General features: G+C 52.6%; 4 protein-coding genes and 7 long non-coding RNA genes across 24 annotated transcripts; 4 read left to right on the top strand and 7 right to left on the bottom strand.

Moving 5' to 3' along the window:
• The first annotated feature begins 34715 nt into the window (after positions 1 to 34715).
• Positions 34716 to 73897, top strand: LOC146403648 (uncharacterized). 4 transcript variants are annotated; one of them, XR_014842910.1, is made up of 7 exons: positions 40102 to 40370; positions 42570 to 42618; positions 66767 to 67783; positions 70934 to 71144; positions 72132 to 72239; positions 73043 to 73258; positions 73362 to 73897. It is a non-coding gene; the product is annotated as an uncharacterized LOC146403648 (long non-coding RNA). The 4 variants fall into 4 exon arrangements; XR_014842913.1 differs by lacking the exons at positions 40102 to 40370; positions 66767 to 67783; positions 70934 to 71144; positions 72132 to 72239 and adding exons at positions 34716 to 35775; positions 36273 to 36478; XR_014842911.1 differs by lacking the exons at positions 66767 to 67783; positions 70934 to 71144; positions 72132 to 72239.
• Positions 73898 to 156262: 82365 nt separating this feature from the next.
• Positions 156263 to 182893, bottom strand: LOC146403647 (uncharacterized). Its single transcript, XR_014843321.1, has 3 exons — positions 176086 to 182893; positions 167844 to 168067; positions 156263 to 159848 (listed from the first exon to the last, which is right to left on the bottom strand). It is a non-coding gene; the product is annotated as an uncharacterized LOC146403647 (long non-coding RNA).
• Positions 182894 to 204102: 21209 nt separating this feature from the next.
• On the bottom strand, positions 204103 to 286501 carry KCNK9 (potassium two pore domain channel subfamily K member 9). Of its 2 annotated transcripts, none has more exons than XM_021088862.2 (2): positions 285047 to 286501; positions 204103 to 206932 (listed from the first exon to the last, which is right to left on the bottom strand). In XM_021088862.2, the coding sequence occupies exons 1-2, from the start codon at positions 285723 to 285725 to the stop codon at positions 206091 to 206093; spliced, it is 1521 nt and encodes a 506-aa protein (XP_020944521.2). In that variant the 5' UTR covers positions 285726 to 286501; the 3' UTR covers positions 204103 to 206090. The 2 variants fall into 2 exon arrangements, with proteins under 2 accessions (XP_020944521.2, XP_084877740.1); XM_085021614.1 differs by lacking the exon at positions 285047 to 286501 and adding an exon at positions 245975 to 246133.
• On the top strand, positions 284457 to 320973 carry LOC106507414 (uncharacterized). 2 transcript variants are annotated; one of them, XR_014843314.1, is made up of 5 exons: positions 284476 to 284655; positions 284967 to 285275; positions 300774 to 301326; positions 310526 to 313314; positions 320515 to 320973. It is a non-coding gene; the product is annotated as an uncharacterized LOC106507414 (long non-coding RNA). The 2 variants fall into 2 exon arrangements; XR_002343054.2 differs by lacking the exons at positions 300774 to 301326; positions 310526 to 313314; positions 320515 to 320973 and adding an exon at positions 289548 to 293334 and having other exon boundaries at positions 284457 to 284655.
• Positions 313802 to 785917, bottom strand: TRAPPC9 (trafficking protein particle complex subunit 9). 8 transcript variants are annotated; one of them, XM_021088861.2, is made up of 23 exons: positions 785812 to 785917; positions 779818 to 780411; positions 769513 to 769658; positions 766916 to 767044; positions 756315 to 756341; positions 742688 to 742809; positions 735588 to 735713; positions 719167 to 719383; positions 713146 to 713289; positions 686895 to 687021; positions 677880 to 678025; positions 674551 to 674636; positions 671146 to 671272; positions 667488 to 667620; positions 664880 to 665043; positions 649833 to 649985; positions 631371 to 631495; positions 508114 to 508256; positions 477390 to 477500; positions 420540 to 420693; positions 410716 to 410806; positions 315262 to 315482; positions 313802 to 314594 (listed from the first exon to the last, which is right to left on the bottom strand). In XM_021088861.2, exons 2-23 carry the CDS (start codon positions 780399 to 780401, stop codon positions 314427 to 314429), a joined length of 3444 nt encoding a protein of 1147 aa, XP_020944520.2. In that variant the 5' UTR covers positions 780402 to 780411; positions 785812 to 785917; the 3' UTR covers positions 313802 to 314426. The 8 variants fall into 8 exon arrangements, with proteins under 8 accessions (XP_020944520.2, XP_084877738.1, XP_084877733.1 ...); XM_085021612.1 differs by lacking the exon at positions 756315 to 756341 and having other exon boundaries at positions 713146 to 713323; positions 719104 to 719383; XM_085021607.1 differs by lacking the exon at positions 756315 to 756341.
• LOC146403646 (uncharacterized) lies at positions 511864 to 516371 on the bottom strand. Its single transcript, XR_014843320.1, has 2 exons — positions 515352 to 516371; positions 511864 to 515308 (listed from the first exon to the last, which is right to left on the bottom strand). It is a non-coding gene; the product is annotated as an uncharacterized LOC146403646 (long non-coding RNA).
• LOC146403645 (uncharacterized) lies at positions 613307 to 620463 on the bottom strand. The gene is made up of 2 exons (XR_014843317.1): positions 614841 to 620463; positions 613307 to 613388 (listed from the first exon to the last, which is right to left on the bottom strand). It is a non-coding gene; the product is annotated as an uncharacterized LOC146403645 (long non-coding RNA).
• A 36907-nt stretch (positions 785918 to 822824) lies between the features above and the next one.
• Positions 822825 to 825666, top strand: CHRAC1 (chromatin accessibility complex subunit 1). 2 transcript variants are annotated; one of them, XR_014843312.1, is made up of 4 exons: positions 822825 to 822987; positions 823888 to 824003; positions 824268 to 824394; positions 824962 to 825666. XR_014843312.1 is itself a non-coding variant. In XM_021088860.2 (3 exons), exons 1-3 carry the CDS (start codon positions 822841 to 822843, stop codon positions 825078 to 825080), a joined length of 393 nt encoding a protein of 130 aa, XP_020944519.1. In that variant the 5' UTR covers positions 822825 to 822840; the 3' UTR covers positions 825081 to 825666. The 2 variants fall into 2 exon arrangements, 1 of the variants encoding a protein (XP_020944519.1); XM_021088860.2 differs by lacking the exon at positions 823888 to 824003.
• Positions 825667 to 839209: 13543 nt separating this feature from the next.
• On the bottom strand, positions 839210 to 885123 carry AGO2 (argonaute RISC catalytic component 2; the record flags this gene model as incomplete). The annotated part of the gene is given in 18 exon segments (NM_001194975.1): positions 839210 to 839318; positions 839546 to 839745; positions 842099 to 842200; positions 846929 to 847063; positions 849138 to 849332; positions 851634 to 851724; positions 853549 to 853708; positions 854751 to 854935; positions 856564 to 856697; positions 858817 to 858939; positions 859088 to 859207; positions 859991 to 860138; positions 861233 to 861320; positions 862069 to 862203; positions 862707 to 862843; positions 864469 to 864650; positions 869440 to 869560; positions 884928 to 885123. Coding segments are annotated over 18 exon segments (2561 nt in total), but the record flags the coding sequence as incomplete, so codon positions are not given.
• On the bottom strand, positions 878030 to 883601 carry LOC146403644 (uncharacterized). The gene is made up of 2 exons (XR_014843316.1): positions 882905 to 883601; positions 878030 to 880346 (listed from the first exon to the last, which is right to left on the bottom strand). It is a non-coding gene; the product is annotated as an uncharacterized LOC146403644 (long non-coding RNA).
• A 24957-nt stretch (positions 885124 to 910080) lies between the features above and the next one.
• LOC146403643 (uncharacterized) lies at positions 910081 to 914502 on the top strand. Its single transcript, XR_014843319.1, has 4 exons — positions 910081 to 911931; positions 913199 to 913494; positions 913786 to 914341; positions 914407 to 914502. It is a non-coding gene; the product is annotated as an uncharacterized LOC146403643 (long non-coding RNA).
• The last annotated feature ends 40237 nt before the right edge of the window (positions 914503 to 954739 follow it).

Genomic DNA, 954739 nt, shown 5'->3' with positions numbered 1-954739 from the left:
ACAACCCAATTGGAAAATGTGCAAAAGACATGAATAGACATTTCTCCAAGGAAGATATACAGATGGCCAACAAGTGCATGAAAAAAATGCTCAACATCCCTGATTATTAGAGAAATGCAAATCAAAACTACCTTGAGATACCACCTCACCACAGTCAGAATGGCCATCATTAATAAGTCCACAAATAACAAGTGCTGGAGGGGCTGTGGAGAAAAGGGAACCCTCCTGCACTGTTGGTGGGAATGTAAGCTGGTACAGCCACTATGGAGAACAGTTTGGAGATACCTTAGAAATCTATACATAGAACTACCATATGACCCCGCAATCCCGCTCTTGGGCATCTATCCGGACAAAAGAAGTTTTTAAAAAGTAAACCTGGAGAACAGATTTTTGGTTGCCAAGGCAGAGGTAGGTGGGGAGAGTGGAATGGACAGGGAGTTTGGGGTTAGTACATGCAAACTATGACATTTAGAATGGATGAGCAATGAGGTCCTGCTGAACAGCATAGGGAACGATAGCCAGTCACTTGGGATAGAATGTGATGAAGATAATATGAGAAAAAGAATGTGTATACATGTAGACCACACATTATATACGACCAGGTCACTGGCTATACAGCAGAAAATAACAGAACATTGTAAATCAGCTATTCTTTAATTCAAGGAAGATTTTTTTTTTAAAGCAAAATGTTGAATAATGTACCAGGTCCTAGAGGGCAGCGTCAGGCAGTGAGGCTCAGGATCTAGCCGTGGTTCTCTTCCTACAAGATTTTCATTCACTGGTCCATTCACTCACTCCCGAACTGGTCAATCCATCCTGTTGGCCTCCATTGCTTCTGTACCATCCGACAGATCTCCCGCTTAGTGTACGTTGCACAGAGGAAACCTCAAAGACTCCATGTAGATCCTATTTAGCTTCATTGATAGTGAGGAAATTGGGACAAAGAGTTCATGTAACTTTCTGAAAATCAGGGAGCCAGTCCAGTTGAGCTCGAATTCGGGACAGCGTTTTGTCTTGGAGACCCTGACTCATCCGAGTCCAGCAGATCAAGCCTAAGTCTGATGGACTCCAGATGCGCAGAGCACAGCTGGCCTCTTCATCTTCTTCATCCCCACTGCCCTGGACCTCATGTCCACGCTTCTCCCTGGGTCACAGCAGCAGGGGTCCCCTGGGCTGGCCGCACCATCGCTGTCATTCCACATTGTTGATCCGTGATTAAGATCCAATCTCAGCCTCTCACGTGAGCCCCTCCCGGTACCCTGGCCCTTGGCTGTCTCCCTCCACCTGCATGATTCCACTGGTCTTCTTTCTTTCCAGACTTGGAGAAGCACTTCCCCAAATATGCCCCTCGCTCTCTTTCGGGGTCAGAGAGCCTTGGCCTCACGTTCTGCTTTTAACCAACTCTGGTGGTTTCTTTGGGCTCTGTCTGTAAGGTCCCTGAGCTCCGTTTAATCTTCTCGGAAGAGCTCCTCATTAGCGCAGCAGCCTCCTGGCTGGTTTGAGTCAATGCAAGTAAGGAAGCCGGCGTGTTGTAGGCGTGTTCCTCACAAGCCCCTAGTTTACATTCAGTTTGGTGGATGTTGCTGCCGTCTTGAGCCCTCTCTGCCTGCTGTGCCCTCCACCCCTCAGCTCCATAACTGGCAAGACTTGCTGGTTTCTCTAGGGGGCCTTTCCTGGGTGTCCAGTCCGGGTGGGTGCCTCCATTTGGGCTCCTAAGCACCAAAGGCTTTCTCATCACCCTGTGCTCTGGCTGTCACTCATTGTCATTCTCTGTCCTTAACCTGTGAGCTCTGTGCCATCATGTCTCTGCATTTCCAAGCCCCAGGTATGCAGCTCTTGCTTGGTGCACAGTAGGGGCTCAAGATGTGTTTGCTGAATGAATGAACGAGTGAATAAACCCAGCGTTCACATCTCTCACGCGCTGAAGGGGTGGCAGAGCTGTGGAGTTATGGATGCTACTGGATCTTTCTTCCACGATGACATTAAAAGCTTGATTATCTTGGGGATAGGAAATTAGATTCCATCTCCATTTGGGACGAACAAGACAAGCAGATCATTAGAATAGTGACTAAGGAAATATAATCTATGACATTTAAAGGGCACTGTCAGAATCCAGCCCCCAAGTCACCAACTCCTGCAAGTGACATTTCAAGTTTGGAGGGTCATAGCTTTACAGAACTAAATGAGGCCTCAGCAGTGATCTCGTCTCACCAGCTCATTCTGTACTGGAGGGGACTGCGGGTGAGGGGAGAGGAGACTTGACCAAAGAAAGTTTAAAGAGAACTGTGCCTGAGGCTGGCTTTCTAACTCTCACGTAAATGACAGCATCCTATGACATTCACAGCATCCTGTGCTCCACGCTTCTACACACAGCACACGTCTGACGTCATCTGGGCCACAGACCATCTCACATTTCTGTCTGAGTTCTCCCCCTGCCAGAGAAGGGCTCTTACCCTTAACTGGGGCACAGCAGTTTGCACGTTGTCACCCATGGTTGTCAGGAGCACTAATTGTGGTCCATGCAACACCCCCCACCCCTGGGAATGGGCAGCAGGAAGTGTGTGGGGTTTCTCGTGGACCCCTCCCATTGCATTTGCTGCTTTTCATTCGTATCCCTTTTCTGTAATAAGTGGCAACCATGACGAGAACAGCTCTTCCAGGTCCTGTGAGTCTTTCTAGTGAATCCCTGGACGTGAGGGTGGGCTTGGGGACCCAGACAGAGCCCCCCCCCCGTTCTTCAACACATCGCATGCCTGCTGAGGGCGCCCTACCACGGTGGAAAGTGTGTGATCTGGGCCAGGAAGACTGACGTGTCCGGGAGCCTTAACGGTACGAGGAGCCCACACCGAGTGGCCTCACGCCACAGCGGTTTCTGTAGCCCTGATTTTGTCGGTTCCCATCTGCATGGGGCTCAGCCAGCCTGGGCTCACTCGTGTCACCACGTACCAGTCAGCCAGGCCATGTGCTTCTCTTCATCCAGGGTGTTAACCCTGGCCTGTCACATGCAGGAGGATTCTGCTCGCTGCTGGCAGAGCCCTGATGGGCAAGCCCTCTTGAATCTCCGCTTACCTCCTGTGTGCTAACATCCCACTGACCAAGGCTCGTCACTCAGTCAGCCCAGACTCAAGGAGCAGAGCAATTGGCTCTGTGCCTGGCAATGTTACCAGGCGTATTATGCACACAGGGAAGGGGGGAATCCACAGCCATCTTTATAACCCACCATGCTGGGACCCCCATGAGCTCCCAGCAGCCTGGTGTCCCAAGACGGGAAGGGACAGGCTCTGAGCTGGTTGATTGAGAGCCAGCAAACTTCATCACACTCTTTTTGGCAGCCCCTGCCTGCTGCAGACTCGCTCCAGCAGCTGAGTCAATAAGAACGAGAAAACAAAATCCCCACTACTCACCACACATCAGCAAAACCACAGTTTACTGCCTGGTCTAAAAAATAAACAGGGACAATTATTCCAGTGCCATCAAACCCCATCAGAAGTGCCTTACACTCATGGCTTCCAAATCTGCCAGGCCACTGTGTCCTTGTGGTAATTTTCTGAGATAGGAGCTGTTATCCTTTACTCTTAGACACGGGAATTGAGGCTTGGAGAAGCAATGTAAACCATCGCTGACCCACCCAGGTTCATATTTTATGTCTGATTCCAACCCCACTCTCCTAGCATACCGCCGGGCTGCCTTTAATTCAGCATCCCAGGCATGGGGGGGGGGTGCTACTCCCTTTTGACAGATGAGGCTGTGGAGGCTTCCAGCAGCTGGTAAATAAGCAGCCATGACCCCCCCACCACTGAGAGTCACTGTCTTTGTATGTTGCAGCGTTCATCACGCAGTTATCACTTCCTCTGGGAGCTGGTCTACAGCAAAGCCGTGGAGGAGCAGCTGCAGGGAGGGCTCAGGGCTTTCTTTTAAAGAGCATCAAGTCATGAAAATTAGATCGTTGCAGGTTCTTGGCATTTTGCTTGTTTGGGCTTAAGGGGCATACAAGGATCTGTAGATCTGGGCAAGAAAATTTCCTCTCCAACACGTGATTCAGAATATGTTCAAACAAGGGGAATAATCTCATAGTTTGGAGGGAAAAATGAAAAAAGAAAGTGACAAGTACGACCAGCTGGTTTGAGGGTATAATTGTGATGCTCAGAAAGCTGGCCTCTTCTGGGAAAGTGCTGGGCCTTGGGGCAGGAAGCGGACTGTTCCAACCCCAGTCTCTGCCTGGAGGAGCTGCCAGATGGATGGCGAGACGCAGGATGGTAACACGGGCTGGCGCTGGGACAGCCGATTGCGGACTTCTTTCTGAAGTGGGCACGTCCTTCTTGCACTTTGGGATATTGGGGATATGACTTTGCTCCTAACCTTTCACCCTCTACCCCAGCCAGAGGGATGCAGCCTGTGCCTGATTATGTGACTTGGGACTTACCAGCAGTGCCCATTGGTCTGGGCGGAGTCTTGTCCTGATACAGACTTACACAGGAGTGGTCACAGATCCGTTTCAACAGGAAATGTTTTACATTTTCTCGTTTCTTTGTTTCCTTTGCTCCTTCCCATGCTTCTGCCACCTGTGAGAGGGAGAGGCAACTGGTGCAAGGAGAGCAGAGACCTGGAGCAAAGCTCAACTTGACCCCAGTCCTGCAAATGAGAATTCGAATTATTTGCTGTGCAAAGCCATTGAGGTTTTGAGGTGTTTATTAGGTGGCCCCTGCCCCCCCCCCCCACCAAAACGAATAAAAAAGCATATGCTCCTGGCCAGAAGACCCCTGCTCAGTGCCCCGACTTTGACCTGGTCCACCCAGGGGATAGGTCTAGGCCCCAGTCTGCCCAGTGCTGGTGCCAATAAGTGATCAATTCCAGGCGTATTATTGACTCCTGCAGTCCGCTCACCTGTTTAAGACAATATTGAGGTGGGGGTGCCCTAAAATGTCCCTGTCCTGGCCATTGCTATTATGGGTGCTTTACGCAATCCACGCCCTCCACCGTCTGGAAGAGCAGATACCAGCAAGGTGTGTAATAAGAGCAGCTCAGTGCATGGCACCCCCCTCCCCCACCCCCTGCCATGAACCCAGTGAAACACCAAGTGACATGGGCAGAGCTTAAGGGACAAGCCAGAGCCCCTGGACAGCTCCTCCTTGGCTCACGCCAGCAGCAACCTCGTTGGCCTGCTGATGGAGGAGGAAAAGGGCCACGCTTGGCTCACAGGCTGAATATGCGGGCACAGACCAGTAAGGACTCCTCGGTAACTAGGGAATAATTATGCTGTGTCATTCTGGGGCGGCGGGGGGTGGGGTGTTGCAAAGTTATTATGATAACACTGTCAAGTCCTGACACACAGGCATTCACTCTCCGGAGATGATGGGACTGTTCCTGCTGCTGTTATTCCCTCGTCACCAGAGCAAAGGAAGAGCCAGTGGGAGGCAGGTCAGGGCACCTCCCCACCCCCGTCCCCCCTCAACCCCTCCCACCTCTGTGAACTCACCCACTCCATCCAGGCGCCAGTCCTACCTCACACGGAGTCTGGGGTGGTTTACCGAGCTGGAGCCACCCGGTTGAAATCTCTCAGCTCTCAGGTGTCCCCACTATCCGAAAACAGAGTGTTCCTGGGAAGATGTTCCCGAGCCAGAACACGGAAAGCAAAGAAGCGATGCCTTAGGACACATCTTGCTGACGGCTGCACAGACTAAATCGAGATAAAGCACAGACACGGTTCACGGCTTGCGGTGGCTTGATGCCGAGATGCCGAGTGTGGTTCCTGGGAAAGAAAGGAGCTAGAGGGGCCACGCTCTCTGCTCTGCACACTCAGAGCCCCCCAACAGCTCAGCCCCTGCAAAACGAACACCGCACATGGTTTTCACTTTTCGCGCCTTGTTTGGTGAAAGGGAAAAATCCTCTTCCGTTAGTGAAAACAGGTATGTCTGTAGGTCCTTCATAAAGAGAAGGGGTGTAAAGAAAACTCGACAAGCAGGGGTTCCTTGTATACAGCCTCTTAAAGACCCTCCTAGTGTTGGCCCCCCCAGGAGCTCTCTGGAGCAACCAAAAGAATAATCAAACTGCCCTTTGGAGACAGGGTGTGGCACTTGCGGCAAACACAGGAAGGAGCCAAAAATCTCTTTAGCTTTGTTGTGTGCAGCAGCCTCTAGGAGGGCTAGATACACATACAAACATGTGTCCGCCCTGCTCCCAGCATTCTGGGAGGGCAGGGACAGAAAACGGACGAGCCCCTCCCCGTTTTGGGTCTTGGTCCAGGGCGCTGTAGAAGGATGCCTCAGACTGGGCGGCTGAAACAGCAAACCGTTGCTGCCCACAGCTCCAGAGGCTGGCAGGCCCGTGATCAGTGGGCCAGCGGGGCTGGTTCCAACGAGGACCCCTTCCTGGTTATCAATGGCCACTTTCTCCACGTGTCCCCACATAGTGGAGAGAGAGGGCTCGGTAGTTCTCTTCTCCTCCATGGAGGGCACTGATTCCATCACGGGAGCCCCACCCATAGGCCCTAGTCCCTCCCAAGGTGCTACCTCCAAATGCCATCACATGGGGGTTAGGGTTTCAGCATCCATCTGAACTTGCTAAGGGGGAGGGGTGGCCAAGCACGTGGTCCTGACACCATCTTGGAAGAACTTCACTTTCTCACCCTCTAGGACAGCAATTGAAAACTGGCAGCCGAATGTCAAACTGGCCTCCTGGGCTATGTCTCATTTGTCCTGGGTGTTTAAAAATAAATTGATTTAGGAGTTCCCATTGAGGCTCAGCCTGTTAAGAACCCAACTAGTATCCATGACGATGCAGGTTCGATCCCTGACCTCGCTCAGTGGGTTAAGGATCCCGCGTTGCCATGAGCTGTGGTGTAGGTTGCAAATTCAGTTCGGATCTGCTGTTGCTGTGGCTGTGGTGCAGGCCGGCAGCTGCAGCTCTGATTCAGCCCCTAGCCTGGGTACCTCCATATGCCCCAGGTGCAGCCCTGAAAAGATAAAAATAAAATAAAAAGTAAAAGTAAATTTAAAAATAATAATAACTTGATTTAGTGGCTCATATTTAAGGGCAAAAATATTTCTCAGAAAAATGCAGATGCCAAGCTTGTCTTGAGGAGCACGACTCTCTGGGAATTCTTTGTGTTTTCCCTCCTGTGGGCTGGAGCCGCTGCCCGTCTAGGTGGGGCCCACGATCCCCCATCTGCTCCAGCCCCCCGCCCTGCCAACCTGGAGGGCATTCTGTATCAGACACTCGTATTCAGGGCTGCTTCTCTCACAGCTGTAACCCAGCTGACCTCTTGATCATTTGAATGTATAGCCTACCTGCCAAGACAATCTTGCCTCTTAGTAGGTGAGGAAACCACAGCCCAGAGATGGGAAGTGCGGTGAGACTGGCACATGGCTCATCAACGTGGAAAATGCCACTTTTACCAATTTTTCCCTTCAAGGTCCAGTTCCAGGTCCACATGGTACAGGGTACCTTTGCCCCCTTTCTGTCTCTGCCCTTCTCCCCATGCCGCACGTGGGTTTGGAAACGCAGTCCTGGTGGAGGACACAGGATGAACATGCGACCTGTGAGGATTCAGGAGGCTGCTCGTCTCATTCAAGGCACCATTGATTTGACAGCCCTTTCCCAAGTATGTTAACATCCCCGATTCTCCTCTTCTGCAGACGGTGAGAGCTCCTCCCCACTAAGCCTGACTCCCCAGGGAGCCCTGGTTGTGACAGATGCGGTGGTCAGACAGGACTGTCTGCTCAGTCAAAATTCAGAGCAGGACTGGGACTCCTTTTCATTTCACAAGGTTAAAAAAAATGGTTCTTCGTTCGTCCTCTGTGGCGCCACTAGGGGAGAATTTGGAAAATTTATACACACAGTCAATAAGCTTGTCATCAAAGAGGCACGGGGGCTCCCAGCTGGGAAGAACAATTGGCAAATTCTCCATTCTGGGCTTTGTTTATCCTCTCATTGTGATGCATAATCACTGCTTCCTTAAGAAGGTCTGTGATTCTTAATTAGATTTGACTTTGCAAATCTTGCATTTTCCTGGAGAGAACAAGCAAACCAAGTGAATGGTGGTGGCCTTGACCTGGCAACAGATTGCCCCCAATCTTGCTTCTGGCAAAAAGCACAGAGGTTGGATGGCCTGAGCTGACGTGTTATCACAGAATCCCGGAAAGTGAGGCGCACAGGGACTCACTCTCATCCACTCTCAGCATCCCAGCCCGCCCAGCTTCTTCTCCCTTCTGGGTACGTGTCTCTGCTGGGGATGGGGCGCCCATTCCGCTCCAGAAAGACCACGATCCCACGGGGCAACTGCAGCTGCCAGAGACTACTGTCTTTTGCTCAAAAATTGGTGCTACTGCCAGCCCCACCCCGTCCTTCCCCTCCCCTTTGAAGGGGCACGTGGGCACGTCTGCCACACACCCTTCATTTTTTTTTTTTTTTTTTTGTCTTTTTGCTATTTCTTTGGGCCGCTCCCGCAGCATATGGAGGTTCCCAGGCTAGGGGTTGAATCGGAGCTGTAGCCACCAGCCTACGCCAGAGCCACAGCAACGTGGGATCCGAGCCGCGTCTGCAACCTACACCACAGCTCACGGCAATGCCTGATCCTTAACCCACTGAGCAAGGGCAGGGACCGAACCCGCAACTTCATGGTTCCTAGTTGGATTCGTTCACCACTGTGCCACGACGGGAACTCCTGCCACACACCCTTCAGGAGAATCCTTCCTTCTGACATTGCAAGGGATCTCCCTCTCCCACTCCCCTCCGCACGGATGAACAGAGCTTGAGACCGTGGATAAGGCAGTTAGCCTCTCTGAGCTTCAATTTCCCAGTCAGGAAAGGTGGGACACTAAATAATAATACCCATCTACGGAGCTGTCACGATGATGAAATTAGATAACACACATCCAGCGAGTGTTAGCTGGTGACGCCGTCATCGTCCTATCACCTCTTTAACACCACCGCCAACCGAAAAAAAATATCTACAAACTAAAAGGTGAGAATTATGTCGTGTTTGGGGGACATACTGAGAACTTTAGCCCGGGAGACGGCCTCTCCGGTAGCTCTGAGGGACTGTTCTGTGGAGGTAAGGGAGGGACCGGGATACAGAGGAGTTTTTCCCACAAAAACCAGGTGGTTGGAACATCAAAAGATTATTTATTTTTTTGTTGTTAGAGAAAAAACCAAATACCTCATGTTAATGAATGCAGTGCTTTTCTGTACACGGGAAGACGAGGGCATCCGGGTGCACTGAGGTCACTGCTTCCTCGCGCACCCACACTGTCGGGGGCCGGTCTTGTTCTTCTCCATCCTGAATCCCCTCAGGGGAACCACTGGCGGCCGATGCGGTGGCCGATGGCTTGATGGCCACCGAGTCTTTTGTTTACCGATGTGGCGCTGCTTTGTCCACAGTCATCATCAAACAGCAACTTGAGCCCTTTCTTATAAAGGGTAACGAGCAGCCACGGCTCCCTCCGCATTTTTGCGGGAACCTGTTACTGCTCCAGTGGCTTTACAGTGAAAATGTTCCCAAGACCCTGACCCTAAGGCCTGCTCCCCCCCCCGCACCCCCACCCCCGCTTTCCTTGGGAAACTGAAGTGTCAAAGCGTCTTGGCGACAGCTGACCCAGAGGAGGAGCTGTAAGAGCAGGACGCTCCCTGTTGAGCCACACTCTCCTCCGGGACATTCCTGGCGTGGCCTTCGCTTCCTTCAAGGAGCTCAGATCCCTGCCTTGAACAGCAAGAGGGCCCAGCCATGGCCCTTGGGATGGACTCACCGCATTTTTGTTCCTTCTCTGCAGAATATCAGCCTAGTGACGCCAGGGACGGTGGGATAGTTCCCATGAAACCCGTCAGGGAGCAGGAGGCTGGGGTTGGGGGGGGGATGAGTATCTCCAGGCCTTCCTTTAAAGCAAAGCTCCAGCCGCCATTCGCAGCCCTCCTCGGCCAGGCTCGTTTCCGTGGGGTGGCAGAATGGAGCGTGACGCCCTCTGCCGTTGCTCTCTCCCAGCCAGTTACTTCGAATCACAAGGCCGGGTGTCAAAAGCTGCTAAATTATAGATAACATCTTTCTGTCTCAGTTTCCTCATCTCACTGAAAGAGGGTCAGAGCGGTACCCACACCACTGAGCTCTGAGCCGCATGAGAGTCTCAAGAGCCAGCACGGCCCGTCTTAGTAGCAAACACTCAGCAAACGGGCCACCTGCTGTCTGAGAGTAGGGTGACAACACAAGTGCAGGGCAGGGCCTGGCACGGACCACGGGCTGCTTCTACACCCTGTCAGCTTTGCTCCTAGTTGGCTCCAGAGTTCCGGGCCGTGCCCAGCACATCTGAGCCACCTGCTGCCAGTCACTGCATGTGTCCAGTTTGATGGGCAGAGTTGGCAGTTTCCCTGACTCTGGCATGCTTCCAAAAAAGTTTTCAAGCTGGATTCCAGGCAGCAGCTCCAGACTGGCCACACGCAGGCTGCACACGGCGGCCCCAGAGCCCTCTCACTGCCAGCCTGGCACTTCTGTGCTCCAGGCCTGGAGGCCAAAGAGCGCTCAGGTGGAGGCTCTACCCCCCAGACAGCCTGCCTGCATGCAGATGAGGCATTATTCAAATCCACACTCTCTCCAAAGAGCTGTCTCATCTCCCTGGGCCCTGGACAGGCAGCCCAGCCGCAGAGGCCCAGCCGGGGGGCCCGGGAGGAGCAGGCGGGGAAGCTGCAGTCAGCGAGCCTGCTTTCTGTGATGCTTCATCCTCCCTGGGGCCCATGCTCCTGCCTCCCTTTCTTCCCATGGCCTCCAACCTTCCAGTAGTTTCCTTTCAAGGGAGGGAGGGAGGAGGAGGAGGATTTTCTGCCTGCTCTGGAGGTCCCCAGTCTTGCTCGCTTCCTTCCTTCCGTGAATGAAAAATGTTGCCGGCTAGATCTGCAAACAAAGGATTGTAGCCACCAAGCCATCGAATGATGGCTGCCCTGAGGGGGAGCCCCGAGGGGACCCAGGACAGGAGAACAGAGGGTACTGGCCCCAGACAGAGAGGGTGCACATCAGAGGAGTGACTTCAGTGAGCCCAGACTCTTGCATCTGCTCACACATAGAAAAGCACTCAATTCGTTAACTTGAGATATTTGCTTTTTCTCTGATGAACAGCAAGCAGTCTTTTGTTTGATGTTCCAACCGCCTGGTTTTTGTGACTCAACCCCTATATAACCTGGCTCATCCTTTGCCTCTTCCAAACAGCCCCTTAGAGCTGGGAGATGTTGTTTCCCAGGCTTGAAGTCTTTAGAAAGGCCGCCAAATAGAACATAATTCCCACCTTGGAGGTTGTGCATTTTTTCAGTCGACAGCTCCGTAATGACAGGCAGGAGGGCAGGAGGGGCCCTCCTGGCCCCATCCTAGAGAACACCCGTCAGGCTCAACCTTTAAGCACCCATCTCCTGGGCCACGTGTGCCTTGACATTCTAGACTCCGAGTCCCGCCGTGGTGTATGTCACGGTGGAAACTGGGAGCTCCACTCCCAGACCTCTGCGGGGGTGGGCTTGCTGCCCAGAATCCAGCCCCAGGGAGCGGGGTCAGCAGGCCGCCTCCAGCTCTGCTGTGGAGAGCCACCATGTCCGAGGCCATGCTCTCCTGGGGACAGTCCGCCCCAGTGACTGAGCACGGGGCTGGGGGGCAGGTACGCTGATGGACCCGGCTCACTCTGTGCGGTCTTCACTGCAGTCTGACCACTTTCCACCCAGTCACCTGTGACCTTGAAGGAGTCATAAGGGTGTAACGGCCTCGGCCATTGCTGGGCACCGCTGCTGCTCTGCAGAAGGATAACAACAGCTGGGAGCAGGAAGAAGCAGCTGAGAGCTGGGTCTGAATGCCAGGAAGCTCTTCTGGAAGCCAGGAAGTTCTCATCGCCTGTGGCTGGAGGGCGGAGCTGAGGACCAGGTGAGACTTCATGGAGTGGCTGAACGTCCAAGACCTCGGGGTGGGGGGACTGGGCCCCTGCCCAGGGATGCCCCTCAAGGACTGGGACTTCCTAAACCACTCAGGGTCTTCGGACGCTGCAGATTCGGCACCCCACACCCCATCATGACATAGCACCCCCACCCCAAGGCTGGAAGGCAATGCTGAGACCTCTGCTTCTAAGGCTACACCCTGCCCTCCGGGGCTAACTCCACCTCCCAGCCCGGTCACTGAACCTGCAATGAGGGCTAAGTCACAGCATAGCCCAGCAAGAATGGTGCTCTGAATTCCGGAGAGGAGTTCCCAGTGTGGCTCAGTGGGTTAAGAATCTGACTAATCTCCACGAGGATGCGGGTTTGATCCCTGGCCTCGCTCAGTGGGTTAAGGATCTGGCATTACTGTGAGCTGCGGTGTAGGTCACACATACGGTTCGGATCCTGTGTTGCTGTGGCTGTGGCGCAGACCGGCAGCTGCAGCTTTGATTCAGCCCCTAGCCTGGGCACTTCCATGTGCTGCAGGTGCGGCCCTAAAAAGCAAACATAAAATAAAGAATTCTGGAGAAAGTGATGTTCCACGCTGAAGCAGAAGAAATGTCTGGATGGTCATGGCTGAGGGTGGTGGAAGGGGTTCCAGAGCTCAGGAAGGGGCATGGGGCGGAGTGGATGCCCTGCGCACGGACAGAAGATCCATCAGGTCCTAACCTTGCAAAAGTGACCCAGAGGACCCGGCAGTTGCTAAGGCCGTAAGGAAGATGACAGCAAGAGGGTCACCAGTACACTAGAAGCGTCCGAGGTGCTTCTCTCTGGGTCGGGGCTGATGGAAGGACAGGCCATCACAGAGCTGGCTTCCCGATGGCAGCAGTGATGGCGGTGCCCCCAAAACAGCAGGGGACAGATGGCAGCTCTTCACCACCCTAAGTCAGTGTGACCGTAGTTCCTGGCAAGGCTGGTGTGGCCTCCAAGGGGCCTGGCCCTCAGAGATCTATGGAGATGGTTGACAAAACCCAGCACCCCTGAGAGCAAGAGCGATTGGCACCACCTTCCAGCTCGTACCAGCAGAACAAATCGGGACGAATGGTCAGGAGGCTGTCACAATCCCTCGCTCAATTTCTCGACTTGGCATTTGTGTTAGTCCGTGTTCCCTAGAGAAAAAGACCAATAGCACGCTTATGTAGAGAGAGAGAATCATTTTGAGGAACTGACTCTCATTTATGGAGCCTGGCAAGACCCAAATCTGCAGGGTGGGCCAGCAGGGAAGAGCTGATGCTGAAGTTCAACTTTAAAGGCCATCTGCTGGCAGAATTTCCTCTTGCTTTGTAAATCTTCATTCTCTTCTGGCCTTCAACTGGTTAGATGTGGCCCACCCGCAATACAGAGGGCAAATTTGTGTCTACTGATGTAAATATATCCCCAAAGCGCCCTCCCAGAAACATCCAGGAAGACGCTTGACACGTCTGGGCAGCATGGCCCAGCCAGGCTGATGCATAAAGCTGACCATGAGAGCATCCCAACTTTGCTCGGCCTGGGTCCCAGCTGAGGGCTGATAGTGAATGAAATAGGGGTATGGGAAGGGTCCCCATTCCTGTGAGGACAACGACACCCAGCGACCCAGGCTCTGGAACTTTCCACTGGGTTGATGGAGGCTTTCTTGGGCTTGCATTGCTGTTTGGCTTCTAGCCCTGTCTAATCTTTCTCTCTCTCTCCCCTTCACAGGCCTGATCTCTTATAAACATCTTGCCTCCGACTGACAATCATTCCTCTCATAGGCACAAAGCATAGACATAGACTCAATAATTTTTACAACATGGCACATTTCTGTCACTGGCACCTGTAGCCTAACGGTGTCCCTCACCCCCAGTTAACACGGTGGCTCTGAACGTCTTCCATGGGGTTTTTTGTAGCAGAAGTTTGTTCTTTTTATTTTGCATCTTATGTGGAGATATTGTCCAGATTACCTTCAAGGTTTGTTGTTTTCCGGAGTTCCTGTCGTGGCTCAGGGGTTAATGAGACCAACTAGCATCCATGAGACATGGGTTCAATCCCTGGCCTTGCTCAGTGGGTTAAGGATCCGGCGTTGCTCTGAGCTGTGGTGTAGGTCTCAGACGTGGCTTGGATCTCGCATTGCTGTGGCTGTGGTGTAGGCTGGTGGCTACAGCTCCAATTGGACCCCTAGCCTGGGAACCTCCATATGCCATGAGTGCAGCCCTAAAAAGCCAAACAAACAAACAAACAAAAAAGTTCGTCTTTTTCTGATCCTGGTACTGCTTATTCAGAAAATAATCTTTTGCCCACTGAAATGCTGGGGTGCCTCTGCAGGAAATCCTGACGACAACGTACGTGGGGCCCATTTGTCAACAGTCCCTTCCTTCCCACCTGTGGCTTGACTGGCCTTTGCGCCAGGAGCACACTGCCTTTAATGCCGTAGATGTAAAATGCCTCTAAGAATGTGGAAGTCCTTCCAGTTTGTGGTTCTTCAAGTTTGTCTTGGTTTGTTTTAGGTCCTTGGCGTTTTCATGTGAATTGTGATCCGTAATTTTGGTTGGTGTTGCATTGAGTCTCTAGATCAATTTGAGGACTGGCAAAATACTGAGATTTCCCAAGGCGGAGATGGTCTAGCCCTCATGTATTTATTAGATCTTCTTTATTCTCTCACGGAGGTTCTGTTGCTAAGAGGGCCAAAGGCTCAGCTTCCCTCCCGCCCCTGCAGCCAGGATGGGAAGAGCCCCAGGTACAGTGACCCGCCATGAACAGAAAGTTAAGGTTGAGCGGCAGGAGCTCCCCGGCCGCCCTGCCTGGGGGGAAGTGGCGCCCTCTGGTGGGGATGTGCAGTAGTGTCCCTGTAACGCTCGTTCGGGGATGGGCTGGGAGCAGCCCAGCCCACAGGAGATGTGGCCTGAACCCGAAGAGCTGCATTCAGAATACAGCAGCTGGCAATGCCAGAGGTGCCAGAGCCAGGACATGACCCAAGCAGCCAGGTCCCAAAGTCAACTCAATCCTCCTTATTGTGGTCTGTGTACGTGGTCAGAAAGAATTTTCTGGATTCAAAGCAGGTTGAAGAAAGACAAGTTTATTGAGGCAAGAGACACTATTAACACAGCTGGCCGACTTCCTGAGGGTCAGGGAGAGCCGACCTCAAGCCCGTGGTCCTGTCTGTTTTTATGGCCCAGGGAGAGTAGAGGTCCCTTGATGCACCTGCTGACCTGCTGGTTGGTTGGGCAGAGAGGAGCGTTACGATAAATGTGCTGGTTGGTTGGGGGCTTGTAAGGCCCTGTAGGGGCAGGGTGAGGAGTGGGCCACACACCTTTCCCCGTAGGGGGTCGGAAGGGGTAGGCCAGGTTGCTCAAGGGGGGAAGGGGCATTACAAGGAGACGGGTGGGTGATGATAAGCGTCTGGTCATTCTTGTCTTGACCTGAGGCTTTGAGTTCTGTCTCCCTGAAGGGGCCTTGAAACCCAATACTCTTCATAACCCCCCACCTGCTCTCATGGGGCTAGAGTCAGGGTTTAGCAAAGACAGGAAGTATGAAGCTCTGTGTAGCTGGCACACAGTGTGCCCTCATCGGCTATGGATTATTGTTGTTCTTTGCCTGTCTTTTTTTGTTTGTTTGTTTTTGTTTTTTTAAGGCTGTACCCTCGGCATATGGAAGTTTCCAGGCTAGGGGTTGAATCAGAGCTATAGCTGCTGGCTTACGCCACAGCCACACAGGATCCGAGCCACATCTGCGACCTACACTGCAGCCCACAGAAGCACCAGATCCCTAACCCACTGAGCGAGGCCAGGGATTGAACCTGCGTCCTCATGGACACTAGTTGGGTTTGTTACCACTGAGCCACAATGGGAACTCCTTCCTGTCTTGTTCTCGTCTTGTTCTTGGGCACTGCTTTGGGGCAGGTTTAGGTGTGATACCCAACAAAAGTAGCCTCAGCATTACTCTTCCCCCAAATACTCAAACTGGACCAGACTTCGTAATCTGGCCAGCCTGTCTCAAGTTTCACTTAAGGAAAACGAAGCAAAACAATTCTAAATCAGCCATAAAGGTAAACTTCTTTTTCCAGCGTCCAAGTTTCTCCAGAAGCTGGATCTCCCCTACTTCCCAGCCCCATTTCCCATTTGCTCTCCTTGTAAATTACTTGGCTCTAGACAAGCGGGTTTCTTCACTGTTCCAACAATAGGCCATTGGGATCTCCTGCTGTCTAGGAGTGGCTTTCCCAGCCTGTGACTTTTGGGTCCTCACACCGTGTGACTCAGTATCTCCTCCAGGGACCCCTCTGTGCAGAACCCAGCCCAGGCAGATCCCTCACTGCTCTGAACTTGAACACGTCTGCATTGGCCCCTTGGCAATTAATCATGCTTCGTGAGAGCTGCTTGTGACGCAGAGACGTAAATGTGTGATTGTGAGTGTTTCTCTATTGTCTCCTAAACTGGACTAAACATTCATTCAGGGACTGCATCAATTCAGGAAAGCAATTCAATGCATCGACCTCCTCCCTAAGCTTTTTAAGCCACAAGAAAATTTACAAAACAAGGTGAGACTTGCCTTTTCCTTCAAGGAACTGACATGTGACTCCAGGAAGTGCCCTGGACTGGAACAAGGAGGGTTCAAGCTCAAATTCTGCCACGGATGAGCGATGGGATCTTAGGCTACTTAACCTCTAGGAACTCATTGTCCAAATGGAGTGACTCTATTACATGATTTGTTTTGGGGATGGGGTGAGAGACTTCCAGCTGGAGGGAAGAGCGTATGAAAAGCCCTGAGTTTGGGGGAAAAGAAGAGCCTGATGTGTTCAAGGGAATGAAAGGAGCCCGGGCTGGTGATGGCATCCGCTGTGAACAGACCTTTTCGTAGCCCTTTCTATGCATCATCTCACTTTAAGCATCATAATGACTCACAGGGTGAGCCTCACAGCTGAGTGGGTTGAGATCCAGAGAAGAATGAAGTCACGCAGCTGCCCAGCAAGCGTGCGGTACAACTGGGATTCCAACCCGGGCAATGAATTCTGGAGCCCGGCCTCGTCTCCTGTCTTCATTATTATGCCGTCTGTAGAGACAGCCTGGACCACATCCATCCTAAAAGCCAAGGAGACCTGGCCAGCGGGTTTAGATATTCTTCTGAGTGCCATAGAAAATCACAGAGATATTTTGAGCCGGGGTGTGCATGATAATTTTATGCAGAAGGTCGCTGTTTCACAGCAGATCTCATCAGACTATAACATACATACAAAACAGGGAACAGAACCTGCTCCACGACTTTCTTCAAAGTAAAGACACGTGTGTTACTAGCAACCAAATAAACACATCATTAGCAGAATCCAAAAATGCCTTGTGCCCCGTTCATATCACAGCCTATCCCCCAAGAGTCATCACATGCTAACTTTAGACACTGTACAGGCACTTTGCATGTTTTCTCCCATTTTTTAAAGTTTTCTTACAGTAGAGTTGATTTACAGGGTTGCGATAATTTCTGCTGTACAGCAGTGGTTCCCTTGTAAGTGTACACATGTCCATTCTTTTTCAGATCCTTTTCCCACATAGATGGTCGCAGAATATTGGGTAGCGTTCTCTGTGCTCTACAGCGGGTCTCGGTTAGCCAGTCATTCCCTATGCAGCAGCGTGCACTTGCCCGTCCCAAACCCCCGTCTCTCCCTCCTTCCCCCCATCTCACCCCCCCACCCTCGTGCCCTTTGGTCACAACAAGTTTGTTTCCGAAGTCTGTGGGTCTGCTTCTGTTCTGCAAATAAATTCACTTGTATCCTTTTTTAGACGCCACATATAAGCATTATCATGTGACGTTTGTCTTTCACTGTCTGACTAGCTTCACTTTATGTGCCATTTTTAAAAATTTCATCCAAGTGGGATCACATAGTAGGTTCTCTTTTTGTGTTTGGCTTCCCCTCCTCCCCCTCAAAATAGCTTGTGAAATTCACCCTTGATGTTTTCTATTGTAGTTTATCCATTCCCGTTGTTAGTATGTAGTCTCTTTACTGAACATAGCCCCTTGTTTATTCATTCTACTGTGGATGGCATTTGAATTGTTTCCACGTTGGGGCTACTATAAAAATTGCTGCTCTGAGCAGGTTTGTATGACTTGATAAATATACGTACACAATTCTTTCAGGACTATGGGTGAGAACGGAACTGCTGGGTCTGAGCGCATGCCCATGTGTGTGCTGGTTGAACTGTTCGTGTCCCCAGGGTACCACACCCGTTCCATGGTTCCCCGTCTTTATCGATGCTTGGTTCTTGGTTCTGCCAGTGTTTGTCAATGTAGCCCCTTCGTGGGCTGGTGTGGGGTACCATGGTCTTTGATTTTTATTCTCTCGATGGCTGAAAAATAGCAAGTTATGGGCTGAACATCTGTGTCCCTCGCCCCTGACGTAATGAGTGGTATTGGGAGGTGGGGTCTTTGGTGGGGTTAGGATTGGATGAGGTTGTGAGGATGGGATTAGTGCCCTTGTCAGAAGAGGAAGAGAGAGCCCTGTCTCTCCAGGGGCACACACACACACACACACACACACACAGCCACGGAGGAAAGGCCGCTGATCACACAGCGAGAAGGAAGCCGTCTGCAAGCCAGGAAGAGGGCCCTCACCAGACACCACATCTGCCAGCACCTTGATCTCCAGCCTCCAGAGCTGTAAAGAGTAAATGTTGCTGAAGCTGCTGGGTCTCTGCGCTTCTTGTTATGGCAGCTCAGGCTAAGACAGGGATCTCTATGATACATGCGTGTGCACATAGGGAGATAACTTCTGCTGAGTTGAGTAGAATAGTTGCTGTAGTCTTTTAATGTTCCTTTGCATGGCTTACCTGGCACGGCATTAATCACGGCAAGCTTAAAATGACTTTAAATTCAATGTTCTTTCCTCTTGAATGCCAGCCACACAGCCTATTTGCAGGGGGGGCCACCAAACACAAGTGGAGGAAGAAGAAAAAAGGCTCGATCCGTTTCTGTTCCTGCTAACTGAAGGTTTCTTCCTGGTTGGTTTGCTCTCAATGGCAGGGAGCAGCCCGTCCTTCAGTCTCCTGGTCCTGCTGCTAATGGGAATCTGGGGTTATCCTCGATGGCTGCCTCGTAAAGGAACAGAGAGCTGAAGACTTGATGATGCTGTTATGTCTGCTATTTTCTCTGCTGTATGAGAGCAGTTTCCTGGCATGTAGTGGGCTTTTGCTCCTCAGTCTGCTGCCCTCTGGCAGGGGGCAGGGGCGGCTCCTTCCGACGTGGGTCTTCAGGAAAAATATTCCGCAGACTTGAGTTCAATTACACATTTGTTGACTCACATTTCACATTTCGATGCACTTCTGCTGTCTCCCTACTAAGTGGGAGCCCCCACCGGGCAAGCTGCCTCCATCCTTCAGGAAGCTGGACCATGTAGGAGAATCAGGCCACAGTTCTGCGTGTTCTCCTGGGCATGACGACAGGGGGTGTGTGGGGAGGGGATGACAGATCCTCGTCCAGGGGATTCAGAGACGGTTGATCCACAGAGCTTCGAAGGGTGAATAGAAATCCGAGGGTGAGGAAGAGGTCAAGGACATTCCAGAGGGGAGCCTGGGAGCCTGGAGGTGCGTTCGGGGAAGTGATGGCTAGTGAGGACGGAGTGTGATTGGCTGGACCTGGGAGCTTTGCACCCATCCATCCCACACGGCCTTCGGTCTCCATGGAGACTCATTAACTGCGTTCAGATCCAGGGCAGACGGAGCCCTAGAGGGTCCTGAGGAGAGCAGGTCAGGGACCCCACAGGGGAGAGTTAATGCCACTGCCTGGGGGCTGTGGAGGGGAGAGTGAGGCAGGGGGTTGAAAGAGAGGCAGAGACCGGAGGTCCAAAAATGGAGCCAGATCGGGAGAGAGACAGAAACTGCTTCCTTTCTGGACCGGAGGGGTTCTGGCCAGGGGCTTGGAGAGGTTGCGTGGGCATCAGTGCCTTTACTGCCGCTTGGGAGATGAGTGATGCCAGCGCACCAACAAGTGGAATAAACTGCCCTTTACAGTTGACAAAATGCATCCATATACAGACCCCACTGGAGCCTCTCAATGGCCCTTGGACACACACGTGGTACCTGCAGGTGCAGACAAGGACCCACAGGTCCTCATTTGCTCCCGCTGGACCCTCCCCCTGCTGGTCCACCCAGCCTCGGGGAGCGTTTTGCTGGATGGGAGGTCAGCCTCCACTGCGTGCTGGCCTCACCCCTGCCTGATCCGGTCCCGCCTTCCTCCTGTTCTTCCTCAGTGATTTGCCTCATCGCCACTGGGGTCCGAAGCTCCAGCCTGCTTTCCAGGCCCTTCCTCCTTCTGCCCAGGGTCCTGGTGTCCACTGTCCTTGCTGCCTGGACCAGTAACCCATCCCATCCTAACCTCGTACAGCTCAGGTCCTTCGTAGCCGTAATGTCCCTCTGCCTAAAGTCCAGCCCCACCCACATTCATCACCTTCGTGATTTAAGTCAATTTCAGGAACCACGTGGATCTTGGTGACTTTTGTTTCCGGCCTCCCACCCTCCTTCACAGGCTTAGGGCTGTGGTAATTCCAAGGAAACTCGCAGCATAGACCACAGATGGGACCCATAGTAACTGCTCGAGAAATATTTTAATGACAGCCTACATTTACAAAGATTACGGAGAGCTGGGGTAGAGGTAAGTTTTGAAAACCCATTTCTGGCTCCGGTCTGTGGTCTCATGATGATGTCACAGCACCCTTGCTCAGACTTGAGCAAATCAGTTCACGCTCTTGGATCGAAACCAGCCCACCTGTGTCAAGAAGGGTTTACAGTCAATGAGCCGCCTGATCTGTTTCTAGCCGCCTGATCTGTTTCTACATGTCCGCAGCCACTACTGTCAGCAGCAGCCCCAGAGTCCGTCAGCTGCTGGCCACACCGGAAAGCTAATGTCCCAGGTACCACTGGTTCATTTGAATAAGCTGTCGGCCTGCTGGCCAGAGTGGTTACTCCAGTGTTTTCTTTAGGTTGCTCTTGTCAGGGAAGCTCAGTGCTATCTGCAGGTGGGTCCTAGAAGTCTGAGCTGGAAGGGATCACAGGGACTGACCCCTAGTTCAGGGACGGCCAGCATGTGGCACTCGCATCATGCCTTCCATGCTGTGCACGGACAGGCATCACTAATAGATCACAGCTCTCCCCTGCTGGCCGGGACTAACCGCTCAAATCTTTCAAAATACACAGCTGCAGGCAGCCTTTAACAATCAATTTGCATCAACCGGGCAGATGAAAACTGGAGCAGGTAGGGTGCCTGGCTGGAAAGAGATGTTCCCTCAGCTGGAAATGTCGGAGAGACTTTGAATAGAGGGACTCTGTGCAGAAGGGACCCTGACAAAGATGCCGAGTCCTGGGACCAGTGGCAGTGGGTTGGGGGGAGGGCGAGGCGTTGTCAGCACTAAATAAGAAGGGAAGGGGGGGAAGACTCTGTGTTAAGAGCTGGGTTCAAAGCAGGAGGCAGGCAGAGATGGGTGCAGGCACAGGGGCCCAAGTGAGGCAGGAGCAGAGGAACAAACACCCTAATTCTCTCTCCTCCGCCCCGCACCTCCAGCAGCCATTGGCCAAACCATCTGCAAACCAGGAGGCAGTGACTCCTAAGGACAGTTCCACTCCTGTCATCCAGCAAGGCAGGGCACAGGGCAGGATGGGTGGAGAGGTCTGGACGTGGCCTGGGAATAGGTCTGGCGCAGGCACTCTGTCCAGGTTCCCTAGAAGCGGAGCCTGAGACGTGGGTTGGAGTCACGTGGCTTGCTGAGGGCGTGCTGCGAGGGGGGGACATGAAAGGGGTGAGAGAAGCAGGACGGAGGAGGGGACAGAACTGGGCCGGATCCTTGGCGGGGGGGGGGCGGGGGGGGAGGTCTCCTTAGGCAGGGGCCAGACACTCGTGTCCCTTTTCAGCCAGTCGTTGGCTGCAGGCTGTCCCTTGGGCTGGGGACACGCTCTCCCCATCAAGGACAAACGTCAAGAGAAGGGGTCACGTTGGGGGCCCTCAGCAGACAAAACTCAGGGTAGGTGGGGGCTGGGTGCCCCCTCCGGGTGAAGGGGTCTGGGTGGAGCACCAAGGCCTCCTCACAGACAGGGTGGAAATCCAGTATCTGCCACTTGTTAGCTGGGTGACGACAGGCAAGTCTGTGACTCCTCTGAGCCTCCATGCGGCCGTGGGGAAAATGTCGTTTAGCATTAATGTGGTGTAAGAGTGTTTCCTGGTAAGCGGAGCCCCCAGAGCAGGGTTGGGGGGCACCTCCCTGCTGCCTAGCAATGCTCTTTCACCTCTGACAGCTGAAGGTGCAGGGTCATGGACACCAGACCCTCGGCAAGGCCAGTGGCCGAGGGCAAGAGGGAGGGAGGGAGGGGGTAGGGACGGAGGGCAGCTTCCTGCAGGCAGCAAAGCCAGCGTCGGCCCCAGGACTCCAGCCCCAGGAGAAGCAGGGCTGTGGAAACGAGACGGGGTCCCAGTGGGTGGGGTGGAAACTGCCGACAAGGCTTAGATAGTCTTCTAGAAACAATCTCTAACCTCAGGGCTCCACAGAATGAAGCATGAGATCAGAACAGATCTGAGGGAGGCTTGGATGGATGCCAAGTGTCCCCGGATACTCTGTGGACCCTTCCCTTTGTCAGAAGATGCTGAACCGGTCGCACTGAGCAAGGTGCCAAGAGCATAGCAGACATGCAGTAAGTGGCACTCGTAGCCACCACAGGGGTGACAGGGAGCAGCACCCAAGGCTCCGGCCAAGTGCCACGAGGGCTCTGTGAGTGCTGTGGGCTGAACCGTGTCCCCTCCCCCAGTTCGGATGATGAAGCCCTCATGCCCAGTGTGGCTCTGTTTGGAGACAGAGTGTCTAGGAGGCAGCTGAGGCTCAGTGAGGTCATAGGGTGAGGTCCTATTCTGATAGGACTGTGGCCTCATGAGAAGAGAGAGGGAGACAGACCTGTCTTCTCCACGTGTGACCATGCAGCAGGAAGGCAGCCATCTATAAGCCAGCAGGAGAGTCCTTGCCAGAACCTGGCCATCCTGGCACCTGGATGTCAGCCTCCAGAAGTGCCGTTTAAACCACCCAAGCTACGGGAATTTATTATGGCAGCCCAAGCAGACCCAGACGATGAGGGAGGCAAGCAGCAGCCAGAGGTTCCCACGCTGCTCCCACGCAGGAGGACCAGCGTGGCCCGCCTCTCTCTGCAGCAGGGTTGGGGTTGCAGGGGAGGTGCTCCTGCCTCCGGGAAGCAGGTGGATGCTGCAGAAGGCGGGTCTTTGAGTGGGGCCCGGATGGAACCTGGGCTGGCTGCAGGGCACAGGAGCAGGAAAGCCCTCCTGGAGAAAAGAAACTGCTGCAAATCTGGGCAGGAGAGTTTTCACCCACAACTGTTCTTCTAAGACCTAACGTGTCACTGACTCATTCACACATTTATTGAGATTAACTGTGTGCCAGGCCCTGTGCAAGGTGCAGAGAGAACTGGAGTGGCCAGAGGCAGGTGGTCTATCAAGAAAATCACAGCTGGGCTCTTTAACTTCAGGAGGTGGGAGCTTGAGGTGGGGGCTTGGAGGCCATGGGGGCAGGGACTTCTCTGTTCCTTGGTGATCAAGTAGAAACACACCACACCTTCCGACTGTGGCTTCGTCCTCCTTCTGCTAAACTTTAGAATCTCAAGTTCCCATGCATCGCCACCTCCGTATATTCAAAAGGCCCCTCTGGGAGATCGCTTGTGGTCCAGGCATTCAGGATGAGCGCTTCCCAAGCTTCGTTTCTACCCACACAGCATTCAGAGTGGGCAGGGCAGAGAGAGACGGAGCATCGTGGAGAGGCAGGGTCGTAGAAGGACAGGAGGGCCGGGCAGGGGATGCCTCCTGACCGCTGGTCCATAACTCACCCGAGAGACCACGTCTTAGTACGTACGGGGGCTGCGGCTTGGTGGCCAGCTGGGTGACTTACAGGACACAGGGGTTGTGGTCACAACACTCTTGGCAGAGAGAAAAACGAGGAGAGTCCCTGGGAGGAAAATGCCTCTGCATTTGGGGAAACCACGACAGGTCAGGGCGAGGAGGGGTGAGGCTGGGAAGGGAGTCGGGGTCCAGAGTGAGAGCCCCGGCTTCGAAGTCAGGACTTGGCCGTGTGTGAGCAAGAAGCAGCCCGCGGCCAGGGTCACAGGGCAGAACGGCGTTGCGGAAGCATCTCTGCGGTGCCGAGCTGGATGAGATGGAGGCAGGTAAACAGACGGTGCTGGGGCCGAGCAAAGCCCAAGCCTCCTGCTTGTGAAAACAGGTCAGCTTCCTGATCTGCTCACCCCGCGTCTCCGCGCCTGAAAGTGCAGCTAAATCCCCACCTCCCCACTCATCCCTTCTTCCCGCCCACCGCATTCGCAACCCAAAAGGGGATTTTTTGTTTTTTGTTTTTTCAAAATCCGCCGGCAAAGAGGAGGCAGGATTTAAGGCAAAACCCCAGACTTCTGCTGTCTGCTGTGACAGGAGAACCGGTGGGCTTCACGGCTCTTGATTCCGAAGCACGTCTTCAAGCCTGTGCCCCACCAGGACCCCCACCCCAGTCAGTGGCACCAACTCCAGGCAAAATCTTAGGAGACGTGTTTGCCTTCAAATGTAAGCCAGATCACCCCACTGCTTACCATCCCTCACACCGATGCCCCATCTCTCTCACACACACACACGCACACGCACACGCACACACGCAGGTGCCCTGTCCCCACAATCTGATTGATTTCAGTTCTTTAGGTAACCCAGATTCTTTCATGTCTCAGTTACTTTGTAATGGCTCTTCCCTCCATCAAGCCTACCTGACAAATTCCTGTGACGCCTCTGAACCCTGCTCAGGTGACGTTTCTTCCGACACCTCTTCTGACCACCTGGCCCCCCTCACGTTACTTACACAATATACATTATATTTACGTGTCCGCGTTTGCCTCTCCAACTAGACCCTTTGGTCCTTGAGATCAGAAGTGGGTGTGGGCTTCTCTATGTGTCTCAGGGCCCAGAGCCCGGCAGGTGATGATCAAATGTTTGCTGAATTGAGATAAACCAGTCGGCACCAGCCGCAGCCCGGATGCCCCCAGGAAAGGGGAGAAATTTACGAGGTCAGGGACTTTCACAAACGCCTCCGCAAGTTAACAGCAGACCCCGGCTAGGAGTGCAGAGGTAGGCGCCCGGGCTATGGCTTGTTTCTTGAATTCCGCGCTTCCAAGCAACCTGGGATGCTGGACTGGCCCAAAGACCGGAACTCAGTGGACACAAGGATGTGCAGGTCGGAGTTCCTGTCGTGGCTCAGTGGTTAACGAATCTGACTAGGAGCCATGAGATTGCATGTTCGATCCCTGGCCTTGCTCAGTGGTTAAGGATCCAGCGTTGCTGTGAGCTGTGGTGTAGGTTGCAGACGCGGCTCGGATCCTGCGTTGCTGTGGCTGTGGCGTAGGCTGGTGGATACAGCTCTAATTAGACCCCTAGCCTGGGAACCTCCCTATGCCACGGGAGCGGCCCTAGAAAAGGCAAAAAGACAAAAAAAAAAAAAAAAAAAAAAAAGAATGTGCATGTAAATAACAGAAAACCACTCACAACTTAAGTGACTGTTTGGGATGGACAGCGTCCAAGGAATATAAAGGAAAAAGCCCACGTGCCCAGGAAGACTCAGAGAAAGCCAGTGCCGTTGAGTGCTGTGTGCCTGGCCTTTCTTCTCTGCATTTCTTTGCCTTATCTCTTGGAAAGAGACGATGATAAAGGTGGTGGCGGGGGTTGGGGAGTGGGGGGATTGCATCCTTGAGTCCCTCTGTCAGCAGTCCCGCTAGACTCGGTGTGTTTGGGGCATGAGGGGTCTGCGCGTACGTGGAGACAGGCCTCCACGTCTCCCGCCTCCCTCAAATCTCTGTATGATTCATTAAAAGCAGCAGCAGCATCTCTGCTATGACGTGGCAAGCTCCCGTCTCTACAGTCCATCTTCTTAATTAGCAAGGAAGGAAGGGACTTGTCGGCTTTCAATTTGTATGTTCCAAACCCAGTAGATGCACAGGAGACGGGCCTGACTCCGGCCTGGAAAATGGTTCGTGAATTTTGAAATATAATCTCAAGGCTGTTCAGATGGAGGCTTCCTGTATGATTTCAGTTGGTAAATAAGTCATAAAATCTTGGTAATAATCCTGAAACGAATACTGAGAGCAAGTGCCCACGGAGGGCGTTCTCAGCACTACCCTAACTGTGTTCCAAGAACACTCGCTCTTCAGGATGCTCCTGGACAAAGTGACCTGGTACATCTGGTGTGTGAGGCTTATGACAGACTCCTCCAGGAGACGAGAAGAAGCCCTGAGGATGTCTGCAATTGAAAAAGACGTCACTGAACTTGAAAATGGAATTCATTGGTGGGATATTTAACACACCGGTTCTGTTCAGCACAAACTTTATACAGATACCCAAGCCGGTAGCTACAGGTGAGGAAAACGAGACTCAGAGTGACCCTGGAAACTGCCCCCACACCTGTTTGGCTCCAAAGTCTGTACTGCCAGTCCCTGCGATGCCATGCCGGCAGCATGGACTTGAGTCTGTGCCTACATGGGCCGTTCAAGTTCACACCTCATTGTCACTGGGTGGAGGCTGCTCACTGGGCCAGCACAGCCAGGGACACCAGAAGGGGAAGGGGGACAAAGAGGAATGATGCCTTTCTTGAACATCCCTGGGTACCAGATACTGTGCTTGGCCCACAGAGCACAAAGATGCAAAGATGTGGGCTCCAGCTCTTGGGGTGCTCACCATCCAGAAGGAGAAAGAAATGAATGACCAGCCTGTTATTAAAGCAATTCTTTGGTGTCAGACGGCCCTGAATGCCACTGAAGTCCTACTATGTGTCCAGCCGTATGCGGAGCAGAGCCATTCTGAATGTCTAAGGGATTCTGACAAGTCCTGGAAAATTCCAAGCCCAGACCTTCTAGAAACAGAAACTGAGAGCCCTCTGAATGCCAGCCCAGTCCGCAGACGTCCTTTGTGCCAGGTGGCCCAGCTATTCCTGGAGCTTCACCAGCCCTGCCTGGCCACCTCTCTCCTTTCGAGTGGAAGGAACAGTTCTCGGCTGACTCCCTGCCAGCCACGGGCCAGGCCACCTGCCTGCTTTCAGCAGAGAGCAGCGGAGAAGCTCTGAGGAGGTCCTCAGGTGACAGCTGGGCCCAGAAAGGGAGCCCGTGCCACATCCACGGGGGCCTGAGGCTCATTGTTGAAGCTCCAGTGGGCTCTGTGAGCAGGGGTAGGACAGATGCCACCATGGTCGTCAAGGCTGTCGCTTTAATGGAAGCAGTGAAGTTATTACTCTATCCAGTGATTAATTTATTCACACTTTCCTCCCTGTACATTTCTGGCCATTTCGCTTTTCCTTTTTCCCACCCAAAATGGGGAGTGACGATACCTACCGTGACAGGTCATTGTCGTGGTAAATGGCACGTTCATGAGAGCCTGCTTCACGTTCCGCCACCAGAAGGTACTCGGTAGCCTGGACGTTGCTGGAGGTTTGCACCTGTTCCCCTCTAGTTGTCCCTCACACGTGTCCCCCACTGTCACCCACCAAAGCGACTTTTCCACCAGACTCCAAGCTCTTTGCTGGAGGGAGCTAGCAGGGAGATAAGGAAGGCGAGGTCGTCCCTCTAGGGTGCCACATGGTCCTGATTTGCCCGGGACGGAAGGGAGACCTTGGGTTCTGCTGTGGGAGCAGTCTCAGGCAAACCAGGAAGCGACGGGCACCCCACCTCCACCATCAATCGGGCTGGAGAAGACACGAAGCCACCCAAGTTCCCATCTCGTTTTTCTTGATATGCAAAAGTGTAGACCTCCGGACGCCGTGCGAATAATCACAGCTAAGCCGAGCCCTCTCTCTAGACGCAGAGGCTGAGGCCAGACTGGTGACTCTGGAGCCCGGTCCTGGACCAGCCGGCGACCGCACACAAGCCCTTGGACTGGGTGCTTCCCTTGTCTTTGCTCCCTCCTCCAGACTGATTTTGCTAATACCTTTTTTTTTTTTTTTTTTTTAAATTTTTGTCTTTGTCTTTTTAGGGCCACACTCGCAGCATATGGAAGTTCCCAGGATAGAGGTCAAATTAGGGCTGCAGCTGCCGGCCTGCACCACAGCCACAGCAACACAGGATCCGAGCTGCATCTGCAACCTACATACACCACAGCTCATGGCAACACCAGATCCTTAACCCACTGAGCGAGGCCAGAGATGAAACCCGCATCCTCATGGATGTTAGTTGGGTTCATTAGAACTGAACCACAGTGGGAACTCCAGTTTGCTAATGTCTTGTTTGGGAGTTTGGATCTCTCTTCACGAGTAGCTTGGCCTGACTTTTTCACCCTTGTGCCGTCTGGACCTGGTTCGGGCATGAGGTTATAGTCGTTCACCTGACAGATGAGGTGGGGGTGGGCTCTACTCTCTGGAAGCATCTGTAAAAAACTGGAATTTGAGATTGATTTCCCTCATGCTGGGAGGGCCCTCCTGTAGAGACTTGCGACTCTTATTTTTCAGGAAAACTTTCCTTTTGTCTGTGTTTTAATTTGTTGATGTACTGCATTCATAAGAGACCATCCTAGCTCTAACGTCCTAGCATTTGTAGGTCCCGTTTTAATTCCTAAGGTTTATCTTTAGTCTTTTTTTTTTCTTGGCTCTCTAGGGCTGCACCTGCACCATATGGAAATTCCCAGGCTAGGGATCGAATGGGAGCTGCAGCTGCCGGCCTACACCACAGCCACAGCAACTCGGGATCCAAGCTGCATCTGTGATCGATCTACACTGCAGCTCACGGCAATACCGGAGCCTTAACCCACCGAGCGAGGCCAGGGATGGAACCCATATCTCATGGATGCCAGTCAGGTTTGTTGCTGCTGAGCCGCAATGGGAACTCGTCTCTTATTTTTTTTTTCCTGGATGAATATTATCTGAAGTTGTCTAAAACAGCACTTCAAAGAAACAAATATTGATCTGTTTTATATTTTTATGTCATTATTTTCTAGTGTTTTTTTCAATAAGTCACCGTTATTTATTTATTTTTTATTTTAAATGATTTTTATTTTTTCCATGATAGCTGGTTTACAGGGTTCTGTCAATTTTCTACCATAAAGCAAGGTGACTCAGTCACACACACACATATGCATTGTTTTTCTCACATTATCCTACATCATGCTCCATCATAAATGACTAGATATAGTTCCCAGGGCTATACAAGAGGATTAGTGGGGGTTTTTGGCCATACATGGCATGCAGTAATTCCCAGGGCAGGGATCAAACCCAAGCCATGGCAGGGCCATTGCCAAGTCCTTAACAACTAGGCCATTAGGCAACTCCTATGGTCTTTTTTTTTTTTTTTAAAGGCTGCACCTGTGGCATATGGAAGTTCCTGGGCCAGGGACTAAATCCAAGCGGCAGCTGGGGACTGACACCATGGCTGCAGCAATGCCGATCCTTTAACCCACTGCAGCAGGCTGGGGGTTGAACCCTCACCTCCTCAGCAACCCAAGTTGCTGCAGTCAGATTCTTAACCCACTGTGTCACAGCAGGAACCCCCCGCCTCTCAACTTACATTTAGATCTTTCTCATATTTTAGGAGGAGGCAGGGAGGGCTGTTTGGCCTTTTACCAATTTCCTTGATGCTTATCAGTTGTAAGGTCTTCTTTCTTCCTTGCATAAAAGACCGTGATTTGGTATCTAATACTTCCATTATTAGCCATGTACAAAATATTGACCATTTTCTATTAGAATTTCCTCTTAGTACCACGAGTTGTTTGCTTCGTGGTATAATTTCAGATTCTTTTGAGGATGGGAAAGATGGAAGCTGTTTGTCCCTCCAGGTCTGCCCTCCACCCCTCTCTCATCCCGTCCTCTGCCCTGCAGCTGGACAAACGTGGACTGTAGCATCTGGTGCCAGGGCCCCCTGGCTCCTCCTTGGAAGGAACGAGAGGAGAAGGAAGGTGAGGTCAGATACCTAGTCCCTGGGCTCCTTTTCACTCATTTGTTTCCTTCAGGGCACCTGCCACATCCCAAAAGGACACTGTTCACATTTGCTTACCTACTTCTTTGCTGTCTGTCTCCCCAGTGATAAGGTACATGCCACAACAGCAAAGCCTCCTAGCATCAAGCTCTGGGCCGGCGTGGATGGAAGCTCCCGAGGCCAAGAAGACCTGCAGGATCACAAAGCCTCACTCTGTCCTGACGCACCTGAGGAAACAGCCCAGGGAGGTGAGCAGACTCGTCTGGGGTCAAGCGTCTCGTTAGAGGCAAAGCCTGGACCCACCTCTGGATCCCTGGGCCCTTTCTGATGTAGCATGAGTTCCCTGGAAGGGGATGGGGGGCCACACCTGGACACAGCCGGGAGGAAGAGGCATTGCCACTCCCCAAGCGAGGGAAGAGAACTCACCTGGCACCTGCAAATCTGAATCACTGATTCCTTTCTTCTAACTTCCACACATAGCCTCTGATTTCTTTTAATTTTTAAAGATTTATAGTAGATTTATGAGTTCCCATCGTGGCTCAGTTGTTAACGGATCTGACTAAGAACCATGAGGTTGAATGTTCAATCCCTGGCCTTGCTCAGTGGGTTAAGGATCCGGCGTGGCCGTGAGCTGTGGTGCAGGTTGCAGATGCAGCTCGGATCCCGAGTTACTGTGGCTGTGGGGTAGGCCGGCAGCTACATCTCCGATTGAACCCCTAGCCTGGGAACCTCCATATGCCACGGGTGCGGCCCTAAAAAGCCTATATATATATATATATATATATATATATATATAGGGTTAGGGTTATATATATATATAGTAGATTTACAACGTTGTGCCACTTTCTGCCGTACAGCAAAGTGACCCAGGCACACACATACATACATTCTTTTTCTCATAGTATCTTCCATGAGGTTCCATCCCAAGCCACTGGTCGCAGCTCCCTGTGCCGTACAGTAGGGTCCTTGCTCATCCAGTCTAAATGTAATAGTTTGCATCCACCCGTCCCAACTCCTCTGATTCCTATGCCTCGCGTATCCAGCCTGTGCAGACGGTCAGCTAATTAAATGAGGCCACAGTAGACAAATGGCCTGGAAGCTGTCTGTTCCCACCACCAAACCTCCAACTTCTTGTGACTGGGATTTTGAAAACAGAATAAACAGTTTCCAAGAAGCTGAGAGAAAGCTACTTTCCTGAGGTCAAATGCAACACGCAGTGACTGCCAGGGACAGCTGCTGGGGTCACGACCTCCGAGCAGTGGGGACCATAGATGGTTGTCTTGGAGACTGGGATGCCTGTTTCACGTCTCCTCCTCCTGGGCTAATCCTCCAGGAGCCGGGACTGAAGCCCAAAAGTGAAACATAACCCGGCTGTGAAATAAACCTCTGTGAGTTGGTGGAGGGGACCAGTAAACACTGTTGAAAACTTTGATTCATTGTGCTTTTAAAAATATTCGGCTTTGCAAGGAGGGCCTCTCTTATAAGTAGATTAAAAAAAAAAAAAAAAAACTCATGTGGTTTTAAAAAGGCTATTTTTAAAGAACTAGAGGCTTGACTAGTTAACTTGTGTTTGTTTCTGTTTTGTCTTGTTTTGGTTTTGCTTTTTAGGGCCGGCATATGGAGGTTCCCAGGCTAGGGGTCTAATCAGAGCTGTAGCCACCAGCCTACACCGCAGCCACAGCAACACCAGATCCGAGCCGCGTCTTTGACCTACACCACAGCTCACAGCAACGCCGGATCCCTAACCCACCGAGCGAGGCCAGGAATCGAACCGCAACCTTGTGGTTCCTAGTCGGATTCGTTTGCTGCACCAAGACGGGAACTCCTGTTTGTTTATTTTTTGAAGTGTGGTCGATTTACAATGTTTCAGGTATACAGCAAAGTGATTCAGTTACACACATACATATATATGCACACATTTTTTTTTCAAATTCTTTTCCATTATAGGTTATTACAAGATTTTTTTTTTCCTGCTTTTCAGGGCCATACCTACAGCATATGAAAGTTCAGCAACGCTGGATCCTTAACCCACTGAGTGAGGGAAGGGATCGAACCTGCATCCTCATGGATCCTAGCTGGATTCGTTTCCACTGCGCCACAACAGGAACTCCCCAGTGGGAGTTCTTTAAATCCCATGCTCTCTCCTGTCCCTCTTTGTGCCAAAGGCCTTGGTGTGATGCACATCACGAAGGAGAAAGTTGGAGCTCCTTCCACAAGCAAACCAAAGATGGATGGAGAGAAAGGAGAGAGAAACGTTTTGGCAGAAGGATCCTTGGGTGACCAGGCAGCTGGACTGTACATCATTTGTGGGGCCAGTCAAAAGAAACTGCCAGACTCTTGTTTTAAAAATTGTAAAGAATTTCTCAAGGACACCAGCAGAGCATTAAACCAAGTGCAGGCCCTTTTGCGCCCGGGCCTTGTACCACTGCCTGGGGTGATACACACGAGTCCTGCGAGCAGCAACCAGAATCTCAACACGCAGCACCCCTGGCGGATGCGCTCTGCTTTAGGCACCAGCACCTCTAGCCACAGAGCCCCGAGCTGTGGGACTGGGGTGATGGGAGCAGGGCCAGCCTGCCTTTGCTTCCCAGATCCTTGAAGGGCCGGTTGGGTCCCAGAAGCATAACGGAAGATGGTTTTCAACAAGGGGCAGTTTTAGCCCCAGGAGACATTTGGCAGCATCTGGAGTCGTTTTTGTCTCAACTCAGGGAGGAGGTGTCTCTGGCAGAGAGTGGGGAGACAGGGTCTTGCTCAACAGCCTGTGATATACAGGACAGTCCCCCAAACACAAAATTCTTTGGCTCTAAATGTGCACGGCCCCAAGGGTGAGAAACCTTGATTCAGGGCCTGCGCTGCCTCCTGAACTTAACAATGCAGCCGGTCCCTGGGTTTTCATCATTTCATCATTTTAACCTCCACTGTGTAGAATCCATGGGCTCCTTCTCAACCAATCCAGCGACTCTGATGTCATCACTACACAGCCAATAACGTAATATTCTAGGAATTTCCAAACCGCCCAGATCTCTTCAGGTTATGTAATGGTGGGAGACGTTAGAGGTGTTCCCTTCATGACTCAGCAGAAAGGAATCCAACAGGGAACCATGAGGTTGTGGGTTTGAGCCCTGGCCTCACTCAGTGGGTTAAGGATCTGGTGTTGCTGTGAGCTGTGGTGTAGGTCAGAGATTCGGCTCAGGTCTGGCGTTGCTGTGGCTGTGGTGTAGGCTGCCAGCTGTAGCTCCGATTCGACCCCTCGCTGGGGAACCTCCATATGCTGCAGGTGCAGCCCTAAAAAGCAAAAAAAAAAAGGAGTAAAAATAGACATTTACAGGAACATAAGCATATTCTGCAGTTGGTCTCGTGAATGCCAATTGTGTATGGTGCTACTTTCTGATTAAGATTTTAAAAAGGACAGCATTTGCCATATTAATGGCCTCCTCAAGGATACATACGAAGCACATCCAGGCAGTTTCTCTCTGCAACAAGGAGCGGCGTGTGTGGGAAGGAATCAATGAATAACCTGCACATCAAAAGCCAGAGCGAGTTCCTGGACACACCAGCCATGGTAGTGGCGGCAACTCAGGAAAAATCAGCTCATCCCTGCGTTCGTTTGCCTGGGCTGCCGTAACCAAACACAGACTAGGGAGGCTTCAAGGTCAGACAACTCTCTCTCTCAGTCCCGGAGGCTGGGACCCCAAGGTCAAGGCACCAGGGTGTTTGTTTCCCCTGAGGACTTGCTCCTGCTCGCAGACGGCCGCCTTCTTGCTGTGTCCCCATCCTCAGGTGGCCTTTTCCCTGTGCGTGCCTGCCTGGGGTCCCCTCCTCTTCCTTTAAGGGCACCAGTCCTGTTGACTTAGGCACACACGCCCCAGCCTATTTTAGTCTGAATTACCTCTTTAAAGGTCCTGTCTCCCAAGTCACCCTGGGCTTCGACCTGTGAATTTCGGGGGAACACAATCAGGTCTATACATACTCCCCTGGAGGCCAGGCCCCACCCCCGCACACCCAAGGACAGGTAAGAGACACGGGTCTGGGAGAGAGGATGTAACTGGCTCTTTTCACATCGGGTACCACCAGGACTAGATGCTCTGAGTGCACGTGGACAGGCAGAGCCCGAGGTGGTGAGCAGGAAGGCGGCGGAGACGGAGCCCACACCCAGGGAGCATGAAGCCTCAAGGGCAGACAGGTGTCCCTCTCAGGACAGCTGCACGGAAGGAGGGCAGGGACCCAGGCTGGGCCTCTGGGGAACCCCAGCCTCTAGAGGAAGAGAGTAGATAGCAAGGCTATCCAGGAAAGTGAAAAGAAATGGCACACACACACAAAAGAATTAGTAAAACAGAAGACCGTGGCGTGATGAAAGCCAGCGAGGAGAATTTGGAAATCCTAAGTGAGCAGCAAATGCAGCAGCGCAGCAGAGAGACGCTGTAAGAAGAGGCTGAAAGCTTTCCGTGAAACGGGGGCCATGGCGTCTGCTGTGACTGCAGGTGCAAGCTCCGAATTGAGGTGGATGGGCTTGGGGTTGAAATCCCTCCCCACACCCACTTCAGCGCAGCCACCGGCCTTGGCCGTGGCCATGATGGATCGCTGACCTGTCGGCCTCCAGCCTCATGGTAGATGGAAAGAGGGTACTAACAACGTGTGACTTGACATGTTTTAGTGATGCTCAACCGAGAGAGAACATGGAAGAGTGCTTTGAACACTGCCCCTTAGTTCTGTCAGCATGCAGGGGACAGCTAACAGGAGAGATGTGGATTTTTTTTTTTTTTTTTGGTCTTTTTGCCTTTTCTAGGGCCACTCCTGCGGCATATAGAGGTTCCCAGGCTAGGGGTCTAATCGGAGCTACAGCTGCCGGCCTACACCAGAGCCACAGCAACACGGGATCTGAGCCGTGTCTGTGACCTACACCACAGCTCACGGCAACGCCGGATCCTTAGCCCACTGAGGAAGGCCAGGGATCGAACCCGCAACCTCATGGTTCCTAGTCAGATTCGTTAACCACTGCGCCATGACGGGAACTCCGAGATGTGGATTTTAAAGCCAGGGAACTCCTTATGGTATAGATTGTGGACCTTTTGTGAAGGCTGGCTTCCCTCATCTCCAGTAAGGATGTCATGACACTCACGCCTAAGATATTGCTGGAGGCAGTGAGGGGGCTCAGGAATGCTTCCAAATGTGGGTGGGATAAATTTTAGAGTCTTTGCAAGTCAGTGTTCTCTTTCTGACTCCCCTTGAGGCAGCAGGCGCCTGGTATTGACTTCCACTGGTCTCTCTGGGGTCTGCCCCCGTCCAGAGACAAGGGCAGGGTCTCATGGCCATCACACCTTTCCTAGCCACAAGAAAGACACCCAAGAGCTGTGATGAATGGTGGCTACCAGGAGAAAGAAGAAATTGCTTGCTAGAAAACCAAGACATCTAGAATGAATGGGGAGCTCCCATTGTGGCTCAGCAGTAAAGACCCCAACTAGACTCCGTGAGGACGTGGGTTTGATCCCTGGCCTCACTCAGTGGCCTCACTCTGGCACTGCCATGAGCTGTGGTGTAGGTCAAAGATGCGTCTCAGATCTGACATTGCTATGGCTGTGGTGTAGGTTGGCAGCTGCAGCTCCAATTGGACCCCTAGCCTGGGAACTTCATACACCACAGGTGCCGCCATAAAAAGACCAAAAATAGAAAAGAATGAACAAAGGAGACATGCATTTGGCCCAGAGGACCTGGAATGGTTTCCTGGTGAAGGAAACCATGGACCAGCACTTTGAAAGGAGAAAAGACGGGACAGGCAGGGAGTAGCAAGAACTCTGCAGGCCTGGAGAGAGCTGCGAGCACCAGCAGAGGATGCAGCAAAGGCAGGCACGCTGGCGGGTACACCGAGTGCTTTCCAGCTGATCTTGTCTTGTCATTGGAGCGGAAAGGACCTGAGCTTCAGACACACCCCAGCACACTGGTAAGTGGGTGGGCTCTGGGCTCCAACCCATGTGTGTTCTAATCCCAACCGTACCCTCTGAGAAGGTGACTTTGGGCAATTTAATGAATTTCCAGTAGTCTCCGGTTTCTCACACACCCAGTGGAGGCAGCAGTACTTCCTCAGCGGCGAGTGTGCTAAACCACTAAACCACTCCATGACGTAATGCTCAGGAACATGCGTCCAGCGGGGAATATAAGAGGTGCCCAAGCAGCATCGGCACCTGCCCCTTCCACCTGGCCCGGTGACCCTCAGCAGCCGAGAGCACATCGAGGTCCTGTAGGGTGGGTTCACGTTTGCTCTTGGACGGGAGGGCTACGCGAGAGCCAGGCGCCGTTCCGACACCAGGAGTGGAGGGAGCACTAGTTTTCTTCCGAGGCAGGTCTTTACGGTAACCTTCAAATGCTGCAAGATTCCAGCACCTCGGCTCCCTTCCCCTGCCTCTATTTTTATCTCTTCTCACCCTGTCGTGTTCCTAGGATGCTGCCTCTTGCTGTGGTGACAGACATGAGGCTGGGCTGGGAGCAGTCAGAGACAGATGGGAACGACCTCCTGGAAGACGCCTGGCACGGAGGAGCTGCAAGGGCTGTGTGTGCTCTGGCTCCACCGCTCCCCGTGGCACATCTCCAAGGCCCGCATCCCTACGGCCCTGCAGAGGAGAGCGCCACGCCCTCCCTGCATCCGGGTTGGTGCCCAAGATGCCCGCCCAGAGAAGGAAGTCGCCCTCAGGCAGATATGCTCTTCCATTCGCAAAACCGCTTATGCATTTTATATTCTGTTCCAGATATATCAACCCCTGTTCGTCACATCTAGATGATATTTTATTTTATTATTTATTTATCTATTTATTTATTTATTTTTGTCTTTTGTCTTTTTAGGGCTGCACCCACAGCATCTGGAGGTTCCCAGGCTAGGGGTCCAATCAGAGCTGTAATCGCCAGCCTAAGGCCACAGCCACAGCAACGAGGGATCCAAGCCTACACCACAGCTCACAGCAATGCCAGATCCTTAACCCACAGAGCAAGGCCAGGGATCGAACCCGAAACCTCACAGATATGAGTTGGATCCGTTAACCACGGAGCCACGACAGGGCACTCCCGATGATATTTTAAAATCACTTATCTTATTTTTAAATACATTTCATTTGAGTCCAGTTGACTTAGAAGGTCGTGTTAGTTTCAGGTGCACAGCAAAGTGAAGCAGTTACACGTGCACAGCCCCGTTCCTTTTCAGAGTCTTTCCCGCGTAGGTCATCACACAGCGCGAGTAGGTTCCGCCGAGCACTGCGCTGGGTCCTCGTTGCCTGTTTCTGCGGAGGGGTGTGTGTGTGTCGACCCCAACCCCGCGCCGATCCCTCCCGCCCCAGCTTTCCCCTGCGGTGACGGGGAATTTGCTTTCAAAGTCTCTGAGTCTGTTTCTGTTTTGTAAGTTCTTTACTGTCATTTTCTGTTAGTGTCCGCATGTTAGTCATCTCATGTGATGTTTGTCTTTCTTGGTCTGACTTCCCTTTGTGTGACAATTTCTAGGTCCATCCGTGTTGCTACAAAGGGCATTATTTCATTCTTTTTCATGGCTAGCCTTCCACTGTATACATGTACCACATCTTCTTTATCCAATCCTCTGTCGATGAACATTAAATTCCTTTTTTCACCAAAGTCTGTACAGAAGATTGATGCACTAGGCATGAATCCACATGTGATGTTTCCTTCCGGAGCTTCCAGCCCTGCTTGGAGCACGTCTGTCTGTCTCGGAGGATATGTGGACCTCAGGTTGGGAAACAAGGAGTAGATCTAGACTTCAAATTATGAAACTAAAGCTCAGAGGTTGAAGTCAACCGTGTCTTTTTGGGTTTCGTTCTCCACCTGCGTTCACCAGCATTGCTTATTTAATCCTCACAACCAGTAAGAGGAGAGGGAAGGGCGGGGTTGTTGCTATTTCCGTTTCATAGGTGAGGGAACTGCCGCTCAGTGAGGTGACACGATCTGGCTGCAGCCTCCCAGGTTGCCTCGGTGAATTCAGTCTGGAAGAGAAGGTACACGTGACGGCCAGAGGCGAGAGGAGCAGGGCGTAGCTGTGACAGAGCAGGTTACAGGGTCTGATGAGAGCACCAAGGGGGCAGCCAGTGCAGCCTGGACATTCAGGGAGGACCCGAATGATGAGAGTAGTGACCTTTGAAAAGAGGCTCGACTCACTCAACTTCAAATCCAAAATGGACCAGCTGAGCCCAGGATGCTCTGCACTGTTTCCGTCCCCAAATTCCTATCGAAGCCTAATTCCCCAAGTGATGGTATTTGGAGGTGAGGGCTTTAGGGGTGATGCGGTCACGAGGGTGGCACCTCATGAATGGGATTAGTGCCCTTAGAAAAGAGACTCCAAACATCCCCCTTCTCTGCCAGCACGTGACGTCTCAGTGAGAAGGTGGCGGTCTGTGGACCAGGAAGCTGGCTCTGAACAGACACCCAATCTGCCGACACCTTGGTCTTGGACTTCTCTCAGAACTGTGAGAAACCAATTTCTGCTGTTTATAAGCCGCCCAGTCCCTGATATTCTGTTACAGCAGCCAGATGGACTAAGACATGGGGCAGCTACTTGAGTGGGGTGACAGAAGACGTCCCCAGGATGATCTTGTTGGCAAAATAAAGGCTTAGAAACAACAAAAGAATCAAATTGCGTAATGAAGAAGCTCTGTCCACCCCTCCCCCAACAAAGAAGGGACCCAGGACAGGCAGACAGCTGCTTCCCTTCACTCGATGCAAACACCACTTAAGTGAGTCTTCATCAAACCCAAAGGGCAGCGTGAATGAGCAGAAATTCCCCAAACCCTGGCCTCCAGATAAGTGGGTAGGAATCCCAGTGTCTCGTCTACCTGCAGTTCCCCTCCACTCCAGCCAGGAAGAGTCGGGACCCCGACACCAGGCCAGCCCCAGGTGTTGCTGTGAACACCGCGTATCTGCTGAGTGCTGTGTCCCCATCACCCCTAGAAGATTCTGGACCTTGGGGAAGAGCCCGTTTGGGTCTGGGGACACCTTGGGGGCAGGATAGATGCAGCCATGCCTGGGCAAACACCTCCTTTTGAGCAGTCGTCCTGGATGCACCAGTGTGTGAGTGCTACGCCCCATGAGGATAAAGAGAGGAACCTGAAACAGAGGAGCGGCCAAAAGCCCTGAAGACGCTTAGTCTCATTTCCTAAAGAGCAGACTGAATGCTTGGATTGCTCATCTGCAGATCTACCTGGCTCATCATCCCACACCATCAACGGGGTCGGCTGTCGTCAGTGTTTAAGAAGAGCTGGCGACGTAATTGTCTATCCACAGAAGAAACAGATAAAGAAGATGTGGGGCAGGAGTTCCCGCTGTGGCTCAGCAGAAACGAATCTGACTAGTACCCATGAGGACCCAGGTGTGATCCCTGGCCTCGATCAGTGGGCTAAGGATCTGGTGTTGCTGTGAGCTGTGGTGTAGGTCACAGATGCAGCTTGGATCCCGCAGCTAGGCCAGCAGCTACAGCTCCAGTTCAACCTGTAGCCTGGGAACCTCCATATGCTGAGTGTGCAGCCCCAAAAAGACAACAAAAGAAAAGATGTGGTACATATGTACAATGGAATATTACTTGGCCGTAAAAAAGAACAAAACAATGCCCTTTGCAGCAACATGGATGGACCTAAAAATAATCATACTACGTGAAGTTAGTAAGCCAGTGAGAGACAAACATCATATGATATCACTTACATATGGAATCTAAAAAAGGATACAAATGAACTTATTTGCCGACCAGAAACAGACTCACAGACTTTGAAAAACTTATGGTTACCAAAGGGGACAGGTGGGGGGGGGAGGAGAGGGGTGGACTGGGGTTTGGGGATGGAAGTGTTCTAAAATTAGGTTATGATGGTGGTTGTACAACTCTAAATATGATAAAATTCACTGTATTATTTTAAACAAATAAGAAGAGGTGTGAGAACAGTCCTGCTCAGGGGGCAGTCTGCTCTACTAGAACCCAGCCCCACCTGTGAACTCCTGACTCTACTCCACGGGGAGTTGGTACCACTAGCTGGTGATATCCTGCTACGTGAGCGTATGGCCTTGCTTTGTAGCAGGTGCCCCTAACTTTGGCTGCAGACCCTGTAATTTTTTGCTCAGCATCCACGTGCTACCTGCACTACCTATTATCTGGGGAGGGGAGGGGCACAGCTGAACAGAATCCTCCAGAGTCCTGGCAGCAGGCTGGTCACGTGACTTCGCTCTGGCCAATGAAACTTGGGACGTTCCCTGATTAAAGGGAAAAACACGCCCGACGTGCTTCCTCCCCAGCTTTCTACCTTTCTGACGACCCCGAAAGCAGACGCCCTCCTGCAGCTGTGGGCCCAAAAGCTAAAAGGCAAGAATGATTCCAGGTCCTTGATGACCACCTGCACTAGCCCTGGGCCACCAGCCTTCAAGGCAAATAAGCCCGTGCTAGTTTACGCCGGTTTTCAGCTCGGGCTGCCGGAGGAACGTGCCGTGGACTCGGGGCTTGAACCACAGAAACGCATTTTCTCACGGCTCCGGAGGCTGGACGGCAGACCAAGGCGTCGGCAGGTAGGTTTCCTCCGAGGTCCCTCTGCTCGGTTAGGACGTGCCGTCCTCTCCCTGTGTCCTCCTTCCGTGCGTGTTTGTGTCCGAATTCGCCTTCCTCGTACGGGGTCAGGGCACACCCGAGAGACCTCGTTTTCATCAATAGATGGACGCTCTCTCTAAGCACAGTCACATTCTGGGGCCCTGGGGGTTCGGGCTTCAACACAGGCGCTTTGGGGAGGATGCAGTTCAGCCTCCGGTGTGGCCATGCTGCGGCTTTCTGTAAACAGCCATCCGCACAGCTGTTCGCCCTGTCGCAGAAACCACAGGCCTGGCAATTTGAGGGGCTGTTCCTCCCGGGACTGGCTTCAAGGGTGGGTGGCTGGTGGGGGTGGGGTGCGTGGCAGCTCGGGTGGGTGACTGTCTTCCAGGGCCAGCAACCACGTGCCAGTCCGTGCTCATGTAACTCGCCTGGGCCTGTGACCCGCGGCCCCAGTGCAGATTGCCAGGCCTGGGCATCTGGCACGTGGAAACAGGTGCTGTGGTGCAACCCTCGACCCTCCGCCAGCCCCAGAGAATCTCTGCCAGCGCTTTGATGGAGGCTGTGATGCAGCGAGGGACGGTGGACGCACAGAGTGAGGGACCTGGGCTCCGGCCCTGGAGCCAAACGTGGGCTCTGCTACTGGCCCAGTCCGTGACCTTGACTTCTCTGTGCGGGAGTCCTCGCCTTGAGGCAGGATTGAGGTCACCAAACTCACCCCGCAGAGTTACTGTGGGGAATGAGCAATTCACATCCACAGAGAGTGCCCAGAGCAGTGTTTAAGTGTTTACTTGTTCTTTTATTCTTATTCTAGTCCCAACATTTCAGTGGATATCAGAGGTCCATGGGCTGATTGACAAATATTCTTTAAGTGCCTACCTGGCACTGAGATCTGTGCTCTGAGCCTGAGGCTGATAAAGCCACCCCGCTTTCCTTTAAGGGTGGGTGTGAGGACTGAATTAAACTGGGGCTGGCGCTGCTGCACAGTTAAAGAGTGGTTGCTAGTCCCCTGCACCTTGGGTCCCTGGCATGTTTTCTAGCAGTCTGGGTGAGTCACTCTGGTGGGCAGCAGGGTGGAGGGTGACCCAGAGCAGCATGGGGACAGGCAGGAGGCAGACAGAGGCAGGTCGTTGGGGTCATGCACAGGCCTAGTCCAGGCAGGCCTGGGCTCTCCCTCTGCCTCTCCGTGTGAGGCTGGCGATGTCTGCCCGCCTCTCTGGCCTTGCTTCCTGGGGTGAAGGATGGAGCTGCTGAGGCCCGGTCTCCATTCTCTTCCCTCCGGTGAGGCCTGGTGGCAGGTACGGCTGCCCCCTGTTCTGACGGTTACTGCAGGGTCGCGCTCAGCACTCTGTAGTTCCAGATGCTGAAGAACAGTCCCAGGAGCTGTGACAAAGCCCGGCCCTTGGGACCCCATCGCAGACCTGGCACAGCCCCTCAGCCAACATCAGGTCCTTCTTCTAAGATGAGAGATTAATTATGGATGCCTCACCACGCTGCCCCAGCAGACATGAGTGAACTTTGACAAAAGACAATTTAAAAAGCCTATCTTGGGAGTTCCCATCATGGCGCAGTGGTTAACAAATCTGACTAAGAACCACGAGGCTGTGGGTTCGATCCCTGGCCTTGCTCTGGGTGTGGTGTAGGCTGGGAACCTCCATATGCCGTGGGTACAGCCCTAAAAAGACAAAAAAAAAAAAAAAAAGCCTATCTTCAGGTATTAGAGGTTCTTCCTGGACTTCCTATTGCAGCTCAGTGGGTTAAGAACCCAACATAGTGTCCCTGAGAATGTGGCTTCGATCCCTGGCCTCGCTCAGTGGGTTAAGGATCTGGCATTGCCATGAGCTGTGGTGTGGGTCACAGACACAGCTCGATCCCGCATGGCTGTGGCTGTGGTGTAGGCCAGCAGCTGCAGCTCCTATTCAACCCCTAGCCTGGGAACTTCCATATGCGACAATTACAGCCATAAAAAGAGAGAGAGAAAAAAAAAGAGGTTCTTCCTTAGTTATGGAATTGGAGGCAAGTGGGAGGGAAGACATTGCCTTAGACAGGCTCACGGCGTCAGGGACTCTGGGAATTTCACTCAGGATCCCCCTCACTGGGAAAGACGATTTGTGGACAGGAAGCTTTGAACTTAGTCTCTGAGGTGTGTGGGCCAATGACACTTTTCTCTCTCCTGGTAACAGGTAACCACATGCCAGGGACGTGAGGACAGCCATGGACGCACTTCAGCAGGTTTGAAAACTCGCTCCAACTTATTTGTTTCGTCTCTTTCTCTGCAGAAGTCAGATTGATCCTTAGTGCACCTTACCTTTCATTCACTTTCTAACATGCTGTGTGGTCTTAGGCAGATGGCTCATCCTCTCTGGTTTTATATCTTTTTTTTTTTTTGTCTTTTTCCAGGGCTGCACCCTCGGCATATGGAGGTTCCCAGGCTAAGGGTCCAATCGGAGCTGTAGCCACGGGCCTACACCACAGCCACCACAACGCCAGATCTGAGCCGTGTCTGCGACCTACACCACAGCTCACGGCAACGCCGGATCCTTAACCCACTGAGCAAGGCTAGGGATCGAACCCGCAACCTCAAACATGGTTCCTGGTCGGATTCATTAACCACTGAGCCATGACGGGACCTCCAGGTTTTATATCTTGAAGATGACGTGGTTGGAGTAGACACCATCTAAGAGGTGGCAGGAATTTTAGGAAATGTCTAGTCTGCTTTCTGACCTTATGGAGGAGGAGAGTAAGTTCTAGAGAGAGAAAAGGCCTTATCTTCTGATTCCAGAAATCCTTGGGCTCTAAATAAATACTGAGCACTTCACGCAGCATTGCAGGCGGTGCCAGTGTAAGACACACAGAGGCCGCCTGACCCAGCAGACGTGGGCTCTTCCTCGCGTGCCTGCCGGCAGTGAAGGTGGAGGCTGAACCAGGCGCTGCCTCAAAGCCTGTTGGTTTCCCCCGCGAACATGTCTCTGCCTGGCTGCGCCGGGTGGCGGGACGGATGATGGAGCTGAATCCAGTTCCCACCCAGCTGGTGGAGACGCTGGTGGCAGAGGTCGCAACCGGCACAGCAGGGGACGTGGGTGGAAAGGGTTTCCATCCTCCCGGCCGGGCAGCCCGTGCCTCTTTCCGGGTAAGATACATTCTCTTCCCCGCTATTTACTGGCACCAACCTTAATTCTGCCTCTTAACGTGGCTGTTGGGGTGGGAAGAGAAATTGGGAGTCAAGAGAGAGAAGCCTGATCTCAGGAACCTAGGGTCTGTCAGACCAAGAAAATTGTGGCGCTGAGAGGGGCAAAAATGTCCATGTGTCCTCCAGCTCTGAGTCACATGGAAATAGCTTAAGAAATACCTTTGGGGTCACACTTGGCTTTTCGCCGTATTGTTCCTCAGTTATCCTTGCCCGGCATGATCCATCGGTACCAGTGGGCATTCCCCCAGGCTTCCAAGCTTTGCATTCTTGGTTCCCACTTGGGGGCCATGGTTCTCCCCAGAGGCCTTGATTCCCTCACCAGGAAAAGTCCTATAAACAAGTCTGTAAAATGCAGATCACAGCGCAGGGTGTTCAGAACCCTGGGTCTGTACACACTGGTGAGTTCCCTCCACCCCAGTTCCTTCTCTACCCTATGGACTTGCAAGTCTGTCTCCTCAACCCGGAACCTTTCTCAAACATCATCTGAAGCCAAACCTCCTCTTACCATCAGGGCAGTACACCTGTACACCCCATAAGCTTTCAGTATGAAATGAAACACCCAAGGAAAAAGGCCACGGTCTATGACAGTGTCCTTTTGGGAGAAGCCCGATGGTGGTTTTCAGTGATGAAGACAGGTCACCCAGAAGAAGCGTCGTCTTTGTTATTTTTACCCCAAAGAGCAGAATGAAGAATGGAATTTTATATGGCAGCATAGCTTAGGTGAATGGAAGGGGAAGTTTTCTCACCATGAAAACTGTTTTAAAATAGAAGTTCAAAACATGGGACGACGCAAGGCTTCTGGGTGTATTTTGGAGGCGAGCTCTTATTTGCCAATCACCTGTTTCCACACTCCGGGTCTGATAGGTGTGCATTTGGAAAGGGGGCTCCCTCATTTATTGCTGTCTTGAGGGGGCGTTTCCTTGGGTCCCAAGCACCTGTGCTGCTTCAGAAGAGGGTGTGGCCTCTAACACTCCATGGAGCTCACGGGAAGTGGGATCCACCCTGCAGAACAGCTCATGGAAAAGATGCTTCTGCTGGGCACTTGTGTCTCCAAAGGCCTTTCTCGGCCCTGGCTGTGCACAGCAGAGGTCTGGGTAGGAGCCAAAGGCTTGGGGTCAAAGAGATCCCAACCTTTGCGTGTTGGTTTAATTTGAAATCATTTCCAAGAACTCAGTTTTTCTGCCACTGTTTAGTCTCTAAACCCTTCATTATCTTCTGTGGAAGCTTCACCCAAGGTGCCCTCCATGATTTAGAGCCAAGATTAATTCTCAGCGTAGGGTCGAGGCTTATAGAAATGGGAGAAACAGGCACATATTGGGCAAATCGTGGGAGGAAACGAAAATATTTTATCTTCCCCAGGACGTTCACAAACATCATCCTTCACTCTTCTTCAGCGATGAGGTGCTAATTACTGCGGTTGATACCTGCTTGTTTATTATAACTTTTTTCAAGCTCCTGGGAAGTGTTTGATTTGATTGACTCTTTCTCTGCCCCTGTTGGCTGTGATGCCCCATTTCACTGAGATTAATAAACCAAGTCCTTGTTACAAAAATACTAAGTAATGGAAAAAGTCAAGTGTTTGACAGGCCTCCTCCAGTAGAGGCTTAGAACCATTGGAGGTGGGGCAAGAGCGAACTGGGTTTAAAACTTGAAAGTTCTTGAAACTTTTTTAACTCTCAATTTTTGCGTCTTTAAAATTCTGTTAATGAATACCCATTGTTAGGGTTTATTGAAGATTAAATGAGATCACCTATTTGAAGTGCTTGGCACATATTATGTCCCATGAACGCTGGTCATTCATATTTGGGGCTACTGTTTCTAAAATTATATGGGAAGGCCGAGGACCTAATATAGTCAACACGAGTTTGAAGAAGAAAGATCTAAAACCCTCACACCCCCTGCTATCACAACTTCATAGAAGGCTCCAGTAGCCAAGAGAGTGTGTCATTGGTGTGACACTAGATGGATGGGCCAGAGGAATAAAGTCACATATATCACCTGTTATTTGACATTTCAGTGGAGAGAAGAATTAACCTTCCACAAAAGGGGAGGAAGATAATTATAAGAAAAGAAAAAATCCCACAGCTAGAATGTGGTGGGGCCAAGATCTAAAACACAATTGGTACCTTCACAATCTGTGTTTGAACCCTTCCCTATGCTGCTGTTCCACCCTGGTGATCTGCAAAGCGTCCTAGTTGCATAGCCAGCCATCTTTGTCAAGCTGCTCTCTCAAATCCTTATTTATAAGGAGTGAGAGGATAAGATGAGATGGTTTCTCAGATTGCTCTAGATTTGAAGTATCTGGCCCTAAATGGTAGACCAGCAACTGGAGCCCAGACCATCCTGGACACAGCTCTGTCTACTCTCCTGACCTGCTTCCTAATAGAAGCCTCCATCCTGTGGCTAGAGAAGAAGGGCTGCCTCAGGCCCCTCAGCAGCCCTTGTCACTGCAGCATAGAGACAGATCCAAAAATATCTCAAGGGCTTGGCAATGCACTTGATATAATCTCCTGCTTTGCCCCTGAAGCCAATTAGACTTGTTTTTCTAAGCTCCAGAAGTGTGTCCAGGCTACAGTCTTTCTCCAAAGACATCAGAACGTATAAAAACAATTCTACAATGTGCCAGACCCCAGGAGTCCCCACCTTGGTCGTTCTGACGTCCTGAGAAGTGCCTTGTGCCTCTCTCCAAACACATGTCATAGGCAAATCTCCAAGGCCAATGTCGGAGACCTCCTGGCTTTTGGATGATACGTTCTATTGTGGGAGGCTATAAAAAGGTAGCCGAAGAGGCTGGCCTGGCAAGGGCTCGTTCCTAACCCTGCACTTAACCATGAGAGGGTGGCAGCTCAATATGATGGGAAGATGTAATTATTAATTAATTCCATACTGCAAAAATGTTTTCTACGATGTATTGGGTGCTGCCTGAAAAATGAGGAGGAGGCAAAGTGGACCTGCCATTGCCCTTGTGACACTCCTCTCTGGGCTTAATAGTCACCAGGGCACCAGGTGAGAGGCACGCAATTGGTACAGAAGAGGCCAAAGCAGTAGGAACTCCACAAGAGGGTGGCATCCTGACAGGTGTTTGTTAGCAGAATGAGGTCCAGGGCTGGGGCTGCCAGTGGGTGGGTGGATAAGGATGGCCGTTTCCAGCAGAGTCCAGAAATCAAAGGTCCCATCCGCTCGGGAAGATGGATACCAGAGCATGCTATGAGTTAAAGATGGGACAGAGCCAAAGAGGAAGGTCAGAAGGTTATCAAGGGACAGGAGCTATGTGCTGGGATGGACCATGGTGCTTCCAAGGAACGGAGAGGAGGCCAGTGAGGCTGGAACGAGAGCAAGAGAGAGGGCGGGCGGGGTGAGATGAGGCTGGGAACTGAGTGCTGGGCTTTAGAGACCATGGCTTCCTTTAACCTAAACCTTTGGAAAGCCATGGGGTTTTAAGCAAGGGTAACAGTGATGCTCCGTGTTGTGAAATGAGACCGAAATTGTCTCTCGGAGGGAATCAACAAATGCTTGTTGAATGTGTAAATATGCATAAACAGTATGAGCACCAAAAATGTGGGAGAAGCAACGAATTGATTACAGGGGTTTATCTCTAGGAGATGGGATTTCAGGAGGATTTTCCTTTTCCTATTATATGTGTCTGCCTCTTACAAATTTTTAACATCAGTACATTGTATCTTCTCGGAGAGGAAAATAAAGTTTGTTTTGTTTTCCTTTTAAAAAGTGAAATCTCTGCAGACAATGCCTTCTTCAGACAATAGGAATGAATTGCAAAGGAAACTGCCCTAATGTGACCCAGACTGGGACTGGGCATGTTTTAAACATAAATAGAAAAGTCTTTTGATGATGTAATTTTAAAAGTGTCCTTGACATTCTTGAAGGATTTAGCAGGCCCAAAAAAAAAGAGAAAAAAATAGAATCATGTTGCTGAACGGGACCTTGCAGCTCAAACAATCCAACCTGCGTATTTTACCACTGCAGGAAATGAAGCTTCGAGAAGCCTAATTTCCAAGAGAAATCCCCCCAGTAATCAAGAGCATTTCTAAACAACAATGTTGACCAACTAGACATTTAAATTTTGAAATCGATTCAGTCACTCAAAGCCACAAAACTTAACTAAATCTAACTACATAGGTGCAAATCTTATCACGAAGACTATAAGAAAATGTGTTTAAAACGTAAAATAAGACATGCACGAATGAAAAGCTGTAGAGTCTGGTTGAGGCTGGGAAGATTTACCATCAGCACCCATGCAACGGCTGGCATGGAGTCGGTGCTCCAGTTACCCTAACTGGGGTGCGTTCATTGCAAATATATCACTCCTCACCATACACTAAGCATCCCGTAAATGCCACTCGAGGAAAACTCCTGACAAGGCTGGTTGATTGGTGAGTTGGCATTTCGTTTTAAAATCAGTGTTTGGATCTACAGTTTACATTAAGTAAAAAGCGCCTGTTTCCAGGTGTACAGTTTAGTTTTGACAAATATCAACACTGGTGTGGCCACCACCCCCAACCAAGACTTAGAACGTTTCTGTTAGCCAGAAAGTTCTCACAAGGCTTTTCAGGAACTTGGCAAACTGATCTTAAAATAGAGCCGGTGGAGGAAAAGGTGAAGGGTAGCTTAGACGAGTTTGAGGAGTAACAAGTGGAGGATTTTTTTTTTTTTATCAGATAAAAAGATAAATTTTAAAACTACAGGAACCAAGACCTAAATAAATAGTCCAAAGGCATAGCTATGAATTCCAGAAATAGATACACTCAGATATGAACTATCTCTATATTTTCCAAGCTATAGTTACCAAAAATGGCCTCTCAAGCCAGTTTATTGGAACACAGCCACGTCAGCGCATTTACAGATTTGCCTGTGGTTGCTTTCCTGCTGTAACAGCAGATCTGAGTGGAGACCACATGGCCCACAAAGCCTAAATAAAGTATTTACTATCTGGCCCTTTACCAAAAAGCGGGCCCCCCTCCTCCCCAAGACATTTGCTGCATTCTGAAGCTGTATGATATGAGGGGTAAAAGGCTAAATTATTTGTATTCCACGTCCTCATAGAAATTTAAAATTCTCTATTTTTATCCCATCTTTTAAACAAATTTTTATTATGGTTTATTTACAATGTTGTGCCAATTTCTGCTATACAGCAAAGTGATCCAGTGTATATGTGTGTACACACACACACACACACACACTCACACACACACACATTCTTTTAATTATATTATCTTCCCTCATGGTCTATCCCAAGAGACTGGATACAGTTCCCTGTGCTGGACAGCAGGACCTCATTGCTTATCCATTCTAAATGGAATAATTTACATCTACTAACCCAAACTCCCAGTCCACCCCACGCCCCACCCCACCCCCAACTGGCAACCACAAGTCCATTCTCTATGCTAAGTCTGTTTCTATTTTGTAGATAGGTTCATTTGTGCCACATTAGATTCTACTTATAAGTATATCACATGGTATTTTCCTTTCTTTCTTTCCTTTTTTTTTTGCGAGGGGGTGGGGGGGCACCCCTGCAGTATACGGAAGTTCCTAGGCTAGACCAGCCTACGCCACAGCCATGCGCCATCCAAGCCATGTCTGCAACGTACGCTGTTGCTCAGGGAAATGCCGGATCCTTAACCCACTGAGCCAGGCCAGAGATCGAATCCATATCCTCATGGGTACTAGTCAGGTTCATTTCCGCGGAGCCACAACGGGAACTCCGGTATTTATCTTTCCCTGTCTGACTTACTTCACCTAGTATGAGAATCTCTAATTGCATCCAAGTTGCTGCAAATGGCATTATTTTGTTCTTTTTTATGTCTGAGTATTCCATTGTGTATCTTTTTTATCTCTTTTATCCCATCTTTTGAACAGTTTTTACGAGTGTCAGTTCCACGTATCTGTTACATTTTGGCTCTTGTCTCATCCTGCATTTCCTTATCTTTATAGGGATCAGTTCCCTCCGCCTTCGGTATTTCATGCAGGTCTGCTGATAGACCTTATTCCTCATGTCTTCCAGAAGCATTTTTATTTTGCCTTCACTTTTGAAGCTACTTTTGCTGGATATGGAATTACAGGGTGGCATTTGTTGGCATTCTAGTGGTTACCCATGCATCTCTGACTTACTACAGAGTAAATACGAATTATTACTTTTAACAGTTTTCTCATGATGCTAGGATCTTGGACTATTCAAATTCTAAATAATGCTTTCATGCTTTTCTGGTTTTTTTTTAGACTGCAATAGATCAAGGAACTACATTCTAATCACTAGGTAGCCACTATAGGTATAGTAACAGCTGTATAACTAATTCAATAAAGGAAAAAACCATTTTAGTCTAAAAGAAGGCAAACAAATTTAAGAAGAACAGAATATGGATATCAAATGAGTAGATGGGGTAAATAAAGAACAGAGTAAGAAGGTGGGCGGAACCCCACGGTATTGGTGCTTGTTTTCATTGTAAATGGAGTAAATATTCACGTTAAACACTGAGAGTAGATACAAAAGCAAATGGAATAATGCTTTTGCTTACAGAACTCACATCTTCCTTGTAGGGGCACAGAAATACACAGCAAAAGATGGAAGGTGCCTATTATGCGAATACTAACCCTAAGAAAACTGGTTTGGCGATGCTAATAGCCGTTAAGGTCGATTTTTTTCCTTTTCTTTCTTTCTTTTCTTTTTTTTTTTTTTTTTTTTTTTGCCACATCCACAGCATGCAGAAGTTCAGGGCCAGGGATTGAACCTGTGCCACAGCAGAGACACCGGCTCCTTAACTTCTTGGAAACTCCCAAGATTTTAGAGCAAAAACATCACTAAAGAAGAAAGACATGAAAGAAAAGGGAGCCAAACCGTTAGGAAGAAATAGCAATTCTAAACCTGTATACAGCTTCAAAACACATGCAGCGAAAATGGATAGTGCCAAACGAAGTAAAGAAATTCACCCTGATGTTGGAAATTTAACACACTTCTCACAGTAGCTTATAGATCATACAGGAAAAATTCCATGCAGGTAAAGAAAACCAAAACAAAGCCGTAACTTAACCCATCTGACGTATTGAAGACTGCATCCACATTGACCCAATGATGGATGGCAAAACAAGCCTTCACAAAATTCAAACGTTATCCAATTTATAGTCTCTGATGACAGTTAAATGAAGCTAGAACTATATAACAAAAAGATAATTTTAAAATCACTAAACTATTTGTAAATGAAGCAATGCGTTTTAAAATAATGTATGAGTCAAAGAAAAAAAATCACAACAAAAAATAGAAATGTTTTGAACCGAACAAGGTAGCAAAACTTTCGAGATGCAGCTGAAGTGGTTCCGGGAGATAAATACAGCCTCAAATCCACAGAACATCAGAAAGGGGGCTCAGGTGAAAAGGAATTCACTTCTATCTCATGAAACTTAAAAAAAAGAAAAGAAAAGAAAGCATAGAAGAGGAAATAAAATAATAAAAAAGTTGATAGAATAGAAACAAAGTAAAATAGAGAAAATCACCAAAGCTAAAAATTGATTCTTTGAAAATATCGATAAAATTGGTAATTCTCTAGCAATACTAATCAAAAAAAGAGTGAGCATGTTTTACCAACATTAGGAAATAAATGTAGGAAATAACCAAAGGTTCTTGTCCATCCCTGGTGGGAATGTAAACTAGAAAGGACTTTGCAGAGCAGGTTGTTAAGACACAAAATTTGATGGCTGTGATTCTACATGGAGGGCTGTGGCTTAAGGTAATGGTCCCAACACCTGTATGTTACAGCTAAAAATCAAATCAAACTAGGAGTTCCCATCATGGCTCAGCAGTTAATGAACCCGACTTGTATCCATGAGGACTCAGGTTCGATCCCTGACCTTGCTCAGTGGGTTAAGCATCCCGTGTTGCTGTGAGCTATGGTGTAGGTCACAAATGAGGCTTGGATCCCGTGTTGCTGTGGCTGTAATGTAGGCCAGCAGCTGTAGCTCCAATTTGACTCCTAGCCTGGGAATTTCCATATGCTGCAGGTGCAGCCCTAAAAAGACAAAAAAAAAACAAAAACAAAAACAAAAACAAAAAACCCAAAAAACAAAACAAAAAAAACCCAAAAAAAATCAAATTGGAACTAAATAAACAGATGAATGAAATTGGAACATCTGGGGGTCGAGTGTGCATTTATTCTCCCTTCTTATAAATTCTTTCATTTTAAAATTCTTTCCAATGTATAGCCAGAGTTAAGAAACACTGCCCAGAGGAAATACATATAAATGTTTATACAGCTCTGGCCTCGACTGTGTTGATAATATTTCTTGAAAATCCTCTCGAGTAAACAGGGCAAGATGTAGAATTTAATAGAACAGAGTGGCGCGTGTATACCTGTTTTTATGCTGTGTCTGGTCTTCCCTGCACATTTAAAGTGGTTCACAAGAAAAGCCACCTGAGGCTCAGAGACCATGTTTACAAGACCCGCTGCCCAGGGTCTCTCCGCCGCTCACTAAAATCTCAAAGTCATCTTGCCCCACAGATTTTGCTCCTCATTGAGCAAACGTAAGACAAGAAACTAGACTCATAATGTGTGTAGGAATCATTTCTTTTCCAACCACTGAAAAACTGGCCTGCTGAAGCCCTGGTTTCAAAAGACTATTGTGATTCTTTAATTAGTTGTTGTTGTTGTTGGGTTGGGTTATGCTTTTATGACTTACGACTAGAAAGCTCAGTGGTGTAAAAAACAAAACAAGACATCCTCCCCCCATGGCTTCCTACTTTACTCAGAATAAAATGCAAAAACTACCTTAAGAAGGTCACAGAATATCTGACTCCTCCAATGCATTTCTCTCCTTGTCTCCTGCCATCCTCCCCATTGCTCCAGCTTTTGTTTTGTTTCTTCCCTTTCAAACCTGCGAAGCATCCTCCCTTCTCAGAGTCCTGGGACTTGCTGCACCAGGGTTCCTTCCTCCAGATGGCTCTGTGGCTCCCTCCCCCGCACCTTGCTCAGAGGGCAAGTACCTCCCTGACCAGCAGGTTGGAGATAGCCGTCTCCTACCATTACTCATAAACCCAGCCCAGTTTATTTGTCCTCGTGGCTCTTTCTCAAGCCAGCACCCAACGCACATGAGGCCCAGGGCAAGGATGCAGACAGAGGCCCCATAATGATAAATCCAGTTATTTACAAGCTACAAGCCAAGCTGGCAAGCTGTTAGTAAGATCTTTTCGAATCTCCTACGTTGATAAATATGCAGTCATAACTACTTTACCAGGCTATGTGAATTGAGCATTTTCAGATTCCCCCAGCTTTGTACAAGAAATAGGGAGGGTGGGCCTTTTTCCCCTCCCATCTTTTCTGCCTCAGCTCACAGAGACCAAGGGAAATGGGTCCCACCCCTGAATTCCAACTGAATTGTCCCCAAAGTGCCCGCCTGATCAGTCCCCGCTGTCAACAATCGTGCTTCTTTGTGAGCGTAGGCTCCCTCTGACAACACTAACTCCCCCAGACCTCGCTCATGCATCAGCGTTTATTCATCCATTCAACACCTATTGATGAGAGGAATTATATCCCAGTTACATTGTTCTAACTGCTATAAGTGCTCGGGCTATAGCAGTAGACAAGATTGACAAAATCCCAACCCTCAGAGAAGGTTCATTCTAGAAGGTAAAGCCAAACAAACAACAAACCAAAAATCTGAAAAATACATTGTACATTTTATGTAGCATAATATATACTATACTGTAGATATGACATAGGATAGGTTCTATGGAGAATTATAAACCAGAAAAAGAGGGTAAGAAGCTCTATGTGGAGGAGAGGAGGTTTCCATTTAATTGGATGCTTTGGTCAACTTTCTCTGCAGTAACAAGCAATTTTGACAAATCTCATTGACCCAAGACAGCAGTGCCTGATTTCTCAGTTGTGGGTCCCCAGGTCAGCTGCTGTTCTGGGTTCCTTCAGACTTAGCTGGAATCCACTTTTCTTCTCAGTTCCAGACTCAGAATGTGGGGACCCCCCTCTGAGATGACCTCCAGTGACCTCACATCCTGATGTTTACAGCCTGGTACAATCTCCTCCCTTCTGTGTAGGTTGGACTTAGTGACTCACTTCTCACGAGAGAATAGGGCAAACGATGGCTCTCACTTTTGAGATGAGGTTATAAAAAGACTGCGTCTCCTGTCTTCCTGGCCCTCAGGAAACCAGGGATACACATAACACTTTGAGCCTTTCTGTAGAACTAAAACCTCCAATGAATGGAAGAACTACTTGATGAAGCATCTTCATTCCCAGAAGAAGGAGACCACCAGAACTGTTCCTGGGGCCCCTAAACACCAGCTTTGAGAAGCTAGAAGGGTCTCACGGTGGTGGAAGCCAGCTGCCCTATAGAGGCCCCCATGGCAAGGCACTGATGTCTCTGGCCAACAGCTGGTGAGATCCTGAATGTTTGGTTCAGGATAAGTCAGTAAATTCATGCTCTGTGCTCAGCCGGGAAGTGGATGAGGACGAGAGAGGGTGAGACTGGAGGGACAGACACATCTCCTGGAAGGTGGCATCCTAGCAGGATGGAGGAAAACATAGAAATCGTGTATTTTTCACAGATTTATTCCAGGAAAATCAGATGCTGTTTTCTTTCTTTTTTAGAAAGAGTGAAGTGTGATGAAGACAGGAGATTTTTTTTAAAGATTCTCCACTAAGGAGCTGTTATTGAGTTTCTTTGCTATTTTTTACTGATCTGATACCTTGGGTGTCTTTTTTCACCATGGTTTTATTGTTGTTTTCCTTTCATGTGGAACTAGAAATACAGCATTTGCTACTTCCCCCACCCCCCAAAAAAAACAAACCTGGTTTTGACGGTACTCAGTCACAAGATTATTTTGGGATCCCCCAACTCCACCTTAAATAAATCTCTGTTGATGCTTTCGGAGTGCCTTTGAGAGAGAGCAGTCAGCCCCTGAGAAGCCCTGAGACCATGCCTGGCTCAGGCCCACCTGCAGGTGCAGGACAGGCTGGGGGCCTCCTGCAGAGTTGCCCCCACACACTGAGACTCGGGATGTTTAATAAGTGAACCTGAGTTCAGATTCCCAGCTCGGCTATGAAACCTCTGTGTGGCTTTAGGCAAATCCCTTCAGCTTTCTGGTTAATTTTGCTCACCTGAAAATGGATACACCTGATGATACTATTTGCATCCCCAAGTTCTGTTGGACTTTAACGTGGTGTAAAAAAAAGGATGCCTAACTGAAAATAATGATGGAATGGCCATGAAGTATGAGGAGGTAAGTGAGTGTTCTTGGAAAAGTGTAAGGTATTGTACATATGTTGGATCTTATTATCGTAATTCTAAGAAGTGGTAGGTTTCCTCTTCCCAGGGGATGTGATGGAGCTGAGTGGACAGAGTTTTGACCCTTGAAGATAAAGGTTAAAATTGACTCCGGGGCTTCATGACTTCTGACATCTGACAGTGAGTCTCCTGGATACCCATGTTCCCAGGTCGTGCCAAACCCTGTGCACCACCTTGATCTTCTTCTCTTCCTTACTTCTGTCTCTTTTATGAATTTGTCTGCTTCCTCCGAATTTGCTGAAATTCAGCCTCTGTCAAATTGGAACACAGAGATAGAGTTTGGGATAAAGGAGAAAAAGATGGGTTTATTGCTTGCCAGGCAATGGGGCCATAGCAGGCTCATGCCATAAAGACTGTGTCCCCCTTGGAAGAGGTTAAGAGGTGGTTTTATAGTTAGGGGAGTGGAAAATAGGGCCGCAGATAAGGATCAGGGTGGAGGCAAACTTGCATTTTTCTCAAGGCTGGTATTTAGGGGCCCCAGGAACAGTTCTGGTGGTCTTCTTCTGGGAATGAAGATGCTTCATCAAGTAGTTCTTCCATTCATTGGAGGTTTTAGTTCTACAGAAAGGCTCAAAGATAGTGTTATGTGTATTCCTTGAGGAGGAACCAGGACCTGCCCCAAGGCAGCACTGATTTCTCTTGACTGTGTCCCCTCCCTTCCCTGAGGAGCGGCTGCCCTTTGGAGCTCAGGGAAGGTCACGGAGGCTGAGACTTAGTCCCCAAGAGCAAGCAGTGGAGGACACAGAAAGGCTTGTGCCCAGGAACCTCACAGGGCACTAGCTCGGTTCCTAGCTTCTTCTCTGTGGCTGGCCTGGGGCTGCACAGCATGGGGACTGGCTACCACACAGGGCAGCCTCCTGACAGTGTCCATCTGAGCACCTTCAGGAAGCATTGGGCCTGCGAGGGACAGCCCGCAGTGACCAAGCATGGCAGGGGGGCTGGCCATTTCCTGCCCAGATCCGGGTGGAGGAAGGCAGGACAGCAGCCTCTGCGGATGAATCTGGGTGGGAACTCAAGCCTTCAAATCCTCCTGCAAAGGCAGAGGGCAGCCTGCAGGAGGGGAGGGCAAGTGCTTGGGGGCTGGGCACCCCTCCACCAGCAGGCGGGTCAGATCCACTTTCTGGTGAGGGAGGGGCTGTGGAGCTGAGACTTCACCGGGTGCAGAGATGTAATCTCAGGGTCGAAAATGAGAACCAGGTGGCCATGTCACCAAGCAGCAGGAGGCGGCTGCCAGCCTCCCGTTGCCAGCTCTATTCTCATTTCAAGGTGATGATGACCCTCTAGGCTCTGAAGTCATTTTCTCAGAATTTAAATTGGACCACAGCATCAGGGTGGGCTTGGCCAGGGAGGCTGGAGAGGGTGGGGCGGGAAGAGCTCCAAGTGAAGCCAGGTGCCCCCAGGAACAGGGGCAGGAAGCAGGTGGAACAGCTCCTTGGCTACAGGTGTTGGCTCCCTTTCCTGAGTTTTCCTACAGCCACACTCCCCTCCTCCCCCAAGTATTTAGTGCCTTCTGATCTCAGTTCTCCCTCAAACCAGCCCTGGGGAGAGTCTGATTAACACAGCTTTGGCTACAGCAAGGACTTGCAAAAGTTTTTGGAGTTTCTTGAGTGACAACTGAGCTTACCCAGAGGGCATGCGGCTGTTAACAAGGGTGAGAGACGCTGCCTGAAGCAAAAGAAGAGAATTTCAAGCAGTCTGAGCCCGGATCTTGTGGGCTTTGGTGTGTTCTATTTTGTGGCTCCCAGCTTCCAGTTTGTATTCACCCACATCTCTCCACCTCCCGAGAGGGCAAGCATTTTACTGAATCCGCAATCTGAGTGGCACATTTTAGCTAAGCTTTTAAACATATGTGATTGGCAAGCATATATCTTCTTCAAACTTTACAACAGTCCTCTGAGGCAGGTTTTAAGGATCTCAGTTTTTTTGTTTGTTTGTTGTTTGTTCTCGTTTTGTTTCCGGTAAGGAGGGAGCTAGGCAGTTAAGTGACTTGCCAGAAGTGGCAAGAGAGTGGCAGAGCAGGGAGAGGGACCCAGGTCTGGCTGACACCAACCTCACTCTCTTTTCCTACTAGGCTTTCACGAACCTTCCTGAACACAGGGGTCACCTAAGATGCTTATCAAAAATGCAGCTTCTGGAAGCCTGAGCTCAGCCGTCTGTCTGATTCAGGTTTGGGAATATTGAGCATAGTGCATCTGTCTCAGGGTAGGAGCCCCGGGGCCCAGTTCCCCAGAAGCAGGCTCTGAGGTGGAAAGAAGGGCCAAGGCACTCAGCACCCACCCTCACCTTGGAGGGAAGGGAAGGACACAGGTTGAGTTGTAAAAAGTGTGGACAAAGACCGCCACCTGCCATTTCAGTGAACAAAGGATGTTGCAGCCAAAGAGCCATCAGCCACGTAGCAGGTGCACCCCAAGGGGAATTCAGGATGGGTGGGGAAAAATGGGTTGCCCTAGCCATCAGCCTCTGCCGCTGCTCCCCCCCCCCCCCCCCCGCAACTCCCCATGCACCTTGAAGGGAATTCAGGGGTGGAAAAAAACAGGATACAAGCCTTAGATAGTTAGGATGCATATCAAAGGAATGATTTCAATAAGCCCAGACTTTTGCATCTTCGCATACAAAGAGAAGCACTAAAATCATTATTAACTTGAGATGTTTGTATTTGATCGTCCTGTTTTTCCCTCAGCAAAAACTCCTATTCCCCCCAGCTCCTCCTTACCTCTTTGAAACAGTGCCTCAGAGCCATATCCTGGGCTTAAGTCCACAGAAAGCCCACTGCGTAAAACAGAATTCTCAACATGAAGTTGTTCCTTTTTCTTCATTCGACACCAAGTCATGCCAGGGCTTCGGTGGAACCTACTGGAAACTTGAGAGCTGGGATACCCCTTCAGAACTAGCCTGAGGTGGAAGAAGGGGCCAGACCTTTCACCCACTTCTTGAGCAACCTCTGTGTGTGAACTGGCCTGGAAGGTGAGGGAGGTGACCCAGGGCCAGGTAGACCTCCAGCTGAGGCAGTTCCAAAATAGCCAACAGCCTTCCCTTTCTGCTGAAGGGGAATTTGGGCAGCACAACACAACGGGAACTCTGTATAAAACCTGTGGGAATCATAACATCCCAACGGTTAGTACCAGGAGGGAAGGGTAGAGACTTGTCTTCACTGATAGTTTCTGAGGGCCGGTAGGGGGCAGCAAAGAGCTTTCCAGGTGCTGCTCTGCAGCATTAAGGTGAAGTACCACCTGGTCAACAGCATCACCTGGGAGGGAATTGCCTGGTACCAGGAATCCAAGCAAGCCCGAGACTGAGCCATCAGTAGCAGCATCTGAGAAGAGACAGAGGGTGGACCCAGATTACAAAAAGTATGTGAAGAATTTGGGTGTGATCCTGGAGTTGTTGGGGGACCCCTGAGTGATTTCAAGTCCAGGAAGTGATGCATTTGATGGGTTTTAGAAAACTCTCTGGCTGCAAGGAGGGTGCAGGCAATGGGAAAGCAGGGGAGAGGATGCCTTGTTAGAGCTGCCCACCGCTTCAGAGCCACACGAGTTACTCATCCTCCTTATCAAGGTCGGAAAAATTGCGGGAGGCAGGGCGGTACTCATAGGGTTTCTATGCCAATGAAGAGAAATGAACTATGCGCAATGAGTGGCACAGTGCCTGGTAAATAATATCTAGTCACTAAGCCCGTAGACATTGTTTTCATTATATTTACAGAGGTACTCACAATTTAATTAAGAGGTTGTGGTGACAGGTTGAATCCTTGCTGAGGAAGATAGTGCAGCCATTCATAGAGATCAGGTGTGGAAATAGAGGAACAAGTTTGCAGGGAGAGAAGGGGGTCTTCTCAGGAGGCAGGGAGGTCTGGGGCCACTGTCCAGGTGGGAAGGAAATATTAGGGATCTGAAAGTTGAGGGTGCCTTGGAAGGAACTATTCCTAGAGCGATGTTTGAGGTCACTCAGAGAGATGACAAGCCAAATAATTAAGCATGCAATGAAGAAAGTGTTTCAGAAAAGAAAAGGACTGCAGTAGGAGCATCAGAATGCTGACATCTTAAGAATGTTAAAGCAGGAGAAGAGCAGCCACTGTAGAGAATGAGCCAGGCAGGTGTGAGGACAGGTGAGGGCTGGAGAGATGTGAGGACTGGAGAGATGTGAGGAGGACAGGTGAGGGGAGCAGCCCTGGAGTCAGAGAGGAGGATTTTCAAGAAAGAGAAAGTAGATCACAGAGTAAAGCTCAACACAGAGGTCTGGCAAGATGGGGCTGGAGAAGGGAAGTATAGGCAGCTTTCCCAAGAGCAACCTTGTTAAGGGCGGAGGCCCAATTCCAGTGACCCCAGGAGCTGGGGGCAGAGGCAGAGGCAGTGGACATGATCAATGGAGACAACGGAAAGATTTACTAAGTATGCTATGGAGATGGATGGGTAGATGGATGGATGATAGGTGGGTGGGGACAGGTGGATAGATAGATAAACTATAGGTAGACTGACCATCTAAGTCCAAGTCTCACATAAAGTTACTCTTCTAAGCACCTACCTTTAGTCTCACTTAATTGTTTATGTATTGCTAGTCTCTTTTCCTATCTATATGCTCATAATACAATGTCTTAATAGCCATATCTTTGTAATAAGATTTAATACCTGAAAATTTTGGCCCTTTTTTCTTCTATATATATGTATTGTAGAATAAGCTTAAGTTCCAAGAGAAAAACATTTAGGCTTTTTAGAGCTAAAATTTTAGATTGGTTTAGGCATGATCAGAATCTTATAGTGAATCTACTTTTCCATGGACATAGTATATATCACCATTTATCCTGCCTCCTGTTACATCCTTTCATAATATGTCAAAATTTCCCATGTGATGGCCTTGCATATTTTGTTAGATTTTTCCAAAACCTATTTGATTAGATGCCTTGGAAAAATCTAACAAAAACTACATCTGTTTTGCCATTACAGTGTCTGAGTAGTTATAGCTGTGCCGTTGATTCATGTGGGTTCATGTATATCCAGGATCCTTTTGATTAGTGCTGTGTTCTATGTTTCTCTAAGAGTTCTCCCAGACTCTCTATGTAGACAACCTTATTCACTTCTTCGTAAACAAGGGAAAATTTGTCTCTTCCTTTGTACTTTGCAATTTTCTCTCCTCTCATATAATTCTTATCTCTCCCATTTTTTATTCTTCTTCTCTTACTCTGCTAAGTAGGAACTCTAGTAAAATGTTAAATAGACATGCTGATAGGAAGTATTGGGTCCTATTTTCAATATAAGGGAAATGCTTCTAACAGTTTATTCTAAGTATGATGCTTACTATAATTTTTAAAAATACTCTGTAATCAATTGAGTCCTTTTATTTCTATTTTTTTCTATGAGTTATCATAAATAGGTATTAAACTTAATACTTTTTTCCCATGCCAAGTGATATAACCATATCTTTTCTTCCTTAAATATGTTAAGGTGGGTGTTGAATTGCCTTAGTGAGTGGCCTGGTATTAAACCGTCTTTGCATTTCTGAGATAAGATGTCACCATCTCAAATTTATTTTTAAAAAATTAAAGCCAGTCACCCTAACCTATTATAATATTGGCTTATGTCAAGAGCCTTTTTACAGAAGTATTTTCTGAGATGTATCATTTGTCTTCTCGATAAAACCACATATCATCTCCTTCCTCTGCTTAAATCTTTCAGTGGTTCTATTGTTTACTGAAGACAACATCCTTTGATGTACATGTGACGTTCTTCATGATGTGATCTTTAAATTATATGTCCAAATTCTCTGCTTATCTCTGGCCTCTTTTCTATGCTCATTACATCTAAGCTGCCATCAAAGCCTCTTAACTGTCCTCTTAAAATATAGATATTATATTTAACATATAATATTTTATATTTTAGTAACCCTTAATAATATTTATTTTAATATGTTTAATTATGTATGTATCACTAAACTAAGAATCTTTCATCAGACTATTGCAATGGGCTCCCAAACAGTTATACGGTGATGTTGGAAAATACATGTTGGTTTCTGTTACTCAGATCCTTCATTTGGCCCAGTGATGTGCTGGATTCTGTTCATATTGTCTTCTTGGAGTCCATTGTTAACACTCCGGAATTTCACAAGCCAGTTGTTAAAGCTGTTGTTAGCTTGAGATTGACCGTGGTGGGACTACTTCCTCTAGGGAAAAAAATTGAAAGTACTGCAAATCAGTGAATTGTTTTGAAAGCCAGTGTTCTAGCACATCACTGAATAGAACCCTTTACCCTTGGCATACGGGCCACAGCCTATGATCACCTTTCTCTCTACCTGTGCCCTAGTCCAACCTGTAGTTCCCAGAGCCTTTTTCCCTGATTCTGCAGTACCTTCCTTCTGATTATAATGCATTTCTTCTCCCAATCAATTAAGGAGGCCCCCTCGTATCTCTCTTTTTTCTATGAGTTATCATAAATAGGTGTTGAACTTAATACTTTTTCCCCATGCCCAGTGATATAACCGTATCTTTCCTTCCTTAAATATATTAGGGTATTGAATTGCGTTAGTGATTGTCCTGGTATTCAGCCACCTTTGCATTTCTGAGACAAGATGTCAAATGTATGCACCGCCTCCTGGATTCAATTCAGTGTTCAAAGGAAGCTCTGGTAGGAGCCCTCTTCTCTGCATCTCCACAAAAAGCACTTATCACACGACGCTCTAGGCGTTGGTGTCTGAGTCTGTGTGCTCCTTCATCTGCAAACTCCTGAAGGGCATACACTCTTCATTGTTCATCCGGCTATCTCCATGCTTAGTACACTGACGAAAACATGACAAGTGGCCCAGAAATGTTGCCCAACTAAGAAAGGAGTAAATAAAAGATCTTTCTGCTTTCCGTTTAGTACCTGTTTCCACCGCACTCATCCAATTTCCAAGCCATAACTTCCTGCCATCCCCTCTCTAGGCCTTCTACAAAGAGAACGCCAACATGGCACCACTTCTAATCCCACCCTCACCCACAAAGCAGAATCAACCCCCCAAACCGAATGGAAAGTCTTCTCATCTGACAGAAGCGTACTAGAAAACCATCACTGGGGCAGAACTGTTGATGGAGGTTGTTCTGGTTATCTACTGTTGCATCACAAACTACCCCCAAAATTTGGTGATTTCAAAGAAACATTTTATTTTGCTCCCAGTTTTGTAGGTCAGAGATTCAGAAAGGGCTGGGCTGGAGACTTTTATCCAGGGGTGCAGCTGGGGTTGGAGGACCCACTTCCGAGTTGGTCTCTTCATGCACCAGTTCACCATCTCTTTGGACCCTCTGTCTTTACGGGATGTGTCATCGGCCAGGGCTTCTCCATGTGGCCTGGGCTTCTCATAGCTTGGTGATCTCAGGATAGTTGCTCTCCTTCTATGATGACTGTCTTCCAGGAGAACAAGGCAGAAGTTGCCTGTCTTAAAGGGCAGTCCCAGAGCAAACATTGAATTATGTCCTGTGTACTCTACTGGTAAAATTAGTCCCAGGATAGTCTGGATTCAAGGAGAGGGGAAATAGACCCTATTTGCAGTGGGAAGAGTATCAGATATTTTTCGTCCATCTGCCCTCAAGGTGGGTCGCTCTTGTCTCTCTCTGGGAAATGAGGATAGCGAAGCTACACTGAGAGGAAAATTTGAAGCCCAAAGATAACCCCTGTAGATGAGTTACTACCTCCAAACAGGTGGAGTAAAGCCTGCCGCTGGACATTTAATCAAATCCTCAAAGATGGTGCTGAACCCTTTTTTCTACTATTAACCCCAAGTCCATCTCAACTAACCTCTAGCAATTCCGTAGTTCAGAGGTGTAGACAGAACCTGTCTTCCAACTGTAGCTATTAGAGAAAAATCACATACAACGAGCAGTGAGTCAGGAAGTATTCTCACTAAATCAGAGAAAACAGAAAGGATTGAGCCATTCAGAGATAATCAAAATGAAATGTCATGTAAGCCACCCAAGAACACTGTGGAAGGGGAGGCTACAAAAATAAGCACACAAAGAAAACAAACACAGCAGTTTTTTTTTTTTTTTCAGACATTTGGACATCAAGGCTTTAGTGTGTTTCTTGAAGAATAGAAACTTTAATTGCTAAAAGATTTTATGCTTATAGTTATTACCGTTGAGGTAAAATAGGAAACAGATGACATCCTCAAAAAGGGCAAATGAAAGTAACTGAGCAAGTAGCCTATTAATGAAGCTGAGGGAGGCCCTAGAAAAGACCAGCATGGGATGGTGAACACAGTGGCACCAACAACAGCAAGAGGTCATCAGGACCCTGGTGTGAGGGGATGCAGGGAAGAAGCTGAGGCTGGAAGCCAACAAGAACAGGAGCTGTAGAAAAAGGCTGCCTGTTGGGAGCTGTGATGAAGGGAGAGGACCCCAACTACTGCCCAGCTGTGGTCCACAGGAGAGAGCCTTGGTAACAAATACCCTGACCTCCCTCTGCTCCCTTCTAATCTCCTGCCAGTGTCTTTCTTGGTTGAATGCAACTGGAAGGAAAGGTCTGGGGAGCATATTTGCTATGCCCATAGAGGGTAGCCTACTGGAACACGGGCAGAGTGGGAAAGTGTGGGAAGTAGGTTTGGAAAGACAGTTGCAGATTACAGAGCTGATTTGGGCTGGTAAAAGTATTCAGCTGCTTAAATCTGTAACATTTGAATATATGTCAACAGCTGTATCTCTATGGAAGAACTCCTGGAATTATCTTTATCTCCCCCCTTTTACATTCAGAGATTTTAAAATTATGAATCCATTTTATTCTTCAAGTATATGGGAGATTTGTTACAATGACATTATAGAACTAATACATTTACTAAGCAAAATAAACATGATTGACTATTGAACTAGAAAACTAGAGGATGGGTTTTATGTAGTGATTTCTGATGAAAGGGGGAAATATTAAAGCAATTAAAGATGAGCTGATACATATGTAGGTCCAAAACAAGCCAAACTAAGTATAATTGGTGGCTCTAAAGAAAATCCAACAAAGGTACAGAAGACATATTTAAAGGTAAAATATTAGGAGATTTCTCTGAAATATGGAAATGACGTATGAATTTTTTTTAGTGTTTATAGAGATATTTATTGAAATTAAGACCCAGAGAATTTTTATCACATTCTCATAGATTCACAACCAGAATGATATAAATGTAGTGGGTTTTTTTTTTATTATTATTCAGTTGAGTTTTGGGGTTTTTTGTTTGTTTTTTAATGATTTTTATTTTTTCCACTATAGTTGGTTTACAGTGTTCTGTCAATTTTCTACTGTACAGCAAAGTGACCCCGTCACACATTATGAACCTATAACTCAGGGAATTTCCAAATTCTTCAACTCCATGGCTTTTCTTAGTTGATATGTTGAATTCAAAAGTTAAAAAATAAGGCTTGGGAAGAAAAATAAATCACATACAAAAGAAGGTAAAACATGAAGCAGGACTCAAACATCTCCAGATTCAGATTAAATGTCATAAAACCATGTCCACAAAATTTCCAAATTGTAAAGTTTAAGCCGAGAATGTGAGTAAGGTAAAGATAAGGTTACCACATTAGAAGCTACCCCTCCTATTCCCTGCTGACAGACTTCAGGTTGTTTTTAGTAGCAGTGTGTCCATCAGCTCAGATATGAATCATTATTGGTCTAAGAAAGTGACGGAGACGTAGGTCAGTGATGTAGCAGGGGGCGTGTGGCCCACTTCTGGCCACTGAGACCTGAAAGAGCCCGATTCAACTTCTAAGAAAGGCTTTCCTCCAAAGCCTGACTCCCTTTGACAAGCCAAAGACAAGACCCCCTTCAGCAGCACCCCTTTGGAGTCTTCCCTTGGTTACTACGGCGTGAAGACGGGTTTCTTGGAGCTGCAGCAGCCATCTTGCAATCATGAGGGAAGACATCACTACACAGGGATGGCAGAGAGCAAGGACCAAAGAAGCTTGAGTTCAGTGACATCCTTTGAACATCAGAATCAATACTGGGGCTGCTTGCTTCTGGGTTTCCTGTTAAGTGACTCATAAGGGTCTTCACATCTAAGCTACTGCTATTCAGATGTCTAGTCACGTGCCACTGAGGTTATTCCAAGGACACCCTTCCCATTAACAAAGTCCTTTGCATTGCAATTAAGTCCAAGCTCCTTGGAGGCAGGAACTTTTTATTGATTTTATTTTCTTCTATCTCTCTGATGCCTCAAAGAGCTCAGTGGCAGAGTAGGTACAAAAATAAATTTGAGTCCAATGAATGAATTACAGTAAAAGGCAAAATAAAATGTTGTATCTTGGAATTCACACATTAGAAGAAGCATCTCAGTGGTGGAACTGTCCTGAAATTTTTTTTGGAATGATCGCTCAAATAAATAAGCAAACAAAAAAGCAAAAGCGCCTGGCTTCCTAACTCAAAATCCATGCTCTATAGTCCATGGCACATGGCAAAGGGGTGTCAAGGGAACTGTGTGTGATCAATAATGTCTCATCCATGAACAGGAGCCACATCACACAGGACCAATAGCACTGCCGTGTTCCTGCATGTTTCACAAGTGTTGTGACGATTCAGAATCATTTACATGTTTTAGTAGATAGCAATCGCTCTGAGACAGTAATTTGTAGTAGTGTATGTCTATGTTTAACACATCATTTGTTTTTCTAAAAATTGAAGTGTACTTGATTTACAATATTGTGTTACTTCAGGTGTACAGCAAAGTTTTATATACATATATATATATATGTATATATATATATTCTCTTCTGGATTATTTTCCCTTACAGGTTATTACAAGACCTTGAACATAGTTCCCTGTGCTGTACAATATGACCTCGCTGTTTATATTACATATAATACTGTGTATCTATTAATCCCAAACTCCTAATTTATCCTCCCCTCTTTCCCCCTGTGGTAACCATAAGTTTGTTTTCTATGGCAACACATCATTTCTTAATTCCTATAGTGAAAGAAAAACCAAGAGAATATTTACAGATAATAGAGAATATATGCTGGTGGGAGTTCCCATTGCGGCTCAGCAGTAATGAATCTGACTATTATCCATGAGGATGTGGGTTTGATCGCTGGCCCTGCTCGGTGGGTTAAGGATCGATCTGGAGTTGATGCGGCTTGGATCCTGCATTGCCGTGCCTGTGGCTGTGGTTGGCAGCTGAAGCTCCTCTGTTCTGACCCCTAGCCTGGGACTTCCATATGTCTCAGGTGCAGCTCTAAAAAGCAAAAAGAGAGAGAGAGAGATTTATGCAGGAGATTAAATGATCTAACATTTTCTTATATCACTAAACTCTCGTGTAAACTGATAGATCTAAATTCCAGAAATAGTATTTGTCCAGAACAGAGCATTTCACAGGAATGCCAGGAAAAGTCATCTTCTCTTGCACTTTCTCAGATATTCCCTGTTGTCTAGAAGAGCTGGTCTCAAATATGATGCCAACTCTTCAGTGTATCTCGGTGAGCACAAGCCATTGGAGGTTAATGACCCCTGAGTAACTGAGGTACTTCAAATGCTGTTCTTTATAAATAACTTGGGGAAAATTCAAGGTTACCTCTGTGAAAGCATCCTTCTTGCTTGCATTCTCATAGCTTTCCTTCAAGTGTTGTACTGGATATCACCCACTTCCTGGGCTTATTCTGTGCCCCAGAGGCTGACCTGAATTTTGTGCATCGATGAATTCCGTGGGAGGTTGCAAGCAATAGCTTTGCAAATTCCTCCCCTCCCTGTATCCGTGCCTGTTTACAGTGTGTCTTTGTTGTTCTTCCCATCAATAGGTAGTGTCTATTTCTCCACCCATCCCTCCTCCCTCAGCCCCCAGAGTCTGAGCCGGTTTGTGACTTACTTTGATCTATAGAATGTGGCAAAAGTAAAATTGTGGGAACTCTGAGCCTGGGCCTGAAGAGGCCTTAAACTCCTTCTCTCTCTCAGAACCCTGATACCACCATACAAGGAAGCTTGGGCCACTTTTCCTGAGAACCAGAGACCAGGTGGAGATGATGCTCAGCCAAGAGCCAGCACTGACTGCCAGACCCGTGGGTGAAGCCAGCTGAGGCTATCCTGCTCCAGATGACACAGTGGCAAGAGAGAACTCAGGACAAACCAGCAGAAGAACTACCCCGCTGAGCCCATTCCAAATTACTGAGCAACAGAGTCTTAAATTCCAAGAAGATTCAGTGACCTGTCTAGGGGTCCAGTGGTCTCGGAGATGTTGGTACACTCCTTCCAAGGTGAACTACAGGCTGCCATGTCTGGTCCTTCCGACCACTACGAAATAGGCACAATGCCTAGTGGGTCTCTCCGGATCTCAGAGGCAACATATGCTTCCTTTGGTCAAGTGACTCTGACCTATTTCCCAAACAATGCGAAGGCTGCCTGTGTTGATTATAAACCAGAGGAAGAAAAGGCACTGGATCAGGTCAAAGCTGTCACTCAAGCTTCTCTGGCCCTCAGGCTATGCAGCCAGCAAATCTGATGGGGTTTTAAGTCTCCGGTAGATCAGATGCTTTGTGGAAGCCTGGGCAGGCCTCACAGAAGAATCACAGCACAAACGCTGAAGAACTTGGAGTGAAGCTGTGCCATCCTCTTTCTGTCCCATTCATCTGTGGTCAAGATGGTCAATGCTTGACCACAACCCACCAAATTACTAGGCAACTTTGTTGTGGAAAAAGAACATGGGTGGAAAAAGAATTTTCTGGGTTTAAACCAAGGTGAAGAAAAGACAAGTTTACTGAGGCGACACTGTTACCATAGTGGGCTGACTTGCTGATAATCAGGGAGAGCCGACTCTGGGCACATGGTCGTGTCTGTTTTTTCAGCCCAAAGAGAGGAGAGTGAGGAGGAGTCTTGCCACACACCTGTTGAGCTGCCAATTGGTTGGGGAAGGATGGGGTCTTTGGATACACCTGCTGGTTGGTTGGGGGCACGTGTTGCCTCCATAGGGGCCGGGTAAGGAGTGGGCTACATGTCCCTTTTCTAGTGGGGGGTGGGAAGGAGTAGGCCAGGTTGATGAAAGGGAGGAGGTGAGGAGTGGGCCACATCCCTTTCCTGGTAGGGGGCAGGAAGGCGTGGGCCAAGTTGCTGGGGTGGGGGTGGGGAGTCCTTAGGACCATTGTAACAATTACAGTGAGACAGGTGGGCTGATAAGGGTCTGGCACTTCTTATCTCGGCCAGAGGCGTTTTGAGTTTGATTTCCTTGGAGAAGCCCTGAAGTCCCACAAACCTGAGGTCCCCCATCGTGAACCAGATGTTGTCTGTGAAAACATGCAGCTCTCCTTGTACACGCAGAAACTTGTACATGCATGTTCACAGCAGCATTACTCAAAGACCAAAACACCCCAAATGTCCGTCACCTGATGAAGTGAATACACCCGTACAATGGAGTATTGGCCATAGAAAGACCTAGGGTCTGATATGTGGTGTGACATAGATGAAACTTACAAGCACCATGCTGAGTGAAGAAGTCCGTCGTGAAAGACCATATATGATACTATTCTATTTATATGAAATATCCAGATGAGTTAATACACAGAGTGCTTGCCAGGGGCTGGGGGCAGGGGAAAGGGGGAAGCCATTGCTAATGAGCATTGGATTTCTTTTGGATGAAAATATTCTAAAAGTAAATAGCAGAACAGAAACAAACTCGTGGACATAGAGAACAGACTTGTGGTTGCCGAGGGGGAGGGAGTGGGATGGACGGGGAGTTTGGGGTTTGTAGATACGGACTATTATGTTTAGAGTAAATAAGCAATGAGGTCCTACTGCACAGCACAGGGAACTATAGCCAGTCTCTTTGGATAGACCATGATGGAAGATAATATGAGAAAACTAATGTATGTATATGTGTGTATGTATAACTGGGTCACTTTGCTGTATAGCAGAAATTGGACAGAACATTGTGAGTCAACTGTAATAAAAATTAAAAAAAAAAACAGAAATGGCACACCAAAAGAACTTAAAATCAAAACAAAAAGGACAAATACTGTCTGATGGTGCTTATATGGGATACCTAGACTAGCCAAAATCATAGAGACAGAGGATAGAACTGTATTATTAGGGCCAAGCGGGAGGAGGAAATGGGAAATTGCTATTGAATGGGTTCCGAGTTTAAGTACAAGGGTGATGAAAAGTTCTGGAGATGGAGAGGTGATGGCTGCCCAACAGCACTGATGTCCTGGATGGCCCTGAATTGTACAAGTAAAGAGAGTTAAAATGGCAGTTTTATATTACGGATATTTGACCACAATAAAAAAAAAAAAAGCAAATATACACACACAAAAGTAAAATGAAGTGGCAGTGATGATTGGACAACTCCGTGAACAAAACCTTAAAAACCACTGAATTCTACACTTTAGAAGGGTGTATATCATGAAATGTACATTACATTGCAATAAACCCGTGATTTACAGAAATTAAGCATGCCATCTGCTTCCTGCTGGGACCCTGAGGGCTCAAGGTTGAAATAAGAGATGGCTCAGCCTACTTTATTTTCAAATCTGGTTTCACCCATAGAAGTCGATTCTGAACCAGTCACCATGCATCTCGCACATCATGAAAGAGAAGGGGTGTTCTAAGAGTACCCGCTAACATCTCAACTGTGCGGTACATAGTTTAGCAAACATTTTGAATTGTTGAAAATATTTTAAATGTTTTTGATTGATGTATAAATGATTTACAACGTTATATTCGTTTCAGATGTCTAACATGGTGATTCAGTATTTTTATAGATTATACTCCAAAGTTATTACAAAGTAATGGCGACATTTCCCTGCGCTATGCAACACGTCCTGGTTGTTTGTTTATTTTATAGATAGCAGGTTGTGTTTCTTAATTCCATTCCCCTATTGTATCTACTGGTTTGTGTTCTGTGTCTATGAGTCTATTTCTGGGCTCTGTTTGTATTTTGGTGTTTTTTTGTTTGTTTGCTTTTTCTTAGAGATTTAAATTTTTATATTAAAATATAGAGTGTGATGTAAATCTATGCTGATAAATTTTTTTTAGCATGAGAATTTTTTTATTGAGTAAAAGATTCTTAAATTCTTTTTTTTTTTTTTCCCATTTCTTGGGCCACTCCCGCGGCATATGGGAGGTTCCCAGGCTAGGGGTCTAATTGGAGCTGTAGCCGCGGGCCTACCCAGAGCCACAGCAATGCAGGATCCGAGCCGCGTCTGCGACCTACACCACATTGCACGGCAATGCCGAATCCTCAACCCACAGAGCAAGGGCAGGGATCAAACCCGCAATCTCATGGTTCCTAGTCGGATTCGTTAACCACTGCGCCACGACGGGAACTCCTGATTCTTTTTTTTTTTTTTTTTTTTTGTCTTTTGTCTTTTTGTTGTTGTTGTTGCTATTTCTTGGGCCACTCCGGCGGCATATGGAGGTTCCCAGGCTAGGGGTCGAATCGGAGCTGTAGCCGCCGGCCTACGCCAGAGCCACAGCAACGCAGGATCCGAGCCGCGTCTGCAACCTACACCACAGCTCACGGCAACGCCGGATCGTTAACGCACTGAGCAAGGGCAGGGACCAAACCCGCAACCTCATGGTTCCTAGTCGGATTCGTTAACCACTGCGCCACGACGGGAACTCTGGAACTCCTGATTCTTAAATTCTGTAGTGCTTTACAGTTTTCAAAAGCTTCAAGCCCATGGAGTTCCCTGGTGGTGCAGCGGGTTAGGGATCTGGAGATGTCCTAAGCCACCACTGTGGCTTTGTCTGCATGCTGAGAGTACAGCAAAAAAAAAAAGAAAAGAAAAGAAAAAGAAAAGAGATTTACACACATGATTTTCTATAATCCCATAATAACCCTTTCCCTCTCCCCGACCCCCACCCCATGTTGCCCCTCCCCCCTTTCCTTGCCCCACTGATAACCACTAGTTTGTTCTCTAGATCTGTGAGTCTGCTTTTTTTTTTTTATTTTTAAAAATTATATTGAAGTATAGTTGATTTACAATGTTGCATTAATTTCTGCTGTACAGCAAAGTGATTCAGTTACACATAACCCGTTCTTTTTTGGATTCACTTCCCATATAGGTTATCACGGAATGTTGAGTGGAGTTCCCTGTTTGTCCTGTTACATACATTTGTTTTATTTTTTAGATTCCACATATAAGTGATAACGGAGTATTTGCCTTTCTGTCCGACTTGTTTCACTAAGCAGAATACTCTCTGGATCCATCCAAGTGGTTGCAAATGGCAGAATTTCATTCTTTTTATGGTTGGTTAATATCCCATTATCTGTAAACATCACCTCTTCCTTATACGTTCTTCTCCTGATGGACACTGAGCTTGCTTCCGTATCTTGGCGACTGTAAGTAATGCCACTCTGAACATGGGAGGGTGCATGTATCTTTTTGAGTTGGTTTTTGTTTTCTTCGGGTATTTACGCAACAATGGAATTGCTGGATCATATGGTAGTTCTATTTTTAGTTTTTTGAGAAACCTCCAAACAGTTTTCCACAGTGGCTACATCATTTAAAATACTACCAATGTGGGAGGGTTCCCTTTTTTTCTGCATCCTCACCAGCATTTGTTATTTGTAGAATTTTTAATGATGGCCATTCTGACTGGCTGGTTAACCACTGAGCCACGACGGGAACTCCCTCATTGTAGTTTTGATTTGCATTTCTCTGATGGTTTGTAGTGTTGAGCATTTTTTTTCACGTGCCTGTTAGCCATCTGTGTATCTTCCTTGGAAAAAAATGCCTTCTAAGGTCTTTTGCCCATTATTAAAAATAATTTTAAATTATTAGCTATTGCTATTATTATAGCACCTGGCCACAATGAAACACTGGATCTGGAACTCCTAAATGTCAGCCCTGGAAAGAACCTTAGCCATCTCAGTGCTGAATTAAGATACACTTGGTTAGGTCAGGAAGCGGAGATCTTAGATGAGAAGGCAGTTTTCCAAGAGCACACGGAGTGGCTCAAAACGCTATGGGTGGAGGAGTTCCTGTCATGGCTCAGAGAATAAAGAACCTGACTAGCATCCATGAGGACATGGGTTCCATCCCCGGCCTCACTCAGTAGGTTAAGGATCCTGAGTTGCCGTGAGCTGTGGTGTAGGTTGCAGACGGGGCTTAGATCTGGCGTGGCTGTGGCTGTGGTGTAGGTCAGCGGATAGAGCTCTGATTAGACCCCTGGCCTGGGAACCTCCATATGCCATGGGTTCAGCCCTAGAAAGACAAAAGACGAAAAAAACAAACAAAAATCCCCGCTCTTGATGGAAACTTGCATGATGTAACGGCGAGAGCAATGAACTGGAAATGACTTTGAGGTTTTCTTTTCCCAACTCGAGCTGCTCCGTGGGTGACGAGGTGACGATGCAGGAGAAGGTTGAAGTTGGAGTCAAGAGCTGAGATTCTGGGTGGGCAGAGATCTGCTGGGAGAACGTCAGACACCAAAGGTGCCATTTTCTGGGTGGGGGCCTCTGTGGACCGTGTTAGGAAGCTCGGACACCTGTAACCTGTGAGGTCCTGGGGGCAGCACTGCCGTCTCCTGTGTATTGCATCGCTCCCTAGCTACGTGACCTTGGCCACATCTCTGGTCCACTAAGAACCTCTGTACACTTATCTGCCCACGGCAGGGCTGCCCAGGAAGGCTAAATGAGAAATATCACATGTAAAGGGCGTGGCACGGCGTGGCATGTAAAGGGCATGGCACAGCGTGGCACTGCTGTGCTTATGATGTGATCCTGGGTGAGTGTCCGGACCCGATGGCCAGGGCCCTCATATTCTGATGCTAAACTAGGTTGGGGACTACTGAACTGAGCAAGCCAGGAACGTGTTTAAAATAGAGAGCCCTGGAGCCAAACCCAGGTCTACTGGCCTGGAATGTGCAGGGGCAGAACCTGAGAACCTGAACGTTCAAACGAGCACACCAGGGATGCTGATCCTCAGATGGCTCCATGCACAGAGCAGGAAGCGCCTGCACAGATGTCCTCTGGGGCCAGGCCACTTGCCTCAGGCTCTGGGCTGTGTGGTCCTCTGGAGGTCACCTCTGCCCTCCATCTATTTTCAGACCCACCTCCGGGCTCCGGCAGAGTCTGTGCAGATTACACTGGACGCCTTCTCTCCATCTCTCTGCCTCCTAATCTAATTATCACAACAACCAGATGTGACAGGCTCCCTCTCAAACCCATTTAAACATCTCCAAAGGCACCTCTCAGTATTCAAGCCTTCTCTAATTCCCCCCTCCTTCCTCTAGCAGGACACCTTGGCTTCTGGCGCTCTCCCTGTGCCAATTAGCAGTGAAGAATCCTTCTGCTGAAATAATCCGATTATGAGGCACTGAATAGCAGCCACAGACTGTCACAGTCAAATCCTCATCCGCAGAGAAAAGAAAATCAACCCTCTTAGCATCCTAGGGGTTGGCCTCCTGGAACATAAGGCATCTTCCTCTGACAGACATGCTTCTGAGCCTTTGGTGAGTCTGTGCCTCTCTCGGTACCTTCGAAAATGAGATGAATGCAAAGATCCCTTTCTTCCCCAAATGCTCATGTGTGCACTGATTCCCATCCAATTTCCAGAGCTCATGGCTCCTTGGAGACCGACCATCCCTGGACTCCTGGACCCACTGTTTGCGAACTGGAGATGGGCACTTGCTGTCCGCCTCTGCACTGATTGAATCAGGAGCCGCTGCAGCTGCCGACTCTTAGCACCCCCAAAAGGAGCTCAGGTGGAGCCCAGGAGTGAGGCCGTCTGTGCTCCGGGAGAACTGGCAGGACAGATCTCCAGAGAGTTAGTTAGATATTTTCAGGAGAAGATTTTATGAGCCTAATTCTTGCATCTCCTTGTATCTGGAAAAGCACTAACATCCTTCACAGTGACGCTGGCTCCTGGTGCCTAGCAGTGACCTTCATGAGACTAGCAGTGACCTTCATGAGACTAGCGGCGACCTTCTGCAAAATGTGTGCCTGGCTGCATGGAGCTCCCCCTTCACCAAAATCACGTATATATAGACATTTCCTCCTGCCTCTTTGGAGAAGGTTCTGAGAGCTCTCTGAAATGCTGCCTCTGGGGCTGTGGTCCTCATTTTGCCCCAAATAAACCTTAACAACTCCCACATTGTGCTTTTTTTTGGGGGGGAGTCAACATGTATCTCCTCAATGGCTACTGTGACGAGACTGGGCCCCCACACACCATGCACAGTTTCTACATTTCCTTCTGTGCCTTTCCCTATTCTGGAATTCTCTTTCCAGAACAGTAAGTGGGATCTTACTGCCCCCACATCCCATGGCGCTCTTGGACACCCCTTCCTGGCTAGCTTCCCGTGTCGGTAATATTATCGTTAATGCCCCACCAACCCCATCAGTGGATTTTTCTTAACCACTGATGGACATTTAAATTGTTCTCCAGAGGAGTTCCCTCTGTGGCTCGGTGGTTAACGAACCCAACCAGGATCCATGAGGAGGATGCGGGTTCGATCCCTGGCCGCACTCAGTGGGTTAAGGATCCAGTGTTGCCATGAGCTGTGCTGTAGGTCACAGATGCGGCTCAGATCCTCCACTGCTGTGGCTGTGGTGCAGGCCGGCAGCTGTAGCTCTGATTTGACCCCTACCCTGGGAACTTCCATATGCCCCAGGTGTGGCCCTAAAAAGCAAAAATATAAAAAATAAAACAAACTGTTCTCCACTTTCAGGCAATCATGCATCACTAGAATACAGAGAATTAAGACATGGGCATAAACAATGTTGATCAGGGAAGGCTTCAGGGAAGAGAAAACACTATTTTTAAAAACTGCTGGCCACGGATGAAATCCCATTGAAACCCCCAGACCTGCCCTAGGTCCCCCTTGCCTAGCAGAGCCCGCAGTCCCCAGAATGGCCTGATCAAGGCCATGCCATGTGGCCCCATCAGCCCCTCCAACCTCCACTCCCAGCATTCCCGCAGGTAACCCTACCTGGGTTAGTTACGATTTCCTGAACAGGCAGTGCCCTTCCTCCTGCTCTTTTCTGCCTGGAATGCTGTCCCCTCTTTCCTCTTCCCTTTGGCTAGAGCTCAGACTCCCTCTGGGAGCCCCCCTCCCCTCCGCACTGAGAAATTTACTTGGTGAGGACTTAAAGAGGAGCTACCAGAGAGGGAGGGGTTTCACTGCCATTCACCGTGACAGTTCTCCAGTCTCTTCCTTTTAAGTCTCCCTCTGTGCCAACTTCAGGGGCAGGAGAGGGCGCCCGAGGGCCAGGCCCCTCCCTCCCTGGGGCTTGCAAACCCTCCCTCCGGTGGGCAGGCCTCAGTTCCGAGCATCTGAACCTGGACCGGTCTTTTTGTGGCTTGGATTTCCTCAGATCTGCACTTGTCCTAGACTGTCATAAAAACCCCACAATTCCACTGAGTAAATTTAAAGATCTTATTGGGTTTATTCAACAATTAAACCGGGCAGCATCCGGTGCAGCAGATAGCAAGGCGCTCCGAGGAGCTGCACCAAATGAAAGCCTTACCGGCAGCAGAGAGGAGGGCAAGGCCATTATGTTGCCAGAATTCGGCCTCTGTCTGCTGTGCTGAATTGAAATGCAGAGACAGAGTTTGGGTAAAGGATAAAAGAAATAGCTTCATTGCTTTGCCAGGCAAAGAGGGTCACCGCAGGCTAATGCCCCAAAGACTGTGCCCTCTCCCTTAGAAAGACTTGCGAGGAGTTTTATAGTCAAAAGGAGAAAAACAGGTTTTCAGATAGGAATCAGGACGGAGACAAACATGCATTCGTCTTTCTTTGGGGGGGTCTTAGTATCAGCGCTGGAGTCAGGAGATCCTGATTCTGACCCTGATTGCGGTCTTCCAGGCTATTGCCTGGAATAACAGTACTTGCAAAAAGGGCCCATTGATCAGAGCAAACTAGGAAAGTTCCTGAAAAACATCGTGCGCCAATCATCTTCAACCCACAGGCAGTTGTGCTCAGGGTGCCTCATCTTTAGCTTACGGGTGGTTGTATTTGGGGTGTAACTAAGGGAGCAGGACAAGGAAGGACGCTAAGCTGTTCAACTTTAAAGTTTTTATTTATAAAGGAAGCATAAGGAATATGACTCTTCTCTTAGGTGTATAAGGTGCCCATATTATTATGCGTATTCCTTGAGAGGGAGCCAGGATCCTGCCCCGAGGCTGTACATTGTTGCCTGACTGTTCCTTCCCTGATCAGCCCCTGTCTGAACCTGTCCCTAGGAACTCAGGGAAGGTCATGGTGGCCGAATGAGGCCCATTTCCTAAGAACAAGAAATGGGGGACACAGGCTCTTGCGCCCAGGAGCCCACAGAGCCATGTCCGGTTTCAATTATACTAGACCGAAACTCAGACTGGTTATGTCAAGGTCACTTTCCTTTAGGGGATGTCAGCCATCTCTTGGGGAGATCATCTGACTAGTGCTGATCAGGAGACTCCTGATTGTTTTAAGATTCCACTTCTGGGAGAGCAGGAGCTATAATTAAAGTGAGTCCTGGTTTGGTGATTTGGCTGAGCCTAAGCGACTCTGTTCTGGGCCCGTCGTCTTGTTTTCAACGATGCAAAGAGCAATTAGCTTCTATTTCTCCAGCAAGCATGACTCTCTTCCTTTTCGAAAGACACACCTTGACTCCCTCCCTTCCTCTCGCCAAGAGCCCCACGCAGGTGGGTCTTATCAAGGTTTATCCCTCTCACACCTGGGAACAGGATGGGTGGTGGCTGAGGACAGATCACATGACCTGAAAGGCCAATCAGAATTCATCCTTGGGGGTTGCTATTCCAGGTGCAGGAGGAGAGTGGCTGCTTCTTTCCATGGAGAGTGCGGAGCTGGGACTCACTCCGTGGAGAAGCCAGAGACACTGAGGCCGCTGTACAGAGACCAGTGGAGCTTCCGAGGTGGACAGAGAGGAGGGTCAGGTGGGTGTCAAGTCCTCAGGTCAAGTCCCTGAGGCGGTTTCTGTCCTTCCCTGATTTTCTGAGCTGCTCCAGACTGCTCTCTAAAACATGGAACAGTAAATTCCTCTTCTTTTCTATAAGTCACTTTGAACTTGGGGTTCTGACACTTGAAAATAAGGATTTGACAAACACAGAGTGTTTAGCAGCTAGATTGGTCCTTTGTGTTTAGTTTAAAAGCTCTGCTTCTCCAAGCCTTTCCATCTTGTGAACTCACCTTGTTCACCCAAATTCAGGACGGGCATTTTTTTTATGCTCCTCAAAATATGTTCAAGGACTTTTGCAGGCATTTTCCATTCAGCTCAAGACTCTCTCTGCCCAGATCTTCTCATGGGTAGCTTTACAGCTGTGTCTCCAACTTCTGTAATAGTGCCAGGCCATAAATATCTGTCAACTAAATGAATGAGCAAGGTGACAATTAAGGAATTAATATAGAGCAAAGTGTTCAGATTTTGAAACAGATGCCCTAATATCACATCGGCTCTACCACATATGAGTTTAGTTTTCTTGGGAAAAATACCTTTCTGAGACTCAGTTTGGCTCCTTGCAATGGGGAAAATATTCACACATCATATTGCTTTTTGATTCATTCAGTCTTTACTTCCAATAAGACTGGACTGTGTGAAGGTCCTGTGTTAACTGTGCCGTACTGACCACACAATAATGATGTAAGGACAACAGCCAGCAATTATTAACTGCGTGTGTTGCGTTCCAGACATTGTGCCGTGAGCTTTATTCTGCTCATTAATTTAACCCTCACCTGGACGGTTAGGCAGGCATCAATATACTGTCTTAATGGCGAGAGGCTGAAGCTTAGAGAGTGAAGTAGCATCCTGAGGTCAGCTGGGAAGTGTGGAGCCTGGGGTTGGAATCCATCACCAGCTACAAGAACATGCTGAGCCAAGTGGACCAAGCCGCTGGTCCCTGGTTGGACTAAGTGATCTAATAGGACCTTTGACCTCTGGGATTCTGTGGACTTTGCATCAACCAGCTCCCACTCACAAAATCCATTTCTCCAGCACAGCTGAGATTCCCCTTGGCTGCCGTATATCAGCTCATCACTGGGTTGAGACTCAAGACACCCCTGATCATAGACCTTTGGGTGAATTCAGGACGTGCCATCACAAGGGAAGAATGATGTTGGCTTCACCTGTGGGCTCTGGGCCAGAATGCCTGAACTTGAACCAGCTCTGCCTCTAACTAGCTGCATGACCTTGGGCAGGTCATTAACGGCTTTGGCCTCGGTTTCACCAGCAGGAAAGGGGAAGTAGCAAGAGTCCTTCCTCACAGCGTGTTTGCCTGGATCCTGCAAGTCAGCGTAACCAAGGCACTTGGATGGGTGTCTGGCTGGCGGTGAGCATCTAACAAATGCTCACTGTTAAAAACAGAGCTAGGTAGACATGGGAAGCCACTTGGAATTAGCAATTCTGACGCATACAACACCCTTCAGGGGAGAGAAATCAAAGTGATCTCAGGGCCAACTTGAGTGTAGTACGAGACCGCTTTGAATAATCCTTGAATTTCCTTGGTAGCATTCATCTATTCACACATCCATTTGCGGAGGGCGGGGGGGCCCTTACTGAGCACAGATAAGACTCCTCCCCCTCCCCCTCTGCCACCGGAGACGTATGCTGGATCAAGATGGAGAAAAGTGAGTGCAGCAGCAAGCCCTCCCAGGAAGAGGGCGAGGCAGCCCTGTGCAAAGCCAGGAGAAAGCCTACGGCGAGCCTCCTGGGCAGAGGACCAGTCTCTAAATGTCCCTGTACGTGGCCTTCCAAGAAAGAGGTGCCCTGCTGGGAGGTGGCCCCTTCCTTTGCACAGCACCCAGTGGGTCTGTCCAGGTAAGTGTGGGGAGAGGCGCTCACCTCTGCTTAAAGGTGGTGGTGGGGCGACCCTGATGATGGAATAGAGAAGGGAATCTACAAAGAAAGAGGAGCTTAGAGGCTTGATGTTCCCGAGGGAGCAGGTGGAGAGAACAGAGGAAAAAACACACATGGCTCAACAATCCCAGAAGAGGCACAGATGCTAGAAAGAAATAACCGTCCTGTGCTGCTTCAAAGGGTGAGCCCTAAGGAGCCCGGGGAAATGTCTCAGATGACATTTATTTTTCATGTATGGGAGATTTATTTTTATACACACACATGTTCAAAAATGGAAGTTACTGCTCAGAGAGTGATGAGCTCTCCAGCAATGGAGGCATTTAAGCAGCATGGAGATACTCACTGAGGGACTCATTTGCCTGGGATTCACCTGTTTCACAAAGAGATAGGTTGACTTGCGGAATTTCCTATGGGGCCAAGCAGCTAAAGTGCTGGTGTTGCTGCAGCTATGGCTCAGGTTGCAACTGCGGTATGGGTTCAGTCCCTGGCCCAGGAACTTCCACATGCTGAAGGCCGAGAAATCTTAGACAGAGGCTTTTCTGCAGGTGGATTATTTTAGTCTAACATGAGGATGCAGGTAGTTCTCTGTTCAGGTTAGTGTCGGGGATGGACCCAGGGCAGTGCCTGAGGATGGAAAAATAACCAGAAGACAGGAATGCAGTGGGTCCCTCCTAAAATCCATGTGTTGAAGCCATAACCCCCAGCACCTAACATGTGACTGTAAGTGGATATGGTGCCTTGAAAGAGGTAACGCAGTTAGATTGATGCTGTCAGGGTGGGCCCGAGTCCAGTCTGTCCAGTGTCCTTGCACGAAGAGATTCGGACCCGGGCACAGAGAAGAAAGACCGCATGAGCACACTGGGCAAGAATGCCATCTCCAAGGCAAGGAGAGAGGCCCTGGGGGAACCAGTCCTGCTGATACCTTGATCTTGGACTTTTAGCTTCCAGAATTATGAGAAAATAAATGTCTGCTGTTTAAACCACCCAGTCTTTGGTGCTTTGTTACAGCAGCCCTAGCACAGGAATGCAGAGGTGAAGTGATATGTGGGAAACTTTTACAGAGGGGAGTCTGTGCCTTGGAGAGATTAAATGATTTGCCCCAAGGTGAATGATCAAAAGTGATTCTGGTGCCTGTGTTAGTTCTGTGCTGCTTCCAAAGCTCAGGATACCACGTTTGACTGCTGTGGGATATAGCATTCATTCCCTCAGGAAGCATCCTATCCGTGCTTAAATCCCTCCATTGCTAGAGAGCTCACCACCTATTAAAGGAGCCATTTCCATCTCTTGAACATCTGAGTGTGTAAAAATAAATCTTCCTCTATATGGGTAACAAATGTCATCTTAGGATATTCACTCCGTTCTTGACAGTTCTCTCTTTGGAGCTGCATGGAAGAGGCATTTCTTTGTATCTGTGGAATAGATTTCAGTTTCTGATAGAGGACCGTTAAGTCCATACTGTCACTTCTCAAAGGAAAGATAATATCCTGAAAGCATCCTTGTGTGACAACAATTCCAAATTCCTTCCTTAGAACACTAAAATTAGGTCAGAAGAGAGTTGCCTAGTCCACTTAGTAAAAACCAGCCTTAAGAAATGGACAGGCATGATTTGCAATGAGTAGAATTTGGCATCCTTACCAATTCATAGGCACAGGAAATTATTCACCACCAGTTTGCCTTCTCCCTGAGCCAAAGACATATTGAGAGTGACCCGGAGCACGGACTTGGGCTGCCAACGAGTGAAGCAATGAAGTGAGAACTGCCATCTGTTCGTGGAAATGAGAGCGCCTGAGAGGAACCAGGAGGAAGATGCCTGTCTTAAAGCAGAACCACAAGCCGGGTGCCTGCAAAAACCACAGGAAGGAAGAGCACAGGAGGAAGCTCTCCCCGCTGCACGCTCCGGTGGATGGGCGTGTGCAGCATGGTGCTGGAGTTCCCAGGGAAACTGGCTGGGATGCTGTAACAGAAGCATTGCCAGGCTATCATCCCCCTAGCCCCAGGTTTCAAGTCATTCCAAGTCAGCATCAAGGCCATGCCAAGGTCCCCACCAGAGAGAGGAAGGAAGGGGGGATGCTCCCCAAGCCTGGCTGGAGCCCAGAGAGAGAGAGAGAGAGAGACAGTGAGACAGTGACCACAGGGGGTCCGTAAACATCACTGATGCATTTTGACTCGATTCAGCCAAACGTCCAGAAGGTGCACCTCAGCACCAAAGGCTGAGAATGGTTAAAAGCACTGAGCAGAAGAGAAGTTTGGATGGCTGATGTGCAGACAATTAAGAAACATTGTATTGGTTGTGGCTATTTGATGGCAGGACCTGGGAGAGGTGTGTATTTTTAAATATTTTAAAAAATGATTTAAGTACTTTTCATACGTGCTAGGAACTGTCAGGAATGTTTAAGGGTTATATACGGTAATATTTCGACGTGGTGGTTTTTTGTCAGCGAGATTCCTGATATAGAATAATAACTATTGATTCTCTGGATGCTCTGTAGTTAGGAAAGTTGGCTTGCTAGAATCATTCTCCCTCCACCAGCCTGTGGATGCAACGTGACAGGTTTGGCAGGATGCACGCTATTTTATAAAATAAACTTTTGATATCAAAAATAAATAAACTAGGAGTTACCATCATGGCGCAGCGGAAGTGAATCGGACTAGGAACCATGAGGTTGCCGGTTTGATCCCTGGCCTCGCTCAGTGGGTTAAGGATCCAGCGTTGCCATGAGCTGTGGTGTAGGTCCCAGACGCAGCTCAGATGTTGCTGTGGCTGTGGTGTAGGCCGGTGGCTACAGCTCTGATTCAACCCCTAGCCTGGGAACCTCCATATGCCACAGTTGTGTTCCTAAAAAGACAAAAGACAGAAATACATACATACATACTTTTAAGAGGTATATAATTTTCTATTTTCAAATGCATGCAAATATGCAAAGAAAGCTAATAACGAGATGAAGAGTCTCGAGAACTGGTTTTAATTAAATTACCCTATGAAGTGTTTCTTAACGGCTTCTTCTAATGTGCCTGAACGTTTGCTGTTAAGTACGTTAAAACCTTTTTCTCTCCTAAGAGCAATCAAATAGGATGAGATACCTCATCAAGCTTAAAATAAAGCGACACAACGGATTGAAAACAAACAAAATAACGAAAACCAAAAAAAGCCATCCTCCACGTACTAAAATTTGACAAAGTTTTATTGACATAACACAGGTTTGAGTAATTAGGGAACCGTTTTATGTTTCCAGCTAGATACATTCAATATTGTAGAATTATCAGTTCTCAAATTAATGCATGTTTATGCAACTCCAAGCTAAATCTTAGTGTAATACCATGAAACTTCACAAAGGGTTTTTGAAGGGTATCTGGAAAAAACTGAACATTGAGCACTAGTGAAGATGTTTTGAAACAAACAGTGAGTGGAAATTTCCCCTCCAGAGAGCAGCTATAATAAATCTAAAATCAATAGTACCAATATGATCATTAAAAAAGAATGGATATAAAGCCCTAATATTGCATGATGGTCTTGAGTGGGGATCAGTGAAGTTTTCTGTAAAAGGCCAGATAAATATTTAGATTTTGTAGGTCATGTGGTCTCTGTGGAAACTACTAAACTCTGCTATTGCAGTGTGAATGCTGCCTTAGACGACATGGAATATGTGCCTGTCTTCCAATAAAACTTTATTTACAAGAACAAGCAGCAGGTTCATTTTGGCCCCCAGGCTATATTTTGCCAACCCTTGGTGTTTGTTCAGAATCTAGACGTCAAAGCGCACATATACAAATCCTCATAGAACTCAGAACTTTTCAGACTTCTTAGGTAGAACTCTATGGTAGATTGAGGAAAAAAAAAAGAAAAGACACAATTCTTTGCAGCATTTCCCACTGGGAGTATAGTCTCTCTTCTCACCTTCTGACTTGCTTTGGTCAATAGGATGCTGTGATGTTGTGTCATTTTAAAGCTAGGGACCCAAGAGGAGATGCAGGCTTCTTCTGTCACTCTTAGAACCCAGCTGCCATGGCAACAGGTCTAGTTTCCTTTGTTGGTGGATTCTACGTGGCAGAGAACTCTGGTGCCTTAGTTGTTTCTGCTGGCCCCCCAGTCATTCTGAGAGCTGAACAGGTTCACCAGTAAGCCCCAGGCAAGTCAGCTAAGCCTGGATAAAGACGCAGACTGCTTCACTGAGCCCAGCCCGGGAACAGACCCACAGACTCATAACATCCATAAGTGATGTTATGCCAAACCACTGTTTGGGGATGCTTTGTATACAGCAAAAGCTGATTAAAACTATTCTGCCTTTGAACATGTGAAACAAACTTACAATGCAGACTTTTCAAAGGGAAGAACAATTAGAAAAGCAACTGGGCTTCTGTTCATACACTTGTTCTTAAGACCTCTTTGCTTAACTAGCCTCTTCCACTTTGATAGCTGATTTGATTGTGTGAATATTTTTAAGAGGATTATATTTCCTTCATACCAAATACTATGGGGATACAGGCATACTTTTAAAATACCTAATCTACTAGAACCTATTATCAAGGCATAATCATTTTGTTTATGCCCATATAGGCATCAAGGGGCTAATAATATTGGATTAACTATTTCAGACTAATGAGAGAAGAATAAAGCAGATTATCATGTAAGTGACATGTTTGTGTCTGGACCTGTAGAAGAAATTAATAGTGAGCCGTGTGATACAAGGCTTTTCAGTAGTTTGGAATGAGACATGTGAGAGGGAATTAAGTCTCCATGTCGCAAAGAGCAGTAAGAGCACGAAAAATTCAGGAAGACTCGTCCTATAGCAGCTGTGATCAGCCACGTTGCAATCAGCATTTCATCCAGGAAAATAACTCCATCCATCATTTTAGTGTGGTCATCTTGAATTATGTGGTTTTCTTGTGGTTTGGCTTGTATTTCCTTTGTAAATTTTCTTTGTTTCTGTTGCCGTGTTAGGGAGCTTGGTGGTCTTCCAAAGTAAGAACAGAGCCCTCTACTCTGTTAACTTCACTTCTGACACAACTCGCTGGGATAAACCTGGGTTAGGTGCCAACAGACAGATGAAATCTCCCTTTGTCTGGGCCTCAGTCAACAACTAAAATAAAAACATTCTAACTTCAACCTTTTTTCTCCAACTTCAGTGGACATGTTCACAATCCATAGTGAAAAGCTTCATCTCCAGGAAATCTCAAAGCAGGGGAGGATAAAGCAAAAATAAAATGTGAGGCAACACTGACAGAATGTAAGGTAAAAATACACTATTCAACAAAAACAGTTGACTACTGTCACACGTTCGATACGGTACAGAAAAACTAGACGGAAGACAAGAAAATAGAAGACACGAACAAAATTAACCAAAACTGTATCTAACGGACATCTGCAGGACACTCCGTCCAACCACAGCAGATGCATCATCTTAAGCACACCTTCTCCTGGAGAGACCATGGGGGCCATGAACCTAATCTGCATAAATTTAAAAGACATGAAATCGTACAAAGTATGTTTTCTGACCACAGTGGAATGACATTCGAAATCAAAGCAGAAGGAAATTTGGGAAAGTCACAAATACGTGGAAATGAAACCCTACATTCCTAAATAACCAAGAAGTCCAAGAGAAAAAGTCACAAGGGAAATTAGGAAACACATCGAGATGAGTGAAAACAAAACCACAACATACCAGAACTTAAGAGATTCAGCTGAAACAGTGCTTGGAGAGAAATTTGTACCTAAAACAGCTGTATTTACTTATTTGTCTTTTTTCTTTTAGGGCCGCACCCACAGCACAATGGAAGTTCCTAGGCTAAGGGTCAAATTGGAGCTGCAGCTGCTGGCCTACACCACAGCCACAGCCACAGCACACAGGATCCTTAACCCTCTGAGAGGGGCCAGGGATTGAACCAGCATCCTCATGGGTCCTAGTCAGGTTTGTTACTGCTGAGCCACAACGGGAACTCCCGGAAAGCTCTATATTTAAAAAAGAGAGGCCTCAAGTTGACAGCCTAACTTCCTACCTTAAGAAAATAGGGGAAAAGGTGCTAACTAAACCTGAACCAAGCAAAAGGAAGGAACTTAGTTTAAGAGAAATCAATGAAAACCATACAAAAACAACAGTGAAAACCATAACTTCTTCTTTTAAAAGACCCACAAAGTTGACAACTTTAGGTAGACCAAGAAAAAAAGAGAGAATACTCAAATAACCTAAAATCAGGAATGAAAAAGAAGACGTCACTAAGGATTTTACAGAAATAAAAAGGAATACTGTGAACAAGTTTATGCCAACAGATGAAATATCCTAAATGAAATGGTCAAATGCCTAAAAAGACGAAACTACTCAAACCGACCGAAGAAGATAGAAATCTGAATAGATGGGTAACAAGAAGAGACTGAATCAGTAATCAAAAAACTTCCAACAAAAAGGCCAGGACAAGATAGTTTCCTTGGTGAAGTCTGCCAGTCATTTAAAGAATTCATACCAATTCTTCCCAAATTCCTGCAAAAGAAAAAGAAAAAGAGAAGAAGAGGCAAACACTTTCCAAGTCATTAACTGAAGCCAGTATCATCCTGATACCAAAAGCAAACAAGATCACGAGAAAACCGTAGGTCAATATCCTTTATGAACACAGGTGCAAAATCCTCCACAAATTACCAGCCAACCAGATCCAGCAACATATAAAAAGGATTATAAGACACAACCAAGAGGGATTTACCCCAGCAATACAAGATTGGTTCAAGATTGAAAAGCTGCCAATGTAATACACCATAGAATAAAGAATGAAAACCGCACAATCACCTCAACAGATGCAGAAAAAGTATTTGACGAAATCCAAATCCAACACCCTTGGCTGATTGCAAAAAAAAAAAAAAAAAAAAAGAATTCCCAGTCGTGGCTCAGTGGTTAACGAATCCGACTAGAAACCATAAGGTTGCAGGTTCGATCCCTGGCCTCGATCAGTGGGTTAAGGATCCGGCGTTTCCATGAGCTGTGGTGTAGTTCCCAGACGTGGCTCGGATGTTGCTGTGGCTGTGGTGTAGGATGGCTACAGCTCTGATTAGACCCCTAGCCTGGGAAACTCCATATGCCTCAGGTGCAGCCCTAAAAAGACAAAAAAATAAATAAATACAAAAAATAGAAAGGACAGAATAAACTTCTTTGCAGAACAGAAACTGACTCACAGACTTTGAAAAACTTATGGTTTCCAAAGGAGAGAGTTTGAGGGATGGGGGGATGCACTGGGGTTGTGGGATGGAAATCCTATAAAATTGGATTGTGATGATCATTGTACAACTATAAATGTAATAAATTCATTGAGTAATTATAAACAACAGCAACAACAAGAACCCAACACTCAATCAAAAATAGAAGGGAGAACATTTTCAACCTGAGAATGAACGTGTGTTTATCAAGGTTATCAGATACATGGTCAGTATGAAAAAGTTTCATGTCTAGATGCCAGCAAGGGGCCTTCAAAACCTGTAATTTAAGGAACAGTACTATTGGGTCTCCCATGTCCCACAAGATGGAAAATGAGCTCTTACCCATTACTCCCGCCAAGTGCAATGGAAAACCATGGACGTTCTGTAGGAGACAAATATAGAAGGACTCTGTCCCATGGAGAGAAGGCAGACAACTTAGGCGCCTCAGGACCCTGGGAATGGCAAGGTGATGGGTTCCCTGGGTTTTCTTTCTGCCTCCTGTATCCCAGACTTGGAGCTGAAGAAAATAGCAAGTCAGAAACACAATGGCTGCAGCCAAAAAGCCCCAACCAAAGCCTGTTCTCTCTATAGCCACAGGCCCAGGAGAGAGGCAGCCTGGCAAGACCTTCTAGACCTTCTGCACAATAACCACCCCATTCCACACGGACGCCACAGGAGAAAGCTGGCCCCACCCCTGCCCATGCCAGCACGTGGAGCTAGACTTCCTCCACCGATGGGGGGCTCTGATGAGGTCCTGTCCATCTCACTAGGATGAAGCCAGGTAGGGAGCCAGGGCTGTCATCTCTGCCCACCGGTAACAGGGCCCATCTCCCCTCCCCCAGGTCACTGTAGACCACGTGGGCAGCCAGAACCCTCATCCCCACCCAGAACCAAGCAGGAGACCCCTCCTTGGGCATCACCGGAGGGAGGCCCGGGAGGAACCCTGCCCTTCTGCCTGTGCGGGTAGAGGAAAGCTGATGGGAAGGCAAAATAGGACCCTCGTTATGGAAACCGGTCTGGCTGTTCTCTTCAAAGATTAGCTTTCACCTGCCTTTTCATCTAGCAGTTCTGCTCACAAGGTCAGCCCCCCACCCCACATAAATGGAGGTTTATAGCCACACAAAGACTTGTGCACAAACACCCCTGGCCGCTTGACTTGTAATTAAGCCAAACACTGGAAAACAGCCCAGATAGCCACCAACGGGTGAACGGGTAGACGCGTTGTGGTATGTCCATGCCATGAAACACCACTCGGAACAAAGAGAAACAAGCCACTGCTCCATGCAGCCCCATGGAGGAATCTCAAAATGATTATCCCCAGCGAAGGGCGCCAAATCAAAGACATACATAACGCAGGATCCCTTTTTAAAAATTCACTGCGGTGACAGAAAGCAGGTGTGTGGTTGCCTGGGAACCTGACACTAGGAGGAAGCATGTCAGGGAGAGAGTACCAAGGGAGACGCAGGAAAACTTGGGGGAAAGTGATAGATTTGTTCATTATCTTCATCCTCTGGGCTCATCCTTCCTGACAGAACAGAAGGGTCAAGAACATTGGTAAGTTAGATGCCTTCATTGGCTAAAAAATCAATTTTTCCTCTATCTAAATTTGAAAAGAAAAATTTTAAAAGGAAGGTTTGGAGCAAAATATAAGATTTTATCGCTCAGCACTCCTGAAAAGCTTTTGCCACCATGAAAACAGGCCACTGTCACAAATGCACGGTCCTGCTTGCGTAGGTCTGCAGGCGGAATCCTGAAGTCCACGTGCCAGTTCAGAAACAAGGGCCGAGCACTGGAGCTCACAGAGCTGAAATGCTCTGAATCCAACTGGCACCTTCGTGAGCAATAAACCGAAGTGTGAAATGGATCAGGACACTATATTTTAATAAATGGTCCAATCATCTGAAGTTACAATAAATAATTCACCCTCCTCTCTCCCTCAGCACTGCAGCTTGGAAGATACCTGTTAAGCTGCAATCATGGTGCAGCACTCAGGGGGTCCTTTCTCCAAATTCCAGTCTTAAAAGCATGACCGGATGGCTCCTAAAAATTAGCAGTGCCCTGAACTCTTGTATTTGCTGTAAATGAGCAAGTATAGATCCGCGGTGTTGCAGTGGCCCGGAGGGAAGAGCGGAGGCTGAAGCTCTGCCCCTCTTCCCCTCCGTCTATGGTATGGGCCCCCTGGGGTCACCCATTTCGGAAAGCCTGCCATGTGGCTAGATACGTCACTCAGGCTCTCCGACTAGGACGCCTCCCTTTCCAGGAACTTAGCCCAAATGCCTCCAAAAGTGGGACCCACACCTTTCAAGCTGTGCTCTTTCAATCACATGAGGCAACGTCAAGGAGCATCTTTATACCGGCTCAGACGCCCCCACCCTCAAGAGCATTCCTCTTGAAAATCAACTCTTTGTTCCTTAAATCCATCCCGACTCAAACTAAATCCATGCAAAGAAAAATGTCCCAAACCGTGTGGTGTTTTTAGAAACCTCGTATTAACTACCCTAAATATGGAGACAGGGCAAATGAATTCCATGTCCTCCGCAAAATACATCTCCAGCTCCTAACACACTTATTCTCTCCTTTTTTTTCTGGACCATCTACTCTGTGTTGGTCACTTTTCCAGCACTGCTGATCCAGCTGTGAAAAATGAGTCAAAAACTCCTGTCCTTAGAGAGGACGTTGTGGAAGGGGCAGCACTGGCCAGAAAGAACTAAAAGAAATAACTATTCAAGTGTGGGCGGAGGTCCTGCCTGTTAGAGAGGAGAGCAACGTAGCCGGTGGAGACAGGGCCCGCCGGGGTAGAGGGATGGGGAAAGACCGGTCAGGGAGGCTACACGGAGAAGGTGAACTTGGGCATCGGATTGAAGGAGGTGGGGCCACCCAAGCATTGTGGAACGGGGTTCCCGGCAGGACAGACAGCGAGGCCGTGCATGGAAGCAGCGGCATGTTGGAGGGTCTTCCTGGAGGCCCGTGTGGCCGAGCAAGAGACCAGAGTCAGAGGGTTAATGGGCGAGATCTCCGAGGGCCTTGACCTTCAGGAGGTTGGTCTTTTGCTCCAAGTGAAAGAGGGAATCACTCAAAAGTTTTGAGTGGGAAATGACGTGACCCGACGTGAGACGTTTTGTTTCCGTTTTCGGATCGAGATAAAATAGTACCTAAAATTACTCTCACCGACTCTTTCTGAGTGTACAGTTCCGTAGGGTTTAGTGCAGTCACGTGGCTGTGTTACTATTGCCAGAACTTTTTTCATCTCACAAACAGAAACTCTGTTCTCATTAAACAACCGCCTTCCCCTCCGCCCAGCCCAGGAAGCCACCATTCTGCCCTCTCCACCAGCTTGACCACACAAGGTGCCCGTGTGAGTGGGTTCACACAGTGCTTGTGGTTCGAGGACTGGTTTGTTCTGCTCAGGGTAATGTCTTCAGGGCTCACCCATGTTAGAGCCGGTCAGAATTTTCTTCCTTTTCAGGGCTGAATTATATCCCATTGTGTGTATACACCACATTTTAAAATCCATTTATTCATGAACAAATAAGGTCATTTCCTCCTTTTGGCTGTTGTGAATAATGCTGCTGTGAACACAGGTGCACAAAGAGTGCTCAAAGACCCTGCTTCCAACTCCTTTGGATAAATTCTCAGAAGTGGCTGGATCGTATTGCAATGCTGTGTTTAATTTTTTGAGGAACCGCCACGCTAGTGTCCATATGATGTTGACTTAAGCTTTAAAAGGGCGCTCTTGCTGCGGTGTTTAGGGCCAGACGACAGGAGGGCAAGAATGAGCTCATGGAGGTCACCAAGGAGGCTGCCCGAGACGTTCCCTGCCGGGCTCCAAGATGGAAATCTGCATGTGCAGAACGCGTGCCAGGGGTCATTGCATTTGTGTGGGAAGGTAGAAAAACAGGATTTAGCAGAGGGAGGGTTTGAAAAGAGATGCAGGTGCTAAAAAGCCCCACTTGATCCCATGGGTGGGCCTCGGATGCTGGGCTGGCCCTGGTATTGTCCAATGTTGAGATAAGAGGCTGGGTCTTTCTCCCCGCAGTGGCCGGTCACTGGATGCACGCTGACTGCATGATGAAGGTGTGGCTTGTACTGGGCAGTTCCCTACGAACTTGTACTCCCAGTTCCCACGAGGGAGACACAGAGCCTTGCATCACCAACCCTATCAGCGCAGAATGTGGGCTCAGCTCGGAGAGGGTAGGGTCTGGGCAGCAAGTACACCACGCACCCTCCACAGAGGCCGCTGCACTGATTGGTGCGGCTAATAATGTGTTTGGCCAAGGTCTTAGAGGTTAAGGTGAGGAGTAGTGCTGAGTTCTTCAACTGTCTTGAAAGTAGAGGAAGAACTGTGTGTCAATAAATTGGATATCTGGGGTGAGAGACACAAAACAATTAAGCCAAGCCAGAATGAGGTCAAGGTTGTTGACAAAGCAACCAGAAAGTTCAAGTTGCCGTGATCGGAGATGGAGAAGAGTCTCAGAACAGGTTTGGTGGTGATGCTCCAGAGTTTAGTTGTGGACATGCCATTCAGCCCATAGCTGAACATACAAGGGTGGGTCTCCAAGCAGAGTTTGATGTGGGGGTCGTCAGCGTGTGGATGACACTGGAGGCGAGGAAGTGTAGACGGGGAAGGGGAAGGTTGGAGGACTTGACTGCAGCAAAGTCCAACTCCAGGGGAGGGAGCCCGAGCAGTCAGGTTGTCGTCGGCTCTCCAGTGCCGCCACCACGCTGTGTTCATTCTTTGTCCTTTCCAGCTGCAGGTGCCCTGGAAGGCTGTCGCCTCCTTGACCCATCCCATGCGCTTCCTTGCCCTCTGGCTTTGCCTTGGGTTCAGCCAGTGGGCATCCCCTGTCAGGACATCAGCGGGGCAGACAGGGAGCGGTGGGGACCCTCCCTCCTCCCAGCCACCTCTCCTTGGGGCAGTTCTGACAGGACCACACCCTCCAGGACCACACCCTCCAGGACCACACTGGCTGCCTCCTGCCCCCTTCTTGAGCTCCGACTCCCCATGAGCTCCTGGTAACAGCATCAGCACCTTCATCCCTTCAGGTCTGAGAACGGCGACTGCTTCCTGGGGTGGTTATTCTCCGGGGGAATAACATCCCTGTGCTCTGCCACACTTGCCTAAGTAGCCCCTTCATGAAACAGCCTCCTTAAAATCCCAGCTGAGTACTTCACCTGCCTTTGCCAAGCCCCCAACTAATGTGGATGTTGTCCTGAAAGAAAAGAAAAATTTAACAAGCGTGAAGGGAAAAAAAAAAAAAAATGAAATCAACAGATCAACAGGGGCTACTCAGAGTTGAACGAAGTTGCAGACTGAGAAATGACCACAGGCTTTCACAGCAGGGAACACATGTCGATATTATCAAAAGTCCAAGGTCATGTCTTGTAGCAAGGGGTGACAAAGGCTCAGGTTGGTTTAAAAGAGAGAAGGAAGAAAAGAATTTGAAAAGGCAAGAGGAGACAATGACAGGCGGAGTTTTCCTATAAACTGGAGCAGAAAAATGGAACAGAGCAGGGAAGGAGAAGAGATCAACTCTGGGTTTTTAGGATGGGAGAAATAATAGCCTGCTTTAGTGCTTAGGGGAGAGAGCTGGCCAAGCGGAGGTGATGATGCAGAAGGGAGTGGAGAATCCTTGTCTCCATGTCCTTGAGTGGGGGGAGGGGCTGGCCCCCAAATGCTGTTTGCAGAATTTATCTGCAGTACCCAGAGAGAAGGCAGAAGGTGGAGGGACAGAGGCTGATAGGTGGGGAGACGTGTGGGTGTAAAAACAGGTGGAACTTTCTTAGGAACTCTGTTTTTTGAACTAGAAGCCATACCATCACCTGTGAGTGAGGACGAGGGAGAGGGACAGTGTGCCACTGCGTAGGGCCTGGGAGAGGGACTGGACCTGGGGGAGGAGTGAGGACTGTGGAATCAATCACATTAAAAAGCCACACCTTAGAGATCCAGAGTCACCCACTTCACTCGAGACCGCCCGCCGTTGCTGTGGGTTCCTCCTGCCCTATTTAGCTACCTGGATGCCGACACGGAGCAGGCAAGAACTCTTTACTTAGGTTTGGGGTTTTTCCAAGAGAGTGCCACAAAGCCAGAAAGGACAAGAGCTGGGAGGTTGTATGGACAGAGAGAGCTTGTAATGCCTTTTCGGGAATCAGCATGTTAACTAGGAGTGTGAACGGCAGGGCAGCGGTGTGACATTAGGGACCAGGAGGAATGATCTGGAAATGTAGGTGGGGTATTAATGCGTCACCCCACCCACGATACCCGGAAGGGAACAAGAGGATTTTTGTGCACATTCCTTGTTCTCAGGGCTTTAAAGTCTGGTGGGAAGAGATAGGTTTCTCCTGGTGTGGGGAGGGGGTTGCCGGGCTATCTTTGCAGACGTCCGAAATGCATGAACTTTGTTTGCAAATTCTGATTTAGGATGCTTCACAGAAACATGACAGGTAGGTAGCATTGCTCCATTTTACAGATGAGGAAATTCATGCTTAGTACTTGTCTCATGTTGGAAGAGCCAGGATACTTCAAACCAAGTGTCCTAGTCAGTTTGAGCTGACCTAGCAACACAACACAGATGGGGTGGTTTAAATGTCAAACTGGTTTTCTCATGATTCTAGACTGGGGAGTCCAAGGGGATGGGGAGGTCAATTCAGCCCCTGAGAAGGGCTCTCGTCCTGGCTTTCAGACACCTGCTTTCTCTCTGTCCTCACCTGGCCTTTCCTCCAAGCCTGGGCACCAACAGAGGGTTAAGGGCAGAGGGAGAGATCTTTTTTATCCACCACGGGTCTTCTTGGACTAAGACCTCTTTTAATTAACGCCTAAAAGCCCTACCTTCAAATACCATCACACCGCAGGCTGGGGCTTCAACACGGGAATTTACTGGAGCTGCGCAAATCCGGTCCACAGCACCAAGATCTTCTGATTCCCGAATATTGTCTTCTCGCCACTCGGTCTAAGATAGACAAATGCAAAGAAACTTCTAGATGAAATAACAAAGTTCAGTGGACACACCCTTTCCTGCTGGCCTCAAAATCCTTTCAGCGGTACCATATAAACTAGAGACTACGTATTATATGCATCTGATATATTTAAAGGAACAGTGTCCCACAGATTTTGAAGTCTGCCGTAGAGGTCCCTGATAAAGTGCGTGAAAACGAAACCTCAGCACCCAAGTGTGATGTGATACTGAGACCGAACCCGAGTTCACTCTTCCTGCCACACGACAGGCCAGGAAATTTGGAGATGAGTGTGGGGACAAGGATTAATGACGTTAATCGGAAAGCCCGCAGACTGAGAAGAGGGCAGACTAGAAAAAACCAGCTCGCCTCAGTCCAATTCAGGCCCCCTTTCTACAGAGGAAAGTGGGGGGGGGGGACCCAGCGGTCACTCCCTAACTGTCATTTGCTTGGGGGAAGGTCCCGGGGCAATGCTGACCAGTGGCTGAACTGGACTCTAAAGGTTGCTCACTCATGGTTGCTCACTGACAAGACCATTTGTTTTCAAGTGACAGTGTTTCAGTTTGCTCTGGCTGCTGAAATAGCACCCCGGGCTGGATGATTTAAACAACAGAAATTCTGGAAGCTACAAGTTCTGGAAGCTAGAAGTCCATGGTCAAGGTGTCCTCAGGCCTGGTTCCTTCTGAGGCCTCGCTCCTCGGCTTGGGAATGGCCAGCTTCTCCTTCTGTCTTCACCTGGTCTTTGGTGCCTGTTTGTATCCACATTGCCTCTTAGAAGGATTTGAGTTACACTGGCTACGGCCCACCCTCCTGACCTCATTTTGACTTAATTACCTCTCTAGTGACTCTGTCATCAAAGCGTCACATTCTGAAGTCTGGGGGATTGAGTCTTGAAGATTCCAAGGATTTCGGGGTTCGCAGTGCAGCCCATAGCAGACGTCAACCTTGCGTGTACAGAGAGTGCCCCCACAGCACGAGGGTGTGTTTGTAAGTACGTAAAGTGAAGTTTGGGAAGTTCACAGTCCGTCGAGACCTCTTGACTCTTTGGGTTGCAGAATGGGTTTTGGAGTTAAGATGTAAAGGGGAGTTCTTCCTTCTGATTCTTGTATAAGTCTTCATTCTTGATTTCTTATAATGAAAATAGCTTAACTTGTATCGAAAAGAATGAAATGTTTTGGAACAATAAGGAGAGGTCGGCGTCACAAGGGCATTTTGCACTTCGTTTCTGAAACAAGGCTGCGTAGACTCATGCTGGCCCAGTTTAGTACCCACACTGGGCGCCTGAGTTTTGGGGACTTACCTGCCCGGATGAGGGTCCCCCACCCCCTCCCAGGACCTCAGTGCTCTCCTCTGCAGAAGGAAGGCTCTGGCTGAGATGATGTCTCCCATTTGTGAATGTCTACACCCACGGTCCCCGTAGGTTGGGTAGGAAACAGTAGGCAGAAAAGGACCCTGAGCGAGTTCTAAGCTTCGTGCTGGTACCTAGACCGCTGTGAGAACTTGGGGAATTGGCTTTCCTCTGCGGGCAAGTCCCTCGTTAGTAAAATAACCAGCTTGATTTAGATCAATGGCTTTTTACTTGTGTCTGGAGTATTCTGACCAGAAGTAACTTCACAGAGGGCTGAAAGGGCCCGTGAACAGGGGCCGCTCTCCTGCCACACATGGACTCCCTACCAGTCTGTAAGATAATCCACTTCCAAGGAAGTTTTTACTGAGTGGAGAGGGGTTGATGGTGAAAAGTGGCTTCTCACAGAGAAAGGAATGTGAGCGTTTTAGGCGGCCTGGTGGTTTGAGACCTGAAATACCGAGGGAAAGGCAGAACCTTCTGATGTGTTCAAGCATTTCTATCTGAATAGGGACTGTGCGTAGAGGGACGCTTGAACAGGTTATATCTGGCCAGCTCACCGACGTCGTGGGCTCTGTTAAAGGGCTTGACTCTTGCTATCCTCTATGTATTTATAAGCATGCTGGTTCATGACTATACCTTGGGGAATTGTCATGATATAGCAGTTGATTTACACTGCTGTGTTAATTTCTGCTGTACAGCAAAGTGATTCAGTTATACCTATATATACATTTGCAACTAATTTTCCATTATGGCTTATTATAGCATATTGAATATAGTTCCCTGTGCTATAGAGTAGGACCAAGTTTTTTTTTAATACTCTGTTAATACATGAGCATAATCTATTTACTTTTATTGTAATTACTGATAACGTTTGATCATTTTTATCAGTACGCTTTCTCTTCCTTTGCTTTCTCTCGGATTGATAGCTGTTTCTTGCTTTTCTCTTGTCCTTACAGATTATTGATTCTCTTTTTTCCATTACTGGTTTCTCTTAAATTTCCAAAATATAGACTTACTTTCTTCCTTCCTTCCTTTCTTTCTTTCTTTCTTTCTTTCTTTCTTTCTTTCTTTCTTTCTTTCTTTCTTTCTTTCTTTCTTTCTCCCTCTCTCTCTCTCTTTCTTTCTTTCTTTCCTTTTCTTCCTTCCTTCCTTCCTTTCCTTCTTTCTTTCTTTGTCTTTTGTCTTTTTAGGGCCACACCCATGGCATATAGAGGTTCCCAGGCTAGAGGTCTAACTGGAGCTGTAGCTGCCGGCCTACACCACAGCTCACAGCAACGCCGCTAACCCACTGAACGAGGCCAGGGATGGAACCCACAACCTCATGGTTCCTAGCTGGATTCGTTTCCACTGTGCCATGATGGGAGCTCCCAAAATGTAGACATTTTTTCTAACTACATAATGAAGTTACTCAGTTTCATTATTTTTAATGATTTTTCTACCCTCCAAAGGATTAGAACTCCAGCACTCCTTAATTAGAGACTCCTTTTTTATTAAGGCATACGTTATTGTGACTCTCTAGTCTTTTCCCATGCTGTACACAAAAAATGAGCAGTTATTATTATTTGCTGTGATTTTTCTAAGGTAAGATTTAGTTAGGTTAATTAACATGGTTTCTTGGTTTCTCTTTTACTTTTGTCTTGCATTCTAGCACAAGTGTCTGGATTCATTTCTTGTCGTAATATATCCTTATGGAGCTTGGGTTTCAGCAAGAGGCAGAGAGAGCTAAACTTTCTTTGTGTGTCTGAAAGCATCCTTGTTTCCATTTGCTTTTGAATAATGGTATAGTTTGGGTTGGTGTATTTCAGGTTGATATTTCTTTCTATCCCACATTTTGAAGAGTTCATCGGTATCCACTAGTGTTGATTACATCTTTCCAGAGGTTTCTTTGTGCATAGTATTTGTTTCTCTTTCTGGTAACTTTTAAGAGTTTCCCTTGATCTTTTACATTCTGAATTTTTACCACAATATTTCTAGGTGTGAATTTATTTTCTTCCACTCAGCAAGATTCCTGTGTGTCTTCAACTACGGAAAAGTTTTCTCCTAGAATATTGCTACATTTGCCACCCTACATATATCCAAGTTCTGGAAATAATACTGATGTATGTCAAATCACCACGATCCGTCCCCAGTGTCTTATAAAACCGTTTTCACATCTGTCATCATTTTGTCCTTCTGTCTGTTCTTAGCGTGTCGCAATTACCTCCCAGGTCTCCGTTCTCTCTTCATTGTGTCCAGTTCAGAGTCGTTCTACCTGCTGGCTTTTAATTTTATCAACTTTAGTTTTTTTCCAAAATGTCTAAATGCTTTGGTTTCTTACCCACCCACTTCCTCATTTTTCCCCGTTGTTTTTGTCATGTAACACTGCAAAATTTGACAGAATTTTCCTTCTTTAGTTTCCTCTCATTTTACTTCCAAGTGCACTTTCATCTTTATTTCTTTTAGAGTTTTAAATTATTATATTTATAAATATAAATTATGTGTGTATATGTATAAATAAAATGCATGCATCTTTGCATATTTATAGGCATGTCTATATTTGATGTAGTAGATGTAATTATACGTTCCTAGCAGGTGTTGTTTAGTATCATTCTCTATTGTTTTCTAAGTTCCCATTTTAAAACCACATGTAATATCGTCAGCCCAGGACCCCTCTCTCACAGGGGTGCTCCTGATCCAGGTCCTGGGTCAGGGTGCTGTTCTTCCCAGCTCTCAACCTGGGCTGCCTCTGCTCATTTCTGCTCCTCCGGGAAGTCAGCATCCTTCTGGCCACAGCCTTGGACCCAGATCACAGCTTTCATTTGCCTCTTTTTAAGGGCAGGTTCCTTCACTACTTTGAGCCCCTTGTCTCATGCAGTGATCCTGGACCGCCTGTTATCATGCACTGAGCCTGAATCCCCCTATTATGAGTCCCTACAGGGTTTGAAAGGTGGCTGCACATGTGTGTTTCTGGCCCAGTATTGAAGAGGTTTGCACCGCGTGTCCTTACTTACAGCAGGGTATTTTCCTTTGATTTCTGATTCATGGAGATGTTTGTTTTTATTTTCTGTGTCACTAACTCTACTTCTTTAAGTGTATCTGTATGAATGCCTGTGCATATGCACAAGCACACACCCACACCCCATCATATTTCAAATTACATAAACTCAGCCTTAGTCCCTAGATCATAGAAGTAGGAATGGTAAGGTTTCACTGTAGCAAAATCCTCCCGCAAATCGGGAGGAGGAGCTGGGTTTTGCTGGAAGACGACTTCAGAAGCCTAGCAGGAAATAGAGTGGGAAAAGCAGGAGCTGCCAGGCCCGGGAGCCGGGCTTTGTGTCTCTGCCCGCCAGCCACTCTCTCCACGACGGTGGGTCAGTTACTGAACCTCCCCTGAGGTTCACTTTCTTCATCTGTAAGATGGGGGTGATTGTGCCATTTACCAGTAGTGTTTGGAGGGTAAGCACACATCCTGTGCTTAACTGTTCTGACTGCAATTGACTCTGGCCAATTCCTCTGCTAAGTAGTTCGAATGTGTCCTTTCCATCCATGACCACAAAACCCAGCCAGGTAGGTTTCATTACTCAAAAGTACGGATGTAAAACCTGAGGCTTAAGAGAGCTGAAATAATTCACTTGCCTGAGGTTGAACAGCAAGGAGGCGATGGAACTGGCATTTGTGCTGCTTCCACCTGGCTCTTAACCAATAGCTTTTATTTCCCTCTTCTTACTGAGAAGGCCAAGTCTGAAGGGAGAGGGAAAGAGGGTAACAGTGAAACAGAGAGAGTGGGGTTTGGAGATGAGGACAGGCAGGAAGCAACACAGGGGCTGAATTAGAGGTACGATATGAGGGAGCCGCGCTCCCAAGAATGAGGTTCACCCATCTGTCTTCTGCAGACACGAGCTGAAAGCTTGGCTCCAGGGAGACAGACAAAGGTCTCAGCTGGGGCACCTCTGCTTCCCAACACGGGAACCTTGGAAAGTCACTTCTCTTTCTGAGCCTCAAGTTCCAAGGTGAGACTGAGAGGCCACACACTGCAGGCTTGTTGGAAGGATGAAATGAAGTAGCATCGCCATGTGTGAAAATGCCTGCATCAGTACTTGTCTTAAAGTAGGACTGCAGCCCAGAGTCAGACTCCAGCCCAGTTCACCTGGAAGCTCTTGCTTCTTTCACTCCATCTGGCTTCCCACTAAGAACAAGGCACCTGATCCAGGGCTCCAGAGACAAGCAGAACTCGAAGAGCACAGAGAGAAGATGGGAGGGGCTTTCCAGTTGGGGAGGAGGCTCCAAACTAACCACAGGCCTTATTTATTCATTCTTTTCCGAAGCTTTTAACCCTAAAATTCTTTCTATGCCTTGGTAATGACGCCAGATTAGAAACCAATCTAAAAATCTTAAAGGTGAGGGTGCCTTCCTCCGTTCCTTCTTCTTGTTTTTTATGCCAGTCTTGTAATTAAACACAAATCTTGAATAATGCAAGCCTATAATTCATGCAAATTGATCTCTAATGAGATGGAAACCAGCCAAGTTTTAATTTGTTGAACTTTTGGGAGATATAGTATAATGAGTTGGAAAGAACAGATGCAAAACTGTGTCCCCCTTTCATCTGAAATGAGCCCAAACATTTCATCTCTGAGCTCAGTCTCATAGGCTGTTAATATCTTCAAATACGAGTTAACATTTTTGCTTAAGGAGAAGATCACTTATTGCAGGAGCATGGAGTTACCTTTGCGGAAACTTCACAGTTTTCCTGGTTCCCTAGATTCTTTAGTGACCTCACTGCCTAAGACTTTTAGGCCCTGAAAGCGAACTCAATCCATTAATGGTCTGTAATTGACAAATGCTCTAAAGGCAGCCTTACCCAAAGCCTCATGATTTGTTCGAAAATAGTGGGCAGTTAGTTCTCATGTGAGGGAAGGGGGAAGGAGCTCACAAACTCTGTGCGGGTAGGGATGCTGCGGATGGAAGCCAACAGAGAAGAACATTTCAGGCAGGACTCATTAGAAAAAAGGTGGACTGTGACTATGCAGAGGATGTGTTAGCACCAGACAGCTCGTGCTCCTCCCTGAACTGGTACCCGCAAAGGAGGTAAACAGTTGCATTTCTCACTGCACCCCTTCTCCAGTCACAATCCCCGCAGTGGTCCAGGTCTTTCCCCTGAACAACAAATAACACTCCACTCTTGGACGAAAACATGGAAGAAACCAGTATGCTGTGTATGTATCCTTGGCTGGGTAATAAGCGGAGTGGGAGGTGGCAAAAATATAGTCCCTTCCTACACGAAGTTCATGACAGAACAGAGCTGTACCTGAGGTCCCCACGACAGTTTTCTGGGGGGACTCAGCTTATAGTCATACTCACGGCCCAGCTGTATTCGAGTGAAAAGGATACAAAGAAAAATCAGTGAAGAGACCAGGTACCTGAGGCAAAATCCAGAGGAAACCGGATCCGAGCTTCCAAGGGTCTTCCCGCGGCAGAGCACTTCATTCCTGCAGCAGTGAGACGTGAACCGCCTGTCAAGGCAGACTCCGGGGAAAGCTCCTTAGAGACTCACTGCCCACAGTTTCCCCGGGGCTGCTGATAGAGGAAGCCTGCCTAGCCCTCACCAAACTCCAGATCCCCAGGAAGGAAGCGGGACTTCAGCGTAAACCACATTGGTTGTATGGTTTAGGACAAGGAGCCGCTCTCATCTGACCTGGGAATCGTAGAACCCTCTTCAATCCCAAGTTCCATCCAAGTTCCCATCTCCATCCAAGGACAAACCCTGTAGGAAGACTTGCTTAGGATGACACTCCAGGGCTGCTGTGCTAAGCTAAGTCTCTTTTCCAAAGAAGGGTTATCACTCAATGCAGACTTCCACCCATGATACTGGAGAGCACAGCTTCGTCCAAATAAGAATACGGGAAAAACTGGAGTTGCCTTCATGGCACAGCAGAAATGAATCTGACTAGAATCCGTGAGGATTCAATCCCTGGCCTTGCTTAGTGGGTCAGGGATCCAGCATTGCCATGAGCTATGGTGCAGGTTGCAGAGGCCGCTTGGATCCCGCGTTGCTGCGCTTGTGATGTAGGCTGGTGGCTACAGCTCCAATTAGACCCCTAGCCTGGAACCTCTATATGCTGAGGGTGCAGCCCTAAAAAGAAAAAAAAAACCCAAAAAATTATTTCTACACTGGGGCAATTCACAAAACTTTATTACAGCTTATTGTGGAGACAGTGTGATGGGGGCCTCAGGTGAGCGAGAAAACTGAGCAGGGGAGGAGGAAAGTCCTTGCTGAGCTGGGTCTTTAGGGATGAAGAAAGTGGGTGGAGAGGGTGTGGGAAGCCAGCCAGAGGGAGCAAATAAATTGTTTGGAGAATAAATGTACTGATTAAACAGGTTCCTTCATCCTGCCTGTATCCATCGCCTACTGCTGCTGTAAACACTTGCTAAAAGGTAGTGGTTTAAAGCAGCACAGATTTATTCTTGTATAGTTCCAAAGGTCAGACGTAAGAAGTGAGCCTTGCAGGGTCAAAACCAAGGTGCCAGCAGGACAGCTCCTTCTATAGACTCGGGGGCACCCGTCTTCTTGCCTTTCTCTGCCCTGGTGGCTCCTGCTCTCCTTGGCTCATGACTCCTCCCTCACGTCACTGCAACTCTTTCTTCCATCAGCACATCTGCTACAACTGCCTCTGATCCCTCACTTCCCTTTATAAGAACTGTTTGTGATTACACTGGGCTCACCTGGATGATAAGCACGCTCTTCCCATTGCAGGTCCTTAACTAATCACAGCTACACAGTATCTTTTGCCACATAAGGTGACATACACATGTTCTGGGCATTAGGACGTGGGCACCTTGGTGGGAGGGGGCCATTATTCAGTCCACCATGCTGTCATTCACCCACTCATTCATTCAAAATATTCATTGATCTGTTAGACACCATGCACTGCACTAAGCAAAGAGAATTTTACATATACTCGTGCACACACACACCCCCCAGTTGATAAGTATGCATGTGTATGTTAGGTGACTTGGTCAAGATCTAGCATCAGTACCCAGCAGAGGAGTAAGAAGTGCTGACCATACAGAGAACCATCAGAGAATTTGCTGGGAGCATCACGGTGCGAGCAGATAAGAAAGGGTCTTGACGGTGCAGCAGAAAATCCATTCCTCTCAAGAAATATTGTGTCCCAAGACAGCCCCAGCCTCAAAAGACAGAGTAGAAAGTTCAGCAATTCAGAGACTGGATATAAAATATTCTTTCCCTGAAGCTGGATGAATTCCTTACCCACTGAGGTTAATAGCCTGGGTCAAGCAAAGAGACTAGGTTCGTACGAAACCAAAGAAAAATGGTCTGAGATACTCAGATGCCAAATTATGGAATATGGTTACTCGGCCAATGCCGGAGTCTATTTTTTACAGGGACTTGACAAATTCATTAATGGGTAATGACAATCTGAGTTGAGGATAATTAAAATATGCTCACATATGTATCATCATATTGGTAGTCAGAACTCCGATATATGACAGCATCAATCAAAATGGTTCAGTCTGGGATTTAACACCCAGGTTGAATGTGCCAGGCCTCCCTTCAAGTTGTCAGGAGAAATCCTCTCAAGATACATTTAGTGAGCTCTTAGGATGTTCAAGGTATTGCATCAAGACAAGATTCACAGCATCTGATCTCTGGGAGTCTGCCAAAGGAGACGCAAGTGCAGATAACCATGCACAAACCTGATCTTGAGAAATGAAGCCTGGGTAAGTGCAAAGCACCCTGAAGCCCTGGGAGGAAGTGGACTGACTCGAAGAATAGCACAAAACCCAGAGCGGGCACATTTTAAGTTAAGCCTTGAAACCAGTGATGGTGATAATGGTGGTGGTGTGATGGTGGTGAGATGAAGGTGATGCTGATGGTGATGGTGGTGAGGAAGGTGTTGGTGGTGAGGAAGGTGAAGGTGATGGTGATGATGGTGGTGTTGGTGGTGATGATGACAGTTGTGGCGATGATGGTGGTGATGGTGGTGAAGGTGGTGAGGTGAAGGTGATGGTGATGATGGTGATGACAGTTGTGATGACAGTTGTGGTGATGGTGGTAATGAAGGTGAAGGTGATGATGGTGGTGATGGTGGTGATGATGAAGGTGATGGTGATGACAGTTGTGGCGATGATGGTGGTAATGAAGGTGATGGTGGTGGTGGTAATGAAGGTGATGGTGGTGAGATGAAGGTGATGGTGATGATGGTGATGACAGTTGCAGTGATGACAGTTGTGGTGATGGTGGTAATGAAGGTGAAGGTGATGGTGATGATGGTGGTGATGATGAAGTTGATGATGATGACAGTTGTGGCGATGATGGTGGTGATGGTGGTGAAGGTGGAGAGGTGATGGTAATGATGATGATGACAGTTGTGATGCTGGTGATGGTGGTGATGATGACAGTTGCGGTGATGACAGTTGTGGCGATGATGGTGATGGTGGTGAGATGATGGTGGTGAGATGAAGGTGAAGGTGATGGTGATGATGGTGATAACGGCAGTGAGAATGATGTCATCTACTTTTTGAGTTCTGATGACTTCTTTTGAGGGAAAAAGGCTTACACCCAGGAAGGAAACCTAAAACAGCCCCACTGCAGTGTGATCTAGCTCTGGCTAATATAGAGAAAAGAGCATGGGTTTTAGAGTCACACAGACCAAGATTCAAATACCGGCTCTCATGCTAATTACCCTCTGAGTGATTTATTTAACTTCTGTGGGTCTATTCCCATTTATAGAACAGAAATGTTAATAACACAGAACCTAACAAGTTATTTCTTTCCAGCCCTTCAGCTATTTATTAACGGTGTAAACGGGGTTAATTTCTTCATCTTTAAGGTCTTCAAATGCAAAATATGGACAATTTGTACTATTTAGTTCACAGAAATTCTGTGTTAAGATAATTGTGCAATTATCTGTACATTATAGAATGCCCAACAAAAATTAAGATGTCCAATATAAATAATAAAAGTGTAGAATTTAGAAGTTCATGAAAAATTAGAAGAGGGCAATCTTGGAAGGCTTCCTGTAGGAGGCAAGGTGTGGATTGGTATGTTTATGTGACTTGAAGCACTAGTCATAAATATGACAATGGGAGACTCTATGATAGCGTAGTAAGTGCTAAGGCACTTACTACGCTATCATAGCGTCAATGTAATGTCAAGGCCACCTATCTAGTGATCATTGGATGCAGAGCCCAAGCCAGAAGGTCGGCGTCCAGAGGTCCAGATGAGTAGGCAAGGTGGCTGTATGTACCACACCAACTCCCCAGTGAAAAGGAAGCTAGAACGCCTACATGGTTGATTGAGAAATGACCTTGCAAGGCACTGTGTGCCCAGGGAAAGGGATCACTCATGCAAACACAGGTCTCATGGCCAGTGGCAAACGTCAGCTTCAGGTGCCAAGGTTCCCTCTGCAGCGTCCGGGCCAGATTGCAGCCCTTCTGGTGCGTCTGCAGTTGGCCGATCTGCCTGAGGAGCACCAGGCTGGAGTCAGGAAGTCACTTCCTGAGAGCGGGAGAGCCCTCCCCAGCCCGGCCGGCGCTGACCACATGGCGGATCTGCAGGCCTCTGCTGATTCATTTGCATTTCATGCAGATCAGGCCTACTCCTCTGATAATTTTATATCCATGTCGGGGCAAGAAAGATGCCTGTTGTTTAATTTATACCTTAATATTCGGCCTGTAAGCCCTTATTACCACCTGATGCTGGAGTCTGGGTAGGGTCTAGACTTGGGTTTAGAAAGAAAGTGGAACCAGCAATACTTTCTTTATGGGATCATCAAGAGATGAATGGAGTCAAATGTGTAAATGATGGGAGCCCTTCTGCCGCGTGGAGGATGGATGATGCAGGCCAGTCCGGAGGCCCCAGAGCGGCTTTGTCGGTGCAGGTCGCATCTCTTCCTTGTTCAGGGGCTCATGGAGTTAGTCTCCCTTCTAAAGGCAGAGTCAAGAGGCCCCACCCACCCCGCAAGGGAGCCCCTCCTCCTCCGAGCTCTGTGGCTGCACAGTCAGGAAGTGACCTCCCTGTGCCAGATGCTTCCTTACGCATTTGCTTCCTGAATGTCCTCACCGTTGGGGCCACTGCAGACGCTGGCAGTTCTTCTAGAGAGGATAACCCCAATCCTTCTGATGCTAGCCTGGGCCACCGCCCTGCACCCGAGCCAGTCAGTTTATATCCACCATCAGCTCCTTTCCTCAGCGCCAAGCCTTAGAGCCAGGTGGCCGGGGAGGGGCTCAGGCTTCCCTGACTTAGCCTGTACTGTCATCCAAACCCACCCTCTGCAGGAGATTGTCTGAGACAAGGGCTTCTCATACTGCAGAGGGTATACAATGCAGGTTCCAGCCCTGTGTTAACGCTACTTTTAATAATAAAATAATGATTAAAAAGGCTGAATCGGGACATAGGTTAAAGTGAACAGGATGCTGATGTAATTGGCATAAGCTGTTCTTTGTGGGGCAGATGTGCTGCGTCACCAGATCTGTGAGCCACATAATGTGGGGGAAATGTGCTTCCTGTTTCCACGCCGCTCTGGCAGGTGGCTGAGAGCCCTTGAACCTTATCTGTAGGTTATGGCCTGTCGGCTGTCTTCACTGCACCCTGAAGAACAGTGTAAGGCAGAGAACAGCACTTAAATTCCACCATGGGGATGGAGATAAAGAGAGACCCCACGAATGGGGACACACTGGAGTCGAGTATTGGAGGCTGGTGGAATTGCCGTATCCCCCAGAGAGAGAGGAGAATCCAACAAGGAAGCACAAATAAAGGGGGCAGAGTTGACCTTGGCAGTGGGAACTCAGTGAGGGATGAGTCTTTGATGGTGGTGGAAGCAGAGGTCAAATGAAAAGAGGAAGAGAGGAGTTCTTGCTGTGGCTCAGCAGTAACGAACCCAACTAGCATCCATGAGGACTTGGGTTTGATCCCTGGCCTCGCTCAGTGGGTTAAGGATCCCATGTTGCCATGAGCTGTGGTGTAGGTCATAGACTCAGCTCAGACCTGGCATTGCTGTGGCTGTGGTGAAGGCCAGCAGCTGCAACTCCAACTGGACCCCTAACCTGGGAACCTCCATATGCCGTGGGTGCAGCCCTAAAAGGACACAAAGAAAAGAGGAAGAGAGAAGGGCAGGAATGGAAAGGAAGTTTGCTGGGGCCCAGAACTCTCCAGAATGTTTCGGTCTGATTCCCAGAGGAATGCAGATCCCCACAGGCGGCTGCAGTGGAGAAGGGGCCCCGTTAGAACTGGATTCAAAGAAGATGCTGGCGGCTCCTGTGATGCTCATCAGGGGAAGAGGAACCGAGACAGGGGCACAGGAAGATGCTGCTGGGGGTGGGTGGGGCTCAGCGAGAAGACCCCACAGCTGGAGGCAGTGGAGAGGAGCGAGGGGGAGACCCCTGGGGGAAAGTCGACAGAACTCAGTGTTCCCCAACTGGGCAACCAGACGCTCTTGTTCTCTCTCTTGCAGATCAGGAGATGGGGTGGTGCGTGTGAATAATAGATGAAGTGCTATGTGATGATGTTGATTAGAATGAACAGTTTAACAATGTGCTTAAATGAAAATTTCAGGGCTGGAGACCCAATTAAGAGCATCATTAGAGGCTCCGCACAAGGGGCCCCGGCTTTGTTCTCTGGTGATTTTTAGTGGCAGTGCCAGTGGTGGTGAAAGGGAGCGAGACAGAACATTTTAATGACGGCTGTCACGGGGTGGCAGGATTTCTGGATGGGTCCTTAGAGGGCAGAGATCTGGAGAAAGGCAGCTTCTGCCACAGCACTACAGATCTGAGGGTACAGTGTGATCCAACCTCCCTCTCGCACCTGTTTCTGGCAAAAAATAAACATAATTAATTTTGGGGTCTTTTTTTTGGATCCTCTCAAAATAGGACTCCTGCATTAGCACTATCGTTCCCATTTCATAGGAGCCCAAATCATACCTCAAAAAAGAAAAAAGAGAAGAATCACATAATTAGCAAAGGCCCCAACCTGGACTCTGAAGTTTTGCTGTGTATGTTAGTCTTATGACACTCAAAACCAGCAATGTTCTGATGGTAATGAGCAGTTGACTTGAACTTAAACTTGAGTCCTTGGGGAGAAGTAAAGCTTTGGAAATTTACAAACTTGACATTAAGCTAATTGCCTTTAACATGATTTTTAGAAACAGCACTGGTTGTATGCAGTGGTGATGATTCGTGGAGTGTCAGGGTGAGTGCTGTGTGATTTCCACAAATGAACTCAACCACTGAGGGAGATTCTGTCACCTTCGTGGAACACGCAAGGACACGAAGGCAGGAAGTGGCGGACCAGCCTCCTCAAGGCTCCCGATAACGAGTGGCCAATAAGACCCTGATGTCTGCTGCCTCTGACTCTAAAGACTTTGCAAATGTGTGTGGCGTTGTAGACACAATAAAGACCTTGCACAAGTAGCAATTTTTTTCCCAAGGCAACGCAAAGACTGTCCATAGACTCTCTTTGCAGCCAAAGCAGCTGAAGTTCACATAACAATCTCAGGGGGCAGCTTGTTGGGGATTTTCAACAGGTTCCCCTGACCCCAAAATACATGGTTGAGTCAGGTCCCCTGCCCATTCTGTTCTTTCTTGGAACCGATTTCTCTCCCTCTGTGCATTCCCTCTTTTGGGCCATGGCATTGCCACGTGGTCCCCAGTTCAAATCCCGAAGCCCCTGACTCTCGTGTCCTCTCTCCCGCCCATCCCCAGTCAACACTGCCCATTTCTTTCTTTCCTACACTTACCTCTCCTCTCCTCCGCTTTGATCTCCCCTTATTTAAATAAATCCTTTGCCTATAATAGTTTGAGACACCTTCCCAGTGCTCTCCTCATTTTTCCCAGTGGCGCTCGAGCTTTAGTATGTACAGGAGGTACCTGGGAAACTTTGCGATACACAGATCTGCAAACTCTGGCTCAGAAAGCCTGGGCTGGGGACCACCAATGCCCTTGTCTATCAAGTTCCCGGAGGAGGCTGCTCCTGGTCTAAGGACTTCACTTGGAGAGCCTCTGTTCTACTCTGTGGCCACCAGAATGATCACTCCCCTTCTGTGCATGCAAACTCTCCATGGCTCAGGAGGGTCTAGGGCAACAGATGCCCAGTGATGTCTGTCAAGGCTTTAGCCCCTGTGAGCTTCAGTGAGTTAACATGGACCCAACTTCAACCAGAAACAAGAACCGAGAAAAGCCACCCTTGCTGCTGACACTAGCACATGTTCGAGAATTTTCCTCAGCTCAATGGGGGAGAGAGAGTGCTTTCAACAAATAGTACTGCCACGGCTGTGCAGTCACATGAATCCTCCCGCAGGCCACGAAAAAAAAAATAATAATTCAAACTGGATCAGAGGTCTAAGTATAGGAACTAGAACTGTGGCACTTTTGGAAGAAAAGACAGGAGTAAATCTTTAAGACGGGGGGTTAGACAGTGGTTTCCTAGATACGACACACAAGGAAAAGCACCAAGAAAAAAAAAAACAGATAAACTGGACCTCGACAAAATTAAAAACTTTTGTGCTGAAAATGATACCATCAAGAATGTAAAAAGACAACCCAGAGTGGGGGAAAAAAAATTGCAGATAATGTGCTAGTAATAGACTTACTCAGAATACTTCTTAAAAAAACTCTTACAATACAAAAAAGGAGGGAAATTTTTAACAAAGGATTTGAATAGATATTTCCCCAAAGAAAATATACAAATGGCCAACAAACACATGAAATGATGCTCTCATTAGTCATTACAAAAACACAAGTCTAAACCCCAGTGAGATTACTTCACACTCACTGGGATGGCTGTACCCAAAAGACAGAACGGCAATGCTGGTGAAAATGTGAGAAATGAGAACACTTACACATCACTGGGGGATATAAAGCAGTGCAGCCGTTTTGGAAAACAGAGGGGCAGTTTCTCAAAAAATTAAACACAAAGTTACCCTATGACCCAGCAGTTCGACTTCTAGGTAAACGCTCGAGAGAATTGAAAATATATCCAGACGAAAATGTGGACCTGAATGTTCACGACGGCACTGTTCATAATAATCCCGACGTGGAAGCAACCCAGATGTCCACCTGCTGATGGGTGGTTGAGTGCCATGAGGTACATCCACATAATGGACATTATTCTGCCATAAAAAATGAGGTATTAACTCATGCCACGCTAGAGAAAAACCTTAAAAACATTATGCTAAGTCATTGAAAAAGATGCTCAACATCACTAATCATCAGAGAAATGCAAATTAAAACCACAACAAGATATCACTTCATACCTATCAGAATGGCTATCACCAACAAACCCCAAATAGCAAATGTTGGCGAGAATGTAGAAAACAGGAAACCCTCGTACACTGTTGGTAGGAATGTAAATAGATGCAGCTATCATGGAAAATATCATGGAGGTTTCTAAAAAACTAAAAACATAGAACTACCATATGACCCAGCAATCCCACTTCTGGGTGTTTATTTGAATAAGATGAAAACAGTAATTTGAAGAAAAAAATATATATGTACCCCAAAGTTCATAGCAGCATTATTCACAACTGCCAAAATATGGAAACAACCTAAATGTCCATCAACCAATAAATAAAGAAGAGGTGAGATATAAATAAATAAATAATAGATACACAGTGGAATACTACTCAGCCATAAAAAGAATGCAATTTTACCATCTGCAACAACATGGATGGACTCAGAGGGTATTATGCCAAGTGAAATAAGTCAGACAGAGGAAGATAAATACAGTGTATCACCCGTATGCCGAATCAAAAAAAATACAACCACTAGTGAAAATAACAAAAAAGGAACAGCAAAATAGGGAATTAAGAGCTATGTATGAAATAAATAAACTACAATGATGTGTAGTACAGTGTAGGGAATATAGCCAACGTTTTATCATAACTATAAATGGAATAAACTTGTAAAAAGTATGACTCACTATGTTGGATACATGAAACTTGTATAATAGTATAGAGCAACTGTACTTCAATTTAAAGAAATTATACAAAGTAACAAAAGCCAGACCAAAGGCCACATGGTGTAAGATTCCATTTACACGAAATGTCCAGAACAGGCAGATGTAGAGACAGAGAGTAGATTAGGTCCCTCAGGGACACCGAAGGCCTGATGGGAACAGAGAAATGGGGGGGGGGGGGAGTACTGCCAATGGGTTTGAGATTTCTTTTTGGAGTGATGTAACTTTTCAAAGTTAAATCCTGATGGTTATGCAACTCCACACACACACACACACACACACACACACACACACCTATATATATTTTGTCTTTTTGTCTTTTTGCCTTTTCTAGGGCCGCTCCCACGGCATATGGAGGTTCCCAGGCTAGGGGTCTAATCAGAGCTATAGCCACCGGCCTACGCCAGAGCCACAGCAACGTAGGATCGGAGCCGCGTCTGTGACCTACACCACAGCTCACGGCAATGCCAGATCCTTAACCCACTGAGCAAGGGCAGGGACCGAACCCGCAACCTCATGGTTCCTAGTCGGATTCATTAGCCACTGCGCCACGACGGGAACTCCTCCATGAATATATTTTTTAAAAATTGAAATGTCCTCCTTAAAATGGGTTGAATTTATGGTATGTAAATTATGTCATAATAAGATGATTTTTAAAAATCCCATTAGGATAAACTCTTGACTAGACCCAGGAGAAAAAGCAGGTAGTGCTTGGGGGGATGGTACTGAGGAGATTGCCCAGAATGCAATGTGGAAGGATCACAGGAAAGATGTGATGAGAATCAAGAGGTTACACTGGGGAAGCGCCAACATCCAGAAGAAGGAAATGAATGGCTGCTGATAAAGGAGATAGTAATCAAACATACCCCAACAGTGAAGAGCTGCGTTTTCTGGTTTTTGTTTTGTTTTGCCCCAACTGTGGTATGCAGAAGTTCCCCAGGCCAGGGGTACAACCTGGGCCACAGCAGGGACAACACCCAATCCTTAACTGCTAGACCACTGGGGAACGCCTACCTTTAAAACAAATTTTTTTTAGAGTTTTTTAAAAAGACTTAAAGTCTCACGTTAGAAGATGCTATTCTGAGCTCTAAGCAAAAGGCATAGACATCTAGAGAGACTTTAAAACGTAAAGGAAAACAAGAAAATCCTAGAAGCTTTCCAAAAAGAATAGATCACTTACAAAAAAAAATCTGTTTCAGAACAGATTTCTCATCAGCAAGAAAACGGATGCAGATGGAAATGAAATAGGATCTCCAAGGTGCCAAAGCAAAGTAACTTTCACCCCCAAATTCTGATCCTAACTAAGCCATAATTTATTTGCAATGAAACGTAGTCCTTAATTGTGTGACTCTGGAGCTAGAATATAAGGATTTGAAACCCAGCTGTGATACGTATTGTTTATGAGGAGCTGCCCTCAGTTTTCTGACTCCTAAAGCAAAGAGAACCACCTTACACGGAGTTGTGAGCATTCTATGAACTTGTGTATGTAATCAGGTTCAGAACAGTGCTGGACCCTTGCAAGGCTCGCTACTAACTCAAGACTTATGATTAATAACGAATGTGGGAAACAACTTTCCAGTCATATGACCAAGAAAGTTGTTTTAGCGAGGTTTAGTATCGGATAAAAAAGAACCACAAGGAAAACGTCAGAAGAACAAAAAGATAAACCCAACAAAAGAATAAAACTATCCATTAAAAAGATATCACAGTGTTCCTATTGGGGCGCATCAGAAACAAACCCAACTAGGAACCATGAAGTTGCAGGTTTGATCCCTGGCTTTCCTCAATGGGTTAAGGATCCAGTGTTGCTGTGGCTGTGGCGTAGGCCAGCGGCTACAGCTCCTATTAGACCCCTAGCCTGGGAACCTCCATGTTCTGTGGAAGCGGCCCAAGAAAAGGCCAAAAAAAAAAAAAAAAAAAAATCACATGCAGGACCTTTGCTTACGTTTTTTTCTTTTGTTTTTTTGTTTTTATTTTTTTGCTTATATTTTGGTGTACAAAACATAACCTCAAATTATATACAATAAAAATTAAAAGAAAAAGGACAAATCCACAATTAATGGTATATTTTAATGTAAAAGATTAGAAGCATTATGAATGAACAAACACAAACACACATTCATACACACACACACTCACCCCCTGCAAATCTCATAAAAATATTTCAATATATTTCAGTGAAGTGGTAAACAGTTCATAATCTCTTGCCATACATTACTTAAATTGGAAACCAACATTCGAAGAGTAGAACAAACAGAACACCACCACAAAAATGTATACTTTGAAATCACAGAAGGAAAAGAAAACAAGAAAGAGTGAATATAAACCAGTCAAGTGTTCAACAGCCTAGAAAAAAAAACAGATTAAAGGAATGGAGGAAATAATAAAGAAGTCTGTGAAAAATTAAGAATTCAGGGTCCCTTTCTAATATTTTGTTCTAAAGTCCCCTTCCTAGTTTCTCTCATTTGTGGGGGAAAAAAAAAAAACTTGTAACTTTTATTTGTACACATACTTTCAAAATGTTCCTAAATTCATCAAGATCGTGAGGCTCGTCCCATAAATAGAGGGCCTATGTTAGTGTTTGCAATGCTTAAGAGAGATGATAAGTTTCAGGAGGAGAAGGATTATGATTTATTCACGACAATACCCCCATTCTGTACAACAGTGCTTGGCATCTCAGAGAGTGATAAATATTTATTGAACGTTGGAGTTGAATATGGAGTAAGACGAGTCAGCAGCTAACCCTCTGAGAATTTTGCAGAGTCAAACAGAACTGGATTATAATCCTAGTTCAGTTCTGGAACATTCTGGCTGAACTCTGGGACAGTTGAAAGTCCCAGCTATGATTGCTACAACATAAAATGGAAATGAGGGCAGCTACTTTGCAGTTGCGGGACTCAGCAATGAAGCCAAGGGCCAGCTATGAAATTCTTGGGTCTTAGCCCCACACCCATCCTTCTAAAAACTCTGTTCTGTGATACTGGGGCTGGGACTGCCCCACATGTGCATAGCCAACTGGTTCCAGGGTAATCTCTGGTGATGGGGTCCCTAGAGCCGGTGGAGGGGGCAGGCGCAGGGATGGGGAGAGAGAATCGCCTTCCTGTTTGCTTCCAAGGATGTCCCATCTCCTTCCTCTTCCTGTGTTTTCTCCACCCCAGCAATGGCTCACCCCTTCCCCCGGGAGTGGTGGAATCCAGTTTGCCATTTTTTTCCACACTCACAGAACCAGGCATTTCAGATGCAACAGCACCAGCCAAGGGACCCCTCCCCTAAATGTCTAAATTTTAATACATGTCCTTCTAGTCTTTTCTCTTTGATCCCCTAGCCCTGAAATTGCTACTTCTGTGATACCTTAGAGGGCCCTACCATCCTTTTGATTACCTAATCAGCAGTTCTCTGTATTAAATGCTCTCTAAACAACTGACTGGCCCCTCACATGGTAGTTCCCATTATCATTCAAGAAGCACTTTTTAAGAAAATTTTATTAGAGTGTAGTTGACTTGACAATGCGGTGTTACTTTCAGGTATACGGCAAAGTGAATCAGTTATACACCACACATCCATTCCTTTTCAGATGCCTTTCCACACAGGTTTTTACACAGTATTGAGTAGATTTCCCCGTGCTGCACAGCAGGTCCTTGTTGGTTATCTATTTTATATATAGTAGGGTGCATATGTTAATCCGAACCTCCTGATTTATCCCTCCCTGCTACGTTTCTCCTTTGGTAACCATAAGTTTGGTTTCAAAATCTTTGAGTTATTTCTGTTTTGTAAGTTCTTTTGTATCTTTTTTTTTTTTTTTTTTTTTTTTTTTTGGTTTCTACCGTCCTGCACTGTTGGTGGGAATGTAAGCTGGTACAACCACTATGGAGAACAGCATGGAAGTATCTTAGAAAACTGTACATAGAACTACCATATGACCCAGCAATCCCACTCTTGGGCATATATCCGGACAAAACTCTCCTTAAAAAAGACACATGCACCCGCATGTTCATTGCAGCACTATTCACAATAGCCAAGACATGGAATCAACCCAAATGTCCACTGATAGATGATTGGATTAGGAAGATGTGGTATATATGCACAATGCAATACTACTTAGCCATAAAAAAGAACAAAATAATGCCATTTGCAGCAACATGGATGGAACCAGAGACTGTCATCCTGAGTGAAGTCAGAAAGAGAAAGACAAATACCTTATGATATCACTTATATCTGGAATCTAATATATGGCACAAAGAAACCTTTCTACAGAAAGAAAAATCATGGACTTGGAGAATAAGACTTGTGGTTGCCAAGGGGGTAGGAGAGGGAGTGGGAGGGCCTGGGAACTTGGGGTTAATAAATGCAGGTTGTTGCCTTTGGGATGGATTAGCAATGAGATCCTGCCATGTAGCACTGGGAACTCTGTCTAATCACTTATGATGGAACACGTAATGTGAGAAAAAAAGAATATATACATGTAAGTGTAACTGGGTCACCATGCTGTACAGTAGAAAATATATGTACGTAAATAAATGATAAAAAAAATACGTATTAGCGATCTTATATGATGTGTGTCTTTTTCCATCTGACTTGCTTCACTTAGTGTGATAATCTCCAGGTCTATCCATGTTGCTGCCAACGGCATTGTTTCATTAAGAACGAAGTACTTTTGCGTGTATTATCACATTTGATCCTCAACAATGCTGGGAAGAAATCACGGGCTGCCCCTTTTTCAGATAGATAAGAACTTAAGACTCAACAGAACCACATCCAGGCTATTTCCAGGATTCAGCCTGGCCCTTATTAGGGACTCTCTTTCAAAATTTATTGGCCACTATTTTAAGATAACAATCTGAAGTAGGTACTGACTTAGTCTGCATTGATTTATTTCAGAATACTGAACTTAATCAAAATCTTTCAATTCTTTTGAGATGTTTTCCATTAAGGTAATACTCAAAAGGTTATAAACATTTGATAAATTGCAAATGTTTGATGTGAAAATAAAGGATACAGACCTTATTTAATTCAGCTAATTAGCAGTCAGCCTTGGAAAGCTCTAAGACCTGGAATCTGAATCCAATTCCAGAAATTATTGGCCATATGAACTAGCACAAGACATCTGAGTACTGAACCTCAACCTTCTCATATGTAAAATGGCCAATGCCTTGCCGGGCTATTTGAAGATCAAATGGCTTCTAGTACAATCCCTGGCACAGAGGCTGTGTTAAATAAAAATTATGTATCATAGGATATAGAGATTGGTCCTATCCTTGGGAAAACAAAATGTACTGTCATTAAAATTTCTACAAAATATAATTGGTTAATTTACACAGTTCTCTGGACCCAGAGAATAAGTTTTTTTCCATCTTGTAGCATCTCCGAAAGAAGACTTGTACTCAGTTGGTGGTTTCAAGCAATATTATTTGGAGCCTTAAATGGTCCTTGAAGCCAGGGGCTGATGTGAAGATGAGCAGCAGAGCAAGAGACAGGGGACCTGGGGAGAATCTGCAACCAGTCAGGAAGATGCCAGCAGCCCATAAAGGCATCTCTAGTCAAGATGGCATAAAAAGTAAGGAAGTGCATCACCTCACATAGTATTAATTCCAGAGGTAATACAGGCGTCAGTACCTTAAAGACATCTGCAAGGACCAGGATAGCTGTTGTCCCTTTCTAAAATCTTTCCATTTCACCACCCCCAGTGTTGCTGTCACCCTCAAGCCAGGAAGATTGCTTATAATCTCATCAGCTTCCCATACGATCCACTGGCACCTTGAAGAAGAAAAAGTGTCACGTCTTCCCTCTCTGTTAGGATCAAGGACTATTTTCCCAGAAGACTCATTAGACTTGACCTGATAACTCATCAGCCAGGACGAGGCCATATGTCCCTTCCCCAGAAATGAAGGCACACCCTGAACCTGGAGTGGGACCCACTTTTCCTGCAGCACAGTGCTGCCTGGCCAAGGGTGGGCACACACACACACACACAACCAGGGTTCCATTAGGAAGGAAGAAGTAAGACTTGAAGAGGAGATCCCATTTCAAACAGCTATCAGGAGACCACTCATCCCAGTGACATCAAAGGTTCTTGGTGACCCTTCTGTGGGAGGCCCCTTCCCGCAGCGGGAACTCCACATGAGTAGTGGCTGATTGCAGAAGGACACCTACATTCATTCCCTAGGGCTGATTTCGGAAATTATCATAGCCCTCCGGTTCAAAACAACAGATGTTTATCGCAGTGACGGAGGCCAGAGTCAAAAATCAAGGTGTTGGCCGAGCTCTGCCTCCTCTAAAGGGAGAATCTGTTCCTTATCTCCTCCAGCTTCTGGTGGCCCCTGGTGTTCCTGGGCCGGTGGCTGCATCCCTCCCATCTCTGTCCTGTTGGTCACATGGCCCTGCCTCTCTTCTCTGTGCCAGTCCCTTCTGCTTCACTCTTAGGAGAACGCTTCTCACTGCATTTGGGGATAACCCAGGTGATCTCCTAACCCAAGTCCCTGAATTTAATTCCATCTGCAAGGACCCTTTTCCAAGTAAGATACACATGTTTGGGGGATTAGGGTGGATATGGTTGTAATTTTTCTTTTTTTGGTGGAGGAGGTGTCACCATTCAGCTCACTACACTGAACCACAGGGTTGTCGTGACACAGGGTATTCAAAAGCTCTGGCAAAAGGCTGGCACCCAGTGAGCATGTGATAAATATCAGTTGACTGTAAATCCATTTATACATCTCTGCAGCCTCAGCTGGCATTTGACTCGCTCCCTATGCCATGGCTTCTGGGGCTCTTGGCAAAAGACAGCTTTCCCTTGGCCCCAGTGAGAAGGATGTGAGCCAGCAGGGCAAAGGGAATGACTGCAGGATGGAGAGGCAAATGCAGGGTGAGCAGGTTGACCCAGATGGCAAGGAGAAGCAACAGGATGGCCATGGCCGTGGGAGGGCAGGGAAGCCAAGACGTGCCTCGCAGAGCAGGGCAGGCGGCACGCTGGCCCCTCCGTTTCACTGCTTTTCCGAGTCCTGGCAGGGGCTATAAATACCCTCCCAGCCTCCAGGCAAGCAACGAACCCAAGAGCACAGAACTTCTTCCTCTTGAAAAATTCAATTCACAATTTCATAAGGGGTACACTTTACAGACCCTACTTCCAAGTTTATTTTTCTTCTGGGCAAACACATCCATCTTCCCAATCCCTCATTTTCAAATAATGAGCCAAAGCAGCTCTCTCATTACTCTGTTTCTTTATTTTGCAAAGGGGTGATGCTGAAATCTCATACTTAAATTTCATACTCAGATACTTTCCCAGCTAGAATGAAGGGACCTTGAGAATCACCTATCTCTGCCTTGCATCTTTGGAGGAGGAGTCCGGGCCAAGGAGACGTTAAATGACTTCCTTAAAATCAAGTCAGGATGTTGGATGAAAGGATGCACTGCCGGAAGGAAGAATTGGAGCCAAATCTCAGATGGAAAAAAAGTCCCTGGAGGAGCTCCCTGGTGGCTCAGCAGGTTAAGGATCCAGCATTGTCACTGCAGTGACCCAGGTCACTGCTATGGCGAGGGTTCAATCCCTGGCCCAGGAATCTGCATGCCTCAAGCACAGGGAAAAAAAAAAAAAGTAATCCCTGGAAGTCCATGTAGTTGAGCAGGACTGAAGCATGGAGTGGTGACCTTGTCACTTTCCTGGGTCATCAACTCTGGTTGAAAAAGTCTGTGTTTTATCCCTTAAATTATCCTAATATTCTTTATGTGATCTCATTTACCAAATGAAGGTTAGACATTTAAGCTGTAGAAGGGTCATTATTCATGTTCGGAAGGCTGAGCAAGTGAAGCAAATCCAAAGTATGAAATGATAAAATCTATAACTTTGTTACCAATTTTATGAAACGTATCATTTATTATCATCCACGGACATACAGTTACCATCCTCAAATCAGTCCCTATTATACTCACCTTTTTAAATATATGTATATATATTTATATATATATATTTTTTGGCTTGGGACAAACTAACATGATGGGTGGAAGAGGTCATTGAAGAAAAGAGCCACCTTGAACCAAGCAAGTGAAATGGCAAAACTGCATTTCTTTCTCTCCCTCTCTCTTCTCATGGGCTCGGGCCGCAGGATGGTTCAGCCAACACTGATGCTGTCCACGAGGACAGACAGACCCAGAGAACCTAGTGAGCTTGCTATGCACGTGCATTCTGGTGGTACAGTGGGTGTGCGGGGAACGTCTGTCTCCTGACAGCTAGTGGTCTCCACGACTCCACGCTGTTAAATCAGCAACTCAGGGTATAGCTTTGCCTAAGAGAAAAGTATCTGCTCAAAGGCTTTGGGGAAATTGCAAGTAGAATAACTGATTGGGCAACAGAAAGAGAGTAATTGTATCACTTAAGGCTCAGAGGAACAACCAATTGTGTATGTGTGTGTGTGTGTGTGTGTGTGTGTGTCTATGTGTACAGAAGGGGGACAGAGAGAGGGAGAGAGACTGAGACTGGTTTATCACAAGGAATGGGATTACAGAGTTGTGGGAGCTGGTCTGGCAATTTGAGGTCTGCAGGGCAGGACATCAGGAAGGGGAGAGCTTAGCTTACTAGAAACCAACAGGCATCTAGGAGTTCCTGTTGTGGCTCAGCAGTAACAAACCTGACTAGTATCTGTGAGGACGCAGGTTCAATCCCTGGTCTTGCTCAATGGGTTAAGGATCCCACATTGCTATGGCTGTGGTGTAGACCAGCAGCTACAGCTCCGATTTGACCCCTAGCCTGGGAACTTCCGTATGCCACAGGTGCAGCTCTGAAAAGACAAAGCAAACAAAGACCAGAGCATCTCTCTTCCCCCAGGAAAAGCATAAGCGATCTTTTAAAGTCTCCAGCTGACTACGTCAGGCCCCCTCAAGATAATCCCCCTAATTTGAAGTCAACTGATTATAGACTTTATAGCTGCAAAATTCATTTACAGCAGCATCTAGATTAATGGTTTATTGTGCAGCCTAGCCAAGGTGACAAGTCAAGAAGATTTCATCGAAATCATGGCTACCTAGGAACCAAATTTCCAGAAGAGTGGAAGAGCCAGAAATAGAAGAAATAAATAATTGTGGGTTGGAAAGTGCTTGAAGTCCTTGATGAAGTTCTAACATTTTACTTATAATGAAAGAACAGGAGTTCCCGTCATGGTGCAACAGAAATGAATCTGACTAGGAACCATGAGGTTGCGGGTTTGATCCCTGCCCTCACTCAGTGGGTTAAGGATCCATTGTTGCCTTGAGCTGTGGTGCAGGATTGCAGACATGGCTTGGATCTGACATTGCTGTGGCTCTGGTGTAAGCCAGCAGCTGTAGGTAGGTTCCCTAGCCTGGGAACCTCCATATGCCATGGCTGCAGCCCTAAAAAGCGGGAAAAAAAAAGTATAGTTTCTAGAGATGCCAAGGTTCCAGATGTATTGTTATTGGTGACAAGTAGCTATATTGTTGGATCAACTTGCTAGTATTTGTTAAGGACTTGGTCTCTATGTTCATGAGAAACAGTAGACTTTAATTTTTTTTGGTGTAATGTCTTTCTTAGGTTTCAGTATCAAGATTATGCTGTTAAAAGTCAGGGGGGTGGTGACTCTGGGGGTACAGACTCTCAGGGGATACAAGGGGACTTGCCTGCTCCTGATAACTTTTCTTGTGATCTGTGTGCCACTAGCTGGGGTATAGTCAACACATGAACACTCATTGCTTTGAACACCAGTGATGTACTTTTCCATCTGTAGGTCCAACTGCCCAGGCCCTTTAGGAAGCAGACACTAAGAAGGCAGGCGAGAGATTTACTAGGGGAGACGTCTCTGCAGGAGGATGGGGAGAGGGAGTTGGAGCAGGTGTGGCGAGCTTTCAGGCTTCAAGGCAGGCCTGACATCTGGGAAAGAAGAGGGAAAGTTCCCATTGTGGCACAGTGGAACTGAATCTGACTAGTATCCATGAGGATGCGCGCTCAATCCCAGATCTGGTTCAGTGGGTCCGGGATCTGGCGTTGTTGTGAGCTGTGGTATAGGCCAGAGACATGGTTTGGATCCTATGTTGTTGCGGCTGTGGCATAGGATGGCAGTTGCAGCTCCAATTCAACTCCTGGCCTGGGAACTTCCATAATGCCATGGGTGCAGCCCTAAAAAGAAAAAGGGGGGAGGGAAGGAAAGAGATTGTCTAGAAAGTGACCACAGCCACACGACATTGTAAATCAGCTATATTTCAATTTTTAAAAAGCTCCTACTCATTGATTTAATAAACACTACCTGAATATCTGAAAAAAAAAAGGAGAAAACGTGACCACAGTCTTGCAAAGTCCCATTCAGGCCAGCGTACACCAGAGCAAAGACCACTGGTGAGAAGAGTCTGCACTGGGCCAAAGCGCTGCCCCCCCCCCCGCCCTCCGGACACCTGCTGTGCTCCCTCCATCACTGGGAGCCGATGGGGGAGCAGGGCCTTGGCAGGGCAATTCCAGCAGGTCCCAAAGGTGCAGAAGCTGGAGGCTGATGGCTAACAGGCCCCCTGGGGTGGGCTCCTCGGGAAGGGAAGCTGAGCTGCACTTCCCATTGCTGACGGGGAGGGAGCAGGCGAATGAGCACGCTGAGATTTTTTGAAATTTTATTTTTGTTAGAGTTGATTTACAGTGTTGTGTCAAGTTCTGCTGTATAGGATAGTGATCCAGTCATACACACACACACACATATATATACACATACACACAGACACATTCTCTTTCTCATACTATCCTCCATCATGTTCTACCCCGAGATTGGACATAGTTCTCCGTGCTGTACAGTAGGACCTCATTGCTTATCCATCCTAGACGTAATAGTTTGCACTCTAAGATTTAGAACTCCTCACTCACAGATGAGAAAAGTGTGGCTTAGACAAGTTACAGACACACTGGTGAGGAGTTCCCCCTGTGGCGCAATGGGATCAGTGGTGTCTTGGGCGCGCTCAGACGCAGATCCAATCCCCAGCCTGGAAGAGTGGGTTAAGGTTGTGTTGCTGCAGCTGCAGCATAGGTCCTGTGGCTCAGATCTGATGCCTGGCCCAGGAACTCCATATGCTGTGGGGTGGCCCAAAAAATAAATAACACACTGGTGAGTCTTGAGGCTGCGGATCCCAGCCTAGACCCTCCTGTTCCCTGGTCTTCATTTCCTTCCTGTGGCCACACTTCCCGTTCCTAATCCTGCACAGACTCCGAATCGAGGTCTCTTGATTGCTGGCATCCCGTAATAGTGAGAAAACAGGTCTGCCCTTCCCAGTGTGCCCGTGTGTGCTGTGGAACTGCAGAAACCCAAGGAAATGATGTGTTAATGAAGGTAAGGTCCTCTTGGGTTATTGCAGACCGTCTTCCTCGGAAATTGGTGATAATTAGTATGCCGGCTGTTGTGCTAAGGATGAGTTCTTCAGAGGTGAAGCAGTTCCACTCTGTAACACCTGAAGCAGAAATAATGCATGTTATGAACCCAAGGGAACGGCCACACAGCTGCCCAAGGGTCTCCACTTGGACCCACAATCAACCCGTTAAGACCACAGAGCAAATCACCATCACACTCCCTTCAGAGGGAAAGGAACACCGTGGAACTGGCACATCCAGGAAAGCTTCTGGGTCAGGCAAGGGCTGCTAACCCGCCTGTCCACAGGCGGGGGACGGGGGGAGAGGAGCCCCTCTGCAAAGAGAGCAGGGAGGGTCTTCCCTCCCACAAAGTCCTGGGGAGCAGGGTGGGAGGCAGCTCTGGGACCCTGAGTCTGTGTCCTTGCTTCATCATGGCTCAGGTGGGAAAAGACCCAGGACAGGGGGTGGGGGGTGGATTCTTCTCCGGGGTCCAGTGCCTTTTGCTATTGTAACACATTGCTCCAAATGTAGCGGCTTAAAATGGTACAGACTGATTCTCTTAGGGTCTGGGGTCAAGTCCTACACGCGCCTCCAGGGGAGAAACTGTTCCTTTCCTTTTCCAGCTGCCAGAGCCCGCCCGCATTCCTTGGCTCAGGCCGTGTCACTCTGATCTTGGCTTCTGTCGACTTGCTCTCCTGCTCTGTCTCTGACCCACCTTCAGGGGCTTTAGGGGCAAATTCATAAACCCACATCCTTGTCTTTTTCAGCTCCCAGAGGACATCTGCATTTCTTGGCTTGGGGCTCCTTCCTCCACCTTCCAAGCCGTCAGCACTCCCAGAGGTGGGGGTGGTGACCCTGGGAAAGGGCCCCCGGGCCGGTCACCACAGCTTCTAGAACAGTGGTTCTCAAACTTCAGTGTCATGAGAATCACCTGGGGGCAGGGTTAACAGGTTTAGCAAGTACAGCAGCACGGGTCAACTACTTTAATGTGAATTTCAGATGAACAAAAAATTTTTCTTAAGAGTATGCAGTATTGCGAGGGACATGGTTATACTGAACAATTATTCGTGGTTTAACAACTGTGTGCAGAGTGACCCCTACCTATTCAGTGTTTTATCGTCTCCTCCTGGAGGGCTTGCTCTTCCTGACTCTTTCGGTCTGGGGTGGGGCTGTGTGCACCTTCCTAGTCAACTTCCAGGCTCCACCGATTGTACCAGAGCCAAGTCCACACACATGCTGAAAACCACTGTTACGGTGCATACAAACTTTAAGACTATCCGTCACACTCTTCCTCACATCTGGGCTAGGAACTTCTAGGGCTTCTCCAAGTGCCATAAAGGGAAAACCAAAGTCCCGCAAAGGTTTTCAAGGGCGCAGGGGCCCTGGCAGTTACCTCCTTGCCTCATTCCCTAATCTCCTCCCCAGTGTTGAGAAATTTGGCTGCCCAGTGGTTTCCAGAACAAACCAGGCACAGTTCAACCCGAGGGCTTTTGCACAAATAGATCCCGGATTAAATGAGTCTCCCCTAAACAAGGTCAGGACTCAGTCCTTCGTCTCCTTCAGCCTTTGCTTAATTCCACCTTCTCAACCTGATTTTAAATCGCACTCCCCCCACCCCCAACCATCTACTCAGCAGGTTGATTTCCGCAGCACTGCCTCCAGCTGACGAGCAAGAAATAGATCCTTGCTCGCTCATTATCTACCTCTTCCCACTAAAATTCAAGTTCTGAGGGATTTGTGTTCATGGTATTTACTGCTCAGAGCCGTGATATCATTTCCCGGGACGTAAGAAACGGTCAGCGCATGTGTGGAATATGTGTTCGAAGAACGGAGACGCCTAATCTGACACCGTTTGCCCATGCTGTGAAGACCGGCGCTAGGTCACCCCACGGACAGGGCATAAAGACCCACGTGCAGAAAACGTCTCCTTTGCCAACGGGAAAAAACCAAGTCACCCGTGTATGGGGGGGAGAGTTAGGACTAAAGAGGTGATGGCAGAATGATTTAGAGCAATTGAACCACTTCACAGCTGTCGGTTATTTGTTGTTTTGCTGGTTGTTAATCAGGCAGTAGAGGCAGGTGGAATGCATGTCCTTCTCCACAACCCTACAGCCAGAGAGGGTCACAGCCAGGGTGAGGCTTAGAACCCATTCTCATAAACACGCAGGCATTCACTAGCGGTCCTATCACCAAGCACACTATAGTCGGTTTTTATTAGTTGAGAAGATACGCACACTTTGTCCCCAAGCATTCCAGACACGGTGACATTTTCACTCTGGGACAGATGTACTGATATCCACAAGACAGAACTGGCAAACCTTTCATCTCTTCAGGGATCTGAGACATTCGTGAGGTCAGAGAGGCTGAGGAGGAAGAACCCCCACCCCGCAAGGTGCTCTCAATACCGGGCGGAAGGGAAGGTGCTTGGTCCCTAGACCTTGTCCACCCAAGGGTGGTGGCATCCGTGCAGTTTTCAAGGCAGCCACGTGGCTTGGCCATTGCTTACCATGCAAGAGCAAAGACTCTTAACGCCCCTTAGAAGCAGAGGAAGGTGTCTAAAGCCTGTGGTGCTTTCCTCTGGACATAGAATCTCATTTAAGTTCCTTCAAAGTGAACTAGGTAAAGACCCTCTAGGAGACAGACTCAAGATAGTCAAACCCCATGCACTGTTTCTACCAAAATAGTTTTATTTCAACTACACATAGATGATAGAATAAGCATCTTTATATATGTGTGTGTGTGTAAAACTTAAGATGTGTTCGCTAAAATCATTAGCATGTATCAATTAAAAGAAAACTCGTCAAATGAGTTTTCAAGATGCTTCGCTTTAATATCAAAGCTGGCAATGAAACAAAAATCACTTAATTCATTGAGCTCACTGGTTTTCCCAGTCCTGAGGACAAATCAAAGGAAAAAAACCACTGCAGAGTTAAAATTCCCAATTCCTTACTCTGTTTACATTCTGTGGGCGATAACTATATTGCGTGGATGGAACCCTAACACTAAAAACCTGACATTTAATGCCGCAAATAGGGATAATCAAACTTTAAAAAATCTCCCTGGAGTGTAGACCCCTTAGCCTGGGAACTTCCATATGCCCCAGGTGGCAGCCCTAAACAAACAAAAACTCCCTGGACACAATTGGTGAGTTTGTCCATAACACAGAGAAATACACATCAACAAATCTCACAAATCAAAACAATTTGAACCGAGAGTACTAGGAAATACGTCTTCTCTTAGGCAGAGTTGAGAGATGTCTAAAGTCATCTGTAAATCTAAGCGGTTTAGAAAAACTCCAAAACATTTGATCACAGCAGCATCTGGGGGAGGCCAGAGCAGGCAGGCGCCCTGCACCCCGGAGTCTTGCTTCAAACCCCAGGGCGAGTCACCGTGTCTTCCTCTGCTTGGCAACCAGCCTCTGGTGGGCCCAGGACTGAGGGTCCCTGGGGAGGCAGAACTTTCTCGGTGCAGAGACAAAGTCGCAGGCAGCGGGGACACAGTGCATCCTGGGCTCCTCCCCAAGAAGGATCCCACCCCCACGGCTGCCCCCAAGGCCAGAAGGACCCCCCAGGAGCGGTTTTCAGTCCAGAGTAAGCCGCTGAGCTTCAGAGGGAAGTTTCCAAGCCTTTGCCCTCCCCCCTCGCTTAGCCCATGTTCAAGGCCCCTGGAGACCCAGCTGCAGGTCCTCTGCTCAGAGAACCTGATAGAAGGTTGATGCGGGCCGGGTGGGTGAAGCCCGAAGCGCAGGTGGTTGGCGTTCAGGTTGACTGGGAGGGTGGGGGACGCAGGCAGGCGTATAAGAGGCGGGGCTGCATCGCCCTTCCGCCCGCTTATTCACTCGGGATCGGGCTGGTGTGGTTGGGTGTTAGGGGTGCTGCACGCTTGTTTTTGAGCCTCCAAGTTTGGCCTTTTTTTTTTCTGCTCTGGATTGATTCAACTTTCTCTCCCAAAGACAAGACGACCTATCTCTCTCTCTCTCTCTCTCTCTGCTAAAAGTGTCAAGCGCTGGCGCCTTCTAGGCTCCTCTTTGCACGAAGAACCTCTCCTGTTTCTAGGCCTTTCTTTCCTCCTCTAAAAGTGGATTAGAGACCGTAGTTGGCCTGGGGACTGTAAGGGGGGTGGTTCTGGTAGGTGATCTATAAGGACAAGACGGGAGGAAGCTGGCGGGGCTCCTAAGGACTCGACCTCAGAGGGATGGAGAGTGGGTTTCTAAAAGTTGTTTTCCTTCCCCAACCCCAGCAGCACCAGGATAAGCCAGCCCGGGGGGGCCAGGAAGGGCCTCTTTGAAACCGACTTGGAAGTTGGGGAAAGTTTGGGGGCCCCGGGTCTGGTCCAGCCATGTCTCAACTATCATCCTCTGCCTTTCGTGAGAATTGGGCCAGCTTCATCCTCTTAGTCAAAGAAAAAGAAGTGTGAGGACGCTAAATAGGGGAACCAGGACCCTACCCTGAGCTGCAGGCCTTCCTAAGTCTAGGCTGCCGTCCACCTCCCTGAGCGCTGGGGCCCACAGCGGCCATCCCAGGGCTCTGAACATGGGGCATTGCCCTTCAGGGGCCACTGCATCAGCTCCTCTTGGGGTCGAGGAGGGCTGAACGCCCCACAAACCAGAGCTAAGCCAAGAACCACGAGCCAGGTGTTTTTCAAGTGCTGCACGCACGGCAGCAAGAAGGAGCCTCTCAGAGCCTAGTTAAGTGAGGATCTTGCAGCAGCTCTGCCTGAAATTCAGGGCGTTGGTCCCAATTCTGGGCAGCAGGCGACTGAAACAGGCCCTTGTCCTTAAACCCTCTGACAGATCAGACTGCACATTCCTAGAATGAAAAGGCTGAGGAGGAGTGTGAGGTCATTACTGGCTTAACCCCTAGAAACCCTCTAGGACTGTGTCCCCCAAACTTGAGAAACTCGCGGCTCGCTACTGCCTGTCACTAAAGTGCCGCCTGGTACCAGGCTTTTGGCAAGTTATGAGCTTCAGAGCTTTGGTATTCGTGTAAGTTTAAAGGTGAACCTGTGATTCAGCATGTTGTGAACTAAATAGAAACCAATCACTTTTCCCTTGACCTGGTGAGGGTTCAACACGGCTTAGCAATGGCAACACCTGTCTGTGCATTTCACCACGAAATGACCCTGATCCCGGTGCTAGAGTTCCACGGTGACACCGTCCTCCCCATCTGGAGAAGGCCCTGTGGCGGGGGGAGGGTCTCAAAGCAACGTAACTAGTCACTAGTGGAGAGCACGAGACCCTGCTCTACCCAGTCAGCTGGTTTCTATTCTCTCATGCTGGGAACACGTGAACTCGGTTGTAGCCTCTTTCTATTCTCCAGCTTGGGCGCTCTCGGCTGCTTTGATATTGGCGTCCTAATGGATATGACCTGGGTGATAGGTGATAGCTTCCGAGGCTTTCCCAGACCCCGCTTCGGTGTGGGGGATACCTGAGGTTGGGGAGCATGAGCTAAGTCCCTTCTGTGAGTGTAGGGGTTGACATTCGGCTTCAAGTGAAATGCTAACTGGGTTGCTTGAGGCAGCCCCAAACACCGCCACGTGTAGCCAACAGATGCTGCGTCTTAAATGCAGGTGATGCTAGTTACTCTTTGTGGAAAGCTTGGAAAAGCACAGGACTAGGAAATGTCTCCAAGCATGTATCCTGGAGAGGAAGTTAACCATGTGGGTGTTGCCTGGCTTTTGCCATCCTGCTCTAAGTAATGATACATCCTTAAATCCCCTTAAGGACTTATGGGAAAATGCCCCAGCCCGATGCTTGAGTACTTAACTAGAAGCCCCTAGAAATCCTCCTGTATTGGTCACGACCTTGGCTTTTTGTTCCGGCTTCTGCAAGCTGCCCTTCCCTCTGTCATGGCTGAGGAAAGTCACCTTTAGGGGTTGCCAGGCAAATAATCATGCTCAAGAAATAGTATAACCGTTGGTGTCGATGGGTGACTGTCTCGGTGAAGTAATAGTATCGAAACGACTCTAAAGCTGAGCCTTGAATCCCTACAGTCAACGTGAAATGCGTTCAGAGGCGCTCATCAGACGGGTAGTGTGCAGCTTGGAGGGTAACACCACTGGTGACCTGACCCTGTCCCCTGAGGTCTGTGCTGGGGCCAGATGTTCTACAGGACACTGGTCAGCCCAGGTGGACACCAGGAAGCCCTTTGTAGCAGAGGACAGGTTCCTGACTCCCCGGGAGAAGTGATGATGCTAATTAAAGATCTGAGTGTATAGGCTTAGACAAAAGACTTCTGTGGCTGCTCCAACCTTCACCCACAAGCCTCTCCTTTCTGTATCCCCTCCTGAGAGATACTGGGGATGTAAGATTAAGGGCAAAAAACCCATCTCTTCCAAAACCTGGCTTGATGGGCATTAGGTCTAAGTGTCAGGTGGGTGAGAATCCTGGCAGCTTCCCATGCCCTGGAGAGACAAAAGCCAGGCTTTTGGAGGTGGCTCGACACCAGCCTCTACCCTGTGTACTCATACGTTTAGAGAACAACAGTTGCTTCCAAGACCAGATTCCATCCTGATGCTGGGCTCCAGTGGAATCAGGCACAGCTGTACTATGGCCCTATGGTAAGGGTCTGATGGCCCAAAGCTAGACTCTAAACACTTGAGTAAATTGGCCTAAGCATCTTTGCGCTTGAAACAGACCGCGTAGACTTGGCTCACATCTCCCATAAGCTGGTGTTTGCCTGGGGTTAATTCACAAGCCACTAGTTCGGCTTTGCCCCGGCCCTTACCTGTGGCCTATGTCTGGTCTGAGTGGTGGGTTTTTTTTTTTTTTTTTAAAGTGATGGTCGGTCTAAGACCTTCATGGACTTGAAGCTGTTTCTTCTGCTTTATAGCTGTCAGCTGAGTCTAGTCTGGTAGCTGATGAGGGTTGCATTTGCAAAGCTTTTATTGGATACAAGGGGTAAAAATGCCCACAGGCTGGCCCACATACCACAGATCATTGCCCATGTGTGGGCTGGGAGTAAGTGTGAAATGCAGAGTGGGCAGCTGGTCTGCAGAGAAGTTGGCAGCTGCTGGCCTCGTGGACCAGTTCTTCAAGAAGGGGGCCCACAGAAAGCCTCCAGATAGGACTGTCTTTGTTCGATCTGGTTCTCATGCAGTTGGAGGTTGGCGGCTGAGTCTGGAGTGTAATGCAGGACACTGAGTCTAGAGCTTCACCGGGTTTGTCCTCGCCAAGCCTGACCTCCATTCGATGAGCTGTGAAGGTGGGGATGGCTGTCAATCCTTGGTCCATGTCTAATGAGGGTAACTGGAGTTAGTGACACATGCTGCTGGTAAGGAGCCTGGCTCCATCATCCACAAAGGGGCACCCTTGGGGGAGGGGAGTGATAAACTGAGGAGCTTTCCCGAATTCCTAATGCAGGCTAGTATTTCCCCACTGTGGGCCGCTAAACAAGGCGCTCCAGGCATTCACTAAATTGGATCATTTAGGGGTTAGTTACACCTTACTCAGCATTTATCCCAAGCGGGCAATGCTTGATTAAACAGTAATGAAAGCCTCCAATCCCGGGGTGTCCTCAGACTGGATGGCGGGAGCGTTTTCTCAGAGGCAGGTCACTAGACCTGAACGAGTAGCCTGTCTCCCAGCTGCAGCACAAAGCCTCGATTTGGTGCCAGCATGAAGGGGAAGCCTGGCAATTCCAGCCATGTGAAATACTGGTACCAGCTGTGCTACCAAAAGATACATTTGGTTAAGACGTGCTTGAGGTGGGGCAGAAGGTCCATCCTTAAGGGCACTTAGTCTGCGTCACAGATGACATGGCATCCAGCAGACAGTATCCTGTGGCTGGTTCAGGGGGATGCGACTACGTGTCCCTCTAAAGCAAAACTGAACACCTGCCCAGCAGACTCCTGGCACCGTCACAGGGCAGCTCTGGACACAAGGCGCTTTCATGAGTGTCGGGTCTTCCCTAGCCGGTGCTGGAGGGGGCTGAGGATGGGAGGAATGACTTTACAAGAATGAAGTCCTCATTGGATCCTCCATGCTGGTACCAGGCTTCTGGAGCCATTGCTTCTCTCTGCCAGCGCTGCTGGGGTTAAAGTACCCAGCTCGTAAGACCTTAACAAAACCAAGGGCCGTGTGCACAAGTGGTCGGGGATAAATGGCAGGACTAGCGGGCTTTGACTCCTGAGACCTTTGAGTCGAGATATGAGAGGGCTCTGAGGAAGCCGGTCATCCTCGTGGCTCAAAGTAGAGTCTCAAGTGCCAGTGTCACTGGCAGGGACCATTCTAAAGCCAAGTCGGGGGGAAGTCCCATCAGAAAAGGATCAGCCGATTTTTAACAGACTCCTCCGTTCCCAGATGGCTTCAGCTGTGCCCTCCTTTAGAAAAGGGATTATTACTACGAAATATTAGACAACGTGAAGGAGCCAAAAGCAGCATCTGTCAGTGACTCGAGTTTTAAAAACTGGCAGTGAATGAAGAACAAAGCCTAAAGTAATTCCTAATATGATCCAACAGTCAAATGTTGAGCCCATGACGCTAACACAAATCAAATTTTTTCCCCCCTCTTTCCTAACTGGGGGCCGGCTGCTAATCTGGAAATGCCAGAAAGATCTGGAGTGTGGATGATTGCTCCTTGCCATAGACAACCCTCCCTGTAGTGAGGATTTGGGGTAAAGCTGTGGCCGAGCAGGGCTGCCGCCTTGTGCCCAATCCCTAGATTGTGTCCTTCCCCATGAAAGGAAAGCTGGGCACTTCTTCCCACATGGGCTTCCCCCTCTGTACCACAGGCAAAACCTGGATAAGTAGCCTCGGGTCCTAGAGGCTGAGTTCTCTGGGCACAGGGGTCCTGAGTGGCTCCTGTGGGAGCCATAGTGTTTCCACCAGACACTAGGAGGTGAGATGACTGGTGTGTCAGGTATCCCAGGAACCTAGACAAATCTTGGGGTTCTTTTTTGCCTCTTTGTTAGTCTTTGCTTAAATACTCACCCAGCCTCCGGAGACTCTAGCCCTGGTGGCCCTCCCTGGTTTCTTGGCCTCGGCACCAATGTGCCTGGGAGAACCCATCCAGTGTTGTTGATGGGACTTGGGGCCGTCCAGACCACGGTGCCCAGAAGCCTTCCTCGGGCTGGCCCTATAGAAGGCGGCTTTCAGGGCCGGATGAGCACAGCCCTTGTGTGCCTTCCTGGGAGCTGCGGGTCCTCCAGACCATGCCTTCCGTGTTTTTGCCATCACCAGGGTTGCTCTTCTGAGACAACGTCTTGGTTGTAGAATCCTTAATGAGGGACTGTCTCGCTAACGGGGTGACCTCTGCCCTGGAGAGGTATTTTGTCTGTCGTGCATGATTCCCGCCACCTCCCGGAACGCATCCCCCTCCTTCCCTGCTGGATCTTCTTCCAAAACCAGGGTCTCCACCTTTGACTAATAGCTTCCCCATTAGCATTTGTGACGGGGCGTGCTTATAAGATCTCCTCAGACCCCGGGGTCTGAATGCTTGTGTGATTAGTCTGCCCCAAACAAGTGGATCCCAACCACTCTTCTCCTAGACCTGCCATGAAGATGTGAGCTGACGGGGCTCCGGCTCGGCTGCTGCCTGGTCCAGAGATGGCTGTGTCTCTGGCTATTTTGTTCCTGCCTCCTTTGCAAGCTGTTCTTTGGTCCCATCTCTTGTGCTCTGGGTTCTGTCTCATAGCTTCGTGGCCTCACTAAGAGCTACATGCTTGTTTTCACTTCTGGAGGGGTTCTTGGGAGCCTCAGGCCAGCGTATTCAAACACCTACTACCTGTCTCGATTCGAGTTTCACAGGTGCCTCAAGCATAGTTGGTTCTAAGTGGAATGCATCCTCTCGCCTAAACGGACTACCTCTCTGCAGTTTCCCATCTCACTTTGATGTTTGAAAGGAGTAATTCTTATTTCAGTTTCTAGATGCTGTTGTACTGATGGCTTTGGTGGCAGCTGTCCTGGTGTTAGCAGGAGGGGCTCAGGGAGAGATGGCATTTCCTTCATGTTGGGTTTTAAAGTGGGCAATGCTCTGTCACTACCATGAGTCCCTTTCAGGTGCAGGGACAGCTCCTAATGAGCAATTAGCCCTCTGGGCCCCCCCTCACTGAAAGACCTGAAAGCCATGTCTGAGGAGGGCGCTGAGAATGGGTTAGTGAAGCCTGAAGTCTCACTGAAGAGAGTGGGGGTCCAAGGTGTGTTAGCCTTAGCCTCTCCCCCAAACCAGAGGGGGCTAATGGCAGCGGGGCCCAGTGTCTAAACTCAGCCTGTGGTGAGTTTTATCAGATGCGTGAGCTTGGCAAGTGGCACGCTAGCCTGTGGCACTAATATATGGGATGCCAATCTTGAAGATCTGCCAGCCTTCTGGTCACAGTGCTTACTCAACAAAGCTGGGTCCACCCATAGGAAGCCCTTAAAAAGATGATGGAACTTGACTAGAGTGGAAGCTGGGATTTTTTGGTCCTAGGGAAGCACCATCTCTGCATCTTCTGATCTTAAGCACCAAAGTTCTCGACCTCCAGAACAGTTGCTGGCAGTGCCCCTTCTCCAGTGGTACCTGGAAGTTCTGCAGTGAATTTCCCTGAACGCCTAGTCACTACTAGAGACCTTACCACTTGCCCCTCAAATTACTACAAAAAGTTTAGGTTTCTTTCTGGCTCATCTCACTCAGGATGAGAGTCTCTAGTTCCATCCATGTTGCTGCAAATGGCGTTATGTCATTCTTTTTTATGGCTGAGTAGTATTCCATTGTGTATATATACCACATCTTCCGAATCCAATCATCTGTCGATGGACATTTGGGTTTTTTCCATGTCTTGGCTATGGACTTGGAGAAATGACTTGTGGCTGCCTGATGGGAGGGGGAGGGAGTGGGAGGGATCGGGAGCTTGGGCTTATCAGATACAACTTAGAATAGATTTACAAGGAGATCCTGCTGAATAGCATTGAGAACTATGTCTAGATACTCATGTTGCAACAGAAAGGATGGGGGAAAAAATGTAATTGTAATGTATACACGTAAGGATAACCTGACCCCCTTGCTGTACAGTGGGAAAATAAAAAAATATATATAAAAAAAGTTTAGGTTTCTAACCTCAAGTGACTATCCAGGTGACCAAGGATTAGCTCTGATCGAAATAGCAATCTTTACATAACACCCGCCACATTGTTCTCAAAGAGCTAACTTGGCATTGTCACCAGAGGTGACCCCATCTTGGACCCAGAGGTGTCTAGATGCTGTGGGGTCTTTGTCATACTTTGCTTATGTACTAAACACATACAAAGGCCAGGCTGAGGGGACAGCTGGGTGGTTATCTGCCATGGGACTGAAACCTGTCCACATTGATCAATCAGGGTTGAATTGGACTAGTCTAGAAAAATGCTGTGAGACCTGCCTATTAAGTTTGATAGCTCAATCCAGATGCCCAGCTGAGTGTAGCTTTGTGCCCGCTGGGGGGTGTCTTTCTGGAGCAGTTTGATTCCCAGCAAAGCAGGAAGGTAGATCTGCCACATGCCTTCTGTGCCCCAACATGCAGCTCCCCCATTGTCACTGTCACCTGCCAGAGGATATGCTTGTTACAACCACCAAACCTACAAGGATGCATCATCTTCACGCAAAGCCCCTAGCTGACATTCGGGTTTATTCTTGGTGGCCATTCTATGGGTTTAGACAAATGCATCATGACGTGTACCCACCATTACAGTACCACACAATGTTTTCACACCCTAAAAGTGAGTTTGGTTTTTTTTATCCAAAGCAAACCTAATGTGTCTAGAGATCATGGTTAAAGATTCTCATCTGTTCATTAGCTCATGACCGCTTTGGTCTGGCAGACCATGCGGTGGGCTTCCTATGTGCTATCACACCCCCAAAGAAATGGGCCGACTCTCGGTGCCTGGTAAGAAGAGAGCCCGATGTTGAGGGACTGAGGTGGGCATGAGTCACGGTTGATGTGAGCGTCTGCTAGAGAGGAAGGGATGTGAAGAGTTGGTAGGAGCTGGGCTGGCTTGCACTGAGCAGACATGGGCCCCAACAGGCTAACCTTAGCAGGGAAGGGGGCGCTGAGCAGCAGGCTCTGTTATTAGGGGTCCTGTGGGGCCTTGAGAAACTGAAGATGGAGGAAGTCTCCCCCTGCAGGGTTAATTGAACCCCAGATTCCCTAAGAGCACAAGCTTGTCCAGGCCTGATCAGATGTGTAGGGGACAGAGGGTGAGTTGCCCCTGCTCCTCTGCATAGTTTGGGCACCCAGGCTGATGGAGTCCAAAAACCACTGTTAAATCAGTTGTCAGTGACTGGCTGGCTGTGTGCATAAAGAGTGTTTACTGTCTTTTTTTAACTGGTAGCAATTTCTTGAGCTCACAAAAATGCCAAAATATCACTAAGTTTCCAGCAAGCAAGTAACCAGAGGACGAGAATACAGCTCCCAGAAGAGAGATTCAAGTTTTACTTCAAGCTAACAAACGTGTGGCTAAAGAGTCTACTGGGAGATGGTTTCCGGCAGGTGTGGGAACCTTAGAAATTCAACCCCACCTCCGCAGAGCCAGCCACACCAAGTTCCTGTCCACAGTGACCAAGCCCTTAGGGAGCTCTGGGTCTGCAGCTGTGTGTTCACTAGGACCCAGCTAGAAAGCTCCCTGTTTGTGAGGATGGGGCGGTACCACCGACGGGCAGGCAGGAAGATCTGGACTGAAAACTCGCCAACCCGCGAACGTGTCCCTTACTGGTAGTGAATCAACGTTAAAACTGGGGGAAAGGTAAAGTGCACATACTCTGAAATCCTGGCCCAGGAAGATGGACTATTGCCAAGAAACCAAAGGTCTTCCTTGTGTCTTTGAACACTATCCTCAAAGTCAGTGAGAGATGGGGAAGTTGGTCTGAAACTTTCATACCATATTCCATTTTTAATAAAGTTAAACAGCAGCATCACATAATCAAAACTGAAATTATGCGCAAAAATGACCTTAAAAGCAACCCGCGTTGGTTACCAGACATTCCCAAACGTTTGCATGCCCGCATTCCACTGACTTCCCATACTCCAGTATATCCACACTTTGAGACTTGCACATGTTGTGTAGCAGTAGCCTGCTTGTTTCCATTACTAGGTAGTATCGTGTTGTGGACAGGTGCCAACTCATCCATACTAGTGTTGCGTTATACCTACATGGTAGCTCGGGGGCTGTTACAACCAGTGCTAGCCCAGTGTTATTGGATGTGAGCTGGTGTGCCTTCCTGATGGCACGCCTCGTGAATCTCTGGGCTGTAGATTTAATGTGCTGGGGTGGGGGTGGTCATGCCACGTAACATTCTCAATGTATGAGAGTTCTAGCAGTTTCACAAACTAACCAGCAATTAGTAATGTCAGACTAACTTCAGCCCTGCTGATGACGGGGTAGTAGTAGGTTATATCTGGTATTTTGAATTATTGATGGTTTTCTGCTCTCCTATTTGGGTACCTAAAATATGCAAGTTTATTCTTAGCAACATAGAGGACTTATCAGATTTCTTAATATGTTGCTACTTCGTTTCCAAGATAGCCTAGGTGGTCACTATGGCAACAGTCTGGGTGTATTTTATGGGGAACAAGCATGGGGGAAGGCAGTGGAATATCAGAAATTCTGGAACTTGTTCCATCTCCATTCTAGCACCTGCTGGAGTCCACTGGGTGGTGAGTGTGGAGTAATGTGGAGTTCTAGCTTGGAAGCTGAGAAGGAGAATCTGCTTCCCCAGCCTCCCTCTTCTATGGTTCTTTTATCTTCCCACGGTTCTCGGCCCTACAACTGTAGAGGTCACACTGGACCTTTCACTCCTGAGCTGGGCCAGGAAGTCCTTGCTGCTGGGTTAGCGAGTCCCCCTCCCCACCAGCTTCTGCCTGGGGTTCATGTGACTGGTTCGGCCCTGGTGACTGGGCAGCTTGAAACCAGGTGGACCTGGACTTAGAAAGCTTCTGTCTAGTCTTCAAGTGCAAGAACTGCCCCCTAGGTCTCACTCCAAGAGTGGCTAGGACTTAGGAATTTTCTTTTCACCCACATAAGATCCTAGAGACTCGCCATTCTGACGCTTGCAGGGCTTCTATAGGAAGTTGGGGTTTCCTCCCTGTCCACTGTGTGTGGTTTGTTGCTGCTTTTGGCCATGTAACCTCTTTCCAAGTCACCTGGACTGCTGTGGGTGGTGGCCGGTGGCCTGAGGGATGTAACCCTGAGGGCAGAGTTGATCCCTTGATCCACTTCCTTGCTCCTCAATAAGAGTCTATGACTTATTCTGAACTTGTTTAGGGCCCTGGCTACCTCGCCTTGCTTACAAATAGAGTACAAGACAATTTTCAGGACAGCCCATGAGGATAAGAGGCAATTCTCAAATTGCGAAATAAAGGTCAAGTATGATCTCAGGAATTGGGAAGCTCTGGGAAAGCGTCCCAGCTGTGGCTGAGGGAAGATTGCTAGTAAGGTGCATGTCACGATATTCTGATTTTTTTTTTTCATTATAAGATTGAAGGATAAAACTAACTTATTGTGGGGAAGTTTTTACCTGGGTCCCCATACAGTTGGGGGACTTCTTAGTGATTGTAAGCCTGGGGGTAAAGACCTAGGCCATTGTACTAGGTCACAAGCTTGCTTAGAATGTGTGGTTGACACTGAGGGTCCTTGTGATCTAACAGCAGGTTCTTTAAAGGCAGGAAAACGGATCCTTCATGGGACCCCTCAGTCATGAGGACAGAGCCCCTAGGGGGCTCAAACTTTTTTTGTAGGCATATTAACCTCTTACCTTGATTCTGTTTTTTTTTTTGACCACAACGTTAAAGTAGGTTCATAACTTTGACTTCCTACCACTTTGCCTTCTGGCTTTCTTGAGGCTGTTTGAGCCTAGGGTTCTAGATACCTTCTTATGCAGATTTACTCATTGTGAGGAATACGACTTTTCTAACTACCTGACCTTAAAGTTCTCCAACTGACCTGAGCTTTGATTCCTTCCATGGTGTATAGTAGGCTCCAAAAAGTGCCTCTCCCCTAGAAATGAGGGGTCTTCAGAATTCCCTAATGAGTTGGTTTGCACCATGATCGCAGGGTTCCTCTGTTCCCCACCTCTCATGCCAGCTGATCTTGACCTAGAGCCACCACACTGACCTCCCTAATTACGGAGGACCTCCTAAAGAGCCAAGGAAACTGATGTGACGCCGGTATCCAGTCAGGGATAACTCTGGGCACCAATGACCAGGGTTCTGTGCTAGAATCAAAACAACCCTACAAAATGAAGGCTACTGTGCTCAGCCATCTTTCCTTCTGGGGTCTGGTCGGTCTTGTCAATCCCTCTATGAATCTATGGTGTAGACTTAACTTTTCTGCAACATAACTGCTCAGGAGAGGACTCTCCTACTCCATCTGCATACTCTTTAGGAAACTTCCTATAAGAACCTTTGGTTTCCTTGGTGAGGTCAAAAGGAATCTATGCCTTTTAAGCTCTATGTGGTCTTCAACCAGCTAACAGCATAGAAAAGGCCTTGACTTCTGCGTTGACTAGGTCTTGTCAGAAATTAGGTTTTCCAGCTTTATTGTGTAGACAATATAAAAATCGCACATACTGTATGTTATGCGTTTGAACATATGTGTAGACCCACAATACCATCATCACAATCAGGACAAGAATATTTTGATAAGTGCATACATACCAAAAACTGACAGCATTTTATAGGACCCAAGAGCAAGCTGGTGCAAGGGGGTGCAACAAGGAGTCAGGGGAGGCTGAGCCAACGGAGAAAAGAGCTAGCCTGAAGGGCTCTGGAGTGGGGAGAAGAGGAAGCTGATGGGTAGAAATGCCCTATGAGAGGCCCAGAGAAACTTGGAAAACTGAGGCAGGAAGCTCGTGTCGGCCAACTTAAGTGGGAAGAGGGCCTTTTAGTGAAGACAAAGACCAGCTCATCTAGAGTTAGAGCCAGGCTGGACTCGGCCCCTGGGGCTCTGGCACCAACACTGGCCAACTTGACCTCAAACAAGGGCACTCAGTGAGTCGGTGGAAGGAAAGATCAACCCTTATTTAGAGTGAAACAGGATTCCTGATGAGGTTCTAGAGATCCAAAAGTCACTGGATTCCAGAGTCACACGAAACTGAATCTGTTTCTTAGAAGTGCATCTGGCCTGGACCAAAGGATGGAATACAGAGAGCTGTCCTCTGGCTCCTCCCCATAGTTATGAGATGTCCGTGGGGGCTGCAGATGGTGGGCCCCTATGTGACATGTGCAGGCAGCTGAGTCTAGCAAAATGCTCAACCTTGTTCATTCCAGCTGCCGGGTCCTGATGCCCGTGCACAAATCAAGGAAAGATGTTACCCAGGTGATCAGGGCTCAAATCGGACCAGAGATGAATAAGCAGGACTAATCCTCAAGCTGGTGATAACATGATCACGAGTCCTCCAGACCTGAGCCAGCTGGTCTTTTCAATATTTCTGTATTGTATCGACATTCTGCTGTGAAGCTCAGCCTTGTGACACAGGGGCTATCCAGCTTGTAGTACAGAGCTCCCAAGTCCACTAGGAAGTTCCAGGCATTTAGTGAACCATCTTTAGGCTTTTATTGCTACCAGAATCCAGGGGCAAGCAAGGAGTTGGTCTTTAAATGTAGAATACTTGTGGAAGTAGGCATGGCCCGTCTTCTCTAGGAATCGCTTATGGTCATCAAAGCAAGGCTTTCCAGTGGCTCCATACTGCATTTTTCTCTATTGTAGGTGTTTCTGTGCCCTGTCCTTGGGGATGTAGGGACAATGTGACATGTGAAGCTGGCCTTCTGTGTCCCGCTCAGTAATGGCAGCTATCAGAATGAACTGTTCCATGGATCTGAGCAGCATCCCCAAGGGTGTTATGTCTCCAGCTCTAAAGATGCCTAACCAGCATGTACCTTTTTCTTAGGGCAAAGGCAGCAAATTGCCTCTCATCTTAGGTATGCCCTGACAAGTTCCAGACCACTGAACACACAGGGACTCTGGGGCACACTTCTCTCTAGGGGGATCCTCATTGCATGTGCTTGAAGCATAGACAGGTTCTTAGCCTGTCTGACCCCTAGAAGTGGGGGATCTTCTTAATGTGGACATCTGACCAGAGAAGGCAACCTGCCCTCAGCCAAGGCTGACCTGCTCACTCAGGGTCTGAACTGCCACCAGCCCCAGAAGAGCACCTGCTTGGGAAAGCAGTTGACTCTTGTGGTCAGGGCTGGGTCTGGGGCCTTCCTCCCTGCCGTGCTGTCCCACCTGTGTTACCCGGATGATGGGACTCTTCCCAGGGTGTCTGTGAAGGAGCAGGGGTGTGCTCCTCCCCACAGGGAGGAGGGAGGTGTGGTGGAAGTTGGCATTCTGCTCACGGGCTCTGGGAGAGAGGGACCACCTCCTTGTCGCTGCAGGGGTGGCAGAGAAGGCTCTTCCCAGGAACGCTGCCACAGCCCTGGCCACTCACTGCCTCACCTCAAGGCAGGTGTGATTAAAGGGCCCTATCTTACTGGGCGTCCTCTCCCCAGGCTCAGACTCTCTTGGGATGACTTCTGGTCTGTGCCTATTGGCATTTCCTGGCTCCAGGCGCCCCTAGTGCCCAGGCAAAGGTATACAGGTGGTCAGGCAAAACCCCAGGAAATTCACTGCTACATTGTTCTCACATCTCAGGGTCCTCTAGCCAGGATGCCGCCACCTCTTCTGCTTCCAGAACCTTCTGGTAGGCGATTTATGCAGGGAGTGGGCAGCTTCCAGTCCAAACTATCAAATCGAGAACCTGACTGCAGGGAATAAACTGCTTCTCTTGAGACAATGAAATATTACTGGCTTTTTGACTTCCCAGCACATCTCCTAGCTCCCCTGACACCCACTGATCTTGCCCACTGTTGTACTGACACTGCCTAGCAGCCAGCTGAACGTGTCTCCATATGCTTATCATCCTCCCACTTCTGATCCTTTGTGTTCATCTTCTAACACTTGAGCCAAAGCAAAGCCACTGTGGGTGTTTTTTTTTTTTTTAAGACCCAGTCTACTGCTGTGAATTGTTTTAATCACCTCTGCTCTGCAGTGATACAGCTGGACAGATGAGCGCCACAGAGGTGCTTATCATAGGTACTCAGAGCCTAAGGAAGGACACTGTACCACACAGGGCCCCTGGAAACAGCAAACAAGGGGTAACTCAGGCTTTCAGGCTTAAAACCACATCCTGTCTAGGGGACCATTCCTCCTGAAAGACCACCTAGAACCTACAAAGCAGCTTGGACCACTCAAGAATTTCCAGAGCTGGAACTCGCCATCCATGCTAGACAAACTGATCCCTGTAGTAAGACTAGTGCAAATGGGAAGTGGTCAGTAATGTCTCTGACCCTAGAAAGGCGTTAATGACCAACTCTTCTCTGGAGGCCCAGCAATTCAGTTTAAGTTCATCAGCCATGGTTGTGATGAACAATCATAGTAATTTTTCCCCCCACCTCCTAGCTAGGCAAGGAGGAATTTGGACTAGCACAAATACTTCTTGCCTGGAACTACATAAATACAACCAATCAGGTAACATAAATACAACCAATCAGGTACAATGGTCTATAACTAGGCTTAAAAAAAGCTTACAAAAGACTCGGTTGGCTTTTCACAACAGACCCAGCTGGATTTTTGGACACATTTCTTCACATCTTCCTACCCAGAGCTGAGTCACACAGGCCCTGGCTCTTAGTCTTGTGTATGAGTGCTATTTTCCTATTACAGTTGGCTGATGACTCCTATCCAGAATCTTCAGAGCAGATTCTTCATCTGTGAAGTCGGATGTTTCTGTAACTCAAGTATGTGCAACTCCAGTCTTAGAGACCATGACCCCAGGTCAAGCTTCTAACTGGAATTGCCACACTGGTTGGGATCTCAATAGACTAACCTCTGCCCTTGGCCAAAGGAGACAATGAGAAACAGGTGGGGAGGATTTGACCACTTTCAACAGGTGGAAGGACGACTAAAACCTAATTTTCCAGAACACCGACGTGAGTATTGCTTTTTGGTCAATGACAGATTGAGGCTTTAGCAAGACCTCTCTGCATTTCTGTCTGAACACAGACAAAAAGAATGGGTGCAAAATGCCAGAATGTCTGTGTCCTCTGCTTCCCTGGCAGGTCTGGTTTTTCTCCCCATCTCTTATTTCTGTTCTCTGGTTATGTTGTCTGTAAGCATATTTGAGAAACAGTCCTACAGAAGGGATGCCTGTTAGGCATAGAACCAGGGTAAAGAGGCGAGAAGACATAGGATCAGGCAAAAGAAATACTGAACTTGAATCTGGATCCAAAAAGCTTTGGGTCAAAACAGCCAGGTCCTTCTATTCCTACTAGACGTCGGTCACCTGATCTTTTTACCCCACACTGGATGTTGATCACCAGAAGACGGTATAGTCATGGGAAAAGCAGTTCCCCTGAGACGACCCTGAAGGAGCTGACCTCTGCAAGTGGCTATTTGGCCTCACTCCCCACTTGGGGCAGCAAGACCTCACTTCAAAGGGAGGTGTAAATTCATGGCATTTAGACTCATGGGGCTTATTGTCCATGGACCGGCTACAGAAGAGCTTCTCAGGAGCTATAAGAGAATTAGTATTACTAGTTTTTCTAGAACTTCTCAAGAGTCCGTCTCTAAACTGAACATCTAGATGGATCTTTGAAGTTTCCATTTCTTGTTGGTCTGTTTATCCTTTCAACATGAAATTCAAACATGAGAGGCTTGGCTGAATTAACCACATGTTAGGGTGTGATAAAGTGATGTGATTTGTCAAGACCAGAAGAATTCCAGGCTACAGGTCTTCAAATAGACCAGATTCCCTCAGGGGATGGCCAAGCCTTAGAACAAGTCCTATTCGGTTATGGGGTTGAAGGGCTAGAAGTAGTGGCGAATGAAGCTGGGTCTTAACTGGGACGTAAGAAGTCGGGTGGAGCAAAATGAAGACAAAGTAGAACTTGGATTATGCAGGGAGAACTGACATTATGTCCTGATCTGCAAGGGAGATGGCCAAGGAGTGTTGACTGAAGACCCCCATCTAATGTGGGCATTGTGACCCCTGGGATTAAGGAGGCAAGAAGCAGAAGTCACTAGGACCAAGCTCTCATTTCCCAGATTTCACAAGGATATTGAAGAGTTGGGGCTGAGTGATCCGTGTTAAGGTCTATTTGTGAGAGTTAGGTGAAGACAGAGCCCAGCTGATGGAAGACATATCAAGAATCTTTAACGTATTTGCTGACCCCTAACCTCTCAGACTCGCTTAGATACATAGTGTATGAGAACTTAGGTGTTAATGTCCTTGTGATCCACAGACCAAGTGGCATGCAGGAGCCGTGACAGATTTTATACTTCCTCTGAAACCAGCAATAAGTTTTTAAGTTTGTCAAATTCTGGATCTCTACCAGCTTTCCAGCTAAAAAATGTGGCTAGAGAAGACCCGAATAAAAATCATTAATCCAGAGAAGTCAAACAGACCATCTCAGAATAAGGACAATCTCTAAGCTATAAAATTAGAAACCCTGCCACTCTTGCTGGGAAAAGGTTATGCTAAGAGTCATGCCATGGCAGCAGGAGGGTTTTAGAGCTACGTGCCATACCCCAGAAAGATGCCTGCACCCGTCCCCTCGGCACAATCTCAAAGGGAAGGCTGTATCCACTTGTACAGCTCAAGTAAGTGGATCCTAGTGGACTTTCCATTAAAATCCACGGTTTAAGATGTATGAATAGCCCCTCCAGCTCTCTCGTCCTCTTGGAAATGTTTTGTTCTCTGGAAGATGTGACCTTTTTGTAACTGACAACTGTCACTGAAATCCAAAAGCTGCATAATACTTGGATGCAATTCTCTTTATAATGACATAGAGGCTTTTTTAGAGAGGTGTGTCTCTTCTAATGTTATCTGAAGAACTGGATAATAAAAGGAGTTGTTTTCTATGTGAGTTACCCAAGAGGAAGCCCCTGGATATCTGTGAATAAACAAGCTTAACTTTTGTTCAGATCCTAACCTGGGAATTTTGGACATGAATGTGCTGGTTTGAAGTTGTGGGAGTTTGCGCCAACTCTGACTTCCTGATTGCAGCCCTGCAGGTGTGGGCAGCCCCTTTACATAACCATGGTGGACACAGACGTGAGACGATTGTCCAGAGGGGGCATGCTATTTCATGGCTCAAAAGCATCTAAAGGAGTGTAAATTATGGAGCTTGATCATGTGCTAAACTACAGTACTGCTTATTAGTAAATAAGTCAAAAGGATACGAAGAACTTAAATTTGCAACACAATCCATGTTTGCAAGGATGACATGACCCTTAATGCCTTTATTATGAAGGAAATTAGGGGTAGTTTTGATATATTTATTTATTTTTAGCCACTATTTTGTTAGTATCTCCACATTCTTCGTATAATAGCAATCTATCCCTTTCTCCTACTCTTTGCAATGCAAACGTCTTAAAAGCTGAGGGGAAAAAATGAAGTTCTAGAGATACAGGGAGGGATAACTGCCAGAGACTCCAGAAGCTGAGTTTGGAGAAATTACCCAAGAAGAGAGAAACTTTTCTCTTGAGGAACTCCCCTCCCATCTGCCCTAAAATCTTTCCAAATGCTTCTTCCCATTTGAGGTTAGAAAGCTTCCATTCATCAGCATCCAAAGCTCTATCCACTGCCTGCCCAGTGGAAGAATTGCCATAAAACTCCATTCAGCTGCACTTCCTTGGTGTGCCAGCCATATCCCTTGGATACGTGGTAAATGTCAGGGCAGACAAACCAGGCCATCTCTAGGGCTTCTCACTATCTACAGGGGCAAAGGGGTGAGTTCTAATCAACGACTTCTCCTCGATCTTGGTTATATGGTCTGAGTTTCAGTGATTCCGACCACAGCAAGCTCATTGGTACTGTTGAGGCTGAGAAGACAAGGTTCGCTCCTATGCGGGTGCTCCATTTACTCAAGGATGGCACTCCACCTGCCTCAGCTGGGGTGTTGCTAGTACAGGATAGGTAGCAGAACCCAGTAGTATATCCGATGCCTTAGAGAAGCACCGAGGCGCCCTTGAGGGGAACAGCCAAAGGAGTCGTCCTCTCTGCCCTTTTCTCCTGACACCTCAGTATTTGTTGTGGGAGAGAATTATAACTTTGTCAAGACTGTCAGAAATGCTTCCTGCACTAACTGTGGGCCCCTTAGTCAAGTTTCTTTGGTGTAATGGGGAGATACATGACCCGTCCACAGCACTGCCACCCAGAAGACCTTGGATGGCCCTTCCGACAGACAGGTGTGAAGGCCTTGAGTTTGGAAGGCATCACTGCATTCTGATGCCTCCCAGGCTGTGGGCAGGGTCATCCCTGAGATGAAAGGAATGTTCCTCCTTGTCCTTATCTCCCAAAGTGTCCATCATGGACCTGATGTGTCCTCTGGAGGCAGCCAAGTGTGACCTCAAAGTGACCAAGAGTGGGAGGGGCCATGAAAGGTATCTGTTCGGTACCTTGGTGCCAGAAGAGAATAGTTGGGACTGGAAAATACCTCCAGAGTTTATAAATCACCAACCTGATGATCTATGTAGGTAGCTTAGCTTGGCCAGAAATCTGGCCCAACTCTCCTGCCTCCTGACGTTTTAGTAGAGGTAAACTCCAGAGTGGATAGCCGAATCCTATAGCCTAAGCCCTGGGGTAGTATTACCTAGACCCATACCTTACAACTTTCCTCTTGGCACACATACCTCTGTGCTGGCTCATGTACCTGCCCTTACCTGAGAAACGGGACTACGTGTATGTTGTGGGATTTCTGTCTTCCTTTCCTCAGTGCAGAGATTACACTCTTCACCCACCTCTGAAGCCAGGCAGAGGGTGTAGATCGAGGGAGAGCCCCTGGGTAACCTCTGGTCAATATGCAATCGTTCATGTCCTGTTGTAAATGGGAAATGTCTTCTCGACCCAAAGCTATTCTTACTGTACATAGATTCAAACAGTAGTGCCAGATTGATCCATTTTTCATTACAAGCTGGAAACTCAGATTTTACGTGACATCTCTGAATTTATAAGATGGAGGCACTTAATCTGTGCAAGGAGCATAGTCAATGATTTAGATTATGTAGTGTTCTAAGAAGCATGCAAGACTATAGTGGAAAAAATCCAAACAGCCATTGTCTCAGAATGGGAAAGGGATATTAGGGAATTTTTTTTGGTGGGCCGGGGGGCCAGTGATTTCTGTATTGTGATAAGGATCTGGGTTACTGGTGCATGAGTTTACCAAAGCAAACTGAACAGCACACTTAAGATCAGTGATTTCCTCTGGTAACAAAACTGAATAAGTTTTTAAAGGTTTCATTGGCTTTATTCAATGATTCATGAATCGGGCAGCATCCTATCTATTGACAGAAGCTCTATAAAGCTGGACAAAAATGCGAGCCTTTTACAGGCAGAAAGGCATTGACAAGGAACAAAATACGCTGTCTAAGGTGACCTTCCTTCTGGGGGACCAACAGCATCTATTAGGCAGAGTACCTGCCCAGGTGCTGACCAGTTACTTCAGGCTGGAACTCTAGGTATCAAGTCCTGGGTTGCTGATGGGGGGCTTAGCACAGCTGACTGTTTAGAGCCTGTTGTGTCCGATACATCATGGGGCTTGTACTTCAAGGGGAAAAAGTGAAATATTGAACTAGAGTGGGCAAATTAAGGTAAAGAAAGCTGATGCCTATAATCCACTTTGAAATGCATCGAGGAATTATTGAATACATAACAAATAGTGAAATGTTAACCCTAGTAACTAAGGGGTGGGTCACTGTAAAAGCTGCAACTTTGCTAGGTGTTTGAACCTTTTCATAATACTAAGGGGGAAAGGCAAACCCCCAAAGTCAAACCTAACAACATGTTAACTCCTATGCATTTTAACCCTGATTCACCTATAGAAGCACTGCAAAATCATCCTCTTGGTCCCTCTTTTTCAACCATTTTTTTAATGACTTGTTTTCTATTAGTTGGTTTATCCAGCCAATTGTTTTAAGCCATACATCACTACCTGCATTTTGCTGGAAATAGGGAAATTGCAATTTATGTAGAAGTAAATTATCACTATAGATATTATGGCTAAGAGTATGTGAAGAGAATCCATTTAATTAGTACACTATGGACAGTGTCTTAATTCTCACAACTTGCAGGCAGTCACTCCCCTAAACCACACCTTAGTCAGGTGTACACGTAAGCCTTAAATTACTTAAGTCAACTACGAAACAGAAAACAACATAAATCAGTCTCTAGGATTCACTTACTACCTGGGAGTGAAGTGAAATTTTGTCTTGGAAAGAGTTTTTAAGTTAAAAGTATTTGCTCAGAACATCTCAATGTATCACAACATTCTTCGCAAAATCAAACAAAATTGCAAATTGGTATAATGTGAAATAGAAGAAAATGAGTATTATAGGTTCATTATGGCCAGACTGTCAAATCCCTGTCGCTTCCTATTGTCTTTGTTTGCCACTTTCCTGTAAAACATTTAGCAGATGTGATTATGCCTAGAATAGGCGGCAAAAAGGAAAGCTTGATACAGTGCTAGAGAAGTTGTGTATGTTCCGGGGGAAAATGGTATGTGTCACATGACAAATTCTACACTGAAAAAGCAGAGCAACGAAATAAGCACTTTTGAAGGTGACAGCAGCGCAAGTGAGCAGCCGTGTGGCCACACAGGGCTGTGGGCATGAGGACCCGGGGGGAAGTGCTCCACCAGCCTGGCTGAAGTGCTCTCTCTGCCACCATGATGCCTCCACCTAACTCCCTAAACTCTTATGGGGCTCCTGTGTCTGTGCCTTTTTCCCCATTGTTCTGATTCATGTTGAAAGAAAGCAGTCACCATGTAAGGGTAGGGATGGTGAGAGGAGGGGTGGTTTGGGCCAATCGTGGGGGACCTGTTTTTTTCATGACTGGCAGAGAGTTCCAAGGGGTCTCGAGTTCGGAGTAACCCAGAACTGGTGACGGAAATAGATCAGAGCTTTCATCTCCAAGGTGGTGTTCAGCCCTAACGAGGGAATCCTGTTAGGTCTTCTGAAATGCCTGCTGTACATTCTCCATATTCCTGCGAAGTAGGACTGAGACATACAAGACTGAGGTACTCCATAGCCCTGGCACATTCCAGAGCCAAGTTCTCAGACCCTAACCCAAGAGCAAGAGCCGGCTTCTGGGTTGGGTCAGGATGCCTCCAACATAGCCAAAACTAGACGGAGCACAAACGTTATCTGCAGGGAGAGGAGGTGAGCTGGGGTCAGCCTCTGGGCCAGGGAGGGAGGGGAAGCAGTGTAAATGGCCGGTCTGGCTACAAATTCTCCATTCCTGAGGCTCCTAGTCCCTCCCCTGTGCCCATAGTGCACATCAGATGGGCACTTCTGCCCATGGCTACAAAAAGCCAAGATCCTCACCTGCCAAGAAAGCAAACCTCATAGCACAGGGCTCCCAGGTTCATAAAGCTAGGGCTCTGCCCAGGAGATCACCTCTTCCCCAGTGGAGCAGACCCAGAAGTCCTTAATTCTTGCTCCTGGGCATCTTTTGGTCTGGATGCACAGCTGAGCTCAGAAGCCAACATGCATGCCCTGGAGAAGTCACAGTGGGCTTTCCTGGAACACAGCACTGATTCTTACCTGCCTGGCCTGGGAAGGCAGGACAAGTCTCAGGTTCATACTAATGAGAAGTTTTGGAATTTCATTGCCAGGCCCTGTCCTTCGGATGGGAGGTGACCAAATTCTCACTGCTTGGGTCCAGGAGAAGATGAGGCAAAGGCTCCAGAGCTGGTCTCTGCAAAAAGCTAGCATGTGTCCACAGGAGCTAGGATAGTATATGTGGGACCAGATTGCAAAGGGGCTTGAATTAAAATGAGAAGGGAGAACTGTTAACTTAGACACTTTCTTGGGATAAACTCTAAGAACTCGGGGATCAGCAGAAACTCATTGACATGGCCCCTTGTTCAGCAAGGGCTTTCCCAGGCTTCAAAGTGAAAATGGCTTGAGTTGCCCTAGCAGACAGAAAATGATGGAAGGGGTCCAGGGAATTGGGCCACGGAGGAGTGTGACTAGTGAGGCCAGAAGATGAGCAGATGATTATGCCCTTGCAACGGCCTGGATGACACAGCTTCATGAAGGCCACCAGAAATGTACTGGCGAGAAGGGCACAGCATCTTTCAGTGCAGTGGTGGCTGCCCTGCAGGACAGGGCTGATGGCAGACGCATTGACGAAACTTGGATCGCTGATCAGCCATGGGGCTTATCCCACATGTCCACCCCAATACAGGCAATAGATGGCCGTGCCAGCCACTTAATGGTTGGGGAGGTGAAGATTGTAGCCAAGAGGCCATGACCCTCAAAGAACAGAGGAGGTGACTTAACAGAACATGTCAGGTCCTAAATAGTACATTTCTTGGCTGAATATATCTATTTTTAACCCATGTATAGGATCAAAAGGGAATGAGACTTTAGAGCGGGAGATACAGTAATCACTGTAGTAGAACTAAAATCTTTTGCCCAACTCCTGGACCTAAGATGGTTTTAGACCTAGAACCCACTGACTGAAGAAGTAGCCAGAGACCCAAAGAACAAACCCACAACACAAGTATATATTGTGATTTGACCAAGTCTTTCACAAGACTTACGGCTGTTTACTTTAGACAATACTCTAAGGAGAAAACCAAGCCACTTCCAGGACTATTCAGATACAAAATAAGATGACACTGATATCCAGAAATCTCTGCCTTCATCATGGCTCCTGATTAAATGGAGGCATTTGGGGCCAGGTTTTAAACAGGCTTTGGACAAGGTCCAGTTTTCTCTGGGTCCATGACATCTCCTAACACACCTGGGGGCCTTTTCTCCCATCCCTGGATACACAATCGGGAATGACCTTGATGTGGAGTGACCGTCACATTGTCCTTGACCTGTGAAACAAGCTGCTACTGGGGGCAAGACCAAGTGGAAGCTTCTTTAGCTGCCCCTTCCCCCAGCAAAAATAACAAGCCCTGAACAATAGTGCATTCCAGGATCCTGGCAAAGATTCATGCCACCCTCATGGATACGAGGGCAGGAGTGGTTGTTGTCCTATTGCATCCCAAGTTTGTTCACTTGTCTTGCCTCTGCAGAAGTTGGAGAGATTCCACGGAGTGATGATAGACCACCATGAGCTCAACAAAGTAGAAGTCCCTATCGAATCTGTTGTGACGAGCATAATAGCGTCTTTAGTAGAGCAGGTATTGCACTCAGGTGCATCAGCTGTGCACAATATGCCCATTGACTTGGCAGATGCGTTAATTTACATCCCAATAGGGCAAAAGGATCAAAGCACTTTGCCATTCAGAGCATTCAACAGAGTGCTTCAGCTTTCTCCCAGGACTAGGTAAACTTCCCTGCCCTGTTTATATTCTAGTTCAAAAGACTGAAATGACTGAGCATCTTGCAGAACAAGAAATCCATTACCACAACGACGTCATACCAATCATGCATGATGACTAAGGGGGGGCTAGGATGTGAGAGGGTTTGATAGGACATGGTGCACTTCAGGTGGTGGGAGATAAATTCTATAAGGATTTGGGGGAACTTGCCCTTTCGGTAATGACTTTAGAATAGAGATGTCAAGACACGCTGGGACGTCTCTGCAAGGAAAAGGCAAATTGTGGTATCTCGCATCAAAAATGGCAAAGATGAGTTCCTGTCATGGCTTAGTGGTTAGCGAATCCAACTAGGAACCATGAGGTTGAAGGTTCGATCCCTGGCCTCACTCAGTGGGTTAAAGATCCGGCACTGCTGTGAGCTGTGGTGTAGGTCACAGACGCGGCTTAGATCCCGTGTTGCTGTGGGTGTGGTGTAGGCCAGTCGCTACAGCTCCAATTAGACCCCTAGCCTGGGAACCTCCATATGCCATGGGTGTGGCCCTAGAAAAGATGACAAAAAAGGGGGGTGGGGGCAAAGAATCACAGTGCCTGCTAGGCTTGTTGGGATTCTAGAGGTCACTCCCCAAATCTAGGTATATTATCCCAACTTGTATACTGGGTGACATGACAGAGGCCACCAGCTTTGTGTAGAGCTGAGAGCAGGAATGGGCTTTGAAGCAGGTCTGAGCTGTGGGACAAGCATTCCTGACACTTGGGCCATAGAGTCAACGTAGACCCTAGCGCACTGGAGATATGAATGGGAGTATTGCGGAGCTCATGTTAAATCATGAGACCGTCCCACTGTAGGTTCCCATGGTTCTAAACCAAAGCATGTCATCTGCTTACAGCACCACAAAAAATTGTCCCAAGTAAGCCAAGTAATAGCCTGTTCTATGTACAGCTGTGGCACCAGCTCAGGGAATGCCCTCTAAGGGTGGGTGCCATCCTTCAGGATTCAGAATGTACACTATTTTGTAGAAGAGCTCTATTCTGTCTCAATAAGAAGAACCCATAAGTCCAGAAACCTCCAGGGTCAGAAGTAGGCATGACCTCACTCTCTTTCCTAGGGACTCAAGGGAAAGTGTACAGGTCTAATTTAAGAAATCAGAAGGCTTATGCCACCTAGTAGCAAAAATGTCTACCCTATCTGACCCATGGAAGAATGCCAATCTGTCCCATAAATGGAAATCTGCTGGGGGTAATGCAGCATTGGAAGAATGTATAACGGTGTTTCTTAGAGGAGAACAGGAGAGGTACTTCCACTTACTAAGAGTTGTCTTCTCGGGCATCCCAGCATTCAGATGGATGCTTTCCTGTGGTGTCTCTTTATAGACAGAAGCATCAAGGGTGCAAGTTGCCAGTGAGTAGATTTCATCTCCTGATGACATACCCAAGGAAGTGTTACCTAAAGGACGTTCTTTCCTGTAGCTCACCAGTACTGACAGTGGCAGAGCCCACAGAGAAGGACATGTGCCTCAGAACACCCACACGGCTCAGCAGAGGGCAGAGTCCTCCGTGATCACTGACAGAAGACCCTTTGGGGGAGCATGTGTTCAATGACTGTCCTGCTACCGGTGGAGGGCAGGGCTTCCCGACACTTGCCCTGGAACACTTTCCTCCAGGTCCTGGAACAATCCGCATACCAGGCACCCTGACCTTGGACAAGAAGAGTGCTACAAACAAGATTCTCAGGGTCAAAGACCTCCGGACAGAGACCAGCGGACGTTGGTTCCGAGACACTGCTCAGAGGAAATAAAAACGGAGACTAGGAGGAACACGGGATTTGGGGAGCAGTGAAAATACTGTGTACGCCAGTGATAGGTACCTGTCATTTTACAGCTGTTTGAACACAACTGTACAGCCCTAACAGTGAACCCTAGGGTAAATAAACAGACTCTGGGTGATAATGTGTCAATTTAAGTTCATCAAATATTCCAAATGTCAAAATACCTAGTCTGGTGTGGGACATTTAATGGGAAGGCTGTGCATGCTGGGGGCAGGGATGAGGCACCCAGGAAATCTGAAGCTTTCAATTTTGTTGTGTACCTTTAAAGACCTTCTTTAAAGGAGTTTTTTTACCTTTAAAATGGGACTTTGGCTTGAATGCTGCTAATCTAAGTATGAAATAGGACTTTCTCTTCCACATCCATAGGGAACTCTGTTCCCCCCGGGTCGGGGTTCTGTCCCCCTTCCACTACCTCTGAGGCATCTCGTGAAGGAGTGAATCTTCAAGTGGCGCCTTTTATGACCACCCCATGAGCATTCTGGAATCACATACCAGGGAGTGTGGACTGATGAATGCTAACCCCACAGGCGTAGCTGTGCTCTGAGCACGTCAGTTGGTCACTGTAGGAAGTGGGGTTGATCTTCCCTTGTGAAGAGACGCATTCTTCGTGGGCAGTCATTGATTCCAACATGGACACATTCCATTTACGAGACTTGACAGTGTTTTGGGATGTATGTTGGTGTAACCTGGCAGGTACTCTGGGACTTTTCAAACCTCTCCTTATCGCTTTGCCTGTTCCAGGTTGATGTACTTTCAGACCTGGTTGAAAAATGATGACATGGGGTATGGTATCTGGGATCCTAAGAACCATAAAGGTGCCTGAAGCCTGAGGTTCACCTCCACCTGGGGTAAACCTTGACCAACAGGTCGAGATGAGAGGGAGCAGGCTGATAAGTACTCCTTTGTTCTTTTGAGTAGTCCATGAAAGAGACACCATCTCTTTGTGACCCTCCTGCTCCTAGTGAACCAACCTGCTGAGCCAAACCTGCATCAGCTTTCAGCAACTCGTGATGCTTGTGATAGGGGGGCTCCAGAGATGGTGCATTGTATCACATCCCTTGTTCTCTCATCCTCACCCTTGCCAGGTCTAGCTGCAATGCAGATCTGACCATTCTAATCAACCACATGGGGAACTCCAGGTTGTGGACTGCCACACAGAAATCCTGTGGTGAGTAAAGCTGCTCATTCATTGGCAGAGGCTGCCCAGGAAGAGCAGACCCTCAACTCAGAAGCTGAGATGAGGTCTGAAAAAACACCAACTACTGGAGGTTGTCAGACAAGTCGTCCTTGAAAGTGAATATCCTTAAGACCCAAGGCACATACTTCTCCGCATGTGTAGGGAAGCAGCTTCCCTAGCCTCTGGTGGGCAGACTTAGAGGTTGGAGGAGGGACCTAGACCTTGTCACTGCAGTTGGTTTTGAGCTACAACTGACCTCATATTCCTGCTTCTCTTCTGCCCATCCTAAATTCTCTCCTCAGCTAACGCCTCTCCTGGTCTTAGTGACTTAGTCAATGGTGTGACTCTGTCATTCCTGAGGGGGTCTGAATCTCTGATAACTATCCCTTCTCAGCCTGGTGTTGCTATCCTTGTCCATGCACTTTTGGGTAAAAGAGGACCAAGATATGTCCAGGGTGACCACTCGGTGCCGTCCGTCCTCCACTCTGCTGCCTTGTCACAGAAACCCTATATCTCTCGGAGCCGGTATTCTTACCAAGATGGTGACCTGTTCCTGGACGCAGGAAGTCCCAAAGTACCCAGAAAACATCTATAACTTGGGGGGGTGTCAAAAGAACCTTTTGGCAGCAGTGTGCTCTGAGGATCAGAATTTTGTGCATCCTGCCCCTTCAACATTTGACTCCGTGGGGTTAGACTGGGTTCTCCAGTGGGTCATTGGGAATTAAGGCAAATTGGGGTCTCTCCTTGTTCCTGAAACCCTGTGTTCCTCCTGGGAACATAGCATCATAGAGGCATCTGTTTCACTGCATATATAGCATCCTGTAGTGCCCTTCCTGGCAGGGGACCACCTCTGCTCTGGCTCTATAGCTGTGCCTTTAGGAGGCTGTGCCATAGCTAACAGGTAGAGCCTGCTCTGAAAGGTGCAGTATCTGATGCAACCACTGGATCTCAGGTCTCACCTTCATCTTCATTGTAAGGTGGCTCCTCTAGTCATGCTGTGATATATCAGCTCATACCATGAGCCAGGCACTAACTCCCTCCAAAAGTGACTCCTGCTTGAGGTTCTGGGAGTAGAAGGGGAAGTCCACATCTGGAATATAGGCCCATCGACATGAGACTGAGTCACTAGCTCCTCCAGGAAGGAAAGAACCCACCTAATAGTGTATGACACCAAGTGGGCAGGCTGTCCTCCTGAGGGACGGTGCCATGTCTGGGGCTCAAGACTGGTCTCCACTGCTCGCAGGGTGGACAATCAGCAGGAACTAGTTGGCCTGGATGGGTGGGCTGCCCTGCCCCTGGGCCCCTCTATCCCTGCCCCATAACCTCTGTTCATGTGTCCACTGCACCATGTCTCCTGTGACGGCTGAATAAAAACCAGTTAACATGTATTTAACAAATCTGAGATGTAACTCAGACCATGAGATCCACCCCTTTAAAGTATGCAATTGAAGGATTTTGTCTATTGACAGTTATGTAACCACTCCCACCAATGTACAATCATTACCCCAAAGAGAAATTCTGAACCCATTAGCAGTCGCTGCTTATCCCCCAAGTCCCCCACTATCTCTAGGCAAAGACTAAAGCTATCTATTCTTGACCATCATGAGACCAGATGGTCATGTGACTAGAAACTGTACTACTGGCCTTGTGTGTCTCGGTTCTTTCCCTGGACATTCTCAACATTCATCCGTGTTGTAGCAAGTGTCACTACCTTATGCCTTCACATCAAGGACTGGCTGGAGCTGCTTGTGTGTGTAACATATACACACAGTTGCCTACCCTGGAGGCTCTGGCTTCAGGAGGAAGTGCCACCACCGGCCTCTGTTGCTTTTGGGGTTGATCAGTCCCACTGAGGAACCTCCAGGGTCAACAGCCCTGGTCTGCAAAGGCGCCTCTCTCACGGAGCATCCCCAGTGGCCTTCCTGAAAGACAAGACCTCTGACACACAAGCCCTCTGGGTTATCCTGGCCTCACATGTACCGTCTCCCCTCACAGGCACTCCCCTCACAGTCCCTCCTTCTGCCACCTCCTGCAGCAACCCAGGAATCTCATCTCTGCTCTCTCCAGCCTTTTATGCAAGAAGTGTGTCCCATCCCCTGGGGCCCTTGCCCAGGGTTAAATCCCTCACCCTGAAGGAGGCCCCAGCACCCTTAAACTCCCTTATCCAGACTGACTCTGGGTCCCTTGATCAGACACCTTAAATCCCAGTTCCATGACTGTTTTCTCAGCTCCTGCCACTCATGCTGACCCTTGCTCATCTGGAGTCTGGTTCCTATCCTGTTCCCTGGCCCAGCACATTCATGGCTAAGCTACACTATAACCCAAGTTATCTGCTTGGCAGACGGGAGAGGAAGTGGCACCTATTGGGTCCCATGTTTCTTGCAGAGAAGTGTTCCATATCTTCTGATGTGTGAGCTGTAGGGCACTGAAGGGAGTGTCAGCTGATACGGGAACTCCTCCTTAGGCTCTGAGGGCTCAGGAGGGTCGAGGGAGCCAACATCAAGGGCGGCATCTACCAGATATCCTCATGCTACATTTGACAAAGACCTGCCTCTGTTGAGCACTCACAGGGCTCCACAGCTTATCAGATCTTGCTACCAAGATCGGTCGGTCTTCAGCTTTCTTTCTCCTCTCCCACTGTAGGAAATAAGGTCCTCTTTGTGAAGCACTAAAGAGACACTGGCCTTCACACGTGGTTTAACTGCCCTCAGCCCTTCCGTTCCTAGTAGAACACCCAGTGGAGTCTGCGATCTTCATGTGCTGGCCCCTCCCACACCCCCACTGTACTTCCCAAGTCCCTGCACCAGCCAGGAGGTCCCTTCCACAGGGACCTCCTCCCAAGTCACAACCAATGAAGGTTTTAGGAACAGAGCACTGCCTTATGCCCTGGACTGCCCATGTCTCCTTCCAACTTGGAATAATTTCCTGTTCCCTGACGGGCACCGAGTGATCTGGTCCCCAGACCCCTTCCTTCCTGCTACTTTCTTAGACACAGTTGATACCAAGATGGTCTGTTAGGTCTTCCAGAAAGCAGATGTCGTGATGGAGTTAGGTATGGAAGAGGCTTGTTGGCTTAACACCTATAAGCGAGAGAAAAAAAAGGCAGGAGTGGACAGGGAGGGCTTCAGAGGCAACGCAGGTATGACAAAGTCTCAGATGATCCAGGTTGGAGCTCAAGAACAAGGATTGCCCCATACAGAAGTCTTCTGTGTGGCAGAAGAGGTCAGGCCTTAGCACCCCATCATGTGTGGTCATTGGGAATAACATGGCCTCAGCTCAAAAGCTACAGCATATCCTAAAGGCCCTATATTCATAACTGAGTGCCAAGTTCATTCTTGACTCGCCCTTGAAGGGCGGTCTAAGCATCACACCTCCGTCTGCAGGCAAGTTGTGGTTCATGTCAATTCTGGTACAAGAATGTTGCTGGTTAGAGACCTGTGACCTTCATGTGCCCAAGGTTGCAGGGCATGCGGTAAGACACTGCATGGGCTGGGGAGGTGGTCGAAGTCTGTCATAGGCTCTTATGTACCCAACACTTGGAGGAATCTGTGCTCTCCACATTAAGAGCTGGTTTCTCTACATGCTGCAACAAGTGGAATCTCGTTCCTTATAGTTTCGAACTATGGTTAGGGGTCCCTAACCATGTGTGGTCCACCTTAATTCACTCATGGTTGCGTTTTATGGTATGTGTTTGAGGATGTTGGGGTATCATTGGTGTCCTAACCGCTAGGGTGTAGCCCACCACACTTACCTGCAGCTCAAGTCCTCTTCTGCCACCAGATTCTGTTAGAAGTGGACCAATGCCTCCCTCTGCTGTCATCTTGGAGGCTATAGGCACCTCAGAGAGGACACAGCCAAGCCCCCAGGGAAGCCCACATCTTAGAAAAAATTGTTCACAAGTTAGCAACTTGTCCTCTGGAAGATGATCCATTCCCAACTCGGGCCTCAGACACTGGGCACGTTGTGACATGAATCAGAGGTGACTGGCTGTGCAGAAAATGGTTCTAAAAGTCCAGTCCACCGAGGAAGCTGCTGGGCTGAAGCATCTCCAAATGCTGCAAGAAAGGAGCAAAGATCTTTTCTCTGTCACTGGCCGTCCTGTGGTCCCATAGTCCTGCTCACGTCCTGTTCTCTGGGGACCCTGGACCCATGTTACCATGTTGTCACCAGAACTCGTTTGGCCTCTGATGTCAAACATGAAACCAAGTTTTTGCCACACACTTCCCACCCCCACCCACCACATTTGTATTTGATGGCGGCTTTTGAGCAAGAGGTGCTTCCCCCCCACCCTATGTCATAACAACCACCAAGCTGGATTCCTTCTCAGCTGGAACCTTCTCCCAAAATAAATCAAACGGGGTCTGTGACCTCCACTACTTTAGGTCTCCTTCAAGGATAAAAGGTCACCCTGACAGAAGCTTGATTTGCTGCTCCAAAGCAAAAAGTGGAAATTCTACCTCCGATGCCAACCGATGTCCGGAGATGAAAAGGCTTCTGGAGTTTCTGATTAAAGGTCTTTGTCCTGCAGGCCTGTGGAGGAACCTGTTTTAGGTCCTAAACAGCACTAAGTGTGCCCAGGAGTTTGTGCGGTGTCCTTGGTGGATGCCGACACAGGGCATTCAGATTCAGTTATGCTGGGCCTCTGATTCAGGCATGGTAGGAAAGAGGCCTGGCGGTGTTTCTGGCCACAAATCATTTTCTCGCAGTCACACACTGCAAGGTGGTCTGGTGAAACCAGGAGCAACCTCCCAGCTCTAATTGTGCCATGGCCAAGGTTCCTTTCTGGGGTACAGCAACCACCGGCCTGGACGGTGGGAAGGAGGCCACAAGGAAAACCCTGCCAGGTGAGGCGGTGGCTCAGGCTGACGTGTGCAGAGGCGAGCTTGTGTGCGTGGTGGGAAAAGGCCAGGAGTACTGATGCAGGGGCAGAAATCCATGCCTACGTGAAGGATGCCTCTGCCAGCTTCCAGAATGGGAGGCCTTCTCTACCAGTGTGCCCTGGGCACGGCCTTGGCTGCTCCTAGAACAACCTTCCCGCCTAGCCCAGCTTCTCCAACTAAAATGCTGTAAAAGCGCCTGTGTCCAGGCAAAGTAGCTCATCAGATGGGGCAAGCAGCTCTGAGGAGAGAAGGCTGGTGTCCACGAATCACAACAGAGTTCCTGAAAAACTGCCCCCACCCCAAGGGGCGCTGCTTTACCCGATCCTCCACTAGATCACACCACTCTGGGGCTATATCTGGCCACTGCCCTGGAGGTGGAGTGGACAGGGCAGTCTGGTCTGGAGGGAAGAATCACCCTTGGGCACTTGGGAAGTCACAGACTCCTTGAGTTCAGGCTAACCTGACCTCTAGGCTTTGTTTCTTCTTTCATCTCCCATGTATGTGGATACCAAGTAGGGAGGGGACCCCAGGATGCTTCTGAGCTTTGAAAGGCTGGTTGTCTCTTCCTATAAGGCCCTGAATTTGGCACTAACCTTCTTTCCTGATGGAAGCTGCCGGGGAAAAATGATAGTCACAAAGAGACCAAGTGGAAGACAAACTCACGCTTTCTCTTTTAATCACATCCCACCTGCTTTCAGTTTCTGATGGGTTCCTTTGTGCTGATGTGGGTGTAGGAGAGGAATGTGTCCTTTGTAATATAAAAGAGCAAGTGATATCCCATTTATTTAAAATTGCTGTTTTATTTAACAGTATTTGAAGTTATAATTCCAGATACAGCTATTATATCATCGGCTATAAGAACTCCTATTTCAAATACATAAAATGCTTAATAAAAACAGAACATAAAGCTATTAAGATGTTCCCAGCGTTCTCACTAACCATCTTATCAACTCCCAGTAGAACATGAGCTGCAATCTGGAAGCCTGGATTCGCCAGCCATAGCGGGCATTCCTGCTTCCTACTGCATCATTGGTACTCCACTGCCCTTCTTGTGTCCCCAAGCTCCAGGAAAGCTTGAGGATGACCCCTGCCTCAAACCCATGCCAGTTTAAGTCCCTCTCATCCAAGGAGGCAGAGACCCAGGGGGACGTGGGAAAAGTGTTTCTCAGACTTGATTAGACCCTGGAGAGACAGCATCATGTCTGAGGTCTTCAGGATGCTGGGAGATCTTTTTATCTGGAGTGAGTCCTGCCCAATCTTTAAAAGAAGGCTCTGCCTCAAGGCGTGTGGGATCTCCACAGCACCTCACTCTCCATGACCCAGCTCCCAGGATCCCACCAGGATAGCTGGCCAGATCCATAGAGCACTGAGTCCAGCTCTGGTGAAGTCTGGTTGGGGCCCAGTCTAGTGGCGCTTCAGAAAGCTTGAGAACCTAGAAGGGCTCCAGACCTGTTCTCTTGGGGATCTGCTGGGCAGTGTTCCAGGAAGCAATTGATTTCTTGAATGCTTGCTGGGGAATCCAGCTCAAGACCAGGGGAGGACTCTGAGGTTGTGACTAGGAAAGGGAGGAGTCCTGCGACTTGATTCCTGGCTGGGCACTGCAGACAAAGCCTACATTGTGTCCCTTGGCTGGATCTGGTCAGGTGCACAGACTGAACTCTCATGGGTACACGTTAAGTGCCCAGGTGTAAGTAGTAATCATGCTACACTTCTGATGTCAGTGGGGATAAACGTGTTATAGGAAGACTATTACCTTTTGGGTTCTGTTAGCTTGATAGCTTGCTGCTTTAGAAATGTTCAAAATACATTACAAAATCTGGGGAAAAAAATCTGTCTCCAAGAAAATACAGAAAGACCTGTACTGATCTTTCTGCAGAGTTTCACATTGTGATTTTACTCCCTGCTCTCTACCTCTGCCAGCTTTAAGCAAAGGACCCTTCTTGGTCCCTCTCTGATAATTAGCTTTCAATGTTATTCCTTCCATCCGAGAAATTGTGCAGGGCCAGAGAGTGGGTTGGAGTCATCTAAAAATCCCTGCTTACCCGTGTTAGTCACTACGCTCTGGGCACATCTGCTCCCTCTCTTACCCATTGGGTACATTTCTTCCTTTCAAGTGTTCAAGAACTTCTTGTGACTCATGGTCAACCTTTTAAGTCACAGGGGTCTGGTTCCTTCGGCTTCATCCCTCCTTTGGCCTTAATGCCTACATTTATCCTTTCCTGTAGTCTCCCACCCCAGTAAGCTAGGTCATGGAGCTGAAGGTGAAACCATGGAAACAGCAGTTTGTTACTCAGCACCCCTACTGTGACAGATACCTCCTGTCACAACCCTCAGCCCAACTCAAGTTTCAGCACAATCTGTGTTGGACAGCTCCTCCCACACAAGCCAACCCCTCAAGTGCACTTACACTCTTCTGCCTCGGTACCTTCTTGCCTGGAGACCAGTAGACCTTCCAGTTCAGACAAACAGGGGTATTAGCCTCTCTGGGGGTAACCTTCACACAAGGGGCAACTGGAGCCAGTAGATAAAATCTCCTGACTCCTTGCTCGATCACTGATTCCGAAAGGCATCCTATAGGCTCTGAGAGGTCCCTGTTTCCAACAGCAGTGAACTAACTCCTTAGTGCTGCCCTATTTTGGCCTTTCCTATTGGTTCCTCACCTCAGCTTTCTGGAACTAGTTCTCAGATGAACTACGGCTTCAAAGTGCTCATCTCAGACCTTTCTTTTGAAGGAAGACGTTGCAGTGATTGACTCTATCACTGAGGGACCAGACTTCAAGTGCCTGAACCACACATCCATCCCTTTCTTTGATTTGTGCTTGGTCTCCCCTCCCCTCTGGGGTCTGTCTGGCTATCAGTGGGCTGGATCCTGGGATTGGCAACCGGGTGAAATAGCACAGAGACTGGATCTGGAGAGCCAGTAGAAGATGCCTTGTGTGTGTTCTTTTTTTAATCCAGGCAGTAGCTTCCTTTTAACTGGAGCATTTATTTCATTTAAACTTAATGATTGTCAATTACTGATAATTCTAACATACTTTGTGCTGTTTGTCCCACACGTTCTAAGTTCCAATTCCTTCTCACTTTCTTTAGGTTTTTTTTTTTTACTTTTTCCTTGTTTCTCCTTCGAGCTCTAAAAATGTTAGATCTTTTAGGAGTTACCTTGGGGATTTCAGCAATGCTGAAAATATCAGAATCTAATAAATCATGACTCTTATCTCTTTTCCCAGAAAACATGAGGCAGCTAGATTACTAGCGCAACAATAACCCAGTCCTGATTTTAATGCCGTATTTTGTCATTTCAATGCATATTTAAACCTCTCATTATTAGTCAATATTTATTCTTGTCATTCTTCATTCATTTGTTCACACTTCATCTGCAACCATTTGCTTCTGAATGACCTTTGTTAGCTTTGGAGGTAGAATTGGCATTGTGAGTTCCAAGGGGACAACGTGCTGAGGTGATAACTCATATATTGTGCAATGACTACCACTGCAGTGCTAGCTAGTATCTTCATTTTACATAATGTTTCTTTATTTATAGTCAGAAAATTTAAGATCTACTTCTAACGACTTTCACGTATACAATACTAACTAGAATCACAGCACTGTGCCCTAGATCCCCACCACGTAGTCCTCTTTCAACTGGACGTTGGTCCCCTTTGACCTTCATCTCCCCGTGTCCCCCAGCCTTTAGCAACCACCCTTCCACTGTTGATACGAGTCTGGCTTTAGATTCCACTTACAAGTGATATCATACAGTATTTATTTTCTTCTGACTTATTTCTCTTAGGATAATAACCCTCAAGGTCCATCCATGTTGCCACAAATGACAGGACTTTCCCACGGCTGAATGATACTCCGTTGTGTACACACACACCAATCTTCTCCCATTAGCCCATAGCAGACACAAAGGTTGTTTCCATGTCTTGGCTATTGTGAATTATGCTACAATAAACTTGAGGGTGCAGATATTTAAGAGTTTTTCATTTCCTTTGGTTGTATACCCAGAAGGGGGATAGCTGGATCATACGGGGATTTTATTTTTTAGGAAGCTCCCTACTGTTTTCCATAGTGGGTGCACCAGTTTACATTCTCAGCTATAATGCACAAGGGTTCCTTTTTCTCCACATCCTTACCAATGCTTATTTCTTTTTTGAAAGCCATTCTGACAAGTGTAAGGTGGTGATATCTCCTTGTGGTCTTGATTTGCATTTCCTTGATGAGTGATGTTGAGCATCTTTTCATGTATCTGTTGGCCATCTGTTTGTCTGCTTGGGGGAAAAAAATGTCTATTCAGTTCTTCTGCCCATATCCTAGGTTGTTTTTTCAGGCACATCAAAAACAACCAGCAAAATGAAAAGACAACCTACAGAATAGGAGAAAATATCTGTAAATCATATCTGATAAGAGGTTAACATCCAAAACATGTAAAGAATCTATACAACTCAATAACAAAAACAAAAAACCCAGTTGTTTATTTCCCATAGTGCAGGTCTGCTGGTGACAATTCTATTTTCACTAAAAATCTTTATTTCAAAAATACATTCAGAAAAATGCACATACAAGTGAATTTTCAAAATTAACTGCAGCACTAAACATACCTATGTACTCAACTTTTTATCCTTTTTTCTGCTACTTTTGAGTATGGAAATGAAACTGATTTTTTAAAAGTATTAACCTCACATTCAGTGATTTGTTAAAAGAGTATTTAACAGATTATAGCTCTATTTTATACATATAAAATCAGATCATCTACGCATAAGTTTGTTTTCTTTAGAATCCTTAGGTTTTCAACATCTTTCTGTTGCATTATACTCCCAGTATAATCAGGGAAAGCCGTGATATCAGGCGTTTTCCCAAGCTCCAAAGAAACGTTTCCAATGTTTCACCATTAAAGTACAATATTTACCGAAGGGTTTTCTTATTCCTTGTTTGCTGAAGCTGTTTTATTTACAAGGTATTGTGACTTGTGTCCTGTGGTTTCTGCTTCTATCCTAATATCCTATGACTTTTTCCCCTTTTGTTAATGTGATGAATTTTACTGAGTTTTTTGTACTTTTGTGTTTAAAATAGCTCTTTTATTCCTAGGGGAAAACCTCTTTGATCATACTGAATTATTTTTATATATCATTGGATCTGATTTACTAAAATAACTCAGGATTTTTGAAACTAGTGAGAGGGTTTGGTGCCTAGCTTCCCTTTTCTTGCTAACTCCTTGTCACATATCTTATGCTCATAAGAGGGGAACAGGGCAGGGTCCTGGAGGGGCCGTGACATACTCCAGAGAGTAATATCTGGATAGCCAAGTCTGCTTAGGTAATTTTCTTCTTGATTCCTGGCTCTATTCTCAGCTTTGCGTATCTAACAACGGGCGTTGTGAATAAGAAAACTCTAGCCCTCCTGCCAGAAAGGATGACCTCCCCGTTGGGGGCGTGGATGGAGGAGGCTGTCCTCTAATGCCACACCCAAGACGGACCTGATGCAGGCTGAGGGGCACTTTGAGCAGGACTCTGGGTCGTCCTTATTTCTGGGCTTTGGTTGGGAGCGTGGGAGGTCTTTCTTTCGCCGTGAAGGAACTTGGAGATCTTACTCTGCCCATCAGAGAACCGCAGCCTCAACACCTGCAAAAAGTCTTGAGAGCAGATGGAGCTGTAGGCTTGGGCTGTGCCCCTTCCCCGGATCACCCGCGTCCTAAGCCTGGCAAGACGGCTAATGGTTTGACTCTGCTGTTGATCAGCTCTCCGCCCATGTCCCAGCCTTCTGTGCAGCCCTGAGATCTAGGAGATGTCTCCTGGGAAAACTGGCCACACACTCAAAGCCCTTCAAGTTTCCAACTTGTCACGACAGCCCTGTATAATCAATACAACTGTCTTTTTCCCAGCAGAGCCCTCCACCAGGGCCAATCAGATCCTTGGCCCATGCCCAACACTGACAAATGCCAGCAGCGAAATGCGGCTGGCTGTAAACAACTCACCCCCACAGTTCCCCCCTCTCTGGAATCTAGTTTATCTAGTCCTCGCTGCTTCTGTGGTTCTGAGACCTGCACCAGAGATTTGGGGGGAAGCTTTTCTGGTCTCCACAAGAGTTATGACCTATGTTCTATCTAGAAGTAGGCACAGATCAAGGTAATTCCTAAAGCTCAATATTTAGCAAAAGATCAAGATACTTTCATGTGGAAAATGACCTTATGGCGACATGTCTCTGTGCCACTGCCATGGTTCAGGCCCAGTTCAAATGTCCACCCCCACACTAAGTCTCTTAATCAGGTCCAGTTTCATGGGTATGGGGCCTGGAAAGTCACCCAGGCGCTGTGCTCAGAAGAGCCCTGCACTTGGTTTAATGCTTTTCTCTCACCTCCTTAAAACTCTTGATAGTGAGAGAGCCTGCCCCTTTCATTTGCACGGGGCCCCACAGTGTAAGTAGCCACTTGCACACTTACTTTCAGCTGACACTATTCCTCCTTTCTCTGAAACCCTAGCTCTACCCCCAGCAAGTTTCCAAAGGTGACACCTCTTATTTACCTAGATCCCAAATGTGCCATGAAAACTAATACTGGGGAGTTTTCTCATTTGAAATAAGACAGGAGTTCCCATTGTGGTTGTCAGTTAAGAACCTGACATAGTGTCTGAGGATGCAGGTTTGATCCCTGGCCTCACTCAGGGGGTTAAGGATCTGGCGTTGCCATGAGCTCTGGTGTAGGTCACAGACATGGCTTGGATCTGGCATGGCTGTGGCATAGGCCAGCAGCTGCAGCTCTGAGTCTACCCCTAGTCCAGGAGCTTCCATGTGCCACAGGTGTGGCCCTAAGAAAATGAAATAAGACGGAGGAAACAGAAGTATCTCGGGTGTCTCCCTTCCACCTGACCAGAGGAATTGCTGTACCCACCCTCCGGAAATCCTCAAAAGCCCAGGACCCAGGATTCCTTATCCCCAGTTACCCATGAACTTGCAACCGGCAAGAAAGGGGCCCTAGGCCCAGATGCTCGTCATTCCAGATAATTGGAGGAGGAAGGAAAAGGCAGAGGAAGCAGGCAAAGGGCACCCCTCGGCAGAGAGGGCTCCTGGCCAGGGGCTCAGTCCCTAGGGGATGGGGGCTTGACAGGCTTTGTTGTCGGGTGAGACCCAGAAGGAGACCATGGGGAGGTCCTACCCAAACCAGGCCCCTTCAAAGAGCCCTTCTTTCCTTTGACCTCCCTTTGTCCTTCAGAAAAGGATCTTGGAAACTCACTCTCCCCCAGCTCAAGAAGCCAGGGTGAGGCTTAGGTCGTGGACACAAAAGTACAGGGCAGGGAAGAGATGGCTGAGCCCTAACAGCAGCCCAGGGACTCTACGTCACCATGGAAACCGGTGTCAGGTGGGAGGGAGCGCGGAGGGTTGCTCAGCACTGGAGGGTGGAGCCCTGTGCACGTGCGGGAGAGCCACGCACTGAAGCCCCTCCTGATGCTCTGTGGAACTCCTCCCATTACTTTCCGTTTCACCTGGCGGTGGTCAGAGTCAGCCAAGTCTCGTGTGGCCCTTTGCCCAATATAAGCCATCATATCAATCCACATGGGGAGATAAAGAATGGCCTTTAATTAAAGGCTCCGTAATGAGGAAAACAGCTGCCACTGCATGCCCACAGAGAGCCGTCCCCGTCCTAGGGATGTCATTATTGAATTCGCGAGCTCTTGTGGCCTCTGAGGATTAAAATGGTGATGGGTGCAGATGCTGCTTTATTGACCGGTCACAAACTCAGAGTAGCACTTGCTTGATCCAGATAAACCTCTGTCGTGGCAAATGTCCTGTGGGGTTGTGAGAGGCAGGATGCTGGCTGTCAAATGTGGTGGAAATTCTTGGTGCCCGCTCTTCTCCAAAGCAGTAAATAAACAAAAGGGAAGCCATTGTCTCTAGTCCCCGCTTCAGCAATAAAACGGCATAAACTGTGCCTGGGATTCAAGGCACCGATGGGGCCTCAGCAGAAACACAGGAGGCTGTTATAGTCTTTGACTCCAGGAAGCATGCAGGTAAACTTCCTGAATGTGTTTCATGAAGTACTGACTGGGTACTAGACGGACGACACTGTTGTGAAAATTAAACAGCAACTTCAGAATCCGTGTTTGCCAATGGAATTAAATAGAAGTTACTGGTCCATTAAGACATGATTTGACAAGATAAATTGTGGTTAGTCCATCTTTCTCTTAGCCAGGAACGATGTTTCGGTGTGACTCAAGACGACTGGAGTACCGTGGTCCCAACTGGGAAAGGGGCTCTGTGGGACCGTCAAAGCGGGTCACTCTCCCCATCCCACTTTGGAAGGCGGCACGTGGCCTTGGAGCTTCACTTGCTCAAAGTAACACAACCAACTACCAGCAGGGAAGGAATCGAGTCTAGGGCCTTCTGATTAGGCTGAAAGGCTTCTGTTACCTGATACTGGTAATCTGGCACCACATCTCCTAAATGACGTGGGATCTGATAAAACCCCAAGACGTCATCCTTGTGGCCAGAATGCTGTGAGGTTCTGTATACTTTGAAAACCTGAAATAATGGGCCATTTTCTGGTGCATCTCTTTAAGTCCAAATCTTAGAATGTGGTGTGGCGGTGTTCTTACGTAACGGATGATACTGCTCTTCACTAAAGCACGCTCCCGGAGCAGAAAATACCGCAGTCTAAACCCTTGCTTGTTGCTTAATTGGAAGACCTTTCTAAAAATTCTATCATAGTCCCAAGCCGGCTCCTGTTCTGGTTTCACTGTCTCTGCAGCTATCATACCAGAGTTGTCAGTGTCCACAGAAGTGACGTGGGAAGATCAAACCAGTCAAAACTGCGGTTCTCGAGCCACAGGATGTGGAATCCTCTGCCAAGCTGTGGCAGTCTTTCCCTCATAACTCTACAAACAAAAAACAGCGCTAATTCTGTGACTCTTGACAGAAACAAAACAATGTTCTGACATTCTGAAGTGTTCAATAGGTGATATTTTTGGTCTTATATCAATAAGTCGATAATCCAGTCTCACCCCAAATTAAAAACATTTTGACTTTGAACCCTTAAGATCTAAGGCCACTTATCAACAGAGCATGTGTGTCTCTGGTATGTTCCTGGCAAATTTTAATTCCATGTCTTTCTGAGGTCTGTGTTGTATAGTTAGGATGCTATCTTGGAGGGTCAGTGGGGATAACTGACCTCTAAGGTTGACATAAGTCATTTGTCTCCAGGGTGGATGGCTGAGTGTACACACCTACCATTTCAGGGAGTGACAACGCTTGGCTCTGAGGGTGGACTCTGCCACTATGACGGATGTGTTCACTGACGAAATGAGGCATTGGGGAAAATGAATGAAAACAGGACCCTGGGGTCAATGCCAGGAACACCTAAATTGTAAGGTGGTCTCATATCTGTGTTCTTTTTTTTTTAAATTATTTCCCCAATTTTTTTCCTCTACTGTACAGCAAAGTGACCCAGTCACATATACATATAAACATTCTATTTTTGCACGTTATCATCCTCCATCATAAGTGACTAAAGACAGTTCCCAGTGCTACACAGCAGGCTCTCATTGCTCATCCTTTATGTACTCATTCTTGAAGCCCATGTGTCAGCGGGCACGAGAATCATGAACAAGGCAGTGGTAATTGGCTTTCTGGCCACCGAGGTATCGAATAAAGAATGGCCCATTTGGCTTCAGGCGTGAATATAATTCAGTGTTCTGGAACTATTCCCTCTAAGGACTACCTTGCACCAGGACTGCTCAGTCTTGAGGGTTTAGGGACTACAAGGCTATTCATATTTAAAGGACACTATCAAACATGAGATGGGTGGTTGTTATTGGTTACTAGGTCAAGACTAGGATCTGTGGACATTTACAGCAATGCAGGCTTCCACCCAAAATAAGGAAGGTGTCTCAGCTACCAACAGGTAGAATGAATGGGCTAGGGTCGCTAAGCAGACGCGAATTGTCACCCGGTTGACGCCTTGCATAGGTGATACGTACGATAAAGGATGCTGGAAGTGCTGTCCCTGGATGCTCTTGCCCAGAGCCTTCATTAACTTCCGTAGTCACTGGGTAAGCCACATGGCTGTTGCCAAATGCTGTGTCACTAGGGACCCACTAGGTGCTCTTCTTCTTCCAAGGTGGGGCCTTTGAAAGCAGTGTGTTTGTCATGGGCTGAAGGGACACGTTCTCTGCTGGTGCCCAGGCTTCCTCCCGGAAGTGAGTTAATTCCATTTTCCCAGAGGTGGGAACACAGCAGCACTACATCCCTCTTCACCTTGATGCTGATTCTAGAACGCTCCTTCGCCCGAGGGGCTCCATTTTCATCTTGCGGTTGTCTGCCCAACTGACCTCTAGATTCTCCTCTTTGTTGACCAAAGGAGGATGCCTCGATGTATCGGGCTCTGTTCCAGACATCAGGGATGCACCAGTGAACAAGACAGACACGGCTCCAGCCCTCACGGATGGTCTAGTGGGAAGAGACTCATCAGAGCTGTCAGGACAAAAGGAGTTAACCAAGTCGAGTGGGGTGGCTTTGATTTGCCTGAACACCTTCCCTTCATAAACTGTAGCTTCCCTTTGCCTCCTCTATTCAGATTTTGGGTAAACTTGGCTCTTAGCTGAGTCCGGGTCCCTTCCTTACTGCTCCAAGTTTGCTTCCTCCACAGCTAGTGATCAACCCAGTTCTAATTTACCGGCAACCAAGCCTGAGTTGTGATGATACTCCTGAGCGGAAGCAATTTTTCCATAGCTCTCCCTGTCTCGTTGTCCCTTCACAATGTGTGACATTTGAAAAAAATAACCTTTAAGGCAAAAGTCATCAATGGCCAGGACCAAATACTTAGCAATGTTTCAATGGAGTTGTGTTTTTCCCTGGTCTTGGCTGGGTTCCCCCTAAATTGGCTTGAGGAAAGCAGATTCTCAGTTAGGGGTTCCAGTGTGTGGAATTGCTGACAAGGGAGTAAGGAAGTGCATAAATTTGTGGTATTTAGTAACTATTACGGAACTCCTAAAACATAAGGAACTGGACTGGCTAACTCCTTCCGTTTCTACTGAGATTATTGCCTCAAAAAAATTTAAAGTCTTAACATTCTTCCTTGGGGTTTTTTGGTCTGTTTCTTAAAAATTATATTTGATTTATAATGGTCTGTCAGTTTCTGCTGTATAGGAAAGTGACCCAGTTTTTTATACAGAATTTTCACATTATCCTCCATCATGTTCCATCACAAGTGACTGGATATAGTTCCCTGTGCTGTAAAGCAGGATCTCATTGCTTATCCACTCCAAATGCAATGGTTTGCATCTACTAACCCCAAACTCCCAGTCCCTCCTACTCCCCCTCAGCAACCACAAGCCTGTTCTCCATGTCTATGAGTTTGTCTTTTCCGTAGATAGGTTCATTTGTGCCATATATTCCAGATATGTGATATCATATGGTGTTTGTCTTTCTCTTTCTGACTTCCTTCACTTAGTATGAGAGTCTCTAGTTGCATCCATGTTGCTGCAAATGGCATTATTTTCTTTTTGTGGCTGAGTAGTATTCCATTATGTATAGGTACCACATCTTCTTAAGCCATTCATCTGTCATTGGACATTTAGGTTGTTTCCACGTCTTGCCTATTGTGAGTAGTGCTGCAATAACATAGGGGTTCATGTATGTTTGTTTGGTTTTATGCTGAGCCCAAAGCTTTATCTTTTGATGAACTCCCACACAAGTCATTCTAGCTTGGTGGTTTTATTTAAAAATTTCTTTCCCTAAAAGGGAAGTTAACGTTTAATGAAAAGTTAAATACTTTACATCGAATACCTAATATTCAATAATTCAGTTTATTTTGCTCTAGGACACTTGAAAACCATTAATCAATGATTTTTTTTCTGAGTAAATAGTTAAACTCTTAAGATTTACCAAACATTCAACTTGGCCAAGATATAAACACTATAAATAGGAGACTCTAAAATATAGCAGCTGACAAATTTAGCAATAGAAATTTTATGTCTTCAATTAAGTATAATAATTGATTGTTGAGAAGGCAGCTTTCCAAACAATTACTTTCAAAACTTTGCAAATGCTGAACACCGATTTCAACTCAATTATCTCTACATGTATTTGGACAAATCAATGTCCCAAATCATTTCTTTAGTAAAAACTATTTTTTATCCTATCCCCTCACCATAATCGGGATTTTTCTTCCCCTCTCACCATTTCAGAACCTCTACATTTTTAAAGCCGACAACTTCAGTAACATATTTGCTTTTTTGTATTGGCGGCTGTTTGGGGGAAAGAATAAACTCTGGAACAAAACTCTGGTTTACATACAAGCCAGATGTTATTCTGTTCTCCCCTGTGCCCTGGCGGTTGGAAGTCTAGGTCCCTCTATTTCTCAGACCCTTACCTCCAGGGTCCTACATGTCGTTTGTATTCTGCTAGTGAGAAATTCTCACGTAAGCCCAGAAAAGCGAAGCTGAAACAGAATCCATTTCTTCACTCTGAATGCATGCGCCTGCCAAATGCAAGCTTGAGCCACATCCTCCATCCCTGTTGCCCTGCCTCAGGTCTGTGAGGTTGGTGATGATTGCTGGAAGGATCCAAATTCTGGGTAGCAATCGCGCTCTGACCCTGCAGCAGAGAACCCAAACATTAGACCTGGTCCCGCCCATTTTTGCTCATCAGTTCCAGTAAAATCTGAATTAGATTATTTCTGCCTTGAAATACTTATGGTGGTTTTTTGTTTTCCTATACCATGAATTATATGGTATTTGACACCAAAAGATGAAGTGGCCTGATTACTTCTGACTGTACGAGAAGGACCACAGCAAAAACGGCAAGTCCAAGCCTCTGCGTTTTCAGTATACGGCAGCGTCAGAATGGAAGAGCTTGTTCTGTGGAGGTCAATGTTTGATATTCTAATAAACCCAAACTTTGGTTCTTCAGGAGGTAAAAGAAAACTGAGCTTTCTACCCCCACCAGGGCTCTTGATCTCCGAAAGTCCGACTCGTTCAAGCACCCCATTCCACCTTTCAGGATGTCGTGACCTCCGGATCCCACTGACTTTCATGTCTGTCAAAGGAGAGAGGAGCTTCTCCTCCCTGGTCTCAGGAATTCATACCTCCCCTGGCCCATTGCTCCCATACCCACTTCACCTGCGGAGGTTACCTTGCGGAGGGCTCTGCATCCCTCCAAAGCCTACCTCCACCAGCCCTCGTTCTCTCCACATCAGTAACCACAGTTAGAGCCAAACATATCCAGGAGACAGGTTGAAAATGGGAAGCAAGAACTTACACACTGTCAGGATTGCAATTTAATTGGCGGTTCTATCAGCCCAAATCTAGGTATGTGTGTGGAAATAGATCCTAAGGGTTCAGACCAGAGAAGAAGTGTAAAATTGCATTGGTCCAAAATTACCAGCAAAGAGAGTACTTATAAAGATTCAGATCTAATGGGTTATTTTAAGTGGTTAGGCGTAAAATTGTTTAAACACAAGTTCAAGGTCAGCCTATGTTAAGTGAAGTCAAGATGCCAGAACGTCCTTTAAAAATGTAGAAGATGGGATCTAAAGACCTGGAAAGAAGTAGATGTTGGTGTGTGTAATGAGCGCTCTTTGATGCCCACCTTTATGCTGCAGCGTGGCTGCCGTAATTACGCAAGTGTCGTGTGACGTTTCCTCGTCACGGCACTGCATCTGTCTTGCTTTCTGCCCCCAGGACTTCTGCTGCTGCCACACAAATACTGTGGGAGCCCATGTCTCTTCTGATGCAGCCACAGACCCAGAATGGCAAGGAAGTCACCATTTGGCCAAAGAGTAATAGACTATTGTAGGATTACACTCCCCTATTCCATGCCTCATACAGTATGCTCTACATGGAGCCCTCGTCTCCAGTGGTGAAGACCCTGATAATTCCCTGTGGCAGATGCTTTCGGTGCCCCTACGGGCCTTCCTGTTGTAGTGCACGTGTGAGGGCCAACATCTCCCCCTCTTCATCCTATAACTTTTTCTGGCCACTGGAGCCTGCTCTGCGTGCACACATGCAGAACTGCATGCCTAAGAGTCTGCACCCCCCTGGAAGCCACCCCAGCCGGGGGCTGACAAAGTTGTGCAAAGCCTCCTCCTTCTCATCTCAGGTGGGATAATCCTAAGTGACATGCCCTGGCTGGTCCCCAGAGTCCTCCAGTGGCATCCAGCTCTGGTTCCCACAGTGTTAACTGACTTGATACTCTATTGCTGGTTTGGAAGAGGATCCAGAAGGTGCTGGTGAGGGAATGGGGACATGAGAGACATAGCAAGGCAAGGAACTTGCACTTGAATCCTTGCCTCAGGATCTGCTTCCAGGAGGACCTTAATGAAGACAGTTGTTACTGGAAGTAGCCTTAAGAGGCAGATGCTCAGACTGGAAACCTAGTGTTAAAAGGTAAACTGAGACAAGTTTTAAAGGTTTAGGTGAACAAAAATAGACTTGAATCGGGCAGCACCAAACCAGAAGTGGTTGAGGCACTTGGCCAAGAGGAGCTGGGGAAAGGCACACGTACAGAGAAGGTGCAGAAGCAAAGAAAGGAAACTGATGGGCTATAGCTTGAAGCCTATTGTCAGTCTGATTGGTTGTCCTCAGTTTTCGATTTTGTGACCTTGTGGCATTTACAGGCTTAGACTTTGCTTTGGTTAAGTAAGCCACCAGAGCAATAAAGTTTAATTAACTGAATGCTAGAATTGGGTCTCTCACTGGCCAGTTTACAAGAGGGACCCCGTTATTGACGGTGAGTGGGTGGTGACAACCCCTGGCATGCTGGAGATGATGCTACTGGTCCCCTCCCTGTGGTCAGCTGGGATGGGACACAATCGGAAAAGGATGGATGAATTACGTGGGGTTGTGGGAGCTCTAATGTTCAACACCTAGCAATGTCTAGGGACCATCTTGGTTGTCAAACAGGGTCAGGGAGAGGACCGTCACTGCCAACTCGTGGGTAGAGGCCAGATGATGCTCAGCCACCCATGATGCCCAGGAATCCCCACCCCCAGGCCCCAATGTAGAGGGTTATCTAGTCCAACATCACCCGGTGGGGGTTAAAACCCCAGGTTCCTTTCAAGTCTTTAATTATGCTAAGCTCTAAGGGTGTTAAGACAATTTTTAGTTAAAATTTAATCTCCCCCCAAAATTTTAAAACTCATGCGCCAAGCAAAAATGCCTAACTTTAAAAAGCACTTACAAATCAGTAAGAAAAGGAGTCCCCATCATGGCTCAGTGATTAATGAATCTGACTAGGAACCATGAGGTTGCAGGTTCGATCCCTGGCCTTGCTCAAGTGGGTTAATGATCTGGTGTTGCCGGGAGCTGTGGTGTAGGTCGCAGACATGGCTCAGATCCCGCATTGCTATGGCGTAGGCTGGCAGCTACAGCTCTGATTAGACCCCTAGCCTGGGAACCTCCATATGCCGTGGGAGCAGCCCTAGAAAAGGCAAAAAAAAAAAAAAAGATGAAAATTTAAAATCCCTAAATAAGAGCAAATTACACCTGCAAGCCTTAATAAAAACAATGCAAATAAGCCTGTGAAAAGATAACCTCATCCCTAACCCAAGAAAGGCAAAGGGATCTCCCAGGATTCAGCCAGGAAACCAGAAACTACTCTTGGCATTTCAAGAAGGTGGGGATTTAAAATGGGACGTTAGGTGTTGACAAAACATCTGGGAAAGCTTGGAGGAAGGAGATTTAGGGAGGGCCAGTGCTAGCTCTCAGGTTTTCCTCCAGAGAATCTGGAAGTTGCTCCTGCCTCCAGGGCAGGACTAGCAAGGACCCTTGAAGGCTTAGACTGTCAGCAGTGAGGAGCCCCCACCGCCAGAGGCCGCTGCAAAACTCAAGGTCAGCCAAGGCTGTGCCTTTGCTGACTCTTTCCCGGAGGAAAATGATGCCTTTTGCTTTAGGGACACTTTGCAGCTCTTGGCGGAGGAGCCCTCCATGACAGAGGCTAAACCAGTACCCTGTGGAAAGAGCCCCCAAAAATGTAGATTCCAGGCACCAGACCTGGAAAATAAGGAGAATCAAAGTTGGAGGAAAAGAATGCTGCTTGAGCGGAAGAAACAAAAATGACCAGGCGAGGCTGATCACCTCCAGAAAAATGGGGTAAATTGACACTTCTGCCAGCGTGGTTTCCAGTCTGTTAAAATGTGACCACTTAAAATATGATCTGACCCACCAACCCAATTCAAGGAATTCATCTTGGGTCTTAAATTCACTCAGGTGCTCAACATGCTATTGTTTAAGATGGCCAAAAGGGACCAGCTTAAATCTCCGTTAATAGGATTTTGATCACTCTATCATACAATAAGTACCACGCAGCCACCACACATAATGAGGCACGTTTGTATTTACGGATACATTCTTCTGTGACCTCCACAGCCCTTAGGATAAAACCCCAGATCCTTCCCTACAGAGCTCTGGGGACTCTGGGCCCCACTTTCTTCCCCGACGTCATCTCCTGTTACTTCTCCCCATACCAGCTAAGCCTCAGCCACGTGGTTACCTCCCGAAGCCCCCTGTTGCACTGTTGCTCTGCCCAGAACACGCTCTATGATGTGTGTCATCCGATTTAGGCACTTATGTAAAAGCACATGTGAATCTATGCATAGAGGAACCAGATTTAAAGAGGAAGATATTCTTGTATTTCTGCATCTTTGGTTATATTTGCAACTCTAGGGGAGCTTATTAAATTACTTTGCAACTTGAAGACAGCTAGTTTGAAAAGCTAACGGAAATTATACTTGCAACTTTGGGACAAATTTGAAAAGCTAGTGGAAGCAGATGCTTTTCTAGCAAAAGTTTTTTAAAAAAAATGATTCACCAAGAGGTAGAAAACATGAGCCACCCACCCATAGAAAACCTTTGTCATTTTTACAAGTTTCTCTTGTGATGTTAACGCAGGTAGATTTTGTTTTGTAGACGAGTTTAAGAATGAAGAATCCATGGAGAAGGGTGTTTACGACCTATAAGGGTATTTGCCTTATTTTTTTGTTGAATATATATATCTACTGTCCAGGTTAAAACATTATGAATGCCCTGGAAACCCTCTGTGTGCCTCCTTCACAGAATCCTCTTTTCCTTCCAGCACCCAAAAATTAACGCAAAAGTTAGCACACCGATCTTTTTGATAAATGTCTCATATAGGAATACCAAAATGCTATTAACTTCTTTAAATAACAGGTGTAAACCTAGCTAAGAAAAGGGCACCTGCTACCTCTCATAGGAAAAGGCTCCTATGAGAAGAAAAACTAAACAGACTCCTTGGGTCTTAGCTGTGGTCAGCTCCTCTAGCCATTCACAAGAGCCCATTCTGGTCCAGCTAGTAGACAAGTTCCTGGACACAAGAGAACACTGCAGTTGGGCAGGCATTTAGACGGTGCAGGAAAAAAGAGGCTGCTCTGCATTTCCTGCTTTTAAGATCGCCCTAGCCCACCTCCAGTTCCGAGGGATCGGTCACAACGGTTCTGTGCAGAAATTCGTGTCCTCTGGTGTCTCCAGAATTGGGACCATGAAAGCAGAGCAAGAATGTCATTGACATAAACTCAAGGCAAACCAAATATGGAAAAGATAGCTCTGATATTAATCCTTTGATGAAAGAAGCATGTCTCTTGGATCACTCACCCTTGAGACACTCCTTTTGAGAACCCAGCCAAACTCCATGAAGAGGTCATGTGCCCATTCCAGTGGAGAGCTGAGAACCCACTAAGCCAGCATCAACTGCCAACCATGTGGGTGAGGCCCCTTAGAACATAGAGCTCAGTGGAGTGGAGCCTTCAGACCCTGTGTGATGATAAACCTTACGTGGCTAAGCTGCGGTGCCCAGTTAGTTATTTGGTCAGTCTCTCCAGCCTAGATCTTGCCATAGGGCATTTTTAGATGTGACAAATTAAATCAGAAGACTCAGAATATAAAGCAGAGTACTCTTCATAACAGGGCTGGGCCTCATCCAATCAGTTGAAGGTCTTCAGAGCAAAGTCGAGGTCTCCCAAAAAGAAGGAATTCTGATTCCAGACTGAAGCATACAAGTTCTGCCTGCATTTTCAGCCTTTGGACTCAAGGCTGCAACATCAGCTCTTGCCTGATTTTCCAAGATGCTGGTCTACCCTGAGGATTGATTTTTACACGTTAACTTGGCTGAGCCTCTGTCCCTAGATATTTGGCCCACCATTATTTGGATGTCTCTGTAGTTTTTTTTTTTTTTTTTTTTTTTTTGGATGAGATTAGCATTTAACTTGGACTTTTGAGTAAATCAGATTGCCCTCCACCGTGGGGGTGGGCCTCACCTAACCAGCTGAAGGCCTGAATAGAACAAAAGACTGACCTCCCCTGAACAAGAGGGAATTCAGCCAGAAGACATGCTTTGGACTTGAACTAAAATATCAGTTCTTAACTGGGCCTCCAGTGGGCAGATCTACTCCCCAGCCTCCATAGTTACATAAGCCAATTCCTTGAAGTAAATCCCTCTCTAATACACACACACACACACCACAACTACACAAATACAAGTACAATCACACTAGCATGCCCAAGCAAGGAATAGCCATAGAACCATGAAAGATAATAATGAATTGTTTTGAGTCACTAAGAATTTGGATGGTTTGTTGCACAGCATTAGATAACTGAACCACAAAGCTAAAGTATGGTTTTTTTTTCACTCACAGCCAAAAGAATCTTCATAAATACATTGCCTATCCTTTTTTATAATTTTCCCTGGGCAGTCTTGACATCTGAGGCTTGTTTCTTATTCTCTCCAGTTTCCCTTAGTAACTCCCTTCACTGGAGAATATTTGCTTTTTGTTCAGACTAATTATTTTGATCTTAAGTCTTTCAAATATCTGTAAAGGATCTCGGTCCATGTAGATGCGAAGACAGACAAAAAGCTAGTCCTTCTCAGCACTTGTTCTTCAGGGAGTCCTGCTGTTTCCATTGGACTCTTCCCAGGAATATGCTAGCACTAAATAACTTTCACTGCTTTATTAGACTGGTCATTTGAGCAGGATTTAGGAAAAAGCAATCACATCTGAACATAATTAGATATCCTTAGAACTTTGAATCTATTACTGGGGGCCTATGTACTGAACATATTAGCAAACTATTTTCTCTCCATTCTGAACTGGACCATTTATCAATATAAAATAGCCCTTCATTCCATTTTCACTGTCTGAAATCAATATCTCCATGCCACCTGTTTGTATCATCCTGAAATGAAAACAAATTTAAAGATGGAAGGATAAACAAGCTTATGTGAGTTTTCGTTATGCCCCATGTAGCTGAATTTCTTTGCAGCCCAATCTGAGAGATGGGCATTTGTTTTTTAATGAGTTTAAATCACTATATTTCCTAATGCGGGATTCTCCTGAAATACTGTGTAGTGTTTTTAATTCTGGCTGTTACACATGAAGGCAAGAAGAATTCACTTACGTGTGGCCTTAGAAGTTTACGTCCCTTCGAGCTCCCCACCCCCCAAAAAAGGGAAGTGGTGGCATAAAAGAACTGACAGTGTTTAAGCCAGTTAAATGTTGCTATCGTTTGAGTAATCATAGCATCTAACTCAGTACCGTTGCAAAGACCACATGTGATCATGTTTGTATAGAAACATTAACTCCACGTGTATACAAGCTAAGTCTAGATAGTCCTGATATGAGAATGGAGTTTAACTCTATCCATAGTTCAGAGAATGGAATGTTAGACTAGCTTAGTAACAGGAACTTGGAATCTAAGACGTGATCGGGATCCCATTATGACAAAAGCTTGAAGTTTGCGTTTCATCATAAGAGCAGGAAAAGCAAACTAAACTTCTCAAAGGCACACTTGATAAATGCCCCGGGCCTCCCACTCCCCGCTGGTTTCAGAACACACGTAGAGAACCTATAAAGGAGTGGCAGATGGAGCGCCAATGTATTAGCTTGTTGATAAATATATTTTATATATCACATAATTGGCAAAAGCAAAGCTGGAAGTTGTAACCTCTCAGAAGAGCCAAAAGGCTGGCTAAGTGAGCGCCGAGATAAGCAATCACATCCACCCCATCACCAACATGCAGGGCCCAGGCCTGGCCAGAAGGAGCTAGGGGAGTGCTGTTCTCACTGGTAGGCTGGAACCCAGAAGAGGGAAGGGAGAGACTGAGCAGGGCAAGCCCATTTACCAGCCGGTCAAATGACGCTCACTCTCGGACGCAAAAGGGAGAGGTGGGACAAAGCCAGGAGGTAACATTAATTGAACTCTCCCACCTAGAAGGAAACACCTGCAGTGGAAAGGGCTCCCCCGCCCCCCCGCCAATACTCATCCATCTTAAGTGGGAAAAGTCAAATGACAGCCATGGTGGAGCATCTGGAACTCAGCACCACTCTCATGGTTTCCTCCCACCCCACCTGCCTCTTCTCCGTCTCCTTCACTGCATCCCCATCCTTGACCTGGCCTTTAAGTGTCCGGCCCAGGGTCTGCTCCTTGGGCCTCTCTGGTCACACCCAGTCTCCCAGTTGAGCCCGTTTAGGACTCTCAATACCAGAGTCAGATGAAAAGGCTCACCATTTAATTTTCTATCACTGATGTAAACTTTATCCAGACCTAATTAAAATAGAACCAAAAATATAGCTTATGACTATAAATGCAAATGATGGAACCTACCGGCATATCAATATATCAGCTGTAGTTGATGGAATTTTGTTGGTGGAATTACTCCCAGTGGGTGGAGGTGTCAGTGGCTGTTAGCTCTCAGCTGAGCCCCTCCCTGGACATTGACCTTACTGGGCAGAGTATCTCCCCAGGGTCTGAGGTTATCTCCACTGGCGGATGCAGTAGGTACAAGGGCTTAGCCACCTTGCCTCAATCCAACTCTGATGATGCATCAATCGGTTCTGGGGTTAGAAGTTCAGCTCTCCCTTCTGTTCCCCTCTGCTTTCTTCTCTCCCTCAGAGCTGTTGCATATAACTCTCCATCAGTGTACCTGTTTCCATGGAACCCAACCTGCAACATCAATAGACAGTGACCAAGTTGGTTTTAGCCTGAGAATACAAACCTTGGGAAATCTAACCTGTGAAAGTAGTGAATTACATGATAAATGAGATTAAAACATTATATTAATTGCTACCAAATTGGCCTTTCCTACAACTCAGCAGTAATTCCTAATAGTTATGGGTGAGTTAGGATTAAGTAGAAACCTCTACTTGTTCTATATTTTAATGACAATTCCCTTAATATTTTCTCATGTATGTGTTTAATAGACATTGTAAAGACGACCCACCCAAAATTAGTATTTTCACAGCTCTTAGCAAGCATAAGATATACAAAGTCAATGCTCAGAACAAGCATTTGAAAAGGAGACATATCTTTATTTACAGAGGCTATAACCACAGAACTATAAACCCAAATGTTCACAGCAGCCTGATTTACAATAGCCCCAAAGTGAAGCCCACCCAGATGCTCATCTCCTGAGGAATACATACAAAATATGGTCTATCCAGACAGCAGTAAGATGGAAGGAAGTAGTGAGCCATGCCACAACACAGATGAGCCTAGAAACCGCTGTGCTGGATAAGGGAAGTCAGACACGAAAGACGTGCTCTGCGTTCCCAGGTGTATGGACAGTCCCTCAGGGGCAAATCAATGGAGACCAAGTAGATGAATGGTTGACTAGGCTGCTGGGAGTGAGGACTTTCAGGGGTGATGGAAACATATTCTAAAATGAGATTGCAGGGACCGTTTTGTACAACGTATAAAAATACCCCTCGAATTTGAACTTTACACTTAAAACTGAATTTTATAGCATCCATGTTATATCTGCATGGTTATTTTTGAGACGTCAACTCAAGTATTTTAAGAGTTCAAGCTCATAAATCTTAGCCTACATCTTTGGCGAGTAAGATCAATGTTTTCAGTTCTACGCAAACCAGAGCTGTATCTTCTGATTTGTCAGTGCCCTCGTCTCTCATTCCTCAGTGTTAAGTAGGATGCAAGCATATGCTTTTATTTTACTTGGGTATGTTCTTCCTAAACGGATTCAGGTTTACTGATCCAAGGAACTAAATTAAGTCATTTCTTACGATAAACTTGAATCTCAACACGGTTTCGTAGTGTGTCAGCTTGAAACTAATTTCCACGATCTTTAGGTAACTTAAAACCTTGGACTGATATTGAGTTAATTCATGATACTTATTGGATGAATTCTAAGTGAAATAGAGTTGTGAAACGTTGATTACAAAGCAGCATTTTGGCTTCTCTGGTTCTGCTCCTTATTTTTATGCACTTCAGGATGACTAGACTTTGGGGTCTCTTAAAAATAGATTCATTTTGCAGCTAAGTTGTATGTGGAAGGTGAGGGGTTGTCAAAACTCTGTGTTTCCATGCACTCTGATAGTCGGCTGAAGTTCTGGTGTGCAGCACACCATTCTCAAGTACTCTCTCTAGTTTTTTCTGGAAAATAGAAGCAACTACTCTGTTTTTAAATCCTATAATTAATGTAATTATTATACTCTTGAGTCTCTACTCAGGACCAATGGTTTCAGTGAGATAACAGCTAGGCAGGTGCTTCTGCTTTATAAGGAAGAGCAGTTTTGTCCCAAGGCAGCAGGGGTGAGGGTACTTTTGCTCCTTAGACCTCTTTACATTCTTTAAAGTTCATGCCAGCTCCTTAGATAAAATTCCAATATGAAGTTCCTCATGAAAACTTCTAGAAAAACAGACTTGGGCCTATGTGGTCAATGACATGTATATAATATACAGAAACAAGCCAAAACTTAGACCAACCTTACTCTGCAATCGAGAATTTAAGTTTAACTTTGACTAACATTGGGGAGACAGGGGAAAAAAATTATGCTTCAATGGAGAATGATGGGATACCTGTAGCACTTTCTTCCCAGTGTGGTTCTGACTTTATGGAAGCTCTCTGACAACTCTGTAAATGGGAGATAACTAATAAAAATGTAAAGCAATTCTGACTGTGAAGTGCAAGTGAATCCTCCACACCTCCCCCTTAAAAAAAATCCGTTTCTGCTGCACTTGTCCATCTTCCTCAATATTTCTGATCTACAAATGTGTTCTCACATTTTCCTTGGCACTGGTCATAACACCTCATCAGTTTCCTCAGTTGGTTAAACAAAATACTCAATGTTTCATCTTTACATCTGTATGAGAATCATGATCTAACTGTTCTTTTGAAAATTCTGTTGTACTGATTTGTGTGCCTTGGAGAACTCACTCTATGGTAAAGGCTGCATTTCAATTCAATGGAAAAATAACTATCTACTTTGTAAATTGTTGCTGATATAATTGGCTTCCCATTTGGAAGAAAGCAAAGCCAGACCCCCTACGTCATGCCATATATAAGAATGAATACCAGGTGGATTAAAATTGAAATGTACAAATGTAAAGCAATAAATGTAAAGATTTAAGTAATAACAAATGTACATAATAAAACTCCTAAAAGAACATTTAGGAAAAATTGTAATAAGCCTGTGTGATGGAGGCCTTCCTGAGCAGGACAGAAAAATGTGCTGCATGAAAATTAAAAATGTGAACTCTTATCTTCCAAATGGGTTATAAAGACTCCTACCCATTAAACTGGTAATAGAAAGACAAACACTTCCTCAGGCTATTTTGTCTTTTGACTGTATAGTACTTATTGTTCAAAATTTTAAATATTTTATCAAATGTCTTTTACTCTTCAACTTCTGGGTTTCCTGTCTTGCTTTTGGAAAGTTATTTAACTTTATATTTTTATACAGTTGTTTCATATTTTTATACCAAAGTTATTTTTCTATCCATATGTACAGAGTTCATATATTTTTGAATAGGAAACACATTTGGACAGTTATATACCCAGTGTGCATAGTGAATTTTTTCTAAGGTAGGATTATGGATAATTTTATTCTCTTGGGTTCTGTTTGCTTATCCTCATTAAATAAGCAATATATTTTCACTGTGGAAAAAAAATTTAATTTTCTAAGAAAAATTTAAATGCCTTATCTCCAGAAGGATGTGTAAGAAACTGGCTAAATTGGCTGGCTGTGTGGCTGGGGACTTGGATAAATGGAGAACAGGAGTAGGAGAGAAAATTTTCACTGAATCCTCTTTTGTACTTTTTGAATTTTGAACTGTGTGAATGAACTGTCTATTCAAGAAATTAAATTAAAATTGGGATTCTGCCAATCCCAAGGGAAGTTCCCTCCCTGCCATCCATGAGTTATTTCAGGCACAGCAGACCCCCATAAACCACATGATAGATGCTTCGGCGTGGTCACAGAGGACTCGGCATGGGACCTTGCCCATCTGCTGCCATCCCCACTAGTTCTGGTTGCTTCTCAGGGATACTGACGACTCTGTGCTAACCTGTGCCTTCACATGGCTCTGAGCATCCTTCTCTGGCTTCAGAAAAAGCAGGGGGTCATCTTACCTGAAGCTGGCAGGGAACCTGCATGGAGCTGTCCAGCATGGCAGTGCTGAAATGTGCCCTGTGCAATCACCAGTGCCGCCTACAGATGTCATTGAGTCCAAGGGCGCCCCCCCCCGCCCCCAATCTACAGAGACCTGCTGGCTCCCCAGACCTTTCGCTCTCCAGCAACTGCAACTTCCTGATGGCTCCTCCAGGCGCCTTGCTAGTCTATCTTCTGTATCTACCCAGACAGCCCCACCCAGCCCCTTCTCTTCAGGTGCCTCTGGCTCATCCTGCAAGCATCATCTCAGCATGTATTGACTCATCTATATGACCCTTAGTTTCCTTGTCTGTGAAATGGTAGGAGTGAGTGGGTATCATTTTTATTGTGAGAATCACAGAGATGACACATAAAATGGAGATGACAAATAGAGATACAGATTGATATAGCGTGATAGACATGTGGATACAAGGTGCCTGGCACACAGTTCATTTGGCCATTGGAAATTAGCACAATGACCATCGACTGCCTGAGGCCCTTCCCATTCCAGGCCATGCCTCGTTTCCTTGGCAGAACCCCAAGAAATCTCTTCTAGGCTGTTATTTCCAGGGCCTCCAGGAAAGCTGTCTTTGAACATGGTCCTGAGGAGAAAGACTAGCACTGTGATACAGGATCAGCAGACAGAGAAGAATATTCTCCTCACCCTCATGGAACGGTCCTTGAGTCTTTGCACTGTGCTGTCCCAGCCCTGAAAATGTGAACATGCAGGACTTTGGGGAGTCTTGCTCTCCTGCTCAGATGAGCAAGCAGGGAAGAGAGGATTGTGCAGCTCGCTCCTGGTGACTCCTCTCTCCCAGCCCCATGAGCCCCAGCTCTCCCTTCAAGAAAGAACTTGCCATTCAGCTGTAAAGAGTGCTGTTCCCTGGCAGCCTCCAGCTGTTAGTGTTTTTAGGATCCATTTCAACTTTTGATCTGTCTGCACTCTCCCTAGGCAGCTGCTGGGACTGCACAATGGGGGGGGGGGTTCAGGGCCTGGCCATGTCTGTCTAACACAGACTCCTCTAAGGAGCCGCTTTTGCCCTGGAGCTCCTGCTCGAGCTGACTGAGATCTTGACAGATCCTCTTGTGATCAGGTGGTTTCCTCTGCCCAATCCTGCCTCCTCCCTGCTTTATCTGTCACAGACATTGTCCTCCAATAACCTCTTGCAAACCTCTCTTTGTCTGTGGTCAACTTCCAGGAGGTCTCCGTTTACACAGCCCCTTAGCCCGTGCTGTCTCAGTGTGGGAGGAAGATGCCACCCCTGCCGACCTCCATTGCCCCACAAGGACAAGGGAGAGCCTTGCAGAGCTCTGGGTTTTTCAGCTTGGCGATCCCTGAGCTTAGCCTCATTAGGAGGCCTTATTTAGAAAGCTTTACTCATCATGTGCTGACATCATACCACGAGCTTTAGCACACCAGGACAACTTCAACCCTCAGGCGCAAACAGCTCCTGCTGCTTTCTCCCCTTAACATGTGTGTTTTCTAAAGCCCCTCAGTTGTCCCTTCTCTTCCTCCACAAGCCCCCATGGTCCTGGTTCCTGTCCAGGGACAGCAGCCTATACTACACAGCCTATGGATTGTGAGAGATTCAGAGTGCTCCAATGTTCATCTCCCCATCCAGACAAAGAGGCCAGAGGCTGGCCCAGAGAGAGGAAAGGCCCCAGACAAGTCACCCAGCTGGCTGTGGGCAGAGACGGGCAAGAGAAATGCGTTCTGAGGATCTTTTTCCAGAAACATTCTTCCTCTCCTAAAGAGGGCATATTGTGCAAACATATCTGGTTTTCTTCTCTCTTCAATCTCCACTAAGCCTGCAGGAAAAGGAATTTTTAATCTCTAAATCCCAAAGAATAGGAAGAAAAGAGCAGTGGCCAGCCATAAACTTCAGTAACAGGAGAGCAAGCAGGATCTGTGTCCTCATCACGGCCTCCCTCAGAAATTCGTGTACCAGCTGGGTAGCAGGGACAGCCAAGAGCCAACGGGGTGTTCTGCGCAGAGTCCTCGAAGGGCTCAGGAATTGATAGTGTCAGGTACTTCTAGAGGTGGAGGGTGAAAAGGGAAGCTAAAAGGAGGAGGATTCAATGACAGCTATTTAAAAGCATTTGCCTTAGAACTCCTTCGCGCTCATCCCCGTCACAGCTTTCCTTCCTCTGTCTGCAAGATGACTGTCGGTTTATTCATTGGAGTCCGTGAAACAGCATCTCTAATCTAGAGGATACCTGGGCAGTTGGGGGAAAAAGTATTCCTAGAAAACCAGGCCATTACTGGTCACGTGCATGATGAACAGTGAGACATTCCACTTCTTTTCCTTTCTTGGCTCTAAACCACTAGCAGCTCGACCTCAAGACTTCAGACAGAAGCTGGGAAGAGTTCTCTGGGAAGGCTGACCAAAATTAGGGATTCCTCCCCACAAAAATGTCCTGCTAGATCACCTTACGTTGAAGTTCCACCAAGTTCCACCCTGTGCTCAGAGACCCCATCAGTTCCATTGTTTCTCATTCCTGGACATAAGCAGACAACCAAAGGTTATCAGAAATCTGAGAAAAAATGCTTTTTCCTGCTTATTTTGGCCTCTGCTTTTTATGTTAGACAAAGTTGAAATAATTGAGACAAAGCAGGAAGAAAGGTGGGGGGGGCGCTTAGAGTCCTCAGACACACTGTATCTATGACATGAGACAGGATGCAATTTTTTAGGGGAAAACGTTAGAGAACCAAAAGAACTTTTGGAATTTGAAAATAAAAGCAGACATGAAAAGCTAAATAGGAAGGCTGCAGAACAATTTTTGAGGAACTCTCCAGGAAGCAAGCAAAGAACAAAGAGATGAATGATAGAAGGTAAAATAGGAGAATATTAAAAGACCATCCTAAGAGATATGTAAGATGTGAAAAATAAGAATTCCAAAAAGGGAAACCAGACAAGAGGGAATAAAGCATAAGTTTTTGAAAATGTTTTTTTCAGACATGAAGGGCATGACTTTCAAGGCTTAAAGGGCTTTCAAAGTTCTCTGCATACCAACCCCTACACGTTATCATGAAATTAAAGAACCATACTTTACTTCCAGAAGGGAAAAATCCTCACATTGAACAATCAGATATCAGAATGTCTTTAGCCTTACCAATATCAATACCAGGAGACACAATTCTAGAGCAAGTCCTTTAAGGATTTGAAAGAGAAAATTTTCCTAACCACAATTCTATTCCTGCTCAAACTATTAATCAAAAAATGAGAGATGATTTTTTTTACAGAATTTTTTTTTCAAGAGTTTACACCCCCATGCAAGCACTTTGCAGAAAGCTCCTGGAGGGTATGCTCCAACGAAACAAGGGCATCTGTAGGAGATGTGGGGTAGAGGAAACGAGATGAAACACATTAGAAAGAGAGGGAAGATCCAGGGTGGCTGCTGCGTACCAAGTAGTTGGTATGAACTAGAGGGGGGTGATCAAGGGCAGCATTTAGTAACTGCCATCACCAAGAGACCTACTGTCATCATTAGGAATATCCAGGACCCACTTTCTCAGAAAGCATCTTTATATGCTATCATCACATATGATAGTTTTACTTGGCATAGAATTCTAGATTGTAACTCTTTTTTTCTTCAGAATTTTGACAAATATAGAGCAAGTTAAGCTTAAATTTAAATATTTATAAACACTATTATTTCAATAATTGCTGACTCTTCTCTTTCTTTGCAAACTAAAGCTGATGGCTGGCTAACCACCAGTGTTGTGTATTCTTCACAGCACTTGTGTGAACAGCTTCAATATAAGTTATTTTTAAAAGGCATTGTCATTAACTGGTGGGTGAATTTTGTAGTCTATGATTTCAACCAAATTTTAAGTAAGATAAAGTCGAAGAAACTTGAGGCTTATGATGATATATTTCTACAAAATATAAACATACAAGACCTGCCATCCAGTGCTTTCTCCCCACCCCCAAAAAAGATTGATGCCTAAGAAGACACCTGAACTTCTGCAGAAGTCAGGTACCCAAAAGTTTGGGGTTTGACTTTGCCTACACGCAAGAGCCTTCTCTCCATTTTTACCATCACTGACTTGAAGACTAAAGAAAGTACTTACCGTCTGTTCCCACTGGGATTGTGTCTGGAGTCTTAGTTGCTTAAGCTTTCTGTGCCCCAGTCTCCTCCTATGTCAGCTGGGAAGAACAGTATTCACCTCATAGAGTGGTGAACATTAAGCAATAACATATGTAAAGCACTTAGAAGAGTGTCTGACACATAGAAAGTGCTATGCAAGTGTTTACAGGGAAAGAGGTTTCAGGGTGGATGAAGCAAGAGAGAGGAAAACCCACTCTGCATAGAAGATGATTCCCCAAACGCCTGTATTTCTCTTCCAAGAGGAAGTCCTATTTTACTCATTTACAACCATCAACGCTGATTGAGGACTTGCCGTGTGATGCGTGCCCTGATGTTAGACCAGAAGACATAGCCGGGACAGTGTTGTAGGTTCTGCTGCTCTGAGTTGGGGAGCGGGGAGCATGTTTAGTCCAATTGTTTGGTTACTATCTTCTTACAAGTTTTCACAAGTGTGATGACAGGAACGTCCAGGGCATTACGAGAGCCTACAAGAGAAAGAGTTTACATTGAGGGAGTGGAGGGGGTAGGGCCCAGGAAGCACCTCTGAGACCCCAAGGATGAGCACTGACCAGACCCCAGGAGGGGGCCTTGCATGCAGACCAAAGAGCAGGGCTCAGTGCTGAGTCAGAGGGATGCACAGGTGCTCTGAGGACACCAGGATTAGGCGACTGGGGCTGGAGCGCCAAGCCAGGAGGCGTGATTTCGAGGCTGTGCAGGACTTGCAGGGTTTTGCCGTCCCTGGCAAATAATTCAGACACTGGCCTTCCTCTGCCCAGAACGTCCTCATGGCTCCTCAGTGGCTTAGGACCACAGTGTCCTGGTGGTGGGGAGTTGTGATCAACCAGGCAAGGTGGGCACTGCTAGCCTTGAGAGGCTCTGATTTGATTCAGAGCAGACTGATCACTGCCTCCCTCCTGAGATTTGTCACATTGGTTGTGGATGGGATCAGAGTTTGAGAAAGTCCTCAAAGTCATCCCCAGGCCGCAGGGCAGGAGCGCTGAGCAGGGGTTTCTCCATGTGACATCGTTCTGATGGCTCTGGTCCACCTGGAGACAATGGGAGGGTGACAGGGCAAACTCGAGCTACTGCTTGGCTCCACTGGCCCGGCTCAGTGCTGCCTTCCCAGCTCCTGAGGCTGCCTGGAATGGAGTAGGCACTGGCTGGGTTGTTTGCTGAGCCAGAGAGGGTAGGCACGAGTCTTATCATGAGTGAGGCAGGGAGGTCCAGGCAAAGGAAAAATGTGCAAATGGGGCCAATGAAGCCCCACCCCCCCTGCCTGGCCTCACTGATCAAACTTCTCATCCCTCCCAGTCAAGACTTTAAGAGGAGGTGGCTTGTAGGTTGACATTGTTGTTATAGCAATGAAGCATGCCCGGGGGATTACAGACCCTACACTGAGAGGTACAGAGGTGAAGCACTTATCTCATTGTCTGCTAATTATTATTAAATATTCAGTAGTTATGCGGGGCCCTGGGGGTTCAATCTGCCAAGCAGTTAGAGTCAGCCAGGCCTCAGAGACTCGCCGAAGAAAGTGGCACGTGCAGGCTCCCCGGTTACGTGGGGCTGACTCGAGGACCTGCCTAGCCACCCCTTCCCCCGGACCACCCCCTGCAGGTTGAGCTGCACTTGTTCCTCCATGGAGCCCAGACCAGGGCTCCTGGGGCTGAGTTTGGGCATCTCCCTGAGTGTCGAGGCAAGTGAGCATCCTGCACGGCACCAGCACTGTGACCTAGCTCAAGGGTGACCACCTGTCCCCACCTGCCCCCACCTGCCTGGACTGTGGAGTCTGAGAAAGAGGGACATCTAATATTAAAACCAGGAGTGGCCCAGGCAAATTGGGATGACTTTGGCACTGGACCGACTGCCTCACACACCCCAAGGTCTGACCCAGCTGATCCCATCAAAGGCCCATAAGCATGTTGCCCTTTTGCAGAGGTTGGAGTGGCCCGGCAGTCCCCTACCTCACTTCCTGCAGACACCGGCTACCATCTTCCAAGGTCAGCTGTCCTCTAGCAGTTTCCAGACCTACTGGTCAGTTAAGGCTCCAGCAGGAGGATGAACGGAGCTCCCAGAGGGTTTCCTTGGAGGAGGGTATTGAAGGGTAATGTTGACGGAGATGAGGGCAGAGGTGGGTGAACCAGCAAGGGATGGTGAGGCCCGTCTAGGCACTGGGGGAAGCCTTTTCATTCTGGGGCCTGGAAGGGTCTGGGGAAAAGGGGAGGGGTCTTGCCAGAGTCCAGAGAGAGACAGGCCACTCCTCTTCCGTGGCAAGGCAGCGCGAGGTCAAGGTTAGTGTAGGTTGATCCTAACATCTTCTCTCCTTACCATGTCCTGCCAGTGTAGGACCAACTCCCGAAGCCAGAGGCAACCTGGATGCTGAAGTTCACAGGGTCAGCCTCCTGGGCCACAGAGCAGGGCAGGCAGAGAATAGATCTGCACAGCACACACACCCAGAAGGAAGGCATCCCAGAGCTTGAGTTCAAGAGCCCTAGGCCCAAACCAGGTGCTTCCTCCATCCACACCGAGCAGCCAGGAGCCACGGCCTCAGAGTCACACAGACCTCAGTTTGACTCCACTCCTCACCTTACCTGCAGTCTCTGTGCGGCAATGACCACAGAAGGATAATGACACCAGCTCTCTGGGGGGCAGGGAGGGCAAGATGAAAGGACAGATAAAGTGTGCAGGGAGGGCTTGCCACCTGTTTGAGGAATGAGGCGAGAATGAGCAAACACACAAAGTATTCCTTCATGCTTATCACACTGAGTGCAATCCCCTCAGGGGCCAGCATAGCACCTGGTTTAAAATGTGCCTTTCTGGGAGTTCCTGTTGTGGCTCAGCAGGTTAAGAATCTGACTAGCATCCATGAGGATGTGGGTTCCATCCCTGCCCTCGCTCAGAGGGTTAAGGATCCAGTGTTTCCACAAGCTGCGGGGTAGGTCACAAATGCAGCTCAGATCCTGCATTGCTGTGGCACTACGACTCCAATTCGGCCCCTAGCCCGGGAACTTCCATATGCTGCAGGTGCAGCTGTAAAAAGACTTAAAAAAAAAAAGTGTCTTCAGTTTTTGGATCCTATAGATCTTAGACTTGGGTTTCAGTAACTTCTTTGGTCCATGAGAATCAAGATGGTACCTGCCAGGTAGGCTCATTGTGAGATTAAATAGGAACCGCCCGTGCCTGGCACATAGTGACGTTCCACCAAGGCTGGCTGCTGTCATTGCTTTGGTCACTAGCTGGTATTGGGCCTGAATGAGATACCGCATGTAAATCATGTAGTAAGCTCCCCCCAAAGCCCACCAGCCTCATTTTATTAGGGAGCCCCCCACCCCCATCATGGTCTCATTTTGTGTCAACCTGGCTACAGTCCCCAGTTACTCCACTGACCTAAGTGTTGCTGGGAAGGTATTTTGTAGATGTGATTAAAGGCCGTAATAAGTTGGCCTCAAGTAAGAAAAAGCATTCTAGATCATCTGGATGGGCCTTCTTCACTCCAGCAAAAAGCCTTAAAGCCGAGCTGAGGCCTCTCTGGTTGACAAAACTCCCCACCTTCAGGTGGGCAGCAGCTTCAGCCCGTGCTGGAGAAGTCCAGTCTGCCCTTCCCCAGGGTCTGCCCTGTGGACTCCAGACTCACCGAGCCAGGCATCGGAGTCATGCAGACCAACTCCTTGCAATAAATCTCTTCATGCATATCTCCTCCTGGTTCTGCTTCTCTGGCTGACATCTGGCTCTGAGAGCATGGAGCCTTTGAGAGGTTAAGGGACTTGCCTGGGCCTCGCTCAGCAGGAAGTGGAGACCCAGGCACATCTGACCCCAGGCTCTGGGCTCCGTCTTTAACTGTGGAGGCTGTGTGGCCAGGCATGGGCTCTGCCTCCAGGACTCGGGGATCAGTGGGTCTTGGGCCCTGTGCTTTATGTTTCACTCCTACATCGAATCCAGCACTGCCACCTGCCCTCCATGTCTCAAGAATGAAAAGAAGAGCTGCTTGCTGGCAGGACGGGGTGAAAGCAGGCAGAGAGAGGGGCAGCCCAGGCCCCTATGCCCACTCAGAGAAGCCCTTGAGGGAAAACCCTGTCCCCCTCGGCTGCTAATACTTTTTACAAGACCCCTGCCCCCTTAAAAACCATCTATTCCTGGTGCTGCACTGGGGCGTTGCCATAGCAACAGGGCAACACGGGAGGCCCAGCAAGCCGACTTGCTTCCCTGATGGTTCTGTGGGGACCTCGTGGTTTGCAGAGTGGTTGTGCGAGCCAGCACCATCTGCTCTGAGCAGTGAATACACACCTTCCTTTCCCCTCCCGCCTCACTGAGCTTGCCTCATATCAAACCCAGGCCGCAGGGGCCGAGGACCCTGGCAGAGGAGCCATAAAAGAAGGGCTGGCCAAGAAGTAGAGAAAAGCAGAGTTCTGATCCTAGGGCTGAAGCTAAGAGTGGGGTGGGCTGTATGGGCAGAGAGTGAGCGGGGTGTTTTCCCAGGGAAAACTGGCCCTGTTACCCCCTGAAGGGTTTGCTGTACTTCTCAGGGGACCAGGGAGAGGAAAGAGCCCACGTGAGCTGCGTCCTGGCCCTTCAGCCCAGAGCTGTGTTGGCTGGCCATCCTGAACACTGGGAGGTTAGGGCGCAGCTAGAGCACTGGGGGCGGGGGCTCTCATACCCTCACGAATCGCACGTGTCGCTGGTGAGCACCCCACCTTTGGGACACTTCTCCAGGCCATCATCAGAGGGAACGGGCACCCCCATCAGGCATAGGATGGCAGACCGTGGACATCTGGGAGCATGGGGCAGAGGGAAGGGGGGTGGCTGTGGGCTGCGCACGTGCCATCCCCACCGCACCTATGACCCCACGAAGCAGGCAGGCCAGCTCCATCCCAAGGCCCCCAGTGTGAAGTGGTCACTCCATTTTCGGCCATCGCCCTGCAAGGGAGGAATCCAGTGACACATCCTTAGGTGCAGGTCACATCCCCCACTGTCGGCAACCCAGGTCCACGGAAGAGGGGAGAACCAGCAGACAATGCTCTTTGGATGTATGATTCTAGGAATGTCTACCCTCGAGATGCCACCTGCTGAAGTCCTCAGCTGAGCCCAAGAGAAAGACAGGGGCGTGCCTGAGCCTGCTTGGCCCTGGGGGACTGGCAGCGAGGCAGGCAGAAGCAGCACATCTAAAGAGATGAATGAAAGCAGCCCATGGCCTAGAACACGCCAGCCACGTGGCCTCCGCTCTAGCTGGTCCCTTTGCTAGAGCACAGCCTCCACCCATCTGTGGGTCCCTGGAGCCTTTGCTCAAAGTTCACCTTCCCAACAAGATCAGCCCTGACTGCCAAGGTGAAAAACCAGGTAACTGCGAGTCTAAGTCACCGCTTGGCTGTAGCCCTAATTTAACACAAGGGACCCCAGAGCTGTGAAAGGAATTTGCACTGTGGCTCAGCCACCCCCGTGAACAGCTGATCCCCTATTAAATGCTGAGCGACAGAATCATCAGTGACTCAAAATCCAGTTAGATGGGAGCATCGGCACTGGCCCCATCCCTATGATTCTGTTCCTCGGAACTACCCCGACTCCCAGGAGCTCTGTCCCTCTGGCGTAAGGGAGGTAGAGGTGGCCTGAGTGCTAGGGAAACCAGAGGCTCATGCTGGGCTTCAGGCGTTCGGCAAATGTGGGTGGGACTCTGGAAAACTGTGAGCGATACTTAGGATTCTCCTTTTTTGTCTTTTTTTTCGGAGCCGCACCTGTGGCATAGTTCCCAGGCTAGGGGTCGAATTGGAGCTACAGCTGCTGGCCTACACCACAGTCACAGCAACGCCAGATCCGAGCCACATCTGCAACCTACACAACAGCTCACAGCAATGCTGAATCCTTAACCCACTGAGCGAGGCCAGGGATTGAACCCGCAACCCCGTGGTTCCGCTGAGCCAAGATGGGAACTCCTTAGGATTCTACTTCTTTAAAATGCTAAAAAAATCAGAAGTGGGGAGAGTGGTGTCCCTGGGAGGAGTGAGGGCAGCTTCTGTGTCTGGACTTGGGGCTTAGGTGGCAGGGACGGGTCTGTCTATAGTGGCGCAGCAAAGCTGTATACGTGGGATGGTGCACCTTCCTAGGGTGCTGGCCAAATCCAACAAATTTAAACCGAAGAAAGGAAAAGAAACACGCATCCTGATTTGCTTCCTGTGGAGGATGAGTTCCTGTTGGGTGGGCCACACGTGTCCGTTCAGGCTGTCGCAGATGCCCCAGGCACGGGGCCTCACAGACTGTGCAAGTTTACATCTCGCAATTCTGGAGGCCGGATGCCCAGCACCAAGGCTCCAGCAGATTTGGTGTCTGGTACCTGACCCCTGGTTTGAAGACAGCTGTGTTTTCACTGTATCCTCACGTGGCAAAGGGGAGAGGGAGCTCCCTGGGGCCTCTATTTAATAAGGGCGCTAACCCCATTCAGAGGGGCTCTCCTCCTGACCTAATCACTCCTATGTTAAGCAGTTGGGCTCTTTTCCTGGATGGCCTAAGTGAGCCTCCCTAAGACCGTCGCCTGGGCTGAGCCACGCACTCAGCTCTCAGGCTGAGATGTTCCTACCATGATACTCCGTCCGCTTAGGCTGGCGGTCTGGGGGTAGCACTCACAGTGTGGGTGGCTGGCAGGTCTGCCAGAAGTTAGATGACACCCCCACATTGGGTGACTTGCATAGTTTAATGATGGAAACATTTTTTTAAAAAAACACAGAGTATCAGGAAGCCATAAAGGAGAGTGCAAACACAGGGCACCATGTCCCCCTGGGCCAGGGGGAGAGGCCAGCTCAGCCAGGGGGCCAAAGCTGTGCGGAGAGGACCACCAGCAAAAGCTGGGACCCCAGTGTAGGGAACACCCAGAGCCCTGAATCTCCACGAGGCGAACAGAGGGAATAAACGTTCCCACTTCCCTGCCCTCCAACCTCCTGACTCCCCATTGGCCAAGTCTAAATGGAAGCCACACAGGTCCGTTTGCATGGTCACAGAGCCAGGTGGGAAAGGTGGAGAGAGACCTGGAGGGAAAAATAGAAGATGCCTGGCATAGAATTTGCCTCTGGTCACTTGCACCAGCTCATTGAAATTGATCAGCTTCTGTCAGCAGCCAGGAGAAAGGGCAGGAGGTTGATGATGGGGAAATTCTGGGGCTCAGGGGCTGGGTTGGGGCGGGTGGCATGTGGGGACTCTGTGCCTTCCTCTTCATTTTGCTGGGAACCTAAAATTGCTCTTAAAAATAGTATTTGTGGAGTTCCCGTCGTGGCGCAGTGGTTAACGAATCCGACTAGGAACCATGAGGTTGCGGGTTCGGTCCCTGCCCTTGCTCAGTGGGTTAACGATCTGGCGTTGCCGTGAGCTGTGGTGTAGGTTGCAGACGCGGCTCAGATCCCGCGTTGCTGTGGCTCTGGCATAGGCCGGTGGCTACAGCTCCGATTCAACCCCTAGCCTGGGAACCTCCATATGCCGCGGGAGCGGCCCAAGAAATAGCAACAGCAAAAAGACAAAAAAAAAAAAAAAATAGTATTTGTTGCCACCTTTTTAAAATAGACTAAGAGGGATACACATAAAGATGGTTCTGAACCCCCCCGAAAAGTGCTCAGCACTTGATGCCCAGCACAAGCTTATCAGAGTAACTGCTCAGTTAAGAGGAGCTACCGTGCTCTTATTAATGTTGTCGTCAAACCCAAGTTCATGTGCCTGACACACCATGAGGCCAAACAAAGTGAAACATCAAAGTTTGGAAAGTTACGTTGCAGGGCCAAACAAGAACAAAGGCTTGTGCTCGAGACCCAAGCTCCCCAGCGAGTTCCAGGGAAGGGACTTTATAGGCAGCAATTGAGAGGGGTCTGCAGGGCGGGCGGCCCTCCTCTGATTGGTTGGCAGGGAGGTAACAGGGTGGTGGTCCGGGAATCCTGGTCATTGGCCTCCTGGTTCCAACAGGTGTGGGGTCCACGTGCTTGTGCTCAGCCTGAAGTTCCCATCCTCCCCCTGGGTGGAGCCTTAGCTCCTGTAGAAGTCGGATATGTATCAAACTGTTCTCCACATCCCCCAGGAAGGAAGCAGGACCAGGCGGGAATAGGACCAGCCTTGCCCTACTGTTTCTTTCTGGCTTCCCTCACTCCCCTAAATAGTGACAGTTGAATTTGCCCTTTGGAACAGGCGCCTGAAACCTTCTCCCTACCAACAAGAAACGGGGGACACAGAAGGGCTGCCATACCTGGAGGACCCCACCCCATCCTGCTCAGTTTCAGGATCCCCTTCCTTTGGCTCTCTTCCTTCTCGAAGCTAATAAGACCCCAAAAAAGGAAGAACATTTTAGATGGGGAGGTTAATCATAGACTTGGTGGAGGAGCTCAGTTTTGGGGGGCGGTTTCAGCCTCCCCCGGCCCACATGCCGACAAGGGAGGTACTCATGAACATGGGGAGAGGGAAGGGCAGGGCTGACTTATCCAGACGGTTTAGAAGACGTGCTCATCATCGTAAAATGAAGTTCCAGCTACTACTCACCCTGGAGCAGGGCACAGAGCTGGCTACACTGGGAAGCAGCTCCACTGAAAACCAGCCCTCAAGTCTGGAACTTCTGCCCTTATGGCTTTTGATGACAGGATTTTTCATTTGTGGCAAAAGGCAGGAAAAAATCTTCAGAACCGCATGTTCTTCATACTGTGGCCCCAATCAGGAGTCACAGGGCCCCTTTGTCCCCTTGGTTTCAGCTGTTTGGGAGTGAAACTGCTTTCTGTCCTTGAGGTCCTCTTCCGGGACCTCCAAGTGACTGTGGTGTATGCCTGGAATGTCAGGCTATCTCACACAGAGCCAGCAAACCTGGGGAGAGTCTAACCACATACTACAGTAAGAGAAAAGCATATTGAAACCTAATTTAAATAGCTACTAAAATTGTTTAGGTACCTAGTGATGATAACGGTGATGCCAGCTTGCTAAAGCAGGTCCTCTGAACAAGCTCCAAGGTTGACATCCTGCCCCTGTGACAGGCAGGGAGCTGCACGACAACCCCTGTGTCCTGACTAATGGCGAGTGCGGGGACCCCGAGGAGGAAACACTGAAGTGGGTGTTAGAACCTGAGGGGTCGGGTTGCATCAGAGCTCCAGGCGGGGCACGAGAAAATAGGAATCTCCACTTCCTTGCCAGGACTCCAGAGAGCCTCCCTGAGCTGCCACTGTCCTAGGCGTCCCCTGAGCCAGGTGGGGCATGGCTGAAATAATAGAAAAGACGAGAGAGGAGCCCGTATTATCCCTCCAGAAGACTCCAGAAAGCCCAGAGGAGTCTTAGGAAGCACTATCCTCAGTCACCGAGGATAGAAACTGCCTTCCAGAGAGTCCTGCCCCGGGTCCCCCATCCATGTTCTTGGAGCCCCTTGGATCCCATTCAAAGTCCCAGGACAGTCCCTTCCCAAGGCTGCCTGCTGGGCACCCAGGTGCCCTATGCTGTGGCCTATGTGAACTACCGCAGCTCCCATTCATCTTCTCATACGGGCTCCAGGGCCAAGCCTCTGGCTGGATGTCCCTCTAATCCCCCCAATCCCTCTCTGGGCTGTGAACCTGTCCTGGGCCCGACCCATGCCTGGAGGCCAATGACAGGGTGGGGGAATACAGGAAGAATGGGAGGGTCACCAGGAGCCCCGCCCAGCTCTGCAGGGCATGGGTGGGCTCTGGTTCTGACTTTATTCAATCTTGGAGGCATTCAGCAAACACTTAAGTACTAGTGGATGTGAGGTGCTGTCCTAGGTGCTGATGTGCAGCAGGGACTAAGGTGAAAATCCCTGCACACTCGTGGAGGCCAGGAGGACACACAGCAAATAGATGTGCAAAACGTGTAACAGGAGAGAGAGGGGATCAGAGCCAAGGGGGTGGGAGAGCAGGAAGAGCCCACACCAACTGTTTTCCCATCTAGGACCACCTGTGTCCTGAGAGCCCACGCTGAAGCTCACGGAGGGCAGAGACTTTCATCTCTAAAATGTCAACACGTCTGTCTTGTAAAATCCTTGGCCAGGCACTGCCTTGCCATCTTCTTGGGAGCCTCCTGGAGGCAGGGCAACGAGACCCCATGTGACAGGCTCTCTGAGAAGTGGCAGCATCTGGGACAGTGGCCCTGGTCTCCTGGAGGGTGGGGACACGCATCTGGCCCTTAATGGGTTTCTGGCAGCGTCTTCACTGGCATTTGATGTCCAGGGGGAGGTGGGGGAGGTGCTGAGGGAGGAAGGGACACAGACACAGGGCCAGGGAAGGCTGGCCGGACCAATAAGCTTCAAACCCTCCCAAGGACGGGTGTCCTTAAATGGTGGGAAAAATAAAGGCTCCCCTGACCCGCGCACTGATTTTTAGCCCTTGCCGCTATTGTGAGAAACCCTGGCTCAGATGAAAACACTGGTCATAACAGCAAGGAGTTCAAAGGCCAGGGGAGGAAGAAATGGGTCCCCACCTGGAGGAGCGCTTAGGACAGGGGTCTGCAAGCTGCGGTCTTCAGGCCACGCCTGGCCCACAGTCTTTGCGGCTCATCAGCTAAGAATGACTTTTACATTAATAAATGGGGCGGGGGGGAGCCAAAGAGGAAAACATTATTTTGTGACCCATGAAAATGCTGGAAAATCCAATTTCAGTCTCCAGAAATATAGGTATATTGGACACAGCGGTGCCCATTCATGTACGTACGTATTATCTCTGGCTGCTTTGCTGCCGCTGCAGCAGAGTTGGGGGTTCCAGGGGACTACCTGGCTTTTTATGGTGAAAGGTGTCCATCCCCTGGCTTAGAAGACTCAGCACCTGAAACAAGGTGTTCTATCAGGGGACAAACTGCAGTGACGTGGGGCCAGGCATTAAGAGTCAAGGTTCTTAGCAGGTCACACCTGTTCCCTGTGTGAGCCTGGCCAGGGGGAGGGGGGATCAGAGCCAAGAGGCACCCCATGAATGAGAGCATTTCCTACGAGACAGGTAGAAAGGAGTCTGGCTTTGAGGGGTTCCTCTTGCACACAAGATGTGCTTTGGTCCAGAATCTCCCCTTAATCTCAGAGTGGGGAAAGTATGGAGAAGTCAGTCCCCAAAGTGTGGTCCCACCCCAGCAGCATCTGGGCCCCCGAGGCCTTGTTAGAAACACACAGTCTTGGCCCCATCCTGGACCCACACTGAGGGTCAGCCCGGCAACCTGTGTTTTCAGGAGCCTCTGGGTGACTGTGAAGTTGGAGAACTACCCCCACTCCAAGCTCTGAGCCGGGCACCCCCAGACACAGTTCCCTGGCGCCCAGCCCTCTGGAACACAAGTGAAGTCAGAAGCCCCGAACATTTCAGCAGCTGGTGTGGCTATCTCTACCTCCTGGTAGCTAGCGGCCAGGAGCAGATTTTACCTTTGATGTAGCAGTAGTTCCGAGCATTTCTATCTGCCTTTTGTCTCTTCTCTTCTCGTCACACTCACAGACAGGTGGCAAAGGGTAAAAATTGTTGGCTCATGTTTTGAACTCAAATTCCTCAGCCAAAAACACAAAAATTGAGAAATCAGGTCTCAGGTGATTTGAGGTCCTTGCCAGGGTTTTGGGGGTGCAAGACTTCTTAGGGGGTCTGCCTGCCATGAGGGAGACCAGTGACAAAACTGATGCCCAATTTTGACTCTGTCCACTTTGCTTTGGAAAGATTTCTGAATTCAGCATAGTGGTGGGGAGAGCTTGGACCAAAGTGGCTGCCCGCCACCCCCTGCGTAGTGGAGGAAGACCAAGACACATTTGCAAACGTGCCATAGAGATTTTAATGAAAAAATTAGAAAAGTGCATTATTTTACAACACTACAGTAAATGATTCTTTCTTTTTCTGTAAAGACATTGTAAAATATATACAGGGTTGCTTAGTGCATTCGTTACAAAAAAAAGATGCAATCCCTTTGCATAAATTACATATTTTACACGGGCTGGATGTCTACTTGGACTTGTAAACATTGGTGATAGTTTGTTTTTTTTTTCATTCTTCAGATAAGCTGCGATAATAAATACCTCTGATATTCATTTGATAGTTGTCTCATTCTGTTAAACTTCAGAACGGCATTCTAAGGCCATTTGTGAAGGCACCCTCTCCACAGGTGGAGAAGGCCAGAGAAGAGAAACAAAAGGAAAACGAACAGGAACAGGAACAGTAGGCTTCTCCGAATTTGGTTCACTGTGGGCCAGTTGGAATCACTGGTTTTCCAAAGCTGGTGCAGCTTCCCCCCCACAAGGTCCATGCCTTGACCACAGCCGGGCCTGTCGTCCAAACCCCAAACACCCCACAACGTGGGGAGGGAGGTCCCTGTCAGGTGTTGGGGACAAACCACTCCATCTTCCTGGAGTGTGGCCAGGCTGACCCAGCTCCGGGTAGAAACTTCCTGATTTCCCTCACTCCCGGGGAATGTTCTGGAGGCCTTCAGGCAGCAGCATCGCCGTCAGGGCAAACCCAGGTCCTCTTCCCCCACAGTCATGAGACTGTCCAGCCATGCCAAAAAAAGAGAAAAAAAATCCAGAGACCCAAAGATACCCAGTCAGTGCCCCAAACGAGAGCAAGATCACATCTCTCTGCCCCGCCCCCAGAATGAACCCCCGGGCGTGCGCGCCAATCACTTTAATGGGTGTGAGTTTGAAACAAGTTCAAGCTTAACTTCTTCTATGCCTAGGGTCACAAATGACACTTCTTCAATTTTTAATGTTTGGTGGTACAAGGATACACAATTGGCTGAAGCTAAACAGTGTGCCTCTTTGAGGGAGCATCAGCAATTTCTTGGCCTGCTGGGAATAGACTAGAAATTCTTCCTCCTTGTTAATCAGTTCAGTGGTTTAAAATCTGCCCATCTTCTCGGAGAGTGCTGCCTCTGACTCCTCTTGTCTGTTTAATTGCAAGCCTTCTGGTCAGCGATTATGGATATACGAGAGCCACAGACCTTCCAGCTGGGGTTAGTCTGCTTTCCTACTTAAATTTTGCTCAATAATGCCAAAGGTTTCACCTCATCTAACACATCATCTATTCCGTGGAGACTTCTGATAAAGCAAAGGGCCGGCTGCCATGGCCTCTGGAGGTCCCTTCAGCCCCAAAGGGCTGTCAAAATGCTATTTGGGGGCCAAATCAATTAATATGTAATTAGCCTTTTTCGGGATTGCGTTCTTCTCTGAGGAGCCATCAAATTAGAGAAATCTTGTTAATTGTGGGTTCTGCTTCGTTGGGTTCCCACAAAACGTGCTTTTTCCTTTCAGTGAATTTTTATTTTTCTACCCAACTCCGAAAATTCAGCTCGAGAAAATGCAGTGATTGTTGAACCATGTTCTGGTTCCAAGACCTGCTCATCTGATGGTTTCTAGACCTCATGCATCTTAGAGGCATGTGGTCCATTGGAAGTTTAGCCCTAAAAGGCCGGGAAACTTGACCGTCCAGTTCACCACGGTGGCCTCTCACTGAGGCTGGCTTAATGGCAGATGCCCAAATGCTCTGTAAACAATCACTGGATGAATGAATCAGCAGACAATCGTGCACAGAGGGGGCCCCTCAGAGCCACCAGGCAGCGCACAAGAGTGGCTGATTTGTCCTCTCAGGTCAAGAAAAGGTAGGCTTTGGTTCATTGGGAAATGTCCCACCCACACCATCGCCAAGCATTTGGTCCACTGGGGACTGGGAGCAGGGCCAGAGGAGCTGGGTAAAGACATGATTCTTTGGTGTAAGGAGGGCTATGGAACAAGGCCTCCTGAAAAATGTGATTTCCCCAGGAGAGAGGAGCCCCATGCTGGGAGAAGTTGGCCATCCTGCCTCCAAACCCACCCCCTGGGGAATGTCAGACAAGAGCCTGGTGAGGAATGACACACATCTCCTTTCATCTTGCCAGCAGCACTTGTCCAGCAGACATCTTCCTGTCCCCTGGTCAGTTCATCCTCTGTAGAAGAAGAGAGGAAGTGACTTGCCCAAGGCCACTTGGTCAGATTACAAAGAAGGAGGATGGGAAGCCCTTGCAGGGGGCACTTACAAAGGCCCCTGAGGTCCCCACCTCCCCATGTTGAGGGGCTGGAAGAGGCAAAGCTGAGGTTTTTTTGGTGGCCAAGGCTTCTGGCTAAACTTCACAAGACCCCCCACCCCCTGCTTCAGGATGGAGCAGTACTGGTGCTCGCTCTATGGTAAAGGTCTCCAGGAAACTGGACTGGAGTCTCTGCAGAGGCTGGAGTTAGGACCCAAGAGTGAACGCGGGAAGATGGATGGGAAGAGTAACAGCTTCCCCAAAAAAAAGGTACCTCGCCCTCAAATGCATCCCCTTCCCTCCCTCCAATCCTGATTCCTGGTCACAAAATCTATTGTCCAGAGAGTCCATCAGGAAACGGCAAATGCTCCATGACGACAAAGGCCAGGAATTAGACAACGCTTTCCTTGTATTAGTTTCATGGTGCTCTTTGGTCAAGCTGTTAGAAGATGTCATCAGAACAAGCCCCCAGGATGCTAAAGTGAAAGACCTAGGAGATCTCATCCAGAAATATTTCCACACGCAAATTAGAGCTAACGTCCTAAAGAAGAGGGAAGAAAAAAACTACCTGAATGACAGGACACCACAGGATTCAAGTCGGGTGAGACTCTGGGATCTATTTTGACTTCTGTTGGAGGAGGAGGACTAGGATGGGTAGTCCAAGACTCAGGCTGTGGTTGTTAAAGAACCTCGAAATAAACCACGTGGCCACTAGGGAGCCATGGAGGTTCCTGAGCACAAGCATGGCCTGGATGACTAGGATGTGACCCGCTCGTGAAGGGCACTGACAGTTCACTGCCTCTTCTGTCAGGTGTGCCTCGGCAGCAGGGGACTACGGACCACTGGATAAAAACCTCTGCTCCCTGCACATCCACACACCTGTGCCTCTGCCTAAAACAGCATCCACTCCCCGCTTCAAGGCTCTTCCCAAAGATGACCAGAAGCCAACTCCTCCGTGAAGCCCTGCCCGAGTTCCTCCACTGACAATCACTGCCTCTCCAGAACTGGGCTTTATGTCAAATGCCCAGAAGTCTCCTTGCAGTAGGCTCGGGCTGGCCTTTACAAGAAATGCAAACACTGGTGTTCCCATCCATGGCTCAGCAGGTTAAGAACCCAACTAGCTCCCATGAGGATGCGGGTTGGATCTGTGGCCCCACTCAGTGGGTTAAGGATCCAGCATTGCTGTGACCTGTGGCATAGGCTGGCAGCTACAGCTCCAATTTGACCCCTAGCCTGGGAACTTCCATGTGCTGTGGGTATGGACCTAAAAAGACAAGGAAGGAAGGAAGAAAAGTGAAGCAAACACTGTAAGAACTCTAGGTCAGCACTTGGCTCAGGGTAGATGCCTGGAAAATGCCATCACATGCTGCTCTTGTAGCCACTCTGTGCAGCAGGGTATATCTTGTAATCCCCAACTTAAAGATGGGAAAACTGAGGCTCAAAGAGGCTACCACCTGCCTGTGAATGGCAGAAGCCACTCCACTGGGGCAAAAGGACTGTGCCATGGCCTGTCTCAGAGCCCAGAGTGAGCGGGGCAGGTGCAGAGCTGAGGTTGGGGGTCCTGTCACTCGCTGTGCCCGTTCCCACTCCACTTGGCCTCTCCGAGGAGTACTTCCACGAGAAAAGTGCTGACCTGGATCCTAGTGACACTGGCAGCACAGGGCTTACCCACTGCGAGGTGAAATGTCACAAGAGTGACCCTGGTGTGTGGTGACATGCCAACCACTTGCCTCCTGGGCAAATTGGTGGGGTGATGGTTTTCATCTGAAGAATGTGCACCAGTTTGCTGGGATGGAACAAATGCCTGCCCTAAAGTTAAGACATGCCTTGAAGACAGGGACAAATGGCCATTTAGGCAAGGTGCCGGAAGCCAAATTGTCTTTATTCCCCTCTGTGGGTGCTGCCGGGCACCCACAGCTCCCACTGCCAGGGCCGTCGGAGGTTTGCTCCCCAGCATGCTCATAGATGATAGAAGGACTGGGGGCCCCAGAGGAGGGCATCACCGAGTCCTGCATGGGGCAAATAGTCAGGAGGAGCTTTTAAAGGACCCGTGAGATGCTCCCACCTCCACCTCCACCCTCGAGATGAGCGGGGAGCCTTCTGGACAGCAGGAACAGCATGGGCAAAGGCTGAGAGGCGCGAATCCACATGGACATATTTTCTTGATCAAAATAAAAGGTTTTGAGCCATGGCAGGTGCATTGCTCTATGTGACCGGAACGGAGAAGGCCATGCCATGGAACGTGCCAGTGCAAACCAACATCTCAAAATGAGGTCACAGATTCAGCCCTTCATGGCTGACAGTAGTGCCGCAGCAGCCAAGTCCGTGTTTCAGGATCAATGATGGGGAGGGCTTGGCAATCATTACTTCTCATCGAGACCCAACTGGGTGCCCGCATACCCCACCAGGTTACAGGCATCCTTCCAACCACCCTACTGGGTTCCACCTGCCAGCCCTTTACAATTGATGAAGGAACATCTCTGTGCTTTCTGTCTATTTATAGCCAGATCATCCCCACAGGTGTTTGGGGAAAGACGGCAGATACTCGGCACAGAAAGGAGATCCCTGTGAGAAGTCAGAGAAGCAGAGCCTTGTTCAGCTCTAGCAATGCGATCTGGTGTCCAGAGGCTCCTGGACCCATTCCTGAAGCTTCAGCTAGTGCTTCTAATTGAGGAGAACAGCACTGAAGATGCCTTGTTTATCTGCCTTGAAAGAGGGAGGCACAGAGGTCTCCAGAAAGCCGGCTCGCTCAAGTACATTCATCGCAACATCGCCTCCGTTTCTTGTCTAAATCCCTTGACCCCAGGGAAACAGGCGGACTGCAGCTCAGCCTACAAGGCAACTGGCCCAGACTCCAAAATGGCAACGTCATGAAACACACAAAAAAAAGGAAGAAAAATGTCTCCAACCCGGGGAATTGGGCCAGTGATGTGAGATACAATCTTGGATTGTCTCTTAGATTCACAGAGGAAAAAAAAGCCCTGGGGGACAGTTTGGGACAAGCGGGGATAGGTGAGTGTGGGTTGGATCTTAGATACTTGTATTCTTAAGGGAGATAATGGCACTGCCACCAAAGAGAGAGCTCCTGTTCCTGGGAGATGCACAGTGCCCCCCCGGTCTCCTTCTTTGTCTGAACCACCTCCAAGTGGCCGAAGTCACTGCCTCCAAACCTCTCGGACTGTGACTGGGGGGTGGGGAGGGTGAGCGGGGATTAAGCCGAAGCAGCAACGTACCGAAGGTTGGTGAGTCTGGAGAAAAGGCACACGAAGCTCATCATGCTATGCTTTTAACTTTTCGGTAAATCTGGAATGTTCACATCAGAAAGGTTTTTTGGGGGGAGGGTGACGAGGATGAGACTCCTCAGCCTCTGAAAGAGCAGCCTGTACTAAGTTGTGCTCCAGAAATAGCCACATAAGGTGGGCTTGTGCGCGGGCTTTGGGGAGCTCAGCCTGCATGGTGGCTTGGTTTGTACCGTAACCACTGCCTCTGCCTGTCCCCGCTCATCTTGCCAGCTCCCAGGCCTGGGCCAAACAACGTGATTTTTGGGTTTTCATTTTTGTGGCTCAAGCCTTAACTGTGACCAGAATATCAGGCCAAACGTCTTCATTCATCAAGTGATTTCATGCTAAATGCTCCCAAATTGTCCCACTGTGTGGAGGGGGAAGCCACAGGGGCCCAGGGAGGGGAGAGGACTTCCAGGAGAGCAGGAGGTGAGGGCCTGTCCCTGTCTTGCCACTCCTTCCTCGCCTGGGAGGCCTTCCCACCCCTTTCAGAGTGAAGACGCCATCCGCCAGGGGATTTGATGGAAGATGGCACCCATCCCACCGAGAGAATGGATAGAGGCCTCAGACCTCGTGCCTCTGTGGACACCCTTAACAGGTACCCTGATTAGATCCTATTATAAAAAAGACTGCGTAATGGCATAGGGCCAAAACCCTGTGATGGATGGTCTTCCTCCTCTAATCATTTTTGCCTCTCTTCCCTTTCTAATTCAATGAGCACAGACAACCTATGCCTCTAAACCGTTCTTCTCTCCAGCGTCCAGTGCTAGACTCACTAGGAATCACAACCCACAAAGCTTTCAGGTTTGGCGACAGCGAGAAAGGGCCTGCCTGGCCTTTTCTGTGAGTTTCCGAGTCGCTGTCCAGATCGTCTCCTAATCGAGGCCCTGGGGGCCAAGCCTCAATGGTGAGCCGAGACTATGCAGTCAACTCTGCCTTTTTTATGAGGGAGTTTAACAAGCACCTGCAAAGCCAGATGTCCTGGGCGGCAGTCTACGTCCACTTGCTGCTGTTCCTGGAAGGATTCGAGACCCAGTGGGGATTCCTCGGCTGCAACCCATCTGCTGCGATCACTCTGAAGGGCAGGCACCCTGTTCCCAACCGATGAGGCACAAGAGAAGCACAGCAAGTGCTTCAGAGACTGTGTTTAAATTTAGAGCGCCAGGCAGCCCTCTGTGTTTAAGAGGCTGCTGCTGCCTGAGTTTCAGGACAGAGTGGTGTGGATGGAAGAGCTCTGATCCCAGATCTGGGACTGAGTATTTCAAAATCCAAACAGGTTGGTTCACACCTATGTAAAGAGTCTAGCAAGCCAATGGTGTGATCGTACCTTCTGCCCAGGATGGATGTCAGAAAGACTAAAATGAGATGGTTTCTAGAAAGCATGGCCCCCAGAGCTGTTGACATAATTGATACCATTGACCACCTTCTTTCTGTCTTTGATGGGGGGGATGGATTGTGATCGCCTGGCTGGCAAGCATCCGAGTGAGAATCTAAATCTCAATAAGGATGTGCAGGGGCTCTGGCTTTCTCAACCCCACCAGGGACTGGGTGGCAGGCCACCCTCTGTGATTCGGGTGCAATGTGACTCTTGCTCAGCTTCTAACAGAAGGTGAAGCCCAAATCCAAACAGGCTGCTGTGACTTCCTCCCCTCCCTGAGCAGCGTGGCCAGCCGAGGAAGACGCGGGAACCTGGGCTGAAAGGAGGAAGTCACTGGGTTCTGGGGTGGAGGGTGGGGGCGAGAGCCCTGTGGCTGAGATGCTAAGAAGTCTGGCAGCGAGGGCTGTTTGGAGGTGTGTGAGTGACAGCAGTGACAAAGCAGCCAGGAACGGGGCAGAAGGGGAAACAAGTGGGAAGAACGAGGTTCTGGCGATGGGACCTCAGGTCCATGGTCCATCTCGCTAATCCTCCACTTCCTCCTCTGAAGATGAAGCACCTCAGAGAGGTGACCCGGACTCCACCGCCCCCTGGCTTCTGAGGATCCCAGGGGAGGGGGCCGGGCTTGAAGAGGTGGCGCCCCAGGGCTGCTTACTCAAGAGGAGAACCCTGGAGCACCCCTGACTCGGCGCCCCCATCAGAGCATCTCCCTGGATGCACCTAGTGGACTCGGCCAGCGAGCGTGGGAGGGGAGAGACGGGCCGTCGGAAGAAAAGATGGACATCGCGCGGCAGCGGGCCAGGTGAGGGTCACCTGTTACGGACCCTCAGAGCACAAACACGGACGGTTGACCTTCAGAAGAGAAGACGGTAAGTGCCCTTAACGGGCTGAGCTGGGAGCATGGGGCAGAAGGAAGGGGAGGGATACGGAACCGAGACAGATTCCAAGTTTCTTCTGACGCTTAAGTTGGTGGTGAGCCCACCCACAGGAAAGGCGTCACCCCATAATTTCTATTTCCACAGAGCTGACTCTGTTGGATCAAGGATGGTAGGATGGATGTTTTCTAACTTGCCCTGTGAAGGGAGGAGCTCCCTGTCCCGGGAAGCATTCAAGCAGAAGCAGGCCACTTTAGAACCCGTGCACACTGGGGGACCCATGGTGAATGAGAGGTGTTTCTCTAGCTGACTCCACGGCCCAGGTGCACGCAGCTGTGGAGAGAGAAGCGGGTTCCCTCATGTGGGGGCTGACTGAGGAGGCTGTGGCGGTGGCGAGTCAGCTTCCTGGGCCCCTCGGGGTCTCGGATCTGTCATGGACCAGGTCACCCCCTCACCTTGGTACCTCCATTTCTTTTATAGATAAAGATGATCACACACTCCCTCACGGGAGGGCAAGTCCTACATAGATTTTCACAAGAAACCCCACCCTCACCCCAAGCCGCCACCTCCAGAGCAGGAGGCGCTCTGCAAACAGGTGTTAGGACTGTGGCACTCCGACCCCCAGAGCCAACAAGCTATTCCAAGAGAGAAAACAATTAAAAAGCAACTACTTTTATTCTCCAGATAGATTTCAGAACCCTAAAAAAAATTTTTTTTTTAATCTTAAGAGTTAATGCGAATTTGAGGATTGATAACTGTCCACTTTGGCCCAGAGACTCTGAGGTTCCCAGACCCCTTCCACAGGTCCTTGTCCAGGACAAAGGGGCCTCTTTCACTGCGGGGTGTGACATTAGCGTGCCCGCCTTTCCAGAGGACCCTTGAGGGCTCTGCTCTGTCCAGGGGCCCAAATGCTTGGGACAGGTGCACTTGGGCCGGCTCTTAGGAAATCTGTAGGTCTGTTCTTCCCAGGGAGCAGCTCTCCCATTCCAGGAGATCCCACTGGGGCTTCCACTGCTCCTTCTGAGCAGCATTTCCATCCAAGAGCCTTGAACTTCCAGTTTACGAGAAAGCAGCGCGAGGCCGGCTGGCTCTTAGAAATGGCAGCAAGACCAATGATGGGAAATGAAAGTCCACCCCACCCCCGCCTCCCCCGTGAACTTGGAGGTCAGACTTTTCTTTGGAGACCCCTTGGAGGACAGGAGTGATGAGCCTTATCCTACAGCCTATCTGGGCCCCGGGAGATTAGCAGGCCTTCCTCTTGGGGGTCATCTCCTAGTCTTAGTGGGGAAGAATTTCTCCAGTAGTCAGAAAAAAATCACCCCCTGAGATTGGCAAGTTCCCAGCAGGCCAAGACCCAGCGCCCTGCCTCTAAACCGTCCTGAGACCAACGTCAGCATTCCCTTTTTTAAAAAATCAAAGGCAGTTAGAGACACGCTTTCTTAAAAGAATTAGATCTCCTCTTTAAGATGAGGCCTGCCCTGTCCTTTGCTTTAATAAGGAAAAGAAACCCCATCCACTTGGTAAGAGCCATCCTCCTCCGAGCATCCCAAACGGCAACTCTTATCCATGTACACAGAGGCTGCCCAAGCATCATCACATAAATAAGAGGGAAATAATAAAATAGAAACCCTGGGGTTGCAACAATTTTCCAGTTTCCCCTGACACGTCCAGTTACATGGAAAATTGCTGGAACTGGAGATGGTAAAATTAAAAATGTCTCTAAGAAATGAATATCGTTATTGGCTTTGGGTTCTTCCCTTGTTAGTTTTGTTCGCTTGTGTTGGTAAACGCATACCAGGTTAACACGGCGCATGCTCGTTAAACGGTTCGTGAACCGGCGAAGCGAAAAGGATCCATGTGTTTTGCCCACCCACCCCCTAAAAAGAAGTTAATATAATTTAGAACCAACCTAGCATTTAAAAAATGTGGTCGTGATACATTTGGGGTAAAGACTGCTTATGGCACATGCTTGATTCGGCAAGATGATGAATCAAAAACCTCGTGGGTTTTCTTTTCAAGCAGCCAAGGGCAGGCCATTACCAAAACTGTGTGATGGAAAAGAAAGATGAATACCTGATACTTTCCATTTTGTCACATGGTGCAAACGCGCACGCACACACAGTGCACTCATTCACACACACTCAGGACCACGCACAGCCAGCCACCCGCTGCTTGGGGAGGAAGGAGGAAGGAGTTGGGTCGGAGGCAGCCCTGCGGGTGGGCGCTCCAGGCTCGCCGCCGGGTGTGCCACTCTGGATCGGGTATCCTCTCGGCTCTGTCTCCTTGTCTGGGTCTCACACCTGTCCTGGGAAAGCCGCCCCAGAGATGGGGCAGGTGGGGGAGAAATGTAAGGCATACTTTGCTGGGGAGAAGGAAGAAATCCATGCTTCATGCTCGGATGCGAGTTTCAGAGGAAGGCGGGCGTTCTTTTCCCTTTGGCCTCTGCTCCGTCTCGCTGGAAGGTGGGGAAGAAATGACACCAGAAACGAAGGAAGGAGAGAAAGAAAACATGACGACATCATCATCCTGATAAAGGATCCTCGTCATAAATAAATACGGGAGGAGGAAAGACACGTGGGGCTAATGAGACCTCGGGTCAAACACGACAAAGGACTTCTGTTCGCACCCCCCCGCCCCCAGACCCCTAGATGGACTTCCGCCTCCGCATCAGCCTGTGGTTGTCGGTAAAGCTGTGTAACCCGGGAGAGATGGAGCTGATGGGGGATGGGAAGAGGCTGTTTTTTAATGTGCTCGGAGAGATCTCCTCGATCTTGTACGAGACGGAGTGGAAGTAGTGCGGCGCGAGCTTGGCGCTGAAGGAGTTCCGGTGCGCGGCCGAGCGGCCGCCGCAGTCCTGCGGGCGGTAGCAGGTGCAGGAGCACACGGACTGCAGGTCCGCCACGTCCGCCTTGTACCGGGGCCGGCCCTGCCGCGCCTCCTCGGCCAGGTGGATGACCATGCTGCTGCGGTTGCCGGCCAGCGACGCCCTCTCCTCGGCGTCCCGCCGCTCGTCCTCGCTGTTCATGGTCAGGAACCTGAGGACCACCAGGTTGAGGAAGGCCCCGATGACCGTCAGGCCCACCAGGATGTACATAAAGCTGAAGGCCACGTAGAGCGGCTTCTTCTGGAGCGCGCCCTTGGTCTGCAGCGCCACGTAGTCCCCGAAGCCGATGGTAGTCAACGTGATGAAGCAGTAGTAGTAGGCGTGGAAGAAGCTCCACTCTTCGCACTGGGAGAAGGCGGCCGCGCCGATGCACAGCGTCCCCATGCAGGAGAAGAAGCCCACGGTCACCATGTTCTCCATGGACACGTCCGTGTTGCGCACGCCGCAGCACCGCTTGATGCGCTTCAGCAGGTAGCGCACGAACGTGTTCATGCGCTCGCCCAGGCTCTGGAACATCACCAGCGTCAGCGGGATGCCCAGCACCGCGTAGAACATGCAGAAGGCCTTGCCCGCATCCGTCCCGGGGGCGGCGTGCCCGTACCCTGCGGGAGGAGGTGAGAAAACCGGGAGAGGCAGTGAGGCGGGGTGGAGACGGGCGCTGCGGTGGGGCTGGGGGCCCGCCCACACCCCTCCCCCGAGGGGCACTTGGGTGAAGCACAGGGGAGAATCGGTGAAGACATGGCCGAGTTTGGGGTGGGAGAGGTGCTGTGGGCATTTAAGTGGGGGCAGGCAGAGGAGGCGTTTGGGGTCATTTCCCTGTTCTTAGGGCGACACCAAAGTTTTTCGCTTTTTTTTTAAAGCAGCATCTTCACTAATAATACAACGGCAAAAGTAGCCAGGCCCAGGGAGGAAGTTAAATATGCCCACCCTGGATCAACGCTGAGCGTGACCCGTCAAAGAATGTTCACTGCTGCTGCTGCTGCTGCTTTTGACCATCACGATTTTACATCTCGGTCTAAGGCCAGGTTAGGCGGCCAGGTAGGCGGCCAGCTGCGGAAGCACAGGTCCCTGGCCCCTCCTCCAGGGTCAGGCCTCTGCAGAAGGCAAACCTGGACCACTGGGGGCAGGGGATGACCCAACTGCTAGAAGCCGTCCTGTGTGCAGGGAAGGACAGAAAGAACCCCACTTTCCACATGCTCGAGGGTGCTGCCGGAAAGCTCAGTGTGGTCCCGGGACCCCATGCCTCCTGCCCCAGGATCGGTGAGCCCCAACTCGTCTGTGCAGACTCCTTGTCATCTGCCACCTCTTTCTAGCCTCACGATGACCCTATAAAATAGGCAAACTGCATCGGACACCACTGGCGAGAACACTGAGGGAGTTACTCGACTGCAAGGTAGCTTCATGTCTTCAGAGTTGGGATTTGAACCCAGAGTTTTCAGGCCCCAAGAATGAGGTGGAAAAGCAGAAGTCAGGACTTGGGAGAGGTCGCTGCCGAGTGGGGCATGACCTGCACGAGGGCAGAGACTTTTCCCTGTCTGCCCCCTGCTGTATCTACCCCACACCTGGAGCACGCCCAGCACATCGGCAGCTCTTTAACATGTGTGCCCCGGCGTCAACGTGGCCTCATCAGAATCAAGGGGACAGATAACCCCTGAAGACCTCGTGTGCGGAAGGCTTTCGGGACGTCTTTGCATGACTTCACGGGGCATCGCTGGTCCCCAGGCTAGCTGTGCAAAGCTGAGCCTGCACGTCTTCGCGTCCAAGACGAGGACCAGTGGTGCTAGAAAAAGGTCAAGTTACCTGCCCAGGGTCACCCAGCCGGTCAGTGATCAGGTTAGAGCCAGAACAGGGTCTGTGCCATCCCGCACAGGGAACCTAGTTCGGGTTCAAGTTCCAAGACTAACCCCACCCAGAAACCTGGCTTGTGGGCAGTACGGGGGCTGAGAACTTGGAGGCCAACACGGCGTCCAACCTCTCAAATCCTGCCCCATCCAGTAAGGCTTCCTGGGGTTCCCTTGAGCACTGAAGCAGCTTGCATTATTACCTTGGGTCCCGGACAACCTCTCTCAGCCTGGGTTTCCTCGCCTGCTATGTGGGGTGACAGGAATTCTGAGATGGGGTTGTGGCACCCATCCGCGGGGATCAGAGAGCACCAAGCCCAGGGTCTAGTACGCAGGAGGAACCTGCACCCCTCCCGCTGCCCCCCACCCCCACAGGAAGCTTATTTTTTAAAGAAATAGTTTTGTCTTTATTTTTAGGCTTACAAGGGCTTTTTTTTTTTTTTTTTTTTTTTCTTGGCCACACCCACAGCGTGCCGAAGTTCCTGGGCCAGGGATTGAACCCACACCACAACCATGACCCAAGCTGCTGCCGGGACAATGCTGGATCCTTAACCTGCTGAGCCATCAGGGAACCCCACAGGGAGCTTCCTCTGCTCCAGCCCATGCCTCTCTGCCAGGAGGCGTCTCTATATTCTGCCTGCCTCCCTCTGGCATGAACCTGTGCCGCCTGCCCCTGGGGCCATACTGTCACTGGAGAGACGACAACGTCACACATTTGCCTCGAGGAGTGCTTCTCTTCCTCGGGCCCTCAGTGCCACTGAGCCAGCACAGAGCTCGGACCCTTCAGAAAGGTCCCACCCTTATGAAAGAGGAGAAGTGGCAGGACCACATCGGAGTCGGGGCCAGAAAGGACCAAACAGGGACATCGCAAGAAGGGGAGGACAGCAGGGTAGTGATGGAAATTATCCAACCTGAAGGGCAGAGAATAAAGATCAAACTTAAATTGTAAATGCCTCAGAGACCTGGAAGACCATGTCCCTGGGTGTTCCAGAAAGAAAACAGAATGAGACCAAAAAAAAAAAAAAATATATATATATATATATATATAGGCAACAGTAACCAAATTTGGTGAAAGACACAAATTTACAGATGCAAGAAGCTCAGCAAACCTCAAGCAAATACAAAGATAAACCACACATCAGAATCAGGCTACTGAAAACTACAAGGAGAAAATCTTGAAAGCACCCACAATCCATCATTTCTAGAGACCCACCCCTCTGAGCACCACCAACTCTAATCACAGACAGTGGAGGCCAGAGACGCTGGGAAGAGAGCAGGAAGGAGGTTTGTTTTTAAAAAGAGCCGAACCCCGAACTGTCTATCCAGGGAAAACACCCTTGAAGCATGAAGGCAAAATCCACTTTCAGATTCAAGAAAAGTTGTTTCCAGCTGCCCTGCAGGGCCCGCTCACCAAAGGACGTTCTTCTGCCTGCAGGGAAATGCACCAGATGGAGCCTCAGGTCTTCAGGAAAGAACGAAACACGTCCTGGTAAACAAGTGGGTTTATATTTATACAAAATGCAGGGGTGGGAATCCCATGACAGCTCCAGACGGCTCACCTGTGCGGCTGAGCGAACACCCAGATGGAGCCTGGAGAACCGCACACTGCCGGCAACTTAATAAGGCGGCAAATTAGCTCCCAGGTCCGACGGACAGGGGAGATACACTGCAGGAACAGCACTGGCTGGGTTACAACCCAGTGCCCAGGCCCCGACCCCCTTCCTGTCAGTAACGATGAGCCGGAGCAGTTTCCCTCCGCAGGGCCTGTACATCCTGTCGCAGGCCGGGTCCCTCCTGCTTGTCTTGCACAGAAGGAGAGAGCGTGATCATGTCAACGCCCCTCGCTCGCTCTCACGGGTCCGTCACAGCTTTGACCTCCTTTCGCAGGACACGTGCCTGAGAGAGGGCGGGCCGGAGGCACCACTGAAGTTCAGGGCCTGCCATGTAAACAGATCCCCCAGGGGCCCGGGATCATTCCCACCGCAGCAAGCCTTCCAGGAAACAGGAGGCTGTGCCGGTTATCAATTTCCCCATCTGGACGCACCACCTCCAGCCTCCTCTCTCCTGGATGGCATCTGTAGGAGCCACATCGAGGGCTTTTGGGGTCAGTTGAGTTCATCCAAGGGACAGCCCCAGCAGGAGGTCAGAGGGCCAGAGGGAGATGGGGCCTGGGGTAAGGGTAACTGCTGCCGGCCGGTCCTCCCTCCTGTGCCAGCTACTGCATCCCAGACACACTGACAGACAGCTCTGCACTGATGCTCGGCCCGGCTCCCTCCTTTCCCGGCCTTGTCCTCCCTTTACCCCACGCACCCTTCCCACCCTGCAGAGAGCCCAGAGTTCACTGCAGCGGCAGCACGCTCAGTCTGAACAAAGTCCCTGGCCTGTACTCTGAAAACTCTAAGATGCCGATAAAAGAAACTGAAGATGACACGGATGGAAAGATCTACCATGTTCTTGCAGTGGAAGAATCAATACTGTTAAAATGACTGCCACTCAAGGCAGGCTACAGATTCAGTGCATCTCTCTCTCATTACCAATGGTGTTTTTCACAGAACATTTTTCATAGACTAGAACAGTTTTTTAATTTGCATGGAAACATGAAAGACACTGAATAGCCAATACGATCCTGAGAAAGAAAAACAGCGGGAAGAATTAGGCGCCCAGATTTCAGGCTATACTACAAAGCCACAGTCTTCAAAACAGTATGGTAGTGGCCCCGAAAGAGAAATACAGATCGGTGGAACAGGACAGAAGGCCCAAGAGGGGAGAGGGGTACCAAGCTTGGATGTTCTCAGGCTCTGTGACAATGTGGGTCCTGAAAGACTGGTTTTCTCTGGGAGCGAAGGGACGCAGCCTGGCCTCCCTGGGGGCTGTGCTGTACTCACACATCTGTTCTGATGTTATCCATTCAGACAGGTCCAGAGCACTGACTGCACCCCAGGGTCCAGCACAGGGGTCCCTGGGCCGGTGCCCTCACTTGCACTTGGGCTCTGAAACCTTTCAGCCAAGGCTCCAGAAGCTGCGCCCCCCTCCCCCAGGACAACATTCAGACACAAGGTGCAGCCTTCCAGTGCTCAGTGGTGCCCATGTAGGTCCTCAGCCAACAGGCCCCAGGAGTGACAGACCCATGCAGAAACCCGCCCGCACCCAGACCCTCTCGGCTGGCTTGCTCTGCGCTCGCTCCCGGCCGCCAGGGCAGCACTCCCACTGCCTGCACTTCTCCCCCAGTTCAGATGCTGTCCCGCCCTGAGGAAGAGTCAGAGCTGTGGCCTCCAGGGGCCTGGCCATGGGTGAGAGCGGGGGAGGAGCAGTCATTTCCTCCCTCCCTCCCTCCCTCTGCTGCCTCTGGCCAGACTGTGAGCTCCCGGGAGGTGAGACCCCAGAGCCCCCCCAGAGCAGGCACTGGGAATGCGGAGGCTGCATAGCCGTGCGTATGATCTCCATCCTCCAGACTGGCCTCTGAGCCCAGCCCGGCTGGGGACAGCTTTGCCCAAGACATGGCATCAACCAGCCCAATTTTCATGGCCCCTTTAATAGACTTAGTGGGGCTCTTTGATCTGTCCTGGGAGAAGCTCTGCAGAGGAGAGCTCTGCACCTCTCGGCTGCAGCTGGCTTGCACGATAAAGCAAAACGAATAGGCTCCATCTTCCCACAGGGAGCACGGCAGAGAAGGAGGGCAATAAAACGAATCATTTCTATTGGGTCAGGGGCTCCCCAAAGAACCCTGCAAGATGCCCTGTGTGCCCCCAGCTCCTACAGGATTTCTCAGAAACCCGACAGCCGCCGAGTCCGAGCAGTTTCCATGCCCGGCTCCTGCTCTGGGCAGCATCTCATCAGGACCCCGTGAGCACCCCTCATGCTCCCTTCATCATGGAAAGTGAACGAGGCAAGTGGGCAACGTGGGTCGCAGACCAGCCTTGCTCCCGGTGCTCCAGAACCATCTGTGGCTGGGAATCTAGGCTCCTTAACTGCTGGCCATAAACGACCTTTGCAGACTGACAGCCCTTCACAGTTTGCAAAGCCTCCCCCACAGCAGAGTGCCTCTCCCTGAAACCCATCCTGAGCCCTCTGCCAGAAACGACCAAGCCCGCTCTGAATTCCCCTCCAAGACACTGCCCCAGATGGGGCGAGCCTGGCCCTTGGCATCAGGACAGCCTGGGTTGAGCCCCGACTTGGACCCTCAAGGACCAGAGATGGTCACCCCCGCCCCCGAGGCCTGCCTCATTCTCTTCTGTCAAGTTCGCAGCCCTCCCGCCATCCCAAGGTTGCTCTGCTGCTCCCTCTGCAGATGCGGCCACCGAGGCCACGTGCCAGGTGAGAGCAGCCAGACCACCGCCTCCAGCCCATGGCCAGAGAAGGCCACCCAGGCCTCTGGGCCTCAGGAAATGCGCTGCTGGGAGCGGATGAAATATTTATCAAGGACACACAAGGATTTTGTGCCTGTAGGAATTCAAATAGGCACAAATCCCATTAAAGAGTGACTCAGGGTGGCTTTGCGGAGGGAGGGGCGGAGAAGGGAGCTGCCCTCAGCTCCCCCACGCTTTCCGGCCGGCTCCCCACTCAGCCGTCCTCCCACAGCGCTGGCCTGGCTCCAGCCCCGGATGAGCTCCCCCTGCTGGTAAAACCCAGGTGTCTGCAGACACCGAGAAGCAAAATCCCGTGGGGATGGGCAGGAGGGGTCCTCGGGAGGTTCCTGGGCAGAGGTCCAGAACTCCCAAGGACTACATCAGGTTCCATCACCCACTACCAGCCGTGACCTTGGGAAAGGCACCCACCTAGACACTAAACCTGGACTTTCTCTCCTGTCAGGGATGGACGAGCAGACCCGCCTTCTAATCAGTTCCCTGCACTTGACCGTCCACCAAGCTTTTCTGCATTCCTTCTTCCAGCTAAAAGCGCTACTCCCTGTAGCCACCCTTCTCGCAACCTGCCAGAACCTGGTCCCACCAGGTCCCACCTCGGGGTCCTGGGCTAGTGTGCAGGACTCCTATTCAGGCCTGGAGACAGAGGGTGCTTCTTGTGAGCACTGACCAAGTCACCAGCCAAGCCCTGAACCAACGAGACTTTTGCTCTTTCCTGTCAGACCTAAAGGGGCCAGGGTGTGATGGCCGGAGCCACTGCAGTCATTTTAGCACCATGATGATGAGCCCAACCAGGGAGGAGGCTCTCCTGAGAAACAAGAGCCTTCGTGCCACCACCTGCTTAGGTCTGAGCCCAGCCTCCAATCGGCCCTTCTCAGGCGCTCCTGTCTGTCCCCTGGTAACCTCCCAGCTTCAGCCAGTGCATCAATTGCAACAGATTAACACTCAACACGTCCTCCTCCTTAGCATGACTACAAACAATGAAGAGTGTTCTGGGACAGAGAGCAAAGTTCTCTGCGATTCACATGCCCTGCCTGCCCCTCACAGATTATCTTACAGGCCACCCGGCCTGTCCCAGGGGAGGGGGGCAGGTGAAGTCCCCTGGGCTGGCAGGCGGATGGTGGCCAGCTAGAGGGCCATCCCCAGAAAGAGCAGCCGCTCCCCGGCCCCACCACCATGGCTGCAGGCCAGAGCGACCCAATTTCCCGATGTTTAAAGAGAAGCTGGAAATACGGATTTTGAAAACGTGGGATCTAATTGGCATCTAATGAAACATTTTAAAGCATGGCACAGGCCAAACAAAATAAGGCAAAACCGACCATCTGTTTGTCTACCAGAGGTCCCGATGCTCCAGGCCCGGAGGAAAAGGAAGGAACTTGAGGGAAGGGAGGGTGGGGGCAGGAGGGGGCAGTGAGAGACCCGCCAGGCCTCGCCTCCCCCCCAGCCTCAGCTCACGCCCCCCTCCCCCCTATTCCCTCGTCACAGTGAGGTCCTTGCAGCAAGAATCATCTGCTGGCTCCATCTCACAGATGCACAGATAAAGGCCCCCATGGAAAGAGGCCAGCCCTGCCCTGCTCCGAGCTCCAGGCCCAGCCACAGCAAGACGAGCCTGGCCATTCCCTGCAGACAGAGACCCCTCCCCACAATCCCTGGGGAACTCAGCCCACAGGGCCCTGACCCCATCTCACAGATGAGAACACTGAGGCTCTGTCCAGGGTCTGGGATCCCAAGACCCAAACCCTGGGCCCTCTCAGAGCCGCCTGGAGGCCTGGTGGCATGCACGGTCACCTGTTTGGCACTGTGCCCTCTGGAGGAAAAGCTGGCAGTTTAAAGCAAGCAGTTCCCTCGCAGGCATTGTTGTCATGATTATCACTGGTGGCGTTATCATGATCAATGTCACTGTTAGCATCATTATTAGTACCATTCATTTCCCCAAACGGTCCCTTCCAGCTTCCCTTCCCCGTGTCTTCAGGGGGAAAGGAGACCTGACAATACATTTTTTAAACCCCGGAAGCTCAGGAGGCACAGTCACTAACAGCAGCTCGCGATGGGTCTTTCTCCTCCTGACTCGGGGGAGGTCTCATGCGAGGACCCCCTCGGCAGAGCCCGGCAAGCCCAAGGCCGGCACAAGGGGTGCCAGGGCAGGGCAGGGCCCATGGCCTTGAGACCCCCACCCACACTCATTCTCAAGCAGGTGCCCACCCCCCGAGCTGCGCTGAACAGACATTCCCTCTCAGCGGTTCTGTGTCATCACTCGGGAGCGCCTGGCAGATGCCATGTGGGGGCTCCTGAAACCTTGGTCCGGGCTCCAGCCGGGCCTCTTCCCAGCTCTGGGCTGCCCCTCCCGGGCCCCGTTTCCTTCCCGTTATGAGGATCCAGTGGGATATGCAATCACGTGTTATTATTCTCATCTTAGAGGTGAGGAAGCTGAGCCTGGGCAGCCCCGTGTGTTTCTCCTTTGGTCCTGCAAGGACCTTGGGAGGCTGGCATCAGAAGACCCTCGGCTGGGGGCACGGATCCATCGGGGGGCCCTGAGGGGGCAGACGGTGGTGACCCTCGGAAGGTGGCAGGAAAGGAAAAGCGGGACTTTACGGTTCGCACAGGCATGGTCTCTCCTCTTAGTGCAGACCAAGTAGCAACAACAAAATCCTTCCTTCAAAGGCTATTTTTAGCAACTCTACCCTTGGGTGTACAGCCAGAAGAATTTAAAACAGGTATGCAAATACTTGTACACGCACGTTCATACGGCACTATTCACAACCGCCCAAATGTCTGTGGATGGATGAATGGATTAGCAAAATATGGTCTCTCCCGACAATGGGATATTATTCGACTTTTAAGAAAAGAAAGAAATGGAAGCAACCTCAGTGTCCACTGATGGATGAATGGACAAAGAAAACGTGCTATGGGACCTAATTAAACATACAAGTTTTGCACAGCAAGGGAAACCATCAACAAAAGGAAAAGAAGACAAACCCACGGAATGAGAGAAAGTGTTTGCAAACAATGAGACTGACAAGGGATTCATTTCCGAAGCACACAAACAGTTCATGCAGCTCAAAATAATAAACAACAACCACCCAATCAAAAAATGGGCAGAAGATCTAAACAGACATTTTTCCAAAGAAGACATATGGACAGTCAACAGGCACAGGAAAAGAGGCTCAACATTGCGAATTATTAGAGAAATGCAGATCAAAACTACAACAAGGCATCCCTTCACACCGCTCAGAATGGCCATCATCAAAACATCTACAAACAATAAATGCTGAGAAGGTGTGGAAAAAAGGGAACCCTCCTGCACTGTTGGTGGGAGTGTAAATTGGTGCAACCGCTATGAAACACAGTATGAAGGTTCCTCAACTAAAAGCAGAGTTGCCATATGATCCAGCAACCCCACCCCTGGGCATATATCCAGACAAAACTAATTTGAAAAGATACACGCACCCCAGTATTCAAGCAACACTATTCACAAGAGCCAAGACTTGGAAGCAACCTTCGTCCATTGAGAGATGAATGGATAAAGAAGATGTGGTACGCACACAGAGTGGAATACTACTCAGCCATAAAAAAGAATGGACTAATGCCATTTGCAGCAACACGGATGGACCTAGAGGTTATCATACTAAGTGAAGTAAGTCAAAGACAAATATCATTATCACTTGTATGCGGCATCTAAAAAAATGATACAAACGAACTTATTTATAAAACAGAAATAGCAGAAAACAAATTTATGGTTACCAAAGGGGCAAGGGCAGGGAGGGATAAATTAGGAGTTCGGGATTAACATATACACACTCCTATATATTAAATAGATAACCAACAAGGGTCTGTTATATAGCACAGGGAATTATACTGTCTTCCAATAACCTATAATGGAAAAGAATCTAGAAAAGCATACATACCTATATATAATGGAATCTTTTTGCTATAGCTATGCACTAACACACGGTAAATCAACTACATTTCAATAAAAAGTTAAAAAAAAACCAATACATGAACAAACCAAACAAAAAAACACATGACTCCAGAGAACCAGAGCAGCAGATGCCAGAAGGGGAAGGTACAGTGGGTAAAGGGGTCAGCAGTCTGGTGACAGAGAGAAATTAAACTTTTGGTGGCGAGCACACTGCTGTGTACAGAAGTAGACATGCAGCACTGTCCACATGACACCTCTAATGTTATAAGCCAATAAAAATAATTTCAAAAAAAGAAAACAGTGTCCAAATACCATGGAATATTACTCAGCCATAGGCGAGGAGGAAATAAATCTTGCCATTTGAGACAATACAAACAGACATTATGCTAACTGAAGCAAGTCAGAGAAAGACAAACACTATACCATCTCACTTATAAAGGGAATTTTTTTAAAACATCAAGCTCAAGGAAATAAAAAAATCAGACGCATAGATACAGAGAACAGACAGATGGTTGCTGGAGGTGGGGGTGGGGTGGGCAAAATGAGTGAAGGGGTCAAAGATACAAACTTCCAGTTGTAAAAGAAATGAGTCCTGGGGAGGCGAGGTCCAGCACCTTGGCTATTGTTAGTTACACTGTATTGCATATTTGAAAGGTGCTAGGAGAACAGATCTTAAAGGCTTATTATTAGCACATGGGAAAAAAAAAATTGGTGACTGTGGGTGGTGATGGATGTTAACCAGAGCACGAGAGCCATCATTTCACACTATATACAAGGATCAAATCATTACGTCACACACCCGAACCTAAGATAATGTTACGTTTCAATTACAGCTCAATTAAAAAAATGTTTTCAAAGGAGGAACTCTCCAAAACCGCCTACCGTGTGGCTGAGCCTTGGAAACATTATTCAGACGAAAGAAGCCAGACACACAAGGTAACAATGTATGATTCCATTTACAAGAAATGTCCAGAGTGGGCAAGTGTGTAGCAACAGAGAGCAGAGTAGGGGTTCCTGGGGCTGGAGGAGGGAGGGGAGAACAGGGGGTGACTGCTCCCCACGAGTCTGGGGTTTCCTCTGGGGATGGTGCAGATGTCTTGGAGCCAGGCTGGCGTGGTGGTTGCAAACATTATTTACATACTTTAAGATGGTTAATTTTATATTAGGTGTATTTCACCTCACTAAAAAGTGGGGAAAGCCATTATTTTTAAAGCCAAACTCTTCCCAGTTTCTAAGGCTGCCACTCTGTCCTGAACAGGAGCAGGACTAAGTCAAGGCACAGCCCCTCCCGGGCCCCAAGCCCTCAGATATCTCAGGCTTGGACCCACAGAGGCATGGAACCATGTCGACAGAAGAGGCTAGAGGGCCTCCATCCACCGAGCTTGCTTTTGAAGAGGGTCACATACAATGTGCCCAGGAAAGAGTTCAAGGGGCTGAGCTGATGGTTAAAGCCTCCAGTCCTCAGTATCTCCAGGCCCACTTGCTCAAGAGTCTGGGACCTCCAGTCAGCGACCAAAATGCAAGGGCGCCCTCTGGCGGGCACACGCATGACTGCAGAAGCCGGGATTCCGCGGCATCCTCCGCCAGCCCTGGGTTCCCCTGGGACTGCATCCAGAACCAAGGAGGCAGGGAAAAGCCATTCATCTTTTTCAAGAGGGCACACAGGGTGTGGTGAACTTCTCAGAAGTTGCCACCAACCCATGGAAGCGTTGACGAAACAGAGTAACAGTAACGATCCCAGATGATAGCGGCGGCCACAACCACTGCTCGCTGAGGGCACACGCTGTGCCAGGAATGGAGCTAAAATGTCTCACAGGCATCAACTCACTCACTCTGGGGGAGGGAACACTCCGCATAGTCAGCGGTGGTGTCTGCGCAGCACGGAGGAGAAACGTGGGGGCAATTGGACACACCCCAGAGGCAGGGCTGGCACCCAGCCTAACCGCCGGCTCGCAGCGGCCGGGATGCTGCAACAAAGCGCCCAGCCCTCCCCTTGGCCGGTGAGCTTGATGGGAGCTCGTAGTCTCCTCCTGATCCCTCCAGCCCTTCCCGTTACAACTGTCTCTCTCTCATCCTAAACCCCTTTCGTCTCTACCCACAGAACATAATCCCCCCCCAAAAAAATCCACAAAAAACACTACAAGGAAATGTGGGGAAAACAAGCTAAATTTAAAAATAAAATTCACAAGAAAAATGATAATGACTGGCCCACAGGAACCTGCTGTACAGCACAGAGAACTCTGCCCAATATGCTGTAATCGTCTATGTGGAAAAAGAATCTGCAAGCGAATGGATGTGTGTACACGGAGAACTGAATCGCTTTCTTGTGCAGCAGAAATATCGCAGCCTTGGAAATAACTATACTTCAATAAAACTTTAAAAATGAAAATAAGAAAAATGATATAAAATTGAGCTGACTTTTGAAGCCTCCTGGTAGAATAAGAAAACTTTAAGTCCAGTTTAATACCCGAGAATCCCCACTCATCCGGGAATAACTGACACCTTGGTTTTCGAAGGAGGGAAACCAAGTCCCAAATATTCCAGGTCAGGCTTGTTTCTGTGTGAGGCAGGTTCGCTTTTTTCAGGCCAGCTCACCAGACGGGCATGGAAGGGACGAGTTCTCAGAGCAAAGATCAGAGAGAGTCTGGGCTGCCAAGTTACTCAGGTGGGGGCCCAGGCCCTCCCCCCCAAACCCCCCCCCAAACCCTGTGCATCAACTCCAGGGCCCTGTGCAGACACAGCCCACCCTTCCCTCCTAGCCCCTGGCCCCCTCAGATCTGGGGAGGTCCCCTTCTCCCTACTCTGAGTTCCCAAAGGCGCTCTGGGCACATGGGACCTAAGGCACGTGGAGGTGGGCAGCCTGTCACAAGCCTGCTCCATTGAGGAATGAGCCTGATTCAAGCCTGTGGGGAGACAGGGCTGGAGGAGCAATGGGAGTGGAGCTTTCACAGCTGAAAAGGACCAGATGCAAAGCCTCTGCCTCTAGACACCTGCCGAGCGGAAGTCAAGGCAGAGGCTCACGTGGGTGGGCTGACCTGGACCTGCTCCAGGGCGGGTCCTAGGGGCCTGAGACCCTGCATTTCTATCTCCGAGGGCCTCAAGTGTTGCTCATTTCCTCAAGAAGCCACAGACGCCAGTGGGTTCTAGCTGAGATGCTGGTGCTCACCCTCCTGCCCTTGGCACAAGGCTGGCCCGCACCATCCCTCGCAGGCAGGCGTGGCCCTGGGACTCGGTGCCAGCCAGTAGGCTCCGGCCTTGTCGCCAAAGCCCGGTTGCATGATGCTCGTCCTCTTTCCCTCCTCCTCCTCCCGGCTCCATCTGAACACGGAGAGGACTCGGGACCTCGGCCAGGATGGAGCCTCCAGCTCTTAGGAGCCGGGTTCTGAGGGGCTGTGTGGGACAGAGGCCCTCCTGATCCAAGGGGGCTGTGACACAGAGGTGGTGACTCGTGCTGCATGAAGCTGGGATGTCGGGGAGGTGCCTGCTACGCCCCAGCTCCCGACAAGCACTTGATGCTTTTTAGTGTGCTGGTTTTAGAGACAATGGGTTTTACCCGCAGAGACCACACTCAGAGCAGAGGCAGTCACTGTTGACCCGGCTGTCCAACAGGATCCCGAGAAGACCCCCGACTCGGGGACAGACACAGTCCACAGAGACCTTCTGGACCTGTTCCCACACCTGCCGGGGCAGGCGAGGCGAGACGGTCATGTCCATTTCACAGGTGAGAAAAAACTGGGTCTCAGGGACATGATGAGCCGTGTGACCTTGGGGACATGCCACTAGCAGTGGGGGTTGGCCTGGGACGTGGCTGGGACTGCAGAGTGCAGCCTGCTCTGTGATGCTGATGGTGTCCATGCACAGCTGTGCACACACACCACATATACACACATATACATACATGCACACGCACATGCAAAGATACACACGCACAGACACAGACGACACACACACAGATGTGTTCATACAGACACACGCACAGATACACACATGCAGCTCTGGGGCCCCAGACACTCCGGAGCGTAAGAGAACAGCAGCGAGACAAAGCTGAAGCACGTGAGAAGCCCGCTCGCTCCTTCCCTCATTAGCAATAGTGAACATGCAGAACTGTGAGCACGGACGAAAACCGCGGGGCGATGCTTGGCACGCAGCCTCTGTCCTCGGATTCCTTCTGGAAAATGGAGAGTAACAATAGTACCAGCCTCGCGGAGTGGCGGGATGAAAGGATTTCAGCCAAGTCACTTGCCCAAGGACACACGACTAATATGGGGGCAGTCCTCGGCTGCCCCACAGCCTCCCCACCCCGTGTCAACCTCCTTCTAAAAAGGCGGCAGCCGGCACCTGCAAGACACACGCACAGGCGTGCATAGGCACACTCGTGTGTGCACACACACAGCCCAGACCACGGCGCTCCCAGACCCTCCCTTACGTAACCAGAGCCCCAGGTGGCTGCAGGCAGAGTGGAAAAACCCCAGCACGGAGCCACACCAGCTCGGCTGCCTGCTTGTCGGCATGCCTCTGGGAACAGGCTTCAGCACCTTGTGCCTGGGTCTGTCCTGGACGCCAAGTAGCCTGTACCTCCCCCCGGCTTGCCGTGAGCATCACAGATGACAGACAGGAAACACCAGGGCCTCCCTGATGTCAGGGGCCTGGACCCTTCTGGCCTTTGGTTCTGCCTTTTGGTTTCCAAGACACCTTGTAGATGCTGTAAATGAGCTTGTCGCAGGCACCCAAGTCTCCTTTCTCCTACTTTATGCCCCAGGGACTTTGCCCGTGCTATGTGGCCGGCCGAGGACACCTCGACTCCGCAGCTTGCCTGTGGGTTCACCCTGGCCCCTCAGCCTTGGGATGGGGGACCCACAGTGCGGAGTCCTGACTCCCTAGGCTGGTGGCCTCAAAGGACTGGGTAAGTGCCAGTCCCAAGGGAGCAGGACTTGTCCCAGAGGTCAGAGGGAGGAGGAGACCCTGAGGACAGGGTGGTGGCAGTGGGGGAGCCCCAGCCCAGTACTGCTCTAGGGGTGCAGCTGGGGACCTGACCTCCCCCTGGTCAGAAAGGCAGGCATCCAAATGCACCTGTGAGTGGGCCACGGACCAAACACCTCATCCATGGCTTCCCTGCCCCCTCGGCAAGGAGGCCAGGGACTCGTGCAAGGTCACCCAGCTGTCACCATTGTAAAGAGGCGATTCGAACCCAGAAGCCTGCCTCCCCAAACCCCTGGCCCCAAGGCCACCTTGCTGCCAGGGTGGGGTCAGACTGTCCACCGATGACAAAGCAATGCCTGCTGTCTCCATGGGGGGCAGAGGGTGGGGCCTTGGAAGGAAGGAGGGGAAGCAGCGAAGGGGCAGGTGGGCATGTTGACGTGGATGAGAGGAAGGCTGGGGGCCCTGCCATAGAGGCCAAGTGGCTCAAAACTCTCCAAGGGTGACGCCTGCCCCTGTGGGAACAGGCTGCCACAGTGCAGGGCGGGGCCATCGCCTTCTGTCGTGCCTCGGTGTGGCTTCCAATCCCTGCTTTGCCAGGGCCCGGCACCTGCGGGAACTTATTTCATCCCTCCTTCATCCAACAGGTACCTGAGCACCTCCCGTGTACTGGGCACTGTGCTGGGCACCGGAGAGCCCAAGAGGGTGAGGACAATGAAGGGGGTGATGCGGAGGAGGGAGAAGAGGAGGACGGCCACGGGGATGGTTTGGATGATGACGGCAGCCATGAAGGTGAGGAGGGGGAGGAAGGGGAGGGCGGTGATGAGGATGATGAAAGCAGCCCTGATGACAGTAATGACCATGACATTGAGCATGTTGAGGAAGAGGAGGAGGATGGTGAGGAGGACCACGGTGACAATGATGAGGAGGAGGGGGTGGTTATATGGACGGTGACAATGACGAAGAGGAGGTGGACAGTGACAATGATAGCAATGATGGTGATGGTGAGCAAGAAGAGGAGGAGGAGGATGGAGGAGGAGGAGGAGGATGGTGAAGACCATGAGGACCACGAGGAGGAGGAGGAGGATGGTGACAATGATAACGAGGAGGATGGTGACAATGAGGATGGTGAAGACCATGACGACCACGAGGAGGAGGAGGAGGAGGATGACAGTGACAATGATAACGAGGAGGATGGTGACATTGATAATGAGGAGATGGTGAAGACCATGACGACCACGAGGAGGAGGAGGAGGAGGATGGTGACAATGATAACGAGGAGGATGGTGATGAGGAGGAGGAGGAGGAGGATGGTGACGATGAGGATGGTGAAGACCATGACGACCAGGAGGAGGAGGAGGATGGTGACAATGATAATGAGGAGGATGGTGACAATGAGAATGAGGATGGTGACAATGAGGATGGTGAAGACCATGACGACCACAAGGAGGAGGAGGATGGTGACACTGATAATGAGGAGGATGGTGATGATGAGGATGGTGAAGACGACCACAAGGAGGAGGAGAACGATGGTGACACTGATAATGAGGATGGTGACAATGAGGATGGTGAAGACCATGATGACCACGAGGAGGAGGAGGAGGATGGTGACAATGATAACGAGGAGGACGGTGACATTGATAATGAGGAGGATGGTGACGATGAGGATGGTGAAGACCATGACGACCACGAGGAGGAGGAGGATGGTGACAATGATAACGAGGAGGACGGTGACATTGATAATGAGGAGGATGGTGACGATGAGGATGGTGAAGACCATGACGACCACGAGGAGGAGGAGGATGGTGACAATGATAACGAGGAGGACGGTGACATTGATAATGAGGAGGATGGTGACGATGAGGATGGTGAAGACCATGACGACCACGAGGAGGAGGAGGATGGTGACAATGATAACGAGGAGGACGGTGACATTGATAATGAGGAGGATGGTGACAATGAGGATGGTGAAGACCATGATGACCACGAGGAGGAGGAGGAGGATGGTGACAATGATAACGAGGAGGACGGTGACATTGATAATGAGGAGGATGGTGACGATGAGGATGGTGAAGACCATGATGACCACGAGGAGGAGGAGGATGGTGACAATGATAACGAGGAGGGTGGTGACGAGGAGGATGACAGTGATGAAGCAGACGGTGACAGTGAGGACAACAATGATGATAATGAAAAGGAAAAAAGGAGCAGGGAGGATGGTGGTGACAATGAGAGGAGGATGGTGGTGATAAGGGTGATGACGAAAATGGGGAGAGGAGGATGGTGCTGAAAAGACGCATGATGACAATGAGGAGGAGGATGACAATGATGATGGAGGGTGACAATGAGGAAGAGGCGGTGGATGGTGAGGATGATGACGACAGGGATGGCGGAGATGACAGCAACGACAATGATGAAGAGACTGACACCTGTGACACCAGTGACAATGATGATGACAGTAATGATGACACTGTGTGTCGGGCACTGTGCTAGGCACTGGGGAAGCCAAGTCAGTGCTGACAGCAATGAGGGTGATGACGACGGCGATGACGTGGACAACACGAGGGTGGCAAGGAGAGGATGCTCTGTGCCAGGAGCTGTTCTAAGGCTGTAAATCAGCTGCCTTGTCACAGCAGGCACAGCAGTCCTTGGACGCGGCAAAGGATGTGAGACAGAGGTGCTCTCGGGCGAGCCTACCATAGCCTTGGTATAGTATAAGGAACTGAGGCCCGGAGACGCTGTCACTTCCCCAGGGTCTCACATGCTGAGCCCTGACCCGCCCGCAGCTGTGAATGAGGCAGCCCTCCCTGGGCCCAGCCCCTGGGAAGGAGAGGGTACCTGTCTACCACCCATCCCGGGGAGAAGAGCCTGCCCAGACACCTCCACCCCAGCTGCAGGAGGCATTTACGAACTGAAGCTGTCCTCTGTTGATCATGCCAGAGCCATGGAGCCCTTTTAATTAAAACACTGCCCAGCTGCCTGTGGATGAGGGATGGCCTTGGACCGTGAGAGCTGCCCTGTATCTGTCTTGTTAGCGCTTGGTGTCCCAGAGCTGCTTGTGCAGGACAGGAGACTCAGCCTCAGCCCAGGGAGCCAGGGCCCTCCATCCTGCTGCCCACATGGCTGTGCTCGCTGCCAGGATGGGCTCTGGCCTGCTCAGCCCCCAGGGGAATGAGGACAGGCTCAGCCTCTGTGACTTCCCTGGATGAGGTCCCCTCCTGACTGCGTGGCACTCCTCTGGAGACCCCCAGAGGCCGGCCACAGGGAGAGGTGGCCTTCCAGGGACCAGGGAAAAGCACTGAGCTCAGGTCACAGGAAGGGCACTGGCTTCTCTGGGACCCGGTTTCCCTTCTGCCACAGCAAAGAGAATTGGTCCTGCAGCCTGGAGTGGCTGGGAGGGCTACACTGGGTAACCTGGACTCTGACAAAACAGGGCCAGGTGTATAGAAATTGCTACAGTGACACCAAAAACAACACAAGATCACCATTCGTTACCGAACTTCCTCAGGACACTGTAGTCAACATGAAATGATGTGACACGTAGTAGGTCCTCAACATATGCTAGTGGAAACCTATCCCCCTTCCCATCCCCGTCGGTCCCCCCAGTGAAAACCTGTTCCCAGTTCTCCTGTGGTGCAGCGATTAAGGATCTGGCATTGTCACTGCAGTGGCTTGAGTCACGGCTATGGCATGGGTTCTATCCCTGCTGGGGAACTTCCATGTGCTGTGGGCGTGGCCAAAAAACCCAAAGAAGCCTGTCCCCAGAACACTGTTCCTCCAGGACAACCTGCCAGAAGAGCCAGGTCAGTACTGCCATGGGAAAGCCGTCCAGCCCCACGCTGGCTGCTCTCAAGAGGGACTCGTGGTGCTCACGTGGGCCGTGTGATGGAGCAAGTCAGCCTCTGGGAGCCTTAGTTTCCCCATCTGTCAAGGGGAAAGGACACCCCACATGCTCTCAACGGCCCCGAAGGGTGGGCTCTGTGTGTGATGCACACAGCCCCAGACAGGCACACACACGTCGCAGTGTTGGTGGCCTTCTCCCTCAGCCAGCCCCAGGCCACCCCTACATGTCTCTGCAAAATCCCACCTCCTTTCCCTTTGAAGCACCAACCACTCTGAGCCTCCCTTACCCAGTGTTTTGCAAAGCATAGCCAGACCCCTCAAGGGACTCCCCGAGGCCTTGGTCAAAATGCAGGGTCTGGAATCAGGAATCATGGAATCAGGATCCTGGGAGCAGGTGCTGGAATCGACACTATAGAACCACCCAGACTGGGGTCTGAGGGCTGCAGCCCTCACGTGAGTTGAGCTCTGGGTTCAGAGCCCATTTCTGAGCCTGGTGTGGGGTGGAGGGCTGGATGGTTCTCCAAGGGCTGTGCAGTTATCATGGAAGCTCACGGGGTCCCCAAGGCAACCACCCACTGATTGAAGCTCCCGTGTACCCGCCCCACAAGGAGAAAATCACACCCGCCCAGAGCACTGCCCTTAATCCCCTTCCCGAAAAAGCCAAGGGTGACAGTCACTGGGGTGGACTCTCTCCTGAATCTGTCACCACCAATTTCCATCACCATCCAGCATCAGACACCACCAGCGAGAGGAGCAGACTGGCATCTCCAAGGAGGACGTTTTATGTCTGTCCTAACTATGAGAGGAGACCAGGGTCGGGCGCCACCTCCTCCATGTCTCAGCCATGTGACCTTGGTCAAGTCGTCTCCCCTGGCAGAGATCAAACACCGAGATGCAAAAGAAAAGATGGAAAAATCCCCACTGACCTAATCCTCCTTCATGTATTGCCTTGACTTCCAGCCACTTCACTTTACTTCCTACTTTTGAGATTTTTTCCATTTTGTAAATTGCTAATGGAAGAATAATACTTGCTCGCGGAAGAGAATCACGAAGTTAAAAAAAAAAAAAAGTCTACAGAAAGAATCACCCACCATTTCACCCGTCAAGAGGCAGCCTCAATTTTGTTAGATTTCCTCCAGCCTCTTCCTAAATACATCTTCCGTGGCTGAGAGCAAACTGTATACAAGCAATTATGTAGCCTTCTTTTTTCTGCTGTTATGAAAATGCTATTGCCAATACAAATTTTTCATAAACCCCATTTTTAATTCTTCATAAACTTTAAGTAGATGTGCCATAATTTCTTCACCTAAATAGGCTAAGTAGGGGATCCACTGATCTCCACTTTGTTGTAAATAACCATTTGTATTTTAGCCAAAAGCACACAGTGTCTGGCCCTTTGTATTTTATTCGTACCATATAAAAAGAGCCGAAGCCAAAGAAATGCCTGAACCTAGGCTAAGCACTGCAAGAAATTCAAAACTGAAAAAGAGCCCTCGTGGTCCCCTTTCCTGAGGGCAGCAGCAAATGAGAACCTTCCCATGTATGCCCAACTGCTAGGAAGGATCACCCCCATTTTCCTGGATGAAGACACATGCTTAGAGAGGTCAACTGATTTGCCCCCAGGTCATCCAGCTAGAATGACCCTCATCGCTCTGACCCCAGAGAGCCCCAGCTATTCTCATGCTGATGGTCACAGCCAGGGCTGGAGACATCTGGGCTGGGATGAACAAAGCTGGTCCTGTGCCCTGGGGTTGCGTCAATTCTGGAGCCTCTCACCTGGCCAGATCCAGAGTCTCTCTTTTCCCTCTCAGTGTGGCCCTTTTATTTCCACAGAGGTGGATCCCAGCTACTTCTGATGAACCCAATTCATAATGAGCTGACTGAAGTCACAGACTTTCACTGACAGACAGCCAACTTCCAGCATGGCAGAGTAAGGACTTCCAAATATCTGCTCCTCCATAAACACAATGAGAGCACTGGGAAAAGTGTCAAAACTAACTATTTCAAATTCTGGAAATTAACTAAAGGCTTTCAATAATCCAAGAAGTTTATTCAAGAAAAAAATGACTAAACTGCCGTAAGAAAAGTAAGTGTTACGGTATTTTAACACTTTTCCTAGTCCCATCTCCCCATCCCTAGCTCCACGATAGCCTTGAAAACCAACAGCCCAGTGATCACAACAGCTGTGAAAACAGAACCCCAGCAGCAATGGGAGAGAGCAGAAGAGGTTCCCCAAAAAAACCTAGATCTAGAGAACTGCCACTATTTGACCTGCCTGGCAGCCTCTTGAAAGATTCCATTCCCACAGACAGTCTTTTTTGACCTGACTCAGAGCATGCTCTATGAGAAACCATATTCCCCAAAGCATTTGTTGAAACAATCAGAAGCATTGTTTTTAACAATGCAGCTGCCTGAAGTAGCATTATCAGTTGGAGCTAACAAGAGGCTGACCAAAAAAATTAAAAAGGAAAAACTGGGGAATGAAAGCATTTGAAAAGCTCTGATATATTCCTAGGAATCTAGAAGACCATACATATATATACAGCGTGGTACACATTACCAGTGAATACTTTAACGGCCCTAATCTCTCACTTCTGGATGAGCATAAGACTCCACCCAAGCAGGAAGTGAAGGCTAAGACAGAGTTGTAAACTGCCTTCTGGAGCACTGTGCACCCCAACCCATACAGAGATTCCTTCTGCAAAGACTGTGAAACTTATCAGCTCAAGGTATTAAAGGAAATCTCCATCCAACAATTAGCTGACCACTAAGTCAACCAAGCAGAGACTTCATGGCCTCATGTGGCAAAGAATTCATCCAGGAAGGTCACACAGCCAACAAACAGCAGTATCAACAACAAGAAGAAGTAACAACAGCAAAAGCAACAACACTCAATTGCACTCAACATCACTCAACTGGAGGATGAGGAGCAATTTGATTTCTAGAATTTCCACGGTATATCATTTTAAACATCTGGTTTTCAACCAAAAATCCCAAGACACACACAGACACAGGGCAGTATGACCAATACACAGAGGGGAAAAAAGAGGGGGCCGGGGGGTAGTCAAGAGAAACCATCTCTGAAGAATTCAGAGATTAGCAGAGATTTAAGTCAGGTGTTATAAATATGTTCAAAGAAACCATGTCTAAAGAAATAATAGAAAGCATGAGAATGATGTCTCAATAAATAGTATCAGCAAAGAGATAGAAATTATTGTTTAATAAAAATTCTGGGATTGAGAAGTACAATAATGGAAATGAAAAATCCACCAGAAGGTGGAGTAATTCTGAACTGACATAATTAAGAGACAGTGAACCTAAAGACAGGTTAATTGAGATTATCAAGACTGATGAACAGGGAAAAAGTGGAAAAAATATGAACAGAGCCCTCAGAGACATGTGAGACTATAATAAAATATCTGCCATTTACTTCCTTACAGTCCTGGAAGGAGAAGAGAAAAAAGGGCAGAAAGAATATCCAAAGAAATAATGACCAAAATCTTCCAAAATTTGATGAAAACATTCATCTTCACATCAGAGATTAACAAACTCCAAATAGGATAAATTCAAAGAGATCCACACCTAGACACATAATAGCTAAGCTACTGAAGAAAAAACAAATACTCTTGAAAGAAGTATGAGAAGAACAAGCCGTCATGTACAGGGAATCATCAACAAGATTACAGCTGAGTTCTCATCTGACACCATGGAGGCCAAAAGCCAGGGAGATGACATGTTCAAAATGTTGAAAGAAAAAAAGACTGTTAACCAAAAATTCTATATCCAGCAAAACTATCCTTCCAAAACAAAGAAGAAATTTAGACATTCCAGACATAAAAAAATGAAAGAATTCATTGCTGGCAGACCTGCCCTATAAGAAATATTAAAGAAAGTCCTCAGGCTTAAAGGAAAGAACATGTAGCAGTAATTCAAATCCACACAAAGAAATAATGAAATGTCAGTAAAGATATCAACACAAGTAAATATGTGAGTATAAATGTGTTTTATTCTACTACCTGTTTTAAAAAAAACCAATTGAATCAAACAAAACAATGTTTTCCAAAACCAAAGATATTACCAAAAAAGAAAATTATAGGCAAATATCTTTGATGAATATAGACGTGAAAATTCTCAACAAAATTTTGGCCAACTGAATCCAACAAATATATAAAAAAGATCATGCACCATGACCAAGTGGGATTCATCCCAAGTTCACAAGGATGGTTCAACATATGCAGATCAATCAACGTCACACTCCACAATAACAAAAGAAAAGTAAAAAACCACATGATCATCTCAATAGATGCAGAAAAAGCATTTTTTAAAAAAATCCAATATCCATTCATGATTAAAAAAAAAAACTCTTATACCAAAGTGTATATAGAGGAAACATACCTTAATGTAATAAAAGCCATCTATGACAAACCCACAGCCAATATAATACTCAGTGGAGAGAAGTTGAAACTCTTCCCACTAAAATCTGGAACAAGACAAAGACACCCACTCTCACCACTTTTATTCAACATAGTATTGGAAGTCCTAGCCACAGAAACCAGACAAACAAAAGAAATAAAAGGTATCCAAATTGAAAGAGAAGAGGTAAAATTGTCACTGTATGCAGATGACATTATACTATATATAGAAAACCCTAAGGACTCCACACAAAAACTACTTGAACTGATCAATGAATTCAGCAAAGTAGCAGGATACAAGATTAACATTCAGAAGTCAGTTGCATTTCTGTATACTAACAATGAAATATTAGAAAAGGAATATAAAAATACCTTTTAAAATCACACCCCCCAAAAATTAAATACCTGGGAGTAAACTTGACCAAGGAGGTGGAAGACTTATATGCTTAGAACTATAAAACATTTATCAAGGAAATTAAAGAGGATTCAAAGAAATGGAAAGATATTCCATGCTCCTGGATTGGAAAAATTAATATTGTAAAAATGGCCATACTACCCAAAGCAATCTACAGATTCAATGCAATCCCTATCAAGTTACCCATGACATTTTTCACAGAACTAGAACAAACAATCCAAAAATTTATATGGAACCACAAAAGACCCAGAATTGCTCTCATGAACAAAAACCAAGCAGGAGGCATAAGTCTCCCAGACTTCAGGCAATATTACAGAGCCACAATCAAGGCAGTGTGGTACTGGTACCAAAACAGACATACCAGTGGAACAGAATAGAGAACCCAGAAATAAACCCAGATGACTATGGTCAATTAATCTTTGATAAGTATGCAAGAATATAAAATGGGAAAAAGTCTCTTCAGCAAGTGGTGCTGGGAAACTGGACAGCCGCATGTAAATCAATGAAACTGGAACACACCCTCACACCATGCACAGAAACAAACTCAAAATGCTTAGACTTAAACATAAGGCAAGATACCATCAAACTCCTAGAAGAGAACATAGGCAAAACATTCCCTGATGTCAACCATACAAATATCTTCTTAGGTCAGTCTTCCAAAGCAATAGAAATAAAAACAAAAATAAATCAATGGGCCCTAATCAAAATTAAAAGCTTTTGCACAGCAAAGGAAATCATAAAAAAAACCCACAATCTACAGAAGGGGAGAAAATAGTTGCAAACAATGCAACCAACAAGGGCTGAATCTCCAAAATATACAAACAACTCACACAACTCAACAGCAAAAAAACCAAACAACTCAATTGAAAAATGGGCAGAAGACCTCAACAGACATTTCTCCAAAGAAGACATATGGATGACCAACAGGCACATGAAAAAATGCTCAACATCACTAATTATCAGAGAAATGCAAATCAAAACTGCAATGAGGTACCACCTCACACTGGTCAGAATGGCCATGATTAGTAAGTCTATAGATAACAAATGCTGGAGAGGGTGTGGAGAAGAGGGAACCCTCCTGCACTGTTGGTGGGAATGTAAATTGGTACATCCACTGTGGAAAACAGTATGGAGGTTCCTCAGAAAACTAAGTACAGAACTACCATTTGATCCAGCAATCCCACTCCTAGCATATATCCAGAAAAAACTTGCATTCAGAATCATACATGCTCCCCTATGTCCACTGCAGCACTCTTCACGATAGCCAAGACATGGAAACAACCTCAATGTCCAACGACAGATGAATGGATTAAGAAGATGTGGTACATATACACAATGGAATACTACTCAGCCATAAAAAGAACAAAATAATGCCATTTGCAGCAACATGGATGGAACTAGAGACTCATACTAAGTGAAGGAATCAGAAAGAGAAAGACAAATACCATATGATATCACTTATACCTGGAATCTAATGTATGGCACAAAAGAACCCATCTACAGAAAAGAAACAAACCCATGGACTTGGAGAACAGGCTTGTGGTTGCCAAAGTGGAGGGGAAGAGAGTGGGAGGGACTGGGAATTTGGGGTTAGTAGATGCAAACTAGTGCATTAGGAGTGGATAAGTAATGAGGTCCTGCTGTACAGCACAGGGAACTATATCCAGTCTCTTGTGATGGAACATGACAGGGAATAATGTGGAAAAAAGGAATGTACATATATATATGTGTGTGTGTGTGTGTATATATATATAACTGGGTCACATTGCTATATAGAAAGTGATAAACATTGTAAATCAACTATAAAAAATTTTTTTAAAAATAGTGTTGGAAGGCTTATAATGTACCAAGATATATAAATTTTGGTAATAACAGCACAAAGAAAGAGAAAGGAGCGATATTGGAACAGTTTTTGTGTACCACTGAAACTGAGCATCAATGCAGACTCGACTTTTTAAATTAAGGTGTTAATTATAATCCCCAGGGAAACTTAAGAAAATAATTCAAAAAATATATATATAGTACAATAAACAACAAAGAAATCAAAACTGTATACTAGAAAATATCTGTTTAAACACAAAACACAGTCATGGAGGAATCAAGGCGCAAAAGAGAATACACACAGAAAACACCAAAATGACAGAATTGAACCCTATGTTATCAACAACTATTAAATATAAATTGACTGCATACTACAATTAACAGGCAGAAATTGGCAGAATGGACAAAGAACAAAAACATGATCCAACTACAGGCTATGAAAGATGCTTTTTTTTTTTTTTTTTTTGGCTGTGCCTGTGGCATGTGAAAGTTCCAGGGCCAGAGATCAAATCCAAACCACAGCAGCGACAATGCCAGATCCTTTAGCCCAGTGAGCCACCAGGGAACTCCCAAAAGACATACTTTTTTCTTTTAACTTTTTGGCCATGTCTGCAGCAATATGGAGGTTCCCTGAACCAAGGACTGAATCCGAGCCTCAGCTGTGATCTCTGCCACGGCTGTGGCAATGCCCAACCCTTAACCCACCACACTGGGCCGGGGACTGAACCTGTGTCTCAGTAGCAATCCAAGTCGTTGCAGAGACACCACCAGATCCTTAACCCAGTGCACCACAGCAGGAACTCCAAAAGGCACACTTTAGATTCAAAGACACAAGTAGGTTTAAAGCAAAAGAATGGGAAAAAAAAATACATATGTGTGTGTATATATATAATATATATACATATACATACATATACATATGTGTGTGTGGGTGTGTTTATACATCATGCATATATATCACGCAAAACTAGCCAGAGTAGCTGGAGTGGCTCTACTACTGTCAAATAAAATAAATTTTAAGACAAAAATGTTTAATAGAGACAATGATGGAAATTTTACAAGGATAAAAGGTTCAATCTATCAGAAACCCAGTGGTGTGACTACACGCATTTGCTCATTTTGCAAGTGTGTCTGGCACCATGCTCGGCATATACAAAGTGACCAACAAATGCGAGCACTCTCCTTCTCTGTCCAAAAGTGCCAACAAACCCCTGAGGCCACAGGGTGAGTGCATGCCCAGTGCCAGGCAACCAAGGAAGGCTGAGAAGCGAGGGCAAAGCAGGTTGCCCCGTGTAGGCCTGTGGCTCCGTCCCCAGAGCTCAGAGGCTGTGGAATCTGAGCCTGGCCATGGGACTCACCTCAGCCAAAGGGACAGTAGCACATGTGCTGCAAGAAAGGCTAGACGGCGCCTCTGCTCCAGGGCTGGGCTCTGTGAGCGCCACTGAAGCCCAGTCTCCATGGCTGCAACAAGACCCCAGCTTCCCTACAGGAGTGACACCACAGGGAGTGGCCAGCCCAGCTGAGTTCCCCAAACCAACTGGCGCTGCACAGGCAAACCCCGGCCAGACCCGCAGGCCTGCCCAGCCGGGCCTCAGACAGAGCCTCTGTGAGGTTGGCATCCACACCTGTAGGAAGAGGGAAGGACCTCAGCTCTGCCCCAGCAAACGTGGAGATGTCACCAGGGCAAGGGGCTTGCCTGTTCTAGAGAGAGGGGCCACCCCAGGGCCCACCTGGCGCCTCACCACCTGTAAGGGCCATGCCGCCTCTGAGCCTACTAATCAGACCTCCAACCGCCCCAAGCCCAGCCTCTCCCTGCTCTTCCGGGCAAGGCGCAGGACACGGGGCCTCCCCAGCCCGGCTGCCCTCCCAGGCCCAGAGGAGCCGTAAACCAGCCAGCCTCAGCCAACACTCAGGCCTGTCTGCGGGCCCCGGGTGCCGTGCCCAGCTCTGCCCAGCACAGCGAGGTTGTGTGGAGCTTAAAAGAAATGATGCCTGCGGCCTTGGCCTCTGCAAAGTGTCTCTGGCTTGGGCCTGTCCGCAGTTGAGCTGTTGAGTTAACCCTGGTCTGTCACCTAACCCAGCTCCTGAAATGTCCTTTTCCCTTGTTCTACCCGAAGCACCTGCCAAGCTCCTGCTACACCACGTACCTTCCAGAACAAGACTGGCTGCTGACGGCCTCTGGGACAGGAGATGGGTGAGTGCCCCAGCCAGAGACACGCCCACCCCTCCCTCGAGACGGCACTCAGGGCTCCTGGGCAGGGCCCTCTGGATGGGTCTGGGGTCCTCCCCGGGTCTCGCAGCCCCGTGCTGGCCAGCGTCACAACGCTCACCCGGGGGACTAGATTCCTTCACTGCCGCCCATCCTGGTCACAGACCTGTACCCAGAGCCACGCAGGGCTTCCCCAGGGCCTCCTAAAACCATGAGCCCACTGGCCCTGGGGCTGCCAAGGGCAGCGGTGGACAGAGACCCTGAACTCTGGGGTCTGAGGATAGAATTTAGGGGCATCCCCAACTGGGATGGGGAAAAACACAGCCTCTCGTTTTCACCATCCTCTGGCTGAAATTTAGCAATTGCTTTGATCAACTTGGAAACAACACACCAAACGGGGGTCGGCAGGGGCTGTTGCTGCGACATGATGTGTTTCCTTTCCGTGTGGGATGGGGACATTCTGAGACACCACAGGCTCACACCCCGGGGGCTGGACCCGCCAGAAATCCCTGTCACTAAGCGTGGCGGTCAGGAGGCAGCCCGTCACCCGATCGCCCACTTTATTTATCTGCACTCTTTGGCCGTCCCACGGCATAGGGAGTTCCCAGGCCAGTGGTCAGATCTGAGCCACAGTTGCCACCCACACCCCAGCAGTGGCAACGCTGGATCCTTAACCCACCGTGCTGGGCAGGGAATCGAACCTGCGTCCTGTTGCACCACAGCGGGAACCCCTGGATCACTCGCGCTAGAAAGTTATTTTCATACCTGCATTTCGGTTTTACTGGTTTCTAAAGAGGACTGGGATCACCAGGGAATTTCGCTGCCCAGGCTCTGGCACCAAGGAAGAGGGCTCTGCGACTCCTGGTGGCTCAGGGCACCCTGTGACCCACACTTCTGGGGTGTAAGCTGATGCCTGGACCACCCTGCAGCTGCACCCCAGCCCACCCGAGGGTGCCCCTGGGGCACACGATCCTCAGGACGCTTCCCTGTCCATTTCCTGCCCCTAAAACCACCGCCGCTTTCTCCAGCCTGCAGCAGAAAGGCCATCCATCGGCATGCCAGGCTCAGCACTGACCGCACAGCCTGCTGCCGACTGCCCAAGGGGCGCTTGGCCTGGCATCCTCAGTCTTTCTCAGCCCCCAGGAAAGGGACATTGTGCCTTTCTTCTCCTGGAGGTGGAGTGGCACGGGAGGGTCACCCACACAACAGTGACCTCACCCGCTCTGACCCACGCCCCCTCTCCAGCCGGCCCCCTGCTGCAGGCCCAACGCCAGGATATCATGTTACTGCCTGATCCCTGAGCATGCTGAGCCCCTCGTCACAGGAGGCCTTGCCCCTGCTGTGTCCTCGGTCTTGACTGACCCCCATCCTAGGTCAAGCTGACTTTGGCCAGGCCCCCATCATAACCTTCCTGATCCTGCTTCTGCCCATGCCTGGCCTTTGTCCCCAGGCAGGGCCCTGATGCCCCTGGTAAGAGGCTTCCCTCCCCGCCACTCCCCACCCCTGGCCAGCCCACCCCCTGACCAGGAGCCCCCAGGAGCAAGGACTGTACTATAGGCAATGAGAGAGAAGAGCCCTGAAGGAGCCCAGTGGAAGAGCTGTCCAGCTGGTAGGCTCAGTCTGTACTTAAACAGGCCTCCTCCCAGGCTCTGCCAGACCGATGTCCCCTTCAGCTCTGCAGCAGGGGCCAGTCATAGCCCGGGGAGGTGGTAAGCTCCCCGTGGCTGAGAGTATGCAAGCTAAGGCTGAAGATCCCCTCCGCCAGAGTGGTCTAGAATGGATTCCTGCATCCGAGAAGGAACTCTGAAGGGTCCTTTCTCCAGCTCCAGTCCTGACTGGACCCAGGGACAGCCCTCTGCCCACTTAAAACTGAAGTCAACTAAATCCCACCCCCACCAAGAGCAGATTCAGTGGCTCCTTCATAGAGAGCTGCCCAGACTCAGGAGATGCTACGGATGCGGCTGGAACCAGAGGCCATGAACATAGGCAGTTCTACCTCCCCTGAAAAAATTGGGAACTGCACCAAAACAATTAAATTGATTGAAAAAGAGTCACTCTAATTCACACGTTTGTTGTCATCAAAACCAATAAACAATTTTAGGGAGCTTAAAAGCATGTTTTATTTTAAAGTCTTTTTTTTTTTTTTTTTTTTTAAGAGTCTCATAGAATGCCATGGATTTGAACTACCCCCAGCCTTGTGAAGTGACAGGTGACTTTATAAGTCAAAATGACCTTCCTGGGTTCCAGCTAGGGTCTCTCCCCACTTGGCTTAGCCTGGTAGCCAAAAGGCATGGAGTATAGACAATTCTCAACAGGCCGCCCCCCACCCCTGCCCCCTAGAAGGGATCCCGAGAAGCTCCTGTGTCCTGGCAGCAGAACCCCCACCTACAGGAATTTTTGGAGTGAGGGTGGGGGGTGGGGGGCCCTCGGAGCAGGTGGAAGGGCTGCAGAACCCAGAGCATGCCACACCTGTGGGACACAATGAGGGTGGGGTCTGGGGATGAGAGCAAAGAAAGTTCTCTCTTTGGAGGAGGCCAAGGAGTGGTTTTGTTGCTGAATCTGTGGTGTGATAGGATGCGGAGCCCTGCTCTCCAATCGCTCCCCCACCAGGGAATCACCGAGAAGGATGCCCCCCTCCCCGTCCCTACCAAAACTGCTCCCCAAAGAGAAAAACAGCCAGAAGGCCCTGGGGGACTCTTTCATCCACTCCTGGGCACCAGCCTCTCTCTCTGGCAGGAGAGCAGATGTGGGGCAGGTGGCTGAGGGATGTGATCTGTGTATTATAGTCAGAAAGGGGACAACTGCCATCCAACCCCGCTCAGATGCCCCCAGAGGCTCCCCAGTCCCTCCAATGAGGGCCAGACCCCTGGGTCTGATGGTAGAGGCCTCTCCCCGCCTGCCCCAAGCTCAGCTAGGCCTCCAAGAGGCCCCCTGCACCCTGGCCTGGTCTCTCTGCCTCCCACTCTTGCAGCACGTGAACCAACTGGCTGGGGTCACAGGCCAAGTTCTCATTTACCAAGATCCCAACACCCCCTCCCTCCATCCTGTCACTGACAAAGCAGGAGCCTGCTGCCGGCACCAGGCTCTGCAAACAGTGCAGAATCCATAAAGCCAGCCAAGCCGGATCACCTCCACCTCTGGGTCCCCAAGCTCTTCCCGTTCCACAAAGCACCCCTCTTACAGGAGGTCTTCCTGAGGTCCCATGAGGAAGCACTACAGAGAAGGTGGGGGAGAAGCACCCCCCCACTCACTCATCTTAGGGCTGAACACCTGCTGTATGCAGAGGCTGGTCAGCAGAGAGCCGGGCCCCTCTCTGGAAGCCAGGTTCAAGGTCCGCCCTGGTCAGTCCCTGGGCTGTGGGAGGAGACGTGGAGGAGAGCCTGGGAGCCGCAGGAGGTGTCCCTCCCCAGGACGGGGGGTCCAGAGAGGGCTCCCTGGAGGAGATGACCTCAAACATTTCCCCCTTCAGGACTCAGCTGCAGCGGAACAAAACCCCCGGGGCTGAACTTGGTCCCAGACAGAGGGACGGCTGAGCCGAAGTCTGGAGGAGACCGAGCGGGGTGCTTCTAAGAAAGGACCCGAGACAGGCAGGGCGGTGGGGAGCGGGGGCTCCAGGGCTTAGAGGGTGTGGCTGGGAGGAGGGACAAGCTCCGACAGTGCCCCCACCTGGGACAGGGGAAAGGCAAGGCGAGCCCAGGGCTCACCAGTAACCAGCTGCAGCAGCAATAAAGGAGGGAACGGGGCGGAGGGCAGCCCCCTCCCCCACCAAGGTGCAAGTGGGAGCCTCGGCCTAGAATTCCCCCCACAGCCTCCTACCTCCCACCCCCACCCCAAGCCACTCCTATCCTTCAAGCCCTGCTTCACCCACCCCTCCTCCAGGTGGGCCTCCCCACCCCCCGCAGCTGGCATTTCCTCATCTACAGGGGTGGGGTGGGGGTCTCTTTCCATGCTGCCCTGGACTCCAGCTCTCTGGGCCGGGGGTGCTCTTGGCATCAACTTGGGACCCACCAGGACCGTATGGCTCGGTCCCTATTCCTCCCGCGGCATCCACACTCGGGAGCCGGCAGCTGTGGGGAGGTCACAGTGACCGCGGGGGTTCTGCTTCCTTCGGAAGGGCCGGGCCCTGCAAAGCATTCTGGGAATAAGGGGTCTGGAGGACCACGGGGCGTAGGTGCCTCATTATCCTCACCATCCTGTCTGACCGACGGGGGCAGAGCGGGCAGGAACGAACCAGTGTAAGTGCCCCCATCCGCGTGCCCGTGGCCGAGCGACAGTCAGACCCAGAGCGGCTGAGATGTATTTAACGCGGTGTCGCGGCAGCCAGCGCGCGGAGCCCGGGTCTCAGAGCGCCTCCCGCTCTCTAGCCTATTCTTTGGTTCCCTTCTCTGCTCGTCTGTTTTTTAACATTCTGGCTGTGACCCACTAACTTGATTTCATGACCCACTAATGGATCACAGCCCACGGGTGAGACCATGTTCCCGGCTGGGTCTGCAGCCTGAGGCAGGTGGCGCGGGCGTGGGCGCAGGTGGGTCCTGAGGCTCACGCTCCCGTCTGCCTGCAGGTATCACCGACCTGGATTCGGAGCTGAGGAAACTGGCTCCAGAGGAGGCCTGCTCCACGGCCCCGGGGGGCAGAGGGGTTAGCGGCCAGGCCCACCTGGGTGCACGCCAAGTGGGAGGAGGCTGCAGAATCTGAAGGCTGCATCACACTGAAACACCAGGCGGCTTTTCCCTCCCACACGGCTGGCAGTTCTGTCATCTCTAAGCATTAAGGAACTGAGGGCTGTAACCTCCCAGCAGGGGCTCCCATCAAGGGCCCCAAAGGGTCCCCAGAGGGTCACAGGGAAGCATTCCACAGGTGCCCAAAGAGCCCTGAGCATCGAGGTCGAGCAGAGATTCACGCTGTGTGACTTTACACACTTCACTCGCCCTCTCTGGACCTGGTGGAGCTAGCTACAGGAAGCGGTGAGGATTCCCCTTCCAAAGGCTGGGCCTGGCTCAGGAGCCCAAGCCCATCCCACTCAGTTGCAGAGACTGGGGGCCCTTGTCCCTCCCCGCCCAGGCCCACCTTCTTGCAGCACCGGAAGGGCAGGGGCCTTCAGTCCAGGAAGGGAGGTGAGGAGGTTGGCAGAGCCAGTTGGACGCCTGCCCAGCCCGGGACTTCCACGTCTGTAAGTCAAGGCCTGACCTGCCTCCTGCTCAGGGTGTGAAAAGCGCTGCAGGAGAAGGTATTCTTGAAAACATCAAATTCGGTTCAGTGCCCAGAGCAGGTGCTTCGGGGAAAGCCGGCCCCCTGCCTCTGCCCATCCCCCATGCTCCTGGCAGCTGGGACCCACCACCACCGGCCTGGCCCACGCTGTCTTAGAGACAACTTCATCCAGACTCTCCCACACATTCCCCTGGAGCCACTTAGCCATCTATCCTGAGCACCTGCCTTGGAAGCCCCCAAGAGCCACAGGGGAGGAATTTGTCATCACAGTCTGGGACCCCCACCTCCTCCACCTGCTCCCCAGCCGCAGCGAGAGGGGTTTCCTGAAGCTCAGACCAGATGCTGCCCTGCCCCACTGGAGGCCCCGAAGACTCCCCCAACACTGCTCAGCACCCCATCACTTTGGCCCCAAGTCCTCGCCGTTCTCACCTGCCTGCCCCTCCCAGCACACGCAGAGCTCCGGGGAAAAACCTGCTGCTTCCCCCCTGGCTGTTCTCCGGGACACCTCTACCCCGCAGCCCCGTCTCAGGTTGGAAACGTACCCGTTGTCCAAGGCCTGGGTGAGCATCAGCTCTTCCAGAAAGCCCTGTCTGGGTCCCACAAGCAGAAGGGGGCCCTGGGACCAGCATCTATGGAGAGAGGCTGTGAGCAAGGCATGTCTGCAGCCCCCCTGCACCCAGGCCTCCTCGCAGCTCCCCTCCCGGCCTGTGCCAACTTCTGCAGTCGTATAGAGCTGGTTCCCTTTGCAAACACCAAAACCAATAACAATAGACATTTTGCCAAAATTGTCAGTTTCTGATTCTCTTCCAGAATCCTGTGGAGAAGACGGGTAAACACACGCAGCCAGGGCAGGGGCATCCAAACTTTTGCTGAGGAGCTCAACCGGGATTCTAGTGACCACAGCAACGTGGGAGGAGGTCTCCAGCGGCCAGCCGCAGGGCTCTGTCTCCGATTGGACCCGAGCAACATTTTCATGAATGACTCAGATGATGACCCAGAAGAAGCCTCTCACGTAGATCCGTGAGGGGCAGCCCACCAGTAACTACCCTCAACGATGGTACCATGTCTCTGTGTCAAGCAGTGTCCTAGACATGAAACTAACAGGTATTCCAGGGACATTTGCTAACCGACTGACTGAATGAATGAATGATATTTTGGATGGCCGTTCTGGCCATCTTTCCAGTATTTAAAAATCTTGACTCTAACAAGATAAAATAAATTTCAGTAGGAGTTCCCTGGTGGCTCAGCAGGTTAAGAATTCAGCATCATCACTGCTGTGGCGAGGGTTTGATCCCTGGCCCTGGAACTTCTGCATGGCCAAAAAAAAAATTTTTTTGTTTGGTTTTTTAGGGCCACACCTGCATCATATGGAGGTTCCCAGGCTAGGGGTCGAATCAGAGCTATAGCTGCTGGCCTACACCAGAGCCACAGCAATGCGGGATCCAAGCCACGTCTGTGACCTATACCATAGCTCACAGCAATGCCCACTGAGCAAGGCCAGGGGTCAAACCCGAAACCTCATGGTTCCTAGTCAGATTCTTTAACCACTGAGCTATGACAGGAACTGCCCCCCACAAATTTTTTTAGTTGTGATAAACGAGAATTCCCAGAAATGGGCTCTAAGATTATGGCACAAACACAGACACAGTACTAACAGGTGCCTCTGAGCTGAAGAGAGTGAAGTGAAGGGGCCGCCCCACCTGACGTCTCTAACCAGGGACCCTGCTCCCTGTCGGGACACTGGCCACCAGCCCTAGCACATGCACATGACAGCTGCGCTTGCAGGTCAGGGAGGGCTGGGTGCCTCAGTGCCCTGGGCTCACGGCCCCTAAACAAGCCTCCTCCCCACCCTCTTTGGCAGCAGGACACTCTGCAAGTCTGAGGTTCAAAGGCGCGAGCAGAGGGCCAGGGGCTGGGCTGGGCTGGGGGGAGGGGAGGGTGGGTTTGGCGGCGGGAGCACTAAAACAGCAGAACAGGTCCAGGAAGGGAGTGATGAGGAGCTGGGGTGGGGCGTCTGAAGCGGGGGTTGGTCCCAGGCCTCCCCAAGGCTGTAGGGCCCGGAGAGGTTGGTGGCAGGTCTAAGGACAAAGCTCATTTGTGTCCCCATCGTCACACATCCGCTCAGCACCTATCTGTGAGCACTTAACCATCAGGCACAGGTGTCAACATTTGGTTCTTGGCGGGGAGAGGAAGAAGGGAGAAAGAGACCGACAATGGTGACCAAACGCAATAAATACGTGAATTATAGGACAGGATAAAGGGTGCTAAGGGCACAGGTCATTGTTTTCTGCAGCGACCCCACGGCTGCGGGACAGCTGTGCAAAGGCCCTAAGACATGAGCGTGCTGGCCCTGCTGGAGAAAGTGGAGGAGCTGGGATGGCAGGTGAGAGGAGGAGGTGATGACAGGGGCAGTCACAGGGGCCCAACTGGCAGGGCTGTGGACCACTGGAGGAGCTCAGGTTTTCTCCTCTGAGAGAGACAGGGAGGTCTAGAAGGTTCTGAACCCTGAAGCGTTCTGCCCTGACATCCACTCTAAAAGGAACCCTCAGGTCTTAACGTCCTGCCTCTGGCCCCTCTCAAGAGGCAACCACAGAATATAAAAGGGCACAGCCGCTGTGCCAAACAGTTCAGCGGGTCCTCAAAAGGGACATCGAGAATCAGCAGGTGTGCCTGCCATCCCACGCCTCGGTGTGTGTGCCCAAGGAGGTGACAACAGGCTCAAACACACGCTCACAGCAGCTCTACTCACAACAGCCAGCAGCACAACAGTCCAAATGGCCAGCAGAGGACAGCCCATCACTGTCCCCGCCAGTCACTCAGCCACAGAGGACGAAGGTCTGAGCCCGGCCAAACCTCGGAAACATCACGCTGAGCGAAAGGGTTCAGGCACAGAAGGCCATATGGCTCCAGGACACATCCAGAACGGGCAACAATCCACAGAAACAGAAAGCAGACGACAGGCGCGCCTCAGGGATCTCGCAGGTTCCGTTCCAGGTCACCATAACAAAGCAAATGTTGCAAGAAATTGAAGCATGTGAACTTGTGGTTTCTGGTGCAGAGAAACGTCTGTTTATATACACCGCAGTCTGCTGGGTGTGCAGTGTGTCTACCAAAATATACACACCCTAAGTTGAAAATACCCTGTGGCCCCCAAATGCCAAAACAATTATAAAAAGAAACACCCAAGGTCACGGTTCACCACAACAAAGAGAACGATAATGAAAAAAGCTGAAATACTGTGAGAATTACCAACATGTGACAGAGGCATAAAGTGAGCAAATACTATTGGAAAAACAGCACTGATAGCCTCGCTCGATGCAGGATTTGCCACGAACCTTCAATTAAAAACAACAACAAAACAACAACAAAAAAACACAACTGTATCTGCAAACAGTAAAACAAGACATGCCTGTTGGATGGTTTCAAGGGCTGGGAGGAGCGGGAGTGGGGAGTTAGTGTTTAATGGGTACAGGCTGTCCTTTTGGGGAGGCTGAAAACGTTTTGGAGCCAGAAAGAGGTGATGGTTCCACAACACAGTAAATATACTAAGTGCCACTGAATTGTACACTTTAAAATGACTGATTTTATATGAATTTTAGCTCAATTGTGGGGGGGCGCTTGGGTCTCCACACAATCCAGACTCAAGAAGGTGGTAGCTGCCGTGTCCACCCCCACGTGGGGGTCCTCCTCCTCCCAGGCCCCCACCCTACCCACCACCGAGGAACAGGTGGCCACTAGCTCAGCACACAAACTCAGGAACTCGCTGTCACCAGCAAGTGACCATAAACTCCGCTGGCACCAGCCCACCCAGAGCAGCTGTGTCTCAGCCCAGAGCCTGGTGCAAGAGGGATTAACCAGTGAAAGCACTTCCTGACCCGCAGACGGGCAAGGACACGGCGCCTGCCCTCAGGGAGCCACCTGGGCTGCAGGTGGATCCGAGAAACAGACGCCCGGGAGCTGACCGCTGCCCCCCTGCCCGGAGCCCCATCTGGGGACTGGGCTGGGGGCTACTGCTGCCCCCTCCCCGCCTCTTCCCCAGTTTGAGGCTCCACTTCACATCTCCCTGCGGCAAGTGATCCCCCACTTTAAAAGGGGAAAGAGCCACCGAAGCCTGAGGAGTTATTTCCACGGCTCTTCATCATTCAATTCTGTGAACTGTGCCCCCCCCCCAAATAATCGAAGAAGCCTGAGCTGGCCCTCACCCTCAGAGAAGGGTCCTCCCCGCTGCCACACCCCGGATTTCAGGACCTTCAGCTGCAGACGGGGCCAGATGGCTCACATGCACCCAAGACGGATGCACGCCGGTTAAATTACCCTTTGTCACTGGAACTCGGCTGGTGGAAAATGACAGGATTTTCAAGTAGATGCGATCTAGAAAATCGGCGCGAGTGGCGTGTCGGAAGTGTGTGTTTAATTATGCAAACGCTGGCGCCTGGGGCACGAGAGGCTGTGCGACGAGCTCGCCGTCTGATTTGGGGTTTGGCAGCAAGTGGACATCACAGGTGTAGAAAGAGGGTGGATTTAGCAAAAACAAAGAGTCACAGGGCCGGCCACATTTACTCCCCAAGTGTCCCCATGCTCGCTGCCCTCACCAGGGCCCCGCAGGGGACTCTGCCTCCCACCCTAGGGCAGCCCCGGCCTCGTCCAGATCCCACTCCCCATCCTGCCCCAAAACTGTACCTGTGCGGGCCCCCCTTGCTCCTGCTCCCCAGCTCCCTGCTCAAGAGCCTTCGGTGGCTCCCCAGTACCTGCAAAACGACCGGGTCCGGGTCCAGGGCTGTGCTGCCTGGCTTCCAATCCCAGTCCTGCCACGTTGCAGCTGTGGGACCCTGGACAACTTACATAACCCCTCTGCCTCATTCATTAAGTGAACATTTACCAAGTGCTCAGCGCGTTCTAAGATCTGGGGCTACAGCAGAGAATAAAGCAGGACCTCCTGAGAGGCAGCAAACAAGCCTCCCCATCAGAATGGGGGGTCCATGCACTCAGGGTGGGGGGGGCGGTGAGGGAAGGCCCTCTTCCCATCTCCCGAAAGGCAGTGGGAGAGCAAGCCAGGCAGATACCCAAGGGCAGAACAAGAGAGGCAGACAGAGAGCTCAGATGTGCAAAGGCTCTGGGGCAGGAGGCGCCTACCAGACAAGTTAAGACCCCAAGAAGCCTTATGGCCATGGGAGGAGCTTGGCTCAAAACTCCCACAGCTTCTCATTTCACCCAGAGTAAGATCCAGAGTCCTGAATCTGAGTTCAGTGTGCTGTGGGTCATTCCGGCTGCTGCGTGAGCTTAGACGGTAGAGGTCAAAGGCGGGGCCACTGCCATTCACACAGTAGAGCCTTAGCTCGCTCACGTCACCTGCATGACAGCTCTATGGTCCCTAGTGGCTTCTGGGCCCTGCCCAGCCTCAGGTCTCATCGCGAACCCAGAGACAGCCCGGCTCACACCGGTTTATTTAGTGCTCATTACAATTAACTAGACACCAAAGAGCCTGAGGGTGGGTGGTGGGGAAGGGGGCAGGACTGAGCAGATGTGGCCCTGTGCCCGCTCTGGTGCTTGTGGCTGCTCTGCCCTGCCCTGCCCACTGAGGGAGGGGGAGGAGGGTGAACAGACCCCTGCCCTCCCCACCTCAGGTCCTCGCCATCTGACCAGAGCAGGATGTGGGGAGGGGGCTGGCTTTGGACCAGCTACAGACTGAAAGCCTGCAGCTGCCCAGAGTGAATCTCCACAACCGGAAGTCCTGGGAAATGGGACACTCCACCCAGGATGTGGGTGAGGAGCCTGTTCCCCCCGCCACCCCGTGAGCAAGGCAGAGCAGCCCTGCCACAGCCGGGGTGACACCTTCAAGGGGTGGAGCCTGGAGACGCGCCGAGACTCCCCAGCCGCTGGTCCCCTCACAGGTGATTCTGAGTAGGGGCCTCTGAGCCCCTTGCAGCACCGCGAACACTCGCTCCTACTTAATAGCGAAAGCGCCAGAGCATCTGGATGAATAAAAACGCAAGAATGCTGGGCTGCAGGTCAGGAGAATGCATTTTAAATTCCATTCCATCCGTGAGCTGCAAGACCAAGGCCAAATGACCCTTGAGCAGCTCATCAAATGTTCGCGGAGGGGCTGGAGCCCGAGGGAAGCCTGGAGGCAGTGTTTACGGCAGGATATTCCGCAGTCCCGACTCAGGCCCCAGTACAGGGACCAATGTCCACTCAGTCAGAGACACAGGCATCTGGTCTACCCTCAACCTGCGGTCCTGAGGGGCTTCCGATCACAGCCCCGTCCCACCCTCTGCCCGAGTCTTGCCCTGGCATTGCATTTAAATCAATGCTACAGTCTGAGCGCCCCCATCCACCCCCACCCCCGTGCCCGCTCCGCTGCAAAGAGAATCACCTGTTTTCTTCCCTTAGCTCTGATGCCATCACCTGAGCCCGTGGGCCCCTGAGCGCCCGAAATCCAGCCTGCTCCTGAAGTGCCCTACCCTGTGAACCCCCGGGTCACCAGTTTGAGTCTCAAATGCTCTCACCCTCAAACCCCTGTGAGGGGGATGACATGACCCCAGCTTTCTGTGAAATTAAATGAGATGATAAGACAGGCAGCCATGTGCTGGCAAAGCGCACGTGAAAAACACCCACCCAAGGGGTCCCCACGGCGTTAAGCCCTCCCAGCAGACGGGCACCAAAACCGCCCAGGATCGGGCACACGGGAGGCTCCAGACCTGGTTTTCCAAAGGCACCGCCACGCTGGATTCCTCTGCAGCTCGCCTCACTCCAAGCCCAACACTCGCTCCTCAGCCCATCGTGGCTCCAGGTTCCATCTGTGTCCTGGTTTGTGAAAAGAGCACTTCTCCACCAACCACATCAAAGGACCAACACCTGGGCAACCTGGGCGTGGCCAGCCGACCACGTGCACGCAGGGCGGTCCAACTGGGGAGACCCGCCCTCCCTACCTGGCCCCTGGGCTGTCCCAGGGGCTCAAGGTTCAAGCCTCTGTTCTGATGCTGGTCTGCCTCCTGCATCAGCACCCCTCCCAGTAAAAAGCTGGAGTGGTGTGTGTCAAGGGGGGAGTTCCTCCGATATTCCTCAGGTGGGGGCAGGGGGAGGTGGGGGCTGGGCATCCTGGTGTCCTGCAAAGGCAGGATTCTCGTGCCGGGAGCTGGAGGTTAATTAAATGGTTATTTGTTCTGCCTTCCAAATGGGGGAAATATCCACCCAAAGAGCTTTCCGGAGAAAAAGTGCTGCGTGATGATTATTTAATATTTTATGGGTCCATAAATACACCAAGCGCTATGCAGCCAAACACTGTCAGCCGCTGGCTGCCGGGAGCACCCGTCAGCAGGTGGCACGCTCTGGGCACTCCTGACACCCAATTCCCAGTTGGCAGCTGCCCAGGGTCCCTCTGAGCTCAAAGCTGTGGAGGCCAGGCAGGGCTCCACCCTCACCTTCCCTCCTGGGTCGGAACTTGGAACGTCAGGGCCTGGTGATGGTGGAGCCGCTGCCCACAGGGCCCTTGTGCGCTGTGACAGCAGCTTGCTGCTGCACCCCAAGGGCTACACAGGGGCCCTCCTTCCACGCGTGGATGCCGGGGGTGCAGAAGCACTGGCCTGCCTGTGCTCTGCTGCCCAGGTTTCACTGCAGGAAGCAATGGAGAACCATCACAGGAGCCACCAGCCCTGCTGGCTTCTGGCTCCAGACCCGCTTCCAAGTGGCTGAGACCACTTTTTTTTATAAGTATCGTATTATAAGAGATCACAAACCCCTGGCCAGGAATAAAACATGTTTGGGCGTATTTTACACAGACTGCCTTTACCTTGACCTGATAAAAAGAGGACCCGAAATGTCTGCTTTCTTGGTGCCCTATTTGCGTTGAACCGAACTGAGTCCCCCACCTGGAGCCCCTAACTGATCCGGTGTCCCCTGACCGCCCCGCAGGTGGCCCTCCTCCCAGTTGCAGGGTTTACTGTTCCGGAGGTCCGCACTCAGAACCCCCCCACCTGAAACCCACCCACTCTTACTCTCTCTCCAGACATTTCTGGGGTGTGGCTGAGGCCCCCTGGGGGCAGAGCCATCCCCACGCCCTCCCTGACTCCACAGGGCCTGGCTTCCCCCTTGTCCGCTACACACAAACACTGGTTCAATCAGATGACACAAGGGAAAGCGCTTTCAAATCCACAAATCGCTCTACAAACACAAGGCGGGATTAACGGCTCAGGAAGAATCCGTCTTCCACGCCGTCCAGAGGTCCAGGCGCTCACTCCGCCCCACGCCAGCCCGGCTCACCCTCGCTCCGCAACACCTTCTGGAGAAGGCCTGCTCCGTGCTGCCCGAGGCCTCACGACCCCCAAACCCCCAAACCCAGAGCCTCCGCGCAGAAGAGGCGGGATCCAATCCCCTTGCTCCTTTCAGCCAGCAGGCAGCGGAGGCCCAGAGTGGGCAAGTGAGGGCTCAAAGGCCACACAGCAAGTCAGTGTCCAGGCCAGGACACGGAGCCCCAGGCCAAAAGCCTTGTCCACTCAACTCCCCACGAACAGAGCTTTCCAGGTGAATCCATCTGAGAAGGAAAAGGAAGACGCTCTTACTGAAGAAAGAGCAATCTCTTCTGAAGAGAGTCCAAGGAAACGCTGAGCTTTATCTTGTCTCAAATAGCCAGGGTGGTGTGACTAACATTCCCGTGGGTGTCCCAGGGTCCCACTGCCCCTTCAACAGGGGACAGCTCTGCCTGGTCAAAGAGGACAGAGCTTCTGAACAGGAAGCCGGCCTCAGAGCGTGTGCCCATGTGTCCAGACCTTTCCAGGGTCCCATGGACTGTACCAGATGGACAGGCAGACAGACACTCCAGCCTCAGGGCCTCTCCCCTCCCCCTTCCCCTTCCTGGGCTGCAGACCCTCTGGCTCTCTGACAAGCCCCTCCCCACCGGGGGCCTCCTGGCTCCTGACTCAGCAGAGGCGGCAGCAGCGCAGGGGCATGCTGGCCAGACACCTGGCCTCTCCTCGGGTCAAAGCTGCAGCATCACCCCTCCAGCAGCCTCTCCTTCTGGTCCCTCGTAGTTCCCTCACACAGCACCTGGTTCAAATCCTTCTAAACGCCTAGGGATCCCGTAAGGTCCAGAAGGAGAAGCACTAAATGGCGAGGTAGTTATTTAATCATGGCCTCTAGTGGGGAAAGGCGAGTGGCCATGCTGTGTCCTGTTTACCCTCCTGTTCTGAGGTCTCGTCCAATACAAAGCACAGACTCCTGGAGCACCTGTGGTATCTGCTGCCAAAGGATGGATGGGCAGGTAGATGACCTGGAACAGGTGAGAGGATGGTTCGGTGGATACACGGAGAGGTGAGTGGGAGGGTGGGGACATGGATGGACGGATACATGGTTTGAATGGACAAACGGATGAGTGGGTGAGGGGGGGATGGTTGAGTCGATAATGGATGGATGAACACGAAAAGGTGAGAGGATGGCTGGGTGGGTAAATGGTTAGGTGAGTGGGAAGATGCCAAAATGGATGGATGGATAGACAGTCCAAACGGACAAATTGGTGGGTGGCTGGCTGGATGGACAGGTGGGTGGATGAAGAGATGGATGGAGAAATGTTTAGATGAACAGATGGGTCAAGTGGACAAATGAATGGATGGGTGGGTGCACGGCTCGGGGATAAATGGGTGGGTAGACGGATGGATGGATGGGTGGACGAGGGGGAGGATGGCTGGCTGCACAGGGACAGGTCAGTGGGTGGATGGGTGGACACAAAGGCAGATGGCAGAGCTGGAAATAAAACCCTGGTGTGTCAGGATCTGAGTTCCTCGCTTTCTCAACCCTCCGCTCCTCCACGCCCCTTCTCTCAGACACTGCTTGGGGACCAGCTGACAGTGACGAGTGAAGGGGGCCAGGCTGCAGACCCACGTGGCCTCCAGGGGTCAGGAAGTCTGACAGCCCATCTCACCGAGAGCCGGTCCCCCCTTCCCTGCCACATCCCTCGCTCAGACCCGACTCAGTGTCCAGGGGAGGAAAAGCAGGACTCCGCCACCTCTTGTAATCACGAGGAGCAAACAAAACAAAACACTCCTTCCCCGCTCGTTCCCAAAATAGCCTCTCTCGCCACCCAGACACGCTGGCTGGCTGGCTCTCCCTCATTCGAACCTGACTAGGCAGATTTTCTAGAGCCCTGAGCTGGGGCGGGGGAGGGATGGGGCAGGAGAGGCTGTGATTCCCACGGGGTCCAGAAGGGAAGCAGGGAGCCGAGTGGGCGCCAAGCCCTGTGCTGGGGGCGTCGCAATGTGGTGAATCCCCAATCCTTTCTGCCAGGAAGGCGCTGCCCCGCCCCCAACTTCTCATATAAGGAAACTGAGGCTCAGAGAAGGGCAGGAACTGCCCCGAGCTTCCTCATCCAGAGGCTCTGCCAACCAGAGTTGGAGGGGAGAGAATTGATGTGGCGGCCCAACCCAGGGCAGTCAGGGAAGGCTTCCTGGAGAAGGCAGAGTTCAGAAGAGGATTCCCACGCTGGGGCAGTGAGAAGAAGGGGAAGTTCCTGCAGCCCTTGGAGCCTCAGGTTCCTGGTGTGCATAACGGGAACAAGAACCCTGGGGAGGAGGTAGGGTGAGGGCGCAATCAGACAAAGAGCTGGGCAGGCCTGTGACAGGCACTGAGCCACAGGGCTCACTCGGGTGACTCAGGGCCCCTTGCTCCACTCTTCTCAGACCCAGCGAGGGAGGCTGGGACGAGCCTGGGTCCAGGGCCAGCGGATGCCCTCCAGGGAGGAGAATGAACCCCACTGGTGCCCAGACTTGAGAGGCAGCTGCCAGTCCCTCCCTGCAGCCAGCCTGGCCGGGGAGCCCGGGCTGCAAAATGGGAGCAGCCTGAGACAGGAGCCGGAGGTGGTGCAGCCCCAGACCCTGACTTGCCAGCCTCCTCTAGCCCGCACCTCCCTGCCACAGCCTCCTGTCCAGATGCAACAGGCAGTTTCTCACCTCCAGGCCTCCGCCCATGCTGTTCCTCCTGCACAAAGGGCCTTTCCCCATTCTCCTCGGCACACTCCCCTCTCCCCCCACCATCTCCGGCAGGCCAGCCATGGCCACTCTCTGCGGGGGGCTCCCAGCCACCAGGAGCAGGCAGATGAGCAGGCAGCTGGGTGCACAGAGCCTCGTCAGACGGCCCCTCCTCCAGGAAGCCGCCACCCCTGCTCCCATCTCCACGGAAGTAATTGATTACTTCCTCTTTCAGGCCAAATTTTGCAGGAGCTCAAACCCACACAAAGCTCCCTCTGCTGCCAGCGACTGTGATCCTCTCCCAGACCTGCCACTTCTCTGGGCTCCACGCACCGGGCGGATGCAGCCGCCAGCATCTCTCACCTGGACACACGCCACAACCTCCTCACAGCCTCCCATTCCTGGCGCGATGGCCAGTCCATCCAGTGGCCGGAGTGATCCTAACACAAATCACAACATGTCCTAGCCCTGCCCCCCCAACGCCAGGGCTCCCCTGTCTTCCCCCAGGCTCAGCCCCCACCCAACCCACCCCTGTCCGGACTGTGCTGCCCTCCTCCTCCCCCATCTTCCCGCAGACCCCTGGCCTCTAAACCCGCCACTTTCCCCTCCACACCAACGCGTGTGCCCTGTCCTCCGAGGAACCGTCATCCCCATCCTAGCTGGTCTCCATCCTCTGGGGCTCAGCTCCAGTATCGCTGCCTCCAGGAAGCCCGCCCCAGGTCCCCATGGAAGTCAGACAGCACAGAGGGGTGGGAAGGCAGGCCCTGGCTTGAGCCAGGATTGAACTCAGGCATCCTGGTGCACTTAACTGGCTGTGTGACCTTGGGCAGCTCACCGAGCCTCTCTGAGTGTAACCCTCTGAGGCGTCTGACCAGGAAATGAGGACCCATTGGAATCCAGAAGGAATTCTGCCCAGTCACTGGGATGACAAGGAAGTTGAGGCACCCCAGGCTGGGGGGACAGAAGCTGGGTGGGAGAGGAGGCAGGCCAGCGTCAGGACACTTGACCAGAGCAGAAGCCATGGGGCTGCCCACCAGGAGCTGGAGCCACAGCCAGGGATCCCAGGGCAGGAGGTGAACCCTCTCATCACTCTGCCCTTTGACCTTCTGCCACCGCCTTCCTGGGCTAAAAGCCCGCAAAGCGGAGAGTGGGATAGTCTGGGAAGGAGTTCACGGCTGTCCACGCGGGAAAGGGACGAGTGGGTCTGCAAGCACAGCCCTTTCCCCACCTGCCAAGGGGAGGTGATGGCACGGTCACGGCCACGGCCAGCCAGGCTGTGTTCCAGGAGCTCTCCCGGAATGAGCTTCCTGTCTCCCCGGAGTGCCCTCCCTAGCCCTGCCCTCTGTGGCTGGCTCGGGTGCTGTCCGAGGTGCTGACTCCCGAGTGCAGAGGGTAATAACACTGTGGAGAGACCTAAGGATTTCGAGGGGGCTGTGGAGGGGGGGTCCCGGAACGCTTCCCAGGGGCACAAGATCAGAAGCGACTTGAGAATAAAAATTAAAATGCTGAGGCAGGACACATGCTATGGAGCAGCCCTTCCAGGGGAAGGAACAGCACGTGCAAAGCCACCGTGTCCCTCGGGCGTCAAATGACTTCACAGGCCAGAAAGTGTTTGTAGTCCAAGGCACCCGTGTGGATGGGAGCCCTGACTGGCCCAAGGCCGTCCACCTGCGGGGGACACAGCTGCAGGCTAGGGCCCCAGACCCTTGAGAGGAGACCCAAGGTTTTTGCCTATTGAGCCCAGGGGTCCCCTTCAAATTTCTGAAAAGGATGATGCCTAGGATGGAGGGTTTCTCTCCTCCTTGCCCTCTGCCTTGGGCCATGTTAACTGAAAATGGAGAATGCCACCCTGCTCTACCCTCTGGCTCCGGGCACTGTGTCCCAGGCACCTCTCCAGCTCGGCCCTGACCCTAGTGCCAGGCTTGAGGCACCTGCCTGCTTGCCATCCCACAGCAGTGGCCAACTGATCAGCAAGGGGAGCAGGGGGCCCACTTCCTTGAGAGACTATTTCCCAGAGGCCCCCTCTTCTCTTTTTATTATTATTTCCCTATTCCATCTCAAGTTGTAGGAGAGCTGGAATTCGAACCTAGGGGCTCAAAACTGAGACCCTGGGCAAGTGGCATGAACAATTTCCTGGAAAAGAAGCAACACAAATAACCACTAAACATAGGAAAAGATACACAGTCTCACCCTTAAGCTGCACCAAGCTACCGCTTCCCACTAATAGGTTCCTGATGAGCAGGCACAAGGGCGCACACTGCCCTAGGAGAGGGAATTTCTACCTGTACCAAATTTGCAAATGCACTGGTAATTCCACTTCCGCACATTTATCCTCAAGGTATGCCTGCCCGCAGCTGAAATGATGTTCATACAAAGTTATTCATTTATGAGTTATTTCCGATCCTTTTCTGTTAGGAAGAGAACATTGATGAGCTCAGGCCTCACTGAATCCTGATACATCCGCACAATGGGATACTATGCCGGTGTCAAAAGAAAAGAAGGAAAAGGTGGATCCCGTCGTGGCGCAGCGGAAACAGACGTGACTAGGATCCATGAGGTTGCGAGTTCCATCTCTCAGTGGGTTAAGGATCCGGCATTGCCGTGACCTGTGGTGTAGGTCACAGATGCAGCTCGGATCTGGTGTTGCTGTGGCTGTGTTAGGCCAGCAGCTGTAGCTCCAATTAGACCCCTGGCCTGGGAACCTCCATACGCCGTGGGTGTGGCCCTAAAAAAAAAAAAAAAAAGCAAGAAAAAGTCATGTGCCAGCACACAAAGATTTCCAGGATTTACTGCTATGAAAAAGCAAGAGACAGAAGAGTGAGAAGTGTGCTGCCTTTGGTGTAAGAAGTGAGGAATAATGATGGATATTTGTGTCTCCATCAGAAACACAAGATATTAACAAAAATGATTCCCCCTTTATTAGTGAGAACATGGAAAAACAGATGAATGACGAAGGGATGGAAAAAACACGACGGGAGTAAGTTATGTCAATGAACACCTTTGTACCCTGTCGTAACATCTAAACTACGTGAATGGATTGCCTACTCGATTAAATAGCTGGTCAGAGCTGCTTTATTTATTTTTATGTGACCCTGGGTGAATAACACACTTCTGAAGGGGCTAGTATTAGCAATAAAACAGAGCCCCAACCTCTCTGGAATATTATTATCTTGATTAAATGTGAGAATCTCTAAAAGGCACTTAAACCACCAAATCACAGGGAGCCAGCACTTGGTAATAACAGCTCACAAGGAAGAATAGAGCTATTCCGCCCTAACTCCTTCATACACAGCACAAAAAAAATGTCTGGGTAAAACCTACAAGTCGGATATACTCTCATTCAGTCAACAAACGGGGGTGGGGGTGTCAGGACTCAGCCAGTGAAGGCACGAGGAGGACTCAGAGGGGCTGATGGCACAGGTATGGCCGCAGGGAGACAGGGATGCCGCCAACCAAGGCAGGCCCAAGGGGCTGTGCACACACATCGGCTCACGGCCTCAGCCAACGCTCACCCCTCACCCCCTGACCCCGGCCCGCCCAGCTGCTCTTGGCCTTGGGGAAGGGTCAAGCCCACATGGCCATAACTGGGCACCGTTGTTAAAGCGACTCAATTCTTCACCAGGACCTACTCTGAGCCTGACCCTGCTGGGCACGGAGGATTTGGTGATGACACATGGAGCAGCCACCCTGGTGCAGTGGGAGCAGAGGGGGCCGGGGACCAACCTCAGGCTGGGAGTGGACCCCAGGGGTGGGAGCCACGGCAAAAGGCTGGGAGTGTCTGGCACCAGCGTGGGTGGGGTGACGCCTCGGTGTGAGGAGTTCCAAAGGAAGCTGCCAGCTTCTTCCCAGGCTGGCGCCCCCTCCCCAGGCCCACAGGGGGTCTTCAAAAGTTCTCCCTGAGGGATTTAAAGGATGGGCTAACCCAGAACCATGCAGTTTTACATAAAGCAATTGGCTTACTAGTTACTCTGTGTGTTGGCCTCTTCTGGCTGCTGGGACAGGTCGCCACAAACTCAGCAGCTGAAAGCAGCACAGACTGATATTTTTGCAGTTCGAGAGGTCAGAAGCAGAGGTGTGTCTCGCTGCACTCAAACCCAGGCGCCATCAGGGCTGCAGTCCTGCCTGAGGCTGCTCGGACGCCGTGGTCCGCCTCCTCCCTCCCTCCCCTCTGCTCCCACCACGTGTCCATCTTGGACTCTGGGCCTCCGCCTCATGCTTTCAGGGCCCCTTGTGATCACACTGGGCCCGAATAATGCAGGACACTCTCCCGTCTTGGGTCAGCTGGCGAGCAACTTTGGTTCTCTCGCTGCCGTAATTCTCCAGCTGTGTAAGGTCACATATGCGCAGGTGTGTGGATGTTTCTGGGCTGGTGGGGGTGTCATTCTGCAACTGCCCAGAACTCACAGGTGGTCCCCACCTTACCCCTGCCCCTCCCCTCACAACTGAAAAGACGAGGAGGGGCACGACCCCCACATCTACTCCACGACAGCCAAGGCAGGAGGACGCCCAGCCTGCTGTCCAGACCAGCACTTCTCTCTCTCTCTCTCTTTTTTTTCGTCTTTTTTCCTTTTCTAGGGCGCTCCCGCGGCATATGGAGGTTCCCAAGCCAGGGGTCCAATCGGAGCTGTAGTCGCCGGCCTACACCACAGCCACAGCCATGCCAGATCCGAGCTGCATCTGCAACCTACACCATAGCTTACAGCAATGCCGAATCCTCAACCCACTGAGCAAGGCCAGGGATTGAACCTGCAACCTCCTGGTTCCTAGTTGGATTCATTCACCACTGAGCCATGACGGGAACTCCCAGACCAACACTTCTTAAACTTGAACATGCAGTCCTGTCTGAAGGCAGCTGAAGGTCTGGTTAAGACTCAGCCGCCTACCCAGCTGCCAGGTGAGGCCAGGGCTGCGGGCCCCAGATGACACAGGGTGTGGCAATTGGCTCCACACCCCCTTGTGGGAGCTAAGCTGGTCAATGCCCACGCTCTACGGCCAGCACCATACCTGGGATGCGCTAAGTCTTTGTAACCTTAGCTGAGAGCCCCAAAGCTGAATCTTGCAAGGGGAGAACTTGAGACCCATCTGGGATCTGATCCCAGGTACCTGGCTACCAGCCACCCGGCTACCAGCCACACACCGTGTGGCAGTTAGGGATCCCTATTCTGGAGTGGAGAAAACTGGGAGGGAATTACTGTAACTAGCAGGGACAGAGGTGCACATTCTCCTTTTACCGTGTACCAGCTAAGTGACCAGAGGCAAGTTCCTCATATTCCTGAGCCTCAGTTTCCTTACCTATAAAATGGGACGAAAGCCCATTGGGCAGCATGGCTAAAACATACGCAGTCCTATCTTAAGCCCCGCTCTAGGCAGCATGCGCCAGACCCCTTCTCTGAAGTACTAGATAAATGCATACGCCTGAGTCCCATCTACACCCCTGGGTGCTGGCAGGATTAAAAGGGACGCTCTCCAAGCTTCATCATCCCATTTCACAGATGAGGAACGGATGCAGAGGAGGACTCATTCATCAGCCAGCTGCCCCCGAGCAGCACAGCCAGTACTTGAACCAGCAGCCAGCCTGCATCTGACAGCACTGCATACAGCAGGTCTCAAATATCTGCTGTCTGAGAAGGGTCCCCAGAAAAATCCAGGTGGACATTAAACTGTATCTAATCACTGAAACCCCATCGGCTCTTCAACATCTACTGTGATTTTTATTTCTTTCCACTTCCATTTCCTTCTTCCTTTTTTTGACCTTCGGCCACGTGCTTCCTTGGGCTCCAATGCCAGGGGCCTTGCCCTGGCCTGGAGGGCTGGGTCTCACCCCTGAGTCAACCCCCCCCACCACCCACTGATGTGGCTGTATCCGAGGCTGCAGCCCCACCCGCTCACCCAGCGCCGATGGCGCCGTGGTCGAGGGCCCAGTGGAGAAGCATGGCCAGGCTCAGGGCTTCGTGCCTGCGATGGGACATGGCCAAGGCCACAGAGCCTCAGGGGCTCCCGAGCAGGATGGGAGTCAGGCCCCATCCCCACATGTGTAAAACGAGGCACTGCATGATCCTCCAACGAGCATCTCTGCAGTACGAGAGAGAGCACAGCACAGCACCTGGCACGCAGACGGTTCCTGCACTGCTGACGCAGAGACAAGGACTTTCAGACACGACGAATCGACACTAGAGAGAGAAACGCCCACTAAGGGAACATCACCCGGCCACACCTTAATACATCCGCTATGAACCTGTCCACACCAGCAACGCGGCACAGCCACTAAAGCCTCCAACTGCTCGGGCACTCAGCACCTCCGCTCCAGGGGTGACACAGGGACCTTCACATCTCTTGTCCCCGTTACAGGTGAGGTGGCTCGGCTGGGGTCCGGCTGTGCAGCCTCTTACCAGGACCCCGGCTCTCCGTCCTGCAGGGGTGGAGTCAGAAGCCACAGGTAGGGAAGGAGCTGAAGTCAAGGATGTTGGAAGCTCTCAGAACAAGGGCTGCATGGTACCCCAAGGGGAACATGTGTTCTCTCTCTGAATCTGGCCAGAACCCCAGATCCAGGGCCCCCATACACACCCCACAGCTGGGAAACGCCGAAGTCCCCAAGATGCTGTGCTAAGCATTCAGAGCTGCCTGACGCCAAAGTCACGGCCAGGACCTTGAAAGAGCCTGCGCCCTTCGGAGGCCACCCCTAGGGAGTGTCCGCTGACTTGGTTAAACATAAGTGAATAAAGGTCCCGTCTTTAGGATGTCCTCTCAGTTCTTCTGGGGTCTCGCTCAGCATTCAGAAGGGAGCGGGGAAAGGGGAGAGGCCTGGACCAGCAGGGCCTGTGCAGAGACCCACGGGCCATGGCAGTGGATGCAGAGTTGATTTCCAGGGTTGCGATGCTCATTTTTTCCCTGATGATGGAAAAGAAATGAAGAGAGAGAAGAGATGCAGGGGAAGGGAGGGGAGGGGAGGAGATTGGCGGGGGTGGGGGTGGGGGGACTGGCAGGACCCAGCACAGCTCAGGTGGCCTCGCTTCATGGAACTGTCCTCAGTTTGCCACGGAGGGGGAGACAGGGGAGGGTGGGGTGGCTGCCTGAGCCACCTGGCTCCTCCTAAGGATGGTGCCAGGGGGCGTCTCTGGATCGGGGGGCGGGCAGCTTTTGTGAAGCTGGTCAGAGTGGGCGGTAGATAATGGCACTGCAAGTGTACTCCTGGGAATGGACTCTAAGGGCACAGCTGGACAGGTGTGCAAAGGGCTGGGCACAAGGTCACCACAGGGCTCCTCACAGCAGCCAGATCTGAAAGGATCTGAATTCCCAACCCTGCAGAACCGTTAGGGTCCCAGCGCACAGATGGACCGTTCAAGCAGGGCTATGGATGCCCAGTACTGTTCTCACACCCATGACAGTCGGATACACTAAACCGCAAACACCAAAGGTCTGTGAGTGTAGTACAATCCTGTTTCTTGTAAAACAAATAAAAATAAGCATAAGAACAGAGGAGTTCCTGCGGGGGTACAGTGGGTTAAGGCTCCAGCGCTGCCACAGCTGCTGCTCGGATTCAACCTGTGGCCGGAGAACGTCCATAGGCCCCGGGTGCGGCCATAAAAATTTAAAAAAGAAAAAAAGGATAAGAGCAGAAAACAGGTGCTGGAGGCATGTGCATCTGAACAGTGCGGGGTCTCAGAACCACAGACTCGGTGAGTGGGAAATCGGGTCCTTTTCCTCGCCTGCACCTCTAACTTTGCTTACAATGCTCATGACTTGCTGACCTCGTTCAAATGTTCTGTTGTTTAAAGTTGGAAACCCCTGACGGACACCTTTGAGCAGCCAGACCTCCACCTAGTCATCCCAGCTCTGGGATGTGGGGACAGCCCGGAGTCCGGGGTTGTCCCCATCACCCAGCAGGGGCCCTGGGGCCCCATCGCCTGGACCCCTCCCCCACGGAGCCACGCAGAATGGGAGTGGGCGTGCCCTCTGCTCATCCCAGGGCCTCCGTCCTGGGTCCTGAGCTGCTCTAATTACAATGTCAGAATTGAGAGGAAAGCATCGGGGAAAGCAGCCCAGCCTGCGCAGGTGCACACGGTCCCCTGCCGGGCCGCTCCTGAAGCTCAAGGCAGCAAGGAGCCCATTTGCGGAGAAACCCAGGCTCCAGGTGGCCTGATCCCCAAGGATGGGATTCTCTGTGGTCAGTGCCTTGCTCCCCGCTTCCTGGTTCATCCCTCCCCGGGGCCACCCTCTCCGCCAGGACCTCCTCTGGCTGACATCCTCACTTCCGTGTGGCAGAGCCCAGTGGTGGCGGCGTGGGCGGGGCGGGGGGGATGAGATGCCCCCAGAAGCTCCTGAGCACAGGAGGCTTGGCCAGCGCCCAGCCCTCCCCGGGCCACTCACTTCCATTCATTCTCTTATATTCCCAAGCACTTATTCACGGCCCCCTGTGACCAGCGCACCGTGGGGAGGGGGAACAGTTCAGCCACCTTCTGTGCTCATGGGGTCTGCAGCCCAGTGGGAGAGGCAGAGGTTAAGTGTTTCCTCTCTCAGTTCCCAGTTCAAGCTCCAGGGGATGCTGTGAGGGGACACTGGGGCCCCAGGAGCCGACCGCAGGTGGGGCCTCGCGTCAGGCCGGGCGGCAGCGGGAGCTCCTGCCAACAGCAGCCGCTCCTTGTGAGTACCTGCCAAGGCTCCAGAGCTGCCCCCTCAGCCCCAGTCTCTCATCTAATTCCCAGAGCCCTGGGGTGGCTCCCTCCTTGGTCCCTCATCTGTCCCAGAGGGCACGGCCCCTGGCACCAATGTCCCCAGCTGGCCAGAGGCTGGAGAGGGGGGGACACGGCATCTCGCCCTCTGGAGAGGTCTTTGCCAGGCCCCTGCCACCTGTCACTAATTGCTCAGACCATGTTCTGGGAGACGCCACAGCCAGAAGCAAACCTGGCCCAACCCTGCTAGCTGGTCAAAACCCGCTCACTTGGGAAAACATAGAAAAACCAACAGCCAACACCAGGCAGTATTAAAAAATCACGCTACAAAATAGTCTCAAAATAGATCCCCATACACAATTCCCATGGCAACGGCCCCACGCCTGAGGGCTGCCTCTGGGGGAGTGTGGACATGGGGCAGGGGGTCCAGGCTCTTCGGGACAGCCCACCTCGAGGACAGAGGGCCCGGCCCCCTTCCAGTCCTGCGTCCTCTCCAGGGACAGGGTGGCTTAGAAGCCCTGGGGTCGAGCAGCTCCCTAGAATGTGCGGGCTGGGAAGGACCACAGGAGAGGCGGCGCAAGCCTGCGGGACCTTCTTGGCTCCTCCCTGGGCCCATCTCCCTGGCAACACTGTCACGACCCGAAAACGAGGTGCCAGGCCCGACAGGGTGGGCGAGGCAGGCAGAGACCAGCGCAGCAGCAGGGTGGTGAGGACAACATGGTGGGGGGCAGAAATAAACAGCCATGGGTCTAGCTGGCCCACGGCTGAGAGCTCCCGCCCTGCCCTGTGCAGAATGACACATGGGGACGTCACAATGTCACAGAGAGTGACAGCAAGGAGGCCCTGGGTCCCTGCATGGAGCTGGGGAAGGCGGGGACGGGGACAGGCACACGAGGAGATGAGTAGATTCTAAAAGGGACCGGGATGCCTGCACAATGTGTGAATAGGCTAAAAACCAAGGGATAGTACACCCTGAACAGAGACCTGAACCGACTCTGAAAACCGACTCTTTACTCTGGAGCTCAGCAAAGCTGCTGCAAAGAAGAAAGAAAACCCTGCCAGGCCTATGCCAGGACTCAGAAGGGCACACCTGAGTGGTCCCTGGCCGATGCCAGGTGAGCAGCAGGGACTCTGAACATTCCACCGATCACCTAGACAGTCAAAAGCTCCCTTGACACCCCCCGATAATCTGACCCAGTAAATGCCAGGAGCCCCTTTTACAGGTGGGCACAGTCAGGTTACAAGAGCTTCCAGAGCCCACCGTGGCCACACAGCTGGTAAACACAGGCTGGAACAAGAAGTCGGGTATATGAGCAAAACGTCAGCTACATGCCTCTGAGACAATGGGTTGATTGCAAAGATGCCACCCAAGAGACGGCCCAGCCTCCCCCTTTCCTTCTGCTGCAGCCAGACCTCAGAGTCCAACAGACGGAAAAGGACCCATCGCAGCATTATGCTGAGCGCACAGCCCCCGCACTTCTGCCCAGGCCAGACTTGGGGTCCCCCTTCCGCTCCAGCACAGGGCAGCCCCGCCCTCATTGGCTGCTCTGTCTGGGCGAGATCCTTCCAGCTCCAGGCCACTCCACACGCCAGGAAGACACAACCCCAAGCCTCCTTCCCACAGCCCAACTGGGGTGTGTTATGTCTGTGTCTCCCCAAAACTCCTATGTTGAAACCCTACCCCCCAGCATGGTAGTAGAGGGAGGTGGGGTCTTTGGGAGGTGACTGTTATGGACCAGGTCTTGAGGGTGGGGCCCCCACGATAACGTTAATGTCCTTACAGGACAAGGAAAGGACCCAGCACGTTCTCTCCAACACACAGTGACGCAGCTAGAAGGCGGCCACCTGCACACCAGGAAGAAAGCCTTCACCAGGCCTCACCGGCACCTTGACCTCAGACTTCCCAGCCTCCAGAGCTGTGAGGGATAAATGCCTGTTGTTTAAGCCACCCAGCTTGTGGTATTTTGTTATGGTCACTGAGCTGAACAAGACGGTGCCAGGGCCAGGTGGGCAGACAGCAGTGTCCCCTGGTGCCATCTGTCTGCAAGGCAGGGGACCCGGCACTCCCATCTCACAGATGAGGAGCCTGAGGCTCCTTCTCATCTGAGGCACACAGCTACAGAGGAAGGAGTCAGGACTCGAACCCGGGACCTCATGCCCCCATACCCACCTCTGCCCACAACACCTGTGCTCTCTCCGACCTGGCCAGACTGCCTCCCTTCCCCACTGCTGCTCCCCTCCTCCTCTGCCGACACGTTTAAGGGAATAACGATGCTAGATGCTTGGATGGGGTTTCTATCAGGTCACAAGAGCTCAAATACCCAGGTGCCCTGAAGCCAAGCAGCCAACCGAGGATTCAGCACCCGGGGCGGGGGGGCCTTCAGAGCCCCTGTGCCTGGCAAGTGCTTCCCTGAAAGCCACACCCCAGGGTCGTGTCCCCTGGCACATCAGCCCAGGGCCACAGCACTTCCTCCCCACGAGCCTTCCCTGCACTCCTGGCCCGGCTGACGGAGACGCAGTGGGGGGGCGGGGGGCGCCAGAAATAGCCCTGGCCGTGGAGTCAGACACGCTGGGATTCAAATCCTGGCTCCCTGCTCCTTGGCTGAACGAGCTACAGGAAAATTACTTCATCTCCCGGAGCCCTGGTTGTCCACCAGTCCCCAGGGGAGCAGAGGTGGGTGCGGGGGCATGAGGTAATAACCACGGAAGGAGGAAGGGCTGAGCAAGGTAATAACAACCACAACGGGGACTGCACGGGCGCGGCAAGCGCTCGACTGGAGACGAACACCAAACCTAGGGGCTGGGAGGTGGGGAGGGGAGGGCAGCCTGCAGGGGATGCAGCCATGACCCCAGGGTGCCCTGCCACCTACCCTTGTCCCCTGGGCTTCTTGGTGCCCCCAGATGTGCTGGATCTCTCAGCCTCTGCCCAAGCTGCCCCCCTGCCGGGAGGGTCTGTCTCCCTCCCCACGTCCAGACATCTTCCACGGCTGGAGCCAACTTTCACTTCCCCCAGAAGCCTCACGGGACAGGCCCCACCAGTGTTCACCAAACCTGGTACATCTCACATGCGTCCTCCTGGACACACAGCTAGACTACATCTCCCAGACTCCTTTGCAGCTAAGCAGGATCACGTGACTGCTGCTGGCCAATGGAACATGGCTGGGCATGAAATACCTGTCTCTGCCTCCAGGCTCTTTCCCCACAGGCTAGCTGGATGGAGGGGACTCCGAGGACCTAGAATAAGGCAGAGCCACAAGATGGAGGGCACCTGGGGCCCTGAGTGACCTAGCAGAGCAGAGTATCTAACCTGTATTAACACAAGAGCAAAATCAACTTGCTCTGTGCTAAGCCACTGGGACAATATGGGGCTGTTTGTTATGGCAGTTAGCCTATGCTGACGAATACACCCCTGACTTCTCTCCACAGCAGTGGTGGCTCGATCCCTCCCCCCAGCCCCAGCCCTTGGTCCTCTGTACTGTCATTAGCCAGGTCCTTGTCTGCCTCCCAGCCTGGCCTGTGAGACTGGGCCGCCCTGCCCAGCAGCCCACTTGGCTTCAGCATGCAGAACCTATCCCAGGTTGGGACCAAAGGGGACCTGCAGAGACACTGCACTCCACACATGCAGTACCCTCCAGACGCCGCCATCCCTCATGATGCAGGGGCACACATGTCACTAGCGGTTTTCACCAACACCAGGAGACCATGTGGCTGAAACACTGAAATTCTCCTGACCAGCTGGTAAACAGCCACGCCCCTGCTCACCACCCTGTACCCCCATGGCCTGTCCCTCATAGCTACCAACTAAAGGCTGATGCCAAGCACGGCGGGTCCTGCAGCAGCTCTGCCTGTGCCAGTGTCAGACGCCTCTACTGGCACCTCTGGGTGGGCGAACCCCTATGTGGCAGACGAGGAAACTGAGGCCAAGACCCTGAGTCACACCAGGAAGAAGGGACAGCGCTGGGCACCCAGGCAGGCCTGCCTAACCCCGGGGCCGGTGACTCTGTCCATAGCACGTGTCCTCCAGCTAATCTGACCCCACATGCCAAGAAATGTTCATCACCCGGCCGGCTGGTTTGTTCGAACCCTGAGAGCAGCTCGGGGCCAAGCGAGAGCATAATTCTTCTAAATGCTGAGCTCTGAGCAAAGGGTGAAAGTGGGTCAGAGCCCTTGACAAGAAGAGAAACAGGCCAGATGCTCCCACGTCCAGTGCGGCACCTGGTACCCCAGCCCGACGGCTGCCCTGGCCGCCCACTGCTCGGCCTGGAGACTCCTGGACTCCAGAGCCCCACTTCTTTCCCCAGACTCTTTGCCCCCCCAAACCCCAAGCACCCCTGGGAAGCCTGGAATCAGGATCCTGCCCAAGGGTGGGCCCCTCTCTTTCAGGTGAAAGGATCCCACGGGGTCGCAGAGGCCTCTCCCAGCAGGTATGCTCAGGCCTCCTCTCTCAGACGTGGGATTTGAACCCATGTCCCCTCTGTGGGCTGGGAACCCTGAGCTCTCTGTCCCTCTGGAGCCACTGCCCTGTGTTCACCCAGGCTCTCAGGACTCCCTCCTCCATGTCCCATCACGCATCTGTGATGAGCTCTGGTGCCCCAAGGGCCTCTGTCCACTGCTGAGCACGTTCCTGGTCCAAGTGCATGGCCAGTTCTAACGTCCACAGACACGGGGGCCTGCTGGCTTGGGGGCGTCAAGCTGGGCTCCAGCCCCGTGGGGCCAGGCTGAGGACCATCGCGGGGACCCCGGCTGGCATCCGGGGTCCCATCCTGGACCAAAGGCCTTGCTCTAATGCTGCACTTTGCTGAACAGCAAAAACTATCACAACATATAAATACGTCAATCAAACTTTTAAAAGTGTGGGAATAAAAGACGCAGAAGTGAATGGCCTCATCCCAGGCACGAAGTGGGCAAAAAAGCTGCACCCTTCAACCAGGCACAGCTACACCCACATCACGTCCACACAGCGGCAGAGACACAGCAGCTACTACAAAGGCCCTAGTCTACACTGGCCTGAAAGAATATCCAGGATGTGGGGTGTTTTTCTAAAGCCCATTTGAGAGTAGTGAGGATTCGATAGGGGCTGAACGGGAATGGGCCAGACGATACCCCATTCTCCTCACTGAGAGAACGAACCCATGGGCCCAGCTAGAAACACCAGGGGTGGCCACATGACCTGATCTGGCCAGTGACCCAGGGGGCTGTACCCGCCTGGCCTGCTGACACCCCAACTGCCTGTTCCGGGGAAAATCCTGAACCAGTTAAGCAGCTGCGCTCAGACTTTTCTTACAAGACAGCACGGTCCTCATGGATGCAGGAAGCGGTCATTCAATCCAGGGCCTCTGGGTGCCCGGCTGTGATTAAACCTGCCGGATGGGGGGCAGGGACCAGCCAGAGCCACCAAGCCCTCCCCACGCGCCAGCACTTTCTCCGTCAGTCCTCACACTGGGAGTCCCATTTTAGAAATGTGAAAACTGCTCAGAGAGGTCAGTGAGCTCACCCAAGGTCACACGGCCTGTGAGGGCACAGTCAGGATTCGAACCCAATCCTTCCAGAGACACCCATGTTCCTCCTTCACAGAAGGGGCGACCGAAGCCGGAGAAAAAGAGCTACACCCCTGGGACTGGGACTCCAAGCAGATTCACTTGCTGATAAGCCAGCCCCAAGTTAGGACGCGGGGGTGGAGCCGGAGCCCCGCCCTCTCCTGCCTCCTCTCTGGCCCTGGAGCCCACACTCGCCTGCAGCAGGGGCTCTCTCTCAGCCTCCTCTGGAGCCCGTCACAGCTGCGATTACCATCAAGCGATGGAGCGCCCTCGGCGGGTGAGCCTGGGATGCATGGCCTGGGGGCCCGCAGCGCCTGGGCCCCATCCCCTGCGCCACCTGGTCCCACCCCGTGCCTGTGGGACTTGGGCAGTCATGCCTGAGGCCGGCAGGAGCTGGCAGGCTCTCTTCCGGCTGGCACAGCCTCTGCCCAGAGCCAGCCAAGTGTGGGCTCCTGGCTTGGCCCTGGCCAGCAGCGGCAGAAGTCGGGGGACCGGAAGTCCTAGATCCTCCAGGGGTGTCACGGAGCAGGGTTGGCCCCAGCTTCAGCAAGGAGCCTTCACCTGGGGCCACCAAGCAGCCCACTCCCCGCAGCTCCCGCCTCAGCCACCCCCAGGAATCAGAGCCAGGGCCTCGAGCAGAGCCCGCAAGTGGCAGCTCCTGAGTCCAGCGGGGCCCTGCACACCTCCCTGGGCTGGAGTTGGATGGCACCGAGGGCCACCTTGGGGACAGTCCTGGGTGGGGGAGAGGCAGAAGGGAGAGCTCCTCCCCGTGGGGCAATTGGCCCTCCTGCAGCAGGGTCAGTACCTCCCACCTGCCCTTGTCCTCCCCCGCAGCCACCACCCGCCCTGAGCCTCCATCTGCACTCACCAGGTGACAGGGAGAAGGCTGCAGCCCACCATCTAACCCCAACTCCGCTCTAACCCTGTCCCCCCAGGCCCTGCCGCCCACCCTTCCCCTGCAGCCAGGGGTCTTTCTCAAGGGCGCCTTGCACCCCATCCAGCTGGTTGTTTAGTGGGGGGAGAGTCTCGAGGTGAGGGCAGCGATCACCGTGCCCCTGTACTCTCTCTCTCTGGATCCACACACAGCCCTTGGAGGGGATGCCCACGACCCCCACTCCATCACTGAGAAAATGAGGGCACAGAGCAGGGAAGGCACGTTGTTAAGGAAGCCACACACCAGTAAGTGGCTGAGCCAGGCCCGGAGCCCAACTGGTCTAATTCTAGTTTGACAGCTCCGCTACCTCCTGCCCATGTTCCTCCTTCACAGAAGGGGCGACCGAAGCCGGAGAAAAAGAGCTACACCCCCGGGACTGGGACTCGGGACAGGTCCCACCTGGGCACGCGCTCCAGCCTCACCCCAGCCTTCTCTCCATCCCTCTCCTGCCACAGGGCCTTCGCACAGGCCATGCTGTTCCCTCGTCCTGGGCAAGTAACTTCTTCCAACATCAAGTCTCTGTTGAAAGGCACTTCCAGGGGCCGCCGTCCCTGACCACCCAACCAGCGTTTGGTCCCCACCACTCACTCTCATAGCACCCACTTCTTGCCGTCCACAGCACATCCCACAACTCGTAGCTTCACGTTTGTGTCTTACTTCACAGTTATCATGTGACTTTCACGTCTGTTTCATCACCTCCGAGCCAACCGCTCGTGGCAGAGTCATCACAGCACATAGACATGGTCAGCACAGCATCCACGACCCCTTCCCGAGGGGTCACGTGCCAGGTACCAGGCCAGGCTTTCTCTGAATCCTCACAACGCCTTTCGGAAACAGCCACTGTCCTGCCCACTGCACACAGGAAAATGCTGCACTGTTCAGGATGCAGGCCAGGACACGCTCGGACAAGCCTGAGTCCACAGTGGCCCTAACCACGGGCCAGGGCTCCTCTTGCTCACAGCTGTTCCAGGCAGGCGCAGTGAATGAAGAAACAGCAGAGTGGCCTGGAAAGATGTCAGGCCGAGGGACCAGCCTGAGCAGCGGCGGGAGGCAGGAGGCGTGGACCACGTGGAAGGAAGCAGAGCTCAGTGTGCAGGGGGGGGATGCGGGCAGGGGCGGGTGGGGTCCTGGAGGGAGGGAGGGTAGTTCATACATCTCAGAAGTTTGGACTTGACCCTGAAGACTTCCCAAAGCCCCAGAGAGTTTGGAGGCTGGATAAGGGCTGCAGGCTCAAGGAAGCTCACCGCACACCACAAGGATGCAGATGGCAGAGCAGCGAACAGCAGGCTGACTGCTCCCTTTCCTGGAAGGTACTGGAGAGGCTTCTGGAAGGTACTAGAGCTGGTGGTGGGTGGAGCCTACATCATGGGGTGGGACACTGGCCACCTGGATTGGAGGCCTGAAGCCAGCCCCCTACCTAGGTCAGCGCACAGACCAGCACACAGAGCGACCGTGTGGAAAATGTTCGTTTAACTCGCCAGAACCTTGTGCTGCCCACAGTCAGAGCCATGCTCAGGGCTCGGGAAAGCAAGCCACCCGGAAAAGTGGCCCAGCCCCAGTGGACAAAGGAAGGCTCCTTTCCTTCCCCTGGCCTGTTCACACAGCTCCCAACAGCCCCACAGGAACCAGGCCAGCCCTGCAGGTACCCTGCGACAGGAAGGAAAAACAGCACAACTGGCAGGCTCCTCAGAGCCAGCGGGGGGCCGAGAGGTACAGGGAGAAGCCCCCTACCCTGCCCCAGAAAGTGGGGCTGCCCTCCCAACTGGAACACCCACCACTTCTTGCAAACACCTGTCATTCAGATTCATGGGCTGGGGCTTTTCAAGGATTTGCTTTTCTGAAAGACTCAGAGAATATTCTAGAACAATTAAATATAGCTCTCGTGGAAGCTGTTCCATTTCCATGCCTATATTCATTCAACAAACTTTCTCCAAAGGCCTGCTCAGTGCCAGACACTGGCGGACACGTCTCGGTCCCCGTTGGGAAGGCAGGGGGCAGCGGAGGAAGTTAGGCTTGGGAGGGGCTGAGAGTGACACCAGGTGACAGGGGCTGAGCTGGCAGGGCCCTGGAGTTACAGGAGCAAGCGGAGGGGTCTTTAGGGGTTAGGGATTTGGTCCACATGGCACAGGGAGGGGTGATGGATGGGGCTGAGTGGCAGGCAAGAGCCTGGACACCAGGGGCTGCAGTAAGCAATGCCTGTCCACGGGGGGCAGCTGGGAGCCATGGACAGCTCTGGAGCAGGGAAGTGACCTGATCTGATTTGATGGTCCCTGGTCAGCCTGATGCACATCGGCACAGCCCTCGAGCCATCTCAGAAAGGCAGGCGCTGGGGCAGGGCCGGGTGGGGAAGATGGTCTCAGCGCAGTGCTGTATAATGCCCCGTGGCCCCCCGCCAGCCCTTCCAAAACAACTGCTTAGGTCATCCCCAGAGGAAGCCAGAAATCAGAGAGGGCTCCTCCGTGTGCCCAGAAAGGACCTAGGCTGAGCTGGAAAACAAAATCCGAAGGAAAAAACCCAGAGCGTTTCCAATGAATGGGTCTCTGGGTCCGGGGGGAGGCAGGACTTCTACCAGGGGCATTGGGGCTGGGGGAGGGGACACTGACAGAGCAAGGTCCTGGCTGACAGCCCATGCCCCCTGGAAGGAAGGAGAGTAACAGCATTGAATACCCAGGAAGAAATGCTTAAGGAGTTACAGATGCTGTCCCGCTAGCATCGGACTCTCCCCTGCCAGAGGGGAGGAGAGCAGGTGTCTGGACACCAGGCGTGAGAAGAAGGCAGCCAGAGGGAGCATCACCAGCCCCACCAGTAGCTCCCTCTGCTCACCCTCCCACCCCTGCTCCTCCCACACTGAGGTGCTCCCCTGCCGATGCCATTCCCCATCTTAGCTCCACCTTCCCTTCTGATCCCTTAACAAGGGACTCCCAGTGACACCCTGAGATGCCAAATAAAGCAGCCAGTGGCCTGTGTCTTCAGCAGGAGGTCCAAGGATTTCCACTGCTGGCCACTCGAGACCTCAGAGCCAACCTTGTCTGTATGATCACTTTCCACTTGGGGATAAAGCCCCGATGGAGAAGGGAGACCTGCCCAAGGGGGTGGAGCTGACCATGTGGTACCAGGCCACATACCAGGACGTGTGGTGGCTGACCTGTCAGAGGGCTGCTCCTGTCACAAGAGGAGCACAGGCAGAATCTACAAGGCCCCTGAACAGGCTGCCAGGAGGTCCCTGCCACCTAGGAGTCCAGGCTCCATGTTCCCTAAGCCCCCAGGCAGGTGTCAAATGCAGTCACACACCCTTCTCCATCATCTGCCAATGACTGGTCTAAGTGTGGCCACGTGACCCCATGCCTTGCCAGTGAGGGAGGAGCTATAACTGCTGGGTGGGGATTCTGGGAAAGTGTATTCAAAGGGCAATCTCAGCTGGCATGCCCCCTCTGGTCTTTGCCCCATCCTTCTGCCTGCCTGGAACAGAGAAATGATTGACATGAGTGTAACAGACGACACACTAAAGAAGACAAAGCAGGAAAATCAAAGGAGCCTGGGCCCCGGATAGCCCTGGACAGAGTACCACAGAGACCACACTGGGGAAAAAGAACCATCAAACACGACCAAAAAGTGGTGTGATAGAGGCAAGTTTATCTCCACACCAAATAACAAACATCAGCCTTTATGGGTCTAACCAGATAGCTTCAAAATACACAGAATGAAAATGGACAGAAAGACAAGGAGAAAGTGGCAAACCACAGTGACAAAGTCCTAAAAGAGACACTCATGTGTCTCCCTCGGAAATTAAGCAGAGGTACTAATAATGATAATCAGATGGTTTTGAAGCAAGAGAATAAGCTGAAAGGTCTGCAGAGCCAGGCAGCTGAGGTGAATGAGTGAGGTGTCCTGATAGAATGACGACAGGGACCGCAGTGGAATGGACCGAGCATGGGCTCCATTCAAGGCATAAAAATAAACCAAGTAAGGATCACTTAAAACTATGCTTGCTTCATACAACAGGTGTGCGGGCTGATGGAGCCGATAATCACTAGTGCTGATCTTTGAAAAGATTTTGAACATGCTAAGCTTGTTTGATCTACCCGATTTAGGTAGAACTTCATGCACAACAAAGAGACAAGCATTCTGTTCAAGTATCCACAGAATTCCACAAAAAGTCATCACTGAGCTACAAAGCAAAAGTCCAGGAAATCTTGTTTTGTTTTGTTTTTTTGTTTTTTTGTCTACGTAGGGCCACACCCGCAGCCTATGGAGGTTCCCAGGCAAGGGGTCGAATCAGAGCTACAGCTGCCAGCCTACACCACAGCCACAGCAACACAGGACCTGAGCCACATCTGTGACCTACACCATAGCTCATGGCAACGCCAGATCCTTAACCCACTGAGTGAGGCCAGGGATGGAACCCACATCCTCATGGACACTAGTTGGGTTTGTTAACCGCTGAGCCATGATGGAAATTCCCAGGAAATCTTAAACTATAGAAATTATGCTTCAGAAATATGCCTACAGATAGTGAACACTCAGTAAACATTAGCTCTCTTCAATATTTGGGAGGCAATAGATTACTTAGTTTTCTCAACAACTTGAGGACCATTTTTTTTCTTTTTACGGCTGCACCTGCAGCACATGGAAGTTCCTGGGCTGGGGGATGAATTGGAGCTGCAGCTGCAGGCCAATGTCACAGCTACAGCAACACCAGATGCAAGCCACATCTTTGAGCTATGCCACAGCTTGCAGCAATGCCAGATCCTTAATCCACAAGCAATGCCAGGGATCCAGCCCACATCCTTGCAGATACGAGGTCAGGTTCTTATCCTACTGAGCCACAATGAGAACTCCCTATTTTGCAGTAGTAGTCCTACTACTAATACTATCATTGTCTTCATTTTATAGATGGGAAAAGCCCAAGGTCACAGTTAGTAAATGGCCAACAAAGAAAAATACCCAGGCAGCCTGGCGCCAAAGCTCATGCTTGTAACCACTACGCTAACTCTGGGCATCAACTGTGCGCATAGTTGTAAAGCACCTACACACACTTTAAATAACTCTTAGATTAAAGAAAAACCCATTTTCAAATTATTTACAAATAAGTGATCATGAGAGTCCTCAGGATGCAGCCAAAGTGGCACGCAGAGGGTCATGTATAGCCTTTGATACATTTATTTAAGATACAGAAAGCCTAGTAACTGTCAGTCTATAAAGATAGGAAAAGAAAAATAAAACTAAAGAACAGAAAATGAGTATTTAATAAACACAACAGCCAAAATCAGTAAGATAGATAACCTAACTATAATATAATAACATCAAGAGCGGGTTTGTTTAAAAGATCAATATATGTTGGCAACTAATGCAAATACTTTTAAGCATTGTAAGGGCCAAAGAAAACTCATGAGCAGGCTAGAACCTGCAAGGGAGCCAAGAGTTTCATCCTCTTCTACACAGCAGTCTGCTGGCAGTCGTCATCTGGAAGTGAGGCTAAGATGCTGGACTGTGACAAGAGACTTCCCCTTCTACTTTCTGTTTCATTCAATTTTAAAAATGTTTTACTATGAAAAATTTCAAGTATATACTAATATATTAGTATAGACAGAGTAAATATAACCTCTACTATGTATACCAACCTATACTATATACTAGTACATACGGTACTCTGGCCCCTAAATACAAATAATCGAACTTTGGTAATTAACAACCCATGGTCAATCTCATTTCATCTAAACCTCTACATCTTCCTCGCAATTCAGATCACTCTGAAGCAAATCCCAGATGTTTCATCTCATGTCTAAATGTTTTAGTATATATCTCAAAAAGACAAAGACTCCTTTATTATATGTACAATAAAATAATCATACCAAAAACTTAACATTAATACCTGGGTATGTTTAATGACAGAAGTACTACCTGCTAGCTGCTGTTATGAATCCAATGAAGAAAGAAGTTTGTTTGTTTTTGTTTTTTTGCTTTTTAGGGCCAAACTTGCAGCATGTGGGAGTTCCCACACTAAGGGTTGAATCAGAGCTACCGCTGCTAGTCCACACCACAGCCACAGCAACACGGGATCCAAGCTGCATCTGCAACCTACACCACAGCTCAGGGCAATGCCGAATCCTTAACCCACTGAGTGAAGTCAGGGATCAAACCCGCATCCTCATAGATACTAGTCGAGTTCATTAACCACTGAGCCACGAAGGGGACTCCCAAGAAGGAAGTTTTACAGGAGCACAGTAGACTGCATACACCCTAAAACACGCTGAGGAGGCGGGATTACCTGCAGGGCACAAATGGGGACACGCAGGCTGAGACTGGTGAGGGGTCCCCCTGCCAGTAAGAGATGGAGCAGGGATCTGAGCTCGGATCTCTCAATGACACATCCTGGGCTGGTTCCACTCTACCATGGCAGCCTTTTGACCCAACATACATCCATATTTTGAAAATAACAAAAGCATAATAATTAACATGGCGTAACAAAATCTCCTTGGCTATAATAACGTGTGTGCACACTCTTACGCAGGATATAGCTGAGAACCCACGCTTGTGGAAGGGCCTTCTGCATGTGTATAGGGAGGCGCTCTCACTTGCATTTTTCCACACAAGGCTCACAGCAGCCCTAGAAGATGTTAGGGGCTAAATTGCATCCCACCCCCCAATTCATATATTGAGTCCTACCGCCCCCCTGCCCCCCGCAACCTCTGAATGGGACCAAATTTGGAGATGCAGGTCTTGAAATGTGGTGATGAGGTTAACATGAGGTCTCCGGGGTGGCCCTAGTCCAATGGGACTGGTGTCCTGATAAGCAGAGAAGATGAGGACACAGGGACCCACAGAGGGACGGCTGCCTGAGGACACACAGAGAAGATGGCCATCTGTAAGCCAAGGAGAGAGGCCACAGAAGGAACCAACCCTGCCGACACCTTGATCTTGAACTTCTAGTCTCCAGAATTGTAAGAAATACATTTCTGTTGCCTGAGCTACCCAGCAGTCTATGGTGCTTTGTGATGGTAGCCTGAGCTTGACATGGAGGTAGGTGTACTATTTCACAGATGAGAAAACAGCACATCATCTCGGAGCTGTAAAACGGGCAGCGTCTGAACCTGCATGAGAGTCCAAAGCTACACTCTCTCCACTGCACCAGGCAGCTAAGCACAGAGGCAGGACGGGCTTGGCGAGGGACGTGGACAAATGGCTGGTCAGCCCGGAGGACGAGCAGACTGGAGCCCTGACTTGGCTTCATTGTGGGCAGGTGCAGCTCCAGCCCTTTTACTGTGGGCTTTGTCATGTAACTTGCTTCAGACAACAGTATGTGGAAGGAATGACAGCACAGTAGCAGGGTCATGGCATAAGATACCTCACTTGCTGTCACCACCCTCTTGCACCTCCGTCATCACCAGGAGGACAACACACGATGGCTTGGAACAGAGCTGCGCCACCAGCCTGCAGACCAACAGTGAGAAAAAGCTGCCCAGCTGAGCTTTCTGGAGCAGTCAAGCCCAGCTGAGCCACAGTCTATGAGCAATAATAAATGGTTGCTGGGTTAAGCCTCTGTGTTTGTGGGTGATTTGTTACACGTCACTAGCTAACAGATACAGGAGGTCGAAAGAAGCAGTATATAACAAAACAGTTTCAAGCACAGACTCTGAAGTCAGACTGCCTGGGTATAACTCCTGGCTCTGCCGCTATTTTGCTGTGTGACCTCAGGCAAATCATTTAGCCTCTCTGATCTTCCATGCCCTATCTGTAAAATGGGAATACATGAAAATATCTGATGGGATTGTTGAGAGGATGAATTAATTGAGATGGTGTCTGCAGAAAAACATAACCCCATGAAGGACAGCTCTATTATTGTGGCAAGTGGAGAGATTAAGCTTGTCCTGGGGTGCTCTGGTCAGCATGACCAAGACAAGCAGAGGAGAGACTTTTTGTCTTTTTCTTTTGTTTTAACATCAGTGCCATATCCACTTACTAATTTAGTAAGGTAGTGAGCTCCCTGTCACTGGAGGGGCAAGCAATGACACTATCCTGAAAGGGTAGGATCTGAGTCCTCTTGACTGTCAGACGGTACTCACTGAGGCCAGTGCTTCCTGTATCCACCCCATGATCCCAGGCAGGTGAACAGTTGGGTAAAGGAGAGAATGCTGGGCGAGAGGACAAAGGACCTGGGACCAAGTTCCCCAGCTACACCGTGTGACCCTGGGAAGCCACTGCATGTCTCTAGCTTCATCAGCACAGGAGAGTTAATCCCAACCATACCCACTTCACAGGGTTGTTACATGGATGGAACATGGTAGCAGATAGGGCCCCGCTCTGTAAGTCAGACAATACCAGGGACAAGCAATACCCGCAAAGCCATGCATAGAGATGTCACTCCAGGCATATTGTTGGAAAAGCCTTCCACCTCCAGAGGTCTGTCTTTCGCTAGCCCAGGCCGGGCAAGTACACAGCAAGCATGCAAACACTGTCAATTCTGTACCCACGGCAGACATAACGAATCGATCACACGGCACTCCTCCTCACTGGGGTGCTTCTCAGCCCAGAGTTCCAGCAACCAAGCCAAATGGCTGGACCAGCCGGATCGGGCAAAACCTGCCATCCTGGGAGCTAGACCAAGGTCCACTGGCTCCCCTGCCTCCACCTGGTTCCATGATGTCCAGGAAACTGTGAGTTCTGAGAGACAAGTGCACCTGCAGAACCCCTAGGACAAGCTGTGTCCAGGATGAGGGCGGAGTTTCACAACTGTCAACTCCAGTTTGCCAACCCGGCATGACCTGGTCCAGGCCACATAAATCTGGCTAAGAAAATGCTCTGAAATAGTAAGAACTTCAAAAGAAAACCACTTCCAACACTGCTGAGTGCTGCTGAAATTGTGTGAGACCAGAGGCCCTGCACCATGTTTGTGCTGTTGTTTATGGAACAACACACAGCACAACCAGGTACTCAAGCCCTCTGACCTGGGAATCCCACCACCACAGCAAACCCTTAAGTAACAACCAGCAGAATCCCCCTCCCCCATACACACACACGTTCAATAAAGCACTATCTATAATTGGTTAAAAAAAAAAAGAAAAAAGGAAAGAAAAGACACATTAAAATACTATAAACAGAGGAGTGGCCAAATAGATGGTAGTACGTTCATTTAATGGATATGGAGCTGTGAAAATAAATTTCCCTTAACACTGCAAAAACACAAGGCAATATTTGCTATAAAGAGAAAAGGACTCTGAAATGCTAGGCATACTGCCACAGACACTGTGGGGGCCTTCTGATACTTATCTTCACTTCCTCCTCACCTTCAGAACCTGTTGGGCTTGAAAAGTAACAAGCCACATTTCCCAGACTCCCTTGCAGTGAGGGTTGGCCATGAGACACAGTTCTGGCCAAGGAGACATAAGCAGAAGTCCTGCCATCTCGGAGAGCGGTTTAGAAAAGGAGCCGGCTCAGCAGGTACACGCCTTTGTCTTTTGTTCTTTCTCTTATTCCTGCCAGGAAGGATGCTGAAGGTGATGCTGGAGGGGGAGCAGCCACCTTGGAACCATAGGGCATCAGCCTGAGCACTAAGCCAAGCTAAGACATCTGAGCAGAAAGACAGAAGGAGCCTGGGTCTCTGAAAACATCAGGGAGCCACCCGTCAGCCCGGCTACCTGCCCCAGACTTCTTTTCTGCTGTTTGGTCCGGTCACCCTTACCCGGGCTCCCTGCTAAAGGCAGCCAAATAGCATCCCTAACAGATTCCTGATGAAATGAGAAAAACAGCAGGCACATTTGGGCACCAATGAGACTGTGAACAAGAAAAGCTACAGCCATTCCGGCATATGACCACGGGACCCCAGGGGAGTGGCGGGCACTTTTCTCCCCTCTTTATAAAACATTCTCTGCCCCAGCTCACTACTTCCTCTTTTCAGTGATGTGCGAGCTCCTTTGTGAATCAACACACACTGGCGTCCACTTCGCCAGTGCCTGACTCCCTCTGGCCCAAACATTCATCCCAAATAGATGCTAGATCAATTCTGCCAACTGCCAGTGCCCATCGGCACTCAGGGTGCAGTCAAAGAGGTCACCACTGTCCAGAAAGGACACACCGGGAAACCCTCATCAGGACCAGACTCCGGGGGAACACGTGCCCACACCCTGCAGCATCCCTGGGCCAGGCCCTTTCCTGGGGCGCAAAAAAGACTTGTGCTTAGAGCCCAGCCTGGGCCAGCCCCGCATCACCAGCACTCATTTCCCACACGGAGTCGAAGAGATAAAAAGCTCTGATGCTGCACCTCAGATCACGGGTGCTGAGCTCCCTCCAGACTGGGGTCTGAGCTGGGCTGGAGCAGAAGCCCCCACGTTCCCCCAACACAACGCTGCCTAGAGCTTCTGTTTGACCGGAGGATGGAAAGCGTCCACCTGCCGCTCTCCCCAGTGCCACCGAGCTCACCCGTCCCGCCTGAGTGCCCCACCCCCACCCCACCTACCTGAGTAGTTCACCCCATCCTACCTGAGCGACTTACCCCATCCCACCGAGTGACCCACCTCATCCCACCCGAGTGACCCACCCCCACCCCACCCGAGTGGTTCACCCCCATCCCACCCGAGTGATTCACCCCCACCCCACCCAAGTGACCCACCCCATCCCACCCGAGTGACCCACCTCCATCCCACCCGAGTGACCCACCCCCATCCCACCCGAGTGACCCACCCCCATCCCACCCGAGTGATTCACCCCATCCCACCTGAGCAGACCCACTCTCATCCCACCTGAGCAAACTCACCCCATCCCACCTGAGTGATTCACCCCATCCCACCTGAGTGACTCATTCCAGTCCCCCAGGAAGAAGCATGACTCAGTTCCACCTGAGTCCCATTTCCCGTCCACTCAGACTGAGCACAGCCTGGACACCTCCGGGCTGCAGCCACCACCTCTGCGTGAGCAGCTCCCATGGCAGCTGCCAGCCCCTGGGCGCGGCCCCTCATCCCAAGCAGGCCTCACCTGCCCCTAAAACTCAGAGCACCCCAGGTATGTGCCCACCTTGCACACCTGCAACAAAGGACCAACACACACCACTGCCACATGCTTTCATGTGCACAGACCCAGCACAGCACAGGCCCCACTGCCACCTGCTGACCGCTGTCCAGGGGACAGATATGATGACTGTCTCGGCATCCTTGTGTGCACGGGGCCAGGCCGGGCAGAGGGAACAGCAGTGGTTCCAGGGTGTGTCAGGGAGGGGTGGAGGGAGGCAGGGCAGGGCCCCCAGGCGGCAGGCTTGTTGCAGCAGGGCAGGGGCAGGGGTGGGGATGCCACGACAACATGCCATAGAGTGAGACCTCCTGTGTCCCTCAGCCCCGGGCCAAGGCCTGGGGACGCTGGCCGCTGGGAGGTCATTCACCTTCCCTTCCAGGATGCGCCTCCCGTCTGGCAGGGCTGGGGACAGCCAAAGGCTGTTTCACAGGTGGGTGTCTCCTCCTGCCAGGTGTCCGACAGGCTCACAAAGGCCCCGTCACTAGCAGTGGCCTTGGGGACCAAGATCACACATCTAAGCCACGGGAGTGAGAAGAGCGGTCCCTAACCTGCCATCTTCCCCTAAAAGGCATAGCTGACATTTAAAAGCCAGCGGCCTTCGCTTTGCACCTGCCCAGTGGCCTCAAGGCCCAACTGAACATGAAGGTGGCCCTGAGCCACTCAGTTCGAAGTGCCCCCAGCTGTCGGGGCCAGGGGTACCCCTCGGCCTCCAGCAGGCACCCCGAGCAGCCCTGGGTACCAGTAAGTGCCCTGGCCTGGCCTGGGGACTCAGGTGTCCACTGGGGAGGCTGGAGAGCAGACACAAACCTGGGGTGCCCTGCAGGAGGCGTGAGGGACCTGGCTCTGACTCGAGGGATGCTGTGCAAGTGGGTTAATGGCAGAAGAAGACGGTGGCACAGGCTGTAGAAAGGTCACCATGGCTACAGGGCAGAGGGTGGCCTCCCCGGAAGCCACATCTTCCCAACAGGCCTGGGATGGGAAAAACCTACCATCCAGGCCAGGGCCCCAGGCCCCAGAAGCTCTGGCCTGGCACCACCACTCCCTCGCCATGGGACGCTCCTTCCGCTGGATGCCAGAAGCATTTCTGTTTCCGGGGGTGCTCTCTAAATGCAGAGCAGACACCAGGCAGCCCCTCACCAGGGTCAGGGCCATGGGACCCAGCAGAGGCGGAGGCTGGAGAGAGGCAGGGGACAGGGTGGCCCCAGAGGGTGAGCCAAAGAGCAGGGCTGGGAAGCTGCAAGTGACAGCTCCCCAATTTGCCAAGAGCTGGCGGAGTGCACAGAGGCACTAGGCACCTGCCAGCCATTGTCATCACAGCCAAGCCCCAGGGCTGTGAGCAGAGGCCTTTCACAGCATGTTCTGGCATGTTCTCTGATGCCCAAGACCCACAGACGCCAAGCTCTGCGTCCCCATTTCACAGGCAACAGGGTCGTGCCATGGATGAGGCCTCCAGGACACAAAGATATGAGCAGTCCCGCCTGTCCCCCAAGGCCCTTGGCACTGTCTCTGGGGGCAGGTGGCACCATGACCCACCCATCTAGGTGGTAACCGAGGCCAAAGGTAGGGCCTGGTCCTGGGCCCCTCTGCTCTCCAGATGTCTGGCCCAGCATGCCCTCTGCCACACCACAGTGTCTGCTCGCCCACCTCCCCACACCTCACTGCCAGCCAGGGCTCCTCCTCCCAGGGCTCCTCCTGCCCACAGTGAGAGGGAGGGCAGTTTAGGGCGAGCAGCCATGCCCAGCTAGGCCCTGTCATTGCTCTGGACAAGACCACAAGAAGGAGCACAGCTGGGGAGGCGGCCAAGGCCCGCAAACACTTACCCGCTGGGGACTCTCTGTTTCTCGCAGGCCCAGGGGCAGACATTTCTCAGTGTCCTGACAAGCCAGGCCAATGCACTCGTGTGGGCTCTGAAATTTTCTCATCTTCCCCAGCTGCAAATTTTTCCATCCGTCATCCCTTCTTCTCTGGATCCACAGTACATAATTGTTTTGTGCTCAGAGATCAACGTCAGGGCCTTGAACCTGGGTTCACTTCAATCCAAGTCACAGAAGCTCACAGGAGCTAGAAGCTCAAGACAGGTGCGTGCAGCGAAGGGGCTGCTCAGAAAAGCTGGCGCACTAACTGCGGGCATTAACAGAAGGAGAGACTCAGACCAGTGGGGGTGACGCTCTGCTCTCCCTGCCTGATCGGACCAGCCTGGAGAGCACACTGCAGGCCAAAATGGCTCAGAGGAGAGGGGCCCAGCTTACGAAGGCAGGCCCTGGGGCCATCTCCAAATTCCCAAAGACTGCTATGGGGCAGGAAGTCAACCAAGTTCTCCTCAGCCTTTCCCAAGGAGATCTGTAAGCCACGGGATGGGTGCCTTCAGCCTAAAAGGCAGAGCTTTCGGAGTTCCTGATGTGGCTCAGCAGGTTAAGAACCAAACTAGTATCCATGAGGATGCAGGCTTGATCCCCGGCCTCGCTCAGCGGGTTAAAGGATCCGGTGGTGTCACGAGCTGTGGCATAATTTGCACACGTGGCTCAGATCCTGCGTTGCCATGGCTGTGGTGCAGGTCAGCAGCTGCAGCTCTGATTCGACCCCTAGCCTAGGAACTTCTATATACCACAGGTGTGGCCCTAAAAAGAAAAAAAAAAAAAAATGGCAGAACTTTCTCCAGGTAAAGGTTCCAGAGTTGGGGCAGGCAACTCTGTCCAACAGAAAAGTCCCTTACAGAAACGAACACAAGACACCGCCCCCCCCCATGGCTGGTACAGAGAAGGCTGTCCCAAAGGGCCGAGAGGAAGGTCCCCGCCCAGACTCTCACGCCCCAGATTCCCCTGCTGATCAACTCTCTCAACAGGGCCCAGGGGCCCCCTTCATCAGCCCAGGGCCTTACCTCCTAATTCTGAGGGTGCTGCTGACAGGTGCTACCCTCCCCCTGCATCTTCCCTGGTCCTCTGGCACAGCTGGTGTGCTCTGCGCCCTGACTCAGAGGCAGGTCCCCGGGGCTGGCCGCCTGTCCGTCCTGGCTCCCAGGGCCAGTCACACCCTGGGCCACTCCACCATCCTCCCAGTCCAGACTCACCCACACCCTGTATGTCGAGTTCCCTCCTCTCCTGAGCCCGGGCCTCCGAGATCCACTTTCTAAATGGAGACTCTCCTGGCCCCTCCTCAGGTGACCTTCGTAGAGACTGATCAGTCCCCTGAAAGGGCTCCTCCAGCACACACACCTCCCTTCCACATGGAGGCCCATAGACAAGAGCCTCGCGCAATGGTCTCAGTGTTCATCCAAACACAGACATCTCATCGCCTGTGAAGGAATGAGCTCCTGGTCACTGGAGGCATTCAAGAAAAGCCTGGCTGATAAGGGAGGAGCCGGGGTGCTGATGATGCTCTGTTTCTTGATCAGGGTGCACGGCTGGGTTTGTTGACAAGAATCACTGAGCAATACGCTTATGATATGTGCCCTTCTCTGTATGAATAGTCTACTTGCTTAGAAATTTTCAAAATGAACAATGATTGGGGTTGGCTGCCCATCCGGCAGGAAGGAGGTGAGGCTGGAACAACTCGAAGATGTCCCTGTAATTGAGGCATTAACACCAACAGAGCCCTGCTAGGGGCACGGTGCACCCCCCACTCACCTCACACAGGGCCCCCCCAGCACGTGGGAGGAGCTGGGGAAAATCTCATGGGACGGAGAAAAGAGTGGACAATGAATGGAACTGCGTGAGTGCTCAGAGCGACGGGAAATGTGTGAAAAAGTGAATGACCGCGTGGAAGGATGAATGGCTGCGTGGAGCATGACACGCACGGACCGGGGGGCTAAACAAGGGCAGCATGGGATGGGTGGGCGGAGGCGTGAACTCAGGTGTACGAGGGATGGGTGGGTGCAGGTGTGAACACAGGCCTATGGGGGATGGGTGGGCATGTGAACTTGGATCCGTGGGGGATGGGTGGATGGAGGTGTGAACACAGGTGCATGGGGGAAGAAGTTACATGGAGGCCTAATTCACCTCCTGCTCCTGCTCTGACCTCCTGAACTCAGCAGGTGAAAGTCAGGGGTGCCCCAAGAAGGACAGGTGAGGGCAATAGGTGCCCGCACACTGGGTCTCCTGCGTTTCCTGCCCAGCTCAGTGCACGCGGCATGGAGTCGCATATACCCTGGGAGAGCCGTGTCTCTCAGGTCCCCCAGAGTCAGAAGGAACCCACCTCTCAGCCTTCTCCAAGACATCAATAATTAGAAGGCCAAGGCCACAATGAGTAGTGCCAGGTCCAGGCAGGCCTACCGGAGGAGCCGAACAGGGCACCTCATGCCCCGGCACCTGGCCAACTGCCACGCTGGAAGTCACAAGGAGACCCCAGCCCTCAGGTCCCCTCCACAAGTGCTGGGTGGGCAGGGCCTCCCCTGGGTCTGGCTGAGCAGGTCTCCTAACCAGGGAAAAGCAGAAAGGCACAGATGGAATATTCCACCGGGCCATCCCTGGCTCCTGAGCGGAATCCATACTTGGAGGCTGAAGTAAGAAGATCCTGACGGCCTGGCCAGTGCTGGAGCTGAGGGAGGCGGGGAGGGCAGGGCACAGCTGGGGGGGGGGGGTGGAGGCTGCGCCGCCCCGGGGGGCAGAGGCCAACGGGACCTCTGGGCAGCCTGCTGGCGGCACAGGAAGGGTTAACCAAGCCTAGCTGTCCCTGCGCGCACGCTGGACTGCACCCAACTGTTTGGGTTGCCAGCCCCCTCCAGCCTCAAGGCCAGGCCTTATCTTGTCATCTAGACGGTCCCCAGAGCCTCAGAGGCAGCACGGGTGAGGAAGGGACAGGCTCACACCAAGACTGTAAACCCATGAATCCAAAACTGTGCCCAGGCGTGCAAGAAATGCTTTCCGCTTGGTGAGAACTCTGCCCAAGGCCCCGAGTGTGAGCGAGCAAAGGGGGGTGTCCCACGGCAGTCTGGTTTCAAGCGGGCGGTGGGGGCGGGGGGTGAACCACGGATCAAGGAAATGGCAGGAACCACAGAACCTTCTCGGAGTGTGCCCCACCCCCAGCCAGCGACCCCGGCTCCAGAGCCAGTCACCCCGGTCCCTGCAGCAGCCACCCCACCTTCAGACGGGCCCAATGCCACCCTGCCCCTCCTTGAAACAGCAGCACAAATACACACCCATGTCCCTTCTTGCCTCCTTCCCCGTGAGGACTGGCTTTCAAATGTCCTCTTAGATCCTCCAAATGAGAACTGAATTCTAAGCACAGCTTCTTTAATGACCCCGAAGGTGCTAACACTTTGGAAGACGGATGTCAGAGTCAAGAAAGACGTGTCTGGAGGTTCTCGCTGTGGTTATGGGGGGGGGGTCCCTGACTGTGGGGCACAGTCACGGCCTAAAGCATCTCCTGTAGGAAGATTATCGCTTTACGGGGGGCTCCTTCGACCACCAGGCCGTAGCCCCAGCAGAGACATTCAGACCAGGCACTCGACAGCCCGGTCCAGGCCCTGGCCCCATGCCTGAGCCCCCCACCATTCCTACCGAGAGCTTGGGGGGCGGGGGGCAGGAGGATTTCCAACCACGCTGCTCATCAGACAAGCACAGTAGGGCGCGCAGAAGGAAGGAGTTCTTGTCTTGAACGCGGTGGAGAGAGAGTTCCCAAGGTCTAGGGCTTGCCAAATTTAGAATGCGACGCTGTCATCTCCCGGGCAGCAGCTACAAGTGGCACAGGCATCAGGAGCAGCAAGAGGGGACGGACAGCACCCAGAGCCGCCTAACCCAGGGAAGCAAACCTGCCCTCGTGGAGCCGGCGGACCTGGGCTCTTCCCACCTTAAGACAAAGGGGGCTGTGGCCGGGGCTCCCGGGAGAGGTGGGTGGCATCCAGCGTGAAGCCCCTCCCAGGGCCTCTGACGAAGATGCAGCCCCAGGTCCAACACAAAGTGGTAATTACAGATGTTCTTAAAATCCATTTCACAGACTGAGCTAAGAACCGCATCCGGGGGGCAGCGCTCATCAGCAGAGGCTGAGTGCCTGTGCTTCCTGCCCACCTCGCAGCCTGGAGGCTAAAGCTGAAGCCGACTCAAGAAATCGCTCAAGGTTAGACTGAAAAGAAGAAGGTCCGGGAACATGCCCTGGACTCATTAACATCACTGTCCAACAAAAGACAGGTCCTTGGAGGGCCTGGCTTGGGGCTGGGTTTGGTTCTAGGCCTAGGAGCATCTTAATTTGCATTTATATTAAAAAAGAAGAAAACAAACAGAATTAACTAGAAAGGTGCTTTGTTTCCTGTAAACCTGGGCTCTTCAGAGCTAAGCAGTTTCTTAGGGTTGAGAGTCTGAGGCTCGGCCGAGGTCAAAAATGGTGGATTCACAGCGACTAAGGGGAGACAGTCCTCTACCAGGCAGCACGAGGCATCCCGCTGGCCCTTCAGAGTCCCCCTGGCGGGTGGTGACTGTGCCACACCCCTTCGACGGGTGGGGAAACTGAGGCTGGGAGTCAGGAAAGGACCCCATGGCCTTCCAGTCTGACTGGACTCAGGCCCAGCCCAGCCGGCAGGCTCCAGGCTCAGCATCTTTCCACGGCAGGGTGGCTGAGGAAGGACCATTTTTCTCTCTACCCCTACATGTACACTCCAGCCTTTCTTTCTGGAACATCAGTTGGAGAGTCAACAAAGGAGGTGGAGAAGAGTCAGCACGGTCCCCAGCTGCCCCTCTGCTCCTGTGCAGACTGGAGTCCCACCTGCAGGACCTCTGGCTAAGATCACACTCTCCACGCGGCCACCGTGCCTTGACCCCTTCTCTTTGGTGTCTTAACCTCTAGAAGCAAATGCCCAGAATTGCCCATCAGAATCAATACACACAATCAATAGGGACTTTATCAGGTAAACGGGAAATCTCTGGGTTTGATTTTATCTCCAGCCCACTCCTCGATGTTGTCACTCGTGGACCAGCCAAGCGTTTCCTTGCTCATTTCACTACTGGAAGCCTGCAGGCTGGCAGGTTTCATCTGTTTGGGTTGGGGGACATCACTCAAGGCACTTCAGGGAACCATGGGCTCCTCCCCTCCCCAGGGGTGGTCAGGTTTACGGGCATATTTCTTGCTCTCCGGCTTTCCAGCAAGCAGGCCCCGGCCTGGCAGGATGGCCGCCCTGCGCATCTGTGTGACGACCACGGCTCACGCTGGAAGTTTAAAGACAGAAAGGACGGTCGTGACCGCTGACCCCTTCAGGAGCTGGAAGCACACGGGGGGAAAGGAAGGACTTTGCTGTGTTCTGGCCGCTGGACCAAGGGCACGTGGCAAGAGGGAGCAGAGCTGGTTACGCAGACAGCAGAAGGACCGTTTCCTTCCGAAAACATAAAAACCTACACCAATGAATTAAACATTTCAAACAAGATGACTCTCTAAAAAGTCTTTTCAACCAAGGAGAGACAAGCCGTCCTGTGCTGGCGCTTCCTGTTGCATATGGCACTGAGAAATCCTGTTTTTTCAGCATGCAGAGCTTTCCAGAGAAAGAAAAATATCAAGGGGAACATGAGAGGAGGAGGTCCAGGGAAGTCAGGAAGCACGGATGCAGAGAAGGATGGGAAGAGGAGGCCTCCTTCCCGGGCACAGGGGCATCAAAGACGGAGGGGAGCCAAGGAGAGATGGCCCCGGGCCAACACGGTGGCCCTGACAGGTCCAAGGAGGTGGCCAGGGAGAGGCAGGGCGCCTCGCTGGGAAAAGTTGCAAACCACAGATACACAACCCTGCCTCCTGCCCATGGGGAGGGCATCGCACATCCACCGGATGAAGTGACCTGCTCGAGTTCCCGCAGGTCTCAAAGTGTGATGGCCACAAGTTCTCTGAGCCCCCTGGCCTCAGCGGGGGTCCTGCCCTGGGTACCCAGGAGAGACTGCCTTGTGGGCCGTACCTTGGGGCTCAGGACCCAGAGGAATCCCCAGGGTGGGACCAACTGGACCCTCTGGAGGAGGGGGGAGGGCTGAACTTCCCCGCTTCTGGGCAGTAAGCACACTTGCCTTACCCACTGTCACAGCCTAGGGGTGGGCTGGTCCTCCTCCACCCCCACCCCCAGCTGCCACCGCCCCCCATCCCCAATCACCAAAGAGCAAACTCTCCCCTCCCAGGGGCCTGGCACGACCAGGCTCCAGCAGTGGAAGAAGAGACGCCAGGAAGGAGGAGAGCTGAAATCTGGGCTCCGCTCGGAGAAAGCTGGAGGCTGGCGAGGGTCAGCGCCTCCCACGCTCCAAGAGCAGTTCCCTGCAACCTGAGTCGGTTTCCGTGCGGCGGGTGCCAGGCCAGCCCTCTCCAAGTCCCGGAGAGGTAGTAAGTGTAAGGCTTGGAACCCCGCGCAGCCCAGCCCGCGCCGGGGCGGTGGGTGGGTGGGTGTCTGCTATGGGATTATTCTTAGCGCTCCACTCTCTTCGCAAAAGTGGCGCCTCCGCCCTCCAGGCTCCGGCACGCTCGCTCGGGCTAGCACGCCCGGCCCAGACACCGGCGCCAAGGAGAGCACCGGGTGGGGTTCGAGAGGGGTGAGACGGTGCGGAGGCGCGGGAGAGGCGAGGGCTCCTGAGAGAGGAGGGGGCGCTGCGGGAGGGGCCCCGGCGACAGGCTGCGTTTAACCCTCTGCGCCCCGCACCCAGCCCTGCGCAGCGCGCTCAGCCGCCTCCCCGGACTCCTCCCGGGACGCGGGGAGCCGGGCGGCGGCGCGCCCAGCGCTTACCTATGGTGGTGATGACCGTGATGGCAAAGTAGAAGGAGCCGGCGAATTTCCACTGGACGCCGGCGCGGTGCGGCTCCGACTGCAGGATCACCAGCTCCAGCTGCCGGTAGTCCTCGCTGCTGATGTTGTACTTGCCCTTGATCCGGATCTCCTCGGCTTTGAGTTTCTCCTCCTCGCGCATCTCGTGGTCCGACTCGAGGGCGTCGAAGACGGCGGCGCCCACCAGCAGGTACGTGAAGGTGCAGACGATGAGGGACAGAGTCCGCACGTTCTGCCTCTTCATGGCCGCCAGCAAGGAGCCGGCGCGGGGGGCATGTCCCGCAGGCTCGCAGCCGCGCGCGTCCCACTGCAGCGCCCGGCGGCCGCCGCCGCCTCCTCCGCCGCCGCCGCCGCCGCCTCCAAGTTGTAAGCGGCGGCGGCAGCAGCAGCAGCAGCAGCAGCAGCAGCAGCAGCGGGGAGGCGGGGGGCGGGGAGGCTGGGGGGGCCCCCCTCCGCCGGGGCCGCCACAGCCGCGGCCACCGCGAGGTGGCTGGCGGGGCAGGGGCGGCGCGGGCCCGGGCTCGGGCGAGAAGGCAGACAGGCACAGGAGGCTGCTCGAGCGCCGGGGCCAGGCGTCCGGGAGCCCCGACACCCTGCGCCAGACCCGGCCGAAGCAGCCCGCCCCACTGCGCAGGGCCATGCACGGCGGCCCCGCCGGGCACCGCGCGGGCCTCGCTGCCCTCCGCACCCCGCCCCCCGCTCCCGCCGGAAAAGCAGGGGCGGGAGCGGGAGCCGAAGCGCGGCCGCCCGGGCCCGCGCCCCTCCGGGTCCGGCTCCGAGGAGGCGGCGCCCAGCTCGCAGCCCGCAGATCTGCGCGCGCCCCGCGGGACCTCCTTCCCCTTTTACCCCTCCGCTCCTCCCCTCGAGGGGGGGGTCAAAAAGTTTGCGAAGTGGCAGCGTCTCCGGAGTCCCCAGCGAGCGGGGAAGGGGCCGAGCAGGTGCAGCGGGCGGGGCGGCCGGATGCCCGAAGGTCCGAGCGCCCTGTGTCCACCCGGGCGCGCCGGCACGCGGCGGGGTCCCTGCCAGGCGTCGGCCGGTCCGCGAAGTTTGCTCGCCTCAGCCCCCGAGGCGCGGGAGCAGGGCGCGGCCCCCGGGCGGCAGGGCCCGCGGCAGAGCGGCCTCGGGGGCGGCCGGGGGACGGCGCGGCGGCGGCGGTCGGCCAGTCCGCTCCTCCGGGGGCGGCGGGCGCGGTGGCGGCGGCGGCGGGAGGGGTCCCGCGGGCCTCGTGGAGTTGCGGGGTGGGCGCGGGCGCATGAGCCGCGCCGGGGTCGGGGTCCTCCGGCGTCCGGGGAGGCGGCCGCAGCGCTGGTCTGCCCGAAGCGCTGCGTGCGTGCGCGCGCGCCGAAGGGAGCCCGAGTGTGTGTGCGTGTGTATGTGCGCGTATGTGTGCCCGTGTATGTGTGTCTGTGTGTGTCTGTGTGTATGCGCGCGCGTGTGTATGTGTGTGTGCGCGCGCACGCGCGCGCGCGCGGCAGCCCAGCTCCAGCGGGAGGGCCACGGGGGGGCGGGGGCCGAGCTACGCCGAGGCCCGGCCTCCCTTCCTCCCTCCCTCGCTCCCGCAGCCTCCCGGGCGCGCCACCTCCCGCCTGGTCCCCAGCCAGCTGGCGAGGCAGCCGCGGCGGCTCCCGCTGCAGACCGAGCGCGGCGCAGGGCTCACGCGAAGGGAGCCCGGGAGGGGCGGCCGGTGCCGCCGGGGAAGGGGCGGAGGCGGGCAGAGGACTGGGTGTCGCCCGAGTGGGGGTGGGGGGCGGAGCCATCAGCAGGTTGCGGCGGGGGATGGGAGGATAAATAAGGCTGGTCGGGCCATTCTAGCCCAGCTCCCCGAGAGCACATGCATCCAGGAGAGGCGGAGAGTTTGAGGGACCCGAGGTTGGAAGAGGAAACGGGATGCAGCCTGAGAAGGCTGACAAGCAGCTTAAGGAGAGGAAAGAGCTGGCGGAGAGTGGGAGCCTGAGGGGTGGGTCCGTGGCCTCCCGGGAGCGCGGCGGCGCACGTGGCTCCCCTGGGGTCAGCCACCTGGTGCGGGCGCGTGTCACTGGTCTGGGGCACCACCTCCTCGCGTGGTGGGGTCCTGAGGGCCGGGTCGGACCCGGAGAGCATCGCTGGCGGGTTGGCCCCGCACCGACCAATCTAAGCTGTTCCCCAGGAGAGCACGGAGGATGGCAGGAGCCGCCACTCCTGGGGTCCGGCCGCTGGGGAGGACGCCGCATTCCGCGTTCCCAGTCCACTCCCTGTTGCTTTTCCGAGAAGCACTCCTTGGTTCCCCGAGGCTGGGCGTGGGGTGCACCCAGACCTCAACCCTGGTCCTACCCCCTGCTCCCGGCACTGGACGACCGCGCCTCTCCGGAACAACCTGGAGAGGAAACCCGAGGCTCGGCAGGAGCGCAGCTGTTCCCCGAATCCAGACAGGAGGGCTCCCTCGCTTTACCTCCTGCATATTTCAGCCTCCTTTGCCCTCTCCCTCACCTCTCTCCAGGTCGTCGAGAGGGGTTCCCTGGACCACCGGCCCCTTTAATTGCCTCTTGAGCAGTGGAACTCGAGGTGGGCAGGCAGAAATCATGGAGACCCTTGGCTCCCCTTCCCTGGTCAGGCGACCTCTCTTGGATCCCAGCCAAGAACTAGATTGAGACTTGGGAAAAGGGGCGCCCCCCGGCGGCGGTCTTAAAGAAAAAAAACGGGCCGAGGCTATACCCCGGCTCCAAGGGGTAGGCTAGGGAATCAGACTCAACTCTTGCGCAGCTCGCTCCGGAGCTCTGATCCCTCTGGGTCATCCCTGGGGCCGTGCTCGGGCTCCTGTCCACAGAACTCAGGGTCGAGGGAGTCTGGGGACCCTATGCCTCACGGAGGCTCTCCGGCCGGGATGCGCTCCATCATATTTGGGGGACGTGCGGGCGTTTTCGCGCTGGGCTCACGGGGGAAGAGGACCCGTTCCCGCGCTGTGCGCGATGTCTGGGTAGCCCGGTATCCCCTGGGTCAGAGGGCGCCCCTGAACACGAGGACGGGGAGCCCCACACGGAGTAGGCACTCTCCCCAGAATTCATTTTGGATACCAAGGCCCCCGCGCTCGGCGAATAAGCCTGGCCGCCCGGTGAGTCACCGCGAGCAGGCGACAAGGATTCCCAGCAGCTGGTAATTAATTGCGCCGTGGCTCAGCCCACGACGGAACCCCACTCGGGCCTCCCGCCGCCCTGCAGCGGCGCCACCCCTGAGTCACAGCCGTCGGGCCTCCGCCGTCCGGAAGCCGCCTGCCAGCCTGGGCGCCACCAGGGGGCACTGGACTCCGACCCACAGGTCGCCCCGCTTAGAGCCAAGCCCTCCTCGGAAAGTCCACGCTGTCCCTGCCGGCAGTGCGGGAGCGGGGGATGGGGTGCTCTCGCCCGCAGACTCCAAGCTTTGCAGGGAGCCGCTTTTATTCCGTTTACATACAACCTTTCAGGAAAACGGAACCGCTCTGTGTGCGAACTGAAAGGGACCTCGGAGATAAACTAGTCCAAACCCTTGTTTTACAGATGAGAACACTTCCAACGGGAGACAGTCACGTGCCCGGGGGGGCGGGGCACGAGTCAGTTCCAACCGAGAACTAGCACGTGAACCTCCTCCTGGCTTCTGTCTCGCGCTCCTTCAAGGACCTAACTGCCTTCGGACCCCAAGTTCACGTAGCCATGAATGGCTACCGACAACTCCCCAGTCCGGTTCTCCCTTTTCTTCCCCTCCCAAGGACGCCTTTGGACTCAAGAAGAGCCCAGGGAGCTGGGTCTCTGGTGGGATCTGGAGGGCTGAGGTGGGATGGAAGAGGAGGGCTTCCTGTCTGTCCATCCACACCCACACTCTTCTCAGCCTATGATTTCCTTCCATGGACTTGACCTGCAAGTAGAAGGGAGCTCCTTGGAGCGGAGCCTGGGTCTTGACATCCCTGTGTCCCCTGTATTCATCCCCAAGGCAGTTGCTCAGCTAGCAGTGGGCGTTGCTGCCACATAACTGTCCAGAAAGAGGTTAGGCTGCTTAAAGTGCCTCTGGAGAGACCACCTCTCTCTCTGCCCCTGTGGTCTGGGAGCAGCAACTCCAGTCCAGCCTAGAAGGGTTTCAGAACTCAGGGGTGGCCAATCAGGGCCAGGTTTCCCCCCACCCGCCCCGCCCGCAGTGACTGGCTGGGCGTGGCTTACCTCTCAACCAATGAGAGCCCTGGGAAAGGACGTCTTTGAGGAGCCAGAGTGGACCGAGGGAGGCAGGTACTGAGGCTGCCGTCCCGGGGGCACCCAGGAGCCACCCTACGGAGCAAATGCATGCACGCTGTTGCGCTGCTGGTGCCTACGAGCTTGCAGCCTGTTTGTGCTCCTCCAGTGATCCGTCCCTGGGCCTCTCTGGACCTCAGTGTCTTCTTTAGTAAAAGGAGATGTATCTTATTCGATAATTGAGACCATCTCAATTTTGTAACTCCATCTTCTGCCTACTTGTTTGCCAGGTTCTTTACACGCGGTGGGCGTGTCCACAGCCACTGGGGCTAAGAAGCACTATCCTCTCTTACCCAAGGAGGCCCACCGTTTATTCTGGTCCTGCAATGAGTCAGAGTGGACCCCGGTCCTAGCCCAGCGCTTCTTCCATATCAGCCCTCCGTGTCTGTGAAGGATTCCGCGGGAGGTGAAAGGCAGGGGGTACAGTGCTCCAGGCCAGGCTCCCCAGGCCGATGTTCTGGTGCCTCCATAGGCCTCTCTGGTCCAAGGCCGGTTCTGTTTGCCAGCTGGGGGCCAGAATTGTCTGCTGCTCCCAGAACATCCCAACTCCTGGGCGCATTGAATGCTTTGCGATATGAATGCCCGCATCTTTGGAAATAGGCAGAGGATGCAGAATCGTCATCCTCACTTTACAGACGGAGAAAGTGAGGCACCAAGGCCAGTGGTTCAGAATCACAGAGAGGAGTCGTGATGAGTCGGCCCTTCCTCGGAGCTGCGGGGGAGCCCCACAGGCTCCTGCCTCCTGTCCCAGCTTTGCCAGGTCTCGCTGAGACCTCATGGCCTGTGACTTTTCTAGCGGATGGCATGTCTCCATTTTAGACTCCAGCGGTGGCAGGTTACAGAGGAAACACACTGTCACCAGGCATCCAGCCCCATCCAGAGTTTCCCGCACTCTTCTTTGGGCTGTGAATATGTGTGTCACCAGGGAAGGGGCAGTCTGTGGTTACACAGTTTGGGAAAACTGGATTAAACAGGGGAGGACCTAGGGCTTCTCAGAGCCTTCAGTCTGCTAACAGGCTTCCTGTTCCCCAAATTCATGTGATCGTGGACTCGGCCTTTGGGCATGGAATTGGCCTCAGCACTGGGTCCTGGGTCTGCTCTTTGGGAACCCCTAACCCAGCCCTGAGAGCTGGGCACAGGAGGCCTGGGTCCCCCCGTGGCCCCACACAGACAAGCCCTCTGCCAGTTCAGGCTGCGATGGTCTCCAGCCCTTCACGGGTCCCCCTGCCTCCAGCGGAACACCCTTCTCCCCACCTGCAGCCGGAGACGCCTTCTGAATTTGCTGACCCTGGCACTTCCACAATGAAAGCCTCCAGGAGCTCCTGGGTCAAGTCGAGGCCCACCCTCTGGTTTTCCCGCCCTGAGATCCCACCTCTGGTCCCCTACTCTCACCTCAGCTCCTGCCTCCCTCCTTCCTGCCTCCCGCTCAGCCATCCAATCCCGTCGTTTCCTCAGCATATCGACTGTGCCTTTGTTCACTCTGTTCCCTCTGCCTACCTACCTTTCCTGGTTCTCTTCAGGCCCTTGTCGCCTCATCTTTCAAGATTCAGCTCCAGCAGCATCTCCTCCAGAAGCTTCTCCTGAACCCAGGCTGGACAAGGCTCCTGTGTCTCTGCACATACGTCCATCCTGTGGCCCCTTTGGTGCTGGTCACATCTCCCCAGCCAGACCATGAGCTCCTTGAGGGCAGTGGCCATGCCCGCCTCAACTTGGTCATGAAGGACCTGCCACAAAATAGGTGCACAATAAATGCTTGCTGAGAACTAAAGAGAAGAGCTGGGTTCACGGGCCAGTGGGCCTGAGGTCATCACCCCAAGTGAGATCTCTCACAGGAAGGCAGGAAGAAGCGGATGCTGAAGAGGGAAAGGAGAAAAAAAAAAAAAAAAGCTGTGCAGATGGCAAAGGCAGTTGCCCGCCAGGACCCCCAAAGGCCTGAGGTTTAAGCCTCTGATATTCCTGGGGGTCCAATGCAGTGAAGAAGAAAGATCAGAGGTGGGAGTTCCCTTGTGGCACAGCAGGTTAAGGATCTGGTGTTTTTTCAGTGCTGTGGCTTGGGCTGCTGCTGTGATGTGGGTTCAATCCCTGGTCCGGAAACTTCCACATGCATGGGCACAGCCGGAAAAAAAAAAAAAAAAAGAGGTGGGAAGGGAGTGCGGCCAAGGGTGAGCTCACCAGTGTTGGTGTATGGCTGCCTTCTCTTGGCCTGTACCCACGGCAGACATTGCTAATCAATGCCAGCCCTGTCTTTGGCCAGGATCTGCGGCAGCCTGAGAGTCTTGAACATAGGGGTACACACAGGTCTCATCCTGGGCTTAATGCTCACCTGTTTCCTTTCAAGGCCATCAGCAATCTGGCCCCAGCTGGGGTGAAAAGAAGAGTTTATACCCAATATGAGAGGACGTAAGGAGCCATGAGAAGTTCTTGAGGGAGAGAGTGGAATCACAGTGGTGGTGGATGGCACCCTGGGGTGCTGATCTTGAGTAAGGGAGCCTCTCTTGAGCACCTGCTGAGCTGGACATCAAGCATCCGTGATGACTGTGAGGCTGTCTTCATCCCATTGGGCTGGTGATGAAGCTGAGGCACGAAGCTTAGGACAGCGACCGTGACTTCGGAGTCTTTGTGGGGTGGGGTGGGGGGGAGTCGGGGCTGTGTCCTTCTCTCCAGGCACAGGCAACCAGGGCTGGACCAGTGTGATGGCAAGAAGGCTGAGAAGGAAGAGGGAGGGTCAGCCCAGCCTCTGGTACACAGGAGAGGCTCAAAGTTGCTTCATTGACTCCATGATTAAACCCAGAGATGCCAAGACAAGTCCCAGGGCTGATGTGGGGAGGACCAGAGGGGAGGGAGGCAGGAAAACAGCCCAAGGCTTCCAAGACACAGGAGGCAGAGCCAATGATGGGAAACGGAACCTGCAGCCAGGCCTGGCTCAGTCTGCCCAGGGGGCTCTAGAACGTCGTGTACAGGGCGGGGGACATAGTTCGTGGAGGCTCAGTCAGAGCCTGTGACCTCTGGCTGCCCTGAGTGTCTGTCACCAGCCCCAAGCTGGGTGGGGCTCCTCCCCGAGACGTGAAGCCCTCAGGGGTCTTCCTGGGGGGATTTCTGGGCCCCGAAGTTCTCCACGTGTGATGAGGTCTCCAGTGGTGGCCACGTGGGCCCAGAGCCCTGACTGGCTCCCACTCTAAACCGCTGCAGGAATGGTCAGCATGCTGAGTCAAGTCAGGCGGTCCCCAAGTTACGGTGGGAACTTCATCTGGCAGACGAAGAGCCAGCCAGCTCCTCTGGGACTCGGGGTCACTTGGCGAATGAGGGGAGCAGGCAGAGGCCAGGCCAGGCCTCCTCCTTGAAGCCCAGGACGGCCCCCGACGCCCCAAGCGCACACGCATGCCCTTGCTCTACCGGAGGAAACGTGATTAATGGATTTCAGGCTTCTTCCTGCAGCCCGAACCACTGGCCATCTCCACACCTGATCCATAAATAGCTCTGTCGCGTTCCCCACGGAGGCCCAGTGCTGCCCGGATCCATTCAGTCGGGCCATCAGCAGCAGTTTCACGGCTGACAGCTCCCAAGAGGGGCTGTTGGAGGTGCATGGACCCTGTGTCCACCGTGGAGGGGGGGTGGTTTCTTTAACGGAGGCCAGCACAGCGGGGCCGACACCCATGGGAGGCTCTTCTAAAACCAAGCGAGGAGAGGGGAGGGCAGCGTGTCCACGGCCTCGGTGGGGCCTTCTGAGCAGCCAGAGGGCATCCTGTCCCCAGCCTCTGCGTCTGGGTACCCGGGGATTGGCAGAGCACAGGCTCCTGGGCATTTGCTGACTAGATTAATGAAATGGATTCACGAACAATATACTGGTGGCTGGGAAATGGCCTCAGTGGCCCTTCTCTCAGTCACCTCCTCACCAGCCAATGCCCAAAAGAGACACCTATAGAGAGAGGACATTTGTTGAACTAGCTCTTCTGCCTTCTTAATAATAATGATAATGTAAATAAGTAAAAGTTAAAAAGAAAAATCTGCTCTTAAAAATAGAATAATTCCCTGAGAATGTGCTAACCGTGGGACGCCAGGGAAGCTTGAACTTGGGCGTGAGATGGGAAGACCTCTTGCAGTTGTTGGTGTGATTGGACAGGAAATCTCGGAGGTTGTTCAGTGCAGGGAAGGGGCGAAGCTGGGACATGAAGGCAGGGCCGGGGACTCTCTCCCTCGAAGCAGCCTGTCCCTAACGTCCACATGGGATGTGACCCAGCTCTCCGTCACGCCCAGGCTGGGTTCTCCCAGACGGACCCCAAATTGCGCTCAGTCAGCCCCAGCTTCCACGTCAGGCGGCCAGGGTCCAAATGCCAAGGTTGTTGTTTCCACCTGCGATGCCCGTGGGCCAGTGAGGGACACTCAGTGTCTCCCCCGCCCCCGGTTGGTCAGGGAAGGACAGAAGAGCCATCCCCCTCCATATGGACGAAGCTCAGGGAAGCCTGGCATCCATGCTGGGGGCACGTGGTGTGGGTCCTCGTCCCGCACAGAGGACACACTGCCCTCCCTGCTCCACCTCGCTGCCCGCTGGCCGGGGAGCCCTGCCAGCCGCCACCTGCTCGCAGTGGAGATGCTACTCCATGGCCAGCTCCCTCTGGGTGGGAGCTAACTTTAGCCCAGTCACATGGAGCCATCTCTGTGCCTGTGCCAAGAGTTTACAGATCCCTGCGGAAGGTGTTTAAATATTTTTCCTTTTCAGAAGCTTGGTTCTCGCCTCTGCCATTTTCACCTTTGTGTGGCAGAAGGTATTTTTGCAAATGCAGCTGAGGTGGCAGCGATTTCGCAGCGAGACGCGGCGTCCCTGTACACACTGCTGCTATTTTGGGGACTCGCAGGTGTATCGTTTGTCTCATTAGGGACCTGTCACCTCCCAGGCAGACGGAAGAGAGGGCAGGTGCTTCCAGAGGCTCCCAGAGGCCCCTGCCCCTGGTCCCCAGGCACCTCCCCCAGGAAGCCTCCCTGGCCCGTGGGCTCCCCTGGCAAACACCCTTGTCCCCAGCACTGTTACTCCACCCCCAGCTCTGTCTAGCTTCCAAGGACAGGGCCTGCCCGATCTATCTGTGTCCCCAGCGCAGAGTAGGGCTCAGGAAACATCCCGAGTTGAATTAACGCTGGGGACTCTGCTAGTGCCTGGTGCTTCTGAGAGATTTTCTCGGCCTCTGGGCTGCCCTCTACCCCAACATCACCTGCCAGACCAGGGGTTTTTGTGCCAGGCAGATGCTGAGGGTTGTTGCCCAAGATGGTTGGGGAACAGAAGGTCTGGAGTTAGAGACCCATGGGTCACATGGGCACTGCAGGAGCCCAGACCAGCCTAGACTGGGGGACTCCGGAGAGCTTCCCGGCAGAGGGTCCTTTGCCTGCTGCTCCCCAGGCCGTGGAAAAGGCTCATGGCCCGCCCTCTGGGTGCTGTGAGCTTGGAGCAGGTTCAGTACACTCTGGGAATCTGCACCTTGTAGGGCCGTGTCCAGCATCTCATTCTCTCCCCACGGGGCCAGAAAGGATGCCGGCAATTAGGTCTTTTTCCTCACTTGAAGAATAAGGAGACCACAGCCCAGGGGAGTCCAGAACTTACGGGAATTCACAGAGTCATTGTCATCAGCAGAGCTGGGACACCATCCACCTCCCAGGCTGCCTGAGCCCAGGCTCAGTTCCCTCAGCGGGTCTCCAGGGAGTCTACGCAGCTCGGCAATCCAGCCGTTGCCTCCAGCACCCACAAGGGGGTTTGGGGGAGCCAGTAGCAAGGTCCCTGCTGTCCCAGTGTCCTGCCAAGAGAGTAGACAGTAAAGCAGTTAACCAGCAGGGATGGTGATTTTGCAGGAAGAGGAACACAGGACAGTGAAACGTGTGCTGGGCAGAGGGGGATTTTGGCTGAGTGGTCAGGGATGGCTTCCTGGTGGAGATGGCACTTGAACTGAGACTTGAATGCCATTCGGGAAAGGGCGTCTAAGCAGAGGGAGCAGCGATGCAAAAGCCCTGGGGTCAGAAGAAGATCTTGGCTTATTCAGGGAAGAGCCAGAAAGCAAATGTGGCTGGGATTTAGGCCCAGGGGAAGGTAGCACAAGATGAGGTCAGAGGTCAGAGGTCAGGACTCTGAGGCCCCCAGGAGGCTGGGCAGCAGGGCTGGATCATGAAGGTGCTTGCAGGCAGGCTGTGGGAAGAAGACGGGTCTCACTTGTGCATCCACAGAAGTCCACACATGCACTGCATGGGGAGGAAGCCAGGACACATCCATCTGCCACCGTGGACGGTGCAGGGCCCCTGGGGAGCTCTCTGACCTAGAGGAAGAAAGGCCCCCAAGAAACGGGTGGCCAATTAAAACAATGATGACTCCAACTCTGATGACCATGAAAGGGCTGTGCTGCATGCAGCTTATGTCCCCAGCCTCCCAGAGGCCACCACTGAGCATCTCCTGCTCAGTTCCAAGGTCCACAGGGGGCCGGGGCTCCAAAGGTGAGTTGGGAGAAACCACTGCAGCTTCTGATGCTGTCTGGCCTCCAATGACCTAGGACAGGCCTGGCGGACAAGGTATTCTTTCCATAGCACCAAGAAGGGTCCCCCGTTCCCCCAGGTCTCCAGCACCTCTGCTCAGATGCCTAAGATCTCTTTCATGGTGACAGGCTGAATGACTGACCCTTTAATCATTACCCTTTTTATTTATCCTTAATCACAAACAGTACATTTTGCATAACATCTAAAATATAGAGGAAAATATAAAGAAACGAAAGAAAAAAATCCTAAGGATTTTCCCCAGGGAAGTTAGCAGCATTTCTGTAATGGGTCTAGCCCTGGGAAACACTGACATTAATATCCCTCAAGTCCATGGATGCTGAGGTCAGACCTCCCCTAAGTGTCAAGGGCACGGGAGCAGGTGACAGGGCAACGGTGATGGAGTTGCATCTCTGACAGATCTCACCACAGTCCTGAAAGCTTCTGCCCAGAAACATCCCCCATCACTTCTGAACTGACCATGTTGGCTAAAGCAGGCCACATGACCAAGCCTGGGGGTGTCTGTCCACTCTCATACCTAGCAAAGACTTTCACCCAAGCATCCTGTCCCCAGCCAAGTTCCCACTCACCTGTGGGAGATCCCACAATAGGGAGATCCTGGGAGTGCACTTCCTGAAATCGTGTTCAGCTCCTGCATCCCTTAACGTTAAGAAAAGACTCGAGAGAAGATTCACACCTGAAAATAAAAGAGACGGAACAGAGCCCCCCAAATGAAGAAAGATGAAAAGGGAAAGGCATAGTGGAGGCCAGAAGATGTTGATGTGCGAATAAATTAAACCAAAATGAATAAGGATAGACCTGTCTCAGACTGTGTCCTCTAAGTGCTAAGTAAGGGTTCCTGAAATGGAAGGCCCATACTGAAAGGAAAGATTCTAATGATAGCCTATTCATTAAATCCATAGCTCAGCATTAACCAAGAATTATGGCTGGAGGTAGAATTATACTTTGGAGAATTATAAACTTTGCAAGGATCTCATCTTCGAAAGGGATGGGAAGGAAGACTGCAAGAGATGTCTGGAAGTGGACTGAGGAGCAATAACTGGGGGGAAATAGCACATCTTACTGTGTGGAATGTTGGCATCCTATTTTCAGAGTAGAGAGTTTTGGCAAAGAGAGTAGAGGAGGTGGCCATCAGTGCTGTGTTTGGGGTCTTAGGGTCTATCTGCTGGGCAATCACAACAAAATATCACAGTCCGAGGGGATTACACAACAGACATTTTTTTCTCACAGTTCTGGAGGCTGGAAGTTCAAGACCAAAGGGCCTGCAAATTGGGTTTCATTCTGAAGTCTTATTTCTTGGCTTGCACATGGCTGCTGTCCTGCTGTGTGTGCACACGGCTTCTTCTTTGGGCAAGTCCTGGGAGGACAAGCAGGAGAGAGGGCGAGAGCTCTGGTGTCTCGCATAAGGACGCTAATCCTGCTGGAGGGGGGGCCCCAGCCTTACGACCTCATGTAACCTTAATTACTTCGGTAGAGACCCCGTCTCCAAGCAGCTCCTCTGAGAGTTAAAGCTTCAACATATGATTTTGGGGAGACACAAACATTCAGTACACGAGAGAAGAGCATACGTAGGGACTTCTGCATTAACAAAGGGGAAAATGGAAGGAACAGTAACTTGACCAAACCATCAGAGACGAGGAAGAAACAATGGTGCAAAATAAATCATGAAGACCAGAATCTTGTAGGCACCGCATTAAACATATGTGTTCACACCTTAAATGGGAAGAACTGAATTCTCCCACTGAAGGACAGACACTGTCATGTCGAGTTCAACAAGCAAAAGCAAGAAAGAAAGCCAATTATCAGCTGTTTATTAGAAATGCTCTTGAAATAAAATATTCTAGATATTTTAAATAAATTGCTGAGAAAATATTTACATGTATCAAGCGAATGAAAATAAAGTAAGACTGGCAAATATTAATCTCAAAAAGGTTACTTCTTTTTAAATTAGAATGTTATACTATGAAGTGCTAGACAATCATTGGCCTGCAATTTTTTTTTTGAAAAAAAGTTAAATATATAATCAAAACTTACTAGGAAAGAGAACTTGATAAAAATAAAATTAAAGGTGTTCCCATCATGGCTCAGAGGTTAACGAACCCAACTAGCATCCATGAGGAGGTGGGTTTGATCCCTGGCCTCGTTCAGTGGGTTAAGGATCTGGCATTGCCACGAGCTGTGATGTATGTTGCAGACGTGGCTTGGATCTGGCATTGCTGTGGCTGTGTCACAGGCCAGGGGCTACAGCTCCGATTGGAACCCTAGCCTGGGGACCTCCATATGCTGCGGGTGCGGCCCTGAAAAGACAAAAGACTAAATAAATAAATAAATAAATAAATAAATAAATAAATAAATAATAAAATTATTGTGAGAGACAACAGCAGATTATTATGAGAAATGGACAAGAGTATTAGAAATTAAGCAGTTAGAAATTAAGCAGTTAGAAATTAAGAAGTAAAAGTTCCTGTTGTGGCTCAGTGGGTTAAGAACACAACATAGTGTCTGTGAGAAGGTGGGTTTCATCCCTGGCCTCACTCAGTGGGCTAAGGATCTGATATTGCCATAAGCTGTGGCGTAGGTTGCAGATGTGGCTTGGATCCAGTGTAGCTGGGGCTGTGGTATAGGCCAGCAGCTACAGCTCCAATTCGACCCCTAGCCCAGGGACTTCCGTATGCCACAAGTGTGGCCATAAAAAGAAAAGGAAGAAAAAAGAAATTAAGAAGCAACTGAATTTATTACATGGCCATTGACTGGATCATAGTTTGAACAAATCAGATCTTTTAAAGTCATTTCAGGGACAATGTGGAAAATTTGAATATGGATGTAGTTTTAGAAGATAACAGAAGATCACTGTTATTTTTTCAGGTGAAATAATGCTATCATGGTTATGTAGGAAAGCATCCTTCTTTAGTAAAGAGGCAAACTGAAGTATCTAGGGATGAAATGCCATGAAGCCTATAGCTGAATTCTACATACCTCAGTTAAAAAAAAAAAGAAACATGGCAAAATGTACATGGTTATTGAATCTTGGTGATGAATGTATAGCAGACATTACCTCTCTGCTTTGATGTATAATTGAAATTAAAAAACAGTGAGGTAAAACCACCAGAATTGAATATTGTGACCAGTGTGAATGTATATATGATATACGGTTCTATACATATATATATATTTCAAATAATGAATACATTTTCATGTGCCCAGAGGCCACTGATGAAAATCAGTATATAATAGGCCATCAAGACAACATGACCAAATTCAAAACAAAGGAACAAAATTTTCACTGGCGTCATGCTCCAGCCATAGCCCAAACAAGTAGTAATACATAAGAAAAGGGGAACTAAACATACTTTACTTGCAAATTTAAAACAGTCCTGTATAACTCTTGGATCAAAGAGAAAAGTCAAAGGAGAAATTACGTACTATCTGGAAAACAAAGAAAAAGAAAATGCTTCGTGTTAAAACATATGGAGTAAAGTTAACAGTTTAGAAATACGCAGCCTGAAATCCCTTCATTAGAAGGGGGAAAGACTAAACAAAACATCATATTTAGTACTTGTCTCAAGAAATTAGGAAGAAAAACAACAAAAGAAACAAGAAAAGGGAATTCATAAAGATAAGAATGGAACTTGATGAAATAGAAAAAAAAAATTTAAATAGTGGAAAGAATATTGTAAATGCAAAAGCTTGTTCTTTGAAATGGCTAATAAAATAGAAAAAACCCTCGTGAGTCCAATTATGCAGAATGAAGCCTCAGTGAGAGAGAGAGTAAAATTAGACAAGATTAGGAGTGAGAAGGCAGACATACCAATATAACTACAGATACAGGGGAGATAAAAATAATTATGAGAGACTATTATATGAAATTCTGTGATAACAAATTGAAAACCTCAGGGAAATGGATGATTTCCTAGTAAAAGTAAATTACTGAAATCAGCCCAAGAAAAAATGGAAAATTTTAATAGACCAATTACCATAGAAGAGATTAGAAGGTGATTGGCGATCTATCAGTGAAAAGACACCAGAATCACAGGCTCACAGCTGAGTTTTATCTAATTTCTAAAGAACTAATCATTTTAGTACTGTTTAAACTATTTGGGGCCATAAGAAAGGACTGGAAGGAAACTCCCTTATTCATTCTGTGCATCTAGAATAACTTGAATGCAAATGATACAAAATAAGAGGAACTGTAGGCCAATGGCACTTATGAAGATAGGTGCAAATTTCCAAATAAAATACCAGCAACTAATCAAGAGAATAATGCATTGCCCTTCCAGGTTAATGTGGGAAAGCAGGGTGAGGTTGAGGAGCCTTGGAGATGTTTTGTAGACTATTGTCACCCCTCTTCCCCAAGCGTCTCTCCATGACAAAGTAAGGACGTACTAGGCAATGATCAGGGGGCTCAAATGACCCAGGCTGGACAGGACCAGGGTATCCAAGGGAAGTTTTACTATCTGTTAGCAGACAGAGAAAGACAAATATCATATGAGATCACTAATATGTGGACTCTAATAAAGAATGATACAAAAGAACTTGTTTACAAAACAGAAACAGACTCAAAGATTTCAAAACCAAATGTATGGTTACTAAAGGGGAAATGTGGGGTGGGGGATAAGTAGGTGGGTAGCAGGGGCGTACTGTTTAGCACAGGGAAGTCTACTAAATGCCCTGTGGTAGCCTATATGGGAAAAGCATCTGAAAAGGAATGGATATGTGTATATGTATAACGGATTCCCTTTGCTGTACACCTGAAACTAACACAATATAGGAAGCCACCTATAAGCCAATAAAATTTAAAAATACCAAAAAACCTGTTAGCAAATACCAAGATTTTATATGAAATTTTTATGGGGTTTGTTTCCAAAACAGGCTCTAATTTTTTTCATCATCTTTTCAATGTTCCATTTTTTTTTTTTTTTTTTGATCTGCAGTCCACTGAGGCAGGGGAGTTTTCTTGGTTTTCACTGAGCACCAGAGCACAAGATCTAACTATTGAATTCTCACAGCACCTCTGTGGGGAGTTGATATGATTGACACTGAGTCTTGGAGAGGCGCAGTGGCTTCCGAGAGCACTCAGGCGGTGCGGGCAGACTCCAAATCTCAACCCTGCGGAGACTGACTGCAGAGCCCAAGCTTTCAATGGCAAACGTGGAAGCCATACATGGACATCTCCTGATGACTTCCTGGTTCCGAGAGGAGTTCCAGTTTGTTCAGCCAAAACCAGGATCAACAGAACAAAGACTGGATTAGGTATCGGGAGCCCTGGGTTCTGTTTCACCCTCTGCCTGCTGGTGGATCGGGCCACAACTTTGAAGACCTCTGCACTTCAACTCTCGGAATCCCTGTGTAGCTGGTCTCGGAAGGGCCAGCAGTGGGTCGCTGACCACGGTGCTGAAGATGCTCCCACACCGAGCTCCTCCTCCTCCGGCTTCCAGAGGAGCTGGCCTGGGTGTCTGCCAGGAACACACTGTGACTAATCAGCAGGTTTGAAATGGCACACTAAATTCTAAAGGTGGAAGAAGGAAAGAATTTCTGTATTGGTTTGCTGAATCCATGCCAAAGGAGGTTTCTTTCTTTCTTTCTTTTTTTAACCAAAAGCCATGTCTTTGACAATTCTCGTCACTTGGGCCTGAATTGAACATCTCAATTTTGGAGAAAGGCATAGAACTAAGTTTCCACTGCCCTGGTGAATAACTGGAACATTACCTGAGTCCCAGCCCCCTGTTTCCCCTCTCAAACCCCATTCTTTTTCTTACTCCAGAGGGAATCCATGCTAAGTTTTATGTCAGTCACTCACTTGTTTGTCTCTGTCCTTTTTAAAAAACCATTTGTGCATATATTCTTGACAAATACACAGATTTGTTTGGGGGACCTCACGTAGTTAGAATTGTATTGCATGTGCTTTTCTGTTGCCTGCTTTCTTCCACTAACATGTTTGAGGTGTACCCAAGTTGTTGCATATTCAGCATTATATAGTATTCCACTATACAAATGTGCTTCAAGGGATTTCCACATTCCACTCTTACTATGGAATGTGGAATTGTGACCTTTTTCCTGCTATTAACAATTCTGCTACAAACACTCTGGCACACGATGCATGTTGCACAAGCCACTGTGTATTCATTACGTTGTGTACGTGGTAGTAGAATTGTAGGGTCATAGAGTATGACCAGTTCACCCTCCCAGAGAGTGGTAGAAATTACTGGTACTCATTCCCCCCTCCTCCCTAGAAGAGACTTGCCCCATTTGCAATAAGGGAAGGCCATGAAACTTGCTCTTTTCTATGGATTGTGAGCATAAGTGACACATTATCTCCAGGTTGAATAGTCTCATTACAGTGTGAGACTTTCTTCATATTTCTCCCAGTTTGCAACTTGTCTTTCCAGCTTCTTTGTGGTATTTTTTGATGAACAAAAGTGCTTAATTTTAGTATAGTGAAATTTATCATTTTTATGGCTTGTGCTTTTTGTCTTATTTAGGATATCTATCTCTACCCTAAGATCATGAGATGTCTTGAATATCTTCCAAATATTTTATATTTTGCCTTTCACATTTAGGTCTCAACCTAGAATAGATTTTTATATATGGTGTGTAGTAGGGACAATACCTCTTTTTCCCTGTGGCCACTCACTTGCTTTCTTGGAACTATTTAAGGAAAATCTATCCTTTTCCTACTGGCACATGAGAATGGTACCTCGTATATAATATGTCCCTAGATGCATGGGTCTGTCTCTGGGCTTTCCATTGGCCCATTTTTCTATTCCACAGTGTTTACTTGTTTAACATTATAATGCATTTTGACTTCTTCTTTGAGAACACTTTGGCTATTATTGGGCCTTTGCATTTATATGTGAATTTCAGAATCAGCTTGCCAAGCTTCACCCCCCCAAAAAAGTTAAGATTTTTTATTGGTGTTGCCTTGAATCTATAGATCAATTTAGTGAGAATTTACAGCTTTATGAGACAGAATCTTCCAACCATTTATTTAGATCTGCTTTAATGTCTTTGAATAAATATTTATAACTTTCTCTGTAATGGTCTTGCACGTTAAGGAAAAGATTTATTCCTGAGTTCTGTGTTAGTTTCCTATTGTTTCCATAACAAGTTAGTATACACTTGGGGGCTTGAACAATGCAGATTGATTATCTTACAGTTATGGAAATCAGAGTCCAAAATGAGTCTCGCTGGGCAAAAGTCAAGATGTCAGCAGGGCGTTGTTCTTGTGGACAAATCTCTGAGCAGAATCTGTTTCCTTGTCTTTACCAGCTGTTGGAGGCTGAGGTATTTCTTGGCTCACAGCCCCTTCCTCCATCTTCAAAGTCAGTGACAGTGGGCTAGATTCTTCTCATGATGCCACCTCTCTTCTGGTGTTCTTTTGTTCCCCTCTTTCCATTTTAAGGATCCTTGTGAATATATTAGATCCACCTATATATTCCAAGATAATATCCCTATATTATTTTTTTAAGTATAGTTGATTTACAATGTTGTGCCAATTTCTTCTGTATAGAAAAGTGACCTGGTCATACATACATATATATACATTCCTTTTCTTATATTATCTTCCATCATGGTCTGTCCCAAGAGACTGGATATAGTTCCCTGTGCTATACGGTAGGACCTCATTGCTTATCCATTCTAAATGGAATCATTTACAAACTCCCAGTCTACCCATCCGTCCTTCCTCTTGGCAACCACAAGTCTCTTCTCTATGTCTGTGAGTCTGTTTCTATTTTGTAGATAGGTTCATTTGTGCCATATTTTAGATTCCACATATAAGTGATATCACATGGTATTTGTCTTTCTTTTTCTGACTTACTTCACTTAGTATGATAATCTATGGTTGCATCCATGTTGCTACAAATGGCATTAGTTCATTCTTTTTGTGGCTGAGTAGTATTCCACTGTATATATGTACCACATCTTCTTTATCCATTCATCTGTTGATGGACATGTTGTTTCTGTGTCTTGGCAATTGTGAATAGTGCTGCTATGAACATAGGGGTGCATGTATCTTTTTGAATGAAAGCATTGTCTGGATGTATGCCCAGGAGTGGAATTTCTGGATCATGTGGTAGTGTTTTTTATTTGGTTTTCTGAGAAACCTCCATACTATTTTCCATAGTGGTTATACAAATTCGCATTCCCACTGAAAGTGTCGGAGGATTCCCTTTTCTCTGTACCCTCTCCAGCATTTGCTATCTGTAGACTTACTAATGATGGCCTTTCTGTCCAGTGTGAAGTGATACCTCATTGTAGTTTTGATTTGCATTTCTCTGATAATTAGTGATGTTGAACATTTTTTTTTTTCATGTGCCTACTGGCTATCCATGTTTTCTTTGGAGAAATGTCTATTTAGGTCTTCTGCACCTTTTCTGATCAGGTTGTTTTCCTGTTGTTGAGTTGCATGAGTTGTTTGTGTATTTTGGAGGTTAAGCCCTTGTCAGCTGCATTGTTTGCAACTATTTTCTCCCATCCTGTGGGTTGTCTTTTTCTTTTGTTTATGGTTTCCTCTGCTGTGCAAAAGCTTGTAAGTTTGGTTAGGTCCCATTTGTTTATGTTTGTTTTTATTTCTGTTGGGAGACTGACCTAAGAAAATATTTGTATAGTTTATGTCAGCGAATGTTTTGCCTATGTTCTCTGCTAGAGTTTTATGGTTTCTTGTTTTATGTTTAAGTCTTTAAGCCACTTTGAGTTCATTTTTGTGCATGGCGTGAGGGTGTGTTCTAGTTTTGTTGATTTACATGAAGCTGTCCAGTTTTCCCAGCATCACTTGCTAAAGAGACTGTCTTTTTCTCACTTCATATTCTTGCCTCCTTTGTTGAAGATTAACTGACCGCAGAGGTCTTGGTTTATTTCTGGGCTCTCTATTCTGTTCCACTGATCCTTATGTCTGTTTTTGTACCTATACCACACTGTCTTGATGACTATAGTTTTGTAATATTGTCTGAAGTCTGCAAGAATTATACTTCCTGCTTCTTTTTTTCTCTTCAGGATTGCTTTGCCAATTATGGGTCTTTTATGGTTCCATATAAAGTTTTGGATTATTTTTTCTAGTTCTGTGGAAAATGTCATGGGTAATTTGATAGGGACTGTATTAAATCTGTAGATTGCTTTGGGTAGTATGGCCATTTTAACAATATTAATTCTTCCAATCTAGGAGCATGGGATATCTTTCCATCTCTTTGAAGCCTCTTTAATTTCCTTTATTAATATTTTATAGTTCTCAGGATATATATTTCTCAGGATATAAATCTGACCTCCTCAGTCAGATATATTCCACTTTTTTAATTGGTGCAATTTTAAAAGGTTTTTTAAAATATTCGTTTTCTTTCTTTCTTGTTTTTCTAGGGCTGCCCCTGAGGCATATAGAGGTTCCCAGGCTAGGGGTCTAATCAGAGCTGTAGCCACTGGCCTACACCACAGCCACAGCAACGCCAGATCTTTAACCCACTGAGCAAGGCCAGGGATCGAACCTGCAACCTCATGGTTCCTAGTCAGATTTGTTAACCACTGAGCCATGACGGAACACCTAAATATTCATTTTCTAATATTTCATTGTTAGTTTACAGAAATGCAACTGATTTCTGAATGCTAATCTTCTATCCTGCCACTTTGCTGAATTCATTTAACAGATCAGGTAGTTTTTGTGTGGAGTCCTTAGGGTTTTCTCTATATAGTATCATGTCAGCTGCATATAGAGACAATTTTACCTCTTCTCTTCCAATTTAAATACTCTTTTCTTTTTCTTTCTGTCTTCTTCCTTCCTTCCTTGCTTTCTTACATCTGATTGATGTAGCTAGTACTTCCAATAATATGTTGAATAAAAGTGATCTCCCTATTTTAAAGTCAGATGATCCGAGTTCCCATCGTGGGAAATTCTTTAGGAATTTTTCAGTGTAATTGATGATAATGTGCAAATAATGACAGTTTTGTTCCTTCCTTTCCAGTCCTTAGCCTTTTGTTTTTATATCAAAGTTTCTGTGCTGGCATGGACCAGTTATACAATACTGAATAAAAGTGGAAATAATGAGCTTCTCTGTTTTCTTCCTGATTTTAAGAGATCTTAAAGAGAATGCTTACATTAAAAATAATATTTTGTTCCTGATCTTAAAGAGAATGCTTACATTAAAAATGTTTGCTGTATATATCTTTTCATTAGGTTAAGAAAAATCTTCTAGACCTAGATTACTAAGAGGTTTTTGGGTGGTTTGGGTTTTTTTGGAAAGTCATGAAACAGTGTTAACTTTTATTGAAGTCTTTTCAGACATCCAGAAGAATAATCATATGATTTTTCTTCCTTGATAATATGGTGGATTCATTAATGTCTTTTCCAGTATAAAACTAGGCCTTCATTCTCTGAATAGATATAGATCCATCACAGTGTTCTATCTTTTACACATATCACTGAATCTGTTTGCTAACATTTAGATTCAATTTTTTGCATCTACATTGATGCATGATTTAACCTAAAATTTTCTTATGTTGTCTTTGTTATATTTTGATATCAAGGTTATATTAGCCTCATAAAACACATCTGACCATTTTACCTCTTTTCTTATATTAAGAAACATTTTGTGTATAATTAGAAATTTTTGTTTCTTGAATTAGAATTCACTGGTAAAAAACATCTGGGCCTGGAAATTTCTTATTGAAAAGCTTTTAAAGACTTTTAACTATGGATTTGAATTCTTTAGTGGTTTCAGGGTTATTCAGCTTATTTTTTATAAATTTTAATTTTTACTATACTTATTAAAATTTATATTTCATTTACATTTTCAAGTTTATTGTTATGAAGTTCTTCATAATTTCCTCTTACAATATTCTATTACTGTTTGCAGTATCTGATGTCCCTTTTTTATTTGTAATGTGGCTATTTGTGCCTTTTCTTTTTTCGTTAATCTAGTCGGAGGTTTCTCAATTTTATTAGCCTTTTCGAGAAACAACCTTTGGCTTTTTGCTATTGTGAATCTCTTCCTTATTTTATTAACTTATGATATTATCTTTATTATATATTCTTCTACCTTCTTTGATCGCTCTTCTGCCATCTTTTTTAGCTCCTAGAGACAGTGCTTTTTTCATTAACTTTCACATTTTCCTCTTCTGAATATAAGCACTTAAGTTTATAAAACATTCCTCTAAATACTGATTTATCTGCATCATACAAGTTTTGATGTACTTTTATTATTGTTCAATTTCAATATTTCCTACTTTCCATGGTGATTTCTTCTCTCAACTCTGAGTTATCAAGAAGTGTTTACTAAATTCCAAATACATGAGAATTTCATAATCATCTTTTTGTGACTGACTTCTAACTTAAATATATTGTGTTCAGATAATTTATCTGTATGATAACAGTCCCTCAACTACTTACTGGACCATAAAGCAATCTTAGTATATGTGCTTGATAAAAATGTCTTTCTACGGCTGGTGAGTGTATTATATAAATATATTAAATCAAATTAATGATGGAATTTTACAACCTTTTTGTATCTTTAATAATTTTGGTCTTCTCAATCTTTTAGTTACTGTGAGAGGTTTATCTGTTTCTTCTTGCAGTTCTATCGGTTTTGCTCTATGTGTTTGAGGCTATATTACTGGTTGCATATACATTTGGAGTCACTGTAGCTTCTTGGTGCTATTACTTTTATCATCATGATGTTATTATCTTATCTTTAATTCTTGAAGTAATTTATTTTTTGCTTTAGCCTTGCCCCCACAGTATGTGGAAGTTTCTGGGCCAGGGATCGAACCTGTGCTACATCAGCAAGCTGAGACACTGAAGTGACAACACCAGATCCTTACCCACTATGCCACAAGGGAATTCCTATACCGATTTTTATTAGGATTTTTCTGGTGCATTTTCCCCCTATCATTTTACTTATTTATTACATTCTTATGTTTTAGTGTCTTCTGTAAACATCATAAACAGGATTTTGTGTGTTTTGTTTAGTCTTTTATCTGGGATATTTAATTTACTATAAGTTCTGATACACTTTAGTTTCCATCTACAACTTATTTTATAACCACTTCTAGGTGTTAGTTAATTGCTCTGGGCCTCATTTTTCTCAACTGTAATATGAGGATAATAATACCACCATGGTTTTCTTTTTTTTTGTCATTTACATTTATTTATTTGGTCCTTTTTCTTTTCCTTCTTTTCAATTGAATAATGTTTTCCTTATTCCAGTTTTTAGAGCATCTAGTTTATAAGTTGTTCATACCACTTATTTTCTTAATGTTTACCCCCAAAATTGAGATTTTTCATAAAAGCACCAAAACTTAAGTCTAAGTTACTCAATATGTTTACCCTCCCTCTGAAGCTTTAAAATAAAAATTAAAGCACTTTGGAATACTTTGATTCTGATCATCCCCTTACCTACATTTTTGTTATTTTGCTATGTATATTAACTGTTTTAGCTTCATAATTATTATGCAGTTAATATTTGTTTAGATTTACCTGCATGCATGCCATTTTACTTGCATCTCTGACTTTCTGGCTTGTATCCATTTCTTTCTGCCTGGGATTTATTCTTCAGAATTTCCTTTAGTGAGGTTTTGGGGGTGGAAAATCCTGTTTTTGTTTACATGGAAATGTAATGTAATTATTTCACCTACTGAAAAATATTTTGTTGCTCAGCACTCAGATCCTATGCCACTGACTTTTGGACTTCGTTTTTGCTGATGAGATGTCAGTTGTCAATCAAATTTCCACCTCTTTGAAAGTGATCTGTCTTGTCTTCTAGCTCCTTTTAAATCATCCCTTTATATCTGGTCTTTCAAACTGCATTATGACATGTCTATTGTGTCTTTTAAATGTTATGTTACTTGAACTTTGTCAGGCTTTTTGTCTTTATCAATTCTGAGAAGTCCTCAGTCATTATCCCTGCAAATATTGCCATTTCTCCGTCCTCTTTACCCACTTCTCCAGGAACTTGATTAGACGTGTGTGACAGAGTCTCATTCTGTCCTCTGCTTTCTTAAGTCTTTTTCATATTTTCTGGTCTTTCTGGGATGCATTTTTTATAACATCTTCAGCTCTTTCACTCACTAGTTCACCCCCAAGCTGGGCTTAATCCGCTCTTCAACCTATTCATTAGGTATTTAATTTAAGCTCTATTTTTCTTCTTTCCTTCCTTTTCTTTTCTTTTTCGCTTTTTGGAGCCACACCCATGGCATGTGGAAGTTCTCAGGCTAGGGGTCGAATTGGAGTTGTAGCTGCCGGCCTATACCACAGCTGCAGCAATGCCAGATCCCAGCAGCATCTGAGACCTAAACCACAGCTCATGGCAACACAGGATCCTTAACCCACTAAGCAAGGCCAGGAATCAAACCCATGTCCTCATGGACATTAGTCTGATTCATTACCACTGAGTCACAACAGGAAATCCTTGGCTCTATTTTTCAGCCGTAGGAGTTCCATTTAACTATTTTATGATGTTCCCAATCTTTACCCATTTTAATCTTTTTCATTTCTCAGAACCTATAAAGCATATTTATTTTGTAGTCCATGTCTGATAAAGTCAATACCCGATTCCTTTCAAGCCTGAGTTTGCTGATTTTGTTACTTCTGGCTCTTACAGTACGATATATTATTTTCTTGTGTATTTAATGACCTTCTTTTGAAACTCTGAATTATCCATTTTCCTTGGAGATTTGGGACAAGAGTAGCTTCCTCCAGTTTACTTCTGGTATGTCTGGTGTGCTTCAGTGGGGCTGCTATATATCCAGGATCCTTTTCAAGTTAATGAATGACTTGAAGTTTGGGTGAGTCTTCAGGGAGTGGCCCTGGGACTGCAGATCCCTAGGACGGCCGGTTGGGGTTGGGGTCAAAGTGTTGAAACAGGGCAGTTCTACTCCCACTCTGAGTAGGGTAGGGCTCCCAAATTCATGGGGGCAGTCTTCTATTAGATTCTTCCCCCGTTGGGCCCTGGATTTGTCTTCCTCCTTTCCTGTTCTGTGAGACTACACAAGGTGACGCTCCTTCTTTGGCAAAAACCCTCAAAATGAAAGTGACATCAGCTCGCTGTTCACCTTTCTGGCTTCTGCCTACACACAGGTACTGGGCTGAGTATTTCCCACTTTCCTGCCAGTTTGTGGATGTACTCACAAAAGGGTTTTTATATAATTACCATCGTTTTTCGTTGTTTTCAGTAGGAGACTTAGTCTGGGCCCCTACCCCATCAGGCTGATGCCCTCTTTTGATCTTTACTTGTTATTTGCCTTAATCCCTTACGATGTTGTTCAGAGGCTCCAGGAGCCAGGTGACCACATGCAGTCAACTCTCTCCTCTGGTCCCAGGCTGGCTCTGAAGACATCTAATGACAGTGGCTTCTGGGCTGGCTTTTGCTTGACTACAGAGTCACAGAGTAGGCAATCCTCCTTGGTCAGGCAATCCCTTTCCCATTTGAGCATTTGGGTAACAAATATCTGCCTATATTATTTCATGCTCCCTAATAAACTGACCTGTGCAGGGGTGTAATGGGAAACAGAGATGTCACTTAAGCTTCCCAGAGGATTGGTGATGCCAGGCCGGAGATGTGGAGGACACGGGGAATGGGAAGGTTACGAGGCGGGAACCAGCCTTTACCAAGGGGTTGCTCTCACAGGTAGGAGTGTTGAGATCAAATCAAATTCCTAATGCAGAAGGGCCATGAACTAAGTATTTTTATCTCCATTTATTCAGATGAAAAAAAATGTGAGTCTCCATGTCAGCGACCTGTCTGAGGTCACAGAGTTGACAAGTGGCTGAGCTGGGGTTCAGCTCCTCAGACGTCTTCCCACGGATCTGGGCTCTGCTTGGCGAATTCTGAATGACAGAGCATGATGGCTAGGTGACTATGGGGTCATTGCAGGCCTGTTCTGCCCAAAGGGAATGAATGTCAGGAGGGCAAAGCCCAGCCAGTTTAGCTGGTGAAGTGAGAAGGACACGGTCTATTCTTGGCTGAGCCTCCTCTGGCCCTGGAGAGGGAGGAAGCTTACAGATACAGCAGCTGTGAGCAGTGGTGCCCAGGAGCTGACCGCAAGGAGACCTGAAGAACTAGGATGCGGAATGCTCACCGAGACACCTGTGCCCGGCTTCTCTGCCTTGGCCACCGCCTACTAACAGCTCTGCACTGGATCACTCCAGCCACACAAACGCCAACAGCAGCCATGCTCTAAACGGTTCCCTGATTCCTGCTGACCCCATGGCAAAGCTCTGACTGCTTACAGCCCATGCAGGGCTCTCCTTGGGCCGGACTCAGTTCATCTCCTCCACTCGAGGACCGGGGGGGGGGGGGGGAGGCGTGCAGGACACAGGGCTCAGCTGGGTCATCTTTCAGGGTGCCTGGGTGAGTTCCAACACCTTCCTCCCAGAGGAGGAAGACGACTCTCTTGGTGCCCCTGGTAAATTGTCTGATAACTGCTGTACTTGTTTCAGAAAATTAAAAAGCATGTAGGGTTCCCACGACCCCTCCTGGGTTAGGAATTTGCTATAGTAGCTTACAGAACTCAGGAGGACGCTTTACTTACGTTTGTCAGTTTACTTACGTCACGAAGGAGGCAGATGACCGGCCAGGTGAGGAGGTACCCAGGTGAGGTCTGGAAGGCGGGTCCTGGGCGCGGGAGCTTCTGTCCCCATGGAGTTGCGGGGAACCACCTTCAGCTCGGGGCTGTGTTCGCCGGCCTGGAAGGTCTGTAAGCCCTGCCCTGTGGGGAACTCCATAGGTGCTTTGTCTTGTGGGCACGATTGACTAACTCAATCTCCACCTCCCTCCCTGCCTGGAGGATGTGCTGGGACAGAAAGGTCCAAGCTTCTAGTCATGCTGGGTCTTCCTGTGACACCCCCACCCTGAAGCCATCCAGGAGCCCACCCAGAACCGCCTCCTTAGAACAAACGACGCTCCTGTCACCCAGGAAATTCCAAGGGATGAAAATGCTGTGTCAAGAACTGAGGGCTGAAGTGTTCCCGTCGTGGCTCAGTGGTAATGAACCCAGCTAGTATCCATGAGGACAAAGGTTTGATCCCTGGCCTCGCTCAGTGGGTTAAGGATCTGGTGTTGCTGAGAGCTGTGGTGGAGGTCGCAGACATGGCTCAGATCCTGTGTTGCTGTGGCTGTGGTGTAGGTTGGCAGTTGCAGCTCAGATTCGACCCCTAGCCTGGGAAACTGCAGCCCTAAAATGCACACATACACACCCCAAAAGAACTGAGGTCTGAGATCACATGTCTATTATGTCACACTCAGCCAGTCTCAGAAAACGGCCATGGGCAAGGCCCCACATCTCACTCCCTGTCCCCAAGACTTCTTGGAATGTCCAATGGCCCCGGCTCCCAAGGCTGGTATCTGATCCACTCACGTCCACGGCGGGCTGGCCTGCGGGAATGAAGCCCTGTGGGCCAGGGGACCCTGAGACCATGTTTCTCACTCCCCCCAATCTCCCGGAGAATTTCAGCTCCTCACTGGCTCCTCTCCCCCACCCTGGTCCCTCGTTCCCCCGAGGGGTTCCCCCCACCTCCCAGACGAGCTTGTGCTCAGAGTCAGGGTTTGCTTTGAGGCAGTCAAACGAGGACCCTCCCTGGGCTGCGAGGAGCCGGGGTGTGCCTGGGCGGAGGGCTGGCCGGCTAAGGGCAGGCCTCTGTGAGAGGCAAGGCCCTTGAGGACAGATGCTAATGGAGTGGAGGGGATGGGCCAGCATGGGCCACGTGGCAGCTTTGTGCCATTTGAATGAGGTGCCCACCCCCCACCCCAGGTGGCAGAGCCCCTCGAAGGCAAGGCAGGACTCCTGCCCTCAGTTGCCCTCCTGGTGGGCACCTGGCAGGTGGCACACAGCCTGCAAAGCCACGGGAGGCAGCCTGACCCGGGGGGGACCGAGAACGTCATGGAGAGGTGACAGGTGGAAGGCAGCCCCTTCCAGTACGTCACCTGGGGTGGCTCTGCCAGAGAATCGGGGACTTGGATCCTGCTCGGTGCCTCCGGCTCTGTGCTCCGGGCACTTGGAGACTCAGGCCCTTGCCCCTGTGAGGCAGGCAGTGCCAAGTCCTGGCCACGCCCGGCACCGGGGAGCACTGACCCAGAGGACACTTGCAGCCCCGCATCAGGTAGCCTGGGTTCTTCGCTGCCCTAAACCCAGAGTTTTGCTGGGATGTTTTCTAAACCAGGTGTACCAGTCTCCGTGAAAGGGCACCTGTCTCTGAAGCTGGGGGTTCCCACGGGCCAGGAACCTCGGACCCACGACAGCCTGCCAGCTGCTCATCCTCCTGCTGCTGTGTGTGGGTTGGTCCCAACCAAGCCTGCTGCCTGGGTGGCCTCGTGGAAACGGCGTGACCCAAGGGTCCCGGATCCCTCTGGCTCCCCCACGACCCCTGCTCTGTGCCTTGGGACCCTCGCCTTGTCTCTGGCCCCAGAACTCTGCTCAGGAAGCCTGCTCAGTAAGGGTGGGGTGCCGGGCAGAGAATGGACTCTGAACCTGCCGGGCTGGAAGCGAGGGCTGCAGGTGGGTGGCTGCTGGGAGACAGTGGGTTGGGGGACTGGATGACCCAGAGGGAGTGAGGATGGCGTGGGGAAAAGCAGCCCTCACCATGTGTGGGGGGCGCAGCTGAGGGCTGCTGGGGGACGCACAGCCTCAATCTGCACCCCAACTTCTGGACATCTGTGTAACCCCCAAACATATTTCCAAGTGTGTGCAGACCTCAGGAGAGAAAGTGAGAGGCTGAGATCGCCAGAGCCAATGTGGGAACCAAGAAACACGGTGTGGGACCCAAGACAGTGACCCGAGAAGGTTGGGAACCAGTCCCGAAAAGCACAGGCAAGGGAAGGGGGTTGGGGGGCCACAGAGACCGACAGACCCAGGCCCACCCTACCGCCACCAAACGGGTGGGTTGCTGCAGGAAATCCCACCTGAGCTGGGGTCTGATGAGCTGGGGGGCGGCCTCCTGATCACACGGGACAAGCAGGTGCATGGATGCAGCTGGACCACCAGGGAAGCAAGGCAGGCTCTTTATTGGAGAATCTGTCACTGACACAGACACACGCAGGCCATGGACCCCCGAGCCCAGCCGGAACCAGCCCAGGGCACAGAACAGGTGACCATCTACCCACCGGGGGCAGGTGGTCCCAGCTGGTCTCTCCTGGCTGGGCTCCCTGGGGCTCTGGGGGAAGAGCCAGCCCTCGGGGATTCCCAGGGCCAAGGGACTGGGGTCCCCCCTTCCCCTGCTCCCCTCCTGATGCCCACTTTCCTAAGGCTGGCCTGTGAACCCCAGATCACAGGAACAGGTGCAGTGACCCAGGGCCTGGCTAGGCGGGGCCTCACTTTTGGGTTCGGTCAGCATCTGCCTTCATGCTAGGCTGTAACAGGGGGAGCCTGGACAGTATGGGAAGCAGGGAGGCTGCTGTGTCTGGGGGCCCCCCCTTGTAGAGCCCAGAGCAGATGCTGCAGGTAGGCGGGGAAGCGAGGGGTAGGGGCTGAGGGCTGGAGGGAATGGGAGGTGCAGCAAAGGTCTTGTCCCCTGTCCAGGGGTGGGGGCCAGGCCAGGTCCCTGTGGCCCTCTAGTCCTCTCCCCATGGGAGCGGAGACCTGGAACAGGGCCCTGGGACAGGCCGGAGCGGCTAGGCCTGCGCCTCCAGGGCGCGCACGTGCACGCTGGGCAGGCAGAACCAGGAGGGCGGCAGCTCCTTGCTGGAGCTGTCCTCATGGAAGCGGACGTGGAGGAAGAAGTCGCCCGTGTAGAGGAAGAGCAGGGCCCCAAGGCAGGCTGCCTGGCCCGACGGTGGCACCTAGGGGGAGGAAGAGGCGTCAAGCTGGGAGTGGGCTCCAGGGCCTCGAGGAGACCCCCTGAGTCCACTTAGAAATGGGGGCAGCGGGGGAGGGGAGGACCCCAGGCCTGGTCCCCATGGCGTTCCAGGGCTTCCTTGCTGGGCCACCCCAGGCAAGTCACTGCACCTCTCTGGGCCTCACCTCCCATCCTTGGAAGGAGCTGACAGCGCTTCCCTCCCTGGGCTGGTGGGGGTCAGGGAGTGTGGGGGGGTGCCTGGGGCAGAGGCGCCATCTCAGCAGGTGAGCAGAGCCGGAGGGCTGTGTCGTCAGAAGGAAGGCTCCTTGTGACCTCACCAGTCACTTTGGGCCAGCTCACAGTGACCACTGAGCAGGGAGGAGCTGGCCGCATGGGGTAGGGTGACAGTGACAGTGGCACAGAGATCTGATGCCATCCTGGGCGCCCTCACTCGCCTTAGCTTCTTAACAAGCCCTGGGGTAGCCTCGCCATCCTGGTTCTGCTCCCAGGACTCGGGGACAGAGAAGTGAACTTGTCTGCGGTCTCGAGGCGAGTCAGGTGGACAAGGGTCAACACAGAGAGGCCCCGTGTCTACGGACTCCTAAGTCTGCCATGGGAGGAGGGGCGGGGACAGGGGACACTGACCCAGTGACTGGGGGCCAAGCACGCACCTTGTCCAGATAGAAGGTGCCGGAGCCCACGAAGGAGACGGCGTGGTGCAGGTCGTAGTTGTGCACGCCGTTCTGGTGGTCCTGGAAGGGCACCACGCTGAGGGCGAAGGGCCCCACGCTGCGTGGGCTCCGGTTGGTCAGCCGCACCTCCAGGCGCACGGGGTCGCCCACCCGGCAGGCCGCCGCCTCGTGGTCACAGGGCTGTCCGTCCACCAGCACATCTGCAGGGAGCGGGAGATGCGACACTGTCAGGGCCCCGCCCAGCTGGCCTCCCTCTCCTCCTCCATTCACTCGCTCATTCATCAGTTCATCCACGTGTTCCCCACTTCTTCACCCACCAAGGCCCCTGCCCCTTCTGTGCCAGGTCCCCGAGGGCCTCCAGATGCTGACCCTGGCCCCGGGGGGGAGGAAGGCCAGGTGGGGGACTCAGAACAAGGGGGGCTGAGAATGCTGAGCACGGGCCCAGAACGAGGAGTCCATCCTGGTTCCGAGTCACCTGCAGAACCACCTGCCCCGATCCCCCCCTGGGAAGGCTGGGGTGGCCCTGGGGGCACCGTGCTGGAGGGACTCTAGCTGGGGTAGGACCTGGGAGACACGGGGAGCAGGGCAAGTGCCTCTGAGGCAGGGAAGGAGGGGTGGGGTAGGGTGGGGCAGGCAGACCGGAGAGGCCGTGTCATGACCCCCACTCTCCCCAAACCACATGACATTCTGGCAGGACAGCAGGCAGGTGGGCCTAGGGGACCCGCTTTCAGCCCGGGTGCGAGGCACAGGCTATGATTTGACAGTAACAAGTGTCCTTAAAAGAAACAGTAGAGGAAGTGACTCAGGAGGGGCTCTGGGGAGACAGGCAGAGACTATGGGGAGGGGCCAGGACAGGTGGCAGTGTCCCCCAGCCCCTCCGAGGAGCACCCACACCTTGAGTTTGGACTCCCAGCCCCCTGAGCTGCAAGGGTCACCCCCTGTGGTCTCAAGAGCCCCAGTCTGTAGTTATTTGCTCTGGCAGCGCTGGACACCGACATGGTCAGTAAGGGTCCTTCCCGCCACCAGAAGGCCATCAGCTTGTTGACCCAGCTACGGAAGCCAGGGAAGGGGGTTCAAGGCCTGCAACAGGGCTTCACACCACTCGGTATTGGCCGTGTGACGGCTGAGGGCCAACCCTGAGCCCCAGGGGCCAGCTGGCCTCGTCACGTCCGCAGGCCCAGGAGGAAGGATGCGACAGTGTCACCCATCTACTTCCTCACACCTGTCCGTGTTGCCATTTAGGGGTTCCTCACGTGTGTCATGAGCCTGACCCATCACTGCCAGCCTCCCGCAGCAGAGGCCGGGGGGGACACCCCCCGCGTCAGTGCCGCTGCTCTTGACGCCAGGGGACTGCGGGGAAGACCCTCTTGCCCACGGGAGGGGCCGGCTCCCCACTGGAGATCCACGGGTGGGGAGAACGGCCGGGCCGGGAGGGGCCAAGCAGACCCTCGCTCCGAGGCAGGTGGGTGTCCCCAGGGCGTGCTGGCATCTCTTCAGCTGATCTTGCCATGGTACCTCCAGGGCGCGTGAGTGTGTGTGTGTGTGTGTGTGTGTAGAGAGAGACCATATCAGGAACAAGAGACAGAGGGAGGCCGAGAGCAGAGCACCCAGGTTCTGGGCTCAGTGGGGAGCCAGCAGGTGGGGTGGGCTGAAGAGGGGGTATGTCTGCAGATCAAGGAACGGCGCACAATGTCCCCCAGCAAGTTCACTTTCCCAGCAAAGCCTTCTGAGATCAAACCTCCCCTCATGTTTTGTTTCATTAAAATCGTAAGTTTGTTTTTTGTTTTGATTTTTTGTTTGTGTCTTTTTAGGGCCACACCTGCAGCATATGGAGGTTCCCAGGCTAGGGGTCGAATCAGAGCTGCAGCTGCCAGCCTATACCTCATCTACAGCAAAACGGAATCTGAGCCACATCCGTGACCTACACCACAGCTCATGGCAACGCCAGATCCTTAACCCACTGAGCCAGGCCAGAGATCGAACCCTAGTCCTCATGGATACTAGTTCGGTTCGTTCCTGCTGAGCCACAACGCCCCAAATCATAAGCTTTTATAGCACGCTGTTAAAATTTGGAAAGTGTATCAAAGTAAAAATAATTTTTTTTAAATCCCACACAATTCCAGCCCCTCCCCTAACAACCACCTAGCATAGCGGTGAATATCTCCTTGCCTGTTTTCGTCTTTCCTGTGATCAGAGCAGTGGGGGCTGATTCACAGTTTTGCGTCTGCTCTCTGGGACCCCGAGAGCATAAGTGTGTTCCACATTTTTGTGGGAATGTCTTCAAAGGCAGCAGAGGATTCCGTGAAAGGGAAAACACCACGGTTTATTCATCCAACCACTTTTAGGCTGTGTCCACTTTTTCAGTACATAAACACCTCTGATGTACACATTTTTCCACTGAGTTTTATCTGAATTCTGGACTTGTGTTCCTAGGATACAGTCTCAGGAATGGAATTATTGGGACAAAAGTAAAAATATTTTTAATATTTCTTTTTTTGCTTTTTTTTTTTTTTTTCACGATTGCTCCTGCAGCATATGGAGGTTCCCAGGCTAGGGGTCAAATCGGATCTGCAGCCGCCAACACCAGAGCCACAGCAACGTGGGATCTGAGTCGCGTCTGCGACCTACAGCACAGCTCACAGCAATGCTGGATCCCCAACCCACTGGATCGAACCTGCAACCTCATGGTTCCTAGTCAGATCTGTTAACCACTGAGCCGCAACGGGAAATCCAATTTTTTTTTTTTTCTCGTCTTTTTGCTATTTCTTGGGCCGCTCCCGCAGCATGTGGCGGTTCCCAGGCTAGGGGTCGAATCGGAGCTGTAGCCACCGGCCTACGCCAGAGCCACAGCAACGCGGGATCCGAGCCGCGTCTGCAACCTACACCACAGCTCACGGCAACGCCAGATCCTTAACCCACTGAGCAAGGGCAGGGACCGAACCCGCAACCTCATGGTTCCCAGTCGGATTCGTTACCACTGTGCCACGACGGGAACTCCTCCAATTTTTTAATATTTCTGATATCAGGGTAGACTGCCCTCCAGGAAGGCTCCAACCTTCCCCAGGTAGAGAAATCACCCCATGCTCCACCTCCCGCCGGCACGCAGCTCACAGGATCCACCCCTATCCCCACCCGGGGCAGAGCTTCCACCAGGGAGCTGACAGAGGCTGCAAAGATCTCTGATTCCTGGGCCCAAGGTGGTAAGAAGTACAGAAAAGCACAAGTCCAACCTTGAGAAAGTTGACAATCCATTGAGAGTAAGAGGTGAGCCAAGGGTTCGGCCATGCTGAATTGCAAAGACAGAGTGAGATGTGTGTGCGTGTGTGTGTGCGTGCGTGCGTGTGTGTGTGTGTGTGTGTGTGTGTGTGTGTGTGCTGGGCAGTGCTTCCTATAGGGCCCAGAGGAGAGGCCCTTCACTCAGTGCAGGCATGGGATGGCATCAAGGTGGGCTTCCTGGAGAGGAAGACACCTTTTTCTCTCCCAACATATGTTTTTAAGGCCATGACTTGCTCTCAAAACCCTGCTTTTGCTGCATCCTATACTTTGGGACATGCAGGGACACCTGAGCTGGGTCGACTGGGTCCCCCCTCACAGGTCTAGCTACAGAGCATGAAAGCACTTTCAAGGGTGTCTGGTGCACGGCAGCCATGCACGAAGACAAGCTCTTTGTCCTGGCTGCTCTGTTCTGCTAAAGACAAGAGCTGGGATTGGAGGGACCGAAGCTTTGTTGCTTCTAGCTTTGTGACCCGGGACAAGTCATCACGGCTCCTGAACCTCAGGGTCCTAGTGTATAAAACGGAGCCGGTACCATCACTAACATGAGATACGGTGTGCTATGATGTAACCACTGTGCTACACGGCCCTGTGGGCCACAGTGTGTGAAATGGTGAGTTCTGGCTCTGAGGACACCCCTCTAAAGGGTCCCAGTCGCATCAAGCCTGTCTTTTCTCCTAGCAGACAGCAAACATCTAAGGGACTTGCATCTTTTTTTTTTTTTTTTTTTTAGGGCTGCCCCTCCCACATATGGAAGTTCCCAGGCCAGGGGTTGAATCTGAGCTGCAGATCCCCCTATGCCACAGCCACACTGGATCTGAGCCGCATCTGTGGCCTACACCACAGCTCACAGAAATGCCAGACCCTTAACCCTGGGCGAGGCCAGGGATCGAACCCGAGTCCTCATGGATACAAGTCAGATTCGTATCCCCTGAGCCACGAAAGGAACTCCATGGGACTTGCGTCTCGAGTGACAGCACTGGCGGGACAGTGGTTTCTGTCCTCGGCCCCTGTTTCCTGCCTGAGAAGCGGGGGAAATGACAGTCTCTCCTGCTCAGGCCTGACCCCAATAATGTGTGTGAACGATGAACCCGGCCAGGTGCAGTCTGGACCTCGTGTGGAGAGAGCAGGTGTCAGTTGCTTGTTCCATTACGGGGAAGATAAGATTATCTGCAAATCAGGGAAGGGTGGTTGGTGCACGGCAGCTCCGCTCTGCTTTCCCTCGCAGAGAGCTGTGGGGGCCGCTTGCTAGGGGAGCTAAGGGCTGGCCTATGGCTTGTCTCCAGAACAGCCCCCAGCCTGCCTGGCGCTGCCTTTTTAACCCTTCCCTGACCCCCAGCTCTAGACTCCCCCCTGCCGGGGGGACAATGACAAGGGGAAGGAGGCTATGAACACAGCCCCTATGAGAATCTTCCCTAAAAGGAGGGGTAGGGCCTGTGGTCCCCAGGTCGGGCCAGGGTGGCAGGGGTGGGGGGGCTGACCCCTGGCTGAGCAGCAGGCGGGGTTGGGCCCTGGCTCTGCCCCAACCCCTCATCCTGGAGGAGGCCTCTGCCAAGCCGAGCCTCCTCCGCCTCATCTGCAAAACCAGAACAGTGATCTGATCTGAAGGCAACAATTCAGAGGTGGAGAGAGGACCCAGCTGCGCCCTCCCTGCCCGGGGCTGGGTAGCCTATGGCCTCTGCCTGCCTTCTCAGGGGGGAGGAGGGCAACCCTCTAGAGGGGCAGGACCCACCTGTCTCGCCCCCTGCTGGGTTCCCAGCCATAGGTTCCTCCTGGCTTTAGTACCCAAAGTTCTGAATCCCGAGAGCCCCTCAGTGCCAGGCAAATTGGGACAGCTGGTCACGCCACCCCAGTGCCTGGCACCCACAATGACTGCCTGCCAAATCAAGAATTTCTGTGCTCAAAAAAAAAAAAGAAAGAAAAAGAAAAAGAATTTCTGTGTTTCCTTCCACCCTGCAGCTCGAGTAGCTCCAATCTGGGTCCAAGAGCACCAAAGCTTCCTGCGTCCCTGGAGGAAACAGTGGGGCTGAGGTCTGCTTTGTCTGCGAGCGTGGCATGCTTCCCGAACTGACGAGAAAGCTGGGCTGGCCTCCCCTGGGACCCAAGGCGACCGCGTGGGAAATCTAGTGAAAAGCATCTCAGCAAACAGCAATGACAGTGGTGGGGTGGCGGCTGTGCTCAGAGGGGTCTGAAAACCACCTGCACACCCCCGCTGCGATGGATCCGCCCTCCGACTCTGCACCAGGGCAGCTGTGTCCCATGCCAGGGAGAGGGACTCATTCTCGCAAGGAAGCCCTGCTGAGCAAGGCTGGAAGGAGCAGCTGAGCCCAGAGAGGAGAAGCCCCAACTGAGCACCAGCGACTTAGAACTCACTCGGAAGGGAGAGGGGAGACATCATTAAAAATTTCTGTAGGGCAAGCAGTTATGGAGCCGTTCCTGAATCGCCCAGAGGAATGAGAACCACATGTTCAGTCAGGGCAGGAATGAGAACCACATGTTCAGTCAGGGCATGTTCGAGGTGGGGCAGGTGGGCTAGCCCTTCCTCTGCGTCCACAGCAGACTGGCCAAGGAGGGGTGGGGATACCGGTGTGTCCCATGCCGCAGGCACATCCCCTCCCCAAGGATCCTCCCAGCCAGCCAGGGAGCCTTCCTATAGGGTCCAGGGCGGGCTCAGCAAGACCCCCACAGAAACCCTGCATCTGAGGTCTGGGGGCGTAGGGTCAAGTTTCTCCCCTTGGCCTCTAGGGTCGGCCGTCAGGCCCCCGTCACTGTCCACCTCCTGGGGGTGTGACCTTCCCCCCGCCCCGCCCCAGGCTGGAGTTGGGGGGATTCCTGCTGATGTGCAGTTTGAGCAGCTCCTCCTGATTCCCCAGTGCCTGCCCTCCCTGAGCCCCGGTTTCCTCGCCTTTAGGTGGGATAACAGTAAAGCCCACCTCAAAGAGGTTCTGTGAGAAGCGGGAACTCGTCGGCAGAGGGGCCGGGGCGCCCAGCGGCCTCAGCGGCCGTTCGCATCGCCAGGCTCACGTCCAGCCTGGGCAGCGGTGGAGGGTGCGTGCAGCGGGCCGGGCCCCTGACCAGCTCTCATCCCCAAAGGGGACACTCTGTGCTTATACAGCTTCTCCGGGGCCCTTCCTCAGCCGCAAGATGCTGTGACTGCTGACGGGGGAAGGGGCGCCAGCGAGGTGTTGATGCGACGGGGAGCAAGGACCGAGACAGCAGCACGGGGACAGTCCTTGCAGGTGACCACTCCTGGGATCTGGGATCTGGGATCTGGAATGTCCCAGCTGCAGGGAGCAGGGTCCCAGCCAGGAAGCCCATCCCCTGACCCCCTGCTGCCGGGAGCCTTGCGTGGGGATCTCGACCTGGGGCTCCTGGGGAGCAGAGGGTGGGACAGGCAGAGCTCCTGCTCTGAGAGGTTGAGGCTTGTGCGTTAGAAGCTCCTGGAAGCCTGAGGCTGTTCCACCAGAGGGGATGGTGCCGGTAGACAGAATAACACCCCCCCAAGGTGTCCACACCCTAATGCCCCGAGTCCTGGAGTGTGTTCCCTCAGGCGGTAAAGGACTTTGCAGTGAGACAAGGACTCAGCGCTGGCGAGTATCTTGGAGTAACCAGTAGGCACCATGTCATCAGCGAGGTCCCTACGAGGGCAAGAGGCGGCAGGAGAGGGTTCGCTGTGTGAGCTGCACGGCCAGCTTTGAAGACGGGACCCGGCCAAGGCTGCAGGCCCTCTAGAACCCAGAAGGCAGGACCTGGGATCTCCCCAGCCCCCAGCCTGCCGCCCCCTCTTAGCCTGACCTCCAGGGCCCTGTGCTAGAAGCTCGTGCTGCTCAGGCCACTGGGTGTGCACACTGCGGGAGCAGCCCAGGAGCCCCACACGGGTGCTGCTCAGGGGCCAAGACGCCACGGCCTCCCAGGCCTGGAGCCGGACAGCGTGATCTGAGCCCTGCCTGTGTCCCTCAGCCAGAAAGGCAGCTGTGTCCCATCCTCTGTGACAAGTACCAGAAGGAGGGCACTCGAAGGCTGTTTCTGTCCAACCCACCCGCGAGCCTCCGGCTTCTAAAACCTGAGGCCCGAGGCCAAGGTCACAGCACTGGTTATCTTACACACGTGTGTTGAACACCCGGGTCGTGCCCTGCCCTCGGGCCCCTCCAGGTGGGGGTGGGGGGGCCCAGGGACAGGAAAGGCAGCCAGCCTGCGGGGCTGAGCAGGAGGGGCTTGGGACTCAGAGGTGGCCGCAGCCAGGCGTCTGCTCCCCTGGGCCACCCGGATGTTCCCGCCCAGGTAAAGGGGTCTCGCCTTAACTTGACCAAAACGAAACTCTCCCACCGCCTCCCTGAAAGCCCTCCCCCCTGGTTGGCCCCACGGGGCAGGGCCTCTGGGCACAGGAGGTCACACTGAGGTGGCTCCTGGGACACCCAGGCCCTGCCTGGTGGCCATCCTCATCAGAGCCTCTGCTCTGTCCCAGCCCAGGCCAGCTTCCCACACAGAAACCAGGTCACGGCAGCTACCCTGTGGTTCCATCTCGTTACTGCCCGGTTAGGCCCTCGCCTGGGCCATGTCATCACGCCCCTGTGTGCTCCTGGCCTGGCCCTGGATTCTCTTGGCACTCAGAATAAAGGGAGTTTGACCACATTCTACCCCGGCCCTGGTCTCTGGGGCTCTGCACGGCCCTGAGCCAGATTCCTCCATCCCAGGGGCTGCTTTTCCGCCCTCCCTGGCCCCCAACTGCTGCCTCCTTCCTGGTCCTCTGGCACATCCCTGCCCCAGGGCCTTTGCACCTGCTGTTCCCTGCCCTGGGCCCTCCCCCCGGAGAGGTCTCTGGCCCCACAGTGACACCCTCCACACCTCCTTTTCAAAGTTCTTGTCCACCCCCTGGGCATTAACGACCTGTGTTCCGCCCTCCTCGCCCCACCACCCAGGCCAGGCAGGCACCTTCTCTCCCACATCTGCTGCAAAGAGGAATGGACGAATGAAAGAGAAGGTGAACGGGCTTTGCGGCTGGGGTACCTGCCCCCTTCAGGCCCCGTCGCTCCATCTGGTGCTCGGGGGCCTGGGCCACATCCCCGGAGTGCCCCCGCGGAGAGGATGCCAGGACAAGCTGCCACTTCCCCGCTCGGATCCCAGCTCGCAGGGCAGGCTTTTGTGGAGGAGATTATTTGTGCGGGAGAATCTCCTGTTGCAGGAAACCTCCCGGGAGCCATCAGTCTCCTCTCTCACAGCATGAAACGGGGCCACAGTCCATCTCCTCCTGCCCGCCCGCCCCCGGCCCTGCTTCTCCTTCACTTTTCATACCAGCCAGAGTCACGGACTTAATTTTATCTGGCCCAGAATTCCTCCTGAAACGGCTGCCACGTTTATGCTACAGCACGTCGACAGGCTCTGGCAGGAACACATGCTATAAATAGAAGCTGAGCCGAGGAAAGGGCCTGCGGGCTTGCTCTGGCCAGGCACGAGGAGAAAGGCAGCCGGCCGGTGCCAGCCTGCGCTCTGGCCAAGGGCAGCCGCTGGGAGCCGGGGTTCACGCGGCGGGAGCGCTGAGGATGGGGGAGACGTGCGCACCCCACAGTGGCGGGGGCGGGGGGAGGGGAGGGGAGGCAGTCTTCAGTGCCCCCACCGCCTGGCACCTGACACGGGGCCAAGCCCCCTCTCCCCAACCTCGCGTGCTCCTGGCAGGAACAGAGACCAGCTCTGCCTCAGTGGGATTTGGGGGGATGCTGCGGTGCAGGGGGTGATGGAGTTACCAAGGCCTGGGGCCCTGACGGAGTGTCCATCATCCGGTCATGGAATTGGGGGGGGGGGCCTGGAGTCCCGTGGGGGCTCTGTCCTCCAGCCTCAGATTCTCCTCGTTCCCCAGGAGGGGCTGGCTTAGTCCCCCGTCTGGGCTCCCCACAGGCGGCCTCTACTGCACTCTGCGCCTGAAGGGAGGTGGCCCTTCTCAGCGCCCTGAACACGGGGAGGCATGGCCCTTGGGATGGGCCGACCTGCCAGGCGCGATTCACTCTCGGGGTTTCCTGGTCCAAACAGGAGCAGGTGTACAGCTCAGAGGATGGGCCCGTCTCAGTCCCCTGCACCCAGGCCTCCCGCCTCCTTCCTGCAGGCACCGTCATCATTCCTGTGGCTGACAGGAACGCCCAGTGGCATCCCAGCCACAGTTTAAGGCCTCACAGGTACTGCCTCGCAGAGTCTTCAGACCAACCCCTGTCCCGCTGTGCACAGTTGGCAGAGCTAAGCACCCAGCCCTACCGGAACCCTGGGCTCTGGGGCGTCTCTTAATTTTCGAAACAGCTTCATCGAGATCTCGTTCACAAGCCACACAGTATATGACATTTCACCTATACCCCAACGGTGCACCCATCACTCCAAAAGCAATGTGAGAACATTTTCATCACCCCAGAAAGAAACCCCACACCCTTTCACGGTCCTGCCTGCTCCCTCCTGTCCCCCCGGCCTGAGCAACCACGATCAACTTTCCAGCCCTGCAACTCCCGGCCCAGGACTTCGATGTGAACACAACCAGAGACGCGGGCTTTTGTGACTGGCTTCTCCTCCCGAGCGTGGCGCTGTCAAGCCCACCCCATGGGCGCCCGTGTCCGCGCTGCTCCTCTTTATGATGGAGGGGCTTCCACAGCGTGGATGTACCACGGCTTGTCATCCGCTGCCTTGTGGATGGACACGTGGGGCGCCCGCCCTTGTCTGCGTGAACAGCGCTGCTGGGGACATTCCAGGACGGGTGTCTGTGTGCACACAGGCCTGTCACTGCTTCAGGGCTCACACTTGGGAGCGGCACCGCCGGTGCGTGCGGGAATCTGCGTTTCACCTGCTGCGGAACCGCCGGGCTGCGCTCTGGGGCGGCTGTGTGAACTCCCATGCCCACCGGGGTGCTCCCGTCCCCCCTCCCTCGCAGCGCTTGTATCGTCTGACCATCCAAGCGCAGGCGCAGCGGCGTCTCCCTGTTGTGACCACGCCTGGCCGGGCAGCGCGCCTGGGACAGCCGTCTGCAAAGGCCCTTCTGTGCAGTCTTCCGTACTCGCTCTAACCCTGGTGGTAAGAACCTTCTGGAATCGCAAGCCCTTCCTCCTCCGTGGTCTTCCTGGAGCCTGGGGCTGGCCAGTGGGCTGGGACTTAGTGGGTTCCCCTCCCCTCCTGCGAGGCAGAGGGCTGGGGGCCGGACAAGTCCGGGGCCAGCAGACAACGTCAGGACCCAGACTCTGGAGGTGGTTCTGAGTGAAGACCGGAGCCTGAGGATGAGCGGGAAGGACGGGCCAGCAGTCGGGCCGGCGCTGCAGCCTCCGTAGCTGGAGTCTGGTCCATGCAGTGGGTGGGCGTGAAGCTCAAGGGCAGGCAGGTGCTCCTGGCACTGGGGACACACTTGCCAATGGCTGTGAACAGTCCAGTGGTTCTAAAGCACCATGGACCTGCTTGGCCACGCCTGGAGAGTCGGGGTTCCTAGGTGGATTCGGACATGCATGTGCGTGGGCGTGCGTGCGTGTGTCCAGGGCCATGGTCTCGCTCTGAGCGGCGTGGGGTGGTGGGGAACCTTCTGTGGAGACTGCACAGCATGACTCCCTTAGGGGCTGAAGGAAATATCAGCCAGCCCCAAGGTCATGTGCAGGTCACTTTTCAGGGGCAAAACCCAGTGGTCAGTCAGCGATGACTCCAGGTTTCTTGCTCTGACTCATCCTATGACCTGCTCGTTTCTTCCTGAGCACTCGGCCCCAAGGCCAGCCGTGCAAGGCTCATTCTTCCCCCAAGTTCAAGGTCCTGGCAAGGACGTCCTCCCAGCCCACAGGGCCGCCTGCCTTGCCTTTGGGTTCCTTGATAAGAAGCAGGGGAGGGCTAAGGAGGCTTTAGGTGCAGATGTCTAATTTTGGACAAAAATTTTAAAGGCTTAAGAACAATGCAGTAGGAATTAATGAGGTAGAGACCCAGGAACAGCCGGAGTGAGTCAGGTTTCGAGGCTCTACCAGGCCTGCTTCAACGAAAGCATATTTAAATTTCAAATTTCACAAGACACACACATTTTTCTAGTTGACATAAATCTTGGGTGGGCCTAAATTTTAGAGCCAAATTTGATTCAGGCGAGGCTTGGCTTGGGAATTAATCAAGGAGCTCTGTGATTCTTCAGATGAAGCAAAAAAGCTCAAGTGGGAAGAAAACAATAGCTGAGCCTCAGGATGTGGGCTGAGAACCAGCGCAAGGGGCCCTGGGCGGCTGGTCTTTTTTATTTATTTTCTTACAGCCGCACCTGTGGCACATGGACGTTCTCAGGCCAGGGTTTGAATTGGAGCTGGAACTGCGGCCTGTGCCACGTCCACAGCAACACCAGATCCGAGCCGTACCTGCGACCTATGCCACAGCTTAGGTAACACCGGATCCTTAACCCACTGAGCAAGGCCAGGGATCAAACCTGCATCCTCACAGAGACAACGTCGAGTCCTTAACCCGCTGAGCCACAATGGGAACTCCTGGCCTGTTGGTCTTGTGTCACCCTCCGCAACACCAGCTGTCCTTTGGCGGAGGCAGGTCTAGTAGGAAACCCATAATTTCGGATTATCCGTAAAAAGCAGTTAACACTCTCTAGCGTCAGTGTAGCTAGTTGCCAGGTATACAACCAAGGCAGCAAGTTCTCCTGATGACCAATGAAAGCCAAGGAACTGACCTTTTCTCTATGGCCGTTAGGAAGCTCAGAGCCACAGGTGTACCAATTGAGGGCACCATGAGGGCCCTTAGGAGCCCTCTTCCAGTCTACATGGGCACTCGGGCACATGCTCACCCCTCCAAGTCTCAGCTGTGCCAAATTGGGGTTCCCTTAGTCCAGGTGTTCTAAATTTAATTGCTACTTTGTTGAGAGGCGGTGGCAGGGAGAGTTTGCAAAAGAGATGAGAGGCATGGACATGGCGTTCTGGGCAAGGGTCTTACAGGCAAAGAGGCAGCGGGCACCCGGGGGGTGGGGTCAGACCACAGAGGCCCCTCCGCCCCTCCCCACACCCCTTCCTCTGAGCCTGCGCACTGAGGGGAGGGCCCCTCCTGTGGGCTGTGCGGTGCACGCCGCGAGATGCGGGAGGAGCGTGGAAGATGGGGGGAGAGGCACTGCTCCCAGGAGCTCAGCTCGGTTGCCCAGGCTCCCGTGGGCCCAGGGCACAGGCTCTCCTGCCCGTGGGCGCTCGTCAGGGTGGGCACCACGTAAGGCCAGAGCCCAGCTCCCAAGGCGCCAAATGACGTGCGTTTGTAACAGTTACCGAGGTAGCTAATTAATTAGTTCATAAACCAGAATGCCTCTTCCTCAGCATCCAGGGAGGGAGGCTGCTCAAGACCCACACGTGTAATTACCCTCCAGTTGAGAACAGCTCCTGAGGAGCCGTTTGGCTCTCTTGGGTAAATAATTTACTTTTACAACTTTTCATTAAAGATTAAAGGGAATTAAATTAAAATTAAGGCAAGCCGGAGTTGGAGGGGAGACGCGTGCGCTTGGAGCTGGCTCGGGGCGATGTTCTCTGACTTTCTGGGCACATCTGCCCAGGGACCAGCACCCGAGGGGCACGTGGGGACAGGCCAGTGGACGGGACCCCGGGTGGTATCCGCGTGGACCGGGGGACATGCTTCAGAAATGGGGAGAATTCACAAGGCCGGCCCTGTCCTCAAGGTCGGGAGTCCCCTGCCCAGGATCGACCTCCACAGTCACCAGGCCGGGGGTCGAGGGCCCTGCAAGAAGGCGGCGGAGCTCAGATGCCAAGTCCGGGCCTGGGGGAGCCCCTTGGGAAGCCAGGGATTCCTCTTCCTCATCTGGGAGGCTACGATGCAGCCAGAGGGCTGGTGTGCGGAGCCGGGGGAGGGCCTGGACAGAGGGAGGAGCCCCACACCCGTGAGGGGTCACAGGCAGCAGCGCAGGGTGCAGCTGACCAGGCGGGTTCAGCCTCAAGAGGCCGAGTTGAGGGCAGAGTCGCTTTTGAACCTGGGTCTCGCCCGAGGGCGCGGGGCTGGCAGCTCGCCCTCTGGGGTCTTCCTCCTGCGTACACCCCCAGCCTCGGTCTCAAGGCCCTGCTCACACGCCCCCTCCACCTGGGGGCCTGCCCTGCTCTTCCTTCACGGGACACTTGAACTTGAGAAGGTTCTGGCAGCAGAGGCCAGCTGGGTGGTTCTCCAAACCATCCCCTTTCCTCCTGGGCACACGGCCAGAGGGTAGCACTCGCTGTGGTGAGGTGTGAGTGTGGCTGATTCCTGGTCAGAGGACAGCAGGGGAAATGACACCTCCCAGGCTGGCCACAAACATGTGTCGCTACAATCCCGCACAAGCCACTGGTGGAGCTGAAGCAGCTGAGCAGGGTGTGGGAGGAGCCACGGGATGGGTGGGGTCTGGGTGGGTGGGGCCACAAAGTGGGCAGGGCCAGGTGCCCCCAATAAGCTCCAGACCCCTCCACCAAAAACACCACAAGACACAGGATAAGGCTGGGATGCCGGGTCCCTGAAATTTGGGGCTATTTGTTACAGCACTTAGCTGTGACGCCTACAGGCCTCTGGGGCTCATCTATCCAGACTCTCCCCTTGCAGAAGGGACGCTGGAACCCAGGGTGGAGCCGCTGTGAATTCCTGGTGGTGGGGCATTGGAACCCTGGGGACAGAACTGCTTTTGGCACAGGGAACACCTTGCTTGCTGGAGACAATGCCTCTATTAAGTCCTCTGCCTTCGACCGGCTCTTTTTGGACAAGCACTTCAGACAACTGAAGATAAACCGGGGGAAAAAAAACGGGAGGAAAAAAAATGAGAAAAAAAATGAAAGCTATGCCTGCTGGCGGGTAGCATTATGCAAAGACATCTTTCCGAGACCAGCAGGGAATTGAAAATGACTCCTCTGTCCCTGAACGGTGTCTCTACCTTTTCAATCTTGCGTTTTTCATCTTCTCTCAAGACTTTCTAAATAAAGCAAAGACTGCTGCCACCCAGGTGGGCCCCTCAACCGCGCCCGTGGCTCTGTGTCCAGGCTGGTGCTTGGCACACAAGGTCGTCCCAGCCCCAGAGCGCCTCACCAGAGGGTCAGGTCACACAGGCCTCACACTCCTGGCACCACTAGGATTTGGAGCAATCAAAGGACCCTCCTTTCCTAGAGGATAAAGCTGAGGACTAGAGGGGAGGGGGTACCCGAGGGCCCCGGCGGGTGTGAGAAGGGGCTGTGCAGTTGTTTCCGTGCCACCGGGCCTTTGCACAGGCCATGTACTGCCTGGGCCCAGGCGCCTCCCCAGGAAGCTCCCCCCACCCCGTACCTGGGGCGCTGCATTCGGCACCCTGACTCGGGTGGACGGGACGTGACCCTCCTCCCTCCCTCCCTGGAATCCCCCCCACCCCCAGGCCCCGAGCACCTGGGGCCTCCCCCGGGGTTCGCAGACCGTCTACTGGCCGGTGCTGGGGCCAGGCCTGGGAGCCAGCGGAGGGGAGGAGAAAGGGTTTCCAGAGAGAAGATATACAAGGATGTCCGTACAGGACTGGCGCCCTCACCTGCTCCTCCAGAGTGTCTGAGACCAAGACGAAGGCTGCTGCCTCTCCCCTGCTTGCTCTCCGCCAGCACCCCGCCCGCCCCGTCGTCACCCCGTGGAGGCCACACACCGTGCCCCTCATACTTTCCGCCTGGCCAGCAACTCCAGGCGTTTTCAAAACCCAGCTCAAGCACCACTTCCTGAACCACACCCAGCCCTGCACAAGCCTCTGGTCACATCACGTACAGCCTCACACCAAAATTTTCTGTTGACGAACACGTCTCCTTGATAGAAGTGAGCTCCTTGGGGGCAGAGCTCAGGGTCCACCCACTGAACTAACTGGCCGATAAACGTGGCCTGGTTGTGACTTGCTGTGTGACCTTCGGGTAGTCACTTAACCTCTCTGAGCTTCTGCTTGCCCACCTATGACCTGAGAGAAACACACTGGATGACTTCCAGACAGGCTACTACTTCACGGTGCTCATGTTGGGCTCAGCTCTCTAAGTCCACTGCTTACAGAGGAGGAGCGTGGGGCCCCCGCAGCACCCCCGCACAGCACGGAAGGTCTCAGGGCTGCACCGGGCACGGGTGCACGGGCTGTCTGGGCAGCCTTGAGTCGAAGAAGGCGGCTCCAGCCAGGCCCCCAGCAGACACGTGGCTTCCCAAGGTAAGGCTGCACCTGTCCTCTAGCCAGATGGTGAGGAGGGAGCGAGCTTGGTGGTTTTTGAAGCCAGGCCAAGGTGGACAAGCCACTGCCCTCAACGGAAGCCGAGGCCCATTTCTGAGAGGCAGCCTCCCTGGTGAATGGCAACCAGAAGAAGACACAGATGCTAGGCTCCTTGGGAAAGACACGATTCTGGGTCCAGATGGTCTTTCAAACGCCTTCACGAGGCCTGCCACCCGCCCCTGCCCTCCACCAGGCCTGCTGGGTATGGGGGCAGAAGACTGGGGAGGCTCCAGGGCCTCGCACCGCCTTTAGCGGCCAGCAGGCAGCCAGTGTCCCACTGCCCGCGCCCGCCATCTGCCCGTCCAGCCACCGCTAAGGAGCGAGGGAGGACAGATGCTTATAGGTCCTCCAGGTTCCAACACTGGAAAGGCCAAGCCAGCGATGCCAGGGGAAGAGAGGTCCCCATGTGGACAAAGTGGCCCAGGCACCGCCGGATGCAAAAGGTAAGCTTTATGTTATGCACACTCTGCCGCAATAAAAAAGCACGCGAAGCCAGAGACTCAATTTACAAAGCCAGTCTGCAATGGTGAAGGCGTTGAAGTTTGTAAATGGGCCAAACACCATTAAAGGCTTCCTTAAAAGAGATTGCTAAAATATTGGATGTATAAATAGAATAATAAGATGTTTAAGTTTAACCTAAAAGCTTGGGGAAGAACTACATTTTTAAATGTAATGCTATAAATTAATGACCAGTTTTTAAAAGAAAAGCGACTCTTGAGGCATGTTTTTCTACGTGAGAAAAGCACCTTTAAGAGGAGAGAAACTTCGGGTTTGACACCCTCCCCAGGGCCACGCCAGACCCGGTACCCGGGTGCTCACTGTGTTCCCAGCCGGCAGCTCAGGGGCCCACTGGTGGCGGGCGCCCAGCCCAGGGCTGAGCCATTCTTTCTGGACCCTGGTGGTCACCAGCCATGTCTCAGGTCCCTTTAATCCCATGTTCCCCAAATGTGTCCACAGCCACCTGCCTCCCACTGGCTCTGGAACTGGGGAGGAGGGGGTTAAAGTGAATCACGTGAGTTCACACAGCCTGCTCTAGAAGCATCTGAGGCTAAAGGAAGGGAAGCCAGCAGGGGGCGGGTGAGGGGGGGTCAGGGCTTGGGAGTCGGGGGTCAGCCTGGATCCCTTCCTCTCCTCTGTCCTCGCAGTGCCGGCTGGACAGAGCAAAGAGCAGGGGAGCAGAGAGGTGGTGGGGGCAGGAAGGTCTGGCCTGCTGGGGGGCTTGATGGGGGACTGGGCACCCGTGCTGGCCCCTCCTTCCCCAGGGTGGTCTGTCTCAGGGTGGGCAGACAGGGACCCTGTGCTCAGAAGGCTCCCCAGCCCAGCACCCAAAGGCCCTCCCAGGGCGTCTTCAGAGGTCCCACAGCAAAGAGGGTTTCCTCCTCACCCTGCAGGCTCCCCTCCTCCGTGAAGCCCTCCTGGGCCTGCCCAACCAGAGTGAGAAGCCTCCAGAGACCACCCCACTCCTGGCCCTGTCTATCTCTGAGCCCAAAGCCCTGGTTTCCACCCTCGTCTCAGCACCGGGTGGGCAGGCAGGGGCTCCTCCAGGGTCGGCCGGGGCCCCGGGAACACGGGGGGCTCAGCATCCCCGGCGGGGAACTCCTAACCCTCAGCCCTCGCTTGGACCTCCAGGGGCCTTGGCGCGGGGCCTGCCGACGGGATGGATGAGTGGGTCACGGCGCTGCCTGTCTCTTTGGCGGCGACTCCCGAGCCTCGGGCCCTGCGTTTAAGTGTGCAGCGAGCGGCCGCTAAGCCCCTCATTCCTAGGCTGGGAGCCTAAGAGAAGCCAACTTGGCAAAGTTGTAAAATCCACCCCCGCCCAATAAATGGGCTTGAGCCTCATGTAAGAGCCGACGTGGGCCCACTGGTTGTTTGCCCAGTGGCTTCTCATTAACTGAAAATAAAAAATTAAAGACAAAAAAGGCCCCTGGGATGCGGGGGGGGGGGGACCGGGCCCTTCCGGATACTCCCTTGGGGGCCGGGTACCAGCCACTCCGTGGACACCGTCTCCTCCTCATGCTGGACACGGGGTCCGAGGCGGGGGGTGGCAGGGCCGGGCGAGGCCAGGCCTGTGTGCTCCACCTCTGCTCCCCCACCAGGCCGCACCTCTCCTCAGCCGTCGTTATCCACCACAGAGCCCCAGTGAGGCCGGGAGGGGTCTGCTGGCTCCGGTGTCCCCCGGGCCCAGGCCCAGGAGGTGCTCAGGAAACCCGTGCTGACAAGCCCTGGGCCTGCCCTGGAGCAGCCGGTGCACATCTGCCCAGCGGGGCGAGGCTCCCTGGGGCTGCCACCTGCCCAGGGCCACTGGGCCCTCACTAATCAGGCTCGGGGGACAGGCAGTGGTTGTGGAACCACCTATTCCGCCGAGAACTGGGGGGCTCCTAACGTGACGACTAGGAGACTTAATTAGGGCTCCAAGCTCCTGCTGGGCTCCTGGCGCGGGGGAGGGGGGCAGGTGGTGGGTGCACTGTCAGATCCCAGGCTCCCTGGGGATCTCTGGTTTGGAAGCCAGGGGGCCCGTCATGGGCTCTGACTGTGCCTAAAAAACCTGTGCTCAGGGACCCAGTGATCGGCAGCAGCACCCTGAGGTCGGCACCCCTCGACCCTCACAGCAGGGCCTAAAATCTCGCCCCAACCACCCCAAGGTGTGGGGTCATGCCAGCCCGCGCTGGACGCGTGTCCCGGACACACACCTCCATGCTCCCGCACGTGCGCATGGACGCAGCGCTCAGCCCCGCGACCCTGGCCCAGTGCCCTTAGGGTGGATGGCACGCTCCGACCCCCACGGGGCCTCTGGGCAGGGGACCAGGCTCCTGACATGGGGGAGCTGGCTGCCACGGCCTTTGCTGGTGAAGGAGGCTGGGGAGAGACCCGGCCGGGTCCCCCATGCCAGGCAGGAGCACAAGTGGAGACCCACCCACGGCAGGGCCAGATACTCAGAAGCTGTAAACCAAGCTGACACACCAGGATGTAAGCACACCTTACCCTCCCAACGTGCCAAATACACCATCACGGCTGAGTCCAAGTGTACACTCAGAATTATGGCCCCTTGGGGTTCTTGCTGGGATGTGACGGTGTGGGGAGCACATGTGCCCCGGTGGCACCCCCACCCCCTGCATTCATCTCATTCCCTCCTGTGCCGTGTCTCCAACCACCTCAGGGCCGGTCAGCCCCACTCTAAGTCCGGACCTGTGGGTCCCAGGCCTCTGTTCCTCCCCCAGGGGACTTGCTGGCGAGCCCTCGATCCTCGGGGCCCAGCCACCCCCGGCAGTCACCCAAGTCCTGAACCCAGAGCCCCCAGCCCGCTGTGCACACGCACTCCCTCCGCATGTCTCCCCTGGGCACCTGCCCCTCGCCCCTGCCTGAGTTCAGGTGGAGACGCCTGAATGGGGAACAGACTGCATCGGGTATGAAGCAGTGAGGAGCCCTGGACGCCCCTCTGTGGGACAGGAGGCTCCCTCCTGGCCACACACCCCCCCATGCTCATTGGAGGGGAGACCCAGGTCTAGACTCTGAGTTAGGCTCCAGACACCTCTGCGGTACCTGACTGCCTACGGAGCACTCCTTACGAGCTCAGGAGTCGTAAGGAGCATTTCAGGAGCTGGTGTGCAAATCAGGTGCTTGAGGACAGTTTGTTGTCCTGAGTAATTTAATCACTTCCACCATCTTCTGAGCAGCAGGTATTTGCTTAGGAATCGGGTGGGCGAGGCAGGCCAGGGTCCCTGGGCACTGCAGGGTCCTGGGGAACCCGGCCTCTCCTGCAGCCTGAGCTGTGCCTCGCCTGCAAGGTGGGGAGGAAACCCCAACGCCAGGGGCCTAGGGTCGTGCACGGGGGGCTGCACAGCTGGGGGCGTCCCGAGCCCCCCACCCCTGCATGTGGCTGCGTTGACGCAGGAGAGGTCTGAGAGGCAGGATTGGCGAAAACATTCCTTCATTCTTTGATCAAGAGGAAAGAGAATAATATTTACTCAGGGCCTTAATTCGACACTAACGGGGTGTAGATACAGCAACAGGCCTGTTCCAAACAGTCTTTTGTTTGGTTGCTTTTGTTTTTTGTTTTTGTTTTGCTTTTTAGGCCGCACCCATGGTATATGGGAGTTCCCAGGCTAGGGGTCTAATTGGAGCTACAGCCGCCGGCCTACACCACAGCTCACGGCAACACCAGATCCTTAGGCTACGGAGCGAGGCCAGGGATCGAACCCACAACTTCATGGTTCCTAATTGGATTTGTTCCCGCTGAGCCACAACGGGAACCAAACACTCTTTTTTGTGCTCGCAGTGATCCTGTAAGCAGAGCTTGAGAGAGGAAAAGAAATCACGTCTCAGTGAGATTCAGTAATTTGGTTAAAGGCTCCGAGTCGTGCTGGGATTAAATCACGGCTCTGCCTGAGCACAGCTCGTGATCTTCCCAAAACCACACTGAGGCCTGGTCTCCCGGGAGAATGAGAGACGGGGTGGATTCTCGTGGGAAAGCGGTTCTTTCCTGAAATGCCTTTCCTGAGTGCCGGGGCACAGAACCTGACGGACGCCACGGCCTGTCCCTCCAGCAGACAGCCCTTTGGGTCCTCCCGCATCTGCCCGTCCATCCAGCTCAGCAGACGCGCCCCCCAAGCACCCAGCTGAATGCAGCAGGCCCCTGAGCGCACACACACACGGGCACGCACGGAGGCAGGGGCACGCATCCACAGCTCAGCCCGCCAGCTGGCACGGGGTCGGGGAGGATGAAGGGCTGGGAGGCTGTTTTCGGTGGGCTGTCGGGGATGGTCTCTGTGAGAAGGCGGCATCTAAGCGGAGCCTTGATGGAGCTGGACGGACAGCCAGCGAGGCCGGCAGAGGAAGGGCAGGTGCAAAGGCCCCGGGGAGCAGGCGGCGTGTGAGGAGAGAGCGGTCGGGCTGCACCCGGGAGGCGAGGCCTCTCCATCCGGTGAGATGCCAGCCCCTCATCTGGGTCTGGAGCAGAGGGACCGAGAGGGGACTTCGGCTTTGTGGCCTCACTCAGGCTGCTGAGGAGGGGGCTTCGAGGACTTGGGAGGTGAGGCGGGGAGCTCGGGGGAGGACGGGGCCGTGTTCCCGAGGCTTCCGGAGGACACACGTGCTGTGGAGTCACCCGGAAAGAGCCGGCGGGGGGCGGGGGGCGGGGGGGCACCAGGAGGATCGGGACAGGGGAGCCTGCGGTGAGAAGAACGTGATCTTGGCCTTGTTGAGCTGACGCTATCCAGGCAGGCGAGGGGGTGAGAACGCGCGCTGGTGTGGACAAGCCTCGAAGACACCGCGCTACGGAGAGCCGGGCGCACAGGCCACTGTGCACTGTGATCCACTGATCTGAACTGTCTGGGAACAGGCGGGTCGTGGAGAGGAAGTGACTTGGTCATCGCCAGGGGCGGGGGACGGGGACAGTTAACAGGCACGGACTTTGTGGGGTGAGGAAAACGCTCCCCAACTAGACAGCGGGACGGCTGCATGACTTTGTGAAAAGGACACATGAATCATATCTGCGTTTCAAGAAAGGAGTTGCGCTCTGGATGAGAAGCACAGGTCGCAGCGGGAAGATGTGCCACCTGAGGACGAGCCGAGGGGCCCCTCGACGCCTGGAGGAGGGGAAGGAAGAGAGGCCAGCAAAGGCGTGGACAGCGTGACCCCAGGGAGAAAGCTGTCCCTGGAGCCAAGCGGAAAAGGTGTCAGGAGGAGGGCGTGATCACCAGTGACAACGTAGTGACAGAACAGGTGGCCGTGGGGAGGGAGGGGGTCCCAGAGAGCCAAGAAGAGGGAAAAGGGAGCCAAGACTGCTGGTGAAAGTCGGTGCGGCTATGGCGGGGGAGGACGAGGGTCACAGCAGGCCGTGACACTGCAGATGTCACAGCATCTCCGCAGACGAGCACGATCCAGGAGAGAGGGAGGGCCAGTGATGCCAGGCAGCGAGGGATGGTGGTCAGAGCAGGGCGGAGTCGTGTCACGGAGCCATGGCCCCGCGAGGAGGTGGGTCTCAGAGAGGATGCCCCTTCAGATGCAGGCACAAGCACTGCCCTGCCCCAGGCCCTGCCCCACCTGGGAACCTAAGCTCCCAACCCCACCACACAGACCTCCTCCATGCCCCTCTCCCTGCCCCCTCCCCACAGTGAGCATGAAGCTATACCCTGGTCACAGCTTCTCCGAATGCAAACTGTGGCTCCCTCTGAATCCTTCCTTCAACAAGGAGCTACCGGCTCCTGGACCAGAGTCTCCGGCATCAGGCCAGCACTCAAATTGGGGCTCAGATGCTATTGACACCTGGATTTGGGAACGGTCAGGCCACTTTGGGGCACTTCCCTTTCCTTCTGTGACGTGCTTTCCTGGCCCCGTGTGGCAAGCTAGTCCGTGCAAAGGCACTCAACCCACGGTGTTTGCTCTTAGGGTCTCCAGTCCCAAGCTCCCCACCAGAGACCACAGGTGAGTCTTGGGGCCAGGGCTCTGTCCACCATAGCCTCCCCACCTGCTCCTCACGATGGCCCCTTCCTCAAAAGGAAAGCCAGGCCCACGTGGCATCCTGCCGAGTGTCTGGTTCTCCAGGGGGAACGCTTGCCTGGGTGTCCCACACACTTGCTGTTATAGCATCTCCACGCGTCCTGAATCCTTCTTACACGTGTGTGCCCGCCCCCCAGGCTGAGCCCCAGGCATAAGCCCAGCCGACAGTCACTGCACTTGTACCCGCTGCCACCCCTCCTGAGTCACGGGAAACAGCTATTGACACACACAGCTGATTAGCATCTAGAAGCTATAATATGTACGGAGGGTAGGCTCAAAATAAGTAGCAAACAGCCTTGCAAAACACACTTTGACTCACTAATTTTACCTCCTGGAGGTCATCGGTGTGGGTGGATTTGGATTTTAACACTGATAATCAGAAACTCCTAGTCCAAAAACAGAGGGGCTGGGCTACATAGATTAGGAAACACTTGTATAAAAGAATATTATGCGGCCCTGAAAAATCATGGTTTAGGTATACATCTGGTACAGAAGGTCAGTGACTATGCACATTAAGAAAAAGCATAGTTACATATGTGTATTTTCAATTACACGTCATTTTTACAAAAGATGTGCACAGGCAGTGATCTAGACAACTACAAATCCATTCGTTAACAGGTACCACCTCTGATGACAGGATTGCTGTTCATATTTAACTTCTTTGTGTGTTCCTATTAATGCTATTTTTCTGCAATGAGTGTGGATTTAAAAGAAAACTGGCAGTAAGGATTACCTGAGCAGAGAGCTCAGAGCCCACTTTCATGAGATGCACGTCGTATCTAAAACTATGAGCTCAATCACATCTCCCCAAGTCCGTACACGGAGGCTCTACCGCCGGGCACCCCAAATGTGACTGTAATTGGAGAGAGGGCCGTTAAAGAGTTAAGTTAAAAGAGGGTCGTTGGAGTGACCTCAGCCCAGTGTGACTGGTGCACATAAAACACGCGGCCACGGCAGTAACAGCAGACGGCTGAAGTCAGGGACCGAAGCGGACCCAGGCAGCTTCTGGGCATCCCTTATCTGAGCCTGTCGGCCCCTAACAGTTAGGTTTCCATAGAGACACAGGAGCACTGTGGCTACTCTTCTGAAACAGGGGCTTCAGTGCACATGCTTTCAAATAAAAAGGCGGATAGCTGAGCTCTGCCAGGTCACTGAGAGCTGGAGCAGTGGAGCCGGGAAGGACCACCACCTAAACCAACTTCCTCGGGCTGGGGCAGGGGACTGGCTCAAGGTAGACCCTGCCCACGTGGCAGGCGAGGAGGACACACGTCCCCTGATTTGGACCCCAGGGCCCAGCCTGGGGACTGCAGGCTATCAGTGACGTGACATCAGTGACTCCAGCCTGTGTGCGTGCAGCCAGGGGACCCCACCTGCAGCTTTAACATCCGGGTCCAGTGCGTCCCCCCTGCCTGCTGAGAGCTGGGGCCCTGAGCAGCCTCCTCCCTGGCACACATCCTGATGGCTGCCCAGGTGGGTTGGGCAGGAAGACTCAGCGTAGGGTGACGGCCCCTTGGTGGAGATGTCAGTAGGCTTGGAAGGATGGCAGGGCCCTGGCCGCCTGAACGCTGCTAATGGCTATTGATTTGTCCTGCCAATCTCCGAGGCCTATATATAGCTTGGTTCTGAAATCGCTTGGGATCCAAATGCCAAGTGACTGTTACTGAAGCCCAACAGCCCAAATGCATGTGCAAGAGCACAGGTGTGCACAGCCTCGGGCAGGTGTGGGCACGCGGGGGCCAGGGGACAGGCTTCCGTGGGGTGCCTTGGGCCCAGCATGCGACGGATATCCCCTTGTCTCTCCCCACAGGGACCCAGCTTGGCAAAGGGGGTTTTACAGGTTTTACAGATGAGGAAGTGGAGGTCGGGCACAGCGACCTGCTCCCAGGCACCCACCCCACCGAGAAGTGGCCGAGGAGAAGTGCGGACAGCCCCGCTCTGTCCATGGGAGGCGAGACTTGGGCCAGCCACTCCTTGCTCTAGAAAAGGGCTGGGGGCCCAGAGGGGCCGTGGTGTCCTTGGGGGGTGAAGGAGAGGGTCAGGCCCCGGGTGGGGGCTCAGGAACTCAGAGCAGGTGGCGCAGCTCTGGCCCCGGGGAGAAGAAGGTGGGTGTCAGGAAGGAAACGAGGCAGCCCAGGCCACGGCCTCAGGAGGGATCCACCTGATGGCCCCTGAACCCCTGCAGCCCGGCCACCCCCAGGGCCACTTCATCTCAGCCCCACGCTCCCTGGTCCTGTGAGCTCCCCAGTGTCTGTCCTTGTCTTTGGGGCTCCCTGCTATGGCTGTTCCCCCACCGCCTGCCTGGTGTCCTCTGCTCATCTCACGATGACACTCTGGGTCCCAAGTGTGTCTCTGTGGAAGGGCTTCGTGGGGGTGGAGCTGAGGCGACCTCATCTCCTCCCCAACTCTCACCGTGGCAGCTCCCAGGAGCCCCGCAGGCCCAGGCTTTGAGCCTGGGTCGCCTCTTGGCAGCCACGGGTGGGGGCCTGGCTCTGGATGGAGCACTGGCGCCCTCCGGAGCACCAAGCACTGTGCCCACCTGGCGGAAAGCAGGGTGGGTCAGTCAGGCCAGCCCAACACCTGGCACACCCAGGTCCTTGCCTCTGTGCTTCCACAGAGGCAGGTGTTGGTGGCTTGAATAGGTTTTAGCTAAAATCCGGAGTAAATGCTAGACGGTCTTTAGTGGTAATTGGGATCATTAAAATGAAAGTAAATGAAGATACGGCTCCCGGTGGCGGCCAGACACCTACAGCAGAAGAGTTTGTTCTGAGCCTAAATCGCCCAGGGGTATCACGTAAAGCAGCCAGTGGAAGCTGATGGGGACCAGCCTGAAAGGCAGGTGACTCCAGGGGGGAACAGAGGCAGTGATAGGGAGAGGTGGGGGGTCCCCTCCCTGAGGATGGGCCTCAGGGGTTGGTGGAACAGCTTCCGCTCACACACCCCTTCCCTCCCATGGTTGCCATCCCCACACTCGGCCACGCCAGTGGCCCCCAGGTGCCCGCTGCCTGCCCTGTGCCCATCACTGCCCGCTCGACTGGCTGCCTTCCAGCCCTGTGAGCCTGCGGCCATGGCAGCGCCATCACCTAAAACCAACCAACCCACCAATGAATGAATTCAGTGCTCCAACGCCTCTTAACTCAGCTCCCCCTACATGTCAGGCACGTTTCTGGGAAGAAAACAAATTTCTATAAAGAAAGAAAACAGAAAGGCAAGCCAAGGGCCTGCTTTCCCAAAGCACAGGCTCTCATGGGGAAGGCAGAAAACGTGGGCTGGCACGTCCTGGGCTGTGACGGACCAGTGCTGGGAAGGAAACGGATGGGGTGGAGGGGAGAGAGCTGCGGGCGGTGATGGAAAGGGCGCCAGGGCCAGGTGGCCACTGCAGGACGTGAGCAGAACTTCCCAGGCCGGTGGACGGGAGATGCGAGGTCTCTGGGGGTTTCAGCAAGGACTGATTTATGGGTGTAGAGGGTCACCAGGCTGCCGGGAGGGCAGACGGTGGCGGTGGTGCAGAGAGAGGCCAGATGGAGGCCTTGGAGGGCGCCCAGGAGGAGCGCAAGGCTGGAGGCCTGGACCTGGAGCAGCGGGGCGCGTGCATGTGCTTGCGTGTGTGTATGCAGGGACACACGGGTGAGCACACCAGTGACTCTCCTTTGCCTGCACACGGACTCATCCAGCATGACCTTCAGTGTTCACTCACGTGTCACCATCCAGCTGGCCACCTCCCCAGGGACCGTCAGCGAGGGGGGTGGTCCTGCCTTCCCAGGTCTTGGACTGTGCCACCTTGGGACAGCACTGTGCCCCCCCAGTGTCCCCAGGCCAGAAACACGTGGGGGCAGTGCTTCGGGTCATTTATGGAAGGAACATGGTGCCTTCTTCTCAACCTGAGAGCGGCTCGTTACCGTTAATTATTGAGACAATTATTCCCCATAAGGACGCACGGCTCCCTGAGGGAGGGATCCGCCCAATTGACACGTGAGGGACAGAGCCGGGCACGGAGCTCGGCTGCTGGAGCCCAACCTCCATCCGCATCCATGCGCACACTCTGGCGATCCTGGGAGCCACGGAGGCCGAAGGAGGAGGAAGAGGAGGAGGAGCCTGCTGGCCACGCAGGGAAAATGACCCAATGGCACCATGAGAGCTCAGCGTGATGAGGCCTGGTGAAGAAGCAGTGACCCAAGGGCCACCAGGAGCTCTGTCCCCAACATACCCAAGGCCAGAATGGGTGCAGAGGCATCTTGGTGGCAGCCATGCCTGGGGACAGACTCCAGGGAGAGGTGGCATCCCGCTGCACTGGCCTGACCTACACGGTGGCAGCGGGGGAACCAGCAGGAGGACCTCGGGGCCCCTTCCTGCCCCTCAGCCCCAGAGCATGGGGGTTGGTCCCCGTTCTCTAGACAAGCTCGCTCTCTCTCTGGCTCACTTTTCTAATAAAAGCAAGAGACTAGAATATTGGCCTCCGGAGACCAGGAATGGGGCTGCAATTATTCATTCCTTTTGGGCCTTCCTTTCCTGTAAACATTTTCCCTTCTCATGAGCGGATAAATTCACTTTTCCCAGAAACCAAGAGGGCCTTTAGCCGGGGCTCGGCGCGGAGCGTGTCTCTCTGGCTAGAAACCACCTATGCCCTCCAGGGTGCCGGGAACTCGAGGGCTGGGGCCACGTCTTGGAGGGAGGGTGCAGCTGGCCAGGGAAAGGGACATTCTGGGGGAGGCAGGGCCTGGCCTCAGCCGGGTGTGAGCACAGGCGGGTCCCTTGCCCCATTTATGGACAACAGGGGAGCCCTTCTCTCTCTACCCCCCGTACCCCTCACCAGCCCCAGAGGAAGCCAGGTGCTCTGTCCTGTCCTCCGTGGCCATCTGTCCTTCCGGCCCTGGCGCCTGGGCCTCAGCGGGCAGTGCCCACAGGAATGTCCTTCTCTCTGTTTAGGCCTCTGAAATTTAACTCCATCTTTGGGGTCTATGAAAGTCAGGTCCCTTCCTGACCCCTCCCTGCGACACTGTCTCTGGGACTTGCACCTGAGGTCTGGCTGTCCCTGCCTCCTGGGTCACGGGGCCCTGGTTCCCTAAGCCGCCCTCCCCTGTCACCAGGCGCTCTCGGAGGACTCGGGCGTTCGCAGCCCTGGCCACTGCCTTGCTGAGGACAAGAGGACCAGGCTAGGAGGACTCGGGATCCAGGCATGTGTCTTTGGCTCCCAGGTGGAGACTTCTGCACCCTTGGAGGCGGCTGGCCTGCCCATGAATGCCAGGCCTGGTCCGGGGTAACTTGGCTGCATGAGGAGGCCTGCCCTGCAGGGCCAGCAGGCCAAGCCTCACTGCCGGTCACCATCCAGTTCCATGACACAGCGCTGCCAGCCTGTCCTCTGCGGCCCAGAGAGAGGCGAGCCTAATTGGAAGGGACAGTGGCCTGGAGGTGAGGATGGCAGCGTGGCTTGTTTACAGAAAGGGGACGCCTAACAACTCATTCAGGAAATGGGATCTTAATTACCAAATCGATCACCTGAATAGGATGCTGTCGCTGACCACCCGCCGGCCAGGCTACCTCGCTGCGGCGTCTCCCTGAACCCGGCCTCCAAAGGGGCTTCAGTCTGGCGACAGGTGGACATATCTGCCTGTGTGCGGGGGTGGGGGGGATGTGCACGCACGCATGCGCGGAAAGGCACGCGCCTGTGACATGGAAAGGCACGCGCCTGTGTCACGGAAAGGCACATGTGGTGCTGCCTTCAAGAGCCTGGTGTAGAACGGGTCCCCAAGCCAACAGAAGTGATTATAAATTTTACCTGAAAAAAAAAAATTCCTCCAGGGAAATCAAAAATGATTTGGTTGTGGTTTTGGCAATAAAACCAAAAGTCCATCATGCTTTTGAATCCTTGTAAAATGATCATGTAATCATTTTTTCTGAAACCACAGATCTGATGTGCCTGAAACCCTCTGCGGCTCCCACGGTGCCACCCCTCCCCCTGCGTGTGACCCCGCGGGGCTGCCCCACCAGCCTCAGCTCTGACTGCGCCCCGAGCACCGGGGTTCCAGCCACTCGATCCCTGACCTTGATCATCTTTCAAGTTCAGTTCCACGGCCACCGTTTCCGGGAAGAGTCCTCTCTCTCTTCAGCTCATGGTCAAAACCTGCAGGTTTGCCGTGTCTAGGGTTTCTGCTTCAGCATTTTCTGACTGTCTGTATCTCTACCACTTGGCCCACGTGCACCTTGGGGCAGTGCCGAGCGGGCCTGGGGGATGCCAGGCACTTAGTAACTGTCAGCTGAATGAGTGATGGAAGGTTTTATTCTGCTTAAGTCTTCCCAAGGGAGTTGTTTAAAGTCCTTGGATCTGGTGCCAAATAGGCTCTGCGGGTGTACCCACTTCATCCCCGGTTTCCTCCCGGCCTTGCAGGGAGCAGGCGCACATTTCTTGAACGAGCGAATGAATGAATGAATGGTTTTCTCCTTGACAATAACAAGTAAGTTATTCATGCTGGCCATGAGGCTTCTTACATGTTAATGCGTGCTTTGGTGAAACAGAATCATGTGAAAACAACTAGAGTGAAAGAGACTCTTGCTTCCAGCCAAGGAATAACAGGGACCATTTACTGTCCCCTGGCACAGCACGACACAACACAAACTGGACAACAGACAGGAGACAGTGGTTTTTAACACACTGGTCACTAGGCAACAAAGCCCAGCGACCCCTGAGAGATGGAGTGAGCTATGGTACCGAAGCTTAACTGCCTTGAGAGGTCTCTGAGTCATGATACAGGGAGTGGGGACCTCAGGGGACCCCGGGGACTGTGAGTTGAGGAGACAGAGCGAAAGTCCAGGAGGTGATGGCAAATAGAACTTACGGGCAGGTTACTGGAAAGAAGAAAGAAAGAGCAAGAAACTGGCGACCCACAGAAGGGCCCCTGAGGAGGTGACAGCATCTCAAAAGTGGCCCAAGGCTGGGAAAGGACCCTGCAAAGAGCTGTAGGGAAAAGTGCATTGCTTACATAGACCCCAGGGATGGGAGCTATTCCTGCAGCCAAACAACGACACATCAGAATTCATAAGGTGTTGACCTAGTTGGAAAGTTCTTGCCTTCGTAGTGGGGAATAATTATCTTTAGACTAAACGTTGTTCTGGTTTTGCCTAAAAGATCTTGAAAGCAAAAGCCAAAATGATATAACCTTTTCTAAGTAATACAACTGTGTCCCAGAATCTTAAGAATATTTATATCTGGCACCCAGCAAGGCAAAATTGATCATGCCGGCGAGCCAATGGAAGATCACTAGGCATTCAGAGAAGCAGAAAAACGTGACTCACTACGAGGGGAAGAAAAACGCCAGCAATCAAAACAGGTCCACAACTACCACCAGAAGCAGCAGATGAAGAGGTTAAAACAAACATCACGATACTTCCAGATGCTCCGAAGGGGAGGCAATGACATGGAAGGCACGAAAAAGATTCGCTTCAACCCTTTATCCGTGAAATGCACAATATCTGAGATGAAAATCAACTGCATGTGGTTTACAGCAAACTGCATGTTGCAGAAGAAAAAATACGTGTACTTGAAGAAAAGATCCAAAAGGGAGTACCGGGATAAACCCTTTCACAGCAAGGGCATCAGTAACTTCTGGGAAAAATTCAAGTGGCCAAACGTGTCCACAGGTGGAGTTCCCGAAGGCGAGGAGTGTGGAGGGAGACCAAGAGATAATGCCCAGGCTTTTCCCCCTAAAATTGATAAAACTATAAACTCCAAGACCCGAGAAGCCAAACACCCCCCGAGCACAAGAAATATGAAGTAAACTAAACCAAGGCATATTATAACCATATTACTCAAACTCAGTGATAAAGAAAAAAAGGCTTAAAAGAAGCTAGAGAAACAATATTACATATAGAGGAACAAGAGTTACATGTAGAGGAAAAAAGGCAAGGCTGACAGTGGTTTGTCTTTCATCAGAAACAGTGTCAAAGAGGAGACAGCACAGCAATATCTTGAAGGCTGCATGGGGTGGGGTGCGGAACTCTCACCAAGCCGAAACCAGCTAAAAAAAGAGCTCTTTCAAACACTAAGGTGAAATAAAGCCTTTTTCAGAAACTCAAAAGTGGAAAGAATTTAGCAGAAACAGGCTTGGGTTTTCAGAAATGTTAAAACAAAGTCTTTCAGGTACAGAGAAAATGGCCCCAGACGGAGACACGGCCTGAGAAGAGGAAAGGAAGGGGCTGGTGACGGTCTGGGTGAAATACATACGACTGCCTTCTGATGGAAAACCCTATGAAATAATCAAGGGGCTTATAACATATATACAAGTAGATACATGGTGACAGGAGCACCAAAGCTCAGAGAGAACTGGAACCGCCCTCTGAGAAGGTCCCAAGTACACACAAAGTTTATAACGTCACTTCAAGACAGAGCCTGATGAGTTAAAGATGTGTACGCTAACTGCAAACTGGCCGCTAACGTAATAGAACCGAAGAGCTATAGTTTTAGCCAAAAAGGAGATACGCTGTCTTTGTTCCCAGACGACATGCTCGTCTATGCAGAAAACCCGAAAGAACTAACCAGAAAAATCTCCTGGAACTAAGTGATTGTAGCTAGACTGGAGGATACAAAGTAAATGCACAAAGCTAACCAGCGCTCCCCGCCTCCCCCCGAAAAGTACTCAGGTGGAAGTCTAACAAAATATGTTTAAGATCTGTATGAGGACATCAACGCAACTCTGATGAAAGTACTTAGAGAAATAATAAATACCTAGAGAGCAATTCCATGTTCACGGATAGGTGGACTCAGTGTTGGCGAGATGTCAGTTTTCCCACCTTGAGTCAGAGTCGGTGCAGTCACGCGGACCTTGGCAAACCGGTCCTAAAGTCTACACGCGGTGGCAAAATGAGCCATGGGTGTGGCCATGAAAACAAAAACAGAAACAGAAAAGATGCTCAGCACCATGTGTCACTGGGGAATTGCAGTTTAATGCAAGATTTGGTTACGATACCCAAATTCCAAAGCACTGCCCGCACCACATGATGAGAGATGGAGCGGCCGGAGCTCTCTCTCGTTGCTGGTGGACAGGTAAGAGGGTACGCGCATTTGGGAGGGGGTGGAGGTTTCTCACAAAACTATACTCCTACCCTGTGATTCAAGAGCCATGTTCTTTGCTGTTTACCCAAATGATCTGAAAACCCATGTCCAAAGAAAACCTGCACATGGGTGTTTATAGCGGCTTTGTTCACAGGTGCCCAAACCTGGAACGAACCAAGAGGACCTCCGGCAGGCGAACAGATAATAAATTCCACCGAGACATCGGAACGCTTGGCTCTAAAAAGAGATGCGCTGTCAAGCCACGGGGAGACATGGGGGCAGCTTGGACGCATTTTACTAAGTGAAGAAAGCCAGTCTGAAAAGGCTGCATCCCGTATGACCCCAACTTTATGACATTTTGGAAAAGGCAAAACCATGGCGACGGTAAAAAGATCAGTGGTTGGCACGGGCTTGTGGGGAGACGCAGGCGGCGCACCAATGATTTTTAGGGCACTGGAACAATTCTGCACGATACACTGATGGGGTCTATGTCAGCATACATTTGTCAAAATCCACAGAATGAACCCTAATGTGAACGGTGGGCTTTGAGTGAAGCTCACGTGTCAGTGTAAATGCGCTGATGGTAACAAATGCACCACTGGGGTGGGGGCATGTTAACACTGGGGGTGCGTGTGCGGTAATGGGGACATAGGGACGCTCTGAGCTTTCCCCTCAGTGTTGCTGTGAACCCAAAGCTGCTGAAAAAAGGAGAGACTATTTTTAAAAACGGACTCATAAAAATACTCAACAAATCCAAAAGAAGCCAGAAAAGTAGGAAAAGGGAACGAAGAACAGTTGGAAGACACCGATTAAAAACAGAAGATCACAGACTTAACGCTAAACTGAATCACACTCACGTTACCTATTAACAGACTGGACGTAAATGGACCCAAATAAAGGGCAGAGATTTGCGGGATAAAAGCCAAATAAAACGAAACTGACGATATGTTACTTACAAGAAATGTGCTTTACATATGAACAAATAGATTAAAACTGAGAGGAGAAGAAAGTTATATCACCAATGTAGGTAGCCGGGATGACTGTATTATCATTGGTGCAATTGACATGATGAAGTTATGAACAACGTATCATAATTATAAAGGGATCCATTCATCCAAAGGACATAAGAAGCAGAAATGTTTATGGACCTCGTGAGAAAGCTTCAAAATCTGTAAAGTAAAATCTGATCGAGCTGCTAATAGAAACGATAACGTCCACAATTGCAGGTGCATGTTCAAGGCATCACTCAGTAATTGATACAACAAATAAAGATAAAACCAGACAAGGCATAAAAGCCTTGAACCACGGCGTCAAATAATTTGACCCGTTAACATTTCTGGGGCACACTACCCAGACAGAGCACGCATTACTTTCAAGTGCACATGAAATATTTATCAATACAGACTATATTCTCAACTGGAGGTTTAAGAAGATGAATGTCATACAAAATATATTCTCTGACGACAATGATATTATATTAGCCTTTAATAACAGAAAGAGATTTGGAAAATCCCCAAATATTTAGAAACTAAACTACACTCTTCCAACTAACCCTCAGGTCCAAGAAAGAAATTAAATGAGAAATTAGAAATTATTCTGAGCTGAGTGAAAACGAAAACACAACACATCAAAATTTGTGAGATGCCAATAAAGCTTTGCTTACTGGGAAATTCACCGCTCTAAACACCTACTAGAGAAAAAGAAAGATCTCAAATTTATGATTTTAGCTTCTATACTATGAAATTAGGAAAAGAAGAACAAATTAAATCCAAAGTGAAAAAAAAAAAAGGGAAATAAACAGCAAAGTGGAAATCAATAGAATAGAACACAGAAGATCAATAGGGAAAAATCAATGAAACCAAAAGCTGGTTCTTTGAGAAGCTCAGTAGAATTAGTAAACCTCTAGCCACACTGATCAGGCACAAAGAGAGAAGACTCAAATGATCAATATCAGGAATGCGGGTGACGAACAAACACCTGTCACGTGACCCAACAACGTGGGACCAGGCAGGGACTCCATATTCATAGAGGCGCGTCCATACAGATGGTACAGGAGTGGTTGCAGCTGCATTTCTTTTTAACGGCCCCAAACTGGGAGCAAGCCAAGTGTCCAAGGAGTGAGCAGATAAAGAGTATAAGGTAAATGCATCAGCAACAGAAAGGAGCAAACCACCGACCCAACACAAGGAATCTCAGGACGGTTCTTCCGAATGAAAGAAGCCAGTCAGAAAGGAGTCTGTAGTGTAAGAATGCACGTTCATAAAACTCTAGAAAGTGCCAACCAACAGTGACAGAGGGCACGTCAGCGATGGAAGGTGGGCGGCGGAGGGGGGGGTGCAGGAAGGTGGCTTACAACGAGCAGGAGGAAACTTGGGGTGACGATGCTGCACCGGTGTACCCAACATCCCCAATTCATCAAATTGTACACTTCAGCAAGGTTCAGTTTAGCGTGTGTCAGACCTCAGCAAAGCTGCTAAAAACCAGGAGACAATCAGCCAGGGCTCACGGGGGCTCAGTTTTATCACCAGCACCAGGAAGGCCACAGCTCTTCTGGGAAAAAGCACTTAAGTGATGGGTTGAGGACCGTCAATGCCTGGGGGACCGTCCAGTCACTGCTTAATTTGAATCTGAGAAGGAAAACTCTTGTTCCCGTGATTGAGTTGCTTTAGGTCTGTGTCTTGGCCCAACCGGGGCTGGGGCAGGGAGGCGGGGAGGGACCAGCACTGCTGGGCCCTGCTGGGCACTCTGCCTTCAGCAGGTGCTTCCCTCTCATCACAGTCCTGGACCTGCTCTGAGGATGAGGACCCAGTTCGGAGCTAACTTCTTCCCTGGGGTCTCACCGTCAACTCTCAAACAGGAAAGGGCTTTGCTGGAAACTTCAGCATAGGCTGCTAAATGTTTTTCCTAAATCTTCATCAGTTACTAGTTAACACTTGGTGACGGTTTCATGTTCACTTTAAATTTATTTTCCAAATCAACCTGGCTGTATTTCAAGCTGTGAATCTAACACATCCCTGTCCTGGACCAGGTGTACCTGCCTCCTTGCACCTGGGTCAGTGCCTGCCCAGGGACCACTGTGAGCTGGCTGGGCCCCGCGGGGAAAACTGCTCCAAAGTGTGACTTTGAGCGACCTGCGATCTCATGGCTGGGCTTTCGGTTACCTGGTAAGGCGGGGGTGACACCTCAATGCTGCCTTGCTCCCAGGGCTACAGCTACGGTCAGCACCACACTAGCGGAAACAGAAGAGCTTTGGAAGGGACAGAGGGCTGCTCGGAAGTGAGAGGGGACCCTCCCCCAGTGGGCACCATCCCCCATCCCCATGGGCTCCTCCTTTGCGCCAACCCCTTCCCAGGTCCTGGACTTGGAGCCAGGCAGCCCAATCCCAGCCAGGCCCTGTGACCCCGACAAGCCGCTCCCCATCCCTAAACGTGCTTCTGCCAGGTCCCGCGACGTTGGTGACCAGTCCTGGGATGGTGATGGCTGCGTGGGCACCAGACAGGACCACCGCCCAGGCCAGAGCGCTCTCCCCTCCCAGCCCCTCCTGCGCGGCCCCACACCCGGCGTGGCCGCCGCCGCATGTGCCAGAGGAGGGAGGGTGGTGGGTTAATTTAAAATGTAACTTGCTTCCCTTTGTCCACAGGGAAAAGGAGTGGGAACAGGTTTCTAAAAATAGCCCGGCCTGTCAGAACTGTTAAGCATCAGGCAGGGCAGAGACGCGGGCTGCTGGGGAGGGAGCGGCAAGGGGCAGGGGGAGCTCCCAGCTGCAGACCTCCCGCTGCCCACACCTGCTGGGCTTGGCCAGCCAGGGGGCAGCAACCACCGCCCCTCGGGGGAGGCCATCAGGACACACCTTGGGCACTGGTCCACAGCCCCAACACGAGGGAACAGAAAGGATCACCCCGTCCAGGGCTCCCCCTGCCCCCGCCCCCAGTGCCTGTCTGGCCTTGGGGTACCTGCTTTCTGCACCCTTCTTCTCTCCCCTCACAGACCTACAGTGACCCCATCTTCATCGGAGCAGACAGAGGCCCAGAGAGGCTGAAGGCAAGCTGGCACCCAGGGCGCCCAGCTGGCTTGAGGCCGAGGGACCAAAAACCCAGCCTGCCTGTGAGGTCTGAGGTCACTGGTGCTGTGCCGTCCATGTACCAGGGTCCCCGGAGCTCGTGGAAATGGGATTCTGGCTCCCCCCGCAGGTGGTGGGGTGGCCATCCGCATGCAGTGGTGGTGCCGGGGACATTCCATCCGCCACCCACCTCCCTTTCCTGGGAAAGAACAGACGGGCCAGCTGCGGGGAAGGGAGGGCAGGAACCCAGGGCAGGTGCAAGCGGCTGATCCCAGGGGCAGAGCGCACGGTCCTCAGCCCTCGCCCAGCACAAGGTCAGCCCATCACGTGTCTGAGCAGATGAACCCACAGATCGCAGCCGGGCCGCCTGCCTTCTTGGGGGCTTCTGGGTGTGCTGAGCCGTGGGCTCTGGCAGGGACAAAACCAGACCGGGGCCCCCCTGCCAACACTCCGCGGGTCAGACCAGAAGCGTTCAGGAGAAAAGCCCAAACAAAAGGCGCCTTGTTTTAAAAGAGCCAAAACACAAAACACTTGACGCTAACACGAGGAACTTTCAGGAGACTAGGTGCAAATAAACCCTGGGAGTTCAGAGAACAGTGCAGCTACATCATAAAATTAGAAAAACGCACCCGAAACACCAGGTCTGCAGCGCTTGCCTGGGAAGGGGCACTGCCTGCTCAGCACGGGTTCCCCACCCTCCCCTCGCACTCCTCCCTGGGGCGGGCGCCCGGCTCCACTAGAGGGGAGACCCCCGAAGGTGAGAGCACAGAGCCAGGCAGGACCGCGGGTGAGCTGTGCGGCTGCGGGTGAGGTCACAGTCCCCCTGCCCGCCCCCGGGCTCACTGGAAGCTGCTTGGTGGTGGCCGGGCTGTGCACGTTGCCCAGGCCACACGGCCATGCTAATCACAGCAGCCTCACCTGACCCGCCACCGCGCACTTGTTCGGACTTGGCCTCATCACTCCCAGGCTGAGTTTCGGCCGAGCTGAGCCCTATGTGAACACGGAAGGGGCGCGGGTCTCCCTGAGACGTTCCAGAAGTCCCACACTCTGCGTCTCATCTCGGGGGAGCTGGAAGCACACTGTGTCCTCAGAATCCTCAAGCCCAGCCTTGGGGGCCAGAGCTGGAGGTGGGAGGTGAGTCAAAGTGGCGTCACGGCTCAGCCAGCTGGGGGGCGGGCAGTGCTGGGGGTGACAGCCACACCCAGACCATCCATGGGCCTCCGGCCCTGGCCAGATGCAGCATATGCTCCTGGCTATTTGTACCCTGGTCCCCTGGGCTGGGGTCACAGGTAAGCACACCTTTGACTCTGCCCCAGAGGGAAGCAGGTGGGGCAGGCGGGCAGGTGAGCAAAACGGAGAGAACCGTGCTAATGGGGGAAGATGGCAAGGGGCCCCCACTGAGCGGGCGCTCATCCTTTTTATTAAAGGGCCTCAACTGGAACATCTGAAATTGGTCATCTGGTTAAGAGGGCTTCGCCCATCGCCGCCCCGACGCCCCCCCTCCGCCGCCCCTCCAGCTGCGGGCGGCACGTTTGGAGGGATGGTCTTTCTCTGTAATGGGGTCATTTGCGGCCTGGCCAGGCTGGGGACATTACGACGTGTCGCCGCTGAACTGGGACAGCAGGTGTTTGTCGATGCATCTGTGGAAAATGTTCGCGGCACAATCTCTGCATCAGGACACATGCGGGCAAGGCCGCCGGGAAATTGAATCTTATTACTAATTAATGGCTTTAATGCCTATGATTAGGCCTCAAACACACTCTATTTTCCCAAAGATAAGTTTAGCCCTGTTTGAACCAGGAACCTGAGTGCTCTGCTAACGCTGACGCCAGACAGCTCAGCTCCGCTAATCAAATTCAGACGTTCGTTCTGAATCGGCCATCTAGATTGTCAACCTGTGACCTGAGCATAAATGACACGGGGAGGCCCGCTTTGTTCTCCAGCAGGCGGTGCGGTGCCGCAGTGGGGGAGAGGGAGGGAGCAGAGGTGAGGGTGCAGAGGCCCGGGAGCCAACTCGCTGGGCGCCAACCGGCGGACCCGCCAGCAGGGCATGGGGAGGACTTGGTCTCCACGTCGGGGCTCAGAGAGCCAGGAGGGCCCCAAAGGGCAGAGGTGGAGCAAGGGGGCCAGACACTGTGTCATCTCTGCAGCCAGTTTTGGTGTCCCACCTGGGGGAGAGACGCCACTGGGATCCGGGGAAGAGAGGCCAGGGGTGCCGCTGGATGGCCTGCAGCACGCAGGACGCGACAAGGCAGCCCAGAGCCCCCCACGTCACGGTCCCCGAGCAGCAAGACTGTGCAGGAGACAGACCCAGGGCTGGGAGGGGAGCAAACGGCTCCTGCTGGGAGAAAGCGACTCGGTCTTCAGGGACTGCCCCGTCGGTGTCTCCAGCCGGCCGCCCGCAGCACCCTCTGCAGCCTGGGTGCACACACGGGCCTCACACTCACAGGCACACGTGCTCACACATGGGGTTGTGTGGCTGTGAGAGAGGACAAGGCCTCGCTGGTCCCCCGAGCAGAGCAGCAGCTGCCGGGGCCTGGTCTCCGGGGCCCTGCTTCTCTTGGGAAGAGCCCCCTGCCGCCCCCAAGGGAGTGCATCCTCAGCTCACCTGCACCCACATGGGAGGGGCAGGGGCTCAGGGGAGGCAGGTCTGAGGACCCCCCCCCCCCCCACCACCACCACACAGCAGAGCCGGCTCCTGCAGGCCCGAGAGTGTGGGCCTCGGCCAGCACCACCTCTGGGGCAAAGTGACACTGGTTGGTTGAACTTTAAATCCTATTTGTCCAGAAACAATAATCAACAGCAGCTGAACAAAACCACTATTCACAGGAGCGCAGAGCGTGGCAGAGGGCCTCCTTGGGCCGTCGTGTCAGGGCACAGGAGCTGGCCGTTGGCAGGGCAGCTCCCAGAGGTCTCAGGGCTTCGGGCCAGGCTCGCTGGCCGAGTGACTCACTGGTCTGCCTCTGCAGGATGCTGCACGCCCAGCTGGGGCCCAAGGTGGCCAGGCTGTCGGGGCAGAGAAGCTGCATTCAAAACCAGCCTGTGCCGCTTACTGGGCTGTGTGCCCTGGGTGAGATGCTTCACTTCTCTGAGCCTCGGTTTCCTCCCCTCTTAAATGGGACATAATCCCTACCCGGGGGGGGGGGTGTAAATAACGGGGGAGGGGGGTGGCAGAGAGGGAGCGTCTCACGGGTGATGGCTCTCCTGTGACTTGCCTGAGGGTCCAGCACAGGTTCCAGGGCAGCGCTGCTTTCTAAAGGCAAACCCTGTGATGCCCAGCTTCCCAGGACCCTCCAAGGCGCCCCTTCCTGGACAGCGCAGAGTCAAGTGCAGATCCCGGCTCATCCCGGATGCAGCTCTGCCCCCAGCTGCACTGCACTGGCTTCCTGCCCCGTCCCCACCACGGCCATCCACGAGGTGTGCCCCTCTGCAGAGGCCCCCCGCCCCGGGCAGCAGCATCACCTGACTCCCGCCCGCCCGGCCCCGCCACTGCCAAGCTCCTCGCCCTGCAGCTGCTCCACGCAGACTGGTGCTCACACTGGGGGTTCCTGGAAGAAAGGCTGCACCCCCCCTGCATCTTGGGCCTGCAGACCACGCTCGCACCCTCTATTCTCTGACAGGTCCGAGGCCGCAAGGCAGAGGATGAGCTCGGGCGCATGGCCGGGCCACTTCTGCCTGGGGGCCCTAAATAAAGACCTGCAAACTGACTGCAGACTCACAGTCCGAACAAGCAGCAGCGATTGCAGGAATTCACTGCACTTGAAAGCTGCCCATGTGGCAGAGGCTGTGTCCATCCCCAGAGGGACCTGATGTCAGGCCCGCAGTCTGAGAAAACACATCACTCCTCACCGACGTCTGGGTGAGACAGCAAGGGAGTCAAGAGATAGGAACCAGGATGTATGAAGCCCCTACTATGTGCTGAGCACGTCTTACAGCCTAATTCCCTCGGTCCGCTCAGGTCCCTGGGAAGAAAGAACTGGCTGGGTTCTTCAGGGGAAGAGCTAAGATGCTCTACGGACAGGAACAAAAGCTGGTTCTCTGTGCCATGTTGGGCCTTTATACCCAAGACTCAGGGCCTCGCCCAGGTCCCCATGGACCATAGGGAAACAGGGATGGGAGCCCAGGTATCCTGGCTCCTACACTGACCCTGTCCTTCTTTGCCAGGTTTGCATCCAGCCCGTGTGCCTGTCCACCCAACACCTGCGGTAGGAGAAAGGCCATTGGTGACAAGTTGGGAGGGACGGGCTGCCGCCCTCCATCGGCAGTGACCTCTCTGTGGGCCCTTCAGTGAGACACCAGGCTTCTCCTGGACACGGCAACCTCAGAACACTGCCTAGAAGCTGGGGGAGTGGGCCAGATAATCCCCAGAGACCCTTCCAGCTCCAGCAGCCTGTATTTTCATGACTCAAACACAGCTTTCCCCTGGGGCTCACATGCTTCTCTGCCAGGCAATGCGGCTGATGGGCTCTGTAATCAACGCTGGAAAGAGGGCGGTGGGAGAGGCGCAGAGTCATCGGTAAGTGGACACTCTGATGAGCACTTACAACCACCATTTAGCATCTGAAAGCATCCTTCTCAATTATCTGAAAAATAACCCTCGACTGACCTGAAACTCAGAGTCCACGATAGACGTGCTGGAAAGCCATCTGAGACCCTGATGCTGCCCAGCTGGGGAGGCACCAGAGGTGGGAGGCTGACCTTTGGACTGAAAACCAGCCAAGCACGAGCCAATTACCAGCCCAAGATCCATCACAAAATGGCAAGGGGTGGGGCCGGAGACCCCAGAGTGACCAGGGTCCTGGGCAAACCCAACACAGAAGAAGGCACGCCGATCAAACGCATCAGTAAGAGCCTGACATCCTCAGAACAAGCAGAGGTGAATGGGGAGGGGCCTGCGCAAGATACTCCCTCTCCCGACTGGGCTGCTCGGTGACATTCACAAACTCAGCCCTGGGCCGCTCAGGGCCCAGCTCTGCTCTGGGGCTGGGGTGGAGGGCAAGTCTCTCAGGGATGCTGGTAGTGATGTCTGTTCCAGCCCCAAGGGCCCCGATTCTGAGATGATGCTCAGGAGCGGAGAGGCAGCGGTCGCTCCCCCTGGTCCCCGTCTCCCCACCCCCCATCTAGCAACCACTAATCTACGTCCGTCTCCATAGATTCGCCTGCTCTGGACACCTCTCAGGAATAGAATCAGACACCAGACGAGCTTTTGTGTCGGCTTCTTCCTTTTGGCACGATGTTGCAGCACAGATCAGCGCTTCCTTCCCCTTTTTTCTGACTGAGTAATATTCCACTGCACAGATGATCCACACGTTATTTACCTCTTTATCTGTTAACAGACATTCGTGTTGTCTCTACTCTTTGGCTTTGAAAATGCTGCCAGGAACACTTGTGTATGAGTTTTGTGTGAATGTGTTTTCAATTCCCGTGTGTGTGTGTGTGTGTGTGTGTGTGTGTATACACATATACCCACACATATATATTGGGGTGGAACTGCGGGTCATACAGAAACCTTATGTTGACCTTTTTAAGGAACTGCCAGACTCCTTTCCAAAGCAGCTGCACCACTTTATATTCCTACCAGGAGTGTATGAGGATTTCAACTTCCCCACGTCCCCACCACCACCAGCCATCCTGGTGGGTAAGAAGTGGCATCTTAATGTGCTTTTGATTTGCATTTCCCAAATGACTATAAACCATGTTGGAAATCTTTCAATGAGCGTATTGACCATTTGATTTCTCTTTGAAGAAATGTCTACTCAAGTCCTTTATCTATCTTTAAATTGGATTGTCCTTTTTTTTTTTTTTTTTTTAAGGGCCGCACCTGCGGCACAGGGAGGTTCCCAGGCTAGGGGTCTAATCAGAGCTACAGCCTTTGCCACAGCCACAGCCACAGCATTGCCAGATCCTTAACCCACCGAGCGAGGCCAGGGATCCAACCTACAACCTCATGGTTCCTAATCAGATTTGTTCCCACTGCACCATGACGGGAACTCTGGATTATTTGTCCTTTTATTTTATTGTTTGGCTGCACCTGCAGCATGCAGAATTTCCTAGGCCTGTGATTGAACCCATGCCATTGCAGTGATAACGCCAGATCCCTAACCTGCTGCACCACCAGGGAACTCCTTATTTGTCTTTGCTATGGTTGAGTTATAAGAATCCTTTATGTGCTCTGGATACCAGTCCATTATCAATGGACTTTCAAATACTTTCTTCCATTCTGTGGGTTGCTGTCTTTTGGCTTTCTTTATGGTGTCCTTAAGAGCACAAATGTTTTAAGTTTTGATGAAGTGCAATTTATCTTTTTTGTTGTTATTTTTGCACACTTGGTTCTGTCTAGGAGAAGACTACCAAATTCAAAGTCATGAAGATTTATTCCTGTGTTTTCTCCTAAATGTTTTTATAGTTTTAGCTTTTATATTTAGGTATTTGATTCGTTTGGAGTTAATCTTGACATATGGTGTGAGGAAGGGGTCTAATTGGCGTGTGGGTATCCAGCTGTCTCCACAACATCTGATGAAAATACTGTTGACTCTTGACCAACACGGGTTTGAATTGGGGAGGCCCACTTACAACGTGGATTCTTTGCTCAATAAATAGGTACTATGGTATCACGCCATCCAGTGTTGAGTGCATCTGCAGATGTGGAACAGTGGATAAGGTATAAAGCACAATATAAAGTTATATGCTTATTTCTGACTGTGAGGGGGGTTGGCACCCCAACCCTCATGGTGTTCAGGGGTCAACTACACTATTCTGTCTTTACTGAATCGTCTTGGCCCCCTTGCTGAAAATCAATTCATTAATGTAAAGGGTTATTTCTGGACAGTTTTATTTCTTTGGTGCGTATGTCCATCTCCATCTCGTATGTATGTATGTATTAGACCCCTTCCTCACACCATATGTATTTTTGAGCATGCCCACAGCAAGCAGAAGTTCCCGGGCCTGGGATCAAACCCTCGCCACAGCAGTAACAATGCCAGACCCTCAACCACCAGGCTACCAGGGAACTCCCATGTCTTTATGCCAGTTTCACATTGTCTTGATTACTGTAACTTTATAATAAGGCTGAAATTGGGAAGTGTGAGTTGTATAACTTTGCTCTTTCTTTTAAGATCATTTCAGCCATTTTGGGTCCCTTGATATGAATTCTAGGATTAGCTTGTCAATTTCTGTCAAGAAAGCAGCTGGGATTTTGATTGAGATTGTGTTGATTCTGTAGATCAATTTGGGGAGTATTGATTCCAACAAAATTAAGTCTTCCAATACATGAACAAAGGATTTCTATTTATTTAGGTTTTTAAACATTTTAATTTCTTTCAAGGATACTTTGTAATTTTTAGCATACACATTATAGTTTCTTGTGTTGGGTTTATTCCTAAGTATTTCATTCTTTGTGTTGCTACTGTAGATGGAGTTGTTTCTTAATTTCATTTTGGGGGTTGTTTTTGCCAGTGTATCAGCACATAACTGATCTACCAATCTGGGGTGGACCCAGAGACATTGAATCAGAACTAGGATTTAGGAATATTACCTTGTCATCCTAAAGTGAAGCTTCTGGAGATAGAGAAGACCAGAGGAGGGCTGCTGTGCCAACCCAAGAGGAGAAGATGCAGACCTGAACTAGAGCAATGGATGCTCCCGACTGTTGATTTGTTTGGTTTCTGCAAAGAGAGTGGTGCTGCCCAAGGTGTGGCTCCATCAGGACCTGTGCTTTGAAGGGGTTGGCTCCGGAAAGGGTGTAATTACCTCCCATCCATTGGAGTCTGTGTGAGCTGGCGCTCCGAACGGTTACCTTCTGAAACACTGGATCCTGGCCATCACTTCAATAAGTCAATATGGAAACACATAATGGGATCCAAGCGATACTGCCTGGAAGAGTTTCCTGTGGCTGCTTTAACAAATTACTGCAAACCGAGTGGCTTAAAACAGCAGAAATTTGTTCTCTTACGGTTCTGGATCCAGAAGTCTGAAATCAGGATCACAGGGATGAAATCAAGGTGTTGGCAGGGCCGTGCTCACTCCAGAGGCCCTGAGGAGGGTCCGTTCCCTCTCTTTTCTGGCTGCTGATGGCTGCTTGTCTTGAAGCCACAAGGCTCCAGTCTCTGCCTACAGGGTCCTACGGCCTCTTCCTCATCTGAGTGTCCTGTTTTCTTTGGCCTCTTCTTTTTTTTTAAATTTTATAATGATTTTTTATTTTTTCCATTATAGCTGGTTTAGTGTTCTGTCAATTTTCTACTGTACAGCAAGGTGACCCAGTCACACATACATGTATATGTTTTTTTTTTCTCACATTATCATGCTCCATCATAAGTGACTAGACATAATTCCCAGGGCTACACAGCAGGATCTCATTGCTAATCCATTCCAAAGGCAATAGTTTGCATCTATTAACCCCAAGCTCCCAGTCCATCCCACTCCTTCCCCCTCCCCCTCGGCAACCACAAGTCTGTTCTCCAAGTCCATGATTTTCCTTTCTGTGGAAAGGTTCCTTTGTGCCATATATTAGATTCCAGATATGAGTGATATCACATGGTATTTGTCTGTCTCTTTCTGGCTTACTTCACTCAGGATGAGAGTCTCTAGTTCCATCCATGTTGCTGCAAATGGCACTACGTCGTTTTTTTATGGCTGAGTAGTATTCCATTGGGTATATGTACCACATCTTCTTAATCCAATCATCTGTTGATGGACATTTGGGTTGTTCCCATGTCTTGGCTATTGTGAATAGTGCTGCAATGAACATACAGGCACAAGTGTCTTTTTAAAGGAAAGTTTTGTCTGGATATATGCCCAAGAGCAGGATTGCTGGGTCATATGGTAGTTCTATGTATAGCTTTCTAAGGTACCCCCATACTGTTCTCCATAGTGGCTGTACCAGCTTACATTCCCACCAACAGTGCAGGAGGGTTCCCTTTTCTCCACACCCTCTCCAGCATTTGTTCTTTGTGGACTTACTAATGATGGCCATTCTGACTGGTGTGAGGTGGTACCTCACGGTAGTTTTGATTTGCATTTCTCTAATAATCCATGATGTGGAGCATTTTTTCATGTGTTTGTTGGCCATCTGTATATCTTCCTTGGAGAAATGTCTATTCCGGTCTTTTGACCATTTTTCAATTGGGTTGTTGGCTTTTTTGCTGTTGAGCTGTATAAGTTGTTTGTCTATATTAGAGATTAAGCCCTTGTCAGTTGTATTGTTTAAAACTATTTTTCTCCCATTCTGTAAGTTGTCTTTTTGTTTTTTTATGGTTTCCTTTGCTGTGCAAAAGCTTGTCAGTTTGATAAGGCCCCAATGATTTATTTTTGCTTTTATTTCTGTTGCTTTATGAAACTGACCTGAAAAAACATTTGTAAGGTTGATGTTAGAAAATGTTTTGCCTGTGTTCTCTTCTAAGAGTTGGATGGTGTCTTGTCTTACATTTAAGTTTTTAAGCCATTTTGAGTTTATTTTTGTGCATGGTGTGAGGGTGTGTTCCAGTTTCCTAGATTTACATGCAGCTGTCTAGGTTCCCCAGCAACACTTGCTGAAAAGACTGTATTTTTCCCATTTTATATTCTTGCCTCCTTTGTTGAAGATTAATTGACCATAGGTGTCTTTGTTTATTTCTGCGTTCTCTATTCTGTTCCATTGGTCTGTATGTCTGTTTTGGTACCAGTACCACACTGGCTGAATTACTGTGGCTTTATAATAGTGCCTAAAGTCTGGGAGAGTTATGCCTCCTGCTTGGTTTTTGTTCCTCAGGATTGCTTTGGCAATTCTGGGTCTTTTGTGGTTCCATATAAGTTTTTGGATTGTTTGTTCTAGTTCTGTGAAAGATGTCATGGGTATTTTGATAGATTGCATTGAATCTGTGGATTGCTTTGGGTAGTATGGTTTGGCCTCTTCTAATAGAAATATGCGTGATTGCACTGGGGGCCTGGGCATCTTATCCAGGATATTCTTAAATTCCTTAACTTCCTCACATTTACAGAGACCCTCTTTGGGGCCACACAGGGTCACACTCACAGTTCCTGGGGATTAGGGCTTGGGCGTCTTCGGGAGCGCCATGTCTCAGCCTGCCACACCGCCCTGTGTGCAGGTGGGGATAACTCTGCAGACAAGTGGAGTCCTCATCACCACATCCATCCAGTGCTGAGCCTCAATCCGCTGGAACCACCCCCCCTGCCCGCAACGGGCTTCCAAAAAGGTCCATTTCCCCACAGTTGCATGTCCTGTCCAATCTCAGAGGGCCCTCTCAGAACCTGTGCTCCTTGTGCCATGTCACCACCATGGCAACTCCACGGCCTGTCTCCCACCATCCACATGGAGCCCCTGGGCAAGGGACCTGGAGGGGCTCCTGTGAGCTCTTTCATAGAACAGCAGCCAGACCCTCCTGCAGGGACTGGCAGTGAAAGAGCAGGGCCGGACGGCCTCCTGAACACCTGCAGTTCCACGGGCCCAGGCTCGGTCTTTCGTCAAATGTTTACTGAGCCTGGCTCTGTGCTGGGCACAGGGGCACCCTCAAGGCACAACCCCACATCCTAGGGCGCCCTCTGCTGCCTGCACAGTTGTGAGCCGCAGGACATCAAGCCTGTCACTTGTCCCCTCTGCACCTCTGTTCTCTCGTAACCACCTGCTCTGCTGTCCATGGTCTGTGCGGTTGGTGCCAAGTGGACGTGGCCCGGGCCTGTTCTTCCCCTCCCTGGGCAGGGGCTCCAGAATGAGATCGAATCTCGGCTGTGAAACTTTATGTCCAGGTCTCAGGCCTCATCCGTCCACTCAGGGGTGAGCAAGAGGGGCCTGGAGGAGTGGGAATTCGTGGGGTCCTTCCTTACGGTCCGCGTGGTCCTCCTGCTCAGAGCCAGGTGGGCTGTCCCGATGGAGACGGGCACCTTCCCTGGCCAGCAGCCCCCACCCGGCCCCACTCTGCTCCTTAGGTGAGGTGAGGGCGCAGGTCACCCCCAGCCCATGGAGCTCCTGCCCAGGGAGGCTGCCCACTACGGGCCCATCTGACGACCCTGCAGGACAACGTGGGGGAGGCGGCCGTGGTGGGGGTTGGCGGGGGCGGCGGGGGGCTGGCGAGCCCCGGGGGCAGAAGAAATGAGACGACTGCTCCTGCTGTACAGGACGATTCTGGCACGTTTATGGAAAACCGGAGTTTCTTCCGAAGCAAGCTGCACATCACTCCTGCTTTAATAAATTTGCCAAAATCATCTTATAAAATGGAATGTCTTCCTAATTTAATCTACTATTAATTTAATAAAACTCACTCATTTACCAAGCCTTCTAAATACATGGGCCAGACCCAGGCTCAGCTAGAGGGCGGCTGAGGGCAGTGAGAGGCCGAGGTCTGTTCCCTGAGCTGAGCCCGAAGTTCAAGCACACGGCCCCCAGCGCCACTGTGCCTCCGAACCTGGACCTTCACGTGTGTGCCGGCCTTTAATCCTCGCAGTGCCCATGTCTGGAAACTGCCTGCGGTCACAGGTGACACAGACCCTGCTGAGCTGGCGGAAGGGAGCAGGGCCCCGGGAAGGTGCTGGAGAGTCTCCATGCCATGTGCGCTTGTGGGTAACCAGGCAGCTCCCCACAAAAGCCCTCGGTGGCCCGCCTACTCCCCAGCCCCTGTCACTCCGCTCCAGCACAAAGGCTGCCCCGCTGCCACCCGGACACTTAGCATCTGCCTCTCCCTTGGCCTCAAATGTCCCTCCTGTAATATCCCCTGGCTTGGCCCACCTTCCTTGGGGTCTCTGTTGGGTGGCCACCTTCCTGACTCTCGCCACCACCTGGTGTTTGTCTGTCTTGGCCCCTCTTCTGGGATAGCAAGTGGGCTCTGGAGGGCAGAGCTGTGCCCGGGTTGCTCCCTGCTCTATGCCTGGCACGTGGCGGGGATTTAATATATAGCAGAAGAATGAATTAGAGGAGCTGACGACAAGGACAGAAAACACGTTTGCCCTCCATGCACTGGGGACATGTGCGGGGGAGACGCTCGGTCAGGGTTGTCCCACGGCCGGATGATGACAGCATGATTTGCTGTTGACATGAAAGTTTCGCGTGTCATTATTGTCACTGAAAGAATGGAGCATAAGTGATGGAGGATTTGATTAGCTACCCGATAATTAAGCCTCACATTTAAAAACCAGATAAGCCGCAGGACCAGGAAGAGGGACTTGGCTCCCTGGGGGACAGGCAAGGGCAGGGCTCCTGTCCTTGCCTGGCTGTGCGCCCGCCCACCAGTCCCTTCCCTCCTGGGCCCTGGCTGCAGCCCTCACGCTGGAGACACAGCCACCCTCCTGACACATGGTGCCTGGGCCCCTGTGGCTATGGGATGCGTGGGCAGCCTAATCCTGCCCCTTCTGGAAGCAGTTCTTGGGGGTGCTGAGATGTCAGCCTCTGGCAGGGCTGGCACCAAGTCCACCTGGAATAATCCCGATAACTAACAGAAGCTGTACCGTGCCGTCCACGGCAAGTCTGTTACTACGTGTGTATCTACACTCATGCGCCGTGTTTCAGAAAGCGCTGGAGGCAGGCAGGCATCAGCTAGGAAGCGGGCACTGGATCGTGTTGGCCGGACTGTGTGTGGACTAAGGTGGAGGAAGCCCATGGGTCCACGGGAGGACGGGCGGACAAAGTGAGGTGGCTGCATCCACACAGTGGAATGTCATCAGGCTGAAACGAAGCAGATTCTGACCCAGGCGCCGACACGGACGGACTGTAAAGGTAACAGGCTAAGTGAGACATAAGCCAGCCACAAATGCTCTATTGCTTCCACTTACATAAGGTCCCTAATGTCGCCAAATTCCTAGAAACAGACAGCAGAACGGGGCTCGCGGGGGAGGGCAGGGAGCTGTTTCATGGGGCCAGTCTCCCTTTCACATACGGAAGACGGCTGGCGATGGATGGCGGTGCTGGTTGTACCAAAACATGAATGAACTTAAAGCCACGGAGTTTTACACTTACGAGTGAGTAAAATGGTAGACTTATGTGATATACATGTATTGCATACATGTGTGTTTCACCACAATAAGAAAAAGGAAAAAAACAAAAAGGAAAAAAACGACCGTTTATGTCCCACATGGAGCTGCAGACACACCTGGTGGAATCAGATCCGGAGACGGCGGCCTGTGCCCCCCCAGCACCCCCGCCTGCCCCAGTCCGTGCGGGTTACAGGGGACCCAGAGATCAAGGACCACAATGTCCCCACACACACACAGGTTGTGCCGGGCTGCATGCCAGGCGCTACAGAGACACTGGCGACAAGCAGGTAACAAGCAATCCCAAACTAGACAGCACTGTCTCATATGTTTGCAAGGGAGGTGACAGCAGCCCCCCCAAAAAGACAAATACAACAATGTGGCAGATGCTCCGTGAGCCCCCAGCGTGTGCAGGCAGGGTCCTCGGGACCGGGCACGGCCACCGAGCGCTGCGCCATTGCTGTGACCGGGCTTCCGGATCTGGCTGGGAGCCTCCCGGGGCCAGTGTGGAGAGGAAATCCCAGATGGGTTTGGCTCCTGCTGCCGGAGGAGAGGAAGGCACGACTTGTGCTACGTCTGGTCCTGAAGCAGGGGAGCCAAGCGAGACTCCATGGAGCCGACCTCGAGTAAGTGATGCTCCTGGGTGTTCTTGCAGAGGACACAGGAAGCCGGCTGCAATGGCTCGTGGGCACAGTAAGAGGCCACAGGAGGTGGGCACATCACCAACAGCACGTGGCCAGGGGGCGGGGACACGAGCGCGTGGATGCCGTGCATGGTGGGGGAGGTTGGGGGGGGCTGCTGCTGCGGTGCGTCCCCATCCCCCTGCCCTGGCCTGGCTGTGTCCACTGTTAGGGGAACGAGGCAGGGGTGTGAGGGCACCGTGAGCCGCAAGGAGATCCGTGGGAAGGGGCGGGGATGCGAGCCAGGAGGCCGAGTCCCGGCCAGAAAGCAACACGGACTCAGGCGTTCTGGTTCTAACCGCACAGCACAGCCGTGGGGACCAGCCAGGCATCCGCACTGGCCACGCTGTCACCCGGCTGGGTTCTGCCTTCCTCAGTTCTGTTTGGAGGAAAGCTTTCAAGTGCCCATCAGCTTAGAAACGGATCTTGGGGACACAAACAGAGGCGGCAGCTCTGCCTTTCAATACCCGCATCTCAGCGGCCTCCCAGCCCAGCACTGGCCTGCAGAGCTCAGCGGGCGGCCCCAGAGGCCTGTGGAGATGCCTCACGGCCCCCACATCAAGCCCTGGGCCTCTGCTCCGACCTTTAGCATCCCACGGCCAGGCTGAGACCCACGCGGTTCACTGAGCCCACCCTGCTGGGCGCTCAGTCTCCCACAGACACACCAACGGGAGGAGGCCGTCCAGCTCATTTGGGAGGGGACGCCCTCCTGCCTGAGCTCCGGGCAGCCCTGGTGGCCGGCCCTGGGTGAGGCTTTAGGGCAGGGGACCGGCTCTCAGGAGGTGGGGGAGACAGGAGAAGGGCTGGGTTGGGGGAAGAGGGTCCCTCTGTGATTTGAGGTCCTGGTCACGCAAGGGCCGCTGAGCAGAAGCAGGACGGGACGAGAGGTCAGAGGATGCCCCCGCCAGCCCTTCCAGTCCCCCCCACTGCCCAGTGTGGCCTCGGGCGGCCCTTGGCCCTCAGCCTGTTTCTTCCCGTTTCAAGTGCAGATGGCCCTTTAGAGTTCACAGGATTGTGGAGAAGATGAAACGCAATAAATAGCAACATGGAAGCTGCCGCATCCTGTCAGACGCTCACATTTGCCCCCACGGAGGAAAACTGTGAAACATTCTTCCTCGTGGGCACGATGTCAACTAGCAATTGATCTCTGATGGCGACGGGAATATATTCTAAGCAGAACAGCTCGTTTGGAAAAAGTGACCTTGTCTCGAGAATGAGGAGCCGGTCTCCAGCTTGGGAGATGAGGCTTCCGCTGCAGGCATCGAAGGGGTTTAGGAGGTGCGGTGTGTGTGTATGTCTGTGCACCTGTCTCTGATGTGGGAGGGTCTACATGCTGTTGCGTGTGTCTGCGTGTCTGTCTCTAAGCCGTTTGTGTCTGCAGCTGAGGGCATCTGTGTGGGCAGCTGAGCAGTGCTTTTTGTATTTGTGCATCTGTCTCTGTGGTGTGGGAGGGGCATGTCTGTGTGTTGTTGTATGTGTCTCTGCACATGTGTGTGCTGCTAGGGGCCCTGCAGGCTCTCACCAAACGTGTGGCCCCTGCAAGGGTGACACGGGAAGGACCCTTTAGACCTCCCGGCCCGCAGCCTGGCCCTGACCTTCAGCCCATGGGCAGAGACCGACTCTGCTGTCCCTGGGGGGTGGTCAAGCCCTCTGTCCCTGCTAGACCGCACAAGGGACCAGGGCACGGCCACCTCGCCCAGAGCCCACCCCCAGACGTTGTAAATGCAGGAGCCGCTCAGGCCTAGAATCATCTCTGAGGGGACAGTTGGACCAGGACCGGCCTCTGCCCTCTAGCAGCCCGCCGTCGGGCACAGGTCGCTGCAAACACTGCTGAGCGCCCATGCTTCCTCTGGGCCATCCTCAGAGCTTGCGCATTCGACCATCGACAAATGAACGAGCGTTCACTGGATTTCCACCGGTAAAGCCACCTCCCGATTCACTGGTGGAAGGTTTGCCGAAGAACTCCAGCCCTTTCTCCTCAGAGGAGATGCTCAAAGCCCACTGAGCCGCCGCCGGCCAGGCCTGTCTCTCGAGGTGCGCGTCCCCTCTAGCTGCAGTTTGCTGGCTTAGAACCGGCGTCCCCCCACCCCTTGCTCCAGAGGATGCGATGCAGCAAGGGGGTTTATCTTAGTTGTTTTGGCAACAATCTGAAGTCAACGCTAAACAGATGCGTGGTGTGAACTTGCAGCGAGTTCACCCCCCGTGGAGCCAAGGTGACTCCGTGGGCCTTTTCCCAGGGAGCCCCAGGCTGCAGCCCAAGCACCCCCAGCCCAGGTCTCACACACATGTGCTCCACAGGCACCTCACCCTCAGACCCCCACCACCACCTCCGTGAAGGGCAGGGAGCTTGAAGTTCAGGCAGCAGAGGTCTCTCCAGCCCCCAACCCCCAGGGGCAGGGCAGCAGGAGAGCTGGATGGGCGGCCAGTTCCCCAGCCCCCGCCCAGCGGATCTCCTGCAGGAACTCGCTCACCATGTATCACTGCAGCCCCCCACCCTGGCCAGGGAGGGCTCTGCTAAGCCAAGGCACCTCCAAGCTGGGCACCCAGTTGGGTAGTGGGACAGTCCAACCCAGGCTCTCTGCCTGCTTCCTGCCAGCTGTCCGACCCCCTCAGCGGTCCCGAGGCTCCCCAGGCCTTGCCAGGGGTGTCGGGGGAGGGGGCCCAGCTTCAGGCCTAGAGGCAGAGCAGACACCCCGGACGTACACCCCTGGGAGTTCCTGCAGGTCAGGGGGGGCACGGGGTTGGCAGAGGAGGGGGTGCTCATGCTGCCTTCCTGCCTGAGTGTCTGACTGCTCCAGCCACGCAGAGACTCGGGGAGCTGGTGTCCCCGGAGACTGGGGAGGGCTTCAGGTCCCCTCTGTCGGATGCCGGCAAGTCTGATGGCAAAGCAGGCTGGTAGCAGCCCACAGCAACAGAGCCGCCAAGCGCAGGCAGGGGACTGGGGGGCAGGGCTCTGGCTCTGCTAGGAAGGGCTGGGAAGTCCCCGCACACAGTGTGTGACACTGGTGACAGGGGCTGTCATTGGTCTCCCTTCACACAGGAGGAGGGCAAGATGCAGAGAGTTTAAGGAGCTTAGCTTTAGGTCGCGGGCCCCAGGGCGGCAGTGGCAGGGTTCTTTTTAAAAAAGCATTCTCTTTGAACATCGTTGAGATTGACTGCGCACACGCCGCGAGTCACCCCGTTTAGGGTGCACGATCCCGCAGGTTTGGGTATGTTCACCGCTGTCTAAGCCCAGAGCATTTCATTAACCCAAACAGAAACCCCAGCCCATTTGCAGTCACCCACCCTACGCCTCCGACAACCCCGATCTACTTCCTGTCTCTATGACTGACCTGGTCTGGACGTTTCATATAAACAGAATCGGACAATAGCTAACTTTGACATCTGGCTTCTTTCTCTTAGAGTGATATGGTAAACACATGTCCCCAGAGCCGCACCTGCCAGTGCTCCGGCCCTTCTCACGGCCGAGCCACGTCCCATGGACGGGGCACCCTGGTGCTGAGTCATCCGCCCGTGGGCACCTGGCTTGGTTGTTTTCCACTTTCAGCTGCGAAGACGCCAGCATGGGCTTGGTTGGTCCTTCCAAGATTTTCACGTCTCTCGGCCGAGGGAGGATGTGTCCGCTTTGTACCCCTGTGCTCTCGTACCCAACCTAGTTGGAAACAAGGCTAACTCTCCATGGACTGTAACATTTTATCACCAGAACATCGAACTCAACAGCCCTTCTAAGGCCAGGGGGACGAACGCAAAGCCCACATCTCCCACCTCCCTTGTGCCTTTTAGCGTTTACCCCAAGCCCCAAAGTGCTGCCTTGCATTGCATAGACCTGGCTTCTAAATTGACTCTCGAGCACAGTCTTGTCCAAAGGCGGACTCAGCACTTTGCCCCACGTTGCATCAGCAACATTTGGACTAAGCAGGCACAGGGCCGGGAGGGAAGCAGCCCGGGAAGCATCACTTTAGGCTGGCGGCCTTGGCGGGAGCCAGGAGCCGAGATGCGGCGCTGAACTTCCCGAGTGTCTCCGGCAGGGAGGTCGGCTGGCTGTGACGTGGCTTGGTGCTGATGAGACAGGCGGATGCGGATCTCGCGGGGGGACGAAGCCTGGGCAGTCACCTTACATTCCAGGCTCTTTCCCACTGTGATTGTTGCCCTTCCACTGCCTCGATCAAGCCTCGGTTAGCCAGTGGGCACCCGGGGTCCTCCCCAAACCCTCCCGCCTGCCTTCCAGACCTGTGCTTCCTCATCTCCCACTGCAGTCTTCAACCTCTGCCACCCGAGTTCTGGAAAAGCAGCAGTGCCCACCTGCTGGCGCCATCACACCCATAACCACAATCGCCACCAGCACACACCGGCACCACGGCCACACCCTTCACAACCACTGCCCAGCCAGACAACCAGGCTGACCCCAACGTGCCAGCCCCGAGGCCACCAAGCACCTTCCCGGGCGGACACCGACAAGGATCCTTTCCAAGCCCCCAATTCCCCGGGCCCTGCCCGTACTTCCCTGGGCACTCCCAGAGCAGACGCTGCTGTGGGTCACCTGCCCTGAGCACACCTGCCCCAGGGGTGGAGTCCCTGGGGAACTGGAAAGACAGGTGGTGGGAGAGTCTCTGTAGACGGGTAGAGGCACACATGCGACTGTCTGCTGGCTCCTGGGGCCCAGAAAGGACAGCGATGCGACAGATAAGGCACGAAGCCATGAGGAAAGAGAGGCAGTGGCGGGTGGGGGAGAGGGCGGGTCACCCTGGGAAGAATGAAGAGTGACGGACAGGACGCCAAGGCCAAGGGAGCAGCTGCCTGCTATGGGGGCAGGGCGGTGACAACGCACAAGCGTAACGCACCCCGGGGCCCAGCGGCAGGGCTGCTGCTTCCCCGCCGACAGAACTCAGGGGTTTGAGGAGTTGGTTGGCATCGTGTTGGTGGCTTGAAACTGGCCACCACAGGAGTAGTTACATCTCAGAACCCGGCAGTGCTACAAACCACACTTGCTCCCACCTCCTCCCCCAGGGGCTGGGTGCTCAGCATTTCCCAGCACTGCGGACACAGTCCCTCCCCCAAATGGCCAGGGATTAATGGTCATTTGTATTCTTGGCAGAATTTGAGCCAAGGAGCCTCCAGACTCCATGAAGTCTAGATCTGAATTACCAGGAGCAGCGGCCCCCTTCTCTGATCTGGCTCCTGGATGCTGGCAGCAAGGACCACGGCCCTGGCAAGGAGACACCAGTCCAGTGGAAAGACCTAAAGATTCGGATGGTGGGCAGGGTCCCCGGGGACCTGGGCAGCCCAGCCCACTCAGGGCACAAGCATCCCACCAGCTGAGGAAGGAACTCAGGCCGAGGGGCCCAGTCATTTGAGAACCTTTAACCTGAGAGAGACCAGGAGAAATAAAAGAGAAGGAACAGAGGAAACAGGAACAGCAGCAGGGAACAAAGAGAACCGGGAAGGAAGCTGTGATGCATGTTTTGAGAGAGAGGCTCGTCCGCTCATGAAAGAAGAACGGGAAGACATCAGGAGGAACAGCCAGTGATGAAGACCTCTTGGAAATTAAAAATGTAACAAGAAACATTAAAGAAATTTGGCACAGAGACTGGAATTAACCTTGTGGAAATTTCCCGGGAAGCAGAGTAAAAATTCTAAGAGGTAGGCAAAGGGAGAGAAGAGAGAGTTAAAGGGCCAGCAGAGGAGGTCATCTCTCCAATTAGCAGGCACATTCTAGAAGAGACTGAACAAAGAGAGGGATGAAAGGGGGAGCTACTAAGGAACTCAGAGAGACCTTTTCTTGGGTTTTGCTGCCGTTGTTGATGTTTTAACTGAAATGGCCTGCCTACTAAGGGCCCACTGCGAATGAGTTTCAAAAGCACAACATCAGGACACATCATGTGAAATTACAGAACACTGGAGAATGAAGAGAAGACAAGACTCCCAAGGGAAGGGAAGAAGGCAGGCTGTTTTCAGAGGATCAGGAAACCAGAACTCATTTGGCAGAAAGGAATTTCTTTCTTTCTTTTTTTCCTTCTTTTCTCTTTCTTTCTTTCTTTCTTTTTCTTTCTTTCTTTTCCTTCCTTCCTTCCTTCCTTCTCTCTTTCTCTCTTTCCTTCTTTCTGGCCACAGAGTGCAGTGGCTTGATGTGGGCTCTCAGTTCCCTGACCAGGGATAGAACCCGGGCTGCAGCAGTGAAAGCGCTGAGTCCTGACCACTAGACCACCAGGGAACTCAGAAGTTCATTTTTTAAAGATATAAAAATATTTGGAAGGTAGAAGATATGGCTTTTGGAAACCAGAAGACAGGAATACTAGCTTCAAATTTCCAAGGGAAACGCTATACTCAGCTAAAGCATCGATTAAGGTTGAGGGGAAAATGGAGATATTTTTCAGACATGGAACATTTCCAACTATTTTTCTTCCTACGGATTCTTTCTTGGGAAAGCACTGGAGGACGTGCTCCAGCAAAGAGAAGGTGTAAAGCTACAAAGAGAAAGCGGAAGCAGAAGCACGGTTCAGGTCCAAGGCAGGCAAGGATGATGGTGGGGGATGGTCCAGGACAGCGTTTGTGCAGCAGACCTGGCGGACAGACAGGCAGACACAAAAGAGCCAGGAGAGAGGTCTCCAGGAACGAAACAAACACCAAGAGCTTAGTTGATGGGTTAGTGGTTCAGGAAGGGGTTTCCCATTTCCAGTGGAGAGTTCCAGAAAACTTAGTCTAAGTTCACAGGAATTTTTTTTTTTTTTCAAAAATGAGGGGCCATTGCTAACTTCAATAAAAGCAAAAAATTACGCAAGGAGCAGAAGTGTAATCACGGCACACACAGGGCTCAGAGCTGCGAAAAATATTCACCCCGTCACAAGAAACATTCACAAAAGAACACTGTGGTTTTCCGTCTATAATTTTTTGCTTTAAGTTGGTGACTGCCCCTCTTTTTTGAAAAAAGAAAAAAAAATTTCCATGAACTTAAACTAATTTTTCTTTCCTTTTTGGCCACACCCACGGCATGTGGAAGTTCCTGGGCCAGGGATCAAACCCACACCACAGCAGCGACAATGCCAGATCCTTAACCCATTGAGCCACCAGGGAACTCCTAATTTTTCTTGAACTCTCCACTGGGAATATGAAACCCCTCCCCCGACCGCTAATCTACCACAAACTGAGATGGGGAGAGGCGGGGAGAGGGAAGGGGTCACAGAGGGTCCCTAGGGGAGATGACTCGAGAATCTGGCCCAGGAACACTGACCCCGAGCCGTCCTCTCTACCCCTCTCTTTCTGGCTGCCTCCACCTCTGAGTGCAAAACCCAGCAAAGGAGGATCACGTTTCACCAGCGTCCTCACCAGTGCTCTGTGCCCCCTGACGCGTCCCTGAGGCCTGGGCGGGCAGCCTCAGACGGAGGACACAGCCTCTGTCTGGGAGAGGTGGCTGCAGACACGGTCGAAGCTGCGAGAAGCAGGAGAGGGCGCCCCAGGCTGGGAGGGCGGCTGTGGTCAGCGGGGGTGGGGGGGAGGACGCGAAAGGGGCATGGCAGCTGCGCCCCGGGCTCCCCAGGAGCCGAGCTTGACCTCTGGGGTCGGTGCCCAGCTTCCTGTCTAGGGGACTTGAAACAGGTGCACAATACTCGCTTTTCCAGGGTTTTCTTGCTAGCAAGAAGCAGAGCTAGACTCCGAATCCGCATCTGAACTTAGAGTCCGTTCCCCCGGGCCTGGGAAAAAGGGCAGAGTTGCTGAGAACCCCAAGTGTGCCTATCCTGAGAAACGTCTGGAAGGGGGCCAAAGGCAGGCGGAAAGGGGGATCCCTGCAGGAGCAGCGCCTGTAGAGCTCCCGCAAATCAGCAAGGGTGCCCGCAGGAGAGCACCTGCGAGGAGGTGAGGCCAGTGCTGCGGGCAGATGCGCCAGGGCCACTTGTGCCACTGGCCCTGTGTGCTGGGGACCTGGCTGCCCCCGCTTCTCAGCCTGGCGTGGTTTCAAAGCCAGGGTCAGGCTGGCAAAGGTTGTGCTGCCAACTGGCCAATGAGAGGGGGAGGCGGCTGTGAGAGGAGGAGGGATGGGGCGGGGGCGGGGGGGAAGAGCGTCACAGGTGTAGACGGCTCCTCAGCTTCTAGAGTCCTCGCTGTCCAAACACAGAAGGCCAATGACAGCTCCCGGTATCAGAGATGAGGCTGGGGGGCAGAGGTGGTCACTTGCTCAAGGTCACACAGCTGACCTGCGATTCCAATTCTTTCCGTTTCTAAACCACCAAGACCCGCAGGGCTCTGCTTGCGTTCCACACACATTCGCCCTCTGGACATTCGGGCCAGGGGCTGGCTGCCGGCCGGGGGCGCTGGGCATGGGCTCCAGGGAGCTGCCAGCAGGAAACACACAGTGAGGACAACTGTGGGCCTCCTGCGGAGCTCGGAGCAGAGGGCCCCCTTCTGATGAACCACCGCTCCTGTTCCTCACTGACCCGCCAGCGCCCCCGCCCCCCGCCCCGACCAGATGGAGAAACGGCGGCCAGGGGGGTTCGGGAACGCGGGCCTGGGGGGCATGTGTGGGTGCCCCAGCCCCACTCAGGAGCCCCGGCCAGCAGGTGAACTGGACTCCCGAGCCTGTGTCCTAACCACCAGCCCAGCTGATGAGACCGGACGGAAGGCAGGCCTGACAGGGACAGGACCTGCTGTTCCGAGCTGCAGAAGCTGGCTGGTCAGAGCCAGAGGCAGGGAGCAAAGAAAGGGAGGCCAGGCGAGCAGCTCAGCCTGGCCGGGACGGGGGAGGCCAGGGAGGGGCACTAAAGGATGCAGGCTGGTCCAGGCACATCGCTTTCCACCTACCAAGGGCGACCCTGAGCAGCACTGCACGGGCTGCTGGCAGGCAAAGAGCCCTGAGACCTGGCTGTGGGCCAAGGGGGCCCGGGGGGCTGACCCACCCACAGTGAGCTGGGTGAGAGGGGCTGGCAGCGGGGCAGTGGAGCCTGGACAGTTCTGACCCTGACGCTGCTTCGGCAGGCGTCCAAGGTTGCAGAGAGTTCTTTCGCTTTTTGTTTTTTCCTTTCAGGGCTGCATGTGCAGCATGTGCAGCATGTGCAGCATGTGGTGGTTCCCACGCCAGGGGTCTAATTGGAGCTGCAGGTGCTGGTCTACACCACAGCCACAGCAACGTGGGATCCAAGACTTGTCTGCGACCCACACCACAACTCATGGTAATGCTGGATCCTTAACCCACTGAGGGAGGCCAGGGATCGAACCCGCATCCTCCTAGATACCAGTCGGGTTCGTGACCGCTGAGCCACGTCGGGAACCCCCTCTTGGATCTAACTGTGGTTCGAGGGGCCCTTCCACAGCACCTACAGGTGGGAACTGAAGCCTCCGGAGGGGCGCTTTCACCTGTAAGTAACAGTCGCATCTTAGATGGAAGGGCAGCGGTCACGGCCTCGCAAAGGCAGGGCCCTGCTGCTTCCGGGCGAGACGCCGTCAGGGGCCTCCCCCGCCAGGAATGCGTGGAGTGCTCCTTTATCTCTATTAAGTGGTCACCCTTTTCTCTGTCCTTTTGTCTCTGTCTTAATGTAGTTATCTGGTGTCTTCCGTGAATCCTTGTAAAGCACTGAAGACCCACCTTCAGTAAGGAGGACGCGTGGGCAGGGCCCTCAGAGCAGCACGGCCCCGTCCAGAGCTGGACTGAGGGTGGCCTGGAGCAGGCGCTCATCGGGGGGGAACTGGCAAGTAGAGGGCTCAGGGGGACCGCCTGGGGCTTTCCACTGTGCCATGTGGCCTTCGTGGGCACAGCTTGCATCTCAGAAGGCAGAATCTCAGATCATCAGGCTCTTAAGGTTCACATGGATATATGACCAATAACAACATAAAAAGGAAAATGCTGGAGTTCCCATCATGGATCAGGGGGTTAACGGACCCAACTAGGATCCATGAGGATACAGGTTTGATCCCAGGCCTCGCTCCGTGGGTTAAGGATCTGGCGTTGCCTTGAGCTGTGGTGTAGGTCACAGATGTGGCTCAGATCCTGTATTGCTGTGGCTGTGGCGTAGGCCAGCAGCTACAGCTCCAATTCAGCTCTAGGCTGGGAACCTCCATATGCTGCGGGTGTGACCCTAAAAGGAAAAAAAAAAAAAGGAAAAAAGAAAAAGAAAGAAAAGAAAACAGTGGCTAGCTCTGTCACATATCGAATCTTATCCTAAAGCCACTATGACAAAAAGGGCGAGGTATTAGTGCAGAAATGGACAAAGCTTTTCAACTGCAGAGATGAGAGAATCCAGAAGTAGCCCCTGTTTACAAGGACCTAACAGAGCCCGTAGGTGGTGCGCTGACTCAGAGCAGAAAGGATGGTTTTCTGGCATAAACGACTAAACATCTCTCGAATGACAGACAGGACCCACCTCACTGTACGCGTCCAAATAAATTACAGATGAACATTTTAAGTGAAAAAAGAACAGGTGTCTAACGGGAGGTGGGGGAGGCAGCGCTCGGAGGAAAGACACACAGAACTGCAGGAAAAGGAAGGGGCTGCGGCAAAAGCCGGGAAGACAAAGTCAGAAGAAACAGCAGACAAGGAAAATGGACCCGAGGCTCAGCCAGCAGAGAGTCGGGTCTCTGCCCGGGCAAGAGTTTCCTGCAAGTGAGTGAGAGAAAGACACCGGGTCCCGGGTCCCGTAGGACTGGAGGAAGCCGAGAGGGAACTTCAGGGAAGGACTCCATCGGATCAATAACAGCAGAGACCCCCGCCTCGCCAGTCGGCAGGTGCAGGCTGAAGACGCCAGGTTGAAGCAGGAGGTCCTGGGCCAGCCAGTGGGCATGGGACCTGCTGCAGCAGTGCCCTCCGGGGGAGGGGGCCAGACTGGGTCTTCGCTGTCCGGCACGTGGATCTTAGAGGAGTCTAACAAGAGTCGGACCCCACGTGAGTAGAAGACACACACCTCACGTCCACAAACATGAACAGACATGACCACCTGAGCCTGCAGAAACGTGTAGAAGGCTCAGCGCGTCTACACAGGGGCCCGGGGCCTCAGCTTCTCAGCAGAGGATAAAACGGAGGAGGCAGAGAGGTTAATACATTTTGTGCCGCTTTGTGTTATCTCACTAGTTTACATGGACAGGGATTACTTGTATAATGTAAAAAATGTAATAAAAAGTTTTTAAGTGCTTTCTAGACTGGAAACCAACCCCAGTGCGAAGGCTGGTGACGGGCCTGAGCTTGATCAGTGCTTACAGGACCCGCGAGCTTGGGGAGGCTTCCGCGCACCGAGCTCGAGGATTCTCGGCACCATGAGAGCCTGGTAAATAGGAATCAAACAGGCAGCAGCGGGCGCCCTCCCCTCCCCGCGGAGCTCGGCGCGGAGGAGTGGGTGGCAGGGCCTCGCTCGCGCTTGGCTGGGTCCGGGTGGCCCTCACTGGGAGCAGAGTCGAGTGGCTTAGCAATCAGGCCGAGAGGCTGGAGAGCCCTTCCCAAGCGTCAGGCAGTGACTTCTGCCCTCCCGTCGGCTCGACTCCATCAGGTCCTCCAGGTGGGACACAGGAGGACAACCCCGTCCCCACCCCACCCCCACCACATGCATCCTCAGCTGCCAGCACCTCTGCAGCCCTGAGGCTCCAGGAAGACCCGTGCCAGGCCCTGGGACACAGAGGTGACAGCTTCCGCCCAGTCATCATCCAGGCCCAGTGCTGGGCACTGCAGAAACAGACCTGGGGAGACGCAGGGACTTGCCCCTCGGAGGCTCCTGGGTGACTGGGGTCAGTGACACACAAGGAGGTGACCTCAGCAGCTTTCTCAGTGCCATCCCACCATGAGTGAAACGGGGCCGAACACAGTGCTGCCCGTGCCCAAGGGACACAACAGGTGCTGGACCCACAGGGGACAGACCCAGGCCTGCCGTCCGGCTCAGAGCCGGGGTCGGGGAGGAGGGGCCCTGGTGACCCTGCTGGCACACGTTCACAAGCCAGGCGCTGCTTTCGCCAGAAACCGGCCCACGTGCTGCCCCTGGAAACAGACCTGTGCACAAAGCCCCCTCCCCGCCTTCATCTGCTCTGGCTGCTGGGACCACGCAGGCAGTGCGCTTCTCACGGTTCTGGAGGATGACGTCTGAGATGGAGGTGCTGGCAGGTTGAGGCCTCGGGAGGGCTTGCCCGTGGCTTGCGGACGGCCACCCTACGGGTTCACGCAGCCCTTCCGCGTGTGTCTGCAGGGCGATGAGGGAGCTCGCCAGGGCCTCTTCTAAGAGGACACCAGTGCTACCAGGGCAGGGCCCAGCCTCACGGCCTCCGTTAACCCTGGTTACTTCCTGAGCACCCCAGCTCCACCCGCAGCCACAGGCAGCTAGGGCTTCGACGTGAATTGGTGCGGGGCAGAGGGGGGGTCTTAGAATATTCAGTGCATAGCACTACTCGCCACCCTCCCCGCCAGGTCACCCCAGGGAGCTTCAGCTGTCACAGAGGAGGCGGAATCTGAGAACAGTGGGTGACCCAGAGGGGAGGGTGCATGTGCAGGTGACAGGGAGTGGGCATGAGCGGTGGCAGAGCAGGGCCACCCGGCTAAGGGCCTGGCTGAGCGGAGCCCAGTACCTGGCACACAGAGAGGGTGGTGGGGGGGTGGGTGCAGTGGGTGTCGGGGCGGGTGGGTGAGGACTCTGCAAAGACACCAAGGAGGCCCTGGAACACGTGCCAAATTTCTCCTCCAGCCCCCCAAACCACTGGAGACTCGAACGGGGGGTCCAGCAACCCCATGAGAGCAGTGGACTCGCCATTTCTCCAACACTGCCCGGCCATCCGGCCTGGAGCCCCATGCCAGGTCCCGTCTGCAGAGAGAAACGAGACATGGCAACAAGCCACAACACAGCCCTGATGGTTGGTGGGTGGTGGGTATGGGTGTCGGGGTGGTCAGGGGAGACCAGCTTGGGGCGATGAGAGGAGGTTGGGGGTCCTGGAAGGAGGTTGAAGGTGGTTCCAGGCGGCTGAGAGCTGGAGGTGGGGGGTGAAGGGACACGGGCTGTCCGACCTGAGCCTGCGGTTACCGTCAGCCTGGCCACAAGATCAAGAGTGGCCTGGGGTGGGGGCTGAAGGGTGGATGTGGGGAGGAGACAGACTGCGCCAGCGAGGCGGGGACAGAGTGCTGGGCTGCAGGAAGCAGGGTGACGGGGCAGGAGACTTTGACAGTGCCCGTGGGGACACCCGACTGCCTAATGGAGGGGTTCCATGCAAGTGCTGCCGGGGGGCAGAGGGAAGCTCTGCAGTTTCAGAGGCACCTGACTGCGACCCCATCCCAAGCCCTGCAGCACGAGCGCCCACAGGCGGGCACGTGACGAACTGTGAACACGCCAGATCCTGATCACCCGACTGCTCTGCTTATATCTACACTTGTTCACCCAGATTCTCAGACTCGCCCAGACCCAGAGGCTCTTTGCAGGGGAGGTGAAAGGCGCTGAGTGGCCGACACCCCATCAGGTGAGTCTGAGGATTCGGACGAAAGGATCTGCCCCACCCCACCCCCCCACAGCAGGCAGGAGCCCAGGAGCCCAGGCCATCTGGGTGGGGCCATGTTCCCTCTAATTCCACGAGGGGGAAACGGAGGCTCAGACGGTTTGCAGGGCCGCTGAAGGCCCATGGTCAGGCCTCAGGCAGAGGTGTTTCTGGGCGCTGGAAAGAGCACTGCCCCTACAGTCAGGAAAGGCTGCAGTGTGGACAGACCAGACAATCCCTCCTCTGCAACAGTCGGGAAAGGCTGCAGTGTGGACAGACCAGACAATCCCTCCTCTGCAACAGTCGGGAAAGGCTGCAGTGTGGACAGAGCACGCAATCCCTCCTCTGCAAACTCAGCTCAGAATCCAAGCCAACACGACACATGAAGCCCCCACGCGGCTGGTGCGACCCCTACAGAGGCCCAGGGAGGTGTATGGCAGGCCTCAGGCTGCTAGTGCACTGACCACAGCCACTGGCACCACTGAGATGGGAGGACAGGGGACAGCAGGGCGCCCTCATGACCAGCCGGTGCTGCTCTCCACAAGCGGGCTCCGTGGAGCTCCCGCTGTCAGGGATTTAATGGGCTTTACCTTTTGAAAGGACCCCATGACACAGTAAGCTCAGGACTAGCTGGGCTTGACAGGACCCAGATTTCTCTACTCGAGATCTCTCAGGTGAGCCTCCTGCAGGGGCTGGACCCCTTCCCTCTTCACAGTGCATCGCAAGGACTGGGCTCCACGGGGGATGCTGGGGGGGCAGGGCTCCTGGGGGGTAAGGTAATGACTCAGGGCCCAGGGCACGGATGACGGGCTCCATGGACCCCCCCGCCCCCCCTGGAGGCCTGACGCCGGGAGCACAGCCACCAAGACACCCTGGGGAGCAGCAACGAGGGCCTCTGAGCAGGCAAGACATCAGGTGTCACCAGAGAAGGCTCTCCCCTGGGGTCCCCGAAAGGTGGGAGAAGCAGGGGATAGTGCCTGCCGGCCCTTTAAGAGCCCTCACTTCCTGGGGTCTGGGGGTCCAGCAGCTGCTATCCTGACTCTCCTCCCTGGAAGCTGGGAGGTGGCAGCCAGCCGTCGGCCGTCTCCCAGTTTCTCTGTCCTCAGCTCACAACAACGGGAGAGGGTAACAAGATGCACCAGAAGCATCCTGGACCCTGGGAAGGCTCTCAGAATCGGGGGACCCTAGCCGGGGAGATCAGACGCCTGCCTGGGGCCCAGCTGCCTCAGATGTGCGCTTTGAGCTCTGGGGCTCTGCTCTCGTTTCTAAGCTCAGCTCAGCAACTGAGCTCCAAGAGGGGCCCAGGGGGTGCGGGGTGTTCAAAGGCCCCTGCCTGGGTCGCCTGGACGGGGGGGGCTGGGAGGGGCGCTGGGATGGGCCAGTGAGAGGGGACCAGAAAGATGCTCCCGAGGGCCAGGGCCTTGGACAGACCAGAGGTGCGACCCAGCACAGGGCCAGGCAGAGGCGGCTCCGCTTTCCTACACGCAGTCTCCGCTCTGGGGCCCGAGGCCCTACTGGGTCCAGAAGCTCCTCCTGAAAGGAGGAGAAACAGCCAGGGGGGCTGGTGGGGGCAGCACCGATTCCCTCGAGGCTGCTGTCCTGGCCACGTGTCACTTGGCAGCTACATGGTGTCCCTGGAGCCGGCTGGCTGGACGTGGGCCACCAAGGCAGAGCTGCAGGAGGACCTGGGAGGGGCTACGCGGGTGTCTCTGAAACCCTGACCCGAGAATCTCTGCCCTCGATCCCTGTGGGATCAATTAACGTTCCCCATAAAAGTGGAAATTTAATTTCCATAGTAAGTTCTGAGGAAAAGGTCACGTCCACCCCGGGGACTGCGTTTCTTGCTTTGCTTGTTTGCTTTCAGCGGGGCGTTGGGCGGGACAGGGCTGGAGTCGCCCGTGGAGGATCCTGGGGAGCCGCTTGCTCCTAACCCGAGAGCTGAGAGAGCCTGAGGGGCAGCTGCGGCTCCAGGACAAGGGCACGGAAAAGGGATTCAGTGCTGACCCACTGCCCTCGGGCTCCCTCCCTCCCACACTTGTCAGTCTGCGTACTAATCGCACCAGGGCTGTGCCAGGCCCTGGAGGAGAAAGGCGAGCACCTCCTCCCCCCACGTCTGAGAACTGACCATGCCAGGGCTGTGCCAGGCCCTGGGAGACAAAGGCGAGCAGCACCCTCCCCCAAGTCTGAGTACTGACCATGCCAGGGCTGTGCCAGGCCCTGGGAGACAAAGGCGAGCAGCACCCTCCCCCCAAGTCTGAGTACTGACCATGCCAGGGCTGTGCCAGGCCCTGGGGGACAAAGGTGAGCAGCACCCTCCCCCAAGTCTGAGTACTGACCATGCCAGGGCTGTGCCAGGCCCTGGGAGACAAAGGCAAGCAGCATCCTCCCCCCAAGTCTGAGTACTGACCATGCCAGGGCTGTGCCAGGCCCTGGGGGACAAAGGTGAGCAGCACCCTCCCCCAAGTCTGAGTACTGACCATGCCAGGGCTGTGCCAGGCCCTGGGAGACAAAGGCGAGCAGCACCCTCCCCCCAAGTCTGAGTACTGACCATGCCAGGGCTGTGCCAGCCTCTGGGGGACAAAGGTGAGCAGCACCCTCCTTTCCGTAAAGGAGGAGAGCCAGGGTTCCTGTGCTTTCACGGGGGAGAAGACAGGTGCCCAGGGCAGGGCTCGCCCCATGCCAGCTGCGAGAGGGAAGTGCGGCCAGGGGCAGCCCAGCCCTGAGGGTCTGGAATAAACCCTGCAGCCGATAAAGCACCCTCAGGATGTGTGACCCCCGGGGAGGTGTGGTTGGGTGTTTTAGAAGACTGTTGCGGCAGTGTGGACACTGGGTTGAAAAGACGAGGGGGACAGGGAAGGTAGAAACAGCGGGGTCCAGAGAAGACGGGGGGAGGGGGGGGGAAGCCTCTCATGGTCAGGGGCCTACAGGAGAGGCCTGCAGAGGGTCTGTTCCTCTCCGGAGAGGAAGCTGTAAGCCCTGCCAGCCTGAACCCGGGGCCGGGGCGGGGGTAGGAGACACGCAGGCAGCGGGCCTGGGCAGGGCGGGGCTGGGAGACAGACTGTGGGGAGGGGCACGGAGGAGGATGAGGCCTTAGACATGGCCAGTGCGGTGGGCTGGGCCGCGAGACTGAGGCTGGGGACGGGGTGCAGTGGAGAAGGTTCTGGAAAGGAAAAGACCCCCTGGAGAGTCACACGGTCCCAGGGCAGGAAGGGGGGCAGCGGGGCCACTGGGCTCGAGCTTCTGCAGCAGGGCCTCTCTGCCACACCAGGCTCCCTGGCCTCCTCGGACGGAACCTGCTGCCTTGGGAGTGAGCACAGTTTCTAATCAAAGTTCAAAACAGCCTCTTTCTTCCTCGGCCTTCCTGTAAAAATAGCAGCATTTACCTGATAGCATCTGACCGCCATCTGGCTCAAAGGCCAGTTTAACACTCGAAGGCTGACCAGGCATGTGCGACACGGAGACAGGATGCTCAGGATCCTGGGCAAGGGCGGCCAGGGAGACCTGGCGCGCCTGGCGCGCTGAAGAGGGGCAGGTGGGCACCGCAGGCGGAGGGAGGGCCCCTGCTGGTCCATTGTGGGGGCTCTGCAGGGCCCCCGGGAGTCCAGGGCAGGCCTGGCACCCCGACCTCGCCATTCACTTCCTTGGTCCTCAGCTTCGCCATCTTGAACTTGAGCTCTAGGCTCAGGCAGGCGTGATGCTCTGGGCAAAGATTCTAAAGAGGGCGGCCGGAGTGAGCACAGGGGCCCTCCCTCCGTCTGGAGTGCCCACCTGCCCCTCTTCAGTGCACACGGCCTCCCAGGCTGCCTCCTCCAGGAAGCAGTCTGGCCTCCAAGGCGGATGGGCTGTCCCTCCCCTCGTGGGATGGCCTCCTGAGTGTGGCTACAGCCTGTGAACACGACTAACGGCGGAGAGCGTGTTGTCTGGCAAAAGGGAGAGGTTTTAAGTGGGCCTGACCTCACCAGAGAGCCCCTGGAAGCAGAGAACTTTCTCCAGCCGATCTCAGAGGAGAACGTCAGAGGTTCAAAACCCGAGAAGGCTCTGACACACCACTCAGGTGTGGGGTGGAGGGCGCAAGAAATGTCCAGAAATGGGGGAGACTTGGGAGCGGACAGTGACCTCCACGGACGGCCAGCAAGGAAACAGGAACTTCTGTCCTACAGCCACAAGGACCTGGACTTTGCCAACGAGTCCGCACAGACGTGGACTCGGCCCCAGAGCCTCTGGGCAGAACTCCCCCTGGAACGCCCCGATTTTAGCCCGATGATGCCAAGTGGAGAACCTTCCTGAGACCGCTCTGCCCCAGCTGACCTCTCCTTAGCTTTCAAGACTGCCAACAGCAGCTACCTTCTGCCTCCATTTCTTCAGAGAATCCCCCGCCCCCGGGCAGGCGGCTGGCCCCTCCCCTCCCAGCTCTGACCCTCTCTCGCCGGTGACCGTCCTCTTGCCCTATGGGCTGGGAATGAGCTGGTCAGGTGCAGAGGTCAGCCACGCACATGCCCGCAGACTAGAGGATTCTCACCTGAAGCAGAAACGCCCCTGAGCAGGTGCTACTCCTCCCCTGGCACACATGTGTCTCCTGGGAGCAGAAACTTTGGACAATCCATAGCCAAGACGCCTTCTAGGAAAGAGCCCCACGGAGAGCAGAGGGCCAGGCGTCTGGGACCAAGGTCAGCCGTGCGCTAAGTGCCGTGCACACCGGGAGCGTGAGGTGGCTCCTTTATGAAGATGGAGAGTGAGAGCCTCAGGGCGCATCAGCCTGAACTTGGGCTCTGGTCCACAGGCTCCAAGGTTCCGGTTTTCCACCGGTCCTTAGGGTGGCCAGTTCCACGCACGGGGTCTCCTCCTTAGTGTGTGCAGGCTCAAGACAGGTCATACCTGAGATGCGGAGACTCTGCCATCAGTACCCCTGTGCTCCGACCCGTCAAGGCGCTCCCCTGGGAGCACGGCTGCTGGGTGGGGCCGGCTCTGCCGGGTGCCGGGCCCCCTGGCAGCCCAGCACCCCAGCCACCATTAAGCTAGGACGTTCATCCCAGGTGCGGTGGGTTCTTTGACTGCCTGGAGGATTCACGTGGATGGGGGGCTGAGACCCAGGGGAAGATTCCAGAGATGAAGAGGACCCCACCTACCTGCGGCATCAGGCCACTGCGCGGATGGGGTCTGCTGCTGGGAAGGGGACCCGAGCAGCCGCCTCCCCCTCGAGGCCTACACGACCTAAGCACCGGTTTTCTTGAGACCAGGGGTGGGCAAGCCTTCACCCACCTGCCCAGCTCCTCCGGCTTCCTCACCCCCGACAACCAGAGCAGAGCTGCCTTTTACGTGTCTTCTGTGTTGGGTGGCAAGTCTGCTGCCTTTGATTAATATGTTTTGAAAGCCACTGCGCAGACTCCTGCAGGCCCTGCTGGGCTCCGCACTCCACGGCCGTGTAGGTGGTCTGATCACCCCTCCTCCTCCTGCAGGGCGACGCGGTCGGGGTCCGCCCCGTCTCCCTGTCTATATCCCTATGTCTACGTCCATCGTCTAGGCGTCTACTTTACTCCCACGGGACACCCTAACTAACAACCCTGGGGACTTCAGTGGAAGGTGGCGTGGAAGGACAGTCACTGCTGCTGGAAAGCCATCGAGTCCCAGCTGACAGCAGATAAGAGGCGCTGTGGCCAAACCTGCTCCCTTTAATTAAGAAGGAGATTGATTAGAACTGTCAGAGTGGAACGAAGAGACGCCAAGCCTCACTGCTCTGCTGAGACATGAGAGAGGATGCGGAAGGTTAAAAATAAAACTTTCCCTAGAAAGCCGGCAGAAGTAGAGGCAGAAAGGACAGGGCCGGCAGAAGCAGCCTGGTGATGCTCAGGTATTGAGCCCACCGCCCCGACTCCTGCAGGGCATGTGGCCCGACTGTCCCCACCGCGTGGCCAGACGGCATTTGTTTCTGGATACGTGGAACTCTTCACCAAGGACAGCGCTCCTGGACCAAGAACCGCGCCCCCCTTTCAAACAGTGGAGGACACGGTTCTGATTCTGACCCTGGGCTGGGCACGCACTTGCTCCTGTCACCCTCCCCAAGTCCAGACGCACCAGAGGCCCCGGGCCCCTTGACAGATGAATGTGGAGGGGCCAGAGCTGGCCAGGGTCGCTTCTCCGAGGCCAGAGAAAGCTCAGCCGTCAACACTCTGCTTCGTCGTGACTGCCGTTCAGCGCGGCCACGTCTCATCAAAAGCCAGATAAACGGAACTTCCGGCTGAGTGATAAATGGAACCACCCGAGCCCAAAGGGACGCAGACACACGCCCAAGGCCCTTTGGAAGTGTGGCGCCCAGCCCCGTCCCTCCCTGGAGGACCCAGGGAAAAGCCACCGGACTGTGAACCACTGCACAGCAGAGGCCCGGCAAACAGCACCAGAGAAATATTTGTCGAATGAATAACTGAGCGATTTCTAGTTTTCATTTACCAGGTGTTTTCTGTTTGTTTGCTTTTTAGGGCCGCACCCATGCACATGGACGTCCCCAGGCTAGGGGTCAAATCAGAGCTACAGCAGCTGGCCTACACCACAGTCACAGCGACACAGGATCCGAGCTGCATCTGTGACCCACGCCACAGCTCATAGCAACACTGGATCCCTGCCCGACCCAATGAACTAGGCCAGGGATCAAACCCATGTCCCCATGGACACTAGTTGGGTTCGTTTCTGCTGAGCCACAGTGGAAACTCCTACCAGGTGTTTTAACGCCGTATAATGTGGAGTTACTTCCCCGGCTACTGACGCGGCTCCTGCTTGGCCTGGGGTGTTTCCTTCGCCCTCCAAGTGCTCCTGCCTGGACCTGCGGTGTCCTGCCTGGGGCACGTGGCTTTATAAGCTGCTACTACCCAGCTCTGTCCTGAGAGAAGCCCTCCAGCCAGGCCTCCACCCGAGGCCTCCCCAAAGTAACCAGGAAGTGCTGGAGGGGAGAGCAAACCCGCTTCCAACCCACCTCAGAGCAGATCCACCCCCCCAGAGCCCCCCACAGACACAGCCTCACAGCAGCTCCGACAGACCAGCACAGCCAGCAAGTGCTCCGCGGTGCAGGGAAATTGATTTAGCAATTCTCTGGCTGCCTGGCCCAGGGCCATGATCACTGCTCCCCGGGCCCAGGAGTGGGAGGGGCCGGCAGGGGTAAAGCGCAGGACGCAGGGCTGACCCCAGGAGGGGGCCGTTGGTGCCAGCTCGGTCCCAGGGCCCTCACAGCACAGGGAGCCACCACTCCCATCTCCGTCCTATAATCACCGGCCCTGTCCAGCAACATTTTCAACGTGCTCGGCCCGCTGCTCCAGGACGCGTCCTGGTCAGCTGGGCAAATGCTCTGTAATCTACACTTGGCGTCCCCGAGCAGTGGCCGCCCGAGCCGGGCCCCGGGGCGGGTCTCGCGTAACCCGGCAGGTGAGTGTGAGAGGCCTCATTTATGGATGAGGACGCTGAGGCCCTGGAGGTGAAGAGACAGGTGTGTGGCAGGGCTGGGCCACTGTTCCAGGATGCTTCTGGCCATGCTGGCCAGTCAGCCACCCCCAGCACTGTGCCTGGCCCATGCAGGGTGGGGATGGGGGGCTCAACCGATCCGGAATTGGGGGAAGAATGAGTAGGTTTCGTAGGTCTTTAAATATGTAAACGATCATGCAGAGGGACCAGGCAGATAGGGTTGCTCTCTCTCACAGAAGAATAAACGGAGGCTCAGAGAAGTGAGACAGCGGAGCAGGCTGGTGGCAGGGCTGTTACCCTGGTCTGGTCTCTAGCTCACTCTTTCTGATTCCTAGGCTACTGCAGCATCCACTGGAAAAGGTCCTGAAATGTCCATTCTGTGCCTGTATCTGAATTTCTATAATTCTTAACAGGCATGACAGGCAGAAAAACACGCTTCCCCAAACCCTGTGAATATGTTGGATCACACGGCAAGGGGACTTGAGGTTGCAGATGTGATTAAAGTTGCTAATCAGCTGACTGTCAGATCAGGGAGAAGCCCGAATCATCCAGGTCAGCCCCACACAATCGCCAGGGTCCTTGAGAGTGACAGAGAGGGGCAGAGAAGTCAGAACCAGAGAGATGGTATCAGGCGGAAGGCTCGGCCAGGCAGTGCTGGCTTTGGGGCAAAGAGGCCGTGAGCCAAGGATCATGGGCGGGCCCTGGACACTAGACCAGAGAAGCAATGGAGCCATCCTCGAAGCCTCCAGAAAGAATGCAGCCCTGCCGACAACTGGATTTTAGCCTAGCGAGACCCACTTCGGACTTCTGACCTCCAAAGCCGTGTTGCTTTAAGCCACCAAGTTCATGGCCCGTTTGTTACAACAGCCCCTGGGCGTGGACACAGTCCTCCTCACCTTCCCTTTGGCCACCTGAGGATGGCATGCTTGGTCTTGCCCTCCACCCTCGTGCCAGCCTCTAGAGGGCATGGCCTGTGGGGTCCTCCAGCTTCCGTAGCATCACCCCCGCCGCCACCCCCAACACGGTGCCTGCCCAGAGGCCCGCCCACCCCATCAGGTCAACCTGCAAGGAAAGCTCGTCCCCATGAGCAGGGGCTCCAGGACACCTGGGGAGTCAAGAGTCGGTCCCACCAGTGCTTCCACGCCTCCCTCAGCCTCGTGTCCTCCATCAGTCACACGGGGCCCCTAACATCACACCCAGTGGTCCAGGGCCCTGCCAGCAAAGGGCCTGGCGGAGAGCAGGGGTCAGCCGAGCCGGCTCCCCCCTTCTCCCCAAATGCAGAAATGGGCTTGAGACACATCCGAGCCTGGGGCAGAAGGACGAGGCATTTCTGACTCACCAGCACTTCTTCTGTCGTTCTCTGCGTGAGAGCTAGAGGGGCCACTGCTCTCCAGAGCGGCGCTCATGGAGACGATGCACCCGCCCGGGCAGCGGGCAGGGGCTGCTCCACGCGGGGCCTGTCTACCCACTCCCAACTCCACGCCTGATACCCCCGGGGGGGAGGGAGGGCCTCCCTCCCACAGACGACCAGTGCGAAGGTGAGCTGTTCAGTTTTCTGGCGAATGGTCTAGAAAAGGGAAAAAGGGCTTCCCTTCCTCAGAGGCAGCAGCCCTTGTTCACCAGTCAGGTGAGCCTTAGTCTGCTGCGTCTGAATCGGATCCGAGTTGCTCTATGTGCTTTTGCCTTGGACGCCCGAGGGCCTCACATGACCCACTGGCCAGTCCTGGTCCGGAGGCCTCAGCCTCTCGCTCGCCTGTGCCCTCAGAGGCCCCTCAGCGCCTCCCTGTGTCGCCTCCCAGCCCGGGCTCAGTGAGGCCGCCTTCGGCTCTTCCTCTGCTGGCCTTTATCTCCCCAGTTAGAGACCCTGGGAGGAGTGCAGGCTTTACCAGTTGCTGGTTGTCTGGCTTGGGCAAGTGAGCTCTCTCTTCCCAGCTCTCAGAAATGAGGCCGACGCTGCCCCTGCGTTGCCGGGTGTGGGGAGGATGCGAGGGGACCTGGAGGGAACATGCCAGCGAGGCCCGGATGCCCGCACCGCACGCCTCCTGCCCCAGGCCCTGTCCATGTCCAGGCGATCCAGCGGAGTCCGCAAAACCAACATGCACCCGAGGGGCAGGGTCCGCTCTTTGCCCCCTAACACCACGCCCCCTCCTATAGCAAGGACTCCGGATACTTAGACAGACGTCTGGCCACCCAGTTCCCCTGGGTGTGGCCCTGTGACCACTTTCTGGCCAGAAGAGTATACAGGGAGGAGGTTCATGCAAATTCCAGGAAGTGTCCATGCAGGGGGCCCGCAGTGCCACCCCTCCCCACTGCTGGCCGAGAGCTGCTTGGCAGCTGGGTGACCCCACAGGGCTGGGGAGGCCCTGGTCCCTGGCACCGGGTGCGTCTCTCACACCAGCTATGCCCTGCCTGCCACCGGGTTTCTGTTCGACCGAGACATCCGCACTTCATTTAAGCCGCTGTTATTTGGGGGTTTCTGCTGCGGTAGCTTCTGCAGAAGCATCTCCATCCACAGCGAAATAATGGAGAAAATGCACATCAGCTCAGCTCCCACCCACAGATAGCGCTGTGGGTCACTCGTAAGGGGTTAACTTTGGGAAAGGTTGGGGACAGACTTCCCGAGGCTAAGCTGCTGGTAAGAAGAGGAACTTTTGCACAATAAGACACCAAGTCCTGAGGAGAGGGGTGGAAAGGTGGCAGGGAGCTGGGAGGACCGTGCGCCAGCCTCGGAAGCGACTTGCACTTGATCTGATGCAAACCCAAGTCCGCGTGACTCAGAAGCTCGTACCCTCCCCATGCAACCATCTGCTCTCAATAAGAACAGGAGCTCAGGCCCAGGCAACTCAGAAGGTACAAAGAATGGAGCTCCCGTTGTGGCTCAGCAGAAACGAATCCGACTAGGAACCGTGAGGATGTGGGTTCGATCCCTGGCCTCGCCCAGAGGGTTGAGCATCCGGCATTGCCGTGAGCTGTGGTGTAGGTCGCAGACGCGGCTTGGATCTGGCATTGCGGTGGCTGTGGGGTAGGCCAGCAGCTGTAGCTCCGATGAGACTCCTAGCCTGGGAACCTTCACATGCTGCAGGTGCGGCCCTAAAAAGCAAAAAAGACGACAACAACAACAACAAAGTACAACTGCTGACCCCAAACGCCACCGCTGCACACACCCCCGACCCCAGCAGCTGTGTGAGGGCAGCTCAAGAACGTAGATTTCCCGAAGACGTGTCCTGGGCGGGAGGGCCCCTGGGACGGCCCAGAAGGTCCCCAGGCTCTGGCGTGGCGGCCACCATGGCTGGTTCTCCAGAGGAAGCACAGCCAGACAAGGGCCATGGGCACAGGGCCACAGCATGGGAAGCTCAGGCGGCGCCAGGAAACCCCATACAAACATCCAATGAGGAAACCAAACAGGCAGGGAAAGGACCCGCACGGACTTGCTGGAAATACTCATATTTAATGATTTCGGGGTATGTGCGGCGGCTGCAGAAACCAATTTTATTGTCAAGATCCTGGAGAGACGGAGGTGCGTCTGCAGAAGGTCTCCAGGGCCCCAGGCTGCAGGTGGCCCAGCTGCCCTCTGTCCGTGGGAGCGGGCGGTGGACAAAGGATGCCAGTTTTGGTGAAGAAGCACACCCTGCGTCCCGCAGACTTTCCTGGGGGAGAACACGTGGCCAGGCGCCCAGGAAACAGGTCACCTCCTCCCTGCGGTCTGATCCGGCCCAGCTCACCCTGAGCTCGGCGTCACCAACTCAGCTGCTCCCGACGCCGGGTCCCACACGGGGCTCTAAGTCCCCTACACGGTGCCGGTACGCAGCGAGCGCTCATCAGGGTCAGTTCCCGCCCTGGTCCTGGTGCCACCACTCACCAAGTTCCCTCCCGTGGGCACGGTGCCCGAATGCGCCAAGTGAGAGAAGAATCGGACCGACGGCTCCCGCAGGCACTGACGGCACTGGCAGTGATGACGTCCACTCCTTCCAACCGCCGAATGGAATGAGCAGGTTTATCCTCCATCAGGCAGCACAAACCAGAGAATACATCACACTCCCCCCCGGGTTATGTCGGTTGCCGCGCGCTGGCAGCGGCCTGGTTGGCAGACACGCGGGTTTGATTAATGAGACGAAAAAACGAGTTCATCACCCTTCCCAGAACAGGGTGCGACACAATTCTTCAAAATGTGGGGGAGCCCTGAGAGGAGGAGCTGGGAACAAAGGGTCCCTCGGAGGTGGCAGAGCCCAGGCCCCTCCCATCCCCCCCCCACCCCTGAGCACCTGTGGGCCGCGGACCAGGCCGCACGTGTTCTTAGTTCCGAGACGCTCTGTGCATGTTCCTTCCCAGCGACGGTTCTGATCTAGGCTCCTTGTGGAACATTCTAGTGACGCTCCCGGTCTGTGAGCACATTGACGCGCCACCCCCATCCTGGGGAGGCCCACCTGTCACAGCCTGGGTGGCCTGCCCATCCCACACTCAGTACTGGCCAACAGCGCCCCCGCCCCGGCATCGGGCACGCGGCTGTGCGGGAGCCTCTTCCTGGCTACGGGCACAGGTGTGCAGCCTGGATCCCCCGGGGTGGACAGCATGGGCAGTGCAGGGTCAGCGCCTCGGCGTGCAGAAGCACCTCCCAAACCTCCCCCTCCGAAAGCGCTCGAGAGGGCTTTCCGGGCCTCCCTCCTCTCAGCCCCCTCGGGCGGCAAGGATACGGCGTCTGGAGGCTGACCGCCCCCCACTAGGGAGATGGGACACAAGTGACAGAATCTGGTTTACAATGAGCACAAGCCAGGTGGTGGTGGGACGCTTGCTGAACGAGTGAGCAAGTGGGTGGATGAAGGACCCGCCGCTGCCCTGGACAAGGGTGCCAGAGAGTTCTAGAGCCGTGAGGCTGTGGCTCTTCCCTCCCAGTCATCAGTGTCAGGAACCAGGAGACGGCAGGGCCAGCCCGACGGGCCAAGGGGCAGACCGGAGAAAAGCCGAGGGCGGAGGCTGGAGCGCAGCACGGGAGCTGACGCTGGGGACCTGGGGCAGGGCCTGGGGGCAGGCGCCCTCAGTGGCTAGGCTCCTGGCGGCAGAGTGAGGGCCACCTGACTGGGGGAACCTTAAAGGGGGAGCAGAGGGTTGTATTTTTTGGTCATTTTTACTTGCAAATAAGTATGTAAATGTTTAATGTTTTAATATTACACATCACCTAATTATTGTCCTTAGATATAGTTATTACCTATATACAGATTATATGTAATTACATAGTGACTATGCAAAAATGCCAATATTATAGAAGGCGTTATTAGTTTTGTTTTAATTCTCAGGGCAAATGGTCTCACCGCAACGAAACAGTGAAACAGAAAAAGGAACGCATCTGACCAGGCTGCGTCTTGAACGCCTACAGCTTATCAGACCCTCCAGGGTTTGGGAGGCTCACTGTGCTCAGCCGTCTCTGCAGGTTGAGCTCTTCCAAGATTCACAAAATCTCTCCCCCCTCCCCGACGACTGTGGAACACCGAGAACCAAAATCACTTCATTCTCTTTGAGTCAGAATCGATGGGGCCGGCTCTGCTCCCTGGGGCCTCAGATCAGACGCCAGCATTCGCAAAGCTTCTAGTTCTGGAAAGGAGCTAGGAGCCCAGTACAGTCAGGCCTGGGCTGGGGCCTGTTCCGTCTGGGCAGCGATGTGGCCCTCGGCGGCCTGGCCTGTGCCCGGGGTGGGGGGGAGAGGGCACTCCCCACAAAGGGCAGCCTCGCCAAGCTCCTAGACCCAAGCGCGGCTGCTCTACTCCCCGGCTGTGTGGCTCTGGGGAAGGAACGTAGCCTCTCTGAGCCTCAGTGGGATGAGAGCTTCTCTACCAGGAGGGCTCGGCGGAGTGCCAGGCACACGGTCAGGCCATGCCAGTCGCTGCTCTAACAGACTCCTTTCTGCTCAAATCCCTGAGAAGCCTCGCCTCCCCCTCCCCTGCAAATTGCACCGACCTGGCTACCTTCCTGGCCGCGGGGCCCCTGGGCTCTGGACGGGCCGCCCGGCTCCTGCTGTGGTGCGATCAGTCCCCTTCAGACAGGAGCGCCTGAGGTGCGGCATCAATTATTAAACCGTTATTTGTTCATGTCTCCGAGAGGCGGGAGGCGCTGCCTCCTCCGCAAACACGCCTGGAAGACAATCGGACTTGGCTGGTTACCTTGTAACCAGGAGCAGGGCTGTGGCTCAAAAGACAGATGAATAAACAGGCCCAAAGATTCTGAATCAGGACCATGAAGCCGCCGGGCGTGGAGGTGGCAGTGAGCCGCTCAGTACTGGGTCTCCTCAGAACCCGGGAAGCAGGCCCCGACCTCCCAGGCCTCCTGCTGGGGTCACGGGGTGCCCAGCGCTCAGCTCTGGGGCCTGGTGGGGTCTGAGTCCCGGCTCCAGCAACAGCCCAGTCATGTGACTTCTCTGGGCCTCAGATGTGGCAACTCGAGGTGATGCCAGGAGCCCAGATGCTGCAGGTCCCATGGGGAAGCCAGGCCCCGAGCCCGGTTGGGAATGGTCGTGTTGGCTGCTCCCTGAACGTGTAGACTCGCAGTCCGGGCAGGACCCACTAAACAGAGATCCTAGGGGGAGCGGGTCGGGAGCCCCTCCTCTAAGCCCTCTCCTGACTCTGAAGGAGCCAACCTAGCTCTGTGCGCCCTCCCTGTGGCAACAGTGATGAGAAGCCCCGCCACGTGTGGGGGCTGCTCTGTCAGCAGCCCCCTCCTCCTGGGAGGCCCTGCTCGGCCCTCGCCTCAGGGCCGCCCCCACCAGCTGTGTGGTTTTTAGAGCCTGTAAGACAGCAATTCCCCGGGGTGGCTGCCAAGTGTCCCCTGCATGTCACAGACCCAGAATCAGAGCTCTGGGAGGCTGTGCGCCTGGTGGAGGCACGTCAGAAGGGGGTCCAAACACGCCATCTGACCTCGAGCCTTCTCCCCAGCTTCCCGAGTCCCGGCCTTTAGGCCTCTGGTTTGTGAGTGGGGCTGACTCTGCCGCCCCCCGGGTGACGTCGGAGCCGAAAGGCGGCAATGTCTACAAGGACTTGGTGCAGACTCGGGAAACAGAGCAGCGTCTCTCTCAGCTGTTCTCAGCCAGCGTGGGAACCCCTTCCGGCAGACCCTCAGCACCACCCAGACGGGACTTGGGGGAGGTCCGTGGGAAGAGGGGTGCAAGGCACTGGGTTGGGGGGCAGGTCTCCGCCTGGGGGCAGTTGTCACCTGGTTTCTCATCTGAACGTGCCCTTCCAACCACCGCCTCTACCTGGAACATTCCCAGGACCAGCGCCCACCCTCCCCTGGGGGCCCGTGTCCTGAGCCATCTCTGCTCCCCCTGCAGACAGACCTCAGAGAGTCCTGGGCACTGCCCCCCATCTGCTGACCCCCGACTGGGGGACCAGGAGGTGGGGAAGTGAACCCACGGCTCCCGACAGCAGCCGGAGCTGCAGCAGGAGCGGCTGGGCAGGTGCTCCCCCCAGCCTCACCTGTAACACAGGTGCACAGCAAAGCACCAGCCCTGGCGGGGAGTGGGGGGTGCGGAGGGGGGGGTGGGCAGGCAAACGATTCCCAAATTTCTATTCTCGAGAGCAACTGCATTTACCATATCTGAGCGCTTATCTCCGTTTGTGAATGTGACAGGCTCCTTTCAGAATTAATTTCTTCCCATGTCAAAACCTGGCGGCTGCCCAAGAGGACCGATTGAGGGAAGGGGGCAGTGGGGGGCGGGTATTGAGGGAAGACGCAGGCGGAACCAGCTACAGGGTTAGCGAACACGCTCATCCACTCACCTCCTAATTCAGATACACAGCCGTTCATTCACGTCTTTCATTCAAATATTCTCTGAGTCCCTGTCACGAGTCTGGCGCTGTGCTCTACACGGGGACATGCAGGGACTCAGCCACACCTCTGCTCTCCAGGAGAGCTCGCGGTCGGTGCAGTGCGAGGAGGGAGGAAGGGCAGCAAAGGACGCCTGGGGGGCTCTGGAGCGTGGGGCAGGGGAGCCGCTTAGAAGGGGGTGCAGTGGCCGAGCCCCGTTTTCAAAGAGCAGGAAGGCGCACGGGGCGCTTCGGCCCAAAGAGGCTGTGATGGTCCGAGGCTTCGGACACAGGTCAGCACGGCAGAGGGGTGAGGCCAGAGGCCAGCGGGGGTGACCAGACCTGGCCCTGGAGGCCCTACTGGGGAGCCTGCATTCTGAGGACCACGGCCCTAAGAGATGATGCCCGGTCACCTCCATGGACAGCCGAGGACACCGAGGGGCATACAGTGGGCAGGTGGGCGGCAGGGACCCCAACCTGCCTGCTGATGCCCGTCCAATGCCCGCATCTCTCACGGCTGCCGATGGCCACGAGCAGCAACACACCAGCCGGGGAAGCCACGGAAGTTCCCCTCAAGAGTCAGGAGCCGGCATGGGGTCTCTTTGGCCCTCTGCCACCTGCCAGACCCCTCTCCCACCAGGAAAAGCTGCCATGGGGGCGTGGGTGCCTCCCTGGCAGCTGCCAAGAAGCCTGAAGCAGGATGGAGAGGGCAGCAGCTTTTGGCTCAAGGACCCGACTTCCAATGTCACCAGCCCGTCACTCAATAGGCAGCTGTCCCAAGGAAGGGAGGCCTGGCCACCTGGGAGAACGGCTCGAAAAAAGGCTACTTCCACATGAATCCACATACCAATGGGGCCAAACTGTCATGGCGAATAGTGAAAATAAGGTAAAACTAGGGCTTTCCTTAGGAAATAAAATGAAAAAAGTTTTGAAAACAAGATGATTTTAGGTTTTACTTACCAAAGCCCAGGTTATATTTGCCATATGACAGAGGCTCTGATGGAGCAGAGTCAAGCTGTGACTGTCTCTTCCAGATGACGGTGCACGAGCACACGGGACCTGCTGTCTGCCCCACGTGGGCTGCCGCATCACAGGAGGGGCATTTCTGTGAGCCTCTGGGGGGCCCTGAGCCGGGGCCCTGGAGCTCCGTGGTCTCTGGCGCCCCTCCCCGGCCCAGGGCTCCAAAGGAAGCCCCTCCTGATCATTTTAGCCCACGCCAGGAAACCCCACACCTTCTCCAAGACCTGTGGTGGACTCTGCAGGTGAGGCACGTCTCCTCTGCACCTGCTGGCACGTGCTTCCTAAGAGCAGGCGGCCGGGAAGGTGCTGGCGACGCCCCGGAAGGAGCGAAGTGCCTGTGAGGGGGTGCATGAGTGAGTGTGTGTGTGTGTGTGTGTGTGTGTGAGTGTGTGAGACTGTGTGTGTGTGTGGTGGAGGAGCGGGGAGATGGAGGCATGTGGGAACCTGCCACACAGTGTCACCTTCTCCCTGTGTGACACTCAGGATCCCCATGGGTGGGCAGAGCCTGGACACTGCACTCACGCAGAACACCAGCCATGGGGCTGGGACCCAGGTTCGAGAACGCTGGGCCCTCAGCTGCACCTCCAGTGCCCTCTACCCTCGCCCCGCAGACACACCGCCCTGAGCCGCATCACCCTCAACCCTGGCTCACCCTGCCAGCTTCACCTCAAAACATCTCCCTCTGCTTCCGTATAGGGAGCGTACTGAGGACTCAGCCCTCTCTCACAGGCTGCTACTTCCACGAAACCTCTCTGCTCAGCCCCAAGCAAGGACCGTTCCCTGTCCCCAGGGATGGACGGGAGCCTCTCCTCCTGCCTGACCCCCAAGGCTTGGTGGAGTCAAAACTCAGGAGGTGACACAGACTTGAACCGAAGCCCAGGTGGCCCACGTGGCCGTGTGGCCTGCGAGCATCCGGCCGTGGCTCGGGGCACACAGGAGCCTTCGCCCCCCTCCCCTTCAATCAAGCCCCTCCCGAGCTTCTGCGCTTAGAAGCAGGAATCAACATCGCTCACCGTCCCCACGACCCACAGGGACATCTAGTTAGAGCAGGGCTTTCTACTGCTTACTAAGCAAAGCTGACTTTCTGCATAATCAAGTTCATGCTTCCAGAAATAGAAAAAGCATGTGGGTGATAACGCACCACGGCTTCAGAAAGCAAGGAAATTAATGCTTCCTTCCAGTGACAGCCTGGCAGGTCCTGCATCTGAAAAGGGAATGAGAGAGGGCGACTCTGCTCCCCCGCCAGCGGCCGTGCTGCCCGTGATGTTGGTCCTGGCACCTATGGAACGGGTCCTGACGCTGGCGCCACTCCCACACAGCCAGCAAGAGGCATGGGACGTGGAGGTGCCAGCCAGGGCCTGGGCCCGGAGGACACAGGTGACACACATGAGAAGTGGTCCCAGAGCAGGTGCAGGGAGCTCCCTGTAGCCGGCAGGGTGACAGGTGATACTCTGGGCAATGTGGGTGCATGGAGAAGCTTCTGTGTGTCAGGCGTGGCACTTAGCGCCTACGGCCTGCCCGCCCTGCTCCATGCCCGCCCATCCAGCCTTGGTACCACCCCACTGCCGAGTTCCGTGTGTGCCAGTGAGAAAGTGAATGGCTGACACACGCCCCTCCCCCCAGCCACCTGAACAGAGCTGCTTGGACCAGCCTGCAGATCCCAGGACGTGCGTGGCCACGGCGGAGCAGGCATGAAGCAGGCTGGCAGGAACCGGCTCCCTGGCACCTTCCCACAGCTGCACTTGTGTATGTCCTGCCAAGCCACATATGTGGCAGGACGAGCTGGTTTCCAAGTGTGCCTGGCGGGACCTCTCCCGCCCATTCCGAACCAGAGGAGAGGGACGTGATTCTGGTCCTAGGGGACCAAAGCCGGGGGGGTCCTGAGCAGATGCTTCCCATCTCTGGGCCCCGGCCTCCTACGTGACCAGGGAGGGATCACACCCGCTTTGCTGCCCCCGCCTCCACTGCCTCCTTATGATGGAGCTTCACCCCGCCCTCAAGAAAGCAGGCTTCATCCTCCAGAACCAGCGCACCCTAGGGGGACGGGGTGGATCATCTGCAGGGCCTGGTCAGCTCTCTGGCAGGGGGGACCCAAAGGCCCGTTCAAGTGTGTGTTTATCATTAGGTTCCCAGGAGCTCTGGACGCGATGGCCAAGCTCCGCGTTCCGTGGGTCTGAACACCTTGCTGCTGCGGAGAACGTAACGGGTACCAGGCCCTCCTGCCTGCAGATCCCGGGAAGGTGCTGCACCATTCCACCTCCCTCGGTCACGGCAACCGGGGCTGCGGTCCGCGTGCACCTCCAGAGACTGAGGCTCTGCAAGGAAAATCGGCGGCCACAGAATGAAGGAGGCTCGGCGGGAGGAGCAGGACCCAGGGCGCTCACCCCGAAGCCCGTGCCCTTTCCCATCTGCCGTGACTTCGGCAGGCAGGGGGGTGCCCTGCGTTCTTCTACCGCGCCAGGATCTCCATGTTTTCCACCATCAAGGGGGAGCTGGTGAACTTGACTCGACCTAAGGACCAGTCCTCTGACTGCACGGACATCTCCGAGAGCCAAGGTCACTCGGCTGGTTTTTTCCAGCTGCTGGACTGGATCAGCCATCCAGTGATGAATCGTCAGCCAGGGCCTTGGGGAGAAGGATGCTGTTGGGAGCCGCCTGGAAAAGGTCAGGAGCGGAATCTTTGAAGCTGCCTTGTCAGGCTCAAGGTCTGGCTTCAAAGGGGCCTGGAGGCGGGCGCCTCTTAAAAGATGCCTTCCTCGGTGGATTCCTCACACGGGAAGACGGCATCTTCCCCCAAACCTCTTAGCGCTGCAGCCTAAGCTGACACACATTTGCTTCCAGCCTGCTTTTCCTTCCTAAGAAATTCAACAGCTTCATCTCAAACTCTCCCTTAAGCATCCGCTCTGCGCTTATTTATGACATTCCGGCTAATGCGGGGAATGTGCAAAACTGCGGCTGAAGTAAACCGAGGCCAGGAGCCCTGCCTGGGCAGTCGTGGGCGAGTCCGGACAGACCAGAGGAGGCGGACTCGCCTTGGTCCTGCCAACACAAGCGCGCGTGCGCGGGAGGCCAGGTGACTGCCCACAGCCACGCTCCCACAAGCTCTCCCACGAGGGTATCGTCTCGGTCACGGCCATGCACAGGGCACCTCAGTCCCCCTGGCCCTGCCCGGGGAAGGACTGTCAGAGGGAGAAGGGAGGGGACACTCGGGCAGAAGGACTTATCCAGGGTCGCCCAGGCTGACGACTGAAGCCAGAGCTTCTGACCCAGACATGTGCCCATCACAGCTGGTGATCCCGGGCCGGGGGCGGGATCAGCTCAGATGGGGGCGGCCGTGGATGACGAGAGCTGGAGGACATCCCTGACCTGTCAGGCTCTGCTCAGCTGTACAGAGGGGCGGAGGTCAGCCAGGGGCGCCCCCCTGTCCCACCAGCAGGGAAGGCCACCTTGTCTCCTCTGCTGGCCGATAGACGAGGACGGCAAGGCCAGGGCCCAATTCTCGCCCTTCCTCCCGACGTTTGATCTTGGCCAAGTTGTCAGAACCATGAGCTGTGTCCTCACCTACCAAAGGGAAACGCCTGTGCCCCTGGCCTCCCTCTGTCTCCTGGCCACTCACCATCAGGGATGACCAAGACTGGTCCATCGCTCCCCAGGCCCCCCTGAGACGGGACACAGTCCCTGTGAAGGAAGGAGCCAGGCTCCAACCGGGCAGACAGGAAGGAAGGGCGAGCGGGCAGACAAGGAACCACAGCCTGCTCCCAGCGCAGCCAAGGGCAGGGGGCCCCACCAGGATCAGGACGACAAAGAGGGAAGGTTGGCCCTGGCTCCCTCCATGCTGCCAGGAGCCCCCTGCGCTGGGAGGTGGGGGCACCTCCTCCTCTGCAGGCGGAGTCCCTGCAGGTAGATTCTCTACCTGGGCTTGGCCTCCTGGGCCTCTGTGCTGTCCCTGACCAGGCTTCCTGCCGGCCACCCCACCAGCCTCTGGGCCCCTGTCCTTGGAGGCCCAGGACCAGGCCTGCCGGTAGGACCAGACGCCAGCAAGGCCCCGTCCACCAGCGGGGCTGTGAGACCCCTGGGCGGAGCGTCGCGAAGGCAGGCAGGCCAGGCGCCAGCTGCCCATTCGTGCCTCCGGCTGCTTCCCTCATTAGCGCATCCCGGCGGCCGGCCTGCTCCGAATGGGCCCTCCACTTGCACGTCCCGAAAGAGGTTTTTGCCTTTGAGAAAGGCTGAGAGGGCAAATTTGTCGACATGGGGAAGGGGAGGCACCCACCCCACTCACCTCACATGCACACACTTGAACGGTCTCACTCAGCCTTGGTCTGAGCACTGCAGCTAAATACCTGCCCACCACCAATGAGACGGGGAGGGGCTGCTGCAGGGCAGTGAGCAGCTTCCTTCCTCGGCAGAGACACTAGCCAGGACCGCCAGAGCCCAGTGGCTCCAGCATCGAAGGCCCTGGGGACGGCACCGCCTGCCAGTGGGGGTGGGAACACCGTCCCCTCCCTAGAGCCCCCAGCCAGCCAGGCCCAGTCCCACCAGGCCACTCGCAGTCTCCCGTCTGCACGGGCCACAGGGCGGGGATTTTAGCTCTTCAAGGACAGGCCTGAGTTCCTCAAAGACGCTCGTGGAGCCAAGGGAGGAGCGCAGACGCTTATTACTGGGTGGTCACCGAACCTGACGGCCAGCTCCCGGGTCGTAGGTGGAGATTGTCACTAAGGGTCATGAAGCTGGGACTCCAGCCCAGGGCAGCCGCCTCCCACATCCACACGCAGGTGGAGGGGAGCTAGCTGGAACCTCGGGCGAGGAGGGGCCAGACACTGCCGTTCTCCCCCCTTCCGCCCCCCACCCCCCACCCCAGGCTCAGCGAGAGGACAGCCCTGCAACCTGACCGCTCACCTGCTCTTCTCGGATGGAGCGGCGCCCCACCCCCACCCCATCGCCAAGTCATGATCTTGGCAGACGCCCTCACGCCCTCTTCAAGACGCCACACTGCTGTCACAGGGCCTGACACCCAGGTACAAGGTCTCAGGGGAAGAGCTGCGGGGCATCGAGGAGCACGGCAGAGGGGCCGGAGACCTTGCAAGCCACCTCGCCTGGCTGTGTGGCCCAGGGCTCTCGTCTGCAGGGTGTAGACCACGACGTCACCCCAGCAGGCCTTCCTAGGCTGCTGCACCACGCTGGGCACACACTCTGGGACCTGAAAATCAGGGTGCACATGCCTCCAGCATCTTCTCAGATGAAGCGGGGAAACAAACCGATCTGGATCTGCCCTCAAAGAGCTCCCACCCCAGATGGTGAGATGGGGGTAATTCAAGAAGAATTTAAAGGCACCACCAGTCCCAGGGCACAGAGCTGGCACGGCCAACACGTACAGAGGCATGGCGGGCACACAGGGGCCGGCAATCGAGGCTGGGCAGCACGGGGCAGTTCCACAAGGGGACCTGCACCCTGAGAGTCTGTGGGCTTGGGAGGGGGGAGAGGAAGGCTGCTTGGAGGGGCTGCCACAGCGGTGGGCCTTCCGGTTTTGTCCTAGGTGACAGGTCACCAGCTCTGCCCGGGACAGGGAAGGGCCATCACTACTGGGACATCTTTGGGCAGGAGCAAAGGACATGGTGATTGGAGGAGGAGGAGGAGGGAGAGGAGGCAGGAATGGCGGTAAGCCGTCCAGGAGGGAGGCCTCTGCAGCGGACACCAAACAGTGAGAGACGGAGCTGGGATATGGGGGCAGCCTGGCCTGGGGCCCGAGGGGAGCCTGCAGCAGCCACTGCCACCCTGCCCGGCAGCACCGTGACTCATCAGGCTTCAGCGGCCAGGGTCCCAGCTGCCTCAGCCCATGCTCAGCAGACACTGATCACCAGGTTCTCAGCAAGGTGACAGCCTTCATCAGCGGGGCTCCCAGCAGCCCGACCGGCCTCGGAAGCTTGGTCAGGGGACCCGTCCTCCTCCTGAGTGAGCTTCCCTGACAGGAGCCCCTGGCGCTGGCTCCTCCAAGGAGCCCTTTACTCTGCCGGCACCTGAGGCTCTTTTCCGGGCCGTCTCTGGACGAGGCATCAAGAGAAACCAGAGCCCTCGTTGCCTGTGTGCTAAGTCCCAGCTGATCCAGTCGAGCCTTCCCACCCAAGACTCTGATCTCAAACAACAACGTATATTTTCTCCATCAAGTCCTGCAGGAGGAGGGTTTGGAAAGGGTGTGGAATCCAGAGAGAAAATCTCCTGCAAGACGGAAGCACCAGGAATGCTTTTTATCTTGTAAAGAAACAATGGGAAAACTGGAGGCTGCAAATCTTCATCACTTACTGCTGTAGCCTGCTGCCTATCTTGAAACGCACCTTCTCATCTAAGAAATGGAAAGCACTGAAGACAATGGGACGGAAGCCAAGCCCTGTGGTTGACTCAAGTGCCACCAGCTCCATGCCCTTCTGGCCGGGAGACCACGGAGCCCTGGCTCCAGCTCTGTGAGGCGAGGGTCCTCCACCTGCCCCAGGGCCCCAGAGGAGAAAGCAAGACGGTGTTGGCAGCACAGGTGGCAGAGGGCACACGGCGGGCAAGCCCTGCAGAGCCATGAGCACCACTACCCACCCCACAGCACCGAAAGATCCCTGCTGTCCTCCTCCGGGTCCTGGAGGTGAAATCTCAGGAAACAGAAGGGGCCTCGGGCCACCAGGTCCAGTAGAAACTACCCTTGTGGCCTCCGACCCCAGTTGGGGGGGGCCACTTTCCCACCGGGGGTGCCCCACCTGCCGGGACAAAGTGCTGAAAGTCAGCAGTTGTTCACCAGCAGAGAAGCGCTCAGGAGCCAATGGATGGCCCGTGGGTACCAGCATCCTAGGTCCAGGAGTCATGGCCTAAGTGCCGCAGGGAACACGTACGTGAGCTTTGCCTGGCAGCTCATGTGAAGCTTTGGAACCAAGAAGCCCACAGAGACCTGGGCTTGACCTATATCCGGACTAATTAGCACCAATTCAAACCAGGAGCCTAGCGTCCCCTGATTTGGCTGTGATTAGGCAGCAGCCGACAAGACAGGTGGGCCCAGCATGGGGAAGGGGGACATCGGAGGAGACTTAAGAAGCTGCTCCGAGAACCCAGACCAATAGGCACCTGTACAAATGGACAGAGATGAATCCGTACAGAGAAGATGCACAAAGGAAGTCTGACAAGGAATCGGTATTTGAATAGCTTTGAAGCACCTTCCCAAAAATGCGTAGTGACAACAAAGAGGACAAAAGAACTTGATGCCGAGGAGGCGGGGAGACACCGCCCACCGCCTCGTCGAGGGACCCAGGCGGCCATCACGGGTAGTGGGAGGAGCGGGACTCCCGAGTCGTCTGAGAGACGTGAGGACACGGCCCTGCCTCTGTGCCTCCTGCCAGAGACACGGGCACTGAAGCCAACCCCGAGGCCACATCGCACAAAGCCAGACAGCTGGTTGGTCACATCTGGAGGAACCGCGGTACACGAAGTCAAAGACAGACCGAGGAATTGCTCCAGACAGACAGAGACCAGCAACATCCAACCATGAAAGGCAACGCGTGGACCACGGCCAGACCCTTGAGGAATAAATGATACCATTGGGGCAACTGGCAAAACTCCAGTGGGGTCTCGGCATTGGGTGGGAGAGCTGACGCTGACGTCGTGACTTTGATGGCCGTGTCGTGACGACAGGAGGGCATGTCCTTGTTTGTAAGAAACGCACATTGAAAGAACTGGGGACGATGGTGCATTGGGACAATCTCTGCCTCTAAAATGGCTCCGAAGAAACATTCTCGCTACTGTAGTTACGACTTTTCTGCAAGTCTGTGAATAAGAACACAGTTGCTTCCTACTTTTTTTCACTTCTACAAGAGTGTGCACAGTGCACTATCTGGTTACGCGTCGGCAGACCCAGGCTTGAAATACAGCTGCAGGCCGCTGGCTCGTCTTGTGATTCTGGGAAGCAGAGCGTCGGGGGAAAACACGGACCCTGGCATCGCAGTGACTGTTCCAGTCCCCGCACCCACGCACAGGCTGATGACCCTGCACACGCTTCCCGTTCCCCTTCTCCTAAAGCACCAGACCAACACTACCGACTTCAGAGACAGACTGTGAAGCCTACGGTATTAATTCCTTCAGCAAATATTTACTCAGCTGAAATGTTCAGCTGTCACTGAAATGTTCCAGCAACAGCTCCAGGTTCTGAGAATAGAATCTGGGAAGACCAGATTCTTCCTCTGCGGAGCTTACGCTCTACCAGAGGGGGGGAGGCCAGCAGGAACAAAGATTTGTACATGCACTGAACTCCCAGAGAATTCCAAGGATGCTGAGGACAAATAAACAGGGAAGGCCATAGCAGGGGCTGGTGGGCACCGGGGGGAGGGCGGAGAAAAGAAGTAGGAGAGCTTAGGAAGCAAGAGGAAGAGAGAAAGAAACTCACCACATAAAAGAAAAGCGAGATGACACAGGTCAGGAAAGTCAAGAAAAGAAATTAAAAAAAAAAAAAAAAGCACAACGGAGTAGACGACCAAACATACATGCTGTATCAGGAAATGTAAATGGCCTAAACTCCTTTATTAACGAAAAAGACACTGAAGTTAGATGACAAAGAGAACTCTATGCTCATCTAAGAGAACAGCATGGGGGAAAAAAGTAATTCTCAAATGTTTCAAGTAAACAAGAGGCAAAGGTATACTGATCAAACAGAAAGAAAGCAGGGATGAGAGTCATGGTATCAGACCAGGTTGAAATCAGGGCAAAAAACATGAAAGGTGACAGAGACAGGCACTTTAAATGATACACGGCACAACAGAGTGAGACCAGAAATGACAGCCATGCACCAAAGGCATCAGCCCTCATGCTGTGTGTTTCACAGGACAGCGAATATACCATGTCACTGGCCAGAAGCCCATCAGGGCGAAGAGGACCCAGGTCAGCAGGGTCTGTGATTCGGCTCTCCGAGTCCACGGTCGACCAAACAAGTCAGGACAGTAAAGACCTAAGCAGTGGAATTAATAAAAGCGAGAGCTGGTCGACACATTTCAACTCAGTACACTTAAAACAAGGCATAAACCTTCCTTTAAATGTCCATGGAGTAGCCACAAGAAAAACTAACCACAAAGAAACACCAGTAAATCCCAAGAGGTGAGGACAATTCTAACCTGATGACAAAGACACTTAGACTCAAAAGTCATGGGCATCTGGGTGCTCCCACATTAGGGGCAGAGGTATCGACAACTGTAATAGCCTCTTTTTGAATGGATCATTTTACCGTTAAATAGTGTCCTTCTTTGTCTTTCTTTATGGCCTTCATTTTAAAGCCTGATATGAGGATTCCACCTCCCGCTTTCCTGTCTTGTCCATTGGCATGAGATAGCACTGGGAACTCTATCCAGTCACTTGGGATGGAGCACGATGGCAGATAATGTGAGAAAAAGAATGTGTGCGTGTATGTGTGGCTGGGTCACTTTGCTGTACAGCAGAAAATTGAAAGGACACTGTAAACCAGCTATGATGGAAAAAGTAAACATCATTTTAAAAAAATCGCAACAAAATGAGAAAACAAAACAACTATGTTTTAAACAACTCTTGGGATAAAAATGAAATACACTAAAATTGCAGAATGCTTAAAAATATCAAAGATGAAAATTTAATATCAGAACATGATTAAAGCAGTAATCACAGGACAATTCATAGTCATAGATAACTCTATTTATGATAGGAAATTTTAAATAAGTGAATTAAATATCCAGCCCAATAAGTGAGGGGGAAAAATAATATCATAAGCCCAAATAAGGCAAAAGGAATATATTAATAAAGACAGAAGCAAGAATTATTGAATTAGAAAAGAGAAGTAGGATAGATTTGATGAAGAAAGTAGATCATGTGTTAGCCCACTCAATTAAGACAAAGAAGAGGAAGCAAAACATTATATAAAAGAAGAAGCAAAAATAAGGAAAAAACCTCCAGTAACGAGGCAGTTAAATACTTATAGAAGTTTTCTCTTTTTCTTCAAATGAGCTGTAGAAGCTCTTTCTGAAGTCATAACAACAAACACAAAAGATGTTCAATGGGTATAGATTTGATTTATAAGATTAAAAAATTCTAGAGATCTTTTGCATAGTAATAAAAATACAGTTAACACGACGGACCTGTACACTTAAGAAATGGTTCAGATGGCAAATTTGAATTATATGGTTTTTTACCACAATATCTAAATAAACAAATGAATGAAAATGACATTGAAGAGGATTAGTCAAGCAAATATGAAAACATACTGTAAAACCATAATACTTATAAGGGTGATACTGGCTCATGGACAGACAGATTAATGGAAGAGAATCCCAAATTTTCCTAAATGTGTAAGAACATGGCATTGCTTTGTGTGAAGACAGATCATTTATTAAGTGACTTGGGGACAATTAGATAGCTTTCTGGAAAAAGAAAGGGTGCCTCCATGCTTCACTCCTCACACCTTAATAAATAAAAGATTTAAATGGGGAAACAACTGAGCCCACAAAAGTATTAGGAGAATTTTTTTTTTTAATACAAGCTAAACGAGGAAAGTCTTTCTAAGTATGATACCAAAACAGAAGAGATTGCTAAATTTAAAACAAGTATCTTCCGGTTTGACGCACTTCCGGGAGGACCGGCACACTCACACGGATATCTGTCTCACCAGAGTTTATAACAGCAAAGATCACTGAGGACCCATCCAAAGACACAGAGGGAACAAAATTATGATACATCTCCTGCTGGGGTTCGTGAGACTGCAATGACACGGAATGAGATCCAGCATGTCACTAAGCCCTCCCTGGTACCCAAGGAGAGAAACAGACTGTGCCTGTCTCATCTTCACAAAAGAAAACCCCACAGAGGTGCATGCTGCTCACTGAGGGTCCATTTCTAGGCCAGGAGTCTTTCCCTTTGAGGAGGCGGCACAGACAGAGGGGCCTCATCTGAAGGTCAAGCCTGGAATCCCCCCTCACTCTGCCACCCACCTGCTGGTGACGGTGATGCAGTCTTTCTGATTTTCAAGCTCCCCATGCGATTTTGTATTTTGCCTGTGTGTCACTGGGGTGGGGGGACACCGTCTATGGAGGGGGACCCTAGGAGGACACACAGCTCAGTTGTGGGTGCAGGAGCGTGCAGGTGGGGTGGTACGCAGCGTTCCCAGGAGCACCTGAGTGGGCAGAGGACCAGGAGAGATCTCGGGGCACAAGGCAAAGGCCTGGAGGAGAGGCAGTGACAGCAGGGGAGGGGGCCTGGGATGGCGGTGGGAGAGTCCAGAGCACGGGCGCGGAGGCCGGGCCTTCCCAGCCTCATTAACGACCCTCCAGCCCAACCTCGGCACCACGGGAGCCAAGGAAGGGCTTTAAGTAGGAGAGTGACCTCAATCAGGGTGACATTTGGGAGGGGGAGCGACACAAGCAGGGTCAAGTTTGGGAGGGTCACTTGGGCGGCACTGAGCACCCCAGAGGGCAGGGACAGCAGTCTGGGGACAAACTACGTCATCGTTTCACTCACTAGTTTCTCCCATAAAACACAGAATAACACTTATTCCAGCAGGTCGTTATGACGAATCAACCAGGTGATAAAGTCACCTGATACGCTGCATGCAGTGAGTGCTCTATAAATGCAGCTATTCTTATGAGAAAGACGATCCCAAGGAAGCAAGCTCCCAAAGGTGATTTTAAAACCAGGATGTGTGGAACCAAACAGAAGATGGGGGTGCGGGGAGGGGAGAGGAGAGAAACGGGGCCCGGGCACCACGGGGCCAGCACAGCAGCCGAGGCTCTGGGGTTCCCTGGGGACAGTGGTGCCTGCCCTTGGTGGCCGTGAGGACGGGGAAGGCCGCTCACAGAACATGCCTGGCACAGAGGGGCCCAGGGCAGGGCTGCTGCACAGGAGGAGACCCGCTTGTCCCACAGAGTCACTCCCAGGGTGTAGGGGGGAGCAGGAGGGGCCTGGGGCTTTTTCTTTGCGGGTGGGTTTCTGGTTTTCACTTTGTCCTCCTTCAGAGAGACTGTAACTACTTTTAAATCCCGTACACATTTTCTCTACTCCGTAGACATCTACATATTTATATCTGGCAAAGGTGCCAAGGGTTCAGTACTAAACCCCTCGGCTTCCCCGCACCCTCTCTCCGACCGGCTGGGCCTCCGACCAGAGGGCCACCGCCACGGCTGGGCCCAGGCTGACCAGCCTCTCAGGCTCACCAAAACCACACAACTGACCTGGCCCAGCAAACCCGCCCCTGCCCAGGAGCAGATGTTTAGAGATGCAGGCTGTGCTGCCCTCAGCCCAGTGCCGTTGCTAAGCCACCTGGGAAGGAGGCAGAGGGTCAGTGGGCAGCCCAGCTGCCAGGGAGGCCCGGGCCACACGCAGTCACATGTGGCTGCTGACTGCCCTGCAGGATGGTGTGGGGGGGTGGGGGTGGGCCCGGGTCTCTCCTTCCCCAAGGTGTCTGAGATACTGTTAGATTAGCGCCATCTTTCCGCACAAACCTCAGGTTGGAAACCAACTAACAATATCTGCCCCGCCAAGGCCTCCATGTCACATGGTTTGATGAAAGGCCTTTTTGTAGGAGTTGGGGCACCTCCTCCCGCAGAGCCCCAGGAGGCTGGGACCCAGCCCGACTCAGGCACAGGCTAGTCTGGCTGCCGGGCGCTCCAGGATCCGGATACCAGAATGGAGCTGGCAGAGTGCGGGAGGCGCCACTGAGGTAGATGTGGCAACATCCAGACACCATGACGCCCCAGCACCTTCCAAGTGGTTCTGTCCCCAGGGAGGCCCGTGAGCCTCGTCCCAAGCACAGGGCTGGTTCCTTTGTGACAGGCGGCCACAGGCGTCTGGCCTCTGCTCCCTGCCGAGCACCCACCCAGCAAGGATACCCGGCCGCATGCGGAGAGTCTGCTGCCACCGTGTGGGACTGACCAGGAGCACCTGCAAAGCAGAGATCAAGGGCAGAGTCCTCAGCACCTAGGACCCGTCTGGTGCAGGTGGAAAAACCCACCGTCCAAGAATCTACATCTTCCACCTGACTCGGAGCCACGAAAACACCACAAGTCCATCCCTACCTTGCAGAAGGGACAGCAGGGCCACCTCAAGACTTGGGCCAGTTGGACAAACTACGTGGAGAGGTTGGGGGGCCTCGCGCTCTCCAAATGCGAGCGCACCTCCATCCCTGAGGCCGGGCCCCGGGAGACCCCCCGCCAGGCATCACGAGGCCGTTGCTCCCCAGTTGGGTGCTGCCCTGGCACCAAGCGCTGCCCGCACCTCTCAGCTCTGGCTTTGCTCCGTGGCTACCGGGAGGACGTGCGCTGCAAACGCCCCTCCGTGACGTAGCCAACACATGACTGCTATTCACTGGCCGTGGACGGAGGACAGCACAGACCAGGCCACTGTGCATCTGAGACGCTTCAGGAGGAAAGTGCCGTCAGCTGAAGACGGTAGAAGGGGCCCGGCCGTGGGACAGTCCAGTCAGCGTGGGAAACGGCTGAGCCCATCACTCACCACCACCCAGTGGCCATGGAAACGACAGGAACCGGCCCTCCAAACGGGCCGTCAGGAAGCCTGCTGGGCTCTGCACCCTCCCACCCTCACCTGCCCACCCAGAGGAGCAGCCTCCCCCAGTTCATAGGACTGTCCCCAGACAGGAAGGCAGCAGACTCAGGCAGACCCAGGCCCCTCTCCCGTGCCGCCACCCCTCTGTCCTGTCCCCGTCCTGCCTGGAACGCTCAGGCAGGGATGCTCCACACAAGAAACGCACACAACCATGGATCCACCCCAGAATCCCAGCTTCCTCCTCTCCCCCACCGCCACATCCAACTCAATGCCAGTGTCCCTGCTGCCCCAGGCCCAGACCCCCGAGGGGTTAGGAACAGGCTCTCGCCAGATCACAGGCGTCGCCTCAAACCTTCACCCAGGACTTGGTGGCCTCTGCTCTGCAGTTTACACAATGAGAAGCCGAGGCTCAGGGAACCTGTCCACCTGCCCAAGGCAGGCACGCGGCGGGAAGCAGAGGAGCCAGGACTGAGACCCGCCCGTGACAGGTGACGTGGTCTCCATTGCACAAACACTGATGGCTGTGTTCTCCGCCACCGTCTCATAAAACAGCAATGACTGCGCGGCTGAGGGACTGACCCCCAAACAGAAACAGCTCTAGGTACAGCCAGCTTGAGTAACATACATAAGAATGAACACCTCCCCAAAACAGACACACCCAGACACCAGAACAAGGACTGAGTTAGCTTTGCATCCACGCGATGAAATTCTGGGGAAGGCTTTAACAGCATGTGTGAGATGTGATTATAACACGGGGAATATTTATGTTTTGTCAAGGATAAAAAAGGACACAGAAGTACAAATACAGTATAATCATCTCTCTGAACAAACTTTAAGTTGGAGGATAGCAAAAAGACTTAGAAATGCAGATACGGCATTCCCGTGGTGGCGCAGTGTAAACGAATCCGACTAGGAACCACAAGGTTGCAGGTTCGATCCCTGGCCTCGCTCAGTGGGTTAAGGATCCGGCGTGGCCATGAGCTGTGGTGCAGGTCACAGACAAGGCTCGTATACTGTGTTGCTATTGCTCTGGTGCAGGCCAGCAGCTGTGCCTCCAATTCGACCCCTAGCCTGGGAACCTCCAGGTGCCATGGGTTTGACCCTAAAAAGCAAAAAAAGAAATGCAGACAAATGGATTGAAATAGCGACCGTCTGGGGGGCGGGAAAAGGCTAAGCTTCTCTGGAAGATTGTTTCTCGTCGCCCCTGCTTTCTACCATGAGAATAAATACCTGTCCTGAAATGAGCCAGTGGAAAAGTGGGGATTCCAGGGCGGGGAGATGGGCCTCTGAACCTGGCTCCAGGCGGTGCTGGATTAGACCGAGCTGGCCGCGCCCCGGTGTCCTCATTTGGGAGGGGTGAGCCGTGTGCTGGGGTCAGAGGTGATGACGTGAGGGCCTCCCGCCTCGCCTGGCTCATGATATGCACTAGCAGAGGTGGTTTTAAAATAACACGCTCTACCTCTGAGCTGCCCACCTGAGCCTGCTCTATGGCATGGAAAGACGTCTGTCAGCCCAGGTCAAGTAGGCTGGCGTCTGGAAGCACACCTGCCAGGTAAGCAAAGGCCCACCAGGGCCAGGCAGCGTGGGTGATGCGATTTGAACCTGCTCAGGGGGGCTCAGGGGAGCCTTCGCCTGTCCCCTGAGGCATTAGCCCAAGTCACGGGGTGAGGCGCGGTGCCAGTGCCCCGCGATGCTGGCTCCACCACAGAGGTGACGTGGTGGGGAGGGAGGTGACACTCCAATGCCAGAGATGAAGACCTTGCCCCACTGCAGACAGAGGGTGGCCTGGGAGGCCGACAAAACGCCACTGCCATCCCTCTCGGGCCACTGCCTTGCAAGGCTGCTCACGGCAGGGATGAGAAAGTCCTCTCTGAAACCCAGGTTCCCACAAGGCCCATGTCACAGCCTGTGACCAAGAGTCACACAATCACGGATGAAACGGCTTAAGAGGCTCACAAAGGTGCACGTCTTTCGACTTAGTGACTCTGAAACCAGAAAACTGATCTCGTCAGAAAATCAAAGACAAGTGTGGGCCTCAGAACGTTCCCTAGAGACAGCCAGCTTCGGCAAAAATTAAACTACTCACGACACTCCGAGCAGGAAAATATTCGGCACTGTTTCTGGAGGATGTTGATGCCAAGAAGACAGGATCAGGGCAGCGCAGGATGCCCCTGGGAGCCTGAAGGTGCAGCGTCAAGATGCCCACCACTGCGGGCACTGCCAGGAGACCTCCTGGCAGATACACCTTGTGGGTCCCGGTATGTTTGTGTAAAAAGTCTGCATCTTCTCCAGAATAAATTCCCTAACATCTGAATAATTTGCTGACACACTGGTGTGCACCGGGCATGTGACAAGAAAAACACCTGTGAACAGTGTAAACACAGCAAGGCCCCCCAGCCCCCACCCCTGCACCGAATCAGGCCCTCGAGGCCCTGCCTGTGCCTCGGGGGACTGGGAATTCCTTTCTTCTGACTGACATGGTGCCTCGTGTCACTTGTGCCTCCTCCTGGGGGGCGGGATGGGGGTGCTGGTGTCTGACCCTCTGCAGCCACCACGTCAAGTGCAACGTAGATAAGGCTCAGGACTGAGGGAAGCGCCCAGAGGGACAAACAGTGACACATTCTGCAGAAACACCACCCCCTCCTTCCCCTGGGGCTGGACCAGCGATGGGGGGGGGGGGGAATTCCACAGGAGGAGCCCCCAGGGGCTGAGCGCAGTGCCCTCACAGCCACTGGGCTGACACCGCTCACGGGACCCCTGGCAACCTTTAGCCGTGGGAGTGGGAAGCCCAGCAGAGTGGCGTGGCCCCCATGCAGCGCGAGGAGCTCTCACCACCGGAGGGGAGGGAGGGCCAGGAGGAAGGTCTGTCCTTCTCTTTAAGCCCCTGGGATAATTTCCCAGTGTCTCAAGCCTTCACAAGGAGGAGGTCAAGCTAATTAATTAACTGGAGGAAAGACCAGATGCTCACTTACGATGGGGGGTGGGTAGGAGGAAGAAGATACATATGTGTGATTGTTTGCATCCGACCCAAAATAGATGGCATGACAGAATCAGTTCCTGAGCATAAGGAAGACTTTCACTTTAACGCGAGGACTATAGTTACTTTGTTTCTCAACAAAATGTTTCCACTGCTGACCATAAGGCTCAGACTGGGGTGAAAGGTCCACGTGAGACAGGCAGCAGTGGCGCCAATACCTCGTTGGAAGTGCCACCCCAAGGGCTCTCAGGGGCTGAGCACCAGCTGAGCGAAGGTGCTTTGCAAACGAGCTCTTGACACGGACCTGGGGAACGGCTTCGGAGCTGGTCCACACCCTGGCCCCTCCCGCCTCCCCCCACTCGAGATGCACACACATCCGCAGAAGCCACGCCCATGCGACACTGTCCACGACTGGACGCTGAGGGCACCTCCACACCCATGCCCAGGCTGTGCGACAGGACGCCCCAATGTGCACAGCTCAGGCGAGACATGGACGCTGGTGTGGTGCACGTGCGCGGAGGTGACGAGGGGTACTCACCCCACAGCAGAGGAGCCAGCTGCAGGTGTCCCAGGACCAGCTGGTTCAGGAGACCTTCCACGCTCGCCTCGCCTGTGCGCTTCAGAGAGGGGTGAGCATTGTTAAGGAAAACTCAGCTGCTGCCGGACCCCGGGCCAGGAGGAGTTCTAGGCAGGTCCCTAGACAGGTGGGCGAACGTTCCCCTCTTCCCAAGTGATGGTCTGACCAGCCACAGGACATCACCTGAGTGCGTGAAAAACAGGCACACAGACACACGCGGGGCCTCTCGTCCCTCACCCCAATCTGGTAAATTGAGCTGTTACGTGGAAAAGGAAAACCCACTGGGATCATTTTAATCCAACAGCTACTCTTGCTGCGGGGAAATAAAGAAGACGGAGGTTGTTTTTCCTCAAAAGCACGCAAACTGGGGCTCGCTGTTCAATACAACTGAAGGCGTTTCTCTACACGTGTCAGTTTCATGCTGGTTTCACGTCTGTCGGGTTATACATCTTGATGTAATTACACATATTATTACAGACTGGCTCACTTACACAAGTTCACAATGGAGGGAGTCGCAGGGCTTTCAGCAAGTACCGGCGGATAGAGAACCGAGGTTTAGAAGCGCAGAAGATAGATGTCTCCAAGGCAGAGTGCTAAACAGCCAGGGTGGGCACCAGAGACAGACCACAGACCTCCCCTTTCCTACAGAAATTAAAGCCGCACTGCGTAAGTTACAATCGAAAGCGAAGAGTTTAGTTCCTGATGTTCTCTGGTGTTTGGGGAAGTGGTGGAAAGCCCATTTCTTTCTTCCTTTAGTAAGTTAATTGCGCTCAACAACCCAGAGCATGTCTGGGACCAGACAGGCCTGGTGAGAAGCCCTGAGGACGCTGAAACGATTGGCATGAACCTTGAACTTGAGACGCTCACGTTCCAAGAAGAGGACCAGAAGGGAACCCAGTACTGCACCCACCAAGCTGAGGACAAAGCCACGCAGGCAGAGTAGAACCGACAGAGGCTGGGATCGGGGGGTGCCGAGGCACCAAGCGAATGAAGACCAGAGCCCCTGGGGCCCTCCTGCCAGTCAGCGGGCATGTTGGGCTCCCTGTGACCATCAGCTGGTGAGATGCAGGGGCCTGGATGTAGCAGCACTGAGCAGAGCGGAATGTCACCCCTCAAAGAGCCCAGCCGAGCATCCTCTGAAAGCTGTTCCGCCAAGAGGGCTGCCCAAAAGAGCCAGCTGGCCTCACGCAACGACGAGCCTCAGGCTATTGGCATGTGACGCTCAGAAGCCCCCACCTATCTCTCCAGCCCCGGGTCCTTCTTTGGCTACTTTGGACCTGTTTCAATTCTTCCAAAACATCGTGTGCTCCTGCAGCTCCATACCCTCCCCATTCTGCGTCTTTGCTCTTCCCTGCCCTGCCCACTCCTCGCCAGGCTCACCCTTTAGCACTCACCTCAGGCTTTGCTTCCTCCAGGAAGGCCTCTCGGAGCTTCCTCTGCTCCAAAGGCCCTCAGCATCCCCTGGCAACCGTCATTAGATGAGTGCATCTTCGCTCATCTGTCCTCACCACTAACTAGCCTGTGAGCTGTGTGAGGGCAGAGCCCTCGTCCTGGGGCCTAGAACAGTGCCTGGCGTACTGTGGCTGCTCCATGAACAGTGATGACTAAATGAACGCTAGCATGAGAGATGTCCCAGGTAAGTGGTTCGGGGGCCACATTTTTGTGTCGTTTTCTTTGCTGATTCTCTCTGACGTCTTACATGAAATTAAGACATCAGACTATGGCACATGACTCCCTTTTGATAAATAAAAAAGAAAGAAAGAAAATCACGCCAGGCTTTTGAGGCTGATTGCACCACGGTGCCTGCAGAACAGAAACTGGCTAACGAACATGGCCAGGGTGAGGAGCTCCGAAATGATTCGGCAGGAGAACAAGTTAGCGTGCGAATGATTACAAAGTTGCCAAATGGCAGTGATGCTTTGGAAACCATTCCAATAACATATTTCTGTATTAATTTGCTTTCGGACATGAGCCATAAAATTATACAGCTGAGCTAATAAACCTAATTACCTGCACACATATCCCTCTCCCCTTCAGTGCCGTAAGTCACCAAAACAGACTCGCCTGAGCCTGGACACACGAAGGCGACCCAGGCTGACGGGTCGGCTGTGCAGCTGCTTTATCAGCCACTGCTACTGCCCAGATTACAAGAGTATCATGGGGACAGTGGAGGTGGCAGTGGCTCCTATTTCTTAAATACACGGACCCTGGCGTTTGGGGCGAGAGGCGAATAAGGACTGATGACAATGACAATAATTCCTATGAGTATCTCTGCTAGAAAGGGTATTTCCAAAGCGGGTCCCATGAGAGAGGCCCCGTGTGCTTAGCGCGTAGGGTCTCAATTTAAGAATACTTTCAAATGATGGCTTGAGAATAGGGTGGGTGTAAGACCAGGACTGTTATGTCCACTTGAGAGATCTTTTTTAAAAACTCAGGCCCAGGAGGATAACAAGAAAGTGAGCGCACCTAGGAGGTGGCAGGATTGAGGCTGCTGGACCCTAGACCCCACTTTCAGACACTTTACTGTAAACTCTGTGTTGATTCCCTGCAGGAAATGGGAGGCCAGGACCCATCGTCCCCACGTGGCCTGGGCCCAGCGAGGACACCCTGCTGCTGTGACCTGAGGCACCGCCTGCTGGGAGCAGGGGGCCCAGCCAGCCTCCTTCCTCCAGCCCAAGGGAAAGCCTGCCGGGACCTCTCCATGGTGCTGAAGGGCCTCTCTCCGGTTTAAGCCCTTCCTCGTCACCTGGGACACGGCAATTAAGTTTCCGAGTCAGTCCCTGGGCTCTTGCCTCCAAGGTCTACTCCTGTCCCTTAAAGGGCAGGGATGGTGACACTGCAGGACAACTGCAGACCACCACTGGTGCCAACCCAAGCTTTGCAAGTCTCCTGGCCACACGTATGAGCATTGATTGACAAGCCCTGGGCGCCTGCACCAGAAGGCAAGTCAAGTTTCCAGCGCAGTTCACCCAGCTCATGCTCTGCCTCTGGAGCCACCATTGGCCACTTCAAGCGCCCTCCAAGGAACCACACACTCGTTCCTCAGTGCCCTCCGCACCTGCCGCTTCCGGCCTCGAAGCCCCCGCTGGGTTACCTGGAGCCACTGCAGGTCACTCCAGGTCACTCGCGTCTTCTGCCTATCACGACTCCTCCCTGGAGGGGGTGAGTCACAAGGCCCCGGCTCAGCTGAAACTTCTGCTGCCACCCCACCTGCCCAACTGCTTGGCTACTTATGTTTGCAAACCAGTAAGAAAGGACTGCTTGTGGCTCCCAAACTGGGAGCATAAGGGAGGGTGTCCCCGGTCAGCAGCTCTGCGCCCAGTACACAGTAGGTGCTTCTCACTGAGCACATGCTCCGCACTTCTTACCAACAGATCGTCTCGGCCCTCACACACTCTCAGGTCGAGGGAGCCCTTCAGGCAGTCCTCCTCTTCCTCCTCCTCCTCCTCGAGCTGCAGGGCCAGGAGGGGAGCGGAGGAGGGTACAGCTCGGCTCTTGTGCTCGAGGCGCAGCCCCGTCCCTGCTCTGACTTCCTGGCCGTTCCCCACGCATTCCCACCGAGGCGCATCTCCAGCCCACAGTGCAGCAGACAGACGGGGCCAGGATCTCACCTTCGAGGTGGCTCCAGGGAACACACCTTGGTACCACGGGACCTAGGGAGGCAGCTTGCTGAGGGCAGAGTCCCTTGGACCCCAGATCACTCACTTTCCCTCCTGTGAGGTGACCCATGAGGTTCTGGGAGGGGACACGATATGGGCTTGTCCCAACAGATGAGATGGTGGTGTTTGGTTCCAGGACAGCATGGCACGTGTGATGGGGTCCCCTTGGTGCCCTGACTCCTGCGTGCCCCAGCCTAGAACCCTCTTCAGCCTCGTCTTTCTGGGGACCACCAGCCATTCCTGGAGCCTGAACGTCACTCTTTTGGGACGTCCTCCAAGATGCAGCCCTGCCCCAGCAATCACCCCTTCTCCCCCGTCCCCAGGAATGCTGCGCCCCGCAGCCTGCTGACCCCACACTTGCCCCTGAGGTGTGCCTCTGCTCCCCACTCCCAGCCTGGGGACCTGGTTCAAGCCAGGGGTATCAATACCTATGACGGGGCAGTGGTAGCTGCAGGGGACAAAAAGACCAAACAAGATGAGCCCCTTTCTACTTTGAAGAAGCTCAGTCTACTGTGCAGGGATCATATCTTAGCATGATTAGTCACCCATCGCTGTTAATTAAACTTCATCCAAGCCTGTGCAGAGCGTTTTTTGTTTACAAATGTTTTCATGCATGTCGTCTCACTTAATCTCCTATGTGTCTTGAGAACCATGGATATTTGTTTCCAAATCTTTGCAAAACACAGCCAGATGCAAAGAAAATGCAGAAAGTCGATAAACTAGCTTCCCTCTCATTTCCTGCTAGTCCATGAGCGAAGCAGGAAATATCTGGTAACAGCACGGCTACCAAAGGACAGTTTGAAAGCAGGGGGCAGCTTTTGAGACGCTGCTTGTGCTAATGGGGCTGAAGTTTACCATGACCCAGTCTGAGACTCCAGAAGAAAATGACTGTTCAATCAAGCCATCCCTTGGGTAGCACTCAGCCCAGTGGGTGGCAGGCCTGGGTTCTCACACGGAAGAAGGGAGCGCAGGGCTCCTGACACCTGCTTGTTCCCCGCGATCTACGGAACAGGAGACCCAGCCCCAAGCGTCCCAGAGTGGGGAGCTTGACAGGAGCAAGCCTGCACCTCGGCCACACCCCCCAGGCAGAAGAGCTGTCCGCACCCCACATGCCGGCTCTAGTATGACAACCACAGGTGCAGGGACTTCGCCCAGCCCCACTTCAGCTCAAATAAATTAGCAAATTGTCATACCCAGAAATTACACTCATGGAAAGGCTGCTCTCAGGGATTAACAAGCCTCTTTCCCATGACTGCCTTTCCCAATTTGCGTCGTGAACTCTGTGCACACGGGTGCTGGCTGTTCTCACCCCGGCGGGAGCGCCACCATCTCAACTGGGCTCCCCAGACAGAAAATGCCATGCAGCACCATGAGCTGCCTGGGGAGAGTCTGCGAGTCTGGCTGGGCGAGAACACTTGAGTCCCGTGATGGAGGGCAGGCTAGGTGGAGAGAGCCCTGCAGGAGGCGTGCGCTCAGACGTAGCGAGGAATGCTACGTCCCCTGGGCTCCATCCAGGAGAGGGAGGTAACCTGAGGCCCGGATGGAGACCAGATGCTCTTTTGCTCTTCTTTCCAGCACAGAGTGAGAGCACAGACTCTGCAGCCAGGCAGCGGGGTACAGACCCCAGCTCTGCCACTTACTGGCTGGTGATCTGAAACAAGTCAGCCTCACACAACCTCAGTTTTCTCATCTACAGAATGTGGATAAAAACTACTTTATAGGCGTTCCTGTCATGGCTCAGCAGAAACAAATCTGACTAGCATCCATGAGGATGCAGGTTTGATCCCTGGCCTCGCTCAATGGGTTAAGGATCTGGTGTTGCCATGAGCTATGGTGTCGGTTGCAGACATGGCTTGGATCCCATGTTGCTGTGGCTCTGGTGTAGGCTGTCAGCAACAGCTCCAATTAGACCCCTAGCCTGGGAACCTACATATGCCATGTCTGCTATGGGCAAATTCTCCTCATTGGAGGGAATGCAGTCATGGAGACTGAGAAGCTGGGCATGGCCATATGCCAGGTCACCTGTCCTGGCGGTCACCAAACTGAGGGCACTGTGCCTAAAGTCTTGTAGGTTTTGCTTATGAAACCCAAGTTAAAAACTGATGACAGATGTCACAGCCACTCTGGAGCTTCTGGTGTCTATAAAGAGCAACTGTGAGGCCAAACACAACCATAACTCAGCAGCACAGCCCCGGAAAGCAGCCCCTCCAGGGGGAACGGCCCTGCTCTCAGAGAAGAGCCCCCCCCAACCCCGCTCCACATCCTGCTTCCTGTATTTACAGTAAGAGCCCTCTGCAGTGGGCAAAGACATCCCTGGCAGTCAACTCTCAGATACCCAGTTTGCCTTCGGGCTCCTTGAGCCTCTACCTCACCCTCGAATCAGCCAGATGGTTACCAATGAACCCCAGCAGAAGGTGGAGATGTGTGCTTATCAGAACACCTGGCAGCGAGGTACCCAGATGGTCCAGGCCACCAGCTTCGTGGGGCTCAGCTGAACTGTGCACCCGGCTCTTGTCGGAAAACCTGTACGGGGCTGGATAGGTCAGCAGGCATTGCGCCAGCCCCTGAAATGCTCTCCAAAGGGAGATTTGCAACAAAAGCAAGGGAGACGAGAAGGGGTGCTGGCACCGAGCTTTTTGCTCCAAGCGTCTCCTGCATCTGTTCCCACCACAGACCGTCTGTCCAGGGCTGCCCCCTGGAAAGGGAGCCAGCCTTCAGCTAAGACTCATCCTGCTGGCTACAAACTCCCTTCCTACATTCACACAGCTCAGCACCGTGCAGTCAAGCTGGTGACCATGTGGCCGGCTGTATCAATGAAAGGGACACCACTCACACAGCAAAGGGTTTCAATACCTACACGCTCTGGATTACACACAGCCCTGCGGTGGGAGGAGAGCCCGCCCGCGCCCCGCTGGGGCAGGTGCCACACCCGATCGTGCTCATCTCAGTGTCCCCGCTGCTTGGCACAGCCCCCAGCATGGTGGAGGTCAACAGGTCACAGCGGCGGACGTGACCCGACCTCAAGAACAGCCCAGCTTGGCAAGTGGGACAGTCTTGGGAAGAAGACAAACTTCCTGTGTGTTGGAAACGAAGAGTTTAGTGCCCAGAGGTGTGGGCACTCAAAGGAAGGGCAGCTCCGGCGGGGAGAGGCAGCAGGCTCCGGGGAACAGCGCCCGGGGGGATGACCCGCCCCTGCTCTGACCCTGACGCCTGTTTCTCCTCTGAGTCACCGTGTAGTGTAGCTTCCAAACGTCCCCACGGGGTCTGCGGTACCTGCTCAGCAGCTCCCAGCAGCTCCCAGGGCGTTTCTCACCCTGCCTTACAGTGGAAACTGCCTCTGAGCTCAGAGGAGAGAGGGGAGGGGCCGGCCGTGACCCCCTTAGCCTTCCTCCAGCCTCTGGTCCTCGCCTTCTAATGGGGTTAGGTTGGCTACCACAACTCTTATGTCCTTGGAAAACTATTATCAAAAACGTACTGAAATGGGGAGTTTCCTGGTGGCTCAGCAGTTAAGGATCCAGCATTGTCACCACTGGGGCTTAGGTCGCTACAGTGGGGCGGGTTTGATCCCTGGCCCCCAACTTCCTGCATGCTGTGGGTGCCAGCAAAACAGAAAAAGAAAATGTACTGAAGTGGCTCGGGGCTTCTCTCCCTTCAGCCTTGATTCTTTTAAGAAGTTGACGTCCCTGTTTTCTCTGTTGGATTAATAATTCATGCGGCAAATCCTTATTGAAGCCCTGCCGTGTGCCAGGCCCACCTGTGTCCCAGATTTACTGATTGTGTCGCTGCGGGCGGATCCAAGTAAAGAGAATTAACGCAGGGGCAGCCCCTCCTCCCTCCCGCCTCCGAGCTGGCAATGACATCTGCCATGGGATGAAGAGCAGACTTCTGCTTTGTAAACCCAAATTCAAGCAGATGGAAAGACCAAAGATTGAATCGGCTAATTATTTCATTATGCATTTTAATATTTTCTCAATATTTAGACTTTATAAAAAAAACCTTGAGCCTAATTTGACACCCATCCGTAAGTAACAAGAACAGCCCGTATGTAGCAGGTGAGGCCGGATAGACGTGGCTCCTGCAGTAGGTATGTGTCTAGAGCCAGGTAAACGGCAGGGGTGCCGGGAGCCCCAGAGCCTCTCTGCTTGGCTGATGGGGTCTACGTTTTATTGTTTTCTGTGCTGGGCCCTGGAGAGGCCCCCGCCCGGGGGAGGGGCAGACACAGAAATGGCACTTACAGTGCAGGCTCTGAGTCCTCTTCCCCCTCCCCCTCCTCCCTCCGCTGCCAAAGACAAGGCTTAAGCTCTGGGTCCTGCCTACAGCAGCTTGTGAACGTGACCTCCAGCACAGCCTTGAGGATTTGTCTTTCCGTCCCCAGTAAACCCCGCCTATGTTTTCAGGTCCCTCCTCTCGTCTGCCCTCCCCACTGCTCTGAGGACGGTGCGAGGCTTTATTGCCAGGAGCCTAGTAACTTGAGCAGGAGACCCCACAGGCTACCCTGGGGAGGCAGGATGCCCACCTCCATGGGCACGGGGGGACCTCGTGTGGAGGCGGCGGCGCAGGGCAGGTGGTCACCCAGGTGAGCACCAGGGCCTGCAGTGGCTTCAACCCTGAAGTGCGCTAGTTCGTTGGGAGGTGCGAGCCCCTGCACGACCCCCCTGTGGGGCTGGAGCTGGCCGTGAGGCCTTGCGGGCCACCCCACCTCCCGGCTGGACTCCAGGTGAGTCGGCGTACCCTGCCGAGAACCCCTCTCCCCAGGGGAACAAGAGCGCTGACCAGAGAGATGTGGCAGAGTGAGCGGAGATGGCGGATGCAGCGGCCTGGTACCCAGGCAGGTGCCACCCTCCTTCCTTCTGTGCTCCATCTCCCTGCTCTGTCTCCCTGCCCCCTCAACCAGTGCCAGCCGACCAGACCTTGGCCTTGGGCTGGGCCGGGGGACCAAGGAAAGGGCCAGCCCGGACATCGCCACCTTTTACTTCTCTCTCTACGAAAGCTAAGTGCCTGACAGACTCCCAGGCGTTCTGTTTTTAGTGTCTGGTCCCCAAAGCCTCCATCTATCATGCTTTTTGTCACAAGCTCCTCAGGGACAGGGGTCTGGTCTACCAAGCCCAAATGCACGCTAGCTGCCACAAAGAGACTTGTCCCAGTCCTGGAAACTGTGCCTCCTGTAGCCTAAGGATGTTTCCAGAAGCCAGGAACACACTCTGGGATGATCCAAAACCATGCAAGAGCCGTGAGCATCTCAGGCACAGAATCAACGTGTGAACAAGATAAACGACAGACATGCCCTCAGAGCTGCCTCTTCCTGGGAGACACCCTCCGAGCAAGCCGGCCTCGGGCACCTCGGGAACTGGGGGCATTTCCCACTCGCGTCCCCTTGAAAAACTTCTGCTCATCCTTAAAAAGCCCGCTCTAATGTCACCGCCTCTGTGGAGCCTTCCCAGGTTACCCAGCGGCTTCATCCTCTGAACCTCCCAGCTCTTGGCACGACGCTGTCGCAGCTCCCCAGCAGGGCACTCGGGCCTCAGATGATGTGCATCCCTTGCAGGCCACGCAATCGCACCCAGACCCCACTCTGGATGGCAGCCTCCCCGGCGGCTCGCAAATACCCTCCCCACAGCAGGCGCTCCGTGAAATTGCTGAAAAGACACATCGGTGAACGAGTGAACCTCCCCCTCTTCCCACCACGTGTCTCCCAGGCATCGATCTGAAGCCCCGAGCAGGACCAGCAACTTGTACGACACAGGCCTCCTAAACCCCGTCTTTCAAACGCATCTCCGGGCCTTGGTACGGCCCGATTCAGTGTCCTAGACCATCTCAACCTGCGTGCAGCTGCCACCATGTGGGACCCTGGTACAGCCTGTCACTAAGGCGAATGTCACCGCTGACAGGAAACACGGGACCCGAGATGAGAGCGGGGCGGGGCCCGAGGAGGCCTTTGCTCAGCCCGAACCAACACTTCCCTCGGGGGGGCCTGGACCTGGTGGGAGAGCAGGAAAATGCCCATGCTTTGGGCCATCTCTCCCTGCCGTGCCGTTTCTGAGTTATTTGCGGCTGACGTTCGATCGCTGACCCCTGGGCCCCCCTCCATGGTCCTGAGGTCCAGGGTGGGCACTGGGCAAAGGATATGATGGTCCAGCGGATGCCGAGCTTGCTGTTGATCTCCAGGCCTCGGGCTTCTTGCCGCTCCTCCTCCAGCTGCTTGGAATTTGCCGGCTGCCCCTTCTCCTCAGGGGACTCTGGGAAGCTCTCAAAGTTGAACTTGTCCACTTGAATAGCCATTCTAAGAGAAGGGAGAGACACAGCAGAGAATGAATCGGGAGGGCAATTTCTTCTGTGGGCTGTTGGAGAATCAGCACAAGGCCACATGAGGCAGGATAACGAATCATTATTAGTCATTCATAATGGATTCGTTCCAAGAAAGTCAAATAACTGCCTCCCAGGGTAGCACTGGCTTCAGAGCTGGTTCAACACAGTTCAGCACTGAAGGCACATCAGAGTCCGACCTCAGAGAAGACTGGTGGACCCCGGAAGGAAGTCTGACGTCTGGAACAGAGCGAGGCGGACAGGAACCAAGGCGGAGAACCGCCAAGAAGACTGGCAGGTACCGAGCCCCGGGGTCCCCGGGCCCAGTGGGAACGGCAGCCTCGTCATCATCAGAGCCCTGCCCGCCAGCCCGCGTTCCATCCTCAGCCAGATGGACTTGCTCATACACACCACGGCCTCCAGCCACACGGCGCCCGCCTGCCCGCCTCCGGCCCCCACACCCAGCAGCCCACGCTCCCTCAGGTTTCTGTTCGGGTGTCACATCCTCTCCGAAGCCTCCCCGCCTGCTGCTGGGTCCAGCACTCTCCACCTGCTGGCAGTTTCCAGAACACACCAGGCTCCTTCTCCCTGAGCCTTTGCGCCCACGGCTCCCCACGCGGGAATGCTCCCCTCCTGACCCTTGGCACAGCCGGGGCCTCTCATCCTTCAGAGCAGAGCTGCAGAAAGGCCTCCCCGGGCCCCCTCTCACCCTCTCCCCTGGCTCTCCGTTGCAGCGTTTAATCTATTTCTGCCATAGGTTTATCGTCGGCTGTAAATATTTACTCCTGGATTACTTAACTGTCTGTCAATCCTACCGGAATTCCGCTCCCTGAGGGCAGAGAGCCTCCTGTCTTGTTTACCAGCGTTTCTCAGACCTGGAAGAATGCCCGCCTGGCACCCTGCAGTCACCCGGTAAACAGTTCAAAGAAATGAAGGCGTGACCAAGACCCTTTCCTAACACCCCAGCCAGGGCTCACCTCCGCCCGCTCCCGGCTGCCCAGCCCACACCTGTGCCCACATTCAGCTGTGTTCCCAGGTCTGTGCACCTGGTTTGTAGACAGCTGGCAGCACGTGCACACCTGGAGGCCCCAACTACCTGCCACAGCCTGACTCTGCGCCGACACCCCCCCCCCCCCCCGGCAGTCCCACCAGGGGGGCGTCTTACTGATGTGTGAAATCCCACCTCTTCGCAGGAAATCTGGCAGAGAGTAGTTACTCAATAAAGTGTGATAGAAGTTCCTGTTGTGGCTCAGCAGGTTACTAACCTGACTCGTATCCATGAGGATGCGGGTTTGACCCCTGGCCTCGCTCAGTGGGTTAAGGATCCAGCGTCGCCGTGAGCTGCAGTACAGCTCTCAGATACAGCTCAGATCCCACATTGCTGTGGCTGTGGTGCAGGCTGGCAGCTGCAGCTCCGATGTGACCCTTAGCCTGGGAACGTCCATAGGCCGCAGGTGCGGCCCTAAAAAGCAAAACAACAACAACAGCAAAAACTAAAACAAAACGTGTTCCATGGATGGACGAAGGAAGACAGGGAGGAAGGGCGGGGGGTTCCTTCAAGGCAGGACTTGAAGATGACTGAGTCGGTCAGACCACAGACAACAGTAGGTATTTTATTTTATTGCATAGGCTGGGATATGGCCAAAATATTCAGCTGAACCCCAGCATGCTCTAACCGGCCTTTGGAGCAGGACCTGGTATTCAGAGGTCCAACAGCCATGGCAGCTTGGAAAGAACTACTGGAATATCAGTAAATCAACAGCATTTGGCCAGGAGCGTAATGTTTAAGGGTCAGCTCCCCAGGAGTCAGAGGTGATTCTGTGTAAGTGCAGAAGGGGTGCGTTCCAAAGCAAGAACCACATTCAAAAAATTACATTTACTGTACTTTGCTGATTACAAAAATAAACAGGTTTACTGTAAAAGTTGGAAAATGGAGAAAAGCATGCAAAAGAAAAGGCATTCCGAGTCATACACTCTGAGGTGGACTTTTCTAAGTATGTATATTTTAACGTAGTTTAAGTCACTATATATGTATACATATAAATAATTATGTAAGTATTCAATACACATGTACACACAAACATACACACAATTTAAAGACTTGCTTTATTCTGTTACTATATGACAAACATCTTCCCATCATTAAAAATTAGTCTGCCTATACTATGGCTGTATCATAATTTACCTAACAATTCCCCTATTTTTCATATTCTCAGGTAGTTTCCATTCTTTAAAAAAATCACGGTTGGAAAAAACCATCACAGACATCTCTGTGCTTAAATTTCTTTCCTGCATCTATGACCGTCTGAATCCATTCCAGGAGTTCCCGCTGCGGCACACTGGGTTAAGGATCCAGTGTTGCCAAACCCGTGGCCTAGGTTGCAGTTTGGCTCGGATTCAGTCCCTGGCCTGGGAACTTCCACATGCCGCGGGTGTAGCTGAACAAAAAGAAAAAGAAACACATTTCTAGGGAGTTCCTGTCGTAGCGCAGCGGAAACAAATCCAACTAGGAACCATGAGGCTGCGGGTTCCATCCCTGGCCTCGCTCGTTAGGTTAAGGATCCAGCATTGCCGTGAGCCGTGGTGTGGGTCACGGATGCATCTCTGATCCAGTGTGGCTGCGGCTGTGGTGCAGGCTGGCAGCTGTAGCTCCGACTGGACGCCTAGCCTGGGAACTTCCCTGTGCCATGGGCACGGCCCTAAAAAGAAAAAAAGAGAAAATCCATTTCTAGAGGTGGATGACTGACTTGAGGGTGAGAAGGAGACCTGGGGGGTTCAGAGACGGGGCCGAGACCCTTCTCAGAGAGGTCCTTCCTGAGCTGCGTGCCCTGAGCAGAGCGGTGGGCGCCCCCTCTGCACCCTGGCCAGTGCCAACGATGATCCGTTGCTGATCGGTGCTAAGAAGAGGCACAGTGCTGCCCACCCATGTTCTCCTCTGCAGGTCTGAGCTGCTCCCGAGGGCGACCTTCATCCAGGAGCCTCCTGGCCATTTATCTGTCCTCCCCTGCGAGTGCAGCTGGGGGGCTTCTAATCCCCACCCGGCAGAAGTCCTGCCTGCTCCCGCATGCCGAAGACAGCCTGAGGCCAACGGGTGCCCTTCAAACAAAAGGTCAGACTGTTTCCTAAGTTTCACTAGAAAGGCCAGTTTCAGCCCATCGTCTGCCATCTCAAAAGGAACGAATAGCGGTCACATCCCAAGACCCAGCCTTCTTGCTGTCGAGGGCAGAGACCCGGCTCTTGGCAGCCTTAGGGTCACAAGCCCCACTGGGACCGCATCTGTGGGACTGCTGGGGGCGCTTTCAAAGGACTTCTGACTGAGCAAGCATCACACTACGTTACTTGCCCCGCCCTTAACGAGAGCGAAGCCAGGTGTGCCCACGAAACAGGTGGGGAGAAGGAGGTGCAGTGAGCCCTGATTACAGGCCCAGCTCTGGGCATTTTAAATACACATTCGTCTTTTTACTGCAGTGGCCCAGGGATGAGTGTGATTTGCTTCCTTTTTATAGAGGCAGTGCAGCTCCGTGAGCGTAAGCCACCTGCCCAGTGTCACAGGCTGGCAGCCCCGTCAGGAGCTGGCCGCTCAGACGCAGCGCTGCTCTGTTTTTGCTTCATCTGGCTCTCCCTTGCTCAGGCAGAGAACCTAAAAGGGAATTATTTCTGCTCATGCTGTTTTCAGAGCTGGCGTGAGACAGAGACCCGGTCACTGTGGAGCCTGCCATCCGCGTGAACCACCACGCTTCCCAAGCTAACAACAGCCCCGGGATGTGTGACGACGCCCCTGAGGTCCCGAAGGCAGCAGTCCCTTCTTGCCCATAGATGATAAGATCGAGGTACTGGGAGCTGAGTAAGTTGGGGCACCCAGCTTAAAATCCTGGAGCCAGGACGGCAAGTCGAGGACCTAAGGATTTTTCTCCCAAACCCCAGAGAAGCACTGCTCCACTCCACGCCTCCCCCGCCACGGTCCTGGGGCCTCGCCACCCTCCTTCTTCCTCCCCAGGACGGGGATGGCAGCTGAGGCTGTAAACGGTTTCCCCAGAGCCAAGTCCTCGCACACGGACCCTCCATCCGCCAGGTCACGCCGCACCACGCCGCACCACGTACGTAGGCCGGTCCCAAGGGCCAGCACGGTTGGCCACGCAGGGGGACTGCCTGGTGCCCTGGGAGGCATCTTTGCTCCAAGTCCTTCCCCGCCCCCGACTGAGGACAGCAGGGCTCCCGGTAGTGCAGCCGCGGGCATAAGCCAGCCGCCCCAGAGGGGACTCGGAGGAGGAGGCCAGTGCCCGTGAGCACCGCGCTTGCAGAGAGAATGAGGTGGAAGGGCCAGGGCCCTGGTGTGTCACGGAGCAGGGACGTGGAGAGCTGCTGGGTTGGGGGTGGAGGCTGCAGGAGGCGGGGGAGACACAGTGGCCCCGGAGGGCAGCCCGAGTCCAGCCCACAGGCATCAAGGTGGCCAGCAGAGAGCACAGAGCAGGGAGCCTCAGCTTGGAAGCAGAGCTCCCAGGCCAGACCCCAGCTCTGCCCTGTCTTGGACACCAGCTCGGGCAGCCCTCCGTCTCTGTGGGATACGATCAGCAGTCCTACCAGGTGGGTGAGAGGTCAGTGTTTTCACTCAATGCCCCCCGACACACACCTGGGCAAGCCAGGCACAGGGATCGGCCCAGGCCGTGGAAGGCTCCAGACCCACTTCCCTAATTAGCAAAAGCCATCTTTCCTGACAATGAGGAAGCCAGGTCGCAACACTGAGTCAGAGCCAATGCGCCGTGTCACGCAGCCCCCCACGGAGAAGCCCATGTGCCTGCTGATCCAGACTCCGTGGGCACAGGGCTCCTCCCTCAGGGCACCAGCTGGTACCGTGAAACCTCCTGAGGGAGGAGGTGAGGCACCATTGGTCAGAGAACAGGGCACACCCTGCACCCTGCACTAGACACTGTCCCAAAGTAACTCGAGCATGGATCCGGGGCTCTGGAGACCCCCAGCCACGCTGGAAAAGGTTATCTCTGGAAATGACACAGAATAGGGCAGCGCAAGCCCACGCAGGAGCGAGGCGAATGCGGGGTCCCCCGTGGCTGGCAGGGGTGGCCAGGGGCTGCACCGTCACGGCCACAGCTCAGTGGCTTCACGCCGTGTGCCAGGATGGCTCTGTGGTCTTCTTTGCTTGTTCCTACTTATTCCAAGTCAAGTCAGGACGTCACGCTCAGGGCAGGAGGCGTGATCACTGTGGTGACTGGCCTGGCTCCCCGTCCAGCTTTCTCAGCAGCGTCAGGATGGAGCCAGGTCCCTGGGGAACAAGCAGAGGCTGGATGTCCGTTTGCCAACCCGGTGAGCCAGTCCCACATGCCAGGCTCTCCTCGTCCCCCAGGACAGTGTCTTCCACGTGCCCCAAAACTTCTCCGTGGCCCGACTTTTTATTTTAATGGCCACACCTGTGGCATATGGAAGTTCCTGGGCCAGGGATTGAATCTGAGCTGTAGCTGCAACAACACCGGATCTTTACCCCACCGTGCCGGGCCGGGGATCGAACCCACACCTCGGCAGCAACCCAAGCTGCTGCAGTCAGATTCATAAGCCCGCTGTGCCATGGCGAGAACTCCCCAACTTCTTTTCATAAAACGGAAAGCAGGCTCTTTGGGTGACTGGTCACTCTGAACAAGTGTGATACGGCGAGTAAACGTGCCTGGCCCTTCTGGGATAAGGACCAGACTTGAATCCCAGACAAGAAGGGGCCCCAGCCACAGGACATCTTCCAAGACAGGACTTCCGCTCTTCTAAAACGCGCCTTCAGAGGCCAGCGCTGCCATGAGGCCTGTCCCAGCACAAACCCTCCCGGCAGAGCAGTCTCGCCTCGCAGGGTAAAACCCTGCACCCAGACTGGGGCTGCTAACCCCCTCCTGTAAGGTTTGGTGCAGCGAGTGTCCAGCACACACACAGCATCCTACCAAGAGGGGCCACGGTCACGCGTGTTAACCCCCCACTACTGATGAGAGACTAAGGTGCTGGCTGGCGAGTTAAGGAAACAGCCTAAGCTGTTCAGGGAAGGGCTGAGACTGGAAGCAAGCACAGTGCGGATGCCCGTCCAGGGTCCCCGCGCCCTCCCGGACTCCTCACCAGACTGTCCCCACCGCCACTCGATTCTGTTCGTCTCTGATGAGTCAGAGCTAAATAAAATTAATGCTACTATTGAATGCCAATTTTCAGGTTTAATTTTATGGCCCAATGTGACAATAATAGCCAAGAGTTGGCACGAAAAGAAGGTGCTGTGATTTTTGAAGAGTCTATAAAAAAGCGGCGGTTTTTAAAATACCATATCATATGATTCCGTCTTCCAACAGCTGATAACCTCGCCAGGGAAGTCATAACGATGACATTTAAATACAAATCAAGGAGTCGGATTTAGAAGGACTATCCACACATAATTGAATTGAACTTTCATTGGGAGATAATTGATCGTTATAAGATGGTATTCTCAATTCGCGTGGCGCATCCGGCAGGAGTCTGCTGGACTGTGAGGACACCAGCCTTTCTCTGTTTTATACGGAAGTACAATCCAAGTAAAGGGAACAGCCAACCTTCCGATCATCCATCCTGAGCGAGACGGCCTCGCAGCAGACAAGAGATGGCATCGACCCCGACACCTCATCGCGCCCAAGAAGATCACTTTCTCCTTAAGCCTTAGAGACCAATGACGGTTTGTTGTTTAAAAGCTCTCCTTATTATTTTAATGGAAGTCGAGATACGCCGTGTTCTAAAAGTCAAGGCACCATCGGGAAGCTCGGCACCTGCCCCCCACACCCCGGGCTGCCGGGTGCCCAGCACCCGCCTCACCGCCACCCCCGTTCATCCTCCTCAGCCCCGGGGAATCATGTCCACGTGCTGCCCAAGCCCACAGGGATGGCGAACAGGGCAGACGATGCCTAACCCGCCCTAGAGGGCCGGAAGCCTGGGGCAGGCGAGGTGTCCCTGCTCCCCAGCTCCAGGCACGCACCTGCCGACGCAGGTGAGGGGCGGGGTGCTCAGTGGGGTTGGTGCAGCTTAGACAGGAGAGCAGGCCTGGGGGCTGCAACCAGTGGTGCGGAGAAAGCCCAGGGGAACCCGCACGGGGTGGTTCCCGGCCCCCTGTGATCACCCAGCCGGCCTCTGAGCGGAAGCTCTGAAGCTCCAGTTCCTAATCCGGGATGTGGAAGCTGTTCTGGGCCCACCCACCTCTTTCTATGGTTTCTGAGTTCAGTGAAGCCCAAGGGTGGGGCTGGAGCAGCTGCCAGGGGACCGTGGCCTCCTGCTGTCCAGGCAGCATCTCAGAACAGTGACGGCGTGCGTGGTATGAACGCAGGTGTGGGACCAGCTGGTTCCGCAGGAGAGAAGGACCGGAGACCCCCACGGTGCTCCTGTCGCGCTCCCCCTGTAGCTCTCCTGCTGTCCCCAGGACACTGCCCTCCCGTCTGGGGATGCCCTGAGGAAAGACAGCGCTTCTCCCCAGGACCTGAGCTTCCAAGGCGCCCACCCAGAAGGCTGACTGCCTGTCCTCCTCACCTCTCCACTTCTCCGGGGAGCTAGAGCCACACCCTCCCGGCGAAGCCACCCTGCCTCTGGCCCTAGGGTACCCGTCACCACACCCTGCACGTACCCCGCAGTCACCACTGGCCTGCCCCCCTCCTCCCCCAGGGCGGCTTGGGGCTCTGCTGATCCATCTCCAGCCCAGGGTCGCTTCCCCCACAGCTGCACACGCAGCCACTGAACCCCCTAAACGCCAAGACCCCCACATAAAACTGATGTGCATTTATTCCGTATTAGGGAAAAGTAAAACACAGAGATACTGCTGACGGCCAGAGATGCCAGCTCTGAAGTGCCAGGATATGTCTCCTCTGACCCGAGCGAACCCCTTCCCTAGCATTTCTGTAGACGAACATTTATTTTAGGGCCTGTAAGTACTTCCCTCTGCGCAGAAAACAGTGCTTAATAAAACGAGCTTTACTCTATGTCACCGGGCTGCCAGCTGCGCCTCCCTCCACCACCAACCGCAGGAAGCAGAGTGAGGGCTGGATTCCTGCTTTCTGGGGTCGCTTCTAAGTAATTTCTCTCACTGGGGCTCCTGAGGGAGGAGCCTTCCTATCTCAGCAGGGCTGGCCTGCTGGATCCACGCCACAGGCTCCAGCAGAGGGAGGGAGAAGCCGGCCAGGCCTCCACCCCCACCCCCTGGCCTCCTGTAGCGCAGCGGGAAGGGCTGCATCACGTCTGCCCGACTCTGCTCCTGAGGATTTGTGATCCTGGGCGGGTCACCTGGCTGGGGAGCCTCCTCTGAACGGGGGACCTGAGTGGACCAAGTGTGGGCTTTGCAGCCACACAGACCTGGATTCTAAGTCCACCCCTGGTCACCTGGAGCTCCAAGGCCACGGGCAGCTGACCTGCAGCTTTTTCACGTGAAAATGGACGCCTGACACTGGGCCCACCAGGATTGTGGAGAATCTGGGCCACCCAGCACAGACTGGGGCCCCAAATTACAGCTATTACTTTCGGCGGGGTGGCGGGGGGTGGGGGTAGGTTAAAAAAGTTCTAGAATGGACTGAGATCCAGACGGGACAGCATTAATGCAGACATCTTATGAAGTATAAAACACCAGACAGAGGCTAAGCATTTTATCTCTTCTTTGCGCTCAGCATCTTGCAATGCCCAAGAACATGCCAGCATCCTACCACGAAGCACCAGGCCTCTCACTGCACCCTCAGCCCCGCATCTTCCCTGGCTCACTGCCCGCCCCCTCCCCAGGCCCCACACAGAGCAGGCACGGAGACGCAGCACCCAGGTGAGCGTGCTGGTGCCCAGAGTGGCCCACTCATGCCACACTCGGCGTGCAGAGACGTAGGTGAACCCACAGCCCCGTCCTGCCGGGCGCTTCGGAATCCCGTGGGAGGGATGGAGCACAGGAGATGGGCAGCGGGGTCAGTGCTGTGCCACAGCGATGCTCAGAGTGCTATGCGGGGTAGAAAGGGGGCGACCAGTCCTGCCCACTGTCCCTGAAGCTGCTCAGGCTGGGAGTCGGGGGACCAGGTGAAGAGGGAACGTCACAAGGGGCAGACAGCATGGTGGAGGGGGCGTGCCGGCGAGCTGCGCTCCCTGGACGTGGGCCTGGGGCCGACAAAGGAGGCTCCTGCGGCCTCATCAGGGAGCGGGCACACGCCCTCTGCGCTGCTGCCGAGCAGACGGCTACACTGCTGGGCAGGTGTCAAAGGCCAGTCTTCAGGAGAGAGGAAATGTGTTTTAACAGCACAGAAGGCACGGCTGAAGGAGGGAGAAGGAAAGGAAACTGCAGAGGGTGAGAGGTTTGCGAGGATCTGTAGGCAGCCACACGCCACCCTTCGGACGGGCTCACTATCTTCACAAAGCAGGTGCGAAAACCGAGGCACAGGTGACGACGTGACTGCCCACGGACAGGTCTTTGTGGACAAAATCGTCCTGTGGCAGAGCCCAGGTGGGGATGGTGCTGGAGCAGCTTCCTCCTGGTCTATGCCGGCCCATGGCAGCCAGAGGCCCGCTGTGCGCACAGAAGTGTCCACAGGTGAGGCCCTAGCTCCTCCCTCCATCCAGGTGGCACCTGGGACACTGCCCAGAAGCCAAAGTCCATGTATCACATGGGGTCGCACCAGGGAGAGGCGGCAGGGGGTAAAGGGTGCTCTGGCAGAGGTGGAGGGGGCGGCCCAAACCCACTCGGCAAACACAGGGCACGGCCGGGATGCTCACAGGTCCAGCCCCCGGCCCAGGGAGATGAAGAGAAAGGGGAAAAAGTTGGACCATCTCTGGCAGGTTTCTTCCCTGGTATGCTGCTACAGACAGAATGCAAGAGAAACCCATGGCAGGATTTTGACATCTGGACTTAAGACAGAGCGTGGCAGTTTCCCTCATCAAGCTAATCAGAAGCGCAAGAACCAACAGAGTTAAATAACCCGAAAATAGCTTTTGTAGAAGTTGCAGATGGATCGGCTGGTGAAACCGATCAGGACGCAGTGTGAGGATCCTGGCACACGGCCGGTCTGAAAGGTCAGTGAGCTCACCGCGTGGGCTGAAGGGCAACAGCGCTTCAACTGCCCTCTGCGGAACTGGAAAGTTCCCTGTATAAAAACGTCCTGCTTAAGTGCGGCTGAGCCTACAAACAGCCACCTTGCATCGGTCTTTCGGGGCAGGAATCTGTGCTGGGAAGCCAACTTCCCCAGCTCCCACAGGCCCCCTGCCTGCTTCTCCCTAACCTGGAGATCAGTGGGGGGACGGGTCCCAGGGAGGGGGTGGGGCATCCAGCTTTGCGTCTGCAGCTGGGGGGTAGTCCCCGCCCCGAGACCTTCCTCCCAGCCAGGTTCTCTGCTGGCCTCTCTACAGCCAAAATCACCACCAGCCGGCAATACATGTTAGCACTATCAGAGCTCACGTCCTACAGAGGGGGAAACTGGGGCTCAAGCCAGAGCCATGGGCAGCCTGGGGGGCAGAGGGGCAGGGTGCCCTGTCCTCGCAAAACCTCCTCCTCCCAGTAGTGCGCCCAGACAGGGTCACAGGTGGCTGGCCGATGCCAACCCGTCTCCAGGGTGGAGCCCAAATGTGTGTGAGCCACTTCTGCTGGACTCTGTTCTCTTGCCAGCAGAGCGGGAAACTCCGAGAGTGTCCTGAACGCTGTGGCCCTCAGGTGTGTCAGCTGTAAAACAAGCACGTGACCCAGCAAAAAAGAGGTGACCTGTGCAGGAATCTCCTAGTTCCTTTACTGCCGTCGCTCAATAGATCCCAAACCGGAAGCATGCCACCCCCCAGCCTGCTCCCCAGCAGGCCCTTCTCCCTCCTGTGTCACCCCCGGCCACACACCGGGCCTGGGAGGCCCCACCCCTTGGCCCTCTAGGTCTGGGCAGCAGGCTGTGTGGACTGACCCATCCCCACCCCCACCCCCCAGTGCCCTGGTTCAGGCCGCCTGCCCCCTTCTGCTTGGGCCACAGAGGGGATGCAGGACCTGGTCACGGTACATAAACTGGCCTGGTTGTAACCCGTTCCCGCTCGCCTGGAGAACAGAGCTGGGGACGAGGCTAACAATGCCTAAGAAAAGTGGATGCAAACGCCAAAGGACCTCAAAGAGGCTTCCTAGAGCTTCTAGGCCTTTCTTTAGACAAAGGGGGCAGAGAGATTTAGCGGAAGGAAGGCAGCAGCCGGGCAGGCCGGGGCAGGAAGACCAGCGATGAGGCCGTTTGGAGGCGGCACGGCGGCCCAAATCCACACCAAAATTGCCATCAGAAAAGTGGAATTTCTAAGGTATGGCATTCTCAAAGGGACGGACACAGTGGAAACTGCCTGACAGTCATCTGTGTGCAAATAACTTTTGTGTAAAAATCAACAAATAGTGTGTGTGCAGGACAAGTTGGAAACCGAGAAACAGAACTAAGGGAGGTTCCTTTAGAAACTAGCAATTAGAAGGCAGGTCCAGAGGGTCCCAGCTCTCTCAAACAGGCCTAGGTGCCAGAAGACACTGAGGTTTTGAAATGAGAATCCCTGCCATGCATGCAGCCTTTCTCTGGGCCGGTGCTGTGCTCAGGCCGTTCTGTCCCCACAGCGCTTGAGGCAGCAGAAATGCCACCCACTGAGCCCAGCACCCCGGGGTCGCAGCCTCATTTAACCCCGTGAAGCCCCCACGTGCAGGCACTCGCTCCTGTTTGTATCGAAGGGGAAACCAAAGCTCCTCACACCCGGGTCCCACTGGAGGTATGGGGCGGGGATGGGCATGAGCCAAGGGCCTGGAGTGGACGTGGGGGACGCAGGAGGAGGGAAGGAGTGGGCCTTGGCCTTCACTCCAGGGGTGGCCACCTTGGTTCTCACTGTGCCAACAGCAGCTCTTGGGACACACCTCTCTCCGACGCACCAGAGCATCACCAGGATGGCAGCCTCCACTCACTGCCCAACTCCAGGGAAAGGCCTGGGGGACATCCAGGCGGGACGGCACCAGCCTCCGTCATCTGCTCTGCCAGGGTCTCTGGCCATCTCCTGCCGCTGGCACCGCTAAGGTCCTCCTGTTCTCATACGGTCCCCATGCCACAGCCATGCCTCCCTCCCGCCAAGCCCACCCACTGCCCGCCTCCTTCTCATTTCTGCGCTCTGGACAGTGGCCCTGGCACAGCACACGGATGAGACCATCACTGCACATGCTTTGCCCCACCTGATGGGGGGCGAGGACAGACGGTAGAGATGGAGCCTGTCTGTCCCCACCTCCCTGGCTCCTGGCACCAGGCAAGGGCTGAGGAAGGGCTCAGGCGGACTTCTGTGTGGCTTCAGCTGAAGCACTGCCGTCCCCGAGGGAACCACCCAGTGGCCAAAGGCTGCGTCAGCTTCAGGTCAGCTTCCTTTAGTAAAAGAGTGCTTTTATATTTAACTACACCTGTCACCACTTATTCTAAGTTAACTGTCCTGTTTCCTAAGTCAAATGACGAAAGTCAACAGAACAGGAGGGAGTCAGTTCCCCCATGTGCCCAGGGGGAGCCTGCAGGGGCAGCGGCCTCTCACCCGGGGGTCTGTGTGGGGCGGATGGGCTCTCGCCTCCCGGCTGCCCGACTCCGTCATCCCCAGAAATCACCGGTCGTCTGGGGCGTCTTCTTGCTGTAAAATAAGACCTCAGAGCACAGCATGAGGTCAAAGGGCGGCCACACGCTGAGCACCAAGGCCACACTCCCAGGACATGGGCCACCCAGCCCTGGATCCACCACGGGGGCAGAAGGGAACCCAGAGGACACGGGGAGCAAGCTGTGCAGGAAGGCACGTGAGGCCACACGGCCTGCGCCCACACACCTCCTGGCTCACCTGCCCGCCCCTGCCCTCCCACCAGCCCCACGGGACCACCTCCTGCTCTGGACCCTGGCTCTGACCTGCCCACCCCCGCCCGCCACCTGAACACCATGCCCAGTATTTAATGGAAGGTAACCATACTTGGGAGTCTAGTTTCTGCATATGCCTATCACACACACACACACACACACACACGCACACACACACACGCACACACACACACACTGCCCCCACTGGACCACGATTTCCAGAGCGAGGAAGCTGTCTTATGTGTCTCTCAGAGACCCTGAACTTGAGGGCTCAACAAGAGTTTGCTGAATGAACTACAGAAAACTGCCTGACAAGCTGAGGATGCAATGAGAATGAGGAGCCAGCTTTGCTCTGTGTGGCCCCAGGGAGTAGAGCAGAGGGAAAGAAGTCCCACCCAGCCCTCTGTGCCCTCTGGGGCAGCCTGCCCCACCCCCGGCGACAAGGCAAGGCCTGGACCTGCACAAAGACAGCGCCGAGCATTCTGGGAGGAGAACGTCCCCCGCTCTCTTCTCGGCAGGGGGGCCCGGGGCGCCCTCGCTGCGGAGCCCCACGCAGCAGTGACAATGGCCGCCCTGGGATAGAAATGCCATCTTTCTGGCCAGAAACACCAGGAAGATGGGCCCCGGGGGCGGCAGAGCGTGTGTAAGGGGGGGGGGTCTCAGAGGGGAAGGAGCCAGGGAAGGGGACCCTCAACCCAATAGCAAAGGTGGGGCTGGGCTTTGAGTTCCCACCGCGTGCACACGGGTTTCGGATTCAGGCTACCCCGAGCGGTGGGCGCACAGGACGGAAACCAACCCATACGGCAGAGGCCAGGCTGCCTGGCACAAGCATCTTAGCCCGACCCTGAGCAGCACAGGGCGGGTCTGCTGGCCTCCGCTCAGCACTGTCCGGGACAGCACGTCGGGGACACGATCTGGCCTCGGGGGAAGGACGTGGACCACAGAAACTGGCAAGTTGTTAACGACAGAGCAGGTCACACTGGTCAGACCCACCGCAACAGAGCAGAGGCCGGGGACTGAGCAGAGCGCCGGACTCCCACCAGAGGAAGGCGAGGCAGGACTTCCAATCGGAGCCTCACTGGACAGGCTGCCTGCCAGAACAAACCATCCAGGGGCTCAGAAGACTAACCCTCAGAGTCTGAGTCTGCAAGAAGCAACGCTCACAGTGTCCAAGTCCCAAGCACAACGCCTGTGGTGCGAAACCAGGAACAAGCGGCCGGTCCTCAAGCAGCCCCGACGCCCACCTCCGATGATCAGGACCCTGGAACCACCTGACACACGTGAACCGGCTTAAAGTCCAGAGCGACACAACGCCGCCGCATGGCATCCAAGGGCTGCAAGACGAGGTGCCTTGACATACCCCGGAGACTCCGCCGGTCTCAGACACAGTGCTGGTCCCAGATGCGAGGAGAAACAGGCCAACAGTCCCGCTCGACTCTCCCCAGGCTCAGGCATCCCCTGGCTCTCGCTCTCTCCTCCTTACGGGGCCATCAGGCTGCCTGCTATTCTGTCCAGACGTGCAGTTTCCCTCCATAGTCCTGTGCCCCTCCTGAAAGTGCCTTTCTGTGCGCGCTCTGCAGCTTCGGAGCACGGAGCCAGACTGACACGGGTGGGAGCAGGCAGAGGGGCTGCGGCAAGGCTGCGCGGGGTCAGCAGAGGGTGTGCGAGGAGCCAAGGAGGGGCTCTGGGACCCCTCTCCTGCCTTTCCAGCCCAGCCCTGCTTCACACACTCCAACCCCGCGAGGGTCCAAAACAGGCCCTGCTCACTGTAAAGTGGGGTGACAACCGCCTCGCGGGTGAGGGCGTCTCCAGCCCGGGGAGCAGGACTCAGCTCAGATGGCCACGGAGGTGAACAAGGCCGTGAGAGGTCCACCGTGTCTCTAGACATACGGTAGGTACAGGCGCCAGAAACAAGGCACCATGGGTAGCACGTAAGAGGGGCTTTACTCCCCTTACTTCTGGGGTCACCTGGATACGGCAGCTGCAGAGGGCTTGGCGGGGGCAGCTACTCAGGGAGCCCTGTTCTAACAGGGATGGACAGGCCTGCGGGGTGGGGCCCGAGGCTGCAGCCGACCTAACCTGAGCAGGACAGCTAAGGTGAGCAGTGGTGAGCGGCTAAGTGCACCCCAAATCTCTCTGGCGACCTCAGCTGCGAGGCTGGCTGGGTGCTGGCTGGTGGAAAAACGGGGCTAATGACTAGATCAAAGCTTTGGAAACAGCTCCTGCTTTGCATTCAAGTAGCAAACACAATGCAGGCCTTTCAGGGAACAGACTAGCGCTATTTATACCCTCCTTTTTTTCCAGCGGAGACGTTAAAAGGACAAAAAGGTAACAGTGACAAGATTAATATTCGAAGACAACTTCAGCCCTTGTAGACGTGGCAACTCCCATAAGAGGATCCCCACATTGGGCCCCATGGAGGAGGAGCTTAGATTTCATTTCCGCCCCAGCATCATGGTGCTGGGGGCCCTCCCGAGAGACCCCAACATGCCGGGAGGTGGGGCTCAGAGAGGAAGGAGGAGTGAACCAGGGTCGTCCTAAGCTGAAACCACAGCAGGGACAGCAGACGAGCTCACTGGATGGCAGATCCATGCCTTGCCTTACTGATGCCCCCTTTCACAGATGCAGAGACTGAGGCATGGGCAGGATTCCTTGCTGGAATCGGCCCTCGGGTACTGAGCCTGCTCCCTCCGTGGCTCTGCAACCCTGGGGCTCAACTCTCTCCATCCCACCTCCCAGGCTGTGCCCCCCCTCCCAGGGGACGAGGCAATTCCAACCCCACATCCACAATCACCAGCGCCAGACAACCGGGAGGCCGCCTCAGCTCTGCAGCCTCAGCCTATCATCTATCAGTCTGGGCGACGGCCGGCCACACTGGGACAACGGCACCTCCCACCTTCTGTGCGGTCAGGTCCCTCCAGACGCCTGTGCTCTGGCCTCTGCACATGCCCTGCTCCACCAGCGCCTGCTGCACCCACGCCCTTTGCACCTGCACCTGCTGGCCTGCCCACAGACGTGCCCGGGCCCAGCCAGTGAGGTTCTGGCTTAAATCAGAACACCTCCACCAGGACAGCTGATTAGAGGGGCGGTGAGGGCGTGCCCCCTGCTGGTTTCCTGGGTAACCAAGGAGCCAACCCGACATCAATTCCCCGTATATCTGGCAATCTCCCCTTCCACCAGGGGTGAAGCCTGCCACTACTTCCTGCCCACCATCTGTCTGTCGCACACGGGGCGGGCGGGGTGTCACTCCAGGACCTGGCTTCAGACATGTAAGCTCCCCACATCCATTAAACACTGATACCTCCGTCACTGACTCCGGGCTCTTTCTTCAGTCTTGCAGCTGGGCCAGCACAGGGCTGCAGGCCTGCGGGGTGCAGCCCAACACCCCCACTTCACAGAGGAGTGGATGAAGGATGCGAGGGTTAACGGCTGGGCAAACACCCCACTGGGACCGTCCCACTGTCGCCCAAAGCACGGCCACCCCCACCGGGCTCAGCACAGGCGCCGGGAAGGAGGCAGCCGGCTATCGCTCATCCGCCCCCTGATAAGCCAGGCTCCGGCCATCAGGGCTCATCACAGAGTCGTTAAGGGTTACACGGCCCACGAGGCGGGGGAGAAAGGGGAACATGAACGCGACGACGAGAGATTAAACCTGCTTCACCCTGAAAACACGACGTGATTTATCACTCTGCACCAGACGACAACGGCCTGTCAGGGACACTCTGCTGAAAAGAAAGAATAAAAATCACCCCGAGTTGTTTTGCCACACATCCAAATTAGAAAACGCTACTCTCCGGATGATTTATGCTTCAATTTGTTGCCTTATTCACCAAGAATCCGTCAAGCGTTACAGGAGCACCTAAGAGCAGCGATAGGATTCAAAAGCAAAGAAAAGGCTGAAGGCGGCTGGAGGCACAGCTCGAGTCTGGGGCGCTCGAGACACTGACCAGACGCACGGGGGCATGGGGGCAGCTGGGGAGCCTTCCAGAGGGCCTCGCGCATAGCCAGGCCCAGCCACGGGCCCTGTGCACGTGACACACCCGTGCTGGTTGGGAGCTTTGAGGACCACGGCGTGGCTGGCCGTTCCTCCAGCCAGGAGTGCAAGGTCAGGCTGGCTGTGCTGACCCCTGCACGGGGAAGGGTGTGCGGGTGGCGTCCCAGAGCCTGGGCTGCCCCCTCCTCCACGTGTGATGAGCACACACCAGCAAGCTAGGCTCTAATTCCCTGATGCTTTGGTGGCAGGTGGGGGCGGGGGCGGGGGGTTGCAATGGCAGCACAACCTGGTAAAGATGACCAGCCCCCCCTGGAACGCCCGTGCTCCCTCCCACGGCGGCCAGACGCCGACCCTCCAAAGCCCAGCGCACTCTGGATGCCTTTCCTGATTCCCCAGCCAAGAGCCATCTTTCCTGCCCAGACCCCAGCCCCCCGTCTGTCTGCCCGTGAGCTTTCCCACGGTCCCCCTGCAGCGCGGTTCTTAGGACCCAGTTTTCCTTCTGCTGCTGGAGGATAATTTCCCCAGGACATGGCCCGGGAAAGGCTGCTCTGCCTCTCATGTGCTCCCTCTAAAGCAGGGAACACCACCCCCAGCATCTCCCCCAACAGTTAACGACTGTGACCCGTTAGGACATTAGTCGATGCTGCATCATGAATGAATAAGCTAACTGTATAATAAGTGGTTCCTAGAGAACCAACCTACCACCTGCGTGAATACCTCTCCTGCAGGAAATAAGTCCTACCTTCCGTAAATTCAGTGACTACACAGCTGTAAAAAAAAGCAGAGCAACCCCTTACAAATCCTCAGCTGCTGGGCGGAGCAGGGCCCTGGTGCCAACAGAGGCCAAGTAGGGACAACAGGGCCAGGATCCTGAGCCCTCCTCAGCAGGACACTGGGGCGGGACCTGCCTGGCCTCTGAGGACCACGCTCGGCAGCATCTCAAGCTCAGACTCTGCAAGTACACTTACGCACCACTGTCCGGACCTCTGTCCCGCTGGCCCTGGCCTGCCCGGCTCCAGCTCTACCTGCACTATGTCTTAGGGATCAATTTGTTTTTTTGTGTGCATGTGTCTTTTTTTATCTTTTCTGGGGCTGCACCCGTGGCATATGGGGGTTCCCAGGCTAGGGGTCAAATCGGAGCTGCAGCTGCTGGCCTACACCACAGCCACAGCAACGCAGGATCCGAGCCGCGTCTGAGACCTACGCCACAGCTCATGGCAACGCCGGATCCTTAACCCACTGAGCGAGGCCAGGGATCGAACCCGCAACCTCATGGTTCCTTAACCATGAGGTTAAGGAATCCTTAGTCAGATTCGTTAACCATTGAGCCACAACAGGAACTCCCGGGGATCAATTTGCACAGACCTGATAGCTAACCTGAGCCTGTGGTCGGTGTTTGACTTCACCTCAGTCGGAACATTAATGTCCCGCAGGAAACCAGCCCCAAGAGACGAAAGACATAACTCCCAGATCCACTTCCATGGGCGTGAGCCCCCGTTAAGCACATACTCTATCTGGACCCTGATTTATTCACCCGAGGAGCAGCAATAATGATGCCTTGTAAGACTGAGGCGAAGATGAGAAACACCTGCTATGATGCATGCCTGCCAGGAGGTATCCTCTTGCACCTTGAAAATGTATCTGTAATCACATCCCATCCATATCTCCCCATTCTTAGCTGAGGCTAAACTACAGAAACCTATGTGAAAAGTTACCCTTAGCAGATTTCATTTTTGAGAACAAATTCAATTTAACAAAAAAAAAAAAAAGGGAGAGAAAGCCACCGTCATTCCTTTTGTTCATTCATCGAAATGCCTTGTGCGTCGACACTGGGCCAGTCGCTGCTTTAGGGGAATGTGGCTGAATTGCTGGGTCATCAGAGCCACGGACCGTGAACATGGCTCGAGGCTGCGCAGGCCATGGGGGTCCCCCGCCTGCCCCGATGGTCAGTGGTGACGGTACGAGATGCGGGATGAGCACAGAGACGCGACTACGGGCTCCTCCGCTCCGCCCCCGAGGCTGCCCCCTGCCGCTGCCTGGCCTCCCGGGGCCATTTCAGTGGTGCCCACAGCACAGATGGACCTTTCACTTAATAATCAGCCCCTGCCTGCGTCATCGCCTCCAAAATGCAAAGCCATCCTCCTCTCACTCTCCTCTCCCTACAGAAACTGACTCTTGTCCTGCTGAGGAGCCTTCAGGCTGAGCGCATGGCCAGGGGCCCGTTCCTGAGCTCCAGACAAGGCCCCCCTGCTTCTGCGAGCAGACGCCCCGGGAGCATCCGCGCAGACAGGACCCCGCTCCGGACGGGCTGTGCTCTGCCAAGCACGGCTGTGGCCTCGGTCAGACAGAGAGGTGTCCTGAGGTCCTGCTTTCCTCACTTACAAAACAGGGGTGACGACGCCAGGTTGACAGGTGTCTTGCGAGTTAAATGGGCCCATCTCCATGGAGCCTTCGGCACACGGCAAGTGTTCACGGAGAAAGAGGGCGGCATGCCTTCCCCAGGAGACCCATGACGGCAGGTAAGTCACTTAGCCTCCAGGATTGCAGCCCTGCCTGCAAACCACCTCCCACAGGCCTCCCAAGACAGACCAGGAGCAGGTGCAGCAACAACCTCAGCGCTGTTAGAGACACCTGACGCCATCATGCCAAGCCACCTGTCCTTTAACCCCGAGCGGGGAACCCCATGGGTCTGTAATGTCCAGCCAGAAGGGAAGGAGAAAGGGAGCAACTTTCAAGACCACAGGTGCTTTTGCGTTAGACTTTAGTGGGACCCACTTGTCTGCCCGAGTCTCAGGGCTGCAGGACCATCAGCAGTTTCTTCCTCTCTGGGCCTCAGTGTCCTTGTCAGAATACGGTCAGTGCCCGCGCTGGAGCTCCCTTACAGAATTAAGTCAGAGAAGAGGTCCTCGTGCTGAGCCCTGTGCCCAGCGCCAGGACCTCGATGACGGTGGATGGTTTTCCCTCCCGTTGCTGCTTCCTGGCCCGTAACACACGGGAGCAAAGATGGCAACTCACTCCTTCCAGAGCACAAACTGGGGAACTGGGCCACGACGTGGCGTTTTAGACAAAGCATCTCTCAGATGTGCATCCTGGCTCAAAATATGTTTCTTCTGACGTTGCATTTTGAAGATGTGTTTACATGTGTTTCAGGTTCAACTAACTCGCTACATGAACTCTGGCAACCCACTGAACGATGATAATGCGTAAAAGCACTCTTTCTACCCCGTTCCTTAGTGCATTAATCAGCCTTCCGGGCACCTGCCTCACTTGACCACAAGAGCTGTTTCTCCTTTACAGACGAGAAGACACAGGGATGCAGGCAATTGTCACCCGTGTCAGTGCAGGAGACCTTCCTATGCCACGCCCTGCAGCCACGGCCACACCCACGCAGGGGCCCGCGGCCCCCTGGGAAGGCTGGGCCAGGCCCTGCATCACCGCGGATGCTCACGGCACGGTGGTAGCTGTCAAGACACTCAGGGTCCTCCCCTGTAAGCCTCCTGGAATCCCCAGACACTGCCCGGCTGACACAGGACCCGGCCGAGGCCAGGGGACCACAGGCTGACAGACCATCTGGCATTCATCCCCAGGCCTCGCCAGGCCTGCTGGAGGAGGGTTGAGAGACGGGCAGCCCAAAGCCCTTCCTAGAGGGGTTTTCGGGGATGCAGTATATTTACTCATTGATAACATGCATCCCAAGTGCCGGCCCTACAGGGCACCAGGCTGCAGAGCAGAAAACGCAAAGACACATGAAACGCACCCCCACACTCAGGAGCGAACGGTCAGTGGGAGGCAGATGTCGATCGGCAGAGGTGTGACAGGTGTTGGTGCAGAGCTGAGTGCCAGAGCCCACGGGCCGCAGGGAGAGCCGGTCACTGGGACCCCCCCAGAGGTGGAGGGGGCCCCCACTGGCGAAGGGCAGTGCATCCCAGGGCAAGTCCAGGGGGTAAGCACCTGGCACGCACAGGACTCACAGGCCCTTCAGGAGGTGACAGCCAAGCACAGAGCAGCAGGAGCCAGAGTACAGGTCGGAAGGTGGGCAGGGGTCACGTGACAAGGTGCCGAGTCCCCAGCAGGGAGCCACTTCAGTAAAGCATGTTTATGGCACACTGGGAAGCCATGAAAACGCGTAACAACAAATCAGGCTCTTGTAACGCTGTGGGGAACAGCAGGTTACGAAAGCGTGGCCACGCGATCCTGACTTCATGTCCATAAGCCAGACACAGGTGTCGCTGTGGATGAGGCGTGGGCGGCGAGCGCATTATCCCGGGGACGCGGGATAAGCGCAATTCAACGAGTCATCTTCTTGATGCGTTTCTAAAATGAATGAATGCTGTTTCTGTTGAGGGTCCTGGATGCGCCCCTGGGAAGCTGAGCCGCAGGGCGAGGGTGGCCACAGGTGGCTTTAGGATAAAAGCAGAGGGAACGAGGGGACGAGGGCCTGAGTGCCTGGTGATGGCAGGGGGCGAGCAGGGGCTGGCACAGGGACATAGTCAAAGCAAAAAGGACCCCTCTCTGCAAACAAGTGGGACAAGTATTGTCCACGCAGGAAAGAGCATGTGCCCCTGGGCTGGAAGCGGAGAAAAATGAAGCACTTCTGGAAGAGCTCCTGGCAGATGGGGAGGCCGAGGATGAAAGCACTCGGAAGGCAGAGGGTGAAGTGGAAACGGTGACATCCGCGACACGTATCATTTCAGCCGCCACCACGTTTTCTAACTGACCGAGGCATGGGGCGATGGAGCCTCTGACCGCACGTGACAGAGCCAGCACCGCCAGCAGCACCGTGGCCTCTGCGGCTCCGGAACAGACCAGACGCGCAGAGAGAGGTGCACTTCCTGAGCCCTTCTCCATCCTTGGAGATTTGAAAACAGAGAAACCAACCTTGCGGGAGAGGGATTCAGCTAGAAAAGTCTTCCAGGAGTCTGACTTCACATTGAAAATGCCTTTAAGATACGAATAGGAGAAAGCCCTTAACAAAGAAATTCTTGAAAACAATCCAGCAGTGGCCCCTCCCTCCCCTTGTACTGCCTGCACGTCTCTCTCTGGGGAGCAGAGCCAAGCTGCCCCCTCTTCACTCTGACCCAGTGGTCCCTCGGCAGAAAGCCCATGAGGACACCAAAGAGAGGTGGTCATTCCAAACAGCCGATTTTTATGGGAAACCTCCCAAATATGCAGTCCGGTGAAATGCAGCGTTATCCCATGTTACTCTTTTGGAGGCCAAGGAGAAATAAGACACCCGAGTGAAATGCCACGTCTCCCAGCCTGACCTCACCTGCACCCCGCCTCTCCCCCAGGTAAGGAGCATCCCTACGCCCTGGGTCCTGAGACAGAGAGGCTCTACCCTCAAAGGACAGGAGAGGGAGACAGACAGAGAGGCAGGCAGGGGACTGCGCCATCCTGTGCTAAGTGCTCTATTTGGGGGACGAGTCTGGGGAGCCACAGCGTGAGCAAGGCCCAGAGGGAGGCCTGGAAGAGGTGATGCCTCGGCTGGGCCTGGAGAGGTGAGCAGGTGGAGGCGGTGCGGACAGGGAGCACACACAGCTGAGCAAGGGGAGCACGGGGGAGGTGGGGAGGGATGTGCCTGAATGGCCACGGGGGCCAGGTAACACTTTTTTTTTTTAATTTTTTGTCTTTTTGCTATTTCTTGGGCCGCTCCCGCGGCATATGGAGGTTCCCAGGCTAGGGGTCGAATCGGAGCTGTAGCCACCGGCCTACGCCAGGGCCACAGCAACGCAGGATCTAAGTCACGTCTGCCACCTACACCACAGCTCGCCAGATCGTTAACCCACTGAGCAAGGGCAGGGACCGAACCCGCAACCTCATGGTTCCTAGTCGGATTCGTTAACCACTGTGCCACGACGGGAACTCCCGGATAACACTTTTGACTGTGGCATAATCATTCTCAGAGCCTGCACTGCTTGTTAATACACATCAAAAGAGTACCCTGGTCAGATAAACTGGGAAACATGAAATTTAAAGAACAGAAAAGTTCTAGCACGTCTGAGTAAGCCCTGACTATAAACAATGAAAAACCATTAATTCTAGACAAAGCGTTTTTAAAAACAGCACTCTAAAACCACTGGAAGGTGAAGGAAAGCAGCAAATACTGAGGAGAGTGGACACTCAGGAGAAGAAAAAGACATGGAATCACATTTCCTATGGTTTCTGGCCTGAGGATAAGCTGAAGTCGGCACTACACAGAAGCTAAAATTCTGGTAGAAAATGTCCAGCTCTCTTGGTCAGAGAACCAGAAGCCAGGGCCCAGGGAAACCAAAACAAGACGAGAGGTTCAGGACCTTGAAACTACGAAACGTTCTAACGTGACTCTCCTTAGAACCCAAAGGGAGACGAGAGAGAGAACAGGGTATGAAATGTACAAACGTCAAGAAATGATGGCCAAAATGTTCCTAATTTGGTGAAATACAGAAATATCCAGATTCGAGAATCTCAGCGAAGCCCAAGCAGGACAAATACAAGGAAGCTCACATCTAAGCCTGCCACAACCACACTGCCAGAAGCAAGGATAAACAGACTCTCGGAACCCGCTGGAGAAAAACAACACAAAACATACAAGGAGATACCAAAGGTAATCACTGCTTGGTTTCTCATCACGAACCATGGACGCCCGGACACAGCGCTGACCAAGACTTCTAAAGCACAGAAAGAAAGGAGGTGTCAGCCGAAGTTCTGCACCCAGCAAAATGCCCTCCAGGAATGAAGGCAAAAGGAAAACACTTTAGAGAAAGCAAACGTGGCTGGGACGCCTCTTCTGTAAGAAGTCCTAAGGCAAGTTCTTCTCGTCAAAGGGAAACAGTACTGGATAGACCTGGACGTGCAGGTAAAACATCAGCAGAAATTGGACTTCCCACTGTGGCGCAGTGGTTAACGAATTCGACGAGGAACCATGACGTTGTGGGTTCGACTCCTGGCCTCACTCAGTGGGTTAAGGATCCAGCGTTGCTGTGAGCTGTGGGGTAGGTCGCAGGTGTGGCTCAGATCCCACGTTGCTGTGGCTGTGGCATAGACCGGCGGCTACAGATCTGATTAGACCCCTAGCCTGGGAACCTCCATATGCCACAAATGCAGCCCTAGAAAAGACCAAAAAAAAAAAAAAAAAGGCAGAAATACGAAATATTTGGGTAAATATTAAATACTTTCTTCTCATTTCTTTTAAATACATAGTCCTTCCTACAGCAAAAATTTTAACAATGTCTCAGGTGGTTAACCATGTGTATAAGTTCAATATATATAACAACGAAGACAGCATAAAGGATAGGAGTGGGGCAAACGAACAGATTTTATATGAAAGGATACACTCTAAAGTTTAAGCAGATCATGAAAAATTAAGATTGTACATTGTAATCCCTAGAACCCACTTGTAAAAATGTAGCGAGGTACAGATAAAATGCCAGCAGATCAACTGAAGTTTTATGTGTGTGTGAATATATATCTGTATGGAGAGATCTCAACCAGAGATGGCTACAACAGACTAAGAAGCAACATCAACTGTCTGTTGTCTGTAAGGGGTGCAATTTAAATATAACAATAGGTAGGTTCAAGCAAATGGATTGAAAAAGCTCACACAAAGAGTGTGGTTATCGTACCACACTGCGTGATTGTATTACGATCGCACAAAATATACTTCAGGAAAAAGACCAGAGAGAAAGAGGATGGTCCGTGACAGCAGAGAACGGAATCCACGCGCAGACAAAACCATCGCGAACGCGCAGGTACAGGATACGGAGCTTCTGAACACCCAAAACCAAAAGTGTCTGTATCTCAAAGGGTCACACGCTCTACTGTACATAAAACAGATAACCAGCAAGGACCCACCACTAGCACAGGGAACTGTCCTCAACATTCTGTAATAACTTATAAAGAATCTGAAAAAGAATACATCACGTATGTACACACGGGTGTGCATATATGTATACTTGAATCACTGCTGTTCACTGGAAGCGGACACGACATTGTAAATCAACTATACTTCAATCAAAAATGATTAACTAAAACATCAAAAAGTAAAAAAAATAAGAGGGGTCACAGACCATTCCACAAGCATAACTGGACATTTCAAGATCACTCTCTCAGAAGTCATATAACACAGCCAGGGAACCTCCATATGCCGGGTGTACGGCCCTAAAAAAAGCCAAAAAAAAAAAAAAGAACTGATGCAATAACTAGACACAGAAAAAAGTCAGGGAACACAGTAGTGAACTGAACAGCACCATCAACCACTTAACTGGTATTTAGAGAATAACAGCAAACAACTCTGGAATGCACATTCTTTTCAGGTGCATAACTGCTTTCACCAAGAGGAATCATATATTGGGCCAAGTCTGAATATATTTCCAAAGACAGAAATCATACAGAGTATGTCTTAAACCCTAGATGCTGACATACCTGCCAAGATTTTTAGGGAGAAATGTACTAATGTTTGCAATTTACTTTAACTGCTTGAACAGAATAGGAATTCACAGATGAGTAAAAAGTAAATATATAAAGAGAGACGCAATCAAGCAAGTACAGTAAAATATTGATGACAGAAACCAGTTGGGGGGGATACCAGCACTCACTGTAAGAGCCTTTCAATTTTGCTATAGGTTTGAAAATTCTCATAATAAAAACTGACAAAACGTGATTATTTTTTAAATTGCAGTCTTCTCAGACTACTGAGGACACTACCGTACCTTGTGAATCTCCAAGAGGGGAAATGGCTCTGCAATGTGTCCCTACCTTATCCGTCTCAAGAAGCCCTCCCCCTGAGACCCTTTTTAAGAAGATCTCAAGGAAACGAAGCCCGAAGATTGTGCTGGTAGAGCAGAAGAGGCCCATGGAAAAGCCACTGCCAGGCAGACCCCATCCTTACTCCAGTTTCACTGTCTTCACTGTGGAATTTGTTCACGATACTTCATGACTTGATGAGCCTCCGTTTCCTCATCTGTGAAATGGGGCCAAGAACTACATCTCCTTGACGAATTATTGGGGGATTAAATGGGACTGGGGATGTGAAAAGCCTACCCCACTGTCTGGCACATCACGGCCAGTTAGTAATTATTGGTGCCCTTTTCCCTTGCCCTTTCGAGCCGGGGTGACATGCACGGAGCTTTGCTTCTTATCCCTTCCCTTAGCAGTACTGTTTAAAACACTCGCTGTGGGGAAAAGGCAGAGGAAAAGCAATCATTTAGCAATGCATCTCAGTGTCCCCAAGCCCAGGCAGCCACCACCTAACAAGGGGGGTCCAGCCCACGTGAGGAGGAGAGGCAAATGGACAAGAGCTTGACATGGGAGGACCCACAGGGTCTGGCATGAAAAAGGCAGGCCTGGCTGGGCAAAGACGGGTTTTCACACCCCACGTGAGCAAACGGAGAGACATGCGTCTGTAATAGGATCGCGGGGTTTCCAAGCATCCACCTGGCACCTCACAAGCAGCGCGCCACAGCACAACATGGGGGTACCGTCAGCGAGATGCCAGCACCAAGGGCCACAAAGGGAAGGAAGCAGGTGCACATTCCAACGCTTTAGGAAGAACTGAAGAGGGTTCCACCATGTGCATAACGCACCTCACGCTAAGCCCAGCAACCCCCCAAGGAGCAGGTGCCAAGCGACAACATGGGTTTGGGGCCACGAAAGGCACCACGAAAGGCCACGACACGTATTTCTCAGTCTCAGGGGGCGAAGGGTATGAGAACAATCAAGTAAGTAGGATGACACGTCCCCAAACCGCTCTTGCTTCTACCTAAAGTTCTGCTTTGTCCTTCCGGAAAACTAAAGGTCTGATGAGTCCCTTCAAGGGTACAGAGTTTCAGTTCTGAGATGAGTGAGTCCTGGGGCTCTGATTTCAGCACAATGACCACAGTTAACAGGACTGTACTGGGCACGTGAACTTGGCAAAGAGAGTAAGTCTGAAGTGTTCTCATCACATAAAAAAAAAAAGGTAACCGGACGAAGCCTGAGATGTGGATTAACTTGGTGGTGGCAACAAGCACCTCGCAGTGCATACACGTCTGTTAAAACCTCACGCGGTGTCCTAGACCCACCCAGCTTTCACTCGTCAGTTACTCCTCAATGAAGATGGGGAGGGGAGGAAAATAAAGGACAAAAGCGAAAACAAGGTGAGCTGTGTCGATTGATAATTATTCTCCCCAGCTGAAGGACAAGGCCACTGCGGTCCAGTGGGGTTCCAGGGACACGTCTGGAGTGGAGCTGCTAGTTTCACAGCTAGAAGCTGGGACAGAAACCAAATCTACGGCTCAGAGACAGGCAGCTTCCCAGGACACACGACATTCAACGGGCCGAGGTCTAATGTCCAGCAACTACCCAACCGCAGGCCACAAAGCCAGGGCCGCTCTCCTCGCCAGGCCGTGGCGGGTTCCAAAGTCACTCTCTCTGAGTCTGCACCGAAGGGCTTTTACAGGAGAGGCCCGGAAGGATAACCTGAAGCCCGGAGCACTAACGCCGATGCATCAATCATCTCGACAGCGTCCCTTTAGCTCTGCAGGCCGTGTGGAGAGAAGGAATAGCATCGCCGCTGTCAACTCTCAAGCACAGTCACAGAGGGCGATGGTCCGGCTGCCTAAACGGCCACATTGCAGGAATTCCTTCGGCAGCCCTTCAGAATGTTAACAAAGCACAGATTTTCTCTTCTAATGTCCTTCTTTCCGGGGAGGAAGAAGCAGGAAAGGCTGCGCCTCTCCAGGCGTCGATCTGCGGGACACACTTGGTCGTCTCTCTCGGCCACGACTTCAGCATTTACTAAATTCACACTCAGAACGCCGTCTGCATCCCTGTCCTTCGTTCTGTATCCCTGTGGCTGAGGCCCTGCTCCGTGCTGCTTCCACACCTAGACATGACGCTCTAAGGGGTGCGTCCAAGGGGCCTGGGGCTCCATGTAAGGGGCCTGGGGCTCCGTGTCTCATCTCATCGTCACCAAAAGCCCAGGAGGTCATTCTTCCTCTTTTCCTGCAGAAGCGGGGGCAGCTCGGGGCGGGGGAGCGGGGTGTTAAGTGACTTGCCAGGTCGAGCCGTTACATAAGGGACAAAAGTCACAGACAGCTAAAGGACGATAAACAGAACTGGGCCGGCAATGGCGAGACTGTCCAGGCAGCCAGCAGCTGGGATCCTTGAGGGCTCGTTCCTAGGAACAGCGAACAGAGCGCGCCAAGGTACCAGCCAGGCGGGGACGATGTGCCGAGAAAACGGAACAAGGGGTAATAGACAGCCGTGAACTTCAGGGACGCCTAGAGTGAGAACAAGACACTACAGGTCAGGCCAGGACACCTGCGGGGGCTGAGGGCAGCTGCGGCAGCGGATGCTCGCTCTGCAGGGCGACGGCGGCCTCAGGGCGTCACTTTGCTGGTAACAGCCCTTCCGGCGAAACAGACCCCAGCTGAGAGCACAGACACAGTGTCGCATCCACTTCCTCCACCCCAACAAGGACAGTCCGCCGCTAACCACGCCTTCCAGCGGAGGGAAACCCAAGGCTCAGAGGTCAGGTAACTCCCCGAGGCCCCCCTGCCTGTGAGAATCCAGGCAGCCCACGGGGCCACTCTGCCATGCTGCCCGCACCGGAAGCAAGAGGACGGGATGGAGGGGACGGGTGCCCTGGGCTCAGGGGCAGAGGAGGGGCTGGGACAACTGGCTACCTGTACAGAAAGAATTTGCCTCCGTACTCCTCACTGTGTCCAACGATGAGCTCAAAAGGGATCACAGCTCTAGGTGTAAAACCTAAAACTATAAAACTTCTACAAATAAACATAAGGGACAATCTTGTGGCCTTGGGTTAGGCAAAGATCTCCTATAGGACACCAAAGGCATGGCTAATAAAGGAACAAACCGATTCATTAGACTGTCAAGATCAAAAGCTCGTGCTCTTTGAAGGACGCTTAAACACATGAGCTAGACTGGAAGTAAGTACTTGCAAATCACATACCTAATTATGTGTCTCTATGTATCTAGAATACATAAATATCTCAAAGCTCAATAGTAACCAAACAACCCACTTTGAAAATAAACAAACAATCCAGATACAGAATTCACCAAGGAAAGTTACCGGGGACAAATAGCCACACGAAGAGGTGCGCATTAATCCTTAGGGAAATTCAACTTGAAACCCTAAGAACAGCCTACCCGCCGGGAAGGCTGAATGGAACGGACGGACCCCAGCAAACGCTGAGGGGATCTGGACAGATGACACGTGCCCAGCACCGCGGGGGCATCTCAGAACAGGCTGACTGCACCGAGCCACACACAGAAGTGAGTACACACTTGTTTAGCCATTTATATCAAACTCTAGAAAACGCAAACTAATCTACAGCAACAGAAGCAGAGCAGGGGTTACCTGAGTACTGGGCTGGGGGTGGAGGTATTAATTACGGGGCACAAGGACAGTTTGGGGGTGACAGATATGGCCATTTTCTCAATTGTGGGGATGGCTTCTGGGGTTCAGCACATTGGTCAAAACCTATCAAACACCACACTCTATGTGGAGTTCACGGTGTCTTACGGACGGAAGTTTGTGTCCTTCCAAATTTGTAAGCGGAAGCCCTACCCCCGATGCCACGATTTGGGAGGCAAGGCCTTTGGAAAGTCATCAGTCAGAGGAGGTCATGAGGGTGGAGCCCCCGTGACGAGAGCAGCGTCCCTGTAAGGAGGGACCCCGAAGACCTCGCCCCCACCCCAACCTGCACACAGAGGAAGGGCCAGGCACACTCAGCGAGAAGGCGGCCACGTACGAGCAGAGGACAGCTCTTGCCAGGAGCCAAACTGGCTGGCACCCTGATCCCCGACTTCCAGCCTCCACAAATAAATTTCTGTTGTGTAAGCCACCCCGTCTGCAGTATTTTGTTTTGGCAGCATGAGCTAACACGGCTGCTAAGAATCAACACTCTAAATCATCTAAGACCTTCTCACAAGAAACTACCGTGCAGCCTTGGTGCCTGCGACTCCATCACGCAGGTGTGGTGGCTTCCACTGCCACTGGCGATCGAAAAAAGAACCAAGATGGACAGAGCACACCCCTTGGTGCTCAAGTGACACCACGGCATGTCAATGACGGTGTTCTCCTGGTTTGAATAGAGAAAAACGGGGAGGACACAGATCCAGCCCATCGCACACCCGGGCACCCTAAAAATCAAAGAGACCGCTCTGCGGTTATCAGCAATGCGTTCACATTTCTAGTACCAACTTACTGTTACCAAAACATCTTGACAAGGTAATCTGAGCACATAATTTGTGTTGGTCTTATAATTTGGTATGTATATAATTTGGAAAAGTGGTTCTACAAATATAAGTGCCATCAGCTTAAGGACTCTGTACTTAATTTTATGCTACTGCATATTTAAATTACTTTATCACGGTATTAATCACACAAGCAGTGGGGAATCCGAGGGCAGCCTGGGCAGTGTCACCTCATCTGGGTGCCTCCCAACCTTCCATGCCCCCTTCTCACAACAGCAAAGGGATTATCTGGACAGGAAGTGGTCCTGAAAAAGCGACCTGTCTGCGTGGTCCTTGAGGAACTGGGCCACCGCCGTGTGGGGCGCTGAGACACACAGAACCAGCCCCACACACGGGGAAGATCCCTGGAGGGTTCCAGGGGCTTCCACAAGGAGTATCAAAGAGTGACCTCAGACGCAGCTGCTTTCCCCAGGTTTGGCATCAACAGATGAACAAGTACCCACACTGCCACGTGCCAAACCAGAAGACCCCAGGGCCACTGCTGCAAATGCTCTAAGACCAAAGGGGATGAAGGGTAATTCTGACGGCCAGGCCAAATAAAGGCACGAGGAATCATTTGAAAACTATGAAAGTTGAAGGAGATGCAAAGGATCAACTGACAACCACCACCAAAGCTGGGGCTGCTGGATAGAGTCAAGAAAACCTGCCCCTTTAAGCTGGCTACCTAAAATCCACGCGCCTCCAATGGGAGCCTCCTGTGTTGAGGTCGACCCTAACATTCCGTGTCCGGCATGGTCAGGAAATCCCCAAGAGGCCAAGGTCTTTTTTTTGCTCTTAAACAGACCGAAGACCTGGCCTCGTCTCCCCACCTGCTCCTGCAGCCCTGACAGCTGCCCCACCCTCAAGCTTCCACTGCAGAATGCTGGGCTGGTGCTGCATTCAGCCAAGGCTGATCCCCTAGGCCCAGTTAACCCATGATGGGTTATGGGCAGCACCCTGTGGCCCTGACATGCTCCAGCTGGAACCTGCAGGCTGGCCATGTCCATGCAACCCTGGCTCAGGGGTGCGGCGTCAGGCTGCCCAGGCGCCCCTCATCCCGGCAGGTCGAGCCGGGCGTGGGAACCACCTCTGGCTGGTCCACACCATCGCCTCTTCCGGAGGGAGGGCACCTCCTGGAGGGTCGCCTGGGTGGGACGGCCGGCAGAGCGGGCCACTCCCTCAGGGCAAGCTCGCGCCTGGCCCAGAGCTTCAGCGCTCTGAGAACACAGCCGAGGACACCTCTCAGCCACAAGAGTCCCCTCACAGGAGCCAAAAAGAGCGAATACAATTCCAATTAGTCCCAACGGCAAGCTCCACCTCTGTCCTCGAGAACCTGGGCCGCGCAGGCCTGGAGGGTTGCCATAGAAACAGCACAACCAGGAAGACACGTGGACAAGGGGGTGACCCCAGGGCTGGACTGGGGGGGTGGGGGGATGGCTGTCTGACAGACAGGTGAGCAGCTTCAACGCCCAAGCCAGCCTCTGCCTCCTCAACTAGCTGAGGAGGTGACGGGGTGTCTGGAGACCAGGCACCATGGAGCCTGCCAGGTGGGGCACAGACCTTGTCAGATGGCCGTCCCAGGTCCTCAGTAACAAGGGATGGGAGTTCCCGTGGTGGCTCAGCTCTTAAGAACCCGACTAGGATCCATGAGGATGCAGGTTCAATCCCTGGCCTTGCTCAGTGGGTTAAGGATCCGGCATTGCCGTGAGCTGTGGTGTAGGTTGCAGACGCGGCTCGGATCCCGCGTTGCTGTGGCTCTGGCGTAAGCCGGCAGGTACAGCTCCGATTCGACCCCTAGCCTGGGAACCTCCATATGCCGCGGGTGCGGCCCTAGAAATGGCAAAAAGACAAAAAAAAAAAAAAAAGAGTGTCCTGTGACCATGGCAGTGCCCTTCTGGGCCCACACGCACGGGCTCAGTGAACAGGCTGCCCCTCCACCTCTGGCCGCGCACCCTCAGGGAGGAGATGAGGAGGGACTGCCAGCCGCACCCCTGAGTAGAAGCCCCGTCACAGCCAGGGCACCCGCCTCGCCTTCCAACAGGATGGAGAAGCCAGGGCCAGGCCCCACAGACACTGCAAGGCATGCGCTCCGCGGGGCTGAATCACCCGCAGAACAGGGCCAGCTGGGCACCCCAGGGCCTGCCCACCATCCCCACGCTCACGTCCCACCGCCGCGATCCTCCCTCCAAGGCCCTGCGTTCCGATCAAAGTGACCCGCTTCCCAGCTGAACCCGGCGTTTTGGCCGATTCTCTGTTCCATCCACAGCCCTGCCAGGGGCAGCCTGGGAACAGAAGGACCCCCGGCGTCAGGTGGAGGCCGATCACGGCCTTGAAACAGTCGTGGGGGAGCTTGAGCTGGAAGGACACACAGGCTGGGGCCAGAGGCGGGCCAGCCTCGGGGGAGGAGGGAAGCAGCAGGGAAAATAGAGCAGGTGTGAGAAAGGCAACCAAGAGGGACGCCCGGAAGAGTGGCCGTCACAGGCCCCACGGCTCCCCAGGTCCCAGGAGCTGCCCCATGACACCCTCTTCCCGACCATAAGCCGCATACTTCTTGCAGTCCTGCAGCCAAACACTCCCGTTTGAGTCTGATCTGTGACTTTTCTCACCACCTCTGCATGCTGCAACCCTGCCGCAGCCCAGCCTGAGCCCCCACCAGCGCCTCACTCCCAGGGAGCTCACAGCTTCCCACAGAGGCCAGGGTCCCTGCCAACACCTGCCACGGGGCGGCGTCTACGGTGCTGCGGATCGGACATGTGTCGCGCTCTGTCTCCCTTCTCAACTGCAGGCGTTTTGGGGCCAGGCCAACTCCTGAATAATTCCTGACACCCCAACAGCGCCGAGCGCCTCACAGCTACCAGGACACTCCGTCCGACTGAAGGAAGGGGTGTGGATCCCCCTTTAACAGCGCTGCTCTCACCGGAGACGCATGGGCTCTGAGCACCCCACGCCTGTGGGGAGGGCCAGTCCCACAGCCACAGACGGCTGACGCCAGACGGGAGACACCCTCCCGAAAAGGCCTTAAGGACTTGCTCTCCCCCCGCAAGGGCACATGGAGCTGCCTGACACCATGCACCACTGTTCAGGGGGCCTAACGAAAAGACGAACTGACCCCAGACAACCGGCCTGTGAGGGCCCGAGGGGCCAGATTCCAGTGGCTCCCAGCTGGGGCACCTCCTGGATAAGCGATCAACAGCTGCCATCGCCGCACTTGTAGGAGGAGGCCAGGCAGGTGTCCCAGTCACGGCCGTCAGAAAGGCGCGATGGACTGTCCTGAGAAGCACCTGCTCTCGTGGGCTGTGGGGCCCCGAGGGAGCGGCAGGCTGAGCACAGGCTACCCGGAGGCTTAACCCTTAACTTTTTAGGATCTGCCTTCCTGGCCCAACGGCTCCCAAACCAAGTTCTATAAAACAATCCAACAGCAGGAAAACACCTCCTGAGTTGGAGACTAACAAAATCACGAGCAAGGTAGCGCACGGGACAGCAGATTCCGGGAGGGAAGGTCCGTCTTCCTTCTCCTCTGTATTGAAGATGGCACACAAACAGAAAAAGAGCAGTGGGAACACATCCAAACCCCAAGGGTACACACCAGCAGCCTCCAAGCCTCTGCCACGTGCCCTCTGTGCGCAGCTGAGAAGAGGGGCAGGGATCCAGTTTCTGAATTCAAGGGCCACGTAGACCAGCACCTATCAGGACCTGAAGAAACTGCCATTTAACCACTAACAGAACAGATGTTACAGGCGTCCCAAAAGCTGGAGAAGCAGAGACAGAGGCATAAAAGCATAAGCCGCATGTTTCACCCCTTCATTCAACAAATATTTTGAAGACTTAACACGTGCCGAGAGAGCGCCAGGGACATGAAGGTTAAAGAAACTTTCTGAATCCTCTATGTCAAGTTTACCGCCTGGTACAGGTGGCAAACGGAAACAGATGAACAGCATACAAGCGGAAAAAACATAAAACATAAAACGCTCACAAGTCATGGGAGAAGGAAGTGATGCATGGTGCCTGGGATGCTCAGCCGGGGCCCACAGAAGAAAGGTGCTCACGGAATATGCAGGGAGGAGGTGGGCTGGCTGGGAGGGCGTGTGGCACGGGCAAGAGGAAGGGGTGCGCCAGTGTAGACGGGATGCACCAGGGCGCGTTTGGTCTACTTTGCTAGAAGGCAAAATGCCAGGGAGCAAACACACGGGTACGACCGAGTGCAGAAGGCAGGAATCCAGGAAGACAATGTAAGAGGTGAACCTTCCGCCCAGCATCGTGGCATCTGGCATCGATCTGGCCCCCAGGAGACAGCGAGCTCTCAAGGTTAGAGGTGGGTCTTCTGTCACTGAGTTCAGAACAGCCCCTCGCATCTTCTTAGCATGTGTCTGGAGAACAGACCGGAGGAGGGAAGGAAGGTGAAGCGCTTGGAGCCGCCAAAAGGCAGTCAGACTTCACTGCACAGGTAAAGAGGCACCCTGCAGGCATTTTAGTGGGAAACTAACAACACACCCACGTGATGACCCGGAAGCAGGAGGGCAGACTGGGTGGTACGTGGAAGGAGCCTGAAAATGAGAGTAGCATCTAGCAGGAGCGCTGCAGACAGAGGATGCTCAGAAGGCTGGCGTGGCAGCAGCAAAAAGAATGACACAGGTGAGGCAGGGTGCTGCCGCCAGGTGTAGGGCTGCACAGAGACGGCTGGAAAAGCCACTACACACACAGAGGGGCTGCCGAGGGTCACCCACCGGCCAAGCAAACGCACTTCAGGAGACGACACACAGGAGGCCAGTTAACACCCTTACGTAGCCCCAGGATACAGGAGGCAGCTTTGGTGGCTGAGCAAAGAAGACTCTGCCAACACGGAGCAAGTGGAGGAAAAAATGAAACGGCCACCATGCGGTGGCAGTGACCTCAGAGCTGCAACCTCCCTCAGGGGAGCAGTGACCCCAACGCTGCTTCTCCAGACACACTGGATTTTCTTTCGGGGTCGGGAACAGGCAGCCTCTCCCCAAAGCGGAGGCCCTGGCAGGACAGCGAATGTGGAGGGTGCCTGGGTGGGTGACGGGAGATGAGACGACGTGGGCAGGTGTCAAGTTCAAATCCGCCCCCAATAAATAGGAAGCCACTGTGTCTGGAGTCCTGGTGGACAAAGTGAGCAGATCCAAATGCACACACAGAACAACAAAGGCGGGGTAAGGGAACCACAGTGGCTTTCAAAAACTGAAACGCACCTGGCCGTGGGGTGTGGCAACGGTTTTGAAAAGGAACTTCCACCTGCCTCAGCTAACACTATCCCCTGCACTTCACCAACACTGAAGAACAGGAGGAGAAGACTCCCCACGGTTCTTGCTGTGATCCTTTTGCTGCCTTTCCTCCTGGCCCCATGAACAGATGGATGGGTCTGATTTAAGTCAGCTGACTTGTCTGCCCTGCGGGTCATAGGACAACACAGATCACGTCCCGCCTCTCCCACAGAGGAGGCAGTGGGCATTCCCCCCGCCGCAGGCCCTCTGCGGTCTGCGCCCCAAGGTGGGCGCCTGTCTCAACCCTGATCCCGGGAAACAGACGTGACATCCCCTCAGCCACATGGAAGCATCAGCGAACGACACCCACCCCACAGCGGGCAGACGGACGCAGAGCCAGGGGTCGGGTACAGCGACCGGGGCCAGGAGGGCCCACCGTTCCAAGGGACGGCTGGAGAGCTCCTCCAAGAACCTGGCCAGGGGGTTGCAGTAGCAGCTCGGGGACATTCTGGCCTCGCAGCCAGGCCCCCGGGCCTCCCGCCCGCATCTGCTGGTGTCACCATCCTGGCTGTGACAACTGAGTGCCCCATCGCCAATTCCATAAAACCTCAATTTCTGGTGGCTGCCTAACACTCAGTGACACAAATGTACCAGAATTCAGCCACACGCCCTACTGTCCCACACGCCCTGTTGTCGGACACGTTGGTTTCTAAAAATAGCACAGAACTCAACCCCCTTGTGTCCCATGCAGTCTGCAGCTTAGATTTATTTTCATCAGACCGCTTCCCGGGGGCACTCGCTCGCTGGCTCAGAAGCTTTCACGGCCCCTTGTCATGTAGCATCAAAGGGCTTTGCAGTGAGGCGGCAGCACCTGGTGCATCTAAGTCACGAGAACCCTAACAGTTCAGGGCAGAGCATCCAGAATTGGAAGGGACAGGGGCCCACAGGGCCCGAGGCTCGTTCCCCTACAAGTTCCTAACCCCCTGTGGGCCATAGCAGTCACGCCCACCAGGCGACTAGGAGGAAACAGGAAAAAAGCTGACCCTGACCAATACCCAAGAAACCCACCCAGGAGGCACCACCTCCAGCAGTGAGAGGGCCGCAGAAGCATCGGGAAGCCTCGGGTGCAGTCAAAGTGCAGGCCTGGGGGCCACAGAGACCTGGGTGTGAGAGCCCTTCCCAGACCAGCCAGCTGAGCCCTTGTTAAGGTGAGTCAGATGACGTGGGTCCTTCCGCCCAAAACCCTGGCTCCGAGTCAAAACCGAAGTGTGTCCCAGGCCCTCACTCTGAGCGCCTCTGTCCTGCGCCGCCCTTCCCGTCCCCACTAGCACCCGCAGAGCCCCCCTCAGTGCCTGGCACGCCCATCGGCAGGCTCCCCACAGGAAGTGGGCCACTTGGATCTTGTTCGGGGTTAAACCCCCAGCGTGGCACCGGCCTTTAGAGACAGGCAGGCCCTTGGCACATCCTCGAAAGAAGGGAATGACCCAGGGGTAAAAATGGGCCTAACTTCTCTGACCCTCAGCCGCCAGCTGTGAAGCTGGACTACAGCCCCCCCTGTTGTGAGGCTTAGACACGGGCACAGGGCCAGGCACAGCATGATTCGCACGGCGGTCCCCGAGGCAGAGCACGAGATGCGCCGGGGGCAGGGAAACCTGGTGACGGCGTTTTCCACAAGTGCGAGTGTGTGTCACCCCCAGAGGAGGTGAAAAATTGAACGCGCCAGGTGTTTAAGATGCGAGCTGAGAAGAGGCCCCGTCCGTGGTGACAGTAGGAGCCCAGGTACAGCGGGCCTGCAAGGGCCCTCCTGACGTCAGCAGACCGGGGCCAGGACTGACTGCGACCCTCTGACCCTGGGCAAAGAGCACGCCTCCCGCAGGCTTTTGTGTCTGTGTTTGCAGGATGTGATGCTCACAGCACCTGCCCCACAGAGGGCTCCTGTGAAGACGACAATCCGTGGGCGGAACCTGGCGCTGGGTCCTGTGGAAGGGAGGGCGCACAGGTGGGGCGGCGCACAGGTGGGAAGCACTCACCATCACGGGGCTCAGGGCCCAAAGGTGAAATGAACCTGGAGCACCCGCTCCCTGCAATTCCAAAGAGCCACTGAGGTCTTGATAAATCAAACACTGCCTGGAGCTCTCAGACCAAGGATCTGGACCAACTACAGAACCAGAGATGGCAGAGAAGCACAGGCAGCACGGGCAGGCTTCTGGCCTCAGGAAGCAGCCGTCTCAAGGGCCCCGTGGCTCAGAACCCAGGCCCACATGTCCATGTGGCGAGAGCGCCCGCTGCATCCCCCATCCCAGCACCTCCTCTCTGAAGTGCTGGGCACTGCCATGGGGAGCAGGCAGGCATTATTCTGCGTGTCTGCAAACAGGGAAACGAGGCCGCGGAGAGCAGGAGTCCGAGACAGACAGGACCCAGCAGCCAGCGCAGAGCCGCTCCCTGTGGCCCCACCCGCCCCACCAGCCCCACACTGTCTGCAACCTGTCCCATGAGTTTCCTGCCATTGCGGTAACAAACAACCACAAGCTTGGCTGCTTAAACACCAACTATCACTTCACAGTTCTGGAAGTCGGGGTCTAAAAACAGGTCAGCAGGGCTGTTTCTTCTGGAGGCTCCAGAGGGGAACCCGTTTTCTTGCCTCTCCCGGCTCCTGGAGGCCGTCTGCCCGGTCCCATGGCCCCGCATCCCTCCAAGCTCTGCGCAGACTCACACCCCGTTGTCTGACTCTGACCCCGCGACCTCCCTCCCTTACGTGGGTTCTTGTCACCACACTGGGCCACCTGGACACTGCTGGTGCAGTGGACTGAATGTCTCTGTCCCTCCAAACTCCAACCCCAAAGTGAGGGTACTGGCAGCAGGGCCTTTGGGCAGTGATTAGGCAAGAGGCGGGGCGGGGGCTAATGATGGGATCGGTGCCCTTATAGGAAGGGACCAGAGAGCCACAAGGCCGCTCTCCACCACGTGAGGGCACGATGAGAAGGCAGCCATCTGCAACCCAGAAGAGGGCCCACTAGAACCCGACCACGCTGGCCCCTGTTCTTGGACTCTGAGAAAGAACAGCTCATGGGTCTAAGCCGCCGGGTGTGGTATTCCGCCACAGCAGCCCGAAGGGCCTCAGGCTCCAGGACCGTCTCCCCGTCTCTCTGTCCTTAACACCGTCACACCTGCAAGGTCCCTTCTGCCACGTAAGGGAACTCTTATAGGCTCCAGGGGTCAGGACCTGGACACCTTGTTCACCTGTGTTAGCCCCTTGGTACCCCCCTGGGAGCTGGGGTCCCCACCTACTGGGGAGACCCCTGCAGACACGGTCATGGCAGAGTGGGGTCTAAGAGCAGGGCAGGGACCAGGAAGGGCAGGACACGCAGAGAGGGGAGGCATCTGGGAGGCCGGGCAGAGAGGACGCGGGACTGGGTCTGGGAGGACGGCTGCGTTCCCAGACGGACAGAGCGGGAGATCCGTGCCCGCAGGGCAGGCTGCAGCTCGGAGCACGGCCTATGCTCGATGCTGAGGGTGCTGGCTCCCAGACACTCTGACTCAACCCCCAAGGGATCCAGAGCCCCGGGCACCAGGAACCAGAACAGAGTCACGTGGCTCCCCGCAGGTGCCCTGAGATCTTGCAAAGGCTGCTGTGCCTTCTGAGGGTCTCAGGTCCCCACCTGCAGTGAGGGGTCAGGGACTTGGGGACCTCAAAGGCCATCCCCTTCCAGCTTTAAGCTTCCAAAGTTAAGAGGTATTTTTCAGAACCACCACCACAAATATTCAGAAGAACTGCATCTCCAAAATGACACTAAGCATTGTTAGTTAAGAAAACATGAGTTTAAATAAGAAAAACAAAGACGGCAACACTAAGTTCGAGCACTCAGCAACTTCTGAGAAAAGCAGTGTTTGAGAGAGGCTAGAGTCTTAATTTCCCTAAAACATGAAACATTTCCACCAAGAAACCTTGACCCCAGTGCTACTAATAGACGCACCTGAGAAGATTATTCAGTGGAAGGCGCAGAGCGACGCCACCCACGATGTCACCCAAACAGCAAGTGATCTCCCCCCGGCAGGAAACCAGGCAGAGGCAGGAGCTTGGGTTACACTGATCCCAGGGAGCGGGGCGGGGCAGCGGCCCCGGGGCTGCGTCTGCTCCAAGACACCCAGGCTGGGGCACAGCTGCCCTGTCTCAGGTCCCCAGAGCAGGGGCTTCCTCCTGCACCCCTGTAACCACGGGGCAGACGTCTGCAGGCCCTCGTCACAGAGCCTCAGCCTCTGGGCCCTTAGAAAGGATTGTTAAGAATACTCTTATATAGAGTTCCCGCTGGGACTCAGAGTTAATGAATCCAACTAGGAACCATGAGGATGCGGGTTCAATCCCCAGCCCCGATCAGCTCTGATTTGACCGGTAGCCTGGGAACCTCCATATGCCACAGGTGCAACTTCCAAAAGAAAACAAACATAAATAAAAGCTCTTCCTATGTGTTCTGAAGCATGCCTTCCGTAGCTGGAACCCTGGCCTTGCTCTGCTTGCTGGGGTCGCAGACTCTCCCACACGACGCCCTTGACAATGGCTTTTTCTTGGGAAGCAGCAGGTCCTCCGGGTCTGTCTCTCTGAACAGACTGGGGTCTGCACACGCCTCGCCTCTCGGGATGAAGCTGCAGAACGCGGGCCTGCAAGGCAGTCCTCAGGCCCCGTGTCATAGAAACAACGGCTTCGTGAGTTTTTAATCATCAGAAATGCTTATCAAGAACCAAGGTTCCCAAGCAAAGCAGCTCCACCTCCTGGTCCGGGAGCCCCCTCGAGGTGCCCATTGGCATTCGTCAACCATAACCACTTCCTTCTTCTAGAAACAGCTCCAAACACAAGGAACAAATGCAAACAATGCAATTATTTATAGAAAAGTGGAATCCCGGCGGGGGGCAGGGGGAGAGGAAGCTACGCGTGAAGCGGGGAGTCTGCTGTGTGCTGAATGCAGAACAGGAGCCCAGGGTGATTAATTGGGAATAAAAGAAATTTTCTGCCTTAACCGCCAAGACACAGCCAGGAAGGAAGGCAGGCGGAGTGCTTCCAGAAGGGCTGAGGCTCCATCGCAAGGCCTCTTAGCACAACACCTGAGGCTTTTAGAGAGAAAGGTACGTATCAATTCTGGAAAAAAAGACTTTTTTTTTTTTTAACATTCTGCTGACAGGAGGCCATGAAGAGAGTTGGTTTGGACCAAGATGGAGACGTACTCTCGCCAACGGCGCTGCATTAGAGGCACCGGTGCCAGGGTGGGAGAGACAAGGCCCCCACTCGGACCGCCTCGTCCCAGAGGGAGCTGGACGCTGGGAGAGGCTGTGCCATGCGGCCCCAGAGCAGGAGACCAGACGCCAGGTGACCTGCACCCACTCACTCGGGCCCCTGGGCATGGGGGTGGGACAGGTGAGGATGCGGCCCCACCCGCCCGAATCTCTCCGAGGGGCCAGAACAGCCACAGTCTCAGCGCCCCTTTACCGGATGGCACGGGCCACCTGCTCTGCAGACTACCGCCACTAAACGGGCACGTCTACAAGGCTGGGGACCCACTGCAATCCCTTTCCAGTCCCCCCAAAACAAAACCTCCTGAGAACGGAAGTAGCCTGGGTCTGACCAGTGCTCGAGAAACCCTGGCTAAAACCACAAGGCAGTCGTCTCCACGCCAAGCACATACGTGCCTCAGGCCGGCTGGCGGGGCACGTCCGCGCGCCCCTGCCCTTCTCTGCACGACAGGGTGAGCTGCTTAGGACCTAACAGCTATTCTGGAAATGTCTTCCAAATGGACCCAGAAAAGAGCAGGAGAAGGTACAGTCAGCCGGGGTGACACGTGCGCATCTAGGGGAATAACACCCATCCTTCGACGGGGGGCAAAAAATGACAGATAAAGACAGAACTGTGGTCGTTTCCCTGTAAATCCAAAGGAAGCCACAGCCCTGCCCAAACCCCGACGCCCTTCTTTCAGTGGGCCCACCCGGACTCTTTGATCTCGGCTGCCCTGTGACTTGTTTGACCAGCAGAACGTGCAGGAAGTGACATGGGCCACGTCCAAGGATGCTCCTGAACCGGCATGTGGCCTGTCGCTGCTCTCCTCCCTCTGCCACAGAACCAGCACGTCTCGAGCGGACCTGGGTCGCAAATGCAAACAAAACGGGACAGAGCCAAACCAACCCGTGATGAACACGAACCCCGAACCAGAGGCCAACCATCCCATTGTCCTAAGAAGCTCAGATGCTGGGTCTTTTTGTTCTGTGGAGAAGCTGCGTCTAAACGGAATGCTGTGGTCACTCCATTCAGCTCCTCCCGGGCCAGGCCCTAGGCGAGGAGCCTGCACAGAGGCCGTGAGGACATGACCCCGCCCCCAGGTGGCTCCCAGGGCAGAGGGAGACAGGCGAGCAAATAGCTGCATCGCAGCTCGAGGCGACCAGGACGTGCTCGTGCACAGGGCGTGGAGGAGCGGGAGGCCCAAGGGCGTCCTCCAGGGTGACCTGGGTCTTACAGCGAGAGGCGATGACCAGCGGTCTGAGCAGGGTGGGGTCCTCCAGAAAGACAGCAGGACGCCCCAAGCCCCCAGCATGCCGTATGCTGTTTTACTCCAGCATTTTTTTTTTCCTTTTTCCCCTTCTTCTATGGAACAATATTTGGAAACCGGATGATGAAAGAGGCAAAAAAGCATGCATTGTTTTTGGCTTTTTAAAATGCACAATGATTCTGATAAAAATAAACAAATCCGTACCATATGATCCAGCAGTCACACTCCTGGGTATTTTATTTGCGTGAAAACTTAACGTCCACGCAAAAACTTGCATGTGGGTACTTAGAGCAGCTTTATTCATAGGTGCCCAAATCTGGAAACAACCAAAATGTCCTTCGGTACGTAAGCAGGTAAATAAACCACGGCACCGCCAAAGGAGTATCACTCAGTGCTAAAAAGCAATGAGCTACCCAGCAATGACAAAACATGGAGGGGAGTTCCCGCTGCAGCACAGAGGTTAAGAATCCGACTGCAGGTCACTGTGCAGGCACAGGTTGGATCCCTGGCTCAGCGCGGTGGGTTAAAGCCTGGCGTTGCTACGGCTATGGTGTAGGTCACAGCTGTGACTCGGATTCGATCCTTGGCCTGGACTTCCGTACGCCTCAGGGGCAGCCATTAAAGAAAAAGGAAAGGGAGTGGGGCAGGGGGAGGAAGGAAGGGAAAAAGAAAGAAGAAAGAGGTGGAGGAACCTTAAATGCATCTTACTAAATAGCAGACATCAACCTGAAGAGGCTACATCCTGCATGATTCCAGCTCTGTGACGTCCTGGGAACAATAAAACTAAGAAGGCGGTAAGAAGATCCATGGCTGGCGTTCCCGCTGTGGCTCAGTGGTTAATGAATCTGACTAGGAACCATGAGGTTGTGGGTTCCATCCCTGGCCTCACTCAGTGGGTTAAGGATCTGGTGTTGCCATGAGCTGTGGTGTAGGTCGCAGACGCGGCTCGGATCTGGCGTCACTGTGGCTGTGGTGTAGGCTGGCAGCCACAGCTCCGATAAGCCCCCTAGCCTGGGAACCTCCATATGCCGCGGGAGCGGCCCTAAAAAGACAGAAAAAAAAGAAGATCCGTGGTTGCTGATGGGGGAGGGTGGGCGGGTGGGACCGACAGAGCAGGGAGGATTTGCTAATGACGCTACAGGTCCTTAGACCCCTGTCCAAACCCTCAGAATACACGACAGCCACTTTCCCTGCTGATGAGCCCGTCTTGGAGGGGTGGGTACACAGTGACGCTCACACACCCCTCCTGGAGCCGTGACACGGGGGGCTGAAGCACGCGAGCGCGTGTGCACCTGTCTGGGCCAGCAAGTCGGGACCTCCCTCATCTCTCGGCTGGGGGATGTGATGGTGCACATGCACAGTGTGTGTGTGCTGTGTGCATACGGGGGCGTGTTCCACACCTGCACACACCTGTACAGCCGTGCACGTCGTCCCCACTGTCCAGAGGGCAGTTATAGCTCGGGGTTTACCTGAAGGACACTGGCCTTGCCCTCCCCACACCCTCCGGGCTCGTCCAAGCCACTAACCTGTAACACTTACCTCTCTAGAGGTGTCTACAAACCCAGGTTCAAAACCCGGCTCGGACACATGCCAGCAGTGTCACCTGGGGTGGGTCACTTGAACCCATTCAGCCTGTCTCCTGCTGGTGCACAGAGATGACATGGGGGAGGTTGTGACATGAGAGACCTGGAAGCCTCATGCACAGGTGTCAGCATGGGGCCTGTGTCACAGCCTGGGATGCTCCCTCCAGGGCCCGCGGGGACCAGGGCATGAGCTCTGGAAGCCAAGAGCCGCTCTCCTCCGCCAGTGCTGCTTTTACTGCGTCCATCCTGGGCGGGGTCCAGGGGCTAATAGGTCTTTTGAGTTAAGGTAACTTTGTGGAAACTTTCTGAACGGACACAAATTAAGCATCTCTGTTATGCCAGCTCCATTTCCCTTTGGTCTTGCTGCTGATGGTTCTAACACTCTGCTCCAAGGCTGCCTGGCTCTCCTAATTCCAGCTGGATTTCAACTCCGAAGTGCTTCATCATGTGTAAGCCACCGTTTAAGAAACGACGTGGCAATTTTTCCAGACCGTCCGTCTGCTGCTAGCAAGCCTTGGACTAGACCCTCCAACCCAGGGACGGTCCCCGGACCGGCCTCAGCCCTGCCGGTCCCTGCAGGTCCAGACTCGGGGACCAGACTTGGGGACCACGCTGCTGGCCGGGCTGAGGAGCCCAACCCACCTCTTCCACACCCCCACCCACGGTGGGAGCCACGTGCCAGCCCAGGCCCCAGAGTTGCGTGGGGCTGCATGGAAGGAACTTCTCAGCTGCCCGGGGTGCCAGGGCAGTACCCGGAGTCACGGGGGCCACACCCCTGCCCTGACCCACAGGCGCCCGGGATTTCCTGGCTACAAGCCCGATCAGAAAGGCCCCGGCAGAGAGGGCTGTCCCCAGGGCCAGGCAAGAGCTGGCCTCTCCCCTGCCCTCCCCCGAGGTCTTACTCGCAGGAGGCGAGAGAGTAAAACGGCCAAGGCACCCGAGCAGCCTGCAGCTGACAACCAGCCCCACATCTAGCTCCTCCCGGGGCTGAACTGAGGCCCTGCTGGCGGGCCTGGGGATTCACAGAGCATGGAGGACAGGCCCCAGGTCACGGCCAGTCACAGGTGAGGCCGAGGCAGAGACGCAACCTGAGGCCAGACCTTGGGCTCCCTGGGCCCTGCCCTTTGCCCAGGTCGCTGCGTGGTGCCTCTGGCGTGGCGGGAAGAAGTCGCACCTGAAAGGACAGGTGCTGTGTGGCTGCAGCCTCTGGGCCCACACAACGTCCCCACCCTGGGCCACGCACCCCCTGGGTCAGGCCAATGGCAACCCACCCACTCTGCTGCCCAAACTAGACACGTCCTTTCCTTCTCTGCACCCACACCCCTCTAATCTCCCTCCTCCTGAGGGTCTCTGGACCCAGACACTTCTCTCTGCTCCCCAGGGTGCCCCCCAGGCACAGCCCCTACCACCCACCTTGGACCACCCAGGCTTCACCCGCGGTCACCCTTCCAGACACTTCCTAAAAGGCCCGTCTGACACTCTCCTGCCTCCAACCCTCTCGTGACCATCCCTGGCCCTCCAGGGACAGATGTGGTTCTGACCTTGGCTCACAGGCCCTGCTGCCCCTCTGGCCTCGCCCAGGAGCCCCCTCTTGGCTTCAACACTGAACAACCTCCAGCCTCCAGAACCCAGCACGCTGACCTCCTGCCCAGCACCCCCACCCCAAATCGGCCCCTGCCTGGCTAGTTCCTTCTTGGCCTTCGTCTTCCCTGAAGATGACTTGCGTAAGGAAGCTGTCCTCAACCCCTGGGCACAATGTGCCTGCACCACATCACACGTGCGCTTAGGGTGGGGGTGGTCCTACTCCCCCACCCCCTGCCCTGAGGTGGTGGCTCTGGGCACAAAGAACACGTCCGGGTCTCAGCTATTTCGGCAGCGCCAGGTGCCTGGCGGGAGGATGCGCATTCCGTAAGCGCTGAATAAGTGGAGAGGATGAATAAACACAAAGATGCCCATGAGACAGTCACGTTTCTGGTACAAAGAGCACGCCCTCTTGGCAATATATCCTCCTGCCCCTCGACCCCCGGGCCCACGTGCCACCGAAACCTGGGAGAGATGCCAACGGAGCACACGAAGGAGATAAACACGTTTGTCTCTAACAGTTTACAAAACACCCACGGCACAACTCTGACGCGGGGGGAGAGCCCAAAACTTACAGACAGCCAAGAAGGTGGTGTTGCACAGAGCAAAATCTTACATCTGTTCTGACCCAAGCTGTCCCCATAGCAACAGATATATAAAAACCAAGACATCCAGGGCGTTCCTATTGTGGCTCAGCAGTAACAAACCGGACTAGTATGCATGAGGATGCAGGTTCAATCCCTGGCCTCACTCAGTGGGCTAAGGATCCGGCTACTGTGAGCTGTGGCGTAGGTCGCAGATGGAGCTTGAATCCCGTGTTGCTGTGGCTGTGGTGTAGGCTGGTGGCTACAGCTCCGATTTGACCCCTAGCCTGGGAGCCTGGGAACTTCCATATGCTGCAGGTGCAGCCCTAAAAAGACAAAAAGAAAAAAAAAGAAAGAAAAAGACAAAAAAAAAAAGAAAAGAAAAAAAAGAAAGAAAAAGACAAAAAAAGAAAAGAAAAGAAGGGAAAAAATTAAGATATCCAGTCTCTCTAGGGTGGTGGCTCTGCCAGATGCCTACAAGGGCAGGAAACTCAGCATCCGTCTGTCCCAGCAGCTGTGGCACGAGCAGAGGACACAGCACCACGGACAGCTCCCCGTCACTTCAGGGAAAGTGAAAGCCACAAACTTCAGGGAAACCCTCGATGCAGAAACCACGGCTCTCAGAGGTAGCTAAATAAAGTTAACGAGGGTGCTTTGAGTTCAAAGTTCCTCCCGTGACATCCAGCCAGTCAGGGCTCTGGCCCCGCAAAATGGCAGCACAGAAAATGAAAATGAAACATAGCCCGTGCCCGCTGCACTGACACGTATGAAGCCACAGCTTCGTCCTTGTCCCCTCTCAGTCCACATACCAGATGCAGAAACAAGGCTGAGAGAGGCAGGGCGCGGACTCAGGCTTAAGTGCTCCTTCCACGATGCTCCTTCATCTGAACGCCCAGCCCTCCCTGCCCAGGTCCCAGGGCCTCGAACCCTGCCGAGGGCATCTCCTGCCAACTTTTCCCGGGTCCGCCCTGCCCTCCCTCCCCAAGAGCAGAGCTAGACCGGCTGTTCCTCATTCCTGCACCATCCAGAATGCAGCAGCCCCGATGGTGCAAAACCGGTTAGGACCAAAACCCATCCTCGTCCCCAAAGTGCCCACGCGGCTCACTCGCCAGGTTGGCAGGTCTGGCCGAGGAAAAGGGAGGCGATTCTGAGTGCGCCTACCGCACATCTTTCACACAAGCAGATGGAAACAGGCACCGCCAAACGGCAAGGGAACGAGGCCCCCCACGTGACCGCGGCTCCGGGGGAGGGAGTCACGTGCTGTCCTGGGCTCAGCATGACCGGCTCCTGGGCGTCTCTCTAACACACCGGTTCTCCAGCTTCCCTGACCATCACGAGCGCCCACAGGGCTTGTTACACTACCACATGCTGGGTGCCTGGCCTCAGACTAAGTCTGCATGGGCCCCAAGAATCTGCATTTCTAGATTGTTCCATTGTGGCTCAGTGGTAATAAACTGACTAGTACCTATGAGGATGCCGCTTTGATCCCTGGCCCCGCTCAGTGGGTGAAGGATCCCGCGTTGCTGTGGCCATGGTGTAGGTCAGCAGCTACAGCTCTGATTTGACCCCTGGCCTGGGAACGTCCATATGCTGCAAGTGTGGCCCTTTAAAAAAAAAGAAAGAAAAGGACCTGCATTTCCAGCAAGTTCCGGGGTGGCCCGGGGTCCACCCTTAGGAACCATGGCTCTCACAGGAGGATTTCTAGCCAGTGGGGAAGCTGCCATTTATTCTACAGGGGAAAACGGGGAAAACCCGAAAGGCAAAGACACGTTCAAAACCTTCCAAATCCCTCGTTAAAATATGAACCATTGCCTTCTACGCCGGCCCAAAGTCTGCTAAGATCTGGCCCAGACCAGCGCCACCCTGACCTGTCCAGACACGCAGGCCACAGGAAACATCCGCCTCTCCCTGGGACCCCTCTCCTGTCCCAAGCTCCGGTGAGCCATTCGTCAGATGGGAAAAATAGCGCTTGCCCGGGAAAAACACAGAAACACACAAGCTGAAGTTACTGTGAGAGGAAGCAGCATATGTGACAAACCTACACAGATGCTGCTCGGGCTAATCGTGCCAGCAAGTCCCAGACATCCGGAACTCGACGTTCCCCCCCACGCCCCCAGACCCTGCAAACAGTCCCCGTGGGGAGCAAAGATGCCCTCCCTCCCTTGGGGCCACAGCCTGGTCCTGCCAGACCCAGAGCATCTCAGCTGCGGCAGCCACCGAGGTCTCCCGGCCCCTGGGCCTCCGACAGCCCTAAACGGCACCAGCGGGATCCCAGTGTCCTCCCCAGGCAGCTGCTGTGAGTGATGGGCCTTAATTGTCTGATGAGCAAGATGATTTAGAGCTGAAAGCACACAGGAAAGGGCTTCGCTTCTTCATCTGGTCATTTTCCAAAGCTCAGCCAGCAAATGCTTGTGTGTTTCGCTGTATTTCAAGCTTATGGGAAGAGTGAGAGAATTTCTTCGTGTTTGCTGACCCACTGGGGATGAAAATGCATGCATTTGGGGTGTAAGGTTAGATAAGAGGAAAAGATCCATAATAACGGCTCCATCACCGAAAGGCGATAAGCAGACACCAGTGCGTTCTGATGGAGATTCTTTGCAAAAAAAGAACACGATCACGGAATATGATCAAGCCTCTAGATCTAACCCCCCATTTAATGAGGAATAAAGAAAAAAGAGTCAGAGGAGCAAGGCCATCGCCACCACAGGCATCCGTCTGGCCAAATTCCCAGCTGGGGGACCTGATTCAGTCCAGGAACAATTATGAGAAAAAGATGAGTGGGGAACCTACAGATTAGAAACACATTTGAGACTCACCTACCTCCTGAATTCTGACTCCAAAAGCTGTTTAAAAAACATGACAGCGAGGTCACTGGAATTTGAAACACTGATATTGAAGAACCGCTCATTTTAAAACATGATGTGGCGTCTCGGTTACGTTTTTAAAGAGAATTCCATGTTGGATATTAAAATGTCTATAAAGATGAAAATAATATGTCATCTCAGATTTGCCTCAAAAAGAAACAGGGAAGTTGGTGAGGGAGAGATGAAAAAGATTTGCCAGGAGTTGCAGGCTGCAGAAGCAACTTTCGTGTCTATTTGAATTTCCCATAATAAAGCTTTTAAGTAAAAGAACAATGAACGACACACCCTTTCCTTTCAGGCACCTTCGCTGAGCGGCCAAGCTTCGGAGGTGAGCACGGCTGGGCTCATTCCTCCCCATCTGACCGGAGGACCAGCCAAGGTCACAGCCAAAGACCAGCAGAGCCGGGGGACAGGGCACCTTCCTCTTCCCATGATAAGACGGTATGGGGCTCAGCAGCCAGGCTCCAGTCCCCAGGGAGGGAACGAAGCGCTCCCAGAATTTCCAGGTCCAGCCCAAGCGGAGCACTGCGGTCAAGGGAGACTGGGCTTGGGAGTTTGAGTGATAAACTCTGATCAGAGTCAGCATCAAGAAAATGTAAGACCAGGGTCACCCCTCGTCCCCTCCACCTGGAGGGTAAACACCACCATGTCCCCAACAGAGTCAGCTTAAAGTGGCCCGAGTCAGGCTGGGATAGGAGGTGCCCTGAGCAAGACCCCCAAGTGTGAACAGCACTGCGAACGCACCCCCTCACATCACCTGAGCACCGACTCATGCTGGACAGGCAGTGAGGTGGCAGGAATACTGGGAGGTGAGCAAGACACAAAGAGCCCGCAGTCCAGCCCCATGGTCCCCACACGTGGCCGTGTTAGAGTCACCAGGGGAGACTTACAGATCCTGAGGCCCAGGGGACACCCAGCCAATCAGATCAGGACACGGGGATGAGGGGGTGGGACCACCCTTTCCTAAAGATCCCATAGTTACGATATGCAGCAAGGTTTGGGAACCTCCAGTCTGGCAGAAGCCGGAATGACAATAACAAACACCATCCACGACATGCAGAAGAGCGAGGCCCAACTACCGGGGAAATGGGCGGGGGGCACGGCGCCTCTCCTAGGGTTCAGAGTCCAGCTGCACTGACTCTGCAGCCACTAGTCTGCCCTCCCATCTCAGAGACCAAGGGAGAAGGACGGCCTTGCTCCCTGGGGGCTTCCTGTCCCAAGGTTGTCAGACCCCAGACCTCAGGAGCCTCAACCATCCCCAGCCCCTAACTGTGATGGCCCCAACTCCCCCTCGGGCCCCAGACGCTGCCCTCTGCCCCTCTGGTTACCTGGTTACTGGTTACCTGGACAGGCCCCGTTAACAAGTACTCGTGTGAAGTTCTCCCTGTGAAATGACTGCATGGCCTCTGGCTCCAGACACGTGAGAACCCTCTGTCCCCAGCTCAGACACCGTCAGGAAGCCTGGGAAATTGGGCTCCGAATAATAACTAACCACCAGAGCAAAACTCAGAAAAGGAGCCCAGGACCCCCAGCGTGCCCTCCCCCAGGCGGTGGCAGCTGGGATGGTGGGAGCGGCTCCCACAGTGCGGGGACAGCTGAAGATAACAGTACCTGCCACTCCTGGAGCTCCTGCGGGGCCCCTGTGCTGCCAGGCGCTGAGCCAGGCCAGCAGGAGGACCCGTACTGGGGCGCGGGACAGGCGTTATCACTGCATCTTAAGGAAGGGAGGGTGGAAGCTCAACGAGGCCCGGACTTGCCCAGACGGCTGAGCCTGCGCTTGGCATGGGCCCCGCTCTGTGCCCACGCAGCCTCTGTCCAAGAGAGTGGACATGTGAACCGGCCTGCCACCAGGGCAGGGGCGTGGGGAGGGGGCAGGCTCCACTCAGGACAACAGAGTTCCCGGAAAGCCACCCGGCGCGCGAACCCAATTCCTTTTCTCATGAAGAGAACCTGCTCCAGCATCGGAGTCCGCGACCCACGGCTCCTTCCAGGAGCCGGGTCTCTGTGACCACGAGGCTGCACGGGGCTGAACGCTGACCCCTCCTCTTGCGCCTGTCGATCATCAGGGCGCCAAATGGGCTCCTACCAGGAAACCTGCACAACTGCTCACTGTGACGGGGGCGGAGCGGGGCCGGAAATGCTGTGACGGGGAGCGAGGAGCCGGGGGTCCAGCGCCACTCTCAGCGTCTTTCCGCCCGCCCGGGGCTGGCTGAGCAGACCCCAGCCTCAGTGTCCCCCCCGCTCCGTGGAAAGGACAAGGACATAGCAAGGTGCTGTCTCCTGTTTCCCGAAGCTGAGTTTCTGAAGGACTCTCCATGTTCCCCCCAGTTTGAAAAGGGTACCAAGACAACCCACAAAGCCCTCTGACTGGGACGCTGCGAAGAGACCCCCGGGCTGGGGGCACAGGCTGTGGACCGCGGGGGGCGAGGCAGGCGCCGTGGAAGGAGGACGCGCAAATTCCAGGGAGCAAATTCCAGACAACACCAGCTCCCAACAACAAGGGTTCCTCGGATGATGCACAAGGTTCTTCTGAGTGTTGGGAGGAACCGAACAGGAAAAGAATTTGGAGACAGTTGAGAGGGAGAACCAGGTGCTTGAGGCTGGGGCCGTTCTGGGCGTGGATCAATGGGGCTTTGCGAGACAGCAGCAGAAACACCCCACCCCGAAATCCCCGCTTACACGCCCGGGGCAGGGCCCCAGTGCACTCTGGTCCCAGGGGTGCCCTGCATACAGGTGAGCCGGTGTGTGGGGAGAAGATGCACAGGCCCCTCCAAACCCTCTGTGGGGAGAGGACGGAGCCTTAGTGGTCACCTGGCTGGTCACCTCTCTGGGCCTCGGCTGCTTCAGCTGGTAAACAGGGGTGATGATGCCAATGACAGCGACCTCAAAAGATACAGGCAGCACAGCAAGTGACCGATCACAAATCGTCACGAAGGCGCTGTCACCTCTTTGCTCCTTTGTTCCTACAGCAGACACTGCCTGGGTCTCTCGAAGGACCAGGGAAGACGTTCAAAGCTAGCGGAGGCAGAAGGTTTATCCGAAGTCACTCTAGAGGCACAAGTAAAGCCACAAGGAAGCAAACTGCTGGCTGAGGACAGCACTGGGCCACTGGCGGGGCCGACCCGCAGATCTTTGAGAACCTCCGAAACACAGGCTGCGGAGAGCCCAGGCCGGCTCACTGCCCGCCCAGAGCTCTGGTCCAGGACCCTGCAGACCTGAGGGTCTGGCCCTCCCTGATGCCTGGATGGTGTCTGGGGACGTCTTGGAGCCCTGGGGCTGGGGCTTGCTTGGGCCCCACCCCCGCCCCTCTGGCACCTGTGCCATCTGGACACGTGACGGGGCTGACCGGCTCTCAGCCGACTGGCAGCCAGCCTCCCCAGCAAGGCGATGCCTGGACAGGTCAACCCAGGCTGGCCGAGCGGGCGGCGCCTCCACGAGACGGAGGCGGACAAAGGGGGCAGGTGGCCTGAAGCATGGGGAGAGGTCACACCTGTTACCATAAATTAGGAGAGATTTATGCGTAAGTGAGGGATGTCAGGAAATTTAATTTTAATGGTTTCATAATTAAGCCAAAACACAATAATTACCATATTTTAATTTTCCAGTACACTGGCTACCGGCGGGCGATGCTGTATTTTCTTAAGAAAGCTCCTGCTCTTTCACTCAGAAAAGCATGTGCTACTGTCTCTGGTCATCTTCTGAAACTGGAGGGGGAGGAAGACGCGGTTCTGCGGGCACGGCCTGAGGAGCTGCGGGTAACGCGGCGGGCCTTCCCCTGGCAAGGGCGGCGGTGCCCACACCCTGAGGATTAAAGGCACGCCTGTGTGGAAAGTGCGGTCTTCTTCACACCACCCCTCGGCTGGACCCCAGGCCTGCGCGTCTGGAGGGCGTTCTCAAGGTCATGACTGATGGAGCCCCAGGCAAGGCGGTCAGCACGGACCAAGCATCACAAATCGTGTTTGGCCAAAGTGAGGTGAACTAATGTCCCTAATGACAGAACGGACGCCTGAGCCAGGGACAGAAGCGGAGGAGTCACTGACTTCCAAAGGACCCTGCAGGGAGGAGCTTAGGAAGAGGAAGCGGACTTTCCTCTGCCATTTGCTGCAATGGTCTATTTTACTCTATTATTATTTTTGGGCTGCGGCCACAGTACGCAAAAGTTTTCAGGCCAGGGACTGAACCCGAACCACAGCAGTGGCCCGAGCCACAGCAATGACAGCTCCAAGTCCTTAACTGCTAGGCCACCAGGGAACTCCTGTTGTAATTTAAATTATAAGGCTAAAAAGATATCTCTAAGAAACATGGTGACCAGAGTGTTATTTCGGGTTTAAAAACTCACTCGCACACGTCTGTCTGTCCTGTATCACCATCACTTCCTCCAGGAAGCCCTCCGAGCCCCAAGGTGGGTTTCCTCCCGTGCTCGGGGTTCTCCTCACACTGTCTGACACACGGTGTCACTGTCCCAGTGCCCTTTCTTGACACAAAACACCACAGTGTGGACCTTACTGACTGCCTCACCTCCTGTCAGGGCACGGCAGCCGCCTCACACTCAGGAAATGCTTGTTGAATGACTTTATGGACACCCTGGAAGCCAAAGTCCCAGGCCTGTCGCACCCTTAAAAGGCTGCCAAGTGCCCCTGACCCCAGATGCCAGGGTTCTAAGAGCGGCGTCAGAGGCGCCCTGATTCCACAGGCAGGGCTCTTCACTGAGGGCGAGGCTGAGCCATCGGCACAGAGCTCGCTCCGTGGGCAGGAGATGACAGCCAAGATGGGGGCCCAGTGACAACCTCACCCTCACCGCGGGCATGGCCTGACCCCGGGCAGCCCTCCTTAGCATCCAGCGAAGGCTCAGGCGTGGCGGGACTGCTCCTCTGGTGGTGGGGAGAGCCTGGAGAGGGGCGGAGCCTGGAAATACGGGGACAGCTGCCCAGGTCTCCAGGGGCTTCCTGGTGCCACAGGCAAGGTCCACCCATCGCCCCTTCTTCCCCGAGACCTGTTCCACCAGAACAAAGACCTGGGACCCCTCCTCAGAAGCAGGGCGTGTCCCATCCAGGCAAGGGCAGTGACTGCCACATCCCTGCAGACAGGAGGATGCTGCCACAGGGCGAGTGGCGGCGGTGGGGACAGTGCTGGAGTTGATGCCCCAGACAAAAGTCATGATCTCTGGCTCACCCCCCCGACCCCAAACAGCAGGACGCCTGCCAGGCAGGAGAGGCACAAGACCTCATCACGCTGCGTCACTCCCCAGGTAGGACCTGTCCTTAAGTATTCATGCTGTCGCTTCTGGAGCCTGATGCAGGCGCCACAGAGCGAGGTCTCAAAGTATCTGTATTTACAGAGTGAATGTTTTATGAATGAATAAAGAATGTGTGAGTTGGGAGCACCGAGAAATGAGGATTTAAGCAAAAATCTTAAAAACGATGACACCGGCAGCACAAGTCTGAAATGTCATTATTTGTGAATGAGACTGTTAACATCCAGTCTCCGTCACCAAGAGGGAGTCAGGTTTAGAACAAGCCCAATAATTGGTAATTTTCTAAAAAGCAGGGTTTACAGTGGTGCCACAAGGTGACCAGAATGATGTCCAACGGGCTCTCGGGCCACTGAAACATCCAGGCCAGACAGACGGGGCGGGGGCAGGCAGTTTCCTCCACAACTTGGGGACCAGCTCAGGGCCCAAGCAGCTGCCCGTGGCCTAGACCCCAAGGAGGCAGCAGCACCCAGGGAGGAGCCTTTCCTCCTGCCCAGGAGCCAGACGCAGTACCACTGCCGCCTGGGCGGCATGCGAGGGAGCCCCTGGCATGCATCCACACGGCACGAACCCACCCGCACAAGCGGTTCCCGGGAGGGGCTTCCTGCCTCTCAAGGTCAGGCCAGGGATGCCCTCCCAACTGTCAGCCCCAAACATGACCCTGCATTCATACGTGTCACCAAGAGTCACGTGAGCGGCAGCTACGGCGGATCAGCACGGGGATGAAAAAGCGGGCGCACGCACCAGCGAAGGCTGGAGAGCAGGCGGGTGACAAGCAGATTCATACCAGCTCCAGCGAGTGGCGCTGACTGCAAGGGACAGAAAGACACGAAACACGCGCACCACACGGAGCCACTTATTTAAAAAACTCTGAAAATAGTGCTTGTTATAAATAAACATAATAAAGTAGCAAAGCGGGGTGTGGGTGACGCCCCGGTGTCTCGGGGAAGAAGAAGGAAGGTGGGGAGAGTCAGGCTCTGCTACTTTTCCTTTGCTTATTTCTCCCCAACCTCGCACAAAACTCTTCGAGGAGGCCTCAGTGAATACTCTTTGCACCCATTGGTAGATTCTGCAATTAACATTTTACCGTATTTGCTGTATCAGTCTCTCCATCTCTCCGTCCACGAATCTAATTTTCTAGGCACCCCAAAGACAGTGCAGACACCATACACCCCCAAATCCTTCAACAGCCATGTCACCAGGGTTTAACATCTGCGGACAGCTTCTCTTCTGAGATAAAGTCAACGACAGTGAAACGCACAAATCTGCAGTGCACATTTGCTAAAATTTAACAATGGCAAACACCTAGAAAATCCTCTTGTGCCCCTTCCTAGTCAAAGCCCACCCCAAGCACCCCAGACGCCAGGGCAGCTCTGTTTTACCGTCACCGAGGAGTCTTGCTGGTCCCAGAGCAGATGAACGGAATCACACAGGACGTGCTATTCTGGGTCAGGCTCCCTGCACTTGGAGGAACGTGCCTGAGATTGGTCTGTGCTGAGGTACTAGGAGTATACCCGGTTTTGTTCCGTCAGGAAAATACCATTATTTGTTAACCCATTCTCCCATAACAGACACCTGAGCTCCTTCTATTTTTTGGCTTGGAACATTCTTCATAGGTCTTTTTATGAATATACATTTAAAAATTTTTTCTTGAATAAATAACTAGAGTTGAAATTGTTGGACGGCGTGTGTCTAGTTTTGTAAGAAACTTCCAGACCTTCTTCAAAGGTGGTTGCAAGGTTGCTCATTCCCACCCAGGCTCGAGCATTCCAGTTGTCTCCTGCTCCTCGTGGACAACTGGCATCGTCAGTCAGTCATTTTAATCACCCCCGTGAGCGTGCAGTGCTGTCTCCTTGTGGGTGAAATCTGCATTCCCTCCTCCCCATTGACCAATGGTGTTAATGTCCACTATTTTAAAAAACGTTTTATTTCCTTGAGAGAGAGAGAGGAGACAGAAAGATAGAAGACGGGGAAAGACAGAGAGGAGTTTCCTGGTGGCTCAGCAAGTTAAAGACCTGGCGTTATCACTGCTGTGGCTTGGGTTGCTGTCTTGGTGCAGGTTTGATCCCTGGCCTGGGAACTTTTGCATGCGGTGGGCAGGGCCAGAAAAAAAGGAGAGAGAGAGAGAGAGAGAGAGAGAGAGAGAGAGACAGAGCCTGGGGGAGAGATCTGGAGCAAACATAGCAAAATGCTTAAATCTGAGACATGGGGATGCTGGGGTATAAATTATTTTCTGTACATTTCAAGTATTTTGCAATTGCAAATAACTGTTTTCCACCTATATAATTACCCCATCTATATAATTCCGCCTGTAAGGGTACGGCCCTCACACTCAAGCTGGGTTTGGAGGCCCAGCCTCTGGTTTGGAGAGAGGCTGGAGCGGGTGGGCCAGGCCCTGTGGAAGGGGTTCTGTCTCGGCAGAAAGGCTCCTTCCTAAAGCCGCCGAGCCCTACCTGCCTCCAGACCTTCCCCGGAGGCTCCTGGCCCGCCCTCACCTCCAGCTTGGCTCCCTGCTCAGTTCTGCTGGGCCAGAGCACAGCCTGTGGTCGTCCCTGTGGCGGGGCTCAGTGGGGCCACCTCTCTGCTCTCCCAGGAACTGAGCTCAGGTGCCACTGCACGGCTCCCACAGGCCTGAGGCTGGCCTGTCCTCTGCAGCATTAATTCCTCCAATTGACATTGATGTATGTCCCTCAAACCATCACCTAGTATCCCCAGAAAGAGTATTCTTAAGAATTGAGAGTGAAAAGTCTCGCCCGGACATTGGGGTGACGTCAGATGGGTGACCAGAGCTGTGGCACTGCGTCCCTGAATGGACATCGCTCAGTTCTACCCCGACCTTACACGGCTGCAACCGGCAACCACTTCGGATCCTTTCACTGACCCTGAGTAAGGGCTGGGATGCCTCAGCAAGGGGACCGGATTGCCTACCCTCCAGGGTCTCAGAGGCTAGATTATTTCAGTGCCTCCCACACAGGGTGAGGAAAGCACAGCCGGGAGCACTGGGACGCGGGGAGGGGACACTCACCGCTGGCACTCGCCCGCGTGCAGAATGAGCTCTTCATTGCTCCGGGCACTGACCGTCAGCTCGTGCTCCGTGGAGTTGAAGACGTCCAGGAGCAGGTGGCACTGCCGGGTACTGCGGAGCAAAGACAAGGCAAGTTCAGAAACTTCTGATGGCCTCAGAGGAGAGTGACACGGACTTTCTCAGACATGCGAGTCAGCAAAACATCAAGTGCCCTGGACAAACGGCTTCCTGAGACTCAATCTGAACTAACTGAATTCTAAACAGTGGGTTTGGATAGGAGGTCCTCCTTGGTCCTGGGTCGCACGCACACAACCCAGCCAAGTGACCTTGGAAAGGTAACTTGAGTTCTCCAAGCCTCACACACGTGACCACCAGGACACCTGACCCAGTACACACGCTGTCATTCGATAAATGACCGTGTCACAGCCCTGGGTTTCTATGGGTGCCGGGCGGGGTGCCGGGCAGGGGAACACAGAGAGCCGTGTCCACACTGTCCGTGCGCACGTCCAGACTAGCCCTCATGGCCTCCAGAACCATGGACAACATCCTGGGCTCATTCGTCACCCACACAAAACACCCTCTCCTTGGCTCCCTCCACTGCAGACAGTAACGCTTCATTAACCGAGTTCCCATCGCCCTGTCCCCAGCGGGAGGGCCACGGAATGATGACGTCCAGCCCGTGATCAGCTTCTGGGGACTTTCCATCCCAAGTAAGAAGGCAAGCCCTCGAGGGGGGACGGCATCGCCCTTCCACCTCCCGGCCCCTGGCCTGCTCCCCAGGGAGGCAGGGATGCAGAGAAGCTCCGTGACCCGTGGGGTGATGAGGACAAACACCGCGGCTGTGGGGGGCAGGGCGGGGCCCACAGGGGGCTGGGAAAGGATCACACAGGCTCACTAGCTACACGCGCAAAACACACTCCGTTTGTGGCAGCTGCCATCTGTCAGGCGTCCACTATGATCGAACACTTGCCTGAAATGAACACAGTATCTCAAATACCAAGTGTCACAGCTGGTGCACGACAGCTGATCGATAAGTGTCCGCTCATCAAATGGGCCAGCCAGACCCAAGACGGGAGCAACAGGGAAGAAGCCAGCAGCAGAGGCAGGAGCCCTTCTCCCTCTGGAGGAAACTTGCATAGAAGGAAAAATAAAAAGACACCGAAAAGGACCTGCGCTCGGGTCCCTTCCAGCTGAGCGTTGCTTCTGAACACGACCTTCCAAAGGGCGTCTGGATTCTCAGGTGTTTCCCCAGGTGAGATGATGCCAGACTCCACGGGCGGTCAAGCAGAGGGGAGGGGCCCCAGCCGCACGGGCCTGGCAGCCTGCATGGGGTCACTTCTCACGGAAGCCCCGAGGCCGTCCTCCCGAGCCCCCCTGACCGGAGAGGTAGTGAGACTCAGGAGTTGACCAAGAGACCAAGAACAAGGTGACAGACCGAGGCTCCAGACCGAGCGCCCGAAATCCTGTAGCGCTCGCAGCGGGTGTAGACGGACACTCCAAACCAAATCGCATCCCCCGTGCTTTCCAGAGATGGGAACTGGGGTGGAGGGGGAGCCCAGGGGTTCTCTCACACACACACACACACACACACACACACACCCCATCCAAAAGCCACCAGGCATCTGCAAAACAGCAGTTTTTCAAAACATGTGCGTGCGCCCACTCTCAAGGGCAGAGGGTACAGCGCAGCCCTTGGCCCTGCCGACGCTGCTGTGATGTCCCACGGCATGTGTTCAGAGAAGCGGGCTCCCGTCGGCTGAGCCTGGGTTCTGAGGGTGGGTGGGGGGGGGGCCTCCCCAAAGGTGCAGCCCTTGGAAAAACACTCGTTAGCTCTGCCAGCCGTCTACGAGAGGTCTCTTCAGTCAGCTCACAGGAAAATGAGCTTTCAAGGATGAAGATCTATTTGGCCTTTGTCATAACTTCATGAAATCTTTAATCACAGCAAAATCTTTCCTCAGAAATGGGAATTCATAAAAATGTATCAGAGAGAGAAAATTGGAGCGATTTTTTAAAGCAGCAAAGACAAGACTCAAATACGTGTTGTTTTCGCTCACTCAGGGTAGTTGTTAGGAGCAATGTCGGAACATAATACGTTTCCGTCCTCTTTTTCTCTGACTCACTGCGCGCGGGGCGTCCTAATCCAGCGTTTCCATTTCTCTTAATTGCTGGCATGACAAGACGTGGGTGGGCCTTCCCTTCCTGTCTATTATCCGTAAATTAATTCCCTTCCCCAAACCGCAGTCGCCTTGTGTGCCCGTCAAAATGTCATTTACTCCCTGTGAGTATCTTTCGACATCACTTCGGATGATTGTCTTAAGTTTTAACCTGTGCTTGAGCGTACAAGTTACCTTTAATTCTTATTTGCTTCTTGGTTTTATTTTGGGTTTTGTTTGTTTTTCTGGATCCATCTTTCTAAAGTACAGAGAAGCCCAGGAAAGCTTCCTGGAAGAAAGGAGATCAGAGCAAGGCTTTGACGGATAGATCCATCCACCTGGTCTCGGGGTGGAGAGGGGCCGAGGCTCAGCAGCAGGGAAGGATCCAGAGTAGAGAGGAGGCTGCCAGGTGGCGAGGAGAGACGTAGGCAGCACGCGGGAAGCCACGTCTGTAGTAGTACAGCCATCGCCTCTGTCCAGGACTAGGACAATCAACTTTATTAATACACGTAACAAACAGAAAGACCTGCTGAGGACCTGTTGTGACCCAGGTACCATCTCAAACACTTGGGTTAGGAGAGTGAACAAGAGAAACGGGACCTCTGCTCTCATGGCATGCACACTCTTGTAGGGGAGAGCACTAGGAAAGATCAGGGGAATTGAAAAAGCAAAACAATTTGATCGTATTTTATAAAATTAGGTTCAAAACCATTGCTGAACACAGTTAAGACACTCATCCATACACAAAAAAATCAATAACAATATTTCTGCATCTCAACTAAAAAGTTACAAAATATAATTTTTAAGAAAACACATTTACAAGAGCAATGCACCTAGAAATAAATCTCACAAACTGTATGAAGGATGTTTATGGAAAGAAATTCTACAGTTTTATGGCATGATATTAAAGGTGATGAGTAAATGCAGTGATGTATTACGTTCAAGGATAGGACAATTCAGTTTTTTAAATGAATCACTTCTTTCCAAGTTTATATAAATTTAATGCAACTCAATAAAAAAAATCCCAACAGAGTTCTGGTTTTAGCCAAACTTGATACTCTGATTCTAAAAATTATATAAAACTAAAGGGCTAAGAACATACAAAATGAGGAAGATTTTTGGAAGAGATTTGGCCATCCAGAAATGAAGAATTATTATAAAACGATAATAATGAAGGCAGCAGTAGTGGAGCAGTGATAAATGCATCAATGAAGAAAAAAAATTCCAAGCAGATGAATATAAGGTAATGGATATATGACCAAAGGACCAGTATGGATTAATAAGAAGATTCAATAAATAGTGCTGGACAAACAGTTACGCATATAGAAAGAAAATGATGATCCCTACCTCACACCATAAACAAAAGTTCCAAACAGACCAAATAGTTAAATGTAAAAAGCAACATTTAAAATCCTGTAGAAGAACATAAAGGTAAACAGCGTCTGACCTTGAAAGAGAGCGATTTCTAAAGTGAGTTACAAGACATACAAAAGATAAAGTCATCTTCAACCAGCGTCAGAACACATGCTAAGGAAATAAGAGTCTCTTCAGAAATGATGTTGCAGGCATTCCCGTCCTGGCTCAGCAGTAACGAACCTGACTGGCATCTATGAGGACCCGGTTTCAACTCCTAGCTTTGCTCAGTGGGTTAGGGATGTGGCGTTGCCGTGAGATGTGGTGTAGATTGCAGACACGGCTCGGATCCCATGTTGCTTTGGCTGTGGCGAGGCCAGTACCAATTCAACCCTTAGCCTAGAAACCTGCATATGCCGTGGGTGTGCCCTTTTAAAAAAAATGATGTTGGATTAACAGGATATTCACAAGCAGAGAAATGAAAGTGGACCCTTATCGCACACCATATAAAACAATCAATTCAAAGTTCCTGTCCTGGCTCAGCGGCCATGAAGCTGACTAGTATCCATGAGGACACAGGTTCAATCCCTAGCCTTGATCAGTGAGTTAAGGATCCGGCATTGCCGTGAGCTGTGGTGTAGGTCACAGACGCAGCTCAGATCCCATATTGCTGTGGCTGTAGGCTGGTGGGTAGAGCTCTGATTGGACCCCTAGCCTGGGAACCTCCCTATGCTGTGGGTGCAGCCCTAAAAAAAATAAAAATAAAAAAAAAAAGGACTAAAGGCTTAAACGCAAGATCTGAAATTATAAAGCTACTAGAAGAAAACAGGGGAAAACCTTCTCGGCACAGGTCTGGGCAATGATTTTTTGGAAATGACCCCAAAAGCACAGACAATAAAAGCACAAACAGGTCAGTGGGATCGCAGCAAACTGAAAAGCCTCTGCGCAGCAAGGGCAACAATTGACAGAACGAAAGGGCATCTACAGGAGGAGAGAAACTACGTGGAAACAGCAGGTCTCGCAAGGGGTTAATACTCAAAATACACAAACAAAACAACTCGATAGCAACAAATAAATAAATCCAATTAAAAATTTAGCCAAAGACCTGAACAGACGTTTCTGAAAAGAAGCCATGCAGACGTCCATATAAAAAGGTGCTAAACATCACTACACATCAGGGAGACACGGAGCACACCCGCAGTAAGATAACAGCTCACATCTGCAGGAATGGCCATGAAGGAGACCCGTGAGTGTCGCTGAGGATGCGGAGAAAGGGGGACTCTCGGGCACTGTTGGTGGGGATGCAAAGTGGTACAGCCGCTATGGAAAACAGTGTGTGGCATCCTCAAAAAATTCATAAGAGAGCCACCATGTGATGCAGCAGTCTCACTTCTTGATATAAACCCAAAGGAAGTGAAATGAGGGTCGCAAAGAGGCGTCTGCATAACCACGTTCACCGCAGCATCCTTCACAACAGCCCACGTGCGGGAAACCTCAGTGGCCCCTCTGATGGGTGAGTGGATAAAAAAACCTATCCTGTGCGCACATGCGTGCACACACAGACACGCACACAAACACACACACACACACCAGAATATTATTCAGCCATGAGAAAAAAGAAAATCCCATCTGCAACACGGGTGAACCTAGAGGACGCCGTGAGAAAGTGAAATAAGCCAGACACGGAAAGATAAATGCTTGCTTGATCTCACGTCCACGTGGAATCTACACGAGCTGAGCTCATAAAAGCAGGCAGAAGAATGGTGGTCGCCAGGGCGAGAGAGGAGGTGGGATGGGGAGAAGGCGGCTGAAGGTACAGAGGGTCAGCCGTGCAGGATGAACAAGCCCTGGAGACCTGCAAGCCAGCACGTGACTGCAGTGAGGAGCAAAGCGTGTGCAGCTGAGCTGCGCAAAGAGGTCAGAGCCTAAGTGTCCTCACTACACACCCAGAAAGGCACCTGTGAGAGGGTACAGACATGTTCATGAGCTTAACATGACATATAATGTGACATGACGGTGTCAACCATTGCAAAATGTCAACATCACACTGTGCACTTGAAATACATACACGTTTACCTCAAGCTGGAAAAAACTCGTGAAGGAAAAGCCTGAAATGTTTGTCTGTGTTGAAATTAAGAACTTTTGTCCAATGAAAACCACCAAAACCAAAGCAAAGCAAAGCTAAGAGGTGAAAGGGTGTTTGTAACATATGAAACTGACAAAGGATTCGAATTCTAACTTACAAAGGACTCATAAACCAATAGGAAAGAAATGACCCAACGGAAAATGAAGCGAAGAATGAGCGTGGACAATTTTAGCAGAGGAAACCCACGGCCAGTCAACAGAGTCAGAGTCAGACCATGTGCAGTCAGAGAACTGGAGAGAAAATTCAAAGGTTCGATTCCCCACCCAACGTCCCAGAAATGTTTAAAACGTGCTCCAACACCAGTGCCAGCCAGGGTGCAACCAGCAGGAAACAAGGGAGTCCTCACCCACTGCGGGCAGGGGTGCGAACCGTACAGATCTCTCACAGGGCAGGCTGGCATCACCGGGCCAAGCAGCAGGCGAGACCCCTTTGATCCGCCAACTCAGCTTGTAGGCATGGATCCCGGGTCAACTCTCAGAGCTTGGTCCAGCGATGCTTTCCAACATGCTCCCTGCAGCATCGTCTATACACTCAAAGAACCACTATGAAGGAGGCATTTGCCAGCTGGAGAGCAGATAAACTCATCTGGACGCGGGAAGAGAAGCCGCATGTCAGAAACCTACACGGAAGCCAAGGCGAATTAAGAACTACAGACGTGACCTCGGGTTAAGTGTCACGTTGATAAGGCAGGGTGAAGAGCAAGGTGCAGGAGACAATTACTGCGCTTGAAAAGACTTAAAAAGGCTCTGTATTGCAGCTAATAGTCAGCCGTAGGGTGAGAGTCACTCTGGTGGGGGAAGACGAGAAAAGGGTCACTGAGAACACGGGGTGTTTAACAGCCTCCTTTTTCTTTACTTAAATTAGAAAAACAGAAGCAGATGCAGTAAGTGTAAAAACTTGACAAGGCTGTGTGATGGGGAGACTCCTGACCCTTCGACCTTTCCTGACATGTTGCTTACACCCGAAATGCTTTATAGGTGGTACTCAAACTTACATCGGATATTGTCTCAGCCGGGTGCCTTCCCTGGAAAGCAGAGGCTCACAAGAGGGCTGGGGTGGAGCAGGTGTCTGGGGAGGTGACACTGAGGGGCAAGGACGCAGCGCCACCACACCTTACGGGTGAAGGTCTCTGAGCTGGCCCCACTGAGGGCCGCTGTTGTCACTCCCACTGGTCCCTTGGAAGAGCCATGCTGCTCTGTGCACCTGAAGGCGAGGAGGGGATGGCTTCCCTGCCAGCCCCTGCTCTCCTCCCTGGTCAAGCTTCCCCGCAAAGAGGTGGACGCCCCACACCCCACGCAGGCCCTGTGCAGCCTGAGCACTCACGCATGCCCTGTGCAGAGAAAGCTTTCAGAACATTCTAGAAGGCAAGAGCTGCCCAGCACAGCTCAGGCGAGGTGCTGTCAATTCACCCCCATGTAAACCTGGCTGCACAGAGATGGCTGGTGTAAGTGCGGGCAAGGAGCAAGACACAAGAATTTTTTTTTAATTAAATGCATCTCCCAAAGTCATAGACAAAGCTACAAACTGGCTTCAGATGTGATGGCAAGGAGGGCGTCTCTGACCCCCACGACGAGAAGGCAGTCACACCAAAGTCCTAAAATGTGCTTTCCAGAGGAGGCAGTTCCAGCCGAACCCTCAGGCCGGATGCAATTGAGGATGGCAGTGGCCACGAGGCGAGCGCTGCAACATGAATGACGAAGGAAGGGGCCTGACCGCAAATTCAGATTTTATTCTAAGTAGGATGGGGCGCTACCTTTAGAGTTTCAGGCAGATGAGTGACGTGACCTGGTTTATGTTGAAAAAGAATGATGAGTCCCTGTTCTGGAAAAGATGGAATAGGTGCAAACAATCCCCCCGTCTCTCCTGCTGAACTGACTCGAAATCGGAGATGTTATGCCCGCAGCAGCCGGTTGAAGATTTGAGAGGAAATTACAGAAGGAGGACTTGGGAAGGAGACCCTGAAATCCAAGGTCCTCTGAACGTCAGCGTGAGCTCCCCTTTCCCTCGGTCCCATCCTGCCTGAACGGGGAGGTGCCCATCAGGTACCCCTCTCTCCCTGGGCCAGGGCCTGGGAGAGGGCACCGTGAAGGTAGTGGGAGCTCTCTGGGCTTTTTCTTTTTTCTCCTTTCTCCCTGCCCAGCCCCTGAGCAGTGTCACGAGGCGACAGTGCCATGACGCCAATCACGGCTGCACAGCGCACATAACCCTAGGCCCGGAAAGCACCCCTCAGACCCAAGGGTCTGAGGTCCTGCAACCAGAGGGCCAGCCACCATCATTTAGTTCCCTCTCTGTCCTCTGACCAATTAGCCCAACACAGACACACAGAGGGGAGCTCAAACCTTGGCTTTGAGGTAGGTGCACAAGGAAGGGAGGTGCCTGGACCACGTTGGGGAGGCTGCAGAAAGGAGAAATGAAGGAGCAGTTTGCTAAAGGGGAGCCTGACCCAGGCTCACCATGGAGTGAGCACGAAGGGACAGGTCCTGGCAGCAAACCGGGCTCTAGGGAAGAACACAGGACTGATCCAAGGAGAACCACAGATACTCTGAAGCCAGAAGGGCAATACGGCCCACAGAAGGCCCTGCAGGACTGGGGTGGGGCTGACCCACCGAAACAAGAACACCAGCAATAGCCTCAGGATTCAAGCAACACTTCAAGAGAGATCATCTTATAACAAAATCTACAATAACTGAGCATGGGGAGAACCCAGGAAAACATCCTCTTGCAAAGGAAAGTAAAATCAACAAACACCTCGAGACCACAGTCTTCTCGGAAAAAGGCTTTAAACGCATTCCATGGACTAAGGGTGACACTCGAAACACCTGAAACAAACGAAACGAATGAAAAGAAAAATCTCAGCCAAAAAAAAAAAAAAAAAAAAAAAATCCAAGATATAAAGAAGAACCAAAGAGAAACTTTAGAGAAGAAAGAACGGATCGGAAAAACTCACCCAGGGGTAAATTATCTCAGTAACTGACAGCACAAATGGACAGCATATCAGAAAGGGTATAAACAAACAAGACCATTGACCAACTGGATCTGACTGACACTAAAGGCAGAACACCCATACTTCTCAAGGTACAAGCCACATTTACCAAAACAGACTATCTTCTAGGCCATGATAAAAACCTGTGGCAACTTTAAAAAAATAAAAATCATTAGGGTATTTTTTTGGACCACAAAGGAATTAAACTAATACCTTTGAAGACAGATGAATAATTGACCCATTCTTAGCAATGGAAATAACAGAGAGAAAAAGAATTGGAGGGAAAACAACAGTCCTGTGGGACAAGAAAAGTTCTAAGAGTCATGACAGGAGTTTGAGATAAAAACAAAATAAACAAATGAAAAAAAATCCACACAGCTTTTGAAGAAATAATGGCTGAAAATTCCCCAATTTTGGCAAAACAAAACAAAAACAAAACCGTAAATGTACAGATGCAGGAAACTCAGCAAGCCCCAAGTAGTATGAACTTAAAAAAATATCTATGCCCAGAAACTTCTTAATCAGACTAAGGAGCTAAAGGAAAGAAAGCATCCGAAAGCAGCCCGAGGCAACAAGGCATTTGGTACAAAGGCAGCAGTGATTCAAAGTCTGAAGATTTCTCCTCAGGAACCGTAGAGGACCGAGGAAGCCAAAGATGCTTCAAGGGCAGAAAGAAAATCGTCAAACCAAAAGTCTTTGTCTGGTGAAAACATCCTTCGTGAATGAAGGAAGAATAAAAACTCTCACCTAAAGGCCACGAAGAAAGTCAGTCTCCAGGAGAACTTCTCCAAAAGAATTAAGGAAAGATCCTCAGATGAAAGGGAAATACTACAAAGAAACTCGGAGCACGAGGAATGAAAAAAGAGCAACAAAAGTGGTAAGTATCTGACTAAAAATATCCTTTCCTTAAGTTCTTTAAAAGCTGAATGAGGATTAAATGGAAACTGTAACACTGAGTTGTCAGCGTAAGCTGCCATGATACATATAACGCAACCACAACACACAGGGTGGCAACAGGACCCATGCCATTTTGGATTTCCACATTCCATTTGGAGGGATGACTTAGTAAGTCTTAGTAGGATGTGATAAGGTAAGAATGCATGCTATGATCCCTAGAGCAACCACAACACACAGAGAGTGAAAAACTCAAGATTAAGTTAAAATGGAATGCTGAAAAAAAAAAAATCCAACAATCCAAAAGAAGGCAAGAAAGGAGAAACAAAACAACAAAAACAGTAAATAAACAGAATGCAAATTTTAAAAATAAAACGGTAAGTCTAAATCCAAATATATCAAGAATTGCATTAAATGTAAATAACCTAAACATTATAATCAATAGACAGAGATTGCCAGAATGAATTTAAAAAAAAAAAAACAGGAGGTCCCGTCGTGGCGCAGTGGTTAACGAATCCGACTAGAAACCATGAGGTTGCGGGTTCGGTCCCTGCCCTTGCTCAGTGGGTTAACGATCCGGCGTTGCCGTGAGCTGTGGTGTAGGTTGCAGATGCGGCTCAGATCCCGCGTTGCTGTGGCTCTGGTGTAGGTCGGTGGCTACAGCTCCGATTCAACCCCTGGCCTGGGAACCTCCATATGCCGCGGGAGCGGCCCAAGAAATAGCAATAACAACAACAACAAAAAAAGACAAAAAAAAACCCAAAAACAAACCAAGATGTTCCCTTCACGGCTCAGTGATTAACAAACCCAACTAGGATCCATGAGAATGTGGGTTCGATCCCTGGCCTAGGATCTGGTGTTGCCTTGAGGTGAGGTGTACGTCGCAGACACCGCTCAGATCTCACACTGCTGTGGCTGTGGTGCAGGCCGGCAGCTGTGGCTCCGATTTGACCCCTAGCCTGGAAACCTCCATACGCTGCAGGAGCGGCCCTAAAAAGCCAAAAAACAAAAAACAAGATTCCACTGTATGCTAGCCTCTTTAAATATAATGATATAGATAGGCTAAAGGTAAAATAATAAAAAAGACATGCCACGAAAACACAAATTGAAAAAACCTGATTATTACATTAACATCAGACACTCAGAGTACGTTTCAGCGCAGGGAAAATAAGCAGTGATAAGGAGAGACATCACATAATGTCAAAAGTACTGCTCCACCAAGAATGCAGAATAATCTTCATGTGTTGCCCCTAAATACAGAGCTTCCAAATGCATAAAGGAAAATCAGAACTGAAAGGAGAAATGGACAAAACCACAATCATAATTGGAGACTTAAACACTCGTCTCTCAGTAATTGGTGGAGCAAGCAGACATACGATCAGCAAGGACAGAAGAAATAAACCGCCCAGGCACCATGCGGATCTGACCAACTAGTAATACCCAACAGCAGTGGGTTGCGCACACCCCTCAGGCGTTCGGCAACGGTCTCCGTGACAGGCCATATTCTAGGCCAAGAAAAAGTGTCTTAACAGATTTAAAAGAATAGAAATCATACAAAGTATTCGACAACAAGAGAATTAAGCTACAAAGCAATGGCAGGAAGACAGCTACATAATCTCTCAATACTTGGAAATTAACCAACACACCTCAAAATAACCCACTGGTCAAAGTGGAAGTCCTAAGAAAAATTAGAAAATATTCTGAAATGAACAAAAATTGAGTAAAATAAATCAGAGTTAAGGATGAAATTAAATTGGGGCTCGGAGGAAAATTTATAGTGTTAAATGGTTTTATTAGAAGAGAAAAAAGGCTCCAAACCGATACCCCAGCTCCAATCTTTACAAACTGGAAAAAGAAGAACAGAAAGTCAAAGCAAGCATAGGAAGGAAGTCATAAAGAAAACAAATCAATGAAACTGAAAAAAGAAAAAGAGAAAATCAGTAAAATAGAAAACTGGTTCTTTAAAAAGATCAACAGAATTGATAAACTTCTAGTAAAGTGACAAAGGAAAAAAGACATGAGACGAGGCCACACATGCTACAGGTATTAGAAGGATAATAAGGAAGCTTTAGGAACAACTCTGCTCACAAAAATGTGACATTTCTTACAGGTCACAAACCACCAAAATTCATCCAAGAAAAAACAGGCAACTGCCAAGCACCTAAACTGAATTTACTGTTTAAAACATTCAGAAACAGAAATATCCAGGTCCAGATTGTTTCCTGATAAATTCTTTTAAATGCTTCACAAAGAAATAATCTATATAATGTCATCCAAAAAATAAAAGAACGGATACTTCCAAAATCACATTATGAGGCTGGTACTATCTAACTCCAAAACTAAAGACAGAAAAAAAAAAAAAAATCCCTCATAAATAAAGAAGGAATAACCCTCAACAAAAATTCTCATAGAGAAAAAGCTTTGACAAAACTCAAATTCCACTCACGATTAAAAACAATAACTGGTAACAGAGGAGAATATCCTTATTCTGACAGAGGGCATTTGTACGTAGAAAACTACAAAATGCTGCTAAGTGAGTTAAAAGACCTAAATAAATTAAGAGAAATGCCATTCACGGGTTGGAAAGTTCAATTTAGCTATCATTTCTTCTCAAACTCGTCTATAGATTTAATACAATTCCAATCGAAATTCTAGGAGGACATTTTATAGACACAGTCTGACTTGAAATTTATATGGAAATACAAAAAGAATGACAATAGATAATTTTTTAAAAAAAGAAAAGCTGAAACTCTCACCCTACCCAATTTTAAGACTTATTATTATAATTGTAGACTCATCAAGACGGTACGACATTGGGAAAAGAAGAGAGTCTGGAGATAGACTTACACAGATTTGGCCGTCTGATTCTTGACAAAGCTACCAAGGGAAACCAATGGAGAAAATACAGTCTTTTCAAGAAATGGTGCTGAAACTGGACACCTATTTGCAAAAAAGAACCTTAACCTAAACTTTTCAATTTATACAAAAATTACTTGAAAGACATCTAAATGTAGGACATAAAACTAGAAAATTTGTATAAGAAAACAAAAAATAATAACTTCATGACCAAAAGCAGGGTCCATTTTTTAAAATTAATAAATTAGATAACAAATGTTAACATTTTGCTTGTAGAAGATGCTAAGAGAATGAAAAAAGTCAAGTGACAGACAAGGAAGAAGGCGTATATGAACCATATATCCAACAAAGGACTTGCCTCCATAATCATACAACAAAAACCCTCAAAACTCAACATTAAGAAAACGATAACCCAATAAGGAAACGGGCAAACAGACAGTTCGACAGAAGGCAAATGAGCACATGAAATCACCATTAGGGAAAAGAAATTAAACCATGATAGGGTACCACTACACACCTCGTAGCATGACTTCCATGTATATGCAAATACTTACATTGCTAGAGGGCCAATAAGACGGTTCTGTCACTCTGGTACATAACCTGGCAGTTTCTTAAAGGTCAAACATGCAGTGACCACATAAGCCAGGAACCCCACTCCTAGAGAAGTGAAAAGGTATGTGCATAAAACAGCATGCACAGGTATTGACAGAAGCTTTATTTACACTCACAGAGCACGGGGAGCTCAACTGTCCTGGCTGGTGAACAGATCCACCAACCACAGTGCCTCTATATTCAACGGGACACTCCTCCAGTTTAAAAAAAAAAATAAATCAAGCTATTGACAAACGTAACAGCATGGAGGGATCTCACATTCATTACGCTGAGTGGGGGGAAAAAAGCCACTTTCCAAAGGTTACATATAGTACGGTTCCATTTATATGACATTCTGGAAAATTCTATAGCATCTCATAGGAATGGAGAGCTGTCCGTGGTCGACACAGGTTGGAAAATGATTATAAGTGGCAGCATGATGAAGGGTTTGGGGTGATGAAACTGTCCTTTACCCTGACGGTGGCAGATACACAAATCTAGACGTGTGTTAGAACTCATTAAACTGGACTCCAAAAGAGCCAATTTTACTGCATGTTAATTTAAGCCTTTTTAAAAACTGTGCAGCAAGAAAATAAACATCATGATGAGCTTGATGGGCACAGAGTTGTGTGGCTTCATGGCTATAGCACCATAAGCAAGTCGTTTAATCTCTCGGCCTGAGGCTCCCCCATGGGAGCAAGAACACCTATGTCACGGAATTATTAGGAGGCTCCCATGGTGGGAGGGAGGGTGAAAGTGCTGTGTAAAACTACAGGCAGAGTATTACACGGAGAGGAGGGGTGGTGGTTATTAATTATTAAGTTGGCTGCAGTCAGTGGAGCAGCAAACAAGAGAGCGCACAGCCTGCCAACAGAGCAATCCCAGCTAATTACTCGATCCTGACTCAGCTAAAAGTGAGTATGAAAAATCCCTACGCCAGGGTCCATCTAAAAACCGTGGCGCGGCGCCCAGAGAGTCAGTGGGCCCTTTCTCCCCGGGTCCGAACGCCAACGTCCCATCACTCCCGCGGGCGGGTAAAGTGAGGGAAGATACTGCCAGACGGGCAGTGATGCCACACACACCCTTGGCCAGGGGGCTCTTTTAAAGGTCTACAGACCCGCCGTGTCTCAATCTGTCTTCTTCCCTGAAAAAAATCCTGGCCGGTTTCAGGATGGAGGGCTTCCTTGTACATCTTCAGAAAGCCAGGGAGCTTATTCAATAAGAAAGAGTGAAGAAAAAAATAGAACAAGAAATCAGCGTATTCTCCTAGTGACAGGATCTCCCCTTCACCTGCCACATGGATTACGGAGCTTCCAGATCTGGCGGGTGACTCTGACAAGCAGATTTACTGTCCACCAGAAGCAGGCTCCCCAAGTGGGACGCAAGGACCCCTGAGACAGACCCCCGTGGCTCTGGGGGTGGGGTGGGGGTGGGGGTGACCCCCAGGGGCCTGGGGATGGGAGGGGCTCACGCCTTACTGACGAGAAAGACGACAGTGGCAGTGAGCTGGGCGGGTCTGGAAGGAGTGGCTCCCGCCCTCACCGAGGGACCAAGCAGCCCTGCGCAGGGAGCGTCCTGGCCGGAGCAGAGGGCGGGAGCAGACGGAGGGCTGACGGCAGACTGTGCGGGGAGCATCCAGGAATCTCCTCCCGGCAGTGAGCAGCGTCGGGGTGTGGAATGAAACAGTGGGGCAGGTAGGCCAGGTCAGACTCAGGAAAGCCTTGAGTGCCGAGCTCCGGGGCCAGACGGTGACTTCAAGACAACAGGGACTCAGCGAAGGACCCTAAGGAAAGACACACACCTGCCTGTGTCTGGAACAAGCACTGCAGCATCTGTTTGGAGAAAGAATTGCAAAGGGAGTAACTGAGAGCAGAGAGACTCTGAAAGGCTGCGGCAACTGTCCAGAGGGGGAAGAGGCTGGCTCCAGGGACAAAGGTGACAGGTGAGTCAAGACGGAGCTGTTAAAGCGGAAAGGACAGGAGTTCCCTGGTGGCCTGGCAGTTAAGGATTCGGCATCGTCACTGCTGCTGCTCAGGTTCAATCCCAGGCCCAAGAACTTCTGCACACCACAGGCACGGCCAATAAATAAAGTGGAGAGGATGGACCTGACGATGACCGGAACGTGGAAACACCTCCCTGGGGACAGCCGACACCCAAGCTGGCCGCCGTGAAGGGTCTTGGGGCTCCATGTTACTGACGGCAGGAAGGGCCTCTGTTTCCAACTTTTTTAAAGTTAATACATTTTTAAAATAATATTTTAACCTTTTCCCCTTAAGAGAAAAAAAAAATTGGCATGGCTACAACCAAAAAGACATAGGATAACAAGCGTCGGCCAAAGGATGGGCAGGAACTGGAAGCTTCCAAGGGCGGGCGGGACTGCAGGAGGGTGCAGCCTCGCTGGAAAACAGGCAGCTCCCTAACTGGTTAAAACAGTTCCCTTACGATCCGACAGCTGCACTCCGAGGTCCACACGAGAAAGGACAACCTTAGGTCCAGACAAAAAGTGCCACGTGGGTGTTCCTGACACGTTATTCCCCAACGGCCAAGAGGTGGGACCATCCCACCAACCAGGGAAGCGCTACCAAGTGCAGCCGTGAAATACGACTCAGCGTAAAGAGAAATATCTCCCTGCTTCTTCGGCGGGGGAGCCCTGACGGCAGTTCTGCTCCATGAAAGGAGCCAGGCACGTTCTGAATGAGTCTGTTTATGTGAAATGTGGAACAGGCACATCGGCAGAGACAGAAAATAGATTTGGGGTCGTGTTGGAGAAGGGGGGCCTGACAGGGAGGGGCTGCTAGCGGGTACAGGGCTTCGAGGAGAATGCAAAGTGCTCAGGTTAGATGGGGTGATGGTTGAGCCAGGCGGAGCACATCAAAAACACCGAGTTACTCAGCGTCAGTGGGCAAGGTGTACGGTCTGTAGACGTTCCCACAAAGCTGTGGGGGGAGAAAGGGACCGTTTGGGGCTGGAGTCGCTGGAGGTCACGTCCATGCGAGCCTGCGCGGTCCCAGCGCCGCCTCCCCTCACAACGCTGCAGTGGTCTGGACAAAACACCATTTACTCTCTGTTACAGCGTCTCATCTATACTCAGAGTGGTCCTCGGGTACGAGGGAAGAACCATGAAGAACACACATTAAGACGAGCAAGAAATGACAGAACATCCACACCTTGGGCCTCAAAAGTCCGAGGCTAAAAAAAAATAACATGAGGGAGTTCCCGTCGTGGCAAAGTGGTTAACGAATCTGACTAGGACCCATGAGGTTGCGGGTTCAGTCCCTGCCCTTGCCCAGTGGGTTAAGGATCCGGCGTTGCCGTGGGCTGTGGTGTAGGTTGCAGACACGGCTCAGATCCCACGTTGCTGTGGCTCTGGCATAGGCCGGTGGCTACAGCTCCGATTCAACCCCTAGCCTGGGAACCTCCATATGCCATGGGAGCAGCCCAAGAAAAGGCAAAAAAAAAAAAGACAAAAACAATAAAAAATTTAAAAAAATAACATGAATGGCACCTATATCATATTCGGCTCTCCGTTTTCTGGGAATGAGGACAAGCCCAATTTAAAAAGGATGGAAGGGAGTGCCCGTTGTGGCGCAGTGGTTAACGAATCCGACTAGGAACCATGAGGTTGCAGGTTCGATCCCTGCCCTTGCTCAGCGGGTTAAGGATCCAGCGTTGCCGTGAGCTGTGGTGTAGGTCGCAGACACAGCTCGGATCCCACGTTGCTGTGGCTCTGGCATAAGCCAGTGGCTACAGCTCCGATTCGACCCCTAGCCTGGGAACCTCCATATTCCGCAGGAGTGGCCCTAGAAAAGGCAAAAAGATAAAAAATAAAAATAAAAAATAAAAAGGATGGAAATGTGCGTGCAAATGACAACCTAGAACCATGCGCCCTGTGTCACCACTTGAAATGACCTTGATAATGATGACGCAAACCAAGAAAACTTAGAAAATGCAAAACGCAAAATTCTAAATGTAAGGTCGAAACCCATTCTGGCCAATTGTTGATAATGGACAATCTACCTTTTCACTTACACTCAATCCCTAAATCAAGTAGGACATGGGCCTTTTTAACTGATGTTTATAAATCATACTTTTTTTTTTTTTTTAAATCTTTTTGCCTTTTCTAGGGCCGCTCCCATGGCATATGGAGGTTCCCAGGCTAGGGGTCTAATTGGAGCTGTAGCCATCGGCCTATGCCAGAGCCACAGCAATGCCAGATCGTTAACCCACTGAGCAAGGCCAGGGATCGAACCCTCAACCTCATGGTTCCTAGTCGGATTCATTAACCAGTGAGCCACGACAGGAACTCCTAAATCACACTTCTTAATGACTTTATGTTACTTGTTTTTTTGCTTTTTTTTAAGGCTGCACCCGTGGCATACAGAAATTCCCAGGCCAGGGGTCGAATGGCAGCTACAGTTGCCAGCCAGAGCCACAGCAACCAGGGATCCAAGCCATGTCTGTGACCTACACCACAGCTCTTGGCAACACCAGATCCCTCATCCACTGAGTGAGGCCAGGGATTGAAGACGAGTCCTTATGTATACCAGTCAAGTTCATTACCACTGAGCCACAACAGGAACTCTCTATATTACTTGTTAAATAGTATCTTTAAATTTGTCTTTAAATAATGAATATCAATAATATTTTTAAATGAACATTAACATCTAACACTCAATAATATAATAGTTCAAAATAAAATAGAGATCATTTAAAATTATTGGTTGCAATAATTTAATAACATGCATGAGTCAGACATAAAATAGGTCCCTTCAAGACATAGCTGTGAGCAGAGACGAAAAAATGGGAGGCGGTTCACTGGGAGGGGTGCACCTGGGCGGCTACCTGGTGACAGGGGGATCAGAGGGCACTCACTACCCAGTGGGTGTCACCCAACATGGAAGGTCCGGCTGCTTCTGCCGAGCCAGACTGGGTCTCAGCTCCTGCCCGTACTGCTCTATCCTGTTAGTTACACTTGGAAAGACGATGGGAAGCCAGCTCATCAGTTCCAGGAAGCAAGCCAAGGGGAGTCGGAGGGACAAAGCAAATGCATTCAGTCGCTAAGCTCCTTCCAACTAGAGACTCGAACTGACTGAGCGGGGACGGCAGCTCTGGGCCAGGGGTGCAGGGTGCTGCCTGCGAGGGTGGCCCCGGTACGTGCCCTAGCCTTCTCCCGTCATGGAGCAGGTGTCCCGCGCCCCCTCCTGTGCCCTCCCCAGGCACCTCCCAGCCAGCCTCGGGGAGGGTGGTGGAGAGGATGGAACGACAGGGCAGGCAAGGGCTTCCCTCTAAATAGCACAGCCCTGGTCCCCTTACCAACCGCCCAGACACCAGTCACATGGCAAGGGGCGGCCCCAACCATGTGCTCAGTCTTCTGCCGGGTCAGGCACTGTATTAGAGACACCAGGTACATTTTTCAATCCTGCCTCGATCTTGCAAGATCAGTGCAACCTCCGTCTCAAGACGAAGGGAAAACGATGCTCAAAGACACAGGGATGACTTGCTCAGCTGCAGAGCAAATAAGCAGTGGGATCAAAATGGGACATCAGACGCGGGGACACTGGGTTCCGAATGGGACATCCGACGCGGGGACACCGGGTTCCGAATGGGACATCCGACGCGGGGACACCGGGTTCCGAATGGGACATCCGACGCGGGGACACCGGGTTCCGAATGGGACATCCGACGCGGGGACACCGGGTTCCGAATGGGACATCCGACGCGGGGACACTGGGTTCCGAATGGGACATCAGACACAGACTGGGTTCTGAATCCTGTGCTTGTTGAAATTCTAAACCTGTGTTAAATTTAAAACCAACCTCAATAAACACAGCAACTCGAAAAAGATGGACCATGATAAAATCCAGCATTGACACTGCCTTTATCAGGTGTCTGTGCACACATGGTCCCCACAGCGTGGAGCAGGTCCCCCCAACACCACCATGGGCGGGGGGGCAGGAATTTTCTAAATGGCCGGGAGAAGGGCTGGGGTGTGTCAAGTTGTGTGAGTTCCATTGATAATGTAATGACTTTGGTGAGGGTCTTGATCATGAATGGATGTTGAACTTTGTCAAATGCTTTTTCTGCGTCTATTGAGATGATCATATGATTTTTGACCTTTTTTTTGTTAATGTGGTGTATGATGCTGATTGATTTGCGTATGTTGAACCATCCTTGTGAACCTGGGATGAACCCAACCTGGTCATGGTGTATAATTTTTTTGGTATGTTGTTGGATTCGGTTGGCTAAGATTTTGTTGAGAATTTTTGCATCTATATTCATCAATGATATTGGCCGATAGTTTTCTTTTTTGGTGGTATCTCTGTCTGGTTTTGGAATGAGGGTGATGGTGGCCTCATAGAATGTCTTTGGGAGTATTCCTTCTTCTTCCACCTTTTGAAAGAGTTTAAGGAGGATGGGCACCAATTCCTCTTTATATGTTTGATAAAATTCACCTGTGAAGCCATCTGGTCCTGGACTTTTATTTGTAGGGAGTGATTTTATGACCTCTTCAATTTCATTTCTAGTGATCGGTCTGTTCAGTTGGTCTGTTTCTACTTGATTCAGTTTTGGCAGGCTGTAAGATTCTAGAAAATTGTCCATTTCTTCCAGATTGTCCAACTTGTTGCCGTATAGTTGTTCATAGTATTCTCTTATGGTTTTTTGCATTTCTGCTGTATCCGTTGTGATTTCTCCTTTTTCATTTATAATTTTGGTTATTTGGGTTCTTTCTCTCCTCTTTTTAGTGAGTCTGGCCAGGGGTTTGTCAATTGTGTTCACCTTTTCAAAGAACCAGCTCTTGGTTTTATTAATTTTCTCTATTGTTTTTTGAGTCTCTATTTTATTGATTTCTTCTTTGATCTTTATAATTTCCTTCCTTCTGCTGACTTTAGGACTTTTTTGTTCTTCTTTTTCTAATTCATTTAGGTGGAGGGTTAAGTTGTCAATTTGGGATCTTTCTTCTTTTTTGAGAAAGGCCTGGATTGCTATGAATTTCCCTCTGAGCACTGCTTTCACAGCATCCCATAGGTTTTGACAGGTTGTGTCTTCATTATCATTTGTTTCAAGGTAGTTTTTAATTTCCTTCTTGATTTCCTCATTGACCCATTGGTTTTTTAGTAGCATGTTGTTTAGTCTCCATGTAGTAGGTTTTTTCTCTTTCCTTTTCCCATGGTTGATTTCTAATTTCATGGCATTGTGGTCAGAGAAGATACTTGAGATAATTTCTATGCTCCTAAATTTATTGAGATTCACTTTGTGTCCCAATATGTGGTCGATTCTTGAGAATGTTCCATGAGCATTTGAGAAGAATGTGTATTCTGATTTTTTTGGATGTAGTGTCCTGAAGATATCAATTAAGTCTAACTTTTCTATTGTTTCCTTTAGGATCTCTGTTGCTTTATTGGTTTTCTGTCTAGAGGATCTGTCCATTGATGTGAAGGGGGTATTTAGGTCTCCTACTATGATTGTATTCTCATCAATATCTCCCTTTATGTCTGTTAATATTTGTTGTATGTATCTGGGTGCTCCTATATTTGGGGCATATATGTTGATGATAGTAACATCCTCTCCTTGGATGGATCCCTTAATCATTAAATAGCGTCCTTCTTTGTCTTTCTTTATGTCTTTTGTTTTAAAGTCTATTTTGTCTGATATGAGTGTTGCGACTCCTGCTTTTCTGTCTTGTCTATTGGCGTGAAATATTTTTCCCCACCCTTTCACTTTCAATCTATATGTATCTTTTGTCCTAAGGTGAGTTTCTTGTAGGCAGCATATTGAAGGTGTTTGCCTTTTTATCCACTCAGCCACTCTGTGTCTTTTGACTGGGGCATTCAGTCCATTGACATTTAAGGTGATAATTGATAGATGATTATTTATTGCCATTTGAACCTTGTGTTCCAGTTGATTCTATGGTTCTCCATTCTTCCTTTCTTTTTTTTTTTTTTTTTTTTTTTTTGGTTGGATGGTCTCCTGTTGTTATCTGCTTGAGTGTATTTTTTTTTTCATTTTTTGCAAATGCAATATTTGGTTTTGGCTTGTGGTTGCCCTGTTTTTTAAATATGCTAACCCCTTCCCATAATTGTGTGTTTTAGCCTGATGGTCCTGTAAGTTCAAACACTTCATTACTATATTAAAATTAAGAAGAGAAACATACAAACAAACAAAAAGGGTTATTTACTTCCTAACATCCCTTGCCCACATTTTATGGTTTTGATGACTCTTTTTAATTTTTTTCTTTTTAATTTTATTTTGTTTGAAGCATGTTCATGATTAAATCTGTATGCTGGCTTATTGGAGTGACTGCTCTCTGATTGCAGTTTCCTCAGTCCTAGTTCTTCCTCTTCTTCTTCTTTTTTTTTTCCTTTTCTTTTTTCTTCCCTTTCCTTCCTTTCTTTTTGGTTTAGAGAAGCCCTTTCAATATTTCCTTTAACCTGGGTTTTGTGTTGCTATATTCTTTAAGTTTTTGTTTGTTGGAAAAATTTTTTATTTCCCCTTCTATTTTAAATGATATTCTTGCTGGATAGAGTATTCTAGGTTGCATATTTTTTCCTTTTAGCACTTTAAATATCTCTTGCCATTCCCTCCTGGCCTGTAGTGTTTCTGTAGAGAAATCAGCTGATATTCTTATGGGGGTTCCCTTGTAGGTAACATTCTGTTTCTCTCTTGCTGCCTTTAGGATCCTCTCTTTATCACTAACTTTTGCCATTTTTATTATGATGTGTCTTGGTGTGGGTCTATTTGGGTTCAGTTTGTTTGGGGCCCTCTGTGCTTCTTGTATCTTGAACCCAGTATCCTTTAGATTTGGGAAGTTTCCATCGATAATTTCTTCAAATATATTTTCCATCCCCTTATCTTTTTCTACTCCTTCTGGAATTCCTATTATGCGTAGATTGGCCCGCTTTATATTATCCCATAGGTCTCTTATATTGCTTTCCAGTTTTCTCACACCTTAACTCTTCTTGCTCAGGGAAGTGTATTTTCCACGGAGCTCAAAGCAGCAAGGTCTAAGATTGAACCGTTTATCCTAACGGCCTAGGAAGAAACTGCTCCTAAGGCGAGGGGGACGTGGTCTTGGAGCAGCGAGGCCCAACCCACTTCAGCCTGGGCCCCCCCATCACCAGGCACCTCGGTGTCTCAAAGGTCTCGGAATCTCAAAGGTCACCGAGCTCCCCAGTCAACGTCAGCTGTACCCTGAGGGAGAACAGTAAAAATAGCAGGTCCACCTCCCTCTGTGCTGTGCTTCGGCTTCGAGAAAACACGGGCCCCTCGATGGTTTAATTCAATTCTCTCAAACCCCGCTGAGGTGAGGGGAGCAGGGCCGGTGGACTCCCACCAGCGAAGGGTGGGGGGGGGAGGCTGAAGCCGGGAGAGGCACAGAGATGCTCCCAGGCACAGCGGGGAGGGGACCCAGGCCTCTGGAACCCCAGTTCCGAGCACGCGAGGCAGGAAGCACGGGTTTAGGTGCCAAGACCATAATTCACCTCGCTCTCTTTGTCTCATTAACGTGCAGCCCCGGGGGAGCGATTTAACCTCTGCGCACAGTAGGGCTGACTTCGGAGTGTTCTCTGGGTCTAAGTGGGACGCTGAGGGCTTGCCTGCGAATAGAGTGGGTCCCGAATAAAAAGGATTCCCTGCCCCCTTCTCTTCCAGACTCTCTCAGTAAAAGCCACCGATAAGAGAAACGGCCTGACCACCCATTAACTGGAGGGGCAGATACGCAAACGACCCCAGGGGCAAGAGACATAATATTCTTTTGTATTTGGGTTTCAGAACACGGTATGTGATTCCATTTAGGCCAGCAATACAGCGGTCTTTTGATGAATATATGGCTTCTTCTTGCACCAAAGTCAGCGCAAATCTCCTTAAAGGCTCCAGTCACCATGGGTGAGGTGTCCAGCCGGCGGTACGGCAGAGGCCTTGAAGTCAGGGTGTCTGGAAGCCGGACTGTCATCAGCAAGCTGGCGACCCTGAGAAAGACCCACAGCCTCTCTGGGCCTCATCTCTGATGCAAATGTGCTGAGATGGACCATCTCTGGGGGTGCTCGAAATGGCACCTACAATGGCACGGTGACAAAAGAAAAATCTTTGCCTGCAAGCAAGATGAAAAATAACATAGCCACAATAAGCCATGTCACAGCAACCTCAATGGCGTGCAGGAGGTAAGCGCCAAAAATGCGGGCTAACCCCGCTGTCTTTCGGGCCACACGATTTATACAGATCGCTAAGGAAAATGGAGTAGAGACACTTTTTAAAAGGAAAAAAAACAAAGGCATGCCTTTTACAGAAAAAGACACCTGAATAAGTACAGTCCTGGTGTAGTGACCCGGCCACACAATCACTCTGTAAGTCTTCCCGCCGAAGGTGCCAGGCCTGGAGGCACCCGGTTCACAGCCTGGCCCCGGAACGCACAGAGCTCAGAATCCGGCAGGTTAGCAACGCTTCCCCAATTCCTTCCAGCAAACAGCGGGGAAATCCTACTCATTCTTCCAGAAGTAGGGCAATGTCTTGTTTTCTTTCTTTTCTTTTTTCTTTTTTGGTCTTTTTGCCTTTTCTAGGGCTGCTCCAGCGGTATACGGAGGTTCCCAGGCTAGGGGTCCAATCGGAGCTGTACCACCAGCCTACGCCAGAGACACAGCAACGCGGGATCCAAGCCGCATCTGTGACCATACACCACAGCTCACGGCAACACCAGATCCTGAACCCACTGAGCGAGGCCAGGGATCGAACCTGCAACCTCGTGGTTCCTAGTCGGATTCGTTAACCACTGCACCACGACGGGAACTCCCCGTGTCATTTTTATAACATCGAAATCTGCCATTTTTTTGTGCCTGCTCTAGATGCTTTGCTGACACCTATTTACATTTTCTTTTTTCTTTCTTTTCTTTTTTTTTTTTTTGTCTTTTTAGGGCCACACCCGCAGCATATGGAGGTTCCCAGGCTAGGGGTCTAATCAGAGCTGTAGCCGCCGGCCAAACCACAGCCACAGCAATGCAGGATCTGAGCTGTGTCTTCAACCCACACCACAGCTCATGGCTACACCAGATCCTGAACCCACTGAGTGAGGCCAGGGATCGAACCTGCAACCTCATGGTTCCTAGTCGGATTTGTTAACCACTGCGCCACGACAGGAACTCCCAGCGATGTTTCGTTTTCGGAGATGCCTCCCAGACTCCTCCAGGAGATATCAGGTCCCTCTGCACTTGTACATGTATTTTTACATGTGAACTAAACGTTCAGGTCCAGGTATAACTTACAGACGATGACACCCACACACCTAAAGTACACAGTTTGGTGTATACCTGACGTGTGCCTGCAGCCCTGCAGCCCCCAACGAGACCCACAATCACAGCTCACCCCTCAGAAAGATGCTCTCTTCCTCTTAGGTCTAAAATCGGTCTCAAATGAAGTTGTGTGCACGACGTGAGAGATGACTGAAAGCCCTTTTTTTCCACCACGAATACATCCGGTTCTTCCAGACCATTGGCTGAAAAGATTTTCACTCCATACAGAGTTGTTCTCACAGCCTGTTGATCACGAGTGACTCCCTGATCACACGTGAGTGAGTCTACTTCTGGGCCATCTATTATGGTCCGTGGATCTCTCTGTCTTTGCAACAATTGCGTACTCACTCGATTCCTGTTACTCTGCATTGCCTTAAACGCACACAGCCTGAGTCCTCCAGCTTCGCTCTTTTTTGGCCAAGTCATTTGTCTGTTCCACTGGCAATAATCCGTTCCAACACGAAATCGTTTTAAAACATCTTGTCAATTTCCACTCCCCGCCCCCCCCCAAAATTCTGCTCTGATCTTGATTGGGGTTGTATTGAATTTATAATCAAATTTGGGAAAACCGATACTTAGCAATAACTGACTCTTCCGATCAACAGACAAAGTCTCTCTCTCCAATTATTTAAGACTTCTTAAATTTCCCCTAGCTGTGCTATGTCATTTTCAAGGTAGAATCATATTTTTTAAATGTATCCTTGTTTTATAATTTTTTAGTGTAATCCTACCTATTTTCAAAATTTCACCTACAGATTATTAATTGCTAGTACATAAAAATCCCATTAATCTCTGAATATAACATGGTATTCCGCAGTCTTGCTAACCTGACTTACTGATTCTAATCATCTCTGCGGGGTGGTATATAGCTTGGGACATTTATGCAGCGTGAAAAGACATGCGAATAAAATAACTGTGCTTCGTTGTTTCCAGTACGTCCAGCCTGACCTTTCTCATCGTGTTGCTGATTAGGACTGGCAGAAAAACAGTGAACACAGAGGTAGAACCCCACACGCTTGCCTGGTTCCCGATCTGTGAAAGCGCACGGCCTTCCACCATTAAGCACGGTGTGGACTACACCACGGGAGGGTTTGCAGATGCCTTTTGCCGGGTTGCAGCTACTCTCTCGTAACCCTGGCTTAAGGAGCGTTTCTATCTTAAGTAAGCGTTGCATTTTGTCCTGTGACTTTTCATCCCTGGCCATGCGCTAATGATGCTTCTCTTTATTTTGCGAATATGGTGACTTATACTAATTGATTTTTCGGGTGAATATAACCACCTTGTGTTGCTGGGTAAAAGCCAGAACTGGTCACGATGCGTTATTCCTGCTACGTATTGCAGGAGTTGAGGTGCTAGCATTTTGAGTTTTCACAAGGTATGTGGGGATGCTGGCCTACAATTTTATTTTCTCATAATGTCTCTATCTGGGTTTGGCATCAGGGTGAAGCCATTGTCACAAAATGGGACATGGACATATTCCCTCCTTGTCTATCCTCTGGAAGAGTTTTTGTAAAAGTGCTATTTCTTTCTTAAAAGCCTCATGTAATTCACAGCGAAGACAGGAGCCTAAAGTTTGCTTCATGGGAAAGTTTTAATTAAGAATTAATTAAAACTAGGAGTTCCCACTGTGGCGCAACAGGTTAAGAGTCCGACTGCATGGAGTTCCTGTCGTGGCACAGCAGAAACGAATCCGACTATAAACCATGAAGTTGCAGGTTCGACCCCTGGCCTCGCTCAGTGGGTTAACGATCCGGCGTTGCCGTGAGCTGTGGTGTAGGCTGCAGACGCAGCATGGATCTCGTGTTGCTGGGGCTGTGGTGTAGGCTGGCAGCTATAGCTCTGATTAGACCCCTAGCCTGGGAACCTCCATATGCCATTGGTGCAGCCCCAGAAAAGACAAAAAAATAATAATAATCTGACTGCAGCAACTTGGGTCAGTGAGTTAAGGATCTGGCTGCAGCTCCATATGCCGTGAGTGCAGGGAAAAAAAAAAAAAAGAATTAAAACTAATTAACTAGGAGTTTGCTGGTGGCCTCGCAGTTAAAGGACCTGGTGTTATCACTGCTGTGGCGCAGGTTCAATCCCTGGCCCGGGAACTTCTGCATGCCATGAGCACGGCCAAAAAAAAGAAAAAAAAACTATGACTTAAAACTAAAAATTAAACTCTTTAACTGATAAAGGATCTATAATCCCTATCTCAGGGATTCTATTTTTTCCTTGTGCCCAACTTTAGCAATTTGAGTCTTTCAAAATTTTTTCCCATTTCATTGAGGTTGTCAACTTTATTAGAATATGATTTCTCATGGTACATTTTTATTGCTCTTTTGAGGTCTGTAGAATCTGTAGTGATGCCCCCTCTTTCTTCCTCATTATTAGCATAATTCGAGTTTTCATTTTTTAAAAATTCCCATTATCCTGGCTATTGTTTACTACTTTATTCATCTTTTCAAAAGAAGTGATTTGGGATTCCATTTACTTATTATTGTCTCTTTCATCGATATCCATTCTGTTTTGCTAACTTCTATTTATTCTGGGTGCATTTTGCTCTTCTTCATCTAACTTAGACACTTAGACCACTGATCTTAAGCCGTTCGACTTCTTTAAGCATTTAGTGTTCTATAAATATCGGCTAGCTGGAGTTGTTTACTAGAACTGCGCAAGTGTTCTATATTTTTACTAATTTTCTGCCTCCTTATTCTATCAAAAACTGAGAGACAAGTGTGGAGATATTCAACTATAACTGTGTTTTCCGTCTCTCCCTTCAGATGTCAGACGATTTTGAAGTTATGTTTCTAAGCGCATTTGCACCGGACTGGTAGGTGCTCTTGAGGACGTGAACCTTTCGTCTTTACAACTCCCCCTCCCACTCTCTCTTTGCTCCTGAGAGTCAACTTATTTGCTAAAACATTCATGCCAACTTTCTTAGGATTAGTGTTTGCATGCCATATCTGTTTTCCCCATCTTTTTGCTTTTTTAAACTGTGCATACTTAATGTGAGTTTCTTATAGAAAACATATAGTTGGATCTTGTATTTTTACATAGTATGAAAATTTCCACTTTTTTTTTTTTTTTGGCCATGCCAATGGCATGCAGAAGTTCCCAGGGCAGGGATCAAACCTGTGCCACAGCAGTGACAACAGTGGATCCTTAACCCGTGGAGCCACCAGAGAACTCCTGACAATTTCGACTTTTACATGCAGCATTTAGTCCCTTCACGTGTAATTTAATTCGTGGTATTGTGGGTGTAAGCCTACCACATTGCTGTTTGTTTCCTGCTTAACTTGATGTTCCTGGTTCTTTTCTCCTTTCTTGCTACTTCTTTCCCTCTTTGGGGGATTATTTTTTTAGTATTCTGTTTTATCTCTCCTGGCATATTATCCACTCCATAAGTGGTTGCTTGAGGCTTTATAATACTCATCTTTAACTTATTACATTCTAACGTCAAATAATACAACATGTTGCATATAAAAACTTCCATTTCTCCCTCCTTTCTCATTTCTTTGTGTTACTTTTTTAACATGTTCTCCTTCTTTATATATTACATGTCATTATACATTATATACATATAACTGCATATATTACTACAAAATTTAAATGTATTAATGCTTTAAATGTATTATTTCTTCTTTAGACAGTCAGTAGTCTTTTAAAGAAATCAAAAGGCGAGGAGAAAAAAATCTCTTACATCTAGTCACTTAGTCATTATTCCCAGGATTCATCAGTAATGTAGCTCTAGTTTCCATCTGGTTTTATTTCTGTCTAATGAGCTTTTATCAGCTGCTGAAACACAAGGACTGCACTCTCTCCGTCTCTGACACAGCGCCTGAGATGTGGGAGGTATTGGCCTAAAGCTTCACGGTCCGCTAAGCGCTTCATGAGACAAACCAAGAATGTCCAGGAGAACTTACAGAAGGGCCCCGCCACACCTTGTCATGGTCAGAAAAGTTTTCCAAGAAGGTAACACAGACGATCTCCAAAAGGGGGGGAAGGAATGGTGGTTTCAGCAAAAAAAAAACAGTCTTAGAAAGGAGGGGAGGAGAGGGTCCCCGGACGTCACTGGGTCCTGACGCGTCCTGGTGATGGTGAGAAGCAAAGCGCCTTTCACACAGAGTGTGGAGGGGCTGGGCGCCGACAGCTGAAGAGAAGCATCTAGGTCCAAAGCTTAAGTGCCTTGACTATCTCAGCAGAGAGTTTGAACTTCATCCCATAGCTCTGGGGAAGTCTTGAAGCCAGGCATTTGTGGCCACAGGATGGTGCAGGAGCGGGGAGGCGGGGGAGCAAGGGGCACGTGTCTCTAGGGTCCTGAGGGAAGACGGCAGAGGGTGCCGTGGATCGCAGGGCCACGGGAGACCTTTCAGAGGCGCAACCCACAGGATTTGGGGATCGGTGCGTTAGACTTGGCAGGAGTGGACCAGGAGGGTTAGAGGAAATCAAATCTCAACCCCAGGCGCAGGGAAAAGACAGAGAGAGGCCAAAAGGAAGAGCGTGAGGCCAACAGGCGGGGTCATCGGGAGCCAAGGAGCACGTCCACTAACCACCAGCTCTTCTGGGTGGACGTTTGCGCCACACCCCGTGGCGTTTTCCTCATCTCCAGGCGTCGTTAAGAGCTGCAGGGGCCAGGACATGGGAGCCAGAGAGCAGCAGGGGCAAATGATCCAACTCCGTGCCAACCTGTGCTGCTTCCAAGACCTCCTTACAAGAGCAGCGGCGGTGGGAGGTGAGAGGATGAGAAAGAAACACACACCAGGATTACGGCGGAGCGGACCGAGTGCACAGAAAGGGCCTGAAAACCTCTCATGGCATCTGGCAGCCGTCCTGGCCACAGCTTCCCCTGGGCAAGTGCCTTGATGCTTTACACAAATTCAACACAGAGGCGAGCCTTGGCAAGAAAGATCATTACTCTGTGGATTGAAAAAGTGATAGATGACGGGGCGGAGGCTGAAAAGCCCAGGCGAAGCCATTCTCCCAGGGCTGGCGAGCAAAGCAAGTCTTTCCCTACGAACTAAAATGACACTTATTTGGGGGCTGTGTCCCCTCAAGGAGGGTTTGATAGCAGCAGTAACATCCCTCTGTTATGCCCTGGGGGGGTCCAGAGCCCATGGGGGCGGGGGGACACGCTGCTCGTCGTCTGGTCTCCCCCACAGTCACGGCCATGCAGGTACGTGCAGCCTTAACTCTGTGAAGATGCGATACCCTCAGAGGCGTGGGGCGCCACTGGGCAAGAGGATGTGGAAGTGCCCGGGGCGAGCAGCACCTGCCTGCCAAAGGCTGCTTGCTCACCGCCTGGATGGGAGTCTGTGCCCAGAGGGTCTCCAGGTCTCCAGTTGGCTGGAGCCCCGCCCAGTGCTTTCAGACCCCGACACTCCCGGGGTTACCACAGGTCACAGTCGGGGGTGGGAATTCGCCATCCCCCACCAAAGGCGGGCACCTCTGGTATCTCCAGCCACTTTTGGGTTCGAAGGAGACAAACTGCCTGATGTCTGTCTCCTGGGACATAATCGGGAGACAGGGGGCGCTCTGGGCAGATGTGACCCCACGCACCAGTGGCTGGGAGCGCCACGAGGTGGGGGTGCTGAGCAACCGGACAGCCTGGCCCCCGCACACAGCCTTCCCCGGAGGCCAGAAGGGACACAGACCAGCGTGGGACTTGTCTGGGAGTCTCTGAGAATGTGGCCATCTGCTGAGCCCCTGGCTACCCAGAAAGCTGGACCAGACTGGAGCCAGGATGGGCTCAAGGACCCGGACCCTGCCCAAGGACGGCCGCAAGCCAGCACGTCGCCCCGCGAGCAGTGTCATCACGGCACAGACGGGCAGCCCGTCCCCTCACCCCCTCACAGCAAACTGCAGAGGTGTTTCTCCACACTGCCCGCTTTTCTGATGAAGAACCTAAGATCCAGGGAGGCCAAACACCAGGGCACAAGGAGAGGCAGCACCACGATGACACCAAGGTCAGCATCCCGAATGTGGCACCGTCAGACGCTAGAAACAAGGCGGTCAGAGAGCAAGAGGCAGCCGTGAAAAGAATGAAGTCCTGCCATTTGCAGCAACAGGGGTGGACCTCGAGATGCTCATACTGGGTCAGACAGAGGAAGAGAGCACACGATTTCGCTCACGTGTGGTCTAAAACAGGATGCAGAGGACTTATCTATGAAGCTGAACTGGGCTCAGGGACGGAGCACAGACTCGTAACTGCCGAGGGACACGGAGGGACGGGCGTTCGGGGTGAGCACCTGGGCACCGGTATATTCAGAGGGGCCAGAGCACAGGGTCCGCCCGTAGAGCCCAGGGAACTTATCCAACACGCCGTAACACACCGCAACAGAGAAGAACATACAGAAGCGTACGCGTATAACTCAATCGCCTCGCTGTATGGCAGAAATGAACACACTGTAAGTCAACCATGCCCTGTAACACACCTTCCTAAGAGAAACAGAACAGAAACAACCACGAAAAGCAGAGGGGCCCCTACCTGGTGGCGGGCAGCGTGCTGACGCGCGTGAAGAACACAGAGGGCTCCACCTCCACGTGCAGCCCCAGGGCGAGGCTCCTGTAATATCCTTCCACGTGGCCGGGGCCTCCGGAGTATTTGAAATTCAGGATCGCTTCCAGGGTCTAGAAAGACAGAGAAAATGGGAAGTTAGTGCCCCCCTAAATTGATCCCTTTCCCTGGGTGGCAGGCCTCACTCAGGGGGGCCTCACTCAGGTGAGGCTGAGTGGAAATAATCCCAAGTGGTAAAGTCATTAGCACCGAGCACCTCTCAGCCACCAAGAGGGCCGTCGCCCGAGTCCTGGGACCCTTCCTACGGAGACGCCCCAAATCCAACACCAGCACTGTGGGCAGGTGGAGCACTTCAGAGAGGAAAACACATCGCAGCGAAGAGCATCCTTCAAGCACAGATCAGCTGGAGGGAGAGTGCGGCTCTGGGCCATCCGTGAGCAAGGCTGGCAAGTCACAAACTCAAACGCAAGACGCCTCCTTGACCCCATGGAGAAAAACAGTCGCAGGGCCACCATGAGGCCAGAGGCCAAGGAGGAACAAGGCCCAGGAGGGGGACCATGGGGACACATCTCGCCAGGGGCAGAGCCAGCCACCATAGCAGCTGGCGGGAAGGAACGGGCTCAGAGCCGCTCGGGCTGAGCGGGAGCTCTGCAGTCAAGACGCTCAACGACGGGTCCACCCACTCCAGCCTCTTCTCCAAGCATCTCCCTGGGGGCCTCACAGAGAACTGGTGGGGGGGGGGGGCGGTTCAGGAGAGCAGGGGGAGCCTCTTTGGTGGCACAGGCATGGGGGAGGGGGTCAGCTGCCATCACAGGAAAGACAAGAAACAGACACCCCAGCCCCAATCCTCAACCTTCACAGCAACCCCATCCAGACCCTTCTCCCTTCGGAAGCAAAATCTTAAGCTTCGGGGAAAGAGTAGCAAAGGACGAGGGCACAAAGACGTCCCTTCTCATGAGGGGAGAGCAGATGCTGCTGCGAGGGCCAGGAGCCAGTCCCGAGCCAGGCCCCTAGAGCAATGCCATCAGCAGGACGCATTCATGCCCAACGCCCACCAGGCAGAGCGGCTGCTACGGGGGAGGGGCGGGGCAGGAAGGCCATGAGCCCAGAGGCACCATCTAGGGGCTCTGACCTGGGACTGAGGCAGCATCTGCTCCAGGCAAACCTAGCAGGTGCCCAGGAAGAAGCACCCCGGGGGAGGATAGGACCCTGCCCAGGTGCTGGCAGGCAAGGAGGGCTCGGGGCTGAGGCTGGAGCAGGACCATCACAGGCAAAACCCCTGGGATCAGCAGCCCCTCCTTCCGCACCCCCCAGCACAATTTGGGGCCCGTGCTGCATCAAGAGTAACCATAGCAACAAGAAGTCTCAAACCCAGCTCAGCTCCTCACTAAAATGACTCAGCCTTCCCCAGAAAGGTCCTAAAACCAGCATCAGCACACCGAGGCCCAGGGGCCAGATCTGGCCCGCAGCCTGGTTCTGCACGCCCTGGAGCTGAGAACAGATTTTACATTTTTAAAAGGTTGTAAAACAAAACAAAATGACAAAACCAAAGAAGAATATGCAACAGAGACCATATGTGGCCAGCAAAGCTAAAATATTTACTCTGTGGTCCTCTACATAGAACGTTTGCTGATATAACTCTAAGGAGAAAATACAGGACTCAATCATGACCTTGGGTTAGGAACGGTTTCGTAGACAAAAGTACAAGCAGCACGAGGCAAAAGGCTGGTGCCACGGAATCCGAGGAGGGCAGCGCTTGGGAAGAAGAGCCAGAAAGCCCACGGCTGCAGCCAAGCCCTGTTACAAGGGTCAGAGAAAGTGACTAGCTGGTCACTAATCACCCCAGTGGAAGCATTTTCCAGAAGAGGAATAGTGAAGGTGAGCTCAGAGCACTGTCTAGGGGCTGACAGTGCCCAGTGGGAGCCTCAAAGCCACGCATTCGGGGTAGGGACTCGAGCACGCTGCCACCTGCGAGAGCCAAGGGAAGCCACTCTTCCATCGGCCAGAGGAGGTGCCCGCCCACCCGCCTGCCTGCCTGGGGCATCGTGCCTCCTGAGTCCCATTCCACAGATGCAACTAGGGATTCTCATACTAAACGACGTCAGAAAGAGAAAGACAAATACCGTATGATATCACTTAATATGTGGAATCTAAAATGTGGCACAAATGGTCCTGTCTACAGAACGGAAACAGACTCATGGACATGGAGAACAGACTTGGGGTTGCCAAGGGGGATGGGGAGTCTGGGGTGAGTAGATGCAAACTATTGCATTTAGAATGAATAAGCAACGAGGGCCTGCGGCACAGCACAGGGAACTGTATCCAGTCTCCTCAAAGAGACCAGGACGGACGATAACATTAAAAAAATAACGTGTGCGTACGTACGACGGGGTCACTGCTGTGCAGCAGAAATTGGCACAACACTGTAAATCAACTAGACTTTAATGAAAAAAATGTTTGAAATGTTAGAGTCACATTCCAATAAGCGTTCCTGGGAAGACACGTGTTACTGCTTTCGTCCAAAGAAGAGGCCGCCATAACCACAAATTTGCTTAAACCAAAAAAAAAACCACCTGCACGTGCATGGCGTCAGCCCACGCACAGTGGAGAACGGCTGCCTCTGGGAAGACCAGAGGAAGAAACCCCAGGGCCAGGCCAGGCAGCCCAGCCCAGGAGAAGGACAGCAGCTACGGGGACCAGTTAGTTACGTGCTTAGCCTGAGAGCCTGGCCCTGAGATCTCGGGCGTGTTACCTCTCTGTTCGCAGCCTCGGTCTCTCAGCTGTTAAGTGGGAACATTCGCTAACACCCATCCCACCCGACTTTAGCGGAGAGTCAGTGAGAAAGCAGCAAACAGCTAAGTGCACTAAATAAATTCCTTCCTCCCGCTGCAACCTACCACCCATACTCTGGCCACACTGCTTAACGTAGGAGGAAACAGGAAATGGGTATCAGCGCTATCTATTTTATTCAACGTTTTTTAATCATGGTAAGATACAGATAGCAACACTTCCCACTGTGACCACCGCTAAGTGCACAGTTTAGTGGCATCAGGGACAGTCACGTTGCTGTACAACTGTCACCATCGTCCATCTCCAGATCTTTTTTTTTTTTTTTTTTGTCTTTTTGCCTTTTCTAGGGCCACACTCACAGCATATGGACGTTCCCAGGCTACGCCAGAGCCACAGCAACGCGGGATCCAAGCCATGCTTGCAACCTACACCACAGCTCACGGCAACGCCGGATCCTTAACCCACGGAGCAAGGCCAGGGATTGAACCCGCAACCTCATGGATACTAGTCGGATTCGTTAACCACTGCGCCACGAAGGGAACTCCATCTCCAAATCTTTTTCATCAAAAGTTACGCAAAAATCCAATTCCGTTCCGCCTCCCGCCTTCGGCTCCCACCGTTCTGCTTTCCGTCTCGGTGGAGTTGACTGCTGGAGATACGGCATCTAAGAGGAATCAGCGTTTTTGTCCTGGTGTTTCTGGCTTATTTCCTCAGCACAGGGTTCCCAGGGCTCGCCCACACTGCAGCATCCATCAGAACTCAATTCCTCTTTAAGGCTGATGATGGTCCAGTGGACGGGCGGACCACATTGTATTGATCCGCTCACCTGTCCACAGACACTTGGGCTGCTCTCACCTTTTGACGGCTATGAATAATGCTGCTGTGAACTTGGGTGTGCAAACACCTGTTGGAGTCCCTGCTTTCAATTCCTTTGGGTCCATACCCAGAAGGGGAGGTGCTACATCACATGATAATTTCTGTATCTATTTTTTTTTTTTTTGAGGACTCAACATACCATTTTTCACAGAGGCTGCACCATTTCACCTATAAGGACTCCAATTTCTCCACATCCTTGGTAATGCTCATTTTTTCCTAATTGGTTGCTTTGTCTTTTTAATAATCACCATCCTGATGGGGCTAAAGTGGTATCTCATGTTGCTTTTGATCTGCATTCTCCTAACCACGGAGGGTTTTGAGCATCTGGTCATTCTGTATCTTCTTTAGAGAAATGTCTATTCAAGTCTTTCAGTCCTCTTTTTTTTTTTTTTTTTTTTTTTTGGCCATGACCATGGCATGTGGAAGTTCCCAGGCCAGAAGTCAAACATGCAGAACAGCAGTAGCCCGAGCTGCTGCAGGGACAACACTGGATCCTTAGCCTGCTGTGCTCCCAGGGAGCTCCTCTCAGCCCCATTTCAAAAGCTCACTGCTCCAACCCACCTCCCACCGCTCCTCAAGGTCTATGTGTTTACAGGTGCCCTTGAACTCTGGACTAGATTCTCTGGACCTGTATAAACGCTACTCCTCCTTCACGGCCCTGCCAAAGCCCGCCTTCTCCAATAACATGGCTGTACTGCTTGACGCAATGAAACACGCATTTTTAAAAAATACTCAAGGACCGCATTTTGGACTCACTAAAATCCCAAACTCTTCTCCCACAGCATAAAGCACTATACGATCATCTCAAAAGGATTGCCAGTTTCATGAGGCCATGTCTTCCACTTCTGCAAACCCCTTGGTTGTCCGAAGGTGACACCTCTCCTACACAGACCCCAGGAAACCTTTCTGCAACGACTTTCTCAACTGGCTCTCATCTGTCTGGTCTGCTCTTTCATTCGTCTCTTCAATCACTCCCCCCGTGCTTTTGAAGGGCCAGGATGTGTGCTTAGGAAAAGGTGAACACAGTACGGCTCCTGATTGCTGAAATCACAATGAATGTTGAATCCATGACTATCTGAATAAGTAACCTGACAAGTAAACAAAGCCGCCGCATCCCCCAGCACAGACGTGGCACCTTCCGCAAACTGCTGGTGTGGCGGACGAGGAAATAAACAGATTCTCAACAGTGGCCGTGAAAAGCCAAAATTTGTGAAATTAAAAAATGTCACACTGGCTTTTTTGTTTTTTAAGGGAAACTTAAAAGTTGTCTCCAAAGAATGATTTAGCAGAACTCAGCCAGGAAATGAGCAAAAAATAGACAGAGAAGGTCACTGTCAAGTACCATGTAACAAAGACAAAAGAGTCGTTTTCTATTTTCTTGTTATTGGCTCTTTTTCTTTTTCTTTAACTTGGTAGAGAAGCAAAAAATATATAATTATGGGGAGAAATATGTAATTTATGAAAGTCAAGCACAGAAAAGATTTTGTGAAATTATTGAATATCACTGCCTTTCTTCCTTGATTTAAAAAAGCCTCCTCAGCCCCCTAAAATGAGAGTATTTTAATAAAGCCATGAGTGGGCTGATTAGGGAAAAGCCACAGGATATCCAAGCTTTATTTCAATCAAAATATAAGGAGAAACAATGCACTGCTCTGCCATGAAGATTTTCCCTTCTCAGAATGTGTTACAGTATTTACTTTGAGAGAAGACTATGACAAAAATCAGAAATGAGCAAGGAGTTAAAGAAAACTGGTTTATTTTCTAGGCGTACTGCCAGTTATTAGTTGAGCTACCTTTTAGTGAGCACCTACTACGTGCTGAATGCTATGGTGAACGATCCTCACGCACGGGCTTTAGTGGTTATGAAAAACGTCCAGTTTTCATAAACAAGCAGTCGGGTGACTGGCCAGGGCCACACACCCGGGGATCAGCTCGTCCAGGGCTCAAACGCAGAGCCACACGGCGGCACCGCCCAGGATCCTCCAGTCCCGCAAACTGCCCAGAACAGCGTCCATTCATTCACCCGCCCCGTCGGTCACTCACTGACGCTGAACAAATGTCCCCTAGGTGCAAGGGACTGCGGCAGAAGACACGACGCCACCCCCAAGGGCTCCAGTCTGGTCAGGCACGAGCCAAAGACACCGAGACAACTGGGGTATGTTACGTGATGGGGAGTGAGGGTGCAGGAGAAGAGACTGCGTGTCCGGGCTGGAGCGGGACAGGGAGACACACAAGCACCAAGGAAGGCGGGATGGCGCAACTATTACAGAGAAACAGGACCCAGAACTTCAACTAAGACTAAAACCTGTTTCGTGAGAGCATCAAACGTGACAACCCCCTACGTTAGGCTGATCCAGGGACAAAGAAGGGAGAAACGAATTACTCCCGTCAGGAATGAAGACAGGGGTCGGTACAGACGGTACACGTGAAAAAGGGTAACAAGGCACAGTGCAGGCAACTTAGTGCCAATTGGGTCCACAGCTCAGGTAGAGCGGGTGCCCGTTGCCAGACAGAACCGACGAGAAGTCGAAAACCTGCAGAACCTCCTGCTAATTGAAGATGCTGGTTTCATAAATTAAAACACCTCCTAAAAGAGACCCCATGCTCGGCCGGCTTCCTAGCTGAATTCTAGCAAAACTTCACGTTAGAGACAGTGGCAGTGGGTATACCAACACCTTCGGAAAAATGCTGAGAGGGAGAAAATGCGCCCGTTCCTTGCAGGAGGCGTGTTACCCACATGCTAAAATCAGAGGGTTTGCAAAGACTACTACAGGCCTATGTCCCTCATGAATTTAGAGGCAAAAATCCTGAATGATCATTCCTGAGTCTAATGCGGTAATATGTAAACTGGGGAATACAGCTTGGCAAAGTGTCTCAACAATGGAAGACTGATTTCACATTAGAAATTAATCAATGTCATTCACTGTATTAACAGACCGTTAACAGGCAAAGAAAGAAAAGCCATATGATCATCTCAATAGCTTCGGAAAATGCAGTTGACAAAATTCAAAATCTATCTACGACTTCTTGAAAAATATCAGCAAACCGGGCATAAAAAGAGCATCCTCACCCTACAAAGTGCACCATGGAAAACCCGTAGTTAATGGCAAACGACATTATGCCCCTAAAAGCCAGAAGAAGGCAAGGTCACAGCTGTCATTACTTCTTTGATGCTGTCCTTGAGATCCTAGGCAATTCAATGAGACAAGAAAAGGAAATTAAAGGCATACATGTCAGAAAGGAAGGCATAGAACTGTTTATAGACGACACATCCAAAAAAATCCTAAGGAATCTACTGGAACTCTCAGGAATTGCCAGTGGTAAAGTAAAATGCTCTGGAAAACAACTAGGCAACCCTCATAAATGTAGACATCGAATTAACACGTTGTTACCACTGGGAGTTCCCGTCGCGGCACAGTGGTTAACGAATCTGACTAGGAACCATGAGGTTGTGGGTTCGATCCCTGGCCTTGCTCAGCAGGTTAAGGATCCGGCATTGCTGTGAGCTGTGGTGTGGGTCGCAGATGCGGCTCGGATCCCACATTGCTGTGGCTCTGGTGTAGGCCAGTGGCTACAGCTCTGATTAGACCCCTAGCCTGGGAACCTCCATATGTCCCGGGAGTGGCCCTAGAAAAGGCAAAAAGACAAAAAAAAATATGTATATATATTGTTAGCAATGAAACTCTAACCAAGAAAAAATATATATCTACACCAAGACATGCAGGTAAATGCCCCTGCTGGAAACTTTATTTGTAGTGTAGGTTGAGCCCAAACTGAAATAACCTCAATGTCCAACAGGAGGGAGGTGAGTGAATAAACAAATTTTATGGAATGTTACTCAGCAACAAGTGAAACACACTTCTGACACACCCAACATGCAAAAAATCCCCAAACATCATTCTGTGTTAAAGAGGCCAGATACAAAAAAGTACATACTGTTTGCTTGCATGTACATGAGATGCTACAAAAGGTACCCTTTAGGACAAGGAGCAGATCGATGGTTGCCTGGGGCTGGGGGCGGGCAAAGACTGACTGCAAAGGGGCCAGGGAACGCTGGGAGATGATGAGATTATTCCACATCTTGATGTACAGTTCACGTGGCTGCATTTTATAGAATGCAGATGACACTCAATAAGGTTGATTTTAGAAACTGATCCTGATCCCCAGGAGGCACAGAATCACTTGCAAACATGAACACAACAGCCTCCAGAGTCATGGCGTGGGCCACACTGACGCGGGACTGGCTCTGTCTGAGGACAAATGCGAAGCCTGAGTTTCCAGGTTCCACAGCGGAGTCTCAGAAGTGAGTTTATGATTCACTGTAATTAACACTTCACATCCGGAGTGCCCGCTGTGGCGCGGCAGAAATGCATCTGACTAGGAACCACGAGGTGGTGGGTTCGATCCCTGGCCTCGCTCAGCGGGTTGAGGATCCAGCAGTGCCGTGAGCTGTGGTGTAGGTCGCAGACGCGGCTCGGATCTGGCGTGGCTGTGGCTGTGGTGTAGGCCAGCGGCTACACCGCCAATCAGACCCCTAAGCCTGGAACCGCCATATGCCGCAGGTGCGGCCCTAAAAAGGACAAAAAGACAAAAACAAAAACAAACAAACAAAAAAACCACTTCACACCCCTCCTCCAGCTCGCGGTGCCCTCATGGGTAAAATATGAGACTGGGGCCAGATATCACCTGAGGTTCTTATCCATCCTTATATGAACAGTTATTGCTCATTTCATAACACTAATCTAACATTTCATGATTTCTAATCTAACTAAAAAGGAAAAATCACCCTGAATAGCATCCTAACTCAGTATGTCTAAGAAAAGGTCTCTAATGTTTGGAGACCTGTTACCACAGATTCCCTTCTGCTCTATTTCCGCGATACGACATGAGAGTAACAGCTCTGATGCGCTTCAGTCAAACGCTAAGGACCAGGGGTCCCGGCCAAGGCTCATGCCCCCAAAGACCAGTCCTACGGTTTACTTGAGGTCAATGGCACATCCAATGAAAGGCTCACTGTTACTTTCCAGACAATGAGCACCTTTGGCCAAAGTCTTTCCTCAGTGTTAATTACGCCTTAGAGATGCCGAGTGACCACGAAGTAAACGGTGCACCCACAACAATGCAGGAAGGCATCTGAGCACCACCAGCCACCGAAACGCTCCGACTCAAGAGGCCCGCAAGTTGCTTGGTGACTGACACGGGGAGGGACACTGGGTCCAGGTGGAAGGGGATGTGTCTGGGAACCGCGAAAGGCCCAAGTCGAAGATCCGATTGGGGGGTACCCAAAAAGCAGCCATTTCATGTTCTTTGCTGTGAAGTACAGGTTCAAATCACTTCGCTGCTGTTTTTTATTGACCTGTCCATCTTTTTTCTTCTAGATTACCTAGGAGGTTTTATACATTAAGGAAATTACTCCTTGCCTGTGATATAAACTGCAAATATTTTTCCACAGTATCTTTGGATTTGCTTATGATGTTCTTTGCCTTGCAGAAATTTTTCGTTTTTTGCAATTAATGCATCAGTCTTTTATGTTTCTTGCATCTTTTTCACGGTTCCTAAATCAGGGTTAGAAACACTCTCCAAACTCCAAGAAGGTTATAAGATACTATTCTCCTCTGTTTTCCTCCACTATTTGAAAGTCTGTCTTTTAAACTTTTTTTTTTTTTTTTTGGTTTTTTTGTTTTGTTTTGTTCTGTTTTGCTCTTTAGGGCTGCACCCGTGGCATATGGAGAGTCCCAGGCTAGGGGTCGAATCGGAGCTACAGCTGCCAGCCTATGCCACAGCCACAGCCACACCAAATCCAAGCCGCATCTGCAACCTACACCACAGCTCACGGCAACACCAGATCCTTAACCCACTGAGCAGGCCAGGGATCGAACCTGCAACCTCATGGTTCCTAGTCAGATTCGTTTCTGCTGCACCACAACGGAACTCCTATCTTTTAAACTTTTAACTTCAATGTTTTCTCAAGGTGACAGAAAACTGGAAAATGCCCCCAAACCAATTCAACAACTGTTCACATTTTCTCCCATTATTTTTTAATTCTCTAGCTCTCTTCCAGATAGAAGATAAATAGACAGACCGTTGGAAAAGATGGTGTTTGCAAGCCTTCTCCGTTGCACTGCTCCGATTTTTCCACTAGTAATTAGCAGAGCGTTTACTAGACAGCACCACTGTGCCAGCACTGGAGCCCATGGGTGCGAGAGCGGCACTGCGACTACTTAGGAAGATGTGGTCGTTCTCCAGAGCCATGTGAAGACGGGCTGAAGGGGAAGTGAGGCCGAGTGTGCAACTGGCTTCCAAAAGCTACCAAAAGGAAGAAGCTAGAGAGAATGGCTGTTCATTGCACTGTCCTTTCAACTCTGCGTTTGAAATTCTTCAAAAGGAAACACTGAAGGAAGCAGGAGCCCATCAAGGACGCTAGACCTAAATATGGAAAACCTGAGAGCGATGGCACCCCTTTGCTGAGCACACACGTGCTCCAAGGGGGTTTAGAGAAGATGCCTCGTCCTCCCCCGAGAGGCCTCAGCAGGGGTACTGGTGCCCCTTGTTCCACTGAGATGTCTGGGGTTCGCCCAGGCACAGGGTCTCAGGGGTCGCGGCTGGACTCTGGTGCTCATCCCCTGACCCCAGGGCTCTCTCTCCTGTGACGCCACCTCCTCAGGTGCGCTGGCCCTGCTGGGGGGTCAGCAGTCACTGGGAAGCGCCACCTGCCAAAGCCAGACGAGGCTGCCCAGGTTAGAGGGTGGTGACCGCTGCCAAGTCCACGTCACAAAGCTCTGCTCTCTCCACAGCTGGGCGGCTTCCGATTTAGTTCCGCTGATGTTTCCAGTTATTCAACAAGTCTTCCAGCCGTGGTCTTTGCTTCCTTCTCCCTCCAGCAAGCTCCCTTCTCTCGACAGAAAACAAACGTCGACCTGCCTTGCCAGCAGCGGCACTTCTGGGTCCTCAGAGCAGTGAACCTGGTAAACCCCTCCCGCCCTCAGAACCCCCATCCCTCCTCCTCCGGGTGGGAATCAATTTAACACCTGCTTTGGAGAGTACTTCTTCAGCTCGGCTGGCACAACAGGCCAGGACTGGAGCCCCCCGTCCCGCCTGGACCTCAAGCCCCCCACCCCCAGGATGAAAGCTGAGCAGCTGAGTGCTCAGCCCTCTGCTGGGCTTCTGTCCCAGGAGCAGAGGCTACTCCAGCACCTGGCAGGCCGGCTTCGGCTCCACACTCTGCTCTCCCGCTGTTGGGGTCTTCCAGAACCTCTCACCCTGGCCAACAGGAAAAGCGGGTGAGGAAATAAAACTGCATTTTTTTTTCTTCTTTTTGACAGCTGCACCTACAGCATATGGAAATTCCCGGCTAGGTGTCGAATCGGAGCTGCAGCTGCCAGCCTATGCCACAGCCACGGCAACATTGGATCTGAGCTGCATCTGCGACCTAAGCAGCAGCTTGTAGCAACTCCAGATCCTTAACCCACTGATCGAGGCCAGGGATCAAACCCGCATCCTCATAGAGACAATGTCTCATCCTTAACCCCTGAGCCACAATGGAAACTCCATAAAACTGTATTTTAATGACCAGAGGCAACAAGCCCCCAGGTTCTGGCCACCCCAAACCCACCGGCCATCCTGAGGCCTGACAGATGGACACCGGGGCCTCTAGGACCCTAGTCCTTCCCAGCACATCCCCTGACCTCGGACCGCCGCCCTGGAGCTCACACCATGGTCACTCGTTTAAACCGAGTGCTGGTCCCCACACCAGTGTTTCTGATGTGGAGGTTGGGGTGAGCCCTGAGAATGTGCACTTCTAAGGAGCCCCAGGATGGTGGAGCTGCTGGTCCAGAGACCCCTTTTTGGGAACCGCCACCTGGAGACGGGGAGCGAGGGCAGCATCCCTGACTGGTGAGACGGGGAAAGGATGGCTCGTGCGGGCTCCACCCCCACCCTGCCCTCCAGCCAGAGGGTGAGAACGGGGGTCTCCAGCCCTGCCCCTGGCTGTGGGAGGCATTGCAGAGCCCATGTGGCCACAGCGAGGCCAGCTCCAACCTCCCCTGGGCAGCGAGCATGTACCACTCCTGCATGTACCTCTCTGTGGCCCCAAACATAGACAGCGCAAGCCAGGGGGTGCTAGCTAGGCTCCTCTAGAAGCCCGTAACCCACGTGGAAACGATCAAAGCCTCCTTCTTCCACGGTTCCTTGGCAGTCCAGAGAGAGCCACCATGTCAGCTGTCCAACAGCGGTGCCCCGAGGCCACTCCATGGCGGCCACCGTGCTCCATGCCCCACTGAGGGAGCACGGGGAGGGTCAGGCTGTTCTGGAAGAGATTGGAGGCGAGAGGAAACCGGGCTGACCCTTCTGGGTGTGACCCCAGTTGCACGAAGGCAGAGGTCGGGCAGGGAAGGTAGGAGGCGAACCAGAGACAGCAGGCAGGGCACCTGGCAGCCAGCCGCTGAGCCCCGGCCAGAGCTCCTCAGGGCCCGGGGCTGGGTCCCGGGCCACGGCCAGCTGACCCGCAATGACACAAACAGAAGTCACAAGAGACCTGGACGTGGCTTTACACTGAGGCCCTGGTTCTCAAGAGCAATGGCCTACAGATCCTCCCACTGGCCGATAGAGAAGCCGCACTCGGAGCGGCCGCATTCCATCCCACAGGTGCCCAACCCTGAGGCCCTCCTACTAGACAGCCATGGCAGCGCTGGAAAACCAGCACACCCCACCTAAATGCCAGCGCCCTCCCCTGAGGGTGCCCCCAGGGCTGGCGCGCAGCTGGCACGCTGCCCGATGGAGGAGCTTGAACATCCCTTACTGAATAAATAGACAGATGAATGAAAGGTGCAGCTTCGGCATCAATAGGAAGCGCTTTCAGAGGATGATGGCCCCCCAGCCTCTGGGAGAATAAATCTCTATTATAAATGGAAACCTTATAATCCCGCAGACGCCCTTTCTATTTTTTCAATGCACAGCTGCGTGAGAGAAGATTATCCAGTGCGCTGAATATGCATTTCTAACCACACTCACCTAAGATGCATTCCCTCTACAGACTAAGAAGAGCTAAATAATACAGATGGCAAAGGAGTGACATTCTATGTCTGCTGAGGTCATCAAGCCCGAGGTAAAGCCAGGATTGGTGAAGAGTCAGTAAGTCACCGCAAAGAATCATTAGTACTAAAAACAAAAGGCTGCAGAGTGAGGGCAGAGAACTGCCTCCCCAAACGCGAGCCAAGCTGCCACCACAGCACGTGATTTCCACCTCGCTTGAGTCCTAGCCGCTGTCCCCTGCAGTGGGCACAGACGAGGGAGAGAATCGAGACGGGGGCCAGGAGCCCCAGGACCCGGGGTCAGACGAGGCCCTGCACCTGCAGGCTGGGTCCCCAGGGCAGGAGGCCACACACCCACTTGGGGCTCCCCTGCACGCTGACCTGGTGAAGGGTCCCTGCCTGCTGGGCGGGGACGAGCCACAGACGCAGAAACCAGGTGGAGAACCCCTCCCGCCCGACAAAGAGGAAGGCAGGTACTCCCGGCCTCTGGGGAGATGCAACCAGTGGTCCAAGTGCAGGGACACTGCCTGCTCAGCGCCTCCTGGACGGCAGCCCAGACTCACTGTGTCCCCCACACAGCCCCTTCTCCAGTCGCCCTGTGTCAGTGTTATTCCACTTAACCAAGAAAAGTGAGAAGCAGTTATCACCAAGACGACGACTTGAATTCAGTTAATATTCTAGCAGGACCACGTCCCATGGACCCCGGGGTCCTTCCCATAAGAATGGTAGAATTTTCCAGTTCACTGGGGGCTCAGCAGGTTAAAGATCCGACATCACTGCAGCAGCCCAGGCTGCTGCTCTGGCTCAGGTTCGATCCCTGGCCTGGGACCTTCCACATGCCACAGGCAGAACCAGAAAAAAACCAAGATTGGTGGTATTTTAACCCAAAGCAATCTGGGGACTGACGGGCTGGATGTGGACTAGGTAACAGGGCTCACGTGACACCGCAGGCCCACCTTCTACCTGAGGAACACCAGGGTAAGGAGTCCCAGATGTTGGGAGATGAGACTAGAAAGGCCATGGCTTAATTCCAGATTCTCTGCACCCGCCTGGGGGCCGGCAGATCCTCAGCCTCTGTCAGGGACACACACGGAGCACAGCGGCACCCAGACACAGAGCGGGCGTTTCAAGTTCCTCCCGAGAGCAGGGCACTGACAGAGTTCAGCTGTGCTGAAGAGCTCTTCAGTGTGGACAAGTGAGTTATGCCCTGTCCACTGGGCTCTACCACCCCCTCTGGCTGGGGCAGGACGGGCTGCAGTGAGACTCTGGCAGAAACGGCACAGCACTCATCTCCTGCTCCAGGCAGGCGCAGAGGCAGGACAGTCAGAAACTCAGTGCCCAGGAGATGCCAGCCCACATGGCCAGGGAGAAAAGACTGGGGGAGGAGTCCCAGCGGAGCTCCCGGGAGGGCAGGGGTCACATCAGGAAGCAAAGGGCCACCCAGAGCCACAGGCACGTGCTGACCAGCTAGAGATCCAAACTAAGCCACATAAGGGCCTCCAACCAGAACCCAGATGAGGCCACACAGCCCCAGCCAAACGCATCTTCCTTAAGATCCCACGCAGGCTGGGTGGGAAGCCCCGCCCCTCAGGAAGGCCCGCCCCTTCGGGAAGCCCCACCCCGCGCACTCTCTGAGAGGGTTTTTCACTGCAGTTCTGCATTAACGGCTGTGCACCCCAAGTTAGGTGCGCCTCAGTCTCTGAAAACACACATCCAGCCGGAAGGGGCAGATAAAGGTGGCCTCCCTGCCCCACCTCCAGGCCCTGGAGTTCCCTAGAGGCTGGACGAGAGGACACTGGGTCACCCAGCATCCGCCATCCCTCAGTCCCTGGCCTGCATCCTCGAATGACCTGGGACCTGCACAGCTGTCCTGAGGGCGCAGATGGGAAAACCTGCCCAAGACCCTCACTCCATTCCCGAGCCAAGAGTGGACGTTAGGCAGAGAAAGCGCCCCATGAAGCCCTGGGTGCTGGCAGACGTCTGCGGGCACAGCACTGGGCACGAGCAGCATTGGGCATGGGCAGCACTGGGCGTGAGCACAGGGCAATCCACAGGCCGGCTGCCTCAGGCACTGAGCGTTAGAGACCCCTGGGACCTGCGCCTCCACCAGGCCACCGGCCCAGGTCAGCACGGAGCCAGGAGGGGACTGGGTCAGCTGGGCTGGACTCCCTGCATCTGGAGTCTCAGAAATCCATTGGGAGCTCCTTTTCAGCACGTGGACTTGAAGTGGCCTTCAGGGCTGGGCCGGGGCAGGTTGGGTACATAGAGCATGGGGGCCGGCCCCCACCGGGGACGGCAAAGACAGGGTCCCGCTCTGTGTGGAAAGCCCACCATGGCCAGCATCCTCCCCTGAAATCCTCACTACAAAGCCCCATTTCACACCTGGGGCAACTGTACCCACCAGCCTCTCCTAGAACCCAGGGCTGGGTGAGCACAAAGCCCCGCAGTCCAGCTCCACCCGGGCCCGCGTGGCTGGGGAAGTCCTGCCCACGGCCCACCCTCCCCCAGCCCCTGTGAAGGGCATTCACCCCGGTGGCAAGCAGACCCCCCCCCCAGCCTATCCGAGGCTCACAGCCCCTGCTGGTCCCCCCAGGGCCTTGGCCACCCTTCCGACCTCAGGATACTCCACCTGGGGCAAACCAGCGCTCCGTGAACACCTGGAGAGGAGACGGGGTGGGGAGCTATGGGTCAGGAGCCCGGGGGCTCACGGGGACACAGAGGAAGGGGCACTGCCAGCAGCCCGGGAGGGAGGGAGGAGCCCCCCTACCTGCACCTTCTATGCTGCTGTGGGGCCGCGGGTCCTGGTGGGCTCGTGCCTCCTCGATGGACCAGACGCGACTAAAGCACATCTTGGTCACAATTCTTACATCTTCAACTGCTGTGAAGGCACAGCCTCACCCGCGGGCCGGAGGCCGCTCTGCAACCAGCAAGGTGAGCCCTCCTTTCCTCAGCTGCCCGAGGCGTCCGGGACCTCGGAGGACACAGAGGACCACACAGGACCACGGCAGTGATCTGGGGCACCTGCTGCGCACCCCTCCCGCCCGCCCTCTCACCGGGAGGGCCGAAGGGACAGCGGAGGCTTCAACAGCGGGAGCTGCAGGGCAAAGGGAGATGGTGATCGCCTGGCCACGGGGCCCGCCGGGAAGGGCAGGGCCGCTCACACTCTGGAGTCTGTTCCGCAGTCAGTGGGTCCAGGGAATGTCTGATCCCTGCCCCCTCAGCCCCCATCCGAGGCTTTGAAGGCCACAAGCTTCACCCGAAGGCATCTTATCAGTCCTTCTCCCCTTCCAGACCAGTCTTTGTTCCCTGACAAAACAGATGAGCAGGCACAGGATGCCACACCCACCTGGCACCCGCAAGTGCCATCTGCCCAGACCCAGAGGAAGAGGCCCCTCGGTTCCCACCCACGGAACAGTACAGCATGGCCTTCTTTTGCCTTTAAGAACCTCAAACAGCATACTCTCAGGAAAGGGGGAATTTTATTCTCCAGGCTTTACACCAAATGGTCTGTAAAGGACATTTACAATTATCTAAAGATGCCTAATTAGGACGGCTGCTCCCCCACGTAAGAGAGACAGGTTCTCCACGGTCCTGAGATATTTCTGGGGGAGTATGTGCAGAGGAGAGGCTAATGAGAAGAGCCCACATTTAAACTCATTACTGGTGACTAAATATTTTTAATTCTCACATAAGATCACAGCATGTGTGTAAATGGTTTCCGATCCAAATGCATCCACCATATTTCCTTCCTTGTAATGAGCGCTGCAGTCTTTCTCCAGCACAGAAATTTGAACACAGTGAGGGAGGAAGCTGGCATGGCGTGTGCCAGGGGCAGCAAGCAACCGCCGGGGGGGAAAGGGCAGAGCAGGCCAAGCTCCCAGGACCAGGCAAGCAAGGATGGGGAGGTTTGTGTTCCAGCTCAGAGGTTTTCTGCCACTCCTTCGAAAGCACTGTAGCAAAACAGAATCTGCAAAGTTACCGCAGCATGCAGTGCTTCTCCGGCAAAGGGCGGGCGTGGGAGTCCTTTATCTTCAGAGGATGGACATTTAGAAAAACCCCTTCAACAGGGAGGAGGACACAGTGGTCAAGTCTGAGACCATGTGAACAACAAGATAACGGCAGTGATGGATGAGACAGGAGCACAGAAGAAAACGATACCCACAATCGTCTACTGAGAGCAGTAAGTCCATCGGGAAAAGGGACAGAAGAGTTCCCGCTAACGACTGTAGGAGGAACGACGGAAGGAGCAAAACCATCCCTTAGGAACCGCTAGGGGGATGGGCTAGACCATCGGTGGCCGCTGAAATTGTGAATGAAAGCAAGAAAAGCCGCACGTGTACAGCTGCAAAGTACTGCCCTTCAACATTCATTCATTATAAAAGGAAACCAGCAACCTTCCAGCAGAGCACCTGACAGGGACCGCCTTAGCCTCGGGGTCAAAGGTGCCACCAAGGGAATGAGACAAAGGCGCCACTGCCCCCTGGGGACGCCCCGAGAAGGGCACGCACTGCCCTGAGCCAGTCCTGCCCCAAATGCACAACTTGGGGAAGTATCACACAGTCCCAAACTCAGGGACACTCTAGAAAAACAGCTGGCCAGGGCCATTCTCGCCTGTCAAGACCGAGGCAGACAAAGTCAGACAGAAGGCCGTCCCCGGTGAGGGGAGATGAAGAGGCCCGACCTGCAGGTGCTGCAGCGTCCGGCACCCGGTTCCGACCCGGAACACAGACGCCAGCAAAGCAGCCGGAAAATCAGGGCAGGGTCGGCATGAGTAACGGGCACTGTGTCACTGTGAATTTCCTGGCTTTACCAACTGCATTATGGTTGTTAAGACATGAGCATTGGAGGAGCCAGGGGAAGGGTAAGCAGACATGCTTTGTACTATTTTGGCAACTTTTTTGTAAATCGGAAGTCAGGTCAAAACACCAAGTCGAGGGTGTTCAGTGGTGAGCAAGGGACGGCTGTAGCAGCGGCTGCCATCCACCCAGCGCCTTCTCGCTGCTGGACAACACTGGGGTCGCACGCCTCTCAGCCCCACTTCACAGATGAGAAGCGATGAGAAGTCTGAGGCCAAGGGAGGCTAAGACCCACAGGTGGCGAGCGGCGGACGGGGGCTGGTGCCTCATCCACGGCCGCTGGCTCTGTCGTCCCAGGTGAGTGACGGGCAGACAGGACGTAACCCAGGGCCTCAGCCTGCACATCCCTCGGGAAGAAAGCTCTCGGGCCACTTACAAGGCCAGGGCCACGCCCTGAGGGAGGTGAACAGCAGGGAGCCGGGGGCAGGGCAGCGGGAGGCCTGGCACCTGTCCTGCCTGTGCCGGCTGTGCCACCTGGACCCATTCCCGAACCTCCTGCCTCTGGGTTCACACCTTCAAGGGGAAGCCCTGGGAGCACCAGCACCAGCCCAAGTGTGGTCAGGAAGGTGCCCACAGAGGTGCCCGCTCACTCCCCAGGGACGCTGAACGCTTACAGCCCCCGAGCTGCAGGAAACAGAAGCCTGAACGGGGGGAAGCAAAGCTGGGATGCAGTCAGCCACCTGGGCCCCTGTGTGCTGTGATGCCCACCATCCTGCTGGACGTTTCTACGCTCACTTTCACCTAATGACCACAAAGCCTTATGAGATGTGTATTAAATCTGCATTTTTTTTTGGCCGTGCGTGTAGCATAGAGAAGTTCCCAGGCCAGGGATCGAACCAGCGCCACCAGTGCCGATTCTGGATCTTTACCGCGCTGAGCCACCGGGGGACGCCGACATCCGCGTTTTAGGGATGAGAAGAGAGACGTGAAAAGGCGGAGGACCAGGTCGTCATGTGGACTTGGTGAGGACGTCCGCCCCGCGAGGCCGGGTGTGGCCCCCTTTCAGCAGATTCCCTCCAGAGACGAACACAAACACCCCCACCAGTCCAGCGCCCCATTCACACCAAGAGAATCCTATCACCAAAAAAAGAAAAGCAATGTTTTTATTTGATTGTATTTTTTTTAATTTTTAGGGCTACATCTTCGGCACATGGAGGTTTCCAGGCTAGGGATCGAATTGGAGTTGCAGCTGCCGGCCTACACCACAGCTCATGGGTCCTTAACCCACTGAGCAAGGCAAGGGATCAAACCCGCAACCTCACGGTTCCAAGTCGGATTCGTTTCCGCTGCACCACGACAGGAACTCCCCCCAATTTTTTTTTTTTTCTTTTCTAAAGAATCCCTGAAATGCTGTTGGGTAACAGTGTCATGTCAAGCAGCAGGCTGGGTCAGAAAAAGCAAAGAAAAGCAAGTAGGACAACCACTCTAATACTCAGACTCCTCAGATGCAGTCAGCCACCTGGTCAAAGGGCTGTGTGAGCTTCTCGGCCTTTCTGGCCTCGGTTTCCCCTGGTGGAGGGGAGGGGTCGCACGTTAGGCTGGCAGTGTCCCATCTGAGGTCAAACCTGTGGATGCCCAACACCCAGGAGGAGCTCAGCAACCCCCAGGCTGGGGGCAGGGGGAGCCAGCAGGCGAGTCCCGCCCCCCACAGGGTGGTGTCCGGGAGCAAGATTTTTTCCTAAGCACGTCGCGTGCAGGAAGCTCTACGCAAATGTGCCAGCTCTCAGGCCATGTCTGCTCCAGCCTCTGGGGTTCAGGTCCCGCTTGGTTATAGAAGATGCCTGGGTCAGCCCTTGCATGAGCTGAGATCAAAATCAGTCAGTGTCGATGGAAAATTAATTTCCTTTCCCCGGCACTTCTCATTCTCTTTAATATATGAAGGGCTGGAGTGGGGAGGGGATACAGCCGGGTCCCGTCACAGCTGGTTCCAAATGCCCTCCCAACATTCACGGGGCTCGGCGCCAAGGCGAGAGCGTATAACTGAGACCGTGAACGCCCTGACGAGGCCGCCCCGCCAGCCCCCCCACCCCGGTCTTTCCTCTCTTCCTGCAGCAGATGCTGCCCTGGCCTCTCCGAGCCCATCTCCTGCTTCCTCCTCCTTTGCTCCTCTCTCGCTCACTAGACACCCCTGGCCCTGGGCCAGTGGGCACCAGGGCACAGGGACGAACACACGGGCCTGGAACCCCAAGAGCTCACGAAGCGCAGGAGACACACGACGGAGACAGAGGCAGCCAGGTGGGCGCCCCGGGGAAGCCCACAGGCAGCACGGGGCCCCACAGAGGCCTGCAGAGGAGGCGGACCGTGGGGAAGACAGATGCTTCAGGCCAATGGAACAGCCTTCAGAAAGCAAACAAACACAGGGCGCCCTCCCTGCTCAGCGAGCGGTGTGTAATTCCATGTGGGCTTCTGGCCAGAGCAGAAAGACCGACAGATGGGAAAGGAGGTGGGGATTGAGATGGACGAGGAAGGCAGAGGCCAGGGGACGAGGGCCTTCCAGGCAGTGGTTCTCAAACTCTGCGGCAGACTAAAAACTCCCAGACAGGTTTGCGGCGGTGGTGGTGATGTTGCTGGTTTTTTCTTTTGTCTTTTGTCTTTTTAGGGCCGCATCTGCAGCACATGGAGGTTCCCAGGCTAAGGGTCCAATCAGAGCTGTAGCCGCTGGCCTACACCAGAGCCACAGCAATGCAGCATCCAAGCCAAGTCTGCGACCTACACCACAGCTCACGGCCAAGCCAGATCCTTAACCCACTGAGCAAGGCCAGGGATCGAACTTGCAACTTCATGGTTCTAAGTCGGATTCATCTCCACTGTGCCATGATGGGAACTCCGATGTGTTGCTGTTTTTTAAATCCATGGTAGCAAAGCATAATTTTCACAGGACAGAGTAGACCTATTAAGTGTCAAGTTCAAGTTTAACGAGTGTTTTTTGGGGGGGAGGCGGGGTCTTTTTAGGGCCACATCTGTGGCATATGGAGGTTCCCAGGCTAGGGGTCGAATGGGAGCTGTAGCTGCTGGCCTACACCACAGCCACAGCCACACAGGATCTGAGCCACATCTGTGACCCACACCACAGCTCATGGCAACGCCAGATCCTTAACCCACTGAGCGAGGCCAGGGATTGAACCCACATCCTCATGGACGCTAGTCGGCTTCGTTAACCACTGAGCCACGATGGGCACTCCAAGTTCAATGAGTTTTAACATAGGTATAGTTGTATAATTGAAAAGATAAAGCTTATCTATCACCCCCCAAACCTCCTTCCCGCCCCTGCAGTCAGTTCCAAGCCCTCCCAGCCTCCAGAAAAGAGAACTACTTTCTACCAGAGATGAGGGTGATTATTCCAGAGTTCATGCAAATGGATCACATGGAATGTACTTGCTGTGGCTGGCATCATAATGTCTTGAAACCCATCCCTGTTTTTAAGTGCATCACAGTCTGCTCCTTGTCACTGCCAGGTGTATCTCAGCCCTCCAACTATCCATTGACCTGTTGCCGGACGTAGGAGTCGTTTCCGGTTTGGGGCTATTCCCAACCAAGTTGCACTGAGCATTCAGTATAAGTCTTGTGAAGACCTGAGTTTTCATTTCTCTTGGGTCTTTTTTTTTTTTTTTAAGGGCCACACCCAGAGCATATGGAGGTTCCCAGGCTAGAGGTTGAATTGGAACTGCAGCCGCCGGCCTACACCACAGTCACAGCAACACGGGGTTGGAGCTGCGTCTGTGACCTAAACCACAGCTCACGGCAACACCAGATCCTTAACCCACTGAGCGAGGCCAGGCATTGAACCTGCATCCTCAGGGATGCTAGTGAGGTTTCTTACTACTGAGCCATGATGGGAAGCCCTCTCTCGGGTAAGTGCCAAGGAAGAAGACTGCTTCCTTGTGTGGGGACTTAGGTCTAACTTTGGAGGGACCGCCAATGGCTCTCCAAAGTGACTGCACCATTGTACGTGATCACCGGCCATACACACACGTCCCGGTTACTGAACTGACCTGGAGGGTTCTTGAAGGCCCCCCAGGGCAGTAGGTGTGTAGTCGTGTCTCGTAGGGCTCTTGTCTTCAAGTCCCCTGAAAACTCGGATCTTGATCCACTCATGGGTGTGTTGGCCACTCACGTACCTTCTTTTGTTCGGTCAAATTTTTCAACCCTTTCAACTGGGTTGTCTTATTAACTTACACAATGTCTCTGTACATTCTAGAAACAACTCCAGTGTGTGTTCAGCAATAAGAGGTCCCATTTGCTCTTTTGCTTCCTGTCCCCTCATCCTGTCTCTATTTCCCCTCCAGTCCGTGAGCTCCCCCTAACAACCACGGCCAAGTTCAGCTGTGCGAACACCCCCCACGCCCTTATTGTTTCTGAGTCTGTTCCTAGGAACTGGCCCTGCTCCAGGTGACCGGCCCCTGTGTTTCTAGTTCTTTCTAGCTGTTGGTGAGTCTCACGTTGCCAGATGTCTGGGTTGCCTTTATTGAAAGGCTGCACCTCCGCGTGCTCCTGCCAGGCTTGTTTTAGCTCTTTCAGGGCGATCCCAGAGCTGCCGCTCCTCTCGAGCCAGGCCGGCCGGACTCCTGAGCTGGGACCCTCAGCACTTCATCACAACGGTCTCCCAGCCGCATGTGCGCTCCCAGCATTGCCCAGCTCAGCTCGCCTCTCCCCAGGGTTCTTGTCCAGGCTCACAGGGGCTTCTGCCTCCAGGCTGAGGATTCGGCAATGAACCCCAGGTGACCCCCAGCTGGAGCTTTCTCGGGCTAGAGCCTTCGCTGGGTCCCTGTCCCACAATTTCAGCCACATTGGCCTTGCTGAACTCTGAGCTCCATCTCCTCAGCTCAGCAAAACTGCCATTCTCTGCCCGAGTTCCCTGTGCCCACACACCCTGGCAGAACGCCAAGGCAATCACAGACTCCACCTCATCTGTCTCTCTTCTTCCAGGGACCACACAGCGCTGCGCTGGTCCTTTTGTTTTCTCTCTATGCTCTGACAACTATCATTTAAATCATTTTCCCCAATTTTCTAGTGGTTTACAGCTGGAAGGCAAGCCCGCCACCAATGACTCCATCATGGCAGAAGCAGGCATCCACCTGGCGAGCCTTTAGAAAAATCAATGCTGGGCCACAGTCCAGATCAACAGAATCCAATCTTACGGGAAGGTCCCGGCGTCTGTCATTTCGAAGGTCACCAGGTGACGCCAAGGTTCAGCCAGTCTCAGAAATGGGGCTTTAAGAGGGAGAGGCCACCTGTCACAGGCCAGCATCTGTCAGTGCTTTTCAAACTGCCTGGGGAGAGACAGTCCAGACCCCGCACCGCAGCCTGATCCCGTCAGCCTGGACCAGGACCCCAGGAGATTCAAACCTAATGTGAAGCCAGAATCGAGATCCGTAGGCACTGGGGAGTCCCTGAAAGATTTCAGAAACCGTGAGGCTCCTGGCGTTGTGACCTGCGGTTGGCGTAACCCTCCCTTTACAAGCATCCCTCAGGGAAAGGGGGACAGTTGGCAGCCTCCTTGCTCCCCTGCAGTGCCCCACCCGCCCTCTCAGCACCAGGCTCGGCTTCTACTCTGATCCCTGCTCTACGCAGGCACCGTCCAAGGAGCTGGGGCTGTGGACATGGACAGGGCTGGTCTCTGTGGTCAAGGAGCCCCCAGTCCAGGGGGAAATGGAGCAGCTACCGGGCACCGGCACACGCGCACAGGCCTGGGGGTGCCCCGCAGGGGCGGGTGGCTCACATGGAAGCAAGTCTGGGAAGCCGGCCCAGGAGACCCGGTGTCTGAGCTGGGTCCGCAAGGATGCGGCGGTGAACGCAGTGGAAGCCTGTGCTCTCGACACAGAGCAAGAGAACAACGAAACTGACTGGACCAGGAGCCTGGACGGGAGGGCAGGAGGGCCAAGAACAGGCAGCGGCCGGGGGCCTCGTCGTGGAGTCGCAGACGAGCTCCTTGCGGGCACGGGCCGCACCTGTTCACTGCCCCGCCCCCACGTGCACACTTCGGTGCCCGGTACACAGGGATGCTCAGTGACACTCGGTGCCCGGTATGCAGTGGTGCTCAATCAACACTTGAGGAACGAAGGGAGGGTCTTTGAGGCGCTTCCTAACTTGGCCTCGTGTCTGCCCAGCTGCCCGGCAGGAACAAGGTGCTTCCGAGGCACAAACGTGGTCTTTCTGACTCGCCACCCTGGTCCGTGCACGGCCCTCTGTACTCGGGTGCCCGCCAGTAGGCCGATCCAGGCCCTCGGGAGTGGGAGCCATCCCAGCCGCTCCGGCCCACGCAGGACGCCTCCCTTCAGCCCCGGACTCGCTCACCTCCACATCCCGCGGCCAGAGGAGGCCCAGGACACGTGTGTGCTGAACGGACGGGTGGACAGAACAAGCGGGGCGACCGCACAGAGCACCTGGATTTCGATCCTGCACATGCGATGCCGCGGAGGTGCTCAGACCACTTGGCACCTACTTTCTTCACAAAGGAGTCATCCCAGGGCAGTGCCGAACTGCCAATAACCACAATCGCTTCTGCTTTCGAAGAATTACACCATCGGAACAACAAGCGACTTGAGAGCGGGGTGTAAGCTGGGCCCCTCCACGTGGCCCCCGTTGCAGCCTCTCGCCCTGTGGGCTGCAGTGTCAGCCTCAGCGGCCCCACACCCAGGGCCACACCCCTGCGTCCTGGACAAGTCCATGCTTCCGCACCTCTGCTAATGCCACATGCCCGCTTTTCTACCAGCCAACACTCTCCTCTCTTTTGAAGAGAGGTGGCAGGGAAGTGGCAGCCCTTCGGAGAGGCCTTTCCCGGGAAAATTAATTCCTTCTCTCCACGTCGTCAGCCTATCTCGAGCGTGGTTCTGCGGCCGCGCACGCCGACAGCACAGCTCTGTCCAATATGCCAGGCTCCCTACTCCACGGCTGGATCTGGCGGGAGTACCAAGTCCCTGTGCCAATCACACATTAACCCACACGGCCCTGTCCTGAAAATGGAAAGATGTCACTGCGTCTGCACAATAATGGGTTATGTGGACCGGCCAGCATTCCTGCCACCGCCCCTTATTTTACAAAGTGACAGATATTGATGCATACCTAGAATTCTTTGTAATACGAGTCGGAGGTTCCAATTCCAACGGTAAAAAGAGGAGCAAGGGCAGAAAAACACAGAAAAACAAGGAGACATTTTTTGAGCTGATAAAATGCGAAGGCTCAGAGAAAACAAGAAGCAGGATGACAGTCCTTGCGACAGGCTGCCTGGCTGGACAGGGCTGTCCAGGCAGGTCCCCGAGCTCCCGCAAGCCGACAACCATGTGTGACTGGCGACTCTGCCCTGGCCTCAGCAAAATGAGGGCACTGAGAGGTGAAAGAGAAGTTGGGGGACACAGTCTAGAACACGGGGGGGGTGCTGAGAGGGTTGGGCAGGAGGCTGTGTGAGGAAAAGGAACCTGTCGAATGCGGGTCCTGCAGTTTTGCAAGCACTGGTCAGTGCGTTTCGGCAGCACCCTGAACTTCCAGCAACAGGATCAACGGGACTGGTGTGGACATCAGACTGTGGAGAAGGGACAGAGCCCGACGGTCTGGATGTACCTGCCAGGACGCAAAAGACTCCCCCGCTTCCTACGGGGCCGTCAGGGCCCGTCCCCACACGAGCCCATGGGAACCCAAAGGGAGAGCGCGTCTCCACACGGGAGGAGGGAACGAGCCTGTCACCCCTCCCTTCCAATGAGCACAGCTCTGTGCCAAGGACAGGGCTGCGATTTTTAGCAGTAAGATGTGGTCCCCCTGGGATAAGAAGGCAGAAGCGATATGTGAATGGTTGATACATCTCGAATTAATAGTCCTGGCCACCTGTTCACCAGCCTGGCTTTTTTATCACCTAACTCGCGGCTCCTTTTCCAACTGAGAAAGCCTGTGTCAAAAGAGAGCATCCATGGAGGAATATTCGCACACAGTCAGCTGGGTGCTCTGTGGGGTCCTGCCTTTGGGGCTGGGTGGGTGCGCCTCTCCCCAGCCCAGGGGCCAGGTGTCTAAAATAATGACGGTGGACCAGCCGCTCACGCATCCCCTCCCCTGTTCACCTCCCACACCCTCCTAAGAGCTCAGCGCTAGCACCTCCTGTCCTGAAAAGCTCTCGCCCGCCACGGCTGCACCCAGAACACGGCACGTGACTGCGCTTGTTCTGTGTCCACCCTTTAGTGATGCATGCTTTTCCCCCAGGAATCCAGGACTCCCCTCATTCCTAAATACTTGCTCTTGGTTCAGATTAACAGTCAACCAAGGTCTGGCCTTTGTTGACGAAGTTCAGCCCGTGACACACAGGCCAAGAGACGGCAGCGGCAAGCAGGGTGGAGGCTGGACGGAATCCTTGAAGCCACGAGCGCGCCGGGCCAAGGTGAGGACAGACTGAAGGGTTGGGAGTGGTCCCGGACGACTGTGAGCCCCCGAGGGAGCAGCAGCACCGTGCGGATTACGACTCCCCGTGGTCAGCAGCGAGCGTGCACTGCCCGCAGGCAGATGGGCTGACTGGGCACGCGCTGGGCAAGACCCGCAGGGTTCCAAGGACAGGTACTACAAAACGCCTGCTTGAGAAAACGGCCACCAGGAAGTTTTCATGGTAAAATGGAAATGCAAAGGGAATGAATCGGGGAGTGATTTCGCGCACAGTGCATTTCTCAACCAAGTCAGCAAGGATTTACCTACTATCCACTACAGGCAGAGCCCGTGTAAGACCGACATCTAAGGAACGGCTACTGTGTTAAACAAATAAACAAAAGACCGAAAGAAGGTAGGGATCAAAGCTTCCTGGTCCTGGGAGTTCCCTGGTGGCTGAGCAGGTTAAAGATCCAGCACTGTCACTGCTGTCACGCAAGTCTGATCCTGGCCCAGGAACTTCCACACGCTGTGGACACGGCTAAGAAAAAAACAATGAAACAAACCCCAAACTTCCCGTACCGACACGAGGGAACACACAATCTAAGTGGGGGACATGGGCTCAGCTCCCTGAGGGACGCACGCTCCATCTCCTCCACGGAGCACCTGCAAGAAAGCTGTAAGCTACCTGCCCAGGAAACCCAGGCCACCCGGGCACAGGCGCCCTCTTCAGGACTCTAGGTGGGAGTTTGGGGAACAGGTGTCTGTCTAGAAGGTAGGGCGATGGAGTTCCCCTTGTGGCTCTGCGGTAAGAAACCCGACTAGTATCCATGAGGGCACGGGCTCGAGCTCTGGCCTCGTTCAGTGGGTTAAGGATCCGGTGTTGCCATGGGCTCTGGTGTAGGTTATAGACGCGGCTTGGATCCCGAGTTGCTGTGGCTGTGGTGTGGGGCGGCAGCTGCAGCTTCCATTCAACCCCTAGCCTGGGACCCTCCCTATGACGCAGGTGTGGCCCTAAAAAGCAAAAAAACCAAACCAAATCCCTGGCCTTTCTCAGTGGGTTAAGGATCCTGCATTGCTGTGGCTGTGGTGTAGGCCAGCGGCTACAGCTCTGATTGGACCCCTAGCCTGGGAACCTCCATATGCCGCGGGAGCGACCCTAGAAAAGGCAAAAAGACAAAAAAAAAAAGGAAAAAAAAGAAAGAAAAAGAAAGAAACCCAAACCAAACAAACAAACAAACAAAAGTTAGACGTTAGGGAGACAGAACTTTGAACAGCGTAAAATATTTCCTCTCCTTGAGGCGGGTAGTCAGTAGCCTTTCAACAGAACGTAGGAGCCCTTCAGAGAAAAGCAGCAGCTCAGGGAAGATCTTTCTCTTCTAGATCAACCGTCTAAGTGCTTTAATAGTCACATTTGGCTCTTGGCAACAGACTGCCCATCTGATTTCCCTCGGATTCCACGAGGAAACTACTGTCCACTGTCCCCTGAGGTGAGGACAGGGCGTGGCTTCTGGGCAAATGGGAACAAAGGGAAGAGCTAAAAGGGACACGGAAGGCAGCGTCCTGGTTCCTTCCCTTTGCAGAGGGAAATCCAGAGAAGAAAGGGCCTTCGGCCAGGTCCCGGGCTAAGCCAACGCACTGTGTGCGTTCCTAAGATCTCTGGTCTGGCAAGCCCCCCAGATGCTGTCAACACAGACCACAGAACCCGTGCAGAGGAAGGACAAAGGAGTGAGAGGCTGCCCGTTTTGATAACAGAAAAGCTGGCAAGGACAGAGAGAAGTCCAGGGAAGCCCGATCACTGCTACGGGGCCGTGGGAGAGGGCTGAGGCGGATCACAGCCCCAGCCCGCAGAACCAGGCTCCGCACGTAGAATACCTAAGAAGAAGGCGTGTTTGTCTGCACACACGGCAGTTTTCTCATCTGGCAAATGCATTCCTTCACTTATTCTCTCGGTTGCCTGTGCGTGGCACTTGGCAATATTACGTGTCTGTGTGGAGGTGGTGTGTACCACCTCGGATGGGAACTGCCAGTCTCCGTCTATGTCTGAGGAAGAAGCACAGACGATGGCAGACTCCTCCTTTCACCCGATGTTGCACCTGGCACGCAGTCCCAGGACAGAGCTGCCTGGAAAGTGGGAAAGGCTTCGCGGAGAAACGGCATTTGGGCCATTAAAGAAGGAAATGGTGGCTTCGCAGGGGATGGAGAGAGGATGGGGGGCTTGCCAGACCAGAGACCCTGCACGCGAGAAGGCACCTGGCCGGAGCCCTGTCTTCTGCAGGCAGCCCTCAGCCACTCACTCCGCGCCCCGGGACAGGAACTTTGACATTTGGAGGAGACCTTCACTGGGGACTATCACATCAGTATGAATTAGGTAATCTTCACGTTCAGAGGCATTTCCCTCAATGGGATGCCTCAAAAGAACAATTCAGGCTCAGCTGACCTAATGAATCCAGGCTAATGCAAACAATAAGAATGGGTGATCACCTGCATTATGAAATTCCTGAATCAAAATAGCTTAATTAGCCCATTTGCATTTTGCAGGCAGCAATCACAGCCTAATGGGTTTACCACAAACAACGCTGCTCTGGACACATGTTCAGTCCTCGCTCGTAACAAATAACAACGCTCCGATCGGCACAGCAATGTCAGGTTGCCTAATGAATTAAGTACGGAGTATTAACGACCTGAATTATGCATGAACCTTTCCACTGTCAACGCGAATATGACTATTTTATCTGTTTCTATATGTAGCCATTCCTCCTTGAATTTCCCTTGCATTCACAATAGATTGAGGATTAAAAAAAAAAAAAAAAACACTAGAAAGAAAACAAGATTTTAAAATGGTGTTGAAAAAGATTACGTTCTGAAATGCACAAGCCAACTGGCCATTGGCGGAGCCCGGACTCTAAGCCTGTCAAGAAAGAGCACGCTGGCGCCCTCATGCTAACTTCTAAAGAATGTGAGCATAATAGCAGAATCACTTAATTGTAAAGAAGAAAAAGAATTCAGTCTAATCTTGCTATTCCTCGTTGCTGTCGTTGGCTGTGGCTGAAGCATACAAAAATTCCTAGGCCAGGGATTGAACCGAGCCACAGACATGACAACACTGGATCTTTAACCTGCTGGGCCACCAGGGAGCTCCCCAGTCTTGCCATTCCACCGGCACCACCCAGTACAGCACTGGTGCGGAGGGCCCAGAATTCAAAGGCAGACCTCACTGTCAAGGTTCACTGTCCACACAGCCCAGGCCCGTGAACCGCTTAAGGCCTCAGTCTGCCCCCTGAAAAGGAAGGATCATGAGGTCAACCTTGAAGGGCTGGGGTTGGGGAACTTGGGGGATGTGGCAAGAACACCAGTCTCGGCAAAGGGGTCTGAAATGGCCTCACCATTACTCTGGTACGGGCAGTGCCCTGGGCTGTGTCCACACTCACCCAACTGTGAGATGGACAAAATCTCAGTGAACTCAGGTAACTCACATGCGTGTAACTTCTAACCCACACCTCATGAGCCACCAAAAACATCCCTGCTGGTGGGCATGCAGGCTGTTCTCACGTTTGCTGACACAGAGGACGCCTGGCGTGCCTCTCCCCAGTCCATGAGCTACATGGAGAGCGAGGCAGAGGTAGAGCCGTCCTCACAGCACAGAGCATGTGTCCTGACACACAGCCTTCTTAAGAGCTCGTACCAACTCTCACTGGCACCAGGAACATAACACACCAGACTCCTTATACCACCGCCAGCACTGCACTTGACATTAAAGACACCATAAACAGACACGCACACAAGCGCATACAGAACACGCGCACATGTACAAAATACATACATATATACACACCTGATACAGGTATCACACACACACGCATACACACCCACAGGCACATGTAATATGGATACACACGCCTAACATGTGCACACATCATACATGTGCACACACGTGAATAAGGCACGCTGCATTCGTTACAGACACACGAACAGACATGTGAATTGTTCTGTGAATAATTGAAACCGTGAGTAAATACAGGGAGAAGGAAAAACAGTGGGGTAAACCAGGCTGGCCTTGCTTTGGGGGAGGAGGCACAGTGGAGTCCCCGCCTGGCATCCACCACAGCCTTCAGATGGCACCGCAGGCTCTGGACCAGCCCACTCACGTCCCCTCACCACATCTCACACCTGCACAGCCGCCCGAGCCAGCACGTGCCCACTCCACGTACCCGAAGCCTCCTGCAGGGCTCGCCCACCTCCCAGGGGGCTTGAGACCGCGACAGGTGCCCTCACCTGGCCCTCGAGGTCCCTCACCCTAAGTTCCAGGCCGTGTCGTGAGCAGAGCGAGCAGGAGGCACGTGACCAGAGCAGCTCCCTGGCACATGGGCGTGTGTGCACCTCTGGCCCCAGCACACGGGCTTCCACACCAGCACTTGGCCCACGCTCTCCCCCGTGATGCTCACCGCAGCCCTAAGAGGCAAGTAAGGACTTCTTCCTCCAACTGACAGGCGGAGAAACTGAGGCTCAGACGAGGGCGCGTCTTTTCTAAGCTGATACTGCCACTCGGCGATAGAGTCATATTCAAAGTCAGGATTTGGGAGGTTTTGTGGGTTTGGGGTTTGTTTTTGTTTGTTTGTTTGTTTTTGGTCTTTCTAGAGCCACACCCACAGCATAGGGAGGTTCCCAGGCTAGGGGTCCAATCGGAGCTGTAGCTGCCGGCCTACACCAAAGCCACAGCAACGCAGGATCCAAGCCACATCTGCAACCTACACCACAGCTCACGGCCACGCCGGATCCTTAACCCATGGAGTGAGGCCAGGGATCAAACCTGCGTCCTCTTGGATGCTAGTCGGGTCCGTTAACTGCCACAAAAGGAACACCTGATCCTTTTTCGTCATGCCCGCAGTATGTGGAAGTTCCCAGGCCAGGTATCAAACCCAAGGCACAGCAGAGACAACGCCGGAGCTTTAACTGCTAGGCCAACAGGGAAAGCCAAAGGCATGATTTTTGGGAAAAAGCAGCAAAGCGATTCAATGGGAAAAACAGAAAGGAATTTTCATTGAAAGACGTACCGCAGTTGAGACATCAGTTTTCCCCAGTGTGTCTACAGATTCCTACAGTTCCAGTCACAATTCCAGCAGGACGTGTGTGGGAATCAATGCGTTGATGCTAAAAATAGCAGGAAAGGCAATGGAAGCAGGAGAGAGGAACGTTCGGAAGCAGACTCATTCAGCCTGATTTCCAGGCCTACTACCAAGCTGCTGTCATCAGACAGGGGCTGAAGCAGACGTGGATCTACAGAAGAGTCAGCAGCAGCCCCACACGCATCGGGCGAAAGCGTTCCAACACAAGTAAAACGGCAACTCAACAGAGAAAGAAAAGCCTTTTGACAAATGTCGCTGGGGAGTTCCCGTCGTGGCTCAGTGGTTAATGAATCCGACTAGGAACCATGAGGTTGTGGGTTCAATCCCAGGCCTCCCTCAGTGGGTTAAAGGATCTGGCGTGGCTGAGGCTGTGGTGTAGGCCGGTGGCTACAGCTCTGATTGCACCCCTAGCCTGGGAACCTCCATATGCCACAGATGCGGCCCTAGAAAAGACAAAAAATAATAAATAAACAAATGTTGCTGGAACAAGTGGACACCTGTACACCAATCATTCCATCACTCCTCAACTCACTCCTGGCACCATAAGGAAAAGCAAAACCACAAGTAATCGTGATGCTAACCTAGCACTACAGACGTTTCAGAGGAAAACAAGAGACAAGGTAAGCCTGGATTAGGCAAGCGTTTATTGAATACAACCCCAGAATCACGATCTATTTTAAAAAATTATAAATTTCACTCCAGCAAAACATAGACGTCTAGTCTTTTTCTTTTTTTTTTTTTTTTTTTTTCTTTTTAACCACACAAGGTGGCGCAGGCAGCAGAAGACAGGTGGGAAACTTCTCGTTCCTTTAGCACATGGCCCAGCCATCCCATTGCTATTTCCTAAGAAAAATGAAACAGGTTCTGAAACAGCCGCTGAGGCCACACACGTGGTGACCTGACTCAAGTCCCTTCAGCTGCCTTTCGCGGTTAGCAGTTTAGAGCAGCTACACAGGCTCCACGACACCCTTCCATCTAATAGGATGATGACAACCAGCGCGGTGCTGCTCACAACGCCACAGTGAGGCGCTCGTCCCCAGGCTTTGAGAGGGTGAGTCCCGCAAACCTCAGGCCAGGCCAGGGCGGGGGCGGGGGGGGGGGCACCACCAGGACCCCTCCTTCATGGGGGGCCGGATGTCCATCCACTCCTCAGTACTAGAGTGTCCCCCAGCGCCTTCGCCATCAGCACGGGAGGCGGGCTTGCAGCACTTGTAATAACTGCTCACTTGATGGCATCCCAGCAAAAAAACAAACAACTCAAAGACGCACCGCTTCTGGGCGTTCCCCTGCCTTCACGCGTCTTCCCAGGGCTTATCCTTATCGCGTGTAGTTACAAAGTGAAGACGCCTCAGACCCTGCGCTCCCTACCAAAGCCAGGACTGTGCTCGTGGGGGGTCCTCCAGGTTAAGACCTGAGGGAGAGAGCCAGGAGGCCCAGGGAGAGGTGTGTGGGCATCCTATTCCTGCTGGGTCCTGCGGGCCTCAGGGACCTTGCCCTCTGGGCACCACGCAGCACCGCCCGCGAAACGTGGGAAGGACAACACCCAGCCCCCAGGTGGGCCAGGGCCACCGTTATCATGACACCAATCACAACTTGTATGTGTCATGTGTGTGATTTTACATGTATATATAATATAAACACAAAGTATAACCATAAAGTACAATATACACTTGTTTGGTTGTCACTGCGATAGGGACGGAGTAGGTGGGCGTGGAAGTCCCAGCAGGGGATCACAGTCAAAGAGGGACACCTGGGGGGGGGGGCTGGGCGCCCACTGTCAGCTCAAGAAAGCCATCAGAACAAGGCAGGCTTGCCTGACCAGCAGGTGCGAGAACTGCCTCAGGTCACTGGGTGGGAGATGGGAGGGGCCCGCATTCAGATTCAGATCAGGGGCGAGAGCTTGCAGACCCCCCTTCAGGGGATCTGAAGACACACTTTACCAGATACTAAGGAGGACCTAGAACTCCCGGAAAGGAAGAGGCGGGCCTTTCCCACCCCCACGCCCCTCGGAGGATAAAACTGCACCCACCTCATCCTCAGGCACAGCCTCCTCGCCTGCCCGCCTGCAGCTCAACCGAGCGTCCTAGCCTAATAAATCTGTTTCTCGCCTTTCACTTTGTCTCTCGCTGAATTCCTTCTGCGCAGAGGCATAAGGAACCTAAGTCTTGCTGAGCCCAGACCCGGGGTGAGGAACTCGAATTTAAAACCGTGGGTTCAAGTCCCACTCTGGCTTTAGGCTGGGTTGGAGTCCCGGCACCTGGGTTCATGTCCCAGTCTGTTCAGGCTGCGTGCAGGCCGTGAGTGCTGTCAGTTTCAGCTGAATAACAAAAGGCAAGGAGAAAACTGCGCAAGTGTAGGCCCTTCGGGGCAGGGCTGCCTGGACGCCGTGGAGAAGAAAACATCCCCACTCAGAGAGGCTGAGTGACACTACGGGCCAGCTGGATTCCAACCCGGCCCGCCAGCACCGTGTCACCCCCAGCCCAAAGCTCGGCCATGGTGGGAAAGGAGGGGTGGCAGCAGCAGGGGCCGGGGGCGAGCTCTTGGGCCTTGGTGGGAGAAGGGTCGGGGCCAGCAGGACCCAGGACTGGCACAGTGGAGGGCTTGGGAGTGGGACAGATGGCTGGCATGAGGATTGAATGAGCAGAAAGCGCCTCCTGGGTGGGAAGAGGCAGCTACACCAGGAATGGTCACCATCGGGCAAAACCCTGCATCACAGCGACAGGGCCGTCTGATCCAGGACGTGAACCCAGTTGAGACGAGGCAGCTCAGAGTTGGGAACGCACGGTCTTTCAAGGAGCCCATCCAGGAATGGAGAGGGTGTCCCACCAGGCACACGACAGACAGAGCCCCAAACTAAGAGGCCGGGCCTTGAACTGGATCAGCCCTTCGGCCGCCACCGGTCAGCAGGAGGCCTGCCCCGCAGCTGTCAGGCCCCTCAGCCCCGCAGTCCACGAGCAACCTCCAGCTCTTGAGTCTGGGACACTAAAAGTGACAATGATGAACCGGAGAAGAGTCCGTGCTCCGAGTGGCCAAACCTGGTTCAAACCCTGGTTCTCTCCTTACGACACGTGTAAATGGAGCAAGTTCTTTACCCTCGGGAAGCCCCAGGAAAGCAAGGACCCGCCTGTCTGCTAGGGGCTATAAGGACCAGGGGGCCCATAGGAGACGAGGCATAAAGGGCCCGGGGGTGGCAGCCCATGTGCGGAGACCTCAGGTCCGAGGGTCCCCCCAGCCCAGGCACCAAGGACACAGCATCTCCCTTCATCATGACAGGTGACCCCAAAGCCCACTCGTGCACCGCAGCACAGGGCTGCCACTTCATCTGCTCACGTGTGTTGCATCTCAATGTTTTTTGCTTTAAGAAATTTCTCCTTGGAGTGCCCGTTATGGCTCCGTGGGTTAAGAATCCAACTAGTGTCCATGAGGATGCAGGTTCGACCCCTGGCCTCGCTCAGCGGGTTAAGGATCCGGCGTTGCCATGAGCCGTGGTGTAGGTCGCAGACATAGCTCGGATCTGGCGTGGCTGTGGCTCTGGCGTAGGCCAGCGGCTGTAGCTCCAATTCAACCCCTAGCCTGGGAACCTCCACATGCCACAGGTGCAGCCTGAGAAAGAAAGGAAGAAAAAGAGAGAGAAGGAAGGGGAAATCTCTCCTTATAATGATCAATTCTATTTCTTTCTCACAAAGAAAAGTGCTGCCAGATAATCCATGAGAATAAAGTGCATCGAAGGGCCTACATGGCCCCTGCTTTTTCAAGGCCCTGGAAGACGGTCGCATGCATGCGTTCAGTCGCTGTCCTGAAATAAATGCAAAGCTGTCCCCCAGGGTCTACGTGACTCAGGGGACTGGCCGGCCCAGCCCCTACCCGTCCACGTGTGTCTCAGGGCTTCTCTCCGACACCCAAGCCGAGCCTGGAGCACAGGAGGCGCTCCATTGGCTTCTGACGGCGCATAAAGCCCAGGCCCCTCGGGGACCAGGGCTCCGCCGCTCACCTTGTAGTCCTCGGGCCGCCCTCTCTCACACACGGCACGTCCCCACAGCACGCCCGGAACCGCACAAAACCAGGGGATGCCTGACAAGGAAGGGTTCTGTTAGGGGAAGGAAAAGCTTTAAAATCTGGTAACCCGGTGTGCCCAATGAGGCTCAGCAGGTTATGAGCCTGACTAGTGTCCATGAGGATGCGGGTTCAATCCCCGGCCTCGCTCAGTGGGCTAAGGATCCAGTGCTGCAGTGAGCTGCGGCGTAGGCCGGTGGCTGCAGCTCCGATTCAACCGCGAGCCTGGGGAACTTCCATATGCTGCGGATGCGGCCCTAAAAAGACAGAAGGAAGAAAAAAAAAAAAAAAAAAAAAAAAAAAAAAAAAAACCTGGTGGCCTGTCTCTTCCTTATGTGAAATTTGAGTTTTACCCCACTCCCATGAAAGCCTCCTATTTCTGTGATCAGACCCAACAGCCACACGAAAGCCGCATTTTGACGACCAGGCGAGCAGCAATCTCTTTGTCAGAACTCACAGGAGGAAGAGCTGACGCGTCACATTAGACGGCAACATCTTCTAGGCCTCAAGACACACGCGGTGCGCCAGCGCGTCCCTGTTTGCTCCACACGCCGGTGTCTCCGTGGACGCGGCTCCCAGGCTGGGTGGTGCCAGGACAGCCCAAAAGCCCTGGCGAAGAGCGCCTTCCGATTTGCCAAATGACGGGCAAGGCAAAGGGGGACTGGGTGCAGCCTGATATTTCAATGCATGTTAACGACCTCATTAACATGAAGGTGGCGACAGATAACACCACACAGAGGGGGCGAGAGGTCTGGGGCTGTAAGCGACTCATCCTGAACATACTGCTCTGCACGGCCCAGTCCTTGACAAACCCTTAATCACTGCCTATCTCCCCAGCCTGACTTGCACCTTAATTTTTCTGTTAGAAAACCAAGCTTTCACAAGAGTGCTAAAAGGAGTCAAGAACGAACGTGTTTAATGGTCGGATGGGGTTTAAGACCACGTGCGTGCAGGTCCGTCACGCCTGTTTCAGTTCCTGTTGGTTGGGGTCCTAACGCAGAGAGCGTGCACTGCTGTGCCGCGAGGGGTGAGGCAGGCAGCCTCCAGCACAGCAGGTGCCCGCGAACCGGGGCAGCGCCGCCGGAAAGCACCTGCCGGCCGATGATGACGGCCTTTCGAAGGTTCATGCCTTTCGACAAAGCAATTTCGAAGATCTCCTACGAATGTGATCTGGCATTTGGACAAAACCTTTCCAAGGAGGAGAACATTTTTCACAAAGATGTTTACTAAATTAACAGTGAAAGGTAATAACCATAAATTTGGTACACTTACACTTATCACAGAGTAGAAGAGGGAGGATAAATGAGGGGCTGGGGGTTGGCAGACACACTACAAGGTGTAAAATAAACAATGAGGCCCCACCGGAGAGCACGGGGCCCTCGACTCAGTGTCTTGTGATAACCTGTAACGGAGAAGAATCTGACAAAGTGTATACGCGTGTGTATAACTGAGTCACTGTGCTGTACGCCAGAAACGAACGCAGCTTGTACACCAACTATACTTCAATTGAAAAAATATAACAATAAAAGGGGTCGTGCCTAAATGTCCCGCCCTTGGGGAAAAAAATATGTTCAGAATATCGTGGTATTCTCCTGGGCAACGGAGGACCACAGAGCCGCTGAAACGCTGGTGCCAGGGACGCTGACTGAAAGGTGCTGACACAGTGCGGAGGGCAGGATATGTACACACCTGCACACCTGGGTCAACGGAAGAGAAGCGCCAGGGCTGCAGGGGAGCGGGGCTCCCGTCTGGCCCCTGCCGTTTACCCGCTGTGTCCCCCGGGCCACTCTCTCAAAGTTTCCGATGCTCAGATTCCACGCGTGTCACTGGGAGAAAGTAAACCCGTCCCGGGAGCTGTTCCAACCAAGAGCTTAGAATAATATCTATTCATCCAGGAGGCACCCGATGAATCGCGGCTATGACTGCCGCAACCGTGGGTAGAAAAGAGGCGGAGAACAGCGATTGCAGAGCTCCCTGGAGGTGCAGCGGGTTGGGGATCTGGCATTGTCCCTGCGGTGGCGGTGGCAGTGGCGTGGCTTCCATCCCTGGCCCGGGAACGTCCGCACGCCTTGGGTATGCCCCCTGCCCCTAGAAAAAGTGATTGAGTCAAATTCTGATGAGAATGAGGAGAAACTGGATCAATCAGATTGCTGGCGGGAACGTACAATGCAACAACTACCCTGGGCAGCACTTCGACGGCTTTCTAACCGGGTAAGCTGAGCACACGCCGCCGCCCTCTCCCCAGCAATGGCGCTCCTGCTCGTTTCCCGGGGAAACGAAGACCTTCGCTCACACAAAAACCCGTACATGACTTCACATCGGCCTTGTCCGTAACAGCCCCAAACCGGAAACAACCTCTATGTCCCTCCGTGGGTGAAGGGTGAAACTAACAGTGGGACGTCCACTCTGTGGAATAACAGGCGTGAAAAGGGAGCAACTGAATAAACCCAATGACCTGGATGAAATATGCAGAGAAGTGTGTGGGTGAAAGGAAGCCAATCCCAAAGACTGGCGGGTGTGTTTCTACAACGTGCTTCAAACACGTTGGAAAGGGAGGGCGGGCGAGTGGGCTCAGGGGTTAAGGGGACGCGCTGGGTCGGGCTAGAAAGACAACATGAGGGATTCTGGGGGTGACGGCTCTGTGCCATCTCTTGACTGCATCAGGAGGTCAATACCCAGGCTGTGGTTTTGCCCTGGAGTTTTGCCGGATGTCACCGCCGGGGGGGACCGGGTGAAGCACGCGTGGATCTCTTTGCGTTCTCTCTCACAACCGCAGGCGCGTCTACAACTACCCCAAAAGTTTAATTTAAAAAAAAAACAAGTGTGGAGTTCCCGTCGTGGCGCAGTGGTTAACGAATCCGACTAGGAACCATGAGGTTGCGGGTTCAGTCCCTGCCCTTGCTCAGTGGGTTAAGGATCCGGCGTTGCCGTGAGCTGGGGTGTAGGTTGCAGACGCGGCTCGGATCCCGCGTTGCTGTGGCTCTGGCGTAGGCCAGTGGCTACAGCTCCGATTCGACCCCTAGCCTGGGAACCTCCATATGCCGCGGGAGCAGCCCAAGAAACAGCAAAAAAAGACAAAAAAAAAAAAAAAAAAAAAAAACAAGTGATTGAGTCTGGGCAGCAGAATCATGATTGATTTCTTTTCTTCCTCTAGATGGTTATGTTTTTAACATTTTCTGGAGTGACTTTGCTTTTATAAGACATGCACTCACCGTAAATGCAAAGCTGTCAACCAAAACCCCTTCGTGGTTGAGGTAACAGACGTCTCATCGGTGCCCTTGCTCTTGGTCCTCCTCTGAGCTGGCTGGTGGCCTGGCAGCCTTTCCTCCCCACGAGACGGCTACCCTGGGGGTGAGCCTGCTGCCCATGTCTCTCCTTTGTCTAGAAGCCTCCGGAGTGGCCTGGCGCACATCCAAGCCCACTGCACGGCACGCAAGGTCCTCCATAGCTGGTCACCCTACCTTTCCCAAAAGCCAACGTGAAAAGCCAAATGTCTCACGTCCCCAGGGCTGGCTGTGCCTTCTGAGCTCTGCTGCGGCTGCTCCCTGACTGCTCAGCAGGGACTGGGACCTCATGAGGCTCTGACTGGTGGCCAGGGTGCAGGGACATCCTGCCTGTACTCATCAGGTCACCTGTCCCGAGCGCCAGTCCACTGGGTCTGGGCGACACCGCCCCGGCTGTGAGCGCTCGCCAAACGGGACTCAGTGCCACCCACAGTGCTCAGCCCTCTGTCAGGGTCGTGCTTTTCGTTTCTCGCAGCAAACCCTTAGAGCAGGCATGTGGTTATTCTTACCTGATGGACAGGAAAGTGACACGTGGAGAGGGTCAGTCACCTGTCAAGATGACAGGGCTGAATCAGCCCCTGCTCTCAGCCTCCTCGCTGTGCCAGCTCTGCATCAGCCTGACCTGCAGCCAAATCATCTACGAGCTCTGATGCCAGGCAGAGACGTGGACAAAGGCCCACGGCTTCCAGAAGGTGGGGCTTCCTCTGGCAGTGTCTGCAGGGACCCCGTGACTAAGGCTCCCGGATGGCCCACATGCCCACCTCGGGGTCCACACCAGTTGTGACTGTTTACACCTCAGGTTCCCTCTGCATGATTCTTTTGCCGAACAGATGCTGCTGTTTGTTTTTTAAGTATGAAACCCACTTACCCACTAGACTTCTACTAGAAAATATAGATTTCAAGTCCTATCTCCAATGCCTTGAGAAAACCTCTCTCTGAGTACAACCCACCCTTTCTCATCCATGCAGAAGCTCTCTCTGTCGGAAAATGAGAATCACCAACTCTCTCGGTGAAAGCACCTGGCGGTGCCAGGGGCTCACTCTCAGCCCGGGCACCCCGCAATCGCATCTCGCCGAGGCAGGAGCCGAAAGAAGCACGGGGCTTCTGACTCCAGAGCGGACACCCCTGCTCTGTCTGAGAGCAGACATCTCTCCTTAGAGAGGAAAGGGGCGAGCCCCTCCCTGGAAGGCCTGCGGAGGCCCACCTGCACCCCCAGGGGAGGAGCGCGCTGCCGGGGGGGTGCGCTCTGTGTGCCACGCGCTGGCCATGAACTGCTTCCATTTCTCTGATTCATCGTTAAAAATAAACATCTCTTCTTCAAAGTGCTGCCTGGATGCTCTCCTGCCGCTGCTGCTTTGACTCCCCCTCCCTGCCCCGGGCAGTGCTGTCTGGAAGGGGAGGCTGGAGGAAGGAAGAACAAGCCAAGCAGTCCAGGCTCCGGCTCCCGCCCTCCACCCACGATGAGCCTGCCTGAGGCACCCGATGAGCCGGCAGGTGTCAGAGGACCCATCCTCTTTTAGACTAAAAGGATGCGGCCCAGCTCAGCCCTAACCTCACGGAGGCTTAGACTGTGATGGAGAGGTGGCTTGGCATGGGGGTGTGGGCGGGGTGGGGGACAGGTTCTGAGGCATGCTGTCACCAGGGACACATGGCAGGAGCTCAGAGTGTGGAGGGGGAAGAGGCTGCCGTCTGTTCACGTCTCGGCAATAAGGATTTCTGGGTGCTTAGGTCTGGAGGAAAGGGAAAGCTCAACCCCTTTCCTCTGAGTCAATGTCTACAGCAGAAGCTGCCAAGACACTGGTCCAGATTCCTTGAGGCCAGGAACTTTCCAGAGCAGAAACCTCTTCAGGGTTCAGACGGCCGTGGGGTCCACACACCACATGCTAGACAGCACCCTGTAACCAGACGCGGCAAGTGAAACACACCAACAGTCCTAGTGAGTGAAGGCAAGACAGTAATATGGCCTCACACACGTACGGGCTGGCTTCCTCGTCAGGAAAAGCAAGTCCTCTCTTTGGGCCTTTCCGGGGGTTGGACAGCAGGTAAAGGGCTGCAGATCTGAGGAAGCTGCCTTCCCGCGTCTCTGCCCCAGGAATGCTGAGCCCCTGGGGGACTGGAACCCCCTTCGCCCTCACGAGTCGTTAGGGCCACGTAAGCTGAGCACACGGATGCTCAGCTGTGGGCAGGTGAGCCCGCCAGACCCTTCCAGCCTGTTCTGCAGCGCCTGGTCCAAGCAGCTGTTTGATGATGCTGAGAGCAGGACTGGGCGGGCGCAGTGCCTGGCTGCTGGCCCCCTGTGTGGGGCTCTGTCTGCTGCATCTTGTTCTGAGTGGACCAGACAAGCGGGCTTGAGGCGGGGCTTGGAGGGATGCTGCAGGGCTGGTCCGGGTGATGGGCCCTCAAAGTCTTTCAGTCTCCCTTGGGATTAGCTGTATTAATCTAAAGAAAACCATGACCACCCAAGTTGGGTGACGCGTGCCAGCTCGGGCGCCAGCCAACAGTGGTGGACATCCCTTCTTTCTGAAGACCACGGTCTGGCTGGTGAGACAGCTGGTGGTGTCCAGGTGCCCAGTCCTCCACCCTCTGGCCCGCCCACTCCCTCTTCCGTCCCTCAGCCTGCACCTCCCTGTGAGGTCTGTCCGTTTGTCCACGTGACAGACCCTCTGACTTCTCTACCCCGGGCCAAATGCTGAACGAACACCTTGGAAGAGGCGGCGGGCAGGACGGACGGGCAAGGCCGAGTGGCCAGAGGGCCCCCACAGTGCTGAGCCCTCAAAGGAGGCCCTCTCGGCATCACTTACGTCTGGTCTGAGTGCCGCCTCCACTGGGTGCCCAAAGAGAACTACCAAGGGCGTGTCCTGCAGAAACCAGCAGGTTCTCTCCGGAAGATGACGGAAGATTTCATTATAAAGTCATGGGTAGCGTTAATATTTGAAGAGATAATTAACTGCCGTGATCTAGATAAGAGCGGAGATGAAAGACGTGAGGAAGTCAGCAGTGAACAGGGCGCGAGGGGCCTCTGAAGTCGGCTTCAAAGGGCTCTGATCTGCTGTCCCGCCTGCTGGGGTTCAGTTACAAAAATAACAGAGAATTAAACACTGTTCCCAGCCAAGGACTGCTCGGCCCAGCAGTCTCTTCTCAGCCGCCACTGGCCCCCCACAGCCTGGGGACAGAGGCCGGCCCGCCAGCACGGCTTTCAAGACCTTCTGAGGTCTGAGGTCTGGCCCGTGCAGCCCTGAGGATCCGCCTCCTGCCAGCCCCCCAGCTCCCTGACAAGGGCTGAGCCCCAGAACACTGAGCAGGCCTCCGGGCGGCCCGTCTGCCAGTCCATGCCCCCCGCCCCCACCCCGTACCAGCTCCCCTCAGCCAGCCCCCACGTGCTCATCAAACGCTTCTTTACCAAAATACAACCGTCAGGAGCTGTGCTCCGACAGTGCTTTCTTCCGTCTGTCCTCCAAGCATCCGAAGGACCAAAGCGTCCCCGTCCTCCTCCTGCAACTGAGAAACTACCCTCGGGGGCCCAGCACCCTCTCCAGCATCCCAGCACGTCCCAGCCCCACCCAGCCCCACCCGACCCCGTCCCACGTCGCCTTCCCTTCAGCAAAGATGGGTGACGTCTTTATCCCCCAAAGAGCCCAAAACATGACCACCCCTGTTCGCCCAAAATAGTGATGGCTTTTTAACATCTTTCTGTACTTGTCACATTTCTGGTTTTGTAAATGAAATACGATATCGGGGATTTAGAGTCAAAAAGATCTCAAGTCTTGGTTCTGCCACTTGCTAAGTCATGAGAACACAGGCAAGTGACTTAAACACGCTAAGCCTTATTTTCCTCATCTGCGAAATGAGATTAACACATTTACTTCAAAATTACCTTGAAATCAAATTAGGTCGTGTGTGTAGACAGCTCCAAACACCCCGCCCGGCATAAGCAGCTACGCAGTAGTTGCCACCGCTTTCATCACGGAAACAGTAAGCCTCCCAGAGCCCTCCTGCTCGCCCTGCTCTCGCATCAGCCCACGGTCACTGGCTCCTCATCGGGACCCCATCCCCCAGGACGTGCCCAGTCCTGTGGGTTCCCCCACAGGTGGCGGGTTCTCGAAACATGACTGCTGACACACCCCAGGTACAAGCCCTATTAGAACAGCGAATGCACACACCAAGTCTGAATGGAACCGGATTTCCAGAAGCCCGAGGTCTCGTCACCTGCCCCAGCCGCACGTGTCACACTACACAAGGACCGAGACACCCTGAGGTCCAAACACAGAGACGCGATTGCCCTATAGGGTATCTGGCAGTACACCTGAGCGTCTTTCACACCACGGAATTTTCTAGAAGGTAAAGGGGGCGAGCGAATGAGCTGATAACGGTGACAGTTTCCCAACACGCACTGGAAAGATGCTAACGACAGGGAGGACCCTGCCTGGGCTGGGACGAGAGCAGTCAGCAGGCGACAGAGGAGCCCACTCTTCCAACAGCTCCATGGGGCACCTGTTGGAAAGCCGAGGGCCGGCTGTAACCCTGAAAGAGTTACATTAATGAAAAGCGTATCTTTATCAAGCGACGGTTTCCAAATAGAGGAAGAGGATGCAGAGGAGAACAGGGAGAGGCAGGAGGCAGGGGGCCGCTCCCTGCAAGCTCCGCGATCCCTAAGGCCTCCAGACCGGCCCCCAAGGAACCCTGAGCCCCCTCCTGTCCAGCCCGGAAAAAAAAAAAAAAAAAAAACAAACTCACAAAAAACATTCCGGACACACATCAAGAGGAATACTGGTAAGATTCATTTCCTGAATCAAGAACCCCGTTCCCCAAGAAACGGCCCATCAAGCAAGGGGAGCAAAACAATGAACAACAGATGTAGCGGAGAAGCACGTGGTGCAGCTCGGGAGGGGGGCTGGGGAGAAGAGGGAGGGGGCAAAGGCGGGGTGGGGCAACCCGGGACAAGGCTCACGCGCACCTCAGGTGCTCACACCTTGCTTACCGAGGAGCCCGCATTTCACCCAAGACTTGAGGAAGCGAGGCCCCCCTCCGAGCAGATGCCCGGGACAGGGGACAGCCTCTGCGAAGGCAGAAAGGCAGAAGGGGGCCCGTCCTGGCCCTTTAACAGCCAAAGCAGGCCGGGTCTCTGCTTCAGGGAAGGAGGGGAGGAGAGGTGGTGGTGGTGGTGGGGTCAAGGTCATGGATGACCCTTCAGGCCACAGAGAGCTCTGGGTTCTATTCTGATGGGTGGAGGGGGGGGGCATCTCACTTAAGACGGTCGCAGGTAACAGGACCCCTCTGGCCATGGTGCTGAAGACAGAACCGACCACGGGGAGACGGCAATGTGGAGACAGGCCCAGAAACGACCGCAATAAAGCAAGTGAGAGCCAGTGGTGAGCGGATCGGCGGAATGGGCGAGAGGCACCCAGATTCTGGGCATATTTTAGAGAGAGGGGAAGAGAATTTACTGAAGGGCTAAGTAGGAAATTGAAGAGACAAAATCAAGAAGGACTCTCAAGTGTTTGGCCTGAGCAACCGGACAGTTGCCGTCGGCTAAAATGTGTGCAGAGGCGGACTGAAGGGAAGTCAGTCCCAGGCAAAGGATGGGTGTAGACAGAGCAGAGGACCAGGGATGGACCGGAAGGTCCCTGCACTAAGAAGTCCAGGCAGCCGGGGACCCAGCGTCCCCGTCCTCCACCTGCCCCCCTCCCCCCACACGCCTGCTGGGGCCTGGCTCCTGCCTCGGTGTCTGAGGTGGAAGATGACGCGTGGGCTCCAGGTGCCACGAGAGGGGCCATCAAGCGCCCTCCCCAGGGGAGACGGCGCCTCCGCCCAGCGCACCTGCCAGGTACTTCTTAGACGCTCCTCTCTAACCAGCGCTCTCCCCGAGTTACTCTGGAGAAGCGAGCATCCCCACCCCTTTCTAAGCCTCTCAGGCGGGTGTGGAGCGGCCACCTGAACAAGGCCGAGTGCTCCGGCCACCTGCCCCGGCCTGCCCCCAGCAGGGCCCTGTGCCCCGCCACGGGGCTCCGACTCCCCAGCCTCGGACTCAGCCTGGCCAGGCACGCGGGCTCCTCAGACGCCAGCAGGCTCGGCCAGTGCCCATGCGACACCACGGGCCGCACAGCCTCCCTCCCCTTCTCCACCTCGAGGCCCCAAGGACCTCGTCCCCACTTCCTCACTCCGTGTTGCTGCAGCCCAGCAGGCAGGGCCCCCCAGAGGCCTGGTCTGCAGGCTGTGCACCAGCAGGGGCTGGCGTGTGCTGAGCACTCTGCAAAGGGGTGAGCTCAAGAGCCGAGTGGCCCTTTACCCCAAATGGTCAGCTCTTCTCCTGCGACTTCGGCCAGGAGAACTGAATCCGCCCCGTCCTGCTCTGGGTGTGACTCCCACGCTGATCGGCCCCGTCCTTCCTGCTCTGGGGACAGGCTCTTCCTTCCCCAGAACTGTCTGGGCTCTCTCTCTTCCACAGAGGACACAGCTTCGCCTCACAGAGACACGTGCGCAGTACAGACACGTGCTCCTAACACGCTTCTCCAAGCCTCCCTCCCCTCCAACTTCCCGCCCACCTCCTGGATGCTCCCCGCCCACCAGGTAGACGTGCCATCTGCCTGCAACACTTCACGTCCCAAGTCCCCCCTCGGCGCAGCCTCCCTTCTCTCTCCTCAGGCCTTCCCTGCCACCTCTGTCCTTCAGGGCAACTCCTGAAGGAGCCAGGCTGCCAGAGACCCGAGTCGGAGGCTCCCTCGACGTGCTCTCCCGGGGGAGAGCTGGCAGGCAGCATCCCCTGAGGGCTGAGCCGCCCGCAGCATCAGACACGCAGGGCACAAGGCACATCCCTCCCTCCCCACCTGGAGGCAGGAACAAGGGGAAGAGGGATGGAAGGGCCAAGCCCAGGGGCGGCCCAGGTGGATGTAGACTTTGTCATGAGGCCTTTATTTCCATATCTGCTGCTCGGATCAAAAAGAAACACACCTGCAAAGTGCCGGAGGGCAAATCACACAGGCCTGGGCTCAACCTTCAGAACAAAGGCAAGGTTAGTGCCAGCTTAGTGGCGGCGTCTCGGCTTCTTCACTCAGTCCCGAGACAAAGGCCGGGGCGCCAGCGGCTCCTACAAAATGAGCCCCAGGCTTGCACTGGGGCCCAGCAGTGGTTCACACAGACGGCAGGAAAAGAGCCCAGAGAGGCAGGTGCCTGGGAAACGGACTCAACACGGGTGCAGAAGGACTGACTTAGAAGAACAGATGAAATGCCTAAAGAGCGGCTCCCGGGTCTTCGCCACGTCTGTGCCACGTCCGTCCTGCAGAAAGGTGGACGAGGCAGGCCTTGCCGAGATGCCCACAGGTCGAGTGATGCCAGGACTCGAGCCGCAGGGTGAGGGGCTGGGGTGGCTATTCAAAGCGACACTAAGTGGAAAGGACCTGAGAACCGCTGCGAGCTACGTCCTCGAAGCTGTGAGAGGGAACGAAGAGCCCAGGCTCTGGAGCAACCTTGACCTCTAGGTGTCCGCTCGCCAGCCGTCGACCTTGGAGAAGTCATCTCACCTCTCTGAGCCTCATTTCCCCAACGAAGAGAAAGGGGACCATGCCAACATCCTAAGAGTTCTTGCAAGGACTAAATGAGATACTTTATGTCAAGGCCTTGGACTGCACGCGCTGCAGGGAGATGCTCAAGAAGATTCCTTTCCCCTCTGCCTCCTTGAGCGCTAGGATCTTGGTATCCTAGCAACGCCTCTGCCTGCCATGTGGTCCAGTCTCAACGAATGTTTGTTCCCGGTTGCCTCTGTCCAAAGCAGGACTTCCTGTCCTGAGCTCCGTGGGATCCAAGATCCTCCTAATACTGTAAGGGAGAGTTTACTCACATGCAGTTTTTTTTCGTTTTTATTTGTTTGTTTGAGGAAATGATCCATGGCTTTTACGAGATTCAGAGGCGCCCCTGGCCCAGTGTGCACAATGGCACTGACCACCTTCATGCCCCCAGACTCAAGTCCCAGGCCCTGGTTCAAGACAAGCGCCTCCTCTGAAGGGTTGGGGTAATTCTTGTCTGTAACGTTGTTAGTGACCACGGACTCCACACCGAGGGCAAGACGGCAGGGGGCTCCCCCCGACTGCCCTGCCCACCTTCATTCAAACATCGCACTCAGCTCCCGCGATGGGCAGACACAGTGCCATGTGCCGAGACCAGAACAGCGGGTGGAAGGAGCCGACCCGACCTCCAGGCGTCTGCAGTGAAGACCCACAGTAACTGGGTGCCTATACCCAGGGAACCCTGGTCCCGAGGGAGCACCCAGGGGAGCAGTGCTGGAGGTAGGGTGGGAGGGGCACCCAGTCCAGGGGAAGCTTCTCCAGGAACCGACAACTCGGTGCACACAGGAGGATTGAGGAGGAACCAAGGGCAAGGGACACAGAGGGGGAGGATGGCCCTGGCGGAGGTGAGCGCTTGCCACGGCTCCCAGGCAAGAGAAATGGGAAGCTTTTCCCCACGCCAGGCTCCCGTCACCCCGAAAAGACATGAGCGGCCAGGTGCTGCCAGACAGGTAAGGGGTGTGGACTTGTTCACAAGGAGCACGCAGGTGTGTGACAGGCAAAGCAGAATTCCCTGGGCTCATCGCAGTTGTCGTCGCCGGCGTCGGGGAATCGCAGCAGTGGCGGCGGCGGGACGTGTGCAGGGAGAGGCGGGAAGACAGGAATCCCTGAGCTCTTCCTGGGGCCCAGGCCAGGCGGGGAGCGCGGGCGAGAGGCGCTCAGGGTTCAACGCGGGAAGGAAAAGAAACGCGTGTGCGCAGACGTACATGTATACATACGTGTGTGTGTGCACACGCGCGTGCATAAGGGGGATGTCCCCCGGGGGAATCGGAACCTGACCGTCTCCGCCTCACACAGCTCTGAGGTCGGGACAGGAAGGGGAGGACTTTATCCAGCCCAACCCTCTGGTTCCAAACAAGGAAACCACACCCTCGAGAGGGAAAAGGCCAATGACACCATCGTCAAGTTAGCCGATTGGTTATTGGCCACACCAGACCTAGAACCAAACTGCAAGTCCCCAGTCTGAGCCCTTAGTTTCTCGGGGTCGCGGCCCTCGGGGTCTCCTCCTGGACCCCTGATGGCCTCTCAAGGTCAATGGTCGGTGCTCCCTCAACTAGAGAGACGGCCTGGCACAGAGAAGGTGCCTAAGCACACCTGTGGGTTTGACTGGGTAGCGCTGCCATGGGCACACCTCCCCCACCAGGAACACAGCGCCTCCCCACCCTCCCAAGGGCAGGAGCAGGAAGGGGAGCCCAGGGAGCAGGTCTGTGTCCAGAGCGGTTTTCCCACCTTCGGACGCCTCCCTGGCCGTGTCTCCTGTCTGCCCAGGAGAGTGCCCGGCCCACGGCAGCCCCTCCACAAACACGCGAGGAATTACCAAGCTGCACGCTCCCCAGGCCCCAGACGTCCACGGATCTGCGTCAAGGCAGCTCCACCCTCACCTGCTCTGTGTCCTCTGACGGTTTCACTCGACCCAGCGTCCTACCACCAAGAATACATGTCAAGCAACCACCCAGACAGTAGGATTTTTTTCCTTTTCCTTATTTCAAGGAGCCTTTACACTTACCGAAAAAAGTGCAACATAAGAGGAGTTTCCAGCAACCAAAACAGGGGTAACTTGTAACCACCCGAAACACGCTACTCCTCCTCTCCAGTTCTGACTGCAAAAAGCCTTGAGGCGCAGGCTCACAGTTTATAAAACCCGTGTCCTGAAAGGGACCTTTCGCTGCAGAGGGGAGGCGAGGCCCACGACGCACGGGTGCAGGCCCTCCCTGGGGAGCCCGGGGGACAGCCTGAGGGGACGGAGGCAGGCCGGGGAAAGTGGCGGGGACAGGGCCTGCCTCGGAGCTCATCCAATACAAGCTACCATGCACCTGGTCAGGGACGGGGTCAGGTCCTGGCAAAATGGGGCTGCCACCAGAAAAATGCTAAGGAGAAGACGGCCCACGTGCTACAATGGAGCCAACACAGGTGGGTGTGAACGCCAGACCCGCCACTTACTCGCGGCGTGACCTTCGAGCCCAGTGTGTGAGACTTTGCTCACAGGGTTACGGATTATAGAAGAGGCGGTGGGATTCTGTCTAGACCCCAGCCTGTGTGCCCAGAGGGTGGGGGCAGGGTGAGGCGCCACTGAGAGGCCTGCAGGGCCCCCAACATCTCGTAAATCCCGAGGGATGTGAGCAAGTTTCCCCACCTCCTGTGATGCACCTGCTCACAGCCCAGCCAGTAACCTCCCCCCACCCCCAACAGTGCCACCACCGACGCCAGATACCCGCCGGTCCCTGGTCTCAGGAGCGCTGAGGAAGGTCTCTGGGGGCTGGGTGCTCTCAGCATCAGAGCCTCGGGACATTTCGTCACCGGGAAGCCCTTCATGCCACACACACTCCAGGCACCCCTCGGGCGGGCACTGCGGTCAAGTGCTCCACATGGTGGATCCACGCAGTAGCAGTGGCCCCACAGAGCGTCCGGCTGCGCCTGAGGATGGGAGGCACCACCCAGAGATGACCAGGAGGAAGGAGTGAGGCCAGAGACCCCTGGGCTCCCACCATCCTGTCCTCCAGGAAGAGCCCACTGCCCATTCCCTGTGCCCTCACCCCGGCCCGCCACCTGCAGGGTTCAAAGCTCCCCGCGGCTGCAGCCCAGGCTGCTCTGCCACCGCATTCCACTGCCCCCAGCTATCTGAGTGCACTGCCTGCCCCTGCGGGCACCCCCGAGGACATGCCCACCCATCGGGAGCCCCCTTCCCTTTCTGTCATGGCCAGGCCTAGCTCTGGCTTAACCTGTACCTGGTGCCCACCTCCAAGTTAGCCCACAGGACTCCTGCCTGCCCCGTACGCAGGAGGGGGCTGAGCCCCAGAGGTCAGCAAGCTCGGAGGCCACTGCCTCCAAAGGGCCACCTGACTCCTCTCCGCCCACCCGCCTCTGCACGGGCTGGGCTCCAGCGCCAGCCCCAGCTCTGTTCCTGCCCTGCTGCTCCCTTGGGGACCTGGCAGGGGCCCTGGAGGACAGCCTGCACCCACCCCCAGAGGAACACAGCACAAGCCACAGGCCCCAGACACACAGGGGCCGCCCACACTCACGTTCCCTCAGGATGACAGGAACTCCCTAGAGTCCCAAGGGCATGGATGAGGTCAGCGTGGAAACTGAATTTCAAAACTGCAGTGAAACAGGAAAAGAGAAGGAAGGAGTTCCCACTGCGGTGCAGTGGAAACAAATCCGACTAGGAACCATGAGGTTGCGGGTTCGATCCCTGCCCTTGCTCAGTGGGTTAAGGACCCGGCGTTGCCGTGAGCTGTGGTGTAGGTTGCAGACGCGGCTCGGATCCCACGTTGCTGTGGCTCTGGCGTAGGCCGGCGGCTACGGCTCTGATTCGACCCCTAGCCTGGGAACCTCCATACGCTGCGGGTGCAGGCCTAAAATGACAAAAGACAAAAAAATAAAAATGAAACCAAAAAAATTTTTTTAAAATAAGAAAAGAAAAGAGAAGGAAATTGACAGCAGTCTTTGTGACGCCCCGATGAGAACAAAGGCAGGGCGCACCGTCCCCGAAGTGATCCGCTTGATGGACTGACACATACAGCGACAGCGAGCAGACCCGACTCCTTAAAACATTTATGACTTTAAGTGGTTCTGAAGAGCGGCGCGCTCCCGCGCACGCGGGACACTCCATCAAGCGGACACTTTAATAAGGCGCCTCCTGCCGGAGGCTGGGGAGTGGAGGGCGCGGCGGGGTTTCACAAAACACTCCCAGCTCTCTCAGGAAGAGAACACGGGAGAAAGCCTCCCTTTCTCAAGCTGGCCATTTTTATGCGCAGAGAAGTAATAATAAAACTTGTCCGGAGGAGGCTTTGGCTTGTCGGGCCTCCGAGGCAGGAGGTGAGGAAGTGGAGAGCTCGGGGTGGAGGAAGCAGCTGCCACCCGAGCTAGACACCCGCCAAGCATCCTCCTTAACCCTCTCAACAGGCCTGAGCTGCTGGGGCACAGCAGTTATCCCCACGCCCATCCACCAGGCCCCCCTGTGGCTGTGGCACCTGCTCGAGGGCCCCCCACCCCACCCCCCGCCCGAGCAGGTGCCACAGCTCCCAGCCCAGGGTCTGCCTCCAAGCCTCCTCTTTTCTGCGTCGTGCATTAACCTAGACGGTTCCTAAGCGCCTCTTCTGCTGACATCTACCAAATAACACACATTCTTCCATATAACTGTCACTGACTTATTATTGAGTCACTGAGAACCCGGCAAATGCTATACATGAGGCGGCCGCAGAGGCGGGAGCAGGGCCAGTGTCACCCAGTAGCTACACCGTGGAGACGATGACACACAGCACGTGGTCCTGCCAGCAGCCGGGCCGCATGTGCCCTGTCAGGCGGGGGCAGACGCCTACCCAGCCTGCACGGACGGAACTGCACTTCCAGTGGGATGTCAGGAAACAGCCAGGAAGCAAGTGGCCTGGAAGGCGCGCCCCTGAGGACGGATGGGGCCGGAGCAGTTACGGTTTGGGGTGTGCCCTAGAAAGGACAGCTGAGCAGAGGCTGCAGGAGGGCACCTCGGCATCAAGATTCTCCGCCGCCCAGGCAGCCGGGTCCGCGGGCGCGCAGCCCCACAGGCACGCTCGCCGCTCCTGTCCATCCTCCACTCAGAAGTAACCTCCCCACGTCTGCGCAGTTTTCAGACAGGCCCTCCTACCCCGTATGTGGTGGAGGCGGCTCCACGAGAGGGACATGGGTGGGCACCGGGCCTGGGCCTCGTCCTCGTCCGCCCCAGAGGCCTGTGGGCGGTGAGTGGAGGAGGAGAGGGGCTGGCCGGCTCGGCATGAACCTGCACTGCTTTCCTGGGGGCTCCGACTGCAGGAAGCACGCGCTTACTGTCCACGCCAGGAGTCATCGCAAAGAGCCAGGCCCTGGGAGGAGGCCTCGGGGCAAAGGTCAACTCCGGGCAGGGGAGGGGGTCGTGGCGGGGGGCGGCTTTGCCAGGCCCCACGGCCCATAGGACCGACCCAGACCTCCGTTTCCGACTTTACTGGTGATGCGGGTGATGTCTTCACCCCCCGACTTCTACCTCTGATGCGCCTAAACCCAGGTCCCACGCCGCAGCCCCGCACGAGGCCAGAGTGCGTCTTTTCACCATATCCTCAAGCCAGGCCCACTCATCTGCCGAATTGCGGGTTCATCTGCAAACTGGCTGATTTCGGCTAATGAGCCACGCTTCCTAGGAGTTGCCTTCCAGTCTCTCATTGGTTATCATCACTTCCGAGAAGCTTCCTGGGATCCTCTCCAACCTCGACAGCCTCTGGTGCCCTTCAACCGCACCCACGGCTCCTCCACAGGCACCTCCGGCTGCGCTGCCCAGTCCCCACAGGACACAGCCTCCTTTGGAGCAAGGACTGCGTTTCACTCCCGCTCACGTTCCGTCACCTGGCCCAGCACTGCTGCGGAAAGACCTTCTCCTGGACGTGTGTGCAGTAAACCCAACGCCACCCCGAGCTGTGCATCCAGCAAGTCAGGCAGCGCGGGATATCCAGCATGTGCCCAGCGCTGGAGCAATAAGGATGAAATGAGTTTTAAAAAAGACAAGGATATCCCCGAACAGCAGCAGCTAACACCTCAGGAGCCACGCAGTTCTCTGGGGCCTCGCGGCCTCGAGCAGAAATCTGTTATCACAGGGTCATTAATTAGACCGACCTCGTTGACAAAAACCTGCGTTAAGCTTGATCGGAAAGACGACATCAATGTCGTCACTCCTGGCGCTTCCCGTACGATGTCCCATCCCAGCCCTGGATCAGGACGCTGTCACGGCAGGACCGCCCGTCACCCACGCAGTCGTGTCACGACCGCTATCAGGCGCTCGGTGAGTACACGCGAGACGTAAGGACCCCGGAGGAAGGAAGGGGCGCAGTGCCGCGACCAGGAGAGCAAGGAAGAGGCCCGAGACAGGAAAGCACAGGGGAGGGGACGGGGAGCCGCGTCCCCACCAGCTCCGCGAAGACCTGGGTACAGACGAAGCTGGCACAGGAGGGAAGTAAAGTGGTCAAGAGGCAGGAGAGGGGCGGGCAGGGCTGGGGACCCAGCAATAAGGCTGTTTTCCAGGCGAGGGGACCATACATACGGACGCAGGTGCAGACGCAGTGACCATCACACACGGGTCTTCTGACCGCCTCCCGGGTACCAGACTCGCAGTGGGCGCGGAGGGGAAGAGAAGAAGGAAGCCGACCGACCGCGAGAAGCTCGCGCTCAGAGAGCACGGGTCTGAAGGGGACAAAGGACAACGGGGAGCACAGGGAAGGATGGTCAGTCCGCTCGGAGAAGCTGCCAGCCGAGGGAGGAGGGCGTCCCGCGGAACCACCAGACTTGCATTTGAAACCCAGAACCACGTCTCTGCTGCGCCGTCACCCCCTGCCCCGCCACCCGTTCCTTCAGAGACCGCCCTGGGGAGCCGGGGGCTGGGCGAGGCAGTGATTCCACACACCCGCAGGGCCCCCAGCACAGAGGGGGTGTTCAGGAAACCTGAGATGGTGCATATCATGGGGGGACCAGGAAGGAAGGCCCCGGGCGAGAATCTGAAGGTGCGTCCCACCAAGCCCCGCTCCCTGCGCACCAGGTAAGGAAGGCGGCTCCGAGCCCAGAGGTGAAGGGGTGGCAGCACTGAGTCAGCAGACTGCCCGCTGTGCCTCGCGGAGGCGGACGGTAAAGGTGGGTGAAGAGCCTGGGGCTGACCCTCCTGGCGAAGGGGGTGGGCTTTACTCCCAAGGCCAGGCGGGTAATGAAAGGGTTTAGGGCGGGGGAGGTACCACCCCCCCTGCGTTTTAGAAAGCTGGCGGTGAGGGGAAGTGGAGAGGCTTCATCCGGCACCTGTTGCAAGTAACTCTGGCCAACTCTGAGAAGGAGGAAATTCACACCCAAGAGTGGTCTTCACCCCCCCCCCCGGGGGGGGGTACTCTACATGTGACAAGTTCTCTCCTTGCAAGAACTTCAGAACCATCCAGGTAAGCAGCTAAGATACCTTGCTTTCCTTTTTGAGAGCAGGTAGGAATCACCAAACCTGGGGGAGCCGATGAGTCACCGGTTTGGCTGTCACTGTTTTATTGATGCTGCTGCCTGTAATTTACAAGTTTTAAGGGGCCATTATACAGCTCTCTCTCGGCACTAAAATTGATTCATAATGCTACTGTTTTTAAAGACACTATAATGCCTGCTGCGACTGTGAGTTACTCCAGGCTGCACTCAGACCTGGGGCCCTTCTGGCAGCAGCTGACAAGCGCAGTGGTTCTCCGGGGAGGGGCTGGCTGGTGCGGACTAGCTCTGTGTTGGTGGGTGGGGAAGGGAAGAGAGGCATGGCCCCCAACTGTGCTTAAAGGCCCCCCGGGTGCCCTGGAAGGGGACAGAGGGCAGAGGGGCTGAGCGGGCAGAGCCTGGCGCTCCCACATCACGCAGAAGCTGCCAGAGCCCTCGTAAACGGGGGTGGAAGGGTGCTGGGTCTGAGCGGTGAGGCGGGGCTGTGGGTCCTATGGGAACACAAGGCAATTTTCCTCCCTCAGACTCCGTTTCTTGGTCTGTAAGGTGGGGTGAGAACTTGTTCTTGTAAGCTGGTGTGAGGATAAAGTGAGATGCTGCTTGGCCCAGAGCCGGTATGTGGCGGCCGCCTGATTTCGTGCCCAGCAGCCAAGACGTACAGGAAGTGGAACAGCCTCCCGTGGGCTGCACAGCAGGACTCGGTGAGGAGCAAAGGTAAGCAGCGCACTTTTCTCGTCCAAGCAATCTGGAAAGTAGGCTGATTCTGCACTGTGTCTGCGTTAAGAGATACATCAAATGCACACGGTCCAGGAAGGACAAAGACCCACAAAGACCAACACTGCGCTGGTAATTCATCTCCTGTGACTAAACCTCAAATCACTAGCAATTCAAAATCACATCTGCATAAAAATTTCAGAGCTTACAAAGTTCCTAAAAGCCAATTTTCTCACAGAACTCCACGAGATGGGTCATCTCCTTTTACAAGTCAGGGACCGGGGACCGAGACCTGCTGGGGGTGACGCCCTGGGTGGAGCAGCCAGGTGCTCCCCTCCCCCAAGGGGCAGGACTGGAAGCGGGAGCATCCACAGAATAGCCGGGCAGCCAAGGATGTGCCCTGGGCACGAAGTTCAATGTCCAGCCAGAGTAAGGCTTCAAACGCCACCAGACTTCTGGAGAGTGACCAAGAAACTCATGTCCTATCCTCAGAATCCACCCAGCACCTACCACAGGAGGAGATCAGAAAGCACTGAAGGACGAATGTCCTTCGTTGCAACGTTACAGGCTCCCAAGTGATCCTGGGATTCCAGCCGGGCAGGCAAAGGACCTCATCACTTCCAGGTACACAGCAGAGGCTGAGGGCGGCTAGTTCACCAGGGCTGGTGGCTTCACTGCTGCTGCTGAAAACCGTGGGTTTAGAGAAGCAGGGGAGCTGGTGCACAGAGAGGACCATGGAGGGTCAAGAAGCCACTTAGAGAGCAGAGATGGCGCACTGTAGCCAGAAGCCTGGCAGGCTGGTCCCTGGGCTTTCCGGCCTGCGGTCCTACCCGCAGTCTGGATCCGAGGCAAGCCTGCCCTTGGATTCCAGGGACACCTCGCCGATTCCCCAGGCATTTCCTCTTTTGCTTAAGAGGGCGTGAGGAGCTCTCCTTGCGGTTGAAGAACCCGACTCGTATCCATGAGGACTCGGGTTCGATCCCTGGCCTCGCTCAGTGGGTTAAGGATCTGGCGTTGCCGTGAGCTGTGGTGTAGGTCACAGACACAGCTCAGATCTGGGCACGGCGGTGGCGGTGGCCAGCAGCTGCAGCTCCAATTCGACCCCTAGCCTGGAAATGTCCACATACCAAAGGTGTGCTGTAAAAAAATTAAAAAAAAAAAAAAAAAAGAGGGCTTGAGAACAATCTTGCTAACCACAGTCAAGAGTCTTCATTTGAACAAGCCCTTCCAGGTAAGCCATGCCAAAGCCATCTGTAGTTTGAGGGGCTCCAGGAGATCCGGGGGGCACAGTTGTGTTGGAGGATGCAGGCAAAGAGCCAGGAGCCCTTTGCCTGCAAAGGGGGGGGGGGTGGGGGGGGCAAGGGGGGGGGGCAAGGGGTGGGGGTGGGTCTAGGGCAAAAAAGAGGCCAGCCCAGCGACGCCCGGCGTTGTCAGTCTGCAGCCAGCAAGCACATGGCAGGAGGGCTGCCATTTGGAATGAGCTCAGGGAACCAAGGCTGATTTTATCCACAACCTAAGAACTGATCAGGATGATGCACTGGCTACACAAAAACGCAATACGTGATAAAGCAAAGGGGGTGCTTTCAGGATCCCCCTAGAATGGCTCCCCCATCACCAGCCATCACCAGCCCAGCCCCCCAGCCCCCCAGCTGGGCTGGCACATCCTGGCTCCTTCACGCACAGCTCCCACCCCGCCTCAAGGGTCCAGCGCCAACAAAATAATTCAAATGAATGTAATCCCTTAAGGTTCCATCATTTGGTCACCACACGCACACATCTCGGGAGATGGGAACATTCCCACCTTAGAGGTCAGGAGGCTGCAGGAGCTTCCCCGGGTAGTTCAACCGAGCAACAAAGCAGGGAAATCGGCCGGGTCTTTTGCCTCCAACCCCTTCCACCTCTGCCCAGAGGCCTCCCGAACGCCACATGCTCCCAAGTTCCTCTAAGCCAGAGGGCAGCGCCTTCCTCTCGGGGCACTGATGCGCGTGGCCGCCACCAGCTCTGACTGCACCTCTCCCCGCACGCCCCCAGCCCCCTGCTCCCCGGAGGCCGCATTTCTCAGCTCCGAGTCTCATCCCGACTCCTGGACGCCCAGCTTCACATAACAAGGGCTGGGGGAGTGTTTAGGAGGTGGGGAGATCCACGTGGGTTTGTTTCTCAAGGAAGCCTGCAGGGTTTTGCCTGTGGGTGTTCTGCCCTGGGTGCCGTGTCCGAGGCCACGTGGCCCAACCTTGACCTGAGTAATATCCACCTGTGCCCACGTCACAAAAACCCGAGGCAAATATGGACTCTGGAAAAACTCGCTCCAACTCAAAATGCAGTGTAATTTCTTTTCCTTATTTACCAGAAAAATACGCACAGACAGACCTGAGCTGAAAACGATGAATGAAGCGGGGACTCTGCCGGGTCCTCTCTTCAGTCACCAGTGACTAGATGGTTACCGCTTCCCTGATTTGCAGGCGTCTGAGTCGACGGATGCAGCACGGCCTGCCCCTCCGGAAACGGATGCCAAATAGATGTGCTTTTAAGATGCTCACTTCCACCCGGGTCACTGCAGTGCTTTCCTTCAATCGTTCGCTCCTTCATCCTTTTTAATGATCCAATCAACATTCACGGGGCACACGCACTAACCAACACGGGGCAAGGCTCTGAGAACACAGAGGTGCAAATCCGTCTCAAGTCTAGGAAGAAAATCGTTACTACCCCACTGGGAAAGCCTGCAAGGGGTCTGCAGGGCACTGCCCGGTAACGCGAAGGGGTAAAGCTTTGCATGGCATCGCAAGCAGGAAGCCACCAGCCACAGGTGGCTGCTGGAGAGAGTGCGTCAGTCAGGACAGAGGCAGGGGCACCACAGGGCACAGGAACCTGAGACACAAGAGGGATGGTGTCGGGAGACAGGCTGCAGAAGAACGAGCGGGAAGGTCCCGGAGGCCATGGCTCTGCCAGAGCTTGGGTTTTCTTCCAGGGGCTCTGGGGACCCCACAGTCAGATCTTCACTGAAGGAGGGCGCGGGCAGTGGGGGAGAGGGTGGACGAGCTGGGTCTGATCAAGGGCAGGGAGGCCATGATGGCACGTGTGGCAGTGGCCCAGGAAGAAGGGGCAGGGCAGGGCGGAGGCAGCAACGCCAGCACAGTGCTGACAATGGACTCGGGGGAGCTGACGCCCTTTCTCCCCCAGGTAACACGTGCAGGCCAGGGTGACGTTCTCACCAAAAGCCAGGCATGTGGCTCTCCTCCTGGGACTCGACTCTACGTCCCCGGATGGAAATGTGGCTCAGTGGTTAAGGCGCCCAACTAATATCCATGAGGTTGCAGGTTTGATCCCTGGCCCCGCTCAGTGGGTTAAGGATCCAGCGTTGCCTGTGGTGTCGGTCGCAGACGCAGCTCAGATCTGGCATTGCTGTGGCTGTGGTGTAGGCCAGCGACCGTAGCTCGGATTTGACTCCTAGCCTGGCAACCTCCATGGGCTACAGGTGCGGCCCTAAAAAAAAACAAAACAAACTATATATATATATATAAACGTATATTCCAGAAACGCTCTCACTTGGTCCCTGCGTCTGTGAAGAGGACCTTCCTCCTGGCAAAGGCGCTCTCACCACCGCAAAGACCTACCGGATGCACATACACTAGAAGAGTCCAAAACTACAAGAGCGAAGAAAGGCTACTTTCACAGATGTTTATGTTTGTTGCTTCACCAGGTTCCTGCCAAACAGGAAGTCCCTGAATGTGAGACAAAGCAGTTTCACGCAACTGGCCTCGAGTCATCAATTCTGAAGCCCAGATTCACCTTTAGGGCAGAAGTGTAGGTAATAACGGCATCTCTTGCAGGGTGAGGATGAAACCAACGAAGACAGCTCTACCTGGCTTCCTAAAATGAGCCACAGCAAAGATCGAAACTGGCTTTTTAGCCAAAAACAAGGACGGGACAGGCAAGGCATACACAAAGCGTTAGAGCTCACACTTTGTTCTCATCAACACTAAAGGGGAGAACTGGCCCTCTTACCCGCCTCCGGCTCCTTAATCGCCCTGAATTCAGATCACGACAGCAGTGCAATCGTGATTATGCTCGATATCGAGACAGGGGACCCCCTCACAGCTGCAGGGCTAGCACGCTGTCCCCAGTGACCGCGGTGGGCTTCCTGTCACCCTGCGCCCACTGACCGAAGCTGACTGCTCTGAAGAATCCTCGGAGCAACCCCACAAGGCAGGGCTTACACAAGGGGATTGCTTCTGATGTGCTATGACTTGTCCGAGGGAGCAGCGTGGCTTCACCAACAAGTAGCAGGGCTCAGCCTGGGGAACAGGGCCGCCCCTCTGCTGGCCACGCTGCCCCATCCAGTCCCTCTGAGGCTGAGGGCGCATGGCCCCGGAGGGCACACACAGCCACACCGCACACAGCCACGCCGCCCCCGCGAGGCAGATGCGTCTCAGGAGCTCTAGCGGGATTTCCGGTTAACAGACGGCAAAGTCCTCCTTCCCAAGTCCCAAGCCTTCGCGGACTCTCACACCAATTCTCTCCTCAATTCTGTCTCTTTAGCATCCCGTCTCCCTCCTGCGCAATTCGGGTGCTGCCGGGTGAGGTGGGCACAGCAGACACCCCGTGGAGGGGCGGGTGGTGGGGTGGCAGAGCCCAAAATGCAAGGTGAGGGGCAGCTGGGCAAGGAGTTGAGGCCCAGAGGAGATGAGGTAGACATGGCGTGTGGACAGGCCTGAGGTTCGGAGGCCTGCAGGAGGCAGGTACACAGTGGTCTGTCCAGGGGCAAAGCCCAGCAGCCCTGTGTGAAAGCCAGGTTGGGACAGGAGCGAACCCTGGCAGACGTGCAAGCCAGCACGTGGCATCTGAGCCTGGGGGTGTGAACCAGCATGGGAGGGTGGCGGGGGGGCAGAGCTGGGAGGGTGAGAGGGGCGGGGACAGCCTGGCACAGGGTTAGGGTTAGGGTTAGGGTTAGGGTTAGGGTTTGAGAACCCAAACAGAAGGGTAAATGGCAGGGGAGACAGGGACTCAACAGTGAGTCATTACGTGAAGGACGACGAGAGAAAGGAGGTTGCAAATCTGCAGAGAGGGAACCGGGACAGAGCCGGTGATGCTGCCAAGAGCTGGCGTTTCTCAACTGCGAGGGAGAGAGGGAAGAGGGAAGAGTGTGTACATACACTGCCTGGGCACTGAGAGGGCCTCAAGCAGTGACACCCAGGAGCTCTGGGCACACTTTGCTCTCAGATAGATATTGGCTTCTAAGGAAGGAGGGCTCCTGGAAAAACAGTCGATTACAAAGCTGGAGCAAAGACAGCACAACAGCAGCTCAAACATCTTACAGCAGAGAGCACGGACGCACTGAAACAATGAGGCAGACCCGTCAAAAAGTCAAAGGCTTGTTGAAGAGGCTCCCACGGGTCACACCTGAGACTGTCTGAGCTTCAAACCAAACAGTAATGGTAGCGGGTTTTAACACGGGAGCAAAAGGAGACCATGGCTTCCTGCTGGTGTGAATAAACTGAGTGAATAGATTTAAAGGCAGAACAGGATCCTCGCACAGCTCACAGGACTCCCCACAAAATACCTACAACCTTCGGAGTGGCTCCCCCGTGGAGCAGTCTGGCAGACGCCCCCAGAACCAAGTGCTCATGGTGAGTGGACATCGGCAGGCCCGGGACAAGGATGCGTAGTGAGCCACCGACCGACACCGAGAACATGGCATCACTTCCATGACTTTCCTGCCCAAGGTACCCAACCTGAATCTAATCGCAAGAAAACAGCAAAGCCAGAGGGACATGCCACACAATCACCGAATTATAATCTTTTGTTTCCTTTCTTTTTAGGGCCACACCCACAGCCTATGGAAGCTCCCAGGCCAGGGGTCAAATCGGAGCTGCAGCTGCCCGCCTACACCACAGCCACGCCACATTTGAGCCACGGCTGCAAACGTCACTGCAGCTCATGGCAACACCGGATCCTTAACCCCCTGAGTGAGGCCAGGGATCAAACCTTCATCCTCGTGGATATTAGTCAGGTTCTTAAACCCACTGAGAGCCAACTATAATCTTTTAAAATACCAAGGTCATGAAACTCAAAGACAGTCTAAGGAGCTGACCCAGGCTGCCGGAAGGCAGGAGACCCTGAAGACACAAAGGTCCAGAGTTTCTGAGATAAAGGCCACTCCCGGGACACTTGTCAAAGTAGGAATGGGGTCTGAGGACGGGCGGGTAGTGTCCTCATTCTGGTGACTGTATCCTGGTTCTATAAAGGATGTCTTTGCAGGAAATACTCCGACAGGAATTTGGGGGTGATGGTCTCAGGGTGACAACTGACTCCGAACTGAGCGGGGAAAGTTCTTTGCACTAAAAACTTCTATTACATTGTGATGGCTTCAAAATAAAAACTACACAAAAAAATTTGTCGAGCATGGCAAACGCTCATCATAAAAAATTACAAAATAGGGCAGAAAATTAAAATAGCCTATTATTCCATTACTAAGGTAACGGCCATTAATTCCATATGTAGCCTTTCCGTCTTTTTTCTATGCATAGATTTTTAATCAACTGAAATTATGCTGTAAAAATAGTTTATAACGTACTCCTTCAACGTCCTCAGTGGCTGCCGATTCTTCCACTGTAAAGCTGTTCGATAATTCAATTAATCGGTTCTCCATTATGTCACACTGAGGTGGTTTCCAGTTTCTTCTTTGTTAGAAATAACAGCACGGTAACCCTCTTTGCATGTTAATCCTTTCGCCTATCGGCTTTCTCCCCTTAGGGTGCATTAGAAGTGGAATGGTTGGGTAATAGGATATAGGCTCCTGCAAGGCTGCTGATGCAGGAGACTCTGCCCCACGGAAGCACGACACTCAGCTACTCCATGAGCTGTACTGAGAGCAGCCGCTAAAAACTGCCTTGGATTTTCACACCATCGCCATGTGTCCAGCGCTCAGCTTCCTTAGAAGACGTCCCTGCAGACACACGCAGCTCGTCTGGCCTCTGCAGCACGGCCCCGAGGAGGGAAAGAAACCAGGAGGAACCTCTAACTACACATTGAGAGAGTCGAGCAGGTGGCCGAAGTGGCCTTCCATCGCCACGGCGGCAAGGGTGGGCGCTCCCTCGAGCCACCTTCGTCTCCCGGGCAGCGACCGTCTCTTCTCCCGGGGATCACACCCAAGACCTGTTCCGGCACCGGCGTCTTTAGAGAACGCCAGCGAGAGGCTGCGCCCCTCCCCGACTCAGCTGCCCACGTGGTCCTCTGCATCTAGACATCCCGAGAGTCACCCATCATCACTCACCTGCACACGCGTTCAGGGACCTCTCAGGACCTGGAATTTGGCGATCAAGGCTTAGATGTGACACGCAAAGCATGAGCAAAAAAAACTAAAACTGCTTGTGCGTCAAAGGACAAAGAAAATGAACAGACACCCTACGGAATGGGAGAAAAGATTTGGAAATCACGCGTGATGAGAGTCTGATGTTCAGAATATATAAAGAGCTCCTACAACTCAAGAACGAAAAGACAAACTGAATCACGTTGCTGTACACCTGAAACTAATGCTACATTGTAAATCAATAACTATATTTCGATAAAAAATAATCATAATAAAAGAGAGGAAAAAAGAACAAAAAGACAACCCAATTAAAAAAACGGGCAAAGGACTTAGATATTTCTTCAAGAAGAGATAAGCACATGAAAAGATAACATTGTTGGAATTCCCATCGTGGCGCAGCAGAAACGAGTCCGACCAGGAACCATGAGGTTTTGGGTTCGCTCTCTGGCCTCGCTCAGTGGGTTAAGGATCCAGCATTGCCGTGGGCCATGGGTAGATCACACATGCAGCTTGGATCCTGTGTTGCTGTGGCTGTGGTGTAGGCCAGCAGCTGTAGCTCCAATTAGACCCCTAGCCTGGGAACCTCCATATGCTGCTGGTGCAGCCCTAAAAAGCAAAAAAATAAAAAAAATTTTTTAAAAAGATAACATTGTTAATCATTAGGGTTTAAAAACAAATCAAAACCACAGTGGGACACCATGTCACCCCTATTAGATGGCTACAATTAAAAAAAAAAAAAGCAGATGAGTAACAAGTGTGGGTGAGGCTATGGAGATTTTAAATTAGAGCCCTGGTGTGTTGCCGATGGCCATTAAAATGGTGCAACCAATGTGGAAAGCGATCCGGTAGTTCTTCAAAAATGTATATCTGGGGAGCTCCTGTCGTGGCTCAGTGGTCAACAAACCTGACTCACATGCATGAGAACATGGCTTCAATCCCTGGCCTCGCCCAGTGGGTTAAGAATCTGGCACTGCTGTGAGCTGTGGTGTAGGTCACAGACACGGCTCGGATCCTGCGTTGCTGTGGCTGTGGTGTAGGCCAGCAGCTGTAGCTCCAATGAGACACCCAGCCTGGGAACCTCCATGTGCCACAGGTGTGGCCCTAAAAAGATAAAAAAAAAAAAAAAGTATATCTACATAAACACACACACACAGAGCACAATAAAACTGTTTTAATGGAGAATCGACACAGCTGCTGCACTTGGGGTGGGGGCAGCAGGACAGGGAAGCGGGTGGGGGGGGGCACTGTAAGGCACAGGCGGGGGAGGAGTCTCATTCCACAAGCAAGGGGTTTAAGGAGAAGAGTCGGAATCAGCTGTTTTAGAAAAGATACATCACGATAATAAAACAAAAGTGACACATCACTAAATTCCAGTCAGGAAAACTATGAATCACGACAAGGGGAAAAGAAAAGGCGGGGAATGATTTTCTCGAAGCTTCTATCTGTGATGTGTCCAGCACTGTGGAGAGGAAGGAGGTACGTTCTCCAGGCCCTAAAAAGACGGGGAGGTGCTGGGTCGGGCCAGGGGGGCAGGGCTGGAAGGGAGCAAAGGGGCAGGAACCTGGCCTGGATGAGTCAGGCTCCCACCAGAAAAAGCAAAGCTGCCCAAACCCAGGCGACCAGCAGGAGCCGACCGGAGAGGACAGGGTGCTGGCGGGTGGGCAGGACGAAGCCCAGGCTCAGCGCCCGCACACAGGTCCATCGTGGCTCCCTCCTGCACACTGCTGCTCAGTACCTGCAGCGAGGACCCGTGCGACATTGTGAAGGACCAAAATGAGTCACAAGTCTAATCTTGAACTCCAGGAGCTCAAAGCCTAGGGCCCAGGCCGTCCACAGCGATGCCAGGAGGGAGCTGAGGGGAGAGGGTGGAGCAGCCAAGGCTTTGGGAAAGGGGTCCCTGAGCTGGGTCTAGAGGGTGGGAGGACCCAAGGTGCAGGTGAAAGGGGCACTGTAAGCTGAGGAAGCACACACAGCACGGGAGTTGGCCGAGCAGCCACAGCATCTCTACTTCATGAAAAGCGGAGGCTTGGTAACATCATGAATTCTGTCCCAGATCGTAACTAAATTGACTTGCAAATCCAGGTATGTCTAATCCTGAAACGTGTGCTTTTGAGCATATGTTGTGGTGAGACCAAACCTCATGGAAATACTGGCGTGTACATGGCAAAACTAGGGTCATATTATTACGGCAATAATTAAAGCAGCAGCTAATGCTTGGGCAGCACAGGTCCACGCAGGAAGCATCATTTCTCTGGTTGGACAATCTCTCACCACTATTTTAAGAGAGTCTGGAAGACGCCAAAAGGACACAGCAGAGCCTAAAGGCTCCTTCCAAAGCCGGGCTTGTGCCAGCTCTGCATCTGCAGGGCAGCCTCTCAGTGCATCTCCAGGCTCCTCGTCATGCTTGCTGGGATTAATGGTAATTTTCAGTTCAGCCTCTCTCCAGCTGACACTGCCCCGAGTGGGAACAGCAGTTCAGAACAATAAGTGCACCCTGTCGTGACCACTCAGAGTCTAAACGAGTGGAAATCCAGAATGACAGGAACGTACCTACCGTGGTCTGCCTTAATGAGAAAGAGACAGTGGTTATAAAAGAAACAAAAAGCAAAGCCATGCAAGGAAAAAGGGGAGGGGTTAGTGGCTTCTGGCACATGGCAGCAGAGTCAAGCCTGGCCCAGGTGGGTGGTGGTGGCTGTGGCCAGGGGCACGAAGCCAGGGATGGATGCAGAGGCCTTGCTGGACCACACAGGGGAACGGCGTGCTGACTCCGAGCCAGAGCCTCGCTGGCATCTGGGACTGAGAGCAGCCGCTCTGGACACCTGGGACCGGGCGTCAGGCACACAAGTCAGTCCTCGGCGCCTGTGTTCCAGACACCGCAGCCAAAGAGAGGGCCTCAGAGGCAGCGCACAGCACGGCCAGAGCCACCCTGCACTCCCGGACCTACAGGCACAGGGCGACTACAAGTCAGTAACACCCCCCCCACCCCGCCCGGCCGGAGCAGGGCGGGGCGGGGGGCCTGGGGCTCCGCCCCCTGCTGGGGAGGCCCAGCCCAGCCTTTCCTAGCGCATGCGCACTCCCACCCCGCCGCTTTCCCTGGCACCTTCCAGGCCCGGGAGGTGGTCCCCTCCTGCGGCAGCTTGGCCTTTACTGTCCCGTGCTCCTGACGGTTTTCTCATAAAAAAAGGCACAGGCACAGCGCTTATGAGCCAGCATGTCCACCCTGAGGTTTATATCCTGCAGAACGTGTAAATACGAGCCCCCGAACGACACGCACAAGAATATCCATGGCATTCGCATGGAACAGCCCGACCACGAAAGCGGGCACAGGCCACCAACAGCAGCGGCAATACGCTGAGGTCCATGCCCGCGACAGAGCGCTGGAGCCCAGGCAAAACGGACACAGCGGCCCACGTGGCCGACCACAGCATGAGGCTGAGGAAGAGCCAGACACCCAAAAAGTGCATATGCTGCGCGAAGCCGCTCACACACAGTGACCGGGACTAGACCAGGACGGCGGTGACCGCGCCGGGGCACCGGGAGGACTGCCAGGAAGCCGCCAGGGCCCACCCCTGATGGGAGCAGTTCATGAAAGGATTCGGAATTTGCAGTGCCAGAGGGCACTCCCGTATTTCATTAAACTGGATTATGATTTGTGCATTTTTCTGACTTTTAAGTTTTACTGCAATAAAAACTTCATTTAAAAAAAAATCAGCTGCTTAAGTTAAGGATCCAGCGTTGTCACTGCAGTAGCTGGGGTCGCTGCTGTGGTGTGGGTTTGATCTCTGGCCCTGAAGCTTCCACATGTCACGGATGCAACAGAAACAAACAAACAAAAACAGCTACCATTTACTGAACAAATATCATGGGACAGTGGCCGCCGGGCCAAGTGCATGCGTGCTGAGCTCACCGACACCCCACGCCCTCCCCTGCTGGGTCGGTGCCCTCTGTGTTGTCCGGGTGGCACCTGAGGCTCAGAGCCATCATGGCGGGTGGCCCATGGCACTTAGTAACCAGAGTTCAAACCCAACACTGTGTTGACAGTAAAGCCCGTTTGATGTTCTCCCTATGCTGTGGACACAGTAACCACCTGTTTCCTGAGTTCCCCGAAAGGAGGCCGTAACCTGGAGGAAGGGACACACGCTGATGGGCGGGGCCCTGAGCCAGGGCAGATGCCACGCTGGAGCTTTCCTAGAGCACCCCCACGGAGCCCCACCCAACTCCTGGTGTCACCCCACCACCACTCGCTGGTACCAGTGCTGTCCTCGCCTCTGCGTCACTGAAGATGAGATGCAGGGTGAGGACACACGTCCTCGGGGGGTGTGGACACACGTCCTCGGGGGGTGTGGAGTGAGAATGAACGAACTGTGATGCCCTCCATCCCCAGGGACCTCAGGAATAAGCCCCAGCCCTGAGAACACGGCGGCCCGGGGACGTCCTCCGAAGCTGTATCTGCCTCAGCCCCCGGCCCCTTCGTGCTCCAGGGGAGAGCTGTCTCTGAGAGTGTACTTTCACCCAATGTAAGAATTGGTCCCACGTTCTCCTCTCCTGAAGTTTTAAATGCGGGAGACGGCCCACCAGCCACGAGAGCGTTCACTGCAGGACCTGCCATAGGCAAAGGCTTCTTGATGCCACAAGCGACTGTGCCAGCTGCCTCCCTTCAAACCGCTTCAAACCAGGTAACCAGGGAACCCCAATCCACCCTACAGGGAAGGCACACATGAGCTTGTTCTAAATCAACCTTGAAACGGCAAATCGAGCTGACACCCAAAACAAATCCCATAATTTCAACTACGGACTGATGGTGTCATCTCTTTACCAACTATACGGCGTTTTTAAAACAGCATCTTTATTCAAAAACTCCATTTCTCGTGTATGTCATGTCAGAAAGTGCTAGATTGTTCCTGTATTTCCTCCCTGCTTCATTCGTTTGCCGCTTCGGTTACTTACTTCCTGGGCGACTGATACCAAACAACTGAGGCAATCCTTTGACAGAGAGAACAGAAACCCGTCTCATGGCACACTTTTTCTTCTTTCTTTAAATAAAACATTTTGAGAAGATAATGTTGCATTTTCCATTTTCGGGAAAAGCCAGGTACCCAAAAAAGAGCATATTGCTGCATCATTTGCGCAAAGACCCCAAGCAGGTCCGTAACCCACAGGAGGCGTCTGGTCCGTAGCAGCCCACCGCACGGTCGCTGTCGAGGAAAGACGCACTGGACAACACGCTCAGTTTTTCCCGTGTTAACACAAAACAGTGCTGCAAAGTCTGACTGTGAGACTGATTTACAAATCAACACGAATAGGGAGACTTCACAACATTATGTTTCAAAGTTGATGCCCAAGGAAAGCCCAGAGTTTCCTCGGTTTCTTGGGAATTCAGTTTCCTGGGATGTGTTCAAGTGTGGCTGATGAAAACACCTGTACTGTTTTTGGTGGGTTTCTTTTTTTGTCTTTTCTAGGGCCACACCCACGGCATGTGGAGGTTCCCAGGCTAGGGGTTGAATCGGAGCTGTAGCCACCGGCCTACGCCAGAGCCACAGCCATGCGGGATCCGAGCCGCATCTGCGACCTACACCACAGCTCACGGCAATGCCGGATCCTTAACCCACTGAGCGAGGCCAGGGATCGAACCCGCAACCTCATGGTTCCTAGTCGGATTCATTAGCCACTGAGCCATGATGGGAACTCCGAAAACTCCTATACTGTTATACTCCTAAGTTTCAGTTTCCACATTCACAGAATAAGACTATTACATGCGTATTTCTCAAAAACAGATGAAAAGAGAAAACAAATTGCAAATGCCTTGTACATCACCGAGTCTACAACAAGGGAGGGGCCTCATTACTTAAGTTGCCCTGGCAGGTGCCACCTTCCTCCTGACTCCAGGCGCCCACACTGGGCTGTGCTCCCTTCCCTGGCTCATCCCGTCCCCTGTGCTCACCCCTCCGCCTCACAGGTCTTCCCTCCAAATGCGTGTCTGACGTTGCCCTGGAAGCTGGCCTCCCTCCAACACACATAATTCCATGTGTTAAAAGGCAAAAATAGGCGCTCCCACTGTGGTGCAATGGCATCCGTGGCACCTCCACAGCACCAGGACACAGGGTCGATCCCTAGCCCAGCACGGGGGGTTAAGGATCCGGCATTGCGACAGCTGTGGTGTAGGTTGCAACAAGGGCTTTGATCTGATCCTAGGCCAGGAACTCCTTATGCCACAGGGCGGCCAAGAAAAAAAAAAAAAAGAAAGAAAGAAAGGTTCACGTATGCAAATCAAGGTCAGATACTGTTAAGTCCGCCATCCCTTTTCAGTGGAATTAGAGAGAGATGCACGGGAATGATTAAATACCACCATGGCAAGGAGGTGGGCACAGAGGGGCAGACACCCAGGACTTCCCGGAAGCAGGCTCCTGTCGCAGGCGGACCCAGAACTGTTCTTTCCTCTGTCACTTCGTACCAGGAAATTAAAGCCAGAGCAGGACTTGGAGTTCAGGGACCCCAGACCCCGGCAGTGACCCTTCCGCCAGACCCTCAAACCACTCGTTCCAGGCTTCTGAACTTCACTTCACCTTCACCTTGTTCAGCCAGACTGCTCCCTCCAGAAATACCCGCCTTCCAGAGGGGTCAGGCGTTCTAACTGTGAGAATCCTGTTTTCCTGCTGGGGCTGTGTTTGTCCCTGTCCACTTAGCATCTTGCTTCCCCCATATGCCCGGCGTGTAGCAAGGGCAGAAGTGTCTCAACTAGCGAATGAAAGACTGTTGGCTTCAGCACACAATGCTCTCATACAGCAACAGAGGAGAAGCCTCGGTGCGGTTCAGAATTCCCCCAGCAACACCTCATGTGCCACTAGCTTTCTGCCTCCCCTGCCTCCACGTGATTCATGGAGCCGTCTTCATACAGCGGCAGTCAGGCCGCGCCAAGTTTTCTCAATTCACAGCAGTTCCTCTGCCTCCCGCAATCCAGCCCATGGTGTCTTTCCAGCCCCAACTCCCACTCGATCCCTTCCAAAGGTTTATTTATGCTACAATCACTGCCCCACAGGCTGCGCCCATCACAGGTTCCTCCCCACCCCAGGCTAATCCGAATTAATCCTCGAGGACCAGCCCCAGCGGCCCCATGTCTGCTCTCCCAGTAACACCGGTTTGCTTCTCTCTGGTGCACTGCCTGGCTCCTGGTCCAACTCCGAGTTCCTGGCGGGAGGGACAGCCAGTCCATTCCCGGTACCGCTCGGGGAGGGCTCGTTAACAAGGGGGGGACACGTCTACTGAGTGGGTTCTGTCTCCATTTACGTTGAACCCAGTGACCCATGAGTCCTTCTAGATGAAGCTGGACTGAACTTATGTCCCAAGGGGCGCCAGCTTTAGTTTAGAGCGTGTCGTGGTGGCGTTCGAGTTAATGAATGAATATTAATAAAGAGAGAACTTGTGTTTTTCCAACCAGTAAGTTGCAAAATCAGAGAAGTCATAGGCAGTGAAGCAGGAACAGCGTCCCGTCGGGGACTGAGCGTCTTTCCCCCCGTGGCTGAGTCTACATTCAAAAGTGAGGAGTGGCTCGAGACCCCCAGTGCTCTGCAGTGGCTACAGAGCTCCCTTCATTGTTCTGGTCTTTTAAGGGCAAGGGAGGAACCTCTACTAATATTAATCACTCATGCTGCCCATTCATTTATCCAGTTTACTCACAGTTTGAGCATAAAATGCCCTCAGGTTTTGTTTCTATCTCGGAGTACACGTATGCATCCAAATGCGACTGAGCGCCCTGGGGGAACAAAGCACACCGACTGATAGACTCTTCCAAGGCAGAAGGGTTAATGGTAACCATGGCAACCGCCTCCGAGAATAGCATCCTCCGCAGCAGCATTCATGCTGGGGCAGTGACAGAAGGGTTATAAATATACCTATTAGCAGCCTGAGCTGAATCTTTAAACAGCACTGCTGGGAGAAGGGCTGCCTAAAAATAGCTCCACACGACTGCATTTGAAGACGTGTCCTCAGAAACACTGCATCTCGTGCACATATTCACACACGCACGGAACGATTTTTAATTTTCTTTTTCCCAAGTGCCAAGAAGTGAACACTGGAGGAACATGAGAGACTGCGAGACATTTTATGACCTTCCTCTTTCACTGCAACCTTCCAAAAAGAAGCCCCCAAACAGAAAGGGCGTCCAGCTTCCCCAGGTAATCCAAGTCGCCCCCAGAGCGCCCCGCACAGCAGGGCGGAGCCCACGGATGCCCGTGTCACACACACAGGGAGGTGACCCCACACAGAGGAGGCAGGTCGGGGCCACAGCGGCTCCGGAGAAGGGGTGGCCCATTGTGTCCTTGCTCAACGCCAGGTTCAGAGGCCACCCCCACGAGCCTCCTCTTATTTCTGTTCCTCTGCCTGGAGGATATCTTATCCACAGTGCTCCTAAAATACAGGTTATTTTCACAGAGGAGCAGGGAGCTCAGAGCCTGAGAGATGCAGGCCTGAACTTCAGCTTAGCCACATTGTCAGTTTACTTGCATTTAAAAAACAAAACAAAACAAAAAAAAAATGGAGCTCCCATTATCACTCAGCAGCAAGGAATCAGACTAGTATCCATGAGGACATGGGTTCAATCCTTGGCCTTGCTCAGTGGGTTAAGGATCTAGCGTTGCTATGGCTATGATGTAGGCTGGCAGCTATAGCTCTGATTCAACCCCTACCCTGGGAACTTCCACATGCCGTGGGTATGACCCTAAAACAACAACAACAACAACAACAAATCGGTCTTCCAAACTTTCATTTCTTCATTTATAAAGAGGAATCATGAAACGGCTGAGTCTGAGACTGAAGTAATAAATCAGAGCAAAGGAAAGCTGCCCAGCCCCTGGTGACACTCAACTTGTGAGCTCAGCTCCCGGGCCCTTCACTCTCACCCCTGAGACCCCAACTCTCTGAAAGACAAAGGCCACACAACCCCGGCTCTGCACCCACCTAGTTCCAGCACAGGAGCAGCTGCTGTGCAGCAACTGATTGACCGCAGCTCCGTCCTGGCCCCTAGGACACAAACAGAGTGGCACTACCACCCGGGCTGCCTCCGCTCTGTTCCCACTGTCACAACTCCTCAGCCGTCCCGCCAGTCCAAGGAGGAAGAGTTTGCTCGTCACAGCCCCGCAGGCCATGTGCAACAAAATTCGCGGGGAGGAAAAGCCCACTTACAACAGGAGGCTGCGCCCACCACGTCACTGCCCGCAAGAGCGACTGGGCCCCAGCATAAGCTCTGGACCTGAGGGCCCAGGGCCGACGGCAAGCGGGGACCCCATCAGGGCCCAAGCACTCACCTCGGGCACAAGCCTCCGGCTCCTCGCTCGGGAGGAGACGCGGGACCCGCCTGGCAGAGGTGTGCGTGGTGAGGCCACGTGAGATAAAGCAGCACGGAAAGTGCAGGTACGCTTCCTGAGACCCTCAGGCTGTACCGCCGAGACCCTTCTCAGCCAAAGGAGGAAGAGCAGGACACCTGGGGGCAGTGGGAGCGGGAGGGCTGGGCCTCTGTCCCCCACAGCTTGGGAGTTGGGTCCCCCAGCCCAGAGCCCTGTCCAGCCTGCTTCCAGGCTGCTCTCAGAAGGCTCTGGCAATGCCCCTCGGTGCCCCCATCCCCGCAGGCCTGGAAGGGCTGGCAGCTGCCACTGTGCTCAGTGGCTGAGGGCCTGGCCCTGCGATGACACTGACCTCAGCAGGTGTGGCGTGTGCTCCCCCGCCACTCCCGGGAGGAGGAAAAACGTCTCGGACTTGGGGGCTCTCTGCCAGGATCTGAAAATGACAGCCTCTGCCTAAGTGGTGCCCACCTCTAGTGCTCCATAAAAAGAGAAGTATCCCAGGACCCTTCGCCACCCGCCCGCCCCCGTCCACGAGTAGAAACCATGGCGAGTTCTTGGTCACTTTCTTTTTTGCCCCGAGATTCTAAGGGGAGAGGTAAACCATATAGGGAAAAGTCTTCTAAAACCTCAGAACCAAACCCACTCCCCCTAAAGGGACTCGGGAGCGTGTAGGGTGCAGCGCTCGCCTGGACGGCCCAGTGGAGCGCGGCTGGAACGCGGGTGCGCCCCTGAGCAGCGGCTGCTGGTGAACGGACCACGGTCAAGCGTGCTGTGTCCGTGTGCACGCTTTACACACACACACACACACACACACACACTTTCAGACACGCCCTCCAACCCGCCCGGCCCCCAGGACAAACTAACCAAGGGGCCAGCCTCACAGGCCCCAAAACCAAACAGTGTCTGAGCTCCCAACAGAGCAGGAACGCGCGACAGTCAGAACACGCCATCAGGGAGCTCTCCTGTCTTCCGTGCTGGCTCTGCTCGGTCTTGAACGTCTGAGTTCCTTCGAAGGCAGGCAGGCAGGCAGCACAGCTGGCAATACGACAAAACGTTGGGAACCACGAGGCGAGGCGGAGAGAGCGGAAGACACGGTCACCAGGCATGGACCATGGACTCGAACCCACGGGGCGGTCAGCAACCTGACCATCTTGCCGTATTTACTTACAGGTGAAGCCCCCCAGCGCCCGCCTTCCTCCGGGAGGTACCCCCACCCCGAAGCTGGCACGTGCCGTTCGTGGGTCTCTCCATGAGCGCGTTCGGCGCGTGTGGACACCATACAGTTCCGCGTAGGCTTTTAAACATGACACGGCGCCATCGCCCTCATCACTCTGCTCTGCACCTGACGTTTTCACTTGATCCGTGATCCTTTCGAAATGTGACCATGCCGGCAAGTGGAGACGCAGCTCAGTCACTTTAACGGCTGCGTGGTGTCTCAGCCTAAGAATCTGAGCACCCCCATCAACAGACACTCAGTTGTCCCTAATGCTCAATCTTGGCACAGAGCTGCGGGGACCCCTGGACTCGCCTCCTGGTTCAAGAGCTTCTCTGATGCATCAGCCAAGAGGCGAGGAAAAGGGGTCAAAAATACGCACAGCCTCAACCTCACTAAGGTGCCAGGTGGCTGTTGGATTATACTCTGGCCAACACGACCCGGGGGCCCTGCGCCCTGACCATTTCGTCATTAAAGAATTTGTCTCATTTTCCTGGTCTATCGGGTACATTTTACAAATATGAAACCACAGCTGTCCCATCCATCCGGACGTCTGTCTGTCCATCCCCTCACTCAACAGATGTTTAAACTGGCAGAGGGCAAGCACGGTGCTAAACACACCAAAGACGCCGCGAGCAGACAAAAACCGCTGCCCTTTTGGAGGGTCCGAGTGCCACGGAGGACGATGAGGCGGGGCGGCAGGGAAGGGAATGGGGGAGCTGCTACGGATGCAGGTCCCTGGTCAGAATCACAGGATGGTCATTAAGTCCAACCACAGAGCAGGGCACCTGCTCAGGCTTCTCTGCTGGGAGGGGCCGGCCCGCCCCCATCGCCCATTTCCCCACCTTCCCACATCCACGAAAATCCCTCGGCCGGTCCAGGCACCCGGCCCCTGCTGGCGTGCGGGCTGGTCACACACCCCCCCCCGCGTGTTCTCTCGCTCTCCGTCTTGCCAACTCTCTTTTCTCGGGATTTCCCTTATATACTGAAAGATGCGAAACATGTGACGCAGGTGTGACGCAGCTTTAAATTTTGTTCACAGTCCCCTTTGCAGAATTTTGTGAAAGTTTAATGGATTCACACGGGTCAGTCTTTTCCTTTGCGGTTTGGGCTCTATAAGCCTAAGAAACCCCCAGCTTTACCAAAACTAAGTGACTGTACAGCCGTACACTTTTTAAACCCTTCCCCGCCCTCGAAGTCGTTGGGTCTAATATTATCTCCTGAGTTCGCTGAATTAGAAAGTATTTGCTTTGGAGTTCCCATCGTGGCGCTGTGGTTAACGAATCCGACTAGGAACCATGAGGTTGCGGGTTCGGTCCCTGCCCTTGCTCAGTGGGTTAACGATCCGGCGTTGCCGTGAGCTGTGGTGTGGGTTGCAGACGCGGCTCGGATCCCGCGTTGCTGTGGCTCTGGCATAGGCCGGTGGCTACAGCTCCGATTCAACCCCTAGCCTGGGAACCTCCATATGCCGTGGGAGCGGCCCAAGAAATAGCAACAATAACAACAACAACAAAAAAGACAAAAAAAAAAAAAAAAAAAAAAGAAGAGAAAGTATTTGCTTTCAGACTTGTGTATTTATCTGATACGAACTTTGTTTATCGTATTCCAGCTTTCTCTTTTCTCCACATGTATAAGTGAAAGTTCCCGCACCATCTATGAAAAGTTCGGACTCCCTCTCACTGACTTCCGACGCCCGCCCCATCACCCCATATTCCTTCAGCTCCAAAATTCCTACCAGAATGTTTTTATAAAACTATGTTAGGTCTGCCATCTGGCTGACAACAATTATAAAACATCCTAGACTGTAAGATGAATTTGTATTTCAGCGGTAAAACAAAGGTGCTTCTTAGAATTAATGAGATCGGGTGGGTCACATCTCCCCATACTTGTGGATCCGATTTGGGCCTTTCTCTTCACTTTCACAAAATGTGTCTGTCACTGGACATTTATCAGACTGTTTCAATGCCTCTTGTTTCATAAACCTTAATACCTCACAGCGCAAGATGCCTCAACTTGCTCACATTGTTCAGTCTGTCTTGGCAACTTTCAGCTCAAGCTCCTTCCACAGGAATTCTTAGATTCGCTTGTCAGGTTGATTTTACGACTCCTGTCAGCATTTTGCTGCAATAATATGTAACTCAGAGACTAACCTGGGAGTTAACCGAACGCCTTCGCAACACTGAGGCTTCCACCCACAAACGTGGCACACAGTTCACAGTTTCATCAGGTCGATGTCTCTGCATCGTAATACTCTTCATAAAGGTCTTACATACGTTGTTAGATTTTTTTCAAAGCATCTTAGAGTATCCGTGACTACTGTGACTGGGAATCTTTTTAATAACTTACCGAATTTTATTACATGGGATTGTTTTTTTTTTTTTTTTTTTGGTCTTTTTCTAGGGCCGCACCTGTGGCATATGAAGGTTCCCAGGCTAGGGGTCTAAGCAGAGCTGTAGCCGCCAGCCTACACCACAGCCACAGCAATGTGGGATCCGAGCCGCATCTGCGATCTACACCACAGCTCACGGCAATGCCAGATCCTTAACCCACTGAGCAAGGCCGGGGATCAAACCCACAACCTCATGGTTCCTAGTCAGATTCGTTAACCACTGCACCATGACGAGAGCTCTGGGAATATTTTAAATTGTATTTTCTAACTGTATTTATTGGCATGGAGCTATGCTATTAACTTTTTTATGCTGAATCAGGAAAGCTAATGAACTCTCTCGCCAATTCTAACAGGTGTCTGTGGATTCTTCTGAATTTTCCCTACAAACAATCACCCACAAATAAAGATGGTTTTGTTTCTTCCATCCCAAAACATCTCTCATGTTTTCATCTTTTCCTACTGCATTAGCTAGAACTGCGATACTTTTTGAGAGGAAGCAGTAAAAACAGTCTTGCATCTGACTTAAAGGGTAATACGTGTGTTTTGGCCATCTGTATGTCTTCTTTGGAGAATTGTCTGTTTAGATCTTCTGCCCATTTTTTGATGGGGTTGTGGTTTTTTTTTTTTGGTGTTGAGCTGCAGAAGGTGTTTATAAATTTTGGAAGTGAATCCCTGTCAGTCACTTCATTTGCAAAGATTTTCTCCCATTCTGTGGGTTGTCTTTTCTTTTTCTTTAGGGTTTCTTTTGCTGTGCAGAAACGTTTAAGTTTATTTAAGTCCCATTTGTTTATTTTTGTTTTTATTGCCATTACTCTAGGAGGTGGATCTGAGAAGATAGAGCTGTGGTTTATGTCAGAGAGTGTCTAGCTTATGTTTTCCTCTAAGAGTTTTATAGTATCTGGTCTTATATTTAGGTCTTTAATCCATTTTGAGCTTATTTTTGTGTATGGTGTTAGGAAGTGTTCTTACTTCATTCTTTTACATGTGGCTGTCCAGTTTTCCCAGCACCACTTATTGAACAAGCTATCCTTTCTCCATTGTATAGTCTTGCCTCCTTTGTCATAGATTAGTTGACTGTAGGTATGTGGGTTTAATTCTGGGCTTTCTATCATGTTCCACTGATCTATATTTCTGTCTTTGTGCTAGTACCATATGGTTTTGATGGTTGTAGCTTTGTAGTACAGTCTGAAGTCAGGGAGCCTGATTCCTCCAGCTCCATTTTTCTTTCTCAGGATGGCTTTGGTTATTCTGGGTACTTTGTTCTTCCAAACAAACTTTAAAATATTTTTCTCAAGTTCTGTGAAAAATGTCCTTAATAATTTGATAGGGATTGATTGCATTGAATCTGTAGATTTCCTCAGGTAGTATAGTCATTTTGATAACATTGATTCTTCCAATCCACGAGCATGGTATGTCTTTCCATCTGTTTGTGTCATCTTTGATTTCTTTCATCAGTGTCCTATAGTTTTCAGAGTACAGATCTTCTGTCTCTTTAGGAAGGTTTATTCCTAAGTATTTTATTATTTTTGATAGGATTGTTTCCCTAATTTCCCTTTCTGATCCGTCCTTGTTAGTATATAGAAAGGCAGTCGACTTCTGTGAGTTAATTTTGTATGCTGTGACTTTGTCAAATTCATCAATGAGCTCTAACAGTTTTTTGGTAGTGTCTTTAGAATTATCTAGGTATAGGATCATCTCATCTGAAAATAGTGATAGTTTTACTTCTTCCTTTCCAATTTGGATTCCTTTTGTTTTCCTTCTCTGATTGCCATGTCTAAGACTTCCAAAACTATGTTGAACAGTAGTGGCAAGAACAGACGTCCTTGTCTTGTTCCTGATCTCAGTGGGAATTCTTTCAGCTTTTCACCATTGAGAATGATGTTGGCTGTGGGTTTGTCAAATATGGCCTTTATGATGTTGAGGTAGGTTCCTTCTATACCCACTTTCTGAAGGGTTTTTATCAGAAATGGGTGTTGGATTTTGCCAAAGACTTTTTCTGCGTCTATGGAGAGGATCACATGGTTTTGACTCTTCAGTTGTGAGTGTGGTGTATCACACTGACGGATCTTCGGATATTGAAGAACCCTTGCATCCCCGGGATAAATCCCCTTGATAATGATGTCCAATCCTTTTCATGTATCGTTGGATTCAGTTTGCTAGTATTTTGTTGAGGATTTGTGCATCTATGTTCATCAGTAAAATTGGCCCATAATGTTCAACATCACTCATTATTAGAGAAATGCAAATCAAAACCACTATGAGGTACCACCTTACACCAGCCAGAAGGGCCATCATCACAAAGTCTACAAACAATAAATGCTGGAGAGGGTGTGAAGAAAGGGAACCCTACTACACTGTTGGTGGGAATGTAAATTGGTGCAACCACTGTGGAAAACAGTATGGAGATTCCTCAGAAAACTAAAAATAGAATTACCATTTGATCCAGTAACCCCACTCCTGGGCATCTATCCAGAGAAAACTATGACTTGATACACACACTCCGATGTTTATTGCAGCACTATATACAATAACCAAGACATGGAAACAACCTTAAATGTCCATCAACAGAGGAGTGGATAAAGAAGACGTGGTACATACACACAATGGAATATTACTCAGCCATTAAAAGGGAAGAGATAACGGCATTTGCAGCAACATGGATAGACCTAGAAACTATCATGCTAAGTGAAGTTAGTCAGACAGTGAGACACCAACATCACAGGCTATCACTTATATGTGGAATCTAAAAAAAAAGGACACGGGGGAAAAACTGTAATTGCAATGTATACATGTAAGGATAACCTGACCCCCTTGCTGTACAGTGGGAAAATAAAAAAAAAAAAAAAAAAAAAAAAAGGACACAATGAACTTCTTTGCAGAACAGATACTTCCTCGCAGACTTTGAACAACTTTGGTTTCCAAATGAGACAGGTTGGGGGGATGGGAGGAATGCTCTGGGGGTTTGGGATGGAAATATTACAAGATTTGGTTGGGATGATCATTGTACAACTATAAATTTAATTGAGTAATAAAAAATGCTGTTAAAAAATTTAAAAATTTTTAAAAGGTAATACGTAAAAGTTTCGCCATTAACCATGACATTTCCTATAGATTTCTCACAGACACCTTTTATTAAGCTAATGATGCCCCGTGAATTCTTAGTTTACTGAGTGATTATTATGAATGCATGTTGGATTTTATTGAATTTTGTGTGTTTAAATTTTTTCCCGTAATTAATCTGCTAGTAATGATACGCAGCATTGAGAGGTTTTCTGACACAGAACCATCCTTGCATTTCTGAGATAAAGTCGACTTGGTCATGACTTTTGGTTCCTTTTCCACCCGGCAGATTTTGATTTGATAATGTTTTATTCTGGTTTTTTACACTGTGCTAAAATCCTAGCCCCCAGTAAAATTTCAGGACCCAGAACACGGCTAACTACTTCATATTATTTTTATTGGTATTTCAAAAAATGTTTATCTTATATTCTAACTGTCGGAGGTGTTTGGGTTTTCTCCTTCTAGTTTTTCTCTGCTTTGCCCAAGCTCTCCTCCTGGCACAGACGAATCAAAGCAGAACCTGACCAGGCCTGGAACTCCACACCCATCCCATCTATACAGCCATCATCACTGCATCTCCTGAGCTAAACCTTTACCTACATTCAGCACTTATTTCCTCAAATGGGATAATGTATCTTAAAGGCAATAGTAGAATATCTGGCATAAAATAGAGCTGATTCAACTTAACAAATTGCTGAATGTTCAATACACTAATTGAATTTTCTAAACCAACTTTCTTCAAGAACAAAGCATTTGGTGCAAATCAAAACTACAACGAGGTACCACTTCGCACTGGTCAGAATGGCCATTATTAGCAAGTCTCCAGGAGCTCCCGTCGTGCTCAGTGGTTAACGAACCCGACCAGGAACCATGAGGTTGCGGGTTCGATCCCTGGCCTCGCTCAGTGGGTTAAGGATCCAGCGTTGCCATGAGCTGTGGTGTGGGTTGCAGACACAGCTCGGATCCCAAGTTGCTGTGGCTCTGGTGGCAGGCAGCGACAGCTCCAATTCGACCCCTAGCCTGGGAACCTCCATATGCCACGGGAGCGGCCCAGGAAATGGCAAAAAGACAAAAAAAGCAAAAATCAAGTCTACAAATAACAAATGCTGGAGACAGTGTGGAGAAGAGGGACCCCTCCTGCACTACTGGTAGGAATGTACGTTGGTACAACCACTGTGGAAAGCAGTATGGTGGTTTTTCAGAAAACTAAATGTAGAACTAGCAGATGACCCAGCCATCCCACTCCTGGGCATATATCCAGACAAAGTATAATTCAAAAAGGTAAATGCACCCTTATGTTCATAGCAGCACTGTTCACAACAGCCAAGACATAGAAGCAACCTAAATTCTGGTGACAGATGATTGGATTAGGAAGATGTGCTGCATGTACACAATGGGATACTACTCAGTCACAAAAAAGAACAAAATAATGCCATTTGCAGCAACGTGAATGCAACTAGCAGGTCTCATACTAAGTGAAATAAGTCAGAAAGAGAAAGACAAATACCATATGATATCACTTCTATGTGGAATCTGAAATATGGCACACACGAACCTCTCTACAAAGCAGACACAGACTCAGATGTGGAGAACAAACTTGCGGTTGCAAAGCGGGGGAAGGGCGATAGACTGCGAGTTGGGGTTAGTGGGTGCAAACGATTCCAATTAGAATGGATAAGCAGGCATTCCCACTGTGGCTCCAACTAGGAACCATGAGGTTGCAGGTTCGATCCCTGGCCTTGCTCAGTGGGTTAAGGATCCCGCATTGCCATGAGCTGTGGAGACGAGGCTCAGATCCTGCGTTGCTGTGGCTGTGGTACAGGCCAGCGGCTACAGCTCTGGTTAGACCCCTAGCCTGGGAACCTCCATATGCCGTGGGTGCAGCCCTAGAAAAGACAAAACAAACAAACAAGCAATGAGGTCCTGCTGTACAGCACAGGGAACTACATCCAGTCCCCCGGGATAGACCACGATGGAAGATAGTATCATTAAACAGAGGAAGGCCTGACTGGTCACTTTGCTACAAACAGAAATTGGCACAACGTTGTAAATTAACCATCATAATAATAAAAAATAGCAGTGCAAGGATTTGGAAATGTTCCACATTTAAGCAATTTCTGAGGATGCACTTAATTCTTCACCAGCTACTGACTTCTCCACATGCCGAGCTTCCCCCAGGCCTCCTCTGGCCCCTTTGGAAACGCACCCCCAATGTGCAACAGGCAGGGGCAGCGTGTGTGCCGGTTGCCAGAACAGGCCATCAGGGCAGGTTCCAAGGGGTCGGTAGGTCCCACGTATGGGGGGGTGGGGTGTGAGTCAACACACATACACGCACACGCACACACTGGCCCCTCCACTTACAGGCAAGCCAATGTAAGGACCCCCTTTAAAACAGCAGGCTCCTGCGCCCCCTACTGAACACGGACTGGATGGTCGACAGGGACCTGCCTCGCGGCAGAGGGTCCCCCCCCAATACTCTGCGACCAGCCCCGTGGGAAGAGAACCTGAAAGAGAATGAACAATGAACGCGTGTATAACTGAATCATTCTGTTGCACAGCAGAAATGACTACAACTTTGTGAGCCAACTGTGCACTTCGATAAAACCTCCAAAAAATGAAAAAAACCGCACGAAGGCCCCAACAAACAAGGCATGCCCCAAGAAACCAGCACTATTTACACCTGTTTTTGAAAAGGAACAACAGGATGGCATTTCATCATTTTATCACTGAGCTTTTAAGCGTTGCTTGCACCTTGATGATACGGCTCTTGCCAGCCTGGCTCCTTGGTCACTGCGCTCCCTGGACTTCACAATGAATGGTAGCTACCAGCTTCTCAGAGGTTCTCTCGCAGCAGGCTCTGAGACCACTCGCCCTGTCACTAAGAAACAAGCTTGGCCAAGGGACTTCACCTCTACACGGCTCAGTTTTCGTATAGGAAAAAAAGTGGAAATAAGAGCCCTCGTTCTGCCAGATACTTGTGGTAACTAAATGCAGTAAAGTATGTGAAATGACCCGTTTCCTAACACGGGTGCTCAGTAAAGACTAGTTGCCTTCCATTTCCAGTCAAATACCCACTTCTTCTGTTCCTTCTGTATGACTGTCTCCTCCTCTCCATTCTTGGGCTCCGTGCTTTCCTCTGGGCTGCAACATCACGCGCTAAACACCCACCGTAGTGGGAATGTAAGCAGAAAACCCAATAGAGAAGCACTTGCACGAGCAAGAGCTTTCTACAGGAGAAACCTCCCTCCCAGGCCAGCCACAGCGTCACGGCCAAGAACCCCCCTCCCAGGCCAGCCACAGTGTCACGGTCAAGAACCCCCCTCCCAGGCCAGCCACAGTGTCACGGCCAAGAACCCCCCGCCCAGGCCAGCCACAGCGTCACAGCCGAAAACACCCCCCCCCCACCAGGCCAGCCACAGTGTCACAACCCTCTTATTCGCCATACGCATAAATGAATTCTTTCCTTTCGTGGGGCCAGCACGCGCGCTCTGGGCACACGTGCAGAAGCTCACGTCTCATAAGTGCCTCAATTTCTCTGTGGCTGCCTTATTCTAGGCACGAGACAGCAAGGCATAATCAGTAATTAGAGGCGACACGGAGCTGCACTGGCTAACGCTGTCAAGATAAGCTGGCTGTCAGATAAACAGCGCTATTTCAATTCCTTTGTCATAAAAGAGTCATAATATTTATTTATAGCTGGATAACTTCATGGCAGGAAGATGGGAAATCAAAGAATAAATCGGAACTCACCAACATTATCAGAGTTATTTTTATCTTAAGTGTGAACATCACTCTTAGGCTCTGGCCTAAATGAGCATAATTACAATGACTGATGAGACAGACAGACAGACGCGGCTCAATCACTAACAAGGCTTCATACTTTTAAAAAGCACTTTATATGCATTATTTCACTTGATTCTCCAGCTGCAGAGAGCTCGTTCCCAGAAGGGGGTGGTGAAGGTGGACCTGCCGCAGGGACCCATCACCCAGGAAAAGCCCATAGAGACGGCGCCCTGGCCGCTGGGACCAGACACATGCCTCGTGCCCGCACCAGGTGCCCGGGGCTGCGGGGGGTTAGCACACGCAGACTCTCATGCAGAACCTTCTACAGGAGAAAGGCAGTGGTGCTCTGGTTCCCTTAACCAGGAAGCACCTACGGAGACACTGTTTTGTGCTGGGTGCCGGCTCGGGTCCCGGGGGGCTCATCCTCAACCGCTGTATAACCGAGTGGGGCCAACACGACAAGACAAGAGACCCAAGCCAGCGGGGAGCACCAGACCTGACCACCCGGCGCGGACGCATGCAGGCCCCCGGTCGGGATGCCGTCCCTCCTCCTCGAACCACCATCAACCACGTCTCCAGGCGGCACCCATCCCTGGGCCAGACTCTGCCCTGTCAGCCGGAGGGCTTCTGCAGTCAGAGAAGAGGGCGTCCATGTCTGTCTTGGGCCCACGACCATCTCCGTCACCCGCCCAGGGTCACTGGAACCTGTACACACGACACCAAACCGTCCACGCGGAGGCGCAGGACAGCAGGCAGGCAGGGTGCCTGCCACCTCACCCCCCAACATGCCTCGCTGAGAACCTCGCATCCGGTGGCCTCGGACCCCATGGGGTTCCTCTCAGGCCAGGACCTTCACCCATCTCGCTGCAGCTCCAAGAAGACTTCAGGCAAGTCACCCAGAGGCTCGGGGCTGGCGGCACGCAGACTCCCTGCCGCAGCAGGCTCGGGAGGAGTCTGGGAGCAGGGCGTGCCCAGCTCTGAGCGCACGAGGAATGGCAGAGGGAACAACACAGGTTCTCGCGTTTTTGCGCCCAGCGTGTCCATTTGCCGTAGCAATCTGACCCTGCAAACACCATCTACAGCCGGGCGCTACTGATCACGTTTCCTGAAGGTGCCGGCCCACGTGGGGGTGCTGTTCTTGTTACACGCCCGGTCTCCCCATCAGAAAAGTGCCAGGCTAAGTCTTGTACCTTTGCCCTGGATGCTGCTGGGCGAAGCCAGTTGTCCAGGGACACTAAGGTAGCACAGATGCAAATATTCCCACTTTTATTATTATTTTTCCACTCCTGAGAGCAGGGTGCTGTCAACCTCGGATCTCACCCCCAGGCACCCAGTCAGTGGCCCAGGTTGGGAAGGCCCAACTGTAGGTTCCTCGGGCTCCTGCAGGAGTAAGAACTTCTCTGGATGAGTCCCTGGGCCTCAGGCAGCTGCTCACGGTGAAGAGTTGCCGTGTTGATTTTTTTTTTTTTTTTTTTTTTTTTTTTTTTTGTCTTTTTGCCTTTTCTAGGGCCGCTCCCACAGCATATGGAGATTCCCATGCTAGGGGTTGAATCGGAGCTGTAGCCACCAGCCTACACCACAGCCACAGCGATGTGGGATCCGAGCCGTGTCTGCGACCTACACCACAGCTCACGGCAACGCCGGATCCTCAACCCATGGAGCAAGGGCAGGGATCGAACCCGCAACCTCGTGGTTCCTAGTCGGATTCGTGAACCACTGCGCCACCATGGGCCCTCCGAGTTGCCGTGTTGATTAAAATGCATCTAAATCGTCTCCCTCCCAGGTGCCTGGCAAATGCACGCTACCTCCCTGCTCCTTCGCTCAACTTGACCCAGCATGTGACACACAAATACGAGCCCTGAGAGGCTCGAGGAACCCACATAACACTATATGTATAAACACACACACACACACACAGGTACACACGTCCACATATAGGCAGCTCTGGGTAACACCTTATACAGCTTGAAGGATTCCAACTGGCCGAAGGCGGACCGGGAGAGCCACCACCCGCGGTGCTGTGCCGCCAGGCAGGCGGCCGGCTGCCTCCATGCGGAAGGTGCGCCCACGGCCGAGGCGGTGCCACGGGCACACACTGAGAGCCTGCCAAGCTCTCCCTCCATCAGCACAGCGACCTGCGGTGTGATTACTGTCGTCCTCGTTACACAGGTGAGCAAAGTGAGGACAAGCTCCCTGGGGCGGAACGAGCCCCGTCAAAGGAACTGGCCCCGTGTGCACACTCAGATCTACGGAGTGACGGGCCAGCCGGGTGCTGCTGCAGAGCCAGGGACGCCGACCCACCAGTCTGGGATGGCCCGCATGGGAAAGAATCTGAAGCAGAATGGACGCGTCACGTGTAACGGACTCGCTTTGTTTTACGGCAGAAATGAACGCAACCGTGTAAACCAACGATGCTTCAAAACAGGCTAAAAACACACAAGAGAAAACGGAATCGGCCCCCAAATCACCGGGAGCCACCGGTGGCAACTTGAACCAGGAGAGGAGGCGAGATCAGGACAGAGACTGAAACCACACAACCGGCTGGGAAGCAAACCGCAGCCACTGGCACATTTAATTAAGGGCCAGGGAGGAAGAGGGTGGAAGGTGCTGAGGCGGCCGTGGGGCCCAGGAGCCAAGAGAAGGACCTGCGACAAGGCCCGGGGCCACGGAGGGCTCTCTGGTGCCGCCCCTTCGGCACTGTGGCCTAGAGTTGCTTTTTTCTCTCGGTAACAGGTAAGAACAGAATGAGCAAGTCTAATTCCTTGGGCAGCACAGGTCTCTAGGGGCGTCTAGCACGAGAGACAGCAGAGCTCCACTGGCAGGTACGCGGCATCAACGCCCGTGACACGACGGGCACAGGTTCCTCTCCCTCCCATCCAGGCTGCAAAGAACCGACTACCCAGAGAGGTGGGGAGGTGAGATTGACAGTGGATGATGGGGGGGGCCCCTGGAGGAGCCGGGGTCCCTGCACGAAGGACAGGAGCTCAGGGGCGGGCAGGGGATCCCTGCCGCTGACCAGCCTTCCCTGCCCTCCGGTCTGCCGGCAGGGGCTGCTGAAATCGAGCAACACGGTGGGGCGTGGCTGAAACAGCAGAAATGCACTGTCCCCCCCTTCTGGGGGCTGCAGGTCTGGACCAAAGTGTGGGCAGGCCTGGGTCTCCCTGAGGCCCCTCCTGGGCCCAGAAGTGGCCGCCAGCAGGTTCACAAGCAGAAGAGAGTGCCTTCCCGCCAGGACCAAGGGACGTCTTTGCCTTTGTCTGGGTCTCGTGTAACTTCTTCCAGGGGTGTTTGCGGTGTTCAATACATAAGTCTTCTACTTCCTTAAGTCTATTCCTAATTAATTTATTGTTTTTAACGCTATTATCAAAAGAATGGTTTCCTTCACGCCCTGCAACCGGCTGCAGGTGTTCGTGGGTCCTAACAGCCTTGTGGTGGGTCACTCACGCGGACCACACCGCCTGCCAGCAGAGGCAGCTTACTTCCTCCTTTCTAAGCGGGGTGCTCTGCCTTTCACCACCTAGCCCGGTTATCCGCCTCCAACCTCCCACACGACGGGGGACAGGAAGAGCTAGAGCGGGCATCACCCTGCCTCTCGCCGTAAGGGAGGTGTCGGCAGGGCTTTGCACAGGCGCCCTTTACCCGTGGGAGGGCATTGTTCTCTTCCTGACAGGGCTGTTTGTGCCAGGTCTGCACAGGCCCTGTGCCCACAGCGGCCAGAGCGGTCTCTCCAAGGCAGGCGGATCCAACCACAGGCTGGATCTCTGGGAGCAAATCGGTGGGGCTCTCCCTGGACCCTCGGCTTCCCCCCCCCCCAGGTCTTGGTTCTCCCTCCCCCCACCGTCTGGAATGTGATTTCTGTGACCACCCATTTCCCCAACGATTCCTCTAAAACTTTGTTTTCTTTCAGCCTAGAAACTTCCCCTAAACAGAGTCTCGCGGGCGCCCCACCCCGAGCTGCCAATACTGTGTCCATGTGTTTCCTTAAAGCCACGTTACCACGGGACGTGAACAGGCCTGTCTCCCGTCAAAGCAGCATCTCTGCCTTGCTGACCTTCGCCCCCAGCACCTGGCGCGGGGCCGTAACAGGTGGCACAGGTGGATGAACGAACAAGCGGCTCCTCACCCCACCCCCCACTGTCCTGGCAGAGTGGGTTTTTCTCAAGCGCAAATTTGATCATAAAGCTCATTAAAATCCCTCCAACAGCTGCTGACACCCTTCAGGAAGAAGCCCCAAACTCCCACCTAAAAGACTAAAGGCCTCTTCACGACCTGCCCCAGCCCCACAGCCCTCCGCCAGCATCTTCCGCCACACACCCCATTCCCTAAACCCCCGAAAACCACCACGACCCCAAAGCCGGGGCGCTTTGCAGCCTCCCCACCCCCCGCCTCTGCTCGCCATTGTCCCCCCGCCGGCCGGCCCCGAGCATCCTTCTCCTCTGCTCACCCGGAAACCCGCCAACCGCTTGTTCCAGAGTTAGTTCCCACGTTGCCTCTGAGCCCCAGATCTGTTTATACAGCTGTTTATACACTTCGCTTGGCTGTTTCAACGGCACCCACACTTCCCAAACCTGGGCGTGAACCCATGACCAGGCCCACCCCGCCAGTGCCAAGGAAGAGAGCTCCCTTCCTGCCCGCTCCCAGCTCAGCCGTGGCTCCACCGTCGACCCAAGTCCGTCTCCTCTTTAAATCCTCCACGGCAAGGGCCAGTGGCGTTGTTCCCACGTGGCTCAGACAACCGTCCACTTCTCCCCGGCTCTGTGCCACCGCCGTGCTTCTCTTGGCCAAGTGTGACCGTGTCCCGATGGGTCCCCTTCCACACCGGCCTCCACGCCGCCTGCAGGAACCGGGGTCCAGATCTTCCCTCCTGACTCCTCTCCTCCGTCCCCCACGCGGTCCTCCAAAGCCCCCCCCATAAACTCACCACGGGCCAGGTTCCCAACCACAGCACCCGCCCCCTGGCCCCCTGTCATCTTCCGTCTCTGCTCTTCCTCAGGGAAGTACCGTCCGACACCTTGTCCAGGTCGGCCCGTGACCTTGTGGGGTCACACTCCTCTTCCTCGCAGTTTTATCCCAATTTGAAGCGATGCCCTCACGTGAGTGGGAGGGCGTGCGTAGGGGCCGTGGGAGGAGGACCGTGCCCGCTGCCCGGCACATGCCCGGCAGAAAAGGTACACAGCATCTGTCAGGTGCACACGTGGACTCGCAGGTGGCAGTGACCTGCTCCCCTGGGAGCCACGGGTCCTCACGGGAGGCCAGCACAGACTGGGCTCTGGACACCAGGCTGTGGTGATGCCTGCTGCTGCATCGCCCCCTACTGGCCCGCGAGTTCCGTCCAGACAGGAGGCTCCCTTTCAACCCCTGACACTCGGCAGATGCTCGATAAATAGCTCACAATGGGGGGAATCCCAGGTGCCACTTAAAACGGCACGAGTTTTTGCTGGTAAACACAAGGGCAGGGAAAGCTAGATGGGTCTCCAGGTTGGAAACCCATCGGCTTTAGCAAGGGGAGACCCAGACCCTCTCCTGGTGCGTCTCTAAGGCAGAGGCGCAGAAGGCAGGGCCAGGATCAAGGCCAGGAAGAGCCTGACCCCCGTCCTTGGACAGAATCACAAAGCAGAGACCCCACCGCCACTGCCCACGTGCCATAGGGGGAAAAAATCCCTGTGTTTGGTAGAGACCGGACTAGATTCTCTTTGGATTCAGTAAATATCTGTTGAACACTTACTGCCTGAATGCCAGGAACAAAGGAGAGACCTGCAGAGAAGCCTCCCGCACACCCCTGGGGAGCCTGCAAACGACCACTGAAATCGCTTCCAACCTCAGAGCCTAAGAAGCCACTTCAAACAGTTCAAAGGCAAACCCCGTTTGTTTTAGTAAGTAACCCTTCGGCCAAGAAGATCAATTTCTGTGCCTCTATGGACATGTGACCTCTGACTGTCAATCAATGCCCTAAAAAGCAGGCTAGCGAAGCCAACTGACTGTATAATTTGGTTCTTGCAACAGTTGCCAAATTGATTGGCAATGCCTAACGGGAAGAGGGGCTATGTTCTAATAACGACAGCAGCAAAAGACATCGCGCTTCTTTTGGAGACACTTGTGAAACTAGCAAATAGCTTATCTGAGAGCCACCGCTTTGCAAGGTCATGGGCATACCTCAGAAACCAGAGTGGCCAAGGCCACTGCTCGTGGCCTCCAACGAAGGGCCTCGGGATGTGGGAGCCCGGGTCTCCTCTCCCACTGGCTGTGTGACGGGGACAACTTCCTCCCTCTCCGAGCCTCGGCCTCCACATGGAAGGAAAGGCCTCGGCGCAGATGGACTGTCCTGAGATTCCAAAGAGCAGCCCAGCAACAGCCTGGACAGGGCCTTGGCACCGACCCGGGAGCAAGGCGCGTGGGTGTCCCATCCAACCCGGACGCCCACTGGCTGGGTCACACCAGGGCAACCCGCATCATCCGAAAGCCTTACTGCTCCCTCGGAAAAGGGAGAACGATGGTGCCGTTGGCGCCCGGGGCTACCGGAAGGCTCACCCGAAAGACGGAGGCCAAAGCGCGGTGCTCGCCTTCCGTCATCACCTTCCGTAAATGCTATCAAACTATTGTTTAATCACAAATTTGCTCTCTTTTTGCAAGCATGGAAGAATCAAGCCGCATGATATCTGAAAACAATCGGTATCTGCGTCAGGAGCCGAGCGACAGTTGGCAATTCTGGAACAAGAGTGCCTGCCGAGGGGCAAGCGGCTCGTCCCCGCCCTCTGCGGCCACAGGCTCAGGAAGACGAGGAGAGGCGGCCTTTTCTCAAGTTACCACCACAAAGAGAAGAGAACAGCCACTGACACAACGTTAGGAGGGACTGTCACAGGCTCTCCAGGATGAAGATGTGGCCGAGAAGGTATGTAAGCACTTTTTAAAAGTGAAAAACTGAGAGAATGACAAAAATTTCAGTGTAGGGAGGACAGAGCCTTAACAAAACAGGTCCAAACAGAATGAGCATAAAGCCATCATGTGGCAGAAACAACCGGGTATGTGCTCCTTCTGCATTCAGAAGCCTTCCTCCTCTCCTCTCTGTGGACAAGGGGGGGGTCAGGGGACCCTCCGCCAGCATGGCTCTGGGGAAAGTCCAGCGCAGAATGAGACCCCATGTGACATCCTGGAGCAGTAAGCAAGGGGCTAAGGATCCAAGTCAAAGGAAAAATTCAAGTTTCTTCAACAAGCAGAACTTTCACACGCCAAATCTGCATTAGGTCACAAACTTTTTCTAAATTCAGTCAATTTTCTTTTTAAAAAAAGAAGAGGAATTCTTTTTTATAAAACTAATATATTTTCACTGTCAAAATGTTAGGAGACATCGAGAAGCCAAAAGAAAGGAAAAAACACAATGTAATCCCCAAACACAGAAACAATCCTTGCTGACATCTTGGTGTGTCCCTCTAGACTCCTCTGTACCTACATGCGTGTCATTCGTACGGTTTCCTTAACACATTACTCAAGTCCTGGATATCTTTCCATGTTAACATGTCCTTCTAGATCTTCATTTTTAATGGCCATATATCATGTGGCTGTAGCGTAATTTAGCTAATTAATCATGTATTCTTGGGTGTTTGGTGAACTTATTAATTCCGGTATTACAAGTAATGCTATGACCACCCAGTAAATACATCTGTGTGCATTACTTTCTCTAAACATTAATTAAAGCATGCAACTGTTGGATCAAAAGATCTGCACACCAGAATGGGTCAAATAATGACCCCCCCAAGGACATCCACTCCCAACCCCAGACCTGTACATGTGGCTCCTCTAAGAAAGGGCTTTGCAGATGTGACTCGGCTAAGGACCTTGACTGAGGAGCCGCTCTGGCTTATCCAGGAGGCCCTACGTGATCGCAAGGGTCCTTATGCGGGGAAGAGGGAGGCAGGAGAGTCAGAGCCGCAGAGGCGAGGGGCCAGGGGCCAAGACGGGCAGGCGCCTGGAGGCTGGAAAAGGCAAGGAAACTGCTCCTCCCCGGGGCCTCCCGAATGAAGACAGGCCTGGACTTCCACCCAGAGGGCTTCCGTCCTACAGAACACAATGCACTAAACTCAGGTTGCTAGTAAAACCTCCGAATTTATGGTCTTTGTTACAGCAGAAATAGGAAACATACACGTTATTAATAAATACAGTGTTACTTCTGGAGGGAGCTGCACTGGATGAAGCAACACCACTCCCCACTCTGGTCCCGCCAGCTCGTCAGTGCTTCTGCTCTGCAGCCACAGGCTCGGCTGCGCAGGAGGCTGCGCAAACCGCAGAGGACAATGCGATTCACGTTTTCTTGGGCATCTACCATGTGCCAAGCATCGTGCTGGGCCGGTCTCGTACATGTCTTCCTGACCTGGGAAGCAGGACCTCCTTAATGTGCGTTTTCAGGTCAACAGCAACACCTCAAGAACTGACCTCCCAAATTCGTGTAATTAGTCAACAAATACTGAAACGGCCCCCGTTCTATCCCTCGGTGCTCAACAAGGGAGCCCCTCCCTGCAGGTGACAAGGTGGAGGAGCCAGGCGGGAGTGAGTCCCCTTCGCACTTTATTTAACACAGACACGGAGGTGTCTCCCCTGCACAGGCCTGCCTCCCACCAGCCTGCCCGCCTCGTCCACAAGCAAAGCAGAAGTTCATGGACAACCAACGCCAGTTCTTCCGAACCTCACCCAAGCCACCCAGCTCAAGCCGAGAAGGAAATCAGGTCTCTTACTCTGCAACTCCAAAGAAAATCAAGGATTACATGTTTAAAAAGGAGAAAAAAAGCAAATAACCTCCTCCTTGCTGGTCTGGGCGTCCTCAGACAGCAGCACAGCTCAACGCTTCGCTGAGAAAGGGCAGCCCCGTGTGGCGAGACTCGGAACTGCAATGCCGGGCGGCCCAGACGCCTCCAGCTTCTACCCAGAGTTAGTCTCTGGACTGCTGTTCTAGAAGCTGCTGCCCTAAGTCACCAGTCAAGAAGGGAGCAGACACCAGTGAGCCAGACTGTCCTGGGTTCCGAAACTAGCGAGTTCTATCACGACACACACACAAATGGGCAGCAGTCAGCGATGACCACGTGTCCATGATGTGCCCTTTTACCGTGTCCAGGTCCCAAACCACTGGCTGGTGTGGTCGTCCGTGGCTATTATCACCCCACTTTACAGATGAGGAAGTTGAGGCTTGGAAGGGTTTAACGGCTCGCTGGAAGGTCTCGTAGCTGCTAACCGAGGACCTCCAGGCTTCCCTGGACTCCAGCCGGACCTCACTGGAAGCTAGCAGGCCTAACCCTTCCTCCTCTCCCTTTCCCGAGACAGAACCAAGCACCGTCTGCAGGCTTCACGCGGCCCTGACTGTGCTCCAAGCACCTTGCAAGCATGATCCCCACTCTGCACAGCACTCAGGCAAACCTCAGCTCATCTCACAGACGTGGAAGCCACGGCTCCAAAGGGGAAGCGGCCGGCCCAGGATGACAGGCGGGCAAGGAGCTGAGTCAGGACTCACCTCATCCTCTGCTCCAGACATAACTGTTCACTTGGCTACTTCATGCAGTCGCAACAGACTGAACAATGGGCTCAAGCTCTAAATTCAAGCGAAGCAAGGCCTCGATGGGCAGAGAGGGAGAAGGGGGTGGCAGGTGTGTGAGTTCAGTTGGAAGAGGCCACCCCACAACAGAGACACTAACAGGGGCAACCTGATTCCCCACATAGGACAGCCTCCCCAGGCCGAGTCCCAGATCCCGGCAGTGCCAGGCAGGGGGGACCTGGAGACGCCACCCTCCGGTCCACTGCGTGCCAGCTTCTGTGCACAGAGTGGCCCAGCACGGTCACCAGACCTCCGCCGTGACCCGAGCCCCACCACGTGACACAGTCTACCCGGCGGAGCTCACGGCCCACTGCTCTGCAAGCGCAGTGCTCTCCACCGAAGCTCGGGACCCCCGTGAAACTGACGAGGACTGAAATCCGCTTGCTGCCGCGGGAAAAAGCCCAAAGAACGATGCGGGGCGGCCACGGCCCGCCACCCGGCCTCACCTCCCACCACGCGACACGCTCGCGCCCCATCACCCAGCCGCGGCACCAGCCGTGCTAATAAGCGCCTCGAAGCTTCCCCGACACCCTGCCATCCTCGGTCCCCTGCGTGGAAGGCTTCTCCCTGTGCTCCAGCCTAGTCCGCGATTGGTCCTCCCGCCCTTTGCCGCTCTGGCCTCCGGAGAGACAGTGTGCACAAGACCCATGTCTCGGTCCTGACTCATTTCTCCTACGTTTTACAACCAAGCTTCAGGAGAGTAGTTCCCCGCCACGTACCTGATCCCGAGACCACAACGACCACACTCCCGCTCTGCCCCGGCCGCTGCCGGCCGCTCTCCATCCCTCTACGAGGTGGTCCGCAGCCCCCATGTTGCCCAACTCGGGAGAGTTTGCACAGTTTTCCTCCGGGACCTCCCTGCTGTTAAGCATTTCACCTGTTTTGACGACCCCGGGCTTCTGTGACCCAGCCGTCTTCCTGCTTCCTCTTCATTCTCTTCTGTGGACATCTCCCCATCTTCCTCGGACACCGCTCACACCCGGCTCCTCTCCCGTAGGGTCACCCCCGCCCCGTAGTGGCCGCCACACTGCAGCGCCCTTCCCTCCACCGGGTGCTCAGTGCACAGTCACCATCCCTGGCTCGGACCTGTCCCCGGGGGCTTGGACAATCCGCTCCTCTGCGCCGGGCACAGGGGCCAGGACTCGGGCATCCGGGTGGGATTCCCGGTGAAGACGAACCCAACCGCTCGCCACCAGCCGGGAGCTGGTACGACGGCCACTCAGCAGATGGAGGGAGACTCCTCGTCCTCAATCTCCCAGCTGGAGCAGCTGCTATTAGGCTTATCTGGATCCAAAAGCCACCCTCTCTCCATCAAACCACTCAAAACAAAAATACGGACAGCTGAATCAATCAAACACCAGTCCTGGCTGTCAGCTGCCGTTATTCCGACAAGGATACAGAGGAGTCTAAGTGACAGTTCCTCACCTTAAATCTTACCCTCAAGATTCAGGGGGTGAACGTGCCGAATCCACGTCCATGCCATGTCGCACCCAGCACAGCAGCCCCGCCCCAACCCACAGCCTCGCTGATTTCCATCATCTGGGTTCAGGCTACGGAAAACTGGAGAAACACACAATTCCTAAGTTTTAAACTGTGCTGTTCCGAGCAGCGTGAGGAAACCTCACTCTGTCGCACCCTGTCCCAGCACATCCCCGCCGTCAGCGACTTAGCCAGCCTGGGCGTCGGGTGGACAGGTGCTCTTGCAGTGCTCATAAGCAAGTAACCCCTATTTCACTCAACAATGACCCCAAAGAGAAGCCGTAAAGTGCTCCCCTTAAGTGAAAAGGTGCACATTTCCATTTAATATAAAGAAAATAAACCCTATCCTGAGGTTGCTCAGATGTACAATAAGAATGAATCTTCTGGCTGTGAAGTTGTGAAGAAGGAGAAAGAAATTCATGCCAGTTTTGCTGTTGTACTTCAGACAGCAAAGCTGAAGCCACAGCATGTGAGAGGTGCCTGGTTGAGATGGGACAGGCATTTAATCTGTACAGTAAGATTGTGGGAGAAAGAGACAGACCACATTCACAGAACTTTCGTGACAGTACGGTCTTGGGACTGTTCTATTTTATTGTTAGCTTTCATTGTTCCTCTCTTACGGTGCCTAATTTATAAACTGAACTTTATCACAGGCACGTGTGTATAGAAAAAACCCAGGATACACAGGGCTCAGTATATCCACGATTTCAGGCACCCAGTGGTGGGTCTTGGAATATAACCCACAGAGGAGGGCGGATGTCTGTCCAACTGCAAAGAGTGACATCTCTAGGATATGGTGACACTGATAATTAGGTGACGGGTAAATGCTGTGTCAAAGATTTTCCACAAACAAGGGTGAAGTGTCGTGAGTGGATGGGGAGGAAAGCATTCATCCTTCCGGGGCCTGTGTCGCATGCCACCAACACGTGAGGCACCTTGCACCTGTCAGCTCATCTCATCCTCAGAACCACCTGGGCCAGCATCACGGTGTGGAGACCCAGATTCTCAGAGCTGATCAAGATCACACAGCTGGTAAGCTGCTGAAACGGGTCTCAAACTACACCTGACAGTTTGGGCCAGCTTCCACCGTAGACATGCTGAATGCGTAAGGCCATGAGAGCCTCTGAATAGGAATACCTCAAAGAAAACGGGAGAGTCAGGAGTAAACTCCAGCAGGAAATGGAGCTGAAGATGAGTAGTAAGCGCCTAATATTTTGTAAGCCGTGAGCAGGTGTTTTTCTTCTTTTACTCCAAAATAAAAGGTCATGTACAAGCTGACCTAGGACTTCTATAAAGAAACGGCCATAATTGCATAAGAATGTCTTCCCTCCCATGGTGATCAACCAGACAGGCAGGTCCCCTTTCACTGGGTGCTCAGCTCTGCTCTGTGTGCACCTGCTCCAGGAGCACCAGCCACGCAGCAACAGGAAGCGGGCATGCAGGTGGCAGCAGTGAGGTTCTGCAGGGATCTGTGCTGCTACTGCATGAAAGGGGGCCACTGGTCAGGAGTCAGGAAGTGGAGGAACTGAAGATGAGGGAAAACTATCACCCCCCCCCGAAACAAGCCCCCCCCCCCAACCAGGACCTACCCGATGAAGGATCACAGATGTCAAAGGGCATCCACTTGTCTTCTCAGGGTAGCCCCAGGTTATTTTGTCACCACACACCCTGGCCTCTCAAAGTGATCATGGTGATTTTCTCTTTAATCCAGGTTGCAGTGTAGACACTTCATTCCTTTGCATGGCTGAGTAATATTCCACTGCGTGGATATACCGCAATTTGTTTATCTATTCATCTGCTGATGGTCCTTTGGCAGTTTCTACCCTTCAGCTATTGTGAACATGATTGTATAGCTGACCCCTGAGCAAGGGTGAGGGGTGACGCCCCCCAACAATCAAAGATCAGCCCTCCAAATACGCAGTTCTGCATCCATGGATTCAACCAACCATGGATCGTGTAGTTAGGATTTGGCGAAGAAAACCCACATGCAAGTGGACCCATGCCTTTTAAACCTGCAGTTTTCAAGGCATTTTCTGAACGTGTTCAGTTCTCAGGTGAATTCCTAGGAACAGAATTGCTGAGCCACAGGCTAACTGTTCAACTTTCTGCCACATTGCCAAACTGCCAAACCGCTCTCCACAGCAGCCGGCACTCACATCCCCACCGGCAATGCCACAATATTTCCACGTGCTCCCTAGAGTGTTACTGCCTGCTCTTTTGATAACGGCCATCCTAACGGGTGTGAGGTAGCCCCTTGCTGTGGTCTGACTTACACTTGACAACCGTTTTTGATTTTAAGTATCACCGATATTCCCTGTAGAACACTAGGAAGTAACGTTATTTTTACTTACTTAAGGCCTAGCCGATGTTCCCAAGTTCTGCCGGGCTGCACAAGCTCCTCGGGACCCGAGCCTCACCCCGTGCTCCCCTCACTGCTTGTGGGCTCCCCTGCCCGGCTCCCCAGGGACCGTGAGCAGCATCTCCAGTGTCCACTCCTTCGTTCAACAGCCTCAGCGGATGCTCATCCTTTCCAAGGGCCCCAGGTCCCCGGCCGACAGTGCCACCCACCCACCTGTGTGTGTGTGTGTGCACGTCCGTGGTGGCAGGAGAAGCACTAAGACCAGCACTTGGGAGACCTCTTCCACTGAGCGACAAAAGCAGCAGCAAGGAACACAATTCCAGAAACAGAACAAAGCAACAAAGGAAATGAACCCGACAGATGGGAAGACAAAAGTGGCTCAGCTAGTTTACAAAACTTTTCATCAGGCTTTTCACCGAAAGTGAGGCCGTCTTGTCATGAATGCTCTTTGCTCTTTGTGCCCTAGCAGGACACTCGCATGATTTTCTTTTCTTCGGGAGTAAAGCTGCTGGACAATATCACGTCAGTTTCACGTGACCCACATGGGCTTCAGCAGCGATCGCGTCACCAGCCGATCACCGCGACGGGTGCAGTAACCGTGTGTCACCAAAGCACGACAATCGTACCGACTCCAGTCCCCACGCTGCACACCACACCCTCGGGACTTCTTTCACTGGCTTTCTCCCCCTTCCCTGCGCCCTCCCCTCTGGCAACCGCCTGCTTGCTTTCTGCATCGAGGAGTCTGTTTCTGCTTTGGTAAGTTTGTCCGCTTGTTTTTTTCAGATCCCACATGAAAGTGAAATCACGGGATATTTGTCTGTCTCTGCCTGACTTCCTTCACTTGGAACGATACCCTCTGGGTCCACGGGTGTGGCCGCAAGTGGCAAGATGGCGCTCTCTCTCATGGCTTCCCAACACTCCACTGTGTATGCATCGCTTCTTGAGCCAGTCGTCATGTCAGTGGACACTCCGCTGTTTGCAGGCCTTGGCTTCTGTAAACAGTGCTGCCATCAACACAGGGAGCAGCTCTCTTCCCGAATTTCACTGCTTTGATTTCTGACAGCGCAAGAGCGTAGGGATGGCAGCAGCTACAGTGTGGCTGTCCTCTGCGGCACGCGGGGCCAGTGGGCACAAACACCTCCTGGGCACACGCAGCGCCCACGGTGACCGTGCACACTGCCTTCTCTAGGCCTCCCAAAGGACTGGCTGTTCCACCTGGTATGTGGCCGAGGCCTGGAATGGATGCTGGCGGCGGCATCACACGGCATCCTGCGACTCTCTGTGCGTGTCTGTCACCACCAGGAACACAGCTGGGAGAGGGCGATGAACGAGGGGCACCCTGCAGACCCGGCTGTCCATCCCCCACCCCCGAGCCCCGCAGAACTGAGCCCAGAGGGAGCGAAGATTCCAAACCGGCAGCGGGCACAGAAAGAAGAACCCAGCTGAGGCCTCTGGCTCAGGAAGCCCCGGGCCAGCCCTACTCCACCAGAGTTTGGTCCTGCGGCTGACGGGGGTCCCACCACAGCTGTGTCCAGCCTTCCCCCTCACACAGCCCCTGGGGGCCTCAGGCAGGGGGGAGAGGGGATCAGCAGGGCAAGGGGGCACTGCTGCACCTCTGGCTCTCCGTCAAGATGCCTCCTCAATCCTCGCATTCTTTCGCATCAGTAGTACAGGGACACACAAAACCATCACCAACAACAGGGAAAACAGCAGCCGTTTAGACAGGAAAGGGGAATAACTTTCTAAAAGAATAAGGGGAAACAATCACTAAATAAGCCCTGCGGTATTATCACCTATTCACCCATCCGCTGAGAATGCTGAATTCTGACTACAAACACACATACATGAAGTGAAGCAGGCAACTGGTGACGATTAATGCCTCTGGAGGAACAGATCTAAAACCTGCACTTTTAAGTCATTGAAGGTCGCTGTGATTATCTGCGCTCACAGCTGCGTCCTGGTAAATCTTTTAAGTTATTAATAGCAAGAGCCGTAAATAGCAAGACAGAAAAGCAACCCCGAGTCATGGCGAAAGAAGGGGCCGAGGCCCTCACTGTGAAGCCTCTCCCACGACACCCGCGCACCGACTGCTGACCCCGGCAGTGCACTGGGCGGGGGGCACGGAGCCCCGGGGCGCTGCAGGAGCGGGCTGGCACGGCAGTGTGCTGTGTCCTGGTACAGGACTTCTACCTGCACCTCGGGATCCACGAAAAGTGAGATACTGGCATATGGCGCATGACACCAAACCGAGACGTCCTCGTGCCAAGGATCAAAGACACAAAGCCAAAAGTCCTGTCCTCCAGGGGAGCCTGGTGCAGCGGACAGGCCAGAAAACTAACAAAACAACAAGCTGCCTTCCAGAAAAGGCTTGACCCCCGCTTGGAGAAAGGCCGGGGGAGCCTCTGAAGGACAAGAAAGCACATACAGCGAATTCAAGGCAGCGACTGTGATGGGGGCGGCCGAGGGGGACGGGTTTGCTTGCTCAGGACGGAAGGGCAAGCCGAGGAGGGGGCTCCGGGCCGGGCCTGGAAGCCGAGTCCATCTGAAAGGGAGCAAAGCACAGCCCCGCGTGCCGACAGGAGGGCTCCCTGAGGAAGAGGGAACAAGGCGGCCGCCAGAGATGACGCTGGACGGCCACAGCCGGACCGGCCGGGAAAAGACCTTCGATGCCAGTTTGAACCGTCTCTGGCAGACCACGCTCGGGGGGAGAGTTAAGACAGGAACAGCCTAGTTAGATTCCACGTTTATGATATACAATAATAATAACAGCAGCTGCCCTGTCTGGGCACTTGGCTAGCTGCTGAGCACTGCGCTGTTTGCCGTGAGTTGAGGAAGCGTCTCCAGCACACTGCAAGTGTGCAACCAAGTGAGCGCCCGCCCCTGTTAAACCAACCCCTTCACAAAACCCACAAGGGCAGTACTCTCGTTCCCAGTTTTACAGACAACCAAACCAAGCTTCGGTGAGATGAACATTATAGGCCAAGGTCAACAGCTACAAAGAGGTTGGGTCCAGGGGTCTGGCTGCAGAAACTGCCCCAAACCACTATGTCGCTGGCGGCGGGTCAGGGGATGGACGGGGGAGGAGAGCCCGCAGTTTTACTGGACCTACGGTGGCCTACGTGCACATTGGTTAACTGATGAAACTTCTGACTAATCCTTTACAGGCGCAAGAAAGGAGGGAGTGGGAGGGAACAGGTGCATGTGGGGAATCACCACTAGAGCCTGTGGGTTAAGGCCTCGCTCCGTCTCATAAAAATCCAAAAGCCTTAGAGTACAACCCGTCCGGTCTTCCACTCGCCTGTGGGGGGAGCCCTGCTTGTCCCACAGGCGTCTGCTGCCCCAGTCCAGGATGTGGCTACACATCAGGGCCGAAGCCTAGCTCTCCTCTTGCTGAGAGTACACACCAGCAAGATATATTTGAATGAGGCACAAGAGGACTTGGGGGTCTAGGGGGCAGGGAGACAGACCATGCTTGCAGCTTGGCTGATGCTTCCTTGTGTGAAACTGGCGTGGACCCAGCATCTGCGAAATGGAGTCCTGGGGGCTCCTGGGGAGCACTAGACGAAACGCCAGACATGAAGCACCCAGCACAGCCATGACACGTGGTTCGAGCCCAATAAATGCAGCCGTTACTATAATTATTATTCAGAAGATTGGGGAGGGGGGGGGCTCGAGAGCAAGAAGAGAGAAGGGAGGAAATGGTTTACCATGGGGACCTTCTTAATTGAAGTCTAATTCACGAGATATACGATTTGCCCTTTAAGAGTGTTGTACCACTGAGTGGCTTTCAGTGTATTCACAGAAGGGTGCAACAACCCCACCTTCTAATTTCAGGGCATTGTCATCATCCCCAAAGAAACCCCGTACCCATTCAGCAGCCACTCCAAGTTCCCTCTCCCTCCCCAAGCCCCCGGCCACCACAGATCTGCTCGCAGTCTCTAAGGATTTGCCCCGTCTGGACGCTTCCTGTAAATAAATCATCCAACAAGTGACCTTTGGTGACCGGCTCCTTGCACTGAGCAAACATGTCCCAGGTTCAACACGTCCGAGCCCACAGTCCAGAACGCCTACTGCACGGCCTGGGTGCCCGACGGTCACGAGCTGATGAGTATCTGGGGTGCCTCCACCACTGGGCGACATAAATGACGCTGACAGTCTGCGTGGATACGCCTTTGCAGCTCTCTTGGGGACACGCCTCGGGGTGGAACTGCGGGGTCATGTAACTTCATGTTTAGCTTTTTGAGGAACTGCCACACTGGTTTCTGATGCCGCCAGGGATGATGCCACACTGGTTTCTGATGCCGCCAGGGATGATTTTTTACTGCGATCTGAAGTCAAAGATACTTTTTTTTTAATGGCCACACCCTCGGCTTACGGACGTTTCCAGGCCAGGGATCACACCCACACCACGGCAGAGGCTTCTGGATCCCTAACATGCTGCACCACAGCAGGAGCTCCTGAAGTCACAGATGCTTTTAAACCTCTTTAGAATCTGATAGAAAAGGAAAAACGCGGCAGCATTTAGCCAGTACTTCAGTGTTGCCCGGTTTCAATCACCGTACCTCAGGACCCACCCAACACAGTTAATTCCCCGCAGATGACCGCCTTCCACATCCCTACGGAGAAACGCTGCACACAGCCACCAGGAACATCAGCCAGCGAGAGGATGCCAAAGAAAACGCACCCCACAGCTTCTGAAATAACTGGGTTTTGAATGACGAGTTTCTATCATGCCAAGAGTAAGATTTTTTCCCCTTGAGGAAAAGGGAGCAAACCATTTGGCATCAGAGTCGTCAGGGGAGCTCTTCAGGCTCAGAGAGCGTGATCAGCTCCTATCTCAGGCAACTGAGCAGTGCTGCTCGGCTCAGAAACCGGCAGCCGGAAGGTTAGCTGGTCCTGGCCTATCTCCTGCTCAACGTCAGTTACCCAAACAGAAGAAACTGATGACGTTAAGGAGGTTAGAAACCCTTTTTTTTTTTTTTTTTTTTTTTTTTTTTTTTTTTTTTTTGTCTTCTGTCTCTTTTTTTAGGGCCGCACCCACGGCATGTAAAGGTTCCCAGGCGAGGGGTCAAATCGGAGCTACAGCTGCCAGCCACAGCCACAGCCACACCAGATCCGAGCCACGTCTGTGACCTACACCACAGCTCAAGGCAGCGCCGGATCCTTAACCCACCAAGGGAGGCCAGGGATTGAACCCAGAACCTCACGGTTCCCAGTCAGATTTGTTTCTGCTGCGCCACGACAGGAATTCCAGGGATATTAGAAACTTTAAGGCTCACATTTTCAAAAGGCAGCTCCACTTGCTGGTTAGACCAGTTCTGACAAACAGGAATACCCGGAGTCTTAAACACACGCAGATGGCAGCTGAAGAAGCTGCACGTGAGACGAGAGACTCAAAGGGTTCCCTGGGCCCCAGCCCCGGACACTGCCCTGAACCAGCTGCAGCGTCTGAAACACTGAAACCATTAGCCATTCGGCCTCTTTGCGAGGTACCCTGGGTGATGCTGCGAAATCCTGCCACTGAGCGTCTGGGATGTCGCGCAGACTCTTCATATGCACAACAAACATTTACTCAAAATCAGAAACAACAAGGGGAAGGCATTTAGCATCATCACTGACACGGGGGAGGCAACCGATAAACAGAAACCATTCGACTAAATACACACTTAAGCTGAGCAATGACTATGCCAAACCCCGTCGGCCGGGCTCTGGAGACACACACACAAAAGCCATCCGGTGCCTCTAAGCAGCTGAGAGCCTGGCGGGGAGCCCGGGAAGGGCACGTCCAGCGCAGTGTGAGCGGAGGGTCTGCTAAGTCAAACGCAGGGCGCGGGGGCACACGGCACGGGGTGGAGCAGCGAGGAAAGAAAGTGTCAGGGGACTTCTGAGCGCAGGAGAGGGCTTTCGGTCACCCTTGCTGAGAACAAGTAACACGCGCTGAAATGCTGCCACGCTGAGTGTACACAACGACAGCCTTTAGTGAGTGGACTTCCTGGCGAGACCACCCGCACAACCAGCAGCAGAATGTCTCCCCGACTCTCCAAGCTCCTCCTCGCGCCCCCCTGTCGAGGCCGCGGCCTGTCCCACCCGGGCCCTCAGCCACCAAAGATCTGCTTCCCGTCACTGCAGTTCAGCTTTGCACCTTCCAGAATCCCTTACGGACAGAATCATACCGCAGGCTTCTGGCGTGTGGCTTCATCAGCAGAGTGTTATTGAGATTTATCTGTATTGTTGGGGAAACCAGGACATCTTTTTTTTTTTTTTTTTCCTTTTTAGGACCACACTCGCGGCATGTGGAGGTTCCCAGGCTGGGGGTCAAATTGGAGCTATAGGTGCCGGCCTACACCACAGCCACGGCAATGCCGCACCAGATCTGAGCCGCCTTTGTGACCTACACCACAGTTCACGGCAACACCAGATCCTTAACCCACTGAGCAAGGGCAGGGATCGAACCCACAACCTCATGGCTCCTAGTTGGATTTGTTAACCACTGAGCCACAACGGGAACTCCTCTCTTGCCTATTTTAGGATTAGGTTGTCTCCTTACTGTTGAGTTGTAAGAGTTTTTTTAAATAGATTCTGGATAATATAGGGCGTTCCTTTGTGGCACACTGGGTTAAGGATGTGCTGCTGTCACTGCAGCAGCTCAGGTCCCTGCAGTGGCGCAGATTCAGTCCCTGGCCTGGGAACTTCCGCATGCCACAGATGTAGTCCCCCCCAAGAATATTTCAGGGAGTTCCCTGGTGGCTCAGTTGGTTAAAGATCCAGTGTTGTCACTCCGACGGTGCGGGTTCAATCCCTGGCCCAGGAACTTCACATGCTGTGGGAGTGGCCAAAATAAAAAACAGCAACAAAAATATCATGGCTACAAGTGCTTTAACAGATATGTGATCTGCAAATACTACAAGGCTAAGGCTCGTGTTTTTATCTCCATAAAGTGGCTTTTGAAGAGCAGCAGTTTTCTATTTTAATGAAGTCTAATTTATCATTTTGTCCTTTACGTTTCATGCTTTGTGGCCTAAGAAATCTCTGCACGCCCCAAAATGGAGATTTTACCTCAATCTCCTTTGATAAACTCTGCCGTTTTGTCTTCTGCATTCCAAGGCTCTGATCCATTTCAATTTAATTTCTGGGTCTGTGTGGGGCAAGCGTTGAAGTTAATTTTCTGAATACTGATAACTGCGCCAATAGCACTGGTTGAAAACATGAATCCTTTCCCCCTTTGAATCAACTGAATTTATACGGAAAGGCCCACGGCTGGACTCCATGTCTTGTTCCCGTCTGCCCATGTGCTTATCATTATGCCAACACCGGGCCACCCTGACGGCTGCAGCTGTGCTGGCCGGGGTCACGTCCAGGGCACTTCCCCGTGAATCTAAGCAGCAAGTTAGCAATTCCTTTAGAAAATAATCCTGCTGGAACTTGACCTAGATCACCTTGGAAAGAGCTGTCATCTTAATATTAGGAATTTCTAGCCATGAATATGCACAGCTCTCAATACCTTTCTATTTATTTGGGTCTTTTTCTGAAAGAAATTAATTCTTGTCATTTCCAATGTACACATCCTTTCTTGAATGCATTCCTAGGTATAAATTTTGTTGTTTTTGCAAATGCTATGATATTTCCTTTTTCACTGTCTAAATGCCTATCAATAATAGACATAAAATTGATTTTTGTGTATCTTGTTATCCTGCTTGATTAACTGTTCTAGTATACTGCCTGCCAATTTCTTAGGATTTTCTACGTACGTAAAATGTCTCAGTGGAATATGGAGGCTCGTCTTGTTTGGTTTTCAGCCACACCCATGGCACAGAGAAGATTCCAGCCGAGGGATCCATCCTTAACCCACTGCGCCAGGCCCGGGATCGAACCTGCACCTTCACAGTGACCCAGCCACTGCGGCCGGACTCTTAACCCGCTGCGCCACAGCGGGAACTCCAACCAGAGCTGCCTGGACTTCCTTCTTCACATCAGCAGCGTAAAAACCCAGTGCTGGTTGGTAAGGTTTATCACAAGGAGGCACTTTGCCTTTATTTTTGAATTTCAGGAAGCCGGAAATCTTATTCTGTAGGTTTCTGGCGCATACATCAAGAAACTGTATTAAATTATAGTCTCTAGGTAGAAGCAGGCAAGCATTCCAGAAGACTGTCTTTCCCTAAGTAAGGTCTATCAATCTATTTTTGACATATTTCAGCTAAATCAAAAGAAATATGGCTTGGCAAGCCTGGCTTCCAAAAATAACTGCCCACTACTTTAAATTCAATTTCACAAATGTTTCTGAAAATGGCTGCCTCTCAAGCTGTTATTCGATAGAAAACTACAGCCACCCTAATGCCTGCTAATTCTTAAACTGCACGGCTCTGCCTAGATGTGGCGCACAGGGGCCCACCGAAAAGTGTCACTTCGGGGAGTCTATCAACCCCCTGCCCAGGCGGCGCCCTTCCACCCCAGCCTCCCACACAGCATCAGGAGCTGGCAGCACCAGCCCTCACGCCATGTGACTCTGGAACCCCCAGAGCCACTGAAGAAACTCCAAGTTCTGCAAGTGCACCCCGCTGGCCATCAAGACCTTCTTGACCTGGCCCTCCTCTGTGTCCTCAGCTGCACACGTCATCACACACACTGTGCCTCTGAAGCACCTGTGCCACTGTCACGTGGTGCTCTCTGCTCCGCCTGAGGCACCCTGCAAATCACAGCTCACCTCTTGATCTCCCTGGGCAGCCTTTCCAACGAAGGGACCCGGGATCCCTCCCTCCGAGAGCCCCTGTCTGTGTCGCCACGACTGCCCTGTGGTACTTTTCAGTGAGAGCCAGAAGCTTCCATGGACATCCCCTCACTCATCCAACACGAAACCGAGGCAGAGAAAAGAGAGGTGTTGGCGGATCTGCCGTCCTCTGCGCAGCTCTGCCTTCTCTACCACTAAGCCGGTGCGTCCTACAGCAGGACCGTGTCCTCGCATTCTTCAGTCCCAAAGGCTCATGCTGTGCCCACGAGGTGGCAGCCACCGTGCTGGGGCCCGGAGGAGAATAAAGGTGAGGGCACCGGCCCTGCCTGGGGGCGTGTCTCACAACACGGCCACTGAACGGAGACCGCTGTACGGTTAGAACACCGGGGGCCAGGGCAGCACCGGGGAGGGGGCGCGATGCCGGGCTGGAGCCCGCTCCTCTGTCTAAAAGCATCCAAGGCCCGGCTGGTCTCAACGCCGGGGCGGGACCACACGCCACCCCGCAGGCTGCGTTTCCTCCCGCTGGGCATCAGTTTGCTTCCTTTAAACTGAATCGTGGACACTGGAGGCTGAGCACAATGTCTACACTGGAAACACTGCACGAATTTATACACTGTCAGCACATTTACTTGGATTTGTATGAGGGCCCCGTGTACTTTTACAGATTAAGTTCCTGGAGGGAAGGGTGTCTGTCTCCCGTTTCCTACATCCGCACTGCTGACTCAGCGATCAGGCTGGATGGCAGAGCAAACTGCTCCTGGCTTCTTGTAAGGCCGCCTCCCCTGAACACTCAGTTGACATCTGACAAATTTCATTTTACACCTGTTCCAGAAAATACTAGAGGTGTTTCCCTTCCCTTGGTCAGTGCTCACTGTGGATACTGTCCCAGGGTTTCTCTGATTCCCAGAACTGTTCTAATTGCAAGACCGTGTCTCAGCAAAGCTCTAACACTGTGTCAGAGGACGGGTCCCGATAGTGAACGTGGAAACACAGTCACACTTTAACTCAGTCACTCGGAGGCTCCTGACATTTCTCCTTGTTGCATGACTCCCACATGGGAGCTCATCGAAGGGGAAAAAGGGGAAAAGGGCAGCGGCTGGGGGCGGGTGAGGCTCAGGGAGACAACGGCCTGGCCTGGCGAGGGCACATGTCCCCCAAGGCCACCAGCACACACATCCACGGGAGCGCACCAGGTCCAGCGGTAAGGTCATAGCCCACACACCAAACCTAAGACAGAGCTGGCGGGGTGGGGAGGCTCCGGCCCGGGGTGGACCTAGACAAGCCTGGCCTGGCCCCGCCTGCAGCGACAGCCTCTATGAGCCATTGCGACTGCTAGGAGGCATCTGCTCTAAGCCTCAGTTTCCCCATCCCAGGTGGCGAGCGACAGGTTACAGGTTGCTGGTCAGATGTCACGAGTGCCTTCACATCAAGCACACTGACCGTCTTTGCAGGATTAATCCACCACTGCCGCCTCTTGAATCCCTACAACCTTGGCAGCTGGTGGCCCCCGGGGAAAAGATTGTGAGCCGAAGCTTCAGAGCCGCTTTTCTGGGGCGAGGGGGGAGTAGATGGACGGGGAGTTTGGGGTTCGTAGAGGCAAACTATTAGGTTTAGAATGGAGAAGCAACGAGGTCCTGCTGTACCACCCAGGGAACGATCCAACCTCTTGGGTCAGGACACGATGGAAGACAGTACGAGAAAAAGTGTGTGTGTGTGTGTGTGTGTGTGTGTGTGTGTGTGTGTGTGTGTGTGTGTGTGTGTGTGTGTGTGTGTGTGTGTGTGTGTGTGTGTGTGTGTGTGTGTGTGTGTGTGTGTGTGTGTGTGTGTGTGTGTGTGTCTGGAACACCATAACTCAACTATACTTTACTTTCTTTTTTTGTGTGTGTGTGTGTTTTGTTTCGTTTTTTTTGCTTTTTGGGTCGCAACCACGGCATGTGGAGGTTCCCAGGCTAGGGGTCGAATCGGATCTACAGTCACTAGCCTAGGCCACAGCCATAGCCACACAGGATCTGAGCCGTGTCTGCAAACTACACCACAGCTCACAGCAATGCTGGATCCCCAACCCACCAACCGAGGCCAGCAATCAAACCCGCATCTTCACGGATACGAGTCGGATATGCTTCTGCTGCACCACAATGGGGGCGCCCACTCTTAATTTTTAAAAAAAGAAAAAGAATGTATACATATATACGTACGACTGTGACACTTGGCTGTACACCAGAAATTGGCACAACACTTTAGATATACTATACTCTAACAAAAAAATTTTTAAATGCAAATGTGTCAACTCAAAGGCAGCAGGAGAAAAGCCGCCTTACCTCCTCTGCTCTTCTCGGCGCTTTGAAATGCCCAAGAGCTGTTTCGTGCCCACTGTTAGAGCACGCCAAACGCCAGCGTGTCTCAGCTTCCACGTTCCATATTGCTTCCATGTGGAATTCCCAATTCCCTGATAGGCTCACTTACAAACTAACTTCTACTGCAATGCAAAGCGGTGCCTGAGCTGCGCAGCTGAGAGAGGCCCGCGCTGGTGCTGGGCTTCTCCACTCCCGCCTCTGCTGCTCTGGGCGCCGAGGGTCAGCTACCAGGGAAGGGGTGCTCTCTGCTGGGAGAGTTTTAAAAGGAAAGCCGAATTACAGAGAGACGTGAGGTGGGCAAAGGGCTGAGTCCACGTATAGGCAGAATGAGAAACTCAATTGCCGCGGAGTTTCAGAGTAATAAGAATAAGCTTAAAGGGGGAAAAAAAAGGAGCTGAGCACATCCTGTCTCCGTGCCAGTGATCCACGGCTCTCCATTAACTTGGTCCTGTTGGACTGGCACTACTGTTCTCCCCTTCTTATAGAGACGACAGAGGCACAGAGAGGTTAAGGAACTTGCCCCAGAGGGCACAGCTAATAAGCTACGGAGCAAAGGCCATGCTTCTAACCACGGCTTCTCTACAGCCCAATGAGATGAGAATAAGAAATAATTACATTTGGAAGAACCTTAAACTAAAAGTTCTTTCGTATCATTTCATTCTCAAAACTATACCAGGAGGGAAAAAATGAACGCTATTATGATTCCTCCACTGAAGTGTAAAGAAACAGAGAGGAAAAGTAATAAATCTAAGATCACAAAGCATAAGGAATAAGACTCAGACCTGGGAGTTCCCATCGTGGCTCAGTGGTTAACGAACCCAACTAGGAGCCATGAAGTTGCGGTTCCATCCCTGGCCTCGCTCCGTGGGTTAAGGATCTGGCGTTGCCGTGAGCTGTGGTGTAGGTCGCAGATGCGGCTCGGATCCTGCATTGCCATGGCTGTGGTGTAGGCTGGCAGCTGTAGCTCCGACTTGACCCCTAGCCTGGGAACCTCCATATGCTGCAGGTGCAGCCCTAAAAAAGACAAAAAAACCAAAAAACTTAGACCCAAACTAGCTTTAGGCATCAAAGACACGCCCCCTTGCATGCTCTCAAATTTAATTTTAGTGAATTTGTGACCTGTGTACCCCCTGGAACTCAGAGCTCTGGTCTGGAACCTCGAAGCTGAGCCCACCATCAGCCCAGACGCACAGCTCTCCTCTCCCCCGGCTCTGTCTGCATCCTGCTGACCTGTGCGTCCATCGGGGCCAGAAACGCACCTTGTCAGCTCTGGACCCCCCCCACACACACCCTGGTGGCTGGTGAAACACCTGGGAAGGTGCACGCAGACCCCAGCGCCAGACATTCGTGCCAAGGAGAAGAAACAATCCGCCGGGAGCTCAAGTGTGGGAACGGGGCAGGGACCGGTCCCAGCGAAAGCAGACAGGGAGCAGGTCAACCAACTGCTCCAATTCGTGCTAAAAGCACGGGTGGTGCAGAGAGGGCGGTGGACGCAGAGTCAGGGGTGCGAGCGCCCGCTCCGCCGCTGCCCAGCAGGACGGCCTGGGGTCACTCACTCCCCGCCTCTCCTTGTTTCCCCAAGGAGTAAGACAGGTCCAGCCCCCTGCCCTGGGGGGATTACAACTCCTTGGGACAAAGAGAAATCCATCTTTCAAAGATGAACGAGTCACGTCAAAAGGGCACAAGAAAACTCCCACCTGCCGAAGCTGTGACCATCGGAGCAACCAGAGTGACTTTAAGGGACGAAACCCCAAGTTCAAAAAGCAACTTAAAGAGTTCCCGTCGTGGCGCAGTGGTTAGCGAATCTGACTAGGAACCATGAGGTTGCAGGTTCGATCCCTGGCCTCGCTCGGTGGGTTAAGGATCCGGCGTTGCTGTGAACGGTCGTGTAGGTCGCAGACACGGCTCAGATCCCACGTTGCTGTGGCTGTGGTGTAGGCCGGTGGCTGTAGCTCCGATGAGACCCCTAGCCTGGGAACCTCCATGTGCTGCGGGAGCGGCCCCAGAAAAGACAAAAAACAAACAAACAAAAAACCCGAATGTCTCGCCATTTGAAGAAGCTGTTAAACAATTCCTTCATGTAAAATCAGGAACAGAGCAGCATTTTGTTTGTTCTTCCAGCAGGGCGGCCCTCCTGAGCAGCCGGACGGCCCTGGCAGCTGCGATCGAGGCGCTGCTTTCTAGGAGAAATCCACTTGACAAGAGCGGGACACATAATAGGCACAGAAAATCATTCCATAAAATTTTAATGACACCACTGAATCAGGCAAGGCTTACCAACTGATGGAAAAAACACCAGACGCGCGGTCGACGCCTCTGTACTACTGCTCACGTTGACAAGTGGGACGTGCGCCAGGTGCACGGGAGGCGGTGGCCTCAGACCGTCACCCCATCCGGCGGCCATGCCTGACCTCACTGAGGGCGGGACACTGGTACCAGGCACCTTTGATGCGAGGAAACTGGATACCGACTTCGCCTCCGAAGTACTCCAGCCAAAAAACGTTTCATCGGAGCCCCCCACGCAGTTTAAGTGCAACCAGTAGATGAGAAACAAACCTCACGGAGAGGCGGCAGCTGGACCAACCGCCAGACAGGACACGCAGGACAACAGGCCTGGGCTCTTCAAGTTAGAGCCCCAAACAATAAACGAACCAGCAAAGGATGGCGCTAGGTTAAAACAAACTTATGTGGCACCATGCCCAGATGCAAGGATATAGTGGTTTGGATTCATTAGTGGTTTCAGAACGTGGGGGTCAAATGGGAGAGATTTTAGTATTATCTGCACGGTAGAGGCAATATAAATTTACCGAAGTACAAAAGTGAAGAACGCTAATTGAACAACACAAGCTCTAAAACACCTCTGATCCAGGGAAAAACCTGCACAGGTGTCCCCGTCTGCAGGTTCATGAACAACCCAGATGGCAGGCACTCTGGCTTCACGGCGGGAACCTCGGGCACTCCTTTCGCCGTCACGGGTCTCAAGTGCATCACTGAATCTGTTTTTGCTGGTACCGCTTCTGTAAGGAGTGCAACGTCCCTCTGAAATGTCCCCTGCTCCCACCATCTCCCAGGGCTGATGAGAGCCACACAGCAACTGTGCTAAACGCTCACACCGGGGTCAGGGCCCATCACTAACATGTCAGCGCCGACTCTGAGACTTCAATGAACGGTAGGTTCTCAAATCCGTGCTTCAGGGAGGCTGAGCCACCGGGGAGAGCAAGGAAGATTCAATGCAGAGACAGGCAAGGCCGGTGGCAAAAGACCAAAGGAATGCAGCTGGAGATGAAAGGGGCTCGACTGGGGGGTAGGGGGTCATGAAAAGATCCCACGGGCCTGAGAGATGCTGATAAAGAGGGCTCTGCAGGCCCTCCTGGCCGCTGGGTAGCAGGGTTAGGGGGAGCATCACTCCCAAGGCCCAGGTGTTACTCTTCAAAGACTGAGACCACCGAGGAAAATCAGGAGACCCCCCCATCGCACATGACAGGAGGGAGGGGGACACGGAGGGAATCAGTGCCCCATTCGGTGAAAAGATGGAAGAGGAACGAGGGCAGTGAGAAGGGATTGGATTCCATTAACAGAAAAAAGTTCAGAGAATCCCAGAGAAAGTTATTTCATCAACATGCGGAGAATTTAAGCCCAATGCGCGAAGGTTACGTTCAGAGAGAAGAGAGTGAAGAAAACGAATGGCCAGGAAGGGCTTGCTTTATTAAAGACCTCAAAAATCATCCATGGAGATGTCAGTTTAAGAAGAAAAAAAAAAAAAGGAAAAGGAAGAAGTCAGTACGCAGGAAACTCAAGCCAGCTGCAGAAGGGATGACGCCAAGGGACCATCCCGAGGTCACTGTGACTCTAACATCAAATCGTGCCGCCTAGAAAATTAAATTCTTCGTGTCGCCAGGGGTTAAGTCAGACATGGCTGGTACGCAGAAGGCAGACGGATTATCAGAAACACGGGCAAGTCCCTTGAAAAGCAAAAGCTGGACTACTTGACACACAACGTCACGTCCTGAAGCTGCAGGGAATGTGCTCACTTACTGAAAGGCCTGCAAAAACGGCCCCAAACCATGCGAGCTGGAAAGACGGGGAACAGTCGGCACGAAAAGCATCCCCTTTAGACAGGGTCATATAAATACCATCATCTAGAATTACTACTGTTGAAATGTCAGGACTAGAGGAAATCTAAGAACTTTAATGTAAATAAACAAATTCTAAGACTGCCACTTGACGGCCTATTTGGAAACCAGAGGTTTTTAAAACTACGAATGCACCACGCGGCCCACCTTAAAAATCAAGGAGACCGCCAATGACTGGGGAGAAACCAGAAGAGCGGCCGGAGTCCCAGCACGGGGGTCCTGGCAGGTCTGGACAGCTCGGCCTGGCCTCCCGTCTTGGGGCGGGGGGGGGGGGGGGAGTCACCCTCCCCCCAGACCCCGCAGCCAGCACCGAGATTCCACCTCGCGCTCTCAACCCCGACTCGTCCCCGCTCCCTCTTCCCGCAGACGCTGCCCCCCCACCCCCCGCTTCGCTGCTCAGGGTACAGGTCCTTCGCGGCTTCTGTCAGATTTACTCTTCAGCATCCCCCACGCTTCGAAGCTGAAGCGGACGCTGCAGCAAGACCCGGTGGGGCTCACCCCAAGGAGGCGAGGCTGGTTTCACAGCCCAGGAGCCATCGGCGTAAGTCACCAGATTAACAAACCACAAAAGGCCCCCCGCACGTCCCTCTCCGAGGATCCATAAAAAGCACTTGAGAAAATCTAATATCCAACCCTGACTTTTTTTTTTTTTTTTAAACGTTCCACAAAATAGGAACAGAGGGTAAAACAACTGTCCTCTGAATCACAGAACGGCTTTTAACGTCGGGCAAGGCCTTCTCCACAGCATCTGGTAACTAGTCTGAAGTATCTGCTCTGGTCCTTTCTTAGTTGCGGCCCTTTCTCACAATTTTCTTCAGGGGCCGTTACTTATACAGCAGTGATTTTCTCTGTATAGGGTGTCGTGCACCTGCTCTGAGATGGACATCGGGGGATTCTCTGTCTCAGCCCCAGCATCCGGAACTGGGCGTTTAACGGTCACTCCCTAGAGGCTTGTTCAACGAACAGACAGCATGAAATGTTACAGGGGTTCGGAGGAGCCAAGACCATCACAGTGAACAAAAGTCTTACGGCGGAACCTCAGGGAACATTCTTCCAGCCCCTCTCCCTGACATCTGTTTAGAATTCCCCATGCGGTAGTAACTCCACCTCTCATACTGCTATATTTCTTATTACGTTTTGAAATTGTTGAGCAGATTAAAGGATTCTTTTGAAGCTTTTATGCTTTAACTTTGTACTGAGTCTAAACTGTCTCTAACTATTACTGGGACAGATTAGAAATAATTTGGAACCGAATTGGATTTGCCATTCTGTAAGCTTTTCTTATCTCGCAGGGCTAATAGCAGACACTTACTCTTCACAATAGCCCAGAAGAAGTCTTATTATCTGTATTTTACAGATTGAAAACTGAGGGTCAGGCAAAAAGCTTATCTCCACTGCTCTATAGAGGATATTTTGTATCCCATAATAAGTTTGGAAACGTACAAATTATACAGCGAGGAGAAAGCACGATATTGAGGAAACAGGACAAGCTTTGGATTTGACCATAACTGGGTGTGACTTTCAGCTTCTGCGTTGAAACTGCCTAACCCTGGACGTGTTATTTAGTCCTTCTGAGCTGTTCAGTACAATTTCCACTGCGAAGCTGCGGTCATGACCCAGGTGGCCTGTTTAAAACGTTCAGTCCCTCTGCTGCCACATGCCGAGCCTCTGGCCAGTGGGCTCCAGCCTGGGTATGCCCCTGCTTTGCCACCTGGAGCACGCAAACGCTCAGTGAACAGGTGGCCTAATACGTGTTCCCCTCCGAGTTCGTGGGGACCTTCATTCTGTGGCCCCCAGGGGCCACACGGCTCATGAAACCATTTTCCGCTCAAAACACAGCTTTGGAAAACATACTAAGGCACAACAGAGGTCTTCTTAACTTGAACAATTTCTGCTTTTAAGTTTTCTTTGCAGATGCTTCCAGCCAGTCCATTCGTAAGTACAATTATTACAATGTAAAAGCATGTGCAAACTTCATGAGCATCCCACGGTTCTTGATTGTGAAGCTTCGAGTAATATAAAGTATTTAACAGGACCTAAGACACCATCTGAATGTCACTGGGGTTCTAAAGGATCTCAACACTAGGCTCCACTCTGAGAAGAGGCTTAACTAACGCTTTGCCTCCCTGATGGAGAGACCCTCTTTAGAGAAAAGAGAAGTCTTGTCGAAAGGGAACATTTGACCAAATTATTTGGGATATCTGGATCCAGAAAGAGTTCCTCGAGGCTGAGCACTGGGCCCAGAGGTACTTACAGTTGGGGGGTTCAGGATGTAAGCACAGAATGACCTTGGGGACTGGAATGCGGGGCAGGGACTGGAAGGCGGGGTGGGGCCTGGCTCTCCTGGGGCCCCGTGAAGGTAACCTCAGAGCTTTGCCTTGGCGGAGCACCGGGGAGCATGCCAGGGACCAAAGGAACGGAGGAAGGTCCTCCAAGCAAAGTGAACAAACGAAGAGCAGAGCAAGGGCCCCACCTGGGGAACCGGGGGCTGGCCTGGCGGGGCTGCCTTTAGGGGGAAACACAGCACGCCCTCCCCCTCGGAGTACAAGGCGGGCCGTGAGGCTTTGCAGGTGCTCTCATCAGGCTGAGCATATGCCCTTCTAGTTCCAGCTTCTGGAACTTTTTTTTATTTGAAATAGATAGAGTACTCTGATGCTTTCTCTGTGGCCATTGAAATGCCTATGTCGGAGTTCCCGTCGTGGCTCAGGGGTTAATGAATCTGACTAGGAACCATGAGGTTGCGGGTTCGATCCCTGGCCTCGCTCCGTGGGTTGAGGATCCAGTGTTGCCGTGAGCTGTGGTGTGGGTCGCAGACGTGGCTCGGATCCTGCATTGCTGTGGCTGTGGTGCAGGCCAGCAGCTACAGCTCCGACTGGACCCCTAGACTGGGAACCTCCATGTGCCTCAGGAACAGCCCTAGAAAAGGCAAGAAGAAAGGAAAAAGAAGAAGAAGAAATGCCTCTGTCACTCTCCTTTCGTAGCGTGTTGCTATGAGGCAGGACATCTGTCGGTTTCCCACTGTTAAACCCACCTTCATTCCTCAGCTAAATCTCACTCAGTCAACACCGTACACACGGCTCAACAGGCTACGGCGAAGTTTTCCTTAAACTCTTCCCATCTGTGTTCGGGACTCTTGCTTATGGCCGTCACTGTCTTTGGTTTTGGTTTCAGGGTTATGCTCACCTCATAAAATGAATTAGGAGTATCCCCGCTTTCTCAAGCTTCCTGAAAGAAGAGTTGGCATAAAACCCACATTCATTCCTCTCTTCGTGTCTGGGAAGGTGCCTGAGGGGGGCCACACGGGCCCGGATTTTCTAGACGGGAGAAGGGTTAACAAAAGATTGTATGAATGGACATGGGCTATGCAGATGAGCTGCTTCTTTCCACGAAGAAGCTTCAGTATTTCGTGTCCCGCGAGGAAGGTGTCTATCTGTTTCCACGTGGGCTGACATGACGCCGTCCATACCCTATCTTGTCCTTGCAATGTGTGCAGTACATCTAGTGGTACCACCTCTTTCCCTCCTCATATTGGTAATTTGTGTCTTTTCTCTCTGATCAATCTGGCTCGAAGGTGGTAGATTTCACTATTTTTCCCAAAGAACAAGCTGTTGGTTTGTCAGCATCAGGTTATTTTGTTTCCAATTTCATTGTTTTAGGTTCTGGTCTTCTTTGCTACTTACTTCAGGTTTATGTCCACATTTTTTTTTCTACTTTCTTCTAGTTGAACCAGAGGTATATTGATTGAAGGCCATTCTTCTATTCCAATACAGGCATTAAACACTATAAATTTCCTCAGAAAGATGGCCTTAGTGGCATCTCACCAATGATGTATTGCGCTTTCATTTTCGCTCATTTCAAAATACCTGTTTTTGATGTCTCCTTTGACTTATGGTTTAATGACAAGTGTGTCATTTTGTTTCCAAATGTCTGAGGGTTTTGTCAAAGATTTTCGTTATTGGCTTCTAATTTTATTACTGTCAGAATATACTTTATAAAATGAGAATCCTTTTAAATGTATTGAGGTTTGTTTTGTGGCCCTGTGACTCTCCAGAGAAGCAGAGCCACAAACCAATAGGGCACGTATGTGGGCAACAGATGTGTGTAGGTGTGTACAAAGAGACGTACTTTAGGAATTGGCAGCTGGCAAGCATGAGATTTGCAGGGCAGGCTGACAGGCTGGAAACCCGAGCAGGACCCGCGTCACAGCCTTGAGAGACAACGCCTTCTCCACTCTTGGAGAAGGTTTTGTTTTGCGGGGGTGGTTTGTCTGTTGGTTGGGTTTTGTTGTTGTTGTTTTGGTTTTTAGGGCCGCACTCGAGGCATATGGAGGTTCCAGGGCCAGGGGTCAAATCAGAACGGCAGCTGCCAGCCTCCGCCACAGCCACAGCCACACGGGATTGGAGCCACGTCTGCAACCTATGCCACAGCTCACAGCAGTGCCGGATCCTTAACCCACTGAGTGAGGCCAGGGATCGAACCCACATCCTCATGGATACCAGTTGGGGTCATTACCCCGAGCCACATGGGGACTCCCACAGAGAAAGAAATTTCAGAAATTTCTCCAAAGAAAATTCTCAACTTTTGCTCAAAGACCTTCAGTTGGTTGGATGAGGCCTACCCATATCATCCAGGATAATCTCTTTTACGTAAAGCCAAAGGGTTGGACGGGTTAATGCATCCACAAGTCACTTCACAGCAACCTCTGGACTTGCGTTTGACCAGAATGACTGGGCACCACAGCCTAGCCAAGTTGACACACAAAATCTGACCATGACTGCCCCCATCTGGTGGACTTTGGTAAATGTCCAGTGCCCACTCGAAAAGCAGGAAAAGCACGTGGACTCTGAACTCAACTGTTGTTGAGCAGGTGTTGTGGAAAAGTCAATTAGGTCAAACTGGTTGACGGCTCAGTTCAAATCCTCTCTAGTCATTTCTGTCTACTTGTTCCATCAATTATTGAAGGACATTGAACCCTAGATTTACTTCTTCTTGCAGTTCTATCCTTTTGCTTCATGTGTCTTAAAGCTCTATTATTAGGTACATAAATATTTATGACTTACATTTTCTTGAATTGAGCCCTTGATCACTGTGAAAAGAACTTTTTATCCTTGGTAATACTCTCTGCTCTGAAGTTTACTTTTTTCTGTTATCTATAATGCCACTCCAGACTTTTCATTAGTGTGGGCATGGTATAGCTTTTTTTCCATCCATTTGGCTTCAACTGATTTTTGTCTCCACAGACAATTTTGAATGAATTCTAAAATTCATTATTTGGAGGCAATATAGTTGGGACTTGTTAGTTTTTCTTTTTTTTTTTAATCCAATCTGACATTCTCTAGTTCAATTAAAGTATTTAGACCATTAACTCTTGATCTGATCAGCTTAACCATATCATCTTGCTATTGGACTTCCTTTTATTCTTTCTTTTGGACTAACTGAATATTACTTACGATGCACTTTTACCTCCTTTGGTGGCTTACTAGCTATAATTTGATTTTTATTAAAGGTTGTAGGGAACTTTCTTAATATGCCAAAGGGCATTATGCAACACCTGCAGCTAACATCACATTTAATGATAAAAGACTGAACGGTTGCTCTCCACCATCAGGAGCCAGGCGAGTACAACAAAGAAAGGAAAAGAACTGGTATCCAGCTTGGAAAGGAAGAAGTAAAGTTTTTTATTCACTGGCAACCTCAACATCTACTTGGAAAATTCCGTAAAACCTATAAAAAGCAACTAGTAATACTATGCGAATAGGAGAGGCTGCAAGATAAAAGAGCCACATAAAACAGGTGCATTCTACGCAATGATCTGGAAATTGCTATTTTAAAAAGAGTACGGTTTACGGGACCATCAAAAATACAAAACACTTCGGGATAAATCTGACAAGATAAGACCTTTATACTTTTCAGTTTCACTAGGAAACACTGCCGGCTGAGGAAAATTAAAGGCAATCTAAATGAATGGAGAGACGTGCTGTGTTCACAGGTCAGACCTAGTGCTGTTAGAATGCCACTTCTCTCCAAATTGATCTATCAATACAATCCCAATCAAAATTCTAGCAGGGTTTTTTTTTAAGAAATTGATGAATGGATTCTAAAATTCACATGGAAAGGCACGGAAACTTCTTGCAGCTCCTGGCTGTTATTCACTCTCTCTTGCCTCATGGCTTTCCCACCTCCTTTGGCCAAGCTAACCCCTCAACACCTTCAAGCATCAGCTCAAACACCCCGTGGGAAGCCTCACCTTCATCTTTCCACCTAGAGCTCCCCCGTCATCCGAGACCTGTCCTCCTATAAGACACCCCCTCACACCTTCCCAGCACCTCCATCCTTTCATCTTCTTCACCAGATGGTAAACCCCACGGAGCAGGGGCCCCTGGCACGACCAGACACTGTAAGAACTACAGGTGACATCCACCCCATACACACCAAGCCTGGGCTGGAGACACCACACGTGAACTCTTCTCCAGGACAGGCTGCCTGCTGAAGGTGCCACTACCACAAATGCCGAGCAGGAACTTGGGCAGAGTGCCCGATTTGAAAAGCTGTGCTCCGCCTCCTGTGCTGTCACACGGAGGCACGTGGCGGGGGATGGGGACAGGGCCACTGAAAACGAAGGACCAGCAGACTCTCCCTCTTGTTTTACAGTTGGCACCTTAGAGACACTCTGGAAGATTTCTGGAGAAGGAATGAATTCATTTAGATTCGTGCTGGATTGAGGATCAGCTACTTAATTTTGACGGTTCCTCCAAGTTTCTTCTCATGTGTGTTTATCGGTGGACATAGCATCGTGTCATTCTGACAAAACAGGATGCAAGATAGGGAGCAGAGTGAAGCCTGGAGGCGAGGACGAGCCAGGCACGTCCACACAACAGAACACAGGTGCCCCGTGGTGTGTCCGGGACAGGCAGGCAGGGCCCGGGCTGGGGGCAGGGGTGGGGGTGACCCTGCCTGCTCTGTAACCAGGGGACGCCTTCACGACACCCTTCGACTTGCCCGTCCAGGCACCCCCCAGTTCTGCCCCTCCTCCCAGCCCGTGTGCTGCTTTCATTAAACACGTGCCCTCGCATCATTTCAATGGATCTCCACCAACAACTGGGGGAAAAAGGATTTTTCTCCTCAATTTGCAGGCGAAGAAACCGGGCTCGGGTGTTTTAAGTGAGTTCTCGTCAGGACCTGGATGGAAAGTGTGGGCATCAGAGCAGCAGAGAGACTGCAGGAAGTACAGGTGCGGGATCACCCACCTCCACGGGTCAAAACCTTGCCCCCCAAAGAGCAACCAGCACGGCCCTGGTGCCCACGGGAGGTGCCCAGGAACGAAGCCGCTATCCTGATGGCCAAGGCCAGCCGTTAGGTCTTTTCCCTGCTGCCCCTGAACACAAGATGTTGCTGATGAGGGTGCGTCTAGGCCAGCACGGTCCCCGGGGCCACGGGTGCATGGAGCCCAAGGGCAGGCCTGGCAGCTGGCCTCCTGGAGAAGGTTGGGTTTTTGTTCCAAACTGCCTCTCAGCAGGCGACCAGCGGGTGTGATGTGTGCCCGGAGCACGGCTGTGATGGGGGTAACTGCAGTGTATGTAGCAGCTGGAGTGCACATGTGACAGCCCCCGCAGTGGCCTCCGCTGGGCATGGTCCTGTGTGGCAGGTGCTCTGCCTCTCCGAGTGCTTTAGGCTCCAGGCCCGGGCAGACAGGACCCCACACGGCCTGTGCCTTCCTACCGTCCAGCCCTGGAGGCTGTACGCTGGAAGTCTCCGTGGGGCGAAGCTCTGGGTAGCCTGGAAGGGAACACAGCACAGCCAACAGGCAAGAGGCTTCCCATCGGTCTGTCCGTCCATGCCCATGTCTGCAGCCGGGGCCCAGGACAGACAGTCCCCGGGCTTCAGCCCCTCCCCGCCAGGCTCTCAGAGAAGCCCTTGCCATGTTCCAGTCATACCGCCCCCTTTTATGCAAACACAGAAGGCAGGGCCCAGCAGCTGGCCGACAGAGGACCCAGGTCGGCGGCCCAGCACTCTCCTAACCCAGGCCTGCTCCCTGGCACCACCAGCCAGGCTCATTAACCCCGTCTCACGTCTCTCCCCAGAGACAGGGGTCAGGCCCCTGGCCATTACTCTCCCCTGACAGATCAGCTTCGTTTCTCCTCCCTGCCGCTCCTATTACCTAAGCCTCCCGACAAGCCTATAAAGGATGCAGGATTGCTCCGTTTTACAGACAGAGAAACTGAGGGTCTGAAAGGCTGTCCTGCAGGGTCTGCTTGCAGGAGTACTGTTTCTAGCGTGCATCCATCTGCTTCACACAGTCGGTTTCCAACCCTGGACATCTGTCAGGACGCGGGAACGCTGGTCCTAAACACGGACAGACGTGGTGTGGGCTGAACGGGGAAGGAGTCTTTCTGGGAAATCTGAAGACACGCTATCCTTTCCCACTTCCTGAAGGGCTTCCTAAGAAGCCGCTTCCACTGCATCCCTTGTTTCCATGACAACGCCATTCCTCGGTGATGATTTCACAGCTTCAGCACGTTTCCAATTAAATACATTCCTGCTCTGGGGAGAAGGACGGTGTGACCAGCAGTGGTGGCAGGAGGTCCCCACTCAACGGCACCAAAGCCAGCAAGGCTGCTCTCGACCCCCTTCAGCATCGATCCTCAAGTTCGGCTGAACCACAAAGACTCCCCACATCCACCAACAGACCTCACACCAACCGTGCAGCTCCCTGGCATCACAAAGGCTCCCACCCCTCCCGGCCTCTGACGGAGCAGCGCCATCACCTGGCCACCCGAGTAGGCTCTGATCTCCTCGGCCTGAGCCCACAGATAAAGGCGGACGGCTCACAGCCTCCATCTGCACCTGCTCACCCGGGCAGCTACCGCCTCCACTTCAGTTTCCTGCTTATCTCAGAGGATACTTGCAAAGAGGGTGCAAACTTAGGAAGGCAAAGCGCCTGCACGGCGCCTGGCCTGCAGGGCACACTCCCTGGTCCGGTGTTAGCTCCTCCCTTTCCAGTTTTCTTGATGGGGAACTAGTGGAGGAGGGCCCCCAGGCTGCCCGAGGAGAGTGGCAGGTCTCTCTCAGTGTGGCTGACAGGCAGGGGGAGACCCTGGGCCAGAACAGGGGGCTCTGGGCTCTGTCCACAGCACGGCCCGGGAGGGTGGAAGAAAGCGTCACAGATTGACGGATGAGGAAGGGCTGGAGCAGGTGTTTCAGACGGTGACACAGCACCCCTCACAGGAGGAGGCCACCCACTGAGAAAGCTGTCCTGAGAATTTAAAAGGACAAGGGATGTTCCAGGGCCTGACACAAAAGATGTACCCAGGAAAAGGAAACCACGCTTAAGGAATTACATGGAAATACATTTACGAAGAGTCACCTACATTTATATACATTTATAATCATTCAAACAGATAAACAGGGACTTCGGCCTTGAACACCCAACTGAAGAAAATAAAATGCATGCCGCAGCCACCATTACCCAACCGAGTCTGAACGACGACGACCTGGAATTTGAAATTTCACCCAGGACTTTGAGGAAAAGAGAAATTCCCCTGTTATCTAGTGCCATGTCTGAAATGTGACAGACACCCCTCCCCAAAGAAACCACGTCAGCAGCGAGGAAGGGGGAACCGAGGGCTTGTGGGTACCCTGACCCCCCCCCTCCAGCCTGACTGCAGCCCCCGCCCCACCCGCCTCGGGCTCCGGGACACGCGGCGTGGACACACCCCAGGGCCTTTGCACGTGCGGTTCCGTCTGGGGAGTGCCCCCTCCCCGCTCTTCCTTCAGTGTTCCGGTCAGAGCCAGGCCCTGTGCCACTGCCTCAGCCTCCCTGGACAGAGACGCTTGGCTCTGGGCGTCACCTCTGGTCTAAGTCTTTTCCAGTTTTGTTTACTTCTATCCTTCCTACCAGCCCCTGAGGGCTGTCTAATGAAGTCAAGGGCAGTCTAGTTGATCCCCGTATCCCCATCCTCCAGCCTGCTACTCAGCACACAGGGCTTAGGGAACCGACACTGAGCAGCTGCTCCAGCCTCAGCACGTGGCAGCGGCTCACGTTCACGGCAGCACCCCTCCACCTTGGAGGGCACCTGAGTTCAACGCTGTGCCTGGGCCGAGCATCATAACCTACCCAAGACAGGAGCTCGATACACCTGGCTGCTCTTTTTTTTGTTTTGTTTTGTTTTGTTTTGTTTAGGGCCACACCCATGGCATATGGAAGCTATCAGGCTAGGGGTCGAATCAGAGCTAGAGCTGCCGGCCTACACCACAGCCACAGCAACATGGGATCCGAGCCGCGTCTGTGACCTACACCACAGGCACAGCAACACCAGATCCTTAATCCACTGAGCAGGACCGAGGATCAAACCCATGTCCTCATGGATACTAGTCGGGCTTGTCACTGCTGAGCCACCATGGGAACACCACTCCTGGCTTTAATTACACACACAGCAAAGTGGTGGACCGTGGGTGGCTCAGTGGGGCCCCAGTGCCACCTGGATGAAGACCGCGGCACCGCTAGGTCAGGGGCCCCCCCAGGAAATGCTTCCACCAACCAGCTGAAGGGGGTTCAAGGCCAGAGAGCACAGGGCACGAAAGCAGAAGGTCCAACCACGGTGTCTGGCCCACCAAGCGACAAAAAACGGGTGAGGGAAGAGGGGACGGACGGGCCCAGCGGACTCCGTCTGAGGGCCTGAAGAGCTGGAACCCCTGAGAAGCCTGGCAGTGCAGGCGACAATGAGGGGCGACAGGGAGCAGCCCGTGGCTGGATAGTGAACTGCGGCACATCCGGAGTCTGAGAAGGGGCTTCTCCGTGGAGGACGTGCTGAGGCAGGGGGGCAGCCTCGGATGGCACCGGGGCGTCACAGCGGCAGAGGAGGAAGGCCAGGCAAGGCCCCTTCCCGAGGAAACTTCCACACCCGCGTTGCTGGATTTTTAGCACCATGTGAATGAATCCGGGGCCCTACCGTTGTGCCAGGACAGGTTACAAATAAGTCTAAGTGCCTTAATCCGCAGTTTCCAAGTGCGCCTTTCCGGGCCAATCCCCACCAGGGGGAGAAAAACACTCGGACTACCAAGCAAGCTCTGGCATTCGGAGCGACGGAGAACATTTGAGGGTTCAAGGTCACCGCATGCGGACGACCAGCTCACAGACCGAGAAGAAGCTGCAAGAGCAACTATGGAAGCTTCCATAAACCTCCCTCCGCCCGCCAACATCCAGGAAATCAACACTTGGGACATCACAGGCTCAAAGCAACACCTCTGCACAGACGCGTCCTCACACGCTCGGCTTTGAGAGGCCAAGCAGGGAGTGGCTGGAGCTGAAGGGGCTTCAGGGAGAAGCTTGGCTGAACCTCTGCTCCCAAAGCAGCGATAACTCTGGCCCAAGCTCTCAAGAGCAACCATTTAAAGGCTCTTCAAGTTGGCCAAAGGCTACAGCAAACTGAGGACAACGGACTGAATCTTGGTCATAACAGGAGACGGGGGCCTCTTTGCCAGGTGAGGGAGGGTCTCGTAGCTCCTCCCACCTGCACAGCATGCAGGCTCTACCTGGGCAGGTGGGCCGGCTTGAACACAGCCCCACGAGAAGAGTGACTTTATCCGGAGTAGACGGTGGAAAACCCAGGCCTGGGGTGTGTCAGCAATGACAGCGAATCTCTGGAGCAAACCCCTCGGGGAGGCTGACACGGCCGCTGGCCTCAAGTCACAGAGCCGGTCAGAATACATCACAAAATCGCAGACCGGCCAGAAACAGAACAGGGCCATCTGGTCAACCCAAGGGCCAGCAAGTACTTGGTAAGATCCGGTTTCTCCCTGAGGGCCCAGCAGGCTGCAGAGGCTCAGAAACCGGGGCGGCCTGAGAGCTGTGGCCATGGCTCAACGTGAGAGGCCCGGGAGGCCTGAACCCTGAAGGCCCTCCCCGAAGGCGTTTCTCGCCCATCTGTCCAGCTCTGCCACCATCCACGGTCTTACCACCAGAGCAGCCCTCATCTCTGTTCCACTGGCAGCAAGCCAGATGGCAGCGGCAGGACGGCAGTGCAGGGAGGCCCGGTGTGATATAAACCCCATCAAGTCCCCACCCGGAGGCCACTGCTGTCTCCAAGGTCCTCACAGCCACGCAGCGGCACTCCTCGGCCCTAAGAGGATGCAGGGGAAAGAACCGCACCACGGCCACCACGCAGGTGGGCAGGCCACACACCTGGCTGCAGGGGCAAACGACGGTGCTGAGGAGAAACTGCAGGCAAGGGACAGCCGGGGGGCCCCAGGAGGAAGTCACTTTCCCAGCTGCTCCACCATCGTCTTCTGCCCACAGTCCCCCCAACAGCATCCAATACTCTGTCGTCCCAGGCTCGAGCAGCCTCTATGCCTTCTCTCCCTCCCGTGGGCATCTCCTTCCCACGTCCCATCCCCGTGGCCAACACCGGAGCCCTGACACACAGCGTGAGCTTCTGCGTCCGGGTCCCTGTGACTGAGACACCACACCCTACCAGCCACCTTCCCCCCCACTGTGGGGCCCCAAGAGAAGACGATTCCCTAAAATCTGGCTCCTCGGTGCACCCCACCCCTAATGGAACCTCCCTCAACCGAGGTCTCTGGCTCCCCTCGTGCCGCACAGAGCCCAGATCCCTCTGGCCTTCATCCTGTTTTCATCAAGAGCAGCCCCAAGGCTCAGAATCTATTGTCCCACCGATTCAGCCAGCCTGGCCAAGCTCTCCTGGTGGAGCCAAGAGTCACGGCCCCCTTCAACGTCAAGACTGGAAGCAGTGCCCAAAAGGCTGGGCCTGCACACACACCTGCTGGCAAGGTCACTCTGGTGACTCTGCTGCCTGCACCCTGGTCACAGCTGCTGGCCTTTGGTCCCCTCACTCTGCTCTCTCCCTGGTGGGCTCCACTCAGACTGTGGACACCTCGACAGCTTGGAGCTCAGCCCAGACTGGCCCTGTGCTCCCTGGAGACGGCTCCGCTCACACTCAAGTCCCAAGGCATCTTTGCACCAACACTCACTCGTTCCTTGAATATTCAAAGGTCCTTGGTGCTTATAAATCAGCCAGTGGAAGGAGTTGCCTAAGGATTTTAAGAAAGCTTATGGGGTAGATAGCTGAACTAAACGTAATTATGCAATGGATAAATTTTTCAAATGGATAAGAAAAAGGCAGCAGAGTCTCAGTAACTCCTGGGCTCAACCCATGAATACTTGATGTTTCAGGAAATGAGAGGCGGCGGCACGGACACGCAGGCACTCAAGCTTCACCGCAACTGCTCCCAAGCCTTAAACCCGACACAGGAGGAAGAGTACTGGGAACCAGCTCTCCGCAAACACAAGGCAGTTACAAACACACGTGTGCTCTTCTTTCTGAGAAACACGCAAAACTTTGCCTTCAGCAAAGCCCGGCGGCGATCAGGACCGCGAAGCCCCTTGGCGGGCTGCCCCCTCACCCGGGGGGGTGGAGGGGTGACTCACCTTCACGTGGCCGGGGTCCCCAGGCCGGCTGCCCTCAGCTGGGTTCGCGGGCTTGCTGTCCGCCCGAGGCCTCACGACCTGGCGCGAGGGGCTGCACAGCGGGAAGCCGCTCACGCTGATGCCATCTGCAAGACAGGAGGAGGGGTGACAGGTCTGCGGGATCTTAAGGCGGATGTCCCTCGAAAACCAGCGTCCCTGGAGCAGCTCCGTCAGTCCTCACTGTCCTGCTGGGGCCAGTTCCAGCTGCCGGCGGCTCTCCGCGGCCGAGCACTCACCCCCGCCACCCAGAAGACGAGGATGGGCCGCCTCTGAGCGGGGCCAGGTGTGCGGAGGGCGGCCACAGAGCCTCGTCGCCTGCCGCACCGGCCCCTGGTTTTGTGCTCGGACCGCGTGCGCCAAGGCATCTTTACCTTGGCCTCTGTTCACCGGGGTGGCTTCACCGAACTGCTGGAACTTGGTCCAAAAGCCACCTCCCCTCCTGATCTTGAGAAGGCACTGCTCTGTCACAGGACTGGGCGCTCGTGCCACCTGCTCTTTTCTTACCTGTGCCGTTACCATCAGCCTAAATCTTTCTTTTTCCCACACCCCCCCATCCAATCCACAGGAAACTTGTTAGCGCTCAGGGTCTCTCCTGCAACGACTTTCACGGCCGCCGCCCTGGTCTGGGTCGCCATCCCCCCCTTCTGGACAAACGACGAGGCCTCCTGGCTGCCCGCACGCTGCTCTGGCTCATTTACCAGCCTCTCCCGCACCCGCCCCAGCAGTCGGCCCATGGAAATACACATCAGATCAGGACACCCCGTGTCACTCGAGGGCCCCTTGCGTGACACACGGGCTGCATTAGCCTTTGAAGAAAAATGCACCAACTCGCATTTTCGGACCGTACGAACTGCTGATGAGATGCAGCTGAGCGTCTTCTGCGCCCCAAAGAAAGTGACTGGATGATGAACTGGAGCCCCTTCTAAATCAGGTGGCGGTGGCCGCCAGTCGTGAAGAAGCGTCGGTCGGGGGCCTCGCCGGGAAAAGTTAATTCTTCAATGACTTTCATGAAGCCGAGAAAAAGCAAACCCCAAACACAATTCCAGACAGTGGCTCCCCGAGGACCCCCCCCCCAGAATGTCAGCAGAGCAGCAGACAAGGGAAACCAGGGGGGCCACTGAGTCAGCCGCAGGCAAGCAGCTGCGACCAAAGTGCCGAGAGCCCGGGAGGCTCACACTAAACAGGGACCAGGGGCCCCTCGGAGACCGACTCCCAACAGCAGCAGGCAGGAGACTGGGACCCCCCCAGCCCGAGAAGCGGAGGCCGCAGACAAAGCAGTTTCTAGAGCTCACCAAGGCACAGGAGAACTACGGGCCCATGATCCGGCAGGACACATGCACAGGGACACGTGCCTGCCGTGACCCTCCCCGGGCTGCAGAGCCTCCGGGGACCAACCGAGGAGCTGAGAGCCTAAGCAGAGCCGTTCACGTGCCCAGGGCCAGGTGGGAAAAGAACGACAGTCGGCATTCCCGTGGAGAAGGTGGTTAGCTCCAGAAGCTTCCGGGGGACCCAAGGGACACCACACGGAGTAAGGGAGGCTGGAAACGGAGCAGCCTCGCAGGGCCCAGAGCCCAACTTTGAGTCGGGTCGGTACCTGCACCTGCGCTCGGGTGACGCTCCCGCCAAGCACAGTCGCCATCACCCGCCTCTCTGCCCTGTGTCTTCTCACCTCTGCGCAGCCCTGACCCCCATCTCTGCATTTCCCAAGCCCCAGTTCTTCCCCAGGCCTCCCCAGCCGCCCCAGCTGGAAGCATGCCTCCCTCCGAGGTCCAGCACCCCGTCTACACTGGGACCCGTGCCCACTAGAGCGGCCCTGTATCAAGAAGACAGGCTGCAAGGCAGGGCCGTGGTGGGCACTCGGCCGGGCGGTGGCATGTGAAGCATTTGTCACAAAGCCTGCTACCTGGCAAACCCTCAACAAAACCAGCCGTTACTGTCATCACCACAGTAGCCTGTAAACACTAGATTCCTTCCACGACTCTCAACTCCATCAAGACAGAGCTCCCGCCAGTTTCACAATTCCAACCCCCACAGTAGCTGGTGCAGGCTCTCGCAACTCATAAACCCACAGTAAACATTAAGTAAATGAATTAATCACAGGGTCAAATTTAGTCGTTTATACCCCACGTCAATGACTATTTCATCATCCCAAAGTCACGTTCAATCATCACCTCAATTCATGCTTAACTGAAATCTCATCGTGTGTCTCTGCGCAGAGACCCCAAGCACTTAGGTCTGAACGAGCTGCTTGTCTCCCTTTCCTCATTCTCCCAGCGCCGCGGACATAACCTATGAAACCTCCCCGCTACAGGCAGTGCCTGCTGTGAAGGGAATGGGTGCTGTGAACGCAGACTAAACACAAACTCACCCTCTTCAGCGTCCTACTCTCGAAACAAGGCCGAGTGGGGCCCGAAAGTGAGCCCCCAGGCCAGCCCTCGCTCCCCCACATGCAGCCTGGGGTGCGGTGTCCTTCCCTCCTCCCCAGGGACTACACGAGTGCTGCCCACTCCCGCAAGACTGAGATTCATCTTGGCCCCAGAAATACCAGTCCTAAATTCTCACTGATGACAATGCTGATTCCGCATTTCTGCAGGGGCCCAGAAGCCCTGGGTCCATCTGCCAGCCCCTCCTCCACCTCAGGTGGTGCTGGAAAGATGAGCGGAGGCCCTCGTCCCGCCGTGGTGACAGGTGGAAACGGCCCATCCCCAGTGGTTGACCCCGAAGACAGACGTGAGACGCCAGGAAGCTCAGCAGAGTCGTGCTGGGGCCTGAGCTACGCAGAGCGGGTGGGGTGGACGTTCCTCCAAGGCTTCGGTTCTAAGGACACAGGTCTGGGGCCTTCTTGCACCCATCCTTCCCACCCATTGAGAGGCTGAATAAGTCACACACCCTGAGCCCTCGGTTTTCTTGACTCAAAAAAGGGAACTGACGCAAGACGATGCGTGGAAAGTATAAATCTGCAGTCTCGGAGCTGAAGCGATGTAGCGTGTGGGCCCTCGGAAGAAAAGGCTAAATAAAAATTACATCTGAAGTTTGCCTCCTTTTCTCACGAAGGCCTTAAAACCCTCGAGGAATCCTCAGAAACCTGGGATCTCCAAGCTCAGAGGGAAAAAAAAAAAACTAAACTAAAAAAGCTACTCTCCAGCTTCTCTATAAAGAATTCTGCCCTCTAATCCCATCAAGAATGGGAAAGACAAGAAACAGATAAATTTTAAACAGGGCAGGAGGCAGAAGCCAGGCTTTGGAAGGGGGCAGAGGTGCCCTTCGTCCCCAGGAGGACAGGCTGGCGAGGTGGCAGCGGCGCTGAGAGCCTGGGCGGGGGGCGGGGGTTGGCAGAGGCCCTGAGCGAGGAAGGAGCCGCTCCCCAGCCCGGCGGGCGGAGGGAGGAAACGCGGTCCAACCATCTCGGCCCGTTTTCCTGCCAACACAGGCTACCACAAATAGAAGAGAGAACAGACTGGGATGACAATTCATAGGAAGATGGGACCAAAAAAGTTACAAACACGAAGGCAGCCCCGTAGGAAGACGGCAGAGTCGAGTGGGTTTCAGGACAGGGGGTGTTTAAGAATGGGACCAGCCTGGGACATCGTCACGCATCAAAGGGAGCGTTCAGAGCGAATTCCATAGTTACCGTTTATAGCACTCCATCTTTCTATTAAGAGCATCTCTGTGGGCAATTCAGAAATACCACTTTATATGCTAAAGGAGGCCTCCTCTCTCCAGCTCGGCTGCGTCACAACCTTGGGGACAACCAGGAGAAATGACAGCTGAAAGCGCGATCTGTGTGGCGGGAAGAAAAAGCACTCACAGTAAAAATCCCGCACCCAGAAGGGCGGGCAGCGGTGTGTGCCGTGTGCGTGGCACAGCACGGGGCACGGAGGGGCGCCACCTAACTGTTGCCGCTGCGGCGAGGGGGCCACAGGCTGATCAGTTCTGTAGATGAGGAGGCGAGATCCCAAGAAGGAAAGTAACTTGGCAGTCATCCGAGGGGAGCCAGACCTCAAAGCCAGGACTGTGGGGTTGGCGACAACCCAGTGAACCAGGGACAAAAGCCACGCGTCGGCCCCAAGGGGAGCCCGCACGCAACCTCCCCAGCCAGGCTGCTGTGCAACGCACCACCCCACTGAGCCTACCCAAGGCCCTGACGACGGCTCAGCACCCCCTCTGGGGGGGCGACTCAAGAAATGTGGCGTTTTTGTGCACTTTCAAAAGGACTAAGGCAGAGGGCTGGTGGCACATTCTTCTCTCTGGTGACAGGTCTGTGAAGCACGCTGCACTGGAGCCAGGTACATTTACACACGCAAAGGCGAGAACGGTCTGGTGGGAGTTTGTCAGGGATGCTGCTCCAGGTAGAATGTATTTTGGAAACGCTTTTTCAACGATTCATAAAACCCATGGGCGCCAAAGAAGCCCATCTGGTTATCATAAAATATCCTCAAGAATATCAAAGCGATAGAAGCATTTGGCTCAGAAATTAGGCAACACTCATCCCCAAATCCATAGCGAAAGCCATGTGCTCATTCATCCAGAAGCTCTGGGCTATGCCTGGGAAGGAGACACTCACGTGGCCACAGTGGCCTTCAGAGGCCATTCAAACAGAAACAGCCCTCATCCCCGCAGGCAGCCCTGCTTCTGCACTGGCCCCTCCGCCAGGCGGGCACTGTCTGCACAGTGAGGGACCACACTTCCCGTTCTCTGCCCTCGGCGACCCAGGCTCTCCAGGCACTGGCTGGTTGCGAACTTCCTCCCGAGCATGTGGCGTGTCCTAGCTGGTTCCCAGCTTGCTCTCTCAGGCCCACAGGACACAAGCCCCCAGGCTCACACAGCTCCGTGCATCTCAGTTATCCCCACCCACGCTCACTCGCTCCAACACCCTCACCCCAGACGCTGCTCTGACCTCTGAAGACTCCAATCTGAGCAGACCCACTTGCCCTCCACCCGTCAAGATGGGTCCTTGCATCTTCCTCCCCAGCCCTGGATTCCATGGTCTAGACCAAGGCTGAGAAACTCTCTGTAAAGGACCAGAGTCAACATTTTAGGCTTTGAAGGTCATAGGTCTCCATCACAACCTGGGATGACAGCAGCAGCCATGGATACCCACAAACATAGGGTGACTGTGTACAAAGAGCACACATAGGCTCCCTGACCTCAGACTATACTACAAAGCTACAGTCATCAAAACGGTGTGGTACTGGCACAAAAAGACAAACCTAGATCAATGAAACAGAAATAAACCCACCCACCTATGGTCAGCTGATCAACTGCAAAGGAGGCAATAACATACAATGGAGAAAATCAGCCTTTTCAATACATGCTGTCAACAGTGCTGGGGAAACTGGACAGCTACACGTAAAGAAGTTAGAACACGCTCTTACACCACACACAAAGACAAACTCAAAATGGATTAAAGACCCAAACATAAGACCAGATACTATCAAACTCTTAAAGGAAAATACAAGTAGAATACTCTTTTTGACATAAATCATAGCAATATCTTTTTGGACTAGCATCCCAGAGTAATGAAAATAAAAACAAGAAAAAAATGGGACCCAAGTAAACCTAACAGCTTCTGCATGGCAAAGGAAACCATTTAAAACCAACAAACAAAAAGACGGCCTGCATGATGGAAGAAAACCTTTACAAACAAAGCAACTGACAATGAATTAATCTCCAAAATATACAGACAGCTCTTACAACTTTATAGCCAAAAAAAAACCAACCCAATCGAAAATGGGCAGAAGGTTGAAATAGACATTTCTCCAAAGAAAACATACAGATGGTCAAAACACACATGAAAAGATGCTCCACATCACTAATTATTAGAGAAATGCCAATCAAAACGACAATGAGGTTTCACCTCACACAGGTCAGAATGGCCATCATCAAAAAGCCTACAAACAAGAAATGCTGGAGAGGGTGTGGAGAAAAGGGGACCCTCCTGCACAGCTGCTGGGAATGTACGTTGACTCAACCACTGTGGAGAGTCGTGTGGAGGCACCTTAACAAACTCAACACAGAACTACCACATGATCCAGCAATCCCACTCCTGGGCATACACTCAGAGAAAACCATACTTCGAAAAGACACATGCACCCCAATGTTTGCTGCAGCACTATTCACAATAGCCAAGACACGGAAGTCACCTAAACGTCCATCAACAGAGGACTGGATAAAGACAATGCAGGTGTTCCTGCTGTGGCTCGGGGGGTTAAGAACCTGACATAGTGTCCAGGAGGATGTGGGTTTGATCCCTGGCCTCTCTCAGTGGGTTAAGGATCTGGCGTTGCTTGACCGCAGTGAAGTCATAGATGCAGCTTGGATCCTGTGTTGCTGTAGTTGTGGCTGTGGCGTAGGCCAGCAGCTGCAGCTCCGATTTGACCCCTAGCCTGGGAACTTCCCTATGCTGCAGGTGCAGCCCTAAAAGGAAAGGGAAAAAAAAAAAAAAAAAAGGAAAAAGATATACTACATGTATACAATGGAATACTACTCGGCCATAAAAAAGAACAAAGTGCCATTTGCAGCAACATGCATGGACCTAGAGATTATCATCCTAAGCGAAATGAGTCAGAAAGACAAATACCATATGACATCACTTACATGTGGAATCTAATAAAAAAGATACAGAGGAGCTTCTTCACAAAACAGAAAACGACTCAGAGATTTCAAAACCAAACTTACGGTTACCAAAGGGGAAATGGGATTAGCATATATACACGACTGTATCCAAAATCCATGGGTAACAAGGACCTACTACACAGCTCAGGGAGATGTGCTCGGCGCTCTGCGATGGCCCGTGTGGGAAGAGAATCTGACAAGTGTGGGTGGGTACGTATACGTACGGCTGATTCCCTTGGCTATACACCTGAAACACGTTATAAGTCATCTACAAGCCAAAAAAAATTTATTTCTTAAAAAGACAGAGAGGAGCATATACTTCTTTCTTCTATGTGAAAATAAGAACGGGTAAAACGAATCTCTGACGGGGGATGCCAGAATTCCAGTTCCCTTTATGCAGAGTCATCAACAAGGAGAGGATACAACCTAACAGGTGGGGCTGCAGGAATGACTGGCTCTGGGTGGCAGAGATGCACAGACCAAAGTACCAGTCCATCAGGCTATCTACAACATCCGTACTCACGGCTGCATGTACGTTATACTTCCCTTGGAAAGGACTCAAAAATACCATTTATAATAAAAAGCTATCTACAAATAAACACAGTAAAATGCTGTAAGACCGTCCTAGAAAAAGTAGAAAATGTTGCTGAAAGACGTGAAAAGAGACGAGAGAAAAGAAACCTTTCATTGTTAGGGAGACCACGAATCACAAAAATGTCAACCTTCCAGACTTCCCGTCGTGGCTCAGCAGAAACGAATCTGACTGGCATCCATGAGGACACAGGTTGAACCCCTGGCCTCGCTCAGTGCATTAAGGATCCGGCGTTGCCGTGAGCTATGGTATTGGTCGCAGATGCAGCTCGGAGCCCGTGTTGCTGTGGCTGTGGTGCAGGCCGGCAGCTGTAGCTCCAATTCAACCCCTAGCCTGGGAACTTCCATATGCTGTGAGTGCGGCCCTAAAAAAAGGCAAAAAATAATAATTAATCTTCTCAAAACTGATCCACAGGCTCAAAGCTGTCTTTATCAATATTCTAACAGGCTACCATGAGGATTTTGACAAACTGATTCTAAAAGGTAAGATCAAAGGACAGAAAATATCCAAAAAGCTCCTGAACGAGCATCTAAAGGAGAGGTCTGCCCATGAGACGGCATAAGTTTTCTGAGGACACAAAACACGAGCAGAACTGCATCTGCCTGGAGGAGACCAGGTCAGGAGCACTGAGTGTTTCAGGGAGGAAGAGCATCCAGGTCAGGGGTCCCCAAGCCTCCTGGCTCTTAAGAACCATCGGGGACACTTGAAGGTACTGTGACACCCAGACACGGCCCATGCCTGCGACATCACTAGGTCGAGGGTGGGAGACAGGACGAGTTTTCAAAGACCCCCAGGCGATTCTGATGTGCGGCAAAGGCTGACTCCGCAGGTCTGCGGTCAAAGGCAGGACGCCTAAGAGGGCGCGGCAAGTCAGCCTCAGGGATTCAGTGTTTCTGGGACACAGACCGAATGAGGGCGAGGAGGCCAAACAGGCAGCCGACTGGAGGCTTTCTCCCAGGACGACGGAAAGCCCCGGAAGCTGCACAGCAGGGGGACAGAGCAGCTTCTGCCCTGGAAAGAGGCCAGCAGAAGACCGCAAAGAGGGGGCAAAGGGAGCCGTGGCGAAGCCAGTGCCCAGGCCACCAGCCGGTCCAGACGAGAAACAACCAGGGCCTGAAGCAGAGCAGTGATGGGGGATGTGACGAGAAGGGCTGGAGGACCTCAGAAAAACGACATGGACAAGACCTGGTCCCATCAAGAGGAGGCGCTCACAGCGCACCACCTGTGGTGACCCAGAGGCGGCACCCTTGTCTCTGGCGGAGAGAACCCTCCCCAGCGGCCTCCAAGGAACACCTACCGAACTGAGTCTCCACCAGCTTGGCTGGAAAGGCAAGGATGCAAACCCTGAGCTCCAGGGTCCAGAAGACCCAGCCCGGGCTGCTGGATCGGATCACCTGCTGCTGAGGAATGACTAATACCTGGGTTTTCACTCGCTCCTGGTGGATTAGCAAGTTATTATCCAGCCAGAATTTAAATCAGCTGAGTCAACATCCCACCTGCAAGCTCTCAGCGTAGGAGGGGGGAGACCAGCCCACCCGTGCAGGGCAAGAACCCGGCTTTGTCTCACTCAGACGTGCTCTGGGAAGCAGAGGCAGCCTGACCACTCCTTCAGCCGAGCCAGCCTGCCGTGAAATTACAGTTTGTGAGTCAGAAGGCTGGGGGGGAACGCAGGCTAAATATAACATCGGGCAGGCTGTCCGGCGCATCATTAACCTTTTCCGTCAGAGCAAAAGCAGATAAGCCACGGAGCACAGAACAAGAGCAGCGAACAGTCTGACAAACGGCCAACACAACCCGAAAATGATTGGAGGTCTGATTTAAAACACAGGACACGGGCTGCTGATTACCACTGAGAGAGGTTCAGAGCTGAGAAAAGCATTGCTTCCACCCTTAAGACAGAATAAAGGGGGATAAACAGGAAATTAACTTCTCCGAAACTGATTAGAAACGTGAAGTCATAAGGCAAACTAACCTGACATCTGTGGCCAGGCACCTCCAGGGAGCAGAACCCCAGCCAATGTGCCCACGGGGGCCGTGAGAGCCAGGATGAAGGGTCAGCTGGACACTGCCAAGCAACTGCTCAAGGCCTGGCCTGGGCCACCAGAGTGGGGAGGCTCCTGGGGCTGCTGTCCACGCCATGCAATGCAGCCTTTCCCACTGGGAAAAGGATCCCGGGCACTTCTGGGTGCTGGTTGGGAGGGGACCAGAGCCACCGCACACCAGCCCCTTCCCACTCCCTACAGGATCCAAGCCTTCGCCAGCAGGGAGACTCAGGCTGTAGGGCGAGGGCACAGGTGGAAAGGCGGCCGCCCAGCACATCAACCCTCCCCCCACCAGCATCACCTGCCCCATCCCCTAGCACCGAGGGCCTGCGGGGCACATGGTTGGATCCGTGGACCAGGAGTGCAGAGAACAGGACTGAGCTTGCGGGGTTGGGGGAGAGGGTGATGGACTCCACCGGAGCAGGTGAGAAAGTCTTGCGAGAGCACAAACGTGAAAGAGGAGAACCTGGGACGAAGCCCCGAGCGGCTCTGCTCTGCAAGGGTCAGGAGGGAACGGAGGGAAGAAGAAGGTGGAAAAGCAAGAGGTGGGGGGACGGGCCAACCTCCGCGCTGGGGGCTGGCAGCCGGAGTTAGAGACGCAGGCGACCCCAGCTCTGCCCTCAGGACGGGCGAGGGGCAGTGCGAAAGAAACTCAGCAGCGGGGAGCTGGTGCGGCCGAGCAGGAGTGCAGAGCTGGGGGCCGCCGTCCAGCCCCCTCGCAGGGTAGTAAGGAGCTTCTCGAACCTTCAGCGCCTTCACCACACGCCCCAAAGGCGGGGAGCGGTCACACCTGTTTCGTCTCCTTCCAGCCTCCAGATGCATTAGCCTCAGAAAAAAAACCAGGGTTTCAAGAAAATCTCTGGCCTTCTTAAAAAATGATGTTTATGAAAGCCCCAGGGATCCAGCAAAACCGTAGTGAAAAAAAGAAATCTGTGGGCATTAAGATTCCAACCACTTTTATCTTTAATTTCCGGGTGATTCAGGATGAGTCACTCTTCTCTACAAAGTTAAGGCTGAGTTCCCCCCAGATTAGTCATTCCTTCCCAGGAGGGAAGCAGACACGCTGGGTGAGGCCCCAGGTGCCGGCTCGGTCATCAGGAGGGGGCATGTTAGCCAAGGATACAGGACACTCCACAGTGACACGGCTCAAACATGACCAACTCCTGGCCACAGTGAGGCATCTGTGACCACTGAATTGCAAAGAAGCAAATTATAATGAAATGCCGGTGTAAATACGGCTTTTTTTTAATTAACACAAGTCTCCAACTAGAACTGAACTGATCCCAACTTCTCATAGGCAGAGTTTGTCTTTAGCTTAACAAACGAGACATTTCAGGCCAGGAGTCACGCATTTTTCCCTGGGAAACAGAGTGAATTCTAAGAGCTCACCAAGCACCAGACGGGCTCCTAAATCCTGAGCTGCCCACAGCCAGCGGCCGTCAGCAGAGCCACGGGGAAGGCCGCCCTCTCAACCTCCCTCCCTCCAGCCCACGCGGCTCAGCCTCAAACCATCACACCTGCCCCGCACGGGGCCAGGTGAACACCCCCTAGCCCGTCAATCCGCCCACTCCCCTCCTCCCACAGCCTCCACCACGCTGACCTTTTCTAGAAACACCGGGTGACTCGAGCATCTCCACTAAATTCCGAGACACTTGCCTGGAGTTTCAGGCCTTCCACACCTGCCTGAGCCTATATCCTGACCCAAATCCTCCCTCCTGACCCGCCACCCTCCGCCGCCTCCCGGGCTCACTGCGTCCAGCTCACCCTGCAGGCAGGCCCTGTTCCAGGCCCGCATCAGAAACCGCCTGCTCGTCGCGCCCAGAGAGCGCCTCAGGGTCAGGACCGCTCCGGCTGGCTTCGCCCACCCTCATAGATACTTACTGGGCATCTTTCCGGAGCCCGCCCTGTGCTGGGTGCTGGAAGTGAATTAGTGGGAGAAACCAAATCTGCATTCGGAGGTGCCAAGAGGACACACGGGCCAGGGACGAGCGCAAGGAGGGGCCATGGGCGCTAAAAACAGGAGGGGTCAACGGGCAAAGGACGGCAGGCCCGGGACAGACAGCATCGCAGGCCTAAAGCGAAGTTTCAGGATGGCCGAGCGCGATGGAAAGGGCCGGAAGCAAGGATGGGGGCGGGGCACGATTACACGGGCCTCACACACCAAAGGGAGACGCACATTTGTTTTAGAGCAAAACCACCTAAAACACAATCAAAGAGGACTCTCGAAGGCCAGCGACACCACCAGGCTCTTGTGACCTTTCACGCAGATGTTAAAAGGTGCTCACGTGGTGAAGGGGGACAGGTGGGGACATCTCAGAGAAAGGACAGACGTCTGGGCAGATGGCGACGGCTCCTGCCCACAGAGGAGGGGGAGGGGCGGGACAGGAGCGAGGCCCAGGGCACCTGAGGTCACATAGGTGGTACCCGAGGGGCTTGGGGGGCTGCCAGGTGAACAGGAAGTCAGCTAAAAATACCAGACCGGAATTTAGGACCAGAAATAAAAGTTTCAGATCACTATCAGGGTTGGAGTTTTTGGCTTTTGTTTTTTCCTTTTCATGACCACACCTGCGGCATATGGAGGTGTCCTGGCTAGAGGCTGAATCAGAGCTGCAGCTACTAGCCACAGCCACACAGAATCTGAGCCGTGTCTGCGACCTACACCGCAGCTCACGGCAACACCGGATCCTTAACCCACTGAGCAAGGCTAGGGATCGAACCCGCAACCTCATGGATACTAGTCAGCTTTGGCTTTGTAATCCACTGAGCCACAACAGGAACTCCGGGGGTTGGAGTTTTAGGTGATGGGGTTTGTAAAATCTTGAGACAAATAGGACATAAGAAATGGTAAAGGACAAGACTCAGGAATACCATTAGCTGGAATGAGGACCAGAAACCAGGAGCCAGTTACGGAGCTTCGGCGGGCAGGTGGGGGTGGGGAGGGGAGCCGGGCTGGAGGACCATCACAGCCGAGAAGACCTGCTCTGCTTCCTCCAGATTTGAAGATAAAGACCGAGGCGTTCCCGTCGTGGTGCAGTGGAAACGAATCCAGCTAGGAACCATGCTGTTGAGGGTGGGATCCCTGGCCTCCATCAGTGGGTTAGGGATCCAGCGTTGCCGTGAGCTGCAGTGTAGGTCGCAGACATGGCTCGGATCCTGTGTGGCTGTGGCTATGGTGTAGGCCAGCAGCTGTAGCTCCAATTAGACCCCTAGCCTAGGAACCTCCATAAGCCTCGGGTGTGGCCCTGAAAAGACCAAAAAAAAAAAAAGATACAGACCGAGCACACTTGCTGAGGGACAGACTACTCAAACCTCAGGTAAAAGAGTCCCAGGGAGCCTGTGTGGACTACAGACCCCAGCCCAGCACTTTGGATTTAGCAAAGTGGGAGCCAAGGAGCCTACGTGGGAGTGAGCACTCGGGGACTATGGTTTAGAAAACCACAGGTCAAGTTTAAAATCCTAAGAGAAAGGACACTGGATCCAGAACACAAGCCAAAGAACTGGAGAGACAAAGCTTCCTCCAGGATCAAAGGGACGGAAACACAGGCGAATTCCAGACAGAGAGGACGAAGCTGAGAAGGTTCCAGCCCAGGAGCCTCTTTGAGAAGAGGAAGGGGAGTGGGGGGAGAAGGATGGCACCGACCAGAAGCTGGGGACACGCACTGGTCCACACATCCTGAACGAATGAATGAAGGGTGGACGGGTGGTCGGACAGACAGGCGGGCAGGTGGACGGATGAAGAGACAGGTGGACGGGTGGACGGACAGACAAACAGACAGGTGGACGGATGGATGGATGAACGGACGGGCAGGTGGGTGAGCAGACAGATGGACAGGTGGATGGGTGGAATTGGTGGGGGGGGGCTACCATGCACAGGAGCAGTCCCCCCCACAGCACTCAAGTTCAAGAGAGGAAATGAATGCCAATCAGCAAAGCCACTGACTCCTTCTTGGATAAGAAAGCAGCAGATAATCTAAAGGACAGGTCTGACCACACCTTCCCAGCCTCCACCTGCCAAGGGGGACGAGACAGCCCCACCCCGTGTATCCCCCACCTGTTAAATCCAGAGTCTCCGCTTGTGCACAGACCTGTAGCAGACATCCAGCTCCCAGCAAACCAGAACCCTCCCTCTAGCACCACTACAAAGACGCACCTAAAAATACGATTCTGTTTGTTCCCTGAAGAGGAGGGGGCCCAGAACGGTGAGACAAACCCCCAACGTGAGCGGGACCCCTGACAATATTACACGATGCCGTGGGCACATCACTTCACCTGCCTGGGAATCCTTCCATAAAGAGAAATTCCCTCCATCAACTCTTAGGGTGTCCAAGGGCACCTCTGTGTAGGGAGGCAGAGTAATACTCATTACCTACCAAGGCGACAAGCTTGCTCCCTGTCATTCCCCAAAGGTGGACAGTTCTTTCCAGGAGCTCGAAGAAGTCAAGCCTGAAACACCATCCTGGCTCCCACTGCCCGCGGCAGCCTCTCTGATTGGGGCTTCCGAACCCAACTTTAGTAAATTCACTCTGGCAGCGTCCTTGCTGGAGGCGTCACAGGTTCTAAGATGCCCATGCCGCAGACGCTGCCTGCTCCAGACCTGGAGTCGGCCACTGCTCCAAGAAGCCCTGGTTTCTTTCAAGACCGTGATGTGGGCATTCAGAGCACTCCCAGCTGCTGGGCTGCTCCGCTTCTAGGCCTTGGAGTATACACGGCAGACAGCGCTCTGAACAGCTCATGATCTCTTACCAGCATCTGTTCTTAAACTCTAGACTACGAAGCTTTCAGTCTTGCTCGTCTTACATCAGTTACCTCTTCCGCACGAGAATCTTCGTTCAAGACCAGACCCACATGCTAGAATTAGGTGATCACAAAATAAACCATTTACTTAATTAGTACATAGGTTCAAGAGACCAAACCTGCCAAAACAAGTACCGAAAACAGTTTAAAATCGCTTCTGCAGAGCGTGACAGCACCATCACAGCAGAGGAAGAGTTTTCTGCCATCTTGCCCCCAAAGAACACCGACTGAGACCATCACCCACCAATGAGAGCCTCTGCGGCAGCCCGGGGGCCGCAGACAGGTCCCAGCACACAGCTGGAGCAAAAACCTCTGCCATGGGGCACAGTGAGAGGGTTGGAGAAGGGCCCGACTTTGCCCACATCACCCTCTCCTGCCCAGGCCAGAACCCTGGGGGCCCCAACACGTCTTCAGTCCAGGACCCGGCTGAGGACGGCTCGGAGCGTCTGACTATTACAGAGAGGCCAGTCCTCCCACCTGTCCTACTGCACCTTCTAGAGCTGCCCGGAAGACGCAATGGAAATAATGGAAATAGAGGCTCGCCCAGACCCGATGTGCGGCATCCGACAGTGCTGGGGAAATGGGAACTCGCTCCCGTCTGTCCACAGCCCACACGGGATCCAGTATCCCGGTTTGCATGACAGCTATATTTACTGCTGTGAGGTTTTCAAACAGCATCGAGTTTTGGTAAGCACAGTCAACGTGAGCGCATGCCTGAAAAACCATCGGGTCCATGGGGTCCCAGCTGGAGGTTCTGCAATTGTCAGAGTGGGGGCCCCCCCCACCCCCCAAGGCCCCACATGAGCCTCCCCCGCTGAGAGTGCAGCTGTCTCCACATTGGGCCAAAGTACGGGCTCCTGGGTGCCCAGACCGCGCGCACGTGGCACTGCATCAGCCACCGAGCAAACTCTGCAAAGGTCCTTTGTGGACCCCGGCGCCCCACTTTCTCCTCGATGGAACCTGCCCAGGGGTGGACAGTGAGATCCTGTGTCTACGATCTTCCTCAGATTTTATGACTCATTGTGTAAAAAACCAGGCAGAGCCTCTATGAACCATTAACAATAAAAAGGGCAGCCTGCTTAAAATACCACCAGACACATTCACGTCCATGTCTGTAAAAGTATATCACTGTCACACACACAACGGTATGTTCCAATTCTGCCTCTACTGTAAATGCCATAAATGACCACACCGCACTGCAAGCAGAAACACACACAACAGCACAGAAGATAAATAGAGAGGGCCTCTAATTTACAGCAGCCCTGCTCTATTTCACACTGTGCTATAGCTAACTAACCGGAAACTAGGCCAGCCTTACATTTATAAACCACTTGGCAACCTCAATTCTAGGCCTCTTTGATTTGGCTTTATTTTAAAAGGCAGAGGAAGGTGTTTCCAGACTGTGAGTCCCCAAGTGCAGTTTACTTTCCGCTGAGAAGGGCAGCGCCAGTCCTCGGGACTCTGCGACGGAAGGCAGCACAGAACAAAGCAGGCCCGCCGGGGCACACGCTCAAGCAGCCCCCAGAACAGGAGCACCCTGGGTTTCCGCCTGGGGGTCGCCGACCTCCCTCAGGTGGGACCGCCGCAGACACGCAGTGACACGAGGCGCAGGCAGCTCTCCCCCACGTCTCGCAACCAGGTGACCCTGGGGGACGTGCACCTGCCCAGACACACTCCCGGGACAGGGACGCGTCCCCAATGATTCTGCCAAACACCCTTTGCGGGAGAAGGGAGAGGCAGGCCCTCTGTCAGCTGGAGAAAGGCAAGGTCCAGCGGTCCAGAGCAGCGCACAGAAAAGACACTCGCTTCTTGTGATACTTAAGTCCCGGTACAACGTAAAATCCACTTGATATCTTCTGTTTCTAATGTGTCTGAGAGTAAACTTATTGTCCTACCTTCGTTAACATATTTTTTAAATGTTAATGGCCACTGAAAACTCCAGAGAGCACAGGAGGGAAACCGCGCCCAGTGTGTTAGGGACAGAGTGTGTGTGGGCACCTGCACGGGCAGCGCTGCGCGGAGGCACCTGCGGGAGGTGAGGAGGCGCAGAGGCGGTGGGAGGGGACCCGAACGTGGAGGGGAGGGGAAGCACCCAGCACCCTCCCTTCCGAGGACACACAGCAGCTCTTCTCCAACGCAGTCCAGGTGTTGTGACTACAGGGCTGGATGGGACAGGTGAGGCCCCCACTCCTGTGAAAGGCCCAAGGTGAAGGACGGAGGCAGTGGGACAGGGAACACGAGACCCACAAGAATGACGGCGGACAGGGGGCTGCCTCTCCGCTGGGGAGACATTTGAAATAAGGTCTGAACAATCAGGTGAGAGGCTGGCAGAATCGAGGCAGAAAGCAAGCCAGGTACAAGCAGGGCGAGGCCTCGGGCAAGATGGGCGGGGCTGGCCCCCAGGTCACAGGGCCAGGCAGCTAGAGACGCCTCCGAGGACAGAAAAGCGTGAAAACGCGATTTCCCATCAAGGAGAACAAAACCCAGCCCCAGCCTTACAGTCTCTCAAGTTCAAGGTCCTGGCGCCACGTCCTGAGCCCGCAGGAATGGCCGGAAGCAGAATCCCCTCGGAGTCAGGCCTCTGCGGGAACCCACTTCATCAAGGGCCATCCGCCTCTGTGGAGCCCAGGCCTTTCTCTTCCTCCAGGACACTCCCAGTTCAGGCCCAAGTCACACACCAGCTGCAGGACCCGACTGAGAGTGAGCTGCGTCCCGGGTGTTCCCATCACACGGTGACTTGTCTGGCTGACCCTCTGGGCAACCAGCAGCCACAGAATGGTTAGAACAGTGGACTGTGGAGTCAGACTACCTGGTTCTCAACCCAGCTTGGCCACTTCCTCACTGTGTGACCTTAGAAAAAATGTTCAGGGACTTCCCATCTCGGCTCAGTGGTTAATGAACCCAACTAGCATCCATGAGGACACAGGTTCGATCCTTGGCCTCACTCAGTGGTTTAAGGAGCCAGCATTGCTGCGAGCTGTGGTGTAGGTCGCTGGCGCGGCTCAAATCCAGCATTGCTATGGCTGTGGTGGAGGCCAGCAGCTACAACTCTGATTCGACCCCTAGCCTGGGAGCCTCCATGTGCCTCGGATGAGGCCCTAAAAAGACAAACAAACAAAAAATGTTCAACTTCTCTGTGCCTTAATGGTCTCATTTGTAAACTGGAGCTGTTAACAGCGTCTATTTCATAGCGTCTATTTCTATGTAAACCTCCTAAACGTTAGCTGCTATTATCACAAGCGTCTGGGTGACAGACCCCTACTCATGCGTCTCTGTTCTGCAGGAGCCCAGCCAAGTGCGCGTCTCGTAAGAGGAGGTGGTTGCGTGTCCTGCAATCTGTACTGGGGACAGCAGGTAACATAACCAACACTAGCTGAACCCTCCCGTGTTCCAGCTGAAGCACCGAGCCTCACACCAACTCCAGAGACGGGCCCTGCTGGCACCTCACAAGTTAGGAGATTACGGCACAGGGAAGCCAAGGTCTGAGTCACCAACTTCCAGGAACAGAGTCCGCTGTCTGTCTTCAATGCTACCCTCCGACGGGGTGTTCCCATTGACGCCCCCACCTCCAGTGCAACCCTAACTGGAGACAGGCCCCTAAAGAGGTGATAAAAGATAAATGCGGCCACAGGCCGGGCCTTAGTCCGTCCGACACGGCTGACGTCCTTCTAAGAGGCAGAAGAGACACCAGGCCGCGTCCTCTCTGCCACATGGGCCACAGAGAGAAGGCGGCCGTCCACCAGCCAGGAGGGGGCTCTCCCTAGAATCTGGCCTTGCCAGTACCTTGGTCCCAGACCTCCAGCCCCCAGAAGTGTGGGAAGTCAGACTCCACTGCAGCCCTGGGGTCGTGGCGGTGAGCTAACAACCAGCACACCCCCGGTCCCCCCAGATCAAGGCATGAACGTGCGCTTCATAATCCGACATCAGGAAACCGTGAAATCTCTTCCCTAATCAGCTCGTCCTAACGTTATAACAAAAGTAAATTCCCTTTTTCTCCACCCTCCATCTCCTCATGGGACTCATCAGGCTTGGAAGGGAAAGTTTCGAATCCCAGCTAATCAGGTGTCGAAGGGACCACAGCGGTTACCCTTGAAAAAACGCAGTAATTCCCACCTTCCACTAATGAGGATGACCTCCTGGCAAATGAGCACTAAACGGTCAAGAGGGCGGATGAAAAGGTCCTTTAAGTAAAAAGTGCTCTTACGACTTTCCGCACACAGAGTGACTGGCTCATTAGTCGGTGCCAGGGGAAGTCTCGAGCTGCTGGAGTTCATGAATAACAAGCAGGTTGCGAAAGGAACAGCGGGCCCCGAGGAACGGTGGTGGCTGCCCCGGGTCTGGGGACCAGAAGGCGCTCGCTCAGACTGGGAAGGAGCTTACCGTCACTCAGGTCCTGGAGGAGGTTCTCCTGGCAGGAGAAATCCAGCTTCACTTTGATGCAGACGGTCAATGTGGCCACCTTTCCAGGCTGCAGAGGAAACTGGGCAAGAGTTTCTTCCAGCCGCCAGCTCAGGAAGTCACCATACAATTTCTCTACAATGACAAAATAATGGTGAGGACGATGGTGCAACGGAGGCAGCACGAGACCCAGCCAGCTCCTAGAAAGTGCAGACGCATTCTCAAGAGCAAAGACGCGAGCCATTTAAACTGCGATGGCTCAACGTTCCAGACGCTTCCAGAATGGCGGCTGCTGCCAGGCCATCGCCTGTGTCCATGAGCCCCGCCCCCCTGGGCGGCGTCCATCCCTGATAAGAGCACTGCACCCCTTCTCTCAAACAGATCGGAGCACAGCCGCGTCCTCACAGCAAGTACTCTCCATGTTCTGCCACCTTAGGGAGAGAGAGACCCTGGTGCAGTCGGAGATGCGTATCCAACAGAAACCTTCAGGAAACAGGAGCACCACCTCGGGGAGGGCCTGGGGGCGGGGGGTGTGTTCCTCAAGCTCCCCTGTCTTTAAAAGATCTTGCTTCCGGAGTCAGGTGGACTTGGTCTCCGCTCACCTGGGGCGGGGTGGGGAGTGACAGGTACCCACCCAAGGCTTCTTGGGGTATAAAGTGGGGGCGACACTCCTGGGGCATGGGGTATCCTAAAGACGACAGCTGAGATGTGCCGAGGGGAGAAGGGAGCCCGGAGGGAGCCAGGGAAGGGCCGCTGGGGGTGCCATCTGGAGGCAGCTGTGTCACCTCCGGGACTCCCACTCCACCAGACAAGCCCTGCTTCATTAAAGACGGCGGCGGTGGCAGGAGGAATAAGGCCTAGGATCAAGTGCAATATCCCTGCCGCCCTGCCCCGCAGGGACACCAAGAGGGCCTGGAGCAGCCTCACCACAAGCTCCCCTCCTGCCCCTGCCCCTGAGGACATGTCCCAGGGACCAGATGCAGCTCCTGCCCACCCCGAGGGTGGCTTGCAGTTCCCTGCTGGCCTGTGGAATTATTCACGCAAGTCAACCACACCTTTCATGGAAACCAGGGGTCCCCCACCCCTTGATATGACAAAGCCTGCCTCCCACGGCCTCCGCTTTCAGCCTGTCCTCCGCAAGGCAGGTGGCATGTGCACCCCCAGGCTGCGAGCTCTGTGCCTAGGAAAGCCCTCATCTGCCACGGCGCCGGCTGCTGTGTGTCTGTCCAACCTCATGACCTGAGGAGAGGAGATAGGGGGCCATTACGACAGGCCCCCCAGCCCCCTGCCTCACTACCGCCCCCACTGCTGTGGTCCCTTCAGTCTGGGACACGGAGCGACCTGTAGTGTCCCACTTCGCGGTCACCTTACGGCCTCCCTTTGAATAAACTGGTTCTGTGTTCCGTTCCCTCCACCAGAATAAGGCGACGGAGGCCTTGAGAGATTAAGGAACTTATCCATGGTCCAAAACTGGGGGAAAGAGCCAGAATTCTAGATCCAAATGATTCTAGAGCCATGACACTCACTTCCTGCTCGAAGGCACGTCGAGGAAGAGTGGAAAACAAAGCCGTGCTCCCCATGGACCCAGACTTCAAACCTGCAAGAATCCAGCGGAAGGGAGAGCTTGATGGAGGGGCTGCACTGAAGGACAAAGACCTGGCGGGCTGCTAACGGCAAGAACTCGGGGCCAAACTGCTCTGGGAACGCAAAACAAGTTCCTGTCTCCCGCCCGGGGGGAGCTCCCTCCAGAACGGGCCGAGCTCCAGGTAGAGCCGTCCACGAGAGCACGTTCCTTCTCGGGGGGTCTCTCAACAGGGACAGAGCAGGGGTGCTGGCCTTGCCAGGCGTTTAGAAACCACATCACATTCATGCACATACTTAGTTATTCACTGAACACGGAACTTGAGCGAGCCAGACACTCCACGCGAGCGTTCTCTCTCTCAGTCCTCACGTTACCCAGCGGAGAGGGGTCAGAGCCCCCCAGGAAACCAAGGTTGTGCACATGTACTTGCTGGAGGTCACCCAGCTGGTCAGTAGAAGCGCTGGCAGGGAGCAGGTGCCCCGTAGCATGCACTGCGCTGTGGCACCCCTGTCACCAGTTCACAGGGTGTTCAGATGTTCTGCAGACTGGCATCAGTGCACTGTTTCAGAAAGACCTAGACTCAGTCGGCAGTGGGGGAAGGATGACAGACCGTTGAGCGCGCTGGTTCCTGGGAGGCAAGGGGTTAATCCCCATGGGCTGGGACACTTGGGTACCTGACAGGACACTGCAGGTCTGGGGGCGACTGCCATTCAGACAGAGAAGCCGGGCAGGTTCAAGAGGAGTGGAAACCACACGCTGACTCAGGACGCGGCACGTGCGTCCACGCTACCCCCGCGTGTGCGACGCACTTAGTGGACATCACACTAAACCCCTCACGCGCACGCTGCTCTCGTCTTCCTCCTCCTACAGATTAACGTACAGAACATACAGAGCCTAGGAGTTTGCTGCCAAGTATCCCACCCCGGAGCACGTGGCAGTAACAGCGATTAAGTTTCACACCCTGACCTGACCTCGGGTCTGAACTGGGGTCCTGACATTCAAACCGCCTGCTGGATACATGGTCCTCTGGGTACTTTGCCAGCTCCTGACTCCAGAATGGAAGTCAGTGCCCTCCCTCCAAAGCATCAGTAGTACCCAAACCCTCTCGACGACCCAGCAACTCACATTCTGGAAATACGTTAACCAGTTCATGCACTCTGTCTTTATTTTTCAATCCTGTAAATTAACTCAGGATGGAAGGGGATATGAGACACCAGGCGACGTGAAGCCAGGACAGAAAACCATTTGGCGGGCTCACAGAAGCCCAGATCCCAAAGCCCCAGGAACAGAGCAGTGCGGGCTAACTCCTTGGACAGCCTCTCCATCTGCCACAGCAGCAGCAGCCAACCTTTCCATGAAATACTGACAGCGGCCAAGGGACCGAGGCCCGCAAAGGCCTCCATCGCAAGACTCCGTCAGGCCCGGCTCTGGTTCAGATCCTCCCCAAGGAGGGGGAGCTAGGTGGGGGTCTCCGAAGCATCTCTCGCTGAACCAGCACGTGTGGGGCCTGGAAGGAGTGCTCTGGGTTCACCTCTCGCCCTTGCCCTCCCCCTCCCCTCACCCCTGGGCCCCCTACACCAGCGCTGCTGCTCCCTCTGCTGGGAACTCTCTCACACAGCGAATTCCTGCTCGTGACCCCCAGGCCGACCCCTGCCTTGCCTGCCCCATCCCTCACGGCTCCTCTGGGCTCTGATGCTACACACAGGTACATCAGCCTGGGTTAAGTCGCTCTTCACCCATCAGTCAACACACTGAAGGCAGGGACCAGACCTCGCCTTTGAAGCTCACCACCCCAGCAAAAGGCAGAGCACGATGCCGGCTCAGAACACCAGCTTTAGCACAAGACTGCCTGGGTTCAAACCCTGCCTCAGCAGGGGTGCTGGCCTTGCAAGGCGTTTAGAAACCACATCACATTCATGCGCATACTTAGTTATTCACTGAACACGGAACTTGTGCGAGCCAGACACTCCACGCGAGCGTTCTCTCTCTCAGTCCTCACGTTACCCAGTGGAGAGGGGTCAGAGCCCCCCAGGAAACCAAGGTTGTGCACATGTACTTGCTGGAGGTCACCCAGCTGGTCAGTAGAGGCGCTGGCAGGGAGCAGGTGCCCCGTAGCATGCACTGCGCTGTGGCACCCCTGTCACCAGTTCACAGGGTGTTCAGATGTTCTGCAGACTGGCATCGGTGCACCGTTTCAGAAAGACCTAGACTCAGTCGTCAGTGGGGGAAGGATGACAGACCGTTGAGCGCGCTGGTTCCTGGGAGGCAAGGGGTTAATCCCCATGGGCTGGGACACTTGGGTACCTGACAGGACACTGCAGGTCTGGGGGAAGGTCTGGGGGCGACCGCTATTCAGACAGAGAAGCCGGGCAGGTTCAAGAGGAGTGGAAACCACACGCTGACTCAGGACGCGGCACGTGCGTCCACGCTACCCCCGCGTGTGCGACGCACTTAGCGGACATCACACCAAACCCCTCACGCGCACGCTGCTCTCGTCTTCCTCCTCCTACAGATTAACGTACAGAACATACAGAGCCTAGGAGTTTGCTGCCAAGTATCCCACCCCGGAGCACGTGGCAGTAACAGCGATTAAGTTTCACACCCTGACCTGACCTCGGGTCTGAACTGGGGTCCTGACATTCAAACCGCCTGCTGGATACATGGTCCTCTGGGTACTTTGCCAGCTCCTGACTCCAGAATGGAAGTTAGTGCCCTCCCTCCAAAGCATCAGTAGTACCCAAACCCTCTCGACGACCCAGCAACTCACATTCTGGAAATACGTTAACCAGTTCATGCACTCTGTCTTTATTTTTCAATCCTGTAAATTAACTCAGGATGGAAGGGGATATGAGACACCAGGCGACGTGAAGCCAGGACAGAAAACCATTTGGCGGGCTCACAGAAGCCCAGATCCCAAAGCCCCAGGAACAGAGCAGTGCGGGCTAACTCCTTGGACGGCCTCTCCATCTGCCACAGCGGCAGCAGCCAACCTTTCCATGAAATACTGACAGCAGCCAAGGGACCGAGGCCCGCAAAGGCCTCCATCGCAAGACTCCGTCAGGCCCGGCTCTGGTTCAGATCCTCCCCGAGGAGGGGGAGCTAGGTGGGGGTCTCCGAAGCATCTCTCGCTGAACCAGCACGTGTGGGGGCCTGGAAGGAGTGCTCTGGGTTCACCCCTCGCCCTCGCCCTCCCCCTCCCCTCACCAGCGCTGGGCCCCCTACACCAGCGCTGCTGCTCCCTCTGCTGGGAACTCTCTCACACGGTGAATTCCTGCTCGTGACCCCCAGGCCGACCCCTGCCTTGCCTGCCCCATCCCTCGCAGCTCCTCTGGGCTCTGATGCTACACACAGGTACATCAGCCTGGGTTAAGTCGCTCGCTCTTCACCCATCAGTCAACACACCGAAGGCAGGGACCAGACCTCGCCTTTGAAGCTCACCACCTCAGCAAAAGGCAGAGCACGACGCCGGCTCAGAACACCAGCTTTAGCCCAAGCCTGTCTGGGTTCAAACCCTGCCTCTAGCTGGGCACCCCTAAGTTGCTAACTTTCATGTGTCTCAGTTTACTCATCTATAAAATGGGTTGTCCTAATAGACGAGTTAATGAAAGTGCCAAGAACAGGCCTGGCTTAGAATAAGCACTCAACAGTGTTAGCTACTTTCCACTCTGCTGCCCCAACGCCCCCACCCTGACTGGGCAGAGAGGCTGGGAAACAAGATCTGCCAGCCAAGTAGTGAGCTTTAGGGTCAGCAGTGCCTGCACCCCCACCTAGGAGCCCTGTGGCCCTGGGCAGGCACCCTCTGCTCCCTGAACCCAGCCCCCAGACCACAGGACCTCCCTCTGCACCCTGAGATGCCCAGTCAGGGCACAGAGACAACACGAGAGCCACCGTGAAGGCACAATGAGACACGGTGGCCTGGGCACAGCAGCCGGCGCTCAGACAGCAGACACGGACACCCTCCGAACCACAGCACTGCATGAGCGCTTGCTGTTTACGCTCTACCACTGCCCACTTCATCCGCACGAGGAACCCGCCCTGCACGGCCACTCAACACCCTCGCAGCAGGCGCTGTGCTAAGTTCTGGGGAGAGGAGACCCCTGGGGAGGGTCTGAGAAGAGGAGGGAACAAGTCGGGGAGCAGAAGTCCCCAAAAGCTTAGACCCAATGACAGATGAGGTTCCTCTCAATCTGAAAACTTCTAGAAAGTGTATGGCATTACATGCAGAACAGGTTCAGCAGCAGCGGAGCCAGCAGAGGGCCAAGCCCCAGGGGCATGTCCGTCTGGAGCCTGAGCAAAGAAGCGGGCCTGCTGAGGCCCCAGTTCGTAGGGAAGAACAAATCCTTCCCGCGTTTAGTCCAGCCTATCAGTGATTCACAACTAAAAACTCTATGGCAGCTCACTCAGGACTGTCTGGATGGCCTGTATTTCCCAGGTCTTTCACCTGCACGGTCACCTCTGCTCCAGCAAGCCGGGAGAGATCCTTGGGGTTGTCCCTTTGACTGCACGACACAGAACTGGTATGTCACAGAGGTTGGCAGGCGCTGGCTTCCAGCGGACATGAAATTAAAGAAATACGCCAGCTCTGATCGCCGCTGGGCTGTGGGTGCACCTACCAGACACGACCCAACGGAGGAAGGGAGAGGAAACACATTTATTACGAGCGCACTGCCACGACTTCAACAACTGCTCCCGGGCGGCGAACCTGTACAGTGCTCCCACCAAGGCCTCCGCCTGTGCTACCCGTGCCACCCCGTCCAATCCACACGGCAACACCGCTGAAAGGGTCGGCCGCGGTCCCCACGGCAGGTAGGTGCCCGGGTTCAACACGGCGATACCACCCCCCGCACGTCTGTTTGTTTAAGCCTGAAGACAAGCCTGTGGAATAAACAGCGCTGCATCTCAGGCTGAAGAAACAAACTTTCTTCCTCGTTTTAGCTTTTTGCGCGGGTGCTGCTGGGTGTCTGCGCTCCTTGGGAAAGATGCAGCCCTGCTGAGGCGGACATCAGAACACCTGATGCGCTCATGCTGTGAGCACCACACACCGCTGACCCTGAAGAGCTAACGGGGACTCTGATATTCAAGAGGGCCCCACCCTCCGAGCGCCCCGCCCTCCTGACGCCCTGCCCTCCTAGTGCCCCGTCCCCCCATCTGGACCACGTCCCGTCCGTGCCCCCAAGGACCTGAACATATCCAGCCTCGCAGCATTGACCAGAGGGCATTTCTGTTGGTCTTGGATGAACCTGTTTTGCAAACTTCTCGGAAGTGCCCTAGAACCATGCCCAACGCTGACCCGTCCAGGAAAGCCACCGCAATCACGTATGCAAGGGGACACGGAGCTGAATGAGCTTTAGTCACCCGGGATCGTCAAAGTCTCCCCAGGAGGCACACGGGTAAGTCCACTCACGTGGTCACTCAAGGGCAGCAAAAGGGTTACAGGATGTGCGGTCAGAATTCAACTCGATCCACTGAACATGCCTGATGCCGAGCCACAACCATGACTCCTTTAGGACAGGGCTCATGCATTAGTCACGTGCGTGACATGGTGACCGCTACAGACGTGTGATAGAAGTGTCGGGTCGCTGAACAGCATGAAGCCAGGTGCAATGAGTCTCATCGTGACAGAGCGTCAGCAAGGCCATCACAGAGGGAGAGGCACGGTTAGCTCTGTCTGAAGGGGCAGAAGAGCTCGCGGGTGGCATGGGGCCTGTTCTGAGAGTGATGGCAGGCATCTGAGCCACCCCAGGACACCTGAGGGTTAGCAGAGCTCTCCACACGACAGCGTGTCCTGAGACGGCCGGAGGACAGGGTCTGTAGAAGCACTTGCTGTGACCAGAGGGCAGGAGCACAGCACCGACTCTCCTGGGCGTCCCCAAGGCTCACATGACAGCCACATCGGGGCGCTCAGGGAAGGCTTGCTCAACAACCGTAAGGACACACACGTGAGCCAGCAGAGGGACGGCGGCAGACAGGCGCACTCCTGGCCCTGGTCCCCCCATGCTGCGGGGCCCCCTAGGCATGAGATCACTGTCGTCCTGTCCCCCAAGCACAGTGGCTGGAACACGGAGGAGATCAGGTAAGTGCGCAAAAAAAGGGAAGAAGACAGGTGGGCAGCAGGCCAGAGGATGCGTGCTCTGAACGCCGGGCTAGGAAACTGCTGTGAGAAACCACACTGGCCACTCAGGGTCCTGGCACCCTGGTCCCAACAGGCACTCCCAGAGACAGCCAACAGGAAGCAAAAGCAGCTGCTCATCCCCACAGCAAAGGGACTTAGCGGGCACTCACCACCTACCACGTGCTGGGCGCCCTGGAGGTACTCCTGCGCATTCAGGAGTCCCCAGATGAAGGGACACTGTGCCGGGGGCTCTCAGGCTGCAGCGCTAACTCTCGAGCAGTCAGAGAGCCTGCTGAGGACACCATGCAGCAGGGGACTAAGTGGCGGCTGGGAGCCAAACCTGTCCCACTCCAAAACCCGTCCTCTCGTGCCCCTGGCTGGAGAGAGGCCGTGCTACCACCTGCGGGGACAGAGGGACCCGGCCCCAGCAAAGGAAGAGAACTGCAGGCAGAGCAGAGTGGAACCGTGTTAGCTGCACCCGCCAAATGTGCAAACGGCACAGCTCAGGAAGAGCTCTGAAAACTGCCACCTGAACCCACGCCCCAGCCACAAAAGAGGCCAGTGATGAAGCAGTGTTCAAACCCGCGTTCTGTGTCTCACCACCTCCAAGCATACTGTATACCAAGAAGGCTTTTGAACTGCATGGCTTGTTTTTGTATTAAGCTCCCTGGCTGAACAGGGACTCATCCATAGCGGAAAAGAGTGTAAAAAAGAAGGTGTGTGTACTTATAACCGAATCCCTTCGCTGTACAGCAGACACTGCAACACAGCGGAGTAACTCTACTTCAGTAAAACAGTAACACAAAAGGGACACATTCAGACAACCGGCAAAGCCACTCACAGGGAACAGCTACTGCACCTTCTGAGGCCACAGGGCCAAGGCCTTCGTATCTGAGGAATGACGCAGGGACCTGCCGGCGCACCGAGGACTTTGCTCCAGCTGCAGAGACCGCTCCACTGCCAGGTTTGCTGCGTTTTCATGCGTCCAACATGGGCCTTTCTGGTTCTTCCCTTTGCTATTGTGCTACAGGATGGGAGGTCCGGAGGGGCTTTTCAAAATCCTACACAATGATTCGCTGGCAGGACTGACAAGACAGACAGGAATCGATACTGTAACACAGGTCACTAATCCCCCCCCATGGAACCTAGTTGCAGAAACAACTGTCATTATTTTAATGTCAGAGCTGAGTTCTGTGCGCTCAAGTGAAACTGGTGATTTCCCGTTGACAGTGACAGACGAGTCGTTGCGTTCAAGGCCTGAGGACCAACCGCAGGTGCTTCTCACTGGAGAGACCCCGCCGTTCACGAGGAGAGGAGGCAGGAGAGGCTCCCCCCAATTCAGACACGCACCAACTGGTGACTGTTCCAACCCAGAGGCCATGCTTTTCGAAACAAACTCAACAGGAAGAATAAAGAAAGCAAGGATTCACAATAGCCAGGACATGGAAACAACCCAAATGTCCATCGACAGATGATTGGATTCGGAAGATGTGGTATATATACACAATGGAATACTACTCAGCCATAAAAAAGAATGACATCATGCCATTTGCAGCAACATGGATGGAACTAGAGACTCTCATACTGAGTGAAATGAGCCAGAAAGACAAAGACAAATACCATATGCTATCACTTATAACTGGAATCTAATATCCAGCACAAATGAACATCTCCTCAGAAAAGAAAATCATGGACTTGGAGAAGAGACTTGTGGCTGCCTGATGGGAGGGGGAGGGAGTGGGAGGGATCGGGAGCTTGGGCTTATCAGACACAACTTAGAATAGATTTACAAGGAGATCCTGCTGAATAGCATTGAGAACTATGTCTAGATACTCATGTTGCAACAGAAGAAAGGGTGGGGGGAAAACTGTAATTGTAATGTATACATGTAAGGATAACCTGACCCCCTTGCTGTACAGTGGGACAATAAAAAAATTTAAAAAACAAAACAAAAAAGAAAGCAAGGGATGTGGACGCGTCCTCACATCCACATGTGCGTGTACATTTGTGTTGGTGCCAAATACTCACATATCTCAGAAGATTCGTTGAGAAGAAAATACAATAAATTGCTCTTAGCCTAGGCCTGTTTGCCATAAAACCTATTGCTACTCAGGTGAAGGCAGAGGTTTGCCTCTTTAACAGCCTGCGAATCAAGACTTGCTCACAAACGGGCTGCAGTCAGAATCGCGGAGAGACAAGGGCAGCAACCCTTGTCCTGATGGGGTTAAGTGCTCCTGCCCGCCAGAAGCACGTATGCCACTAGTGCCCAGACGACAGTTTAGACCCCGAGAGCCCCCCAGCGTCTGTGTGACCCCTGGGATCACTGATCCCTGCCACACGCTGCAAAGGCAAAAGGATTCGAAAAACCAGCCTAGATCCAGCGATTAACACCAGACAGGAAAGCATGGAAGGGGGAGGAGAAAATACACCAGAAACCTTCTTGATGTGGAGAAGAGGGGGTGGGGGTGGCACCAAGCCATGCGAGGGCCCAGGTGGGCGGCAGCAAGGAGACAAGGAGAGGACATGGGGCCCGCAGGCCGGCCTCCCGCACGGCCAAGGTCCCGGCACGCAGGCCACCTGCAGATGGGACGCAGCAAGCAGAATGAGCGTCCTCAGAGCAGCCTGACCGAGGCCCTGGGTGCTCGGAGCTGTCCCAGGAGTTTCCCCATTCACCCCCGCGACAGCCTGCACACCGGGGACGCGCACTGGCCCCTGGGCGCCTCCTCTGTGACAAGCGCTGCCCTTGGTTCCCGGGCACGGGGGACGCGGCCGTGAGATGAAGAGCCCATCCCCACCCCAAACGACCTCTCCGGGCGTCACGGGGACCAAACGAGAATACACGACCTGAAGTACCACTTGGTGGGCACGTGCCCAAGAATAAGAGTCATTTTTACTGTTGAGACATAAAACATCCCTAACAGCAGTACGAAGAAATAATCTGGAATTCTGAGAAGGACACAATGTAATTCCACGCGCAAGCGTCTCACAGAGTAGACTTTTAAGACACACCTAAGGGAGCTAAACTCAGGAGGCTTAAATAAAGACGATGCCAAAATGGAAACAGACATTGCTCAGCATCCATGATGGGGCCTGACACTGCCTCTGCCCCCAACACAGACTCGCCCCAACACAGACTCGCCCCCCGACACTGCCTCTGCCCCCCAACACAGACTCGCCCCCCGACACTGCCTCTGCCTCCCAACACAGACTCGCCCCCCGACACTGCCTCTGCCTCCCAACACAGACTCGCCCCCCGACACTGCCTCTGCCCCCCAACACAGACTCGCCCCCCGACACTGCCTCTGCCCCCAACACACTCGCCCCCCGACACTGCCTCTGCCGCCCCAACACAGACTCGCTCCCATTCCAATTTCATCCTTTTCCCATCTCCACATTTATATTATATCATTTATTGATACTGACAGCTTTTTGGTACTGTAGACTGTGACGGAGTTATGCCTTTTGTGTATTTTGGAAGCAGACGGTTTATTTTCATTAATTTATTTCACATGTAAATGCACTGCAGCTTGGGATGAGAATTGAAAAGGAATGACAGCTTTAATTTTCCACTCGCAAACATGTTTGGAACGGCCAGCCCGCGCTGTCCGTGATGGATTTGGGCTTCTCTGTCTCAGACGGAGGCCGGAGCTTCCAGGACCCTGGCCCCGCCTGGTCCCTCACAACCCAGCAGAGTGACCCCAGACACATCACTACCCCGCCCCCGGCTCCACATCCCCATGCACAGAGAGAGGGTGATACCACTGGCCCCCTCTGCCCTCGAGGAGGCCAAGTTCAGAGCTGGATGAGAAGGTGACTCCTGTCGGTGTCGGCGGGACCCACCCTGAAGGCCCTCCCCGGCTCTGCCCGGTTCCTGCCTTCCCAACCTCCCCGCCACGACCAGTAAACAGGCTGACACTGGCCAGTTCTTACCAGAGAGCAGCCGCCTCTGGGTTGGGCAGGGCATAGCTGGAAAAGGCCGCCGGCGGATTTTCTGGGGTGACAATATGGTCCATGGTACAACTTGATGAGAATTTGGGGGAGACACGTGTATTTGTCAAAACTTACCAAGTGACACCTTATGTGCATTTCACCACATATACATTTTACCCCCAACAAAGTGGACGAACTTGGAACTCTGAGGCAGGATGGGCCTGTGAGAGTGTTAGTGGGTGAAAGGCACAGCAGTCCGAAACTTCTGGAATGACCCAAACCACGATGGATCGATGGACGCACGGAGGCTGGACGGACACCTGACGAATCCAATACAGCCAAGTGTTCATCACAGAACCGAGGTGGTGGGTTTGCGGTGTCCGCTGTAAAATTCTCCCGACTCTTCTGTGGGTTTGAATATTTTCTTGATAAAAGGCTGGGGGGAGGGGACGGCAGATTCAAAGCGTGAGGACCCCAAGGGCTAGGGCAGCCCAGGAAGCTGGGCTGAGTGGGGCTGAGATGACAGAGATGCTGGGGTCCTCCGGGAGGGGGGTGTCTGAGCGAGTGATGAGAGGGGATCCATGAGGGAGATGCTGGGGTCCTCCCGGGGGGAGGGGGTCCCAGCAAGGGAGCCTCCGGGGACCCCGCCTCCCGCTTTTGGGACCCGCTCACCCAGCACATGAGACCCACCCGCCCAGTTAGCCCCCCTCCATCGACAACCCCAGGACGGAGCACCTGCCATGAGCCAGGCCTGGAGAGAAAAGGGAGGCGCTCTCGCTGCCTCGGCGAGACCCAGGCCTGGCTGGAGGGAGAGCAGCCCAGCAGCCACGGCAGCACCAGCACGTGGCTCCTCAGAGTCACCTAGAGCCTCTGAGACAATGGAGGAGGGGCCAGCGACCCAGCCTAGGAACTTTCCAGAGAGACAACGAGGTGGAAACCGCAGGATGCATTCCCTGAAGGAAAAGGCGAGGCGGCCTCGAGGGGGAGGAGACGGCAGGAACGTCCAGAAGCTGAATCGGGTTCCCAATGAGCAACGAGACGAGGTTTACGGGGACAAGAGGCAAAAGATGAGGCCTGAGCAGGGGCAGAAATCCAGGGACAGCAGCAGCCCCAGAGCACGAGCGCGAGGGCCAGCGCATCTGGAAGGAGCGGGGCTGTCCTGAGTAGTGACACAGGCTCACCCCGGGGTCCACCTGAGAAAAGGATGCTAAGCTGTGAAGGCAGGAGAGGGGGAAATTCTTCTCGTGACACTGCAATTTCCCATCATTCAGTATTACTTCACTTGTTCAAACATCAGCCAAACCCTATAACCAATTCATTAAATTCAGAGCAGATGAAGGTATTTCACATCAGGGAGGCGCTTCCTACCTAATCCACATGCGTTTGCTCTGGAAAATGGGAGGGAAAGGAAGACAGGCTGAGATTAAGGGAGGGTCATCAAAATTCCCTAAAGACTCAGAGCCATGAAAAGCAGCGCCCACAAGAGGAAAACTGATACGGTGAAATGAACCATATTCACACTAAGAGCTTCTGGTCACCCAAGCACCCTGCAGAGAGGGTACCAGCAACCGCGGAGCAGGCGATAGTACAGCACAGATTCCCAGCTAAGAACCTACACTCAGGGCACAAAGACGTCCTGTGAGTCAGGAGAGAGGAGCAGAGAAACTCAGAGACAGACAGACAGACACAGAGAGACAGAAAGAGACAGACCGACACACAGAGACAAACAGAGACAGAGAAGGCAGAATACCCGCTGGGGCAGAAGGGCAAAGTGCCCCAAACCACATGAAAGGTGTTCAAATCCACTGGATCCCCCGGAGACGCAGTGTTAACACACTAGCCTTATACAAAGGGTGTCACACCCCACGCCCCGCATGGTGGGTAAAATGAGCATGAATGCCAGGTGGCAGAGAGGACCTGGCACAACCTTCGTTCTCACACGGTGACAGTGCAACCAGGCTCTGGAAAAGCCGCAGTGAAGCCAAACGCCTGCAGCCCCCCTGCCCAGCGTCCCATCGTGGCAACGTCCACAGAGACCACTGCCCGGGCCACCAGAGCCACACGGCCGCGCCCAGATGGAGGAACACGCTGCGGAGACTGTGCTAGAGCAACGAGACTGGATGGCAACGGCAGGGGGCACGGGGGCAACAGTGGCGGCGACAGCGGTGGCGGTGGTGGTGGTGGCAGTAATAACAGCTGACAAACCCGAGCGCCAGCACTGCGCCTCGCGCTGCTCCAAGCACTCTGCCCACCTGGCCTCACTCACCTGTCCCAGTAACCCCAGGACGCGGGCACCGTACCAGGGTTCACTGACCAGAGGACGAACCCGGAGGGTAGTGCACAAGCTGATAAGATTCGGCCCACACCTGAACCCAGGCGGTGCCTTCCGATGGGGGGAGGCGGCAAAGGGAGAAGAAGCAACACAAGACGGGAGAGTACTCGCTCCCTCCCCACACACGGCCCAGCGTCGCCAGAACCAGGGGGGACCTCGGGAACAAGACGGCCCGGCATCCTCAGCAGGACAAGCTCAGGCCAACCCTCGCTCACACAACCCAAATTCCTCCTCTCCTGAGAGAACTCTCGCAAACTCGTCCCCAGAACTCCCTCCAGCGGGTGGCTCTGCCCCAGGGACGTCTGCTTCATTTGGGTTTTCCCATCACGAAGCCACCGGCCCACGGAGGGAGCCCTCTGCCAGGAGCAGCGCGAGCACAGCACACCCTCTCCCAGAAACACAGCCAGGTCCGGCCGAACCCCCACCAGCGGCCTGGCTGCCCTGACTCCTATGTCCCAAGCACGTCACCACTGCAGGTTCCACCAGCTGGCTCTCCTGATGCCACCTACATGACAGGTATCCCCTTTGATCAGTGCCCCCCAACCTCTAACACGCCAGGCCGTCTGCCACCTGTGCCCTCATCTAATCCCCAGAACAGCTGTATGTGGCAAGGACCACCTCCCCTGCGTACCCAGGAAGAAAGGGAGGCACGGGAAGGACCAACAGCGATAGACGGTGAGGCCAAAATGTCACACAGGTCCTATGACCCTGAGCTACGTGTGCCTTAGAACTGGACACAGAGCACCTGTCTCCAAGAGGGAGCAACCAGGCTCCAGGGGTAGAGCCCGCAGCAGACACGGAGGGCACAGAGGGAGCCAAACGCTGGTGCTCTTCTTTGCTCATTCATTCATTCGCTCGTTCGTTCATTCCCAGACACCGTCCCTAAGATCTCATCTGTGCGAAGCACACGCTGGGTGCAAAGGTGTGTTCTGTGCACTGTGACTTCCCGCCGCGTGCTCTTCACGCAAAATCAGGACACCAGTTTCAAAACGCACCTTCTGAACACTGGCTATTTAAAGAGTCGCTTCTGCAAATAAAAAAGATAAACACTTCTGGGGTCCAAAGTCCCCTACCTTTGGTGGTGAGAATTTTTGAGGTGACTTCCAGTTTCTCCAGGGGTTCCATTCCAATGTTTTCCAGTTTCACGACCAGGTGCTGCGTTTCTCCGTTGTAAAGCTGGACGGACACATTCGTAGATACTTCGTCACCAGAGGACGGCTGCAGTGAATGCGCAGATCTAAAATAATCGCAATGATGACGGGTTTTAGAAAGGAAGGGACGGAGAAAAGACAGCCAGCGGCATTTTAGAAATCGCCACATCACCGCGCTCATGTTTCGGGAATGTTGAGTGGGGTTCAGCTTTAACACGGAACTCGGGTCCCCGGTTCCCCGCGACCAGCAGCCCAAGGGCGAGTCGCCAGACAGAGAGCTCCTACACACAGGCGCGGCCTGGGGCACCCACGCCTAACCCTCCCTCCCCCTGGACCTGAGCTTCCCACGGGTGTGAAGCAGAAAGATACTTAACTCCTGGACCATGGGGAGGCGAAGGTGAAACAATGAGTTCATTCAAATGATCCGTGAGCACGCTGCTCTCTCAAAAAGAATTTAAAACCTCACACTCAGAAACACCCTGGGAAAATCCACATGTTTAAGAAGAAAACTTGGAGCTCCCATCCTGGTTCAGTGGAAATGGATCTGACAGGTATCCACGCAGGTTCGATCCCTGGTCTTAACCCCAGTGGGTTAAGGATCTGGCGTTGACAAGAGCTGTGGTGTAGGTCACAGACGCGGCTTGGGTCCCGAGTTGCTGTGGCTGTGGCGCAGGCCGGCAGCTGTAGCTCCGATTGGACCCGTAGCCTGGGAACCTCCATATGCCGCAAGGGGGGCCCTAAAAAGCAAAAAAATAAAAGTAAAATTAAGAAGAAAGCTGAAAGGAACCATCCTGAAAGACGACACGGGAAGTGGAGGCAAAGGAAAACAGAAAGTTCACACGACAGACCCCGAGATCCCAGGTGACACTGACCGCGTCGCTGGCCAGCTCCTGACGTGACCCAGGGCAGTCGGCGGGTGCTCGGCACTGGCCAGGACGGGCTCTGGAGCATGAGGGGTGCAGCCCAGCGCCCAGAGGCCCCGAGGCTTGCCTGAGCTTCCCCTGAGGCTCCAGCTCTACAGCCCTTGCCCACTGTCACCTAACCCACCCGGGCGTCTCCTCCCCCAGCCCACAGGCGGCAAACCCACTTCCAGGCAAGGAGGTCCCTGGGGACCACAGGGAAAAGGCTCTGGAGGCACAGTGGGGACAAAAGCCAGCCAATAACGAGGGAGGTGACTGCAGCAGGTGGTTTTAAAAAGCACATCCAGGAGTTCCCATTGTGGCTCAGTGGTATTGAACCTGACTAGTATCCATGAGGACACGGGTTCAATCCCTGGTCTCGTTCAGTGGGTTAAGCATCCAGCATTGCCGTGAGCTGGGGTGTGGGTCACAGACACAGCTCAGATCCTGAGTTGCTGTGGCTGTAGTGGAGGCCAGCAGCTGCAGCTCTGGTTCAACCCATAGCCTGGGAACTTCCACATGCCGCAGGTGCGGCCCTAAAGAGGGGAAAAAAAAAAAAAAAAAAAAAAGCACATCCAAACCACATTTTCAGAAAATAACAGCATAAAGAATCAACATGAATTCCTTTGCATTTTATATCTTTTAAAGGTTGTTTATGAGTCAAGAGATAAACTTTCTCTGTCAAGGAAGGAAAAGGGACTTCTGTCCTCACCATAAATGACTTCCTTCCATATTTTAACACATAGTCCTTCTCAAGTGAAAGCTGTTTATAGTCAATTTGAATTTGCTGAGCAGGTGTTTGGAAAAACTACAACACAGCCGACACTAATTACTTCGCCTCTCAAGCAAGCAGGATGCCAGCCCCTGTGGTGATGTGATTTTCAGATATCTTTATGATGTACGTTTTTAAGCAATTAAAACAAATTTTTTAGCTTATATGGTTATGTAAAAAGTAATCTATGATACTATACAAAATGCAGTATGATTTCAACTATTCAAATATATATATATATGTTTGGTTTTTTTCCCTTTTTTGGTCACCCCACTGCATATGCAGTTCCTGGGCCAGGGATGGGATCCTAGGCGCAGCTGAGACCTAAGCCACAGCTGCGGCAACGCCGGGTCCTTAACCCACTGCTGCAGGCCGGGGATCAAACCTGCGTCCCAGCGCTCACAAGACACCAACAAGCCCACTGCCCACAGTGGGAACTCCTGTATTTTTGGTCATGGGTCAACACCAGAAGCAAACACCAGAAAGCATTAATGGCAATCCCGCTGAGATTTTTCTCTCTTCGTTATGCTTTCCTAAAATGCTAAAGGGGAAAAAAGACAGAGAGACTGTTTTTTAGAAGTTTTTCTTAAATTCTCTAAAACCTTAACCATTTTTTCACAAAAATTATGATTGCAAAGGCTAATTTCACACTTTGTCTGATCTTGGTAAGAAACACTTCAACTCTGTTCCAACTCGCTGCACGCAGAGTGCACCCACCAGCATCTCGAGGAAACCCTTCGCCCAGCTTCTGGTCACAAGAGTCATGGACTCACTCAGACTCCTGGAGCCACTAGAGACAGTGCCCAGGGAGCGGTCTGGGCGCCCGGCCCACCCCCATCCGCGAGCAGACAGGCTCTACCTGGGCAGAGAGGTGCTGATCTGCAGCCTGGGCAGAGCAGGAATGACTTCCACCGTGGAGCCGCCGGTCTTGACTCCCGGGAGGTTGTCCAGAAAACAGTCACTGAAGACGCCAAAGACCGTGGTGTGGTAACCTGGGAACAAGAGGCAAAGCTGCACCCACCTGGAAAGGCTTCGAGTGCTGCCTACGCCTCCAGGCAGCCCCAGCAGTGAGCCCTGCACAGGGGCCCGTTCCGGCCTGAGCTGAGATGCGGGGGTAACAACAACCTGTGTTCCTCCTGCGCCAGGCTGGCTGGGACCAGGGGACAGTGTGCGTGGCGTCTCTATAACCTCTAAGTCTCACAACCTAATAATTAGGGCCTCCTGCCTGCACTAATTTGCTGTTTGACTGCATCCAGCTCTAAAATGAGAATGATAGCTTGTACTCCTTCCCAGGACATGGTGTGATTTGATCAGTAATTGAAAAACTGATTCAAAAATCTTCTGTTGAGAGAGATCAAAGTTCAAGAGATGATATGGCAAAGTCTGCTGAATGCGTACACGTTCTATAATTCAGGATTAGCAAAGTTTCCATGGGGGAGAACCCTCCAGAGGTTAGAAAAGCACTTGAAACTATTTAAGGAAAGCTTTAAAATGGCTTTTGAAATTTCGAGCGATAATTATTAAAAACAACATCATTTAATTTCATTTAATTCAATGAAATTAAATAACGCCCAATGGCTAAATGCCTAGGGTGCCAACTTTTCTGCACTCGTTAAACAGCCAAACTCAGGCAAGAATAAGCTGCCACCCTGAAGACCAGGGAGGCCTGACACAGCCGATCGCCAAGCCCCCTACCTTCCGCCAGTTCCAAACCGGCCCCTCAACTTAAAATAACTCCAATTCATGGCATCGGCGTCTCCGCCTTCTTAAAGTATGTTTCTCAAAAGACTGCGTTCATTTCATGTGCAAAAACTTCCCCCTCAGAAACCCACAATGGCCCCCCATCCTTCTCGCTATAAAACTGATGTGATGTGGCTTTGTCCACTAAGAAGCTTCGTTTTCAGTTTCTTAATTAAAATTAGTCATTTCCAGGAGTTCCTGTCGTGGCTCAGTGGTTAACGAATCCGACTAGGAACCATGAGGTTGCAGGTTCGATCCCTGGCCTCGCTCCGTGGGTTAAGGCTCCAGCGTTGCTGTGAGCTGTGGTGTGAGTCGCAGATGCAGCCTGGATCTGGAGTGGCTGTGGCTCTGGCGCAGGCCGGTGGCTACAGCTCCAATTAGATCCCTAGCCTGGGAACATCCATATGCCGCGGGTGCGGCCCTGAAAAAGACAAAAAAAAAAAAAAAAAAAAAGACCAAAAAAATTAGATAAAATTAGTCATTTCCCTTTTGCCACCACTGCTGAAGACGACTGCAAATAAACTCGAAACCTGAGGACAGATCCTCTGCTGCACTGGCGACACAGGCCAGCCCTTTCCACCCCCATCTGGGATCAGGGCCCAGACACTGCCACGGAGGCTCCGACCCTCCTCTGCGGGCGGGTTGGCCACTGGTTGCGTGTTTGTCTGAATCACCCTCTTGGTCCCGGTCGCCTCCTCTCTAACCCGCTGCCCCTCCCCCCTTCCCGCCCGCGGCTGTGGTCCCGCATCCATCACTTTCTCCCTGGACCGAGGCTGGGGCTCCCCACTTGCTCTCCCAGCCTCCAGCCTGTTCGCACAGCAGCCCGGGACTCAGTGCTGCTCAGACCACATCTCTCCTCCCCTCTGGGTCGGCCGGGCCTCTGTTGCCTCCCAGCCTCGTCACTCCGCCCCTCTGCCTTGGATCAGTCATTCTGAGCCTCCCTGGTGCCCTCTGCGCCTTGTTCTCTGACCACCAGGTAAGTAAGAGCCTGGACAGGTGCTCTTCCTGCCTGGCTCCCCTTCTCCCCATCCCACCCCTTGGATAATTCCTAGTTTACCTTCAAACCTCAGGGTCCCTGCAGGGAGAAGTCCTTCCTCACCCCCCTCCCCCCGAGGTCACGCCTCCCCCAGCTTCCTAGAAGCAGGAGCTCAGCCCAGCCCAGCGCTGGCGGCAACACACCCTTGCCTGGGCTGTCGCCTCACCCTCCGGAGAGCAGCCTTCCCCAGGGACTGTTTGCTCCCTCAGCCACCAGATAGCTACCGAGGCCCTACCAGATGCCAGGCGTGAGAATCCAGCCAAGCAAGACAGACGAGGCTGGCAAGGCAAGGCCAATGAGCCACTGCAGTCAGTGACACGGAGGAGGGGCGTGCACGTAGTAGCACGGGGACTAGGGACCTCGACCTGGCGGGGGGGAGCTAAGGACCATCTCCAGAGGGACGGGAGGACCGGGCCAGGCACTGGCAGAGCACTGGGGCCAGTCAAGCCCGGAAGGAAAAGCCAACAGAAGGAAAAGCAGGAGCAGAGGCTCGGAGAGCGTGGGGCGTTTGCCGAACAGGATTCTTACACGCCTGCAGAGGTGAGCAGGGCCAGCTCACACGGGCTCCTCGGCCGGGGGGCGGGGGGAGGCGGCCCTGACGGCAAGCGCACGGAGGGAGAAGGCGCTAGCACTTCTAGTCCAGAGGTGACATGGCCAGATGTGCACGGCACGAGGTCACCTGGCTGCCATGCGGAAAGAGTGGCAGCACTAAGACGGTGCTGAAGCTTCTGTGACAGACCCTAGAAGAGCGGCACATTCTGCCAGCCCAAGAGGCCGGCGGGGAGGAGGGGTCTGACGACACAGTCAGCATCGTGGAGCTGGGGGGCAGAGACGGCAGCCACCAAGGGTGACTCCCAGCGCCCGGGGACAACTGGCTGGACGGTGCTGCCCTCACTGGGGTGGAGCCACAGGGGAGAGCAGTTTCAGGAACGAGATGATGGGCTCTGGTGGGGACACGCTGTGTGTGACGTGCCCATGGAATGGGCAAGGAGTCGGCCGGGGGTGGCTGGATATGCAGGTTCAGGAAAAGGGTGTGGACGGGAGAATCAGCAGCCTGCAGGTGGGGCTGAAGCCAGAAAAGCAGGTGGAAAAGAGGGAAGGAGCGGATGGGGTGGGGGGAGGAAGGAGGGGACCGGAAAAGCGGGAGGGAGAAAAGGACAGGGCTGGACGCAGGTTTAAGGGTTCGGCTGGACAAGCGATGGCAGAAGACTCGGGCCCAGGAGGATGGGCACTAGAGGCAGCAGCAGGGGGCTGAGGTGCACGGGGCGCAGCGAGCACATCCAGGAAGAGATGGTGGGGCCACGGGATGCTGAGCAGTGACGCGGGACCAGAGCAGATGCCAAGGCACCAGATTTTGCTGAAAAACACTGCTGGTGGCCTCGGTGACAGCAGTTTTGGTGAAGCGCTGGCTAAATCCAGGACACAGTGGGTTGGAGAACCACCACAGGTGGAAACGTGGGTTCAGCGTGTGTAGACAGCCCTCTAAGAGGTCTGCTGAGGAGAGCAAGAGCTGAGGCCACAGCGAGCAGAGACCTCGGCTTCCAAAGGCATAACCGCAGCAGGAGGACTAGAGGGTGTGCTCAGGGAGACGGGCGGTGTGTGTCCCCCACGACCTGCACACGCTCACATCCCAAAGAACGCCACCTGTCTGTCACCTGTCAGCAGGTGAGGACGGAAAGATGCGGGCAGCACAGGAGTCAGCAGCCCTTCCGAACGGCACCCAGAAAGGAGTCCCCCTTACCATTCACAGTGATTGTCCCCGTCGTCTGTGGGACCCCAACAAGCGTCACCGGGTAAAGACCAGACTCAGCGGGAAGGGACAGCGCTGCGGGGAGAGACTCGAACTCCACACCACTGGTCAGCAGCCCCTGGAGTGTGGACAGAGGACAGCGATGAGCACAGCCCAACCCCAGCCCACTGCCTCAGTGGGTCCCCAGGCAGCCCCGTGCATCACCAACAGGAAAGCCTGGGGCTGTCAAAGGAAAAGACCCACTCGTGGCTCCTACGAAAGCCCGCAGGGGTGCAGAGACGCCTACAAGTGCGATTAACACAAAACAGTCTACAGGTGGGCAGCGTCGTGGGTGCCCGAACGACGATGCCATCGTTAATACTAGCCTACTGGCTGCATCTTTAAAATTCTGTTTTGTCGTTTTACCAAGTTGGAATGTAAACAAAAGAAAGTATTGACAAACAAAAAGAAGAAACACAAAGTGTAGAAATACACATCGGTGGATATCCTTCCTGGCATCTAAATTCTCAGTCTGCTGCCCAAGTGCCAGGCCCCGAGCTCAACAGCCGACCAGACAGACAGACTCCCCTCGGCAGCAGGGACGGCAAGCTCAGGACGTCCCCCCGCAGCCCGGCAGAGGCCCCGGCCAGCGAGCGGGCCAGAGAGGAATGGCACGACAATCATTCACACAAAAAGAACCGTGAACACACAACACCCTACAGAACCTTCGATGAAACCTAACAAGGACAATTAGCCAAGGGACAAAGTCAGCATAAAAAAAGTATTTTGGGAGTTCCCTGGTGTCCTGTGGCAAGGATTCGACCCCTGGCCTGGAAATGTCTACATGCCATGAGCGCAGCCAAAAAAAAAAAAAAGTATTTCTATAACTAGCAATAAGCAAAAAAATCAGAAAATATTAAAAATACTATCAACAAGAATCAAAAACATCCCCATCTCAGAATAAGTCTAACGAATGGCGTGTGAGATTCTCCCACTGGCGTCTACAGGAGACGGACGGGATAAATTAAAGACTGAATGGGGGAGAGGTCTGGACTCCTTCCAGAGGCTCTGTCCTCTGCAGCGCTAGGTCAGCAACCCTGGAACCATTCTGGCTCCACCCCAGGAGCGAGCAGCTGAGGGATGTACTGGTGTTGCTGTGAGCCCACGCTCTCACCCTGCAGGAAAGGACACGTGTGGCACTGGAGGAAGGCAAGGAGAAGCCCACGGAGACGGGCTGGAGCTGCAGGGATCCCTGTGAAGTCAGGACTTCAGAGTCCGTGTTTGGGCTGTGGATGTGCACCTGCGCGGGCACACGTCTAGGCACACACGGGTACACGTGCAGAAGTACACATGCAGCAGGCATCCACGTGTGCACACTGGCCCGCCTTTCCTAACTCTGTCCACAGAAAGCACGCAGAAGCAAAGGCTCTCTAGTGACAACAAGCACACCTGTGCCCGGATTTCAAGCAAAAGCATGAAGTGATCAAACCCTGTGTCAACAGACACAGTGGCCAGGAATGGAAGCAGAGACACCAAATGGATAGCTGTGGTCGCCAGGCAAAGCAGTTTGGCCTTTGATTTCTTTTTAAAATAGCTAAAGCAAATATGGCCAAACGGTCAGCATATGCTAAACGTGAATGGGGGACATACGAGTCTTAGGATTCCCTGTCCCAGGTCACACACCTGAAATATGTCATAATTTAATTTTTAAACTCTGAACATGATTTGTGGGCTATATATATGCTGGTAGTAACGTTTATTCTGTGTTCTTCCTAAGTTTGGATAAAATGGACACAGTACTTTTTAACCAGGTAAAGATGAGAGCTACTTTTTAAGACAAAAAAGAAAATGCATAAGAAAGAATAGCAGGAGTTCCCGTCGTGGCGCAGTGGTTAACGAATCCGACTAGGAACCATGAGGTTGCGGGTTCGATCCCTGCCCTTGCTCAGTGGGTTAACGATCCGGCGTTGCCGTGAGCTGTGATGTAGGTTGCAGACGCGGCTCGGATCCCACGTTGCTGTGGCTCTGGTGTAGGCCGATGGCTACAGCTCCGATTAAACCCCTAGCCTGGGAACCTCCATATGCCGCGGGAGCGGCCCAAGAAATAGCAACAACAACAACAACAACAAATAAAAATAAAAAAAATAAAAAAAAAAAAAAAAAAAAAAAAAAAAAAAAAAAGAAAGAATAGCAGACATATGATACTTTCACCACTTTGGGGAAATTCTCTAAACAGCTATTATTCCTGGATTCAGCCAAGAGACAGAATGTCACTTTAGGCCTGACCTAGAGCTAAATCCTAAGGCTTCCACGTGCCTGTACGACAGGAGGCGGAGGGGACAGGTGTCCTTGCAGACTCCTTCCCTAGGACCTCGGGGCTTTAAGCTGAGCATCCAGCGGAACTTCCACGAGCTCCGATAGATTCGGGAAAAGCAGGCCTCGAGGCTTTCCTGAACGTCACAGAATCATCAACCTCCTTCCTGAACGGAGGCCTGAACCTCCTCTTAAGTAACTACCCGCCTGCCTGGCGAGTTGCCCCCCACCCTGGCATCCTCAGGGGCCTCCGTGACTCCACACGGGTCCTACAGCACCCCGTGCACCGCCACCACCTGCCGTGACTGCGCCTGACACACGCGGCCACATGGCACGGGTGCTCAGCAAGGCACCTGCATGGAGAGCCCTCCTCCCACCCTGAACACGAGTCGCAAAACCCCAAAGGAAGGCGTCAAGCGGCTTAACGCATCCTTCGCTCAGGGCTGAAAACTCACAGAGCAGTTCTGTGGAACAATAACCAGCATGGAGCAGGCTCCAGGACAGGAACGCACACAGGGGCGGGGACTGCGCCCTGGAGCCAAGCAACGCTCCCAGCCGGACCCTGGAACAGGGTGAGCCGTTCCAACGGGCACCGCTGCAGCGGGCACTGTTACCAGTCCGTGCAGACACGGACACGGAACATCAAATTGCAGACCCGAGGAAACCTCGTATCCGCTGGGCCGTCACTCACTCCCTTATAAACAGAGAGCTGGTGCCTCCCTCAGGCCTTGATCTTGTCACCGCCTCGGGGACAGTCAAGTGACACTGATGTTGAGTGGCAGGCACAGGGCCAACTTTGTAGCCTTGCTAATTGCACGTAAACGTCCACGTGCTTATTTCAAATCCCATCCAATCAACTGAGCTCAGCGTGTGTTCAAACCCGAGGCGTCTTTGTTTGTCCACTGGACCACTGAGTACCAGGCATGAAAGACACAGGATTGTCAGCACGTGGTCTTCACTCTCAAAGAGCTTACAATCGTTGGCAAGACAGATATAAAAGCAGACATAGGTCGTAGGAGGTGTGCCTCAAATGCAGGTAATAAACTGATTTTAGTGGCAACTGGATACTTAGCCCCAGAGGGTCAGGTGGCCGGGGATACGCACCATGTTTTCAACCCGCAGTTCAAACGGCATCGGGTTATACACCATCAGCTGAACTTCACACACATCTCCTTGCACCCACTGGAAATCTGGAAACACACACACAAAGAGAAGCATCCACGATATTAGACGGGGTTTCGCGTGTCTCCCGTGGTTTCAGGGTATTCCCTGGCCACTTATCTTCCCATGCGGCAGCGAGCTCTCTGCCCGTCTTGAGATCATCAGTGCAAAGCTATCTTTCTGCCAGCTTTCTCTGCAGCAAAGCACATCACCCCTGCCACCAGGACCTTGGGGCAGAAACCAACGTTTCTCCCCCTCAGGGCCAGACGCAGCATCACGATATTGGAACCAGTGCAGGCAGTGCTGTCCTTGGTGTGCAGCCACATGTCACAAGGACCTTCATAAGCCCAGAGGCTGGCACCATGGTCAGTTTTAAGTGGCACACAGCACGGCTCCCCTTTCCCTCACTCGTCTGTGAAAGACGACGGTGGCTTCTCCCAGGTGCAGCTGCAGTTCACCCCGCGGGAGGCAGGACTCTGAGGCGACCCCCAGCACCCCTGGCCCTGGTGCACGTGCTCTGTGTGATCCTCTCCCCGCGCGGGCACCGATGACAGGTCATGCTAAGTAACGGGGGCGGGGGCATGTGTGAGTAAGGCCCCCGCTCAGTGGGCTCCCCGTTAATCAATGAGGGATTATCCTGGCAGGGCCTAGACGGCTCAGGTACTCAGGTGAGCCCTTAGAAGGGAATAGGCCCATCGTGCGTGAAAAGAGTCGAAGCACGAGAGGGCGTCTGCAAAGGAGCCACACGGCGAGGACCCCAGAGCAGCCTCTCTGAGCTCAAAGGGGTCCCAGCTGACAGCCAGTGAGCAAGCAGGGACCTCAGTGCGACAACCGCACAGAAGTGGGTGAAGAAGCAGAGGGAGCCTGGGAAAGACCCAGCCCAGCTGACACCTGGATTTCAGCCTGAAGACTCTGAGCAGAGCACCCGGCCACCACGTGCTGGCCTCGTGACGACAACAGGGAGAACATAAATTCGTGTTCTTTAAGCCCTAAATTCGTGGCAACCTGTTACGCAGCCAAGGAAAAGAGCAGAGGCCCGCCTTCACCTCCACCGCCCTCTCCTCTCCTCCATCAGGCGAATCAGACGGGACCTCAGTGTCGCATAACACCTGCTGGGCAGAATGCCCTGCCCGGCCCTTGGAAGGCAGTCTCACCACTCTTCAGAGTGGCCTGGGGAGGTGCTGTGCCAATCCCCATTGTCACAGGGCGGGTACTCAGGGTCCAAACAGGCTAATAAACACGCCAGGAATCACAGAGCCAGTAAGTGCCACAGCGGGACTCAAGTATTTGAACTCAGAAGTATCTAGAAGGGACGCTGGTGGTGAAAGGGTTTTTTTACACTATATACAAAGATTTACTGATGAGACTCCTTCAGCTTTCACGGGCTTTCATAAAGACACCATTTTCCGGAGTTCCCGTCATGGCGCAGTGGTTAACGAATCCGACTAGGAACCATGAGGTTGCGGGTTCGGTCCCTGCCCTTGCTCAGTGGGTTAACGATCCGGCGTTGCCGTGAGCTGTGGTGTGGGTTGCAGACACGGCTCGGATCCCGCGTTGCTGTGGCTCTGGCGTAGGCCGGTGGCTACAGCTCCGATTCAACCCCTAGCCTGGGAACCTCCATATGCCACGGGAGCGGCCCAAGAAATAGCAACAATAACAACAACAACAACAAAAAGACAAAAGACAAAAAAAAAAAAAAAAAAAAAAAAAAAGACACCATTTTCCCCCAACACTCTGCACCAGGCCCCCTACACAGAGACTAGGGCTCCACCAACCATGTGCCAGGTGACCCAGAGGTGGCATCCTGAAATTGCATGAAATGAAGAAGGAGCCCAGGTGAGTCAGTCTGAAAAATGCCTGCATGACCAGATACTCGTTTGGGCCTCCTGACTACGTGGTGACGGGGTCAGCAGGGCACACCCGTCTTCATTCCCCAGCAGGGGACATGGACAGGCAGAACTGCCCACCATCCGTGGCCCGAGTGAGTGAGGCAGCTGCCAGGCTCCATCTGCACAGCCCCAAACAGCCCCCCTCACTCTGCTGCTCTCCCCGTTCGGCTCCAGAAACCCGCCTCTCCCCGCCCAGCCTCAGGCCGAGACCCCAGGGACGGGAGGGCCCCAGCATCCTCCCCAGACGCAGGCTCCCACCTCGCCCTCCGCACATCACAGAGCCCACGGAGCACCCAGCCCTCCTTCACGGGCCAGGCAAACCCTGTGAAAACGTGGTTTGTTTGGACAGGCTGCCCTGCCTCTCTGCTAAGGGACTATCTCCTAGTCACGGCCCAACAACCATCGTTCGAACTCATGTTCCTGGGGTGCTGAAAGGAATCACAGACACGTGCCCAATCCTCGTCTCTGCAGGTAAACCTGAGATGAAGGAATGTGTCTTTCTGTCTGAAAGGAGAGCATCTCCTTCCCAAGCGTCCGTGTCAAGGCGCAGTGAGGCCCTCCCTCGATGCCGTGTGCCAGAAACCGCGGGAAGGAACAGCACGGAGGCCATGCGACACCTGTCAGGGCCGCCCCACTCTGGTGCACGGCCCCATGCGTGTTCACAGCCGGGGCTCAACAGCATCTCTTGGTGGCTTTTGATGACAAGCTCGACTCCTCTCCATCCTCTAGCCCTGTCACTGTCACCGAGACACACAGGCGCTGCAACCTCAAAACGCCAGGGGCCCAGGAGGGGGAAGCTGGTGTGGAAACGGCCTGAGGCCCAGCCAGGCTTGGGGAAGGACCCCGGGGATGGGGGGCGGACACAGGTGAGCCTGGGCTCTGGGGGCCGGGACGTGGCCATGAGCTCAGCACATAGAAAAGCAGGTGGCAGAGGCTCGGGAAGGAGCGTGCACCCCGACACAGCGTCAGCTCTCCTTGCTGAGTCACCAGGCGCCTCAGAAGAGACCACCGTCAGCATGACACAAAACAAGCATTGCCAGCGTTCAAAAGGGACAGTGGTATGAGATCCTTAGGCCCCAGCCGATCCTGAATGAGGTCAACCCTTAATCCCCTTGGCTGACTCGGAAGGCCCCCAGGACGCCGCTTGGACAATCACCCTGATCGCCAACGGGCTCTTCCGTGGTTTGCATCAGCCTTCCGGCTTCTAGAACTGCCTTTTGGTGAAACAGACGTTAAAAGGTCAGGTCTATAGGCCATGGCCTCAGGCAGCAAACTGAATGAACCGGCAGGAAGGTAGACACACGCCCGAAAGAAGCGGTGTCCAGGAGAGAGGGAGGCGCAGCCCGGCGCGGGACAGGGGCCGGGACGAAAGCAGCAGCCCACCGATTTTCCCGCTCCGCTCCTCCCCTCGGCTGTGCACGGTGATCGGGGAGTAGATGAAGGGGCTCTTGGCCGACACGCTCTGGCCCAGCAGGCTCTTCATCTTCTGCGGCCGGAGGCTGGCGGGCAGGCTCAGCAGCTTCACACACCTGTTGTTTCAAAAGGAACAAACATACATCAGCGGCCTTGGGGGCTTGGCTTCGGCATATACACACGCAAATACCATGTGTTGGAAAGACATGACATCAAAGAGCAGACAGACCGAGGCAGGAAAAGCTCTTCACTTCGAGGGACGAAGCAGAAGGCTACACGCAACCCCTACGGACCGTCCCCTGGGCTGCCCCACTAGGGCTGAGGGCACAGGAAGCCTGCCCTGCACCCGCTGCCCACCCGTGGGCGCTGCCAAAGTGCAGCTACGCCCTCCTCACAGAACCACCGTGGGTTCAACCAAGCCCTCTGGGTACCACACCCACCCCTGAGCCTAAGCTGCTTCTCTCCTCTGCCTCCCTCCCTCCAAGGCAAGCAGAGCGCAGGCCCCGACCCCTGCGGTCCAAAGGTGCCACAGGGAAAGGGTAAGGGCGCTGGCGGCTTTCCTTACATGAAGGACTGGTGACCCCATCAGCAGTCTGAACAGCAGCTGCTCTCCCAGCTGGGGGTGTCCGCTGAAGGATGCTCACCCTCGGCTCCACCAGCGAGCCCGGCCTGGGGAGTGCCGGCCTGCAGCGCCCACTCCACACGCCCTGTCCCCACAAAATCTCACATCCACCTTCCCAGCGGGCTGTGACCCCATCGTCCCCAGTCATCAACGAGGACATGGACACGGGAGAGCGAGCACCACATCCCACAGCTGGAAACTGGTGACAGCAGGAGACAGAGCGCCTGTGACCTTCCCTGGAGCAGCTGGGCAGGTCAGGGGTCAGGGTCTGGACTGGGGTCGGGGGAGGGCAAGGGCTGGTGGGTTGGCTGGACCCTCACTGCTCCTCCCTCCCTGCGCAGCCTTTGCAAGAGGTCAGGTCGGAGGGTTGGGAGGGGAATTAACGCACATCCCCCCCCCCCCCGCTGCCCCCGCCCCTGAGAAAAAGCACTTTAAGCAGCGCACCAGCCTCAGCTCTCCACCGCTTGGCCATCCTGGGGGCCCGACACGGCGCAGGTGGGGTGGAGGGACACGGCCGGGACCACCAAGCAACCTCGGGGAGGTCAGCTGCCCTGGAAAGCTAACTGGCCGGCTGCATCGACTCTGTGCGAGTGAGACGTAAGCCTGTGCTGGGGGAAGGGTTAATTTTTAAGGACAGCTTTTCTGCCACAGGCCAGGCTGACCTCTACTGACTATGTATGTGTATATACACAGCCCGTAAGGACCCCCTCACGGAAGCCACACAATCACGCCTTTCTTAGCTGCAAGGACTCTCGGCCGTCTGGTGCCATCCTGTCCTGCACGCCAGCACCCCCACCACCCTCAGCCGTCACCGCCAGCTCCCCATGTGTGGCGCCAGGGGAGGGAGGTCACCCACGAGTCCCACCTCTTCCCACAGGGATCCAAGGTCTTACACGTCCAAGCTCTTTAAACCGAGGAGTCTCCCTTGCAGGCTTGCTCTGACCGCCCCGTCTTTGCAAACCCCTTTGGTATGCTTTTCTCGTACAGGATCAGAGTCACTTTGGTTTTTATTTGCTTCAGTCCAGCTGTGAGCCTTTCGAGGACGGGGCACCCAGGGCTCCCTTGTCTCCGGCCCAGCGCGGGCGCAACACTCCACGCGGAGCTCTCCATAAATGCGGAATGAATGAACTCCCCAAAGCCAAATTTCAAACGCAGCTTCCAAATCTTTCGAAGCTGTATACTCAGACTAAGCAGTTTATCACTAACAGCTGCAAATCCCAGCCCTCGGTGCAGAGTCAACACCACCAGCTGCACTGCACCAGGGCCACTGAGCAAGTCCTCGGGCCGCCGAGGTGCCGCGTCGGATGTGCCCCCAACGTCCAGCACATCCAAGCCCAGGGGCCTCATCTGCAGATGAAGCACCTTCTACAGGTGCCGACCTGACTGCAGCCTCAAGGACCCAGTGGCTGGGCAACGGGCACAGACAGCCTCACCTCCCTGGACCTCAGCCCTCTCACTTACAAACTAGGAAAGGTAACGGGTACCTGCTAGTGCTACGTACTAGGAGGGCACCTCTGTCCCTCGGTCCCATGTTTCCATGGGGAGGGACATTCTCAGGGTGGCAGTCCCGACCTCACTCTGCCCTCCCCCACTCCTCCCAGTGGCAGTGGCAAATCTGGAAGGAGAAGCATCGTGGGCACCGCCCAGGCCCTTCCTCTGGGGGTGCGCCTGCCTGCCGGGAGCACATCCTCCATCCTGCTCTCTGCACAGACTCAACGGGGCCGCCCCACAAAAAGGCGCACAGTCAGTCATTCAGCACTGCCAGGGGCTAAAGAACATCTGGCCAGCCCTGAGCCCTGCCCTGCACTCTCTCTGCTATCCACCTGAGACAGATGTTTCTTTATGTTGATTCCAAACTTAAGCAGGGTGGGGGGAGTGGTCTGAAGTGGAGACCTTCAAACCGCAGCCCTTACTTGAAGACCAAGTAAGTTAACATATGTCATGTACCTACAGTGGCGCCGGGCACACAGCAGGTGCACAGAAGCCTCTTTCCTCCCTCTCCGAGACAAGGCTCCTTTACAGGCATAGACAGCTAAGTCCCCGGCACAAAGACAAGACACCAGACAAGAGTGAAGCACCGAGGTGCTGGTCCCAGGGCTGCTGCAAGCAGCCTGCTGAGCACTGGACCAGCCCCGTCCACTTGAAGCTCCACATTCACTCATCTGCAAAATGATCCCATTTTCTTGCAACACAAGGCGCTTTCTACTCCATACCGCCATCACCACCTAAAAATGAGATGCCATCTGAGATTCCAGGAACCATCCACACCAGGACCAAAATTCCAGACCACCCAAAAAGTTTTAAAACTTGTAAAGGATGGGAGTTCCCGTCATGGCTCAGCGGCAACGAACCCGACTAGTATCCATGAGGACGCAGGTTCAATCCCTGGCACCACTCGGTGGGTTAAGAATCCAGCATTGCTGTGAGCCGTGGTAGGTCGCAGACGAGGCTCAGATCCCGCATTGCTGTGGTTGTGGCATAGTCTGGCAGCTCAGACTCAGCCCTTGGCCTGGGAACTTCCATATGCCACAGGTACGGCCTTAAAAAAAGATAATAAAATATGCAAAGGCCTTCTGAGGGTATGGTCCAGCCAAGAAAGTAATCCAACCACAGTCATGGCTTTCATTCATAACTGCAAATTGCCATCGAATGTCTGTTTATAAAAAGTCCCCCAGAAAAACCATCATTCAGGGCATCTGACCTAAAGGAAACATAATTCATTTAGCACCAGTTGCTGCAGAATTAAGAAGTTACTTTTGGGGGAGTTCCCAGCGTGGCGCAGTGGTTAACGAATCCGACTAGGAACCGTGAGGTTGCGGGTTCGGTCCCTGCCCTTGCTCTGTGGGTTGACGATCCGGCGTTGCTGTGAGCTGTGGTGTAGGTTGCAGACGCAGCTCGGATCCCGCGTTGCTGTGGCTCTGGCGTAGGCCGGTGGCTACAGCTCCGATTGGACCCCTAGCCTGGGAACCTCCATATGCCGCGGGAGCGGCCCAAGAAATAGCAAAAAGACAAAAAAAAAAAAAAAAAAAAGTTACATTTGGTCTATGAAACTGCCAAGGATAAAGCGGAATTCCAGGGATGAAGTGTGTAAGACGAGGGTTATTTTGGGGACGCCACTTGGAAACTGTTGACATTTTAAAATCCGACTCCTCAGCATCCTGCAGCTAATTGGGACCATGCGAAGCGGTGGTGGAACACTAATTAGGAAGGTGATGGGAAACAAATTGGTGAGAAGAATGACACGGGAAAAAACAGCTCCCTTTTCTTCCCCTGGTGTTTATTCCCTCAACCCCATTTACGGGGAAGCGGACCTGAGAACCCCTGGGTCTCAGCAAACAGGGCAGCCCCTTGTGTGCTGCAGCCCCCGCCCCATCCTTGTTTGCGACAAGGGGCGGTCACTGGCCCTCCCGGGCTCGGGCGTGACGGAGGCGCTGGAAACGGCAGTGAAGCGAGGCCATCCGCTCGGACTCTCCTTTCTTCCCTTCAACAGGCTCTCGTCTGAGAAACTGGTCAGAGACGATGGGCCTGGCGACCGTCCCCAGTGTGACAGAAGATTCAGGACATGGGGCGAACCTGCGGAGACCACGGAGCCGCGTCCTCACCTGCATCCAGAGGGGCCAACCTCGCCCCGCTTCAAAAACCAAGAACTGCCCCAAGTCCCTGGCCTCTAGGTCCCTATTTTAAGAACTGCCTGGATCCCTCCTCAAACACAACCAGCTAGAAGGTGGCAAAGTGACCCGAGTGCGTGCTGACCGGAGGGCTCGATCCTTATCCGTTCGAGCAGCCTCATCCACCCTGGCGCTCTGCCAGGACGAAGGAGCGCGACGTCAGCTCATCAAAGAAACAGTTCAGATCCCCCCGACCCCCCCCTGCCCCGTCTTCCCTCAAACGAAAGGTCCACCAGCTTCCTGAAGTGGCCTCTAAACCCAACTCCAGTTTCTGCTCAAGCGATTCTTCACTTGCAGGGAGTGCGGACAGTCGACGGGACGATTACGGCCTCTCGTGGACACGGTCATTGCCGGGAATCCTGTGAAGACTAACAGGTGCTCACGGGACAGGGCCTGGCACCCTCCCAGCTCTCGGGCCCCTGGCATGTGGATCGCTACTGAATCTGGCCTTGACCACGGGGCCGAGCCCATCTTGGCCGTTCCGTATACGTGTGATGAACTGCATTTTAGAACAGTTAAAACCGGGGTACACATCGGCCCTTTTTTAACTGACTTGCATCATGACGACTTGAAACAATTTGTGGGGGAGCCCAGGGCGTGCCCCACGCGACCAGAACAGGCATTTTCCCGTAAGCTGATGGGAAAAACGAGGAAAGTCCACAACAGAAAACACGGCACCAATTGCCTCCTCTGAAACCAAAATCATACTTGGGAGGCACCCCAACATTAAGTTAGCTCCTGTTTAATGATTCTGCTCCGCAAGCCTGATCATTTACTCGTGAAAGTGGACATGTGCAGGAGCCGCTACCTGCAAACATGCATGTTTTGGGCTCCTCCATGTGTGGCTAGAAGCAGTGACCTGCGATGCCTGATTTGAATGTTTTTAAACGAGTAAGGTCCATGTTCTCCAGCACAGATCCCTGAACTACTTGGTAAATACATGAAAATGGCCCCGGGCTTGTTTTCCAAGAGAAAACACTGGCCGGGTCCCCAGGGACTGTGTCGGCCCTGAGACGGACGAGGACACTGACTGTGCAGGCAGGTGACCATCCCGTGTGGTGGGAGCACTTCACCGTGCCACACACAGCCCCGTGGCACCCACCGTGCCCAGGCACCGACTGAGTGCCAACAATGCAGGCCTGCCCACTCCGTCTGCATCACAGAACACCTACGTCTTTTTTCTCTTTTGGCCTGAGGAGATGAGAGAGTTCTCCGCTGCCCAGCGCTTGCCAAAGCTTACTGATGAGACCTCGCAGTCGAAGGAATGCCGGAACGTCACTCCAGAAAGTCTCGGCCGAATGGCTGCAGCCACCCAGACCATCAGAGTGCTTGTCTCAGCTCAGGCTGGGAGAACAGATCCACAGCCCGGGCAGCTTAAACAGCAAATAGCATTTCCCGGAGCCTGGAGGCTGGAAGGCCAAGGTCAGTGTGTCCGTGCGGCTGGCTTCTGCCGAGCTCCCTTCCTGGTGTACAGACACGGTCACTGTGTCCTCGCCTGGAGAAGAGGGAGACGCTGGTCCTGGCATTTCCTCATTGGAGCACTGAGCCCGCCGAGGGGGCCACCCTCACGACCTCCGGGCTTCCTCTTCCTAAAGCTCACGCAGTACCACGTCCGGTTGTCAATGACCCCAGGTGGGAACAACACAATGAATGAGTCACCAGGACAATCCAGGCTCACTTCTCTAGCCCGGCGTCGCCAAAACCGAATAAAAACGTATTTACACAGGGGTTTTTTTTTAAAATAGTCCAGGACCGCACCAGACCAGAGAATATCCTGGCACCAGAACAGGGGCGAGGCTCCCGCAGGTGCCCCGCAGGAAGCCGCAACGACCCCAACCGGGGAAGAAACACCTGCCAAGCAACTGTGTTGACAGCGCAGGGAACAATGCCTGGCTGAGTGTTACTAGACTGCTACGCACTGACCTAGTCTGCTCTGCCTGGTGTCTTTAAACAGCTAAGGATCAAAATGTTAATATTACAGAGGTTTTCTCAATCAATGCACTGTTTGAAAACGTGGATCTAAAGGTGTCTCCAAGAAGGAAACCACAATTCACTAAAAGCACTTACACCATGCTCCATGCTTTCACAAGCATCAGCTCAATGTTACAACAAGACCAACGGTCTGGGACGGGGAGTTTCTCAGCCCATTTTCAAGATCAGGAGACTGAGGCTCACAGAGACCAGGGTCCAAGTTCACACGTTAGTGAGGAATAAACCCAAAAGCTCTAACTTCGACCCAGGGCTGTTCTTGCCCCTGTGCCCCAGCAGCCAGCCAGCCAGCAAGAACCCTCTGCTGCTCCACAGACAAGAGGCTGGGCACAAGAGGACGGAGATGCAGCCTGGAGGGCCCAGGATGCCCACAGGTTCAGGATGCTCTGTTAGGGGACAGCTGTATACCTAAGAATGACCCAGGTTGGAGAGCTCCTGCTGTGGTGCAATGGGGTGGCATCTTGGGAGCACTGGGGCCTGGGTTTGATCCCCAGCCCAGCGCAGTGGGTTAAGGATCTGGCAGTTGCCATAGCTGTGGCTTAGGCTGCACCTGTGGCTCAGATTTGACCCTGGCCCGGGATCTCCACAGGTCACAGGGCGGCCAAAAAAGGAAAAAAAGAATGACCCAGCTCATGATGGTACAGAGGAAAAATTAGAAAGAAGGGCTTTAATTTTTCCAAAAACGAAACACGTCCTTAATCCCACATCAAACACACTCCACTTGAAGTCCTGCTCACAGACAGGCCCAGCAAGGACCTGGTCCCTGTTTGTATCCGCCACACTGAAGCTGCCTGCACAACACAACCGCCCGCCCTTCTGGGATGCTTGGCTCGGTGGGGCCGCAAGTCTGCTCCGAGAAACTCCAAGAGGCAGTAAGAGCAGCTCCGGGCCCTGCCCAGCCCCGTGTCCGCAGCTGCCCGCTCTGTCCCTCAGCTGCTTCACACGTGCCCAGAGGAACGTCTTCCTAAAATGCAAGGGCAGCCTGACAGTGACTCCCACGCATGGCAGCCCTTTCTGCCCCCACCTGCCCCCCCCAGGAGTGGACAACTCTTTCCTTGGCCGCAAAACTACTTCACTTGGCAGAAGCACACCTGCCTCCCAGGAAAGGCAGAGCGAGAAAAGGCACATTCAGTAAGCCCGGCTTGACACGCGTTCACAGGGTGTTTCACTGACTTCTCCTAATAACCCAACACCATGGGGTTTATTCCTTAATCTTTTCTGATGAGCAAACTGGTGCCCAGGGAGGGTAAGGGACTTGCTCGTGCAGCGCCGCGGCCTGTGAGTCAGGCCGGCCCCTCCTGTCCTATCAGGGCGCCAAGAAGAAGGTGGAGCGGTTCAAAGATTTCCGGCATCCACGGCACACGGTACCCGGGGTCCCAGCATGTCTGCCAAGCAGCAAAGTGTCCAATCACAACGGCGTCTCTTTAGCCTTCACGCACCTTTCAGAAATTCAGAAATCGGAGTTCCCGTCGTGGCTCAGCAGTTAACAAATCTGACCGGCATCCGTGAGGAGAGGGGTTCGATCCCTGGCCTCCCTCAGTGTAAGGATCCAGCACTGCCATGAGCTGTGGGGTAGGTTGCAGACGGGGCCCGGATCTGGCGTGGCTGTGGCTGTGGGGTAGGCCGGCAGCTGCAGCTCTGATTTGCCCCCGAGCCTGGGAACCTCCCTGTGCCGCGGGTGTGGCCCTAAAAACACACGCACATGAAAATTCAGGAATCGGAGTTCCCGTGGTGGCGCAGTGGTTAACGAATCCGACTAGGAACCATGAGGTTGCGGGTTCGGTCCCTGCCCTTGCTCAGTGGGTTAACGATCTGGCGTTGCCGTGAGCTGTGGTGTAGGTTGCAGAAGCGGCTCGGATCCCGCGTTGCTGTGGCTCTGGCGTAGGCCGGTGGCTACAGCTCCGATTCAACCCCTAGCCTGGGAACCTCCATACGCCGCGGGAGCGGCCCAAGAAATAGCAACAACAACAACAACAACAACAAAACAACAACAAAAAAGACAAAAGACAAAAAAAAAAAAAAAAAGAAAATTCAGGAATCATCTCCTGGGTTAGTTCATACACTGGGTTTAGGCACACACTTGGCCCGCGCCCAAGGGCCTCTGCTCTCTCAAACCTTACAGTCTCCAGCTCCGTACGCAGCGGCGTCGCTGGGACAGCAGTCGGCAGGGGGTGCTCCGGGAAGCCGAGGCGGCTTCCAGCCGAGGGCGGGCTAGTGGGCAGCGGGAGGACCAGCAGGAGGGCACAGGAGCAGGCCTCGGGCAGAGCCAGGTGGGGAGAGGAAAGACGGATCCCAGGCGGTGGCGGGCCGAGCACGAGCAGAGGCAGGAAGGCGGGGAGCACGAGGCAGGCACGGGGCGCTCCCCCACCCCCGGCCCAGTCTAGGAAAACAGGGGGAGCGGGACTCGGCACGTGGGAGAAACGCCGACGCCTAGCCTGCCTCCATCACCCAGAGCTGACACCGCGTGGCCCCGGGACCAGGCAGACGCAGGTTTGTGCGGCTCTGCAGGTGGACAGGCAGGTGACCACAGCCGCTCTGCCGTGGCCTGGCCCGGTCCTCTCGTCTATAAAACACGCCTCACAGGCGGCAGTGGCGGGGACTTGGTGCAATGAGAGCAGAAACACAGCCAGCGGAAGACAGGACCTCTTCTAACCAGACCAGAGGCTGGGGGCCGAGCGGGCCGTCCCCGCCGGCAGGCTGCCCTACCTGACGATGGGGAGCTTGGTGAGGGCCACGGGGGGCAGCGTGAGGCCATCGGGGAGCGTGATGCGCTCCATGGTGCCGGGGCACTTGGACGTGTAGTTCTCCAGGCTCTGCGTCACGTCCTTCTTTTCTGAGGAGACAATGAAAGGCAGAGGTTAATTAAACCCCGGAACAAGGAGGAAGGCTTTTGTTTTGCTTGATTTTATTTTATTTTTGTGGGCAACCATAAAATTCTGAATGCAATCCTTGAGAGTCCAGGGAATCCAATCTTCTGGCAGAAATAAAGGCCAGTACCACGGCCATGCCACCCTGAAGGCGCCCAATCTCATCAACATAAAGGGCAGTGATCCCAAGAGACACAAAGAAAACAGAAGCTTCATTCGATTTATTTAAATAATCACTAGCAGCTGCCCCATTTAAGGGCCTGTGGATAAAAAGGAAATTAAGTTACTCTCTCCTAGGAGATTTCACTTTCCAAAAGAATCATCCCTATCAAATCCGAGAAAGTCGATGGGCAGGCAGGACTGGAGAATCAGCACATTTTATTACTTAACAAATATTTTTCCAGCAATTACTAGGCACCAAGCAAAATGCCAGGCCCTGACCCCAGGGAGTGTACAGTCCATCTGTGTAACAGATATTTAAGCGAATAAGTACAAATCAGTCATTTTGACGAGAAAATAGACTTTGTGAGAGGAGAGTGATTGTCACCACCTCACCGCCACCCCGTCCATGAGGAGGCGGAAAAGAGGACCCAGGTGACAGCGAAGGATGTTGGCTCATGGCCCCGGACAAGCTCTAGACAGGCGCCCGCAGGCTCTGTAACACTCCAGGGCTCAAGGGCACTTCCTGCCAGAACACTCGCAGAAACCCAGGAAGGCAGGCATTACTGTGCCCATTCTGCAAATGACAAAAGGGAGCCCAACTGAAGTTACGGGTCTTGTCAAAAGTCCCATGTCTGGGAGTTCCCGTCGTGGCTCAGTGGTTAATAAATCCGACTAGGAACCATGAGGTTGTGGGTTGGATCCCTGGCCTCGCTCAGTGGGTTAACGATCCGGCGTTGCCGTGAGCTGTGGTGTAGGTTGCAAGCACGGCTCGGATCCCGCGTTGCTGTGGCTCTGGCGTAGGCCAGTGGCTAGAGCTCCGACTGGACCCCTAGTCTGGGAACCTCCATATGCCGCGGGTGCGGCCCAAGAAAAGGCAAAAAGACAAAAAAAAAAAAAAATCCCATGTCTGGCGCCAGCCTGTGGTCCCCTCACTGCGCATACTGTCTGTGAGAACTGAGGACAAAGGACCTAGGGGTTCAGGCCTGGCCCCTGTTTCTGTCCCCGCTGACAGGGAAGGCAGAGGGCCTGGAGAGGAGAGTAACAGACGGACACTGCCATGGGGGTGACACGTGGGGCCACGGAGGCAGACCAGATACGTGACTTGGGTCCTTCCCTGCCCGGGGAGTGGCCACCTTAGGCGGGGAGTTACTTTCCACCTAAAGACCTACTCAGGGTGAAAAGAGAGACCGGGTTAAAAGCAGTGACGGGGACGCAAGGCTGAGCGCAGAGGAACCACAGCAACTGTCACCACTGTCACACGCGTGCCTTCAGGGCATGTCAGGACGTCAGAGGAGAGGGGTACAGGGCTGGAGGTGGAGGCCACAGGCCCACTGACCAGGAACGAGAGACATACCATCCAGGCAGGGCCTACCTAGATCTCAGGCACACGTACCAAGGGGTAAACTATGCCCCAGGATTTCCTGTGTCTAAGCATCATTCTCAGGCCGGAGGAGGGCAGAAAAGCAACCGGAATTAACCCAGACACAACCCAGACACGTTCATCTGCAGCAGGAACTTGATTCTTCAGACAATCCCATCGTTCAGTTCACAGGTGACGGACTTCCCAAAGGGCTTCAGCTTGTGAGGGCCCAACCTGCCCGATGGTGGCTACAGCGCCCAGGGTCAGGCACCACATTAGGCTGAGTGATGCTCTCCCAGGAAATGACGGATCTGTGAGGACCAAGGCCACCTGCAAAGCTACCCACCAAAGACCAGCCGCGGTGCACCGCTCGGCTGGCCACAGAGAACAGAAGGTACACGGCAGGTGCCCTGGGGAGGAAGGCAGCTCGCGGTCACTCTGAACATGCTTTAAGCGTGGGATCTGGTCAGCACAAAGCGACAACGACGTCTTAATTAATTTCACTAAAAAGCAACTGCCTTAGTCTCCTCTGGCTGGCACAACGAGAGACCGTGGACAGGAGCTTAAGCAACAAACACTGATTTCTCAGCGTTCTAGAGGCTGGGAAGGCCCAGATCCGGGGACCAGCGATTTATTTCCTGCTTTGCCGACGCCCACGCCTCACGGCATCCTTACCCGGCCTTTCCTCGGCGTGCACAGAGGGAAAAAGAGCCCTGTGTCTCTTCTCCTTCCTGTGGGCACTCATCCCATCATGATGGGATGCTCCAAAAAAAAAAAATCTCTCTCTTTAGGAGTTCCCGTCGTGGCGCAGTGGTTAACGAATCCGACTAAGAACCATGAGGTTGCGGGTTCGGTCCCTGCCCTTGCTCAGTGGGTTGACGATCCGGCGTTGCCGTGAGCTGTGGTGTAGGTTGCAGATGCAGCTCGGATCCCGCGTTGCTGTGGCTCTGGCGTAGGCCGGTGGCTACAGCTCCGATTCAACCCCTGGCCTGGGAACCTCCATATGCCGCGGGAGCGGCCCAAGAAATAGCAACAACAACAACAACAACAACAAAAAAAGACACAAGAAAAAAAAAATGATGGGATGCTCTCTCCGACCCAGTCTAAACCCAATCACTTCCCAAAGACTCCACCTCCAACACAAATCGCATTGGAGGTGGGGGCTTCAGCTCGTGGATCCGCAGGGACAGAAACCTTCAGCTCAGAACATCAGTCCCATCAGGGGATCAGTCTCATCAGGGCATCATCCCATCAGGGCATCAGTCCCATCAGGGCATTAGTCCCATCAGAGCATCAGTCCCATCAGGGCATCAGTCCCATCAGGGCATCAGTCCCATCAGGGCATCAGTCCCATCAGAGCATCAGTCCCATCAGAGTATCAGTCCCATCAGAGCATCAGTCCCATCAGGACAGTTCTCGTCAGAGCATCCAACAGCTACTTCAGCCAAACGAGAGCACCTTGAGGGTTGTCCATCCCAGAAATTGAAGAAATCGTGCAAACAGAACATTTTTTAAATTTTCTTATTAAAGGATAGTTGATTGACAATGTTGTGCCCGTTTCGGCTGCACAGCAAAGTGACCCAGTCATACAGACATATGACTGAATCACACACATATATATACACATTCTTTTTCCCATATTATCTTCCATCATGGTCTATCCCTGTGCTGTACAGTAAGACCTCACTGCTTGTCCATTCTAAATGGAATAGTTTGCATCTACTAACCCCAAACTCCCCATCCATCCCACTCCCCGCCCCGACCCCTGCTTGGCAACCACGAGTCTGTTCTCCATGTCTGTCAGCCTGCGTCTGTTCACAAATAGAATATTTTTCATAAAAGCCTAGTTGCCACCTTAATGAGACTGTCCCCTATAGAAGCAGAAAATACAGTCCCCAAAACTTTGGACCATTAGCCACTCCAAGTGTTGACACCAGCATGAAAGCCAGCACGTCACACGTTCACAGCTCATCTCCTCTTGTCTCTTCTAAGTAATGAGCTGAGACAACCACGTGGGCGCTAAGCCAGCTATGATATTATGCACAGGGAGACAGCAGAAAGGGGAGACAGGAGGACGGCTTTTCCTCCAAATTTGAAATAAGAAAACTCTAGGAGAAAGAAGAAAAAAATACAGAGGGAAAAGTACCGGTGTCGTGATACAGAAATTACACTTTTACTTCAATTCCGACACTTTCAACTTTTAGAAATAAAAAGCACAGTTACTCTTTGAATTGTTCCCATAGGAACACTGTCGCTCTTTCCACACGTAATGCTGAGATCTCAGAGGGTTCCCAGGGAGCAGGACCCTCCTGCCCACCCTTCTAAATGAGCTGAAAACAGAACGAAGAGAAAAGACGGAGGCTAAAGAATCACATTTATTATCACATACAGACCACGCGAAGGACATGACATGGTTTCTTAGAAAGCATAGCTCCTCGCTGATGGCGAGAGCCGGGCAGTAGACCTCTGCAGCTGAGCTGGCACCACCTGGGGGAGGCCAGGCCCCACCTCCAGCACGGAGCCCAGACAGAGCAGCACCTTCCAGGAGCACGCAGGGCGAAGCGACGTGAGCCAACCCATCACAGTGGCTGGTGGGACTATGCGTGGCGATCAGGTACCTGACGTCATCTCCCCTCCAGGGATGGACTGGGGAGGCCTGCCGTCGCCCCAAGTGAATTCCCTTCACAGGAAAGAGAATCATTCTCCACTAACGAAGAAGCCTACGTGACGCATTTTACGAAGACACAAATAAGGTCCGGGGAGAGGAGGTGGTTCAGCCAAAGCCACAAAACGAGGAGTCTGTGCAGCCGGGGATCACCCTGAACCTGGGACGTCTGTACACCACACCTGCTCACCCAAGAGCATCTCACTGCCACGGAAAAGCTAATCTCCGTTATAAATCCCACCCTGCTGCCTCCACTTCTGGAGTCACTCACAGCAAACAACACTCCCAGCAAGAACTGAAAGAGCCAACTCAAGTGTCCCAGAAGAAGAGCAGGGCGCTGGAGAGCTGCCACGGCAACAGGACTGGAGGGTCCAGAGGGACGGATGCTCGTGCAGTGCACAACCGCATCCCTGGGAGAGCGTGTGGATTCCAGGCACAGAGAGAACCACCGCCAAGAGGCCAAGCAGCCACCAGCGCCTGTACATCTGCCACTGCGCCAGCTGGCCTGGGCCAGGCGCCCAGGAGAAGCCAGGTGCCGGGAGCCACGGCATGGGTTCCCCGGGACTTTGTCCCACCAGCTCTGCAGGACAGAAGGCCGCCAAAGTCATCCCACAGTGGCTCAGGAGAGGGGACAGTACGGCAGGAAAGAGTGACACCAGACGGCCTACTGCCACACTATGAGCCCAGCTGCAGGAGTTATAAAAGGGGCCTTCTCGCAGAGGAAATGAATCCGACTAGGACCCATGAGGTTGCGGGTTCGATCCCTGGCTTCCCTCAGTGGGTTAAAGATCTGGCGTTGCCGTGAGCAGTGGTGTAGGTCGCAAACACGGCTCGGATCCCACAGTGCTGTGGCTGTGGTGTAGACCAGCAGCTGTAGTTCCAATTCAACTCCTAGCCTGGGAACTTCCATAGGCTGTAGATGTGGCCCTAAAAAGACCAACCAACCAACCAACCAACCAACAAAAACCCATGTGAAGGGGCACGTAAAGGAACTAAATTCCAGAACGAGGCACGTCTTCCCCAGGAGAGGAGACCCACAGCGGTCCTCTCGCTCAGGGCGGCAAGAGGAAGCAGGGGATCTGGCGAAGAGACCTTTCCACAAACTCTTCCCAGCTTCCTGAGGTGGGTACAGGGGACTCGAACTCAGGGAAGCCCAGTCGCCAGGCATGTCTGCACAGTCACCTCTCCCCGGGCCTTCGCAGAAGGTGTGCACATGGAGGCTGGGGGCTGAGCTGAGGGCCCCCTCCCAAGGTGCCTGGGACCTTCCCCAGATGCAAGGCAGCTGCCCGCAGACCTGGGCAAGGCACCCAGCCGAGAGGTGCCCTGAGGTGCGATGTGCTCTGCCCAAGCAACAGCAGAGCTGGGGCAGAGCAGGAGAACGAGAGGAACCCCTGCTCCAAGGCCATGGCCATCAAAGGTCACGAGCAGGGCAGAGGAGCCGGAAACAGTCCCTCCAAGGCACCAGGCACCAACCCCAAGTACAGGAGCCTGGGGGCAGAGCCAAGCAGAAGCTCCCAGAAGGCAGAAAGCCAGAGGGGGCACTGAGATGGGAAAGCTCCCCTGGACCCACCAACCAGCAACCTGTCGGAGTGGGAGAGACGGCCTGCGGAGGCGCTGGCAGCTGGCTGGAAACCCCAGAGAGAGCCCCACAGGCTCTCCCCACCCACACCCCATGCCCTGGGGTGGTTTCATCCTGACCCCACCCCTCAAAGACCAAAGCTACCCGTGAGCTTCAACAGAACCCAAGCCCAGCTCGGTTACCAATGAGATGCTACAGATCCCAAGGCTGAGACTGACAGGAGAGGCAGCGCCTTTTTCTGAAGGTCCCTATTATTTACTTCTCTCTCCCCACTCTTGTTTACACCCCAAGTCCAAAAAGCAACGTAGCACAATAGTATGCGAAGATGGACTGTGGTCAAGGACGCATCCTGTAATCTCAGATTGCAGAGCAAGTACATTAAAAAAATAGAGCTGTGGCTTTAAAAGTCCATAGAGACGACACACTGGAACACAGAAAATATTTCATTCTCCCAAATAAAAGGCAGAAAAGGAGAAAAAGAAGAAAACACAGATAAGACAAACAGAAAACAAATTTCAAGGTGGAAGGTTTAAACCATCTGTAAGGCTTAGATAAAAAAAAAAAAAAGCAAGATCCTTGGAGTTCCCGTCGTGGCGCAGTGGAAACGAATCCAGCTAGGACCCATGAGGGTACAGGTTCGCTCCCTGGCCTCGCTCAGTGGGTTAAGGATCTGGCGTTTCTCATGAGCTGTGGTGTAGATCACAGATGTGGCTCGGATCCCACATTGCTGCAGCTGTGGTATAGGCCGGCAGCTGTAGCTCTGATTAGACCCCTAGCCTGGGAACTTCCATATGCTGTGGGTGTGACCCTAAAAAGCAAAAATAATAATAATATTTTTTAAATAAATGCAATTTCAAACATCAATCCAATTGTTTTCGAAAAACAGAAAATACAAAAGAAATACACTAAAATGTTCAGAGTGTCTATTTGCCTATGTAGAATTATACACAATTTTTCCCTGCTTATACTTCCCAAGATTTCTAAAAAGGCCATACGTGATTTGTATAATGAAAATTATTTCAAAAATACCTAAAATTGAATTTTCAGAAAGTTTTATAAAGAAAATTTGGGTCTTGTTAACATTTTCCACAGGGACTTTTGAGGTTCCTCATTCTTTTTTTTTTTTTTTTTTTGTCTTTTTAGGGCTGCACCTGCAGTATATGGAGGTTCCCAGGCTAGGGGTCTAACTGGAGCTGCAGCTACCCACCTACACCATAGCCATAGCAACGTGGGATCCAAGCCACATCTGCAACCTACACCACAGCTCATGGCTAACGCCGGATCCTTAACCCACTGATCGAGGCCAGGGACTGAATCTGCGTCCTCATGGATACTAGTTGGGTTTGTTAACTGCTGGAAACCACTGAACTGCTGAACTCTGCAGAAGGCAAACTTGGCGCATGTGCAAAAGCACAGGCTAAGGAATGCTGACGCAGAGTTCTAAGGTACAGGGTCTCGTTCAAAGACAAGACAAGGGAGGTATGCATTAGCCAGGAGCAGCTGCACCATGCCCTAGAGGGATGCACCTGTAACTAGCTGCTGGCAGATTCCTTTGTTGTTCACTCAGTGATGGTTTTGTCATTGCCTCACCTGATTTTGCTCCTTAACCTACATCACCTTCCCTAATAAAAGTCGTGAGGGCTAAAGCCTAGGTGTCTTCGCTCTGTGGAACAGAGAGCCTCCGGGTCCCCCACCCTCTAACTGGAAAAGAGGCTTGTGTGTTTTGCGGGTGACTCTCCCGTTGCCCTGCAGCACTGGACGCGGCAGTTAACCATGGAGCCACGACGGGAGCTCCAGGCTCCTCATCCTGACAGAAGGGTTTCCTGTCCCAAAGACACAGAGCCCCTCCTAACCCCCACAGAGCTGCCCTCAGCACCGCTTAGCCACAGCAGGGCAGCAGCAACAGACATTTAATGAGGACGTACTGCTCCCCAGTGGTCCCACTGGTGAATTGTCCCAAACCTTTTGGAAGAAGTGCCACTGTCCTCCCCGTCCTGCGGACGGGAAACTGCAGCTTGGAAAGGCCTTAGACCCCGTGTGGCCTCCGCTTCTCCACCAGGCTCTGGTTTGTAGGAAGCTGCTCTGCGGGGTCATCTCCCTTGCTTCTAACCCTGTTTCATATTTCACTCAACATGCCTTTAACAAAGAGAAAGTATCTGCCCCGTCTGAGAAACATCCTACCCGAAAGCCCTCGGCCGGATCCCCCATCATCACGAGCTCCCAACTCCTCAGCCTCCGGAGCCGCCTCCTACGCATGGCGGGGTCTCAACTAATACCCACTAAGAAATAACCAGGGAAAAGCGATGCTAATTAATTCTGCACTTACTGACTATCTTCCAGGTAAAAGCATTGTCCAAATGATAAGAGATGAAGGTGAGTCAGGCGGTCTGGTCCCCAAGGAGCCTGTCATCTAGCGAAGGAACCAGATAGTGAAAGTACTCACGGGACATAACGAGATGGGGCATAACTGAGAACTAGGTAAGGGAATGACAGAGGTATCACTTTCTTAATACCACGGGCAACAGGCAAAGTCCAAGGACGGAGCCAGCGATGATACTCAACATGAAAAAACACAGAATTTTTAAAGCCCCGTATATATGAAATACAGACTATACAGGTGGAGAAAGTACGAAATTAGGCCAAAAAGATGGTTTGGATCAAACGCGGAGCAGCTTCAAGACGGAGCTGAGAATCCACCAGATGGAGGGAGGTGGTCACTGCAGGTTAACAAGGAACAGAGGCTGTGATTTAGTTCACATTTCACGGAGGGAATTCTGGCTTCGGGGTGAAGAAAGCATCAAGGGACCAAAGCATGGAACGGGGCCTGATGCTGAGAGTCCACTGCAGACCGAGAAACACGCGTTGCCAAGTCTGAACCGAGATGGGCTGGCGGAAAGGGCGACGCGAATCCCACGGGAAAGCAGCTCAAGCGTGAGAAGGGGCACGGGCGACCTCCCGGCAACTCACAGGACAGAGGAGAAGCACGACACTCTGAGGATGGCTTCAAGCTTCCAAGAACAAGGAAATGGAAACACCCTCAAGGCAAAGAGCAAATTCCACTGAGGGTCCTAGGCCATTCAGGGGACAGGCCCAGCCTTCGTTCTGAAGTTCAGAGGTCGGGATGGGATGTGTGATCATAAGCAAACTTTTACTTTTTTTTTTTTTTTGTCTTCTTTTTGTCTTTTTAGGGCCGAACCCATGGCATATGGAGGTTTCCAGGCTAGGGGTCGAATCAGAGCTGTAGCCGACAGCCTATGCCACAGCCACAGCAACACGAGATCTGAGGCGCATCTGCGACCTACGCCACAGCTCATAGCAACGCCAGATCCGTAACCCACTAAGTGAGGCCAGGGATCGAACCCACAACCTCATTGTTCCTACTCAGATTGTTTCTGCTGCACGACAGGAACTCCCAAACTTTTACTGTGAATACAAGTGTATTTTGAATACAGTAAGAGCTGAACTCTTAAATCCTCGCCACAAATCTTCACAGAATTTTTGAAATTTACACCCTCACTGATAGGCTCTGTAATTTCTAGTTTTTAATAATCCTTGTTTTTCATAACTCGAATAATTACTTTTGGTATAACGTTAATTTCATAACTGTTTAAGGCAAAAGCTTCTTTTCCAGCTGCTCCAGGTCTTCCCCAAGGAGAATGGGCATGAAATAAACACTCTTCTGTATCAAAGTGTTTAAAGTAAAAATCTTTTAGGTTTGACGACGTAACGATCCCTGTTTACAAGGCAACAAAAGATTCTGTCCTATAGCTACTCCTGACGTTTCCGGATGCAGCTGTGCTGTGTTGCGGGTCCCCTGTCCCCACTGCCGTTGTTCTGCCGCCGAGAGCTGACGTGGGACTGGAGCCAGAGAAACGGAGACGGGAGACGAGGAGCACTGAGAATATTTGGAAAATGTGTAGCTTTGCTTCTCCACCTTCCCCCAGCCCCAGGGCACGGGGAGGTGACAGCCTGCAGGTCCATCTCGTCAGGATGGAACCCCCGGGAAAGCACCTTTCCCGGGCTGAGTCCCCGCCTAATCCGACGCTGACCACGGGAAACTTCCACTGCGTTTCCTTTGTGCTGAGCAGCAAAGTAATAAGCTGGTGATAAAGTGAAGGAGAAAGTGTATAAATGAAAGCTGATGTTTTCCATCTCAGCCAATCCTTGTCTTTCAAACAAATGACAACTGTGTCTCAGCTGGTGGGTGACCTCTGGGAGGGAGACACACTACAAGTGATGCCGGCCGAGCAACCCGCAGTGGGTTCGGCTCCTTGTCACGGTGCAGCGCAACGGGCCACAGTCAGTGAGTGCACTTGGGCAGCTGGAGATGACCGAGGCCAGCGGACAAGAGCAGGGACTCCAGAGCCAGAATGCTACATAGGAGCCCTCAGGCACATCAGCAACATCCTGATGCATCACCTCCCTCACCATAAAACAGGCCAAACAGCAGGAGCTGGCCCCCGGGGCAACTGGAGGGGCACAGAACACAGAAGGGTCACACCAACGACTGTTACACACTCTCAGGACCCAGAAACCCCTGCTCAGGCAAAGCCTGGTCAGCAAGAAGGTGCTGCGGCTGAGGAAAGATGTGACAGGAAGACGTTCTTACAAAACCAACGCTGGTCTCCCAAAGCAACAGAAATAAAAGCAAAAATAAGCCAATGGGACCTAATCAAACTGACAAGCTTTTGCCCAGCAAAGGAAACCCAAAATAAAACAAAAAGACAACTTACAGGATGGGAGAAAATAATTTCAAATGATGCAGCTGACAAAGGCTTAATCTCTAAAATATACAAACAACTTATACAACTCAACAGCAAAAAAGCCAACAACCCAATTGAAAATGGGCAAAAAACCTTAATAGGCATTCCTCCAAGATGTACAGATGGCCAAAAAGCCCATGAAAAAATGCTCAACATCCCTGATTATTAGAGAAATGCAAATCAAAACTACCACGAGCTACCACCTCACACCAGTCAGAATGGCCATCATTAATAAGTCCATGAACAACAAATGCTGGAGGGGGTGTGGAGAAAAGGGAACCCTCCTGCATTGCTGGTGGGAATGTCAGCTGGTACAGCCACTATGGAGAACAGTATGGGGGTACCTTAGAAAACCATACATAGAACTACCATATGACCCAGCAGTCCCACTCTTGGGCATATATCCGGACAAAACTTTCCTTAAAAAAGACACATGGACCCTCATGTTCATCGCAGCTCTAGTCACAATAGCCAAGACTTGGAAACAACCCAAATGTCCAACAACAGACGATTGGATTAGGAAGATGTAGTATATATACACAATGGAATACTACTCCGCCACAAAAAAGAACGAAATAATGCCATTTGCAGCAACATGAATGGAACTAGAGACTCTCACACTGAGTGAAGTAAGTCAGAAAGAGAAAGACAAAAACCATATGATATCACTCCTACCTGGAATCTAATATACAGCACAAATGAGCCTTTCCACAGAAAAGAAAATCATGGACGTGGAAAATAGACCTGTGTCTGCCCAGGGGGAGGGGGAAGGAGCGGAATGGATTGGGAACTTGGGGTTGAAAAGATGCAGACTGTTGCCTTTGGACTGGATAAGCAATGAGATCCTGCTGTGTAGCCCTGCGAACTATGTCTGGTCACTTATGATGGAGCATGAGAATGTGAGAAAAAAGAACACATACATGTATGTGTAACTGGGTCACCTTGCGGTACAGTAGAAAATTGACAGAACACTGTAAACCAGCTATATTGAAAAAAAATTAAAAAACATTACAAAAAAAAAAAAAAAAACCAGCTGGGCGCGTAAGAAAAGGAATGCATCAGGCTTTGGAAGTCTGGGACTGCGACATCCGAGCTCAGGCGAGCAGATAAGGATCGTGCCTTCCAGAAAGCAGGACTGGGAGCACCGACTGAGGGTCAGGCTGTCAGAGATGCGGGAACGGGTCGCGGAGGAGGGAATTCCGTTGAGATTCTGTTGCCAACTCAAAAAGGGAAGGAAGCGTGCCACTCACTGTAAGAAGCGGCTTCGCCCTCTTCATGGGCCATAAACACCAATTTAGAGGCCAGTGACCAGCATCCCTGGGGAAGGGACAGATCATAGTTCGTGTTGTGGACTCGACGGTGTCCCTCCACCCCCCAAATTCACCTGCAGAGGGCCCGACGCCCAGGACCTGAGACCATGGCTACCCTTGGAGACACGGCCTTTAAAGCAGTGAAGCTAAAATGAGCCCACGGGCGGGCCCTGATCCAGGATGACCGGTGCCCTTATGAGGAGAGGCGATGAGGACACAGACGCAGGCGATGACCAGGAGGACACAGGGCAGGACGGCCGTCTCCACGCCCAGGAGACAGGCCTCTGGATCCCAGAGGTCCAGCCTCCAGGACTGGAGACAGTAGGCTTCTGCTGTTGAAACCCCCAGGCTGCGGTGGTTTGTTAACAGCAGCCCAAGCTGACAGGGGACACTGCCTGGAAAGAAGAGGAGTCGACTCGTGAAGTGTCCGGTTTCACGTGTATGGTGCGTGTCCTCCTGGGCCATGGTCGGAGACGTTTGAGGGCCAGGGGAGCTGTCTGTCCTCTCTGGTGCTCGGTGAGTCCCTGGAGTACATCTTGAAGGCGTTTGAACTAACATAAAATATTAATAGATTCAAAGTTCCAAATCAACGCCGAGGCGCAACATCTACTGCAGAGCTAATCTGATACATGGTTATACACACGCGTGATCTTTCAGGAGAACTGCCTCATTTTTAATGTCATCAAATATTTCAATCCTTTTTTTTTCATTGTGAGATATTATATATAAAATAAACGTGGAGTTCCCGTCATGGCGCAGCAGAAACGAATCCAACTAGGAACCATGAGGTGGCAGGTTCGATCCCTGACCTCGCTCAGTGGGTTAAGGATCCGGCATTGCCGTGAGTTGTGGTGTAGGTCGCAGACACGGCTTGGATCCCGAGTTGCTGTGGCGTAAGCCGGCAGCTGTAGATCCGATTAGATCCCTAGCCTGGGAACCTCCATATGCCACGGGTGCAGCCCTAAAAAGACCAAGAAAAAGACAAAATAAATGTGCCGTTTTCTTCATTTTTAATTGTACCATCCAGGGGCATTCATTACAGTCACAAAACTGCATAAGCATCACCACTGTCTATTTCCAAATTGGTTTCATCACCCCAAACTCTTCACCCATTATCACAGGTGCTTCATTGTTTTGCCCCAGAGAAAAGCGAAGGCCAGGGAGTGGTCCAAGGTCACGCCTAGGAAGCCTGAGCCACCTCTCCACTCCTTGTCCTGTTCCCCGTCCGGAAGACCACGCCAGACCCTGCGATCCCGTCCACGTGGCCAACACCACCTTTTCCAGTCGCTTCCAATTTCAGATTCAATACTTCCCTGTAAAAGCCATACTGCTCCATTTCGGCTTGAATCTCATGCTCCAAAATTCCTCTTTTCTTACTCCGACACGTTGCTGATGCAGGCACCTACACTTTAATCACTTCCATCTTCCTGAGCAATAAGTACGTATTTGCCACCTACCACCAAGATGACCACTCCCCAGAGGTAACCAGTCAAATTAAAACCTAGCGTCAGACACAGCCCAAAATAAAAGTTCCCCTCATCCATCCCATCCAACATGAGACTCCTACCGAGAAACTATCTTTTCACACCCTCAACAGGTTGCTGACAACACCCACCCAAAGCTTAAAGATAGGGAGCGCGTTAAGCCGGGAAGGAAGGACTCGTAATACCACATCACGGGGGGAAACACCCACTTTTCGAGTAGGTAAGTTAGGATGCGAGTGTTTATCGAGTGTCTATTCCAGGAAGGATGCTAAGCGGCTGATGCACATTATTTCTGACAATCCTCCAGCTGCCCAAACGTTAGCTTCTTAATCTTACAGTGGAGAGCAGGCGTAGGGAAGTAAGTGAACTGTCAAAGGTTACGCTTTAATCAGCAGAAGATACAGGAGGCAAATCCAGGTCGGCCTCAAGCATCTGAGGGCGACCGGCTGGGCCCCGGGTGCCGCAGTGCTTGCACCTGGACAGACGCAAGCAACAAAATACAAAGAAGCAGTAAGGGACCAAAACAGCTGCAGGCATGCGCCGCTGGGGCAAATTACGGACAAGATACAAAAAGACAAACACCCCCAACACTTCTGTGGAGCCGGGAGCCAAAGCACCCTGGCACCAGGGAGCGACAAATGCACCCTGCACACAGCACACCAAAGGTGTGGGCAGACTCCTTGGCCAGCCCTCCAGCCCAAGCCCTAGACCCACCCCTACCCTCCCCCCATACAGTGAAGCAGCTCGCCCTCCCTAGGCCAGCAAGCAAGGGAAAATGCTACTTGGTTTTGCTCCCTCCTGCTGCAGCAGGGGCCCCAGCAAAGCCTTGCCTGAATTTTCTGTCTGGCCTCTTGTCAGTTTCTATTGCTTGGGGAGGCCAAGAACCCTAGTGGGTAGCACAGCGCTGGCAGCCAGATGTTCCTCTCTCTGCAGGGTGCTCCACGCCACACACAGGGCGGCCCAGGCCAGGGACCCCAGCAGCTCATCCAAGGCCACTCAGCTTCCCCGTGAGTGAGACACACGCATCATCAAAACAGAAAGCAGCCCGTTTTCAGGTTAAGAGCTGTACATGCTGAAACACGGGAAGTCATTAACAAGGCAACATACATGATAACAATGACAATGCACTGAGTGGGTTTGATGTGCCAGGCTCTTTGTATATACACAGCGTGTGCAGTCCTTACACCAGCACAACCAGGGAGGTCTGACCCTCCTTTCACTGATGAGGTGCAATCCAGAGAAAACAAGCAATTTGATTTCCCAAGCACAAAGCCAGCCCCTGGGAGCCAGACACTGTGGGGCTGAGGCGGGGAGGAAAAACGCCTCAATTCCAGTTGTCCGGCCTTCATACGGAGACTGCTGTCAACAAACTTGAGAAGAGAAAGGGCGACTTGGGAGGCAAGGAGACGCCTAGAATGTGTCACCATACCCAGGGCCAGAAGCGGCAGTCTGCCCCAGAGACTGGCAGATGGCACTCCATGGATCAGATGGCGGGCCAGCGACCCCGCCCCACCCCACCGAAAAGCACACACCCTTTAGACCACGGTGCCCCACGAGACTGAATTCTTCCAGAAGCTGCAGAAGGCCCTTTTTGATACACCGCCCCTTCCACCCCCGCCTTGGGAAGTTCTATTTCGGTTCACCTAAAAGTTGGAGAATTAGTATTTTTCCCATAACGAGTAAATCCACTAATACACTGGAGATTTTGACACACTGCTAGTTCTCCTTCGCAGCGCTGTGGTCCTTGTGTGGTTTCTCCACTGAGAATGCATTTTATCAGCAGGTGCTTATTACGCGGCGCTGCACAGTATTTATCTCTTCAACACAGAAGTTAAGGAAGTCAAAGGCTTCCCCTGGTTTCTGCTGGGTTTGGTTCAGCCCCTTCTGTCTATTTCTGAACAAACAAAAGGGACTGTATAACTTACAATGGAAACAAATTATAGCCCTTTAGTGAGGCCTCCCACCAGGACTCTAGCATAACAACTCCTGGGCCCAGACTCTCCTCTCCTCCACCCAGGTGAACCTCAAAACCCCCAGCGATATCACGCATGCACGCACACGAGGCGGGAAGGGGGGGAAGGGATGGAAGGCCAGAAGCTAGATAACGCACACTGCCCTCATCTTATAAAAACCATGCCCTTCACCTCTGGGCAGGGTTCACGCTGCAACTCTTCGTGCTCAGCTCTGAAGCTAAAGGACAGGAGTTCCCCTCACGGCTCAGCAGTTAACAAATCCAACTAGGAACGATGAGGTTGCAGGTTCAATCCCTGGCCTCACCCAGTGGATTAAGGATCCGGCGTTGCCGTGAGCTGCAGTGTAGATCACAGATGTAGCTCGGATCCCTCGTTGCTGTGGCTGTAACATCGGTCAGCAGGTATGGCTCCGATTTGACCCCTACCTAGCCTGGGAACCTCCATGTGCCACAGCACAGCCCTAAAAAGACAAAAAGACCAAAAAAAGGAAAAAAAGAAGCTAAAGAACAGAAACTCAAATCTAAGCCCACGTGTTCCCCACGGTGAGAACAAGACATAACACACAGGACCTCAAACCCAACCTTGTATGTTTCAGACTTGGTCCAATCATGGGAGACCTTCAATTATTACAGTCATGTTATTTTACCCATACTCTCTGATACCAAAAGCTAGTAAAAGGATGCATTTTTATTCTCAATTCCATTTTACAATTTACTGAAATTCAAAAAAAAATGTGAAGAACATATATTTTAAAACCCAGGATTATAAAAGATGGCCAGCAAAGTAATTTTTTTTTCCTTTCAGGGCCACAGGTATGGCATATAGAAGTTCCCAGGTTAGGAGTCGAATCAGAGCTGGAGATGCTGGCTACACCACAGCCACAGCAACACCAGATCCAAGCCGTGTCTTCGACCTACACCACAGCTTATGGCAGAGCTGATCCTTAACCCGCTGAGAGGAGCCAGGGATGGAACCCGCATCCTCATAGATACTAGTCAGGTTCTGTTCCGCTGAGAAACAACAGGACCTCCCAGAGAAGTATTCAAAAAGGCTAGAATTATGGCAAGTGAAAAAGCACAGGGGTGGGGGACGTGGGGAAGGTGTGGCCGGCCAGCCCTCCACGTCCGGTCAGCCCACTGTGTCCACCCAGCCATTCACATTCGGGGGCTGCCCAGTCTTGGTCCCACTCCCTCAACTCCCTCCCGGGCAAAGTTTTGCATCAACAACCTCAGATCTCATGTCAGCCTCAGCTTCTTTCCAACAAAAACATGACACTAGCGCTCTAACTGTGCCACAACCTACACACCTGTACATGACTCTTCATACGAGTAGCTGAATAACCGACAAGTCTCTGGGCCACAAGTCACAAATCTGATGTGGGAACTACTGCTGCCAGGAGCAGGGGCAGTAAAGGATGCAGACCCCCCGGAGGGCGACCAGGGCAGCAACGGTGACTCTGAGCACTAACTTCCTCACCCAGCAAACGAGGCCATGGCGGGAAAGGAGGGAGGCTGGTTTCCAGAAAGAAGCAAAGGCACAGAAATGACCTCAGTGAAAAACTCCCTAACAGCAACTCCTACTCATCAGAGCCTGCCTCCCAGCCCACGGAGCCCACCTCCTGCACGGGCCTCCCAGGGGTCCTTGCAAAATGCAGGCTCCTGGGCCCTGGGTCCAGAGGGGCGCCCTGGAAGTGGCAGTGGACATCCTGAGTTAACCACTAGCTAAGCATTATTTTCTTTCGAAATGTATTTCCCTTCGAAATGTATTTCCCCCGAGGGTTAAGCCTTATTAGAACCAAATGACCAAATCCACATCCAGCTGAGTGATTCAGGAGCTGGGGGGGCAGGGGCGGAGGGAGATCTATCAGCTGCTTGAGTTCCCCACATGGAAGCTGGAGGCGGGTCTCCTGTGCCCAGGGCACAAACAGGGAGCATGAAATGGAAAGAAGTTAAAGGACGTTCCAGCTGGACAGCGAGTGAACACTGACGGAGCCCTGCACGCCGCCCCAGGTCACAGACGGATGAGGACAGACAGAGCCTCGCCCCCAAGAAGCTCCAGGGAGGAGCGGGGCTGACAGGTGGACCACGGGCGGCATCCGACCTGGAGGATGCCGAGGACGCAGCCAGGCGAGGAGCCGGGGGAACCGTTAGGCGCAGAGAACAAATGCAAGGTCCCAGAGATGCCTACGAAACGAGCCTGTGTCCACGGAGGGCGTCAGGCCACGGCTGGAGCTGATGAAGGACCAGAAGGAGGAGGAGAGTCTGGAGCCGGGTCCCCTGTCATTGAACTGTACTCCCAGAACCCTTAAAGTTCACCTTTATGAGCCCGTTAAGGGTCTCCTATAATTGCACTCACAACTCAAAAGCCTGTCTACTTCACATGTAAAAACCATAATGTTTACCAAGAGAACTGGCAATTGTTTTTTCCTATTCTCTTCACAGTATAATTCACTCTCATTCAAAAAGCACCACATCATCTCAGATCAATAGTTTTCAACGAGAGAACGAGGACAAAGCAGAGCAAAGGCGGAACAGGGAGGAGGAGCTATTCCCGTCCAGCCCGTCGAAACCTGGAAGCATGGGCTTGCCAAGGAGAAAGCAAAATAAAAATGGTTCCTGGTACTAAAACAAGATGGAAAATGCCAACTATGATAGAGAGAAGCCAAAAAAAAAAAAAAAAAGGAATGCTTTTTCTCAATGGGGACTATCTCTGCTTCCTGAAAGCGGACTTGCACTCCAAACCACAAATTCAAATCTTCACCACTGGGTCCATTTAGCTCAGCTGAAACCACACACCCCAGAACCCCCACGCTCCCCTGGATGGGCTCAGTCGTGTGCCGTGGACCTGGAGGAGTGGCCGAGCTGCCCCCACACCTGGCATCGTGTGCCCTCTCCAAGGCCCCTCCTGCAGTATCTTCTGGGTGGCCACAGATCCTCTGCCACAACTGTCCACTCATTGCACAAATCATTCCTGCAAACCTACAACTATTTTAGATGCTACAAATATGCAGGAAGCAAAGCAGAGCCACTGCTTTCTCAGAAAGCCCTTCTCCCTGGGGAGGACCCAGGGCTCCAGGGAGTAAATGCAGGGGTGGGATCAAATACTTGCTGGGGTGGAGAGGCAAAGACTGGCTCCACGAGACTCTTCTCTGCATGACCCACAGGGGTCACCAGCAGCTCCTGGGGCTCCACGCTCCTCCAAATGCAGCAGAAAAGAGGAAGCCTCCCTCTTGCAGGAAGCCCAGTCCCACTCCCACACCTTAGCCTCGCTGGCCCTGAGGGGCCTGACCTCCCTCAAGGGGCTTTATCGGAAGAGGAATGAAGAGGGGAGACTGCCCCCCCTGAAGAAAAGTCAGGACACTCCCAGAACACCGAGAGGGTAGGGACGGGGCGGCCACCCGAACCGAAGGCGGGAAGGCTGGCTTCGTAAAAGGCGGGTGAGAGATGCTGACGTTCTGAGGCGGGAACCAGAGCGGGGCCACGTGGGTCAAATGCAGCGCGTGCCTCTGCTAAATTCACACGTGGTGGTCTGAGCGAATCCTCTGTAACGGGAAATGTATTTCTCAAAGTGCCAGCAACAGGCTCAAATTTTCAATTCTGCCAAGGAGATCTACGCAAAATGTTTAACTCAGATGGTCCTGCCACTTTCCGCTTTTGCTCAGGAACAAGGGAAGGAAGCACCTGTGGAGGCGTCTTCACTCCTTCAAGCCCCTTGTACACCATCCAGGCGTGTCGGGGCACGAGCAATGCTTTCTAGTTAGCTACGTATACATCCTTTGGACCAGGCTAAAAGCTAGGCTCTAGGCTGGCTTTGCCCTGAATAACTAGAAGACTTTGGGCAGAGGACTTAATTAACATCGCAAAGCCTCACCAACCTCAGCACAGTGGCCGGGACACTCTCTTCCTCCCAACAAATGAGAATCAAATGAGGCGAATGACAGGGAAGCAGCCAGAAGACTGTGCAAGAGTTTCCCATAAAAGAGATACAATTAGTAAGCAGGCACACAGGAAAAATACCCAACCTTGCAAGCTACCCAGAAAATACAAATTGAAACAATAAGGCAACACGCTCTACATATTGAATTAGCAGCACTGCTGCCAGTGGTATAATTAGAGCCATCCTTTCAGAAGGCAATTTCCAATATGTTTCAACAGTAATAAAAACATTCAAAATGTTTCACCCCCAAAGCCCTCTCCTGATAAAATCTCTCTCCTGCTCAAAAAGCCAAAGAGCTGAAGATGCTTGCACAGCATTTCCCAGAACAGCAAAACTTGGCCGAAGAAAGAAAGAAAGAACACAAATGAAAGAGAAGTACAACCACCTCAATGTGAGAACCAACGCGTGCCACTAGCCGAAGGACACAGGACTTCTTTTTGAGGTGATGAAATGTTTTGAAATTGACTGCGGTGACAGGTGCACATATCTGTGAAGGTTCTAAAAGACTGAAGCACACATTTTAATTGGGTGAATTGTGTGGTCTGCAAATTAAATCTCAATAAAATTGTTTTTTAAAAAGAAAGCATTGGAGTTCCCGTCGTGGCGCAGTGGTTAACGAATCCGACTAGGAACCATGAGGTTGCTAGTTTGATCCCTGCCCTTGCTCAGTGGGTTAACGATCCGGTGTTGCCGTGGGCTGTGGTGTAGGTTGCAGACGTGACTCAGATCCCGTGTTGCTGTGGCTCTGGCGTAGGCTGGCAGCTACAGCTCCGATTAGACCCCTAGCCTGGGAACCTCCATATGCCACAGGTGCGGCCCAAGAAATGGCAAAAAGACCAAAAAAAAAAAGAAAAGAAAGCACTTATCATTAATGCGTCAGCCATAGGAGGATACCAACACATGCCGATAGGCGACAGAGACCTGCCCTCAGAGAGCCTGCAGCCCCGGGGGGGGAGCCTGCCAACTAAGTAAGTGATGGAGACAGAGTGGGCGAAAGTGCTCGGTGGGCAAGCAGGTGCTGCAGCAGGAACACACCAAGGAAGGAAGGAAAAGGGAGCGGGATGAGGAAGAGGAACCCAGGTGGAGGCACCGCACCTTCTCTATCCACCCATCGCTCCATTGGGGGTGAGCTAAGGTCAGAAGGGCTGCGATGGCCTCTCGCCATCTGAGGTGAGACGGAGTGACTCAAAGATGTCCCCAGGTAAGGATCCAGGACAGAGAGTATCAGGCATGAGGAAAGGACCAGAAGAAGGAAACCAGCTCAAAGGAAGAGGGGCCAGTGAGCAGGTGAGTGCTGGGCCCAGGGAGCAGGAGGGAGGCTCCTCCCAGAGGAGGGCGGGGCGGGTGCGGCCAGCTTCGGGTCAGGCGGCCGTCTGCACAGAGAGAGTCCTGGGTTAGGCTTTGCCCGCCGAGCAGCAGGGATGCTATGTAGGTATTTCTATCTAACCCACCAGAAAAAACACATTTTCTACTGAGGCAATTCAAAATATAAAAACTGGGTACAATTCTTATAACGGGCTCATAAAGAGAAGAGAATTTTTTGGAGGGTGATGACCTTTCAGTTAATTGTCCAACGTTAGGTTCCCGATCATCAACGCAAGTGCAGAGGTTGGTCTCCAAGAACCACTCCTCGCCCGAGGGCCAAACCCCCAAAAGGCCCAAGCTGGATCTGCTGGAAACGCTGAGGAGGAATTTAAGCTTTACCGGAGGCACGGGGAGGGGCCACAGAGGCTGCAAGCGGCAGGGCGCCGTCCTCTGATGCCTGTGTTTAAAAGCTCGCCCAGGCTGCCTGGTAAAGGATGGATGGCAGAGGGAGGCGGGGGGAAGCAGGCAGAGGAATGAGACAGCCGTAGCAGCGGTCCAGGACGCCGACTGTGTTCACGGGCGGGCGCATCGGGCCAGCCTCCAGCTGCAGCAGATGACACCTGCGGAGGCTGGAAGGCGGGGTACGGACAGAAGAAGCAAAGACCCTCCCAGGACGCTGGCCTGACAGTGAGGAAACGAAGATGAGAAACAGCTTCGGGGGAAGATGAAAGGACGACTTCTGTTTGGAAAAGTCAGGCTCACCTTAGTTCTGAGCCCAGTGGAATCAGAGTCTGGGGAGAGCTCGGAGCTAGAGGTTGACTTGAGGGGCCCTGGCACATAAGTGGCACTTAAAGGCAGGGGGTGTGGAAACATCACAAGTGAAAGAAACCAACACAAAAGGCCACATCATCTGTGATTCCTTTTGTAGGAAATGCCCAGAGCAGGCAAATTTAGAGAGACAGAAAGTCGATTCGCACTGGCTTATTAGGGCTGGGGAGTAGTGGGCGAGGGAAGAAGGAACAGAGATGGGGTATGAGGTTCCAGGGTGGCTGGAAATGACCTAACATTATATTATGGTGATGGTTACACAGGCCAGTAAATAGACTAATTTTTTTTTTTTTTTTTTTTTTTTTTTTTAGGGCTGCGCTAGCAGCACATGGAGGTTCCCAGACTAGGGGTCGAATCGGAGCTACAGCTGCTGGCCTACACCACAGCCACAGCAGCACCAGATCTTTAACCCACTGAGGGAGGCCAGGGATCAAACCTGCAACCTCATGGTTACTAGTCGGATTTGTTTCCAAGGAGCCACAACAGGAACTCCTAGACTAATAATTTAAATGGATGAACTATACAGTATTGAGTTATTTCTCAGTAAATTTTCCTTTAAAAAATACATTTTAGTAAGATATTCAGTTTCCTAAAGGCAAAAGCATGAAAACTGCTTTGGGGGGACAGGCGCTGCATGACAACAGTTGCCTTGGGAGTTTGAGATGCTCAAACATTCAAATGTGCAGCTCAGAGGAGCAGCCAGGAACCCAGGGGCATGAATTTCAGATGAGGCGTATTTCTGCTTTACTCCCACATGCCAGCCTAGCCAGCCCTGCACATGCCCCATCTTAGGATGCAGAGACCGAGCCGATGTGCTGGTCATCTGCTTCCTACACCTGCTCCCACACCCTGCCCCGGGGGAAGGGAAACACTCGGGACCTCAAGCTCTGACAGGCAATCAGGTTCCCGATCTAGGCTCCAAGACCTGGGACTCTGCGCTCCTCCAGCTCAACCAGGAACTCACAGCCCGATCCAAGCCTGTCGCTGCAATGACAAGGCAGCAACAGCCACGTTGCCACCAACCTGAGTGTGGGGGACATGGACTGTCAAGCAGGGAGGAGGCCAGGCAAGCGGCCCTGGGGCACTGGCCGCCTCCCCTCCCCGCCTCCCCTCCCCGCTCCTGCTTCTCCCCTCCCCCCCGCCCTCCCCCTTCTCTGCAGAAGCTATTGTTAATTACCAGAGAAGACACAAGTAACAACATCGGCACATCTCGGAAAAGAAAGTATCCACATCTTCCAGCCCTCGGGGGCCATGTGCTGCTGCTTCCCTGTCAAGAGATGTCCCGCTTCTCTTGGAAGCTACCTCAGCCTGAAGAACCAGCACCCTCTGACTACAGAGCTGAAGCCCTGGTCCCCCAGGAGGAGAACAATGTTGGAAAGGCATGTCTCAACTCTGCTTTGCACCAGACACGTTGCCATGAACTTCAGGTCTGTTACCTTTAATCCTGCGACAACGCAGCAGGTAGATGAGAAACCGGAGCCTAAATGGGTTTCCAAGGAAACACCCACAGTCCTCCAGCAAAATACTGGACCACAGTAACAAACATACAAAACCCTTCAGATCCCAACAGACACAAGCCCAAAACCATCTGAAGTGCAAGGTTGACTAACAAAGCATCTAGAGTCTAAAACAGGAACAGAGGATGCTCTGCCATGTCACGGGCAGAACAAGTCTGATGGCACAGACGCTCTGAAATTGGGTCCATGCTGAACGAGTTCATCCACTGGCCCTGGCACAGCCTCGGAAGGGCTCCCCTTCACCTTCCCTGGTCTTCTCATTGGAGCGTTACCATGAGCTACGTAACATACGTGATGTTTTTATGGCACTTCCCCCAGAGCAGCAGAGCCACTGTGTGGCAAACCTCATCTTCTCCCTAGGGACTTTCGGTTCAAATCCCTAAGACAGCTTAGCTAATTTCTGCCCTCACCCACTCTTTAAGGAATCTGGTGGCAAAACAGCAAATCCTTTACTTTCCAGAGGAATGGGCACAAGCAACCACAATTTCATCCTGGAACAGCCAACACAGGACGTTAATCAGGTACGGGCTGGATCTGGCCCCCAGGCGACAGTTTGCCAAACCCTGCTGCAGAAGATCCAAAGCCAAGATGGCTCTTAAATCTGCCAACTAGAAGCAGCATCGATTCAGCAGGGACAGAAGCTGTCCCTCATTCAGCCAGCACTTGGCCTAGCAGGTGCCAGATGCTAATCCAGGTGACTCTCCCATCCTCACCTGGCTTACAGGCTGGGCGGGGAGGAGAAGCAGCCTGGTGCCTCCACATGCAGCCCCCAGAGGGGACGGCTTCAGTTGGAGGGGGGATGAAGTTCTGGACAATATGAAAGAAATGAGGGTGGCCCCAGAGGGCAGGCAGCAGGCTAGGAACGCTGCTGTACTTGGGGCACTGGCAGAATTGAGACAGCCAGATCACCAGGGAATCAAGAGTGGAAAAGATGGGCTGGAGAGTTAACTGGAGCCCCCCGAGCAGCACTCAGGACAGGTTTGCACTCACAACCCACAGAGCTCATCAATCTACCACCAGAAGCCATGGGAGCCAGCACCCAGGTGCCCAGTCAGACCCCGAACCAAGGCTCATAGAAAGTCACTCCAAAGAAAAGCCCATAAACCCTCAAGCTGGTACCCCCATCCTTCAGAGACTGAGGAGGGTCCTGAGAAACTGGGAGCCTTTTCACATGAACAGCTGGTCCCCTAACTCATCCTGTGAGGTCCCGCGTATTGGCACACACTGGAGGCGGTCGTGGTGGAGGAAGGGCAGGAACCCCCAAGACTGGACGTCTCCACCTGCAAATAACCAGACAGGTTCACACCCAAAGAGAAGGGTATTCCTTTGGTACATAGTTCATTCCAATGCAATGCTGTTTAGAATGTGAACTATCAGCTCCGTGAGTGGTACCATGAACTCTCCAGAAAAAAGGTCACCCAATCAATTAAAACATCCATCTTTAATCACTTCTATCTGGAATCTAATATACGGCACACATGAACCTTTCCATAGAAAAGACTCATGGACATGGAGAACAGACTTGTGGTTGCCGGGGGAGGGAGATGGACTGGGAACTTGGGGTTGACAGATGCAGACTGTTGCCTTTGGAGTGGATAAGCGATGAGATCCTGCTGCGTAGCCCTGCGAACTACGTCTGGTCACTTGTGGTGGAGGATAAGGTGAGAAAAAGAATGTGTACATGTATGTGGGGCTGGGTCACTTTGCTGTGCGGTAGAAAACTGACAGAACGCGGAGAACCAGCTATGATGGAAAAAATAAAAATCATTTAATGCTCTTAATAAAATAAAATATCCACCATTAAAAGAACAACGAACTACCGCAGAGGCTGTCACATCCTTGTTGGACGAATGAGAAAACGAAGGCCCGGGAAGAGTTTCGTGGCTGATCTGAGGTTACGGTGAGCAGAGGCTGGGGTGACAGGAAAGAACCCACGGTGCCCCGACTCTGTCCTTTTCTCAAAGACTCCAATTAACCAAAGACCATCACACACAGGCCTCTATGGAGACAGCAGCGTCTTCTACGGGGTCAAAGGCCCCAAGTTTCTCTCCTCCTAAACCCAGGGTCTTTAGTCACTAGATCTCATGCCCTCAAGTAACGGGCAGGTTCCTTCTCGCGCGGAGCTTCTGCGGGAAGACAGGCACCGGCTCGGCTCTGTCACTGCAACGTGAGACGTGCACGACAGGAGAGACGAGGAGCCACAGGCCGGGCCCTGGGGCCGCAGAAGGCCGCCCAGGGGGGTTCCCGGCCGGGGGGCGGGAGGGCGAAGGCCGTCCTCGGGAAGAAGATGCGTGTTTGCGAGCACGCAGGGGCGGGGGCTGCCAGGGGAGGACCACGGCTTAGGGCAGGAGTGCCAGGGCGGGAAGGTCGCTGGCATCAGGCAGCTGGTCTCCAAGCGCCTGTGGGACACCGGGCAGCAAATGAACCCTGGGCTCGGGGTGGGGCCTGGGCTGGAAACAAGCGGGGTGTGACTGAAACCCAAACACACGTGCCCCCCGGGAACATGGGAGGACGATGACGAGGGAGGCGAGTGCCCGGAGTCTCCGCAGATGCTTCCCTCCAGGGAGCTGGGACCAGAAGGGACAGTGAGGGGCCAGGGTCTGTGTCCCATCTGGGTGCCAGGACCATGGGGCCACCGTGCAGAGTCACCGCGCAGGGTCCTTTGCATGCAAATATCACCCTCTGAGCATCACGCTCTAGACCATGTCAAAAGGCCAGGGGCCCACACGGAGCATGTGGGGCGGGGGCCCCCAGGAGGAGATAGCATGGAGGGCAAGGAGCCAGGGGCACGTGCGTGCACACACCCAGACACAGGCACACCCACACCCACACACCCCATCCTGAGCCCATGCTGATGGGGCCGGGGGTCAGCATCAAGAGTGCACTCTTGGAGTTCCCATTGTGGTGCAGTGGTTAGGAATCCGACTAGGAACCATGAGGTTGCAGGTTCAATCCCTGGCCTTCCCCAGTGGGTTAAGGATCCAGCGTTGCCATGAGCTGTGGTATAGGTTGCAGACGCGGCTTGGATCCCGTGTTGCTGTGGCTCTGACGTAGGCCAGTGGCTACAGCTCCGATTGGACCCCTAGCCTGGGAGCCTCCATATGCCACGGGAGCTGGGTAAAGAAATAGCAAAAAGACAAAAAAAAAAAAAAAAAAGAGTACACACTTGCACGTTCCCTGGAGAAAACTAGTGCCTGAACACACTCACCTTGATCTGACAAGAAGTCCAGCATGGTCTGTAACAGGAAGGACAGGTGCCTGACCGAGAGGGCGGGGTTCCCCATTCTCCGGGACGCGTAGACCAACTCGTGAAGGAGACGCATCTGGACGGCGGCCCAGCCTCGGTGCGTGCCTGCAACAGAAGCCACAGGGCATCAGAGCAGAGCCTTGGCGTGCACGCTGGCAACAGACAAACACGTGAGCCTTTCCAGAACTGTGTTTAATGGGTAAGACCCGGTGATTTCAAGACAGATGCCTCAACCCTCAAACTCAAAGGGCAACCAAAGTATCCCCGTGCTTATCCTGGAACTTGGTGCTTACGGGACACGTGTTCACACGTTCAAACAAACGTTATACTTTCTCTTCTCCAATTTTAGTTATTTATTTATTTGTTTATTTATTTGTCTTTTTAGGGCTGTACCCACAGCATGTGGAGGTTTCCCAGGCTAGGGGTCAAATAGGAGCGGCAGCTGACAGCCTACACCACAGCCACAGCAACGCCAGATCCTTAATCCACTGAGCGAGGCCAGGGATCAAACCCACATCCTCATGGATACCAGTCAAATTCGTTTCCGCTGGGCCACAACGGGAACTCCTCTTCTGCAATTTTAAAAACAACTCATTTTGAAGTAATTATGATAAGGTTAGAACAAAATACTGTGTTTTCAATGGCATGTATCTGAGACACAGCATACTTTCTTTTTTCAAGAAAGATATTGATAATTGATGGGCCATTGTCGACAACCAAGGACACAAAATTAAAAAGCACAGCATTTCTCTAAAGTACAAGCACAGAAAAGTAGAAAGTTAAATTAGAAAAAAAAAAAAAAAAAAAAAAAGGTGACCTACAAACTTGTGGCTGCTCCTTCCAAAATAACTTAGCGTGTTGGAAATGAGAGGTGGGGGCAATCGGCTGCTCAGACATTGAAAAGTCTCTCCTAAGATCACAGGATTTTAAGAGTTCCCGTCGTGGCTCAGTGGTTAACAAATCTGACTAGGAACCATGAGGTTTTGGGTTTGATCCCTGGCCTCACTCAGTGGGTTAAGGATCCAGCGTTGCCGTGAGCTGTGGTGTGGGTCGCAGATGCAGCAAGGATCCTGTGTTGCTGTGGCTGTGGTGTAGGCCAGCGGCCGTGGTTCCAATTGAACCCCTAGCCTGGGAACCTCCATATGCCGCAGGTGCGGCCATAGAAAAAGACCAAAAAAATAAAAGATCATAGGATTTTAGAGTATTTCATCCCTTTTGGCAACAATTACTGCTTTTCAATATTTCTGACCTTAAAATCCTTCATGAAGAAGACATGGCAACAGGAATGGAAAATAAACAGCAACCACTCAGTGCTGTGGGTCCAGGGCCCCAGGGCGCTTGGTAGAAAGGTTGGGGGAAAGGATTCCTCCTCTCAGGGCCCTTCCTGCCTCTCCCTCCGCCCGCCCTACCAGCCTGACCAGTCCCTTCAGTGACTCTCCACCGGATCGTACAGTTTGTCCCACAGGTGCTATGTGGCAGGTAAGAGAGGCCCCTGTAAGCTCGTGTGTCTGTTTCTCCCATCAGCCCTTAATTTCCTTGGGAGGCAGGATGGTGTCTTATTCACCCATGTGTCCTCAATGCCTAGTAAGATGTCTGGTACATTTTTGGTGCTAAACTGGCTCATGGGTCAAGTTGAAAGCCTCATGAAAGAACAGGCCCCTGTTTTTCAGACATACCTACTTTGGTAGGTGGGGTAAAATGACATGATTTTTGGGATTTGCTATGAAATAGTTCAACAAAGAACAAATAAAAGAAAAAGGAAGGTATGAATAAAGCAAATATGGCAAAATCTTGTTAATGACTTAATCTGGGTGATGGGCCCACTGTACTATTCCAATTTGTGTGTAGTTAAATTATCTCATCATTTTAAACTATCCATTGAATACCACTTATTATTCACTGACATTCTTAGAGCTGACCAACCCTACTCAGACACAAAAACCCTACCGCCCTCGTCAGCTACCTCACAGAAATCTTTGCAGACAACGACAGGAGAGAAGGAGAAGGCCTTGCAGTTCTTCCACGGTGTCAAAAGATCCAAGGCCAAAACGAAATACGAGAGGCTAAAAAGGACGAAGAGGCGTTCCCGTTGTGGCTCAGCAGTAGCAAACCCGACTAGCATCTGTGAGGATCCGGGTTCGATCCCTGGCTTCCCTCAGTGGATTAAGGAGCCGGTGTTACTGTGAGCTGTGGTGTAGGTCGCAGACACGACTTGGATCTCAATTGCTGCAGCTGTGGTGTGGGCTGGTGGTTACACTCCGATTAGACCCCTAGCCTGGGAACCTCCATGTGCTAAGGTTGCAGCCCTAAAGAGACAAAAAGACAAAAAAAAAAAAAAAAAAAAAGACAAAAATAAATAAATAAAAATAAAAAGGACGAAGAGGCTGAAACCAGTGCGGACTAACCTAGCCCGGAATTCCAAACGACGCAACCTAACAACGAATCTCAACGCTACCGGGTCAAGAATGGGACGAATACCACTTGGAGGATTTTTTTAAAGAGTTAAGGATCCAGTTCCTACCGCAAGCAATTACGGTAAGACTGAGCATAAGTTTTCTTAACACCAAACGGTGTGCAAGGCGTAATTTCTATGTGATTCCAATTACTCCTCCTATAAAATCTGAATCTTTTTATTCTAGACAGATGTGCAGCATATGACCCAGGGATGAAATTTTCAACACTCTTACATTCAAAAGTTCCCCAGCGTGAGAGTTTATGACACCAACTGCCTTTTAGCAAACCCGTGTACGCTGCCACTCCCTTTCAAAAGAGTTCCTGGGAAAAATTAATCCCTCGTCCGGGAAAAGGCTGCCTGTGCACAAGGCAGGATCAAAACGCTTCACTACAGCAACACCAGTGAGATTAAAACGGTGACGAGCGGCCGGTTAAGCCGGCAAACGCACGCGTACACTTCCGTGTTCCCACCTCCTCGACGCCCCTCAGCCAGCTGGGGAAAGAGGGAAATACATTTCAGGTCCTGAGACCACTGACAATCTCCCTTTTATCCACGGGCACAGGATTTTAGTAGATTTCCATTTAACGCTCTGAGAAATGGTTGAAGTGGTTCAGAGCGACAGTGGCGATGGGGTTTAAAGTAACTCTTATGTCTTATTAAAAAGACACATATCGCTTTTACTTTATTTGTGCTCTTTTTGTCCCCAACCTCTGCCACAAAATGATGGTGAATGTCCCCCCCCAAACAGAAAGCTAAGTAAAAGCACCAACCACACGCAGGGATGCTTATCTGTTTTATTTTTCAAAAGAAACATACTTCGTTCTTATGATTTGAAAATTAAGGTCAAGAAACCAACTCTCAAACACAGTAAATCAACCATAATGGAAAAAATAAAAATATAAAATAAAATAGGAGTTCCCATCATGGTGTAGTGGTTAACCAATCTGACTAGGAACCATGAGGGTGCAGGTTTGATCCCCGGTCTTGCTCAGTGGGTTAAGGATCCGGCGTTGCCATGACCTGTGGTGTAGGTCGCAGACACGGCTCAGATCCCACATTGTTGTGTCTGTGGAGTAGGCCGGCGGCGACGGCTCTGAATAGACCCCTAGCCTAGGAACCTCCATATGCTGCGGGTGCGGCCCTGGAAAAAGACAGAAAGATTAATTAATTAAAATAAAATAAAGTTTGACAGAACACGGTAAATCAACTATAATGGAAAAAATAAAAATCATAAAATAAAGAATTAAATTAAATTTAAAAAAAGAAACTCTTCAATAAATGGCAACAAGCACTTGACATGGTAACTGCTCATCAGGTTTGGTCCCACGTCCCTCGGGTTTTCGGGGACACCTGCCACATGCCAGCATGGGACGCAGTGAGGACAGGGTCTCTGCTCTCCCAGGGCACACAGCCTCCCCGGTGGGGGAGACGGACATTTAATCACTGCCCAGTTCGTTTAATGTTTTTACGAGTCAATGCTATTAAGAAATAACAGGAGTCAATGAAAGAGAAAAAGGACGGCATTTAGGCTGCGGGGTGACAGGGACCTCCTGGAGAGATGACGTCCCACAGCCCTGAGGACGACTGGGTGCAGGGGTGAAGGGCCGGGAGGAGACCGGCAGTGGGCCCGGGTGGTGCGTACAGCTGGCCCGGCCCAGGGAGCAGAGGAGGGACGGGCCTGGTACAACTGCAGAAGCCTGGGAGGCAGCTCCGACTGGAGCCAGCCCACGTTACGCTGGACGGATGCAGACGTCACTGGAAGCAACGGCCATCCTTCCCGAGCCTCCCAGAGGCTCACCAGGTGGGGTTCCCGGCACAGGTGGCAACTCAGAATGCCCTCATCTCTCTACCAAGCGGCAATGTGCCTGCCCAGAAACACCCTCCTCTCTCCCCCAACGCCAACCTACACCGGGGATTTCTCCAGAATACGGCCCAGAGACGCGTGGACACCACCCCTGCCCTTCCTTCTCATCTCTTACCCAGCACTGCCCAGCCTTCCAGACGGAAGCCCCGCCACTCTCCAGGGCTTGTCCAGCTCCTGCGCCCTGGAATCCACCACTGCACCAGGGGTGGGGGGGGAGGGCAGCAAACACGCCTTCTCACAGGGCTGGCACTTCCCACGGGGCCGGGCCTTCAGCTCACTCTACTCCAGCTTCATGGGGCCCCGGAGGAAGCGATGGCATCAGACCCCACCCGACCCCCACAGTCCCTGCTGAGCAGCGTCCTGAGCATCCTCCAGGGACGGCCCCGCCCAGTCCTTACAGCAACCCCCCTCCCCCGGGAAGCAGAACCCGAGCTTCCCCGCCGCTCAGATGAAGAGCAAGGACTTGACCAAGCCTCCCCCGGGGGAGATGGACTCGGAAACGGAAAGCACTCAGGCCACATGAACTGACCCCCGCCCCAGTGAGCACGGCGCCTGCACAGGCAGCACAGCCAAAGACAAAAGCCCAGGGCTGCGTCCACGAACACCGGGAGGGCGGACGCAGGCGAGGAACCGCCTGGTTGTACCTCACAGGGCAGGCGCTGTCCCCGTCCCCACTGGTCCCCTCACCTCACACACCACGCAGCTCCAGGCAACTACAACAAGGGAAAGCCGGCCGCCGACCCCAGCAGCCAGAGCCAGGAGGACGGGGACGTCCCCTCAAGGTCAGGGGCGAGGCCTCGTCATCAGAATTATCCAAACGTAGGGAGTTCCCGTCGTGGCTCAATGGTTAACATATCCGACTAGGAACCATGAGGTTGCGGGTTCAATCCCTGGCCTCGCTCAGTGGGTTAAGGGTCCGGCGTTGCCGTGAGCTATAGTGTAGGTCGAAGACGCGGCTCGGACCCCTAGCCTGGGAACCTCCATAGGCCGTATGTGGCCCTAGAAAAGACAAAAAAAAATTATTATCCAAAAGTAGAACTGGACTTGTCACCTGGACCACGGGCTCCTCGGGAGGGCACAGGTGCCCATACAAAACACAAGCTGGAGAACTCGTCTTGCCCTGGGACAAAAATTTGGCCGGCGCCTCGGGTCTCTTCCCACCTAGAAGCCTGGGCTGCCGACTCTCGGCGAGACCTGGAGGGGAGGGCTCTGCAGTCCTGCCTAAGACAGGAACCCATATGGGTTTTCTCCTGCTAACCACCTGCTGCCTGAAACTGGACCTCACGCGTGTGTGCACCTGTTGTGAGATTTACTCTTAACACGTACTACTTCCCTGCATTCACACCGCAGGTACGGCTTTGTCACCAAGCGCACACCTGTACGTGTACACAGACCCCACTCTGCTCTGGGTCGCCTGACTCCAGCTGACTTGGCTGAAGCGAACACGACAGGTAGAAGGGATGCCTGACGACCCCGGCAGCGAGCACAGATTTAAGACTGCCAGCCCCCAAGCAGAGCTCCGCCACGTCACCACTTTATGATCAAACGCGCCGGGCAGCTCCGTCGTCTCGGGACCCCGGCACCGGCCACCGCGCCCCACGGGCAGAGCAGGGCCCGGCCCACCCGCCGGTAGTCGGACTAAAGTGAGTTTCGGCAACAGTACCTTTGTTGAAGTCTTGCGGATCCAGGGACAGACTGTAGCCAGGAAGCGTCTCCAGGAGGAGCTTGTAGCAGGCCCTCCAGCCCGGCTCCGCGATGCTGGGGGCCACGCACTGCATGGCAGCCACGCGCTTGAAGAAGGCGGACTTGCGGTGGAAGCCGATCAACTCGTAGAGCTCGGAGAGGATGCTGTAGCGCTGGATCCGCTCCTCCTCCGAGAGCTGGCACAGGGCAGGGCAGAGGGCAGCAGGGTGAACCTCACAGGGAAGCCGGAAACCCCCACGAGACCGAGACCTGGCGACACGCGAAGGAGAGGGGGAACCGGGCCGGCGCCGCCAGGGCCGGGGCCAGGAGAGCATGGACCCGCTGGCGGGGTTCGGGTGGGAAGCTTCATCACGTACAAAACTTGTCAGAACACAAAACACACAGAACCAGGGAACAAGACAGGGACTTGCTCTGAGGACCACCCCGAACTTGGACTTGAGATTTCACGGATCTCAAAGAGTTTTCTCTCACCCACGACCCAAGTGAAACTGTCCCAACAACCCTATGAGGTCATAAGAACAACTTGTGCTTGTTGTTAAGTTGTTGGTTTTTTCGCCACGCCCACAGCACACAGCCGTTCCCAGGCCAAGGATCCAACCTGCACCACTGCAGTGACGCCACCAGAACCTTAACCCACTGTGCCGCCAGGTGTCGTGAGACAGGCTTTTCCAATCTTCCTGCTTGAGCATCCACCCAGAGCCCCTCCTCACGTGATCTCATCAAAAGCGTCATATAAAACTGGTGTGGTTTCTTGAGGCGGGGCTCTTGGTTCCAGAGACCTTGAGTCCCCCGGTTCCCACCCTTACTTAAGATAAATGTCTCTGTGTCTTACGTTATGTTAACTTTTTTCCTTAAGTTCCACAGCACCCGTTCTTCAGCCCCATCCTGCTGAGCTGGTCTCGGCCACCAGGGAACTTCAATAACTGTTTCTTCTTTTTTTTTTTTTTTTTTTGTCTTTTGTCTTTTGTCTTTTATCGTTGCTATTTTTTGGGCCGCTCCCACGGCATATGGAGGTTCCCAGGCTAGGGGTTGAATCGGAGCTGTAGCCACCGGCCTACGCCAGAGCCACAGCAACGCGGGATCCGAGCCGCATCTGCAACCTACACCACAGCTCACAGCAACGCCGGATCGTTAACCCACTGAGCAAGGGCAGGGACCGAACCCGCAACCTCATGGTTCCTAGTCGGATTCGTTAACCACTGCGCCACGACGGGAACTCCCCAATAACTGTTTCTTAAGCACCGACTACCTGCCAGCAAACCCACATACCTTATTGAATCATTGCAATAATCCCAGAAACTCAAACTACCCCAGCTCCTAGACAAGGAAATCTGAAGCTGAGAGAAGCGTTACCAGCCTGTGCAAAATCCCACAGCCAAGAAGTGTCACAGACAAGACCTGAGTTTGGGGTGGGGACCTGCTTACTGCCCAGCACCCAGCTGCCCAGGCCACAGCTACCTCTAGGGAGCAGGGACGGCCAGGGCCTCGCTGCTGCTCAAGGCCACCCCGCCTGAGGGAGCGGTCTCCCTCTCTCACCCCGACGGCCGATGTGTCTCCCGGATATTTCTGTGCAGACAGAGGCACAGTGCATAGAAGTAGCGTCTGGGAGCCCTCCAGCCACCCTGCTCCCCCAGGCCCATGGCACGTGCCCTCACCAGGCCTCACAGCCCTCACCTGGGAGCCTCGTCCCCATGGTGTCCCTAACAGCCGCCTCTCCTTCCTTGATTCACCCACATGCGACTGCCAGACAAATACTCCAGAAGCACAGTACAGAGCCCGGCACCCATCACAGAAAGACCCAGAAACCCCTCCTAACGCCTTCTGCATGCCAGGCCCTCTTGAGTGACCCCAATCCGCCTTTGTGACTCTAGGTCCCACCGCCTGCCAGGGGCCTGGCCAGTGGAACGACTTGACTTCATCTGTTTTCTCATCTGTCGCGTGCACCGAATACCTTCTCTGTGCTCTCCACGAATGGGGCTGGGGATTCAGCAGGAACACAACCGGCAACGACACTTGCCCACGGGGACAGCGACAAAACATCAGTGAACAAGGAAATGAAATAACTGCTCCAAGTGAGACAAAACACACCATGACGACAGACCCTCCCTTAGACACAGAATGAAAAGGAACCAACCAGACAAGATGCCCCGGGCAGAGCTGAAAAACCCAGGCGGTGGGCGCCCTGCACCCTCCCACCGCCTCGGTGCGGAGGGCCCCACACCTGCAGGTCTGACTCCTCGTTCAGAGGGCCCTTCCGATGCCACCTCTCCAAAGAGCCTGTCTTAGGGATGTACACACATACATACGTAGGACTTTGCTGTATGGCAGAAATTGGCACAACGCTGTAAATCAACTATGCTTTGAAATTGTTAAAAAAAAAAAAAAAAGGCAAGAAGCCTCTCGATGACTTTGGCTGCCACGTCTCCCCTAAATCCTCATAACCATCCGGGACCCCATTCGTCACTCCTGTCTTGTCCTGTACGATTCATGTGCAGGTTTAACCTCCACCCGCCCCCCCCACCCACAGGACCACCTGCCCTGTCCCAAAGCGGCAGCATTATTTCACACTCCTGACAGTCCTTAAAGAGGAAGGAAAACCACAGCCAGCACCCGCGGTGAGCAGGGCGTCCAAAGAGCAAAGTCAAAGCCGGCCTCCTGAGCATCGCGGTCCCTCGACCCAGCTTAAAATCCAGGCCCTTCGTCCTCAGGACGGGCTGCCTGCATTTCCCATCCCCGCCTCTGTGAGTGAGTATGACTCCGTGTGTGTCCTGGTTTGCACAGATCTGGCTCTTTCTCAGGGTTCACCTCACCATTCTGCAGAGTCCTGACCCCTCCCGGTCCACCTTCCGTAAAATCGACCCTCTCCAGTGATGACTCCTGGAGCCTGCAGCTGAAAGCCAACTAAAGAAGGCTACACAGCTGAAAGTCCCCCTCCACACACTCTTACCCCCCTCTCCTGCCTAAGGCCTCCCTCCACCAAGCTCACACAACCGCAGAACAGAGGAGACCACTCCACAGTCAGCTCCAAATTCCCGGCAGAGCGCGATAACCACAGATACGCTTATGGCGTCTCCTTGAAACATCCTCGTCGTTATTTAAATAAGACCTTGGGAGAGAAGTGAGGTCGGTCCAGAAGCCTCTGTCCAGAAGCCTCTGTGGGCCTTTTCCATATTCACTGTTCATTGATCCTCTCAAAACACAACTTCTCACTGGGGGAGGATTTGTACTTTTCTGCCAGGCGTCTGTGGTCACCAGAACGACTTTAAGCTAAATTCTCCATCTGGGTTTCACGGTTTTTCCCTCCAACAAGATCTGAGTTTCCTTATTTTCTTGCCTTGAAGGATGGGGTTCTTTCTCCAGTTCACCCTTTTAGTAAATGAGGCTCCTGGTGGGGGGGGGGGGTCTCGCCCTCCCCTGAGGGTCTGCCAACCCTCCCACCCGCCTTCCAGAATTCCTGCCTACTGCCTATTTTGGCTCCTGAGAATTTCCCCTCACTTTCTGCCAATTAGCTATGCCACTTGAAAGACGGGGAAGAAAAGGTTTCTCTCTTAATCAGAACTTTGAAGGAACTTGTACAAAGAAGGGTTTATGAGTTTCAAGACCCTTATACTGGCTAAATAGAAACTACACTAGATAACTTTCTAAACCTATGTGTTATTCGTTTTTCTTTTCTTTCTTAAGCTAATAGACCTTTTAAATTAAAAATAATAATTAAGGCCCCAAATAAGATAGAGCCGTAGAGGGGCATACAAAATTAAGGGGCAAAGCCAGAACATGAGGACATAATCTGCAAGGTTAATAAAATACATACACTGGATAAAATCAGCAATTCTTAGTAACAGCTCGCTTAAATGTCTCTCTTATCAGGAAACGGCCAATATAAAACAGGATTAAAACAAAAAACTCAACTAAGTTCACCAAGTTATGGAGGGGTACCGACCAAATGTGTCTCCTTCCTGGAAAAAGGGGAGATTCGCTGGCTCTTGACTGTGGAATCTGAGTCCAGAGGGAAGGACAAACTGAAACGCGGTAAGAATCGCATCAGCGGACTGAGGGACGAACGGAGCAATGGGAGTGTCCCTGGCGGGGCAGTGACGCCGTTCCCCTGGACTGTAAAGCACGGCTTCCCTGCAGTGATCAGCACCGTGGGGTCCTCAGATCCCGATTACCTGCAGGTGCAGAGCTGGGCCTGGACCTCCCAGCGAGCCCCACACCTGTATGTCCAGCTTGCTTGGGACACGTCACGGAGATGTTTCAAGGCACCTCAGACCCCAGCGGCAGTCCTTCCGCAGGGCCCCAGCCTGGAAGCAACGCTGCCCGGCCTCTCCGGGCCCAGGTCCAGATCCACGTCACCCGGGGACCTCCCTGTCCCTCCCTCCCAGCCGGTCCTTGGTCACCAAGCCCTCAACTACAGCACCCGCAATGGGCCTCCACCAACATGTGCCGGACGCTGGCTTTGCGCCAGGTTTCGTGCCCCACACTGTACACGTATCATCTCACTGCACCTTCACAACCATCCTGGGAAGCCCGTGGGAAACTACGCCAAGGAACAGGATAAATTCTGCTCCTTCCTTAAATGAATCCAAAAGTCCAAAGTCCCAGGGCTGAGTGACAAAGCTGGGCTTGAAAACACACTTGAAAAGTGAAACCCTGGTCGGAGCCACCACATCACCTCCTGCCGAGCCTTCTAAGTGTGACCTGCTAAAGCACGCTGCTCCCTATTTAAAATCCTGCAGTGACTGCACTGTCCCCAGGATGAAGCCCAGGAGACTGAACGCAGAGCGGACCCCCATTCTCTGGGCAGCCCCGTCTCCCCACCACCAAGCCGACACTTGCTGCGTCCTGGACCACGACATGAAACATAAAAGAGATCGCATCTCAATCAAACACGGCCAGACCCAGCACCCCTCCCACACTGACGATCAGAAAAAAGCCTTCTGAGGATGAGCCCAAATCCTTCTCCTTGTGACTTCCACTCAATGACAACGAACTTCCCCAAAGAGAACTCATCTCAGTTTCCTTGTCTGTAAAGAGGGAGTAATAGAGATTCTGAGAGGTTTCCAGGGAACTAATATACACGGAAGCCTGGGAAACAATTCCCAACATACAGTAAGCGCTTATTATTAAGTACATATCTCATGCAAGGAACCAGAGATCAGCGTTTTCTGGATGTTCAACAGACTACTGGCAAAGTATTTAATAAACCCCTCTGAGCAGGTGACCAGGGCACAGCCCAGCAACGCTGTCATGGGAACACTCGCTTGTTCTCTGATCACTGAGCTACACTTATTTAATAAAGAAGGGGTTATTTAGTTAAAACTCTCTAAACATAAATCTCTCCCAAGATTAATACGAATCGGGTTTCAAGTACAACACTCTCACTGGACATTGATCTTGAAAACGACAGCCTTAGCTACCCACAGCAAAAGGGCATCTCCTTAAACATCTGACTAAATACACCCAAAGAACTGTTGAAAAGAGGTCCAGCAGCAGCCACTGTGAATAAGCTCTCAGTATCACCGGCACTGTGCTTCACACAAGGCTCTGATTTCTCACTTTCATCTTCGTGCTCAGGAGGCTTAACCTGGGTCTCGGTTTCTCATTTATAACACAGGGGTGGGAGCAGTTGCGGTGAGATTTATTTAACAAATGTAAATCTGTACTTGCTCTTGCATAAACCCTAGGAATACACAGACAAATGCTACCTGGTCCCACCCTCAAGAAGCTCAGTCTTTCCATTTATAATAGCATTAAAAACAAAATGAGAGAGAAATTTAACAAACATGTACAAGACCTGTACACTGAAATTTTAAAAGACCTGCACCTACAGAAGACATCCCATGTTCATGGAATGGAAGCCAATAATGTTAAGAAATCAAAACTCCCCAACATGATGCCCAGATTCAACACAATCCCCATCAAAATTCCAGCTGCCTTCTTTGGAGAAATGGTCAAGCTACTGCCAAAATTCATATGAAAGTGCAAGAGACCCAGCATAGCCAAAACAACCTTAAAAAGGAAGAGCAAAGTTGGAAGACTCACATTTCCTGACTTTAAAAGGTACTAAAAAGCTACCATAATCAAGTGAGTGTGGCACTGACACAGTTGGATATATAAACTGGTGGGACGAGACTTAAACTCCGGGGCAGGGAAATACTTACATTTATAATCAATCTTCCCCAGGGTGCCAGGATCACTCAGTGGGGAAAGAATAGTCTGTTGAACAAATGATCTGGGACGACCGGCCATCCACAGGCAAGAGAGCCGTCTAGACCCCACTGCATGCAGTACACAGACGCTAACTCAAAATGGATCGTAAACATAAACACTAAACCTATAAAATTCCTGAAAGAAGACAAAGTACAGAGTTCCTGTCGTGGCGCAGTGGTTAACGAATCTGACTAGGAACCATGAGGTTGCGGGTTCGATCCCTGCCCTTGCTCGGTGGGTTAACGATCCGGCGTTGCCGTGAGCTGTGATGTAGGTCGCAGACGCGGCTCGGATCCCGCGTTGCTGTGGCTCTGGCGTAGGCCGGTGGCTACAGCTCCGATTCAACCCCTAGCCTGGGAATCTCCATATGCCGCGGGAGCGGCCCAAGAAATAGCAACAATAACAACAACAACAACAAAAAGACAAAAAGACAAAAAAAAAAAAAAAAAAAGAAGACAAAGTACATCTTTGTGGCGTAGGTTTAGGCTATGGTTTCCTAGACACAATACCAAGAGTATAAGCAATAGGAGAAAAATGGAAAAACGGGGCTTCATTAAAATTTAAAATTTTTGTGCTCCAAAGACCACCACCTAGAGAGTGAAATGACAATCCACAACAGGAGAAAATTTGGGCAAAGCGTGTATCTGACAAGAGACTGGTATCCAAGATATATAACAAATGCTTACAACTGAACCACAGAAAATAGACCCAGGGGTTCCCTTCGTGGCTCAGCAGTCAACGAACCCAACTAGGATCCATGAGGATGTAGGTTTGATCCCTGGCCTTGATCAGTAGATTAAGGATCCAACATTGCCAGGAGCTATGGTATAAGTCGAAGACATGGCTCAGATCCCGCGTTGCTGTGGCTGCAGCTCCCATTCGACCCCTAGCCTGGGAACCTCCATATGCCACAAATGCAGCCCTAAAAAGACAAAAAGAAAGAAAGAGAAAGAAAGAAAGAAAGACAGACAGACAGAAAACAGTTAGATGGTTCCTCAAAAGATTCGGCCCTGAGTTACCCGATGACCCAGCAATTCCACTCCAAGGTATTCAGGCATCTCTCAGGATCCACAGCAGGTTGGTTTCAGGACCCCCACTGTGGATTCCAAAATCCAAGGACGTTCAAGCCCCTTTAGAGTCAGCCCTCTGTATCCACGGATGTGGAAACCACAGACCTGGAGGGCCAGCTGAATACCCCGCAGAACGAAAACGTATGTTCTCACAAATACCTGCATGTTGACAGTCATAGCAGCATCACTCATCATAGCCAGGAGGTGGAAGCGATACCCTCCAATGGATGAATGGACAGACCAGATGTGGTCTGTCCACACAGTGGCGCATCATCCAGCCAAAGAACAAAATACCGATTCAGGCTACAGCATGGATGAACCCGAAAGCATCATGCTACGTGAAGCATCCCGACACAGGAGGACAAATGCTGCCCATTTTGGCAAAGAGCATGTAAGTGTCATTTTACTACTCTCGTAATCTTTCCAGAGGTTTGAAATCATTCAAAATAAAAAACACTGATTTCACTCAAAATAAAAAATACTGAAATCAGGGAATTCCTGTCATGGCTCAGTGGTTAACGAACCCGACTAGTATCCATGAGGACACGGGTTCGATCCCTGGCCTCGCTCAGTGGACTAAGGATCCAGTGTTGCCCTGAGCTGTGGTGTAGGTTGCTGACACAGCCTGGATCCCGCGTTGCTGTGGCTGTGGTGTAGGCCAGTGGCTATAGCTCCGATTCGACCCCTGGCCTGAGAACTTCCATATGCTGTGGGTGCGGCCGTTAAAAAGACAAAAGACAAAAAAATAAAAATTGAAATCATTCGAAATAAAAAATAATTCCTTACAGGAGGGCTTTAAGGATTAAACGCAGCAATGCACGTAAAGTTCTCAGAGCAACGCTCTGCACAAATGCTCTGCGAAAGGTCACTGCTGCCACAGCCACTCAGAGGAGTGGGGCTGGCACTGGTGAGAACCGCTGCCACTCCCTCACCCGACAAACGTGAATCCCAGGACAGGCACTGTGCCTGGCACAGTGACCATAACAATAAGATGCAGTCCCTGCGCTGGGCTCCGCTCCATCACCAAACCCCTGTACAAACTACTGGGTACCAAATACATAAGCTACAAGGATATACTGTACAGCCCAGGGAATACAGCCAATATTTTATAAGAACTATACATGGAATATAACTTTTAAAAATTGTGGGAGTTCCCACTTTGGCACAGCAGATTAAGAACCTTGCGTTGGCTCTGCAGTGGCACAGGTTTAATCCCCAGCCAGGGGCAGTGGGTAAAGGATCCAGCATTGCCATATCGGCGGCATAGGTTGTAGCTGCAGCTTGGATTCGGTCCCTGGTCTAGGAACTTCCATATGCCTCAGGGGTAGCCAGGAAAAAAAAATTGTGAATTGCTATGTTTTATACCTGAAACTGATGTAATACTGTAAACCAACTAAACCTCAATAAAAAGCTAAATTAAAAAATAATATTTAGGAGTTCCCATCATGGCGCAGTGGTTAACGAATCTGACTAGGAACTATGAGGTTGCAGGTTCGGTCCTTGCCCTTGCTCAGTGGGTTAATGATCCGGCGTTGCCATGAGCTGTGGTGTAGGTTGCAGACGCGGCTCAGATCCCACATTGCTGTGGCTCTGGCGTAGGGCGGTGGCTATAACTCCGATTGGACCCCTAGCCTGGGAACCTCCATATGCCGTGGGAGCGGCCCAAGAAATAGCAAAAAGACAAAAAAATAATAATAATAATAATATTTAGGAGAGTTCCCATTGTGGCTCGGCAGGTTAAGAACCCAACTAGTGTGCATGAGGACTCAGGCTTGATCCCTGGCCTCGCTCACTGGGTTAAGGATTCGGCATTGCTGTGGGCTGTGGTGTAGGTCACAGAGGCAGCTCGGATCCGGCACTGCTGTGGCTGTGGCGTAGCCTGGCAGCTGCAGCTCAGATTCCTAGCCTGGGAACTTCCATACACTGCAAGTGCAGCCCTAAAAATAAATAAATAAAATTTGGGGGGAGTCTCACTGTGGCACAGTGGGTTAATGATCCAGCTTATCTCTGCAGCGTTGCTGGTTGGATCCCTGACCTGGCACAATGGGTTAAGGATCCTGTATTGCCACAGCTGTGGCATAAATTGCAGATGTGGCTCAGATTAGATCCCTGGCCCAGGAACCCCCATATGCGACAGCTGTAGCTGAAAAGGGGGAAAACTTTTTTTTTAATAATTTTTAAATGTATCACTTAACAGTTCCATTTTTAAACAACTACGAGGTAAACAGCTTACTAAAAGCAGTAAGTGTCTGTGACATGGTCCGTTTATACATTTATTCAATTTCGGCCTCATTCGGAAAGAGGATCTAAATCAATTTTCTAAACACAATTTAGCAGCAATAACAACAAGAAGACAAAAATAAGCGTGAGGAAAAATGGGGGTTTAATACTGAAATAAAACCAGGGGCAGGTGACGTCACAAACACACATGCCGTGAAGGAGGGGTAGTTACTGGAGGCCGACTCCAGATTCAGCTCTAAGGTTCCCGGCAGCCGAAGCAAAGCGAAAACGACGAGGAGCTGCAGGCGCCATCGTGCCCCTGGGAGACATCTGCACCAGCTGCTGCCAGGCCCCGGGCAGGGTCGAGAGGCCGCCTCCCCGCGGAGGCCATGCCCAGCCCCGAGGTAGATGCAACAAGCGCCCGTCATTGTGTGGGTGGCTCTGGGTGCGGACGCTGCCTTTCCACGGCCTCTCCCCTTCCATCACTGCGTGGCTGCAAACCAGGGCCCCACGCTCCAGCTTGAGGACGTGGCAGCCCCGCAGCCTGGCCCGGCGGGCAGCTCTCAGCAGGGTCCCCGGGGCCGCCCACTTCTGCTGCGATGACTTCCCAGCAAAAGAGAGATGTCTTCCTGCCCTGTCCCCACAAGATACAAGGACCTGGGGCCACATTCCTGACTCCTGTTGTACCGGGGATGTTTCAGGTCCCTCTCTTTGTCCTTCCCCAATAAAGAACTTGACTTCCCCATCCAACCGCTCCTTTCTGCGGGAGAACTCTGCGTTCCCCACGCACCATCCCGAAACCAGGGGGCCTGCCGCCCAGGACCGAGATGCTCCAGCCTCACCTGGGCTGCATCCCTCCACTGTGCCCCTTCTCTCGCAAAAAGCCTGTCCTGACTCCCATGCCGCAGATTCGGAGCTGAAACCGACAAAGCTCCGAGGTTTACAATTATCATGCGCACATCCCGCGGGCTTTTGCTAGGTTTCCTTGGCAACAGCTTCATTAAGGAACTGCATCAAGAAGTTTAAAGAGGCTATTCTTACATCTGAGCGGAGTAGCCTGCATAAAATGTAAATGGCTTTGCAGAGAAAATGAACCAGGGACAAAGAGGTCGCAGGTTCTAGTCAACAGCGTCACGAGGCAAAACGTTCTCCAGTGGCTCAGAGTGACCCCTGAACGTGGCGTCTGCTGGAGGCAGCGTTGGGGCGCCGGCTTCCACAGCTGGTAAACGACTGGGCTTTCTTCTAGTTTTCCAAACAATTCCTTCCTATCTCTCCCTTTTCCTGTCACTTGCCCTTTCCCACTAAGGAAGAAAATCCATTTTGGTCATCCAGGTTGCTTGCTTACCTGAGGCTACTCGACAGTTCACAGAACTCGGCTTCAGAGCCACAACCATCTAGGTTTAAACACCAGTGGTGGCATTTACAGGGCAATCCCAGGCACGCAGCAAAGCCCCCTGGCCTCAACTTCCTCATCTCTAAAACTGGGCGCAATAAAACCACCAAAGTTAATTATGGCCAAGAGCTATTTACCCTGGGTAAGTGCCCGCAACCAGCAGGCTGCTTAATTAGTAAGAATTATCAAGAATTAGTTCGTTCTGCCGTATTGATAACAGAGACGCTGTGTCTTTTTGTCTTGTCTGGTAACAGAGCTTGTTTTGCTGGGATTAACGTCACCAGAGCAGCCCCGCCTGGAAAAGCCCCAGCTCCGCAGGGCAAGGCAGCAACGTTCCTTTACGAGCTGATCGCAGCTTGTGGCCATTTGTTTCTGCGTTGACCTCTTTAGCACCTGCCTTCCCCTCCGGACTTTCTGCTCAAGCAGCGCAAGACCACGTCCGTCTTGCAGCCTGCTGAAGATTCTCGGCTGTAAGACGGGGGCCGAGAGCCCAACCCCGGTACAGACGTGGAGGAGGAAAAACCCTAACAAGCATGCTTTACCGAGGCCCTTGCGCCCCAAATCTCGGTGTGACAAATTACACCGTCTTGTTAGCCTGAGGCTCCGCTTCTGTCAATAGGAATAAACGCACTTAGCACAGAGTTACAAGGATTAAAGGAAACAACCAAATTCACAGCCTGGCAAAGTGTCTGCCAGTGGCTCCTCAACAAACACGAGGTGCCCTTGCTGCTCAGACGCCACCAGTGGAGCAGACACACACAAAGAACACTGAGTGCCAAGCAGCATGAGACGCGCTATACGTAAGTGATGTCACACCACTTACCACAAACCCAGGACAAGGTGACTGCTGTCATCCCCCCTTCGCAGAGCCACCAGCAGGCTTTGCGAGGTTACATTCGAGGCTAAGGACACATGGTGAGGAAGTGGCAATTTAAACCTGGACCTGGGAGTTCCCAGTGTGGCTCAGCGGGTTAAGAACCCGACGTTGTCTGTGATGATGTGGGTTCAATCCCTGGCCTTGCTCAGTGGGTTAAGGATCCGGTGTGGCCATGGCTGTGGTGTAGGCCGGCAGCTGCAGCTCCCATTCAACCCCTCGCCTGGGAACTTCCATAAGCCATGAGTAAAAAAGAAAAAAACACAAAAACAAATCTGCAGTGCCGCCTCTCACTTCTATCTGACCACTTGCCTGTGAAACCTACGTGTCTGATACACAGATTTGCAGCCAGCCAGCTCTTAAAGGCAACATACACGCTGTCTGCGGTGCCCAATAACTACCATAAACCATTCTCGTCAACAACTAAAGACAGGACAGGTGGATCCACGTTTCTGCTCATGAAGAAGAGGAATTCTACCTTGAATTCAGCTGTAACACGCGGAAACCCTGCCCCATACCACTGAATCGGGCTTTACGCCTGCACAGGGCTTCTTCGAGCAGAAGATACCTGCAATGATTCCATCGTGGTTCCTTTCAAAGTTTCAGGATCGGCCACAATCAGTCTCTGCACAGATACAATTCATCACTTGGTTGAAAACCACAAGCCTGAGCTACTTCAGAAAAATGACAGCTCTCTCTTTGTTACTGTCATTATAAAATCCCCCCAGAACTCATTATTTTGCTGTCTGCTCACCGGGCAACCAAACGTGGAGATGACTCGACTCCAGGAAAGCGTGTGTTGGGGAGAACTCCGAAGGCTGGCCCGCCCGCAGGTGGGCAGCTCACCCGCGCGTCTCGGCTGCCCCCTGCTGTTCCACAAAGACCAGGCAGGCAGAGAAGGCCTGTTCCAACAGCTGCCAAGTCCACACGCGACAGAAAAGCATTTTACTTTATAAAACATGCTACGTGTAGCCCCACCTGTGAAAACGGCTTTGCCAAAAGCCCAAGTGTTTCAACATTAACTTGCAAAGGCAACTCTGTCTGTAGGCAAGTGGGTCTTAAGACACCAAGTCCTCCAAGGTCCTCCCCAGACCCAGCCCTCAACCAAACCAGCTGCCGTGCTGCAGCGGAGGCGCCAACTGGACGTTTTAAAAGCAACCCTCCTCCTCTCGGGCACAGTGGACGACCGAGGACAAGGGCTGCGGCGGGGTAGCTGCAGGGTGACAGTAAGACAGGACTGGACACAGAGCATCTGAGCCGACTAATCCTTCTCATCACCACGAGCTTGCTGTGCCATCATTTTCCAGGTGAAAATGCTCAGAGAGGAGGAGGGATTCTGCTCAAGGTCACAGAGCTAACGTGGCAGAGCGGGGTCTACAGGGATGCCGGCGACTGCTCCTCGCCCGGACGACGCCCCCCCCCCGGGGGGGCCCCCACAGGCCTCTCTTGTGCCCGCCCCCCCCCAGCCCGCCTGCTACGGGGGTCTGACGGCAGCCTGCCTTTGAAGCATCCTCTCCCTCTGCCGTCCCGCAGGACAAGGCTGTGCAGGTCGCCAAAACACTGCCAGCTCTCCAAGTTCCGTGCTTGAGCCAGGTCCCACCTGCACACCTGGCCCCTGCTCAGAGGCTCTCCTGCCCCGGCAGGTGGGTCGGTTCAGGAAAACCCGCTGGGGGCCTCCTTTCATGCCGTTTCCAGGGCCGCATCCCGGGCCATCCCGCCAGGACTGTGCCCGCCTCAGAGCCAGGGATTCCGGCCCTGGTCAGCCCTGCAGACCCCGCCCGCCTCACAGCCCACACCCAGCAGGTCACCCGGACCCAGCAGGTCACCTGGAAAGTGCGGTGATCGACCAGTCCCATCCCAACGGCTGTCGTCGGGCAGCACTGCCGGCAGCTGTTTCTACCCGCGGATCAGTTTCCCACAAAACCGACGCTTCCGCTGTCAAGTGGGGGGTGCTCCCTTTTTCTGCCCATTTTATCAGAAACGTCAAGAGAATTCCGGAAGCCCTTTCTCCTCTCGTTTCTGAGGACCCACCCGCCCCGTGACGCCGACGCTGACGCTGCTTCGCGTCTCCGCGGCCTTGTTTCCCTGGCGCTCAATGGCTCAAAACGTGGTGGGTGTCTTTGCCTTTCTGGCTTGTTTGTACTCGGCTTATCCGCTCTTCCATTTCTGTCTCCCCCTCAGGGTTAGGCCTGCAGCTGCCACTCTCACCCCCAATGTCCAGTCTAGGAAGTCAGCTGTGACGAGCGGCCTGGGGCCAGGAACCACACTTCACAGGAGAGGGAACCACGGCACAGAGAGGCGAAGCCAGCTTCAGACCGCGACAGTGTGTACCCTGCGCGTCTGTGCTTAACTCTTGGGCCAAAATATTTAACTTGGCATCGATGGCGGTTATAAACGTGAGGGATGGGAAGGTCACACATCAACTCTAAGACGTTCACTGATTCTGATAGGGACGGAGTAGGCACAGGTGGGCGTGGAAGTCCCAGCAGGGGATCACAGTCAAAGAGGGACACCTGGGGGGGGGGCCCACTGTCAGCTCAAGAAAGCCATCAGAACAAGGCAGGCTTGCCTGACCAGCAGGTGCGAGAACTGCCTCAGGTCACTGGGTGGGAGATGGGAGGGGGCCCGCATTCAGATTCAGACCAGGGGCGAGAGCTTGCAGACCCCCCTTCAGGGAATTTGAAGACAACCTTACCAGATACTAAGGAGGACCTAGAACTCCCGGAAAGGAAGAGGCGGGCCTTTCCCACCCCCACGCCCCTCGGAGGATAAAACTGCACCCACCTCATCCTCGGGCACAGCCTCCTCGCCTGCCCGCCTGCAACTCACGAGCGTCCTAGCCTAATAAATCTGTTTCTCACCTTTCACTTTGCCTCTCGCCAAATTCCTTCTGCGCGGAGGCATAAGGACCCTGAGCCTTGCTGAGCCCAGACCCGGGGTGAGGAACTCTGGGTTTTGGCTGGGTTCAGGCCGTTAGTGCTGTCAGTTTCACTTCCATTACTTTGTGTCTACTGATGTTATTTCTATTTTAAAAATTAACTCTCTACAGTCAATATGGCAAAATATTAATGCGTTAAATCTGGATGATAGAGGCATGCATGTCTTATTACTCATACTTTTATATGTTCAAAAGACAAAATGATTTTTTTTTTTAAGGGCCACACCTGCAGCATACGGAGGTTCCCAGGCTAGGGGTCGAATCGGAGCTACAGCTGCTGGCCTACGCCACAGCCACAGCAACCCGGGATCCTTAACCCACTGAGTGAGGCCAGGGGTCGAACCTGCGTCCTAATGGATCCTAGTCAGGTTTGTTACCACTGAGCTACGACGGCAAATCTCGAGATAAAAATGACTCTAAAGTATCTCTCCACTCCCTTCCTCTCGCTACCGTCTCTCTCACCTGAGCCCCTAGTCCCACATACCTAAGTCTTTTCATTATATCCACAACTGAATTCATCAGCTTTCCCCCCAAAACTCGCTCCGCCGCCTTCCCTTCATCTAGCACAGCACGGCCACCACCAACCTAATTAATCAAGCCAGAAACCTGGGCGGTACTCCGTCTGACCCTCACACACCTCACTAATCTCTCCTTTTTACCACCTAAATGTGTCTCCAATCTGGTAGCTTTTTTCCACTGTCTCGCCACGAAGGAGAAGCCACCAGCAGTGCCCGCCTGGACCCCTCAAGAGTCTCCTCCTGCCCCCCCCCAAATACACCACACACCCTACTGCAGACAGGTGGGATCTTCTCATTCCTGTGCTTTTAAAACCCACTGTTCTTAGAAGAAACTCCAAGTTCCTGGTCTGGCGAACCTTTGCCACCAAACTATCAGCTCAGTGAGGGCAGAGTCAGCCTCCTCCCGGCTGTGCTGTGCTCCAGGCAGATCTGCTCAATCCCAGTGACCCACGTTCTAATCCCAGCCTTGGGTCCTTAAGCAAACGGCTCCCCTTCTGAGTCTTGTTTGCCCCATCCATAAACACCCAAGGTGGCTCCGAAAGATTGTGGTCTTTCAGCTAGACTATCAGTTGGGGGGTTTTGCATTAGCAACCTGCCATTAAACACTCTCACGATTTTGTCTTAATAGGAACACAGCTGGAGTTCTCTTACAGCAGTGGGTTAAGGATCAGACGTTGTCACTGCAGTGGCTCCGGTTGCTGCTGTGGCATGGGTTCGATCCCTGGCCCAGGAACTTCCGCACGCTGCAGGTGGAGCTAAAAAAAAAAAAGCACACACACAGATTCAAGTAGTAGTTGGGGCCTGACTCCTCTGCAGAAGGAGCGGCACTGAGTTTTATCACATCAACACCCAGCTGGGGTTACAGACGCAGAGTGGCTTCTCAGGGGACGAAGGAAGGTGCGAGGCATATGCTTGTTCGCGGTTGTTACAAAGCTCTTCCTCAATCAAAACAGATGTTTGAAAGAACAGAAAATTCTGAGTCGTGAAAGTAAAACGGCATGATCGAAAGAAGGAGAGCAAGTGACCCCTTCATGAGGATTTCAAGTTCTGACCCCAGAGTTTTGACCAGGCCACGCTGACTCCTAGCCCAGAAAATTCAGATGGACTAAGCTCCACGAGACGGCATTACCCCCCCAGTGGGAAGGACCCGCACGCACCTGGCGGAGGTTGATGTAAACGGCGTTCTGGAGAAATTCCGAAGCTTCCATGCTGCGCTTCTGGATGGCCAGGACGCGGACGGCTTTGACACAAGCTTCTAACTCAATCACTCCAGCATTCTTGTACTGCGCGGTCAGAGAGCAGAGAAGAGAGAGGTCTGTCGGGTCAGGCAGGCGGGACGCCGGGGACGCACTCACCCTGCAGCCTGTCCCCAGAGCCACCCACCCAAGGGGGGGCCTTTGTGTTTGAGAAAGTCTGTCCCTTATGGGGGCAAAAAGGGATTGGTGGGACTGAGTGAAACTATGAATGCCCTTAACAGATATGTCTGCATATTCATTCAAGTCATAGAGCCAACAGTAGCTGGAGAGTTGACAGAATTTCAAAATATTACCAGTGGGAACTTTACGACTCAGAGTTCCCATCATGGCTCAGTGGTTAACGAATCTGACTAGGAACCATGAGGTTGCAGGTTCGATCCCTGGCCTCGCTCAGTGGGTTAAGGATCCGGCGTTGCCGTGAGCTGTGGGGTAGGTCGCAGACGTGGCTCAGATCCCGTGTTGCTGTGGCTCTGGAAAAGGTCAGCGGCTACAGCTCCAATGAGATCCTTAGCCTGGGAACTTCCATGTGCCGCAGGAGCAGCCCTAGAAAAGGCAAAAAGACCAAAAAAAAAAAAAAGAACTTTACGACTCATTTCCACCTAACTCTTGCACTTGAAATCATTCCTGAACTCTCACACCTGCAGCTTGGATGCAGTGGCTATAAATTCATCTGGCTCTGGGAGCACCACGGGGGTGCAGGGCGTTAGGAATCTGCTGTGGCCCAGGCCGCTGCAGAGGTGCATCCCCAGCCTGGTACAGTAGGTTAAAGCATCCGGCGTTGCCACAGCTGCAGCACAAATTGCAGCGGCAACTCGGATTCAATCCCTGGCCAGAACTTTCCATTTGCCATAGGCGCAGCCATTAAAAAAAAAAAAAAATTGACTTTGTTGCAAAAGCTCTAGCTCCACTGTGCGCTTCTCTCTTAACACACTTGAGGTCTTCCTGGTTTTCTCTCCAGCTTACTTGTTCCTACGTCTCAGGCTCTGAGATGAAGGACAAAAGAAGACGGGAGAACAAAAAAGGCATGTGGGTTGCATCAGCCACGCAGAAGCCGGGCGAGGACCTCTTAGACCGCCCCTCTGTTCTCAAGGTTCTGTCCCAAATAACCTCCAGCCAGGTGAGCTGCCCTCAGCCACTCACAAGCTGTGTGGCTTGTTCTTGGGGACTAGCTGGGGCCCTCGTCTCTCCCAAGACCCCACGCAGAGCCCTGTTCTTCTGCCTTTTCCTCCTCTACCCGGAACCCTTTTCCTTTTCTTGCTTTTTAGGTTTACACCTGCGGCATATGGAGGTTCACAGGCTAGGGGATGAATCACAGCTGCAGCCGCCAGCCTACACCACGGCCACAGCAGCAAGGGATCCGAGCCTAGTCTGTGATGACACCACAGCTCACAGCAACGCCGGATCCTTAACCCACTGAGCGAGGCCAGGGATCAAACCCACATCCTCAAGGATCCTAGTTGGGTTCATTACCACTGAGCCACAATGGGCTCCCTTTTTCTTGTTCTTTTTCATATTTTATTTCCAAACCCTTTTTAGTTATTTACTTATTTTTCCCCTAATGATCCCAAGCTGAAGTGGTTTTCAATGGAGATTTCTGAAAACACTCCCTGCAGCTGAAGCCAAGGTTTCCAGCAGTAAATCCACGTATTCTGGCACCTGAACAAGCCCGAGGCTGGGACAGCCACCAACTCTTGCTGAGGGACTGGGGTCGCCCACCCTCAACAAGTGTCCGCTGGGCCCCCAGGCCCACGTGGCATAACCACTCAGAACATGCAATCTGCTCACTATGGACTATTAAGAGGCAAAAACAGACAGCTGCTCATGTTTCGTACCAAAGTTATTTAGAAGGTGGATAAAGAAATCACTGCCGGAGGAAGCAGGTCTCCACTGCTTCCTCATTTCTAAGATGTAACATGCACAGAATTTGTGACATGTTACATGTAATTTATCAGAGGCAGCACAAAAAGAAACTATACCTACCTAACTACACAGCAAGTATACTAGAAGCCAAAATCTATCAATTTTATATGCCATTTACCAATGTCACAAAAAAACTCCCAAAAAGACTTGATTCCACTGAAATAATGACGTCTTTAAAAACTGTTAAAACAACTTCTACGGAAGTGAAAATAAAAGCCAACTCAGTTTTTTTCACATGTTTTTGTTATGGTGGCCTATTTTAAACATTACAAAGAGATTTAAAATTCATCATAAAAAACTCTTGGGGAGTTCCCGTCGTGGCGCAGTGGTTAACGAATCCGACTAGGAACCATGAGGTTGTGGGTTCGATCCCTGCCCTTGCTCAGTGGATCAACGATCCGGCGTTGCCGTGAGCTGTGGTGTAGGTTGCAGACGCGGCTCGGATCCCGTGTTGCTGTGGCTCTGGCGTAGGCCGGTGGCTATAGATCTGATTGGACCCCTAGCCTGGGAACCTCCATATGCCGCGGGAGCGGCCCAAGAAACAACAACAACAACAAAAGACAAAAGACAAAAGACCAAAAAAAAAAAAAAAAAAAAAAAAAAAAAAAAAAACTCTTGGTATATTAGTAGGAAGAGACACACACAGGATGCATAGGGATTGGGAAAAGAATGCTCACACACTAAAAATCCACTCCATAGCCAGTCCTTTACAAGCGTTATCCTGGAACAGAAGCCCTCTGACGCAGAGGCCGCACCCCCATCTCACTGCTGAGTCCCCAGGAATCATCGGCCAAGTCACCAGCACAGAACCGTGCCATCGATATTTTGGAAAGAAATGAGGAACTTACCCCATTAACTCTGGAACAAAACTATAAATACTGAACTTCTTGACAGATAAAGGAAATAGGGCCCAAAAAAGTAAGACTTCTTGCCCAAGGCCACAACGCTGGCACTGGCGAAAGCAGGATTCGAGCCCGGGTCTGTCTGTCTAAGGAAGAAATCCCATCCTCTAGGGAGGTCCAGCACCACAGCCTGTCACCCTCTCTGCTCAGATCTGGCCTTTCTAGCCTTCAACGCCCCCCGCTCACGGGGAACTTGAGGGCAAACGGTAACATTAGGGGTTTTATACTGAACAGTCTCTCAGGCCTGATCTACAAAGAGTCGGGACAGAGTGACCCTCACTTAAGAGGCCACGTGGACATAAACTAAAGGCCAGTGAGCAACGAAAACTCTGCCAAGCCCCTGGAACTCAATCCAGGAGGGCGCCTGCCGCCCCCACTCAGCTAAGGTCTTTGCTGCGTGGACACACGACAAAGACCCCAGGTCCAGTCTGGATCCCGCCACCGAGGAGCTCGGACGGAGTTACTCAGCCTCTCGCCTACGTGAGCTGTAGGGCTCTGAGCTGTCTTAAGGTCCTTCCAACTCAAATATGATGACAGCCCGATCTCGGCACAATGTCTGTGTCCCCATTTCAACTCTTCCAACAGGAGAGCGTTTCCTTGCCCACAAAGCAGAAATCCACTAAGAAATCGTGCATGAGGCCAGGCAGAAGTCTGCTTCAGAGAAGAAACCAGAAAGGTGGTCCTTCTCCCTCAGCACGTGGGGGGGCATCCTGATGTGTGCGTGCACATCCGGTACAATCAAACCTGCGAGTGGACAAATATGCTTTACGTCACCGGCATTTCATTTTAAAAGTTCTGACCTTGGGTTCCGGGCAGCGTGGGGAAACTCAGGTGCTTCTGGTGGGGGAGGTGGAAGAGGAGAGGAGGCCGAGGAAGCCGAGGGAAGAGAGCGCCAGAGAAAAAAGGCGAGACGGGAACTTGCCGTTCCTGCGTGCATCGCACACGTGCCAGGAACCGGCTTTGCCCCCAGACGTCAGACACCAGCCCATTTCTCACTGAGCAACGCTGATGAGCCTGCCTCTGTGCCTGGCTTTTTACAGACACAATAAATGATTAAACAGATGATAAAAACTATACAGCAGGCCATGTTTCTGCTTTGAGAAGCAAGAAAACAGTTCAAAGAGGTCACTTAACTTGACAAAAGTCAGACGACCAGTCAACGGGGGAGGATGGATTCAAACTCAGTCCTGACTGGGGATCTGCTCATCCCACTTCCAGGACTAGAAAATGCACGGGTGACCTGGCCCCCTGCTGACTCACGGCAGACAGGTCTTCACACAGAGTGAGGTCTCCGATCTGCACTGAAACAGGGCTCTGGGCAGCCACCAGACTCCCACCAGGCCTGGCCAGTGAAGAGGTGCCCACGTGCCACGCCCGCCAGGCTTCAACATGAAGGCGGGAGGACCTGGGCTCTTCTGGGGCCTCTCCAGTCCACAGGCAGCGCCCAAATGCTAGAAGTAATGTATGAACCAACCTCCCCGCCACCAACCGGCCTCCCATCTCTACAGCTGAGCTGTGATCATTTTGATAATCCTGGAGACAAATTTTTAAAGACAGAAAAGAAAGGGCTCTGGAAAAAGTACTGGACACTTATAGTTTTTAAATGGCCCGTTAGAAAATAGCTTAAAAATCAATCTGCCTTTCTACATGTCAGTTTTAAGCAATAAAAAAATAGAGCAAAAATTTCTCATGTACAACGTTAGCAAAAACATAAACAATAACCAGGAATAAACTCAAAAAAAAAACCTATGGAAAAGAGTTATATTCCATCATAAGAATATATTTCTAAGAATAATACCAAAGATAAAACCCATGAGGAAAAAATTTACTCTTATTGGAGTTCCCATCGTGGTGCAGTGGTTAACGAATCTGACTAGGAACCATGAGGTTGCAGGTTCAATCCCTGGCCTCGCTCAGTGGGTTAAGGATCCGGTGTTGCCATGAACAGTGGTGTAGGTTGCAGACGTGGCTCGGATCCCACGTTGCTGTGGCTGTGGTGTAGGCCGGAGGCTACAGCTCTGATTCGCTCCCTGGCCTGGCCTGGAAACCTCCATATGCTGTGGGTTCTGCCCTAAAGGGACAAAAGACCGAAAAATAAAAAATAAATAAAAAATGGAAATGGCTAAGGAGTGAAAAATGTTCAATACCTCACTGGTCATCAAACGCAAACTAAAACAGAAAGTTACGTGCACTCACCATATTGGCAGATATTTTAGAAGGACAGAATAGCTATCGTCGCTGTATGGGAGAACAAACTATTAGCAACCTTTTAGGCAACGGACTGTAAACTACAAAATACACACACACCCTTTGACTCAAGTCCACTTCCAAGAAGTACCTCCTTTCAAAAAAAAAAAAATCAGTCCAAAAAGATTTCTCCATCAGGGTATTTATCACGGCAGAGTTTACAACGGTGGGAGGAAAACTGAAAAGAAATAACATTCGGGGCAGCGAATCGGTAAAGGAAGTAAATCCACGTCTTTTCATTCTCCGTTGGAGAAGGGGTTTGGAGAGGAACTTGACAGCGACAAATGTAGACGTCATTTCCAGCAACTAAATTTCCGGAGATCTCTCTCTAAGAGAACTGTCATTCAAGAACACAAGAATACTCGTGTCCGAATGTCAATCAGGAGTTCACGCCACGGGCTGTGGTGCAACGGGATGGCGGCACAGCCGGTTAAGGACCTGGTGTCGCTGCAGCTACAGTGTAGGTTGCAACTGTGGCTCGGATCTGATCCCCGGCCCAGGAACTCCACATGCTTTGGGGGCAGGCAAAAAAGAAAAAGGAAAAAAAAAAAAAAAGACTGCTCCATCAAACACTTTTCTAAGAGTAGGCAAGTGGGAAGCCTAAGCGTCCAGCCACCAGACAATCACGAGGTAAGTCACGGAGGGCTGGGGGCGGGTGGGCGCGGGCGCTTGGTCCTGGTCTGGGCGCCCCGTTCATGGCCGTTTCCCACAAAGCAGGCTGATGGACCAGGGACCAGGACCCTGTTTGAAAGGGTCACGCCGGTCTGGGGGGACAACTATGACGTGGTGCTGAGCAGAATGAAGCAAGCTGCAGAAAACGTATGTAGTGTGATCTCATTTCTGTAAATAAAGCAAATATACACGTACACACACACAGATACATGTTTCTCGTGTGTGTGTGTGTGTGTATCACAGCCATAACGTCATGAAAGACACATACCGAGTTGTTAACAGCTATCACTCTCAGGAATTAAATGCAGGAGGTACAGAGCTTTCATCTTTTCACCGGATACCACGCTTCTGTCCAATCTCAGTCCTTTCCATCTGTATTTCAGTTAGGTATACTTGGAACTTAAGATTTTTTCAACCCCAAAGTAAAAAGAATGGTGCATCCATTTGAAACACTATATAGGTGATTAGAAATATGACACGGAAGGAATTTCCCATGTGGCACATCGGGTTAAGGAGGCAGTGTTGCCACGGCTGTGGCACAGCTCGCAGCTTTGGCTGGGTTCAATCCCTGGCCCAGGGACTTCCACAGGCAGCAGGCGTGGTCCAAAAAAACCCCAAAAAAACAAAAATCATGCCATGGAAGATTTAATAACGTAGAAAAACACATAATATGCCAAATGAAAACTGCAGGTCTCCACACAATAAGCAAGTACAAAATGCTCACCATTTTTCACGATATAGATAACATACAAAAAGGACAGAAAATAGGCATTAAAATGTTCATTATTGTCACTGAGTAGCAGGGCTATGACAGCCTCTCTTTCCCCTTTTTTCAGGATTATTAAATATACTTTTTTTTTTTTGGTCTTCTGTCTTTTTAGGGCTGCACCTGTGGCATATCGAGGTTCCCAGGCTAGGGGAACCACAGCCACAGCAACAACAGATCCGAGCTGCATCTGTAACCCACACCACAGCTCACGGCAACGCCGGATCCTTAACCCACTGAGCGAGGCCAGGGATCGAACCCGCAACCTCATGGTTCCCAGCGGGATTCGTTTCTGCTGCACCACGATGGGAACTCCCAAATGTACATTATCTTTAAACAAGGACCATTTTTCAGCAGTGCGCACGATGCCCGGGGGAAGAGCGGGTGAGGACTCAGGGGGACAAACAGCGAGGAGGCAGTGCGGCAGGGGGCACGGGTGAAACAGGAGCCTCTGAGGAACACGACAGTTCCCTGCGGACCTAGGGCAAAGTCACCTTGCCGTAACAGGAGATGGCCTCCTTGTACTTTTCGATGATGTCTTCAGGGCTGAGGCAGTTCTTGGCGCGTCCAATTTCCGTGCTGGTGTCTGGATTGATGCCGTTGGTGCTGAGGGCACCTGCAGACCGGGAGGAAGAAGAAAAATGATCTTTGGCTTCTTCTGCCTTGCGTCTTTGTTACTTTAAAAGAGGGGCAGAGATAAGATAAAACTGGCATATTCCCAACTGAAATTTAAATCAAGAAACTGTTTCCAGCGTCTTAGACACTCCCTGGAAAAGTCTTACCATCAAAGCAGTGTATTAAATGCTAATTAGCTCCGCATACATTTTCCTCCCCGTTGAAGCTTTTTATTAAAGAACATGAAGTGTGTTATAGAAAAGTAACACGGCTACAATAACTAGCTTAGCTGTCTTGACTGCAGGGCTGGCCGCCTGCATTATCTCCCAGGGTTAAGCCCTTCATGCTGGGAAGAGCCCCGCTGCCCCCGCAGATGGAGAGAAGCCACGGGAAGGTATCTCCTGCTCCGCACGGCACGGAAAACTACACGAATACCAGTATCCCGTCTGAGGCTGTCACTCTCCATCTCTGGCCATGGCCTGTCAATAGGCAGAACCACTTAATTCTCCAGCCGTCAAACTCACACAGGGAAGGTGCTGGAGAAATTTTTGCTATTTATAGAATGAAGCCAACTACACAGAGAACTCTAAGCAAAAAAAAAAAAAAAAAAAAAAAGATGAAATACTCTGATTTCAGAAAACACTCAAACAAGATCCTCCTAAGCCTCATCAGCAGAAAAGCTGGCTCCTCCTGAGCCACTGCTTCTTTCACGGCCAGGGAGCATCGCCAGGAACGCTGTCTCCCTCGGGTCTGCAGGGAGGCTCAGGCACATGTCCGCGGCCCATCTGAGAACTCACCCGGCAAAGGTGTGCGTCTCACACGGCCCGCGACCCTCGGCCGAGCTGATCTAGCCTCGCTGTCTAACGTGGCCCGATTCTCTCACCTGCCTATTTCGTATTCCGTTATTCAGTAAGCCGCCTCAAATGCTTTTTCAAACAAGACAGGGAGTTCCCGTCATGGCACAGCAGGAACGAATCCGACTAGGAACCATGAGGTTGCAGGTTCAACCCCTGGCCCTGCTCAGTGGGTTAAGGATCTGGCGTTGCCGTGAGCTGTGGTATAGGTCGCAGACGCGGCTCGGATCCTGCATTGCTGGGGCTGTGGCGTAGGCTGGCAGCTATAGCTCTGATTGGACCCGTAGCCTGGGAACCTCCATATGCCGCAAATGCGGCCCTAAAAAAAAAAAAAAAAAAAAGACAGAAGAGTGGGTGGATACATAAATGGATAGATGGACAGAGAGAGAGACTTCAAGACAAGAGGAACAAGGAAAATTCCCTTTGCAACATCCCCTTCCGGTCAGAGAAGAAAGATCCACATGGAGAGGTGGGAAGAGGCAGGTGGCTTTGGGTTTTGTTTCCTACAGACACTGAAAATCACAGCAAGAGATGAGAGGGCAGAACTATAAATAATAAAAGAAAAGGGCATGCATGCTTGAAAAAAAATCCAAACTCTATACTTTCCAAAGAATAGATTCGAACCAGCGAGGCCCAGTGACGCAATCCTTGGGTCCGTACAGAACTCGAGGACCACCTCTGAACCACAAGGCGCCCCTGGTGCACTGAGAGTCTACACGGAGTGGACTGAGGCCATCGCAGCAGGGCTACGCTGTCCTGCTCTGAAAAGGGGCCAGAACCAGTGAGAGGGACACCCACACGGGTCCTGGTTACAACCCACAGCGCTCTACGAGGCAGGGACCCCTGGTGAGCCCGGTGCCTGCAGGAGAGGAAGCAAGTCCCAGAGGAGCTAAGCTTTCCCACCAGTCCTCCAGGCTCCAGGGCTGGTCACCCCAGAGCAGGATCCCGACTTGGGCCCACGCTTGCAACCGTGGGACTCTGGAGCTCTGTGTGTTTTTCGTGTGTATGATGCACTTGTTTCTGGCATGAAATAATACTTAATAAGCGACAGGTCATTGTGATTTATTTCATGAGCTCTAATCACTTTTATTATTGAATTTTACTCTCTTCTCTTAGAGAAAGAAAGGGAAACAACGGGGTCCGAGTGAGAGGGCTCAGCCTTCTTCACACGGCACCTGATCTCGTCAAGTCCCTCCCGCTTTTAAAGCAAAGGCACCACTGATAATGCCTGACTTAACCCAGGCTCAGGGCTCGGGGAGCAAAGGCCCACGCGGCACCCAGAACAACAGAACCCGCAGAGGGCAGAGGAGCAGAGCTCATGGGAGAGCTTAGTGGGTGACACTGACTTAATTCCACGCAGTAAAAGAACAACACTCCAAAAAATACTCGGATGCAGTGGATTTGATCTTTCTCGACATCTGCACAGCTTTGCCAGCCCACACGGAACATCACTGTAAACCAGGGAAACAAAGAGTCCACAGAAAGGAAAAATCAATGCCAAGGGCAGGGAGAGACCCAGGCTGCAGCAAAGGAAAGGAAAGGGCATCGTGCAGAAGGGGGGGGTGGGAAACAGCAGCCCGAGGGCTCTCCAGTATCAGTCCAACGACCGTGTAATCGGCATTCAAGAGTCGCTGAGGCCCTATTACGGGCAGGACTGTGTGGGAGGCAGAGACTGGAAAGCCAACCAAGAGTCAAACAAAGAATAAGAGGCGATACAGCGGAGACAAATGGGGCAAGAGAAAGGGAAGCAACGTCGCTAAGAGAGCAGAACAAGGGCTTGGGCCAGGCTGGCCCCGCACAAGGTCACGCACGCCTGCTCCCTAGGGAAAGACAGAATCCTGCCACTGGGTCCCGCCAGCCCGATTCTGCAGGGGAACAGCAGGCAGACCGTGTGGCCAGGAAGCCTGACATTCACCAGGCCAAGTGTGCGATACACTCCTCCAGCAGGGCCCAGAAATGACTCAGGCACAGGGGGATTTTTTAATAAACTGCACTGGGACAGCTGGCCATCTGGAGAAAAATAATACCCAACCTACACCTCACGCCAAACACAGAATAAACCCAAATGATCTGGACTCTGAGGGTAAAACAGGAAACCATAACAGAAGTTCAAAAAACATGGGTGAGGAGTTCCCGTCGTGGCGCAGTGGTTAACGAATCCGACTAGGAACCATGAGGTTGCGGGTTCGGTCCCTGCCCTTGCTCAGTGGGTTAACGATCCGGCGTTGCCGTGAGCTGGGGTGTAGGTTGCAGACGCGGCTCGGATCCCGCGTTGCTGTGGCTCTGGCGTAGGCCGGTGGCTACAGCTCCGATTCAACCCCTAGCCTGGGAACCTCCATATGCCGCGGGAGCGGCCCAAGAAATAGCAACAACAACAACAACAACAAAAAGACAAAAGACAAAAACAAAAAAAAAAAAAAAAATGGGTGAATTCCTCTAAAACCTGGACGTGGGGAAAGCCTCTCTAAATGTGATTCAAATCCGATTACGTAAAAATACGGGAAAATACCATAAACAAAGCCAAAACATAAACAGCGATCGCAGAGAAAATGTTTTCAACATATATCACAAAGGGCTAATATCCCTCATACACCAAGAGGTCATAAAAATTGAGAGAAAAAATTCTAAAAATCCAACAGAGCAAAATGAGCAGAAGATGTGAGCCAGGAATTCACAAGTGAAAAACATAAAAATGACCCTTACACGTTTTTTAAAAATTCAACTTCACTAATAGTTAAAGATAGCATTTCGTGCCTACCTAGTTGGCAAAAGCATAAAAGCTGGACAACAGGCTCGGCGGTGAGCCCGGCAAGAGAGGCGCTCGCGTGCACTGCCGCTGCGAAGGCAAAGTGCTGTGACCTTGACACAGAGGAACCTGGCAAAATCTAATAAAGGTGCATTGAGGTTTACCTCTGACCCAGTAATGCCACCTCTAGGGATTTATACTGAAGACCCAGCTCCAAAAACACAAAAATGCACATGGACAAGGTCGTTCACTGCAGCATCGTCTGCAGTCTCAGAATACTGGAAACAACCAAAGAGTCCGCGTGCAGAAGACTGGTTAAATGACACACGGTGCACAGCACGTCCTGCCAGATGAATGAGGCTCATCGCCACAAACTGACATGGGCCGACTTCCGGCATGTGGTGAATACACACAGGCTAAAATAAAACAAAACGAAAAAATAAAAACAGCCAATACAAGAGACATACGTAATACATGACCTTTTTCACAAGAAATAGAAATAAAAACACCACAGGGGAAAAACCAGGAGCAAATGAGGTGGGAGGGAAAAAAAGAGGAGGTGATATTTCCTTTCTGCACACTTTCTTTTAGAACCATGTACATGATTAATATGGTAAAAATAAAAGCAATCAGGAGGTCCAGCTGTGCCTCAGTGGTTACCAAACCTGACTAGGATCCACGAGGTTACAGGTTCGATCCCTGTCCTCGCTCAGTGGGTTAAGGATCCGGCGTTGCCCTGAGCTGTGGTGGAGGTCACAGACGCAGCTCGGATCTGGCATCACTATAGCTGTGGTGTAGGCCAGGGGCTGCAGCTCCGATTCAAGCCCTAGCCTGGGAACTTCCATATGCTGCAGGTGCAGCCCTAAAAAGACAAAGAGACAAAAAAAAAATTAAATAAATTATAAAGATTGATTGATAATGGCATACAAACAGAAACAAATGAGCTTAAATGCATTTCAAATAAATAACAATTATGCAGACAGGATTGAAGCCCAAATACAAGTAACTTCCAGTCCCAGCACCTTGAACACGTATCCTCGGTATAAAGACAAAAGAAATATAAAATAATATTCTGAAAATTCAAAACATTGTTGAAAAAAATTAAAGAAGACCCAAATAACTGGAAAGGTATCCCACGTTCATAGATAGAAGACAATATTCTTAAAAGAGCAGCAGTCCTCAAAGTGATCCACAGATTCAACACAACCCCGTCAAGATCCCGGCTGGATCCTGGAAGAAACTGACCAGCTGATCCTAAAATTCACGTGGAAATTCGAGAGACTCAGAATAACCACAACAACCCTGATAAAGAAGAACAAAGTTAGAGGACATATTTTGCAATTTCAAAACTTACTACAACTTATCTCTAAGTAGCGAGACTGTAGGTAATCTTTTATTTATTATGCTTATCCTTATTTTCTCAATTCTCTACAATGAATATAACTTTTACAAGAGAAAATAGGGCATTTTTCAAGCATGCATAACATTCATCCATCAAAAAAATTTTAATTCTAAAGACGTAAATACTTAGTGAGAAACAACTATTTTTTGTTTTTATTTTTTATTTTTTTATCTTCTATTTTTTTATATTTGTCCATTTATAATGATTTTTATTTTTTCCATTATAGCTGGTTTACAGTGTTCTGCCAATTTTCTACTGTACAGCAAGGTGACCCAGTTACACATACATGTCTTCATTCTTTTTTCTCACATTATCATGCTCCATCATAAGTGACTACAGAAAAACAACTACTTAAAAACAAGAGTGGGGGAGTCCCATTGCGGCGCAGCGGAAACAAATCCAACTAGTATCCATGAGAATGCGGGTTCGATCCCTGACCTCGCTCAGAGGGCCAAGGATCCAGCGTTGCCATGAGTGGCGGTGCAGGTTAGCGTGGCTCAGATCCAGCGTTTCTGTGGCCGAGGCACAGGCCGGCAGCTGTAGCTCCGAATCGACAACTGGCCTGTGAAACTCCATATGCTGCAGGAGTGGCCCTAAAAAGCAAAAAAATTAAATTAAGAAAAAAATAAAAACAAGAGTGTGAGTTCCTGCTATGGCGCAACAGGATCAGTGGCATCTCTGGAGCACTGGGACACAGGTTCAATCCCCAGCCCAGCAGAGGTAAGGACCTGGCATTGCCACAGCTGCAGCATAGGTCACAGCTGCAGCTGGAATCTGATCCCTGGCCCAGAAACTCCATATGCTGTGGGAGGCCAAAAAAGAAAAAAAAAAAAGAGTACATTTAGGTTTTTCATAAATTGAAAACTTAAAAGCACAAACACATCAAGTTTCTAGGGAAATGCGTACAACCCATTAAAACATTCATTTTGGAGTTCCCGTCGTGGTGCAGTGGTTAACGAATCCAACTAGGAACCATGAGGTTGCATGTTCGATCCCTGGCCTTGCTCAGCGGGTTAAGGATCCCGTGTTGCCATGAGCTGTGGTGTGGGTTGCAGATGCGGCTCGGAACCCGTGTTGCTGTGGCTCTGGCGTAGGCTGGTGGCTACAACTCTGATTAGACCCCTAGCGTGGGAACCTCCATATGTCAAGGGAGTGGTCCTAGAAATGGCAAAAAGACAAAAAATAATAGTAATAATAATAATAATTCATTTTCAAAAACTCTAATGGAATAATGAAAATCCAGAAACAAAGGAAAAATAATATTTGATCGCCAACTTCAAATATGGGGGGCCAAGGCCTAGAAATCACTTCCTATATGTCGGACACCAACTCAGTACAACGAGAGGAAAACCTCCCTCCGCCTGGGAGACAGTGGAACTCTGTGCACAGGGAGGACGACACGGTAGGAACTGCATGAGACAAGGGCGGTGTCTTAACTAGAATTCTGAAATGAGAACACTGTTGAAAAGCTATAAAACACTTCAAGAACAGGTCAAAACACACACACGCAAATATATACATATGCCTCCTGCTTGGTTTTTGTTTCTCAGGACTGCTTTGGCAATTCTGGGTCTTTTGTGGTTCCATATAAATTTTTGGATTATTTGTTCTAGTTCTGTGAAAAATGTCATGGGTAATTTGGTAGGGATTGCATTGAATCTGTAGATTGCTTTGGGTGGTATGGCCATTTTTTACAATATTAATTTTTCCAATCCAGAAACATGGAATATCTTTCCATTTCTTTGTATCTTCTTTAATTTCCTTGATTCATGTTTTATAGTTCTTGGCATATAAGTCCTTTAATGCCTTGGTCAGGTGTATTCCCAGGTATTGGATTTTTTGGGGTGCAATTTTAAAAGGTATTGTATTTCTGTATTCAATTTCTAATATTTCATTGTTAGTATACAGAAGTGCGACTGATTTTTGAATGTTAATCTTATATCCTGATTTGCTTTGCTGAATTTGTTGATCAGTTCAAGTAGTTTTGGGGTTGAGTCCTTAGGGCTTTCTATGTATAGTATCATGTCACCTGCATACAGTGATAGTTTTATCACTTCTCTTCCTATTTGGATGCCTTTTACTTCTTTTGTCTGATTGCTGTGGCCAGGACTTCCAAAACGATGTTGAAGAGCAGTGGGGAGAGTGGGCATCCCCGTCTTGCTCCAGATTTGAGTGAGAAGGCTTTCGGTTTTTCTCCATTGAGTGTTATATTTGCTGTGGGTCTGTCATAAATGGCTGTGATTATGTTCAGGAATGTTCCCTCTATACCCACTTTGGCAAGAGTTTTCATCATAAATGGATGTTGGACTTTGTCAGATGCTTTTTCTGCATTTATTGAGATGATCATGTGGCTTTTGACTTTTCTTTTGTTAATGTGGTGTATGACGTTGATTGATTGGCATATGTTGAACCAACCTTATGAACCTGGGATGAATCCCACCTGGTCGTGGTGTATGATCTTTTCGATATGTTGTTGGATTCGGTCGGCTAAAATTTTGTTGAGAATTTTTGCGTCTATATTCATCAAAGATATTGGCTGATAGTTTTCTTTTTTGGTGTTATCTTTGTCTGATTTTGGAATTAGGGTGATGGTGGCATCACAGAATGTCTTTGGGAGTGTTCCTTCTTCTTCAACCTGTTGAAAAAGTTTAAGGAAGATGGGCACCAGTCCCTCTTTGTATGTTTGGTAGAATTCACCTGTGAAGCCATCGGTCCTGGGCTTTTATTTGCAGGGAGTGTTTTTATGACGTATTCAATTTCATTTCTAGTGATCGGTCTTCCAAAATATATATTTAGGAAGTCTACCCCCATGTCACATATAAATGCAAACTCATTTTTGTTCACTCATGGGTATGAATTTACATTACCCAAGGCAGACTACTGTAATCAAAACAAATCATCAATATTAAACTTCTCTTGTCAAATCTAGTTAAAACATTTATTCCGTTGTGTAACCATAATGCATCTAAGAGAGATCTAAAATTAGTAAAAATACCTTTGGATGGTTTGTGGAACTCTTCGCAAAATTCTAGGCTTTTAAAACAGATCTGAGTAGGACTGCTGTATTCTCTTTTTCCCTGTCAACTGAACAACAGACTCTGTTGTCGAAATTCCGTCATTTCGGTGATTCATGAGCACCACGTTCTAACCAATCTGCTGGGCAATGAGGCACCATCCAGACACTGGCAGAACAAAACGAAACCTAAGGAGGACAATGACCCCACTCCGCAAGGCTTACAGTCTATGTCAACGCGGGGCCTTTAAGTTCACTGGTTAGCAAAGCAAAATCAATCAAATACTTTCTCTGAGCATCCCGCAGGCTTGAATCTACTTTGAGTGCAAAGACCGGAAAAGACCTGTGACTTGGCTGGGTCGATGAGCGACACTCCCCACCAGAGGGTCAGGAAGGCCGAAGTGACCTGATGGCAATGCTTCCCACCTGCATTAGACCAAACATAACCTCCACTGAGCTCTGCGCGGTCAACGCAGAGAGCAGGTCCCCAGTGAGAAAGAAACTAATGGGAACTCGAAGCAGGAAAGACTCTTTCGATCACTGTGCCTACGGGAAGGCGTGGAGAGGGGGTTAAGAAAAGAGACGCTGGGGACACGTGTGGGTTTGAGTTCCCTCGTCACCACGAACGAGCTGGGACCTAGACAGGTCACCCCTGCACCTCAGTTTCCTCATCGATGGGGAGGATGACAACAGCACCTACCTCCTGGAACTGTTACAAGAGCTGTAACGGTTATAAAGAATTGCTTTATATATATAAAGTGTACATAAAATGGCTTAGATCTTAGCTATGACCCCAAGAGCACAAGCAACAAGGAAAGCATAGATAAACTGGAATTCATCAAAATTTAAAACTTCTGGAGTTCCCGTTGTGGCGCAGTGGTTAACGAATCCAACTAGGAACCATGGGGTTACGGGTTCGGTCCCTGGCCTCAATCAGTGGGTTAAGGATCCGGTGTTGCCGTGAGCTGTGGTGTAGGTCGCAGACGCGGCTTGGATCCTGCGTTGCTGTGGCTCTGGCGTAGGCCGGTGGCTACAGCTCCGATTCAACCCCTAACCTGGGAACCTCCATATGCCGCGAGAGCGGCCCAAGAAATGGCAAAAAGACAAAAAAAAAAAAAAACTTCTATGCTTCAAAGGACACCATCAAGACAGTAAAAGCAACAAAGAAAGACAACAATACATGGAACAGGAGAAAATTTTTACAAATCACATATCTGGTAAGGAATTTGTATCTACATGTAAAAAGAATTCTCACAACTCAATAATCAGAAGACAGCTCAATTTAAAGATGGATAAAGGGGGAGTTCCCATCATGGCTCAGTGGCAACGAAACCAACTAGTAACCATGAGGACACAGGTTCGATCCCTGGCCTCACTCAGTGGGTTAAGGATCTGGCATTATCATGAGCTGTGGTGTAGGTCACAGACATGGCTCGGATCCTGTGTGGCTGGGGCTGTGGTGTAGGCCAGCAGCTGCAGCTCCAATTCGACCCCTAGCCTGGGAACTTCCATATGCCTCAGGTGGGGCCCTAAAAAGACAAAAAAAAATAAGAGAGAGAGCGATAGTAACACCCAGACCTGGTGCTCTAGGGGCCTGGCTGGACCCTCTGCCTGGAAGCACCCGAGGGCAGCTGTGTGAGGCTGGGCCAGGAGGAAGGGCTTGGCATGGGTTTGCCCCGCTCTGCGCTGAGCCTCCTTGTCACCCAGGTTTCAATGGCCCCGCAAAGAAAGTCGTGAGAAAAGGAAGGCTGCTCCACCATCACCCAAGTGGGGCCCAGAAAGCACACAATCAACGCTGCCAAGCACGTCCGAGGAGCGGGTTTCGGGTGTGCCCCTCGGGCCCTCAGAGAAATCAGGAAGTCACGCAGAAGAGATGGGTCTTCGGATGAGGGCATCGACGCCAGGCTCAATAAAGCTGCCCGGGCCAAACGAATAAGAGGGTCCCACACAGTATCCCGGGCAGGTGCCCAGAAACCGTGATGCAGATGAAGATTCACCAAACAAGTTCCAGGCAGTGGTCAGCTAGGTCCCTGTCACCACCATCAAAACCGACAAGTAGCGTGGATGAGCGCTAACTGCTGATTGTCAAATAAAATTATAGAACTGCCAAAAAACAAAGGACAGTAACAAGTATTGACAAGAACTATAACAAATATTGATAGACAAACTGGGTTCTCAGAGTTCCCGTCATGGAACAGCAGAAACAATTCCGACTAGGAAGCTTGAAGATGCAGGTTCCTGGTCTCGCTCAGTGGGTTAAGGATCCAGCGTTGCCGTGAGCTGGATCTGGCGTTGCTGTGGCTCTGGCATAGGCCGGAGGGTACAGCTCCGATTCGACCCCTAGCCTGGGAACCTCCATATGCCACGGGAGCAGCCCTAGAAAAGGCAAAAAAAGACAAACAAACAAACAAAAAAAAAGACAAAAGACAAAAAAAAAAAAAAAAGAAATTCGAACACTCATACGTTGCTGGTGAAAATGCAAAACAGCACAAGCACTCTGGAAAACAATCTGGCAGTTAGTTCCTCAGAGAGTTAAACATTCAGTTACCATGTAAGCCAGCAATTCTACTTGCCAGGTGTATACACACGAGAGAACGGAAAACGTATGTCCACATAAACCCTTATACATGAATGCTCAGAGCACCATTCCTCACGACAGCCAAAAGCAACCCGTGTCCATCAGGTGACACGTGGTAAACAGAGAGCGGCCTCTCCACGCCGTGGAGCTCGATTCAGCAGTAACGAGACAGGGATACTGATCCAGGCGGCAACGGGCACACACCCTGAAAACATCACACCAAGTCAGAGACATCCTTCACAAAACACGGCGTGTTGTGTGATTCCACTTACATGAAACGTCCAGAACAACAGGCAAATCCATGGGGCTGGGGGGATGGTTCCGGGGCTTCTTGTGGGGGCGATGAGAATGCCCTAAGACGAACGGTGAGGCACAGCTCCGGGCAGACAGCAAAACCACTGCCCACTCTGGTGGGGACTGGGGTTCCAACTGCTAAGGAGGAGTTCCCGTCGCGGCTCAGTGGTATTGAACCCGACCAGTATCCATGAGGACACGGGTTCAATCCCTGGCCTTGCTCAGTGGGTGAAGGATCCCGCGTTGCTGTGGCTGTGGTGTAGGCCGGCAGCTGTAGCTCTGATTCAACCCCTCGCCTGGGAACCTCCACGTGCCGCAGGTGCAGCCCTAAAAGGAAAAAAAAAAATTTAAGGAAACAAAAGCCGCTTGGACCAGTGCCTTGATAGAGTAAGTGCAAACTGCTAGTTTTGATCATAGGAAGATGAAACTCGCATCAACGGGAAAAAGGGGAGAAAAATTTGAGTTAACGGATATTAGACAAAAGATCATTTCACTTCAAACAGCTGTTGAATGTACATGAAACATTCAGAAATGACAAGAAATAACAGTTAGACGCCACGAAGCACTGTTCCTAACGCCCGCCAAGGGCTTGGAAGCCGAGCTGCTGAAAATGACAGGAGAAGACGCTGGTTTCTTAAAACACACACGGGAGCCAGCAACCAAAGACCGTCAAACTCTTCCTTCTGGCCCCCAAACGGTTGTGGGGAAACCGAGCAGCAGAATATCCCAGGTTTGCTTCAATCATTTATCCACATAAAGTTCAAACATAAAATGAAAGTGATGCAGCTCTGTGCTGGGTCTTCTGTGGAGCTGGATGGTTTTGTTGGCCCCGCGATCCGCTCAGAGGCAGAGACTTACCCCCTGCAAATCTGCCGGCGCTTAAAGGCAAGAACTTCGGACGTTGGCCAGTGAAGAGAAGACTGCGGTCAGTCCTGGGACAAAGGCCCCAGGAGCAGAGGCCAGAAGCCCCAGGCGAACCGGAGTGGCCCTGAGGCAGCAATGGACTGGGGTTGGGGGAGAATCTCAAATCTCAGCCTGGGGCAGGAGAGATGGAGTCCGTGTCTTTCTCACCTGGAGCCCTTCTGGAGGACGCCCTGGGATGCCCAGCCCAGCTCTGCCTCCTTCCTGACAGCTTCAACCCCAACCACAGGATCTGGACACATCCCAGACTACCGACCCCCCGAACCACCCTCCCTTTTTGCTCCCAGCACCGAATCTCAACTGCATCTCTGATGCCTCATTCCGAGGCTTCAGAAACAAAAAATACTGTGTGTGTGTGTGTGTGTGTGTGTGTGTGTGTCTTTTTAGGGCCACACCTGCAGCATGTGGAGGTTCCCAGGCTAGAGGTCCAATCAGAGCTGCAGCTGCCGGCCTGTGCCACAGCCACAGCCACGTGGGATCTGAGCCTCGTCTGCAACCCACACCATAGCTCACGGCAACGCGGGATCCTTAACCCACTGAGCGAGGCCAGGGATCGAACCCATGTCCTTGTGGACACTAGTCGGGTTCGTTAACCACTCTGAGCCACGAAGGGACTCCCTATATTCTTTTTTCCACCTCAACACATGACTGATTTTTCTGAGTGCTCGAGCTACTTCTACTTGGTAAAGCAAGTGAATCTGGTACTTTCCACCACTCTGGGCTTGGGAACTTCTGTAGGTCAAATCCCAGCACGTCTGGCGCTGACGTCACTGCTCATCAACCCTGGCAGGAGGCGAGGGCGGTGTCACCCAGGTCCTCGGCCCGCCCTCAGGATTCCAGCCACCACTCGGGTCCCCGGAAAACAAAGCAGAGCATCTGTTTCCTTCCGAGAGAAAGGTGACCCTTTCCACAAACCCCATCAGGAAACATCAGCCTAGAGAAAGAACTCAACACAAACATTAAAACACAAATCCGCAAACCCAAAGCAATTTCATTTCAGAGCCAAGATACACACTGAGATGAAAGCTAAGTGTGTGGCTCACAAAGCATGTGTCGGCGTGACCGGGCTGATGGCTCTTCTTCAAAGGAAGGAAGGTTTTCATGTCTTTATTATTACTCTTTGTCACCATTTCTAATTAAGCAGAAAATAACGGAGCTCATTATGAAATCATTTAAGCACTGCAATAAAGGAGATTGTTCTGCTATATTAATTACAGAAGGCATGAAGAGGAGAGAGGAAAACCCATCGCTGCAAAAAATGCAAAATACCTTCCCCTGTTAGGAGCACATAAAGGAAATGCAATGGACAGTTGGAGTTCACATGGAGAGGAGCATAAGCCACAGGGTCCGAGCAAAATCATCACCATGGAATTCAGGAACTGAATTCAAAAGGAACTGGACAAGCATGCTCCACACACTCAAAGCATTCCAAAGACACACTGCAATCATTCACGTACCCATGCTAGAGGGGGAGTTCCCTCTTCAACAGACAACAGAAATCAACAGAGGGGGTGCCCCATCAAACAAGGACCAGACAACAATCAGGTGTGTCCAAGTTCTGATTTAAAGGTACTTAAATCAGCACGTTCCAAAGATCACAAGCCAGAAATTTTCCCCATTCATTCACAGCACTTCACCACGAAACAAGCACTTAAAAACAATAACAGCCAAAAGAAACTAAGCACGTAGATCAGGTACCTGGGTCAATGAGAACTTCTTGTGCCCCTGGAAGAAAGAACAGAGGGTGGTCTTTTATTTGAAAACCAAAACCGCTTTCAAAGATAACGTCTACATCACATTTCATACTTGACACAGCCTTAAAAAATCTGAGACACCCGCATCTGATCAGAAACGCAAGTGAGTAACCGCATTTCCCAACTCAGCGCCTTTCTGCTTTAGAAGGAAAAACAAAGACAGGCGACTCCTTCTCATACTCGGCACAAAATGGCAAGTGCCTCCTTGTCCTCTGGTCCCACTTTCTAAGCTCAAGCTCCCCAACGCTTCCGAAATGAGCATAAGAACTTATCGTCGCCAGGAAGTCAAGGGACGAAAGAACATCAGTTGAAGTAAGTGTGCTCGCATCCCGTGGACGCGAGGAGAATGGCATCGGAAGGCTACACGGAGCTTATTTCTATCTCCCTAAAACCACACACACGGACACACGGAGGTCTGGACCCTTCACAAGCTAAGGATTGTCAACTTTTAGAAGGTAGCTTTGCAGTTAATTTAAAATACAAAACAGTTAACTTCATTATTATCAGGCAGCTTTGCAAAGCCTTGATCATCTGCTAACCCACCCAAATATTATTGAGACCCAATGAGTCTTCTCTATACACAGAACGTAATTTCCCATGATGGCTAAATGCACCCGAAGAGGTTCTGGGTCCAAGAGTCCGGCTTATCACTAGCTGCATCATTTTTTAAACACAAAAACAAGATTCAGGGAGTTCCCGTCGTGGCGCAGTGGTTAACGAATCCGACTAGGAACCATGAGGTTGCAGGTTCGATCCCTGCCCTTGCTCAGTGGGTTAATGATCCGGTGTTGCCGTGAGCTGTGGTGTAGGTCACAGACGCGGCTCGGATCCTGCGTTGCTGTGGCTGTGGTATAGGCCGGTGGCTACAGCTCCGATTCAACCCCTAGCCTGGGAACCTCCCATATGCCGAGGGAGCGGCCCAAGAAATGGCAAAAAGACAAAAAAAAAAAAAAAAAGATTCAAAAAGGTATGTCCCCAAAGTACGTGTCCTTGAAATAGCATGTGTATTCCACTGTCTGCATCGAAAATAGGTCCCATGATGCTACTTCGGAGGTATTTCGTGTATTGCGAATTCTATTTTCAAATGCAGACTAAAGACCAACGCAATCTTGAAGCCACGATTCGAAGAAAAAACAGCTGCTTTCTACGGGGTACAGATTATACGGCAAACACAATGCTTGACAGCCATGGCGTGTGATTCCCAGGACAGCCCCACAAAGCAGAGGGTCCCGCGGCCCCTGCACTGCAGTCAAGGAGCCGGATGCAGCAACATCGCACGCCCACAACTCCACGCCTACAAAGAGCGCTGACAGGGGATATTCAGCTGGTGGAAACTCAGGGAGTTTGGGATTTCTGGATAATATGCTAAAACCGTTCTGTTCCGGGAAAAACCTGGACGAAGGCATTCTACTGCGCCATACCCTTTAAACGGGACGAGGCCTGCGGGGGATGGTCACGGGGGTCTGTCCTCTGACCTCTCTGGGCGTCTAGAGATGAACGGGGCACCTACTAAGTGCAGTCTCACTAGTGTGTTTGTTCCACCACAAACGCCCCTTTCTGCCTTTTAAACTCTCTTCCTCTAATTCAGTTTTTTCAAACAGCAAAGAACAAGCGCAACCACAAAAAAAAAAAAAAAAAGGACCAGCTTTACGTCTAATTGGACTCCCTGGAAGCCCTTTTTATTAAACTCACTTCTAGGTACATAAACGTTTTCTGATTGGTGGGCTTTGCTATTTGATTATCTGGCCTACTCAGAAGGCTTCTCGTGGAGTTCCCGTCGTGGCGCGGCAGAAATGAATCCAACTAGGAACCAGGAGGTTATGGGTTCGATCCCTGGCCTTGCCCTGTGGGTTAAGGATCCTGCGTTGCCATGAGCTGTGGGGTAGGTCGCACACACATCTCTGATCTGCTGTGGCTGTGGTGGAGGCCGGCAGCTGTAGCTCTGATTGGACCCCTAGCCTGGGAACCTCCATATGCCACAGGAGTGGCCCTAAAAAGAAAAAAAAAAAAAAAAGGCTTCTCATGGGGGAGGGGGGCAATAATTTGTGTTGTTTGAAGAAATCACAATGAAAAGGGGGCATCCTCCAGCCAGCTCTCCATGGGTAGAAGGACCTCAGTGTGCTCGGAAATTCTATCAGTGCCATCAGGCTCCAACGGGCTGATTTCACAGGGACCAGCTGGCAAGAGACTGATGGAAGAGCTAGAGGTTCCACTTGCTAATCTAACAGGAGACGTAAAATTGTCGGTCAAACTCAAAGGTCAGAGTTCAGCCACAGGCCGCATCCTACACAGGAGGTCACATGACAAGCACGGGCAGAAGTGGAACCTGCAGGGCTTTCTAGATTAACCTGATGGACTAAGTTTCTGTTACAGGAACAGACCTGCTGCCTAGACCACAACGGAAGCCCATCCCAGGGCACTCCCTGCTGACAGTGGCCGAGACACAACTGTGACCACTTGTGTGACGCTTCCTTTCCACCCTTCCCAGGCTGACCAGAGTACAGGTGCACGCAGAGGTCCGGACAGGCTGGCCCCTCTAAACGCCCAAAGCCTGTCTCTGGGAACCTGGAAGCCAGGCTAACAGGGTTTAAATCCCAGCTCTGCCACTCACTAGTTCTGTGGCCTTGGTCAAATTACGCACCCTCTCTGTGCCTCAATGTCCACATCTGTAAAATGGGCTAACAATCCAACCTAACTTACGTGGCTGTCGTGAGGATTAAAGAATTAAATTAGTTTCTGTAAGATGCTTAGAAAAGTATGTAGCACATTTTAGGGGCGCAACAAACGTTAACGACAAAGGGGAGTCACAAACCTCCCTGCTCATCATCTTTGGTGTTTCCTTGCTCATCTAAGTCCCAAAGGGCATATTTATTTCCTTTTTTTTTTTTTTCTTTTAGGGCCACACCGGAGGCAAATGGAGGTTCCCAGGCTGGGGGTCGAATCAGAGGTGTAGCCACTGGTGTACACCACAGCCACAGCAACATGGGATCCGCGGTGTGTCTGCGACCTGCCCCACAGCTCATGGCAACACCAGATTCTTTTTTTTTTTTTTTTTTTTGTCTTTTTGTTGTTGTTGTTGTTGTTGTTGTTGCTATTTCTTGGGCCGCTCCCACGGCATATGGAGGTTCCCAGGCTAGGGGTCGAATCGGAGCTGTAGCCGCCGGCCTACGCCAGAGCCACAGCAACGCGGGATCCGAGCCGCGTCTGCAACCTACACCACAGCTCACGGCAACGCCGGATCATTAACCCACTGAGCAAGGGCAGGGACCGAACCCGCAACCTCATGGTTCCTAGTCGGATTCGTTAACCACTGCGCCACGACGGGAACTCCAACACCAGATTCTTAACCCACTGAGCGAGGCCAGGGATCGAACCTTCGTCCTCATGGATCCTAGTCAGATTCGTTTCTGCTGCGCCACAGAGGGCGCTCCTGTCTTCCTATCTCTAAACCCTTGGGGAGCACCGTTCTGTTCAAGCTGGGGGCGGGGAGGGCGCTTCCTCCTCACTCCTCTGGCCCATGAAGAAGCTTCTCCTCAAGATCATTGGCCCCTGCCCCCTCGTTAGCCCGCCTGACACAGATGGGCTGAGGTGTGAGCTTGGGGCACCCGGGGGACTAGCAGGGCATGTGAAACCCAGGATGCTCAGTTCCATGACGTGACAGCCCTGGTCCTCTCACAGGAAGGCCACTGTGGCCCAGAGCTGCCTAGGACTTGGGGGGGGGGGTGCAGCATCCAGACACCCATTTTCCCGAAGCCCAAAAGCTCATGGACCATGTGGCTTCATCAGGAACAAAGGAGACAAGAATCTCACCTGCCTACAGCTTGTCCCCTCTCTCAGGTGGCTGGTGGAGAAAATAGGAGTGTAATTAGCAGCTCGCCCTTTAGCCCCAACACACACTTTATCAAGACCTCATCTAGATGAACGCGGGTTCAGGGTGACTGGACAACAGCCCTGCCTCGGGTGCTGCAGCTGAACTACGAGAACAGGAACCACTGGCCCTCACACCCTTTACCCATCTCTTAATTGGATCTTTCATCATAAAAACAAGCTTTTCCGGAGTTCCCGTCGTGGCACAGTGGTTAACGAATCCGACTAGGAACCATGAGGTTGCGGGTTCGGTCCCTGCCCTTGCTCAGTGGGTTAATGATCCAGCGTTGCCGTGAGCTGTGGTGTAGGTTGCAGACGTGGCTCGGATCCCGCGTTGCTGTGGCTCTAGTATAGGCTGGCGGCTACAGCTCCGATTCGACCCCTAGCCTGGGAAACTCCATATGCTGTGGGAGTGGCCCAAAGAAATAGCAAAAAAAAAAGACAAAAACAAAAAAAAAAAAAAACAAGCTTTTCCTATTTTAATTCCCCAGTAATTGCCAAGGGCTATAAAAGGGTGGCTAAAGTTTGAGATCTTTCGAGAGCCGCTGCGCTCAACACTGCCCGTGATTTCTGACTCTCTCACCTCCATAAAGCAGGCATTCACAGCCCCATCTCACAGACACGCGAAAACTCAGAAGGCGCGACTCAATCCGCACGGCTAAGGGGCCGCAGGCACGTGCATTCAAACCCAAGACAGAAGACTCCGCTCCCTCCTATGCCAATCACTTCTCGCTAATTAGCACGGCCGTGGGCTCCGTTCTCAGCGAGTTCAATCCATTTTTCAGCTCTAAGGGGCTCCAGAGACCGCTTCTATCTGCTTTATAAAATCACGGCTCACTGGTTTCTAATATTAGCAGAAAAGTGCAATTCTGCCATTGTTTGCACAGCAAGTCTGAAATTTCCACACTGAGATGGCAGGATAAAAATAAGATATAATAACTTTCCCAGGTATGCAGACATAATGGACACTGTGCGATCCTGAAGCATTAGACAAAGAAAGCAAATTAAAGGGACATTAAGTCTTTGACAAATGGGAAAATTTAAGACTTTTTAAAGGTGCAACAGCGCCACCTATGGCCAACAAGGCTTTCCAGGTTGCTGGAAAAGCTGCAGCACAGAAACTGCAGGGTCTAAGAAACCATCAGTGAGGTTTTTAAAAATAGGATGCTCACAGCCAAAACTAAAAGCTTATGCTGCACATACTGAGTTCTGCTTCAGGGAAGGGAGTGGTTTTCAGTATTTCTTCTAAAATTGTCAACAGGCCTGGAATATAATCAAAAGACACAGGCTCCAGGAAACTCATCTTGGAAGGGGAAGGACTCCAGTCCAGCCTCCCACTTTACAGAGAGGGAGACTGAGACTTGGTCTGTCTGTCCTTCCAGCCATCAGCAGCAAAGCCGTCCTAGTCCTCGCGTCTCGCCCTGCACAAAAACCTGCAGATCTGCGCTACCCCTAAACTCACCGCAGTCATGTCGGCATTTCTCTAAGTGTCTTGGGAAATACTTCCAAAGAGCTAGTAACCATACACCTTTGTTGAAATACAAACACATTTATTCACGTATTAAAACAGCATGAACGCCCCTTTTATTCCCTCCATACAGGAAAAGTCACAGATGTCAAATCAATGCTTTAATTTTTTAAAACCTCTTAAGGGTACAGAGAAGAAAATCAAAATTTTCTTCAATTACAAAAGATAAGCTTATTCTGGAGTTTCTGTCATGGCTCAGTGGTCTAACAAATCCGACTAGGAACCATGAGTTTGCGGGGTTTGATCCCTGGCCTTGCTCAGTGGGTTAATGATCCGGTGTTGCCGTGAGCTGTGGTGTAGATCACAGATGCGGCTCGGATCTGGCATTGCTGTGGCTGTGGTGTAGGCCAGCAGCAATAGCTCCGATTAGACCCCCTGGCCTGGGAACCTCCATATGCCACAGAAGCGGCCCTAGAAAAGGCAAAAAGACAAAAAAAAAAAAAAAAAAAAAGAAAGAAAGAAAGATAAGCTTATTCTCTAAAAATAATCAATATTGATTTTTCTATACTTAGCGGCTATTGTCAAATTCCTCGCAATTTAAAGGGCCTAGTGGATGACTGGAGTTCCCGTCGTGGCGCAGTGGTTAACGAAGCCGACTAGAAACCATGAGGTTGTGGGTTCGGTCCCTGGCCCTGCTCAGTGGGTCAACAATCCGGCGTTGCCGTGAGCTGTGGTGTAGGTCACAGATGTGGCTCGGATCCTGTGTTGCTGTGGCTCTGGCGCAGGCCGGCGGCTACAGCTCTGATGAGACCCCTAGCCTGGGAACCTCCATATGCTACGGGAGTGGCCCTAGAAAAGGCCAAAAGACAAAATAAATAAATAAATAAATAAAGATCCTAGTGGGTGATTACATGGCCATGTGAATTCTGAGTTGTAAAAATCCACATTCGGTACAAATAATCTTCAAGTTCTTCAACTTAAGGCCATCGAGTCGCTCTCTGTCTCTCTAGGAGGACACTGATTTCATCAAAACTCCACGCTGCACTAAAAAAGTAGCTGACTCCTTCGCCCCTTAAGTCAGAGTCATAGAAATCATGTGTCTATACAGACTGACTCCACATCAGAAATGAACCACCCGCTTTAGTCTTCAGAGTTGATCTGTCTAAACTCTCCGTCGCTGTGGCAGCAAGCTTTCACTGAGCACGCTTGGGGTGCTTTGCACAAAATACCTAACTCTCAGAGTCCCCATCATGGCTCAGCGGAGACAAATCTGACTGGTACCCGTGAGGACGCAGGTTCGACCCCCGGCCTTGCTCAGTGAGTTGGGGATCTGGTATTGCCGTGAGCTGTGGTGCAGGTCCCAGGCTCGGACCTGGCGTTCCTGTGGCTGTGGCTGTGGCTGTGGTGCAGGCCGGCAGCTACAGCTCTGATTCGACCCCTCACCTGGGAACCTCCATATGCCGCAGGAGCGTCCCTAAAAAAAAGCAAAAAAAAAATCTAACTCTCACAGACAAGGTAAATAACATGGTTCGAATTTCACAGAGGAGGAAAAGCCATAAAACGTTTCAGCCATAAAAACCAACTGACATACTCGCCATCAGGAAAGAAAAGAGTAAAGATTTTTACTGACTGAATCTTTTCTTCTCTACTGAAGACTAAATAAAACCAATGCAGCCTCTGTACCTTTTTCTCTCAACGAGCCTCACCAGAGCAAAACAAGCGGTAAGCCACCAGCCGTGGCTGGATTTCCCAAGCCCGCTTCTCTTTTGCGCTGTGATCACTTTTAATGTTTTGTTTTTAGGGCTTAGAGCTCAAGTGAAAAAGAGTTAACTTTGTGGGTCATTAGCCAAGAACAAAAGCTTTGTGAAAATGTGCAATTTCAGTCTAGGCCACTCTGTCCCATATTCTCACGGACAGCTCTTCTTTTAAGGCCTCAGCAGGCTGAGATCACCAAAGCCCGGTCCCCTACAAACTCAGTTTGGGGAACGAGGCTAAGGGAGCTGAACAGAGGAGCGCTAAGGGCGCACACATGCACTCAAACGGCCTGGCTCCAGCCCCAGTCGGCCAGGCCCGCTGCGTGATCTGGGCCAGGTCAGCCACCTCTGTAAGGCTCAGTCCCTCACCTGTGAAAAGGAGGTATCAGTACCTCCAACACCTGCCACGAGGAAAACGTCAGGAAAGCAGCTCAGCCTGGCCTAGACGGGTGCCAAATGAGTCACAGCTCTTTCCGTGATTATGACGACATGATTACTACGAGTAAACCAATCTCGTCCAAAGAGCAGAAATGACCATAAAACACGTGCAAGTCCATAAGCATCTCCTTTTGGAGTGATTACAGAATGTCCTATGGACTTTTTAATAAACCACGTTTTGTCCATTAATTACAGACCTAGAGGTTCATGGACAAGTCTCCAGAAAGAGAATCAGAGTTCTGTGAATACTAAGGACGTAAAGTTTCAAAAGGAATTTACACAACAGGAGAATTACAGCAAAAAAAAGACAGGGACGACAGAATTCTTCTTGGAACAAAACAGTTGAAAGAGGGGGGAAAATCCCTTTTCTCAAAGGAAATCGTAAAAACGATGTAAACTGGACCTAATGATGCCTAGTCTCTCTCTCTCTCTCTCTCTCTTTTTTTTTTTTTTTTTGGTCTTTTTAGGGCCATACCTGCAGCATATGGACGTTTCTAGGCTCGGGGTCAAATCAGAGCTGAATCTGTGACCTACGCCACAGCTCACTGCAATGCCAGACCCTTAACCCACTGAGCAAGGCCAGGGATCAAACCCACATCCTCATGGACACTAGTTCAGTTCTTAACTGGCTGAGACACAACAGGAACTCCTCTAGTGTCTTCTAAGATTACTCATGAATTCATATCACCAAGTCTTAAAACTACATGACAGTCAACGATAATAATACTGATAAGAATAATAGCTGCGAACACTGATCAAGCACTGGCTAGGACTGTTCTAGGCCCTTTAAAAGTGGACCTCATCCAGCCTTCGTGAGAACCCTAAGGTAATAAAAAGCACTATTGTTACTTCCCCATTTTACAGATAAGGAAATTGAGGCACAGAGAGATTAAACCCGCTCCAGGTCACATTGACACTAAATGACATTTGTATTTCTGCTGCCGTGCTGTTCTGCTGGAAAGGAGCCTGAGATAGAAACTCAAGGGGGAGGCGTTCCCATCGTGGCGCAGTGGAAACGAATCTGACTAGTATCCATGCGGCCGCAGGTTCGACCCCTGGCCTCGCTCAGTGGGTTAAGGATCCAGCGTTGCCATGAGCTGTGGTGTAGGTCATTAGACGTGGCTCAGATCTGGCACTGCTGTGGCTGTGGTCTAGGCAAGTGGCTACAGCTCTGATTCGCCCCCTAGCCTGGGAACCTCCATATGCCACAGGTGCAGCCCTAAAAAGACCAAAAAAAAAAAGAAAGAAAATCAAGGGAGAATGTTAAATACTCAGTTTATCCTGTCTTCACCTCAAAGAGTAGATACTGCAACTTCCCGATAGGACTCATCTTGACTGTAAATTCTGTCAATTCCTGATATGACTCATCTGACTCATCTTGAAATTAAACCCAAGATGAGGCAACACATGTATATACACACACGTACATGGTACCAAATCCGTTAAGAGATCCGGACCCTTCCCTGCCTGAAAGGCACTAAAACCATCGCTCAGCCGAACGAGACAAGTGCTGCTCTTGCAGGTCCCCGAGCTTGGCTGGATGCGTTTCTCCACAGGCTGTTCAGCAATAAGAAGGTCTCGAGTTTTTCACACGGTGCACAGCTAAATAAAGACATATCTGTGGTGCAGACAGAGCACGTTTCCAGATGTAAAACGTTTGCTACACTCGGCAGGGGCGGGGATGAAACGGGGCCCTGGCACAGCTCTGGGGCAGCTCTCCTGCGCAGCCGTGGGCTGAGAAGTCAACCCCCCGCCCAGGGACCTTCACACCCTGTGGCGTGGAGAGAGGGGGGAGACGAAAGAAAGGAGGGAGGGAAGGAAGGAAGGGGGGGTCTCTGGGTCCCACTAATCATATGAGTAGAACAGTCTTAACACATTATAAGTCTCCAAATTTCAGAGAAAGAATAAAGCCAAACCACCTGCAGCAAAAGGCACCCCAGACAGAGAGCAATCTTCCAGAGAGAAATTAAAACAGTTTTCACCTGTGTGTTGGGCATGTCACACTTGGTGGCTGCTGCCCGGGACAGGAGGACTGGAGACAGCAGTTATAACGACGGGGACAAGACCGGCCACGGCCACGGACAGCGGGCCGCTCCCGTCAGACGTGAGGCTCGGGAAAGAGGGGAGCAGAGGCCTTGCAGACCTCAGACTCATCGCTCCTCAGCCCGCTTCACTTTCCTGTCCCACACCTGAGACGCCACTCCACCCATCGGGAAGGGTGCTGACGGATGATGAAATACCTCCAGAACCCCCGTGGCTGCATCTGCGGGGGCACCCGGATTCAGACTCTGACCACAGGGGCGGTCTCTGAACTCCCTGCTGGTGGCGGGGAGGGTGTAACTCAGGGGAAAAAGAAATCTAAGGCGTCTCCCCATCAACACTCATCAACTCCTGTGGGCCTTCTCTTTGGGTGGGAAAAGTCTATAAAAATCTCATGGATCAAAAATCACATGGCAGGTTTGGGTATGGCCTTGACCTATGCATTCCTGGCTGCTGTCTCTGTGACCGACGCGTCCAGAACCGTTTAAGGTAAGTTTGTTCATTAAGGGTCAAAAGACTCAGGTTTATTCAATACGCATGTACAGATCTGCTCCTCCAAACATGATTTTTCGCTCTTCAGAGGTGGGAACAAACAGAAGCCAATCCAACCTCTCTAATCAAGAGAACTTCCTCAAGCAGAAAAACAAGAAAGCAGCTCCTGTGCCCTAAATTACCTGTTAAAATTGACCTCTGGGACTAAACGTCACCAAATACACAGAAATTAGGACACGGACCAGACATAGAACTTCAAGGTTGAAACTTTATGCAACTATTCCAGAAACCAACCAACCACTGTAATCCATTAATATCGTTCAATAGGACTCATAAGATCACTGCCCAGTCGACAGCGTCAGAAGACAACGTCTCAGGCGCGGATCTCTGACTCACAGATTTTGTGCTTTATCTAAACACCAGTCAGGCTTAATGAGAGGAAACGGGGATGGCTCCTGCCAGGGCAGAGGCAAGAGCAGGGCTTACCTGGTCGATGCCTGTTGGCTGCTTCGGCAGGTAGGGAGCTACCCTGGAACCTTCGAGCTCCAGTTTTACCGCCGGTTCCCCCAGGATAGTGATAGATGACAGAAGCCGAACACAACCCTTCGAGGGCAGCTGGGTGTTAAATAAAAGTACAGTTAATAAACCTAGTGGCCCATCCTTAGCGCCAATGGCTAAGAATGATGTGAACAGTTTGATCCTGTGGAAAAGCTACATTTTCCCCAAAACAAAGATCAAACCTGCAGGTCCCTGGTTTTGCTGCAATCGGAAACATGCCCCCATAACGCTCTGTGTGCCCGTGTCCAGGCTGGCAGCACAGAAAACCCCCACGACGCGAGGCTTGAGGTTCCACTGAGGGTGCCACCACGTGAAACAGGACGTTCATTCGTTTAACAACAGTGAGGCTGGCTCTGTGCCAGATGCTGACACTGCTGTCGCGACGGAGGGCAAAGTGCCCTGGACTGAACGTATTTAAAAATCAGGGCTTTCCCATCGTGGCTCAGTGGTTAACAAATCCGAATAGGAACCATGAGGTTGCGGGTTCGAACTCTGGCCTTGCTCAGTGGGTTAAGGATCCGGCATTGCCATGAGCTGTGGTGTAGGTTGCAGACGCGGCTCGGATGCTGCATTGCTGTGGCTCTGGTGGAGGCTGGCGGCTACAGCTCCAATGAGACCCCTAGCCTGGGAACCTCCATATGCTGCGGGTGCAGCCCTAAAAAGCACCAGAGCTGGACCAGACTACCTTTCAGCATCATTCACCCTAAATGCATCTGTCTGCTGGAAGCAGACACCCAGCTGGCCTGTGTCCTTCCCAAAGGCAGCCGCACTGAGCTGCTGCAATGTCCCGTTCTTCTGTCTCTGGCAGTTTCGCCCTGAGACCCTCGGGCTGCGCCCCCCGCCGCACAGGTGGTGTGCAAGTTTCTCCGTATCTATTAGCTCGGCGATGCTCAAACTTCCTGGTCTTAGGACCCCTGGACATTCGGAAAAATGACTGAGGGTCACCTCACCAGGAGCACTTTTTTGTGGTCAAGTGACACCTACAGGTGTTTCCCAAGTTCAAAAATCTTGGCGCTCTGACCCAGCTGGCAGCGTCTTCCAGCAAAGGCCCCTGGCTCGGTCCTTCCTCACATGGCCTTTCTTTACAAGCCCGGGGGGCACGTCTACAGCACACGTGACAATGGCCGAGCCACACCGGGCCTCCCAGCGCCCCCTCCAGGAGACAGTCCTTGAAGGAGAAAAGCACACGGGTAGGTCCCACGGGGGGGGGTCAGGTGCCCCCACACAGCGCTCCGGACAAGACCCGGGCACCCACCCGTGGAGGGGTCAAAAGAGACTGCCCTCTGAAGCAGATTTTGGGGGGTTTGTTTTGTCGCTGTTTTCTTTTTGGCTTTTTAGGGCCACACCCACAGCATACGGAGGTTTCCAGGCTAGGGGTTGAATCGGAGCTGTAGCTACCAGTCTACACCACAGCCACAGCAACGCGGGATCCTTAACCCACGGAGCGAGGCCAGGGACTCAACCCGCCACCTCATGGTTCCTAGTTGGATTCATTTCCTCTGTGCTACAACAGGAACCTGTTTTTTGTTTTTTAAACTGAGATACAATTCATATACCATAAAAGCCACTTGAAAGTGTCTGATGCAGCAGTTTTTACACGTGCACTGTTGTGTGAGTCTTACCACTACCTGGCTCCAGAACCTTTTCATCCCCCCCAAAGAAACCCCGCACCCACAAGCAGCTGCCCCCCATTCCCGCCTCTGCCCAGCCCCCAGCCCCCAGCGACCTGCTCTCTGCCCCCGGGCCTGCTGTTCGAGACCTTCCAGACCCGTCACACACAGCACAGGGCCTCCTGCATCTGCTCCTTCTGCTCTGTGCCATGTTACCAGGTGGTATCAGCATCTCCTTTGTTTCTGGGTCTGAATCACGTTCCACTCCATGGATTTACCACGTTTTGTTCATCTGTTCATCAGCGGAGCCACGGGCGAGGTTTTGAAGAATGAGCGTAAGAGGTGACTAAGCTGGGGGGGTGGGCATTCTAAGCAGAGGGCAAGATGCACTTTAAAAACCCAGAATAAAAGGAAGTTCAGTGCCTCTCTGGGGGGTGGGGGTGTGCGCCTGCTTCAGCCGGCCTGCAGTGCAGGGCCCGGTGGGAAAGCGGCAGGGGAAAAGGGCAGCAAGTTTCTCTGGAGAATCCCCTCGGCAACCGGCTTACTGCTTCTGCTCCCTTATCCTACGTGGTGGTTTTTTTTGGGGGGAGGGGTTGTTTGTTTTTTAATGAAAGTTGCAATATTTATTTCAGGTTCTCTCTTGGGGGTCTTTTTGTATTTTTTCTTCTTTTTTTTTCTCCTTTTTCTTTTTTGGCCACACAGGCAGTATGTGGGAATTCCTGGGCCAGGGATTGAAGCCACGCCGCACAGCAGCAACCCAAGCCACAGCGGTGAGAACACGGGCGCCTCAATCCACTAGGCCATCAGAGAACTCCCTGTCCTACGTTTTGAGAGACATTTTTCCGAGGTCTCCTCTTATTTCCAGGAACAGCTGCTATAATAACCTATCTGCTCATCTTCATCAAATAATCTTACCTCCGAGCCACAAAAAGTCATTCACGGACCGGAGGAACTCCACGGCCATGTGGTAATGGACCAGGGAGTCCTGCAGCATCCCGGCCTGCAGGCATAAATCCCCCACGTGCTTCCGCATGCGCCCCTGGCACCGCTTCTTGTAATGTCTGGAAAGGAAAATGCACAGAAATGTACCACTGCTAACGCACAACGTACGCCCCAGAAGCACACTGGCTGTAAGCACTACTGATCGCTCTCACTGCAAAAAAAAAAGCTAAGAAGGCAACTCCAGGCTCTACAGTTGGAAGCTAGCATCCATCATTGCCAGTGCATGAGCTGGAATGGTGCGGACTTCGAAACCCACTGCCGAGTCATTCTTTAAACTGGCGCAGGGTATTTGTATTTCGTGTGGACAATATTAGAGCAGGATTTCTCTTTTCAAATTCTCCAATCACCACTTTAGCACAAGAAAGTTTGTTCCAGCTTTAAAAAAATAAATCAATCATCTGCCACTTTCCTAACTTCAAATCCATGATTATTTTATAAAGAGAGCCATGCTGCATATTACAAGCCAACTGTCTGGCTTCTGCAAACAAGACCTTTCTCTTCACTATTTCAGAGCAAAGCTCTAATGATGGTTTGAGAGGCGGGGCCTAGGGCACTCCCACTACCAGCTCTTTAAATATTGGCAAGGATGTGCCATTAAATAATGCAAAGGCTTCTAACTCCTTATCAACTCAGAGACCAAAGAGCTATACTCAAATCTTGCTTGATCGTTTTCAAATACTCCCATTCTTTTGAATATTGAATGTCTTGAAAGATAATTTTTTCAAGAAAACTAGTAGCTATATTAAATTCCTTCTCACTGAGAAAGCCATCCTGTCATGAATAAAAAAGACGTGAAGTTTCTAGCTCAATGAATGTACAGATCTCAATGCAAACTTAAATCCTATCAGCTCTCACTCTGACAAGCTCAACAAACTCCTTGGCTACCCTGGAATTTACTTGTCTGTTCCAAACACTGGTGGAACCAAGATCATCACACAGGACAGAGAAGGAGAGAAGGGGAATTAGCCTGTGGCCTCCATCAGTTTTCTTCCCAGCCGCAAGCCCCTGCCAACGAGCCCTCCCCGTAAGAAGATACAGCAGCTAAACTGCCCCTGTGCCCCCAAGCAGACCCCACCATCTCGCCCCCGTGGTCACCCCAACAGCCCTCTATGGGTCTTCTAACGACCTCCCCTCTGAGCCAGCCTCCCCTCATCCCTGTTACACACACACACACACACACACACACACACACAAAGTCACAGTGGCCTTCTCAAAGCACAAAGAGCCTTCAGTGTTTCCCAGGGTAGTTCTAGCCCCCTCCCCCACCCCCTCCCCGCCTCCGGCCTTATCTCAGTGCCCAGGTGCCCACTGACCCTCTGCCTAGCTACCTCCCATCTGCCCTGAGCCTCATGTTGACTCTGTTTCTCAAGGAAGCCTTCTCGGCCTCCACCCCTGCACTTCGGGTTAGGTGTCCCTGCTGCGTTCCTAGACATTCTGTGCTGAGTGTGACATCTGTAAGCTCCAAAAAGACAAAAGCGCATATTCCACTTACGACTGGATGTCCACCCTCTCCCCTAGACACTCAAACCCATGTTTGTTACGAATAAGCGTCTCAAAGGGACGGACAGAGCTGCACCGGCCCATCCAAACCCCGCCTTCCTGCAGAGCGTCAGCAGAGGCCAAGCCCGGGAAAGACCCCCACCACAGTTTAATAAAACCAAGCTCCTCCGAGCGCCACGACCAGGCCCTCTGCAGCATGGGCATGGACCACGCAGAGGTTTGGGGCACAGGGAGCAACTCCTGGCCCCTGCACCCGGCTGACTCTTATTCTGCCTTCAGAACTCAATGCAGAGCCCGCTTCTTCCAGGAAGTCCTCCGTGATAATGCCCTTTAGCTCTCGGGGGTCTCCCTCCACAGCAGGACTGCATGGTGACTCTCTGGGCATTTGTCCTCCCCCTCCTTCAAGACCATGACCTCTCGAGGCCGTCTGGGAAGAGGAGTGAGCCACGAGAAGGGGGAAGGCAGGAGCAAAAAGCTAAACCACGGCGCGAGTCCAGATTCAAGGATTCTCCGATACGTGTCCCATGTTAAGGGGACAAAAGTTCCCTCAACCGGAGTTCCCATCGTGGCGCAGTGGTTAATGAATCTGACTGGGAACCATGAGGCTGCGGGTTCAATCCCTTGCCTTGCTCAGTGGGTTAAGGATCCGGCGTTGCCGTGAGCTGTGGTGTAGGTTGCAGACACGGCTCCCGTGTTGCTGTGGCTCTGGTGTAGGCCGGTGGTTACAGCTCCAATTCGACCCCTAGCCTGGGAACCTCCATATGCCGTGGGAGCAGCCCTAGAAATGGCAAAAGACAAAAAAAAAAAAAAAAAAAAAGTTCCCTCAACAACAGGGAAGACCCTGATGTCAACCTAAGTGCTGGGTGGGGGCTTCTCCCCCCTGCACCTGATGGGAAACAGCGGGAGACAACTATGTAGAGGGGCCTGACCTCGGCCACCGCGCGGAAGCCCACTCCGGCCTCTCCCTCCCAAAGGCGGGCTTGGTCCCCTTCCCTGCTGTGTCCTGTTCTGACCAGAAAAGAATTCAGCATTTAAAGGCCCACTTCCCTCCTCCGCTAACGTGACTGTCCAATTTCAACACGTGGCCCAGTTTACAAGTAATACCATGATGGTGACCCAACGGATCTTGCATTTGACCTTGATTTTCAGAGACTTCCTGATCTGTTGAACTAAAATTTGCTTTACAGCATCCTGCCTTCACTCTTCGAAAAAAGTAAATTATTAAATCTTCACATGAACCTACAAAGGAACCTACAGCCTGGAATGTTTTCAAAAATAACAGTGCCGTCGCTGTGCACAGAAACAGTTGGTTTTGAAAATATAGGATTTTTACAAAAAGGAGTCATCTAAATACGCTCATGGTTTTTCATAATAAAATAATTCAGAGTTCCTGCTGCAGCGCAGTGGGTTAAGGATCTGCCACTGCCACAGCTATGGCATAGGTTACAGCTGTGGCTCAAATTTGACCCCGGGCCCGGGAACTTCCATATGCTGCAGGTGTGGCTAAAAAATAAAGTAAAAATCATACAATTCAATAAAATAATATAAAAAAATTGGGGGGCATACCTGCAGCATGTGGAAGTTGCCAGGTCAGGTACTGAACCCCCGTCACAGCAGTGACCCAAGTGGCAGCAAAGACAACCCTGGATCCTTAACCCACTGAGCCACAGGGAACTCCAAAATATGTTCAATTATATAAAAATAGAATGAATCCTAATACTTTGGGGAAAATCTGCAAAATACCATACCAAAAAAATTCTATCATAGAATTTAATTCTATCATATCACATAAACTAAAATATTTAACTCTCAGAGTGCTATTTTACCCCCAAACTGGGTCATCTCAAGATCTGCAGCAATTCTGTTCCAATCCTTTGAAAATACAATAAAAGGAGTTCCCATCATGGCTCAGCGGTTAATGAGCCTGACTAATATCGATCCCTGGCCTCGCTTAGTGGGTTGAGGATCCGGTGTTGTCAGGAGCTGTGGTGTAGGTCACAGACATGGCTCAGATCCCAAGTTGCTGTGGCTGTGGTGTAGGCCGGCGGCTACAGCTCCAATTTGACCCCTAGCCTGGGAACCTCCATATGCCGAGGGTGCAGCCCTAAAAAGAGACAGAAAGACAAAAAAAAAGGGGGGGAAAGAAAATACAATAAGAAATAGATAAAGGAACCAAGGCAGTTTGGTTTCCAGTTAACTACGGTCTGGACACGTAAATATTTTAAGCCAATTTGGGCAGAATTTAGAATACAAGTGTTTTCATCAAAATTCTTTCTCCAGGAGTTCCCGTCGTGGCGTAGTGGTTAACGAATCCGACTAGCTATGGTGTGGGTTGCAGATGTGGCTGGGATCCCATGTTGCTGTGGCTGTGGGGTAGGCCGGTGGCTACAGCTCCGATTGGACTCCTTGCCTGGGAACCTCCATATGCCCCAGGAGCGGGCACTAGAAAAGGCAAAAAGACAAAAAAAAAATTTTTTTTCTCCAGAAAGACATGAACCCTTCCTTCATGGACCATTTGAAAATGATAACATCAAATAAATAAATAAATAAGTAAATGGAGTTCCCGTGGTGGCTCAGCAGTTAACGAATCCGACTAGGAACCATGAGGTTGCGGGTTCGATCCCTGGCCTTGCTCAGTAGATTAAGGATCCAGCATTGCCATGAGCTGAGGTGTAGGTCACAGACGCAGCTCGAATCCCATGTTGCTGTGGCTCTGGCGTAGGCCAGTGGCTACAGCTCCAATTCGACCCCCAGCCTGGGAACCTCCATATGCCGCGGGAGTGGCCCAAGAAATGGCAAAAGACAAAAGAAAAAAAAAGAAAAAGAAAAAGATAACGTCAGGTTTTTTAAAGTCTCTCTGGAAATTCAGGGTTCCTGCGTGTACACTCTAGAACTGTGCACTGTGTGACCACTGACTGTGCTTAATGGATAAGAGGAAACAAACCATACGGCAAACAGATGACAAAGAAAAAGACAACATGAAGCCATGGTAGCAAATAAATGTAAAGTTAACACAAAATGCAAGTATTCAAAATATGGCATCAATTTGTTGTGAATGTTTAAGCTAATGCGGAATTTCAAAGCCAGGAACACTGGAACTTAACCAAAAATTTGAATATGCTCTAAATACTTCAAAGGGCGACTCTTAACAGCTATGTCATGATTCTTATAAGTTAAAAAAACATTGGGTGTTAAAGGAATGGGAATTAAAGATTGATAGAAAAATTAGTAATAACCCGATAACCACGAACTCATAATGGCCTAGAATCAAGCATAACTAAACCGCAGGCAAAGACCTGCCAGCTCCACAGGTAAAGGGAAACGAAGGATCCTTTCTAGAGGCCGTGCCAAAGCCCCGCCACGCTGCCGACTGACGAGCACCTCACCGCGACAATTCCACGGAAGACACGGGCCATGCAACTCTCCAGACCTACGACCAGGTAGACGGAGAAAGGGTTCGACACGCGCACGTGGAACAAACAAGGGCTTGGTGTTCTGATCCCGACACCAGCTGACATGCAAAGAACACATATTCAAATCCAAAGGAAAGCCAGAGCTGCCCAACAACAGTTTGCAATTAAAATCCAAAAGAGGCGTCCCCGTCGTGGCGTAACGGAAGCGAATCCGACTAGGAACCATGAGCTTTTGGGTTCGACCCCTGGCCTCGCTCAGTGGGTGAAGGATCCGGCGTTGCTGTGGCTGTAGTGTCGGCGGGCAGCTGCAGCTCCGATTGGACCCCTATCCTGGGAACCTCCATGTGGCATAGGCGTGGCCCCAAAAAGTGAAAAAAAATTTAAAAATAAATAAATAAATAAGTCCAAAGGAACCCTGATAAAGGTACTTTCTTTGGGGAGGGAGGTATGATATAGTTTTACAAGTATTTGCATGATGAAAAAAAGGCTACAGTCCATGAATGGAACCTTGAGGCTGAGGAAGCCTACACTGCCTGCGTTGTGCAAATGCGGTCACATGAACACACTGGCAGGCCACCCGGTGGTGGAGCTGAAGCCCCAAAGCCACAAGCTCACGGTGCACGTTGCAAGACGCTTCTTAACAGAAAGGAAGAAATGCAACGTTCTCTCTCACTTTCAGATGCTCCACCAGCCCCGCACCGCATCTAAGAAACCTGAAAATAAATTGCCGCTGTCGATTTTCTCCATCCGAACTGTTTTATTTATTTATTTTTTTTTTTTTTTTTTTGGCTTTTTGCCATTTCTTGGGCTGCTCCTGCGGCATATGGAGGGTCCCAGGCTAGGGGTCTAATCAGAGCTGGAGGTGCCGGCCACAGCCACAGCCACAGCAATGTGGGATCCAAGCCGCGTCTGCGACCTACACCACAGCTCACGGCAACGCCGGATCCTTAACCCACTGAGCGAGGCCAGGGATCGAACCCGCAACCTCATCATTCCTAGTCGGATTCGTTAACCACTGAGCCACGATGGGAACTCCCCAAACTGTTTTATGCTAACGCTGGACACTGAAACCTCACCCTAGAAAGCAGCCCAGAAGCTCCTCAGGGAGACCCGGAGCGTTTTCCCGACAAGTTCGGGAGCTTCTAAGTCTGATTTTGTACCTGGGAGTCATTTTCGACAGGTCATCGGGAGGGAGGGAAAGAGTCGTCTGTGGGACGGGAAGCACTCTGATGCTTTCGAAGCTTCAGAGGAGTCTGGGCTTCTGCAACTGACCTGCGGCACTCAATCAGAGACTCCTGAGAGGCGCCAAAACGGATCCACCTCACGGCTCCAGACAGAAGGGGGTAACAGAATTAGCAGAGAGAACACACCCCTGACGCCTGACAAGGTCGTGCCTGAATCCCGCTACAGCATCTACACTGAACTGATTACTTAGCCGCTCTGAGAACACTTCTCAGTGTGCCAACGGGGGCCGCCCCCACGCCCCTGACGGGTGAAATGTGTGGGTGTCTGACCCAGAGCCTTGCTGGTTTCCCTCCCCTGTGACCTTGCATTGTCCCCTGATAAGGATCGAGCCCCCGGGACAGGCCGTCCTATTCGCCTCTGCAGCCGCCAACACAGTGCCCCATACCTGGAAGGATCAAAAAAGAACTGCTTCCTCCGTAGTCACCACGGATGCTCTTTAGAGGTAGGAGTTAAGTCCACTGGGGGAAACTGGTTGGCACTTCCCAAGAACCCTTCTGCACGTCGGCGCCTCCTCCCAATGGCCCCTCACCCCCCAGACCCCCATCTGCTCTGCTTGAGCCCAGCCCAGCCCAGTCCAGCCATGGCAGGATCCCACCCAGCACTTCCCAACCCCGACAGCCACAACTTCTTGCCACACGCACTACTGTTCTGTCCCCTGCTCCAGAAGGTGAGGGACCCTTCAGAAAGCCAGCGAAAGACCAGAGCGTTAAAGGAGAAACGAAACCTCCTGGCCAGCCTGGTGGTGGCAAAACTCTCTCCAGGGGTGAGATGAACCGGGAAGAAGACGGCGAGGTCCTAGATCGGCCAAAGCATCTCCCTTCCCTGCTGACCTTGGCTGTTGGACGTACAAACCCATGACACGCCCATCAGGGGTGGACGTTAGCCTCAACAAACACAGAATCAGCTATGTCTTGCCAACATGGGTTAAAAGCGAAGGCTGGTGCGGGAAGCACCTGAAGAGCTGCTAAGGGAAACCACAGCCGGGCGCCGAATGCTTATCGGCTAAAGCAGAGAGGAAGCCACGGTCACTTACGGAGATCTTTGCGTCCACCACCAGATCCAGATACACCAGCTATTTAGGAGAAGGCCACATTTTCCTGAGACCCAGAAATGCACCCTCATAAAGGGGGCAAAAGTGCAGCATGGATTTTAAACGAGCCTCGGCCCCTCCAAGAAGGAAAGTTGTTATAGGACCAAAGAAAATAAGTGGCATATGGTCACTGAGAACCAAAGAGCGGCTGGTGGCTGCTTCCTCCAACAGCGTCCCCTCCACGGCCAGCACACGCCCAAGCGGGCGGTCCTCGCTGGGGACCACTGGCCAAGAAGCCCCAGCATGCACATCACGCAGCGACAGCCAGGAACTGCGTGCCCGATCCGTTCATTCAAAAGCCAGATTCAAGCGAGGGGCTGCAGAATTTGACATTCCAAGTTGAAACAGCCCCTGAAAAAGCCCTCGGCAGCCGCCTAAGTCAATCAGCATCTTGTTTTCTCAAATAAAAAAAAAAATGAATAAGGGCTCATTTGTCACCAAATGTAACTTAGACCCAACAGGTTCCCCAAAGCAAGTATATGAACAGCTACCAAACTCTAGTGGGTTACATGCTTAAAATAAAAAAAAAAAAAAAATTTAAAAAGCGAAACTTCAAAAAAGTTAGAAAATAAAAAGATGACATGGGTGACGGCAGCAGTTAAGGTGCTGTTTTCTCAAAGCGATGGAGGCAGTACGAAGGCGGCACAGAGGGAGATCTAGCTATTTTCAATGCAATGTGTTCACAGCCTACCTTTTCAGCCCCAACAACACACTCACAGGGCAGTATGAGAGAAAAGAAAAAAAAAGAAAAGAAAGAGGAACAAGCAAAAATTAGAAACATACAAGAACAAAAATAACTTTGACAGCATGTTCAAGAACTGACGTGGGCTTTGATGAGGCCAAGGGCACACGTGGACGTGAAGAAAAGCCTGGACACCTGCCGCTCAGGGGTAGCCTGGGCCCGAGGTCAGCGGACCCTGCGTAGGGCCCATCGGTGCCACCAGCGCCTCCACCCAAAACTCCACCTAATCTAGACGGTTCCTTCTGAGCCGCCACATACGGTCTCATTTCGGCTTGGACAATCTTTACCACTCCTACCAAGAGCTGCAGGAGCGCGTTAGGCTCCGTTTCTGCTCCTAAGCACGGTTTTCAAAACTGGTAACCAGAGACCAGTGAAAGCAACAAGGGACTCAGGGAGAACTATGGATCTGAGGTCACCAGAGTCGTCAGCTCACTGGAGTTCAAACGCCTAGAACCAGGAGACTAGAATGGACCCACCAGGACGGAGGTTTAATTCGCTACTGGGTTTCGGCTGCCAAGAGCCGCGCCTGGCACACGGAGGCTCTGGGTAAACACTTGGGAAGAGGATTAGCCGCCATGCGCCAAGCTCAGTGTCCTGACTAGTCACTCCCGCCAAACTGTGAGCACAGATCTCAAAAGGCAAACACAAGCTGGCATTCTTTGGTGGCTCGGGCATCGGGGCAGGGCTCCCGCTTCAGCCACTCATCCACCAGTGGAGGGGGGCGGGGGGTGGCCCTGCAGAGGCTGCAGGCGCTGTGATGCAGGAATGCAGGCCGCTGTGTGCATGCCTGGCCCCGCCTTGCAAGGGACAATGACCTCGATGACCTCAGTGTCCACACCGCCTGACACCTGGGACTCAGCAGGAAGCAAGAGGTGAGGCAAGGAGCCCAGGAGCCAGCCTGATGCCTGGGCACCTAAACCTTGAGATCTTGGCTCCAGAGAGCAGAAGGCGAGCGCTGGCCAGGACGTCACAGGGCCACTCGAGGACCACACATGGGTCATGGGGACCACGTGCCTTGCCCTCTCCATAGGCCATAGACGCATCCGGGAGAATGAGTGAAACTCCGTCCAGACCACAGGCAGGAGGGCCTGGGGACTCTGTGGCCCTCACTCACAGGGCTGGCTGGACCTCAGTCAATTCCCTGCCACCTTCTCCAGCTTACCCACAGCCAGCATGTCGGGCTTGCGCCCCTCTTCCGCAGCGGGCACTGCCGGCCCGCACACCAGGTCCTCCACCCTCACCTGTGAGATCATCGTGTGACCTCGACAGACGGGGGACGAGACTCGGCTGAGGCCAGGAGTGCCACTGCTACCTGAGCTCCCCTACAGAGGGGCTACCTCCAGGCAGAGGCTTGCACCGCGTCCTCTTCTGCGGGAGGCTCCCACACCCACGATGACCACACGGGGAAAGAGAGCAGAGGGCAGAGGGGAGGGAGACAGCCCAGAACGGCTCTCCTGCAGCGCTGGTGCCAAGCGGAGCTGCGGCCTTCATCCCAGGGCTGAGCTTTCCCTGCTCCGTCGGACACCCCGTGACACACCCTCTCTGCGTAAGGAGCTCCACCCTCAGCCAGCGTGGTGTGCCTGGTACCCTAACTGTGAGCAAGGGGCCTGGCAGGTGGGAGACACCGGCCCTGCCCACAGCTCAAGCAGCCCGGGTTCCGCTGCCTCCCCAGACCCAGCACCTCACTACACAGCCAAGGGGGGGATGGAGAGATTTCCACTCTGTGCCCTTGGGCAGCGCTGTCCAATAGGAGTAAAATGCCAGCCACATAAGGTTTCCTAGTTGCTATATTTAAAAAGGTAAAAAATACTTGAAGCTGATTTTCATAACATGTTACTTAATCTACGTAAAATATCGTCATTTGATGTAATCAATACAAGACACATCGAGATGCTTTACATTCTCGTTTAGAGACCACGTCTCAGCATCTGGGGTGCATTTTACCAGCAGCACAGCTGGGCTCAGACCAGCCTCCTCTGGCGCTGGCTGTGGCCACCGGATGGGACAGCAGCTCCCAGGGTCGCAGCAGGGTCCTGGCTGGAAAGGGGGAGTCACTGTCCACACTAACCCTAAAAGGATTTCCCTGAACCAAAGGCTATCCCATCCTTAAAATCTGGAAGCCAGCGGACCGCACCCTGCTCCCCTCCGGCTACGTCTTGCTTAGCTCTCTCTGGATGTCGGGCAGCAGGCCAGTGCAGCCAAGGAGGCCCGGCTCCAGGCACACTTACCTACTATCCGTGTCCAGCCCCACGAAGTCCTTCTTCTCAAAGGGGACGCACAGGAGGGGGATCTTGTCCCCGGACTTGTCCGTGGCCCGGTCCAGACGCTTGGACTCGAGCACGATGAAGAGGGACTCGATGAAGTCCTCGATCCGCTTCTCCACCGTCGCGCAGTCCTCGTAGCTGGGGTAGAAGGCCACGTCTGTGCGCGGCTGCTCCGCGATCTCCCCCTGCAGCCCGAAGACCAGGAGCCGCGAGTCGTAGAGGGTCGAGCCATAGAGCTCCTTCTGCACGTGGAACTTCTCGAAGGTCTGCGGCCAGTCCTTGGCCGAGAAGCAGTCGGTGATGGTGATGAGGCCCACGACCTTGCGGTGGGTCTGGAAGTCGCCCCACTCGTTGTTCTCGGGCGGGTAGTGGTGCCGGTAGCGGATGTAGAGCACGCGCTGCGAGTCGCGCACGCTGATCTGGCTCACGGACGAGATCCGCTTGTAGATCCGGAAGAAGTTCTCCTCCGAGACGATCCCCACCGGCTGCACCACCACGAGCAGGGTCTGGTGGTCCTCCGCGCACTGCATGTAGTCCGGGACGCTCATGGCGAAGTCCCTGCCCGGAGAGAGAGGGAGACTTGGAGGCCAGCACGGGTGGGAGGTTACGCTGCTGCTCCGGGGACACCCTTCGGAGCAAAAGACGCAAGCGCGTCTGTTGGTGGGAATGTAAGCCGGTGCAGCCACTGTGGAAAGCAGCACGGAGGTTCTGCAGAAAATTAAGCACAAAACCAGCAACCCCACCCCTGAGCATAGACCCAAACAGAACTTTCAGTCAAAGAGGCAGGGCACCCCTATAGTTAGAGCCCCACTGTTCACAATAGCCAAGACGTGGAAAAAACCTAAATGTCCACGGACAGATAACTGCATTCAGAAGATGTGGTGCATATACACAATGGGGTACGACTCAGCCATAAAAAAGAAAAATAATGCCATTTACAGCAACAGGGCTGGAACCAGAGTTTTCATACCAAGTGAACCAAGTCAGAAAGAGAAGATAAGAGTTTCTGTCATGGCACAGAGGAAAAAAATCCAACTAGGAACCATGAGGTTGCAGGTTCGATCCCTGGCCTCGCTCAGTGGGTTAAGGATCCCGAGTTGCTGTGGCTGTGGTGTAGGTCACAGACGCAGCTCGGATCTGGTGTTGCTGAGGCTGTGGCACAGGCCAGCAGCTACAGCTCCAATTAGACCCCTAGCCTGGGAACTTCCACATGCTGCAGGTGTGGCCCTAAAAAGAAAAAAAAAAGAGAAAGAGAAATACCATATGATATCATTTATATGTAGAATCTAAAATATGGCACAAATGAACCTACCTACAGAACAGAAACAGACTCACAGACAAGAACAGACCTGTGGTTGCCAAAGGGGAGGGGGAGGGGATGGATGGATGGGGAGTTTGGGGTTAGCAGATGTAAACTCTTACATTTAGAATGGATAAGCAGGTCCTGCTGTATAGCACAGGGAACTCCAATCTCTTGGGATAGACCATGATGAAAGATAATATGAGATGGAGTTCCCATCGTGGCTCAGTGGTTAACGAATCAGACTAGGAACCATGAGGTTGCGGGTTCGATCCCTGGCCTTGCTCAGTGGGTTAACGATCTGGCGTTGCCGTGAGCTGTGGTGTAGGTCACAGACGTGGCGCAGATCCTGTGTTGCTGTGGCTGTGGTGTAGGCCGGTGGCTACAGCTCTGATTGGACCCCCAGCCTGGGAATCTCCATATGCTGCAGGAGCAGCCCTAGAAAAGGCAAAGACAAAAAAAAAAAGAAAGATAATATGAGAAAAAAAGATATATACGTACATACATATATATATGTGACTGGGTCACTTGGCTGTACAGCAGAAATTGACAGAACATTGTAAATCAACTATAATTAAAAAAAAAAAAAAAACCTTTTACGGGAGTTCCCGTCATGGCGCAGTGGAAACGAATCCGACTAGGAACCATGAGGTTGTGGGTTCGATCCCTGGCCTTGCTCAGTGGGTTAAGGATCCAGCATTGCCATGAGCTGTGGTGTACGTCACAGATTCAGCTCAGATCTGGCATTGCTGTGGCTGTGGCTGTGGCCAACAGCAAAAGCTCCAATTCGACTCCTAGCCTAGGAACTTCCATATGCCACAGGCGCGGCCCAAAAAAGACCAAAAAAAAAAAAAAAAAAATATATATATATATATATATTTTAAAAAGAGGCAAGTGTGTGGCAGGTGCAGGCCTGCCTGAAGACAGAGGACTGTGGGTGCCAGACACAGGCTGAGGACAGGAGCTGCTCAATATCTCTAGTCTGAAGTAAAATGAGAAAATTATGAATGATGTATAAGCATTCCATAAAATTAAATTTAGTGCTTTATAAATATTAACTATTATTGTTATCATTCATTTTTAGGTGGTCAGCTTCCTCTTTTTTTGTTTGTTTTGTTTTGTTTGTTAGGGCCACGCCCATGGCACATGGAAGCTCCCAGGTCAGGGGATGAATCCGAGTTGCAGCTGCCGGCCTCCACCACAGCCACATCGATGCAGGATCTGAGCTTCATTTGCAACCTACACCACAGCTCATGGCAATGCTGGATCCTTAACCCACTGAACAAGGCCAGGGATCAAACCTGAGTCCTCAGGGATCCTAGTCAGGTTCATTACCACTGAGCCATGACGGGAACTCCCTGAACTTCCTCATTTTTCACTGTTCAAAACTTCTCCCTCTTGGAAGCTCTCTTGTGGTGGAGCAGGTTAAGGACCTGGCATCATCACTGCAGCAGCTTGGGTCGCTGTCACAGGTTCGACCCCTAGCCTGGAAATATCCACATGCCACGGGTGTAGCCAAGAATAAAATAAAATTTAAATTTAAAAAAATAAAATAAAATACATTTTAAAATAAAAATAAAAAACAAAATCTTTATTAAAAAAATTATCGCTCATGGGAGTTTCTGTCGTGGCTTAGCAGTTAGTGAACCCGACTAGCATCCATGAGAACTCGGATTAAGATCTAGCATTGCCATGAGCTGTGGTGTAGGTCACAGATGAAGCTCGGATCCTGAAATGCTGTGGCTGTGGTGTAGGCCGGCGGCTACAGCTCCAATTGGACCCCTGGCCTGGGAACTTCCACATGCCACTGTCTCAGCCCTAAAAAGACAAAAAGACCGAAAAAAATAAAAAATAAAAAATTCTCGCTCTTATAATACCATAGTGAGCTTAGATGGCGGTTGTCTTTCCATCATTCCATCTGGGAAAAAATAAAAATCAACAAGCCTGTGATGGCCCTGCCAGCTTTGTAGCACTTCCCAACCTCTAAAATCTAAACAACAAAGTCACCCTGGACTGAAAGATCCCTGAGTCCCCTCCCAGGTCCACCCGGGCTCTGCAGAGCAGACCACCAATCAAATCCACGCCACGGCTCAATAAACCTTACAACCTCAAGCGAGGGTTTCCCTCGAAGCAACTCGGTATCAGCCAACTTCTTGTTCACTTTTGCCCCAGGTTCAAAACATGCAGCTCACCTAGAAGGAAACTTGTCTCTCATGAGTAGGAAAAGAAAACGCACGGGACTCTGTACAACTTAGCACACGAAGACCTCGCAACCGTCCTACGAAACAAGCACTCCACGCTTCAGCCTCACAGACGAAGAACCCAGGTTCAGACATCCCTCTGCCCAAGGGCTCCTCGTCCTCATCATAGTGCTGCTATGAACGTAGGGCGCCTGTATATTTTTCAATGAAAGATAAACAAACTGGAGCCAGGCTCCAGAGTCCGGGCTTTTCCACTGGTTTCTTCGAGGGAGAATCTGATGAGATAAGCCCTGGCACTGGGCCAGCTCTGGGGTCTGAGCCTTATCTAAGACAAATACTAAAACGTCAAGGATGGGAGTTCCCACGGTAGCTCAGCGGTTAACAAACCCAACTAGTATCCATGAGGTTGCAGGTTCGATCCCCGGCCTTGCTCAGTGGGCTAAGGCTCTGGGGTTGCCCTAAGCTGTGGTGCAGGTCACAGACTCAGCTTGGATGCCTCGTTGCTATGGCTGTGGTGTAGGCTGGCAGCTACAGCTCCAATTCAACCCCTGGCCTGGGAACCTCCATATGCCGCCAATGTGGCCCTAAAAAGACAAAAAAATAAATAAATAAAATCAAGGATGTATTTCTTGTTGTCCCCTTGTGGTGCATCCGGTTAAGGATCAGACACTGTCACTGCAGTGGCTTGGGTGGCTGCTGTGGGTGGGGTTCGATCCCTGGCCTAGGAACTTCCACATGCTGCAAGCACGGCCAAAAAAAAAAAGAATGCATTTCTTCAACTTGGTAGTTCCTCAAAAAGTTAAACACGGAGTTATCATATGAACAGCAATTCTACTCCAAGGTGTATACCAGAGATGTGAAAACACATGTCCACACAAAAATGTGTACAAAAACGTGTAACATGAACGCTCCTTGCAGTATTATTTATCAGCCAAAAAGTGGCAACAATACGAATCTCCATCACCTGATAAAGGGATAAACAAAATATGGTCTATCCATGCAATAGAATATTGCTCAGCCAAAAAAGGAACAAAGGGAGCTCCTGCTGTGGGAAAGTGAGTTCAAAGATCTGGCTTGTCGCTGTGGTGGTGCTGCTTTAATCCCTGGCTCACTGCAGCGGGGAAGGATCCAGCCTTAAGGGTGTGGCTCAGGTTTTATCCAGAGCCCAGGAACTTCCACATGCCGAGGTTGCAGCCAAAAGAGTAAAAAAAACGCACAAAATACAGACATTGCCACGACACGGATGAACCTTGAAAACTGCATGCTCAGTGAAAGTTTTCACACCCAAAAGGCCACATCGTGTATGAATTCATTTACATGAAATGCCCCAACTCTGCAAATGCAGAAAGTAAATTTGTGGCTGCCACCGGCTGCAGGAGGGGACACTGCCAATGGGAGTGGAATTTCTTTTTGAAGGGATGAAAAGGTTCTGGAATAGTGGTTGCACGACTGTGAACATTCCAAAACCACGGAACTGAATGATTTAAATGGGTGGACTTCATGGTATGTGAACATTATCTCAAAGCTCTTATTTGAAAAAAATATCTCTTGAGAACTATTTTTCCTTCTATACTACTAGCCTGCCTCACAGTTTAACAAACAACTAAAAACCTGCCAGATCCTTAGGACTGCAATATTCCTGGGTCTCCAATATGCCTCTACTGCTGTTGTCTCATGCGAACAAATACTAGCCGGGCTGGACCAGGAAGCCACTATAACTACCTTTTAAAAATCGCCGGTCACAAGTTTAAACTGGCGCGGAGGGGGGTGGAGGACCTCAAAGCCTCATGCCTTCAGCTCATTTTTAACTAAACTGAGCCCTGCTTTCAACACTATAGCCCCTCCCTCCATCAAAACATGTGAAATCAACAAGCGCCCCATCCCCACCGCAAAAAACCCCGCGTTAAAAGGCATTTACGTGGGGCAGATACAGGGAAGAGACCGAGGCAAGCACAGCGCGGGCTCTCTCTGTTCCCAAGACCTGGCCGGAGAAGCCGGACTTTCCAATTCGGGGATCTTGTCCCCGGGAAACAGCGCCTGACGCCGCCGAGCGGGATCGGAGGCACTTTCAATCCAGAAGAGACCGAGGAAGGAAAGGGAGAGCAGGGCAGCGCCGGGATCGCGGGCAGCCCGGCTCCGAGCAGCCCCAGCCCGGCCACGGGTCCCGGCCGGGGGCGGGGGCCAAGGAGAGGACGCCCGGCCGGAGGGGACCCGGGGGCGGAAGCGGGGAAGGGGCCGGCCTCCGCCCCCGGAGGAGAGTCGGGGCCGCGGCCCGACAGGCGGCAGGTGCAGCCCGGCCGCCAGGCGGGGAAAGGGGCCGCGGCAGGTGGCCCGGGCAGGTGCGGGCTGGGGCGAGCCCCTCGGCGGGACACACGCCGACTCGCGCCCTCGCGCGCCGGGTCGCTTGGACAGCCCTCCCGCTGCCGGCGCGATCCCCTGCCCGATCCTGGCACTTACACAGCCGGAGGCCCCGGGCCGGGAGCAGGAGCCAACGGCCTGGCGGGCGGTGGAGCCGAGCAGCCTCGGCGGCCGCTCCCCGCGCTCGGAGCTGGAGCTTCCGACTGGCGGCCGAGCCGGCACCGCCCCTGCGCATGCGCGGGCCCGTCCCGCCCGGCGATCCGCTCCGGGTTTTGGGAGAGACACCGGGGAAGGAGGGAGGGAGGAGGGGGCGAAGGGGGAAGAGAGGAGGGAGGAGAAGAGCAGGCTGCGGGGTGGACCGAGGGAGGAGGGGAGGAGGGAGGAAGGCGGCGGAGGGCGGGTGGATGGACCCAGACCGGGAAGGAGCGGAGCGGAGCAGCTCCTGGGGCGGTTCACGCCCCAGGAAGTGCCAGTGCTGCCTCTGCGCCCCTTTCCGACCCCTCTAGGCACGCAGCTCACGTTCACCTAGGTGGTGGAGCCCTCCAGACCGCACCCCTGCAAAATCCCCAGGGGATCACACTCCTTGCCCCCACGCCGAGCCAGGCTTCGACGTGCTCCGGGGCCCAAGCACCCGCAGGCGTTGTCATCAATGCTCAGAATTACTCTGGGGAGGATTCAAGTTCCCCTTTTCCAGGCAGGGAAACTGAGGCAGGCACAGTCTTGGCGTGCCTCATCTGCGAGGTTGCAAGACCTGGGCGGGCGGGGCGGGAGGTAGAAGGTCAGAGCCCAAGCCTGGAGCAGACTGTCCCCAACCTTCCTGGGTAAATCATTCCGTACTCTGAGGGTCCCATCAAGGGCTCCGAATAGGCCCCTCAGTGTCCTTAGTTCCAGCGCCTAGCTTGCTAGGTAAGGGCAGAAGCCATGAAAGGATTTAAACCCCTCTAGGTTAAAACAAATACAACAAAAGAATTTACAAACATAGGTTGGACTGTGCATGTCATATTTGAAAAAATACACAAGGAATTGTAAACAGTGGCATCGCCAGGAAGGGCTGAGAGGACAGCGGATAAAGGAGACCACTCCCTTGTGTATTTCTGCGCTGTTTGAATTTTTTACCTTAGGTGTCCTTTAGTACAGCAAATACAAGCAGCCAGGGAAAAACCGAGCCATCACTTCTGCTTTACCCCAGCAAGAATTTATTGACCCTCTGTTCTGTGGCCAGGCTGTTTTATGACTTATTATTTACGCTTTCCTTATAAAATCATAACAAGCTATCCCTCATCCCCGCCCAGGGTCAGTGGAAAACTATTGGAGTTTTTATTCTTGTCCAAGGAGTAGGAATGAGTTAGAAACAGAACACATCTTCAGGGCAAAGCAAGTGGGGGAGATTTCCAGCAGGTCAGACAGCCAAGAAGGGTTTTTCAACAGAGTCTCCCAGAGGCCGAGAGAGAATGCTTCCAGGACCCCAAAAAAGCTGCCCAAGGTGGCTTCTCCATGGCACTAAGGGTGCAGGGTGACAGTTATAGAACAAGGAAAACAGACCCTAAGAGAGGCCACCCTTTATGGAGGTCTGTGTGCCAGGAATAGAGCACCATGTTTAGCTCAGGGTGTCTGTGTAAGATCCATGCAAGGTAGCTATTCTTAGCGCTGAGACCCAGAAAGAAGCTGCTCCTTGGCTGAGGTCACTGGGCAAGTGGCTGGTGCTATTTAGGAGGCTGTCTGACTCTGTCGCCTGTGCTCATTCCGTGGTCCTTCTCTGTTCTTATTCTCTCTATAAATGGCTAAGAGAAGCAATTTGGAAAGCAAAATTGAATGCTGGCAAAAGGAAACATTGCTATTTTTAATACAATGTTTCTGTTTATGATGTACTCACATTAATTTATTTGATTGTCCCAGCAAATCTGTGGGGGAGGGAGGCTGCTGCATTTTTACCAAGGAGAAAACTGGAGCTCAGAGAACCTAAGAGCTTGCCACAGCTTCCCCCCGCCCCCGCCACCAGCCATCGAATGGGGTGTCCAGACCGGTGCAGGGGCTATCTCCCTTCTGGGGTTGTGCTCCTTCTGTAGTTTTAGCATGTCCTGAGCATCACCTCTTAATGCTGAGAATTCAAAAATTATACCAAACTTGCTCCCAAGGAGTTTGAGACTCAAAGTTGGAACAGGAGGAATATCTAAAAGCATCAAGTCACAGAGTTCACTGGTGACTTAGTTGGTTAAGGATCCTGTGTGCTCACTGCCGTGGCTCGGGTTTGATCCCTGGCCTGGGAATTTCTGTGTGCCTCGTGTGTGGCCAAAAACATAAAATCACCAAGTCCAATCTCACATCCACAGCAGATCCCCTACACAAGTCCTAACTGAGGTGGAACGTTTGATGTTACAACGTTAGGAAGGTCTCGCGTATGGTGGAACCTGCTTCCCTGAACCATCCAACCATGAGGTCTCCAAGATGAAGACCAATCCCCAAAGAGGCTCAATGGAGTGACCACTGAAACATGAGCCGAAAGTGCAGGTCAGAGCACCAGCTCCATCACTCACTACATCACTTCAATGTCCTCACCCATAAAATGGGATATCACTTCATAGGGTCACTCAGGACTAATAAAATGAGAAAGCACGGGGAGACAGTGGGCTAGATCCAAGTTCCATCTGTCATGTGCTACTTGTATGGCGCTGGCACACACGGACCATATATCCCGACTGGCCCAGGACCCTCCCAGTGCATGCCTGTTGTCCTGGTACGAGTGTTCTAGCTGGTGATACCATCACTGCTCAGGATTTCTGATCCCCCAACAGTTATCCTAAAGGGTTCCTACTCCTTTGGGTGCAGGGCTCTCTTTACATGCAGTGCACTCGACTGCTTGTCCACCATGCCGCCTCACCCAGCTTTCTAGCTCCCAAGCAGAGGGGGAGGAAGCTCATCTATTTAACTACTTAGCACCACTAAGAACCAGCCACTTGAGCAGGGCTTTCACATCCACTCACTCAGAGTAACACAGTCATGGCAGCCACCACTTAACCCGGCCAGAAATGTGCAATGTGCTTGGTACAAATTTCTTGCATATTCTCACAATGACCCTAAAAGGGAGGTTGCTCTACTGTGGGGGACCAAGTATCTAAGACTCTTTTTTTTCTCTGAGTGTAGATCAATTGAGAAATAAGACAAAAGAATCAGATAACGGATATTTGCAAGTCAATTTTGATCTGGACCCAATTTTGGTTTCGGTTTGCTATATCTTTTATTTAGAATTAGTCAGACTTGAGTGTCAGCCAGTGCTGAACAGAAGTCTCCCCACAATGGCCCAGAGCCACACAAGCCAATCAGGGGCAAAGATGGGATTCAACCCCAAGACAAGAAGCAAAGCTCATTTTAAAGCTCACGGCGCCTCCGAAAATAACCATACTCGGCTTTCAGAGGTGAATGGAAAGTGAAGTGACTCAGTAAGTGAACGGCTAACTAGGTCTCCAGACCTTAAAGGGTTCAGCGGCTGCTTTCAGAGACGGAAGCCTTTCAGGGAAGGTCCCTGGAGTAAGAGAGGCCGGGTGTCCCCTCCCTGCGCAAGAACCGTATCACACCAGCCTTGAGAAGAGAAGCGATACGGTTGCACAGGAAGAAAGGAGGGGACACAGCAGAATGTCAACCAAATCGTGGGCTCCCGGAGTCCGACTCATCTCCGAGCCCCCAGCGCCCAGCACAGGCTCGGACTCAGCGTACTCTCGGTGGAGGCTGAGTGAATCAGCCCATTCAGCAGGGAGAGAATGAATGAAACGCCCAAGCGCGCCCCAGGGCTCCAGCGGACTCCGCAGCGAGCTCCAAGCGGCCAATCAACGCCTTCGCTCGCTCGCCCGCCCCGCCCCCAGCGCCCCGCCCCCCCGGTTCCTCCCGGCTGCCCGGAAACCCCGGAACGCTGAATCCCGGAAACCGCCTCGGTGGGAGTGCGCATGCTCCAGCTCGGGGACGCTGCGAGACGTCGCTTTCCCGCGGCGCTCGGGGGGAGCCTTTGAAAGCGAGTGGTTGGGGGTCGGCGGCTAAGCTCCACCTGCCTCTCTCCCAGCTCCTGCCGCGGAACCGAAGACTTGTTTTGGCTCACACAACCACCCCCGGCACCACGCCCCAACTAGAAGGAGGGAGACAGTCCCGATCGGAACCTCTCCGCAGGTTGGCGGGGACTGGCGGCCAGCGGCCGGAAGTGACGCACGAGTGCGAGCGTAGGATCCAGGCCGGGCTCTTGTTGCCCTGGAGACGGAGCACCTCGCCAGCGTCCCGAGTGCGTCAGCATCCCTGAGCGGCGGCTGGGGGCTGGCGGGTGGATGGCGTCGTCGCTGAGCTGACGCTACCGCGCAGAAGGGTTCCGAGGGCCTCCCTCGTGTGCACCGCTTGGTTCAGCCCCGAGCTGTGGATCAGAGCCCAGCCGAGCGCCAGGCACTGTGGACACTTGCGCGGGGGAGGACTCGGCCAGCGCCGACATCCCCCTCCCAGGAAGTCCTAACGCACCTACTCTTCCAGTGAGCTTTCCAGCCCCAGCTTCCCGACCTCGAAGCAGACTCACTGGTCTCTTCTCATTTTCCCCTAAGCCATTCCTTTCCGCACGCTTCCTAGTCTTTTCCATATTGTTCCTTCAGTCCAGAACGCCTTCCACCCGGCACATCCCTGCACCATGACAGCACTCCTTTCGGGCGATCTTCCAGGCAGCCTTGATCTGATAAATGTATGAGTGATTCTTTTTCTCCTTTTTACTTTTCTATTTTTCCCTTTAGAAAGCATAGGTACATAACACCTGAAACTAAAACAACATTGTAAATCAACTCTATTTCAATAAAAAGTTTAAACATACATACATACATTGATCTCAAAACAATCATTTTTAAAGAGATCATCAAAGATCTTGCTACTACTTTTGGAAACACTTTTTGGATTAACATATAAATTCATACACAGAAAACTGGCACGAATTGTAACAACTCATAACCTTTTTTCCGTGTTCACTAATTATTTACATTTTTGCCTCACTTATCATTCTCTAGGTAAATAGATCCCAATTGTGTGCTTCATAGCTGTTTTTCCCCTGTCCAGGATGACAAGTTGCAATTGGTTGGCATAACTTTTTTTAGTTTCCTTTTATCTGGATCAGTTTCTCAGTCTTTGTCTTTTATAACTTTAATGTGTTGGAAGAATACAGTCCATTTATTTTGTGGAACAGGTTCTTCTGAATTTGTCTAATGCTTTCTAATGATGAGATTCAGGTTATGTTTTTTGGCAAAACAGACCACAGAAGTGATTCAATCCTTGGTGCATCACCTCAGGAGATACATGAGATTGGTTTGTCCTGTCTGTGACCTTAACTTTGATCACTTGGCTAAGGTGCAATCTACCAACTGTAAAGTTACTATTTTTCCCATTGTAATTAATAAGTAACTTGTGGATCTTCTGAAGATACTTTGAGACTACATAAATAAACTAGCCTTCACCAGACTTTCACTTTCATCATCCTCAGATATCTCAAGAATGATTTCCTAAGAGCCTAGTAATGATTGTAATTGACTGCTTACTACATTTCAAACATGCACATGCACTGTGACATATTCTGGGAAGTAACGTATGTGTACCTAGCAGATAACAGATGATCACTAAATATCATTTATAATATTAGGTTTCCTTCCTTTATAGTTTAACAAAGAGGTTTCCTGTTTTATGGAGTATCATCAGAAGCACTTGGTTAATTTGCCATGGGAATTATTCTTTTTCCTGGTGGCATCTATCTTAGTGCCTGCTATATATTAGCAATAAATTTTAGAATTAACAAAAGTATCCCAAACACACACACACACCAAGAAACTGTATCAAAGTCTGAAAAATTATAAATGTGAGCAGCCGATATTTTAAGAGTTCTTAAAGGCATGGTGACCACCTGTAGAGCCAGAAAACTTGCAAGGATGAGGTATAGTATATCCAACCTAAGAAAACTGGATTTTACATTTCAGGAAAAAAAAAAAAAAAAAAGGAAAAAAAATCCTGAGAAGGGTAACCAATGAGTAGCTGCAATCCCAAGTATGACCACCAGATGGCGGAAGACGCTAAGTAGCTACTGGGGGGGCGGCGTCCGATTAAAATCTAACAGCCTCTCGGATACCTTGCCTCCAAGACTGGGTATTTTGTCACTTTTTCAGGTGAGCCTGGTCAGTCCTGGGCAAATTCAGACTAGACTGAAGTCAGGAAGGAATTCGCAAGAGAAATTTAACTGAATCGGCAGTGACAGTTCTTTAGAATTCAACTTTTTTCATATTACATTATATATCATATATTACATATAAACAATAATAACCCAATTGGATATGTTATATATAACATACCAAGTTTTCATACTTCGAGTTATGTCATTTTTATGCCTTTTTGTGTGTCAAATGCTACAGCATTAAAGCTGAATTTTTTTTAACGACTGAGACTAAATCACTGCTATCTACCAACTCAACACAGCATTTATCTGAATTGTTCAAACAACACAGATCAAATTATTTAAATAACATTGATTAAGTGGAAGGTTTTTTTTCCACCTCAATTATCCATACTTTGGCCATTCCTTTCCTTCTTTCTCTGAAGCCGGGAGAGGGGATTCAGATCACCCAAAGAAAAAGAATGGTGGTTACCGGAGTTCCCGTCGTGGCGCAGTGGTTAACGAATCCGACTAGGAACCATGAGGTTGCGGGTTCGGTCCCTGCCCTTGCTCAGTGGGTTAACGATCCAGCGTTGCCGTGAGCTGTGGTGTAGGTTGCAGACGCGGCTCGGATCCCATGTTGCTGTGGCTCTGGCGTAGGCCGGTGGCTACAGCTCTGATTCAACCCCTAGCCTGGGAACCTCCATATGCCGCGGGAGTGGCCCAAGAAATAGCAATAGCAACAACAACAAAAAGACAAAAGACAAAAAAAAAAAAAAGAATGGTGGTTACCGGGGGCTAGCAGGTGGGAGAAACGCAACCACAGAATGCCTGATGGAGCTGTGCTTGCTCAGCACAAGGTCTGCCACCTGTTGCCTTTTCTGTCTGGACCCACCACTGTTCCAGCTTCCCCTAAACTTTCTATACCCACACAATCCCCCCAAAGCCCCGGGAGGGCTGCCCTCAGTAGGACCTTACACTGGCTTCCAAAATTGCTCCCTATTCACAGACGTGGCTCGGATCACATGTTGCTGTGGTGTAGGCTGGCAGCTGTAGCTCCGATTTGACCCCTAGCCTGGGAACTTCCATATGCCTCTGGTGTGGCCCTAAAAAAACAAAAACAGAAAAAAATTGCTCCCTGTGGTTGCATGCAACTCTGAACTTACTAAAAGCCAATGCGTTGTACTCCTCAAATGTGTAAATTGTGTGCTGTGTGACTTATAGCTCAATAAAGTTGTCTTAAAAAATTATTCCCTTGGCGTTCCTGTCATGGCTCTGTGGAAAAGAATCCGACTGGCATCCATGAGAACGCAGGTACAATCCCTGGCCTCACTCAGTGGGTTAAGGATCCAGCGTTGCCGTGAGCTGTGGTCTGTGGGTCACAGACGCGGTTAGGATGTGGCGTTGCTGTGGCTGTGGTGTAGGCCAGAGGTTACAGCTCTGATTTTGACCCCTAGCCTGGAACCTCCATATGCTGTGGGTGTGGCCCTTAAAAAAAAAAAAAAATTGCTGAAGTTCCCATCATGACTCAGTGGTTAATGAACCCAACTAGCATCCATGAGGACACGGGTTCGATCCCTGGCCTCGCTCAGTGGGTTAAGGGTCCAGCGTTGCCGTGAGCTCTGGTGTAGGTCGCAGACGTGGTTCAGATCCCTAGTTGCTGTGGGGTAGACCGGCGGCTACAGCTCTGATTCGACCCCTAGCCTGGGAACCTCCATATGCCACGAGTGCAGCCCCAGAAAAGAAAAAAAAAATTGCTCCCAGCCCCACTCCCTGCCATGCCACCCTCTTGCCGAGGTTCAGCCTGGCTGAACTGCTACTGTTTTCTTTCTTTTTTTTTTAAGGGTCGCACCCGTGGCAGACGGCGTTTCCTGGGCTAGGAGTCAAATCAGAGCTACAGCTGCCAGCCTATCCGACGGGCATCTGACCCCCTCACAGGCCTATGAGCTTCCTCTCCAGCACAGGAACCAGGATGGGGTCGGACGTCAGTGGAAGGCTGTTATGAGTCCAAAGAGAAGTGACCAGGAGCTGCGGGCTCTAGCTCAGGAAAGCAGGCTTAGATCAGATCCCCTGACTCGACTGGGATAAAGAAACATCCCAGGGGCCTCACGCAGCCAAGTAGCTTTGCTACAAAGAAGCAGCTTGAACGTGGCCCTCGCTCCTTTTATTATGTTGCACTAATAATAGCTACCATTTATGGAGCATTTAAAGTATGACAGACATGGAGTTCCCATTGTGGCACAGTGGAAACGAATCCAACTAGGAACCATGAAGTTTCGAGTTCGATCCCTGGCCTCGCTCAGTGGGTTAAGGATCCGGCATTGCTGTGAGCTGTGGTGTAGGTCACAGACACAGCTTGGATCCTGTACCTCTCTGGCTGTGGTGTAGGCTGGCAGATGTAGCTCTGATTAGAACCCCCAACCTGAGAACCTCCATATGCCACAGGTGTGGCCCTAAAAAGTAAAATATATATGTGTGTGTGTCTATGTATATATATGACAGACACTTTTCTAAGAACGAGAGGTGCTGTCTGTTTTAAGGGCTTCAGTTTCCCCCTGAAAATCCCAGTGTCCACATGCGGTCCTTCCTAAAATTGATCCACCTTAGGCTCCACGTGCAGTGAAGCACAGACTCTCCTTTCCCACCTAAGGGAGAGTCTTAAGAGCCAAGAGAGAAAGTGCAGGTAAAAGCCAAAGGAAAGCTTATTTCACCCACACAACAAATGTCATGGCAAAGCCCCACGCCTTGGCTGTGCACCTCCGTCCAAATTACGTAAAAGTCCAATTGTCAAAAGGCGGCAAACAAATGTAGGGCGACTCACAGCAGCCAGACTGACCCTCCCACTGGAAACATCTAGAAAACTGGGAGGAAAAAGAGAATGGCTCTCAGACATTGCACAGCAGCCAGCGCAGGCCTGCGCCCCGACAGAAGACCAGCAGGTGAGCTGTGAGCCCCGACAACCCGCCTTTCTGCCTGGACTCCGGCTGACCCGGGGCACCGAGCGAGGTCCCCCGGAGACCAGCACTTGCACCGAGTTGACGAGACAGGCATCGGAAGGGAGAGGGGGTGTGGGCTCTGAAGGTAAGGGTGAGCCTGGGCTCAGCACCCACGTGTGCACATGGGCTGGGGGGCGGGGGGCGTCCTCCTGTCCCCACACTGGGCTCTCTGACTGGAGCCCTCTATGCTGGACCAACAAAAGCCAGGGGGACAAGGGCGACACTGCTCCAGGGAATGTCATGGCATGAACGCTTTGCCATGAGGTCTGGAGGTTTCCGCTCCACACGTGCACACGAACCATAGGACCCAGCCCTTCCCCTCGTGGGAAGACGGACAGAAACCTACTCCGCAAGTGTTCACAGCGGTTCATTCGTAGTCATCACAAATGGGAAGTGATCCCACGCCCATCAGCGGGGAAATGGGAATTCCACGTAGATAAACAGGAAGCAGCTGCGACACGAGCTACGAGGCGGGGGCTCGCCTGGCTGTGCTGGTGAGAGAAAGTCTGACGCCGGAGAGTAAATGACTTCATGTGTGTGAGAAGCTAGAACAGGCCAGCCTGCTCAAGTGTCGCCTGGGTCCAGATGGGCCCAGCTGGGAAGGGGCAGAGGGACTCTGGGTTGAAGGTGGTCGGGGGGGGATACTTGGACGGTGGCAGTGGTGGCCCAGGTGTGTACCTTCATCAAACCTCACTGCATCCCGTGCTTACAGTGGGTGCAGGCTATTACGTGCAGCGATGTAGCCAATCCAATCGATAACAAGGATATAATATGAAACGGCACCAACCTGAATTCCTCAATGAAGGAAACAGCAGGCTAAAAAAGCTGTGTCCAAAAAAGGGTATAAGAGAGAGAAGCAAATATATATTCCTTGAAAGAAAGAATACAGGAAGAAGACGGCAAAATGAACACAAAATAAAACTCTTAAGTCTTGGGTTGTAATCTGCTCATTTGCATCTCCATGAGACAATATGTATTTGCTTTGCTATAGCTCAAGAATCTTGCATCATAATCAGTTTTCTAGAATTTAACACCCACCCTTACAGCTTTTTAAAAGCCCCAAATGACACCACCAGATTAACACTGCAAGATATGTAGCAGGATGCTCTCTGCCTCATTTCTAAATTTTGGACCATTTTTCCTTACAATTAGAACTATTGACATGTGTAAAAAGCATGCTGGGAAAGCCAACCTTCCATCAGGCCTTTTCTCAGCAATGAGGAAGTCTCAGTATTTTCACTTTCCTGCAGCTCAGTCTGTAACTCAGTTACATATTTTATATGAATTCAATAAGAAATCAAAAGTACCGTTTTGCGAAAAGAAAAAAAGTTTCATTTTGCTTTTGACAGATTAATGTTCCTCTTTTTTTTTTTGGCTGCACTTGAGGCATGTGGGCTTTTCTGGGCAAGGGATCAAACCCACGCCACAGCAGTGACAACGCCTGATCCTTAGCCTGCTGAGCCACCAGGGAAGTCCAATAAAATTTGTTTTTATTTTTTTGTCTTTTTAGGGCCGCACCACCCGAGGCATATGGAGGTTTCCAGGCTCAGGGTCCAATAGGAGCCACAGCTGCCAGCCTGCACCACAGCCACAGCAACGCCAGATCCGAGCCATGTCTGCAACCCACACCCCAGCTCATGGCAACACTGGATCCCTGGATCCCTAACCCACTGAGCGAGGCCAGGGATTGAACCCACAACCTCATGGTTACTAGTCGGATTCATTTCTGCTGTGCCACGACAGGAACTCCGGAAGCCCAATAAAATTTTAATTTACATAGCTGTGTTCTTTGAAGGGACATATGTCAGGTGCTCAGTAAAAAGATAAAAGGTGGTGGGAGAGGAGGATGGAAACAGTGAAGCAGAACAGGACCCGCCTTTTGTCTAGAATATTCTAAGCTGAAGGGAGCTCCCCTTGTGGCTCAGTGGTTAAGAACCTGACATAGTGTCCATGAGGATGCAGGTTCGATCCCTTGCCTCTCTCAGTGGGTTAAGGATCCAGGGTTGCCGTGGCTGCTGTAGGTCTCAGCAGCAGCTCCAATTCCGTGACTGGCCCAGGAATGTCCGCACGTAGCAAATGTGGCCATAAAACAGGAAGAAAAGAAAAAAAGAGAAAAGTTGAATCAGAGACATGAGAAAATGCAGAAAAAAGGAAAACAGTCCAATGAGACCAAAGGATAATAGTTTAGTCATTAAACAAAAGCAAGGACTTTTAGTTCCTCCTCAAGGGCTACAGATAATACGCTGAGCCACATTCTGTGAGCTGTCCTGCAGACACTAAAATCCCCACCTCAGAACCTAACATGTTGCCCAGACAGCAGCCATGACACAAGCCGCCACAATTCCGAGAACTGGCCTCAGAGGAATGGGAACAACCTGCCCCTGAGCTGAGGATGAATTGTGCTGAAAAGCATCAAGATGACGCTGGTCAGACCCCGCATGACCAATTTTACCACGACTGTCAGCACGGACTGTGCTGTTTCTGCACATAGCCCCTTTCCAGCTACAGAAGCTTTTGCCAAACACTGCCCGTGGGGGGAGTGGGCCTGGGGACATAAGTTGCCCCCCCCCCCACTGGGCTTCCTGGAATCCCAACTAAAGCAACTTTCCTTTCCACCGAGACTGCCTCTTCATTGGCTTTAGGAAGAGTGTGTACGCGAAGGTTTTCAAGAGATTAACATGGAGTTTAGATTCTGCTTGGACGTATTTTAAGATGAACATTTTTTCTGTTAAAATTTCAGTATTTAGAAGTGCTGGGATTTACATCCTTTTCAACGACTTCGGTTGAAAACATTTTGGTATCAACATAAGATCCATTTGCAGCTATATGTCGTTTTTGAGAATTCTTCAAAAAATGTGTTTGGTTTTTGGCCACAGCATGCAGCAGCTTAACGGGGGATCCGAGTTCCCAGACCAGGGATTGAACATAGGTTCCAGCAGTGAAAGCACCACGTCTTAACCACTAGACCACCAGGGAACTCCCCCCTAAAACACTTCAAGTCACTGGTATAGTAACAGACAGCTCCTCAGGGAATAGAATTCCAGTCTGGGTGGAGGGTGACTCTAAGTTCCCATGTGCTCTCTGTTCCAAATCACAGCGATGGCGGAGAAACTATAAAAGAGGGAAACTTACGGTATATATAATGGTGCACAAAAAGCAAGATAAACAGGAGTTCCCGTCGTAGCTCAGTGGTTAATGAACCCGAGTAGGAACCATGAGGTCGTGGGTTCAATCTCTGGCCTTGCTTAGCAGGTTAAAGATCTGGCATTGCCGTGAGCTGTGGTGTAGGTTGCAGATGCGGCTCGGATCCTGCGTTGCTCTGGCTCTGGTGTAGGCCGGCAGCTGCAGCTCCAATTAGACCCCTAATCTGGGAACCTCCATATGCTGCGGGAGCAACCCTAGAAAAGGCAAAAAGACAAAAAAAAAAAAAAAAAAAAAAAGCAAGATAATTCTCTTGACCAGAAACAGAAGGCACAAGGCTGAAGCTGGAAGGAGGACATGGGGTCCTGAACGTCACAGAGGAGGAGGAGACTTGAACCCAGGAGGGAACAGCATTAGCTGGTCACCATGTCAGGCCTTGGGGACATGGAACCAGGCCATGGGGTTCGGACTCGCAGTAGGACCCTCCCACTTGTAAAAGGGGACAGAGAAAAGGTGCCCCGGCAAATGCACAGACCGCGTGCATCAGGAAACCTGCCAACAACCTTCAAAGCATACATGACCATCCCTGTGGGAGCAACACTGCCCTCAGAGATGCCAGGACGTATTCATGGAGTTGGTGAGCATGTGACCTTACCTGGCCAAGGGAACTCTGCACATGCACTTCAATTAAGGATCTCGGGATGGGAGACGATGCTGGCTTACCCGGCCTGGGCCTGGTGTCATCACAAAGGTCCTTATAAGGGAGCCAGGAGGGCCAGAATCAGAGAAGAAGGTGCGGTGATGAAAGAGAGAGCCAAAAGCCCCAAGTGCTGCCTGTGAACTCGGAGGAAGGGGCCACGAGCTGGGGAATGCAGGCAGCCCTGGACGCTGGAAAAAGCTAGGCGTGTGTCCTCCCTTAGGACTTCCGGGAGGACACAGCCCTGCCAACGCTCTGATTCCAGGACTTCTGTCCCCCAGAACTTCAAGAGAAAAAAAAATAAAGTGTTGTTTAAACAACCAAGTTGGTGACGAGCACAGGTGGGTAGCTGAGGCTCTCTGTCAGGTTAGTGAAAGGAGCGCCAGCATAAGCGGAGGTCGGCCACCTCCAGTCTACGCCTCTGACCCCACCTGCTGCATCTCTGTAAGTGTTGGTGCCAGCCTCGGAGAGGGGACCAGCAGAGCCACCCTCAACAGAATCCAGGCACGGAACTCAGAGACTTGTGGCCACTGGGGAGGCAAGGGCAGTCACCCCTGCCGTAAGCCAGGCTGCTGCTACTTTGTGGCCTGCCAGGATATGCTCAGGATGGCTGGAGTGCCAGGGACCAAATGCCACAAGCATTTCTCTTAGCTGGAGATTCTAACTCAGGGCAAACTCCATCACCAGGCTGATGCAGTTTTTAATAAATGCCAGCTTTTTGCAGAACTTCTGCTCCATTATCAGATTGGCCGCTGGCTCCTGAGAGCTCTCATAAGTACTTTTCCTTCTGACTGAGGTGGGTGATGTCAGCCCTGGGAACAGCATGTACTGGAAATAAATTTCCTTCTAGAGGGACAAGTCTGAGCCGGAGCAGTCTGGGCAAAGTGGGTCAGCACTTGGCTTCTTTTTATTTCATTTATTTATTTATTTGTTTTAGGTCCACACCCACGGTATATGGAAGTTCCCGAGGTGGGAGTCTAATTGGATTGGAGCCGTAGTAGCCAGCTTATACCCCAGTCACAGCCACGCTAGATCTAAGCCGTATCTGCGACCTATACCACGGCTCATGGCAACGCCAGATCCTTAAACCTCTGAGTGAGGCCGGGGATCGAACCCTTGTTCTCATGGATACTAGTCAGGTCTGTCACCAGTGAGCCACAATGGGAACTCCCTTGGCTTCTCTTCAAAACAAGTACACTTGCATCCAGAGCTTTATTTGGCCACAAAGCCAAGTGACCCTGGCCTTTGCAGGGCTCCACCGTCCTGCCCGCGTTCCAGCCAGCGGAAAGTGATCCTGCGTGTTGATTCAGGAGAGCAGGGCTGGGAGCCCCACTGGTGGATCCACCCAAGGCTGACGGGAGGACGGACCCTCATTCCCTGCAGAGGGGGGTTTGAGGAGAGTATCATTTTCTATTGCTGCCATACCAGCTGCCACAATCCTCGAGGCTTAAAACCACACAGACTGATGACCTCTCAGCTCCCAGGAGCTGGAAGTCCAGTAGGTTCCGGAGAAGAATCTGTCTGTTTTCCTGGTTCGCTTGAGTCATAGGCTGAATTCAGTTCCTTGCGGTTGCAGGACTGAGGCCCCGTTTCCTCGCTGGCTGTCGGCGGGGACCCAGGCTGCCTTCCTCCGGCCGCAGAGCCAGCAGCGCCTGGTTGAGTCCCCCTGACCCACCCTTCTGCCTCCCGCCTCCGCTCCCCCTGTTAAGGGCTCCGTGCGATTGAGATGAGCCTGCCTGGAGAATCCTGGCGACTCTCCCCGACGCAGGTGACTGTATCCCGGCTGGGCTGCAAAGCCCCTTTTGTCATGTGAAGTAGCACATTCACAGGCTCTGGCATTGGGGACCAGTGTCCTTTGGGGGCCATGGTTCAGCCCACCCCAGAGAAGAGGCAGACCCCAGGCCTGAGGGAGGAAAGGGCCCAGGGACAAGCAGAGCGCCATCCGCTGTAGGGAGCGCACTGGGGGCGGTTACCCCCGCACCCTCAGACCGCCCTGTGCACCTTATCACCCCCACTGACCCCCAGGCGACAGCCCTCAGACAGGACACGATGGGCTAACGTTTGGGTCTCAGAGCTGGTTCAAGGCAGAACCCGGGTCAGTGGGATTTCAGAGACCAGAGGGGTCACGTCAGCCGACGGTTAGTTAACAGCGAAGTCAACTCAGGGCACCCCAGAGCCCGCAGCGCGTCCATCACCATCCCAGCTGCCTGGTGACCAGAGCCCCCTCAGGCTCCAAACGTGCCAGGTCCTGAGCTCGAGTCAGGACCCTTCCGGTGCGGAGAGCAGGGATGCTGAAGCCTCCACCAGCCTCTGGGGTGGGGCTCCGTCACCTACCAGCTGGGTGACTTCTGATCCTCTTGAGTCCTCAGTTTCCAGGTCTATACAACAGAGCAGAGAACACCGCCGTCTTACAGAGCTGCCGAGAGTGTAGACGAGGTGGCCAGTAGCCACGATTCCCTGAATCAGCAAGAACTGCGGCTGAAGCCCAGCCTGCCCACGAGCAGCCTTTGTGACCTTGGGCGCATGAGTTCAAGTTCACCGTCTGAGCCTCCCTGCTTCATCCCTAAAATGGAGACAGTAACGCTTACCTCAGGGCAGCTGTGAAGACTAAATGCCTTAGGGCCTGAAAAGAGCCCCTGTGGGGCAAATAGCAGGTGATTCCCACCTGCCAACAAGGCTGATTTTATCTCCTCATGGGCACTTGACCAAGTCCTGCCCACCTCCGTGATCTACTCAATAAGCAATTCCTGGGGACCTACTAAGTGCCAGGGTCTGGGTTGGGCTCTGCAAGGAAGCCTAAAAAATCAGGAAGCAGCTAGAGCGACAGTCAGCTGGCTCCCTGGGGCCAATACTGCAGGAAGGGGCTAAACAGAGGTTCATGGAGAGCCAGAAAGCACAAGCAATGAGGCAGTACTGGCCCCGAGGTGGGTGAGGGGTGCAGCTGGGACAGGAGCCGAGCAAGGAGAGCATGTCGCTTCCCCCTGCCACTGAGAATGAGACCTCTCCTCTGATCCAGAGGTCCCTGGACAGTGTCTGGTGTGCTCAGGATTTTATGGAAGGATGCTCTCGGCTGTAAGGAGCAGAAAAGCCCACTGATGGGCTTCAAGAGTCATGACCTCAGCGACATCACATTACAAGAGTCATGTGTAGGCCAGTTTTTTCAGGGGGCTCCCATCTTTGCATTTGGCTTCCCTCTGGGTGACTAGGGTCCCTCATGGCTGCAAGATGGTTGCCGCAGCTCCAGGCATCACACCCTTATATATCAAACCCAGAGGCAGGGTTTGTTCTGTCTCATATCTGTTTTTATCAGTTGAGCTATAATTCATGAAAATAAAATTGAGCGTTTTAAGGTGTAAAGTTCAGTAGTTGCTGGTATGTGACCCTGTTCTAAATGTACGATTCACAGCATTAAGTCTATTCACATCCTTGTGCAGCCATCACCACTATCCACCTCCAGAACGCCTTTCATCTTGCAAAACGCAAACTCTATACTCATTACACAGTAACTCCCCCTTCCCCCTCCCCCTCAGTCCCTGTCGCTGGCATCCTGAAGACAGGTGCGTCTTGTTTTATTGTGCTTCTCCTTATTATGCTTTTCAGATGTTGCGTTTTTTAGAAATTGAAGGTTTGTGGCAACCCTGCATCAAGCAAGAGTCTATCAGCCCCATTTTTCCAACAGCCCTTGTTCAGTTGGTGTTTCTGTGTCCTGTTTTGGTGATTCTCGAAACCCTTCACTTTGTTTTTCCTTTCTACAGCCACACCTGCTGTGTATGGAAATTCCAGGGTCAGGGGCTGAAGCAGAGCTGCCGCTGCCGGCCTACACCACAGCCACGGCAACACCAGATCTGAGCTGCCTCTGTCACCTACGCTGCAGTCTGCGGCAACAGCGGTTCCTTAACCCACTGAGCAAGGCCAGGGATCGAACCCATAACCTCACGGACATTATGTCAGGTTCTTAACCCGCTGAGCCACAATGGGAACTCTGAAATATTTCAGACTTTGCCAGTATTATTATATTCCTTGTGGTTCATCTGTAGTGTTACTATGGTAACTGGGGGCATCGGAGACCACTCCCACAGAAGATGGCCAACTTAACCGGCCATTTGTTGATACGACAACAAACGGAGTTCCCGTTGTGGCTCAGTGGCAACAAATCTGACTAGGAGCCATGAGCACGCGGGTTCGATCCCCAGCCTTGCTCAGTGGGCTAAGGATCTGGCATTGCTGCAAGCTGTGGTGTAGGCCGGCAGCTGTAGCTCCGATTTGACCCCTAGCCTGGGAACCTCCACACGCCTAGGGTGCGGCCCTAAAAAAAAAAAACAAAAAAAGGAAGAAAGGACAAGAAAGAATTCAGAATGTGATATAAACAATATTGACAACACAGCAGCAGGTTTTGAGAGGGCCAACTCAATTTTGAAAGTTCTACCGGGGGTAAGATGCGATCAGAGAGCATTGCCCATTAGAAATCATTTGTGAAAGGAAGAGAGTCGATTGATGTGACAAACTTTTTTTTAACTAAAAAACATATTTTTTGGCTGTACCTGCAGATGCCTAGGTTCCCAGGCCAGGGATCGAGTCCTTGCCACAGCAACGACCCGAGCCAGCAGCGACACCGCCAGCTACTTAACAGGCTGAGCTACCAGGGAACTCCAGGTGGTAGTTTTTAAGTCACTGCTAACACTGAATTAGCAAATTCTGGGCCTCTCGTCCTCAGGAACACACACGCCTGGGCTCCTTTGAGCCCCGGTCACAACAGTTTCATCGCCACCATACGTAACGCTGTCTTATGTGTGTTCCTGTTTAAAGACATTTTATTTCATATATACTGTTGATTCCTTGATATTGAACTCATGCAGAAGCTTGGGATACTTATGGGAAACCCTTTCCCCAAAGTTTGTTCTACCTCGAGGGTCCAGTTAGCATGGTTATAATCGGTGTGCGGTCATCACAACCTGCCCTGCGGAACAAAAATCTTTACGTTTTTATCCTGACATAAGACCTCCATTCTCTCCCTGCTCACCCCCCTACAAAGAACAAACAGCCAGACTAATGACAAGAGGTAGTGGGGGGGCAGGCAGCAGATGTGCCTCGTTTTCTGCGTGTGCGTCTCATTTCAGCAGCCACACCTGATCCCCTCAGGGCTCCGCCACAGTGCGCTGAACCCACATTCAGCAGGTCAGTGCGGGGTCTGCACCTGCGGTGCGCGTCTGCGAGCCCCTCCCCACCCGCTGCGGCGCGCCCGCCGGCCTCATCAATCAATCGCTTCAAAAGTGGCCCCACGAGACTGGGACCAGCAGGAGCTCCCGCAGGGGGACCACGTGGAGGAGACCGACTCCAGGCTGAAGGTGTGTGGCATTTCACGGCATTTGAATCCTCGGCCCTGGGGCTCGAGCCTCCTTCAGCTGGGGAGACCCGATGACACCAGGGCTCCAGACACGGACCGGTGGCCCTCCCGACTCTAAGGGGTGACAGCGCCTTCTCTGCCCCTGGCTGGCTTTTCCCAAATGCACTCAGTGTCGGCGGGAGTTCCCTAAGCGGCTGCCTGTTGCTTGAAATTAAGGCAGAGTCCCAAGAGAGATTTGCTTCCAAAAGAAAGAAAGGAAAAGAAAAATTACTGCTCAAAGGACAAAAGATCTCTTTTAAAACAAAGCAAGACACAAGGCTAACATCTTGTCATATAAGAAGCGTAAACTTGGCTGGTGAGCATTCCAGGCAAACCAGTCTAGCCCTGAGACATACCTGGAATCCATCTCTCCCTTGTGGGATGCGGTTCACTCCCAGTTTTTAAAATGACACAAGAGTTTCCGTTGTGGCGCAGCGGAAATGAATCTGACTAGGAACCATGAGGTTTCGGGTTCAATTCCTGGCTTCCCTCAGTGGGTTAAGGATCTGGTGTTGCCGTGAGCTGTGGTGTAGGTTGCAGACGTGCCTCGGATCTGGCGTTGCTGTGGCTCTGGCTGGCAGCTACAGCTCCGATTAGACCCCTGGCCTGGGAACCTCCATATGCCATGAGTGCGGCCCTAAAAAGACAAAATAAATAAATGAAGTAAAATAAAATGACACAAAACAAATGCTCCCAAGGTTCCTTTCTCCCTCCTGGGTGAGAAAGGATGGAGGTAGTTGGTTTGTGCTGCAGTAACAATAGCATTTGTCACCCTAGTTAGGACACTTTTGAGAGTGAAAAGGGGGTGGTAACTGCTACTCTGGCTCTAAAGACGGAAACCTGGGCCTTCCATGCAAATCAGGACATATGCAAACACTCCGCTGCTTAATCACAGGGCAAAAGGCCCGAAGGGATGGCTCTGTGCCAGGAAGGGGAGCGCCCTTCCTTGACGGCTCACTGGTTCCTCCCACCGGCCGCCACCAGGTGCTGTTCCGTCACGGCTGCCTGCCGAAGCGGGTGGGCAGGGAGCCAAGGCAGTTTGCCTGGTGCCACACAGACCAGCCGCTGCCCCCTCCATCCCTTGTAAATAATGAAGCAGAGTCACCTACGTGAGCAGCAGGACAAAAAGTGCCTGGAGGTCACTGGCGGGGTCAGCGAAGGCAGGGCCGGACAAGGCCTGGTGTGGAGAGGCCTGCAGACCAGGGGCGGGCGGCTGGGTCTGAGGGTGAGGCCCTGGCGGACCCCTCCTCTTGAGCCGAGCCCAGACGGAAGGTTCACCGTGGAGGCGGATCTGTGTGTGGTGTGAAAAATGGGATGTGACTCTCACTGAAGGAGTCACGCCCCGGCTCTCTCGGCGGGACAGACTCCAGGCCTCCTGCCCCGCAGGGCACACCCACAAAGCGAGCCAGCGGATGCTGGTTAGAATCGCAAAAAGATGAGAGTGACACTGGAGAAAGTTAGCAGCCCCGCGGGAGAGGAATCAGGCCACCTGGCCAACACACGCGGGGCCAGGGATTCCGAGCCTGCTTGCTGATGGACGGCTGGAAGAGTTTTGTGGTGTGTGACTCCAGAGCCTGAGGGCGTGGAGCCAGGAGGATAAAGGCAAGAGGTCCACAGCAAAGCTGGCCCCGAGCCCCTTCCCTCTCCACCCCATCCCCCACCATTAGGAAGTTGGGTCTGGCCGCTGATGCTGCTTCAGCTTCGGGAGCCTGATTCCCGGCTGATCCTCTGCCCGGAGTTCGCTGTGCGTGCCTGGCCCCTCGCGTGGGCTGATCCTCCTGGCCACAGCACTGTTCCCTCTGCCCAGCTGGACTCCTCCCCACGGGTCCGCCGGGGCCCAGCTCCAGGGCGGCGGGCAGGGTGGTGGCTCTACGCAGGGGGTCTCTCCTCATCATCCTTCCGCCCCCCTTTTCCTTCTTCAGCCGCTCCCGCGGCAGGTGGAAGTTCCTCGGCCAGGGATCGAGTTCGAGCCAGAGCAGCGACCCACGCCACAGCAACTTGGGATCCTCAGCTCACAGCGCCGGGCCGGGGTCAAGGACAAGCCGGATCGTTAATCCACCAGGCCTCGGCTTCCTTTCACGAGGCTGTTTCTTTTATTTTTTTCTTTTTTTTTTTTTGCTATTTCTTTGGGACGCTCCTGCGGTATATGGAGGTTCCCGGGTTAGGAGTCGAATCGGAGCCACAGCCACTGGCCTACGCCAGAGCCACAGCAACGCGGGATCCCAGCCACGTCTGCAACCTGCACCACAGCTCACGGCAACGCCGGATCGTTAACCCACTGAGCAAGGGCAGGGACTGAACCCGCAACCTCATGGTTCCTAGTCGGATTCGTTAACCACTGCGCCACGACGGGAACTCCCTCTTTTATTTTTTTCTATGCTCAAGAAGGGTTGCTTTTGGAGTTCCCGTCGTGGCGCAGTGGTTAACGAATCCGACTAGGAACCATGAAGTTGCGGGTTCAGTCCCTGCCCTTGCTCAGTGGGTTAACGATCCGGCGTTGCCGTGAGCTGTGGTGCAGGTTGCAGACGCGGCTCGGATCCCGCGTTGCTGTGGCTCTGGCGTAGGCCGGCGGCTACAGCTCCGATTCAACCCCTAGCCTGGGAACCTCCATATGCCGCGGGAGCGGCCCAAGAAATAGCAACAACAACAACAATAACAACAAAAAAAAAGACAACAAAAAAAAAAAAAAAAAAGAAAGGTTGCTTTTGAAAATGAAAACAATTACTTGTAATGACTGCTGGGGACTCTGCCCCGGATCGTCCGTGTCGGAAAATGAGACGCCTGAGCACGGGGAGGCCTCGGCAAGGCGCTCTCCTTCTGCACGAGGGCGCGGGGGCTCAAAAATCGCGCGCCCCGAACAAAGGACCCTCCCCGTTTCTCCGTAAGGCGGGGGATGGGCCCGTCCCCTTCCCACGGGTTGGGTCAGGGCGCACTTTCTTCCCGGGGGGGCTCGTTTGAAACAAACTGTTCCTGGGAGAAGAGGGAAAGAGGAGGGGGTCGCGGGAGGGCGTTTCGGCTGAAGCCGGAGCACAACGGAGTCCCCAAGGCTTCCTGTGACAGAGAAGATGCGGTGTCCTCTCCACATGGTGACGCTGAGGACACCGAGTCCCGGGTCGGAGTCATCGCTACTGCGAAGCTCACCTCGTCCCGTTCCCCCCCCCCCCCCCAGGGCGCCCCGGCCTCGTTTCTCGGGGCTCCGTCTGCCAGGGGCCTGCTGAGCCCCTGTGCACTTTCTTCAGGACACTTCATCCTGGTCTGTGGCCCTGCGTGCGGTGCTGCCACTACTGGAATGACAACTCTCACCCCCACTGGCTCCATGAGAGCAAGGACCGTGTCTTTTCTTCTGTAAAACATCCATTTCATCATGAAGTAAATCCATCATGATAAAAAGGCATCCAGTTAAAGTGTCCTTGAATGAGTCTGGGCAGATGCACACACCCTCGAACCCCACCCACCCTCGCAATCAAGATCCAGCATCTCCACCTCGCCCCTGCAGCGACCCCGGTCAGGCACAGTCAACCAAGGCTCTGTTTTCTGCTGCTATAAATTCATTTTGCCTGACCCAGAGCTTCACATAAACGAAGCCCTGCAGGATCTGGCTTCTCTTCCTCAGCATAATGCTTTTGGGGTGGATTCTCCAATTGCTGTGTGCTCAGTGGTCCTTTGTTTACTGCCCCTCATACGGAGGTGCCTCCACTGGCAACACTCCATCTGTTTGTGGGCATCTGGGTTGGTTCCATTTTTAGTCACATGAATAAAGCTGACATGGGCATTCAGGGACAATCAGCTGTGTGGGCATAGCCACTTGTTCTGTGGGTAAATACTGGGACTGGACATGCTGGGTCACATATAATAAGATGCTTACCTCTTAAGAACTGCCGACCTGTTTTCCAAAGCGTCTGTGCCCTGTAACTTCGGCGGCAGCAGCGCATGGAGCGGCAGTTGCAACGTGCTACCCCGACACTGGCTCCCACTTGACTCTGCCTCCTCTGGCAGAGTGCGTGCCCTCAGCTCCGGGCCCAGGGCTGCCCACCAAGGAGACCCAACCCATCAGGGAAGGCAGGGAAGGCATTCTTCTGTTATCATTTCCAAACCAATGTTTATTCAACTTCTGCTTCTGTGGGTTTTTTAATTACTCAATGAATTTATTACATTTACAGTTGTACAGTGATCATCACAATCCAGTTTGATAGGATCTCCATCCCACCCCCCGACGGCATCCCCCCCCCAAACTGTCTCCTTTGGAAACCATACGTTTTTCAAAGTCTGTGAGTCAGCATCTGTTCTGCAAAGGAGTTCATTGTGTCCTTTTTTCAGGTTCCACATGTCAGTGAAAGCATTTGATGTTGGTGTCTCATTGTCTGACTGACTTCACTTAGCATGGTAATTTCTAGGTCCGTCCATGTTGCTAAAAATCCCGGTATTTCGTTCCTTTGAATGGCTGAGTAATATTCCACTGTGTACATGTACCATATCTTTATCCACTCTTCTGCTGATGGACATTTAGGTTGTTTCCATGTCTTGGCTCTTGCAGATAGTGCTGCAATGAACACTGGAGTACATGTGTCCTTGCAAGTCGTGGTTTTCTCTGGATGGATGCCCAGGAGTGGGATTGCTGGATCAAATGGTAGTTCTATGTTTAGTTTTCTGAGGAATCTCCAGACTGCTTTCCACAGTGGTTGCACCAATTTACAATCCCCCCAGCAGTGTGATAGGGTTCCCTTTTCTCCACACCCTCTCCAGCACTTATTGTTTGCAGACTTTTGGATGATGGCCATTCTGGCTGGTGTAAGGTGGTGCCTCATCGTGGTTTTGATTTGCATTTCTCTAATAATGAGTGATGTTGAACATCTTTTCATGTGTTTTTTGGCCATTGTATGACTTCTTTGGAGAATTGCCTGTTTAGATCTTCTGCCCATTTTTTGATGGGGTTGTTTGGTTTTTTTTTTGGTATTGAGCTGCAGAAGGTGTTTATAAATTTTGGAGATTAATCCCTTGTCACCTCTGCGTGTTGTTTGGTTTGGGTTTTGGTGGTTTTTGTTTGTTTGTTTTTTGGCCACGCCCATGGCATGCAGAAGTTCCTGGGCCAGAGACTGAACCCATATCATAGCAGAGACCCAAGCCACAGTAGTGAAAATGCCAGATTCTTAACCTACCGCATCACCGGGGAACTCCGGTCTTTTTTTACTTTTAATAATCACACAGATAATACATGGCAGGGGTATAGAAATTAGAACATTAATGAAAAAGTAATTTAAACTACCCCTTAATCCATCCAGAGATCCAGGTTCAAGCTCCACATTGGGCGGTAGGGAAATAAAGCCGAGTAAATGCGCTGGCATCTGCAAGGCTGCCCGGGGCTGGCTGTGTAGGGGGAGGCAACCCGGGGAGGCAGTGGGGAAAGCTTTCGCGGGGAGGGGAGGCATGAAGAAGGGACACGCAAGGGGCCTCGTGGAGAGCGATGGGCTGGAAGTGGGCTGCGCAGGCAGGCGGGCTGTGAGCTCCCAACCAGGAGGCTGAGGAGAGGCTGCCACAGTCCCGCTGTGCTGCCACCTCCCTGCAGCGCTGCTGGCCCGGTGCAGACTCACCGAGGAGCCCGGCTCCTGGGGTTGCCGAGACCCACGCGTGGGCCCAGTCTCCCCAGAGCTTTATGAACCCCTCCTCCGGGTCCCAGGCCCAGAGGAGCCCGGTGGGCTGGCTCCTGGGACCTCCCTCCTCTAGCTACTCTCTTCCTTTAGTCGCCCAGCCAGGGCTGACACCCCCGTCTCCCTCCCCAGCCCTGCAGCCTCCCTGCACCCCACGCCTGGGTGTCCACGGAGTAGCTGCCTTTCTTCCCATCTGGCTTCTCCCCATCTGTGCTGGCGAAGGAGCTCCTGAGAGCCCTGGTCCCCAAACCTGTTCCTTGTCCATTCTGTCCATCCCAGACAGGGACACCACTGTTTGCTCGAACCCACAACCAAGGAAGCATTCCTGTTTTTCTTTTTTACAACCACACCTGTAGCATGTGGACGTTCCCCCGCCAGGGGCCTATGCCTCAGCTGCGGCCACACTGCATCCGAGCTGCATTTGCAGCCTAGCTGCAGCTTTGGGCAATGACGGATCCTTAACCCACTGAGCAAGGCCAGGGATTGAACTTGTATCCTCGCAGAGATGTCAGGTTCTTAACTTGCTGAGCCACAACGGGAACTCCCAAGGAATCATTCTTGATCTCTTTTTGCCTCCTCACCCACAGCTTATCAATCACTAAATCCTATTGATAGCCCCATCTAACGCATCCCAAATGCCTCCAGTTTTCTGTAGATCCACAGCTACCCACGCTGTTCAGAAACACCAGCAATTCTTGTCTGAAGTGCCTCTTAAGTGCTTCCATGAGTACCACACCCCTAAGTTAAAAATTAGGTATCAGCCAATGACATTTTTTTTTCAGAAACAGAAAAATTCATCCTACAGTTCACATGGAATCTCAAGCAACTCTGAATAGCTAAAACAATCTTAAAAGAGAACAAAGTTGGAAGCCTCACACATCTTCATTTCAAAACATACAACAAAGCTGTTGTAATTAAAACAGTGTGGCACTGGCATAAAGACAGACATACTGACCAACAGACCAGAATAGAGAGCCCGAGAATAAACCCTGTATATATGGTCAAGTGACTTTCAACAAGAGTAACAAGACCACTCAGTGGTGAAAGAACAGTATTTTCAGCAACGATGTTGGGAAAACTGAACATCCACCTGCAAAGGAGCAAAGCTGGACTCAGCTTCTACTACGCACACAAATTAACTCAAAATGGACCTAAAAATTCAAGCTTAAGCACTAAAACTATAAAACTCTTAGAGGAAACACAGGGAAAATTTCACCCCTGAATACAGATGCAAACGAGTTAAAAGCAGAAAGACAAATACCACATGATATCACTTCTATCTGGAATCTAATACATGGCACAAATGAACTTTTCCACAGAAAAGAAACTCATGGACTTGGAGAACAGACTTGTGGTTGCCAAGGGGGAGGGGGAGGGAGTGGGGAGGACAGGGAATCTGGACTAGATGCAGACTAGTGCCCTTGGAATGGATAAGCAATGCGATCCTGCTGTGTAGCACTGGGAACTATATCTAGTCACTTACGATGGAGCATGATAATGTGAGAAAAAAGAATGTATGTGTGACTGGGTCACCTTGCTGTACAGTGGAAAACTGACATAAAACTGTAGACCAGCTATAATGGGAAAAAAAATCATTAAATTAAAAAAAAAAGAGTTAAGGAGTTCCCATCACGGCACACTGGAAACAAATCCGACTAGGAACCATGAGGTTGCGGGTTCGATCCCTAGCTTCGCTCAGTGGATTAAGGATCTGGCATTGCCGTGAGCTGTGGTGTAGATTGCAGATGAGGCTCGGATCCTGAGTTGCTGTGGCTCTGGCGCAGGCTGGCAGCTACAGCTCCAATTAGACCCCTAGCCTGGGAACCTCCATATGCTGCAGGTGCGGCCCTGAAAAGACAAAAAGACAAAAAGACAAAAAAGAAAAAAAAAAAAAAGAGTTAAAAGCAGAGCCTGGAGCAGTTATTTGCACATCCTTGTTCATAGCAGCATTATTCACCAGAGTCAAAAGGGAGAAGCAACCCAAGCACTCATGGATGGACAGATGAAGTGTGGTCCACCCTCACAATGGAAAATTACTCAGCCTTGAAAAGGAAGTTCTGACACCTGCTACACGGCGAACCTCAGGTCACTGTGCTGAGGGAGATAAGCCAGTCACAGGACAAATGCTACACGATCCCAGGTGTGTGAGGAGCTGGAGTAACAGTCAGAGAGACAGAAAGTAGGATGGTGGGGGCCGGAGGCTCGGGGAGGGGAGTTAGTATTTAACGGGGGCAGAAGTTCAGTTTGGGAAGATGAAAATCTCTGGAAATGGATGGTGCCGATGGTTGCACAACAATGTGAATGTACTTCATGTCGCTGACCTGTACTCTCGAAAGTGGTTTACGAGGTAAATTTCACGTTACATGTGTTCGCCATAATAAAAAAAAATGATCCCCAACAAACATGTATCAGCACTTGTCACTTTCCTGCTGAAAACCCTCCAACGACTTTCCTCTGCTCATCTTGGACCATGGGGCTCCCACCAAACCCTCCCCTTGGCCCGGACTGCTCCCCATCCCTGCTGCCCAGGTGCCAGTCCCTCCCTTCCGCTCCCCACATGTAAGCCGCCTGCCCGCTGGCAGCCACCACCACGATGGGCCCCGGTGGGCCCACATTATCCCTGTACTCACACCATTATCCATAATGACAGCCTGGCATAATTCTACATTTACGATTTGTATAATTACCTTCTACGGAGCTAAATGATCAGTATTATCAGCATTAAATGTTTATTAAGTACTTCTAGCCATACAGCCATACAGGCTAGTAAGATGCAGCCTCAGCTCTTAAAAACAAATCTTCCTTCCTGGGAGTTCCCCTTGTGGCTCAGGGGGTTACAAACACAACTAGTATCCACGAAGATGTGGGTTCCATCCCCGGCCTCGCTCAGTGGTTTAAGGCTATGGCATTGCCGTGAGCTGCGGGGTAGGTCACAGATGAGACTCGGATCCCATGTTGCTGCGGCTGTGGTGCAGGCCGGCAGCTGCAGCTCTGACTCGACCCCTAGCCTGGGAACTTCCATACGCCACGGGTGCATTCTTAAAAAGCAAAAACAAAACCCTCAAATCTTCCTAATTCCACCTAGAATTCACTGTACCTAGGTTCTTCCTCCTTCCCGGAGAAGAAACTGGGGGCTTCTACGCTTTTTGCCTGGGCTGCGTGTGTACATGAGGTCATACAAGCTTCTCCGGGATGCGGGAGAGACGACACCCCCCATCTTACAGATAAGGAATCAGGCTGGGGGCAGGTAGGAAGTAGCCGAGGCCTTTCTGAGGGCAAAGCCCTCATGCCCTCTTATGCGGGGTGACAGCGTGGCTTACTAGGCAGGGGGACTTGTTTTCTATCTTATTTACATCTTGTATGCCACATGCTGTGCCAGCCCCACGGGAGAAACACTTGAGCAAACAGACTGCTCTGAATCAACTACTTCCTAAGTCGGGGTCACAAAACCACAGGCTCATGGGTGAAGCCGGCAGGTGTGCGGTAGAGCGGCAGGGCCTGTGGCAAACACGTGACTCATCTAAAGACCACAGCCAACTTTGCTGGGAGGCAATGTGGGGTTCCTGTCGTCTCACCTCCCCGCTCTTCGAGTTAGATTTCTTTTTTTTTTCCTTTTTAGGTCCGCACCCGCAGCATGTGGGGGTTCCCAGGCTAGGGGTCGAATCGGAGCTACAGCCACCGGCCTTCACTACAGCCACAGCCAACCTACGTTGGGTCTGCGACCTACACCACAGCTCAGGGCAACGCCAGATCCTTAACCCACTGAGCAAGGCCAGGGATCGAACCTGCAACCTCATGGTTCCTAGTCAGATTTGTTAACCACGACGCCACGACGGGAACTCCTTGAGTTGGATTTCTAAGTGCAATCTCTAGATTTGTAAATGTTGGCTACACAGGCAGATACCGGTTCCTGTCTAACCTACAGCCCATCCCTGCCTCAAGCCTCATTTCCGGCCCCCCTCAATTTTTGTCGGTTGGGATCAGAGAGCCCTTGATCTCAGGAAGCGAGCCCCAGAGGATGTGCCTTAATTGCTATCCAGCACCCTTAGCAGTCTCATTTCCTTCAGCTAGTCATTGCTCTCAGGCTGAGCTAGTGACCTACTTCTGACAAATGAGACGTAAGGGAGAGGCTGCTAAGGAGGTCCTCCCTTCCTCGGTACAAAGGCAAAGCCTTGACACCTAACGGGAAAGAGCCTTTGGCCTCTGGCCCCTCCTCCTGTTTCTGTGGATGCAGTGGTGAAGTCTGGAACAGCAGTAGTCGTTTTGGAACCACGAGGCAGGAAGCACAAGGCCTAAAACTGACCTGCCAAAAATGACGGAGCAGAAGGTTGCAAAGACCCAGGGTTTTTGATGACCTCCTTGGTGTCTCAGCTCGAGATGCGGCTGTGGCCGCTGTACCCAGTCCCAGTGGAACAAGCCCTGGGCAGCACCGGAAGGTGGCTGGAGAGAGGCCACCTGACACGTCTAAGGGCGGCTGCGGCCCCTTGTTTAGCAGAGGCCTTTGTTTAGCAGGAGCCCTTCGGCAAGCATCCCACAGGCGCCCCACCCCCCACCCTCTCCCCCTTCTGAGACGTTCATCCACAACCCCCCGGGCCCAGACCGCTTCCTTCTTACACCTCAAATCTTGTTCTTTCCAAGTTCCTGGACTATCGGTCAGTTTGTTAGCTGCTGCCCCTGAGCAGGTGTAGACCCTGGGCCTCTGGGGGACGCCCCTTCACCTCTACTCTCACACCCTGGGGGCGAAGCCGTTATGTGCAGGGTTCCCCTTCTGCCTGCTGCCAGTGTATTTACAAAGCCATCTATTAACTGGGTCTGCCTTTTCCTGCTTCACTCTCTGCCCAGAGAATCCCCGGAGGCCACTGTTGTGGAGAGTGGGCGAGGAGGGGGTGGAGGAGGTGCCCTGGGAGTCCCAGCCGCCTGTTGGCACGACTTGTGCTCCTGAGACCTGCTCAAGGCTGACATCATCAGACACATCGACTTCCCCTTGGCACCCAGCTCAGGTACCATACTGGGGTCTCATGATCTGGCATTTGGTCCCTACCTGTGACCAGCAGCAAATCTGGAGCTGCTCAAATGGAGAAGAGTTATTTGCAGAAGACGTGTCTTTGCTCCAACCCCGCTGGAGTCTGCGCTACGACTCTGCCATGAGGACCTGCCACAGATGCCTACCCCACCTCTGCAGGGTTATCTGGCGCATAGGTCAGAGCAGCACCTTCAGAGGAGGTTCAAGCTGTCTTTAAAAGTCAGAGCCACCAGCTCAGGACGCTCCGAGCCGCACTCCGCCAGCTTAGCTAAGCAAACTGTTCAGGCCCCCGCTGGCTGTTGGAGTGAACACACATTGCATCTCTGGCGCATCAGCTCTTGATAAATTCCGCCCAACCCTACATCACGCTCTACCCACCTGGACCGACATCCGCAGGATCCCTCCCTCAGGAACTCCGCAGGTCTCTGCTGGTAAGTGCAGAATATCCTGCAATTCCTTCTCTGTGTGAACATCTCCTAGCTTGGGCTTGGCCATTGCTTCCCTGGGGAATGCTGGGCTCTGACTCCAGTTATGGCCTGGAGTTAATGAGGGGCGAGTCTTGAGAAGCCTCAGCACCTGTTGCCAGGTAAGCAGCTCACGCGAGAACACGAATAGGATTTCAAGCAGGCAAAGACTAATCTCAGCCAGGCAGGGGGCTTTTCCACCGACAAAGCGGCTCAGAAGGATGGGGGTGGTTTAAAATGTTTGCTTGCACCCTCCCAACTCTCCTTCTTCTAATTCTCAGGAGCCCACTCTTCCCAATCAACAGCCTAATTTCACCAAAAAGCCCAGGGGATTCAACTTCTGCTGTAATTATGCCTCAGGTGGGCTCAAAGGCAGGTGAGACCATGACAGGAGCTGGTTCTCTGATTCTGCTTTACCCGAGAGCTTCCATTTTCTTTCTGAAATCTCTCTGGGGTCGGAAGCCCAGCCCACAAGGCTCCACTCCCACCGACACAGCCACATGCAGCAGCCTTGCCTCCAGGGAGTCGTCCACTTCAGCAAGAAGGGCTAGACCTGAATGGGAATATGCAGCCAGTGGGGTCACCATGGCACCAGCATCATCCATTCTGGTTTTTTTTTTGTCTTTTTGCCATTTCTTGGGCCGCTCCTGAGGCATATGGAGGTTCCCGGGCTAGGGGTCAAATCGGAGCTGTAGCTGCCAGCCTACGCCAGAGCCATATCAACACAGGATCCGAGCCGCATCTGCGACCTACACCACAGCTCACGGCAACGCCGGAACCTTGACCCACTGAGCAAGGGCAGGGATCGAACCCGCAACCTCATGGTTCCTAGTCGGATTCGTTAACCACTGCGCCACGACGGGAACTCCTGCATCATCCATTCTGATACCAGCCCCAGATCCCCAATTTTGTGGGTCTGTTTCCTGGGACCAAGTACATCTGTTTCAACATTCAATCAGCAAAGCAAAAGCTTCTTTGGATATTTCAAAGGAGAGGAACTTAAGATGAAGGGATGCCATGGGTGAGGAAGAGCTGCCGGAGCAGGGCGCTGCTGCTGGGGTGCTGCTCAGAGACCAGGAAGCTGGCACCACTCCCCACGAGACCCCAGGGGTGCTGCTGCTGAGCAGAACCCACCGATGTGGGTGACTCACCTGCTGCCCGCGCCTTCACACAACTGTAAGCGAGGCCGGCTTCTTCCTTCCTCCGCGCTGCACTCTCACCTGGGCTCTCATTGGTGGAACTGAACCAGAGCCAGCGGGCACAGACACGGCTGGCAGCAAGGCGGGCACAAGTAATGGCACACCTCCTGGGGTGCTGTGAGGGTGAGTGGGCTGATGGACAACATCGGTAACAGAGTGGATTCATCGTGTCCGGCGTTCCCGCGGTAACAAACCCTACCAGCCTCCAAGAGGGCGCAGGTTCCATCCCTGGCCTCGCTCAGTGGGTTCAGGATCTGGCATAGCCGGTTACTGTGGCATGGGTCGCAGACGCAGCTCGGATCTGGCGTGGCTGTGGCTGTGGCGTAAGTCGGCGGCTACAGCGCCTATTGGACCCCTAGCCTGGGAACCTCCATGAAACACACAGGCGGCTCTTAAAAAAAGTTCTCGGGAGTTCCCGTCCTGGCACAGTGGTTAACGAATCCGACTAGGAACCATGAGGTTGCGGGTTCGATCCCTGCCCTTGCTCAGTGAGCGTTGCCGTGAACTGTGGTGTAGGTCGCAGACACGGCTCGGATCCTGCGTTGCTGTGGCTCTGGCGTAGGCTGGCGGCTACAGGTCCGATTCGACCCCTAGCCTGGGAACCCCCATATGCCGCAGGAGGGGCCCAAGAAATAGCAAAAAGACAAAACAAAAAAAAAAGTTCTCGTGCTTTGTCTAGCGCAGGGAGGTCTGCAAGGGCCGTGGACGCTCGCTCCCCCACTATCTTAGGTTTGAAGCGTGTTTCTTTCCCCAGTGGGGAGTACTTCTCCCCTCTTCTGCATGTTCTCTTTGCCCCTCTCCTTACTTCTCAAAAGGATTCACGATGGCAACACGCCCTGCTGATTCCACAAGCTGAGCTTCTCCGCCGCCTCTTCCCCTGGAATTCTTCGGGCTTTTCACTCTCCAGATGCCTTCCTCTTCCTTCCTCTTCCCTAAATCTGAACCCATCCTGCTCTCAAACATGCCGAAAGAGAATGACAAACCTGATTAAAAAACAAACAAAGGGACAAACAAAAAGCTAATAACCTACGAGGGAAACAAACATCTAAAACCTTAAAAATGTTAGTAAAACAGCTTGCTTCTTGTGTGGACCAAAGGACCCTCTCGTGTAGCTGGTTTCCGGAGGAAAGGAACTCTCTTGCCTGGGAGCTAAGTCCTGAAGGAGCCCCTTCCGTCTCTGCTCTGCCCACAGCCTGGTGCCAGTGTCATCACTGGGCAACTGGAATGAGTTTTTTTGTTTGTTTGATTGTTTTTTTAATTTTTATGGCTGCAACTGTGGCGTATAGAACCTGAGCCACAGTTGTGAACTATGCCACAGCTGCAGCAATGCTGGATCCTTAACCCACTGTGCCAGGATGGCAATTGAACCCATGCCTCCAGAGTGACCCGAGACGCTGCAGAGGCAACTCTTGATCCTTCATGCCACAGCAGGAACTCCTGGGATGAAATTTTAAGTCAGGTCTGTTCCCTACTTCAAGACTTTTGCATTTTCTTTTTTTTTTTTTTTCTCCTTTTGCTTTTTAGGGCCACACTTGTGACATATGGAGGTTCCCAGGCTAGGGGTCTAATCCGAGCAACAGCCACTGGCCTACGCCAGAGCCACAGCAACGAGGGATCTGAGCAGCATCTTCGACCTACACCACAGCTCATGGCAACGCCAGATCCTTAACCCACTGAGAGACCAGGGATTGAACCCGCAACCTCATGGTTCCTAGTCGGATTTGTTTCCGCTGCACCATGACAGGAACTCCGCATTTTTTCTTCTTTTTTTTCATGGTTTCCTTTACTGTGCAGAAGCTTTTTAGGTTTAATTGGGTCTCATTTGCTCATTTTAGTTTTTATTTTCATTACTCTAGGAGGTGGATCAAAAAAGATATTGCTCTGATTTATATCAGAGTGGTCTGCCTATGTTTTCCTTTGGGGTTTTATAGTATCCCACCTTGATTTAAGGCTCTAGTCCATTTTGAGTTTATTTTTGTGTATGGTGTGAGAGAATATTCTAACTACATTCTTTTGCATGTGGCTGTCCAGTTTTCCCAGCACCACTTATTGAAGAGGCTTTTTTCTATTGTATATTCTTATCTCCTTTGTCAGGTTAGTTGACCATAAAAAACAAAAACAAAAAGACAACCCACAAAATGGAAGAAAATCTTTGCAAACAAAGCAACCAACAAGGGATCTCCAAAATATATAACGACTCACACAGCTTTATTTTTTATTTTTATTTTTATTTTTTTTGCCATTTCTTGGGCCACTCCCGCAGCATATGGAGGTTCCCAGGTTAGGGGTCTAATCGGAGCTGTAGCTGCCAGCCTTCGCCAGAGCCACAGCAACATGGGACCTGAGCTGTGTCTGCGACCTACACCACAGCTCACGGAAACATTAGATCCTTAACCCACTGAGCGAGGCCAGGGATCAAACCCGCAACCTCATGGTGCCTAGTCGGATTCGTTAACCACTGAGCCACGACGGGAACTCCTCACACAGCTTTAGATCAAAAAACCAAACAACCCATTGAAAAAGTGGTCTGAAGATCTAAATAGACATTTCTCCAAAGACAGACAGATGGCCAAAAAGCACTCGAAAAGATGCTCAACATCACTAATTAGAGAAAATGCACGTCAAACCACAATGAGACATCACCCCACCTCAGTCAGAATGGCCACCATCAGAAAGTCTACAAACAATAAATGCTGGGGAAAACAGGACCCTCCTACACCATGGGTGGGCATGTACACTGGTGCAACCACCATGAAAAACAGCATGGCGTTTCCTTGAAAACCATGAAATTGAAATACAGAGCTACCGCATGACCCAGCAATCCCACTCCTGGGCATACATCCAGAGAAAACCATGAGATACATGCGCCCCAGGGTTCACTGCAGCACTATTTACAACAGCCAAGACATGGAAGCCACCTACATGTCCCCCGACAAAGGGATGGATAAAGAAGATGAAGCGCGCGCGCGCGCGCGCGCACACACACACACACACACACACACACACACACACACACACACACACGGTATCGGCCATAAGAAAGAACAAAACAATGCCATCTGCAATGATGTGGACGGAACCAGAGGTGATAACACTAAGCAAAGTCAGAAAGAGAAAAACAGATACCTATGATATCACTGACGTGTGGAATCTAATAAAAACGATACCAAAGAACCCATCTATAAAAGCAAACAGATTCTCAGACTTCAAAGTCACATTTATGGTTCCCAAAGGGGAGTTATGGGGGGAGGGCTAAACTGGGAGGGCGGGAGTAACACATACACGCTACTATACAACCTCGCTAATTCTGTTTAAGAACCGAGCATTCAGCACAGCGAGGTCTGCTCCAAGTTCTGTGACAACCTGTGCGGGGGGAAAAGAACGGCTCTGGGTACACGTGGAACGGATTCCCGCTGCTGTACACCCGACACTCAGCAGACACTGTAGCGCAATTCAACACCAGTGGGAAAGAAGAGTTCCTGGGTAGCTCAGCAGGTTAAGGACCTGGCACTGTCACTGCAGTGGCACAGGTCTGATCCCTGGCCCGAGAACTTCGGCACGCCGCGGGCACAGGTTCCACTGCCATCAGAATGAAGCCAAGCCGCCGGGCTCCCTGCCTCCCTCCCTCACCAAGCTCCTCTGGGCCCCTCACAGTCGCCTGCCACCCTCCCTCCCGCAGGCTCTCCTCTCGCCCCAGCCCCGCTCTTCCCCGCCTTCAGGTCTGACCTGAAAATACCGCTTCTCAGGGAGGCCAGCCCATCACCCTCACCGGGCTTTGCTTCCTCACAGCACTCACCACAGGCGACCTGATGGCCCCGCTCCCTTGTACCTGGAACCGCCAGGTGACTGAGCCGGAGGCAGACGTGAAGACTTCTCTAGCACCCCAAGTGTCGCTAATCCGGAGCATCTGCGACGTGGGGCCTCGGTTCCTCGCCTCAGAAAGACTCAAGAGCAGTGACTTTCAGAAGCCGCGAAACCTGCAGTGTTTCTTGGAGGAAACACTGATTACTCTGTGATCATGACCTCATGGTGAGCAGAAGGGAAACCAGAGGGGTTGTTTTCCAGACTCCTTCGAATGACCTGTGAAGTCCAAGCGATACGGGGTGACAGGACCGCGGCGGGAGCACGGCCAGCAGACACAGCGATGCGGGCTCTTGCAAGGTGCGCTAATGCACAAGAGCCACCTGCGAAGGAGGCGGGGCTGGAGGGCGACTTGGATCTTTCTGTGCCAGGAACATTCTTCACACTCTCAGGGCGCCCTGCGAGTGAGTGGTGGGGCCATCTCGCCCAGCTCTCAACAGCATCCAGTCCAGCTGATCAGCTTCTTTCAGAAAGAACTTTCTTTGATCTGCTTTATAGACACCCGAGCCCCTGCTTTTTCTCTTACTCAACTGCCATTTCTTCCAGTTTCCCGGCTTTTCCTTCTGCTTCCATCTCATTACACTAAAGTACCCCAGGTCCTGGTCCTTAGATCTTTTTTTTTTTTTTTTGTCTTTCTGCCATTTCTTGGGCCGCTCCTGCGGCATATGGAGGTTCCCGGGCTAGGGGTCGAATCGGAGCTGTAGCTGCCAGCCTACACCAGAGCCACAGCAACGCAGGATCCGAGCCACGTCTGCGACCTACACCACAGCTCACGGCAACGCCAGAACCTTGACCCACTGAGCAAGGGCAGGGACCGAACCCGCAACCTCATGGTTCCTAGTCGGATTCGTTAACCACTGCGCCACGACGGGAACTCCGTGGTCCTTAGATCTGCTCCATCAACACGCTCCTCCCAGACACGTCCATTCAGTCCACGCTTTTAACCACCACCCAGACAATGGCGGCTTGGAATTCAGTGCTCAAGCCTGAACTCCAGGCTGGAAGAGCCAAGAGTCCACGAGACACCGCCACTGGCGTTCCCCAGGCGACTGAAACCTAACGTGCTCCAAACCACACCTGGGCCAGCTCTGCTCCTCCTGCAGTCTCCATCTCGGCAAACAGCACCACAGTTCTTTCACTCTTACTCCATAACACACTGGCAAGCCCTGCTGGCTCTATCGTCAAATTAGATCCCCTATCACCGCTTCCACTCGGGTCTGACTCACTGTCTCTCTCCATCCCCGGAACCGCTTCCTAACTGTGCTCTCTGCCTGCTTCCGCTCCTGCCCCTGGACGATCTATTCACACACAGCAACTTGAGGATTCCTTGTAAAACTGAAGGGGGACCCCCTTACTCCCCCCAACTCTTTTGGAAGGAATTCTGTGATCTACAAAGCCCTATCTCATCTGGCCCATGGCTACTTCCTATCATCCGCTCCCTAGCTCACTTCACCCCAGCCACACCTGCATCCCATTTCATCACCTGCCATCACCTTCTACTCTGCAATTTCTTTGCTTCCACCCTTTCAACCTCCCCATCCTCACCACTCCCCTCTGGTCTATTCTCCATCAATAGCCAGGGGGATTTTTAAAATTTAAGACTGGAGGTCCCGACGTGGCTCAGCTGAAACGAATCTGACTAGCACCCAAAAGGACGCGGGTTCCAGCCCTGGCCTGGCTCAGTGAGTTAAGGATCCCATGTTGCTGTGGTGCAGGCCGGCAGCTACAGCTCCGATTTGACCCCTAGCCTGAGAACTTTCACATGCCCCAGGTGAGGCCCTAAAAAGACAAACAAAAGACCCCCCACAAACTTAAGAGACATATCCCCTCATCCCTCTGATCTCTTTCAGCACTTCCCATTTTCCTTATTATTATTTTGTTTTTTAGGGCCACACCCGCGGTGTATGGAGGTTCCCAAGCTAGGGGTCCAATCGGAACCGTAGCTACCGGCCTACACCACAGCCACAGCAATGCAGGATCCGAGCCGCGTCTGCGACCTACACCACAGCTCACGGCAACGCCGGGTCCTTAACCGAGTGAGGCCAGGGATTAAACCCTCAACCTCCCGGTTCCTAGTCGGATTTGCTTCCGCTGCGCCAGGACGGGAACCCCCCATTTTCCTTCTTCTACAATCCAATAGGACCCGGCCCCAGGCCGCCTCTCCGCCTTCATCTCGCACACCGGGATGAAGCTTTCCGGAAAGGCTCCTCCCTCCGCGCCGTTGCTGCTGCTCCTCTTCCCAGCAAAGCGCCTTCTCATCAACAGGGCCGTCCGCGCTCCTCACTGCCCAGCCTCCTCCCTTCCCCCCGCGGTTCCCAGTCCTCTCCTGCCTACACGGTATCTGCCTCCGACCTTCAGGGAGACGCCTCCCCGGCTCCCACCCCAGGCCCGGCCGCCCTTCCTTCCGCCTCGTCCGCGCGCGGCATCACGGGGCTTGTAGTCCGCGCCCGGGGCCGCGCCTCCCGACACTACAACTCCCACGGGGCAGCGGGACGCCGCTCCCGCACCAACCGAGGGGGCCGGCCACCTCGCGGCGGGTCGGGGCTGCCGCCGCGGGGGCGGGGCGCAGAGATGGCGGACGGGGTCGCGGGCAAGGACAAGTGCGGGGAGCCTCGGCTGGTGTCGCTGCCCCTGTCCCGCATCCGGGTCATCATGAAGAGCTCCCCCGAGGTGTCCAGCATCAACCAGGAGGCGCTGGTGCTCACGGCCAAGGCCACGGTGAGGCGGACCGCGCGGGGAGGAGTGAGGAGCGGAGGGCGACAGTGGGGGCCGCCCGGGACCGTTGCGTCCCGCCCCGCCCTCCGAGCCCGGCCGAGTCCCGCCGCGCTGCCCTGTACCCCTCGGCCCGCGCGCCGCCCGCTCCCCTGCGCGCGCCCGCGCGCTCTCCTGGGCGCGGCCTCGCTGCCTTCCGCCGCGCGCTCCCCAGCTCCCGCGCGCCCTTCGCCCCGCCCCCGGGCGTCAATCCCGTCTTACCCCGCGCGCCCTCGCCCCGCCCACTCCGTTCCCGGCCTCCCCCGCGCGCCCAGCGCCCCGCCCACCCCCCCCTCCTTCGGCGTCTCCTCCTCCCGAGTTGTCGGCCCCCAACCCCAATCCCTCCCCTCTTGTCGCTTCCGGCCGCTTCCGCTTTCGTGGCTTTGGGCTCCACCCCTCGGACGGTTGAGCGAACGGGCCCGCGCCTTCCTCCCAGTCTTCGGGGCCGCACGTCCCCAGGTCAGAATTAGCCTTTCCAGGGCCGTGGTTTTACAGCCGGAGGTGCTAGCCCCTCCCCGGTCTTTTGATTTGGCGCGTGGTGGGCGTTCTTGCCCAGGGCCAGGTTTCAGCTGCACGGTTTCCCTCGCTTTCACGTTCCCTAGAGTGGCTTCCGGCCCCTGCTGGTTGCGCCCAGTGTCCGGTGTCCGTACGGTCAGGGTGAGGGCGGTGGGAGGTCACGTGGTCTTGGGATAGTTGTGCTTTCGGGTCCAGCTTCGTTCAGTAGGTGTTAAGGAATTGAGGAGTTTCGCAAGCACTTCTTCCATCCCTTACTAACGGAACTAGGTGGATTTAAAATAGAAATTCCCAGAGGCTCAGCCCAGGTGGTGTCTGGGCAGAAAGGGAAGCTGATCGTTTTTTTACCTTTAGGTTGTTGACCGTAACGGTTGTAGGCGGACAGCCTGGAAACACTGTGTTCAAACGGAAGTGTGTTCCTCAGCCACACCGAATTTTTGAATGGTCTCTTGCCCTTTTTAACTCCAGAGGTTCGTCATTAAACATGACTCATTGTTGAATCACTTTTGATTATTTTTCATAAGTTATAAATCTAAAGTAAACTTTAGGGAGACGCCTGCTTCCCTGACAACTTAATTCAGCCTTTGTTTCCTTTCTGACCGCGTAGTCCTTTCTCGCGTGATTTTCTGTAATTTGGGAAACCGAGATAATCTGCAGTCATCGAAATGAGTGTAATTAAAAATGAAGGTCTGTAAGTTTTCAAAGCACACCTTTCGTTTTTCATTTTGTTTTAGGAACTCTTTGTTCAGTATCTAGCCACCTATTCCTACCGACATGGCAGTGGAAGAGAAAAGAAAGCTCTCACTTACAGTGATTTATCAAACACTGCAGAGGAGTCGGAAACTTTTCAGTTTCTTGCAGGTATTTAGACTTTCAAACATTCTGCTTAAAAAAAATGCTTAGCAATTTACGCTTTTTTCTCTGCTCTTTTTTCTTCTTGCGCTGAAATAGACACTTGGCTGTTTTCTCCAGGTGCCAGAGTTTCCCACGATCTGGCATGAGTCTTAGTTTTGGCCGTTTGAGTATGTTTGTAATGTGATTCACCTGGACCAAGAAGCCAGCACTCTCCCTACAGGGTGTTTGTTGGCTGGGGCATGGCAGCCCTTCCCTGACGCCTCCTTACTTGGTCCAAGAAACAGAAACTCAGAGTTGTTGTGCAGCAGTAGCTGTGGGTCACAGCTAACAAGAGCTCACGGGGATCCTTGGGGCAGCCACCCTGTGCGGGCTGGGTTGAGCCGTGGGCGCCAGCACCCAGAAGCACGCGGTTTGCTTCAGTGGAAGGGAGGCAGGTTTGCAGGGCTAGTTTCCTGCTGTTTACCCAGAATTGTCGTCTGAACTTTGTTTTGTCTTGGAACCTGTTTAGAGGTCAAAGCAGGAACTGGGACATTTTGAAATTTACATTACTGATGCTAGCTTTATGTTTTTAAGACATATTACCAAAGAAGATTTTAGCTAGTAAATATCTGAAAATGCTTAAAGAGAAGAGGGGAGAAGAGGAGGAGAATGACGACGACGACGATGAGAGTGATGATGAAGCGGAATCCTAAGCCAAAAAGAAATGCGTTAGTGACCGGCCGGGGAGCACGGCTCCGGGATGAACACCTTTGCTCCGAGCAAGCGTCTGCTCACTCTCGAGACACCCCAGGGACACCACGTTCCTTCCTGGCTGAGATGGGGCGTGAGGTGCCTCTGCTGTAAATAGCCCAAAGCAGAGCGTCTCTTTCCCAGGCCCACGCTGCAACCGGAGTGGGGGTCCAAACAAGGGGCTGCGAGCTGGGGTCACAGCCAGTCTGCAGCTCTAAGCCGTTGAGGCCAAGGCAGCTTTGCTTAGCTTTGTAGCTTACAGATAGATTTTGAAGAACTTCTAAATATCAGTTGTATAAATTCACATGTGTATATTTTGAAATTAGTTTTTGTAAACAGCCAGATCCGGTTTTAGCTAAAATACGTGGTCTATGGGTAGTATGTTACATCTGAATTTTTGTATTTCAAGAAAATTTGTTTGGCTTTGTATTTGTTCAAATATTGCATTTTTTTAAACTGTAAAGAAATAACTTTTTAAATTAAAAGCTAGACTTTTTACAGTAAAGTGTTTTATGGAACTAGTTTTATTAAAACCCTTTATTATTCTAATGCCTTGGTTATTCTGAGACATTTGTGAAATATAAAAATAAGCACTTTCTCTTACATTTATTCCTGAAGAAAAATTTTAAGCGAAATTATTAAGTCAGATACAATAAGAAATAGTACTTCTGCATAGTGTATTTTTCTTTCCTTTTTTTTTTTTTTTTTTGTCATTTTAGGGCCACACCTGAAGCATGCGGAAGTTCCCAGGCTAGGGGTCAAATCAGAGCTGCAGCTGCCAGCCTACACCACAGCCACAGCAACTCGGGATCCGAGCCTCATCTTCAACCTACACCACAGCTCATGGCAATGCCAGATCCTTAACCCACTGAGCAAGACCAGGGATCGAACCTGCATCCTCATGGACACTAGTCAGGTTTTACTTCTGAGCTACGATGGAAACTCTCTCTTTTTTTTTTTTTTTTTATTTTCCCACTGTACAGCAAGGGGGTCAGGTACAGCAAGGGGGTCAGGGGAAACTCTCTTAAGTGTACTTTTCTTAAAAAACATTTAAGACATTTTGTATATCGGGGAATCTCTACACTTACTGTTCCTTTCTTTACACTCTCGGGAATCGTTTTTACTGTCCACAAGAGAAGACACTAAGCACTATTTTTTTTTCGCATAGGGTTAAATTTTGTCTCTCTTTTTAAAAAAACTGAGTTCTGATTTCCCTCCAGTGAAATCTTTTGGTTTTTTTTTTTTTTTTGCTTTTTAGGGCCACACCCGAGGCATATCAGAGTTCCCAGGCTAGGGGTCAAATCAGAGCTACAGCTGCCAGTCTACACCACAGCTCACGGCAACGCCAGATCCTTAACCCACTGAGCAAGGCCGGGGATTGAACCGGCAACCTCATGGTTCCTAGTCAGATTTGTTTCTGATGCGCCATGACGGGAACTCCGGTGAAATCACTCTTTAATGTCCGTTCTCTTGGCTGTGTAAGCAGTCAGTATACAGGACAGTTCCATCACCCCAAATACTCCTCTTTACCCCTTGTTAGTTCCTCCCCTCACCCCAGGCAATCACTAATGTTTTCTGGACGTTTTAAAATTTATTTAAAATATTTTGAAATCCACTTTTTGGGGGGAGTTCCTGCTATGGCGCAGAGGATCTGGCGTTGCTGCAGCTGTGGCATAGAACCACTTTTTGGGAGTTCCTTGTGGCTCAGCAGGTTAAGGATCTGGTTGTTAACTGGAGTGGCTTTTGGTTGCTGCTGTGGCATGGTTGGACCCCTGGCTCAGGAACTTCCATATGCTGTGGGTGGAGCAAAAAAAAAAAAGCATGTAATTATCAGAGTTGTGATTAAAAAAATACATCTAACTTGGTTTATCTCAATTATTACATTTTCTGTAAGGAACATATTTTTTCAAAAAGTCAGAAAATATGGGAACAAAACTTTGACCTTCTTTAGCAACAATGTATATCCTAGGGATTTTCAGCTATTTTTTGGTTTTCTTAGGCCAACCTACCTTTCCCAACACCAGGTACAGACAGAAATCAGACACAGCCAGAGCAAGCAGCCTGGCAGAAGGTGTTCAGTGACCCACCAGGCCTGCACCCCAGGTGTGGGCAGCACCGATTCCCACGACACGGAGCTTAGGGCTCTGCACTTGCTTGGGGTTTAGCTGAATGGCTTTTGACTCCCTTCCTCAAGGCTGCCAGAGAAGGAAGACCCAGCTCATGCCAGACACATCTGTTCTACCCAGTGCCCTCCCGGAGTGTGTGTGCCCAGCCCCCACATCCTCGGGGTAATGCCTGGCTCTGCTGAGTCCACTGTTGAAGGAACAGGCCTGTACAGAATAAGGCTTTAGACTTCAGTCACCGAAGGCAGGTTTCCATCTCAGAAGCCTGGAATCTGAGCCTGTGCTGAAGGAAGTGCCCAAATAAATGAGTAATAGAAGCGCTTTTGGAGAGGCAGCTGTAAATACGAGGAATTTTATTTTATTTTTTGCTGACATACTATGAGGCAAAACAAAATTGACACCATACAAAATAACTTTATAAAATATCATTCACATCATATTTTATCAGATTTACAGCATTCTGTGCATGTTAAGGGTTATGTAAGGAGGTGAAAAAACACTATGCCAAACTTTTAGTATTAGTTTATATACACACAATAAGAAACAAAACAAGTAACTGTTAGGTTTTCCATGAATTTATTGCAAAAATAGTGCAAACTACTTAACCTAGTAAGCTGTAAAACAAACTCGAAAGGACCCAGCTAAGCTTAAACACGACAATAGATGCTCAGTGTCTCAGCCTGTAGCTTTCTTCACCAGTTTGTCTTTGTCAGTCAAGACCACTCCCCATCTGTTCAGTTGAGGGCGAGTGCTGGGGAACAGAGATGTGTGAAGACTGGCTCTTCAGAGGCCAGATCGATGCGGCTGCCTGGTGCCAGCAATACCTTTAGGGTCATGCTACTTACTTACTCAATGGCAATTTGGTGAGGTCTGTGTGGAAAATTGGAAGATGCCATGATATTTAAATCTGACTTTAGAAACAAGTTGTCCAACCTCTTGATGAAATGGAGAAAAGAATTAAGAAAGCAGCATGAACAGAAAGGACTGGGAACATTATTGTCTGCTTATAAACATGGTATCCTTTTCTCAGGTGTATCTGGGTAAAGTATTCATCTACGGGTGGGCAACCTTTGAACCAGAGAGTTAAAAAAAAAAAAAAAAAAGTTACTGTATCCCTACAAGAGTAACTTTAAAATCTCTTTCAACAGTCTATTGGGGTCCAAAAAGCATATATCTAAACAAAATAATACAAGCAGAACATAACGCTACGTCTAAAAGCTAAAGAAACAAGATGCAGCATATTCAGGCTCTTTTTCTTGAGGTACCTACATAAATTTCATTACCTGCCCCAAAGTACTCATGTTAGGTAAAAAACAAAATGCTTACTGGTGAGCCAATTGTAGGGCATTTATTATTATTGAGAAAGTGCAACAACGCTGATCTTTATATGCAGCATACTAAAGGATGATTTACTCTTTACAAAATATAGCTTAAGTATCGACCTGATGGAAGTTTAAAAATTAAAAACATTTAACTAGAATCATCCCATTTTTGTTTGAGATCCTGCAGCAAAAAGCCTCCCCAGAATCAACTTTCAAAGTTTTGCCACTAAGGAATGTTGGTTCTCTTGTAAAATTCAGAGATCTCTTTAAAATAGTAAAACTATACACTACAGGAAAGATCCCTAATTTTTATTTCTTATTGGTATAAAATCAAATTCTTAAGACTCCAAAATATTGTGTTACCTCCAAAGAATTACATTAAAAAAGACTGCCACAGTAGGAAAAGTCTAGACTTGTAAACTGCCAAATATAAAAGCATGGAAAGTCATCGATCTCCTATCTTATTTTCTCACCTGCCAGAAAGCTTTCGTAACTTACAGAACCCCGGGGCGAGGTGGGGTGGTTCTCATAGCACCCCCCGCCCCCCAGACGGCCAAGGGTTCTCCCCTCCTCTGTCAAGTTCACCAACACCCCCACCAGGAGGTAGGAAAAGATGAAACCGACAACCATCCATCCGCTGCTCATGAAATCAACTCATAAAGCCTGCCAGAGGGACGGGGGCACTCGAGGTGAGAAAAAGCAATGACGGGTATTTGTGAGTGTTTTGGCCGCCCCTCCACTGGCACAGAAAATGAAGTGAGAGCTACAAATATATGCATAGAAGAGTTTGGAATTTGCCTGTAAAATGTCGAGTTTGCTCTTGGACATAATTCTTTTTTTTTCCTTTCACAAAAGGGCAGTTGGGATTCCAATAAATGTTAGCAGTTGGCTGGGGTGTTCTATCAAATTCCATGGCCAATTGGGCTTTTTCTCCCCACATACAATATAAAACATTTAAATTCCATACTGATTTTTTCAATGCATTAGGATTCAACACAAAAGGCACAAAATAAATAAAAGTATTATTAAATAAACAGAAATTATGATTTCAAGCTTTGTTTGGAGTTACAGCTCACTGTTTCGTTACTTTTTCCGATTTAATTTGACAGACTTAGTAAATAGCACCCAACTGTTTAACTGAGGTAGATCCACATTGTAAAGAAAGCTGGGTCCCCTCCATTTTATGTCTAAATTGAAGATGCTTTTACAAAAACAAAAATCCATTTAATCATGTGCAGAAGCAATGACAGGTGGTACTACCTGAAGAAAACTGAGAACAGGAGCAGGTCTGCAAAGAAGATTTATGCCCAAATGATACTCTCCATCGGCTATAAATAAACCTCAGAAGGAGGGAAAAAAAAAAAAACATCAAACATTAAACAGAACCCTGAAAAAGTCTCAAGACTTTTAGAATGGTCTTTTTGACTGACTGCCACAGAAATGCACAATGGTCCATTTTCATCAAGCAATGGCAACAGCCAAGCCAGACCAGAAATTGGGGGTGCGGGGGTGGGGGTCAGAGAGAGAGAGAGGGAGGGGGAGAGCGAGAGGTCTGTATCACTGAAAGTTTCCCTTTGTAACTCTGGAGAAAAGATTTGTTGAATTATGATATAGCATCTCGAATCCGAACAGGTTAAACTCATTCTGCCTAATATTTTTGCATACTCTGAAACTTATACAAGTTTAACATCTGATTAAGGCTTAATTTAAAGTGGCATCACCACCTAGCATCATGCAAGCATTGGGCATCCTCAAAACACACAGAATGGCATTTAACTAAAGACAAGGACAGGAAGCCTCAGAATCGTATTTAGCAGGTATTGTAATTTTATGTTTAATTTTACAATTCATGTAGCAAATGAAAAGTTATACAGCGAGGCCAATGTTTATAAATACTAGTTTATATAGGAACTGTCAATTTACACAACAGCACTGCACGGTTTCTATACCGCAAGCACAAGACATGGTCACACAGACCCACCATACAGGTAAACACGTCCGCAGACAGCAGGCGGAGCACCACCCGAAATGGGGCCCTTGTAGCTGCTTAGCTTCTTAGAAAAGAGTAAACTTTAAACGACCATAATACATTTTGATTCAAAATGTCTTCTAATTTTTTTTGGGGGGGGTGGGGGAAAATTAAGAAGAACAAGGTCTACCTATAGAACGTTTGAATTCATTTTTGGTTTTTTCAATTATTTTATAAAAATAAAATAAAACTAGAAAAGTTGATAAAACTCAGGGTTAAAGCCCCTCAATACATATTAGGTAAGTCATCTGAAATGTACCAGAGGTAAGAAAAAATCTGGATTTAGACACTACATTCTTTTCTTGTATTTAATGAGTAATTAGCCACTTTGCTGCACAGAAACTTACAATTATTCCCTTAAAACTTCTTAAAAAGTAAAAACTCACTTGCCTGTACAGTTACAAAACATGAATTTATACCTTCAACAACTACATTTAAAATTCACACTAGCAAACTCAGGAGTCAAATCTCACTTTCGGGCTAAACTACAGACTTGCGGGAATTCAGTCATGGGTGTATTTGGCTTTGAAGAGGAACCCCAGTCGGTCCTGCACAGCCTCTGCTGCCGCCGGCACCTCTGCAAGGAAAGGGCTGCTGCCCTTCAGAGTGGGGGCCCGGGGAGCAGCCACCACGAAGGCTTTGCTAGACATTCTAAAACAAGTAACACTGGATTATCTCCCCCACTCAACAAAACCAATAAGATCATTCCTCGATGGGGAAGGGTGGTTTTTAATTAGACCATCAGCCAAGAAAAACTGCTCAACACCTGCCTTGGAAACGTCAGAGCTAAGACCTGCATTTTCGAGACGTCAAAACCGGAGTCCCGCGTGCACGGCTCCAGGTGACAGCACCCCCGAGGAGGAAGCAGTTTCCCCGCACACGGGGAACGGCCGAGAGAAGCCCTCCAAAGGACGGGAATGGAAATAGCACCTCACAACCGAGGACTCCACGCTCGTTTTACAAAGACACAATGCCGATTCCAGCACCTTCCTTCTAAAAGCTTGGTTCCATCACACTCGCTACTCTTGCTGAGTGACCACGAGAACAAACCCCCCGGGTGCCGACGGTCAGTCGGTGCCTGCCTAAGAGGTGGGTCCTGCTCCCTTTCCTGGAAGCACAGCAGCCGTGGACTTGCTCAGGGCCCGGGGAAAGCCTGCAACTAGAACCCAGCAGCTTCCGAGAGGAGGCAGCGCATCCGGAGTCGAGGAGCAGGAGCAGCTGCCAAGGCAGAGGGTCAGTGACCGACGGTGACACAGGACAGCAGCCCCAGCATGGCTCCAGGAGGACGCTGAGGACCGGGCCTGAAAGGCACAGAGGCTGAGGCTGTGTCTCTCTCCAGAACACACTCGGCCGGGCACCGGCAGGCACCAGAGGACGCCTGGGTGCCCCCTGCTTCTTGGGTTAGAGGGGCCTGCCCTCGGCCACTCCCCAGGACTGTTCCCACAGCTCCAGAGTTCAAAGGCGCCCCGGGCCCGACACAAGCACCCAGTTCTGTCAAGTGGTGCCAGGCAGCCAGTGTGCACCGCATGCCCTGGCCCGGCGGGGCAGGTGTTCTGGGATCAAGCCACGGTTCTAAGGACCTCGCAGGCTCAGAAAGACCGAACGAGGTTGGCCTCACCATCGAGTTCCTGGAGACATGGGGGGTGGGGGTGGGGGGTGTCAATATTTGGTGTTTTAGCTTTAACTCTGAACTGCTTCAGTCGGAGGAAGATGTAAACAGGAGATACCTCGGCTGCTCTACCCGCCTGCCTGAGGAGGGGATGGGGCGGGGGCCGGACTCCACCCTTCGGTCACACCTCCAAGGGCTTTCCGAGATGCGACACGGGACATTCTCACACCAACACGAAGATAGAAGAGGGTTAACAAAAGCGCAGGTAACCCTCAGCTCCCTCATCTTACTGATCTTTCTTGAATGCAAAGACGGCCCCACCCCAGGGCTCCGGAGTCAGGCGTGCAAAAATCACGGGTCCATCCGGGTCCAAAAGTTTGCATCACTAACACGAGGAAGGGCCATTGGGTAGCGGCCCCCGAACAACCCTGTGAGACTCTGGCTGAAGACGAGGCCGCCTCAGAGGGGACTCCAGCAGCCCTGGAAGCAGACTGGCACACGTGGTGGGCAACCCCCCCAGCGTCCATGCTGCTTGGGGTGCGTGCCTGTGTCTACACCACAGCGTGACTGCGGGAAGGCCTCGAAGGACACTTAAAGCGCACCGGGTGGCCTGCAGACAGCAGCACCCAAGGCAAGGACCGCCGCGGAGACTGCACCTGGCACCTCCCCGGCCCGCGGCGAGGTCTGCCCAGCGTCCAGGGCAGCGGAGCCGGCTCCACCCACCTGGGCGTTTGTGACGCGTCATGCCCACCTGTCCACGCAGGAGCGCACTGCGCAGGCGCCCTGGAGCAGAGGCTCGCCTTCCAAAGATGAGAGCGGTGAGGAAGCCAGAGGGAAGACACGGAGGAGGCAGAGGGTGACAGTGACCGGCCCACCGCAGCGCGTGGGCGGAGGACATTTCTGGCAGCAAGTGGTTAATCACACGTGAAGACACGCCCTCCCAGGACGGCCTCCGACAGCGCGAACTCCCGCTGCCAGGTGCCGCCCTGGACCCTGTGTCCCTTTCAAACAAAGGGCCTTGGATTTGAAGAGAACATTTTGCTTTCAAACCTTGGATCACTGTAAAGTTTGGAGTGACAATAACTCAAGGTTCCCACGCCAAAGGTCAATGACGTCGGCATCGCGTTTTGAAACCATGCAGTCCACGCAGCATGCGCACGAGCGTCAGTGTGTGAGCACCTTTGCGGTTTCCGAGCGTACAAAAGAGGGGACAGCAAGGAAGGGCCATTTGCAACCCAGTCGTAAGGAAAGCGGGAGCAAAAAGGGCATTCTTCGGGCAAAAAGGAAAGTGAAAAGCCAGGAAGGCAGCTCGTCTCCAGGTCCGGCCGCCCCACGGCCCCGCCGCGGACAGTGCAGAGGCCCTCTCGTTTCACGCCTGCTGCTGGCCACTCAGAGGGCTAGACGCGCGGAGCTGGGCGGCCCTGACAGCAGGGGATGGAGGGGACTGCCCGTGGGTCACAGTATGGCACACGGTTTTCAAGCCAGAACCGGACAGAGAGATAGATGTTCACAATTCAGTTTATTCAGGCAACGTTTTGGCTATTTTCAGTGTGGATAGCTCCGCTGAAAAGCAAACGTGAAACTATTGAGAATTCAGAGGTAGCCTTTATCTGCATTTATTTTTAATCTAAAAGGTATTTAGAAACCAGCTTCTGTAGTGATATGGCTGAGCCAATACATTCACTTTAGACACTAAAATGGCAAAACATCCAAAAAAGCATTAAGGGAGGGCACGGAGATGGCACCAACGTGACAGTCACACACACTCGGGTGAACGGTTTGGGTGTAAAGGCCCCTTTGTGTGTCTGATGCTGGGCTGCCTGACCACAAACAGAGCGACACCCTGTGGGCTGGAGACACACTTCAAATCTGGCAAATGGCAAGGCCGAGAGGAACAGCACTGGACTTGAGGTCTGCCCAGCATCTATGGGCTAAGCCACAAAGGATGGGTCTGACCCCACAGCGACCTCATGGCTTTAGTATGACGGCTGACCCAAGAGAAGCCAGGGAGGCCCCAGCTCTCTAGGAACATGGGCCATTCAGACGCTTCCTGCCCACGCTGTCAAATGCTGGACGGAGCTCGAAGCAAAACGCTTTAGGGAGTCACGGCAAATGACAAGGAAGCCAACAGACCAAAAGTGTTCCACGGAGTGACAGTGACTCCTCTTAGCATGAACCCTTCGGACGGCAGGGAGCGCACGCTCTCTCCTTCCAGAAGACGGCAACTTGCTTTCAGGGAAAGACAGCAAGGACGAGGAGGCTCGACTGTCCTTCGTGCCTGGTCAGCAGACACGGCTGGAGAGGGGAAGGGCGGCGCCGGTCCACGAGCTCCGGCGCAAAATGCTGAGCAGACGCGGCGGTCTCGCGAAACAAAGCAACGCGCTGCGGTCACGTCATTTCTGCTATCCTACCTCTATTTACAATCGTGTCAAACGGGTACAGCAGAGGCCAAGTTGGACGTGATAAAAAAGCAAGCTGTCACAAAATCAGTGCAATTATTTTGAGTTGAGAGTTTTCCTTACCAAAAGTTTCAGTGTGTGTGTAACACGGACACAGCCCTATCACAAAGTCACACGTGCACTTGCCTACACTGAACAACGTCACAGCAGCCAAAACTGCTGGCACGGCAGCCAGAGAGAGATTCATGGTTGCTTTGGGGGGAGGGCTGAAGATACAAACACCATATTCGCATCTGCAAGTGAGGGGCACGAACACTGAGGAAGTTTCTACCTACTGTACATTCCTTTTCTCAGGAGCGTGAGAGATGAGTGAGCGGAGGTCACAGGAAAATGTCTATGGCTTGTCTGGGCCACTGGGATTGTCCACTGTCTGGATTACGTCAACGTCTAAAGCTCCCAACGGAACTTCCTTAAGAGGTGTAGGAAAATGCCCATGAAAAATCTTCCTAACTGCCCAAGAGATCAAAGTCCCACTGAAGAAGCCCATCTGGATGCTGACAGACGGCTCGGTGGGACAAGCCCCGTGCGTCCACAATGCGGAGCGACCGAGAGAAGCCAGCCCAGCCTCCCAAGGCCTCCTGGAGACAGTCTGGTGTCCCAACTGCACGGCGCTTGGCTGGTCTGCCCTTAACATATTGTATCAAATATATAATCTGACTGAAAAACTGCCTTGTAAAAATAAAATTTAAATCACCCTGCAGATCAATGTAAAATTACACTGCTGCATTTATAAGAAAAACAATTCATCCAGAAAAACTACATTTGTGGCTTTCAAAAATAAATCATCCAGCAAACTCGAGGGTAAACATCGGGTAATTTATAAAAGTTGGGGAAAATAATTTCTGTCATATCCGTCAGGTACCATGTGCACTGGACTGTCCACACTAGCCAAATCAAACCAGAGCAAAAAGGGAAAATAAATAGTAACATCTGCCTTGAACAACAATAAAATAACATATAACACTGAGACCTGCCCCCCCCCCACGCCCCACCTGCTATAGGAACTGAACTGAATTTGTCTTTTCTGATGAGCACTTGATAGGGTATAAACAGCAGTCACAGAGCTGGATCCGGCCAACCTCAAACGCACGGAATTTGCCGTTTCCAGCAGCTCCCTCGTGGGGAGCCCATGGTTCTCGGTGCATACACTGATCGCGGAGTGTGAGAACACGCCAACGAGCCACACGATCTTGAGAAGAAAAAGCAGACCCTAAAATGCAGTGTCAAGTGTGTATGCGAAGACGTCTTCAGACGGGAAACCAAACCCAAATACAAAACAGTCCCTTTCTAAAAGTACAAGTATGCCCAGTTTCACAACATTTATCTGAGCTTATAATAAGTCCACAAACAGCAGGATGGAACCTCAGCAGGGCCAAAGAGTTCTCCTACAAAGGGGCCGCGTGAGGCAGCTCCCTGGCCTCTTCCGTCACTTAGCTAGTAGGGCGAGAGCTCTAGTGGTGAGAGGATGGGAACACGTTAGTTTTGCTCACAGTGAGTATTTTAAAACACACTAGGAAGAGTTCCAGCATAACAGCTACTTGGGAGACCTCTTTTTCTGTCTGCTTTTTTTTTTGTTTTTTGTTTTTTGTTTTTTTTGTTTTTTTGCTTTTTAGGGCCACACCCGTGGCACATGGAGGTTCCCAGGCTAGGGGTCGACATGGAGCCACAGCTGCCGGCCTACGCCAGAGCCACGGCAACACTGGTTCCGAGCCACGTCTGCGACCTACACCACAGCTCACGGCAACGCCGGATCTGTGAACCACCAAGCAAGGCCAGGGATCGAACCTGCCACCTCATGGTTCCGAGTCGGATTCGTTTCCTCTGCGCCACGACGGGAACTCCTGGGAGACCTCTTTTAAAGAGAGAAATCCCAGTTTTTCTTTGAAAGGAATCCAGATTTCCACGCCACAATTTTCACATTTTCACATTCAGTACGCTTAAAGCAAGGCTCACCTTCCTTAACAGTGGGGCGGGACAAAGCCGGCGAGCGGACGCCTCTGACTTCCGCACCCGGGCCTCGGGAAAGCCGGCCAGGGCAGGCGGAGGCCGGAGGTCCCCCTTCGGCTTCCACATGAACGGAGCTTGGACCTACTTTACTGCACTTTGAGGTTTCACAACGCCTCAAAATTGATCCTAATAAGGGGGACTGATAGAAATTCGGGAAAACAGTTATTTACCTGAGAAACTGTAACTACAGCCATTTGAACTCTGAACCAGGAGACATGTACAAAGGTATGCAGCTCACCGAGCTGGAGAGGTTTGGTTTGTTAATGCTTTTAAGTAGTCAAGTTTTATAAAACAATCACAGGGCTAGAAAAAGTACTTCTTCTCAAAGTACTCTGGCCCTCTGGAAAGAAAACCCTTCTTTCAAAATGACTTTTAAAAAGATGAAGTCTAATTTTTCCGCCAGCCTGCGAGAACCCGGCCCCGAGGGCCACGGCCAGCGCAGGAATCTGCATTTTCACTGCCACCGCCCAACCACCGAGACCCTGCTGCAGGTGCTACAAACATACCTCTGAGACACACGGTTCTAGACGATCCTAGAAATGGCTGAAAACTAACCTAATCTCAGATGGAAAAGTGTGTACTAGTGAAGAGAGTCCCTCTGCAGCTTGAATGCTTCTGCTAATTTAAGCCAAGAGTGTACGGGTATCCTTCTGAATAGGACAAAGTGCCACTTGCTAATAAAACAACAGGGAATTGCAACATTTCTTAGAGCAGAGGCTTCTGTCATTTAAAAAGACCAAAAAAAAAAAAAAAAAAAAAAAAGATACAGCAAGAAGAGACTAATGCCATCAATAAGACAACTACATGCACACGCGCGCACACGCCACTCTGAGCATATATCTTCACAACTACTACTCATCCCTTTGTCGCTGCCGCCAAAACCCAGGCTGTTTCCACGCCGCCTCACATCCCCGCCGCTCCCACCCCCTTGGAGCCCCACATAGGACCAGGCGCCCCCGTGGGGACCCGAGGTCAATGTCCGGCTGGAATGGGGAGGCCTCGGCAGGGACAGAGGAAACCAACAGAGCACAAAGCAGCACGAGGGAAAGGTCGTGGCCTTCCTTGAAGCTGTGTTGAATGTGGATTCGATTCTCACCACACTGCCTACAAGGACGAAAGGCCCACCGAGCACAAACGGAGCTCTCCGCAGTCACCCCGCTGGGCTGTCCACGGCAACACTCTCAGTGCAATGGTCTCTGGACCGGCCCAGCACCGGGCTTGCCGCCCGCCGGCGTGGCCATCGCCATCCTCCCAGGGGCAGGGCTCCGTCGGCAGAGCGCCACCACCGACAGCCTTCCGTGTTTCAGTGCATAGATCCTATGATGCTTGTCTAACAGGCCATAGGCAGAGAGACGGTGCGCCGATACGCAGACTTGAACCCGGAAGGGAAGAATACAATACATTCCACTTGTGCTTAACTGGCTGAGCGAGGCAGGGCGGGGAGGGCGGCGTGAGCTCACTCGGTCCTCCCGAGGGTCCGGGGGCGCAGCCTACGGGGGGGGGGCACAGTCACATTAAGTCAATTGCATACTCCTGTACTTAAGCGCTGAGAACCACGAGGGGTGGTCCCGGCTCCAGGCTCCGAAACACTCTCGATATGCTAAACAGGTCACAAGAAGCACCCCTAGGTCAATAAAATGAAAAACAGCATCTATCTATCACATTAATACTGCAAACCAGATATATATATTTTTCTCTTACATTAAAGACATAACAGTGAAAAAGGATTGTACTGTATTTATCACCACAGACCCGTATTCTTTAGAAACTTTGGAAAATAAATGTCACAGTCCTATAGGACAAATCTTATGATTAGACTGTCGGTATATTGTCTTTTTTCTTTTTTTAAATAAATTTTTATTAAAATGGCACTTGTCTGCCAATCCCTCTGGACCTACAAATGTTGTAAACACACGCGGACCTTCTGCCGCTGCCCCTGCCTTCGAGCCGAGCCGAAGGCGGGCGGTGGCAGAACGAGAGACACGGGGGCGCCTCGCCTGGCCCCTGCCCTCGGGTCCCGCAGAGCTGGCGGCCAGGTCAGGAGCACACCGGGGTCACTCTGCGATAAACTTTAGTGACGACCTCAGCATGTTCAAGGCTTTAAAACCACATCGTGTTTGTGTTGCTTTCACTCTCAGAGAACATTCACAGCTAGTTTGAGCCCATCAATTTCATAGAGAATCATGTGTTAAAAACAAGTAAATTGAATGACCAAATAAATTAAAAAATGTTTTAAAGCCCTGAGTTCATAGACTGGTTTTAGGAGATTTTTAGGAAATACGGGACTCTATTTTAATAAGCAGCTTAGAGATTTTGGCAAACCATATTTCCGACGACAATGGGGTCTCATACAGGTCTGCAGTTCAAAATCCGAGTCTGAGATCTGGGACGGAAGGCATTCTGGAAAACGGAGAATCTGCTAAAATCGACGACGCCTCGTGTTCGGTGCTGGCTGTCATGGAAGGGCTGGGCATTTGTTGGTCTGAGTGTAGCTGGTCTCGTGTGAATCCACCTCGGTACACAAGCGTAAACACTGAAACTTGTCACGCAAAGTACATGGTGCGCAGCGTGTCCTGGTGGACCTGCACGGCCTTGGCCAAGGCCTGATGGTCGCGTCCATTGCTCTGCCCGGAGGTATGGCTTCCTTCGGCACTGCGGGGAGGGGCAGAGAGACCGCACACGAGAGCTAAGTTAGGACCAGGCACCAGCCACCTGCGGAGGCGGCCACATGGCTATACAGTGGCAGGGAAGATGCTGGCACTGGGCGTCTGTGGCACGGTTGGCTCCAGCTGCTGGAAACCCACCGCTTCCCGTGCTGGAAAAGCAGCTGCCAAGCCCACTGCAGAATCGCGCCCAGCCCAGAAAGGCACGCCACTCACCTATCATGTTCTTTATCCACCAGGTGGTACCTGGCCCGGAAGGCCACCAGGTGAGCATAGTAGGCTGGCGCCGGGATGGACACGGAGCGCGTACAGCGCACATACGTGTGACACAGCTGGTAGGTGAGAATCTGCAGCTCATCGGAAGAGAAACGATTGTCATCCCAAAGCACGTGATAGTGGGAAGGCCTGCTTGTTCCCTAAAAGCAGACCAGAGGGTCAGAGAGGCAAACACGCCCAAGAGAAGTCCAGAGCTCACCTGCAGAAGGGCGCTGCTGCTAAGCTGGGCCTTCACAGAGGACAAGGGGCGGGGGATGTTCACACGAGAAGACACTGATGTGACCTTATTTTGCTACCACTGTAAAAAGGCGTCACAACCACATCCTCTGTGACCCCTATTTGTAAAGCAGACTATACACACATTTACATTTGATATGCAAAAATCATACGAAAGATATGAAACAATGCAGAAATGGCTGTTTTGAGGATAATGCCGTTGACATATGTTAGGTTTTCCACAAAGAGGTATTTACGAAGGCAAGAAAAAAAATCTCGGTTAAGTTACATATCAACAATGGCGCTTTTGAGATGGGAAGCTGAACAGGTACCACTTCATGCAGTAGCCTGGGATCCCTCGAAACTAGGAGGGGGGAGTCGGCCACCCAGCTGTCCCCGGCACGGAGCGTGCACCAGGCTCTGGCGCCATCACGGCCGCTGCACTGTTCCGATGGGTCATTCTCTCGCTTCTGCCCACCCACCTCCCGGGCCACTCAACCGGAGCCAGCTGGCAGGGTCCTTCCTGACTCTTCCCACACGGTCACCACTGCCCTGTCAACAACTGTGCGAAGTGACAGGGGGGCAGACCCTCTTGTCCTCTGAGGAGCCCCCACAGATGTGGCCCGGAAGCCAGTCGCCCAAGCCCTGTTCCAGCACCCCACTTGGGGCGTTTCATCAGTGGCTGTCCCAGGGGCCATGGGCAGTGGGGTGTTTCGTACACGAGGGTCTGTAGGGGACACAGCAACGAAGGCCCGTTTTGTCACAGTGGGACCTCCCCCATGGGAAGGTGCCTGGGCCAGACACAGGGAGAAGGTTTTCATCCTTTAAATGAAGCAGAGGCCCCGGAGGGAGGAGGCTCCACGCCCAGCAGGACGGAAGCAGGAGCAAGGGACTGCGGTGGAAGCCCTGTGTGGTCCACACGGAGAAGGCGACGGTGCCAGCCAGCCTGACACGGACGCCGTCACCAGGACTGACACATGCCCAGAAATACTGCAAGAGCCTTTGGGTCCCACGGTCGTCTTCTCTCTTTTTAGGGCCACACCTGTGGCAAAAGGGGTTGAACTGGAGCTGCAGCTGCCAACCTACGCCACAGCCACACCGGATCCGAGCTGCATCTGAGGCCTATGCTGCACCTTGCAGCAACACTGGCTCCTTGACCCACTGAGGCCAAGGACTGAACTTGCATCCTCATGGACACCAGTCAGATTTTTAACTTGCGGAGCCACAGTGGGAACTCCTCTTTTTCTTTCTTTTAAACAACCTTTAAAAATGCAAAAGCCAGAGTTTCAGCTGTGGTACACTGGGTTCAGAACCCAACTGCAGCAGCTAAGATTGCCATGGAGATGCAGGTTCTACCCAGCCCTGGCACAGTGGGTTAAAGGATCTGCTGTTGCCATAGCTACAGTGTAGGTCGCAGCTGTGGCTCGGATTCAGTCCTGGCCCAGGAACTTATGTGCTGCAGATGCAGCCATAAAAAAAAAAAAAAAAAAAATGTAAAAGCCATTCTCAGCCGCAGGCTGCACCCTGACAGGCTGCAGGGTGGATGTGGCCCAGAGGCCAGTCGGCCAAGCCCTGTTCTAGGTCCGTGGTGAGGTGTGAATGACGCAGATGTGGGAGTATTTCCCACGAACGTTACACAGCTCCCAGGGAACCCCCAAGTCCCTTGAGGACAGAAATTTAAGTCCTTACTTTACTGTGAAAAAACCAAAAGCCTGCCAGTGATAAAGCTGAGCGGGCACCACAGGTCCTGGGCTCTCGGCTCTGACAGCGGGCAGGGATGGACATGGTGCTCCTGAGGCGGCAACACGCCCTGAAAATCACTCTTGGCAAAGCTCTTCATCAACAGGGACAAGGAGTGCCACATGGAGACCTTCCCTACACACCAGCGACCATGCGTGGTGGGGCCTGCAAGGCTGTCCCATCACCTTGAAGATGGCAAGGGGCTCGCCAAGCCCCAGGCACAAGGAAATGCCCCTGGCTCCTGGCCAGCGTGCTTGGCCTCTGCAGGCACTGCTCCTTCTGCTTGGCGCCCCCACCCCCCACAGCACCCCAGCAGGTCCTCTGTCCCCAGCACCTGGTGGGCCTGAGCCTCACCTGCTCACTGGACAAGCACCTGCTTTCCCTCGGAGCGGCTGGAGACTTAGCCCTGCTGTGCGCCACGTCCCCAGGGCCCACAGGAGCTCCAGGCCCGGGCTCGGGCCCCACAGGTGTTTGCTAAACGTGTGGACGACGTCGCAGAGACAGCAAGACGGTCCACAGCGGCCCCTCTGTCCTTACCTGGATGCCAGCATGGCTACACAGGTAGAAGTCAAACTCCGTGGGGTGGGTGATTTTCGTGTCCACGGTTGTGCCTGCTGGAATGTTTCCGCTTTTGCCAACCTGCAGCCACAGAGGAAGCCGTCAGACATGCCCAGGGACGACGAGGTAGAGCAAGCAGCCTGGCCACGCCGCCCCGACGCTGCGCCTTCCTGCTGGAGCCGCCCTATCCTAAAGTCTTATTTACTCTATTTCATTTTATTTTGTGCTGTTTAGGGCCACACTCGCAGCACATGGAGGTTCCCAGGCTAGGGGTCCCATCGAACTACAGCCGCCGGCCTATGCCACAGCCACCGCACCGCAGAATCCAAGCCGAGTCTGAGACCAACGCCACAGCTCACAGCAACGCCGGATCCTTAACCCACTGAGTGAGGCCAGGGGTCAAACCCACATCCTCATGGATCTCAGTTGGATTCGTTTCTGCTGCACCACGACAGAAACTCCCCGAAGTCTTTAGATTGGCTGATCTATCTGCTGGGTGCTACCGCAGTAAAATAACATTTTACACACACTAACAACTGAAACTAAATTAGCTGCTCTTCTCTTGGGGTTGGGGTTATTTCCACTGACTCATAAAAGCCTGAGGGAGACACGGTCTCTCCCTCCACTGAAGAATGGGCGTGGAACGTGTGAAGAGGCTTCATTATTGCTGAGGCCAAGACGGAAACTGCCAGCATGGGACAGGCCGTGACCCATGCACACCTGCAGTGCTCGGGGCAGGAGAGCTACAAAGCCTGGCAGCCGGCAGGGGCTCCATTCTCTGTGAGTGCTTGATCACTGCCCGGAGAGGAGCATCTGAGCAGCCAGAGTGTGGCCGGGGCGCTGCGTTCTAGAATACCCGCTACAGCTATGGGGCATAAGGACGCCCATCGGGCACTAAGGCATTGACTGGTTTTTCGGGTTGTGCAAATATTTCGAATATACAAATAAAAAGACGGTCTCCAGTGTAACCCCTCTGCACCCTCAGATACATATGTTTTTTTCACTTCTTAGCAACCTTTACACTTTTGGATTTTTAAAAGTAGTAAAATATCTGGAAAGAGTGCCTACTTTGCATCCCTTCCATGCTGCAGCCTCTATCCAGACTTTATGACTCCCCCACATACTTCATTTTTTGCTACATGCTGAGGCTCCAGCAGCACTGTACCTGTGACTTGGCAGGGTCTAAAACCACACAGGTGTATCATATACGGTTTGCTATTTGCTACTTGCTGCTTTGGCCCCGGATTACACTTTTGAGATGCAGTCATGTGACAGGTAGTGTTTGCTACTTTTCACTGCGGTATAAATGCCAACATGTAAATACATCACCACCTTCTTTCCTGTTGGGAGACAGGTGAATTCTTTGCTATCAGAAACACCACCGCCATAATGTTCTTAGGCATGTCTCCCTGCACACAGTGTGGGGGGCTTTCCAGGGTAGATCCACTTCTAGAATCGACGAACTGTGCTCCAAGTTGGTTACGGGTCTGTACTCTCATGGAAAATGTATGAGAAGCCTCCTCATAATAACGCCTTTCCTCCGTGCTACGTGCTCTGCGTTCGCTCAGCCAAACCCTCCAGTAGCCTCAGGAAGGTGGTACTTGGCGGGGAGGCTGACAGCTCCTGGTCATGCAGCCTGGGTGCCGAGAGGCTGTGCTGGAGCCTGTGCTGCTGACAGCACCAGCATCCTCGACGATATGGCTAGCCTCGTAATGCAGGTCCCCCAACTTTTCCTGATCTTGAAATACTTTGTATAAGATTATGCCTTGAAGGTTTGGGCAAACTTGGCTATAAAACTCTCTGGACTAACTTCATAAAATGAACTAAGTAGTTCCTCCCTTTGTCTAGTCTCTGACACATTATAAGATAACGTCCATACACGGGCGCACACACACACGCGCGCGCACACCTATTAGTTTTATGGCCACATCCTCCACATATGGAAGTTCCTGGGCCAGGGATTGACTCCGAGCTGCAGGTGTAACCCATGCTGCAGGTGCAGCAGTGCTGGATCCTTTAACCCGCTCCACCAGGCTGGGGAATTGAACCTGCACCTCTGCAGCAATCCCAGCCACTGCACTTGGATTCTTTTTTTTTTTTTGTCTTTTATCTTTTTAAGACCGCACCCGTGGCATATGGAGGTTCCCAGGCTAGGGGCTGAATTGGAGCTGCAGCTGCCGGCCTACACCACAGCCACAGCAACGCAGGATACGAGCCGCGTCTAAGACCTACACCACAGCTCATGGCAACACCGGATCCTTAACCCACGGAGCAAGGCCAGGGATCGAACCCGCAACCTCACGGTTCCTAGTTGGATTTGTTTCTGCTGCGCCACGACGGGAACTCCATGTAGTCGGATTCTTAACCCATTGAGCCACAGTGGGAACTCCAAGATAATTTTTTTTTTTTTTTTGGGTCTTTCTAGAGCTGTACCCGAGGCATATGGGAGTTCCCAGGCTAGACGATGAATCAGAGCTACGGACGCCGGCCTACACCACAGCAATGCCAGATCCAAGCCACATCTGTGATCTACACCACAGCTCACAGCAATGCCGGATCCTTAAAGCACTGAGTGGGGCCAGGGACTGAACTCGCGTCTTTATGAATAATAGTCGAGTTCGTCACTGCTGAGCCACAGTGGGAATTCCCAAGATAATCTACTCCTGAAGGCTTGGTAGAGCTCGCCTGCACCACTCTCCGGGCCTGAGGCCTTTTGGAACAATGAGTGGGTCCTCCTCCTCAGCTGACTTTGGTCATATACGTAGTTCTATAAACAAGTGTCTGCATCTGTTTCCTCTAGAGTTTTCCAATGTGCAGTCACGAAATGGCTCATACGCCACTACCATTCAAATAACACGTGGGCCCTCTGCAGCCCTGCTGCCATTTTTTCCTCCCAGTGTCGTTACAGCTGTTCTCTTTTTTGTTGAGTGTTTTATGTTTACCCGTCTTCAGAGAAGTAGGTTTTGCTTGTGTTAATTTTCTCTAGTCCTTCCTCATTTTCTTTTCTTTTTTGGATACAAGCGTGGCATGTGGAAGTTCCCAGACCAGGGCTCAACTCTGTGCCATAGCTGTAACCAGAGCCACAGCAGTGACAGTGCCAGGTTGATCCTTAACCCACTGGGCCCGCGAGGGAGCTCCACTGCCTCATTTCCTACCTCCCTATTGCCGACTCTGAGAAAGCGGGGTGCTGGCTAAGTTGACTTTGGGCCCCTGGCCTCCTGGTGAGAGGTCGCAGGCCGGGGAGGAAGGCCCAGGCACCCCAGCTCCACAGCTCTCCCTTCATCCCGGGATGACACCCTTTCATTAGCTTCCAACTCACCTGACGGTTCTTTCTTGTTTTACAACAGTAAATGCATCCAGGTCTATAATCTCACCTCTAAGCGCTTCTTCAGCTGCACTGGACAGGGGCGGATGTGAAATTCTCATTTTTGTTCATATCTGATCATTCTGTAATTTTTATTCTCTTTACAGTCGGCCTGTGCCACTCAGAATCGACTTTAAATGTTTGAGCGTTCTCACACCTCCTTGTGACCTGAGGCAAGGCCAAGGCACAAGAGCCTTCCCCACGAGCTCAGCTGTCACAGGCAGGATTCTGTCTGACAGAGCTGGCTTGTTCATTTCACTCTTACCACTTTCAGTTTCTATTAATTTGTGCCTGTTTTAGTTTTTTTCTTTTTTTAAAAAAAATTTTAAGTGAGAATTACAATAACTTTTTAAAAAATTTATCTATATCTATTTATTTACTTATTTATTTTGCTTTTTGGGGCTGCACACACGGCATATGGAGGTTCCCAGGCTAGGGTTCAAATTGGAACTACAGCTGCCGGCCTACACCACAGTCACAGCAACGCCGGATCCAAGCCGCATCTGTGACCTACACCACAGCTCACAGCAACGCCAGATCCTTTACCCACTGAGTGAGGCCAGGGATAGAACCTGCAACTTCATGCTTCTTAGTTGGATTCATTTCCGCTGCACCACGATGGGAACTCTTGTTTCAGTTTCTGATAGTGGTGTGTTAAAATAGTCCTATTTGGTGGCATGTTTGTCAATTTGTCCTTGAAATTTTGTCCTTTACTTTTTTTTACCTTTGCCTATTTCTAGGTCATGGTGTTAGGTACAGCCAAGCTCACGGCCGCTCTGTCTCCTTGGTGGACCTCTTCTGTCCCTCAATCTGCAGCGTGTCGTCCACTGGGACAAGCAGCACTCTTGGTGCTCTGGTGCCACCATGGCGTCGGCGGCTGCACTGCTGGAGTTTCCTCTGGCACCTCGTGGACTCTAACCCTCGACTTCTAGCCTGCTAGTGGCCAGTCGGACGTGACATCTCTCGCTCCCAGGAGGACTCCTTCCTTACACAACTACTCTGATGCTGTGCAGTTTTAGGATAGTGCGTCTAGGTTTCTTTTCTTTATCCTGGTGGGAACACGAAAGGGCTCGCAATCTAGGGATTCCTATCTTTCTCCGACTGCGGAGAATTCCAGGAGGTACACCTACAAACCTGAGTCTCCTGCATGCTCGTGGTGCTTGTCCCGAATGCCGAGAAGACACACGGGTACTGCTGTCTTCCAACGCCTCTCCAGACCAGAGGCCTGAAGGAGCCCCCTGGGCCCCCTCGCGTCGCTGCGCCCCAAGCCCCCAGGGTCCCACTCCTTTCCACCCACCGCATTCTCAACACCGCTGTCCACGGCCACGGCTGCTAAGCGGCTCTGAAGCCGGCTCTCTGTTCATTTCTGGACGAACACCCGCCGGGGGTGGTGGACGGGTTCACACGTCCCTCGAGGCACACGGCCCGGGGCCGAGGCCACTCACCCGCTCGTTCTTGTCCGTGCAGAAGAGCCGCGTGTGGTGCCTCTTCTGGACCACGATGAACGTGATCCCCGGCTGGTAGTCCTTCTCTAGCTTGATGCACGCCTCGCGGATGGCCAGCAACTCGTGGTGAAGGACCTACGGGAGAGAAAGAACAGGCTCGAGGATCACCACGTCTTGGGCCTCCTGCTGTCTCAGACGAACGCCTTAGCTTAAATATTTATCAAATGTACATATGACTCAGTCCCTGCTGTCAGCTTGCTGTCAGCTGTGTGACTCTGCCTGAGTCTGCGTCTTCACTTTTATGAAGGAGCAAATGATACCCAGGTTTCACGGTTAAATGGCTTAAATTCGACAAGGCATAAATGGGCTTAGCACCGTCTCTGGAACATTCTAAGTGCTACCATGCACTGTGGACAGGAGGCACAACAGGAAACACACACACGAACAAGTCAATCCAACAAGGTATTTCTGGGTCGGAGAAGAGGGAGAGAACCTAGTAGAAAAAACACTGGCTTAGGAACTGGATCTGAGTTCCAGTCCTAGCTCTACCACTAAGTAACTACGTGGCTCTGGAAAGAGGGACCCTGTCCGATCGATCCCCGGGGTTTTCAGTTTAGAACAGGAACATGCTTGGAGTTCCCGTCGTCACTCAGTGGTAACGAACCCGACTAGTATCCGTGAGGATGTGGGTCTGATCCCTGGCCTCGCTCACTAAGTTAAGGATCCGGCGTTGCTGCGAGCTGTGGTGTAGGTCGCAGACACAGTTGCGACCCTGAGTTGCTGTGGCTGCGGTGCAGGCTGGCAGCTGCAGCTCTGATCTAACCCCTAGCCTGGGAACCTCCATATATGGTGAGTACAGCCCCCAAAGACCAAAAAAAAAAAAACCCATAAAACAAAAAATAAAATAAAATGGGAACATCCCACCCTGGCAAACTTGATGTGAAGACTGAAGTCGCCAGGGAAGTACCAGGACTGGGCTACGAGGATGGTGGGTACTGTCTGTCCCCTGACCTGCCACCGGGGACAGACGGGCACACAGTCTGTCGCAGGGCCACACAACTTCAGCAACTGTCCTAATCAGATACTGTAATGTCTCAAAAACACGTTTTGGGTTCTGGGCCCAGAAGCCCTACTGCGACGGTTCTGTAAGACACGGGGTGCATTCCCAGAGGGATCAAAACAGAAGGAGACGCTGCAGGTGCAGAGCACAGCCACGACCTGCCATCCTCTCTAGTAATGACGACAGTGAGAGAAGAGGGAAGAGCGTTTGCCAATGGAGGGAACCCAGGGCTTCTGTACCAGAGGAGCTTCGGAGACGGCTGGCACCAGCCCAGGTCCCAAAGAAGCTCTGAATCAGAGGCCTCACCAGGCGCTATCAGACGGCCAAGGATGTGGACGGCCACTGGGTGGACCGGGAAGGCACTGGAGTCCACACCTGTTTATCAGGGTGGCCTGAGGCCTCTGGGTGCCCTGGGGTGCCTCTCAGGCTGTCTCCCCGGCTGGGTAGGCCTCCCCATTGTCAGGTACCGGTCCCCCACCTCACTTCTGCCTCTCCTGCCAGTACCTCTGGATGGAGGCCGTGTCGGGCGCGTGGATGGAGCGGAGGTGGCGTTGGCGCTGGCCAAGATGGACACACTCAGGGCATCCACCTCCCGAGTGCCAGGCTTGGATGAACTCTTTGCTACCCAGTCACCTTGACCTGGCGACGGTGCTGGTGCCTTCACACCCAGAGCACAGCAACAGCCCCTCTGGCCTCACGTGTCATCCAAGATGCCGCCTCCCGCCCCCAGATCCAAGCAGTAGCTGGGGCCGCTCTTTCTGCAAGGGCTCCCGACTGCTCTCCTCCCTACTCTGCGCTGCCCGACTCCAGCCCACCCCTCCCCTGCAGGCAGAGGTGAGCCCCAGCCCAGCGGTGCCTCTGCCCTGCAGAGACTGCGCACAGCCTTGGAGGCAAAGCCGGGACCCAGGAGAGGCTCCTGGCTGGTGTGTGCTGGACCGAGTCGGCCCGAGAAGCCTCTCCCGCCCTCCCTGCCCTGCACAGAGTCCGGACGACCCCCCGCCCCACCCTCCGCACCTGACCAGGTAGACCCCGGGGCAGAACGAAAGCACACCACTACCCATACGAGCGGACCCAGGAGCTGCTCCGTGGACTAACAAGCGAGCTGCAGACGCGGAGAGCGGGGCAAGGAGAGGCGGGGAGGAGGCTGACCTGCTGGAACTGGCCCTCGGAGACGCCGTCGCGGTAGAAGATGATGCGCGTGGGCTTGAAGCGCGTGGACTTGTAGAACTGGATGAGCAGCTCGCGCACCATGGCCGCCAGGTCCTGGATGATCTCCTGCCGGTGCTGCTGGACACGGACGGTGGCGCAGTAGCGGTTGGGGTGGGCGTCCATGCTGCCCACAACCTGCAGGGGCAACACGGGGGTCAGGACCGAGGGCCCACCTCTCATCACACGCCACCTAGTGCTGCTTCCGCGCGCTCGGCGACAGCACCTCTGCACGCATGCCGAAGAACCAAAGTTTGCCATCGTAACTCATAAGAACCCACCGTGACTCTGAACCACCCTTCTGCCTGTGATCAGAGGTGCTTCTGTTCCATCAGAGGAGGCAGCTGGTGACTGCGACAGTGTTCCTAATTCTTTCAAGGCACTGCCCCCCACCCGCCACGCACCCATCAACGCACAGCACCCGAGAGTCTGACCCCCTGGAGGGACACGCCCACACCAGGCCGTCCTGCACGGCTCTCCACCAGTCAGACAAGGGAAGGACCAGAAAGTCCTGTGATGCAGGAATACTGCCACCCGGAACAGCACAGGTCCACTCAGAGGCGGGGCCGTCGCGGGACGGACATTCAGGCCGCGGCGCGCACTCGGCGGGTTGACGGGATCTGCAGGCGCCGAACCGGGACTCGGAGGGCAGGCTGAGCTTCCTTCTGTGCAGGGGTCAGCTGTTCACGGGTCCACTGGGATTTGGTTTTTGATTGTTGCTGGGCCATGTAGGAGGCGCAACACTACGTGGTGCTAAATTCCTTTTTTTGTGGCTGCCCGGAGGCATGTGGAAACGCACAGGCCAGGGACTGAATCTGAGCACACATGCGGCAATGCCGGATCCTTAACCCCTGCGTCGGTCTGGCTGGGACTGAAGCTGTGTTGACCTCGGCGGGAACTCCTGTGCGATGCTAACCTGACGCGGGAAGCACTGCCCCCGAATAGCACCAGGACTGCCCACCTGAGAGCCTGTGCTCTGTGCTCCAGTCTCCCGGCTGGTGGTCAGATGCAGCTCGGGATGTGCAGCTCCCCAGAGAGAAGCCCTGGGCAGCCGGGCAGTGGCCCTGCCCACCTGTGCGGCTCAGGTTCCTTACCTGAGCGACTGCAGGGACAGGTCTGTACCTGTGGTGTGGCAGGCCCCTCACCTTCCACAGCGCGAACTGTGGGGGGGGGGTGGGGGTACCCACACATCTGAACTCAATCCTGAACCTCAGGCAGGTTCAGCTGTGTTTCCTGCTGTTTCTCTTAGTGACTGAGCTTAGCCTCTGTGAACTCTCTCTCTCGTGTTTGACGAGGAAACCAACACTGGCCTCTGAAGATGATGAGACATAACAAGCTATGCGCCTCGCCCGTGCCTGGCACACAGTCGGTGCTCAGAGAATCACGTCGTCATCTGACCGTCCAGAGGGACTGAGGCGCGGGAAGGACCAGCCTCCCCGCGTGGGAGGAAAACCAGACAAACGGCAGAATGTGCAGCGGCCCCACGTCACCACAGTTCCTGGTGGGGACACCTGGAAGGTGCAGCCTCCTGCAGGCCTCGCCACACAGCACTGGGTGTCCCGGTGTGAGGGACAGCAAAGGCTCTCTGCGCGTCGGTCCGCCAGGACAAAAGGCCAGAGCGACACCCGCAGGGCCCCCTCCCGAGGCCAGTCAGCTTGGGTGCAGAGGGAGGGGAGGCACAGCTCAGCCTCCGGGGGAAGGGGATGGCCAGCCAGGTGCGGGGCACTGTGACCGTGATGCGAAGGCCACTGTGCCCACCTGGATGAAACTCACAAAGTTAGAACAAGGGGAAAGTCTGCATTTAACTAGCCTGTTTAATTATTTTGCCTTTAGCATCTTATCATAAAAAATAGAAAATGTTTGGGTGTTCCCGTCGTGACGCAATGGTTAACGAATCCGACTAGGAACCATGAGGTTGCGGGTTCGGTCCCTGCCCTTGCTCAGTGGGTTAACGATCCGGCGTTGCCGTGGGCTGTGGTGTAGGTTGCAGACACGGCTCGGATCCCGCGTTGCTGTGGCTCTGGTGTAGGCCAGCGGCTACAGCTCGGATTCGACCCCTAGCCTGGGAACCTCCATATACCGCGGGTGCGGCCCAAAGAAATAGCAATAAGACAAGAAAAAAAAAAAAAAAAAGTTTAAAATGAGGTGTGGCACCTGCCTCAGGGGAACAGATGTGGTATGAGCTGGCAACTCTGGGACCCCGCTCGCTCACGCTGCACCCCTGACTCTCAGAGCACCCACGAGGGCAGCGTATCCTCAAACACCTACTTCCCGTGAGGCTCTGATTTCAACTGCAGCTGAGCAACCTCTGCGCCTCACAGGAAGACAGTCTGGCCACATGGCCGTGGTGGGAGCATGAGCCCTTCCACAGGCAGCCCGGGGTGGGGGGTGGGGGGGCTGTGGGTCCTGCTGGGCCCAGCGGGAAGCGCTGACACTCACGGCGGCGATGGAAGGCTTCTTGCCGTCCCCGGCGGGTGGGTGAGTGACATCCGCTCCCAGAAAGATGACGGGCTGCTGGAACACTGGAGGCCTGCGGAGGGAAGCGGGAGCGCCAGAGGCTCAGGGACAGTGCCTGGACCTCCTGCGACACAGGGAGCATCGTTACGTCGAGCGCTGAGGGTACCACGGCTGTGTTTTTAAAGATCCCTTGTTGTTCAACCATACGCACAGAAACCCTTACGATCAAAAGTTGCACAGTGAGATTTGCTTCAGAACCACCCGGTAGGGGAGAGGGTGCAGGTGGAGTGTGGGCTGGGGTCAGCCACGTGAGGGTCCACCTTTGAATGTGACTGAAAATTTCCAAAATAACTACACTCACAGAGAGAGAGCCCAGGGTGTGTTACCAGCCTTGAACCTGCAGCCACATCCTACATCCCTGACGCAGCGGATGCCCGGGGCAGGACCAGCCTTCACTGGGGGAGGGGCTGTCCTGGGCACACGGCAAGATGTTGGGCAGCAGCCCTGCTCTCTACTTATTATTCGATGACAGCAGCAGTGCCCAAGTCCTAACACCCCAAACGTCTGCAGACATCGCCACATTCTCCGGGAGGCAAAACTGCGCTAGGCCTCTCTCCCTGCGTCTCCTAAACGCTGGCCGAACTCAGCAGTCACGTCCCTGAGGAGGCCGTGGCTGGGGACACGGTTCTCTGCCTGCCGGCAGGTCCCCGACGCGTGGCTGCGTGTTCTGGAGCTTACTCTCCACGCTCCACGTTTCTCCGCGGAGAAGGGGAGACGTGGGTTGTCATGGGGACTAAATGAGCTTATGCTCGTCTCTGGCTTTCAAGGGCCTGGCCCAGCACCCCCCCCACCCCCCCCCACCCCGGAGGCTGCTGATCCCGCCTCGGCAGGAACAAGGAGCATAGCGCGCCTGCTGGGCCTGGCGGGGGTAAATTCGGGGACACATCTTGGCAGAACTCCCACCCGACAGCCCCTCACCAGGAGCCATCGACACCCCAGCAGCCCCCACCACACCCACTGACAGCCGCTGCCCCCTGGGGTGGGGGAGGGGGCCTCTCAGGCGTGTCAACCCCCCGCCAGCTCCCGCAGGACGTGGACAAGTTTCCCCTTTCATCGCCAACGCGCAGGAAGTCCACGAGGGCCACTCCTCTGGCAAGGCCCAGACTCGCAGGCGCTGGGACAGCCTGTCACCACTACCACCCCTGGGACAGAGGGAGACAGGCTCAAAGAATGCACTGCCTGGACCCTGAGCTCTGAGGGGGCCTTGGACTGCATCCCACCAATAACTCTTTTAAACCCCAAGCACCTGTCCCCAGGAAGCTCAGCTCGCAGCACCGCACCCACCGTGAGGGGCCCTGACTGCACCTGCTCTGCCCGCCCACCCTGGGCCCTGCCCATCTCTGGATCAGTCCCAGGAGCACCCGCACCTCAAACCAGCACCACCACTGTTGCCCCGGGTCTCCACGCTCCTCCCACCGCGCCTCGCCTTCCCCGCTCGCCTTGGGGCACAGCTCCCGCAATCAGCTGAACTCGTTTACTCTCTCCACCAGCCTCTGTGCTGCCATGGCAACAAGACTCCTCTCTGCAAGGTCACCAGCGACCTGCACATGTCCGCGAGCCCGTGGTGGAGCCTCTGGGCTCATCAGGCGTGGCCGGTGGGCACCTCGAGCCCCAGCAGCACATGGCCTCTCCTCCTCGGGCCCCCACACCCCGTCCTCAGGGGCCCACAGACGGCCCCGGGCCCCTGCGCAGCCCACCACATCCACTCAGCTCCTCCACCGGAGTCCGGGACGGGCAGCGCTCGGCACGGGTGAGTGGACGCTGCCCCCGGGCACCGCCCCACCCCCAGGTAACGACGCGCCCACCGCCCCACCGGTGGCGGAAAGGCCGGTCTCACCTGCCCTGCGGCAGCAGGATGTTGTTGACGCCCCCCAGTTTGACGTTGATCTTCAGGCAGAGGTTGGACAGGGTCTGCGGCGTGGTCCTCTGCACGTTCTTCATCTGCACGCACTGCGTGGCCATGCCCAGCACCGTGTCTCCCACACGCTTGACCTCGGCTGTGGAGCAGAAGGCGCTCAGCACGGCGCCCGCGGGCACCTCCTCTGCTCACCCTGATCCCCGCCCACGTGTGGCCAAGCCCAGGCAACAGGGGCCTGGCCAGAGCCGGGGCTCCAATCCTGCCCCACGCTGCCCACGCCCCAGCCACCCGGAGGGTCACCCTCGCTCCCCTGGGGAGGCTGGGTGAGAGGGGCTCGGTCCTCGTCAGGCGCGAGGGCCGTGTCTGCCACTCATCCGGGCCTGCAGGGCGCCGTGGACAGAGCCAGGCTCAGGCCCGCAAGGGAATGGCTAAAGCAGAAACGCGGCAAAGGCAAATCTGACACCAAAGCGCTCTCCGGGCCCACCTCCCCTCCGCTGCTGGAGTCCTTCAGAAGCAACTGGCCAACTGCTCCCCGGGGCGACCAGCGGAGACGGGCGGCCTCGGGGCGGTGAGTCGGACGGATGAGAACTCAACGTTCTCTCTTCCCTCCTTTGCCTGGATGTGCGGCTCGGAGAGCTGCTCGCATTCTGTCACCGCTTAGGTGGCACCCCCCTCCTCCCTTGCCTCGTGGCGCCCGCATGACACCTGCCCCGGGAGCCTCTGGTGCCCGTGGTGCTTTCAACAGACGTACGTGCCCACATCCAGTCCTGCCTTCACCCGTCTACATGGCTCTCCCCACCACCGGGAGCATCCAGGGCTGTCTCTAACTCATCTGGGTTCCCCAGGGCCTGGGACACTTGGTAGCTTTTCGCTGAGGGAATGTGCAACCGCCCTTCCGGCAGAAAGGACTCTGATCGCATCCAGGATTCCGAGGCAGGCAGCTTCCACACGGGGCCCCAAGTGTGAGCTGCGTGACTGCCGCTCCGTCTGGCCGCCGTCTGTGTCGGGCGGAGGACGAGAAACCCCGGGCGCCTGCACGCGCCCCAGCAGCAATCAGAAACCGCCTTCCTCCCGCGCTCAGGAGGGGCCAGAAACCAGCGCCCCTCCTCCGTGTGGCCAAGACGCAAGGGCTGGGGCCGCAGCCGACGGAGCTGCCAGGCCCGCGAGCGCCCGGGGCCTACCGTAAACGGGGGTTTTCCCGGGCAGGATGACCACGACCAGCTGCAGGCCGGCGTACGTGTTCTTCAGGTGCCTGAACATGGGCTCCACGCTGTCCGCCCCCTGGGCGTATTTACAGAAGCACGGCTGGCCCTGGATTGGCATTCCCGCGTCTCTCGAGATCTTTCTGAGCTGCTCCGTGAAGGACCTGGAAGAGAAGATGTGCCACGTCAGGCACCTCGAGGAGGCAGAGCAGGCAGCTGCCCCCAAGCAAGGGCGCCGTTTCCGCAGAGCCAGGCCACAGCCCACCCAACTGAGATCAGAACCGCAGTTTCAGTCCGGGACGAGGTCATTTCAACACGTTAACACAGGAAAACAGCCACGTGCGCCAGGCGTATGCGCAGGTCACTGAAAAGTCACGATGAAATACGAGACTTCACGTCGTGGCCACGCTGCCTCCTCAGCAGCTGTGACACTCCCAGGGCACAGAGACAAGTGCTGTCCTTTTAAAGCCATGCACTTGGTCTGTGGATGCCAAGCGCTGTCAGTGTGAGGACAACTGCGAGCTGACTGTCCCCTTGGATTCTGCCCCCGGTCATTCTCGTGTCTACAACTTGGATGACATAATTGCGGGGGGAAACAAAACAACCCCCAGTTAGAGGAGCACTGGCAGCTGCGGCGACAGGCCTCGCGAAGCCACAGCCAGAGTGGGGGAGACAAAGCCACGCTTCTATTTTAGGCTTAGGAGTCAAAACACTGCAGCCTCTTACACTGAGGGTCAGGACACTCTGGCCCACGCTAGGCGGTTAGTGCAGTTAAAGAAGCACGAGTACAGATCCGCATCTGTGCCCAAACTCGCGTCTGCCGCGGGACCACACGCGCCCGGAAGAAGGAGCTGAGCGCCGAGGACAGGGGCGGGGGAGGCCCCCTGAGGACAGGCTCCAGCCTACCGTGTGCCCCAAGTCTGCCCGGGGCTGCTAGCGCAACAGAAGCCACTGGCTTTGCCAGGGACACAGAGGAGGCAGCCCCCGTCCATCGAGGCCACAGTTCTGGGTGCCCCACTGCCAAAGGGCCGCCTGCCCCCATGCCCCTGCCCTCCTGCTCCCACCAGGAGCAGTGGAGGCAAAGGCCTTCCCTCTCTTCAGGGCTGCCTGGCACAGACGCACGAGGGGCCAGCTGGACTGACGCAGAAATGTGAACCTAAAGTATTCTTTAAAAACAATTTTATTGTGGAGTTCCCGTTGCAGCGCAGTGGTTAACGAATCCATCTAGGAACCACGAGGTTACAGGTTTGATCCCTGGCCTCACTCAGTGGGGATCCAGTGTTGCCGTGAGCTGGTGTAGGTTGCAGACGTGGCTCGGGTCCCGTGTTGCTGTGGCTGTGGCGCAGGCCGGTGGTTACAGCTCCAGTTGGACCCCTAGCCTGGGAAACTCCATATGCCGCAGGAGCGGCCCAAGACATGGCAAATCGAACCCACAACCTCGTGGTTCCTAGTCGGATTCGTTAACCACTGTGCCACGACGGGAACTCCTCTTTAAAAATAATTTCAGTTCACCGAACACGATTTGCTCCTTTAGTTTGTCACTGTCTCTGTCTACTGTCCTGGTTCTTACATACCCGGGGCTGCCTCTCCCACTCCGATGGCAAGTCTGAGAAGTCCCGAAGCCCTGCGGGCCCCCGCCCTGGCCCGCCACCCTGGGCAGTGCCCTCGGACAAGGAAAGGCTGCCAACCCTGCCTCGAATCTGAGCCCACAACCGGCCCCAGCCCAGGACAGGGGCTTCCCGGCTGCCCCCCACCCCACCCGTCCTGCCCTCTGCTCCTCGGGCGGCCTTACTTGAGGTGCACCTCCGTGCACTGGCGCTGGGGGGCGAAGCACGCGATGGCCCACACCTTGATCTCGATGCCCGTGTGGAACTGCTTGTTCCTCATGTCCCAGACGCCCTGGACCGGGGTGGCGATCGCTTTATTCTGCAAGGGCGAGAAGTTTAGAGAGCGAAAACGGGCAGCATGACCCTCTGGCCTCGGACTCTGTCGCCGTCCCTACTGCTGCCGGTGCCCTACTGAAGAGTCTGCCATCTGGGAAGTGGCAGGTGCAGCACCCACCTCATTTTGCCGCCTCTCAACCCGAAAGGAGCAGGTCCCCCACTGTCACTAAAGGAACCGACAAGTGATTCCGGAGCACAAGACGGGCAGCAAGGCCACGGGGAGGGCGGAGGTGCGGCACCCCTGCAGACAAGGCTGGGCCCGAGGTGCTGTCATTCACTCTGAATAAACGTTCTGCAATGGGAAACACTTTTTCCCCCCTACTTAAGTAATATAAGCGTGTTACAAAAGTCAAACATTATAGAAATGAATGTGTTTGTTCCCTATTTTTTCGGCCATGCCTGTGGCATGTGGAAGTTCCCGAGTCGGGGACCCCACCTGCATCACAGCAGTGACCAGGCTGCTGCAGGGACAATGCCCGAGCCTTAACCCGCTGCGGCACAGGAGCACCCCTGCTTCCTCTTGTGTGTTCAAATACTCCCCGCTCCCATCAGCCGCAGAAGGCCCCCGCCACGTCTGGTGTTGGGACCGGGAAGTAAAACCACACGCAGAGTCTACACAGCAATGGACTCGTTCTGTCTCGCGGTCCTCAACGCCACCCTACAGACGGGAGGACACGAGCGGCCTCTCCCCTTCAGATGCCAGTCTCCAGGCATCGCCCAACAGCCCTGGGGGCCACTGAACGTTTTGTCTAACAGGACAATGGGTAGGGCAGGTGATCTGAAGGGTGTGCTCCCACTAAACTATTTCAGAGATCTGGAAAAATCTGTTCGTTTAGAAGCATTAAAAAGCTTGAATCCTTACAAATCTCCATTTGCAAGGTTAGATCACAAGAACCCTGTTTTTTCCTAGGCGACTCTTGGTTTCACCAAAAGGTGGAACGCACTGGATCTGCCGTCCTGGCCTCGCCACCTAAGTCTCACTGTTGCCGGGCATCTCCTTACTTTGAGGGGAATCACAGGGGCTCCCTCGAGGCTGCGAGGAGGGCGCAGGTGCTACGTCTGCGGGTCTAGGCTCCCGGGGGCACACCTGGGCTGAGGAGCCGGGAGGCCCTGCTCAGAAGGCCTCCCCCGGGGGCGGCCCCTCACAAAGGACTACCATGCACCAGTCGAAAGCAAGCCAGAGGGCACGTGCACCCTGCGAGCTCCAGGGGTCTAAGAGAAAATACTGAGTTTAAGAAAAAGAACTGGCACAGCAGAGAAGTGTATTTAGTTTAATATGCTGCTATTTGCATTAACAGGGGTGAAAAATGTGAATGTCTTTGTGGTGATTTTACAAGAGTTGCCTCCTTTTTCGTATAATTCTGTCTCTTTTGAACTTTGAAATAGTTTTCAAAAATAGAATTTGTATTTTAAGATAAAAAAGGGAAAAAAACTTACAAACCAAAAAACTAAATCTTGCTACAGGCCCTGAGGACTGGAGTGTACCATTCATTCCATCAGGAAAAAAGGCGGAACACAGGCTGCCACTGGTGCTCTGGACACACAAAAACCCCGGCCTTTGAAGCGGAGCCCTGCCCACCTCCTGTGCCCCGCACCTGGGGTGCAGGATGGGGGGGGGGCAGGGGGAAGGGAGAGAACGTCTCAGGAGCTCTACAGGGCTCAGGGGTCAGGACCACTGGTGACCACGGACAAAAGCCAGGGGTCAAAGGGGCAAAACCAAACAAAACCGTGCCTAGACTGTTAGGCCTGCTACCAAACACCTTCAAAACAAAAGTTAGAAAGCAGCACAAGCTTCTGGAAAAGAATTCATCACTGGCAGAGCACCCATCACATAGGGAATGATGCTTTTAAAGTTTTGATGGGATAATCAAGTTTACCTTTCGAAGAGAAAAACGGTAATCCTGAAAGCCTCCAGAGGGCCAAGGAGGCCAGTCCTTTGTGAAGCCCCGTGGCTGCCCAAGGGTCTCACTGGAGCAGGAAGAATTCTTTATGCTGACCTCGGCCCACACTGCTAGGGTGGTCAGATGCTGCTGCTCCGCCATCAACGTTCAGACGCACACTCCCAACGCCCACAAACGCTCCCTGCCCAGCCTGCCACCTACCCTGCCCCCGTAGAGGATGGAGGGCGGCTGGAGGACCCGGCCGGTCACATCTGTCATCTCGTCTTTGACCATGATTCCAAATTCACGAACATATGGGTCTGTGTTGAAACTGGCACTTCTCATCTTGAGAACGGACGAGAGAAAAGGCAGAGTCAGGGGAGTTCTTTGCTTCTTTCCAGAAGCTGTGTCTGCCCAAGGCATCAGCTGCCTTGACCTGGGCACCCAAGGGTGTCCCCGGCCCAGGGCTGGGCCCTGAGGATGTGATGCTCACCAGTTTGCTAATCTCTTCCTGCCGATCAGGGGCTGACCTGGCTGTGGCTCTGATCATGGTTGAGGTCTGATTGTCGGTCAGCTTTTTTATACATCTCTGTCCCGCCACTATGTTACAGACCTACGAAGAGAACGCGTGAACAGGGCGTCAGCATCGTGCTGAGGAGCAGGCATGGCTCTGAGGCCCAGCACGAGGGCTGGCGCCCAGCTCTGCCTGCACGAACTCGGAGCACCGTGCAGACACCGGTGGTGGTGGCTGTTCCTGAAACCCACTGGTCGAGGCACATCTGCAGGAGGGCAGAAACGCCCCCACGTAAACCCAGCAGAACGCAGACGGCAGCGGGCTCTGCACTGGTAAAAGGACCCCCCGCAGCAGACGGGCCTGTGTCCTCCCGCCCTCTGTCCTCAGACGTGGGAGCAGACACAGAGCCGCCGCAGCGGAAGGGAAGCCTACCTCCTGGACACAGCACAGGGGGCCCTGGCCCAGGCCCCAGATGTTGGAGTAACTGGACAAGTACTGAGAATTTAAAACACTAACAGCAAAGAGTTAAAACGTGTGTCTTAACTGCAGCATTTCATCTTTTCCCAGGCAAGCAGTTTTCAAACCAGAGGTCAATTTTCGATAAATGAAGAAAGAAGCAGTGTATTTTCTGCGTGCGTTTCACTCTGAGCCAGGGGCCTGCTGGACAGACTACATATGGTCTCAGCCTCCACACAAACCCTACAAGTTACCAAACCCACGTGACTGAGGCAGAAACTGAGGTTGGACGAAATCCCTTAGCCCGCCCAGGTTCCTGCAGCGGCAGGAGGTACGAAGTTTGGACCCGGGTGCCAGGCGGGCCCTCGGCCGTGCAGGCCTCCAGCAGCCCACAGGTCCCCGGGGGTGGGGGGTGGGGGAACCTGCCTCGAGGGGAAGGTAGGTGTGTTTCTGCTCCTGTCCAACTTGTAAACATGGGAGGTGGGGGTAGCGCAGAACCAGCTTGTGCCTGTCCTTGAAGTACTGGGCCACCGTGCATTCGACTGTCTGCCCGCTCTCCTGCTGCAGCGGGAACCTGGGCAAGAGAGAGGCAGCTCAGGCCCGGAGCCTCCCGGGCTCCCCCAGGGCGGCTTCCGTGGGCTGAGGAGGGGGTAGGGCAGGTCAAAGCATCTCCCAGGGGTCAAAACCAAATCGCGTCCCCTGGGTTATCTGGAACTTTCCCGGGTCCCTGAACGTTCATTCTACCTCTGGAATTGAGAAAGAAAGACCCACACATCCACAGTATGCAATGACCACAAATGACACATACATCCAGACCACACGGAAAGGACTCAGGACAAGTGAAGACAAACCCAGAAAGAAAGGCCTGTGCACTCTGTGGCCAGCCCTGTACTGAGACTGACTCTGGAAGCTGTTTAGGGGCTGAGGGCCAAGTGCCCGCCCCAGAAAGCCTGAAACCGTCCAAGAAAGGGCGGCAAAAGGGACAGGCAGCACGGGGGTGTCCTGCACGCGTGGCGGCCAGTCCCCATGCAGGGGATGTCGGCCGACGCCTTTGCTCTGCCCAGACTCCTGCCGGGAGCAGGCCACAGGGGCCGGGACACAGGCTCATCCTGCTCTCCAGCTGCAGGGCCCCGGGCACCTTGGTATAAGCAGTGCCCACGTCACAGCAGGCACTTCCCGCAGAACGACCTCGAAAGTAACTAATGAGTCCTCCCTGAATCCAGGAGGCCTCACGCTGGGCTGCAGGAGCCACACAACCCAAGACAGCGCCACACCGTGTGGCCCTGGACCACACTGTACGAGACAGAGCCCCGGCCTCGGCCTGGGTGAGGCCATGTGGAGAATCTGCGGGCATCTCCTGACCTCTCCCTCCCAGGACCCTGCTCAGCATCAAGGACTGAAAAACAAGCCAAAGGCCCTTCTCTGGCCTGGAAGGCTCAGGAAGGAAAACTAACAGGGGACGCCCCCCCCACCCGCCACCGCAACCCCCCCAGGGAATTTCATGACTCGATTTCACGAGAAGTATGGACTCGACTAGGCCAGTGGTATTCTTCTGGCGTTTTACAAGCAGAAGGCAAATCCTTTGCAGAGGAGCCACTGCTGCAGTTTGGACAGCTGGGCGACAGCGAAGGTCAGGGCTGCAAAGAGCGTGAAAGGAGCGCCATTTACGTTTGGTGACTGGCGGGCCGCCGGGTCACATTGCAGACGCGGTACTTCCTCTTCATCTGCCCGCAGTGCGTTATTTCCACCTTGAGACCTGGCAACAGAGCAGCTGGTTCAACGTCCAGACTCGCTGGCCTGCGGCGCATGCCCGGGGCAGACCAGCAGTTTTTAGAGGAGCCCTGCCTACGGACCCACGTCCAGGACGCTCTGGGTGGCCCTCGGGCTGAGCCATCTCACCCATGGGGGTGTCTCTGGCCTCAGCACTGCTGGGTGGGCCCGAGGCAGGGCACTGTCTCCAAGGCAGGCCCACGTGGCCAGCTGAGAGCATGGCATCAGCCACCTCGGCCTCCTGGGCTTCCTTCAGGATTATTTTTAGCCCTGAGCACTGCCACTGGGATCAAGGTGCCCTCAGAAAGGACAGGGGCAGGGGGCGGGGCTCGGGGGGAGGGCGAGCTGCCAATTCTCCCATCACACCAAGGACCCCAGCCAGGGCACTGAACTCTGCACTGCGTTTCCTTGAGTGGAAAGCAGGCTCAGCGGGTACAGACACCACCAAGGCTGTGTCGGGGTCTGAGTTCAGGAACGTCCTGAGATGCAGCCACTCTCTGGTCCTGCACCTGTGCTTGGGCTGCGGGCACCCGACACAGAAGGTCACCGGCTATTTAGAGGGGGCTCCGGCTCTGGGAAATGGGTGTGGCTGCCCCCGCGCTCATCTGTCTGATGGCAAACTTCCCCCTCAGAAACACGCGGAGAAACAAGGACTGGGGAAACGCAGCGAGAAGCAGGGCCACCAAGGGAGGGCCAGCAGCCCTCTCGGCCCCGTGCGCCGGGCGGTTAGTTACCTTTGATTTCTTTGGTAAACTTTACCCTTTGGGAATCTGTCAGAGGTTTTTGTTGTTCTTCAATACTTTTAAAATCCAAGACTTCACACACAAACTCGATGACTGGCTGTGCCTTATAAAACGCTGTTGCCGAGACTACAGGTAGGAAAAGAGAGACAAGAGCAGAAACGTGACCTGGTCTGCCTGGTGTCCCTTCTTCCCCAGTCAATTCCCAGCGCCCAAGCCTGCTGTGGGCCAGGTAAGGAGGCCACTTGGCCTCTGCTCTCCCCACCTGCCAAGTCTGGACTCAGAGGTGGGACAGGGCAGAGGGGGCTTCACACCTGACCGCCCCCCACCCCACTCTGGTCAGGGGCAATGGGGGTGTTGGTAGGGGTTAAAGATAAAATCACCCTGAGAAGAAAGCTGGGGTTTAAAAACAAAACCCAAAACAGATGATGACAACTACTAGCCCTGAACTTTCTAGCACTTTCCACCCGTCTCATCCGAGAGCCAAGAGAGGGGCAGCTGGGAACACAGGCTCCAGACGCCCCGCACCCTGAAGCACGGTCCCTGGAGTGGGCCCTACAGCGGCTGCCACCTAACGGGCAGTGGCACAGGCACGCGGTCCCGCTCGGTGATGGCCCTGCGGCTTGGCTCACCGTCAATGTTCAGCATCATCTTCCAGAGGGAAGGCCGCACCGACTGATGGAAGCCGAACCACACTTCTCGGCCCCCGCCCAGGGGGTTGGAGCAGCCCTCAGACGCCGTGAAGAAGGAGCGGCCCACAGGGGTGTACCTGGAACGGGAGCCTGTCACGGGAGGCTGGCGGGCACACGCTCCCGCTGACCATCCTGCCTGCCTCTCTGGGGAGAACTGCTGTGACTAGGTCTCGCCCACCCGCACCCCACGGGCCCCGTGGGAGAGCCCCTTCCCATGAGCTGGGGACACACGGCCCGGCCGCAATGCCTTTCCCACAGCATGGGGCCCCGGGCACGGCACCTGGCATCCCTCCAGGCTCCCGCTCCCTCGGCTCCTCCACTGAGAAGCTCCATCCAAACTCGGGGAGGTGTGGGTGGGGACCCCGACCTCGCCTCGACAGATCCACACTCCTCAGAGGGGCCAATTACCAATGGCGTGCTCAGAGCCAGAGGCCACTGCCCGCCAGGGCACGGATCCCCAAGGGGCGACCTTGCCACCTGCTGGCCGAGTCACCAACGGGTCACGAACACAGCCCTCTTGGCTTTGCCCTTAGGAGGGTTCATCCTGCCCCTTTTCGCTATTTTCCCCAAATGAAAGACTCATCTTCTGATTATAAGGGTAACATGGTAATTAATTCAAAGGGATTCAGAAGGGAAAAAAATCACTAATTCCTGCCACTCATGTAAAAAATGTATGTGACGTTGTGACAACAACCCTTCTAGAGCTGTTTTCTTTGCGCCACCCACCCTCTTCCCATTAACGGTTCCAAACACAATGAGATTACAAGCTGGGGGGCGGGTGCTGCCAGGAGGGAGCCTGCCCTGGACCTGCGGGACACCAGGGTCGCCCTTATTTTTTTTAATTTTTTTATTTTTTAAAAATGATTTTTATTTTTTCCATTAGAGTTGGTTTACACCGTTCTGTCAACTCCCCGCCGTACAGCAAGGTGACCTGGTCACGCACACACGTCCACATTCTTTTTCTCACATTACCCCCCAGCATGCGCCATCGCAAGTGACTAGACAGAGTTCCCAGGGCCGCACGGCTCAGGGTCTCCTGGAAAGTCTAACACAGGCTTCAGGGCACCTCCACTTCCACTGCGCCCTCCCCGCCGCCTTAGAGCTGTGGTCGGTACCGGGAGAGCTCCGGGAGGAGGGGGTTCTGGGGCAGGCTTTCCTCTCTTGTGTCATCATTCCAGGAGTTTCTGAGGTTCTACTGTGTGTGGTGCGTGGGAGGACGAGGCCTCCCAGGCTGGAAACTAACGCGGTGTGGGGCGGCTGGCACATGGGGAGTCGGTGCCACTCAGTGCCTCCTGGTCAATCACCCGCCATCGAAGGGTCTACCTACCCTGTCCCAGCAAGTTCCAGTGTGGCGATGAGTGGGAAGAAAGCCACCGCACGTGAAGCATGCCAGCGGTGCCCACAGTGCTACAGGGCTCCTCCCCGTGGGGGAAGCCGGGCAGGCACAGACCTGGAACGTGGCTCCTCTGAGAGTCCCAGGTGCGAGGGTGACAGAGACAAGGACCCAGCCCCCAGGGCGGATGGAATGACCAGCACGCCCAGAGACAGGAAGGCGGCCTTTGTGAGCTCAGCGGAGAACTCGGGGGATTTATCGTTCCGTTTTCTCCCAGGCCGGCACTGCGACGGTTTTCATCACGTGAGTCCACCTGCCACCAGCACCCCAAGCCCAAGTCGGCCCCTCCCCAGACGGCCGGGCCCTCACCTCATGGACGGCAAATGCCTCATGACCACATCCAGGGCCTGGATCGTCTCGAAGGGGACGCTGGGCAGCCGCCCCGAAAGTGCATCGTGTAACGCCTGTAAGCTCACGCAGGACACCCACTTGATGGACACCTTGAAGATGCGGTCCTTCCCCTCTCCGGGCAGTGTGACCTCCAGCTCCACCTGGGGGCCCAGAGCACATGGTGACACAGGCGTCCCTCCCGAGGAGGTGCCAGGAGGCCAGGGCAGGGGGTCAGCTTCCGGAACACCCAGGCGAGGGACAGTCAGCCAGTCCTTTACCCAACCACACGCGTGGGGGCGCGCTCGGCCTGTCTCCCCACCCCGCCCCAGCGCGGTGCCTGAAGGAGGCAGGGGCATCTGGCGTTTCGTCTGAGCACCCCCACCCCGCCCCCCGGCATGTGGCTGTGGAAGAAGCAAGTGGCCACGTCAGAGGGCGCAACATGGGGCAGGGGCTGCCCAGCGGCTGCTCAGCCCGGTCTGTGCCGGCAGGCCTGAGCCGCTGCTCCTGGCACAGGGAAGGGGGCACAGGCAGTTCGCTGAGGGTCTTGGGGAGCTACCCTTTCCCCAGCGGGGCTGAGAAAACTATAGTGGGTCTGGGGTTCCTGTTTTCTGGGTCCCTTAAGAGTCCAGTGCAGTCATTTTGCAGTGAATAAACCATGAACAAAAAGCCTTCTTGGAACAGACATGACATAAAACAGAGCGAAAGGCTAACAACTGTGGATGACGTGGCTGTGCACGTCCAAGTCCTCCGACCTTGCCGTCCGGTTCAACAGCCCACAGTGAAACCTGGGCAGGTCACAGCCTGTGACTGAAGGATGTGGGCGGCGGGGACACCCCAGGCCGCTGCCCTCAGGGCTGTCTTTGCCCACCTCTGTGCAGGAGAGGCTGCGGAACCAGCACCACCAGGCACGGAAGGGGAGAGACAGCTTTAAGTACCACGAGACCCGTTAGAATGTCACGGGAAAAAATTAAAATCCTCGGCAAGACCTCAGACGATTTACACCACGGCACCGGAATTCACAACATCCCTTTCCAACAGAACCTCCTCTGCAGTGGACACTGCCCTCTCTTCAGCTGACCAGGCCACATGTGGCCACTGAGCCTTGACAAGTGGCTGGTGTGGCTGAGGAACGCAACTTCTAGCTTCATTAACTTCTAAGAGGTTGAAAAGTACTGGCCATGTGCGGCTAGTGGCCGGGGTGCTGGCCAGCGGTCTCTGCGGCAGCCTCGAGTCGAGCCCTCGAGCAAGTCCTCCCTCCCGGGCCCCCCGCCACCACCGCCACCCACCCCTTCACCCCGCCACCTAAAAGCCTGAGCGGCATTATTATTTGCTAACTGACGATCCCATCTGGAGTGATGCACATGAACCCCACTGGGCTGAAGCTGCTTCCCCGGGGACGGCACCCCAACTGAAAGGCCACGGATTATATATAGTTTATCCTTAACCACGCAAAAACTCCAGCAAGGGAGACCTACCCCATTTTACACATCAAAATACAGACACTGAGGCTGACAGTCCAGCCTGAGGCCACACAACCACGGAAGGGCAGGGGGGACTAGGCCAGGCTGACGTCCAAGGCCTGTCCACCTCCCACTCGAGGCCCAGGGGCCTGTGAGGCCTGCCCGAATCTGCTCTGTCTCAGAAGGAGTTCCGTCCTGCTGCTTCTGCACCATCGGCCTGGAAGGCTGCCCCTCTTCAGGCTCCCATCAAACTCTGAGGAGCTGCCGCATCCAAGCTCATTCATTCTTTCCCTGGACCCCCTCCCTCACCCAGCAGCCTGCGCTCAACTCCCATCCACTCCCCGGGGCTCCCCCCTTACGCACTTGCTACACCTCGTTGAGACAGCACTGGAGCCGTGACCAGACCGCACTGCTGCTCCCACGCCCTGGGTCCCAGGCGTGCTCCAGCACAGCCCACACACCAGCCCAACAGCCCCAGGTCCATCCAGGGGAGAACAGAGCAGCGAAAAGGAACAGATTTTTTCATGACGGATGGATTTTAAGTATCCAATACCGAATAAAAGAAGAAGGACACCGCAGCTTCATTTCCCGCGGAACAAAATATATAACACAGCTGATAAAACCAACGGAGAGCAGAGGGTCAGTTTAACCCACGGCAACAGGATCGTGGCTATGGGGGAGGGCAGCGGGGAGGGTTTTGTGTGGACCGAGAGAGACCTGACTCCAACGACAGCTCGAGAAGGCAGTGCCGCCTGTTGAGAAACGGCACGCCAAGGACACAGACAACAGGGGGTGGAAACCCTAGGCTAGTTTCCACCTTACACGCCGGCGTCTACAGCAGGACTTCACGCCCACCGCACAGGCCTCCACCCAGCGGAGCTCTGGTATCTGAAGAACAATTCTGTGAACTGCTACTAATTCCGTGCTGATGGACGTCCGTCCGTAAAAATACTTTTATGACACCCTGAGTGGGGACCGAGAGGGACTCAGTTTCCTTCAACAAAAGGTATTTCCATTTTAAATGCTATCTAGATATTTCTTTGTTAAGTTTTTTTTCTTTTTTTATGGCTGCACCCGCGGCATATGGAAGTTCCCAGGCGAGGGGTTGAATCGGAGCTGCAGCTGCTGGCCTACGCCACAGCCACAGCCGCAGCCACACCAGATCGGAGCCACATCTGTGACCTACACCACAGCTCATGGCAACTGGTTCCTTAACCCACTGAGCAGGGCCGGGGATCGAACCTGCATCCTCATGGCTACCAGCCCAGTTCCTAACCCGCTGAGCCCCAAGAAGAACTCCCAGTATTTACATTTTTCAATAGATTCTAGACCAGCCTCCTCTTGGCCCCTATAAAAAGGGAACAGAATAAACCTGAGGCTCCGTAACATTCTCTGCCAGTAACTACGTCTCAAGAGGCCGAGTGGTGCACACACCTAATATCTTAGGAACGATGGAGATTCAACAGAACTGTCCCCCCAGGGGCAGGGCTTCGCCTGGGCTGCGGCCAGTGGAGTCGTTCCGCACACTGAGGTGCTCCAGTCTCTCAACAGTCCCAACAAGGCAGCCTCCACAGGCAGCACCGACCAGGGTTACGCAGGGCGTGGGGGCTCCCTGCCTGTAACAGGGGACCAGGAAGGCAACCCACCCGCCTCACAGATGCCTGTGCCCACCGAGGACGCCAGCGCTGCTGAAGCTGTGACACAAGGACACTGCACCTGACCACCAGCATCAGCAGGTGGCACCACCCCAGGCCTGAAAAATGGCAAGATGACAGTGAAACTCAATCTCTCAGACAGACCAAAGCCACAGCTCAACTCCCTCTGAACGTCACCAAGGTGACAGACTGGAGCAGCAATAGGGAGAGTCCCGCCTGGTGCCGCCATGCAGCTCGGAGACAGAGACCCGGAAGCTGCCTGGCAGAGGGCAGGAAGAGAGCCTGCTCTCCACAGGGCCTTCTTGGCCCGACTCGGCTGCCGTGAGGCCAAGGCCCTGAGCTCGCTCCCACCAGTCTGCAAGGAAGGAGGGGCATCACCGGCAGGGCCTGGGGGCTGCCACTCCAGGCCACGGGCCTCTCCAGGGGTGCTTGGGCGAAGGTCTTCTGGGATGGCAGACTGTTGCCAGATGTCCGGGGACACAGTGATGGCCAGACGGGCTGGGCGCTCAGCCCATGCTCCCCTGGGGAGAGAGACGCACTCACCAAGCACCTGTTCTCCCAGCTGCTTCGAAGCACCCCGATGGAGGCTGCAGCTTCTCTGGAGGGACCCTAAACCCCAAAGGCAGCAGGAGAGCCCCGAGGAGGAGCCCCCTAAGAGGAGAGCCCCAGGGAGGAGAGTCCTGAGGAGGAGGACCCCCGAGAGGCAGGGGCCCAGGGAGGAGGGGCCCAAGGAGGAGAGCTTCACTGCCCTACTCCGACTCTCCAACCCTGTCACCCTCGGAAGGAAAACTACTCCTGAGCCCCTCCCTCCTGGCATCTAACTATAAATATGTGCAGACAAAACTGTGAATAAACTCCTTATGCTTTTCTTTCTTATACAACTTTAAACAAAACCAAATGTGCATATTAAACACGAAACTTGGTGATCAATAAATTCCAAAGGCAGAGCAGGTTAAGTTGCAAGAGGCGATCCAGCTCAGCTGGGTTCCCTCACAGCTGGAACACTGTCATTCACCTGGGGCCGTGCCAGGCCGCCGGAGCGCCACTGCTATCGCCCAGTGTCACTTGAGCCCTGAGCCCTTATCACCACCGGCCCTCCCTCAGCCTCGAGCACCCTGCTCCCTATCAGAGCACTGCACCTCAAGCCGACTGCTGGGTGCTGAAACCAGCCGCCCTGCTGGCCAGCCAGTTGGGGGAAAGGAGCTTAGTCATTTTAAGATTAGCATGAAAATGCAAACGCAAAAAAATGTACCGCCTGTGGAGAACTTGCAGGTCACTGGGCAGCAGTTTCGGCCCCTCTAAGCTCTGAGCATTCTACTTCTAGGGGACCCTGGGGCTAAGAAGCTAACCGTACAGGTCATTCTCAAAGGGAAGCAGCTTTTACATTCTCAGAGGGTTAATTGTTAAATTACTAGTTTGGGTTGTTTTTTCTTTTGCTTTTTTAAATATGCGTAAAATTATTTCTGAGCTGTGTGTCCTCTTCCTCTCCTAGAGCAGCCCACTGGTTGAAAGATGTGCCAAGAAGTGACAGTTTCCAGGCAGAAACTTTACTGCTATTTCAGTAAAGACAGGATAAGAATAAAGACAATAAGGTGACACTTCAATACAACCATGACTCCAGGGCTAAGAGGTTCTCAACTCTTTTTCTGGACTCACACAACTTCACCCTCTGCCCCTACAAACCACTGCACACGGAAAGCAGTTTCTGTGGATGGCACGATGGAGTGTACGGTCCATTAGTAGCTCCCTCCTCTGAGGAGAAGGGACTCGGTGCCAGGCACAGCCAGCCAGGCTGCCCCGTGCACTTCCAGATCCCAACAGCTCTGTGGCCTCACCTTATCCCTCCCGATGGGAAGCGGCATCGCTGTGTACAGATTCTTCCTTCCATCAAACACTGGTTTCCGATCCCCAAAGATCTGTGTTTTAAAGTGCTGAACCATATGTTCCACTATTTCCCTGAAACGAGACAGAATTCAAGAAAAAGTCAATAAAATCAGGCAAACGGCAAACGAGGATGGCACTCTTCTGACATCGGTTTTAAGCAATTTTATAAGCCCTGCGGCTCCTTTTAATAACATGACTTTCTATTTCTTTCTATACGGAATCAAACTAGAACTTTCAGTGGGTTTATGCTCATTCATTTAGTGACTCGAAAGCTGGAGAAGGGCCCCCTGCCGGGCACCGAGCAGCTCACTGCAGACACCAGCACGGAGAAGGGGGCGGATGGGGCTCCTGGTCCCCACGTGCGCACAGACCACACCGTCCACGGCGCTGACAGCTCAGGGGGGCCTGGCATGGGCCTTGTGCTCCCGTCACGTGCCATACAACGTGCCTGGGTACCATAGCTCTTTCAGTCTGGGCCCTTGAACAGAGGCCCCGAATGTTACCCAGAGCCCACACCCGGCCTGACCGAGCGGGACGGTCACATCGCAGGCCACTTGCAAGGCCGTGAGTGAGAAGGTTTGCCGTCTGCTGCTCAGGTGTGACGGCGGCAGGAACCCAGCGAGCAGAGATCTGTCCGCTGTGCTGCTTGGAGGGCTGAGCTCTCAGGGCTTCTACCTCGCCTGTCATGCCCACCCGTCCACACGGCTCACAGAGAGACCTCTGGAAACACGCCACTGATGACCAGAGACAACTCAGCTCTCCTGCTGGCCCGAGGGTCCGGGAAGCGCAGCACCTACCCAGCACCTGTCGGCATGTCTCTGCTCCCAGGAAGCCCCCACCCAGCACGTCTCCGTCAGTGTTTCAGTTCCACTCACCCGACTCTCAATAAGCACAGAGAGTGAAAGCTCTGATACCCGCCTGGCCCTAAGGTCCTTGTACGGGAGACACATCCAAAGCACTGGAGCAACCAGATGGTCAGAGGCGCAGAATCTCAGTCGTTATCAGGAAAAAGCAGCTCACGGAATGCGGTGAAGAAGGGAAGGTGGACTCTGACATCAGGAGAGCGGAGGGGAGCACACCTGAGCTCAGCCTTGCTACGAGGGGCAGCGTGTGGTCACCTCTCAGGAAGCCAGAACCAGCGAATCCTCCCATTCTTTCCTCATTCAAACTGGCTTTGCTCAGCTGACCTTCAACTGTGTTAGTGGCAGGAGGTGAGTCCCACTGCCTGTGAAGCCCCCAGGAAGATGGAGCCTCTGCTCTGCTGGCTTTACCAGGCCTCTGACACCAAGTGGGAGTTCACAGCCCTGGCTGGTATAAAGCCTCAGGGACAGCTAGGGCTGACCCGGCCTACATCCCTGCCGCTCCTGACCAGCAGCCAGGGTGCAACCTCACTGGCCGCTCCGCACACCACTCCGGGCCCAGGATGAGGCGGCGCTTCCTCCACACTGTCTCCAGACCACTGCTCCCGAAGCCGCAAGGACCCCATCTTCTTGGTCAAGACTTCACAGTCAACTCGAGGCCCAGACGGCTCCACTGGGGGGTTCTGCCCACAAAGAACAAATCATCCCACCGAACTCAAATTTATCATGAATGGAATTTAAGAGGGCACACGTCCCAACTCATTTCCTGAGGTTAGAAAAACTTTATCTCAAAACACAACAAGGTAATCATGGGACAATCTCATTTATAGACACAGAGGCAGAAACAAATTAAGAGAAGGCCCCCCCCTCCACGGCTCCTCCCTCCCCAGAATTGGAGGAAGTCAGTGAAACCAATGCGGTCCTTCCTAAATGCACCAGTAAAATATATTTCAATGAGAAATGGACTTCCCCACAGCTGCACGTGTAGGGAATGAGGGACAGGGGACAACCAGTTCCAAGTGGCATATAAAACTCTTTTATTGGGGAGTTGGCAACATCATAGGATATTAAAAAAACACCAAAACCCAACTGATATACCATATTCATGGACAAGAATATTCAGTGACCCCCAAACAAATCCATTCCTTCCATTCCAATAAAAATCCACAGGGATTAATTTTTATCTGATGGAATTTAAGAAACTAATTTTATTCTAGTTTGGAAATAGCGAACAAAGGCTAATTAGAACATTCCTAAAGAGGAACGAAGTGGACCTAGAAAAGGTACAACGACAAAGACAGTGTAGTGCTGGGGCGGGACTGACAAGCAGACCTCAGCACAAAACCAAGAGCCCAGAAAAAGATCCATGGGAGTTTCTGCTGTGGCACAGCAGAATGGGCAGGGTCTCTGCAACGCGAGGGCGCAGGTTCAAGCCCTGGCCCAGCACAGTGGGTTAAAGGATCCAGTGTTGCTGCAGCTGTGGCATAGATCACATCTGTGCCTTGGATCTGATCCGTGGCCTGGAAACTCCACATGTCACAGGGCAGCCAAAAAAGGGGAAAAAAAAAACCCCAACAAAAACACTGAAACAAAACAAAAACTGCCTTCCTTCCTGTCCTCATCCCTCTGCTTTAATTGTAGTAAATTACACATCACATAAAATCTGCCGCCACGTACAGTTCAGTGTCATCAAGTATGTCCATACTGTTTTCATACAAATTTTAGAATTATTTACTCTAAAATTTGCATGAAAACACAAAAGACTCTGAATAGTCAAAACAATCTATGTTTTTTAATTTTTATTTTATTTTACTTATTTTATTTTATTTTATTTTTTTGTCTTATTAGGGTGGTACCCATGGCATATGGAAATCCTTAGGCTAGGGGTCAAATCGGAGCTGCAGCTGCTGGCTTGAGCCACAGCCACAGCAGTGCCAGACCCAAGCCACTTCTGCGACCTACACCACAGCTCACGGCAATGCTGGATCCTTAACCCACTGAGCAAGACCAGGGATCGAATCCGTATCTTCATGGATCCTAGTTGGGTTTGTTACCGCTGAGACACAATGGGAACTCCTGCTTTTGCTATTTCTTCATTATTTTAAATGTAATTGTATTGGAGTATAGGTGATTTACCATGTTGTATTAGCTTCGGGTGTACAGCAAAGTGAATCAGTCATACATACAAATATATCCATTCTTTTTCAAAACAATCTTAAGAAGAACAAAGCTGGAGGTATCATGCTCACTGACTTCAGACTACACTACAAAACTAGAGTCATCAAAACAGTATGGTGCAGCACCAAAACAGAAATATGGGTCAGTGGAATAGAAGAGAGAGCCCAGAAACAAAACCAGCTTATATGGTCAATTATATCAATAACAAAGGAAGCAAAAATCTAGAATGACTGCAAAGATAGCCTCTTAAAAAAATGGCGTTATGAACATTGGACAGCTACATTGAAAAGAATCAATCTGAATTATTTTCTTACACCACAGAGAAAAACAAACTCAAAATGGATTAAAGAGTTACATCTAAGACCTGAAACCATAAAATTCTAGAAGAAAATATAGGCAGTATCCTCTTTGACATCATCTTAGTAGTATTTGTGGGATCTATCTCCTCAAGTTAGGGAAACAAAAGCAAAAATAAGCAAGATTACCTCAAACTGAAAGTCTTTTGCACAGCAAAGGAAACTGTCAACAAAATGAATTGAAAATTTTGTTGAATGGGAGAAGACATTGGCAAACAACATGAGATAAGGAGTTAACATCCAAAATATACGAAGAACTCATACATCAAAAAACCCCAAACAACCTAATTAAAAATGTCCACCAGGACTTCCTATCATGTCTCAGTGGCAACATGAGCTGTGGTGTAGGTCACAGACACTGCCGGGATCCTACAGCGTTGCTGTGGCTGTGGTGTAGGCCAGCAGCTGCAGCTCCGAATTGGACTCCTAGCCTGCAAACTTCCGCCTGGCTGTGGGTGCGGCCCTAAAAAGGGGGGAAAAAAAAAAAAGAAGAAGTCCACCAGAGTAGACAGTTTCCCAAAGAAGACAAACAGATGGCCCAGAGACACAGGAAAAGATGCTCAACATCACTAAATATCAGAGAAATGCAAACCAAAACCACAATGACATATAATCTCACGCCTATCAGAATGGCTGACAACAAATAAATGCCTGCGAGAACGCAGGAGAAGGGAACCCCTGTGCACTGCTGGCGGGAGTTGGTGCAGCCACTATGGAAAACAGCATGGAGGCCCCTCAGAAAGTTAAAAGAAGAGCTACCATACAATGTAACTATTCCACTTCCAGATAGTTTTTTAAAGAAAACAAACACACTAATTAGAAAAGATATACACACCCCCTATGTTGACTGCAACATTATTTACAACAGGCGAGATCTGAAAGCAACTCAACCGGGGACTGGCAGCTGAATGGATAAAGATGTAGCACACATACATACAATGGAGTTACCTAACCATAAGAAGGAACAAAATCTTGCCATTTTCAACAATGTGGATGCACCTAGAGGGTATTAAGCCTAATGAAATACATCAGACAAAGACAAATATTACACGATTTCACTTAAACATCGAATCTAAAAAATAAAAAAAGCAAACAAGAGGACTCGGACAAGAAGGTGAAGCAGAAGGACTTAAGCTCACCCTCTATCAGGGAAACACCAAAATTACAACGAACTGCTGAACAAAACAGCAAACATAACAAAACTGAAACAGACCTATACAGAGAACAAACAAGTGGTTGGCGGGGTGGGGCGGTGGGGAGGGATGAGTAAAACAGGGGAGGGAGAAAATAAGTCACTAGAACTTCTCTGAATGTATTCCTTTCCTTTGCTAATTTCTTTTTTTTTTTTTTTTGTCTTTTGTCTTTTATTTTTGTTGTTGTTGTTGTTGTTGCTATTTCTTGGGCCGCTCCCGCGGCATATGGAGGTTCCCAGGCTAGGGGTTGAATCGGAGCTGTAGCCACCGGCCTACGCCAGAGCCACAGCAACGCGGGATCCGAGCCGCGTCTGCAACCTGCACCACAGCTCACGGCAACGCCGGATCGTTAACCCACTGAGCAAGGGCAGGGACCGAACCCGCAACCTCATGGTTCCTAGTCGGATTCGTTAACCACTGCGCCACGACGGGAACTCCCCTTTGCTAATTTCTAATTACACAGGTTTTACCTTGATCATTCTCGCTGTAGATTTCATATATGAGTAATGCTGTAAGCTTGCCTAGACCAAACCACCTCTGTATCTCACTTCTCTTCTTAGAAGCAGTGTTACTCTTTTCAACCTAGGCATTTACAGAAATACAGAGGCATATAAAAAATTACAGTGTATTATTTTTTAACCACACTGCATCATGCCCATGGTTTTGGAGCTTGCCGTTTTCCCAGGTGTGTCTTTGAGACTTTCCTGGTCACTATCTATATACTAAGTGGCGGCGAGTCTAGAAATAGACATGTTATTGTATCATGTACTATAAGGTACTAGTTAAAATGACATAGTTGTCTGTTTCCAGACGTGGTATTTATACCACGAGGCTGCATTTCCCTGCCGTCCATGGCTTCACAGCCCTCCCGTGTGTTCATTTCAGCATTCCCACTGCTGATACACAGATGCTTTCTTTTTTCTTTCTCTTTTTCTCCCTTTCTTTCGCCTTTTCTTTCCTTTCTTCTCTCTTTTCTTTCTTTTTTTTTTTTTTTTTTGTCTTTTTGTTGTTGTTGTTGTTGTTGTTGTTGCTATTTCTTGGGCCGCTCCCGCGGCATATGGAGGTTCCCAGGCTAGGGGTTGAATCGGAGCTGTAGCCACCGGCCTACGCCAGAGCCACAGCAACGCGGGATCCGAGCCGCGTCTGCAACCTGCACCACAGCTCACGGCAACGCCGGATCGTTAACCCACTGAGCAAGGGCAGGGACCGAACCCGCAACCTCATGGTTCCTAGTCGGATTCGTTAACCACTGCGCCACGACGGGAACTCCTCTTCTCTCTTTTCTTTTCTCTTCCTTCCTTCCTTTCTTTCTTTCTTCCTTTCTTTTTCTTTCTTTCTTTCCTCTCTCTCTCTCTCTCCCTCTCCCCTCTCTCAACACCATATTAGACATTCTTGTTCATACCTCTTTGGGATAAACACTTAGAAGTACAGTTGGTGGATCAAAGGGTATATATATCATCTTCTGTTAATATATACACTAAGTCACCTTCTAAGAAGTCTGGACCAATGTACATCCCTCTAGTGGGCAGTACCCATAAGCAGCAGGCTGCAAATGGCACAGTCATGCTGCACCACCCTCCTCTCCGCCTGTAGAGTGAGCACTTGAGAGTGTTCTCCTGGGGCCCCTTGACAGAGCTCAAGAGGAACAAGAGGGAAAGGGCAGTAGAAAGACGTGCCCACCTTCTTCTTTCTTGTAGCCCATCCTGTGCATCTAAACAGGGTGCTGCTAATTTGGACCCATTGGCAAGGGTTCCTAGTGCTGGCTGGGAGACCCACACAGCCCACCAGTCATTGGCTGTTCTGGGTGACCATCTCTGCACCCGCAACAATACTGGAAGCATCCTAAGAAGATGGCCCTTGCCTTGTATTGAATCCCTCCCAGGGCAGCCGCTCAGGGTGATGAGGGATTGCCCTGCCAGAGATGGAGGGCGCAGCAGTCTAGGATTCACAATGACTCATCCTAATGTGTGGAGATGGCATTTTCTCTCAGTCTGGCATGAAGCCTCAGGGTTGAGTTTATTAGCTATCCCCCACGTGCACAGCACAAGGTCTTGGGAACTCAGGATGAAGACACTGACTTTGCTTTGGCAGAGACTGCGGTGTGGAGGGAGGTGGGGTGTGGAGGGCAGGGGACGCTTTGCACCACGAATTTCTTGCGCTTGGACCCTCCCCTTCCGTTCCAGTGCTGCCCTGATATGGTCAGTCGCCGGTGTGCCCCTCTCATCCCAGTAGAGTCAGGAGCTGAGTCTACCTTGTCCCCTGTGCCCCCACTGGCACAGTGCCTTCCACGTGATGGAGGTTTCGTGCGTGTCTGCTGGTTAGTAGCACAGAGGGAGAGAGAGGGACGAAGTCAAGCTAGCACAGAGGTTTTGTTAGCACACAAACTGTACTTCCAACATTTTTCCATGCTTTCACAATTGACTATAATTTTGAGATTGGACTTCAGCCAAAGTCCATCAGAATTAATAGCAAAGTGAAAAACCCTCAAGGCTCACATTTAATGAGGCAGCAACTCTCAGGCTGGCTCAAAAGCTATGGGGGCAGCATGGCACACTAGTATGCGGGCCACAAAAATGCAGCTCAAGACCCATCTTTGCTACTTACCGTTTGACATGAGGCAATTTCTAAACACTGGGTAACTTGGGAACCTTACAGTCACAACTACAACAGGAATGTGGGCGTAAAGTCAGGTAAAAACATCCACGTTAATCACCATCAGTCTTTTTCTGTTGCCAGATGACAAAGCCTTAGTCATACCTGTTTTCATAAAAGAAACCTTCTTGTTCTCTGTGGCTGACGGCATGGTGAGAGCCCAAGAGCTACCAGACCAATCAAAAGCCCAGAAAAGGCGCTTTTGCACACCTTCATTCCAGCTCTAATCTATATGCAAATCCACATAGGATTTTGTCCCCTGGAAACTCAAAATCAAACAGTCGCTGGCAGGACAATCCCTCATCACCCTGAGCGGCTGCCCTGGGAGGGATTCAATAGGAGGCAAGGGCCATCTTCTCAGGATGCTTCCAGTACTGTTGTGGGAGCAGAGATGGTCACCCAGAACAGCCAGTGACTGGTGCTGGTCTAGGTGGGTGTGTGGGTCTCCCGGCCACACACAGGAGGTATTTCAAAGCATGTAAGACATATTAAAAGATCTCAGGAGTTCCCATTTTGGCTCAGCAGAAACGAATCTGACTAGCACCCATGAGGACACAAGTTCAATCCCTGGTCTCGCTTAGTGGATTAAGGATCCAGTGTTGCTGTGAGCTGTGGTGTAGGCTGCAGACCCGGCTTGGACCTGGCGGTGCTATGGCTGTGGCATAGGCAGGCTGCTACAGCTCCAATCCAACCCCTAGCCTGGGAATCTCCACATGCCATGGGTGCAGGCCTAAAAAGACCACAAAAACAAAAACAAAAAAGCAAGCCCTCAAAAAAGGACCTTCAGGAAACAAAGCGGTTTAAACTGGTTGTGCTAAAGTTTTGGTTCAGAAACGTAATCTTTAGTAAGCTCATATTTAAGGGACCTCATAAACTATCAAGTACTGCTTCTTTGTAGACATATCCTCCGGGGAATTAATACTTAGAAGTAAAATTGGTAGGTCAATAGGTATATACTATTTTTATTTTAATACATACACAAAACCACCTTCTTAAAAGTCTAGACCAATATACATTGGCCACACCGAGTGAATCCAACTGTTTAGTTTTATAGGTAAGGGAAATGAATCCCCAAACATTCTTTCTCTCACAAAGGCTGTGATCAGGAAAACAATTTTTTTTTTTTTTTACAGTATTTTCTAAGGCACCAGCACAAAACTGTGTAGCCAATCAAACTACAACTGAGAATTCTGTTTCTGACCATGACAAAGTAAGTGGACTTATCCTAATATTCCAAACAAATGAAAAACAAGAGACAACTATTTTTGGCATTGGAAAACAGGCAGCTTAGGACTGTGATTATTAAGGGAAGGGAAAAACATGAGATAAGCCACATCTTTCACTCTGCCAGAGAGCAACTTTCAAACCACAAAATGGGGAAGGAGCATTAGAACTGCTTTAGCACTCTCATTGTGCTGAGGAGACAGAGGCAGAAGTGGCAGGAATTTGTAGGGCAGGGTAGCAGAGAAGTCTGCAAAGCCAGACTCACTCAAAGTAACATGACAGTCAACAAACACAAAATTTATCATGCATATGAATAAGCAAGGAAAGTAACAGGTAATCTAAGGGAAAGCCTGGTATTAGAAACAGACCCCGAAATGACCCATATGTTGTAATGAGCAGGTAAGAGATGCTACAATAAATATATTCTTACTAGAAATACTTTCAAGATCACAAAGAAAATGATGGGAACAATGAATGAACAGATGAGCCACCTCGGCGTTCCCATTGTGGTGCAATGGAAATGAATCTGACTAGGAACCATGAGGTTGCAGGTTCGATCCCTGGCCTCGCTCAGTGGGTTGAGGATCTGATGTTGCCCTAAGCTGTGGTGAAGGTTGCAGATGTGGCTCGGATCTGGCATTGCTGTGGCTGTGGCATAGGTTGGTGGCTATAGCTCCGATTAGATACCTAGCCTGGGAAGCTCCATATGCCGTGGGTGCAGCCCTAAAAAAAAGGACAAAAGACAAAAGACAAAAAAAAAAAAAAAAAACAAAAAAAACAACAACAACAAAAACCAGATGAGCAATCTCAGCAGAGAATGTAAGCTATGAAAAAGAACCAAATGCAAATTGTAGGACCAAAAAGTACAATATATAAACGAAAAAGACTGTTGGATGGGTACCGCAGAAGACTGGACATTACCTCTCCCGCCAAAAAAAGGGTGGATAAATCCCACTCCTGGGCATCTATCCAGAGAAAACCACGACTTGAAAAGACACCTGTACTCCGATGTTCAAGGCAGCACTCTGTTCAATAGCCAAGACATGGAAACAACCTCAATGCCCATCGACAGAGGAGTGGATCCAGAAGATGTGGTACATGTGCACAGTGGAATATCACTCAGCCATTCAAAGGAATGAAATACCGGCGTTTTTAGCAACATGGACGGACCTAGAAATTACCATGCTAAGTGAAGTCAGCCAGACAATGAGACACCAACATCAAACGCTTTCACTGACATGGGGAATCTGAAAAAAGGACAGAATGAACTTCTTTGCAGAACAGATACTGACTCACAGACTTTGAAAAACTTATGGTCTCCAAAGGAGACAATCTGGGGGAGGGGGGTGCGCTGGGGTTGGGGGATGGAAATCCTATAAAATTGGATTGTGATGATCATTGTCAACTATAAATGTAATAAATTCATTGAGTAATTAAAAAATAAAATAAAATTCAAATTAAAAAAAAATGGGTGGATAAAATGGTCTTAAAGATTACCCAAACTGTAAAAAGATGGAAAGATTTTTGTTTTTAAATCACAGGCTCAATGACTTGAAGATAATATCAAATGGTCTAACAGATACATAAATTGCAACACTGGAAACAGAGGAGGAAATGGAACAGGAAAAATATTTGAAGAAATGATATTACCAAGTACCATGAAAGATATCAATACACAAAGCCAAAAAACCCAAGGACCCCAAGAAGAAAAAATATAATGAAAACTCTACCTAGGCATAAAGAAGTCAATCAGTTAAAAAGCAAAATTAAATTGAAAATACTCAGAGGAAAAAAGACAAACGCATACAGGGGGACTACAATAAGAAAAACTGACATTTCGTGATAAACAGTTGAGGATTAAAAGACAATGCAATAATATCTTTAAGGTGCTGGGGGGAAACAACTGTCCATTTAAAACTTGGTATCTGGAATTCGCTGGTGGCTAGTTGGTTAAGGATCTGGCTTTGTCACTGCTGTGACTCAGGTTTACTACTGCGATGAGGGTTTGATCCCAGGCCCAGGAATTTCCAAAGGCCACAGGGGTGGTGAAGAATAAACAGAAACCCTCTATATTCATCAAAAATCTTTCAAAATGAGAAAATAAACACATTTGCAGATTCTAAAAAATGCTAGGAGAATTTATCACTGGCAGACTTGCACAAGATAAAAGCTTAAAAACACATTCTCCAGGAGTTCCCGTCGTGGCTCAGTGGTTAACGAATCTGACTAGGAACCACGAGGTTGCGGGTTCGATCCCTGGCCTCACTCAGTGGGTTAAGGATCCGGCGTGGCCGTGAGCTGTGGTGTAGGTCGCAGATGTGACTCAGATCCCCCGTTGCTGTGGCTCTGGCGTAGGCCGGCGGCTACAGCTCCGATTGGACCCCTAGCCTGGGAACTTCCATATGCCGCAGGAGCGGCCCAAGAAAATGGCAAAAAGACAAGCAAACAAACAAACAAAAACAAAACACATTCTTCAGGTTGAAGGGGAATGATTCCAGGTCAAAACACTGACGGACAGGAAGAAATAAAGAGAACTAGCTATGGTCATGTGCAGGTCACAAATATTACATGTGGGTTAATATGAGGTGAGGGTAAACCATTTTCTTTTCTCTCTCTTTTTTTTTTGGCCATGCCTGTGGCATGAAGAATTCTCAGGGCCAGGAATCAAACCCGTGCCACAGTGTTGACCGAGCCGCTATAGTGAAAACACTGCATATTCAACCTTCCACACCACCAGGGAACTCCCTTAATTTCTTTAAAATAACAACACTGTACCATGAGGTTTATTAACATATGCAGAAATGAAATACATGACAACAGTAGCAAAGGAATTATGCGATTGTAACAATCATATTTTATATGAAGTTGCAATATTAATGCTAAGCAGATGACACTAAGTTAAAGACACATATTGAAAACTACAGAGCAATCATTCAAAAAGCAAAAGAGGTAAAGTTAAAAACTATCAGAAGGAATGGAGTTCCCACAGTGGCTCAGTGGTTAACAAACCCGACTAGGAACCATGAGGTTGTGGGTTCGATCCCTGGCCTCGCTCAGCAGGTTAAGGATCTGGTGTTGCCTTGAGCTGTACTGTAGGTTGCAGATGTGGCTCAGATCTGGCGTTGCTGTGGCTGTGGTGTAGACCCCTAGCCTGGGAACCTCCATATGTGGGTGTGGCCTTAAAAGGACAAAAAGACAAAAAAACAAAAACAAAATTAATGGAAGGAATAAAATGAAACGCAAAAGAACATCCAACGAAACCAAAAAGAAAAGGGAAAAGAGAAATAAGAATGAAAAACAGAATAAATATTTTTGTTCTTGTTAAGTAGCAGGATGGCAGGAACTCCCCAGTGGCTCAGTGGGTTAAGGATCCGGCATTGTCCCTGCAGCAGCTTGGGTTGATGCTGTGGTACGGAATTTTGTTTTGTTTTGTTTTGTTTTTTAGGGCCACCACCCTGCAGCACATGCAAGTGTCCAGGCCAGGGGTCGAATCGGAGCTACAGGCGCCAGCCTACGCCACAGCAGTGGAACCCAAGCTACGTCTACAACCTACATGTGCTGCAAATTTGATCCCTGGCTCCAGAACGTCTACATGGCCTGGGTGAGACAGGTCAACCCCCCCCCCCCAAAAGGAGCAAGGTGGTAGACTTAAATAAAGCCAGCCACAGATAACTGCATTCTATTTAAATGAACCTAACACTCCAATTAAAAGGCAGTCATTGTCAGACTGGATAAACTAGGTCCCAATTACAGAATATCTACAAGGATGTTCTTGAAATACACACACACCTCCGTGAGTTGAAAGATTAAGAACAGAAAAAGACATATCGACCAGAAGAGTGTGACAATGCTCATGAGGCTGTACTGGTAGACAGAAAAACTTAAACAAGAGTAACTGCCAAATACACAGAAGGACATTTCCCAGAGACAAGCGGGCCAATGTACCACCGAGGACACATTAGTTATAAGTACGTATATATCTGATAAGAGAGCTTAAAACACGTGAAGTAGAAACTGATCGTATCAAAGGAAGAAACGGACAAATCCCCATCATCAGTGGACCGAAACGTCAGAAAGGATACCTGGACTGGAACGACACCATCAACCAAGTCTACCTAAGACGTATAGATTCCCACACGCCCAACAACTCCAGAATACACATTCTTTTCAAGTGTATGAAGAATGTTTAACAAGAAAAATCACATGCATTGCCATAAAATAAGTATCAGTAAATTTCCAAACACTGAAATCTTACGAAGTATGTTCCCTAACCTCAAGGAAGTTAAATTAGCAATCAACAACGACAGGGTATCAAAAAACAAAACAAAACAAAACAAAACCCCTAAAGACTTAAAGATTGGGCATTCCCGTCGTGGTGCAGCAGAAACAAATCTGACTAGGAACCATGAGGTTGCGGGTTCGATCTCTGCCCTTGCACAGTGGGTTAAGGATTGGTCGTTGCCATGAGCTGTGGTGTAGGTCGCAGACATAGCTCGGATCTGGTGTTGCTGTGGCTGTGGTGTAGGCTGGCAGCTGCAGCTCGGATTCGACCCCTAGCCTGGGAACATCCATATGACATGGGTGCGGCCCTAAAAAGCAAAAAAAAAAAAAGAAAAAAGTTAAGCATTGAATGACACATTTTAACAAAACAAAACTGAAATAAAACAGACAAAAATCAATGAATTCATAATGAAAATGAGCAAATGTCTTATATGGAGTGAAAATTAAAATGTATTAAAACTCACGCAAGTTCCTATTGTGGCTCAGCGGAAAATGAACCCAATTAGTATCCATGAGGATGCAGGGTTTGATCCCTGGCCTCGATGAATGGGTTAAGGGTCCAGTGTTGCTGTGAGCTGTGGTCTAGGGTGCAGATGCAGCTCAAATTCTGCATTTCTGTGGCTGTGGTGTAGTCCAGCAGCTACAGATCCGACTCAACCCCTAGCCTAGGACCTTCCATACGCCACAGTTGTGGATCTAAAAAGAAGGAAAAAAAAAAGGGGGGGGAGTTCCCATCATGGCTCAGTGGAAATGAATCTGACTAGTATCCATGAGGACAGAGGTTTAATCCCTGGCCTCGTTCAGTGGGTTAAGGATCCAGCATCACCGTGAGTTGTGGTGTAGGTCACAGACGTGGCTCGGATCCCATGTTGCTGTGTCTGTGGTGTAGGCCAGCAGCTACAGCTGTGATTCCACCCCTAGCCTGGGAACCTCCATATGCCTTTGGTGCGGCCCTAAAAAGCAAATAAATAAATAAAAATAAATATATAAAAAGTAATTAATTAAAAAGAAAAAAAAAACAGTTGCAATTCTCACTTTAAAAAAAAGCTGTTTGTGAAAAGATGGATATAATTAATAAACCCCTAGCAAACTTGATCAAGGAATACTACAAACAATTTTATGCCAATAAATTCAACAACAGATGAAATGGATAGATTTGAAAGGGGCAAACTACCAAAACTGACACAGAAAGAAATAGAAAAATCTGATACATGATAAAGAAATTAGGTTGAATGAAGCATTTCTACAAAGAAAACTCTAGGATGAAGTGACTTCAATGACAAATTCAGCCAAACATTTAAGAAATTACAGTTGACCCTTGAACAAGCAGAAACTTTCATTATTCTTAAAAAAAAAAAAAAAAAAAAAAGAGGGGAGTATCTTTGTAACTTTCAATAATGCAAAGATTTCTTAGCACACTGTAATAACTATTTTCAAAATTTTATAGACAAAACTACAGCAAAGTTATAAAATTCTGCTTAGTGAAAGATACCGTTAAGAATGCGAAACAGCAAAGCCTCAGAATATTGGTGAAAATATTCCCAATATAGACTTGCACCTAGAAAATATTAAAATCCTACACATCAGTATCAAAAAGACAAATGCAACCCCTCAAAATAGGGAAGAGACTTCAACAGATACTTTAGGAAAAATAACATACGAATATGATAATGATGGGTACAAGCACATGAAAAGGTGCTCAACTCATCAGTTACCAAGAAACGCAAAGTAAAACTACAGTGAGAAATCATCCACTGAAACAGCAGGAATGAAAAAGGCTGACCATACCACGGGCTGACAAGGATGTGGGGAGCCAGAGCGCTCGGCAGCGACGGGACAGTGAGACGGTACAACCTCCCTAGAAAACGACTGGGGTGTCTCATGCAGCTAAATCTGTATTACCCTTTGACCCAGCGGCTTCACCCCCAGGTGTTTACCTAAGAGACGTGAAAACGTTACGTCCACAGAAAGACGTGAACAAAGCATGTTCGCAGCACCTTCATTCACAAAAGCAAAGCCTAGAGCCCTCAGCAAGAGGACGAGGCAATGAATCATGCAATGTTCATGTCACATTTTTCAGCAATAAAAAGAAGATGCTGCTGAAGCTCCTGTTGTGGCTCAACAGGCTAAGAACCCAACGTGGTGTCCATGAGGGTGTGGTTTGATCCCTGGCCTCACGCCGTGGGTTAAGGATCCAGAGTGGCTGCAAGCAGCTACGGATACGGCTCAGATCTGGGGTGGCCGTGGCTGCGGCCTGCAGCTGCCACTGTAACTCTACCCCTGGCCCAGGAACTTCCACGTGCCACAGGTATGGCTGTAGAAAGAAAAGAAAAGGAGCAGCTGCTAACAAATACAACGATACAGACCCATCTCAAAGACATGCTGTGTGAGGGAGGCAGGACGAAGCGGGGGGCAGGGGGGGCAGTCTCGTGGGCTGTGCGACCCCACTCACACAGGCAGGAAATGCACCTCCAGAGACACAGACCCCAGCACTGACTGGGGGACCACGGCACAAGGCAACATTCTGGGGTGACAGGCATGGGTATGCATTTCTCCGAACCCACCGAACTGTACCCTTCCAATGTGTATTTCATCATATGCCAATACAAGAACATGTAAAAAAAAGCAAATCCAACAGAAGCTTCCTGGGGGGAAATGGGTTGACTGGTTTTCAAACCAGGGATGAAGAGAATACCTGTTAACTCTCCTTGGGCATTTCTCTGGCTTGATATCCAACTCATAATGATAGATGTCAATTTTTGGAATGTCCATTTCAAAGAAGTTGGCCTGTAACTTGATTGTTCTCCCGGAGGTCCCGAAGTCGGGTCTAGGTGGAGGCTTGAAGGCATATCCTTGGATGGGCGGCGGTGGCGGTGCAGGAGGCGCGAGCACTGCAGACAGCAAAGAGAACGCCCGTTACCCAAGGGCCACTTCTCCAGAAGACCTACTCCCTGCCTGCCTGCTCCCCATCTCCCTGGACCCCAGGCCATCACAGGTCCCCGCTGGGACGGCCATTCTCTCCTGCTCCACCGCTCCTGCCCCTCTTGAGATTCATGCCCCCACCTCCACGTGGGCCCACCTCATCACAGAGCCCCCGCAAGTGCCAAGCCCAGGGTTCCCCCTAGTGCACTCGGCCTCGACACTGCACCACTCGCTCCTGGTCCCTCCTGGTCCTCTCCTCGCTCGGCCAGATCCTTCAAGCACTGGCTCTTCTCTACTCAGCCCTCTTCTACTTCTTCCACCGGCTCACAGTTCAAACCCCTCACCCAGACTCCAACCTCCTGCCCCCAGGCCCGAACCTCTGTCGACGAGGCTGCGTCCACTCCACCACCAAGACCCTTCCCGCACGTTCGCTATGGCCAACTGCTCAACAGAGCTCATCATTTTACCTGCCTTTCTCTTGAATCCATCCTTTTCTGGCCACACCTCTCTGCCTTAGCCCGGGTCCCCACTTCATCCCAGTGGGGTGCCCCTTACCCATTTCCACACACTCTAATCTCACCCCGTCCAAACACCTTGCTGGTGCCCTCCCACGCAGCCCCAACATTCAGCACTCACGGTCTTCACGATCTGGCCTCAGCCTTACCTTCTGCAGCTCTAAGACCCACTCCCAATACACCCAAGAAGAGCTCTCACACTTCAGAGCCCTGCCAACGTCGCTCTGCCCAAGAAACGTGCAGAATTCATTTAGCCCTCAGTCTCACGTCTCCAGCTCACTCTGCTAGCATTTCCGGGACGAATCCGCCACACTGAGCTGCCATCGCTTGGCCTCTGCCTCCCTAGCTGGACCACGAGCAGCTGGAGGATCAAGGTCCTGTCTGCCGTGGGTCTTCGGAGCACCTGAGGCACAGACACCCCGGACCCCCCTCGTTTATACTTGGGGAAGCTCGAGCTCAGAGAGGTGGGGGAAGGCTGCCAAAGTCGCCCGTAGTGTCCTCCACAACGGCCCACCCAAGTCACAAAGGACAATGTCTGCACCCAGACACACACCCTGATGCTTTACTCTGAGCACCACTTCCTGCCCAGTCCTCCTTCTCCCCGGGGCTTCTGACAATTGAGCTTGGGTCGACGTGGCATCAGCTACCCATACCATCTCCCTGGTTCCTGGAACCCAAGACCCAACATCCCCTTCTCTGCAACAGCAAGAACACCTTTTTTCAAAGGAGGCGTCGGAGGAGCAAGGCAGTTCTCTACTTAAAGTGCATTATAACAACTCCTCAGCGACCACGCTTGCCCTGCACATTTCTGTTCTCCTTCTTGGCATACGAGAGATTAAAGACGGGCCGTGTGAATTATCAGGCCAAACGGGTAGGACTTGCATGGAATTAAAGAGGCCAAGACTGTCCTGCTGGTGTCCCTCCTCCAGGACACTCTAAACCATTCTTGGAGGTCCTGTCGTGGCGCAGCAGAAACGAATCCGACTAGGACCCATGAGGTTGAGGGTTCGACCCCTGGCCTCGCTCAGTGGGTTAAGGATCCGGCGTTGCCGTGAGCTGTGGTGAAAGTCGCAAACACTGCTTGGACCTGGCGTTGCTGTGGCTCCGGTGCGGGCCGGCAGCTGTAGCTCGTTAGACCCCTAGCCTGGGAACCTCCATATGCTGCGGGTGCCGCCCTAAAGAAGACAAAAGACAAACAAACAAACAAAAATCCATTATTTTAACCTAGGAGTGCTTGCTTTTTTTTCCCCCCACATAGAGAGGAAAAAAAAAAAATCTATCTGAACACAAACTTTCAGTAATTCCATTTAAAAAATTCAAACTGTGGTTTTAGGAAAAAACAAAGAAATCATTTTTCAAAAACAGAATATTTTTAATTTTCACTCAAAGATCTTTTTTTCAGAAAAGTCCTCGTTAAAAAAAAAAAAATCCATGTGCATCCTCCCTCCTGACACTCACTAGAAACGGAACGTCTCTACACAAAATAATAGAAGCTGTTCTTACGCACTTCTGACAGAGAAACTCAGAGTCCGTGAATTACTTGTTTTGCATTTTGATTTCTCTCTATGAGAAAACAAACACGCTCTAAAGGTTATTAATCACTCTAAGCTACTATGACTTCACAGGTGGCAACTCAGTCTTTCACAACAGCCCGTCCCTTCAACAAGCAGGCCTGTGTGCCCCTTACGTGCCCGGGGGTGGGCCAGAGACAAGGATACAAAAATAAACAGTCCCCAACAGCTGGCCTGTCACTTCCCAGGAGAGTGTCTGAGTGTGAGTCACTGGGGTGGCGGGGGCGGGGGTGTTTATGCACATGGAGGTTCCCAGGCCAGGGGTCAAATAGGAGCTGCAGCTGCCAGCCACAGCCACAGCCATAGCCACAGCCACAGCCAGCCACAGCCAGCCACATCAGATCCAAGCCGCGTCTGTGACCTACATCACAGCTCACAGCAACGCTGGATCCTTAACCCCCGAGTGAGGCCAGGGATCGAACCCGTGTGCTCATGGATGCTAAATGGGTTTGTTACCACTGAGCCACCACGAGAACGCCCACACTGGGGATCTTGACCCCGTTAAGGTGGACACCATGCACGCTGAGGACAGGTGCAGACTCTGCACTTAGCGCTGAGTGTCCACTGACACAAGGCCCCTGCTCCCAGCTGGACTCCCGTCCAGCAAGAGGAATCTTGTGGATGCAGAAACAAGGTCATACCTTTGTGTCCCAGGAAATGTCCAGCCACAGAGCCACAGACATCCGTCCCCAGGTCAATTTCAGGCACAGGCGCATGATCCACATGGACGGGGGTCCCTGCCTACAGAGTGCTTTCCCCCGTTTCACACCTGCGCCTCACAGCACAGAGCAGAGGGCCAGCCTGTGAGGCGTGAAGCCACCCGCAGCCCAGAGGAGTAACACAGCCGAGGAGCGACCCCCCCCAGCCCCCCGAGTCTGTAAATCTCACCAGTGGCACAGACCAGGCCTAGTGCCGCCCGCCCCCCGCCATGGCTGGGCCTGTCTCTCCTTCTCCCCAACACCCACCACCAGTACAGCATAAGGCCTGGGAGACTGCCCCCCAGCTTGCGTTACCAACCTGCATTAATAAAAGCAATGGGGAAAACGCAATGGTGATATATTCACAAAATACACAATTTCACAAGGTATTTCTTCCTCGCTTCTGGGTTTAATAATGAAAATATCGACAGTTCATGGGGGAGGAGTATGGACTATAAACCCACAAGTCCAGGCTCTGTGAGCAGAGGGGCAGGGTGAGGACCTGCGAGTTTCTTTCTTTTTTCCTTTTTGTCTTTTTAGGGCCGCTCCCGCAGCACATGGAGGTTCCCAGGCTAGGGGTCTAATCTGAGTTGTAGCCTCCAGCCTACGCCACAGCCACAACCACAGCAACGCAGGATCCGAGTCACATTTGCGACCTACACCACAGCTCACAACAACGCCAGATCCTTAACCCACTGAGCAAGGCCAGGGATCGAACCCACAACCTCATGGTTCTTAGTCGGATTCGTTAACCACTGCGCCATGATGGGGACTCTGTTTCATACCTTCGAGAAGGAAGCTCTCCCACTGAGAGACACGAAGGCTCCGCCAGGCCTCCGTCCTCGGGGACACCCTGCACCTGCTTTCCCAGTGAGCAGGGGGTCCCGAGCGTAGAGCCAAAACCAGCGGCAGGATCTACAAACCACACCCTGGGGACCACCCAGGAGAACCCAGAGCTCCACCGCGTCTGGCAGGTGGGAGAAGGCGCCCAGCAGATAGCCTACCAAGAAGGGGCACTGCAGGTGACACCGGGAACTCTGCAAATCCACCCCAGCATCATCTAGAGGCGAGCACATGTGCCTCTGGGGGATGGAGGGAAAGGACGAGCGGGGGGCTTGGTGGGCTCATGCTCCCGAGCCCACCCAGAGCACGAGCTCTCCTCCTCAGCCCGGGCTCCCAGCAATGGGTGCCACCAACGTCCACGAACAAATGGAAGCCCAGGGAACAGCCCGAGAGGAGGCGGCCCCAGGGGAGGTGTCCCCAAGGAGACACCACCGAGTAGGCGTTAGGTCACCACCACTGACCTGGCCACGGCTCTGCTGCCAGCCCAGCAGGGACCCAGCCCCAAGCACCACCAGCATGCCACCCACCTCCGAGCCCCTGCCATGTCCAGTGACGCCCCCTTCCAGGCTCCCTCCCACCTTCTCCACTCTTCCTGGAGAAATGCAGCTTGTGCTCCAACCCCCCAACCCAGGTAGCAGGCCTGGCACAGTCCCCAAGGTCACGCATCCAACAGTTCTGACTGTCCCGCTGTTTCGGAGGTGTCAGCCTTGCCTCTGGGCGGCTGGGAGGTAGAGGCGGGAAGCACTGGGGTGGGGAAGGCAAAGCCTTCTTCACTCAGGAACACTGGCTGTCGGGGGTGGGGGGGCAATGAGCTGCCAGCAGCCCCTAGCACTTTTGTGACCCAGCCACCAGCCCCGTCCTCTGGACAGGGCGAGGTCTGGGCCGGGTTCCCAGGCCTGAGAGCTAGCACAGTGGCAGGCACAAAGTGGGCACCAAGTGTTTGCTGAACCGCTGATCATTCCACACCCGTGTTTAAAATTTCCGTTTTTAGAGCCACAGCTCAATCAGTGAAAGGGGAGCATGCAGTGAGTGAGTCACGGACTTCCTGTGTGAGTAACCGGGTCACAGAGACCAGGGAGCCGTGAGCGCTCCCAGGCGCGCGAACCTGTCATCGTACTGTAAGCTTCCGAAGGGCGCTGCTGGTCCTCCTACAGAAGCCCGCCCCCTCGGTCGGGACTGCTGCCGACTGTCCAGGGGAGGGCCACAGAGCAGGGCTGGGGGACGCAGCCCCCTCTGCCATCTCCTGGGAACCCCCTGGCCAGAGTGGATCCCACATCCCAGTGCCACCCCCCCCACCCTGGCACCAAGTGTGGAATGGCGACACATGGACACAACTTGAAGCTGCACAGCCACCTCCCCCCACCCCACCTGGATGGGGCCCAGGTCACAGAGCCAAGGAGCCAGGGACATATCCTGGCACCAGTACTGGTGGGGGGATGGGAGGGCAGGACGCCCACAACAGAGGCCACCTCACAGACTCCCCTCCAAGAGAAGAAGCCTGGCACCCTTGCAGAGGCACCAGGTCACAGAGAGCTCGTGGGCGGGGCCATCCTGAGCCCCCGGGCCCCCCCTGCCCGCCTCACTGACTAGAGCAGGGGGCTTCCGGAAGCGCCCCTGGGGGCAAGAGCCCACTCAGGGAAGCCACGGGTTTCCCACCCGCCACGGAGGATGCAAAATGAGTGAAGCTTTTCCGGGCTGTAGTTTTCTCTCTCATTATCAACACACACACTTAATACAGAAGACACAGAAAAATACAACGAAAATAAAAGCACCTATAACCCCGGAAGGTGACGAACAGGCAAAGCCAGACTCAGACACAAGTCTGCTACCACCTGAGCCGTGCACTCTGCCGGCAAGCCAGGTGCTTCAGGGGCTCCTGAGAGCGCAGATGTGTATGAACCAAACATGATTTTAAGAAGACATGCACCACCAGACCGTAACAACCCAGTCTCACCGAGGTCACTCAATTAGCATTTGAGAGCATAATCTTACCCACCACTTACTGAGGTCTGTGTGCCCAGGCTCGCAGGAAATACGGGCTCTCTCATCAGCGGGCACAGATGCCAGAAAGTATGTTTTAAACTCACCACCGCTTCAATTCCCCGATATTCATTAGACCTGCTGCTATTGAGTGCGAGAAGGACCCCTGGTTACTCTGTCACCCTTTTGTTTTGCTATTTTGGTAATTATTTCAATATGACTGGTTTTTCTTTGCCATCCTAAGTATTTTGTTCTATGCTTCGCAAACATTATTCTGGACAGGGATCCATCCATAAGCGTCACCAGGCTGACAAAGGGGCTCGTGACCGTACACTTTCAGGAACCGCCTGCTCTAAGGGGACAGGGTGGCCCCATCTCCCGGCAGAGAGGAGGGTGTCTCGGCTGCTGCTAACGTCACAAACTCTCGCTGGTTTCCATGGCAGCACGGACGGTGGGCAGGTCTGACGCTCCTCCACCAGGAACAGCCCGGCCGACAGCACCACGCCCTGCAGGCCGACAGGGGCTCTGTCTCCGTGGCTGCCCTGCGATCACCCTTCCCCGATGTGATGTGAGCTCACGATATACCGGCTGCCATGACAACAGGCTCCCCTGGCTGCTGCTCATCACACAGGCCGCCTACCACCCGGCTGAGCTGGGAATCAGAAACCAGCCATGCTGCTGAGGCCTGAGGGCAGTGCTCCAGGGCCTCACGACTCGGCTTGCCCTCCACGTGTGGCCACAAGGAGGGATCCCGGGAGGCACTAAGGCGGGTCTTGCTGGTGACCAGCGTAAAAATCAAGCTCTGCAGGGCAGGCAAGCGGACTTAGCCCACTGCTCGGAGAAGCTCTTCATTGCTGATCCTTTCTACGGCCTGAAGCACCGGAGCTGAATTTTCAAAAGACTGCAAACCCCGTTAGGTCGGGTACACAGATCTGGGACGTGATGGGGGATGAGAGCCACTGCTGCCCTGGCCACCACCCCAGCTTGCCCCAGTTTCCCCTCATGTCTGCTGTTCCAAGCACAACACAGGGGTCTGGGCACTGGCTTACACCACCAGGCCAAGAACAGCACCCGACCACAGAGGGCACCAAAGAAATCACCAAACCTGAGGCCAGAGTCACTAGGAAAGCCTTGGAGACTCGGGAGAGGGCAGTGCACCCTCCCTGCCCTCAGCCTGCTCTCAGTCGTGGGCCGCGAGCCAGCTCTGGGCAGTGCCGGGGACACAAGGCCCAGAGACAGGTCTGGGGGCTCAGCCAAGGGGAGGGGCAGGAAACGGCAGAAATACCGGGAGGACCTCCCAGAAGGGGCACAGCGCTGCCTGCCACCCCCCCCCACCCCCGCCAGGATGCCTCCATCACCTCTTACTACGAGCTACCTGACCTCCAAAAACTAAAAGAGCTGCATGACCGTTCATTTCCAGTGACAAAGTTCAAGAAAAATCTCAATCAGTCATGAAATCAACAAATAACCTGGCTCTTAAATTAAGCAGCTTGGTTACTGGCAAGTGAACCAGAGGTGCCAAGTCTGTGCCAGCTGCCTGTTCCGTGCTGCCTGAGCCGCGTCACAGGGACACGGGAGGTGGAGTGGGCACAGGGCACTGCTTTAGGAGACCAGCCCAGCCCACCAGCCCCGAAACACCGAGAGACTGTTATAAGGCTTTTTCCAGAATCTCAAACGGAGCATTAGCATTCAAAGCCATGCATCATCTCTCTTCCTTTTAGAATTCTGCTTTCATTGCATTGGGTGCCACAGCTAGAAGCCAGGAAGGCAAAAGAAAAGTGCTAAAGCAGCTCTGGCTGCCCGGCCCTCCCTGCCGCCCTGGGCTGTGCCGGGCATTGGCTCCTTTGGTTCTGGACTTCCCCGTGAGGAGGACGCGGAGGCTGCGGGGGTGAGTGGTGCAGCAGGGCCCCTGGGCCGGGCAGCGGCCAGGCAGGACCACTCCCCAGGGCTGGAGAGCCCAGCAGGCACAGGGCAGAGAGCAGATGCTGCAGGACCGATCAGCACACCCCTGCTGGAGCCAGGACACTCTGCTGCCACATACCAAGTCTACTTGTGACCTACACAGGGCAGGTCTCACTGTGGCCACAAAACTGACCCAACTAGTCAACACAACCAGGCAGCCTTTCTGGTGAAGCAAATGGAAGCACTCTACAGAGCACTAGGAACGCACACAGGCACGCGTGCTTGTCAGCTGGAGAGAGCAAAACTGTGCACCTGCCCCACAACTGCGGCCCCAGGCCTGGCACCCAGGGCCCAACTGAGGGCAGAGAAAACAAATCCAACCCGGCTGGAGCACCCAGAGAAGCGGACTGCAGCCTGGCCTGATGCCGAGACCCAAGAACACTGGCTCTCACGTCCAGCCAGCACCACCGCCAAGTGCAGCAGGAGGGACTCTAGCCTGCGGCCCGGGCCTGGTTCCCGAGGCCCCGCAAACTCAGAGTCGGCTCAGGAGAGAAGGAAGGAAGACACTGGGATGGCCCGGGGGAGCAGGGGTGCACTGGTGCCACCCGGCTGTCACGATGGTGGTGAAGGCAGGCTGGAGCACAGTGGCTCCAGAAACATTAGGTGAAAAGGGTGAGCTCCCACCGGGGCTCCGGCCCCCCCCCCGCCCAGGATGAAGGGGCAGGGAGGCCCCCCTCCCCCGCAGGCTCCCAGACAGGCCCCACGAGGAAGGCGCCAACCCCGGGCGGCAGGGCCGTGTGTGTCACCTCCCCGCAGCCCGGTTCCTGTCAGCCTCTCACGCCTTCCTCTCAGTGAAAACCTCTGGGAAACTCCCATCTGTCTGGGCCCGCTGGCTTCCTGGTAATTAACACCCGAAGAAAGGGCCTGGTGGGGCCTAAACAGGAAGCGGTGCCCCTGGAGGCCAGGAGGGACGCCAGGCCCCGTGCCACCAGGCCTGCTGCAGCAAGGCCGCCCGCCTCGTGCGCGGACACGGAGATGTGCCCTCATCCCAGGAGCCGAGCGGCAGGCACAGGAAGAGGGGTGGCCCGCAGGACGGCTGGGGACCGAACCTCCAACAGACGTCCGACCCTCCTGCCCATGCCCAGAGATGTTTCTCGGGGTTGCCAACTCAAAGAACTTTGTCTACGTTGGGTTTTTAAGTGGCCTTTTGTGGTTTAACGTGAAACTCTCCTGTGATCCGTAAAAAGAAGACTTTTTCCCTCCTACAATGTTTTAATAAACCTTCCCTCTTAGGTTAAAAATGTCTCTCCTCTGATTCAACATCTGTCTTTACTCAGCAATATTAGAAATACCATAATAAATACAAAGAAGAATGCAAGAAGCGTAAGTTGCCTCCCACAGAAACGCTCCCCAGACAGCTGACCCAGCATCCATGGAGACCGTGGGGCTTTCAAGTGTCTGTCGGAAAATGGAGCCACTCGCCTGGAGCGTGTGTTCCGCGCTTTAGGAGAGCTCCACGGAAGTCACCAACCCTCTCTTGTTTGTGCGTCTCCCCACACTCTCATCTGCAGCACCCACGGCCTTGATTTTATCTTTATTTTGGGATTCTCTGCTTAGTAACTGTTTCCCCCCCCCCGCCATCAACATAAGCGTCAGCGGGGCAGAGATTACGTCTGGTTTCGCTCAACTGCTGAGTGAATCAATGAACGAACAAACAGAGGAATGAACAGGTGAAAAAAGAGGCCGTCCCAGTGGCCGTGGCTCGCATTAGAAATGCCCTTGCTGACGTGCGACCAATGCTGAGCACAGGGGGCAAAACCACGAGGCAGTCGCGAGAGGACAAGGACCCGTCTCCTGCAGGCAGCCTGCACATTCCACCCAGGAAGCCGCGTCCACCCCACACTTACCACACTCTCCCATCCGCCCTCGCAGACGCCGAAGGTCCCCACCTCACAAATGAGGAGCGAGGACCACGCCGGGGGTGGGGGGGGAAATGACACTGCCCCAGGCCCTTGCCCGCAGCGCCCGACCCCGACCCCAAGCAGGTACCCATCCGGCCCTCCGCCGGACGGTCCTCCAGCTTCCCCCCCAGCAGAGCCCATGACATCTCTCAGCCCTGAGAAAAGGCTTTTTCCCAAAGAACCCAGATCTTTTTTCTCACCCAAAACATACAAGAATCGAACCCGCCATCCACCTGCTCCCATGTTCCTCTTGAGCAGCTGGGAGAGCTCAGGAAACTCACGTTCGTGTTCCTTACGTTAACGGATTCATCCTGGGACAGCTCTCAATACCTACAGAAAATGTGCAGTTTCTCTTTGCAACATGGATGCTATTACCGCTCGCTTCCCTAACAATTCAGGAAGTCACGGCCACCACTGTGCACCAGGCAACTCTGGAGTGTAGACCTACACGTGTTGGGGACACGGCCCGGATCGTCCACGTCGGAAAATGAGACATGAGCACGGGGAGGCCTCGGCAAGGCGCTTTCCTTCTGCATGAGGGCGCGGGGGCTCAAAAATCGCGCGCCCCGAACAAAGGACCCTCCCCGTTTCTCCGTAAGGCGGGGGATGGGCCCGTCCCCTTCCCACGGGTCGGGTCAGGGCGCACTTTCTTCCCGGGGGGCTCGTTTGAAACAAACTGTTCCTGGGAGAAGAGGGAAAGAGGAGGGGGTCGCAGGAGGGCGTTTCGGCTGAAGCCGGAGCACAATGGAGTCCCCAAGGCTTCCTGTGACAGAGAAGACGTGGTGTCCTCTCCACGCACGTGCGTGCGTCATCTCGTTTCTCCTCATCCCGGGAAAGGCAAACGTGCTCCCAGTTCACAGACAGGAAACCGAGGCGTCCAGAAGGTGACGGACAGGAGAGGCTGGGACTCAGACACAGGTCCGCTGCCCTCCGAGCACCTGCGCTGCCAGCAGGCCCGAGACCTGTGTGCCCGGCCCCAGGCCGCGTGTTCACACACATCCCCCTCTATTCCACACACGGGGCGGCGCGCAAGGACCCACGGCCCCCTGCCCCCAGGGTGCACACCCGCAGGAGAGAGGGGACTGCCAGGACCGGCTGTACAGAACAGCTGGGACCACCTTCTGAAAATCTGAGGGAAAACATTTAGGAGAATTCCTCACATTTTACGAAAAAATTAATTCCAAATGGGTACAAACTGTAAATAGATAGTTTTAAGTGAAACAAAAACATTCAAAGAAATATATTAATACTTAATAACCTTTTATAATTATGGGGTAGGAACCAAAAGCAGAGATCACAAGAGGAAAGCCTGACTACATGAGATTTTTTTTAGACTTCTCCAACTGCTAGATAAACTCAGAAAATCTGGACATAACAGCCTCACAAACCTAGGAAGATAAACCTGGATACAGTCTAAATTTATAAGGGAAAACAACTCCAACTGAAAATGGGCACCATCTCTGAATAGACAGTGTGTACAGGAAATTCTGGTAGCCAACAACATAGACGCTACATTAAGCTGATGGTCAAAGGAGTTTTTTAAAAAACCTGTAGATAGTTTTTGCCTACTTAGCATTTATAAGCACTCGGGAAAAAACTAACCACTCTCACCAGCTAGGTGGTTTTGAAGGTCTGATTCAGAAATCTTTTAAAATCACGTGCCTTTTGATCTAGTAACTCAAGCTCTAGGAGTTTACCCCGAAAACTCAGATACCGACGCCCAAGGACCCCCTCCCAGGACCTCATAATGAAAGGCCAACAACGACGCACGTGTTCGCCGGCAGAGAGCTGGAGAAATAAGCCGTTTCCATCACTCCCTGAGACCACACGTCTACGGTGACGACATGGAAAGACGTCCAAGGGGGAGAAAGTTTTCAACCGTGTTGGATGCAGCAGCATTTGGCCTGCGTCTTCACACACACACATACTTAGTGAAGGAATCAGAACATTTACGGAAGGATCATAAAACAAATATTAACAGTGATTATTCCCAAGTGGTCATGCTATGATTGCTCTTCTTTGGGCCTCTGTATTTTATAAGTGAGCAAATTACACCCATTTTTGGAAAAATAATGAAGGTACTTGTAAAAACATCTACAAGATGCCATGACTCCCTGTGGCAGATGTCCACAGGGACCAGCTGGCCTATACAGGTTTCCACCTGCCTCTTACAGATGCACAAAGTGAGAGTGGCAGGTTAAGCCCCCTGCCTGTGGTTAACAGAGGGTGCCCAGCTCAGGGGCAGCACCCTATTATCTGAAAGGCCAGCCACCACCTCACACTGCAGCCAGCCAGCCTGCGAGGGCCCCAGGTGCCCCCAGGGGCCCTCAGGTGCCCCTCAGTGCCCCCAGGTGCCCCCTGGGTGCCCGGGGACTCGCCTCACGCCTTCCTGCACCGTCGAGGTTAAAGCCACTACTGGGGTTTTACATCCCAGATAACGGGAACCCATGCTGGAAATGCAAACAAGGGAAGAGAAACCCAGAAGATGCTTCTGCTCATTTACAAACACACCCTGCGGCACGCCCAGCTCAGCTGACTCAGGCCGGGATTCCCCCACGTGGGAACACGGGCGAGTCATTTCCTGCGGTGGCAGGAAACCACCTCACTTACGGAGCGCCCTGGGGCTCCAGCGCTACCCTACCCCCTTGCCGGAGCACAAGGCTTGCACAGACGCACAGAGGCGTCGGAGCAAGAAGCCACACGACTGAGCCAGCACGCGGACATCAGTCAGCACAGCGACACCACACCGCGGGTCACCACCTGCCCACCACCAAAGGCAAGCAACACTGAGAGCACATTCCACCCACACAAGGCAGGCACCATTCTGTCAACTTCCACATGGGCCACGTGTGCAGATGCAGGTGCACAGCCGGGAAGCGGGCTGGCTGCTGCTGCCTTCCCCAACCTTCCCTAACCGCCTGGCTGGCAGTGAAGGCTTGGCCACCACCTGGCTTCCCAAGCCAGGGCCCTTTCCCTGGAAACTGACCCCTGACTTCAAGCCTTAAGTTTAATTTCAGTAATGGACTAAGGACAAATTAGCATTCAGACATCTCTAGCTAATGCAAATCCGCTAAAACCTGATCTATCAGCATTACTTTGTGATGCCTGATGAATTTTAAGAGAAAAGGAATCAGAAAGAAAAAAAAAAAATCATCGAGAATGAAAAACTCCAATTTTATTTCTATCCCACAGGGCTACTGAGTGAGATCCCAGCCTCTCACCTGCCTGGAAAAGAAGAAACATGACAGCCCCACTGCGCTGCAACCGGGCTGGCGGCACCTTGGGAGCTCTGGGATGCCGTGTAGGTTGAAACCACAGCTCGGATCTGATCCCTGGTACAGAAACTCAATATGCCTCGAAGCGGCCAAGAAAATAAATAAATAAACATAAAAATGTCTGTTTCCGCCAGCCAGGCAGTGAAACCCATCATACCTCCCCCTTACCTCTAACACGCACCTGTGTCACTCAGACCCAAGGGGCTGTGTCATCTGCCCGTCTAGGCAACTGCAGGGTGTCCGTCTACCACCAAGTTAATTATTCTACATGGTCCAACATAGAAGGATAAGAAAGAGGCAGAAGGAATGAGACAGTGCAGCACAGGCCAGAGTGTTCCCCGAGGCAGCTCAGCCACAAAGCGTGGCGACACGATGCAGGAGGATGTAACCCAGGGCTCCCACAGCTGAGCCGCCTGGAAGCAGCGCGCCCATCCCATCTGGAGGACGACTTCAGGGGCAATGGCCAGATGTTTTGAAGTCACTGCAGCAAAAAGAAGGAACTTAGACCAAGGCAGCAGGATCAGAAGTCGGGTGTGGTCCTTAGGTGTGGCATTCCAAAGCCGTTCCTTCTCATCAACCAGCAAACCCCGAGGAAGGCCAAGCACTGCTTAAGTCTTCACCTAGAGTGAAGTGACGGCACGCATTCTCCACTTCACCTACCTTTTCACACCACTCACCCAGACAAGGCCCATCTCCTCCTCATTCCCTGCCAGGGGCTCTCCCAACCCTCCGCTCCGCTTCCCTTGCTCTGCGCTCCTCACCCCCTCTGAGCTGTTGCCTGCTTCCACCCCTGGAAATCCTGCAGGAGACACCCAGGGCCCAGGCGGCCAGCCTGCTGCACATGCTCCCACTCCTGCTTCTGCCCTGCCTGCTTGACAAGAGAGATTTCAACAGTGATGCAATAGCTCTCTCCCCTTGATGCGTCTATCAGACTGTGCATGCGTCTAATGCCAGGGTCCATTCCCCCCTCGCGTTTCGGTCCTGCTCTGGCCGAGATGTCTGTCTCTCCCACAGGCTGACTCACGTCGCCCCACCCCAGCACGCTGCTGGGCCTGGCAGGTCACAGACGGCTCAGAGACAGAGCTGTGATTCAGCATCTGGAAAAAGTCCGCAATCCCACAGACAAGCCAGACATGTGTCAGAACGAGCTGTCTACTGAGTACCTACTACATGATGGGTGACAGGTGCACTGGATTCATTTTCTTAACCAGTATTAAGAATTCTGTAAAGCGGTCCATCACCGGCTCCATTTTATAGATGGGATAGGTTGAAATTAATGATTAGAGTAACACAGTCAGAAGGTGGTACGCGGGGATTTGAAGCCAAAGACGGCTGACTGTGAGGCTCAACACTTTACAGACAATGAAGACCCCAGTTTAGCCAGGAGCATCCAGGGGCTCACAGAGCCACGCAGCCAGCTGGGGGTGGTGCATGTGTTCTGAGAACCTACAGCTGCAGGGCCCTGAAATTACACGGCCTGGAAGGGCCAGGCAGCCCCCCACTGGGATGTTTAACGTGCACATAAAAGTGGTCCTAGCACTTAGAGCCATTTTACAGCCATCTCTTTACACTAGCTGGCAGCTATACGGACATTCCATGCATCGCTGATATGTTTTCACTTGTTTGAAAACAAGAACCTGTCATGATTTAGGAAGCAAGAACAAAAGACAAAAGTCTTTTGCAGGTTAGCCTACAGGGACTTCCTGGACCTGATAAAGGTTATCGAACACTAAAACCTCCAGAAAACATCACTCCCATAGCGAAGGATTTCTTTTGAGGTTGGACCAAACAATGAGGCTTGAGTCACCACGTGAAGAGATCTTAACAAGGGAAAGAAGAAAGCAATGTGCCTGGAGACAGAGCCACGAAACTGCCACACGCAGATCACAGGGTCACCTATGGACAGACGGGGCCCACAGGCACTGTCGGAGCTAAAAAGAACCCAACAAACTTGCCGGAAACAAGATTCCAGAAACCCGCTGCATTCCTGTATGTGGGCAACTACTCACTGAGAAAGTTAATTTACAGAGATGCCCTTTACAAACAACCTCCAGCAAAACAGCCCCTGCAAGGTGCAAAAGCAGGACAGGCGTGCAGTCTCCTCCACAGTTCTCCGCTGATGAACTCACGCCCCGCCACCCGCCTCACATGGTAATGGGCTCGCTCTCCACTCGGCCCCCAGCTGTGCCTGGATAAACAGCTTGCGGGGAACTTAGAGACGTGGGAGTCACTCCTTCAGAGGAAAAGGCAACCAGGTCCTGCGTGGTGGCCTCATGTCAGCCTCTGGGCGAAGGCACGCCGAGAAACTCTCACTAGTGAACCACTGAGCCAGGTAAGGCTACTCCCAGGGACACCCTTCAGCGCCTGGACCACCGCCCACATTTTCGGGAAGAGCCCCGGCACCTCTGCCAGGCGGGACAATGACTCTGAAGAAGAGGCCGAGGCTGGCAGGGACGGGACAGCGGGGCCCCTCGGAAGGGCGAGGAGCCGGGGGCTACCCGAGCGCGCGTGCATCACGCATCGGGGCGCTGAGCCCGCTCCCGGGGAGCGGGCGGCACATGTTGTCCGTCCGTCCGTCCATCCGCGGTGGCGCGGCCAATGCTGAGGCTGCCTCTCGGGCTGGAAGCTGTTCCTCTTCGCGTTTCCGTAAGGGCAGCGCGTAAGCAGTTTTAACACGGCCCACGGCCCTTCCCTTGGGTCCGGGTGGGCCTGTGACTGCTCTGACCCGCAGCGGGGCGTGAGCGGGAAACGATGCTGGGCTTGTGAGGCCGGGTGACAGTGGCCGGGCATCTTCCACGCGCTCTGCTTCCCAGACACTTCCTCCTGACACACTTCCTGGGGGAGCCCTGCCCGAGCCCAGGGAGAGGCCCCTTGTGGGCGGTCCTGGCTGAGCCCAGCCCAGGTGCCAGACGTCCCAGGCCAGGCCTTTCCAGCCCTGAGCCACTGTGCTCCCGCCCAGCAGAGGCCTCTCCGGGCAGAGGCACCACGCCTGCCCTCCGAGCCCCATCCAGACCCCGACCCAGAGTCTGCGGGCAGAAGGAAAAGGGTGTTGCTTCCACCACAGCAACAGTCAACGGAACAAATACCCACCCAGTTTGTAAAAGGCTTCAGATAGCCAGCTGCTACTCAGTCTTGTTATGACAAATAAGATACAAATAGACACCTGTGTGTGGCACAGAAACACAAGGTGGAGCTGAGGAAGGTTCAGAGGGGAGTCCTCTGTAGGTCGTTCCATCGAGCCCCCAACAGACTCCAACAACACAGCCTTCGGCTCCCTCTTCCCCCTCCAGCTACCGGTTCAACTGGCTGCACCTGCTCACCTCCTCCTTTTTATTTTATTTCACTTTGCTTTTTAGGGCTGCACCCATGCCATACGGAGGTTCCCAAGCTAGGGGTCCAGTTGGAGCTACAGCTGCTGGCCTAAGCCACAGCAATGCCGGATCCTTAACCCACTGAGCGAGGCCAGGGATTGAACCTGCAACCTCATGGTTCCTAGTCAGATTTGTTTCCGCTGCACCACGATGGGAACTCATCTCCTTTTTAAAAAGTGTATTTTATCATAGTTGATTTGCAATGTTAATTTCTGCTGTACAGCAAAGGGATTCAGTTAAACATGTATACATTCTTTTTCATATTCTTTTCCAGGATGGTTTATCTCTAGGTCCATCCATGCTGATGCAAAAGGCATTATTTCATTCTTCTTTATGGCTGAGAAAAATCCCATTGTACACATGCACCAACATCTTCTTTATCCATTCCACTGCTGACGGACATTTAGGTGGCTTCCATGTCTTGGCTACTGTAAACAGTGCTGTTTTTTGAACACTGGGGTGCACCTACCTTTTCGGATTATTGCTTTTGTCTGTCTGTATGCCCAGGAGTGCAACTGCCGGATCATATGGCAACTCTATTTTCAGTTTTTTGAGGAATCGCCACACTGGTGGCACCAACCTACATCCCTACCAGCAGGGTACGAGGGCTCCCTTTGCTCCTCACCCTCTAGCACTTCTTCTCCATAGACTTTTTGGTGATGGCCATTCGGACTGGTGTGAGTGGTGCCTCGCTCTAGCTGTGATTTGCATTTCTCTAAAGATCAGCAGTGTTGTTTCGCATCTCCTCCTAATTCTCCCCGGTCTCTCTCTGGTCAGGCTGCAAGATCCCCATGTGGCCATGTCACACGGTCAACTGCCAGCCCACCTGTGCCGTCGCAGCACCTGACAGTGTGCCGCTCCTCCTCAGCTTCTCTTCCCGCCTCCCCAGCTGCCGCTCCTCCATCCCCAGCCGCTTCCTCCTGCTTTCCCTCCCTGCCCAGACCTTCTAGGGCTTGGTCCCAGGCATATCCATCCACAACACACCCTAGCGACCTTGCCCAGCCACACGGCTGCCGGCGCTCTGACCCCCGCTGGTCTCCTCTCTGAGCCACACAGCCCCCTGAGCCCCCTGCTACCCAGACAGCCTGCACTGGGGGGTGTCCCAGAGCCCTCGCTGCCCTCCCCAACACCCGCTTCCCAGGAACACCTCTGCTGAGCACCTCTCTCCCCGACCCCCTGAGCCCCCCTGACAGGGTCACCAGGACCCGCGTTATTAACAGCCCCCAACAGAGTCCTCATCTCAACCACGAGGCCACCGCTCAGGCCGCAGTGCTGGCGGCCTCCGACTCTCTCACTCACACTTCACGTCTAGCCCACGACTGGGTCCCACTGCCCCCACCTGTCAAATACCCTGCGGTGAGAACACCACCTGGTCAACAGTAGGCTGATGGATGACCTCAGGGAGATCCTCAACCACAGCAGAGTCTGCTGACCGTCTGCCCCGGATCTGGCTGCTTGCTCCCCCAGAGCAGATGGGCAGATGCTGTCCAGCTACACGCCATGGGCAGATGGCATGGCACCGGGGGGCCAGGTGAGTGTGCGGGAGGCAGGCTGCGGGCAGGCCCTTGGAAACTCCGCAGACCCTCTGCAGGTCCCTCCCGGGGGCGGCGAGGCTCCAGGAACGCTCCCAGGACAGAGCGTCGTGCATTATGCGCGTACTCCTGGGCACTCACTCAAAGGAAAAAGAAACTTCTGCCACTGGAGTCCCTCAAGAGCCATTGTTTTAGGTCTGCTGTTTTAAGAGCTTCACGTACTGCAACCAATAAAATACATCCTTCTGTAGTCACCAGGTTTTCCACAACAAACACAAGAGGTTTTGTAAAATAGAGGTTAAAAATAAATATTATGAAGGAAAAATTTAAGCCTCTCTTTTATATCTTTTTTTTAAAATAAAAATGGTTTCTTGTGGAGTTCCCATTGCGGCTTGGCGAACCAGTCTAGTATCTATGAGGACGTGGGTTCGGTCCCTGGCCTCACGCAGGAGGCTGAGGATCCTTCGTTGCCGTGAGCTGTGGTGCAGGTCGTGGACGCTGATGGGATCCCTCGTGGCTGTGCCTGTGGTTGGCGCAGGCCAGCAGCTGCAGCTCTGATTCGACCCCTAGCCTGGGAACCTCCATACGCCATGGATTCGGTCCTAAAAAGAACCCCCTCCCCCCCAAAAAACGTTCTCGTTGCACACACACCACCATGCTCCCAGCCGGGGCAGCTACCGGATCAGGTCTGCAACACTGACCCTGGAGCGGAAGGAAAGGGTTGCTCTCCTCGGTGCTACACCTCGGAACCAAGCATTTCAACTCAGATTTTGCCACAGGAATATTACCATGTTTACTTTAAATTATAATCACACATCTTTGGAAAGAATGTTATTTTAATGTTAATAAAACAAGACACATTGAGTAGCACATACCACGATGCTATCACCAAACAAACCCCAGAATGTTCCTCACACCAAAAGCAGCTGAAAAGGCTAAACGAGCTTCAACAAGTAAAATTTCCCTGCACACGTTCGCGAGGCTCCTGCAGCTGATCCTTCGCTCAATCCAATTCGACGCGGCGCTAATTCCACAGTAATCCCCTCGCTTGGAATGAATACAATTCCCCGAAGGGATACTTAGAAGCAAATTTACCAAATGACAGAAACAGGAAAATTCCCCCAGACTGTAAACTAGATATTTGAAATGTCACTTCTAAATAGATATCCTGTAGAGGTACAATTTTTTTTGAGTCAGAATAATTAATTGGGAATAAATACGCAGAAAATCAAGCAGATAAAACCCCAGGACTGTTGGGCCTCGTAAATCAATTCTTCCATAAGAGAAACAAGCTCACAATTTGAAATAAAGAGAAGTGTGTTCTGTGCTCTTCGGAAAACTGCAAAAAATATAACACGCATCTTGGAATAGGGGCGGTGCCAGACGCAGGGTGCTACCTGCTATCCCGTAACGGCACAGTCAACAGCCTTCTCCCCTGCACGGCAGGTCCAGCCACTAGCTGGACCTCTCTGCATCCCCAGGGCCCTCCTGCAGCCTGGTGGACCACACTGAGCACAAGGTGGAACCCAGATGTCATTTGGTGGGTAATGAACCAACCAAAAAGGCACAGTTCAAAGTGAGGTGTGCTGGTACCTTCAAGTTCAAGGCCAAGTCTGGAAATCTGGGTTCATGAATATGCATGAAATGACCAGAGCCAGCCAGGTTTTTTTTTAATCATGTTAAAATTCACGTAATATAAAATTTGCCATCCTAGCCCTTTTAACATGGACAATCTAGAGGGTTTTAGTACGTTCGCAGTGTTGGGCAACCATCACCACTGCCTATTTCCAGAACGTTTTCAACGCCCCCAAAAGAAACCCCACACCCGCGAGGCGGCTGCTCGCCATGCCTGCACCCTCAGCACCCACTCCCCCCAGAAACCACCCATCTGCTTTCCGCCTCAATCCCTTGAACTGCTCCGGCACAAACGGAAGGACTTACCCTGTGGCGTGTCAATGCTCCCCTCGGAGCCGTCTGCATAGACCGTCTCCACCAGCAGCTGTGGCCCCACGCCAGGCCCCCGACCTCGCCGGCACAGCCTGCCCTGGCTGAAGGGACAGGGCCAATGTGCCCCAGGCGGGTGGCAAAGCTGTGCAGCCAGCCGCCTGGAGGCGCGGGCCAAGGGGAGGTGCTGCCCGAAGCCAGAGTCTGGGGGAGCTCCGGGCAAAGACAACGGAAAGCACCAAACCCGAAAACGTGAGTGCCCACGCGAGCCCCACACTGTGGGCAAAGGCGGGAGCAGGCGCGGCCTCGGCTGGGCAGTTCTCGGGCAGTTCCCTCTGAGGTCCCCAGAGCCGCCCGGGCCCCAGTGTTGAGGCGCGCCGGTGTCAGCAGCCAGTCACTGCTTTCACACCAGCAGCAAAAACGGGCTTGGGGGAGCTCCTGTCCTGGCGCAGCGGAAAGGAACCCGACTAGGAACGACGAGGGTTCGGCTTCGAGCGCCGGCCTCACTCAGGGGTTACCGACCCGGCGCTGCCGTGAGCGGTGGGGAGGCCGGCAGCGGCAGCTCCACCTGAGCCCCCAGCGCGGCCCTCCCAGGACAGAGAAAGCCCCCCGGCGGCACTGGCTGCAGGTCTGCGCATGGGAAGGGGCCGCCACTCCTCGAGCGTCGCAGAACCGCGCCTCCGTTTCCCAACAGCGCCGTCTTGGCGGAGACGCACGCCGGCGAGCGCGCAGCTAACTGAGCCACGCGGGGCGCCTTTCCGAATGTTCCAGCACCGGAGGAGCCGCGCCACGTGCCCCTCTTCCCGAAGCGGCGGAGCGAAGGCACAGGGACCGCTGGGCTTTCCTTTCGTGCATCTTAGAAAGTTAAAGGGCCCTTCAGAGTCTGAGAACACACCCGCGACGAGGGCGCGCGGCGTGGACGGGCTTCCCAGCCAGAGGTGCACGGCGCGGGGCTGCGGGGTCTGCGGTGGCAGAGACCCTCGCCCGCGGGGACGCTCGAGGCACCTGCCTCCGGCTCCGACCCTGCTTCTCCGAAGGGCCTGGAGCCGCTGAGGGAGGGCGGCGGCTGCTCACACACAGGTCGAGGCCCCTGGGCCCTCCCGCAGCGGCCTCCTGGCCCAGCTTGAACGGAGGAGCGAATGACCTGACTCCAGAGGAGCTTCTCCAGAGCGGAGGGAGGCCACACGCCTGCTCAGAGGCCGCAGGCAGCTGGGGGCCAGGCGAGAAGGGGACGCTGCCAGCGCGGGCGGGATGAGGCCCTCAGCAAAGTCAGTTCACGCCCCTGCGAGGAAGCCAAGCGTCAACGTAACTGTTTCCCCCTTCTGTTCACTATCCCGTGCTCCCGAGCCTTAGCACATACCAAATGTCACCAACATGATAAGCAAGTTACGCAACATACCCTGCTGTGTTGTGCTTGTAACTCAGTCTCACTGAGTTTGACTTAAAACCTTCCGGCACAGAGGGGGTTACTAACAACACGCTTTTCCCACAAGGACTCCAGAGAGAAATGCACTGAAGAACACGGTTCTTCAGAGCACCCGCTGCATCTGAATTCACCCAGAGGAAGCAGGCAGGTTCTAACCCCTAAGCTGGAGGGGCTCCCCGAGCCTTCAGCGCCCGCCCCCGCCCCCAGCAAACAGGGAACAAGGGCTTCCCTCTCCCGAGCCGCGCTCTCAGCACACTGTGGGGATGAGCAGAACCGCCCTGGGTCCCCTGATAAAAGCGGCACGTTTTAATTCTGGCGAGGCTCGCAAGCACAGCAGAGGAAGGACTTTATAATTTAGTGTTTGGAAACAACCCCAAGTGTCCATCAACGAAGGGAGGGACACAGCCACATGTGGTCTGGGGCCATAAAAGGACCCAAGACCTGAGCCTGCTCTGACATGGATGAGCCTTAACAACAGCCGGGGAAGAAGCGAGAGAGAACGTGCCCGTCTGCTATGATTCTGTCTACATGAACCATCCAGATGCGGCCGATGCTGAGACGGAAAGCGGAGCAGCGTCGCCAGAGCTGGGGGACAGGGAATCAGAGGGACGGCGACGGGCACAGCGTTTCCGTCCGGGGCGAAGAAGGCAAAGGGTCTGGAGCCAGGGAACCACTGAATGTACGTACTCATGCACTGAACCCTGTGCGTAGGCACGAACGCACCTACGTACACGCCACACACTACAGGTGCCACACTTAGCCGATGTGAGCTCCCGGGCCCCACGCAGAGGGCCTGGGGCCCCTTCCACGTCTGCCCTGGAGCACACGCCCCCTGCAGGAACGACCAGCACCAGCAAACTCTCCAGGTCCCCAGCAACAACACCTAAGAAGACAGCGGCGATTTGAGGCTTTGTGAGCTGTCTTTGTGAACACTGGTGCGGAACCAGGCAGAGAAAACCAATCAGAACATGGGCGTTTACACCTGTCACTCCAATAACACACCACCTGTATTCTCACTCAGCCACACCTTCGGGAAGGCCCCCACCACTGCGAGGGTCACAGTACCAGCTCTGTGGGACACTGGCCCTGTCACCTTTCATCCTCTTCTCCACAATCGTCCGTGAAGAAGCCAAGAGATGGGTTCCCTCTTCTGGGCACAGTTCAGGCCCGGAAGGCTCCTAGTGGGGGACCTGAGCGGGACCGGCGCCAGCCGAGGGTGGGGGCAGGACCGCGACATAAAGCGCACGCGGTGGGTCACTGGAAACCCCACCCGGGGTGGAGCTGCTCCAGGCGGCCTGCACCCTCAGTCAGCAAAGTTTCTAAGCTTTGGGGCCCAGGACCAGCCAACCCTAAAAAGCCGCGGTGTCCTGCGTGCTGAAGGGGCTGGATGGAAGCGGGCTTATTACGCTCCAATTGCTCTGGAGCGTGACACCAGGGTCACTGCTGGGTCACAGAACGGAGTATTTGGAACGTCTGAACCCCTAAATGGATGGCCTTCAGAATGAGCTCGACAAAGAACCGGACTGCCTGGCCTGGTCCAGGGCCAGGTCTGTCCGTCTACAGGGTCCAGTCCTCCTCCTGCCCAGCCAGCAGCTCCTGCTGCACCGCGACTCTCCAGCCAACGCTGCCTCCTGGGGGCCTGACACCCACCAGACCCTATGAACCGTGTGCTGGCCCGGCCGGGCTGCAAGCTCCCTGACCACACGCAGAGAAGGAGACAGGATAAAAGCACTGGGTAACCGGCCAACTGTGTGGGCCGAGGGGCGGATACCCGGGCATCCGACTTGGCTGTCTGGCAAGGCTTCCTAAGAAACCCTCTCTGAGCAGACCTTGGAAAGACGGAATTTCCATCCCCAGGAAAGGAGGGTTGGGATCAGCCCTGTGACCATGGAGCCACGTGGCCAGCAGTGCAGCAGGTGGAGCAGAGGAGGGAGGGGAGCCAAGTGGGCCGAGCGAGATTCCTGGTCCTGCCGCCTCCAAGGGTTAGAAGGCGTTCTATAAATAGCTGGCAACCTTTGCGGCTGTCCAAGCGGGCAGTGTGACCACAGCCCCCGCTCAGGCCTCCGCGCAGGTTCTTCCACGGCCCGTGCGCGCGTGCGCGCGCGACCGCCTCTGCAGGACCTGGGTTTTCTAGAGCCCTTCCTTAACCCGGCGTGTGATACATTTCATCCAGTGACGGTCTGTCCCTCTCCCCGCTAGACCGTAAGCTCCCTGACAGCAGGGTCACCTGCTTTGGTCCATTTTCTCCTCAGCATCGAGGTCAGGGCCCAGCACCAGGGAGGAGATCCTTACACCGAAGGCGGGCAGGCGCAGGACAGACGACAGAGGACACGGCTCTGATCCTGGCGCTAGATGGTGAGGCTCCTGTCCTTGTGCCCAGGCCAGGGCTGTGACAAGACAGCAGAGAAGTCAGCACAACTCTCTACCAACGATTTTCAAACCTCTGCAAGTGACGGCCTGCTGGTTCAGAATCAACTAGAACACGTTCCTTAATGTAGGTCACTCCGCCACGCATATTTTTTCTAGAGCAGGTCAGAAGCTACGAGCAAACCACGTAAAAACCAGTCTAAGATGCAGCCAAACGACAGCGCTCCACACGAGCAGTGTCTCCAAGTGGGCGCCTGCCTGGTTCTCAGGGACAGAGGGATGCACTTATTTTTAAACAGAGGGTGACAGGCAAGCAGGACAGGTGCCAGGCAAGGGGGGAGGGGCTTCTTCTGAGCCCAGAGAAACATTCTAAACTCATTCCGGATTCTAGCCCAGGGCTGGAAGCTCTTCCAGAGCGACGCCTCTTGGATGAACCCAACCTGATGTGTACGGAGAAGACTGGAAAAGTCCGGCCGCGGCTGCGGCCGGTCAAGGCAGAGGCTTTCCTAACAGGACAGCTTTTACAAACACCTCGCAAAAGCACAAGCAGAATTCACCAAGCTAAAGACACCACTCACTAAAGCTGCCTGTTCTCAAAAGGAACCTTCACCGGGAAGCCAAAGAAAGCAGGGACCCTGTGTCCTCCTGCAGCAGAGATGGGGTGGGGGGCTCCCTCTTTCCACCCACATGCAAGCCTGTGGCCTTCCACCCATACCTGCTCCAAGGTCTGCTCCAGTCCCGAACCCCTCCTGCTGTCTAGCCAGGCCACGCAAATGACAACTCAGACTCCAAATGAGACTGTCTTCTAGGACAGTTTTATTAAAACACGCTTGCCAATCACAACACAATTTCCACGTGGAACATCTCTCGAACACACTCTGGAATTAAGTATTCACACACAGACCATTCTGTGGATCGAAACAGAACACAATTCAGGATTCTCCTAATTGAGCAGTTCTCCACAACTGATTCTGGGACCTCCTGGGCGTCCTAAGACCCTTTGCAGGGATTCTCAAAGTCAAACTATGTTCATCCTAATTCTCAGGTGTCCCTGGCCCTTCCTGTGCTGACAACTGCACTGACGCTTCAACGGCAGCCAAAACTGCAGGTGCCTCAGCAGCGACCGAGGCAGCAGGGCCCAACCGTGCTCGCCCGGAGCTCATGGCACAGCGCGCTCTCGCGGCGAGGGCACAGCCAGTTTCCCTGGAACTGTCCTTAACAAAGCAGCAGGAGGCATTCGCTGATGAGCCACTGGGTCTCTGGCCTTTTCCCTGTCCGTGTGAGAAAGAGGAAGCACGCGTGGCCCTGAGCGCGACAGGAGAGGAAAAGCGGCTGGGCCGGTGTGAGCGCCGAGCAGACCTGCTCTTCCCCGGAGCCTCGCCTGGGAGCTGGGCAGACCCGGTCTCAAAACTGAACCAGGTGGACCTGCCACTCCAGGAAAACGGCGCCAGTATTTGCTGAAACGATAAAATTCAAGCTTTAACATGAAAATTAGAATTGTGGGAAACCTGTATTCACCACCGTGAGCTTAAAGCTTCCAATTTTTTTTCTTTTTTTCCTTTTTTGGCTGCTCTGCGGCACATGGAGTTTCCAGGCTAGGGATCAGAGCCAAGCCGCAGTTGCAACGCAAGCCACAGCTGTGGCAATGCCAGATCCTTAACCCACTGTGCCGGGGCTGGTGATTGAACCTGCGCCCCACGGCTCCCAAGAAACCGCAGATCCGCAGATCCGGTGGCACCACAGCAGGAACTCCTTCCAAACGTTTCTGAGGAGAGCAGCAGGGATGTGAGGCCCGCGGAGGCAATGCTGGACTGGGTGTGGCGTCCAGAAGACCTGCGAGCTCAGAGAAGCAAGACCTCCAGTGACGGGCGTGATGACACAAAGCCGCCTGGCTACAGACGAGGCTCGCGGCAGCTGACAGGGCTCCTGGCCCGGCACGGCAACTGGCTTTTAAGACACCAGGACCTGAGCTCCGAGGTGGCAGCAACGACCGTCCACGACCACCTGAAAAGGCCCCGACACTCCTCCTCTCAGACTCAGATCTGCGTCAAGCCAGATTTCTTCCACACACTTCCACTGAAACGAGTGCAGCAACCACCTGCTGCTTTTATTAAGCCAGGTCTCAAGGGGACTTTGACAAAGGTGAAGCAACACCACTCTTCTCGTTACAATTTCGTTCAGTTTTAAACAATTATTTCATAAGAATACGATTTATTAATACATATTGGCTTTCCTGTCCGTGCAACACACTACTTGTCGTTATAGCGTATTAACTATTTTAACCCCGTGGCTTTACTTTCCAACACCACAACTCCCAACAGATACAACCCACATCTAAACAGAGGCTCCTCAGGGCCCTTGGCGATCCGAGACTCTAAGGAGGCCCTGCTACGAGGAGGTTTCAGAATCACTGTCTGGATGCATCACTCTATGGGTGTGGCCTGTCATCTAGAATTACCGTCTGAAAACACCGCAGTTCTGTGTCAGGTTTCTCCAGGAAGAAAGGCAAGAGCAGCAAGTGTCAGTGACTCGAAGCAACTCTAACTAGTAAAGAAAAAGCTCTGCAGACCTTTCTGATCTGGCTCCCAGCGGATGAGAAGAGCTGCAACAGAAGCGGGCCGGTCTGACCCACCCCAGGTAACTCAGCTCTCTGGCCACAACCTGCAGGCTCACCTGAGCCTCAGTCGGAGCTGGACTCACCACCCGTGCTGCGTCTTGCTGATACAGGAGCTGAGCAGCCAAAGACAGGCCTCAACAGCCACTCTCTCTAGGAAACTACCCATCAAAAAAGGGAAACGGACATACACAGAAGATTTCTACAGAGTAAATACAAAGCCAGTCGTTAGCAAACACGGGAGTAAGACAGGCGCCTGTGCCCAAGGCATGGAAACGGTCCACGCAGACCTGGATGGGTTAAGTCATTTACAAAGGTCTTTGGATTAACGCAGTTAGTTTTCTCCTAACATCAACAAGCCGGGATGGAGGGGTGGTGGGAACACAAAGGACTGAACTCCTGGAACCCCAGGTTACAGGGACCAGGGCCACACCCTGCCTTTCGCTTGTTTCTTGGAGGTTTGGCAAACCCTCGTGTCACCTCCACGTGGATCCAGTTACTTCAGTGCAAACAACCATTTATCAAGTGCTCAAGTCAAAGACAGCAAACACCATTCACTTCAAGATACATAAAATTTCACCAGGGAAAAGCTCTGAGCAAACACGTGCTCTTCCCCACTTTCGGTGAGCAAACAGCTTTCTCAACCGGCCACCGAGCTGGACGGTTTCAGGGCCCGTAACTGCTCCTTGTTAGTCTTGGCTCCTTTTTTATTTATTTATTTATTTTTTTGATCTTTTGTCTTTTTAGGGCCACACCTGCAGCATATGGAGGTTCCCAGGCTAGGGGTCCAATCGGAGCTGCAGCTGCCAGCCTACGCCACAGCCACAGCCACAGCCACGCGGGATCTCAACCACGCCCGCAACCCACACCACAGCTCACAGCAACTCGGGATCCTTAACCCACTGAGCGAGGCCCAGGATCGAACCCTCATGGATACCGGTAGGATTCATTTCTGATGCACCACCAAGGGAACTCCCAGTCCCGGGGTCTCGAAAGGCTAGGAAGCTGCAGAGTGGAGAGGAGTCATCTGAGGATCCGCTTCCCTTCCCCTATTTTTTCAGTTTAACTATTAAAAACAATCCACTCCTCCCACCCCCACCCCACCCTAACATGCCACCTGCACACAGACCAGTGTCGGCACCACATGAGGCAACCAGATCCCAAGGTGGTGACAAGCTAGGCTCACACAGGCTGAGGGGGGCGCCACCCAAACCAAGGTGGGCAGCATAAACAGAGGGCCGCAGTGCCCCCTCGCCACGGAACGTCCCCCATCAGCCCCAGGCCACTGGCCCTTCCCCAAGCACACCCTCTTCATTCTGATGTGAACAGAGCAAAGTGGGACTGGGAGCCCCGAGCTGGGCTTTAACACGGCTTTCATCCTGTCGCCCCACTCTGGCCAGTGTCCTTCATAAAAATGTGAGAATGATCAGGTGTCAGTGAGTGGCTGAGTGGCACAAGAAAAAGCCGGAGATCTTAAGACGGTTCATGGAAGTTCCCTCTCAGAATAACCAGAAGGGACCACAGCCCAAAATGGGCTCAGAAATCCATGGCTTCTGCAGTGGCATCATTGTGTCCTTCAGTGGCTGAGTAATATTCCACTGTTTACACGCACCACACACATATACGAGTGTGGCTGGGTCACCATGACGTACAGCAGAGACTGACACCACACTGCAAACCAACTGCTCTTAAAAAAAGAAAAGAGACCCAGTTTCTAAAAAAGGAAACCAAGTCAGCATGCACTAATTCAAAACAGGACCCTTCCCCCAAGAAGTCAACTGATTTTTCTTTAACTAAAACTGGGAAATCCGGAGTTCCCGTCGTGGCGCAGTGGTTAACGAATCCGACTAGGAACCATGAGGTTGCGGGTTCGGTCCCTGCCCTTGCTCAGTGGGTTAACCATCCGGCGTTGCCGTGAGCTGCGGTGGAGGTTGCAGACTCGGCTCGGATCCTGCGTTGCTGTGGCTCTGGCGTAGGCCGGTGGCTATGGCTCCGATTCGACCCCTAGCCTGGGAACCTTCATATGCCACGGGAACGGCCCCAAGAAATGGCAAAAAAGACCGGAAAAAAAAAAAAAAAAAAAAACTGGAAAATCCAAAGCCACTTCAGGTCCTAGTCAATTTTTCCCTAATGAAGTTTGTGCCGCTACAAAGAATTCCCTTACAAAGCCCTGCACGTCTGCATAATCCCCCCCTAAAGCAGCGACCTCCAGGCCCTCCCTGAGGCCAAGGTCCTAGGACCGCAGGTGGCCACCCAGGCGCAAATCTGAGTTCCAGCACTCACTGCCGAGGGTCGTGCCTCTCTGGGCCTCAGTCTCCTCACTTCTAAAACAAGGAGGGGAGTTCCCGTCGTGGCGCAGTGGTTAACGAATCCAACTAGGAACCATGAGGTTGCGGGTTCGGGCCCTGCCCTTGCTCAGTGGGTTAACGATCCGGCGTTGCCGTGAGCTGTGGCGTAGGTTGCAGACGCGGCTCGGATCCTGCGTTGCTGTGGCTCTGGCGTAGGCCGGTGGCTATAGCTCCGATTTGACCCCTAGCCTGGGAACCTCCATATGCCGCGGAAGCGGCCCAAAGAAATAGCAAAAAGACAAAAAAAAAATAAAAAATAAAAAAAAAATAAAACAAGGAGGGAGGCAGGCCCCGCTAGGGGCAAGTCCACAGGTGGAGTACATCACAAGTGCCTGGTACATGCCAGCGCGATGTCCACGAGAGCTGCTGCTGCTGCTGCTGCTGCTGCTGCTACCGGTCTCCTGCCTCGGCGCACAGTCTACGCTTGGCGCTGAAGCTACTTCCCGAGCCTGCCTGTGCCGTGATTCTCGGTACTTCCCCGTCACTCGGACCGGGGCCACTCCTGCAGGTCACTGCCGTGCCCTGTCCGTAACTTCCACTATGCACTGTTTCGTAAAGCGACTGATTTGCCAAAGGCAAACATTTAAAACAGAACACTTTAAAAATAAATAAGAATGGGAGTTCCTCTTGTGACTCAGAGGATTAAGAACCTGATATAGTGTCCATGAGGATGCAGGTTCGATCCCTGGCCTCGCTCAGTGGATTTAGGATGTGGCGTTGCCGTGAGCCGCGGTGAAGGTCAGACAGGGCTTGGACCCCAATCTGCTGTGGCTGTGGTGGAGGCTGGCGGCTACAGCTCCAATTCGACCCCTGGTCTGGGAACCTCCACATGCGACAGGTGTGGCCCTAAAAGGACAACTATGTATCTATTCATGTATTCCTTCTTTTTAGGGCCACACCTGCAGCATGTGGAAGCTCCCAGGCTAACCGTCAAGTTGGAACTGTAGTCGCCAGCCTATACCACAGCCACGCAACTCGGGACCTGGGCTGCATCTTCAACCTACATGACAGCTCGAGGCAACGCTGGATCCCCAACCCACTGCTGAGGCCCAGGATCAAACCTGCATCCTCATGGATGCTATTCAGATTCGTTTCTGCTGAGTCACTCTGGGAACTCCAAATAAATAAATATGAATAAATATAAATAAACAAAAATGTAATAAAGTGGATGATGACCGGGCACCTTGCAGGATTCAGGTTCTGACGGCCCAGGAGCAGCCAACCAGGAGTTAGCCTACACCTGCTCTCAGGCCCCAGGCCCTAGAGGTGGCCGTTCACTGCCGCCCTGGCACACCTTGCATGGCACTGAAACCATCTGAGTGGTGGCAGGCCCAAATTCAAAGCCAAGGAACCAAAATCAAGTGGGGACCTGGCCACCAGTGGACCAATAGCCAATACTTAGGGACAGAAGGGTCAGAAACAAGGGTGTCTGTGGACTGTGGCAGGTGTGGAGGGATACACACAGGTTAGATGAAATTTTAACACATGCTCAGAGTGATCTTGCTTTTTATGAAACTGGATGAGCTTCTTGCTAGTCTTGATCTCCAGCCCTGCCCACAGCTCCGCTGCGCAGAGATACTCCCCCTCCGCGCACGCAGAGGTCTGCTTCAAATTAAAACACTGTTCAGTTACAGCCTAACGGGTCTGCTTTGTTTCTGCTGGGGCTTTGTTTAGAAATAACTTTGACAATGTCCAAGCAAACAACCAGGACCAAAGACGGGAACAGTCACCTAGAATCAGAGAAATCTGTTCCCATTCAAAGAAACACATGAGAAACACATGCTCATCTATCTCAACTTGGAATCTCTCACCTCTAAATCGAAGCAGCTCACCCCCCAGTGGACATGCCTTTCCGGAACATACTGAGGGCCGTGCTGGCACGTGGGGCTCGCTCAGGGGAGGATCTGAGAGGCTGGAGTTTGCCCACATCCCTGCACGGGCACCCTGTAGCCAAGCCCTGCACAACGTCCCTACCCCCATCCAGCCCAGAGAGGATGCCCCCCCCAACAGCACCCAAGGCAGCCCCCAGCCCCAGGCAACACCGGCATAAACAGACCCCAAGAAGAGCACACTCCTCAAAGGACCCGTGATGTTTCTGAGAAGAAGTGACAAGCCTGATCTTCCCGGGCACCAGCAGGCACTCTCTAGGGGTTAACTCACTTTACCCTCCCCATACAAGCAACGGGACTGTTCATTGTAATCATTACAACAATCAGCTGTGTTACTAAGTAATTAACAATCAGGAGAACAAGGACCGTAAGTACTATTAACGTTCGTCGCAACTGTATCTCTGTATCATAGACAGAAAAGAATACATTACGTTGACGATTATTCTGATAGTTCTACGATATATAACTTTATATCAATACATAATTATTAGTGAGAATAGTAACTGCTACTATCATCGCCATCATTTTCTACCAGGAAACAGGCAGCAAGAGCTAACGTGGTTGGTGAGGAGTGACGTGAACTCAGGGATGCAGCTGCAGAGCCTCTGAAACGGTCAGTTCCCTTGGGCTCCCCCAGAATGGGAGAGCCTCGAGGACGGAACACCTTCAGCCCCCTCTGCTCTCAGCCCTGGGGTACAGTGCCCACCCAGTGCTCAGCAGGTGTCCGAGCCCGCCTTACACATGAAGTCAGCTAATCAGCACGGGGTTGCTCTAATCAAACCCTAGGAATAGATGTGTCTTAGCACCAACTGCATTGAAGGGCCCGCGTTTTTACTACCCACCCCCCCCCCAGACGCGCACACCTCCACCAGGTGGGCCTCCGCATGAGACCTGGCCCTGTCTCTGGCACCTTAGCATCTGGTGCAAGAGAGGACATCAGGTCCTCTCCTCAGCACTCTACTGGGATCCTAAGAAAGCGCTCTGGTGGCAGAGGGCGTGCAAGCTCCCGGGGTGCTGGCGGTACAGCAGGCACTAAAACCACTCACCCACCGAACCCTCAAAACGCCTCCTTCAGGGAACCACTGGCGTGTCAGACACCTCTTCCTCCTGTGCCTCGGTCTCCTCACTTGGCGAAAGGGGCATATGAACTGGCCCAAGGCTGGGTGGCAAACAACCAGGAACTGGACCACAGCCGCCCGTGCTCACGACCTGTGTCCATGGGGGCCACGTCTGTGCGTGTACTGCCATATCACCTCTTTCCTTTAAACGCAGCTGTAAACATGCCCCCCAACAAATAGTACTCAGAAATGCTCAAGATACTAAGTGAAAAGAACATCAAATTTTACATGTCAACCAACCCCAACTATGTACACATAGAAAAAAAAAAGGTCTGGAAACAAACACCTATGTATTATTAACACATCAGCTATTTCTAAGAAATCTTAGGGGTGGACTTTTCCCTCCATTTCAGTATCTTCTCGATTCTTTGAAATGAGCCTGTATTCCTTTTATCATGAAGGGGAGAATAACTTTTTAAAAACTAGACTCAAAAGGCAACACTGCCCCAGTTACGGAAAATTCTTCGGGGAAAAGCCGGGGAGAGCAGGGGAGGGGAGGGTGGCTGCAACAGCTGCCGCCCCCACCCCAGGCCGCCCCAGCCCTATCTCGGGAGGCGCCCTGCGGCTCCAGCTGCGCCCACGGTCTATCTGGTGCAGCAAGCGGCCCGCCCTCCAGGCAGCAGCCAGGGTCACAAGCCGCAGTCGTGGGCTCTGGCACGCGCGCGCGCGCACACACACACACACAGCAACTCCGACATTTCCGTGCAGCAGGGCTGGGGCTCTGAGTCGCCTCGATTTGTTTCAGATTTCAACTGCCACGCGAATAACCGCCTCATTTTCACTCCAGACTACGTATAACCATCCAAAAACGTTTAACTGGATGTCTCATATGCTAGAACTCTGGGCAAGGACACAAGAGACACCAAGCAATAGTGCTCAACTACACATGAATTAAAATAAATTAATTACATACAAATAAGCTAATCCTGCAGTGGAGCTTGTGCTACGCAGCTCACTTGGGAACGGCCAGAAAGGGAGGACAGAACACAGCAGGCGCCCCCGGAACCACACGAAGGGAAGGACGGGGAAGAGAGGGGCCGCCTTCGCTGAGCCCAGCGCTGCTCGACGCCCGAGGAGCCTGGCCCACGCCCGCTCTCCAGCGAGCAGCCTCGCTCCTCCCAGGTTGCGGGGAGCGTTTCCCAAACTACCTTCCCGATAAGCTGGGTTTGAACAGACAAGCACACGTACTGGGATAATGAGACCCAGACTTTTCACCATCTGATGAAGAAGCGATAAACATGGAAAGAGGAAAACCAGAATCAGCCCCGGGGTAGTGGCCTCAATCAGAACCGCCAGGAGGAACTCAGGCTTTCTAATACATACACACACACACACACACACTGAGAAATAAGTGTACATGTGTGTGCACAGGTATCTGAGCACAAACACACCTGCATCCCGTGTCCACTGAGAAGCAGAGGCGAGGACACCCCAGGGGCCAGGGGCCCTCTTAGCACCCGGAGCTTAGCTTCTCACACCGATTCACCAACCAAAAGAACCGGGGTCCTTGACGAAAAGCAGTAGGACAGGAAGGGAAAGTCCCAGACAAGCCTGCGCATCCAGAGGGAAATAATCAGCCAATGATGAAAAGACCCGAGGAGAGCCCCCACATCAAAGTCACAAGAGACAGAGAGGGAGGAACTGTCACATTAGAGAAAGTGAGAGGACGAGGAGACAAATGCAAGGCAGGCCCCTGGACTGAACAGGGTCCAGACACGGACATGAGACCAAGAGCTGCACCTGAAGAAGCTCTTTAGAGCAGGAACGGTGGCCTGTCAATGTTAAGGCCCTGGCTTTGGCGACGGTCCCCCAGCTGCACAGGATGATAACGCTGCGGAAGCTGGGATGGGAACTCTGTACGACGTGGGCTACCTTCCTATGAGTCTAAAATTATTTCACGATAAAAGAATAATTGCGACTGCAATGACACGACACTTCAGGTAACGGTGGGTGGGGAGCAGGGGAGAAAGAGAAGAGCAAGACTGGACTGAATGGCTGCCTGCGGGGACGGCTACGGGGGCTCCTTGTTTTGCTCCCTCTACTTCTATGTATGTTGGAATTCTTCCTTCTTAAAAAGTCCTTTAAAACTTTTCCTCAAAGTCTGCAAACTCAACCCACGTCTGCACGCTTCTGTTACTACACCACACCACCACCCGCCCAAGCCCCCATGTAAACACACGTCAGACATCTTCCAGACCCTCGGCTCCCCCTTAACCCTCTCCTGCTCCCCCTTAGCCCTCTGCTCTCAGTACCTCTCCAATGCACTGCTTCTGTGCGTCCCCAAGCCACTTCCTATCCCTTCTCCACCTGGCAGCCAGTGGCTCCTGAGAAACACACAGGCCGTGGGTGTGTCTCTCACACTGGCTCCCCAGCATTCTGGAGAACAACTGCCACACTCAGCACCCCTCCCTGGCCACGCTGCCATCACAGCCCCCGGGACATGTCCTCCTCCCGCCTGCGCTGAAACCCGCGTCTCCCCCAGATCCGTGGTGACTGTGTGACTCACATCTGTGCGCATGGCTCAGTCAGTGAGCCCAGGGGCCAGGAGCCCCCGGAGCCTGCATCCATCACTGGCCCCCCAGCGCTGGGCTGGGCCAGACGCCTGGCACAGAGTCAGCACACAGTACTGACTCAGAGGCAGACATTTCTGACCTTAGACGCCCAGACTTGGTGCCAGCCTGGATCCCATTCGCTCTTTTCTTTCCACCTGTTACAGGGCTCCTGCCCAGGTTCCCGACACACTCTAAACGCTGGCATAAAGAGATGCGTGTATCTGATGGCTATTAGGTAGATCTGGGCAAAATGTGTTTAAACCTCATACGGGTTCCCACTTTAGTGAGTAATAAACGATGCCAGAAATGACCTATTACATTAAGAACTTCACTTTCCAAGAGGCTGTGACAGCAATAATCAGTGCTGGTGAGGATGTGGAAAAACTGAAACCACTGCTGGTGGAAACGTGCAGCAGCACGGCCGCCGTGGGAACTGGCCAGCAGGTCCCCCAACATTAGAGCAGAACCAGCAACTCCGCTCCCAGGGTGTGCCCAGGAGCATGGCAAGCGCCGGACACACACCAGCTCGGACACGAGTGCTCCAGCGGCACTGTTCCCAGCAGCCGAAAGGGAAAAACCACCCAAGGGCCCGCCCCCGACAGATGGAGAAACAAACTGCGATACTGTCCATCCCCGTGACAGACGGTCCAGCCACAGAAAGGGATGAGCGCTGATTCCACCGGGACAGGAATCTTGAAAACACGGGGCTCCGTGGGGAACGCCAGACGTAAAAGGGCCCGCATTTTACGATTCCATTTGCACGGACCGTCCAGATGAGGCAAATCCAGACAGACTGCGGCCTGGCGCCGGGGGTGGGGAGCGACGGCTTCGGGGGCCGGGTTTCCTTCTGGGGTGACAAAAACGTGGCGGAGCTGGAGGTGACGCTCCCACAGCCGTGGGCGCGTCCTGATCGCCACCGAACCGGTCCCTCCTCCCCAGGTCCCGTCTGGGAATTTCACCCCCGTTTTACAGAAGGAGGAAGCACTTCCTCTGGGAAACACCGGCTCCGTCCGCGCCCCTTGCAGATGTGCGGGTGCGCGTGGAGGAGACCACGCAGGGGGCAGAAGCAGCGGTGGCGCGGGCTCCGACCTGGGCCGAGGAGGTTCAGCCAGGGAGGCTGCGGGCCTGAGGCGGGAAACACGCCGCCACCTCACAGCCTCGGCCTGCGACAGACCCACCTGAACGGCGACTCCACAAGCGTCTCCAACAACCGCCACTCTTGGACATGGACTGAAAAATGCCCTACCTCAATGAAAACATGCCAAAATAAAATAAAAACCAGGAGTCACCTAAACGTCTGTTGGACGCTGAAGGCAGGTGGTGCAGGGAGGCTGCCACCGCGCTGCCCCAGAGCCAGAGCGCGACACAGCCGCTGGGAGCCCCGCTCCTTCCCAATAAGCCTGCCCGGGGCTCCGCCCTTCTCCGCTGGGGCCCCCAGGACTTCTGGTCTCTCAGCGTCTCCAGCGAGATGTGCTTCCCTGATGGAATGGATTCTAATCCTCCGAAAGACAACCCAGTTCTTTTCCCTCTAAAGACGAAAGGAAAAAATAGATATTGCCACCCGGAGCTCCCCCAGCTTTACAGCCAAATCTCGCACCACCTTTTCTACTCACTTCACAGCATTTATGAAGGTGTGAATTTTCTGAGTAATTCACCTCGAGAATCCCAACACCGAGGGAAGGTGCTTCCCCAGCTCTTCATCCAGGACCCTGGCACCTGGTGAAACCGCAACCCCCTCCCCCCGGGGGGGGTGTCCCGGGTCCAGTCCCAGCACCTCCACCCGGCAGCCCTGCCCTGGGTCCTTACAAGCCTCAACGAGCTTGCTCCTCACCAGAAGGGACACACGCCCCCCCAGGTCAGAGATGAAGATGCTGAGCTAAAAACAGGCCCAGGTGCTTCCTCGGGCTCTCCCCCCACAGGCCCACGCAGCTTCTCACCGGGCGCCTCCCACCCAGCACCGGACGCCTCCCAGGCCTGTCTCCTGAGGGCACAGCTTTGGACAAGCTCTACAGAAGCCAAGAGAGAAGTCTCAGAGGCCTCCCTCTGCCTGCACTGACCAGATCAGCATTCGGGCTCGGTGTCACATGCAGTCAAGCTAGAGCACCCAGAGCCAGCTCAGTCACAGGAGGGGCTGCCCTTTGATAGGTTATGGACTGACTTTCCGTGCATATCCACTATCTGCACTAAGTGGCTCCCCTGGTCCCCGTCCCTGCAAACTGCTCGACGGCCATGGACCTGGCCTTACAGTGCCCCTTCCACGGCAACCAGAGCTGGCGAGGCCCTTCCACCGAGAGCCGCCGAGGCGGAGGGGCGGGGGGCAGCGCCAGGGTAGGCTGGGTGCAGAGTTTTCGGGACGTGTACACAAGTTTCAAGTCAATAGATTTAACCTTTAAACGACATACAACCAAACGTAACAAGGATTTAGCGAGTAAAAAGAAAGCGCCACGGTGGATGCCAGGAAGCAACAGAAGTACCCAGAGCAGACGATGGAGGAGGGAAGGGAGGAGACGGACCACCGCCAGGCAACCCCGCTGGGCGCGAAGACGACGCAGAGCGGACCCGTGGGTTTCCTTTCTCCTGGGCTTCCGAGAGGCACCTTGAATTGAGCTGCTCCCACCTCCCCTGAGCAGCATGGAGGAGGCCGGCGCCCTTCCCAGGTCAATGGGAGGTGACCTTGGCCTCCCTGCTCTCTGCCCACCCGCCGCTCCCCAGCACTGACCTTCCCGCGTCCCCACCAAAGATGAAGACGCCTGCCACCAGGGTAGACCACCTCATGCTGTCACACACCTGCCACATATCCTCAGACGGTCCCCGCTACCTGCAGAACAAAAAAGCCCCCACCTCGGCTCACCGTTCAGGTACCCAGAGCATCGCCTCCAGACTGCCCTCACTCGCACTGCCAGCCCCCCTGGACCTCTCTCCTCTACAGGCTGTCCTGCTTCCGTGCTGTTCGCTGACATCCTCTGCCTTCCAGTCAGACCCACACTCCAACAGGTAGGAGCAAAACATGGGCACCGCACAGACCCTAACACACGAACGGGTCCTGCCAATTCATGGTCAACAGCAACGACACTCACACAAGAAAGAGCGCCAAAGCCCAAAAAAGCAGAGCCTGAGTCAGAGTGAGCCTTTGGCTCTGGCCACTGACGTGCAGGAAATCCTCGCGGGACAGACACGCATGTTGAATTACACCAAAGAGATGCCACCGGCCAAATCCAGAGGTGGGGAAATGCGACCACATGCAGCAGTCAGCAGCAGCAAGCAGTGGGAAAGAAGTGGGAAAAACCGGGATTAAGACAGGGGATTGGAGTTCCCGTCGTGGCTCAGTGGTTCACGAATCCGGCTAGGAACCATGAGGTTGCGGGTTCAATCCCTGGCCTTGCTCAGTGGGTTAACCATCCGGCGTTGCCGTGAGCTGTGGTGTAGGTTGCAGACCCGGCTCACATCCCGCGTTGCTGTAGCTCTGGCGTAGGGCAGTGGCTATGGCTCCAATTCGACCCCTAGCATGGGAACCTCCATATGCCTCGGGAGCGGCCCAAGAAATGGCAAAAAAGACCAAAAAAAAAGACAGGGGGTTGCCTTCAGAGTGTGGGGGAGGGGAGGGGGGAGTGAGGGCCAAGGGGAGAGGCTTTCCCTGGAGGGAGGGGACAAAAATGTCTAAAATCAGACTGTGGAGATGGCTGCACACATCTGTGAATACACTAAACACAGAGCTTTACACTTTAAATGGAGAACTCGCTGTACGGCACGGGAGTCACCCCTCACTTTAAGACGACACTGAAAGGACACGTCAGCCAACCACAATGTGGGCGATCCTGATTCAATCAACTCCTTAAAGACCCGTGACGTGTCAGCAACTGGGCACATGTGGACACTCGCTGTGCGGTCCAGGACGCTGGTAACTAGGGGTGACGAGACGGGGGCAGGAGGGGGAGGAGAAGACAGACACCCTCATCTTGGGGGGACACCTTCCAACACACGGTAAAGTCAATGAGATGGCTGAGTCTGGAGCAAACCAAGGGACAGGACTGTGGCCAGGGCTCTGGATGAAGCAGGGCTCCCTGCGGGGGCTTCCACGCTCACACCTCTGGCCGACCCCGGCTCGGCCCCACCACTCTCACCTGCTCCAGGTTGGCTCCCTGCCTCCACTCACCCACAGAGATCCCTGCAGAAACTCAGCCAGCTGATGCCCTCCGCTGCCACACCCTCCTGGGCTAAATGTCCCTCGGAAAGCGCCCTCCCTCCCCCTCCTCTGGTCATTGCACCAAGCGCCTTCTCAATGCACCTGCACTGACCACCACTCTGCAGGGCCCCCAGCCTGCTCACCTGGCTTCTCTGCCACAGGGGCCGAGAATACACTTTATAGCCATGTGACGTGTATGGGACTTGTCCAGATTCGCCATCCCCCCTCAATGAGCTCCTGGCTGGGCACCCGGAAAGCATTCCTCGCCGACGGCTCTAGGTTAGGTGGCGATGAGCATTCTCAGCCACTGAGACAGCCTGCGAGTCCAACGTCCTGTTCCTGTACTGAGCCGCACGTTCACAACTAACAAGCCACACACTTCCCAAAGCAGCGGCCCCCACAGGGGACAAAAGGTCCCCGGGGACGCCCTGTGTGTCCGTTCCCCCCCCCCCGCCCCACTGACAGGGCCACTCTAGAGTCACCACGTAGAATTACAAGCCGAAAACTGCCTTTGATTCACAGGGTCGTGACGGGGGCCATCACTTGGGGATGGAGCCAGTCCCATCAGCAGCACTTCCGGCCGCGCGATCACCAGGCGGACCCCCATCTACGGAGACCCCGTCTGCACGGCGGACGCGAGCCCTCCCCGCACACCACGGTTGGCTGTGCTCCCAACGGCTCCACCAGGAACGTGAGCTCCGAGCCCCAAGGCCAGCCTTTGACTTCCCTGGTGTTGAGCCTTACAAGGCAGCTGTGAACCCAAGGCACCTGGTAAACGGAGCTTTTAAAATGTGTTCTTGTACCGCCTCGCACCCGTCGGAATGGCCCTCACAAACTCGTCTGCAATAACAAATGCTGGAGAGGGTGTGGAGCAAAGGGACCCCTCCTGCTCTGCTGGTGGGAATGTAACTTGGTACAACCACTGTGGAAACAGGATGGCGGTTCCTCAGAAAAGTAAATACGGCACTGCCACAGGACCAAGCAATCCCCTCCTGGGCACACATCCAGACAAAACTCTCATTCAGAAGCATACATGCACCCGTGTGTTCACTGCAGCACTCTTCACGACAGCCAAGACACGGAAACAACCTAAATGTCCATCGACAGAGGAGTGGCTTAAGAAGATGTGGTACATACACACCATGGAACACTACTCAGCCATAAAAAAGAACAAAATCATGTCACTTGCAGCAACATGGATGGAACTAGAGACCCGTCCTAAGAGAAGTCAGTCAGAAAAACAAACACAACATGATATCACTTATATCTGGAATCTAATATACCGCACAAATGAGCCTGTCTACAGAAAAATAAACAAACTCAGGGACATGGAGAACAGACCTGCGGTTGCCGAGGGGGAGAGGGAGGGAGTGGGGTGGACTAGGAGTCTGGGGTTAGCAGATGCAAACTAGTGCATTAGGAGTGGATAAGCAATGAGGTCCTGCTGCACAGCACAGGGAACTATCTCCAGTCACTTGTGATGGAACAGGAGGGAGGATTATGTGAGAAAAAGAATGCACGTATATGTGCAACTGGGTCGCCTTACTGTACAGCAGAAATTGACAGAACACTGCAAATCAACTATAATAAAAAATTAAAAGTACATAAATAAAATGCATTCTCATCCCTCACTGCTTACAGACGCAGGGGTCAGCCGGGAGGGGCGAGGCGAGGAGCAGCAGCGGGGGCACCTGACGGAAGGGAGGGGGGAGGGGGGCACAGGGAGGGAAGCCGCCGTGCAGAGCACGAGGCAAGGACAAACCAGCGGCGGAAGGAGCCCGAACAACCAGCAGGCTCTCCCGCGGCCTCGCGCGGTGGCCTCTCGTCTGACCAGAGCACCTCCACCCTCAGCTCTCGTGCTCCGCACAAGGAGGAGCCGGGGGTTCAGAGTGAACGCCCAGGCACGGTGCCAGGATGCAGGTGAGGTCGGCCTGACCCGAGGCCGGTGCCCTGGGTCTCCGTCACGGGGAGGGGAGGGGAGGCAGGATGGCACGTCGCGGTGACACCGAGCTCCCGGGAGCTCCAGACACTCTGACACCCTGGTTTTTGGGCAAACTTATCCTTTCCATCACTCCGCCTCTTCCTGTGCTTTCTCTCTGCTTTTTACTTGTGCTTCTCCGTTGGTTCCTTTGTTCCTGCGAGAAAACGCCAACGAGGCCACTGTCTGCTGGCCGGAAGGCTGGGGCTCCTGGTTGCTCCGCTCCGCCTGCCGACGCTCCTGCCGCCGGGACAGGACTCGGAGTCACGGTCTCCGAGACTCAGGGGCAGCCACCCCAAAGCCCCAGCTACGGAGCACCCCCGTCCCGCCACCCGCGGGTTAAAGCAAGACTGACCCCAGGGGCCTGAGGAGGCGGCGAGCACGTTCCCGGGGGGGCCTCCCGAGCTCCAAGCTCCTGAACAAAGGGCTCAAAGCGCCCCACTCCGCCCTCGACCGTGTGAAGAGCGGCTGGGTCAGCTCCTCACAGCGGGAACCCGACGTCGCTGAGGACGTGCCCCCAGCGGCCCCGTCACCGTAGCGGAGTCAGAGCCGCCGCAACAGCTCAGCCGACCCTGATCTGTGGACCTCGGGGTTCCGACCTCTTAGGCCCAAGTACTAGAGGTCAGAGCCAAAACAGCCAGAGATACCGTGAAAGACCACAGAAACAGTGCCCCGGGAGGGACTGCCCAGTAGGTGGTAGGGCCTGACCGTCCAGCCGGGCTGCGGCGACGGTGAAAGGGATTCGGGTCCGAAACCATCTGGATTCCCGAGCTGGCTGGCTTCAGCCTTGCTGCAGGTTCTTAAAGATGGACACGGAACCGGTTCTCCTGAGAAGTCACTGCTGTCCCCAGTAAACGCCTTTGCAAGACTCCTGCCCCAATCCCAGGTGAAGCTGTGTCCCAAGCAACAAGGAACCATAACAAGCAGCCCGAGAAAGGGGAGGCCGCCGTCCAGTCAGGCCTTCGGCTGCCCTTCAGGGAAAGGCAACCACAGGTCCCTTCACTTCCTCCAGCCCGCCCAGCACAGCAGCCTCTCCAGAAGACCCACGCTCTCCGCTGGAAGCTCGCCCCCCACGCTGCCCTCCAAGGTGGATTTCCAGCACCAGCTGCTCCTGGGCCGCGCCCCCATGAAGCTGTGCCGCGGGGGCCGCTCGAGGCTCATCTCCACTTCCTCCCCCCACCCCTTCTCCCAACACCGTAGGTCTTGAGCGCTCCTAAAAAGCAATCACCTGGGACATCTGCAAAATGCAATTTCCTGGGTCTTCAGGGGCCAAGCGGCAACAATCCTTTGCGGGGGTGGGGGGGGTGGGGGGGTGTCTGTAACCAGCAGCTGGGGTGGGCATCCGGCTGCACGCCCCAGAGCCCCAGCTCTGGCTCACCATGAACCCCCCGGCCCCCATCCCACTGAACCCAAGACCCCTGCAGCACCCACCTCAGCCTCCCAACACCTCAAACTCTAGTCCAAATGCCACCCGTGACTCTCTTCCCCAAAGCCTGCTGGTCCTTCCTTATCACTTATCTTTGTTAGGGTCTCACCATCTGCCAGTAACAGAGCTGAAGATGCAGTGACGCCCTCTCTAACATTCAACAAGTGGGTCAGGGAGGCGAGGACACAGCCAGCTCCCCACCCCACCCCCCCGGCTCTCGCTCTGGGTGGGGCCTTCCGCCCTGAGGACCCATACCCACCCTCACTCACAGGGCACCCAGCCTCACCCACAGCCATCCCACCCGTCTTCGTCCCCACTGCCCAGCTGCAGTTTCCCCTTCCCCCTCCCATCCCACCTGGCCAAAGCCCCTCTTCCACCTGCGGTGCTGGTGGAATTACCTTCCTGGAACCAGTCTCATCACACGTCCTGCTCCACGCCACGTACCCGAGAGAAGCAGCTGGGAGGCTCCCTGGAGGGGCACCCCCCTCCCTGTCAGCTGCTCATGGGCCTCTGGGCGTTCACACCCTCTGTGCCCCCGGCCCACGGGCTCCTTTCCCAGCCACGACAGAAGCCCGCAGACAACTAACACAAGGACACAGACATGGGAGCCTGGGGCAGATGAGGCCCAGATGAGGAAACTGAGGCCCAGGACGAGGACCGGGGGCCTAAGACCTGACTCCCTGTGTGTCCACTGCTCAAGCCAGGACCTTGAGGAATGTGAGAAGAAGGTACAAAGGAGGGGTTTCAAGTTCCCGGTCCCACACCCAGGAAGGAGTTCTCAGCAGGCAGAGCTGGGCAGGGCTTCTTTGCCCCAGCTGCCCACAGGAGGGGCGAGGCCACAGCCCTTGAGCACAGGTCTTCGGCCTGAGCCCACGCACGTGCCCCGCACATTGTATCAGAATTTTAGAGAGTGGGAAGCACTGAAAAGTGAAAAATGCTGAACTCCTTTATTTTGAGCCCATCCACAAGCCCTAATTTTTCAGGCTGCACCTGCAGCATATGGAGGTTCCCAGGCTAGAGGTCGAATGGGAGCTGCAGCTGCCAGCCCACACCACAGCCACAGCAACGCCGGATCTGAGTCTGCAACGTACACCACAGCTCAGGGCAACACCAGATCCTTACCCCACTGAGCGGGGCCAGGGACCGAACCTGCGTCCTCATAGATGCTAGTCAGATTCATTACCACTGAGCCACAAGGGGAGCTCCTAAGATTTGATTTAAGAAATACTTTTAGGCAGGGAGACATCCGTCCTGATTTGCCCTCAGTCCACGTGCAAACGTGCTGTCCCAGGGAACTAATTAAGAGGTGCCCCGTGTCACAGCCGCCAGAGGCACACTCTGTCCAAAGATAAATTAGAAGGGCTTACTGTCTGGTCTCAAAGAGGAGGGTGGTTTCAGCTTTTTAAGTTTTGATACAAAGTTAGAATAGTAAATACGTAACAAGCTATTTCCTGGCGAGAGAGGAAAGGGACAGGCCTGTAACCACAGCACCGTTCGCGGGCGGGCAGAGGGTGAGGGCACTGCCTCCAGGCCACCGACACAGGAGGAGGTCCCGGCCGCTGCGGAGCACACGCACAGCAACCGGTCCCCAAAACGGCCCTTAAGAAAAGTGAGACAAGCACATCAATTAAAGGCAGCCCCCCAACAAAACTCGGGGCCCTGAACAACGGGCTCGTTTCCGAGACAAGTGGAGAACACGGCCGAACTCCCGCGCGCAGGCTCTCAGGGGCCTCGGAGGTTTCAACGGCTTCACGCGCCAACCGGGAGGGGGCACGGGGGTGGCAGTGAACTGCAGTCTAGATTCAAAAGCCTCCAAAGACATAAGACAACATTCGTGTGTGAATTTTTATTACAATCGAGGATCCCAAACAACCTACTGTAAACACACCTCCCGAAGAGCTAAGGAGGGAAAGTGACGATGGACTGTTAGGTGGGAAGATGGCCTTGGGTTTAAACCGTCCCTGTCCTTCAGACCCAGCACTTCAGTGTTGGGGTGAAACGACAGGCCTGGAATTCCCTCCAGAACATTTCCGCGGCGATCAAGGGAAAGGGGCCGACGTGAGAGGGCAAACGCGGGACGTGCCGACAACTGCGGAAGCCGGCAGCGGAAAAATGCGAGCCCATCACATATCAGTTCCTCTGCTTCCTTGTACTTTCAGTTATGATAGAAACTATTTAAAAACCAAGTGATACATTTTGAATGTTCACAAGAGCAATTCACAAAACAGAAATGTTTCATGGGGCTGGGATGCTGCAGTAGTGTTGCATAACAGATTCAAAAAAGCGACCCCCGCTGGCATCGTTAAACTTTTGACACAAACTAGAGGTTCACAAGACGTAATATTCTGCTTCGGAGAACTGCGTAAGTTTTAGAAGTCTTAACCTTTTACGTGTGTTTCTTACACACTCCTTAACTGACCCCTCCAAGGGGATGCTGCACAACTGCCCCCGCCCCCAGCTTGCAGCAGCTTCTCGGGGACAGAGGGCTGTCAGCTGCGTGGCCAAGGCGCTCCGTTATCGGGAGGCTGGTTTATCTTCATTGAGATAACTGGGGGCGCAGGGAGAAGTGGGGTGCAGGAGGAGTCGAATGACACAAGAAACCGCAGTGAAAGTGGATCATCTCCAAGTCAGATGCTGTTCAGACAACTTTCCAGCAAGACTTAGATGTCACAGAAGCTACTCTGTAACAAATCTGTGAGGCTGTATGTAACACACAGTCTGAGCTTAGACAACAGACACCCCCCCTGCAGCAAGCAACCCCAAGACTCACTAAGCTCTTTCCCTGGTTAAAAAAAACAGACTCTTCATCCATGAAGGCTCAGGGCCACTGAAGAAGCCACCTCCTAAACACTAATTCTTCAGAGGAGTTCAAAAAACTAAGAAATAGTAACATGCCTAACTTTAGAGATACCAATTCACATACATGATAGCATTTTTAATGGGCACAACACAGGCCTACTGTGGACTCTGATTTTTAAATTACTTAGTTACTTAATAAGTGTTAAAATTGCAAGAGGCAAAAAACTATTTGTAATTTTTTTCTACAACCCAGATCAAATGTCTTTTTATTCTAAATTAGGAAATACATTAAAAAGAATTTCGTTCAAGAGACTCTATCCCCAAAATCCCTTTAAAACAAAATTAAAAGCCTTCTTAGTGTGTAGAACAAAACTGAATGACACCACAGCCTTATAATTACAGCTTTTGCACAGCCTGAAATTTGGGTTCATTCCCACCCTGGCATTAGCCAAGAACTATCCCACAGACCCATTTATTTTCTCAACCAAAGCTGTCCAACTCCAAAGCAGGTTTATTCGTGAACCAAGGATCCCTCTCCCCACCACGCCGCAAGGCAGAGGCCCACATCTGAGCAAGATTCTCCCAAGAGCCACTAAAATGAGCACAGAGATCCGGCAAACAAAAGCATTTTAAAAAAAGGAAACAGACAAGAAAATATCCATGTGCAGAGCACACGTTACAGGTTCCCACTGCACCTGAGCCTGCGAGCACATGGATCCAGGCTACATGTAACAGGTATTTCTGACTGGGGGTCAAGGTCAAAAGAACCGAGAGTCACTTTTCTGAGGCGAGTGTATGAAGAATCAGTGGGGGATCAGACAGACTGTCCTAAGGCTCGCTGGCCACGCGACCTTCGAAAGGCTTTTAACCACTCTGAGCCTCTGTGGTCCATCTTCAGAACCATCAAGTTAGCAAGCTGTCCAATGGATTAGTTAACGTCAGACACAACACAGAAGCTTGGTCGTCTTCAAGGGTCTCCACTTTGTCTGGGCCTTTTGAAACTTTTAAACTGAAAAACCTGAAAAAAAGGTAGTGCAGTGGCCAACACTTGCTGGGTTCCTTTACAGGGACCGGCTAGGTGATACTCTGCCACGCCTCCGGAACGGTGACAACATGGCCCCCCATCCTTCCCCACCTGGGCTGAGTCACCTCCCAGGGGTATGGTTAAAACCGTTCTCTATCAAACTGCTGAGAGCCCGTAAGGATTTAAAAGTTGGTCAGGCTCAGCCTTGGAGCAGCTTTCTAAGTGACATGAGGAAAAAAGATGCTGAGTATATTCACAGGGCGGAGAGCTGTGTGTGAACAGACACAGCAGTGGGGGGAAAACGTTAAGGGACCCAAACGGATTGAGAGAGCCTGGAACAGGTCAGAGACAGGGCCCCAACAGCTGGAGGCGGGGAAGGGCCAGGGCACCCAGCAAAGACTGGACCAAGCCGACCCCCGGCAGGGCCTGCAGCCCGCTGGAGCCTGGTGGACAAAGGGGACAGGATATGCCCTGTTCAAGCGGCAGGGCCAGCGGGAAATTTAGGAACCACGTGCCTGGCAGGAGAAGGGAAAGGCTTTACAACACCTGACCATTTTCTTGGCCCAGCAAGTCAATCGCCCTTGTATTCCGCATCAACAAAAAAAAAAAGTTTTTCAAAAAATGTGCCGCTGTTTTGAAGTTTTTTAGAACTTTTCCAAAGAACGAGAGTCTACTGGTGGGAAGGGATGCTAAGGAAACCAACCCTCCCCTCACCTTCCCCTAGTAAACTGTAAAAGGCAATTAGCACTTGAATAAGGAGCCCGCGTGTCTGGAATGAAAATGAGACGCACGCAGCTTGGGGGTTTTAGGGTGCCGCTTCCCATCCCTCCCGCTCTACGGCCCTAACTACCAAGCAGAACTGGCCCAAATGCAGCCTCTCCAGACTTTCCCTTGGAGAAGGGGCCGCAGAAGTGCTGGCAGAAAGAAAAACGAAACTGCGCGCGCACCAGGCTGGCCCCGCTTCGGGCTGCGCCTCCCCGCCGCTCGCCTCCCCGCGCCGCCCGCACCCCGAGCCCGGCGCCCCCGGCCGGGGCCTCCAGGCCCTCGGGCGCTGAGAGCCCGGCCCCGGCCGCGGCCCCGCCGGGGCCCAGACGCCTGGCGCGGGAGGCCGGGGCCGCGGCCGGGCCAGGCGGGCGCCCGGGCCTCGGGCCTACACGCCGGCCGCCCGGCCCAGTCCCCTGCCAGCCGGGTCCCGGGCCGCCGGGCCGCGGGGAGGGCCCAGGCCGCGCGGGGCGCCCCGACGACTCGGGCCCGAGGAGGCCGGGGCTGCGCGTCCGCCGCGGGGCCGAGGCCACGGCCAGCGGCCGGGGCCCTCCGACCCCGCCAGCCCCGCCGCCGCCGCCGCCGCCGCCGCCGCGCCCCCAGGCCCCGGTCCCCCGGCCTCCCGCCCGCCGCGCGCGCCGCGCTCGCGCCCGGCCAGCCAACGGCCGCCGGCGCCGAGGGGAGGAGCGCGCGAGCGGCCGGGCCGGCGCCCCGAGCGCGAGGACTCACCGGGGCCGGCTCCCGAGTACATGGTGGCGCCGCCGAGGGGCTCCGGGGCCGAGGGGCGGCCGCGCGCGCGCCACGGGCCCCGACGCCGCGAGCCGCGAGGGAGCCGCCGGCCGCACGATCCGCCCCGGCGCGGCCGCCTCGCCAAACAGGTTTACCCGACGCGGCCGGGGCGGCGGGCGGGGGCGGCGGACGGAGGCGGAGGCGGCGGGCAGGGGGGAGGGGCGAGGGAGGCGGGCGGGGGAGGCGGGGCGGGGCCGCGCGGCCGCGGCGGGGAGGCGGCGGGGGCGGGGCGGGGCCGGCGGGGGCGGGCGGGGGAGCCGGGACGCGGACGCGGGCGGCGGGGGCCCGGGCGGAGCGAGGCCCCGCCGCGGGGGCGGGGGCGGGCGCGGGGCGGGCGGGGGGGGGGGGGGCGCCGCGCAGCCACTCAGGAGAGCGACGTCTCCTCCGACTGGGCGGAGCGGGCCCGCGCGGCGCTGCCACCGGAGACCGGGAAGAAAGAAAAGAAAACACACCCCTTGTTTGCCCGCCGCCTCCGGCGCGCGCGGGGAGCCCGTTCCGGCTGCGGGCGGGCGGGCCCCTTCCCCACCCTTGGCCCCCGCCCGGCAGGACGCGCCTGGGTACCGTGTGGACGTGGTGGTGTCCGCATCCCGGCGCCCGGGCATCTCAGCCAGGCTGTTTTTAAGTTATTCCCGCAACATGAATGTCGCGAAGCTTCCTCCGGCCCTGGAGCTTGAACTTGAACGCGCCCCGGCCCTCGCACACTACCACACCGCCACCTCCCGGCCGAGAACCCAGATCATCCACGTAAAGAACTAAACCGTTGAAATTCGGGGTCAGTCGGAGCCGCTGTCGATGATGACATCAAACTAAAACCGCCCCTTCCAGCTCTCGGGGCCTCCGCAGTTGCTTGCTGCCCCTCTTGTGTGGGAACGTTCTCCCCTAGCCCACTGCTCCATCCATCGAGTCCCGGGAGGTCCAGCTGTTTTTGGAGGCTTTTCCAGGGAGCCAGACGCAGGTCACCCGTCTCCCCTAACTGGTGGGTGATTAGAAGCCGGAAGGTGAAATACAATCCAAAATTGCTCGTCATCTTTTTAACATATTTGCCTACTCATTCCTTCATCCTGCAAGCACGAATTATCCGCACACTGGATGCTGCTAACTCTGTGTTCCTCAGGCCACCGTGGGCCAAAGATGAACGGGAGCGGTGCCTCAAGCAGCCAATAGGTTTTCGGCTCCTCTGCGAAGTCCTCAGTGACATCCCTAAATAAATGCAGGGGGACCACCCTGTCCTCCAGCGAGGAACCTAAAAGGACGTCGATCTTCAGCAGCACTGATACGAATGCGAGTGGGTCCCATGGCATCACCCTCCCAGATGCCCTTCCATCCTTCTTAATCCTCTGCCCACCACCTGCACTGTCCTGGAGGCCTGGATGGCCCCTCCACTGCACAGTCATGCTGTGTGAACACAGACCTGGCGCTGCCCGCTTCGCTTGCTCGGACCCTTCCCTCTCCCCATTTCAGTCTGCATGTGGCCCCAAATCCTTCATTTGCTGTACAATGCCCTGTGTCTGCCAGCCCCTGCTTTGCCAGAATCATCTACGTCACCTTCAAAGGCGCCTTAGGTTCACCTCTGCACTTTCTGAAGAGTATTGCTGTGGGAATGGGAGTCAGCACAACCACTTGGGGGAAAATGTCTGGGAAATCTGCTAAAAAGACATTTGTCTGGTAGAAGCGAACGGCACAAGACCTTCGGCAGCTACTTGGCTGAAATGTGTGTTTGGGAGCCCCGGAAGCCCAGGTAGGAATGCTTGTCAGGGAGCTCGCACGGAGAGGCGGTGCGTTAACATCCGGCTTGTCTCTGCGGAGGCGCCAGTTCCGTCCCCGGCCCAGGCGCGGTGGGTTAAGTGCTGCAGCTGTGGCGTCGGTGCATGCCTGGGCAGCGGAAAAAGGAAAAAAATGCACAGGGGCAGAGGACTGGGTGCCACCCAGCTGTTCACCAGCTTTAGAATAGGTGGTGAGAGCAATAGGTACTTGTATAAAGTGGGGTCCAGGGGTGCAAATGAACAGCCTTCAGCCACCGGCAACAACGTGGATGGATCTTCACAACAGAGCCAATAAGGCACAGCTGCATTTTATAAACTGCATCGCTTAGGGATGTATCGTTGCACAGAGGAAGGCTGAGGAAGGTGGGCCTGGGGCTTTGGGTGGGTGCACGCACTCCTTCCCACAACGGCGCCGTTTATTCTGCCATAGTCTCTCAAGTTGCACGCTTATTTTTATACGCTTTTATATGCTTTGCTGTCTTTCACCACAAAGACTTTTTTTTTTTTTTTTTTTAGGGCCACACCTGTGGCATAGGGAGGTTCCTGAGCTAGGGGTCGAATCAGAGCTACAGGTGCCGGCCTGCATCACAGCCACAGCAGTGCCGGATCGCTCAGAGTCTGAGGCCTACACCACAGCTCATTGCATCGCCAGAGCCCTAACCCGCTGATGGAGGCAAGGATCAAACCCACATCCTCATGGATCCTGGTCGGGTTCATTAACTGCTGAGCCACAAGGGGAGCTCCATAAAGACATTTTAAAATCATGGAGTTCCCCTTGTGGCACAGCAGAAACGAATCCGACTAGGAACCATGAGGTTGTGAGTTCGATCCCTGGCCTCACTCAGTGGGTTAAGGATCCGGCATTGCCGTGAGATGTGGTGTAGGTTGCAGACATGCCTCAGATCCTGCGTTGCTGTAGCTGTGGTGCAGGCCAGCGGCTACAACTCCGAGTCGACCCCTAGCCTGGGAACTTCCATATGCCACGAGTGCGGCCTTAAAAAGCAAATAAATAAATAAATAAATAAATCATAATCATAAATGTCATCACTCTCCTACTTCGCAAGCCTGCACTGCGCGCGCTGTTGTGCAGACGCACAACCTCACGCACCCGCCGGACCATCCTTCTGTCCGAAATCCCTGAATCACCGAGGCCTCGCGGGCTCTTTGCTGCTGTAATCTCTGGCCTCAGAAAGCGCCGCCTCCCTCCGCTCCGCCTTGGCCCCTTTGATCTGGGGCCCCCAGGTAACTTTGTTGCAAGGGCTCCGGGCCCCCAGCGAGCCTCCTTCACCCGCTTCTTCTCCGCCGAGCCCCGCCCCGGCCCCGCCCGCCCGCGCGGCCCGCCTTCGCTCACCTCTCCAGGCGTCACCCTCCACCCGCGCGCGGGGAGATGCTGCCTCCTTTCTGCGCGCCCTGCCTCGTCCCCCCAGCGCCAGACCCACCGTGCTCAGCCGTTTCTCCTGTGGTCCCCAGCATGGCCACATCCACCGAAGAAAACCCCAGGCCCGCTGCCCCTCCCCCAAGAGGTGACTCCCCTTAGCCCATTTAATCCCGTCCACTCAATGCTCCGAGAAACGCCTCTAGAACCTTCTGCAGGCGGCCACTGCTCTGCTCCTCCGCTGGTTGCTGACTGCCTGGGGCCCATCTTTCTCCCGGATAGAATTCACCGCTCCTCATTTGGGTCCCAGGCGGATGCCTCTGCTCTGATGAGCCTGTAAGGTGTAATCACAGCCAGGAACCCACGCCATGGGCAGCCCCAGGCCTGGACGTTGGGTGCGCCAGATCCAGAGCAGCAACCTTGCCGAAAAGGCATTGCACAAGGAAAACAGCTCGCTGCTGTGGTCCTCGGGCCCACAGTGCTCAACACGGGGGGCGCTTCCTTTCTTCAGGACTGAAATGTGGGCACGGAAATAAAACAGTTTCCCAAAACATGTTCTCATGTGATCAAAGAGCTGTTCCGAGGTCAGATAAACTGGGAAGCCTTGAGTTTAAAGGAAGCTAAATAGACTGATGAGCTACAGACCTTCTCAGAGCATTTTTTTTTCTTTTTTTTTTTTTTTTTTTTTTTTTTTTACGTATATTTGCTACACTCACAGCATGTGGAAGTTCCCCGGGCCGGAACTGTGACCTATGCCACAGCTGCAGCAACACTGGACCTTAACCCACTTAGCCACAGCAGGAACTCCCTCAGAGTCTTTAAGGCATAGTAAGAGTCATGATTCTACAAAGAGGAAGGAGGGGAATAGACCATATGCAGCCCGTCCCCCCCACTTCACCACAGGAACCCCCCTCTTCCCCTCCTTTAAACATGTGGCTGCACCCACAGCATATGGAAGTTCCTGGGCCAAGGATCAAACCACAGCTGCTGCAGGCACAACGCTGAATAGTTCTGCTGAAGCCTCGGGGGACGCCCACCACAAAACCCTTCCATCACAGGTACCTTCACGGGCCGTGGAGCACACTTGGGAAATACGAGGTAGGCCTCTTCCACGATGGCTTCCAGCTCTGCTGTTCCAAGAGTCTCTGAATAAAAATACTGGCTCTTTTTCTGAATGAAGAATTCAAGGGCATGTAGCCAAGGTATGGAAGCAACCTAAACGTCCATTGACAGGAATGGATGAAGACGATGGGGTATGTGTATAGAATGGATTATTATTCTATAGAAAAGCCATAGAAAGGAATGAAATAGTGCCATTTGCAGCAATATGGATGACCTGTCATACCAAGCGGAGTAAGACAGGAGAAGACAAACGCTTGTGAGATCACTGCTATGTGGCACCTAACAAAAATGATACAAAGGAACTTCTAAAACAGAAGCAGACTCAGATGTTGCAACCAAATTTACAGTTACCAGAAGGGATACGTGGGGCGGGAGGGATGAATTAGGGAGTTGGGATTGACTCATATACACACTATATAAATAAAAGAGAGGTAAAAGGACCTAGTCCACAGCCCCGGGTAAGCCTCTCAATCCTGAGTAATAGCCTACGTGGGAAACATCTGCAAAGGAACAAATATACGTATAACTGATGCACTTTGCTGTACACCTGAAACTAACGCAACTTTCTAAGTCAGCTATGCTCCAATGACATTGATGAACACAATTATGAAAAATTCCCTGAACTCAAGAGAATGGTTGTGCGTTGACAAAGACGTCTCTCCTATCAGGTGCAAACTACACACCTAAGCAATTTCTTCAAACCGAACCAAACATTAAATGGAAACCACTTAGTTTGAGCACATAAATCACTTTGTCATCTGTGCACCCAGCGGAGGTTAAGTCGAGAATCCTGAACATGCAGGCCACCAGGGCCCCCTCCTTGCACCGCCCCAGAGGCAGCTGACACCACTGTGCCCCAGACTGTCATCCACTGGAACTCGGAAGTGTGTCTGTGTGTCGGGGGGGGGGGAGTATTTAAAGTGTCCGGGAGACGTGATTCACTCTATCTAGAATGTGTTTTTTCCTCCGTCTAATAAGGAAAGAACAGCTGAGATGCCACTGAGATGAGACACTGATAAATAAACTCAATGGATGAAGGATTTAAATGTGAAACATTAAGCTATAAAACTTTAAAAATAATAGGAGAAAATCTCTGGGTTCCAGGGCCAGGCAAACGGTTCTTAGGGACAAGTCATAAAAGGAAATTTAATTTTGACTTCATCAAAAGCAAAGCTTTTGCTCTATGAAAGTCCCAATTAAAAGCGTAAAAAGACAAGCTACAGGGTTAGGAGAAAATATTTGCAAACCACATATCTGAGAAAGGACTAGTATCCGGAATATAGAAAGTATGCTCAAAATCCAACTGGAAAAGACCAAACCTGGGCAAGGGACCCGGAAAGGCATTTCAGTGCAGAGGAGATGGCAGGGGCCAGCAAGGCCCAAGAAAAGATGTGCAACATCGCTGAGCAGCAGAGAGATGCAAATTCAAACCACAGTCTTCAGGCAGCGACACACCTCTCTCAGAAAGGCTTATACACAAAATACAGATAAGCAACAGCAATGTGTATATAACGGCCACAGAGCTGAGGAGAACAGTGCCGGTCCGGTGCAGGAACTGGATCCGTCCTGCCTTGCTGGTGGGACCCGCCAGTCAGTTTGGCAGCTTCTAAAACCCAAACGGCAGTAAAGAGGAGCGAAGTAGTGGTGTCCACCGGCACTTGATAAACAAATCTCAAGAATCATGCAGAGCGCATGACAGCCCGGTCCAGAAGGTTACACAGTTTGGGACAAAATAATCGAAATGCAGAACAGATTAGTGGGGGCCCGGGCTAAAGGGGGTGGGTGGGAGGGAAGAGGGTGTGGCCGTGGACCCCACGAAGGACCTCCCGGTGGTGGACTTTATCAATGTTAACACCGTGGTTACTCTCGGACAGAAACCACAGCAACATCTTCTCAGACCCACCTCTTAGAATAAAGACGGGAAAAACAAAACTCAACAAATGGAACCTAATCAAATTTAAAATTTTCTGCACAGCAAAGGAAACCCTAAACAAAACGAAAAGACAACCCACAGAAGGGGAGAAAATCTTTGCAAGTGAATCAACTGACAAGGGATTCATCTCCAAAATTTATGAACACCTTCTGCAGCTCAACACCAAAAAAACAAACAACCCCATCGAAAAATGGGCAGAAGATCTAAACAGACAATTCTCCAAAGACATACGGATGGCCAAAAATCACATGAAAATATGTTCAACATCACTCATTACTAGAGAAATGCACATCAAAACCACGCTGAGGTACCACCTTACACCAGCCAGAATGGCCATCATCCAAAAGTCTCCAAACAGTAAGTGCGGGAGAGGGTGTGGAGAAAAGGGAACCCTCTTATACTGCTGGTGGGAATGTACCTTGGTGCAACCACTGTGGAAAACAGCATGGAGCTTCCTCAGAAAACTAAAAAGAGAACAACCATTTGACCCAGCAATCCCACCCCTGGGCATCTACCCAGAGAAAACCATGACTCACAAAGACACATGCATTCCAGTGTTGACTGCAGCACTCTGTTCAATAGCCAAGACATGGAAGCAACCTCAATGCCCATCGACAGAGGAGTGGATCCAGAAGATGTGGTACATGTGCACAGTGGAATATCAATCACTCAGCCATTCAAAGGAATGAAACACCGGCGTTTTTAGCAGCATGGATGGACCTAGAAACTATCATGCTAAGTGAAGTCAGCCAGACAATGAGACACCAACATCAAACGCTTTCACTGACATGTGGAATCTGAAAAGAGGACGGACTGAAGTTGTTTGCAGAACAGATCCTGACTCACAGACTTTGAAAAACGTATGGTTTCCAAAGGAGACAGTTTGGGGGGGGGGGGACGCACTGCGGGTGTGGGATGAAAATCCTGTAAAACTGGATTGTGATGATGGTTGTACAACTATAAATGTAATAAATTCACTGAGTAATAAAAACATTAAACAAAAGAAATTTTTAAAAAAAAGTTAACACCGTGGTCATGATATTGTCCTCTGGTTTTGCAAAACATTGTCATCGAGGAACCGGGATAAAGGTACCAGGGCTCTCTCCATATTACTTCTTACTTAACTGCCTGTGAATCTGTAATTATCGCAAAGCAAAAAGATGAACAATAATCCAAACACTCGTGTGTGCGAGAACCATCTCTCCAAGTATTTGCACCCTCCCCGGGGACAGAATGATGAGATGAATGCCAACATACTTTGCAAGAAATGTCTCTCACGTGCCTGGAAGTCAGCTCTCAGGCTTGAACTGCTAACACAGGTCACAGGCTGTTCCAAACGGGCCTCCGGGGAGTTACAGCACACTCCCACCCCCCAGCCCGGGGCCCGTCCCTCGGAAGCTGTGTGAGTGAGGAGCCTGGCCAGCGTGGACTCACCCTCGGTGCGCCCACCAGGGCTGTAGCCCAGCCCCCCAGCGCTGCCCTTCCCGAGCGGGCTCTTGCCCCCAGGCCCTCCCCGCTCAAGGAGACGCTTCCAGGCCCGCGCTGGGACCATCGGGAAAAAGCCGTCGGAACAGAGGTGCCCTGGGCAGGCCCCACCTGTTTGTTTGATCCCTGGGGACCGTGCCCGCGGGCCGTTGGCTGCTGGGGTCTGAGCAGAGGAGCCGAGACCTGCCTGTGGGCCGTGTTCTCCCCGAGGAGCGAAGGGAGCAGCCGAGTGGCTCGCACCTGGCAGCTGTCTTTACGCAGAACATCCCAGAGTGTTAGGCGGCTCCTCTGGACTTTGTGCAGACTCTTCTCGGGACTGCCAGCTTTATTAGCGGGGTCACAGACGTGGCCTAAAGATACAGCCTCGTCATCCGACCAGGGGTGCGAGAGAAGAGAGGGCTGGCACCAGACCCCGGTCCACCCCGCTCAGCTCCATCCACCCCACAAAGCCTGGAGCTGAGCAGTCAGACGGCCATGGAGGTGACCACATGGGGTCACGGGGGCATGGTGACAGCACCCTCTTTAAGATCTGCCACCACCATCCTCTGTGGGCCTGATGGCCTGGATCCTGGTGGGATAGAGGGACCTGCATGCCACGTCTTGTCCTCGGGGAGCCTGTCTGAATCCTGGCTACACACCCTTCTCCTTTGTGCTTCTGTGACATACTTCTCTTCAGATTGCTGCGTTTTTCACAGCAGCATCAATCTCTGCCTCTCAGGCTGGCAGACTTACATGGCGCCCCTTCAATTTAACTCAGGATCCACTTCCTCTTTGTAGGACCTGGGGTCTCACCTGCAAGGTGTGTGTGTATCCTTAACCCACTGAGCCACAAGGGAACTCCTGGAATTGATTTTTAAGAAACTAGAAAAAATCATGAGATTGTTATGAAATTTTGATTTCCGACTGGATATTTAATAATATTAAGGAATAATAATAATTATTAGTATTGCTTTTTAGAGCCACACCTGCAGCATGCGGGAGTTCCCAGGCTAGTGGTCGAATTAGGGCTACAACTGCTGGCCTACACCACAGACACAACACCACCAGGTCCAAGCCGCATCTGCAACCTACACCACAGCTCACAGCAACACCAGATCCCTAACGCACTGAGTGAGGCCAGGAATCGAACCTGCATCCTCATGGATCCCAGATGGGTTTGTTAACCACTGAGCCATGAAGGGAACGCCCAGGAATAATCATTCAATTTTTAAAGCTATGATAAGTGGTATTTTGACCATGCCAGTAACAGAAAAAGTCTCCTTATCTTTTAGAGTCACATTGGAGCATTTTTAAATAAGACGATCCCACGGCTGGGATTTGCTTCAAAGGAATCCCTTAGGGGAGTTGCGGGGGATGTTGAGCGATGGAAGGAGGGCACGACGGGGGCTCCGAGGAGGGCAGCTTGTGCCTCTGTTTTTGTGTTTGAAAACCTCCACAATAAAAAGCTCAAGAACAGCGTCATAAAGAGAGCGACGAAGCTCACGGACTGGAGAGGACATCTGTGCCACATGCATCCAACAGGAGGCAAGAGCACCTCTCCAGAACACACAGGGGGTAAAAAATGTTCTAAAGAAAGCCCAGCCAGGAGTTTCTGCTGTGGCTCAGCAGGTTAAGAAAGCTGCGAGTCAAAAAGACAAAAAAAAAAAAAAAAAAAAAAGAAAGCTGCGAGTATTTGTGAGGAGGCAGGTTCCACCCCTGGCCTCCATCAGTGGGTTAAGGATCCGGCGTCGCCAAGAGCTGTGGCGTCCGACACGGAGGCAGCTCGGATCCTGCGTCGCTGTGGCTGCGGTGCCGGCAGCGGCTGCAGCTCGGATTCGGCCTCCAGCCTGGGAATGTCCGGATGTCCCTGCGCGGCCCAGAATCCGCCAGAGGAGAAGCGCAGAGGCCAATGCACGCGGGGAGAGGCTGCGGAGGCTCTTCGGTCGCCAGGGAGACCCCTCCGCCCGCGCGGACCCAGACCAGGCACGAGGGGACACCCCCAGAGACCCACCAGTCCCGGCTCTGCACGTCGGAGGGGGGGGAGCTTCAGAGCTCGCTGGGCTCCCCGAACGTCCCGCCTTAGAAACGCCTGTCACCTCCCAACCGGTCACCAGGACAGGGGCCGCTGCCGTCACCCTCAGCGCCTTGGACCTTCAGGGCCCCCCGGCTGCCCTGGGCTGGCGGCCACACTTCCTACAGCCCCTGGGACGCTGTCACTCCCCGTCCAAACCTCTCCCGCCACCCCGTCGCGCGTGGGGGGAGAGACTCGACCTGGCCCGGCTGCCCCCCGTCCCCGCTCTGCGCTGGGACGCCCCGAGCCCCGGTCAATCCAGGGTCTCCGGCGGGAGGACGTCAGGGACCCACACTGGCCCTCGTCTGCCCGCGTCTGGAGCGTCACCGCCCCTTCTCAACAGTACGATGCAGGCGACACGCAGCGTCCGAAGAGCTGGCATTTACGCTGCGCTTGGGCTTCTGGGCCACACACGTCATCTTGAAGGCCCCCCGCCCCAGGATGGGTCCTGTGTCCCCCGCGCCTGCTGGGATTCCCGGGCCGGCTTGTTGGAACCCCCTGGGCAGGGTGTGCCGTCAGGGCTCAGGGCACACGGGTCTCATTCCCGCCGTGGGGCTGGTACATCCGTGGGTCTCTGCCCCAACCTCACCCAAGCGCCTCCGTTTCAAGATCCTGCCCTTTCCCCACGGCCCCCGCGCAGAGGGAGGGACCCAGCCAGACCCGGTTCAGTCCCTGCAGAGGGGAGGGCGGGCGGTCTGGGGCCACTGCCTCCCACCTCTTGCTGGGCCTTCAAGCTGATGAGAAGCGTCTTTTTCCACGTTTCTGGAGACACCAGAGCTGAGCGTGGCTCCGGAGGAGGAAGAACGGCCTGTCCCGGGGGCGCGGGAGGCGGAGCACTGGCGTCCACAGCTTCCTCCGGCCCAAGGGCCTGAGGTCTAGCACCACCCGTGTATTTCTTTGTTCAGCCCTCAAGCTGCAGGTGGGAAACAGAGGCAGGAGCCAGAGCACAGAGCCTGGCCTTGAACCTGAGAGGCTTGGTCCGAATCTCAACACCTGCACCTCCGCGGTAGCCGCGGAGGGGCTGTCGCACCCAGAGCCGATCTCTTAGTTGTTTCTCTGGCATCACCGTGCCTGTTCAGTTCACACGCGCCCTAAAGTAAGTTAAAATCCTTTTTATCCCCTCACACATCAAGTTGACACCTAAAATATTTCATAAGTTTAAACAGCTACAAAGAATACAATTTCTGGCATACTGTAAATATTGACACTTAAAAATAAAACTGTCATATCACTTTAAGATGTAGCCAGATGGAATATAAATACCATATCGATTTGATATCCAACGCGATCCATTAAAAACAGTACACGATGAAGCTCTACAAAGTTGACAGGCTCCACGTCTTTCTGTTACCCACGGAAATCATATTTCCCTTCTAACGTTTCCACGGATCTTCGTCCTAAAACAGTACATTTCAAAGTGTTACTGATCACTCTACACGCGTCTGCACAACCAAAAATGTGTATCTAAATCGAAATTTCGAAATTGGTTTTAGTTTCTGCGTGACTTTACCTGTTGAAAAGAAAAACAATTCTTACGGATTATTTTAACGTTACAATGGTCAGTTCACCACTGATCAAAACACATATACTATACGTTTGGAAGACGAATTATCAGCCATGAAAAGTACAATTTTGTTGGAAATGCACCTCTTGTTTTTGGTGATACCTGCGACAAGAAGACGTTCCGGAGCCAGGGATCGAATCCACACCATGGCAGCGACCTGAGCCACAGCAGTGCCACCGCCACATCCCTAACCTGTTGTGTCGCCAGGGAACTCGGGAAACGCATCTTTTAAAGTACCGAGTGGGGCTTTCTCTTTTGATTAGTTCACAGGAAGGCCTGACGGCCGGACTGGACGAGGCTCCTGGAGAGTCCTGTCCCCTCCTCTTTTCTGTGACATCAGTGCCGAGGGCCGCGCTCACTCAGGGTGGCCGGGGATGGGAGGGACGTCAGCGAGTGACGCACCGGAAGAAGCGAGGCGATGCCGCCGAGGGTTGCGGGTGATGATCAGGCTCGGGGTCCACGGGCTCCTCGCGCGGGGTGAAGAGAGGCCCGCACTGGAGTCCCTGGGCTCTCGTGGGATCTTTGATGACCCTCATGAGGTCCGTTTCGTCCGCAGCCAGGGTCTGATGGGTTCGTCAGTCCCACACCTTCTCCCGGGAGAACAGGTCCCTTCTCCCTCCACTGACGCTGGGCTCAACCCGCGACTTGCTTCGGCCACTAGGACGGCAGAGAGCGGTCCTAAGGGCCCTTAGGTGCGGTTGTGGGGTTTGGCCTGGGGCTTGGTCCCCTGCGCACAGTCCACCCTGGTCACTGAGGGGACCCTTCCTTCCTGTGGCTGCTGCCGAGTCCTGGCCCCTGGGTGACTGGGGAGCTCCAGGCTGCCAGCTGGTGCACAGATGTGCAGTGAAGTGCGTGTTAGGCGGTGCGAGCTGATTCCGAATCCCAAAGGGCTTTTTAAAAAATGGAAACTGACACACTGATTTCAGAATGCTCATGTAACTGCAAGCGAGTTAGAAGAGCCAAGAAGAAAATACCTTGAAAAGAGAACAGAGTCAGATGACTCACACCGGCGACTTCAAGACTGATGATGACGTCATCAAGGCGGTGGCACATGCACAGCAAAGCCCTTTACCAAGGGGCTGTCTGCTGTCTGCTCACGAGAGGCACCAGGTTTAACTCAATGTAGTCAGAACGTTTGGAGGGAAATAAAATACTGTTCATCGATTTGTAACTTTGCCAATACAATATTTTTAGAACGAAACAGGTTTTTATTACTTTGTTAAATTTTTTCATCAGACCCTTCAAGCTGCAGATTTAGTTTGCTCAATTTATGGAAAAGTATGGCATAGACTCTGATTTGCAGAACTGGGCCTCCTTGTCAAATCTGCCAGCCAAAGAGATACGCTTCTGTCAGAAGGTGACTTGGTCTTACAATTCAAATGCTGACACCAGGAACATCGTAGAATCCACTTTGAATTAAATTAAGGAATGCATTTTGTCTTTTTTTTTTTTCTTAGTGCCGAACACGCGGCGCAGGGAGGTTCCCAGGCTAGGGGTGGAATCGGAGCCACAGCCGACGGCCTACACCACAGCTACAGCAACGCCAGATCCCAGATGCACACCACAGCTCATGGAAACACCAGATCTTTAACCCACTGAGTGAGGCCAGGGATCGAACCCGCATCCTCATGGACACTAGTCAGATTCATTTCCACTGCGCCTCGACGGGAACCAAGGAAAGCATTCTGTAAGGCAGATTACTGAAAGCCGTGAGAATTAAATTGAAAAAGGTCTAATACAATTAATGTATCTATTTTATAACGTGTCAAGATCAAGAGAACAAACCAGTGTGTTCTGCAGCATTATCTCATTTATAGTAACTACTCGGCGTGAGAAGACTTAGGAAGGAAGGACCTCGATGGGAAGCACAGTACCCTCTGGTAAGTGGCTGTGACTACGTCAGCTGACGTGAGGTTTGGCTTCTGAGGTTATTCCACTCATTTCGTTAAACGCCACGACCGGATTTTCCTATAAACTAAAAAAAGAGGAAAGTACGTATACCGTTTAAACGCAATCACTGTGACAGCTCATGTGTCACAGGCACTTTGCGCTGTTGAGGCAGGAACTGGTAAGCGTTTGAGAAGATGAAATAAGATGAAGTTGATCGCAATTAGAGCAGTTCTAGGGACGGTTGAAGGACATGGGTTTTGGCTGCCTCGCTGACTGACACTCATCTGCTCCGGAAGGGATGGTGCTGAAGTTTTATCCAGGGCATCTTGAGAACGGGGGCAGTTCCAGAAAACACTCCAGTTAGATTTCACAGAATTGTCATCGTCGCCGTCGCTCTTTCAGCTGTGTCAAGGGGGTGCTGTCTCTGCCCAACACCATGCCAACCAGGGCGAGGTTAGCACAGAAGGAGAATGGCTGACATGGCTAACAATGTATTTTTGCCATTTGATACTTCTTACCAATGTCTTTCTTCGCTTCGCTCTCCTGAGATACCCGCTTGGCCGCTCTGTTCTTGGACGCCCATCCAGACACAAAGGGCCCCGTCCAGCTGCCCCGCCCCAGCCCCACTCTGCCACCTCCCTGAACCCGGAGCATCCTGACAGCCAACGCGCCCAGAGTCAATCGCAGGGTGCACGGTCCTGGCCTGGCCGCGCCATTCTCCGAGGTGGACCGGGGACCCCAGAGTAGCCTTCCTTCTGCACAGAGAGACGCATGTAGAAGTGGAGCCTCTGGAAAGGTGCCCTTCGGAGCTCTCCACACTCCCCGGTGACCTGGGGCAGCCAGGGGCTCCCTCCTCACTGACACAGGCCAGCTGACCTCCTGGACACCCCCACCTGGGAGCAGTGCGCCCTGGATACAAGGCTCCCCACCCAGCCCCCATCCCTGGGGACCCGGGACGGAGCCCACACATGACGCGAGGAGCTGTGGGCAGAGGAGGAAGGGCAGGAGCGAGGGCCCTCCTTCCCTCCACAGGCCCCAGGAGGCCCCCCACCCCCCAACACCTGCCCTCGGGGGTGTCACAGAGAGGCCCCTTGGAGAAGGGCAGGCAGCACCGGAGTCAGGAAGGCGGGGGGAGAAGTGGGGCCGCAGCCTCGGAAGGACGGCAGCTCAGGATTAACAAGAGGGGGAAGTTCCGGGAAGGTGTCCACGGCACGAGCAGAAAGGACCTGGCATCGCGTTTACAAATTACGATGCTGAGCACGAATTCTGAAGCTGAGCGATGCCCTGAAGGTAATGGAAGAACGGGGAGGCTGAAGAATCTTTGACCTTAAAGAGCAGCAACAACAACAGGATGTGGGGACGTTGGATTCCACTGAAATGTTCCACCAGGAGCGGAGAAGGAAGTTCAAAAGAAACAAGTTGAGCGTGGCACCGTGTAGATACAGTGGTGAGCGGCTGGTGTCCTTAAAGCTGGCACTGGGTTTCCTGTAGCTACGTGTCTGTGTCTTTGGGGGTAACCCCCGCCCCCCCATTTCCTGTGACTCACTCAGTGGCAGCAGATTTGTAATAATTTCCTGAGAAGTTACTCATTAGCAGATGCTCCAGGTCACTTTCCACCGGCAGGACAGCTGGCTAGCGCCTTAGAGCAGCCGGAGGCAGAGGTGGCCTGGCTGAGAGACATCGCAGGCAGCCAGGTTGGCAGAGGCCCTCATGCCCGAGGGGCAGCTTCCCAGCACCCAAGGGGGAGGGTGTGGCAGGAGTCAGGGCTGGAGGCGGGGCAGGGCCTGGGAAGGCGGGGCAGAGGGAGAGGCTGGGCTGTGGTCTCCCCACCAAGGGCGAGGCTGGTCCAAGGGCAACTCAAGGGGGCAGAGGGGCTGGGGGTGAGGGCGCGGGGGGCGGGGAACAGGAAGGCTGGAGGGAGGATTAGAGTCTGAGGACCCCAGTCCTTGGAATTTGCAAAATTACCTTCAAGTAGAGTCGGCTTTGACCTCATGCTGTGGCTGGGGGCTGGGGGACACTGACGCCAGGTCACCGCTGTGACATCAGCACAGCCCCCGCCCCCACCCAGGCCCACACACCCGGGTTGATGCCCTGGAGCCGAGACCGAGGGCACATGCCACGAGGGGGACCCGTGTCCTGAGGGCGGGGGTGGGGGCATCTCTAGAAAGGACTTTTCTGTGCACAGCAGACCTGAGGGCCGCTGGCCTCGGGCAACGCGCGTGCCTCCCCTTATGGTTGAAGCCAGACGCCTGGACCCAGTCTCGGTCTCGCTGGGCTGAAGGCAGGGCCGGTGGGCCAGCCCCTTCCGCAAGCCTAGAGGGTCCTTCCCAACTTCTCCAGCTTCTCAGCGCCCTCCTCCTTCATGGGCACCACATCCAGTCCCAGGCTTCACTGTCGCCTGCCTCCTCCCCTTCCCATGCAGCCTCCGGATGCCCCCAGGCCCATCAGGTGACAGACCCACCCCCAGCATCTCATCGCAGGGATGTCCACTTGCCACAGAAGGGACACTCACAGGTCCGAGGATTGGGATGGGGACACTGTGGGGACCCTTACTCAGCCTAGTCCAGGGGGGCTTGGGGTGGTGGGAGGCTATTTGGGGGAGGGCTGAGAAAGCGGGGTTTGCCCTGGATCAGACACAGTTGGGAACCGGGGGCAGTTCTGTGGCTGGAAAAGCAGTAGCTGTGCTCCCATTAGCCGGGGGTGGGGAGGGTTGGCTGTTTCTGTTGTTGGACAAGTCATACTTTTGTCTTGGTCCAGCGCAGCCACAGACGGACCTGTGTGCGGCCCACGTCCTGTGAAACTGTTGGGGTGGCAGGAGAACCCAGGTGTCACTGTGGGGGTCCCGCCAGCGCTTGCAGGTCGGGCTGCCCCGATCCAGGTTCCCACGTTGCGTCTACATGGAGGGAGGAGAAATATTTCAAACCAGACAATAGTTTGGATTTTGATGATCACATGGAAAGAACTGGGCTTATATCCTTCTGGTCTGGACTGACCGGAGGAGCCGCTGATGTACTCTTTAATGACCTGTGTGTTCACTCCTGGGCCCCAGGACTTAGGACAGGGCCAAGAAAAGGGAAGATTTGCAAGTGGTGGCAAAGGCTGTGCAGAGACGGGAATCCTCCCTCGTACGGAAAACAGTGCGGACGCTTTAGAAAACACTCTGGCAGTTTCTCAAATGGTTAAACATAGAATTATCAGATGACCCAGAAACTCCATTCCTAGGACTGTACTGGAGATAAATAAAAACCTAAGTCCACACGAAAACGTGTACACAAAAGTCAGGGGAGCGTTACTCAGAGATATAACGGAAAAGTAGATACAACCCAAACGTCCATCTGCTGATGCGATGGGGCGATCCACGCGGTGGAATAATATTTAGGGATGAAAAGGCAAGAAGCACTGAGACAAACTGCAGCACGGCCGGCCTTGGACAACACAGCGCCGAGTGAGTCAGCCACACACCGAGGACCACACGTGGTATGACCCACCTGTACCAGATCCAGAAGAGGCGGAGCTGTGGAGCCAGAAAGCAGTCGTGAGGGCCAGGGGCTGGGATGGGTGGGACAGCAGGTTCCTTCTGGAAGCAACGACGTGCTCTGAAGCTGACCTTGGTGATGGCTGCCCAGACAAAAGCCACAGGTCCACACGATCGGGAATGTCCTGGGCCACGTGGTCGAGGTGGAGGGCACGCGCCCCAGTAGGGAGCAGGCAGGTCCGGCCACGCCAGGCCCTGGGTTGGAGAATGAACTCTAACGTTTCATTCTAAGTGCCAGGGAGCCACTGGAGGTTGAGTGGGTGTGTGTGCCTGTGTCACATGGTCTGATGGTAATTTAAAGATGCACACACCCTAGGGGTCAGCAAGCTAGGAATGCTTTTACACTTTTAAAGTGTTGTCGGAAAAAAAAAAAAAAAGTGACAGGGAGCACACACAACCTACAAAGCCTGAAAGTGTTACCATCGGCTTTTTACCGAAGAGGTTTGTGGACTCTGCTCGTCTACAGATGAAACCGAGGGGGGAGCCCTCCGTGCGCTCTCTGCGGAGGGATGGCGTGAGGCTTTGCTCGGGATGAGGTGCTGTGATTTCCTGGCAGCGGACGTCCCCCTAGCTTCACCTTCGGGATATAACGTCTACCAGACTAGGCTACAGCTGGTACCGGCCCATTTTCCAGGATCAGAATGGCTCGAGTTCTCAGGGTCAGAACCACCTAAGGAAGATATTTGTGGAAACTGGGTTTTCGATTTGCCATTTTCTGCAAAATGCTCAACTCCTGGGAAGGATGGGTAGCTGCATCCCAGGTATTCTGGGCGGTGCTGGGGAGAATCTCAAATGTCAGCTCAGACACTTTTTATCCAAAGGGGAAACGCAACTGAGTGGTGGTGGGTCCCACCCGAGGCACGTGTCCCAGCCGTGAGGCGTGTTCCAGGCACACACCCGGCCCCGCCCTTCACTCCACCCCGGTTACAGGAAGCACAGGAGGAGGACCTCCCGCGTGTCACAAACAAGCTCAGCAGCCGCCAGCCACCAGCCGGGGTGTGTCCCCTCAAGGGCACCCACAGGAAGGGAAGGGCACCAGGGAGCTGACACCGACTGGCCAGATGGCACCAGAGGTGCCTGCTCCCGCTGGGTCTGCATGCGTAGGCTGGCGGGAAAGACACCTGCCGCGGGGAGGAGAAAACGGAGCGCAGACCGGATCCGGGCAGTGATGGCAGGGCGGAGAGAGCGGGAGGGCGCTGCTTGCTGGTGGCTACAAAGAGCCCTGGGGCATATCAGCTGATTTTTGTTTCTTTTTTGTCTTTTGAGGGCCGCACCAGCGGCCTATGGAGGTTCCCAGGTGGGGGTCTAATGGGAGCTGTAGCCACTGGCCTACACCACAGCCATAGCCACATGGCATTTTGTGTTTTAAAAAAAGTACAGGACGTGGTTTTGACCCCTGGCCTCGCTCACTGGGTGAAGGATCCGTCGTTGCCGTGAGCTGTGGTGTAGGTCGAAGATGTGGCTCAGATCTGGCGTGGCTGTGGCTGTGGCTGTGGTGGAGGCCAGCAGCTGTAGCTCTAATTAGACCCCTAGCCTGGGAACTTCCACATGCCACGGGTGTCGCCCTAAAAAAAAAAAAAAAAAAAAAAAAAAAAGTACATACACATGCCCTATATCCATAGGTCCCTAGTATTTGTAAATAAAATTTATATTACTTCGGTAAAAGCATATAACACAAAATCCAGTATTTTAACTTTTTTAAACTTTTTTTTGGCTGAGCCCATGGCACACATAAGTTCCCAGGCTAGGGATTGAACCTGCACCACAGCAGTGAGTGCCAATGCCGGATCCTTAACTGCCACGCTACCTGGGAGCTCCCATTTTAACTTTCTTTTTTGTTCTTTCAGGGCTGCGCTTACGACACATCTAAGTTCCCAGGCTAGGAGTCTAATCCGAGCTGTAGCTGCCGGCCTGCACCACAGCCACAGCGACACCAGGTCCAAGCCATGTTGGGACCTACTCCACGGCTCACAGCAACGCTGGATCCTTAACCCACTGAGTGAGGCCAGGGGTCAAAACCACGTCCTCATGGGTCCTAGCTGGGTTTGCTCCCGCTGGGCCACAGCGGGAGCTCTGACCATTTTTCGAGTGGAAAGTTCAGCGGCATGAAGTTCTCAGTGCAGCCATCACCGTTACCTGGTTTGTGAGTATTTCCATCACTCGAAGGGAACCCGGACCCCAGGGAACCCCCAGATGGAGAGACAGAGCCCGCCCCCTCGGGGGGTGTGGACGGAGGGCAGGGCCCGTCTCACGCACCCTCAGTGTCGCGGCTGAGTCCTGCCCTCTGTGTGAGGACGGGCAGCACAGGGCCTGGGGCAGGTGGGTGGAGGCAGGTCGGGGCTGGGCCCTCCAGGACAGTCCCCAGGGTGGCTCTGCCCATGCCACCGCCATCTTTTCACCTTGACCCTGAGCTTTGCTTTCAGTGGACTGTGTGGATTGAAAACTTCACCCAATACCAGGATTCTGACACTGCTGGGAACCAGAGAACGGCTGCGACGGCCTGTGGGGCCCTTCAGTTCCGTGTCTGTATTTCTGCGGGAGACCCTGGGGAAGGCATTTGTCCTAGTGCGTGGGTGACAGGTTCCACCCCGTTCTGTCACTTCCTGCCAACCAGGCATCATCAGTTTCCTCACCTGTAACCTGGGGGTGAGAGCTGGGCCTCTGGGGGCCGGGGGCGAAGGGAGGGCAGCTTCAGACAGTGCTCCGTTCGCTTTCTGTCCCGCAGGAATGTGGGCCCCGTACCCCACCACTGTCTGCAGGGCCCGCCCTGGCCCATGGCCAAGGCCACAGCCCTCTGCCTGGCGACAGGCATGCGCTCCTGCCTCTGACTCGGGCTCCTGGGCTTGACCTCTGGCCCCCGGCCCCCAGAACAGGCCACAAGGTCCCTCCACCCTGGACGCCCACATGCGGGCCTCCTGGGTCTTCTCCGAGAGCCCCTTCTCCTCCGAGCCCTCACCCCATATCCTCGGATGTCGGCTGTGATCTCCTGGTCTACAACGAGCCCCCATGGTGAGTCCCGGCGCACAGGCCGCTGTTGCGTGCGATCCTCAGCAAACAGCGCGGCCAGCAGTCTGTTCCGCACAGCTGCTGAGCGCCTGCTCCTGCTACAGGCAGGGATGGGCTCCAGCTGAAGGCGCCCGGGGCTGGGGAGCAGCCGCGCTAACAAGGAGGGGCACAGCCCAAGCCACAGGCCCAGCACTGCATTCCCAGCGAGCCTGCCGGAGGTGCAGGAAGACCCAGGGACGGCCTGCAGAGGAAAGCAGTACCTAAGCCACCACGGCCTCTCCCTGCCAGTCGAGCCTCTCACAGCAGCTAAGAGCTTCCACGCATGTAAGCGATCCACAAGGGATCCCAAGACTGTCAGGAAGGGAAAAAACATGAACCCAGGAGTTCCGGTCGTGGCGCAGGGGTTAATGAATCTGACTAGGAACCATGAGGTTGCGGGTTCGATCCCTGGCCTTGCTCAGTAGGTTAAGGATCCGGCGTTGCCGTGAGCAGTGGGGTAGGTCACAGACGCCACTTGGATCTGGCGTGGCTGTGGCTCTGACGTAGGCCGGCAGCTGTAGCTCCAGTTAGACCCCTAGCCTGGGAACCTCCATATGCCTCGGGTACGGCCTTAGAAAAGACAAAAAGCAAAAACAAACACACAAACAAAAACACAAACCCAATCCAGACTCTTTAAAAAAAAGAAAAAAAGAAAAAAGAAACCTTATGCCAAAGTAAGTGGCTTTTCAGAGCAGTCTCTACTCCATGCTCCTGACAAACTTGGTTAAATGCTGTGACCCGGCCGGCAAGTGAGGAGGGGACAAAAATCAGTTGCCAGGAACTCAATATTTTAGTGGACTTTCCTTGGGAAAGGTGATTTCCAACTGCTTAATAGAAAAAGAAGAGAGAGGGGAGTTCCTGTTGTAGCTCAGTGGTGACGAACCTGATTGGTATCTATGAGGATGTGGGTTTGAGCCCTGGCCCTGCTCAGTGGGTCAAGGATCTGGCGTTGCTGTGAGCTGTGGTGTAGGTCAAAGATGTGGCTTGGATACTGCATGGCTGTGGCTGTGGTGTAGGCCTGCAGCTATGGCTCCAATTTGACCACAGCCTGAAACTTCAATATGCTGCAGGTTTGGCCCTAAAGAAACCAAAACCAACAAACCTCCCCCCCATAAACTGGGGACTTAAAGCAACAGCACTTTACTCTCTCACAGTTCCGGAGGCCGGAAGTCAGAATGCAGGTGTTGGCAGGCACCTGGACACTCTGGGAAGGACCCTCTCTCAAACCCTCTGTCCATGGGCATGGCCCTTGGAGATCTTGGCCTGTTGATGTGTGGCCTCTGCCTTTGTTGTCTGTTTTTTTCGTTTTTTTTGTTTTGTCTTTTTTTGCCTTTTCTAGGGCCACTCCTGTGGCACATGGAGGTTCCCAGGCTAGGGGTCTCATCGGAGCTGTAGCCACCAGCCTACGCCAGAGCCACAGCAACATGGGATCCGAGCTGAGCCTGTAACCTACACCATAGCTCATGGCAATGCCAGATCCTTAACCCATTGAGCAAGGCCAGAGATTGAACCCAAAACCTCATGGTTCCTAGTCGGATTCGTTAACCATTGTGCCACGAAGGGAATTCCTCAATGGAAATTTTAAAAAATATACTGAACGAAAATACATATAATCTAAATAAAATTTGTTGGGTGCAGCTAAAGCGATGTTGAGAGGGAAATTGATAGCCTAAATGTATATGTTAGAAAACAGAAAGTCTTAAACTATTAATTTAATCTCCCATCTCAAGAACTAAAACTGGGAGTTCCCATCATGGCTCAGTGGAAGACCAATCTGACTAGTATCCATGAGGATGCAGGTTTGATTCCCCAGCCTCGTTTGGTGGGTTAAGGATCTGGCATTTCTGTGGCTGTGGTGTAGGCCAGAGGCTGCAGCTCTGATTTGACCCCTAGGCCTGGGACTTTCCATATGCTGCAGGTGTGGCCCTAAAAAGAAAACAAAACAAAACAAAACAAAAACCAAAACACAAAAAACAAAAAACGAAACTAAAAATGAGTAGTAAACCCAAAGTAAGTAGAAGGGAGGCTATAAGAGAAACAAGAGCAGAAGTCTATGAAATTGAAAACAGAAAGAGAAACAACTGAGAAACATCGATGAAACACAGAGAAGATCCTTTGGAAAAGATGAATACAACCGATAAATCTCTAGCAAGATGGACAAAGCAGACGAGAGAGAAGATGGAGCTTCCAGGAAAGAAAGGCACCAAACTTGAGTGACGGGGGTTGGGGGTGGGGGGCCCGACGTCGTGGGGGAAGTTACGAACACATGTGACCACACAGGCAAATGAGGCAGTTCCTCGAAACACACACACACAATTCATCCAATGCGAAGAGGGGAATCTGAATAATCCCATAATCATGGAGGACACTGAATTCATAGCTGAACACCTGCCGCGTTCCCTCTGCTGCCCCTGAAAAATCTCCCACCCAAGAAGGATGCAGGAGGGAATTTAAGTGATTGACACACATTCCCACAACTTCTTCCACAGAAGAGCGAACAGTTCCCGATGCATTTTACAAATTCTGATTACCTTGTATCAAAACCAAAGACAGTACGATGGAAGATAACGCCTGATCAATACAGATGCAAAAGTCCTTACACAAAATAATAGCAAATAGAATCCACCAGTACAGAAAAGAGATCGTCTCCCACCACAGACGGCGGGGCTTTTACTCCAGAGGGAAAAGCAGATTCAACATTTGGAAGTCAGTGCGTGTAATCCATCACACCAAGTCTAAGGAAGAAGAGAGACGCTATCGAGAGGTGCAGAGAAAGTACGTGGCAGAATTTAACAGTTCACGGAGAGATGAACCTGACTAGTATCCCTGAGGATACAGGTTCAATCCCCGGCCTCACTCAGCGTGTTCAGGATCCAGCATTGCTGTGGCTGTGGTGTAGGCCAGCGGCTACAGCTCCGTTTCAACCCCTAGCCTGAGAACTTCCACATGCTGCAGG

Source organism: Sus scrofa, chromosome 4 (genome assembly GCF_054392235.1).
Source record: "Sus scrofa isolate SSC_HxYL_T2T_F1_AM1 chromosome 4, Sscrofa_HxYL_maternal_Yorkshire_Landrace_v2.0, whole genome shotgun sequence".
NCBI classification, from domain to species: domain Eukaryota; kingdom Metazoa; phylum Chordata; class Mammalia; order Artiodactyla; family Suidae; genus Sus; species Sus scrofa.
This window is presented reverse-complemented; position numbering and strand designations above follow the sequence as displayed.

Excerpts from the sequence above, each read along its gene's own strand:
- KCNK9 (XM_021088862.2), bottom strand. The coding sequence starts at position 285,725 with ATGGCCCTGCGCAGTGGGGCGGGCTGCTTCGGCCGGGTCTGGCGCAGG. Across the intron at positions 206,933-285,046 it reads CACGGTCATCACCACCATAG|GGTACGGGCACGCCGCCCCC; the intron begins GTAAGCGCTGGG and ends CTCCTCCCGCAG.
- TRAPPC9 (XM_021088861.2), bottom strand. The coding sequence starts at position 780,401 with ATGAGCGTCCCGGACTACATGCAGTGCGCGGAGGACCACCAGACCCTG. Across the intron at positions 649,986-664,879 it reads AAAAATTCTCACCACCAAAG|AGAAATTGTATGGTGACTTC; the intron begins GTAGGGGACTTT and ends TTGTCATTGTAG. Across the intron at positions 314,595-315,261 it reads GCACCTTCTATCTGGACAAG|GTGCCACCGTCGGGCCAGGC; the intron begins GTGCGTGCTTGG and ends TCCTCCCCCTAG.
- CHRAC1 (XM_021088860.2), top strand. The coding sequence starts at position 822,841 with ATGGCGGACGGGGTCGCGGGCAAGGACAAGTGCGGGGAGCCTCGGCTG. Across the intron at positions 822,988-824,267 it reads TGCTCACGGCCAAGGCCACG|GAACTCTTTGTTCAGTATCT; the intron begins GTGAGGCGGACC and ends ATTTTGTTTTAG. Across the intron at positions 824,395-824,961 it reads AACTTTTCAGTTTCTTGCAG|ACATATTACCAAAGAAGATT; the intron begins GTATTTAGACTT and ends TATGTTTTTAAG.